The sequence below is a fragment of the Schistocerca piceifrons genome, chromosome 11 (genome assembly GCF_021461385.2).
Source record: "Schistocerca piceifrons isolate TAMUIC-IGC-003096 chromosome 11, iqSchPice1.1, whole genome shotgun sequence".
NCBI lineage: Eukaryota > Metazoa > Arthropoda > Insecta > Orthoptera > Acrididae > Schistocerca > Schistocerca piceifrons.
The window spans coordinates 158,269,378-159,422,810 of NC_060148.1; the positions used below are offsets into that span (position 1 = coordinate 158,269,378).

Sequence of the window (1,153,433 nt, forward strand, 5' to 3'; positions counted from 1 at the left end):
GGAGTGTGTAAATACCTCTGTCTATCTGGAACTGTATTATTTACTAATGGGTAACATATTCATAAATATACTTACATAATATGCTGCAAATTTCAGAGTAACTTCATATCCTGCAATATATAATAAGAGGGGTCGTTACTTACCTCAGCAACAAAATCTGGTAAAATTACCACGTTCTAAAAAGAAAATACATCAGCAGTAGCAGAGTTTCATATTCGAACGTGCAGCAATACAAATAGCTGAAATGATAACACCAAGTCCCAGTGTCCTATTTCGTGTACACCAAATTTTATAACAATGGGAAACAATGAATATAACTCCAATTAAGCTGACAATGCAAGTAGTTTAAAAGACACATTGTTGACTGTAAATAATCACAAAAAGATCTTTGCCACATATTTCAAATATTACTAAATTATCGATAAAGTAAATACCTGTAATAACGAAAAGTGTGCCTTAGTATTCAATAATCAATTAATGGTAGGAGTTATTGCTTTTAATTTCCTGTAATTACACATTTGTTATAAAAAGCATCAACAAATGATGTAGAACAGTAATAGTTGCAAATTAATAAATTTATTTATAAATAAATATGTGGTCTGTCCTCAAAATAGGACACTGGCACTTAATGGGTTATGTATGGCCATGGCTGGAGCTCCGCAGAGGGGACGCTTGCATCTCATTGGCAGCGGCGTAATTGTTCGTGGCAGGCAGCGCCGTCATGCCACGGTGACAGCTGCAGGAAACAGGGCGGCATAACGGACGGCGCGCGTATTTGAAAGTGCGGCTGATCGGATATCGGCTGAAACCGCACACCTCCCCGCCAAACTTGGAAGGTGTTGGAAGAGGCCTGTGCCGTGGTTAGTGATGAGGCTGGTTGCTTGACTGGGGGCAGAGCAGATCAACCAGCATCCTGCCGTTGTGTCTTGCGTGCGCCAGGGAAACTGCCCTGCGAAACAAGGTGCAAGGCACATCCGAGAGCAAAGGGTGCTGCAGACGGTGACGGCGTCGATGTCTACGGGAGAGGTGACCTCCAGCGTTGGCGGTAGCGGCGTGGCAGGTGGGTGGGCAGAGACTTCCATCGGTGAGACGACTGAGGGTGGAGTGGAGGCATCCGTTAAGGAGGCGGCGTAGGAGGCTGCTTCGCGGCGGCAGGCGTCGTGCAGTGAAGAAACCTGACACTGTCTGATCTACTGCAGGATTGCTGCATTCATGGAACCATAGCTGATTTTGGTGGCGCTGATGCGTGCCTGAACTGCTGCTAATAATACAGTGCACTCTGCCAGGTGATCTGAGAACAACGCCGAATTCCCATAAATGAGGTTTTTTGTACACTCGATGTTGAATTCTGACGTTTGGGTGAACCTTGCCAGTGAAGCCAGAAGCTGGAACAGAATGGGAAGGGGGAAACTAATGCTGCAAGATCCCCTGGCTTCCCCATGCAAAAGTTGCTAGTGATCACTGAAGTGAGAGGCATGGGCATTGTCCTCACATCAAACATGTCTGTTGCAGCTGTTGAAGACACCGCCATAGGTAAATGAGGTCTCATCTCTGAACAACACAAACAGTGTAAAATTTGGCTCTGCTGCACTACTGTGGATAATCCACTGACAGAACCGAAGGAAAGTTCAAAATATGTTGGTCCCAGTGCTTGTACACATTCCTCATGACGTAGGCGTAATACTTGTTCCGCCAGTGCCCTCCAAAGACAAGGTGACCAGTGCTTAATGAATGGTGGTCGGCCACTTGATCCAACACCATCTCCTCAACGTCTAATGTTCAGAAATATCTTTGGCAGGAACCTCGGCTGGCTCTCTGTGGTGTGAATGACACCATCTCTCTCGAGTTTTCACCCACAGTGGTGAACTTAATCCAATTAGGATGACTCCTGCCAATTCATGATGCAGCACAGGGGCTTCATCCTGCTGCACTATACATTAAATGCACGTGCCCAACAATCATGACAAGTAATGTTCCATCTTTGACTATGTATCATAGACAACACTAACACTCCTCAGCATGAATACATCACAGGCTGTAACTATGGATAGTGGTGTGTGTGCAGCACAATTAATGGGTATGTGTGATACATGTGGTTACCACGCGACGAATGTGCTATGAGCAAAGTTGTGAACAGTTTCTCTGTTTGGTGGTCAGTGGTGCACGCTGTTAATCTCCTGCTGGCTGTTCCACTGTACAACAGACACCAGGGATCTTTGCAAGAGTGCAGCACAACTGCATGCACCATTGCAATATATGCATTGAGACTGGAAGTCGTCGTCTTGAGCAGTTACTAAGAGCTACATTGTTGTTATGCAATATGTGCTGTATGTGTGCACTAAACAGTAAACATGCGTTTTCGACCACTGCTACCTCAATATAATCGGTTGCGGACCCACTATCGCCTGTTTCAATTTGACCTTCAAGGTTTCAAACACACTGCGTAAATCACAAGAGCATTCCTCTCTCTTGCCGTCCAGAACAATGCAATGGGTGCTCCCATTGTATATAAAAATCATTCCACAGCATTCTCTTCACAACCAATGGAGATATTTCGAGATACTTCACTGATCTCACGTATCTTTTAACATCAGCTAGAGCGACAGGGACAGTCATTTTTTTCTGGTATGGAACTAATAAGAGCAATGAACTGTGCTACATTAATTCAAACCTCCAAATATCGAGACATGTTCAGATGTAGACGACATCATGCCAAACGACGAGAATCTTTGGCGAAAGTGAGCAGTGAGACAACAGAAATCTGCTATCAAATTTTGAATCAAACTCACATTTCATATGTCTGCAAGTAATTCAGATAAGTTTTCTGATATGGAGCAGCTGTTACCCATTATTACGTTTTTAAATTGTCGCAACATGTATCCAACTGCCTCACAGCATGGGTAACGAGTGAGATTTCAGTGGAATAGACAATGATCTGTGGATGTTTTTTCCAAAATCACTAAAAAGTTTGAATAAAACTTCTCAGAGTCTCAACTCAGAAATTTGGAAATTTGTGGTAAGTTCCTATGGGACCAAATTGCTGAGGTCATCGGTCCCTAGACTTACACACTACTTAATCTAACTTAAACTAACTTATGCTATGGATATCACACACACTTTTGCTCGAGGGAGGACTCGAACCTCCAACGGGGGAAGCGGCGCGAACTGTGGCAAAGCACCTAGACCTGGCAGCTACCCCGCGCGGCTCTCAGCCAGAACACGTGGCTCTACCTGAGGGAGCTTGACGTTGGTGGTAGCCCGAGAACATTTCAGTCTGACATATTTCCCTGAGAGCATGCATTCATATATTGAAACGTTGTACTGTAACTACCGAGAAATATCTACAGTTCTCTTGTGGTATAATTAGAAAAGACATCGCTAGAGATTTTCTTTACATTAATGATGTTATGGAGTTCTTTGTGTCTGATGCGACGCACCACGAATTCCTCTCCTGTACCAACCTCTTCATCTCAGAGTAGCACTTACATTCTACACCCTCAATTATTTGTTTGGTATATTCCAATCACTATGTACCCATATAGTTTTTACTCAGTATAGCTCTCTCTAGTACCACGTAAGTTCTTTCCTGAAGTCTTAACTCATGTTCTATCATCCTGTTCGTTCTTCTTGTTAGTGCTTCTACATATTTCTTTGCGAAGTCCCCTCTTCGTGGGAAACATTTCCTCTTCCATAAATGTAGTTGTGGGGAGTCCACTCCTGTAAGACCTATCCTACGAATTTAAGGTGTACAATGTCTAATGGATAACGTGATCTTAGACCCTACATATAGATACTAAAGTGGAGGATTTACACAGCAACTTAATGTGACAGAAAGATGTCTGATAAAAAGAATGTATTATTTAAACACAAATTTATTCATTAAGACATACACCATCACAGCTCTTGAAAAAGAGGAAGTCAAGTAGTTGACAAATGGTATCTGAATGAAAATTGTAATTAGTGATTATAATGGATTGCAGGGTTACTCGACTGCCTGATATAATAGCTCCCTGCTAACTTCAAGTGATGGTCTGAAACTCTGTTTCAGAATTCGCAATTTTCTGATGGGAAATAGTGACTGAAATCTCGGAGACTGTTTGAATGGCTCACACATAGAACACATGAAAGTTCTACCTGAGGCAGGCTATCGTATAGCATTCTACGAGTGCGAAATGAGGATGACCTAACACGACAGTGTTGCTGATAACCCCTCACCGTATTTTCGATGGGCATGATGGACGCTGCGGCGGTGCAAATAGTTCTCAGGGGAAGGCAAGAGCACGCTGCTACGACTCTAATGCTGTGCTCGGCACCTCGTTTCAGCTGCGAGACAATGAACACTACTCCACCTCACAGCCCCACGTATGAATTATTTTGGCTCTCCCCTATGCTCTGCCATCTTTTCGCCCCAAACTGTGCAAATCGCAAACGGAGAATATACGAAAACACTGCAGCCCAATTGCGAGGTTTCTTCCAGCATACAGAATCCCACCAAAACGATGCATCGTGATCACTCACGAATCACACAGCCCATTACTTTTTGTGTAGACCGTGTTTTCTACAGTGGCTGACGGCTGTCTGCAGACACTGTCCACGGGATATGAGGCAGCAGGCGCCGCCTACAGCTCGTGGCGCGGCCGCTCTCCACCCCTAGGCTGCCACCACCCTGCGTGAGGCTGTAAAGCTGGACAATGGTTCGCAGCCCCTTCGGAAACCCTGGCAGCGCTTTTCCGCATAATCAGTACCCGCCCCTCTCGTCTCCATTCTCAACAGAGTCTCGTTTTCCGCGGCATTTTCTGTCCACCCTGTCTCAATTCCAACACACTGTCTCTTCCCACACACGCAGGAACCATTCAGAAACCAGTGAGTCCTTCGCCATGCTGAAGAAAGGAAATGAGGTTGCATAGGGTACCTTATTAACAGTCACAGTGATCCAAGATCTTCGATGAAACATTCTCAGTCCATTCACCGATCAGTATCATTACCTAAATTAGAAGACTAATCTCAAATTTTATAGAAAAATCAGCCACAGGCACCTGCAGCATTTCGTCTCTCCTTCTCTGAGTCTGTGGAGAACCTCTTCACTCCTGATTTTATCGATGCAACTAAATGTCAACATTCTTCTGTATCACATCACCTCGAATTCTCTTCTGTTCCATTTTTCCTACTGGTCACGATTCACGACCACAGAGTGCTATGCTCCAAATGCTCACTCTCAGAAATTTCTTCCTCAAATTAATGCCAATGTTTGATACTGGTACTATTGGCTAGGAATGCCTCCTTCGGGTCTGTGCTAGTCTCCTTTTTATGTTCCTTGCTTTGTCTATCATGTGTTATTTTGCTTCCCAGGTAGCAGAATTCCTTAACTTCGTCTGCCTTGTGATCTCCAAATCTGATCTTAATTTTCTCACTATTATCATTTCCGCTACTTCTCATTACTTTCGTCTTTTGTCGATTTTCTCTCAATCCATATTCTGTGCTAATTAGATTGTTCATTCCATTCAACAGATCTTGAAACTCTTCTTCTTCTTCTTCACCTTCACTAAGTATAAGAATATCGTTAGCGAATCGTAACAATGATATGCTTTCACCCTGACTTTTAATTCCACACTTGAATCTTTCTTTTAGTTTCGTTATTGCTTCTATGTGTAGATTGAACAGTACAAGAGAAAGACTCCACGCCTCTCTTACTCCCATTTACTTCGTTCTCCCTTCCAGTTCCTTGGTCTTATTGTTCCCTCTTGGTTCTTGTACGTATTATAGGAAGGGCTTATTTCAATAGTGGTACAAGTCCATTTTTGTTCATACTGCGATACAGTCCTAAAGTTAAATGAGCGATGAAAAATCTGCAGTTGAGATACCAGAAATATTCAAGCATATCGCTTCTTGATAGAGATGAACCTTTCTTTCTGTTTGTCAGAAACATTATAGGCAGAAAAGTGGAGGTGATGGACTTGTACCAATATTGAAATAAGCCCTTCATATGTTACCCATCTTTCCCTACTGCTTACTCGTAGTTTTGTTAGAATTTCGAACTTCTTGCATAATTTTAGACTGTCAAATGCTTTTTACAGGTGGCCAATCCTATGAACGCATCATTTTTTTTCAAGATTGCTTCTATTACCAAGCACACATTAGGAATGCTGCTCTGGTGTCTTTACCTTTCATCAAGCCAAACTGACCTTCATTAGTAGATCCTCATTTCTTTGCATTCTTCCATATACCATTCCTGTTAGCAACTTGTATGCATATGTCATTAAGCTGATATTTTAATGTTTCTTGCAGTTGTCTGCTCTTTCTATCTTCGGAATTGCATCATTGATATTTTACAGTCTGGTGGTTTGTCTCCACTTTCGTAGGTACTACACACCGCATTCGGGAGGACGACGGTTCAATCCCGCGTCCGGCCATCCTGATTTAGGTTTTCCGTGATTTCCCTAAATCGCTCCAGGCAAATGCCGGGATGGTTCCTTTGAAAGGGCGCGGCCGACTTCCTTCCCCGTCCTTCCCTAATCCGATGAGACCGACGACCTCGCTGTCTGGTCTCCTTCCCCAAACAACCCACCCCAACTACTACACACTAATTCTGATAGTTGTTTGGTTACCGCTTCCGTCAGTGATTTTAGATATTCCTATGGAACTCTATCTATTTATTTCACTTTATTTGATCTTAAGTTTCCCAAAACTCTTTTAAAGCGTGACTCTAATTTTAATTCTCCTGTTTCTTCGGTATTCAGTCCAGTGTATTCTTCTGTCACATCACCAGGCAATTCATCCCCCTCACAAGGGCCTTTAATGTACTCTTCCCACATATCCGCTCTCGCCTCTGCATTTAACTACGCTCCTACTGTAGATAAACCAACAATCCACTGCATGCTATTTATACAGAACGGATGTATTTCGAGATATCTTCTCCTATTTTCCTTTTCTGTTATCGTAAACGAGAATAAGTGCGACGGAGTAATTTTTCACTTTCTGAAGCTGATAGGATCCATAAACTTCAACATTCATTGCAGTCTGCAAGTTTTGTGACATGTTCAAAGATAGACGATCTCGTGCCAGATGACGAGCAACAAATGGAAATTTTCAGAAAAAGCGAACAGTGTGACAACAGAGAAATGCTGTAAATATTTGAGACAAACTGAAATTTCATGTATCCGCAACTAATTCGGATAATTTTTCTGATATGATTCGGTTGCTACCCATCGTTATGCATTTAAAAGGTCGCTAAATGTGTCCATGTTTCGCACCTCATTGCTAACGAGTAAGATTTTCACCCAACAGTCAACGATCTGACGATTCTCTTTTCGAAAAACCTTTCAAAAGTTTGAATAAAATCTCCTTGGACTGCCAGCGGTGTCACGTGGTTCTTCGTGTAGCAGGACTGGAATATTTCGGTCAGGCACACTGCCACGACAGCATGCATCCATACATTCAGACGTCTGTACTGTTAACTATGGTGAAATATTTGTACCTTCCTTACCTGATGTCATAGATTGAGACTTGTGTGTGTTTAATACATCGCTGGACACCTCCAACCAATTAATGTTTTAATGCGTTTACAAGAATGAATGTACAACACTGACGCGCCGGCAATAATTTGAATGTGATGTAGTAGTGGTAAATATAGGTGTAGATAATACTTTCTACTAATTTGAACTATTCTCTGTGTGTCTCAGGGTAACAACACGACTGACCAGCGACTCCATGGGTGGATTAAGGACATGGAACGTGTGCAAGACATGCTGCACACGAAATTAAGCAGCTGGCTAAACGACGTGCAATCCGTCAGAGACCAGATAGCGCACTACGAAGTAGAAGACGACAAGAACAGGACTGGGTATCTTATACTCAGGTATAAACCAGTGTACATTCAGACCTTTGTCGAACTCACTATGATTTGTTAAAGTTCACTAATCAGTCAGAACATCATGACCACTGCCAACCGCAAGGCTGAATGCGTTGCGGCGACTTAACGAAGTAAGAAAAGCATGTAATCCAAATAAAGATGGACGGGGGATTACCGCAGCGATAGATGCTATTAATGGGGAAATCCACTGAGATAAGCGACTTTGCTGAAAGGTATATTATTATTAAGCCTGTGAACGAGTGTCTCAAAAGCGGTGAGCTGGTCGAATTTTCACGTGTTACTGTTGTGAAAATCTACGGAAAGTGGTACAAGGACAGTGAAACTACCAGTAGGCGCTAAGTGGTTGGACGTCTACGACTCTTCACAGAACGTGGGGTCTGGAGGTTTGTCTGCTCTGTAAAGTAGGATGGATGGCGATCTGTGGCAACTCTGGCGGAAGGGCACAATGGCAGTGCTTCAGAGAACACCATTCAGCGCACATTACTGAACAAGGGGCTCTGCAGCAGACAACCCCTGCGTGTCCACATGTTGGCCCAACGACATCATCAATGACGATTGTAGTGGGCTTGGGAACATCGAGATTTGACTGTGTACCACTGGAAACGTGTCGGCTCGATGGATGAATCATGTCTTTGCCCCAGCAGGTCGATGGCCTTCTCCACAAATGCTGTCATCCAGGCGAGAGGCTACTCGAAGCATGCACCACGCCACGGAAGCAGTGGCCGCAGTATTATGCCACGGCAGACATTCTGCTGCATGAGACCTGTGGTAGTAATCGAAAGCACCATGTCAGTTGGAGACCACCTGCACCCCTTCATGCTTGTGGTCTTCCCTGATGACGATATCGTCTTCCAGTAGTACAACTGTCCGTGTCTTGAAGCCCAAATCGTGCTAATGTGGATCGAGGGACATCTAGCGAAATTACGTTAATGCCTTGGCCACCAAAGGCGCCTGATGTAAATCTAATAGTTCCCATCTGGTTCGCTATCACTGCGGACATAAGTCAGCAGTCCGTTATTTTAGCTCCACAAATCTACCAACGAATCGATGATACACAGAATCGGCGATGTATTGCATCACAAAGGTGGCCCAACAAGCAATTAAGCAGGTGGTCATAATGTAGTGGCTCATCGATATATACTACATTTTTTTCCCAACGACGTATTCCCTACTGTTGTAGAAACTACTGGGGTCATTTAGTTACGGATGAAGTAAAAAATGTGATTCCATTGGGCCTTCGTTTTCTTGGTTCGTGTTTTGTCTTCAAGTATGCCCCATATTACGCATCAGACGAATGAAGCAAACCAACACAACGAGTAGTGTTAGAGCTTTGATTAGAGAAAGTACCAATACTTGTACACACTTCCAAAATTTTCATAATTTCTGGGAACAATGATGGTTGGGAAACCTGTAGTACCTGACACGAAAATTGAGCATGTGCTCGCCACAGACGACTCAAACAGATAGTCACCTCCTGGAGAAATAACGCTAATACGGTGTAGCAGCATCTCTAGCCCAGAGACTGGCATGAATTCGGCGGGGAAAACAGGCAACAGGTCATGCTAATCTTAATATACAATAGGAAAGCGTTAGCTGCGATGATTATTAAACTAAAACGGGATGATGTTAGCAGAAGGAAGTGAGGGTATAGCCATAGTTTTTATATTTTTTGCTATGACTGATGTGTTTGAATCTGTTGATAACATAGAGCTTAAATATGAGAAGTAGCAAGCGAGAGGGCAATGGAATTCTCCCTCGAGCGGTGGATATATGGGTCCATGCAAGGCGTGTTGGAGATATGTTGGTAGTGTGCAGGATGAAAAAATCCCTTCCAATGTGGGTTTGAGTAGGCTCCCAGTCTGCATCCCAGATCATGCGGCGCTGTTAGGTGGCTATGTGGGATTCCTATGAAGGTGAAAAATTTGGATTAGGATGGACAGTTGGACTGAGTGATGATTGCTTCGAATTTGATGAAAGACCTGTGCAGTTATGCGTCTGAGAAGATTGGCAGAGGAGTCACTTTGGAGATGGGCATGTCGAGGAAGTGGACTAGGTCTTCTGAAAGGAGCATGATCAACTGATACCCACAAAGAAGGTCATCATGGAAATTGATGTGGAAACACAGGTCAGCTAAAATAGTGTAGATGGAGAAGGATTGGTCAGTGTGAGCAAACAAATTACATGGTATAGAAAGACTCAGTCAAATACACATAGTGGGACTGGTGACTGTTAGGGTTGTACCTACAAAAGTATAAGTGGAGAACGATTGGTCAGAGTGAACAAAGAAATTACATGGCATAGAACGACTCAGACAGATACATGCAGTAGGACCAGAGACTGTTAGGGTGGTAAAATACATGGTGAGGATAAAGTGTTCAGCAGAGTGATTGAACATGATTCGTAGCCAATTGGGGACGATTTTATGGAACCCTGTAGCTACTTCACAACAGGTTATTCTGTGGGGATTTTTGGTTCACTACTCCACACTGGTCATGGATACGATATTGAGTGTGGGTTATTGGTTTACTGCAGGTTATGTGGACATCCAGATAGTGTAGTGGGGTGAAAGCATGGAGATTCTGCTGGACAATGAGCATGAAGGTATGAATGTTTAGGAAGTTGAACTGAAAAGTGGAGATGTGTGTACTGGAAGAGGATAGTTGAGGGGAATTATTGTTTTCATGTCCATGAATTTAGTGAAGTCTTTTGTGATTTGGTTTTGTTTGGAACGGATGGTGAGGGCTCATCTGCTCTACTTTGTTGGTGTGGTCTTATGGGTGTATACAAGAGATCTGTGGGGTAATAGGTGGTGCTAGTTAGGTTTAGATAAGGACGTCAATTTTATGACGGTGGTAATGTCAGAACAGTGGTGGTGGTTAAGGTTCGAACTCCAGGCACTGGCAGTTTTGCTGGAGATTGGGCCTGTCACGGCTCTGGGACTGATGATGGTACTGGTGACGGAGCTAGCGACGTTGCTGGCTATTGAGTCGACGATTGTGTAGGTGGCAGTGAAAGCGCTGGAGTATTTGACGGTAGCAGCGGTAAAGAAACTGCAAAATGTAAGCTCGTGTGTTGTAAAACAATAGTGAAGATGACGAAGGGTGGCAGATTATTGGCGAAGAAACATTAGGAGAGTGCAGGTGCAAGAGCTGAGGAAGTCACATAAGTTAGTGTGTTTACTGTCGGTTAGATGTCAGTATAAAGTCGAAAATCGGAGATGACTCAAGAGGCACAGAGCTGCAATGGCAGTGGTGGAGCTTTTATAGTGTCCATCTTCTTCAACACAGACCATCATTTCGCGTATCTTCTGTAGTGCACGTTACAGTTGGTCACCTCTAAGTTCCACCAGTGCACTTAATTACTGCAGTTGCATGACCTCTGTAGCAATGTCTCCAGTGCTAGAAGCCAAAACTATGGACCACTCACAGACCCCTGGGGACAGCCTTTGTACACTCACTGACGACGATAGTCTTCCATGTAAATAGTGTGCTACGCATTCGTACACATCTTCTGGACACTGCAATTCCCTGAGGCGAGTCGTTATTGTATCCTCTGTTGGCTTACCACCTTGTGTGCCAGTACACATACATTGCAGTAGTGAATATTGTATCGTTACTGGTATGTAGTTGACTGGCGAACTGGCAAATTGTGAGTTTCGAGGGTTTTCCTTGCATTTTGTTTTAGTGCAAATTAATGCTCACCTCCATCCTATAGTTACATGCACTGTTTGGTTACTTTACGGAAAGAACCTATTACATTATGTTACAGGTATCTCCTTCCCGAAATTCACTCCCCCCCCCCCTCCAAACCTCCTTATAATGATTATTCAGATCATTGTCATTATTCACCTAGTTTCTCCATCTGTGGCGAGCGAAAGATGAATATCACCAAGGCATGGGTTATGAGTACCCAGCTTGTAAGTGAGTTGATGCTATCCCATATGTCCAAGCAGAACTGCAATACATTATATAGAAATGATTTGTGAGCCTTAGCCCGATGACATCACACGACTTGGAAAGGATTGCTTTCCGGTATAACTGGGGACACAGCAAGAGCGCCCAAGGGGTAGTTTGTCAGGTGGGGCGAACTGGGAGGGGGATGAAGTATTTTTAATACAGGTATTCTGAAAGACGAATGGCGACTTATAATTAGCCATAAAAGTTTTCTAGTTCCGACCCAGTTAAAAACCTACGCAATACTGGATAGTAAAATACATTTTCTTCAAAGAAACACACCTCACTACACAATACTTTTTCCTCTTCCTGAGAGCCTTCCGCTACCCGCCCTTTGCCCTCAATATGGGTGCCCTTGGGACCCAGAAGAAACGGAGTTTGCATCTTCATTCCTTAATTGAGAATGGTGGACTCAAGTAACAGTGATATCCAGAGACAACTCAACAAGGAGTGCGACATGTTCTGCATTTCATGTGGCAGTATGCAAAGTTTCCATCGTTGATACGCCTATGGGGAATGTAGTCGTAGATTCACTAGGAAAAAAATTTTCTATCATTGCAATTAAATGCTCTTTATTTTACTGCACCAAGATCGATTTTCAGCCTTCAATTCTCAGCATGTGATGTACCTGACACATATGCGTAGAATCGATTTACAGAACGACCACATCTTACGGCCAAAATTTGCCATATGATAACCTGCACTGTCAAACAAGAGGCGTTCCAGCGAATGGTTCAAAATCAGATAAAGAAACATTTGTGTGGAACAGTGGTGTGTTATTTCATTATATTTTATGTCAGTAAACGTGTATCCTTGCACGTCAAGGTGAAAATAGGCCAAAAATTCCAGTGTGAAATGCTGGAATACGTGACAAATGTGCTCGCAGTCCACACTTCCGGAAGTAAGCAGAAACCTTATGGAAATGCAACCAATTATAATGGTTTAAATGAGTGAAACGAAAGGCGTGCTGTGGAATAAACACGTATTTTTAGTAGTTGCTAAAACGGACTTGAAATACCTTAAGTCATCATAACATGCTGCCCCCAACCGCTGGATTAGCTGCAAGGGATTGAATAAGTTGAGCAGCTTGACGGTACATACATGCTTCTCGATAGACATCGTCTTTCTCTGAGAATTCTGCTTTCAGCTGCCCTACTAGTCTTGATAAGCAGAGCTATAGTAGCTATCACATGAGTTAATCCAGATACGGAACTGCCTGGCAGATTTTGAACAGTGTGCCTGATGGGGACTCGACCCCAGATATTAGAAATGGCTGCACACTCTGCTACAGAGAGAAAATTAATTCACAAAGCAGTTCTCCATGCCATTACTCTACAGTTCATGTAGGAGCGTTATTCCGACAAGGCATGCTGGAGAGCTTTTGTGATGGTTGGAAGGTAGGAGATGAGATACAGGCAGAGGTAAAGATGCAGTAGGGTGTCAGGGGAGGGGGAGGTCTTGATACGTGCATGGTTAACTCAATGTGTCTTGTATATCATACCTTAATGACATTGTGCATAAAGTGCAGTTAACACAAATCTCGACAAAGTTACCTTCATTTATAATAAATATGGACAAATCATTCCTATCATTCACATGAATACCACATGTTGAGTTTCTTGAAATGCATGTGAAATTCTAATTGAAAGATAAAATGTATTCTGGATCAATTGTTGCAGTTCTGCTGTTTAATGTCTCTAATTTACATCTGAAACCATTTCAATCGATATATCACCACTGAACAGAGTGAGTGTTCTGCAGGAAATAGTTAAAAATCAGTATCTCATTCAAATGCACTGGAAATGGCTATCTGTAGCTGAAACCTGGATGAGCAAGAATAGTGGAAACCCAATGGGGTTGTGACTGTTTGCTGTGTCCCTCTTCTTCCTTTAAAAAATGCAAAGGTTCCGGATCCGAGTCCCAGCCCGGCATACGCTTTTGATCTTCCAGGAAGTTTGTAATACATTGCTGAGAGGAAAACCATTTTAGTTACTTTTAAATTTCTCTCATACGCCATGCGTGGATGGTTTTTACTTTTAACTACAAAGCTTCTGTGTTACAGGCGGCCGCTGTGGAATGATAAACTGCTCGACTATCAGCCAAAGTTCATTTTTTTTCGAGAGGACTTCAGTGCTCCATGCGAGGAGCGGCAGCCAGAGGCGTCACAAATGTTCGGCCTCGCCGATGCACTGTATGCCTTCTATTATACCGAGTGGTTTAGAACAGGATGGAGCTTCAAGCAACGCTTCGCAGATGATCCCAAGACTGTGGGTAAGTTCAACACTGGGACTCATCCACTTCATAGTTAGGCACTGACAACTGACCACTGTGTCGGTTGGCAACACTGCATCTGCATCTGTTACAATCCAACTACTTGATTTCGATGTATTATTGCTTTCTTTATTATACAGGATGCAAAAAGACCTATTAATGCAACATTCAACATATTTTAGAGGAGAAAAAAAAGGAATATTTTTTATTTGATAGTGATGTCACAGGTGCACCGTTTCGCTTCTAGAGGTCAGCGAAGGTTTCGACGCTAGTCATGTTCAGAGATGACGTTGAAACTTCCACGTGATGAATGTTGTTTTAGAGATGTTGCTGAAAATGTCTTCGGCTTACATTAACGCTCAACCGGACGCTGGGTGCTAAAGATTGTCTAACACTCTCAAAACAAGAGGGTGTTTCAGGGATAACGGCTGCTGCCTCAGACTAACGGTGAACCATCTCACCTGGAGTGCCTGGCACTGTCGGTAGACCGAACACCTTGTCTCCCTCACAAGGAGGTCAGCGAAACCTGTAAGGCAGTATCCATCGGAGGGCAGTTTGAACAGCGTCTCGAAACATCACTAGCGTCAAAACCTTCATGGCCCGCTACGGGGGGAAACGGTACATCTGTGGTATTTGTGTCACATAAAAATAAGTTTTTTTATCTCCTCTAAACACTCAAAATTTTTGTACATGTAGCTTTTCACACGCTATATAGGGCTCATTTTAAAAACGACGATTGATTTCTGTAACATTAGAGCTGCAGCAGAAATAATTTTTTTGTTAACATGGTAATTAGTGTAGTGTCCTATACTTTTCATATAGAGTGAAGAACCAAAGAAACTGGTACACCTGCCTAATATCATGTATGGCCCCACGAGCAAACAGAAGTTTAGCAAGTTGATGTGGCATGGACTCAACTAGTGTCTCATGTAGTGCTGGAGGGAACTGACACCATGAATCCATAAATCCATGAGTACAAGCCTCTGGAGATCATTTCTGAATAGCATGTTGCAAGGCAGCCCGCGTATGATAAAAAATGTTCATATCTGGGGCGTTTGATGGCCAGCAGAGGTGTTTAAACTGAGAAGAGTGTTCCTGGAGCCACTCTGTAGCAATTCTGGACATGTGGGGCGTTGTATTGTCCTAGAATGGCCCAAGTCCGTCGAAATTCACAATGGACATGAATGGATGCAGGTGGAGAGACCGGGTGCTTACATACGAGTCACCTGTCAGTCGTATCTAGACATACCATGGGTCCCATATCATTCCAATTGCACACGCCCCACACCATTACAGAGCCCCTCTCCAGCTCGAAAGGTCCCCTCCTGACATGCAGTGTCCATGGATACATGATGTTGTGATGTCTGCACACCCGTACACGTCCATCCGGTCGATAAAATTTGAGACTAGAGTCGTCCGACAAGGCAAGATGTTCCCAGTCATCAACAGTCCAATGTCAGTGTTGACGTACACAGGTGAGGCATAAATCTTTGTGTCGTGCAGTCATCATGGGTACATGAATGGGCCTTCGGCTCCCAAAACCGATGTTGATGATGTTTCATTGAATGTTTCGCACGCTGACACTTGCAGATGGTCCAGCATTGAAATCCGTAGCAATTTCGGTTGCACTTCTGTCACGTCGAACGATTCTCTTCAGTCGTCAATGGTCCCGTTCTTGCAGGATTTTTTTCCGGCCGCAGCGATGTCGGAGATTTGATGTTTTGCCAGATTCCTGATATTCACAGTACACTCGTAAAATGGTCATGCGGGAAAATCCCCACTTCATCTCTATCTTGGAGATGCTGTGTCCTGTCGCTCATGCGCCGACTGTAACACCACGTTCGAACTCACTTATATGTTAATAACTGGCCATTGTAGTAACCAATCTAACAACTGGGCCAGACACTTGTTGTGTTATATAGGCGCTGCCCACCGCAGCACCGTTTTCTGCCTGTTTACATATCTCTGTATTAGAATACTCATGCCTACACCACTTTCTTCGGCTCTTCAGTGTATGATCTATGCGTGATATTCCTCACATTTATTAATTTCCTTTAATGAATAATATTTCTATTTGTAAGTGAATAGTTAACTGGACATAATAAACTGTTAGTATTATTGTCACAAGCGGTGATAGCCTGCACTGTAACGAGACTGAGAAAATTTAGTATGAACGTGTAATCGTGGCAGAGTCGTTAGAACAAGTCTCCGTTAGTGCGCTGCACGCAAGCGAGATGGTCGGGCGCGAGACGCCGGACTGTACGCTACGGTGGGCGCGCGCGAAGCTTGCCGTGACGGGCGCACAGTGGGTGTGGCTGACTGGTGGGGGGTGGGCCGCCCAGGCGGAGCCGGCAGTGGGGCTGGGGGGGGGGGGGGGGGGTGTTGGGCCACACTCTGCCACGCGTCTGACTGCGTGGACTTTGTCACTGCCACATTCCAGCAGTGTGCCGCCCTCGAACTGCTTCGATTATGGTGATCAGATCTGAACTGTAGAATGGGCCACTCATTTGGTCTGTGAAGACTAAACCCAATATATATTACACTCCTGGAAAATGAAAAACGAACACGATGAATTCATCGCCCCATCAGGGGCAAATCTTATTTTCACATTGTTGAGGACGAATACAACACACGGTCATTGAGACAGTGCTTGCACCGTGTATGTCCTCCTTTTTGCAGCAATAGCCACGCAGGGTAGCCACACGGTCTGAGGCGTCTTTCCACAGTATGCGTGGCTCTCCCCGTCGCGGGTTTGAGTCCTCCCTTGGGCATGGGTGTGTATGTTGTCCTTAGTGTAAGTTACTTTAAGTTCGATTAAGCAGTGTGTAAACATAGGGACTGATGACCTCAGCAGTGTGGTCCCTTAGGAACCACAAATTTCCCATTTTTGCAGAAATGCAGGCTGCAATTCCCCGACGGAGACGATCATAGAATCCCTGAATGTAGTGTTCCAGAATGGCCTGCCATGCAATTTCTGCCTGGTCCCTCAACTGAGCCAGAGTTCATGTCACTCATGCAGATCGTGTAAGACGACGTTTCATCCAGTCCCAAACATGCTCTGTGGGGGATAGATTCGGTGCCTTTTATTTCCAGGATAGTTGATGTACATCTTCAAGAACATATTGGGGGGCATAGGATACATTTGTATTTGCATTGTTCTGTTGGAAAAGGACATTACCTTGACGGTCTATGAACAGTAGTGTGATGGGTTGGATGATGGTTTGAATGTACCATGCAGTGTACAATGTTCTCTCGGTGATCACCAGAGGAGTATGGCCAGTGTAGGCTATTGCTCCCCACACCATGAAGCCAGGTGTAGGCCCTTTGTGCCTCTGTCGTACACACTCCTGATTTTGGTGCTCACCTGCACGACGCCACAAACGTGTACGGCCATCATTGGCTCCAAGGCAGAAGCTACTCTCATCACAGAAGACGACACGTTTCTATTCGTCCTTTCATAAACGCCTATCGCGTCACCAGTGGAGGCGGGGTGAACGATGTTGAGGTGCAAGCAGAAGATGCCCTAACAGTATACGGAACAGTAGCCCTGCTTCGTGGAGACGGTTGCGAATGGTTCTCACTGATACCCCTGGCCCAGCGGGGTCCCTAAGTTGTCATTAAGTGATGGTGTGGTCCAATAAGACACTTGGTAGGATGCGACGGCCTCGGTCTGCATCTGTGTGTCGCCACTGTCCAGACACAGGTCGATGGGCGCGTGCACTTTCTGCTGACCACTGAAGACAACACCGATACACTGTGGAGACCTGGCGCCCCCTGTGTTGCGCTGCTTTGCCGTACGTCCACCTGGCCTCCCACAGACCCACTACACGCTATGGCTCAGACTCCGTCAGTCGCACCAACGGTTCACGTACACGCTGTCGCGGCATGCTAACAACGTAGCAGCCACAGACGGAGCTCCATACGCCACGGCAAACTGACTGCCACTGGTTCTGGCGGTGACCAGCCGCTGCGCAGTAAGCAACATTCCACAGCCGGTCATGCAGTTCGTGGTGTTTAAAATGGTTCAAATGGCTCTGAGCACTATGGGACTTAACTTCTACGTTCATCAGTCCACTAAAACTTAGAACTACTTAAACCTAACTAACGTAAGGACATGACACACATCCATACCCGAAGCAGGATTCGAACCTGCGACCGTAGTGGTCGCGCGGTTCCAGAGTTCGTGGTGTGTCCGCAGCGCTGAGCGTTTGATCACTACATGCACTGGACTCTTATAGTGTCCGGTGCAAATTTAACGGGTCTGATTCACTTGCTTCAACGTGTTCGTTTTTACTTCTCTGGGACTACAGTGGCAAACCAATTACATCACACAATTACTCTTTTCTATCCTGGTCAATCAGTTAAACATTAAGTGCTGTTAGAAAAGCGGATCACATTCATAAGCGAAAGTTAAAAAAAAATTGCCAAACACACTTTCTCTACTTTTCACTGAGCAGGTAAAGTGGTTGATGTTATCTCTATTATCTATTCTAATCGCCGTTCCGTCCCAAATGCTCTTCTTCTTTCCTTCGTTCTACTGTTCCGTCTACTATTTCACAAGGAACAGGTTGCGGTGTGCTGTGTGACCTATCCACGCATTGCGTTTTGTATTGTTTTGCCTAAATCGATCATGTCAGCGAACAAGAAAATCTGCAACCCCTACGAAACTCACATACTGGAATTTACGTACGTCCTGCCGAGACAACGAAAGTAAACACTTGTTGGCAACTTTCAACTTAATACAGTCGAACAGTGACCATGAGAAGCCACATTCAATCAAAATACGCAGAAAATGTCTCGGAACAACGTTACAAATTTTGTCAAAGGATTTCAGAGACTTTCCCCTGCGATTTCTTTAGAACAGAATCCCAGGGCCGTCAGACGTTATTTACACTCCGAGTTAAGAAATTTGTAGTTCAGAGTACTATTTGTATGTATTCTGAAGGCATGATACAGTCGAATTAAATCAGGTCAAGCTCAGGGAATTAGATTAGGAAATGAGACACAAAGTAGTAGATCAGTTTTGCTATTTGGGCAGAAAAGTAACTGAGGATGGTCAACGTAGAGAGGATATAAAATGTAGACTGGCTATGGCAAGGAAAGCGTTTCGGAACAAGAGAAATTTGTTAACATCGAGTATAGATTTAAGTGTCAGAAAGTCTTTCCTGAAAGTTAGCCATGTATGGAATTGAAACATGGACGATAGATAGTTTAGACCAAAAGAGAATAGCTTTTGAAATGTGGTGCTACAGAAAAATGCTGAAGATTGAATGAGTACTAATGAGGAGGTACTGAATAGAATTGGGGAGAAGAGGAATTTGTGGCACAACTTGACTAGAAGAAGGGATCGGTTGGTAAGACACGTTCTGAGGCATCAAGAGGAAACCACGGAAGCTCGGGGAGGTAAAAATCGTAGGGGGAGACCAAGGGATGAATACAGTAAGCAGATTCAGAAGAATGTAGGTTGCGTTAGTTACCCGGAGATGAAGAAGCTTGCACAGGATAGAGTTGCATGGAGAGCTGCATCAAACCAGTCTGTGGACTGAAGACCACAACAACAACAATATACGTGCTACCTTGGGCAGTCGGTCTGTTTACAGGTACCAGGAACGAGAGGCACTTAAAAATATTGGGCTAAGTGCTGACTTTTATGAACATGCTACACAATACCATTAAAAGTAAATAATCAATACTGCCAGACAGTTGCAGTCGGCAGTAATTACCTCTAGGACGCTTTCAATTTCGCAAAAATATAACTTAAGTTAACTTGCAGTCTGAATGTTTATTTTTGTACATTATACTTAAGGAACTATTTCAGTACTACTTTTAAACATCCAGACAAATCGTAGAGGCCAAACGTCCCTCAGACACATTTATTTAAAATGTCGCCACGAGCTTCAGCGCGACATCATTATTCGCACGCTTAAGTATGAGCGAGGTATCGATGCGCGTCGATATCCCCCTCCTTCGGTCGGCTCCAGTGTGTGGTATTCAGTGGTACTGACTGGGTTCAGCGCAACTCTTATTATGGTTACAACGCGTGTGCGTGAAATACAAATATTTGCTGTGTTTTAAAAAAATATCGTGGCAGGGCTATTGAACTGTGTTTCCAGTATTGATTCTGAAGATGTGCACTTAATATTATTTACGGAAGAGACGTTGCAAAAGTGTCAAACAGTGTTAAAAAATGGGACCTAAAATTTAAGTATGTTGTTTTACCGGTTGATCTGTTCGAAATGGGGTGTCATAGATAGCGTTATAGGTCAGGAAGATTAATGAAAAAATCAGTTGCCAAAATCGCCAAATACAGAAAAGGCTTCTCCAAAGGACAAATCTCAAATAATACAGAGAATCCAACAGCAACTTGTTCATCAAGGACTGGGTTGGATATGCAGTGTACTGAAGCACAGTCATCTGTTTCACAGCTTCGAATTCCAGTAACTTCTCTTATCCCTCTTCAGTACAATAGCTGAGCAAACGAAAACGTCTGAGGTAGACAAACTAGTCTGAATAAATCTTTAAGACAATATTGCTTCCCAGTCTGACATTCATATCTCTGCTGAAGGCTCGGCTCTGAGCACTATGGGACTCAACTGCTGTGGTTATCAGTCCCCTAGAACTTAGAATTACTTAAACCTAACTAACCTAAGGACATCACACACATCCATGCCCGAGGCAGGATTCGAACCTGCGACCGTAGCAGTCGCACGGTTCCAGACTGCGCGCCTAGAACCGCAAGACCACCGCGGCCGGCCCTGCTGAAGGCTATGTAAATATTGCTGCAAACAATGCTTCTTGTATGTTTTGTGGACAATGTATTAAAACACATCGGTCAAAAGTCTACCGTTATTTTGATCCACCAAACAAGATTTTCCTTCTACAGTTGATCAAGAGAATGAAAACATTAGGGTGTTAATTAATAAAGTAACAAATTACCCAGATTTGAAAGTATACTATCATAATACCTATCAACTGAACTTTTCCTATAAAGCATCTTCAAGTAAAACAACAACTAAACATCGTTGCCATGATCTTCCTTAGCATGGTCAAATGGCTTTTGGAGAAATATATGCTTTTATTGAAGAAAAAGTAATAAAAAAAAGGTGGTCTTATTTTTACTTATCTCTACAGATATTACATATAGTTATTGGAGGAAAACGAAGAAAAAATTATGGGGAAATCAAGGGTAATTTCTCATGACACAAATTAGAACTTAATAAAATCATTTCATAAAGAGATTAAATTTTCTATCACATAAAAAAAATTATTTGCTCCAAAATTTTTGATAAGTATTGGTGAACAATCACATGAATCAGTAGAACGGAAAAACGGTCCAAGTTGCAAATTTTTACTTTTCATTCATTCGATGACTAATTTCAGGCCGAGACCCATTTCCAAACCGTTATAACATAGTCGAAAACTGCATTTCTGAAGAGGTCAAAAATGTGCTATGAACATTTACAGTGCATAAAGATAACTGTTATATGTATGCACTGTAAATGTTGATTGGACGTTTGTGACATCTTCGGAAATGTCAGGGATCCCTTGCCCAATCTTTCAATGTGTCTACTGTGCACCAGATCTAAAAGGAGTTCTAATCGTTCATTTCTCTCTTTGGAAGTGTTTGATAGCCTGTTGCATGGTAGAAAGAGGCTCCATTTAAATGAGAGGAGGGGAGGGCGTCCATGTTGTGATCTGTCTGCGACAAAATTAATTATGCCTCCCTGTCTCACTCTTGGCTGCTTCAGGCAGTCGAACTCGTTCTTACTTGCAAATTTTTAGTGGGTTTGTAAACTGGTTAATCAAGAAACCGAGGAGGTCGACAGGGGTTATGACAGAAAAAAGAAATAAGTTATCATTAGAACATGCGTGGATTAGAACCAGAAACTTTAACATTGACAAGAACATCCCTTACAAAAGGTAGGATGTCGCCAATAACTTTTTTGCACACAAGCTAAGCATGATACTGGCACATAGAGGGTAACACGCATTTTTAGCAACTTACTAGACAGATAAACGTGTTTGGGAATAAGAGACTATTACGCCGTCTGTTGCTAGTCTCTGCTGCTGTCTGCAGCCTGTGTTTGGAATTGTGACTGAAACAGCAATTGACGCTGTAGAAAAATATATGAGCTGAAGTAACTGTGTTGAACTGCTTAAAATACTAGTGAGTACAGGCAAGATTTTACAGACTTCTGGACAGCATGCAGTTTATCTAGAAGCTTATCTTAAGCTTTGCCCTAAATATATTGTTAGGGGAAAGCTATCGTGATAAACGAGAGAGATTTAAGAGATCATTGCATTCATGACAGTTCGGTATAGACAACAAACGGGGAGGGAAGGGGGAATGGCTGGGAATCTCTTCTTTACACGTGGTGATGCTGAAGGTGTCGTGCGGCACCCACCAGGTTGCTACAGCGCTCCTGTCCGAAACAAGTACCCTCACCATGGCGCTTCACTGAGTGCATCTTTCCGTATCACTGTTCAGCAAAACTGTAACGAGGCTGTAGGCGGCAAGTCCCTGAGCCAAACGCGGAAACTCTTCGACATGTCCGGGTGACCGGTCCGCAGTAATTAGGTCTCATTTCGACTGGTGATAATCGCAGCAGCAAAGCTCAGAAAGCTGATAATGCCTTCATTCCTCAGAGATTTTCCATCAAGCCTAAGCCGCAAGTACACTATGTGATAAAAAGTATCCGGACACCCCCTAAAACGTACCTTATCAGGTGCGTTGTGCTGCCACCTACTGCCAGGTACTCCATATCTGTTGCCGGCCACGGTGGCCGAGCGGTTCTAGGCTCTTCAGTCTGGAACCGCGCGATTGCTACGGTCACTGGTTCGAATCCTGCCTGGGGCATTGATGTGTGTGATGTCCTTAGGTTAGTTAGGTTCAAGTACTTCTAAGTCCTAGGGGACTGATGACCTCAGATATATAGTCCCACAATGATCAGAACCATTTGAACCATTTTGAACTCCGTATCTGCGACCTCAGTAGTCACTAGACATAGTGAGAGAGCAGAATAGGGCGCACTGCGAAACTCACGGACTTCGAACGTGGTCTAGTGATTGGGTGTCACTTGTGTCATACGTCTGTACGCGAGATTGCCACACTCCTAAATATCCCTAGGTCCACTGTTTCCGGTGTGATTGTCCTGTGGAAATGTCAAGGGAGACGTACAGCACAAAAGCGTACAGGCCGACCTCGTTTGTTTACTGGCGGAGACTGCCGAGGGTTGACGAGGGTCGTAATGTGCAACAGGCAGACATCTATCCAGACCATCACACAGGAATTCCAAACTGCATCAGGGTACACTGCAAGTGCTGTGGCACTTAGGTGGGAGGTCAGAAAACGTGGATATCATAGCCGAGCGACTATTCATAAGCCACACATCACACCGGTAAATGCCAAACGATGCCTCGGTTGGTGTAAGGAGCGTAAACACTGGCTGATTTGACAGTGGAACAAAGTTGTGTGGAATGACGAATCACGGTACTCCATGTGGCGATCCGATGGCAGGGTGCGGGTATGGCAAATACCCGGTGAACGTCATCTTCCAGCGTGTGTAGTGCCAACAGTAAAATTCGGAGGCGGTGGTATTATGGTGTGGCCGTGTTTTTCATGGAGGGAGGTTACACCCCTTGTTTTGCGTGGCACGATAACAGCACAGAGCTACATTGATGTTTTAAGCGCATTCTTGCTTCCCACTGTTCAAGATCAATTCAGGGATGGCGACTGCATATTTCTGCACGATCGAGCACCTGTTCATAATGCACAGCCTGTGGTTACACGACAATAACATCCCTGTAATCGACTGGCCTGCAGAGACTCCTGACCTAAATCCTATAGAATACCTTTGGGATGTTTGGGAACACCGACTTCGTGCCAGGTCTCACCAACTGACATCGATACCCTTCCTCAGTGCGGCACGCCGTTCCCCAAGAAACCTTCGAGGATCTGATTGAACATATGCCTGCGATAGTGGAAGCTGTCATGGGCCAACACCATATTGAATTCCAGCATTACCGATGGTGGGCGCCACGAACTTTTAAGTCATTTCTAAATCTACATCTACATTTATACTTCACAAACCACCCAACGGTGTGTGGCGGAGGGCACTTTACGTGCCACTGTCATTACCTCCCTTTCCTGTTCCAGTCGCGTATGGTGCGCGGGAAGAACGACTGCCGGAAAGCCTCCGTGCGCGCTCGAATCTCTCCTTGGGAGGTATAAGTAGGGGGAAGCAATATATTCGATACCCCATCCAGAAACGCACCCTCTCGAAACCTGGTCAGCGAGCTACACCGCGCCTCTCTAACAGAGTCTGCCACTTGAGTTTGCTAAACATCTCCGGAACGCTATCACGCTTGCCAAATAACCCTGTGACGAAACACGCCGCTCTACTTTGGATCTTCTCTATCTCCTCCGTCAACCCGATCTGGTACGGATCCCACACTGATGAGCAATACTCAAGTATAGGTCGAACGAGTGTTTTGTAAGCCACCTCCTTTGTTGATGGACGACATTTTCTAAGGACTCTCCCAATGAATCTCAACTTGGTACCCGCCTTACCAACAATTAATTTTATATGATCATTCCACTTCAAATCGTTCCGCACGCATACTCCCAGATATTTTACAGAAGTAACGGCTACCAGTGTAGCTACAATAAAGGATCCTTCTTCCTATGTACTCGCAATACATTACATTTGTCTATGTTAAAGGTCAGTTGCCACTCCCTGCACCAAGTGTCTATCCGCTGCAGATCTTCCTGCATTTCGCTACAATTTTCTAATGCTGCAACTTCTCTGTATACTACAGCATCATCCGCGAAAAGCCGCATGGAACTTCCGACACTATTTACTAGGTCATTTCCCGCCAGGTGTCCGTATACTTTTGATCTCATAGTGTATTGTAAGAAATGACATTTTCCGCATCAAGCTGCCTCTGTGAGAATTAGAGGCCGTTCATATTTTCATCGGATTCTAATAGCTCTCGCTATTTGGGAAAAATTACTATGTTCTCACGCGATCATCTTATCATAGATCAGATTCAGGAATACTGTCCTTCAGCATTTAAGGATTCTGGCTCCGATTGTCTATTTACTCTCTGATTTTTCTGTGATGGAGAATATAATGAAGCAATCCTCCACACGGCCAGACAGGATGGCTACAGACTAGCGATAACCTGGCAGCCGGTCATGACAGTATGACGAGCCGCCTTCGATCGCCGTCAGAAATCCCACGTGATCCGGTTTCAACAGCATAAACAAGCGACCGCAAGAACTGTCGTCCGGTTTCAACGCCCCGCTGCGGGAAAACACTACGCCTGGGTATATGCTGACAATTCGCCCTTGGTTGTCAGTCAGCTGCTAGAGCACAGCCTCCTCCCAACCTACACGTCAGGTTGTCTATTGATATCCCTGGTCTAGGGGTAGAGTCTTTCATTCATAATCAAAACGTCTTCGATCCCGGGTTCGAAACCCTCCGCTGATTAAACTTTGATTTGGCTGCCGAACACTTCCGGCATAAGAAGTCACCCTCATTCTGCCAACGGCCTTGTCAAAGACTGCGGAGGAGCGGACAGAGGTTCAGGGCACTCTGTTGTCCTTGGGGTGGGAAACTGGCCCTAAAGGTGGAAGAATCAGCAATGACGAACGGCATGAGTATGCAGAAGGCAGTATACACCAATAAGGTGTATCCACAGGACATGTGGCCTGTAATTGGAAAAGTGTCATGATGATCTCTCCATTGGCAAAAGATTCCGGAATGGTCCTCCATGCAGATCTCCGGAAGGGGACTGCCAAGGGGGAGGTTACCATAAGAAAAGGATTGAATAATCAACGAAAGGATAACGTTCTACGAGTCGGGGCGTGGAATGTCAGAAGCTTGAACGTGGTAGGGAAACTAGAAAATCTGAAAAGGGAAATGCAAAGGCTCAATCTAGATATAGTAAGGGTCACTGAAGTGAAGTGGAAGGAAGACAAGGATTTCTGGTCAGATGAGTATCGGGTAATATCAACAGCAGCAGATAATGGTATAACAGGTGTAGGATTCGTTATGAATAGGAAGGTAGGGCAGAGGGTGTGTTACTGTGAACAGTTCCGAGATAGGATTGTTCTTATCAGAATCGACAGCAGACCAACACCGACAACGATAGTTCAGGTATACATGCCGACGTCGTAAGCTGAAGATGAAGAGATAGAAAAAGTTTACGAGGATATTGAAAGGGTAATACAGTACGTAAAGGGGGATGAAAACCTAATAGTCATGGGGGACTGGAACGCAGTTATAGGGGAACGAGTAGAAGAAAAGGTTACAGAGGAATAAGGGCTTGGGACAAGGAATGAGAGAGGAGAGAGATTAATTGAGTTCTGTAACAAGTTTCAGCTAGTGATAGCGAATACTCTGTTCAAGAATCACAAGAGGAGGAGGTATATTTGGAAAAGGCAGGGTGACACGGGGAGATTTCAGTTAGATTACATCATGGTCAGACAGCGATTCCGCAAGCAGATACTGGATTGTAAGGTGTACCCAAGAGCAGATATAGACTCAGATCAAGATGAAGAGTAGGCTGCAGTTTAAGATATTAGTCAGGAAGAATCAATGTGGAAAGTGGGATACAGAAGTACTAAGGAATGACGAGATATGGTTGAAGATTCTAAGGCTATAGGTACAGCAATAAGGAATACCTCTGTCGGCAGTACAGTTGAAGGCGAATGGACATATCTAAAAAGGGCCATCACAGAAGTCGGGAAGGAAAACATCGGTACAAAGAAGGTAACTGCGAACAAAGCATGGGTAACAGAAGAAATACTTCAATTGATCGATGAAAGGAGGATGTGCAAAAATGTTACAGGAACCTCAGGAATACAGAAATAATAGTTGCTGAGGAATGAAATAAATAGGAAGTGTGCAGAAGCTAAGACGAAAAGGCTGCAGGGAAAATGTGAAGACATCGAAAAAGAAATGTTTGTCGGGAGAACAGACTCAGCTCACATGAAAGTCAAAACAACCTTCGGTGACATTAAAAGCGAGGATGATGACATTAAGAGACCAATGGGAATTCCACTATTAAATGAAGACAAGAGAGCTGATAGGGGGAAAGAATACACTGAAAGCGTCTATGAGGAGAAAGATTTGTCTGATGTGATAGAAGAAGAAACAGGAGTCGAATTAGAAGAGATGGGGGATCCAGTATTAGAATCAGAATTTAAAAGACCTTTAGAGGACTTAAGATCAAATAAAGCAGAAAGTACAAATATCATTCCATCAGAATTTCTAATAATCATTGGGTGAAGTGGCAACAAAACGACTACTCACGTTGGTGTGTAGGGTTATGAGTTTGGCGACATACCATCTGACTTTCGGAAGAGCATGAGCCACACATTTCCGAAGGCGGCAAGAGCGGACAAGTCCGAGAAGTATCGCACAATCAGCTTATCAGCTCATGCATCCAAGTTGCTTACAAGAATAATGTACAGAAGAATGGAAAAGAAAATTGAGGGTGCGCTAATTGACGATCAGTTTGGCGTTAGGAAAGGTAAAGGCACGAGAGAGACAATTCTGACGCGGTTAATAATGGAAGCAAGAGTAAAGAAATATCAAGACACGTTCATAGGATTTGCCGACCTGGAAAAAGCGTTCGACAATGCAAAATGGTGCAAGATGTTCGAAATTTTGAAAAAAGTAGGGGTAGGCTGTAGGGAGAAAAGGGTCATATACAATAAGTACAACAGCCAGGAGGGAACCATAATAGTGGACGACCCAGAACGAAATCCTCGTATTCTTCTTCTTCTTAAGTCGCCAATCCTAAGATCGATTTGCAGCAGCTCTCCATTCAGTGCGATTGTCGGCCAGCCTCTTCAATTCCGTGAAACTTCTGCATCCTAGGTCCTGCATTATCTGGCTTATATACTTTCTTCTAGGTCTGCCTCTTGCCCTTTTGCCCTCCATAAGGCTTTCCGTTACAGTGTGGAGAAGACTTTCATGTCTCAGAATGTGTCCCATTCATATATCTCTCCTCTTCTTGACCGTCTTCCAAAGAACTGGAACTTCCTCCGCTCTCTGCAGGACTTCTTCATTTGTCATCCTGGTCGTCCATGGAATTTTTAACATCCTTCGCAGACACCACATTTCGAATCCTTCAATCCTTCTTCTTTCGTCCTCTACAAGTGTCCAGGTTTCGCTTCCGTAGAGAAGCACACTCCCAACAAAGGTCTTTATTAACCGCTTCCTTAACGACAGACTTATCATGTTAGATGTGAGGAGTCCTTTCCTTTTATAGAATGCAATCTTTGCCTGATTTATTCTACTTATTACATCTTTCCTACTACGACCATCTGATGTTATTCTGCTTCCTAAGTAGACAAAGTCTTGTATTTGTTTCAGCTTCTCTCCATTCAGCCTTATATTCGTAATTGCTTGATTATTTTGTTTGCTTGCAACTAAGATTTTTGTTTTTGACTTATTAATTTTCATGTTGTACCGTGTAGTAAGAGTGTTTTCCATTTCCTCCAACACTACTTGTAATTCTTCCTCATTTTCCGCTAGGACAGCAATGTCATCCGCAAAACGCAGCATATCAACTATTTTTCCCTGGATCCTGATTCCATTAGCTTGTCCTAACTTTTCTCTGACCTCGTCTATTGCTTTCTGTATGTACATATTAAAGAGGACAGGGGAGAGTGCACATCCCTGTCTCACACCCTGTTTAATTTTTGCTTATTGTTGATGTTCCCCACATCTCACTATTGCCACCTCTTCTTTGTATATGTTCCATATCGCTCTCCTGTCCGTGTACTTAGCTCCAGTTTCCCTCAATATCTGGAATAGTTTTTTCCATGCTCGTATTAAAAGAGTGTAAGACAAGGATGTAGCCTCTCGCCCCTACTGTTCAATCTGTACATCAAGGAAGCAATGATGGAAATAAAAGAAAGTTTCAGGAGTGGAATTAAAATTCAAGGTGAAAGGATACCAATGATACGATTCGCTGAAGACACTGCTACCTTGAGTGAAAGTGAAGAAGAATTACATCACCTCCAGAACGGAATGAACAGTCTAATGAGTACAGAGTATTGATTGAGAGTAAATCGAAGAAAGACGAAGGTAATGGGAAGTAGTAGAAATGAGAATAGCAAGAAACTTACCATCAGGATTGATGGTAACCAAGTAGATGAAGTTAAGGAATTCTGCTATCTAGGCAGTAAAATAACCAAATACGGACAGAGCAAGGAGGACATGAAAAGCAGACTAGCAATGGCAAAAAGGACATTCCTGGATAAGAGAAGTCTACTAATATCAAATACCAACCTTAATTCGAGGAAGAAATTTCTGAGAATGTACGTCTGGAGTACAGCACTGTATGGTAGTGAAACATGGACTGTGAGAAAACTGGAAGAGAAGAGGATCGAAGCATTTGAGATGTGGTGCTACAGACTAATGTTGAAAATTAGGTGGACTGATAAGGTAAGGTATGAGGAGATTCTGCACAGAATCGGAGCGGAAAGGAACATCTGCAAAACGCTGATAAGGACTGATAAGGAGAAAGGGCAGTATGATAGGACATCTCTTAAGACATGACGGAATGACTTCCATGGTACTAGAGGTAGCAGTAGAGGGCAAAAACTGTAGAGGAAGACAGAGATTGGAATACATCCAGCAAGTAATTGTGGACGTGGGTTGCAAGTGCTACTCTGAGATAGGTTAGAACGGGAGAGGAATTCGAGGCGAGCCGCAACAAATCAGTCAGAAGACTGATAAAAAAGAAAAATACCTGAAAATGTGAAGTCAGTCACCTGACAACAGCCATTAGACACTGTACACGGAAGACCATCCACATAGTCTACAGCTTATCGCCCTGAAAAGGATAGCTGTAAAGACATCAGTAGTATACCTGGATCAGTGTTTTATAGTGACATGACCTAGCACCGTAAATCAAATTCTTCAAAGGCAGAAGATACGTTAGGCGACGACTGATCCATAGCCATCCAGTCTCGATTACCATAGTTGACTGGACCACTATTTGTGAAAGTATAATTATATTCAGTATCATCACATATCATTTTACTTTATTTATTGTTAGTTTTGTTTATACACAGAAAGAAAGATTTATATGGTTATTGTGTAATCATGAGAACAGTATACCTTTTGCATGTTGGTTACTGACAGAAATGCTCACTTCTGGCAACACATTTGGTCGTCGCTCTCTCCCTCCAGCTGTCCCACGAACTACCTCATAGTCCAGCCACAAAAGCTGAAACGGTGTATCAGTCTTGATAAACTTCGCAACCCACAGAAAAGGAAGATATATCTCATAATATCAAATACATATATTCCACTCCCATTTCTTCTCGAAATCTCTCTCCAATGACCTACTCTTTTGTCTAACACCAACCATCCAATAAATTACTTACATCTAAACCCTTACGGCCTAATCTAAAAATGCACTCAGCAAGTCTAAACATCTAACAGATAATTCTTAGGAATGCTTGTACCTTTATAATTTCACAGCCCAGTGAGTCACTTGGGAACCCATGCTTCCCTCAATTCCACTCAACTTCAATCTCCTTCACTCCACTTATTTTTCACCGCTGTAACTGACGTTGGTAAACATGAGACACAGTGGATGATGTCGAGCAGGATCGAAATTCCCATCCGAGCTTCCAAATTTTCGTATCGACAATGATTCCCATATTTTCTACCGAATCGTCGTCCATAAGAGACCATCACATCAATAACGGAGACTTGATGTGCTATCGCTGCCATTATGTAGAATCATTTAGATTGCAACCACAAGCCTACAGATTTTCGAAATTCTGAAAAAAAAAGGGCAAACTAAAGGGAAAGTACCAAGAGCGAACAATAATACTGGAACACTGGGGACGAAGTACTTGGATTAAAATGTGTATGCAAGGGATGTAGCCTTTTACCCCACTGTTCAATCTATACATCGCAGAATTAGTGACAGAAATGAAAGTAAGGCCCAGGAGTAGGATCAAAATACAAGGTGATAGGTTATCAATGGTAAGATTCGCTGATGACATTGTTATCCTAGGTGAAAGTGAAGAAGAGGTACGGGATCTGTTAAATGGAATGAACAGTCTAACGAGTACAGAATACTAATTGAGAGCAAATCGAATGAAGGTGAAAGTAATGAGAGGCTGAAGAGATGAGAACAGCGAGAAACTTAACATCAGAGTTGGGAAACCCGAAGTAGATGAAGCTAAAGAATGCAGCTACTCAGACAACAAGAAACCAATGATGGACGTAGTAAAGACATAAAAAGCAGAGTAACAAATGTGAAGAGTGCATTCACGGCCAAGAGAAGCCCGTTAGTATCAAATATAGGCCTCAATTCGAGGAAGCAATTTCTGAGAATGTACATTTGGAGCACAATAGTGAAACATGAACTGTGGGAAAACTGAAACAGAAGAGAATCGAAGCATTTGAGATGTGATGCTACAGAAGAATGTTGAAAATTAGGTGGACGTTCTCTGCAGTATCTACAGCTTCAGACTCTCAGCTTCAGGCTGTCATAGCTGTGGTTACACAGCTTGAGGCTGCAGTGGTTGGACACCACTGTTGTGGACCGTGGGGATCCAACGGACGTCCAGCACGACAGAGTCCTCTGATCGCTCCTCACCAGTGGCCAACCCAGTTGGTGCTTCAACCGAGGCTGACCCCTCACCTGTGGTCAGTAGGAGGTCACCCCGGGGTGAAGCAGGCGGCGTAAGACTTCCTAGGTGGCCACACGTAAAGCCTCCCCAGTTTGTCTGACAAACAGATTCCAGGTGCTGTCTGTGGCTGACACTATCGCCGAGCCAGATGCTGTCACCTGTCCTGTTTCAGAGGAAACCACTCAGCCTGCAAGTTCCGGTCAATTGCAGAGGGTGGGATTATTGGTAGTTGGGAGTTCGATGTTAGGCGGGTTGTGGGGCCCCTTAGGGACTTGGCTGACAAGAAGGGTAAGAAAACCCATGTGCACTCTGTGTGCATACCGGGTGGAGTCATTCCAGATCTTGAACGGGTTCTTCCAGATGCCATGAAGAGCACAGGGTGCAGACAACTGCAGGTGGTTGCTCACGTTGGTACCAATGATGTGTGTCACTTTGAATTAGAAGAGATTCTCTCCGGTTTCGAGTGGCTAACAGAAGTGGTAAAGGCTGCCAGTCTTGCTTGCAAGATGAAAGCAGAGCTGACCATTTGCAGCATAGTCGACAGGACCGATTGCGGACCTCTGGTACAGAGCCGAGTGGAGGGTCTGAATCAGAGCCTCAGGCTGCTCTGCGGCCGTGTAGGCTGCAGATTCCTCGACTTGCGCCAAAGGGTGGTTGGGTTTGGGTTCCGCTGAATAGGTCAGGTGGCGGCTACACGGTAGCACGGGCTGTGTGGCGTGGAGTGGGCGGTTTTTAGGTTAGAGGGTCTCGGGAAAACACAAGAAGGGCTGCAGTCACAAAGGGTGCAGGCTGAACACAGGAAGAATGTAGATACAGGAACCATTGGTATAACAGTTGTAAGCTGTCGTAGCTGTGTTGGGAAAGTACCAGAGCTCCAAGTACTAATAGAAAGCACTGATACTCAAATCGTTATAGGCACTGAAATCTAGCTAAAGCAGGATATAAGCTCAGCCGAAATTTTTGCGATGAACCTGTGTTCCGAAAGAATAGGCTAAACATGGTTGGCGGTGATGTGTTTGTTGCTGTCAGAAGTAGTTTAACTTGTCGCGAAATTGAAGTAGATACTTCCTGTGAGTTAGTATGGGCAGAGGTCATTGTTGGCAACCGGAATAAAATAGTAATTGGATCCTTTTACCGACCTCCCAATTCAGATGATAAAGTTGCTGAAAGGTTCAAGGAAAACTTAAGTTTGATTTCAAACTTGTACCCGACTCATACGATAATAGTAGGTGGTGACTTTAATTTACCCTCGATATGTTGGCGAAAATACATGTTTAATTCCGGAGGTTCGCATGAAACATCAACCGAAATTGTGCTAAACGCATTCTCTGAAAATTATTTCAAGCAATTAGTTCAATATCCCACCCGATTAGTAAACGGTTGTGTAAACACACCAGACCTCTTAGCAACAAATAATCCTGAGTTAATAACAAGTATCAAAACCGATTCAGGGATTACTGTACACAGGGTTGTCATAGAGGGATTGAATATTGTAATCCCCAAATCCTCGAAAAATAAGCGGAAAATATACCTATTCAAAAAAGCAGATAAAAATTCACTTGACACCTTACTGAGAGACAATCTCTACTCATTCCAAATTACTAATATAAGTGTAAACCAGATGTGGCTTAAATTCAAGGAAATAGTATCGGCAGCAATTGAGAGGTTTATACCAAATAAATTAACAAACGACGGAGCTGATCCTCTTTGGTACACAAAACGTGTTACAACACTGTAGCAGAAACGAACATGCCAAATTTAAACACACGCAAAATCCCCAAGATTGGCGATCTTTTATAGAAGCTCGAAATTTAGCGCGGACTTTAAAGCGAGATGCTTATAACAGTTTCCACAATGAAACTTTGTCTCGGAACCTGGCACAAAATCCAAAGAGCTTCTGCTCGTAAGTGAAGTATGTTAGCGGCAAGAAACAATCAATGCCTTCTCTGCGCGATAGAAATTGAGATACTATCGAAGACAGTGCTGCCAAAGCAGAGTTACTAAACACAGCCTACAGAAATGCCATCACAAAGGAAGACGAAGTAAATATTCCAGAATTCGAATCGAGAACCGCTGCCAACATGAGTAACGTAGAAGTAAACATCCTCGGAGTAGTGAAGCAACTTAAATCACTTAATAAAAGCAAGTCTTCTGGTCCAGACTGTATACTAATTAGGTTCCTTTCGGAGTATGCTGATGCATTAGCTCCATAGTTAACAATCATACACAACCGTTCGCTCGACGAAAGATCCGTACCAAGAGACTGGAAAGTTGCAAAGGTCACACCAATATTCAAGAAAAGGTAGCAGGAGTAATCCACTAAATTACAGGCCCACATCGTTAACGTCGATATGCAGCAGGACTTTAGAACCTATATTGTGTTCGAACAATATGAATTACCTCCAAGAAAACGGTCTATTGACACACAGTCAACATGGGTTTGAAAACATCGTTCCTGTGAAACACAACTAGCTCTTTATTCATATGAAGTGTTGAGTGCTATTGACAAGGGATTTCAGATCGATTCCGTATTTCTGGACTTCCGGAAGGCTTTTGACACTGCATCACACAAACGGCTCGTAGTGAAATTGCGTGCTTATGGAATATCGTCCCAGTTATGTTACTGGATTTGTGATTTCCTGTCAGAGAGGTCACTGTTCGTAGTAATTGACGGAAAGTCATCGAGTAAAACAGAAGTGATTTCTGGCGTTCCCCTAGGTAGTGTTACAGGCCCTTTGCTGTTCCTTATCTATATAAACGATTTGGGAGACAATCTGAGCAGCCGTCTTCGGTTGTTTGCAGATGACGCTGTCGTTTATCGACTAATAAAGTCATCAGAAGATCAAAAAAAAAAAAAAAATACAAAACGATTTAGAAAAAGTCTCTGAATGGTGTGAAAAGTGGCAGTTGACCCTAAATAACGAAAAGTGTGAGGTCATCCACATGAGTGCTGAAAGGAACTCGTTGAACTTCGGTTACAGGATAAATCAGTCAAATCTAAAAGCCGTAAATTCAACTAAATACCTAGGTATTACAATTACAAACAACTTGAACTGGAAGGCACACATAGAAAATGTTGTGGGGAAGACTAACCAAAGACTGCGTTTTATTGGCAGGACACTTAGAAAATGTAACAGACCTACTAAGTAGACTGCCTACACTACGCTTGTCCGTCCTCTTTTAGAACTGACTGAGCGGTGTGGGATCCTTACCAGATTGGACTGACAGAGTACATTGGAAAAGTTCAAAGAAAGGCAGCACGTTTTGTATTATCGCGAAATATGGGGGAGAGTGTCACAGAATGATACACGATTTGGGCTGGACATCATTAAAAGAAGGGAGTTTTTCGTTGCAACGGAATCTTCTCACGAAATTCCAAACACCCACTTTCTCCTCCGAATGCGAAAATATTTTGTTGACACCGACCTACGTAGGGAGGAACGATCACCGCGATAAAATAAGGGAAATCAGAGCTCGTACGGAAAGATATAGGTGTTCATTCTTATACTCGTAGGGGTCGAATAATAGAGAAAAAAAAACCTCTGTCAGGTACTTAAATGTGATTTGCAATCCATGTAGATTTAGATGTAGAATCGGCGAGGAAAGTTTTATACGGTAAATACTGACAAGAAGAAGGGACAGGATGATAGAACATCAGTTCATACGTCAGGGAATAACCTCTGCACTGTACTAGAGGGAACTGGAAACAGGAAAAAACTGTATACGAAGACAGACGTTGGAATACATCCAACAAATAATTGAAGATAGCGGCTACAATTGCTACTCTGAAACGATGAGGTTGGCACAAGAGAGAAAATCCTGGGTGTCGCTTCTAAACCAGTGAGAAGACCAATGACACCAAAAAGAAAAAAAACATTGTTGTAGGACTCCTTCAGAATATACTCTCACTCCGTAATCACAACGAAAATTGCTATGATTCCTGATCGAACAAACCTATTAGCCTGGCTTCTATCGTTAGTAAAACGCTTCAACCCATCCTAGTTCACAGTTTCGAGGAACACTTAGAACACCACCTGCGCCATCACTGCATCCCGCATGGCTACCACCACAAGTACCCCATAAGTTATCAGATTCTTAAACTTATCTACCTGTTTTTGCGCTAAGGAACAAAAGCTGTTCTGCTTGTTTGTCTTTCCCCAGAAAACGAAAATCTTTGATGAAATTCACTGAAGCGCCAAAGAAATTGGTATAGGCAAGCGTATTCAAATACAGGGATATGTAAACACGTAGAATATGGTGCTGCTGTCGGCAACGCCTATATAAGATAAGAAATGGCTGGTGCAGCTGGAACACCTGACACGTCTAGATACGACTCTGATAGATGACACTATGTAAGTATTCTGTCCACCTGCATCCATTCATGTCCATTGGGTCTTCCGACTGACTTGGGCAATTCCAGCAGGACAATGCAATGCGCCACACGTCCATAATTGCTACAGAGTGGCTCCAGGAACACGCTTCTGAGTTTAAGCGCTTCCGCTGACTAGCAGACATGAACATCACTGAGCACATTTGGGGCGTTTTGCAACGTGCTGTTCAGGAGAGATCTCCACCCCCTCATACTCTTACGGATTTATGGAGAGCCCTGCAGGATTCATGGTGTCATTTCCCTCCAGCACTACTGCGGACATTAGTCCAGTCCTTGCCACGTCGTGTGTGAGCTCGAGGGGGTCCTACACGATATTAGGCATGTGTACCAGTTTCTTTGGCTCTTGAGTGTGTAACATATGTTTATACTACAGATCTATGCTGTCCCAATCAGTTATTTTGGCCGTATAGCTCCTTGTCTGATACACCACACTTCTTTTGGCACTGTATATCTTACTCAACAGAATATCTTCATCAGTTTACAGTAATACGTCGAGAATCAGTTCTGTACCTTCTCCATCTCCTCTACAAACTTGAAATGCACCAGCCAGCTGATCCGTCTGCTCCATATTTGCCGACAACATTCCCTTTTACGCCCCCAACTCCAAGCTTCCTAACATTGCCTCCGGATCTACCTCAATAACTTATAAATGCTACCAATCGTTTCTCTCTTCCTCATATAAACGTGCCTGCGTGGTGGCAGTCGATTCAGAGGTAATCTGGTTCGAATCCAGGTAGGTGGAAGAAATTTCCACCCTACTATTTTCCCAGTAATGGTAGAGGGGTTCCAACATCAAGTTCCTCATCATTAGACCCTGCATCAGCGTCCTACATTAAATGAACTCTGTTCAGTGTCTCATGGCACCAGGTCCTGTGACACTGTTGAAGGTGACAAGTGCTGAGTCGTTGATAACCGCCTGGGGCAAATCGTCAGTCGGCCTCCCCAGAGATGCTGTGTGTCGAAGCAGCACCGCCAGGCGCCAGTGAAGAAGAAGCTGTAAGCCACACCTCCCATAGTTACGAGGCATCACACGGAACAAGTATTTCCAGTTCTGTCAGTATTTGCCAGCAGGTCTGTCGAAGTACAGCCTGAGTTCTGTTCTGTCTATGAGGCTATCAACAGTTCCATCACGAGTGCAGACAGGCGACGGAGTTCCACATGTGCCTTCAGAGGGCAGTGTCGGAATACCGTCGCTCGGTGAATCCTAGTTCGGGCTGACATGTACAGTTTCGAGTGCCTCCAGCGGACACATATTTGTCGTAGCTGCAGTAAGCGTTGGTGTTCGCTATCTGCAGACAAGTGCGCTTATGGAGCTCACTGTATTCAGCCGCTCTACCGTATCTGAACCTCAATTAACGTGACATGCACTCACATAGCTGCAGCAGCACAGAGCAAAAGATAAGTGTATTGCTTTTGAATCAGTAAGGCGTTCTGTTCGTTGACTGTTTCATTTACCTGCTTTTAAGTGTGTGCAAAGCAGGACACAACTTGTCTGTCAGATGTCTTCGTCCATCTATTATCGCTTGCAGTACAGTCACCTACACTCGAGAGGTGCATTCAAGTCGCAATGCTCTCACAATTCAAGCATAGTAGGCTCTGTACATGGAGGAAGATAAATATTTGCAGTCAGGTGGAGAACATCCCCCTCCAGTTCTCTCAGCTGACATGGACAGACGACTCTCACTTTCCTTCTCCAATCTTGGACTAACCATGCGCCCCCGCCCTACAACAGACTCAAATTAAGAAAACAGCAAACTGGTGATATGTGGTGGTTCCATCATTCACTCATCCTCTGTACTTGGAAAAACTCACCAAATGAGGCGATGCTGTTGTAAGACATGGTTGAAAACCTAATTTCTCTGTGATATACCTGAACAGCTTAAGGTGAATGATAGGATGATTCCTTTGGAGGAACGCAGCTGTCCCGCTTCCCCGTACATACCAGTTCTAGCTCACACTCTGTCTCTAATGGCTGCGCCATCAACAGGATGTTAAACCCTAGTCTTGTTCTCTCTTTTGTTTTTCCAAAACCCTTAACTTCCCCAGCCCGATTAGATTGATCTCTCTTCTGAAGCTCCTCCAAATATCTCGGCTTTTGCTATGCCTGTAGCGACATGTCAAACCACCTGACCCCCTTCCTATTCCAAGGAAACTTCAGATGGCTGATTCTTCCTATCCCAGAACAGTGCTGTCCACAGCTTGTGGTCTCGTAGTCGCGTTCTCACTTCCCGAGCACGGGGTCCCGGGTTCGATTCCCAGCGGCGACAGGGATTCTCACCTTTCTCGAGATCAGTGGATATTTGTGTTGTACTCATCATTTCATCATCAATCATGAAAGTGGTGAGATTAGACTGAGCAGTTGTTAGGGATTTGGACGGGTGCTGATAACCGTGCAGTTGAGTGCTCCACAAACCGAACATTATCATCACCATCACCAACACAACCTGACCAACCACTTGTTATCCTAGCGTGTATATCTCCTTCCTATGTCAAGGTTCCCACTTCCAGACTCCTGACCACTATAATCCGTCCCTCCACCTACCCCTTACTGCACCAACTCGTCAGTCACACATCTCAGCTCAATCCCACACCTTATAATACAAACATCCTTTTTGGTGCTCATGTCCATCATACTAGATTACCCTTATAGCAGTTATTGGGATCTGACCCCGAACCATGTGCCAGAAGTAGCAGCTTTATTTTCACCAAAGTCACATCATCAAATGGTTCAAATGGCTCTGAGAACTATAGGACTTAACTGCTGTGGTGATCAGTCCCCTAGAACTACTTCAACCTAACTAACGTAAGGACAGAACACACATCCATGCCCGAGGCAGGATTCGAACCTGCGACCGTAGGGGTCGCGCGGTTCCAGACTGTAGCGCCTAGAACCGCTAGGCCACTCTGGCCGGCTGGCATCATCAGCATCAAAGACGTGTTTTTTTACTTTATTTCAATTCTGTTATGTTATTCATTCTATATGTAAAAGCCAACAAGTATTTTTAACGTCAGTGCGATGAAGAGTATTAACACGTCTGCAGCTTGTCCACCACCACATCATGTGGTGAGAGTGGAAAAGAAGTCGTAATCCCCCCCTCCTTCCCAAATCCAGTTATTGTCCACCATAAGCAAAGTCTTTTACGAAAAATTTTAGAGGATCGAACATTACGGTAAACTTTATAGTTTACTTAGCTTTTGATGTACAGTTGGCTCCAGTTCTTCTTGTCTATGGGTCTTATTCTTGAAGTTGAAGATCTCACAATTTAGATCCTCATGGTGGAATTGACCTAAATAAATTTGAAGATTCTTGTTACAGAAGTTTTTGTTACTTTAATATGTTTTGTCACATTTTATATATCATACAGTCTTTTGAATTTTCACATTAACAGAGCCGAAATTACATTGTTCACCCAAAATACAAAAATACGTCGGATCACATCAGAGGCATGCTTACTACCACCTCACTCTGCGGTAATGACCATATTGCAAAGGGTTTACAATTTTTCTTGAAAAGCGAATTTCTATTAATTTAGATTATTATTTCATAAATGAATCCAGAAATAAACATAATAATCAGTAGTAGATTGCGTAATCAATACTAGAAATTTTAAGTGTGCCAAATAATTCGTAATTTCAAATGTTAATAGAAAAATTATTTTAACTGTACATTCGGAACTAGTATTTATCGATTATAACATCCAAAATAAAGTAATTCCTTTTTACAAATTTTAGCTTCTAATGTAACATACGGTATATAAAATTATATGAAAGTTTTCAGAAAAGCTGTTGAGATACGGTTGACCTGTCCAAAATTTTAAAAATGATACTGGTATCGACAACTACTGTTGAGGAAAAGTAATGCTAGAGGAGGGTGCCCCGTTATAAAGCGGCAACGTCAAAGTTCGGCCTTTCATAGAATCTGCCCATGTATAAGAATCTTTTGAAAGATATTCTTCCTGGGTGTACACTTGCGCTCAACAGACCAATGAACTATCTACGTTGATGTATAGCATATTTGTATAATTTTCCTTTGATTCGTATATAGAACGCGAATGATGTTTGAGGAAAACGCTGTCAGCACTTCTCAGTATATATGCTTTTACGGTTTGTGCATCCAAACCTTAGATGCATGATAGAAATATATTGAACCTTTTTTTAAAAAAAAAAAGCTATTAGTATGTGCTAAAAGAATTTTTGGTTGCCGCATTAGCTGTAAGTAGTTGCTTTATTACCAGTTCAAACACATCTGATTTCCCGATGATCCAACCGTATCCTCAGGTGTATACACCTATGAAAAAATATAATATAAATAACTATAATAATGTTCAATTGCGGCAGTTCAGAAGACACGGGAACAAATATTCATGTAGATAAATTGACGTTGATTCACTACAAGCACACGGTCTCCCAGCATTCGAAAGGTGTTGGTATAGCCAGAACTGTCTACGTTGGATGGTTACAAGACGAAATATCAAAAATTCCAGTGGGTAGGAGGCGCAGGCAGAGTACATGAGCGCTGCCTATTTTGATTGCCTATACCCAACCCTGTCACCAAGTTCTGCATCATAAGTTGTCCCACGAGGTACCGTTTCCCTTTCTCTTTGTGCATATTGGTTCTTGCAGTTTATGATCCCTTTGTCAGTCCATTTCTGTATATATAGCACTATGTACGTTTGGTATTAAGTTACTTGTCTACACTTAAATGTTCTCCTAAAGGAATTTGTTACAATTTTAAGCTTTTATACTGATCACTCTGTAACTCCACACTGTTCACGTTTTACTACAGTAAGTTTAAGTTCCATTTGACAGCCCACTTATCTATGTATTTGTACTACCTAGGCTTAGTATTAATTTATGACTATGGGACTATTACATGTTTCTATTTAACCATCTACCTAATGGGCTTTGTTACAGTTTTAAACATTTTAGATATCACTTACCAATGTCATGTTATAGTACAGGAACATTTTAGATATCACTTACCAATTTCATGTTATAATACAGGAAGTTTTAGTCCCCTTCCACAGCCTGCCCACATATGAATTTGCACCACATAGGTCTAGTATTATTTTATGACTATGGAAAGGATACTTGTCTTTATTTAATGTGTTCCAATCATTGATTTTTCTGCAATTTAAACCATTTTTATGGATCAATCTGTAATATTTATATTACTAACGTTTTATCACATGAAGTTCTTGTGTAGCACTTTTAGTTTTGATTTTATCTTAGCGGCTCTTACCGTGCGCCCTATAATTACTTTCTATGTGTTTGTTAAATTACTCACGGTATTTTTCCTCCTCAATTTATTTTGTAACAGTGCCCAGCCTTCGGCTGTTACGTAATCCTGGTTCTTCCATGTCCATCTTTGCACACTCTACTGGTGTATTCCCATATTTCTTGTTGGCTTCTTCTCTTGGGCGTAGTGTGTGCCAGTAGTTTTAATAGCATTACATCAACTGGGCTGTTAGTTGGGCTATCCTTTCGATTCCAGGTATTGTCACGGTCTCCACCATGTGGCTTCTCCAGGCATCTGTTAATTTTTCATCGCCAACGCCTCTGCCACAGTGGTAATACCTGTTCCCGTCAGATCGCCTAAGTTAAGCGCTGTTGGGCTGGGCTAGCACATGGATGGGTGACCATCCGATCTGTCGAGCGCTGCTGGCAAGCAGGGTGCACTCAGCCCTTGTGAGGCAAACTAAGGAGCTACTTGGCTGAGAAGTAGCGTCTCCGGTAACGAAAACTGACATACGGCCGGGAGAGCGGTGTGCTGACCACATATCCGCATCAAGTGACGCCTATGGGCTGAGGATGACAAGGCGGCCGGTCAGTACCTTGGGTCTTCTTGGCCTGTTCGCGAGGAGTTTTTTTAATCAGTTAATTTTTCATCACTATTGAGTCTTTATATTTTTCTACACAGAGACACGTAAATTTCGTGTAGTTATCCTGTGGGTTGTTGTTTCAACTCCTTTTTTAGCTCCAAACCGTGGCCACCAGCGCTCATGTACAATGTCTGCGGCTGCTACACATTGAAATTTTATTTTTTTTATCTTTTAACCATCAAATTTAGGAGATTCTGGTGTTTCGAACGCCTTCTGGGCGTTGGCAGACCGCGTGTTAAATTAGTTAAGCGAATATCTGTTCCCCTGCCTTCTGGTTAATTGCCTTATTTTTTTACCATGTTGTAGCTTCTAATTTATATACAGATGCATACACCAGAGGATGCGATTAAATCATCGGGGCGGCCGGGATGGCCGAGCGGTTCTAGGTGCTACAGTCTGGAACCGCGCGACCGCTACGGTCGCAGGATCGAATCCTGCCTCGGGCATGGACGTGTGTGATGTCCTTATGTTAGTTTCTTTTAAGTAGTCCTAAGTTCTAGGGGACTGATGACCTCCGCAGTTAAGTCCCATAGTGTTCAGAGCCATTCGAACCATTTTTTTTAAATCATCGGGAAACCGGCTGTGCTTGATCCTGTAATGAAGAAACCACTAACATCTAATGTGGCTACCTGAAAGATTTTTACAAGAATTTGAAGAGATTTTATTAAATTTAAATACAAGGTGTTTCAAGAAGAATATACGTACTACATAGCATTCTTTGGTCCAAACTATCGATCGCTCCACCTCGGCTTGGCTTTTGGAGAAACGAATACATAGTCTAGTTCACATAAATAGCCGCTAGATCTTAGTTGTCTCCTGTTTTGCTTGGTACTCGTCCTATGTTTAAAATGGTTACTCCGCAACAGAAATCATTTTGTGTTCTCGAGTTTGTGAAGTGCAATTCCGTGATTACATTGCAAAGACGTTTCAGACTGAGGTACCAAATTGATCCTCCCAATGGGTGAAACATTCGCTGATGGTATCGACAGTTTCTAGATACAGCATGTGTATGTAAAGGAAAGAGTCCTGGCCGCCTTCGAGTTCCTGAGGGAAATATTACACGAATTCAAACTGCTTTCCTAGTCCTTCAAAATCAACTCGTCGTGCCAGTCGGGAGTTGCAGCTGCCTACAACAACAATTTCCCGTCTTTTGAGACGTCGGTTGGTTACAAAGCCGTACATGTTACAGCTGTTACAAGCTCTGCGTCCTGATGACAAACGCAAGCGTGTGGCATTTTGTAACGAGTTTCTTGATGCTACTGACAGTGATAACACTTTCGCACAACGCATCGTGTTCACTGATGAAGCGACTTTCCATGTTAGTGGTCAGGTAAACAAACACAATGTTCGAATTTGCAGCCATTGAACATGTACGAGATTCGCCCAAAGTCACTGTGTTTTGTGCGATATCCCGATCATCTGTTTACGGCCCATTCTTCTTTCATGGAAACACAGTTAACGGTCAGCAGTATCTCCCTATGTTACAAAGCTGGTTGTTTCCGACGCTGCAGGAAGACCATTTTTCAACGATACGGGGCACCCCCTCACTGGAGTCTTCAAGTGCGTGAATATCTGAATGAAACTCTACCGAACCGTTGGACCGGTCCTCAAGCAGCTGGCAACTTGATATGTCTCAGCTGGGCTCCACGGTCACCGGATTTGAGGCCCTCTGACTTCTTCCTGTGGGGTTTCCTTAAAGACAACGTTTATGTGGAACCACTCCCACAGAACCTTGGAGAGTTGAAGAACCGGATCCGTACTGCCATAACATCAGTGACGAAGGACATGCTTGCCCGAGTATGTGAGGAATTTGAGTATCGATGTGATATTGTTCGAGTCGCTGATGGAGGACATACTGAACACCTGTAATCTGAACTTGAGAGGTTCGTAAACAAGTGCGTAAAGTTTCATATTCGTATGTCTTAAGGTTTAATAAATACATCCATTCGAAATACATATATTCTTTTTGAAACACCCTGTATTTCCCTCAGTTCTCAGAATGTGGTAGGTAAAGCTCTCCGCAAGCCGGTTTTAAGACTTGGAAGAAGAACGAAAAAACTTAAAATCTGCCGCATCGAATACAACTATTGAGGTTCTGGGGAAGAAAAGGAAATACAGGAAATGTAGAGGAGTAAGGATTTCGATGCCAGAGATGGAAAAAGCAATTACAGAAGAATGAGTAGCTTTCAAGACCAACATAAATAATCCTACTAATGAAAGTATAATGAATATAAAAAAGAGGAATAATGCGAAATTCATAGATCGGGAGATGCACGCAGTATCATAGGACCGCTTTATTACCAAAGTAGACAGACGGTCAATTGTAAAGTGATGAAATCAGTCAACAGAGAAGAAAATGGTCGTATGCGCGTTAATATTATAGGATAGAATGAATGGATAGCTCGTTATAGAAGATTTTGATACGATCATGCTTTAATTCAGACATTACCTGAACTGAATGACACAAAAAAGCCTGGACGAAAATTATACGAGAGAACTGACGGTAGCTATAAAAGCTAGGAAATATAGTAAAGCCACAGGAAATATAGGAAAGCCACTGGTTTAGATGGCGTTAATACGGAACTGCGGCAATGTGGAGGGCTAGTCCAACCTCTAAGACTTCAATGTTGGAGAAATATGAATACCCCAAAAGACTGACTGAGAGCCAAAGCAATATCTATCTTTTAATAAGGGCGATAAAAATAAATGTAGTAACTATCGAGGTAAAAGCTTCCTGGATTCACACTGTATATTATATGCTAAAATCCTGAATGCAAGACAAAAATATCGTGGAGAAGTTAACGTCTGAAGAACAATCACGTTTTAGAAAAGGACGATCAAGTATTGATAAAGGTTGTAGAAAAAGAGACGAGGGTTCAATACGGAAATTCATCTTGCTTTTGTTGAGTCTGTTAAAGGTTTCGATAATGTGAATACATAAATGCTATGTAATATCACGGCTGAACGAGGTTATCCATCACATATCATAAGTGCTGTGCTATTAAGAGTCTACACACAAACACCGAAATGTTACACTTATGGGAAATGTAACAACAAAACCAATTAACACAAACAAAGGAGTACAACAAGGTTACTGTATTTCTCCAACGTTCTCATCAGCAAATGGAAAATGTTGAATATAAATGGAGCTCTTTTAGATCGCGACACTAGACAAAATGTAATTCTACGTGCAGGTGACCTACCTCTGATTACAGAGAATGAAGATGACCTTCAAATGGGTGTCTGTAAGTTGCAACAGATGGCCTCAAATTACAGCCTAACATAGTCAGTACATAAAACGAAAGTGATGGCGTTTCGGGGCAGACAAGCAGCCATGTCTAAAATAGTCTTAGATAACAAAATCTTGGAACAAGTAAAATTTCTTAAATATCTAGGATGAGCCATCACGAATATAACCATGATGTGGACAAAAAATTAAATAAACCAGCTTCCATGTGTGGAACCATCGTAAAAAGTTTGCAGAATAAAGCAAGGAAAGAAACCCAGCTGAAATTTTATGGGACAATAGCAGTACCAATCCTTAGTTATGGAAGTGAAGCATGGAGAACAACAAGACATCAACAAAGTTGAATAGGGGCTCAAGGAATGAAATTTCTAAGAAAAAAAAAAAGGCTCAAATGGCTCCGAGCACTATGGGACTTGACATCTGCGGTCATCAGTCCCCTAGAACTACTTAAACCTAATTGTCCTAGGGACATGACAGACATCCACGCCCGAGGCAAGATTCGAACCAGCGACCGTAGCAGTCGCGCGGTTACCGACTGAAGCACCTAGAACCGCTCGGCCTCAACCTCCTGCCTGAAATTTCTAAGAAGAATGGAAGGATGTACGAGGGGAGATGTTAAAAAAATGAAGTTATAAGGAAACATTTAGGAATGTATAACCTAAACGAGAGAATAAAGGAAAATACAAGAAAGTGGAAGTAATGTGTAGACGAGATTGGTACAGAAAGGCTCCAAATTACAAACGTTGTGGAAAAGAAATGAGGGAAGTCCATGCAAGAGGTCTGTACCGTAACAGGCAATGTGCCTCATATGTGAAGTGAAGGAGAAGGGGAAGAAGACATAGTTCATTACTGGGTCTCTGAACCATGCTGAAGTCCCAGCGTTTTCGACTTCGACAAAATTATTGTCAGAGGTAAATGAAGAGATATGTGACAGAGGAAATTCCAGGAGTAATTCCTGGATCCCAGAGGTCTGGAGTTGTAATACCACATTCATCCACTCAGAAACCGACATTATATGTCCCAACTGCACTTGCTGTTGTATTATTCTCATGAGGTAGTATGATTTTTACATTTCTGTGTGTGTTTTCGAAGTTATGGTAACAGAATATTAAGAGTAAACCGTTCATTGTGGCCAATGATATTTCCTAAATTTTCAGCTCCTGGAGTTTGCTGTGATCTCCCTGGAATTCCTCCTGCTAATGAGACAGACTGGTGACAAATCTGCTCCATCACTTCTGTTAGCACTGCTTGATGAGGTCACTAGGTTGAGGGACAAAACTGTGGTATCAGAAAGACGAAAATTCAAATTGCATTCTCTTCCTTTGCACAGCACATCTGAAAGTTCCATTGCTCTTAGGTCGAAACATTATGTTCTATGTTGGGGGACCTATATACAAAAAAATACGTAACCAGAGAACAGTATACGGACGATCACGCCTTACACAGAGATCTATCTGTCTCCATATCCCCCTTTGCCGTCTTGCGACTCGTCCCAGTAATTATGCTTGGAAAGGCTATTTCAGATATTACGTTCAATTTTCCGTTATTCATGTGACGTTGAGTTACATGGGACTCAATTATACCTCATACTGAGTTGGTGGCGTGGTAAGATCGGGAAATTGTCGCGGCCATTTCCAAGGGCTGCAGGAATGGTGACGTTTGGAATTCGTGATGGCCACTTTTAGTGTGACTGGAGGCGTTGTAGTACCATACCCAATCCGTGCCAACATTGTTCATTCAGGAACTCACACACATGAATAGCAAAGAGTGCTCAAGCTCCGTCCTACTGTAACCACACTCGATCCATGACTGCCTCGTCAGCGAGCTGAGGTATTCAACACTTCTGTTGCATGGCCAAATGAAAGATTCTATTCATGTACGCTTCCAAAAATTGTGGTCCAAACAGGTATCGTGAGCACACGCTGGCCCATGTAACATGAGGTGGATTCTTTTCCACCGCTCGCAGATGATGGGAATTTTCCCTACACCATGAAACAACATTTCTACAATGTAAACTGCTATACACCGCACATTTGCTAGAAAACAACATTCTTAATCTAAGCATGGCAGAAATTGTGACAACAAAGTACGATTGGGTGCAAGTCGTCGTTCCATGTCATTCTCAGATAATTCAGTAGCAAACGTCAGCCTAAACCCTTTCGTTTTCTAATGTTTTTCAATGTGGTCGGGCATTCTTGACCGCGATGCTTGAAGTTCAATTTTTTTTTTTTTTTTTTTGGAAAATCTGAAAATGGATTTCATTGGCCACTGCTCAGTTGATTGAGGGATAGGGAAACACGTTTTATTGATTCCAATACGCGGCCTGGCTTTGAGACAGCCTGAGAGAACAGCAGTTTTCTCTCGATCTCGCATGGCTACTTCACGAGGTGGACCATGGCAAATGATCTCATCCGCTCTCTCATACTTTATCCTCGTGCACCCACACAGGCGCCATTAATAGTTCCTTTGAAGTGTAACTATCACAAGGAGTCCAACTCATAGACCACAGTAGTTGCATAGAAGAAATTTAATGTCTTTAACCGATTTCAAGCACTTAGTGCCCTTCCTTCAAAAGGCTGTACAAAAAAATACACCATAAACAAGTAGAACTTAGATAAATGTGTTAAAATTTGAGAATTTCAAAAAAATTAAACATAAAAATGGTGCTTATTTATAACTATCACATTATTTGGAAGTCTCAACAATAACATGCATTGCAGCGTATTGCTATGGTCCTAAAAATATACAAGAGCAATAATTAATACAATAATGAATCCTTTAATGCAAAAAGAGCTCGTAAAGGGTTACGTGTGGTTCGTAGCGCCTGTACAGAAATAGTATAAAGAAACCAAACACCAAGCGCAAACATAATGCTGGAAGTGGAGCTAACCAGCTAATGACATCCATATGTTGAGGTTGGTCTCGGGGTGGGGAGAGAAGTACGACGAAATAATAAAAGAAAACCTTACACAGCTACAGTTACCATAAGGCATAAGCGAAAAATATAATTACGCATAAGCAGAGTAATAAGTAATGTATAAAAAGCTAGTAATAAGTAAAATAAATTAATAACAATGACAATTATTGCTGTGGACGTGAAATTAGGGAACTAACCTCTTAACAGTTGTAGTGGGGTCAGTAGCATGCCAGCAGGGAACCTATCAGCAAAAAAAAAGAAGGGAAAGCGTATCGTGGGTTTGGAAACTATAATTACAGTAATTGGGTACACAATTCTCAATCATTGGCTAATATTAAGCGACTATAAGCGAAAATAAGCGTGGTCATAATTATAATATAGCTAAACAATTAGTACTGGAGTATATGCAGTTCAAAGCACGTTATGTAGAAGAATTGTATCTTGCGGCATTCATACCAATTGCATGGCAGTGCAAGTTTTAGAACACATACATGAACTAGTGTAGAGATTTCAGTAGCGTGATAGCATGAAATTTGGCCGCACAAACACGGCTGGAGATGCACCAAAGGGCGAGAAGCAATAGCTGGAGTAAATGGAGAAATAATTCATAGTTAGTAACTAAAATTAAGTGTTAAACATAACTACAGGAGAAAGCAAAGGGGAACATCGTTGTACGGTGGAATAAATAGTCGAGAAATTATAAAGTCCTAAAGACGCCTCATGAAGTAAATATAACCAGCCATATTGACATAAGTCGTAGAAAATACACTCCTGGAAATGGAAAAAAGAACACATTGACACCGGTGTGTCAGACCCACCATACTTGCTCCGGACACTGCGAGAGGGCTGTACAAGCAATGATCACACGCACGGCACAGCGGACACACCAGGAACCGCGGTGTTGGCCATCGAATGGCGGTAGCTGCGCAGCATTTGTGCACCGCCGCCGTCAGTGTCAGCCAGTTTGCCGTGGCATACGGAGCTCCATCGCAGTCTTTAACACTGGTAGCATGCCGTGACAGCGTGGACGTGAACCGTATGTGCAGTTGACGGACTTTGAGCGAGGGCGTATAGTGGGCATGCGGGATGCCGGGTGGACGTACCGCCGAATTGCTCAACACGTGGGGCGTGAGGTCTCCACAGTACATCGATGTTATCGCCAGTGGTCGGCGGAAGGTGCACGTGCCCGTCGACCTTGGACCGGACCGCAGCGACGCACGGATGCACGCCAAGACCGTAGGATCCTACGCAGTGCCGTAGGGGACCGCACCGCCACTTCCCAGCAAATTAGGGACACTGTTGCTCCTGGGGTATCGGCGAGGACCATTCGCAACCGTCTCCATGAAGCTGGGCTACGGTCCCGCACACCGTTAGGCCGTCTTCCGCTCACGCCCCAACATCGTGCAGCCCGCCTCCAGTGGTGTCGCGACAGGCGTGAATGGAGGGACGAATGGAGACGTGTCGTCTTCAGCGATGAGAGTCGCTTCTGCCTTGGTGCCAATGATGGTCGTATGCGTGTTTGACGCCGTGCAGGTGAGCGCCACAATCAGGACTGCATACGACCGAGCCACACAGGGCCAACACCCGGCATCATGGTGTGGGGAGCGATCTCCTACACTGGCCGTACACCACTGGTGATCGTCGAGGGGACACTGAATAGTGCACGGTACATCCAAACCGTCATCGAACCCATCGTTCTACCATTCATAGACCGGCAAGGGAACTCGCTGTTCCAACAGGACAATGCACGTCCGCATGTATCCCGTGCCACCCAACATGCTCTAGAAGGTGTAAGTCAACTACCCTGGCCAGCAAGATCTCCGGATCTGTCCCCCATTGAGCATGTTTGGGACTGGATGAAGCGTCGTCTCACGCGGTCTGCACGTCCAGCACGAACGCTGGTCCAACTGAGGCGCCAGGTGGAAATGGCATGGCAAGCCGTTCCACAGGACTACATCCAGCATCTCTACGATCGTCTCCATGGGAGAATAGCAGCCTGCATTGCTGCGAAAGGTGGATATAGACTGTACTAGTGCCGACATTGTGCATGCTCTGTTGCCTGTGTCTATGTGCCTGTGGTTCTGTCAGTGTGATCATGTGATGTATCTGACCCCAGGAATGTGTCAATAAAGTTTCCCCTTCCTGGGACAATGAATTCACGGTGTTCTTATTTCAATTTCCAGGAGTGTATGTACAACAGGTTTGACTTCCTGACTGTGAATGACTAAGGTGCTTATTAACCGTAAATACTTGTTGTACTATAAAGTGGAGCATCTTTAACTGGAAATAGAATGCCATTAGATCATAGTTCACATATAGCTGACCAAGAGTAGCAAAAGTAAATCACAACCTGTAGGTTGTACATGGTTTAGCATGTGCAATAATAAATGGTCAACTACCTTGCAATGTAAGTGGCTAAGCATTTAGAACTGAAAGCGCTTCCCTACTTAGAACTATAGATGACTAACAGCTTGTAATTATATATGACCAGCTTACTAAAATATGTGTGGTTAAAAAACTAACTACATGTAACAAATGCAGCCACAGTAAAAGGCTGATTAACTGTAGTTGTGCACTGTGTATAGGTAACTAACAATAACGAATGCAACAGAGTATGGGCAACATAGAGTGTAGAATAGTATCAAAGAATTACTGGTTATAAATAGGAAATTAGTGACCCTCTGAGCATAACCAATTACTACAAATTATTGAAACTAGCGTACTGGTTACAACCTGCTGACTGCAACTTACTGAATATAACTGCAAACAAGTAGTTTCAGTAACGAGTGTAACATATAAAATAGCAATATTCTGCCCACGAAAATTAACAGCTTCTTATAATTAACTATCTACATCTACAAAATCCAGTTACATACCAGAGGCTGGTTATACACCTCAGCAATGGTAATAGATCATCCCTAAGAGAAATGTCAGGGAGAGGGGTGTTGGGGCAATTGGGAGGATGCGTAGGTGCTGTTTTAAATACACAGGGTGGAGTAAGAAAGAGAGAAGTTAAACTATACACACAAAACTGTGTGTGAAAAACTTACTATGTGTGTGTGTGTGTGTGTGTGTGTGTGTGTGTGTGTGTGTTGTGTGCATGTGTGTGTGTTTGTGTGTAGGTGTGGTTGGGTGAGTGGCTGGATGCAGGCGGGTGTGTATGTGTGTGTGGGGGTGGGGGGTTGTGGTGGAGGATTGGGGAAGGGAGAGATGTGATAAGGTGGTGACCCAGGTGGGAAAGAATTGGTGGAATGGGATGATGGGTGTGGGAGGGACAGATAGGACAGATGTGATAAATAGGAACAAAACAGGCGTATAAGAGCAACATTCTTGCAACTGATAAGGTGAAGCAATTATGATAATTAGTTGCTATTTGATTATGCCAGCATTCTGCAATCTATTGAAAATAATAAACTAATTAAACCTTGTGGACTGTACTGATTATGACTGTAATGAAATGATTTTGGCACTAATTGGGATTTACTTAGTAATCACATTCTAGCTGTCAAGGCTGTCAAGCTCCTTTAACTAGTTATATGTAAGAGAGGAACTAATTTATATCAGGAACTGACAATAAAGCATTGATATTACAGTAGACTAATAATGAAAGAAAAATAATGGGAGAGAAAAATAGGGAGATAGGTGGGTGAGGATGTGGAAAAGTTTTAAAGAAACAGAAGGAAATGGACACAAAACTAATAAACTAATAAGTGAAACTGTGTAGGAAAAACATGGCACAGGGGGCGGTGTGGATTGACAGTGGGGGTTTGAGGGGAATGGAGGAGAGAAGACGAAGTGTGATGATGTGGTAAACTGAGTGGGGAAGGAGGAGAAATGTTTGGGATGGCTGGGGCAGAAGGAATAGAAGGGAGAGCAGTGATAGGAACAAGTGAAGAAAATTGATTTATAAGCAGCTTTATGACTGGTAAGGTGTAGCTATCGCAGTAATTAGTTGTACCTGATTATACCAACTTTCAGCCAACTATTGAAGCTAATACAGTAATTGCAAAATACTGAGTATGACCTTTTAATTATAACTGTAGTCGAATGGTTATAGTATTAATTGTGACCTACTGAATGACAATGTTCTACCCATGATAATTAATATATACTTATAAATAGTTATCTGTATCTTAGAAAAAAAGTCAGGTATACATCAGAGTCAGACTATGAAGCACTGTAATCATAGCAGGCCTACTGAGAGACATTGAAATGGGGGGGGGATGGGGGGAGGCTACGGTTGGGGCAGTTGGAAGGGGAAAAGTAGACAAATGTCTTAAACAAACACAAATGTTTGTAGGGGTAAGGGGAAGGAGAATGGTAAAGGCTCAACTACATGAGCAAACCTGCATAAGTAGACCACTCCACATCGTGGGGTGATGTGGAGAAGAAATAGGAGGCATTTCGGTGGGGTAGATGAAATTATGTAAATAACTAGGGGAAATACATCACCAGAAAAAAATTAGAACACCTGGAAAGATGACGTCGATTTTGATCCGAAGACAACATCATCCCCCAACAGATAGCGCAATGTCATGGCAGAAATTGTTACAACAAAGTACGACAGGGGGCAAGTCGTAGCTCCATGTCATTGGCAGATAACTCAGTAACAAACATCATCATCCTAAATCCTTTCCATACTCTTTGTATGTGGTCGCGTACTGTTGACTGTAGTGCTTGAAGTTGAACTGCTCTTTTGCAAATGGATTGCATTGGAGACTTCTCATTTGATTCAGGGACACGGGCACACGTTTCCTCTCAGGTTTTATTGCTTCCAATACGTGACCAATCTGTGACACACTCTGGGACAAAACAGCACATTTATGTAAATCAGGAAGGACTGTTTTACGAGGTGAACCATGGTAAATGATGTGATTCTCTCTCTCACAGTTTTTCCCATCTGTGGACGCTTGTGCACTCACACACGCGCCCATGATCGCTCCTGTAAAGTGTAAATTTTTCCCCTTGGAATCACAGCTCAAAGACTACAGTACCGAAACAAAACACTACAACACTGACCACAATGTTTTTGTCAGCTTCAGAGCTGAGATATCGGTAAAACCTATTTATTTTCTCAGTTGTTCTAAGTCAAGACGGATACAGGGATATACTGGACACTCTAAAGATGAAGTAGACTTGCACAGTACTCACTGAATGAAACTGTGATATCTGGCTTTCTGAATACTTTTCTTTGAGTTGACATTCCACCTTATCTCATTCTGGGTAATTACGACTGGGTATTTGTTGGTTGTGGGCAGTTCTAAAAACTGATCCTCTATGATTTATGTAAACAGCGTCAAATCTTACCATCCACAGGAGACTTGGTGTTCAACTAGCTGGAGTGTGTGAGCACCTCCTACTTACTGCCATTGTTTTCCAGATGAGGAGTGGCAGCTGGAGGACAGAAGCAACGCTACGCTTTCCATAGACACTGACTGCATACAGCTGTTGGTGAACGCCTTGGACCACCCCACGTGTCCGCTGGAAGAACTGCCACAGGAGACCACCGAGCAGCGAGAGCAGTGCCGTGTACAGCTGTGGGACGACCTGGTTCAGGGGTCGCCCCACATACCCGTCACCAGCTACCTGGCCTACACGCAGAGGGTGAACGTCAACCTCTGCCTCTTGGCCTGGATGACAGTCAACTCGCACAGCATTTGTCAGGACGTCCCCTTTAGTGTGATACAGTCTGTGCGTGATGCTGCCTGCTATTTCAGTAGACCTGATGACCAGTCATGTCTGGAACCGAACGCAACCCATGCCATCTGCTCTGTTTCCAGAGCTATTCTGTTGATGAAGTGTCGAGATTTTTCATCCCATAAGCCTCAGAAGATGTATAGCGTCACACTTTACCCAAATGGATCGTACTCAACAGTGTCGGAGGATATATTGCTAACAGGTTTCTACAGACAGTATGGAAAGGATTTACAAAGAGCACTGATCGACAAAGACAGTTTAAACAGTGCCACATTGAAATACAAAGATCTAAAAATCGACAGCTTAAAAGCTTTAGAAATTTCTTTTATAGCAGTAAATATTTTCTTCCGCTCTTTGACTGCAGCAGTATATATGTACCTTCCCCAGCTACGCAATTTGCCTGGCAAGATATTCTTGTCCTTTCAGATCACGGGTATAATCCAGATCCTGTGTTCTGAGGTCGTGTATCGTATGGCTGGTGTCCCCGTCCTGGCCAGTGCAGTGCTGATAGATAGCGCCCTCACACTCCTCTGCTGTATCTGGCTGAACTCCTTCTGCTACCAGATGTACGCCTGTGTCCGTCATCTCAGGCTTCCTAGCGACCTGCTACCTGCCGAAGCAAGAAAGCTGTTCCGTCGACAGGCGCTGTATGCTCTAATACCCTGGGGTATAGTATGTACAACAACTATTGCTTTGGAAAAGACTAGCAAATTTTATTTGTTCCACAGTCGGATAATATTCCTCATCGCGATTTTACTGTCAGTAACTTTCAATTGGGTATGTCTTGGATTGGTGGGCTACATGTTCCTGCTCACTAAGAAATCTATGACTCATCTCAGAATTTACAGCAAAGATACATTTGGATCAAAGAAAGAAATTCTTTTTTCGTCAGTTAAGACTGTCTTCTTAAGCGGGCTAGGTGTGATCATTAGAATTGGGTTTCACCAGGCACAAGGTGTGGCACAGTTTGTTTACTACTTACATATATCTACGATGATGCAGGGACCACTGTTGTTCGTTTTTTTCATTTGCAACGGAACAACGTTCCCTACACTCAAGAATAGGATACTAGCGTGTCTCAACCCAAACATAATCATTCCAGGGGAAGAGCTGTGTTCAGCAGCCGAGAGGAATCTAGCGAGGAGAAACAATGAACAACCCGCAGTAGCAGAATCCTCGTTGTAATCTCCGTGAGTTTTTTTTTTTCAAACGATCGTATCCACTGTGGACCATTCTAAAGCGTGTGCTCAGTTACAGAGTCCAGCAGATGAGACAAAATTAACTATGACCGATTTCACAAAACAATTGCATCAGTTTCATAATTTATTCCTTATTTGCTATCACATACTTATTTGTGTCTTGGTAGCATAAAAGAGTCTAGTAATTAATGATAGGTATGGAAAGTAATGTGAAGTGAACGAAAACATGTTAACGGACAGTATTACACTGGACTTGACTAACGTAATATTGTGAGCAGCAGTGTTGACTTGTTGAGCTAGAGATATGTGAAAGTACTATAGAGGACGTTAAAAAGTTATGTGCAGCCTGTGTGATAATCTTTAATAAGGATAATCATTATTTGAGAAGTGATTTATACAGACAGTATTGTGGTTCGAAAGACATGTGTCAGAAGATAAACTGAAAGGACACAGGTTTTTCCAAAAGTACAGCACCACAGTATTTACTGTTTAGTGTGACAGTTAGTTAGTTAGTTAGTTATGTCTTCCATAGATCAATCTCACGGTACCCGTTACGATGTGGGACATGTAAAGTGGATAAGAAATGCACACACGACTATATGTTTTTTTTTTTTTAAGCTTAAAGTTTTTATTACCTACCCCATTGCCTTAAATGGCACAAAATGCATATATTATACCTATAGATTTATTTATTCCTATTCAAGTATTCATCTATGGTATAGAAGGAGCTGTTTAGGAGATATGATTCCAGTTTATTTCTGAAACCGTTACTGCTGTTTGTGAGACATTTTATTTCATCTGGTAATTTACCGAAAAGTACTACAGCAGCATATATTACCCCTTTCCATGCCAAAGATAAATTAAGTGCAGTGTTAAGTCTTTCTTTCTTGTGTTATTACAATCAGGAACATCTCTATTGTTTCTAACTCTCCCATATTGTTGAGAACAAATTTCATTACTGAGTGAGTGTACTGTGAGGCTGTTGTAAGAATCCCTAACCTTTTAAACAGATGACCACAGGATGTGCGACTGTGGGCCCCACACATTATTCTAACCACATTCTTTTGAGCAGTGAATACTTTTTTCATAAGTGTGTGTTACCTTACTAACTTCCATATCCTGAAAAATTGGCAATTATTCTGATTGCAAAAGTTGTTGAATCTAGTCGCTTTAGAAGATACAAAATATGAATGTTTCATTTAAGATTCTCATATATATGTACACCGAAAAAATTAGTATGCTCTACTCTGGATACTGGATGCTGACTTCTGTTGATGTATTATATTTATTGAAGGAACTGTACTCATTGTATCATAAAAGTGGATGTACCGTGTTGTTTCAAAGTCCTGAGCAAGGCCATTCGCAGAAAATCTATTCGTTAATAACTTTTCCAAAAACATCATTTGTACCATTTTCTATTGGAGTTTCTTTTACTGGATTAATAATTATGCTTGTATCATCAGCAAACAGTGTCAGCTTAGCTTCTTGTTTGAGACAAGAAGGCAGGTTATTCACATGTATCAAGAACACAAGGGAGCCCATGATCGAACCCTGTGTAACACCTAATGTAATTCCCCACCAGTTAGATGAAGTGGCAAACTGCCTTAAATCACTTAAACTACACAAAGAAACTTTTTGATTTCTGTTCTGCAGATATGACTTAAACCACTGATATGCTGTTGTATTTATACCATAGATTTGTAATTTCTGTAACCAAATGTCATGGTTCACATAATCAAATCCTTGGATAAGTCACAGAAAATTCCTGTTGATGAGATTTAACTATATTAACTCTCTATTATGTGGGCAGTGAAATTGTATTTTGTTGTCTCAGTGGAACAGCGTTTATGAAATCTGAACTATGGTTTACTGGGTATCCCATTACTGTTGAGATGGCTAACTGCTCTTGAGTAAATTACATTCTTGACGATTTTTGAAAATGCTGTAAGCAAGGATACTGGCTGATAACTATTGACATCTTCAGTGTCCTCTTTTTTGTACAGTGGCTTGACAATGGCATATTTTAACCTGTCTGGGAAAATACCTTGAGTTAGTGATGCATTATATATGTGACTCACAGCATCAGCTATAATTGGTCCAAACTGTTGTAATATCTTGTTAAAGATGTCATGTACTGCAAGACAGCATTTATTTTTCACAGATATGATATCAATAAAAGTCTGGCCATTTGTTGAAATAAAAAGTAAGTGAATGACCAATGGAAATGAAACTGCTATCTGTGTGAATTTAATATGCAGCCCAACTGAACACCTTGCCATAAGCGATAAAATGATTTTTAGAATCTGTCAAGTTACAGCGATCACCACTCATTTTGCGATCGTTTGTAATCCTAACAGCGAATGTCGAGATGGAAGAGTTGGCAGATTGGATACAGCAGAACTGGAGATTGCAGCGTGACTCGCCATCTTGGTATGTTACGAGTTAGGTACCAAGTGCGGCTTCCACGGCCACACCTCAGTTGTCAGAGAGGCGCTGACACCAGGGGTGACCCGCACTGCCGAGGTGGCCACCCGCTCCCTTCTCCCCCCACCCTTCCATCCCCACCCCTTCCCCCACCGCCGTCCAGTCACGGGAGCACCCAGACTTCGCACCACTGGTGTGTGTGTGTGCGGCGCGCCAGACATGTTACGTGGCAACGTTTATTGACGGAACCGCATAATAATAATAATAATGTCGTGTAACTAGTGCCTCCCGTCGGATAGACGGTTCACCTGGTGCAAGTCTTTCGATTCTGACGCCACTTCGGCGACTTGCGCGTCGAAGGAACCGCATAAATTTCCTACACTGCTATGCATGTTAAATCAGTCTCACATAAGGATCGCCAACCCCGCTTTGACCTGTGGGACGGGGTTAAACTTCACCAATGGTAAGTAATACTCCTTTTTCTACATAGCTTCAGTCTGGTAAGAATCTGTGATTCTGCCTCAACTCAATAAATCATCTTCAGCTGACTGTACGCAAAACACAGTTGAAACTGAATAGAGAAACAGTCACTGACTAATCACCAGCCTCAAATTTCCACGATAAAACAGTTTAAGTTTATTGGTATAAAGTAAGCGTAGCCAAGTCAGTCATGTTTTACCTAACCACCATTTCCACGATACCTCTGAGCTCTCAATGTTTGTAAACCAATTCCATAAAATATTCACTGACTGGCTGCAACACTGCACATTCCTTCCCTCTTCCAGAGGAGTGTTGACCCACGTTATTTATGTAAGACCGTTATCCATTCCCTAAGAAAACTATTTGCCCTGGTGTGGGCCATAATGTTATGGGAGGGGGTCTGTTACAACATTTCATTTAGTCTAAGTGGGAGGGTACTTACAAGTAGTCAAGTTCATCTACTTTCACGAGGTAATATATAGAAAAGTATTAAACTCTCAAATTTGGTGCAAGGTTGTAATAATCATCGTAATCATTATACTCAAAATTATAAAAGAGTGATTATGTACAACAATGGAATGAATTTTGATAAACCGAAAAATTTCCTTTAACTGTTTACGGTTTGCAGTGCTAAACTCGGTGTAGTGAAGGAATAGATATTAACCGAACTTAATCGGCACTGATCTTTTAAAGGTTTACAGGCGCTCCTAGAAATGTGTAGATCCTTGCGTTGTCTGCCCTCAGTGCTACATACTGAACCAATACTGATATATAGAATGTATCATCAGCATGACAGAATACTTAGTTATCTAAAGTCAATGCCTTTAGGCGACAAACATAATAACCAAACCTACTCCAAAAGTTAACATGGGACTTGGATTAGAACTGGATTAGGCACATTTGCAAAGGAGAAATAACAAATGTAAAATCTTACTACATCCTCCGTATATTAGTTACTAGTAATAGTTGCACAAAGTTCGACAGGCAACAACATAAAAAGGCAGGTTCACTAAAATGTACAATTCAGTTGGTAAATGCAAGAGGTGGTGTACCATAAAACACTTTGAAACCTCATCTATGTTAACACATGTTAGAACCCAGCACTAAAAAATATTTTCTTGTGTCGACAAGGGAATAAAATCATGAGATAGCAAAGGCTATTCAACAAAACCCACGAATTTGCAATACTAAAATTCCAACGACTGACTTTAAGACACTAGTTTCTTCAGAGAGCAACAGTCCTTCAAAACGTGGCACACTGTGGCATACTTAGTACTCAGTAAGAAAGACACATTAAACATTACCTAGATCAAAATGTACCTCTAAATCTACATACACATCTACAAAACGTGGATACTCTGCAAATCGCACTGAAGTGCCTGGGAGAGGGTTCATCGAACCACCTTCACAATAATTCTCTTTCATTCCAATCTCGAACAGCTCGCCGAAAAAGCGAACACCTATATCTTTCAGTGCGACCTATGATTTCCCTTATTTTGTTATGATGATCGTTTATCCCTACGCAGGTCGCCGACAGCAAAATATTTTCGCCTTCGGAGGAGAAAGTTGGTGATTGAAATTTCGTGTGAAGATTCCGCCGCAACGAAAAACGCCTTTGTTTTAACGATATCCACCTCAAATCCTGTACCAATTTCATGACACACTCTCCCCTACTTCGCTATAATACAAAGTTTTTTGAACTTTCTCGATGTACTCAATTAATAAGGATTCCAGATCGCGCAGCAGTAGGCCAAAATATGACGGACAGGCGTGATGTAGCCAGTCTATTTAGTAGATTTGCTGCGTTTTCTGTGTGTTCTGCCAATAAAACACAGTCTTTGGTTTACCTTCCCCACAACATTTTCTCTGTGTTCTTTCCAATTTAAGTTGATTGTGATTGTAATTCCTAGGTATTTAGTTCAGATTACACTGATTTATTGTGTAACCGAAGCTTAACGGATTCCATTCAGTACTCATGTGGATGACCTCACACTTTTCATTATTTAGGGTCAATTGCCAATTTTCGCACCATTCAGATATCTTTTGTAAATCATTTTGCAATTTGTTTTCAGCTTCTGATGAGTTTACTTTATTAGTCGATAAGCGACAGCATCATCTGAAAACAACCTAAGACGGCTGCTCAGATTGTCTCCTATATCGTTTATATAAATAAGGAACATCAGAGGGCCTATAATACTACCTTGGGGAACACCAGAAACCCCTTATGATTTAGTAGGTGACTTTTAGTCAGTTACTACGAACTGTGACATCTCTGACAGGAAATCACGAATCAAGTCACATAACTGAGACGATATTCCATAACCACGCAATTTGACTAGAAGCCACTTGTGTGGTACAGTATGAAAAGCCTTTTGGAAATATAGAAATAAGGAATTAATCTGGAATCCCTTGCCTATAGCACTCAACAATACATGCATGTAAAGAGCTCGTTATGTTTCACAAGAGCGATGTTTTCTAAATCCGTGTTGACTCTGTGTCAATAAACCATACTCTTCGAGATAATTCATAATGTTCGAACACAATATATGTTCCGAAAGCCTGCTGAGTATCAACATTAATGATACGGGACTCTAATTTAGTGGATTACTCCTATTACCATTCTTGAATATCAGCGTGACATGTGCACCTTTCCGGTCTTTGGGTATGGATCTCTCGTCCAGCGAGCGGTTTTATGTGATTTTTAAGTTTCAACTGAAAAAATGGTAGCATAAACTAGCTAGAGCATGCGATAAACCCTCCTCGTCTATACTCGAGTACATAACTGGGGATGGGCAATACAGCCAAATAATAATGAAGATTTCAGAAAAGCAAAACAAAAGATGTAGCCATTCACTTAAAAACACCTTAAAGTACCTCATGTGGTAATAGTCATAATACAGATCACTTAAAAACGATACATTTAGTTTTGCATGTAGAGTAAATAGACATAACTGAAGCAAGTGAAAATTAACAAGGTTAAAATTGTGGTCAGAATGGTTACTGGTTTGCACAACAAGGAATACAGTTTTCACAAGTAGGTAACAAGTTACTGCTCAAGAATCAACATACCACAATTTTGTCCAACTGCAAAATGAGGACCGGGTATGGCCTTAAATATCTCTAGAGGGGATTCACATAGTGCAGGGACTTCCTAGACATTAGACAGTTTCAACTTAAACTCATTAAATTACTCATTAACTTTAAAAAACACGCAGTTCTCTGAATGCTTATCAAATTCCCAAAACTACAAAACAGAATCATTAACACGTATTACCTCATTACATCGGAGTTATAAAAGGAACGTAAGCCGAAAGTGTATTTGGGGAAACAGATCAGCGGTAAATCGTTACTGTTCATCACATCAAACACTGCTACTTTCATTCCACATCAACTACATTATGTAAGAACGCTGTTCGCCACATCATCATCAGTCATCACTATGGTAAACTACAATCCTCTGGTTCAGTAGGATTCTAAGTCACTTTGGCAGGAAAACACACGAAAAATTATTTATTCCCTTTAAACTGAAAACTTAAAATGTGAAAATACTAAAAGAAAGTACAAGATCTAGCGCTTAGTGTAAAAGGCAGACTTACTATTTTTCTCAATAGCGTCACTTAACGACATTTTTCTCGATAGCGTCACTTAACCACAATATTCTACAAACCTCTTACAAAAATTACTAAGAAACTGCTCACTGTAACTAAAATTATAACTAGAAAACCTGAAGGGCAAGATTAGAAACTGCGCTTGTTGGATTATCAATTGAGAATTAAGATCGGTTACTTCCTTGTTTTTTTGTTTTTTTTTTCTCTGTGACGAGGGGGTTCAAGAAAAGCATCCTCCTTGGCAGCTACTTCTAGAGTCTACAACTTTCAGAATACCAGTAGACCTTCATATGGCTTAAAACAGGCTGGTCACTGGAGACCTCAATTGGCACAGTACCTGTTACAGAACCAGTCCGAAACATCAGGAAAGTACAAAATTGCAAGTTATTGGCATGCAGAAACAAAACTCTAGAAAAGATAAATAGAAGGGTCCACAACTCGAAAACAACTGAATATACTCTCTATAAAAAGTCAAATCAAAACACCATCCAGCCTTATAAATTTCCAATTGTTTCTTTTATTTTAGCAGTCAGTTTCGGCGCTATACTACGCCATCTTCAGGACCCCTGGCGGACTTGCAGGAAGACTCGCATCTCTTGTCCAGTGCAAACAGGGGCCAGCATTCACTGAATGGTATTTGTAGAGTTTTGACACAGCGATCCCTTCGATCATCTCTTGCCGACTTGGCCCCTGATTTAACATTACCAGAGATGGGATTCTTCCTACATGTCAGCCAGGGGCCCTGAAGACGGCGTAGTATAGCGCAGAAACTGATTGTTCAAATAAAAAAGAAACTGGAAATTTAGATGGCAGGATCGTATTTTGATTCGAGTTTTTATACTGAACAGTCGAGGTCCCGCTGCCATGTGAGTAAAAGTGGACTTACAGAGGAAAATATTCTCGTCCTGTTCATACAGAATGGGAGAAGAATCAAGTGAGTTTATAACCAGTTAATTAAGTACAAAATGATTCACAGCTAGAGTATGGTTTGGCGCGTCGGAAGCGCACGTTTGTAAACAAACTCCCAAGTGACAGGAGAAGAGCACATGACTTGCATGGTGGAGAAGGAGAGATATGCATGTGTGACGTCGGCGAACTTTAATGGGGGCTCAGTGCATGAGGGGCAGGAGGGATAGCGCAAAGGGAGGAAAAGGCGGTAGCGCTCGGAAGAGGCGTGTAGGCGGTAAGAGGAGGAGGAACTGTGTGAAGAGAGACAGAGGACTGGTTAATACCGCACAGCCACGTGCTAAACATGTGCTTCAGCTGACCGAAACGGCCTCAGAGAAGATTTGTGTTTTAACGTGCAGCTGTCTGCTCGTACCGGCTTCGTGTCGTCAACATTGCTACCAGCAACATGTAAAACAGAGTATGGCTATGCTATCTGGCATGGAGTTAAATGTAGATAACAATTAATACAGAGCGGCATTAAAAACATGCTCCTATCAAGGTACATGGATTTAAGGCACCAAGTGCTTATCTAGGACTAATTACACATTCACCATACCTCACAGTAACCATACAACAATTTAAAACTTCAGATCGTACTTCTATGTAAAGGCGTCTCCTAGCGAAAGACAATAACTGCATTAGATGCAAAATTTAATTCTGTACATTGCACTTCCATGTAGTCTGTCACAAGATATGTTGTGACCTTCTACGAAAATACCGGTTGCTTGTAATTAAACTTCCCTGTTTAACGCGTTATAATGGGGAAACAAATTACTGTATCAGTACCAAACTTGGTAGAATTAATGTCAATGACATGGGCAAGAGAAATAATGAAGAATCAATTCAATCGAAACACTTTTAATGTGCTGCTACGGTACATCATACCATCACTTACCGGTACCATTACTGCTACAAAAGAGGCTCCATATGGCTCCCATCAGTGTCCACAAGAATCTGCATAGCAGAACGAACCATGTCCGTGGGTATGCTGGCTACCTCTCTTGATATGCTGCCCTTCAGATCAGCACATGTGTGAATATTCCCCTGGTAAACTCTGTCCTTCAGGTATCCCTACAACCAGAAATCACAGGGATTGAGATCAGGTGATCGTCCCAGCCAAGCATGTGAGAACGATCGGTTGATAACTCGATCGATGTACTCAATCCCCCCTGTCACATCTTGGGTGTAAAATCTAGACTTCAGCGTCGTAACTAAGTCGGCGATAGGTGCTTGCAGGGCAGTGCATTCCCCATACACTCATTTACCTGACAGGTGTGCTGTTTACAGAGTTAGTGAAGAAATGACTGCTAATTTTCAATGTCGGACGCTACTGCTATGCGTGTATCTATTTCCTTGTAAGAGGTATTCGCCATGCCTAACGATCATTTTATAGAGGTCTGATGCAGGCATAGTATAATTTCCGAACCGTGGTCGGATGTGAACAGTGGGCGCTATACATCTCCGGAAAGCTATATTGTACCCGTATCACACAGAGCCAATTTTTCAAGGAAGTAGTTTTTTGGTTTTATGATTCGATAACATAGTTTATCATAGAGAAATTGGGAAGAAGGATGTGTGTCCTGCACTTCAATATATTTCTTACATTGGAATATTAGCAGCGCTACATTCCATAAGACTGATAGGATAGAAACGCAGGCGGTCTAACATTATAGCCCGTTTTAAGTGCTGAACGATGTAGCCCTAGGAGTAGGTGTGTTTATGTTCTCTATTACCAGTACCTTCCGGGTACCAACCCTAGACTCTAGTACAATACTTTACAGTATGCTCTGTGACTCTCTTAGGAAGAGAGATAGATCATAAATTAAGCACTCTGGTCCAGGTGTTAGAAATATGTAGAGCGCTGTCTGGTATACTTTGATGATTTATGTGTTCGAGAATTAACACTGAATGGACGTACTGCGCAGTCATCTGTCTACATTCGAAATGATACTCACAAAGTAGAGAAGGGGCAGTCTAGCTATGATACTGAAATTGGGGGAAACATGCTGTCACATCATGGGCCGGCGTTGAAATTACTGTAAAATTGCTAAAATTGTTCTCGCTATCAACTCTGATGCTTATTATTACAGTATATCGGCGGAGTATTTTCCATCCTATCGATGCATTGGGATGCTGTTGGTTACCACATAATGATTGACTGACAGCGCTTGATTGAGTTGGGGGAATGAGTTGTGTGGTGGGTGACACCTTCCAGGGATTGCTAGCACCGAAACAGTGGTCAAATACATGAGTACAATATGAGGAAGCAGTTTTAAGAGAATGCAGAGCCATCATCTATTCCATCACTGTTGCAAATTAGTTTCAATGTAGAGGTCGTCAGTCACTTTCGGACATCATTTTGGAAACTCTACACAACACAGCCAAACTCTTCTAGTTTCCTTATGTTGTAACTATCTCTTATTTAAAATCTTCCACCGTGTGTGTCGCGTATTATGGTAGTTGCTGTAACAAAATTATTTACGCCATGCAATGTCTAGTTTTCAGCGAGAGGCCGTGGATTAGAGCGTCTTACTGTCTGTTTAGGACCCGACACAGACCTCGAAGTAGTGTCAGAAATATAAAATGTATGGCAGTGTACAAAGCGTGTTAGAAAACAATGTTTCAAACAACGACACAGGCTCACAAGGAGCGTCTCTTGCTCCTTAGTCTGTGAGATACGGTCACCATCCTACAGTACAGGTGATGTAACCCTAAACTGGTCTGTGCAGTTGATCAGTACCAGTATATTTAATAGGATTGTCACATGTGCTCGATGCCTGCACGCATGTGGTATTTGTTTTGGATATATGGAAGGAGAGATATACGTTAAAAATCTTATCTTGTTCTCTATCAGATGAAGTTAGTTAAGCTTTTATAGTTCATAATTTTTCTCTGGGTGATGGAATAGAATAACGAAGACAGGATGTTGGGGTGATAGACGTGAATGGGCCCTGAGGACATGGATCTGTAGATCGTGCTTGTAGTCTGGAGAAGCACGACAATGCAGCAGAAAAATCCACATCCTTCCCCGAGCTCCCGTATTGTCTTTTATGCTACCTCGTGTTGCAGGATCAGGCTTCGTTTCCGTCGAATGACCCAAACACAGTTCTGTCACAGTAACTCTGCTTCGCCAAAGGTGGTAGATGTAGCTTTCTCCGACTTCTATTCAGTTCCGACTTACATTGGAACAATCACATGCGCAAAGCTGTAAGGGTGGTAGCGCCGAGTCTGAAGGGTAGTTGCAAGATACATAGGGACTACCTGAAACCACGTTGGAATTTTACTGTAGCAGATAGGTGCGAGAAAGGTGGCTCGTTTTCGACATATGCGAATGCCAGAAGTATGATATGACATCGAGACAGAATGCGTTACAAATAATGGCGAAATATCTAGTGGTAGTGGGGTGAAAGGGTTGCACATATTTGTTTCATACTACGCTCCTTAGCCAAATCACTTTCAAAATTCAGCAATTTTATCACGAGGTTGATCGTGGGCTAAGTGCGCCGCTGGTGTGATAATATACTCTCCATCGATCAACGTCTCGGTATTTGTCAGGATAGAAAAACCACGTTATTTGTATCTAATGCCATATGTGGATTTATGAAGACGGTACACCTTTTAACATGGATACTTGTGTACATCTGTAGAACCAAGACCGCTTGTGACAGTAACATAAAGTAGTTGTTGTGATCGGTTCTTTAAATGTGTGAGGTGATTACAGCCTTCTTTCTAAGACACAGTAGTATCACTCACAGGAGAAGCTTATGAGATATGTCCACCCATCGCTGATTTTATCTCAGTATTATTCTGTATCGTAGGTAATCTGTTATTGACCAAGTATTACACTTAGTAGTAGGGGGTGCATGACAGGTTCGCCTTGAGCACCAGGCATATAAAGTATGTGTTTGTGTTGTGACTTATGGAATGGAAATGACTATGTCCATTCATAAGGAAGGTATGGATTTGACGTCTAGTAGTGTGATAGCAAGCAGGGTGTATTCCAATACTTCGCTCATTGTCGAATGTCGTTCAACTGAGATCGTTATCGTAACATTTAGTTGTAAGTACAGGGATAAAATATATGTGTGACCGATTTCTTGGGATTATTGGTTGTACCTGTGTGTGCTAAGTCTGCAGCGCCGGTGATCTGTGAGGGGGTGATTCACGTTTCCCTTTAATGGTAGGGGCTGTCAGAATAGAGAGGCCTATTGGAGTGTAGGAATGTAAATGAAATAACGTATTGTCTTCTAGACTATCAAATAGCGAACTAATACTTAGTATGTGTAGCTTTCGTAATCGCGTCTAAATTTGAGATTGAATATGAAGGTGCGTTTGCGCAGGACCGTTATTCCCTGCCATGTAAATTGTTCAGTTGACTGCTTTTGCACATTTCGCATCTTTATTTATCTGAGGGAAAGTCGATTGTCGTGTGTGCATCTAGCATGTGGAAGACGCGTTTACCCGATCTCTAGACATGAGAAACACCTTGGTTGACCAGTATTCGTGAGTGGAAATATCAGTTTTCTCTATTTTTCTCGAGTTTCCGCGTAAATGTCTTCACAGATGTGACAAGTTTCTAGTTAGTCAGTGGTTTACAGCACGCCCCAACGTAGCTAAAGTTTTGATTTTGGTAGAGAAATAATTTATAGTTTATATCTTCAGAATTATGTTGCATGAGCGATCGGTAGAATACTGCTGTGTGCTTGATATCGAGAAGTACCGCGAAAATAGTATAATATTAAGGCGAACCATGCGAAAATACGTGTGTTCTTGTAACCCACGAGTCTGTAAATGTTTGTAGAAAAGCGAACAAGCAAGCACGTCCACACCAGAAACAGTAAAGCGTTTGTGTCGAGGGGAAAGGAGTCCGAAGTTGTAGAACAGTTCGGAGAGTGACTTTTTTCGGATGAGGGCGCTCTGGTCACCCGTCCGTGGTAGATGACTGCCGACCTTGCATGGAAATGTCAGCGCTGCGAGGAGGATATATGGTGCTGTCTGTCTTTGTGGTATGTGTATGGATGATGTAAAAGGGATTGTTTTGTATGGCACCGGATAGGAAATGTATGTTTACTACATCGTCACGGTACATGGTGATATGTTGCTGGGTTGGAGATCAGTTTCACACTCTAATATTCAAACTCCTGTCTTCAGTGAGAGAGCAGTCTAATTGAGTAAGAGTGTTTGCATATTTTACGATATGTAGGGCACATTGAAGGGTTTAACTGTTGATGCAATATGGTGATCTGTACTAAATACAATCATAATGCTCTATTCATTCACAAGACATTGATTGTACTGGGATATAGGAGTGTCTACAAACTGATTCGAACAAGATGGAGACAAGGTAAGTACAGATAGTTTTGAGAAATCAAGTGTTCAAAGACAAGTTGAACCAGACTATTCATCTCTGGCGGGGATGCCGTCACTCTTCCGCCACTGTATCATTAGGACATCTCCAGACCTGAGCTGTAGGGTACCGAAAATTCCGGCCATTTTTTTCTCTTCTGTAAAACAGTGCTTCGAATTCTGTTGGCATAATTGTTCTGATTTCCCCCATCTGTGCTTAGAGACTGCTTTCTTTCGAAACAAAAAGGAATGCTTTTATTATTAGCGGTGTTTTCGCGAGCATGCACAGGCTTTTAGCTGTGAGAACATTCGCGTAGGTGGGAAGCAGGAAGCGTAACATGTGATGGACGGGCTGCCACGTTATTCTGCGCTATTTTCTTAAACAGGTTCTGTTAGGGAAAGAATTTCCGAGCATACAAGCCGATACATCATGAAAACTCCTACAAAAGTGCACGTTAAGTATTTCTGGGACACTATGCAACTTGCCAGATTTCGCTATAGATACTGAGATTCATTCTGGAACCACAGCCGTTAAGAGGAGACATTACCTGTACAACAATCGGTGTCAGACTGCAGCAGCAATCGCAATATTGAATTGTAGTTGCACTGGTAAGTATGTTACTGGCTTTCAATTTTATTGTGAGTCTTGTATGTATTTGATGATCTGAAGGCCACTTTTGCGGTGTTTAACTGTCAGTGCAATTTAGCAATCTGTGCAAAATGATTTTCCCTCTGAAAGCCGCATCTGCAGAAAACAATGGCGAAAGGACCACTAGGAACAATGTACCCTGTGCTAATCTAGGAAACATTGGATCATCTCTCTCGGTGCTGAACCACACCATAGCTATGCATCATCGTGTATGGGACCAGCGTGAGTGCGCCTTGGGGTTCTGAGACGTCAGTGTAACACCTGAATAATTATAACTGTATGCACGAAAAAAGGCACAACTTTCACCTGCAGTGGTGTGAGATCGATGGCTGATGCTGGCTTGCTCTGGCAGTCTCTCGGGAAGGCAGCTGTGGCGGGGGCGGCGTCGACGTCAGGCGTCAAGTGACGGTACGTGTTTTTTATTAGCAATATTTAGTTTAAACTATATTCCATCGATTTCACCAACCAATAGGATGCTGCGTATTAAGGAAAAATATCCCATAAATGTGAAAATACCGATTCAATTAATTCGCATATTTTTTTTATTTAGATGTCGTGTTAGTGGTACATTAGTTAATGGGAGTGAGTGCATGAGTGGGTGACATGGAGCAGCAGAGCAGATTATGTGCAACACATTAAGTTAATCTGCATAATTTTTACGTAAAATTCAGTACCGTAGTTTAAGGGGGTGATGACAAAGGAGAATGCGTCAGAAATGGCGATGAAAAGCATGTGAAATTCAAAGTATGTACCAGAAAAAGTGAGAAGACATAACTGATTACCTACTTTGGTGTCAAAGGCGGTACAATAGTTTAAGGAAATGGGGGTGACATGGAAAACCCTTAACTGAACAGTAGGTCATGTGTCGACAAGGGCCCAAACATTGGGTTAACATGCCCAGAGTATAGTTCCGAGCATTAGATTATGCAGCATGTTTACCCCATCTTATTTCTTCTTGCAAGACCTACATGTTTCCAAACAGCAGAGAATGGTGAGCAAGGAAATAGAGCCCCCCAAAAACTAAATTTTTTTATAAATAAACAATACACCCTTGAATTTCCTGTTATGAGATCTTTTCTCTCCACCAATTTCCATATATTGCAAACAATGTTTAAATAAACAATATACCACACAATATCTAAATAGTTTAAACATTATTCCATACACTACAATCGAATACCCTCCAAATGAACGATCAACTGAGTCTTTTTCCCGCCAGTTCCTAGGAAGAGGTGGTGGTCGGATGACTTTGGTTAGTGGAGGTGCCCTTTTTCCCGCCATTTTCTTAGGTTAGTAGAAGATGCATTATCCTGATGGAATTTGAACTTCCCTCAAGGTTGGCGTTGCAGGGGGCTGTGGCACTTCCCACCAGAGAGGTTAATTAATTGTACAATTTAATTAAGTAGTCAATGTGACCTATCCTCCCATCATTTTGTTAGGTTAGTAGAGATGTGATTGTCCTGATGGAATTTGAACTTCCTACCAGGGGTGTGTGGCAGGGGGATTCGGCACTTTCCCAACAGAGACAGTAATTGTTGATCAATTTGATTAAGTAGTCAATCAAATTGATAATAGTGAGAGGGGGGCATATTCCAATAACTAACACCAGAAAGTGTACCTGCAGCAGCGATGAGGGAGTGGGTTGGGGGAGGGGGGGTAACAATAGATTAAGTGCCTGTCAATCATAAGGAAATTGGGGTGACATGGAAAAGCACTTAACAGAACAATAGGATAAGTACCTGTCAATCAAAGGAGAACAATAGGTTTGCCCCTGAGTGCATACCTGCCCCTGTTGTTGGGTATCCACACTAACAAAATGCACCAGCACCTCATTCCTGAGGGGGGTCTCGAGTTGGAGGGAGTGTGGGGGGGGGGAGAACAATGGGTTATGTGTAGCGACATGGAGTACCACTTAACAAAACAATAGGCTAAGGACCTGTCAATCAAAGGAGAACAATAGGTTTGCCCCTGAGTGCATACCTGCCCCTGATGTAGGCAACCCGCACTAACAAAATACGCCAGAATGAACCTTGTCCCCCTATTTACCTGAACTCTGACAATAATCACAGATTGCATCCTTCAGTCTAGATATTTCAGCAGGATTGTGAAGGAGAACCATCACGTCATCCGCGTATACACAGTTATATTTTCGCCAGAAATCGTCCAATGAGTAGGCTGGGATGCAATCATCTGAAGTAGGGGCTCCAGAGACAACACAAACAAAGTTATCGACAGTGGGCTTTCTTGAGGCACAGCACAGTCAGTGATTTTCATACAGGACGCTACGTGGCGTTACCGACATAAAAACCTAAACAGCCTAGTTACACCAGGGACTTTTGAGAAGGCGATCCCGCAATAAGTTTGTAAAAGTCCTCAAGTTGAAAGGCAGCTAAGAGCAGTGCATTATGTTCAGGTGTAATTGTCGTGTCCAAGATGGTGACTAGTGGGTCGTAAAAGGCTTCACTGGACTCATCAATGTCGTAGATGTGTACATGGTACTTGTCTAAGATATGCACTATATCGGCTTGCGCCTTTACCATCATGAGAGAATGAGTACAAGAGCGTCGGCGACGGGTGTGATGCCGAAGCAAATGATATAAGGAAGTCAGTTCCTCCGTCACCAATGATCGCGTCTTCGATCGGATTTTCAAACCTTCCATTTGTATTCTCTTCAAGGTCAACAATTTTGCCATTAGTCGCCTAATATCCGCAATTCGCAGAGGTTCGTGATCCGAAGCAGCATAAAGCTCACACGGCATGGAATGGTAATATTCGTAAATTCTCCGAAAGTCTCGCGCTTTGGCAACACAGAAAAGTATCACAGTTTGCCTGAGTCTCGCTTTTGCCAGCTGTGTCCACCAGTCAACAGTGGAAGAGTACCACCCAGTGGACCGTAGAGAACGCTCCCACGCGGCTCACATCACGTCATCGAGAGAGCGGTCAGCTAGGCGACTGACGTTCAACATTCACGAAGGGCAAAACAATTTGACTGGTTGCCGTTCAAGACTGAGAGTCCTTGGCACAGCAGAGTGCACCGTAAAGGAAGATGGGACGGCTACAACATTAATATTACTATATCTCAGGCACTCCGATAAGTAAAATCTGTCTAAGCTGCTACTAGAGGTCGCAGTAAAGTGGATAAATTTAACTAACATCTAGTATTTACATATCCAGACTTCTTTCAGGTGCAAGGAGCGGACCAATTCATGTAATTCACAAGAGAAATTAAAATTTGAAGATTGATCGGTAGGGCGCAACACGCAGTTAAAATCACCACCCGACAGAATACCAGCACGACTCTTACGCAACAAATAAAGAATTGCCTCTTTGTAAAAACGCGGACGATCTACTATGCGACCAGTGCCAGAAGACGCATATAAAAGAACCAGGATAAGAGAACCTATGCCCCTGCCATACTCTATTTGCATTTCAGCAATAGAAATGCCTTCGCAAAAGAATAAGGCAGTCCAGGTAGAAAATTTGGGTGCTACATTTAAGATTACGCGATAACCGGGTAAGGAGAAACGTCTAAATAACACATCCGACTATGTCCGCACATGTATCATAAATGAACTGACGCAGCGATGCCAATCGCAGTTATGATTCCACACAATTAACATTTAAGGAAATTGAACGTGTAGGTTTGGGTTATTGATCACAGCTATACAGGGATATCGAGCAGAATTAGGCTGCGTGAGGGTCCATTGCGGAGTCTGTAGATGAATCGGACATCGCCGGGGACTAGAATCCCCGTCAATGCAAAATATTTTCTCTTTGATTTCTTACGTGCCACCGCGCGGTCTGGTTGTGTACGCTGTTTCTGTCAGCTACGTGGCATGGCGGCCTCTGCAGACGGAGGTGTGGGAGAGGTCATTGCCACAGCTTCCTGCCCTTCAGAAGAAGGGACATGTAATGCAGATCCTGTCACGAAAGCGCAAGCATTCTGTGGAACTGCCAATGTAACAGGTGGTACTTGGTCGCAAATTTTATTCTCCTCGGGAGTTGGTGTAGGCGGCAAATTCGGGAAACCGTCGGCGGCTGGAGACGAAGGACCAGGGGGACACTGCATCGTCTCAGACAGTAACGGAGGACACAAAGACAAAGGGGGGAGGGGGGGAGGGAGTGCGCTCTCTCTCTCAGCAACTCAGAAGGAGCCATTTCGCGAGTTGGAGGGAAGTTGGAGATACAGTCTGCCGGTAAACTGAAGAGCGAGCGAGCGAGTCCCCACTCTGCCTACCCAGGTACGTCACGAGGCGCTTCTACAGGCTGTTTGACAACGTGGTACCGGCCCTACCGCGGCGCGCGCTTCAAATCTGTGGCGACGCCCTGTACAGATACGTCCCAGCTGCGTTTATTTTTGGACAAACGCGTTAAGAGTATAAGGAAACCAAAAAGCCGATATCTTCTTCGAAACAAAACATTATAGAGTAAATAATATTAACATAATGATTCTACTACAAGCATAGAACCGAATGCCTATTCATGTGAATGTATGTTCCTCTATTCGTAAGACGAACCAGATATAGTGCAATCAACCTGTTGAATTTAACGCTTGTTCTTACTTTGTGTTTCTAATAAGAGGTAGAAGTTTTCTTTAAAGCGTTGCATTGAAACTTAACAATTCTTGCAACATGATGAATGTTTAAAAAGTAAGCAGAAATTTATAATTCCGTGTTTTGTATTAGTTCGATTCGCACTGATTTTTTTTGTCACTGTCTTCGTAAACAGGTCTGAAAAGTATCTGTGCAATGTTTTGCATATTGGGTATTTACCCTGTTGTCAGTTGTCAAAAAGGTTGTATGTGTTTTGGTAGCATCAGCTATTATTTGTTTTGTATAAAAATAGATTAGAGAATCTGTACTAAATTTTATTATAAGAATGGCATAAAGTGTATCAAATTTTTAGGAATGTTAAATATTGCTTTTGGTGACACTCTTATGAGTAAACTAAGATCATACAAGTGGTATAAACATTTCAAAGCAGGCCTTAAAGGACAGCAGTTTTACAAGAATGGATGAGATTAAAAATGCAGTCAAAAGGCGCATGAACTGTCCCGAGGAAACAATTCCTAAAGTGTTTTGGGAATTGGAAAAAGCACTGGCATAAGCGTATAGCATGTACTGGGGAATATTTTGAATAGGATAACATTGTTGTACATTAACAAGTAAAGTTCATACCAAAAAATAAAAATTAATATGTGAACGCACCTTGTATATCGGGCTTTTTACGTAGAAGTCCACAGTCGGTATACATGTTTCGAAAGAAATTTCAGCAGTGTTTAGAGTAGCTATTGCACACATGTTTTAAGCAATATTCCTTAGAATCATCTGAATATTGACCGATATAGAGTTTTATTGACAGAATACATTGAAATGCTTCTGTTCTCTAAGCATCAAATGTTTTACGTGATTGCCGGCCGCGGTGGTCTAGTGGTTCTAGGCGCGCAGTCCGGAACCGCGGGACTGCTACGGTCGCAGGTTCGAATCCTGCCTCGGGTATGGTTGTGTGTGATGTCCTTATGTTAGTTAGGTTTAAGTTGTTCTAAGTTCTAGGGGACTGATGACCACAGAAGTTAAGTCCCATATTGCTCAGAGCCATTTGAACCATTTTTTTACGTGATTGAATCATGTTCTACTAGCGAAAAGTTAATTGATTTTACTATGAAGTTCTCAAGTTATTCCTGGTTTTGTACAACAAGTGATAATGGTATTTATTGCTTTGGACCACATTTGACTGTATTTATCTTGGAAAATCTTTTACTACCATGTAGTACATTTCTACCAAAAGAAAATTCATAGTGTATGAGCAGAGTCAGGCTTGAAAGGACACACAACATATTTTTTAAAAGAATATTCATTGCCTGGTTACATACATCGTATTTTAGAGGTCATCATCAACATTGTCACTGTCATTTTCGTCATCGTCGTCGTCGTCGTCGTCGTCGTCGTCCTCGTCGTCATCACTTTCTAAATTAACAACTATAGCGTCTATTATGTCTTCCATAACCCCATCCTTAACCCAGTACTCTCTTTCAAGTTTCTCCACGTGGAGGCAGTATGCACTCCAGTCATCTTGAGTTATCATTTCAAAACCTGTAACAATTGGGACAAGTGTTTGTACACGCTCTCTTTCGGTTACGGCAAAATGCAGTTCGGAATAAAAAATGGAAGCTCAGAAAATGGCTACATACCTTCTTTCACCAACTGCAGCAACTTCGTCATGCAAATATCTCCAAGAATATTTCTCCCTCTGACGAAATTCTTGAGTTTTACCCACGCCATTTCAATTGGATTTAAGTCACAGTTGTGTGGTGGAAGTCGTAGCACAGTGTGTCCATGAGCTTCAAGTATTTTATTAATTTCAAATACCTTGTTTTCAGGCTTATGTTGTTTAATTAAATCAAATAATTTTGTTTTTCTCATTGTCAAATCAGCTTCCACCTTATTTTTTAATAACCATTCAATCATTTCGCTTTTATTCGAGGACCTAGTTGGAGCTTTGTTGTGCTCCTTTTTGTGATATGGAGCGTTGTCCATAACAATAACACAGTTCGGTGGCAGATTCAGAATTACTTTTGTCGATAACCAATCTGAAAAATTTTTGTCGTTCATTTGCCCATGGTAGTCTCCTGTTGCACATCCCGCTTTATAAAACAACTGTGCGTTTGGTAAGAACCCATCTTTTGGTCCAATACTGACCACTATAATCCTATTGCTTCCGCTAACATTGTCCATAATGCCATCACCGCCAGGGCCCTGCCAACATTTTCTGTAAGTAATGTTGTTGTCCACCCAAGTTTCACCAATATAAAAGAATTTTCTGCCTAGCTCCCTTAATTTCCTCACTTGGGTCAGGTACTTACATCGCCAGTCAATTATATCCGTTCTTTCTACGAGAATCTTTCGTTTACTTACAGATCTCTTGCAGGTAAATCCCATTTCACGCAATGTCTTGTGTAAAAAATCTTTCTGCCAAGGAAAATGTATTTTTTGTTTCACGACAGTCAGTAATTTCCGTAATGTCGGCACTATTTTCTGGTTTATGTAAAAGTCCTCCATCGTTTGTCGAATGACTGATTTTGTGAAACTGTCTATAACGATGGGTTTCCTCCCTAAATTATTCCTTTTCCTTTGCGGCGATTCCAATAAACCATGCGGCTTGTTTTCACGTTCGTTCCTTATGCGTCCTATTGTGGCGAGGCTGACATTTGCATATACTGCAGCCCTTTGATTGGGACTGCTAATATTAGCCAACAGTTCGTTTTGTGTCGCCTCCTTAACACACGCTGTAATAACGTTAGAGACGATCGAACGCTCGTTACTCCGCAAATACCTCCTCTCCTTCGTATTCTGCACATTTTCTTGCAATGCAGGGCGATTATCCATGACTTCGGGATACTGAAGTATAAAAGTGAGTACACAAAGTCAACTGACTGACACTGGCAACAAAGATCCCACGAACAGAAACGACATATATCAGTATATCACAGCACGCCGAACTACACCGCTAGACAGGTAACGGGGCCACTGATTTTGGGTGGCCCTGTAGGCCAGTGGCAGCGTTCTTCCGGGGAAGGTCACTTCACCCACCAAAGGCGCTGCTTGCTCTTCAGTTTACAGACAGACTATAACTTCTTCGCCACTCACCGTACCACGGGCGGGAGGTATCTTAATACCGAGAGAGCAGGGGAGATAATCGATGCGGAGGAGGTTGGGGCAGAAGAAGTCACAGCCAAATTCTCACCCTCACCATCTTGAATCTGACGTCTTGTTGCAACCTGCAGAAAATATTAAAACTTTGTGAAAGCATACATGTCCGATACTACTAGACTTTGTATTGAAACTTCCCAGCAGATAAAACTGTGTGCTGGACCGAGACTCGAACTGCGGACCTTTGCCTTTCGCGGGAAAATGCTCTACCATCTGAGCTTACCCACGAACTACTCAGCACCCGTCCACACAGCTTTACTTCCGTCAGTAGCTCATGTCCTAACTTCCAAACTTCACAGGAGCTCTCCCGCGAACCTTGCAAGACTACCGCTTCTGGAAGAAATAATATCGCGGAGACATGGCTTAGCCGCAGCCTGGAGAATGTTTCCAGAAAGAAATTTTCACTCTGCAGCGGAGTGTGCGCTGATACGAAACTTCCTGGCAGATGAAAACTGAGTGCCGAGCCGAAATTCTTCGAAGTACTTGGGTCGAATTAGTATATTGCTCCTCAAAGGCTGTTGGTAGAGATTTTACTGAAATTTAGTCACGAGCGTTCTCGAAACATGTCACAGGCAAAGTGGTGATTCGTACTCACTTCTCCGTCCTGTAACCACGTGCTCTACTTACAAACGGTCTGTTGTTCAGTACCCTATCTGGATGTCAGCCTGTTGCACTGCCCAATTTAAATGTGATGTGTTTTCTGTGCGATTATTGATAATTTCAGTGAATCTTATACATCATAGAAAACAGACAGGCATATGCAAAGCGTATTGTGTCTTCTCCGTCTGTTTTCTCGTGGAGTAGGATAACGATAGCGTTGTAGCGAATACTTCGCGACGGTTGAGAATCTGTTCCAGACCTCGGCGCGAACCCGCCTTTTGCATCCAGGCGCCTTAGTCGTTTATTCTCTTTACTCTTTTCTTGTTATCTTAAATTACAGAAGAGTTTATTGTATGTTACTGTCCCCCAACAGCTGCTTACAGGAAGACGGTCCCGCCTGGCACATCAAAGGAGCTGAAGACCGTGCGTGGTGGTTGAGAAGACTGACGTTGCAGGCAGAGAATAGCGCCGTGTCCTGCTGGAACATGGCGTATCGCCGATGATGTGGGACCGACGTAGGATACTCTTCATTTATACTTCACACTGCAATACTGCCGTAGAAAACACGAGAGGTTATTACAGTTTATCGTCCCTACAGCATAGCACTCAAATTTGGTCTTGTATATCACGCGAAAGATGCTTAGGATCCTACATGAAGGTTGAGAACAGTAACTTTGTAAGTAACCACTGGTGCATTGTGCAGCTTGAAAATCAAGGGCTTCTTGACGTTGCGGGAACTGAAGCAGTGTGGTCTTTGTGTGCTGAACAGTTGAATGTTCACCCCACAAAGTGGAAATGATATTTCAGTTTCCTGTCGCTCACAGTATATTATCACTTACTTATTTATAAGTATTTACTTATTTATATATAAGATTCTCTGTGACTATGTGAGCCAGAGATACATTTTCTTGGAATCAATCAGCCCATAGTTTACCGAATTCTGATTACATAGTATAAACAAAGAATTGAGCACCGGTAATCACAACAACATGAAAAAGAGCATAAATATAAAACGCATTAGAGAGAATAGTAATCACCCACTGCCAGGAAAATCTGCACAGAGTAGGTGAAGAGTGCCCCAAGGAAACCCTCCCAGTTGCGTTTGAATACCAGGGTTTTATCACTCATCTATCTCAGTTGTGCTGGAAGCCTGTAGAGTATAAAAAATGCTGAATATTGCATATCATCTGCACTTTCCTTAAGACCAGCATCACTGCATGCAAGCTACTACCTGTACAGTCAAAGTATCCCAACGACCTGAATTGCATTTCGCCTGATTTACGTGCAACCCGCATAACGCAGCTGTCTAGCAGGTCCTCTAATTGCTCCTCGGCACAATCGTTTGACTATTGAAAATGGTTCCAACAAGTCATCACTAGAAACCACTGCTCTGCATCGCAATATTTCAAGACGTAAAGTAATACCATGATACTACAAATATCAGGGAACACCTTATCACAGATAATACTGTCCTAAAAGCTTGTAAGCTCATATTTATTGCAATAAATAACGTACCTGAAATGTTAACACTCTCATTATTACGTCAGATAGGTAATGCACGTCGTAAGTTCGTTGTATTCATGATTTCCTCTTCAAAGTAACATACCGTACTTATTATTTAACACAAAAAGGCATTAAAAATGTAAGTTATTCACGAGCAGTTAGTTGAGAATATGAATGAACACCAAATGTCACCACGAACCGTCTCGTTCTGCATATGGATTCAAACCCAGCTCATGCAGACTAAGCAAAGATTTCGTGACTGACAGAAACTAGCCGTCATTCCTGACTAGGCATATAGAGAGTGATATACCTCGATTTTAGACAGTATCAGTCAGCAAATATCAACTTTAAATTACATAACGTAAACATTTTTAACGGACGCTAATTCCTTTCGAGAATCTATTGTCCATGTTAACGAATTACGAGAGATGTAACATATTGCTTCTTTGCACGTAACTTACGTGAAATGCCGTGAGGTAAGGATTTGTGTTGGGCAGGGATTCGAACCCAGAACCCAATAGGATTGGTATTGAAGCTTAATCAATTGCGACATATCGGATTTTCTCGGCAGTAGCTAGATGTTTTAACTGAAATGACGAGACGAAACATTAATTTTTTCCTACCCAGGTCTCCAACCCGGCACCTATCGATGTTATATTCTAGAGAAAACGAACGTTAAATATGGGTTTCTTACACCAGCAGCGACATGTGAGCATGTTTTAACTAGAAATTAAATGACGAAGAGTTCAGTGCTGACTGGGAGTCGAACCCCACACGTACCGTTGTTGACTGCACACAAAGAGACATCAGCTACCGAATTTTTCTCGACCAGCAGCTCGGAAAAACATCGTTCAACTTACAGTGATCTCGCAAATAGTTCTGTGCCTCACTGGGAGTCAAAAAGTCAGATATCATTAGTGTTGACAACGAATGAAAATACATCAAAAATCTAAATTATTATCCATCAGTAGATACGTGCTCTCATGCTGGAGATTCATAATATATAATGAAAACTTTAGTGTCGAGCCAGGATTCGAACCCATTCATGCACAATATGTGGAGATGTTGAGGAATCTGCAGTTTTGAACAAACAACAAATTGTAGTCGAGCTGCATTGGCACGAAGGGCTCAAATTCCGCGTTAAAGGCATTCTGAGTTGCATTCCCAGTCCGGAACCAATTTTATCGACATACGGAAGCTCAAATAAAAGATGGAATAAGTGTCTTGTGACCCTACATAGCGTTTGTTTCGTCACTAGAAATAAATAACTAGTATAAGAAAATTTACTGGCGACAGAGTTCCTACATGTCGCCACTGCTGACTTTATTGTGGTTCAACCTAACGTCTACTTGATAGAGAACGCCGGCCGAAGTAGCCGTGCGGTTAAAGGCGCTGCAGTCTGGAACCGCAAGACCGCTACGGTCGCAGGTTCGAATCCTGCCTCGGGCATGGATGTTTGTGATGTCCTTAGGTTAGTTAGGTTTAACTAGTTCTAAGTTCTAGGGGACTAATGACCTCAGCAGTTGAGTCCCATAGTGCTCAGAGCCATTTGAACCATTTGATAGAGAACGAATATCGTGTTTAATGTGAATTTCAGACCACAAAGGCATTATACCTTCTTCTGGCGTTGCCAGAAGAGAATAGATTCTGCTATCAAAAACCGTCAGCAGAAATTGGAATCAAACCCAGACTATAACTGTGTGAAACTATCATCAATCCAACATACCACCAAATCCTCTTCTCTGTGACTCATTTTTATATCGTAACGCCGTTGCGCCACACTGGATGAGAAATCTAACACACAGGCTTCCTGTAGTGGTTTGCAGCATCTTCAGTACATTCATTTACTCTATTGCGCTATCTGTTTGTTGAAAACGTCGTGCAGTGCAAAAGAAAAGCTGTAACTATCTGTCTCTCAGAGGTCTAAATCCGGCCGTATGCATTATCTCACAGCACTGTAGAATGCGGAAGTTCTGGAGGAATTGTTGTTGGCTTCTGGAGTTGGTGTAGGTACGTGTCAGCTAGTAGTGTAACGGTAAGCGTCGTGCTCTGTAGAGAAGAGGTCTCGAGTTCAAGTACGTTCACTGTCACATTTTTGTTAAACGCAATTCTGCTGTCTGCTGAAGTTATCAATCTAATGGAACTTTGAACATAATTCCCTTCACTTCTCAACCCATAAGAGTCGCATGTGGAAAAAAGGCTAACTTCTGGGATATTATGTTCTTTTCAGGTTTAATAGACGGCCAGTCAGCAGATGCATCTCGAAACTTTTGTATTGTGTATGGAGAGAGCGCATCTTGCCAAAATACGTCATAAAAGTATTTTCTGCATTAACTGTCGTGTGGTAGTGGCATTTTATTCTTCAAATCTTGTTTGACAGCTTTAACTCGGAACAAGTTTTCTACATGCATGTAATCAATAAACTACATGCAAATTGTCAGACTGCTAAAGATAACATCAGAGAATCGCATATACGGTTGATGATTAATTTCTCTCTCATGTTTACTATTGTTTTAACAACACTAAAAGAAACCTTACGAAAATTGTGCACTGTATTATAAGAAATGAAATAAAACTACCCACGATAACCTTACAACGAAAGTCTGCTTTAATAAAACTGAATCTGTTCACAAATGTGCCTCTGTTGGCACGTATTAGTAAAATACTACTCACTTAGACATTTAGATCTCGATTGGGTCTGTGTTTAATTGGTATGCTGCGTCATACTCGAGAGGTATGCAAATGTGGCAGTTCATAAATAAAGTTGTGTATTCCCAGAAACCCAAAATTTGCATGTCAGCAGCGGAAAGAGGCGTTACCTGCTGTGCAGCATTGTAAGTTTTTCATCATTGCACTATGAGCCGAAAGTATTTTCTTGCAATTTCCTTATCAAAGTTTGATCTGATTTCTTGTAGCTCTTTCACAGAGGGGATAAAAACGTTACAGTCATCGACACTGAATCCGCGAACCATAACAGACGCTTTTTACGGGTCAGCATGTTACCACAGAGTTAGCAAAGAGGAATGTGTCTTGCTTTCCTCTTAGGAGGACAATGGTGGCTAGAACTCGTAAACCGCTATTTAAAGGACGAGATTAGTAGCGATATCCACGTTCAACGACTTTCTTGGGCTGAAAACCGTAAATTTACAATCTTTTGTTACACCAGAAGCGACAATAACTCAGATTATTCAATGGAAATGACAGGAAAAATCAAGTGAAATTTGATGCTTGACTCCGTACATACCAGAAAGTTACTCGTGTGTCACAGAGTTCCCAAACATACCTTGCCTTGTTGCCAAATCTCAGTTACAGTACCAGCACGAAGAAGACGAACCGATATGATCCTACAGTGGGCTGGGAAAGGAACCATAGCTGGCGTCTCAAAGACGCGTCTGCTGTGGCCTGGAATACGTAATGCGTCTGATTCGCATTTCTGTAACTAGGTATAGGGACTGGAGAGCAGTTACTAGTAATCCTCAGAACTGACTGCAAACTAAGCATCACAAATCAGTAACCTCTTTCGTAACTGTACTCAAAACTAAGAAACTCATTCACGGACGTCTTCGTGCCTTGCCGATAGTCGAGCACACCAAACAAATAAAAATAAAAAAGGAATGTGTGTGTGTGTGAGAGACAGAGAGAGAGAGACAGAGAGAGAGAGAGAAATAAAAAGGAATGCGAGAGAAGGTAAAAAACTGTTGTAAAGAAATTGAATACTGGTGTCTAAAGAAGTCTTTCATTAAAATGACACGTTCCATATCATTGCCAAATGTCGTATTCATGATCTATGGAACAAGTATTGGCTAAATGGTTCAAATGGCTCTATGGGATTTAACTTCTTATGTCATCAGCCCCCTAGAACTTAGAACTACTTAAACCTAACTAACCTAAGGACGTCACACACATCCACGCCCGAGGCAGGATTTGAACCTGCGACCGTAGCAGTGGCGCGGTTCCGGATTGAAGCGCCTAGAACCGCACGGCCACCGCGGCCGGCGAACAAGTATTAATCTAATCTAATCATATCATATCATGACTAGCCGTGAAGAGTCATGAATTACCGAAAGTTTCGCGAGTATCAGTAACGAAATCTAAACTTGGAAATAAAAGAGGGCAGTTTTTGTAATAAACCGGGACTCCCTATCAAGACCCTATCATCCCTGATAAATAACCATAAGATGTCTTATATACCTCCATTCAGAAGTAACAAAGTGTGTATGCATTTAAAAATGAAGCGCATGATGTGAAGTTCTGTGACGGAGATACGAACCCAACAAGTAATCGGACTGTTAACTATTTAAAATCAAATGTTTACATATCGGTTTTTCTTACCAGCTAACCCAACACGTAATCGGACTGTTAACTATTTAAAATCAAATGTTTACATATCGGTTTTTCTTACCAGCTGCTAAGTGTTTGTATCTAAAATGAGGATACAAATTTTTATGCCTGGGCGACAATCGAACCACACTCCTATCGTTCTTTTTTATCGTCCACGAATATAGCTTAAGTATCAACTGCTTACTCACCAATAGTAAGATGTCTGCGTGTTTGACCAGAAATTGTTGGCAACACATGAACAGACATTAAAAATCCACGTCAATTTTCACTAGCAGGCCGGTGTGCACGTGATAGAGCTTGAAATGAAATTATGAATATTTTTGTACTGGATCAGGATTTGGACCCACATACTTACCTTTGGGAGAGACCTAGAGAAGATTGCAGTCTTGGGAAAAGGAACGAATGATTGAACTACTCTGTTCCGAGAGATTCATATCCACGAAAGAGAAGTTACGAATTCGAATCACAGTCCAGCACCAAATTTTTCAACGTCTCTAATTCAATCAAGTGCAAGGAAAATAAGAACCCTGTTCCCTTAAACGGCTATCGGTTCACCAAATAAAATAAAATTTCCTAGTGTAAGTAAGTTTACTGGCGACTGTATTTCTGTTTACCATGACTTCCGCTATGTCATTCCCCAACGTAAACCGGCTTTGCCCAGTTGGTAATGAAGGAACGTGATGTTTAATGCGGATTCTGTATTATAATGTCTTTCTCTTGAGGTTATCAGAGGTTAAGTAAATCTGTTTGTGCCTCTTAGAAGCAAATGCCTGAACCCACGCATTGAATCTGTGATAGTTCGTTCCACCAGACCATTGTGGCCACATTTCCCAGCCCAAGGAGTGTGCTGTAACGGATGATGTGCTTGGCTTACAAAATTAGTTACGGTAGAAAATATGCGAGTCTATTAAATATGTAAGTAGAAGTAAGCTTCTGACACGGAGATTATGCTATTCTCATGTCAGCAGGATGTAATGACTCTTCTAGGCCTCATAACCACGATAAGAAGTCATTTTGAAATTTTCACTAATTCAGCAAATTTCTTAGTTCGACAAAATCCACTGTGAAGTGTGAAGTTACCGGATAATTCGATTATTACCGTCATTATTACTATTATTTTCTTTATAACACCGATGGAACACATGTGCTTGAAGATCATTTAATACCTTTTGGTCATTATAGAAGTAGTTGCCCAAGAACAGGTTCGTTCCCTGTCTAAGGAATCCTTTTCATGTTATTATCAAACATCAGCAATTACTCGTAGATTACATTAAAACTAAACTAATTGTTGAAGACGTTATTTGTTAACAAAAACGCGCTGCCTTTCTTCATTTACTTGCACCTAGAAATGGCTGCCAAATACTGCCAAATCAAAAGCCAAGGGATCTTACTGCCTTCCGATATACGTCGCTCTCAGTTCCTCCATATGATTTGGTCGAGGTGACCTGTTTCAAGTTGTGTATGACAGAGAATGCTTTATAAAATCAATTGTTTTCCTTTGCAATGAACAGAAAGATTTTCATTCTAAGCTATCCAAGTTCCAAATTTTCGCAATATTAGTTGAAATTTAATATTCACTTCTATAATGTAGGCAAGCATTTCTCAGTTGCAAAACCTGCATCCGACTCATTGACCTTACACTTAGTCGCTGACCATAAATTCTAGCTCATAGTGACACCAGTTTAAGTAGGCTAATGTAGCGAAGACTGTTTGCCAGTGCTATTTCTCACCGAGAAATACGCAATTAACCCATTGGGTTCCATACGTACACTGTAACAGTAATTTCTATGTGTATGCAATGCATACGGATTGTAGAATATAGTGGTGCTGTCTCGCCCACGTATGTACGCAATATGCCTGACCTAAACGGGCGCCGGCCGGTTTGGTCGTGCGGTTCTCGGCGCTTCAGTCTGGAACCGTGTGACCGCTACGGTCTCAGGTTCGAATCCTGCCTCGGGCATGGATGTGTGTGATGTCCTTAGGTTAGTTTGGTTTAAGTAGTTCTAAGTTCTAGGGGACTGATGACCACAGATGTTAAGTCCCATAGTGCTTAGAGCCATTTGAACCATTTTGAACCTAACCGGGCCGTTTATCATTACAGGCCCTGGGTAGGGCAACATCATACTGACAACAGTAATGTGCTTATACTGACAACCTCACTGTTCGTTTTACATGATTTTGTAATCATTTAAATAAAACAACATGACATTCCAGTGGGAGACATTTTGTCCCCATTTTCCTTCTGTGAAATTTGGCAGTAAGCTTTTTGCCTTCCAACCAGCGAAATGCGGCAGAGTACGGCCGGTAAACGATTCACAAACCACGATTTAGTGCTGTTAAGACGATTTCTTTAAACATTGTCATAGCTGAAGAAATTTAGTTTTTTCTTAAAATCGTTTTATGCAGCAACGTTCAAAGATATATCAAATAGGAAAAGCTCTTTATTGAGGTACAAAGTTTGTAAAACAAACTTCCCACTGTTTTGTCAGGTTGATCTTTTCGTATGATAGCACTGCGTAAGTATTTTGTCTAAGAGGTATCACAAGTAGTGTTCCTGTAGCTGTGGGAATCATTGGTTGAAAACGAGTTTAACACCAATGGGTACAGTACTGCAAAATATTCAAAATGATTATCAACCTAAGTTTGAGTTCATTCACAAACTGAGGTGTACTTATAATAATGAAGCTAGACTGCGTATCCTTGTGTTCCTTGAGTGGGCATTGGAAGGCATTTACACACACGTATACAATACTATGAATACTTCAAACGCTATAGTTAACGTTGCTTTCAAAAACTAATTTTGTTTTTTTAATTCTTCTGGGTCTTCAGAGTTGAATATGTGTTGTATATACAGTCTTAGACAAAAACAATGGATCACCGAGTCGTTTACGTAAGGTGGACAATACAGTCGTGCTCCCCTCAGAATTCTATGTCCGGGAATATGCTCGATCTGGAAACATTGTAGACTGTGGCACTTCCTGGAGGAAGTCTTGACTGCAGTCTGAGTACATCATTCATGACTGTGACTTTAGTCTTGAGGTAAAATGCGAGATTAGCTAATACGACGTCCTGCAACCGAAAGCACTCATCGACAACATTTTTACCACCCCTTTTCCCTTGGTGCTGAAGCTATGAGTGTAATTCAAGCGAATCTACAATATATTTCGCTTTCTGTCACATTGGTAATAACAGTTTGGTTCAACAATATTTTAGCACGAGATTTCTTGGTCGACCATCTGCCTCTGAACAACGCATGCGTCTGAGTTCTCTGGGACCCGTTTGCTGCCTACAGGCGGGGGCTGAGGCACTGCGCTGCCTCGCCTTTTGCCCACAACGTCTGCTCCACTCCTCACTCTCGACGGTGTAAAACGCTTTAATGTTGGTGATTGGTGACCCATAAAATCTGTCTACGATTTGTGTTTCACACTCGATAGCAACTGAGGCACAAAACCATTTTTATTTGATGAGTATTTTATTACGCTAATATGAATACATCAATGTGGCACAGAATTAATTTAATTGTTTCTGATCCAGTTTGCTATAATTAAAGCATCACATCCTGTTCTTTCTCCTTTCACAGGAGATTCTTCAAATAATTTATTTTTGTCATGGATTCATATGTGTTAGTCAGGTCACAGAGAGTAAATGCAATGTAACGTGTTTGGTTTCTTTCTTTGATTTCCAGCCCGAAAACCTCTTTCTTTGATTCCCTATGGTAAATGGATGCGAAGCATTGTGTCAATAACTTTCAGAACCTGTTCTATAGCTACTCAGGCAAATCGCTTGTTTTGAGGTCCATACATTAATTAATGGAGAAGTGAATGCTGTTCAAAAGTGATATTTAAAACATTCGTTGGGATTTAAGGCGACAAAATCCCCCATATTTGAAGCTACCAAAAGGAAAAAGTAAGTTGCTAGAGCCGCTGTTAACAAATGTCTGCAGAGAGTTCCTAATTACTAATGTGGAAATGTAACATAGAGGCCCTATAGTAATCAAGAGGTTATTTACTTCATACTTATCACGAAATTTAACATAGAGGCCCTATAGTAATCAAAAGGTTTATTTACTTCGTATTTATCATCCTGGCATGTGAGTCTTAGGTGAAGAACAATATTGAAATTCGTATTATTGACGGTCGATTCGAATTTCTTCAGAGACGCTTGTATTGTGAAGCAGCTTGGCAGTCAAAAAGCCGAGATCTATGACCATTAACACAGCTTACTGAGTCGAGCTACCCAGAGGACTTGTGGTGTAAAGGTTTTCTTCCGATTTCGTTACATAATTTTTTCTGGAAATTCGCAGCTCTATAAAATAAATCAGAAAAAAAAGCTCACACACGGTGGCCCCTACCACGGTTAGAACTGACGACTCATTGAGAAGTTGCGACACGAGACACAGGCGGTACCATGGGTCTACGAACACACTGCTGCCGGAATGCCATTCTCATCATGGTATTGGGCGCTCAGCCTCATAACGCATCGTGAAAGATAATAAAAGTTGTCACTTATGTGAAGAATAGCATTTCTTTAGCCAAAAAATTGGATTTTCTGTCTCAGTGTCCTAATTTACGTGAGGATTACGTAGCACGAGTCATTCAAATGGAAAGGGAATATGAAGTGAATTTAGTGTGTCAATTCAGTACCATACAGTGAAGTGATTTCAGTGTCACAGTGTTGCCAAATGTTTCTGACGATGTTGCCAATTCTCAGCTGTGCTAGAAACAGCTCTGTAGCGGTAATCCTGTGCTCGTGTCATAGAAGGATACGGAGAGGAGGCACGGGTTTTGGTTAATATGCAGTGTTTTCTCCTACCAATTGTCTCAAACATTCAGGTGTATAATCTTCCATCACGATTACAGATTCCTAGAAAATACACTCCTGGAAATGGAAAAAAGAACACATTGACACCGGTGTGTCAGACCCACCATACTTGCTCCGGACACTGCGAGAGGGCTGTACAAGCAATGATCACACGCACGGCACAGCGGACACACCAGGAACCGCGGTGTTGGCCGTCGAATGGCGCTAGCTGCGCAGCATTTGTGCACCGCCGCCGTCAGTGTCAGCCAGTTTGCCGTGGCATACGGAGCTCCATCGCAGTCTTTAACACTGGTAGCATGCCGCGACAGCGTGGACGTGAACCGTATGTGCAGTTGACGGACTTTGAGCGAGGGCGTATAGTGGGCATGCGGGAGGCCAGGTGGACGTACCGCCGAATTGCTCAACACGTGGGGCGTGAGGTCTCCACAGTACATCGATGTTGTTGCCAGTGGTCGGCGGAAGGTGCACGTGCCCGTCGACCTGGGACCGGACCGCAGCGACGCACGGATGCACGCCAAGACCGTAGGATCCTACACTGTGCCGTAGGGGACCGCACCGCCACTTCCCAGCAAATTAGGGACACTGTTGCTCCTGGGGTATCGGCGAGGACCATTCGCAACCGTCTCCATGAAGCTGGGCTACGGTCCCGCACACCGTTAGGCCGTCTTCCGCTCACGCCCCAACATCGTGCAGCCCGCCTCCAGTGGTGTCGCGACAGGCGTGAATGGAGGGACGAATGGAGACGTGTCGTCTTCAGCGATGAGAGTCGCTTCTGCCTTGGTGCCAATGATGGTCGTATGCGTGTTTGGCGCCGTGCAGGTGAGTGCCACAATCAGGACTGCATACGACCGAGGCACACAGGGCCAACACCCGGCATCATGGTGTGGGGAGCGATCTCCTACACTGGCCGTACACCACTGGTGATCGTCGAGGGGACACTGAATAGTGCACGGTACATCCAAACCGTCATCGAACCCATCGTTCTACCATTCCTAGACCGGCAAGGGAACGTGCTGTTCCAACAGGACAATGCACGTCCGCATGTATCCCGTGCCACCCAACGTGCTCTAGAAGGTGTAAGTCAACTACCCTGGCCAGCAAGATCTCCGGATCTGTCCCCCATTGAGCATGTTTGGGACTGGATGAAGCGTCGTCTCACGCGGTCTGCACGTCCAGCACGAACGCTGGTCCAACTGAGGCGCCAGGTGGAAATGGCATGGCAAGCCGTTCCACAGGACTACATCCAGCATCTCTACGATCGTCTCCATGGGAGAATAGCAGCCTGCATTGCTGCGAAAGGTGGATATACACTACTAGTGCCGACATTGTGCTTGCTCTGTTGCCTGTGTCTATGTGCCTGCGGTTCTGTCAGTGTGATCATGTGATGTATCTGACCCCAGGAATGTGTCAATAAAGTTTCCCCTTCCTGGGACAATGAATTCACGGTGTTCTTATTTCAATTTCCAGGAGTGTATATACGAATAAAACACTTACCTTGTTACTTTGTGACAAAAGTTTATTTCAGTACAATAAAAAGTCATTGGGAATCAACTTTGCCCACCTGTCATGAAAAGTAAGATAACAAACACTTTGCACCTCGAAATCGATTGCATCTATGTGCAGTCTTGTGATCATACAAGTAGAATTTCATGAATTGCACTGGAATGTAGAAAGATGTTGGTGCAAATGGAAGCTATAAGAAACACAGTTAACTAATTATTCTGTGCCACGTAATAATCAATTCATTTGAAAATTCAGAAGAGAAGAAATTAAAAATTATGCCAATTAAGAGAGAAACTAAAGTGCAGATGAGAGCACTGTGCAGATCTGCGCTTTTTCATCTTCAGATCTATACAAATAATGTATACTAACCAGAGTACTCATTGCTTTCATAATATTTCCCTCTTGTTTAGTCTTCTAATGATGAACTGGATGCACACCCATGAGTCTGACTGTTTCTTTGTATCCTATCTTTGCGTGTTATTGCTCGGTGTTCAAAAAGCAAAATATTATGCCTCCTCTCACGAGGTATTAGAATGAGGTCGCAAGAACGCTAACGAATTATAATCTAAATACACCGAGACGCCAATTTGTCTGTTGTCATGGTGTTAAGTCGACATAAATAGTTGGGTATTATTGCCTGCATCACCGGCATCCCATTGTCGTCTTGCCGGCCAGAGTGGCCGTGGGGTTCTAGGCGCTACAGTCTCGAGCCGAGCGACCGCTACGGTCGCAGGTTCGAATCCTGCCTCGGGCATGGATGTGTGTGATGTCCTTAGGTTAGTTAGGTTTAATTAGTTCTAAGTTCTAGGCGACTGATGACTTCAGAAGTTAAGTCGCATAGTGCTCAGAACCATTTGAACCATTTTGAACCATTGTCGTCTTCTCTTACTAAGGTTTTCATATTACCCTGAAGACAAGATACCGAGATAAATGTGTATATTCTCCGTGACGAAACATCCCACATTCCATTCATCCTGATCCATTCGTTACGTGCATCGGCAGCAATGAGTGATTCGGAAGCTGTTGTGAGGTGACAAATAACAATAACAATGGTAGTAATAACAAATCAGTAATCGAAGATGTTTACTGCATTACAGACAATTGTTAACGATCAACAAAATAACCAAGAAAGGCTGAGTGTTTAATTGGCGCACTGCATAGGTGTACTTACCACTTTGTTACTGAATTCTGTTCTGGTTGTTTGCAGAGAGAAAAGAAAGAACCCTGTAGCCATACATATCGCTAGTGCTACGAGATAATGCCTATCAACTATCCTTGCTTTACATCACGAGACGAACATGGCGTCACCGAGCTGACATTTGAAATACATTTCTGTTTTCTCTGCGTCTCCCTCTCTCTTTTTACTTTTATTTTTATTTTTTGAGGAAAGCATCGAGAAGCGCGAGTAATAAGCAAGTAGGTATATAATCTATTTACAGTTATTTTCATTGGGATACATAATGCAAAAATACACCTTCTAATTGCATTATTGCGTAATTCCAATTATTGACAGTCTGTTCGTGAGCTTTTTCGCATTCAGTGGGGTGAAACCTATCACAGAACCAAGCAAAGCAAAAATTTTTATTGTACCATGTGCAACACACAAACGAAATCTCGCTGCACTGACATGTTGTCCGATATATTGCTCGGAAAACATATCTGATTCATGTTGCTAAAAGCAGCTCTATCAGATATCAATTTGGATGCGTGCCAAGTGTATAAAAGTACATCTTGAAATACACAAAAGGCACATACAGGTATTCGACTGAAACATAGCCAAGACTGTGAATGGGGTCGACAGCATCGTCGTCTACCACCTTGACAACTCGAACGGTGACAGTGCTCGGCCGGTTACTTACATTTACTGGAATCAAAGCTACATCATGAAAACATAAAAACGTTAATAACCTGAAGACCATTAACTTTGGAACCCATAGTAAAGTAAAGCCGTCATCAGTCGGAAGATTGGTTTGAACACCACAGTGCTTTAATAGGCTTGTTGGAGGTGGTATGCCGTTGCTTTCCTCCAACCATTGAGTTGACATACCTAGCAAGTTAATAGGGGAACCTACAGTGTAACGTGGCTGCAGCTACTTCGGTGCCTCCGACGCCGCCGCCTCTACCGACGGCGCCGCCATTTCGTGCCTTCAATCCTGACGTGGAACGCAGGCCAAAATTCATCGCCCAGATCGAGGCACACTTCGCAGCTTACAACATACCAGGTACAGAGCGGCTTGCCTTTTTCATTGCCGACACGGGTGTTGTGTTGTACCGTGTGCTCGTGAAATTGTTTCCCACCACTCGCCCAGAAACAAAAAGAGCGGGCCTGAATGTACAATGTAACCAAAGTGGGCTGCAGGCCCCATAGCTATACTAGTGCAACCCATTTTATTGGATCCCTATACAGCTGATAGGCCATTTTCGCTGTAAGGTTGTCAGCACAGAGAAGTGCTTCTAATGGTGGCAGATAAATCAGCAGTAGGCCAACATTCACTTTAAAACTCCATCTGCGATTAGCAACCTGTGTGTGGACATTAAATACGGTGCGAGGTGGGGTACACTTCCGCTTCAACGTGCTTTTATGGGGACTGGGTGTGTCAGCTTCCCAGCTAGACTCAATACTACTGCTGCGTTTCGTATGTACAGAGGTTCGCTGATGTCAGACGTAAAGTGTATCCTGCAATTTTATAGCGCTCTCCCTCTTAAAACAGTAAAGTAAAGTAGCCGTAATGCAGGGTTCAGTAGAAAGCATCCTCCGTCACACACCTCATTGTGACACGCAGTGCGCAGACGCAGACGGGACGCGCTCCGACGCCAGCGACGGGCCTGGAGTCTGTGAAGCGTCCAGCTCACCAGCTCTGGAGAGAACGCGCCGAGGCACATTGTTGAGGGGATGAGCCGTTACTACGGAAACGGCTGCGGGGAACGAAGCGTCCCAGTTCCGCCGACGTTCCGTACGAGGCGAGCTGTCTGGCGTGGTTTTCCGCGAATCGGTGAGTCAGTAAACTGTTTAATTAAACAGTAGGGGTCGACTGAAGAACGGGACACAACCCGTCGACTTCGACAACTGACATCATAGCTTGCTCATAGATATTAATGTCTTTACTGTCGAGCCACGGATAATAAATCGGTTGTCTACTGTGTACAAGCGCCATCATTGTAAACTGAAGTGAATCAATGTGTTTTTAAAAGACAGCGCTAAATATTGGGTAAGAGTTTTTTTCCTTTGCATTTGTTTAAATAATTGGTTCTTTCCTACTCTTTCGGTATTCAATTTCGTTCTTAGTAAGTTTGAGACAATTTGGAAGAATAGCTTTTCATTTAGAAGAAGTTTGATGAGGTGACCGATGCTTTGAGCTCCCACTTCCGTGACAGTGTCAATGAGGTGGCTGCACGCTACAAATTCTTTCGCCTCCGGCGTGGCCCTACTCAGTCGAATAAATCTTGATTGGCCGACCTTCAGGGACTAACTTCTGATTGCGACTTTAATTGCTCATGTGGACGCTCATATACGGATGTAATGATTAGAGACGCTATTGCCCAGAATGTGGCGGATCACCGCATCCGCGAACAAATCCTCAGATTTAACCCTCTAACGGTAAGGTTGGGGTTGGATCTGACCCTAGTGAGTCTGTTTTGTTTGTAACTCGCCACTCCCTTTTCTGAGAGCGCTGTGGTTCCAGCTACGCTACCAGCCAGTCGTCCCGAGAACGCCGAGGCGGCCACGTCAGTCTGGTGAGTGACGTGCAGCTACCCTCTCTGTCGGAAACCTACATTACCCGCGCTCGCGTTGGATCCGACCCCACCTTGCTGGTAACGTCACGAAACTTCACCTTACCGTTAGAGGGTTAAAAACCCGTCTTTGCAGGAAGTAGAGGACTTGCTAGACAGACAAGATACTTTAGACATGGCTACTTCCGTGTTCGACGTGACCCCGGGTCTGTGTACTGTTAGCGTGCCACAACACGGGCCCTCCAAGCCAGCCACGCCGCGTAGCTCGCGCGCTCGTAAACACATCTGAAACCAGGCACCCTCTAAGAAACTTAAATCATGTGCGAACTGCTTTCGTGCCCACCCACGGGACAATTGCCCATCCCGTCAAGCACAGTGTTATTTTTGTAGTAAGAAAGGACATGTGCAAGCTGTGTGTAGTAAGAGAAATTCTTAGCCACAACTTGTCTCGCGTTCGCGGAACTCGCGTGGGTGTCACCTCAACGGCAACCGCCGTGATCATGATTCACATCAGCCTATGGACGTCAATGCCATTTATTCAAAGCCTTCTCCTTCACGTGCTTCGAAAGTTCGTCGTGTGAATCAAGTTTTGCTAGACACTTCCTCTCGCATTCAGCGCGATGCGAGGAAACTTTTTGTGACTTTGAACATTTGTGGACGTTCTGTTCGCTTGTAGCTGGACACTGGTGCGTCAGTTTCCTTACTGAACAAATCTACGTATGACTTGCTTGGTTCGCCCCCGCTTCGTCGTTTGCATTCGACGCTGACTGCATTTACTGTACAGGAATTCTCAGAGCTCGGCGTGTGTAGTTTGCTAGCCACGTATGGTGCAACGACCCGTACAGTGTCTTTCCATGTGCTCCGCTCTAGTGATGCTAAGAACATTTTTGGCATGGAGGCGTTTGAACTTTTTGGTCTCGCAATTCAACACAATGTACTTTGCATCAACGCTAGACAGTGCAGACAGTGTTGCCGCACAGTGCGATGATTTTGCTGAACTCTTTTCTGATGGACTTGTTTGTGCCACAGACATTACAGCGCATGTTGCAGTTAAAGACAGTGCCACGCCTATTTTCCGGCGCGCACGCGCGGTACCGCACGCCCTGCGCGACGCCGTAGCTGCTAAACTTAACGCATTTGCAAGACAGCGGTGTCATTGAACCTGTCTCTGCTTCACCATGGGCTTCGCCTATAGTGTGTGTGAAGAAACGAAACGGTCGTCTCCGTATTTGTGCTGACTTTATGTCTACAGCAAATCCCCAGTCAGTGGTAGTAGCTACATTTCCCTTACCGCGTCCTGAAGACATTTTTGATGAGCTTGGTGCGGGAAAAATCTTTTCCACGATTGACTTGCGGGACGCATACTTTCAGATTCCGCTCGACGAACAGTCGCAGCGCTATTTTGTGATCAACATCCACCTTGGATTGTTCAAGTTTCGCCTCCTTCCGTTCGGTTGTGCTTCGGCTCCTGCTATTTTTCAGTCTTACTTGCTGCAGTTGTGTCCCACTGTCCCTCGTTGTTGCAATTATCTGGACGATGTAGTTGTACCAGGTCTCACCCCTGACGAACATTTGCAGAATTAGCGTGCCTTATTTACTGTACTTTTGCAGGCAGGACTAAAGTGTAACAGAGACAAATTCAAATTTTTTCAAACTGAGATTCTGTATTTAGGACACATATTAACGGACAGGGTATCAACCCCTCGCCGTCACATCTCAGTGACATTAGAAATTTTCCAGCACCCAGGAACTTCACAGAACTTCACAGAACTTCAATCTGTGTTGGGCAAAATTACAAATTATACCAAATGCAGCGCCTTTGCATCGCCTTCGGCGTAAGTACGTTCCTTTTGTTTGGTCTTCGGAATGTGACGCTGCTGTCGACAAGCTCAAATCTGCTTCGTTGAGTGATCGCTGTTTGATTCCTTTCGACCGCTCCAAACCAGTTGTTTTGGCTGTCGGTCCATCTTCTCACGGCATCGGCGCGGTTCTCTCACACCGAATTAATTCTGTCGATCGCCCGATTCCTTTTGCGTCTAAGTTGCTCAGTTCTGCCCAGCAAAACCATTCTCAAATCGAGAAAGAAGCTTTAGCTATTGTATATGGAGTGACAAAGTTTCATGATTTTTTGTACGGTCGCAAGTTCTATTTGGTCACCGACCATAAGCGTTCGACGTCGTTGTTTCAACTGTCAAAGCCAGTTCCGGCCCGTACTGCACAAAAGTTGCAGCGTTGGTCTTTGTTTTTGTCTAGCTACAATTACGAAATTTTGTTTCGGCCTATGGCCCAGCATGGTAATTCCGATGCTTTGTCTCGTCTACCTATCAGTCCTGACGACGAGTCTGATTCTTCCGAATTGTCATGCATGTTTAATGATTCGCAAGATAAGGTTAGCTGATGGTTTTCCGGTGGATTTTCGTCGCATTGCTTCCGCGACGGCCGCCGATTCTTCTTTGCAGACTGTTTTACGGTTCCTTCGTACTCAATGGCCTCCGTCTGCTATGCAGATTAGTGATCCCCTTGTTCGACGTTACTTTGTGCAACGGCACAACTTGTCTGCACACCACGGTGTTATTTTGTTACGAACTGACAATTATCAGTCTCGTGTGGTTGTACCTCGCTCTTTGCAGTCGGAAATCCTCTGCTTACTGCACGTTGGTCATTGGGGATATAGTGCGCACGGAGCAATTAGCGCGTCGTCACTGCACTTGGGTCGGTATCGATAAGCAAATTGAGAATTTGCTTGCTAATTGTTGCTCTTGCGCGGAACATCAATCTGCTCCCCGCCAGCGCTTCTTTGCGAGGCCGACTCCTACTGCGCCTTGACAGCGCGTTCATATTGATTTTGCGGGTCCTTTCTGGGACCCCCGCTGGTTGATAGTTATTGATGCGCACAGTAACTTTCATTTTGTTGTGTCTATGTCTTCCACTACATCTGCCAGAACTATTCTGTCTCTGACGTCTATATTTTGCATTGAGGGCCTTCCTGAAGTTATTCTCTCGAACAATGGCCCCGGTTTGTGTCCACCGAGTTTGAAGTGTACTCTGCTGCTAATGGCATTCGCCATCTGACTTCAGTCCCATTCCACTCTCAGTCGCACGGCGAGGATGAACGCTTTGTGCATACGTTTAAGTTGTGCGCCACGCACTCTCGCGAGCACACGCTATGGACTTCCCTTGCTTCCTACCGCTCCCAACCATGCGGCGCCCATTCCCCAGCGGAATTGCTACATGGCCGCGCCCAACTGTCGCTATTGCAGCTGTTGCACCCACCGCTGCTTGCTCCTGCTGCTTCGCCTCATTCTGGCTTGGCGCCGTATGCTTTGGTTTTCTATCGCGTTTTCTCTGGCAGGTGGCACTGGGAGCAGGGGCGCATTCTTTGCTGTCTTCACCGCGTCTTGTTTGTAATTCCTGGTCTGGCACTGTCCAGTGGCACCGGAACCAGATCCGTTTGTGTCGTCCTCGGTTTTCTGCTGCTGGTTCTTTTCGGGCAGAATTGGATGCTTAGCCGCTTCAGCCACCTCAGCCCACGACTCCACCGACGGTGCCTCTGCTGTTCCCGCCTACAGTGTGGGCTCCCTGGCCTGCACCTGTGGTCCGGTCTGCCATGCCAGATGGGCGCCTTTCGCCGCCGCCACGCCCCCACCTCCGGCCACCACTGTGTTCCTCCGTGGTGCTGGAGCCAATGGACGCTGCCGTCACGTCGTCGCCGACATCGCCCTTGGAGGTTGTTGCTCTGCCTCCTCATCCGAGCATACCCAGTGGCGGTGTGCGTCACGGGCAGGTTCTCAACGGGGCGTTTTCCTCGTCCCCTCGCGAGCAATTCGGGGACGCAGGCGGGCAACATGCCCTAGCAGTTTCCCTGTCCACCCCCTCAATTGCGCCGCCCCTGAGTCTCTCCGACCACCGTCGGAAGCCCTATTGCAACACGGTGTGCCGTTTCAGGGCGGAGGGGTGTGGTATCGATAGTTACAACGCCCCAGCGTAGGTGCACGCTCTTAGGTTGATAATACGACAGCGGTCGAACTACGCTGACCACAGCGCCCTATAGCTGACACTGTGGAGTTCTATGAGCGCCCCTCCATATTCAGCCCCAGCTGATCAAGAGCAGACGACCAAGCAACATAGCTTCTACATCGTAGGGGGCTCACCGTTACAGACTTTGCCTTTGTTACTTCGATGATAGTTTGTCCAACTACTACTAACTGTTAGCTTTGATACACTAACAGCTTCACACCTACGTGCTCATCAAGCCTAAGTTAAGTGTATGTCTTTGAGTAATATTCTCTATTAAATGTGCTTTTACTTTACTTGCAGTACCGACGTGCTTTACCTCAAAAATTGTTCAAATGGCTCCGAGCACTATGGGACTTAACATCTTAGGTCATCAGTCCCCTAGAACTTAGAACTACTTAAACCTAACTAACCTAAGGACATCACACACATCCATGCCCGAGGCAGGATTCGAACCTGCGACCATAGCAGTCCCGCGGTTCCGGACTGAAGCGCCTAGAACCGCACATGCCTTACCTCACCGGCCGCTACTCGCTTCTCTCATTGAGCCTATTTTGCAGATCACAGGAGCAGGCCCACAGACCGTCGTCCAGGCGTGATACAAAAATGTGTTTTAAGGGGCACTTGACCACATTTAAGTTTCATAATAGCAAGGAAATATGTCATAGGTGCCGACCCAAGCAAGTTAAGAGCTAGTTAGGGGTCAACCTGGGTACTGGGTCTTTCCGAAGACGGGAAAAATGTAGTGGTACCACCGTTTAGGACACGGAAAGTTAGTTCTGTGCAATATTCTGACCACAAGTTACAGCAAGGTACAGGCTGGATTGCAGTGAGTTACACAACCAACAGTTGCGAAGTAGAATGGAGGCCACAGGGTTGTCAAATTGCTGAAATAGTATATGTAACGATTTTGCATGTCACAAGTCACAGGCCGCGTGTTTTGAGTACGTAATGTGAGGCAGCACGTATGGCAAAACAGAGGTGCACAGTCATGTATAAATAGCTGTGGGTTCCTAACGAGATTCATTCAAGTGGGGCAGCTCTCCTGGACGGCGGGCGTGTCACACCAGCAACTACAGGCAGCCGCAGATGGGGCGCCAGCATTCCAGCCCACGGCAGATCGCTGGTTCGACCCTCTGTGGCAGATGCAGGGTCCATAGCCTGCCAGCAACTGGCCAGTCCACGGCTTGCTACCGCGGGCACTCGTCCTGGCTTCCAACACACTCCGGAGGCGTCCCGAGGAGGCCCGCAGATTGGGATGCCGGATCACAGGCGCATGTCGTCGCCGCGGCCTCAGCCAAGCCAGCGAGGAGCACGCAGCTGGTCCCCTGTGGCTCACACTGAGCGGCGCTGCCACCATCCTGACGTCGCAGCAACTCCGCCGCCGTACCAGGCCGATGCACAACAGTGCGTGCATGGGTCACTGAGGCAGCCATTCAGCACCAAGCCATTACGCAGACAGCGAAGTGGTGTCCTGAGCATTGTGGAACCCAGTGACCCAGAAGTAGGGAAACACGGCACTGTAGCTGGAAACAATAAATCACTCGGAAAGCTCGCATGAGTCTTATACGGTGCCTTCTACCTCTTCCTGCTACATTTGATCATCCTGATACATTTGGTGAGAGAAGTTACCGCTAAACAGTAAGCGGGTTGTGCTGTAGAGGAAACAAGCTAAGGAACTCCCAGGATGGAATTCATCTGGTGACTGTAGCCACGTTAGTCTCTCAGAGAGAGGTCATCATGGAGAAGTACAATTCAATCGCGACACAATTCCTCTGACGCATCATCAATCTGAGGTTGAGAGGGTTACAGTAAATGGGTTGTGGTGCATCAGAAACAAACTAAAGGAATCCCAGGAGAGGTTCCATTCCGTGACCGTAGCCATCATAGCCTCTTGGAGAGAAGACGGCATGGAGTGTGAAGTATTCAATCGTGATGCAATTTCTGTGTTGCATCGTCAATGTGAGGGTGCGAGAGTAACAGTAAACAGGATATTGTGCATCGAAAACATGCTACTGGAATCCCCGGAGAGGAATCATGTGGTGACTGTAGTCACTTATGTCTCTCGGGGAAAAGTAGTCATGGAGGCGGTAGTATTCAATCGCGACGTAATTTCTGTGTCGTGTCGTCAATATGACTGTCCGAAGGTTCAGAAAAAAGGTTATGGTCCATCAGAGACAAGCTAGTGGACTGCCAGGAGATATTCCATGCTGTGACTGTAGAAATGTTAGTCTCTCAGAGACAAAACAAGCATTGAACCTGTATTATTCAATCCCAACATTATTACTTGGTTGCATCATCAAGGTAAGGGTTAGAGGCTTACAGTAAAGGTGTTGTTGTGCATCGGAACAAGCTAATGGACTTCCAGAAGGCTTTCGATGTGGAGACCGTGCACATTTAGTCTGTTGGAAAGAATTCGGCATGGAGCCTGAAGTATTCAGGTGTCGGTCAATTTCTGTGTTGCATCGTCAATGTGAGGGTGCGAGAGTTACAGTAAAAGGCTTGTGGTACATCAGAAACAAGCTAATGGATTCCCAGGAGAGGAACCATGTGGTGACCGTAGACACATTAGTCTCTCGGAGAGAATTCGGCATGGAGCCTGTAGTATTCAATCCCAACGAAATTTATGTGTTGCATCATCAATGTGAAGATCCGAGAATAACAGTAAATGGGTTGTAGTGCATCGGAAACCAACTAATGGTCTCCCAGGAGACCTTCCATTTGGTAACTGTAGACATGTTAGCCTCTTGGAGAGAATTCGGCATGGAACCTGCAGTATTCAATCCCGATGTAATCTCTGTGTTGCATCGTCAATGTGAGGGTGCGAGGGTCACAGTATAAGGCTTGTGGTACATCGGAAACAACCTAATGGACTCCTAGGAGAGGTTCCAAGTGGTGACCATAGCCACGTTAGTCTCCCAGAGAGATGCCAGCATGTAGCCGCTAGTTTTGAATCGCAACTCAATTTCTGTGCTGTATCGCGAATGTGAGAGTGCGAGGGTTACAGTAAATGAATTGTAGTGCATCGGAAACAAGCTATTGGAATCGCATTAGAGGTTCCATGCAGTGACCGTAGCCACGTTAGTGCCTTGGAGAGAAGTCGGCATGGAGCCTGTAGTATTCAATCACTATGCATTTCCTGCGTTGCACCTTTAATCTGAGGTTGTGAGGGTTGCAGTAATTGAGATGAGTTGTATCGGAAACGTTCTAATGGACTCCCAGGAGATTGTCCATTCGATGACCATAGCCACGTTAGTCCCTCCGAGAGAAGCTGTCATGGAGCATGTAGTATCCAGTGGGAACGCAATTTAGGTGTTGCATCCTCAAAGTGAGGGTTACAGCAAACGGGTTGTGTTGCTTCAGAAACTAGCTAATGGACTCAAAGGAGAGGTCCATGCGGTAACCATATCGACTTCAGTCTCTTGGAGAGAAGAGAGGGTACATGTGGTGACTGTAGACACGTTAGTCTCTCGTAGCGAAGTCAGAATGGGGCCTGTAGTATTGAATCGTTACGCAATTTCTCTGTCGTATTCTCAATGTCAGTGTGTGAGGGTTACAGTAAACGAATATGGTGCATTGGAAACAATCTAATGGACTCCCAGGTGAGGTGTCATGTAGTGACTGCAGAATTGTTAGTCCCTCAGAGAGAAGTCAGCATGGAGCCAGTACTAACCTAATGCGTCGCAATTTCTGTGCTTCATCGTCAATGTGCGGGTGCGAGGGTCACAGTAAACGTGTTGTAGCGCATCAGAAACAAATCAATGGATTCCCAATAGCGGTTCCATTTGGTGACAGTAGCCATGTTAGTCTCTCTGAGAGAAGTCGGCATGAAGCCTGTAGTGTTCAAGACTCAATTTTTGTGTGGCATCGTCAATGAGAGGGTGCGAGCGTTACAGTACACAGGTGGTGATGAATCGGACACAAGCTAATGGACTCCCAGGAGAGGCTCCATGCGGTGAATGTAGACACACAAGTCTCTCGGAGGGAAGTCTGCATGCAACCAGTATTATTCAATTGCGACGCACCTTCTGCATTGCATCGCGAATGTGTGGGTGCGAAGGTTACAGTAAACGGTTTCTGGTGCGTTATAAACAAGCAAATGAACTCCAAGGAGATGTTTTATGTGGTGACTGTAGAAACGTTAGTCTCTCCGAGAATTGTCAGCACGGAGTCTGCAGTATTTAATCGCGATCCAATTTCTGTAACGCACCGTCAATGTGAGGATGCAAAGGTTACAGTAAATGGGGTGTACTGCATCAGAAACTAATTAATGGACTCCCAGGAGAGGTTCCATGCGGTGATCATAGACACATTAGTCTCTTGGAGAGAAATCAGCATGGAGACTGTAGCATTAAATCGTGATGCAATTTCTGTGTCACATCATTAATGTGAGTGTGCGAGGGTTGCCCTAAACAGGTTCTGGTGCATTGGAAATAAGATACTGGGCTCCCAGGACAGGTTCCTTGCAGTGACCATAGCCATGTCAGTATGTCTGAGAGAATTCGGCATGCAGCATGTAGTTTTCAATAACGACACAATTTCTCTGTCGCATTGTCAATGTGCGAGTGCGAGGGTTACAGTATATGGGTTGTGGTACATTAGAAACAAGCTAATGAACTCCCAGGATAGGTTCCATGCAGTGACCGTTGTCTGTAGTATTCAATCGCGACGTAATTTGGGTATTGCATCGACAATGTGAGGTGCTAAGGATTCAGTTAACGGGTTGTGGTGGATCGGAAACAAGCTACTCTTCTTCTAGGAGAGGTTCCATGCAGTGACCGTTGCCACGTCAGTCTCTCGCAGAGAAGTTAGCATGGAGCCAGTACTAGTCTAATGCGTGGCAATTTCGGTGCTTCATCGTCAATGTGCGAGGATCACAGTTAACGTGTTGTGGCGCATGAGAAACAAGGTAATGGACTCCCAGGACAGGTTACACGTGGTGACTGTTGACACGCTAGTCCCTTGGAGAGATGTCGGCATGGAGCGTGGAGTATTCATTCAAGACTCAATTTCTGTGTCGCATCATCAATGTGAGGGTGTGACGAGTATGGTAAATGGGTTGTGGTACATTAGAAACAAGCTAATGGACTCACAGGATAGGTTCCATGCAGTGATTGCAGACACGCTAGTCTCTCGGTGAGAAGTTGGCATGGAGCCTGTAGTATTCAATCGCGACGCAATTGCTATGTTGTGTCGTCAATATGTGAGTGCGAGGGTTACAGTAAACAGGTTGTGGTGCATAAGAAACAAACTACTGGACTCCCACGAGGTGTTCTGTGCAGAGACCATGCGGTGAGCGCAGCCACGTTAGCCTCTCGGAGAAAAGTCGGCATCGAACCTGTAGTATTCAATGGCGACGCAGTTTCTGTGTCACATCATCAATGTGAGGGTGTGAGGGCTCCAGTAAATATTTTTTGGTGCATCAGAGAGAGGATACTGGACTCACAGGACAAGTTCCATACGGTAACCGTTGCCACATTATTTTGTCTGAGAGAAGTCAGTGGTGCCGATAGAACACAGAAATTTCGTTGCCATTCAAAACTAAAGGGTACATGCCGACTTCTCTCTGAGAGACTAACGTGGATACGGTCACTGCATAGAACCTCCCATGGGAATCCATTAGCTTGTTGCGACTCACCACAACACGTTTACTCTAACCCTCCCACCCCCTTTTTGACAATGCTACACAGAAATTGCTTCTTGATTGATCCCAGCAGGCTCCATGCTGACGTCTCTCAGAGAGACTAACGTGGATATGGCCACTGCATGGGACCTCTGCTGGGAGTCCAGTAGCTTGTGTCCGCTGCAGCACAAACCTTCTAATGTAACTATGGTGTCACCACCAGACACCACACTTGACTATGCAACACAGAAATTGCGTCGCTACTGAATACTACGGGCTCCGTGCCGACTTCTGTCCGAGAGACTAACGTGGCTACGGTCACAGAATGGAACCTATCCTGGAAGTCCAACAGGTTGTTTCTGATACACCACAACCCATTTACTGTAACCCCGGCAAAATAACATTGACGATGCAACGAAGAATTTGCGTCGCAATCTTCAATGTGATGTTGCGAGGGTTACAGTAAATGAGCTGTGTTGCACCAGAAAAACGCTGCTTCCTCCCAGGGGCGGTTCCATGGTTTCAACCTACTCACATTAGTCTCTCGGACAGAAGTCGGCATGAAGCCTGTAGTATTTAATTGTGACGCAATTTCAGTGTTGCATCGTCAGTGAGAGGGTGCGGACGATAACCCTCTCGCGGGTGCAGGGGCCGAGCGGCCTGGCTGTGCGGCCGGATGACGGGAGGAAACGCAGTGCTGGCCTGGCCAGTGGGAGGCGGACTCAGCCCCGTGGTCGCTGTAGGCTGCGGCTGCGGCTGCGGCTGCTGCAGGCTTCCCGCACGTTTCTAGTCGCACACAACCACTGTTCAGTAATTTTTTTCCTAAAAACAGCATACCCTGTGTGGCCACAGTGGTTATAGTTTCTGATAACCACGAAAGAGACCTTCAAAATCAATCAACACTATCAGTTATATGTTTATTATGGGCTGGAAACATTTGGTTTAGAAAAATGATGGGAACTTGTTTAATAGTAATTACTGTAACCTGAGACTTACACCGTCGATGTATGTATCTACGACATATTAAAATTTCACTAACATGGGACGAATGTGTTTCAAGATATACAGTTTTAAAGTTAGTAGTCCGTAGCGAAAACCCCCTAATATATATATATATATATATATATATATATATATATATATATATATATATATATATATATATTTCCCTGGATATACTTATCTCTGAATTGTAATATCATTACTGTTACGTTTCTGTTTCTGTTTGAATCAATAGTGTGTCTGAGAGACACATGTACAATTTTGAAGTCAGTAGTTTCCTAAATTCATACTAGTTAATGACAGGCCAGTTATTATTGTGTGTTTAATGACCTGAAACGGATTCTATTGATGGTGGTAATAGAACTCCTTCAATGACAATAGGTCGATGCAGCAATTAATTTCATGTATTAATTTTATTGATGTGTAGTAATGAGTTATTGTGTTTCTAATTATTTGAGGCAGATGTCAATCTGTTGTAGATGCCAACTAGTTCAGGGATTAGCTCGTGCCCATTCGTGACTGTTGCTGCTCCTGTCTGGGGGGGTTCATGTCGAGCCCGTATTGGAAACAGCTGAACAGGCGAGTGTCCGTTTTCTGAGCATACTTGTTGAATCTCACGAGCTTGTTTGCTCACATGAAATTTTATATGTTATATGCTAAATTATGTGGCACCTGCCATTTATCCGATCTGTTGTGTGCCATGGTATCTGATTGTTGCCTGAACTCTGAATTAACAATCACTGTCACAATGAAAGAGTCTTTCTTTCTTTCTTTGTCTGGGCCTTGGCCCACAGTTACGCAGGGTTGGCCATGGTTAATCGGATGTGGCATGGCAAGTTTAAGTGGTGGCCGGATGCCGTTCCTGCCGCCACCCCGTACCCCCTGGGAAGGAATCAGTGTACCCCAGCTGTCTGTGTCTAATGTAAGCCATGGAATAATGTGAATGTGTTGCAAATGTCTGCGAGCAGTGTAACTGAGATGGAACGTGGCGACCAGCCCAGTATGCACCTACGGGGATGTGGAAAACCGCGTAAAAACCACATCCAGGCTGGCCGGCACACCGGCCCTTCGTAATTAATCCGCCGGGCGGATTCGAGCTGGGGCCGGCGCGCCTACCCGAGTCCAGGAAGCAGTGCGTTAGCGCTCTCAGCCACCCTGGCGGGTGTCATAATGAAAGAGTACATTAGTTAAATTTTAGTAAATTGTTCTTCAGCCTAACTATAATTTAGAGTATATAAAATTTAACTCATTTCAGTAAATGTGTAGTAGGACATTAGTGCCGCGTTTTTATGACTGTTAAAATTTAAGTAATTAATTTTCACCTGAATGGTAATTTTTAAAGATGTGTGGTAGTTTTAAACGTGTGATGGTTTTATTTGTCAAGTTCTCTTGTTTAAAGGTACCAAATGCAATTTTAGTTGCAAATGTCGATGGTGATTGCCTGATATGTTACTTTGGTCCAGCCCTACCACCCTACAGCCTAATGTGCTGAGTTCGTGTCGTTGCGAAAAAGGAGTGATTACAAGTTGTCTCGACATTTCATTGGTAGCAGAGCGTGGTTCTGTTTCTGGTTTCCTGTGTCAGGCATCACCATCCATTGTTGTATCTGGTGATAAATTAGGTTATTTATCTTAACTTGTAGTTTTCTTTGTGTGAGCAATCTCTGTTGGCTGTATTATGTTACAGGACGATGAAACCAGTCACCCTCAGTCCCGGGATGTCCAGGATTGAGGCATTTGAGGAGAGAGCAGCTAGTTTATGAGCTTACGATACGTGGGGCGGCGACTGATGGGACGGTGAGGGATCTGAGCACACGATTGCGGGGAGTTTTGAACCGTCCGGTATGCCTCACTGGGGAGGGCAATGGTGAGGTAGGTCCAGTGTTGTCCATGTGTGCTGCGTCTCTTTCCAGTGTTTGGTAGAATCTTGAGCTTATAAGGGATAGTAACCTTTCCCATATACAGATTAGCTGGGTTCAATCCCAGCTCATTCACTGGATTTTTAGATTGGGAGATTTAGAACAGTTGAAAGTTACACCTGGCAAAATGTCTCAGAGAGCTGTGGCACTGCAGTTTGATCTTAACGCAGTAGTGTTTCAGGGGGAAGAGAGCGTAGGAGGAGGTACATTGGTACAAGAACCAGTGAATGAAACGGAGCTGGAGGGAAATTAACGAAGGTTGGGCAGCCATTGTTTGAGCCATTTGCTAAGTTACCTGAGCAATGCTCACTCCGAACTATGGGATTCCTTGAGCTTGGCTGTTTATCTGTGTTTGGTTTCCCACCGTTGTTGCGGTTATGTGTATCGATATTTGCACGATCTACCATCTTTGGTCTTGTGCCTACAAACTTTTAAATTTACTGTTAGACATATTCGTGGTAGTGATAGCCTACAAACTGAGATCTTGGTACACTTTGAGTTTTCATGTACCAACTGGTGGCTAGCAAGTCATTTGTTCGGTCGGTCTGTGACTGTCTCTTGGATGGGTTACTGATGGCTAGTGGGAGTGTGGGCAGTCGGTCGGTTGGTGCGGACCAGGGAGGATATCTCCATGCGGTGCAGTCGGCTGGGTCCGCTGGTGGTCACTACAGTGTAGGCGCGTGGGTGTAGCTGTCCGATCGCTACGAGCTTCGTGGCTCGCCGACCCAGGACGTCAAAGTTGAGTGGTGTCTTAAGTACCCAAGCCACGCTCATGTTGTGTCGTTCGTTTCGGTGGTTCGCTGATGAGGGGCTTTTCCTGTGAGCAACACTCAGTGTTTGTAGTGGTTAAATCGACCCGCCATGTGGTGGAATTAACTACATTGGTTCACTACAATTCAAGTGCTTCAGCGGAATTTTCTGCCTTGTGCCCGTTAGTGCTCTGGTTACCTGCCCTGGCCACTGACGTAAATTCAGGCAGTGTTTTTTTGGTGGAGTTAACTATGTTATCTTATTTCAAATTCAAATACACTAACGGAATTTTCGGCCTTGTGGCCGTTAGTGTTCCAGTTACCTGCCATGGCCACTAACGTAATTTCAGCAGTGTCCTTTCCTCACCTGTTGTCGCTGTCCAACACGGTGTGTTGTTTTGACAGCTTAATACATATTTCATTGTGGATAATCACATCCGTAACAGTTCAGTCTTTGAGTTTTCATGTACCAACTGGACGCTAGCAAGTCATTTGTTCGGTCGGTCCGTGACTGTCTCTTGGTTGGGTTACTGATGGATGAAGTGTACTTGGGCCCACCTCCTTTCTCACCTAAGTGAACGTTAATGCTTCGAGGGCAGACCCAACCCCCCAACCCCCTGGAGGCGTCTGAGTGCCATTGTCTATACTGTCCCTTTTCATGAGTGTTTAATGGTCTGTTGGTAATCTATTTAGCCAATGCTTCAAACAAAAAAAATTCTTATTGTGTTTTATGTAAATCAAGGGCCGTCAGCCCATATAAGTAAGTTTGAATTGTGGTAAGAGGATATTTTACTGAAAGTTACTGTTGTTGTATTATATATCTTTCATGTAGCCTGCTGTCAGCCACTTAAAACTTGAAGGTTTAAGGTATTTTGAATTTTTGGAAAATCAATTTTGGGCCTTCAGCCTCTTAAGACCTTATTCTTAAGTTTGATTATCGTCATTGCGTTGCCTTTTCACTTAGTGTGCTCTCGGCCACTTAAAACTTAAGGTTTAAGCTATTTTGAATTTTTGGAAAATTAACTGTGGGCCTTCAGCTGTTTAAGGCCTTATTCTTAAAATTTCCCCTTAAGCGAAAACATTGCAGCCTTCTGCCTCAAGAGATTATGGTAGTATATTTTAAAATTTTGAAATTTAATGGTGGCCTTCAGCCATTGGTATTGCACCTTGTTTATGTTTGTTCTGTCCTCTTTTGCCTTGAGGTTTTCAGCCTAATTGTGATTATACATATACATTTTAATTATTTTATTTGCATTTGTAACTGCATGTCTTTAGTCACTTGAAATTTATCTTGTTGATTTTGAAAATTTCTTGTTTGGAGTCCTTCAGCCATGAAATAACTAGATTTTGAAAGCCGTAGTTGTAAAGGTTCAGCTATGTGCCGTTTTGGTATCTTGTGATAGTATCAAAGAAGAGTCGTACTAAATCCTTAGCCAACACAGTACAGTCGCCGCCAGGAGCCTCTGCTTGAGCAACAGAAGACTTTCGTCTTTAAAAGATAAGGCCTAACTACTTTACTCTTCCAATTCTGTTCCTTTAGCTGACTAAAGGTGTATTGGCATCCTGTTGCTCCCTTACATAATTGAATAATAGCAGACGCTCAGTCAAAATGGCACCCATAAGCTCTTCTGGCAGACGCTCTTCCTCCTCTGGGAAGGACTCTTACCATTCCTCAAAGGCCGGCTGGTGTGGCCGTGCGGTTAAAGGCGCTTCAGTCTGGAACCGCGTGACCGCTACGGTCGCAGGTTCGAATCCTGCCTCGGGCATGGATGTGTGTGATGTCCTTAGGTTAGTTAGGTTTAATTAGTTCTAAGTTCTAGGCGACTGATGACCTCAGAAGTTAAGTCGCATAGTGCTCAGAGCCATTTGAACCATTCCTCAAAGATTCTGCCACCTCCATCGGCCACAACGTTATCACTACCACGAATATGTCTAACAGTAAATTTAAAATTTGACAACCAAATACCCATCATGCTATATGGCCAGCGCACTGCGGCCCAGCCTGCACCCAAGTGTCTGGTTATGTCTCCAATTTAAACTGCTGATGCTCTAGATAATTTTTTTCTGTTGTAAATAATACAGCAAATGCCTTAACTTCATAGAAATAATATTTTGCTTAGAGAGGGATCAGCGCCCTCTAAGAATATGTGGCAGTGCAGCTGCCTCCCACCCTATCCAACCCCCGCCCCCCCCCACCCCTCCGCCCCCCCCCCCCATCCCATCGGTTCCTGTACCAGGATCACAGCCATTTCAGACATCGATGGATTAGTTTGCACTATGACACCTCAGTTAAAATCTGGTTCAGCGAATACCGATGCTCTCGTTAAGGCTGTTTAGCCTCCCAAAGACAAAGTATTGAGAGGCCCTTCCTGTCTCATATCATTAAGTGGATCTGCCAATTGCGCAAAATTCGTCTCAAATCAATGGAAAAAGTTCGTCATCCCGATAAAGTGAACCAGCTCCTTCACATTTGTTGGGTGAGAGGGGAGCGGCTGTCAAGAGCGAATGCCTTAAGTGTGTTGCTGGTCAGTTTTCACCACTATTCATAAAATAGGTACTCCCAGAAAGATATCTCCAGCTGAGCAAATCATACTCGCGATTGTTTGACTGTGAAGCCACTTTCCCTGAGCCGCTGAAGGACCTCTATAATATGCAGTAAGTAGTCGTCTAAGTAAGTATGACAATATGGTCAAGGTAAATACAGTGGCTCTTGAATTTGGAAAGCATCTACTCCAATATACTTTGGATTACAAAGTGGCTCCTGTGGACAATCCGGATGGAACCCAATTGTATTCACAACAGTTACAATCTGTAGTAAAAGTCGTTACTTGTTCCAAGGCCTTGGCCAAAAAAATTGCTAGGATGTGTGACTAGTGTCACCTTGTGAAAGCACCCAAAACATGAATGAAGATTGGACAATGGAATGGAGTGAACCACTGCCTTTGTGTTTAACTAACTCTAATCCACTACTGGATGCACTCTATCCTATCACTTTGATGCAACAAGAATGGGCACCAGATAGAGTGAATGCAGTTGCTGAGGATTCCCCAACTACACTCACGTCTTGCCACCTTCAAGCACTGGAAGTCTACAAATCCTATACCAAGCTAATCAGGTTACTTTAACTCTCCAAATCTAAAAGCGCATATACACACACTCCTTATTGAAACTTGCCCGTGTATACACGATACATTTGACCCTGGTGTGCACTATTCGCATAGAACATTCCCTTCCCATTGTGTCAGATGCCTCCCCTACTCCGAAGCTGAATGCAGTTCTTGGCTTCAATACCTTTACTTTGGCCCCAGTAACTTATAGCTACGGTCCAGCTGGGCTGTCCTCATAGCCTCCATAGCTCAGAAAACTCATGTCAAAAACTGAAAGTAGACAACACAGCAGGTACAACCTTTCTGCACAGTTAGCACCGAAGCAAAGAGGACGTCAACTTTAGTTAATGGTTCGCTGGAAGCTGTACAAGCGCAAGTGAATGCAATCTGAAAGCGATTGAATGCAGTTTGCCCACACACATCAGATCGACAATGGAGAGAATTTTCGTTCGCTGTTGCACATTTGCTTGTGTGCATGGCTGTATAAAGGAGGAGTTTTGTTAATGATGTGGATAGAACTGCAGCGGTATTTAAAGCTGGAGTAAACTGTAAAACATTCCTTGATTAAAATGCGGGAGAGACGTAATGGCGCAGCTCAAAGGTGCGTTCTTAATAAATATTATTGCGCTCCCTCGAATGGAAAGTAGAGTAAATGGGAACAGTTTCCTTATACAATACATAGTTAATTTGTGTGCTCATATTAAAGATGTGCTGGTTGTTTGAATTTCAGATTGCACCAGAAATCAAACTTTAATTTGACTAAGTAGTTAATAACTCTTCTTAATGGGTTGCACATGACCATTACACTTACACGTCCGTCAAGGCAGAAGTACATTGGATGCAATATATACATACACTGAGGAACCAAAACGTGACCACTGGCCACCACTAGAATGTATGCTATTTGGCTGTGTTGTGGGCACATGACACGATAGTGAAAGTGTATAAGCAGATCAGAGGCGAGTGAGTACTCATTTTAGTGGTAGTATGGGCCTCAAAAGGAGAGATCCAATATTCTGAATAACTTTGACAAATGGCAGATTGTTATAATCAGGCGCATGTGAATGGGAATTTCGGATATGTCTAAGCTCATCGACTGTTTGCTTGCTACTATCCTGGGCATCTATGGAAAGTATCTAAAGGATAGCGAAACTGTGAGTGAATTAAAAGGTGTTCAGTGCCTAGGTCTCATCACAGAATATGGAGGTTGGAGGCTTGTCCACTCAGTCAAGTATGATAATAGGTGTTAATCTATGGCAGAGCTGTTGACTAGAGTACAGTACTGGAGCAGGCACAAGAGTTTTGGAGCACACTGTTCAGTGCACGTTGTTGAACATGGAAGATGATGTCAACGTATTCACATGTTGACCAAATGAAATTGGGCACAGGTTCATAGAGACTGAACAATATGCCAGTGTAAATGTATCACATGGGCGAATGAATCACACTTCATGTTACCACTTCATTGATGGTCATGCCTGGATAAGCCGTGTCAGTGAGGCAGCTGCTGTAAACATGCTGTGTTTATGGACGTAGCCACCGGGGCAATATGCAATGGGAGACATTTCCTGACTTTCTACGGGACTTGTGGTGAACTCAGGTTGCTGTCTTGCCCACAACAACTGCCTGATCTGCACCCAATGGAACACATGTGAGGCACCAACTCCATGCCCATAAGCCACCAGCCTGTCACTGATGAAAGTTCTGTGACCCGTGAGTTGATATATACTTGACATATACCTCCAGAGCCCTACCAGAGATTTGTTGAATCCATGCCATGCTGAATCTTTGTTACGTTTTGTTCCAAAGATGAAACAACAAACTATTACACAAGTGGTCATAACGTTTTACCTAGTGTGTGTATATATATATATATATATATATATATATATATATATATATATATATATATATATATATATATATATACACACACAGTCTTTCCCACTGTCTTTATATATATGTGTGTGTGTGTGTGTGTGTGTGTGTGGGTGTGTGTGTGTGTGTGGGTGTGTGTGGGTGGGTGGGTGGGTGGGTGGGGGGGGGTGGATGTGTGGGTGTCAGAGAGAAAGTGGGAAAGACAGTGGGTGTGAGAGAATGAGAGAGTGTGTATGTATGAGAGTGTGTGCTTTTCGCCTACAAACTGAGGTCTTGGTACACATGATCCAGAAATGGCCAAGTACTTTCTCAGGTCCCTCTGTTCCACGAGCGATTTTTGAGACAAGCGTTTTCATAAATGCAGGTAACTTGTGACATAGCAAACGCATTTCCAAAATTGGATACGTTGGTGGGATAACTTATGCAAAATCCAAAATCAGATGGACATTAATGGAGTACGCAAATGAATATACAGCACGGCAAAAAAAAAAGGACAGAATATCATTTTGCGCGTCTCTGCAGCCAATATCAACAGAGACAGCACACAGTACGATTTTTTTAGCATTAACCTTACAAATGCCGTAATGATTTTAACAAGTGAGGCAAGTACGTTGAAGACCACACATTGTCTTTTTTCATTGACCAGGACAATAAAAGAGAAAACTAATCACCAATAGAACAGCTAACTGGCTGGGACGGAATATATCGCAGTGCCAGACATGGGAAGCAATTATACAACTAATTTTTACACATTTTACCACTAAATATGTGAATTCAAAGAACAGTAGCACTGCATGAGGCTTTTGTTACGGGAGAGTTACTGCAGAATGTAATGACAGCGTACTACTCCCTTTCACCAAACACAAAATCTGTAAGATGATCAAATCATCTTCAAAAATAAAGCATTAAGCGTTGATGGAATGCCTGTGAAATTTAATGGGCACTTATTGTTGATGACTGACTGACAGTTTCAGCTGAACCAATATTTCCTAGAGATTTTGTGGATGGGCCGTTGGTGTTAACATAACAGAACAAAGATTGTCACTGCAATATTGTAGACTAACATTAATCAGTGAGCATGTGTTATACATAGCGGACTAAAACCATTACTGAAAAAATCAAAATGTGTACCAATACAGTATATCAAAATTTATTACTGGAACGATCTATTGAAAAGAATATACAATTGTATTATGCATCTCACCGACAAACCAGACGTAGCCATAATGTTCGTGAACTTTGGCAACATGTAGGAGTGATTTAACTACCAGAAGGTTTATGCATGATGCACAACTTTATAATGGATGATACCTCCAGAGTAATGCTTAACAGGCAGCTTTTGACACCTTTGTCAACAATAAGCCAGATATGATAGGGATATACGTTACGAATAACTGGCATGGAAACCATCCCAAAACATTACAATAAATCTCTGTTTCCATCATGACAACAATATCTCACGAATATGCACATGAAACGAGTTTGCTCATCAGCAAGAAGCAAGATATATGGAAGAGCAAATAAATTTTAACACATGTCCAAGTGACATAACCAAAAATGAATTACAAAAAATCTCACCTGACGGTTTCAGGTGTTCCTTTTAATAGTCTCAAGATGTACCGCTTTAAGATGACAGAGATATGGTTTCCGTTAACTGGGATCGTAAACTTGAGGCAATGCTTGCAACGATGAACGACCATGATATAAGAATTTTTCATGAGACAAAAAAATTAATCGTCATCAATGCATATGCCATCAGTAAAACGAATTATTTTTACAGCAGTCCTTCCACGATCCATCTCATTTGCTAACAGAACATGGGCAATGGCATGTTGCTTAGTGTGGTGTGGCAAAATGTTTAACTCTGCCTTTGGTACTACAACACTACAGCGCCCAGAATTACTACTGGTACTTGAGGCAGGTACTGAAACTCAAGCAATGGCGCTGGACATCAAATAAGACAAGAAAACACTACACAAAACCACAATTCTATAGCCAAGTATCTCTTCATGGCGTTGTAGCCCCATAACACGACTTTCTTATCAACATAACATAATTAGTGATACGATCGCTGTCAGAGAGAAATTGTACTTCATTTTATCAAGTCTACATCTGCAGTACATGTAATGATGTTTAATAGACTAATTGCTTAACAAAGCTGCATTCGGGAAAAAATTGCTGTGATCAGCCGAGCAAGTGGCATGCATTCTGAATCGAGACGCAATCTTGAAACAAGTTGTAACTATCAATCTCACCATAAGTAACGAAAAGGAAAATAGAAGACACACATGCTTCAGGAATAAAGAACTCATTATTATCTGTTAAAGTGAAAGATTTAAAGAAATGGGTACTGCAAGTACTGGCACTAAATAGGAAATCAGGATTCCAGTGCTGGTCTGGCACGAATTTTCAGTTGTTTCCAAAGTTTCTTTACATTTCTGGTGCCCAGTTTGCAATGATATCGTTTCATTTCAGTGCATTTGATTCATTTCACTTACTTTTCCATTATGTGAGGTGCCTTTTCACATATTGAACACATGATAAATGGATGATATTTTGTCATAAGACTCTTGGTGCTGCCAGCTATCATCAAATGAAACTCTCTAATTTCTTACACAATATTTTCGAAGAACTATTCTTTTCAATGATGTTGATATGTGTGTAGTTTATGAGCAAAATAATGATGATGATAAGAGAAAGAAATTGAAACGTTTTGGAACATAGGAAATAAGAATGCCTCCTTATTCACACATGTGATTACTCAATGCCTTGTCCATGAGGGCTACATCATATCGACTGCTATCAGTGGTAGGAATTCCACTCACGAGACAGTGTGGTGTCATGTGGCAGCTCTTCAGAGAATCACATTTCACCTTTACAGTCACTTAGACGCACTGTAATACGTACACCAACATTCCAACATACAAAATGGCTCCCACTAACTCATCCTTCTAGAATGAGCTAAGCATGGGTCGTGGAGTTGAAAGCAATGATGAGGCAGTGAGCTGCTAATTTAAGTTCTAAGCAAAGAAAATTCACTGTAATAGTGAGAGAACACGGAGGACAAAGTATCTACAGACGTCACTGATCCCAACTACTTTTCAACTGATGACCATTAGAACAGCATTGATGGATGTGTAAATCACGTTTGTTGCTCCATATGAGTGTGTGTGATTTCACAATTGACAGCTTTACCCACATTTGTAGGATCATTAGACATGGCTTTCACATCTGTCACTACTTCGTGTGTTTTAAAATGAAATACTACCTCTGTTATCATTCCATGTCATATTTTGCCTCCATGTAAACTGGTGCACACTCCAGCGGCAGCCAAAATTGTATCACCTCCACCAAGGCAACACATAGGAGAGGACTGTGGGGGTTCAAAGTACCTCCAGGCATGACAACTGCACGGTCTTCCAAAATTCACAGTGACTATATCGCCACTTGATAGAAACTTCAACAAGCCTTTCACATAATTTTCAGAACTCTAAATTCATTTAGAATATGTGAACTGTGTGAGCTCATAATGAATTTGTTTGTACTAACTCATTTCCAGGTGAATTAGTGACATCAGCATCTGCATTTAGTAATGAAATTTACAGTAAAAGAACTGATTGTTTGGTTTGTAGTTGTTGGATTTATCAGCTGTAACATCCCTCCTGGCAGAATGAGCAAACGACTTTGTTCTTAACTGCCATTGATTTACATATACGTTGCTGCACTTCACTTGTCAGCACATGTAACAAACGATTCGTGATATTAGAATGTAGATAATGTCTGTTAGGCTCACTGCAGTTAGTTGTCACGTGGCTGTGATGAGTTGGTGGTTCGTGGTACCTACATCAATGCCTTGAGGTATACAATGATATCAGGATGATGAAATTGGTTTATGGAAATCCACCAAAATTTTGGTTTACTCTCAGAGTCCATATGTTTTACTGATGGGTTTATATAAATGGAAACCAGAAGAAACTATTTAAAATTTGTGTCTACGTGTGTGTGCGTGCATGTGTGTGTGTGTGTGTGTGTGTGTGTGTGTGTGTGAGAGAGAGAGAGAGAGAGAGAGAGAGAGAGAGAGAGAGAGAGAGAGAGGGGAGAGAGAGAGAGAGTGAGTGAGTGAGTGTGCGTGGTGAGAGAGGCACAATTGCACTTTCCTGTCTGTCCATATCTGGGTGAATTTGGCTGTATGATTGTCAAGATGTGCATGGACATTCTCCCAGTGGATGCTTTATGTGGTTGCAAATGTGATAATTTGCATGTAGCAGGGCATACGTAATATGTTTTAATGGATGGGAGGGAACGCTGATATACTGTCATTATTATATATTAAATATTTTGATTAAATGAAACTAATTTTCTCTAATTAGTGATGTATCGAAGAACTTACACATAACTGGACTGAAATTTTTGCTACACTGTATTGATATTATCTTCAAATACCTAGAGGCAAGACTAGTTTCACGTATTTCCTTTTTAAGTGGCAGAATGAATTATGGACCCATGCAGCTGGTGTCCGTTGTATTATGTGTACGTTTCAGCGAAGATAAGCTATTGCTTAACAATAAAATCCTGAACTCAAAGGAAATCACGATTTGGAACTAATTAATTGTGAGAAGGAATGTAGGAAGTTTTAATGGAAAGTGGATGAGGGCTACCTTATATGCTGATTTTTTTCAGCGCTCTATATTAACGAAGGAAAACCTGTAGTTTTAAAATTTGTCACTGGACGGATTCTGAATGTTACAGTTTCACATATCTGACAGTTTTCTTCAATTTTCTTGTGTGTGTGTGTGTGTGTGTTTGTGTGTGTGTGTGTGTGTGTGTGCGTATGTCTAATAGTAGAGTGTAATAATGTCTGTGACTCGTACAGGAGTCTTTCTCGTGACGAGAAAGGCAGGAGGCTTATCCAGGCAGCTCAGGGCGGTGAAACGGAAGAGCTGAGGGCTCTACTAGCAGCGGGGGCAGGCGTGGGGTCGATGGGCGGCGACAGGAGGACCGCTCTGCAATGGGCAGTGTGGGAGGGACACGAGGAAGCGGTGATGTATCTACTGGAGAGTGGAGCAGAGGTGAATGCCCGGAACATCAGGCACAACACGCCTCTGCACTCAGCTGTGGTAAGGCTGCTTATGAGGGCCTCTGCTGACGCCAACATCAGAAATCTATCGGGATATACGCCGCTGCACTGGGCGGCACAAGAAGGCCACTTACAAGGGGCGACTGTGCTGCTGGAGTTTGGAGCCAACATGGAGGCTAGGGACGATGAGGGGAATACACCCCGTCAGCTTGCCAGGAAGAGCAACCATCAGCAACTGGTACAGTTGCTAACATGAAGCTTCCAGTTCTATAGTTCTATAGATATGTAACAACGTAAACTCCAAATATTATTTTCCCTTTCTTTTAAAATAAAGAATATAAAAAATTAGTCCTAATTACATAGCAGGTAGAACTGATCTAGTAACACAAGAATGATAACAGAAGATAACCATACACTAATATAAGTAACCTTTCTGTATAGGAGACAGTACGAAAAATATTTATTGAGCTAAATTTATAGAAGTCAATAGCAAATGAAAAACATTCCCTTCGTTACCAAAAGACAGCAATACTGTCTGAAGCTCAAGTTTCTCCTGGTGCATACACTGTTGAAATAACTTATGCGAATGCTGTTATGTGATGTCTTCATCAGTCACTGATGCTTTGGCAGAAGACACAGTCATTTATTTTCCAGTGCACAGATGGTAACATGGTGGCTGTCAAACACGTCATCTGGCTCAAACCCTATACGTTGTTTGAACTAATGTTCCACAGTATTTAATTATTAATATGTCCTTGGTAGGACCATATATGATGATATCCCAAAGAGCACACACTGCAGAATATACAGATTGCTATCATTTAGGCTGAATGGTTAGGAAGAATCTTTGATCTCAGACAGAGTTTACTTCAGTGTAGATGATGGAATAGCTTTCCTATTTAATTACATTGAGACACTGTGACCAATGATCACATACGTATATTTGCAATTGTATTATCATTTTTTCTTTAATTACAGGGTCAAAGAACTAACTCAAACGAATCCTTTCCCACAAAGCTTTGATGCTTTTCTCTTCTGTCGGCCTCCCCTTTTCACCTAGACGTCATACCAGCAGAGCGGCAGCAGGGGTCCCACAGCAGCTCTGGCCGTATAGGTGTTGCTGCCGACTGTACCCTGACAATTCCAGCACGCAGTCTGCCAGTATCTCATAATGGGAGAATGTTACAAATTTATGCAAGCATATCACAGAACTAAATACATCGCATGAGAGATGAATGCTACTCGAGTCTAGAAGAATGAAACACATTGCCGTTTGTAGTGTTTATCGAAGTTACTACTACCATTTGCCATTGTGAGGAATATTACACTACATCATACACCTAACGTCAGCAATTGTACACTATGCGATCAAAAGTATCCGGACACCTGGCTGAGAATGACTTAGAAGTTAATGGCGCCCTCCATCGGTAATACTGGAATTCAATATGGTGTGGCCCCACCCTTAGACTTGATGACAGATTCCACTCTCGCAGCCATATGATCAGTGATGTGCTGAAAGGTTTCTTGAGAAACGGGAGCCCATTCTTCACAGAGTGCTGCACTGAGGAGAGGTATTGATGTCGGTCGATGAGGCCTGGCACGAAGTCGGCGTTCCGACACATTCGAAAGGGGTTCTATACGATTCAGGTCAGGACGTCGTGCAGGGCAGTCCATTACATGGATGTTAATGTCACTTAACCACTCTGCCACATGCTGTGCATTATGAACAACTGCTCGATCGCATTGAAAGATGCAATCGCCATCCCCGAATTGTTCTTCAACAATGGGAAGCAAGAAGGTGGATAAAAAATCAATGTAGTCCTGTGCTGTGATAGAACCACGCAAAACAACACGGGGTGCAAGCCCCCTCCATGAAAAACACGACCACTCCATAACATCAATACCCCCGAATTTAACTGTTGGCACTACACACACTGGCAGATGACGTTCAGCGGGCATTCGCCATACCTACACCCTGCCATCGGATGGCCACATTGTGTACCGTCATTCGTCACTCCACACAACGTCTTTCCACTGTTCAAACGTCCCATGTTTACCCCCCTTACACCAAAGCGAGGCGTCGTTGGCATTTACCGGTGCCATGTGCAGCTTATGAGCAGCCACTCGACCATTAAGTCAAAGTTTTATCAACCCCCCACCTAAATGTCATAGTACTTGCTGTGGATCGTGATGGAGTTTGGAACTGCTGTGTAATGTGCATGGGGGCTTAATTAAATAAAATGCAAATGATTTTAATTTTTTTGTCGATGTTTGTCCGATTACGAAGTCTCGTAACCGGTTGGCCCTGACTGGTATTAGTACGCAATCTGACTGCATAGAATAACAACAAAAAATGAAAGGAAATTTCCGTTAACACAATTAATTAATTAAGTTGCCAGCAACTATAAAAGCTACGAAACAAAAACTACGAAACAACAAAGCACAAGTGTAACTGTTCTGTGTGGGAGGAAGTGTGATTCAACGTACACATCTGGCACGGCTCTTCCTCAATAAGACAAGGTATTTTAAGCACCATTTACACTGAAATAATTAAAAAAAACAGAAATACTATAATTGCCCATAGAAACCAGAATTACACTGTAATACATGAACACAATCCAGATGCTTTGTTGACTGAACCTGTGACCAAGAGACATATGTTAGTTAGGAAATTTGAAATAAAAAATGTTTTTTTTTACCTTCATATATATTGACGAAAAATACACTCTTATCATTACAACATCCCCATTCGAACAGCATCGGCTGTCTAGCCCATCAGAACAACTGCACACGACATGCTCACAACTAGTACTGCTATCGACATCCTCTCAACAAGCACTGACTACGGCAACCTCAGAACTCCTACTGCCCACGGCAACTTCTGAACAAGCACTGCCAGTGGAGGCGGCTGAATAATACTCTTTGGCGCAATCTCTAGCGCTGTGACGCAGTGAAGCAACCTTTCATATGCCCCTCCTCCACAGGCTAGAATTTGATGGTATTTTTGCCAGCATTGGTGGTGAATATACCAACAAATTCGTCCAAAAAAAATGCAGACAAAAATAAAAGATAATATTAATAAGTAAATATCACATAACTAGATAAATTTTGGCTTTGCACTGACTCTTCAATAACCTAATATAAAATACGGTAGGGAATACAAATGCTTGCATACATGTGATTTACATAATAGTTTACACAGGTATCATTCAATCAATGGCACCAGCAATGACGAATAGGTGTAGGTAAGAGTCTCATAACATTTCATAAACAGTAAATGCACAAAAAATCAGTTTGTACAAATATTCACATAAAATCTTTTCAGTAGTTCAATAAACAGGTAGCACTTCTCAGAGTAGTTGATAGTTCCAACAGTAGCACCCAGCAATGGTCAACAGGTGCAAATAGCAGTCTCATAATATTTCAGCAGCGGTATTTAAACAGCTCCAACAGTGGCACCCAAAAATGGCGAGCATGCGCAGACACCAACAAATGACGTTATCTCAGTAGAAGCAGTTCCATTAGTGAGACCCAGTAATGTTGACAGGTGCAGACACCAACAAGAGAAATTATTTCAGAAGAAGCAGTTCCATCAGTGGCACCCAGTAATGTTGACAGGTGCAGACACCAACAAGTGACATTATTTCAGTAGAAGCAGTTCCATCAGTGGCACCCAGTAATGTTGACAGGTGCAGACACCAACAAGTGACATTATTTCAGTAGAAGCAGTTCCATCAGTGGCACCCAGCAATGTTGAACAGGTGCAGACACCAACAAGTGACATCATTTCAGTAGAAGCAGTTCCATCAGTGGCATCCAGCAATGTTGAACAGGTGCAGACACCAACAAGTGACATTATTTCAGTAGAAGCAGTTCCGTCAGTGGCATCCAGCAATGTTGACAGGTGCAGACACCAACAAGTGACATCATTTCAGTAGAAGCAGTTCCATCAGTGGCACCCAGCAATGTTGAACAGGTGCAGACACCAACAAGTGACATCATTTCAGTAGAAGCAGTTCCATCAGTGGCACCCAGCAATGTTGAACAGGTGCAGACACCAACAAGTGACATTATGTCAGTAGAAGCAGTTCCATCAGTGGCATCCAGCAATGTTGAACAAGTGGAGACACCAACAAGTGACACGTCAGTAGAAGCAGTTCCATCAGTGGCACCCAGCAATGAAGAACAGGTGCAGACACCAACAAGTGACATCATTACAGTAGAAGCAGTTCCATCAGTGGCACCCAGCAATGTTGAGCAGGTGCAGGTAACAGTCCATAAGATTCACTATCACTAATCAGACAGTTCATCAGAGTTCATTAGCAGAAATTAAACATTTCCAAGTGGCACCCATCATGTTTAACAAGTGCAGGTAACAGTCCATAATATTCACTATCACTAATCAGACAGTTAATCAGAGTTCATTAGCAGAGATTAAACATTTCCAAGTGGTACCCATCATGTTGAACAAGTGCATGTAACAGTCCATAATATTCACTATCACTAATTAGACAGTTCATCAGCAGTAATTAAACATTTCCAAGTGGCACCCGCCAATGTTAATACGTGTAAGCACGAACAACAGTTTGAACGCACACAAATTGCTTTTACAAAATTGTTATCAATGCTCTTACACTAAACATACAAATTATAACAAACACACAAATGATATCAGATAATTGTCATATTAAATATTACAAATACACAAATATCAGTAAACCTGTAATATTTATGGGTGTCAGTGCAAGCCACAACAAACAAGTAAAATAAATAATATTTAGGAGATAGGTCAATACCAATTATTTGGGATTAGGAAAGGAAAACACACAAAACACACTCACTCATCTTTCATCCGCATTAAGTGCTACTGTGTAATTGAATAGTGTTATACTGTGTAAATGCAATTATGTCAAAATTTGATGTTCAACATGTGTATCAAGTAGTAGTGGCAACAGTGTATAACAGTCAATAATAGTCAGTCAACGTAATAGTCATCATGTCAAGACCAATGTTTGCCAAGCCAAATCAAAATGTACGGTTGCTGAACAACTGTCAGTGTGCCAAGATATGCAAATGCTTTCTCTCTCCAAAAAAAGTATATACTGCTTAGTGATTTAACAAAGTGTGTGTGTAAACAATCTTCCTTCTACTTGAGTGTTCTAGTCTGCTATCTTCATCCTCCTTGTTCCATATAAACCAAAACAAAGAATATGCTCCTCACTTACTTTACCTCTTATCCACAAAAACTCCAATAATCATCAGCATCACATAATCTTAATACTTCAATAATACCTCTAATGTCGATACATATAAACCTTATCATCAATATCTTTTACCTTACCTCTTATCCACCAAAACACAATCTCAATACCTCAATACCTCAATAATACCTCTTCAATACGTCGACACATATAAACCGTATCGCCAATATCATTTCACTTCCATAACAACTCTTTCCTCTAATCAGTCTCCTCTAACAAGTACAGATAAAATCCTAGTGCAAACTTCAATTTATCATCCCATACAATCCGAAGACACAATGTCCACACACAACCTCTGTGTAATCCATCTGACCCAAATATTCTACTCATTATGAATCATAAAATACATTTTGGTTACCTTGTCCATCATTAAATAAAAGAAATGCATACATGACCTCTAACAGCCTTTAATTTGAATAACTTCCAGTAAGTAAGTACGAGTACGGAGTATGAATGATCATAATATTTACAGTGTGTACACCACTTCAAGAATCATAGCAAAACAGAAGCAAACATGTGGAGTATTTCTTGTGTCAAGTGTCACTTGCTATTTCAATTGCTCACGAAGAATGCAGTGTAATAACTGTCACTGGTCTAAACCTAGTGTTGGTATGTCATGGCGTTAGCTTCCTTCCTATTAGCATAAATTTATACAGCTTCCATAAAACCTCCAGCTAATGTGACTTCAATGAAGTTTCTTGTACTAATGTCGTTCGTAGAATTATAGCAGTTCATTGTCTTATCTTAACATATAAAGCACTGAGTGTAAGCAAAATATGCAATAGCGAGTAAATATACCAGTAGAGAACAGAATGTCAACAAGTGGATGCAATCCATACGCAAAGCAGCAAATATGTATCTGACATAATAAACAGGTCATTAGCATCATATCAGCATAAGCAAATAAATGTTCATATGTAATCTTAATAAGTAAACATAAAGGCGCAAGCAGATAAATGACAAAGTATAACTTACGTACATAACCATATCAGCACAACTAATCAGGTGACAATTATAATTTAAATAAATAAGCACAGCAGGCACATAATAAAAAAGTGACATCATTGAAAAAGCAGTGTAGCCAAGCGATGCATAATATACATAAGTAACAACCCTCTTCATTAATCAATCATTGTCAATATCAGTTAACACGAAGTATGAATAACGTAATTGCGAGCAGGAAATTACGTATAAAAGTACATACCTAAGTAAAAATATGTTACCTGAAAAATAAACTCAATCAATAGTTACCTTTTTAGTTTATTAGTTTCTTCTTCGAAATTACACTCTTCCTGAAAATTTCTCGATAGCAAGTCCTCTTAACGTCGGACACACACTGAATTTACCTGAAGTTTTTAAATATTTTATACAAGCGTATCCTGAAAAATACTGAACGTTAATAACATAATTTATCAAGTCACTATAGCTTTATACTGAATTTAATCAGAGAAATTAGACTGTGTAGTTGTTTACGGCTGTCAGTGCATTCGCACTGAGCGCTCAATCAGCTGTAGGTACGCGTGACGTAGGAAGTAATTGTTGGCGATCAACGACTGCCTTGTGCGGCGCGCAGACTTGACTGTTGCTTTGAGTATGTGCCGCCGCCAGAACACGGCGCGGTATCCTTGCATTCTCCGTGTGTTTACGTATAACTGTTAGTTTCTCAAAAGTATGTCATTTCACTAAAATTTTAACGTTCGATATATGATGTACTCCCTTAGAGCATCGAGATTTAAGAGTTTGTACACTCCTGGAAATGGAAAAAAGAACACATTGACACCGGTGTGTCAGACCCACCATACTTGCTCCGGACACTGCGAGAGGGCTGTACAAGCAATGATCACACGCACGGCACAGCGGACACACCAGGAACCGCGGTGTCGGCCGTCGAATGGCGCTAGCTGCGCAGCATTTGTGCACCGCTGCCGTCAGTGTCAGCCAGTTTGCCGTGGCATACGGAGCTCCATAGCAGTCTTTAACACTGGTAGCATGCCGCGACAGCGTGGACGTGAACCGTATGTTCAGTTGACGGACTTTGAGCGAGGGCGTATAGTGGGCATGCGGGAGGCCGGGTGGACGTACCACCGAATTGCTCAACACGTGGGGCGTGAGGTCTCCACAGTACATCGATGTTGTCGCCAGTGGTCGGCGGAAGGTGCACGTGCCCGTCGACCTGGGACCAGACCGCAGCGACGCACGGATGCACGCCAAGACCGTAGGATCCTACGCAGTGCCGTAGGGGACCGCACCGCCACTTCCCAGCAAATTAGGGACACTGTTGCTCCTGGGGTATCGGCGAGGACCATTCGCAACCGTCTCCATGTAGCTGGGCTACGGTCCCGCACACCATTAGGCCGTCTTCCGCTCACGCCCCAACATCGTGCAGCCCGCCTCCAGTGGTGTCGCGACAGGCGTGAATGGAGGGACGAATGGAGACGTGTCGTCTTCAGCGATGAGAGTCGCTTCTGCCTTGGTGCCAATGATGGTCGTATGCGTGTTTGGCGCCGTGCAGGTGGGTGCCACAATCAGGACTGCATACGACCGAGACACACAGAGCCAACACCCGGCATCATGGTGTGGGGAGCGATCTCCTACACTGGCCATACACCACTGGTGATCGTCGAGGGGACACTGAATAATGCACGGTACATCCAAACCGTCATCGAACCCATCGTTCTACCATTCCTAGACCGGCAAGGGAACTTGCTGTTCCAACAGGACAATGCACGTCCGCATGTATCCCATGCCACCCAACGTGCTCTAGAAGGTGTAAGTCAACTACGCTGGCCAGCAAGATCTCCAGATCTGTCCCCCATTGAGCATGTTTGGGACTGGATGAAGCGTCGTCTCACGCGGTCTGCACGTCCAGTACGAACGCTGGTCCAACTGAGGCGCCAGGTGGAAATGGCATGGCAAGCCGTTCCACAGGACTACATCCAGCATCTCTACGATCGTCTCCATGGGAGAATAGCAGCCTGCAATGCTGCGAAAGGTGGATATACACTGTACTAGTGCCGACATTGTGCATGCTCTGTTGCCTGTGTCTATGTGCCTGTGGTTCTGTCAGTGTGATCAAGTGATGTATCTGACCCCAGGAATGAGTCAATAAAGTTTCCCCTTCCTGGGACAATGAATTCACGGTGTTCTTATTTCAATTTCCAGGAGTGTACTTCGACAGTGTTATCATGAATAATTTTGCGAACTCTATACGGACTGTTATAAAGCAGAAAAAATTTGCGACACAACCCCTTTCCTTTGTGAGACAAACGATGAGACTTAATTAACACCTTTTGACCAACTGACAAGATTTTTAAACGACCGGAACGTTTAGCTGATTTCTTTCTTCTAGCATCCGCAGACGCAATATTTTGTAGAGCCAGGTTGACAACTTCAGAATGCCGCAGTTTCCGTGAAGGCGGAAAGGAACGATTTCAGAAATGCTATATGTCGGTGCTTTATTTTTTAATATGAATATAGGCGGTAAAGAAGTTGAATCGTTAGGGAGTTCATTCAGAATGTTTTGAAAAATATGAAGATACTGATCCCAAGTTCTGTGATTCTGATGACAATAAAGTCGACACAATTTATTGATTTCCTTCATCCATCTCACTGAAGCGTTAGATTGAGGGTGAAAAAGTGAAATGAAAATTGGTTTAATCTTACGACGCCGTAGAGTACGAAGCCAAATTTTAGAGCGAAACTGTGATCCATTATCTGATATAACCTTATCAACATGTCCCACTTCTTTAAGAAAATGTTTGATGAAAGCATTAGATACTGAACGAGCTGTTGCTTTGTGTAAAGGTGTAAAACGCACATATTTTGATGTCAATTCCACTGCTACCAAAATGTACACAAAACCATTAGTAGAATGAACCACTGGACCGAACAAATGGACTGCAGCCACCTCCTTTAATTTCGCTGGAATGATTGGAGACAACGGTGCTCTGTGAGAAATAGTTGGCGGCTTAGCCTTTTGACATAATTTGTATTTGGCAAGAACAGATCGAATACGTTTTTCCATATTATTGAAGTAGCAATTTTCTCGTAATTTATGAAAGCATTTTCTGGGACCAAAGTGTGCATAACTGAAATGTGTATACCAAATCAATTTATTTACCCACTCATCAGGAATGCTAACTAACCAAACAGAGTTGTCAACGGATTTTCGTTTAAAAAGAATATCATTACGAACTAAATAATACTGTCTAATCGCTTCGCTTTCCTTTCTCCTCCACTTCTCCTTAATGTCCTTCCAGATTGGATCCTTATTTTGCTCCTTAGCGATGTCCTGGACCGAAGAAGAAATAAAATTTTCAAACCCAACACCTTGAATTTACATCAAACAATAACTGTTTTCCTTGCTGTCCTCCTCAGCACTTTGTTTCAAACCCATAGGTGCATGTGATAAACATCAGCAATAATATTTGAAGAACCCTGTATGTAAACAATACTAAAGTCAAATTCCTGTAGATATAGCGCCCATCGTTACAATCTTCCATGTGTCAATTTTGTTGACATAAGAAATTCCAGAGCTCGATGATCGGTGTAAACCTTAGTATGTCTGCCATACAAAAATACGCGAAATTTTGTGAAAGCCCATACAACAGCCAAGGCTTCAAGTTCCGTAATCGAATAATTCTTTTCTGATTTAGAGAGAACACGACTTCCAAATGCAATAGTTTTCTGTACTACAACGCCGTTTTCTTCTATCTCTTGAAATAAATGTGTACCTAGGCCTTTGTATGATGAGTCCGTCGCCAAACAAAAATCTTTAGATAAATCCGGATATGAAAGAAGTGGAGCAGTAACTAAAGCATCACGAAGTTGTTCAAATTCTGATTGAGGTTTCTCATCCCAACACCAATTAGAATTCTTTCCAGATAGTTCACATAAACGAGGTGTGGCCAAATTGTCCAATCTAACAAAGCGTCTAAGAAAATTACAGACAGCAAGGAAACTATGAACATCACGTTTTGTAGTAGGAACAGCATAATTACGAATGGCACCTAGTTTCTCTGGATCAGGAAGAATACCTTCTGTAGAAATAGTATGACCACGAAATTTCACCTGAGAACGACCAAATTCAGATTTATCCAAGTTCACTGTAATGCCAAATCTTGCAAAAATACGTAATAATGAATCCAAAATTTTGTTATGCTCACTCCAAGAACGTTTAGCAATAAGAATGTCGTCAACATATGAAGTAATATTGTCACGAAGATAAACAGGTAAAATTTCGTTTAAACTACGAATGAATGCTGCAGAAGATATACTAAGTCCAAACAGTAATTTCCGAAATCACTTTTGTGTAAAATAGTCATATCTGGTTATTCTTTACCGACTGTCTAGATAGACTGATAGTTGAAGAGTTGTTTTGATAGATACAAAGAATAGTAAAAGAGTAGGCAGCAGTGCAGAAAACTAAAATGGAAATAGCACTACTACAGCTCGGGGCCCTGTGCACGCTACGGCACATATTCACTTAGTGTAGTGAATCCCCTGAGGACTTAAATAGCCACACATAAATTCCAGTTTGTGACTTAGTGGCAAATTTGGCGGAAGTGCGTACATAAATTGATCTAACCATGAACATGGATGTATGTCATTCTTAGAATTGCGGAAGATCTTAAATTTCCGAACAGTTAAAAAGTGTTTATAGTCAAAGTTTTCGCCTCGTGGCGACAAAGACCTACTGCGTCTGTCCGAGTCCGAATGTCAATTATTGTCGAGTTCGCGCGCCTGTCGCTCTCTTGTTGCATCTCGTAAATGAAACAAATTATTTTCTTCAAAACCCGCTGCTATCTGTGATTCTAAATTTCTTCTGCTGTCTTTTCCTACGATTTCGCTTTCAATTTGTTTGACTTGCTTTCGTAACGCCACAGATTCCCTTTTAACGCGTTCATTAAATTTTCCCTGGTTTTCAACATGTTTATTTATGTTCTGGTACTCTTCGGTTTCTGCAAATGGCAATGGAGCTGTATCATCTGAATCTCTGTCCCCATTTAAACTAAGACTTGTCAGTTTATCTGAAATCTCCTCAACTCTTTCCGATAAGTCACCTATTTGTTCTTTCTGTTTATTTACGTCTTCCGTAAGTGTCGTAACTCTGGTTTCAGTATTGACACATTTAGTAGTTAACTGTTCATACTGTTGTGTTAGGTTATTTATTCTGTCATTTGGTACGGATTCCTCGATTCTCTCTAATATTTCTTCCTTATCGTGTGCACGATGTAAATTTAACTGTGAAAATTTTTGTACTAGCACGCGATCTCTTTCTTCCTGTTCTCTATCATGTTCCTTTTGTCTAATTTCTATTGAAATTAATCTATTATTGTGAGCATTAAAAATCGGTTGTGCGTCTTCTCTAATTTCTTTCTTTAATTCATCTTTCATATTTTTAAAACATGTCCCTATTTGTGAGTCTAACCGTGTTTCCATCTCTGTTTTAATTGTTCCTATTTGTGAGTCTAACCGTGTTGCCACTATTTTTAATTCAGATCCTAACTGTGATCCCAGTGAGTCTAACCGTGTTTCCATTGTTCCCATATCAGTTCCTAAACGTGTTGCCAAAATTCCCATCTCTGTTTTAAATTGAGATCGTAACTGTGATCCCACTGTTTTTAATTCAGATCCCGAATTAAATATTGCACTCACCAACTGCTCCATATTAACTGTTTCGAAATTCTTTTCGCCCCTAACATTTCCCGCAAAACCAACTTCTTCCGTCAAAGCTGTAAAGCTACCTGTGTTTGATACTATTCCAGAATCTACTGTCGTTAATCTCGTATTCTGAAAATTCTTTAATTGTGAAAAGTTTTGAACTGGTTCCGGACTATTTTCCCTGCTTATTAAATTGTTTTCTACTTCATTATTCATCATACTGTTCTCCTGTGTTGGCGAGTTCGCCATGTTAACAATTTCGTCATTCTCACTATCCATCATTTTTGCCCTTTTCATAGATCGCGTAATCATTTACAAGACATACAAAACTCGTCACTATCCGAAAATTACACACAATGACACATTATCTCCAACAATACCATTCACACGAAATGCTTTCCGACAAACACGATTAACGAACAATTGAAATCTTCATAATTGCACAAAATTGTCAAACCCGTACACAAGACATCAAAAATTAAATTCTGCAAAAATACCATTAGGAGAATGACAAGACAACTACAAATGTTCATTACCAAACCTACACATGCAATATAGACTACAATTACTAAACTACAAATTGCTTCAACAATACTACTGTCTGCTATTTTTACTATCAAAAGAATTGCAAGGGACGATCCGAAGCAGCGGTCGCCACACGCATGGGGGCTTAATTAAATAAAATGCAAATAATTTTAATTTCTTTGTCGATGTTTGTCCGATTACGAAGTCTCGTAACCGGTTGGCCCTGACTAGTATTAGTATGCAATCTGACTGCATAGAATAACAAGAAAGAATGAAAGCAAATTTCCATTAACACAATTAATTAATTAAGTCCCAAGCAATTATAAAAGTTACGAAACAAAAACTACGAAACAACAAAGCACAAGTGTAACTGTTCTGTGTGTGGAAGTGTGATTAAACGTACACATCTGGCACGGCTCTTCCTCAATAAGACAAGGTATTTTAAGCACCATTTACACTGAAATAATTTAAAAAAAAACAGAAATACTATAATTGCCCATAGAAACCAGAATTACACTCTAATACACCAACACAAGCCAGATGCTTTGTTGACTGAACCTGTGACCAAGAGACATTGTTAGTTAGGAAATTTGAAATAAAAAATTGCTTTTTTACATGCATATATATTGACGAAAAATACACTCTGATCATTACAACATCCGCATTCGAACAGCGTCGGCTGTCTAGCCCATCAGAACAACTGCACATGACATGCTCACAACTAGTACTGCTATCGACATCCTCTCAACAAGCACTGACTACGGCAACCTCAGAACTCCTACTGCTATGCATATAGAAGGAATAGATAGTAAAACAGTGTCGTCATCAGTCTCAGTTGTCAAACGGGGTTGCTACTGACTGCCAAGTACTAACTACAACGTATGTTACAGTTGGTGATATAATGACAATTTGCCATAAACCTATATAAAACTCAAAATGTAGCTGCCAAAGATCCATTTTGTTTCTTGTTATACAGCTGAAGAAGTGACCAGAAGCAATAACATAATCGATTCATGTAATATTGTCGTGTGTCCTTTTTGTCAATAAAACACAACAGTACAAAGAATTTAAGTTGTAACTCAGACATGAGATAGTGTTCCACTGTAAACACAACTGAGAATAAATGTATGTCACAATCCTACATATGATATGTGACACATAGAATGGTACAGGTAACAGCAATGAAGATTACAAACATAAAAAAGTGAAATGTTCTGATTTGACCCACACATCAAGTAAATAATTTCAATTGACAATGCAAGCCTGACAAGTAAATCACTGTTAAATTATTTAATTGAAATATACAATTTTTGTCAATGTCAATCGTATATTTTCGTTGATTTTCATGGAATGTTAAAGGACGATATTTTTTCCTAAAATTTTTCAAATGTAAGCTATTTCATATCGATGCAAGCAACATCATCAGCACATAATTAGCCTTTTATATTTGCTGCAGTAACTACGCTGTGCAAATAATAAGACACCAGACCACCTCTTTTGAGAAGATTTCATTGGAAAGGTATTTCAAAGTTGTTTTGATGTAGATAACTCAGATTTTGTATCTACAATGTACAGCTGGTACTTCGCTAGGAGGGCAGTGGGGGCATATGACCTCAGCTACTCTACATTCTGAAGTCCCAACAGACAAAGTTGGATGGGAAATATAAATCTGACAACCTTTTGTACAATCATTAAATGAATAAGTCCCACTAAATGACCCCCGGATGTCATCAAGCACAGATTTTGAATATACCGACCAAACACAACTAGTGCTTTCCTCACATGCAATACTGGAAGCCTTTGAAAAAGGCAGTCATATGAGATATCAAATGGAAATTTGGAACTGACTAATTTTTTCTCAGTAGGGAGGAAGCAGCACTTTATCCTGGATGGGGAATCATTGGCAGGAGTAGAAATAATTTAAGGCAGGCATACTCCATGGAACTGTGCTGCCACACTTAATATTCCAATTGTATATAATGACCTCACAGGGAATATCAATAATGACGTGGAAAGAGTTATCTATATCTAAGTGCTATTGGTGCAAAGATTAGCGATAGCCTTAATTGTTTAGAAATATAGTATCTGCACAATTCACAAAATGTTAACATACATACTATACTATGAATACAATATCACTGACTCACAACTGGAGTCATGCACTTGCGCAAGTACCTGGGTGTAACACTTTGTGGGGATACAAAATAAAATCATCATTTAGAAAACACCTGTGTGTTTGGTTGGGGCGTGTGTGTGTTCACTCGAAAGATACTGAGAAATTACAAAGAGCTAATTTTGTGCTTTTTCTTATAGTACTCTAGTGTGTTACACCCATGGCAGATTTAACTAACAAAGAAAGAATGCCAGCAAGAATGATCATATGTTTGATGCATGAGAGAGATTCATGGAAATTATGGAAAACTCGAAGTTGCAGGTGCTTAAAAATAGGTGTCAACCATTCTGTGACAGCACACATAAAATCTTCAAAAACTAGTATTACTTGAAGAATATACAAATTATCACATCCATCTGCGTAAAGGACCAAGGCAACATAGGCTTTCCCGGTGTATCAGTACATCAAATTCTTGTTGGGTTTCGAGCCGGATCAAACTGAAATATGAACACAATATTTCAGTGGTCCACCTGGCCAGCATCATCAGGTAAGAAAAGCTATGCTCCTCTCGCCAATAACTAATTCTACTCGCAAATGACTGTACCTGTATATGCATTGGAAGTACAAGAGAGCATGTGCTAATTTTTACAAAAGTTAATTTCACAGAAGACTCTTCTTGAATGTGCTCTATTTATATAGAAAAAAATTTGTTAGATTTGTGAAAAAGTAAATTTTTATAATACTTTTTTAATTTTCATATTTTTTATAATTTTTTACGATTTAAATATATAATTAATCACTATTATAACCATATAATTCTGCTTCACTATAAACTGTTGCTTCATCTTGAGCATCAAACAAAGCATAAATATCAGTTATTTTAACTGTTTCTGGTTCTTTATTTTTAACAATAGTTCTATAAAATTGACAATCGTCTTTTTCTCTTAACCATTTGTAAATACAGTCCTTATGAAAGATATGCTTGCAGCTTGTTTTGACAAATTAATTATTATTTTCACTACTTAAACAAATAGGACAATCAATGTTTTCATCACCTTGCTCAATTAGTTCATAAGTATCTTTTGCTTTAGCTTGCACTTTGTTTAGGTTTTCAATTATAAGAAATAATTTTTATTAGAGTTATAAAAATATAAAGTAATTATTTTCTATGAATCATTTAGCTGTAAGTTAAAATTACAAGTTATTTTTATTTTTGTAAAACTAATAAAATATTTTTCTATATAAATGGAAACTACTTTAATCAAGAAGCTCAACAATGTAAGTGTCTCGAAAGAGATTAAATACATATGTGAGCTACAGGTAAATGTTTTATATGATACTACGAACTGTGAGTATTTAAATACTAGATATGGAGAACAACTTTGTCTAGGATTTAATAATGATTGTAAGATTACTTTACTATAGAGATTTTCTAAACAAACTGATGATTTAGATTTTGAAATAATTAAAAAAGGACAAATGAAATTAAAATATAAAGGAATGAAGAAACTTAAAAATAGAAATAATGAATTTCATAGTATTGAGTTCACAATGTAAAAAGTTTAATATAATTGATTTTTGTTAACTAATACATTTTCATTAATTTACTTACATTCACAATGTAATATTTTTTAAAATTTATTTTTCCCATTAATTTTGTTTTCTTTAAATGGACAACACTAAGCCTCAGTTAAGACAGTGTTGTCAATGTATGATTAAAAAATATTGAAGAATTTTATAAAGATAAATATCGAACAGATGGACATTATTATGAATCTAAAGAATGCTGCAGAAGACATCAGAAAATTAAAGTTACTTGTGAATGTGGTAGAACTATAAATAAGCGTTATCTCAAAAACATTTACAAATAACAGATCATAATAATCTTATGGCTGCTAAAGCAGAAAGTAAATAATTTTATATATTTAATTTATTATATCTAATTTATTGTGTTCACCTATGGGAAATGTTTGTAAAATAAGTGGTTTTTCTGGTATCTTATTAAAATTATTGTACTTAATAAAGCATTTATTAAAGGTTTTACTTAGCAAATAAAGTGGATAGTTTTTGTAGGTTCTGGGTAATTAGATCAGTTTTATGGAAAATAGAAAATTGTGAGTGTTAATGGGCAATTTTTTCATTTTTTATAAAACTGAGCTAGTGAGCCAGAACCTACAAAAACGATCTAGTTATTCACCACTGGAGACGCTGCAACTCTTTTTGTCCCACGGGGCAGCAGGAATGATTGAGGGCATGCGCACTGTATTTAGTGCTTGTGCTGTTGTACTTCTGATGCATATAAAGGTACAGTCATTTGCGAGTGGAATCAGTTATCGGCGAGGGCACTGTAGCTTTTCTCACCTGATGATAGAGGCTAGGTGGACTGCTGACGTATTGTGTTCAGATGAGAATTTGATCCGGCTGGAGACCTGACAAGAGTTTGAAAGGGACCAAGACAAGATTAGACTAATTACAGAAGCCATTATGTGACAATTCTTCGAAAGCAAATGGAAGTCCAAACGCTAATGAAATAGGAATAATGTTTACTATGCGGTTCCATGGAAAGCATCCTGTGCCATGCACTTCAGCGATTTACAGACCATGCATATTGATTCGGAAATGTTCAGAAACCTACCTGGGTAATGTACAGTAAATGGAAGAGTGTACTCTATATCGCTCCTGCACACCTGAGTCAGGGAACGATATTGTCTGTATTGCCTCCATATGTGGCATAATGTCACTCTTAGTGTTCTGGAAGACCCGTGCAGGTAAATGAAATAGCCAAAACAAATGTTACAATTTTTCCTTCAATACCTCTTTCCAATATTTAGCCAACGCAGTTTCGCAAAAAGCTTGCCTTTCTTCAAAATGGTCCCATTTACATGCCTTGATGATCCCAGTTACATCTTCCTCTACGGATTATTGACCAAGTACGATCGTTGAAGTGCGCCTTAAAATTCGTTTATTGTTTCGAATCACGCCTACGTAATAAGAATTGCAAACACGGGGGCAGTGCACTAAAATAGGTTGTAGTAGTACAATGTATGTGAATTACTAGCAGATGCACTACACGTTCAGAGAATCCTCCCGGCAAATGTAAGTGTGGCATGCGGTGAACATGCTGAAGAAGTAGGTAATAGATAGCCTGACGCTAACTTGTACGCCACAATATTGCCATAATGTTCACAATCATGGTAAAAATTTGAAAGGTAGAAACTGTTAATCCCTCCAGTCTTAAAGAAGCGAGTATAGAAAAGTTTAGTGGAAAGCATTGTGTCATATAGGGCATAAATGTCAACACTGACAATCAAAACTAGACAAATGCAATGGAAATTATGTACAGGACAAAGTGTTGCAAAACCGCAATAATTCTACAGGCTAGGATATGAAGACATCAAAGGAATGGTGGGAATACGCTCAACACTTGTATAGACGAGAGAAAGGATGGCTGACACGAAACATGTGTCTAGTTACCTCTGTGCTTTTGACAAATGAACTATCTGATCAAGCGCAATGAACACTGCAACTTAGTCAACAAAAGCTATCGTGAAAACTGACTGAAATATTCTTCTGCAGAAACTGTGTAACGTTGGTCGTCCGTATGCTGTAAATTCGTTCTTATCAGATCCAGATTCGACAGCAAACTGAAGGGACCACTTTGAAAAATAGGTCTGTGGTAATTTGCAGTAGTCATAAATACTAAAACCAGGTAGCTATTAAGGAATAAATGTACAATTCTCACAGTACTGTGTACGAGCAGTAACGTTTAATTCCCTCTAACTCTACACTTACTAGCTTCTACATCTATATGTAGACTCCACAAATCACATTTAAGTGCTTGGCAGAGGGCTCATCGAAAACACCTACACCTATTATGCCAATCTCGTACAGCGTGCAGAAAAAAAGAACACCTATATCTTCCAGCGCGACCTATGATTTCCCTTATTTTATTACGGTGATCGTTTCTCCATATTTAAGTCGGCGTCAACAAAATATTTTCACATTCAAAGTTGTTGATTGAAATTTCGTGCGAAGATTCCGCCGCAACGAAAAACGCATTTGTTTTAATGATGTCCACCCCAAATCCTGTATCATTTCAGTGGCACTCTCTCCTCTATTTCCCGATAATACAAAACGTGCTGCCGCTGTTTGAACTGTCTCGATGTACTCCGTCAGTTCTATGTGGTAAGGATCCCACACCACGAAGGTGTATTCTAAAAAGAGTGCCGACAAGCGTAGTGTAGGCAGTCTCCCTAGAAGATCTGTTACATTTCGTATGTGTCTTGCGAACAAAACGCAGTCTTTGGTTATCCTTCCCCGCAACTTTTTATGCGTGCTCGTTCCAATTTAAGTTGTTCGTAATTGTTATACCTAGGCATTTTGTTGAATTTAGGGCCTTTAGATTTGACTGATTTATCGTGTAACCGAAGCTCTTCTCTAAATCATTTAGCAATTTTTTTTATCTTCTGATGAGTTTACTACCTAAGATGGCTGCTGAGATTATCTCCTAAATCGTTTATACAGATAAGAAACAGTAGAGGGCCTATAACACTACCTTGGTGAACGCCATCACTTCTGTTTTATTCGATGACTTCGCGTAAATTACTACGAACTGTGACCTCTCTGAAAGGAAATCACGAATGCAGTCACATAGGGGAGCAATATTCCATAAGCACGCAATTTCACTAAAAGCCGCTTGTGTGGTACAGTGTCAAAAGCCTTCTGGAAATCTAAAAATACGGAATCAATCTGAAATCCCTTGTCAATAGCACACAACACTTCATGCGAATAAAGAGCTAGTTGTGTTTCACCAGAACGATGTTTTCTAAATCCATGTTGACTGTGCATCAATAGACAGTTTTCTTCGAGATAATTCGTAATTTTCGAGCACAATATATGACGGGCCTATTTCAATAGTGGTACAAGACCATTACCTCCACTTCTGTGCCTATAATGCTTCTGAAATTAATGATCCAAACTAACAGAAGGAAAGGTTCATCTCTAGCAGGAAGCCATATGCTTGAATATTTCTCATATCTCAACTGCAGATTTTTCAGCACTCATTTAACTTTAGGACTCTGTATCTCAAAATGAACAAAACTGGACTTGTGCCACTATTGAAATAAGCCTTTCATAGGTTCCAAATTCCTGCTGCATATCAACGTCAACGATGTGGGCCTGTAAGTTAGTGGATTACTCCTACTACGTCTCTTGAATATTGATGTGACCTGCGCAACATTCCAGTCTTTGGGTACGCATCTTTCGTCGAGCGAACGGTTGTATACTATTGTTAAGTATGGGGCTATTGTATCAGCATATTCTAAAAGGGACCGAACTGGGATACAGTCTGGACCGGAAGACTGGCTTTTCTTAAGTGATTCAAGTTGCTTCACTCCTCCGAGGATATCTATTTCTACGTTACTCATGTCGGCATCTGTTCTTCATTTGTATTCTGGAATGTCTAATTCGTCTTCTTTGGTGTACGAATTTCGGAAGGCTGCGTTTAGCAACTCTGCTTTGAGAGCACTGTCGTCGATAGTACTTCCATTTCTATCGCTCGGAAAAGGCACTGATTGCGTCTTGCCGCTTGCATACGTCACGTACAACAAGAATCTCTTTGGATTTTCATCCAGGTTTCGAGACAAAGTTTCCTTGTGGCAACTATTGTACGAATCCCGCATTGAAGTCAGCTCTAAATTTCGAGCTTTGTAAAAAACATCGCCAATCTTGGAAATTTTGCCTCCATGTGTCCATATCAAATCAATGATCTATTGGTTAGAAACAGCAACTACATTTAGTTTCTAAAATTGTTTTCGTAGTTCTCAGTGGTAAGATTTGCTTGCCATGATAGTTCACTGTTCCTTATCTCATAGTGAGCTACTATTTCCGAGCATGTACAGCAGTTCAACAAGAAAAGCTTTAAACAGCAATATTGTTCCATATGTGAAGAACAAAAGTGAAGACATTACTTTTATGGTATATCAGCTGTTTCATAAAACTTTTCAGTCAATGTATGTGGCTGACTACCTGATTACACAACATTGTGTACATGCCTATACATACTTGAATGCTTGCTATTTTTTGATTAATTCTTCACATGTACTCTTCAGTTACTGCATCACATATTCTGCCAGTCAATATATACTAGTAAGCAAAAACTACTTCAATAAATGTGCCAAATTGTTCACAATAACCTAACGTGTGCTTTAACTGTGGACTACTAGATTAAACAGAGTTTAGTTGGATCACTTTTATAGTAAGTATGTAGTAATATACTAGTGTACCAGGAAGCCAGTCTCTGCAGGAGAAAATGCAGCACTTTAAGTAAAATTGATGTCTCAGCAACCACTTAAGTCATCTAATTGAGAATTGAATGTGACCTCTATTGAATAAACTTGTCGCAGCTGGTATTCACAGTCATAAAGAATTTTTTGAACATCATCATCTTTCCGCCAATGCCTGTTATAAGTTTTTATTACACTATTGCAATTTCGGCCTTAGGCCATTGTCAATTGCTTTAAGCCACGTCAATGCAATGTAAGCTGACACATTTGTATGTCGTTGTCAATACTGTTAAATAGACTCGTGACGTTGTTAAACAGTGCGAGCTAACGTTTTCAAACATCGTAAAACAACATAATCTGTAAGTGCACGTGTTCGTTAAACCGTCACTAGTCACAAATGAATTAGACCACAGCTTGTTATTTGAAAGTGTTAGCTAAGGAATCATTACCACCGATTCACTGGAATGGCCAAAATTAGACGGCATGAAGCGTGATTTAGCGACCCAATACACGCCACCTGGCACCAGCATAGCATGGAACCTCTGCTTCTGTTAAAATTAGAGATATCAGTGGTGGTGAGCAAAGTTACTGGCCGGTACACAATGTGCCACGTGCTAAAGTGCTCAAGTGCGCATACCAGACCAAATTACTAACGGGCTGTTGTCACTCTCTGCGTCATAAATGTGGAGGCAGAGGTGGTGTTGCTGTGGCTGTAGGGGCGGCAATGAATACGGTGCCATAATGACAGAAGTAAGATGAGCTTTCAGTCACACATATGTTGCGAAGTAACAAATTATCTAAGTAAACGGAAAGATTGTACGGTGTAAGATATGAACAGAATTGAATTTCTGGTAGTACACTATACCACTAACATATACATGACAGTTGCATCTGAATAACCTCCACTATTGTCTGTGTGGCTACTAGTACGGCTGTCAGTATTTAATGAGATAGTAAATTGTTTGATGTTATTTAGCACTACACAGTCATTCTGCAATCCTTTCATTATTAACTCATTTGTGTGGCTTGCAACATTAGGCCAATCTAACAATGAAGTTTAGTTTACAGCATCCTTTGTCAGACTTTTTTCTTCTGACAGCATGCAATTCTGCATTTTTCTACGCCACAAAACCCTTAGCTCGAGCCCATATCAGTTGAATGACCTCTCACTGCCCTACATGTTTTGCTAAAAAATGATGAAAGCGTATCCTGAAGATGGTAGACAACGCTTGCCCAACTCACTTTAAAAATGCTTAAACTTAAATCACAAGTGTTCAGACTATTTGAAGAGAGTCACTCAAGTCATTAAGTGATTAGAAGGATATGATGAGTAAATGTGAACTATATTCCTAGTGATTTGTTCAGAACATCGCATAGACATATAATACCCCAAAATTTTGCTCCATTCCGATAGAGTTACATATGAGAATTAAGTTAGATTATATGTAAGCAGCATTCTAAATTCAGAAAAGTTCTCCAGTTTAAATACCATGGATCACGTTTCAACAGTAAAAATATCATAACAATGGATATAAATGAAAGAATAGCCTCAGGGTCAAGATGTCTGTACTCACTAAGCAACCCACTCAAAAGTAAAGCTTTGTCAATCACCACAAAGATGATAATATACAACACTATTATCTGCCCCATAGTACTATACAGTTCAGAAAGCTGGACGCTTACAAAGAATGAAAGAGAAAAACTGAAACGTAATGAGAAAAATCTGGGGACTTGTGTTGGAGAATGGCGCATGGAGAATTCGAAAGAACAATGAAATTTATCAGTTAATGGAGCAACCCACTATCATCTAGAAATTAAAGAGTAGGAGAATGCAATGGGCTGGACATGTGGCCAGAATGGAAAGCAACAGAATTACCAAGAAAGCATTTGAAGGAACTCTTCAGGCAACAAGGCCATTGGGCCGACCTCGTACTAGGTGGGAAGATGACATAGAGAAGGACACCGCAGCATTAGGAGTTTCCCCAGGGTGGAGAGAGGCTGCGAGAGATAGAAGGCGGTGCAAGCAGATCGTTGATGCAGCGCGTGGTCTACAGGGCCAGTGATCGCTGATAAGAGAAGAGAGAAGATAGATATGTAAACATATGTCTTCTGAGATGGTCATCTTTTGTGTGTGTGTATTAAAACTGGGACACTTGTGATATTGCCCCATATATGCAGTAACTTCTCCATATGCGCCATGTCATAGCGAAATGTGCCAAATTTCTTAGGTTATCGGGGAAAGTGGAAGTGCTCCATAAAGACAAGGTGACAGTAGTTGTTATAGGTGAAATAGATCTAAAATAACAGCTGGAAAGTGTGGTAATATTATTGGGCAAACACATTCTTGGGATTGTGGAGATTTTTTGTCCAACTTGGTATTACCTATTAGAAGTTACTTTAACTGTTGTTTGAAAGAGAAAGGAATTAATAATCCATTACTGTCTATAGTCAGTGTTGAAGTCAGATGACTGTAGGAACATTCTGACTAGAAAAGATGAAAACAATAGTGAATGAACAAATCGTTACTGAACTTGAAATTTAAGTACGTCTGTAGCATTTTGTTGTAACAGTGCATACCGAATTATTTCTTTGTAGGTCATCTGAGTGCAAACAACTTTACTCTGAGATTCACGCTCAGGCACAGTGTATACTACAAAACTGTTAAGGCTTTCGTGGCCACTTGTTGACAAACTGCCTATTGGCTTCTGTCTCGGGTTCTTCGGCCGACCTTCGCCTGATGATTTTTCTGACGTTTCGCCAGCACGAGTGGCTGGCATTGTCAACGCTTCACCCTCCATTGCTGGTGGTCACCTGGAGCCGAGCTCACTGCCGCGGACTATATGTACCTGGCGCGCCAACGCCCCAGGACTTCCCCGCTGTCATTTCCGGTGCGGTTCTCCTCTCGCTACATGCGACGATCGTTCGTTGCAGCACGGGAAGCCAGGATCCGTTTACCTTAAGGCTTTCTTCTTCCTTGTCGGAGGTATCCTCGCGTTTTTGTATTTCAATAGCTTCTCTGAAGAAGCATGTGTGATAGTTCTTCTCTGCAGTCAGAACTTCCTGGTCGGCGAATTTTACTACGTGCTCGGTCTCACATACTGCTTGCTCTAACACGGCCGATTTCTCCACCTGCCCCAACCTGCAACGTAGCTGTGATCCTGATGCTGATTGAAAGTCCAGTCATTCCGACATTAATTTTTACACATTTGCATGGTATGCGGTATATTCCCGACATTGCAAGTGGGTCTATTTTCTCCTCTTCCGGTCTAAGACACTCTACTTTATCTGCTGGAAAATCGTGTTTACGTCGTGTTTGACAATACACGGCCGATTCAGTCCGTCATTCTGGGAATGTATGGCAGAAAGGCATTTACCTTCCTGATTTGTCGCCTCGCCAAGTGTTTTGGTCTGTTACACTTCTAATATAACTTGTATCCATTGCTCTTCAGGTGTTGCATTTCGCGTCTGAGGTGCTGCGGCTTACATATTCGTCGTGCTTGCGTTACGAGCGTATTAATCATGCGCTACCACGGCGTAAAGGCGATTTTCAAAGAGGCAAAGGAGATCAAAGAGTGTCCTAGATCGGCAAAGAAGAAAAGGGACCCACTTGAAATATTTTGAGTATACCGCGTACAGTGCACATGCGGAAAAGTTTATGTCGGAATGACTGGACGTTAAATCAACACCAGGATCACCGAACATAAGCACCATTGCAGGTTGGGGCAGGTGGATCGTGGTGGTGGTTAGTGTTTAACGTCCCGTCGACAACGAGGTCATTAGAGACGGAGCGCAAGCTCGGGTTAGGGACGGATTGGGAACGAAATTGGTCGTGCCCTTTCAAAGGAACCATCCCGGCATTTGCCTGAAACGATTTAGGGAAATCACGGAAATCCTAAATCAGGATGGCCGGAGACGGGATTGAACCGTCGTCCTCCCGAATGCGAGTCCAGGGTGCTAACCACTGCGCCACCTCGCTCGGTGGGGCAGGTGGAGAAATCGGCAGTGGGAGAGGATCCAATACGTGAGACCGATCACGTAGTAAAATTCGCTGACACGGAAGTTCTGGCTGCAGAGAAGAACTATCACACCCGCTTGTTCAGAGAAGTTGTAGAAATACAAAAACACGAGGATACCTCCGACAAGAAAGAAGAAAGCCTTAAGGTAAACGGATCCTGGCTTTCCGTGCCGCAGCGAACGGCCGTTGCAGGTAGCAAGAGGAGAACCGCACCGGAAATGACCGCGGAGAAGCCCTCGAACGTTGGCGAGCCATGTACATATAGTCTGAGGCCGCGAGCTCGGCTCCAGTTGACCACCAACAATGGAGGGTGAAGCGTTGACAATGCCAGCCACTCGTGCTGGCGAAACGTCAGTAAGATCATCGGCAAAGGTCGGCCGAAGAACCCGAGACAGAAGCCAACAGGCTGTTTCTCACAGTATATACTCCTCTGGCTACATATTAATAGGTAGACTACAGGTGTTCGAGTACAGAGTACATTGCTGCCAGGTTTGCGACAAGACCAACTGCCCTACGTGTAAAATGGTGGGTAATTCAAAAATCGCAGCAAATTCAAAAATTTGTAGGGAATTCAAAAAACATCCCAACTGCGCTGCTAATGGGCTTTCGTGCCACTCTGACATTACTTTGGATGTAGGGGTGTTGCCCTAAGTGTAGAATTCAAGATGGCTGATGTGGAAGACTGGCCATGATGAATCACCTGAAATACTGGCACTAGCTCCATGTATTCCAGCTCCTGGAATACTGACACCAAGGTGTCAGATTACCACATAAGACAAAGACCATTTGTTTTTGCTACTGGTCGAGGCTTATGTCTCTGTACATCCGTTTATAATCTCTTGTAAATCATAGCTAGTGGCTGGCAGGCACACCGCTCTTCTCAACCTGACAGACAAAGCATGCCAGTCTGCTGACCTAGTTAACATGTTTTTCCAAGCTATTCTTTACTCAGCGACAGAGGGTTACTTACAGAGTTCCTGCATACTGCTTGACCTATGTCTAAGTTTGAATTTTTCCGCTTTACATCTGAAACCTTCCCGTCTCCTCTATATCTCTTTTGTTTCGCAACGTTCCCTTCTACAATATACTATGAAACCTTTCCTTAGGTTTTCTATCTCTTGCTTAATAATAACAAATGAAATCCTCCCTTTGAAATTTATTCTCTTTCTCAGTCTTAGCGTACAAATTTAATTCCTGCTTTTTAAAAGTGATTTTCGGATTATTTCGACGAAACATAGAATGTGTCGTCGTCGTGTGGCCCTCAGTCGTTACCTGCAATTACCCAAAACTGTTCCTTACCTTTCTTACTGTTACTGGATCGCCATCTCACTTCTACATCGAACTGCGACATGAATATACTTACTCTGTTTTACTCTATTAGCTGCTGGTGGCCTTTCATAATAAGTGGCTGTATTTATTACCAAAGCTGACGTTATTCTTTAATAGCAAAGCTGACGTTATTCTTTAATTAATTTGACTGAAGTTACGTAATTCATAGTTAAACTTTTTCTTGACAACAAAAATAATTTTGCAAAGTTTTACGTTGGTGGTTTTTGGGATGGATTATAATTAGAAATGCAATATTGCTGGCAAAAGTTAATTACATTCTGAAGGAAATGATTTTAGAAACGTTCAAATGGGACTTACTTTTTACAGTAATCTTACAACTGGCAATGCGCAAACATACCTTCAGCAGTCTCGAGTTTCTCAAAAAATTAATTCAATAATATTAGTTCCTCTTATTAGAATAGTTAGCTGATGTCTCTGTACATCCGTTTATAATCTCTTGTAAATCACAGCTAGTGGCTGGCAGGCACACCGCTCATCTCAACCCCTCGCTTCAGACCTGCTACTGACTCGCTTCACTTCTCGCTTACTACTGTCTTCCTACGAACGCTAAAGTGCGGTCTCTCCTGGCAACAATGCTTTCTGGTGCAGACAATCCCTGCTACCATTACAAAATGTATCAATGCGCGGTCTTTCCCGCTCTTTTCTTAAAATGTATCCATACGCGGTCTCTCCCGCCCTTTTTAAAATTATATCAATGTGCTGTCTCTCTTGCCAACAATAGCATGGTGCAGACATTCCCTGCTACCACAATTATTTCCAACATGACTAATATTAATTATTCCTACTTAATCCTATTAATAAAATATAAACATCTTTCATAAATTGTGGTTTGACAATAGACAATAGAAATATACACGTCTTACATATCTTTAACATAACAGCAGGAGGGTAATGTCCCTCCACCATCTGCAGTAACTGAGCAGTTGCCACAGTATCAACTGCTGCCTGCCATGGGCCAGGCAGCAGAGCGATGTGTGGCGCTGTCGGCTACTATAAGGCCAGGCAGCATCAGGTGACCAACTCACCTGTGACTTGCTTCACAGAGATAGTGCCATGTCTACTCCTCTATCTGTCTGGCACTCAGGTGCAGATGTTCATATTTCAACAGTTTCAACGAAGTGTAAATGTATCTCTCCTGATAGAAGGGACATGCATAATGCAGATGTAGATCCACATTGTAAACAACTTAGTATATGACAGGGCACAATGACCAGAGTTTACCAATTTTATTTATTTGTTCATCAAAATGAACTGGAGATAATGCTTTTTTCTTACAAAAATTGTAGCCCACATGTTGGACTAGCTCATAATAATTTGATCTAAACAGAAGAAAAAAGCCTCACATGTGTGACATTTAGATGATATATTTCTTTTCAGGTACAAAAACTGTTTGAAAAAATATTTACAAAAATTAAAGTTACAGTTTGCAGGATAATATATCCAAAGTATGCCTCACAGGTTATGTATTCATCTTCAGGTGATATGCCTTTCAACAGCATGGAATACTTGCAGCACAGTTTACAAGCAGTTGTTGCACTTTCACTCTTCCAGTAGCTTGGAATACTCATACCACAGTTGACAGATTTATACATTTTAACGACACTTGACACAAAATTTTTATTTATAACTCTCCCGTCCAGTAGCTTGGAATACCTGTAGCACAGTTGAATGAGTTATACTTTTTAACTGCACTTGACATGAAATACTCATTCATACCTTCCCTGTGAGGCATGACACCAAACTAATGATGTGGCTAGCAGCAGTGAAACTTGCCCCAATGTACAGTTAATACATTTAATACACACATGGCGTAAAAAAAAATTATTCATGCACATGGTGCGCAAGAAAGAAACTACACACACACACACACTTAGAGAGAGAGAGAGAGAGAGAGAGTTACATGGTCAACATTAATAAAACCAAAAAATTTCAGGGACAGATTCCTGACTGCAAATGGAGGGAAAAGATGTGGAGATGCATCGTTTCCATGATAGCTGGCGCTGATGAACGACTATTCCTCCTACCACTTGCCATATGTTCCTTATACATTGCAGACTGTGTAATTGATGCAACATACATCAAGCAGCATGGGCCTAGATGATGTTCCTCTACAGCCGATCAGCACAGATATGCTAAAGCAAGTACTATCACAAACCCCAACCACACCACATAACATTTCAACCCCTTTTTGGACGTTCGTGTGATTCATAGGTCCTTCCAAGTAGACATACGCGCACGGAGGTGAGACATCAGATTTGGAGCACTTTAGTACAAGCTGTAAGCAAGTGACTCGCCAACACAGTCGAAGCCAAAGTACTATTATGTGAACGACGACAGAATGGATCGCATATTCGACCCTGTGCTGCAGTGTTTACGTGTATTAGTCGCAACAAACAGTATTTACAATGTGTTCCACTTTAATCTGTTCCACTTGCTTCCATGTGGAGTCAGTTAATGGATAGCTTACAGAACAATTGTTGTGTTGTGTTCTGCAGTTTGTCGACTGGGGTAATAAGAATAACCGAAAATTGACAGGTGTACATGTAAATCTTCCAGATACTATGTTCTGTCTGCATACAGTTTCAACTATCTACCTAAAAACTATATGGAGTTTCTTAACTCTGGCTCCAGTAAAGACGATGTAACTACTATGCAGAAGTGTCATGGGGGATGGTCCAGGTCCCGGCAGTGAGACACTTTTGCACTGCTTCGAAGTGCATAATGCTTAGTGCTTCGAATTGTATATACCAGGTGTCGAAGTATGAAACTGGAATTTGGTTGCAATAATTAAACGTCTGTTTTTTGAAACTGATAAACAATATTTTATTAAAAATAATCTCCATTGCTATTTATACAATTCTCCTACCTGTCCGGCAGGCTATAAATGCCACGCCAAAGAAGTCCTTCTTTTGCAGCAAGGCAGTCAGTGAACCATTTTCGTACATTTTCATACCAACTGAAGCGTTGTACAGCGAGAGCGTTTCCCAGTGATGCAGATAGATGATAACTGGATGGAACCGGGTCTGGATAATAAGCTGCATGCCGTAGTACTTCCCAACTGAACGCCTCGATGGTTTTCTGGAGCTGTTTTGCTGTATGTGATGGGGCGTTATCATGAGCAATATGACTCAGTGTTGCATTTTTCTGTATTCCGGACTTTTTTCACTTAATGCCCGATTTAAATCGATCATTTGCTGTTGGTAGCGATCAGTGTTGACGGTTTCATCAGGTTTTAGCAGCTCACAATAGATGACCCCCTTCTGATCCCATCAAACACGGAGCATTATCTTCTTTCCAAGGCGATTTGGTGTTGCAGTGGATGTCGATGCTTTGTCGGGATTCAACCACGATTTACGATGCTTAGGATTCTCAAAATATATCCAGTTCTCGTCACGTGAATTCCCAAAAACAAGTGGGCTTAAACAGGGATGCGTTCTTGCACCTACATTATTTGCATTGTATCTGGCAGCTATGCTTTACGAGACATGCAGGAATAGAACTAAAGTACAGGTTCGATGGAGGATTATTCAACCAGTCCAGACTCCATTCAAAAAGGTTCACCAGTACCACTCGTGTAGCAGAGCTGCAGTATGCTGATGACAATGCTTCTCCAGCTCATTCGCCTGCAGAGTTGCAGCTGTCAGTTGATTCCTTCAGCGGGGCGTACGAACGATTTGGTCTCTCCATCAATATTCCAAAGACAAAGGCGATTGCGCAGCCAACTCCTGGCTCCTCCGTTGCTGATTTCAGCATATCCATTTATGATACACCCTTGGAACAAGTGGACCATTTCCTCTGCCTAGGAAGTATACTGTCATCTAACTGCTCATCTTGAAAAGATGTGGAGAATAGATTACGTGCTGCCCATATAGCATTTGGACGTCTTACAAAGTGTGTCTTCCTGAATTAAGACCTAACACCGTACGACAAACTGATGGTGTACAAAGCTGTAGTCATTTCCACCCTGCTATATGGTTGCGAAACCTGGACATTATATTGCTGTGATCTGAAGAAACTAGAACGCTTCAACCAACAGAAGCTAAGATATATCATGAACCTGAAATGGGATGACTTCATATCGAACACGGCTGTTCTTGAGAAAGCAAAAATATATAGCATGGAAGCTCTTATCATTGGGCATCAACTCAGATGGGTCAGACATGTCCAGCGGATGAAAAATGACAGAGTTCCACGCCAAATGCTGTACAGCGAAGTGAGCACAGGTAAAAGGCCACTATGTGCCTCTCTCAAACGTTATAAGGATCAGTACAAGAAAAATCTGAAAAACTTGAACATCAATCCGACCGAGTAACTGTTCCACTATAGCAGAAGACCGAAGTCGCTGGCACTCAGTTACCTCAAATGCTCTTCAAAACTTTGAGCTGGGACGTCGAAGAATGGAGAATGACAAACGCCGTAGACGTAAACTCCTCCAGGCTCAGCCATGCCCTCCACCTTCCATCAGCTGTAATGTCTGTGGCCGCCTGTTCCACGCTAGTATTGGATTACTAAGCCATCAACGACACTTCCACGCCTGAACCGTGACAAAGGAAATCTCAGGAGAGAAATGAAAACTCGGATACGAGTATCAGGCGACGACGACGACGACTATTCGATGAAGAAACGACTTTCTTTTGTACCTGGATAGTAGCATTTCACAATTGGTCTTTCGATTTGCTTTCTGTCTTTCATTCAGTTGATGTGGAACCCATTTCCCCACACACAGCTTTCGTATAGCATTCAAGAGAAGAGAAACGGTTTTCTGCGGCATATGCAATAGTTCGGCGAGTGTCTGTTGAGTTTGAGTATCATCTTCATCCAATAAAGCCTACAATTCGTTGTCTTGGAACTTTTTCGGTGGTTTCTCGCTCTCGTCGTTTCTCACGTCAAGATCACCACTTTTGAATTTTTTGAACCACTCGAAACACTGTTTTTTCCTAATAATATGTTCTCCGAAAGCTTTGATAGGCCTTCGATGCGATTCGCACTTCGTAGCCACTAAACTCGGCATGTGTACAGGTTTGAGACAGACACCGACGTATGGAACTTGGGTTACTGTGTGTTGACATTCCTCGTCAGCCGTTACAGGAAGCATGGCGCTGCAGACGCGGCCTCACGGGTCCTACACTGACGGCTAGCACCGTCTATGGGGAAATTCCGGTATCATACTTCTACACCTGGTATACTCTCTCACTTTGTAGCAGCAGGAGACGGACCCCCGGGGTGACTTCCAGAACGTGGTCAACAGCGCGTTTTGCTCTCGGTCCTGTCTTAAATTCAATATCTACGTCCCCATTGAATTCGTCTGTGGTGATGTGTCCACTAAGATTTATTTCGCAGAGCTCTTCGAGGAAGTCCGACTGAAGACTGGTAACATTTTCACGAGCCTTTTGGAGTACAAAACAATGAACGGAAGGGAAATTTGGCATGTCAAGCTTGTTCCACAGCAGGCCAATAAACCCTTTTACTTCACCATGCATTGCTGGCACCATGGTTACAAGAAACCGCTTTTGCCGACAGAGTCCTGTTTCTTCAGCTGCCATCTCGGCTGCTCCTAAAATATCCGCCCCTGCAACGGTGACACTCATCTAAACCACATCCAGGAACTATTCCGTTACATGTAGACTGTCGTCCACGCCACGCAGACAAATGGCTAACTGAGCCATGTCGCTATGGTTCAATTCTTTTATCTTGGCTGTTCGCGCATGCCCGCCCAGACGCGGGAGATTGCTGCGTTGCCAGTTGTTCGCGCCAAGAGAAGCAGAGCCATAGCATAGTTCGCAAGCTTACGTTTAGGGGGGAACGCGCAGTTTATGAAGTAAAGCCACCACGGCCGCATTAACCCTTTCGCTGCTGCAGAGGCGTGCTCCCTGCATTCTGCGCTGTGGCGATTTTGTCATCACTGCACTGCTCGCCTGTGCAGGCACATGGTGTTTCGACTTCTTTGACACACTTTATCATTCGATTTCACAAAAACTATTTGGCCCAATAAATTGATTTTTACACATCTTCTTGACTGATACCTCCCTCCCCCCCCTTCCCCATAAATGACTTAATTTTGTTTCAATGTTCAACGCAGTTATTGTGCAGCATTAGCTGTAGTAAACCATTGCACGAAATTTTGAAGAGTTTGCAGAGGTAAAAGTCCATAGCGTATACTTTCTGTGTCGTCGATTTTAGTTCCCACTAGAAATTTCAAAAAATTACATTCAAACGAATAAGATTTATGAAGTAAGACACTTCCATATTGTTTTGAAATAAAGAAAATGTTAAGCACCAAAAACGGTTTGAACTCAGAACCTTTCAATTAACAACCAAACAATTTAACCATTGTGCTAACGCAAACTGTCATTCAATCCATCTTCCAAAGAAATTTAAAGTACCACGCAAAATACAAACACTGTTGGTTGTTGTTGTTGTTGTGGTCTTCAGTCCTGAGACTGGTTTGATGCAGCTCTCCATGCTACTCTATCCTGTGCAAGCTTCTTCATCTCCCAGTACCTACTGCAACCTACATCCTTCTGAATCTGCTTAGTGTATTCATCTCTTGGTCTCCCTCTACGATTTTTACCCTCCACGCTGCCCTCCAATACTAAATTGGTGATCCCTTGATGCCTCAGAACATGTCCTACCAACCGATCCCTTCTTCTGGTCAAGCTGCGCCACAAACTTCTCTTCTCCCCAATCCTATTCAATACCTCCTCATTAGTTATGTGATCTACCCATTTAATCTTCAGCATTCTTCTGTAGCACCACATTTCGAAAGCTTCTATTCTCTTCTTGTCCAAACTATTTATCGTCCATGTTTCACTTCCATACATGGCTACACTCCATACAATTACTTTCAGAAATGACTTCCTGGCACTTAAATCAATATTGGATGTTAACAAATTTCTCTTCTTCAGAAACGCTTTCCTTGCCATTGCCAGCCTACATTTTATATCCTCTCTACTTCGACCATCATCAGTTATTTTGCTCCCCAAATAGCAAAACTCCTTTACTACTTTAAGTGCCTCATTTCCTAATCTAATTCCCTCAGCATCACCCGACTTAATTAGACCACATTCCATTATCCTTGTTTTGCTTTTGTTGATGTTCATCTTATATCCTCCTTTCAAGACACTGTCCATTCCATTCAACTGCTCTTCCAAGTCCTTTGCTGTCTCTGACAGAATTACGATGTCATCGGCGAACCTCAAAGTTTTTATTTCTGCTCCATGAATTTTAATACCTACTCCGAATTTTTCTTTTGTTTCCTTTACTGCTTGCTCAATATACAGATTGAACAACATCGGGGAGAGGCTACAACCCTGTCTTACTCCCTTCCCAATCACTGCTTCCCTTTCATGTCCCTCGACTCTTATAACTGCCATCTGGTTTCTGTACAAATTGTAAATAGCCTTTCGCTCCCTGTATTTTACCCTTGCCACCTTTAGAATTTGAAAGAGAGTATTCCAGTCAACATTGTCAAAAGCTTTCTCCAAGTCTACAAATGCTAGAAACGTAGGTTTGCCTTTCCTTAATCTTTCTTCTAAGATAAGTCGTAAGGTCAGTACTGCCTCACGTGTTCCAGTGTTTCTACGGAATCCAAACTGATCTTCCCCGAGGTTGGCTTCTACTAGTTTTTCCATTCGTCTGTAAAGAATTCGTGTTAGTATTTTGCAGCTGTGACTTATTAAGTTGATAGTTCGGTAATTTTCACATCTGTCAACACCTGCTTTCTTTGGGATTGGAATTATTATATTCTTCTTGAAGTCTGAGGGTATTTCGCCTGTCTCATACATCTTCCTCACCAGATGGTAGAGTTTTGTCAGGACTGGCTCTCCCACGGCCGTCAGTAGTTCCAATGGAATATTGTCTACTCCGGGGGCTTTGTTTCGACTCAGGTCTTTCAGTGCTCTGTCAAACTCTTCACACAGTATCATATCTCCCATTTCATCTTCATCTACATCCTCTTCCATTTCTATAATATTGTCCTCAAGTACATCGCCCTTGTATAGACCCTCTATATACTCCTTCCACCTTTCTGGTTTCCCTTCTTTGCTTAGAACTGGGTTTCCATCTGAGCTCTTGATATTCATACAAGTCGTTCTCTTATCTCCAAAGGTCTCTTTAATTTTCCTGTAGGCGGTATCTATCTTACCCCTAGTGAGATAGGCCTCTACATCCTTACATTTGTCCTCTAGCCATCCCTGCTTAGCCATTTTGCACTTCCTGTCGATCTCATTTTTGAGACGTTTGTATTCCTTTTTGCCTGTTTCACTTACTGCATTTTTATATTTTCTCCTTTCATCAATTAAATTCAATATTTCTTCTGTTACCCAAGGATTTCTACTAGCCCTCGTCTTTTTACCTACTTGATCCTCTGCTGCCTTCACTACTTCATCCCTCAAAGCTACCCATTCTTCTTCTACTGTATTTATTTTCCCCATTCCTGTCAATTGCTCCCTTATGCTCTCCCTGAATCTCTGTACAACCTCTGGTTCTTTTAGTTTATCCAGGTCCCATCTCCTTAAATTCCCACCTTTTTGCAGTTTCTTCAGTTTTAATCTACAGGTCATAACCAATAGATTGTGGTCAGAGTCCACATCTGCCCCTGGAAATGTCTTACAATTTAAAACCTGGTTCCTAAATCTCTGTCTTACCATTATATAATCTATCTGATACCTTTTAGTATCTCCAGGGTTCTTCCATGTATACAACCTTCTTTCATGATTCTTAAACCAAGTGTTAGTTATGATTATGTTGTGCTCTGTGCAAAATTCTACCAGGCGGCTTCCTCTTTCATTTCTGTCCCCCAATCCATATTCACCTACTATGTTTCCTTCTCTCCCTTTTCCTACACTCGAATTCCAGTCACCCATGACTATTAAATTTTCGTCTCCCTTCACAATCTGAATAATTTCTTTTATTTCATCATACATTTCTTCAATTTCTTCGTCATCTGCAGAGCTAGTTGGCATATAAACTTGTACTACTGTAGTAGGTGTGGGCTTCGTATCTATCTTGGCCACAATAATGCGTTCACTATGCTGTTTGTAGTAGCTTACCCGCATTCCTATTTTCCTATCCATTATTAAACCTACTCCTGCATTACCCCTATTTGATTTTGTGTTTATAACCCTGTAGTCACCTGACCAGAAGTCTTGTTCCCCCTGCCATCGAACTTCACTAATTCCCACTATATCTAACTTCAACCTATCCATTTCCCTTTTTAAATTTTCTAACCTACCTGCCCGATTAAGGGATCTGACATTCCACGCTCCGATCCGTAGAACGCCAGGTTTCTTTCTCCTGATAACGACATCCTCTTGAGTAGTCCCCGCCCGGAGATCCGAATGAGGGACTATTTTACATCCGGAATATTTTACCCAAGAGGACGCCATCATCATGTAATCATACAGTAAAGCTGCATGCCCTCGGGATAAATTACGGCTGTAGTTTCCCCTTGCTTTCAGCCGTTCGCAGTACCGGCACGGCAATGCCGTTTTGGTTATTGTTACAAGGCCAGCTCAGTCAATCATCCAGACTGTTGCCCCTGCAACTACTGAAAAGGCTGCTGCCCCTCTTCAGGAACCACACGTTTGTCTGGCCTCTCAACAGATACCCCTCCGTTGTGGTTGCACCTACGGTACGGCTATCTGTATCGCTGAGGCACGCGAGCCTCCCCACCAACGGCAAGGTCCATGGTTCATACACTGTTGGTATGACTATGAATTACTCACGTTTCGTCGAAGTACAATAGGAAAGAAACAATTACCGCTGGTCTTTATTGCGAAAAAGTGGTTAGTGAGAATGATACAAACACATTTCCTTGTTATCGCCTGAATTAGGAGGCTTATTGCTGGTTCAGTTTAATTAATTTATAGAATATGAAGCAATTGGTATAAAGAATGCTTTTTCCAAACTTTCTAAAAAACAAAGTCTGCTATCAAGACATTGCTTTTGTTCAATTACTTTATTTATGACTGAACGTTTCTAAAACTGAAGACACTCGTCTGTGTTCTGCACTGCAGTCGAGCTCTGGCAACGTCGTTCTCTGTTTATTGGCTCACTGTGTTTTGTGGCGTCAGATGCGCAAAACGAACCTAAACTCGGCCGCCGTCGTAAATGACACCCACTTAAGTATCTGTGGTCTCATCAAGTGCGATGGAGTATGGAGTACGCCAGGGGGTTTTCAATTTTGGCAGCCAACTGTTCATCCAAAATCTGGCAAGACTGCTGATTTGCCGAGAGACTGTCATACCTGAGAGTGGTGTTCTGCTGTATGCCGGAGCCAATGAGGCATTTATTGTCCCCACTAAAACTAAAATACTCCGCCTGGAAAGGCCTTGGAAGGCCCAGCAGTACCGACCGGCCGCCGTGTCATCCTTCGCTCACGGATGTCATTGGAAGCGGATATGGTCAGCACGACGCTCTCCCAGCTGTATGTCAGTTTACGAGACCAGAGCCGCTACTTCTCTATCAAGTAGCTCCTCAGTTTGCCTCACAAGGGCTGAGTGCATCCCACTTGCCAACAGCGTTTGGCAGACTGGGTGGTCAGCCATCCAAGTGCTGGCCCAGCCCGACAGCGCTTCACTTCGGTGATCTGACTGGAATCGGTGTTACCACTGCGGCAATGCCGTTGGTATTGTGCCTACTACATCCAACAAAATATTCTTAATCAGTGACCCTTCCATAATGGTCTTTCCAACTCTTATTACACTAGAGCAACTTCATAACTAGCTCTAAGGGTCCTTTCGCAACACCCTGCGATGGCAGCTAGTGGTTGCTAATGTGAGTAGTTCTGTTCCAAGCAGTATCCCATATGAGCAAACTCGTACTTTACGTATAGAGGCTACGCACGGCTATGTTTAAAAAGAATAGCTCGATGTAGTCAGAGGGCAAGCTGCAAACGTCTGCTTTCATGCCCCACAGCTAATTCGCTGTAAACCACAACCTATAACTGTCATCCTGCAGTCAAATAGTATATACACAGGCCAAAAATTCGAATTAATGAAATACACAGAAATATAAAATAAAAGGTAAATGAATAATTGTAAGAAAAAGGGTTCTGTTGCAATGCCTGTAGCTGAGGTAGACGTCAGAGAACTAGGCTGAATAATGTGTTATGAAGAAAGAACATTGTAGGGAAGCAGCCTACTCACGCCGTAATAAATTCTCATCAGTCTTTCCATTGTTTGCCAGCCTAGTCCGCTGTAACTAGCTCTGACGTCATAAATGTTGCGCAATACTTTAAAAATCAAATAATAACCTGAAACGGTTCTAGCATGTCAGGAGCAATACTAAATTAATATGTGTTGAATATCAGTTCAATAACTTTAACCATTTTCGAAATTCGGACGTTTTTCTGTAAAAATCATTGGCGCAACAGAAAAGAGCTGGAGACTTAAAAATTTATATTTATATTCTTTTTTCATAATAATTTAATAGAAACAGTCTTCTGGATCTCACAAATTAAGATTTTAGTTGAAATTCAATATTTTTGGGTTTTTTGTATTAAAAATTAAGGAAGCAAGATAGATTAAGTAGGCTAATAAATAAGGCTAGGATGTTTATATTTAAGTAGAATGGAGATCCGATATAATCATAAAGATCTGAAAAATTTCAGTTGAATAACTATAAAACTATAGCGATAGCGTATCTCCAAAGGGCAAGTTCAGAGCTCGTCTACTGCGTGTAGTGTAATTAAATTAATTCCCTCGCCCAAAATATTTTACTTAGCCACGTCAGACTTTAATTATGATTACTTACCTGTGTGCTGAATGCACATTTAAATTGAGAGCTTCATCGGCCATCAGCAAAGGAAGCGATGATTTATTCAATAACTTAAAGTGGTGCATTATTAGCCCAGCGGCTAGTCGGGAGAGCCGATTTGATCAGGTGTTCCCTTAGCCGTCCGCACCGCAGCTTTATATATAAGAACGCTGCGCGAGGAAAGAAGGCCCCAGTTCTCTCCAGACGCTGAATAGCACACCATCTGTGTCGGGAGTCGTGTCGCGTCAGTATCATTGCTATAAACAGCCTCGGATGCTGTATTAAGTTACTCGGGACACGCGTAACCATGAAATCATTTTCGAGTGAAGTGTTAATTCTGGGATGACTTTAATGATCGATCTCCAGTTTGTGTATGTCGTATTTCACGTGCCGCCGCGGGGCAGACATTCTACCATTATTTAGCGTGGCGTTTGATGAACATTATCATCAAATTATGGCGAGCATTCACTTAAACATTTAATTTGGACACTTATAGTTGCATCAGCGCATTAGACTCTGAACTGCTCTGTTAGTCAGATTGTGTGGGTTCTTCTTTTTTTTCATCTGTGACTCTCAGAATATGCTGAACTATTTTAATCAAAATAGTTTTTGATTATGAATCCCAGACAAACTCCTCATTTCTCAGAGCAATAAGCTGTAGCTATAAGTGTATTTCTCAGATGAAGTGGGCACTAGGAATTCTAATTACAGGCTTCAAGTTTTGCTAATCACTTTCTGGTTGCCAATATTGTAGTTAGAGAGCCAGCTTTGAGAATGGCAAAAGACAGCATAAATGCATCTTTTCTACATTCTAAATTTGTATAACAAATAATTAAATTTCAAAAAAATGGGCTCAAATGGCTCTGAGCACTATGGGACTTAACATCTATGGTCATCAGTCCCCTAGAACTTAGAACTACTTAAACCTAACTAACCTAAGGACAGCACACAACACCCAGCCATCACGAGGCAGAGAAAATCCCTGACCCCGCCGGGAATTGAACCCGGGAACCCGGGCGTGGGAAGCGAGAACGCTACCGCACGACCACGAGATGCGGGCAATTAAATTTCAACCAGCCGCCCCACAATTGGTGCATCGGCCGGGAAATGCATCTTTTCTGCATTACATTACAATTCTACATTTTAAACAACAGAATAAATTCCAACCAGTCGCCCCACAACATGTCAATTAAGTGGGAAGTGGTCCTGCGATATTCAGTTAAAATGCACACATAAAATACTCTTATCAAATGCAGTGAAGCTGAGAGTGTTAAGAGAACGTTACCAAATTCCTCAGACTAAACTTTCATCAAAGTTGCACGAAAACTGGGTTATTCTAAATGATGTACCCATTTTCAAGGCTTTGCACTTATTCATGTACAGATCCAAAATGAATAAGCTTTATACAAATGAAAAGTAGTTTCAAAGGTTTTTTTTATAATGTTTGACGTTAATTGAATAATTTGTAATTACGTCACAGTGCCAATGTGGCGGAGCTCCATCTTGTTGGAAAATGAAGTCCTGGGAATCTTCCATAAGTTGATGGAACAGCCATTTTTTCAACATGTCCAAGTACACGATTCCCATTACAGTTCTTTCCGCAAAGAAAAATGGTCCGTAAACCTTTGTTCGGGATATGGCACAGAACATGTTGATGTTCGGTGAGTCCCTTTAGTGTTGCAATAGTGAATGTGCATTTTGTAAACCCCATAAGCGAACATTGTGTCTGTTGACTTTCCCACTATGGTGGAACGTCGCTCATCGCTAAAAATTACTCGCTGTAGAAATGCATCATCCTCCATATTTACTAGCACATAACCACAAAATTCGAGACGCCTCTCTTGGTCATAAGGACTGAGAGCCTGCACAAGTTACAATCGGTAGGGCTTGTACAGCAAACGCCATCTCAGAACTTTCCATACGGTTGGTTGGGGTATTTCAAGTTCTCGACTGGCTCTATTGCTAGACTTACTGCGACTGCACATGAAGTTTTTTTGAATCAGTCGGACATCTTCCTCTGACACACGCGGTCGGAATGTGTTTTTTCCTTTGCACACACTCCCAGTCTGTTTAAATCGCTTAAACCAACGGCTAATGCTTTTGTGAGTTGGTGGTTGAATGCCGAATTTGGTACAAAATACCCGCTGCACTGCAATTTGCGACTCACTTTTCGCGAACACAAGAAAGCAGAAAACCTTGTGCTCCACGGTCGCCATCCCACTCACAACAGACAGTAGGGGTGAGCAAGAAATCGAGTATCTGTTATAAATCACAGTGATTGAGGAGCCACAGATATCACAATAACAACTTTATAGAATCTGGCTGCGATTTCAGCAACATTTCCTGTGGACCTTTTGTCTAGCTAAGATTTCAGTGAAAAGTCGCAAGTAGCAGCTAAAATGCGCAGTCAACATTCCACGCCGTCTGCCGTATGTTGGCCAAATTTCGTACTTCTTCCCGTCATCCTCTGGTCTAGCTGCGATTTCAGTGAAAAGTCGCAAGTAGCAACTAAAAAGCGCAGTTATCATTCAACGCCGTATGCCATCCGACGGCCTACTCTATCGAGTCGAACTGCTATTTCCGTGACAAGTCGCAGCTAGAAGTCGCGAGTAGCAACTAAAAAGCGCAGTTAACATAAGATGCCGCATGCCATCTGTTGTCCTTCATCCGTACTTCGTTCTAAGAACGTTATGGAAATATTAGACGCTTATAGTAGAAGAAATGAACCAACAAGGTAATTCGCTCTGAAAAAAATTTTGTACTCGGTTGAGAATTGGTGCATTCGAGATATCTGAAGACCGAATAATGGTTGTGCCAATAGGCAGACCCGAAGCGTAGCCTGGAATTTTCGTGACATATTTAAACACACTCTTCATCAGCTAAAAGTGGACGATAATTTCAAAAACAGATAATGGATAAGGCTCCTACGAGTATTTTGATGCGTATTACACATATATATAGTACATAAACTACTAAAAATGCAGTCTGCTATGTAACTTTTACCAACTATTTAACAGCTGTATTGACAAGACGGAAATTTTTTTCCGACAGTTAAACTTCTGTCGGCATTTTCAAATATTGCATTAGCACTATTCCCAATGTCAAATTGTAAGATCAGTTCTTTCCACTGTTTTCACTTTCAGATCATCAACCTTAAAATCGGAATCTTGCAACCTAACCTAGGTCTTGCGCTACGCTACAGGGCACTCTGTCATCACAACGAACATATAAGGAAGGAGAGATCGACGGATCATGATCACACTCTAGCAAGTCTTTATCACTAAGTACACAGCAGAAAATTTTGGAGATGTGACGAGAGATCAGAATGCAAGTTTCTTAATTCAATCACAGTGTAGTTCACATTAATTTATCATCCCTTTTCAAATCACATAATGACTTCTCAATGCTACACTGTACCAATACTCATTACTTACGTTATCAATTATGGCTCTTTCACGCTGCGAATTCTTCACGGGTCGTTTTGAATTTTCACGATTACTTCTAGACGTGGATGGATATATAAAGCAGTCAGTAATCGAAATGGGAACTGCATGTGGAAAATCACGAGGATTATTTAACTTTTATACTGGTACTAATATAATTCACATTATACATTTGCTAATACTTCTGGGGAGGATAGCAGTTGAGGGGGGAGAAGGGGGGGGGTTCACACTTTGCATAAACGATGTCCCAACGTTCATTCACAAACTCATGAACAAACCCTACTTCTGACAAAGACATTGTTGCAACTTTTCCAGTTCTTCTGTCACTGATATTTTGAATTATTGCTATATCGAGTGACTGACAATGTGGTTCAGTTACTTGTGGATGTAACAACGTGGTTAGAAAGCATATTTTCCACATGAACTTCTATGGTTCTGTGTGGTATTCATGTTATCCTCAGCATCACACTATGAATATTTTCACACTTGTTGCACGTAATGTTCCACAAGTATCCGAACCACATTCAAAATATCAGGGACAGCAGAACTGGAGAAGTTGCCACAATGTCTTTATCAGAAGTGGGGTTTGTTCCTGAGTTTGTGAATGAACGTTTATGCAAAGTGTGAAACCCCCCCCCCCCTTCTCCCCCCTCAACTGCCATCCTCTCCAGAAGTATTACCAAATGTATAATGCGAATTATATTAGTACCAGTATAGACGTTAAATAATCCTCGTGATTTTCCACACACAGTTCCCATTTCGATTACTGACTGCTTTATATACCCATCCACGTCCATTAATACAAAACTAAAGCCAAAGGAAGAACATACGTAAAACATACTTAATACTGACTGTTTTGTTAAGATGAAATTTTGTCTGTAGGCAACCGTTTCTTTCGTATACCATATGGAAATGGAAATGAGCGTTTGGCGTCATTGGCCGGGAGGCCCCTCGCGGGGCAGGTCCGGCCGCCATATCGCAGGTCTTATTACATTCGGCGCCACATTGGGCGACCTGCACGCCGGATGGGGAGGAAATGATGATGAACACAACACAACACCCAGTCCCTGAGCGGAGAAAATCTCCGACCCAGCCGGGAATCGAACCCGGGCCCAGAGGACGGCAATCCGTCACGCTGACCACTCAGCTACTGGGGCGGACGTATACCATATAACAACTGAGGAATAATCGTTAGAAATATTAATTTCAGGTAACTTTTTGCCAGTTGGGTTACTGAAACGTTACATTAGGCCCTCGTAAATAATCACTCATACAGGCAAGAACGTATTTCTAGGTTGCATTGACACAGTCCACTTGCTACTTGCGCCTAATGACAATGTAGGATTTACGGTGATAAATCGCAGACGCCATAGAAATCGCGTAAGTCGCAGAAATCTCATAAATCTCAGTACTATCAGAAGTCACAGAAATGGCGGAGGAATACAAGCTGTGAATTCGTCAACTGCGACTCTTAACCGCGACATATCGCAGTTAAAAATCGCAGTTACCGAAAAGTAGCATTTACAGAACTCACTGATATCGGAACATCACAGTTTAGTCCATCCCTAACAGAGTGAAGCGGAATGACGGCCCTATTGCCGCACGAACTCTACCGGCCGCTTCTGAAACCATCACAGCCCGCCCTCCACCGCCCGCAAACACTTTGAAACTTCCTCTTCTCATTTGCATAAAGCTTGTTCAGTTTGGATTTTTGAAAAAGGGTCCGGCACTTAGAATAAACCTGTATATTACATTAATGTGTAGATAAAGAACTATGACAAACATCTGGTTATGCTCAGATAATTCACAATACTTGTAAAGCTTTGTTCATTAATAAATATCCCAACATGCTTCCACAAGTGCGCCCACACCTACAAATCCTTAATCCATCCCATCCTCTGTTATGCCAGTCCCGCCTGTATATCCGCCCACCCAAAATTCTGTCAGTCCCACCAGATCCCTGAGCGCCATGCACTCCACCTCGCCTTCCGTATAAGCCTCCTGTCCCCCACGCAGATCCTCTACAACCTCATTCCTTTCCCCCATCTGCTCCTATTTCTTGAACATATCCACATACTCTACACCTCCCGCCGCCTTGATCCCTATCATCTCTTGGTTGCTCCTCCCCTCTCCAACCCCGCCCTCAGCCACGCCTTCACTGTTGTGTCCCCCTTACCCTCCATCTCTGCACCCTTCATCTGCTTTCCCAACGTGGATTCCATCAACTCTCCCTCCTGGATGATGCCCCCTCTCCCTCCATGTATCCCTCCTATCAACTCTGATCCTCACTCCCCCTCCTTTCCTCTGTCCTTTCGTCGGGCTCCCCCCCTTCCATCCTGTTTTCTCCCTGCCTAACCTCTCTCTGCCTCCCTTCTCCCCCAGTCCTTTTGTATACCCATCCTCTGACTTTCCCCACTCCCTGTCGTGTCTGCCCAGCCCCCCCCCCCCCCCTCTTATGGGTCCTCATCCTCCATTAGCTCCTTTCCCCCCTCCCTCCACTTCGTTTTTCCTCTCCTCCCCCCTTTTCTTTCCCATCATCTGTCCAGTTTCCCCCCACCTGCCCTCGGCTGTGGTATGTCATATTTGTGCCAAATTTTTCAGTGCAATGTTCAAGTGAATGTTCAGTGTTGTTCGTCTTTCCCAAGTGTTGCGAACAGAAATCTTCCTGTCGCTGGATGTTAATTTTATGTCTCTTGCGAACAGAAACCAGACTGTCGCCGAGTTTTTTAATTGTCTGTCTATTATTTTATCTGTCTGGTTCATGTGTATTTTATGAGCATCATCAACCCTTTGTTTTTTGTTTTAAGTTCCCCGATTTTCCGCCATTTCACGATTTAAGTCACCGATTTCATCGCATGCTTTTATTATTTATTACCTTCATCTTTTTAAAACAAGTTCTGTTGGCTGAAGAGCGGAGTACTAAGATGCTGCCAGCCTGCCCCCTTCGGGGGAAATTGAAACTCAATAAAGGAAAAAAAAAAGACCGGCGAGTGCGCTTCCGTTAAATGACAAGAGATTGCCGCTAAAAATTGCTGCCTTCTTGACAGAGGCGTCTTTTGGTTCTTTTCAATTGCGGTGTCCGCCAACACATGTAACTGAACACCTGTAATGAAGCAGAGTTTTTAATATCACTTGCAGTCAACATTTAAATAAAGTTAGTGGCAAAATAGTAAACTGCTTATTAAATAAAAACGTGAGAGGTACAGATGCTGTGTTCATTTGCTGTGTGAATGTGGAGAACAGGATGTTCCGTGAAACACTTGCGTAATGCAAAAGATATAAAAGGCGTCGTAAATCGATAAATAAAATAGATACAGATACGTCGCTTTCAGGGATGATAGCAATAGCATAGTTCTATCATCTTAGTCTGTTGAAGTTTCAAAGTTGTTGAAACTTCCTAGCAGATTAAAACTGTGTGCCGGATCGAGATTCAAACTCGGGACCTTTGCATTTCGCGAACAAATGCTCTGCCATCTGAGCTACCCAAGCACGACTCAATACCTGTCCTCACAGCTTCACTTCTACCAGTATCTCGTCTCCTACCTTCCAAACTTCACAGAAGCTCTTCTGCGAAAGGCAAAGGTCCCGAGTTCGAGTCTCGGTCCGGTACACAGGTTTCATCCGCTAGGAAGTTTCATACCAGCGCACACTCTGCTGCAGAGTGAAAATTTCATTCTTCAAAGTTCTTAATTGAAAGGATTGTATATGTATTTATTCACTGTGAAATATTAACTTGCGTGGTTTTAAGCAGATTGAAATGTTGTTGTTGTCACTGCATACGCCTCATTAATATTTCGTTGTAAATAGATATCGACTCTCAAAGGACTGTGAGAACCCATCATTCGGTTCGTCTCAAAGCAAGCCATTGCTGGGAGGATGGCGCTCAGCCGCACAACAAACTCGGCTTACCTGTACCGATACTGCGACGCCTAAATACGCGTAGCGTTACAGCCCTTCATCTTTTCCGTCCTAAATTGAAGTAAGAAGATTGCGTTAGGAATAATAAAAGCGGAAACGTAAACAAATTACTCATTTGAGAGGAATGAAAACGAACTTCAGAAGCCGGCCGCTGTGGCCGAGCGGTTCTAGGCGCTTCAGTCCGGAACCGCGCTGCTGCTACAGTTGCAGGTTCGAATCCTGCCTCGGGCATGGATGTGTATGATGTCCTTAGGGTAGTTAGATTTAAGTAGTTCTAAGTCTAGGGGACTGATGACCTCAGATGTTAAGTCCCATAGTGTTCAGAGCCATCTGAACCATCAACCTTCAGTAGTTTCTTTGAAACTACAGAAGTTAATGTTTCACATTCAATAAATATTTACACAATGAACGTCTGAATTAACAATTTTGAAACGCTTTGTGAGATTTCAACATACGATATCTCCAATGTTAGCACTGCGCTCTTGCTATCATCCCTGAAAGCTGCGTATCAGTATTTATTTTATTTACCGATTTACGACGTCTCTTGTATCTTTTACACTATGTAGGACTTTTAACCAACATGAACAAGCCAAAGTACTTGTCATTTGTGGATACAGAATCCTCTTCTGCAAGAGTGGGCCACTACGTTAATTCTTCCTCTCTGGCGTCACGTGTGTTTTCACCCTACTACTCTGAAACCAGTTTCCTGTAGTGTCTTTCAATAGACGACTTTCTTACACAGGTACCACACATTAGACCATTTCCCTTTATACTCACAACTAACAGAAAATAGTAGAAAGTTTCCACTTCGGTTTAAACAGACTTTCGGAAATGTCTGCTTTTTTCGGAGCATGTTATTCCCCTATTCTAGTAAGTGTCTGGTGCTTATCTGTTTTTCTGTTTCAGTCTTGAATAGGGTTGCGAGTAGAGTCGGATCGATGCACCGTGCAGACACACCCTGCACTTCGCTTTCTCCACGCGGGATGATGTACATTGTGAACAATAATGTGTACATTGTGTACAAAAACACGTCCTTGGCGTACTCCGGAAATCACCTGCACATCTGTCGAATTTGCTCTTTTAAGAGGGACGAGTTCAGTTCCATCTGCAAGCAAGTCTTGGATCCAGTCACAAATCTGGTGCAATGCTCGGTAAGCTCGTATTTTTCCTCCAAGCAGCCATGTGGAACGGTGTCAGATGCCTTCCTAAAGTCAAGGAACACAGCATCAACCAGAGCGCCGTTTTATACAGCACTGTGGATCTCGTAGAGGAACAAAACGAGCTGAATCTCACAAGATCTCTGCATGCGGAATTCCATCCGATTTTTACAGAGGAGATTTTTCGCTCTCCAAAAACGTCGTTATTCTTCAGCATAATACATGTTCCATAATTCTACAACTGACTGACCTCAGCGATATAGGTCTACAACTGTGTGCATCTGTTGTACGGCCGTTCTCGAAAATGGGAATGTTGCTAGCTACCATTCGACGCTCCAGAGATCTACGAGAAACTGCTGGTAGAAAAGGAGCGAGTTCTTCCCCATAATAATCTTTGTAGAATCTTACAGGTATCTCACTTGGTCTTCATGCCTTCCCACTACTAAGCTATTATAGTTGCTTTTCTATTCCGTGACTGGTTATCTCAGTATCTGCCATTTCGCCTCCATACGACAATTGAAAGGAGAGACTGTTTTACGATCTTCCGCGGTGAATCAAATTCAGAGCACTGAGTTCCATATTTCGGCCATCTCTTTGTTATCTTACGTTTCGGTGCCAGTATGATCTCTGCGTGAATCAACAGATATACTATGTGATCAAAAGTATCCGGACACTTGGCTGACAATGACTTACAATTTCGTGGCGCTCGCCATAGGTAATGCTGGAATTCAATATGGTATTGGCTCATCCGTAGCTTTGATGTCGCCTTCCACTCTCGCAGGCATACGTTCAGTCAGGTGCTGGAAGGTTTCTTGCGGAATGACAGCCCATTCATCACAGAGTGCTGCACAGCGGAGAGGCATCGATGTCGATCGGTGAGGCCTGGCACGAAGTCGGCGTTCCGAAACATCCCAGAGGTGTTCTGTGCGATTCAGGCCAGGACTCTGTGCAGGCCAGTCCATTACAGGGATTTTATTGTCTTGTAACCACTCCGCCACAGGCCGTGCATCATGAGCAGCTGCTCCATCGTGTTGAAAGATGCAATCGTCATCCCCGAATTGCTCTTCAACAGTGGGCAGGAAGAAGGTCCTTAAAATATCAATTTAGCCGTGTGCTGTGATAGTGCCACACAAAAGAACAAGGGGTGCAAAGCCCCCTCCATGAAATACACGACCACACCATTAACACCACTGCCTCCGAATCTTACTGTTGGCACTACACATGCTGGAACATGACGTTCACCGGGCATTCGCCATACCCTCACCCTGCCATCGGATAGCCACATCGTGTACCGTGATTCGCCACTCCACACAATGTTTTTCACTGTTCACTCGTCCAATGATTACGCTCCTTACACCAAGCAAGGCATCGTTTGGCATTTACCGGCGTGATGTGTGGCTTATGGGCAACCGCTCGAGCATGAAATCCAACTTTTCTCACCTCCCGCCTAACTGTCACAGTCTTTGCTGTGGCTCCAGATGCAGGTTAGAATTCTGTGTGATGGTCTGGATAGATCTCTGTCTATTACACGTTACAAACCTCTTCAACTGTCGGCGGTCTCTGTGAGTCAACAGATGAGGTCGACCTGTAGGTTTTTGAGCTGTACGTGTCAATTCACGTTTCCACTTCACTATCATATCGGAAACAGTGCACCTAGGGATCTTTAGAAGTATAGAAATCTCACGTACAGACGTATAACACAAGTGACACCCAATCACCTGAACACGTTCGAAGTCCGTGAGTTTCGCGGAGCGCCCCATTCAGCTCTCTCACGATGTCTGATGACTACTGAGGTCGCTGATATGGAGTACCTGGCAGTAGGTGGCAGCACAATGCACCTAATATGAAATATGTACGTGTTTGGGGGTGTCCGGATACTTTTGATCACATAGTGTAGTTTAGAACCGCTGATTTCACATAAGACCAAAACCTCTTAGGGTGTTTACTGAGATGGGTTAAGAAAATTTTACTTTCGGTGTCACCGAACGCTTTTCTCACTGATCTCCTTTCGGTCGTTTTTGCCTCGTTCAGCTTACGTTTATCAGCCGGGTTTTGACTTCCCTTGAATCCGAGGGCGGGCCGGGGTGGCCGAGGGGTTCTAGGCGCTACAGTCTGGAACCGCGCGACTACTACGGTCGCATGTTCGAATCCTGCCTCGGGCATGGATGTGTGTGATCTCCTTAGGTTAGTTGGGTTTAAGTAGTTCTAAGTTCTAGGAGACTGATGACCTCAGAAGTTAAGTTCCATAGTGCTCAGAGCCATTTGAACCATTTTGAATCCGAGATTAAGCTGTCTTCGGTACGGAGCAGTTTTCTAACACGCTATTAAGTCACTGTGGGCCTTTCCCATCCCTTAAGACGTTGCTCGGAACATACTTGCCCAAGGCAAGTTTTTTTAAATGTTTTGTCTAAGGCCTTTTTAACGATGCTTTTGAATGTTTCCAATTTTTGCTCCATGTCTTCGTTGTCATCATTGAATATTTTATGCTTGTAACGACACAAAGCGGCTTAACAGACGAGAAATGTCCTAATTTTGAGATCGACTGTGGATATAAAGTGTGTTGATTGCGTTTTACGGCGGAGACTGTACGCTACGCGCGCTTGACAAATAACGTAGCGAACAAAAGTGACTGCGAAAATAATCTCTGTCTAGGCGATGTCACTCTTCGCTGATATAGCATCCTTGACTCACGATTAATAATACTTTTTAATATGGTTTCAGATACTGGAATAGAAAGACGTGTTGTCGGAGAGGATCTAATTGTACTGTTGTACTGCAGCCATTACGGAATTTGTTGGAGAATAAAGTTTATTGAAACGCTGAACTGTAATATCTTGTGAACAGAAATACGAATATGGTTGTTTCGTTGAAGCGAACTACCTTATAAATAAATGTCTATTCAAAGGTGAGCAATTTCATCATTTTAAGAACTTTGGAAACTTGTGCTTGAAGTTTAACTACACGCAAGATTAAACACTCGTCTCTGCAGCACTGTTGGAAGAACCTTTTGGGAAATTTCTATTGTTCAAAACTTGTGCAGTGTGTAATCTCTGTTTTGTATAATTTTGTTTCGTCCTTGCTGCAGAGCTGGTGCACTCACGGTAGCCGAGCAGCCTCCTGCGTCACAAACGAACTTGTAGACCCAACAGTTACTAATACAGGCAAGATCAGCGTATTGTCTTTGATTACAGATTCCTGTACCTCTAACACACAAACTCTTTATCAAGAACACGTAATGTATTGTATGTATTTTCTAGTCGTTAGCGATTTGTAGATACATTATAGTGCTGTATGTTATATGTGTATTTTATTTGATTTTTGTGTACTATAAATTCAGTGTGAAGATAGGTCAGGTGCAATATTTGTTTATTGTTACTGGATGATGGTCAGGACTCGTGGCTGGTTTTAGAAAACTCACAGTGAACAGCATTCGGACTTTCATCCAGCTACTGAAGCTTTTGCAGATGAGCCAATGGTTACATCTAGGTCGAATATGGATCCTTTAATGGAAATACTGAACAGATGGTCTTTTGGCCACGGAGTAGATGAGATGACTACTGAGATAGAGAGAATAGATGACATCAGTACGAAGACAGACGAACTAGCTGCTAAAGTGTCTACTCTGACTGCTACAGTGAATGAAATAAGTACTAGTCTGGTTGACATAAGTACTAAGGTGGGCAATATGGTGACAAACAGGAGTTGGAAGAGATTACGTCGCGTGCGACAGAGATAGCTTCACAGCGGCACTCGAAATCACGGATTTGCGGGAATTTGAAGGTACAGTTGAGTCTACATTAGACCAACTGAATACACTGATTACGAAGGGTAAGTTGTACAGAGCAACGAAAACTTTTTTTCTAGGAAACTTGAAGGGTGAGTTAGAATTAAATAGAAGCAAGTTGAGACTTACGTGCAACAAACCGTACAAGCAACCGGAGATAATTTATCAGCAGACAATTTACCCTACAGAACCGAATGGAAAGCATTGTTGGAAGAAGTAAAGGAACAAAGAGGTCCTGAATTCGTCCAGCGGAGGGAGCAGGTCAACGAGTCGGTGAAGGAATTTTGTCGAGATGTAAAAGAAGTTCGAGGGGCGCTGCAAACAACAAAGGCAGAGGAAGGAGGTGCGGAAATGTCACAGGCCTCGAGCTTCGTACACGAAGTACAAATACGAGTAACAGGCGGGTGCGTCAAGCATTCATGAATTGCAATGCAAATGCTGCTGCAGGTGAACTGTCACCCACAAACCTATAGGCGACCAATGCTCATGGCAGGAAAAACACTCAAACAGGCAATTTCAACCATTCACTGACGAGAGAAAATATATGAAAGCGGTTGGTTTCATACGGGGATTTCGTAGAGTTTTGCCAAGAGCATGAAGTGAAACTCAGAAAATTAGTCAATTATTCAAAATGATAGTCACAACCGCATTATTTATTTTGCCGCCATCCGGTTTCAACCCGCGAGGGGGTTATCTTCAGGGCAATTTACACCATTTGGTCGCTCGCTGGAGTCGTCACCCAGCCTAGGTACGGTTGGTAACTATATAACTACCAACCGTACAGCCGGCCGGGGTGGCCGAGCGGCTCTAGGCGGTACAGTCTGGAACTGCGCGACCCCTATGGTCACAGGTTCGAATCCTGCCTCGGGCATGGATGTGTGTGGTGTCCTTAGGTTAGTTAGGTTTAAGTGGTTCTAGGTTCTAGGGGACTAATGACCTCAGAAGTTCAGCCCCATAGTGCTCAGAGCCATTTTTGAACCAACTGTACACAGGCAGGGTGACGACTCCAGCGAGCGACCAGATGGTGTAAATTGCCCTGAAGATGACCCCATCTCGGGTTGAAAGCGGTTGGCGGCAAAATAAATAATGCGGTTGTGACTGTCATTTTCAAAAACTGATTATAAGAAAATTAATCGCTGTTTATCTCCATAGAACTATGTTGTCTAAACATTCAGCAAATTTGCTGTGTGGCATAATGCTATTGCCGGGAAGACCCTATATTACGGGCTGTGGATGCGGTCAAACAGGTCAGTACTAACGGAGAGTCTGGAAGAGCTTTTCTAGCGAAGTACTGGCCACCAGATGTTTAACCTGGAAATATTTCTTACAAAACAGGAAATTTAAGATAATATTTTGAAAAGTGTATGAATATGGCGTGCTATTGGGACGAGCCGATTGCCATAAAGATTCGCTACGCGTAATAAAATAAAAATTGTCAGTTGAAATGAGGAACAACCTCATCCATGACAATGAGGACAGTCTCTGAGTTCTTGTCAGATTCAATAGACCTGATTGAAGACGACGTTAAAGCTAGAAAAGGACCAATGCGTAATAATAAGATGTTGGAATGTGTGGTGCGGTGGCGCGGTTCCCTTTCTCCTGCTCCTACCTGTGAACTCGTTGCAGCAGATCGCCGGTAGGAAAGCCGGGCAGAAACCTACCACACTGAATCTCACGCCAGGCTGCAGATAACGTAACTATTTCAAGAATCGGGAAAAGGTCTTAATTTTGAACGAAACGTGGAAATATTGGCAAAACTTCGGTATATCCCGAACTTAGATAATGTACACGTTCATTCCCAAGCCTGTACTAATCTTAACACAGTCATGCACAAACCCTGCCATTCACGTTACCAAGTTTACGGCAATGTATTTCCCGAAATCAGGTACTAAGCACAGATTGTTCTTAAATGAAAATGCTCGCCGCAATATTAAGTTTATCGGTGTCTAATGCACTCAACTTTGTAGCCACCGATTCTGATTAATATGCCACGCAGAATTACTGTCTTTTCTCCTACACAAAATTACTTGAAATATTCCGTACATTCTAAAACACACACCGGAATAAACATGCCTTCACTTCAAAACACTTTTCAAACATGTAGCATAACTAAAACCGGCAAATTATAACGTCCTTCGGAGCACATATTACACACGACCGTACCATTGAAAGGGTGGGCTCCGACTCCCTTACACTGCTGTAAGCATTCTCTGTCTCTAAGAGGAATGACACGCGAAGAATAGTCCGCTCTTTGATTGGTCAGTTTTCTTCAAGGCCAATAGAATAACATTATTCTCCGGCTTTAGTCCGCTCTTTTCACGACTAACCAATCCCACTAATAACACACTTTTGAACAGTACTTTTCCCGAAATAAATATTTAACATTCTGATAATTTGTTTATACTTTACATTATTAACTATTTTCATTTGCACTCGAATTAGCTTTGCGTTTATCATATACTTACTTAACTTATTACGATATAAAATTCCCTATCGTCTGCATTCACAACGTCTTAAAAATTTCTCACACTACAGCGTTCGTTAGTATAACAATGATTTACATATTTACTTTAGATCACATTCACGCATCATTCACACTGCTAAAAGCATATACAAAAGTTTACAAACACAAATAGACAAAAACGTCTCCAAGAAATAGAACAGTTCAAAAAAATGTTCTCTCAACCTGTTTCTTGAACGCCTCTGTGCACTACTGCCCTCAAGCCGATGAAAATTAGAACTACGTACTAGACAGAACCCGCTTCAGACCATCTGTCACTGTGCACACATGAGTCATTCTCGCGATACACAGGCTCTAAACGGGAGGGAAATGAGGCGCCACTCTTGAGTGTGAATTCCTAAGGGACCAAACTGCTGAGCTCATCGGCCCCTAGACTTACACACTACTTAAACTAACTTATGCTAAGAACAAGGCACACATCCAGGCCCGAGGGAGGACTCGAACCTCCGGCAGGAGGGGGGGGGGGGGCCGTGACATGGCGCATCTAACCGTGCGCCGACTCCGCGAGGCAGTTAGGCGTACTAATACTCCGTGTCCGAGCCAGCACAATGACTGGGCATATAATGATAACCACATGAGTGCTCAGATGGTATACAGTAGAAACAATAATCACCCACAAGATCAGAAGTGCAGAAATACTAATTACGACAATCACAAAGCGATTGGAACTGTTTTAGACCAAATAAGAATAGGCATAATTGGCGTGAGTGTACGTTCAACTCAATGTTGTGGGAAGAACAATAACACGAACCAAAACCACCAATGGAATGATCATGAGCCGTCCACACTGGCATCATGGCCAGAGTAGTGCCTCCTCTTTGCTTGTCGGTGGTCGTCCATTGGTTTAGTCTTCCGATCAGAGGCGCGGCTTTGAGGTTCCCTGACTGGAAGACTATGTAAGCGCGCGCGGAGTTATGGTTACTCTCAAGCGATCAAAAAAACGGTTCAAATGGCTCCGAGCACTATGGGACCTAAAATCGAAGGTCATCAGTCCCCTAGAACGTAGAACTACTGAAACGTAACCAAACTAAGGACATCACACACATCCATGCCCGAGGCAGGTTTCGAACCTGTGACTGTAGCGGTCGCGCAGTTCCAGACTGAAGCGCCTACAACCGCTCGGCCACACCGGCCGACCTCAGGCGATCATTGCAGGAAAAACCACCCCTTTCTTCCGTCTGCTCGATTTCTACCTCACTATCTACGGCCGTCCTATCAACCTCACCCCCACCCTCACGTACCTTGGCGTCACCCTTGATAGTCGCCTCTCCTGGACCCCCGATCCAACCCAAGGCACGCTCCCGACTCCGCCTCCTCAAACTCCTTTCTGGCCGCACTTGGGGTCTAGACCCCTCCACCGCCCTCCACACCTATAAATCCCAGATCCGCCCTATCCTCTGCTATGCCCATACCGCCTGGATCGCCGCCCCTACTACCTTCTACAAATCCCTTCAAATCCTGGAACGCCATGCACCCCACGTCGCCTATCGCATCCGCCTCCCCTCCCCCACGTGGATCCTGTACAATTCTCACACCTCCTCCTTTTCCTCGAACGGATAGGGATCCCTTACACCTCCGCAAACTTGATCCCCTTCACCCGATTGTCTCTCCCATTCTTTCCCATCCCCGACTGCTGCCACGCCTGTACTCCCATATCCCACTCACTTTTCATCTTTCCACACTCCATACCCTAGCCCAAGGTGGCTTCCGCCAACTCCTGCTCCTTGATTATGCCCTCCTCCCCTCCATCTGCCCCACCTACCAACTTTGATACACCCCTTCCTACCCCCATGTTTTTCCTCCAGGGCACCCTCTCCCTCCTCTCTTCCTCCCTCCCTCTCCTCCCCCCTGGGCTTCCACAACCACCCCCTACCCTCTCCCCTCCCCCTCCCTTCTCCTCTCCCACTGACATCACCACCACCATCCCTCTCCCTCGTACCCGCACCTCTTCCCTTTGGAAGGTCCCCAGCTTTGTGCGTGAACAGTGCATCTTCGTGCAGCCAGAGATTGTCGCCAGTGCTCGTGTGTGTCTTCGCGTCAGTGCTTCAGTGTTTCTCCGTTTGTGCTCCTCCATTCACGTGTGTAAACTCGTTCTTTCCCGTTGTGTTTAGTGATGAACGTTTTTTATTCAAAGAGTGCACCCGTGAACGGCTTCATTTGTTTTACTATGTGTGTCTCCCGTTTTTGTCCATCATGTTTGTTTGTTTTTCTGTCTTTCTGTTTCCTGTATGTGTTCGCTGTGGCCGAAGGGCGACTTACGGAGTGGCCGTGGGGTTCTAGGCGCTACAGTCTGGAACCGAGCGACCGCTACGGTCGCAGGTTCGAATCCTGCCTCGCGTATGGATGTGTGTGATGTCCTTAGGTTAGTTAGGTTTAATTAGTTCTAAGTTCTAGTCGACTGATGACCTCAGAAGTTAAGTCGCATAGTGCTCACAGCCATTGGAACCATTTTGAAGGGCGACTTACGTAGGCTGCTACCGGCCTATCTTTATTTTAAAGGTATTAAAATAATAAAGAAAAAAAAGTCGGTTCCTCTGTCTTCCACCTGAGACAGCGAGGCATGTGGAACATTGCTGCCGCATACGGTACGCTTATTGGATAGAAGAGACCTCTTGCAGAAGTTCCTGCGCTGCGTCCGCGGCGAAGAGCTGAAAGTTATCTAAATAAAATAAAAATAAGAATAAGTACTTTTCCTCATAGCAAGATCTCAGCTCAAATAATAAATGATCTGCAGTAATGTAACTAGTACTGTCGTAACGTAAAGGAAAGCTGTATTGTCATATTGATTAATTGTTGTAATGTAAAGGGAAGCATTTCATGCTAAAACTTAACAATCTGACTGCAAGAATTTTGTACGGTATAAACTGCTTGAATAATGAACTTTCACATAAAACCTACGATAGCTAGATTTTTCAAAACTGATAACACATACCAGAATTAAAGTGATACACAACACAGAAGATCTAACTGAATGACATAAGTTGGCCCTGACTGACAAAAAAATCAAAATATTTAGTCCTTGCCCCTATTCTCCACAGATCTGGATAACGCGTTGTAGCACTGCTCTGTCTTACGCGACGCTATGGTACAGCTACAAATTATTATATCTACACAGAGACACTCGAGAAGTGCAATGAGTACTCTGTCAGTACTTTCCGAGCACATTTGGATCCATGATCAATTGAAAACTGCAAGAGAAAGGTAGGTGAAAAATGAAATATGGCCATAAATGACAAGACTAAGTTTTTCTCTGCTCATGGCTGATTTTAAATTTAATGAACGCCTTAACATCCAGATGATACACTTTCCTATTCTTATCTAGCAACTCTCAGTACAATAACCTAGTTAGTCCAATGGCGCAGCAATAAAAAAAAAGTAATCTCAATATGATATTTACCTCTCACATTCCACTTCTGGTATACCCTTAGTTCCATTAAACTTCCTCGTTCACAAATCATTTCCGTTACAATCTTGATATAATCGTGTTCATTAAACACGGTGATAAACTGAAACTCCACATTTGAAGCACAACGTTATCTGCCCACTGCACCCTCGCGCACATCAAAGATAATAACCTGCGCTATATGATCAAAAGTATCCGAACACCCGACTGAAAATGTCTTATAAGTTCGTGGCGCCCAGAATCGGTAATGCTGGAATTCAATATGGTGTTAGCCCACCCTTAGCCTTGATGACAGCTTCCACTGTCGTAGGCATACTCTGTCAGGTGCTGGAAGGTTTCTTGGGGAATGGCAGCCGATTCGACACGGAGTGCTGCACTGAGGAGAGGTATCGATGTCGGTCGGCGAGGCCTGGCACGAAGTCGGCGATCCGAAACATCTGAAAGGTGTTCTATAGGATTCACAGTCCATTACACGAATGTTGTGCATAAGGTATTCTATAGAATTCACGTAATGACTATCTGCAGGCCAGTCCATTACATGGGTGTTATTGTCGTGTAACCACTCCGCCACAGGCAGTGCATTATGAACAGTTGCTCGATCGTGTTAAAAGGTACAGTCGCCATCGCCTAATTGCTCTTCGACAGTGGGAAGCAAGGAGGTGCTTAAAGCATCAACGTAGGCCTGTGCTGTGATAGTACCAAGCAAAGAAAAGCAAGGGGTGCAAGCACTCTCCATGAAAAACACGACCAAACCGTAACACCACCGCCTCCGAATTTTACTGTTAGCACTACACACGCTGGCAGATGACGTTCACCGGGCATTCGCCATACCCACACTCTGCCATCAGAGCGGCAGATTGTGTACCGTGATTCGTCACTCCACACAACGTTTTTCCACTGGTCAATCGTCCAATGTTTACGCTCCTTACACCGAGCGAGGCATCATTTGGCGTTTACTGGCGTGATGTGTGGCTTATGAGCAGCCGCTCTACCAGTTTTCTCACCTGCCAGCTAACTCTAATACTACTAGCAGTGGATCCTCTAGATCCTACGTGATGGTCTGGACAGATGTCTGCCTATTGCACTTTACGACCCTCTTCAACTGCCGGCGGGTGTGGCCGTGCGGTTCTAGGCGCTTCAGTTTGGAACCTCGTCAACGCTACTGTCGCCGGTTCGAATCCTACCTCGGCCATGGCTGTGTGTGATGTCCTTAGGTTAGTTAGGTTTAAGTAGTTCTAAGTTCTAGGGGACTGATGACCTCAGATGTTGGGTCCCATAGTGCTCAGAGCCCATTTTGAACCTCTTCAACTGTCGGTGGTCTTTGTCAGTCAACAGACGAAGTCGGCCTGTACGCTTTTGTGCTGTACGCGTCCCTTCACGTCTCCACTTCACTATCACATCGGATACAGTGGATCTACGGATGTGTAGGAGTGTGTAAATTTGGCGTATGACACAAGTCACACCCTTTCGCCTGACCACGTTCGAAGTTCGTGAGTTCCGTGGAGTGCGCGATTCTGCTCTCTCACGATGTCTAATGACTACTGAGGTTGCTGATATGGAGTACCGCGCAGTAGGTGGCATCACAATGCACCTAATATGAAAAACGTTCGTTTTGGGGGGTGTCTGGATATTTTTGATCACATACTGTAGCCTCTGCGATGCAGCTTTACAACATCGCTGCTCGCTCACAGTCGATTCAGATAATTATACATGATTCCAAAGAAAATTCAGCACTGGCTGTATCAATGATTTTTATTAAATCTGCGACTGGTTTCGCACCACTTATCGGTGCTTGCTCAGGCAATATACGCTATTTATAACAGGGTAACGTTACCATGTTATAAAGAGCGTATATTGCCTGAAGATGCAATGATAAGTGGTGCGAAACCGGTCGCAGATTTAATAAATTTTATATATATATATATATATATATATTCTTTATTTACGTGACCATTACGGCACTCCAACGCCAGTTCTCGATAGCAGTAACATCGTACTACTTTTCTGCGAAGTAACTGACATATTTTTGTGACAATATTGACATTTGGTTTTATTAATTTATAGATACTCCGGTGTATCGATATATTACAGTGATATGGTTCTTGTGTGTATTCATTTCTGTGAGACTGTCATAATCTTTGACCTACTTGTAACCGTTTTGGCGCGAATGCGCACAGAGCAGTGTTTGTTTCACTTTGCAGAAGTTAAGTTGTTATTTCGGTTTGTAAAAGAACAGTCAAATCTTGTGTTTGGTTAAAGTGGAAATTAAACATGTGAAGATTGATACAAAACTGTTTTCTTGATGATGTGACAATTAAGAAGAAGTATATGTGAATTTACACAAGAAGTTTAATAAAAATATGGATCGTGAACATCAAGTCGCCGGCGGGAGTGGCCGTGCAGTTCTAGGCGTTACAGTCTGGAGTCGAGCGACCGCTACGGTTGCAGGTTCGAATCCTGCCTCGGGCATGGATGTGTGTGATGATCTTAGGTTAGTTAGGTTTAATTAGTTCTAAGTCCTAGGCGACTGATGACCTCAGACGTTAAGTCGCATAGTGCTCAGAGCCATTTGAACCATTTTTGAACACCAAGTCAAAAATTATTTCTACCATACCATTGTTCTGATCTGGGATTGTTTGATCATTAAGAATTTACTGAAAAACGCATTTGTTAGGTCTTCAAATATTGCTAAAATACAGTCAAAGTGGGATCACCCTAGAATCAACAAGATGAGTCATAAGAACTTCGACGAAATCTACGTGGGAATCCATTCAAGTAAGTGCCAAAATTAATGACCTTTTTACAGCGACTTCCTTATTTCCATTCTGACGATACCATCCACAGTCAATAACTTTGTTGTTGCCCGATAAAGGGAACATATGCTGCGTGAGCCACATTATTAATCTGGTTTCTAACCTACTTTGCAAGTGCTGGTATTGTTAGAAGCCAGTGCGGAATTTTCTTTGGAAAAAATGGCCCTACAAGCAACAAATTATACATGACACCTATCGAACCAATCTGTCGGATGTTGCTGCAACAGCGAAATCAAATTGTCGTACTATCCACGACACAGCGTGGGGATGGAAACAGCGCAGAAGAAACCTCCCGCCAGGAAGGGGCAGTCAGTCGTGCAGTTCTGAGTCTGTCGCCCAGGCGAACAAGGTTCGAGGAGAGGAGTCGCAGCCTGCAGGGCGACTAGCCACCAGCACACCACCGTGGCAGAATAAAAAGGAGACAGCATTCATCGCCCAAGCGCGAGAGGGCGGCCTGCATCTCTCCAAGGAGTCACCAGCGCAGCTCGTCGGGCAAGCAGAACTGCTCGAGGATCAACTTCAGAAATCTGGAAATGTAAGCTCGTATGGGAGCAAACTGCCGAGGTTCAAAATGTTCAAATGTGTGTGAAAGCTTATGGGACTCAACTGCTAAGGTTATCAGTCCCTAACCTAAATTATCACCAAGCGAGGTGGCGCAGTGGTTAGCACACTGGACTCGCATTCGGGAGGACGACGGTTCAATCCCGTCTCCGGCCATCCTAATTTAGGTTTTCCGTGATTTCCCTAAATCGCTTCAGGCAAATGCCGGGATGGTTCCTTTGAAAGGGCACGGCCGATTTCCTTCCCCATCCTTCCCTCACCCGAGCTTGCGCTCCGTCTCTAATGACCTCGTTGTCGACGGGACGTTAAACACTAATCTCCTCCTCCTCCTCCTAAATTATCCTAAGGACAAACACACACACCCATGCCCGAGGGAGGACTCGAACCTCCACCGGGACCAGCCGCACAGTCCATGACTGCGGCGCCTAAGACCGCTCGGCTAATCCCGCGCGGCACTGTTGAGGCCATCGCACTGCTCAACTGCAGAAAAACTGCGCCTTGTAGTACACAGGAGACGCCACACGACAGCAAATTGCCGCCGTTCAACTTTATTCTGCGGGTTCGTCAAGTCACCAATCACAGTGGGCAGCAGAGGGCTCAAATTAGCGCTCTGCGCTGCCGCACCACACTCCTCTCACTACATCGACCTAGGGCTCTGACACGGAGATCGATGCACGACACCCGTTACTAACAATCGTACCCTTGCATCGTCTGTCACAGGCAGCAAGATACCTGCTACTGCTCTTACGACGGCTGTTCAATGAACAATGACCACAATTTTTACGGCTATAATTTCTCGTGCTACAATTTAATCCTATGATATTCTGTTAGCTTAGCGTGCAAGAAATACGCTGGCCGGGATGGCCGAGCGTTTCTAAGCGCTACAGTCTGGAACCACGTGACCGCTATAGTTGAAGGTTCGAATCATGCCACAGGCATGGATGTGTGTCCTTAGGTTGGTTAGGTTTAAGTAGTTCTAAGTTCTAGGGAACTGATGACCTCAGAAGTTAAGTCCCATAGTGCTCAGAGCCATTTGAACCATTTTTGCAAGAAATACGCCGTAGTAGTTTCACTGTTGGGACTCCTGGTTCCAGCCCGTAAGAGGTAGGCAAGGTTAGGCTTGTTCAGTATCGCCTACCGCTACAATGGAGGTAACACTCGAGGAACAACCTGCGGCTTTGAAATGCTCCATTCGTCTCAACAAATCTTCAGCTGAGGCCTATACAATGTTACAGAAGGCCTATGCAGAATCTGTTCTTCCCTACAGCACAGCTTGAAGGTGGTTTAAAATTTCAAAGGAAGGTCGACCCAGTACTCCAGTCACTGCTCTTACCGAAGAAAACATTAACACTGCTGCTGTCATTGTGAGAGAGGGTTGACGAATTTCCTTAAGATCAAATGGTTCAAATGACTCTAAGCACGATGGGACTTAACATCTGAGGTTATCAGTACCCTAGATTTGTTGTTGTTGTTGTGGTCTTCAGTCCTGAGACTGGTTTGATGCAGCTCTCCATGCTACTCTATCCTGTGCAAGCTTCTTCATCTCCCAGTACCTACTGCAGCTTACATCCTTCTGAATCTGCTTACTGTATTCATCTGTTGGTCTTCCTCTACGATTTTTACCCTCCACGCTGCCCTCCAGTACCAAACTGGTAATCCCTTGATGCCTCAGAACATGTCCTACCAACCGATCCCTTCTTCTAGTCAATGTTGTGCCACAAACTCATCTTCTCCCGATTTCTATTCAATACCTCCTCATTAGTTATGTGATCTACCCATCTAATCTTCAGCATTCTTCTGTAGCACCACATTTCGAAAGCTTCTATTCTCTTCTTGTCTAAGCTATTTATTGTCTATGTTTTACTTCCATACATGGCTACACTCCACACAAATACTTTCAGAAACTCGATGTTAATAAATTTCTCTTTTTCACAAACGCTTTCCTTGCCATTGCCAGTCTACATTTTATATCCTCTCTACTTGAACCATCATCACTTATTTTGCTCCCCAAATAGCAAAACTCCTTTACTACTTTAAGTGTCTCATTTCCTAATCTAATTCCCTCAGCATCACCTGATTTAATTCGACTACATTCCATAATCCTCGTTTTGCTTTTGTTGATGTTGATCTTATACCCTCCTTTCAAGACACTGTCCATTCCGTTCAACTGCTCTTCCAAGTCCTTTGCTGTGTCTGACAGAATTACAATGTCATCGGCGAACCTCAAAGTTTTTATTTCTTCTCCATGGATTTTAATACTTACTCCGAACTTTTCTTTTGTTTCCTTTACTGCTTGCCAAAAGTCTTGTTCCTCCTGCCACCGAACTTCACTAATTTCCACTATATCTAACTTTAACCTAGCCATTTCCCTTTTTAAATTTTCTAACCTACCTGCCTGACTAAGGGATTTGACATTCCATGCTCCAATCCGTAGAACACCAGTTTTCTTTCTCTTGATAACGACGTCCTCTTGAGTAGTCCCCTCCCAGAGATCCGAATGGGGGACTATTTTACCTCCAGAATATTTTACCCAAGAGGACGCCATCATCATTTTATCATACAGTAAAGCTGCATGCCCTCGGGAAAAATTACGACTGTAGTTTCCCCTTGCTTTCAGCCGTTCGCAGTACCACAACAGCAAGGCCATTTTGGTTAGTGTTACAGCCCCTAGACTTAGAACTACTTAAACCCAACTAACCAAAGGGCATCACACACATCCATGCCCGAGGCAGGATTCGAACCTGTGACAGTAGCGCGGTTCCGGAATGAAGCGCCTAGAACCACTCGGCCACAGCGTCCGGCACCTAAGATCACTTTCTGAAATATTGAACATTTCATTGTGTGCCACAGACACGTTGGTGACAGAAAAAATACACTTGCCACGTGTTTGTGCGCGACGTGTTCCAAGACTGTCGATGCCCCAACAAAAGGACATTCGCCTGCGAGTCTGCATGCAGATAAGATCAGGTGGAGTTTCTTTCCAATGTAATCACTGCTGATGAAACTTGGCTACATCATTTTGATCCTGAGAGCAAACAGCAAAGCTCAGTGCGAAAATCTATTTCATCACCAACCCCCAAAATAGCAAAAGTGGTTGCTTCTGCTGGGAAAGTTATGGTCATTTGTTTCATTGATATTCATGGACTGGTTTATCAGAATGTTGTCCTTGCACACACATCAGTAACGGGACAATACTCCAGGGATGTCCTGAAACAATTGCAGGTCCATATAAGGATCAAAAGACCACATCTCCGTGAAGCTGGCTGGATGCTGCACCACGATAAAGTGCAGCCGCATATTGCCAGTGTTGCTGCTGGATATCTTGCAAAAATCAAAGTGACGTTCATCCCTCATCCTCCCTATAGTCCAGATTTTACCCCATGTGATTTTTTTTCTATTCCCTAACATGAAGAAACGCCTTCGTGGGAGGCATTGTCAGTCATCAGAAGCTGTGGTGAAGGCTGCAGAGGCGATTTTGAAGGACCTCTCAAAAATGGTTTCCAGCATGCATTTGAAGATTGGCAGAAATGCTGGGACAAGCGCATCGCATTCATGGGAGGCTACATTGAGAAGTACCATCAAAATTATGAGGATGAGTGAAGGTATGTGGCGCCGATATGAAACTTCCTGGCAGATTAAAACTGTGTGCGGGACCGAGACTCGAACTCGGGACCTTTGCTTTTCGCTGGCAAGTGCTCTCCCATCTGAGCTAACCAAGCACGACTCACGCATCGTCCTCACACCTTTACTTCTGCCAGTACCTCGTCTCCTACCTTCCAAACTTTCCAGAAGCTCTCCAGCGAACTTTGCAGAACTAGGTCCCCCAGGCTGTGGCTAAGCCATGTCTCTGCAACATCCTTTCTTTCAGGAGCGCTAGTTCTGGAAGGTTCGCAGAAGAGCTTCTGTAAAGTTTGGAAGGTAGGAGACGAGGTACTGGCAGAAGTAAAGGTGTGAGGACTGGGCGTGAGTCGTGCTTGGGTAGCTCAGATGGTAGAGCACTTGCCCGCGAAAGTCAAAGGTCCCTAGTTCGAGTCTCGGTCCGGCACACAGATTTAATCAGTTATAATCATTCTTTATTAAACAGCCCTCGTACTACGCGACCCAACCATCGCAGAGGCTTCTTTTCCCTTGGCACTTTTTTTCCTCTGCCCTTCATAGCGCTACTCTTCGTTTAACCTTTGAACCAATCTACCTCCAGATGACCCCGTATTAATGGTTATCAGAACAAGGCATAGTGAACAATACGTGTCGTCTTTTACTACTGCAAGCTACTGGTAAGATCAGCTACGCAAAATATCTCTTTTCTGATTTCCTAAATCCCAAGAACGACTCTGCAAGTGGAGGATACTTTTGCTTGCCTGCAACAAGTACCAAACACAAAATTTCTGATTAGTCGGCCAAATTAATTTAAATACTAATTAATTAAGCTGATGAAAAAGGTCACCACCTCACAGATCATTTCATGTTTTAATAAAATACCAATCCACATATTGGATATACCACAACCAGGAAAATTTAAAAAAAATGGTTCAAATGGCTCTGAGCACTATGGGACTCAACTTCTGTGGTCATCAGTCCCCTAGAACTTAGAACTACTTAAACCTAGCCAACCTAAGGACATCACACACATCCATGCCCGAGGCAGGATTCGAACCTGCGACCGTAGCACTCCCGCGGTTCCGGACTGCGCGCCTAGAACCACTAGACCACCGCGGCCGGCAGGAAAAATTTAATTGAAACATTGCTGAGGGAGGTGAAAACTGACTGACTTTTAAGTATCCTGGCTAGGGAGACGAATGGCGCTGTGAGATGTAATAACAAAGAATTTAGCAATAATTGACATTTATATCCTCATTAACGGTAACACACAAGCACAGAAGTTTATAATACAGTTACTTGGGTGCTAGCGTGTGCATCGACGCATCGTACATTATACAGAGCAGCACCTGGACCGACACATGTGTAGCAAGACTGCAAAATTACTAGATACGATTCATCGAGGTCACACACGCCACGTTCAAATTGGTCATTCACACAATGAAAGATAGTATTTAGGAAAAAATACCTTCTCTATTCCACAAGTAAGCTCACTGGGTCATAGCACGACAGCCTTTAACGGTCGGTCTCAGAGAACAAAGTCCACTTCGAAAATTCCGTACAACTCAATAATTTCGTAAATAAGTTTACCAAACAAGAACACATCCACTCTGCCATGAAACTGAGACTTCAATTCGAACACGAGTGGTGTTTATCTCGAACTGGAGCCTCATGGTGTGCAAAGAAACACATGTGGTACATCAGTGTCTGGGGGAATGAAACACAAGCTGAACGGTAAATTAAATAAAATTTGGCACAAGCATTCCACAAACCACACAACACATTCACACACACATCAAAAAATGTTTTGTATCACCTCGGTTACTAGAGCTCCGGCACCTGTATAGAAAATTGGAATAGAGATCAACATAAACATCAATTCCGCCCTTTTTCTTGCTCGTGAAAATCACACATTGCATGTTGGACCACCATAGGCGAGATCTTCAGAGGTGGTGGTCCAGATTGCTGTACTCACCGGTACCTCTAAAATCCAGTAGCATGTACTCTTGCATTGATGCACGCCTGTATTCGTCGTGGCATACTATCCACATGTTCATCAAGGCACTGTTGGTCCAGATTGCCCCACTCCTGAACGACGATTCGTCGTAGATCCCTCATAGTGGTTGGTGGGTCACGTCGTCCATGAACAGCCCTTTTCAAAGTATCCCAGGCATGTTCGATAGGATTCATGTCTGCAGAACATCCTGGCCACTCTAATCGAGGGATCTCGTTATCCTGTAACAATTCATTCACAAGATGTGCACATTGGGGGCGCGAATTCTCGTCCACGAATGTCTCGCCAATATGCTGCCGATACAGTTGTACTATCGGTCGGAGGATGTCATTCACGTATCACACAGCCGTTACGACGCCTTCCATGACCACCAGCGGCGTACGTCAGCACCACATAATGCCACACCAAAACATCAGGGACCCTGCACCTTGCTGTACTTGCTGGACAGTGTGTCTAAGGCGTTCAGTCTGACTGGGTTGCCTTCAAACACGTCTCTGACGATTGTCTGGTTGAAGGAATACGCGAGACTCATCGGTGAAGAGAAAATGATGCCAATCCTGAGCAGTCCATTCGGCATGTTATTGGGCCCATCTGTACTGCGCTGCGCAGTGTCGTGGTTGCAAAGATGGACCTCGCCATAGCCGTGGGGAGTCAAGCCACGTATCATGCAGCCCATTGCGCATAGTTTGCGTCATAACACGACGTCCTGTGGCTGCACGAGAAGCATTATTCAACGTGGTGGGGTTGCTGTCAGGGTTCCTCTTAGCCATAATCCGTAGGTAGCGGTCATCCGCTGCAGTAGTAGTCCACGGGCGGCCTGAGCGAGGCATGTCATAGACAGTTCCTCTCTCTCTGTATCTCCTCCATGTCCGAACAACATCGCTTTGGTTCACTCCAAGACTCCTGGACACTTCCCTTGTTGAGAGCCCTTCCTAGCACAAAGAAACAATGCGGACGCGATCGAACCGCGGTACTGACCGTCTAGGCATGGTTAATCTCCAGACAACACGAGCCGTGTACCTACTTCCTGGTGGAATGATTGGAGCTGATCGGCTATCGGACCCCCTCCTTCTAATACGCGTTGCTCATGCATGGTTTTTTTTACGTCTTTGCGCCGGCTTAGTGGCATCTCTGAACAGTGAAATGGACTGTGTATGTGGTACAGTATCCACAGCCAACGTCTATCTTCAGGAGTCCCGGGAACTGGGGTGATGCAAACTTTTTTTGATGAATGTATTACGGATTTGTTAAAACATTAAACAAGTGCTTCATTTCTTGCATCTCTCTGGCTATACTCGTCGAACGATGTGATCCATAATATCTGCACACGTCTTATCTGTAGAATAGCGCTGAATCCTGCGCCAGTGACGAAAGAGGAAGCTCTGTGTGGCTGTTGGCACGACTGCGCTACACAGGGAACGATTTGTTGGGTGGAGTGGTCTAGGGCTCGGCCGTCGCGTCGTCCTACCCGCCCGACATCCGACAGGGGAAGTTCGTCAGTCGGTCGGTCGGTCGGTCGGTCGGTCAAACCGCGTACACTCATCCAATTTGTCGGTCGGCTGGTATATTGCCGCGCGTGTAGGGCTCTTTCGCAGAACAAATTAAATTTCATAAATAGCTCTTGCCTCGAAACCTTTTCACTGCGTCATTCGTTCTTTTGGAAATGCGAAGTCATCAGAGCAGTTGGCAGCACTGACTGCGTGGCACTGTTCTGCGATAGCCACTCTGCGTGCCATTCGATTTGACACAGCGGTAGTAAGCGGTGTGAGGTGATACACAGTGCTGCATGTAGATCGTTTGCCGCCTCAACCGAATTAATAAGGTAGGTAGTACCTTTTTTGTCCTTGCGCGTGCTTCAGAGTTACTTCACGTAGCGACGGTACTTTTCTGTTATTTATTTCACCGTCGATGCTACATGGGTCAATATTTTAAATAATTACTCGTGAATTTATCAAAATTGCTACGTATATTCCTAACTATAGCTGTAGTCTCGTAAATCCCGCTAGTTGACAGATTTCAGGTACGAAAACTGTAGCGTCAACTGGAATGGACGTGTTTTGTGCTCTCGCCATTTTGATGAGAACACTTGAAACGGAATGTAATGCTGTACTTCCACGAATCTGCTGAAAAATCCTTCTGAGTAAGGAATAACGGGGTGATATTTGCATCAGACGAATAAAAACGTGCTATTATGTATTACATATTTTCTGTATTTAGCCAGAACTTTCAATTTTTGTGACGGGAAGGTACGCTTTATATATCAAAGTACCTTTAAATGTAGCGCGAAAATCAGCCTTTCAACCCAACCTAGAGATAGAGCTATGTTACAGGTTGGTCTGTCACCACAACCACAATTTGGATTGGCTGTGGAATGGGGCAGGGGGAATGGGGGGGGAGGGATGTGTGTGGTGTGTCCTCAAATCGCACTAGCCAATACATGATGGAAGCCATATCTTTCGCAGGGGAACAAAACGTTTTCCTTCGAAGTGTACTGGATAACACAGCACTTCAATCAGTGCTTGGTGTAAGAACTTCGTATTACTTATTACTGTGGTCTACTGTTGCGGTCACCGGTTGAGATGGTACCACTGTGCGTTTTTGAGAGTTCCTGAACGCACAGTAACATCATAAACAGCACATTTTAGCAGCACAGCACACATTTCGGAAACCACTAGTAATAGCGCTTGGCTGCGTATACATTTAGTCAAATATGGCGTCCGCTCAGTTAGCTTCCAGTGATGTACTCAAATGCGTCGTGTTGCGGCTGGCCACATTACAATTTCTATTTTGTCTTCAGACTATTTTAGAATGAAGTTTGTGGTGTCAAACTGTTGCATAGTCACGTCAGATTAGGCTGTCCCGTTTCAACTTTATCTTAACTATGTAAGTAGGCTGTTTAGGTTTTTTTATTGGTAACGCCACCTCTGTATGAAAACCACTGGCTGTGCTGTGTGCAGTCTGTGGCTGCTTTGCATTGTTCTAATACTCGCCATTGTAGTGTTAAGCAGCTGGCTGTGAACAGCGCGTAGCGTTGCGCAGTTGGAGGTGAGCCGCCAGCAGTGGTGGATGTGGGGAGAGAGATGGCGGAGTTTTGTAATTTGTCATGAACTGATATATATATTATGACTATTAAGGTAAATACATTGTTTGTTCTCTATCAAAATCTTTCATTTGCTAACTATGCCTATCATAGTGCCTTCAGTAGTTTGAATCTTTTATTTAGCTGGCAGTAGTGGCGCTCGCTGTATTGCAGTAGTTCGAGTAACCAAGATTTTTGTGAGGTAAGCGATTTGTGAAATGCATAGGTTAATGTTAGTCAGGGCCATTCTTTTGTAGGGATTTCTGAAAGTCAGATTGCGTTGCGCTAAAAATATTGTGTGTCAGGTTAAGCACAGTCCTGTATAAATTGTTTAAAGGGGACGTTTCATATGTCGACCCTTAGCCGAGGATACCTCACTGGAATCTTCTGATTTTTTCCTTGTAGTTTGGGTAATTAGCGTAGATTTTGTTTATTTCTAGCGCGTAACTGTAGAGAGAATCTCCTTTGTAGTTGCAGTTTTTCATTGTTGTACAGTAAAACAGTTGTAGCATGCATGCAGTTTTACACCAAGTATTTCTCAGCAACGCGGGCAGTTAACTAGATATTTTTTCAGTGCTATGTTAATATGTTCTTATTTTTGCTCTTCAAATTGTGCTTTTCTGTGTTATCGTGTGAAATATTGTGACAATAATGGCGTGTGAAAAATGTAACACTAGGCTCCAAAGTAAACTGAGAAATGACAGCGAAGACGAAAGCAGTGTGTTAGCGCCACCGTGTAATGAATTAACTAATGTTTAAAGTAGTAATTTGGTAATTGTGCATAGGGAAATGAAGCGGGCGGCAAACAATGGCGTAGGCAGTGAAACAGTTAGTGAACAGGGAAGCATTATCGATCGATCCCTCGGCAACAGCTCGCCTCAGGAATCCGAAATGACAGGACACAATTTTGCAAATACCGTAGGTTCAGGTTTTGGGTCCTCACCGTTTTCGCAAATAAGTCAAGACACATTTTCTGCTTGTCAAAATGTAAATGCTGCCGGTGCAACTTCACTGCCGAAAAGCACTGTGCAACATGTTTCAGACACCAGTGCATTGTTATTACAGTTAATGCAACAAATGGGACAAAGGCTACAAAAGTTAGACACAACGCTTGAACAAAATCAGAAACAAATGGGGCAAAATCTTCAAAAGTTAGACACGATGGAACAAAATCAGAGACAAACACAGCAACAGCTTCAAAAGTTACTCATTGGAACAAACTCTTGAACAAACACGTGAAGATTTAACTACTGAGTTACATAACATTGAATCGAAATGTCAAAAAGTCTGTAATGACGTAAAAACTCAAATTTGTGAGCATTTTCAACCTATTTTTTCGCGGCATGAAAATGCATTACAGAATCACGAAGCAGCCATAAAAGAACTGCAAACTATTGTTCATGAAAATCATGAGACCTTGCAAGCTAAATTTGACTCAGTTGCATCTACCGATTCGGTTACGGAACTTGCAAAAACTCAGGAAAACTTAAAGGACACAGTAGATACTCTGAAACTGGTTCAGAAAAACACACTGAGGAAATAAGTACACTATCGGAGAAAGTAGCCGAACATTCGGATCAGTTCACTAATTTATCTACGAAGGTAGATGATAATCTGAATGACACAAAACCGGTAGTCTTTAATGACACAGAAGAGAGCGAACAAATTAGGAAACTGAAACAAAATCTGAATCAAATTAATACGCAACACCAAAGAGAAATTCGGGAAGTACAAGATCAGCTGACTCAGGTAATACAAGAATTACGTATTTCAGAGGACACTCGCGCTCCGACACGGGAAGAGGGACATAGAAATACGGAACAACCACAAAATAATAACACAAACACTTCGGAAATTATGAAAGAAATTGGCAAGGCGCATTAGATTTTGAGATGGAACCGCCGACACGACGTAACAATGACCGATATGCTACTCGCCGACACGATGATTTTGACTATAAGCTGTTCATTACTACAAGTAAATTCTAAACGTTTAAGAATTCTGCCAACGACATTCATCCACAAGCGTGGCTTCATCAATTCTCTCATTGTTTTCCTCCCAACTGGTCATTGGAGCACAGGTTAGAATTTATGTGTGGCTACTTGGAGAATGAACCAGCTGTAAGAATGTGATCGGTCATTCACGATTGTCACAATGAAGGAGATTTTTATCATGCCTTCCTCTCAGCATATTGGTCTCAAGCTACACAAGACCGAGTAAAACATAGCATCATAATGATGAAACATTTCGAACAATCTGAATTTTCCAGTCTTGTGAAATATTTTGAAGACATGTTGCACAAGAATCAGTACCTGCCAAACCCATACAGCCCCTCAGAACTCATCTGCATTTGCTTAATCAAATTGCCTGAACATTTACGACATATTATTTTGGCAGGACGTTGCAAAGACGACATTGAAGCTTTTCAGGGACTCTTACAAGAATTAGAAATTGACACACAGTCGCGGGATGCGAAAACAGGAAAACAATTACTACAGGTCACATCCGTCACAATTCCATGACGACAGAAACAATAACTGGACATGACAGGTCTATTCTTTCAACGTAGATCGTGACCAAAACAGACAGCACCCATATGACAAACGTTGGCAGAGTAGTAATAATTACAGGGAAAGATCACCTCTCCGCGGTAATGACTATCACAGAGACAATCAGAGAAACAGATAATTTGGGAACCAAAATAATTATTATCAAGGGGGACAGAATAACTTTAGACGCAACGGTCCAGCGCGCAGTTACGATTCGGGGAGAAATTCTCCACCACGTGACTGACAAGAAAGAAACTGTGACATCTACCGACATGACGACAGACGATATGATCGTAACGACAGACCTGAATTGCATCAGAACTGGCGGGATTCAAACAGAGCAGGGCCCTCTCGAGGAGGTGAATTTGTAGAAGTTAGGTCTCCAAACCCCAATAACGACGTGCGCCAACAAAGAGACAATAGGCAATGACTCATACCGCTGGCAGCCACAAAACGTACGTATGAAACTAAGATGCAGCTGCCGTAGCTAGTAATTACGTAAAAATGGAAGATATTAGGGACATCTTACTCCAGGAACACGACGTAAAACATAACAACATTGAATATCCTGTGATTCACATTACAGTAAATGACGTAAAATTTACGGCAGTACTTGACTCTGGCAGTCCCATTTCGGTAATTAGTGAAACAGCCTTTAGCAAATGTAACAAATCGAACGATTGCCCCACACTTCCGTTACGTAAGATTAAATTACAAGGTGCAATCTTTGGAAAAAGTGTAGATGTACGCCAACAAACCAACTTAGAATTCTTTTGTCAAAGCCACAGCTTCTCTATGAGCTTTCTTATTGTTCCATTATTGTCGACGGAAATTAGATTGGGAGTAGACTTTTTGAATGAATACAAAGCAATCTTAAACTTTCACGATGCTGAAATAAGTTTAGAGAAAGAAGGTAAGTCAATAGCTTTGAAATTTGAAGATTGGCTCTCAAACCATGATGAGGAAATTAATCGGCTTTACCTTCTGTTAGACAACAGTTCGGAGTTTTCTATGGAACTAGACACTAACAATCACTCTGCAAGTACTGACAGGGATGATATCGACGACATATTTGATACTAATGAGTTAATTCAAAATAAAATTCAAACAATTGAGAACTGTAATGACATTGATAGGCAGGACCTTTTTGAGATTTTACTAGCACATTCCACAGTTTTTACTCACAAAACAGGAACAATCAAGGGATTTCAATACCAATTTCGTGTTCGTGAGCATACTAAATTTTGTGTTAGACCATACGTAATTCCAGCACATTATAGGGACCGTGTTAGAATAGAAATACAATCTATGCTTAATGAGGGCATTATTGAGCCTGCAGTAAGCTCATACAACAATCCATTACATGTCGTCGAGAAGAAAAATGGATCGATCAGACTTGTCTTAGATTCGAGACAAATCAATACTATCATCATTCCTGAAACAGACAGGCCGCAAACGTTGGAAGAACTTCTTCAAAATTTTAATGGCGTAAAAGTGTTGTCTTCTATTGATCTCAGATCCAGCTTTTATCAGATCGAACTTCATCCAGAATGTAGAAAATACACAGCTTTCCTTTGTTTCGGCGTTTGTTATCAGTTTCGGAAACTTCCTTTTGGTTTGAACATTTCTTCAGCAGCATTCATTCGCGGGCTAAATTCCATATTACCTGAGTTCTTAAAACGTCACATCACCTTATATGTGGACGATATTCTAATAGCAGAAGCTTCATGGGAACAACATAATCGCATCCTCAACAGTTTGTTACGTATTTTTGCAGAATCTGGAATTACAGTTAACTTGGAAAAGTCTGAATTCGGTAGGTCAAAGGTGAGGTTTTTGGGACATATTATTTCTTCTGAAGGCATTCAGCCGGATCCTGAAAAGTTAGAAGCAATCACAGCCATTCCAGTTCCATCCACAAAAAAAACAAGTCCACCGTTTTCTAGGTCTCGTAAATTTTTACCGTCGTTTCCTGAATATGCAAATTCTTGTTGCACCAAAACTTTGTTCTCTCACTGGAAAAAATACTATTTGGAACTGGGACGAACAAGCACAGTTGGAATTCAATTCTTTGAAAGAATTGCTACTTAACACGCCAATACTAGCACATCCAGATCTGTCACAAGATTTCTGCCTTAGCACGGATTCTTCTAAAGTCTGTCTTGGTGCCCATTTATTTCAAGAAGCCACAGAAAATGACACTACTGTTCAGAAAACCATTGCTTTTGCTAGCCGAGTGCTAACAAAATCTGAAAAAATTATTCCGTTACTGAATTAGAAGCTTTAGCTATCGTTTGGGCATTTAACAAATTCCGTTTCTTTCTTTCTGGTAAGCACGTAAAAGTATACAGTGATCATCGTGCATTACAATTTCTTATGTCTTCAAAATTAAATCATGACAGGTTAAAACGTTGGGCTTTGTTTCTGCAAGAATTCAGCTTCACAATAGTCTACATTCCCGGCAAGGAGAACATTGTTGCGGACGCACTGTCGCGTGCGCCGGCTGGCTCAAAGAAAAATAACATAGACGCTAACCTTGAGAAAAATTCCAGTATTCTTTACCGACGTATACCACATAATTGCGTTGAAGTTGAAACTCTGCGTACTAGGAAGAGTAAAGGTTTACACCACATTTCACATGTAAAACCGTTTATTGAAAGACAATCTGCTTTTTAACTTTGTCTTTGCCATATAACTTTTCACTTTACGTTACTAGTATGCTTTGTCAGACTTAGAATCTGTTAATATGCAACAATGTTTGAAGTTAAATATCCAGTCAAGAACCAAGAGAACTTATTTAAACAGAAATTACGAATGCATTGTTATTGTGAACAGACGACACAGAGTTTTTGTGTGTGTACATTCTTGCTTGTTAGTTGCTTGATTACGTAACGACTATAAGGCTCACGTACTTAGAACATTTACCAGTACTGCTAATGAGATTTTAATGCAACATTTTGGTTTACTTGAAAATACATTCTGGATTTAAAGTACTTTCTGTGGAATTAATGATGACTTAGCATTTGGTTTCTTTGACAGATACACGATTATATCACGACGCTACTAATGAGTGACCATTTACAATGTTGCTTTTGCGGTGTTTCTGTTTTATATCTGCACAGTTTTTCTGAATTATTCTGGAAAGTAAAACATGTTTTAGTAATAACTTTTGTGGTATAGCTACAATGAGACAGCTTTTTCGTAGCACAACAATACGTTACAGCACAGTACTTTCTTCATCACGGCAATAAGCGTAATAACTAAGATATCTATACGCAAAGCATTTCACTTTTGTTCATCTTGAGGTAAGTACATTGGCTTCTACAGAACTTAGCTTTCGGAGGACAATAACTACGACATTTCCACAGAGATTATCTTACAACAAGACGCACATTTAGCGCTACAGTACACGTATTTGAGTGATTAATTTTGTACTTAAAACATTTATTTTTAAAAATATTTGAAGTACAATGCTACAAAGTTTTTCCGTGATACATTTCATTCCATTGCAATAATCTGTAACACCTGGGAGTATAATTACATTGATCCTCAGGGGGGTACACGCCTACTTTGTATACCATGTGTTTGGCAAGCACAAGGAGCCCTAGCTAATATGGTATTTGCTTATACAACTTTACACATCGGTACCATATTTCTCTAACACACAAATTACACAGCTAACTGATCATTTAACAGAGAGATAAACATTTTTTTTTACTACGTCAGTGACACATGTTTACGCAATTACACAGTTGTGTAACTTCACACTTATGAAATTGTATTTTGTCTGTACTTTGTGAACTGTTCATATTTTTTCGGAACCATTGTGATACTATGAGAGCTTTGAATGATGTATTCGGTAAGGGAGCATGATTTTAAAGTACGTTTGAGGTAGATGACACTATTGAAATGAGCAGAGAATTTTTTTTAGGTTTTGACATTATTGCAGAAAGCTACGACATTTTTGAGATTTGACTGAGGTGTTATGACGACGATGTGTATTATGCTGCTGAGGTATGTTTATGATCAATAAGATGATGCTACTGTATATGAGGAATTTGATTATGCTACGTATTTATTATAATGAAATATTGAGGAAGTGTCGACGAATAAGGTAAGGAATAATGAGTAGTGGTTAGGGACTCTGGTTTGTGAAAAAGGTCATTGGAAACCAAGAATCGTACTTTAAGAGTTATGAAATGTATGTAAATGCGTGAATGTATTACAATGCCGACGAAAATTTTTTGGACACTGTTATATCAATAAGATTTTGTTTCTACAGATTTGTAACGCAAATTTTTGACCTGTGAAATTTTTTATATGAGACTGCCACTGTAGCGGAAACTGGTGTCGTAAATATTTCGTTAAGAAAGGTAAGTTACCTTGACGTAATGCGTTTTTGGCTCCCAGCCGAGAGGTAGTCGTCTGACAAAAGAAAGCCATTAGGTGGAGAAAAAAAGAGGCCATTATCCTCGCCATTGACATTCCTTTAGAGAAAGCATCGCAAATACGACACGCTCATTACTTGGAAAGATACATCTGCACACCTGATTATGACAAGCGTCTTTCTACGAGAGTTGAGAGAATTTCTACTAACTTATGAAATGTCACATGACTATTGAATGATATTTTAATGCTTTGCTTTTCATAGTTGCTTATTTCATTTGATATCTAGTTTCCAGCTGTGTTGCAGCATTGCTTTTATAAAATAAAATGCATTTGCTAATGTGAACACTTTCTGTCAACAGATCTATTAAATAATAATTTTGTAATCCACATTCTTAAAAAAAAGAGCACTTGGAAAGGAAAGAACAATAAGAAGGGACTAATAACAGTAACTGCACACATAATTTTCTTTTCAAGTACATGGTAATATTTTTTTTTACAATAAGTTGTTGTGGTGCACCACTTTAATTACATAGACATTAAGATGTGAATAGACATTTCCCTTATCTGCATTGTTGTCTTTAGTGTAATATTTTTCTGCTTGATCTTTGCCATGCTTAGGTATTAGTTATAGCATTTGCTGCTGCTGTTTGCCAGGCATAGTGCTACTGAATTTTAATTTGTTACTCTTCTAAGCCAGTTTACTACTGATTTATTTTTCTTGTTTGCTGCACATTGCCTTATGTCAGTTGTAATATTGCAATTGCTTTGCTAATTTCTATAATGCTGCTTGCTTCGCAAATCTGCATTTTTCTTCATTGCTGTTTGCGTTAATTGTTTTGTGCTGCTGCATTGTCTCGTCCCTTAGTTTAGCATCTGAGCTCAGTAGATTTAAGTTAGCTTAAGAGGGGTAGACTATATAAGAAACTGACTATGGAGAATAGGGAAAGAATGCATTGAGAAGTTATATGAAAAAGATTTGGGCCAAAATGAGTATTGTACAATGAGAAATAATTATCTTGAAAGAAATATGAATAGAATACAGGAAGGAGGTATAGATAGGACTTTTTGGGAATAATGATGAATGAAGGGAGATCTCAAAGAAGTAAAGAAAGTTTTGTTTGCAAAATACTGCAGTAAAACAAACCCTGTCTTTTCCCCCTGTGTTATTCTGGTATATGTTTGTGTACTCTTGTATATTTGTGTTTTTCCTGTCTTTATGTGTTTAGCTGATGTTGTTCTGTTGTAGAATTTTTCTAATACTGTGTTATTTACTTTGTAAAGATGTTTAGACATTATTTATTCAGTTTTGTTGCTCATATGTGAAGTTGTTGTTTCCAAAGCTATTCTGATCTTTTATGTATTTACTTATGTCATAATTCGTATTTACTTATGTCATAATTCCTGTAATACTGATGTATCTGTTTATTTCTATTCTGTTGTAAAGCCTGTACTACAAATGTTATCTGTACTATTATGTTCTTTAATGATGTATTTTGTACCTTTGTAATTGTATCTTCATGTTGTACATTTATAATTGTAATTGACACCAGTTCATCAAATTAAGTAACTTGTAAGTTACATTTCACTGCACACGTTTCTGTTGGTCATAGTATATGGACAATATGTGAGAAGTAGGGACTGTTAGTGTTTGCACGTGTGTTAATAATTCAGCAAGGGACTGGATAACAGCATTGCTGGTTCTAAGGACATTTCAAACAAATTTTTTGTGAGTGCATGAGTGGTGGTTTATGGACTTGCTATACTGTCCGCAAGACTCTTCGATGGTGATTGTGTACCTGCACAGTCGCAACAGATGGTTGCTGGCCGTCTCTACAAGGACTACAGTGGGTCTGCACCTTTGATGACCCACCAGTACCATTATTTCTACAAGGACTACAGTGGGTCTGCACCTTTGCTGACTCACCAATACCGTAATCTCTACAAGGACTACAGTGGGTCTGCTCTGTGATGACCTAACTACCAATATTCTTCAAAATGTCGACTGACTCTGCTGTGGGTTTGCTCTGTTGTGGACCAATACCTGTCTGCATGTCAAGAGTCAGGACAACACTACTTCTTCAAGATTGCATGGAAATCCACTAATTCCGTGTGCAGTTTCTTTTACTGCTCAGACTTTGAGGAAAACACTGCAATGTTACTATGATGAATGATCAGGACTGTCTTTATGGACTGTGAGAAAATTTTAGCTTTTGACCAACAATGTATCAATAAGTGTGTGCATTTGATATCTTTGTTATTGTAATTATGAAAAATTTTATCAACTCATTATTGGTCACTGCCCAAAACAATTTGTAAAATTTTTTGTGGGGAGCATGGGGGCTATGTAAGTAGGCTGTTTAGGTCTTTTTTATTGGTAACGCCACCTCTGTATGAAAACCACTGGCTGTGCTGTGTGCAGTCTGTGGCTGCTTTGCATTGTTGTAATACTCGCCATTGCAGTGTTAGGCAGCTGGCTGTGAACAGCGCGTAGGGTTGCGCAGTTAGAGGTGAGCCGCCAGCAGTGGTGGATGTGGGGAGAGAGATGGCGGAGTTTTGTAATTTGTCATGAACTGATATATATATATTATGACTATTAAGGTAAATACATTGTTTGTTCTCTATCAAAATCTTTCATTTGCTAACTATGCCTATCATAGTGCCTTCAGTAGTTTGAATCTTTTATTTAGCTGGCAGTAGTGGCGCTCGCTGTATTGCAGTAGTTCGAGTAACCAAGATTTTTGTGAGGTAAGCGATTTGTGAAATGCATAGGTTAATGTTAGTCAGGGCCATTCTTTTGTAGGGATTTCTGAAAGTCAGATTGCGTTGCGCTAAAAATATTGTGTGTCAGGTTAAGCACAGTCCTGTATAAATTGTTTAAAGGGGACGTTTCAACTATTGCTGTTAGTGCAGGCTTAGATGAATTACCAGATGGGTGTAGAGTTTCTTAAGGTGCAAACTTTCACACCTTTTGTCGTACCTAGAATGCTGAATGTCAAGAGTTTCGTCTTCCGTTATTGTTAATAATCGCTTTTCGAAAAACTGACTGCGTCGTTAGCTTGATAACAAGCAATCCGAGGTAGAACTTGTCGACATCTGGCAGCTACCAAAGTACATGGACGTGTATTGTTTCTCCGATAGCGAAAGGTAGACAGGATGTATTTCTACTTCTACAAATCTTAAATTTGCTCTTCTTAGCGCTATGAGGCAACAAATGGTGTTTGCTTAATTTAGCGGGCGCAATGACGGACATTGGTTCGTTAAACATCGTAGTGAAAATAAACGACGCCATAACGAAATAAAAAAACGTGCGCGGTATGCACAGAACGAAGCGCAAACAAATTTTTCTCAGGTTTCTACGCATCCACCAACAGGGAACAGTTGCAGAATCCGGGAAAGACCATACTATAGGCGAATCGGTTTTCAACTAATGCGCTTGAGTAAGAGGGACAGTATTTCGCATTATGTGATTTCACACTTAACAATATAACCGATCCTACTCAGCATAAATTCTGACATCACGTATCATTCAGGGCACGCAACGATACCAATATTAGGCTACATGGTAGCTAAAGATGTATCGTAAGAGCTTTCGTTGAAGTGCGTGCAAGGATAAATACTAAGACTAAAAAAGCTTCATCCTAAACAAGACTAATAAACCAACTGAATATTATTATTCCTTAGACATTCAAAACAGCAGTGCTTCTCATACACAGCTGCAATTAAGTGTAATTTTTCCCGAAACCAACGAAAATACGATAAATAGCGCTATAAAGAAATTTAAATCAAAATATGCACAAAGACGTGACGTCACAGCTTCCTAAAGTACGAGTTGGCGCATCCGCCCTTTTCTTTCCCAGTTCTCTGAAGTGTAAACGTTCTGCGATGCTATAGCATTTGCGTCACGGCACTTTAGCGCTAAATTATGAATGGTTGTGCTGCCACAAACTGTTCTAACAATTCTAGAAGTGGATTTAGAATGATTAGTTTCCTAAAAGATTCGAAGAGAAGAAAACTCTCGTTGCGAAAACTGAGAACGTGAGCGGAGCGCACAGTTATGTACTGTAGGTAAATAATACTTATAATAACCTGAAGCAATATTTAATAGTAAAAATACTGATAGTCTTAAGAGATTCTGCCCGTAGGGAATTAGCAGTCCCAAAATATAACGCGGGAAGAGATTCCAAACATACAGTATTTACAATACAATGTGTGTCTTATACACTCCTGGAAATTGAAATAAGAACACCGTGAATTCATTGTCCCAGGAAGGGGAAACTTTATTGACACATTCCTGGGGTCAGATACATCACATGATCACACTGACAAAACCACAGGCACACAGACACAGGCAACAGAGCATGCACAATGTCGGCACTAGTACAGTGTATATCCACCTTTCGCAGCAATGCAGGCTGCTATTCTCCCATGGAGACGATCGTAGAGATGCTGGATGTAGTCCTGTGGAACGGCTTGCCATGCCATTTCCACCTGGCGCCTCAGTTGGAGCAGCGTTCGTGCTGGACGTGCAGACCGCGTGAGACGACGCTTCATCCAGTCCCAAACATGCTCAATGGGGGACAGATCCGGAGATCTTGCTGGCCAGGGTAGTTGACTTACACCTTGTAGAGCACGTTGGGTGGCACGGGATACATGCGGACGTGCATTGTCCTGTTGGAACAGCAAGTTCCCTTGCCGGTCTAGGAATGGTAGAACGATGGGTTCGATGACGGTTTAGATGTACCGTGCACTATTCAGTGTCCCCTCGACGATCACCAGTGGTGTACGGCCAGTGTAGGAGATCGCTCCCCACACCATGATGCCGGGTGTTGGCCCTGTGTGTCTCGGTCGTATGTAGTCCTGATTGTGGCGCTCACCTGCACGGCGCCAAACACGCATACGACCATCATTGGCACCAAGGCAGAAGCGGCTCTCATCGCTGAAGACGACACGTCTCCATTCGTCCCTCCATTCACGCCTGTCGCGACACCACTGGAGGCGGGCTGCACGATGTTGGAGCGTGAGCGGAAGACGGCCTAACGGTGTGCGGGACCGTAGCACAGCTTCATGGAAACGGTTGCGAATGGTCCTCGCCGATACCCCAGGAGCAACAGTGTCCCTAATTTGCTTGGAAGTGGCGGTGCGGTCCCCTACGGCACTGCGTAGGATCCTACGGTCTTGGCGTGCATCCATGCGTCGCTGCGGTCCGGTCCCAGGTCGACGGGCACGTGCACCTTCCGCCGACCACTGGCGACAACATCGATGTACTGTGGAGACCTCACGCCCCACGTGTTGAGCAATTCGGCGGTACGTCCACCCGGCCTCCCGCATGCCCACTATACACCCTCGCTCAAAGTCCGTCAACTGCACATACGGTTCACGTCCACGCTGTCGCGGCATGCTACCAGTGTTAAAGACTGCGATGGAGCTCCGTATGCCACGGCAAACTGGCTGACACTGACGGCGGCGGTGCACAAATGCTGCGCAGCTAGCGCCATTCGACGGCCAACACCGCGGTTCCTGGTGTGTCCGCTGTGCCGTGCGTGTGATCATTGCTTGTACAGCCCTCTCGCAGTGTCCGGAGCAAGTATGGTGGGTCTGACACACCGGTGTCAATGTGTTTTTTTTCCATTCCAGGAGTGTAGTATATTGAGTCATTAATCAAATACAAGCCACGATCGCTGAAAACTTTTATTTATTCGACCTTCTCCGGCCGAATTACGCCTAAACTGCCGTCATCGGATCTGTATCACAATAGTAATTATAACACTTAAGAGCTATCTGCTATTTTTAAGTTGAAAGCTCGCCATTCCCACTATTGGCATTTCGCAATAACAGCACGTAACTTAAAACATTAAGCCCTTGGGATGATAGGGTTTAGGTTACTTCAAGAGCTATACTGAGTCTAATTGTGCCGAAAACGATCTAAGTAAAATGTTACGCGATCTTGGCTTGTATTTCAACGATGTCACCGATATCAGATCGCCGCCCTGAAGTCACAATGACGAACGCTGATACTGACAGTGCCTATGCAGTAATGTTCCTTGCTGTCTATAGGATTAGTGGGCCTGACTATGTAGGACTGTATCTTGAAATGGGCATTTGGTATAAACAGATAGGTACCGCAGATCATTCAAGAAAGGCTAATGTACAAAAATATAACATTTTACCCTATGTCAACTTCAGCCATTTTTCGTATTTACACACAACTTGTGCTTCACGTTGGAGAAGGAATTGTGTAGTGTGTGTTAAATGCGTTCTTGTGTCCTGTAAATTTATCGAAGCAAGCCTTCATTCGAAGTGCGGTGTTTGGTGAGTTTCGTATTTACGCTTGGTTGTTGCCGAAATATGCACTTTAGATGCAGCCTCGCCAACTCGTACTTACAGGAGCTTAGTATATGATCTAATAAACGTCATTGTGGAATATTTAATTTGAATTCCGCGATTCTGTCACAGAAATATACATGCATCTTTATTCTTCATTCGGACAGCAAAGAAAAACAGAAATATGCCAATAAAACGCGATATTTTTGTCTAATCCACATATCGATGTAAACATGAGCGGAATGAAAGCTCAAAATAGCACTATCTAATGCTCTATGTAGGATCTCCGAAAATATTTCAGAAAACTTGACCAAAACACCACAGTTAGCATAAGTTATGTGTTGTTTAGCAATCGTTGGGAAACAAAATGGTGGATGCGCCAGCCTATGTTTTCAGGAGCTCTAGCATCCATTATTACGTAGCTAGCCAAAGCCGACCGCTACTAGCCTACTGCCGACTCCACATCATCGATAGTAAATCAATTAAAGTGCCTGGCAGAGGGTTCATCGAACCACCTTCACAATTCTCTATTACTCCAATCTCGTATAGCGCGCGGAAAGAATGAACACCTATATCTTTCCGTACGAGGTCCAATTTCCCTTATTTTATCGTGATCGTTTCTCCCCATGTAGGTCGGTGTCAACAAAATATTTTCGCATTCGCAGGAGAAAGTTGGTGATCGGAATTTTGTGAAGATTCTGTCGCAACGAAAAATGCCTCTTAATGATGCCCAGCCCATATCCTGTATTATTTCAGTGACACTCTTTCCATATTTTTCTACAATACAAAACGTGTTGCCCTTCTTTGAACTTTTTCGATGTACTGTCAGTCCTATCTGGTAAGGATCCCACACCGCGCAGCAGTAGTCTAAAAGACGGATAACCGTACTATAGGCAGTAAGTAGATATGTTACATTTGAAGTTCTTGCCAATAAAACGCAATCTTTAGCCTTCCCCACATTTTCTGTGTGTTCCTCCCAATTTAAGTTGTTCGTTATTGCAATTCGTAGGTCTTTAGATGAATTTACGGCCTTTATATTAGACGGACTTATTGTGTAACCGCCTAAGACAGCTGCTCAGATTATCTCCCAAATCGTGTATATAGATAAGGAGTAGCAAAGGGCCTATAACATTACCTTTGGGAATAGCAGAAGTCACTTCTGTTTTACTCGATGACTTTTTGTCAGATACCACAAACTGTGACCTCTGACAGGAAGTCACAAATCTATTCACATAACTGAGAAGATATTCCATAAGCACGCAGTTTCACTACAAGCCGCTTGTGTGGTACAGTGTCAAAAGCCTTCTGGAAAACCAAAAATACGGAATCGATCTGAAATCGCCTGTCAGTAGCACTCAGCACTTCATGCGAATAAAGAGCTAGTTTCACATGAACTTTGTTTTCTAAACCCATGTTGACTGTGTATCAACAGTTTTCTTAGAATTAATTGATAATAGTAGTTGAAAAATCTTGGTTGCCATTTTAGTTTTTTATTTATAAACTACGCGTTTCATCTTATTTACTCATCTTCAGGCTGATCTTAATTTGGTATTCCTTAGGACGATCCTTCAGTGTAGCTAAGGGACACCATCGAGTACATCAGACCATCATCGACTTCGTTAACCTTGGTAAATACTTTCTAGATGGACACGAGTAACTCAATGACCTGCATAACGCATTCAGCTCCTGTGAAGGCGATGATGGCCTGATGTACTCGACGATGCCTCTTAGCGACACTATCTAAAGGATCGTCCTAAGAAATACCAAATTAAGATCAGCATGAAGATGCCTAGATAAGGTGAAACGCGTAGTTGACAAAAGAACTAAAATTGCAACCAAGACTGTTTCCCACTAATACTACTAAACACAGAATTGCTGATTCATGCCACAGATGGATTGGAAGAATTTCTGAAATTCATAATGTTCGAACACAATGTGTGTTCCAGAATCCTGCTGCATATCGACGTTAATGATATGGGCCTGTAATTAAGTGGATTACTTCTACCACCTTTCTTGAATATTGGTGTGACCTGTGCAACTTTCCAGTCGTTGGGTACGGATCTTTCTTCGAGCGAACGGTTGTATATGATTAGCCTGCCTCTGTGGCCGAGCGGTTCTAGGCGCTTCGGTCCAGAACCACGCTGCTGCTACGGTCGCAGGTTCAAATCCTGCCTCGGCCATGGATGTGTGTGGTGTCCTTAGGTTAGTTAGGTTGAAGTAGTTCTAAGTCTAGGGGACTGATTACCTCAGATTTTAAGTCACATAGTGCTTAGAGCCATTTTTGTTGCATATGACTGTTGAGTATGGAGCTATTGCATCAGCACATTCTGAAAGGAACGTAATTGAAACAGTCTGGATCAGAAGGCTTGTTTTTATTAAGTGATTTAAGTTGCCACACAACTCCGATGATACTTACTTCTACGTTAAAGTTCCTGATTCGAATTCTGGAATATTTACTTCGTCTTTCGCGAAGGCATTTAGGAAGGCTGTGTTCGATAATCCTACTTGAGCAGGAGGCATTGATTGTTTCTTGCAGCTAACACTCCACATACGACCTGAATGTCTTTGGTTTTTCTGCTAGGTTTCGATACTGTTACAAGCATCTCGCATTGAAGTCAGCGCTAAATTTCGAGCTTCTGTGAAAGATCGCCAATCTTATGGATTTTGCCTCGTTTAAATTTGGCACGTTTTTCTTGTTACAACAACAGTGTTCTGACCCGTTTTGTGTACCAACGAGGATCAGCTCAGTCGTTTGTTAATTTATTTGGTATAAATCTCTAAATTTCTGTCGATTCTATTTTTCTGAACTCAATCCACATCTGGTCTACACTTACGTCATTAATTTGGAAGGAGTGGAGAATGCAGAGGCAGTCTCGTGTGTGCAACAATAATTCCTAACATGGAGAATAGTTGACGGGTACTGCATTTTGAATACGTCATGGGTCGAAGCTGTCGGGCACTATTAGTAGGTTCAAGATTTTCTAACTGTAAATAAAGTTGAGGTCGTGATTTTAGTTCGCGAGGGTTACGTAGTATAAATTGAATCAGCACTGAGTGAATGCATTTTCTATCTAGATCACGTTTTGCTACTCATACCGACTTCATCTGCTAAAGTGCGAATTACATACCTGGGAGTTCAGAGTTGACAGTCACAATGCAGTGATTACAGCAAATTTTGTGCTGTGCGCTTCCACAGCTGTAAAATTGATCCATTAGACCGCTTTAGCTGTACCATAGTGTTTTCTGACCCAACTAGTTTCGCTGCGTTAGTAAGTCTTCAGGGATACGGATATCGTAATTTACTCCAAACGATAATCTGTAGATGACACAACGTTGTATGTCCGATTGCGGTAAAACTGTTTAACCGTCAGAAGGTCGGTTCCTTGCATCCTGCTCATGTTAAATTAGACTACTGTCCTCTCTACGGCTCAACAGTTTTATTACGATTGGAGAAAAAATGTTGGGTCATCTACTGCTTATCGTTGGGAATAAATTATTTAAATCCGTATCATTGAAAATGTGGCTCTAAGGCCGCGAATCTAGTTGCAACAGAAAGATTTATAATACAGCTGAAGCGGTCATTAGTTTCGTTGTAAATATAGGGTTAATGACTGAATTGTAAAGTGTTACTTATCCAGACGGGAAGTTACTTTAACCTACATTAAGAGTAGACGGGTAAAAAAGATCGCGTTCATATACGTGTGACGAAAGTTTCCACGTGACATCGGCTTTCCTGTGCTGTGAATGGCTGAAACACTGCCCGTGTAGGTGACAGATAATATTCGTTCTATGCGAAACTTTGAGTTGTATTTGGTAGTTATCGTCCTTTAAATTGTGTACTGCGGAAGTGTGAAATACCTTAGCAGCCTTTAATGTACGGAAATACTGGGAAATGCGCTACCAGCAAATACGTGAGTTGCGCAGTGCCTTCTGCCACGTGCTCATAACATGCGAAATGCTTGTTGGGATTTGTCTATTGGTAGTCTGTATTTTCGCAATTTGTTTGTTCCTATACTTATAATGGAAAGTGCGTCATGTATGAAGCGAATATATACTTTCGGCTCAGTCTTTCACCTCAACCTTTACTGCATTCGTCGCCCATTCACTGGTTTGTCCAACTTGCGACCAAAACGCGACAGATAAATACGTCACGACCGAAACATGAGTGGTGGGGAGGGGGGGGGGGGGTGAGGTGAGGAGCGGGGACATTTGTCACACATCTAAGTGATGAATGTTCCCGTTCAAGATGTTTGGTATTACTCAGTAGGCATTACGGACGCTAAGTTACAATGCTGCCGATAAAATGACGGTACAACGACCAGGGACTTTACAGTGGGTACGCTGCTGTAACTTGAAGACTGGCTGACACGGGAGAGAACAGAAGTGCGTTAGTGTCGGCGGACGAGGAATATTTTGCGTCGAAAGCAGGCGAGCGCAAGGGAATAGCGTACGTTCGCGTTCGGTTCGCACTCGCTCGCGTTCTCTGGTTGCCTGCGCTTCAGCGAACCATCAGAGGAAGTTAGAGCGAAACCTTAGTCTGTTTACTTCTGTTGTCGACGTGAGTTGAGTGACGGAATGTGTCACACTGGAGCGCCAGAGAAACTGGTATAGAGATGCGTATTAGACTACAGATATATGTAAACAGGCAGAATACGGCGCTGCGATCGGCTACGCCTATATAAGACAAACTGTTTAGTGCTGTTAGATCGATTACTGCTGCTGCAATGGCAGGTTATCGAGATTTGTGCTTGAACGTGGCGTTATAGTTGGCGCGCGAGCCATGGGACACAGCATCTCAGAGATAGCGATGAAATAAGGATTTTCCTGTACGACCATTTCACGAGTGTACCGTGAATATGGGGAATCCGGTAAAACATCAAACCTCCGACATCGCTGCGGCCGGAAAAGGATCCTTCAACAACGGGACCAACGACGATAGAATCGTTCTGCGTGACAGAAGTGCAACCCTTCCGCAAACTGCTGCAGATTTCAATGCTGGACCGTCAACAAATGTCATGAAACGAAACATCAATTCGTTCTCTCAGAGCCATAGTCCCACTCGTGCAACCTTGATGACTGTACGACACAAAGCTTTACGCCTCACTTTGGCCCGTCAACACCGGCAGTGGACTGTTAATGAGTGGAAACATGTTGCCTGGTCTGACAAGTCGCGTTTCAAATTGTATCGAGCGAATGGACGTGTACGGATATGGAGACAACCCCACGAACCTTTCTTTTTGCAGGAGACTTTTCAAGCTGGTGGAGGCTCTGTAATCTTGCCTTCCTGTTCCACTCCCAAACAGAAGGAGTGAAAAATAACTGCCTATATGCCTCTGTAGGAGCCCTAATCTCTCTTATCTTATCTTTGTGGTCTTTCCGCGAAATATAAGTTGGCGGCAGTGAAATTGTACTGCAGTAAGCCTCAAATACCGGTTCTCTAAATTTCCTCAGTAGCGATTCACGAAAAGAACGCCTCCTTTCCTCCAGAGACTCCCACCCGAGTTCCTGAAGCATTTCGGTAACACTCGCGTGGTGGTCAAACCTACCAGTAACAAATCTAGCAGCCCGCCTCTGAATTGGTTCTATGTCCTCCCTCAATCCGACATGATAGGGATCCCAAACGCTCGAGCAGTACTCAAGAATAGGTCGTATTAGTGTTTTATAAGCTGTCTCCTTTACAGATGAACCATATCTTCCCAAAAGTCTACCAATGAACCGAAGACGACTATCCGCCTTCCCCAGAACTGCCATTACATGCTTGTCCCACTTCATATCGCTCTGCAATGTTACGGCCAAATATTTAATCGACGTGACTGTGTCAAGCGCTAAACTACTACTGGAGTATTCAAATATTATGGGATTCTTTTTCCTATTCTTCTGCATCAATTTACCTCTATCTATATGTAGTTAGCTGCCATTGTTTAAACCGATCACAAATCCTGTCAGTCATCTTGTATCCTACAGTCACTCAACGACACCTTCCCATACACCACAGTATCATCAGCAAACAACTGCACATTGCTATCCACACTATCCAAAATATCATTTATGTAGATACAAAACAGCGGATCTACCACACTTCCCTGGGGCACTCCAGATGATACCCTCACCTCCGATGAACTCACCATCGAGGACAACTTACTGGGTTCTATTACTTAAGAAGTCTTCGAGCCGCTCACATACTTGGGAACCAATCCCATATGCTCGTACCTTAAGTAGGAGTCTGCAGTGGGGCACAGAGTCAAACGCTTTTCAGAAGTCAACTTGCCTTGCAACGTACTGTTGAGATCCCCAGCGCCTCGTAATCTTACGGATTTATGACCAGCCCAACAGGATTCCTGGTATCAGCACTACTCCAGACATTTGTAGAGTCCACGCCACGTTGTGTGAGATCGCGGGGGCCCTGCACGATACTAGGCAAGTGTACCAGTTTTCTTTGGTTCTTCGCTGTAGATGCTTTAGGGTTCCCAGAGGTCCACAGGGCAAATGCCGATGCGAAGAAATATGATTCACGGAAGATTGTCAGAGTACTCAAAGGTCCAAGCGGGGATGTGAGAAAGACACTAAATTCATTCGAGGCTTGTATCAGCCAGGATCGGAGTGGATAAGCACGAGCTTAGACTTCACTGTTATTAAAACAGAATTTTCTGAAATAAAACGTACGTGTGTGTGTGTGTGTGTGTGTGTGTGTGTGTGTGTGTGTGTGTGTCGGCGATTAAAATGGAAAATGCTGCCCAAAGTTCTTGATAATTTGCGTTACTTAGATTCATGGTAGCGGCAGTTACATGGCTGGTGTACCGGTGCGATATTAGGTGCTTTTGGATGCCAGCATCACAGTATCTGCCGTCTAACAAACTACATAGCAGATATCGAGTAGTTTGTGTAGTCGGTAGTATTTATATTGTTAGTTTATTAACATTATATTCCTTGCATGTTGTTCAATAAAATCCTTCAGACGCTTAGCGTACGTCGCTGCAGACATCCGTAGCTGAGATCCATCAGCAATAGAAATGCGAAACAATAATTAACGTAAATGACTCCAGCTGCTAAATGACTTCAGCTGCTTATACCCAGAGTGTAAGTGCTCTCCTTTAGGTTATGTTCCTCCTCGGTAATTACTGTTGTGCTTTTAAATTTCGTCCTGTTACCGGAAGCCAGAGAAGGAAAGAGTCAACCGACAAAAGTTCTTGACTGGAAGTTCTGGAAGCTGTAGTTCGGTTTCACTGCCGCCTCCACACATCTCACTCTTAGGTAAAAATAGCCAACTAAATAGTTGTCTACTTATGCTATTTTTTTCTTTCATCAAAAATAGCGCGCTCGCCTTTCAAAATTATCCTCTCCCAATGCTTCCTATCGTGACTTTAACTGCAGTGTGGTATCGTGTGTCCAGATTACTAGCTGCAGAGAACAGTGGCGCAATGCTCAAGCTCTATGCTCGTTGCGTAGAGTTCGCTTGTGCCTCCCTCCTCTCCCCCCCCCCCCCCCTCCCCCGAATAATGTAACAGCTTGCTGAGGTGCAAGCTAAAGCTGGCGAACACTGACGAATCAATATGCGAATGCTTCCGGTTTGTGTTCGCTTCCATTCGATCCTGTGTAAACGGATAAAGGACTGAAACTTCCTGGCAGATTAAAACTGTGTGCCGGACCGAGACTCGAACTCGGGACCTTTGCCTTTCGCGGGCAATTGCTCTACCGACTGAGCTACCCAAGCAAGACTCACGCCCAGTCCTCACAGCTTTACTTCTGCCAGTACCTCGTCTCCTACCTTCCAACCTTTACAGAAGCTCTCCTCCACAGGCTGTGGCTAAGCCATGTCTCCGCAATATCCTTTCTTTCAGGAGTGCTAGTTCTGCAAGGTTCGCAGGAGAGCTTCTGTAAAGTTTGGAAGGTGGGAGACGAGGTATTGGCAGAAGTAAAGCTCTGAGGACGGGGCGTGAGTCGTGCTTGGGTAGCTCAGTCGATAGAGCACTTGCCCGCGAAAGGAAAGGGTCCCTAGTTCGAGTCTCGGTCCGGCACACACTTTTAATCTGCCAGGAAGTTTCATAATAGCGCACACTCCGCTGTAGAGTGAAAATTTCATTCTGGATAAAGGACTGTTAGGATTTAAACTGCCGTAGACATAGGGGTCACTAGACACAGCACACGCTCGGATTAACAAAGGACGAGGAAGGAAATCGGTGTTGCCCTTTCAGAGGAACAATTCTGGCAGTCGCCTGGATCGCTTCAGGGAAATCTAAATCAGGATGGCCGGACGCGAGTTTGAACCGCCGTCCTCCCGAATGCGAGTCCTGTGTGCCAACCACTGCGCCAGCTGACCCGGTCCGTCCACACACACGTTCCACGTGTGTGGAACCAGTTTCCCTGTTCTGTCATCACTACCCCTGAAGGCCATCAGCCACCAGCTGTTACACCAAAAGTCGAATTCAGCACATTACTGAACTTTTGAACGCAACTCATGTTAGACTTTTGAAGGAGACCGCACCCCGCTACAGATATTTTTCAGAAGCTTTCACCTGTTCAGTGCGGTGTTCAAATGGCTCTGAGCACTATGCGACTTAACATCTGAGGCCATCAGTCCCCTAGAACTTAGAACTACATAAACCTAACTAACCTAAGGACATCACACACATCCATGCCCGAGGCAGGATTCGAACCTGCGACCGTAGCAGTCGCGCGGTTCCGGACTGAAGCACCTAGAACCTCTCGCTGTGAGGTGTCAGAACAGTAAGCACCATGTAGACCGCTGCTGCAATTTTTCCAGTGAGCGAAGTTTACCTATTTTCTCCCTGTTCAGTTTTCAACAGCAGCACAAAATTTTTAAGGGTAAACAGGACGCACTCACTAAATAGTCAACTTTGCAACTAGACTATTTTGTAACAGGCTTCAGTTAAACTGTAGGGTGTGTTTTACACCTAGTGTTCTTGTTCAAAACCTTATAAACTGTTCTTAAGTATAGCCCCCTAAAGGTGGGCATAACGGTACAAAACTGTTCACCACACTAAAATAAAATGCCATTAAAAATTTGTGGATGGACACGGAATTCAGTAAGATACAGCATGGATAATGAAACATCGAAACTAAATCTCATTAAACATTTTTAAAATGACAAGATATTTGATTTTTATAGGTGTTTTGTTTTAAACCTCGAAAAGATTGACAGTAAAACAGACGTCTGCAATGGCTAAATGTGTTCTGTAAGTTTGTGCTGTGTGAGTAACTGAAACATAAGTATCTTCAGAAAAGTGAATACCTTGAAACTTGATTAGGCAAAATTAAACACAACGCTAAGGGTCATCTGTGTTGTTTTGCACTTTGTCGTCATCGTCGTCGTCGTCGTCGTCTGTGTTACCTGCTGCAGAATATTAAAACAGGATTCTGAATATAGCACGAAAGCAATTCGTTGAACTAATACCAATATGAAAGACTATATACTAGTTCACAAGTGTATTGGCTATAACCCATCAGCTCTTAGCTATGGAAGATTCACGCAATTCTGATGTACATCTCTTACGCTCAGTTCTCAATGTCTTTTGGTACCAGGAATTTGCCACGTCCTGGCCCAAGGATGTGCATCTACGCTTCAGGACTGAACTCAATTAGCAAGGCTTGATTTTTAATTTTCTAACTGCGTTCGCATTTCATGTAACTAGAGCGTAAGCCTCATCAGATTAGTGACTTATTTCTTGGATAAACTGCAGAAATGGACTTGATTGGACAAAATCCATACAACTGTTGTCTAGAAAATGGCAGTTCCTACAATATTCAAAGAGGCTGCATACTGATGAAATTTGAATGCACGTTTTGTCTTACATTGTGTTAGCGACAGGGTAGATAAAAACCAGGGTGTTTTATAAAAAACAGTTTTATTTTGAGTTTTTGCGATATTTTTTGCTTTGACAGAGTTCACTCTAAAATCATGCGCCTAATTGAATCTGAGCACTAACCCATTCTTACTACTACTCTATGTATAAATTGTAGCAGGGCACACTGGACAATTAAACCTCGGATAATTTTACAGTTTACGAAGATGCCACTAATCTTGACAGCTGTCAGAGGCCTATGCAGTCGAGGACTTTAAGTAGACAGCACATACATCGCACAAGCTTCGAAATATGGATCGATCTTTCAGAAAGCCCTGATATGGAACACTGTAACACAAGAAAAAAAAATAAAGAACTAGCAGTAGCGTCCTTTCACTATCTTGCTAATGCGTTAAATCCAATATTCAGAGACAGGAGATCAACTGCTGAACGAGAAGGAGAGAAAGCTCGCTCGTAGAAATTCATCCAGGGTGGATTGAAAGTGTCGGGTTATTTAAGGGTGCTGATTCTGCCGTTGTTTCCTGATGCAGTTGCAACACTGTTCCATCCAAACAGCAAAAACAGGAAGCTTCGCAACAGATTATATTACGTCCGTGGAAAGTTTCTTTTCCTGCCCTGCCAGCACTGCATACACAGAATCTTCTCAGCCCACAGGCTTGTTTGGTGAAGATTAAGAAATCATCTGCAAAAGAGCTGACAAATTATCAGTTACTGCGTGCTTCCAAAAATAACTAAACTGTAAGTTAGTCATTGATACTACATAAAGTTAGTTTCCTCAGTGGGTTAAATGTTACTTAACTGTTCCTTATATTGAAAAACAGTTGAAATATATTTTTAATCAAGTAGTTTTCTGACAGAAAAGTTGCCTTCAATGAACCTTACGGCTCTTTAATTTTTGTAACGCTAAATGTGTAATGTTTTATATGTTAAATTTTCGTAGTTATAGTGGGGTTTTATTGCTTTTTCAAATGTTTCTTTGAAAACTTCACTCTTTGGGTTGGAGTGCTAGTTATCAATCTCAAATTATATGAAAAGTTATAAATTCTTCTGCTAGTTGAATGGAAATACGTACTGCATATACAAAGCATATTATCACTTCAGAAGTAAATATCTGGCATTAAATTTCTGCTTGGAACACTTTTATTGCCTTCGTATTGCATGAGACGGCGACATAAATATCCACTCCCATATTATTATAAACTATTTTACATTCTGAGCAACTCCAACTCTCAGCGGCTTGTCATAACACGATCAGAAACGTGGTCTGTACCTCTCTAACCACATACGCGTGCTTTACTGCAGACTCACGCCGCCAGTGACAGAACGCACTGAGCGTCTCGTCAGGTATAAAAACTCAGACCACGTGAGCTTTCGCCAAAGTACTGGTGTGGATGTGGTGGCCGCTATGAAATACATATTTAATTACCAGGAAACTATTCAGAGAAAATGTTCACCTGCATCGTACAGCTTGAGACGTTCGCTCAATAAGGTATTGAATATCTTTGTTATAGTTATTAGGTGCATATCTTTCAAGTAAACCATTACAGAAAATTTTGAGTTTGCAGAGGTAACAACGCGTTGTGTAAACTCGTGTATAGTCCAGCTCATCCAGAGGATAGGCAATATGTGAGCTGTGGTAATAGTGAGATGGTTGGTTGACGGTCAAGAACGTAGGTAAGACGTGTGTGACGCTGGGCTGTGCGTGTTCGGTACGGACTAGTGCAGGTTGTTTTCGAGTAGGGCACACTTCATATTTACATTCAGAGGCAGAGCTCGACGTGCAATGAAAGACCCAACAGTTCCAAAGAGGGCAGACTGTGCGGCCTCGATTAGCTGGAGCAGCGGTAACAAAGACAGCCAACTTACTGAATGTTTTAAGAGCGAATGTTCCAACAATCATGACAGCCCACACAAAACATGGGAAGACATCATCGTGAAAACGTAGTAGTAGGCGCAAAGGAAAACTAAATTGCTGAGATCGTCGTATGGTAACACGAATTACGTCAAAACACAACACTAGGGTTTATCAAAACTAGACATGATTGTCTGAATGGGATTTCCGCGATCATTCATCAAATAAATATGGCTTGTCTTTGCTCGCTATTTGTCATAACAGCGAACTGATAGTTGTGTACTGAAAAGTTACTGCCATACATGATCTAAAGATGGGCAGCTAGCCTGAAACCGGACATTGAAAATAAAAAATAGCGATGAAAGACTGAAATGCCATATTTTACAAAACTAGGGTGGCTAAGGTGGCTTCGGAGCCCAATAGCCATCTGCGAGACCCTGAATCTATCGATACTGTCCGCCGATAACTCCACAAAGCGAATATTAATGGACGAGTTGCTATACCGAAAGCATTAGTGGCGACAACGAATGGTGCCAGGAGCATAAATCCTGGACGGTTGCTACAGTGGAAACATGCAATATGGTCTGACGAGTCAACGTCTTCATTATGTAAGTAGACTGTTTAGGTTTTCTTACTGGTAACGCCACGTAGCGCTCCGTATGAAAATCACTGGCTGTGCTGTGTGCAGGCTGTGGCTAGTTTGCATTGTTGTCTGCCATTGTAGTGTTCGGCAGCTGGATGTGAACAGCGCGTAGCGTTGCGCAGTTGGAAGTGAGTCGCCAGCAGTGGTGGATGTGGGGAGAGGAATGGCGGAATTTTGACATTTGTAAGAATGGATGTCATGAACTGCTATATATATGTTGACTTTTGAACACTAGTAAGGTAAATACATTGTTTGTTCTCTATCAAAATCTTTCATTTGCTAACTATGCCTATTAGTAGCTAGTGCTTCCCGTAGTTAGAATCTTTTATTTAGCTGGCAGTAGTGGCGCTCGCTGTATTGCAGTAGTTAGAGTAACGAAGATTTTTGTGAGGTAAGTGATTTGTGAAAGGTATAGGTTAATGGTAGTCAGGGCCATTCTTTTGTATGGATTTTTGAAAGTCAGATTGCGTTGCGCTAAAAATATGTGTCAGTTTAAAGTCATGTATAATTTTCCTAAGGGGACGTTTCACTTATTTCCAACATCGCGCCTGGTTTGTTTGGAGAACGCCAAAAGGAGCTTACAATCCTGACTGCTTGATTCCAACGGTTAAGCACGGACGGGGAAGTGTGATGGTGTCGCCTGCCATATCATGGCATTCCGCTCATCCCATCATTACTCTCAAAGGCCGTGTTACAGAGAAAGATTGTGACCATTTTAGGTGATCAGGTGCACCCCATATTTTAAATATTATTCCCCAACAATGATGCCATATTTCAGGACGATAATGCACCCATTCACACAGCCAGGACAGTACAGTCGTCGTATGAGGATGTAATGGTACTTGAATTACGTAACCATCACGACACCTCATCTGAACCTCTCGATACCAGTAATATTCTACTCTGTTTCTGCAAAGTAGACATATTTCGGAGACAACAGATTTGATTTCATTTGTGATACATCGATATGTTTATATTGCAATGATATTATTCTTATGTGTATTCTTTCTTTTGTCACTACGATCTTTGAAGTACTTGTAACTCTGATTTTGTGGCGCGTAAGCGATTATTAGTTAGGTGTTGAGTTGTTAGTGAGTCGAACCTTGAGAAGGTAAAGTGTTGGACGTAATGTTGGAAAGACTCATAACGTAGTCAGCTTATAAAATGTGAACTTTAACTGTGACTGTGAGGATGTTTTAAAGTATGTTTTGTATTGGGAAGTGATGTTTTGTGTGATACGTGATACTGCAATGAAAGCAGTTAAAAGGAAGTGTAACTTAAATTCTGAGTGCTGATTATTTTTTTATATCAACATTGTGCTAACTTTGAAAGGTTTAATCTCCAAGAATGGTTTGAGAAGCGCATCTACAAAACTTTCGAATATAGCAGAATAAAACCTAGGCCTCTTTGCATCCGAGCTTGGAATCATAACCACCTAGATTTTCAACGATTGAGCCATGATTTTACGACGAGACCAGCGTGGGAAACACAAAAAGATGGGTGCCTAGTTTTTCATTATTACATGAAATGACTATTAACTGTGCTCTAATGACACCTGCCACATAATGACTGTTGTTGCCCGAAAATGCAGTATTTAGCAGCGTGAGCAACTCCACAATCATTATTAAATGCTGACCATTGTTGTGGGAGGGTTGTTCGGAGCATGCAACTGAGCTGCAGCCTCGTCCCTGGCCAGCATAGTCCCCAGATTTGAAAATTATCCTACCCTCATGGGTGGTATTGGAGTGCACAGTCTAGAGTACATTTCTGCTTCCTTAGTCACTACAGTAGTTAGAAGTGGTTCTGATCGAAAAGTGGCATAACATTCCAATGGAGACTATCAAATTATTATATGCCAGAATAATCGCAGCTGTGTTACAGGCAAATGGGGCTCCAACCCCTTATTGATGAAAGATTCCCAAGGAAGGTATTTACATTATTTTGCCTGTCCCTGTAAATTATCGCATATAAAGTGTAGCCAAGATGTCGACATTGTATTTAACGTTGCGAGCAAAACCGTAGCTATCACTGTTTCCAAGACACTGAATCGTACGTCGGGGAACGGGCTGCTAGATCATCAGATGCAATGTGATCTGTTCCTTCCCGTTTGTCGGCAGTCATGTAGTCATCAACTCGTCAAACACCGTAAACTGTTAAAGATATCGAAACTTGGGTTTCTGGAAGTGGTATCTTGCTAAGATCTCACATTTTGTCACGTGATAAACGTTTAACCTTACTTTTTGAGATATGGAAGTACAGTTTTTACAATGGATCGATGTGGTTCTTAAACAGCATTTAACAGCACTGAAATGAGAAGCACAGACATTGAGAACTTTAGTATTCTACATACACCTATGAGCTTAAACCGAAACAGATTTGCTAGCATGACAAAAGATGTAACTGCCATGTACCTGAAGTATTGTTTCATTCTGCCTTAAGACATTGTTTGTTTGAGATGTTCAGAATATCTTATAACTATACGTAATAACGCCAGCGTGCAAATTCTTTCCAGCACCGCTAAAATAGTCTTCATAGATGGGGGAGCAGACTTGAACCAAGACTGTCCCTGATCGCAGCATTGTGAAACACTTTGGCACAAGTACCAAGTATAATATTATGTGCATAGTGTTCAATACTCAAAATTGCACGATGACAATACATAATGCTAGGTGTGCTGTTATGGTAGAATGATCGATTCGACATTTGTTGCCAAAATGCCGCACTTTTTGATTAAAGTGGCAAACACAAAAAATCGCGTTATTATTAGTTGAGTCGCCATAAGAAAATTGAATTACAGGTTGTAGCTTTCCCTAATATAAGGCTGTTTGCAGTGACTGATACATGTATACACAAATACATCAGAAGTTATATGCACTAGAGGCTATGTTAAATAAAAGTTCTAGCAATAAGTACACAACTGACCTATGTAATAAGATTTTGTTACTTTTGCTGGCCTACATTAACAGGAAATGCAATTTGTCTCGCAACTTGTAGTCTTCAGCCTGAAGATGGTGTGGACACAGTGCTCCACACTCGTCTATCCTGTGCAAGCATCTCCATCTCTGCACAGCTACTGCATCTTACGTCCATTCGAATCTGCTTACAGTTATTAAAACTTGGTCTCTCCCTCTGCAATTCTGCCTCAACAACTAAACATATGGTTGCATAATGCCTCAGTATGTCCTGTCTACCAATCGCTTGTTTGACATGTTGCACCGTAATTGCCTTGTTCTCCCCAATTGTGCTCAGCTCTTCCTTATTTTCATTATCTACATATCCACTCTTCAGCATTCTTCTTTAGCACCACATTTCGAAAGCATCCATTGTCTTCTTGACAAATGTTTATTGTCCACGTTTCACATACATACAAGGCTACACCCCACAGGAATACCGTCAAAAAATACTGCCAAACATTTAAATTTATATTCGGAGACAATTATTTCTTCCTCGGAAAACTTTTTTGTTGTCAGTCTGCATTTTATATCCTCACTTCTGCATTGTCATCTACTACTTCCCTTGCAAGTCCTTGAAGAATTGCAATTGCAGTCTGTTTTCTGTGCAAGTTGTAGATCCCTGATACCTCCAGAGCTTCAAAGAGTGTATTTCAGTAAAGTGTGTCAAAAAGTTTCTCTTAATGTACAAAGGCTACAAACACAGTACCTTGCGAGTTCAGCCATTTCACAGAAATATAACATTGTGCTCAAATTAGTTGGTACAGTGCCCACACCCTCCCCTTCTTACATATTCCTTCCACTTTCCAGCCATCTCTTCTTAATTTTCGCACATGTGCCATCTCTCTTTCAATATGGAAAATCGCAAAGGAAGAATTTTCTCCTGGCAGTTCTTTATTTGCGATTTTCTCCAGTTCTGAGTTAAATTCAATATATGGTGTTTTACCCAAGGATTTTTACTGTTGTATCTTTTGCTGCCTTCGCTACTTCTCTCAAAGGTACCCATTCGTCGTGTAGTGGATTCCTTCTTGTATTGCCTAATGATCCATTTGATTTCCCATAGACTGTGGGTCGTAACTTAGGTTTCATCTCTTTAATTTGCTACCTCGTCCTGCTTCTTTAGTTGTAATCTGCAGTTCATAACCAATAAATTGTCAGTCTGCATCTGGACATGTCTTAAAATTCAAAATCTGGTTTCGAAAATCCTATTCCACATGCATCTTTCTTCCGCGATTCTTAAGCAAAGTGTTAGCCATGTTTGTTATACATTGTGCAGAATTCTATTAGGTGGCTTCCCCTTTCATACCTTCCTCAGAGCCCATGTTATATTTTCTCTTCCTGTTCCTGCTGCTGAATTCGTCTCGCATTTTAAGTTTTTGGCTCCCTAAACTCTGTATAACTTGTTTTGTTTTATGAAATATTTTTCAGGGGGTTCACTGTGATGTTGGCAGGGATGTTGACTTGCAGCAATGTGGTTGGTGGAGATTGGCGTTCTGTCTATGCTGGGTATGAAAATGTTAATAGCAGTTTAGAGATAATGTTGAGTATTTTTATAGTACTTAACTGATAGTTTCAGTAACTGTGTGGTTAAAACATGTGATCAAAATAAAGAAAATTATAAGGATAAACTGTCAGATATTTCATTTATAAAAAGCAATGTCTGCCATACGAAAGATAACGTACCATCACTTTAATAAATCGCATTTAGGTACAGCAAATCAAAATACTAAAAGCTATTAGGGGTCACACAGTTTTTCTTATGGACCAACAAGTTCTCTAAATGTTGACTATATAATTACATAGGGAAAAATCGCGAATGGTAACTCGTCAAAGCAGAAATAACAAAACGTGAATAATGAAATGTGTGAAAGAGTATTTCACAAAGAAAGTAAAATTTTGGCACGTCTTCAGTTAACTTTGTCTTCCTTTCGTATAGACTCATGGTCCTGTGAGTCAAATGCACCGCTCAAATGAGTGGGTTCCCATCGATACCTGTCCGCAGCTCGTGGTCTCGCAGTCGCGTTCTTGCTTCCCGAGCACGGGGTCCTGGGTTCGATTCCAGGCGGGTCAGGGATTTTCACCTGCCTCGAGATGACTGGGTGTTTGTGTTGTCCTCATCATTTCATCATCATTCATGAAAGTGGCGAGACTGGGCTGATCAAAGGTTGGGAATTTGTATGGGCGCTGATAACCGCGCAGCGGAGCGCCCCACGAACCAAACATCACCACCATCCATACCTCAGAGATGGTCCATCATTGGTTACCGCTGGCGACTGTCGCTTCTGGGTGGGAACGGATATTCCGTGAACCGCCGCAGGAGGCGCTGGCTGCCGCCCTCTGGTCAGAACCGGCCTTCAGTTGCCGCAGGCCGCAGCGGCAAAGGGTCTGCAGTCGGCAATGCGAAACAACATTCATTCAATAAAAGTTCCATTAGTATAGAAATTAAGCGTATAAAGTCAACTTATTTTGTTATTGCTAAGCCTAGTTACCTTCTCCTGTAGTCGCTAAGGCGTTCAGAAAAGCGGCGTGACAGCTTTGATACTGCGTTATGTCAGTGACTCAGGAACTCACTAATACCGTTTGAAATAAAAACAAAGTATTTGTTAATCTTATTGTGGTTCGCTAGTACTGTGAATCCACGGCCATAGCTACGGAGTATGAAAAGTAATCGGTGGCAGCTGCTGTGCAAGAGCACGTGAACACCCTTTTGCCACCTTACGGGTTTATTGGTTAGTATTTCTTGAATGCTGTTAAACGTAATGTACATACGCTAATCTGAAACGCACGGCTCTAAATCTGCCGTGCTGGGCTACGTATTGCCCCCGCCAGACTCGGTGAAATTTGGCATCAATGTAAGGAGCACACCTTCACTTGTGCACATTTTAATGAACTTCTGCACTTGCGCAACTGCCATGATCTAATTGCCTTGTGGGCCAAATACGTACGTATTTGATAAGCAATGTACATTGTTCAGTGTGCACTTTACCACTCAACAAGTACAGGGTGTTTCAAAATGAACAACAGTTTTAAGGCGTTGTAGTATTTATTACGTTCACCTTACAGTTGTAATTAACACACCAAATTGAGCAACTCAGTTTTGTTTGTACACTTGTCCACAATGGGAAGAGTGTGAAACTACAATGCGACTCAAAAAAGTGTTGACAGAGTGCGAGTCATTCATGCTTAGCCCCAAGAAATATCTCCGTGGAAAGTTTATGGGCACTTCTTTTTCGGTGAATCAATTGTAACTGATATATCTTACCTTGATGTGCTACAGCTATGGCCCGTGCCTCAATTGGAAGAAGCTGAAAACCACATCCTTATTTGGGAGCAAGGTGGTGCACCACGCCACTGGCATAACTCAGTACGCGACTGGTCAAATGACGTTAGATCAGGTTAGATTAGTTTTTCGTTCCATAAATCCGTGCTGAGGAGATCCTCATGGATGTGGAACATGTCATTTTTTAAGCTGAAATAACAGTACTAATAGTATGAATATATACAGATCATTTGTTTCTATTAAAAAATTCGTCAGTGGAGTAGGAGGAGTTGGCGACTAGTAAGTCCTTCAGGCTCCTTTAAACTGATCTTTATTTGTGACTAAATTTTTTTATGTTAGCTGGCAAATTATTGAAGATGAGTGTTCCTGAGTAGTGGACCCCTTTTTGAACTAGTGCTTTTAAGTCCGTGTGCAGATCATTCTTGTTCCTGGTTTTGTATGTATGAACTGAACTGTTTGTTGGAAAAAGAGATACATTATTTAGGACAAATTTCATTAAGGAATAAATGTACCGAGAGGCAGTAGTTAGTATACCCAGTTCTTCGAAGAGGTTTCTACAGGACGTCCGTGAATTTACTGAACAACATATACGTATTACACGCTTTTGGACTCGGGAAACTTTTGACTTGAAGAGTTACCCAAAATATTATACCATATGACATTATGGAATGAAAGTAGGCAAAGTATGCAAGCTTTTTCATTTTTATGTCGCCTGTGTCTGCTAACACTCGAATTGCAAATACAGATTTGTTAAGGTGTTTCTGCAGTTCTGTAGTGTACTCCTCCCAACTGAATTTATCAAGTTGTAATCCCAGGAATTTAAGACTGTCAACCTCTTCTATCTGCTCTTCTTCATACTTTATGCATATGCTGGGTGGAAACCTCTTACAGGTTCTGAACTGCATATAGTGAGTCTTTTTGAAGTTTAATGTCAGTGAGTTGGCTTTAAACAATTTATTAATATCCATGAAAATATCATTAGCAGATGTTTCCAGAACTACACTCAACATACTATTTATTGCAATACTTGTCATCTGCAAACAAAACGAACTCTGCTTCTGGCAGTGTAACTGATGCGAGATCATTAATTTACACAAGAAAAAGCAAGGGTCCTAAGATGGATCCTTGTGGGACACCACATGTAATTTCTTCCCATTCTGATGATGACTGATGACTTAATTCACTAGTCCCTTGCACTGACATTTTGTTTCCTGTTAGAGAGGTATGACTTGAAGCATTTTGCAGCACTGCCTATGACACCATAGAATTCTAATTTATTTAAAAGGATGTTGTGGTTCACATAATCGAATGCCTTTGACAAATCACAGACAATACCTGCTGCTTCTAACTAGTTATTCAACGAATTAAGTAAATTTTCACTGTATGTGTAAATAGCGTTTTCGATATCAGAACCCTCCAGAAATCTAAACGGTGTTCTTGATAATGTTAGTTGTGGTCAGATGGTTGAGAAGCTGCCTGTACATTACTTTTTCCAAAATTTTTGAGAATGCTGGCAAAAGTGAAATCGGTGTGTAGTTGTATGGTATCTCTTTATCCCCTTTCTTGAATAGAGGCTTAACATCTGCATATTTTAGTCAGTCAGGAAATGTCCCAGTTATAATTGACTGGTTACACAAGTAACTTAGAATTTACTAAACTCGCAAGAAGATGCCTTAATTAACTTTGATATTTCATCGTAACCACCAGAATGCTTTATTTTTAAAGATTTTATTATGGAAGTTATTTCTATTTGTATCCGAGCAGTCAATTGGGCGGAAGGAGCCGATTGACCTGGCATTTCAAGCGTGACCACGTTCACACACGATCTGACGTGAACATGTGTATGTCCCTCCGATACCAGCTGATCTATCCGACTTTACAAACAGTGTTACTGCAACAGTTACTCCTGACACATCGATCAGGGTTTCGGAACAACTCGCCTATCGACTCAATGTGTGGTCGGTGTTCACACTGAATAATTGTAAGAAAAACTGTTCGTGTTTCTCTATCATTTGATGTATTATTTATAATCGTAAAGTGAATATAATATATGTAGTACAAAGTCTTAAAACCCTTGTATTCATTTTGAAACGCCCTGTATACGCCAGTGCCACGAGGCGCCAGTGCACTGCAGCATACCTTCATCTACATTCGCCATAAATCCCACAAGGTGATAGCGCGCTACACAGATATGCAAATTCACTCACTGTATAATAAAATCAGATCGGGATCAGTGAATGCTATAGTTATACTGATAAAAAAAGATATTTCATGAGATTTTGAAGTATACTACATAAAGTTCTGGATTTTATCATACAGGAATCCATTCGAGGCGCTTAGAGCCATAAAGCACATAATGGTCGATTGGGAGACTGTAGCATTTGTTGACGTTTCTGACGTCTGTCATGTTTATGTCGGTAGGCCCACATTCTATGTGTATCTGAACATTAACGAATAGTTGTCCCACTGTCTCACTGGTTTCTTTGAAATTCTCAAATATGGGAGTCGAAGACGGCGTGCTTTTGGCCCTTTTGGCCCTTGTGGCTCTGAGCGCCCCATTTGCATTAGTTGTGTGCCCTTGTTGGTTGACAGTACTATTTGAATTTAATCTTTTCCACAAACGGCAGTTAGTATTTGGAGTTGGTTGTCTACTGTGCAGGAATGGGCTTTTCTGTGGAGTGTCAACGTGAACTCTGTTGAACCTCTCTTAAGCACAGACAGAAAAGAAAATTACCAACAAAAAGTAGCCTGAAAGAAACTAGAGCATTTCAGACCCGATCTATTGTCTAAAACACTGACGAAATCAAATAACCCTGATTACAAGCGAATACTTAACAAAAAAAGTGTATAATAAGCACCCATTACGTGGCGGCAATGTAAGACTGCCTGGTTTTCAGCCCAGAAGTTACTCCATTAACTAATAAAAGAATTAGGGGTGTTGTACATTTGTCTGAGAAAATAAAAAGCACGAAAACTCCCACTCTCAGAAAAATGAGAAACGGGGAGTAGCGAGAAGAAACATCATCGGTAAATAGAACATTGGAGAAGTAGATCGGGTTAGCGAGGATTTGCTGCTGTGCCCACTGACAGAACTGTACACGATTCTGGAAATCATTCCCATGCAATTCTTGATATAGGTGTACATGGTAAGGATGGAACAGGTGACGTGTAAGAACACGATGTACACTGGTTTTAGGAATGCCAATCGCGTGTTCAGGCTGCTGTGTGCTCACATGTAGATTCATAGCAGCTGAAGCAGGAACAGTAACTCCGGCAGCTTCGTCTGTGCGAGTGCAATGACGATGGCGTTGTTGTGGGTTGAAACTTCCCGTTTCCTGAAGCATCTCGTGTCTCGTCTCGTGCGCGTCTCGTCTCGTGCGCGTCTCTCGCACTTTCTGCATGAGCAGAGCTTTAGCGAACGCTAACTTGTGCGTTTAGCCTCTTCCTAGAGCCAACTGACACTAACACACTCTAGGACGGGACGCGTCTCGCGCCGTCCCGTCCCGTCTTAGAGTGTGCTAGTGTCAGTTGGCTCTAGGAAGAGGCTAAACGCAGAAGTTAGCGTTCGCCAATGCTCTGCTCATGCAGAAAGCTGCCAGAACAAAAATGTTATCATATGAAATATTTGATATGTTTTTTTATACTAATAGCATCTTGCGGACCCCTCTGGCATAGCTCGTGGACCCCTGGGGGATCTGTGGACCACCTGTTGGGAACCACTGCTCTATAGAATTGCAGTCTCTTGCTTGTATGTATAACAATGTTCTTCTGAAATACTGCAGCCTAGAAATCAAATTTCAACGTTTCATTTCTCTTTCCTGTTTCCTTCGTTTCACTGGGTGCAGAATGGAAGCACTTTTTTAGAATTTTTGTCTAGCTGAAGAGTGAGACTTGATTCTTGTTTCCTGAATGAGAAACCACTCAAATCAATCAGTATACTTCCCTCGCCAGTGACAACAATCATGATTCACATCTGTCATAAGATATCTCTCCTATTTTGGAACACCATCTAACGTTTGGTGATGAATCAGATGAAGACCCACAAAAATGAGCAAATGTTAATTAGAAGCAGTTAAAGCTAACTGATGGTGACCAAGTTCAGAGCTATTGCAGACAGTCAATGAAGGTGACATTACCGATGTGCACCCCCTTTACAGAACAGAATTTAGACACAGAGGAGAAACACTTTGAAGGACAAGCAGTACCATAAAAATTATATAAAAATTGAGAAAACAGGGATATAAATGTTTTAAAAATCAGATACTGGTGCGAAGAATCCAACATTTCATCGAGAGGACTCCATGTTCCAGGAGCTTACATGAAAGATTCATGCAGAAGTAAATGTCATAAGAAGTTTGTCCATGCACAAAGGCTGAACATTTCTTAAAGATATTACAAATTAGAGATGTATGAGAGAAAAAGTGGCTTTATTTGCAGTAATTCCAGCAAGATCTTTAAAAGCTAGCACATGAGTGAACTCAAAACGGAACTTCACTGTTATGTTCTACTTGCTATGAGGAACAGAATGAATCCAAGTCTGTAAGACCATGTTCCTGAATAAACTTGGAATCTGTTAAGGTGTTGGGGTTATAGTGATGAAGAAAAGAGCTTTGGAAAACACAACTGAAGCAGGCAGAAGGACCATCATCTAAGGAAATTGAGTTCACCAGAAATCTGAGATGGTGTGAGGAATCAAGTTGTGAGTTTTTCAGTGGCTCAGTCATACTACGTTCACTCTGGAAAAAGAAAATAAAATTCCTAAGCTTGTCACTTATCATACTCATGAGATCCCTGTACAAATCTGTGCATACAGACCATATTTACAGGAAGAAAGTTTCAGAGGATTATAGTATCTGTATTCATCATCACAAAAAAAGATAAGTGGCGTCTATACATGCTCTAGAGTACCACTGGTGTCACTAAAGGAGCACCTACACCTAATTATAATGCTCATCTTTTAGAAACAGACAGGAGATGAAACAAGAGATGGAGTGAGCCCAAAACTTATATAGGACTTTTGTAAACTGCAACTTCTGTTTCCAGAAGGTTTTGTTGAGAACAACTGATCCCATCAACAGTGCTTTGTTTTATAAGCAGCGACTGATTTTTGTTTTTAATTTTACAGACAATAACAGTCAAAACAAAAAGACTGTTTCCTGTGCTCGGAAATACAAGAAAAGCGAGGAAGATGTGAGATAGCGAGATTTGTATGGATGTTGAAGGCTCTATCTGCAACGGGAAAGCTCATTTTAGTGATTGTTGTGCAGGACAGAATCTAAACAGATTTGTTGCAGCAATGTGCTCGTCTGCTCTTCAGGAAATATCTAACCTAGAATTAATAAGACACTGGAAAATCTAACCTATAATTCCTTGATTTGAAAATGATGTTTATTCATCACAGTGAAATGGAATGTACCTCATTGCATTTGGCAGTCACTACAGAATTTTAAAAAAGTTGGTAAAAGTGGACTGGCCTGCTGACTGGAATACTATTGATGAATATGCGAGAAGGGGGTGACAAACCTTATATTGTTCGTGAAATAACCCGTGAAAAGATTACCAATTGACAGTATCATATGATTCGCTATGTTGCCGTTTCGAAATATGTGAACAAGAAACTAGTCAGGTGGCTAAGACCGAGGGAGATGGTGCAGTGGTTAGCACACTGGACTCGCAATTGGGAGAACGATGGTGCAGTCCAGTATCTGAGAACAGAGATTAAGGTTTTCCGTGAGATCCCTAAATAGCTCCAAGCAAAAGCTGGGGTGTTCCATTTCAAACGGCACGGCCGATTTCCTTCCCCATCCTTAACACAGTCCGAGCTTGTGAACTGTCTCTAATGACCTTGATGTCGATGGGACGTTAAATCTAATCTTCCTTTCTTCTTCGCATGGGAATATCATAAAACAGCGTCCATTTGTTACGCTATTTAAAGAAACTTTGAAGAGTAGTTTAGAGCTCATAACTCTAACAAGAAAAATCAACAAGTTCTCACTGTCAAGCACTTTGTGCATGCCCGTCCTGCCTGTAACAAAGGAAAGTTATGACGATGTGATGTCCATGTTCAGAATAGTGCTTCCCATACAGTACAGTGAAGATTTAAAATTCCAAAAACTTTCAAACGCATTCCTTCAGTAACAACTATTTTACGTTATCTCGTTGTTGTACTAAAATAGCGATAAGGGTTTACCAAAGGGATAGAATATCCCATGGAATTTAATTTTCGCATTTTATCTTTCCCTTTCTACCTTACTGCTTGTCTCTCAGCCCACGGTATAGAGCTTCGTCTTGGTGGAAGTTCTTTGTTTTAGCCGGTGTCAGTGTGTAGTCAGCTGCAACCTCGTGACTTTGCGGACATTTGTGTGAGACATTCTCGTGGTAATTTATAAGCGTTTATAAACTGCAAACGACATTGAGTGAAAAAATTGTTCCGGGAGTAAATTAACACGGTATTTCATGTCTATTACAATAACAGCTGAGTTGATGACGGTGTGTGAATGTCGTAATTTTTCAGGTTATGTTCATAACAGCCAAATACCTGATTTATTAGTGGTTGCTATTTTTGGCCTGTCCGGTAAAGTCGCTACGTGTATCTTCATAAAAGAAACGGTTGAGATTATGATGTGTTGTCAGGAGCAGTTTGCCTATGCAATGATTTCCGTCATGTATTTCGTGACTGACGGGAAAAGGCGGACAGTGAAGTTCAAACATTCGCTATGTTAGTGCGGTTATGTTGACTTAGTGTCATAATGTTCGTGATGATAATTTGCTGTGATCTGATGTAGACATAGAGCGGCGCCAGATTGTAGTGCTAACGTAAGCATTTTTTTCAATTCATGGTTTGAGCAAGTTCACATGAAAGGAAATGCTGTAATTATGTTGAATTTTGTTAGTTTTCACTGTGCTTTGATTATTCGTGTCGTTATATTCGTGTAATCATGTGTAAATACCATTTTGTTGTAGTGTGTGGGTTTTAATGGACTACTGTGTAAGAATACTGTAATTTAGGAACTGGCGAAATACGAGGTACAAATTAACTGTAATTCGTCAAACATAAATCATTACATGTCATCAGAACTCAGATCACTCATCATAGTTACAGTTAGTAGGAAGTAGTTTCAGTAAATCAGTTTCGTAAGAAAAAACTCACCAGTGTTTAATCTTGATGGTAATTAAAAATGAGAGCTTTCGCATTGCAGTGTGCAATCTACGTTACATGTTTATGGTTTTCTTTAATAGCAGGTTAAGATTCCAAAATGATGCTTATGGTAAATTGTGTATACAACGGTGAATGAATACAGATGGAGATAGTTTCAGTAATACCTATGTTAAATATGCATAGTCATTGATAAACAATCTGTATGTCCAGATTTTCATCATGTCCCTATTGGACTGAAAATAACACAACGAACAAAGTGTACAATGAAATATTTGCTGTTATCCAGTAATTTCTCTTCGATCTATTGACTGTTTTGATTGTTTGTAATACTGAAGTTAGTGTATGCACAAGAAAATACACATCTTCCAAAACTGCCACATAGGACAGTATCTACAAGCCAGTGTTACAAAGAACCAGTAGCAACTGTAAATACTCCATTTCCAGTGCATGTTATTTTGATTGTTCTCACTCTTCATGACATGAAAAATGTAAATGAGCTTATATCACTGAACACACTTTTCCTCGGCCACTTTGAATCTGTTTCCTGTGTAATCGCTCATCTACTGCGTGCAGTAGATGAGTGAAAATACTGCCTTTGAGCGATACCTCATGGTAACAATGGAAACAGAGTGCACCTATTCTTATCTGATTGCTTTTCTTTTTCAGACTGTAGAACTGAAGCCATGGACCAGTACCCAACTATGTGGATAAAAAAAGAGGAAACAGATGAAGTAAAAATTGAGTTACACTCCATGGTGAGTAGCTTACTCATATTTCTTAACTGTGTTTCATTAATTTATGTGTATAGTGTGTGAACACACAAAATTCATGTCATACTGCTGGAAACGAGTAATTGTGTTTACTAAACTGATGAACATTGTCTTAAATATGACACGTTGCACAGTTTGAAATAAGCCTTGTATTAAACCTCACATAGAACTGAGCAAGAGTTTCAATTTAATGTTCAGTAAACATGGAAAACCTTAATGCACAATCCAGTTACACTGATAAGGTGGTTGCTATAAAGTGGGTATATTCTGCTCTGATATGTCTTTTAAATGACAACCTTAATGTGCAGCTTAAGAATAACTAACTATAGTGAATGTTAAGTGCCATTACATTTATAGATGGTATGGCTGCAGTTAATGCATTATTACAGTGTATTGTGGTGTGGAATGAGAATTGTCATTTATTTATTGATGATGTAAAATACGTTAATTGTAAATAACTTTAAAGTCACATTCGCATGGTCACCAACCTGAGATGTACATTTTGTAGGACTATTAACATTAGGTGTTGATTTTGAATATGTGAACAAAGTGTAAGTAGAACTGTCAGCACTAAAGTTAAATTTCAGACAAATATCACCTGGAAGCATAAATTGGTACACAGCTGGTAGGTGCAGAATCAATTTGTATGTCGGCAGCAGTTTTGATGAAGCAGTGGGGTTACATATTAAATATTGATAGGTTTATTCATAATCACTTTCTGCGTTTGCTGAACATTGTTACACACATTGTTTGTGAAACTGGCAGATTGTTAGTTAATGCTGTCAATAATCTTACATATACATGTCACTTAGAATCTGATGTAGTGCAACTGTTTGTAAGGTATTTGGCTATCAGCAGGCAAACAAATTCACTTGGTCCCATTAATATTTTTATTCTGCCAACCAGAACTGAGGGTCCTGAGACAATCACACAAACTACTTTTCAACTATCTGTGCTGAACAAGTCTGTTTAAACATCCATCTTGGGTGCAACTGCAGAAGTACTGTGATAGCATTAATGCATTTGCATTTGAATATATGTGAGTGTTTTATTATAGTTTGTACAAACTATGTGCGGCAATTCATTTGATGAGAAGTATCAGTACAGTAGACCTAAACCATCACCGTGAGGAAATGATAAGAAATTAAATATACTAAATTTTATTAAATACAGTAAAAGATTGGTTAGACCCAACATAGTTCAGGCTTTGGCTTTTACCCCTGGCATAATGATTGTTTGACATATAGAATGATATGTATGCACAACACACAGCATGTGAATGAAAAGCAATTTGAAGAATCATTCACCTTGGACCTGAACCACAGAACTATTCAAATGCTAGAAGGTTAAAATGGGGTGCTTAGCCCCCATTGAAATATTGGTTGTGGTGACTGACCCATAGTGCAGCTCAAGGCCTAGCCTAGGTTGAAAGGTGGCAATGTGGGTGTGAGCTGACAAAGCCTAGAAATGTGAAAGCCAAATAAAGGATGTAGCAAATTGACCAGTAGCACAGCCTGTCTACTAAAAAATCCAAATGGTGCCTAGATTGTAACTTTTACCCACAATAAGTCTTCTCTTACAATGTGTGCTGAGTTAGTTGATGCACTGAACTTCCTTATGACCTTAAGAGATGCATGTAGATGTTATATCAATTGAGACACCTTTGCCAAATTAATTAAAACTTAATTTTTGATTGGTGTATAGTTTGGGCATGACATGCTGGGAAGTAAAGGCTCAAAATTATTCGATAATTATTGAAGCATTTCAATTTAAACAAACTTTGACAACATTTTACACCTTTATTCTTAATGTTTATATATTTATTTCAAACAGTCACCCTGGCACTGAACACCTTTCTCCCAATGAGACACCAGGTTGTTGGTGTCATTACTGTAGAATGTTTGATTTTGTTGATAGCTCCACAGCCTCACCTCTGCTCACACCAATACATCACTATTATCCTGGAAGGTGTTCTTTAGGCTTTGGAAACAGTTGAAAATTCATTGAATCAAGCCAGGACACTATTGCGGAGGATCAATAATATTGAATCAAAGGTGTCAGACTGTTGCAGGTTGTGTATGGTCTGGCGTTGTCATGTTGAAGGAAAGGGTGCCCCGTGTGTGTGTGTGTGTGTGTGTGTGTGTGTGTGTGTGTGTGTGTGTGTGTGTGTGTGTGTGTGTGTGTGTGTGTGTGTGTGTGTGTGTGTGTGAACTATTTGAATTAGTGCTGTTTGAGGATTTTTTCACATGTCAACATGGTTAAATAACACACCCATCTTACACACTGTAATTCAAAGCTTTTCAGCTGGAGGGTTCTGCATATTTTCAGAAAAGTGGAAACATCAACAGAGTAATATGCGTGACAAGTAATACTTTAACTGATATAAAGAACAGAATAAAAAATTTGGAGGCATTATTTTCTGATAGACCCTTGTAATAAATTGATGCATTTGACAATTGCCTCGAATGTTGCAGAACGGTTCCATTGTTATTGCCTAGCCTCCATTTGGAAGTCATAATACTACATCCATATACACATCAGCCAAAACATTATGACTGTGGATTTGCTATCAATATAAACTCATCCAGGCAATAGCACCTAACCTTGTCTTCTAGTCACACGCATGGTGCATGGAGTATCAATGAGCATGCTGACCAGATGTAAAATAGGGACTGCACACAATCTATCTTAGTCTGACCGAGAGCAGATTTTGATGGCTGGAAGGCTTGGCAGGAGCATTTGGGAAGCTGAACAGCTTGTTGGGTGTTTGAGGAGTGTTGTGACAGTTGTCTTCAACACAGGGTGAAACAAAGGTTAAACCATGTCCAGGCATTAGGGGGTTGGGCAAGCACCTGTCAGGACAGATGGTAGACATCATAGGTTGGGCAGACTGTTAAAACAAGGCAGGCAGCAAACTATGGTGTAACTAACATCAGACTTTATTGCTGGGCAAAGTAAAAGTGTGTCTGAATGCACAATGCTCAAAACACAATGATGAGTCTGGTTAGCTGATGACCCACGAATGTGCCAGTGTTAATGCCATGACATCAACAACTTCAACTGAAATAGACATGTAAAGATTGGTGCTGGATTTGGCACAATGGCAGACCACTGCATGGTCCTGCCTTTGGGAGGGTACATTTCCATCACCCACAAAGGGAACAGTTCCTTTACTCCTGTACTGGCAGGACCTCCATTATACTCTGGGAAAAGACCATGTGGGCACCCATTGGTTCACTGGAGCTCGTGCAAGGCACTATGTTAGAAAAGGAGTATTGTAAACTGGTTGCAAACCACATCCACCTCTTACGTCATTGTTTTGATCTTCAGTCCTGAGACTGGTTTAAGGGGAGCCGGAGATGCCTATGCTGCCCATGTTAAAATCACTAAGTTTGGGGAACATTTATGAATAAACTACCAAATAGAAAAATTTGAATTTTTTTACATATAGAGTGGTTTAGTATTGCAGTTATGACAGAGGGAATTTGGAGTACATTTTCTGGTTTCCTTCCAATTATTTTTTTATTAATGATGCAAATTTTTTTACAAATAATTGCTTTATAATTAAACTGACATGAAACTACTAAACATATTGCCAAATGGCTGTGTTACAATGTTTGACCACTAGGAGTGCTGTATAAAAATTTAATCTCTCTAGCTTCAGTGGATTTTGAGAAAATGTTCCCTATATTCGAAAAATTATAATTTATAGGAAATGGCTATCAAAGTTTCTCAATACATTCCTGCACTATAGGATGGATTAACAGGGTCTTCTTCTTCATCCTCCAAAAGCTTCCTCTTCTGTCTTCTTTTCTGGCCTGTTGTTCCATCATACATCATATGCCTTTCTCTTCTTTCTGTTCCTCTTATCCTTTCTCTGTCAATATTTCTTGGTGCTCGTACAGTGTTCACCCCAGCTGTAAATACTAATGCCTTCAGAACTTCACACTTCACACTGTTCCCTTGGTTGTAGGTTGCTATTGCATCATAAATGCCAAAGTGCAGTGTTTTTATGCTTACAAAGACCCTTTTATGAATCACTTTCCAAATCAAATTGTTTACGCTCTCATTAGGATTCTGCTTCTTTCCGTGTAAACATTTGTGTAACAATTCTGGCAGTGCTAAGTCATGAAAAATTGGTTTTATTGCATTTATCACAGCTGCTGGCAAACCATGTTTGTAATCATAGTCCTTTTTTGCATTATATTTACACCAGGAATCTTTTGGGCACAGGCTGTGTTGAGGGTATTCATTGGAAGAGGCAGTATGAAGGAACAATGCCCACACTGCTTTTTGCATGTCACTAACATTACTAGCATTTTGCGTTGTAGCATACCCATAGTATCTCTGTAGACGTTCAATCACCTCATCAGTAAGCCTGCCTCTCCCTCCTATTGTCTTTCCAGCACTGAGCTTACTTGAACCCAAAGTTTGTTTGAGCCTTCAAAGCCGTGCACACATACGCTTTTGCACATGCCCAATGCATTCCAACTTTTCAACTACAAATTCATTTCCATATGGTTTCAGTTCCTCTATAGTCTTGAAACCTTTGGAGTCACCATCCCCAAGGTAGTATTTGTACCTAACGTTGTATCTGGGAACTGAACGTTCAAAAATTTGTTTCACTCCATCCACTTCCATTGCTAGACTTGATCCACTAAAATTTGCCTCACAGGTTCCACTGTGCTCTCCTTTGATTTTATTTTTGCACCTACAATGTTTTGATAATATTGCAACATCTATCACTTTGCACTATCACCACATATAGCAGTTACAACCCCATTCAGGGATTTATGACCCCTCTTTTGCCAGGAACCATCTAATGCCACTACCAAATCTGTAGAACCACTGTTAATTTCTACACATTTCTCCACTGCTTCCTTCATGGTTTTCAAAGCCACGTCTTCAACAGAGGATCCTACCAGTTCACAGTAGTATCCAAATTTGCTTGGAGGTGATGGCAAGTTCATAATACCAGAAAAGTTTACCAGCAGCAGCCGACCATTTTCCAATGGATCGAAGACCATACACAAGTCGAACATTCACATCAAACACTCTAGATGGTCCATTTTTACCAAAGAGACTGGCATGTGAATTGTAGAAAGTCACTTGATACTTGCAACATGCACAGATTATCTTCATCTCACAAGCTAAACCAAACTGCTTTGTTATCTCTAGTCCCACTCCCACACTTGAACACATTTTGCACAGAACACTTTCTTTCAGCACAGAAGATAATAATCCAATATTCAGTACTTCGTTAATATCATCACTGTCACTAACATATTCACGAAATCTGTCACTTCCACCAGTCAGCTTCTTGCTAGAAGATGTCACATGGCTATGGCCGGCCATGTGTTGCTTAGCAGAAGAACGCATGGTTTCAGCAATTGTAGTATCGCAACTTGGTATTAGTGTTAATTTTCTTTTCCCTACGTTCTTCCTCTTATATACACGGTTATTAAAACGTGGCATTGTAACCGGAACAATGCTTTACACAAGAAGTATAATACTACCAACAACAGGCGCAACACTGAACTAATTCGAAATGGTAAACAGCAAAGAGATGATGTTCCACGCTCTTAGTGCTTCACTTGTAACAAAACAATGTAGCCAACCCTTGCACACTCGCTGTATGCATAACATAAGGCGCTGTATGCGTAACAGGCCGAGAAAATCCCAAGCAGTTCGCCAGGAAGTCAAGAGAGGGTGTTAGATGCATTCAGCAGCCGCCAATTTCCTCTGCAGGCGTGGGGGAAAATGGTAATAACTCCACTTCTAGGGCGAGTAGAACAATAATTCAAAGTTTACGTTAAAGAGGAATGTTCCAATTAATTTTCGGTAGCAAAAAAAATCGTAATTTTTTTGGATTTGACCACCTCCGGCTCCCCTTAATGCAGCTCTCCATGCTACTCTATCATGTGCAAGCTTCTTCATCTCCGAGTAACTAATGCAACCCACATCCTCCTGAATCTGTTTAATGTATTGATGCCTTGGTCTCCCACTATGATTTTTACCCTCCGAACTTACCTTCAATTCTAAATTGGTGATCCCTTGACACTTCAGAACATTCCCTCGCAACTGATCCCTTCTTCTAGTCAAATTGTGCCACAAATTGCTCTCCTCCCCAATTCTATTCGGTACCTCCTCATTAATTACATGATCTACCCATCTGATCTTCAGCATTCTTCTATAGCACCATGTTTCGAAAACTTCTCGTCTAAACACTTTATTATCCATGTTTCAATTCCATACATGGATACACTCCATACAAATACTTTCGGAAAAGACTTCCTGACACATACATTTAAACTCGACGTTAATAAATATCTTTCAGACAGAAAGGCTTTACTTGGCATTGCTAATCTACATTTTATATCCTCTCTACTATGACCATCATCAGTTATTTTGCCCCCCAGATAGTAAAACTCCTTTACTACTTTAAGTGTCTCATTTCCTAATCTAATTCCGTAAGCATCATCTAATTTAATTAGACTACCTTCCATCATCCTCACTTTGCTTTAGTTGATGTTCATCTTATATCCTCCTTCCAAGACACTGTCCATTACGTTAAAGTGCTCTTGCAGGTCCTTTGCTGTCTCTGACAGAATTACGTCCTCTGCAAACCTCAGTTTTTATTTCTTCTCCTTGGATTGTTCCTACTCCAAATTTTTCTTTTGTTTCCTTTACTGCTTGCTCAATATACAGATTAAACATCATCAGGGTAGGCTACAACCTTGTCTGTCCTTTCCCAACCACTGCTACCCTTACATGCCCCTCGACTCTGCCATCTGGTTTCTGTACAAATTATAAATAGCCTTCCGCTCCCTGTATTTTACCCCTGCCACCTTTGGAATTTGGAAGACAGTATTCCATTCAATATTGTTAAAAGCATTTTTCTAAGTCTACAAATGCTAGAAATGTAGGTCAATATTGCCTCATGTTTTCCTAAATTTCTATGGAATCCAAACTTATCTTCCCCGAGGTCTGCATCTACTGGTTTTTTCATTTGTCTGCAAAGAATTTGTGTTAGTATTTTGCACCTGGGACTTATTAAACTGATAGTTCGGTAATTTTCGGACTTGTCAACACCTGTGTTTTTTGGGATTGGAATTATATTCTGCTTGAAGTCTGATAGTATTTTGCTTGTCTCATACATCTTGCTCACCAGATGGTAGAGTTTTGTCAAGGCTGGCTCTCCCTAGGCTGTCAGTAGTTCTAATGGATGCCGTCTACTCCCAGGGCCTTCTTTCAACTAAGGTTTTTGAGTGCTTTGTCAAACTCATCATGTAGTATCATATTTCCTATTTCATCCTCATCTGCGTCCTCTTCCATTTCCATAATATTGCCTGCAAGTACATTGCCCTTGTAGAGACCTTCTATATATTCCTTTCACCTTTTTGCCTTCCCTTCTTTGGTTGGAACTGGTTTTCCACCTGAGCTCTTGATACTCTTATGTGGTTCTCTTTTCTCCAAAGGTCTCTTCAATTTTCCTGTAGGCAGTATCTATTTTGCCCCTAGTCGTATATGCCTCTACATCCTTTAATTTGCTCTGTACCCATACCTGTTTTGCTATTTTGCATTTCCTGTCGATATCATTTTTGAGATGTTCGTATTCCTTTTTGGCTGCTTCATTTACTGCATTTTTATATTTTCTCCTTCCATCAATTAAATTCAATCTCTCTTCTGTTACCCAAGGATTTCTACTAGCCCTTGTCTTTTAACCTACTTGACCCTCTGCTGCCTTCACTATTCTCTCAAAGCTACCCTTTCTTCTTCTACTGTGTCTCTTTCCCATATTCTTGTCAGTGGTGTCCCAATGCTCTCTGAAACACTGCACAGCCTCTGATTCTTTTAGTTTATCCAGATCCCATCTCCTAAAATTCCTACCATTTTGCAGTTCCTTCAGTTTCAATACACAGTTCACAACCAATGAATTGCGGTCAGAGTCCACATCTGCCCCTGGAAATGTCTTACAGTTTAAAACCTGATTCCTAAATCTCTGTCTTACCATTGCATAATCTATCTAAAACCTTCCAGTGTCTCAAGACCTCTTCCATGTGTACAATCTTCTGCCATAATTCTTTAACGAAGTGTTAGCTACACTATGTGATCAAAAGTATCTGGACCCCAGGCTGAAAATGACTTTAAATTTCGTGGTGCCCTCCATCAGTAATGCTGGAATTCAATATGATGTTCGTCCACCCTTCGCGTTGATGACAGCTTCTACTTTTGTGGGCATACGTTCAATCAGGTGCTGGAATGTTACTTGGGTAACGGCAGCCCATTTTTCACAGAGTGCTGCACTGAGAAGAGGTATCAATGTCGGTCAGTGAGGCCTGGCATTCCAAAACTTTCCAAGGATGTTGTATAGGATTCAGGTCAGGACTCCATGAAGGCCACTTCATTACAGGAATGTTATTGTCATGTAACGACTCCACAACAGGCCATGCATCGTGAATAAGTGATCGATTGTGTTGAAAGGAGCAATTGCCGTCCCGAAATTGCTCTTCAACAGTGGGGAGCAAGAAGGTGCTTACAACATCAATGTAGGCCTGTGCTGTGATAGTGCCACACAAAACAATAAGCGGTGCAAGCCCCTCCATGAAAAACACGACACAAAGTTAGGCTAAGTTTCCTTTATGTCTATGGTCACAAACTTTTGACCATCAGATCTGCAGCAAAAAATGGGAAAAACATAAATACTCGCAGATTGTCTACAGCTTAAAAAAAAAAAAACAATAAAAAGACCATAATGAAAAGTACTACTGACATATTTCTGCACTTTAAATATGAAGAAGCATACCTGTTTCATAAAAACAAAGTCCTAATGTACTGCAGCCATAGTAGCATCGTTAAATGTTAAATCAGCACCAGCATCGTCAAATACATTATCAATATACCGTAACATATAAATTACATAACATGCATGAGTCATGTTGTCAGTAGTGCTACTGTTGAAAACAAGCTGCTGTACAGTAGCCACAAGATGTTTGTGTTGTAAGGTCACCAGATGTCGCTAATGTTGGCATACACTAGTTTTCAATAATTAATTGAAACAGCAGAAATAAACGGGATACAATAGTTGAAGTCTGTAATAAGCTTATAATTCATAAAAGGCATTACAGTAATAAAAAGCAGTAAAAAAAGACATAAGTAATATTGTTATAAAGAGCAAGAGTTAAGAAACAGTGGTTGACATGTGCTCAAGTGCCAATATTCTAGATAATGACGTTAATATTGAACACCAGTGACAGTGCACCTGGTAATATTAAACAACCATAAAACAAATTGCTAAAGGAGCCACAAATGAAAGAAAACATAGTGCTGCACATAATCAGTGCCCTCTGTTAGCACTAATGCCAGTATTCCACACAGGCGGGAAGTGGTTGGAGGAACGTGACCGGCAGAGGGCCCTTCGTACCATGCGGCACTCCATTGCAAGAAAATAATGATAAAATTCTGTAACAATGGGTGATCCACATTATCTGATAAATGCAGTCTATGAAATGAATAGGGAAGGAACAAGAAGATACTAGTCATGCGTAAAACATACGAAAACTAAGTAAATATGTGATGCACTCAGTACTAGGTGAACTTACCAACACACCATATATAACAGTGGCGTGCAGTGGTTAGAGTAAAACATTGTCAAATAAAGCAAAGTAGGCTTTGGGCACAGTCATTTTGCTAGTTAAGCAGTTTAGTTGGTTCTCTGATTTTTGCTTCATAAATTTCAAGCTCCTCTAAAAAATCGATTAGCTGCTCGACCATGAAATTAGTTTCCTCACCACTTGCCTAACTGTCATAGTACTTGCAGTTGATCCTGATGCAGTGTGCAATTCCTGTCTCTTGGTCTGGATAGATGTCTGCCTATTACACATTACGACCCTCTTTAAGTGTTGGCAGTATCTCAGTCGACAGACAAGATCGGTCTATCCGCTTTCGTGCTGTAAGTGTCCCTCCATGTTTCAGTGTCACTATCACATTGGAAACAGTGGACCAACGGATGTTTCGGAGTGTGGAAATCTCACACACAGATGTATTACACAAGTGACACCCTATCACATGACCACATTCGAAGTCCATGAGTTACGCAGAGCACCCGATTCTGCTCTTTCATGACTACATAGGTCCCTGATGTGGAGTACCTTGCAGTAGGTGGCAGCACAATGCATCTATATGAGAAACTAATGTTTTTGGGGTGTGTGGATACTTTTGAGCACAATGTATGATGAAGTTATGCTCTGTGCAAAATTCTATCAGATGGCTTCCTCTTTAATTCCTTACTCACATTCCATATTCACCTACTACGTTTCCTTCTCTTTTCCAACTATCGAATTCCATTCCCCCATGACTATTAAATTTTTGTCTCCCTTCACTGTCTAAATAATTTTATCTCATCATACATTCCTTCAATTGTTTAATTATCCATGGAGCTAGTTGGCATATAAATTTGTACTACTGTGGTAGGCATGGGCTTCATGTTCATCTTGACTATAATAATGCATTCACTATGCTGTTTGTAGTAACTTACCCACACTCCTTTTCTTTTATCCATTATTAAACCCACACCTCCATCACCCCTATTTCATTTTTATTTATAATTCTGTATTCATTTGACGAGAAGTCTTGTTCCTCATGCCATAGAACTTCACTAATTCCCACTATATCTAGCTTCAACCTATCCATTTCCCTTTTTAAATTTTCTAACCTACCTGCTGAATTAAGAGATCTGACATTCCATGCACCAATCTGTAGAACGCCAGTTTTCTTTCTCCTGATAACAACTTGGTCCCGAGTTATCACCACTTGGAGATTTGAATGGGGTGCTATTTTACCTTCGGAATATTTTACCCATGAGGATGCTTTCATCATTTAATCACAAAGTAAAGCTGCATCCCCTCTGGAAAATTTATAGCTGTAGTTTCCCCTTGCTTTCACCTGTTGGCACTATCAGCACTGCAACACCATTCTGGTTAATGTTAAAAGGCCAAATTAATCAGTCATCCTGAAAGTTGCCCCTGCAACTACTGTATAGGCTGCTGCCCCTCCTTCAGCAACCACATGTTTGTCTGGCCTCTCAGCAGATACCCCTCCATTGCAGTTTCACCTTTGGTATGGCTGTCTGCATTGCTGAGCCACACAAGCCTCCAAACCAGTGACAAGATCCATGGTTCATGTTAGGTCCACCCCTTCATGATGATCATATTTCGCAATGGCAGTGGCATTTTTCATCAAAACTATGCACCATTTCACAAGGCCATGAGTGGTGGAATGGTTTGAGGAATACAGTGGTGAGTTCCAATTGATATGATGGCCACCAAATATGCCAGCTCTGACCCTGATCGAACACATCTGGGATGTGATTTAACATAACATGTGCCAACTACCTCAAATGATCTATCAAGTCCTAGTTGCTTCCATGCCACAATGTCTCCCTGCTGTTATCTGTGCCAAAGGTGGACATACCAGCTTTTAGAGTGGTGATCATAACGTTGGGGCTGATCAGACTATGGCACTTACCACAATTGAAAGAAGATTGTTTTATTGTAGTGATGGTGATAATGATAGTGGCACAAAGTTGGGCCAAGCAGCACATGCTGCCCATGAGCCCTGCATGGATCGCCCTCCAGTCCAGCTTCAAGACACCGACTGCCTGTGAAATGCACTGCTTTTCCTCGCCACCCAGTGTGGCTCCACAACACCACTGGTTCCATGAGCTCCAAGCTGCGAGAAGTGACATCTGCCAGGCACATGAGGCTGGAATTAAGAGACGAACCCCACCATATCTTAACATCCCCCACCAAACCAAATTCCCCCTGCCTTGCCATTAAAGAGCCCTTCACATCTGACTCTCCTTCACCTGGGTAATAAGCACTTGTGAGTCTTTACTTGTGCAGAAATTCAGAACCAGGTGGTTTGCCAGGCTCACAACCCTGGCAATCTCATAGGGTACAGAGAACTGAAGAGCCAGCTTGCTAGCAAACCTTAACTCCCCTTTTTGAGCAATATTAGGATTTTGGACTAACACTGTCCCCAACCTTTGGACTGAACCACGTAGTCCATGATTGTTGCAGATGGCTAGCCTGTGATGTGAAATTTTGGTATTATGCCTAGCCTGGCTCCAGTTGTGCTGTGTTAATGCTAGGGTGACTTGTTCTGGAAGCAAATCATTGATTGACCACAGATTGACGAGAGGAGAATTGACTGGATGTGCTAGCATAAGGAATACTGGAGGAGCCTCCAGGGACTTGGGTTGTGCAGTGTTAGACAAAATTGACCCATGGTACTGACATGTCCCACTTCATCTGAGCCTTGTTGCGAAAGATAAGCACAGCCTTCAACTTTCAGTTCACCTGGTCAGCAAAGTGTGCAGGTAATAAGGATTTGTGATCACATCCTTAATTCCATTGACAAAGGAGAACCTCATGAATAGCTGGGAAGCAAAAGCAGCAGCATTATTGCTAACAAGCACCCTGGGTGGCCCATAAAGAGAAAAAATTCATAACAAATGCTGGATAATTACCAGAATAGTCACTCATTCTGCTTGGAATGAGAGAGAAAAAAGAGAAATTGTTCATAATAACTAATAGGTGCCGAACACCCACACATGTGGAAGAGGTCCTATATAATCAATAAAAAATTTATGCATCAGGTGTCTCTCTAAAATCCCCATGGTAGAATTCTGGTTGGGCTCAGCTCCCTTACAGCTCACACTCCCCCCAAGAAATTCTGGATGTCCTTATACAGGGAAAACCAGGTGACATGTTGAACGATCTTGACCCCCACCAACCTTCAGTCTTTGTTATACAGGGAGGACCAGGCGATGTATTGTCTGATCTTAACAGTTGTGTAAATTCCCAAATGACTGCCTAAGAGGGTGTTACAGAAGTAATGAGCTAAAACCTAACTAAGAAGCTGAGTGTCAGTCTCTAAACAAAAGTCTCGGTGTTCAAAATAAAATCTGAATTTGTCAAGGGAAAACAGAACTGCCAAGGCTTCCTATTCATACATAAAATATTTCATCTCCACAGGTGAAAGTTTTAAGGTGCATAGGCTATAGAGCATCAGCCTGCCACAGACCCATCTCATTCTGTTCCTGCAGGAGGCCAGCTGCCACTTTCTGCTCCAGAAGAATTACAGGTGTCCATCTGCAAGAACAGGAGCTCAAAATTGGGTATGGCTAATACTAGTGGGTTAGTAAGTGCCACCTTAATGCCTTCAAAAGATTCCTGATGACTTTCATCCCATTTGAAATTTCTTAAATAGTTAAGGCATTTGCCATGTCTATGAATGGTACCACACCTTTCTTATTTCTAGGAACTGGGAATTTTCACAAATCACCAGTATACTCCTGGTCAATTCTAATGCAATCAGTGGAACTAAGATGTCCCAAGAATGAAACCTATGTACCAGTGTGATTTAGATGGTTTCACATCAAGTCCCACCTCCCTCTGGTAAACCAGGTCTGCAAAATGTTGCAGGTGTCCAGACAGACTAGCACTAAAAATAACAATGCCATATAGGTAATTATACACACACTTGAAATCACCCAAAACACAATCTAGAAGGCAAGACAGAATGGCAGCTGCCACTGACAAACCAAAGGCCACCCTGTTAAATTCGTAGAGGTTCCAGTCTGTACAAAAGGCAGTAGTATGCTTGGAATCCTCTGTTAACATGATCTGATAATATGCCTGATTGAGATCCAGGACAGTAAAATACTGAGCCCCACTGAATGAAGAAAAACAAATTAGGTACATTTGGAAGTGACAGATTCCAAAACTACCTTCTCATTAACTGCTCGATAATCCACAACTGGATGAAACACGGCTCTGCTGCCCATAGATATTGAGAATATGGGAGAAACATAGGCTGAGGTTGAGGGCCCGATGACCCCATCGAACAACATATTATTAATCAAAGCACATATACATTTCATCTTTGATAGAGAAAGTTGTAAAGATCGTACCTCTCTGGAATGTCATTTGTAAGGCGAATCTTGTACTGGATTTTATTGGTGATGTCCAGTCTGTTTGTTAACATCTGCATTAAACAATCAAGAACTTCCAGTACCTCCTTCACCTCTACTAGACCAAGGTGACTGAGCCCAAATGGCGAACATTGCGGTAACACTATGAATTCCAGTGGCAACCTGACAGGAGCACAACATGAGTTTTTCAGCTGGGTTAAATTTCAAATAAACAACCCTGCCTTGACAATCTAATGCCAACCCACTACCACTTACAAAACACGCCCCAAAATTAAATTCACTGAAAGATTTTTAATTACTTTCCACTTCACAGGCCAACAATTTTCCAATACTCAGTTCTGACAACCAGAGGCAACATCTGCCCAATGAGAGCTCGACATTGGGAGGATGGATGCAAACAAGGTAATTCACAGGTATGGCAGAACTCCAAATACCACACATACTCTAGACGACAAACTGAACTACCATAGTTAAGGAGGGTGCACACTGGTTCCTAGTTAAGTTGTTCCCAAAGATAAGGCAGTGGTTTCCATACTTCGGACTTGACACAGACACAGCACTCCGGTAATAGAACACTACCATGCCTCTTCCATTCCTTGTGACATCAGTTGTTTGACTCTCCTTCCATGGAACTGGAAATTGCCATACAAGATGCCCCTCTTTGTTACACTGGAAACACATCCTATGCTTGTTCCTTCTGGGTGGTCCCCTTTTAAATTGCCTGGAATCTCAATCCCCATCTTGGTAATAATGCTGACACCCCCATCAGTACTCCCCCCAGGGGGTCCACAACTCTTTTGTGGATTCGTGCGTGGCAAGCACGGGGTCCCGAGCCATTGCAGCCTTCTCTCTCTCCCGGGCTGCATTTCCTTTCCCTTCCCCTCCTTTCCCCTCCATGCTCCTTTCCCCTCGCCCTCTCCTCTCCCTCTATTGGTGTCCTTGCTTATGTTGGCCCCCGCTATCCTCCTGGTTCTGTTGGTTTTACACTCCGGCTTTGTTGCGTAATCATCTCCTCCTTTTGGCATTCCTTGGTACCCCTCTGGGGTTTGACCTCCATTACAAAATTTCTCCTCCGTAGTGTGAGCCATTTGGGGAAGAGCACCTTATCTAGTGTCTCCGACGTGCACCCTCCTAGTACATTCCACCTTTTCTTTCACGTCGTTGTCTGATGCTAGGGTGCATAGCCAGCACGGTAGCCAGCCCATATGGTGGGGTCGCTATGTACCCTTTTGGTTGAGCCCCCTGAACACACAGGGATCACACTTCTAATACCTGAGCTGTGACCTCCTCATGCATGCCTTGGAGTGGTTGCGCGTCACCCTGGAGCATCGGAACTCCCGGCAACGGCCGCCGTGCCAGACGGCCCTTCCTGTGGGTGGGTGGCGCCCGTGAGGAGAGCCCCTGATCGGAGTGGGTGGTATCAGGGCGGACGCTATGCAGATGAAACACATACGGGTCCAAAACTCTGGCCATTCTTCTGCGGCTGTCTCTCTGTGTGTAACTGATTCCTCAAGTGCTGCTTCTCTTGCCCCTTCGCCCTTCCCTTCCATGGCTACCCCCTGGGAAGAGGGTCAGGCCCGTCGTCTAGGGGCAAAACCTTTCCCCCGTTATCTAGTTTGCACCAGGACTGATGGAGATACTTTCACCAGTGTCAAACCTTTATTCTTTGTGGAACACATTGAAGACAAGTTTGGCGAAGTGGACTCTCTGAGCAAGATGCGGTCGGGTTCATTGCTGATAAACACTGCTTCAGCTGCCCAATCTGCGGCCCTTCGTGCCTGTACCCATCTTAGCACAATTCCTGTGTCCATTACCCCCCACCGGTCTCTAAATATGGTACAAGGTGTGATTTTTCACAGGGACCTCATCCTTCAAACTGATGAGGAACTTCGGGACAATCTCGGACGGCGGGGTGTTCACTTTGTTCGGCGTGTTCAGAAGGGTCCTAAAGATAATCGTATTGATACTGGTGTCTTTATCCTGGCCTTTGAAGGGGATACCCTCCCTGAGAAAGTTAAGATTATGGTCTATCGCTGTGATGTGAAGCCGTACATCCCGCCTCCTATGAGGTGTTCTAAGTGCTTGCGATTTGGCCACGTCTTCTCGCTGTTCCCAGGCCCCTCTCTGTGGTGACTGTGGACGTCCACTCCATGAGGCGAGTCCCTGTGTTCCCCCTCCTGTATGTGTAAATTGTCATGGTAGTCATTCTCCACGTTCACCAGATTGCCCGGTATATAAGAAAGAAAAAAAGATACAGGAGTAAAAGTCCCTCGATCGTTTAACCTACACAGAGGCCCGTACGAAATATGCATGACTGCACCCTGTGGCCATGACATCTAGTTACGCCTTGGTTACATCTTCACCCCTTCCTCCCCCTTCCTTACCCCCATCCCGGACCCGTCTCCTCCCCCCTCCCCTGCAGCTCCCACACCTTCTCCTATGGGCGCTGCTCCCCTCCCCAGCCGGAGAAGTGTCCCACTCCTTCGGCGTCTGCCAGTCAAGGGCGCCTCTCCTGGGATGCCCCTTCCCGGCACCTTCCAGGTCAAAGGTCTGCTGCCGCGCAACGACCGCGAGAGCCGCGGTCTGTCGGCCCCCAGGTCGCCCCGTCTCTTTCTGTTCCTGATCTTGCTGCAGCTGGCTCCTTTATGCCACACAGCCCTCCTCGATCTCAACCTGAAAAGAAGAAGAAACATAAGTCCCGGGACAAAGAGCCTCTGGTGTCACCGGAGGTCCCTTCCCCGACTTCACAACCGGATTCTGACCTGTCGTTCATGGATGTCGCCCCTCCTTGTCGGTGACAGGTGGAGACCCGTCGGTATGACTGAAAATAGCGTGTTCAGCCCTCATTTAAACCATCGTTCTGTGGTTCTCCAATGGAATTGTAATGGATACTATCGTCACCTTCCGGAATTGAAATCCCTTCTTTCGTCCTACTCTGCAGCTTGTGTGGTTCTCCAGGAATCTCATTTTACTGATGCTCACTCACCGACCCTCCATGGATTCTGTATTTTCTGTCGAAATCGGGTTGGACCAATGCGGGCTTCTGGTGGCGTTTGTACGTTGGTCCGTGCAGACATTGCTAGCACGTGGATTCCTCTCCAACCTACATTGGAAGCGGTTGCTGTTAGGGTCCAGACACAGTTTGCAATCTTTATCTCCCTCCTGACAGGACTCTTACACCTGCTGCCTTAACCACCCTTCTTCAGCAACTTCCTCCTCCCTTCCTCCTCCTTGGGGATTTTAATGCTAATCATCCTTTGTGGGGCAGTGCCTTTCCATCTAGACGAGGTGGTCTTATAGACCAATTTATTGCAGACCATGACCTGTGCCTTCTTAATGATGGCTCCCCTACTCATGTCAGTGCCGGTCATAGTACCTTTTCTGCCATTGATCTTCGTCTTTCTTCTCCCTCTCTCCTCCCTTCATTACACTGGTCGCCACACGACGACCTTTGTGATAGTGACCATTTCCCGTTGATTATCACGCTCCCTTCCCGCTCCCCGATGGAAAGGTTACCTCGTTGGTCTTTCCGCCGCGCCGATTGGCCTCTATACACTGCACAGGTCGAGTTTTCTCCCTCTTTGTCGGGTTGTATTGATGACGTCCTACGTGACGTGTCTGACGCGATTGTTCGCACTGCTAGCCTTGCTGTCCTGCGCTCATCTGGACCATTTTGTCGCCGGCAAGTCCCGTGGTGGAGTACGGCCATTGCCATTGCCATCCGTGCTCGCCGTCGAGCTTTGCAACACTTGAAGAGGCACCCATCTGTAGCCAGCCTTACTACCTTTAAACGCCTCCGTGCTAAAGCCCGTTATTTAATCAAACAGGGTAAGCGGATATGTTGGGAACGATTCATTTCTTCCCTTGGTTCTACTGTCCCTCTGTCACAGGTATGGGCTACACTTCGTTCTCTCTAAGGTTGCCATTGGCAGTCCACCCTCCCAGGCCTTCACCTCCCAGATGGCATTTGTACGGACCCATTAGTTCTTGCAGAACATCTTGCGACCCATTTTGCAGTGGCGTCAGCGTCAGCGTCAGCCTCCTATCCAGCTGCTTTCCTTAATCAAAAACAGCAGGCTGAAGCTGTCACCTTATGTTTCACCACTTGTGAGTCAGAATCTTACAACGAACCTTTCACTGAATGGGAATTTCTTTCTGCTCTATCTTCTTCTCATGATACGGCCCCTGGCCCAGATTCCATTCATAACCAACTGCTTCAACATCTCAGTGCTCCACAACGGCAACATCATCTTCGGGTGTTTAACCGTATCTGGCTCCAGGGTGACTTCCCTTCTCAGTGGAGGGATAGCATTGTGGTTCCTGTCCTTAAGCCTGGTAAGAACCCCCTATCTGTTGACAGCTATCGGCCAATTAGTTTGACCAATGTTGTTTGTAAGTTACTTGAACGGATGGTAGTCCGTCGGCTCAATTGGGTCCTCGAATCTCGGGATCTATTGTCGCCTTACCAGTGTGGCTTTTGAGAGGGACGGTCTTCAATCGATCATTTACTTCGCTTGGAATCCGCAGTTCGGCAGGCTTTTCCCAGCGCCGCCATTTGGTTGCAGTGTTTTTTGACCTTCGCAAGGCCTATGACACAGCCTGGCGCCATCACATCTTACTTACCCTTCATCAGTGGGGTCTTCGGGGCCCACTCCCAATTTTTATCCGCCAGTTCCTGATCCATCGGTCATTCAGAGTTCGAGTTGGTACTGCTTTTAGTTCTCCACAGACCCAGGAGACGGGCATCCCACAGGGTTCTGTCTTGAATGTCCTTCTTTTCCTCATTGCTATCGATGGACTTGTAGCCTCTGTCGGTCCCTTGGTCGCCCCTGCCCTGTATGTGGATGATTTCTGCATTTGGGTTAGTTCCTCCTCTATGGCATCTGCAGAGCGGCAGCTCCAGGTAGCTATACGGCGTGCCTCTGCATGGACCCTCTCACACGGGTTTCAGTTCTCTCCTTTAAAATCGCGAGTGGTCCACTTCTGTCGCCGTACTACGATCCATCCTGATCCAGAGCTCTATCTTACTGCACAACGATTGCCTGTGGTCACACAGTTTCGTTTCCTGGGTCTTCTTTCCAACAACAAGCTCACTTGGCTGCCCCATATCAGACTCCTGAAGGTAGGATGTTTCCGTAAACTCAATGTCCTTCGCTTCCTTGCCCACTCCTCTTGGGGTGCGGACTGTTCCCTCCTCCTCCGTCTTTATCGTGCTCTAGTTCTGTCTCGCTTGGACTATGGTTGTCAAGTTTATGGTTCAGCTGCTCCTTCCACACTGCACGTGCTGGATCCAGTCCACCATCGTGGTATCCGTTTGGCCACCGGTGCCTTCCCTACTAGCCCTGTTGATAGTCTCCTGGTTGAAGCTGGAATCTCTCCCCCCCCCCCCCCCCCCCCCTTTCTGTTCGGCGGTCCCAGCTTCTGGTGTTACGCACTCACTATCCGTTCCTCTCCCACTCATCCTTCCTATTCTATCCTGTTCCCAGACCATGGACGTCGCCCACCCGATTCCCGCCCTCGGGGGCGGGTTTACCGGTTGGGCTGCGCCTTGCGTCTCTTAGCCGTGATTTTCAGCTTCCTTCTTTGTCCTGTCTTCCTCACTCCCTCCCCTCCACCCCTCCTTGGTTAGTTCCTCGGCCTCAACTTCGTACGGATCTCCGCCGCGGTCCGAAAGATTCCATCCCCCTGGTGGAGTTCCGTTCCTTTTTCTGCCAAATTTTAAGGGAGTTTTGGGATGCTGTTGTTTTTTACACTGATGGCTCTAAATCTGCTGATCATGTTGGGTATGCCTTCACGTCCTTTGTTGGAACGGAAAATCATCTACTGCCACCCTCATGTGGGGTGTTTACTGCGGAATTGATGGCAATTTCCCGGGCCCTTACCTTTATTAAACAATCCCAACACAACCGCGTTTTGTTATGTACGGACTCGTTGAGTGGCCTTCTTGCTATTGACCGGTGTTTTTCGCGCCATCCCTTGGTCTCTGCCATCCATGACCATCTCGCTGATCTTCACCGTGCTGCTTGTTCCATAGATTTCCTATGGGTCCCGGGCCATGTGGGTATCCCGGGTAATGAGCTCGTTGATCGTTTGGCTGGGGGAGCAGTTACTTACCCCCATTTTCTGTAGCCCCTCCTGCAGCGGATTTACGGCTTCACATCAAATCCCACTTCGCACAGTCATGGGCCAATTCTTGGGAGGTTACTCCCCTGTCTAATAAACTTCGTTCAATTAAGGTGACCCCAGGCCCGTGGCGTTCTTCCTTTCGCATCTCCTGAAAGGACTTGACCACACTGTGTCGTCTCCGCATTGGCCATACTCGGTTGACCCATGGTTTTCTTTTGCGTGATGAGCCACCCCCACTATGTGGTTGTGGAGCCTTCCAGTCTGTAGCCCACATTTTGGTTGAATGCCCCCTTCTTTTGGCTCTGCGTGCTAAGTACAGGCTCCCCCATGCTTTACCTTTGATGTTGGCTGACGATTCCCGGATGGTCTCTCTGGTTCTCGGTTTCCTCCGGGAAAGTGGTTTTTATTCTCAGTTTTAAGGTTTTTAATCTCTCTCTGGCGTTGGGGCAGGGCGGTGAGTGTTTGGGTGTCTCCCACTGTAAGCAGTGTTCAGAGATTCCTGATTCACCTCCCTGACCGAATTCCTCTTTTCTTCCCCTTTTACTCTGTTTTTACCCTTTTTTTAAGGCTTGGTTAGTCATTCTATTCCCATACGTACTTTCTACATTATAGCAGTTGTACCTTTCAATTCACAGGTGGTCTTGCCTATGCTGCTTCAGCATAGTGTTGGGTTCATTCTCTTGCCGACTTCCCTCATTTTGTTTTTACCAGTGACAACATGACTGCCTTTTTACGTTTTTTCCCTTTTTCCGTTTTATTGTTCTGACTTTACTGAGTTGTCCCATTAGCGGAATGGCGCATATTTGAAACAAGGGACTGATGACCTTGCTGTTTGGTCCCTTAAACCTCAACCAACCATGCAGACGACTATGCCATCTGGTCGCAGTGGTTATCACATATGCATGGACTACTCTAGCATGCTTCCTGTCAGACCCAAATTCTCAACTTATTCACACACTACTGATGCAATGCTCATGCTCATGATTCTCATTACACATGGTGTCTCACTGGTTCCTGTAAGAGTTAGAGCATGGTGTGCATCTGCACTGAAACAATCATTGTCTGACATCACCTTAATTATATATGTGGTGTCCTTTCTTTCGGACTTGTCTATGTATCACCACATCCTGTTCAAACAATCTGAACATGTTTTCCTTACTGCAATCCTTTGGCCAGTGTTGTGGACATGAATGTGTAATAATTGCACTCCATATTTATGATCATTTCTTGGTAAAAACATTTGTCACAATATGGTATAATTTTGCTTGCTGGGGAAACCCAAAATAATGGGGACAAACATTCGGTCAGTGCAATATTCCTACTCTCACTGTGCCATTACAGTCAGCACTCTCTCATTGTGCAGCTGCATCACTGCAGCTGAATGCAGCAACAACACATACTGGGAGCATTAAGTGTTTGACTACCAATACTTGGTATCTTCTACTGGTGTGAATGAAATTTTCGTATTTCAGTTGGTAATTGTGCATCCCTTACAGTGCCCTACTGGTGTTTCACATATTGCAGTTTGAACCTCTGAGACAAGGAGTTGCTGGCCATTCAAAACAAACAAAAGATGACTGTGCAGTAGACTGCATGAATTTACACAACAGTTTCGTAAACATGAGATTACATTTCCGAAACATACTCATCGCTACTACATAGGAACCCTACCATTTTCCACAGAATATGTAGTGGAGATCACAAAACTAATAGGTCTGATCTGAATCTGAAACTCTGCTCCAAATTAGTTGTTAGTAGTTCATCCACAGCTTGACTCTAGAAATTAAGATGCTCTTTTGTCTCATTAACAGATGTTCATTGCCACTTCAGCCAACAGCCAAAATGGAGCCTAGGATGCCCTCTGAGCCCAACTAACAGCTTTTGTTAATGCATATGAGCCACAGTACAGAGCTGGCCAATAGAACTTACACCAGATTTCATATGCGACAGAGGCAGGTATATGAAAACCTCAAGGATGGGGCACTAAAGATATCTTGAGGTACCTTTACTTTTACTGTAATAAAAAAGAATCAAGTCACATGGAAAGCTTAAGAAAGTTTTATTTAAACTGATTATACACATGTACAACACAGTACCATCTTACAATATAAAAAAGTTAAAATTGTGGTTCTGTTCCTTAAATGATGAATTCTATGCACCTATTCTTCCTGGAAAATTGCTTAATACATTGTCAATAGGACAATGAATGTCGGGGTGAGTGTCCAACAGAGCTAAGCCATTAAGTCAATCCTCCTTCATTGTCAACCTCGGCCATGTCTTTGTATGCCAGAATGTTGAAAAACTTTTCTACTATAGCAATAGATGTAGGTAGACAAGCGAAAATTTTTACAGCTTGTGCAAAGTAGGATAGTCAGATTTAGGACAGACAGACAGCACTTACATGACAGAATCACAATCATTAAGGGTGTTTATGCTCATTTGCTTGTATTGAAGAATCTGTCCCATTAGTCTGTTTTTAATCACAAGATGTGATTCTTCTTCAAATAACAGTAGTTCAATTTAGCACTAATTTGGATTGTGTGCCAGACCATTACCATCATGGTTCAGTAGTTGTGGGGGCAAAAGGATGTTGAATTTTAAATGATAATTATTTTCTTCAGAAAAATGTTCTCACACGTCAGTGTTGGAATAAAAACAGTTCTTTTCCAGTATGTCATAGCATCATAATTATGATCAGTTTTCCCTGTAAGTTTCCCTGTAAGATGAGGAACACTCATCTCCATGTCTGACTCTCCCATAACTGCCTTTGCCTCTTAAACAGTACAAGAAAAATGGCTATCTGCTTTAGCTCTCATGCTGTCATAGACCTTGTACGTTGAATCTAATTTTCTTTAGCTATTGTGACATCCAAGATAGGGACTTGTAAGATTTTGCTGACTGGATATGTTCTGCACATAATGCCACTAGTGTAAACAGTGATGATAAACTCGCAATTAGAGAGAGCTCGAAAGAAGATATTGGTTTTGGCAGCCGTTGTTCTATCCCTCCAACACTGTATTTCTTAAAGAACTTTGCAAACTGTTCAGAGATGAGCTGTGAATTGAATAGCAACATCATTCATTTGACAATGTGAGTGCAGTGAGTGTTGTAGGTGAATCCTCAAGGTTGCAAACTGCTTGCTAGACACTGTAATGAACAATACTACTACTTCATTAGTACCAAGTGAGTTTCTCACATTTGTAACTTTCAAACTGTGGGAGAGAGACCAAGGGTCAGCTGATGACTTTGACACCGTGCTGCTTGCATGTTTATAGCTTTGCTTTTTATTGTAGCCACGGCTCCTTTCAATTCTGGCATATTCGTATTAATTGAGCAACCATCACAGCCTATACCCGCACAGTTCTCCTGGGACAGAGAAAGGCTTTCCATTCTCCTAAGTATCGTAGTACCTAATAGTTCACAAGTAATGCTACACTCTTCATCTTAACTCTCTAGAGGTTCATTGTCAACGTTTCCACTATAATCGTTGTCTTTATTGATGTCAATGAAACCCAAAAATCTTTCCTGTAATTTGCTATCACGATCAACATACCTTGCAGCTAAACTCAGTTGGACAATGTGCACTGTGTCTGTAGTCTCATCGAAGATTATGCTGAAATAACAGGAATCTTTGGTTTCCTCCAGTAGTCTCGATAATTACTTTTCCACAGCATGAAATAAGTGTGTTTCCCATTGTTTTACGTAAGTGGGATTTGCTTTAGTGGTCTCAAGGTCATGTTTTAGTTGAGTCTCCATCGTCAATTCTAAATTTTAGAAGAGCTCTTAAGTTCCCAGTATTACTATATCTTCACAATCATTATCGTTTTGTGATAGACTCCCATCATCTCTATCCCCCGTAGGGGAGTACTTTGCTTTCCATGAAATATGATTGTTTTTACTATAGGTAAAAGATGGTATCTGTTTTCCATAATGATTTCCATTCTCTGTCTTGACAATTTATTTATGACATCAAGTTTGAATTCCTCATGTTGCCAAAAATAATTTTGCATCTGTTAACACTTCAACATTGTACTAGAGCTGAGAGTGAGTCTCGAGATTACTATCTATACCAGAAAGTTTGGCAAACTTTGTTAGTGGTTCAGTCACAAGTGTCTTGGTGAAAATCGATTTATTTCCTCTAACCATTTTATTATTCACAAAAATTGAACAGTTAATGCTAAGAAGTCCCTATTTAAGTTGTGAGAACACCAGCCGTGGATACTGTTCAAAATGATGATAGTGCTTTGTCTACGTTCCACCCACCCTCTACTGTTGTGCTCAGAAGTAGGAATGACATAACCTTTTCCATTTTTCCTTGGAGCTGTGAGGAGCTTGTGTTTTGTATCATCACTAATATTTCCTGATGCTAATACACTACTGGCCATTAAAATTGCTATACCAAGAAGAAATACAGATGATGATGAGGTATTCATTGGACAGATATATTATACTAGAACTGACATGTGATTACATTTACACGCAATTTGGGTTCATACATCCTGAGAAATCAGTACCCAAAACAACCACCTCTGGCCGTAATAATGGCCTTGATATGCCTGGGCATTGAGTCAAACAGAGCTTGGATGGCATGTTCAGGCACAGCTGCTCCTGCAGCTTCAACACGATACTGCAGTTCATCAAGAGTAGTGACTGGCGTATTGTGACGAGCCAGTTGCTCGCCCACCATTTACCAGACATTTTCAATTGGTGAGAGATCTGGAGAATGTGCTGGCCAGGGCAGTAGTTGAACATTTTCTGTATCCAGAGAGGCCCAAATGGGACCTGCAACATGCAGTCGTGCATTATCCTGCTGAAATGTAGAGTTTCGCAGGGATCGAATGAAGGGTACAGCCATGGGTCGTAACACATCTGAAATGTAACATCCCTGTTCAAAGTGCCGTCAATGCGAACAAGAGGTGACAGAAGTGTAACCAGTGGCACCCTATACCATCACACTAGGTGACACACTAGTATGCTGATGACGGATACATGCTTCCAATGTGCGTTCACTGCGATGTCGCCAAACACAGATGCGACCATCATGATGCTGTAAACAGAACGTGGATTTATCCGAAAAAAATTTAGTTTTGCCATTCATGCACCCAGGTTCGTCATTGATTACACCATCGCAGGTGCTCCTATTTGTGATGCAGCGTCAAGTGTAACTGCAGCCATGGTCTCAGAGCTGACAGTCCATGCTGCTGCAAACGTCATCAAACTGTTCGTGCAGATGGTTGTTGTCTTGCAAACATCCCGATCTGTTGACTCAGGGATCGAGACGTGGCTGCACGATCCGTTACAGCCATGCAGATAAGATGCCTGTTATCTTCACTGCTAGTGATACAGGGCCATTAGGATCCAGTACGGTATTCTGTATTACCCTCCTGAACCCACTCATTTCATATTCTGCTAAGTCATTGGATCTTGACCAACGCGAGCAGCAATGTCGCGATACGATAAACAGCAATCGTGATTGGCTACAATCCGACCTTTGTCAAAGTCAGAAACGTGATGGTACGAATTTCTCCTCTGTACACAACGCATCACAACAATGTTTCACCAGGTAACGCCAGTAAACACTGTTTGTGTATGAGAAATCGGTTGGAAACTTTCCTCATGTCAGCACATTGTAGGTGTCGCCACCGGCGCCAACCTTGTGTGAATGCTCTGAAAAACTAATCATTTGCATATGACAACATCTTCTTCCTGTCGGTTAAATTTCGCATCTGTAGCACATCATCTTCGTCGTGTAGCAATTTTAATGGCCAGTAGTGTATATCGAAATTGTTGCCAGTAATCTTGGGACCAAACGAATCTGTTGATGCACTTTATTGTGGAACTTTCGATGAAGTGCTGGGCTCTGCCTTTACATCTGGTGGCATTCTTGCAGCTGAATGGTGACCAGAATCATCAGATGTTTCTACTTTTTTCCTTATTACATAACTCTCCATTTTATTATAGTATTACGATGTAGGTAAATCAGATGCCAATTATTCTTGAATAAACACTTCATTCACACTGAAAAATACAACACTGGTACACTTAGCAGTAAAACACACTGAGCCATGCTCCCCATATTCCTAATATCACTAAGCACAGTACTGGCTAAAGTCTGTGGTAATATCTGATAATGCAGTTGTTAACTTTTTATCACTTCCAAGCTATCGCGGAGATTGTAGCTTTCAAACTGATTACCTGTCAGCGACTCTGCTTCCCTGATGTATGTGGCTCAGTTGTCAGAACATTCGCTCCAGAATATCAAATGCACTCTGCCATTTGTAAGTCACAGAGGTGATGTTTCCCCCCCGAGCCAGGTTTTAAACAGATGATGGCAGTGGCAGTTACAGCAGGGTTAAGATGAACGACAAAATTAGTAAATTGAGGGCAAGGCTCTCGCATTCCCACAAGAAAGCAAAAGCTAAATAGAGATGGAGAAAAGCTTACAATATTGGTTTCCACACAGAAAGACACAGTAAGAGAAAATTATTAACCCAAATATATTTATGCACCTGCTAATACTGCTACTTCAGAAGTTCTGTATTTGTTCCGCACACATTATACCACTCAATTAGCTTTTTATAGCAAATGCCACGAGAATCTTTGAGTTCAGTGGCCCAAAAAATAAATTTGTTAAGCCACTGCTTTTGTAGGGATAAACTTGATACTGGATATTGTGGATGCAGGTAGGAGGTTTCAGAAAAATCATGAAAGAACAAATGTGGATGTAAAAAGAGGGAAATGGCTGTAAAATTAACTTTGGTGGCGCGCATTGATGTTCAGTGTCAGCTGTAATTGTACCGAGAGTTTGACTGCATCATTACACCATTTGACTAGGAAAACTGGTGGAGAGTAAACCAGCTGTGAATTTGTAGTCTAGTGCACATAAACAAGTAGTCATAGCTTTTTACATAGTCATTCCTTATTCCTGTTCATTATAGTGAAAAATTTGCTTTTAGTTTTGGGTTACTAGGACAATGACCATGGGTGTCCGGATGCCATATACATGAGTAGTTTTTGTGACTTCTGAAGGATTGTTAGTGGTGCAAGCAAAACGATTATATTTATTTTTGTGTAGATGTAGGACAAATTCACAATTACATTCAAATGTAAAATAATTAAATTTGTAAGTTACATAGCATCCATAATTCATTACATAATGGCTGTGACAGTGACACTGGAGTGAAGCAGAAAGTCCTCATGATATCTTACATGTTTTATATTTTGTACAATAATGGTAGGGCATTGTTTTTCAGAATGAAGGAACTTTTATAATAAGGAAAACTAGTAGACCTCTTGGCTTCACCTGGGTATGCATTTACTCCAGTTCTGACCACCTTGACCTCCATTATATTTCACTCCATTCTCTGTACATGTCCTTCCCCTCTCCACAGGGGCCTTTTAGAGTGATTCATTAGCTGAGAAGGTCAATGTGATGGTATACTGATGCTGTGTGAAATTGTAGGTCACTCTGGTGCTTCAAGTGTCTGGAATTTGGGCATGTCTTTGCATTGCAGCACTAACCCCATCTCTAGAGATTGTGGATGAGTATCGTTTGCAAATGCTGTGTTTGCATCTCTCCCCTTCTTTGTCCACTGAGGAAAACACCACACTCCTTATCCACCAGATTACACTGTTTTCTAGAAAGTGAAGAAGATAAAAGACTCGGGACAAACCTACTGGCAAAGAGGCCAAACAGAACTGGAAGCCTTGTTCCTCCCTCATCATCACTACCCTGGATGTGTGCCCAGATCGGCTGACATCATTGCTGACTGTAGTGCTTTTGCCTTTCATGTCAGCCCTGACACCTCGCCACATGGAGACATCAACAAGGCAGTCCAGAATATAATTACAGCCATTCATTTGGCAGCTGATTTAGCAATCCTCTGTTTCTTGGACCTGTTCTGACAGAAGAGAGTACATTGGTGGTCATCAGAAATTGTAGAGGCCATTAGTGATAATAGGTGGGCTCTCCAGCACTATAAGTGGCACCAATCAATGGAGTATGTTATTTACTTCAAGTGGCTTCATTCCTGGGTCTGCCACCTGATGAAATGATGTAAACAAGAATGCTGGGAGCAGCCTGTTTCAACCATCAGACAATAAACCTCTCCTTCGCATGTTTGACCTAAGATATGTTTCTATATATACCAGACACTAGTAGGTGTATCTGCTATTGCCTTGAAATTCCACTGTCTTCACTGACCCAGACACCATTGCCAACATTTTTCTCTGCATATGCTAGAGTCTCAGCATCTGAGATTTATCAACATGTTTTTCATGTTCTTAAGCAAGGGGTGGAGTAAAAGAAATTATCTTTTACTACGTGCCACCTGGAGCTGTATAAAGCTCAATTAATTGAGTGGGAATTCATAAATGCCCTTGCCCTCTACCCTGGTACAGCCCCAGGGCCCGGTCACATCGACAACCAAATGATCAAGCACCTATCAGTGGATTGTCACCATTATACCCTCGCCATCTGTAACTGGATCTGGACCAAGAGCTAGTTCCAATCACAATAATTAGAAAGCATCATTATCACAGTGCTGAAACTGGGTAAGCACCTTTAGAGATAAGCAGTTATCGCCCATTAAGTTTCACCAATGTTCTCTGTATATTGCTTGAGTGCACAGTGAGCTGACAGCTGTGTGGCTCCTTCAGTCTTGTGGTCTTCTGGCTGCGTCACAGTGTGGTTTTTGGCAAAGCTGCTTCACTACTAATAATGTGGTTTGCCTGCAGTCTGCCAGCCGGTCTGCTTTTGCCCAGTGTCAATGCGTTGTAACAGTCTTCAACGACCTGCAAAAGCTCTGACACCAGCAGGTGACACCATATCCTTGATACCTCATTTGAATAGGGTCTCTGGGATCCACTCCAAGTTTTTATGTAGAATTTCGTGTCTGTGTATGTTCTGGGTTCTAGTTGGTGCTTCCACAACACTCCCCATATCCAAGAGATTGGAGACCTGCAGGGTTCTGTACTGCATGTCCTGGTGCTTCTACAAGCCATCAATAGCGACCTCCAGCTGTGAGGTCATCAGTATCACCCTCCCTGTATGCTGACTACTTCTGCCTCTTACTATTGCTCCTCTAGTGTGGGTGTCACTGACTGTAGACTACAAAAGAAATGAACATGGGCACTCATCCATGGCTTTCGGTTTTCAGCTGCCAAAACTCATGTCATGGTTTTTTGTCAACATCATATTGTTCATCTACAACCAGAACTTTATCTTGATTACAAACTACTCAGTGTGGCAGGAACTTACTGTTTTTAGGACTGGTCTCTGTTTCTTAGTTGACATGAATTCAGTCTTTTGCAGTGTAAGTGAAAGTGCTTGCTGCACCTCAGTACACTTGGTCGCCTGAGTGACACCAACAGAGGTGCAGAGTGCACTACCCTTCTGCAGCTTTACAAAGCCGTGATCAAACTGTGTCTTGGTTATGGGAGTCTGGCATATGGTTCGGCTTTGCCCTCAGCATTGTGGATACTGAATCAGATACACAACTGTGGGATTTGATTTGCAACAGGAGCCTTTTATTCTAGTCCTATGGACAGATTACTCATGGAGGCTTTGGTCCAATCATTGTGTACCAGGTGCCAACAACAGCTTCTCAGTTGTGCTACCTATGTTTGCAACTCTAAGCATCCAAACTATTGTCCCCTCTTTCCAAATGTGGAAACCTGTCTCCCACAATGGTGGCCCAGATCAGGGATTATGATTGCAGTCCACACCCTGTCCCTCCCCTCTGAATTCCAGTTATTTCTTCCTCCATCTCTCCTCTGAGCCCACTCATGTACACCTCTGTGGGGAACCCCTTGGTCACAGCTTTGTCTTGACTCATGAGGTCCGAAAGACATGGTCACTCCTGAGGCCCTCTGCCACCAATTTTTCTCCATTTATGGTACATCCCAGGCTTCAGCAGTAGTCTATACAGATTGCTTGATGGTTGCTGATCACATGGGCTTTGCTTACACTGTCACGGGTCATACTGAACTGCCTTCCTTGAGAGAAGCTTTAGTGTTGTTAGCCATCTCTCATGCTCTTGTTGAGCATATCCTTCCCTCCAGTAGTGGGTCCTTCATCTGCTGCAACCTCTTTGACCAGTTTAGAAGCTCTCACCCAGTATTACCCTCAGCATCCCATGGTTATTGCTAATCAGTATTCCCAGTATGCTCTTGAGGAAGGTGGATGCTCAATGACGATTGTTTGGTCTATGGGTCATGTTGGGGTCCCTGGGAATGAACATTGCTGGTAGCTAGGCCAATCTGGCTACCAGTAAACCAGCTCTGGTGATGAGTATTCTGGAAACAGACCTCTGATTGGTATTACACCATCAAGTTTTAGGAACCTGAAATATGGAAAGGAGCACTCTAACTTCAAACTACCAGTGATAAAGAAGACTACGAATCCTTGTAGGTCCTTCCATGCAGGCCTCTCAGAAGTATTCTACTGTCCTTTGCCAGCTCCACATCATCCGTACCTGACTGACTTGTGGTCATCTTTCCAATGGGAGGACACACCCCACTGTCGTCATTCCCATTCAACAGTAGTCCACGTTTTGCTGTACTCTCCATCGTTGCTGTTGAGGCCCATCGACGGGTTGGCAGAACACTCTATTGCCTCCTCTGCACAGACCAGGCTGTGGCTGTCTGGGATTGGTGGTCCAGCCCGGTTCTCACCCTACCCTACCTGCTCTTTTACACTTCTTCCCTCCTGTCACATAGTGTTAGACAAATTAATCTTTCGTCTCTGTACTTCTCTGGCCCTGTCTGTATTGCTAGTATTTTGTAGGCTGTTCATGAGTAGAGTACCTCTGGTAAGTGGCAGGCACTGGGGATGTATGTCCTCTCATTGCATTCTGCCCTCTGCTGCTTCTGGCTGCTCCCTAAATGAGGCACCTTGCCTTTCTCCCATCCTCTGTGTTCATTTTTTCCTTTTGTCCCTTATATCGGTTTCACTGACCTCTCATAGACATTGGGGTTTCCTTCCTCTGAATTGTGTGTGGTAGGGTCTCTCTTACCTACAGTTGTGTAGACCCGCCTGCCTGTTTGAGGAAGGACAGATGACCTAGTAGTTTGGTGCCTTTAATCATTCAATCAGCCAACCACCTCTGTCCATCTGCTACCCCTCTCTGTCCATCTGTTTCTGCCACCTCTCTCTCTGTCTGTTGTTCTTCCATTCCTCTCTCCACATCATCCTGCCCACCTCCATAGGAGGTTGCTGGTTCTTACCTTCTCAGTATTTTAGTCTAGATAGTAAGTAATACGTGTATCTGGCTTGGTTGTAGTCGAACCAGTGGTTTAGGAGGTGATGTAAAACGCATCCACTTCTGTAGTATGTATGGTTACTGTGTATGCTGGTAGCTGCTTGGTATGTAAGAAATCATTTTGATCAATATTTCGGAGTCAATCGCTTATTGTTGTGCCTGTCTTCAAGCATAAACAAAGCTTTGATTCCAAATATTTAAATTGTGGCACCACATTTTCTTGCTGCCTACTTATAATTGTTGAATATATGTGATTATTAGTGTTATGGGCATGACAGTTTCTACACAAGATCTGTTCGAATGTTTCTCTCTCTCTCTCTTTCTCTTTCTCTTTCTCTTTCTCTTTCTCTCTCTCTCTTTCTCACTCTTTCTCTCTCTCTTTCTCACTCTTTCTCTCTCTCTTTCTCACTCTTTCTCTCTCTCTTTCTCACTCTTTCTCTTTCTCTCTCTCTCTTTCTTTCTCTTTCTCTCTCTCTCTTTCTCTCTCTTTCTCTCTTCGTCTCCCTGCTCCCCTACTCGTCTCCCTGCTCCCCTACTCGTCTCCCTGCTCCCCTACTCGTCTCCCTGCTCCCCTACTCGTCTCCCTGCTCCCCTACTCGTCTCCCTGCTCCCCTACTCGTCTCCCTGCTCCCCTACTCGTCTCCCTGCTCCCCTACTCGTCTCCCTGCTCCCCTACTCGTCTCCCTGCTCCCCTGCCTCCTCCTCCTCCCCCCCTCCTCTTCCTCCTCCTCCCCCCCGAGAGAGCCATTTGGAACAAGACACAGAAGCCTTGATCACGTAACTTTTTTGCTTTTTCAGTTTCTTGAAGACCCATTAAAAACTGAAGGACCTAGTGTTTCAGTAAAGCAAGATCCTGGAGTGAAACAACATGCTGATGGATCAGAGCATAATGTAAGTTTTCACACAAGCACTTTATTGTGTAGGAAGTGTAGTAAGAATGCCATGACAGAAATATGGGCATTCAAGCTAAATTATTGATGGTGTGCAATTGTAACCTATGATACCAGCTATTTTCAAGAATTTTTGTTGTCTTCCAGTTGACTCTAGTTAGATGTTATTTCATGTTTATCACCAATAGTATTTTAACAGAACTTGTAACAAGCATATTTCTGTGAACCATTACCCTTGTATTAATTTTTTATTATGATGGTATGTAATGAATGCATTAAGTACATGTTTGGTATCAATGGAGCAAGAAAGTCTTCCTCTTGGAAGAAACTTAATCTCATATGTCTCTGTCACAGTGCTGTAACAGAAGATCTGGAACTATATGTGTTGGGGTATAGTTTAGAGTTCCCAGTCGCTATTTACTGTAATATTTACATTACTGAAATCCTGCAGTGGCTGTATGTAATTCCTTCTGATTTCCCTCCAGTACACATGACATAAATGTGAATGGTTTCCCAAAGAGCAGGCACTGAAAATATATGGTGAAGAGCAAGAAGCTGTGTCAATAGCATTAAATTTTGTTAATTTTGATGATGATGTAGAGAATGCAATAATCATTTGATTAAACACTGAAAAGCCCTCTTATTTATTGGTTTACAGCTGGAAGATTATTGGGGTTTCTCTATTATCAGAGTTTAATTTTGAAATGTTGCCACACACCCATATATCAAGTTTGCATATGGGAGTATGACCTCCTGATAGAGCAGGCCGTAGTGCCACTGAAATCAGAATGGATTATGTGATAGGAATAGAAAGTGAAAGTATGCCAAATAAATACTACACAATGGCTGATAGCAAAATCAGAGACATTAGAACTGATTTGGATGAATTGTGACACTCAATCTTCCCAGTTGATTAGAATCTCTGCAGAGTTGGATGATATTCATAAGAAAGGAATATTGAGAACTGTGTCAGAACTTAGCAACTAGTTATAATTCAGCATTTTTTCTTTTTTTTCATGCAGTCTGTTAAAGATCCATATGGAATAGCTTGGTCCACTGATTTTATCAAGGAGGATCCTGAATTGAATTTGGAAATTGTCCCTGAGGATATTGTAAGTATTCACATCTCTAATGTATTGCATGTAGTCAGGTAATGAGTCTTTTGCTAAGAGTAAAGGATGTATTACAGTGGAATTAGCACAGATTGTCAGTTTTCTGAAACTTTTTGCTGTTCGTAATTGTAGAGTATTCTTTTACTCCTGAACTTGACTTTCATATCATCTGTTATGTGCTGACTGTTGTAAACAGAAGTGGAAGGGGACTGGTTGCTGGTATAATCCTGTTTTCTGTAGCCCTTGTTGATATCAACTACATTGTATAATGGCTGTGTGTGATGGATACAGTAAATTCACATTTAGATGAAGTGTAAGTTCTAATAGTGTGGGTCATTTGAGAAATATTCCTCCTTTCAATAACCTCTGATAAATACAATTCAAAAGAACATTGGCTGTTCTTATCTTTTGTTGAATCATAGTTATTCGTGAGTTTGTCCTAAAATTTTTGGTTTTGAAAAAGAGAGAGAATTTGTGTGTTGCAGATCAGCCCTGATACTTTGGCCACAACCTGTACATATTGTGGCAGCTCCTGTGGTACTTGTTGTATTAGTTATAAATTTTTTAGTTATAGAAAACCTGTGTATGGCTTTTGGTTAATGATTGTACAGAGATGAAGCCATGTATGACCTCACAATTAGTCCTGGCAAATCTAAAGAGGAAAGATTATTTGCTTAGATATGCTTTATGACCTTGCTAAGGGAAAGATGCTCACATTGATAAACATGTCACAGAAATAAAATTAGAGAGAGACTATACAAGGTTACAGGTCAAGGAACCAAACTATCATGCTAGTGACAGCTCACAGTATGTAAAGGAGTGTAGCTGATTTGCAGCTACCAGACCAAGACTTAAGGTCACAGACTCATATTATGCCATTTTGAACAAATTAAAGGGATGCATTGGCATCAAAAGTAGACAGGACAGTAAGTGGAACACAAATAGTGTTGTTCCACAAGAAGGGTTTTACAGAAATAACACCACGCATAGTAGTCAGGGATGTGCAAATCAGAAGATTGGCCAAAACAATGAACTGTAGGTTGTCCTAAGGCATAGCTGTAGTTGTCAAAGTGGCTGGCTTGTAGTTGGTGACCAGTTACCATGAAAATAGAAAAGGCAGTACTGGCCTCCATATGCAACCCAAGAGATCATAGGTCGTACAGGATGCCTCCATAGCACCCGGGCAGAGGTGCAGAGATAATGCCCTCTGTATGGACTGCTGCTCTCAGTGCAAGTGTGGAGAACAGTGTGTTGCTGGTTGTGTGGCCTGGAAAACCAGGTCATGTGGTTGGCACTGAAACCACTGATGTGTACCCCACTTGTTACTTTGAAAATACGTATGAAATAGTGGTAGTCACCTGAGCAAATCTATGAATAGGACGTGTTACCATAACAGTGATCATGTGTAGCACATGCAGTTGTGCAGTGAACATCCTAGCTCTGTCATCTGGAGTGACATGCAGTCTAGGGCTTAATCATGATCCAGAAAAATAGGGCTGATCATTTTGATACTGGCACGTGGCCAGCAAGACAATGTATAAATTGCAGAATTGGGAATTTTATTAGGTAATTGCATGGGAAGCTAGATTAAGCTTTGTTACTGTACTCCTAAGTATATGATTTACAATGCACACTGTGAATCTTTTCTGAAAACCTGTATGTACTAGTTTCTACATCAGATATGTTTGTCAGGCTTAATTCTGATGTGCATACATTGCGTATTATCATTTCCCTGTGTTTAATGATTTTTGTGATTGTAATTGCTGTCATATGTGAAGATGCCATTAGCCTGAAAAATAATAGTAAGAGACACATCACCTAGTGAATGAAGTCATGAGATTAGATGTTGGGATCAAGAAGTTGCATTGATTTTTATCACTTGCTTGGTGTTGAATGGTAATTATCAGTTGTTTTTTAAATTTATATGAAGGTTTGGTGATCTTGCAGACCAATGTATGAGGTGCTACTAATTGAAAGCCCATATTCTGCATTAATGTTCCAACAGCTAAATGTCATGAGCTAATGTGGCAGTACTTAAAAAATTGAATGTGGAGGTTGTCTTGTAATGACACAGTTTTAGAAATTTAAGACATAGCCTCAGAACTATTGTATTTTTTGAAATGCTGGTTGTGTCTGTGCCATCCACTTGTTGCATGATACAGTTGAGGAACTAGACTGCTGATGGCTTATTTTTCTCATGTAGAATAATTTGTCCAGCTACAGTGAAGATGAAGAAAATAGAGATTCGGAGATGTGATTGAGATGGGGAGAATCATCTATTTCAACTGTCAAGTATTGTAAGGGAAAGTGGGTGGCCGAAATGTGGGTGGGAGCAAGTGTCCTGGGAAATAACCCAGAAGGACTATGCAGTGATCAGTTGGAGAACACATTGAGTATCAAATTGTTGTATGTTCAGATAACTAGGAGAATTAGCCAGTTCCATTACAACAAAGGTAATTTCTGAATAAGGTAGTATACAATGGAATGATATTGCAAAGAAATAGTGAGCTATGGAGTGAAATGAGAGCGCACACAATGTTCTGCAGAGTCATTTGTATGAGTGTATATGGAATGAATATGTAATGAAGCATATGTATATTTTTCATTATTTCATTCAGTGAGTTGGGTCGCTTAATATTCTGTGTGTAGATTATTAGGGTGTATTATTTTTTTTCTGTTTTCATTGGTTGTAGAGTGGATGAACAGGTATATTTAGTTTCTAGAAGATATTGTGTATCTAAAACAAAGTTCAGTACTATGTTATTAGCCACTCTTGTGCTCATCAGAATATTTTGACTCGGAGATGCAAGTTCCACTTAACTTTGGTCTTTGTGTTGAATGGGTTTAGACTTCGGCAATAGGTAGACAGCTGATAAAATTTCTGTGTAAAGGTGTATTAATTGTTTGTTCAAGAAGCAATCCAGAGACAAGCTGCTAGATTTGTTACTGGTAGATTCAAACAAAACACAAGTGTTGTGGAGATTTTTCAGGAACTCAAATTGGAATCCCTGGTGGGAAGGTGATGTTCTTTCAAGGAATGCTATTGAGAAAATTTAGAGAACTGTCATTTGAAGCTGACTGCCAAACTATTCTGTTGTTTCCAATATACATTGCACATAAGGACTATAGAGATAAAATTTGAGAAATCAGGGCTGATATGGAAGCACATATACAGTCTTTTTCCCTAGTTGTATTTGCGAGTGGAATGGGAAAGAAAATGACCAGCAGGGTTATGGGGTACTATTTGCCATGCACCATTAGGTGGATAGCAGAGTATTAATGTATGTGGAGATACTACATAAAATAAGTATCTGACTAAAGTAGTAGGAGGAACAGTGATATTTTTCATAGTAGTAAATGTGCATCTTCATACATACAAACTAATCTATTAGTAATTCCCATAACTAGCAGTGTTAGATTAGCATTAGTCACACTTCAGAGGTAAATTCCTGTGGGAGAAGGCTACATCGGATTTGGTGGGTAGCCACCTAGGTGTCAATGAGTCGGAGCATTGGCAAACACCCATTCTTATGCCAGTTCATAAGAACAGGATCAAACAAGATCAGATCAACGACATTGCAACTCATAATATTAATTCTCTACTTGAAATAGGAAAACTAAAGATTTGATGGATGACTTAGAGAAGCAGAAAATTTTAGAAACAGGGCTCCAGGAAATAAGAAATACTACAGAAGAACCATTCAAATCACAAGGCTACAGAATTTACAATGGTAAACCTGGAATGAGGGTTATGAAAGAATGTCCCCAATTAGGAACTGGGTTTATAGTCAATTGAAAACAATAGATTTGATTATTGATTTTCAAGCCACCTCCCCTAGAATTGCAACTTTGGGTTTAAAAATATATAACAAAATTTATATCATCATTAATGCCCATACCCCTACTAATGAAAATTTTCTAACAAAGACAAGGAACAAAGTGGAAAAGTTTTGGGATCTCCTTGACCAAGCAATAAACCATGTAAATATTAACATTGTTAAGATCCTGTTAGGGGACTTCAATGCTCAACTAAGAAGAGAAAAGAAATACTGGGATATTATGGGGAAATAGGCTCCACATAAATAAAAATGGTCAAAGACTTCCTGAAACCTGTAGGGAACACAAATTGATCTCAAAGTACACATACTTCAAAAGGAGGCCAAACAAATGTAAAACTTGGAAACATCCTGATTGGGGAAAAGGAGAATGGCAGCTGGATCATGTATTTATGGACAAATTCTTCCACGGAGATACCTATAATGTTAAAATTCTCAGGCAACAAGCAGAAAATTTAGCCCCATTGGACGCACCTAATAGACATGTCTGGTGGATCTCAGAATATGACAAAATTCATAATGGAAGACATTGTGCATGGTTAAAATTTCAAACACACAAAACAGAAGAAGATGCAACCAACTTCAAAAATATCAAGCAAAAGTTCACACAAATTATCAGGCAAACCAAGAGACAATCACAGAAAGATCTAATCAACTCAATAGACGAAATTACCATAAAACCAATTTCAGAGACTTTTACAAAATGTTTGGAAGAAAATTACGAAAATTTACCCCTGCCACATTAATGCTGAAAAGGGAAGATCGAAAAAAGCCACATAATGACAAGGTAAATGCTGAAATCATGGCAAAACATTTAGTAAATTTTTAAATTGTGAAAAACCCCAGGAACTTGTAGCAATTAATACACACACACACACACACACACACACACACACACACACACACACACACACACACACACACACACATCAAGACTCCACCTGATCTCATAAATCCTCCAACAATTCAAGAGGGGGAAACAGCACTCAGAGATGAAAAATTATAAGGTGTGCAGAGAAGCCCATGTTTTTGGTGGATATGTGGACATATGCCAGTGATATAATTCAAACATCCTTACACATAGCCCTAACAAAAATCTGGATAACAGAAAAGTTTCCCAAACATTGGACCACAGTCATAATCCACCCATTCCACAAAAAAAGGAGATAAAAGAAACCCAGGTAATTAGAGGTATCTCTCTTAGACTGCACATAGATTTTCTCCACAATCCTATACAAGAGGATCAAACAGCAAATAGAGGACGAATTAGGTGAATACCAAGGAGGCTTCAGACATTGTAGAAACTGTGCAGAACAGATCATCACTTTAAAATTAGCCATATCATATTACAAGAAACAAAATGAACCTCTTGTAATACCTCCGTGGACTTTAAAAAAAAGCGCATGACTGTATCCATAGACTTTCAATGTTAAAGATCTTAAGAAATTTTGGGCTCCATGCAAAATTAATCAAATTGATAGAACTCACCTTAACCAACACTGTTTCATATGTCAAGTTTAGGGAGGGACTCTGGGCCATTCGTCATAAAAGCAGGTTTAAGACAAGGAGATTGTTGGGCACTCTTGCTGTTGATCTGTGCTTTAGAATACATGATGATGAAATGGTACAAGATTAACCCAAAGAACATCCAAATTGGAAGATCCAAAAACAACACAACTTTAAATTGTCTAGGATTTGCTGGTGACCTTGCTTTCTTGTCCAACAGTATTCAGGAAACCAAACAAGTTATCTCACTACAGGAACTAGCGCAGAAAATTGGTCTTGAAACATCCTTTGAAAAACCAGTCATCATGTTAACTGACCCAACACTCATAAACAAAATTGGCATAGGAAACCAAGAAATCAAAATTGTAGATAAATTTGAATTACTGCGAGAAATCAGAACATATAAACTCTATGAAAAGCCAACATGGCATAACAGAATAAACAAATTGACTACAGCACAATATATCACCAAGAACACCTACAACAAAAAGATCCTGTCAATAGCAACAAAATTAAAACACTACAAAACAGTCACTCAACCAGAAAAAAACACACAAGTGAAACCATCTTCAAAACAACTAACACTGCAGAAATAGACAAAATACTCAAAATAGGGAGAAGAATCATCAGAACATGCATCAACTACTCATACCAGAAAGATACACTGGAGAGTAGCTACAAATGAGTCTTCAAGGAAATAGAACTGGTAATGAGTACAATTGGGAAGAAAAGATTTCATTTCTTGGACATGTAATCAGAACACCAGAAAACAGGATCATCAGCAGACTAACAGAAAAATTGTGGAATAGTAAGTGCAACATTAAGTGGATTATAGAAATAAAGGAAGATATGAATGAGCTACAGATTACATTTCGAGACCTAAGAAACAAAACTGACAAAATCAGGAAACTCACAAACAAACCAGACTGCAAATGAGAATCAACAGACAATAGGAATGGTGATTCCTGATGAAGACAGAAGAATGAGACCTGAGAGAATGAACAAGTACTGGGCTGGCAGGAAACTGAAAAATTCTTTGTAGAAAGTTTGCTGGAGTGGTCCAATGAAGGCCATAAAATGGAAATAATTTGTTATTTCTTTCCTTTCTCAGACGTTATGTCTGGTTAAAAATGGAAAGTGACACGAACCTTGATCAAGTGTGACTTCCTTTTAACTGTATGGTATATGTTACATTGCATTCAGGAACTTCCAGGTTATTATTATTATTATTATTATTATTATTATCTTTGCTTTCTCAGACCTTAGGTCTGGTTCGGAATGAAAGTGACGTGGACCTTGATCAAGCGTCACTTCCTTTTAACTGTACAGTATATTTTACATTGCGTTTAGGAACTTTCGGGTAATTGAACATGTATCAATAATTACGGATTTCTGAAGTTGTATATATAAGTTTGGGTGTAGCTGTATTGCATTGATGTACTGGTGGATATTGCGTGGTATGACTCCTGTAGTTGAAAGTATAATTGGTATAATGTCAACTTTATCCTGATGCCACATGTCCTTGACTTCCTCAGCCAGTTGGATGTATTTTTCAATTTTTTCTCCTGTTTTCTTCTGTATATTTGCTGTATTGGGTATGGATATTTCAATTAGTTGTGTTAATTTCTTCTTTTTATTGGTGAGTATGATGTCAGGTTTGTTATGTGGCGTTGTTTTATCTGTTATAATGGTTCTGTTCCAGTATAATTTGTATTCATCATTCTCCAGTACATTTTGTGGTGTATACTTGTATGTAGGAACGTGTTGTTTTAAAAGTTTATGTTGTAAGGCAAGCTGTTGATGTATTATTTTTGCGACGTTGTCATGTCTTCTGGGGCATTCTGTATTTGCTAGTATTGTACATCCGCTTGTGATGTGATCTACTGTTTCTATTTGTTGTTTGCAAAGTCTGCATTTATCTGTTGTGGTATTGGGATCTTTAATAATATGCTTGCTGTAATATCTGGTGTTTATTGTTTGATCCTGTATTGCAATCATGAATCCTTCTGTCTCACTGTATATATTGCCTCTTCTTAGCCATGTGTTGGATGCGTCTTGATCGATGTGTGGCTGTGTTAGATGATACGGGTGCTTGCCATGTAGTGTTTTCTTTTTCCAATTTACTTTCTTTGTATCTGTTGATGTTATGTGATCTAAAGGGTTGTAGAGGTGGTTATGAAATTGTAGTGGTGTAGCCGATGTATTTATGTGGGTGATTGCTTTGTGTATTTTGCTAGTTTCTGCTCGTTCTAGAAAGAATTTTCTTAAATTGTCTACCTGTCCATAATGTAGGTTTTTTATGTTGATAAATCCCCTTCCTCCTTCCTTTCTGCTTAATGTGAATCTTTCTGTTGCTGAATGTATGTGATGTACTCTATATTTGTGGCATTGTGATCGTGTAAGTGTATTCAGTGCTTCTAGGTCTGTGTTACTCCATTTCACTACTCCAAATGAGTAGGTCAATATTGGTATAGCATAGGTATTTATAGCTTTTGTCTTGTTTCTTGCTGTCAATTCTGTTTTCAGTATTTTTGTTAGTCTTTGTCTATATTTTTCTTTTAGCTCTTCCTTAATATTTCTATCATCTATTCCTATTTTTTTGTCTGTATCCTAGATATTTATAGGCATCTGTTTTTTCCATCGCTTCTATTGAGTCGCTGTGGTTATCCAATATGTAATCTTCTTGTTTAGTATGTTTTCCCTTGACTATGCTATTTTTCTTACATTTGTCTGTTCCAAAAGCCATATTTATATCATTGCTAAATACTTCTGTTATCTTTAGTAATTGGTTGAGTTGTTGATTTGTTATTATTATTATTATTATTATTATTATTGCAACTCAAGACAAATTAAGGTTATCATATCTTACTGAAAGAAATTCTACCTGAATAAGCAATTCCTCAGGGTGTTTGAAATCATCAGATTTCACAAGGCTATAACTTTGTCATAAAGATACAGAATTGGGGTCAGTTTTGTACTGCTATAGATACCTGAGAAGCCTTTATTTACAAAGAAATGAAGATTTTTCCCATTGTGAACAATTTGTGTGCACGTACAACATCAAGATGCTTTTCACAGCTGTCTTTAGGATCAGATTCGTCATTTATTGATCACAAATATCAAAACTCTTGACACATTTAAGCATCCATGCAATAGACTCCATCCATGCATTTGTAATCATGTCAGTTCAGGAAACTCACTGCTGTTGCCATGTAGCATCATAGTTCAAAGTTGTTGGAAGAGGATGCACTTAGGTGGAGCCTTTCACAAACTCCCACCAATAAAAAAGGTAGCATACTGAGAGACAAAGCAAATTTCAAGGTCAGATCTGCAGCCCCTTATAGTTAATCAATCCCTCTGGCACCTTCTTGTTAAGAAGTGCTCTTTCGTGCAGGTTTCAACGCAATGGTACACCACCCATATGAAAAATTATGTTTTTGATCATTTTTTCATCTCTTCTGTTTTTGGCCCTTTTGTGTGTTTCCTAATATTTTCCACTCCCGTCGGTTTGTTACAGAATTCCCTATTCTTCAGATTCAGTTTAGTGTTAATCCCACTAAACTGTTAATCACATTACATATGTCTAATAATGAATCATGATTATTTACATGTGTTTAATAATGAATCATGATTACTTACATATGTTTAATAATAAATCATGATTACTGCCAACGAACTTCCTGTCCTGTATTGCACAGCACATTACCCTTATTATTGTTACAGCTACCAGTTAGTCTTATCCCTCGAGGACTCATTTTATACGTTTTAAAGCAGTCTGAAATGACTTGCTGCTGGAAGAAGTAGACAGTTGGTCATACACTAAATGAAACACACTGCATAAAACTCCTTTGTGTCTGCTTGGATTTCAAATTGAAATGGGGTCAACAAATCAGTAAACTTTTCAAATAGTGTTCCATAGTGACATGTAGGTGCAAGGTTCCCTAGGTGAATGAAGAAGTTTGTGCAAGGTGTTCACATCACATTCCTACTACAAGGTTGTATAGGATAAATCCTAATGCCCTATAAGATTATCATATAGGATAGGACTGAGTGAAAGCATGCTAGAAAGCATTCCTGCAAGTTGACACTCAGGAGGAACACTTATAATTGCAAGGCAGAGAGATATGAGCTTTTTAGTTAACTTGTTCTCATGCTGGTGCCTCGCTAATTTATTATCAATCCAAATGCTTAAGAACTTCACTCATGGATTTGCATCCAGTGTCTCATTGATATGTCCTATCTATAAGTCATTTGGATTTGTTTGGAATTGCATGATGTTTGTTTTTGTAAGTATAAAGGTTGAATATTTGTTCTGTTGCCTGTAAACCAGCTGCAAGCATATTCTATTATTCTCCTGGCTGTTTCTACTGTGAATGTTTTGTTTTTTGTTGCTAAGCTAAAATTAGTTCTTCTAAGTGTAATTCTTTTAACCCTAGTTTCCTCTAGTAAAGGGAGATCAAGGTTGTAATGTGATGCCAGTAAGTTTTCTCCACTTCTACTGCATATTTCAGTCATGCTGTAAAGTCAGCACAATATTTTACTAATTACATGGTTATGACCTTTACAAAAAGAGTTCTTGCTTCTGTGATTGATTTGACCATTCATCTGATTAAATTGATGGCTGGTCAAGTATACACTTCCTGACTGAGTGCCATAGATCTAATTTCAATTGTCATTTTTTCTCCCCAATGTTTTCAACTACTGATAAGAAATTGTTTTCATGGCATGTTCACTGTTGGTCTTGGAGTTCATATATTGTCATTTGGAGATACTGAGTGGAACTATAGTCACTAGAAAGTGGAGTGCCAAGTTGAGAAATAGGAGCACTGTTGACATACTCATCTGCTTGGGTTCTATAGAGGGGTAACAGCGGTGGAGGCAGCCAGAAACATTTGTGCCCTGTTTGTGTTTAATGCCATTGGACAGAGCTTTGCAAGAAAATGGTTTTTTTATTCTAATGAGACTTGTTTTGCTATTAGTGACTTACATTTGGGATTTGATTAAGATTATTTAAATGCATTAATTCACAGTGATCCATGTCATTGTACTTGAGAACTGGCAAATTCGATGAACTTGGATCATTTCATGAACATCTGACATTTGCATGCAATGGGGAAGACTCAAAAATAGGGTGTATAGGTACCACATGCATTACACCAAAATAACAAAAATCGATGTCCATCTGTGCTTGATTGTCATCAGTTGGCTTGTGAACAACACTAACCTTTCCTGCCCTGTATCATTATGCTGATCAGAAATGGTGGCTTTGTGCTAAAATAAGGAAAAAAGAGAATGGTTGAGCCCAAAGAAAGCCGCAACAAAAAGAATCCATGAAAGATACTGTTGTTCATCCAGAGTGGTTTGCTGTGAATTGCTTCCTCAAGGTGTAACCACTGATTACTGCTGAAATTTGTCAACAACTGACGTGTTGCAGATGCAGTACATGAATGACTAGGAAGACACTACTCCAGGATAAAGCCCGCCCGAAATATGCTACACTGACAAAAACGGTACACATGAGTTGAATTTTAAAATCATTGCACCCCACCTTATTCACCTGATCTAGCATTCTCAGATTTTCTCCTTTTCTGCTCTCTATTGAACAACCTTCAAGAAACTTCCTTTCCAGATGAAAATGAGCACTGAACCTAGCTCAACAAGTTCTTTGCTTTAAAAACCATGTGACTTCTACAGTTACAGATACAAAAAGTCACCCCAGCATTGGGAGACTGCTGTAAATAGTGAAGGAGAACATTTCATTGATTATTAAGGTCTCTCTTATTTGTACCTGTAGTGTCTACTAACTATTAAACTTACTGTAAAACATTATGAACCATAAAACAGTCGAATACTTGCTGCAGGTGGATGCATATGCATAACTTTTTTTACTGGTCAACTGTTACCTTTCATCTGTGTCTAACCAGTATGTATAATGTTCAAAATAATACTTGGTCTGTTGAGCCCAGTGTCCGGGTACAGATACGGCAAACACATTCTTTCCGAATGCAGTTAACTCAGTGCATGTGTGCTAGGTGTTCGATGATGAATATTATTGTCTTGAGTTGTCAAGTTTATGAAGAATTTAATACTTTCTCAAAATAATTCTGATCCCCAAGTGAAGTTGTGGATGAGTAAATGTCAGAAAATTTTTAATTTCTTGTCATAAAATGATGTGGCACTGTTGAGAGATGACTGTAATCTGTGCACCATTGATTCTTAGAACATTTTTAGTAGTAGTTTGTGGGTCAGCTGTGTTGTGACAGTCATCCAGCATAAAAGCTTATTATTCTTGTTTTCATGTGTTGGTGTGGACAATTTTAATGAACAACACAGTGTGTACATTGATGTATTTTGTAGGTTATCAAATTATGAGCATGCTTCTAAAAGTAATTTTGTATGAAGAAAATATAATGAAGAATTGACAGAACCTGTAAAGTAGTTGATAAATTTGTTTACATCATTGTAAAAATGACTGAACTACTAACTATCCACCAATTGATGTTGGAAATAATTTGAATTTTTTGTATGATCAGTAGGCCTGGTAGTTGCAGCAGATAGAGATACAATTATTTCTTAATGCAAAACAACAGTATACTTACTTATTAAAGGTCAGTTAAATCAAAAGTACAATTCAGCTGAGGATAGAGTGATTAAAAGTTTCCTCTTGGGCAATCGCATATATGCGAAATGAGTTTCTAAATTGTTATACTAACATTTCCTTTTCTAAATGATTGACAATGTGTTCACACAATTGGCTGTGTGGAATTAAAGATAGCTCCTGAAAGAATTTTTTAGAATTATATTCAAATCAGAAATTGTTTGAATTGCACCCTTCGTTAAAAATACAAATACATAAGGAATGTGTTAAATTAGGCATGCAATTAGTGTACCTAAAACTTGAAATCTGAAAGATAAAAGTAAAACACTAACTGCATTTGGGACACAATAGATTCTGTACAGGACTCGTGCAAATAGCATCATTCTTAATGCAGTTTTTTATACTCTAAAAAACTAAAACTATACATAGATTGTACAATTTTAAAACATGAGTTTTTCAATCATCATCATTTAAGGCTGATTATGCCTTTCAGCGTTCAGTCTGGAGCGTAGCCCCCTTATAAAATTTCTCCATGATCCCCTATTCAGTGCTAACACTGGTGCCTCTTCTGATGTTAAACCTATTACTTCAAAATCATTCTTAACCGAATCCAGGCACCTTCTCTTTGGTCTGCCCCGACTCCTCCTACCCTCTACTGCTGAACCCATGAGTCTCTTGGGTAACCTTGCTTCTCCCATGTGTGTAACATAACCCCACCATCTAAGCCTGTTTTCAATTTTTCATTATATTTCATTATATTTCATTTTCTTATCAAATAGACTATTTATCATGCAACACATAGGTTCCAATTCCAAAGATGTAAGCAATATCTGTTGCTTTTTTGAATAATCATTGGTTAGTTTATTAATGTTCAAATTTGTTCAGTTCTAACAAAAAGTGCTGTCACTTTTGTACTTTGTGAATAAATTGTAGGCTTTGGAATGGGTTTGAAAATGATTACCAAAGCTTCTGCATTTTCAGAGATGTCATAGCAATTGTTTTATACCTTTCTCATTGAAAATTTCTACAGTGACAAACAATCCAGGATTTATCAGATTAACATGCACATCCTTGCCAGCTTCTGTTGCAATTGTCTTCAATTGCTGCATTTGATTCCTTGAAAGAATGATTTTACTCTTCTGAATACCCAGAACATCTTTGATAGGTTGCATCAACAATTATGAGAAGTTGTTTGATTTTTCAAACTTAAGGGTTGTTTTGACAAGAATATTATGATGCCTTAAGTTAGAAAATAATAATAGTTTTGAAAATGAGCAAAAGGTTTGACCTGAATGTAAGTAATGCTCACTCAGTTGTCCAGAAACCCTCTTTCAGTACCGTAAAACATGGTTTTTGCTTGAATCTGAGTTTGTGCACACTTATAAAAATCTGTAGCTCAGCCAGCATACCATTTTCTGTTTTTCATCTGGTCTCACACTCCTCTCCTCATTGCACCACCAATAGCATCCATCACAAGTTCACCATGACATGCAGCAAAGAATAACAGTCCATTTCCACTTTAAATACTTTTGAACACAAAGTGGATAAGGTGTACTTGTTCTCAAATAGGGAAGTATAGCCATCTCAACAGACAGTCAATTTTTTTGAAACATGAGATGGTCTTCTTTACATCAGCTCTGATTTGTATGAGCACACAGCAACATGTGTTAGATCTCATTAGTGATGACAGCATGATGAAATGTTTCCGCAGCATCCAGGCAAAACCTGTGAAGCCTGAACCTGTTCATGTGATGAATTAGCACTTTAACTGGTCTTCATTAATCAGAGAAACATTATCTACAAAACCTGTCTGTAGATCTCCAGATTTGAGAGATCCATTTTGCACATGTCCCCAATTCAGCAGATTGTGAATTTTTAATGACGGAGTGAAATATAACATTTGCTTATCAATTTCTGACACTGCATCACCAGTGGTACCATTACCCACTGTATATTTTTGTTGCCTGTCACCATCAGTCCATTTTTCATTTTATTTTTTGCCAGTCAACTTCATCATTTAATTTGGAGTGAAATTTAGTAGTTAGTTTTTATGGTTTATACATGAATTCATAGTACACATGAATTGACAGTAGTCTACATGTTCGAGTAACTCCTTACCTCATGAAAAAATACTCTTTTCTGTATCATTATTCAGTGCATTCACCAGATAATTAGAGTTGGCATGATACCTTCACACATACATTGAGGTGTATTTGAAACCAACAAAATGTGTAATGCATGAAAGTATTTTTTATTTGTACCATTTGAATGTCTGCCTAAAATTGTTTATAAGCCCCCTGAGCTGAAAATACTATTGAGTGTTATTGCAAAACTCTCTGCATCTTACTCTTGGGATCTTTAAATAATTTAGTATCCCATCTGTCAGGTGCTTGACCGATTGTCATCTCCGTTGTAAAAAAAATCAACAGTTTGCTTCTCTTCTTCTGAAACTGTGTTATTCAATTTGTGTTGTTAATGTTTGGTTACTAGTTATGGAAGTTACTGCACTGGAACAATTAATTTGTTTGTCACTGCATATTTCCATGTTGGCCTGTCTGGATGTAGCTATCTTTTCACTGATTTTACTAAAGTTTAAGGGGATTGGTATTAACCTAAACAGGGTTCTGATGATGACACTCCAGTGACATGAGTGGTTGTGCATTTACTTTCTTTGTACAAAACTCTTCACAACTCTCTCTTCCTCTTTTCCTTTATTTTAAATTGAAACATTTGCTAAGTTGCTGTCTTTCCTTTATTCTGAAGTCTTGTGATATTTTCTTGTCTTTTTCTCTGCATTGAACCAATTGTAATTGGTTTGCTTAGTTTTGGAAAATCTCTCTCTCTCTCTCTCTCTCTCTCTCTCTCTCTCTCTCTCTCTCCCAATTTACTATCCGTTATATTTAGCAGAAAGCTAGTATTAATAATGTGTAACAATGCACCGGCCTTCATATACAGATGTATTACTATGTAAAGTATTCAGCAAATGAAACTTTCATTGTTTCATCCACAAAATAATTCCTCCATAAAATCTTTGCTTTACTGCACCATTTAAAAAAAGTTGTTTAGGTTAAAGTTAACTAACAAAAAATGTAAACTTTGTTCCTGATCTACCTTCTGTGTAGTAAGAATACTTGATGTTAAATTCTTCTTTGGATTTCACAACTTAATCACCTTTTTTAGTTCCATATCTGGCATCAAACATGATGAATTTAAATTCCTTTAACACTGTAGCAAAACAAAATGTATTTTGTAACATAATCTATGTAGTTCAAGGCAGCACACAGGAAGTGTCATACTGATCAGTATGTTAGGTATGTATTTCCTATCATTGTAACTCTACTTCTAGCTTTCAAAAAATAGATGTGGGAAATTATTTGCCTTTTTCCTCCTCAGACAGGAAAATAGCTATCACAGATGAAGCCTGAGGCAAAAACAAAGATAAAGCTTAGAAAATTATATTTTACTCTCGAGCTTACATTCTGGAATGGCTCAAAACTACAAATTTGTCAGACAAAATGGCTGGCCTTCACTTAACTTCAAGAGTTAGTAATAGATACAGGAAGGTTAGGACAGAATGGTAGGTCACAGAGACCCAAAGGGTGTCACTCACAAGGAAACATCATCAGTTTGCTCCTATATTTTAGAGAGAACAAAAGCATACCATATTTTATGGAGCAAGACAATTTTTTTCTTCGAAAAATTGCCTAAAAATTTCTGGTGTATCTTATACTCAAAACTAATATAAAAATAGCCAATGAAATTTTAAAATTTAAATATGATATTGTAGGGCTACAGGAAATAAGATGGCAGGGGAATGGGCAGATAGATAAACCTAAGTACTCATTGGTATATAGTGGACTACAAGAAAGAACAGCCCAACTTGGTACAGGTTTTATAATAACTAGAGAAGTTAAGAAAAGCCTTCTAGAATTTGAACCCGTAAATGAAAGGATGTGCAGGCTCAGACTAAAAGGTAAATTTAGGAATATCTCAATAGTTAATTCACATGCACCAACAGAGGAAAAAGAGGATATAATGAAAGAACAGTTCTACAAAGACTTGGAAAGAATATGCTGTGCAGTACCTAAATATGACCTGATGCTAGTAATAGATTTTAATGCAAAAATAGGAAGGAATGAACATCCATATGGAGTTTCTGGAAAATATTCACTACATGAAGAAAACAATGATAACTGAGACTTACTATGCCAATTCGCAGCAAGGAATAATATGATTATTAAAAGTACCCACTTTCCACACAAAAGGATCCATCTGGGTACTTGGAAGTCTGCAGCCAATGGAGTAGTCAAGCACATTGACCATATTTTAGTGATTGCACTCCACGTTAGTTACGGATGTATGGAGCTGCAGAGGACCAAACTGTGACTCGGACCACTTTGTGATGAAATCAGTCTTGAGAGAGAAACTGTCACTAACAAATGGCAACAGAATGGGAAAGATGATGAAATGGAATACAAACTGAACATCCCTGATGAAGTACTAAGCAGAAAGTTGAGCAATGAAGAGACCACTGTAGGAGTAGATGAAAGGAGGAACAGGTTTGAGAAAGCCATTAAGGATGCTGCAGAGGAAATAATAGGCATAAGAAGGAACAGAAGAACCCAGGAATGGTTTGATGAAGATTGCAGGTCAGCAATAGAGGAAAAGAACAGGGCAAGAACAAAAGTGCTACAGACAGAAACCAGAAATAATGTGGAACAAAATAGAGAATTAAGGAGAAGAGCTAACACTGTGCAAGAGAAAGAAAAGAAAGTGGAACCAGAAGAAATTTCAAGAACTAGAACAGCTAAAGGAACAGAGTGAAATAAGAAAGTTCTTCCATGCCATAGGCAAAATGAAGAATAGATGCCAACCAAAAACAGTGGCCTGTCCAGTAAAGATGGGAAAATAAGGGAGGAAGAACAGATAGTGGGAAGACGGGCAGGTAATTTCAAAGATACACTAAGCACCAGCCTAGAAGATGAAGAGACAGCCACACAGGAGAGAAGAGTGGAGCTGGAAGTTGGCTTTCTTGCCTCACTGGTTTCATTGTCAACACTAAAAGATGTCTCCCAGGCTGTGCACAAGTCAAAAAGCAATAAAGCGCATGGGGAAGACAGCATAATTGCTGAATTAATAAACACTGGTTGTGAGGCTGTAATAAAGGAACTGCACACATCAATATCAGATATATGGGAAACAGAAACTATGCCAGATAATTGGAAAATTGGAGTAATAGTCCCCATTCATAAGAAAGGGGACAGAACAGCATGTGAAAACTAGAGGTGTAACACTCCTAAGTACGGGTTATAAGATCTTCACAAATGTATTAAACGAAAGGATACAGAAGTGTGCAGAAGGCATACTAGGGGAATATCAGTGTAGCTTTTGACCAGGCAGAGGAACAACTGATCAAATATTTGTGATAAGACAAATGATGGAAAAGTTCTATGAATATGATATAGATCTGCATTTCCTATTAGATTTCAAACAAGCCTTTGACAGCATAAATCGGCAAGAACTATACAGATTACTGAAAGAAGTTGGTATATGTGCTAAATTAATAAGACTAATCAGACTGACAATGACAGAAACAAGAGCAAAAGTAAAGGTTCTTAGCAGAAAGAGTGAAAGCTTTGACTTTAATAAAGGTGTGAAAGAAGGGGATAGTCTCTCCACTGTCGTATTAGATATAGCCCTGCATAGTGTAGTAAATAATATCAACAAAAGAGGCACCATATTTATGAAAACTAGCCAGATATGTGCATACACTGATGACATTACTATAGTAGGAAGAAATACCAATACACTCCTAGAAACATACTGGGCAATGGAAACAGAAGCCTTAAAAATTGGCCTCAGAGTAAATGAAAACAAAACAAAATATATGGTAATGTCACATTTTGAGGCCAGAAGAACCCCTAAAAACCTAAACATCAATGGGAAATGCTTCAATGGAGTGTCCTCTTTTAACTACTTGGGAGCCCTAATAACAAATAACAGTATTGGAAAGGCTGTAAGGGAAAGAATACAAGCAGGAAACAGAGCTTACTTTGCAAATATGCAGCTTTACAAAAATAGCCTTGTTACAAGAAAAACTAAAGTGCTATTATATAATTCCCTAGTCTGCCCAGTTATCACATGCAGCTCAGAGGTATGGACGTTGACAGAACACGATAAAAATGCACTAAGAAGCATTGAGCGGAAAATACTACGCAAAATCTATGGGCCAATAAGGGAGGAAGAAGGCTGGAGAATATGCTACAATGCTGAATTAATAGAGTTAATACAAGGCAGGGACATAGTAAAATTTGTGAAACCACAGCGAATACGATGGTAGGACACTTGGAGAGAATCGCAGAGGATAGAATTCTGAAGCAAATGATGAAAGGTATGATCCATTCAGTCAGGTGAAAAGGGAGACCTAGAAGAATATGGATCGATGAGGTAATAATGTATATCACCAAATGGGAGTCCAGGGGTGGAAAAGAGCAGCAAATAACCAAGAAGTGTGGAGGAAGATTGTTGAAGGAGCCAAGGCTCACCAAGGGCTGTAGTGCTACTACATAACAAGAATATAAAAATGTCCATTGTTTGATTTAAAATTCCAACAGGCTTAAAAAGGGCCATATATTCAATGCTGTGGGAAACCTCTATCTGGCAACACTGGATTCAACTGGCAGCAGCAGTGCACTGATGCGATGAACACGAGTTGTGGAACTTCACGAGCTTACTAACACTCTCCCCCTCCTGCCCTGCCATCACAGATCCAGAACACTGTCTACCTTATGATGTGTCACTGCAGTCTACAGTGCCAGTGAACTTGAACTGAAAGTGATTTGTTTTATTGGAAGCAGAAGAGTATGTTTTTAGTACATTCCTAGTGGAAAAAAATAGATGTTTCATATGATGTGGGCTATAAATTGAAGGTAATATCATAAGCAGAACAATATGGAAACAGAGCAGCTGAGTGGCATTTTGGTCCTCCTCCAACAGATAGCCATTCGTCATTGCCTTGATAGTAAGGAAGGGCTGAAAAAAAAGACTACATGTGCAAATTGAGGACGGAGTGCAAAATGTTCAAAACTCCACTGGGGTCGTAAATTAAAGCAACAAATCAAAACTTCCTTGTCCTGTGTTTAATTCACAATACAATCCTACAAATTGTCAACCCCCCCCCCCCCCAGGGGGTCCACAAATCTTTTGTGGATACATGTGTAGCGAGCACGGGACCCCGAGCTAATGTGGCCCTCCTACCTTTCCGGGCTGCGTACCTTCCTTTTCCGCATCCTTCCCTCTCCCCCCATCTTGGCCCCTCCTCCCCTCACCTCTGGCTCTTTCCTTCCCTTTCTCCCCCTTTGGGAGTATGGTTTGTGCCTACGTCCGGAGACAGACGCTCGTAAATGTACCGCATTCTTCGCCTTCTCTGCTTGTCTGGCTTCATCCTTCCTTTGTCCTTCTCTTTTCCTTACCTCTTCTCTTTACCCTTTTCTCTACTGCGGCGTTTGAGACCTCTAATCTTTCCTTTCCCTTTCTTTGTCTTTCCCTTTCCCTTTCTTCATCCCTGTGCGTGTCTGAAGGCCGACCCACGCATTTTTGTGCATAGCCGGTGACGGGGTAACGCGTAATTCTCGGCTCCGGGTAGACAGGTAGGACACGTACGTACCCCCTGCTAGCGGCCAGGCCCAGGGAGGGGTGATCACCCGAGCTGATACCTTCCGAAAGTGCCGATTGGTCCCTCCGTCAGTTTGTCGGGAGGTGTGACGTGAGGTGTGAACAATCACCTAAGGCGGGAGTGCCCTCAGAGAGGGCCACCACAAGGGAGGAGCGCGCCATTGGAGACGGCGGTAATCATGGGGGATTCTTCGGCAATGGTTTCCTCACCTTCCACTATGTCTGCTCACAAGCGTAAGTTCACTGAGTCTCAGCCACAGATAGTTCTTCCATCATTGCCACAGTTCCTTGTTGTTTCTCGGTCTGACGAAGGTCAAGACTTCTCCACGGTCAACCCTTTCATTATTCAGAAAGGTGTCGACGCAATTGCAGGTCCTGTAAAGTCTTGTTCCAGATTACGGAATGGCACCTTGTTGTTAGAAACAGTCAGTGCCCTCCAGGCACAAAAATTGCTGCGTACTTCACTCCTCCACACTTTCTCTGTCTGGGTTGAAGTGCACCGCACTTTAAATTCCTCGCGTGGAGTCGTTTATACACGCTCTCTCGATGGATTGTCTGACGGAGAAATTCAGCACTACCTGTATGACCAGGGCGTAAAGGCTGTTCATAGAGTTATGAAAAGGGTTGACATGAACATCATTCCAACCCGAACTGTCTTCTTGACATTTGACAAAGTTCAACTCCCATCGCAAATCAAAGCAGGCTATGAGATAATTTCCGTTCACCCTTACGTCCCAAACCCTACGCGTTGCTATCGGTGTCAGCGGTTCAATCACACCAGCCAGTCCTGTTCCAATCCGGCCAAATGTTTTATGTGTGGCAAGGATGCACATGAGGGTGCTTGTCCACCTCCATCCCCTCGCTGCATCAACTGTATGGGTGACCACGCTGCTTCCTCCAGAGATTGCCCCGTTTTTAAGGACGAAAAGCTCATCCAGGAAATCAGAGTGAAGGAAAAGGTGTCGACCTTTGCTGCTCGAAAATTATTCGCCAGTCGACAGCCCACTGTGTCTCAGACAGGAAAATACATCACTGTCCTTGCTTCTCCTCGGCCAACAAAGGAGGCGGCCATGCAGACTTGCAACCTCACCTTTAGTGCTACGGTCGTAAGGTTGGCCAGTGCAAAGATCGCCCATTCAACCTCACCACTTTCGCCTGCCCACTCTATGGCTTACCCTTCATCGGGTTCTGCTAAATCTCGAGCCCAAAAGTCAGACACCAAGACTTCGAAAAAACAGCATACTCATGAAGATTTTTTACGTACCCCAACTTCACAGCCATCGGTTCCTCCTTCATCTAAACATCATATTTCCAAGAAGGCTACAAAGAAACCCAGTTCGTCTCCTCCCCCGCCAAGGCGTGTCCCATCTACAGCACCACCTGGCGGAAATCGTCCTCGGCCGTCTTCTGTGTCGCCGAGGCGCACTGCTGGCGGCCGATCAACTGGCCGATCGCTGGTGGCAGGAGCTGCTCCTGAACAACCTATGGATCAGGATCTTCTGCCTTCGGCTGAATGCCATTCCATGCTATCAGTCGCAAGCTCTGAGCAGTCGTTGAGTTGACAGCAACCTTGGTCACATTCCTCCATTTTCTGTTCACCCTATGTCCATTATCCACTGGAATATCCGCGGCATTAGAGCCAATCGGGATGAGTTATCGATCCTCTTACGATCCTACTCGCCGGTCATCTTCTGTCTTCAGGAAACAAATTTGTGTCCCCATGACCACTTTGTTCTCCCTCATTTTCAGTCCGTTCGATATGATCTTCCCTCCGTTGAAGGCACTCCAGCCCATGGAGGACTCATGATTCTTCTACATGATACTCTCCATTATCACCCAATCCATTTAAACACTTCCTTCCAAGCTGTCGCCATCCGTCTTTCCCTTTCTGGACACATGTTCTGTCTTTGTACTGTATACATTCCATTGTCCACACCAATGGCACGAGCTGATCTCCTTCATCTTCTTGGTCAGCTTCCACCCCCCCTCCCCCCCCCCCTATTTGCTGGTTGGGGACTTCAATGGCCACCACCCGCTTTGGGGATCTCCACATCCTTGTCCACGTGGCTCACTATTGCTAGACGTCTTCCACGAAGCGGATCTAGTTTGCATCAACACTGAGGTCCCTACATTTTTGTCTGCCTCCACGACAAATTTATCTCATTTGGACCTTGCGGTCAGTACTGTTCCGCTAGCTCGGCGCTTCGAATGGTTCGCCCTTGATGATACACACTCGAGTGACCACTTTCCCTGTGTCCTTAGACTGCAGCCTCATCTGCCATATATGCGCCCGCGACGCTGGAAGCCGATTGGACACATTTTTCGTCTCTAGCGACTTTCGATGAGCGTCACTTTCCCAGCGTCGACGATGAGGTCACACATATTACCGACGTTACTCTTACAGCTGCGGAATGTTAAATACCACGCACCTCCGAATTGGTGGAACGAGGCATGCCGTGACGCAGTACGTGAGCGGCGACGTGCTCTTCGCGTTTTTCGCCTCCGTCGTACTTTGGCCAACTGTATCCGCTATAAGCAGTTCTGTGCGCGATGCCGTCGTGTCATCCGCGATAGCAAGAAGGCAAGCTGGAAATTCTTTATTGGCTCATTTAACACCTTCACTCCCTCCTTGGAAGTTCGGAGTCGGCTTCGACGGTTCTCAGGCGCGCCTAGTTTCTCACTGGTCTCACTGTCGCGCGTGATACATTAGTGGACCCCGTCGCAATTTCTAACTCATTGGGTCAGCACTTTGCTGAGATTTCGAGCTCTTCAAATTACCCGCCAGCGTTTCTCCAGAAGAAATGTGCAGCGGAAGTGCGACCTCTTGCTTTCTCCTCTCAAAATCGCGAAAGCTACAATACTGTTTTCTCCATGCGGGAACTCCAACATGCACTCTCTTCTTCTCGCTCCTCCGCCCCAGGACCAGATGGTATCCACGTCCAAATGTTGCATTTATCAACCCATAGTCTGCGTTACCTCCTTCGGCTTCATAATCGAATTTGGACCGACAGTACTTTTCCCAGACGATGGTGGGAAGCTATCGTCGTTCCTGTTCCAAAACCTGGAAAGGACAAACATCTCCCCTCTAGCTATCGCCCCATTTCTCTCACGAGTAGTGTCTGTGAGGTTTTGGAGCGTATGGTGACTTACCGTTTAGCATGGTGGCTGGAATCCCGCAGTCTTTTAACACCTGCCCAATGCGGATTCCGAAAGCATCGTTCTGCAGTTGACCATCTTGTTGCTCTCTCCACTTATATCATGAATAATTTTATCCGGAAACACCAAACAGTAGCAATATTTTTTGATCTGGAGAGAGCATACGATACCTGTTGGAGGACAGGCATCCTCCGCACACTGTCCTCTTGGGGCTTTCGAGGTCGGCTGCCCCTTTTTCTTCGCGAATTTATGGCAGAGCGCACATTTAGGGTGCGGGTGAACACTACTCTCTCCCGTACTTTCTTCCAAGAAAACGGGGTACCCCAGGGCTGCGTGCTGAGTGTTGTACTGTTTGCCATTGCCATAAATCCAGTTATGGATTGTCTCCTTCCTGATGTCTTGGGCTCCCTCTTTGTGGACGATTTTGCGATCTATTACAGCTCTCAACGGACCAGCCTTCTTGAACGACGTCTTCAAGGATGTCTCAATCGCCTCCACTCTCGGAGCATCGAAACCGGCTTCCATTTTTCTCCCAGTAAGACAGTTTGTGTTAATTTTTGGCGACGTAAGGAGTTTCTTCCACCCTCCTTACATCTAGGACTTGTCAACCTTACGTTTTCAGACGTCGCTAAATTCTTGGGTCTTATGTTTGACAGAAAACTGTGCTGGTCCTCCCACGTTTCCTATCTTTCGGCTCGCTGTCTGCGATCCCTCAACACCCTCCGTGTCCTGAATGGTAACTCGTGGGGAGCGGACCAAGAGGTCCTTCTCTGCCTCTATCGCACCTTAGTGCGCTCGAAATTGGACTATGGAAGCATAGTCTACTCCTCTGCTCGGCCGTCTATTCTTCAGCGTCTCGACTCTATCCACCACCGTGGATTACGTTTAGTGTCTGGAGCTTTTTACACCAGCCCTGTGGAAACCCTTTATGCTGAAACTGCTGAACCTCCGCTGTCCAATCGGCGAGCAGTCCTTCAGAGTCGTTATGCTAGCCATGTCTTCCATGCCTGCTAATCCAGCCCATGGCCTTTTTTTCAACGCCTCCTTTGATGTAGGATATGCAGGCCGCCCCTCCTCCCTACCACCACCGGGAGTCCGCTTCCGTCAACTGCTCCATTCTCTTTCCTTCCGCTTTCCTAATACCTTCTTGACAACTTGGGGTACAGCACCGCCTTGGCTCCGTCCCCGGATCTGCGTGCTCTGTGACCTTTGTCGATTTCCCAAGGATGGTACCCCTTCACTTGTTTATCGTTGGGCATTTGCTGCTCTATGTGCACAAATGACGGAAGCCACATTTATTTACACCGATGGCTCGAAAACATCGTTAGGTGTAGGGAGTGCCTATATTGTTGGCGACACCCCAAATCACTTTCGGCTTCCTGACCAGTGTTCGGTCTATACTGCAGAGCTTTACGCTGTTCTCCAGGCTGTCCACTACATCCGCCGCCACAGCAGATACAGTACATTATCTGCTCAGGTTCTCTCAGGTCTCTCCTCAGTCTCCAAGCTCTTTATCCTGTGCACCCTCTGGTCCACCGGATTCAGGACTGTCTGTGCTTGCTCAACTTGGGGGGCGTCTCGGTGGCGTTCCTCTGGCTCCCGGGCCACGTTGGTATCTGTGGAAATGAGGCAGCCAATATTACGGCCAAGGCTACAGTCTCTCTTCTCCGGCCAGCTATTCAATCGGTTCCCGTCGCCGATCTACAGAGCGTTTTATGTCGTCGTGTTCTTTTATGGCACGCACATTGGTCGACACTTCCTCATAATAAATTGCGGGACGTGAAAGCTCTTCCTTACGCTTGGACCTCTTCCTCCCGAATGCGTCGTCGGGAGGAGGTAATTTTAACTAGACGCTGGATAGGCCACTGTCTTTTTAGCCATCGACATCTTTTAAGCGGCGATCCTCCCCCACTCTGTCCCCACTGCTCTCAGCTGTGGACGGTAAGACACCTTTTAATTGAGTGCCCCTATTTTACTCCGTTACGCTCCCGTCTACAGCTGTCGCCTGATAGATTGTCAATTTTAGCAGATGACACACGCTCAGCCGATCGCGTTCTCGAGTTTATTAGTGCCAGTGAAATGACGTCAGTCATTTGAAGCTTTTTTTGGGACAACCAACCCCTTTCTGTAGTGGATTTTTAAGCCTTCCTTCTGCATTTAGCTTCTTCAATTTTATGACTTTCGTTCCCAATGCTGCTGGTTTCCATTTTCGGTTTTTTACTGTTTCCTAAGTCACGGACCGGGCGCTAATGACCATAGCAGTTTTGCGCCCTAAAAACCAAAACAAAAAAACAAAAAAAAAATAAAAATAATTGTCAACGAGATAACTGTACAGTCTCATTCTGCATGGAAGATGACATTCCTGCCAAATGACAACTATAGCAATGTTGCCAGGGCCCCTATGAAACGAGATAGTGTTTGTTTAGTAACCCCACATCCACAAATGCCATGTACACAGTCACATACAGTGCAGTATGACATGGAGAATATGTGTACCAGACTCAGAAATGGAGTGCCATAGAAAGAAAGGAAGCAGGACAGTCAAAAATTGATATGGCCTGATAGCTTAGTGTGAATCGTTCGGTTGTTTCTTGGATGTGGTGACAGTTCATAGCGACAGAAACTGTATCCCAAAGTCCAGGGCAGGGCGGATCATGTGTGACTTCAGATGAGCAGACTGTTATTTGGCTGTAAGCTCACAACAGACCGCCTTGTTACTGCACGACAAATGTCGTGTGAGGTCCTGCATCTGCTGGGTGTGTTGTATCAAGGCAAACTGTGTGCAGATGGCTTTGATAGTGACCTTTGTCAGAGACCTGCTGTATGTGTACCTTTGACACATCTTTACAGAAGGCAATGTGTAGAATGAGCAGGCACCTTGCTTGTCACTCAGGGCAGGCTGCCCTGTCTTGTGTTTGAATGTTGGACCTCGTGCTGCATTCTGCGATATCACTGGGTGTCGCAGGCATGTGGCATAGGCTGTGATAGTGGGACAAGAATCATGTAGTATACGAACCGCTGAGTATTTCTCCACTCCAGACTGTTTAAGGGTTTAAGGCATATATTATAAATACTTCTGTGGTGGGAAGTGGGGAAAAGCTTCCATCTAGCAAGTTGCAAGATTGGCTGTTGCTATACTATGCCCAGCTGGCTCTGCTTTGCAAAGCAAGTAGGCCATGTTTTGCTTTGTAATTCATAACACTCTCACCCATCTGCAGGTGGCTCTGTTTCAACTCACTTCTGCTCTGGCATATTTTTTGACCATTTATGGTCGATATGCTACATTGGCCTTCTTCTTATCAAGACTCTGTCCCTCGGGTTGACCAAACCATACTACCCATTACACCAGAGCTACTGGCGACCAGTATTTCCAGCCTTATTTTGCCTCTTAAATATCATTCTACAAATTAGTTACCTTAACTCTTTCACGGAATGTTATACATTTCCTTAGATCCCCTTGTCCTACACCTGAACTCAACCACCATGGAACTTACTTCATTACTATGCTTCTTGCACAGTTTTTTCTAACTCTATACTCCCTACTCAAAAGCAAAAATAAATCTATTATTCTTCATACTATATCACTGTGCATTCTGCTTCATTCTGCTTCTTTTATGCTTGTGTTATCCAACCCAGTGTAATCTGAACTATGGCTGGGTCCGAACTCAGTCGTGTTCTTTGTCTTTTATGTTCCAAAAGAACACCAGGCTCAGCAGAACAAGTGCCACTGCAGTAGTTGGTATGACAATAGTTGGTGTTGTCTCTTTCAGGTGCTGATTTTCACAATATGAATTTACATGCTACAATAAGGTTTCCAGGGAGACTGGTCCCTCCTGTTGGTTCTGCAGTGTGTTTGTAGATTACATTAATTCTGGACCTACAGTTTGATTCAAGCTGATTAGATTTGTGGTGGGTGGTATTTCCATGGGGTTCCTCTGCCCAGTACAAATGCAGCTGAGAAATACTCAAGGGAGTTATCTGTGAAATCATGGCAGACAGGCAGAATTAGGCCCCATTATGTTGCACGTTGTTCCACTTAATGAGAAAGCATGTACTTTCCATTCTAGTCTCTTTGCTGATGTACCCCTCTGCTTCTTGAAACAACTAGCTGTTACTACCATCTTGACAAAGCTAGAGTACAACCATTGTGCCTTGACCTGCTGAAAGTACAATTCTGGCTTGACCATTTCTTTATTGCATTCCTTTTCCTCATTTGTCCCATTAACAGATTCACTGTACAGTAATCCTGCTCCACTCATATTACCATACCCAGACAGACGGTGATTTTTTCCCAGTGGCATTTTTGTAATGTTGCTTCCTCCATTTCTACTTATCTTCCTTTGTCTTTTGCAGTTAATAACAGTTGCTGAGATTTTACTCTTACAAATTTCCCCACTACTTCCCTCTTAGAGTTACGTACAAATTATGTAGCACTCATGATGTGCTTGTTTCCCTGCTACTGTTACAGAAATGTAAATGTAAACTTTTCTTCCACCAGTTCTCTCACTGATGGTGTGTCTACTCCAAATTAATGGGCAAGTATTTGTGCTCAGGTTCCAAAACCAGCATCAACTTTGGTGTTAGTTTCTTCTATACTTTCCTTGGACCCTTATATACTGACCATCTTGTAACAAATTTACTCCTAGCTGAAACGCTGTCTTCTATGGACTGCAATCATTTTATCATTACTACTTTCCTGTCTAAGACTTCTACTTGGGTTTGTAGTTCCCTGATATTTTGAGTAATATGTAATACTGCTACTCTTCTGCTTCAGCTATCTGCATTGCCATGCTTTTACTCAGTTTCATGCATAAGTTCAAAGTCAAATTCGCTTAGTCTTGCTGCCCATCATGTCAACCATTTTAATGCCACATTATCTGTTATTACTCTAAATGATAAAATTTGAAATATTTGAATCTATAAATAAGGTTAACATCTCATTCTCCATTCTGGGATAATTTCATTCTGCAGAATTCAGCTGCCTTGAGCGTAAGCTACTGGATGTTCTACACATTCCACCTCTTCTGATAACACACAGCCTGGTGTGTGGTTTTATGCATCACATAATAAAACAAATTCTCTATTAAAATCTGGAAATGCCACAATTGGACTGTTTTAGTTAAGCACCAAAGTCATGAACCATGTGGGATGGATCTGGTGCAAGGTGAGGTTCAGCCAAAATAGTTTCCTGTCCAATTAAATTTGTGATGCTTGAAGGTGGTGTGGAATGCAAACTAGTTATATGGTCTGACCACCATGTTGGGCAGAACAATAACTGAAGAGTTTTAGCATTTCATTTCTGTCTGGTCAACTGAAAGTACTGTGGAGAACCACATAAAAAGTTTCTATGTTCGAGTCGTAGTTTCCTACCTTGTGACAGGAACTTTGCAATGATCGAGGAAATAAGTGTCAAAATTTTGGCTCCTTTAGAATGGAAGCATGTCAGTGCTTAGGCCTGTGTAGAACATTCAAAACTGACTTCAGGGGGTGACGGAAGACTTCAAGGGCATAGGATCCATTGAGCTGGTTCACAAAACGCCACTAGCTTTGAAAATTACTGGTGTGCTCTGGTTGAAGTTATGCAGTGACGATCATTGAGGCATAAGCATACTTCATCCATGTGAAAGACATTTTACTTTGAAACATGGTTGTGCACGTGAAGTAAAGAAATTCTGATGCCTTGCGGTTTTTGGTTGCTTTACAATGGGGTACTGAAACTTGTAAGGAGAAGAAAAGCGATCTATTGGATGTGACGAAATACATGGAATCAAAATACGGGCGTTTTATGAGAACATGCAGTGTGCCATCTGAGTGTAATGTGCCAGATATGGGTCTCAACTTGATAACAAACTCATGTTCTATAGCTTTTTAAGATCAAAGTAATCAGTTTACAATAAATATCAGTTTGTATCTTGTTATAAATTTCTTTTAAAACTTTCAGATTCTAGGCAACCTTATCATTACAGTAGAGAGAGTGATCTGCTGTAATGCTGTATATCAGTTGCTATACACTCTTTCCATTTTAATAGTTATTTATTTTCTAAAACCTATCCTGAGCGCAATTTTAAAAAGCACAACCAACTATTTTCAACAGTCTGCATCTGCAAACAGTACATATCTGCTATAATATTATTAATGGTTTTATTGATTTCCTAAAAACTCCAAAATGTGCCATACAGCATTATTCATGCACATGCTTCATTTTGCTATGATTATGTGCATCTATCAGGTGACATTGAGAATATGATTGATTGGTGACTTAGTTAATAGAAAACTTTTATGGCCTCTGAGACATTTGACAAGCTGCTGGTAGAGAAGGAACAAGTTCAGTGTAATATGAGCAGTATTGTACAGCCATCTCATATGATCCAGTTGCCCTTTATTTCTATTAAGTGGCTACACAGTAGAAAATCAACAGAAATTGATCATCTCAAAATCTGTCATTTTGATGTTGGTGCTGGTACTGAAAGGACAAACTCCATTACAAAATTCTATGATGAAATTGATTTGGAAGGACTAATTGAATATTTTGACCTTGTCTGTTATCTTCAGTTTGTGTGCCAATAGCATTACTGACTCTGTGAGCTGACCCCTTACTTGAGAAAATTCACTCAAGATGTATAATATTAATGTTCTGAAATTGGTCCTATGGTGTGTTTTCAGGCTGGTGAACAAAGCTGATGGTGGAATGTACCATGCATAGGTCAGGCCCATCCAGCACTGAGTATATACCCTGATAACACCACCAGCTGTCTGCTGTAGATTTTATCAGTCAAGCAACATCTAAAAGTATAAAGTTAGGCATATATTTCAATAGTTAATGCATAAATAAACAAGTTACTTAAACGGATGTTAAATGCAGTGGAAAGGAAATAATAAGGAAATGTAAACACAGTGGCAAAGTTAAGCTGAATGCTCTATGCTGTCAGTGTAAGACACTCCCCCTGCGGGTCCGGGGATTAGAATAGGTCCGAGGTATTCCTGCCTGTCGTAAGAGGTGACTAAAAGGAGTCCATCCCCCTCACGGGGGTAGTTAGCGCCTGCGTCCGGAGACGGACGGTTTCACGACCTATAATCGTGGTCTCTTTGGTTTTTCACTTCTCGTTTCTTCCTTCCTTTTGTTGGTTCCTTTCCTTGCTCTTCTCCACTTCACTGTCTTCCTTACTCTTTCCCTTGACTTCTCCTTGCCTTCTCATTGCCTTTTTCTCCTTGCCTTCTCATTGCTTTTTTCTCCTTGCCTTCTCATTGCCTTTTTCTCCTTGCCTTCTCATTGCCTTTTTCTCCTTGCCTTCTCATTGCCTTTTTCTCCTTGCCTTCTCATTGCCTTTTTCTCCTTTCCTTCTCATTGCCTTTTTCTCCTTTCCTTCTCATTGCCTTTTTCTCCTTTCCTTCTCATTGCCTTTTTCTCCTTTCCTTCTCATTGCCTTTTTCTCCTTTCCTTCTCATTGCCTTTTTCTCCTTTCCTTCTCATTGCCTTTTTCTCCTTTCCTTCTCATTGCCTTTTTCTCCTTTCCTTCTCATTGCCTTTTTCTCCTTTCCTTCTCATTGCCTTTTTCTCCTTTCCTTCTCATTGCCTTTTTCTCCTTTCCTTCTCATTGCCTTTTTCTCCTTTCCTTCTCATTGCCTTTTTCTCCTTTCCTTCTCATTGCCTTTTTCTCCTTTCCTTCTCATTGCCTTTTTCTCCTTTCCTTCTCATTGCCTTTTTCTCCTTTCCTTCTCATTGCCTTTTTCTCCTTTCCTTCTCATTGCCTTTTTCTCCTTTCCTTCTCATTGCCTTCTTCTCCTTGCCTTCTCATTGCCTTCTTCTCCTTGCCTTCTCTGGTCTCCGCCTCGGCGTTTGAGACAGTCTGTCCTCTTTCTCCCTCTCTCTCTTCTTTTTCCTCTTCTTCCTTCCTCCCTGTGCGTGTCTGAAGGCCGACCCACGCGTTCGCACGCGTAGCCGGTGACGGGGTAACGCGTAAGTCCCCGCCCTGGGTAGACATGTAAGGCACGCGCGTACCCCCTGGTAAAGGCCAGGCCCGGGGAGGGGTGATTGCCTGAGCTGATACCTTCTGACCATGCCGATTGGTCCCTCCGTCTGTTTCTCGGGAGGTGTGACCTGAGGTGTAAACATTCACCTAAGGCGGGAGTGCCCTCTGAGAGGGTCCCCACAAGGAAGGAGCGCGCCATCGGAGACGCTGGCAATCGTGGGGGATTCCTCCGCAATGGATTCTACTCCATCGCTTTCGACTTCGACCCAAAAACGGAAACGTGACCAGCCAACAGTGACAAAAGTACTACCGCCTGCCCCACAGTTCCTCGTAGTTTCTCGATCTGAGGACGGAAAGGATTTTTCCTCTGTCAACCCTTTCGTCATTCAGAAGGGCGTAGATGCCATAGCCGGATCTGTCAAATCTTGTACCAGGTTGCGTAACGGTACCTTATTACTAGAAACTGAGAGTGCCTTTCAGGCGCAAAAACTGCTTCGGGCCACACTCTTGTACACGTTCCCTGTCCGGGTGGAGGCCCACCGCACTTTGAATTCGTCTCGTGGTGTAGTCTATAGTAGCTCCCTCGACGGATTGACTGACGAGGAGCTTCAATCTTTCCTCGCTGAGCAGGGTGTGACGGCTGTCCATCAGGTCATAAAAAAGGTCAACAATGACCTTGTACCGACCCGGACACTTTTCTTGACCTTCGATAGTGTTAAGCTGCCATCGCGCATCAAGGCGGGCTACGAGGTTATTTCTGTTCACCCCTATGTCCCGACACCTACGCGCTGCTACCAGTGTCAGCGTTTCAATCACACTCGACAGTCTTGCTCCAATGCGGCTAAATGTGTCACTTGTGGCAGGGATGCCCATGAGGGTGACTGTCCACCTCCGTCTCCTCGTTGTGTGAACTGTCAGGGTGACCATGCCGCATCCTCCCGCGACTGTCCTGTCTATAAGGAAGAACGCTGTATCCAGGAAATTCGAGTCAAAGAGAAAGTGTCCACCTCGGCTGCTCGCAAGCTATTGGCTAGTAGGAAGCCCACGCTGCTCCCAGCGGGGAAATACAGCACTGTCCTCGCCTCTCCTCGGACTACCCGGGAGGTAGCAACCCAGACATGCGATCTGACCTTCAGCACCACGGTCGTCCGTTCGGCCAGTGCTAAGATCGCGCGGTCGACGTCTCCTCTTCCTCCCGTCACCCCACAGACACCAGCCACTTCCTCAGTTTCTGCTAAGTCGAAGACCCCGAAGTCAGATGCACGGGCCTTCAAGAAGGAACCATCCCGTGCAGACTTCCTCCGTCCCTCGACCTCCCAGCCTTCGACCGGTACTTCCACCAAACGTCCTTCTAAAAAGGCGCATAGGAAGCACAGTTCTCCTTCTCCGCTGCGGCGCCTTTCTTCTCCTGCGCCACCCAGCGGTTGCCGCCCTAGGCCGTCATCCGTTTCACCTGGCCGCACCGCTGGTAGCCGAACATCTGGCCGTTCACCGGCGGAGGAAGCTCCCCCTCCCGGCCATCCTCCCGAGATGGCCGATGACCCTATAGACCCAATGGACGATGACTGTCCGCCTCCTGATAGCAGCGGCAGTGCTCGCTTGAAGCCAGGCCCTAAGCGGCCTTCGAGGTGACCACTTCTATCATCTTCCTTTTCTTACGATGGCACTTATTCACTGGAATATTCGCAGCATTCGCTCCAACTGAGAGGACTTGAAGTTGCTGCTCCGCTTGCATCGTCCGCTCGTCGTAGCCCTCCAGGAAACGAAGCTACGCCCATGCGATCAAATTGCCTTGGCACACTACACCTCTGTGCGTTTTGACCTACCCCCTGTGGTAGGTATCCCAGCTCATGGAGGGGTTATGTTGCTGGTCCGGGATGATATTTACTACGATCCCATCACGTTGCACACCGGCCTGCAGGCAGTTGCCATCCGCATTACTCTCCCAACTTTTACATTTTCCTTTTGTACCGTTTACGCTCCATCGTCATCTGCCGTTACCAGGGCAGACATGACGCAACTTATTGCTCAGCTACCTGCACCATTTTTGTTAACTGGAGACTTCAATGCCCACCATCCCCTTTGGGGCTCTCCAGCATCCTGCCCGAGGGGCTCCTTGTTAGCAGACCTTTTCACCCAGCTCAATCTTGTCTGCCTCAATACTGGCGCCCCTACTTTTCTTTCGGACACATCTCACACCTATTCCCATTTAGACCTCTCTATATGTACTCCCCAACTTGCACGCCGGTTTGAGTGGTATGCACTTGCTGATACATATTCGAGCGACCACTTCCCGTGTGTTATCCATCTCCTGCAGCGTACTCCCTCTCCGTGCTCCTCTAGTTGGGCCATCTCCAAGGCAGACTGGGGGCTCTTCTCTTCCAGGGCGACCTTTCAGGATCAAACCTTCACAAGCTGCGATCGTCAGGTCGCACACCTCACGGAAGTCATTCTCGCTGCTGCTGAATATTCCATCCCTCACTCTACTTCTTCTCCACGTCGCGTACCGGTCCCCTGGTGGACCGCAGCATGTAGAGACGCTTTACGTGCTCGTCGACGTGCTTTACGCACCTTTAAACGCCACCCTACAGTGGCGAATTGTATTAATTATAAACGATTACGTGCTCAGTGTCGTCGTATTATTAAAGAAAGCAAGAAAGCCAGCTGGGCTGCTTTCACAAGCACCTTCAACAGTTTTACTCCTTCTGTTGTCTGGGGTAGCCTGCGCCGGCTATCTGGCACTAAGGTCCACTCCCCAGTTCCTGGCTTGAAGGTCGCGAATGAAGTCCTTGTGGCCCCTGAGGCTGTCTCCAATGCCTTCGGCCGCTTTTTCGCCGAGGTTTCGAGCTCCGCTCATTACCACCCTGCCTTCCTCCCCCGCAAACAGGCAGAGGAGGCTAGGCCACCTGACTTCCGCTCCTCGAATTGTGAAAGTTATAATGCCCCATTCACCATGCGGGAGCTCGAAACCGCACTTGGCCGATCACGGTCCTCCGCTCCAGGGCCTGATTCTATTCATATTCAGATGCTGAAGAACCTTTCTCCTGCGGGTAAAGGTTTTCTTCTTCGTACATACAATCGCATCTGGATTGAGGGACATGTTCCCGCATGCTGGCGCGAGTCTATCGTTGTCCCGATTCCTAAGCCGGGGAAGGACAAGCACTTGCCTTCCAGTTATCGACCTATCTCGCTTACCAGCTGTGTCTGTAAAGTGATGGAGCGAATGGTTAACTCTCGATTGGTTTGGCTGCTCGAGTCTCGACGCCTACTTACCAATGTACAATGTGGATTTCGTAGGCGCCGCTCTGCTGTTGACCATCTGGTTACCTTGTCGACCTTCATTATGAATAACTTCTTGCGGAAGCGCCCGACCGCGGCTGTGTTCTTTGATTTGGAGAAGGCTTATGACACCTGTTGGAGGGCGGGCATTCTCCGCACCATGCATACATGGGGCCTTCGCGGTCGCCTCCCTCTTTTTATTCGTTCCTTTTTACTGGATCGACAGTTTCGGGTACGTGTGGGATCTGTCCTGTCCGACACCTTTCGCCAGGAGAATGGGGTGCCACAGGGCTCAGTTTTGAGTGTCGCTCTCTTCGCCATCGCGATCAATCCAATAATGGATTGCCTCCCAGCTGATGTATCAGGCTCCCTTTTCGTGGACGATTTTACCATCTACTGCAGCGCGCAGTGTACACGTGTCCTGGAGCGCTGTCTTCAGCGTTCTCTTGACCGTCTTTACTCCTGGAGTGTCGCCAATGGCTTCCGTTTTTCTGCCGAGAAGACGGTCTGTATTAACTTCTGGCGCTACAAAGAGTTTCTCCCACCGTCCTTACGACTCGGTCCCGTTGCTCTCCCAGTCGTGGAGACAATCAAATTTTTAGGCCTTACCTTTGACAGGAAACTTAGCTGGTCTCCACATGTGTCATATTTGGCCGCCCGTTGTACCCGTTCTTTAAATGTCCTCCGTGGTATGTCGTGGGGAGCGGATCGAACCGTCCTACTTCGTCTATATCGGTCGATCGTCCGCTCCAAGCTGGATTATGGGAGCTTCGTATACTCCTCTGCACGGCCATCCATCTTACGCCGCCTCAACTCCATACAACATCGGGGTTTACGACTTGCGATCGGAGCATTTTATACCAGTCCCGTAGAGAGTCTTCATGCTGACGCTGGCGAATTGCCACTCACCTACCGGCGCGATATACTGCTTTGTCGGTATGCCTGTCGGCTACTGTCAATGCCCGACCATCCGTCTTATCGTTCCTTTTTTGACGACTCTCTTGACCTTCAATACGGGTTGTATGTCTCTGCCTTGCTACCCCCTGGAGTTCGCTTTCGTCGCCTCCTTCAACACCTTCATTTTTCACTCCCTGCAACCTTTCGAGTGGGCGAGAGCCACACGCCACCTTGGCTCCAGGCTCAGGTCCGCGTTCACCTCGACCTCAGCTCGCTCCCAAAAGAGGTCACCCCCGGTTCGGTCTACCACTCCCGTTTTTTGGAACTTCGTTCGAAGTTCATCGACATGACTTCAATTTATACAGATGGCTCTAAGACCAATGACGGGGTCGGGTATTCCTTTATTGTTGGGGCACAAAGTTTCCAATACCGGCTCCATGGCCATTGTTCGGTCTTCACAGCTGAGCTCTTTGCCCTCTACCAGGCTGTTCTTTACATCTGCCGCCACCGACATTCTGCTTATGTCATCTGCTCAGATTCCCTGAGCGCCATCCAGAGCCTCAGTGATCCGTACCCGGTTCACCCTTTCGTACACCGGATCCAACGCTCTCTTCAGCAGCTGGTGGACGTCGGTACGCCGGTTAGCTTTATGTGGGTTCCTGGCCATGTCGGTATCCCTGGGAACGAAGCTGCAGATGCCGCGGACAAGGCTGCGGTCCTCCAGCCTCGGACAGCTTCTTGTTGTGTCCATTCATCCGATTTTAGCAGGGTCATTTGTCGGCGCGTTGTGTCGCTGTGGCATGCCGATTGGGCTGCACTTACCGACAACAAGCTTCGGGCCTTAAAACCTCTTCCCGTGGCTTGGACGTCCTCCTCACGCCCTTCTCGGCGGGAGGAGGTCGTTTTAGGAAGGTTACGAATTGGACACTGCCGGTTCAGCCATCGCCATCTGCTGACAGCTGCGCCGGCGCCGTTCTGCCCATGTGGGCACTTGCTGACGGTTAGACACATTTTAATGTCCTGTCCAGATCTTAACACACTGCGCCTCGATCTTAACCTGCCTAATACTTTAGATGCCATTTTAGCGGATGACCCACGAGCAGCTGCTCGTGTTCTTTGTTTTATCAATTTGACAAACCTCGCTAAGGACATTTGATGATGTTTTTTAGTCCTATGCCTGTCAGTCTGTCTTTTATTGTGTTTTCCCTTTTAGTTGTTGTTGTCAACTTGTGCCTCGCGGTGCATTCTTAGAGTAGTCAGGGCGCTAATGACCACTGAAGTTGTGTGCCCGAAAACCACAAAAAAAAAAAAAAAGTGTAAGACACTAAAATGGAAATGGCCATACTTATAATCAATAACTTGAATTATATAGGTTTACATAGGAAGCTTAAATACTAAATGCAGTTAAATTGTGTGACTAAGAATACTTTGCAGATTCCTCAGCTGTATAAGCTACTGTGACATCAGAACTAAAATCTAAGTTTCAACTATGTGTTAATATAAATTGATTAGTGATGCTGTGTCACTGTCCATCAAAGTACAGAAAAAAAGAACTCAGTTGTGCAAAGTGAAAGTTCTTCAGTCTCAAAAACATAAATGAATTGAATGTAATGAGATAATGCCAAAATCCTGTCATCCATACAATTTTAGAGTGTTCAAATGGCACAACTGGTTGGCTGCCCAGAGACTTCAGTTCAACTACTGTCAAAACCTACCCAGACTTAGCAGTAACTGTTCATTAGCCCAGACTATGTGAGAAACAAACATATTACCAAAGACTATGAGGCACAGCAGCACGGCTTATTTATAACCTCAAGAAACCATACCATGCTAGTCATTTTCAAAACATCATGCAAAAGTAAATTAAAATAAGTGATTGAAAGTACATTGTTTTTATTGAAACTAAACAACTTGAAATACGTACCTTCCTATGCTGGTCACTTTGAAGCTTACCAATCATTCTTGGATAAATATTACATTTAATATCAGTGAAAACATGATAAACTGCCATCATCATGCAACTGTTAAAATAAGTAAATACAAAGAAATATTTCTATACAAACAAGTTTGTCATATCAGATGAGATAATAATTTTTTTCCTCATACATTTTGCTTGAGGTTACTATGTAGCACATACCAATTGAAGTGGACGTCTCTTGATCACACTGCATAATAGTTAATTTGTCAAAAAATGCCTAAACACAAATTAACTAAGGATTATTGATTTGATTTTGGCAGGGAAGCTAAAACAGCTGTGGTCTAACAGGCCACTGCTTGCACCGAAACAGTTTGTGCGGTATTGCTCCCTGTATATCTAGTAAAGGCGACCAGTGACCTTACATAGTGCAAGGAGTCCCTTTACCACATCTTTGTTAGACACAATGTGCTGAAAATTCTATCTCATTGTCTCCAATGCCATGCATTCGAAGATTAGGTGTGATGCGGTTTCTTCACTCTCATCACAGATGGTACATTTAGGGTCTTCTTCCATTGTACCCAATGTATGTAGGTGTTTTTTGAAATTCCTGTGGCTGGTCATCAGTCCAACCTTGAGTTTAATCTCATTCCTGTTTGAGCCCAGGATTAGAGTTTCTTTTAAAACACTGCTTTGGCATCATTATCTTCCCATGTTTTTGCTTATAGACCTTGCTCCAGTATTCTGTGTGCTGTCTTCTAAGCCAATTCTGTAGTTCTAGTTTGATCATAGTCTTGGTGATTGTCAGGACAGGATCCGGTCCAACAAATGGAGTCTTTGCCCCCCATCCTTTCCAATCTGTCAGCTTGTTCATTGCCACCGATTCCCAAGTGGCTAGGGACCCACATTAGGTTTACCCTACTGCTTCCCCGTAGCTCCACTAGAACGCTGACATTTTGCAACCACCTTAGATCTTGGTGGAGGAGCTGCCAATGATTTCATGGTTGCCTGGCTGTCTGAATAGATGTAGATACTACGGTCCTTGTAGCACCTACGTACATTCTCCTCCACACAGGCCATGATTGCATTAATTGCAGCTTGGAATATCGAGGCCAGTTTTCCTAGAGAGATGATGTCCTCCAGGTTTGGGTGAACCCTGTACACCCTGGCCCCATTGCCTTGGTCTGATTTCCACCCACCAGTGAACCAGACAGTGTCCCCTGTATGTTGTCAAAATGTTTTTTCCCACTGCTCCTTGCTTCCAATTATTATATTATAAGGCTTGTTGAAGGTGTTGTGAGTTATTATATAGTCTACTGGCATTTCCCCAGCCATTCCTATATTTGCCTCACTCACTGTTTTAGTGTGCGTGTGTGTGTGCGTGTGTGTGTGCGTGTGTGTGTGTGCGTGTGTGTGTGCGTGTGTGTGTGCGTGTGTGTGTGTGCTTCTGTGTGTGTGCTTCTGTGTGTGTGCTTCTGTGTGTGTGCTTCTGTGTGTGTGCTTCTGTGTGTGTGCTTCTGTGTGTGTGCTTCTGTGTGTGTGCTTCTGTGTGTGTGCTTCTGTGTGTGTGCTTCTGTGTGTGTGCTTCTGTGTGTGTGCTTCTGTGTGTGTGCTTCTGTGTGTGTGCTTCTGTGTGTGTGTGTGTGTGTGTGTGTGTGTGTGCTTCTGTGTGTGTGTGTGTGTGTGTGCTTCTGTGTGTGTGTGTGTGTGTGTGTGTGTGTGTGTGTGTGTGCTTGTGTGTGTGTGTGTGTGTGTGCTTGTGTGTGCGTGTGTGTGTGTGCTTGTGTGTGTGTGTGTGTGTGTGCTTGTGTGTGTGTGTGTGTGCGCTTGTGTGTGTGTGTGTGTGTGTGTGTGCGCGCTTGTGTGTGTGTGTGTGTGTGCGCTTGTGTGTGTGTGTGTGCGCTTGTGTGTGTGTGTGTGTGTGTGTGCGCTTGTGTGTGTGTGTGTGTGTGCGCTTGTGTGTGTGTGTGTGTGTGTGTGTGTGTGTGTGTGTGTGTGTGTGTGTGTGTGCGCTTGTGTGTGTGTGTGTGTGTGTGCGCTTGTGTGTGTGTGTGTGTGTGCGCTTGTGTGTGTGTGTGTGCGCTTGTGTGTGTGTGTGTGTGTGTGTGTGCGCTTGTGTGTTTCTGTGTGTGTGTGTGTGTGTGCATGTGTGTTTCTGTGTGTGTGTGTGTGTGTGTGTGTGTGTGTGCATGTGTGTGTGTGCATGTATGTGTGTGTGTGTGTGTGCATGTGTGTGTGTGCATGTATGTGTGTGTGTGTGCGTGCGTGTGGGTGTGCGTGTGTGCGTCTGTCTGGATATCCCAGTGAGATTCAGTTTTTACCAGTTTTGAGTCTGCTGCCTTCATATTAACCCAAATGTGTAGTGGAGGCATGTCCAGCATGGTTTCCATCCCAGTGGTTGGTGTGCAGCTAATTCTGCCAGGTATGGTTAAGCAGGCCAGTCTTTCCACCGTAGCAATCTCCTTAGCTGCAACCTGCTGTTCTACATTCTTCAAGCCCTGTAGGAGATCCTAACTCTAATCACCATGGTGTATAGCCAGTGCATACCCTCGGGGCTTAATCCCCAGTGTTTGCCACAAGCCCTTCTGGTACTCACTACAGAACCTTTCCCTTTGGAGCAGATGCTCCTAACGTGAGGGGTCCATGTTAGTTTCTCATCTAAGGTTATCCTAGGTATTTCACTATCCCCTTCACAGGTAGAGTTTGAATGGAAAGCTTTAGATTCCAACTTGAGTGTTGGATACACTTCTTCATGAATGCTACCACAACACTCTTCTTAGGATTAACCCTTAGATTCTGTTTAATGCACCAGTCTTCTACAATGTCAAGCACACCTTATGCCATATACCTAACTGTGTCAGTAAATTTACCAAGTATTACCCTGACCAGGTCATCTGTGTATCCTTGGCAAAGGCATTGTCTGGAATTTAGTTCCTCAATGATTTAATTCACCATTAGATTCCACAATAAGGGCTACAAAAATCCTCCTTGTGGACAAACTCTAGTGCTGTTAATTACCATCTTTTCATTCATTACAGTGGCCTCTACCCTCCTCCCACTAAGCATGGCACTAGTCGACCTACATGTAGTGGTCACTAGGTCATGCACTTCTGCTGCTCATATATGGAATCAAAGGTTATGTTACTAAAGGCCCCCGTGATGTTCAGGAAGATGCAGAGGGATGTTTTTTGAAAGCGAAGTGCTTTCTCCACCCTACCAGCAATTTGACAGCTGTCTCACACGATTTACCTGGTTCATATGTGTGTTTGTTTGAATGCAGAGGAGCCCTAGTTAGCCTCTTCTATCCAACATGTACATTAACCAGTTTTTCCAATGTTTTAAGAATGAAGGGCAGACTGATTTGTCTCATATCCTTGGCCTTATGATCAATTCTCCCTGGCTTTGGAATAAAGACAACCTTCACTGCCCTCCAGGCATTGGGAATGACTCCTGCTGCTAGGCTAACCCTGAATAACCTGCACAAGACTCTTACAAGATTCTCTCCTGCTTGTTTCAAAAGAGCTGGAAAGATTCCATCAGGGCCAGGTGACTTGAACAGTAAGAATGTTCCCATCGCCCATTGAATTTTCCTGAAATTGATGCACTCCTTGACCGATTCTCAGTCCTCTCTTCAAGTGCCTGAGAACTATTGTCTTTCAGGGGTCCTGTTCTGGTCTAAGTTATCAGCCAGAGCATACTGAGGAAAGTAAGTTTTGCGGAGCAGTTAGTGTCTCATGTTCTGTCTTTGTACATTCCCGACCCTCCTTCCTCAATGTACCTCCTGGATTAGTTGGTATTCTAGTGAGGATTCTGTGAAGCCTGGCTTGAGATAAGCTCCTCCCCATGGTGGTCACTTTAGAACCTTATGAAATAATCTAAGATAAATATTACATTAAATATCAGTGAAAACATGATAAACTACCATCATATGCAACTGTTATAATAAGTAAACACAAGGAAATATTTCTATACAAACAATTGTCATGTGAGGTGAGATCGTAATTTCATGCTCATTTACATGGTGCTTGAGGGTGCTATGTAGCAGATATGAAGTTCCAATTACAACAAATTGAACTAGACATATCTTGATCACACTGCATAATAGTTAATTTGTCCAAAAAGCATCTAACACACAGTCACTAAGGATAAAGGTAAGGGTGTAGTGTAAATTATGCTGTCTTTTGGTGTAGGGAATTGTGGAGTATATTTAGCTCTGGTCAAATTAACTGAGTAGTTTTAGTCAAATTTTAGATACCCTGGATCAAGTAGAGTTCCAGACAAACAATGCATTCACTGTACAGTTTGATTTGTTGTTTATGCTTGTGGCAGTTTTGGCTTACCAGTAGTACAATTTAGCATTATTGTAATTAGTGTTTATAAAAATCAATTAATGAAAAACTGCTAAAGTTGAGATGCACAGTTTGATATAGTACTGTTGAGTTCAATTTTAATGTTTCTCTGTGCCATATTTGTGAATAATATTTTATAGCTGGAAAGTGACAAATTAGCAGTTGGCTATGCATCTGATTTCTTGAGACATCAATCAGCAGAGTTAGAATATTTGATTTGTTGAATCTTTGTTTATTGCTGTCTCTCACTTATTTTGGCCGCATTCATCTTTTGTTTGTCAATGAGTTAATGATTATGTTTAAATGTGTGACAAAAATTCTACTTGCCATCATAGCAGTGACCTTGGAAAAGTCCTAAAATTCTTCAAAGATACTAGTGCAAAAGTTAGTTGTCGGCGTTTTCTCACAGGAAAGTATTCCCAATAGATAGCAGGTTATTGGCATTTCTCTTGGCTTGGGAGGAACATAGTTCACCAGAACAAATTTTTAAATGTATAGGTGTTCATGTTTCAATGTTAAGTCGAAAATGTTTGGTGTCAATCCTGTGCATTTGATGTTAGATTCACATTTCTATCTTACTTGTAGTATTTGAAAGTTTGAATGCATGACAAATTTTCAGTTACTTTTTGTTCAAATTAATTTCCAGCACTGCTTACAAAGACTTGATATCATATATTAGGGATTATAAAATTCATTTGAGTCAAAATTCGTGGTTGCCCAATAATGGCCATATATTCAATGCCGCAGGAAATCTATGTATGGTAGTGAAACATGGACAGTGGGAAAACCGGAACAGAAGAGAATCGAAGCATTTGAGATGTGGTGCTTATAGATGTATGTTGAAAATTAGGTTGGACTGATAAGGTAAGGAATGAAGAGGTTCTACGCAGAATCGGAGCGGAAAGGAATATGTGGAAAACACTGATAAGGAGAAGGGACAGGATGATAGGACATCTGCCAAGACGTGAGGGAATGACTTCCATGGTACTAGAGGGAGCTGTAGAGGGCAAAAACTGTAGAGGAAGACAGATTGGAATACGTCAAGCAAATAATTGAGGACGTAGGTTGCAAGTGCTACTCTGAGATGAAGAGGTTAGCACAGGAAAGGAATTCGTGGCAGGCCGCATCAACCAGCCAGTAGACTGATGACAAAAAAAGGAAATCTATTGGATTCAATTAGCAGCAGTGCACCGATGCAAGAAACTTGAGTTACAGGGATTTACAAACTTGCTGACAGTGTCTCCCTCCTGCCCTGCAATCACAAACCCAGAATGCTGTCTAGCCTGTGATGCATAATTGAAGTCTACAGTGCCAGTGAACTTGAACTGAAAGTGATTTGTGTTATTGGTAACAGAAGAATATTTTCTTTTGTAGCTAGTTCCACAATGGAAAAAATAATGTATTCATATGATATGGACTATAAATAGAAAGTATTAGCATATGCAGAAGAATGTGGAAACACAGCAGCTGAGGAGCATTTCATTCCTCCACCAAAAGAGAAAAAACAATTCGCTATTGGTGTGCTAGTAAAGAAGAACTGCAGAACACGAAGGCCAAATGTGAGAAAAGAGGACTGAATACAAAATCGTCAAAACTAGATGATAATATATTGAAATGGATTGAAGCACACCATCTAAATGGTACTGGATTTGCTACAAAAATGACTCAAATATATGCTTGTAAGCTAGTGCTACAGTGGAGCTTAACCAATATTAAGGGTGAAAATGTTTGGTGCTACAGGTTTATGAAGTATCATGGACTTTGCGTGCGAACCAAGACCAAAATGTCATATAAAATGCCATAAGAGTGTGAAGAGAGAGTATTATCAGTCCATCACGGGTTCGATTCCTGGCTGGGTCGGAAATTTTCTCTGCTCAGGGACTGGGTGTCGTGTTGTCCTAATCATCATTTCATCCTCATCAACACGCAAGTTGCCAAAGTGGTGTCAAATCGAAAGACTTGCACCAGACGAGCAGTCCACCCGACGGGAGTCCCTCGTCACACGACACTTCATTTTTTATCACACTATTATACAACATTGAAAGAAAATCATTGTGGAACTAAGCTAAATAGTGAATATGATGGACTTGATGTGCCAAGTAACAAAATTGTTGCCATGAAAGGTGCTAAAACAGTAACCATAAAAACAAGTGAACATTAGAAATGCAGTACACTATTGTTCTTTCATGTTGTGTTGAAGGTACTGAACTAAATCCAGTGATCATTTTCAAGTTTTATCCAATGTCAGAACCTTCTGAAATACTCCCAGGTGTTTACATACATGACAAGGGTTGGATGGATGAGGCTGGTACAAAATTATGGATTAACGGTGTGTTGGAGTGAAGGGAAGGCACTTCATTGAAGAAGAGTTCCCTTCTTGTGCTAGATCACTTGAGTAGTCATTTGTAAAATTCTGTGAAAGAGAAATTGAGACAGTTAAATACAAATCTTGCTGTTATTGCTGGAGGACTTACTTCACAATTGCAACTTCTTGATGTTGATACTACACTGAAGAGCCAAAGAAGCTAGTATACCTGTGTAATATCATGTAGGACCCCAGTAAGCATGCAGAAGTGCCACAACATGACATGCCATGGACTCAACTAATGTCTGAAGTAGTGCTGGAGGGGGAGGGAGGGAGGGGGAATTGACACCATGAATCTTGCAGGGCTGACCATAAATCCAAGAGTACAAGGGAGCGGAAATCTTTTCTGAACAGCACATTGCAAGGCACCCCAGATACGCTGAATAATGTTAATGTTGGGGGAATTAGGAGGCTAGCAGAAGTGATTCTCAGAAGTGTTCGTGGAGCCACTCTGTAGCAGTTGTGGATGTGTGGGTTGTCGCATTGTCCTGCTGGAATTGCCCAATTCTGTTGGAATGCACAATGGACATGAATGGATGCAGCTGATCACAGGACGCTTATGTACATATCACTTGTCAGTCATATCTAGATGTATCAGGGGTCCCATACAATTACGGCACACACCCCACACAACCACTACAGATTCAACACCAGGTTGAACAGTACCCTGCTGACAAGCAGGGTCCATGGATTCACGAAGCTGTCTCCATACCTATACACTTCCATCCACTAAATACAATTTGAAATTAGATTTGTCTGACCAGTCAACATGTTTCCAGTCATCAACAGTCCATTGTCGGTATTGACAGTTGCAGGTGAGGTGTAATACTTTGTGTTGTGCAGTCATCAAAGGTGCACAAGTGGACCTTTGGCTCCAAAAGCCCATATCAGTGATGTTTTGTTGAATGGTTTGCATGCTAATAGTTTTTGATGGCCCAGCATTGAAACCTACAGAAATTTGCAGGATTGCACTTCTGTGACATTGAATGATTCTCTTCAGTTGTTGTTGGCCCCATTCTTGCAGTATCTTTTTCCGACCACAGCGATGTAAGAAATTTTTTGTTTTACTGGATTACTGATATTCACTGTACACTTTTGAAATAGTCACATGAGAAGATCCCTACTTCATTGCTACCTCAGAAATTCTATGCCTCATCGCTCATGCTCTGGCTGTAACACATTCAGACTTAAATAAATCTTAATTACCTGCCGTTGTCGCAGCAGAAACAGGTGGTTGAGACCCTTGTCGTATATAGGTATTGCGGACTGCAGTGTCACATTCTCTTTGTTTACATGTCTCTGTCTTTGAATACGATGGCTTAGACCAGTTTCAGTGCCACTTCAGTGTATTTAAGGTGTATATGGAAGAGGATTGGAACAAATGGATGATGGATTAAGCTCAACATGAAATCATGACAAAGGGGGTCTTATAATGATCTACAAACAAATAAGTGTTTCAGTCAATAAAGCTCTTGTGATCTAGGGTGAGAGAAAATATCACAGTTAAATCTTTCATGAAGGATGGCATAAGTAATGCTCTCAGTAGTAGTGAAGACCATCTTACATATAAAGAGGACAATGATGTGGAGAAAAGAGGAAGTCCAGATATTGAATTTCAGTGATTTTAAAGGTCGTTTTGGTTTTATAAACTGAGAAATTTGTAGGCTGACTTTGCAATTTGTTGATAAGAGTGGTAAAAATGTACTTTTCTTAAAAATTGCTTGAAAATTAAAGTGCACTTTAGTCTGTAAAATATGGTAGTTATTTTATTTGAATGCATTTTGATTTGATCTGATGAGCTCACATAAAACAATGTACTCAAGGATTGTTGCTGCTGTCCAGAGAGTCATCAGATTGTGTATAGTGATCTGCAGAACAAAACTATTTGTACTCTGCCACTGTTGTTTACTATTTGCTCATTTCATCTCACCATGGGTCTAAATACAGTTCTACTACAGTAACACTTAATGTTTTATAGAAAGCATTAGTTTCACTTACATAAACATAAGTGTATAATAGAAAAAACTGCCATGAGTAATTGAAAAATATGAAATTGTAATCTATTAAGTACAAGTCTACATATTGTTTAAATAAGGTTACGTTACATCAAGAGAGATGTAATTCTTTTGACTGAAAAGTAATTTGTAGGTCTCACTGTATAAGAATAAAACTATTTTGGGATCTGAAGAACAAATAACTATTTGGTGCATACACATGGTCTTCGATCACAGCTGCACATCAATTTGGCATTGAATCCACAAGCTTTTGTAATTCGTCAATTGGGAGTTCTGACCATAGGTTCAATAAGATACCAGCAAACTGATTCTTGTTCTTCTATCATGAACACATCAATTCAGTGCATATCAGAGGCATTCAGCTGGATTTAGATCCAGGCTTTGGCTTATGCACCCAAAAAGTTTGTTTTTGGTCTGAAAAGAATTGTTTTGAAAATAGGCAGAGGTGTGTTTAGAATCATTGACCTACTGAAGTATCCAATTATTTGACATATTCTTTCTTCTACATGGAATCATACTATTTTCTAAAATGTGACTGTACTGGAAACATCCCCACCTTAGACCTGTCTTTGGCATTCTAAGTTCGAGTTTTCCCTCCAAACTCTATCCTGTCCCTAATTTTTGAATTTGAGTGGGTTTATGTCATTTATCAGGTAGATCACTTGTTATTATGTGACTTTTTACAGTAGACTTGTCAGCATAGTTCATGATGTTGCTTGAGATCATGCCTAATATGGTGCTGTTTCTTGTGATGCAGCAGCTGATTGCTTACAAATATTTCTGTCCTTCTTCCTCGCTCTTCTTCAAGCATGACCTGACCTTGGTTCATTGATTATTTCCTGTTCTTGCCATTGACTGTGCACACTTGTTAGTGGTTGTGGTATGCCATATTGTATAGCAGTACTAGACTGCTACCTCCCAGTCTTCAAGACAAGCAAAACAGCTTGTCTCAAATCAAGCAAGTGTTCTGTTTTGGTATGCTTCTAATTCTCTACAAGTAAACAATCACGTAGTGAATGTGTGAGAAATAGTAGTTAATGAATACCATACCATCAAGGCAAGTTATGTAATTTTCAGCTAAAGGAATATATACTTACATTGTTATTCTATCATCTTGTTCGTTCACTAGATACGAAACCACAGCAGGGTGAAGCTCTTTATGGAGTGACACTTCCATGTGTTTTTCTTTTGTGACTGCTTGCAAGCAGTACTGACAGCATAACAATGAAACTCAAAAATATTTATGAGCACTGCTGTAGCTTAACAAAATACTCCGCATACTGTTGTCAGCATATTTGCAGAGACTCTTTGACCTCCTTGCTATAATTTGTTTGCAATACATACACCATCACTATGCTTTCCTGGTAAGGTATTGCAAGAGTGGAACAAAAATAATATTTTTTTGTCCTGCTCCAATACAGGCCAGCTAAGGTTTTACATTTCTTTATGCTACTACTTCATCTGTACACTTCTTTCTTTCTTTCTTTCTTTCTTTTCTTTCTTTCCACACACCTGATGTCCAGTTACTATCTTGTCTTCTTGGAACTATTTTGCTACGGAGAATTTATCAACTCAATTCTGTTTCTGTATTTGGTTTGATTCAATTTCTTGCTTATTTATACAAGTTCCTTATAGTTCTTTGTGCACTTCTGTAAGCCAATGAGTTATTTTTTTATGTTTTTAGTACTGCTGCACAGTTTTTCTTTTCAGTATGCTAAGACCCATTAGCCTTCTTTGCCAAATTTTGTCTCCAGTTATTTTCCTACATATTTGTCTATACTTCTGTATTGCTTATGAATTTAAATGTTTTTGCTGGTGTTCTGTTTCCAAATATCTTTTCTTTTATGGTAATTTTCACTATCTTTTGTTGATTCTAAAATTAGTATTTGTGAAACAGATGTGTATTCTGGCCAAATGACTGCCTTGCAAGTCGGAGTTTTGGCTACATGACTTCTTCTAGATACTTAAATTTGTCTTCCCCTGTTACTCCCATACTTCGTATTTGATTGGGATGTTGCAGTCCTGTTAGCCATTACTGCTTCACCGCTTCTTATCAGAGGAGATGAGTAGTAATGATTTTCCTACTGTTTCTCTTCCTATCTGTTTTGTGCTTTCTCTACACTGTCAGTATTGCTAAGTTATCTACAAAATTTGAACAGACAATTTTGACATTATCCATTTTCTAAGTAGTATTCGACTTCTGGTATTAGATTCTGACAACTGCTTCATCTGTTCAGTGTTCACTCGTTAAAGTATGGTCTGAAAGAAGAATGGTGTTAGTCCATTGCCTTAGCTAAAGTCTGTTCATATCTCAAATGAGACTGAAGTTCTTTTAATAGGACTCGTGTTGTCCTCTGTATTTCAGATTCTTTAAGAATATTGAATAAAAGCAGTCCTGCTTTTAAAATTTTACAAATGTATTCCAATAGTATTCTGCTCCTTTAGTCTTATCATTTTGCCCTTCATAGGACCTTGCTGTCCTAAGCTATCTCTGATATATCTTGCATTTTAGAATTTCTGCTTTTGCTTCCTACTTGAATTTTCATGGAATTTCTTTGAATCTTCTGTGAACATAGTTATCAGTTATTCTAGGCCGGGAATCTTACTTTTATTATTCAGTGGTAATGGTCAATGTCAACAGGTCTGACTCTGAAATTAATCATATTTTTGGAATTGTGCTTTGCTATTGGCACATAAGCTATCTGATATTCCCAAATCATGTTATTGTTGACTTCATATCTTTTTGGTGGTGTATGTGGGGGTGGGGGGTGTTCGCTGCTAACAATTTTGCTAAATGTCATTTTTATCATTTTTCCTTTTTTATTACATCCACAGTGAGGCAGACGTTTATAAATGAAAAAATTTCTCCCTGGACTGTTACAGAATGTATTTATTCAAAATTGTTAATTTGGCAGTTGTACAATTCTCAAGTAATAGCTCAGTGTGACATAGGAATGCTTTGTAATTCAGTTTGAGAACACTTTCTTTGTGTCAACCATGTTTACAAATTCCATATTCATTATAAGACAAGTGTCTTTGTCATCTGTATTCCTATACAATAGTAGTACTTCATGTAATAATTTCCATCAAAGTCATGTCATACTGCACATCTTGATTTCCACTCCCCATGTGCCAGATGTTACATTTAATGGCTTTGACTTGGTTCATAGTAAGCTCTCACTTGAGAATGGCATAAGTCGTAATTCCAGTTGTGAATAAATACGTTTAATAGCAGTTTAGGCAGAAAATGTTCTCACCTCCATTCTGTACCAGTTTGAGGATAAATTTAATAAAATTGATGATTGTGTACCTCTCATTTACATATTAAATTATTGCAGAGAGAGTCTTTCTGGAGGTAATGGAAAAATTTGGTACCAATTGCAACATAGATTTGCCATTTATGAATACAGTCCTGGACTAGTTTCATGAATTTTTTCGCTGTGTTCTCTGCAAAGAATCTACAGTTCTCTGAACGTGGTATTTCTTCATCTGTGAATGTACTACTTTGTTGTGCCAACTTTAACTTGTCCATTTACAATGCCTGAAAGTATTTAGAGCTTGCCAATATTTATTAATGTTTCTATATTTAATCGTCAAAGCCTGTATGTAGTTTTGGATGTGAACTTAAGGTTGGGTTTAGAAGTCACTCCTCACCTCTAAAAGTTGGTCTGGGCTGCCCAGAGCACAAAGGATCAAATGTGTCACTTCTGATGATCGATTAAACTGTCAGTGAATGGCAGTTTTCGTAATACGAAAAAGTAAACGAAAATTTCACCCAAGGTGCAAGTGCATGGCAGATTAAAGATTTTTTGGTCACTTTTCTTTGTGAAGTGTTGGAGGAAGTATGATTACAACTCAATTACTGGCTTGTATTGTTATATACAGTACTGAAGACAAAGGGAGAAAATGAAGAGTGAATTCTTACTACCATTCTTTCAGTAACTGCAACACTTTATCATGCTCCTCTAATGATATTTTCAAGCCTCACTTACAGCATTTTGTGGACCAATCACATGTTGGTGGGTGTTAGTATAATGGTATTTATTTACTGTCTCATCATTTGTAAATCACTTTACATTTCTTGAAATGTTTCAGGTGGAAACCTCAACAAGATACACATATGATAGTGCAAGGTAAGTTTTCATAATTCATTGCAGAACTTTTTGAGTAATATAAATTTTTATTTATTTATTGTGATAGTACTTCAGATATAAAATGCACTACTGTAATTATTCAGTATTACTGATAAGCAACAACATTACAAGGCAGTATGGTCAGTAATGCTATTCTCTGCAACAACCATTATGTCACTGTTCCTAAATATGTAGAACGAATGTCTAATATCCATACAGGAAAACAAAAGTTCAGGTGGAATGTCAGCACCTGTATTGGGCTGAATGTGGAATGTTGCATGAAAATCACTGAAATTCAATAGATTCATCTTGATGAGCACAAGCTAATATACTGCAATCGAAAAGTAAGAAGGAAGGGTGAGTGGGTATATATCCAAAAATTGGAGCTGATTCCTGGCCTTCCCGATTAGTGAATATAGTGTTGAACAGCTCTTTCAATGCTGTGCCACACTGGTGCTCAGGAAGCACACAAGCTCATAGTGGTGACAGTGTACAGGCCACCATCAAGAAGAATCTTATGTATCTGGTGCCACTTTCAGTAAGGTTGTGAAGACTTAACTAGTGAATCCTCATTCTCTTTGTTTCTCCTTCATCCCGGTGTGTTCCTGAAGGCTGGCCCATTCATGACACACATTACAGGTGACAAGGTAATGCATAATTCCCAGCTCCTGGTCAACAGGTAGGGTTCGCACATACACTCTGAAACAGTCCATGCCTAGAGAGGGGTAACTGCCTAAGCTGTTACCTTCCCAAATCCCAGTTGGTCCCTCTCTCAGGAGTTTGGGAGGTGTGACCTGAGGTGTGAACAGTCATTTACGGTGGGTGAATCCCCCCTCTGAGTGTGCCCCCCAGTTGGAAGGAGCGTGCCATTGTAGATGTTGGCAATCATGGTGATATTTTCTTTTCTTTTTTTGCAGTGGCTCACCATCTTAGTGCGTGTCTACTAAACATAAACAGAATGATGCTAAAGATTTGAAGACCCTCCTAACCGCACCTCGGTTCCTCACGGTATCATGTACTGCAGGTCGTCCGTCCTTTGCTACAGTTAATGTGTGCATTATTGTGAAAGGTGGTGTTGCAGTTGTAGGCCCTGTGAAATCCTATTCTCATGTATGTAATGCAACTTTGCTTCTGTAGACGTATTGTGATTCTCAAGCTCAACTGCTTACAGCATCACATATCCAGAGCTATCCTGTTCGTGTGGAGAACCATCTTACACTGAACTCTTCACATGGTGTTCTTTACATTCTGATGCTTGATGGCCTCACCGAGGGAGAAGTCCACAGTCATATCTCTCATCATGGCATCACTGCAGCCCATTGAGTAATGAAAAAGATGGATGCAAACTTAATGCCCACATACATTCTTTTTCTACAGTTTGCTCGAGTATTGTTTGCCTCAAAGATTAAGGCAGGCTATGAAGTCATCACGGTCCAACCTTACATTCCAAACCAGACGAGTTCCTACAAGTGTCAACATTATAATAAAACACGTATCCTGTCGAAACATGGCCAAATGTGTTACTCTTGGCAAAGATGCTCACGAGGGTAGTAATTTCCTCCTCCTCTCTGCTGTATCAATTGTAATCCCATGAATTTCCCATGTGTCTTAACGAGTGAGCCATATAAGAGATCTGAGTGAATGAGATCAAACTCCACTTTGTCACTCACACTTGTTAGCTAGTCAAAATCTGTGAATTTTATGATTCTCATTTACAGTACCGTTTTTGCTATGCTATGCATAATGGAGGATTTGCCCACCCAGACTTGCGACCACAATTTCAGTATTGCAGTAGTGAAGTCACCCAGGTCACAGTAGCATCCCCATCTCCTCCCACAGCTGCGCAACAAGCCATCTGATCTTTGCCCTGGTGATAAAATAACCTGTTCCACAACTGTCAATCTGAAAGGACAAAAGCAATACTCCCACAAAGACTTTGTACAGCTAAAAAACATTTATCTGGCAACTAGAAAGTTCTAAGAAATCATACAAAAACATCCAGTCTTCACCTTCCTTGACTAAGAGATCCTCTTCAGTGGTGTTGGCACATATACCCTCACCTGCCTGACCTCCATTTTGCTGGTGCCCGCTGCCTACCAGTTTTCTGCCATGGAATTCACAGGACGGCTCAGGGAGAATGCCAGTATGTTTGTAGATCTCGTGGAACAGGATTCTCCAGCCTCTGCCCCTGTAGCAGTGAATTTTTGAAGATGGGCACTCAGCAGATACCAAGGTGACTAACCTTCATTTGTTCCCTCCTCCCCAATCCTCATTATGACTTCTCCAATGGAACATTTGTGGCATTAGATTGAGCCAAAAGGGATTGCAGCTGTTCTTGGAATTGCAGTGTCTGCTTTTTTCTGCTTCCAAGAATAAAAATTGTCCTCACAACCCCTTTGACCTGTCATGTTTCTTCTGGTCCACTTTCACCTTTCCCCCACAGACAGCATTCCACCTCATGGGAGAGCAATGTTGGTCATCGATCTCATCGAACACTTGACTGCTAGCTATGGCAGTCTGCACTTTTGTTCCCCATTCCCCCATTTCACCTTTTCTCTTTTGTAACATCTACACTCCTCCGTGATTTGGTGTTACCAAGTTGGACTTGGTCCAGCTCATTGGTCAGCTCCCTCACTCCTTTTTACTGCTTGGTTAGTTTAATGCCCACCATCTGCTTTGGGGCTCTAGGAGAACCTGTCAAAGAGGTTTCGTCTTAGCTGACGTCCTGAATCCTCTCTCATACCAGTGAAACAGCCATGTTCCTTTCAGATTCCATGCACATTTATTACCATTTAGACCTCTTGTTCTGCACTGTCCAGCTTGCCCGTCATCTCGAATGGCCCATTCCCTCTGACACATACTCAAATGATCACTTTGTGTGCTGTCTATTCAGACTCTCACCCCACCTGAGTGCAAAGCCAATTAGCAGCTTTCTAAGGCCAACTGGAGGCTTTACTCATCCCCCTTTACACAGCTGTGATGACCAGGTAAAGTATCTTCCAAAACTTATCCTTACTGCTGCAGAATGGTCCATGCCATGTACTTCAAGTTGACTTTAGCATGTCCTGGTCCCTGGTACACTGAGGCATGCAGCGACGTGTTTCACTGGAGCACGTCCTGTGATGGTGAGTTATATTCATTATGAAGAGAGGTGTGTGCAGTGTTGTCACATGTTTTGGGATACTAAAAAACCTACCTGGATGTTGTTTATTAGGTATTTTAAGTTTCGCTCCATCTTCTGTTGTGTGGAGAAACATTCATTGGCTCTCTGGGGCCAAACTTGATTCCCAAATTCCTGGTATGACCATGATGTCAACTCCCATGATATCTCCAACACCTCGGACAGCTATTTTAGAGAGATTTCAAGCCCCACCAACTATAACGGTGCCTTCCTCCCATGTGTAGAGGACAAGGGAGTTATTGTTAGGAAATACGGTGCGAAATTTTGATTTAGTGTGTTTCAGTGCGCGATGCACCAGCCTCACGGCAAACAATGGATGAAGGCTGGCCAATGCGTTATGCAGGTGACGCAGTTTTGAAATGAGTGTTGGTATGTGTGTACGTGTGCAGCAGCCATCAGAACGCAGTATTATCAGAATCTTGCAGGTGTGGGCTGCGTGTGGCACGGTTGCGTTAGCCAACTCATCGAGAACCTTCTAATAAACATGCCGCTGTGTAACTGGCGAATTCAGCAGCGGCCTGCACTATTTAAGGGCATCAGAGGTGGGCGCTGGCATTCGGTTCGACCGATTGGGCATTCGGTCGCTGTCGCTAGCCGCCGCGTCTGCAGTGGGGTGAGCTGGGTTGGGCCTCATGCCGCTGACCTCCTACCGCCTACACAGCTGCTGACAGTGTGGCATCGCGTTCCCCGGACTGCGTGCATCAGCATGTCTCTACCACGACACGAGTGGTGGAGCTGAGCTACCAGAAAATGTATTGCAAGAACCAACAATAAATAGGAAGATTGCTAAAAACAGCCACCTTCTTCTACCCAGCCATGCCCTACAACCCTGACCACATCACCCACTCCGATCGTCCTATTACAAGTGGTGTTAGTCGGGCAACCTGTGCATCACACACTCCTGTTAGAATTGGTGACACTAGTGGTCTTCTCCTTGGATTTTGAGGAAATTGTGGCTGGTAATCGACGAGGATATGTGGCACCTGAGAAGGGCAACAATGGATCAGCAACTCCTGCAACATGGTAAGTGCCAGTTTTTCGTTTGGTGGTTTGTCTGAACCTGTGGCATAGTCAGTATTCCCTTCCTGTTCTTCTTTCTGGGCTTACTGTAGTCTGCATTCGATAGCTGGTAGTGACGGAGCAGTCTGTCAGCCGAGATGGCTATTCAGCAGCTAATGGAGCGAATGCCGGAATTAGAGATAGAGCTTGTTCGGTCTAAAGAAGTGAGCAAAGAACGGTTTCCTGTTAATGCAATAATTCTTGACACTTACGCTGCGTCTTTGGTCACCCCTTTCTCGGGAAAAGCTGGGGAGAATGTTATGATTTTTTTTTTGAGAACCTCAGGACGGCTGCTAAATTGGGAAATTTTGGGGTGCAGAAACACTCATGCATGTGGCTAAGTTGAAAGTAACTGGGATGCCAGAGCATACGTTACATGCCATGAAGAATTAAGGGATTGAAGTATTCAAAAAAGGGTTGCTGGAAAGGTATCGGAGGAAAAATACGTCTAGATATTATCGGGAACAATTGTATCAAAGGAATGGGGAATCAATAGAAGCTTTTGTACATCGAATTCGAAAAATTAATGTTAAAACCTGTGAGCTAACGCATTCCGATAGGGTTAATGAAGCCATTCAGCAGGAAGCTGAGCAGAGGGCACTAGACGCATTTTTGTGGGGAATACAACCCGAAACCTCCCGCAAGATTAGGATGGAGCTCCCTAAGACTCTCAATGAGGCAGTCGGAATTGCTGTGGCTTTAGAGGAAGTTGAAGCAGTATCACACGCGAGCCAGGAAAGCAGTATTTAATGCAGAAATAAAATGTTTCAGATGTGGTTGGATGGGACACATTAGACACGATTGCAAGGAAGTGCAGTGCAGGAAATGCAGACGTTGGGGTCATCGGGAGCGTAATTGCAATGGGTCCTGGCAGAAACATGATAGGAAACCGCAAGGTGGGCCTCACCTCCCTCAGTTAAATGGGGTAGGGGGTGGTGTGTCCACTGTGCAACACCCCCGGTAGGGATTAATGCTAGTGCAGAATCAGTGGCAGATTCTTTTCTGACCGGCATGGTGAGGGGCAGACAGTGCAAGTTTTTATTGGATACCGGGTCTCAGGTATCTGTGGCGAGTAGAAGTGTACTCAGTAAAGTATAATTAAAACCACCATGCTGGGCGTTAAGTGGAGTGGGTGGGGGACAGGTGGAGTCACTCGGATCAGTGATGTTAAACTTCAGAGTGGAAATGAGGAACTTCCAGGTGAAGGTAAAAGTTCTTCCAGTTGTTGGCAGCAGCTATGATGTCATACTGGGATTGGATTTCCTGGTTGTGCATCATGCAAAAGTTAACCCACAGCGTACAGTAGAACTGGACAGAATACAATTTCACCTAGGTTCTGTGGCCGAAAAACCATTACTGTCGCCAGGAACTGCCCAGACATCGGGTGGGCCACCTAAACTGCGTACAAGGTCCCTTAGGGTTAACTCGTGCGATACTATACTGAAGGGTGCAGGGAAAATAATCTGGGCAGATGTTGGAGCTAGCGTGTCTGTTAATTCGTTGTGTGTCGTTGAACCCTTGTCTGAGAATGAGCTGTTGGATAAAATGAAGTGTTTTACGTGCTGTAGCATGTCCTACATGCGGGAGATAAAAGGAAAAAAGGTTGTGCCTGTCAGTATTAATAATTTTGGCCTTGATGAGGTGCAATTAGCACGGGGTACTGCAATAGCGAATCTGGAGATAATAGGGGAAGATGCCGGGAGAGTCTGTCAGCTGGCCCGCACTGAGGGGTAAAGTAGCACACTTAAAAGGTCAAGACAGAGAAGTCGTGGAAAACCTTTTGATGAAGCATAAACAGTTATTTAATTATAATGGTCCACTGCCCGCCACACCGTTAGTTCAGCATTACATCCCCACTGGGAATGAAGCACCGGTTCATAAACTTCCATATCGTGTTCCAAAAGCGTACAGCCTGTCATGGAAGAATTTATTAATACAGCTTAGGGATGGGATAATAGAAACCAGTAGTAGTCCCTGGTCCGCTCGTGTCATAAGAGTGGGTAAAAAATCCACCTGATGGGGGCAAGGCATATCGTTTTTGTTGTGATTATCGTTCCCTGAATCAAAAAACTATCGGATGCATACCCAATGCCTAATATCACTGACACTCCGGATAATTTGGGTCAATGTCGGTACTTCACGACCTTGGATCTTCGAAGCGCGTACCACCCCCCTGCGGGTCCGGGGTAAGAATAGGCCCGAGGTATTCCTGCCTGTCGTAAGAGGCGACTAAAAGGAGTTTCAACCGTTTCGGCCTTCCATGTTATGGTCCCCCTTGGGGTTTGACCTCCATTTTTCAAAATTCTACAGAAGTACGAGCCTTTTGGGGAAGGACACCTTACGTGGTGTACCACTGGTCCTAAGTGCACTAAGACCTTGGCACTCAGCATTGTACTGGCGTTGTAACCATACCCACTATTCCTCAAATTGGGCCTAAACGCCTGATGGGTTATCCAAGCTACGCCCATAGTGCGTCTCCATCTGCACCAGCGATCATGATGGACTTTCCATGGCACCAGAAATCCAGCACGGTAGCCAGCCCTTTGTGGTGGGGTCGTCATGTACCCTCTGGGTTGTAGCCCCCTGACAACACAGGGATCGTACTGCCGATACCTGAGCTGCACCCTCCCCACGTCGGCCAAGGAGTAGATGCCCGTCTCCTTTGGGCATCAGGACTCCCAGCAATGGTCATCCTGCCAGGCGGCCCTTGCTGCGGCTGGGTGGCGCCGATGGGGAGATCCCCTGGTCGGTTGGGTGGTATCAGGGCGGACGTTTCACAGATGAAACTTCAACACGTATCAGGTCGCTCTGCGGCCGAGTCTTTCAAAAGGAAAGGTACTGTTTCTAGTTCTGGTTCTCCTGCACTTTCCCCCTTGGCCGGTCCCTGGGAGGAGGGACAGGCCCGCCGGCTTGGGGCGAAGTACTTCCCCTGCTATTTGGTCTGTTCTCGAACCGATGGGGGGACGTTCGCCACCTCCAAGCCAATGTTCTTTGTTCAGCACATTGAGGACATCTTCGGGGAAATCGAGGCTCTCAGCAAGATGCGTTCAGGGTCCGTTCTTATCAAGATCACCTCCGCCACACAGTCAGCGGCGCTCCAGGCGTGCGACCGCCTAGGGGACATCCCAGTATCCATTGTCCCACATCTGGCACTAAATCGGACGCAGGGGGTTATTTTTCATCGTGACCTCCTGCTACAATCTGATGAGGAGCTCAGGGCCAACCTGGAGCGCCGAGGCGTGCATTTCGTCCGGCGAGTCCAGCGCGGCCCCAAAGACCGTCGCATCGACACCGGGGCCTTTATCCTCGCCTTCGAGGGGGATGTTCTCCCGAAGAAGGTAAAGGTGATACGCTACCGGTGCGACGTGCGACCTTACGTCTCGCCTCCTATGCGCTGTTTCCGGTGTTTGCCCTTTGGGCACATGTCGTCACGGTGTGAGGCTGAGCCACTTTGTGGCGATTGTGGACGTCCTCTTCGTGAGGAACATACATGCATCTCGGTGCATTACTTGTCCTGGCGTCCACTCGCGTAGATCCTCAGCCTGCCCCGCATATCAGAAGGAGAAGAAGATACAAGAAATCAAAACTTTGGATCGGCTCTCTTATTCTGAGGCCAGGAAGAAGTATGACCGCCTCCATCCCGTGCCATTGACCACTTCGTTTGCCTCAGTTGTGTCCACTCCTTCCGCGGTATCCTCACCCCTATCCTGTCCCCCTTCCGCCTCCTCCGCCCATCAGGGGGCTCTGCCTCCGCCTCCCGAATCCGTCCCTTCCAAATCCCTCCCTTCCAAATCCTCCTCCCCTGTGGCCCCTGCCTCCTCCTCCTCTCCCCCCACCACCTGAGAAGCAATCCTCTTCTCAGGCGTCCATCGGGGAAACGTTCTGGACCCCAGCTTCCGAGGTCCGGCGTTCCAAAACAAACCCCGCGCGTGAGGACCTTCATCGGGTCCAGCCCACCATCCCTGTGCCTCCTCAGCCTTCCAAGAAGGCCTCCAAGAAGAAGTCTCTATCCCCCTCTCCACCCCGGCGCGTTTCGTCTGACGCTCCATCCGTGAGTCGCTGCTCCCGGCCGTCCTCAGTTTCGCTGGGACGCTCTGCTGCCAGGCGCTCAGCTGCCCTCTCATCGGCAAATGATGCTGCCCCTCCTACACAACCAGGGACAGTGGCCGCAGCTGGCGACGACTCGATGGAACCGGATCTGCCTCCCGCCGGTTGTAGCGTTGTTCCCTTACAACCTGGCCCTCCGCGGCCGTCGAGGTGACCAGCGCTTCCCCAGTCTCGTTCCCCCAACTTTTTGACTAGCGATGGCCTTGTTACATTGGAACATAAGAGGTATTCGATCTAATCGGGAGGAATTACAACTGCTCCTCCGCCTGCACTGTCCGCTCGTCCTTGGTCTCCAGGAAACCAAGTTGCGCCCGACTGACCGTATTGCCTTTACCCACTATACCTCGGAGCGGTATGACCTCACCCCTGTGGAAGGTATCCCAGCTCATGGTGGGGTCATGTTGCTCGTTCGGGACGATGTCTGTTACCATCCCATCCCATTGACCACCCCACTCCAAGCAATAGCTGTCCATGTTACTCTTTCTGCTTTTACTTTTTCAGTTTGTACCATCTACACTCTGTCATCTGCTGTTAGTCGGGCTGACATGATGCACCTGATTGTTCAGCTTCCCCAGCCGTTTTTATTGTTTGGCGACTTCAATGCCCATCATCCCCTTTGGGGCTCTCCTGCATCCTGTCCAAGAGGCTCACTCTTGGCGGATATCTTCAACCATCTCAATCTTGTCTGCCTCAATACCGGCGCCCCGACTTTCCTCTTGGACTCTACTCATACCTACTCCCACTTGGACCTCTCGATGTGTTCTACCACTCTTGCCCGTCGGTTCGAGTGGTATGTCCTTTCTGACACCTATTCGAGCGACCACTTCCCCTGTGTCGTTCGTCTCCTGCACCACACCCCATCCCCACGTCCTGCTGGAACATACTGCAAGCTGACGGGGCACTTTACTCCTCCCTGGCGACCTTTCCGGACCACGATTTTCTCAGTTGTGACAGTCAGGTCGGATACCTCACGGCTGTTATCATCAATGCTGCTGAACGTTCCATTCCTCGTACTACCTCTTCTTCACGTCGCGTTTCCGTCCCCTGGTGGAACGAGGCTTGTAGGGATGCTATCCGTGCTCGACGACGTGCTTTGCGCATCTTTTGCCGCCATCCTACGTTGGCGAATTGTATTGAATACAAACGACTCCGAGCGCAATGCCGTAGAGTCATCAAAGACAGCAAAAAAGCTTGTTGGGCCTCTTTCACCAGCTCCTTTAACAGTTTTACTCCCTCTTCCGTCGTTTGGGGTAGCCTGCGCCGGCTGTCGGACATTAAGGCCCACTCCTCAGTACCTGGCCTGACGTCAGGTAATGAGGTCCTTCTTGATCCTGTGGCTGTCTCCAACGCCTTTGGCCGCTTTTGGCCGCTTTTTCGCGGAGGTTTCAAGCTCCGCCCATTACCACCCTGCCTTCCTTCCCAGGAAAGAGACAGAAGAGGCTCAGCGACCTTCCTTCCACTCGCTGCATCTGGAAACTTATAATGCCCCCTTTACTATGCGGGAACTCGAACGTGCGCTTGCACTGTCCCGACCCTCTGCTCCGGGGCCAGATGCCATTCACGTTCAGATGCTGGCACACCTTTCTCCGGCGGGCAAAAGCTTCCTTCTTCATACCTACAATCGCGTCTGGACCGAAGGTCAGGTCCCCATGCGTTGGCGTGACGCCGTCGTTGTTCCTATACCCAAACCCAGGAAGAATAGACACCTTCCTTCTAGTTACCGCCCCATTTCTCTTACAAGCTGTCTCTGTGAGGTGATGGAGCGCATGGTTAATGCTCAGTTAGTCTGGATTCTTGAATCTCGACGACTACTTACTAATGTCCAATGCGGCTTTCGTCGCCGCCGCTCCGCTGTTGACCACCTTGTGACCTTGTCGACATTCATCATGAACAACTTTTTGCGAAGGCGCCAAACGGTAGCCGTGTTCTTCGACTTGGAGAAGGCTTATGATACCTGTTGGAGAGGAGGTATCCTCCGCACTATGCACAGGTGGGGCCTACGCGGTCGCCTGCCCCTTTTTATTGATTCCTTTTTAACAGATCGAAAGTTTAGGTTACGTGTGGGTTCCGTATTGTCCGATGTCTTCCTCCAGGAGAACGGAGTGCCTGAGGGCTCCGTCTTGAGCGTAGCCCTTTTTGCCATCGCGATCAATCCAATTATGGATTGTATTCCACCTAATGTCTCAGGCTCTCTCTTTGTCGATGACTTCGCGATCTACTGTAGTGCCCAGAGAACATGCCTCCTGGAGCGCTGCCTTCAGTGTTGTCTAGACAGCCTCTACTCATGGAGCGTGGCAAATGGCTTCCGGTTCTCTGAAGAGAAGACGGTTTGTATCAACGTTTGGCGATATAAAGCGTTCCTTCCGCCATCCTTACATCTCGGTCCCGTTGTTCTCCCATTCGTGGAAACAACTAAGTTTCTAGGGCTCACGTTGGACAGGAAACTGTGCTGGTCTCCACGTGTCTCTTATTTGGCGGCCCATTGTACACGTTCCCTTAATGTCCTCAGAGTTCTTAGCGGTTCATCTTGGGGAGCGGATCGCACTGTCCTGCTTCGCTTGTATCGGTCCATAGTCCGATCGAAGCTGGATTATGGGAGCTTCGTCTACTTGTCCGCTCGGCCATCCCTCTTACACCGGCTCAACTCCATCCACCATCGGGGGATACGTCTTGCAACCGAAGCCTTCTACATTAGTCCTGTCGAGAGTCTTTATGCTGAAGCTGCCGAATTACCATTGACCTACCGGCGCGACGTACTGCTGTGTCGGTATGCCTGCCGGCTGTTGTCTATGCCCGACCACCCCTCTTACCAGTCCTTCTTCGCCGATTCTCTCGACCGTCAGTACGGGTTGTATGTGTCTGCCCTGCTGCCGCCCCAGAGTCCGCTTCCGTCGCCTGCTTCGACAATTGGATTTTGCCCTCCCTACCACCTTCAGAGAGGGTGAGAGCCCGACACCACCTTGGCTCCAGGCTCCGGTTCATATTTATCTCGACCTCAGCTCACTCCCGAAGGAGGGTACTCCGGCTGCAGTGTATTGCTCACGGTTTGTCGAACTTCGTGCTCGTCTTGCCGGTCACACCTTTATTTACACCGATGGCTCCAAAACTGACGATGGTGTCGGCTATGGCTTTGTCGTCGGGGCCGCCACCTTTAAATACCGACTCCTCGACCAATGTTCCAGCTTTACGGCCGAGCTTTTTGCTCTCCATCAGGCCGTTCAGTATGCCCGCCGCCACTGCCATTCATCGTATGTACTTTGCTCCGACTCACTCAGTGCTCTTCAGAGCCTTGGAGCTCCCTATCTGGTCCATCCCTTGATTCAACGGATACAGCAGTCCCTCCATTCTTTCGCTGATAATGGTGGTTCTGTCAGCTTTCTGTGGGTTCCCAGACATGTAGGAGTGCTTGGGAATGAGGCTGCGGATGCTGCAGCCAAGGCTGCAGTCCTCCTGCCTCGGCCAGCCTCCCATATTGTCCCGTCATCTGACGTTCGTGGGGATGTATGTAAGAGGCTTGTGTCGTTGTGGTGGGATGCTTGGTCATCCCTCCAAGGAAACAAGCTCCGGGCAGTAAAACCGCTCGCAACTGCTTGGACAACCTCCTCCCGACCATCTCGGCGAGAGGAGGTCCTTCTGACCAGGTTGCGGATTGGGCATTGCCGGTTTAGCCACCGCTACCTGCTCTCTGGTGACCCAGCCCCGCAGTGCCCTTGTGGTCAGGCATTAACAGTGCGCCATGTTTTATTGTCGTGTCCGCGTTTTAGTCAATTTCGTGTTGTGCTGTCCCTGCCATCTACTTTACCAGATGTTTGAGCTGATGACGCTCGAGCAGCTGCTCGTATTCTGCGTTTTATAACTTTAACTGGTTTGTCCAAAGACATCTAACCTTTTTACTTATTTTATCTGCATATTTGTCAGGTCCTTCTGGTGTCCCCGCCATCCCCTTGAGTCTTACTAGATTCCATGTGCTCTAACAGTGACTGGGCGCTAATGACCTCAGCAGTTGAGCGCCCTTAAACCCCAACAAAAAAAAAAGCGCGTACCACCAGTTGGAGGTCGCCCTGGAAGACTGACTGAAGACAGCTTTTTCAACACCTACAGGTCATTTTCAGTATCGGCGAATGCCTTTCGAACTCAAAAATGCTCCGGCAACCTTCCAACGGTTACTAGATAGCGTGTTACGAGGGCTGAAACCTAATCAGTGTATGGTATATTTGGACGACATAATTGTTTTCTCAAAGGACGTGCAAGAACATGTGCACCATTTGCGCGAAGTTTTCGAATGTCTGAAAGCAGCGCGGTTAACTCTTCAAATGGAAAAATGTCATTTTTTGTTGCAAGAAGCCAGTTATCTAGGTCATATTATAGGACAGGAGGCTGTCCACATGGATCCAAAACTTGTAGAGGCGGTAATGAATTTTCCGACACCTCCAAAAGTAAAGGAGTTGCAGTCTTATTTAGGTCTCGCCAATTTTTACAGGAGGTATATTGCAAAATTTGTGGAAATTGCAAGGCCCCTCACGCAGTTGTTGAAGGGAGCAAAATTTCGCTGGTCAGCAGAATGCGAAGATACTTTTCAAAAGTTAAAGATGTTAACATCTAGTCCGGTTTTGGGTTTTCCAGATTTTAGCAAACAGTTTATATTATCTTGTTACTCTAGCAATTTTGCTTTGGGTATTATCGCAGGAAATAGATGGGCAGGAACACCCGACAGCACATGCCTCCAGACGGCTAAAAAATGCAGAAAAAAATTACTCAACAACCAAGAACGAGTTATTGGCATTAATTTTCGGAATAACCGATTTCCGGTGTTTGTATGGAAGACGTTTCAGGGTTATTAATAACTATGCAGCACTTAAGTGGTTGTTAGGGCTTAAAGACCCAACAAATAGATTAACTAAGTGGGCTTTGCATCTTAGTGAGTATGATTTTGAAGTGATACATCGACCGGGTAAATCACATGGAAACGCTGATGGTCTGAGCCGTAAAGTATGCGCCATAGAATGCACAGGAATAAATGAGAACGAATGGACGGAGGCACAAACTGCTGAAACAGATTGTCAACGATTTACCTTGCAGCGACAGTTTGTCGTGGGTGACGGGATATTGTACCATAAAGCTAGGAACGGTCCACGCATAGTCGTACCAGAAAAATTGCGAAGCGAAATTTTAAGGCAAGCACATGATTCAATGTGTTCTGGTCATTCGGGTCGAAGAGCAACGGAAAGGAGGGTAGCACAGAGTTATCAACGCGTAGGCAAGGTGTCGATCAGTACGTAAAGAATTGCATTCCGTTTGCTCAACGGGCGGAATTGAGTCATCAGAAAATTGTGTTACAACGACTACCGGAAGTGGATAGACCTCTCAAAGTACTTGGCGTAGACGTCTTAGGACCGTTTGTGCAAACACCAGCGGGTAATCGCTATGTTTTAACAATAATATACCCTTTTTCGCGCCATGTGTCTGACAGCCATTCCAGACCAGGGAGCCGAAACCATGGCTTACGCCATGGTACATCAATGGATACTGAAATTCGGAACACCTGAAACTATAATTACAGATCAAGGGTCAAACTTTGATTTGATGAAACAGTTATGCAAGTTGTTTCATGCAAAGAAATTGAGAACGAGCATTTACACCCGCAGGCTAATGGTCGGACTGAGAAAGTTCATCGTAGAATAGCTAAAATGTTAAGTTATTATGTAAATTCGCAACACAACAATTCGGATACGTTATTGACGTTCGTAACTGCAGCGTATAACTCAAAAGTGCATGAAAGTACAGGATTGCCTCAATATGAAGTAATGTTCGGTCAGAAGATACCATCTCCTTTTGCATTGCTCAAGACCCCACCAGGAACCGATATTTCGGCGGTTAAGGATTTATCCACAAAGTTGAAAACAATCTGGTGGCAGGTGAAAAAAATGAACACTAAAGTGTTAGACAGGACAAAGTTCACAATGGAAAGGCGGCTTTACCCAATTATCATGTCTGGCAATGAGTGATGACTAATCCGTATGTGCCAAAAGGCAAAACGAAAACATTTGTATCCCATTATCAAGGTCCTTTCCAGGTGATCGAGATGACATCGCTGGTGAATGCCAAATTGCAGCTTCCAACTCTCCCTACTATTGTGCATGTGAGCTGAATTAGGCCTTTAAAGGGGATTTTTGAGGAACTGCCTTCATTGTCTGCAGTAACTTCTAGTGGAGAGAAAGGTGAATCTAAGAAAAAGAATAAGTAAGGAGTAGATAAACAAGAAAACAATGTTAATTGTTGAAGCGATCAGACATGCTGTTATGCTCTTAGGCCACGTGTAAAAAGGAAGAGCTAATGTGAGTTGTTTTTCTTTTGTTTCTCAGAAGGCGTGACGTTCTGGTAAGACCAGCAGTTCCAGCGTCATGGGTTGCGCTGAAGAGGGAAGAAGGAAGGTGTGCACTCTCTCTCAGCATAGTTATTCTGTTTTGCTGTTGCAATTTAGCTGAAGCTTTGAAGGTGCGTCGTATATCAAGTGGTGTTTTGTTCTCGCGACAAGGGGACGTAATTATGTCCGGACATCAATGGACCTTAAGGGTGGACTGTAATATTTGGGCGGTTGAAGACGAAATCTGTGAATTAGAGCATACAGTTAATGAACTTCATTCCATGGTGGCTAATCAGTCAAGGTTTAATGACACACAGGGGCAATATCAGCTACTACGAACAGCTTTTGCACTGTTACAAGCTCAGTTGCAGCAAACTGCAGGGTTAATCCCACACGTCCGTAGGGAAAGAGGATGGTTAGACAAGGGTGGCCGTATCCTAAAAACTGTTTTTGGGACCGCTGACGCAGTAGATATTTCAAGTTTTAATGAAACACTGCAGCAAATACAGGATAATGTGAATAGGACATTAGACCCAACTTTGCTCGCCTCTTTGGACCGGATGCGAGCAGCTCAGGATGGACGTATAACTATGGAACATCTTTTTCAACGAGTGCACAAGTACTGTAACGAGCATAAGCAACACTTACTAGTTATTGGATCATCAACCACCGCCACCTATATTTTTATCTTTGTCGTAGAATTAGTGTACTGTCGGCTCAAAAGGAAGGTGGCCCTTCCAACCTTTAACCTAAGGGTCCAGACAAAATCACTGAACAGTTGTGAGGCACTGCAGCAGAACACGGAGTAATGTTTATGGACAAAGATTAGACTGAGGATAAAAGTGAATGATTCCAGTGTAAATAGTGAATCAATCGTATTTTGTGGTGTTTGTGAAGTGGACTATAGTTAGTTTGACTTTTTGGTTGAAATCAGGCACAAATTCTTTCCATATGAGGGAGGAATTGTAGAGGACAAAGGGTTATTTTTAGGAAATACTATGCGAAATTGTGATTTAGTGTGTTTCAGTGTGTGATGCGCCAGCCTCACGGCAAACGGCGGATGAAGGCCAGTCAGCACATTATGCAGTTTTGCAATGAGCATCGGTATGTGTGTAAGTGCGCGGCAGCCATCAGAATGCAGCATTAGCAGAATTACGCAGATGCAGGCTGCGTGTGGTGTGGTTGCCTTAGCCAATTCATAGAGAACCTTCTAATAAACACGCTGCCGCGTAACCGGCGGATTCAGCAGCGGCCTGCACTATTTAAGGGCATCAGAGGTGGGTGTCGGCATTCGGTTCTACCGATTGGGTGTTCAGTCACTGTCACGTCGTCATCAGTGACGCTGTCCTTGAGGACTGGCTGGCGGAGGGTGTTGCCCGGTGCTGCACTGGCGACTCCCGGCATCGTCAAGAGCCGCCGCATCAGCAGGGGGGGCGAGCTGGGCTGGGCCTCATGCCGCTGACCACCTACCGCCTGCACAGCTGCTGACAGAGTGCGGCATTGTGTTCCCCGGACTGCGTGCATCAGTACGTCTTCACCACAACACGAGCGGTGAGGCTGAGCTACCAGAAAATGTATTGGAAGAACCAACAATAAGAAAAGGAAGATTGCTAAAAACAGCCACCTTCTTCTACCCAGCCATGCCCTACAACCCCAACCATGTCACCCGCTCCGATCATCCTGTTACGTAGGGAAACAAGTGGAGGCAGCTCAGCTGATACCTTCTCAGAATCATGAATGCTACAATGTTGCTATTACTATGAGGGATATAGACCATGCTCTCACTTCATCCAGATCATTTGCCCTAGAGCCAGACAGTGTTCACATTGAGATGTTGCAGCATTCTCTTGTAGGTCGGCACCTTCTCCTCTGTAGGTACAATTATATTTGGGCAGATGGCATGTTTCCTAGACGATGGTGTGAAGCCACTGTTATACCCAACCTAAGCCTTCCTTCTCTCACCAGCTGTGTTTCCAGGGTGATGGAAGATATGATTCATGGGCAGATGGTTTTGTGGCTTGAGTCTGCCCAACTGCTAAGCACTGCACAGTGTGGATTTCGAGCATGCTGTTCTGCGTTTGACCATGTTTTCACTTCGTCATCCGATATCATGAATGGTTTCCTGTGGAAATAAGACTATGGCCATATTATTTGATTCGGAAGAAGTCTGATACATCTGCTGGAGGACTGGTATCATCTGTAGTCTATACATGTGGGGCTTCAGAGGCCATCTGCCCCATTTACTAGAGGAAGTTTTGAAAGAGGTTTTCCCAAGGTTTATATTGTTTGGCCTTGTCCCGCACATTTATCCAGGAAAATGGGATGCCTGAATGCTCGTCCTGGGTATCATTGTCTTTGCTATCCCCTTTAACCATATTATGAGCTGCCTCCCACCAAGTATCTATTGCAGTTCTACATCAACATGTCTCCTGGAGCAGCGTCTTCAGCGTCATTCCTATCGTCTTTTCTCATGGAGCATGAGCAGTGGCTTTCACTTTTCCACTGCCACAACCTTTTGTATAAGTATTTGGCGGTGGAATGAGTTTCTTACACCATCTTTACATCTTGCGCCTTGTGCTCTTTCGTTCACTGAAACAGGAAATTCCTGGAGGTCATGTTTGATAGGAAACTTCCTTCATCCGCCCATGTATCGTACTTGGCTGTACATAGTACCCAATCCCTCAGTGTCCTACATCTCCCAAGTGGTATTTCCAGAGGAGCGGATCAGACAGCCCTCCTCCATTTCTTGTGATCCCTTGTCCATTCATAACTAGACTGTGGGTGTTTAGTTCATTCCTCTGCACTGCTGTTCATCATATGCTGTCTGAACACACTCCATGATGGAATACGTTTCTTCAGTGGCTGCTTTTTCACCAGTCCGGTTGAGAGTCTGCAGAAGACGCTGAACTGCTAGTCACACTGGTATGATGTCCTCCTCAGTGGATAGGCATGCCATTTCTCTTTCACACGTGGGGGCTCATCCTATTCCGTCTTATTTGATGACCCCTTTGCCTGCCAGTATGGGGATCGCCATTCTTCCCTGTTACCTCCTGGAGTTCGCTTTTGGCTTCAGATTACCTCCCATGTTCCTGATGCTTGTTAACCCTTCGCCATCTTGGCTTCATGTAGCTGCCCATGTTCATTGTGGACTTCATTTTCTTAACTTTTATAAGCAGGGAAAAAATGCATAAATGGTACGGACTAATCTATTGTCAGGGTACAAAATTCGTTGCAATATTACACTCTGCACAAATTGTACTGACTGGCAGTATGTCCACCAGTTGATAACTCAAACATTTTACCAATATTATGCATCATCACTTGTTTTTTCGAGAAACCTAGTGGCCATCCTGTTTAATATTTGTGACGAAAGTCTGTAATGTGTTTTGTTTTCATCTCTGATTTAAACATAACATTTGCATGTACCTCAAATCGTTTAAAAATATGTATCAAGTATACATTTGAATTGTCAATGTTGCAAGGGCCAGGAGGTATTGTCACAATTTCCCCATTCCCTAGATGCAATTTATTATTAATTCTGTGGTGATAGCTATGCTTTTGTGTGTTTGCAGTCCAGTCAATGCTGTACATCACTACCCCCTGCTCCTATATTGCAGGAAATTTGTTTTCAATTTAGACCAATTGTGATTAGAGTGAACGTCATTACATCATAGCTTCAAATTATGTGGAGACTTGCATACTGCTTGTTTTTATGCAATTTTGAGGAAAACTATCAGGCAGAAATATCCTCAGGTATGAACTGAAGTCATGGTAGTGTCGAACATTGTAAAACAACTGATTCCTATTGGTGAAGTGACAACACAATTCTTCAGGTGGCCTTAAATCACCAAGAGCTCCATACCCCCACCAACATCTAAATTGACAGTTCCATGTTTCTTGGATTTCCACACTGTCTCGAGCAATGTGTCCTACACTGATTTAAAATTTTCTGACGAGATTAGGCTGATCTAAGAGTGTTTGTAATCCTTCTCTCCAGTACCATTGCTGTGGGCCTTTTTAAAATATCCAATCCAAGCCATTTCCTGTATTTTAAATATAGGCCTTAACCGATAGTGATGGCCTCCATAGTCATTATGCTTTTTAGCTGTTTGTACTTGCTTTTCGCTTATTCGGGCGTTCTTTACTGCTTGGAATATGATAGCAGCTCTCCTAGCTTATGTAACCAGAGCTGACAGCCCAGCAAATTTAGGTATCAGGAACAATATTATTCCACCAGATGTCTTTGGTATTGGTAGGAATCTGGGCGTTTTAACACATCGTTTCCTTCCTCCTTTTTGCCGCTATCACCATTGATTTGATGCAATTTCTTAAACACCCCATAGGTTCTTCTTGTTTAGTGTGCAGTGAGCTGCATTCATTATTGCTTGAAGTTTAGTCCAGTACCCAATTTAAGTTCTAGAAAACATTGCCTTATCAACCACATATGCAGAAATAGGTTGTCCTAAATCAATATCCATCCCTTGAAATACCTGTGCAGCCTTATCAATGAATATTTAGTCTGCAATATAATTATATTCATTTGTAGTGCAGGCAATGTTGTGCTTTTTGCATACATTGTCCAGAACCTTAAAGCCCTTATCACCATAAGCCAGGCGCTATTTCAATTTTTTTCCAGCTCCACAGAAATTGTATCGAGAGATACAAAGTTCAAATGGCAGATACTCAAGAATACCACCTTCAACTCTGTTGATGTGTTTCCTAGCACTCATGTCACACTACTGCATGGTTTGAGGTTTGCTTTTCGTATTACATAGCAAATTTCGAGTGTTCACCCAGCTGTTGAGCTTTGATGAGAAACAAAGATATTTCATCAATGCCCTGTTCACTCGACATTTTATGACCTGCTCTATGAGGAACATATTGGGTTCAAAGATTTTCTGTAATTCGTTTCTGACACCAATAGGTTTGTTCTTAATAGAATGGTTAATAATGTGATTATACTTGCAATGATTTCTGGCTGTATGTTCAGCCATTTGCACTTATGTTGAAGATTAAATTGCTTCCACATTAGTTTTTTGATTGTCCAGTTCAACCATTTGGCAGTGCTAGTTTCCAAATGGGAGAATGTTGAATTGTGATTTATCCCACATCATTCCAATTCTGCTTTGAAATGCCTCTCGTAAAATTCACTTATGTGGTATGCCTCAAGGTTATTGGGCAGTCAATATACTCCTGTCTGCAACAATTGTTCAGAAACCTCTGAAACCACCTCCCCAGTCTTCACCTTCAAAGGTAAGCCCATGCGAAATTGGAATGTTTGTGACCATTAGAATGTACTTTAAACCATTATTGGTTTGTAAGTAGTCTTGCATATTTAAGAGGTCAGCCTGCCATACTTAATCCATTCCTCGTATTATCAGAAATATTCTGCATGCAGGTCTGTAAAGCTCATGAACAACTCTCTCCAGAATCACGCGACGATGCATATTTTTCGAAGCTCAGATAAGCTCGATTCTCTGCACAGGCTGGAACTGTAAGCAGTCGTAATTGATTTACGATTTCATTTGGTTATCATATTATATATTCTCTGGAGATAGATTGTTCAGTCTTCTATACTTAAATTCGACTATTTTACCCGCACTATGTGGAGCTGCTACAGCTGGTTTAGTTGGTTATGGTGGTAAATAGTTTATTTACATTGAAATGGAGGGGTTTTATAAACTTACTTATAGCTGGGTGTATAAACTAACTTGAATAAGATCATAATTCAGTGCTCACTTCTGTTAATGTTGAATCATACATTTCCACTTCCATCAATGCAGAGAATGCATCATGGAGTTGAGCTATGGTCGTTTCCAATGGGTGGAAAGTTTGGCAAACTGTCGACAGCAGATCACTGCACAGTGTGTCATAGAATTGGAGGCTATGTGATTGCCTTCTTTGCCAACACATTAGCTCATCCTGTACTGCATTTCATTAAAATGTTAAAAATCTGCTCCTTCGTAGCCATCTGCTCCTGCAGATCTGTGCTCTGTTGTTAAATATTTTAACTGTACCAACTGAATGCCCTACAGAAACAGTAACATTGGGGGGAACAAACTTTCCTGTGGAACAAGGTTGAACTCTGCTCTGACACATTGCATGGTCAATGTCATTCATCTAAGGAGAAGTATACTTTGTCATCACTAAATTTATAGTTTTAAAGTACTACCACCCTATTTGATATTATACTGACACTGGTTGCTTACACTCACTGATATTCAAACAGTTGGTTTGATTGAACAACATTATGTTGACACCAGACGTCTGCTGCTGTAACGACTTTGCCTTTCCTGAAGGAAAGCACATTGTGTTAGCTTATTTGCTCATTTTCTCTGTTCATCAGCATGAGCATTAATACTTGAACTGGCTCAGAACAGGGACTTTTGATGCATAACTTGACATCATTATCCTTTGATGTTTGTTACCAGTGAGCGATTTATTTATCAGTTGCTGTTAGTATATTTCCTCGTCATCTACTATTATTGTAGTTATAATTGTGGTGATGATCTTCAATTCCCGTATTTTGTGCACATTTATGTACTTATCAGGCACATTTATGCACTTTATTAATTGTGTAGTGCATAGAGCCACTGTCTGCATTGCATCACTCACTTGTTTTGTGTTACTTGCAGTACATAGATCGTAAAATCCAGTGATAGCTCTCATAGTAGTAGCAGTAGTAGCACATCAGAGTACTGTGAGCTGGTGCATGTTTTCGTTAGAAGCGAGTTACTTTAAATTTTGTCAGTGTTCCTTGCCTTCAACTTGTGTGTGTGTGTGTGTGTGTGTGTGTGTGTGTGTGTGTGTGTGTGTGTGTGTGTGTGTGTGTGTTTACCATGCCAACTCTGGTATGGGCAGATATAGTAATTGCTGTGAACCAAGTTCGTGATACTTAGCTCACAGCTCCAGGCAGTGTTTTCCACCGATTGGTCCATTGCTGCAGTCACCTTGGGTACTGCCCACACTGAGATTGACCTTTCACTTGTTTGTGAGTGGGAAGTCATTCCAGTGTGTGAGCGGCAGTGAAAGAATTTCCATGTTGCCAATCAGAGCCTGCTCAGTTCATCTGATGAAAAGATTTGGGTGCTGCCTATGGCTGATGAAATCTAAAAGCCAGATGAAATCACTTGGCATGTTCCAGAGGAAGCATCTCAGCATGCTAGACTGGGCATTTGCAGTAGTATTACTGTTAATTGGAAACTCTGATGTTAAGTGTGTAGTGGAGCCATTTAGAGATATGGCTGCATAGGACCGGAAGGAATCCATTGTGCTTTCTGTGTGCATAGTCAGAGGGGGGAGGAGTGGGTGCTTCCGGATGCCATGAGAAGTGTGGCATAGTCAGCTGTAGGTGGTGGCTCACGTTGGTGTTGACAATATGTACCACGTTGGATTGGAAGAGATTATATCTAGTTACAGGCGACTACCTGAAATAGTACTGCTCACAGTCTCGTTTACGAGATGATGGTGGAGCCCACCATTTGTAGCATCATGGGCACAACTGAAAGTGGTTCTTTGGTACAGTGCGGAGTGAAGGTCTGAATCAGAGTCCCAGACAGTTCTGCAACTGTGTAGGTTGCAGATTCCTCGACTAGCGCTAAAAGGTGGTAGTTCACGATTTCTGCTAAATTGGTCAGGAAAATCCATTACACAAAGGAAGCAGTTCCACACAAGTGTGGGGGATGTGTAGGGGAGACTGGGGGATGTGTAGGGGAGACGGGGCTTTTTTAGGTGTGATGGTCTCAGATGAGTGCAGAAAGGGCGTCAGTTTCAAATATTGCAAGTAGACAACCGGAAAAGGGTAGATAAAACCACAATAAGTACTGAAGTTGTAAATTCTCGTAGCTGCATTAGAAAAGAACCAGGGCTCAATGCTAAAAGAAAGCACTGAACCTCAAATCGTTATAGGTATGGAAACAAGTAAAGCTGAAAATGTTTCAAAAGACTTCACCATGTTCATAAAGGATCTGTGTTGTATTGGTCATGCTCTCTCCCTCCCCCTCCTGCTCTCTCCCTCCCCCTCCTGCTCTCTCCCTCCCCCCTCCTGCTCTCTCCCTCCCCCCTCCTGCTCTCTCCCTCCCCCTCCTGCTCTCTCCCTCCCCCTCCTGCTCTCTCTCCCTCCCCCTCCTGCTCTCTCCCTCCCCCTCCTGCTCTCTCCCTCCCCCTCCTGCTCTCTCCCTCCCCCTCCTGCTCTCTCCCTCCCCCTCCTGCTCTCTCCCTCCCCCTCCTGCTCTCTCCCTCCCCCTCCTGCTCTCTCCCTCCCCCTCCTGCTCTCTCCCTCCCCCTCCTGCTCTCTCCCTCCCCCTCCTGCTCTCTCCCTCCCCCTCCTGCTCTCTCCCTCCCCCTCCTGCTCTCTCCCTCCCCCTCCTGCTCTCTCCCTCCCCCTCCTGCTCTCTCCCTCCCCCTCCTGCTCTCTCCCTCCCCCTCCTGCTCTCTCCCTCCCCCTCCTGCTCTCTCCCTCCCCCTCCTGCTCTCTCCCTCCCCCTCCTGCTCTCTCCCTCCCCCTCCTGCTCTCTCCCTCCCCCTCCTGCTCTCTCCCTCCCCCTCCTGCTCTCTCCCCTCCCCCTCCTGCTCTCTCCCTCCCCCTCCTGCTCTCTCCCTCCCCCTCCTGCTCTCTCCCTCCCCCTCCTGCTCTCTCCCTCCCCCTCCTGCTCTCTCCCTCCCCCTCCTGCTCTCTCCCTCCCCCTCCTGCTCTCTCCCTCCCCCTCCTGCTCTCTCCCTCCCCCTCCTGCTCTCTCCCTCCCCCTCCTGCTCTCTCCCTCCCCCTCCTGCTCTCTCCCTCCCCCTCCTGCTCTCTCCCTCCCCCTCCTGCTCTCTCCCTCCCCCTCCTGCTCTCTCCCTCCCCCTCCTGCTCTCTCCCTCCCCCTCCTGCTCTCTCCCTCCCCCTCCTGCTCTCTCCCTCCCCCTCCTGCTCTCTCCCTCCCCCTCCCCCATCATCTCATTCTCGTTTCCGAGATTCTAAAGCTCTTCACAGATTATGAGATGAACTGTGTGATGAAGTTGGCTGCAACACGATGCATTCCATGATGCTGTGTCAGGATTTCATGAGATGATCCAACAGAAATGTTAGTCTTCTGCAGTCTCTCTGACAGTCCATCTTCTATTGGGATGCGCAATTTCTTTCACGCTCCTAACATCAGCATCACTGGTACATGTTGTGATGGGTATCCTGAATGAGGGTCATTTGTGAAATGTCTGGCCACATTTAAACTATGTTAACTATTCGTAAAACTGAGTATGGCTTAAGCACTGACCACCATAGGGTTCGTGCATCAGTTGTCTCTCTAAAGGTTTTCTTGATTTTCATGCAAAATTCAATGCATCTTTGATGATTTTCTGACTCTGCCATCTCGAAATTCGCAAACTGTGTTGACATAATCTACTCAATACAGCACTGAACAATAACACACACAAAACAATGAAAATTCTGGCACACCCACATTAAACACAAGCATGTGCAGGGATGCCAACTGCATTTCGCTCCAAGACGCCATTGGCGCGAAATTACGAATGTTCTGGAATTTTTTGAACAGCCCTTGTATATGGCAACTCCACCTCTTTCCATAATGTGTTTGCTAAGCAGAATATTCGAAATTTCTGGGTGAGTGCATTGATGAGAAATTAATTTGAAGGAGCACATCGATGAGCTGATGAAACATTTCAGTTCAGCAACTTAAGCTATTAGGGTTATTGCAAATTTTGGTGACAAACATATCAGTATACTGTATTTAATTTTAACGTATGGAGTCCCCTCTATGACCTCTACTTGCCCACTCCCCTCTACTCACGCAGTCCCTTCCCTCTTGCCTCTCCATTCCACTCCTTTTCTCCTCTGCTTTTCTTCCCCCTCCACTCCCCTTGCCGCTTCATTCACCCTCCCTTCTGCTCAATGATACCATGTCCACCTTTTCTGCACAAATAGGACAGTCTCACAATTGTGTATTCCATTTCTGTTGCCAAGCTGTGAAGTTCATATCGATTATAAAGATGGCAATGACACCTGACAACCTCCAGTATCTCCATCTTAGTATAGCAGCATTAAATTTACTTTTCTCTTCAAGGTCATGTGTAATTTCCTCATCCTTTGTTCTTTTACTAGGAAATTTCTCCTTTATTCTGGAATTGTAACTGGCATTGTCGATATGCCTATTTTCATTCACTGCTCTCATATAGCATCAAGTTTTGGGGAAACTCATCATTACGAGAAAAAGTACTCATTGCACAAAAGCAGATTAGTAGTTGGACAGCACCCAAGATAACCTTGTAGACACTTATTTAAGGAACTTGTGATATTTGCAGTACTTTCACAATATGTATGTTCACTTACTAAATTTGTTATTAATGACGAATCACAGTTCAAAGATAATAGCAAAGTGCAGTGGGCTAAATCTGACTTTGGCACAGGAAGAGGTGAATTATGCTGCCACAAAAATCTTTGATCATCTACCAGACAGCCAACCAGCATCTAAGAACAAATCAAAAGAATTTATGAATGATGACGTCTCCTCAATAGATGAGTCTTTATATATGAAATACTTATTGTAAAAAAAAGTTGCATTGTGTTAAGAAACCTAATGTTAAACTGACAAATTCCACATCACAAAATGTCATATTCATGATCTGTGGATCAGGTGTTAATGTAACGCAATGTAGTGTAATATCATGAAACTAGGCAAGGACTGTACATTACTCTATAGTTACTATAATTTGTATCTTACCAGCTGTAAGCAAAATCATGTTGAAAGGTGGGTTAGCATATGGTTTATTTTGGTGACGGAAGGCAAGAAACTAAGTGACTTCCTGCCTGGATTCAAAAGGTTTCGCCCTGCTCTGTACACTATGATCGTTGGAATACACTAACCACCTGTACGCCACTGCAACATTTGAGCAGTGCGTATTTTATTTTCTAGGTCATTGCCGCTCCCATCATTAAAAAAAAATTAAAAATATTTAGCTGGCCGCAGTGGCCGTGCGGTTCTGCCGCTGCAGTCCGGAACTGCGGAGCTGCTACGGTCGCAGGTTCGAATCCTGCCTTGGCCATGGGTGTGTGTGATGTCCTTAGGTTAGTTAGGTTTAAGTAGTTCTAAGTTCTAGGGGACTTATGACCTAAGATGTTGAGTCCCATAGTGCTCAGAGCCATTTTAAAAATATTTTCAAGTTTTAACTTCTGCTTTCACCAGATGACAGTATATTGGATGTGAGTGGTGGGCAGTGGCTACAGGGCAATGTTTAACATTACTATGTTATAAATAGTGTATGTGAGTACTTTGTTGTTTACTTAAAAAAACTGGCTATTTAAAAGTTTGACACATCAGAATTGGGGGATCAAATTGTTTATATGAGCTCATAATATATTATGTTTTGTACAGATTGCCTGAGGATGCACCGATAACTGAACAGCGAGAATATAAGCCGATGCAAAACCGCCGAAAAGTATATATAACTGTGGGTGAGAGAGCTTTAAAACTCCTGAATGACGACGAGAGTATTTTGGTTCTCCCAGCTGACAAATGAAGCGCAACAGTGGTTATGGATGTGGCCGACTATCAGAGAAAAATTACTGATTCACTGGATCCACAAGCATATAGGAAGCTGAATAAGGACCACACTAACAACGTTCTCAGTCTTGTGTCGCGGTTAATAAAAAAGTCCTCCATTGAAGAGAGTGTACAGAAAGGTCTCTGCAATTCGGTTGCGCTACCACCGAGGCTTTATGGATTGCCCAAAATTTATAAAGAAAATGTGCCGTTAAGACCGATAGTAAGTGCCATTGGTTCGCCCACCTACTCGTTACCCAAGTTCTTGACTACGCTGTTAAAACCACATGTGGGCCATTCGGACTCTTTTATATAAGAATTCGACACATTTCATCAGCAGATTGAATGGCATAGTGGTCCAGCCGGAGGACATATTGGTCAGCTTCGATGTGGTATCGCTGTTTACCATGGTTCCACTTAATGATGTATTGGAAAAGCTGGATCGAATTTTTCCTGCCGATATTTTAGAACTGTTTAAGTGTTGTTTGACGACCACATACTTCAAGTGGAATGAACAGTTTTATGAGCAAACGGATGGCGTGGCTATGGGAAGCCTCCTAAGTCCCGTAATTGCAAACTTCTTTATGGAGAAACTCGAAGAACAGGCCTTAGGTACTGCCAGCAAGAATCCAAATGTATGGTTCCGATACGTGGATGACACGTTTGTGCTGTGGAGACATGGTAGGGAGGAACTAAGCCGGTTCCACAAACATCAACAGTATAAACTCGAGAATTAAGTTCACAATGGAGGAGGAGGTAGACGGCAAATTACATTTCCTCGATGTGCTTGTTTTTAGAAACGAAAATGGTAGTTTGGGCCACTCAGTGTACCGCAAACCCCACGCACACGGACCATTATTTGCACCGGGATTCGAACCACCACCCCACAAACAGAAGCGGGGTGTTATCAAGACGTTAGCGGACAGAGCTAGAAATATTTGTGAACCTGAGTTGCTCGACGCTGAGATGGAACATCTCCACCTTGCACTGATGAAGAACGGATATTCGTCCGCCGAAATAAAACGTGCGTTGACGCAGACACGCAGAAATCATACTGACGTACAGGCTACTGCAAAATCTAAGGTTTTCCTGCCGTTTGTTAAAAATGTAACGGAAAGAAAAGGGAGGATCTTGACGAAGCGGAATATTACCGTAATTTACAAGCCCACCAGGAAGATACAGGAATACCTTAAGCCTGCCAAGGACGCTCGCAAACCATTGGAAAAAGCTGGAGTGTATAGGATCCCATGCAGCTGTGGTGATCTTTATGTGGGTACCACTAAAAGAACGGTTTCTAAACGTTTGGAAGAGCACAAGGGAAATTGTAGAAGAAGAGAAACGGAACGATCAGCTGTTGCGGAGCATGCTTTCCAGCCAGGGAGCCACAATATTCGTTTCGAGGAGACGCAAGTACTAGCGACCACGAGCGGATATAACGAAAGCCTCTACAGGAAGGCAATCGAAATCGCTAAACACCCAAATAATTTCAACCGAAAGGAGGAGGGGCGTGAAATTAAACGGTATATGGATGCCGGTGTTAAAGAAGACGTGAACCACCCGTCCACTACTGGGTGATGGCAACGGCGATCGACGGCGGCCAATTGCACTGATGTTTTCAAAACACGTGACGTCACGCCGCGGCGCGGGAGCCCGCGGACACTGAATTTAGCGGCAGGTAGTAGCGAGCCAGTGGGTGTGTTGGACCTTCCATCGCGCTACGGACCCCCTTGAAGATGTCTCCCGCAGTCGGAGACGAAACGTTGGGAATCACCACAGAATTCAGCAACCGACCACGGCATAACAGCCCGGTTAATTATAATGGACATGATATTTCCGGCCGTGAAAGTCTAAATTTTAGATTTTTACTAGGTTGAGATTCCTATACTGCCAGAAAGATCTATACAGGTTTATAAATCCATAACCATTCAAGGGATTCACAAGATTTACAGCTCCAAGGGGAATGATACCATCTTTCAACATGTAAAAATGTGCTTCCAACCAGTGAAAAGTTTTCACCTTAGAAAGGGCGTTTCTAACTGGGAAATAAGGGAAGTTTTTTTGTCTTGTCCAGGTTTACACCCTCGTTAAGGTTTCAGCTTTGCATATGAAATGAAGTGGCCATTGAGAAGAAACGCCATGCACTGGTGGTACAGTTGTTTTATCAGAACAGTAGCACTACATTGCAGGAATATCACTGAAAGAAATGGCTGTGAACTGGCTCTGTGTGAATAAATGAGTTGAATATTATCCAGAAATTTGAATAAATAGGTGAATTGAGTGGTGCAGCAGAATCCAATGTCAGTAGGTGAAGTGGCTTTTAGCTATAGCCGACTGTGCAGCAGATGCCTCTAGAGTTGTCAGAGGATATCCACCCCCCTCACACTCTCTCTCTCTCTCTCTCTCTCTCTCTCTCTCTCTCTCTCCCTCTCCACCTCCACTTCTGCCTCTAGCACCACCACCCCACCACCTGGTAAACAGTTCAAAAGTTTTTGTGGCACATTTTACACTACTATCTCCATGCGCTGCTAAAGAAGCCCCAAGATAGGCTTCAAGTGACTTTGACCTTCATTTTTGTCATGCGGGGAAATGAGTAACTTTTGGATGGACAAAGCATATTTTGCTTTGCATGGGGCTGTGAATGCACAGAACTGTCACATATGGGTTTGTCCTCCCAAATCTTGTGCCGGAATATCCACTGCACTCAGTGTATGTGAATGTGGTGTGGTTTCACAAGCCCCTTCATTCTCAGTCAGCGTTTCTTGGAGACACCGACACATCATGGACCGCTTAGGTGTACAGTGACATCTGAACTTGATAAGGACCTTGTTATCCAACGTGACTCCTGCATTTAAAGAACACAACGGTGTCTGCACCATTATTTTGATGTGAGATGGTGTGGCATGATATGTCAGTTGTCGAGTGAACAGTTGGTTTCATGAAACCTTCAGTATGACCTTCATTATATCTTGACAGTTTCAAGATATGTGGCCTTAGAGATCCCCCAACTTAAATTCATGTGACATGTGGATGTTGGGTTATCTGAAAGATTTATCAGGGATGTATCCAGAAACTCCTGATCAGAAGGCTATTATATGATGACAATCTGCTTACACTGGATATTCTATAGGCAACTGTTAACCATGTCATGGATACAGCATGTTGCAGAGTTGGTAGACCATTTTGAACACGTAACAGCTGATAATATCCTCATAAACGCACCAGAGCCACCATTATCATTGCTCTGGTCGTTTTTCCTATTTTCCTGCACTGATAACTCATTCTGGCTGCTTATAGCAACATATTTTCACCTGGTGGTAGAAAGTGAAAAATTACATTTGAGCATACTCCGTGAGGACACCAGTTAATGAACATGCTACAATGTTTTTGCATCCTGCAAAGTATAGAGCCCATATTGCAGCACCCTGAACACTGTCAGTTTAATTACAACCATTTATAATGCCTCGGAACAACTTCTGCTTACGAAGGCAGTGTGCTGTTAAGACAAATTTACCCTCAGTAAATTCATAATAAAGTTAGTATGACGTCTGGCAGAGATACCACACTCGTTCTATGATTGCTACTCAGCAGGGGTTTTTAATTAACAGCTTGTGTTTACTGTTGTTACAGTGTAATAACTATAGTGACTTCTGTCAGTGTCTTTCACATTACACAGTGTGTGCCACGTCTCCCTAACCATTCAAACCAGCCTAAATGGACGTACTATTCTCCATGCATTCTGTCTGCAGCTCGTGGTCTAGTAGCTAGTGTTACTCCCTCTGGATGATGGGATCTCGGGTTTGATTACTGACCGGGGTGCGGATTTTCTTTTCCCAGTGGCTGGATGTTTGTGTTCTAATCATTTCATCACCATCATTTCTGTCGGTGGCTACATTGGACTGTTTAAAAAATAACTGCATAAAAATTCGGACTTTGTACAGGTGCTGATGACTGTGCAGTTGAGTGCCCCACAAACAAAACATCATCCATTAGTTCTGAGAGTAAGTGAGCTATACTTCAATGTATATTTTGGTATGAAGTTTGGGATAACAGTGATACTCATTAAGATTACATAGTGATACATATTCAGTAGAGGGCCTGGTCGGTGGTGGTGATAACAGAGTAGATAGTCGTATCACCATGATTCCTGCTTTTATGGTAGGGGAAATTCTTTGAAATGGAGAAATACACAACCCAAGCGATGTTTGTACAAGACAACAGCACATTGCTTTGCAGATTCCTGCCCTGTGACTTAGTAGTTATGTGTTGGGTAGGAATCGAGAGACTGAAGAAATCAGGTGTGCTATTGCCCTCAAGGTATTTTAGATGAGGTTCAACGGTCACGAAACAAAATTTCGGTAGTATGAAACTATTCGAAAGAATAGTTATTGATATCCCTTTCATAAAAGCCTTTATAGGCCTGCTTGTATTCACAGCAGTCTCCAAACCTGGCATCAAATACATTGATAACCTTTCCTTAGTAGGTGGATCCAGATGCAATATTTTCATGGTACTGTAAGTAACGGTTTTTGTTAACAATGGCAGCTATCTGGTTTGAGAATTTAGAGAACAAAGGAAGGAATAAATTAGAGATAACAGCTGTAGTGCCAAAGTTTTTAACAGATGTGGTGTAAACCATAAGCAGTGTTACTCTCCAGGCTGTAGTGTGTGTGCTCATAAAATACATTTGCACTTCCATCATCACTGCATGAATAGTTCATGAATGTACCTGCCATGAAAAATGTTGTGCGATAAAGATTAAGGATATGACAAGTACCCAGGACCTATATAATGCTTACATGGTCTCTAAAACAATTGATAATTATCAAAATTTATATATTGTTGAAGGTTTCCACAAATTGTTTCTTATTCTCGTTTGTTTACAGTTGACTTGCATAGCATAAAATTTTAATTGTAAGTTTTATTTCTAGTACTTTGGCAAACAGGAATGTGCACATTTGATACCTTACTTACAAATGTTTTGGATTTATTTCTTCATTAATAATATTCAGTTACTTCATTCCCATATGTATGAAAGTCCATGTTGTAACTGAGTTAAAAAAAGTTACGACAACATTTATTGATTGAGTTGTTAACGTCTAGAATCTGACATACTCCATAATACCAGTTACGTTAAAGAACCATGTGATCCCAACCAAGGGTTTAAAAACTCTCAATTTGCAGATACCATGCCAAACAAAACTATATATGAATAGAAAGGAAAAGAGTCGAAAGTTAGTCAGAACAGATGAAAACACTGGGGCACGCATGCCTTCAGTAGTTCATAATCTTTCATATCCAACATGATGCACATACTGGGGACCTGAAAGGCATCACAATTCTGTCCGATGAGAAAGGGTTCAACTGCAGATGGAAAAATTGGACCCAGATACTACAGGGGTAGCCCATACATCAGCTGTCATCACTGCCACTCAATATGTCAGCCTGTGTCTAATGGATGATGATGTGGCAATTTACATGTGGGTCTTTCAGTCAATTGTGTTCTGCAATACCAGGTGACCAGATGTTGAGTAGATGTAAAAATTTTCAAAAAGGCTCACTACAAATGTATTGGAAAATTTACAACCACTTACATCTTTTCCCATAGTATTTCCTTTTTGTGCAAGGCTTCATATAAGTTTCAGTGCCAAAAACAGTCTTAGATTGAAACCATCTGCAAGTGTATCAGTCACATTCATTCATCAGTATGCAAATTCTTCCCTTGATTGATGTGATATTGATTCTTGTTCATGAACGGTCATTGTCCACCTGATCAACATCCATACTAGATATGCAATAAAAATATTGGAGCTCACGCTAGTTCTTGACTAACTGGGAATCAAACAAAAAAGAAATCTGTTTACTAGGTCAAATAAATTTATCATTACAAAGGCGAAAGTGTTGGCAAAACAAAGAAAAGGCACTTAAGTGCTAAGATGATGGAAGAGAAACATTTAAAAATTATTTCTCTTAATTAAATCTGAAATACGTTGAACTTAAGAATTTTGAATTAAAATTTTTGGATACATTAAATAAATTTAAAATATTTGGATACATTAAATAAATTGGTGTAGACTATTAACTTGTAGCACTGTATTGTATGAAGATTGTAACACATGAATGTGAATTATTTTATGCTCATCAAAAAATTCCAAGCCGGCCACTATGTTCGAGCACTTCTAGGTGCTTAAGTCCGAAAGCGTTTTGCTGCTGCTGCTGCTGCTGCTGCAGTCGCAGGTTCGAATCCTGCCTCAGGCATGGATGTGTGTGATGTCCTTAGGTTACTTGGGTTTAGGTAGTTCTAAGTCTAGGGTACTGATTACCTCAGATGTTAAGTCCCATAGTGCTTAGAGCCATTTGAACCATTTTAATAATTACACACACAATCTGCAGTGGCTCTTATTGATCATTATTGAATTTCGTCTGGTTATTTTCGTTTTAAACCACGTTTACATGATCATTTCTTTCCTTCTGGTGAATATTGTAATTTTAAATTACTCACAGTTACTGAATATGTAATTTCTTATACACTTTTATGAATTGCGGCCTATAGTACTTGATTTATGGACACTCAAATACTGTTTTTCTTGTTTGTATATCAGTATTTAACATTCTTCTCCTTACTCTTCAGATTGACTCGGAGTACTGGTGTGAGCTGTGGCATATTATGTGAGGAAACTTATTACCATGGGCTAGTCCAGGATAAGTTGGTGATAGACATGAAGACGTCAACACACGAGTTGAGTCCCAGTACAGATGATGTGATTATTGATAAGGAGTCCTCAGTTGCTACCCAATATGACTGTAGTACAAGAGAAAAGGAATTTCATGTATATAGCTGTAACTTCTGCCGACAAAGCTTTCCTTCCAAATACAAACTCATAATGCATGTGTTTGTGCACATTGATGGTACGCAACCACCTTTGTATGTTTGTAAGTGGTGTGGTGAGGTATTTCACAGTAATGTTAGTTTGAAAAAACATTTGAGAATGAGTGAGAATTCTGTCTTACCTGCTAGCAACCATGAAAAATATGGCAATAGTGATCATCATCAAAGCAGTATCTTCCTGGATAGTGAGCGAGAAGTTTCTGTTACAGAACACAATGAGCAGTCTTCGTGTAAGGAAACTTCGAAAGCTTCAAAGAAGTCCTATAATGACAGGCGTTACACACATATGAGAAATGATATGGAGAAATCAAATGATTATGGAGCTTCATCTACAGCTGTTAATGTCACTCCCCAGGCTGATCTACTTACTGCAAACAGAACCCACAAATGTGATATTTGTGGCAAATTGTTTGCTAGGTCATGTCATCTGAAGACTCACTTATTAATTCACACTGGAAAGAAACCTCACAAATGTGAAATGTGTGGGAAATCTTTTACTATGTTAAGTGATCTCAAGAAACACACATTAATTCACACTGGAAAGAAACCTCACAAATGCGAGATTTGTGGGAAATGTTTTACTATGTTAGGCTATCTTAAGAAACACACATTCTTCCATACTGGAAAGAAACCTCACAAATGCGAGGTTTGTGGGAAATCTTTTGCTATATCAGGTGATCTCAAGAACCACACATTAATTCACACTGGAAAGAAAGCACACAAATGTGACATCTGTGGGAAATCTTTTACTACGTCAAGCAGTCTCAGGGCACATGCTTTCATTCACACTGGACAGAAACCTAACAAATGTGTTATTTGTGGGAAATCTTTTGCTTTGTCAGGCAATCTCAAGAAACACACATTAATTCACACTGGAAAGAAACCTCACAAATGTGAGATTTGTGGGAAATCTTTTGGTATGTTGGGCACTCTCAATAGGCACGTATTAATTCACAGTGGAAGAAAGCCTCATAAATGTGTAATCTGTGACAGAAGTTTCACTCAATTGAGTACGCTCAAGACACATGCATTACTCCACTTGAGAAAGAAACAAGTAGGTGTTAGTTTAAGCAAATAGGTATCCCTGGTTGGTGCTCTCAAGGCCTGTAAAATAATGGATGTAGCAGGGAGACAATAAATGGTAATGGCTGTGAAATAACAGTATAATGTGGTAGAATTGTGAAAAAATGTGTAATTATGTGTACTTTAGGGCGGTAGCAGATAAAATGGCAATATAAAAATCCGTATCTGCAGTTTGAAATGTCAAGAAATTGTATTGCTAAATATGCCTCAAACGTGAATCAAATATGTTTGTCATTAACACTGCTATTTTTTCCTATTGATCTTGAGACAAGAGGATTCTGAATTGTGATAAATCCTTATCTTTGCCAGTAATTATAAGTAGCATGCAATATTCAGTATAAGGCCAAGGAAATGTCATGACTTTCTGATTATTATCCCTAACATAGTCATCATGTATTACTTGTAACTCTGCATTTTAGAAACAATGTTAGCAATTGGGTACCCATATATTATGGCAGTTCCTTCACTCAGGCTAGTAAACTCAACACTGGAGAAACTTGATTATGGCAATTATTTTACTCAGGTATGTTTTCTAAAGAGATTTGCTCTGTGTGTCATTGATAGTGTATACATTTGTTCTGTTAGTACTAATCCTGCATTAGTAAATGTAACAACAAATATAACAACCTGCTTAATAGCATGAATGTCCACGTTTGGAACACAATGCGTAGACAGTTCTACATGATAGGGACTTGACAAGTTGTTTACATGTTTCTGGAAGTATGTTGCACCAGATGTTTTATTAAATATTTCATGTACTTAATTGGTAGTGATTGTTAAATCCTACCTCATTGGTTTTGTCCTTATCTAAGTGGAAAGTAATGCTCTCCCATTTTGAAAAATAAGAAAAATGACAAAATTATACAATGTAAACAAACTAATACATATTAGCATCCAATCTCCTAATGCTCAGTCGTAAACGAGTTGTGACTGAATTGTGCCAGGATCCAAAATTCACTTAAGTATAAAATTACCCAACAGCTGCTGCTCATGCACCACTGGTTTTGGTGATCTCAATAATTCACAATATCCTTGATTACATATGATCATATAACCAATCTGAGGACAACTACAGTGACTGGGAGAGTGATGACACCAAGGCAACCACTCAATGTAGGTATTCCAGCTTACTCCACTCAGTGATGTGTGCAGTGTCATGGTCAATGGTAACTTGCAATTTTCCCAAGCTAGTATTCATCAATGGTTTGCAGAAGGCGAGTCTTTGATTTTTTTGGTAGTGTAGGCAGGCAGTCTGTCGGTTGGGTGCCAGCATAAAAGGTGTTTCAGGGAAATTAACAGAAAAAGTTCAAAGCTATTGTGTGTGTAAGTTAAATGAACAGATAACCTAATGGTGGGTGTGATACATTATAATAAGAAAGTTGAATAAAAGTCTGCTGTTAGAGAAACTCAATAAGTCTCAAGAGTAATAGTATGGCCAGAGCAGAGAACTGCTACAATAGTTGGCTGTACTACCAAATACTGTAATTTGTTTGCAGTGGGCATAAATAAAGGTTTGTGCCTTGCAACAACAGTGCAAGAGCAAGGGAATTCTTTGGTTTCCTCTAAAATTAATGCAATTTCGCAATTTGCGACAGTAGTGAGGGTAATAAAGTAGGATGCTTCTAATAATTAGTGTGAATGTACAGTTGAAATTCGAACTACATGACAGTCTGATGTACAACCCTTGTAAACAATCAGGATATCCATCGCCAAATATTACATTCATAAGCAGCTACACAGGCGACAGGGAAAGAAGGCGATAACACTCAGATTAGCAACTGGTGCAAATTATTGACAGGGATAGCTGCACAGTTAACACATCTATCGATCCTGACAGTTTTACAACAGCAGCAGTGCAATAATACAGCCAGGTTGATTCCTACATGGAGTTGGTCATTTGCTTGTGTACTGATCCATGAAATGAATTACTAGTTATGGTTTTCAGGAAGGTTTCCGCTGGCACTAAGTTAGGGCTGAGTCTCTGTTGCAGTTTTGGCTGAATGGTAGGAGCAAGGTGACAAGCAGTTCCTTCTGTTAAATGCTAATACTGAACAGGATATAAAATCTGTTAAATCTGAGCTCAAGAGGGTAATCAGTAAGCAAAAAATTGATTATTTTAGGACACTCCTCAGAGACATTCACTGGACTGATGTTCACAGTGCTCATGGCATGAATGAAAAATATAACATTTTTGCTAGTAAAGTGCTTACCTTATTCGAACACTGCTTTCCCCCAAAACTTACCAAGGTTATAGCATAGTCTACAAAGAAGCCATGGATTACTCGAGGAATAGTGGTATCTTGTAAAACAAAAAGAAAACTGTATCTGTCAATCCGAAACATTTCCAATGTTGATGCTATAGCACATTATAAGAAATACTGCAAAATATTAAAGACTGTAATACGGATGTCAAAGCAAATATGTTACAAGGAAAAGATAGTCATATCAGATAACAAAATAAAGACAATATGGGATATAGTGAAGGAGGAGACCGGTAGAACCGGACATGAAGAGGAACAAATAGCATTAAGAGTAGATGATACATTGGTGACATGTGTATAGTGTTGCAGAACTTTTTAACAAACATTTTATAACTGTTACTGAAAAGATGGGGTTGTCAGGTTCGGTAGATGCTGCTATGGATTACCTTAGACCAGACATTTCAACTAACTTCCATAATATGAATTTGACCCTCACTACCCCAACAGAAATAATGTCCATCATAAAATCTTTAAAATCAAAAACATCTAGTGGGTATGATGAAATATCAACAAAGTTAATTAAAGAATGTGATTCCAAGCTAAGTAACATATTAAGCTATCTGTGTAACCAGTCGTTTATCAGTGGAATATTTCCTGAGTGGCTGAAATATGCTGAAGTTAAGCCACTGTTTAAGAAGGGAGATAAAGAAATAGCATCAAATTTCCATCCAATTTCACTGTTGCCAGCATTCTCAAAAATTTTCGAAAAAGTAATGTACAGTCTTTATAACCATCTTACCTCAAATAACATACTGTCAAAGTCACAGTTTGGATTTCTAAAAGGTTCTGATATTGAGAAGGCTATCTACACTTACAGTGAAAATGTGCTTAATTCATTAGACAAAAAATTGCAGGCAACTGGTATATTTTGTGATCTGTCAAAGGCATTTGACTGTGTAAATCACAATATCCTTTTAAGTAAACTAGAATATTATAGTATAATAGCAAAATGCTTCAAAATGGTTCAAATCTTATATCTCTGGCAGGAAATAAAGGGTGTTACTAGGAAAGAGACATGTATCAAGCTATCAGGCATCATCCAAATGGGAACTGATTACATGTACGGTCCCACAAGGTTCCATTTTGGGCCCTTACTTTTTCTTGTGTATATCAATGACCTTTCATCAGTAACATTAGCAGATGCCAAGTTTGTTTTGTTTGCTGATGATACAAACATTGCAATAAATAGCAAATAAAGTGTAGTCTTAGAAAGATCAGCCAATAAAATATTTGTGGACATTAATCACTGGTTCCTAGCCAATTCTTTGTCACTAAACTTTGAAAAAACACACTACATGCAGTTCAGAACTTGTAAGGGGTGTCCCAAGAGTATGTGTCTAACATATGATCACAAGAAGATAGAAGAAGTGGACAGTGTTAAATTCTTGGGATTACAGCTTGATAATAAATTCAACTGGGAGGAGCACACCACAGAACTGCTCAAGCGTCTTCACAAATCTCTGTTTGCAATGCGAATTTTGTCAGACATAGGGGATATAAAAATGAAAAAAGTTGGCATACTATGCTTACTTTCATTCCATAATGTCATATGGGATTATTTTTTGGGGTAATTCATCAAGCCAAGCTGAAGTTTTCCGGGCACAAAAACGTGCAGTAAGTTATATGTGGTGTGAACTCAAGAACATCCTGCAGAAGCCTGTTTAGGGAACTAGGGATACTAACTACTGCTTCCCAATATATTTATTCCTGAATGAAATTTGTCATTAAAAATATCACTTTTTCAAACCAACAGCTCAATTCATGGAATCAATACTAGAAATAAGAATAATCTTCACAAGGATTTAAAGTCACTTAGTCTTGTGCAAAAAGGTGTGCATTATTCAGGAACACACATTTTCCATAACTTGCCAGCAGCCATAAAAAGCTTAACAACCAATGAAATTCAGTTTAAGAGAAGCCTAAAGGATTTATTGGTGGCCAACTCCTTCTACTCCATTGATGAATTTCTTAGTAAAACCAACTGATTTGTATATAAGTACAACATAACTTCTGCACAATTTCAGTGCAGTAATGTGTTCATTGAAAATAAGTATTACAGTAGTTGTATTACATGTTTATTACCTTATAAATAAATAAAAAACTTTTCTATTTTTAATTCAGTGCATTAGTATTTGTAAAATGACTCTCAGTGTTCATTAACAAAATGACGATCATTCCACTTGGGTCCTGTGAAATGGTACATTAGCTTACTTGTTCTGGTTGTAACTATTTGTCGTGTATTGTTGTTTTTCTGACATGTTCCACATCCTGGAGGACCTCCTCACTACGGATCAATTGGAATGAAAGTAAATCAAATCTAATCTAATCAAAACATGCAACTGTTGCATGGCTGCTGTACAAAAAAAATCTGTGAAGCTTTGGTTGCTTCCAAAGTAGCAGTCAGTTTGCACAGTTCCCTGTGTATAGTTATTAAGTCACGCTGGATCCCGTTTTTAAGTCCCTAATATTGCCATATTGGCACAGTGACTATATAATGGATTTGTCAGTTGGTAACCAAAAGGTTATCCTCAGTGTGAGTGAGCCGCACATGCTAGCATACTAAAATTTCGTGACACTGCGTAACAATGAATGAAGCTTGCTGGGGAGCTTTATCACAGCTATCAGTATGATCGGGGCTACCACATTTGTTTTCAGCACAGCTGCACTTCCATTAAACCAAAGTTGCATAGTATGGTGGAATGGTGCTGTGACTAGTTGTCCACAGGATGAACAGTGTCTGTAATGCAGTGAAGGAAAATTATATCTGTGAAAAGACAATGATGGTAGTACATATTGTCTGGTCGTTTCTGCTTGAATGCTGCAAAAGTTAGCACTCATGTGGAGGCAATTGCAACAGGGACCAAGGTTCGATGCTTCTGCAGTCAAGATGATTGATCAGCAGTATTTATAGCATGTTCACAGGTGCTAGTTGTCTTCAAACTTTGCACAAGTTTAAAAGTTTATTATTCTTTCTAAAAAATAGTGATAATTTATGTTGAGTAAGGCTGAACGTTGAGAGGACTGAATTCACAGCCAGTTGTGTTTGGGATGCTTTCAGGAAGAACAGAAGACGTCATGGCCTGACATATTGCAGAATAGGTCAACGGTTGGCTGATCTGTATGATTTACTGTAGTTGTACTAATTCTGTACTTTGTTGGTAAACCAAATGCGAGTTTCTATCCCCACTTTTCTGAAAATCTAATGAGAATGAAATCACATTTTGGAAGTGTCCATTATGTAAACTGGCATGAATATGGAGATGTTAGATTTAGGACAAGGTTGTCAAAATAGGAGACCTACCCAGTAGTGATGACTTCCTTTGTGAGCTATGGGAAAGAATAGAGGGCTTCGCTGTTAGGAAAATGGCCAAACCAGCTTCAATTGCCCATATCGAAATTAAAGTTGAGAGATTTGTTACATTTATATCATGCATTAAAATAAAATGGAAGGTGCAATAAGGATCGGAGGTAAACTACGAAAGGAATCTTGACCAACTGTCCAACTTCATGATGGCTCGAGCAAACTGGCGTGTTGTGCACCACACAGGGTACGCTATACAGGGTGTTACAAAAAGGTGCGGCCAAACTTTCAGGAAACATTCCTCACACACACAAAGAAACAAAATATGTTATGTGGACATGTGTCCGGAAACCCTTCCTTTCCATGTTAGAGCTCATTTTATTACTTCTCTTCAAATCACGTTAATCATGGGATGGAAACACACAGCAACAGAACGTACCAGCGTGACTTCAAACACTTTGTTACAGGAAATGTTCAAAATGTCCTCCCTTAGCGAGGATACATGCATCCACCCTCCGTCATATGGAATCCCTGATGCAGCCCTGGAGAATGGCGTATTGTATCACAGCCATCCACAATACGAGCACGAAGAGTCTCTACATTTGGTACCGGGGTTGCGTAGACGAGAGCTTTCAAATGCCCCCATAAATGAAAGTCAAGGTGGTTGAGGTCAGGAGAGCGTGGAGGCCATGGAATTGGTCCGCATCTACTAATCCATTGGTCACCGAATCTGTTGTTGAGAAGCGTACGAACACTTCGACTGAAATGTGCAGGAGCTCCATCGTGCATGAACCACATGTTGTCATACTTGTAAAGGCACATGTTCTAGCGGCACAGGTAGAGTATCCCGTATGAAATCGTGATAACGTGCTCCATTGAGCGTAGGTGGAAGAACATGGGGCCCAATCAAGACATCACCAACTATGCCTGCCCAAAAGTTCACAGAAAATCTGTGTTGATGACGTGATTGCACAATTGCGTGCGGATTCTCGTCAGCCCACACTTGTTGATTGTGAACATTTACAATTTGATCACGTTGGAATGAAGCCTCATCCGTAAAGAGGACATTTGCACTGAAATTAGGATTGACACATTGTTGGATGAACAGAAGTGTACCCGTGGAGGCCAATCAGCTGCTGATAGTGCCTGCACACACTGCACTGTACATATTACGGAAACAACTGGTTCTCTCATAGCACTCTCCATACAGTGACGTGGTCAACGTTACCTTGTACAGCAGCAACTTCTCTTACACTGACATTAGGGTTATCGTCAACTGCACGAAGAAGTGCCTCGTCCATTGCAGGTGTCCTCGTCGTTCTAGGTCTTCCCCAGTCGCGAGTCATAGGCTGGAACGTTCCGAGCTCCCTAAGACGCCGATGAATTGCTTCAAACGTCTTCCTGCTGGGACACCTTCGTTCTGGAAATCTGTCTCGATACAAACGTTCCGCGCCATGGCTATTGCCCCATGCTAATCCATACATCAAATGGGCATCTGCCAACTCCGCATTTGTAAACATTGCACTGACTGCAAAACCACGTTCGTGATGAACACTAACCTGAACACTAACCCGTTGATGCTACGTACCTATGTGCTTGATGCTAGTACTGTAGAGCAATGAGTCGCATGTCACCACAAGCACCGAAGTCAACATTACCTTCCTTCAATTGGACCAACTGGCGGTGAATCAAGGAAGTACAGTACATACTGACGAAACTAAAATGAACTATAACATGGAAATTTTGCGTTTCCGGACACATGTCCACATAACATCTTTTCTTTATTTGTGTGTGAGGAATGTTTCCTGAAAGTTTGACCATACCTTTTTGTAACACCCAATGAACTGAAAACAGGTGTTCACAATAGTAAATTTTGTAAAAGGATTATGGTCTTGTGACTGTTGAGGGACTTAACTGGTCCATGCCAGTCCTAATTAAATTAGATGATGAAAACAAATGGCAGAACATGACAGTATAAAGTGAAAAACAGAAATACATTAACAGGAAAAGAGGTGACATCATGCACCACAACTATGGAAACTTAGATTTAATCATAAAGGGATGCAAAAGGAAGGGCAGGAGCTTGTTGCTTGATGAATCAGACGTTTTTCGTCATCTCATCAGCCTATCAAGGTGTAATGAACTTACAAGTGGTAGGAATAGAAGTGAGTGTGCTGTTGCCATACAACATTTGTGTCACGAGGCCGTAGAATTTAATTCTGCTGCTATAAAAGTATGCCAAAGCAAAGGTGGTAAAGGAATATGAAATGAGCAGAAACGCCTATAGGTAAGTCAGGTAAGTTAATGAATTTAAAGAGGCAAAACATTTAAAGTTTTTCTCAGTGATGCAGTGCTGGCAAGTAGTACTTTAGCTTTGTGGGTGTGTAAGGTACTGGGGTGTGTCCAACTGTATAGCTATTTATAGTGTACATGTGAATGCATAACGTGGTATGTATTAGTGCAAATAAAAGGGTCACAAAAGTAGCCTGTATCAGTAATGTATGCCTATCCAGATACACGGCTCTTTTGGTTAGTGACAGATGGGGAAGCACAGAGCAGCTGAACAGATTGCATGAAGCATTCTAAATTGTTCCATAAACGGAATGGTCATCAGATGAGTTGGCATTCACATCATCAAAATCGCAGAGCCTAAGTGGCAGGTAAAACACATCACTGGAGGGAAAAATGCACAAAATTGTTGGTTAGTGAATGTTTAATTAGAGTATCAACGTAATTGATAACATTGGTGGTGGCCTTATTGGGAAAAAGACTTCATTATTCATAATTTTCTTCAAGGAGTGAACAGACCTGAAATTTGGTGTAGTGCCAGCTGCATCAGCCAGGAACTGCTTGGGAAATGTGGTTCTGTACTGCTGAATGTCTCATTTTATTCGATGGATGATGTAGATAATGTCTGAGATCCCCTCTTGCACAATGGCGACGAGTAATGTAGGACAAGGGTTCATAAAGATCAAATGGCGGCTCCAGTATTATTATAAAAATGTACTAAGCAGATATATCCCCAAGGGCAGATCAGTGTTCAGATTGGAAACAATGTGGAACATTATTACCTGTGTACGCATAGTACTCAAAGCAGTGTCAGTGGTAGATGAAACATTGAGGCAAAATAACATGATAGTGTAGGAATTATAGTTACCCACTCAGGGAACTCTCTTTAAATGTGTAAGCGGAAATGTTGTGTTTCATAGGTGTTTGTGTTGTGTGTGAGTGGAGCCACTACTGCCATAATTGAGGTGTTGTAGTTCTCATTGTGCAAGCGGGGCACGTATGTTTTTATTTGACAGCAAGATGACACATGGTAAAATGGACCGTAGTACAAAGATGAATCAGAAGTAAGTGCTATGACCAGACCAGTGTCTCTATGATAACTGATTGGACTGTGTTAGGATGATGCCTCTGGAGGAACCAGAAGGCCAAGCAACATCTTCCTGACTCATTTGCGTGGGATAGATTTTGAAAGACACTAACTGCCTATCTAGCGAGCCCCATTGGTTCCTTTCACTTGCAAATTGTTGAGCAGTTAATGACATGGATTAAACAGGAGCCTGTACATCGAACAAGGCATATCACATTTCTCGCAGTATATCATTGTTTAATGGTCTTACACCCTCATGTTAAATGGAAGTGGTTGGAAAAAAAGATGGTGTAAAGGATAGCAGTACTATTATCTTTCAGATTAGGATGCACACTGGAAGCAGTTTGAAACTTGCTGGAAACACCTTTGCAGGTGTTGCAATTGAAACATACCATATTAATATCTTAAAAGAATGATCAAAGTTTCAGATACTTTGCTTATGGAATGGTAAGTCCATAATTAACAGTGAAACGCATGAATGGAGTGGTGATATTCCAATTGCCAAGACATATGAGCCAAGATGATGTGAATAAGTCATAGGTAGGGTTAGTGGGGGGCCAAGATGAAGTGCTTAACGATATTCCTGTCATTGCTCAAACACTTACTCTTTGACAACTGATGTGCCAAATCATTGCAATAACATAATAGACCTTCTTGTGACAAACAGAGCCAAACTGTTTGAAACAGTTAACGCAGAACAGGGAATCGGAGATCATAAAGCAGTTACAGCATCAGTGCTTTCAGCCATAAATAGTAATACTAAAAATGGTAGGAAGATTTTTCTGTTTAACAAAAGTGACAAAAAGCAGATTTCAGAGTAGCTGACGGCTCAACACAAAAGTTTTATCTCATGTACAGATAGTGTTGAGGATCAGTGGTCAAAGTTCAAAACCATCGTAGAATATGCATTAGATGAGTATGTGCCAAGCTAGATCGTAAGAGATGGAAAAGAGCCACCGTGGTACAACAACCGAGTTAGAAAACTGCTACAAAAGCAAAGGGAACTTCACAGCAAACATAATCATAGACGAAGCCTTGCTGACAAACAAAGATTACATGAAGCGAATTGTAGTGTGAGGAGGGCCATGCGAGAGGCGTTCAACGAATTCGAAAGTAAAGTTCTATGTACTGACTTCGCAGAAAGTCCTAAGAAATTTTGGTCTTATGTCAAAGTGGTAGGTGGATCAAAACAAAATGTCCAAACACTCTGTGACCAAAATTGTACTGAAACAGGGGAGGACAGACTAAAGTCCTATATACTAAATGTATTTTTCCAAATCTATTTCACAGAGGAAGACTGCACTGTAGTTCCCTGTCTTGATTGTTGCACAGATGACAAAATGGTAGATATCGAAATAGACGACAGAGGGATAGAGAAACAATTAAAATAGCTCAAAAGAGGAAAGGCCGCTGGACCTGATGGGATACCAGTTCGATTTTACACAGAGTACGCGAGGGAACTTGCCCCCCTTATTGCAGCGGTGTCCCTTCTGTGATATTGCTGAAAGACTTGGCAGGGATTTTGCCACTATACATGATTGGTGATATCGGTGCTCATGGGAATGTATGGTCGTAAGTAGACTGGGCTCCAGATTGCCATGTGACACTAATGAGAGAAAAGACGATCATGTTTGGCGTATGGCTCTGGGCCATCATACTGCATCTGCAGTAGAAATACGGGCAGCATTTAGCACCACATTGACACAATGAACAGTTACAAATCGGCTACTTCAGTGACAGCTTCGAGCCAGCTGCACAGTAGCATGGATCTCACTGACCCCATACCACCACCAGTGGTGTCAGCGATAGCTCATTGGAGAGCGGGATGCAGGTCTCTTGCGTTTCCTGATGAGAGTTGGTTCTGTCTTGGTGCCAGTGATAGCTTTGTGTTAGTTAGAAGGTGGCCAGTTGAGGGCCTGCAACCAACATGTCTGCTTCTACATCTACATCTACATCTACATTAATACTCCGCAAGCCACCCAACGGTGTGTGGCGGAGGGCACTTTACGTGCCACTGTCATTACCTCCATTTCCCTTGTTAGACATACAGGACCTACAGCTGGAGTTATGGCCAAGGGTTTGTTTTCATATTACAGCGAGAGCCGTCTCATGGTTATCCCACGCAACCTGACTGCAAATTTGTATGTCAGTCTATTGATTCGATTTGTTGGGCTGCCATTCATGTATAGCGTTTCAAGGGGTGTTTTTCAACAGGATAACGCTTGCTCACATAGCGCTGTTGCAACCCAACGTGCTCTACAGTGTGTTGACATGTTGCTTTGGTTTGCACAATCACCAGGTCTGTCTCCAGCCGATCACATATGGGACATTATTGGACGTCAACCTCAGTGTCACACACAACAGCATTAACCAAACCGGTATTGACAAACCAAGTGCAACAGGCACCAAACTCCATCCCACAGATTGACATCCAACAACTGTACAATACAATGCATGCACGTTTGCTTGCTAGCATTCAACATTCTGGAGGTTACAGTGGTTATTAATGTACTAGCATTTCACATTTGCTACAGATTTTGTTGCACTTACATAACCTGTGATCCTGCAGTTTAATTACGTTCTACCTAGATAAATGTATTCCTGAAATTCAATAGCCTACATTAATTATTTTTAGGTGTTACAATTTTCTCCATCATCTGATGTTTGATCATCACATTTAGTAGTAACTTTTCAGGTGACTTAAAGATGGGTCTCTTGTCCTGGAACCCGATTGTGTGTTTCTCATATGGAAAGTAAATTTAATATAATTGCATTTGGATTTAATTAAACATGAATAATATTTACATTCTATTGTTTATGTTCTTCAAATGTAATACTGGCTGCTATCTCAAGAATTACAATAAGTTTTGGCTGTTTAAGTAATGTTGATCTACTTGCTATTTTTGGTGTCTTTCTTTGTTCACGCATGATAATAAATTTTGACAGTGACTGGGAGTTGAATTGCATAGATTTTAGTAATTTTTCTTAATGTAAGGTTGTTATATTATTGTGCACAGTTATTTATTCACACATTTTTGCTCGAATCCTTGTTAATACTTCACTGCCAGTGGGTAGTGTACTTCAGTAATAAGACAAATGTAATTTGTTTTCTCAGTAATATATATTGAAACAATAAATATATCCATAGTTTCTCAAATAAAAAAAAACCACAACCCCTAATTCACGCACTTCTCATGCCACATCTCACTATGAATGTAAAACTTTGCCTCATAACTCTCCAATTTTAACAATCTATAAACTGAAAATATCAGTTTGAAGTTTCTCAGCGTAAAATTAAATAAAGTAAGCCTCAATGGAGTACAAAAATAGATACTTAAAATGACAAAATAGATTGGAGCTGTTGACAGTATTAATTTTCATAGTAAAATTACCATTAATACTGTACATTTTAAAGTGGTATTTAGAGAATAAGACTAATACAAATCTCATTATGAGTAAATGTTGAGTAGTATCATCATCATCATGTGATGTTCTTGCCCTTTTTTGGATGCTTTCCTTTCGAAACATATATAGCAGGCGCCATAATTGGAGAAATATCGTTCATATTTTCAAAAATCCTTATCTTGCACTTCATGGCATAATCCATCTTTGGAATGTTAAATGAACCTTAAGAGTGTGGAGAGTGAAACGAGTCATCAGGATGGCAGTAGATTTGTTATAATATATACTTTATTCTGGCCCTGGGCAATAGTACATCAGGAAAAGCTTGGTGGAGGCGTCCAGTTGCTTCTATGCAAAAGAATTGACGCCTTCCTTCTTATGATAGCTGTGAACTTCCTCCAGTGACTCCGACAGGGCTGCCCTGTCTTGTGGTTGAACAGTGGAGTCCATACTGCACTCTGGGACGTCGCTCCGTGTGTCACAGGCTCATGGTTTAGGCTGTGACTCTACGACAAGAATCATTTACTACACGAATGGCTGGGTACTTATATGTTGTAGACCATGTTCATTAAAAACTTAAGGCATGTACTCTAAACATTTTCGTGGTGGCAAGTGAGGAAAGGCTTCCATCTTTCTGGTAGAGTACTGCAGTGTCGCATGTTACTATACTGTGGACAATGCCACTTGGCCGCGTTTTGCTTTGCAACGCCTCCCTGCGGGCTTCTCTGTTGCAAATCACTTCCGCTCCAGAGTACTTTGGCATCAAATACGGTCGATACGCTAGACTGCCGTCCTTTTTATCAAATCCCATCCCTCAGGTCAACAAACTAGATTATCCTTTACATAAGAGTTCCTGGCGACTTACTCTGTCAGCCCTGTTTCGTCTGTTAAGAATTTTTCTAACAATTGTTTCTTTTAACCCAATCACTTAATCTTACACATTGCCACAGAGCCCCTTGTCCTGCCCCTTAACTCAAAAACCTGGGAACTTGTTTCATTACAGGCTGCTGGTATTTTATTGAATGGACCTAAAACATCAATCCCTAGAAATCCGAATAGTGCTAATGCTTCAGGTAACACCTACAATGGTACTCTCAATGGACACAAATCCGCTCTCAGTGTGCACTGTATGCAATTCCGCGCAAACTGGTTTATGTCTGTTTGCCTGTTCCTCCATCAATAACTTTCCACTACTCTTATGTTGGTAGATCTGCAACCTCCATGATGCGCTAATATGTGATTGTGAGCTTCTTGTAGCACTCTATTCCTTAGCTTCTCTTGCGGCCCCAGCTTCGTAGCTTGGTTTCTCTGCATAGCAACCCATCTTCCGTACAAAACTATGACTACTTAAAATACTGCTTAATTCTTCATCCGCTTTCTGTGCAGCTTTCCATCCTTATGCTTACTGCCCCCAATATGTAATACAGGTATTTTTCTACTTAAGCTGCCCACATTTCTGTGGTGCTTCCCACATTTATGCATAACTTCAAAATCAAATTCACTTAGTCTTACTCCCCAATGTGACAACCTGCTGTAAGTATCCTTTAATCCCAACAAGCATTTTAATGCCACATAATCTGTTTCTACTCTAAACTTTTTACTGTACAGATAACATTTGAAATACACTCCTGGAAATGGAAAAAAGAACACATTGACACCGGTGTGTCAGACCCACCATACTTGCTCCGGACACTGCGAGAGGGCTGTACAAGCAATGATCACACGCACGGCACAGCGGACACACCAGGAACCGCGGTGTTGGCCGTCGAATGGCGCTAGCTGCGCAGCATTTGTGCACCGCCGCCGTCAGTGTCAGCCAGTTTGCCGTGGCATACGGAGCTCCATCGCAGTCTTTAACACTGGTAGCATGCCGCGACAGCGTGGACGTGAACCGTATGTGCAGTTGACGGACTTTGAGCGAGGGCGTATAGTGGGCATGCGGGAGGCCGGGTGGACGTACCACCGAATTGCTCAACACGTGGGGCGTGAGGTCTCCACAGTACATCGATGTTGTCGCCAGTGGTCGGCAGAAGGTGCACGTGCCCGTCGACCTGGGACCGGACCGCAGCGACGCACGGATGCACGCCAAGACCGTAGGATCCTACGCAGTGCCGTAGGGGACCGCACAGCCACTTCCCAGCAAATTAGGGACACTGTTGCTCCTGGGGTATCGGCGAGGACCATTCGCAACCGTCTCCATGAAGCTGGGCTACGGTCCCGCACACCGTTAGGCCGTCTTCCGCTCACGCCCCAACATCGTGCAGCCCGCCTCCAGTGGTGTCGCGACAGGCGTGAATGGAGGGACGAATGGAGACGTGTCGTCTTCAGCGATGAGAGTCGCTTCTGCCTTGGTGCCAATGATGGTCGTATGCGTGTTTGGCGCCGTGCAGGTGAGCGCCACAATCAGGACTGCATACGACCGCGGCACACAGGGCCAACACCCGGCATCATGGTGTGGGGAGCGATCTCCTACACTGGCCGTACACCACTGGTGATCGTCGAGGGGACACTGAATAGTGCACGGTACATCCAAACCGTCATCGAACCCATCGTTCTACCATTCCTAGACCGGGAAGGGAACTTGCTGTTCCAACAGGACAATGCACGTCCGCATGTATCCCGTGCCACCCAACGTGCTCTAGAAGGTGTAAGTCAACTACCCTGGCCAGCAAGATCTCCGGATCTGTCCCCCATTGAGCATGTTTGGGACTGGATGAAGCGTCGTCTCACGGGGTCTGCACGTCCAGCACGAACGCTGGTCCAACTGAGGCGCCAGGTGGGAATGGCATGGCAAGCCGTTGCACAGGACTACATCCAGCATCTCTATGATCGTCTCCATGGGAGAATAGCAGCCTGCATTGCTGCGAAAGGTGGATATACACTGTACTAGTGCCGACATTGTACATGCTCTGTTGCCTGTGTCTATGTGCCTGTGGTTCTGTCAGTGTGATCATGTGATGTATCTGAACCCAGGAATGTGTCAATAAAGTTTCCCCTTCCTGGGACAATGAATTCACGGTGTTCTTATTTCAATTTCCAGGAGTGTATGTTGTTCCTTAAATGAGATTTAACATCTCTTTCTACGTTGTGGAATAATTTCTTTCCACAGAATTTAGTTGTCTTGATGCATAGGTTAACAGATGCTCTACGCCTTCTACCTCTTATGACAACACACAGTCTAGTGCATGATTTCATGCATCACATGATATCGGACTCGATGTTAAAGCTTCTTTTAACTTGTACAAAGCACTCTTCTGACCACAAAAATTTAGTACCCGTTTTTAACAATTGAACTGTGTCAATGGCATGGTAGTATCCACAAATCCATTTGTGAACCACTGGTAATAGTTGGCTAGTCCCAAGAACGAATACGGCTCCTTTACAGATTCTAGTACAGGAAATTCACATACAGCTCTCATTAATGTTGGGTATGTCTTAAACTCATTTTTATTTATGATGTGACCTAAGTTCAATCACAAAATTTCACTTTGCTGTACTCAGTGTTAAGTACGCTGCATTTAACCTTAGGAAGACTTCCCTTAATTGCTGCATATGCTGTTCTGTACTACTTCCGTAGACGATTGTGTCATCGAGATACTCTAAGCACTGCCATGGTTTGGAACCTCTGACTACTCTGTCCAACAGTCTCTGAAAAGATGCACGTGCATTTTTTTAATCCGTATGGAATTGCCCCCAGGGGCTCAGCATTCATTTGCTGGGTACTGGCTTGGCGACCCCGGGGTTCCTGAGCTGGGGACTGGTAAGCGCCCCCAGTCTCCTGTCACCGTAACCTCTGAGCATACTTCAGCGACCACCGTGCGGCGCGGCGGTGGAACGTTGTGTGTCTCAGGGAATGGGGATCTTGGCTTGCCCGCCCGGATCGCGAGGATGGAATAAACCTCTATAAAAAAAACCTTAATCTCAAGGTGTGCTGCACGCAGATGAGATGCATGGCTGTTGAGGTGGAACAGTCGATAGCGGGCAACCTCTGGGGAACCTGCCGCACCTCAGTTGTATAAGGCTTACCTAGGCACACGGGGCTCTGTCTAGGTGGACTTGTAGTTCCCTAGCTACTCGTGGGACCGAGATGGATCCTTCGAAATCCTCTTTTCTTCCTCCCAGCGGAAAGGGTGGGCCGCTGGAAGGTTCTAACACCCAGTCTCTTAAGAGGGCCCGTGCAGTCAGTCCCCCTGACTCCGGCGCTTCTTTAAAAAGTCTAGTCTTAGGTAACAGAATGCATTCTGGTAATCCGAATGTGTTTCTCATTGTGAAACGGAAGGAGGGTAGTTTTGAGAAGGTTTCGCCCTTCTATATACAAAAGGGATTATAGGGAATCTGTGGCTCCTTAAAATCGGTGAAGTGCTTACGTAATGGGACCTTGCTAGTGGAAACTTCCACTTCCCAGCAAGCAACTAACCTCCAATCTGCTAAATGCCTTGGAGAGTATGCCATAGACACTGAACTGCACAGCACAGCACCTTGAAGTACAGCAAAGGTGTTGTGACATGCCGGGATCTAGTTGATATTCCCAAGGAAGAACTGCAATGTGAGTGGGCTCCAGAAGGTATCGTTGATGTCCAACACATCATGAAGAGGGTTGATGGCACTCTTGTCAAATCCGACTCCTTTATTCTGACCTTCAGTAGCACAAAACTTCCTGAACATGTTAAAGCTGGCTTCCTTCGCCTTAATGTGAGGCCTTATTTCCCGACCCCAATGCGCTGTTTTAAATGCCAGCGTTTTGGGCATACCACCTTAGGCTGTAAAGGCGAAGCGACTTGTGGAAACTGTGGTCAGGCTGCTCATGAAGGAGTTGGTTGCTCGTCTCTGGCTAAATGTATTAATTGCTCTGGGAAGCATCCTGTTTGGAGTAGGGACTGCCGCATATTTTTAGAGGAACGCAAGGTCCAGGAAATAAAAACAACCAAGCGTATCCCCTATGGTGAGGCCAAGAAGATTTATAGGTCGATGCAACCTCCCACATTTGCTACATCTTTTGCATCCCTGGTACAGAAGCCTACTCCAAAAGTCGATGCCTCAAGGCAAACTGAGGTGGTGAGTGTTGGCACTAACACCTGCAGCTGTGAGTGCTCTTGCAACACAGCCAGTGTTTCAGAGCCAGTAGCCCCTACTCGAACGGCAGACAAAGGTACAGTGGCGAACTTGGTCCAGCCCCTCGCGCTTCCAACAGCTGAGGTTGTTCCCAAGCCCATTGCGCCAATTACCACTCCCACATCTGCTCCCCCAAAGTCCACCAAACCACAAGAAGCTACTGTACAGCAGCAACAGCGGGTCAAATCCCGTGGTAAACAATCTGACCATGCAGATGTTGTTTTACGTGAGGCTTCATCTGACTCTTCCCCAGAGTTGATGGAGTACGATGTATGTGTGGGGCAATCATCTCGTCCCACACCAGCCCCTCCACCTGCTGCGGTCTCCCCGCCCCGTCGGAGAGACAGGATGAAGGTGCTACCCCCAACATAGATGGCTCCCATACTCCAGTGGAACTTGCAAGGGTTCAGGACGCATGTGGAGGAACTTCGTCTACTCTCTCAGGGTAGACCACTGTGTCTCTGTCTCCAGGAGACGTATTTCCATCCATCATACTCCCCTGAGATACGAGGCTATACACTCCACAAAAAGGACGACCTACGTGGAGAGAGAGCTAGAGGAGGCGTAGGTATTTTCGTCAGGACGGACTACCACTCCTCACCTCTCTCACTTACGACGACTTTACAGGCCGTCGCTGTGTCCATGCACGTGCGTCATCCATTGACTGTATGTTCACTTTACTTGCCCCCACATGATGCTCTTTATGAAGCGGCCCTCACCGACCTTCTTACACAGTTCCCCCAGCCATTCATTACTTGTGGTGATTTTAATGCCCACAATGTGCTTTGGGGCTCTGCAATTACCTGCCCCAGGGGTAGAGCGATTGAGAGGCTTCTCCTGTCATCCTGTGCCTACTTGCTCAATGGAGGACAGAGTACTCATTTCTGCACGGCGACTGGGTCGTTCTCTGCCATTGATCTCTCGCTTTGCTCTCCAGCTCTTGCCGCCAGTGCTCACAGGGAAGTCGTTGCTGACTTGCACGGCAGTGATCATTTCCCAATCTGGATTCACCTGCCAGATGGCGTGGGCCCCAAAAGGAGACCACCACGATGGGTGCTCAGTGGAGCTGACTGGACACTTTATAGCCAGTTGGCCCAATTCGAACACTGTGCGAATGTTGAGGTGTGGGTGGATCATATTACCAAAACGGTCCACCACGCCGCTGCAGCATCCACTCCACAGTCCACAGGCCACCGGAAGAGGCCACCTGTGCCTTGGTGGAGTGCCGAATGCCGCTCTGCAATCAGGACCAGGCGTGTGGCTCTGCATCGGTTCAAGTGTCGGCCGACTGCTGAGAATCTTGCAGCCTTTCGGGTGGCGAGGGCAAGATGTCGCCGCATTATTCGTGAGAGCAAGAAGAGGTCGTGGCAAACTTTCCTGAACACCATTAATCGTTCCACCAAAAGTTCCATTGTGTGGGAGACCATCAGGAGAATTTCTGGCAGAGGAGGGAAGTGCCCCACAGCTGCTGTAATGACTAACGGCACTCTCCACACGGATCCGCGAGACATTGCCTAGACTATGGCAGCGTATTTTGCCACAGTTACTGCAACAACCAGTCAGGATTCAGGTGTCCAGCACCATAGAGCGGTTGCTGAGAGATGTAGTTTGAACCTCCAGTTCACCTCTCATGAAGTTTACAACTGCCCATTTTCTATACGGGAGCTGGAGTCTGCATTGTCTGGAGCTTGTGACACATCCCTGGTCACGACAGGATCCATTACAGTATGCTATGGCACCTCACAATGCGCAACAGAGAACTCCTCCTCGCACTTTTTAATGACATTTGGGCGTCGGGTCGCTTTCCTGACGCGTGGCGTGAGGCAGTATTAATCCCTTTTATAAAACCTGGGAAAGACCGCACGAGCCCAAGTAGCTACCGTAGTATTGCCCTCACTAGCTGCGTAGGGAAGACCTTGGAGCGGATGGTCAACCGCCGCTTTGTCTGGATGTTAGAATTCCGGCAACTCCTTAGTCGCTTTCAGTGTGGGTTCAGGAGGTTTCGTTCCACCTTCGATAACCTTGCCTTCCTGTAGGCGGCTATACAACAAGCTTTCCTCCGCCGTCATCACCTTCTAGGTGTATTTTTCGACACCGAGAAGGCCTACGATACCACTTGGAGGCGTCTCATCCTGGAGCAGCTTCACGAATTGGGTTTTCGTGGTTGTCTTCCTCTTTTTATTCAGTCTTTCCTCTCGCCACGATATTTTAGATACCGAATTGGTGACGTCCTGTCTGATAGCTTTGAGAAGGAGAATGGTGTCCCTCAGGGTAGCGTTTTAAGTGTGACTCTCTTTGTCATCGCTATTAATAGCATTACGTCCATAGGGAAAAGTCATGTCCAGTGTTCTTTGTTTGTGGATGATTTCTCTTTGTTCTGCTCTTCTTCAAGCCTTGCAACGACAACTCGTCAGTTGCAACTTATGGTTAGGCGTTTGGATGACTGGGCACAGAAGTGTGGTTTTAAGTTTTCCACCGAGAAGTCTGTATGTGTTCTTTTTAACCGTTCTCGTTCGATTTTAACCTTTCCTGAGTTGCGGTTGAGGGACACTATTCTTACTTTTAAAGACACGGTGAGATTTCTGGGGCTCATTTTTGACTCGAGGCTCACGTGGTTACCTCATCTTAAAGACCTGAAACGGCGGTCGCTTCAGGCTTTAAGTATTTTAAAATGTCTTAGCCACAGTACATGGGGAGCTGACAGGACTTGTCTGCTCCAGTTTTACAGGGCGTTTGTGCGATCTCGGCTCGATTATGGGTGCACGGTGTATGGGTCTGTGAGGCCATCTTACTTAAAGATTTTGGACGTTGTCCACCATGAAGGGCTTCAGTTGGCCACTGGGGCATTCCGAACTAGCTCCATACCAAGCCTCTGTGCTGAGGCAGGTGAACTGCCACTTCATATGCGGCCACGGCTACTTACGGTACGCCAGGCGTATAAAACTTTGTCCACGCCATACACACCTGCGTACCATACAGTTGCTCAGCCTCCTCTGGCACGGTTATTTCATAACCGGCAACGTGCGACACAGCCCTATGGGATTCGCGCACAGGATTGCCTCGCTGCGATGTCTATGGCTGGTCTTCATGTTTTACGTCACGGTTGGAGCAGATCTCCACCTTGGCTCCTCCGGAGACCCAAACTTATTTTAGATTTGACTCGTTTTAAGAAGGATGGCACGCCAGATTTTACATTCCAGTCACTGCTTTTTAACATTTTAGATGTGCATCACGGTTTCACTGTCGTTTACACTGATGGCTCCAAACAGGAGAATTTCCTTGGCTGTTCTGTGGTGTTCCCTGATCATGTTACCCGGATTCGCCTCCCTGCTGAATATACCGTTTTCGCAGCGGAGCTCCACGCGATCCTGAAGGCACTGGAGCTCATGCATCGTGTTCGGGGCGATCGATTTCTTCTCTGCTCCGATTCTCTTAGTGTCTTATAATCACTGCAGAACGTATACCCGACTGAGGAGATGGTCCAACTGATATATGACCAACTGTACTTGCTCCAACGGCGGGGTAAAGAGGTATCCTTCTGCTGGGTGCCTGGTCCTGTCGGCATATGGGGCAATGAACAGGCCAATCGGGCTGCCAAGGAGGCCTGCAGAGAGCAGGATGTGGTCCAGTGTCCTATCCCCTTGCAGTCGGTCATTGCTGCACTCCACAGGAAGTGCATGGAGTTGTGGGAGGACGAATGGCTGGCGGTGACGGCCAATAAACTGCGGTTGGTAAAGTCAACCACTCGGCCGTGGCGCTCCTCCTGCCAGTTGCTCAGGCGGGAAGAGGTGGCCCTCACACGTCTTCGGATCGGGCACTGTCCTCTCACACATAGCTTTTTATTATGGCGGGAGGATCCTCCGTTTTGTGATGCTTGTGGTGTGCACATCTCTGTCTGGCACATTTTAAAAGACTGCATTTTATACCATGATGCACGGGCAGAAGCACAAGTTGATGGGGATCTGCCTTCTGTTTTAGCTAATGATGAGACGTGTGTGTCTAGGGTTTTTAAGTTTTGTGACGTGTGTGTCTAGGGTTTTTAAGTTTTGTGACGTGTCTGGACTCTGGCCTAAACTTTTAGGCTGGAGGTTTTAGTGTATTGCAGAGTGGCTGACTCCTCCCCTTTTTTCCTTGTGGTCAGCCAGCCACTTCCATCTGCTACATTGTTTTAGCTCCCTCTATCATTTTCTTCCTGTGTTGTCCATGTTTTACTGTTGACACCCTGCTTCATCCCACGCTTCGGTGTGGATGTGCACATATTTTTCAACGATTGTTATCCGTGTTTTATGTTCCGTTTTATATTCCTGTTCTGGGATTTTTCTTGACACCCGTCTCTCTATGTTACTGAACGGGCGCTGAAGACCTTGCTGTTGTGCGCCCACAAAACCCCTCTACTACTACTACCCCCCGTATGGAATTTTTCTGAATTGGTATTGTCCACACTACGCCAAATACGCTGATTCGTGTCGATCCTGGGGTGAAGTCTATACCTGGTGACAATGACTGTCCACATACATTGTTGAAAAAACTTGCATTATGCTAAATGATCCAAGACTTCTGTAATGTTTGTTAAAGGATAGACGTCAATTATGGTTTCTGAATTTAGGTGTCTGTAATCAAAGGAAAACCTGTACTTCTGTGACCCATTCAATGATTTTTTTGACATGACGACTGTTCCTGACCCCCATGGACTATTACTTTCTTCAATTATTCCTCCTTTCAACTGTTGATCGATAAATTCCTTCAAAATTGGCTGCAAGTACCTAAGTATTCTGAGTGATTTGCGCCAGAATGGTGATTTATTTCCTATTGGTATGCAGTGCTATGTAATATGCGTAAGTGCTAATGACTGTTTTGGAAAAAATAAATCCTTAAATTCCCAAAGAAAGTTTTCCATTCATTCTGCATTGCTGCTCTTTAGCTGCTTCACTTTTTTCTCCTAATGCAGTTTCAGTGGTGTATGGCGTGGAAGACACCCCTCGTGTCCCACTCTTCCTGCTCCAGGACATCCATATTAGCGATTACCAAACCCCTTTGTTAATCAAATGTCCTCTATCTACATAAACAGGTACTTCTCTTCACGCTTTATCTCTTGAATGCATACAATATCTCTTTTAACCAAGCAACACAGCTGACCTAATACTTCATTCTCTTCTAACGGTTCCACCACACACAAAAGTCCTACTGGCAAGATAGATTCAGTACTCACCCAAAGCAGTATCACAGTACCCTTAGGTAAACAATCGTCTGAATCAAGCTTCAGTGTGGTCTTTTGTGGTTTAGTCGGTTTGTCTTTCATGGCGGAATTCCGTCGCGACATCGCTACGCTGAGAATGGCTTCATGTAACTGAAAAATTTTTCTATCAAGTTCCACCCTATGTAGCTGGAGATCGATTATGGTGCAATACTGATATAAGAAATCCAATATCAGATACCTGTCGTAGCCCTAGCTCATGTGTGACAATCTCTACACATTGTTTAAACCATACCGTATCCAGGCGTCTGCTTAAAGTCCACTGATTCTAATAGTGTCACTTCTTTCCCCGCAATTCCACTCAGTCTATACTGTGGTGGGTCCCATTGCTTACATTTCACCAGAGCATTACTGGCGGCCAACACATGCGTGTCTGTGTCCAACAATATCCTGCGACCTGTCTTTCCTACTATTACCCCTCTGCATACGATTTCGTAGCATCCAATCTTACTGGGATGGATCGTAGGTAGGCCTGGGGCTATTCCTGCCTGGTCGTCTACTTCTGAAACTATTACTTTCTCTTACTTTATCCACATCATCTGGAGGCTGGCGACATTTACTCCTTACATACCCCATTTGTCCACACCTGAAACATTTTATATTAGCAGCAAACACTGTCAGTTTACCGAGCATTCCAATCAACAAATCGATCTCTTCACATTCTATAGCTAGCTGAACTGCTGTGTGCAAATCCGTCTGACCCCTGTCCACACATGTCTTGATATTTCTGCATGCAACTTTCTTAAAATTCCTCGAGCTCCCTCCGCTCAGTTTTTTGGAAAATAATTTCACTGAGTGCAGCATCCTGTCCCAATTAATAGGTACATCCCTAAAGTTTCCTTATCCCATTTGCAAATTGTTCCGCAATTTCCATATTCTTCTTAGTTGTCAGCCCTAATTGTTCTCTATAATGTTTGGCACTGTTTCTTTTCGTATATCTTTTAACTGAATTTTCTTTGAATAATTCGAATGTTGTGGGGTGCTTCTGTATAGCCTACATAAGTTTTTTCTTCCTCTGTCTCAGTTTTGCAACACTCAATAATTTCAGACTAGACCAAACTTCCATCTGAGCCAGATTTATAAAGTCTCCCACAAAGGACTGCACATCCTCGGTGTCTTATGGGAAAAAGCAGCAATTAAACTCTACTTGCAATACTATCTACTTCACAAAATGCATGACCATCAAACTGCTTCTCCATGACCAAAATAAAATAATTTTTTGAATCACTGTACCAAATGTTGCAGGTTCATACATTGCTCTCAGGAGGTGACATTCATGTTCTGACATCAGTCTTTAATGACCCTGTTGAGAGTGAAATGAGACATCAGTATGACAGTAGATTTGTTCAATTAATTTCTTTCTTATGGCCCTCGGCCGCAGTACATCAGGAACAGCTTGGTGGAGGCCTCCAGTTGCCTCTCATGTAAAAAAGTAGACGTCCATCATTGCTGAATGCGCAGGGAGTGCGGCCGAGCATGGCGTCACTCAAATGATGCTCTCAGTCACATATCTGGCAGCGACAGTGATGACAGTGTGACGGTGCAGCTGACGATGGCTGTGAACTTCCTCACCCTTGTGACTCATGGCAGTGTTCTCTGCCTCGTGGTCAGACAGCGCACCCCATACTGCACTCTGGGATGTCGCTCTGGGTGTCACAGGGTCGTGGTTTAGGCTGTGATACTGAGACGAGAGTCATTTAGTACGTGAATGGGAATAGCTGAGAACTTAAATGCTTAAGACAATTACTCTACACTCTTCCGTACTTGCAAGTGAGCAAAGGCTTCCATCCTCCACTAGCGTACTGCAAAGTCGACATCTACATCTACATGAATACTCTTCAAATCACATTTAAGTGCCTGGCAAGGGTTCATCGAACCACCTTCACAATTTTCTATTATTCCAGTCTCGTATAGCATGCATAAATAACGAACACCTATATCTTTCCGTACGAGCTCTGATTTTCCTTATTTTATCGTGGTGATCGTTTCTCCCTGTGTATGTCGGTGTCAACAAAGTATTTTCGCATTCGGACGAGGAAGTTGGTGATTAGAATTTCGTGAGAAGATTCCTTCGCTAAGAAAAACGCCTTTCTTTTAATGGTGTCCAGGCCAAATCCTGTATCATTTCAGTCACACTCTCTCCAATATTTCGCGATAATACAAAGTGTGTAGGCCTTCTTTAAAATTGTTCGATGTAATCGGTCAGTCCTACCTGGTAAGTATCCCACACCATGCAGCAATATTCTAAAAGAGGGCAGACAAGCGTAGGAAAGGCAGTCTACTCAGTAGATCTGTTACATTTTCTAGTGTGTTGCCAATAAAGTACAGTCTTTGTTTAGCCTTCCCCACAACGTTTTCTATGTGTTCCTTCCAATTTAAGTTGTTCATAATTTTAATTCCTAGGTATTTAGTTGCATTTACGGCCTTTAGATTTGACTGATTTATCGTGTAACCGAAGTTTAACGGAATCCTTTTAGCTCTCATGTGGACGACTTCACACTTTTCGTTATTTGGGGTCAACTGCCACTTTTCGCACCATTCAGATTCTAAATCGTTTTGCAATTTGTTTTGATCATCCGATGACTTTATTAGTCCATAAACGACAACGTCATCTGTAAACAACCTAAGACGGCTGCTCAGATTGTCTCCCAACTCGTTTATATAGATAAGGAACAGCTATGGGCCCATAACACTACCTTGGCGAACGCCAGGAATCACTTCTGTTTTACTCGATGACTTTGCGTCAACTACTAATTTCTTTCTGACAGGAAGTCACAAATCGAGTCACATAACTGAGACGATATTCCATAAGCACGCAATTTCACTACAATCCGCTTGTGTGGTACAGTGTCAAAAGCCTTCCGGTAATCCAGAAATACCGAATCGATCTGAAATCCCTTGTCAGTAGCACCCAAAACTTCATGCGAATAAAGAGCTAGTTGTGTCTCACAAGAACGATGTTTTCTAAACCAATGTTGATTGTGTGTCAATGGACCGTTTTCGTCGAGGTAATCCATAATGCTTGAACACAATATATGTTCCAGAATCCTACTGCATATCTATGTTAATGATATGGGCCTGTAATTAAGTGGGTTACTCTTACTACTTTTCTTGGATATTGGTGTGACCTGTGCAACTTTCCAGTCTTTGGGTACGGATCTTTCGTCGAGCGAATGGTTGTATATGATTGTTAAGTATGGAACTAATGCATCAGAATAATCTGAAAGGAACTTAATTGGTATACAGTCTGGACCGGAAGACTTGCTTTTATTAAGTGATTTAAGTTGCTTCACTACTCCGAGGATATTTACTTCTACATTACTCGTTTTGGCAGCTGTTCTTGATTCGAATTCGGGAATATTTACTTCGTCTTCTTTTGTGAAGGCATTTCGGAAGGCTGTGTTTAGTAATGCTGTTTTTGCAACACTGTTTTCGATAGTATCTCCATTGCTATAGTGCAGAGAAGGCATTTATTGTTTCTTGCCGCTACCATACTTCGCCTACGACCAGAATCTCTTTGGCTTTTCTGCCAGATTTCGAGACAAAGTTTCGTTGTGGAAACTGTTAAAAGCATCTCGCATTGAAGTCCGCGCAAAATTTCGAGCTTTTGTAAAAGAGCGCAAATCTTGTGGATTTAGCGTTCGTTTAAATATGCCACGTTTGTTTCGTTGTTTCTGCAACAGTGTTTTGACCCGTTTTGTGTACCAAGGAGGATCAGCTTCGTCGTTTGTTAATTTATTTGGTATAAATTTCTCAATTTGTGCCGATATTATTTCTTTGAATTCAAGTCACATCTGGTATACACTTATATTATTAATTTGGAAGGAGTGAATATTGTCTCTCAGGGAGGCATCAAGTGAAGTTTTATCAGCTTTTTTGAATAGGTATATTTTTCGTTTATTTTTGGAGGATTTGGGGTTCAACCTCGCTACGACAACCCTGTGTTCATTGATCGCTGTATCCGTTTTTATGCTCGTTATTAACTCAGGATTATTTGTTGTTAAGAGGTCAAGTGTATTTTCACAACCGAAGGTTGCTACTTCGCGCCCAGATGGCTCTGCTTCACAATGCCACTTGGCCGAGTTTTGCTTTGCAATGCATGACGCTCTCGCCCACATGCGGCTGTCTCTGTTGCAGCTCTGACGTATTTTTTACCGAATACAGTCGATACGCTACAGGAAGTACATAGTTTACTGTGTGGGAATTACACAGTAACTGAATGTCAAGCTATTAATTTAAAAAAAAACACTATTAATTTTATAATTGTTTATTTCATAAAAGCAACAGACACACACACACACCATTGTAGTAAAGCTAAAATTTCTGACATGTAACCAAACTACCAACCTATAAACATTAACAAAAATTTTCCAGCACACGATAATAGCTGACATATCTATTCCAGAAATGAGTTCAGAACGACTGGCAGATCCTGTTTGATTTTCAAGCATAAGTCAATACGTGGTTAGACCAACATCGTTTCTCACTGGGGTCCAGATTGAAACATAAATGACGAGGGTACAGTTTTATGAGGGTAAGTCAAAAATTATTCGGACTTTTGATGAGACACTCCATTTACTTGGGAAATACAGTTTGATTTACACATTATTTTTCAATATAGTATTATTTCTTTGAAATTCACTTGGTCCAGCCGTCCACAAGCTTGAGTATGTCTGCCCAAAAGGTTTACGGTGGTTGTGAAGTCATTGGTTTGCAATTGGTTGCCAATGATACACCACTTCTGGCTCCTCTGCGTCTCAGGAAAATCGATGACCTCGCAAAGCGCTTTTCAGCGATCCAAACGAATAAAAGTCTGATGGAGAATGATCTTGATTGTAAGGTGGATGTTCCATAATTTCTGGATTGTGCCATGTGAGAATGGGCGTTACTGTGTAACAGCAAAACTTACCGTGACAAAAGACCTCATCCATTGCTGGTTTAAGTTTGCTAGTCAACAACGCATAGTAATAAACTTTGTTGATGGTTTTCCCCTTCTCCATGTAATATTCCTTTTGCATCCCAAAACACAGTTTGCATAACCGTTCCTGCTGATGTTGCAGACTAGAATTTTTTCTTCACTGGTCATTCTGGGTGCTTCCACTCCATACTCTGGCATTTTGATTGTGTCTAATAATGATGAGCCCACGTTTCATCACGTGTCACTATTATTTCCAAAAATGGCTCGCCTTCTCTGTTATAATGGTCAAGTAAATATTGGTTGACCTCAAGACACCTAAGTTTGTGTTCTTCAGTGAGCTGTCATGGCGTCCATGACAAACGAACTATATCATAGGCCAAGTTCATCACGGATGATGGTATTGGCAGAACCACGACTGACGTTCAATGTAAACATTATGCCATCGATAGTAATCTGCCTATTCGTCAAAACCGTCAATTGAGCTTGCTCCATTTTGTCGGCCCTTGTGGATCTTGACAGGCGCCCTGCTTCCTGTTACTGAGTCGGTTTTTTGCAGCCACATTTGAATTATCGACCCACCTGAAAGAACTTCATCACAGCAATTTACTGTCGCTGTACTGTGCTAATAGTCTACCATGAATTTCAGGCCCTTTCACTCCTTATGACCAAATAACCGTATCACTGCTCCTTGTTGTTCGTTTGTGCATATTGCTAATGAAGGGGATATTTTTATGCTGCCACTGCCAGCTCACTTCTGTTGCCATAAAGATCAAGTGAGTTGCATGTTACCACAGTAGTACCAACTTTAAGTATGCTTTCAAGGAATGCATATGACTCCTGCAAAAGTTAATTTTTAGGAGGATTTGGATAATTTGACTTAAACTCGTACATTGTGTCCTTTGCATAACTGCAGTTCGCTTCGTTTGGAATTACTTGATTGAACTAAGAAACTTGATTGAACTAAGTATGCTGGAATATGATACAAGTGCCATTTAAATATAAAAAACAGCTCCTCGTTAAAATATAAAAGTGTAAAAATAATTTCTGATGCATGTTACTCATTTACGTTTTGTGTATAAATGTTGTTCCTGTTATTAAAATTCTCCTGTAATTGATGTTTATGAGTTAGTTGCCCATTTAACGAGGTTAAATTATTTATTTAATTAACTGATCGTGTTTCATGTGTAAGGGGTAAGATAATACTGTGCACAACATAGGCTACTTACATAGGTCACTCATTTATAATTCGTATAAATTTCTGCAAGTTATAGCAGTGAAATTGCACATCTATGTAGTTTTAAGACTTTGGCTACAGTTCATGGAATATGAGAGAGCTTTCGGATGTAGTCGTTTCATGTAAAAATATGTGATCAGGGTACATGAATATCCCACTGCAGCGATTCTTTAAGTTAAGCTTCTTTTTGTAGCGTCTGATCAACTGATATTCAACAGATATTGCTATAATTCAAATTGTTAAACACTCATTAGCTTTTTACATTTCTGCCAGTAACCGTTTTCGCTTCAGACACAATTGAAGCTCCATCTACAGTAATAACTTCTGGAGAACGAATAAGTATCAATTGTGGAAGAGGCACCACAGCAGGAGGCTTTCAGGAATGTGATACCAACAATGAAACATTATATCCTTAAGAAAAACTCATAAAACCTCAGCATAAAATACTGTCACCTGTGTTCGCGGGACTATACTAGTTTTTGCAATGTAAACCATGCCAAATGCCTTGAGGCTAGAATGGAACTAATGTTTGTGTCGAGGTCCACTGAGACATAATTACAGTCAAAGAGTTCTGTCTCATAGGCAGTTGAGAGTTATCACTAAAGTCTGGGATTATAGCCCTAATGTAGGTTACATTGGCACATTCCATAAGGTGGAGTTCCCCATCTCAAGAACATCAAGGTTGTGTTTTCTGCTCCGTAACAGAGACAAAACACGAAAGCGGCTGTTGGAGATGGCCTAAACCAGTAACGGACAAACTGCAGCTCGCGCAGTTGATATGATGGCGGCACACCACTCACTGTTCACAATAGTAAACTTTTTTACCTACCTTTCACTCTTGCCTGGAAAGGAATGTCTCTTCCCTTAAACAACTATTGAGTCACGCCACTCTAGATGGAACTGCGGCAGAGGGATCCATATTCGAAATAATAACTTATTTTACTGAAAATTATTTATGAAGTGGCACACTTCCACAGCAGAGCAGTTCCAGTAACAAGAGCTGCACGTGGGCCTGTGGGGAACAGCCTTGTTTAGTCGTCAATGGGTTGGGTATTTTACAGTACATGCTTTGCGTCAGTGAAATTCTTCACTTTAAGTCATTAGCCCACCAAACATGTTTTAAAATAAGAAGAGCATAAAACATAAATAAAATGAATCTTTGCAAAACAAATGACATCGAATTTTCTTCCATTGATGCGATGCTTACATAGTCACAGTGAGGAGTTTGTGGCCTGTGATACTAGCTAATCTGAAAACACCTGGCGTAAGACATCTTCCCTTTAGCTGAATCAAATTACAAAAGAAGAACTCACATGTATGTCCAGATAGGTATGGGAGCCGTTGTCCCTACCCATTCTGTGTAGTTATTGAATAAATACTGGCCCATGCTGTAACTTTGCAAGGTCTCAGTGCTGCCCTTGAGTTTTGATACACCAAAACAGCACTCATGTAGCGGCATACACCCCAATACAAAAACTAGGCACATAAGGTGAAACTTAATGAGAAATGAAAAGATAAAAATTATTAACTTAAAGGGACCACTGTTTCGAGTGACATCTAGAGTTGTTCATCATTCACAGTTTCGAAAAGACATAAGAGACATAGGTGAATGGATCCTTTAAATAAATTATATTTAAAGTGTAACTGAGTTTGGTCAGACTCAGTTCACTTCGCTTTGCAACAACAGAAATATAAAAACATATGTACATAACAAAATGCTTTGCTGGCCTTTACACTTTCTGGCTTAGGTGATATGATATTCTAAATTGATTTCCAAAATGAGCTGTACAATATCTCAAACACTCAGATGATCATAATCAGATTCGTAATAATAAGACAAATAAATCAATATGTCAATACCAATGAATAAGCGTGTTAAGCAATTTCTACTTTAAGAGTGGGAATTAACATTAATCAAAACTAACTAGGGACCCACACAACAGACATAAAACTGTCGGGGAAAATAGCGTGAAGAAAATACTTTACGCTGTCCAGAAGGTATAATAATTTAAAAAATTGATGGAATTTTAAGATTTTTTTTTTTTACCCGGTGTTTACTCCATGACACGTTAACATGAAAATAGAAATTCTCACAGAGTTCACAGAAAATGAGAAACAAGTATATACATGTATGTCCCGCCAAACTTCTTGACCTTAATAGCTGCAACTACATAACCATTATATAATTAGGTCCCAGGAAACAAAAAAAGAGAATTATTCTAGTCCAGTGGTTGTGGTGTCACCGTCAGACACCACACTTGCTAGGTGGTAGCCTTTAAATCGGCCGCGGTCCGTTAGTATACGTCGGACCCACGTGTCGCCACTATCAGTGATTGCAGACCGAGCGCCGCCACACGGCAGGTCTAGAGAGACTTCCTAGCACCCGCCCCAGTTGTACAGCCGACTTTGCTAGCGATGGTTCACTGACAAATTACGCTCTCATTTGCCGAGACGATAGTTAGCATAGCCTTCATCTACATCATTTGCTACGATCTAGCAAGGCGCCATTACCAGTTACTATTGAAGCTGTAAAACATGTACCGTCAAGAGCGATGTTCACCATTTACGGATTAAAGTTAAGTATTCCAACAGCTACGTCCTTATTTGCTAAAGTCTAACTTCCTTGTCCTGTTTCAGACCTCACGCCAGCCTGCGTGAGCTGAAACGCGTGCCTTTCGGCTTCCTCTCATAGTGGGTTGGCTCTCTTGTCAATCCACAACAGTGGTAACACAAAGAAAAGCTGAACCTGCTTGTGAACAGTTTATCAAACCCTCTTACCGCAAAACCTAATACTCAAATGAAACTATAGCAAGCACAACTTAACAAAGCATTTATGACAAAGACAATCTGATGATAAATGTAAACAAGTATGAAAAACCAGTAAACATCTTTGTCAAATATCGTGACCATCATATATCACATAGTCACATTTAGGTACATAACTAAAAAATAATGTAACCCAATAAAATATACAACAAATACTCAGTCTACAATTTGCATCTGCCGTTTTTTCTCGAAGTTCGAGACTTTATTGTGAAAAACTTACAAAAAATGTACTAGTCGAAGTATTGGCCATCGCTGGCCACTGCTTTCTCCCAGTTTTAGGGCAGCATACGAATCCCACAGTGGGCAAACTGGGGATTCTTTGAGGGGAGCGATGATTCGATCCAATTTTGCACATGTTCATATGACTGTAAGTGCTACTCAGCCAGGTCGTGTCTCATGGATCGAGAAAGTTGGCACTCGGAGGGAGGAATATCTGGAGAATACAGTGGGTGGGGTAGAACCTCCCATTTCAACGTTTCCAGGAATGTTTTGACGGGATTTTCGACATGGGGTCGCGCACTGTCATGCTGTAAACTCATTTTTTCATGCCTATCGCTGTAGTGTGGCCGTTTGTCTTTCAGTTCTCGGCTCAGACACATCTATTGCTTTCGATAACGATCTCCTGTGATTGTTCCCGTCGGTTGCAGTAGCATCGAAAGCCGTCTCTCTTTCACAACCAAGCCGGTCTTTGACGTCAAAATCACCAATCGTGAAGCATGGAAACCATTTTCTGTGAAGTTCTGCCACTAACAGGCGTCTCATCATGGGTCTTACCCAGCTTATTATGAGACTCAGCCGCAGATTTCTTCATATCGAAGGAGAAAATTAAAACCTCCCGCAGGTGTCGATTATTGGGCTCGTCAGCTGATACATTCAGTCGAGAGTAACTCTATGATGCAATCAGAAATCGACTAATATTTTGATGGCCTTCTGTACTCTAGTGCCCAAGCTTGCTGTATGACACTTAACGACGTACGACTTGCACCACTACTTTCCACTACTGCCGTCTATTGCAAAAGGGCGGAAGCAAAGTTGTAGAACTAATAGACGACTACAGTAGTAGTCATAGAATAAACCATTATCATTCGCTTGTCATATATTATAAAAAAGAAGAAAAGAAAACTAAATTGTTACGTTATTCTGTATCCATAACTGACCTTACAGAATTGCATAGGTGTTTCATGTTTTGTTTCATATTTACATACTTCTTGACATCGAAGGCCTACAGAATATTAATCCCGAAATTCTTTGAAATGAAAATGAACTTGAAATTCCAATAACTAAAACAGAAAAAATCAGGTTTCCTACAGCACAGAAATAAGTTACAGGAGTGCAAAATTCCAATTACATTAGAGATTTGTGCCAAACGATGATGCAGTGGAATGTGACGGAAACGAGGCACGTTCTGGCATAATTTCTGCGCGTAATCACAGTGAGCTGGAGATACAAGAAGGCGATGGCCACAAGCCTGCACTTTCTATTGTAGTTGTAAACGACACAGGCCGAAAGTGGGCAAGCCACTTTAAATTAAAAAAGTCTCTCCTGTACGGGAATATACAAAATGGATATACGAGTGCAGATTGTAGGCACATGGTTGACGACATACGGGAGTTTGGGTCTGACCATGACTCGTGCTTGCATAGCCTAATTGTCAGGTGACTGCTTGCGATAAGCAGGAAATCCTGGTTCGAGCTGTGGTCTGGTAAAAATCTTTCCTGTTGTCATTCGGGTATACAGCTGACGGTTTGTAACTGTGAATGGATTTCGTGTATTTCATAACGGCTTTACTCGCTTAAGTGCCTGTTCCTACGGACATGTCCAGAGAAACTTTATATCGTATTTCTGAACAACACAGGCATTATAACATCATATTTTCGATATTTGTTACATAAACTAAAACACAGTGGAGACACATCAGAAAGACAAATGTTGTGATGCAGTAAAGTGCTAAGAGGTGCTAGAGAAAAGATCAATTGGGTCGCCTGGTAAAATTGGGCCACTTACGCAAAGCCACCAGTGCAAGAGCCCACGTGATTTCGCTGAGCACGGGAACGGAGATGACACTGGCGTTTGAAATGGCTCTGAGCACTATGGGACTTAACATGTGAGGTCATCAGCCCCCTAGACTTAGAACTACTTAAAGCTAACTAACCAAAGGACAGCATACACAGCCATGCCGGAGGCAAGATTCGAACCTACGACCACATCAGTAGCGTGGTTCCGGACTGAAGCGCCTACAACCGCTCCGCCACAACGGCCGGCATGACACTGGCGTGAATGTTACAAAGAACCACTGGAGGTACCAGTAAATATTCGGGAGAATTTAAAAAAAATGAAGCTATGTGCTAGACGCTTAATAATAAGAACAGGAAGCAGATTGGATTTAACTTCAGAGCAATGCAGAATTGCGTTCACAGAGGGTTGCTTGTTTAAGTTTATCTTGAGGTACTGGTAGTCTACGTATTAATCAAATAAAATAACTGTTCGGAAATGTCAACTCCACCTCCGATACTTGGCAAAAATGTGAGACAACGAATGGAAAATGGGATGGTAGCCCTACAGATAAACGTCGAAATTCTTCTGACCGGCAAAATTATGAAAACTTATTCCCATCCCTCTAAAATTATCCCTCATAAATAGCAGACATCAAAAAGGAATAATTTGTAAGATGAACTTGATACATCTTACATCTTTTACACTCCCAAAGAATTTTTCGTACGTAAAGTATTACAAATTTGACAGTTTTTGTCATAACCAAAAGTCTAACAATACAGAGATCCAGAAAATAGTATACAAGAATTATAAAGAGAAGGATAGAAAGCAGAAAAAGAAGACTACCTCTGGTATGTGCCACCTTGCAATTTACACAGAGGTAAAATACTTACTAACAAACAGCCAAACCCAGCACAAGAGTTATATTCGATATGTGATGCGTTAGACAAATTCTGAAAATCTGAAAATCGGTTAACTTCTTAAAAAATCTTGAAACAGAATAAACTAATGGATTATTTTCCACGAGAAATGCAATATCAAGGCAACTAAATAAAGAAAGTAGTATTTGCGCTTTAAAGTTCAAAGGCTGCATGTGTAAAACACTTCTGCAAGAGTAACCTAAAAAAAATAATGATTTCTAAGTGCATGCACAAGTATTTCAGTTGTTACTTAAATAACCTGTAACTTTTATATGAAATAGAGAACGGGGAAAGAGAGGTAAGTGGTTGGTGGGAATTACTGACTTTCAGATGCACAGGGTATTGTGGTAATGCAATGGGAAATGTTGAAAATTTGTGCTGGACCGGGACTCGAACCCAGATTTACTCCTTTATATGAGTGGTGCCATCCGGACACAGTCGCTGACTGCCTCAGATTTATGACTTATCGCACGCTGCAACACAGTGTCACTCTTCCATTAACCATCTACTCATAAATTACTGATTTCCATAGGAATTCGGACGATATTACTGCATCTACACTGACACAAACATCAAGGAGCCGTTGTGCTTATACAGAAAAGTATACATCTGAGTGCTGTCTATCCTGCTGTCCGTGTCTGACAGAGCAGACACCACACAAACACCGGGTGATCAAAAAGTCAGTATAAATTTGAAAACTTAATAAACCACGGAATAATGTAGATAGAGAGGTAAAAATTTACGCACATGCTTGGGATGACATGGGGTTTTATTAGAAAAAAAATTCACAAAATGTTCGACAGATGACACTGGACAGCAAAACGTCAGTGACTGCGCATGACAATAGTGTATAAAAGGAGCTGTAATGAGAGAGAGAATCAGATGCGCCAGCAGTCACAGCATGTTGACGTTACCTGAAAAGGCGCTTTTAGTGAAGCTGTATTAGCACAATGGGGAATGTGCTAGTTCAGCGTTACGATCCTATCGCCATAGGAAGGGGATTCGAACGGGTAAAGGTCCGTTGACAAATGCAGCTGTGGCGAGAATGATTTCGAAGTTCGAAGCCACGGGTTGTTTAGGCGATAGACCCGTAGTGGCCGACCGAGCACAAGGCGTAATGCTGCTGAGACAGTTCAGGAAGAAATGGAGACTGTAGCGGGTTCTTCTATGCACGGGGAAGTCAGCGGTCGTGCAGTCGCACGTCGCACTGGCATTCCATACACTACTGTTTGGTTGGCACTTAGGCGTACCGTCCAATGTTATCCGTACAAAATCCATCGGCATCATGAACTGTTACCTGGTGATTTAGTGAAGCGCAGGGCATTTGCTGTGTGGGCGTTTCAAAAGATGGCGGAAGATGACGATTGGTTAAGTAACGTGTTGTGGACGGACGAAGCTCATTTCACCCTCCGAGGGTCTGTCAACTCCCACAACTGCAGAATTTGGGCTACGGAAAATCCTAGAACTGTCGTGGAAACTCCATTGCACGACGAGGAAGTCACGGTATGGGTTGGATTTACCACATTTACCGTTATCCGGTCTTTTTTCTACGAGGAAATGCGTGATTCTGGTTTTGTAACGGCTACTGTGACATGTGAGAGGTACGCCAATATGTTACAGAACGCATCATCCTCAGCCTGGCTGAGAAACACCTGCTGGAACGTACGATGTTTATGCAGGATGGTGCTCCACCCCATATCGCTAGAAGCGTGAAAGATCTCTTCCGCGCGTCGTTTGGTGATGATCGTGTGCTCAGCCGCCACTTCCGTCATGCTTGGCCTCCCAGGTCCCCAGACCTCAGTCCGTGCGATTATTTGCTTTGGGGTTACCTGAAGTCGCAAGTGTAACGTGATCGACCAACATGTCTAGGGATGCTGAAAGACAACATCCGACGCCAATGCCTCACCATAACTCTGAACATGCTTTACAGTGCTGTTCACAACATTATTCCTCGACTACAGCTATTGTTGAGGAATGATGGTGGACATATTAAGCATTTCCTGTAAAGAACATCCTCTTTGCTTTGTCTTACTTTGTTATGCTAATTATTGCTATTCTGATCAGATGAAGCACCATCTGTCGGACATTTTTTGAACTTTTCTAATAAAACCCCATGTCATTCCAAGCATGTGTGTCAATTTGTACCTCTCTATCTGCATTATTCCACGATTTATTCAGTTTTCAAATTTATACTGACTTTTGGATCACCCGGTAGATTTATAACTTGAAACTGTAGCATCTGGGCTGCATGACCGCCATGGTGGGTATATGGCTAGTCGTGACAGGTCACAATGTCTGCAATTCACTACCCTGGGCCTCGTTTCAGTGGGATGGTGGAGGTTGTCGTGATAGTCCGTCATGGAAACCGTACTGGATATATAGTCCCTATATTTCCTATGAAGCTACTGCAGTGGAGGTGGTGCAGGGGAGATGTCAACCATCCTTCGTGATGTATTCTTACTTCAGTCTGCAGAGGCCTTCTGGTGTCATCAGTGGCGCATAGAACAGACAGTGCATTGCATATTCCCTCGGGCAATGATGACATCAAATGGAATAGTGCGGTCAGCACAATAGCAGAAGTGCTAGCGCCAGCTGCTGTGCAGCAGCCAGTGGTGGACAGAAAATTCAGTCACAGCAGCTGGTCTGTTTCTGCTGCTCAGTTTGAAGCATACTGGGGCAGGTGGAGTCAAACCACAGCACCCAGCATGGTTGACAGCAGTGCTGTGTCTCTGCTCAGGATGATGAACAGTGGCATTGTCTTCCTGCTGAGGCTGTGACGACTGGACAGCTAGAAGGCCCAGTCTCAAACCCCCATGCCGCTAGGAAGACGAGTAACGTCTGTTGGCAAATACCAAGTGGGTGTCACACCAGTGGAGAAGTACCATGTGGACACCATCCAGACTTAGCAGGAGCAGACATGTGGCTATTGTAGATACAGTGATCGTCGCTTACTGATTCATCCCTATTTGAAGAGTGGTATGTACCTTCCCTCATAGCTAGCAGTTAGTGACGACCGCATAATGTCTGTTTGAGTTAAACTTGTATAATAGCAAGCCTGACCAAGTAGAGTTTTTGAAACCACAATGCTCCTGGTCACTACAATATAATAGGCTGGAGGTGCCAAGAAAATCTGATGGACAGACATGAGATCATTTGTCCCAGCTTTCCCATCATCTTCGCACCTACAGAAGCCCTGCTTGTGCCATAACATTTAGCGATTCCTTTTTTCAGAGGCTCTGCGAGGTGTCATCTACAGCGCCAGCTTACTGAATAATTATTATTGCCTCAGTATGCTTTGTGTTTGAGAGGTCCTGAGACACCCACCTATGACATCATTTGACTGCTTTGGTTGCAGGAGCTGTTTGCTATGAAAGATGGAACTATGGCGCAACAAAACACAGCATACTCATGTATACTCCATGACAGATGGAATAACAACATAAATAGATGAAGAAAATAATCTTTGTAATAACAAAGGCACAAGGTACACCCACAAAATACTTCTTTGAAGCAAAATGAAAAGTAAATTGCTTGTAACCAAGGGATAGAGTATAATAGTTTTTATTTACTGCTGTAGTACAGGAACTCGCTTTTTTTTAAAGAAATGAGGCTAATTCATTCAAATTTTCACTGTAATGTCCTGTTTAAGATTTGCTTTTACCTCAGGATCACAACAACTTCGCAATGTACTCATCTTAATATCATTACCATAACAATCTAGAAAACATTTTAAAAGCTTTCCTGAATATCGTTAGTATCATCATTTTATAAAACTCCTAAAACAACATAAATTTTCATAAAACCTTAAAAAATCGTGAACATAAGAGTCATCATAAAATTTTCAATGCTCATTCCACTCTTTCCAGCTCACAATACTCACATCAAGAATGATGGAACATGTCACATGAAATTTACGTTGTCATAATTTTCAAGACAATCAGCTGATAATCAAGGGGGGATTCTAAACACAAGAAATTAGATGTTTGTGGATTACAGCATTCTGAATGACAACATCAGATACCAGTGTAAACAGGCCATGTTAACAGGCATGGACTCCACTGTCCATTGCCAGGATCGAACATGGGTTCCCTGCTAGGCGTGAGGAAGAGGATGGTCAGGTGTCTTCATGGATGGCTCATGATGACAAAATAACAACATTTATTACTCATCTGCCATATATTGGTTGTAGGCCGTCTGGACGAGGTTTGCTTCCACTCACCTGGCTGCCCTATGCTGGGTCTGTAGCTGCGCTGGCATAACTCGGAACTGCTGCCTCGACAGTGGCGCTCCGGCCTAGCTGGATCATACTTGCGACAGCTAGAACCATGTACCACGGGCCTCCCTTTGATCATGGCTCTGGGGCTATCACAAGTGGCGGCTGTCTGGTGTCGGAAGACCAGGGTCCCTGTCTCAGGCAGAGGTCACAGCGTTTGTGGTGGCAGTGGCCCAGGACGATGGTGACACTGCGTTACGACAATGCACCCCAAGCGTTGACTGCCATGACAGGCTCCTGTCTGTTGATAGCGTCTGACGATAGTTATGGCGGCGGCGTCACTCTGGCGCCATCTAGGTGATGACCTGCACTACGATGATGACTATTACGATGATTGCGATGGCAGTGATCACTCCGAACTGGTGTCTGCAGTAAGTGACACACACTCCGCGTTCCAACACTTCACGATGGTCGATGTTGACCAGCTGACTACCGGTCCTTAAATATTGCGTTCAGCCACTGACGCCTGCAATTATGCTTCCCCAGTAGGTCGGTGGAATATTATGGTGTTGCTTGGCTGTCGTAACTGACTTGATTACTGCCCTCGATATTGACACCAAGGCGTGCAGCGAGCTGGATGGTTACACAGCATTCTCTTTTGTGTTGCTGAACTCGCCGCTCCTCCGACTCAATTACACATCGGTATCATACCATTGATCGGCGCAATAGAATGTGACACATATATGACTTCTGGTTCCCAGGATTTCTGCACATTGTAAATAACTTCATTACAGTAAAAGTCCTTCCTTTATCCATCTTAATCGCTTTAATCATTCGATCCTCTACACTCCCAACCTCTAAGGAAAGAATGTGTTTCTTCATTCTGCTTTTACATCTATTAACACAATGACTCCATTTACACAATTTTGAACCGTCTAACAACTGTATCATATTTACACAGTCTACTTCCTCTGAATCTATATAATGTGGCTTGTCACTACTAATTTCACTACAGTTCTCTCTCTTATAAACAATTGTTCCTTGTGGTCCTTGAGCACACTTAGTCTTTGGTTTCATGAATGTTCACTCATTACACTCCCGTGCTATTGTGATCGGTTTAAAACCGTATTCTGAAGCTTGGGAGGGTTGGAATTTGAGCAACTCTTCTCTTGAAAAAGAAACAAATAACTATGATAACCACAAGGAATACACAAGTGGCTGGTGTTAATGAAGCAATGACTACCAGTTGCTGCTGCTACTTATTTCTGTCCCAGATCCATGCTCGAGGTCCTAGCATATACTGATAATTCCCTATGTTATCCTGTTTCCTTCACTTTAATTTTTCCTTTTTCTTCTCCTCACCCACAGTTTCTCTCCCCCAGTCTATGGAATCTACGATCAGACTAGGCAAATTGCCCATATCCCCTTAAACAGCATAATTCGGCTTCTGTGACTATCGAAGGGCAGGTGGAGAGCTGCAATTTAACGTTAACCAGCAACATCATCTCTGTTGACTGGTGGGGGCTGTTATGCTGTGACACAAACTTCTTCGTTTTCCCCTTCGGCACATAAGGATTCGTTAACATGACCCAGTGTCTTGCATGGTACTTAGGTAACACTGATTTCACATCATGTGCTCTTTCCTGTTTCTTTAAAACCTTTGTATTCATTTTTTGCCTTTGTCTCCAGATAAGTTTCACTCTCTTAGCAAAATCCTTCACTGACAAGGTGTCTCCTTGTGGCAGAGCTATGCAAAACTCGAAGGGTTGGCATCTTGCGCCGAAAAATTACTTCTTATGGAGACAACGCTGTGCTCTGGTAAATCCAGGTAGACAAAGATGCAGCTGGACATCAACAGGTCTTTTAACTCCTGGAACGCCGCCTCACGCTTATCTGTCCAATGAAACTTCACTCCTTTCTGTAGCAGCTGCGTGAGAGGTCTTCCAATTTCTGGCCATTTCGCAACATACCCATGGTAAAAATTTGTGAGCTGCAGATAAAATTGCAACTCCCTAACCTTGGTGGGTGTTGGAAAATTTTAAACGACCTCAATTAGCTATGGTTCATTACATATTCTGTCTTGCCCTACAATATGACCCAAATACTGAACTTCTTGCAATACAAAATATTTCTCTAAACTGAACATTAACCATGCTGGACACAGACGATGAAACACTTCACGCTATCATTCCAAATGTTCATAAATACTCTTTGGATACACGATTATGTCATCTAGGTATACCATTCGCTGGGTACATTGGTTGCACTAGGGGATCAAATCCAACCCACCCAGACAAAGCTCCCTCGAATCCGTTATACTTTAGTTTAATATCACCATCTTCAAAACACTGAAAGTCCAATCCATTTATTATTTTATTAAACCTGTCTGGCGAAATAATTTTAAATTTAGTATCAAGCTACACATAATTTCTCATTTCAGATCTAGTATTTAAATAGTTAAATCCCATAATGTAATACAATTCATTTTTCGCTAGCTCACCGATCTTTATAAACCAATCAGAATTGCTAGAATTATTCATCCTCTTCAGTAGACATCCATTCATATAGATTTGAAAAAATATTCAAAATTTTCCCTCAAAATTCTAATCTGATCATCATATCTTAAATTTTTCTTAACATACATGAATATGTAGGAAATTGTATTTTTCGGAATTTTATCATTAAAAGTGGCAACTAATTTCATTGTAGTTTTCTGTGTGGGTAACAATTCATTCTCCTAGTCATATTCATAACAAAAAGTAGGATAATTTTCAATAAAACTGAACGGATTTACACTGACATTGTCTTTCAATTGAGTAACTCTCTTAAAATCGAGGAAAGCATCATATGCTTTCAGATAGTTATTTGGTGGGTCAAGATTCCGAAATTCTTGAGGAAAACTTTCATTTCTTCCGTTTTCCACATAGAAATTTTGTAATTTAACATGATTGATTAAAGAAGAATCAATTATTTGATTACTTTTTTCGATTAGTTTGGAAAACAACGAAAACAAAGGAAGGCATATCAAATTCTGAAGAATTATAATAATTAGTAATATCTAGTTCAAAATGTCTTTTTCCTTCTCATCTGGCTATTGCAACTATTTGTGATTCAAAGAAAGAAATTTTTTAAATTTTTTAGTCTTTCTTCTTTTAGTTCTAATGAATATTCTGGTTAATACTTTACAAGAAGAACACGAATTTCCATGGATTCTACTACAACTTTTCCTTTTTTTTGTAAGTATATCTTTTAATTCAATTCCAGCATCGTTTTTATCAGCTCATATGAGAATAGCATCTCAGCACTTGAACTCCAAGGAAAAATTACATCACTTCTTTATAATCTTTGAAAAATCAACCAAACAAATCCATTGGAAAAGTACTTCATTTTTCTCAGTTTTTATCTTACCATTGTTGAGGATATGACCTTCCACAGTTAACTCATCGCCTGTAGTCGAATCTTATATCATAAGGACAAATGAAGAAATGAATGGATGTTCCATTCCAGATATAATATTGTTTCCTTTCTATATAGTGATGACCTCAAACAACTCTCGCCACATAATAATTTTTTATTGGATTTTCCATCACATGATAGATAATCTGTAACATCAGCTACGATAATACTAAAACTTAAATATAGTTGTGTGTGGTATGGATGAACCGATCCACCTTCAATATTCACATTAATCTCTGTTTCTTAATGGAGACATTTAGATTATCTTTAGTCTTTTCATTGAGTAAGAATCAGTAAAACTGAAAACTCTCGATTTTGTTCATGATTTAATAAGAATAAAATTTATCAAGACATTTCTAAAATTATTGTTATATAAGCACCATTAAAGTTAATCAAATTCTCATTTTCATCAGTTGTAGTTATTTTTAAATTTCGAATTGAGTAAAAAAAAGTAATATTTAAGGGATAATGTGGTTCATGAATTATTAGTCTACCAAATTCTGCATTAGGCTTCAATGAGGTAATAATATCAGTTTCTTGATGAAAACGATCAGTATGCTTTACAAACATTCCGAAAACTGAATTAAAATTTGTATTTATTAATTCAAATGGAATAATTTTAGGATCATCATTAGCAAGTCTTTTCATTAGCCTCAACAATTTTTTTCATAAATCCCAGGACACTATTGATAATATCTTTTATATCCATATATAACTTAACATCAATCTCAAGGACAGTCTGTTTAAACTTTCATCAGCTTGAATGTGAATACTAGGCTTTTTGGAATGAATAAATTATTCTACGTTTTTCAAACTATACTGGCCAGTTGGAAGTTCTGTCGTTTCTCCATCACAATATAATTTATTATTTATCAACATAATATTTGGACTTACAAAAATTGAATAAAAGCGAACCAATGCAATATTACTAAAGCTGTTTTGTATAGGTACAGTTAATCTTTTTTCAGACAGATGAATTACCACTCAATTGAAATAATCTGCTCATTTAGTATTAACAATTTATTTAATTAATTGAATTGTGATTGGGAACCAGAAATAAGAATTCCAGAGAAGAAATCAATAAGTAAACATGGTAAACTTTTATCAAATTCTATTTGATGTGCAACCATAGGAGCAAGTGGTAATCCTAAAACAACATTAATGATCGATCATTATATTCTAGTACTGGGATGGTTGAACTGGAATAAAATTAATCATTTGTACATTTCCTCTAAAAGTTAGATCAACTGAAATATCGTGAATGTATTAAAAAGGTGTAAAAAAATGAAGATGAGTGTAACAAAAATATTACTAGTTTTATTGAAAATATTGGAAGAAATTATTCCATTAGATCAATGTCAAGAAAATTCAGTACTCGTATTTGAAGACTTCATTCTTGAAAATCAGAATATAATTAGGGAATATTTTACTAGAGGAAGACATAGAGGACTTGATTGCTTTTATTTGGTTCAAACTTACTCCAAAATAACGAAACCATTAGTCAGAGATAATCTTAATTCTTTAAATATCCTTAGACAAGATGACACAAATGTAAATCATATTTATCATGAGTTCGTTGCTGGTGATTTAAAGTTTGTTGAATTTATAGAATTGTGTAGTAAATGCTGGAATGATCAATTTGGATTTTATACGATAGACATGACTCAAAAAGCGAATGAAGTAAAGTTCAGAAATAAAATACAACATTTCATAACAACATAAACGTTAAACATAAACATAAATATTAAACATAGATGTTAAAAATGTTTAGTTAATATTTTTCCATCTGTATTAAACGTTTGCAATCTATGATGAAGAAGTAGTTAAAAAAGATAGTCGAAATAGAACAGTAGAAGAACAGTTAAGAGAAGAGCTTAAAAAATGGAAGAAACAACCAAGAACAGAGTATGAAAAATATAATAAAGAAGATCATCTGGTTATCGATGCAATTGAAAAAGTTAAACAAAGTATTGAAGGTTTAGGTGATAATGTTTTGAAAGCTGTTGAAGAAAATAGACAAGTTGAAAAGCAAATGGTTCCTAATTCTGATTATCAGTTAGAAGAATTTAATAATATACCGCCAATTAAAGAATATGGAAGTCCACACTGTGACTGTACATTAAGTGAATCAGAAATACAAGATTTATTAATGAAGAGACAGAAACAAAAAAGGATAAACATGTTAAACAAATAAGTGTAGGTGAAAGAATGATAGAATATATTAATCACAGTGAAGATAAGATTTTTGGATTAAGACTGGTTGCTTTATTTAAATTCGTTGATAAATTACCAGTAAAATTCGATGGAGCTAAATAAACCATTGGTGATAGGAGATATGAAGAAAAAGATGGATTAACAAATCCTTTAACTAAAAAGCAGGTAAGTATAGAAGAGATCAATACATTGTATAAAGGTTCTCATTTATCAAATTATGCAGATATATTATACTATTCAGGAGCACTAAATTCTGATAATAATCCAAATAAAATAAAATCGAATAGACGAAATAATTGCAAATATTTGATAAAGGAAATTTTTAATGAATTTTTTCCAGCACTGAGGCAAAAATTTAGATGAGTCATTGAAAAGTGAGGGAGTAAAAGTTGGTGAAGTCTTAGTAAAAAAATATTTCAAAAAACCAATCGAATATGTCTAAATGAATTATGTTCATAAATTAATTGACAGAAATAAAAATTATCACAATGAAAAGGTGGGAATAATGCTAATGTTGACAAATAAAGTTAGTGACGTAGGTTCCAAGTGCTACTCTGAGATGAAGAGGTTAGCACAGGAAAGGAATTCGTGGCGGGCCGCATCAAACCAGTCAGTAGACTGATGACCAAAGAAAAAAAAATGAAACACAGAAATGGCAACTGGTTTTAAAACAAAAGGCACAATGACGACTTCTGTCCTGGGGGAGTAACGCTTCAAACAGTCTGTGATTTAAACATTTCTTCTGACACAAGTACTACATTTTGATGCATCACAGAAGGAGTAATGTAACACTTCGACCTTTACATTCACGATGAAATACAGGAATTAAAACGGGGTTGAATACAAAAGGCACAATGCCAACTTCAGTATCGGAGGAGTAACGCTCCAAACAGTCTGTAACTGGAAATCTCCTGCGAGTCCAGTAGTAGATTCCGATGCAGCACATCAGGTTTACTGCAACCCTTGGACATTCACATAGACGATGAAACACCGGAAATGCATCAGGATTGAACACAAAAGGAACGATGCAGACTTCTGTCCAGGGGGAGTATCGCTTCAAACTTTCAGTGCTTGGAATCTTTCCTGTGAGTCCAGTATTAAATTCCGATGCACCACGGCAGGTTTAGTGTATCCCTTGGACTTTTACATTGACGATGAAACACAGAAATTGCATCGGGATTGAATACAAAACGCCCAATGCCCACTTCTTTCCAGCAGAGTAACGATTCAAACAGTCTGTGATTGGAAATTTTCTGGGAGTCCACCAGTAGATTCCGATGCACCACAGCAGCTTTACAGTAACCCTTGAACTTTACATTAACGATGAAACACAGAATTTTCATCGTGATTGAATACAGAACGCATAATGCCAACTTCTGTCTGGGGGAGGAACGCTTCAAACAGTCTGTGCTTGGAATTTTTCCTGGGAGTCCAGTATTAGATTCCGATGCACCACGGCAAGTTTACTGTAACGCTTGGACTTTTACATTGACGATGAAACACAGTAATTAAAATGGGGTTGAATACAAAATGCACAATGCCGACATCTGTCCAGGGAGAGTAACGCTTCAAACAGTCTGTGCTTTGAACCTTTCCATGGAGACCAGTATTAGTTTCCCATGTACCACTGGAGGTTTACTGAAGCTCTTCGACTTTCATGTTGACGAAGAAACAGAGAAATTGTATCGGGATTGAATACAAAGACACAATTCCGACTTCTGTCTAGAGGGAGTAACGCTTCCAACAGTCTCTGTTAGAAACATTCCTGGGAGACCAGTATTAGGATCCGATGCACCACTGCAGGTTTACTGTAACCTTCGACTTTCACAGTAACGACGAAACACAGATATTGGATCGGGATTGAATACAAAAGGCACAAATCCGACTTCTGTCCATAGGGGGAGACGATTCAGACACTTTGTGCTTTTAACCTTTCCTGGGAGACCAGTATTAGACTCCGATGATCCACTGCAGGTTTAAAGAAGTCCTTCGACTTTCATATTGACGATGAAACATTGAAATTGCTTCGGGATTGAGTAAAAAATGCACAATCCGCCTTCTGTCCAGGGAGAGTAACGCTTCAAACAGTCTGAGCTTTGACCTTTCCACAAAGACAGGTATTGGATTCTCATGAACCACTGCAGGTTTACTGAAGCCCTTCGTTTCTCTCACTGACAACGAAACACAGAAATTGGATATGGATTGAATACAAAAGGCACAATTCCGACTTATGTCCAGGGTGAGAAACGATTCAAACAGCTTGTAATTGTAACCTTTACTGGCAGTCAGGTAGCATATTCCGATGCACCACTGCAGGTTGACTGTCACCCTTTTACCTTCACATTGACGATGAAACATAGAAATTGCATCCTGATTGAATACAAAAGGCACAATGCCGACTTCAATCCAGGAGGAGTAACGCTTCAAACAGTGCTGCTTTTGAACCTTTCTTGGGGGACCGAAATTAGATCCCGTTGCAGTGCGGAAGGTTTAATGTAAGCTTTCAACCTTCACAAGCATGATGAAGCAAGTAAATTGCATCGGCACTGAATACAAAGGTCACAATGCCGATATTTGTCCACGGGAGTAACGCTTCTAACAGTCTACATCTCTACATCTACATCCATACTCCGCAAGCCACCTGACGGTACGTGTTGGAACCTTTCCAGGGAGACCGTTAATAGATTCCTATGCACCACGGCAGGTTTACTGAAACGCAGAAATTGCACTGGGATTGAATACAAAAGGCACAATGTCGAATTCTGACCAGGGGGAGTAACGCTTCAAACAGTCTGTGCTTTGAACCTTTCTTGGGGGACCAGTATCAGATTCCGTTGCATCACATCAGGTGTACTGTAGCCCTTGGACCTTCACCTTGACGATGAAATACAGCAACAGCATCGGGATTGAATACAAAAGGCACAACGCCGACATTTGTCCAGGGGACAGTCTGTGTTTGGAACCTTTTCTAGGAGTCCAGTAGTAGATTCCGATGCTTCACTGCAGATTTACTGTAACGCTTCTATTTTCACATTGACGATGAAAAACAGAAATTGCATCGGGATTGAATACAAAATGCACAATGGCGACATCTGACCAGGGGAAGTAACGCTTCATAGAGTATGTGGTTGGAACAGTTTATGAAAGTACAGAGGTAGATTCCGATGCACCACTGCAGTTTTGCTGTAACGCTGTTACCTTCACATTGACGATGAAACACAGAAATTGCATCGGGATTGACTACAAAGGGCAGAAATCGGTCATCTATCCAGAGGGAGTAAAGCATCAAACAGTCTGTGTTGGATACATTCCTAGGAGACCAGTATTAGATTCCGATGCAACACGGAAGGTTTACTGTAACCCTTGGACCTTCACATAGACGATGAGCACAAAACTTTCATTGGGATTGAATAGAAAAGGCACAATGTCGACTTCTGTCCATGGGGAGTAACGTTTCAGACAGTCTGTGCATTGAACCTTTCCTGCGATTCCAAGGAGTAGTGTCCGACAGACCACTGCAAGTTTACTGTAACCCTTTTTAGCTTCACATTCACGATGGGACACCGAAATTGTATAGGGATTGAACGAAAAGGCACAGTGCCGACTTCCGTCCAGGGGAAGAGACGAATCAAACAGTCTTCGTTTTTAAACTTCCCTGGGAGTCCAGTAGTGGTTTCCGATGCATCACTGCCGTTTTACTGTAACGGTTTCACCTGCACATAGACGATGAAACACAGAAATTTCATCGCGATTGAATATAAATGGCACAATACTGACTTCTGTCCATGGGGAGTAACGTTTCAAACAGTTTGCTCTTTGAACCTTACCTGGGAGTCCAGGAGTAGATTCCGATGCAGCACTGGAAGTTTACTGTGCCATTTTTTTTTTTTTTTGCTTCAAATTGACGATGGAACACCGAAATTCTACAGGGACAGAACGAAAAGGCACAATGTCGGCATCTGTCCAGAGGGAGTAACGCGTCAAACAGTCTGTACTTGGATCATTTCCAAGGACATCATTATTAAATTCCTATGCAACACGGCAGGTTTATTGTAACCCCCTGGACCTTCCCATTGACGTTGAAACACAGAATTGCATCGGGATTGAATACAAAAGGCTCAATGCCTACTTCTGACCAGGAAGGGTAACGCTTCAAACTGTCTGTGCTTTGAACCTTTCTTGGGGGACCAGTATTGGATTACGATGCACTACGGAAGGTTTAATGTAAGCCTTATACCTTCATATTGAAAAGTCTCCTTAGAAAAATTAATGAATTACTGTGCTGGTAAGCCTCTACGTTATTTGATTTTCAAACAGCTGAGTAGAACTGATCGTACTCAGACATTTCGCTCTTTACCTATTCCGATCAACACTAAACTGACACAAAATATTTTTAGCGCAATACAGTCTGACATTCAATAATCCCTACACAAGAATGGCCCTGACTAACATTAACCTATACCTTTCACAAATCACTTACCTCACAAAAATCTTCGTTACTCGAACTACTGCAATACAGCGAGCGCCACTACTGCCAGCTAAATAAAAGATTCTAACTACCGGAGGCACTAACTACTGATGGGCCTAGTTAGCAAATGAAAGATTTTGTTAGAGAACAAACAATGTATTTACCTTAATATTGTTCAAAAGTCATAATATATATATCTGTCCATGATATCCAATATTACAAATTTACTCTTTCTGGTGGACACACGTCCAGATCGTCCGCTCTCAAAATTCCGCCATCTCTCTCCCAACATCCACCACTGCTCGCAGCTCACCTCCAACTGCGAAACGCTACGGGCTGTTAACAGCCAACAGCCCAACACTACAATAGCGAATATTACGACAATGCCACCCAGCCACAGACTGCACACAGCACAGCCAGTGACTTTCATACAGAGCACCACGGGGCGTTACCAATATAAAAACCTAAACAGCCTACTTTACATAGTCCCCATGCTCCCCACAAAAAAATTTACAAATTGTTTTGGGCACTGGCCAATACATATTTGTTAAAATTTTTTCACAATTACAATAACAAAGATATCCAATGCACACACTTATTGATACAATGTTGGTCAAAAGCTAAAATTTTCTCACAGTCCATGAAGACAGTCCTTATCATTCATCACAGTAAAATTGCAGTGTTTTTTTTCTCAAAGTCTGAGCAGTAAAAGGAAATGCACACGGAAGTAGTGGATTTCCATGCAGTCTTGACTAAGTAGTGTTGTCCTTCCAACGGAAAGGCAGTGCTGACTCTTGACATGCAGACAGGTAATGGACCACAACAGAGCAAACCCACAGCAGAGTCAGTCGAAGTTTTGAAGAATATTGGTAGGTAGGTCATCACAGAGCAGAACACTGTAGTCCTGTTAGAGATTACAGTATTGGTGGGTCACCAGAGGTGCAGACCCACTGTATTCCTTGTAGAAATAGTGGTATTGGTGAGCTATCAAAGATGCAGACCCACTGTAGTCCTTGTAGAGGCGGCCAGCAGCCATCTGTTGCGACTGTGCAGGTGCATAATCACCATCAAAGAGTCTTACCAACAATATAGCAAGTCCATAAACCACCACTTGGGCACTCACAAAGTTTTTGGAACTGTCCTTAGAACCAGCAATGGTGTTAACCAGTCCCTTGCTGAATTATTAACACACGTGCAAACACTAACAGTCCTCTTTTTTTCACATATTGTGCATACACTATGACCAACAGAAATGTGTGCAGTGAAATGAATGCTTACAAGTTACTTAATTTGATAAACTGGTGTCAATTACAATTTTGTAACATGAGAATACAATAACAAAGGTACAAACTACATCATTAAATAACATAATAACACAGATAACATTTCTAGTAGTACAGGCTTTACAAAACAATAGAAATAACCATGTACATTAGTTTTATAGGATTTATGACATAAGTAAATAAATAAAATAATGAGAATGGTTTTTGAAACATTAATTTCACACATGAGAATTGAAACAGAACAGAATTAATAATGTTTAAACATCTTTACAAAGTAAATAACATATTATTAATGCAAGTTATATTTGAGGATAACAGTATTCCTCATCATAGTGAATGTAGTTTAGTACTAGAAAAATTCTACAACATATATCTTATTAGCTAAACACATAAAGACAGGAAAAACACAAATACACAAGAGTACACAAACACATAGCAGAATAACACAGGAGGGAAGCATAGGGTTTGTTTTCAGTGTAACATTTGGTACTGCAGTCCAACCCAAAACTTCATTCCATAGATCTTTCGTCTTGTTTCAACATTTGTTTCCACCAAAAAAATCCTATCCAAGCATGCTTTCTGTATTTATATGTTCACATATTTCTTACCTCATTATCTATTTTTCTTTACCTTACCTCATCATTTATTCCCAAGAAAATCTTACCTAAACCTGTTGTCCCTAAACCCTACTTTTTTGTTCATATCCTCTTTCAAAATACTTTTTTGCCCAAACCATTTTATTATGGCTTCTCAATGTATTTCTTCCAGTTCATCACAACTCGTTCTCTTATATAGCCTACCCCATCTTAAGCTTACTTAAATCTACTGAGCTCAGATGCTAAACTAAGGGACGAGGCAATGCAGCAGCACAAACAATTAACACAAACAGCAATGACAAAAAAAATGGAAATTGGCAAAGCAAGCAGCAGTATATCTAAATTAGCAAAGCAAATGCAACATTACAACTAATATAAGGCAATGTGCAGCAAATAAGAAAAATAAATCAGTAGTAAAACTGGCTTAACAGAGTAATAGAAAGTGAAATTCAGTAGCACTATGCTTGGCAAACAGCAGCAGCAAATGTAATAACTTATATCTAAACATGACGAACCTACAAGCAGAAAAAATAGTACAGTAAAGACAACAATGCAGATAAGGGAAATTTATATTCACATCTTAATGTCTATGTAATTAAAGTGGTGCACCACAAAAACTTATTCTACAAAAAATATTACCAACTACTTAAAAGAAAATTATGTATGCAGTTACTGTTATTAGTCCCTTCTTATTGTTCTTACCTTTCCAAGTGCTCCTTTTTCGAAGAATGTGAATCATAAAATTATTATTTAATAGATCTGTTGACAGAAAGTGTTCACATTACGAAATGCATTTAATTTTATTTTATAAAACCAATGCTGCAACACAGCTGGAAACCAGATATCAAATGAAATAAGCAACTATGTACAAAGTAAAACACAAAAATATCATTCAGTAGTCATGTGGCATTTCACAAGTTAGTAGAAATTCTCTCAACTCTCGTAGAAAGACGCTTGTCACAATCAGGTGTGCAGATGTAAGTATCTTTCCAAACAATGAGTGTGTCGTATTTGCAATGCTTTCTAGAAAGGAATGGCAATAGCGAGGTTAATGGCCTCTCCTTTATTTGTTGTGCCTCTGAAAGGCACGGCTTTTTTTCCAGGCAACTGTCGCATAGCATGGCGCCTACAGTGCAATACATCAAGGTCACTTAGCTTTCTCACCGAAATATTTACGACAGCAGTTTGCACTACAGTGACAGTCTCATGTAAAAAATTTCACAGGTCGAGAATTTGCCTTGCAAATGTGTAGAAACAAAATCCTATAAATATAACAGTGTCCATAAAGTTTTGGCAGCATTGTGATAACTAACATTCACATACGTACACACATTTCATAACTCTTAAAGTACGATTCATGGTTTCCAACATCCTTTTCACAAATCAGAGTCCCTAACCACTACTCCTTATTCCTTATCTTATTAAACATATACATATTCGTCAACACTTCTTCAATATTTCATCATAATAAATACATAGCATAATCGAATTCCTCATATAGCATCTGCTTATTGATCATAAACATACCTCAACAGCACAATACACATTGTCATCGTAATAATAACATCATAAAAACTCGGCGAAATCTCAAAAACGTCGTAGCTTTCCGCAATAATTTAAAAACCTAAAAAAATTCTCTGATCATTTCAATAGTGTCATCTACCTCAATCGTACTTTAAAAATCATGATCCCGTATCAAATATATCATTCAAAGCTCTCATAGTATCAAAATGGTTCCGAAAAAATATGAACAGTTCACAAAGTACAGGCAAATACAATTTCATAAGTGTGAAGTTATCCAACAGTGTAATTACATAACCATCTGTCACTGATGTAGTAAAGTAAATGTTTGTCTCTCTCAGTTAAATGATCAGATAGCTGTGTAATTTATGTGTCAGAGAAATATGGTACCGATGTGTGAAGTTGTATAAGCAAATACCATATTAGCTAGGTCTCCTTGGGCTTGCCAGACACATGGTACACAAAGTAGGCTTTTACCCCCCCCCCCCCCTGAGAAATAATGTAATTATACCCTCAGGTGTTACAGATTACAGCAATGGAATGAAATGTATCACAGAAAACTCTTTGTAATTCAAAAATATTTAAAAGTAAATGTTTTAAGTACAAAATTAATCACTCAAATGCGTGTCCAGCAGCGCTAAATGTGCGTCTTGCTGTAAGATAATTCTGTGGAAGTGTCGTAGTTATCGTCCTCTGTAAGCAAAGTTCTGCTGAAGTCAATGTACTCACCTCATCATAAACAAAAGTGAAATGCTTTGCGTATAAATATCGTAGTTATTATGCTTATTGCTGTGATGAAGAAACTACTGTACAGTAACGTATTGCTGTGATACGGAAAAGGCTGTCTCATTGTAGCTGAACCACAAAAGTTACTACTAAAACATGTTTTACTTTCCAGAAGAATTCAGAAAAACTGTGCAGATATAAAACAGATACACCGCAAAAGCAACAATGTAAATTTTGTCACACATTAGTAGCGTCGTGATATAGTCGTGTAGCTGTCAAATAAACTAACCACTGTGTCATCTGGTATCTCTCAGAAAGCACTTTAAATCCAGAATGTATTTTCAAGTAACTCAAAGTGTTACATTAAAATCTCATTAACAGTACCAGTATATGTTCTAAGTATGTAAGCCTTATAGTCGTAACGTAATCGTGCAACTAACAAGCAAGAATGTACACACACAATAACACTGTCGTCAGTTCACTATAACAACGCATTTGTAATACTTCTCTAAATAAGTTGCCCAGTTTCTTGACTGGATAGTTAACTTTAAATCATTGTTGCATGTTAACAGTTTCTATGTGTGGCAAAGCATACTAGTAACGTGAAGTGAAAAATTTTATAGCAAAGACTAAGTTAAAAAGCAGGTTATCTCTCAATATGCGGTTTTACATGTGAAATGTGGTGTAATCCTGTACCTTTCCTCAGTACGCAGCAGATCAACTTGAACACAATTATCATGCGGTATACGTCGGTAAAGAATAGTGGAATTTTTCTTAGGGTTAGCGTCTATGTTATTTTTCTCTTAACCAGCCGGTGCACCTGGCTGCCTGCGGTGCGAGTCATTGTCCATCTCTTTGTTGGCGCGCATCGTTAGGATTAGGAGACCTAACTTCTGCAAATTCACCTTGTCGAGAGGGCCCTGCCCTGTTTGAATCCCACCAGTTCTGATGCAATTCAGGTCTGTCGTTAAGATTATATCGTCTGTCGTCATGTCGGTAGATTCCATAGTTTCATAGTTTCTTTCCTGTTGGTCACATGGTGGGGAATTTCTCCCTGAATCGCAACTGCGCAGTGGACCGTTGCGTCTGAAGTTATTCTGTCTCCCTTGATAATAATTGTTTTGGTTCCCATATTGTCTGTTTCTATGGTTCTCTCTGTCATATTCATTACTACGGAAATGCGATCTTTCTCTGTAACTATTACTACCCTGCCAACAGTTGTTAAACGGGTGGTGTCTGTTTTGATCACGATTTACGTTGTAAGAATAGCCTTGTCGTGTCCATTTATTATTTCTGTCATCGCGGAATTGTGATGGATGTGACCTTTAATTGTTGTGTTCCTGTTTTCGTGTCCCACGATTGTCAGTGTCAATTTGCAATTCTTGTAAGAGTCCCTGAAAAGCTTCAATGTCGTCTTTGCAACGTCCTGCCAAAATAATGTGTCGTAAATGTTCAAGCAATCTGATTAAGCAAATGCGGATGAGTTCTAAGGGGCTGTATGGGTTTGAAAGATACTGACTCTTATGTAACATGTCTTCGAAAATTCCGATTGTTCGAAATGTTTCGTGAATGACCGATCGCATTCTTACAGCTGGTTCATTCTCTAATGTGCTCCAATGACCAGTTGGGAGGAAAACAATGAGAGAATTGATGAAGCCATGCTTGTGGATGAATGTCGTTGCCAGAATTCTTAAATGTTCTGAATTTACGTGTAGTAATGAACAACTTATAGTCAAAATCATCATGTCGGCGAGTCGCATATCGGTCATTGTTACTCCGTTTCGATGGTTCAATCTCAAAATTCAGTGCGCCTTGCCAACTTCTTTCATAATTTTCGAAATGCCCTGTGTTACTATTTTGCGACTTTTCCGTATTTCTAAGTCCCTCTTCCCATGGAGCGCGAGTCTCCTCTGAAATATGTGATTCTTGTATTAACTGTGTCAACTGATCTCGTACTTCTCGGATTTCTCTTTTGTACTGTGTATTGATTTGATTTTGATGTTGTTTGAATTTTCTGATTTGTTCATAATCGTCTGTGTCAGTGAAGGCTACAGATCTTGTATCATTCAGATCATCATCTACCTTTGTAGATAAGTTAGTGAGCAGATCCGAAAGTTCGGCTACTTTATCCAATAGTGAACTTATTTCCTGAGTGTGTTTTTCTGAACCAAGTTTCAGAGTGTCCATTTGTGTTGAAATCGTATCTACTCTGTCCTTTAAGTCTTCCTGAGTTTTTGCAAGTTGCATAACCGAATCGGTAGATGCAACTGAGTCAATCTTAGCTTGCAAGGTGTCGTGATTTTCATAAACAATAGTTTGCAGTTCTTTTATGGCTGCTTCGTGATTCTGTAATGCATTTTCATGACGCGAAAAAATAGGTTGGAAATGCTCAAAAATTTGTGTTTTTACCTCATTACAGATTTTTTGACATTTCGATTCGATGTTATGTAACCCAGCAGTTAAACCTTCATGTGTTTGTTCAAGCGTGGTGTCTAACTTTTGAAGCTGTTGCTGTGTTTGTCTCTGATTTTGTTTCATTTGTTGCATTAATTGCAATAATAATGTATTATTGTCTGGAATCTGTTCCTCTATGCTTTTCGGCAGTGCATTTGCACCAGCAACATTCACATTTTGACGAGCAGAAAATGCGTCTTGACTTATTTGAGAAAACGGTGAGGACGCAAAAACTGAATCTACAATATTTGCAAGATTGTGTCCTGTCATTTCGGATTCCTGAGGCGAACTGTTGCCGATCGACAGATCGATAATGCTTCCCTGTGCACTAATTGTTTCACTGTCAACACCATTATTTGCTGCCCGCTACATTTCCCTATGCACAATTACCAAATTACTACTTTGAAACCGAGCGAGGTGGCGCAGTGGTTAGACACTGGACTCGCGTTCGGGAGGACGACGGTTCAATCCCGCGTCCGGCCATCCGGATTTAGGTTTTCCGTGATTTCCCTAAATCAGTCCAGGCAAATGCCGGGATGGTTCCTCTGAAAGGGCACGGCCGACTTCCTTCCCCATCCTTCCCTAATCCGATGAGACCGATGACCTCGCAGTCTGGTCTCCTTCCCCAAACCAACCAACCAACCAACTACTTTGAACATTAGTTAATTCATTAATCGGTGGCGCTGACACACTGCTTTCGTCTTCACTGTCATTTCTCAGTTTACTTTGGAGCATAGTATTTCGTTTTTCACACGCCATAATTGTCACTATGTTTCACACGATAACACAGAAAAGCAGAATTGGAAGAGTAAAATAAGAAAACAAATTAACATAGCACTGAAAATAATATCTAGTTAATTGCAAGCGCAGCTGCAGAATACTTGGTGCAAATCTACATGCATGCCACAAGTGTTTTACCGTACAACAATGAAAAACTACAACTACAAAGAAGATTCTCTCTACAATTACTCGCTAGCAATAAACAATAGCTACACTAATTACTAAAACTACAAGAAAAAATCAGAAGATTCCAGTGAGTTATCCTCGGCTAAGGGTCGACATATGAAACTTCCCCTTAGAAAAATTAATGAATTACTGTGCTGGTAAGACCCTACGTTATTTGATTTTCAAACAGCTGAGCAGAACTGAACGTACTCAGACATTTCGCTCTTTACCTGTTCTGATCAACACTAAACTGACACAAAATATTTTTAGCGCAACGCAATCTGACTTCCAATAATCCCTACAAAAGAACCTTTCACAAATCACTTACCTTACAAAAATCTTCGTTACTCGAATTACTGCAATACAGCAAGCGCCACTACTGCCAGCTAAATGAAAGATTCTCACTACTGAAGGCACTAACTACTGATAGGCCTAGTTAGCAAATGAAAGATTTTGTTAGAGAACAAACAATGTATTTACCTTAATAGTGTTCAAAAGTCATAATATATATATCTGTCCATGATATCCAATATTACAAATTTACTCTTTCTGGTGGACACACGTCCAGATCGTCCGCTCTCAAAATTCCGCCATCTCTCTCCCAACATCCACCATTGGTGGCAGCTCACCTCAAACTGCGAAACGCTACGGGTTGTTAACAGCCAACAGCCCAACACTACAACAGCGAATATTACAACAATGCCACCCAGCAATAGACTGCACACAGCACAGCCAGTGATTGTCATACAGAGCGCTACGTGGCGTTACCAATATAAAAATCTAAACAGCCTACTTTACAACATTGACAATGAAAAACGGAAATGGCATCTGGATTAAATACAAAGGGCGCAATGCCAACTTCTGTCAAGAGGAGTAGCGCTTCAAACAGTCTGTGTCAGATACCTTCCTGTGAGACCAGTATTAGATTCCGATGCAACACGGAATGTTATGTAACTGTTGGACCTTCACACTGACGATGAAACACAGAAATTGCAACACGACTGAATACAAAAGGCACAATGAAGACATCTGTAGAGTCAGAGAAACTCCTCAAAGAGTCTGTGCTTCGAACCTTACCTGGGAGACAAGTATTAGATTCTGATGCATTACGACAAGTTTATTGTAACCCAAGGAATTTCACATTGACGATGAAACACAGAAACTGCATTGGGATTGAATACAAAAGGCACAATGGCGACATATTTCCAGAGGTAGTAACACTGCAATCAGTGTGTGGTCGGAACCGTACCAGGGAGTCCAGTAGTATATACCGATGCACCACTGTAGGTTTACTGTAACGTCTTTTACCTTCTTATTGACGATGAAACATATAAATTGCATCATGATTGAATACAAAACACCAATGCCGACATCTGTCCAGGGGGAGTAACGCTTCATACAGTGAGTGGTTGGAACCTTTTCTGGGAGTACAGTAGTATATTCCGATGAACCACTGCAGGTTTACCGAAATATTTGGACCTTCACATTGACGAAGAAACACAGAAATGGCATCGCGATAGAATACTAAAGGCACAATGCCGATTCTGTCCAGGGGGAGTAACGCTTGAAACAGTCTGTGTTGGATACTTTCCTGGGAGACCAGTATTAGATTCCGATGCAACACGGAAGGTTTAATGTAACCCTTGGACGTTTACATTGACGAAGAAACTCAGAAATTGCACCGCGATAGAATACTAAAGGCACGATGCCGATTCTGTCCAGAGGGAGTAACACGTCAAACACTGTGCTTCGAACATTTCCAGGGACATCATTATTAAATTCCTATGCAACACGGCATGTTTATTGTAACCCCAGGGCATTCCCATTGACGTTGAAACACAGAATTGAATCGGAATTGAATACGAAAAGCTGAATGCCTACTTCTGACCAGGAAGAGTAACGCTTCAAACTGTCTGTGCTTTCAATATTTCTTGGGAGCCCAGTATTAGATTACGATGCCCAATGGAATGTTTAATGTAAGCCTTCGACCTTCATATTAATGATGAGACATGATAATGCATATACAAAAGGCACAATGCCGACAGTTCTCCAGGGGGAGTAACTCTTCATACAGTGTATTGTTGGAACTTTTCTGGTAGTCCAGTAGCAGATTCCGATGCACCACTGCAGATTTACTGTAACTCTTGGACCTTCCCATTGACGATGAAACACAGAATTTTCATCGGGACTGAATATCAAAGATACAATGCCGACTTCTGTCCAGGGGGAGTAACGCTTTAAACAGTCTGTTCTTTGAACATTCCCTGGGAGAGCAGTATTAGATTCCGATGAACCACGGAAGGTTTACGGAAACTCTTCGACCTTCACATTGACGATAAAACACAGAAATTGCCTCGTTATTGAATACAAGAAGCACAATGCCAACTTCAGTGCAGGGGGAGAAACGCTTCAAACAGTCTGTGCATGGAACCTTTTCTGGGAGTCCAGTATTAGATTCCGATTCACCACTGCAGGTGTACTGTAACCCTTAAACCTTCACATTGACGATGAAACACAGAAATTGCATCGGGATTGAATGCAAAAGGCACAATTCCGATTCTGTCCAGGGGGAGTAACCCTTCAAACAGTCTGTGTTGGATACTTTCCTGGGAGATCAGTATTAGATTGCGATGCAACACGAAAGGTTTACTGTAACCCTTGGACCTTTACATTGACGATGAAACACAGAGATTGCATCGGGACTGAATACAAAAGCCACGATGAAGACATCTGTAGAATCAGAGTAACTCCTCAGAGAGTCTGTGCTTTGAACCTTTCCTGGGAGTCAAGTATCAGATTCCGATGCATTACGGCAAGTTTACTGTAACCCTAGGAGTTTCACAGTGACGATGAAACACAGAAATTGCATTGGGATTGATTACAAAAGGCACAATGCCGACTTCTGACCAGGGGGAGTCACGCTTCAAACTGTCTGTGCTTTGAACCTTTCTTGGGAATCCACTAGTAGATTCTGATGCACCACTGCAGGTTTACTGTAAACCTTGTATCTTCACATTATGGAAGAAACACAGAAATTTCATTGGGATAGAATACTAACGCACAATGCCGATTCTATCCAGGGGGAGTTGCGCTTCAAACAGTCCGTGTTGGATATTTTCCTGGGAGGCCCGTATTAGATTCCGATGCGACACGGAAGGTTTACTGTAACCCTTGAACGTTTACATTGACGTTGAAACACAGAAATTGCTTCGTGACTGAATACAAAAGGCACAATGAAGACATCTGTAGAGTCGGAGTAACTCCTCAAAGAGTCTGTGCTTTAAACCTTTCCTGGGAGACCATTATTAGATTCCTATGCAACAAGGCAGGTTTACTGCAACGCTTGGTCTTCACATTGCCGATGAAACACAGAAATTGCATCAGGATTAAATGCAAAAGGCACAATGTCGACCTATGATTAGGGAGAGTAACGCTTCAAACTGCCTGTGTTTTGAACCCTTCTTAGGAGTCCAGAATTAGATACCGATGCATTGTGGAAGGTTTAATGTAAGGCTTCGACCTTCACATTGACGACGAAACAAGGAAATTGAATCGCGATTGAATACAAAAGGCGCAACACCAACTTTAGTCTAGGGGAGTAACGCTTCAAACATTCTGTGTTGGAACTTTCCCAGGGAGACCGGTATTAGATTCCTATGCATCACAGCAGGGTACTGTAACCCTTGGACCTTCACATTTTCCATGAAACACAGGAATTCCATCGTGATTGAATACAAAAGGCAAAATGCCGACATTTGTCCAGGGGGAGTAACTCGTCTTACAGTGTGTTGCTGGAACCTTTTCTGGGAGTCCAGTAGCAGATTACGATGCACCACTGCAGTATTACTGTAACACTTGGACCTTCCCATTGACGATGAAGCACAGAAATTTCATCGGGTCTGATTATAAAAGACACAACGCCAAATTTTGTCCAGGGGGAGTACCGCTTTAAACAGTCTGTACATTGATCCTTCCCTGGGAGACCAGTATTAGATCTGGATGAATCACGTGAGGTTTACTGAAACTTCTCGATCTTCACGTTGACGATAAAACACAGATATTGCCTCGGGATCTAATAAAAAAAGTACAACGTTTTCTGGGTGTCCAGTAGTAGATTCCGATGTACCACTGTAGTTTTACTGTAACGCTTTTACCTTCACATTGAAGATGAAAAACAGAAATTAGATCATGTTTCAATACAAAAAGGCCAATGGCGACATCTATCCAGGAGGAGTCACGCTTAATATAGTGTGTGGTCTTAACCTTTTCTGGGAGTCTAGTAGTAGATTTCGATACACCACTGCAAGTTTACTGTATTCCTTTTTAGCTTCACATTGACGATGGAACACCGAAATTGTATGGGGATTGAACGAAAAGGCACAATGCCGACATATGTCCAGAGGGAGCAACGCCTCAAACAGTCTGTGATCGGAAACCTTCCTGTAAATTAATTAGTATATTCCGATGCACCACTGCAGGTTTACTGTAACTCTTGGACCTTCACTTTGACGATGATACACAGAAATTGCATCAGGATTGAATGCAAAAGGCACAATGTCGACTTCTGGCCAGGGGGAGTAACGCTTCAAATAGTCTGTGCTTTGAACCTCTCTTGGGAGACCAGAATTAGATACCGTTGCATTGCGGAAACTTTAATGTAACCCTTCGACCGTAACATTCACGATGAAGTACAGAAATTGCAATGGGACTGAATGCAAAGTCACTATGCCTAATTCTGTCCAGGGGAGTAACACTTCAAACACTCTGTCTTGGATACTTTCCTAGGAGACAAGTATTAGATTTCGATGCAACACGGATGGTTTACTGTAACTCTTGGACCTTCACATTGATGATGAAACACAGAAATTTCATCGAGATTGCATATAAAAGGCACAATGCCGAATTCTGTCCATGGGGAGTAACATTTTAGACAATGTAAGCTATGCTCCCTGCCGCCGTTGGATAAGCAGCTGCAGCAGCAAGTCATATACTCTCAGCTCACTTATTTGTTACGTAGTTTAATTCTTAATTTCTTTGCGTGTTTTTGGTATTTGCGTTGTTTAATTCATAAATTTCGGACGTATTGTAGTATTTGAGAGTTGTAGCATCATGTATTAGTACCTGAGTAGTGAAAAATCGCGTAGTCTCCTTCCGCCGCCGAGCAGTGTGTCAGCAGTGCGCAATTAGCAGCATTACTGCATTTACTAGGCAGTCTTGTATTTTAATAACCGTTTAAATTTTGTGTCGAATTGTTTGTGCTCTCTGTAGATTAATTCAGACGTTCTTTGCACAACAGTTTTTAGCATGGATAGGGACTGCAATTGCTGAGTTCGGATGCAGGCTGAGTTGGCATCCCTTCGCTCCCAGCTTCAGGCAGTGTTGGCTTCGGTCACACAGCTTGAGGCTGTTGCCAATGGGCATCACTGTGGGGGCCCGGATGGAGGTTTGTCGGGGATGGCCAGCTCATCCCACGCATCCCCCGATCAGACTACGACTGTGGCTGCCCAGGATACTGCCCACATTGAGGCTGACCCCTCACCTGTGGTAGAGTGGGAGGTCGTCTCGAGGTGTGGCAGGGGGCGAAAGACATTCCGGAGGGCTGAACGGAAGGCCTCTCCAGTTTGTCTGACAAACCTCTTTCAGGCTCTGTCTCAGGCTGATACTGATCTTCGGCCGGACATGGCTGCTTGTCCTGTTCCAGAGGTTTCCCCTCAGTCTGCAATATCCACGTGGTCACAAGGGGTGGACTTACTGGTAGTTGGGAGCTCCAACGTCAGGCGCATAATGGGGCCCCTTAGGGATATGGCAGCAAGAGAGGGGAAGAAAACCAATGTGCATTCCGTGTGCATACCGGGGGGAGTCATTCCAGATGTGGAAAGGGTCCTTCCGGATGCCATGAAGGGTACAGGGTGCACCCATCTGCAGGTGGTCGCTCATGTCGGCACCAATGATGTGTGTCGCTATGGATCGGAGGAAATCCTCTTTGGCTTCCGGCGGCTATCTGATTTGGTGAAGACTGCCAGTCTCGCTAGCAGGATAAAAGCAGAGCTCACCATCTGCAGCATCGGCGACAGGACTGACTGCGGACCTTTGGTACAAAGCCGAGTGGAGGGTCTGAATCAGAGGCTGACACAGTTCTGCGACCATGTGGGCTGCAGATTCCTCGACTTGCGCCATAGGGTGGTGGGGTTTCGGGTTCTGCTGGATAGGTCAGGAGTCCACTACATGCAGCAAACGGCTACACGGGTAGCAGGGGTTGTGTGGCATGGACTGGGCGATTTTTTAGGTTGGATGGCCTCGGGCAAGTACAGAAAGGGCAGCAGCCTTAAAGGGTGCGAGGCAAAGTCAGGACATGCGGGGGCCAAGCAGCAATCGGTATTGTAATTGTAAACTGTCGCCCAGCTGCATTGGTGAAGTACCGGAACTTCAAGCGGTGATAGAAAGCACCGAAGCTGAAATCGTTATCGGTACAGAAAGCTGGCTGAAACCAGAGATAAATTCTGCCGAAATTTTTACAAAGGCACAGATGGTGTTTAGAAAGGATAGATTGCATGTAACTGGTGGTGGCATGTTTGTCGCTGTTAGAAGTAGTTTATCGTGAAGTAGAAGTGGATAATTCCTGTCAATTATTATGGGTGGAGGTTACACTCAACTACCGAGCTAGGTTAATAATTGGCTCCTTTTACCGACCTCCTGACTCAGCAGCATTAGTGGCAGAACAACTGAGAGAAAATTTGGGATACATTTCACATAAATTTTCTCAGCATGTTATAGTCTTAGGTGAAGATTTCAATTTATCAAATATAGACTAGGACACTCAGATGTTTAGGACGGGTGGTAGGGACAGAGCATCGAGTGACATTATATTGAGTGCACTATCGGAAAATTACCTCGAGCAATTAAACAGAGAACCGACTCGTGGAGATAACATCTTGGACCTACTGATAACAAACAGACCAGAACTTCTCGACTCTGTAAGTGCAGAACAGGGAATCAGTGATCATAAGGCCGTTGCAGCATCCCTGGATATGGAAGTTAATAGGAATATAAAAAAAGGGAGGAAGGTTTATCTGTTTAGCAAGAGTAATAGAAGGCAGATTTCAGACTACCTAACAGATCAAAACGAAAACTTCTGTTCCGACACTGACTATGTTGAGTGTTTATGGAAAAAGTTCAAGGCAATCGTAAAATGCGTTTTAGACAGGTACGTGCCGAGTAAAACTGTGAGGGACGGGAAAAACCCACCGTGGTTCAACAACAAAGTTAGGAAACTACTGCGAAAGCAAAGAGAGCTTCACTCCAGGTGTAAACACAGCCAAAACCTCTCAGACAAACGGAAGCTAAACGATGTCAAAGTTAGCGTAAGGAGGGCTATGCGTGAAGCGTTCAGTGAATTCGAAAGTAAAATTCTATGTACCGACTTGACAGAAAATCCTAGGAAGTTCTGGTCTTACGTTAAATCAGTAAGTGGCTCGAAACATCATCTCCGGGATGATGATGGCATTGAAACAGAGGATGACATGCGTAAAGCTGAAATACTAAACACCTTTTTCCAAAGCTGTTTCACAGAGAATGACCGCACTGCAGTTCCTTCTCTAAATCCTCGCACAAACGAAAAAATGGCTGACTTCGAAATAAGTGTCCAAGGAATAGAAAAGCAACTGGAATCACTCAACAGAGGAAAGTCCACTGGACCTGACGGGATACCAATTCTATTCTACACAGAGTACGCGAAAGAACTTGCCCCCCTTCTAACAGCCGTGTACCGCAAGTCTCTAGAGGAACGGAAGGTTCCAAATGATTGGAAAAGAGCACAGGTAGTCCCAGTCTTCAAGAAGGGTCGCCGAGCAGATGCGCAAAACTATAGACCTATATCTCTGATGTCGATCTGTTGTAGAATTTTAGAACATGTTTTTTGCTCGCGTATATTTTCGTTTTTGGAAACCCAGAATCTACTCTGTAGGAATCAACATGGATTCCGGAAACAGCGATCGTGTGAGACCCAACTCGCTTTATTTGTTCATGCGTCCCAGAAAATATTAGATACAGGCTCCGAGGTAGATGCTATTTTCCTTGACTTCCGGAAGGCGTTCGATACAGTTCCGCACTGTCGCCTGATAAACAAAGTAAGAGCCTACGGAATATCAGACCAGCTGTGTGACTGGATTGAAGAGTTTTTAGCAAACAGAACACAGCATGTTGTTATCAATGGGGAGACGTCTACAGACGTTAAAGTAACCTCTGGCGTGCCACAGGGGAATGTTATGGGACCATTGCTTTTCACAATATATATAAATGACCTAGTAGATAGTGTCGGAAGTTCCATGCGGCTTTTCGCGGATGATGCTGTAGTATACAGAGAAGTTGCAGCATTAGAAAATTGTAGCGAAATGCAAGAAGATGTGCAGTGGATAGGCACTTGGTGCAGGGAGTGGCAACTGACCCTTAACATAGACAAATGTAATGTATTGCGAATACATAGAAAGAAGGATCCTTTATTGTATGATTATATGATAGCGGAACAAACACTGGTAGCAGTTACTTCTGTAAAATATCTGGGAGTATGCGTGCGGAACAATTTGAAGATGAATGATCATATAAATTTAATGGTTGGTAAGGCGGGTGCCAGGTTGAGATTCATTGGGAGAGTCCTTAGAAAATGTAGTCCATCAACAAAGGAGGTGGCTTACAAAACACTCGTTCGACCTATACTTGAGTATTGCTCATCAGTGTGGGATCCGTACCAGATCGGGTTGACGGAGGAGATAGAGAAGATCCAAAGAAGAGCAGCGCGTTTCGTCACAGGGTTATTTGGTAACCATGATAGCGTTACGGAGATGTTTAGCAAACTCAAGTGGCAGACTCTGCAAGAGAGGCGCTATGCATCGCGGTGTAGCTTGCTGTCCAGGTTTCGAGAGGGTGCGTTTCTGGATGAGGTATCGAATATATTGCTTCCCCTACTTATACCTCCGGAGGAGATCACGAATGTAAAATTAGAGAGATTCGAGCGCGTACGAAGGCTTTCAGACAGTCGTTCTTCCCGCGAACCATACGCGACTGCAACAGAAAAGGGAGGTAATGACGGTGGCACGTAAAGTGCCCTCCGCCACACACCGTTGGGTGGCTTGCGGAGTGTAAATGTAGATGTAGATGTAAATGAATCTTTCCAGGAAGTCAAGTAGTGGATTCTGATGCACCACTGCAGGTTTCTGTAACGCTTGTTAGCTTCTCATTGGCGATGAAAAACAGAAATTGTATCATAATTGAATGAAAAGGCGCAATGACGGGTTCTATCCAGTGGGAGAACGTTTCAACAGTCTGCGCTTGGAACCTATTCTGGGAGTCCAGTAGTAGATTCCGATGTACCACTGCAGTTATACTGTAACCCTTTTACCTTCACATTGACGATGAACAACAGATATTGCGTCGTGATTGAATCCAAATGGCACAATGCCGACATCTGCTTAGGGGGAGTATTGCTTCATACAGCGTGTGGTAGGAACCTTTTCTGGGAGTCCAGTAGTAGGTTACGATGCAACACTGCAGGTTTACTGAAAAACTTGGACCTTCAAACTGACGATGAAACACAGAAATTGCGTCCCGATTGAGTACAAAAGGCACAATGCCGATTCTGTCCAGGGGGAGCAACGCTTCAAACAGTCTGTATCGGCTACTTTCCTCGCAGACCAGTATTAGATTCCGATGGAACACGGAATGTTTACTGAAATCCTTGGACTTTCTCATTGACGATGAAACACAGAAATTTCATCGGGATTGAATTTAAAATTCACAATGCCGAATTCTGTCCATGGGGAGTAACTTTTCAAACAGTCTGTGCTTTGAACCTTTTCTGGGAGTCCAGTAGTAGATTCCGAACACGACTACAGGTTTACTGTAATCCTTTTTAGCTTCGCATTGACGATGAAACACAGAAATTGTATCAGGATTGAATGAAAAGGCACAATTCCAAACAGTCTGTGGTTGGAAACTTTATTGGGAGTCCAGTAGTATATTGTGATGCACCACTGCAGGTTTACTGTAACCCTTGGACCATCACATAGACGATGAAGCACAGAAATTGCATCGTGACTGAATACATAAGGCACAACGCCGACATCTGTCCAGAGGGAATTACGCTTATATCAGTGTGTGGTTGGAACCTTTTCTGGGAGTCCAGTAGTAGATTCCGATGCACCATTGCAGGTTTACTGTAACCCTTGGACTTTCCCATTGACGATGAAACACAGAAATTGCATCGGCATTTAATACGAAAGGCACAATGCCGATTCTGTCCAGGGGGAGTAACGCTTCAAACAGTCTGTGCTTTGAACATTTCCTGGTAGACCATTATGAGATTCCGATGCACCTCAGTTGGTTTGTTGTAACCCTATGACTTTCACATTGACGATGAAACACAGATATAACCTTGGGATTGAATACAAAAGGCACAATTCCGACTTCTGGCCAGGCGAGTAACGCTTTATACATTCTGTGTTGGAACTTTTCGTTGGAGACCTGTATTAGATTCCTATGCACCACCGCTGGTTTAATGTACCCTCCGACCTTCACATTGACCATGAAACACAGAAATTTAATCGGATTTCAATACAAAAGCCATAATACCGACATCTGTCCAGGGGGAGTATCGCTTCAAACAGTGTGTGCTTGGAACCTTTCCTTTGAGTCCGGTATTAGATTCCGATGCACAACGGCAGGTTTATTGTAACCCTAGGACTCTCACATTGATGATGAAACACAGACTTACTTTTAACTTTTTCGTGTCCTGAAACTACAATTGTTTGCCCAGTATTGGGCAATGTCCAATGCTTCTTCTTTTGCCAGCCATAGATCGTCGAGGGTGCATCTGTGGGGGCAGGCCAGGCAGATGTTCCATGTCCTGTCGAGTACCACAGTCACATTTGTCGTCATTTTCGTCCAACAAACCCCATTTGATCAGATTAGATTTCACAGGAGCCACCCCAGTTCTGATGCACTTAAGCATTCTCCAGGTTTTCCAATCACCAGAAACGCCGCTTGGTGGGTCCTCTGTTGGTGGATATTAGATGGGGGGCTCATCTAAGCGCAGCTTAGGAAACGGCGTCTGGATTTGAGTCTGCTGGGGCCACACTCTAGGCCAAAGAGTGAGTGACGGGCATCAAAGGTTTGTTTTAGCTTCTCGGTATGTTCATGGGCTTTCCTACATGAGTCAGGATTTGTGAAACCTGCGGCCCTGTGAAGATTTTCTATGGGGGTTCGTTTCATGCAGCCTGTCACTATCCTGCATGTTTCATTCTAGCCATTATCTCCCTTTTTTGCGTGGGCGGATCTGCACCATACCGGGCAGGTATATTCGGCATTTGAGAAGCACAAAGCTTGGGCTGAAGCTCTGACCACGGTATGTCTGGCACTCCATTTGCTGTTGGACAGCTTTCTTATTAGGGAATTTCGTGCTTCTACTTTTTTGCGTGTTTTTCCGCAATGATATTTGTATGTCAATGTTCTGTCCATCACGACACCAAGGTAGTTGGGAGTATCTGTGTGTTCTAGTAATGTCCCATCCCAGGTAACATAGAGCCTGTACTTTGCCTGCCTCGAGTTCAGATGGAATGCACTCACTTGAGTTTAGGAGGGATTGGGTTTTAGAGAATTCTTTCTGTAGTAGGTCGACATTGTAGCAAGGGGATTTCTAGTTTCTCCTCGATGGCTACAAACCTGTTGCCTTGAACTGCTATTGCCAGGTCGTCTGCATATACAAATGTTTTAGTTTTGTCTGGAGTTGGTTGGTCATTTGTATATATGTTGAATAGGATTGGCGCCAACACGATCCCTTGGGCGAGCCCATTTTTCTGATTCCGCCATCGACTCTTTTTCCCCTCAAGCATTACAAAGAACTGTTTGTTTTGGAGCAGGGATTCGATTATCTTGACTAGGCGGTAGTCTTTCAGGGTCTCGTAGGTTTTATGCAGTAGTGTCCGGTGATCTACTGTATCATAGGCGGAACTTAGGTCGACTAGTGCCAGCCCAGTGATTAGTTTATTCTCAAACCCATCCTCGATATGTTCCGTCAATGCCAGAATTTGACTGGTACAGGACTTTCCACGTCTAAAACCTGCTTGGTGTGGAATTAGCTACGAGTCAACGATCTTCTCTATCCTGTTGAGGATCAATCTTTCATAGAGCTTAAACAGGTGGCAGAGAAGGGTTATGGGTCGATAGCTCTTTGGAGACTCTGGGTTCTTCCCAGGTTAAAGGAGAGCCACCACTTTTGACCTCCTCCACAATTTCGGGATTTGAAAGGTTTCACGGCACACGTTAAAAAGTCCAAGTATCCAGTCCCTGGCGCCAAGGCCGAAGTTTTTAATCTGTTCCACGCAAATATCATCAAACCCAGCGGCTTTCCCATTTTTCATGGTATTTATGCCATTGTTCAACTCTCTCATGGTAAATGGTTTCTGGAAGTTGGTTTTTTCCGTTGGCAGTAGGCGTGTGATTTTAGTTTTCTGACGTTTGGAGTTGAACTTGCCGTTTAGGAGTTGGTTGGCCACCTGGTATGGAGTTACATTGGCCGGGGCCTAGCTTAGCCTTGGATCGCCATCCAGTTTCTTAATCAGTTTCCAGGCTATTTTGTTACCGTGGGACATATCCAATCTTTCTAGGGTTGCTATCCACTTCTTCCTGTGTGCCTCGCTGAGGGCTGACATTAAAGCTTTGCCGCAGGTGATGGTTTCGTCGCTGAATGGGTCTTCCGCGAACAATACTTGATACTTCTCCAGGATGTCCTTTGAGGCATTTGAGAGCCCTGGGATATAGTGTTGTCTGCAGCCCCTAAGAATATAATGTCTAGATACCTTTCGCAAAGACTCAACAAAGATAAGATAATTATTTGGTGTTACTGTCAGACTGGCTAATTCCTTATCCAGCACTTGGGAATATTCTGACCACCTAGCCTTTTTAATGTTGAATCTCCTATGGAAAGATATTTTGGTTGTTTTGATTGTTGAGTAGACATGGATTCCAATAGGTCGATGTTGTGTCTTTGGGATTGCATCATATACTCTTTTGCAGCAGGTGTCGCATGTGCTCCAGCTGACAAAGCAAATATCGAGATTGTAACCTCGCTTCCAAATTTTGCTGTTGAAGGCGCAGGGGACCTTGGGGTCGTGGAGAAGTGAGAGGTTATTTGCCTCAGCCCATAGTTCTAGCAGCTGACCATTGTCATCTGTCTCGTCATAGCCCCAGGTGGTGCTGTGGTTGTTAAAGTCGTCCTTTGGTAGTTGAAGCTTTCTGGCGTTGAAATGTATAAGTTCTGGCCAGGGGGTTTATATACGGAGCACATTGTAATTGATCCACTCTCTATGGCTAACACTTCAATTGGTGGTTGTCTTACTCGTGGAAGAGAGCAGCATCTCGGGTCTGGTAAATATTGCGCTCCCCTACATTCTGTGAGGTGCTTCTACTGCCAAGCGCATTCCTTTGATATTGGGTCTGTTTGCTGTTTCATCTCAATGCGTTTCCTGCAGGCACAGTATGTCCCACTTTCCTGATTGGCATAGTTGCGATATTACATCCTCTTTATTCTTGGTGATTCCCTCGACGTTCAGGCTGACGATCGTCAGCGTTGGCCCTGAAGAGGACCTGTTTTTGTTTTGAGCGAATTGGTTTCCAGTGGTGGAAGGTTTGGCCATTGTCCGATTGGGCAACGTTTCACACACAGATATTGCATCGGGATTGAATAGAAAAGGCACAATTCCGACTTTTGGCCAAAGGAGTAACGCTTCAAAAATTCTGTGTTGGAACCTTTGCTGGGTGACCAGTATCAGATTCCTATGCACCACCGCAGGTTTATTGTAACCGTTGGACCTTCGCATTGACCATGGAACAACAGAAATTGCATCGGGATTGAATAAAAAACGCACAATGCCGACTTCTGTCCATGGGGGGGGGGAGGGGGGGAACGAATGAAACAGTATATGTTGGATACTTTCCTGGGAGGCCTTTATTAGTTTCCGATGCACCACGGCAGGTTTACTGTACCATTCGACTTTCACATTGACGATGAAACACAGAAATTGCATCGGGATTGAATACAAAAGAAACAATGCCGACCTCTGTCCAGGGAGAGTAACGCTTCAAATTGTCTGTGCTTTGAACATTTCTTGGGAGTCCAGTAGTAGATTCCGATGCTCCACTGCAGGTTTACTGCAACCCTTGGATCGTCACATTGCCGATGATACACAGAAATTTCATCGGTATTGAATACAGAAGCACAATTCCTACGTCTGTCCATGGATCTAACGGTCCAAAAATTCTGTATTGGAACCTTTCCTGGTAGACCAGTATCAGATTCCTACGCACAACCGCAGGTTTACTGTAACCCTAGGACCTTCGCATTGACGATGAAACACAGAAATTGAATAGGGATTGAATACGAAAAGCACAATATCGACTTCTGTCATGGGGGAAAACGCTTCAACAGTCTGTGTTTTGAAACATTCCTGGGAGTCCTGTAGCATATTCCGATGCAGCACTCCACGTTTACGGGGAGAAACGCTTCAAAATGTCTGTGTTTTGATCATTTCCTGCAAGACCAGTAATAGATTCCGATGCTCCACTGCAGGTTTACTGCAACCCTTGGAACTTCAAATTGACGATGAAACACGAAAATTGCATCGGGATTAAATACAAAAGTCACAATTCCGAATTCTGTGCAGGGGAGTAACCCTTCAAACATGCTGTGTTGGAACATTTCCTGGGAGACCAGTATTAGATTCCTATGCACCATCGCTGGTTTAATGTACCCCTTCGACCTTCACATTGACGATGATACACAGAAATTGAATCAGGATTGAATACAAAGGCAGAATGCAGACAACTGCCCAGTGGAGTAACGCTGTAAACAGTATGTGGTTCAAATGGTTCAAATGGCTCTGTGCACTATGCGACTTAACTTCTGAGGTCATCAGTCGCCTAGAACTTAGAACTAATTAAACCTAACTAACCTAAGGACATCACACACGTCCATGCCCGAGACAGGATTCGAGCCTGCGACCGTAGCGGCCGCTCGGTTCCAGACCGTAGCGCCTAGAACCGCACGGCCACTCCGGCCGGCTAAACAGTCTGTGCATGGAACCTTTCCTGTTAGACCAGTATTAAATTCCGATGCACCACGGCAATTTTACTGTAACCCTACAACTTTCACATTGACGATGAAACACAGATATTGCATCGTGATTGAATACAAAAGGCACAATGCCGACTTATGTCCAGGGGAGCAACGCTTCAAACAGTCTATGCTTGGAACCTTTTCTGGGAGTCCAGTAGTAAATTCCACTGCACCACTGCAGGGTTACTGTAACAATTTAACCTTCAGATTGACAATGAAGCACAGAAATTGCATCCGGCTCGAATACAAAAGGCACAATGCCTACTTGTGTCCAGGGAGAATAACGCTTCAAATTGTCTGTTTTGAATATTTCCTGGGAGTCCAATAGTAGATTCCGATGCAACACGGAAGGTATACTGCAACCCTTCGATCTTGACATTGACGTTGGAACACAGAAATTGCATCGGGAACTGAATACAAAAGGCCCAATGCCGACTACTGTCCAGAGGGAGAACGCTTCAAAAAGTCTGTGCTTTGAACCTTTCGTGGGAGACCAGTAGTAGATTCCGATGCATCACTGCAGGTTTACTGTAACCCTTGGACCTTTGCATTGATGATGAGACACAGAAATAGCATCGGGATTGAATACAAAAGTCACAATGCCGACATCTGTCCAGTGGAGCAACGCTTCAAACAGTCTGTGTTTGGAACCTTTTCTGGGACTCCAGTAATAGATTACACTGCACCACTGCAGGTTCATTTTATTAATTTAACCTTCAAATTGTCGATGAAGCTCAGAAATTGCATCTGGATTAAATACAATAGGCACAATGCCTACTTCTGTCCAGTGGGAATAACACTTCAAACAGTCTGTGTTTTGAACCTTTCCTGGGAGACCATTATTAGATTCCTATGCACAACCGCCAGTTTACCGTATCCCTTGGACCTTTGCATTGACGATGAAACACAAAAATTGTGCCGGGATTGAATACTAAAGGCAGAATGTCGACTTCTGTCCAGGGGAGTAACGCTTCAAACAGTATGCGCTTGGAACCTTTCCTTGGAGTCCAGTTTCATCTTCCGATTCACCACTGCAGGTTTACTGTAACCTTTGGATCTTCGCATTGACGATGAAACAGAAAAATTTCATTGGGATTGAATACGAAAGGCACAATGCCGACTTCTGTGCAGGGGGAGAAACGCCTCAAACTGTCTGCGCTTGGAACCTTTCCTGGGTGTCCAGTTGTTTCATCCGATTCACCACTGCAGGTTTACTGTAACCTTTGGACCTTCACATTGACGACGATACAGAGAGATTTCATTGGGATTGAATACAAAAAGCTCAATGCCGACTTCTGTCCAGGGGGAGAAACGCCTCAAATAGTCTGTGCTTGGAACCTTTCCTGGGATTGCAGTAGGAGATTCCACTGCACCACTACAGGTTTACTGTAACAATTTTACCTTCAGATTAACGATGAAGCACAGAAATTGAATCCGGATTGATTACAAAAGGCACAATGCCGACTTCTGTCCGGGAAGAGTAACGCTTCAAATTGTCTGTTTTGAACATTAGCTGGGAGTCCAGTAGTAGATTGCGATGCTCCACTGCAGGTTTACAGCAAACCTTCGATCTTCACGTCGACGATGAAACACAGAAATTGCATCGGGAATTGCCGACTTCTGTCCAGGGGAGTTACGCTTCAATATATATTCCAATATATATTTCAATATATATTTCACAATATATATAAATGTGGCTGTAGAAATTTTCGGAAGTTCATGAGGGTTATAGTGAATGATGCCGTTGCATACAGAGTAGTCGAAACGGTAGGAAATTACAGCGATATGCAAGGTCTCCAGAAAACTGCAAGGACCAGCAATTGACCATCAACATAAACAAATGCTAACAGACAGACGGGAATACCCAGTATTGAATGATTACTGGACTGCCAGATAATCATTAGAAAGAGTTGCTTCCATAAAATATCTATGTGTATAGATATGGAGTGGTTTTACATTCAATGGCCACATAAAATTAATCGTAGGTAAGGTATTTTTCCAACTGAGATTCATTGGAAGAATCTTCAGGGAATGTAATCTATCAACAAAGAAAGTATCTTACCAAACACTCATTCGACCAGTGCTTGAATCTGCTCGTCGGTTTGGCATCTGTACCAAACAGGATTGACAGATGAAATACAGAAGATCCAAAGGAGATCAGCAGATTACGTTAAACGTTAATTTAATGAGTGATAATGTGCCACAGAGGTGCTCACTCAACTCCAGTTCTGTACCACACTGAGGTGTACTGCTGAATTACAGGAGTGTATGTCCCCAAAATCCTCATCCAATTTATTGTTTACTCCTATGTATGTCTCGCAAACAGATCATGAAGGTAAAATTTGAGACATTCGAGCCCACACGGAGGCTTGCCAGCAATCATTCTTCCCACAATCCACACATGACTGCAACCGGAAATGGAGGAACTGACAGTGGTGCACAAAGTAACCTCCGTCTCACACTGTAAGGTGGCTTGTGGATAATAGATGTAGATGTCAATATAATTTTGCACTTATCCTCTAACCATATAGCATGACTGACACATCGATCTCAAAAAGATCTACTCATGGCTGGGAATATTATTGATAAAATAAATTGCCCCTCTGTTCTTTAGTATTGTTGGTAGACTCGATATCTGAATTCGATAGCGAATATTTGTCACTGGCTTTTCAAGGCTACAGCAAAACTCACACTGTTCATATGAAAATACCTCTGTCCTGGAAACCTCTAAGGTCATCTCTTTCTGTGTTAAACCACTGAGCAAAAGTGAAACTGATTACTGGATCCTTATGCCCTAAAGGCTAACTACGCAGATCACATGCTACTGGCAGGCTCTACAACTTTATTCATAACAACTTACAGCCAGAATATTTTCCAATCCGTAGTACTTAATTCACAAGGTCTATTTCTGGTTGCACAACCACCTCATACCACATCAAGACTTTCATCTTTTTGCATACCCCACTACTGCAACCAGATAAGTTCTTTTGAACACCACAATGAACCTAATCCATAATCAGTTCCATTATTTTAGGATAAACACATCCAGTTACCCAAATGATGATGTAAACATGCCAAATTTTTATCTAAGGATAGACAATTGTTCTTCAACTTCCAGCACTCTACTATAGTTAAATGTTGGCATTTAGGAAACTCACCATCAAAATTTTCATCCTTCATTCTACTGCTGATCACTTTCTGTTTCTGCCAGTGGCCCCTCTTTGTATAACTACCTCACACCTATTAATTCTATCCCAGATTCTCTTTTATTCGATGAATTATTGCAAGATTCTTATCTTATGTTGTTTAACTAAAGTTCTATTAATGCCGTTTTGTGTTGATATCCATGGTTCTCCACTTTTTCCAATTAAGTTATTCCATCATCACATCTCTTTAACAACATGACGCCACTGGGACCAATGAGTGGATCATGCAAGATAATTCTAACTGTCCACACTTCCTACCTTACATCATGAATGCCCAATGTCTTTCATCTTCTATTTCGAACTTTTCCTTCCTCATCCTTTATCTTACACTTATTGTACACTTGCATATAGTGAATCTTAGTTGACACCTTAATTGCATATTTCTCTTGATTGTACTTTCTGCATTTTCCAAAAAGTCCTTACATTCTCCAATACTTTATTTCATTACCAATTTGTTTATCTCCCTTACTATTATATTCTTCAGCTCTTCATTAATATTTCCTTTACTCAAAATTGATCTTATAACCAATCTCATCCATTTGCAAAACCTTTCATCGCTATCACTACAAAAATGGAGAAAACGGCTTAGTTCACTCTTCATTCAATTTCTTATTTGGTCTAACCACTCGAAATTCTTCTCACAACTAGTAGTACTGCTTTCTGTAATTCTGTATGAATATTCTTATTATAAGTATTCGTACTACACATTCTGTTTCCACTACCTTCTGCTGAAGCCCCAAAGCATCTGCTACGTGGGGTGACCCAGCGGTTCTAGGCACTACAGTCTGGAACCGTGTGACCACTATGGTCGCAGGTTCGAATCCTGCCTCGGGCATGGATGTGTGTGATGTCGTTAGGTTAGTTAGGTTTAAGTAGTTCTAAGTTCTAGGGGACTGATGACCTCAGAAGTTACGTCCCATAGTGCTCAGAGCCATTTGAACCATTTTTGAACCAGAAAATATTAGATACAGGCTCCCAGGTAGATGCCATTTTCATTGACTTCCGGAAGGCTTTCGATACAGTTCCGCACTGTCGCCTGATAAAGTAAGAGCCTACGGAATATCAGACCAGCTGTGTGGCTGGATTGAAGAGTTTTTAGCAAACAGAACACGGCATCTTGTTCTCAATGGAGAGACGTCTACAAACGTTAAAGTAACCTCTGGCGTGCCACAGGGGAGTGTTATGGGACCATTGCTTCTCACAATATATATAAATGACCTAGTAGATAGTGTCGGAAGTTCCATGCGGCTTTTCGCGGATGATGCTGTGGAATACAGAGAAGTTGCAGCATTAGAAAATTGTAGCGATATGCAGGAAGATCTGCAGCGGATAGGCACTTGGTACAGGGAGTTGCAACTGACCCTTGACATAGACAAATGTAATATATTGCGAATACATAGAAAGAAGGATCCTTTATTGTATGATTATATGATGGCAGAAAAAACACTGGTAGCAGTTACTTCTGTAAAATATCTGGGAGTATGCGTGCGGAACGATTTGAATTGCAATGTTCATATAAAATTAATTGTTGATAAGGCAGGTGGCAGGTTGAGATTCATTGGGAGAGTCCTTAGAAAATGTAGTCCATCAACAAAGGAGGTGGCTTACAAAACACACGTTCGACCTATAATTGAGTATTGGTCATCAGAGTGGGATCCGTAGCAGGTCGGGTTCACACAGGAGATAGAGAAGATCCAAAAAAGAGCGGCGCGTTTCGTCACAGGGTTATTTGGTAAACGTGATAGCGTTACGGAGATGTTTAGCAAACTCAAGTGGCATACTCTGAAAGAGAGGCGCTCTCCCTCGCGGTGTAGCTTGCTGTCCAGGTTTAGAGAGGGTGCGTTTCTGGATGAGGTATAGAATATATTGATTCCCCTACTTATACCTCCCGAGGCGTCCACGAATGTAAAATCAGAGAGATTCGAGCGCGTACAGAGGCTTTCCGGCAGTCGTTCTTCCCGCGAACCATACGCGACTGGAACAGGAAAGGGAGGTAATGACAGTGGCACATAAAGTGCCCTCTGCCACTCACCGTTGGGTGGCTTGCGGAGTAAAAATGTAGATGTACATGTAGAAAATAGAGAGAAAAGCCTGTATACTATGCAATGGCCCAGAACATGAAACTATGGAAAACAAGATATACTGTGAAATGTACAACAGATACTGTTATAATGAAGAATACTTAAGCAATCACCACGAAGTTTGTAATACACTAATAAATGTGAAGGTTGCAAAAACATTTGTTTTAGATCTAAAGAACGCCAATGTGGCTTTGAAAGTTGCAGGAATTGTAAACAAGCAGTTAAAATTATAAAAGTTACATGGAATACAAATTGCGAAAAGAAGGTATCTGTGAAAGAGAATTTGCGGAGGATTTTATAATGCAAGGTTGCCCAAATTCTATTGAAGACGGTTGGTATGTTAATCGAGAATTCAAAGATTTTTTATGTGTACCAGTGCTTCGAATGCAATCAAATAGTTGCAGGTAAAGAGTTCAAGTGTTGTGAAAAAGGCTTCCCTAGGAGAGTGAATTGGACCTATACTGAGAGAAAGATGTGGTTTGACTATGAAGCAAATCAAGAAACTGGAACACATATTCCGAATCTCATAATTGTTCACAATTTTAATGGAGATACTGTTTACAAATTTAAGACAAATGATGAATTCTGTCGTTGGATGATCTCTGAAAAAAGAAATACAGTTATCACACATTCACAGCAAACTATGCAAAACGTTACGATTCCCAATTCATTCTGAAGTACTATGTTGAAAATACAATAAAGCCATATGTCATCTACACAGGAAATAAATTGATGTTATTGGAGATCCAACAGTTAGGCCAAAAAATTATAGATAGTAGTAACTTTGTCCAAGGGCCACTTAGTAGCTTTCCAAAAACGTTTGATTTGAAACAATTGAAGTCGGGATACTTCCCTCATTTGTTGTATACACAAGAAAATGAAAATTACAAAGGCCTATTCCAGACACTCAATATTATTGTGTTGACACTATGCAGCCAAAGTTTGAGAAGCATTTCTCAAATGGCATAGCTCCAGAGTTGAGGAAAGCTATGTGTTCAATATGAAGAAAGAAATTAACGAGTACTGTAATTCTGATGTAGATATTTTGAGAAGAGGGTGTCTGGAATTAAGGAAACAATTTCTAGAGATAGCTAATATTGATCCATTCTGTTATTTAAACATCGCTGGAGTTTGTGTGGCTATTACCAGAACTAAATATTTACCTGAAAATACAATTACTGTATTGGATAAAGAAGAGAAAGAGAATTATAGTAAGAAATCCATTGCTTGGTTAAACAGTTGAAACAATAACAAAATACTGCATGCTCTTAATGGTGGCAAAGTAAGAATAGCTGGTGGAAAAGTAGATGGTTTTGGTAAAGAAACTAATACTGTTTATCAATACCATGGCATTTTCTGGCATGGATATAAAAATGTTTTAAAATTGAGACAATTAACAATAAAAATAAAGAAACAATGGATGACCTTTATTAAAAGACCTCAACAAGAAGTGCAGAAATACGAAATGCTGGATACAATTTAGTAGAAATGTGATTGGCCTAAATCAGCAGAATTGAAACAGTTACCAGGCATTGTTGAGTCATTGTCCAAGAGATGCTTTTTATGATGGCTGAACAAATGCAACAAATTAAGAGTTAAAGCTAATGGTGTTAGCACAAAAATAAGACATGATGATGTATGCAGCCTTTATCCAAATGTGAAATATTATGATTATTATCCTGAGCGACACGAAAGAAAATTTTATAGGCCAACATATTATACTAAAAATGATATGGATTTATAAAATGCAAAGTATTGGCGGCTAGAGGAGTGTATCACCCTCTTTTGCCTACATGTATACAAATCGATAAAAATGAAAAACTGTTGTTTCCTTTGTGTCAAATGGGCAGAAGAACAAATAAGTAAATGGAATCACAGTGATGAAGAAAGTTTTATTGGAACTTGCGTAACAAATGAAGTAAAACTAGCTGTAGAAATGGGGTATAAGGTTTTAGATGTCTGTGAAATATAAGATTTTAGAGATAAAGGTAACAGGTTTTTAAAAAATTTTGTGAAAGATTTTCTGAAAATAAAACTCGAAACAAGTCTGCATAATTTTGAAAGGGATGAAGATTATATCAAAACAGTTAAAAAGAAATTGGATATTAATTTGGGTCAAGATAGAATAAAGGAAAATCCTGGAAAGCGAGCTGTACTTAAGATATGTCTTAATTCATTATGGGTAAAATTTGGGCGAAGACAAAACATAAGGAAAACTGAGTACGTCACAGATTTACAGCAAATTTATGAGATACTACTGGATGTTCAACTACATAATTTGGATATAAATTTTATAACTGAGCACATGGTACAAAGGAGATACAATTTCAATGATTATTATGTGGTAATAAATGCAGCTACAAACATCTTCATTGTTGCATTCACTACATCAAATGCAAAACTTAAATTGTATGATAGGTTAAATAAACTAGGATGAAAAGTTATATATTTTGACACTGATTCTGTAGTACACAGTTGATGATGGCACAGTCAACTTAGAGAAAGGCTGTATGTTGGGTGAATGGAAAGATGAGTCTGCAGATAGTAAAAAGATTACAAATTGAGCTTCAGATGGACCAAAGAGTTATTATTATGAGAAAAACGACGAAAGTTCTATTTTGAAAGTTAAATGATTCACATTAAATTACCAGAAAGTCATAAGTTGAATGGGGAATCTATGATAAGGCTAGAAGAGAGTGAAGTAAAAGAAAAGATACAGTAACAGTACAATCAGATAGCTAGAGATGAGTGGTTGTAGAAAATTTAATTACAGTGCCTTATGGACATTAAAAACTAAATAATGCAGCTATATCTTCTAATGTGAAGAAAAGATTTATACCACATTCCTGATACAGAGTAAATTAGTTAGTTGCCTTTTTTTGTATTCTCCGATGTCTAACTTTCTGGTTAGAGAGTGAAAAACTTTAAAAGAATGAGTATACATTAATATAATTTTGTATTTTTTTGTTAAATTATTTATAGGTAAATTACAATTTGTTATTACTTTTATAGTCATAAAAAAGATAGAATCTGAGTTTTCTGTTTCCTCAAATATTTCTATATCACTTATTTTTACATCATCATGGTCACACCATCTGAAATGGTCTATAGTTAAAGATTGTTTAAAATATTCGTTGCAAATAATAGATTCAATTTGTCTTCCTTGTAGTTTATTATGTGTATTGACAAAAATGTCATATTCAAATTCATCCCATACATTAGTCATATTTAAAAAAATAAAAATTTTAAAAGATTATTAAAATTTTATTCTATATAAATGGAGCTGATTCCATCGCCATCAAATACGTCTACTACTGTTGTCCATGCTTCAGAATCATCTATCACGAATATTTTTTAATTTATTAACCACAGTCAGCTAATTTGGACTCTTGGTTTAAAGATATTTGGGTTCAGGTATTTGAAGAAAAGAATGTATTGATTACAGATGATATTTTATGTTTTTTGTATCGAATTCCGAGGTCCAGATATTTGGAAGCTGTAACATTAAGAAGAAAGAAACGTCCTTATCTCGAATTTCTCAAAAAATATTATTCCATATACAGAGATAAAACAAAGTAACCAATTGCTTTATAGTACGAATATATTGGGAAAAAATGAATACGTTGAAACCGAATAATTTTGTTCAAAAGAAATGGATTTTACTAACATTTGAAAATTTGAAAGACTCTGTAATGAACTGTAGAAGAAATATTAGTTGACTATCTAAAATACACAGAATCTGTTAAAGAACAACAATAAAAGAGATAGATCTGGAAGAAAAAGAAAAATAATGCTTTCACTTAAAAGATGGAATATCTGATGTAGTAGAGATGAAGAAATTCCCGCGCCCGAGTTCCTGGGTCCGATTCCCAGCAGGGTCAGGGATTTTCTCTACCTCGTGATGACTGGGTGTTGTGTGCTGTCCTTAGGTTAGGTTCAAGTAGTTTAGGGGACTGATGACCATAGATGTTAAGTCCCACAGTGCTCAGAGCCAGATGAGGAAAGAGCGAATTATTTACACTGCCAGATCTAAGCAATCTGCCAAGAAAACTATTTAAAAGTTCACTCTGAAACGAAGTGTGCGCTGATATGAAACTTCCTGGCAGATTAAAACTGTATACTGAGTGGAGACTCGAACTCGAGACTTCTGCCTTATTTCAAAGTTGTTGGTGTGTTATCTGAAAATCATCTTTCAGGAAGATTATCCAGTTATAAAGTGGAGGACCTTGAAAGATTACCGCCAAACCTCCTTGCCTAGGGACGCCAGATGAAAGTCGATGTCGTCAAGCCCTGAATCAAAATTGCGCAACGAATAGATGGGGAGGGGAGCTTGAAAGCGCTACCTAGATAGCATGCCCTTTCTGTATGATACTAGCTAGGCAAGGGGCTGGGGGGCTCACACGCTGATGTGTGGGTCCCTGCTTTCGATGTATTTTATTTTAAATAAATTCCTTTAACTTGACTACTGTGTGATTTTTAAGGTATGTTAAAGATTGATGACAATTGGTTATCTATTTATTTTAAACATTATCACTCGACTTTACAGCGATACCAGCAACTGTTTCAGTTTACAGATATTACAATTTTACAACTTATAGCTCGGGTATATTATATACTAATCTGCATTCACATTTCTACAGGCAAGACGGAATTGCGTTGGCCAAATGTATACCACCAAAGTCTCCCAATATTTTTCATGGGACATCAGCTATGTGAGGAGGATAACGGTCACACAGGGGACCAGATACATTAGCACAGGGGGCAAATTTCCGAAATTAAACGAGAACATTCATTTCCTTACACAATCCGAGGCTGGAAATAAAAGAATTAGTACAAATATTCAAATACCTCTCTTCCATGTGTGAACATTGAGACAGACGCACTGAGGGAACGTCTGCTCACTTACCCGTCTTCTGTAACACTCCTAGAGTATGGCGGGCATCCGGAGGTCTTCCTGGGCCCCGGTGGAGGGAGTGGTCGAACCACTTGGCCCTGACCAACCTCTCCACCCCAAATCTTGTGACACTTTGACTTTTACCTGCCTGTGCTGTCTCTCTGATCCCCTACCCAGGAGTGAGGTTGGCACTACTATACTACAGAACTACTTCCCAAGTAAGATTTGGCCACGCTTTATGGAGAGGTGTGAGGAGGATGAGGAAAGTTCATGTGCAGATTCACATCCACATACAAGAAATGCCTAATACACATCACATATAAATACGTATTATGAAGCCTGACACATTTCGTTCCACCCGTTCACATGGGTTCTATTGCACCTGCGGCCGGCAGCGTCGTGCAATAAAATTGGCGGCAGAGTCCCCTCTGTTTGTATTTCTCGGTGCGAGCGAACAGCGAAACCTGCTGCTTATAGAGCGGAAACTACTGTATTGTTTCATCACCCCATGTGTGGATGGAAAGAAATGATCCGGAATGTTCTTCTCATGGGAGGACAATTCTGGTTAATTTCTTTTAGCAATGTTATATTCTATGCTTCCATAAAAAGAAAAATGGAAACAATTGCAAACAATAATTTGTGCTATAGAAAAGGATGAAAAAAATTTGCAACGTCCTGCTCTCTGGCATGAAGGAATATTCCCGCTACGAGCGGATCAAATATGCTGCCAGTTGGCATAAGGCGATGTCATTTAAACGACATAGCAAGTGAATAACATAGGATATGTCTAAATTAACATCCTAGGCAAACTATAATGACCATTCAAAATCATTCATATCGTGAAGAAAATTTAAAATGTACCACAGAAATGTCATTTGTAAAATCAGATGGTGCTGCCAAGCGCGTCTAAGAATCTATGTGGCAAGTGCAAGATCAACAAACAAATCCAATAATGCTAAAATAATTAATGAAAGAATTTATGTTAAGATGAACCAAAGAAATGTCATTTGCAAAACCAAATGCTGCTGGCATACACCTAATAATCAGAATGAAAAGTGCAAAATCAACAAATAAATTAGGCATAAAATTCAATGGGCGCCCGTTTTACACTAAGGGCAAAACAAAACAAAGTATTGTCATGGAACGACACAATACTATACCACATCAAGACGTCCGTGTCTTAGCAATCAATTATCAAAGGATTTCTGAAACACGCCTTAAAAACAACTAATTTTACTTATCTAGCAATGATGTAAGTGCAAAACTAAAAAATTCATGTGATATACCAAGTTACTCATGAAATTGTACTTCTGTAATGGAGACAAAAGTTTTTTTCTAGATAATGTCACAAACATCACCAAATAGAAGAACAACTTTCAATAAAGTTATGTTCATTAAATTATTACCAACATGGATTTGTGCAAACACACAGCAACAAATTACAATAGAACTATTCTAATTCACATAAAGAAACATCAAGAAACGATGACAATTATAAGAACACAAGTTATTTGTTACTTACATTAAATGTTACCTTATTACATAAACAAAGACAAAAGCTTCTAAACTATATGGGACAATGCCCACATTGTGCATGTCACAACTAAGTACATAACCTAGATACACAAAGAAAATAACACTAAAGTGATCTGCAATGGTAAAAACACTGTGCATAGTACAGAAAAAACAACAAAACACACATACTTCAGCTACATAATAAAATTAAAGAACCACTAACCTAACCTGGTGACAGATTCCAAATGAACATGATAAAAAACGCCAAAAAAATTTCAAGTGAACTATCATAAAGATAAATTATCCAAACACAGCACTGTGTCACATAGCACTAAAACAAACGTACAGAATAGTGGCAAACATTACAACAGAGAAAATTTGTTGCAAAAATGGATGGACCTGAAAATAAACAAACACAAAATGCACTTTGCATACTTTCATATTGTCACATGCCAATCGACAATGTACCACACCCTAGGGGCGATGGGGAGGGCATTCTTCCAAAGATACTAAGAGGACAACCTAACTTCACATCCAAGTGCCGGTGACTCCGTACGCCGTCTGTTTGTGTGTTCATGTACCTCGCGAAACACGACGTAACAGCATGGCACACCCCTCTTACATCTGTTCATTAGCTCCGCCACCTGTGCCTATCACCAACCAGATTATCTTTGAACAAAACTCCTCAGTTGACCTTTGTCACTAAACTTTCAATATTACTAAGACCTGAGTTATGAATCACCGATAAACTAAGCGAGTTCATCATGCTCTACTTTTTCACTTGGTCATCACAATCGTATTGCCTGAGAGTTCATTTCTTCCTTTGTCGAACCATTCATAATGGCGTCTGTCTCAGTACTTCTTTATACCTACTTAGCGATCCACAGAGTAAATAATTGTTCGTAGGTACCTTAGTATTGGCAGCAATCATATCTCGTAAACAGTTACTTTCTCTCCTTGTTCACGACAGAGCAGTTTGAAACACATCATCATTCATCATTACCATAATATCTCGACGACAGCTATAATAACGACAGACCAGGGTGACAGTCATCCGGTCGTCATTCCCCGCTGCATATAGGTGCTTCAGCGCCATAGTCCGCTGCTTCACCTCAGGGGTTACCCAACTTACGGTGAGCGGTATCCGCCGATGCTTGCGTAGGGGTGTGTCTGATGACACAGCTGTTGACTAGCGGGCTACGGAGGTGGCCAGCCCGCTCAGCTGGGGCGAGTGACGTCAGCAGCGGCTACCACTGTGATGTCTGCTGTGGGGCGTGTCTATTGACGCAGCTGTCGGCTAGTGCGACGTGGCCCCTGAGACTGGCCGTAGGCTCAGCTGGGGCGAGTGACGTCAGCAGAGGCTCCCCCCTGCAACTTTCCCTTTCGCGCGAGGAGGGCTCGTAGCTGCCCTCAGCTGATCGCTTCGCCGTCTCCATCCCGCCAGGTGGTGGGAGAGTGCGACAGAGACAGGGCCAGGAGGGAGCGAGACACGTGCCAGCTCCAGGTAGGTAGTCCCGTTATGTCTCTCCCTCTCCATGCAGCCCCAGCCACTCTCCATCCCTCTTGACAACTCGAAGCAACTTGCACACAGACAAACACATTTTTGTAAATAAGATTTTACATAGTACAACTTTCTCATTGTTCATCACAACTTATAAACAGGGTTTTATTTACAGTAAAATTAAAAGTATTACTATTACAAAAATTATATCGACCCTGATTTTATAGAATTGGAGGTGAAAAAAAACAATAATATCGAGATAAAAAAATCAAACTGTTACGAATTACAATTACAGTACTGTGGACCACCTGATAAGTTTACCATAAAATTGAGGTACCAGTTAGAGCCTAGACAGATATTAAATCTAAACCTATTTACAACAATTTACATACACTGATTTACCCCACAACTTTTGCAATTAAACTAAGGTGCCAGTTAGACTTAAGTTATCTAGGCCTATTTTCTGAACACATGTTCGCCTGATCGGGGTTGATGACTGAGTCATCAACCGATGAAGGTATTGAAGTTTCATAGGAATGGAATGGGATTGTGGTTGTCCCTCATCCTCCACCGCAACCGCAAATCACTACATTGATATCGTTTCCACATTTTGTTTACAATCATGAAAGAAATTAGGCTGCTTGGTTAAATTATTCCACTAACTACTTCCAGTCCTTACACCAAAATTTACAAGAAGAGTAACCCTCTACCAACGAAATCAAATTACAAAACATGAGAAATCTGTTCTAACCCCTCAGAACACAACACACCAAAATAGTACAACATTACATCAATTGCTACTGGCAACACAACTGTCAGTCATTAAATACTTCTCCTTTCCCCCATTTTTTTCGAACTGCGTCTAGATCATTCTTTCACTGCTTCTTGCCATTCGATCTGCAAACACGACTTCCTTCCACCTTACCAAACATTGCCTGTTTGTCACTCTTTAATCTCTCTTTACTTGTACTATATTGGTACCACCTACAAAATGACATGAGAACCTGCTAACAAAAGAAATTCACTTACATCAACATGTACACCACATGGTTTCAAATTTCAGGACACATCAAAGAATCTGTATTAATAAAACATTACAGGTAACATCATCTTAAATATTCCCTGTTCATCTTGGAATGACGTACAGATCTCTGCAGCCTCCTCACTGCTTTCCATCGACTGAGTCATGCATCCATTTGCATTCATGGCTTCTCCTAGTCCTTACGGGTACTACCTCTGATAATCACTCTCTCTCACTCTGGAAACTTCAAGAATTAAACCCCAGGCCCCTATGGCCCACAAATCAGCGCTCTTTCTGGCGCCACATCCTTATCTCCTGAAACAAATCAAATTATTAGACACAAATTACCAACAAATGCGCAATATTCGTGCTAACTCCTACACCAAACTTAACTTCATTCTTGTACATATTAACCAGAAACCTTTGAGTATGACCTTGTCTCGTCCCTGCACATCTAAAGGATCAATCCCTACCGCCAACAACTACATAAACAGTCTACATGAAAATTCTTAACATAAATATATTCAGTACGTCATCCATGAAAAACAAGGGGCTACTTCCACCAGGATAATTATCCATGGAAAAGTTTTAAATTAGATATATCGTGTAATCAGCGACTCTTCCTATATCTCAGAGTTTCTATCTCATACCTGTTCTCATGTACCTTCGTCTTAACGCGGTATGGTCCAACATAAACATTAAAGAATTTACTAGCTAGGAACTTGTGTTTCTTGGACAATCGATGTCCTCTTACAAGAACCTTGTCACCAGGTTTCAATGTCAGATGCCGTACATTCCCTTTCTGCCTCCTTTGGCAGCTCAGCACTTCCCTTTGAATCATTCTGAGCGCAGCATTGACAATCGCTCGATGCCTCTCCTTACCAGTGGGTGGAAAATTTACCAGCTCTCTTATTCTATCCGGAGGTGCTCTATTCTTCAAGACCAGCAGTGGACACATCCCTGTGTTCCCATGAGGAATCTCGTTGATAACGTCTTGGAAATCGCCCAGAAACATATCCCATGTCCTGTGCCGTCGGCTGCAGTAAATCCTACAAAGCTTGCCTAATTCTTTTATAATCCTCTCCCCAGGATTCGACGCCGGGTGGTACTTTGATATAAAGACGGTCTTAATCCTGTGTCACCAATTTTATGGTGGCAAATCCACGCTGCAGATCCAAGGTGGCTTGGTACCGGCCGAGAAAATCTTTCCCTAATATGGCCTCAACCGTCATTCCTTCTACAACCAAGAACACAACACTAATAGTTTTCCCTTTGTACACACACTCAACTTGACTTTGCTTTTTCCCTTCTATGCTTTCCCAGGCACAGCACCTCGCTCCTTTGTACACTGTAATGGCAACGTCGGCCACTTCACATCTCCTCCACAACAATTAAATACGTCTTCCCTTATAACAGACGCTAGACTCCCTGAGTCTAAGATACAAGGAATTATTACGTTATTTACATCCACGCTGACAATTGGTAATTTAAATCCCGAAAACTCCTCCGGTTCTCCCAAAAGAACTTCCCTCATCTCACCGTAATCGATGTACAAATCTAACTTATTATCCTCTTTATCATCAGACTCAGGAGCCGCGCTTGCCTGTCAAATTGTTTCGCTCGCCACTACTGCCGCATCGTTCTCACTAATACCCTGTCGTGGATCTGCTGGCCTTATTTCGACATCAGGAGAGTCCGAGTAGCCAGTACGGCTCGCTCCATTACCATAACAGTTCCGCCTCCGTTGATTTCGTCCCCGGTTATTTGAAGGGCCAAAACCTCTCCCACGTCCGTTACCATTTTGCGGATATGGCACATAATGTACGTTCCTGTACCTTTTCTGATAGCCGTTATGCTCATGGCGTTCATGCTCATTTCTCCGCACTTCTTGCGCATGGTTCAGCACACTTTCTTTCCTTAATTCTTGTAACAATTGCTGGAAGGCAGCTGCCTCATGGATGCTCCTTCCCACGGTTTTTATCTCCCTACGTAGTCTATATGGTAGTTTTGTCAGGCATATTCTGATCAACTCCGTGTCTCCATACGGCACATCCAGGTATTGGTTATCTTTGACCATTTCCTGGAAGCACCGTACAGGATTCTTCTCAGTATGGTTCTGGAAATTTTCTTTCATTAAAATGTTCAATTCTATCCTATCCTGTATGTTCTTCGACCAGAACTCATTCAGAAAAGCTTCACAAAAATCTTGATACGTCACACAGTCTCTTATCGCTAATTGGATCTTGGCACTTGCTTCGTCACGAAGGTGAGTGGATACAAAGCGTATTTTCATTTTATCACCCCACGAAGTCGGCATCGGCATTGCCCCAACCACACACGCGGGTGTTGTGGATTATTCGAGTCAGGATATACCGAATAATTTAGTACTGACACAAAGTGCCTGCAGCATTCCTCCTCATCTCGATCGACTTCTCGTGAACGGGCTTCCACGGTGGGGCCTGCTGCTAACTCTCTTATTTCGCAAAGACGCTCCTCCAATTCTTTTATCTCCTCCGATTCAGTACAGCGTCGCCTATGCGCGCCCATTCAATAATCGGCATTCATCGAATTTGCCTCTTCATTTTGCTGTGCTGTCCCATCTCTCTACAGTTTCGCTATCGTCTCCCTGTTCTGGCGATTGATATCTTCTTGTGCCTGACGGAAACTCATTAACGACTGCACTTCCTCACTATCTTTTACTACATTATGCGCCTGTAGCGCATCTAATCGCTTACCAAATTCGATAATTTTCTTTTCGACACTAGTCGTCGTTACAACGCCCTCTACAATCATGCCTTCTATGCATTTGTTCACTGCCTCGAATCTTTCGTCAACTGTCCTTTCATTCCCCTCGACCCTCTCTTGTAGTGAAACTATTATAATTTTTTGTTCCTGAAATTGCCTATTACGTTCTTCCCTCAAATCGTCAAACTGCTTGCCTATCTCTTCAAACCTCTGCCCTATTTCTTCAAATCTCTGGTCAAACCGCTTATCTATCTCTTCAAACCTCTGTCCTATTTCTTCAAACCTCTGGCTAGACTTGTTATCTATCTCTTCAAAGCTCTGTCCTATTCCTTTCAGAAGAACGCTCATCCAAGCTGGCACATCACTGATATGACCCTCACTTGGTACCTCATGGTTTGTTGCTTCTGAGCCTGGCGAGGCGCGTCCCCCTGCCTCGCTTTCTTCGGCAGCGGCTTCGCCTAACGGTAAACTCGACCGAACCCTCAGAGGCCATTGTCCACCCTCCCCAGCACAAACCAGATTGCTGCCAGCGTTTGGACAACTACCTGGGCTCAGGGAGGGAAAGTCACCACTGGCGGCCATTTCCTGTTCGCCTCCATCACGTAACTCGACTAAATTTTCTGCCTCCGCATTACTCTTTGCCCGTGACGTAGTTATTACGCTCATTACCTTATAGCAACCACAAAATTAGCAACCAAAACTTGCTCTACCTCTCCAGTATCTCCCCTACAACTTTCACAAAATCAGTGAGAAATAAAAATCAACAGTATTGAAAATCTCTACACACTCCTTTCGGACAACGCTGAGTGCGAGCAAAACAACGCTGATCAATCTTCAACAGAGCAACATAGAACAGTTTCTGAAAATAAAATGATTAATTATGCTAATTATGCTAATCTACACGAATTCCTGAAACAAGAAGGATAATTATTTTATCTGGCTGTTTTACAGAAGTGCCTAGGATTCGGCGATTAAATAATCTATCCTGGGAGGGTCGCCAGGTGAAAGTTTACCATCTTACTTCCTTGCCTAGGGATGCCAGATGAAAGTTGATGTCGTCAAGCCCTGAATCAAAATTTTGCAACGGATAACTGGGGAGAGGAGCTTGAGAGTGCTACCTAGAGAGCGTACGATACTAGGCAAGGGGTTGGAGGGCTCACATGCTGATGTGTGGGTCTCTGCGTTCTATAGCTTTTATTTTAAATAAATTCCTTTAACTTGACTTCTTTGTGATTTTTAAGGTATGTTAAAGACTGATGACAATTGGTTATCTATTTATTTTAAAAATTATCACTCGACTTTACAGCGATGCCAGCAACTGTTTCAGTTTACAGATATTACAATTTTACAACTTATAGCTTAGGTATATTATATACTAATCTGCACGCATATTTCTACAGGTAAGACGGAATTGCGTTGGCCAAATGTATACCACGAAAGTCTCCCAATATTTTACATAGGACATTCACTACGTGAGGAGGATAACGGGCAAACTGGGGACCAGATACATTAACACAGGGGGTCCAATTTCCGGAATTAAACGAGAACATTTATTACCTTACACAATCCGAAGCTGGAAATAAAAGAATTAGTACAAATATTCAAATACGTCTCTTTCATGCATGAACATTGAGACAGATGCACTGAGGGCACGTCTGCTCACTTACCCATCTTCTGTAACACTCCTAGAATATGGTGGGCACCCGGAGGTCTTCCTGGGCCCCGGTGGGGGGGTGGTGGAACCACTTGGCCGTGACCAACCTCTCCACCCCAAATCTTGTGACACTGGAAAGTCTTTGACTTTTACCTGCCTGTGCTGTCTCTCTGATACCCTACCCAGGAGTAAGGTTGGCACTACTATACTACAGAACTACTTCCCAGCAAAGATTTGACCACCCTTTACGGAAAGGTGTGAGGAGCATTAGGAAAGTTCATGTGCAGATTCACATCCACGTACAAGAAATGCATAATACACGACACATATAAATACGTATTATGAAGCCTGACACATTTCTTTCCACCCGTCCACATGGGTTCTGTTGCACCCGCGGCCGGCCGCGTCGTGTAATAAAATTGGCTGCGGAGCCGCCTCTCTTTGTATTTCCCGGTGCGAGCGAGCAGCGAAACCTGCTGCTTATAGAGCGGAAACTACTGTACCGTTTCAATGTCTTCTGTTAAATCGAACCGAACTTCCAGTAGTGGAAGGCAGTCTCACAATTGCTCCACTCATTTGCCGTCAAAACTGTACAGTAAACACACGAAAACGTCATTATTAAGGCGCTGCGTCATGAGAAACGTAGAGTACCACCAGCTGAATGTCTCCTTTTACAGTTTTGACTGCTTCTTGTTCAGCCAAACTTGGCAGTCTAGTAGTTTTGCAGTGGCTACCGCACAGCTTTTGAAAGACGCGACGATTTTGCGCCGTTTCTGTCACGAGGAGTTTACTGCTGCTCATTCAGGATGGCTGACACTACTAAATTAAGGGTGCGAGCAGTGCATCCCAAATGAACGACATTCATTTTCCTCGCTACATCATCCATAACGGTTGCGTTGTCACTTGCAAGAAAAAACACTTCGTTAGCTGTTCTCTATTCAGAAATAACTGCCCTAATCCTCTTGGTGATGTTTGCGTAAGTCTGTCGATCAGCGAGTGCACAGTGTCCAGAACAGCAGCTTGTACTGCTCAATGAAGTGCGCCGTCGCTGTCAAAAACCTCAGTGTACATACATGTCGGTCCACATATCCGCAGTCAAGGCCATATATTTGGTTGCACGAACTTACAGCCAATGTTGCAAATTTCACTCTTTTTATTCCTTAATGACCAGTTTCGAGCAGGGTGCCATGGTAACAAAGTCAAAAATGGTACTTCCGATAATGCAAAAACCATGCCAAAAATGTGCAAACGATCACTTACAGCGCATACAGATCTGTATGGTATTTTCGGAAATACTATTCTTGAATATGTTACTATGAAAATGGGTTCCATCTCGAAATTAGTCAACGAGCGAAGAAAAAAAGTGAAATTTGCAACTTGGGCGGTTTTTCGTTGTGCTGATATTTCATTTTGATCAATACATTGAAACACGTACTTTTGGTATGTGATTGAAATTACGTAACTGACAGTAGCCTACAACACATCTCTTGGAATGGGCATGGCATGCGAACGTGTATTTTATCTCGTCGCTCATGCGCTTTGCCCTGTACTGGATTTTTTTGACTGCTATTTTGTAAACTGTCAATAACTTCAAAACAAATCAAAACTGTATGAATTTACGCAATGTCAAAACTAAATCTGATGCAGCACTATTGATTTGAAATTGGCCTTCGTAATAAAACAAAACTTCATCAATTTGGAAAATAATGGTCCCTGTGCTTAATGAATATTAGCCCTGAAATAATAAAATTTCTTACCTTTATTTGCGCGATGGTCACGCTCTTCGCACTGCTCTCTGTTAGTACTTTAAATTGTGTAGTTAGCAAACAGCTATTGTGGAAGGCTGTTGCTTAGCATACATTTTAATTAAATCGAATATGACTGAGACAATAACTTCTTGAGCGAAATAGTTAATGAGAAACGACATGGATCTGGGAACTAGTATTGAGTTTGATAAGTAACAATTTAGCGCTTTGTTTAAAACTCTTATTTTGGCTCTTTGAAAATTAAGAATGCTCACAATTAACAGACAATAAACTGATAATACATTAACAATTAGCTTTACAAAATCACTGGATGTGAGACCTATACATTGTCTTAATCATCATTTATGAGTACAACGCATTGCATTGGTAACAAAACAACTTTCTTTACCTTAATTATTTCCAGTATGTTATCTGCCAAATAAAAATCGTTACTGCCCGTAGTGAGTAAGTATATAGCCAGAGAACATGAGATACAACACGTCTATCTAAAGTTACTATAATACATTACCCATAACACCTTGAACCACCGATCGCTGTTGAGCAGCGACGTTACTACACAATCGATACTACATTTGACGATCACTGATTCAATATAAAATCTTCTTACAAAATTTTACCCTCTGTGTATACCTTTCAATATTGCTAACCTCGTGACAACGATGATTTAACAGTTTATTTCTCAGAGTCTCCGTGGAAGGTAAAGAATAACGTGGTTCTAATGACTTAACTAGTTTCATAAATTTGGTATTAGCGACCGAGGAAAATGTAAGGTAACACTCAGCCACAATATCAGCGAGGAGGTGGTCAATCTCATCCATCAATTGTACTACTAGACAGATCTTTTCCTTCCCAGTAACAAAAGTCGTCGCCTGCCTTGGTATTTTTCTCGGCGCTTGTTAGACTACAGTACTTGCAAGATTATAGGATTCGTCTGTTGTTTCAGTGATAACAGTTATTGTGAAATCAGGCTGCATGATTGACATACCTGCTCAGTCTGTGAACGCAGCAGTGCCGACAGACGAAGAGGCGGCGCACGTCGTGGAGCGAGAGTCAGAGGCGCAGCCTGTGGGGCGAGTTGACCGCCTGCTGTATCTTCTGACGAATTGTCAAGACACCCAATGTTTAAGAACTGATGCTGCTTCCTTTTCAAATGGTCCATTAGATTACCGGATTAAACTCAACATCTCTGTCAGTTTTTGTGAACATTTCCAATGCAACTGCGCGTTTCGGCAGTTTGATCGAGGCGGCAAACACAAAGCTCACTCACTATAACGTGAACACATAACTAATAAACACAGACGAAAAACTGCGAACTAAAAATTACTGCAAGTATCGGAACGACGGTGCTACTGACGACAGGCGATAACAGAGTGCAGCACCAAAATGATCTGTTGTTTCCGCTAACAAGGGTCACCTCTGACCTCCAATGCCCGGAGCCGCACAAAACCATGCTTAGACCGACACTCGACCATAAAAACAACACTGGTCTGTCCACGCAGAACTCCGCACTTGTCTGCTAGCACACTCATACAGTGGCACTCTGTAGCCGCACTAAGAAGCTGAGTGAATGGCGTAATAGGAGTACGAATGTGTCTCCTGGAGTATTCACATCCTGGTTGCTGTGTAGACTGCGTACAGTGATATCACGAAGAGACTTAATCTTAAGAATGTGGCCCAAATATTAGGGGCAAAGTTGCGACGTGCTGAATATGGAGATGATATCAGAGTGAGGATAGAGAGTTCCGTGATACACAACGTAATAATTCAGAAATACAAGGGGATTAGACAGAAATACATGACATTCCGCTGTACAGATATACAGATTTAGAGTGACAGGCAGAACCTGAACCTGAAGCTCGCTGTTCAGGCAGTACGCGACGTTCATCTTGAGAGCAAGAGGAAGAGTGTGGTTCAGATGGGTACGATATCTCTAACATCGATCAGTTGTAGAATTTTTGTACACGTATTATGTTCGAGTATAATGACTTTTCTGGAGACTAGAAATCTACTCTGTAGGAATCAGCACAGGTTTCGAAAAAGACGATCGTGTGAAACCCAGCTCGCTCTATTCGTCCACGAGACTCAGAGGGCCATAGACTCGGGTTCCCAGGTAGATGGCGTGTTTCTTGACTTCCGCAAGGCGTTCGATACAGTTACCCACAGTCGTTTAATGAACAATGTAAGAGCATATGGAGTATCAGACCAATTGTGTGATTGGATTGAAGAGTTCCTAGATAACAGAACGCAGCATGTCATTCTCAATGGAGAGAAGTCTTCCGAAGTAACAGTGATTTTAGGTGTGCCGCAGGGGAGTGTCGTAGGACCGTTGCTATTCAAAATATACATAAATGACCTTGTGGATAACATTGGAAGTTCAATGAGGCTTTTTGCGGATGATGCTGTAGTATATCGAGAGGTTGTAGCAATGAAAAATTGTACTGAAATGCAGGAGGATCTGCAACGAATTGACACATGGTGCAGGGGATGGCAATTCAATCTCAATGTAGACATGTGTAAAGTGCTGCGAATACATAGAAAGAAAGACCCTTTATCATTTAGCTACAATATAGCAGGTCAGCAATTGGAAGCAGTTATTTCCATAAATTATCTGGGAGTAGTCATTAGGAGTAATTAAAAATGGAATGATCATATAAAGTTGATCGTCGGTAAAGCAGATGCCAGACTGAGATTCATTGGAAGAATCCTAAGGAAATGCAATCCATAAACAAAGGAAGTAGGTTACAGTACACTTCTTCGTCCACTGCTTTAATATTGCTAACCAGTGTGGGATCCCTACCAGGTGGGGTTGGTAGAGGAGATAGAAAAGATCTAACGGAGAGCAGCGCACTTCGTTACAGGATCATTTAGTAATCGCGAAAGCATTACGGAGATGACAGATAAACTCCAGTGGAAGACTCTGCAGGAGAGACGCTCAGTAGCTCGGTATGGGCTTTTGTTGAAGTTTCGAGAACATACCTTCACCGAGGAGTCAAGCAGTATATTGCTCCCTCCTATGTATATCTCGCGAAGAGACGATGAGGATGAAATCAGAGAGATTAGAGCCCAGTCAGAGTCATACCGACAATCTTTTTTTCCACGAACAATGCGAGACTGGAACAGAAGGGAGAACTGATAGAGGTACTCAAAGTATCCCCCCCTCCCCCGCCACACCCCGTCAGGTGGCTTGCGGAGTATGGATGTAGATGTAGATTACCTCCACCCAAACAGTCGAGACCCAGTGTATCAGAGGATACTGAAGACAGCATACTAGAGAACATTCATGGAGACTATGACAATCGTGGTTTGAATTCCTATAGCAAATTAATGAGGCGATAATTGTATTAAAGGTAAGTCAGACTGGAGATTAAGTCTAAATTTTGTGTCTAGCAAAAAGTGAACAGGAGTTCGTTTCAAAGGAAACAGACTGCCACAATTACAAACTGAAAAAGAGCATCTAATATTGCTATTTGATAGAGCAAGGTCGTATGGCTCTACAGTTCACATTGGCATCTGCAAATTTGGGCATTAACAGTGTCTAAAATATGTTGACTTGGACAGTTTCAAAGCTTCGATTTCTTTGACCAACGATCTTAAGTCTCAATATGGCGTTTCATGCAGGCATATTACATAGAATACGATAGTAGTATCCATCAGAAGGCACAAAAGTTTGTAGAGGAAGCGAACTCGTTTGTGACATAATAGGATATGTAAAAAGGAAATGGTATGTAAAAAGGAAATGTTTGAAACAGTGATCAGCGCCAATTCCAGAATGAAATGTCTGGATCATCAGCACTGTCTCACAGAGGAGAGAAAGCTACAGCTAATGTGTGGCGGTCTGTTCATATCTCTACCCACAGCTAAACAACTGACGTGTTTTTTTCAATGACAGGCAGACTAACAAACTACCTGTACATCTCCTTTCAAGAGGCACAAGGCCCTTCTGGCCCAAATATTTTAAGGGAACTTGAAACAATCTGTCCCAAAACATTCATGTGGAGGCAAGAAAAAGTGTATACGTGGCCAAATAACACATGAAAGTAACTTCAGTCATTGCCAAGCATGCAGCGAGTGTGAAGAGGTTACTGCTGTGTGATTCCTGGTCAGGACATAGAGATCATACCCTTGTTGATGCAAGTTTTCCAAACAAAGATGTTATGCTGAAGATGCTGCCACCAAAAACAACAAAATATTTTCAACCCCTTCATGTTTACTTCTTTCAGCAATATAAGCTCTATATAAGGATTGCTGATTTTTAAGATTAAAATGTGCCAAACGACAAGTGGCGGTACATGATCGTTATTTCATCATCAAACTTCAGTCTGTGGTTTACAATCAATTTTCTGCACCAAATTATACGCCTACGTGAAAGGCAGGTTATGACATTCACATACCCATATCATCATTTGAGAATGTAGTTAGTGTGGTTTTTGATTTATATACAGGGTGGTCCATTGATCGTGGCCGGGCCAAATATCTCACGAAATAAGTGTCAAACGAAAACACTACAAAGAACGAAACCAGATGGCGCGATGGTTGGCCCGCTAGATGGCGCTGTCATAGGTCAAACGGATATCAACTGCGTTTTTTTTTAAATAGGAACCCCCATTTTTTATTACATATTCGTGTAGTACGAAAATAAATATGAATGTTTTAGTTGGACCACTGTTTTCACTTTGTGATAGATGACGCTGTAATAGTGACAAACATATGGCTCACAATTTCAGACGAACATTTGGTAACAGGTAGGTTTTTTAAATTAAAATACAGGCCGTAGGTACGTTTGAACATTTTATTTCGGTTGTTCCAATGTGATATATGAACCTTTGTGAACTTATCATTTCTGAGAACGCATGCTGTTACAGCGTGAATACCTGTAAATACCACATTAATGCAATAAATGCTCAAAATGATGTCCATCAACCTCAATGCATTTGGCAATACGTGTAACGACATTCCTCTCAACAGCGAGTGGTTCGCCTTCCGTAATGTCCGCACATGCATTGATAATGCGCTGACGCATGTTGTCAGGCGTTGTCGGTGGATCATGATAGCAAATATCCTTCAACTATCCCCACAGAAAGAAATCCGGGGACGTCAGATCTGGTGAACGTGCACGCCATGGTATGGTGCTTCGATGACCAATCCACCTGTCATGAAATATGCTATTCAATACCGCTTCAACCGCACGCGAGCTATGTGCCGGACATCTATCATGTTGGAAGTACATCGCCATTTTGTCATGCAGTGAAACATCTTGTAGTAACATCGGTAGAACATTACGTAGGAAATCAACGAACATTGCACCATTTAGATTGCCATCGATAAAATGGGGGCCAATTATCCTTCCTCCCATAACACCGCACCATGCATTAACCCGCCAAGGTCGGTGATGTTCCACTTGTTCCATCGTGGATTTTCCGTTGCCCAATAGTGCATATTATGCCAGTTTCCGTTACGGCTGTTGGTGAATGACGCTTCGTCGCTAAACAGAACGCATGCAAAAAATCAGTCATCATCCCGTAATTTCCCTTGTGCCCAGTGGCAGAAGTGTACACGACGTTCAAAGTCGTCGCCATGCCATTCCTGGTGGACAGAAATATGATACGGGGGCAATCGATGTTGATGTAGCATTCTCAACACCGACGTTTTTGAGATTCCAGATTCTCGCACAATTTGTCTGCTACTGATGTGCGGATTAGCCGCGACAGCAGCTAAAACACCTACTTGGGCATCGTCATTTGTTGCAGGTCGTGGTTGACGTTTCACATGTGGCTGAACACTTTCTGTTTCCTTAAATAAAGTAACTATCTGGCGAACGGTCCGGACATTTGGATGATGTCGCCCAGGATAGCGAGCAGCATACATAGCACACGCCCGTTGTTCATTTTGATCACAATAGCCGTACATCAACACGATATCGACCTTTTACGCAATTGGTAAAGGGTCCATTTCAACACGGGTAATGTATGACGAAGCAAATACCGTCCGCACTGTCGGAATGTTACCTGATACCACGTACTTGTACGTTTGTGACTATTACAGTGCCATCTCTCACAAAGTGAAAAAAAGTGGTCCAACTAAAACATTCGTATTTCTTTACGTACTACACAAATGTGTAATAAAAAAATGGGTGTTCCTATTTTAAAAAAGCGCAGTTGATATCCGTATGACCTATGGCAGCGCCATCTAGCGCGCCAACCATAGCGGCATCTGGTTTCCCCCTTCAAGCTAGGCGAGTTTCGTTCTTTGTAGTTTTTTCGTTTGACGCTTATTTTGTGAGATATTTGGCCCAGCCACGATCAGTGGACCACCGTATATATATATATATATATATATATATATATATATATATATATATATATATATATATATATATATACACGATATGTAGTGCGGCACTTGCAGCCATTTGTTCACAGAAGAAGGCATGGATCAGTAAACTATACACTGAAGCGCCAAAGAAAATGGTATAGGCATGCGTATTCAAACACAAAGGTATGAAAACAGGCAGAAATCGGCGCTGGGGTCGGAAACACGTATATATGGCAACAAGTATGTAGAACAAGTATGTAGAAAGAAGAATCCTTTATTGTATGATTATATGATAGCGGAACAAACACTAATAGCAGTTACTTCTGTAAAACATGCGGGAGTATGCTTGCGGAACGATATGAAGTGGAATTATCATATAAAATTAATTGTTGGTAAGGCGGGTATCATGTGGAGATTCATTGGGAGAGTCCTTAGAAAATGTAGTCCATCAACAAAGGAGGTGGCTTGCAAAACATTCGTTCGACGTATACTTGAGTATTGCTCATCAGTGTGGGATCCATACCAATTCGGGTTGACGGAGGAGATAGAGAAGATCCAAAGAAGAGCGGCGTGTTTCGTCACAGGGTTATTTGGTAAACGTGATAGCGTTACGGAGGTGTTTAGCAAACTCAAGTGGCAGACTCTGCAAGAGAGGCGCTCTTCATCGCGGTTTAGCTTGCTGTCCAGGTTTCGAGAGGTTGCGCTTCTCGATGAGGTATCGAATATATTGCTTCCCCCGACTTATACCTCCCGAGGACATCACGAATGTAAAGTTAGAGAGATTCGACCGCGTACGGAGGCTTTCTGGCAGTCGTTCTTCCCGCGAACCAAACGCGACTGGAACAGGAAAGGGAGGTAATGACAGTGGCGCGTAAAGTGCCCTCCGCCACACACCGTTGGGTGGCTTGCGGAGTACAAATGTAGATGTGGATGTACAAGTGTCTGGCGCAGTCGTTAGATCGGTCGCTGCTGCTACAATGGCAGGCTATCAAGAACGTGGTGTTACAGTCGGCGCACGAGTGATGGGACACAGCAACTCCGATGTAGCGATGAGGTGGGGATTTTCCCGTACGATCATTTCACAAGTGTACTGTGAATATTAGGAGTCCTGTAAAATGTCAAATCTCCGACATCACCGCGGCCAGGAAAAGATCCTGTAACAATGGGACCAATGACGACTGAAGAGAATCGTTCAGCATGACAGAAGTGCAACCCTTTTGCAAATTGCTGTACATTTCAGTGCTCGATCATCAACAAGTGTCAAGGCGCTAACCATTCAACGAAACATCATCGATGTGGGCTTTAGGAGCCGAAGGTCCACTCGTGTACCCTTGATGACTGCACAACACAAAGCTTTACGCCTCAAATGGGCCTGTCAGCACCGACATTCGGCTGGTGATGACTGTAAACATGTTTCTTGGTCGGACGAATCTCGTTTCACATTGTTGGAGCGGCTTGACGTGTACAAGTATAGAGCCAACCTCAATCCCTGGACCACGCATATCAGCAGGGACTGTTCAAGAGGGTGGAGTCTCTGTAATGGTGTGGGGGCGTGTGCAGTTGGAGTGATATGGGAACCCTGATACGTCTACATACGACTCTGACAGGTGGCATGTACGTAAGCATCCTCTCTGATGCTGCATTTATCCATGTCCGTTGTTCATTCCGATGGACTTCGACCATTCTAGAAGGACAATGCCAAACCCACAAGTGCAGAATTGCTACCGTGTGGCTGCAGGAACACTCTTCAGAGTTTAAACATTGCCACTGGCCGACAAACTCCCCCGGCATGAACATTATTGAGCAAATCTGGGAGGGATGCCTTGCAACGTGCTGTTCAGAAGAGATCTCGTACTGTTACGAATTTATGGACAGTCCTGCTGGATTCATGGCGTCAGTTTCTTCCAGCACTATTTCAGACAGTAGTCAAGTCCATGCCACGTTGAGTTGCAGCACTTCTGCACGCTCACGATATTAGACAAGTGTACCAGCTTCTTTGGCTCTTTAGTGCACTACACAGTTTAATTTTGCATCTTATGCACTTATTGCCCGTTTTTTGGGGGTCTCTTCACCTAGGACGATTTCAACTTAAAATTTTTGTGAATCTACTTACTATGAGGTCCCTTGAATGTATAATTGCTCCTAGATAACCGCTTAATGTGTTCATTGGTTGGATGTTTAATGCCTGTGTAATTTAAAAACTCACTTCCATTGAAGCTGTGTACTGCAATGAATTTCTTATACTTGTTTTAAACTCTGATGTCCACAAAGTATGTCATACATGTTGTCATGAAAAGAAGGTATATTTTGACAGTTTTAATCTCCAGGGATCTGCAGCTCCCAAAATGTGTTTGGCAAGCACAGAGTCTCCCAGCCGTTCGCGGCATTTTCTTCCATTTCGTTTTCGTGTCATGATCAATTTTGGTTTTTAATACCCCCATCCATCACCCTACTAGAGAGAAGCGCCATTAAAGTTTGTCTATGTCACACACACTCCTTCCTCGCAGGACAAGCCACGTGCTCTTCTCCCATCAGTCGGGAGTCTGTGTACAAACAGTGCATGCTCTTCTGTCCTGCAGAACCACATTCTGGCTGTCAATCTTTTTGTATTTTATGAACTGATTACAAACTCACTGCATTATTTCCCTTCCTTTATATGAAGTTTTATGAACAGGGAGAGGATATAGTTAGCTGTTTTGTCACTGTGGACACACATTTTAACTATTTTTTCTAGAGTTTTGCCTTTTTTCTCCATGCCCGTAACCTTGTTTTACAAGCTTATGTTATGCCGGTGAAGGGCTCCTGATAATGTGGAAACTGTAAACTCTTTAACTTTGCCGTTTTCGAGGAAAAGATAAGGTTGTAACAATTCCTCATTTTCAATTGATAATCCATCAAGTGCTGTCTCTGGTCTTGTCCTTCTGAATTTTTAGTTGTAATTTGAGTTATAGAAGACAGTTTGTTTATAATTACTGTAACATGTTTGCATAACATAATGATTAAGTGACGCTATTTGTAAAAAGTGTGTGTGTTATCCTGTTCAGTCGGTCTTGTACGAATACACAGTGCACTGAGGTGAGAACTTAAAGTCTTGGCATATTTTCACATTATACTTCCTTAGATTAATGTGAATTTTTTTCTGATAAAGAGACTTAAGAGTGGTACCATGGTTTTGGTGAGTTAATGAGCAATATTCTTGAGTAAGATAATGGATATTAACGATTTCGCATAGACCTGTTCCCTCAAGTACTTTTGCTTCATGTTCCTTTTATAGCTGCGATGAAATAAGCATATGCAGGTAGATGATTTCATTTTGTGGATCTGGGAATTGGGTAAGCATTTAATGGAGTATGTGTTTTCTACAATTGATGAGTGTTAAGTCAAAACTTTATTATGACTGGGAACCCCTGCACTAGGTGCTTTCACCCCACAAATATTTGAGGTCATGCCAGATACTCATTTGGCAACTGGACGGTATTGTGTTGGATCTGTAGCACTAAATCACGAGAAATATCGATCATAGGTACTCAGTTCCGATTGAAGCTACTGAGTTATTTTGAACTAGGCGCAGTGCTAAACTTTCCTGGCAGATTAAAACTGTGTGCCAGACTGAGACTCGAACTCGGGACCTTTGCCTTTCGCGGGCAAGTGCTTGGATAGCTCAGCTGGTAGAGCAAAAAATGGCTCTGAGCACTATGGGACTCAACTGCTGCGGTCATAAGTCCCCTAGAACTTAGAACTACTTAAACCTAACTAACCTAAGGACATCACTCACATCCATGCCCGAGGCAGGATTCGAACCAGCGACCGTAGCGGTTGTGCGGTTCCAGACTGTAGCGCCTTTAACCGCTTTTTTTTTTTTTTTTTTTTTTTTTTTTTTTTTTTTTTTTTTTTTTTTTTTTTTTTACTAATGAACCGCTGCAGGAGCAGGACGACGGGTAGGGCAGGGGTCGACACCCGAAGCCTGGCCAACCCGCCGCCACGCCCAAGCAGCGTGTTCGAGTTCGAGGATCGAAGGATCAGGAAGAGGATGGAGTGGGTTTGTCGATGTTGTTCTTTTTATTTATTTATTTATTTAATTTTTATAACATTTTTTTTATTATAGATTTATTTTTGTTTCATTACAAAGAAAGATCCTACAACTGCCGTAGCCGAGCGTCCGAGTCGTCTTCTCGTCTGTTGGGAGGGGTTCCCCCCTATTCCGTCCGTAGAGGATCAATATGCTCCAGAATTCTTCATTTTCAGCGTCTCATACCTGGAACGCCCCAGTGAGCAGGAGGATCCGCAAATAATGAACCTAAATAATTAGCGAAACGAGTTCTGTACTTCGGGTGGCGGCTGAAAGCTGCATGTGTCGTCATCAATAGGGACCAAAAGTCGAGTGTGCCTTTGGGAGCATCGCAAAATATGTAGTAAACGGGCATGCCTTTTAGCCAGTTAACGGCATTCGTTCTGGTTGATGGAAAGTATACGACGTCGGGGCGCAATACGTCATCAGGGGAGAGAGACTCCGGCAATCGCCGCAAGAGTAATGCCAGCATGCGCTGCGTCAGTAGCCAGCACTCGCTGGTCGCGGCACACGTCAGACGGTGCGCATCCGAGTCAGCGACTGAGCATGTCGGACAGAAGGGGGGCGTCTGTCAGATGTATGGAATGTAGCCTCTGACGAGTAGCGAACTTCCCATTCACAACCACGTACCACAATGAACGCACCGTCGTAGGTAGAAAAGGCGTGTGTACCGCTCGCCACACCGTGTTCCAGGCAACTTCAGGATGTCTGTGGGTGACCGTATTTACAGGTTTCCGCTGCTGATAAAGGCGATAATAGTCTTTTGTGCTGGGCTTCCGTGTCGTCGGAAGTTCTGACCGTAAGTAGCTGAAGTCAATAAAGAGCTCTCTGATGTGGGTGAGTGCCGGTGAAATGCGTCCTACAGAGAGCGGGGGATGCAGAGAGTGTGGTGCCACTTCCGCTATCAGGGTGCCCGTCAGAGTGGCGTGGGCAGAGGTCCACGTGCGACGCATAGTGTTGAGATAAAGCGATCGCGCACGGTTCTATACGTGAATTAAACCGATACCGCCCGCCCGCTGCGGCAGTGTCAGGGTGGCGTATCGGACTTTAAAAACCAGACCGGTGCTTACGAAATGTCCATATGCTGCTTGAAATCTGTCGGCCATCGTAGCTGTCAAGGGAAGGATATGCGCAAAATAGTTCAGTTTTGAGACAAGATAGGTGTTGACATAACGTGTTCTGAGGAGCATATCCAAGCGACGCAGTTTGTTGTCCTGCAGCAGAGCACGTGTCTGGTGTAGGAGCCGGCGGTACGTAGCCGCCGCTGTGCGGCGGGCATTGCTATAGAATTGCACTCCTAAACACTTGAGTACGGGCACCTTGTCAAAGGGCACCGCCGTTGTGTGGGAAATCCCCCCCTCCGACATCCATGTATTTTGTCTTCTTCACGTTGATGACGCTCCCAGCGACCGCCCCGTACTGGCGTAGCCACTGTAGCGCCATATGCATTTCATCCTCTGATCTGGCCAGGAACACCACGTCATCGGCGAATGCACCACAACAAAAGGTCACGTCCCGCAAGGAGATACCAGTTAATCGCTGCCGTAGACCATGTAAAGCTGGTTCAAGCGCTGCAGCAAATAATATGCCCGACAGGGGGCACCCTTGTCGCACTGACCGTCCAACAACAATGTGACCAGACTGATAACCGTTGACCATCATGCGTGAGCGCGCTCCGTGGACCAGTCGAAGGACCACCTGTGCAGACTCCGGAGAGAGGCCCATGTGTTGCAAAACTGCGCGTAAGAAGCCGTGATCGACGCGGTCGAATGCGTGGTCAAAATCTACGGCGACAAGGGCGCCTCGTATTTTGCAGGCCGCCGTCAAAGCAATTACGTCGCGGTATGCTCCTAACGCTGTATGAATGTTGCTGACACCACCTAAACATGTCTGATCGGTGTGGATGGCTTTCCCGATCGCGGTGTGGAGACGCGCGCGGAGGATACGGGCGAAGATCTTGTAGTCGTTGTTGAGGAGTGTGAGTGGGCGAAAATCCTGCCACCTACAACCACCATTCGGTTTCGGAACTGGGATCAAGATGCCTTCTGTGAATTCTGTGGGGACAGTGAAATCAGGGCGGATCAGGTCTTGAAACATTTGGAGCCACTTGTCACCCATAAGGTGGTAAAAAGTGCGGTAGAATTCCAGGGGTAAACCGTCCGGTCCAGGCGACTTGTTCGGTGCTCCACGTGCCAAGGCCGATGTCAGCTCGTCGGGTGTAATGGGCAACAGCAGACTATCATCGGGTGCACCGTCCCGAGGGGCGGGAAAATCGTGCAACAGTTCGTCATAATCACGTACATTTCGCGGATCTTGCATGTACAAGGTCCCATAGTGTCTGGCGAACGTGTGCGCGATGTCCGTTTGTGTCACTGCGCGCCCGCCGTCCTCCGTGTTTACCGCCGTAATGAGCTGACGTTTGCGGTGGCGCCTCTCGCGCACAATGTGATACACTGACGCTGTTTCGTTGGGGATACAGTCTTGCACTCGCGCACGGATGCGGACACCGTCTAGCTGCTCTGTCCTGATGCGAAGTAGACGAGCTTTGATGCGTTGTACGGACATCTGACGTTCGGGAGACGGCGGTTGCGTCGCCAGCTCACGTAACGCTGTATAGTAAAATTCCGATGTTGCCCTTTGCCAGTTCGATCTGTCTCGCCCGTAGGCCATCAAGGTCTTTCGGAGGGCAGGTTTGACACATCCCAGCCACCATAGCAACGTGGAAGCATACACAGGCAGGCGCCTGATACATCGACGCCACGTGTCAGTGACTGCTCGCCGACACGCTTCCTCGCGAAGGAGGGAGACGTTCAGCGTCCACGGGCCCCTGCTGCGTCTTGTGAGTTGTCGGGGCAAGGTGACAGTGCAGATGTACGCGAGATGGTCCGTGAAGGCCGTCGGCCAGAGTTCTGCATCACGGGTTGCTGTGCGGAGGGCACGTGAGACGTATATCCGGTCCAGACGACTGGCAGAATGGCTGGTAAAGTGCGTATATCCACTCTGGGTCCCATGATGTAAGAGCCATGTGACGTGGAGCGCGAGGTCACGTATCAACGCTTGTAGAGCCGGGCATGGGACGTAATGCGGTATCTGGTCCTCGGGCCGCAGAACACTGTTAAAATCGCCGCCCACTATGTAATGGTCCATATTTCCTTGCAAAAGTGGGGCTACCTCCTCCGAATGGAAGACATGCCTGTCACCACGGTGCGAATTACCGGAGGGAGCGTACACGTTAATGAGGCGCACTGCGCCAAGTGTGAGTGCGATGCCTCGCCCGTTCGGCAAGTACGTCGCGTCCGTCGCGTCTATGCCATCTCGGAGAAGGATGGCCGTTCCTCCTGCGCCATCACCTACGGGCAGGCTGTACGTGGTGTAGCCATATAGGTCTAAACACAGCTCGGGACGGACCTCCTGGAGAAGGGCAATGTCCAAGTCTGCCGCTCTGATCATGTCGTGTAACATGCGGGTCTTGACAGTGGAGTGGACACCATTTACGTTGACTGTTCCCACACGGTATGACTGAGACATATCAAGAGGCGGAGGCAGTGTGCCGGTGCAATCCCACAGTTATCTCACACACCACACAGCCATCCATCTGCATGCTGTGCATTACTGTGCCGTAGGAGTCCCGGACTGGCAGAGCCCTCCGGGCTCAATGTCAGCCTTGGGCTCTGGTGGAGATATCGATGTTTGCTGTGCATCATCTGCCTCCATATCGTCTGCCCAATCACCAAGAGACGATTGTGATGTCATTGGGGGCTGGACGCTTTCACAGGAGCCCACATTTTGGGAGTCGACGCAGTGCGCCTCGTTTTCTGGGCCACCAGATTTAGGAGAGTGTTCATTGTCTTCAGGCACCTTCTGGTGAATGATGCCACTGGAGTCCGTTGCAATTGTGGGCAAGTCAACGAAGTCGATGTCTTCGGCTGGCATCATATTCCTGTCCTGTTCGTCAGCTGACAATCGCCTCTTCTTGTGTCGCTTGGGTGATTTTTGCTTTCGGGTCCGAGATTCGACATCCACTGGAGGGCGGGGTTCGACACAGTCTCGGTCGCTAGGAACCCCTGTGTCTGATCCCGACAGTGACGGTGGCTGGGCGCCCACGACGCTGCGGTGGGCGGAGGCTGTAGGAACCTCTGCACCGTTGGGCTGCGGCGTCGTCGACGGCGCTGACTCTCCAACGGAGCTGGCAGCGGCTTGAGGAGGTAGCAGGTTTTGATCATCCATCACATCACGTCGTGCCGCCTCCACATATGTTAGCGGGAGAGAGGTCATAGTGGATCGTTGGGGGAAGTTCATTGCGGGGCACCTGAACGAGGCGGCGCTGCAGACACTCAGTTCTAACATGGCCCTCCTGGCCGCAGGCCGAGCAGGTCCTCGGTTGTCCATCATGTATAACAATTGCGCGGCAGCCACCAACGAAAACATATGATGGAACGTGCTTCTCAAGTTCTATGCGCACCTGTCGTACCCCGTTAAGGACAGGGTACATTTCGAATGTGTTCCATTTCTCCTCTGTGTGGCTCAGAACTGTGCCGTATGGCCGCAGCGCATCAACGACTAGGTTGGCAGGAACTTCGAACGGTAGTTCAAAGATGCGCACGGTACGCACCCCCAGACCAGCATGGTCAACTCCTACTACGCTCACGTTACCGTCTGCGTGACAGAAGCGAAAGCCGTTTGCAGATCGTTGGAGTAATCTGTCGCAGGCCGCTTCGTCAATCAGTTTGAGGTACACTGTGCTGGTTACAATAGACAGATGAATTCCTATCAGTTCTTGTGGTTCGATGTGCATGATGTCTCGTATAAACCGTTCAATTTCATGGGCCTTCGGTCTCGTGTACGATGCGTTGAACGTTAGTTTGATTGTAGCTTTTCGATATGAGAACGCCATGTCGGGTCGGTAAAGGTACTATACGGCAAGACAACGACGCGACCGCGCGCTAGCGGGTAAACAACAACACCTGCGGAGCACTGCCCGGCGCGCCGAGCCCGTCCGCACGGTAACACGGCTGAAAGCCGACTGCGGCAAAAAATGGCTCTGAGCACTATGGGACTCAACTGCTGTAGTCATAAGTCCCCTAGAACTTAGAACTACTTAAACCTAACTAACCTAAGGACATCACTCACATCCATGCCCGAGGCAGGATTCGAACCTGCGACCGTAGCGGTTGTGCGGTTCCAGACTGTAGCGCCTTTAACCGCTCGGCCACTCCGGCCGGCTGCTGGTAGAGCACTTGCCCGTGAAAGGCAAAGGTCCCGAGTTCGAGTTTCGGGCTGGCACACAGTTTTAATCTGCCAGGAAAGTTTCATAACAGCGCACACTCCGCTGCAGAGTGGAAATCTCATTCTGGAAACATCCCCCAGACTATGGCTAAGCCATGTCTCTGCAATATCCTTTCTCCTACTAGGTTCGCAGAAGAGTTAGTGTGAAGTTAGGAAAGTAGGGGACGAGGTACTGGCGGAAGTAAAGCTCTGAGGACGGGGCGTGAGTCGTGGTTGGGTAGTTCAGCTGGTAGAACACTTGTCCGCGAAAGGCAAAGGTCCCGAGTTCGAGTCTCGGTCTGGTACACAGTTTTAATCTGCCAGGAAAGTTTCATAACAGCGCACACTCAGCTGCAGAGTGAAAATCTCATTCTACGTGTAATATTCCTCTCTCTCTCTCTTACTGTATGCTCTTAAGTGTGCCATAGTGCGCAATGTTTTGAAGGACTGTTTCTCTACAAGGCAATATATGGTATTTTAAATTGACTAGGTAGAAAGTTAATACTAGGAATTCAAGGGTTTTGATGTGTAGCCTTTGCTATCCCCTGATTTGATCCATAATTTCAGTATTTTATCGGCATAATAAAAGGTTTTGTACTTTTTATTTTAACATGACTTAATGTGGGTAAAAGTTTTCATGTGATTCATGGAATATCATCTCTTCAACTTGCTAACTGCATTCTACATTTTACTGAAATTGCCTTAACGTGTCGTAGCCTGTGGAACTTTATATAACCACTACCATAACTAATACTCAGCGGATGTACTGAGATTTTACATTTGTTATCACTCTTTTTAAATGTACTTAATCCAGTTCTTACCCAAGTAAGGGGTTAACGATTGCAACGAGTTGGTTTATTATGTTTTTTACCCAAATACTGTGATTATCACAAGATTAAGTAATCTGTCGAGCTGTTGATGCATTTTGTATTTTGGTATTTGTTCCACTATGCAGCAACAAGATTAATATTTGCCAGACAATACAAACAACGCCTGTAAACCATTAAAAGATCAGTGCTGATTCAGTTTGGCCACAATCTACTTTCTATGGCAACGAGTCCAGTACTCCAACAACAGATTAATAACAGATTTCTTCCCCTCAACCTAAGAGCAATCGTAATAGTTCATTCCTCTTTTGTGTTGCTTTCTAGCGCGATTTTAATTTTGTTTCGTTTGAGAACTGATTATCTGGACGTTGATTTCAGTTATTACAGGAGCTATTATATTTCTGCACAAAATCTGAACAGTTCATATTTTACTATTTTCTTAACTTGTGAAATCTGATAAACTTGATTATATGTAAGTTGCCTCCCATTTACAGTAAATGAAATATTGTAACAGATCCCTCCCACTGCATTAAGGCCCCTGCTAGGGCAAACCATCTTTCCGCGGAGTGCCTGACGCCCTTTTGTAAAAAATGTGTCACCACACCTTTGGAAAGGGAAGGAATGTACAGGGTGGCAGCTAGTCGAATAATTTAGGGGATACAGGTCATGGGATACAGGTCATGTGTGTGGATGCTGGAGTGTTCTGCAGTGCAAAACACAGTTGGTTCTCTCTCTTACTATCGAGACCTCCAGCAGAACACATGTCTTTCTTAGCAGGCAGTGCCTCTGGCTCTACATTCCTTGTCTGGACACCAACTGAATTTAACATGAACAACATCCCCATCCATTGCCCATTTATTTAGTTGTTCACCCTCTTAGACTGGCCTACACTTGGTAACTTCCAACCCTGGGCACGCCCTTTCTGTTCCCTATATTGAAATACATTCTCTTTATTTTACCTAATTACCTGTTCTATCATTTAACGGCAGTCGTGGATGCTCCCTCACAAGTCCTCACTGGTCGATTTTCTGTACATTGTCACCGCAAGCAGAATCCAATCACCTTCTTCCCTCCCTGCCCATGTGCAGCAGGAAAATGGTACCAAGCCTAAAATCTGCAGTGGTTTTGCCGACTGTTTCGTTTATCTGCACAGAGGCTTTAGAATAGTAAGAGGGACATTATGTCACATGTGCAGTCAATACAGACAATACTTTTCTCTGATGCAGTATGAAAGGAATGAATCAGTTCTGGTATAGAGAACGCTCTGCCATTTACTCTACATTACTCAGGTAGGTTTCTGAAGATTTCTGTGTCAACCCCCATACTCTGCAGGCCACTGAAGTGCATAGCAGAGGGTACTTTCCATGGAAATACACAGTAAGCTCTCTCCCCATTCCATTTACTTATGGAGTGAGGGAAAACTGACTGCATTGTTGGCTCTGTAAGTTCTGTAATTAGTCTGATATTGTTTTCGCTGTTACTTACATAGAGGGTTGTGGTATATTCCAGTATTCCTCAAGTAGTGCCAGTTTTCGAAGCTTTTAACAGTTATGTAAAGGGTGAGCCAGACTGTAGGGGATTTTACTTTATTATATGAGCTTTCAAACGGTAACTTCATTTTTCCATTACGGCCAAGCCACGGCCGGCAGTGGTAGCTGCCAGTAAATTCTTTCGTCCCTCGGTTTCGCAACAGGAAGTCAGCACCGAGGGACGGCACCTTGATCACACACCTCTCTCATGTGCTTATGAGGTAATGTAGCCCCAGGCGCCGCTTAGCAGGCAACGCTCTGGAAAGTTCCATGCCACCCTCACGTTTTGCTCGGTCCAGACCAATCAGGGAGGAGGAAGCCACGTGGTGCGTCGAATATACCCGGCCGCCCGTCACCGGGCCCGCTCTCTTGTATTCTTGCTCACCCGCGAGTCGGACGCGCGCCCTGTAGCATTGAACATCTCCCGCTTCTCCCGGTGTTGCGGCACTGTGGACTTAGTTTTGGCAGACAACAACTTTCGGTAGCTTCGCGAACTGCGTTTCGCCAAACTCTACGCTCTGGCTCACCCTCACCTGCCTAGGCCCATGTGACCCCTTTTTAACATGCTTTCGCCAATGAATGGCCTTTGTCTAAATTTTCTCCTATTCATTTCATAACGCCCACCTCCTGCCCGTATGCCCATCCTGTACAGTTATTTTGCAGGACTGTTGGCATTTGTCTTGAGACATCTGGCTCTTCAGGTTGTTCAGCAATTCTGTGAAGTTCTCTCGTGGATCAAACAAACCTGTGACCATTTGTGCTGTCCTTCTTACTATACATTTAATATTTCGTTTTAGTTTGTGTTTGGTATGTAACACACTGGAGAAATGTTGAAAAAATATACAAAATAGCTGTTATGTAAGTATTTACACGTCCAGTGAAGAGAAGTCTGCTACCTGCTTTAGCAACTACTGAGTCCATGTCATCAATTCTTTTCATATGAAACAAACTGTTACATCCAGCTACTTGTAAGCGTTGAGTAATTCCAGCTGTGACTTGCTGATATGGAATTCATATGATAGTATGTTTTAGCGTTTTGTGAAGCACGCTGTATTATATTTCAGAGAATTTAAAGCAGGCTGCCATCTTTCTCCCATTTTCAAACCTTATAAAGAGATGAGCAACACATTTACAAGCGCACATCTGAAGTTCCTCATGCATCTGTTAATGACTCTCCACCCCACATGAGGTGATGCTTTATCCTTGTGAAACAGGCTCGGTCCTGACACAATTCTGTTACCACATATGATCACACTTCCGTTAATAAACATTGCTGTGTGCTGTGGCAACGAGACAAGAAATACCACGTCCACTTGACTGCCTTCATGCACGGATTTCACGTCTCATGGATTTCACATGACCGGAGTTTTCAAAATTCGCACTGGTTGGCACGGAGGAGTTCATTCAGCTGGGGATCCTCATCCAATGGTTGCATTAAAGTATGTCAGATCTACTTCGCTATCCTGCTTTATTTCTTAATTTATTTGTAGGGCCTGTATGATGTAAAGCAACCAAGCCCATAAGTGCCCAATGCCATCCTAATGACATACGAGCTCCATATTGTAGATACGAAATCCGAGTTACCTGCTCCTGAAATAAACAAGAACCAACAGACACTACTAACTCCACACAAGCCACACAATGCTGAAAATATGTAACGAATAGGTAGTATCTGATGATGAATCACTATAGTCTGATTAAAATTACTTGATAGTTGACAATCTGTCACTTGACGCTACAGTTTTGCCACATTGGCTGCAAGCTGCCACTCAGCTGTAGCCTACATACTAACATCGAGTGTCACATCAGAAATGCTATTAATTTGTAACACACAGCAATGTTGGAAGTAGCCATCGCGAGATGTAACAGAAATGTGAGCTTCTCTTTCGACAGCTGATTTTAAATGACCAACGACTGAACTGCGGCATGTGATGGGTTTTGTAGGCCTGAATTTAAACTCTTGTCATAACCACAACCTCGTGATGCGCATTGTATCTGAGATAACGGCAATCGGAAATCTCTGGCAGATCTTCATAGCGATCACTTTGTTCGCGGCGTTTTAGGGCTAACCTGAGACAACTCAGAACAGAAAAGTTTTATAATGTGTTTGTCTGCATAGCCATTTTCCGCAGCAAAATTTCAGTTATAGCAGTAAAAGCAAACTGTAGTTTTTAGCTTCATTGGACGTCTCAAACCATCCTTACAGTGGCTACACAGGATGCCGTGTTACCCAACGAGAGTGGTCCTGGCTGGAACTTTGTTGTAGATTATACACAACACAAACAGATTCCAAATGAAAACAAATAATAGGTGGAAAAATAAGAGCAAATAAAACAGTCAATACGATAGTGAAAATGACATGGCAAAGTAATAGAAATAAAAAATTCCATTTAAACTAATTAAATGAATAAAAATAATGAAGTTTTTTGATTATATTTACAAAAGAAAAAAATTTGCTGCGTTTGACGTGACTCGAATCTTTGACCGTTTACGCGTCGGGATTATACATTAACCATTAGAATCTGCCAAAAGGAATTCGTATTTAGTCCATTGTGTCCCAGCCGCAATGCTTAATTAACAGCCCTAAAAAATTCGGCTTCACGCGATGTCGTGCGAAGCTTATCTAATATAAACCGTTCTCTATCATTATAATAGCTGCATAAAAGATGCCGAATCGTGTCTTGTGTTGAAGGATACAAAAGTCTTTGGTTAGTGCTGCGTGTGAAATGTGTGTATTTCGTTAGCATCATTGTTCCTGTATGTGTGATGAAATACGAAATAAAAGGGACAGACCTAGGATTTGGGATCCAAACACATCAAGATAGAAACAGAACAAGGAATTGGAAGGGAACTAACCAACTGTTTCGACAGTTTGGCAATGGCGAATGGTTCAGGTGTGACGTTGGACGCTTTGATTGGAGGAAAGCAGCTACAATGTGTGAAGCGTCCACTATCAACTAATTTTAATTGGACTATAGACAATTCGAAACTGGTAACGGAAAAAAATTAAATAATAAAACAAAAGGCGACTGGTGCAGTAATTAGTGGAAACCTCATTAAGGCTCGAAACAATCTGATGACATTACATGGAGGACGTTAATTTCCCAGCTTTATGAAGGTACTGAAGTATAAATGGGTTATTGTCTGCGCCTGTCAGAAACTGTATAATTTTTATCGATTAAGATAGCTTCGTTACAAGTAACTAACTTACCAGTAAGTGACTGATCCTACTTATTTTGTCATTTAGAATTATGTGCTGAAGTTATGTGTCAAGGTAGTGAATGTTGTTTCTTGTACTTTTGTGATTTTCATTACCACCACACATGTACAATTCTCCCTGATATATGTCACTGTTCATGTGAAGTGTTGTGAAAGTTGTGATCTCTTGTTAAGTTCACAGTTAAATATCTGTGCCCTGCTTCTAGTCTTCGGTCGATTGTAGTTTCATCATCAATACCATACATAATATCACAAGGATAGAAATTTCCTATTTTCGCATGTCCTACATTTCATTTCTGCTTCTGTTACTGATTCTTGTCACTTCAGCCGTTCACATATTCCACTGTAAACTGCTTGACTATCTCAGAATTTTGTGGCTAAATTTTCGAACTGTTTTATACGGTATTACCTAGTCATTATGATGATGATGGTGGTTTGTGGGACACTCAACATCGTGGCCATCAAGCTCTCATACAGGTTCCAAGTCTTTCCATTTCCAGTCTCGGCACTTCCTGAATGATAATGAGATGATAAGTACATCACATACACCCATTCCCCAGGTGGAGAAAATCCCCGACCCAGCTCGGAATTGAACCCAGGTCCCTGTAATCCAGAGACAGCAACCAGACCATGAGCTGCAGACACCTAGTCATACAGGATGTAGCTACTACCTGATAGTCTGTGGCAATAGTGTATTTGATCATTGTGACTGCTGACCATATTGTTAACTATTTTAACAAACTGCAGAATTCTTCTTATCACTGCAGTAACTGCTTAAGATGTGACAAGCATCATTGGTTTCTATTCCTTCAGATTGTAATATTGTATTCAGTTTTGTGGTCACGCTGCTTGTTGAAATTCCTAACATTGTCCCCTCAGTTCTGCATTTCGTTGGAGCCGTAGTTCTCTAGAATGCCGTCTGGGGCAATCATGGTGCTGTCAGCAGCGGCGCCAGTCCGGTCAGTGTTGCGTACCGGCTGCTGGAGGCGTTCTGCAGACGTGGCGCCAGGCAGAGGGAAATGCAATGAAGGTCATGGGAAGTGAGGAAAGCAGGAAAACTTACTGTAGCGTACTGTGATGTGAGAGTGAAGGTGGATATTCCCTGGGAGATGGTAGTATGTTTTGCAATAGCTGCGTGGCAAGTGTGTGGGAAAGGACTGATTTAAGATGATTCTTCAATTCCCTTTTATGAAAAGTAAAGTGATAGTATAACTGCAGATGGTACACCTATTATGTATTGTGAAAATTGATACCAATGACACATTGTAATTGAACACGAGGTACAAGGGGAGCGGGGGGGGGGGGGGGGGAGGGGCACGAAAACAACCAGAATCGTAATTCTGTGCCTTGTGTACATGTAGTACCATGTTTTCCTACAGTACAGACATGAGACGAGAAAATGGCTACTTCTTACAAATAATGTGCAGCGTAGAAATTTTGTTTTTTAATCGCCAAGAACGAGGCTGAAACTGTTGTGATGATGCAAACAGTTTACAGAGAACATACTCTTAGTAAAACTCACGTGTACAAATGGTTTCCTCGGTTTAAAAAGGGAGCAATGGTCATTCGACATCAGCCTGTTCCAGTCGGCTTTCAATAACATCGGAAAAATCCGTGACCAGATCAATGAAGCACAATCAACCAACTCGAGGACTCATTTGGGTTGTCCTGGAGCTTAATTCAGCACATTTTGATCGTTTATTTGAGGTTGTGGAGAGTGCAGCAAAGTTCGTGCAAAGATTTCTCACCAGAGATGAGAGAGATCATTACCTACAAACCTGAAATGAAATTAAGGACGCATTTGAAGATGATCCAATTTTTTTCAGCAAAATCATTACAGGCTACAAGCCATGGTGCTATGGATACTATCCAGAAAAAAATTGAGAGTAAACTCAATGGAAGTACACTGTCGCACCTCGTCCAAAAAATGCTCAGAAAGTGAAATGCAATGAACCGTACACACGGAATGTGTCCCTTGAATCCAGACAGTAAACTAACAATTCTATTTGTAGCTTATGAAAAGAATTCACAGAAGTTTGACGTGAAAATGTCTGGCGTTATGAAATTCTGGTGAGTGGTTCCAGCAATACGACAATGCTCCCACAAGAGACGGTCCTCAGTGTTCGACAGTTTTTCCCCTCAACGACGACCAATACCTTGATTCACGCACCATATTCCCCAGATTTAGCACCCTCTGACTTCTTTCTGTTCCCAAGGATGATTAGAGGCTTGAAAGAGAAGCGTTTTTTCCATGTAGAAGACGTAAAACACAGTGTCATGAAGGTGCTAGCAGGTATCAAAGAGGACAAATTTAGAGAATACTTCCAACATTGGAATTAACATTTGGACAAGTGTATTAATGTTAACGCAGAATACTTTGAAGCAGATTAAATCCATATTTGAAAAATAATAAAGCAAATGCTTTCTGCAAAGAAACTCCAATCATTTTTGGGATCCTCCACGTATTACACCATCTGTACTGCAAAGACAAAAGTAATTCAGCCTGGGATTAGAACTGAAGATTAATTATAATTATACCGTTTACACGGCATAATTTAGATATGGGTGTAGTTTACAGAACTTGAACATAGCATCATATTTGTTTGTACAAAGTACTTTAAAGTAACAAAATAACGTAGAGGTTTGACTAAAACAGTTTTCAAGAACCAAAGAGAAGTGTTGTCTTCGACAGCCACTGATATTTCTCTGTTTGTACCTTGAAAATGATAAGGAGTTCACCTGTTGAAGTATTTGTGGTTGTTGAAGATGCCACCCGGCTACATTCCCTTAAGTTATTCGAAAAATTTTTACACTGGGAAAATCTCACTTTCAGACAGAACTGTTGTGTAATGGCAACGAAGGAAGTATTTTTCATCTGTTGTTGATTTTTAACCCTCAAGCGGCTGCCTCGGTTTACCGAGTCAACCTGAATTTATTATTTTGCTGTGAATTCTAATTACTCCTTGCTGAACTGCTGGCGGCTCCACCTATCTTCGAGCTGGTTCTCATTTAGTCATCTGCATTGTTGCTGGAGTTGTAATTGCAGATTATTTTTGTCCACGCTGTGTTTGGTGTGCAGTGAACCACATAATGGGTAATGTAAGGAACAATTTTTATATTAATTATTTGTACCATCGCTTTTATAAGTTAAATCTTTCATTATCAAACAAGTTTCATTTTTGTTTGCATCTTTAGGGCTCGTTTCAAACACAGGTTGTCAGAAGAGGAATTTGAAAAGCTTTTAAATGACGACTCTGATGACAGCGACAATACTGTATTTCACTGGTATGATGGAGAGGAAGAACAAAATATAGTTAGCGATCACAACAGTGAATCAAAACTAGAAATGGCTCCATTAGAGAGAAATTAACCCATACATCCTGAAGAAGCGGAAATTCAGAGTCATGAAGAAGATATTGGTGATGACAATTTTGATTTTATTTGTGGGTCTTTTGTTGGTAAAGATGATAAAACCACGTGGTCTAAGCAAAGCTTTACAGCCAAAACAGCAAACACGCCCTCAAAAAACATAAAAAAATGTTTCCTGTTCCAGACAGGTCTGCTAAAGGTATTACAGATCACTGGATTACCGGTGAGGAAATGACTGATTCACTGGTGGAATACACCAGCTTAAATATTACAAACCCAATGTCACAAAACAACTATTCTAGAGTGAGAGTGTAAAGAAGACTTCAAGGTAAGAGTTCTGTGTTCTTACTGGAACACTTATTTTGATCAGCTTCAAGGGCAGAAATAAAAGTTGAACTTTCAAGTAATGATTGTACTGGATCACACACTGAAGCGCCAAAGGGAATTGTATGAGGGAGGGGCATATTCAAATAAAGATACATGTAAACAGACAGAATACACCACTGCAGTTGGCAACGCCTATATAAGTATACGGCGCAGTTGTGAGATCGGTTATTGCTGCTACAGTGGCAGGTTATCAAGATTTAAGTGAGTTTGAATTTGACGTTGTAAACAGCGCACGAGCGATGGGATGCAGTACCTCCGAGGCAGCAATGAAGTGGCGATTTTCTTGTAGGATCATTTCATGAGTGTACCTTGAGTGTCAGGAATATGATAAAACATCAAATATCCGACATTGCTTTGGCCGGAAAAATATGCTGCAAGAACAGAACAATAAACGACTGAAGAGAATCGTTGAACGTGGCAGAAGTGCAATCCTTCCGCAAATTGCTGCAGATTTCAGTGCTGGGGCATCAACAAGTGTCAGTGAGCGAAAAATTCAACGAAACATCATTGATATGGGTTTTCGGAATGAAAAGCCCACTCATGTGCCCTTGACAACTGCACTACGCAAAGCTTTACGCCTCACCAGGGCCTAATAACACCGACATTGGACTGTTTATGACTGGAAAGAAGTTGCCTGGTCAGACGAGTCTCGTTTCAAATTGTATCAAGTGGATGGATGTGTACAGGTATGGAAACAACCTCATGAATCCATGGACCCTGAATGTCAGCAGGGGACTGTTCAAGCTGGTGGAGGCCTGTAATGGTGTGGGGCATGTGCAGTTGGAGTGATATGGGTCCCTTGGTGCATCTACATACGACTCTGACAGATGATATGTACGTAAATATCCTGCCTGAACACTTGCATCCATACATGTCCTTTGCCCATTCCGACAGACTTGGGAAATTCGAGCAGGGCAATGCGACACCTCACACGTCCAGAATTGTTACACAGTCGCTCCAGGAACACTCTTCTGAGTTTAAATACTTCTGCTGGCCACCAAACTCCCCAGAGATGAACATTATTGAGCAAATCTGGGGGTCTGGGGGGTATGCCTTGCAACATGCTGTTCAGAAGAGATCTCCACCCCCCATAGTCTTACGGATTTATGGACAGCCCTGAAGGATTCTTGATGTCAGTTCCCTCCAGAACTACTTCAGACATTAGTCGAGTCCACGCGACGTCATGTTGCGGCACTTCTGTGTGCTTGCAGGGTCTCTGCACGATATTAGGCAGGTGTACGAGTTTCTTCGGTTCTTCAGTGTAGTTCTCAGAGCATGAAGATCATACAGATGGTTCTCATTTCTCCGCAGAAGAATGAGGTTTGATTATGAAGTGACAAGAACACAAAGGCATGAGAAAGATAAATTAGCAGTGATCAAGTCATATTAGGATAAATTTGTTACAAACTGTAAGGGAAGCAACAATTTTGGTGAGTTTGCAATCATTTACGAGAAGCTGACAGCTTTTAGTGAAAGATTACACAGGCCAATGATGGAAAAACATTTTTGCTGTAAATACATTATTCTTATGTCTTTTAGGGGGGAAATCCAAATATGATAATTAAAAATCTGTAACACCCACCATTTCTTCAAGTTTTACAGTTAAATTTATTAAATTAAGCTACTTCTTAAAGAATTTAACAGCTTTTATATAGGTCAAATTATTTTAAAAAGTGGGTGTAATGAATGTAGATGATGTTGGTAGCAGTGCTGAAAAACATTTGCTGGCAAGAAAAGGTCGTTTCTATTTTTGTGATAACAGATGGTGCTTTGTATACTGTCAACCTAACCTCACTTTCCCATTTCCTGTACATGTGCTCAGTACAATGTCTAATAGTGGTTGTAAAAACTCTGCTTACAGTTTTCGTTACATCTGTGGTGCATTGTGATTAAAAAACACCAAAGAAACATTACAGACTTTGTGAAAAAGGTTTATCTATCATACTTTGAATCTAAACTTGGTTATCAACATTAATTTTGGACGCTGCGTAAGGTATGTTATTTGAGTTAACGATCTGAGAAAATGGTCCTAATGAGATGGAGGGAGCCAAGAAATCATTCCGATGATTGCTGCTTTTGCAGTGTTGATATTACTGGTCATAATTAGAAAAACAAGAAGGTAATAAGCTACCCTAACCTTCTGTCCACCATCCGATCTGTAGGGCATGGTGTAGAACTGCTGGTTCCTGAACTACCAGATGATTTAAATTCTATCCAACAGAAATATTTTCTGATGTGCAATCTGATTTACATGAACCAAATATTGATAAATTCCATTGTAATACAGAAAGTCTAGAGCCCAAATTGTTTATACCGAACTTTACAAATTGTTTAGACCAAACTTAACAATTTGGTTATGGATCTGGGGTTAACGAAAGAAAAAGCTACATTGCTTGGTTCTAGATTAAAATAAAACTTATTAGCAGTTGGAACCAGCATATATATGTATAGAAAGAGAGAGGAGCAATTTTCCAAGCTTTTTCAACAAGGTGATTTAGTGTACTGCTCAGACATTCGCAATCTCGCAATCTTATGACTGAGTTTGGTATTGAATACAAAAAGGACGACTGGAGGCTGTTTATTGACTCATCCAAAACTAGTTTAAAGGCTGTTGTATTAGAAAATGGTAACATGTATGAATCTATACCTGTTGGACATTCTGTACAAATGAAAAATCTATGAAAACCTGGAAATAGTGTTAAATGAAATAGGCTATTCTGCTCATGGTTGGACGATACGTGGCGATCTAAAAGTAACATGCATGGTCCTTGGTCGGCAAGATGGCTTTACCAAATTTCCATGATTCTTATGTGAATGGGACAGGAGTGCTAGGGATCAACACTGGTGCAGAAAGACCTGCCCTGTGAGGAAGTCTTTAAAACCTGCTGAGAAGAACATTCTATGCAGAAGCCTTGTAGATCCAATTAAACGTACTCCTACCACCTCTACATATAAAGTTAGGCCTAATGAAACAGTTTGTAAAGACTTTGCCTAAACATGGACCATGTTTTAAGTATCTCTGCCATAAGTTTCCATACCTTTCAGAAGCTAAACTAAAAGAAAGCATCTTTGTCAGACGTGACATTAGAAAATTGATGTATGATATTAACTTTGAATCGACAATGACCTTAAATGAGAAATAATGATGGTTATCATTCAAGTAAGTCGTTACAAAGTTCTTAGGACATGAGAAAGACCCAGAATATGTTTCTATTAAAGCTACAATGTAAAAAAGAAGTTTAATACTTTAGGATGTTTAATGAGCCTGAAAGTTCACTTTTTGAACAATCGCCTTGATTACTTCCCTCACAATATGAGAGATGTTAGTGAGGAGCATGGAGAGCAATTACACCAGGACATTAATGTGATGGAAAAACGCTACCAAGGCTGCTGGAACACCAACATGATGGGGGACCACTGTTGGTCAATTTACCGAGAAGTTCAGCAAGAAACTCATCGTAGAAAAAGCTACTCAAGAAGCTTCAAGGAAAAAGAGAAAGAAAATACAAACCTATTGCACCTGACAAGTGAAAACTCTATTAACGCATATCATTGTTTTAAGTAAAAACAACTGTAAATACAAACCATGCTTATGTTGTAACAAAGCATTTCATTAATTTCCCCATTTACCATATAGCATAGGATTTTTATACTGTGTAATAAAAAGCATAATGCTCGAAATCCATGGACGATAGAAAAAAACTTGGGCTAGATTTGGATTCAGCTCATAAAAATCTATAAAGATCAGCTACCAAAGTAAAAAATGTTTTTTCAAAAAACATTTTTCGTTGGCCCGTGTTATTGTTCATTCAGTACATAACAAACAAACCAGCCAAGTATGGTTTGAAATTCTTTGCTATTTGCTAGGCCACATCATTCTCACATCATCAGTTGGTGGAACACAATCAGATGCCCTTACAAGGTGTCAAATAAAGTATATAACATTATGCTTTGACTGGTAGAAAATTTGGATGGATCCAAATGGAATATTACTTTTGGTAATTGGTGTACTAGTTTTCCAATAGGAGTTTCACTTTTGCAGAAACACATCACTTACACTGGCACTTTGAAAATAAAAATGCTCAAACATTGTTGCAGTCCAATGTAGGAAACCCAAGAAAACCAAGAAGGATATGTTTGAAACAGTCGTCTCAACAACTTACAGGAAGCTTAAGAGTTACAGCATTCCACATTTTTACCTTTGCAAACGATCCCAAAATGTTTTTGGCACCTTATAAATAGGAGTAAAATTGACAACTGGAAGAGCCTGCAAACACAAGGAAGAGTCGCTGCTTTATGTATGCAGGAAAAAGGAATGTTGTTACCAGATTTTGTTGTAGTCAGTCTAAGATGTTTATGTGCAAAAATCATTCTCCCATTGTCTGTGGAAACTGTACATGAGGCACTTTGAATGAAGTGGTGGAACAGGAAGAGTAAATTTTTGTGTATAAGTAACAACACGACTAATAAATAACCTGAGTATGATACAATTAGTGGTATAGAAGCAATATACACTGTAAAATACATGTCGACCAAATGTGATGTGAGATTATTGTGTGCGTTAGAAATTTATGGTTAAATAAAAGAGTGGTATACTTCTGAAAGAAGAAATAAAATTCAAACATTGAAATATATGTTTATTTATGTAAAAAGCAAAGTAAAGTTTTTTCTCAATACCAAACATATTGAGGCACTATTTTTCGTGCCTCGAAAGAACATGAAGGCTGGTTGGCGACTACAGATGTTACAAAACTGACATGACTGCTCGAGCGTTAAAATGGTTGCTCAACTAACGTTTTTCAGATCTTTTCCTAATGAGAAAGAATACTTACATTACTTACGTTACTATCCATGTTGTACCTATTGCTGAGTTGTTACTGGAGTAGAACATGCACTACACAGTGATGGGTGCAAACATTGGACGCAGGATCAATACTTTATTTAAAGATAATGTTAAGTCATGACGTGGTGCTTTGTTTGTTTTCCTCCTGATTTTTGTTGCCTTGTAAACTTCACGTTAGAATCCCTATGAGCTGCTGGTGATTGTTATTTCTAGCAAGGTCCAGTGGCGTGTTCCCCTTGTTATTTCTTGCTCCCCTGTCAGATCCCGCCTCCAGCAGCGCAGCTGCCACTTCTGTGTGACCATAGCACGCCGCAAAGTGCAGTGGCGTCCACCCACAGTCACCCCTGGTGTTGGGGTCCGCAGAACAAGCCACCAGCAGCCGCACCACAGCCGTGTGGCCTTTCCATGCAGCTAAGTGCAGAGGTGTGCTCTGCTTCCTGTTCCTGTCTTCCAGGCCTGCACCACACTCCACCAGATACTTCACTGCATCTACGTGTCCCTCCCTCGCTGCACAATGCAGGGCAGTCCCCATGTACTTGTCCCTCACTCCTAAGTCAGCACCTGCGGCGAGCAGAGTCCGTATCTCCTCCACTGACCCCTCCTCAGCTGCCTGGATCAGCCTCCTGCCTTTCTCCTCGACCGAAAGACTCCTGTACAGAACATTGAAGTTCTTACACTCTACTGTAAACACATAAATCAAATGAAGGTAATTGTCATAGCAATGAAACTGTATGAATACGCATCTGTCCAGTGAAAAATTAAAAAAGTAGCAGCATCCCATCTGCGATGTGGAATAGTCTGAAAGTCAATGTAAAAGATATGTATGTATATCAGTATGCTCTCATCAAAGTTTTCATTCACGTACCATTACCACAATTCAACTCATGAGTGAGTCATCGCATTTTGCAATAATTCATTCTAGACACAAAGTTCCTTTGAAATCAGGATGTTACTGTTAACCACTTGTTGACCTCTGTAGAAACATATACTTAATACAGCTAACACTGGATCTCTGAACAGCAGTATCTTCTGACACTTTAAAGGGAAAACACAAAACTAATCAAATCTACCGAGCGAGGTGGCGCAGTGGTTAGACACTGGACTCGCATTCGGAAGGACGGTGGTTCAATCCCACGTCTGGCCATCCTGATTTAGGTTTTCCGTGATTTCCCTAAATCACTCCAGGCAAATGCCGGGATGGTTCCTCTGAAAGGAAACGGCCGACTTCCTTCCCCATCCTTCCCTAATCCGATGAGACCGATGACCATGCTGTCTGGTCTCCTTCCCCAAACCAACCAACCAACCTAATCAAATCTCTAGGAACTTGATGGCAATGTCCTCAAATGGCAACATAAAATTTCAGTCCAGTTAGTAAAATTCTGGGCATGCCATCACCAATTAGAGAAAATTAGAGCTTTGCAGGAAACAGTTTGTTGACATATTACAGATATAACAATGATATTAAGTCCATTAGACACACACACGCACGCACGCACGCACGCACAAGCATTGCACATGCTCTAACACTATTTGAAATAGATTATTGTGGCGGCCATGTCTAAATATTACATCAGAAAGACCTATAGCCTCACAGTAAATTAACAATTCAAGCACTTGTGTACATATTATATGTATTCCTATAACCCAACCTTAGCTTCCTGAACACACTGTACAATACATGCAGCTCATGTAAGAACTAAGAAATAGCACCAAAGTGTAGCACACATTCTGAGACACCGACAAACAGAGAGGAGAAGGAAATGTGTGGCCCACACAAAGTTGCTGTGTTACTGTTGTGTGGGCCGGTCTGATGTCTTGTGGGTACACAAGGAATAAACTGCTACACCCTGCTGCCCCTGTGCTTGCAGCACCTTGTGTACTGGATGGCTTGCACACACAACCAGACTGAGAACCATACCATTTTCCTTAGTGCCTGATATATTTCATTTGATGTGCATTAAAAGTTATATTGCTGGCAGTCAATAGAATAATGTGTTACCAAGACCGTTGGCATATTGCGTACACGTACTAAGGAAGTGGAAGCGAATAATGCAACACACTGACCTGTGGTATTGTCCTCTACTGTGGCAGACACATGCCGTGGTAGTGTGAGAGGAGCACCAGTGTGAGAACTCCTCCATCATCACCATCAGGGAGGACTATGGTGGAGGATACAATTGAAAGTTTGAGTTTTATTCGAATCTGATGTGGCAACCGAGAGCTTTTCAGGCAAAGACTGTCATGAAAAACTTCATAGCCAACGCCAGCCGTTCATTACACTGACTGGTATGTAACACTATTAAGTAGGCCTTTTTTTTTATTAGGACATGCCGAGTTTTAATAGCCACCAATGCAATCACCACTTTTGTTGGCACTTTGTGGGATGTTTGTGAAAGCTGGAACTGCTAGACTGTAGAATGCTGAAGTGTGCAGATGTCCGCTTGTCAACTCTAAGGTGTCGTCTTCGTCGCTGAATGCATAGTGAGAGACGTTGATTTAGGAGTGAGGTAGCAGTGGTATACTTCCCTGCACCAAAAAGCTTCGACAGGTAAGCGCTTACAGCATGGTAACACGACAAATGCAAACTGTAAATATGTTGCTGCCCTCGTTGATTCAACATACTAACATGTTCTTGGTGCTGGTATGGATTGACATACTTACTTTTTATCTTCAACTTCTCTTTATTCAGCAGTATGCCATTTATAGCGATCTTATTGCCTCTAGCACCAGCAGCTACAGTGACACGAAACACCTGAAGTATTCTTACTGTAAAGAGGTTATGGTGACCTGTATGTCACGCAAAACAAATTCCAAACACGCTCCTGCCTAACTACAAACTACACACACAGTCATGTCTGTTACTGTAGTGAGCAGCACATCTTTGTGACCACAGCAAGAATGTCACCTGCTGGGTGCATTGTTAACATAATCTTTGTTTGGAAACCAGATGCCAACATCTAACAATGTGTTGTACATACACAATGTAACAAATTAATTACTGCAAACAAATGGAACATGTTGAAGACAAAAACAATTTTTGAAGCTATCAAGAATTTGGCTCATCCCTGATTTTTCGTAGCTAACTCATCTACTAATAAACACAGTTCCATCCAGAGATCCAGTGAACCAGTCATGAGAATACAATGAAAGCTTTGTGAGCTATCAGCCAGTGGCTTTTGTAGCTGTCAACAGATGTATTTCACAGTGTGGACACATGCAAGGAAATTCAATGGCAAACATTGTAAACTTGAAAACACACACACACACACAGAGAGAGAGAGAGAGAGAGAGAGAGAGAGAGAGAGAGAGAGAGAGAGAGAGCACTGGGCAACACAGATAAGCACATATTCTCATATTTACCTGATTTCTTCTGGTGGTTCAGCAAGCAGGCGACTTACTTCAATCAAATCTTCAGTGTGGCTACGCATCATGTCTGCCCAGCCCTGTGTAGCCATTACTCGGAAGTTGTGGTCTTTTATGAAGGCGACTGAAGCCGGAGTCAGGCTTGGGCAGCAGTGCTTCACTGCCAGGACAGCTGTGGCTGCCGCGTTCTCCACAGTCAGCTGCGTGGCCAGCTGCTGCTCACAAGCAGCCTTCAGGGCCGACAAGCCGTACTTATCAGCAACTGCCAGCATTTGTGGGGTCATGCTGGACAGCTGGGGGGCCTGGAGTGTGTACATGTATGACAGCAGCTGGCGCAAAACTGGGCCCTCCATATCCGTGATGCTGACTTCACCTGTGCTGGCCTCCAGTGTGTCGTGCTGGAACATGGCCGCGAATACGGGGCTCCTGGCGGCCAGGACTGCCCTGTGTGCCACCAGACGCGTCTGCCCTGCCACCAGAATCACTATGGCGCCCTCACTCTCATCGAGGAGAGCACCCAGATCCACAGCTGCGGTCTCCGGAACTTTCTTGGTGGCCAACATGGTGGTTGATTCTGAAACATGTCACCACTGAGCAGCTCTTTGTCCTTACAACAGCACCCTCAACATTTGTATATGGTACAGAGACCTGTGTCAAGAAACAGTTCGGAAAAAGCTACCCATAACAGATGAATTACAACACGAAGTTATCATTGGTATGTCAAACTATACAGGTGAACAGCTGGAAATCTTCGCCCCAATTTAGAAGATTTTCCACAATGTGTTCTCAGACAGACTGGAGATGTAGCTCCGTAAATTTGTAGCTACCGCACAGTCACCAAAATCGATGTCTAGCAAACTACTAAGAACGTCATAAATAGCTACAGTAAACGATGTATCTTACTAATCGCCCATCCTATTAAGGAATCTGTTTACACTGCTCTTAACAGCTATTTCTGAACGTTGTCTTGCATGACTTGGATCACACAGTCAGTTAACCAATCCGACTGTGACTCGTCAACACACTCGACACATTCCAAGAGGACGACACCCAACCACGAATAGGAAAAAATGTTGAGCCAGAAATATAGAACACATCAGCCGTCCAACTAACATATCTGTTATCGTTTTGGAATTGATCTCCCCTTATCACAGCACTGGAGATAATACTGATAAAAGGATAGTTTTCATTGAGATTACTCCTCCATTGTGTAATTATTTTGTTTCAAACATCCAAAGCCTTTCTCTGCTCATGCTCACGTTCAATGCAATTAGTGTCAGCATACACTTTGTGGTGAACTACCCAGTGACTGATATTCCAACATGTAACCTGTATGCCCCACTACTAATTGATCTGGACACTCACTGGCGATTGCTGATAATTGGTTCACGCTCCCCCACTCCGAACTAACGACCAAATACACGGAATTCTTAAACAAAAATTTGAAACCTACTTGAAGAGGAAGTATTTTTTTCATTACTTTAAAACTTTTACGGCGAAATAATTACTATGTATCAGAATCATGTAATAGAAAATGAATATAAAGCCAAGGATAACAAATCTAATATTCGGTTGCTACTCACAGCAGCTGTATATGAGAAATGCTAAACATAATATCATGATCTCTCTGAATTTTATCTCGAAACAAAAGTTTGGGAAGTGAGGATCTTCTTGGATTTGATTTCAGTTCTTACCTATGAGATGACAGAAGGCGTGTTTAATTGGGATCTGTGTACTATCTCACTTTCCGAATAATCATCACAACTTTCCTTGTAAACTTGTTTGCATTCATTATAGATCCTCTTAGTGAGAACGTATTGATTTCGTTATTTGAGTTTTGTCTTAAATACCACCCTTTTCTCACGAACATAGAGGTAATGAGAACACACACACGCAAGTGTAGAGTTATCCCCTTTCCTATATCTTGTCGTTACCCTAAAGACGCAGAACTCCTCTCTACGATATATTCCGATTACTCCCTTGGTACAAAGCATTCTCGCGCTCGCGCGTGTGTACTTGCGTGTGTGTGTGTGTGTGTGTGTGTGTGTGTGTGTGTGTGTGTGTGATACTCCTCCCATATAGAGGATGTCCGTAATTAAATCTCCACTTTCAAAACGCCACTGCTCAGAATGGCGTCAGATTTGAACATCATATTATTGACACAGGGAAACACATGATGGAACAAAAAAAAAACAAAAAAACCTAAACAACATTTTGCCAATAGATGATGCTGTAAAGCTCTTAAATTAAAATGGGGTCGGTTTCAAATCACAGGTCAGCTGCAATACGAAGTCTGCGGCTTAGGTAGCACATTACACCATCTGTACTGTTCAATGTGCGCAACTGCACAAGTCTGGCAGTCTTAACAGATGTGGCAGTGTTACTTAGGTAAGCCCATCCACCGCGCCGAGATCGTAGCACATCGGATGGGAAAAACCGGTTTTTAATTGTGCTGGGGCCGAAACCCGCATAAAACGCAACGTGACATCTGTTTCTAACTGCCGTGAGACAAGCGCGAGGCACGTACAGTAAGCTGTCCACCGCTTTGTGCCACAAGTCGAAACTGAGAAACAGTGTGTTCCACAACAAATGGAAGTGCCTCGGGGGTCACGCTGACAATACGTCGTGCATGTGTGCCTCCAATTCAGTAAGGTTTGTAACTGAAGCACTGAGCGTGTCATCTTTCAGATAACCTCACAGCCAGAAGTCACACGGATCAAGATCAGGTGAGCTGGACGGCCAGGCTGATAATTCAACCATTTCCGAAATGGCTTTGAGCAACTGCTTCACTCGCTGTGCAATGTGTGAAGGAATGCCATCTTGCACAAAAATGATCCTATCCACAGACACACGTGCTATTAAAGGGTTGGAATGACGTTGGTGCGCGAAAGACTCTCACATCATCAACCAGTGACGGTAAAGGTAACAGGACCCACAGGACTCATCCCCTCGGGGAAATACGGCCTTGTGATAAACGATGCCGTCCACTGATTCCTTTGCAGAATGAAGTGATACCGTTTGATGCCCGTCCAGATTTTCTGTTGCCCATATTCTGCTTATTCACATGTCGTTGGAACTGGGCTTCGTCTGTCCACAGAGTTCCATAGCACTCATTTTCCACTTCCATGAGAGCAAGAAATTCCAGATCGAAAATCGGTCTTGCTGGCAGGTCAGCAAGATGCAGCTCCTGAACATAGGTAATTTTGTACGGATAATAGTTCAGGATGTTCCGTAGGATTTTGAGCATTGCGTCGCAGGCGTGGCCAATGTTGGAGTAACTCCCCATGCACTGCATTTTTGTGCACCACTGCTCGACCGCTCCTGCAATGCTGAGTTCTCATCTGTCAGAGATCGAATGAACTGCATCAGATTGGATGCAGAATGTACATACGAGTTATGTCTGCACTAGTGACAAGAAATGTTTCCAGCCAGCGTTGGTCTGGGGGTGTTGGGAGTAAAAGCTGAGAGCGAGAAACCACGACGCACGAAAGTAGCAAAAGAGAGCTATGTATGTGTGTTTATAACGGGATTAAGTCAGTTCCTCAAACATTATTTCCATATGTTGCATACATACACCCATCTGGGATCTAAGTTCTGATAGCTGCAGTTGATCAGAATTTCGAAGACTATTTCCATCTTGTACCATTAGAGTCTATATCATAAATTCGGACAGCCTTAGTTGGATTATATTTGGAGTTATTAACTTACAAGAAAATATAAACAGATGTCATCGTTATGTGGTCATGGAGTAATATTTTGTAATAATCAGTGGACTGATAGCTGTACTTAAGATACGGCTAAACTCTGCACTCAAGTGCCGTTTGTAGATACTCTGGCTGGGTTTGGAAATCTGGGGAGGTAAGCAATAAGAACATACACTGATCAGCCAAGACATTATGACCATCGACCTACTATCTATATGAACCTGTCCAGGCTATACCAGCGTCACCTGATCGTCAGATACACACATGATGCATGTACGAGGGCAGTTCAATAAGTAATGCAACACATTTTTTTTTCTGAAACAGGGGTTGTTTTATTCAGCATTGAAATACATCAGGTTATTCCCCAATCTTTTAGCTACACAACACTATTTTTCAACGTAATCTCCACTCAATGCTACGGCCTTACGCCACCTTGAAATGAGGGCCTGTATGCCTGCACGGTACCATTCCACTGGTCGATGTCGGAGCCAACGTCGTACTGCATCAATAACTTCTTCATCATCCGCGTAGTGCCTCCCACGGATTGCGTCCTTCATTGGGCCAAACATATGGAAATCCGACGGTGCGAGATCGGGGCTGTAGGGTGCATGAGGAAGAACAGTCCACTGAAGTTTTGTGAGCTCCTCTCGGGTGCAAAGACTTGTGTGAGGTCTTGCGTTGTCATGAAGAAGGAGAAGTTCGTTCAGATTTTTGTGCCTACGAACACGCTGAAGTCGTTTCTTCAATTTCTGAAGAGTAGCACAATACACTTCAGAGTTGATCGTTTGACCATGGGGAAGGACATCGAACAGAATAACCCCTTCAGCATCCCAGAAGACTGTAACCATGACTTTACCGGCTGAGGGTATCGCTTTAAACTTTTTCTTGGTAGGGGAGTGGGTGTGGCGCCACTCCATTGATTGCCGTTTTGTTTCAGGTTCGAAGTGATGAACCCATGTTTCATCGCCTGTAACAATCTTTGACAAGAAATTGTCACCCTCAGCCACATGACAAGCAAGCAATTCGGCACAGATGGTTCTCCTTTGCTCTTTATGGTGTTCGGTTAGACAACGAGGGACCCAGCGGGAACAAACCTTTGAATATCCCAACTGGTGAACAATTGTGACAGCATTACCAACAGAAATGTCAAGTTGAGCACTGAGTTGTTTGACAGTGATCCGTTGATCATCTCGAACGAGTGTGTTCGCACGCTCCGCCATTGCAGGAGTCACAGCTGTGCACGGCCGGCCCGCACGCAGTCTTGCTTGACCTTGCGGCGATGATGACACACGCTTTGCCCAACGACTCACCATGCTTTTGTCCACTGCCAGATCACCGTAGACATTCTGCAAGCGCCTATGAATATCTGAGATGCCCTGGTTTTCCGCCAAAAGAAACTCGATCACTGCCCATTGTTTGCAACGCACATCCGTTACAGATGCCATTTTAACAGCTCCGTACAGCGCTCCCACCTGTCGGAAGTCAATGAAACTATACAAGAAGCGGGAATGTTTGAAAATATTCCACAAGAAATTTCCGGTTTTTTCAACCAAAATTGGCCGAGAAAAAAAATGTGTTGCATTACTTATTGAACTGCCCTCGTAGTATGAGTGAACATGCTGTCCATATATAGAATGAAGAAGGTGCACGATCTATCTGAGATTGACCAAGGGCTAATTGCGATGGCTTGGTGGCTCAACGTGAGTATTTCGGAAACTGCACGACTTGTATTCTACGAGTGCTGTGATGAGTGTCTTCAGCACATGGCTAAAACAAGGTGAAATCAAGTCCAGACGTCGTGGGTTGGTTGGCCATCCCTCATCCGACGTGTTGTACGTCGTAGGCTTTGCAGACTGGTAGAATAGATCAGTCAACGAACTGTGGCAGAACTAACATCAGACTTTACCCTAGGGCAGAGTACACAAGTGTGTTAGAAGACACAGTGCACTGAACACTCCTAACGATTGTCCTCTGCAGCCGATGAGCGATGCATGTGCCAATGTTAACACCAACAACATCGGCAGCTACAACTGAAATGGGCATGTAACCGCTGACACTGGACATGGCACAGTGGCAGAGCACAGCATAGTCTGACGAATTCCTACACCTTCTTCATCATGCTGACGGGAGGGCGCGAATCCATCATCTTCCAGGGGAACCACTCCTCGATACCTGTACTGCGGGACAGAGACAAGCTGGAGGCGGCTCCATTATGCTCTGCGGAAAATTCACATGGGCATCCATGGATCCAGTGGAGCTCGTGCAAGGCACCCTGACTGCCGAAGTGTATCGTATCGTACACTGGTTGCAGACCACATACACTCCATCACGACGATCATGTTTGCGTCGGCTGAGGCATTTTTCAACAAGATAATGTGACACATAACAAGGCCAAGAGTGCAATGGAGTGGTTCAAGGAACACAGTGGCGAGTGCTAATTGATGTGACAGCCCCTAGCTCGCCAGATTTGATGCTGATCGAACACATCTGGGATGTGGATCTACATAACGTCAGAGCGCTCCGCCCCGTCCCCGGAATTTACGGGAATTCGGTGACTTGTGTACAGATGTGGTGCCAACTTCCTCCAGCGACCTACCAAGAACTCATTACTTCCATGCCATGACACATCACAGCTGTTATCCGTGGTAATGTTGGACATACCAGCTGTTAGGTAGGTGGTCATAATGTTCTGGCTGATAAGTATATACATTTTTATACATTTCCATAGACTCTTGAAAAATACGTAAAAGACTAAAATTTTGGAAAATATAGAAAAATCCAGACCCTAAATGGTAATACAGGATATCTGTACTCATACAGAGGGAGTATTCGAAATTTGAGGCATAAGCACTAGATTATAACAACAGATGCATGACGTCACACATAAACTTAGAAAAAAAGACTGTGCATTCTAGAGAGATATTGTGTCAACCACCACATCCCACTAGTTCTGCGTCTGTGAGGACATTATAAGTGTAAAACAGAATGAGATGTTTAGGCAATACATAAATTGGACTAAGTATCACTTCAGATCCATGAACACAGAAATAAGAAAAGTTAATGGTTTAACTAATACACATACAGTACAACTACAAGACAAGCTATGCTTTCTCATATAACGTTGCTCTTTTTTAGCGTGTCTTGCCCTTTACGATGTATCAAACACAAATGTGCCAGCAAATGTTTAAATAATGGTATAAATGGCTGGTCTTTGGGACCTGTAATTTTTCGAAATGGCTGCTTCTCAAACCCTTAAGTTTTGAATGAGAATCAAACGCTTCGAAATTTTACGAATTCATCACGCGTTCTCACATGTAACATAATTCATCTTGCGTGAAAGGAAACATACTTTGAAAGTAACGCTTCTCAAACCACCATTCACAATATTTTCCCGCAATCTGTTACAAACGTGAAGAGTTGCGACGTCACGCTCGTCGAAGGCGAAAGCAGTTTGTTGTTACGAAATAATGCACAGTCTTTGCCCTAAATCTTCGACACATTTTGCTGTAGGCAGATGCTTGTCTATGTACTTTGTTTTGTTGTTGTAAACGGCGCATTTTGTTTGCAACTTGAGATTCATTTGGGTCTTCTTGTGTTGTTTATGGTTTATTGCTGCAGTATTATTCTGTGCTAGCGGTATAAAGCAAAATTACAAAAATTTAACTGAAATCTGCAAAAACTAAAATTATCAGAATTTTTAAAATTCCCGCCTTTCCCAGTTGCCCTGGATGTAATACTGTGCTCTCTACGCGTATTATTTACCATAGAAATGAGCGTACGGCAATGTGGGCCAGGAGTCCCCCATTCAGGGAAGTTCGGCCGCCGAGCGCAAGTACTTACTGCATCCGACGCCACATTGGGCGACTTGTGCGTCGGAGAGGGGGATGAAATGATGAGGAGGACAACACAAAACCCAGTCCGTGAGCGGAGAAAAATCTCCTGCCCCAGCCGGGAATCGAACCCGGCCCCATTGGTGGGGCATTCAGCCACCGCTGATCACTCAGCTAATGGGAGTGGATAGATATTTAGCATGCAAATCACTTACACAAAGTACCAAACAACGATACCGACTGTTGTATTCCAGACTGCATCTTGGTGAAATTCTATGTTGCTATGCTGGATGGCTGTCTAGCCTTCGTAAGAAAATTACATTTCAAATGCAGTACGGAATGCATCTGCTGTAGTTTCAATGGAACATTTGTTCGATAGTAGGACCGAATGGGTGAGTGGCTATTTGCTACACGGAAATCTATTCGTCAGCGAAGTTGCTTGGGTTTGACAATTGCTATGGAACGAATTTGATGATAATGATACTAGGGAATATGTTATTGTTTGAAGTTACGCACTCGCAAGTATGGCGGGCAAAAGCACCACCGTCCCATAGGGTTTTGCTCGTGTTAAGAACATGAAAAACTCGGTGAGACTCATTGTCTCAATGAGGCTAAATCTCAAAATGCAAAGAATATCTACACGTCTCTCCTAACCAGGGAGTTAGCTGACTGTCTTGCTGGCAAAAATGTAGATACCTAAAGTGTTGTGGACTGACAAGACAGCCAGTCCACAGCGACGGGTAACCGAAAGGCATGCGTTTAAACTCACGCAGGCTGGCGTGAGGTCTGACACAGGATACGTAATGAATGCTATAAAGAAAAGTACGTAGCTGCTGGAATACTTAACTTTAATCCACAATTAGTGACATTGGTCTTGTTACTGTACATGCTTCATTAGATACATAGCAAAGAATAAATGGCTCTTTGCTAGGTCGTAGCAATTGACTTAGCTGAAGGCTATGCTATCGTCTCGGCAAATGAGAGCGTAATTCTCAGTGAACCATGGCTAGCAACGTCGGCTGTACAACTGGGGCGAGTGCCAGTACGTCTCAATAGACCTGCCGTGTGGCGGCGCTCGGTCTGGATTCACTGATAGTGGCGACACGCGGGTCCGTCGATACTAGCGGACCGCGGCCGATTTAAAAGGCTACCACCTAGCAAGTGTGGTGTCCGGCGGTGACACCACATAAAGGATTCAATCTGTCAGTGAGACTTAAGCCATTACTTGTTAAATTATACACTGAAGCGCCAAAGTAACTGGTACAGGCATGTGTATTCAAATACAGAGATACGTAAACAGGCAGAATACGGCGCAGCAGTCGGCAACGCCTGTATAAGACAACCAGTGTCTGGCGTTTTTGTTCGATCGGCTACTGCTGCTACAACAGCAGGTTATCAAGATTTAAGCGAGTTTGAACATGGAGTTATAGTCGGCGCACGGGTGATCGGACATAGCGTCTCCGAGGTAGCGATGAAGTGGCGATTTTCCCGCACGACCATTTCACGAGCGTACCTTGAATAACAGGAATCCGGCAAAACATCAGGTCTCCAACATCGCTGCGGCCGGAAAAGGACCTGCAAGATCGGGACCAACGACGACTGAAGAGAATCGTCCAACGTGACGGAAATGCAACCGTGCCGCAGATTGCTGCAGATTTCAATGCTGGGCCATGAAAACGTGACGGAGTACGAACCATTCAGCGAAACATTATCGATACGGGCTTTCGCAATCGAGGGCCCACTACTGTACCCTTGATGACTGCACGACACAATGCTTTACGCCTCGCCTGGGCCCGTCGACACCGGCGCTGGACTGTTGATGGCTGGGAATGTGTTGTCTGGGCGGACGGGTCTCGTCTGAAATTGTATCGAGCGAATTGACGTGTGCGGGTGTGGAGATAATGTCATGATTCCATGGACCCTGCATGTCAGCAGGGGAGTGTTCAAGCTGGTGGAGGATGTTTAATGGTGTTTGGCGTGTGCAGTTGGAGTGATATGGGAACCCTGATACGTCTAGATACGACTCTGACAGGTGACATACGTAAGCATCCTGGCTGATCACCTGCATCCATTCAAGCACCTTGTGCATTCCGACGGACTTGGGCAATTCCAGCAGGACAATGCGACACCACCCACGCCCAGAATTGCTACGGAGTGGCTCCAGGAACACTCTTCTGAGGCTAAACACTTCCGCCGGCCATCAAACTCACCATAGCTGAACGCTACCGAACGTATCGGGCATGCTTTGGAACGTGCCCTTCAGAAGAGATCTTCAGCGCCTCGTACTCTTATGGATTTATGGAGAGCACTGCAGAATTCATTGTGTCAGTTCCCTCCAGCATTACTTCAGACATTAGTCGAGTCCATGCCACGTCGTGTCGCGGCACTTCTGCGTGCTCGCGGGGTCATTACACGATATTAGGCGGGTGTACCAGTTTCTTTGGCTCTTCAGTGTCAATATGCAGTTCTGCCAGTTGTCTACTGCGAAGAAATAAAACTCTAAGTTGATCACGTGATCATGAGTTCCAAAATTAGAATAAATGTTGGCACTACTGTGATTAGTCGGTACTTAATCTTCTCGATTTACAACATAAAACATTAGAAGTGGCCATGTGTTACAGTTTCACCACGACATCCTAATCTCAATATGCAGTCTTAAAATACCCACAACACACATCATGATGGGTCTAATCTGTAATTAATTATTATTTGCCTTACACATTTCTGGAAATGATTTCGATTTTTCGTGGTGTGTTACCTGAAAGAGACATCACGATATGAGAGTTGTTCATCAGCATGCGAAAATTATCAGTTTGTGTTAACAGATGTGAGGTATAACTTTTCGTGAGAAATTTCTTGTGACTATCACGGAAGTCTATTTTACTGCAGAGATGGGAAACCTGATCAGGGTTTACATATGCATGTGTGTGAAGAACAATCACACTGAATCAAGAAGCAGACAAATGTTCGCTAATTCTGCACACGTCTTCGTGTTCTTTTTAATGCTGGTCTGAGCCCTGGGTCGCTGTATCCTTACTGATCGTGATCATTACGACTCTTCTAACCTTTTAGAACACATCTACTCCAGAGGGCACTTTGTGCTGCATAGTAGATGGTACGTCATGACACTCAGAAATAGAGCATCCATGTTGTATGTCACTGTATGAGCCCTTGATTTTCTCTTGTCTTTATGGGACTTACACATAATTTACATCATCGACCCCTAAATTGTCTCGAATGAAACGTCACCTTCCCTCCAGGGATTCTAAGGCATCTTTATAATACTCGCAAGTTAATCTATTCTCCTGGTAAAAGATCTCTGATGCAGCGTTGTGCGGTTTCAAATCAAATGGTTGAAATGGCTCTGAGCACTATGGAACTTAACATCTGAGGTCATCAGTCCCCTAGAACTTAGAACTACGTAAAGCTAGCTAACCTAAGGACATCACACACATCCATGCACGAGGCAGGATTCGAACCTGCGACCGTAGCAGTCACGCGGTACCGGACTGAAGCGCCTAGAACCGCTCGGCCAGTTGTGTGGTTTCATCTAGAGTACACCGTCTATAAAGTTAGCCATTAGTGTGCATTTTCACATTTCTGCAAGCGACACAAGATTTACTCCTACCAAAATGCATGTTACAGAGGGATGTCAGGAAGCTTACGAATCACAAACAAATTAAGTGTAAAGGGAGCTGGTGTCATGAGCGCCCAGAAAATGGATTTTTTTATTTAATAAAATTATGCGATTCTTCCTTATTGTAAAATATTCATGCTTTGCGTGTATTACCTCACTACTGTGGTGTTTAAATGTCCTTCTAAAGCATAATATGTAGCTCTTGAATGCCTGTCACGCTACCATCAAACAAAATCTTGCCTGCAGTGTCTTGTTACTTCACTTTGGCGCCGCTATTTCCATAGTAAGTCATTTGTATAATATCCTTAAAGAAATTATGGACAGTATTATGATCAGGGATTTATTACAATCGATCTTTCTGTTAATACAATTAGATTACTTACGTTTTTCGTGAGTTCGTGTTGTAAAGTTGTTGTGACTGCGTATTTCAACGATTTGACATCATAAAGCACCAAAACCGAATAACTTTAATTACAGTCGTAAGTTTTACTGTAATCAGTACAAACATTTTGATGGACACTGTAAAAATGAAAAACCTGTTACGCTGCAGCAAAGTGGGTTTAGGCCTTAAAGTCCGGCAGGCTGTACTTCAAAAATAAGTTGAAACATCTTATAGAGAATTTATTAACAAAATGTTGGTGCTTTAAACAGTGAAAGCAACGGCTACATTTATTAGTAAGTGCATCCTTTCACAATTGCATTTGTCTGTTGCTAATGTAAATACTGTACTAGTGAAAAATATCTCACATTTAATGAAGACGTAAGTAAGAACGAATTCTATCCAGCAGACCTGTAGTGGGATGTCAAGTCTGTAAAGAAACGAAATGTACATGGTGATTACAATTAAAGTTAAACTTTCGAAACGCTGCAGAAATAGCACCACTGGTCACAATGACATCAAATTGCAACGGAATATTATCGGAGAAGGGGGAAAATACGTGGCAGAAGAAAAATAAATAGTTGCAAAACGTAGTAATAGACGGCGCTGTAAACATAATTTAATGGTGCTCGACTACAAATGACAAATGAGTCATACGACAATGCCTGAGGTGTACGTTTGACGTTAAATAAACTGTACTATTCGTTGTGCATGGGTGTACAGGTGTTATACTGTTTCTTAAGTAAGTCCATCCACAGCGGCAAGGTCATATCACATCGTATGGGAAAAATCAGTTTTTTATTGTCCTGAAGCCAACAACCGCATAAAAAGCATCACTCACATCGGTTTTCTACACTCCTGGAAATGGAAAAAAGAACACATTGACACCGGTGTGTCAGACCCACCATACTTGCTCCGGACACTGCGAGAGGGCTGTACAAGCAATGATCACACGCACGGCACAGCGGACACACCAGGAACCGCGGTGTTGGCCGTCGAATGGCGCTAGCTGCGCAGCATTTGTGCACCGCCGCCGTCAGTGTCAGCCAGTTTGCCGTGGCATACGGAGCTCTATCGCAGTCTTTAACACTGGTAGCATGCCGCGACAGCGTGGACGTGAACCGTATGTGCAGTTGACGGACTTTGAGCGAGGGCGTATAGTGGGCATGCGGGAGGCCGGGTGGACGTACCGCCGAATTGCTCAACACGTGGAGCGTGAGGTCTCCACAGTACATCGATGTTGTCGCCAGTGGTCGGCGGAAGGTGGACGTGCCCGTCGACCTCGGACTGGACCGCAGCGACGCACGGATGCACGCCAAGACCGTAGGATCCTACGCAGTGCCGTAGGGGACCGCACCGCCACTTCCCAGCAAATTAGGGACACTGTTTCTCCTGGGGTATCGGCGAGGACCATTCGCAACCGTCTCCATGAAGCTGGGCTACGGTCCCGCACACCGTTAGGCCGTCTTCCGCTCACGCCCCAACATCGTGCAGCCCGCCTCCAGTGGTGTCGCGACAGGTGTGAATGGAGGGACGAATGGAGACGTGTCGTCTTCAGCGATGAGAGTCGCTTCTGCCTTGGTGCCAATGATGGTCGTATGCGTGTTTGGCGCCGTGCAGGTGAGCGCCACAATCAGGACTCCATACGACCGAGGCACACAGGGCCAACACCCGGCATCATGGTGTGGGGAGCGATCTCCTACACTGGCCGTACACCACTGGTGATCGTCGAGGGGACACTGAATAGTGCACGGTACATCCAAACCGTCATCGAACCCATCGTTCTACCATTCCTAGAGCGGCAAGGGAACTTGCTGTTCCAACAGGACAATGCACGTCCGCATGTATCCCGTGCCACCCAACGTGCTCTAGAAGGTGTAAGTCAACTACCCTGGCCAGCAAGATCTCCGGATCTGTCCCCCATTGAGCATGTTTGGGACTGGATGAAGCGTCGTCTCACGCGGTCTGCACGTCCAGCACGAACGCTGGTCCAACTGAGGCGCCAGGTGGAAATGGCATGGCAAGCCGTTCCACAGGACTACATCCAGCATCTCTACGATCGTCTCCATGGGAGAATAGCAGCCTGCATTGCTGCGAAAGGTGGATATACACTGTACTAGTGCCGACATTGTGCATGCTCTGTTGCCTGTGTCTATGTGCCTGTGGTTCTGTCAGTGTGATCATGTGATGTATCAGACCCCAGGAATGTGTCAATAAAGTTTCCCCTTCCTGGGACAATGAATTCACGGTGTTCTTATTTCAATTTCCGGGAGTGTATTTTCCCGAGGCCAAAACCCGCATAAAAAGCATCAATCAAAATCAAATCGGATTATTAATTTCCGTCTGACTGGCGCCGAACATGTTCAATATGCTGTCCACCGTTTACGGCAAAAAGTTGAAATCGAGAAACAGCATGTTCCACAACTGATCGAAGTGTTTCCGGGGTCACTTTCAGAATGTGTTGCGCAATGCGTGCCTTCAGCGCAGCGAAGTTTGCAATCGGAACAGTGAACAGAACATCTTTCAGATAGCCCCACGGCCAGAAGTCTCACGGATTGAGATCAGGTGATCGGGACAGCCAGGATGTAGGCAAATGGCGGCTGATAATTCTAGCATTTCCGAAATGGCGCTTCAGCAGCTGCTTAACTGGATTTGTAATGCGCGGAGGAGCGCCATCTTGCATAAAAATGATCCCATCCACACATCCAGGCTGTTGGAGTGCTGGAATGACGTGGTTGCGCCAAAGACACACATAACGCTTACCAGGTACGGGCAACAGGACCGAAAGCACCTGTGTCTTCGAAAAAATTATGGCCCTATGATAAATGATGCCATAAACCTCCGCCACACAGTGACCTTTTCATGATGAATGGTACTGGTTAATTTGCGTGTGGAAACAACTAGTGTACATGGATAATTTTGAATGGCTAGTAAAGAAGGATGTTTCGTAGGATTTTACCCGCCGTGCTCATGGGTGTGTCCAGTGTTTGGGCAATTGTCCGTGCTCCACACGTTTGCCCACCACCACTCGTCTCCCCCTCCACTGCAGTGGTCACTGCTTCCACTGACGTCGAATCAACTCGTTTCCTCCCTCTACCGGGTTCAACGCCAAAATAACCCGACTTTTCGAAATTCAAAATCATTTCCTCCAGACCCACGGCAATCATCGCACCAACGCCTTTTTTCAAACCCTTAAGTGTCCGGAACTTCTGCAGAGCGACGCGTGCACAGTCATCATTCTTGTAATACAGCTTTACAAGCAGAGCGCGATCCTGCATTGAGGCAGTCACGGCGAACGTCGCAGACGCGAAAGGAGGAAAAGCCGTGTACCCGGCGTGTTTATACCAACTTCAGTGGGTCGTGCGCATAACAGGTGTTTTCATTTACGTATTCTGACACAGCGCCATCTATTTTTTTTTATTCTGCCGTACGTTTTCCCCTTCTCCGTTAATATTCCGTTGCAATTTGACTTCATGTTGACCAGTGGTGTTACTTGTACAGCGTTTTGAAAGTTTAACTTTATAATTAAAGTTTAACTTTAATTATAATCAACCTGTACAATGACATCTCCTATAACAAGCATAAAATGTAGGGAAGTAGATATTCGCTTTGCACGTGACATGAGGTGTATTCGGAAGGGAAGAAAGCAGCCCAGATATTGTGTGCTATGATGGATCTCCCACTGCCACCTGTCAGGTCCGAGAGGTATTACAAGTGTTTGTACAATGGCCTAACAACGTGAAGTTTCTATGTGAGGACAGCGAAATAAACTGCAGGTATTAGTCAGTATGCTGATACTGTTGCTGCACTGGACGGTTCCTGGCAGACGTGACGCCACACATTGCTGACTGAAGTTATCACAGCTACCTCTGTAGATATGAGCAACGTGCTGAACTACGAATGTCTGACAAAACATTGCCAAGATTAAGTCAGTAAGGCAGACTAACACAAATGTGACAAAAACTTTGAAGGTTTCAGTGATGGTATGAAATGTAGGGAGGTAGTCTCTATTTTTAGTAGGTCAGTTGTTAGATGCTGTGTGCAATACATTCACTACTGTGGAAACTGTGACTTTGTTGTGACTGCTAAGCCATATGCTGAAACTGAAATTTAAAAAATGGAATGTGTAGCGTATGAGCTAAAGAGAAGAACACGATAGAAAAAAACTTTTCTATTGGCATAGCTGTTGGTGGACAAGGCTGACAACAAATCGAAGATAGAAAACCTTACACAATATTATGGTCTGTTCATCAGGAGAAACAGTGATAATGTCAGTGAGATGAGAAAAACAAAAGAAAATGGACAAAAACAGGCACATGCACACCTCATGCCAGAAACTGTTACTGTGGAACTAATGCCAATATATAGAGATCTGTCAGATTCTAAACCCCTGGAAAAATATTTACATGGCAAAACACAAAAACAGAATGAAAGCTCCAATAGCTGCAATTTGGGAATGCTTGCCTAAAACTGTCTTTTTTTTCTTTTTTGTAGGTCACCCCTTCATGATGGTCTGATTGTCATAATATGTTTTAATAATGAAGTAACAAGCAGATTACATAGCATGAATGGACTAGGTGTCAAATAGTGAGTGGGCTCCATGAACGGACAGGCAATTTGTAGCTGAAGCTGAAAAAACTCCTGAAACAATAACGAAGAAGGCCAGAATAAAGAAGATGACTGCAGGACAAAAAGCTTTGCGACTCGCCTGGACTGTTGATGACTGGAAACATGTTGTTGCCTGCTTTTACGAGTCTCGTTTCAAATTGTATCGATCGGGTGGAGGTGTACAGGTATGCACACAATGTCATGAATCCATAGACCCTGCATGTCAGTGGGGGACTGTTAAAGCTGGTGGAGGCTCTGTGATGGTGTGAGGCATGTGGAGTTGGAGTGATATGGGACCCCTGATACGTCTATATACGACTGTGACATGTGTGCATAAGCATCATGTCGGATCAACTGCATCCATTTACGTCCATTGTGCATTCCGACGGACTTGGACTATTTCAGCACGACAATGCGACAAGCCACACGTCCAGAAATGCTACAAAGTGAATCCGGGAATACTCTTCTGAGTTTAAACACTTCCGCTGCCCACCAAATTCCCCAGACATGAACATTATTGAGCATATCTGGGATGTCTTGCAACGTGCTGTTCTCCACACCCTCATATTCTTACGGATTTATGGACAGCCCTGCAGGATTCATGGTGTCATTTGCCTCCACCACTACTTCAGACATTAGTCGAGTCCATGCCACGTAGTATTGCGGCACATTGCGTGCTCGTGGGGGCCCTACAGGATATTAGGCAGGTGTGCCAGTTTCTTCAGCTCTTCAATGTATATTCTTTTCGTCTGTGGCATATGAAAGAGTTCGTAGAGGTTTTCAATAACTTAACGGTATGCGGAACGTGATGGAAGAGTAACGATACAACATCGCAGCTGATGTTAACTGGAAGTTATGCTTTTTCTTTACTGTAGGGTATGTGAACTTGGAAGTTACTTCGTTCATGAATGTGTAAGATTATGCATCCACGTGAACTGGGCTGTGGGTAGGAGAGAGATTAAAGTGTTGTCAAGAATTAGCGTGGAACTTACTGAAAAACGTTGTACTATTTTCTCTATACGCCTTTGTCAAAAATTTGTACAAAATTTTGGACATGGCAGGACGCGAATCATTCCCACAGTTACCTGCTCTGTAACTCAACGCTTATAACCGCTACATCACAATGAACTACTGCAAGCGCAGCCTCCGTACCGTAACTTAAATGTAATGAAGGCTTTACCTGCCCACACGTCATTACATGTCGTTTATTTATAACAAATTGTACCAAAAATGACGTTTTTTTTTGCAAAGCTTCGATGTGCTGTTGCCTTGAAACGGCATACTTTCATAATACGCAGGCGAGACTAACTTCCCACCCCCATGTGTTGAGATTTCGCCCCTCCCCTTTCCCCCGCCGCCAACAGAGCTGACTGCCCATGACTTTTAATGGAAGTATACACGAACACGAATTCACAAAATTATCTAGTCAAACTATTCCAAAATATAAGCAACCGTTTGTCAAAGATGAGGAAAACATTATTCTACCTGACAATTTCATGTAGCGTACACAGTTACTACCTATGCCACAGTATTTTCCTACGAGGGACGGTCCGAAAAGTTTCTAGCCCGAGAAGGTTACCGTAATGTCTCGCACAAACAACGTCACCTACTTTTATGGTGGCCTTTTGTGGATGTGCAAGTCAAATTTCGCGGCTCCGGCTTCGTTAGTTTTGCCGCTAGGATACGTTGTATACCGTAGTGTAAGCTAAATCGCTACGGTCGCAGGTTCGAATCCTGCCCCGGGCATGGATGTTTGTGATGTCCTTAGGTTAGTTAGGTTTAACTAGTTCTAAGTTCTAGGGGACTAATGACCTCAGCAGTTGAGTCCCATAGTGCTCAGAGCCATTTGAACCATTTTTTTTTGTAAGCTAAATGGCAGATAACGAGACACTCAAGAAACGTGCTGTGTTTGAATATCTTCATTTGAAGTGAATGACGCCCAAGAAAATTGAGCAGGACATGCGGAATACACTTAAGAAGGAGAGTGCTCCGTCTTATGTGACAGCGAAAAACTGGGTGTCCGACTTCAGACGTGGATGAACGAGTGTGGGAGACGCTCCAAGGAGCGGAAGGCGTGTCAGCGTTGCCGCTGATGAAACAGTGGCTGCAGTTCACGATGCGATGTTGCAGGATCGCCGAGCACCATCGCAGCACACTGAAACCACATTTGGAACCTCCCACGGGCGTGCGCTTGACATTGTTGTGAATGTTTCGGGAATGCGGGAAGTTTCATCTCGGTGGGTCCCGAAAGACTTGAATGCAGATCAGAAACAGGAGCGTGTGCAGTGTTGTGAAGAAATCGTCTGCCAATCTGAAGCGGATGAAGAGAGGTTTCTTGCATGTATGTGACAATGGACGAAACGTGGGCACACCACTTTGATCCTGAGACAAAACAACACACTCACAACAATGGTAACATCCTTCGTCCCCTACCCTCAAAAAAATCTCTGGTGGAAATACCAGGCGCTAAGGTGGTGATATTGGTCTTCTGGGATGCAGAAGGGGTAATTATGGAGGATTGCTTGCAAAAGGGCGTTAACTATCAATGAATCATACTATCGCACCCTCCTGCGCCGTTTGAGAGAAGAGATAAAGATAAAAAAAAAGGCGGGGAAAATTGGCGAGCGGAGTGCTTTTGCATCAGGACAACGGACAAGCGCACAAAGCCCTCGCAACACTGGAAACTCTGTGTGACTGCCGGCCACCATATTCTCCGGATTTGGCTCCATGACAAGTTTTTCTTTTCCCAAACATAAAAAATGACCTCAAAGGACGGAAATTTCACAATAATGATGCAGTGATTGATATTATGAACGCTTGGTTAGACTAAATCGAAGACCTTTTATTTTAATGGTTTGCAGAAGTTATCTGAGCATGGCTTCTAAGTGTATTAGTGTACACGGGTATCATATTGAAAAATAAATTGGTATTATGAAATTTCTGCCATTGTTTATTTGTTAGAGTAAAAACTTTTCGACCCCCTAGTAATTATTCTGAAACATTATTTTCAAACAGTATGAGACATGAAATGCACTCTAATAAGCATATTTTTGTATTCCGATCCAAAAAATCGCAATTCAAATGAGTGAATCAAAGTCTTGCTGATCATGTATATTGTGTGAAAATGAAACCGAAAGATGTAGCACAAAATTATTGTTGACCAGGAGCATGTTGCAAAAATAAAAAATAAAATAAAAAAATAGAAACAGCTAATACCAACTACGCTACAGTGTGTGACGGAGAGTACTTGTGACATCAAGGCCATTGTTTTTCTCTGCCGTCGTGTCAGCCTCGCTGCTGCTATTTCCCACCCTTCTGCCCACAGTACTTTTCCGCCAGTGTGGCCGCACTGCGTCACCTGCTCGGGGAAGCCCCGGCCTCCAGCGACCCTGTGTTGCTCGCAACAGATGCAGTTACCTTCACTGCCTGCTGCCGATAAAGTGCTGTTTCGCAACGGCAACTTATTTCCTCACAGCTTCCAGAGCAAGTGCCTCCTATAGCGTCCACCACAGGAAATTTGGGGTTATCAGATGTCTGTGCCCTGAACGAGGCTTCAACGTTGACCCTCTACTTTCACCACCTGAGCTATTTGTGGAGAGCCTTATGACAGCCAGAAACACATATAGACGTCGAGTGTTCACGTATCGTATGCTTCAAAAATATAAAGTGTCTGGAAGATTTACAATTGCATAAACTACACTGCCAAGTTCAACATTCATCCTCATTACGGTGAAAAAGTATGGACTTATTTATAAGGAAGATACTCGAGCTTCACACCAAACATACCTATGTTAAAGTGAAAGAGTCACAATTTATGTTGAAATAACTTTTCCCACTAAAGAAACTGTTTGGTGCGCGACAAATTTTATAGACATCCCCACGATAAAAACGTAACATTCACACTGCAGGTTCATTGAAATCGGAAGCGGTTTTCTACACGGTGACTCGGGGGGGGGGGGGGGGGGTACGTGGTTCCAGGAGTGATAGTATTGCTTATGTTGAACAAGAAACTTCATATCGATGTACACCCTATTCTGAATGGTTTCCGAGATAGAAACGTTTAATGGTCATTGTTGGTTTTCTCGTGAATAATTCAGTATATTGCGATTGTTCTGAAAGCACCAAAATAGTACAGAGGAATTCGAGACGCACAGTTTCACATGGGGAATATCTGGTCTATTAAGTCGGGAAACTGTCGAAACTGGCCTATAAGAAATACCTAAACTACGCTGCATGTACGTCACGTGAGATCGTTATATTCTCTTGGTCTTATCAGGCCAACTATTAGATCAAGAGAAAACGAATAGGAACTTTCTTATAGCAAATTTAGTGTCGCTTTTAATTTTGTACTGTGACACGTTTTGGCTAAAGGCTATGGTTTTCGAGTTATTCAAGAAAACTGTACGAAACTAACATTTAATCTGTTCTATCTTGAAAACCATTGGGAATACTAACTAAACAACTTGCACCATAACACAAAATTTGCAGTACAGACAGAACAAAACGAATCATTAAACTTTTTAGACCTAAAATTGAGCAACAACAGCTACCACCAATTTCAAATATATAGAGGAGCTAACCTACTACGACTGACATCATAAACGAAAATTCCTGACACCCAAATTCGCGTAAATACCCAAATTTCAAAACAATGATTAAAATTCTGTTAAAGTTAGCTTTCGATGATAACGAGATACAAAAGAAAAAAAAGTCTGCAATACTTGAAACAATGAAATGACTTCAACCCCAAAATAGTTCTAAAGTTACATGAACAGCATGCAAAACCATAAAGCAGGTGGGAAAAGTAAGGAAATAACAATATAATGAGACGAAAGAAAATCACAAACTTATGCTACCTGTTACAACACCATATGTAGGCCAAATACCAGAAAAGGAAACAAAACAAAATCGGCATTTCTTACTAATAACTTCAAGGCTCAAATACGATAAGAAATAGTATCTCGATATTCTACTTGTATTTAAAAAGTCAAGATTATAAGCCAGAAAATATGTGTCCTTAAAATTCTACACAAAGTACCTTAATGACAACCTATGAACATTTTGGAGAAAATGGAAATTTACACTCATACAGAAAAATATCCAGAGTACATCTCCAACTGTCACAGAATTTTAATATGAAAAATATTTCTAAAATTTTATTCCTGCTGTAAAAGAAAAAGGGTGAATTATCGTGATAAACACAAAATATCAATACTTGTAGGCGCAAATACCTCAAAATACTGTCTCTGAAAAATTAAGTGTGATCACAGACTTCTGGAGAAATATAAATTCCTTTGCAAACATATAGTATAGCATCGCTGGAGGATGAAGCAAATGAAAAGCAAACATATAAATGATATGATCAGATCATGAAAAGGCAACCGACATTTACGCTGCAAGAAGCCGCAAGGGGCACGTGATACTAGCTAAAACCTCAGCATAAGGTGGCCTATTTAGGCGTGGTACAATGTTATACCTATTACACCATCTTCACAGGTAAAGTTCGTAATGGAAAGTCGCCGAAACGAGGTCCTCGTGCAAATTTATCATTGCGAGTAAATAAATAACTCGGCAGTAAAAATGTTGTACTTAAAATAAGTCATTCTATCATTTCCATTGCGTCTCTTCTCTTCTGAAAAAACTGGGTGACAAGAGCTAAGAAACTGCAATGATACATTCCTATGAAATCAGCCGAGTAATACTTTTGTTTCGGAGGAAGTTCCATTCTTGTTCGCCAAACGTTTGCGACACGAAAACATTACTATACTCGTATCGCTACCTGCCGTTTCCGCACACACTCTCGCCCGTCCTGCTGTAGGAAAAGAACTGAGCGTCGCTCGCTGCCACGCGTCGCCAGAGAGTGTTCCAGAACTGACGGGGCAGCTGGTCTGACGTCACGCTGACCCCCCCCCGCCCCCCTCCTCCCGACTCACGCCACACACACACACACGCACCGCGTAGAATGCTGCCGCAGAAGGTCGAAGGCACGAGGCGTGACCCTCGCTTAGGCTCGTACTACACTATCTTCGACAAAGAAATATCATCACATACTGATTCGTCAAATTGCTCTGACTCAGATCATTGACGTCGCGCTAAAAAGGGGTATTACGTTGTTGTCACATTTATCAGCAAATTTCAAGACAGCAGACAACAACAACTTGTTATTAGGCGCTGCAGTTGCTAGAATCGCAATTCCACTGTGTGCGTATTTGGAAGAAAAGCGGCGCAAAAAGGAAGGATACCTACTTGGATGAAGCCATAGGCATTACGTCGTGACAGTAAAAGCATTCAGCAAAATTTGTTACGAGGGCTGCTAGTGGAGGATGTCAACTCTGCTACTATATAAATTACTTACGAGTGGATGAGAGTGCATTTCAGTATTTTCTCAGCACAGTGACTTCTCATATTACCAAACAGAATACTCTCTTGAGAAAAGCTGTATGTGCAGAAGACAGGCAAACTGTGACACTGAAATTTCTCGATACAGGATAGAGGTACTATAGTTTACAACACAGGACTGGAATATCAAATTGCCATTAACGAAAATAGTTGCAGAAACGTGTGAAGCGATTTATAAAGCACTGGTGGGAGAATATTTAGAGGCAAATGTTTAATACACTATATGGGCAATAAGAGCTATTTTTATTTTTGAATAATTGAATTACTGGTATTAGTGTTCGAACAACTACAAAATCACGAGGGAAAAAAAATCAAGATTTTTCGATAACAGACCCGTGATCATATTGGTCTAGTACGGTTTTTGGTGAGTAACGTCTGGCCGCACTGCTAGTAAACACAGCGCACACGCAGGAGAGCCGATCTGCGATTTTCGGCAGAGGGCGTTGGAGTGTGGCACCATCTACCTGCAAAGCATTGCCCATGCGTGATTTCCGCGCCTGCGCATTCTTCGCGCGCGTGTTCTAGAAACGGGGCGTCGACGTGCGGATACCGTCCGTCGTACCAAGCCACCAGCAAGGTTGAACAGTTGCTTCGAGGAAATACTGTGGAATTTGCACATCGTTATCACGCGGCAAATCTGTGAAGACTATACGCTACATATCCATCGGGTAAGCTTAAAGAGTCACAACTACAAAATTAATAAAAAGTACTAAACAGATGAAGCGCTTTTTAACTTGTGGTATCCAGAGTTCGAAAACAGACAAAGTAGAACGCAAAACTAAGAAAGAATTCTTATTTTATTTTATAGTGTGAGCACATCCTCTACGCCGGCTTAATGAAAAGCTGCCTGGATGTTTCCAGATGTAGATGGCTGTAGCTGTGATTGTGGACATGGAGTCGCCTGCAGCATATTAGAAACTGCCCATGAACACACAATTAATAGCGTGCACTGTGCCCCTTGCTCAAACCCTCATCATAGTCGAAGCAAGTTTGTAATTAAGAGTCGAAGCAAAACGCTAACTGTGAAGCCATGTTTACAAACACATTGCAGAGACGTCAAATAGCTGTAGCGACGCCAGCGCTCCAGGCGGTTACATTTCACATTGCAGTCAACAGAAGGCAAATAACTTGTATGATCAAATCTACGGCGATACACTAGGTTTCATCATATTTATTTGATGGCAGGCGAGATTTGAGAGTATTTCCTAATCCACCATTAAATTTCTTTGACATAAGTATTTGACGTATCAACTTTTACAAAGAAATATGATAGTGCAATTCTGGCATCAGAGCACTTTCTTTTCCCCCAAGTCTGGACTCATCCTGCGACTGAATGCTGCACGTCGAGTGAATCATTGCGTCCTCCATTATCTTCGACGCCCCACAAAGTAATGACACGAGCCGTCTATCGCACCCGCAAACTTTTTGACGGCTGTCTCGCAGTTTAAGGTGAATGATGTCTCGTAAAATCGCCCTCCCGCTTTTATTATATACAGAATTTACCTATCCAACATCACACACAGAGAGGCAGAATGGCTGTGGCCCATCTTAGGTAATATCGCGGTTTTACAATGTGTCAAGGATTTCAGATTGAGTTCCTGCATTACAAGTACTTTTAAATCGAAGGGCTCACCCTCTTATATTTTTGCGGTGCTGTTTTGATTTAAAGCTTACAGAGAAACAGAGACGTTGCAAGTATGAGATGGGATTACACTGGCGTGACCAAGGTCACGGGACAGCGGTATGCGCGTGGTAGTAATGCTTATACAAGGTAAAAAAGACAGTGCATTCTCAGAGGTGTGACTTGTACTCAGGTAATTCGAGTGAAAAGCATCCCGAAGTGATTATGTCCGCACGAAGGGAATTGATAGTTTTGAACGTGGAATGGTAGTCGGAAGTACATGCGTGAGACATTCCGTTTCGGAAACCACTTGGGAATTCAACACTGCGAGATCCACAGTCTCAAGAGTGTGCGACAAGACCACGTTTCAGGCGTTACCTCCCACTGCGGAGACAACGCAGTGGCCGGCAGCCCTGACGTAATTACCGAGAGCAGCGGCGCTTACGTAGAGTTGTCAGGGGGTAGTGGTGCTTTATTTACGTGACCATCTCGGCACTCCAACCCCAGTTCTCGATACCAGTAATACCGTACTGCTTTTCCGCGAAGTAACAGACATTTTTGTTACAATATTCACATTTGGTTTTATTAATGTATAGGTACACCGATGTATCGATATATTACAGTGATATGGTTCTTGTGTGTAATCATTTCTGTGAGACTGTCATAATCTTTGACTTACTTGTAACCGTTTTGGCGCGAATGCGCACAGAGCGGTCTTTGTTTCACTTTGGCAGAAGTTAAGTTGTTATTTCGCTTTGTAAAAGAACAGTCAAGTCTTGTGTTTGGTTAAAGTGGAAATTAAATATATGAAGATTGATACAAAACTGTTTTCTTGATGATGTGACAATTAAGAAGAAGTATATGTGTATTTACAAGAAGTTTAACAAAAATGTGGATGGTGGACACCAATAAATAATTATTTCCACCATACCATTGTTCTGATCTGGGATTGTTTGATCATTAAGAATTTCCTGTAAAACGCATTTCTTAGGTCTTCATATATTGCTAAAATACAGATCTGGACCTTCTAGCAGTCAAAGTGGATTCACCCTATAATCAACAAGATGAGCCATAATAACTTCCATTCAAGATAAGTGTTAAAATTAATAACTTATTTTACAGTGACTTCATTATTTCCATTGTTGTTGCCCGATAAAGCGAACATATGCTGCGTGAGCAACATTATTAATCTGATTTCTAACCTACTTTGCAAGTAGTAGTATTGTTGGAAGGACTAACAGACGAACAGCATTGCCTGGAATAATTAACCGCAGATTTCAATGTGGCACGTACGAAGAACGTATCCCGTTAGAACAATGTGGCGCCAGTGGGCTACGGCAGCAGAGGACCGGCACGAGTGCCTTTGCTAACAGCAGGTAATCGCCTGCAGCGTCTCTACTGGGCTCTCGGCCTTACCTGCTGCAAAACCGTGGCCTGGTCAGGTGAGCCGGTAACAGCTGACAGCTGTGTTCCAGTGTGGTGCAGGCCCCACGAAGCAACGGACCAAACTTGGCAACAAGGCACCAAGCATGCTGGTGGCGGCTCCATACAGGTGTGGGCTGTGTTTACACGGAATGGAATCGGTCCTCTGGTGCCACAGAACCGATCATTGACTGGGAACGGTTATGTTCGGCTACTTGCAGACCATCTGCAGCCATTCATGGACTTCGTGTCCCCAAACAATGATGGAATTCCTGTGGGTGAAAATGTTACTGCGCCCCAAATGTTCGTGACTAGTTTGATGAACATTCTGGACAATTTGAACGAATGATTTGGCCACCCCGATCGCCTGATATGAGTCCCATTGAACATTTATGGAACATAATCGAGCAGTCAGTTCGTACACAGAATACTGCAAATATCTTAGTATGTTATTCTCCACGTAAAACCAAAGAAAAAAGTTCATATAAACATATGTCCGCAAATGTTTAGTTACGGAGTTACGGCTAATAAAAGATTTGGTCTGACATTTAGCAAATTCGCTGATACGAAGCCATCGCAAAACTGTACAAGGTTAAAGGAAAGCACGGTTTCCATTTACTTTGTTGTTATTGGTCTGGTGAATCTAATACAACTTGTCCCAGATGTGAATCTGCAGTAGTTTTCCAAAACATCCAGAGAAGCAAAGACTATTATACAAGTAAATTTTTTAGTTTCCGTTACGAATTTTGTAACGTTCATGTCGTTGTTGGCAACCGTGAGTGACTTGTTTCAGTCGTTTCCGAACCTTCAAACGAGTTAGTTTTCTGTGTTTTTCAGTGAAAGAACGTAATGTAAACAGTGTATTTAAGCGTTTTTTTCCGGTTTAACATGAATTCACGTGTGCTATGGTATTAATAAAAGCAGATTATCTCACACATTCATACAGTTTCGGTTAACGTTATTATCATCATTTTACGAAAATTAAATTCTCTGCTACTTCTGTTGAAAAGTATGTGCAATTGTCTGGAATTTAAAAAACAAATTGGGCCAAGCAGTTAAGAAATTAAAAATTATAATTCGATCGAGAAAAGCTATTGTTAAACACAGTAACAAAGTTTCGTAAGAAGTTATAAAAAGTGCACGATTCCGTTTCTTAAAGATCGTGTACTACATTTAACAGTGTGAGAACAAGTACTGGTAAACGCACTACATGTTTTCAAGGCCTCCAGAATTATCTCTGCAGATGCTGGATCGTCATTCGAGTCAGCTGACGTAAGATGTGGACTCTCCTCAGCAGTTACGTTTGGCGCCTTTTCAAAAAAAGTGCGTGGCGTGGCGTTTGGCAGAACATTGTCACAAGTAAAACAGCTTCTTGAATATCTTTTGGAGCACTGCCGACCCAATTTACTCCTCCGTCTGAAAGTTCAGCCTGGCTCACTTACTCAGCCTGTGACGTAGTGTGGCGATGTTAATACAGGGTGTCCCAGGAGGATGGCCAGTATTAAGGCAGATGACAGAAACACTGACTCATAGCAAAAAGAAAGTCGAGTAATCATGTGCTCTAAAATGCACACCACAAGAGCTCAGTGCACTGCTTCGTCTTCCATACTGCGAAACATCTCCTCTATTAGAGTAGTGTTCATACCTCTTGAGGCCAGTATTACACTATCAAATTACTTTGTCAAATATTAGATCAAAGATATGGTAAAATATTCGTCAAATTTATTTTACAAGGATTTTGAAGTGGCCCTAAAAAGGGGTAATTACACGGTCATCATAGTTTTCGTCAAAGTTGAAGATCGCTGACAACAACAACTTGTTATTAACCGCAGCAGTTGCATGTACCACAACTGCACAGTGTGCACATGTGGGAGAGAAGCGGGGGAAAAAAAGGAAACGTAGCTGGGTGAAGCCGTGGGTTTTACGACGAGACGATTAAAGCATTGAACAAAAAAAAATGGTTCAAGTAGCTCTGAGCACTATGGGACTTAACTTCTGAGGTCATCAGTCCCCTAGAACTTAGAACTACTTAAACCTAACTAACCCAAGGACATCACACACATCCATGCCCGAGGCAGGATTCGAACCTGCGCCCGTAGCGGTCGCGCGGTTCCAGACTGTAGTGCCGAGAACCGCTCGACCACCCCGGCCGGCGATTCAACAAAACTTCTTACGTGAGCTTGTAGTGGAGGGCGTCAAGCCGTACATAAATTACTTAAGAATGGATGAGCATACATTTCAGTATGTGCTCAGTGAAGTGTATCCTCATATCACAAAGCACAATTCGCACTTACAAACTGCTGTATCTGCAGAAGACAGGCTCACTGTTAACACTCCGATTCCTCGTTACTGGAGAGAGTTAATCCAGCTTACAGTACAGCACTCGAATACCACAGTGCACATTAATGAAAATAATACCAGAAACGTTTGCAGCAATTTATAAAGCACTAAAGGACCAATGTCAGAAGGTAAATAAATGTTCAATACACTTTACGTGCATTAAGAACTATTTTCTTTGTAAACAAATCAATTACATTTTGTGTCTGAAAACTACGAAATTAATAGAAATGTATGACGCTGATGAGGCGTTTTACAACGTAAGGCATCATGAGGCAATTTTACTTGTGTAAATAAAAAGAAATAAATACGCCGATATGTACTTTTGCTTTCTCGTGGGAGTAGCTTGTGTGGACGCCATGTATTTTGGACTTTTGCTTCGAATAATGTCTGCTGCCGTGCAACCAGCCCGTATCTCACGGCTAATGATCTCCGCAATATTATTATACCTCTACAATGTTCTTAATCTATTTTTGTATTCAGGGTGCCTCACGTTGTAAAGCGCCTCATCAGCTTCGTACATCTCTATTAATTTTGTAGTTGACGGTACACACCAATTGTATTTACCGGCGATGTTTATGAACTCACTGCAGCTATGCTAGCGCTCCCCGTGGTAACATGTCACATTGCAGTGAACAGAAGACAAGCGACTCTCATGTTCAAATCTACAGCGACGCCCTACATTTGATCAAATTTAGTAGACGACAGACGAGATTTGACAAAGTGCCCTATTACACCATCAGACTTCTTTGACATAAATATTTGACATATCAACTTTGACAAAGAAATTTGATAGTGTAATACCAGCCTTAGGTATGCATTTTAGAGCCCATGTATTTTGGACTTTTGCTTCGAATAACCATTCCTGTCATTTCCCTGAACACTAACTAGTCCTCCAGAGACATCCTGTACATGACTAGGGTAAACGAGGGATGCCTACAGCCGACAAATTCTTGTAACTGATAACACATCGGTGATACGAGAAAATTTGACGTCATTATCAGTTACATACAAATCTAGGTTTTGCAGGAAACTTGTTTCTGTGTTTCAAAAACCGACCATGGAAAAAATAATAAAATGACCTTTGAAAAGACACATTAAATTTGTTGCACCCCAGGGTGGGAGCCACTGCGGTACAGCACTTTAGAAAAAAACTATTAGAGCATCGCACGTAGGTTTCCTGACCAAACTAAGCTGCGGAGGGTTTCAGTGAGCCAGATACAGAATGGAGACTCATGCTGTTAAAGCTGTTGTCCGAGATAGGTATACGTATGAGATCTGAAAAGCCTTATTCGAAAAATATTCTGAGCAGATGGTCACAGTACCGACTTGTGAGCATCAGTGGTCATAAGGCCGTCATAGCCTCGCTTCCCGTAAATGTTGGTCCTAAAGTCGCGACAAAATCCACAGAAATCCAGTTATAAGATGACAGTGAGGAGAGATTTCAAACGCCAAGAAAAAGTAACGTACACTCTGAAATAAAACTCGACCGGCGGCCGGCCGCTTCAGAGGCTAAGTCCGCGCCGATCGCGACATGGGACAAAAAAATCTGGCCAACTCGCTAATTCTCTAAGTCCGGTTTCTGCACAATCTGGCAACACTGTAGACTGCGGCACTTCCTGGAGGAAAACTTGTCCCATGATAGAGAAACTCTAGGCTGATTACGCCTGTGGTCTAGCGGTAGCGTGCGTTGTTTCTGTTCATAATGTCAGCAGATCGAGAGCAGCTGGCATGAAATATTTTTATAGCCTCTGCTGTCTTTTTTTTTTGGTTGGGTTTAAGGGCGCTCAACTGCTGAGGTCATTAACGCCCAGTCACTGTTGTTAGAGCACATGGAATCCGGTAAAACTCAAGGGGATGGGGGGGACACCAGAAGGACCTGACAAAGACGCAGATAAAATAAGTAAAAAGGTTAAATGTCTTTGGACAAGCCAGTTAAAGTTATAAAACGCAGAATACGAGCAGCTGCTCGAGCGTCATCAGCTAAAACATCCGGTAAAGTAGATGGCAGGGACAGGACAACACGAAATTGACTAAAACGGGGACACGACAATAAAATATGGCGCACTGTTAATGCCTGACCACAAGGGCACTGCAGGGCTGGGTCACCGGAGAGCAGGTAGCGGTGGCTAAACCGGCAATGCCCAATCCGCAACCTGGTCAGGAGGACCTCCTCGCGCCGAGATGGTCGGGAGGATGTTGTCCAAGCAGTTGGGAGCGGTTTTACTGCCCGGAGCTTGTTTCCTTGGAGGGATGACCAAGCATCCCACCACAACGACACAAGTCTCTTACATACATCCCCACGAACGTCAGATGACGGGACACAATGGGAGGCTGGTCGAGGCAGGAGGACTGCAGCCTTGGCTGCAGCATCCGCAGCCTATTTCCCAGGCACTCCTACATGTCCGGGAACCCACAGAAAGCTGACAGAACCACCATTATCAGCGAAAGAATGGAGGGACTGCTGTATCCGTTGAATCAAGGGATGGACCGGATAGGGAGCTCCAAGGCTCTGAAGAGCACTGAGTGAGTCAGAGCAGAGTACATACGATGAATGGCGGTGTCGGCGGGCATACTGAACGGCCTGATGGAGAGCAAAAAGCTCGGCCGTAAAGCTGGAACACTGGTCGAGGAGCCGGTATTTAAAGGTGGCGGCCCTGACGACAAAGGCACAGCCGACAACATCGTCAGTTTTGGAGCCATCGGTGTAAATAAAGGTGTGACCGGCAAGTCGAGCACGAAGTTCGACAAACCGTGAGCAATACACTGCAGCCGGAGTACCCTCCTTCGGGAGTGAGCTGAGGTCGAGATAAATATGAACTGGAGCCTGGAGCCAAGGTGGTGTCGGGCTCTCACCCTCTCTGAAGGTAGTAGGGAGGTCAAAATCCAATTGTCGAAGCAGGCGACGGAAGCAGACTCCGGGGGGCAGCAGGGCAGACACATACAACCCGTGCTGACGGTCGAGAGAATCGGCGAAGAAGGACTTGTAAGAGGTGTGGTCGGGCATACACGACAGCCGGCAGGCATACCGACACAGCAGTACGTCGCGCCGGTAGGTCAATGGTAACTCGGCAGCTTCAGCATAAAGACTCTCGACAGGACTAGTGTAGAAGGCTCCGGTCACAAGACGTATCCCCCTATGGTGGATGGAGTTGAGCCGGCGTAAGAGGGATGGCCGAGTGGACGAGTAGACGAAGCTCCCATAATCCAGCTTCGATCGGACTATGGACCGATACAAGCGAAGCAGGACAGTGCAATCCGCTCCCCAAGATGAACCGTTAAGAACTCTGAGGACATTAAGGGAACGTGTACAACGGGCCGCCAAATAAGAGACATGTGGAGACCAACACAGTTTCCTGTCCAACGTGAGCCCTAGAAACTTAGTTGTGTCCACGAATGGGAGAACAATGGGACCGAGATGTAAGGATGGCGGAAGGAACGCTTTATATCGCCAAAAGTTGATACAAACCGTCTTCTCTTCAGAGAACCGGAAGCCATTTGTCACGCTCCATGAGTAGAGGCTGTTCAGACAACGCTGAAGGCAGCGCTCCAGGAGGCATGTTCTCTGGGCACTGCAGTAGATCGCGAAGTCATCGACAAAGAGAGAGCCGGAGACATGAGGTGGAATGCAATCCATAATTGGATTGATCGCGATGGCAAAAAGGGCTACGCTCAAGACGGAGCCCTGAGGCACTCCGTTCTCCTGGAGGAAGACATCTGACAATGCGGAACCCACACGTACCCTAAACTTTCGATCCGTTAAAAAGGAATCAATAAAAAGGCGCAGGCGACCGCGTAGGTCCCACCTGTGCATAGTGCGGAGGATACCTCCTCTCCAACAGGTAGCATAAGCCTTCTCCAAACCGAAGAACACGGCTACCGTTTGGCGCCTTCGCAAAAAGTTGTTCATGATGAATGTCGACAAGATCACAAGGTGGTCAACAGCGGAGCGGCGGCGACGGAAGCCGCATTGGACATTAGTAAGTAGCCGTCGAGATTCAAGAATCCAGACTAACCGAGCATTAACCATGCGCTCCATCACCTTACAGACACGGCTTGTAAGAGAAATGGGGCGGTAACTAGGAGGAAGGTGTCTATCCTTCCCAGGTTTGGGTATAGGAACAACAACGGCGTCACGCCAATGCATGGGGACTTGACCTTCGGTCCAGACGCGATTGTAGGTACGAAGAAGGAAGCTTTTGCCCGTTGGAGAAAGGTGTGCCAGCATCTGAACGTGAATGGCATCTGGCCCCGGAGCAGAGGACCGGGACAGTGCAAGCGCATGTACGAGTTCCCGCATAGTAAAGGGGGCATTATAAGTTTCCAGATTCAGCGAGTGGAAGGAAGGTCGCCGAGCCTCTTCTGCCTCTTTCCTGGGAAGGAAGGCAGGAGGGTAATGGGCGGAGCTTGAAACCTCCGCGAAAAAGCGGCCGAAGGCGTTGGAGACAGCCACAGGATCAACAAGGACCTCATTACCTGAGGTCAGGCCAGGTACTGAGGAGTGGGCCTTAATGCCAGACAGCCAGCACAGGCCACCCCAAACGACAGAAGACGGAGTAAAACTGTTAAAGGAGCTGGTGAAGGAGGCCCAACAAGCTTTTTTGCTGTCTTTGATGACTCTACGGCATTGCGCTAAGAGTCGTTTGTATTCAATACAATTCGCCAACGTAGGATGGCGGCGAAAGGTGCGTAAAGCACGTCGTCGAGCACGGATAGCGTCCCTACAAGCCTCGTTCCACCAGGGGACGGAAACGCGACGTGAAGAAGAAGTAGTACGGGGAATGGAACGTTCGGCAGCATTGATGATAACAGCTGTGAGGTATTCGACCTGACTGTCACAACTGGGAAAATCGTGGTCCGGAAAGGTCGCCAGGGAGGAGTAAAGTCCCCAGTCAGCTTTCAGTATGTTCCAGCTCGAAGGACGTGGGGATAGGGTGTGGTGCAGGAGACGAACGACACAGGGGAAGTGGTCGCTCGAATAGGTGTCAGAAACGACATACCACTCGAACCGACGGGCAAGAGTGGTAGAACAGATCGAGAGGTTCAAGTGGGAGTAGGTATGAGTAGAGTCCGAGAGGAAAGTCGGGGCGCCGGTATTGAGGCAGACAAGATTGAGATAGTTGAAGACATCCGCCAAGAGTGAGCCTCTTTGACAGGATGCAGGAGAGCCCCAAAGGGGATGATGGGCATTGAAGTCGCCAAACAATAAAAACGGCGGGGGAAGCTGAACGATCAGGTGCATCATGTCAGCCCGATTAACAGCAGATGACGATGGAGTGTAGATGGTACAAACTGAAAAAGTAAAAGCAGAAAGAGTAACACGGACAGCTATTGCTTGGAGTGGGGTGGTCAATGGGATGGGATGGTAACAGACATCGTCCCGAACGAGCAACATGACCCCACCATGAGCTGGGGTACCGTCCACAGGGGTGAGGTCATACTGCTCCGAGGTATAATGGGTAAAGACAATACGGTCAGTCGGGCACAACTTGGTTTCCTGGAGACCAAGGACGAGCGGACAGTGCAGGCAGAGGAGCAGTTGTAATTCCTCCCGATTAGGTCGAATACCTCTTATGTTCCAATGAAACAACGCCATCGCTAGTCAAAAAGTTGGTGGAACGAGACGGGGGAAGAGCTGGTCACCTCGACGGCCGCGGAGGGCCAGGTTGCAAGAGAACAACGCTACAACCGACGGGAGGCGGATCCGGTTCCATCGACTCGTCGCCAGCTGTGGCCGCTGTCCCTGGTTGTGTAGGAGGGGCAGCATCATTTGCCGACAAAAGGCCAGCTGAGCGCCTGGCAGCAGAGCGTCCCGGCGAAACTGAGGACGGCTGGGAGCAGCGACTCACGGATGGAGCGTCAGATGAAACGCGCCGGGGTGGAGAGGGGGATAGAGACTTCTTCTTGGAGGCCTTCTTGGAAGGCCGAGGAGGCACAGGGATGGTGGGCTGGACCCGAAGGAGGTCCTCACGTGTGGGGTCCGTTTTGGAACGCCGGACCTCGGAAGCTGGGGTCCGGAACGTTTCCCCGATGGACGCCTGAGAAGAGGATCGCTTCTCAGGTGGCGTGGGGGGAGGAGGAGGAGGAAGGGTGGCCCCTGGGGCAGAGGGGGTGGGGGCCACGGGGGAGGAGGATTTGGAAGGGAGGGATTTGGGAGGCGGAGGCAGAGCCCCCTGATGGGCGGAGGAGGCAGAGGGGGGACAGGATAGGGGTGAGGATACCGCGGAAGGAGTGGACACAACTGAGGCAAACGAAGTGGTCAATGGCATGGGATGGAGGTGGTCATACTTCTTCCTGGCCTCAGAATAAGAGAGCCGATCCAAAGTTTTGATTTCTTGTATCTTCTTCTCCTTCTGATATGCGGGGCAGTCTGAGGATCTAGGCGAGTGGACGCCAGGACAATTAATGCACCGAGGTGGTGGGGTGCATGTTTGTTCCTCACGAAGAGGACGTCCACAATCGCCACAAAGGGGCTCAGCCTCACACCGTGACGACATGTGCCCAAAGCGCAAATACCTAAAACAGCGCATAGGAGGCGGGACGTAAGGTCGCACGTCACACCGGTAGCACATCACCTTTACCTTCTCTGGGTGAACGTCCCCCTCGAAGGCGAGGATAAAGGCCCCGGTGTCGATGCGACGGTCTTTGGGGCCGCGCTGGACTCGCCGGACGAAATGCACGCCTCGGCGCTCCAGGTTGGCCCTGAGCTACTCATCAGATTGTAACAGGAGGTCACGATGAAAAATAACCCCCTGCGTCCTATTTAGTGCCAGATGTGGGACAATGGATACTGGGATGTCCCCTAGGCGGTCGCACGCCTGGAGCGCCGCCGACTGTGTGGCGGAGGTGGTCTTGATAAGAACGGACCCCGAACGCATCTTGCTGAGAGCCTCGAGTTCCCCGAAGATGTCCTCGATGGCCAAGGGGGAAAGGGCAGGAGAACCAGAACCAGAGACAGTACTTTTCTTTTTGAAAGACTCGGCCGCAGAGCGACCTGATACATGTTGACGTTTCATCTGCGCCGCCCCGATACCACCCACTCCGACCAGGGGCTCTCCCCACGGGCACCACCCAGCTTCAGCAAGGGCCACCTGGCAGGTTGACCGTTGCTGGGAGTCCTGATGCCCCAAGGAGACGGGCATCTACTCCTTGGCCGACGTGGGGAGGGTGCAGCTCAGGTATCGGCAGTACGATCCCTGTGTTGTCAAGGGGCTACAACCTAGAGGGTACATGACGACCCCACCACAATGGGCTGGCTACCGTGCTGGATTTCTGGTGCCATGGAAAGTCCATCATGATCGCTGGTGCAGATGGAGATGCACTATGGGCGTAACTTGGACAACCCATCAGGCATTTAGGCCCAATTTGAGGAATAGTGGGTATGGTTACAACGCCGGTGCAATGCTGAGTGCCAAGGTCTTAGTGCACTTAGGACCAGTGGTACACCACGTAAAGTGTCCTTCCCCAAAAGGTTCGTACTGCTGTAGAATTTTGAAAAATGGAGGTCAAACCCCAAGGGGGACCATAACATGGAAGGCCGAAACGGTTGAAACTCCTTTTAGTCGCCTCTTATGACAGGAAGGAATACCTTGGGCCTATTCTTACCCCGGACCCGCAGGGGGAACCTCTGCTGTCTGAATGCTGAAGACGTGAATGTAATGGTAGCGCAGATTCACTCTATTTCGCTTTCTGACACACCGATATCAACATTTGTTCCAGTAACGATTTTGCGGCAGATTTCCTGCAGACTGTCCTCCTCTGGACGCCGTATGCGGCAAAGCTCCGGGATCCATTTGCTGGCTACTGGCAGCGGCCGTGGCGACAGCAGCGGCGCTGCACTCCCCCGTTCTTTATCGACAGCGCCTGCTACCGCTCATCGCTTTTGATGATTTAAAACGCTTTATTATTAAATGTTGCTCCACTGAAAATTTTTACAATTTCCATTCACACTCAAAAGCAACGGAGACAGACGCCCTGATTAGTAGGCGGGTATTATATTACATTAATCGGCAAGAGCTGTGTATGGCCCGAAATTAATTTTATAGACTGGGACGAAATTAAACCACCTCACTACATTCGATGAATTTATAAATGCTCCATACCTCGTTTCTTTTCCTTTCAAACTCAATTATTTGTGCAACTTTTGGTAAATGTTTGGATGTTTTCGTCAAGCCAGAGTGAGCGTCTGTGGTGTAAAGTGTATTACATATGCGATAAACTGTGTGAATACCTTGCAATGCATGCTCTGTAGCAGTGCAGAACACCGCACATTTGGAGTTCCATGTATGGCTTCATGAAGTATTTAATGTTGATCGGAAGTGATAGTTAAGGTCATCAGATTTAAACCAGAAAAATTTGTCGTTTTGGAAGTTTCAGAGAATGGAAAGGAATTGCTAACGCCGGTGTTAGAAATCGCCTACAGTTAAATGCTATTGCAAAAATTTAGAGGAAGGGAACTATATTAATCAACATGTGCACTTCATAAACAACCTCCTGACATGTTAGATCTATATGACGAACAAAGCTCAAATTTATATCGTTGACAGTCGGTTTGAATCTTTTCAGGATCTATTTTACAGTGAAGCACTTTGGCATTTGCAAAGCAGACATCCATGATATTAACTTAATTTACTGTCGAAATCGGACGAAGATTGATGTTTAAAGGCATTCTTCAGATTTCGCATAAGGAATTTTTACTAGCAGTTAGCAACTCCATTAATTAAAATGGAAAATAAAAGGTTGTAGTCAGCGGCTTCCACCGAGATTGGAACTGCTATGTCATATAGTACGAGCACCGCAGCGCACAAGGGAACCTTTTTTTTTTCAATTTTGCTTTTTTTCTTTTACTTTTTTTGACGATTACCCCTTTTTTCTCTTATTTTAAAGCTCCTTAGGAAAATGGCACTAAAAATAGAAACTAAGTACCACCGCCACTTTTCATCCTATAACAAAAAAGAATCTGGTCCACTTCAGGCGTTGGCTCCTGACTAAACGTACCCCAGAGAGCTGCCTATATACCAGGGGAAATATGGGAATTCAAGGTTAGGGCTATCCTTACAAACAAAACAAAATCTTCCTTTTTCTGAATTTTATTTTTATTTTCATACTTTTTGTTTATTTTTGTTGTGTAATTGATCAGACGCCTTCTGCGCCCCGCAGGTAATATGTTGGGTCACGTCTTCTCGAAATTGATGTGTTCCGTTCAATAGTTCAGAAATGTTCATTGGTTCAAACAGGAAACCTTCTTCACTCTTGGCTTAACACATTCCAGCTGCGAGCCGGGTCGTGGAAAGCACTCCCAAGGAAGTTCGAGAAAAATTGTCTGTATTTTGGGTGACGGACAACGACATAATGACGGTCGTTGGGGTATGTCCAAAAATCGAGTACAGAGTCTACAGTTTGTCCAAATAGGTAGTGAATGGCACGTCCGCGAATCCAATTCACAGCATTGGTCTTTGTCCGAGGGAAATAGTCACGTCCCGGAACTGATAATGAAAGGGGAGTATTCCGATTCAGAATGTCCCGTGTTAGAAAAGTCACTATACGACGAATAACCTCTGAGCTAACGACACACTGGCAACAACAGACGGACTATAGTCACTGCGAATTTGCCTGAGCCTCAAAACGCAACCTTAATACACACAAACAGGTGTTACTTATGTGAAGAACGCCGTTCTTGGAGTCCAGAAATTAAATATACTTTCTAAGTGAATCATCTTACAGTGGATTATATCGTACAAGTCTTGGATGTGGGAAACGAATGTCAAGTGAATTTAGCGAGGTAATGCCGGCCTACACACGGAAGTAAATGCACTATCAGAGTGTTGACAAATACTTGCTACGACGCTGCTATTTCTCGGCTCTCTTACGAGGCAGCTCTTCAGCGAAATGCTTGCCGTGACATTCAATTATCATTAATCCAGAATGATACAAGTTTTAGCTTCCGGTGTGGAAGAAGGCTGATGACACCGATATTATATCATTTCAACGTAGGGAAAGCAAAACGGGTCATTCAATGTTTCTCATTCAACATAAAGCATGTGAGATAATTTTCCGTAAAGTTCATAATCATCTAAATATGCAAACGAAGTAAAAATACATCGGAAGCTTATTCGAATTGAATATAATGTAAGATACCAAACGCTTTGCACCTCGATGTCGAATTTGTCCACGTGCAATCTTTTGCAGCATACACATAGAATATCATGATTACCACGAGAATGAAGAAATATGTTAGTAAGGATGGAAGCAAGAAGAGACGCAGTCAACAAATATTCTATTCCTCATGGCATTCATTTCATTTGAGACGTAAGAAGAGGTAAAGCGGGATATTACTTTAGTTAACACGAAAGATATGCCGGACATATTGATAACGAGGAAGTCTGCGTGTTCATACGTCTCCTCCTTGAAATATGTATGCTCTATAATATACTAAGTAGCCTAATCAATGTTTCAAAAAAAAAAAAGTTCATATGTGTGTGAAATCTTATGGGACTTAACTGCTAAGGTCATCAGTCCCTAAGCTTACACACTACTTAACCTAAATTATCCTAAGGACAAACACACACACACCCATGTCCGAGGGAGAACTCTAACCTCCGCCGGGATCAGCCGCATACTCCATGACTGCAGCGCCTTAGACCGCTCGGCTAATCCTGCACGGCTGATCATTGTTGCAATGATGTTACCCTCTTGTTTGACCCCGTAACGATGAACAGATTCCAAATGCATGTCTCTGCATGAAAGTAGCTGTTTGAACCCTCCCTGGGTTGTTTTTTGTGTTTTATTGCTTGGAATTCCTGAAGCAGACCACTGTGCCTTACCACCTCGTGGATTAGGTCTCAAAACTAAAGCACTTTTTATCCAATGGCATATAATATCCAGACAGCAGCAGCACAAGACTATCAAACAAAGCCTTCCATTTACAGTTGCAACACTCTAACCAGCACTGACCGAAGTGTAATCCACGGTCATCGTCCGAAATTAGCAGCTGTCTGCTACTGTGGCAAAATCCGTACTACACTTTCGATTCCGCAGCACCATTTTATCTGGTAACATTGTGTAGTTGCAGAGTTGTGCCAGCATGTCTGTCCTCACACTGTCAACTTTATGTATCTCACTTCTCCTGTAGCGTTGATCACGAGGAGCCGAAGTAAATGAGTGTATTCTGCATGACATAACATTCAGTATTCCCTTCTTTCATAGCCACTCTTCATGTGTACCGATTCTAAATAGGGATGTGAAAACTCTTGAAAGTGAGAGAATGACAATAATAATCGTAACAAGAACAAGCAAATAATGAATGATGTTTATTCCAACGCAGAACGAGAATGGCTTTAAATATAAAAATCTATATCTATATCCATATCTATTGATCTTTGAGTTGGCACAAAGCAAATATATTCTTCGCATTTAGTTACTGAATTTTGTTCTGGATATTTGCAGAGAAAAGGAAAAGTCGGTACTCCTCGCTAGTGTAATATAATGTGAACCAGCAACTACTCTTTCCTTAGAACACGACTCAAGCAGGTCCCCAAGTAGGTACCAAAACACTGCTGCATTCTGTTCCCTGACATTCCTCTGATGACGGTTAATGCAGATACTTCCGATTATGAAATACAAAACGTATTGCAGGTTAGTTCCTAGGATAGTAACATTAAATTTGCGTTGTAGACGGCACATGAACGTGACGACTACCCGTATTACTCATCAATATAAAAAAATATTACGGGAATTTAGCAGGATTACTCAACATGAATTCTGAAATTGGGTGACTGACCGCACAGGTGCTAAACGTCGTCAAGAGTATACGATGTCCTAATCGCATTAGGAATATGAAGATCGTCTTCGACAGCTCGCAACTTTCACATTGCTATCTCCACCCTACTCCAGACAGCCCTCGGTGGAGTTGCACTACGTTGCCGATGTAATGGAAGGCCTTCAAACCGACAACAGACCACATATTGAAAAATACAAGCGAATTCTCTTGCAGCGTAAGCTTACTGTAACTAATCTAAAAATTATTGGAAAGGAACATTGTCCTATTAAAAAAAAGTAAAATGTTACACACTGGCCGGCCGCGGTGGCCATGCGGTTCTAGGCGCTGCAGTCCGGAACCGCGGGACTGGGACTTCTACGGTCGCAGGTTCGAATCCTGCCTCGGGCATAGATGTGTGTGACGTCCTTAGGTTAGTTAGGTTTAAGTAGTTCTAAGCTCTAGGGGACTGATGACCTAAAATGTTAAGTCCCATAGTGTTCTGAGCCATTTGAACCATTTTTGTTACACACTGTTGACGTCAAACGCACATTATCTATGTCCTGTCTTGTGTCCTACTCATCTATAATATCAAGTGTACTATCAAAATGATTACATATAATGGATGACAATGTAATGCATTGATACCAGATGGTGGGTTCACAACAGTATTGATGCGAAATTAGAACAGAAGTTCCCAAAAGTGCAGTCGTGCATTTTCGTACGTTTTCACATCGAGATGTAGTCTTACTCAAAAGTATCCGAACGACCTGAATTTCATTTCACGTGATTCGCATGCAAACGGCATAACGCAGCTGTCTAGCAGGTCCTCTAATCGCTCCTTGGCCGGCCCGAGTGGCCGTGCGGTTCTAGGCGCTACAGTCTGGAGCCGAGCGACCGCTACGGTCGCAGGTTCGAATCCTCTCTCGGGCATGGATGTGTGTGATGTCCTTAGGTTAATTAGGTTTAATTAGTTCTAAGTTCTAGGCGACTGATGACCTCACAAGTTAAGTCGCATAGTGCTCAGAGCCATTCTATTCCCTCCTTGGTACAGTCGTTTGACTATTGAAAATGGTTCCAACAAGTCACCACAAGAAAACACTGCTCTGTATCGCGATAACTCAAGATGTAAAGTAATACCACGATACTACAAATATATTAAGGAACACCTTATCACAGATAAGACTGTCCTTAAGGCTTGTAAGCTCATATTTATTACAATAAACGACATACCTGAAATGTTACCACTCTCATTATTGCGTCAGACTGGTAATGCACGTAGTAAGCTCGTCGTATTCGTGATTTCCTCTTCAAAGTAACATACCGTACTCATTATTTAACACAAAATGTGTAAGTAGGCTGTTTAGGTTTTTTTATTGGTAACGCCGCCTCTGTATGAAAATCACTGGCTGTGCTGTGTGCAATCTGTGTCTAGTTTGCATTGTTGTCTGCCATTGTAGTGTTGGGCAGCGGCAGCTGGCTGTTAACAGCGCGTAGCGTTGGGTAGTTGGAGGTGAGCCGCCAGCAGTGGTGGATGTGGGGAGAGAGATGGCGGAGATTTGTAATTTGTCATGAACTGCTATATTTATATATGATGATATCAAGGTAAATACATTGTTTGTTCTCTACTAATATCTTTCATTTGCTAACTATCCCTATCAGTAGTTAGTGCCTTCCATAGTTTGAATCTTTTATTTAGCTGGCAGTAGTGGCGCTCGCTGTATTGCAGTAGCTTGAGCAGCGAAGATTTTTGTGAGGTAAGTGATTTGTGAAAGTTATAGTTTAATGTTAGTCAGGGCCATTCTTTAGTAGGGAATTTTGAAAGTCAGATTGCGTTGCGCTAAAAGCATTGTGTGTCAGTATAAGCACAGTCATGTATAAATTGTTCAAAAGGGGACGTTTCATATGGCGACCCTGCCAGGATTCGAACCTGGAATCTTCTGATTTTTTCTTGTATTTTGTGTATTTAGTGTAGCTTTTGTTTATTGCTAGCGCGTAATTGTAGAGAGAATCTCCTTTGTAGTTGCAGTCTTTCATTGTTGTACAGTAAAACAGTTGTGGCATGCATATAGATTTGCACCAAGTATTTCACAGCTACGCTTGCAATTAACTAGATATTATTTTCAGTGCTATGTTAATGTGTTCTCCTATTTTTGCACTTCAAATTGTGCTTTTCTGTGTTATCGTGTGAAATATTGTGACAATTATGGCGTGTGAAAAACGTAACACTAGGCTCCAAAGTAAATTGAGAAATGATAGTGACGACGAGCGTAGCTTGCCAGCACCACTGGGTAATGAATTAACTAATGTTCAAAGTAGTAATTTGGTAATTGCGCATAGGGAAATGGAGCGGGCGGCAAACAATGGTGTAGACAGTGAAACAGGTAGTGAACAGGGAAGCGTTATCGATCGATTGGTCGGCAACAGCTCGCCTCAGGAATCGGGAATGACAGAACACAATATTACAAATACTGCAGACTCAGGTTTTGGGTTCTCACCGTTTTCTCAAATGAGTCAAGAGACATTTTCCGCTTGTCAAAATGTGAATGTTGCCGGTGCAAATTCACTGCCGAAAAGCACTGAGGAACATGTTTCAGACACCAGTGCATTGTTATTACAATTAATGCAACAAATGGGACAAAAGCTTGAAAAGTTAGACACAATGGAACAAAATCAGAGACAAACACAGCAAAAGTTAGACACAGTGGAACAAAATCTTCAAAAGTTGGACACAATGGAACAACACCAGAGACAAACACAGCAACAGTTAGACGCAATGGGACAAAATCTTCAAAAGTTAGACATCACACTTGAACAAACATGTGAAGATTTAACTAGTGAGTTACATAACATTGAATCGAAATGTCAAAAAGTCTGTAATGACATAAAAACACAAATTTGTGAGCATTTTCAACCCATTTTTTCGCGGCATGAAAATGTATTACAGAATCACGAAGCAGCCATAAAAGAACTGCAAACCACTGTTCATGAAAATCACAACACCTTGCAAGCTAAAATTGACTCAGTTGCATCTACCGATTCGGTTACGCAACTTGTAAAAACTCAAGAAAACTTAAAGGACACAGTAGATACGATTTCAACACAAATGGACACTCTGAAACTTGGTTCAGAAAAACACTCTGAGGAAATGTGTTCACTATCGGAGAAAGTAGCCGAACTTTCGGATAAGGTCACTAACTTATCTACAAAGGTAGATGATGATCTGAATGACACAAGACCTGTAGCCTTCACTGACACAGAAGAGTATGAACAAATTAGAAAATTCAAACAGAATCAAAATCAAATCAATACACAGTACAAAAGAGAAATCCGAGAAGTACAAGATCAGCTGACACAGGTAATACAAGAATTACGTATTTCAGAGGCCACTCGCGCTCCAATACGGGAAGAGGGACTTAGAAATACGGAACAACCACAAAATAATAACACAGGACACTTCGGAAGTTATGAAAGAAATTGGCAAGGTGCACCGAATTTTGAAATGGAACCGCCGAAACGACGTAACAATGACCGATATGCGACTCGCCGACATGATGACTTTGACTATAAGCTGTTCATTACTACACGTAAATTCAAAACATTTAAGAATTCTGGCAACGACATTCATCCACAAGCATGGCTCCATCAATTCTCTCATTGTTTTCCTCCCAACTGGTCATTAGAGCACAGATTAGAATTTATGTGTGGCTACTTGGAGAATGAACCAGCTGTAAGAATGCGATCGGTAATTCACGATTGCCACAGTGAAGGAGAGTTTTACCATGCCTTCCTCTCAGCATATTGGTCTCAGGCCACACAAGACCGAGTAAAACAAAGCATCATAATGATGAAACGTTTCGAACAATCTGAATTTTCCAGTCTTGTGAAATATTTTGAAGACATGTTGCACAAGAATCAGTACCTGTCAAACCCATACAGCCCCTCAGAACTTATCCGCATTTGCTTAATCAAATTGCCTGAACATTTACGACACATTATTTTGGCAGGACGTTGCAAAGACGACATTGAAGCTTTTCAGGGACTGTTACAAGAATTAGAAATTGACACAGACAGTCGCGGAATGCGGAAACAGGAACAACAATTACAGGTCACATCCGTTACAATTCCTCGATAATAAGTGGACACGACAAGGCTATTCTTACAACACAAATCGTGACCAAAACAGACACCACCCATATGACAACCACTCGCAGAGTAATAATAGTTACAGAGAAAGATCGCATTTCCGCAGTAATGACTGTCACAGAGACAATCAGAGAAACAGACAATATGGGAACCAAAACAATTATTATCAATGGAGGCAGAATAACTTCAGACGCAACAGTTTGGCGCACAGTTACGATTCAGGGAGAAATTCTCCACCATGTGACCGACAAGAAAGAAACTATGGAATCTACCGACATGACGACAGACGATATGATCGTAACGACAGACCTGAATTGCATCAGAACTGGCGGGATTCAAACAGAGCAGGGCCTTCTCGTCACGGTGAATTTGTAGAAGTTAGGTCTCGAAACCCCAATAACGACGCGCGCCAACAAAGGGACAGACAATGACTCACACCGCATGCAGCAGGCAGCCGCGTGCGCCCGCTAGCTCCGAGAAAAATAACATAAGACGTTAACCTTGAGAAAATTTTTAGCACTCCTCACCGACGTATACCACATGATAATTCCGTTGAAGTTGAAAGTCTGCGTACTAGGAAGAGTAAAGGATTGCACCACACTTCACATATAAAACCGCTTACTGAGAGATAATCTGCTTTTTAACTTTGTCTTTGCCTTAAAACTTTTCACTTTACATTACTAGTATGCTGTGTTAGACTTAAGAAACTGCTAACATACAACAATGTTTGAAGTTAAATATCCAGTCTAGAACCTAGGGAACATTTTTAAACAGAAGTTACGAATGCATTGTTATAGTGAACAGACGACACAGTGTTGTATTTGTACATTCTTGCTTGTTAGTTGCACGATTACGTAATGACTATCAGGCTTACATACTTAGAACATTTACCAGTACTGATAATGAGATTTTAATGCAACATTTTGGTTTACTTGAAAATACATTCTGGATTTAAAGTACTTTCTGTGAGATACCAGATGTCACAGTGGTTAGTTCATGTGACAGCTACACGATTTTATCACGACGCTACTAATGAGTGAAAATTTACAATGTTGCTTTTGCAGTGTTTCTGTTTTATATCTGCACAGTTTTCTGTTTTATTCTGGAAAGTAAAACAGGTTTTAGTAGTAACTTTTGTGGTATAGCTACAATGAGACTGCCTTTCCCGTAGCACAACAATACGTTACAGCAAAGTACTTTCCTCATCACGGCAATAAGCGTAATAACTAAGACATTTATACGCAAAGCATTTCACTTTTGTGTATTATGAGGTAAGTACATTGACTTCTGCAGAACTTAGCTTTCGGAGGACGATAACTACGACACTTCCACACAGATTATCTTACAGCAAGACGCACATTTAGCGCCACAGGACACGTATTTGAGTGATTAATTTCCCACTTAAAACATGCATTTTTTTAGATATTTGAAGTACAATGATACAAGGGTTTTCCGTGATATATTTCATTCCATTGCTGTAATCTGTAACACCTGAGGGTATAATTACATTAATCCTCAGGGGGGTACATGCTTACTTTGTGTACCAACCACAAGGAACCCTAGCTAATATGGTATTTGCTTATACAACTTTACACATCGGTACCATATTTCTCTAAAACATAAATTACACAGCGATCTGATCATTTAACTGAGAGATAAGTATGTTTTTTACTACGTCAGTGACACATGTTTACGTAATTACACCGTTGGGTAACTTCATACTTACGAAATTGTATTTTGTCTGTACTGTGTGAACTCTTCATAGTTTTTTGGAACCATTGTGATACTATGAGAGCTTTGAATGATGTATTTGGTATGGATTCATGATTTTTAAAGTACGTTTGAGGCAGATGACACTTTTGACATGAGCAGAGAATTTTTTTTAATTATTGGAGGAAGTTACGACGATTTTGAGATTTGACTGAGGTGTTATGATGTTATTTTTACGACGACGATGTGTATTATGCTGTTGAGGTATGTTTATGATCAATAAGCTGATGCTATATGAGGAATTTGGTTATGCTATGTATTTATTATGATGAAATATTGAAGTGCCGTCGCAAGATTGACGTGTCGACGAATATATATATGTGTAATAAGGTAAGGAGTAATGAATAGTGATTAGGGACTCTGACTTATGGAAAAAGACGTTGGAAACCAAGAATCATACTTTAGAATTATGAAATGTGTGTACATGTGTGAATCATGTGTGAATGTATCACAATGCCACTGAAAATTTTTTTGGACACTGTTATATTCATAGGATTTTGTTTCTACACATTTGCAAAGTAAATTCTCGACCTGTGGAATTTTGTATATATGACTGTCACTGTAGCGGAAACTGCTGTCGTAAATATTTCCGTACGAAAGTTAAGTGACCACCTGCACATAATGCGTCGTGGGCACCCAGGTGTGTCAGACGCCTGGAGAACAAGCCATTAGTGTGAGTGCCTCGTCAGAAGCACAGGTAGAAAAAAAAGAAAGGGAAGGCCATTGTCCGCGCTACTGACATCTCCTTGTTGAAAGCATACTGTGGAGCTCGTAATTTATGATATTTACTGAAATGCCTAATGAAACGATGAGAAACATTTCACAGCTATTGCCTTGCTAGTTAAGAACAATGCCATATGGCTTGCTTTATGTATTTATTTACACATTTTGTTTAATATCAAGTTTCTAGCTGCACTGCAGCATTGGTTAAAATAAAATTTAATATATGTACTAATATAAATATTTTATGCCTACAGATCCAGTAAATAATTTTATGATCTATCCAAAACAAATGAGGGAGCACAAAAAGACATTTCCCTTCACAGGAATTGCATAAATAATTTTTTTACGATTTGGTAACTTATCTACTAGCGTAAGTTTTTGTGATGCATCACTCTAATGTTAAGATGTGACATAGGTATTAGACATGGCCATTTTAGTGTAATATTTTTTCTGCTTGAGCTTTGTCATGTTTAGGTATAAGTTCTTTCATTTTCTGTTGTTGGTTGCCAGGCATAGTGCCAGTGAACTTTAATTTGTGTTACTCTGCTAAGCCAGATTTATTTTTTTGTGTGCTGCGCATTGCCTCATATTAGTTGTAATGTTGAATTGCTTGGTAATTTAGATTTACTGTAGCTTGCTTTGCGATTTTCCATTTTTTCATTGCTGTTTATATTAATTGTTTTATGTGCTGCTGCATTGCCTCGTCCCTTAGTTTAGCATCTGAGCTCAGTAGATTTAAGTTAGCTTAAGAGGGGGTAGACTATATAAGAAACTAACTATTTAAAATTTATAAGAAATAGGATACTGTACAGTGGAGAACAACTATTATTGACAGAGGATGTGAACAAAATACAGAAAGCAGGTATAGATAGGACTTTTTGGGAATAATGATGAACAAAGGGAGATCTCCATGCAAAATACTGCAGTAAAACAAACCCTGTCCTTTCCCTTTTGTGTTATCCTACTATATGTTTGTGTACCCTTGTGTATTTGTTTTCTTCTTGTCTCTGTGCAGTTTCATAGAATTTTTTCTTCTTTTAATATTAAGCTACATTCACTATGATGAGGAATACTGTTATCCTCGAATATAATTGGCATTAATAATATGTTATTTACTTTGTAAAGATGTTATACATTATTAATTCCGTTCTGTTTAATGCTCATGTGTGAAGTTGATGTTTCAAAAGTTATTCTGATCTTTATGTATGTACTTATGTCATTATTTTTGTAACACTGATGTATATGTTATTTCGATTCTTTTGTAAAGCCTGTACTACAAATGTTATCTGTATTGTTATGTTTTTAATGATGTATTTTGTACCTTTGTAATTATATTTTCGTGTTATAATATTGTAATTGACACCAGATAATCAAATTAAGTAACTTGTAAGTTCCATTTCACTGCACACGTTTCTGTTGGTCATAGTATATGGACAATATGTGAGAAGTAGAGACTGTTAGTGTTTCCATGTGTGTTGATAATTCAGCAAGGGACTGGATAACAGCATTGCTCGTTCTAAGGACAATTCCAAAAACTTCGTGAGTGCACAAGTGGTGGTTTATGGACTTGCTATATTCTCCACAAGACTCTTCGATGGTGAATGTGCACCTGCACAATCGCAACAGATGGCTGCTGGACATTTCTACTAGGACTACAGCGGGTCTACACCTTTGCTGACTCACCAGTACCATTATTTCTGCAAGGACTGCAGTGGGTCTGCGCCTCTGATGGCCCACTAATACTGTAATCTCTACCAGGACTGCAGTGGGTCTACTCTGTGATGACCTACTTACCAATGTTCTTCAAAACGTCGAATTACTCTGCTGTAGGTTTGCTATGTTGTGGCCCATTACCTGTCAGCATGTCAAGAGTCTGCACCGTCTTTTCGTTGGAAGGACAACACTACTTCTTCAAGACTGCATGAAAATCCACTACTTCCGTGTGCATTTTCTTTTACTGCTCAGACTTTGAAAAAAACATTGCAATTCAACGATCAGGACTATCTTTATGGACTGCAAGAAAATTTTTGCTTTTGACCAACATTGTAATTACGATTATGAAAAATTTTAACAAATATGTATTGGCCAGTGCCCAACACCATTCGTAAAAATTTTTTGTGGGGAGCATGGGAGCTATGTAAGTAGGCTGTTTAGGTTTTTTTATTGGTAACGCCGCCTCTGTATGAAAATCACTGGCTGTGCTGTGTGCAGTCTGTGTCTAGTTTGCATTGTTGTCTGCCATTGTAGTGTTGGGCAGCGGCAGCTGGCTGTTAACAGCGCGTAGCGTTGGGCAGTTGGAGGTGAGCCGCCAGCAGTGGTGGATGTGGGGAGAGAGATGGCGGAGATTTGTAATTTGTCATGAACTGCTATATTTATATATGATGATATCAAGGTAAATACATTGTTTGTTCTCTACTAATATCTTTCATTTGCTAACTATCCCTATCAGTAGTTAGTGCCTTCCATAGTTTGAATCTTTTATTTAGCTGGCAGTAGTGGCGCTCGCTGTATTGCAGTAGCTTGAGCAGCGAAGATTTTTGTGAGGTAAGTGATTTGTGAAAGTTATAGTTTAATGTTAGTCAGGGCCATTCTTTAGTAGGGAATTTTGAAAGTCAGATTGCGTTGCGCTAAAAGCATTGTGTGTCAGTATAAGCACAGTCATGTATAAATTGTTCAAAAGGGGACGTTTCAAATGACATTAAAAATTTATGTTATTCACGAGCAGCTAGTTGAGGATATATATGAACTTCAAATGACACGTCGAACCGTAGCAAAGATTTCGTGACTGACGGAAACTAACAGTCATTCCTGATTAGGCATACAGAGAGTGATATACCTCGATTTTAGACAGTATCAGTTAGCAAATATCAACTTCAAATTGCATAACGCAAACATTTTTAATAGACGCGAATTCCTAGCCAGCATCTATTGTCCCTGTTAACGAACTACGAGAGAGGTTAAATATTGCTTCTTCACAAGTAACTTACTTGAAATGCCGTGATTTAAAGCTTTGTGTTGGACACGGATTCGAACGCAGAACCTAATCGGATTGCTATCGAAGCACAGTCAAATGTGACATATCGGATTTTCGCGGCAGTAGCTAGATGTTTTAACTGAAATGACGAGACGAAACATTAATCTTTTCCTTCCTAGGCACCAACCCGGCACCTATCGCTGTTATATTCTAGGGAAAACGAACGTTAAATATGGGTTTTATGCACCAGCGGTGACATGTGAGCATGTTTGAACTAGAAATAATGTGACGAAGAGTTAGGCGCTCACTGGGAATAGAGCCCCACACATATCGTTGTTGACTACACACAGAGACGTCAGCTACTGAATTTTTCTCCACCAGCTGCTCAGAGTAACGTTTTGAACTTAGTCATCTCGCGAATAGTTCTGTGTCTCACTGGGAGTTAAAAACGTCAGATATCGTTAGTGTTGACAACGAATGAAAATACATTAAAAATCAAAATAATTATCCACCAGCAGATAGGTGTTCTCATGCTAGAGCTTGATAATACATAATTAAATCTTTAGTGCCGGGCCAGGATTCGATCCCATTGTGGAGATGTTGAGGAATCTGCAGTTTTGAACAAACAACAAATTGTAGCGGAGCTGTATTGTCACGAAGGGATCAAATTCCGCGTTAAGGGCGGTCTGAGTTGCATTCCCAGTTCAGAACCAATTTTATCGACATACAGAAGCTCGGATAAAAGATGGAATAAGTGTCCTGTGACCACACATAGCGTTTGTTTCGTCACTTGAAATAAATAACTAGTATAAGAAAGGTTACTGGTGATAGAGTTTCTACATGTCGCCACTCCAGACTTTATTGTGGTTCGACCTACCGTCTACTTGGTAGAGAAGGAATATCATCTTTAATGTGAATTTTCAGACCACACTGCCTTTATATCTTCTTCACTTGGTGTAGCCAGGACAGAATGGAATCTGTCTCTCCCTATCTAAAATCATTGACAGAAGTGGGAATCGAAACCAGACCATAGGTTTAACAACCTACCATCCGTCCAACAGACCACGAAATCCTCTTCTCTGCAAATCATTTTTCTATCGTAACGCCGTTGCGCCACACTGGATGAGAATTCTGACACAGGCTCCCTGTAGTAATTTGCAGCATGTTCAGTAAATTCATTTACTTGGTTGACCGAATCACCATGACCTAGCTGCCTCGGCTACCCAGTGCATACATTCGACTCTATTTTGTAATCACCGAAATAAAATCACGTAACTGCCACCTACACAGAACTGCCAACAGTGTAGGATGCAGAAGTTTAAATAGGAAGTGTTCCTTTCCACTTGAGCTATTCTATTGCACTACCTGTTTGTAGAAAACGTCGTTCAGTGCAAAAGAAAAGCTGTAACTGTTTGTCTCTCAGAAGTCAAGACCTGGCCATATGCATAATCTCACAGTGCTGTGGAATCCAAAAGTTTTGGAGGAATATTTGTCGAGCTCTGGAGCTGTTGTAGCTATGTGTCAGCTAGTAGCGTAGATAAGACGTCGCGAGTTCGAATACATTCAGTGCTACATTTTTTGAAACGCAATTCTGCTGTCTGCTGAAGTTATCAATCTAATGGAACTTTGAACATAATTCCCTTCACTTCTCAACCCAAAGTAGTCGCATGTGGAAAAAGGGCTAACTACTGTGACATTTTGTTCTATTCAGGTTTAATAGACACCAGGTAGTAGATGCATCTCGAAGATGTGTAGGGAGAGCGCATCGTGCCATAATATATTAGAAAAGTATTTTCTACATTAGCTGTCGTGTGGTAGTGAGATTTTATTCTTCTTCAAACTTTGTTTGGCAGCTTTAACTGTATTATAAGGAATGAAATAAAACTAACCACGATAACCTTACGACGAAAGTCTGTTTTAATAAAACCGAGTATCTGTACACAAGCGTGACTCTATCGACACGAATTAGTAAAATACTACTCACTTAGATTTTGATTGGGTCTGTGTTTAATTGGTATGCTGTGTCATACTCAAGAGGTATGCAAATGTGGCATTTCATAAATATAGTTACATATTCCTAGAAATCCAAAATTCGCTTGTCAGCGGCGGAAAGAGGCGTTACCTGTTGTGCAGCATTGTAAGTTTTTCAACATTGCACTATGAGCCGAAACTATTTTCTTGCGATTTCCTTATTGATGTTTGATCCGACTGCTTGTAGCTCTTTCACAGAAGGAATAAAAACGTTGCAGTCAGTGAGACGAACTGCGAACCATAATAGACGCTTTTTCAAAGGTCAGCACGTTACCACAGAGCTGGCGAAGAGGTATGTGTCTGAGCTTCCTCTTACGACGGTAATAGTGTCTAGAACTCGTAAACCGCTATTTAAAGGTCGAGATTAGTTGCGATTTCCACCTGCAACGACTTTCCTGGGCTAAAAACCGTAAATTTACAATCTTTTGTTACACTTCAAACGATAATAACTCAGATTATTCAATGGAAATGACAGGTAAAATCAAGTGAACTTTGAGGCTTAATTCCGAGCACACCAGCAAGTAACTCGTCGATCACAGAGTTGCCACATACACCTTGCCTTGTTGCCAAATCTCAGTTACAGTACCAGCAGGAAGAAGACGAACCGATGTGATCCTACAGCGGGCTGGGAAGTGACCATAGCTGGTGTCTCCAAGTCGCGGCAGCTACGGCCTGGAATACGTAATGCGTCTCATTCGCATTTCTGTAACTAGGTTTAGGGACTGGAGCGTAGTTGCTATAATACTCAGAACTGACTGCAAACTAAACATCATGAATCAGTGCTCTCATTGTTGTTTTTATATTCCTTTCGTAAGTGTACTCAAAACTAAGAAACTATTTCACAGTCGAGCACAACAAACATAAAAAAAGAATATGTGTGTGTGTGTGTGTGTGTGTGTGTGTGTGTGTGTGTGTGTGAGAGAGAGAGAGAGAGAGAGAGAGAGAGAGAGAGAGAGAGAGAAATAAAAAAGAATGAGAGAGAGTGTAATAAATTGTTGTAAAGAAATTGAATCATGGTATTTAAAGAAATAGTTCATTAAAATGACACATTCCACATCATTACGAAATGACGTATTCGTGATGTATGGAGCAAGAATTAATCATATCTAATCTAATCTAATCACATCATATTGATGACTAGCCATGAAGAGTCATGAATTACCGAAATTTTTGCCAATACCAGTAACTAAATCCAAACTTGAAAATAAAAAACGACAATTTTTGTGATTAACCGTGACTCCTATCAAGACCTTTTCGTCCCTGTTATCTAACCACGAAAGATGTTCGATATACCTCCATTCTGAAGTAACAAAGTGTGCATGCATTTAAAGATGAAGAGCATGACGTGAATTTCTGTGACGGAGATACGAACCCAACACGTTATCGGATTGTTAACTAAGAAAAATCAAATGTTACGTATCGGTTTTTCTTACGAGCCGCTAGGTGTCTGAATCTAAAATAAGGATACAAACTTTTGTGCCTAAGCGACAATCGAACTGCACACCTACCGTGCATCCACGAATATAGCTTACGTAACAGTTGCTTACCCACGAACAGTAAGATGTGTGCATGTTTGACCAGAAATAACGACACCTGTTGAGATTGTTGGCAACACATGAACAGACATTAAAAATGCGCGTTAATTTTCACTAGCAGGTGGGTGTGCACTTGATAGAGCTTGAAATGAAATTATGAATATTTTTGTACTGGATCAGGGTTCAGACCCACATACTTACCTTTGAAGGAGACCTAGAGAAGATTGCAGTCTTGGGAAAAGGAACGAAATGATTGAACTATACTGTTCCGAGAGATTCAGATCCTCGAAAGAGGAGATACGGATGCGAATCACAGTCCAGCACTAAATTTTTGAACGTCTCCAATCAAGCACAAGTAATATAAGAGCCCTGTCCCTTTAAATGGCTATCGGTTCATCAAACAAAATAAGATTTTCTAATGTAGGTAAGCTTCCTGGCGACTGTATTTCTGTTTACCATGACTTCTGCTATGCCATTTCCCAACGGAAACCGGCTCTGCCCAGTTGGTAATGAAGGAACGTGATGTTTAATGCGGATTCTGGATTATAACGTCTTTCTCTTGAGGTTACCAGAGGTAAAATAAATCTGTTTGTGCCTCTTAAAAGTAAATGCCTGAACCCACGCATTGCACCTGTGATAGTTCGTTCCACCAGACCATTGTGGCCACATTTCCCAACCCCTGGTGTGTGCTGTAATGGCTGATGTGCTTAGCTTACAAAATTAATCACGGTGGAAAAAATGCGGATCTATTAAATGGTTAAGTAGAAGCAAGCTTCTGATGCGGCGATTATGCTATTCTCATGTCAGCAGGATGTAAAGATTCTTCTAGGCGTCATTGCCTCGATTTGAAGCCATTATGAAATTTTCACTAATTCAGGAAGTTTCTTAGTTCCATAAAATCCACTGAAGTGTGAAGTTACCGGATAATTCGATTATCACCGTCATTATTACCATCATTTTCTTCATACCGCTGCTGGAACACATCTGCTTGAAGATCATTTGAGTCCTTTTGGTCATTATAGAAGTAGACGCCCAAGAACAGGTTCTTTCCCTGTCTACGGAATCCTGTTAATATCAAACATCAGTAATTACTCGTAGATTACATTAAAACTAAAGTAACAAAAACGCGCTGCCTTTCTTCATTCACTTGCGCCTAGAAATGGCTATCGAGTACTGCCAAAACAAAAGGCAAGAGATCTTACTGCCTTCCGATATACGTCACTGTCAGTTCTTCCATATGATTTTTCGACATGATCTGTTTCAAGTTGTGTATGACAGACAATGTTTTAGAAAATCAACTTTCAAAGATATTCATCTCTTGGTCTCCCTCTACGATTTTTACCCTCCACGCTGCCCTCCAGTACTAAATTGGTGGTCCCTCGATGCCTCAGAACGTGTCCTACCAACCGATCCCTTCTTCTAGTCAAGTTGTGCCACAAACTCCTCTTCTCCCCAGTCCTATTCAATACCTCCTCATTAGTTATGTGATCTACCCATCTAATCTTCAGCATTCTTCTGCAGCACCACATTTCGAAAGCTTCTATTCTCTTCTTGTCCAAACTAGTTATTGTCCATGTTTCACTTCCATACATGGCTACACTCCATACAAACACTTTCAGAAACGACTTCCTGACACTTAAATCTGTACTCGATGTTAACAAATTTCTCTTCTTCATAAACGCTTTCCTTGCCATTGCCAGTTTACATTTTATATCCTCTCTACTTTGACCATCATCAGTTATTTTGCTCCCCAAATAGCAAAACTCCTTTACTACTTTAAGAGTCTCATTTCCTAATCTAATACCCGCAGCATGACCCGACTTAATTCGACTACATTCCATTATCATCGTTTTCCTTTTGTTGATGTTCATCTTATATCCTTCCTTCAAAACACTGTCCATTCCGTTCAACTGCTCTTTCAAGTCCTTTGCTGTCTCTGACAGAATTACAATGTCATCGGCGAACCTTAAAGTTTTTATTTCTTCTGCATGGATTTTAATACCTACTCCGAATTTTTCTTTTGTTTCCTTTACTGCTTGCTCAATATACAGATTGAATAACATTCATTCTAAGTATCCAAATACAAAATTTTCGCAATATTAGTTCAAATTTAATATTCGCTTCTCTGATGTAGGAAAGTATTTCACAGTTGCAAAACTCGCATCCGACTCATTGACCTTACACTTAGTCGCTGACCATAAATTCTAGCTCAGAGTGACACCAGATTAAGTAACCTAATGTAGCGAATACTGTTTGCCAGTGCTCTTTCTCACCGGAAAATACGCAATTCACTCATTTGACTCCGTAAGTACACTGTAACAGTAATTTCTGTGTGAAATTTGTCAGTAAGCTTTTGCCTTCCAACCGGCGAAATACGGCAGAGTACGGCCGGTAAACAATTCAGAAACCACGATTTAGTGCCGATAAGACGATTTCTTTAAACATTGTCGAAGCTGAGGGAATTTAGTTTCTGCTTAAATCGTCTTAAGCAGCAACGTTCACAGATATCTCAAATAGGAAAAAGCTCATTATCCAGGTACGAAGGTTGTAAAACAAACTTCCCACAGTTTGTGTCAGGGTGATCTTTTCGTCTGATAACACTGCTTAAGTATTTTGTCTAAGAGGTATCACAAGTAGTGTTCCTGTAGCTGTGGGAATCATTGGTTGAAAACGAGTTTAACACCAATGGGTACAGTGCTGCTAAATATTCAAAATTATTATCAACCTAAGTCTGAGTTCATCCACAAACTGAGGCGTATTTATAATTTTGAGCTAGACTGTGCATCCTTGTCTTCCTTGAGTGGTCATTGGAAGGCGTTTACACACACGTATACAATACTATGAATACTTCGAACGCTATGGTTAACGTTGCTCTCATAAACTACTTTTGTTTTTTTAATTCTTCTGGGTCTTCAGCGTGCAATATGTGTTGTAGATACAGCCTTAGACCAAAATATTGACCGCCGAGTCGTTCACGTAAGGTGGACAATACACTCGTGCTCCTCTCAGACTTCTATGTCCGCCAATATGCTCGATCTGGCAACATTGTAGACTGCGGCACTTCCCAGAGGAGGTCTTGACTCCAGTCTTAGTACTTTATTCTTGACTACGACTGTAGTCTTGAGGTAAAACGCGAGACCAGCTAATATGATATTGTAGATTCGCTTGAATTACACTCATAGCTTCAGCACCGAGAGGAAAGGGGCGATAAAAATTTTGTCGATATGTGCTTTCAGTCGCCAGACGTCATATTAGCTGGTCTCGCGCTTTACCTCAAGACTACGGTCGCGTTCCATCAGCGGTATGAATAAAATGATAGTAATAATGACAGTAATAATCGAACTATCCGGCAACATCACACTTCACAGTGGATTTTATGGAACTAAGAAATTTCCTGAATTAGTGAAAATTTCAAAATGGCTTCAAATCGAGGCAATGACGCCTAGAAGAATCTTTACATCCTGTTGACATGAGAATAGCATAATCGCCGCATCAGAAGCTTGCTTCTACTTAACCATTTAATAGATCCGCATTTTTTCCACCGTGACTAATTTTGTAAGCTAAACACATCAGCCGTTACAGCACACTCCAGAGGCTGGGAAATGTGGCCACAATGGTCTAGTGGAACGAGCTATCACAGGTGCAATGCGTGGGTTCAGGCATTTACTTTCAAGAGGCACAAACAGATTTATTTTACCTCTGGTAACCTCAAGAGAAAGACGTTATAATCCAGAATCCGCATTAAACATCACGTTCCTTCATTACCAACTGGGCAGAGCCGGTTTACGTTGGGAAATGACATAGCGGAAGTCATGGTAAACAGAAATACAGTCGCCAGTAAGCTTACTTACATTAGAAAATTTTATTTTGTTTGATGAACCGATAGCCATTTAAAGGGACAGGGCTCTTATTTTACTTGCACTTGATTGAACTAGAGACGTTCAAAAATTTAGTGTTGGACTGTGATTCGAATCCGTATCTCCTCTTTCGAGGATCTGAATCTCTCGGAACAGTATAGTTCAATCATTTCGTTCCTTTTCCCAAGACTGCAATCTTCTCTAGGTCTCCTCCAAAGGTAAGTATGTGGGTCTGAACCCTGATCCAGTACAAAAATATTCATAATTTCATTTCAAGCTCTATCAAGTCCACACCCACCTGCTAGTGAAAATTAACGCGCATTTTTAATGTCTGTTCATGTGTTGCCAACAATCTCAACAGGTGTCGTTATTTCTGGTCAAACATGCACACATCTTACTGTTCGTGAGTAAGCAACTGTTACTTAAGCTATATTCGTGGATGCACGGTAGGTGTGCAGTTCGATTGTCGCTTAGGCACAAAAGTTTGTATCCTTATTTTAGATTCAGACACCTAGCAGCTCGTAAGAAAAACCGATACGTAACATTTGATTTTTCTTAGTTAACAATCCGATAACGTGTTGGGTTCGTATCTCCGTCACAGAAATTCACGTCATGCTCTTCATCTTTAAATGCATGCACACTTTGTTACTTCAGAATGGAGGTATATCGAACATCTTTCGTGGTTAGATAACAGGGACGAAAGGGTCTTGATAGGAGTCACGGTTTATTACAAAAATTGTCGTTTTTTATTTTCAAGTTTGGATTTGGTTACTGGTATTGGCAAAAATTTCGGTAATTCATGACTCTTCATGGCTAGTCATCAATATGATGGGATTAGATTAGATTAGATAAGATTAATTCTTGCTCCATACATCACGAATACGTCATTTCGTAATGATGTGGAATGTGTCATTTTAATGAACTATTTCTTTAAATACCATGATTCAATTTCTTTACAACAATTTTTACATTCTCTGCCGGCCGCGGTGGCCGTGCGGTTCTAGGCGCTCCAGTCCGGAGCCGCGCTGATGCTACGGTCGCAGGTTCGCATCCTGCCTCGGGCGTGGGTGTGTGTGATGTCCTTAAGTTAGTTAGGTTTAAGTAGTTCTAAGTTCTAGGGGACTGATGACCACAGCAGTGGAGTCCCATAGTTCTCAGAGTCACTTGAACCATTTTAGCCACTCTCTCTCATTCTTTTTTATTTCTCTCTCTCTCTCTCTCTCTCCCTCCCTCTCTCTCGCTCTCTGTCTCACACACACACACACACACACACACACACATTCTTTTTCTTTTTATTTGTTTGTTGTGCTCGCCTATCGGCGAGGCACGAAAACGCCTGTGAATGAGTTTCTTAGTTTTGAGTAAACTTACGAAAGGAATATAAAAACAACAATGAGAGTTACTGATTTATGATGTTTAGCTTGCAGTCAGTTCTGAGTATTATTAGCAACTACGCTCCAGTCCCTAAACCTAGTTACAGAAATGCGAATGAGACGCATTACGTATTCCAGGCCGTAGCTGCCGCGACTTGGAGACACCAGCTATGGTCACTTCCCAGCCCGCTGTAGGATAACATCGGTTCGTCTTCTTCCTGCTGGTACTGTAACTGAGATTTGGCAACAAGGCAAGGTGTATGTGGCAACTCTGTGATCGACGAGTTACTTGCTGGTGTGCTCGGAATTAAGCCTCAAAGTTCACTTGATTTTACCTGTCATTTCCATTGAATAATCTGAGTTATTATCGTTTGAAGTGTAACAAAAGATTGTAAATTTACGGTTTTTAGCCCAGGAAAGTCGTTGCAGGTGGAAATCGCAACTAATCTCGACCTTTAAATAGCGGTTTACGAGTTCTAGCCACTATTACCGTCGTAAGAGGAAGCTCAGACACATACCTCTTCGCCAGCTCTGTGGTAACGTGCTGACCTCTGAAAAAGCGTCTATTATGGTTCGCAGTTCCAGGCTCACTGACTGCAACGTTTTTATTCCTACTGTGAAAGAGCTACAAGCAGTCGGATCAAACATCAATAAGGAAATCGCAAGAAAATAGTTTCGGCTCATAGTGCAATGTTGAAAAACTTACAATGCTGCACAACAAGTAACGCCTCTTTCCGCCGCTGACAAGCGAATTTTGGATTTCTAGGAATATGTAACTATATTTATGAAATGCAACATTTGCATACCTCTTGAGTATGACACAGCATACCAATTAAACACAGACCCAATCAAAATCTAAGTGAGTAGTATTTTACTAATTCGTGTCGATAGAGTCACGCTTGTGTACAGATACTCGGTTTTATTAAAACAGACTTTCGTCGTAAGGTTATCGTGGTTAGTTTTATTTCATTTCTTATAATACAGTTAAAGCTGCCAAACAAAGTTTGAAGAAGAATAAAATCTCACTACCACACGACAGCTAATGTAGAAAATACTTTTCTAATATATTATGGCACGATGCGCTCTCCCTACACATCTTCGAGATGCATCTACTACCTGGTGTCTATTAAACCTGAATAGAACAAAATGTCACAGTAGTTAGCCCTTTTTCCACATGCGACTACTTTGGGTTGAGAAGTGAAGGGAATTATGTTCAAAGTTCCATTAGATTGATAACTTCAGCAGACAGCAGAATTGCGTTTCAAAAAATGTAGCACTGAATGTATTCGAACTCGCGACGTCTTATCTACGCTACTAGCTGACACATAGCTACAACAGCTCCAGAGCTCGACAAATATTCCTCCAAAACTTTTGGATTCCACAGCACTGTGAGATTATGCATATGGCCAGGTCTTGACTTCTGAGAGACAAACAGTTACAGCTTTTCTTTTGCACTGAACGACGTTTTCTACAAACAGGTAGTGCAATAGAATAGCTCAAGTGGAAAGGAACACTTCCTATTTAAACTTCTGCATCCTACACTGTTGGCAGTTCTGTGTAGGTGGCAGTTACGTGATTATATTTCGGTGATTACAAAATAGAGTCGAATGTATGCACTGGGTAGCCGAGGCAGCTAGGTCATGGTGATTCGGTCAACCAAGTAAATGAATTTACTGAACATGCTGCAAATTACTACAGGGAGCCTGTGTCAGAATTCTCATCCAGTGTGGCGCAACGGCGTTACGATAGAAAAATGATTTGCAGAGAAGAGAATTTCGTGGTCTGTTGGACGGATGGTAGGTTGTTAAACCTATGGTCTGGTTTCGATTCCCACTTCTGTCAATGATTTTAGATAGGGAGAGACAGATTCCATTCTGTCCTGGCTACACCAAGTGAAGAAGATATAAAGGCAGTGTGGTCTGAAAATTCACATTAAAGATGATATTCCTTCTCTACCAAGTAGACGGTAGGTCGAACCACAAAGTCTGGAGTGGCGACATGTAGAAACTCTATCACCAGTAACCTTTCTTATACTAGTTATTTATTTCAAGTGACGAAACAAACGCTATGTGTGGTCACAGGACACTTATTCCATCTTTTATCCGAGCTTCTGTATGTCGATAAAATTGGTTCTGAACTGGGAATGCAACTCAGACCGCCCTTAACGCGGAATTTGATCCCTTCGTGACAATACAGCTCCGCTACAATTTGTTGTTTGTTCAAAACTGCAGATTCCTCAACATCTCCACAATGGGATCGAATCCTGGCCCGGCACTAAAGATTTAATTATGTATTATCAAGCTCTAGCATGAGAACACCTATCTGCTGGTGGATAATTATTTTGATTTTTAATGTATTTTCATTCGTTGTCAACACTAACGATATCTGACGTTTTTAACTCCCAGTGAGACACAGAACTATTCGCGAGATGACTAAGTTCAAAACGTTACTCTGAGCAGCTGGTGGAGAAAAATTCAGTAGCTGACGTCTCTGTGTGTAGTCAACAACGATATGTGTGGGGCTCTATTCCCAGTGAGCGCCTAACTCTTCGTCATATTATTTCTAGTTCAAACATGCTCACATGTCACCGCTGGTGCAAAAAACCCATATTTAACGTTCGTTTTCCCTAGAATATAACAGCGATAGGTGCCGGGTTGGTGCCTAGGAAGGAAAAGATTAATGTTTCGTCTCGTCATTTCAGTTAAAACATCTAGCTACTGCCGCGAAAATCCGATATGTCACATTTGACTGTGCTTCGATAGCAATCCGATTAGGTTCTGGGTTCGAATCCGTGTCCAACACAAAGCTTTAAATCACGGCATTTCAAGTAAGTTACTTGTGAAGAAGCAATATTTAACATCTCTCGTAGTTAACAGGGACAATAGATGCTGGCTAGGAATTCGCGTCGGTGAAAAATGTTTGCGTTATGCAATTTAAAGATGATATTTTCTAACTGATACTGTCTAAAATCGAGGTATATCACTCCCTGTATGCCTAATCAGGAATGACAGTTTGCGTCAGTCACGAAATCTTTGCTTAGTCTGCATAAGCTGGGTTTGAATAAATATACGGGGCAAGACGGTTCGATGTGTCATTTGAAGTTCATACATATCCTCAACTAGCTGCTCGTGAAAAACTTAAATTTTTAATGTCATTTTGTGTTAAATAATAAGTACGGTACGTTACTTTGAAGAGGAAATCATGAATACGATGAACTTACTATGTGCATTACCAATCTGACGTAATAATGAGAGTGGTAACATTTCAGGTATGTCATTTATTGTAATAAATGTGAGCTTACAAGCCTTAAGGACAGTCTTATCTGTGATAAGGTGTTCCCTGGTATTTGTAGTATCGTGGTGTTACTTTACATCTTGAGTTATCGCGATACAGAGCAATGTTTTCTAGTGGTGACTTGTTGGAACCATTTTCAATAGTCAAACGACTGTACCAAGGAGCGATTAGAATGGCTCTGAGTACTATGCGACTTAACTTCTGAGGTCATCAGTCACCTAGAACTTAGAACTAATTAAACCTAATTAACCTAAGGACATCACACACATCCATGCCCGAGGCAGGATTCGAACCTGCGAATGTAGAAGTCCCAGTCCGGCGGTTCCTGACTGCAGCGCCTTGAACCGCATGGCCACCGCGGCCGGCCAGTGTGTAACATTTTACTTTTTTTTTAATAGGACAATGTTCCTCTCCAAGAATTTTTAGATTAGTTACAATAAGCTTACGCTGCAAGAGAATTCGCTTGTATTTTTCAATATGTGGTCTGTTGTCGGTTTGAAGGCCTTCCATTACATCGGCAACGTAGTGCAACTCCACCGAGGGCTGTCTGGAGTAGGGTGGAGATAGCAATGTGAAAGTTGCGTACTGTCGAAGACGATCTTCATATTCCTAATGCGATTAGGACATCGTATACTCTTGACGACGTTTAGCACCTGTGCGGTCAGTCACCCAATTTCAGAATTCATGTTGAGTAATCCTGCTAAATTCCCGTAATATTTTTTTATATTGATGAGTAATACGGGTAGTCGTCACGTTCATGTGCCGTCTACAACGCAAATTTAATATTACTATCCTAGGAACTAACCTGCAATACGTTTTGTATTTCATAATCGGAAGTATCTGCATTAACCGTCATCAGAGGAATGTCAGGGAACAGAATGCAGCAGTATTTTGGTACCTACTTGGGGACCTGCTTGAGTCGTGTTCTAACGAAAGAGTAGTTGCTGGTTCACATTATATTACACTAGCGAGGAGTACCGACTTTTCCTTTTCTCTGCAAATATCCAGAACAAAATTCAGTAACTAAATGCTAAGAATATATTTGCTTTGTGCCAACTCAAAGATCAATAGATATGGATATAGATATAGATTTTTATATTTAAAGCCATTCTCGTTCTGCGTTGGAATAAACATCATTCATTATTTGCTTGTTCTTGTTACGATTATTATTGTCATTCTCTCACTTTCAAGAGTTTTCACATCCCTATTTAGAATCGGTACACATGAAGAGTGGCTATGAAAGAAGGGAATACTGAATGTTACGTCATGCAGAATACACTCATTTACTTCGGCTCCTCGTGATCAACGCAACAGGAGAAGTGAGATACATAAAGTTGACAGTGTGAGGACAGACATGCTGGCACAACTCTGCAACTACACAGTGTTACCAGATAAAATGGTGCTGCGGAATCGAAAGTGTAGTACGGATTTTGCCACAGTAGCAGACAGCTGCTAATTTCGGACGATGACCGTGGATTACACTTCGGTCAGTGCTGGTTAGAGTGTTGCAACTGTAAATGGAAGGCTTTGTTTGATAGTCTTGTGCTGCTGCTGTCTGGATATTATATGCCATTGGATAAAAAGCGCTTTAGTTTTGAGACCTAACCCACGAGGTGGGAAGGCACAGTGGTCTGCTTCAGGAATTCCAAGCAATAAAACACAAAAAACAACCCAGGGAGGGTTCAAACAGCTACTTTCATGCAGAGACATGCATTTGGAATCTGTTCATCGTTACGGGGTCAAACAAGAGGGTAACATCATTGCAACAATGATCAGCCGTGCAGGATTAGCCGAGCGGTCTAAGGCGCTGCAGTCATGGAGTATGCGGCTGATCCCGGCGGAGGTTAGAGTTCTCCCTCGGACATGGGTGTGTGTGTGTTTGTCCTTAGGATAATTTAGGTTAAGTAGTGTGTAAGCTTAGGGACTGATGACCTTAGCAGTTAAGTCCCATAAGATTTCACACACATATGAACTTTTTTTTTTTTTGAAACATTGATCAGGCTACTTAGTATATTATAGAGCATACATATTTCAAGGAGGAGACGTATGAACACGCAGACTTCCTCGTTATCAATATGTCCGGCATATCTTTCGTGTTAACTAAAGTAATATCCCGCTTTACCTCTTCTTACGTCTCAAATGAAATGAATGCCATGAGGAATAGAATATTTGTTGACTGCGTCTCTTCTTGCTTCCATCCTTACCAACATATTTCTTCATTCTCGTGGTAATCATGATATTCTATGTGTATGCTGCAAAAGATTGCACGTGGACAAATTCGACATCGAGGTGCAAAGCGTTTGGTATCTTACATTATATTCAATTCGAATAAGCTTCCGATGTATTTTTACTTCGTTTGTATATTTAGATGATTATGAACTTTACGGAAAATTATCTCACATGCTTTATGTTGAATGAGAAACATTGAATGACCCGTTTTGCTTTCCCTACGTTGAAATGATATAATGTCGGTGTCATCAGCCTTCTTCCACACCGGAAGCTGAAACTTGTATCATTCTGGATTAATGATAATTGAATGTCTCAGATGTATACATAGCCCACAAGGCGACGTCAGAAACCATCAGCGGAGAACGCCGCATAAAAACCAAACGTGCGCGCGCGTCTCCACTCTGAAGAACCGTATCGGAGAATCACGGCAAGCATTTCGCTGAAGAGCTGCCTCGTAAGAGAGCCGAGAAATAGCAGCGTCGTAGCAAGTATTTGTCAACACTCTGATAGTGCATTTACTTCCGTGTGTAGGCCGGCATTACCTCGCTAAATTCACTTGACATTCGTTTCCCACATCCAAGACTTGTACGATATAATCCACTGTAAGATGATTCACTTAGAAAGTATATTTAATTTCTGGACTCCAAGAACGGCGTTCTTCACATAAGTAACACCTGTTTGTGTGTATTAAGGTTGCGTTTTGAGGCTCAGGCAAATTCGCAGTGACTATAGTCCGTCTGTTGTTGCCAGTGTGTCGTTAGCTCAGAGGTTATTCGTCGTATAGTGACTTTTCTAACACGGGACATTCTGAATCGGAATACTCCCCTTTCATTATCAGTTCCGGGACGTGACTATTTCCCTCGGACAAAGACCAATGCTGTGAATTGGATTCGCGGACGTGCCATTCACTACCTATTTGGACAAACTGTAGACTCTGTACTCGATTTTTGGACATACCCCAACGACCGTCATTATGTCGTTGTCCGTCACCCAAAATACAGACAATTTTTCTCGAACTTCCTTGGGAGTGCTTTCCACGACCCGCCTCGCAGCTGGAATGTGTTAAGCCAAGAGTGAAGAAGGTTTCCTGTTTGAACCAATGAACATTTCTGAACTATTGAACGGAACACATCAATTTCGAGAAGACGTGACCCAACATATTACCTGCGGGGCGCAGAAGGCGTCTGATCAATTACACAACAAAAATAAACAAAAAGTATGAAAATAAAAATAAAATTCAGAAAAAGGAAGATTTTGTTTTGTTTGTAAGGATAGCCCTAACCTTGAATTCCCATATTTCCCCTGGTATATAGGCAGCTCTCTGGGGTACGTTTAGTCAGGAGCCAACGCCTGAAGTGGACCAGATTCTTTTTTGTTATAGGATGAAAAGTGGCGGTGGTACTTAGTTTCTATTTTTAGTGCCATTTTCCTAAGGAGCTTTAAAATAAGAGAAAAAAGGGGTAATCGTCAAAAAAAGTAAAAGAAAAAAAGCAAAATTGAAAAAAAAACGTTCCCTTGTGCGCTGCGGTGCTCGTACTATATGACATAGCAGTTCCAATCTCGGTGGAAGCCGCTGACTACAACCTTTTATTTTCCATTTTAATTAATGGAGTTGCTAACTGCTAGTAAAAATTCCTTATGCGAAATCTGAAGAATGCCTTTAAACACCAATCTTCGTCCGATTTCGACAGTAAATTAAGTTAATATCATGGATGTCTGCTTTGCAAATGCCAAAGTGCTTCACTGTAAAATAGATCCTGAAAAGATTCAAACCGACTGTCAACGATATAAATTTGAGCTTTGTTCGTCATATAGATCTAACATGTCAGGAGGTTGTTTATGAAGTGCACATGTTGATTAATATAGTTCCCTTCTTCTAAATTTTTGCAATAGCATTTAACTGTAGGCGATTTCTAACACCGGCGTTAGCAATTCCTTTCCGTTCTCTGAAACCTCCAAAACGACAAATTTTTCTGGTTTAAATCTGATGACCTTAACTATCACTTCCGATCAACATTAAATACTTCATGAACCCATACATGGAACTCCAAATGTGCAGTGTTGCTGCACTGCTACAGAGCATGCATTGCAAGGTATTCACACAGTTTATCGCATAGACTTACCATAAGGAATGAAACAAGAACAGTAATACACTTTACACCACAGACGCTCACTCTGGCTTGACGAAAACATCCAAACATTGACCAAAAGTTGCACAAATAATTGAGTTTGAAAGGAAAAGAAACGAGGTGTGGAGCATTTATAAATTCATCGAATGTAGTGAGGTGGTTTAATTTCGTCCCAGTCTATAAAATTAATTTCGGGCCATGATCAGCCCTTGCCGATTAATGTAATATAATACCCGCCTGCTAATCAGGGCGTCTGTCTCCATTGCTTTTGAGCGTGAATGGAAATTGTAGAAATTTTCTGTGGAGCAACATTTAATAATAAAGCGTTTTAAATCATCAAAAGAGATGAGCGGTAGCAGGCGTTTTCGATAAAGAACGGGGGAGTGCAGCGCCGCTGCTGCCGCCAAGGCGGCTGCCGGTAGCCAGCCAGTGGATCCCGGAGCTTTGCCGCATACGGCGTCCAGTGGAGGACAGTCTGCAGGAAATCTGCCGCAAAATCGTTACTGGATAAAATGTTGATATCGGTGTGTCAGAAAGCGAAATAGATTGAATCTGCGCTACCATTACATTCACGTCTTCAGCATTCAGACAGCAGAGGCTATAAAAATATTTCATGCCAGCTGCTCTCGATCCACTGACATTATGAACAGAAACAACGCACGCTACTGCTAGACGACAGGCGTAATCAGCCTAGGGTTTCTCTATCATGAGACAAGTTTTCCTCCAGGAAGTGCCGCAGTCTACAGTGTTGCCAGATTGTGCAGATAACCGGACTTAGAGAATTAGCGAGTTGGCCAGTGTTTTGTCCCATGTCGCGATCGGCGCAGACTTAGCCTCTGAAGCGGCCGGCCGCCGGTCGAGTTTTATGTCAAAGAGTGTACGTGTCAACACTCGCTATGATACTTGTATGCATATATCTGATGCATATATTTGAAAAGAACAAAGTATAACATAAGTTACTTACGTACACAACTTTTACACGGGTTATTTTATGGACCACTCGTACTTCTCCGATATTCTGACAGCCTTTAGTTGTAACTACACTGCCAGGTGCTCTCAGTTGATACACCCAGACTATTCCGGTCCTCAGTCCATTGAGCTCCATTAATGAAAAATTTCTCTCAATGTTAGAAATATGTGCTAGAATTGAAAACATATACTGAAGAGACAAAGAAACTGGTACACCTGCCTAATATCGTGTAGGGCCCCCACGGGCATGCAGAAGTGCCGCAACAGCACGTGGCATGGACTGGAGTAATGACTGAAATATTTCTGGAGGGAATTGACACCATGGGTCCTGCGGGGCTGTCCATATGAGTACGAGGGGGGTGCAGATCTCCTCTGAACAGCACGTTGCAAGGCATCCCAGATATGCTCAATAATGTTCATGTCTGGGGAGTTTTGTGGCCAGCGGAAGTGTTTAAACTCAGAAGAGTGTTCCCGGATTCACTCTGTAGCAATTCTGGACGTGTGGGTTGTCGCATTGCCCTGCTGGAATTGCCCACGTCCGTCGGAATGCACAGTGGAGACGAATGGATGCAGGTGATCAGACAGGATGCTTACGTACGTGTCACCTGTCAGAGTCGTATCTAGACGTATCATGGGTCCCATATCACTCCAACTGCACACGTTCCACACCATTACAGAGCCTCCACCAGCTTGTACAGTCCTCTGCTGACACGCAGGGTCAATGGATTCATGAGGCTGTCACCATACCCGTACATGTCCATCCGCTTGATATAATTTGAAATGAGACTCTGAAACATCCCCTTTGAAAAATTATGAATGACGGTACTAGTAAACTACGTCATTTGATTTTCAAACAGCTGAGCAAACCTCAACGTACTCAAACAGTTTTCTCTTAACTTATTCTGATCATTACTAAACTGATACACAATATTTTTTGGCACAACGCAATCTGACTTTCAATAATCCCTACAAAAGAATGGCTCTGACTAAGAATAACCTATACCTTTCATGAATCACTTACCTCACAAAAATCTTCGTTACTCGAACCAGTACAATGTAGCGAGCGCCTATACTGCCAGCTAAATAAAAGATTTTTACTACTGAAGGCACTAACTACTGATAGGCATAGTTAGCAAATGAAAGATTTTGATAGAGAACAAACAATGTATTTACCTTAATAGTGTTCAAGTCGTCATATATATATATATATATATATATATATATATATATATATATATATATATATATATATATATATATATATATATATATACTGCGCAGAGAAATCATCAAGAAACAAACTGTACGCTTACCACGTTTTTTGGGCAACTTCATCTAACACGAAGTTGAGCCACGTTTCTCAAGAATGGTTTTTTGGTGAACTCGATGAGTCTTTCCCTTCTCTCACTCCTAGAAGCAAGGCCATATTGTCCTGTACCCCTTTTTACTACTCCTTTCCATACAACTGCATTCGAATCCCCCACGACTATTAGATGTTCATCTTCCTTTACGTACTGAATTCCTTGTTCAATATCCTCTGTCTCTTGGTCTTCAACTTGCGACATCGGCATGTATATCTGAACTATTGTTGTCGATTTCGTGTGCTGCAAATTCTGGCAAGAATCCTATCATGGAACTCTTCACATTACCTCACCATCTGCCCTACCTTCCTACTTATAACAAATCCTACTCCCATTATACCCTCCCCCCGTCGGAGGTTCGAATCATCCCTCGGGGGCACGGGTGTGTGTGTTGTCTATAGAGTAAGTTAAACTTAGTTTAAGTAGTGCGTAGGCTTAGGTACCGATGACCTCAGTAGTTTGGTCCCATAAAACCTTACCAAAAATTTCGAATTTTCCCATTATACCACTTTCTGCTGTTGATACTATCCTGTACTCATCTGACTAGAAATCCTTGTCCTCCTTTTATCCAGATTGAGTCTGTTAGTTCCCTTTTCATATGTTGTATTTCTCTGCCTGGTGATGACAGGGAGTTGTGTGATGTCCTTAGGTTAGTTAGATTTAAGTAGTTCTAAGTTCTAGGGGACCATAGATGTTAAGTCCCATAGTGCTCAGAGAAATTTAACATTTTAACATATTTTGTAGCTTCCGTGTCAGGTTCAAACTTCTGACATTCCACTTCCCGACACGTAGACTATTATGCTTTCGTTGGTTATTGAAGCTTTTTCTCACGTTACCTCGCCATTGGCAGCCACCTCCCAGGGATCCGAATGGTAACTAGTCCGGAATCTTTCGCCAATCCAGAGATCATCATGACACTTTTCCAGATATATGTAATACCAGATTAAACAAATAACAGAAGGTGTGATGTTCTGCCTTCTGCAGACACACAGGCCCTCTACCCCAGACGTCAGCCAAGGAGAGAACGGCCGACAGTCGGTCTCTCCGGCGTCTGGACAGCAGCTCCAGTCTCCACTTCCAGGAGGCCATTCCAGAACATGGTGAGCACGCTTAAGGAAGTCAGGTGTCGCACACCCCCTGCTGGAAGGGTGGGAACACGTTTTCCAGTCGGCCAGATCGGTGAACCCGTTTTATAACCAAGCCAGCAGATACGAAGGTCAGAAAAGGAGAACTAAGTATTCTAGTTACAAGGGGGAAATATGGTCGCGACAATTTATCTTCAAGTACGTTTCGAACAAAAGCAGTGAATCGAATTACGTAAAAGTTACAGGTTGTGCACAGTGTGAACAGTCCAACCATCATGCCAGGTTTTACAGATAGGCTATACCAGAAACATTCACTCAAATACAGCGATCCAAACGTGACCAAAATTTCTGAGGTGCCGCCGCTACTTTTTGTCACGCTTCATTTACTGGTCTCCCTGTGTGGGCTACAAATTAGTACATCTTGCTTTGATTGCTCAGAGAACCTGCCCAGAAAATTTGGACAAAATGTAGCATCACCGACTGACTGATTGCCACAGCAACGTCCAAAACGTCTCAAAAAATTTAAATGTGGCCTGCTCTGGTCTCCGAAGGCGATCATTGCGCTAGTTGTTAAAACTTTCGCCCGTCATCATATTGCTTACCATTGTGTTGATTACACTGGATGAACTGATGAAATATGCTGAAACGTCTCTGTGAAGTCGTTTCATAAGACGCTTGTCGAATTCGGTACAACTTATTCACTTTACTACACGATTTTAGCTCAGTTCATGAACTCTTCCAGAAAGACAGAGCACTCAAATAAGGCCTATTGAATATTGATACTATATGTGTGTTTCAATGTGGGGTTTCGGTTTTGTTTTGTGGGAAACGCTGAGTTTTTCATCGTCTGCTGGGAGCAGACGATGTTGCTTCCCGTTTGAAGGAGAGCACAGGATGACCAGCTTAGGTTTCCAATACCTGAACATAGGTTTACCCATCTTAGTCGAAGGCTGTGTCGAAGGTTATTTTTGCGTGTGAGGTTGGTGACAGAGGGCTACCCCTCTGGTAGCTTCCGCTGCACCGGGAGCTAGGCAATCTCAATGAGAAAGGGGCACTCTTCGGTGAACGCTTGGTGAGTACAGATCGTAGTTCTTAAGAGGGGTTTCAAGTGATAGGAATCAGGTTGAGTTACGACTTCCTTATGTTTAACTGGTGAAATACTTAAGAACTTTAGCTTATCTGAAGCGTGTGAAGCGAGTTATTTTTTTTAATGATTTTTAATCTTATATTCTGTGGAAATTGCTTTTGTCTTTGTGTGTCGATTTTGTGCCACGTGTTTCGTAATTAATGACGCTTCTGGTTCACCACGGCACCGCGATAGGCTTTATTTTAACAGATGGTTGTTTTGGGGAAGGAGACCAGACAGCGAGGTCATCGGTCTCATCGGATTAGGGAAGGACGGGGAAGGAAGTCGTCCGCGCCCTTTCAAAGGAACCATCCCGGCATTTGCCTGGAGCGATTTAGGGAAATCACGGAAAACCTAAATCAGGATGGCCGGACGCGGGATTGAACCGTCGTCCTCCCGAATGCGAGTCCAGTGTCTAACCACTGCGCCACCTCGCTCGGTTTATTTTAACAGTTTGCTTGTTTAATGAGCTACAATTTCTGCAAGGATATCTGTTCTTTCGTGCGCTTTCAACAAGGCAGCACAACAGTTTGTATGATAATACACCACGTGCTCTAGTTCGGCCGTTTGCAAGCAGCAGACGCAGTTAGTATGTTAAATAATTATCGCACAGCCTCGTGCATTGGTTAAACCTCTGTCCAGAATACAGCATGCGTAGAATCGTAATACGAATCTCACTGAGATATTTTAAGGTATTAATGCAAAAAGAGATAATAGTATAATTGTCTCCCACCCCCGTCTTCTGTGTTTCTTCTTGCTGTAGTTAAATTGTGCTCTGTTTCATTCTCATGTAATTCTTACTTAAATATTTTGAGTCAGGCACCAGTTATGTGTAGTTCGGATATGCAACCAAATATTTAGTTCCAAAAATAAATTACGTGAAAGATAAATTCTTTGGTGTCGATCTTACCCCCTTACTCTGATTTCCATTCCTGAATTAATCAAGTTGTTTCATGCACGACATGGAGTGCTATTTATCTGGCTGCTTAAAGAAATATGCATACTTGCAATTAAATTATTAAAGTAATTAAACTAATAATTTTCCAGCTCCTTTTTTTCTAAATGGTTAGGAACGGCTTGGGCTGGTGGCGACCCTGAATTCCTGAATTTTTATCATTATTTGTGTGAGAGAAGCAGCTAGAAATGCGAGATAACGTATATGGTCCGATGAGAAACGTCGTAAACGTAGTAATGTTACAATATGTTTAGGGAATGGGTTTGGAGTTCCCGTTCTGCTGTCCTTGTTGCTTCCGGTTGTTCTGGCCAGTTGTTTACAATTTACACACAGAAGAGCGAGCATCGAGCAGTTGCTGAAAATACAAACAACTCGACAGAACAACCGGGAGCACACCAGTGATCAGTCGCTCCGAGAAAAGCCGAGAGATCGTGTTAGAGAAGTATGTTATCAGGCAATTCATCCCAGTTTTTTTTAGTGTTTCTTGTGTAACCAACAAACCGCCGATTCTCTAAGGCATTGTTATTCAACCGGTGGGTTGCGACCCCCTGGGGTCGCAAAGCCTTCTTCCTCAGGGGGCTGCGGTCGCAGGAGAAAAGAAACTTGTCCATTTTGTGCCTGCTCAGAGCGAAGTGCGAAGACAGTAATCATGTCCGTACTTGCTGGCATACCCGGACAACTCATTCTAGTGACCGAAAACGCACGCGACTATGCCTTCTCACACCCACGCCTCTACCGGGAAAAGAATTTTATTATATCTCTGCAGGCAGAGATTTATCGATCAGTATAGCATCAACAGAAAGAAAACTGAATACGTTGCCTTTGAAATCGCTGACATACTTTTATTGTGGTTCTGGGGGTCGTCAGAATATTTTTACTTGGAAAGGTGTTGCGCATTTAAAACGGTTGAAAAACACTGTTTTAAGGAACGCAATTCCCATGTGCAAAACGGTTTCAAACTCCTGATTACAAGTGAATTAATACGTTAAATATTCTGCGTTAAGAATGTAAGTGACAAAATGTTTAGACAAGATACGAAATTATGCTCCCATGTGTACAACAGTTTCGAAGTCCTGATTACGTTACAAGTGAATTCATACGTTAAATATTCAGAGTTAAAGATGTAAGCAACAAAAAGTTTAGAAAAGATATGAAATTAAGCTCGAAGTTTGTCAGAGGTCATTGAGTTCTGTCATTATGAAACACTGGGTGATACATCCAAGGGAATTTGAGCTCCACTTTAAGGGCAAGCGGGTTTTTCACGCATGTCAATGTTTCTGACGTCGCATCTCCTCATCAACATGGGGTACAGTGATGTAATTTCGCAGCTACGTCCAGTAGTGTATCTGGATGCTGCCTGCAAACTGCGTTGCGAACAGCGTCAGCAGTAAACAAATAATAAATTAAGAATATAATGCCTTCGGCTGAACTTTTGCTGGTCGAACAGTAAAAAAGTTTTCTTCCTTCACAGGCTCTGTGTATGTGTGGGTGGGTAGATGGGGGGGGGGGGGGGGGGGGCAGCGAGAAAAAGTTTCGTGAAGGTCTGACGGAGGAACGTGTGTGTAAAGTTTACTGGGCGTTGCTGAGTGCCTTCAGTCGGACAGCGTAAATCCGGCAGAGGCGCCGCATGCGCTACGGACGGCGCACTCCTCGCAGTTTCGGCAAACACCGGCATTTCAGCTGCTCAGTGCAGCCCAGGCTATAACAGAAGTGTTTACGTTTCGACAGAGGTAGTTTTACACAAACTCTCTGGGGAATGGCTGAGGTAACTCTATAAATATTACTTCCAAACATTTTTCAGTGTCACGATTAGTTCTTGGTTACACAATATGGTCAAATATTTGCAAATGTTTCAGTAATTGTATAGCAGTACGTTCTATTAGACATGTTTTGATTCTAGTGTGGCCATCAAGGTCCTGAATTTGTACGGAATGGCGTCTCTACCCTATAGACAAGGATACATACTACAACAAAATCCGGTACACATGCTCCACTTTTTTTTTTTTTTGCTAGGGATACTTCCCACACAGTTAAAATAACAGTTTTTAATAACTGCAAACATTTCTGTTTTGTTTGTATTTTCGTTCAAATAGCTTACCATGCACAACATACCAGATCCCTACGACAGGGATGATGACAAAAAAATTAAGAAAAGTACTCCTATGTACGTGTAAGAAGTCTGGAGAATTATATCTGCAAAATAATTGGTTATGTTGCGCAAATTGTAACTTTTGATTATATGAAGATTACACAATTTTTTATTCTTTTGTGTCGACTGTGGACGAGAAAATGGAAAGAAATCAGATTAACTAAGTTTGTAAAACTTTTTTTCGTTTTTTATTTTATATTTCACCATGTGTTATAGAGTGTATTAACTAAAGTTAAATGTGTTATGTGTCTTAATTTTAATGTTTTCAACTATCAGCAAGTAGATTAGTTACGTACACTGGTAAACTATTCAGATACGTAAATGATGTATTAAAAAACTATTGTTAACACTTCATAGTTTTTCCTTCACCCCACAACACATTTATAGCCAAAAATGTGTTCATGAACGTGTATATACAGATTTTGACTTAAGAACAGCGTGGTTTGGCGGTTTTTAGCATCCAGCATATCACCCATGGAATAAGGGTAGACGCCATAGTGTAAAGATGTTTTCATGGCCAAATATGCGTAAAGGTTACGTAGAAGAAATAAAAAAATATCTAAAGAGAACTGGTGTGCTTATTTGTACAAAAAAGTTTTAGTAAAAGTAGTAATCGGGACAAACTTAACTACATTTCTCTAGTGATGCATAAATATACTAGTCACGTAGATACGTCATGAACTCACAGAGCAACAATGTGAGAGTTAACTTTTGCCTTCTATTAACCAGTCTTCACGGCCCATATAATGTCTTCTCCCACTGCCTTTTTTTTTAATTTTTGTCTTCACAGCAAGACAGCCGACCAAGCGTCCTGAATCGTCTTTCCAGCTCCAGGTACTGGAAACGTTTCCGACTGCTCGTACTGTGTGCCTGGACTGCATGGATACGAAGCTGTATCTACGTACAATAAAATTTACCACGAACTTAAAAGTTTCGTAGTGTGCAATTTAATAAACAATGACTCCAAAATGTGCCACTTTCGCGAAAACTGAGCCTCTGCTCCGAGTGTTGTTTTCAGCCAATCACAGCAGAAGGCAACTGTTGCCATGAGAAAAGTCACTGACGTCACGCCATTTGTTAATTATGGGAAAATTCTGAGTGCACTTTCGTGTGCATTATGTAGTTAAAATGAATTTCCCGCCCTGACAGCAAATTTGCTACTGTCTTCATTTTTATGTTTTCCGTCTTTTTTTAGTTGCCTTAAAATTCGGGGACGTATGTTCCGTCTATGCAACTAACTGAATGCAGTTTTGTGTATTACCATACGCGTTTCGCTTCTTTTATTTGTGAAGCATCTTCAGTGGCGATTTCCAGCGGTGTTTACTCATGTTCTGGAGATGTATTCGTTAATTTCTATGCTCCAGCTGGCCGATTTCCGGTGTTCTTTCACGCACATTTGATTCAACACATTGCATATATCACTTGCACTTTGTCTTCAATTGGTCGCATAGGTGGAACATATCTCCAAGAATTGTTACTGCCTGTTCATTTGCATACTGGTGACTGAAGGCTGTCATTTGAATTCTGGGCTCCAGACAACACTTGACAGATCTGCATCAGAAGATCATATGATCAGAAAGATCTGAGGAGTGTCCAGTAAAGATCTTGTTTCCCGACCGAGACGCAAAAGCACATATAGGCACACATGACGATTCTTGCTGTACCTATTTTGTGAATGAAAATATAAACCAGCGCTCTTCATGATGTCCCCACACTAGCAGTTCGAAAATGCGGCGCCTGTTGACACTACTACACATCTCCTTTGACCGCTGACGAAAATGCCGGATAAATCACTCATCAAAATGTAATATACGTAAAATACGTTTAGCAGTAAGAACTATTTAATTTATTCCCATTACAATATATTCGTACGCATCGCCAAATCACAAACTCACCTTTCAATCTAAGCTGCATAAAAGTATCACCACACTGTGCCGTCCAAGCAAACAATGTAGAAGGAAAATAAATGTCAGTGTTGTGTTCCGTCCATGCACTCAGGATGTCCCGTCAAATTACGACACAGGTGAAAGCCAATGTCTGGCATCGGGAAAACACTCGTGGGAGACTTGTTTTTTCGTACTTTTGAAGGTGTAATGTATATATACGCCAGAGTGCGTTAAACACAGTGAAAATGTGTACATCAGACTATGCCACATACGAATCCGCTGCCCCACGCTTCCTTTCACATTCACATTCATTGGCTTACCCATCTCACAACGATACCACCTTACTTCAACCTAACCTAGAACTCGTGCTCTGCTACAGATAAGTCTGTCTGCATAACCAGGATTTCAGGGAGGTGGGGAGGACGCTATCGTATCAACCCTTCTTCTGGAAAGTTCGTCTACAACCATTTGCATTCCTATTTTTTCGTTTACTTCAACAAAAAGCGCTGAATTTACTTTTTGCGTATTAATATCAAGAGATCCGCTTGCTGTGATATAAACTATGTACGCTTTTTCTGTATACAATAGCAACACGCTTTATGCTGTGGGAAATTACAGCTGTAAGAGTGCATTCTTGTTAACCAAACCACAGCAGTAGTTGATTAATCCTTTGTTTATCTTGATAAAGTGTTACTCAAAATCTTATGTGGTTTTGTTTAACAAAAATATGCACGTCAATCTTCAGTTTCTGCCAATGTATTTGTTGATCGAACAGCCCAAGTGTGGAATGCCGGTTCATAGTGGACTGTTCGATCAAGAACATGCGTAATAGTTGTGTTCTGCACTAAGATCTGTAATTGTCATTCGGTGTATTTTGATATCAGCCTGGGCATTGATGAAGACGTATAAGAAAATACACTGAGGTCGACTGGTTTTACTGTGAAGTGCTACAGTACTGGTCCATTATGTGCAGTACTGTTTCCCTCATTCATACACCCTTCTTATTAGAAAAAAACGAGTGCTTCTTGATCAGTGTAAGCCACAGTCACTGTCTGGATATATAGAGTTCGTATTAACAGAAGTGAACAAAGAAGAAACGTATAACGGCGAACTTTTTGACATCTGCAAAAGTACGCAGTAAAATTATCAGTTTTAGGTCAATGTAGCAGTTTATTAATGTCTGAATTTACAGAGGTAGAATAAAGACGAAATGCAGCACAACCTTATCTAAGTTAGTGCCTATCCAAGAGACTGGTCTGTCACCTCAAACTTTACTGTAGAAAAGATATACCGAAATTACATGGAAAAGCGTTCTGTACTACAACATGTTTGCGTGACGTCATGTGCCGTGGTCTGCTAATATAGTAGTGGGGGAAACAAGCTGAAGAAATTAGTTGGAATAAATCTTTGTGTAGCCGAAGTTTCGTACTCTGCAGTTTTCGTAGAGCTCAGAGATTCCGAAACGTGATTCAATGCTCCACTAACGAATTGCTAAAACTCGTCCCACTTGCTTTGACGTCGAGCGATAAATAACGGGAACAGACTGAGCAAGCTCTAAGCGATGTGCCAATGCAAACTTATTTCATTCCTCAGTAGTTTAATTTTTGTCTTAACATCTTGTCTCCTTAGAATGGAAGGAAAACGTTTTGTTCCAATGCAGCAGCTATTTTTCACCATTCCTCAGTAACAGTAGCTTAGTCCTTTTACAAATCAGATGTATACGAAACAACACTATAATTCCATAAAAAAAAACAAGATTCAAGCGTGAACAAGAGAAGAAACTCGTTCTGAGCGGCCCGAGCCCGTGAAATGCTTTGAACTCAGGTCTAAAATCCTTAGAAGAGCAGACTTAATGGGAATTTTGGTATGACTATAATATACCAAGATCTCAATAAGCAATTTGCGAGTGAAATAACCGATAAAAAATAAATGAGACCACAGAATTACTATCACTACGAAAAAAAACTCAACAAAGCAGGGAAAAATGAAAATGGTCATCCTTACCTTATTAACGATATCCGTGTCCCACAAGAATTTATCGGAGCGGGAGCTGCAGCATGAAATCCCGACGCAGACCCTCACACTGGAAACAGCTCACTGTAAATGCGATAGACAACTGAAGTCGCAGGACGTGGCCGCGGCGCCAGTGCTGCCAACGGCTGAGAAGGCGGCAGGTACCAACCGCAGTCCGCCTCGGCAGCCGCTACAGGGGCCTCACACAGGGGGCCGTGTGTGGCCTGCCGACTCAGTACTGGCGCTGGAACTTCTGTGAGCAGGCTTTCTTGCGAACACTCCTTTGTCTGTCTGCGCTGCACTTCTGTGTACACGTTCAATATCCCTTGTTAATCTGTTTGCAATGGGCCTCACCCAATCGAGCGATGTATGTGGATGGGTCACACGAGTGATTTGTAAACTGTCTCCCTTGTAGACCGACCGCATTGCTCCAATGTCTTGCCTGCGGACAAAAGTCTGCCTCTTACTTTACCTACAACTGAGTCTATGTGATATTTCCATTTCATATCCCCACATATTGCCACACCCAGATCTTTATCTGAGTTCCCTGTTTCCAAAAAGTGACTCACTAATACCATAACCCTAGAACATAACGTTTATACATCTTCTTAGGTGCACAGTTTTCTATGTAAATATTGTGCAAATAAGACTCAAGTGCGTGGCAGAGGGACACTCGTCACGGCGATGGAGAGATTCGCAGTTGTGGATGGACACTGGGTCGGGCGGCTGTCGCACGTCGGGTCCCGCGCGCCTCGTATGCTGAAAGGCGAATGTGTATATTTTCTTTGTGTGTGACTGTTGTCGGTAATAACTGCTTCTCTACATATGTTGTCATTCATTGAAATCCGAATGGATTCGAACCATTATACAGGGTGTTACAAAAAGATACGGCCAAACTTTCAGGAAACATTCCTCACACACAAATAAAGAAAAGATGTTATGTGGACATGTGACCAGAAACGGTTAATTTCTGTATTAGAGCTCATTTTAGTTTGTTCTTCCACCTACGCTCAATGGAGCACGTTATCATGATTTCATACGGGATACTCTACCTGTGCTGCTAGAACATGTGCCCTTACAAGTACGACACAACATATGGTTCATGCACCATGGAGCTCCTGCACATTTCAGTCGAGGTGTTCGTACGCTTCTCAACAACAGTTTCGGTGGCCGATGGATTGGTAGAGGCGGACCAATTCCGTGGCCTCCACGCTCTCCTGAAATCAACCCTCTTGACTTTCATTTATGGGGGCATTTGAAAGCTCCTCTCTACACAACCCCGGTACCAAATGCAGAGACTCTTCGTGCTCTATTGTGGACGGCTGTGATACAATACGCCATTCTCCAGGGCTGCATCAGCGCATCAGGGATTCCATGCGATGGAGGGTGGATGCATGTATCCTTGCTAACGGAGGACATTTTGAACATTTCCTGTAACAAAGTGTTGGAAGTCACGCTGGTACGTTCTGTTGCTGAGTGTTTCCATTCCATGATTAATGTGATTTGAAGAGAAGTAATAAAATGAGGTCGAACATGGAAAGTAAACGTTTCCACATGTCCACATAACATATTTTCTTTCTTTGTGTGTGAGGAATGTTTCCTGAAAGTTTGGCCGTACCTTTTTGTAACACCCTGTATAGTCAGTTAAATTCCTGGTCCTCTGGTAAAATAGACGATTTGTTTTAGAAATCTGCAGATTTAAAGCAATTTGTTAAACTCTGCTTTTATTTGAAATCGTATAAAAGTCTGAGTAAATATTTGTGCAGCTTCCTTGAAAATGGTTGAAATGGCTCTGAGCACTATGGGACTTAACATCTGAGGTCATCAGTCCCCTATAGAACTACGTAAACGCAGCTAACCTAAGGACACCACACACATCCATCCCCGAGGCAGGACTCGAACTTGCGACCGTAGCGCCCGCATCTCGTGGTCGTGCGGTAGCGTTCTCGCTTCCCACGCCCGGGTTCCCGGGTTCGATTCCCGGCGGGGTCAGGGATTTTCTCTGCCTCGTGATGGCTGGGTGTTGTGTGTGATGTCCTTAGGTTAGTTAGATTTAAGTAGTTCTAAGTTCTAGGGGACTGATGACCATAGATGTTAAGTCCCATAGTGCTCAGAGCCATTTGAACCATTTTGCGACCGTAGCAGCAGCGCGGCTCCGGAGTGAAGCGGCTAGAACAGCTCGGCCACAGTGGCCGGCACAGCTTCTTTCGGACAGTACTTAATTATAGGTAATGCTATCATCTCTACCAACTGTGACCTTGCTGTTAACATTGCTTCCAAAGCCACCAGCCAACGGCATGAACATCAGTCCATCCAACACGTATCCCTGAGGCGTGTCTGAAGCTACTTCGACATCTGTTGATAAGTCTCCCTCCAATAGATAGTAGAGGGAGACAGTGGGAGAAAGTGGGGGGGAGGGGAAAGCGGGGGAAAGAGGAAGACAGGGACAGAGAGAAGTACTTCATCCGCGTGTAGGGAACACCCCACGCATTTGTTCTGCTATGTCCCTCGTCATCGTGAATGTTCCCACAGTGTGAAACATATGCTCCCGACATTGCTTCTCATTTTTTATACACTCCTGACAGCAGCGCTCCAAACCGACAATAAGATATATTCTTCTGAATACGGTAAACAAGCAATGCTAGTAGCATGATTTATATTGATCTGTAACACAGTTTTTACTATAGGGAACGTCTGTAATGCCATAAAAATCTGCATTACCTAAAAGATTACATCTCATTTTGCTTATTTACTCAACAACTTTAAATTTTGCTAGCTACACTTCCAGCCAGATCAGTGAATGTGTAACTTGGAAAGCGTGTATGGAATGCAACATCTAGATTGTTTAAGGTACCAAATAAGCCATCACAACTGTAGATGAGGTGAAAACCATAAAAAATGGTGAGGTGAAAACCACAAAAAATGGTAATAAGACATCAAAAGCAATAACACTTTTTGTCAACACACGAGAATCCAGTGCGACAAACGGCAAGAATCTTCCAGCAGATTCGCCGTTGAAGCAAAATTGATTATATTTACAATAGTACTCGTTTATTAGAAAATTGAGTAAAGTGTAAAAACCTGGTAATCATTAGACTCATACAAAATTGTTGATTGTCAAAGAGTGTGTTTACCATAACAAGTACACACAGAAACAGACATAATTATGTGCTTCTCATGCTCGATACATGTGTTTATTACGTTCTCTTGCTTTCAGAGGAGTGACCTGCAGTTATAGACACACTGAGAAGTACTGCTCCGTGAATGAATTGTAGCTTACGTCACAGAATCAATGAGGTTCCACTGTGTTTACATTTATTACACTATCATTCATGTTCCTGGATAATGTACTAATGCTTCGGACGTAACAATATAGTAACTATTTCGTTAATTAAGTAGAAAATTAATGAGAAACAAACGTTAATCTTGCAGCTGGCTTTCTCGCCGCTAGAGGTGCTAGTCTAGTTCAGTTGTCAGGCGCTCAACAGCACTGACTGCCCCCAGAGAGAGAGAGAGAGAGAGAGAGAGAGAGAGAGAGAGTGTCACTTATTTTTAGCGGCCATTGCTATCAATCAGCCATCTCTGTTGGTGGAAAGCAGACTGTGTCTTCATCGTTCTGATGTGAGTGTGCCATGTAGGTGTTCATAATGTAAAATGGAGGAAAATGGTATAGTGGTAATTTCGAACTGGAACTCATACTCCCACAAAAAAAAAGGTCAATTTTACTACTTTTACTACAGTTGGGTCTGTGAATGCTTAATCTTAGACGTTCTGTAGGTGAGAGTGTTGTGCCCGTGCGATAGTGTACCCAGGAAGACACGATTTTTGGCCGCTACTTCAGTCTAGCGAGTGATTTTAGAATCGCACTAGCGAACAGTGGACCAGAGCCTCTGGCTATTCGTCTCCCGCGCCGTACTTCTGCTGTTATTTCCGTGCGGTGGCACCAGACAAGAGTAAGTCATTTCGGTTACAGGCATACTCGAATTCAGTGCCTGGTTAAGCAAGCGCGGAGCCTGTGGCAAATTCTGACAAGGGGCTCTTGGTTTGTTTAGGTCGTATCGTTTAGGATATCAAATAAAACAAGATTGTTACAAATAAACTTTTCTCGATTTAATTTCGGCAAATTTAGAAATAATACAAGTTAGATCAATGTATCTGTGCAAATCGTATTCAATTTTCATTATACTGAGGTCATTTAGACGTTCCTGTCCCATCGTATTTCTTAATTGATTTTTGATCCGCTAAAACGTTGAAAACGAACGTTCTTCACTGCAGTTGGTGATAATTAAAGATAAGTAAGTGCGTAAGTCTACTTGTACATACGGAAAACACGATCGTAACGAATTTTCCATTAAAAATTTGTAAATGTGTAGTTCCAAAGCTTCGTTCTTTTTTCTGTCAATGTCAGCAGCGATATGCGTTTTCTGCAGGTAAGCGAGCTGTACCAGTTCAATGAATGGAGAACATGGAACTAAAAGGTCTGCCGTTTCCGGAATGACGGTGAAACCAGGTGGAAGAAGATTGCCTACTGGTTTAGAGTTGTCACAAGTCTGGCTTTCTCCGGATTTGTTTTGGCACTGGTCGCATCCAGAGCTGTCCGTTGCGGGGAGGGATTGTCTGAGACACGCCCGGATTTGTTTCTGCTGTCGGAGAAATTAGAATGATTGAAAACAACACATTAATAAACACTATTTGCTAAATATTTACAAAATGGCGACATTTCTGTGCGTAGCTTCTTTCAACGGCCATTAAAAGAAGCCAGTGCCACGCACACTTACCGCTCTCTTGTACACGTATTTTTTTTCGCTACTTCCCGCGAAACATAGTTTCGAGACTGTTCACGTGCTTTATTAGTCTGTACCTGGTGCCAGAGACATATTTGCTTTGTGCATTTTTACACTGCGACCAGCTTTTATCCGCGACTTCGTCCGCGTATTGAAGACTCCTGCGCGGGCGGCGGCTTACAAAGCTTTGCCGTCCTGCCGGCACATTTCATTGTTTGCAGCAAGCGACAGTCTCCTGTGTTGTGTAACAGCGCTTACTTTTATGGCACAGCTGCGATAGCTTTGACTGGCGTGTCTAAATGAAATCTGTATCAAATTTTAAGTTAGACCTGCAAAAATACAGCTCAAAATCGCATCCAATTGCGGGCATCAGTTTTTGCGTGGTGCGCGTAGACATACACACAAAAATTCTAAAAATAATTTTTTTCGCTTCGATAGCTGTTATAAAAAAACACCCTCCTATTTAGTTTTCTTAAAAAGCTCCTACGTACAGATATCTTCAAGTTGATATTTTATTATATGTTGAAATTCACAATGCAGTGGAAACCACTGAGCGTATCATCAAAGAGTACCGACTTGTATGAAGCAAAGCTATGTCCAATATTGAATGATTTTCGCTGCCAACGTCCTGAGTACGTGGGCGGACGTCATTCCAGATCACCATCCTTTGAAAAATTGTTAAAAGTATCGTTAAGGGAACACTTCCTTTGAACTATAAAGCTGACAATATTAATGTGAGGTACAGATTCAAGAGCTACACCTCTCTTTAACGCCACGGATTTGTAAATTGAAAATTATTAACCTGTTATTAAAATAATCGTCTAACCAATTATCTGTGTTCGTGCTTCACTCTTTACCATTAATAGGAGACAGTGGGGTGAGGTACTGCAACGTGCTAATGTTTAAAATGTGCATCACAGATGGTCAAAGTTCCTCACTATCAAAATCATTGCTCAAATTTTGACGCAAAATCGATTGCAAGGTTGTTATTTCACCAGTGTTCTGTTTTCCTCTTTAAAATATGACTTCAGGTCAAAGACGTTCCATTGCGGTATTAAAAACTCTCAAGTGTATACCAGAACTAAGGGTGAACAAATTCTGAGCACTAAACAAATGTCTGCTGTATTGGAAATCATCCAGATGAGAACTTCAGTCTTTTATGATGCTATCAAACGCAAACAGCTGTTCTTACACAGTTACATACCGAGACACAACATACTTCTTTACTGTTTAAACATCGGGGTATATATATATGTATCACTATATAAAATCGGTGTCACCCACTGAAACAATCTTCTACTTTGTAAAAAAAGTTGACGATTGGCCTCCACGCAGCGATTGTTAGATGTCTGTGCCTCTCGGAACTTTTGTCAACTGCCTTTTTTTAAATCAGTGTTGCCAACGTCAACACTCCCCCTCTTTTACATTTATAACTGTTGCGCGGTGCGGCGTTGATTGCATGCAGTGGTTTGTTCCATGAACTAAACGTCACTAAGAAGCTACTGCTGGCCATCGAGGTTGGCTCTGACACATCTGTTACCGCCGGCCGAAGTGGCCGTGCGGTTAAAGGCGCTGCAGTCTGGAACAGCAAGACCGCTACGGTCGCAGGTTCGAATCCTGCCTCGGGCATGGATGTTTGTGCTGTCCTTAGGTTAGTTAGGTTTAACTAGTTCTAAGTTCTAGGGGACTAATGACCTCAGCAGTTGAGTCCCATAGTGCTCAGAGCCATTTGAACATCTGTTACCCTGTTCTTCCTTGTGACGCCAGAAACATTATCAATCAGTTGGCAGAATGTTGCGAACTTAACCAAATGGCGAGATAATTCACCTTTTTCAACAGATTGCTTGCAATAAATAAATGCTATACTGGACATGACTAGAAAAGACGCATACGCCCTGCACAGTGCGTGTTGCGAACTTAGAAGCAGGTAACCATAAACTGTACGCGTTCTAATGAAACATCTATTATACTACACACAGAAGGCGAATACCACTGAACGGTTCAAATGCCTCTATAATGAACTCTGTACGACGAAGTGTCGAATCTCCGCAGCTCACCTAGCACATAAAATGTTACCAACACTCTCCTGAGCTAGTGACAGTAGAGCATAATACAGGAAGGAGCGGAATATCTGGACGCAGTCACGACACACACAGCTTCCATGCGTCTGGCTTTTTCACGTTCCATTAAGTGCTGTAGTACGTTCCATAAGTGGCAGTCGTCACGATCCATTTTTTACTGCTACGAACGTTCGTCTCTACTTTACATATTTTACCTCAGACTCACACAATTATTGTCTCTTTGATGTGGACGTGACTCATTCTCTTGGCTATGGGGAACTTCTAATGGAATCATTCAGCCGTTGGGCTCATTTTCATGCGAAAATATTGTAACACTGGTGCATACAGAATTACAAATACGAGACGCTGTACAGGTTGGCCGTGTTGCGTACTGCCTGGTACGTCTCACTTTCGCTACACGTTACCGTTCTGTTGAACTGCAGCCTCTTAACCACTCTACCAGGTGCAGAAGCATGAAATCGGAGTTTCCGTGTAGAGTGTAGAGTGTAGACGGTGCTAGCCGTCAGTGTAGGGCCCGTGAGACCGCGTCTGCAGCGCTATGTGTTTCCTGACGAATGTCAACACACAGTAACCCAAGTCCCGTACATCGGTATCTGTTTCGAACCCGTAAACATGTCCAGTTTTGTGCCCTGCGGACTACGATTCGCGGACAGCACTGGTCTTCTGTTATCATTTAAAGAAAACCGCTGATTTCGACGAACATACTTGGTTTAAAAAATTCAAAGGTGGTGATTTTGACGTGAGAAACGACTAGCGTGGGAAACCACCGAAAAAGTTCGAAGAGAACGAATTGCATGAAGGTGATACTGAAATTCAACAGGAACTCGTGGAACAATTGAATGTGACGTAGAAAGCCGTTTCTCTTCGGTTGAAAACTGCGGGAAAGTTGTAGAAAGTGGGAAAATGGTTTCTGCATGAAATGAATGAAAGACAGCAAGCAAATCGAAAGACCACTTGTGAAATGCCAGCCAGATACAAAAGAAAGACGTTTCTCTATCGAATAGTGACAGGTGATAAAAAATGGATATATTTTGTGAATTCTAAGCGTCGTAAATAGGTGAATCGGGGAAAACCATCGACATACACTGCAAGACCAAATCGCTTTGGTAAGAAAGCAATGCTCTGTGTTTGGTAGGATCAGAAGGGTATCGTCTATTATGAGCTGCTAAAACCTGGAGAGATGTTAACACTAATCGTTAGCAACAGCAAATGAACGATTTCAATCGAGTATTACGTGAAAAACGATCGGAATTCGGAAAACGCCCCATCACACACAGCAAAACGGGTCAGAGAAACGATGGAGGCGTTCAGTTGGGAAATACTAGCACATGCGGTTTATATCCAGACCTGGCTCCGTCCGATTATCATCTATTTGCATCACTGGGACACGCTCTCGCTTAACAACGCTTCAACTCTTACGAAAATGTACGACAATGGCACGATAACTGGTTCGCTTCAAAAGAAGAATTCTTTTTGGCGAAGCATTCATAGTTTGTCGGAGAGGTGGGAGAAATGTCTAAATAGCAATGGAGATTATTCTGAATAAAATATTGTTTATCAGTTTCAAACAATAGACGTGTAATTATTGCAAACAAATTCCGGTTTCATACTTCTGCACCTGGTGTATACATAGTGTGAACGCTGACAATTCACAACGCACCAAAGTGGTGTAGGTGAAGTTACTATCCGATACTTGTTGTCTGTGAAGCCGGGAAACAGCCTCATTATGGCTTAAAAAGGCGACTGAGTTACTGTGCATGGCTGAAATAGTCCACGAATATTAGAAGCCCCTTGTTCTTGAACTTACAAAATGTGAAACTGAGTTTGGTGTAAATTTTACCTGGAAGAAGATCGTGAATTTTAACAGCGTACAATCAACAATAACATAGTTTTGTTTGTCTGGCCTTTTTAATACGAATCCTAGTTTGCTTGTTAAGCCTAGTTCGCACGACGACAATGGGTCGCGGCACGCGTTGTGTGAACCGAGCTGCACGCGAAAAGCTTTGTATGCGTCTGCACAGGAGGCGGCGTCTGTGTACACTCCAGCTCCGCCGTTTGTGAGTCCCGCGTAAAACGTGTAGAATGAAAATTCCAGCAAGTGTACAGGTTGTGGCGGAGTTAATGTTTCTTTGCGTGAAACCTCTGCGCAAAACAAAAGATAAAAAAGTTGAGAAACGTATATGGGTTCGTACCTGGCTCAAGAAAAGACGTCAGCTCAGTTGCTCATCGACGTAAAAGTTTTTTTTAATCATCTTAGAATGTCACCAGACCAGTTCACTTCCTTTTCAATGCAGCTGGCCAGAGGAGAAAAGACACTGTAATGCGTGAAGAGAATGTGGATAGTGGAGTGTATCAGCCAAGGACATGTAGAAGCATAAATCCTTGGTGTGGGAGGGGGGGGGGGGGAGGAGGCAAGCCGGCAGCAATAATTATTCGAAACGAGCCGCAACAAGATGAGAATGGTTTTTACAACTCCTTTCCTACGGATGGAACTGTACTTTGGCAAAATTTAAGAGTTTAAAAATACACTGGAGCCAGAGAAACTCGTACACCTGCGCAATGTCGTGTAGGGCCCCGGCGAGCACGCAGAAGTGCAGCAACACTATGTGGCGTGGACTCCATTAATGTCTGAAATAATGCTGGAGGGAACTGACACCGAGAGTCCTGCAGGGATGTCCATAAATCCATAAGAATACGAGGCCGTGGACATCTCTTTTGAACAGCATGTTGCAAGGTTCCCAGATATCCTCAGTAATGTTCATGTCTGGGGGGTTTGGTGGCCAGAGGAAGAGAGTTCTTCGAGCCACTGTGTAACAATTCTGGACGTGTGGGGTGTCGCATTGTCTTGCTAGAATTCCCCAAGTCCGTCAGAATGCACAATGAACTCATGAATGGCTGCAGGTGATCAGACAGGATGCTTACGTACGTGTCACCTGCCAGAGTCGTATCTAGATGTATCAGGGGTCCCGTATCACTCCAATAGCACACGCCCCACACCATTACAGAGCCTCCACCAGCTTGAACAGTTACCTGCTGACATGCAGGGTCCATCGATTCATGAGGATGTCTCCATAACCGATACAATTTGAAACGAGACTCGTCCGACCGGGCAAAGTCTTTCCAGTCATCAACAGTCCAGTATCGGTGTTGATGGGCGCAGGAGAGGCGTAAAGCTTCGTGCCGTGCAGTCATGAAGGGTACACGAGTGGGGATTCGGCTCCGAAGCCCACATTGATGATGTTGCGTTGAATGGGTCCCCAGCACTGATATCTGCAGCAATTTGCACTTCTATCACGTTGAACGATTCTCTTCAGTCGTCGTCTTGCAGGATCTCTTTCTGGCCGCAGTGATATAGGAGATTTGATGTTTCACCGGGTTCCTGATATTCACGGTACACCCGTGTTTTGTCGTACGGGAAAATCCCCACTTCATGGCTACCTCGTAGATGCTGTGTCCCATCGCTCGTTCGCCGTCTGTGACACAACGTTCAAACACTCTTCAGTCTTGATGACCTGCCATTGTAGCAGCAGTAAACGATATAACATCTGCGCCAGACATTTGTTATCTGATATGAGCCGTGTCGACCGCAGATCCGTATTCTCCCTGTTTACATATCTCTGTATTTGAATATGCATGCCTATACCAGTTTCTTTGGCGCTTGAATGTATGTACCAGTACCACAAATTGTGAATGTGAAGTACTTCAACAGATGAATGCTGAGTAAAGAATTGATCTTAGCAGATGTTTATGTCCTTTTATGCTGTACACAATTTCCTTCTAAAAACGAACCAGCCAACTCGTGCCACAGACGTCGGCTGTTCCGCCATCAGATGTTCCACTCCCCAGCATTCTTCTTAGTTTCGTTTGTGTAACGCTCGTCACCGAATGTGTTGTGTCCTGTAGCTCAGAGATCGACAGTCCTCCCAAGTTAAGATCGCGCAGGACAGCAATGCGTCGCGGCCTGTTTTTGTAGTCAGCGTCATAGAAATTTCCCAACACCTATGCTTAGCATAGTTGCATGCAACGTACTGTCGTCGTGTAAACTAGGCTTAAGGGTTGAGTTCAGATCCAATTGTAAACGTAATTAGTTCTTTCACACTGTTTGTAAAAGTTTGTTTCTGTTATTCCTCTCACGAGAAATTTTTACTTGATAATGTCAATGAAACAGCCGACTAAGCCAATGGCGCGAGACAGTGATTGGACACTGAAACTGGTGCACAGTGCGCATGCGCTGTGGCTCAGGCGGCCTCTAGGCAGCCTTCGTCTGCTGATGTGAGGCTGTCTTGTCTCCCGGCCTGGCAGACCGCAAGTGTCCTGTGTCGGACTGTCCGCCTCGACTTTCCCTGCACGACCGCGGTACGTTGTGATCAGTTATCCTGTGCTCCCTGTGCGCAAGTCGTGTTAGGCGAGAGACTGATAATAATAAAAAAAATGCAGTAGTGTACAGGGTGATTCAAGAAGGTATGGAAATACATAAATATGTTATTACACAAGTAAAACTGAGGGAAAAAATTCATATAAACACATATCCGCAAATGTTTAGTGACAGAGTTGCGCCTAATAAAAGATTTTGCCTGAATTTTAGGGACTTCGCTAATATGAAGCCAACGCAAAACTGAATGAGGTTAAAGCAAAGCAGGATTTCCATTTATTTTGTCGTTATTGATCTGGTGAATCTAATGAAACATGTCCCAGGCGTATATCTGCAGTAGTTTTCCAGAACATCCAGAGTAGCAAAGATTATTACAGAGGTAAATTTGTTTACTTGCACTGCTAAATGCCCTGAACTCGGTGGAGAGATTTTTGAACATTTATTGTTAATGTATTGCGGAATTGTAAGTACATTGCACAACTTCCTTGACACTGAGCTTTGTTTCTTCCGGTTTAACATGACTTCACGTGTGCTATGGCATTAATAAAAGCAGATTATGTGACACATTCATACAGTTTCAGTTAACGTTATTATCATCATTTTTCCAAAATTAAATTCTCCATAACTTCTGTTGAAAACTTTGCGCAAGTGTCTGAAATGTACCAGTTGTATGTAAAGAATCACTGAAATTTTATATCGGAATTAAAACACACGAAAATATTAAATAAAGTAGTGCCTTGGAGTCCGCAGCTCGTGGTCGTGCGGTAGCGTTCTCGCTTCCCAAGCCCGGGTTCCCGGGCTCGATTCCCGGCGGGGTGAGGGATTTTCTCTGCCTCGTGATGACTGGGTGTTGTGTGATGTGCTTAGGTTAGTTACGTTTAAGTAGTTATAAGTTCTAGGGGACTGATGACCACAGATGTTAAGTCCCATAGTGCTCAGAGCCATTTGAACCATTTTAAAACCGAAGTTCGCTTTGCAAATTGAATGGAACGGCCCACATGGACACGTTTCTCCCTCTCTGGATGATATCATTACTACCGTGTGTCGGTGGGCAACCCATTCTTCCCAAGTGTGCTGCCCCACAGTTATGGAGTGGTGGGCTTCCCTTGCCAACCTCGGCTTCGCAATGCACTCATATCTCTATGGCGCTGGTAAAGCGGCTGAAATGAGGACTCGCAAATTTTATTGTGCTGTCCTTCGTGATCTGTATGATAGTGCTCGAGGCGTCCTTTTAAGAGTTATGCAAGTTCACTGCGAAACTCCTTGAACTACACTATGTGATCAAAGGTATCCGGACGCCTGACTTAATATAACTTAAAAGTTCTTGGTGTCCTTCATCGGTAATGCTGGAACTCAATATGATGTTGGCCCACCCTTAGCCTTGATAACTGCTTCCACTGTCGCAGGCATACGTTCAATCAGGTGTTGGAAGGTTTCTTGAGGAATGGCAGACCATTCTTGACGGAGTGCTGCACTGAGTAGAGGTATCGATGTCGGTCGGTGAGGTGTGGCACTAAGTTGGCGTTCGTGAAAATCCCAAAGGTTTTCTATAGGATTCAGGTCAGGAGGCTGTGCAGGCCAGTCTATTACAGGGATGTTATTGTCGTGTAACCACTCCACCGCAGGCCGTGCATTATGAACTGGTGCACGATCGTATTGAAATACTAATCGCCATCCCCGAATTGCTCTTCAACAGTGGGAAACAAGAAGGTGCTTAAAACATCAATGTAGGCCTGTGCTGTGATAGTGCCACGTAAAACAACAAGGGGTGCAAGCCCCCTCCATGAAAAACACCACCACACCGTAATACCAACGCTTCCGAATTTTAGTGTTGGCACTTCACACGCTGGCACATGGCGTTAAAAGCGGTGGCTCGTTTTTCTTATTTTTACAGGTTGCTATTCCTTGCTGTAGGGGCTGTGATTTTTGATATTTTTTGTCTAAACCAGCAAGGCAAAACAGAGGCCACTACTTGCGTCACATCAAGTGGATTTAGTGCTCACGTACTCACAGCGAGCCGTGAACACTTCCCAGTTTATCAATGTGGGAATAATTGATTACCACTGTTATCGGTGCCATGCGTGCAGTGGTCGTGCCAGGCGCGCGATATGGAATCTTTATACTATTGTTAGTGGCGCGAGACTTGCATGACCTTATAGCAACTGTTGTACTAGTTCAGCATTATTCTGTTACACTAGGGATCAGTTCACGTAAGGAAAGAGAGAGAATGTAAGATTAAGGGACACATCTATTAAACAGTTGAGAATCGAACGATAATACAACCAAATGGGGGTGGGGGGAAGAAAGATTCGAGTTCAGCAGCCTGCCCTAACGTTCGTTCATAACACGCCATGATAGCAGGAGGAAAGGAATTTTAGTAACGATCGCCGTATTATCAAACAGAATGCCATTTAGTAAAGGAAGGGGTTGCAGGCGTGCAACGACCGCCACCAGGAATTGGCCAAGACTAAGAAGATGCTACTGTGCGTGAATCGCTCGGTAGCCTCCCGTATTAAAGCAATAAAACACGCAAGACGCGAAACTATTCACAATGACCTGTCAGGTCCCCTCTGGGCCGCAGGGCGCGAATCTAGAGTGCACGCCGGCGCTCGTGCTTACCGAACTTCATCTCCTGGAAGCGGCACCCCCGGTCTCCGGCACGGCCACACTAGAGCTGCCCCTACTGCCCCTTTGTCCACCATCCATCCGCGCAGGGCGGTTGGCGCCCGCCCGCGGAAAACGGGCGCGCACCTGAACTGGCCAATCTTAGGGCCGGAATTTCACAGGGAGGCGACTTCGCGACGTTAAAATTCAGAAGAAATATCAGTTACAAGGTTGGTAAGGCAGGTTGGGGAACTGAGAACAGGAGAAACTTTGGCCACTACAGAACTTTCAAATGCCACTACGTGCTACCCTGGCGATCGGAAAAAGGATAGGAAACGGGAAACCATCATGGGTGCTAGGAAGACTGCTGCCCTCGCCCATAAATAAAGAAAATTCCTGGCGCCAAGCTCCTCTCACAGATCAGTGTGAGACAAGCTGTAAAAATCGTCAGATAAATCAGGCAACCCATAGAAATTATTAATATTACCTGAATTATTATTTTACCGAATACCAGAATGCGTGGATTAGAAATATGAGATGCGAGCACTGAATGGTGAATGAAGTGCAAGTCTTTCAATATATATTAGGAAGTATATCGATATCTAGAGATTTATTTTCGTAGAGAAGAACAGGTAGCGGTCACATTATCCAGGTCTATCTGATTATTTGGAGAATAGCATTTTTAGTCACTGAAATTCAGAAATACTTACTTGGATTCCCAATAATTTGGGAAACTTATTCCCAAGCTAAGTCGCGCAAATTAACATCTCTGTATTCCAGCTTTGCGTAGTCGCAGAGCACTAGACACTTTCGATCTTGATCAGTTGATGCAGACACTTTGCACAGTGACGCACGCAGTACAGTAGCAGAGCTGTTGAAACACGGAGCACGCGGTTTGTGGGCTGCAGTGTAGTGCGCATGCGCGACCGACACACGCACCGACGCAGGCGTGGCTGGAGACTCGCGTGTCACGTGTCCTCACGGTCGGACGCGGCGCCAGTCTGCGGTGACCCGTCTGACTACACTGCGAGGTACGCCTGCGACGTCCTACGAAGACGTCGCTCGAGATACGCTACGCCGCTGTGGTGTGAGCTTTACGGTGCATGCACGACACGCGAAATTTTGGCTAAAATAATGCACGAAAATTAAAACCCCCTGGTTCATGCACTTACAAAATATAAAACTGACCTTGGTGAAATTCTTACCTGACAAGTATTTGTGAATTGTAACATCATAAATTAAGCAGTTACGTATCTTTGTTTGTCCGGCCTTTTTTTACTAAGAGACTACTGTCCTTGTAATGGTTAAGTCTGCATAGAGTTGTAAATGTAATTAGTTTTTGCATATTATTCACAAAAGTACTCTTTCATTTATATTCCTCTCACGGCAAAGATTAAACTGATCATGTTAACGAATCAGCCGACTACGCCGGTGGCGCAAGAGAGTGAGACGGCGCATGCGCTGTAGCTCAGGCGGCTCTTGTGTGCTAATCTGAGGCTGCCCGCCGGCTTCGTAGACCGCAAGTGCCCCGTATCAGGCTGTCCGGCCCGAATTTCCCTGAAACTCTGTGGTACGTTGCGAACGGCTGTCCTTCGCACCCTGTACATGTGTCATGTTAGGCGAGAGACTGGCTAATAAAGGAAAACATGCAATAGTCACTGAGCATATAAACATGCGACTCCAAACCAAGTAACTATTTACTACGACAATATTGTGCAACATAATGACGCTTGTAACTAGCAGACAAAAAGGAATACAGATGTCTCAAAAATGAGATCGACAGGAAATGCAAAATGGCTAAGCAGGGATGGCTACAGGACAAATGTAAGGATGTACATGCTTATCTCACTAGGGGTAGGATAGATACTGCCTACAGGAAAATTAAAGAGACCTTTGAAGAAAAGAGAACCACTTGCATGAATATCAAGAGCTCAGATGGAAACCCAGTTCTAAGCAAAGAAGGGAAAGCAGAAAGGTGGAAGGAGTATATAGAGGGTCTATACAGGGGCGATGTACTTGAGGACAATATTATGGAAATGGAAGAGGATGTATATGAAGATGAAATGGGAGATATGATACTGTGGGAAGAGTTTGACAGAGCGCTGAAAGACCTAAGTCGAAACAAGGCCCCGGGAGTAGACAACATTCCATTAGAACTACTGACGGCCTTGGGAGAGCCAGTCCTGACAAAACTCTACCATCTGGTGAGCAAGATGTATGAGACAGGCGAAATTCCCTCAGACTTCAAGAAGAAGATAATAATTCCAATCCCAAAGAAAGCAGGTGTTGACAGATGTGAAATTACCGAACTATCAGTTTAATAAGTCACAGCTGCAAAACACTAACGCGAATTCTTTACAGACGAATGGAAAAACTGGTGGAAGCCGAACTCGGGGAAGATCAGTTTGGATTCCGTAGAAATGTTGGAACACAGGAGGCAATACTGACCTTATGACTTATCTTAGAAGAAAGATTAAGGAAAGGCAAACCTACGTTTCTAGCATTTGTAGACTTAGAGAAAGCTTTTGACAATGTTGAATGGAATACTCTCTTTCAAATTCTAAAGGTGGCAGGGGTAAAATACAGGGAGCGAAAGGCTATTTACAATTTATACAGAAACCAGATGGCAGTTATAAGAGTCGAGGGCATGAAAGGGAGGCAGTGGTTGGGAAGGGAGTGAGACAGGGTTGTAGCCTCTCCCCGATGTTATTCAATCTGTATATTGAGCAAGCAGTAAAGGAAACAAAAGAAAAATTCGGAGTAGGTATTAAAATCCATGGAGAAGAAATAAAAACTTTTGTTCGCCGATGACATTGCAATTCTATCAGAGACAGCAAAAGACTTGGAAGAGCAGTTGAACGGAATGGACAGTGTCTTGAAAGGACGATATAAGATGAACATCAACAAAAGCAAAACGAGGATAATGGAGTGTGGTCGAATTAAGTCAGGTGATGCTGAACGAATTAGATTAGGAAATGAGACACTTAAAGTAGTAAAGCAGTTTTGCTATTTGGGGAGCAAAATAACTGACGATGGTGGAAGTAGAGAAGATATAAAATGTAGACTGGCAATGGCAAGGAAAGCGTTTCTGAAGAAGAGAAATTTGTTAACATTGAGTATAGATTTAAGTGTCAGGAAGTCGTTTCTGAAAGTATTTGTATGGAGTGTAGCCATGTATGGAAGTGAAACATGGACGATAAATAGTTTGGACAAGAAGAGAATAGAAGCTTTCGAAATGTGGTGCTACAGATGAATGCTGAAGATTAGATGGGTAGATCACATAACTAATGATGAAGTATTGAATTGATTTGGAGAGAAGAAGAGTATGTGGCACAGTTTGACAAAAAGAAGGGGCCGGTTAGTAGAACATGTTCTGAGGCATCAAGGAATCACAAATTTAGCATTGGAGGGCAGCGAGGAGGGTAAAAATCGTAGAGGGAGACCAAGAGATGAATACACTAAGCAGATTCAGAGTGATGTAGGTTGCAGTAAGTACTGGGAGATGAAGATGCTTGACAGGATAGAGTAGCATGGAGAGCTGCATCAAACCAGTCTCAGGACTGAAGACCACAACAACAACAACAACAACTTCATATATTCTGCTGTTACTGCTTGTGCACCTGAAGATGGGTACGTGGTCCGAAACCGCTTCTGTGCACCAGTCTGTAGATACGTCTGCCTGTGTTGAGTACCATCAGTGAAACACGTACCAGTGATGCAGTTTTTGTAGAGTCTGCACAGTGCGTTGACACTTGAAAGCGGTCGTCTACCGACTTTTGTTTCTGCGAGGATTTTCGTCTGACGAGTCGTGCATATTGCGAAGAGTGTTTACCCCACGGTTTGCAAACGATGTTTCTCCTTCAAACAAAATCCTGTGTAGAAACTTAGCACCGCTCCTATGCAGCATTCGAAGTGTAACCGATTCTGAAAGCTATTGCCATGAAGCCGTTGATGGAGCAAAGTTCGCTGGACAGTGGTGGTCGCACAACACTCCTTGAGCTGATGCCTGGCTCACGTTCAGCCAGCCTTTTAGGGAAGTGTGGGTTTGTGTGTTGCCACTACTAAACTGTCAGCTTAGTTTCTTTGTTAGCGTGTTTTATTCTACACACTTACTGGTTCTTGAATTTTATAACAATACCCAGTGTTGCCAGGATATGTATTTATTCCAGTCTTCTACTAGTCCACCTCCCCTCCGCCCTCTGACTGTGCGTTTTCTCCTGTCCTTTGCCTGTCCTCCTCCTCTCTGTCTTTGCCTATCTCTTGCTTCCCCCTCGCTCTCTGTCCATCTCCTGCTCCGCCCTCCTCTCTCCACGTTATCACGCTCACCCCAGTAAGAGGCTGTGGTTCTTAACCCCACACACATATTTCTTTCCGGATTGTAACTGTTTGTGCCAAATTTGGTTGAAATCGGCCAAGCGGTTTGGGGTCTACATCCATACTCCGCAAGCTACCTGACGGTGTGTGGCGGAGGGTACCTTGAGTATCGCTTCTCCCTTCTATTCCAGTCTCGTATTGTTCCTAGAAAGAAAGATTGTCGGTATGTCTCTGTGTGGGCTCTATTCTCTGATTTTATCCTCCATGATCGTCTTTTTCGAAACCCATGCTGATTCCTACAGAGTAGATTTCTAGTCTCCAGAAAGGTCATTATACTCGAACACAATACGTGTTCCAAAATTCTACAACTGAACAACGTTAGAGATATAGGTCTATAGTTCTCCACATCTATTCGACGTCCCTTCTTGAAAACGGGGATGACCTGCGTCCTTTTCCAATCTTCTGGAACGCTACGCTCTTCTAGAGACCTACGGTACACCGCTGAAAGAAGGGGGGCAAGTTCCTTCGCGTACTCTGTGTAAAATCGAACTGGTATCTCATCAGGTCCAGCGGCCTTTCCGCTTTTGAGCGATTTTAGTTGTTTTTCTATCCCTCTGTCGTCTATTTCGATATCTACCATTTTGTCGTCTGTGCGACAATCTAGAGAAGGAACTACAGTGAAGTCTTCCTCTGCAGCTTTGGAAAAAGACATTTAGTATTTCGGCCTTTAGTCTGTCATCCTCTGTTTCAGTACCATCTTGGTCATAGAGTGCCTGGACATGTTGCTTTGATCCACCTACCGCTTTGACATAAGACCAAAATTTCTTAGAATTTTCTGCCAAATCAGTACACAGAACTTTACTTTCGAATTCATTGAACGCCTCTCACATAGCCCTCCACACACTACATTTCTCTTCGTGTAATTTTTGTTTGTCTGTAAGGCTTTGGCTATGTTTATGTCTGCTGTGAAGTTCCCTTTATTTCCGTAGCAGTTTCCTAACTCGGTTGTCGTACCACGGTGGCTCTTTTCCATCTCTTACGATCCATCTTGGCACACACTCATCTAATGAATATTGTACGATGGTTTTGGACTTTGTCCACTGATCCTCAACACTACCTGTACTTGAGATAAAAGTTTTGTGTTGAGCTGTCAAGTACTCTGAAATCTGCTTTTTGTCACTTTTGCTAAACAGAAAAATCTTCCTACCTTTTTTTTAATATTTCTATTTACGGCTGAAATCATCGATGCAATAACCGCTTTATGAACTTTTTACCCGTGGCTTTGACCTGATATGCACATGTCGAATATATTTCACATATATATAACATATTTCTCTCGTATCTGCAGCGAATTTCGTCTTGCATTTTCATTTTCACAAAGCCCAATGTTTATGATGCATCCAGTCCCGGATCTACGATATTCCCGAACTGGGAAAAAAACTTGATAGTGGCACCACCACCGCCCCCCTTTCGATTGGTGTAGCTCACATCTTTCTGAAGAGTTTTTCATATATACAACATATACGTTGGAGGAAATGTAAGACATGTTATCTGGATTTAAGTGTGCCAAAGTGCAGTGCCACGCTTCTTCACACAGCATTCTTCTATCGCATGTCTCTCTATCTCGTTAGGTGGAATTCAGTCGCGTATATTTTGTAGTGGAAGCCATCCACTGTATATTCAGTGCAGTTGAAATCAAAATGTCCTGTGGTGCCTCAAATCACAATTAATACTGGCCGTGATTATTCGCGGCCAGCAGAATAACAACTCTTCAGAAAATCTGCACTCTTTATTGCCTATTAGTAATAACTTCCTGTTTTGTGTGACATAAAAGTAAATACAGGTAACATAAAAGCAGTAAAGACAAAAGACAAGCAAGACGGTACACGTATCTTCAGTCCCTAGGTTCCAGCATTTTTTCTCTCAAATCCTACTACAGGTTTACATGGCGTGCTTTCCTCTCTGTGAAAGAGTATTATCTCATGAATGTTCGTCTCATAGGCAATTTTATTTTCAGTGACTAGCATAGCCAAGCCAGATAGACGTTCCTGACTCATTGTTGAACGCTGATGGCTTTTAACTGTTTTCAGTTTGCTGATGTCGGTGATGTGCAGTACAGTACACCCTTACAGCTGCACTGATGTAAGGAAAAACTTCCTGCAAGTCATGCTTGCACAGATGTTGTAACAGGTCAAACGCACTTGATTATTCATTAATTTCGCTCTCTAACTTTTTGAATACGGCGAGTTCCAGGCAAAAATCAACTGCATTGAAGTCTTTCGAATATTTTCGTGCTAGATGGGTTTCATTTTTCTGCAGATCCTCAGTTATATTTAAAAATACGTAGTCATTGAGGAAGGCGAAATTTTCAAAAATGGTTCAAATGGCTCTGAGCACTATGGGACTTAACTGCTGAGGTCATCAGTCCCCTAAAACTTAGAACTACTTAAACCTAACTAACCTACGCACATCACACACATCCACGCCCGTGGCAGGATTCGAACCTGAGACCGTAGTGGTCACGCGGTTCCAGACTGTAGCGCCTAGAACCGATCGGTCACTACGGCCGGCCCGAAATTTTCATGTTGACTCTTTGCGCTCTCTGCCCTTGTTTCAGTTTACGTTAAAATTTTGTTAAATATTACTTTCATATCTTTGGGAAACAGGTTAGTGGGGTCTAGTGTCCGTGATTTGTCTTCTCAGATTTCGTCGTGTTTTCTCCTCTTTCTGGAAGCTCGTTTGCTTTCTACATCTACTTGGATACTCAGCAAATCAGATTTAAGTGCCTGACTGAGGGGTCATCGAACCACCTTCACAATAATTCTCTATTATTCCAATCTCGAAAAGCGCGCGGAGAAAAACGAACACCTATATCTTTCCGTGCGAGCTCAAATTTCCCTTCTCTCTCGAAGAATGCCAGTCCAAATTGTGAAGTTGTGGATAAGTTTAAAATCCATGCAGTAGGTGACCAGCTTCATGCCTACATTCTGCGGCAAGAGACTATTGTTCAGTTTCTCCAGAGCTCTGACAAGAGGGAAATTACTTAATAGAGCTGTAACAGATAGGCATCCGCCGACCATCCTGTTTGACTACTTCCTGTTGTTTTTTTTACACTTCTGCATTATTTTCCACTGCATGGCGGATCCCACAAAAAACCAATAAAGCTTCTGTACTTCCCCAAATAGGCCAACTACTTGTGGTCATGGTGGCGCAGAATTCACGCCCAGAAGATCTCAGGAGTGTGCTAGACGTGGGTGGTACAAACTCTGCTAGCTCGTTCCTTTCCACAATTCTGGATTGGACTCCTTTACATATGCCGGCCATATGAGAGGCGTTCAATGAATTCGAAAGTAAAGTTCTATGTACTGACTTGGCAGAAAATCCTAAGAAATTTTGGTCTTATGTCAAAGTGGTAGGTGGATCAAAACAAAATGTCCAGACACTCTGTGACCAAAATGGTACTGAAACAGAGGATGAAAGACTAAAGGCCGAAATACTAAATGTCTTTTTCCAAAGCTGTTTCACAGAGGAAGACTGCACTGTAGTTCCTTCTCTAGATTGTCGCACAGATGACAAAATGGTAGATATCGAAATAGACGACAGAGGGATAGAGAAACAATTAAAATCGCTCAAAAGAGGAAAGGCCGCTGGACCTGATGGGATACCAGTTCGATTTTACACAGAGTACGCGAAGGAACTTGCCCCCCTTCTTGCAGCGGTGTACCGTAGGTCTCTAGAAGAGCGTAGCGTTCCAAAGGATTGGAAAAGGGCACAGGTCATCCCCGTTTTTAAGAAGGGACGTCGAACAGATGTGCAAAACTATAGACCTATATCTCTAACGTCGATCAGTTGTAGAATTTTGGAACACGTATTATGTTCGAGTATAATGACTTTTCTGGAAACTAGAAATCTACTATGTAGGAATCAGCATGGGTTTCGAAAAAGACGGTCGTGTGAAACCCAGCTCGCGTTATTCGTCCACGAGACTCAGAGGGCCATAGACACAGGTTCACAGGTAGATGCCGTGTTTCTTGACTTCCGCAAGGCGTTCGATACAGTTCCCCACAGTCGTTTAATGAACAAAGTAAGAGCATATGGACTATCATACCAATTGTGTGATTGGATTGAGGAGTTCCTAGATAACAGAACGGAGCATGTCATTCTCAATGGAGAGAAGACTTCCGAAGTAAGAGTGATTTCAGGTGTGCCGCAGGGGAGTGTCATAGGGCCGTTACTATCCACAATATACATAAATGACCTTGTGGATGACATCGGAAGTTCACTGAGGCTTTTTGCAGATGATGCTGTGGTGTATCGAGAGGTTGTAACAATGGAAAATTGTACTGAAATGCAGGAGGATCTGCAACGAATTGACGCATGGTGCAGGGAATGGCAATTGAATCTCAATGTAGACAAGTGTAATGTGCTGCGAATACATAGAAAGATAGATCCCTTATTATTTAGCTACAAAATAGCAGGTCAGCAACTGGAAGCAGTTAATACCATAAATTGTCTGGGAGTACGCATTAGGAGTGATTTAAAATGGAATGATCATATAAAGTTAGGATGACACGGCGGTCGGATAGTCCCGATGGGCCACTTGTGGCCTCAAGATGGAGTGCTTTATATAAAGTTGATCGTTGGTAAAGCAGATGCCAGACTGAGATTCATTGGAAGAATCCTAAGGAAATGCAATCCGAAAACAAAGGAAGTAGGTTACAGTACGCTTGTTCGCCCACTGCCTGAGCACTGCTCAGCAGTGTGGGATCCGTACCAGATAGGGTTGATAGAAGAGACAGAGAAGATCCAACGGAGAGCAGCGCGCTTCTTTACAGGATCATTTAGTAACCGCAAAAGCGTTACGGAGATGACAGATAAACTCCAGTTGAAGACTCTGCAGGGGAGACGCTCAGTAGCTCGGTACGGGCTTTTGTTAAAGTTTCGAGAACATACCTTCACTGAAGAGTCAAGCAGTATATTGCTCGCTCCTACGTATATCTCGCGAAGAGACCATGAGGATAAAATCAGAGAGATTAGAGCCCACACAGATGCATACCGACAATCCTTCTTTCCATGAACAATACGAGACTGGAATAGAAGAGAGAACCGATAGAGGTACTCAAGGTACCCTCCGCCACACACCGTCAGGTGGCTTGCGGAGTATGGATGTAGATGTAGATCGTAAGACTGCTCACGACATTTTTACACATCCAAACGGTCGGCTTCTAGTGTTCTAGTATTCGCTGTCTGATATGTTATCCAGTCTCACCGTCAACTTCCTTTATTTCACACCCAGCTTCTGTGGTTTTTATATAACCAGTCACTTTACTCATTTGTTCTGCTTGAGATGTTTGCCATTATATGGATGATTTCATTTTGAATTGTCTTCGACAAATAGGATACTTGTCCTCTTTTAACGTGAATTAACTGGTAGTAGGATTGTATTTGGAGATCATAATTATCTAATTAAGACAAGTTCCTTGACCAGGTTGAGGAAAATTTTCAGCGAGATCACTCGGTGTTTCTTTAGAACCTCTAAAGCCAAGAGAGTTTGTAGCGAGATGCACGACAGCGTCCGTTGCTATGCCCAAAATATTTCTCCATTTTTCTTTCTCAGAGTGAATTAATCTCGCAATCTCGCGATCGGTGCCCTGACACGATTTCATTTACTGCAGACGGGGTTTCCATTTTATAAAATATTCTTTATTTGTTGTGTTGCTTCGTGCTCAGATAATCTTTCTGAAGATTTTTTTCCAATTAAGCAGACCCTCCCTGCACACGGCTGATGTAGAGGAGCTGTCGTATAGCTTGCGAGCAGCACACGTAAGCTGCATTTTTTGCTTTCGAACAAACAAACCAGGATATTTCGATATTTTCCTGATTACCCATTTTCAGAACCACGTGTGATATGTCAAATGCCTACGTTGCATTCAGTGGACCTAAACTTGGTTTTCTTGGTGTTTATCATTTAGTAATACAGCTCGTTTGCTGAAGAATGACCTCTGTTGATGTGCAATGTTTCCACAGTCCGGCCATGTGCCTGGGTCCCATAGATCTATAATGTTGTCTCTGCCACGCATCTGCAGTTAGTCAGGAGGTGCTAGCTCAGCGTCATGCTCCTGCTGAGATAATACCGACGATGAAGTCTGTTTACCGTCATCTGAGACCTGAACCTTCGACTGTTCAGTCGAATTATCTTCCTGTCCAAATTACAAGAATTGTTCGAAATACCAGAAGTCATAGTATCAGAAGTACCACTTCAGCTTAATGATACGCGTGCTTCGCGAAGCGATCTTCTCATCTTGGAAGCTGATTTATTTATTTCTTCAATTTTATCCTTATTTCTTTTTCTCTTATGAGCCCCAGAAAACTTGTTCCTTGGTGCACTCATCATTTGCTCTTTACTACCAAAAATATAAATTTATTTTGACACTGACACCTCGTTCTTACATACAAAATGATGATGACGTTTGTGAGTTGTTTTTACTTAAAACACCCTTTAGTAAGCCAACATCTATAAACACTCAACAGAAATCAAATACTGTGTGCCATTACACCTACACTCTGCCACTGATCTCCGGCCCCGTTGCCGAGCAACCGTCTCCAGCCTCTCGTACACCCGACCTCTACTCACGGACTCTTGACACTCCACGACCGCTCACCGAATCGCACACTGCTTTAGTTTATGGTCGCTGCACGGAGCGTATGACCGATACTGTGTAAGGGTACAGCTATGTAAGGCTACTGTACCCTTACAACGCGTTCGTAAGCAGCCTGTCTCATCACCTGCATCCACTCATGTCCATTGTGCGTTCCGACGGACTTGGGCAATTCCAGCAGGACGTCTATAATTGCTACAGAGCGGCTCCAGGAGCAGTCTTCTCAGTTTACATACTTCCGCTGGCCGCCAAACTCTCCAGACATGAAAAATTGTTAAGCATATCTGGGATGTCTTGCAACGCGCTGTTCCGGAGAGATCACCACCCCTTTGAACTGTTACGGGTTTACGGACAGCTCTGCAGGATTGTTGGTGTCAGTTCCCTCCAGCAGTACTTCAGACATAAGTCGAGTCCATGCCACGTCGTGTTGCGGCACTTCTGCGTGCTCGCGGGGGCCCTACACGATATTAGGCAGGTGTACCACTTTCTTCGGCTTCAGTGTATATTAGTATCAATTAAATTGACAGTCGGGGAGGAGTAAGTGGTTCTCGGTACCCGAAACTGTCGAAAGACAAGGCAATAAAGAAAGAGGAAAGTGTGCGAAACAGTGCAAAAATAGATGTGCTAAGCAATTTTGAGTTGCTAAATAATTTTTCTGGACGAAACAACACTGAATTATTGAAATGTGGTAGAAACGCATTGCAAAGCCGACTCGTTAGAATTCAGTGATGAGGCTATTCATTTTAAAGCGTACGTGAAGAGCAACGAAATTAAAACCTCCTCCCTAAGTCCTCTATACAGAGTGTTGCGTGAAGACCCAGAGCACTCTTTCTCACACCTCGAAAGACTCGAGAGTTACTTGCAGTCGTTCAGGTCGCAGGGTTGAGTCAACAGTGTTGCCATCCTCTCAATGAGCCCCGCCATAACACAGCAATCTCACTGTGTGAAGATGTGATAGACGAATTTGCTATGAAGAAGGGACTCCATAAACAACTTTGCCTGACTTGAATGTGAGTAGTTCAGGAAGTATGTATTTATAATTATTATTGATATTATTAATAGCAGCAGCAGCAGCAGTTGTAGTATTAAATTCAGCACCAACTAACATACATCTGAACGTAACTTCGAAATGAGGGGCGAAAATATTTTTCGCTGCTTTTTCCGACGCGATGCAGCGCAGTATTCATTTTTAGGTTTCATTATTTTGTACTCAAGGTACATGATCAGCGAGACTTCGATTCATGCAACAGAATTATGATTTTTCGGGTCATAATTTGAAAGTATACGCATTACAGTGGATTTCATATGTTTCGTATCGTTTGAGAATAATGTTTCACAATAATAAGAAAAATATTGACGCATAAATAACAAGGGTGTACGCTACCCAAACTCGTCAGATTGAGAATTTTTTTCTTTATCTTTGACAAATATTGGCTTACATTTTGGGATAGTTTGACATTACGAATTCTGTGAATTGTTGTTCGGGTACACTTTCATTAAAAGTAGTTCCTTGCCTGGTGAGGTGCGTTGCTTTCCTGTCCTGCGCCTCCTTACAGCCTCTCTCTCGCTCTGAAGATCGCGACACGTCCGCAAACGTCCCCCTGCTGTTTGGTCACCGCATGCACCTGTGCAGTCAGCACTGAGCGGGAGAGAATCTCAGCAGGTGGCGGTGCGCCGCTACGACAGGGCTAACTTACAGGTCACACGTCACTGTGCAAGCGTGACGTCGCTTTGACGTCACAGGGAACTAGAGAAGACAGCAGGAACTTCGACTTCTCAGCGACCGTACTATACTACGTATCCCAAATTGCGTATCATCAAAGTATGCCACTTCAGGGCAACGGCACATGGAAGATTTGTAAAAACACTTCATATTTGGTACGATTTGTTATACCTGAACGTTATATAAAGACGTATCGGCTTCGAAAGCGTCCATTAAATGAAAATTTCGCTACGAAGGCTGAACTTCCATCAGTTCATTGTCAGGTAACGGTTATAAGCGTTACTGAGGAGAGGCTAGCCAGGAAGGTGATTCGTATCCTACCATATCCAAAAATTTTTTTTGTCACCTTCAGGTTTGTGGGACTTCTTTATTAAGCCAGTAGAAGTATGTTTTGTAATATTTTATTTTGTGTACGTATAGTAGTTCTCTCTCTCTCTCTCTCTCTTTCTCTCTGTCTCTCTCTCTCTCAGGTATGAGTTGTTATTGTCAATAATTTACAAATTAAGCGTGAAACTTCCAAATACGAATACATATTCACACGTTGATCGTCCCGCAAAACAAATCACCATTCAAAATGAAAATCATAGAATTAGTTGGACAAAGCGGTTCCTACCCCACTCTCAGTTGTTGCCAGATGTATCCAAGATGGCGGTGATGACGTCATCTAAGATGGCGGGATGCAGACTTGAATTTTGGTGGGAAGATAGGTCCATTGGGCTACCTCCACTAACCTAAAGCCCCCCCCTCCCCCAAAAAAATGGCGGGAAGTTCAAATTCCATCAGGTTAATGCAACACACCACGGTTATCTCTGCTAACCTAAGAAACTGGCAGGAAAATAGTTCAATTGGTCTACCTTTACTAACCTAAGTCATCCGAACGCCACCTCATCCTAGGGATTGGCGGGAAGTTTTAATTTTGGAGGGAAGATAGATCAGTTGGGGTATCTCTACTAACCTAAGAAAATGGCGGGAAAATAGCTCAATTTGGCCACCTCCACTAACCTAACTTACATCCTCCTCCTAGGGATAGGCGGGAAGGGGACTCAGCCTGTGCTGCACCTGAGTCTTTATTTAGACAATTTTATGCAGTACAGCCATCCAGTTTGTTCACCACGAGGTCTGGACTCCTAGCGACCTAGTGCACATTAACACAAGCAGAGGGCACTGTCATCTAAGATGGCTGTGCTGATGTCAGCTGATCACACGAGTACGAAGATGGTGGCATACAGTGTGTTCACAACGTGGTCTGGAGTAGAACTGGTCTAGTACACACTACTGTCACCAGAAGGCGCTGTCATCCTAGATGGCGACCATGACGTCAGCTGACCACGCAAGTACCATTATCCAATATGGCGGCATACAGTGTGTTCACCACGTGGTCTGGAGTCCAACTGATCTAGTACACGGTACTGTCACCAGAGGCTGCTGTCCTCCATTCCGTGATGTATCCTAACATGGCTGTTTGGAGGAGAGAACGACTCAGCCTGCGCTGGGTTGCAGGAGAGAGTAAGGAAGGAGTGTACTTTGTTTATTCTGGAACAATTTATGTAGGGAGGGATTTTGAGAGGTACTATGTTTATCACACTGACACAAAACACACGCTCTGACATGCTGGCGGTCACGCCACACACCGACAGATCTGTAAACTACTCCTAAATAACGCACTACAGCAACTCCTAAACTACCGAAATAATTGCAGTACAGACATAGAAACTGCTAAATAATGCAGTACACTGATGCGCAGACTCGAAATGAACTCGTAAACTGTCTAAATAACGCATAGCACAGACTACAGACCTGCTAGCAAAATAATGCAAAACACACTCAAACAACGCGCGCCAGCACCGCCCACCGTCATGTCCACTGGACCGCACAGGAGGCCGCCTGCACCCCTGCCCCCTCGCGATGTGACGTGGCTGTCAGCTGCCAAGTCATGCACAGCTGCACTCAAGCATGAGGCAGCGACGTCCCGTTCATAATTGGTCCCTGAGAAATCCCTCCCAAAATACGTGTTTATCTGGACACCATTGTTGACGCGACTGGACGAGAGTGAAGGCCCACTTGTAGAGCGGGCTCGCACTGGCCCCATATGCGAGACGCCTCCGGACCACGCGCACGTGTGTTTAACGTTGCTGGCGCAATGGCGCATAGCTGCGGTAGGGGGCCAGTGGCCAGTGGGAGCACCGTCCGCCACTGCTTCACGCAGACGATACTTTCAGTGGTAAAACTATTTTGCACAGGTCGCTAAATTGCACTGACAGTTAAACCTGAAAAAGTTGTCTACAGGTCATTAAATACATACGAGACTCACAAGAACATTGGAAGCCAGGTATATATTTACAAGTGTAACTACATTTAACTATTATGAGATTGAGACTACAGTCTGACACCAGTCGATGTACAGGTAATGTCTCCTTTCAACGGTTGTGGTTAGGGAACGAATATCAGTATCTATAGTGCACATAATTTTCCATGTAAAAAGTCTCTCTCATACTCTCGCTGTTATCAATGTGCTGAATCTATACGTCACGCATGATAGGACACACACTCATCTTCTCTAGTCATGCCACAGCATAAGCCACAGTAACTTTACAATGCAACATATAAATATTATACACAGACAGTGCAGTTACCTTTTGTATCTGTGCAGCAGCCGAAAAATTATGGTATGCCTACACTCACCCCAGCTATATGTCTCAGTTCTCCTCAATCCCAGGAAATTCTCTGACAAAGTCTTACAATCAGCGCTTCTGGAAGATGCTACATCGTGCCAAGATTCTCTCTAACAAGTGTTATGAAGGACAGGCGTCAGGCACTATGTGTGGTAATGAATACCGCATCCGCCGACTCAGTGCTTGGAAAGACACCACCGACGTGGGTTGCTGTACTGTAATCATCATCACTATCGACAGAACAACAAGGAAAATGCAAATTCGTTCTTCCTCGAGGTTCGAACTTGGCAGTCAGTCCATCTTGCATTGCCCTTCTTGCTTTCAAGATATGCAAACGTCCTCGCAACCGTCTACTATATCCCAGCACAAAGCATGAATCGAGCATTATGATTGACTCTTATCATATTTTCCCTCTGAATTACTGAAGCAGCTGGTGTGGAAGCGCCGTCCACCATTTCTTTCTTTCTGCTGACGTGACTTTCAATGGCAAACAAATATTTTACACTGATCGCCATATTGCACCGACAACTAAACCTCGCAAAGTGCCATACGAAGGTAATTCCAAAAGTAAGGTCTCCTACTTTTTTATAAGTACAGAACTCTGTTTGTGTGGCAGTTGGTCACACTGTTAGGAAGAGTGCTTCACACGCTGTGTGTAATCAGGCGCACGCCACGCTGCGGCGCTCACTCTAGTCTTGGCAGCCGTTGAGAATGGAGCTCCCGTTGGATGTTGAAAGCAAAGAGCACTGTGCCGATAGAAATCCATCGCCAACTGACGGAAGTGTATGGTGAGTCGTGAGTGGATGTCAAAAACGTTCGTAAGTGGTGTAGAGAATTTGCAGGTGGTCGGACCGAAATTCACGACGAACAAAGGAGCGAGAGACCATCAATTTCTGAGGTGTGCGCAAGATGAGTGCCACACATGCTGACTGAGGACCACATGCAGCAACGTGTTGATGCTTTCCGCGTGTTTCTTCACCACCTTGCAGCCGAACAGGACAACATCCTCCAATCAATTCTCACGGGTGACGAAAGCTGGGCATACCACTTTACACCTGAGACTAAGCAACAATCGCGCCAGTTCATAATTTTCTTAACAGCATGGCAGGGAAGTGATATGACATGGGCATACAAAAACTGCCACAGCGTCCACAAAAATGCATCGACGAGAATGGTGATTATGTCGAAAAATAGCTGAATGTTCAATCTGTAAACTGATGTAAACCAATGTAGAAATAAACAGGTCTATGTACTTGTAAAAAAATAGGATACCTTACTTTTGGGATTACCCTCATACATATCGTCAAATACGGAAAGACTCTTATTCAATTGCACTGCTCTCCCACTGAAGATAGGAGCTCGAATATTGGAGCATGAAACCGACCTCCAACCCAGCAATATATCACCGTGTACCATGTCGATGTATTAAACATGGAATCTGTATCCTCTGGCATACAAAATCATCCCTTTTACATCAGAAAGCCCTCAGTGGACCTAAGTCACTCTCAGAACTGTTGTGCAAAGACTGACTTGTTCCCCCTCCCCCTCCCCCACCCCCCACAGTACAAATGCGTTACTGTTTCTGGCTTGGACCTGCCTGCTCGCTTGCGTTTCTACACCCATCTCCAGACTCTGGGATTACAAGAACACATGTATTTTCGCATAGTTTGCCGTAATATTACACAGCTTTCATTGTACTTCTCGATATCAAGCACATATCAGTGTAGCTTGCATAGCAGTATCGCTCGTGCAACATAATTCCGAAGATATACACTGGAAATTATTTCTCTACAAACCCAAAACTTTAGCACTGATTCCGCCTGCGAAGACCTTTATATGAGAACTCGAAACAAATAGACGAAAATGATATTTCCACTCACGAATACTGATGTCAGTGATGTGATTCGAAATCATCCCTATAATTTACGAAGTCAACTAAGGTGTTTCTCATGTCTAGAGAACCAGCAAACATGTCCTCCATCTGCTAGATGCACACATGACAATCAGTGTTCTCTCTCAACTAAATAAAGATGTGAGATGTGAAGAAGCAGTCAACCAGACAATTTACATGGGAGGGAATAACGGACCAGCGCAATTACACGTCCCTATTCAATCTCCTCCAATTTCCACACGATCACGAAAGATGCCCAACGCATACTAGTTCGCTATTCAACCGCCTAGAGAACGAGAAACTTAACTCAGCTACATTCCTGCATTCCAACAGGCCTTTGCATTCAGACAGCTCCTGTCGTTAACTGGAAATGTGAATCATTCCTGCACACGTCACTGGCATTGAAGGCCAAGCTCACATAGACAGAATCATACTACGAAATCGGCCTCATATATATTTGATCGCTATACTTACAACTAAATGTTATGACTGAGATCTCAGTTGAACGACATTCGACAATGAGCTATGTATCGGAAATACACTCTGCCGACAGGTGTTGTTCTGGAAATAGAAATATCACTACCATTCTTATAAGGTGACATACTCTTTCTTTGCTATCACAGCACTCCAAATCAAATCCATACTCTCCTATGACTGGAAATAATCATTTCCTTTCCACATGTCTGACCACAAGCACATACTTTATGAGCCTGATGCTCAATGTGTACCTATCATGCATCTTCTACTACTACTAAGTATAATACTTCACCAATAAATGATTGCCTACGATACGAAATAATACTGAGACAAATTTAACGATGGGTGGATACGTGTCATAAGATTTTCTTGTGAGTGATACCACTGTGTCCTAGAAAGATACTCGCAATCGTCTCATAAAATTAAAAAAAAAAAAGACAGATCGCTAAAACTACTCTACAGGTATGTTACTGTCACAAGCGGTCTTGGTTCTACAGGTGCACACAATTATCCATGTTAAAAGTTATATACTTGCTTTATAAATCGAGGTACAACATTACCTCTGAATCAGGTGGTTTTTTGTCCATACAAATACCGAGACGGCAATCGCTCGAATGTGTATTATCAGACCAGCAGTGCATTTAAACGTTGCCCACGATGCAACCTTGTAATAAATGGCTGAATTTTGAAAGTGATTCAGCTAAGGAATGTGGTGTGACGCAGGTATTTATGACTCCCTCACGCCACACCAGCTAGATATTTCTCGACCATGTGTAACGTATTCTATCTCGATACCATTTCAGATGTTCTACAATATATCCACTGAGTCATAGGCTGTGACTGATTGAGAAGTAATAGATGGTATGCAGATTGAGGTTGTAAGAAATGTATACTAGCTTTTCAGATATCTAACGCAACGATATGCGCTAGAGAGGATGTCTATGATTTGGAATCAAGTCCCTCCGTTCAATATCTGAGTTCGATCCTATTGATAAGCTGTTTAATGATTACAACCACTAGTCATTCACATTTCTCGCACTCTCATATCTCTGAACGAGTCACCTTTCTCGAACCTGTGTGCTACAGTAAAATTCGCACCTTTGTCTTAGTCCGTCCCTACACATCTTGCAACTGCTACAATTTCTTGCAAATTATTTCATGCGACTGACTGCCGTCTGGAATGACTGCAGTAATTCTTGTTGCGGCTTCCTCTAACTGGATAGGCTGGTCAGTCGACAATCTGTGCCACTCGCATACGTTATGAGACGCTTTTAATGCAGCAGAGGAACAAATGTGAATAGTAGAAAAAGACTTTTAGCTTTATTCTTAGTAATCTCGAATATATTTTTATAAATCAACGAAACCATTGATCCTCAGACAAGTGTTGCTGCACTGTGATTTTTCTTCAGTCTCACGAAATTGTGAACACCCATTCGTTTTTTTATCTTGTACCTAAAAATTGTTACTGATAGCTTCCACGGCATGTATACTAACTTGTATTGGCGTTTGAGACGCTTTACTAAATTTCGAAGGTGTGTTGTCAAAATGCCGTGGCTAGAATTCGTGCTTCGAAGTCCACATCCTTTTGGGCTAGTTACTTTGATAAACGTACGCCGTCCAGGAGAAATTAGTTATTGAAGCGCATCTCTGTATTTCACTGTCTACCAAAATTTTCGTTTCTTACCGCTTCCACAGTATTCACTGAGATGTGACGGGGCTTTCTTACGGGTTCCATTTGCTAACCTGCAGTGTATTACTTCCGGAACTGGCTCTTCTCGGTCTGCTTCGTAGTCGCACAACTTCTGGTTCCTCACACCCCAGTGTTGTTATTGATGAAACTATTGCTGCGTCCGGTACCAGTTCGTTACTCACCTTTCCTTGGACGGAATACACTTCAGCTCTGCCCGTCTTCTCTGCCGCAACTTCTCTTCTGCTAGGACAGCAAACTTATGGAACGTAAATGCGGGACAATCTTGTGGATGTCTTTGGAGATTGAGGATAAGCGATTGAAGGTGTCGGATCCCCTGAAAGTACGCAGGGAATGTACGTTCGAAGGTAGTAATTTGTTTTAAATACACATTTCCGACATGAGTGACATTTTATTAACTCTGGGTTTTGGTTTAGAGTTTCATTGCATTTCTCACAGCTCCCCACATTCTATTTTCCATTAGGCATTGCGTTTCGGCTTCAAGTTGCTCATTCACTAATCGACGGAAACACTCGCCACGAGTCGCGTCCGTCGCTGGCAGACAGGGAGGGCGCTGGACGTGTTGTCGGGCCGGCTGCCTCTCTGTCTCCGGTGCCTGCCGCGCGTCAAGTTTTCGGAACGCCTCTGACCACTGGTGCTCTGTGCTCGTCTACGTCTCGGCCTCCCTCTCCGGAACACCGTGGTCCACGTGATTTGTGACGTAACTTACGTCGTCGAATAAGTCGCGCTCTGTGAGGGAACTATGGCGGGTACGTCTTACGTCGATATATAGCAGCTGCGGTTGTTTGCGCAACTGATTCCGGATTCCAGGAATTTCATCACCCAACAAGACACCCGTCCCTTATGGGATCATCGATGTCTGTCGCTACCCAAATGACGAACTTTTGCATCGCTGGATTGGCTTTAGAGGTGGAAGATGGTGTCGCTCTGTTCCTTTGGACCTCCAGGTCGCCTTGTGACTTTTGTCCTTAGAGGGTTCATTAGTGGACCGTGTTAACGTGTCCCCACTGCCGAGAACACTGGAACAGCTCAGAGAACCCGTCAATGTTTCTGTGCTGACCACTGGGAGGATGTCGCTGCATCAGTTACGGAACGATCTTGACCAACGCTTGGGCGTGTTTCGTGTCACCAGAGGGGCACTCATAGAACGTCCGTAGAGTGAAAAATGCCATCTTGGTGAGTTCACCACTGTGTTCACGCATCGATCGTATTTGTACACGCGATACTTCGCAAAATGTGGTTATCTGAAAACAAATTAATATTTTACAGTATTTTCAGAAGTTATCTTACAGTGGAAGATCATAATAGGGCTCCTCGTTTCAGTCTTCGCACTAACGCCGAAATGACAGATGTAAAGTGGTTGCGGAATATAGGTTCATCTAAAAATCCACAACGGTTCGAAGGCGTCGGGACCGGATGATGTACCTGCAATGTTCTACAGGGATTGTCCCCAGTAGCATTTCACCGCAGGCCGCTGGAACAACGAGTGGTACCAAGCGACTGAAAAATTCTGATCACTGGCGTTTTCAAGAGAGGTCAACGGACAAATTAAAACGACAAGTCTGAGAGGAAGCGCCGCCGCCGCCGACGTGACATGACACGGCCCTCAGTGCTGAAGTCCAGACGAAATTCGACGTTCACTGGCGTCTGTCCGCAGCCGCTTTATGCCCTTTATCGGCGGTCCATGTCGACATTCTGAACACTACGTGACAGCCGAAGCGGCAAACACACGGGCCGCACCCGCGTCTCGTGGCTGCCGACACACAGAGTGCAGCAGGGCAGGCGTGTGTGGGTGTTGCTCTGCTGACTGAGGGAAAGAGGCCTGCGGAGCGGCTACCCTGTCACTGTTTGGTCGCCGTATGTCGTTAGTCCTCTGGAGGAAAGCTCTTTACAATGGTACAGGAAAGCTATGAAGTTCCAGTGAAAAGTTAGTCTGTGTCACACTTCGGCAGCTGTAACTATTAAATAAATTTCATCATGCAAGTAGATCGTATGACACATCGTCCACTGCGATTTAAAGAAAACCGCTGTTCGATTGTTTTTAGTCCTTGTGGACGTCTTTCTGGTGACGTTTCTGCCATGAACGAAACGTGTAGGAAATTTAAAGTGTAAGTTTATCGAGTAGTTCCAAAGACGATAAACATCAAAGGCACACCTATCATTTACATACGCTTCTCGTCTTTTGGCCATTCAGGGTGTAGTATCAAGGAAGGCACCTTGGATACCACAATATGCTGCGGCATAAATACGGGTATTTTGCACCAAAAACATTCATTTCATTGTGTAATATGCAGGTAAGTTTTTAGGTGAAAAGTTCATAAAATCTATACCACACAACAGTCAGGGAAGGAAATAGGAATAATGTGATGAATTACAGCTCCATATCACTGCAGTCTATTTGCGGTAGAATTTTGGAACATATACTCTATTCGACCGGAATGGCTGACTGAAATGACGAACCGCATTACTATCTCCAACTGCGAAATAATTTCGGAAGATGGAAGAAATTGCAGGGCTACTGTTAACAACTATTTCGTTTTCACAGACCCACGTTTTGCGAAGAATTCTGTGTACAAATTTGATCGATGCGTGAATAGAACTGTAAACTCACCTAGTTTACATTTTGCACTGCACAAATGTTTTATCAGTGTCTCTGGCGACGCGAAACACAGCCAAGCGGTAGTCAAGATCGTTTGGTATCTTATGTATCAATATCCCGTCAGTGGTCAGCACAGAGACATTGACGGGTTCTCTGAGGTGTTCCTGTGTTCTTGGCAGTGGGGACACGTGAACACGGCCTCTAATGACCCCCCTAAGGGGAAGGTCACAACGCGTTAGATCAGGAGACCTGGAGGTCCAAAGGAACAGAGCCACATTATCTTCCAGACCCATGGCAAATAAAGCGATGCGGAAGTTCGTCATTTAGGTTCAAATGCTTCAAATGGCTCTGAGCACTAGGGGACTTAACTCCTGAGGTCATCAGTCCACACCGGCCGGCCGTCATTTAGGTACCGACAGACATCGATGCTCCCAGAAGAGGAGAGGAGGGGGGGGGGGGGGGTGTCTTGTTGGAACATGAAATTCGGGGAATCGGGTATCAGTTGTGGAAAACAAGCACAACTGAAACACAGCGAGGTAAGAGGTACCCGCCATATTTCCTTCACAGAATAAAAACGGCCCATTCAGCTTCGTCTGTGACACTGCACAGAAAACATTAACCCTCCGCGGATGTCGTTCATGAGAGGCAATTTCATGAGGATTTTCAGTACACCACACTCACATTGGGGAGATAAACTTTTTCAGTTAAGTGTTAGCGGCTTCGTCGCTGCATATCAGCATGGAGGCGAAATGTTCGGCCTACACTGGTCCCTGAGTTGTGGCGTAAAGCGGAAGGCGCCGTCACTAACTTTCCCTTTTCATTGTTGTACGGCCCGCATACGGTGTGCTTTGAAGAGTGAATGCCCGCGCATGGTCTTCCACACACTTTGCTGCAGTGTTGACAGTTCGCAGCTTGTGCATGCTGTTGACTTTGTTGTACTGCGTACAAAAATTTCGCCCTCCCCCCTCCCCCGCCCACCACGGCTGAACTGCCACATTTGGTCAAATGTCTGGCATATTCCATCACCAAGATTCCTACTGCTCTTGCTTTGCTGGCATTTAGGTAACGAGTTCGAATTCGTAATGTGAGGTGGTTGGCACAGCTTAAACTCGCTGAGTTTGCGGTTATATTCATGTTCCTGTGATACTGTGCATGTGGTATTCAGGACAATTTATAATTCAGAAAGCGAGTGAATCATTTATGCTAGCCCTGTATTTCGCCTTCTGTTTGTCGTCTTCCGTTTCTGTGGCAATGTGGTCACTCAGCGACTCAACTTGTGATCCCGATCCGCTTGCGATTTTATATAATGCCAAAAATTCTTCAAATTCTTAGTAAGATCGATTTGCAATATTGTATTTACGAATTCTTTGAATAACGCACATAATATTTTCACTCGTAATCTTCCTCCAAGAATACCCCCTGACGCTGTTTGCCATCCAGGTACTTCTGCGCCCTTACAATTAACCACTGCAGCGCCTGATATTTAATTCACAGAATGTACTAGCTCTTTGCTACTTTCTGATCACACTGTGCTTACACTTAATGTACTGACTGTAATGTCAGTACATATAATGTGTACCTTACTGTTGGGAATCTTTCCGTAGGCAATCAACAAATACGTACGTACAGAGTGAGTATATGCTTGCATTTATAGGACCCATATTACTCCTTCGTGGTACACAATTTAATTATGTACGTACATGCAACCAACGCAATTTCGCGTGTGACTGATGTATACATTGACAATGACCCACGTAACGTTAACAGGTTGCGTGTAAGTGTTCGAATTCTAAAATTAGATCTCGAAGTACATTCTGTGCAGACTCAAGTACGAAAAACCACTGCACTAATGCTTCATTCTTCTTGCAAAATAATGCTAAGAAATTTATATATCAGTGTTCTGTAACACGTCAATACCTAGCGTATGGTGAGCTATCAGTGTTTTTATTAATTAACTTGTGATTCACGTCTAATCGACCCTTAGTCCACTTATAGCATCAATGAAGCGTGGTTCCTTTCCTTATGTAAAATTCTTATTACAACTTCGAAATGCCACAGCAAGCGATCTAATGTTCTTTAAAGCACAGTTGGCCCTCTACTTATCTCTGACTTGCACAGATAACATAATTAATTTTCGTTACCTCTCACGAATGAATCCGTCTCTCGTTTATTTTCGGTTAAAATGCTGAATACTTAGGCAAATCTAGTTACAGCAAGTACTGTTCTACTTACAGTTTATCAAAATATGCCCTCGACCTTCATGCCTTCTTTCTTTTGTCGTGTAAATTTTGCTAACTCCAGGCAAACAAGTAAACTGGCAAGTCAGAGACGTAATTTTAGTCTCCTTATTTATCAGTTTCTAATGGCAGTTTTTCTTTCTCTTTTCCTATTATGAAAATTAGTACTAAATATTTTTATACATATCGCCTGCGCAAATTAATTATTCCCTCTTTTTACTTTGTTACATCATTAAAATATGCAAATGATCATTACCAACTAGACAAACGTAAAACATGCCAACTGTATCCGTGGACGGTTACTCTCTAATGCGGCTAAAAGAGAATTAGTATCACCTTTGTAATCTCTATTTTCGTAGGTGTCTTTAAAAAAAATTTTAAATTTTTTTCTATTGGACTCGAGATTAATTATGAAAAGTTGGTTTACTTGAAATGAGAATAAGAGACGTGATTTTTAATTTTTTATTGATCAAATCTTCATTTGAGGTTTATTATCTTTATAGCAGTTTATCGTCGGCTGAGTACCAACAAAGCTAAATACTCAAACCAACAACGATAGTGAACAACAACGAAAAATGCAAAGAAATATCCTAGGCGCGTCCTGTTTGGCCACGGCCTAACAGATACCGCCACATCCTCACACACCGCGGCGAGGCCCGGATTTCTGAGTAGAAGAGGAACTGCTGGGAGAGAACCCAGGACCCCTTCCGTGGGTCCAGTAGTCAGGACTCAGCAGCCGACTCGTCGGCCAAACACTGCCCCAACATGTGCAGACACCGCCCAGGAGGTCTTGAAACAGGTGTGGCAGTGTCTGTTCTCACAGTACGAGATGCAATAGCCAGTCTTTAGATGACGAATGGCGCAGTTTTCAAGTTGATGCAAAACTTTATCAACAAAGTATTTCTCGAACGAAACTTTTCAGACAGGACTGAACAAAAGGATTCGACGTCAACAGTTTCGTGTGGTGATCAACAGCGTTAATCTTACTGTAGTTAGTTTGACGCGGCAGAAATTAAACTTGATTTTGAATTTATTGTTTTGGGGGAAAAGACCAAACAGCGAGGTCATCGGTCTCTTCGGATTAGGGAAGGAAGCCGGCCGTGCCCTTTCAAAGGAACCATTCCAGCATTTGCCTGGAGCGATTTAGGGAAATTACGGAAACCTAAATCAGGATGGCCAGACGCGGGATTGAACTTTCGTCCTCCCGAATGCGAGTCCAGTGCGCTAGCCACTGCACCACATCGCTCGTTAAACTTGATATTCGACCCTAAAGTAACTGCAGCTTGCACGGATGACGTTATGGTATACCGATATTGTTGCGTTGTAAGTAATCACGCAGGTAACTTGAGTGTTTGGTGGATTTTTTTCCTTGGACGTAAGTTTCAATACAAAGTCAGCAAATGTGGCACCAAAGCGCCGGTAATGTAAAACCGAATACGGCGACTGCTCAGTGTGTTCTGCCTCAGCCAAACACAGCACAGATAACGCCCTCTTATTACAAAGTTTTATAAGTAACCAGTGTCAAAATGACGCTTACTGCAAATAATGCAGCACAAGAAAGCAGACAGAAAAATTTAACCTCTACTAGTTAATTACTTTATGTACTTGTGACCTATCAGATTCTCTGTAAGACTGAAATCAGAACAAGTATGGAAAATAGAAGCGGGGACCATTTCGAGTTAAAAGGACTTGCAATGCTGGAAGTGCAGCTAAAGTGTTTAAGGATACGTTCTGAACCTATGATTCGTTGGAGGCTTACGATCGTATACGGTTTACACACATGGCTCTGTGTAGATAATTTCTGTATCGACCAAAAAGAGAGGTGGACTGTGCAAAGCATCGTTTGCGTTAAAGTACAAAGCAGGGCCTCAGGTGCTTACGATCCGTCGTGTTGTTACTGAAGAATGTTGAGCGGACGTAGAGGCAAGCGGAGGACTGAAATTATGTATTCGGATTGCAGCGGTCTGTCCCAGGAAGCGTTGCGTGTGTTTGCTTCTTGGAAAAAAATAAAAAACTACACGAAGCGAGAAGGTCAGGGCTTGCAGCGTTCGTTGCGTGCGGTTGGGGGGAGGGGAGTGGTCGCATGACGTCAGAGCCGGGGGGGGAGGGGAGGGATCACGTGATGTCAGAGCCGCTGCCCCACCACAGTGGCTGGCGAGGCGGCGCTCATTTACTTCCCCCGTAGCAGGGCACCGGCGCAGTTCTGAAGGAGCAGCCAGTCGGGTGACAGCGTGCGAAGCAGTCCCGCACCTCGGCGAGGATACCAGAGAGAGGTAAGGCGGGCAGCTGGCCTCTGCTGGATTACTTGTAAGCTGCGGATCCTGTTCTGTACGCTTTACTGTGGTCTGCCGCGTAACTCGCGACAGAGCAACCTCAACGAACTACTCTTGTCTAATACATTGTCTTACTTCAAAAAATTGGGATCAATACAATCAAAGGGATGGCGAATAGTGTGATAAATTAGCGTGTCGAGTTTTTAACAATTTATTATTCGTTATTTATCGCCTTGTTACAGTCGTTTAACCACTGATAACTTGAGCGAGATTAACGTGGAACGAACGGAAGATGGCGCCACGTCCAGTCGGGCAGTGTTTCGATGTACCAGTATCGATTCCAACAGGATTCTCGTAGCACAGTTGCTCAAAGCGAAAGCCACGCGTTTCTGATCACGTAACTGCAACGAAATAACCAATGTTCGTATCATGCAAGTATGTGAAAACCATCAGAGTCAGCACTTGGGACTGAGTGAGTTTTAGTGGGACGCGGCGTCTTCCGCCACTGATTCCAGCAGCCGTGGTTGTCTGTAATGCTGGACCGCCAGCCCGCAAGCCGAGGGCGATTGCAGTTTGCCCATCTAGCTGACAGAAATTTACTTTTCAATATTTCGCCTATTTTGGCCGACTTTAAACTTCTAAAATGCTGTCGTAATGTACTCATTCAGGGGTGTAATCTGACTTGAAGGGCTTCACACACTAAGAAAAGTATCACAGTTGGAAACTCGGCTTGTCGCGAGGTAACGTAACGCACGGCGCTGAAATACGCTGACATCATTCAGCCAGTATTCCAGAACAAGGGCAGTCAGCGGCTCGCAACAAACTTCAGACGACATTTCAAATACTTGAAAAAATTTTCGCTAATCTCCCCCCGCCACACACACACACACACGTGAACTAGCACATTTTCATGCAGTCAGCTTAGGCATCAGACATAACGTTATAATGTATTAATACAAACTGTATTCGCAACACAGTTTGCAGACGGTATCCTCACACCCCATAGAAAGTATTTGCAAAATTATATGATCGTACGACACACACGCGCCAGGAGATATTAAGTCTCAAACATTTAGCCGCGAGAAAAACTTACTTTTGTTTGAAAAGGAGGGCAAGCTAGTCAGACTATTGAAACCTGTGTTTCAGAATGAGAGCACTTGGCGACTTAGAACACACGTTAAGAATAATTCCAAGCTGTTCCTTAACTTCTCCCTTACATGCTCAACGTCGGATACTACACACGTTAACTCATCTGCGAAGTAACCAGTCGTCGGAAGCTGTTTTGTACGTGGGCGTTCCGAATCCAGTAGTCCACTCGCGAATCAGAACTCTGGCGCCATGCCGACATGCTTCTGGGGATGAAACGCAGCTCTCGCGTTCATTTCAGTATTTTACAATTTTATGGAATTACCATTGTGATGCACGGGCGCTTTCCCCAATATCCTGGTTAGACCGAGGCGAAGATTTGGTTAGTAGGTGGCGAATTCTTGAGAAGTTATCCTAATGATTGCCCTTCGTTAATAAAGCGAATACGAAAGGTTTTATTTCATGTTCTGTGACGTCACGTCCCGTCTTTTGAGATTTGCTGGTGAAAGGGAAGCGAGCACACACAACACTTTTTTTGCACTATACAACACTTCAGCGCTTTGTTTGGCTGTTCTCGTGTTAATATTCGTCTGATAAGAGAGTCTGGTGTGTGGACAAAGCAACGCATCAGAGATCTTTGAGACGCGTCGTGTTCTGTGCGGCTTGTTGTGCAGAAAAGTTGTCGGAATTGTGCTTGCGCGGTAGTCGTATCTTATGTGGCCAAAGAATGAATGCTAGTGTTTGACACGTCATTTACTAACTTCTTTATTTCACGTTCAAATGACACGATGAAAGTGCAGTGTAAATTTTTATGTGCAGCCTATGACGACGGCAGAATTTAGATTTAATTTGTGCCATTTCCAGTGCTATAATTGGGAGAATCGAGGTAGATATGTTATTAGTTTCCGAGAGAGGACTGAATAACGATAGAATTAGATTTGTGGAGGCATTTGCTAATTATATTTGAATGAAACCTGTAGTAAATACTTTGTTTAGCCACGTACTGTTACGGAAGCCTTACACGTAATTGATGGTAAGTCACTGACGTCACACTTAGACACTTTAGCATGACAAACTACTGAAAATGTGTTTCAGTTACACTGCACATCGTCATAAAACGCAAATTTGAGTTCAGAACTATAAAATTTCCAATTTCAACTTCGCAGATGGGTAGATCAACACAGCGACTGCCCAGTTCTCTCCCCTCATCCAGTCACAACACAGGACGCGTGACGTCACGGAAAACTGACTGTCTTCACACGAGAGGGACAGGATGATTTGATCAGTTGCACGAATTTTACCAATAATAAGTAACCAGAAATCGGAGCTCTAAATGTTTTTCACTTCTGTGACATTGAACTGTGTGCAGTGGTTGAAGTATTCATACTCGCCTATCGCGAAATATGCAACGCAATTGATGCTCCGAATTAAAGCCCTCTCCAAAAAGGTCTCGTGTGTAGCCTGATTAGTTGTGCAGAATTGTCGGGAAATGTGACGTTGACGCATGAACAGTAACTCCAGGCAAAAGTTTCATAAAAAAGTTTAACCGCGAATGTGTGGAATCCGCGGTTTGAGACACACATCGATTGCTCATAATAAGGGAGTAAGACCACTAGTGTGGCTTAGGAATGTGTACATTGTTTCTGGGTGCTTTTAATTCTTTCGGTGTTTTGTGCATCAGCAAAATATTTGATAGTGTGGTGTCTCACATGGTACTTGGGCTGGCAGTAAACTTGACTCACGTGGAGGCGGTGGCGGGGTACCGCCATGACAGGTGGCTGACAGCACCCTGCGTGGGAAGTAACGCTACTGTGCCACGGGGTGATCACAGTGTGAGGTTCAGATACTCGCAGAGGTCCAGTGTGGACTGCACCTTATGTATGGCAGCGAAACACGGTGTACTAGTGCGCCTATGCGGAACCGATTTACACTGGAAAGAAATTGTTTCCAGTGTTGCGACTAAGTAGTGCAATGGATGAAAGAAAGACGAACAGAAATTTTTCCATATGTAATGGACTGGGAACGGAACGTGGGCAGGAAGGGTCAAACAAGTGAGAAAGGCAGAATGTTGAGCTTGTTATTAACCGCCACTTGCTCAATTTGTTCAGTATGAGCACCAGAGACTTCGGCGAGATGTTGCACAGCGACAGATTCGCACCTGGTACCCAAAGTTGGAACTAATTTTTTTTCGGTGCGAACGGGTTTCGCATTAACGTATTAGCATATCTGCCAAGTTTCGTTGCCACGCGAAAACTACAGACCACACTGGACCTCGGTGTGTGGCCGCATTTTACTTACGGCCAACCAGTACTGCCATGTGTGCGTTGAAGAAAAAAGCGATTAGTGAAAATTTCACTGTCGCCTTTGTGGTCCATTTTGTCATAAACCATTTAGTAGTTAGTCGGTTACAAATCTGCAGTTGTCTCAGACTTCCGTCGTATGTTTCATTTTTCTTACAGTATCAACATTCGTTGGGTTCTGCAAATACCTGTATTTCCAGTACAGGCGTCTGTCAAAACTGGAGCAGGTTGAAGGTACCCATACCGGGCTTCGACGTTGCCCCGTGGCGTAATGATGTGCTGTGTGACGACATGTATGTGCACACGGATACAGGAGAAAACATAACTGCTACATTATTTTTTGTTACGTAGGTTGTAATGGAAAAGTGATCTGTTGCATATTCCGAGGTCTAGGCTAGGTTGACAGGTTACAGTATTGTTGTCAGTTAGCGGAGCCAAAGAAATGGAATGTTCTAGTGACAAGAAGTCTTGCTGTGGCACGTATTTTAAGCATGTTAGATTTCGAAGAGTGTTTCATGTCCGTTTTGATGTCATGGATTGAAATATAGTAGCAATCGGCATGTTCAGTATTGGGCACCGTTCGTCCCTAGTGCAGAGGTACGTTTACACCTGTGTAACTTCCCGCGTGCACGAGACGCACGCAGCCTTTGCACGGAGAGGCATCGGTGCAGCCAGCCTCGCACGCCTCTGACACGTGAGCACGGGTCACCGCGGGAGTCTCCACACGTACCAGACGGATACAGACCGGGCTGCTCCGTCCACGGTTGTGTTTCGTTTGCTGTTTTGCTGCGTCTTACTATTAAGTTCCCGTTTTTCGTGTGCTTTCATATTTTCGTTAACTCATTGACCGAGTGGCCTGAAAAGTAACAAATAGATCTGAAGAATACTGTCGTCCATACTTACGACGCTAGTAGCTATTGGTAACATCCAGTATGGCTTCTGAATATCATGAATAATCAAGTTCAACTTTTTACTGCTAATGTTACAACGAAACGTGTTTTTCAATGTAGTAACAACACACATCGATTACTAATGGCCATTTGAATAATATTGATGTAGATTCGACGCACACTATAGTGGAAATTATAGTGCACTGAAGCCCGCTATCTCTCGCTACAGTCTAGAAAACAAACATCATGAGAAACTAGGCTGTAGTAGAATTATAAACATTATAACTTAAGTACAGCAGTCATCCACGAGAATGATATGCACAGTTTATTTACACAAAACCATTGCCGGTTTCCGATTTTCAAAAATCCGTTGTCAGATGGCTTTCAAAAGCTCATCAGTACTTGCGTTAACCGCCATTTAAAAGAATATTCCTTTCTGTACAAAATATCAAATCTTCACGATGGGTTTTTCTCTGGAGATGTGAAATTATCTAGTAAATTTTCCCATGCCCATTGCTACATCGCAGCTTTGTGTTCGGAGACCACACTACTAAATGAAAGGCAACAGTGAACTCAACTAGAGATTCAGTAAGCCTTCAATCAAAAATAAATAAACGAGAAGCAGAATCATTCGTGAGCGGTAACGAAAATTATGTACATTACGAGTACAGAAGTCCTAGTACATTATGTGAATGAAATATTAAGCTCTCCAGTGATTAATTGGAGAAGCACAGGAGTACTTTGATTGTTACCATTGTCAGGAGTATCCTTGGAGGCAGGTTGTGTGTGCAGATATTATCTATGTTATTCGAAGAATTTGTAAATACAGTATCTTCAACCTGTCTGGCTAATAATTAAAAGAACTTTTGGCCTTACATAATATCAGCAAGCTGAATCCTTAGGCAAATCTAGTGATAGCAAATACTGCACAACTTACACTTTAATCAGAATACGCCCTCGACCTTCACGCCCTCGGCCGTTGTGGCCGAGCGGTTCTAGGCGCTTCAGTCGGGAACCACGCGGCTGCCTCGGGCAAGGACGTGTGTGATGTCCCTAGGTTAGTTAGATTTAGGTAGCTCTAAAGTCTAGGGGACTCATGGCCTCAGATGTTAAGCCCCATAGTGCTTAGAGCCATTTGAACCATTTTCTTTAGTCGAGTAAATTTTTCCAACTCCAAGCATTAAAGTTAACTACCAAGTCAGAGTTATACTTTTAGTCTCCTAATTTATCAGTTTCAAACAGCTATTTCTGTATCTTTTCCTAGTATGTAAATTAGTATTGAACATTTCTTTATACCTATCACCTGTACAAATTATTTCGTGTTTTTACTTGTTCACATAAAAAAATATGCAGATGATCATTAGCACGTAGATAGACGTAAAACATGCAAATTGTACCTGTGGTCGGCTACTCTTTAATGCTGCTGCAAGAGAATTACTTTCATCTTCGTAATCTCTTTCGTGTACGGATCTTTCGAAATATTTTTCTTTGAGACCCAAAATTAATTAGGAGAAATTCTTATTTGAAACGATAATGAGGGAGCCGATTTTCATATTTTTTTTGATGAGGTCTTTGTGTTTATTATCTTTTCAGCAGTTTATCGTCTGCTGTGAACGAGTGGCGGCAAAGCTAAAACAATGATAGTGAATAATAATTAAAAACGCGAAGAGAAATCCAGGCGCGTTCTGTGTGGCCGTGGCTGTGACAGATACATCTCCACATTCTCACACACCGCGGCGAGGCGCGGATTTCTGAACAGGAGAGGAACTGCTGGGAGAGAACCCACGACCCCTTACGTCGGTCCATTACAGTCAGGATAGAGGAGCCGACACGGCGGTCAAATACTGTCCCAACATGTGGAGACACCACCCAGGAGGTCTTGAAAAAAGTGTAATAACAGGTGTAGCAGTGTCCATTCTCACAGTACGAAATGTAATAGCCAGTCTTCACATGAGGAATGGCGCAGTTTTTATAACTTCATGCAAAATTTGATTAACGTGGCTTTTCTCGAACGAAATATTTTCGACAGGACTGAAGAAAACTACTAGGGCGTCAACTCCTGACAGTTTTGTGTGGTGATCCACAGTGCTGACCTTGCTGTAGTTAGTTTCTTACTGTAGTTAGTTTCTTACTGTAGTTAGTTTCTTACTGTAGTTAGTTTCTTACCGTAGTTAGTTTCTTACTGTAGTTAGTTTCTTACTGTAGTTAGTTTCTTACTGTAGTTAGTTTCTTACTGTAGTTAGTTTCTTACTGTAGTTAGTTTTTTACTGTAGTTCGATTGGCTTCTTACTGTAGTTCGATTGGCTTCTTACTGTAGTTCGGTTTGCTTCTTACTGTAGTTCGGTTGGCTTCTTATTGTAGTTCGGTTGGCTTCTTACTGTAGCTCAGTTGGCTTCTTACTGTAGTTGATTTGAAGCAGCAGAAATTAAACTAAGTATTTGACCTTAAAGTAAGTGCAGTTTGCGGGCATGGCGTTGTCATATAGCGATATTCTGCGCTGTTATATTGTAAGATTTCGTACCTATGACTAAGAGTTTTCGAGGGATTTTTTTCCCTTGCACTTATGTTCAGTACAAAGCCACTAAATGTGGCACCAGTGCTCTGGTAGTATAAAACTGAATACGGGACTGGTCAGCTTCTTCTGCGTCAACGGATCACAGCACAGATAACAGCCGCTTACTAGGAACTGTTAAAAATGACAGGCGCAGAAACGACGTTTACTGCAGATAACTGCTGCCACAAAATAACAATTCCGGCCGTTGTACTCGGCACAACACAAGGGAATAGACGGTAAAATGTAAGTTCCTGGATGGATACAATTCAGCCAACAGAAACTGAATCGGTAAAATATTCTGAATGGCCAGCTGATACGAATTAATTATGTTGTATACTTACAACCTATCAGCATCTCTGTAGTACTGAAATCAAAATAAAACTATGGAAACTTCAAGCGGCGACCATTTCGAGTTAAAGGTACTTGCAGTGCTCTAAGCGAAAATAGTCTTTAGGGATACGTTCTGAGCGTAAGATTTGCTTGAGACTAGGGTGACCATTTTTCTTCGGGCAACAGTGGGACTTTCATACATTTTCTTGGCCAAAAAGTGGGACAATTTTTATTTCTCGTTAAATATCACTTTTAATGCTACCATTTCTTCTTCCTCTGCAAATAGAGCCTTCACTGATATTTGTGTGTGTGTGTGTGTGTGTGTGTGTGTGTGTGTGTGTGTGTGTGTTTGTAGTTTTCAGAAATTTACTTACTAAGAAATGTAACATTTATAACACAGAGTGTAGAAAGACATACAGTAACAATCGCTACAAAAGGTTCTTAGTGAACACAAGGAATTTATGGTTTTGTGGATTCCACACTGCAATCATATTTCTTCGAAGATGAAATTTCATTCAGCAACTCAGGTTTGCCTAATAGGTATGAATAGAAGTCAGTGCAACTGTATTTACTGAAGTTTAAACAGGTCAGTAAAATACACTTAACGCTCCTCACCGTAAATCTATTCCTCCCATCTGTCCACTGTGATGCTAGTAAGCTGAAAACTCTTCCAACATTTGCATTGTGGGCAGGGAGTGAAAAGAAGTACTGCGCTATATTATGCGATTCTCTGAACTGTTCATTACACTGGCAAGATCTGAAAAACCTACACCATTTTTCATGTGCCATCAACTGATTCCATTGTTCACTGTCAGTTTCCAATTGTTGTTTTACAAATGACCGTATATGAACTATTCCATCAAATAAGAGGCTGTCATTTACTAGAATGCCCTTTTCGTTTAGCCACATTAAAGTATTTTCAACTACTGACCATTCTGGTGGTTCTGTGAGCATCATCCATGAGAATACTATTCCCTGTAACCACGAGGATAAATAGTCTGCTGAAGCATCATAAAACGTTGATACTGCTATGTCAAATTTCTTAACAGACTGGTCATCACAATCATTCAGCTGTTTTTTTACACTTAGTGGTACAAAATGTTCATGTTTCCTTGAATTTAGACTTGTCAAAGCTTTATTTAAGACTGCTAATACGTCGCATATGGAATTATTCTGTTTCTCAATGCTCAGAATGGATTGTTGGAAAACACTCATTTGTGAATGTACAAAAAGTAAATAATTCATTTATAGGATTTATAGGGTACTTTGAGTTAGACTGTGACAAAAAGTAAGATTTCAAAGGTTCATACATTTTCAAGATCCTTTCTATGGCTGGCAACAATGAAAGCCACCTTGTTTTGGAAAAGGAAAGTAAATTTTTGCAAGTGACACCAACAAACTCACAGAATTCAGTGAGTTCTGCAACATGAATAGAAAAAATATGAAAATAATTGTACAACGTCATGACAATGCAGTCAATGTCAACAGGTAAAACATCACAAGCACTTTGAAGTGTGTTATGAACAACATGTGCTGGACAACCTATGCCAACAATGTTAGTTTTTTAATTTTTCTTTGAGATGTGTGAAAACATTATTACCCACTTTCTTCATTAACCCCCCAAAATTACAGTTAGTATTGTCTGCACCAAATGCAAACACTTTGAGACGATACTGAATGACTGTATAACATGAGAAAGATAATTGGAAATTGTTTCGGACTTTTCGTTCTGCACTTCAAGGTCAAGCAATTTCGTCTGCAGTCCACCCTCACTTACAGAAAAATACTGAACTATCACAGGGAAAATTTTCTGGTGCCCATGGTTGCTAGCATCAGTAGATATTGAAAAGTATTTTGCACTGTTTACGGCAGTTTCTGGGAATGCGGAGCTATAACATTGTTGATAATTGCCTCACACTTTGTTCTTCCACACGAAACATTTTCTGCAATCTTAGAATCAGGAAAATTTTTCTTGTTTAGTTGAACACTGCAGTCATTAGAACGATAGCTTTGGCGGTGTTTAACAACATGGAATGACAGGGTTCCCTCTGCTGCAGCTACGTTTTTCTGTTCCTGTGTATTTTAAGTTACAAAATATCTCGTCATTTTTTGCGAGGAACCTGCCGATCGAAGATTCTTCAACAATGGCTCAAAGGGCTCTGAGCACTGTGGGACTTAACTTCTGAGGTCATCAGTTCCCTAGAACTTAGAACTACTTAAGCCTAACTAACCTAAGGACTTCACGCACATCCATGCCCGAGGCAGGATTCGAACCTGCGACCGCAGCGGTCGCGCGGTTCCAGACTGTAGCGCGTAGAACCGCTCGGCGACTCCGGCAGGCCGAAGATTCTTCCTGTCTTTCTCTGATTCCATATGATGCTTGAGATCTGCAGCACCACCATGAGACACGGATAACAGCACAGTTACATACGTTACATTTTGCTGAACAGTCATTGTCTGTAGCAATGAAGCAAGGAAATTTCCTCTGAAGCTCTTCCGAAAACTTTGATTTTCGCTTCTGCATCGCCACGATGTGCTAGCACTTCACGAAACTGATACTGAGTGCTGACAACAATGGCAAGTAAAAGCAAAGAAAACAAGGAGTACGGAACAAGTATAGTGCTTAAGCTGTACATTATCAGGGGGTACCAACGCACGGAATGTCAGTTTCAATTGATTGTTTATAAAATCGACATTCAGAAAATATTTTAATCACTTTGCAAATGTCTGCAAATAATCCTTGAAAATCGGGACAAATTGCTTGTTTGAAAAAAAAAGTCGGGACAAATTTTTGAGCCTCTAAAAACGGGACAATACTTGAGACTGGACGATCGTATCCGATTTGCACATACGGCATAGTGTAGGTAATTTCCGTATTCGTCAAAAGTGGAGGTCTGCTGTGCCAAGCATCGTTAGCGTTGCACTGCAAAGCAGGGATTCGTGTCAAAACGTTGGCCTAGGGTCTTCCCTGTCGCTGGTGAAAGAGACTGAGCGGACTTACTAGTTAGAGGCAAGTAGAGGGCGGAACGGCTTATTCGGGATGTCACAGGAGGCGTTGACTGTGCTATAGTCTGTCTGTAAACCGAACAGCGAGCAGCGCTTTTGGTGGGGGAAGTGGCCCTTCCCGGAAGAACGCTGTCACTGGCCTACAGGGGCACCCAAAATCAGTTACCCGTTACCTGTTCAGCGGTGTAGATCGGCGTGCAGTGATATATGTTGTTTCTGTTCGGGGATCGTAGTTTCCAGTGTCAGTCAGTTAACTCTGTATACTCATTGATATACTTAGGTGTCCGGAAGTGATGGATAATCGCCGTGCATTGCAAGAAAATGTGCAGAAAACGAAGAGGAGGTATCTGCGGAGTAACGAGCGTTCAGTCGTCTCTAACGCTATAACAGCGTGTGTGAGGAGGCGACACAAAAAGAACTGTTCGCTAATTTTACCAGTCCCAATCAAAGGGCTGCAATTTATGGAAACGTCAGCCTTGCCATAATAGGATACATAAGGAAGGAACGCGAAGAATTGGTAAGTTTCAACGCAGCCCTTCTATGGAAACTTCTAACTTTTAGTAGAAACACAAAGTAGGAACAAACCTTAAATTCTACAGATTGACTGCACTATATGGGATTCGTTATACGAATAGCATTAGAGGAACATACAATGACACATTCGGTTCTATGTTTGTGGTAGAATTCTGACTTACATTATGTTAATATTATTTACACTATAATGTTGCATTTCGGAAGAAGCTATCGTCTTTTGTATTCCTTATAGTCTTAACACATTTGTCTAAAAATGAACGTAGCCGGAACGTATCTGTACACGGCGTTGCCACAGATTTAAAGTGCGCGCCGCGGCAGGACCGGCACGACGTTGTGAAACAGCCTTGTGACGTAGCTGGATAGGCAGAGTGGCGGCTGACTCGCTCGCTCTTCAGTTTACCGCGTCTTCGAAGAGAGAGGGATTGTCCGGAATATGAAGGGGGTGAAACGGGGATGACGGATTCTTTAAGAAGTCACTATTAAGGCAGTTTTGAAGCTAGAACTGCGAAAACTGTAATTTGGCTTCTGTCAGACAATAAGAAAATACATGTTTAAGTGTTTCTGGAAATTCAGTCCCTAAAGGTGTCCATTACAGGATGAAAATGATTAAGAAAATATTTTGTTGCATTAAAGTTTTAAAGCAAAATTTAACACGGCTAATGCCGTGAGAGACGAAGTCGGCCAGAAAACCAGGAGAACACTTTGTACTGAACATATGGCATGTAAAAGCCGGCAGTTTGCAAAACAGTTCGCGCAATGATCAGCTTTGCGTTACTCACTGTAATAAGTGGTACCGACTTAAGAAATGCAAATGTTCAGAAATAATAGTTCTCTATTATAGTAAGTTATTCGTGGGACCGGCCGGGGTGGTCAAGCGGTTCTAGGCGCTACAGTCTGGAGCCGCGCGACCGCTACGGTCGCAGGTTCGAATCCTGCCTCGGGCATGGATGTGTTTGATGTCCTCAGGTTAGTTAGGTTTAAGTAGTTTGTAACCTCCCAACAGAAAATTTAATAAATAGTATGAATAATATTTTCATTTAACCTCCCCACAAAATTCTTTCTGATTTAATCTAAGCTCAAAATTCATTCACATGTAGCGTAACCTCAAAACAGAAAATATTAACATAAATATTATTCACGTTTAGTGTAAGCTGAAAACAGAAAAATTCCTAAACCTCTCAACAGTAAAAATTATTATGTCGTTCACATTCAGTGTAACGTCCCAAAAAAAAAAAAAAAAAAATTCAGTAACCTGGTAATAAAACAATGTAACTAACCTCTCAAGTAAATTGTCGCTCACTAAAGACTGTTCAATAATTCACTGTGAATTTAACATTGTAAATTTTGGACGACAGCAGTGCTGCGTCATGGCCCTGAAAGATCATTCTGAATAAAAAAGGAAAAATTCTTACCTCAATGAAGTCGCCGGATATATCTGCTCTTACAATAAATTTTTCCGGCACAGCTCTGTGCAATGCTGGCCGACCTACCTGTCATTTATGAAAGGAAGCAACTGATTTTTATATTGCAATAATCGGGATAATTATGGATCGGAGGAATTAGTAAATTCTTTAAATTGAAATGAATGGTTGTTAAAAGTTACTTTTTCTGAGGAAGATTATTATTACGAGAGTTTTAAAAACATTTACATGCGACTTGAGATAACATTACTACATATGGGCGAGGCTGCTTTTTACCTTACACAATAATACTCAGTCTGCGACATCGCTGCACCGCGACCAGGCCAGCCAACACGATACACCATACCAGATCAGAGCAGACTCCAGACTAGACTTGGCCACTGTTTCTATGTTTCGATACAGTGTATCGATACGTGGAACTGTTTCAGTGTTTCGGAACGGCTGTGGTTTACTGTTTCGAAACAGTGGTGTTTCATTCCGCCCCTGTCTCGGATATCCGCACCAGATTCGATCTCGAGCCAGACATAGAAACTGTATCGTTGTTTCAAAATAAGGCTGTTTCAGTCCACATGTGCTTGGAACGGACTGATTGTATCGAAACAGTGATGTTTCATTCAGCTCTGTGTCGGACGAGATTCGGGCTCGGCACAGGTACTGAAACACAACATATCACTTCGTGAAACACTTTCAAGAGTGTCGAAATCGTTTTGACAAGCAATAGCATGAAGCTTAAGACATCCGAAAATAAAGCTCCCTTTCTAGATGACAGTCCTATTCCGAAATGGTGTAACATTTGCTTTATAAACATTAACCAAACAATAAAACAACGCATACTATTCACATTCAAAATAATAAATATGTGAAAATCATTCAGTTAAATTACACTTTTTTTATAACATACGTTTCTCTGTTCAAGTACAGTAATCATGTTAAGAAACGCAAGTAAACCTGTACAGTAGACATTCAAGATGATAAAATGTCTAGGTTTATTAGATTACAAAACACAAACTGTTTCACTGTTTCGAAACAGCGTATCGAAACATGACATTGTACTGTTTCATTTGTTTCGAAACAGTTACGTGTTTCAGTTTGCCCATCTCTACTCCAGACTAGCAACAACTTACTGCTACAGCTAAACAGTTCCTACTGCAGTCAACACTGCTCTCTGGTCAGAGATTTTCTTAAACCTTGCATATCACATGCAGCGCATGAGTAATACACCTCCTACAAGTTCTAGGGGACTGATGACCTCAGAAGTTAAGTCCTATAGTGCTCAGAGCCATTTTTTTATTCGTGGGAAGCTCGTAATGTTTAATGCAGCGAAGAATCAGTAATTTTACCGGATCGGACTTCCTTCACTCTTGTGCAATAAGGTGTGCAGTATATGGTACGCCTGTTTTCAATAAGCTAGCACAAGAATTAAAAAATCTTAGCAGTAATGCATGCGCTTTTAAATCGAAATTGATGAGATTCCTCATGGCTCAGTCTTCCGGCTCTGTCGAGGAGTTCCTTGAAATATTAAACTGGTTCCTCTGTTGTGTTATTGACTGTGTTTACATAAATTTATGGCTTGTCTTTTTTGCGTTCATAAACATTTTATTTCACTCTTATTACTTCTGTGTTGTACTTTTATGTACAGACACCTTGCATGACGTTGGAGATTAGCTTCTCAGTTTGGTCCTGCAGAACTAGACGTGTAAACACTGTTGACGTAATTTGGAAATGTGAGTAGAGTTTGCACTGCACACAAAAACATATCATTGTGTGGTAATATTTTGTGAAGAGGCATTTAATTTATACTTTTAAACTTTGTCATTACTCTTTAACTAGTTGCTTTGAAAAGCAACAAAGTTCACTGCAGTTAAATGGCGGTTTTGAATAGCAGTCTGTTTTCTAAATTGCACGTGTTTATCTTGGTTACCGAAATTAAATAAGGAATCACTTTCAATATTTTAGTATAGTTTCACTGGTGTTGTTCTCGGGGTCAGTAATGGTGAATGGATAGGACTGTTAGGTAAATGATTGAGGTAAAGTTAATTAGTCTATAACAGTTGCTGCACTGAACCTTCTTCATTCAGTTAAGAAAAACTCCTATGCTGGCCACCCTCGTACAGCCTAAAGATGAAACTGGTCGGATCTTACTTCTGTGAGTTGCTGCTGGTGGGACGTAAAGCCGACGGGACACGGACCGTGCTGTCGAACGTGAAAGTTGATCGTGCCAAGTTCAACGTGCTGCTGAACGCTCAGGAAGGAAGCGACTTGTGCACACGGTACGTGGGCCCCAACGTGGTATACGCGATAGCAACGCACTCCAGCGGCAGTTTCAGGGATGTTTCTACTTCGTAAATCACACTGTTTACTCAACGGGCGCGCGTAAAATTCGCACGTTAGCTCTATTAAAACACACATTTCCTCCATCGTCCACGAAAAGGAAAGTACCATGTCCAACCAATAAGGACACAGGCTTATGAAAGTTTCATTACAAACAGTGCGGTACAAATTTGGAATACTTCTCCGCGTAAGATAAACATTATTTCATCATTCCCTCATTTTAGTAAAACCCCAAGGCCAGTCTTACTTGATCACTGTTCTTACCCAGTAGCAGGATCTTTGCAACATGTGAATTACGAAGCGTAAAAGAAAAAGGAGCAAAATATCTTCTTACAAGTAGCGCAAGCTGTCCTGTAATTAAGCCAATCGAACAAAGTTGCCCCTCAAAAAAAGGTGAACTTATATTTACCTAACATCAAATATTATAGCATATACTTATATTACACTAATAATAAAGTATCAGAACTAAATAAAAACGCGAATGTTAGGAAAAAATTTTTTTGGGAGTGTTATAGTCTGTCTGTAAACTGAAGAGCGAGCAGCGCCTTTGGTGGGGGAAGTGGCCTTTCCCGGAAGAACGCTGCCACTGGCCTACAGGGCCACCCAAAATCAGTTGCCCTGTTACCCGTCTAGCGGTGTAGTTCAGCGTGCAGTGATATACTGATATACGTCGTTTCTGTTTGTGGAATCTTTGTTGCCAGCGTCAGTCAGTTGACTTTGTGTACTCACTGATATACTTCAGTATCCCGAAGTGATGGATAATCGCCCTGCATTGCAAGAAAATGTGCGGAATACGAAGAAGAGGAGGTATTTGCGGAGTAACGAGCGTTCGATCGTCTCTAACGTTATTACAGCGTGTGTTAAGGAGGCAACACAAAAAGAACTGTTGGTTAACATTAACAGCCCCAATCAAAGGGCTGCAGTTTATGCAAACGTCAGCCTCGCCACTACAGGACGCATAAGGAAGGAACGTGAAAACAAGCCGCATGGTGTACTGGAATCGCCGCGAAGGAAAACTGATAATTTAGGGAGGAAACCCATCGTCATAGACAGTTTCACAAAATCAGTCATTCGACAAACGATGGAGGACTTTTACATAAACCAAAAAATAGTGCCGACATTACGGAAATTGCTTAATGCCGTGAAACAAAAAATACATTTTCCTTGGCAGAAAGATGTTTTACACAAGACATTGCGTGAAATGGGATTTACCTGGAAAAGATCTGTAAGTAAACGAAAGATTCTCGTAGAAAGAACGGATATAATTGACTGGCGATGTAAGTATCTGATCCAAGTGAGGAAATTAAGGGAGCTAGGCAGAAAATTCTTTTATATTGATGAAACTTGGGTGGACAATAACATTACTTACAGAAAATGTTGGCAGGGCCCTGGCGTTGAGGGCATTATGGACAATGTTAGCGGAAGCAATAGGATTATAGTGGTGAATATTGGATCAAAAGATGGGTTCTTACCCAACGCACAGTTGGTTTATAAAGCGGGTTGTGCAACAGGAGACTACCATGGGCAAATGAACTACGAAAATTTTTCTAATTGGATATCGAATAAAGTGATTCCGAATCTGCCACCGAACTGTGTTATTGTTATGGACAACGCTTCATATCACAACAAGGAACACAACAAAGCTCCAACTAGGTCCTCGAATAAAAGCGAAATGATTGAATGGTTATTAAAAAATAAGGTGGAAGCTGAGTTGACAATGAGAAAAACAAAATTATTTGATTTAATTAAACAACATAAGCCGGAAGACAAAGTATTTGAAATTAATAAAATACTTGAAGCCCATGGACACACTGTGCTGCGACTTCCACCATACAACTGTGACTTAAATCCAATTGAAATGGCGTGGGCAAAGCTCAAGAATTTCGTCAGAGGAAGAAATATTCTTGGAGATATTTGCATGACGAAGTTGCTGCAGTTGGTGAAAGAAGGTATGTAGACATTTTCTGAGCTTCCATGTTTTATTCCGAACTAAATTTTGCCGTAACCGAAAGAGAGCGTATACAAAAACTTGTCCCAATTGTTACAGGTTTTGAAACGATAAGTCAAGATGACTGGAGTGCATACTGCCTCCATGTGGAGAAACTTGAAAGAGAATATTGGGTTAAGGATGGGGTTATGGAAGACATAATAGACGCTATAGTTATTAATTTAGAAAGTGATGACGACGAGGACGACGACGACGACGACAGTAATGATAGTGACAATGTTGATGATGACCTCTAAAATACGATGTATGTAAACAGGCAATGAATATTTTTTTGAAAAATATGTTGTGTGTTCTTTCAAGCCTGACTCTGCTCATACACTATGAAATTTCTTTTGGTAGAAATGTAGTACATGGTAGTAAAAGATTTTCCAAGATAAATACAGTCAAATGTTGTCCAAAGCAATAAATACCATTATCACTTGTTGTACAAAACCAGGAATAACTTGAGAGGTTCATGGTAAAATCAATTAACGTTTCGCTAGCAGAACGTGATTCAATCACGTAATACATTTAATGCCTAGAGAACAGCAGCATTTGAATATACTCTGTCACTAAAACTCTATCTCGGTTACTATTCACATGATTCTAAGGAATATTGCTTAAAACATGTGTGCAATAGCTAATCTAAACACTACTGAAATTTCTTTCGAGACACGTATACCGATTCTGGACTTCTATGTAAAAAGCTTGACATACAAGGTGCGTTCACATATTAATTTTTATTTTTTGGTAAGAACTTTACTTGTTAATCTACAACAATGTTATCCTATTCAAAATATTCCCCAGTACATGCTATACACTTATGCCAGTGCTTTTTCCAATTCCCAAAACACTTTAGGAATTATTTCCTCGGGATAGTTCATAGGCCTTTTGACTGCATTTTTAATCTCACCCATTCTTGTAAAACTGCTGTCCTTTAAGGCCTGCTTTGAAATGTTTATACCACTTGTGTGTTCTGGGTTTACTCATAAAAGACTCACCAAAAGCAATATTTAACATTCCTAAAAATTTGATACACTTTATTCCATTCTTATAACAAAATTTAGTACAGATTCTCTAATCTATTTTTATACAAAACAAATAATAGTTGATGCTACCAAAACACATATAACTTTTTTGACAACTGAGAGCCGGCCGCGGTGGTCTAGCGGTTCTGGCGCTGCAGTTCGGAACCGCGGGACTGCTACGGTCGCAGGTTCGAATCCTGCCTCGGGCATGGGTGTGTGTGATGTCCTTAGGTTAGTTAGGTTTAAGTGATTCTAAGTTCTAGGGGACTTATGACCTAAGATGTTGAGTCCCATAGTGCTCAGAGCCATTTGAACCATTTGACAACTGAGAACTGGGTAAATACCCAATATGCAAAACATTGCACAGATACTTTTCAGACATGTTTACGAAGAGAGTGGCAAAAAAAGCAGTGCAAACCGAACTAATACAAAACACGGAATTATAAATTTCTGCTTACTTTTTAAACACTCTTCGTGTTGCAAGAATTGTTAAGTTCCAATGCAGACCCTTTAAAGAAAACTTCTACATTTTAGTAAGAACAAGCCTTAAATTCTACAGGTTGATTGCACTATATCTGGTTCGTCTTACGAATAGAGGAACATACATTCACATGAAGAGGCATTCGGTTCTATGTTTGTAGTAGAATACTGACTTCCGTTCTTATGTTAATATTATTTACTCTATAATGTTTTGTTTCGAAGAAGCTATCGTCTTTTGTTTTCCTTATACTCTTAATGCATTTGTCTAAAAATAAACACAGCCGGGACGTATCTGTACGCGGCGTCGCCACAGATATGAAGCGCGCACCGCCGCAGGGCCGGTACTACGTTGTGAAACAGCCTGTAGAAGCGCCCTGTGACGTAGCAGGGTAGGCAGAGTGGGGACTCGCTTGCTCGCTCTTCAGTTTACAGACAGACTTTTATAAGACGCGAACCATCGCCCCAAACAAAGCCTCATTACTGGACAGTGACGCTACTCATTACGCAGAACCAAAAACCGCTTCCTCTTCTTAAAAAATATTGTGTTACGCCTTGCTAAAAACGTTAATCGTATATAATTGTTATTAATTGAAATTTAATTATAACAAATTGTACAAAGAACAATGCGTTTTGGGTGGATCTTCAGTGTGTCGCTGCCTTCAAATAGCCTACTCTCATAAGACGCTCGTTACAATAATTCTGTTGCCATGAATACGATGTTTGTCATTATTTTATTGGAACGAATCACACAACTAACAGCGGGTTTTCCAGTGATTCTCAATTTGATGGTGCTCAGAAACCGCATTTATACATATAGGCTTGAAATGAATGCCAATATGGCGCCTCACATCTCTGTACTGAAGGGAGACGACGTGCGTGTGACGTAAGTGGCGTTGTGCCATCTCATTGGTCAACGCTCAGACGCACGCTCAGAATATCTGACGTGCCAGATATTGGTCTGCACGTTCGGAAAGACTCCCGAACGTGCTATTCCACGCTATGACGTCAGAAACTGGGTACGCTCAACGTTCCGATGCACGGTCCCTGTGCCGACGGCTTAAAGGCATTGCTCGTAGGCAGCCTGTGGCAGCTGGCTGTTCCTAAAGTCGCTCCACATAACAAGTTTGGGCCCACAGGACTGTCGTGGGATATCCGTATTCGCCAGACGTCAGCGCACTGTCGCCACTCACGACCACACAGTACTGCCCTGGCCGTGTTCCGCAGACCTCGCCGCGCACCGCGCCTTCCCCCCACCACCTGTCGGCCGCCGGCAGCTCTCCCCTCCCCTCCCCTCCCCCTACTTCTGCCCCCTCCTACGCGCCCACCGACAACACTTCTTACTAGTGGTGGGCCAAACGGTTATTCTGGAGTAACCGTTATCACGGTTCCAGTTATTCTTTGATAACCATTATTTTTAGCGGTTATCAATAACTGTCAAGTTATTTTTCACTACCAAATACTGCGACAGGGTTAAGTTAAATAACGACATGGTTGGAATCCATCATTTTAGTTATCACTATAACTGCTAGTAGTGCGAAATGGCAGCAATGTCGTATGAATCGTGTCATAACCTTAGCAAATGAACTCTGGGTAGATTTCAGTTGATTTTAGAAGGATTATTAGTGTTTCATATAATATGTGTGTAGCTTATCTGTCGCTATTGGAAATATTATCCTCGCAGCTGCAACAGAAAGTAGGCGGAACTTCGCCACAGCACTCTTTAAAAATGGTTCAAATGGCTCTGACCACTATGGGACTTAACATCTGAGGTCATCAGTCCCCTAGAACTTAGAAATACTTAGACATAACCAACCTAAGGACATCACACACATCTGCGCCGAGGCAGGATTCGAACCCGCGACCGTAGCGGGCGTGCGGTTCCAGACTGAAGAGCCTAGAACCGCTCGGCCACAACGGCCGGCCTGCACTGTTGAAGTAAAATGTTAACAACGTGCGTTTTTAAGTACGAAGTAACATGTAAACTGAATTCTGTAGGTTAAATTCGAAGCTTAAGTTCTTGTGCTGCTCACTTAATAGAATAAGTGTAAAGCCTTGTAATAGAACAAAAAACATATACGTAATGTGACAGATTCGTTTACTCCTGTCTTGTACAAGATAGGTGTATTGGGGAAAGTGTGAGTACGCTAATCCAAGGTTAATGTGAGATTTGGAAAACTGCTCGATTTCGATTAGGAAGGGCATACCACAGAATTGATGAAGCGCCCAAAGAAGTCGGTCTTTGCAGTGAGAATGATGTCGGATGTAGGAGACATTACCGAATTCATACTTAATGTCACTTTCAGGATCTACATTACCTCCACTAGTTACATTAACTGATATAGTTAAAGTAGATTCTACTCCACTGTCCGTAAATAACAAACATCATCAAAAACCTTCTCTTGTACTTTAGTTATCATTATAACTGCTAGTAGAGCGAAATGGCAGCAATGTCGTATGAATCGTGTCATAACCTTACCAAATTAACTCTGGGTAGATTTCAGTTGATTTTAGAAGGATTATTATTAGTGTTTCATATAACATGTGTGTAGCTTATCGGTCGCTATTGTCTGTTCAAGCTTGCTAGTCTGCGAAGCACTTACACTGAATGAAAGTCCTTCCTCTTTTTTCGTATTTACAAAACCTTTCACTTTCCATGTTATTCAGTCTCTCAATACGCGCGCGCGCGCACACACACACACACACACACACACACACACACACACACACACACAACAAATGTAACAAACTTACCTTACGTTGAATTCTGCAGCCTCGGCGTGCTAAAACTGAGAGTCCGACCTCCTCTGTCTGCCGCACCAGTTTCAGGGTCCCCGCTCGTCGTGTAAGTTGGCATCGCGGCCCTGCCGTACCGCTGGTCGTTGATACCGCTGTGACGCCGTCTGCTGCTTCGATGTGCCCTCGTTGTTATTGTGACTGTTCAACATCTCTCTTCTAAGTATGTCTGGCAACTTGAAACGGTTTCCATTCAAACTTCTGCATGTACCAATTTACTAAATTTTTCATTATCACTCACTATCAGGTCTCTCACAAAGTTTCTCTCAACCACGGGTTCAATGTACTACGGCTTTTTAACTGTTTTCCCGGCCTATGCACCATGTGGGGCAGCACGGTTCCTTCTGTCCTGCACCTGCCTGTGAACTCGTTGCAGCAGATCGCCGGTAGGAAAGCCGAGCAGAAACCTACCGTACTGCGACCCGCCCTAGGCTGCTGCACACAACGTAACTATTCTAAGAATTCGGAAAAGGTCTTAATTTTGAGTGAAAGGTAGAAGTACTCATAAAACTTCGGTATAATCTGAAGTTAGAATTACAAGTTCGCTGCGAAGCCCGTGCTAATCCTAACACAGCCATGCACTAACCCTTTCATTCACGTTAGCAAGTCTATGGCAACGTATGTCCCGAAATCTGAACAGCTATTAAGTAAGAATTGCTCTTATACGATAATGCTCGCCACACTATTAAGTTCATCGGTATCTAATACAATCAAGGTTTCGGTCACCGATCTGCTCAATATGCCAAGCGGAATTTGTCTTTTCTCATGCACAAAGTTACTTACAAAATCCGTACTTTCTAAAAAAAAAGAGAACAGAATAAATTTGCCATCACTGTAAAGCACTTTTGAGTCGTGTACCACAGCTAAAACTGGCAAATTATAACTTCCTTTGGAGCTCATACTACACACAACCGTACCATTGAAAGGCTGGACTCCGACTCCTCTAGACTGGCGTAAGCATTCTGTACCCAAGACAAAAGACGCACGAAGAATACTCCTTTCTGATTGATCAGTTTTCTTTAAGGCCAATAGAAATACATTATCCTCCCTCGTTAGCCCGGACTTTTCATGACTGACCAATCGCCAAATTACACACTTTCGAATTGTAGTTTTTTCGGAAATAAATATTTAACTTTATGATATTTCATTTATACTTTACGTGATTAACTGTTTTGATTTGCACTCGAATTAACTTCCCTTTTAGCATAAACTTACTTAACATTATTTGATACTGTAAGGTGGCATCGGTCCTGCACCTTACAGGAGTCCATTTAACGTGACTATAATCACTTTGCGAACACTTGACGTCAATAAAAACGACTGAGAGCGGCGCTGTCGCTTTGGAGATGAGTAGTTGGTAAATAATCTAAAATACGGTGTAGGAAATGTATGTGGAAACACATCGGCACGCAGGCTAAGTAATACAGTGAGAATTACGCGTTTTTCTAATCGTAAAACTTTGCAGAAATGCAGTATGCGAGACAGAGCTCGGCTACCTCCCCGCCTAGCCGCAGAAGGCCGCAGCCTGACGGCAGAAATGGTCAACTGGGGAAGTTCTGTAATCAGTTTAGAGAGGCCACAGCTGCCGCCAGCCTCTGAGGCTGCAGATGCTCAGGTGTTTACCAAAACAGAGCAGCGGGTAGCTGGACAGGCTTTCCTGCGCGTGCCCTCGCCTATGTCCCACTAATTTTACGCCTCCGAGTAACTCAAATGGTGCAGGCCAGGAGTTCCGAATAACAACTTTCAATACAGGAGTCTGCGTTCGGAACGACGGGGAATTTTGCCGGGAAAATCTCGAGTGGTCTCTTAGGAGAAAAATTCCAGTAAAACTATTCTTGCCTGCACGTGTGGCTCTAGCTTTGGAAAAAACTTTAGATTCCCAGGCCATACATTGGGCGGCACATGCAAAATGGGTATTTTGAGCCTGTCTCGCGGTGTGTTTGGCTCGGTAAAAGTTGAGGTGGGACAACAGAGGTGAAGAGCGATATTGCTCGACTCTCTGTCGAGGTCCTCCGTTCCGGGCTTTCGTACTGAGAGGACGTTAGCCAAGTCGTCTCCCGTCTTGGTCTCTCGTTCTGAGACGACGTTAGCCGCGCCAGCTCTTTGGTACGGGGAAGACTGTCGTAATTAGAGAAGTTTACGGACAGCGGTCTGTTGTCCGAGTATTGTAGGAGTGTACTTTCCGAGACGCCACACGCCGATCGGACGGCCGCGCCGTCGGCGTCGGAGACCGCCGCTGCAACAGGAATATTACGGTGAGATCGCTCCCGCTTCGGCCTGTGTTAGGAGTAACGTTAAATAGTTGGATCACGTGCAACTGCTGTTTCCACAGAGGCTTCACGGTACTTTGGGGTGTAGAGGTTCTTCGTATTTTGCGTTTTGTGTCGATGTCAGTCGGTGAGCCAAGTTATGAGAGATCGCATTTGGACCGATTAACACAGTTCACTGCCAATGCTAGTGAGGAGGGTAATTTGTAAATTGTTCTTTGTGTTTTATTCAGCATTGATCTGAAGGTTAGAATAAAATTATTGTGATTCAGTAGAGCCTTTACTTTCAGTAGTTGATCCTGAATTCACTCTTTCGCTTTATTTTATTTTTGTGTATGTGTCTGGTGTCATTGAACACCCTAAGTGTCTGTGATCATATTTGGAAGTAAAAATAGGTGTGATTTGTCGCCAATACTACCACCGCAGATTAATTAGGGGTGACAGGGCCACATTTCAATCTAGCTTTATCCATTTTTGCGTACAGTTCCACGCCCAATTTCTCTGTAAGTTGTTTGTCAGGGTCGAACACACATGCAAAATCCTGCCAGCAACGGGTGGGGTGTTACAATAGAAAATTTTCCGTCGTCTCCATTCACAGTGTCTTAAAAATTTGTCACGTTAGTTCGTATGGCGTTTGTCAGTATAACAGTGATCTATATGAGATCTCGTGGAAATCGGGTTTTCTGCCGGATATCAGCGTCTTGCAAACGCGATATTTCGACGTCATCACTTGACGTCTTCATCAGGTGTTCCCTGAGACTGGCTGCTTGCTGGACCGGGTCGCACATTTATGTCTGCCCGGTGCCTGGTGTTCTGTTTGCCGTTCCCTAGTCGGTCCGCGCCCGCGAGTCGCGCTATCCTGCCGCTCTAGGTGTTCCCTATTCCGTCCGCGCCCACTCCGGCCGCCTCCAACTGCGGTCGTGCCCTCCTGGTGTTGCCTTCTCGGTCCGCGCCCGTGAGTGGCGCTCCCCTGCCACTCTGGACGTTCCCTATTCCGTCCGCGCCCGCTCTGGCCGCCTCGAACTGCGGTGGTGACCTCCTGGTGTTCCCTTCTCGGTCCGCGCCCGCGAGTGGCGCTCCCCTGCCGCTTATGGAGCTTGTTCTCCTAATAAAATGAGCTGAAAAAAACTCTTGAAAACGGTATTATTAAAGAATTGCAGTTATTCACCAATGGCATCAGTATGACAGAAAGTGTCGCTGGAGACAGGTGTGTCTGTTTCCGGTAGAAGTATCGACAGTCACCTGTAAGCTGAAAGGACTGCTTGATGATGTCGTGTTTCAGAATCGTCAGCAATGGAAGCAGATAAGGACGTCACGGAGACGGTGGCCGTGGACCTGGGTGCCCTCCTAGACGCCGGGGACGACGCCATGGTGACGCTCGTGGCAGGCGAGACGCGGCTGGTGGCGCACAGGGCCGTCCTGGTGGACAGGAGCCCCGTGTTCGCCGCCATGTTCGCCCACGACACCCTCGAGGCGAGCACTGGCGTGGTGAGCATCGCCGACGTGGGGGGCCCCGTGCTGAGGCAGCTGGTCTCCTACCTGTACACCCTGCGGGCCCCCCAGCTGCCCGCGATGGCCGCCCAGCTGCTGGCCGCAGCGGACAGGTACGGCGTGTCGGGGCTGAAGGCGGAGTGTGAGCGGCAGGTGGCCGCTCAGCTGACCGTGGAGACCGCGGCGGCTGCAGCCGCCCTCGCAGTCCGCCACTCCTGCAGAGACCTCAGGCGGGCCGCCGTCGAATTTATGAAGACACGAACCCGTGAGGTGATGGCCACTCAGGGGTGGGCGGATGCCATGTGGAAGCAGCCGCAAGACTTGATCGAAGTGAGCCCGCTGCTGTACGATCCACCACCAAAAATCAGGTTAGTGTGAGACAGCCCACTCACTTGTGTCTCTCAGTTCTGGATGTGTGTGTGCGTATTTCCAACTCTATAATTTTTGCCACTGAGTTTCTTTAGATGTGTCTATGCCATAAAATACGCCATCGTAGACAGTCGTTTCATGATAGCTTACAAAAAGGGCTTGTTCAGGTTTTGGCATCAACTGCCAGTAGAAATGGTACACTCACTGTGCGAATAGAGCATGGCCCATTCTGCTGTGGGCACATAGCTGTATTGCCCAGCAAGGGCTCAGACACTGTGATGTGTGTAGTTTGCAGCCGGCAGCCTGTACAGGTTGCTGTAAGCCTGTTCACATAAAGTAGCGTTTAAACATCTTCAGTGCCTCTGTGGCAGATGACAATGAGACACATTTGAATAGTGCCACACTGCATAAAGATGAGACCGAGTAAGTCACTTACAACCAACACCTAGAGCAAGGTAGTGTACTGCAGAATGATTATAGAAAGGCGGCAACATATTTATAATTTTAGATTGCTGGTGTTGACCTGTGGAATTTTCTTCATGTAGTAAAGCAGACTATCAGAGTAATCACTATTCACACCTCAGTACTACAGCTTTGTCTGTTGCATAGTTGTCTGTCACTTTTTTCTATGTTCAAGCCATATATCAGTAACCAACCCAACATAATTCTTCGTTCTCTCCTAATCCAAACTCTGCATGGAAGATTCTAATTGATCTAAAGGCACGTTACATAAAAATAATAATGGTCTGCTGTCAGAGCTTGTATGGAAGATGTTCAGAAGACCAGGTGAAGTAAGCATCGGTGCTCCAGTGTATGGCTGCTCACACCTCTTGCAGCGTGAGGTCACCTCATGAGACTAAAGCCAATCCTCATGGCGGTTCTGGCTGGTCTCATAAAATTGAGTCTTCCCATCTCATTTTGTTCTCCTCTCTATTCAGTCCTTACATAAAGTTCACGTGGTACTAGGATACATTCCCTTCTGTGACACACAGAATACCATGTTTTACTGTGTCTTCCATGAACAAGTATCCCTCCCCTGTCTGCCTGTTGATTGCTCTATGGCTTTACTATAGCCACCCAGTGAACACTACAGACTTTCATTCTACTGTGACATTCACTATGACATTATATACATATATCCCATCTATTGTTGTTGCTTTCCACCTCTGATAGTTGGTGAGCATTAATGAGGCTCTGCAACCAGTTTCCTTTCTTTTTGCACTATCTTACAATAACATATGTCCATACAAGTCTAATAGCTATTAACACTGATAAATTATCATTTATTTTTCAGCTAGGTTTTAATACTTATGTAGTATTTTATGTGCAATTTGCGTATTGGAAATCTTGTGTTTGACATGACACTACGTGCATTCCGTGAACCAGTTTTAATGAACTTGTAGCCAGTATTGTAAATAATTCAGTGTGTTTCTTTTATTCAATAAAGACTAACATGAAAATTCATGTTTGAAATAATGAACATATTAGAATTGTTATTTATGTTCTTGAAAAAACTTAAAACATCACTCCAAACTCGTTCTGCACCCTGTGGGAAATGACACAGGCTCTTAAGTTTGAGAAAGTTTTTATAAACGGTAATATTTTTACTAACAGTAATTTTTATTTATTTATTTATTTATTTACATGTCAAGTTCCGTAGGACCAAATTGAGGAGCAAATCTCCAAGGTCATGGAACGTGTCAGTACATGAACATACAACATAAAAGTAATAATGGATAAAAATAAATGTTCATGAACCTGAAAGCAAATCAGTCCATAAGTTTAAGCAAACGCTATCAGCAATACAATGAGAATCATAATTTTTCAAGGAACTCCACGACAGAATAGGAGTGACCCATGAGGAAACTCTTCAGTTTATATTTGAAAGCGCGTGGATTACTGCTAAGATTTTTGAATTCGAGTGGCAGCTTATTGAAAATGGATGCAGCAGTATACTGTACACCTTTTTGCACAAGAGTTAAGGAAGTCCGATCCAAATGGAGGTTTGATTTCTGCCGAGTATCAACCGAGTGAAAGCTGCTTATTGTTGGAAATAAACTAATATTGGGTAACAAGACACGACAATAAGATATATACATATTGAGAGGCCAGTGTCAAAATACCCAGACTCGTGAACAGAGGTCGACAACAGGTTCGTGAAATCACACCACATATTGCCCGAACCGCCCGTTTCTGAGCCAAAAATATCCATCTAGAATGGGAAGAGTTACCCCAAAACATGATACCATACAACATAAGTGAATGAAAATAAGCAAAGTAGACTAATTTACGTGTCGAAGTATCACTCACTTTCGATACCGTTCGAATAGTGAAAATAGCAGTATTAAGTCTTTGAACGAGAACCTGAACGTGGGCTTTCCACGACAGCTTACTATCTATCTGAACACCTAGGAATTTGAACTGTTCAGTTTCACTAATCATATGCCCGTTCTGTGAGATTAAAACGTCAGATTTTGTTGAATTGTGTGTTAGAAACTGTAAAAACTGAGTCTTACTGTGATTCAACGTTAGTTTATTTTCTACGAGCCATGAACTGAGGTCATGTACTGCACTACTTGAAACTGAGTCAATGTTGCACACAACATCCTTTACTACCAAGCTAGTGTCATCAGCAAACAGAAATATTTTAGAGTTACCCATAATGGCAGAGGGCATATCATTTATATAAATAAGGAACAGGAGCGGCCCCAACACTGATCCCTGTGGCACCCCCCACTTGACAGTACCCCACTCAGATCCCACATCATGGCCATTATAAACATCGTGAGAAATGACCTTTTGCTGCCTGTTGCTAGAGTAAGAGGTGAACCAATTGTGAGCTACTCCCATTATTCCGTAATGGTCCAACTTCTGGAGCAATATTGTGAGATCAACGCAGTCAAATGCCTTTGTTAAATCAAAAAATACGCCAAGTGTTCGAAACTTTTTGTTCAGCCCATCCAGCACCCCACGGAGAAAAGAGAATATAGCATTTTCAGTTGTCAAACGACTTCTAAAGCCGAACTGTACATTTAATAGCAAATCGTGTGATATAAAATGACCAATTAACCTTACATACACAGCCTTTTCAATAACTTTTGCAAACACTGATGGCATAGAAATAGGTCTAAAATTATCTACATTATCCCTTTCTCCCATTTTATAAAGCGGCTTTCTTACTGAGTACTTTAATCACCCAGGAAACTAACCATTCCTAAAGGAAAACTTACAAATATGGCTAAATGCAGGGCTAACATGTGCAGCACAGTACTTTAATAGTCTGCTAGACACTCCATCATAACCATGAGAGTCCTTAGTCTTCAGTGATTTAATTATTGACTCAATCTGCCTCTTGTCTGTATCACAGAGGAGTATTTCAGACGTCAATCTCGGAAAGGCATTTGCTAAGGAATTTATATGATTTCCTGTACAAACTAAATTTTTACTTAATTCACCGCGAATGCTCCGAAAATGATTGTTAAATACTGTACATATATCTGATTTACCAGTAACAGAAATATTATTACTGCGAACTGACTTTATATCATCAACCTTGTGCTGCTGACCAGACACTTCCTTCACAACTGACCATATGGCTTTAATTTTATCCTGTGAATTAGATATTCTATTTGCATACCACATACTTTTTGCCTTGCTAATAACATTTTTAAGCACCTTACAATACTGTTTGAAGCGGGCTACTGTAGCTTGATTGTGACTACTTCTAACATTTTGATATAATTCCCGCTTTGTTCTACACGATATCCTTATCCCACTAGTCAGCCAACCGGACTGTCCATTACTGCTAGTACCCCATTTAGAATGTTGTAATGGAAAGCAACTCTCAAAGAGCATGAGAAATGTGTTATGGAAAGCATTCTATTTATCATCTATATTATCGGCACTATAAACATCTTACCACTCTTGTTCCTTGACAAGTTTTGCAAAACTCTCTACTGCTGTTGGATTAACTTTCCTACGTAGTTTGTAATTAAATACGACATTGGTTTGAGTACAAAAACCTTTTAGTGTTAAAATTTGTGCATTATGGTCTGTGTTTCGGTTGGCAGGAGAGCCAACACCGTGTTACTAGAAGGAGGCCGAAAGGCACGCGTTTTAGCTCACGCAGGCTGGCGTGAGGTCTGGAACAGGACAAGGAAATTACAATTTAGAAAAAAGGATGTAGCTGGTGGAATACTTAACTTTAATCCGTTAATGGTAAACGTCGGTCTTGACAGTACATGATTCAATATCAATAGTAACTGATAATGGCGCCTTGCTAGGTCGTAGCAAATGACGTAGCTGAAGGCTATGCTAAACTATCGCCTCGGCAAATGAGAGCGTATTTTGTCAGTGAACCATCGCTAGCAAAGTCGGTTGTACAACTGGGGCGAGTGCTAGGAAGTTTCTCTAGACCTGCCGTGTGGCGGCGCTCGTTCTGCAATCACTGACAGTGGCGACACGCGGGTCCGACGTATACTAACGGACCGCGGCCGATTTAAAGGCTACCACCTAGCAAGTGTGGTGTCTGGCGGTGACACCACAGTCTGAAAGGCCATTCACCCTTTTACTAAACGAATGCTCACCTAGTAATGAAGAATGCATAAAAATATTGTCTATGACTGTGCTACTGTTCCCCTGCACCCTAGTTGGAAAAAACACAGTCTGCATCAGATCATATGAATTTAGGAGATCTACCAACATCCTTTTTCTTGCACAATCATGTACAAAATTAATACTGAAGTCACCACATTTAACTACTTTCTGGTACTTCCGACAAAGTGAATCAAAAACCCTCTCTAGCTTAAGCAAAAATGCTTTGAAGTTGGAGTTAGGGGACCTATAAACAACAGCAATTAGAAGTTTAGTTTCACTAAATTCAACTAATGCTGCACAACTTTCAAATATCTGTTCAGTGCAGTCTCGTGATACGTCTATGGACTCAAATGAAATACTGTTTTTTACGTACAGAGCCACTCCTCCACCCCGCAAGGAACTCCTTGAGAAACAGCCAGCTAATCTGTAGCCTGGTAAAGGAAGCCTCTGAATTATCAAATTATTTAAGTGGTGCTCTGATATACCAATAATTACAGAGTTAACATCTATTAGCAGTTCACAAACTTTATCTCTAATACCTCTTATATTTTGATGAAATATGCTAATTCCTTCTCTACTTGGAAACATTACATCCTCTGGAGGTGAGCCCTTAGTTACAGGCACTTCCTTTAAGCAGGTATACCTATCAGCTGACTTCAGTCTAAAAAAGGTGCAGCTCTAACACCAACTACTACAGGAACTTTTCCATGAGTGATACCACAACCACCACCACCACCCACTACACTGTCACCTATAAGATTAGCCAGCCTCCCCTTCCCACACCTGTTGAGGTGCAGGCCATGCCTAGTGAAACCCCATCTACTGATAGACCCAACTGGCACCACTGAGATGTGATCCATGCCCTCCACCATCAGTGCCCTCCCCAGCCCCACATTAACGCACCTAACAGCTGCATTAAGGTGAGGCCGAGCATGACGCTGAAACAGTTGCACGAAATGCACATTAGTGCCACCAGATTGAGTAGCTGTCTTAACCAAGTCACCACTGACATCATATTCCCCGTCCCTATCGAGACTGTTCCCTGCTCCACCCACTATCACTACCTGATCCTCTTTCGTAAAATTCTTACATAACTCCCCTATGCTTTCAGTCACCTGAGCCAACCCTGCACTACTGCACTAGGCTTCACAATGCTGGTGACCTGGTACTCACTCCCCAACACTTCCTGCAACTGCTGGCCCACACCTTTACCGTGGGAACTACCTAGCAGCAGAACCTTCTTTCTGCTAGACTTTGCAACTAACCTAGGCCTCCTAATTGCTGAGGACTGCTACAAGTTACCTACATCTACGGCTACACGAGGCTCCTCTCCTCTCCACTCAACTCTGACAGTTGGTTGTATCTATTACATGTATGCAAAGTGAAACTGTCTGAATACCTCCTCTTCCTAGCTACCTTCTTGCCAACTGCCAGTTCCCATTCCCCACCACCCTTCACCCTCCTCAACCTATCTAGTTCCTCCTTTGCGCATTGTAACTGGACCTGAAGGGCACAGATCTTACGGTCCTGCTCCTCTATTAACTTGTTTCTACTACAGATTCTACATTCCCAGGAGAAAATCACGCTAAAATGACCACTGGCTTCCCCACTGCATTCCCCCCAATGAAAATACTTTGAACAAATCCCACACCGTAATCCACTACCCACAAACCTATGACAGACCTTTCACTCATGGTAAAATTTTACAGTTACTGAAAAAAACTATACATCTACATTACCAAAGTTCAGTTACACCAGTAGAACTATTTGTGCATATTTTACAAGTTCTCTTGTTGATGTGTATTAGATCCATGCTGTAATTAGTGATCTTAACCCAATCCACTGCCTCATAACTTCTCACACTAATGGGTGTCAGTTGCAGACACATATACAATGTTTGGTTCTGGAGCTGCCGCGGTCTTTCACTGATTTCACTCCCCCTCCCCCTCAAAAATTATACTTAGTTTCACACTAAAATTCTTAGAATTTTAATAATAATTAAAATAAGATGGATACAACGGCATGCAAGCAGAATTATTTTTTACTTCATACAGTGAAGTGATACAGTGCTTTCCTATTTTTCAGGGAGTATGTCTCATGATCCCATGTTCATCCTCCTCCCCTTGTATCCATGCCAGGCCTTCTAGACATCAGTTCTCATGGAATTTACCATTCACATCTACTGCATATGGAGGACAAACTTAATTTTATTTCAGTATCAAGTCCACAGCACAACTTAATACATCATCAGTCACAAACATTGCTCATAACCCCTCCCCTCTATACACACACACATCAGTACATCAGTGTTTGTTTTTCCGTGACTGGGCTATGACATAGCTTACTTTAACTGCCTCATGGTTTCATGTGTGCCTACAAAGGGAGGACCCTCGTTCGAAAAATACTTAAATTTCTGTCAACCATATTATTTAGATTTATGTTGTAATACTTTCATGACGAGTAACTGTTGCACTGCCACAGCCTCTTTCTGTTGTCAAGTCACTAGTTTCACCTTGCTGCACTGCCTGCTGTACTGAATTTCTCCTCCTTTGAAACACACTGTCAACCATTTCGTTATCTGTGCCTTTCAAAGGCCAGGTTTTAAAACACGCTGTGAATGCTGTCTGATGATCGAAGTATCACATTAATAACATTAAAATTTTTTTCACAACCAGATGAGTGTCGTGCCTGTACAATTTATATGCATGTGTTATCATGCTCAGAAGAAGCCAAATGACCTGAACTGTGTTCCACCTGGTTTCTATGCAGCCACATAACCTAACGGTCTTGCAGTTTGTCTGCTCTCTTTCTGATACAGTCGTTTCACTACACAATGTTATTACTACAACAGACCACTAGAGAAAACTGCCCTATACGGTTATAGTCCATATGAAAACCAATTCCACAATAACGTAAATATCAGAAAATCTGTTACCAGAGGTGACAGTCGTCAGTGCTTGTAAGCTCAAGTTCATTAAAATAAATGACATTTCCAAAGTCAAAATTCAACTTCAGACTACATGGTTTTGTATTGGACTGGGACCCAGGACTCCAATCCACTCACTACTGTCTCGGCTAACAAAGCACGAGAGATCTTAACTATCATTTTAACCACATGTAACAGCTTGAAAACTTGATATGATGGGGCATAAAGTTTTGTTTTGGGCAGAGATTGTGAATGAAGCAAAATAAAATTTGATGTATCGAAATTTTTCACCAGTAGAGGGATGATGAAACTTAAATGATTTTACAACAAAGTATTCACCTGCTGCGTTCCGAACTCAGCACATATCACGCTGTTTTCTAGCCACATATAGAAGCACAATGTCGGTTTATTTCACCACTAGCAAGATATGCTCGTATCTGAACTAGAAATTATGCGAGAAATAGTTAATCCTTCAAAGTGTTGCAAACTGCAATGCATACACCCACAACAACGTATAAAATGGTGGTCTGTGCTATTATGTGACTAAAAGCCAGACACTTAAATCATTCCCCAGTCGCCAGGAAACGTAATGTTACAACCAGGCTGGAACATAACAGGGCATGTACTGCTATTTTATAAGTGATCTAGGTTGGTATGATCACAAAACATACAAATATATGATTTAATTCCTACTTTCGAGAAGGTGAGATAGGCTCCCTCATGACTGTATTGCACTTGCTAGTTCCATCTTCTGTTGGAGACAGCAGATTCTCGAAACAGACCATGTCCATCCTCACAAGACTTCTATTGAACCACAGCTGTGCAGAGTCCCAAAAGGAAACTGCCGGGGCCCGAGGGCCTCCAGGCAGACTTATAGCAGGTTGTGGAAGCCAAAAACTGGTTGTAGGGTGTAATGAAATAATGAATTCTGACGGAAAAATTTCAAAGGAATTTTTTGAAGGAATCGTGGTGCTAGTTCCGAAACACCCACACAGTGCACAATAAAAAACGTAAGACCAGTTAGTCTCCTGAATAGTGATTACAAAATTGTGGTGCACGTTCTTGACTGCAGAGTAAAAATGTCAATGCATGAGGTAACTGGCCCGTATCAATCTAGTGCAGGTAGACACAGATCAGTCATTCAAACTGTCTGTGAATATAGACACGTTCTAGCTACGACACATGTTCCCAGGCATCAGTGCGCTGTATCCGGCCGGAGTGGCCGAGCTGTTCTAGGCGCTACACTCTGGAGGAACCGCGTGGCCGCTACGGTCGCAGGTTCGACCCTGCCTCGGACATGGATGTGTGTGATATCCTTAGGTTCGTTAGGTTTAAGTAGTTCTAAGTTCTAGGGCACTGATGATCTCAGAAGTTAAGTCCCATAGTGCTCAGAGCCATTTTTTCAGTGCGCTGTACATCGCTCGACTTTAAGAATGCTTTCGATAGGTGAGCCATCAGTGCCTTCTTGAAACAATGACCGTACTGGATTTTCCCAAGTGTTTTGCCGACATCGCTGGTAGAATTTTGAAGAACAGCACCTCGAAAAACAGCACCTCAAAAATCACGATTAATGGTCAGCTAACCAGACAACTTGGGTTCACAAGTTGGGTGCGACAAGGTTGTCCTATGTCGACGGCCTTGTTTGCCATTGCCACTGGACCCCTGCTAGCCACTCTGCAGAAACCGCGACGAGGGCTGCACATACACGGCCAGAGTATCGTTTGTGGGTCTCGTGATCACCGGCGAAAGTGACTGGGAGAAGGCATTGCAGGTAGTCAGCAAACACGAACTTGCATCAGTGCGAAGCTGAGCAACACTAAATCACTCGTGGAATATCTTTGCAAAACATGGGAGACCTCAGTGTGGTCATCCAAATGCAAATCTTGGGTATCGGCTACAGGTATAACATAAATCGTACTACATCTTCGAACTAGGAAAATCCTTGCCAGCGTGCCAGCTAGCGTCAGAGAACATAGCGCGAGAAGACTTGACGATATCCAAAAGGCCAGCTTTGCAAGTATGTATGTGGTTTCTAAAGTCAACTGCGTGGCATAGGTTGTACCCATTCCACGCGAAACAGCAGCAAGATTTCTCTCAGCTTCGAGTCATTTTGTAACTCGTGGTAACATTTTCAAGGTAAAGTTTGACACGTTAACTCCACAGCTGAAAATGTGGAGGGGGGGACTAAATCTCACATACGTATGGAGAAAGTCACAAACTCTCTTCATGCGTTCAACATATGAGCTATGGAAGAAGACACCCATGAACCTCACGTCCCACTTACCAGACGAAATTACTTCCACTGTCTTGCGCCCACCGATAGAAGTAGGACACGTCCCCAATCGTTTTTATAATTTTGAACAACTTTAATTCGAACTCAGTTATACCCAAACCAGAGTTCGCCCGTCAAATATGGTAAAAGTTAGGAACATATACGTGGAATTAACGGAAAACGAAAGCAGAAATGTGACTGCACAAAAAGTAGTCGCACTACAGCTGGGAGATCATTTGGAAAAACAGCAGCACTCCTCACCTACCAACAAATGTGAAAACTATTAGCTACGGGGCAGTAAACAGGAAAGTAGTAACCAAAGCGAAACTTCAGGCAATCCATCTGGGTGATTCGCCAACACGTGAGAATTGCGACCTGATAGACATCGAAGAACACAGGTTTGTGTGCACTCAGGTGAAGGATATCCAGTGAGTTATCAGACAAATGTTGGCCACGATAACACGAACACTACCCCCAATACCACGCCTGCCAATTTTTTGGATCATATAGACGTGCCATGTCCATCTACAATGAAGAAATGGTGTAAACTGGCCACAAGGACAAACAACGTGTTACCTGGTAACAGAGGGAAACAAATCGAGCAGACGTTGGGTGAGGCGCCGCACGCACGCCGGGCGCAAGCGGACGTGGCGCCGACCACGGGGTGGCGCCCCCCCCCCCCCCCCCCCCCCCGCGTGTGCTTCGCTGAGGCGAAAAACTACAAGAGAAACTTCGCAATTCTTTTTAGTTAATATAGTTACGTGAAACAGTCTGCAAAGTGAATAGGAAAAGACGTAAATACAAGAACAACATAACGAATCGTCCTAAAGCTCTTTTTTTCTTAAACGGTATTTTTTTTATTTATGTTTATGGAAACAGAAATCTACTCTAAAATACGTAGCTCAGGAGTACCTTATTTTATGTTGAAGGAATCTCATAGGACAATTTTGTCCTCAAGAGAGAAGATTTCGTACATTTTAATAAATGTTATTTACCTAATTCTGTACGCCAAAACTTGTTTTAACCAGAAGAAGGGACTGTCCTGATTTCTACTATTATGCATTACATTCAGAAATCGCAGCATGGAGCTTCCAGCGAGTGGAAGATAACAGAAGACCAACTTGGCAAACATACCTCAGGAAATGACGCACTGGGCGACTTACAAGATACTGCGAAATAAATCGAAAACAAACAACCGTGAACACGTAACTTCCAAGTCGTCGCTCACAGCTGAGATAGTTTCTTTGCAGACATGGTCTTCTGGATGAAGTATTAAAAATAAAAAAAAATAAAAAATCATCCACGAAAATATTGGATCGCCTCGGTGACAGGGACGGGGGATGCATCGTGGGCAGGCCTCGGAGTCCTCAACTGCTGGCCTCCTTGGCCCCGCCTGCCTGGTGCTGACCAGTGACTCTCGGAAAAAGAATGTCTGTACATCACAGAGAGAGCGGACAGCTGAGACAGGTATAAGGGCGGCACGGCAGACAAGTCTGTGGATTCTTGGCCCCTGCCCTCTTTGTCGCCACCTTCCTAGCACTGACACCCTAAAAAAATAAAAAAGTAAAGCTTTGTAATGGAAGATATCGTGTAGAGAACAGGATGCTGTAGTGGTTAAAAAATAAAATTGAAAAAAGTTGTTAAGGCGGCCAGTTTCTAGTATGCACGTAGTGGCTTTGATTCCCATCACTTCCATGAAGGTATCAGTCAAAGAAGCTGAAGTGATTCGAGCTACCTAGGCTCAACATCTGGGTTCGTTTCTGACACCAGGCAATCATTTTCAACAAGCAGAAGCAGCATCTCTCCCACCTCTGGTAACCTGGAGGAGAGTCAGTACAGAGGCGAAAGTTATGCCAGGTCGAAACTCTGTCACCAAGTGCATTTCTTAAACGATATTTTCTTTTCTTTAATCAATGAGCCAATCGACGTGCAATGTCACGGTACTTGACTCTTATTGCATTTGAGCTTGAGATGTGGAAAATATTGGTGCTGCACTCAAATCTCCCTTTTCGTCAGGTTTGATCCCTTTGAGATGATACATTTCCGCCCTTTCATTGTTTCTGCATGACTGCAAAGTCCTCAAGACCTTCACAAAAGACACGCGTCTGGGTTCGAGTCCTGGCCTGTCATTTCAAGTTCATACGCACACACAAAAGAACATGTGACAAATTACTATGGTTTTTAACAATTCTCCGGACTTTGTCAACAATAATTATGGGTACTGGTTTCGACTCGCAAGTCAAACATGGAACGTTTCGTCATATCATGTGTTTCAGGTAGGAGCTCCCGGTTAAAAGGAATTCGATAATCAACGTCTCTTTGTATGTAGCCAACAACGATGTGTGCAATGTTAGATTCATAGTCAGCACAGATAGTTTCGTCATATGCACATTTCGCTGCTGTGTAAGTAAACCGATATGTGACGTCTACACTTGACTAGAAGTGAACGTTGTGGGGTGCAGGGTTCGAACCCTAGTAAGGTAAAACATTTTCATCTCGTCATTTCAGTTTATCATCGCACTACTGGTTAAAAGTGACGATTTCTAATGTTTGATTGTGCTTACTTAAGTGTCAGATTAAGTCCGGGGTTGGAATTTCCGGTCAACAGAAAACTTTGTCATGTCATTTCAAGTTTACACATGGGCAGTCTTCCTCACTTGTGACTGAAACCATATTTATCATATTTCATGTTACTGTTAACAGGAGTAATAGCTGCTGGATTGTATTCAGAGAGTGTAATTCAGAAACAAAATTTTTGTTCTACAATTTTAAGGTGAAAGTTGCTTTTTGAAACGTTGGTTATGTAATGAATTCGCGTGTACAATCGTAATGGCTGTGTAATCTCTAATACCATGTTTTCTGATATTTGCATTATCGTAGTGCTAATTTGCATCTAAACTGGTAGTCACACAGAGCAGTTGTCTCTTGTGGTCCCTTGGAGTAACCATTTTGTATAGTGAAACGACTTTACTGAAAAGAGAGCAGAGGACGTGTATTATGTGGATTGCATACAAATCAGGTAAAACAAAATTCTGATGATTCAGGTGGTTTTGTGCATGATAGTACATGTTAAATACGTTTGCGTATGCTGTCAGGTGCACAAAATCTCTCTCTCTCTCTCTCTCACACAGACACAGACACACACACACACACACACACACACACACACACACACACACACACACACACACACATTTTTATGCGTGTAGAGTTGCCAGTTTGGTGCTATTTATATCTGAGATGTGTTAAACCATTCGGTGTGTCTGTGTGTCAGAAACTTTCAGTATCTCTGAGCCTGTGTCAAGAAATGGACCGATAATTGGATTGAATTTTTTTGGCTTTGTATGACGGAAGTGCCTCGTTGAAAATCTTGAGATGGAGTGTGATACGTGGTAGTTAAGCTGCAGACAGAGTAGTAGTATTATCTGTAACAAGCCTGTTTTGCAGTTGAGGTGAGTCACTCATTAGCTACAGCGTAGTGAGATCAAAGCAGTTGACTTCCAGGAATGAGTGAGACAAAACGTGACAACTTAATTCATTCATAGGTTGTATAATTCAACTTTTAATGGACAATGAATGAAAATTTTTTTTAAGGGGGATTGAGCAAATCTGCTGTAGCTTAATATATGCAGAGTTGAACACTGTTTTGTACTGTGGGAGGGGAAATCTGTAGGTTTGTTTCAGGACAGACTTGCATTCACAACAGTTATTTCCTCGTGTGGCGGTTTACCTCGCCGGCCGGTGTGGCCGTGCGGTTCTAGGCACTTCAGTCTGGAACTGCGTGACCGCTATGGTCGCAGGTTCGAATCCTGCCTCGGGCATGGATGTGTGTGATGTCGTTAGGTTAGTTAGGTTTAAGTAGTTCTAAGTTCTAGGGGACTGATGACCACAGATGTTAAGTCCCATAGTGCTCTGAGCCATTTGAACCATTTTGAACCTTTTTTTTTTGCAGTTTTCTTCATTGTGTGTGTGTGTGTGTGTGTGTGTGTGTGTGTGTGTTTGTAGCAAAGTGTGGCAGTTTCTGTGTTCTGTGCAGGAGGCTCTCTGCAAAGGAGAGATGCAGCAGGCTGATCCAGGTGGCCGAGCAGGGGGCAGTGGGGGAGCTGAGGGCGCTGCTCGCCGAGGGGGCCGACGTGGAGGCGAGGGGCGGTGTGTGGGGGTGGACTGCCCTGCACTGTGCAGCGCACAGGGGAGACGTCGAGGTGGCGTGGCTGCTGGTGGAGGCGGGGGCGGGGGTGGACGCCAGAGACAGCTGGTGGCAGAGGACGCCTCTGCACGTGGCTGCAATGTGGGGCGGCACTGCTGTGGCGAGGCTGCTTCTGAGGGCGACTGCCGATCCCAACGCCAGGGATGGCAGAGGGTGGACGCCGCTGCACTGGGCGGCAGCCAATGGCCACGCAGAAGTTGCGGCTGTGCTGGTCGAGGCGGGAGCTGACAAGGGGGCCACAGCTAGTGATGGTCGGACAGCACTGGACCTCGCCAGTGATGAAAACGAGAGGAGGCTGATGGAGTTGCTGTCATGAGGCAGCCACTCAAACGGACTCTCTGCAAAAAAGAACTGAAACAACTTCTCCAGTAATAATTAGCATTCTTCTTCAATAAAAAATTCAAAAATTCAATCCTACGGTCACTCACTAATTTTACTCCTCCTCGAGTAGCATACTGCAGACAAATAGTCTAAGCAACTCTGTGGAAAAACTGACACAGCACTAGGTAACAGTAAAGTAATTCAGGTAACAACAGACAACCTTTCTCTCAAGGAAAATTCCTCGAGTACAGTTCTACACTAAACTTTGGAAAAGTCAACAGTTCAATGTGAATAAACACTGTTACTCTATAATATCTGATCGCTGAATACTATTTCACAGCGGTCAGCAAGGTGCTATATCAGACTATTGCAATTTGCAACATATCGAAATCACTGCTATATGAGTTCTATCACCAGAATTTTCACTTCTGATATCACACTCAATTTACTTCTGCATATTCAACAAACATTGTAAAGTACTGTAATCCCCATGTCTAATTACAATGAGATATTAGTAGTGATATTCACACTATATTATGCTCCTATCATCTGGAACTATATGGTCAGTCCACATTTAACTAAACACGATCGGAGGACAACCTCCCACCTCACAGTTCCCACATAGCTGTTACGCTGCTCTTGCAAAACGCGCCACAACCTACGGACGACGTGCACCTTTATTCCCAAATTACAGGATAAAACAATAAACTTCCCCGCTCTCTTTCACATTCCCCTCCCATCAGTCTACACTACACCCTCAGCCAGACGCCGCTGCCGGCAGCTCCCCGTCTGCCCCCAGGTGGCGGTCTGCGGAATTACAGCTCTCACCAGCTCTGCAAATGGCACAGGAATGTCACACCTGTTCCACTACCAAAGCACCAAAACCAATGATGCTACTAATATTCTGTGAAACAACTATGCACACAGAGAGAACTTTGCAGTTTTCGAAAATAAATTAGAAAACAGTATCAGCAGTGCCAATAGTTAAACATTGAATTACAGCTCAGAACCAAACAGCACCTACATTGTACCTCACTCTCTCATATAGCGGCAATTAAATATAAACCTGCTATAAACTTAGGGAACTTAGCTGTAATATGTATGGATGGTTCATCGTAGACCACTTGGTTTATCAAGACACAAAATATCCGTTTTGATTCTAATGAAAAGCAGTCACCAGTCGCAGTAAAATAGTTGTAAAGTAACGATACCACATACAAAATGTAAAAGAAATCCTGTCCTTCTAGTATTGTTGTCTGTAATTGATGTAAAGGATTGCAACAACCAAAGTAATTATAGTTCTATTTGATACAGAACGCTGAGGCTCAAATTTCAGCACATGCAAGCAAAACAAATTTCACAATGATACACACGAATCTCGACACTCATCAGTCACAATGGCACAGCTGAGACGGTAACACAAGTCGTGGAACTACAGGTAATAAAATTATATTTACTTTGACTCATACATCACGTTTATAAGTGTAATGAATGTCAATTACTATTATGTTACTTAATTCCCTTATTTCTGATCGCACATTTTCTCTGGCTTTAAATAGAATTGAAGTCGGAGTAATTCATTTGTATTGTTATGAAAGAGCAGCTATTCCATATCGATACAGATATCAAGGCTGGTACTAGACTCTCCGGGCCCCCGCTAAATGTTTTTGGGCATCCTCCAAATTTTCCTATTTTAAACTATGTTAATTCGGATAACGCCAGATAACGATAATAACAATAATCAGTCAATGGCTTTTTTAAAGAAACTTTGATTCTCGCAGTTTGCCTAAATTCGGCACTTTACTAAACTGCAGTTTAGCTTTTTTTTTTTTTCCTTGGTAACTTGTCGTTGTGGTCTTCAGTCCTGAGACTGGTTTGATGCAGCTCTCCATGCTACTCTATCCTGTGCAAGCTTCTTCATCTCCCAGTGCATACTGCAGCCTACATCCTTCTGAATCTGTTTAGTGTATTCATCTCTTGGTCTCCCTCTACGATTTTTACCCTCCACCCTGCTCTCCAATACTGAATTGGTGATCCCTTGATGCCTCAGAACATGTCCTACAAACCGATCCCTTCTTCTAGTCAAGTTGTGCCACAAACTCCTCTTCTCCCCAATTCTATTCAATACCCCCTCATTAGTTATGTGATCTACCCAACTAATCTTCGGCATTCTCCTGTAGCACCACATATCGAAAGCTGCTATTCTCTTCTTGTCCGAACTATTTATCGCCCATGTTTCACTTCCATACATGGCTACACTCCATACAAATACTCTCAGAAACGACTTCCTGACACTTAAATCCATACTCGATGTTAACAAATTTCTCTTCTTCAGAAACGCTTTCCTTGCCTATGCCAGTCAATGTTTTATATCCTCTCTACTTCGACCGTCATCAGTTATTTTGCACCCCAAATAGCAAAACTCCGTTACTACTTTAAGTGTCTCATTCCCTAATCTAATTCCCTCAGCATCACCCGAGTTGACTACGTTCCATTATCCTCCCTTTGCTTTTGTTGATGTCATCTTATATCCTCCTTTCAAGACACTGTCCATTCCGTTCAACTGCTCTTCCAGGTCCTTTGTTGTCTCTGACAGAATTACAATGTCATTGGTGAACCTTGAAGTTTTTATTTCTTCTCCATGGATTTTAATACCTACTCCGAATTTTTCTTTTGTTTCCTTTATTGCTTGCTTAATATACAGATTGAATAGCATCGGGTAGAGGCTACAACCCTGTCTCACTGCCTTCCCAACCACTGCTTCCCTTTCATGCCCCTCGACTCTAATAACTGCCATATGGTTTCTGTACAAATTGTAAATGACCTTTCGCTCCCTGTGTTTTACCCCTACCACCTTCAGAATTTGAAAGAGAGTATTCCAGTTAACATTGTCAAAAGGTTTCTGTAAGTCTACAAATGCTAGAAACGTAGGATTGCCTTTTCTTAATCTAGCTTCTAAGATAAGTTGTAGGGCCAGTATTGCCTCACGTGTTTCAATATTTCTACGGAATCCAAACTGATCTTCTGCTTCTACCAGTTTTTCCACTTGTCTGTAAGGAATTCGCGTTAGTGTTTTGCAGCCGTGACTTATTAAACTGATAGTTCGGTAATTTTTACACCTGTCAACACCTGCTTTCTTTATGAATGGAATTATTATATTCTTCTTGAAGTCTGAGGGTATTTCGCCTGTCTCATACATCTTGCTCACCAGATGGTAGAGTTTTGTCAGGACTGGCTCTCCCAAGGCCATCAATAGTTCTAATGGAATGTTGTCTACTCCCGGGGCCTTGTTTCGACTCAGGTCTTTCAGTGCTCTGTCAAACTCTTCACGCAATATCATATACCCCATTTCATCTTCATCTACATCCTCTTCCATTTCCATAATATTGCCGTCAAGTACCTCGTCCTTGTTTAGACCCTCTATATACTCCTTCCACCTTTCTGCTTTCTCTTCTTTGTTTAGAACTGGGTTTCCATCTGAGCTCTTGATATTCATACAAGTGGTTCTCTAAGATAAGTTGTAGAGTCAGTACTTCCTCCCGTGTTCCAATATTTCTACAGAATCCAAACTGATCTTCTGCTTCTACCAGTTCCTGTAGACAGTATCTATCTTACCCCTAGTGAGATAATCCTCTACATCCTTACATTTGTCCTCTAGCCATCCCTGCTTAGCCATTTTGCACTTCCTGTCGATTTCATTTTTGAGACATTTGTATTCCTTTCTGCCTGCTTCATTTATTGCGTTTTTATGTTTTCTCCTTTCATCAATTAAATTCAAATTTTTCTCTGTCACCCAATGATTTCTACTAGCCCTCCAATTTTTACCTACTTAATCCTCTGCTGCCTTCACTATTTCATCCCTCAAAGCTGCCCATTCTTCTTCTACTGTATTTCTTTCCCCCATTCTTGTCAATTGTTCCCTTATACTCTCCCTGAAACTCTGTACAACCACTGGTTCTTTCAGTTTATCCAGGTCCCATCTCCTTAAATTCCCACCTTTTTGCAGTTTCTTCAGTTTTGATTTACAGTTCATAACCAATACATCGTGGTCAGAGTCCACATCTGCCCCTGGAAATGTCTTACAATTTAAAACCTGGTTCCTAAATCTTTGTCTTACCTTTATTTAATCTATCTGAAACCTGTCAGTATCTCCAGGCTTCTTCCATGTATACAGCCTTCTTTTATGATTCTTGAACCAGATGACACGGTTGTCTACAAGAAAGTAGCAACATCAGAAGACTCGTACGTACTCCAGGAGGACCTGCAGAGGATTAATGCACGGTGCGACAGCTGGCAGCTTTCCCTAAACGTAGATAAATGTAATATAATGCGCATACATAGGGGCAGAAATCCATTCCAGTACGATTATGCCATAGGTGGTAAATCATTGGAAGCGGTAACGACCGTAAAATACTTAGGAGTTACTATCCGGAGCGATCTGAAGTGGAATGATCACATAAAACAAATAGTGGGAAAAGCAGGCGCCAGGTTGAGATTCATATGAAGAATTCTAAGAAAATGTGACTCATCGACGAAAGAAGTAGCTTACAAAACGCTTGTTCGTCCGATTCTTGAGTATTGCTCATCAGTATGGGACCCTTACCAGGTTGGATTAATAGAAGAGATAGACATGATCCAGCGAAAAGCAGCGCGATTCGTCATGGGGACATTTAGTCAGCGCGAGAGCGTTACGGAGATGCTGAACAAGCTCCAGTGGCGGACACTTCAAGAAAGGCGTTACGCAATACGGAGAGGTTTATTATCGAAATTACGAGAGAACACATTCCGGGAAGAGATGGGCAACATATTACTACCGCCCACATATATCTCGCGTAATGATCACAACGAAAAGATCCGAGAAATTAGAGCAAATACGGAGACTTACAAGCAGTCGTTCTTCCCACGCACAATTCGTGAATGGAACAGGGAAGGGGGGGATCAGATAGTGGTACAATAAGTACCCTCCGCCACACACCGTAAGGTGACTCGCGGAGTATAGATGTAGATGTAGAAGTGTTATGTGCAAAATCCTACCAGGCGGCTTCCTCTTTCATTTCTTACCCCAATCCATATTCACCTACTACGTTTCCTTCTCTTTCTTTTCCTACTATCGAATTCCAGTCACCCATACTATTAATTTTTCGTCTCCCTTCACTATCTGAATAATTTCTTTTATCTCATCATACATTTCTTCAATTTCTTCGTCATCTGTAGAGCTAGTTGGCATTTCAACTTGTACTACTGTAGTAGGTGTGGGCTTCATGTCTATATTGGCCACAATAATGCATTCACTATGCTGTTTGTAGAAGCTTACCTGCACTTTTATTTTTTTTATTCATTATTAAACCTACACCTGCATTACCCATATTTGATTTTGTATTTATAACCCTGTAATCACCTGACCAAAAGTCTTGTTCCTCCTGCCAACGAACTTCGCTAATTTCCACTATATCTAACTTTAATCTATCCATTTCCCTTTTTAAATTTTCTAACCAACCTGGCTGATTAAGGGATCTGACATTCCACGCTCCGATCCGTAGAACGCCTCTTGAGTAGTCCCTGTCCAGAGATCTGAATGGGGGACTATTTTACCTCCAGAATATTTTACTCAAGAGGACGCCATCATCATTTAACCATACAGTAAAGCTGCATGCCCTCAGGAAAAATTATGGCTGTAGTTTCCTCTTGCATTCAGCCGTTCGCAGTACCATCACAACAAGACCGTTTTGGTTAGTGTTACAAGGCCAGGTCAGTGAATCATCCAGACTGTTGCCCCTGCAACTACTGAAAAGGCTACTGCCCCTCTCCAGGAACCACACGCTTGGAAGCTTAATCTTTTATTATCCCAATATAGTGTAACGACTGGATAAACAGTGACCCTGTTGCTATCGAAGCTGATCCAGCATGTCGCTCTTGCCCCATTGCTGTTCTGTAACAGTTCGTAACTCTTGCAAGAACACTCAGTGGCCATTCTGCTTGCGCGATGCTAACAGGCAAAGTAAAGTGCAGAACAATCAATGAGGCCATCATTGTATTCTGCAGTACCTCATTAAAATTGGACATATGAAGAGCTTTGAGAAGGCACAGAAGAAGTGGCTCAGACCCAAAATTGGCTTCATGGATCTTTTTAACAGCAAAATTTCTTCTCAGGCCCTGTTTATTATCGTCGACACTGCTGAAAGATTCGAAGTTTTCCGCATGCTCTGCTACTGGAGAATCTTATTCGCTTGTGCAGTTCCACAAGAAACGGAATGTGTCCGTGTTGTCTATGGCAGCACACTTTACACTTAAGTTTCCCACAGCTGTGTAATAACGTGGTAAACATTTAGTTAAAAACTGTCCTTCATGCTCTGTTGTAAATCGTCTTCTGATGCTTCACCAACAAAGCGTTTTCTTCTGTCTTTCTGTTTCTCTCTGTCATGAATCATTACATTCAGTTCAGGTGATATTCAAATATTTTCTGCTACTTCCCAACTTCCTGCGTAAATAGTATCCCAACATTTGTCAGTTGATTTAATTCTTTCTCGAGACTCTTAATAGTACTACTTAAAACATCTGTCATTGTTTCTGTGGTTGGAAGTATAACTTTACGTATGTTCATTGCAGGTAATAATTTGTGCAACATTCGTAAGACATACTGGAATAATTTCAAATACTTCTGAAAGCCCTTCAGTTCAGTGTGTGTCCCCGCAGTCCAAGTTATTTGCAAGTTCAGCCGCCCTTTGTAATCCTGGCAGATCCTCAGCAAATGGACGCATGTCACCTACCTGCACAGACCATCTCGCTGCCGACATTTTTTTTTAACTTTCCATTTGTATCACATTCATTTTAGATGAATTTTTTAAAAACAGCAGCTGTCCTGAAAACAGAGGAGAAACGTCATCAGGAAATATCGTAGTTAACACGAGTGCTTCTTTCTTCCAGATCTTCCCCAGAGGTGTCAGATATAAACTGAGGTTTCATTGCTCTGCGGTCATATGTAACTTCCATGTCACACACAATCTTACACACCTCTGATATTAAACACTCTTTGTGGAGCTAACACAGTGCAATGTTATGCCCCTCGCCGAAAATTCGGAATGTGCCATGCACCCTTCATCTGGTGTTGTCTGCTGTTACTGCACACTGGAGCGGTACAGCGCGCTTCAGTAGAGGGGAAACAGCCCAGAACTCCATCTCCTTTCCCCGTATCGTCAAACACGCCTGTGTTCACGGCTGATATCTGCTCAGTAAGGGAACGTCATATATCTGAAACGTGTTCCTGTTTATTTAAACTCGTGTTTGTAAATGTGTGGTTGGTATCTGAGAAACTGGTAAAATGTATTTTGGTACATAAATACATAAATCTCAGTGCAGGGCAGCAGTACTTGGTTCAAATTAAATTTTGAGCGGGAGTGTGTGCAGCAGACGCTACACGATGCTGAATCCAGGCTACCCATTAAATCAAATAATACGCCTGCGAGATAGCAGTCCTTTTTTTAAAAAATGCTATTTGACTGCAAAACAAATGACTTAGGTTGAAATGATTTCCCTGAATATTGTTAATCTTTATCTTTAGAGTTGCGAACAATCACAATATCAGAACTGTTACTCTAATTATAGAGAAAATGATCATAAAATTTTACACATTTGACCTTGTGCTACAAGTGCATGAAAATGCACAAGATAACATCTTTCTGAATTCATTTACCTATTTGAAACCTGTGAAATGATATGATATTTTTCGCAGATACATTCTAACAGTCACTGTACCTTACAGTGGACATGAACTTTGCTGGCAATAGCATTTGTTGGCCTACCTGTGCGAACGGAAGGCTCATCTGTTCTGCAACCTGTTACTATTAAGATAATGATGGAACTGTCAGAAACCAAATTTCATTTACCGTACTTGCGAGCGGTATGCAATGCAAGCGGTATCTTATCAGTTTCCATAAAAATGTTTCTGCAGTACGCAAATCGCGATGTGCAGTTCGAGTATGCAAACACATTCTTAAAGGTAAAGAATGAAAAATAAGGAAATAAAGTTAACGACTGATAAATGAGAACAAAGATTCCAAGTATAGCTGTCCTTCATTAATCCTTAAGAATAAAACACCCTTTCATGGAGTTCTCACAACTAGGCAGGTTGGCAAAGTGGTTCTTAATGAATTTCCTATGTACAATCACTTCCCTTAACACATGTTTTAGTTACAAGACCAAACCATTCAATGCAAAACCGCACTCAAGATCATTTTAGAAGCCGTTTGTGCGTACAGACGCGTGATAACACACACAGAGCAAAATCACATGTGCTGCCGGCAATTCTTTCGCCCGACTCCCACCTGTTTTTCGGTTGTCAGCCACAAATAGCTACGGTAACTCCTGCACAAACGGGGAATTGGTATTCGTTTTACAAACTTACGGCAAAATGTACTAAGCAATGCAAGTACTACAATATACATCAATGGTCGAGAAACAGGTGCCGTGACAATTTGTCGGTCTGTCAGGCAAGGCTGTCCGCTTTCAGTGCTTCTGTGTGTCTCAGGCTTGTGTCGTTTCCATTAGAGTGGTCCACAGATCAATAAATAGCAACAGTGAGCTTTAATATGTTACAGCTCAAAGTATCGGTTCACATTACGGCTAGGAGAAGTGCCGAGAGCGTCTTTTGAACACTGATTGCACTCTCCTTTTCCAAGGAGACTGTAGCGGACAAGATCCTTTAGCATACTGGACTTACTGCAACTGAGCCACCAATTAAGAACTGAGCTGAAATTTTGCCTTTAGTATTGACATACTTCCCAGATATCAATGATTTCGGAATGGAGGACTTTAGAAAATTTAGTAAGTAAAAGGCTTCACTGATGATGCGAGAAATATCTTTGGACTACTCGCCGATTAAGACCTCTGTTTGGTTTTCCATCCTTTGGCAACAGACTGACTTTGGGCAGCCATTGCTCCCAAAATCCGCGCAATTCGTGACGCGTTTATTACCACCGATCCAGCGCCTTCACACAGGCAGCACGCTGTAATCCAGAGAACTTGACCTTAAACTGTTCTCTCTAAGCCCACATGGCATTAGTTAACTGCATGAGCGTCTACGGAAAGGTCGCAGGCCTAATCTCGGTTATAAACAGTAACAATTGCCACATAGCACTAGGGACAGAAACCTGGGCGAAACCCGAAAACAGTGGCAATGAGATTCTAAATTCCGGTCAGAATGTATGTTATAAAGAGAGGTTGAACGCTGGTGTTTAAAGCAGTAAAAAATAAGATCACATTAGTGAGATTAGTACACATTCCAAACATCACCATAATGATGTTATCACCATAAAGAGAGGAAACAATATTTTGTCTGGAGTGGAATTTCCATGTATTTCTTCATCAGCTCTTATTCGATTGAATTCGACTCCAGCCAATGAGCTAACAGTGGGAGGACATATTCTTAATAATCCCCCCTGCGGGTCCGGGGATTAGAATAGGCCCAAGGTATTCCTGCCTGTCGTAAGAGGCGACTAAAAGGAGTCCCTCCCCCTCAAGGGAGTAGTTAGTGGCTGCGTCCGGAGACGGACGGTTCCACTACCTCTATTTGCGGTCATTTTGCTTTTTCACTTCTCGTTTCTTCCTTCCTTTGGTTGGTTCCTTTCTTTGCTCTTCTCCACCTCACTGTCTTCCTTACTCTTTTGTCTTCTTCTCCTTGCCTTCTCATTGCCTTCTTCTCCTTGCCTTCTCATTGCCATCTTCGCCTTGCCGTCTCTGGTCTCCGCCTCGGCGTTTGAGACAGTCTGTCCTCTCTCTCCCTCTCTCTCTTCTTTTTCCTCTTCTTCCTTCCTCCCTGTGCGCGCCTGAAGGCCGACCCACGCGTTCGCACGCGTAGCCGGTGATGGGGTAACGCGTAATTCCCCGCCCTGGGTAGACATGTAAGGCACGCACGTACCCCCTGGTAAAGGCCAGGCCCAGGGAGGGGTGATTGCCTGAGCTGATACCTTCTGACCATGCCGATTGGTCCCTCCGTCTTTCTCTGGAGGTGTGACCTGAGGTGTAAACATTCACCTAAGGTGGGAGTGCCCTCTGAGAGGGTCCCCACAAGGAAGGAGCGCGCCATCGGAGACGCTGGCAATCATGGGGAATTCCTCCGCAATGGATTTCACTCCATCTCTCTCGACTTCTGCCCAAAAACGGAAACATGACCAGCCACCAGTGACAAAAGTACTACCGCCTGCCCCACAGTTCCTCGTCGTTTCTCGATCTGAGGACGGAAAGGATTTTTCCTCTGTCAACCCTTTTGTTATCCAGAAGGGCGTAGATGCCATAGCCGGATCTGTCAAATCTTGTACCAGGTTGCGTAACGGTACCTTTTTACTAGAAACTGAGAGCGCCTTTCAGGCACAAAAACTGCTTCGGGCCACACTCCTGTACACGTTCCCTGTCCGGGTGGAGGCTCACCGAACTTTGAATTCGTCTCGTGGTGTGGTCTATACTAGATCCCTCGACGGATTGACTGACGAGGAGATTCAATCTTTCCTCGCTGAGCAGGGCATGACGGCTGTCCATAGGGTCATGAAAAAGGTCAACAATGACCTTGTACCGACCCGGACACTTTTCTTGACCTTTGATAGTGTTAAGCTGCCATTGCGCATCAAGGCGGGCTACGAGGTTATTTCTGTTCGCCCCTATGTCCCGACACCTACGCGCTGCTACCAGTGTCAGCGTTTCAATCACACTCGACAGTCTTGTTCCAATGCGGCTAAATGTGTCACTTGTGGCAGGGATGCCCATGAGAGTGACTGTCCACCTCCGTCTCCTCGTTGTGTGAACTGTCAGGGTGATCATGCCGCATCCTCCCACGACTGTCCTGTCTATAAGGAAGAACGCTGTATCCAAGAAATTCGGGTCAAAGAGAAAGTGTCCACCTCGGCTGCTCGCAAGCTATTGGCTAGTAGGAAGCCAACGCTGCTCCCAGCGGGGAAATACAGTACTGTCCTCGCCTCTCCTCGGACTACCAGGGAGGTGGCAACCCAGACATGCGATCTGACCTTCAGCACCACGGTCGTCCGTTCGGCCAGTGCTAAGATCACGCGGTCGACGTCTCCTCTTCCTCCCATCACCCCACAGACACCAGCCCCTTCATCAGCTTCTGCTAAGACGAAGACCCCGAAGTCAGATGCACGGGCCTTCAAGAAGGAACCGTCCCGTGCCGACTTCCTACGTACCTCGACCCCCCCAGCCTTCGACCGGTACTTCCACCAAACGACCTTCCAAGAAGGCTCATAGGAAGCACAGTTCTCCTTCTCCGCCACGGCGCATTTCTTCTCCTGCGCCACCCAGCGGTTGCCGCCCCAGGCCGTCATCTGTTTCGCCTGGCCGCACCGCTGGTAGCCGAAAGTCTGGCCGTTCACCGGCGGAGGAAGCTCCCCCTCCTGGCCATCTTCCCAAGATGGCCGATGAACCTATAGACCCAATGGACGATGACTGTCCACCTGCTGATAGCGGCGGCAGTGCTCACTCGAAGCCAGGCCCTCAGCGACCTTCGAGGTGACCCCTTCTTTCATCTCCCTTTTCTTCTTACGATGGCACTTATTCACTGGAATATTCGCAGCATTCACTCCAACCGAAAGGACTTGAAGTTGCTGCTCCGCTTGCACCGTCCGCTCGTCGTAGCCCTCCAGGAAACGAAGCTACGCCCATGCGATCAAATTGCCTTGGCACACTACACCTCTGTACGTTTTGACCTACCCCCTGTGGTAGGTATCCCAGCTCATGGAGGGGTTATGTTGCTGGTCCGAGATGATATTTACTACGATCCCATCACGTTGCACACCGGCCAGCAGGCAGTTGCCATCCGCATTACTCTCCCCACTTGTACATTTTCCATTTGTACTGTTTACACTCCATCGTCGCCTGCCGTTACCAGGGCAGACATGATGCAACTTATTGCTCAGCTACCTGCACCATTTTTGTTAACTGGAGACTTCAATGCCCATCATCCCCTTTGGGGCTCTCCAGCATCCTGCCCGAGGGGCTCCCTGTTAGCAGACCTTTTCAACCAGCTCAATCTTGTCTGCCTCAATACTGGCGCCCCTACTTTTCTTTCGGACACATCTCACACCTATTCCCATTTAGACCTCTCTATATGTACTCCTCAACTTGCACGCCGGTTTGAGTGGTATGCACTTTCTGATACATATTCGATCGACCACTTCCCGTGTGTTATCCATCTCCTGCAGCATACCCCCTCTCTTTGCTCATCTAGTTGGACCATCTCCAAAGCAGACTGGAGGCTCTTCTCTTCTAGGGCGACCTTTCAGGATCAAACCTTCACAAGCTGCGATCGTCAGGTCGCACACCTCACGGAAGTCATTCTCACTGCTGCTGAATATTCCATCCCTCACCCTACTTCTTCTCCACGTCGCGTACCGGTCCCCTGGTGGACCGCAGCATGTAGCGACGCTTTACGTGCTCGTCGACGTGCTTTACGCACCTTTAAACGCCACCCTACAGTGGCGAATTGTATCAATTATAAACGATTACGTGCACAGTGTCGTCGTATTATTAAAGAAAGCAAGAAAGCCAGCTGGGCTGCTTTCACAAGCACCTTCAACAGTTTTACTCCTTCTTCTGTTGTCTGGGGTAGCCTGCGCCGGCTATCTGGCACTAAGGTCCCCTCACCAGTTTCTGGCTTGACGGTCGCGAATGACGTCCTTAAGGCCCCTGAGGCTGTCTCCAATGCCTTCGGCCGCTTTTTTGCAGAGGTTTCGAGCTCCGCTCATTACCACCCTGCCTTCCTCCCCCGCAAACAGGCAGAGGAGGCTAGGCCACCTAACTTCCGCTCCTCGAATCGTGAAAGTTATAATGCCCCATTCACCATGCGGGAACTCGAAAACGCAGTTGGCCGATCACGGTCCTCCGCTCCAGGGCCTGATTCTATTCATACTGAGATGCTGAAGAACCTTTCTCCTGCGGGTAAAGGTTTTCTTCTTCGTACTTACAATCGCATCTGGATTGAGGGACATGTTCCCGCATGCTGGCGTGAGTCTATTGTTGTCCCAATTCCTAAGCCGGGGAAGGACAAGCACTTGCTGTCCAGTTATCGACCCATCTCGCTTACCAGCTGTGTCTGTAAAGTGATGGAGCGAATGGTTAACTCTCGTTTGGTTTGGCTGCTCGAGTCTCGACGCCTACTTACCAATGTACAATGTGGATTTCGTAGGCGCCGCTCTGCTGTTGACCATCTGGTTACCTTGTCGACCTTCATTATGAATAACTTCTTGCGGAAGCGTCCGACCGCGGCTGTGTTCTTTGATTTGGAGAAGGCTTACGACACCTGTTGGAGGGTGGGCATTCTCCGCACCATGCATACATGGGGCCTTCGCGGTCGCCTCCCTCTTTTTATTCGTTCCTTTTTAATGGATCGACAGTTCAGGGCATGTTTAGGTTCTGTCCTGTCAGACACCTTTCGCCAGGAGAATGGGGTGCCACAGGGCTCAGTTTTGATCGTCGCTCTCTTCGCCATAGCGATCAATCCAATAATGGATTGCCTCCCAGCTGATGTATCAGGCTCCCTTTTCGTGGACGATTTTACCATCTATTGCAGCGCGCAGCGTACATGTTTCCTGGAGCGCTGTCTTCAGCGTTCTCTTGACCGTCTTTACTCCTGGAGTGTCGCCAATGGCTTCCGTTTTTCTGCCGAGAAGACGGTCTGTATTAACTTCTGGCGCTACAAAGAGTTTCTCCCACCGTCATTACGACTCGGTCCCGTTGCTCTCCCATTCATGGAGACAAAAAAATTTTTAGATCTTACATTGGACAGGAAACTTAGTTGGTCTCCACATGTGTCATATTTGGCTGCCCGTTGTACCCGTTCTCTAAATGTCCTCCGTGTTCTCAGTGGTATGTCGTGGGGAGCGGATCGAACCGTCCTACTTCGCCTATATCGGTCGATCGTCCGCTCCAAGCTGGATTATGGGAGCTTCGTATACTCCTCTGCACGGCCATCCATCTTACGCCGCCTCAACTCCATACAACATTGGGGTTTACGACTTGCAATTGGAGCGTTTTATACTAGTCCCGTCGAGAGTCTTCATGCTGACGCTGGTGAGTTGCCACTCACCTACCGGCGCGATATACTGCTTTGTCGGTATGCCTGTCGGCTACTGGCAATCCCCGACCACCCGTCTTATCGTTCCTTTTTTGATGACTCTCTCGACCGTCAATACAGGTTGTATGTCTCTGCCCTGCTACCCCCTGGAGTTCGCTTTCGTCGCCTCCTTCAACACCTTAATTTTTCACTCCCTGCAACCTTTCGAGCGGGCGAGAGCCACACGCCACCTTGGCTCCAGGTTCAGGTTCACGTCCACCTTGACCTCTGCTCGCTCCCGAAGGAGGTTACCCCCGGTTCAGTCTATCACTCCCGTTTTGTCGAACTTCGTTCGAAGTTCATTAATATGACCTTCATTTATACAGATGGCTCTAAGACCAGTGACGGGGTTGGGTGTTCTTTTATTGTCGGGGCACAAAGATTCAAATACTGGCTCCATGGCCATTGTTTGGTCTTCACAGCTGAGCTCTATGCCCTCTACCAGGCTGTTCTTTACATCTGCCGCCACCGACATTCTGCATATGTCATCTGCTCCAATTCCCTGAGCGCTATCCAGAGCCTCAGTGATTCGTACCCGGTTCACCCTTTCGTGCACTGGATCCAACGCTCTCTTCAGCAGCTGGTGGACGTCGGTTCTCCGGTTAGCTTTATGTGGGTTCCTGGCCATGTTGGTATCCCTGGGAACGAAGCTGCAGATGCCGCAGCCAAGGCTGCGGTCCTCCAGCCTCGGACAGCTTCTTGTTGTGTCCCTTCGTCAGATTGTGGCAGGGTCATTTGTCGGCGCATTTTATCGCTGTGGCATGCCGATTGGGCTGCACTTACAGACAACAAGCTTCGGGCCTTGAAACCTCTTCCCGTGGCTTGGACGTCCTCCTCATGCCCTTCTCGGCGGGAGGAGGTAGTTTTGGCCCGGTTACGAATTGGACACTGCCGGTTCGGCCATCGCCATCTGCTGACGGCTGCGCCGGCGCTGTTCTGCCCATGTGGGCAATTGCTGACGGTCCGCCACATTTTAACGTCCTGTCCGGATTTTAACACACTGCGTCTTGATCTTGGCCTGCCATGTACTCTAGAAGCCATTTTACTGGATGACCCACGAGCAGCTGCTCGCGTTCTTCATTTTATCAATTTGACGACCCTCTCTAAGGACATTTGATTATGCTGTTTTTTTTTAATCCTATGCCTGTCAGCCTGTCTTTTATCGTGTTTTCCGTTTCGTTGCTGTTTTAAACTTGTGACTTGCGGTGCATTCCTAACGTAGTCTGGGCGCTAATGACCGTTGAAGTTGTGCGCCCTATAACCACAAAAAAAAAAAGAAATATTCTTAATAATGGAAAGGTAAAAAGTAAGAAAAATGAAGTGCTTTATCTGTTAGAATTATTTGGCAGATTTTTTAAAGATTAAAAAGAAACAGTGTGGGAAGGAGATTTAACAGTAATTTTTGCGTGGTCATGGAGTGCTGGAGGGTCCGTTCTCCGTTGGGCAGATCGTATCCAAGCAGAAGTTGAAGATGTGACAACACTTCCAAAAGAGGGTAAAATTGTCGTGGAATCGATGGAAATTCGTGTTCCTGTAGTTAAATGTGGATCAGAATATTCCCTTAGATTAGAGCAAAATAGGCCTAAAAAGCCTAAAATTTCCATATATTTCTTTGAACGACAAACTGTAGAGATTGCTCGATTTGATGGAAAGAGAAATTTTGAGTTAGATATTACAAATTTCTATAACTCCGCCGAATTTGATATGCTTTATTTCATCTTCGTTGTTTTCCAGACTAAAAAGAAAAAGAATCAGTTAGTTGACGCTTCCTTATTCGGTCATGTTAAATTACATTAAAAATGGAAGAAACGAAGTTTTTCTTCGAGAAATGTGGATCTAGATCCACCAAATAACTATCTAAAGACATATGACGCTTTCCTAGATTTTGAGAGAACTACACAATTGAATCTTGGTGTTAATATCGGTACATTCAACTTTATTGAAAATTATCCTACCTATGTCATAAATATGTCTAGGAGAACGAATGTGTTAACTACACTGAAAACTACAATGAAATTAGTTGACACTTTTAATGGCAAAATTCCGAAAGACACAACTGCATATTTAGTAATGTATGGTAAGAAAAATTTTACATAGAATTCACAACACAGAATTTTGATTGGAAATTTTTAATTTTTAATTTTTACTCCTTTGTAGAAAATGTTAGAGGCATTTAAACCAATCGTTGACTGTGTCATGTTAGCATTTTCAATTTTTAGAATGGGTTAATATTTGGCTGAGTTATTAGCAAAAAATCGAATTATCACGAAGTATCGTCCCCCGCTGGCAGCTGCATGCGCGAGACATTGCGTAACTCTTGCCCATATTAGATCGCTAACTCTAATGGCCTCTAGAACAAACAGCAGGCTTTTATAGAGCAGCTGACGTAGTCTTCAGATAACTAGCCACACCTCCTTATCTCTGTCTCTCTGTCTCTGTCGCCCCAGCTACACTGGTTGGAAACTCTCTGAGCCGTGTATCGGCTCGAGCTACACCTTGTGTTTAGATTCCATTGGTTTTCCTTTTCTTCCCCTGACATGTTTGTTTGATATGCTGTCTGTCATTAAGTGGCTGCTTGGTTGTCTTTTCCCTCTGAATTGCTATCGATATCTGCAGTTTTGCTTCCGGGAAACTGCTATGGAGGAAGTCAGATCTTTGACCGGTTGTAACCTGGTGTGGTGGCACGGAAGTAGGGGCGTTGCGTGGAGAGAGTGTGGTGGACACGGGGGGGGGGGGGGGGCAGTGTGGCTCTCCAGCGCGAAGCAGGCGTGGTCAGTTGTACCGAGTCGCCACGTGATGTACGAGGGTCAGTCAAAAAGTAATGCCTCCTATTTTTTTTCTACGTTTAATTGTCAGGAAATTTAAATGCAATTACATAGGTTGAAAACCACAACATTGAGGATCATTTTGTCATTTTTCAATGTAATCTCCGCCCATCTCTACAGTTTTGGTCCATCTTTGAACAAGGGCATGTATCCCAGCACGGTAAAAATCACAGCTCTGCTTCCTAAGCCATTGACGCACGGATGTTTTGACGGCCTCCTCATCTTCAAAATGAATCCCACGATGAGCTTCTTTTAGTGGCCCGAACAGATGGAAGTCTGATGGTGCCAGGTCAGGGCTGTATGGGGGATGAGGCAAAACTTCCCATCCAATTTTGACAATCTCGTCAGAGGTGTGACGACTGGTGTGTGGTCTTGCATTGTCATGCAAAAGAAGAACATCTGCCATTGATTTTGTTGGGCGAACTCGCTGAAGACGTGCTTTAAGTTTGTTGAGGGTTGTGACGTATTGAACAGAATTTATTGTGCATCCCTGCTCCAAAAAATCAACCAGAATCACACCCTCTGTATCCCAGAAAACTGTTGCCATAACTTTCCCTGCCGATCGCACAGTTTTGAATTTTTTCTTCCTCGGCGAGCTTGTGTGACGCCACTCCATTGACTGCCTCTTTGATTCGGGTTCAAAAAAATGCACCCATGTTTCGTCCCCGGTCACAATTTTTTTCAGAAACTCATCTCCCTCCAAACGGAAGCGCTGCAAGTGTTGGGAGGCTATTGTTTTCCTTGCCTCTTTATTCTGATCGGTTAACATTCTTGGAACCCACCGTGCACAAACTTTTGAGTACCCCAATTGTTTAATAATCGTGATCACACTGCCTTTACTAAGAGAAATAATGCGACACACTTCATCTGCAGTCACCCGACGGTCACCACGAATGATGTCATCAACTTGCTGAATGTTGTGTGGAGTCACTGCACTCACCGGCCTGCCGCTCCGCTTTTCGTCAGTCAACGGTGTTTGCCCTTCAGCTTCCTTACAACGACGAACCCATCGTCTAACAGTGCTGACATCCACTGTCACAACACCATACACCTTCTTCAGTCTTTCATGAATGCGTATGGGCGTTTCACCTTCTGCATTCAAGAATTCAATCACACAACGCTGTCTCAAACGAACATCGATGTCGGCCATCTTACAAACTTCTGCTGTGCTGCCACCTGTTGACACAGAAAGTTACTACTGCAGTGGATTGCAGAAGAAGGTTTGAGGAATGGCGCCAAATTCAAATTTTTCACTTAACTTAATATCTTTAAGTAGAAAAAAAATGGGAGGCATTACTTTTTGACCGACCCTCGTATGTCTGTTGTGTGTAACGAGCAGGTCGAGTTGACGGAAGAGCTCTCCGCGCGTTGGTTGTATACAAAATCGCCCCACGAGTAGTTGCTGTTCATTTCGCCTTGGTGGGCCGTTAACAAGCTTCTTTAAATCCTCCGTTTCAACACTGGAGTTTAAAAGGAGACACCTAACATGAAGGAGCGGTCACTACCCGTCAAAGTTGCAGAGCGTGTTGTCGCGTGACAACGGTGTGTTGGGTACGCTGGCGATGCGTGAGCGGTCGGATGTGTGGATCCTTGCCATCGGAGGTCGTGTACTGCCTGTTCGAGCATAATTGCAAGTTAAGTTCGTGCAAGGTAATAATTTTGTGTAACCAGCGTCTCTTCTGCCTTGTGGCCTCCGGCGACCGGATTTCCTGTCCCTAGCACCAGTGTAGTTGAAGACAGTGATCTTTCCTCCTCCTCTCGTAACTGCCCGATGGGAGGTGTAGCTTTGGCAGTTTAATTGTTTCGCTATTCTGTCGTGGGTTATGAGTAAATTCATGCTTCTTGTTGGTTGATCATGTGGTCGCTCATTCAGGACTGTGTGGTGTAATGTTTCCTTGCACGAGGTTAGCTCTAGTTCTGTCAGCCAGTTAAGCCATCTTTAACAAGTTTTCGCTGACTAAAACTCGGTGCAGTGACTAGCCTGAGAGTGGCAATTGTGTTTACGGGCGTATTTAAATTGGTCAGTATTCTGTCTAGCCTGAGTATCCCTGAGCGGGTGGTTTGTGGCCGCCTTACACGGGTCCGTCATATCTGTTATGTTCTAATGATTTTCCAGGACACTTTTGTTTAAATTTTTTTTAAATTCCTCCAAGTTTGTAAATTTCTTTTATTGCCATTAATCGTCTGTTTGCTGAGACCTGTTTAATTTTTTTGATGGCGGTGTTGGTAGCTTCAGTACCTCACCGTAGTTTATTAACAAAGTTCTGTATTTACTTTAGTAGCCTGTTTACTAATGTTCTTTAAATTTTTTAAAATTGTTGTATTGCTATAAATTACTTTGATTGGCGTTAGCGGCGTGTTTTAAAAGGTTGTTTATTGCCGTACTGCTAGCTTCTGTGTTTTTCTTTTAAAGAAATTTTTAAATTGTTGTTATGCTATAAATTACTTGATTGCCGTTAACGGCGTGTTTAAAAGGCTGATTATTGCCGTACTGCTAGTTTCTGTAAGATACGAATAAAACATTTGTGAAAATCTCAACTCGACAGTAAACTGATAGAAATTTGGCCCCGTTTCCCAACTTGTGGTGTGGCTTGTAGTAACTGTAACCACTGTGTGTGTCACTATCAATAGATGACTCTCACTGCAGACAATTAATATTACGATAACTTCCCTATTTCTGGCTCGATTTTGATGACTTAAACTTTTGATACGAAGCTAATTAAAGTTTCCTATAGTTTCCAAGTGATTAAAATCAATTTTGATGATCATTATATAGTTGGAGACTTTTTGCTGTCATACCAACTTTGTCACTCAAGTAACAACTACATATACAATCTTAATCGTGTACATAGACTAAAGGATTTAGGCCATTATCTCATGGAATCATGAAGCGTCAGTGGTGTGAGGGGAGCTAGCCATTTTATAGAACATTTTCTATCCTTGCTTCTGTGCAATTTATCGCAATTCCACAGGCGGGTTTAAGGCCTGTCATAAAGGGTGGATGGCGTGTTTCAGCCCAAAATAATGGAGCATTCTGGTAGCTCAGAGGTAGGTCTGTGATACGCTGATGTACAGAAGGCAGAGGGCTGAAGATCAATGCGAACTGAATGGGAATGTTTTGCACTTTTTTCTTACATTCACCTTTGTAATCAAAAGAACGAATTTCATGACCTAGAGTTCGTTGTATGATTTCCAAGCAGCCTTTTGACGGGCCTTTCAGGGCTCATCGAGAGTCTTTTTTGAATTTTCATTTTTTGGGTGCGTTAGGTTTGTCTAACGGAAGATTGTCTACGAGTGCATCCAACCTACCCATTGGAATATAAAATTCGTCAATGGCACATCACTAAATAAATCTACCAAAAGGGGATAGAAAATATCGAGGATATACGCAAAGTGGCGGCTCTTTTCAGCACGCAAAATGCGTCACTTAAGACCGGTTTTAATTGTGATTACGTGATCAACATCGATCAAACAGGATGCGAGTATCGGGTGAACATTCGACGCATGTTTCACATAAGGGAGAAAAACGAACCCTTGCAGTTGGCAGTAAAAAAAACTAACACATTCGTACACGGCGCAACATGTCATCACAGCCTCTGGAAAAGTGTTGCCAAAGATCTTCCTGTGCTTAGAAGAAATGAATGTTTCATTTGATCCTCTGGTTATAGAAGAGGTCAATCGCTCAACCGACTCGTTGTTCCAGATCTGGGAAATTGACAAATGTGATTTACAGAACATTTATTGAGTATGTTAAAATCATACGTTGGTGATAACAAGTTTTGTCTGATATTGAATTCCTGGGGTGGACAAACAAATACTCTGATGTATGTCACCATGTTTATAGATGACGAGGGTCAACCGACGTGCACGTTAAATGTATTACCGCCAAACTGCACACTTGTGTGCCAGCCATGTGATGTTTATTTCTGTTGCCAGATTAAAAATTTTATTTCGAGGCTTCAGAATTGCAGTTTGCTTCTGGAAACCCAGTGGAAATTGCACAACCGCATGGATGTAATAACTATTTTCAGCATAATTCACAACTAAGTTTCAGCAAACCCGAAGAGACTTTCAAGACTCGCCCAGTGTTTGCTCGTCCTCAGTTGGCCTGCCGGTTTCTGGTGGACGCTGAATGCGTTTACCGCCACAGAGCCGCCTGACGTTTCCTGAGTCACACCCGATTCTCCTCCACTTTCTTCTCCTGTTTCCGTATCTGTCAAACTCCCAGACCTCAGATACATACAAGAAACGTAACCCAAACCAAAGATAATGCACAGAACGAACTGACACAGTTGAAAGACGCTGATGGCAACGCTGTTATCATCGAAGAGAACAATGAAAACGTGGAAGGGAATATGCACAACAACAAACTACACGTTCCAAAACTACTTCACAGAATATCGGGGAGGCTGTGGGAACCGGAACTAAACACACGGATTACCGGTATGTCTACTTCATATTGAAGATTTGCAACACATTCAGTATACTATCTAGTGGTGGGCAAGAAATCGCGTATCTGTTAGAAATCACAGTGATTGAGAAGTCACAGATATCACAATAACAACTTTACAAAATCTAACTGCGATTTCAGTCACAGTTAGCAGTCGCAAGTAGCATTTCACATTCAACGCCGCGAGCCATCCGTTGGCCGAATTCCATACTCCTTTCTGCGATTTCAGTGACAAGTCGCGGCTAGAAGTCGCAAGTAGCAACTAAAAAGCGCAGTTAACAGTGTCATCTGTAGGCCAAAGTTCGTACTACATTCATCTCTGCGACACGCTATCGAGTGAAACTGCGATTTCCGTGACAAGTCGCAAATAAGAGTCGCAAGTAGCAACTAAAAAGGGCAGTTAGCACTGCCATCTGTTGAGCAAAGTTCATACTACGCTATTCGCTACCGAGTCAAACTGCGATTTCTGTGACAAATCGCAACTAAGAGTCGCAAGTAGCAAAATGGTTGAAATGGCTCTGAGCACTATGGGACTTAACATCTATGGTCATCAGTCCCCTAGAACTTAAAACTACTTAAACCTAAACCGGGCGCAAGAAGCAACTAAAAAGCGCAATTAACATATTTTCCTAGTGCCATCTGTTGACCGACGTACGTACTTCGTTATGAGAGCCTTGTGCCTCACGAGATAGGTGTGATGTGCTGTGTGTGCATATGAAGGGCTTATTTCAATAGTGGTACAAGTCCATTTTTGTTCATTTTGAGATACAGAGTCGTAAAGTTAAATGAGCGCTGAAAAATCTGCAGTTGAGATACCAGAAATATTGAAGCATATGGCTTCTTGCTAGAGATGAACTTTATTTATGTTTGTTTGGATCATTAATTTCAGAAGCATTATAGACAGAAAAGTGGAGGTAATGGACTTGTACCACTATTGAAATAAGCCCTTCATATTATATGACGACATGCACATTCAGCATCAGTTATGGTTAGTTAAATACTGCTGTGACTCTGAATGTATTATATTAATAAGAAGCAACATTGCCTTTTTCTCCTGAAAATATCAAGTAACGTAACAAATGTGTTTGATTCTGCTTCCAATATGACAGTTTTGGTTAATACTCCACATGCCTACAGGACTTTGCAATGTTAACACAGCAGGACTCAGACATCTGTATAAGTGTAGTGAAATGAAAACAGTATTATTGAGTCATATGAATGCCTCACTTTTGTTCCGACACAGTTCAAGACTCGGGAGAAAAGTTTTACATCTGGTGTTCTACATGGCAACTTCACACACAAGAACTTTTTGCCGACACTACTACCACCTACATAAGTAAGCTTTTCCTGTGTTACTTTTAAGTAATGCACTTAAAGGGAAGGGAGGGGGGGCACGTCGCTATCCAACAAGTGTTTACCAGTAAGTAAGTGGCGGAAAATTACGGGTATTGGACGGCTTAACATGTGGAAAATGAGATTTTTATTATTCACTCACTGTATTTAACATTTATTATTCGTTTAAAAGCGCACAACAACTTCAATAAAACACAGTTTAATCACTCACACACTTATTTCACTTTTAAACTTCAAATCCTCTAAGAGCTGTCTTGAATCTTCACGAGTCTCTCAACAGCCTTGATGTGGACAGATACGTACCAGCAACCAGTAATCAGAGTCAGAACTGCGTCTGCAAAAACACAAGGAGTATTAAACAATTTTTGCTGTCACTAATTACTAGCAATATAATTGACAGAGTGGATTGCTAATATTTGCTATAATGAATGTCTCATTTGCAAGAACGATCTCACTGAAGTAATTAAGTCAATCGAAACGCTTAGAAACTAACCTCTCGTCTGACGAAAACGGTCTAAAGACGCAGTGGCAATTTCTTCAGATCTGTTGACAACGATATTTTGAATTATGACTTTACTGAGTGACTGAAATGTAGTTCAGGTACCTGTGAACATAACAATATGTTAGAATTCATTTTCTAAACACGAACTATTACGATACTGTACGGCTACTTACATATTAATTACACTATTAATATTTTCACAGTTGTTTCTTAAATACAAAATTAAAGCCAACGGAATAAAAAAACGTAAAACGTACTTGCCAATGACAGGTTTGTTGAGATGCAATGTTCTGTGTTGACAGATGTAACTTTTTCATACGGTGGTAAGTCGCAGAAATCGCAGGAGTCACAGAAATCGCAGAAATCGCAGAAGTCGCAGAAGTAGCAGAAGTCGCGGAAGTAGCAAAAATCACAGTGGCGGAGGGATACACGACCTATGTTCCTTAACTGCGACAAATCACAGTTAAGAATAACAGATACTGAAAAGTAGCATTCACAGAAATCACTGATATCGGAAAATCGCAGTTTAGCCCATCACTAATACTATCTAAGCGCCTGATATCATAAACGAGAGGGTTAGTATATTCTAATAAAGAAATGAGAATTCTTCCTGGTTGCATCTGAAAGCTTACGAGGTTCTCACATGAGCGAAATCGTGAGACTGAAACCAAATCGAAACCCCACACTGGGCGCCAAAAGGGTAGTGAATTGAGAACTTTTGTGATATCACTTAGCTAACTAACGAGATCGCTCCACGTTGGGAGCCAACAACAATAATTAAAATTAAGTCAACCACAAAAGGTTATGAGATTACTTGATTGATAATCGAATGGAATAGACTGTTTAAATAAATCAAACACGAAATGACTACATTTACTTCAGTACATTTTACTCGCAAAAGTAAACAGAAAATTCACCAATCTCAGGGCGGCTTTGGCTGGGCGTGGGCACGACTCAGTTATCAAGGGGAATGAGGCAGGAGTGAATCGTCTCGCCATTACTCGCGGCAGCTCGCCGTGTGGCGCTGTCGGCGGCAGGCGCTGCGTCGGGGGGCAGACGTTAGCGGTGGGTGGGGGAGCCGCTGGGTCCCCTCGCCGCCGCGCCGTCCCACCCACTGCCTTCCTCACTCCTCGTCAACGGCTCCCCGAAATTTTCCTCCTCTAGACACTGTCACTGGCGGATTTAATTCGCAGTGCCGCCCAGTGACTGATCGCCGCTTCATGGCCGCGCTCCCCTGTGCAGCGTTGACATTTTTTATCTTGCGTTAGCTGGTGTGTGGCTCGGACATTGGCGTCTTTCTCAAGATTTCACAGCCAAGGCTGTCAGCACTGGTCACGGCATTCCTGAGGTGTTGTGAAAGCAGCCACACAACAGATCTGCGGCCTTGACATTCACTAGTATGTGCAAGACCATATCTGTGACGTTCGACACGTGTATACGTGGGAACGTGTTTGTCCCCACACAAAACGAAACCAAATTTTGATGTGTGACACACACATTGCCAATATGACGTAAGTAATTTAAGCAACAATTGTAATACGCAAGTGTAATGTTATCCACTGGTGTGTCTGTCCTATTTACTGTACTTTTAGGCTTCTGTACCTCAATCGGTAGAAACAGAACCCTTATGCAATCACTGTGTTGTTCGAATATCTGTCCAACTGTTAAAAATCATTTTTCTCAGAAAAAGGTAGTTGCAGCAAACCGAAAGTAATCTCACGTACTAAAGTCTTCACTGAGTAAAAACTTGAAGCTTCCAGGTCAATGCAATCAAAAGATACTGCCATTTATATCACCTAATTTCATACCTTGTACTCACACATCATAACGTTTATTGTACTTTCTATTCTCCTGGAATCATGAGATTCGGGAAGAAGCAAGGTTTCGCAGTAGAATTAAAGAAAAAATCTAAATTTCTCAGTTTGTAATTATATCACAATTCTTTTTATCACTTGTTATCCAATAGTCTGCTTATCTTTTAGTCTGTTAAGACTCCTTTTCCTCAGGACAGGATGGACGTGTCGATTTTGCATGGATCTCGAAGCCGCATGAATTTTGAAAAATCCTGAAGCTTATTATCGGTGAAAAAATCGGATATAAAAACTGAAGGTGAAGGTGCCAAAAGGGCGCAAAGATAAAGGACTGATGTGTTTGTAATCTCAGCCATAGATATTTGAAGTATGAAATACCAATAGACGTGACTAGGAGCAAAGCTTAGTGTTGTATTTAAAGAACTTACGAAAATTAAAGAATTTATTTATGCACAACATTTGATATTTTGGCCATAGCAGCCATTATAAACAAATTACCGGAGCTAGTGACACCCAATCCCGCTATGTAGAGTTGTCCATGTGAGAAACAATTCGTTCTGAGGTCGACGCCAGCACCTTGCTACTTCTTGATGGTCACGACGAAGCGTTTGCTCACGGGAAACTGCCCCTGTTCGAATTGGAAAGCGAAATTGTTGGGAATGAGGGGTGTGTCTGGTATGAAAACTATTTCTCCACCTCCAAAGCATGTGAGAATTTCAGCTTCCATAATATTATTACAGAGAGACGTCACTCTAAAGCGAGTTCCATTACACAGCTTCAGAGAGGTAAAGTATTGAAACAACATAACTTCAATACCCACATTCAGATCGACATTGAGCATGTGGAGCCCAGATGCAGAGAAGCAGATAATGAACTCTACCAGAAAATCGATAGCAGCAGTCCACTCTATTTATGGGATGATGTACCCCCTCGCCTCAAAAGTGAGATTGACGGGAAGTGAAAATGGCTAAGCAGGGATGGCTAGAGGACAAATGTAAGGATGTAGAGGCTTATCTCACTAGGGGTAAGATAGATACTGCCTACAGGAAAATTAAAGAGACCTTTGGAGAAAAGAGAACCACTTGTATGAATATCAAAAGCTCAGATGGAAACCCTGTTCTAAGCAAAGAAGGGAAAGCAGGAAGGTGGAAGGAGTATATAGAGGGTCTATACAAGTGCGATGTACTTGAGGACAATATTATGGAAATGGAAGAGGATGTAAATGAAGATGAAATGGGAGATATGATACTGTGTGAAGAGTTTGACAGAGCACTGAAAGATCTGAGTCGAAACAAGGAGTAGACGACATTCCATTAGAACTACTGACGGCCTTGGGAGAGCCAGTCCTGACGAAACTCTACCATCTGGTGATCAAGATGTATGAGACAGGCGAAATACCTTCAGACTTTAAGAAGAATATAATAATTCCCATCCCAAAGAAAGCAGGTGTTGACAGATGTGAAAATTACCGAACTATCAGTTTAATAAGCCACAGCTGCAAAATACTAACGCGAATTCATTACAGACGACTGGAAATACTAGTAGAAGCCGACCTCGGGGAAGATCAGTTTGGATTCCGTAGAAATATTGGAACACGTGAGGCAATACTGACCCTACGACTTATCTTAGAAGCTAGATTAAGGAAAGGCAAACCTACGTTTCTAGCATTTGTAGACTTAGAGAAAGCGTTTGACAATGTTGACTGGAATACTCTCTTTCAAATTCTGAAGGTGGCAGGGGTAAAATACAGGGAGCGAAAGGCTATTTACAATTTGTACAGAAACCAAATGGCAGTTATAAGAGTCGAGGGGCATGAAAGGGAAGCAGTGGTTGGGAAGGGAGTGAGACAGGGTTCCAATGTTATTTAATCTTTATATTGAGCAAGCAGTGAAGGAAACTAAAGAAAAATTCGGTGTAGGTATTAAACTTTGAGGTTTGCCGATGACATTGCAATTCTGTCAGAGAAAGCAAAGGACTTGGAAGAGCAGTTGAACGGAATGGATAGTGTCTTGAAAGGAGGATATAAGATGAACATCAACAGAAGCAAAACGAGAATAATGGAATGTAGTCGAATTAAGTCGGGCGATGCAGAGGGAATTAGATTAGGAAATGAGACACTTAAAGTAATAAAGGAGTTTTGCTATTTGGGGAGCAAAATAACTGACGATGGTCGAAGTAGAGAGGATATAAAATGTAGACTGGCAATGGCAAGAAAAGCGTTTCTGAAGAAGAGAAATTTGTTAACATCGAGTATAGATTTAAGTGTCAGGAAGTCATTTCTGAAAGTATTTGTATAGAGTGTAGCCATGTATGGAAGTGAAACATGGACGGTAAATAGTTTGGACAAGAAGAGAATAGAAGCTTTCGAAATGTGGTGCTGCAGAAGAATGCTGAAGATTAGATGGGTAGATCACATAACTAATGAGGAGGTATTGAATAGGATTGGGGAGAAGAGAAGTTTGTGGCACAACTTGACTAGAAGAAGGGATCGGTTGATAGGACATGTCCTGAGGCAACGGATCACGAAATTAGTATTGGAGGGCAGCGTGGCGGGTAAAAATCGTAGAGGGAAACCAAGAGATGAATACACTAAGCAGATTCAAAAGGATGTAGGTTGCAGTAGGTACTGGTAGATGAAGAAGCTTGCACAGGACAGAGTAGTATGGAGAGATGCATCAAACCAGTCTCAGGACTGATGACCACAACAACAACATACCCCCTCGTTCCCATCAATATTTCTAAAATGATCTTGTATGTAGCAAACCGCGTCATCATTTTCGAGCGTCACTATTGCTCTTTCACAATGACAAGAATTCTCCTAACAATGTTTTGGACACGTCTCAATAAAAGAAACGAGTAAGTTCCTCCACGACAGGAAAAACTAGAAAAAGGTTCCCTTCCAGAGTTGACCCATTCTGTTCGGCCAATAAATCCCCGCCGACTTTTAATAAAACGTCCGAGAATTCCTGCTTATGGGGATTGCCACACAGCCAAGCCCTGATGTTCCACATTACACTCACTTTCTGTACCCACGGCCAGAGCATGGATTGTTTGGGACATGTGCTCACGTCATCTGCTATAGTTTCTCGGAACGTGAACCAGTTGAGTCTGGAGGAAATCGCAAGAAATGAAACAGATACGCCTCCCATAATGCAATCGCTTTTCTGGATGTCTTTCAGTGTGCGATTGACTTCTTCCACGGCTTTTTTGTGTGCCATGATGCATTCGTCCCAAACGATTAGTCTCCATTCTGCAAAAATCTTCGCCTTGTCACTGTTTTGTGACACTGCACATACATGGGTTTCATTTATGTATAGGTCCAAAGATACCTGGACTGTAGTGTGCGCAATTTTCCCTCCAAGGAGTAAGGTAGCAGCTGTACCAGAAGACGGAACAGCTAATGCTGTCTTCCCTTGCCTTCTGACTTCTGCCAGTGATAACTGACTCAAAAAGGTTTCGCCTTTACCACCAGGGGCATCAGGGAAAAAGGATTCACCCTGCTGTTGATTAATGCCTCTTAATAATTTGTCATATGCTGACTTTTGATCATCGGGAAGGATCTCAATATTATTATTCATGATCTCAGCCGCATCATACCCCGAGTAACTTGTGTACTGTCAGCGGTTTCTTGCGGTTTTGGAAGACCATAGGACAGCTGTGGCGAAGATTGTTGCCCGAGTGCCAAGGCGCTGAGACTCGCTTCACATTTCCCCCACCACCACGTCACACTGTCTGAGCGCGAGGAGGGGGAAGAGGGGAAAACAGCGAAGAGCTGCATTTACATGCAAGTCCAGTCGCACTGCATGTGACTTGGTTTTATATGTCAAAAATTTCAACAACAGAAATCACAAATAAAACAAGTTTCCGGTATTAATTAATTATTTTTGCCACCATGAAGACATAACATAGTTTTTATCTGGTACAAAGTACTGGTGTGCGCACAGATGCAGACAGTTTCACAAAGTTTCCCATGTTAGCATGTAACTATGACTTATTTACTTTCATAATCGAAAAAGGTCCTTCACGCAAATATGTTGTACAGAACAATGAATCCCATCTGTCGATCGTTGTATATTTTTGCCCTCTCATTATCACCTAAATGTTTACATTCTCTTTGCGTGGTATTGTAATTGCATTTGATAGCAAATAAGGAATACCTGTCACTTATGCAAATTGAGAATTCCCGCCCCTCTCTTCTGACATTGTCATTTACTTTAAAGGATTGTGGCTATAGATCGCTAGACTGCCTCTTTTTGTGCAAACAGCCACTGGACCTGTGAACTTCCTTCATACCACGACCAAACATCGAAGGGTAAACAGCGCTCAAACTGCAATCCTGCCGGACTCAGAGAGCTGTGCCGAGCGAGAAATGGCGCACCGCAGTGCTGAGTGAAACGCCGCGCTGTTCCGGCTACTTGTGAGAAGGGCTGAGCAAAGCCGAGTGGCGGGCCGAGCCCCGGCGCACCCACGGCCCACACAGGCTGCACGCGTCAAGTCTGGCGCGCCGTGGTCGGTGGCCGGCCCTGCCGCAGTCACCCAGAGGACCGCTGCCAACGGAAAAACGATGTCTTGAAGCGAGTGAAGCAAACGACTGACAACACTCTCGACAGAATCTGCTGCGCGCCAAGCCGCAAAAAGAATATCATGAAACAGTTGTCACTGGTATTTCTTTCCCAACTGGACAGGATGGGAAGGTCCGCGGAACATCACCATAACTGCAAACAAATGGCGTAGTCGACTGTGACTTTCACCGATTACGTCATCTTCGACCGATTCATCGCGTTTTTGGTCGTAATTTAGCAGGCATATCGCACTGAAAGCTGCGTGAAACGATGTATGTTCAACGCCATTTGCAGTACTCAGAAATCGAAAGATGCGGCTCTGTGGACTGTCTGCAGTAAAAGGTGCGAGTAATGGCGTTTGCTGTTACCTGGATGGAGAGTGTATACTCTACCTAATGTGTGGTTCTAGTAAATGCACAGAAACCCTTACGCTGGTTGACAGCATTGGTGTCTATTAAAAACGCCTGTGTATGTCCAAAATCTAGTAACATGGCATACTGTCGTTCTGAAGATTTCGAACAAAGCTGTATTCCTGACAGAGATTGAAATAATCTAAGAGTGTGGTACAGCCATGGGCATACCCAGCGAAGGGCACGTCTTCGGCACGTTACTGTCGGCTAATCCTAGGAGATTATTACTGAATTAAAAAGTTGTATTTTTAAACAAGTGCATTCTTATATTTAAAATGTTTATTGAAAACAGTTTTTCACTACTTTACTGTTTTATTTAATAAGAAGTGCTGTATGTTGTCTCGAGTCCTTGTTTCCTGAGACTAGAATGACCTGCCCCCCCCCCCCCCTCCTAGTTCAGATCCTGGATACGCCCTTGGGTACAGCGAGGATTTTCTAAAGGCGCCTTCCCATTTCCAGGTTTTAAATAGACTCCCTCACAGTATTCAAAATGAACATGTAAGGACATAATGGTAGGATGCTCTTCACGAATAGTGAAACCCTTTATGTGCTACAGGTACTAACATAGCGACCTGACTGATGTTTGGTCACCTCATCATGATCAGCACTCCGAAAATCAAACGTCGCCTCGTTACTTCCTTATTCCTGTATCTGCAGATGTATTAGATCGACTCTACTCTAGCCCGGTATTCGACATTCAGGTGAGCTACAAATGCACGTGAGAGTACAGGGGAGTATGGTACTACCATCAATTGTCTACTGACTGCAACACACTCACCATGCATATTAACTTCAGCTGTGAAACCGCCAATTTTACGCGCCTGGCGGCGATAGATGGATACTAGTTTTCACCAGTAACATCTTCACCAGCATATTTCGTTAACGAAAATTTTCGGAAACCTCTTCATACAACGGCATTCTTTCACGCAAGATGAACTGGTAATTAATTAGCCACATTTTCCATGTATCACTTTGGTTCCCTATAGTTCTGGCTTGTTTAGATGATATTTAATCTGATAATGTAATAGATATACTATGTCTGTCTGAGCATCACATTGTGTCTCATATGGAAAAGGTAAATATCAGGGGTTATAAACCAGCTGCACATATGAATAGAGAGAATAAGGTGAGAGAAAGAGTTGCCATATATGTCAAAACTTGTCACTGTGTAAACAGCTTAGATACCAAAAAAGGTTTGTCTAGAGCAACATATAGAAGCAAGTGCCTTTCAACTTAAACTGAAGGAGGGCTCTTTTATAATTGTGACAGTATGTAGATCCCCTTCAGGAAACTTTCATTTCTTCCAGGAAAACTTGCATGCATGGTTGTGCTATCTGTCAGAAAGGGGAAAACAAATTATTATTTGTGCAGACTTCAATGTTGATTCACTGATAGAGTGTAATAGGAAGAATGACCGGGAAGTCTTGTTCGGTTCTTTCAGTTTGACATCTGTCATTGATTTTCCTACTGTGGTAGTAAAGGACAGCAGCATATTGACAGATAATTCTTTTATAGACCAAGATGTTTAAAAACATAAATTCTTGTCCTGTTGAGAATGGCCTTTCTGATCATGGTGCTCAGCTAGTTAAGGTATATGACATAGCTCCATTCAGTAATTCAAACTACCTTCCAAAATAGTGAGTTCGATTAATGACTCAACAATTAGAAATTTCTGGGAAAATATTCAGCGCCGCACAACTGCTACGGTCACAGGTTTGAATCCTGCCTTGGCCATGGATGTGTGTGATGTCCTTAGCTTAGTTAGGTTTAAGTAGTTCTAAGTTCTAGGGGACTGATGACCATAGATGTTAAGTCCCATAGTGCTCAGAGCCATTTGAACCATTTTTTTGAAAATATTCAGCAGCTAGACTGGCATGAGGTGTACAAGGAACCCAATGCTAATTTAAAATATAACTTATTTCATGAAACACTTGTAAGAGAATTTGAAAACTGTTTCCCCAAGGAAGTAGTTAAATCTATTTATAAGAAACCATGCAAAAAAAACCTTGGCTTACTAAAGGTTAAAAATATCTTGTAACCACAAAAGGGAACTGTACCTAAAAACAAGAAAGAGTAATGACCCAGAAACAGCCAAATATAATAGAAACTGCTGTGCTACATTAAGAAAGGTTATTAAAAAGTTCAGAAGCATGTGCATCATGTTTGAGGCTATTACCTTTGATAACAAAATCAAAACAATTTGTAATATTATTACAAGGGAGACAGGGCAACTAAGAGTACAGGATGATGGCATTACCATCAAAGCGAATGGAAACTTGACAAACAACAAGCTGGAACTCTAAAACATTTTGAATAACCATTCTTTTTAAATGTTGTAGAGAAAATAGGATCTAAATGTTCATTAGAAGAAGCAAGGCACTTAATGGAAGAGGCCTTACTCACAATTTGATACAACTGAAATTCCTCCCACATCTCCTTCTGAAATTAGGAAGATAATAAACTATCTCAAGAATAAAAGCTCACATGCAATTGATAGCATTTCCATCAGGATAATAAAAGCTTGTTCCCAAGAGATAAGAGGGTTTCTTAGCCACATATGTAATAGCTCTCTGAAGCAGGGTATTTTCCCAGAGAGACTGAAGTATGCCATTGTTAAACCACTGCATGAAAAAGGGTATACGTCTGATGTCAACAACTATCGCCCAGTCTCTCTTCTGACTTCCTTATCCAAAATTCTTGAAAAAGTAATGTATCGTTCAGTAGCTTCACGCCTTTGTAAAAATAAAGTTTTAATAATATGTCAGTTTGGTTTCCAGAAAGGTTTTTCAACGGAAAATGATATATATACTTTCACTAATGAAATATTAAATGCTCTGAGTAACTGTAAGTCACTTCTTGGGATTTTTTGTGATCTCTAAAATGCTTTTGACTGTGTAAATCATGGAATACTTATAGATAAGCTCAAGTACTGTGGTATGAATGGGACAGCGCTGAAATGGTTTAAATCATACCCAACTGGAAGAGTGCAGGAAGTTGAAACAAGCAGTTCGCATAATATGCAAAAAACTGGTAATTTCTCAAACTGGGGAATAATCGAGAATGGGATGCCGCAAGGTTCGGTCTTGAGTCCTCTGCTGTTCTCAATATATATTAATGACTTGCCATTCTATATTCACAAAGATGCAAAGCTCGTACTTTTGCCGATCATACAAGTATAGCTATCGCACCCAACAGACAAGAATTAACTGATGAAATTGTAAACTACGTTTTTCAGAAAATCATGAGGTGTTTCTCTGCAAATAGGCTCCCATTAAACTTTGACAAAACACAGTATATACAGTTCCACACAGTAAATGAAATGACACCATTAATAAATATAGATTTCGAACAGAAGTTGCTAGCTAAGGTAGAATATTCAAAATTTCTAGGTGTATGCGTTGATGAGGGGTTGAACTGGAAAAAAACACACTGAAGATCTACTGAACGTCTGAGTTCAGCTACTTATGCTATTAGGGTCATTGCAAATTTTGGCAATATGCATCTCAGTAAATTAGCTTACCACACCTATTTTCATTCTGGGGTAACTCATCATTGAGTAAAAGAGTGTTCATTGCACAAAAGCGTGTAATCAGAATAATTTCTGGAGCTCATCCAAGATCGTCCTGCAGACACTTATTTAAAGAGCTAGGGATTTTAATTGTAGTCTCACAGTGTATATATTCACTTATGAAATCTGAACGAATTCAAAAGTAATAGCAATGTACATGGCTACAACACTAGGAGAATGGATGATCTTCACTACTCAACGTTAAATCCAACTTTGGCTCAGAAGGGGGTAAATTATGCTGTCACAAAAGTGTTTGGTCACTTACCTAATAGCATCAAAAGTCTTACAGATAGCCATATAGCATTTGAAAGGAAATTAAAAGATTTTCTGAATGGCAACTTCTTCTACTAATTAGATGAATTTTTGGATACAGGAATTGGGTAATTTCCCCACCCCCACCCAAAAACATTAAGTGTCATTTCTTTTCTTCTTCTTTGCGGGTGGATTGCTTAGGACCACGCGTAATCAACATTTGTTGGCCTTTCTTTTCGCCCAGTATTCCTTCATAAACAACGAATGGGCTAGCTTTCGTTGCGTAGACCATCTATGTCGGTTAGTTTTTCTCTCTTCTTCCTCAAAACCCCGTGTGTTTGTGATTTTTCTGATTTCATTTCTATCATGTAGATTTGGAGACCCTAATTCTCTTAGGTCTTTTTCCGTCTGTTTGTACCAGTTCGGTCTTGTAGTTTTGTTCTTTAAAAATATATGGATTTTGTACGTTAACCTGTTTGAGTCCATTCTTTCTAAGTGCCCCATGAATTGGATTCTCCTCATGCGCATTGTGTCTGTTATTTCGAAGATATTTTTAAATATTTCTGCATTGGGTTTTGGATAATGTACCCCATCTTTAGTTCTTGGTCCTAGGATTTTCCTCATTATCTTACGTTCTTTCACTTCTAATTCCTCTTTTAGTGTTCTGTGTTGAAGGTTTAGTGTCTCAGATGCGTAGAGAGCTTCGGGTCTAATTACTGTTGTATAGTGTCATATATTGCAGTTCCACGAGAGACTCTTTTCGTTGTAAATGTTTTTTGTTAACTGAAACGCCATCTCCATTTTCTGGACTCTTGATCTGACAGATTTCTTTTCATTACAATTTTCTGCAATCCATTCACCTAAATATTTAAATTCTTGTACTCGTGAGATGTAGTTATTACCAATTTTGAGATCAGAAGGTGCATTTTGATGTCAGTCATAAATTTTGTTTTTTTTTTCAAATGGAATTTGTAATCCTATTTTAGCTGCCTCTTCTTGTAATAATTCTAGCTGTTTCTGTGCATCGGTAACGTCTTGTGCAATCAGTGCCATGTCATCAGCAAATGCTAAACAGTCTAATTCTATGCCCTTATGTCTTGGTCCCAGTCTGTGTGCTGGTGCACCTGCTTTTCTCCATTCTCTAACAACTTTCTCAAGAGCACAATTGAAGAGCACTGGGGACAGTACATCCCCTTGTCGTACTCCTGTGTCTATTTCAAATTCTGTGCTCAATTCTCCCATAAATTTTACTTTGGATTTGGTCTCCGTGAATGTTTCTTTTATGATGTTTGTTGTCTTTTGATCTAGTCCAAATTCTGCTAATACTTCAAAAAGGGATTCTCGGTCTATACTGTCATATGCTTTTTTAAAGTCGACAAACGTGATGACATAACTTTTGTTTGAAGTACTATGTAAATATTTCATTCAGTTTTTCAAGTTAAGGATTTGTTCTACGCATGATCGACCTTTTCTGAACCCACCTTGGTATTCGCCTAGTTTTGAATCCAGCTGAGGTTCTGCGCGGTTTAGTAGGGCTTTAGACAGAATTTTGTATGTTATTGACAATAAAGAGATTCCACGATAGTTGTTGGGGTCTGTTTTACTTCCTTTTTTGTACAGAGGATGTATGATTGCAGTCTTCCAATCTGTGGGGATTTTTTCAGTTTTCCAGATTTCATGTATAATTTCTTTGAGTTTTGCAATAAGATTTTCGCCTGCATTTTCCATAATTTTGCGATGATTTGGTCTTCTCCTGATGCTTTGTTATTTTTCAGTGACTGAATTATCTCCTTAATCTCTTGTAAACTTGGTGGCTTTGAGTCTGGGTTTCGTTGTGTACGATGGAACTCAAATTTTTCTGCAGGCTTTTCACAATTCAGTAATTTAGAAAAGTATTTAGCAAGAATTTCACAGTTTTCGGTGTTGGTATGAGCAATGTCCCCATGGTCATTTTTGAACTGGAGTGATGGAGGAGAGTACTTTGTTAATTTTTGTTTGAATACTCTGTCGGAATTTTGGGAATTGTTTTTCTTGAAATCATTCTCTATGTCTTGCAATTTTTTGTTTTCGTGTTGTTTACGGACTGTTCGTATTGCTTTTGTGACTGTTTTCCTAGTATCTTTGAGATCTTCCAGGGTCTTTTGATTTTTGTTGCACAACCAGTTTTGCCACGCCTGTTGTCTGAGATTTATCAGTTGGTCACACTAATCTGTCCACCATGGGTGTTTACGTGTTCTTGTTTGCGGTGCTACAGTCTCAGCTGTATTTAAAAGTCCTGCTTGCAGTTGTAGCCAATTTTGTGGTTTTAGATTTTGCGTTCCTTTTGTAAATTGTTGATTGCCATTTATCTTCTGTACATCATATTTACGGTGTGGAGATTTCTTAGTGAATTTTCTTTTTCCTGGAATGACATCTAGGGAGAATTTTGTTGGGTAATGGTCGGAATCTAGCTCTAGTCCATTAAGGACTTTAAGTTTCATGATTTCTACTGTATTTACGCGGGAGATCATTACATGATGCAACTGATATTCACCTAGTAATGGATTAGGTGAGATCCAAGTTTTCGTTTTCGAGGCTCTTTTCTTGAAAAATGTTGATTTAAAAAATAGGTCATGGTTTTTGCTGATTTCAATGAGTCGCATGCCATTCCGGTTGGTCTGTGTATGCCCTGACCATTTACCTACCCAATATCGATATTTCTTTTCTTTACCGATTTGTGCATTGAAATCGCCCATAAAGATTTTGACATGGTTATTTGGGATTTTTTGGAGAATATTATCTAATTGGTTCCAGAATTCTTCTACTTCTTCTATTTTGTTTTTGTTAGTGATGTTAGTTGGTGCATGTCCGTTGATTAGGGTGTATATCTAATTAGCTGATTTTATTCTCATCGTGGAGAGCCGACCCGAGTAAGATTTGAAAGTTGCGACTGAATCAAGTATTGATGTATCTACTATAAATCCAGTTCCAAATTGTGGACAATTTGCCATGGCTCGTTTTCCAGGTTTTCCTTTGTATATCCTGTATCCTTCCGAATCAAAAGGATTTTCACCTGTATATCGTGATTCCTGAAATGCAATAATTTTGATTTTACATTCTCTGGATTTGTCCAGGATGTTTTTTAGTTTTCCCATTTTTAAGAGAGAATTTACATTAAACGTCATTAGCCAAATTCTATATTTTGGTTTGATTTTGTTATTACGAGGTTTTGAGGTACTCCGATTTACCTCCATGCACACTTCTGTGGTCTCCCCAGAATCCGAATAGACCACTTGCAGTTTTTCAACCATGGGATTTGACCCACTGGGGTAATTTGTCTTTGAAGGTGCTGTATCCATGTTGATTTAATTGGACTGGGTTTGTGACTGAAATTGAGATTTCAGTCTGGTTAAGCTCAGAGTTCCACTTCTGAGTTTTATAGATCAGCCACCACTAACATGTGGAACAGACATGTCATTTAATATTTTGTCTAATGTAATATTTTGTATAGGCACCTTTTATTAACCTGACATGTTCCACATCATCATGAAGTGTGATATTCATGATCTACGGAACAAGTAAAAATCTAATCCAATCTAATGATTTTAGCACATCATTTGTATTAGTACAGATGTGTCTGCGTATGTACTGGGGGGGTAAAAGTTTTTCAGACACATCGAAGGGGACGTCAAAGCATGAGATAATTGAATTTGGCAGTCACATACTGTCAGAATCAGAGAGGAGCTATGGTGTGTTGAAAACCATTGCAGAGGAGTGGGGATTTCGAAAATTTGAAAACTACTTACTGGGATTATTCATGGGTCACATAGCAGTGAGCTTTCTCAGAACTTGAAGGTTGCAACTAAGTATGTATACTATATTGTCCTTGTACCTGCATGGAAATTCGGTATAAAAGAGGTGTTGAGAATATCCTGGTAGATGCTTTGTCTCTGATGCCAAGGGTTAATGGAGGTTCTCAAGAGGGAGTATCACGCAAGTTCGAGATAAAAATACTATACTTTGAAGAATCGAGAGCATGATTAGGAAGATGTGTGTGACTTTTAGGTATGAGGAATGTACAGATGACAACTTGAAGTTAGTCAAGTATTACTTCATCTCAGACAGTTATCCAGACCTCAAAGCCCACTACAAACTGCACAACGATGTCTTTTTTAAGAGGAAGGATGACTGGAGACTATATTTCCCAGACCAACATGTGGGGATATTTGTAGACTTTATATTTGAAACTTATATGCATTTAGGGTCATATTTAATGACTTATTGAAGGAAGGGGATTAGAGTTTAGCGTCCTGTCAACAACGAGGTCATTAGAGATGGAGAAAAAGCTCGGATTAGCGAAGGATGGAGAATTAAATCGGCCATGACCTTTCGAAGGAACCTTAAGTGATTAAGAGCAATCATGGAAGACCTAAATCAGGCTGACCTGTCATGGGTATGAACTGTTGTCATAATGATATGTGGAGGAGGGTAGGGAAGAGGTTAGGGGCATGTGATAAATGCCAGAAAGTGAAGGCAACATTCATTTTAATTCAAGGTTTTGGATTTATTGTACATATTTGACCTAAAGAACTAACAGCAGCTGACTTATTTGGCGCTATGCCAGTATTAAGAGGAGGCTGTACTTATATTTTTGTGATTTTAGACAGACATTTAAACTTGTTAGTCAATCTGATCTAGAGAGGAATCTTGTTGATAAATGAGAACAGGACTATGCAGAGAAAGTGGGTAAATAAGATGCTTAATTATCAAACAACATACCTCAATTTGTTTCTAAATATTCAAACAGTGCTTGGTGGGGAATAGGATAAGGTGCATTCGCTGATATTTTAATGTCTCACAGTTACAAGGGAACTGAACAGACTGTATAGGACCTACTGCCACAAAAGCATACTTCATGGGCCATCTATATACCCACATTTGAGACCATTATAAATAAATCATGCCGTGAGGCCACAGGGTTTGCTCTGTTTGAGCTCATGCAGGAAGAGAAACCCAGTAATTTGATAAAGGAAGAGACTGAGTTCATTGTTATTCAAGACCTAACTGCTGAAGACAAGGAGGAGAATGTGAAGGTCTGAATAAGGAAAAACAAAGAATGATCCAGCATGAAAATGGGCTGAAACCTACTGTGTTCGAGAAATAGGAGCCTAGTTTTGGCTAAGATCAAAAAAGAGTCAAAGAAAGTAGACCTCAAAACGAAGAACTTTTGGCATGTGTAGTGTCATGCCCACCATTATGACCTTTTAGACAGTAGTTGAGAAAGAGTTGAACAAATATTTTTATTATTTTTAATCACAGCGCACAACTATATCTGCTTTCCTGTAGATGCTATTAAAAACAAAATCAATAAGCCATTCGCTAAGGTAAGTAGTTCTTCAAACCAGAAGTTATTTGCTAACATTGGGCAGCTCAAAGGCACTGCTGGGAATAATGACTCTCAAGGCATAAATCTCTCACTATTGCTTTAGAGGAACTGACGTTTACAAGTAAACTTACATAAAGGATAAACTTCGATTCTGGTCAGATTTTAATATGTCGCACTATAGAGCAAACTCAAAGACACTTATTCCTTCATACATGTCCATATGGTCTTTAAGGGGTGAAACATCCCCTTAAAATTAAGTTTAAAATTAACGATAACAAATATAAAAGAAAACTTTAAATAAAATTTCAGTACTTTTTAATGTGCATTTTAATGGTGCACCCAGATTTGTCGAAAATGTCCTTTTTTCGATATCCCCTCGCCCAACTGTTTCGACGTTTGACTAATAGCAAAATGCGTAGCATTATCAATACCAAATTGACTCACATATGGTGAGGTTGTGTTCCAAAGATGTATTTGTTAGGAAATAATATAAGAGAAATATCTTTGTATTGCTGTAGGTACACCTGATATGTCTCCACTTGAATGCCAGCTGTAATGTTGCGCTATTTAATCTCAGAACGATCGGACGAAAAATAGTTTCAGGAATGCTCAGGTGGTTCTGTGCGATCCAGTAAATAAAATCACTTATAACAATGATAAACAGTATATTTATATCGAATGAGGAATTTTTATTTTGTTTAGGTAGTACTAAATGCTATAATGACGTGATTGTAATATTTTGACTTATGCAATAAATGCAAATAAAAACTGAAAATCATAATTCTTTGTAGTATCACATGTAAGTAAAATGGAAATACAAGTAAATTTACTTAAAAACGAATATAAATGAGAATAAGTTGTAGAATTAAAAAGCAAAAATGTTGACTTTTCATTATATAGACAGAAATTGTGAATATAGTGAATTGTTTGTGAGATATCTTCCTCCAAAATCATCATTTTTCCTGACAATCACCGCAAACCGTTTCAGCATGCGCCAAGCATAACCACACCTTGCAAAGTTTGCGAAAGTATTTAGTTTTGCTGCGCTTGCATTTGTAGCGTCTTCCATTTTCTCTGGTTGTGAATCGTCAAATATTCTTTTTCCTTGGGTGCCAGAGAGGTTACAGGCAAGCCTGTAGATTTCATGCGCGATCTTTGGCTAGGTTGCTGTCATTGTCAAATAGGGTGTCACGAGAAAGTTCCCTATAGTTCTGAGGTATTCTCTTCTAACTGAAATGTTTTGGTTTGCCTTGAATACAATGTAGCTATCATGATGCATTGACGAAATAAGCAGTACTAATCTGTTTCGTTTTGGTACATATGAAAGGAGTGTGACGTCTTCCTGAAATCCAAACATACTTGAGTACTCTTTTTAATATTTCTTGAATAAAAACTCTACTGGAATTTTAGACTTATCTTTTTTACGCACCAATAACAGTAATATTGTTTCTTGGCAGTGCTTTCTTGACGGATGTGCAAGAAGTAAACCAATTGTATATTGTCAAATTTTTTCCAGACAGTTTTACTATGTCTACAAGAGGCCAAACAACATCGTCTGCCTTATTATTGACTTTGTGCGGTCCTTTGTGCACCTTCATAGACTTCCAGATATTTTACACTGAAAATTTTAGAACAAACCAGGATGAAAACCTTGATCACATACTTGGCACGTTTTTTTTTTATATACATCGTGAACCTGTAACTCCCTCTTATAAAAGAGCATTTCGCCCTAAGTATCTTTTTCTGTTGGAGCAAAATACCCGTTGCAGTTGGAGACAAACATATGTAGACTGGATCTTATGTCTGCAAGATGATCGTGTTCTTTTCTCCCTCCCCTCATACGGATGTTGTTAAACCTGATACTATGAGTCAAAAATCTGAACCTTTTGAATGATATACTTGCTCGAAAGATTTCTGTTCAGGTCCCATCTGTATCGAAATAGTCTTCAATATTCATTTTACCTCACGTAATGTTCCAGCTAAGTAATGTAGGCCAAAACACGGCTTCAGTTCATCAACACTTGTAGGCCTAACTATATTTGGGTCACTTGGTTGGTTGGTTGGTTGGTTTGGGGAAGGAGACCAGACAGCATGGTCATCGGTCTCATCGGATTAGGGAAGGATGGGGAAGGAAGTCGGCCGTGCCCTTTCAGAGGAACCATCCCGGCATTTGCCTGGAGTGATTTAGGGAAATCACGGAAAACCCAAATCAGGATGGCCAGACGCGGGATTGAACCGTCGTCCTTCCGAATGCGAGTCCAGTGTCTAACCACTGCGCCACCTCGCTCGGTGGTCACTTGTATATTTGTTTCGAACTGAAACAACATAGATATTTGTAGTTTTAAGAAATAAATCAACCAATGTATTGCTAAAAAATAACTGCCATGATTCTAACAGTGACTGTGCATGCACTGCCGCTCGAATGCTTCAAGGCAAATGTGTGGTAACTATGTTGTTATGTCATGTTCACATGCTTTATAGCAAACAAGTCTTTCTCAATTTAATTGCTCCATACCTTCCTTTATAAAAGTGCATAGGTGACGGACCTGAGTCAGTGACAGGATCGCAGTTTATTTCAAAGTCTGAGTCTTCTGCAGAATCATGTGCTTCAATCTAAGAACCATATAAAATTCTGTAAATTTCATGGCATGAAAGATTTTCTTCAGCCATTTAATATTGTAAATTACTGACAGTGATAATTCTGTTTTACGACATCACAAATAGTTAGCGAAGTAACTCAGTCATAGGCCTACACTAAAATAAAAATGCGCAGGAATTAGTAACGTAGTTGGGCTTTTTGGAAGACTGCCAAACAACGACTAAGTAAATAAAAAAAACTTCATTCACGACGTGCAGGCTTTCTCTCGGATGTTTCAGGAAGCTAGCAGAGAGCTCGAGTCAAGTCAGCAACTACAAGAATCTGAAATCAATGATACAAAAACTAGTGGGTGTCACAGACCTAGCCCGACCGTTCTAGGGTTAGTAAGTCTTTCCCAAATAAATATATTCTAAACGTATATTCTACATATAGCGTTCTGTATATATTTATTCCTTTAATTGTACGGAATATAAAATATCTTGTGTTTTCTTATTACATGTGGAGTCCTTTTTTTGTTTTCAAGTTGAGTTCTTTTCTGATTTAATTATGTTACATTTGAAATAGTTTTTAAGTTATTGTTGTAACATTATTGTACACCTGTGCAACAACGAGGAAGTGCCTAATTGTTCATCGAATTTGACTTTGACTATGCCCCAAGCGCTTCGGACAACTGCAGTTTCATGACAGAAAATGACCAATTACAGGTGGAGCAAGGAAGACATTAAAAGCAGACTAGCACTGGCAAAAAGTGCATTCCAGGTCAAGAGAAGTCTACTAGTATCAAACATAGGCCTTCATCCGAGGAAGAAATTTCTGAGAATGTTGAAGCACAGCGGCATATGCTAGTGAAACATGGACTGTGTGAAAACCGTAACGGGGAGAATCTAAGGATTTGAGATACGATGCTTCAGATGAGTGTTGAATACTAGATGGAACTGATAAGGTAACAGATGAGGAGATTTTCTGCAGAATCGGAGTGGAAAGGAATATATGGAAAGTACTGACAAGAAGAAGGTACATGATGATAGAGCATCTGTTAAGATATCAGGGAATGACTTCCATGGAACGAGAGGGAGATATAGAGGATAAAACAGAGGAAGACAGAGACTGGAATGTATCCAGAAAATAATTGAGGAAGAAGGTTGCAAGTGCTACTGTGAGATGAAGAGGATTGTACAGGAGAGGAATTCATGGTGGATCCCATGAAATCAGTCAGAACACTGACGATTAAAAAAAAAAGAAAGATAGGAGAAAGAAGGAACAGACGATTACCCCTCTCTTTACCTCTGCTGACCAACTTTACATGAGCACACCGGCAACAGAGTGGGGACAAGTATTGCGAGGAAAACACTTGTGTGCCGGGATGTCACGACGCCTAGGTAGCGTCGCTGGTTGAGATGCCCAGATGCCGAGTGTTGGACACGCAGTCTCTGCTTGTCTCTGCTCGCATCTTCGAGAATCCGAATATTCTGTTGATCATACTCCTGTGTATACAATTTTGTATACAGGAAAAATGTCAATGAAAAAAGTAGTGTAGGTTTAATGTTTACAAAGTTTGATCAGTCACAAGATAATTTGGAAACTATTATGACAATTAAAGAAATTATTTTTGCATCACAGAAGATTTGATCAAAGATGTTATTGATAATGACATACTTATGGAAAATCAACCTATGTTAGTGTCTGTAGACTAAAGTGCCATTTCAGAACCCATTCTAATTGAAGAACACTGTAAGAAGACTATTTTGTGATGATGTTATTGCATGTGTTGATGTTTGTTGAATCATTGTGGTCAGAGAAACAGTTATTAGGCAACAGTATCTGTGTCTGCAACGTCACAGAATCATTGACAGTCAGTAGTGGATAGCTGTGGTATGTAGCAAGCGGATTCGTTCGTTGAGTGTACAGTCTAATTCATGAGCGCTCTCTTGGAACTATCTGAGTTGCAGATTTCTTACGAGGAGAAATGATGATGCAGAACAGTAGGTGGACAGCATACGGACATAAAAAAGGTTTTGAAATGAAAAACAAGGTGTTATTTGATGAGGTATAAAGTTTATATTCATTTTTGTAGACCTGTATTGTTGGTCCACTTCATCGTCAGTCAAGTTTTTCATAATTATTGTATTGACTGATCTTCTGAGTCAATTTACTGTACAGTGGAAGTTATCAGATTAAATGAATTTTCATATTAGAGCCTTTAATTATTTTCTTCGCAAATGAGATTTCAGAACTTAAAGGTTGAGTCATGTGTTTCATTGGCATTCTGTGTCATGATTATGAACCTAATTTCCCTGGACCAGCTGTAGCTAGTATTTTTAGCAGTATTTTTAGAGTTTTTTTCTGCCAGTCCTTCGTTTTGCAGGTGAGATTCAAACTACATTATTCTTTCGTTTCCTTTAGGCAATGTAGCTTCTGTCATTTTCTTTATTTTACCAGGGCTATATGTCGGTGCAGAAATTTTCGTGTGTTTCAGTTTACGTTCTTACACAGGTCGACATTACAGTTTCGTTTTTTCTTTTTTTTTCTTTTTTTTTTTTTTTTTAATACAAACATCGCACCGGTTCCCAGAACTCCAGAAGATAGACGTTGACTGTGGATATTGTATCCCAGACACATTTCCTTCGACTGTTCAGAGATGTCATAAAACCCGCCCAAAGAGGTAAACAACCGCACATGTGCAGCGCCTATTAGATGGAGGCGGTCCGACAGCCGATCAGTTCCAGTCATTCCACCAGGAAGGAGGTACAAGGCTCGTGTTGTCTGTAGTTCAACCATGCCTAGACGGTCAATGCCGCGGTTCAATTGCGTCCGCATTATTACTTTGTGCCAGGAAGGGCTCTCAACAAGGGAAGTGTCCAGGTGTCTCGGAGTGAAGCAAAGCGATGTTGTTCGGACATAGAAGAGATACAGAGAGATGGGAAATGTCAATGACATGCCTCACTCAGGTCGCCCAAGAGCTACTACTGCAATGGATGACCGCTACCTACAGAGTATGGCTCAGAGGAATCCTGACAGCAACGCGACCATGTTGAGTAAGGCTGTTCGTGCAGCCACAGGACGTCTTGTTACGACTCAAACTGTGCGCAATAGGCTGCATCATGCGCAACTTCACTACCGACATCAATGGCGAGGTCCACCTTTGCAACCACGACACCATGCTGCACGGTGCACATGGGCCCAACAACATGCCAATCGGACCGCTCAGGATTGGCGTCACGTTACCTTCACCAGTGAGTGCCACATATGCCTTCAACCAGACAATAGTGTTTGGAGGCAACCCGTACAGGCTGAACGCCTTAGACACACTGTCCAGCGAGTGCAGCAAGGTGGAGGTTCCCTGCTGTTTTGGGGTGGCATTATGTGGGGCCAACGTACGCCACTGGTGGTCATGGAAGGCGCCATAACGACTGTGCGAAATTGTGAATGTCATCCTCCGACCGACAGTGCAACCATATTGGCAGCATATTGGAGAGGCATTCGTCTTCATAGAAGACAATTCACGCCCCCATCGTGCACGTCTTGTGAATGACTTCCTTCAGGATAACGACATCGCTCGACTAGAGTGGCCAACATGTTCTCCAGACATGAACCCTATCGAACATGCCTTGGGTAGATTGAAAAGGGCTGTTTCTGAATGACGTGACCCATAAACCGCTCTGAGGAATCTACGGTGAATCGCCGATGAGGAGTTGGACAATCTGGATGAACTTGTTGATAGTATGCCATTACGAATACAGGCATGAATCAATGCAAGAGGACGTGCTACTGTGTATTAGAGGTACCGGTGTGTACAGCAATCTGGACAACCACCTCTGAAGGTCTCGCTGTATCTTGGTATAACATGCAATGTGTGGTTTTCATGAGGTGATGCAAAACATTTTTTGATGTGTGTATGTTAACATCTTGGATAAAACATGTACTTATCATGCATGCCATATCTTGTAAACCCCACACCCCTTAATGATTGGTGGCGAATAACACAACTGGCCACAAATACTTTTAAATAACCTTATTTCAGTGGCATAACCAGTTCTAGGCATTGATGTCCATCTTAAGATGGCTATCTCTTCCACTGATATCAATATTTCCATCAGCAGCACTTGTCAGCCCCATCGATATCTTGTAGTTGACGGCACTTTATCTTTTTGTGGAGCTATGCTTTACGTGGACACTGTGTGAGCCAGAGTGTGTGGCACGCTGAAAAACTTCAGGAAGATGACTTTGATAGGAAGGTGAAGATGGATAGAAGGCTTGAACCCATATCGTAAATCTGCAGTCAGATGGTTCGGACACAGATTCAGATAGCAGTGACGATGGTATTACTACGATGTAGACTCAGGAACAAAGTAAGGTAGTAATTGTTCTTGTTTTTAAAGACTCGTAATTTAAAAAAGTATTTTTGTGTTTCAGAATATCAGTTGCATTTATAGTACGCGAAAACGTCCTAGCCTTCATTGTGTCCTAAGAAGTATACAGACATTACCTTTTTATGAGTGACGTACCTATAATTTTCGATGTATTGCACAAGGAGAATTAGCTAGCTACTTTTTTAGTTGTGAACTTTAACCTTTTCCCAGCGTTTGCTATGCACTCATTAGAATGCAGCCGGATAAATTCGTCAAAAATTGCGATATTTTAACAGGCAACAGCTAACAACCTGTCATTTTCAAGGCACGAATTGGAAAATGTGTTAAAATAACAGGGAAGTGAACTTGTCGATATATCGGTCTTTTTCGACTTACTTATAGGGCAGCATTCCCTTGAGTTATTCGAAGATGATGTAAGTTGTTTGGTTGTTCCGTGGATAACAGGTGTGGTCTTTAACTCTACTGCGGAAAGTGCTGGTTTACGCTCACAATAACGTTTTTCAGCGAAAAATATGACCACTTACACTGTAGTACTTTGAATTAATCTTTGCTACCAATAATTCTTTTTTACACACAATGATTTAGACTTACCTATATTCAAATACGCCAACATAATCACATTATAAAATTTCACATTTTCAAAAAATTCTATAGAAGTGTTTTCAAGCAATTGTAATGATTTCACTTTATATTTGGAGTTACCCATTAGATTCTTCGCTTCAATGATCAAACTGTGGAAGATTTTTGTGAGAAAATACCTTACTCATTTCTGTGCCCAGTATTATGGATCATTAGTTAGTGTAAAGAATTTCTCCTCCTCTTATTGTAATGATGTTACTGTTGTTTTCGAACTTCAATTGATCGTTGGAAACAACTGTTTAATGAGCCGCTCTCAACAAGTTCTTTGGTGGACAATACGTATTGTTACAAGTTCCTGTGTGAAAACACTTTCTTCCTTTAGGAAAAGTTATCCAACGCTATTATGCCACAACAAATTAGTGAACGAAAGTTGAAAAATTCAGTGAGCTTTTGAAATTAGCAACTGCATCTCTGCTGTTACCCGAAAAAGGGATAAGTTGCAGAGCTTGGACGCTACAGCTTTGTAACCTATGAAATTCATTTTCGGTTTTTATCTACAGGCGACTGTGTATTACAGTTTTGCTTATAACCGAACCAAATTGACACATATTGTAAGCAATCTTGATAGCCTTGTCGCTGGATAATCGTCTTTTTGGGAAAAAGTGTACTTGACACTTCAGATGTTCTTACCTTCCGACATTACGCGGAGCAAAGCTGTTGAGCACCTGACACAATGCGTAAACGTTTGAATTAACATTTCTCTCATTCAGATGACTGATCGAATAAGTTATAAAATTTACTATGTTCCTCACAGATCTGAATGTGTAATGAGTCTGATTCTTCTCAGCACCAACACGGTTTGGCAACGCGGATTTGTTTGCCCATTTTTTGCCACCGCGCTTACGTAATCCTCCCCCCCCCCACACACACACATACACACTTCCTTACTGCCCCGCCTCTATGCACGGAAGTGCCGTCTTACGTGACGCGGCCTTTAGGGCATCTATTAGCACTGAGATGTGATTCGCGTTCACAAAAAAACTCTTTAGGTCAAGACGATATAATTCTTGAACGCTGCGATGTTGGACACTCTTCATGCTACAGTTTACTTTCTATTAAGCACCAGAATAGCGCTCGTTAGAATTGGGCAGAAACAGGTTAGATTGTTTACAGTGCGGCTACAAACTTACCAACGATAGTAATTACACCAACTAAACAATGAATTCAAGAATGAAAGATTTTAAACGAACGAGGACACTAACAGGAAATCACAATTATATCACTTCATTCATATTGATAAGACACTATGAAATCCTCTGAAGAAAATTACGAAAGTGATTTTTAGTGTCAACTCAACAAACTTATCAGTGATATTAATTACACCGACTCAATAATGTCTGTGGATAGCGGGATTTAATTGTTAACATTACTATCATGATTATAAAACATTATAGAATGCTGATTCTTAGCGATTCTATAATTTCTGTCCTGATTGATTTAATTTAGTGCTATAAAACTTGCTGTCCTGATTTTTTTCTTCCAGTTTAATGAAGTGATCCTTACGTGAAACTGAATTGACTGACATAAAATATTTTCTCAATTTTGCTCATTGTCATGGACATCTCATGTTTGACCAAAAATCTGATTATGGTAAAATAGTTTTCACAAAAAATCGCCTAAGAATTCCTAAAAAGGTTTTCTTGTATCTCCTATGGATTCCGATTTCCCTGCACTGAGCCAGTTAAAGAAAACACTCTTTATGTGTAAATAAATCGGCTTCTAAGCGGCATATCAAGATGAAACGTGTACCAGATTTTAGGTTTGTCCTCCAACAACACCACCGAGTAAACTTCATCCAATTTCGTGCAGTAGTTTTTGAGTGAGGCGCTTACAAACATATGGACGGACGGACAGAGAAACAGGCAGACAAGCACAAATCGTAAAAATTATTATTTTGGCTTCTATTACTGCTACAAAGATCTCTCATACTAAGTTTCCTTAAATGTGTCCTATTTACAGATGTCGGCTAGCTACAGTTCTATTATATGTATAGATATTTCCTGATATCTGCAGTGAGATATGCGAATCAGTTCAAGGACTGCATTAAACTTCTTGTAAGGAATATAAAGTCAGTGATGCATGATTAATGAAATATTACGACGAGGTACCACTGACTGCTCGGTAAAATCTGTTAGACACTTCTTATTTATCATCAGAAACTTTAACATGCCAGTGATACACAAGCCAGGTCATTACAGTTACCATGAACTTAGGGAATGCGAATCATCAGGTGTTTCATATATTTTTAATTTTAATCATAGTAACTTACAGACAGTCACTTTTTCTGTTTTCTAGAAATTTATTGTCCTTTCTCCATTCTGTAAAAATGGAACCCTTATATGATGGCTTTGTTGTCGGTCCGTGTCTGTCCGACTGTTAAAAAATCCCTTTCCCTCAGGAATAGGTAGGTGTATCAAATTCAAATTCATGTCACATTTAAGGTCAACGGTTCCTTTGCGATGTTAAACATTTAAGCTTCAAAGTCAGTTCAGTCGAAAACTCAGCAATTTACACCACATAGAAAGTCACAAAAACCACCCATCAAAACCTGTACGGTAATCCCTTTTGACCTGGAATCATGAAATTAGGTGAGAAGCTAGGTCACACATTACAGGTAAAGCAAAATGGTTCAAATGGCTCTGAGCACTATGGGACTTAACTTCTGAGATCATCAGTCGCCTAGAACTTAGAACTAATTAAACCTAACTAACCTAAGGACATCACACACATCGATGCCCGAGGCAGGATTCGAACCTGCGACCGTAGTGGTCGCTCGGCTCCAGACTGTAGCGCCTAGAACCACACGGCCACTCCAGCCGGCGGTAAAGCAAAAATTCGAAAACTATTTGTTTGTATTTATATAACATGAAAAATATTTTTTCGTTTTTATCACCTGTCCGTTTGTCCATATGTTAAGAAGCCTTTTTCTCATAAACGATTTGGCATATCTATGGTCCCTAAAACATTTAAGCCTCACAGTCAAATCAATCAACAGACACTGTCACATATTTCGATATTCACAAACTCACTTATCAGAACCAGCAGGGTACATTCCGTTGGTGTAGAACCACGGAATTTGGCAAGAAGCAAGATTTCAGAGTACTGGTGTAGTACGAAAAGTCTGAAAATTGTTAAATTATAATAACATCACATGAAAAGTATCTTTTTTGCCATTAGAACAAATATTGCATTCATCATCCGTCACAAGCATAGCAGATGTACATTACTTCACCTAGACATAAAATGGAAGTTTCACTAAGTTAATAAACTTTAATAAACATATATGAACTGAAATCCCCTGCTCACTTCTTTTTGTATGTCCATGCTAGTCAGATTTTGGTACAGTCTTTAAATTTCCATATCGAGGGGCAAGGGCGGTGCTCTTACTGCTGCAGTACTCGCCATTTTTCATGTCTTGCTGCCCCTGTTAATACATATCGATAAGGTGAATATCACTCTAAACTAATATGGATCCACTCTGTTGAATGACACGTAAAATTCCGCTATAAAAATAATTCTGTTTGTAACAATAAAAAGAGCGACGCTTTCCATCCACACTGCACATCGCACGAAAGACATGATTGTACAGGGTGTTACAAAAAGGTACGGCCAAACTTTCAGGAAACATTCCTCACACACAAAGAAAGAAAATATGTTATGTGGACATGTGTCCGGAAACGCTTACTTTCCATGTTAGAGCTCATTTCATTACTTCTCTTCAAATGACATTAATCATGGAATGGAAACACACAGCAACAGAACGTACCAGCGTGACTTCAAACACTTTGTTACAGGAAATGTTCAAAATGTCCTCCGTTAGCGAGGATACATGCATCCACCCTCCGTCGCATGAAATCCCTGATGCGCTGATGCAGCCCTGGAGAATGGCGTATCGTATCACAGCCGTCCACAATACGAGCACGAAGAGTCTCTACATTTGTTACCGGGGTTGCGTAAACAAGAGCTTTCAAATCCCCCATAAATGAAAGTCAAGAGGGTTGAGGTCAGGAGAGCGTGGAGGCCACGGAATTGGTCCGCCTCTACCAATCCATCGGTCACCGAATCTGTTGTTGAGAAGCGTACGAACAGTTCGACTGAAATGTGCAGGAGCTCCATCATCGTGAACCACATGGTGTGTCGTACTTGTAAAGGCACATGTTCTAGCAGCACAGGTAGAGTATCCCGTATGGAATCATGATAACGTGCTCCATTGAACGTAGGTGGACGAAACTAAAATGAGCTCTAACATGGAAATTAAGCGTTTCCGGACACATGTCCACATAACATATTTTCTTTATTTGTGTGTGAGGAGTGTTTCCTGAAAGTTTGGCCGTACCTTTTTGTAACACCCTGTATATTCGCACGGAGCCATCAGTGTATCATTCCTACTCGCTCTTTCCCAATTTTATTTAAAAGGAAATACAGAGCTCGTCAAACCCTGTTCCCAACAGATACAAGCATCTAATCATTTTAGCGTTCTTCTTATGTCCCCACTTTGACCCTTGAGCACGTTCCCTTCAGCATTAGTGCTGCTAATGTCTTGGATCCCAGAACCACTTATGATATTGGTGTAGTACATAACGCAAGCCAACAACAGAACTAGACATAAATGAAGGCTTACTATAATGCTGGGATGGAAGCACAGCGAACGCGAAATTTATTTCATGGTTCTCTCAAAGAAAGGTAACCAGTGGAACACCAGCGAATGTGAACTGAACGAAAATGAATTGTATTCGCCTGCTCTCGCCTGCTGTCTACACCAGAGGGAATTCTCTTTCACCCACACTTTTTCATTTTGGTTTGTTCCGTTGTCATGCAGGCTTTAAGTTACAACAATGTAGCTGGAGTAATTCCCTGTCTTGTTATTAGCAACTTTGACAATGACGTGGGTAAAGGCTACAAGGCAACACCGGTCATCCTAAATGGTAACTCTCATCGGTGTCACACGTGACACTGTCATCGTCATCAATCCTCCTCCCACACCTCGTCCTCGGTATCTTTTTTCTGCTTTTGTGTTGGAAAAGGACCAGCGAATCAAGGCGGACAGTGGCCAGCACGTGTCGCGAGGCTTGTGGTGGAGTAGCTCCCTCCCTCCCTCGGTGGAGAGAGGGTCTCGACTGTCGGCAGGTTGTGATTGTACATGGAGGAGAACGCACGTTCAACTGCCGCCTCCTCTGCAATCACTTAGAGCGACGATTTTACCACTACATGTGCTGCATTATGACCCGTTCAATATGAGTGCTGGATTTTTAACGACAATTTCGAAGTGTTATTAGAGTTGTGACGCATTTTTTCCATCAGCGGTGATACTGTGTCTTGGCTTCGATTACCTGGGCTGTAGGGTAATTTTTAGTAGGCGTCTGTCGTGAACTCTGACGTCAAACAGCGACAGATGCTATATGCTTGCAGGTAATATATTTTTTATGCTCCTCTTTGTCCAACAACAGCATCTAGTCAGTTCAACGTATTTTCCACCAAAAAGAAGAAAGATAGTACCTTACACCCCAGCCTCTTTCCCCCTAGCTTGTAGGGTAGAGTTTGAGTGTTTCTGTCGTTAGTTTCGCGTGATATTGAGAAATGTTTTCCCAGCAGCATAACACCAGTTCAATGATATCGTCAGTTTTTGCGCTATATTGCGATTTTACACTGTCCTTGTGTATGCATGCAGATGTGTAAATAGTCCCGATCATCGTGATTAATTACGTTATTAGGATCGATATTTGCATCAGTTTCGAGTGGTACTGCCAATTTTTTTCCCACCAGGATAGCACCAGTTGTATGGTATTGTAAGTTTCTTGCGCTATATTTCGATTTTATGCCGTCCTCGTGCAGCGCTATGCATCTAGTTGTGTACTTAAGACCGATCTTTGTGATTAATTACGTAATTAGGATCGATATTTGCGTCAGTTTTCCGACCAAAGTAACTGAAGTACATTAAGCTAAGCTTCATCTCCCGCATCTGGACAGTTTTGATGTGTTAGAGGCTGCACTTAGGCTTTCCATACAGTAGAATCAGGGTTCGAGTTGCTGATACGTTGCATTTTTTTATGTGCACTGAATGTTTGTGCACTGCGTTATTTTCGGGTGTTGAAGCGTTGTAAGCATCTTTGCACAGCGTTACACATGCATTATTTTGGAGAACTACGAGTAGTTTGCACGTCTGTATGCTGTGTACTGGATTATTTCTGAAATTTACGACATTTTTTCTTGTCTGCACATCAGTGTACTGCATTATTTACGAGTAGTTTCCACATCTATAAACTGTATATTGTGGCCCCACGTATGCCAGGGTGCTTTGTGTCAGTGTAAAAAATAAACTACGTGATATCCGTTCCTAAATAAATGTCCCAAAAATAAGTAAGACATACTCCTTCCTCTCTCCAACAGCACAGAACAGGCTGAGTTCTTTTCCTGCAATTTTTTCCCTACAGACCACTGGGGGAGGGGGGCGGGTGATCAAGAGGCTGGGACACATGTACATCTGAGAAAAAATGTGACGTCATTATGATGCTGTGCTCCTATTGACTGAAGTCCATGATCACGTGACCTATCATGGCACCCTATAGGGTGGAACTTGCGAACTACCTGAGTTATTTGGCCTCCTGAATTGGAGGAAGTTGTTTCATGTGTGGAGGGAACTTATACGTAGGTTTTAGAAATGACAGACAGTTCCAGCAGAGACAGATGTTTCCAGCATTGTGTAATGCATCTTTAATGCAAAGAATTTATTTTCAGGACCGTACTCTTCCTCCTCATACGTTCAAACATTAATGATCGCTTCCATTCTTCATGCAGTCACCTATGGATGCACTCCTCAGCTGAGTGAGTGCATGTAATACAGCGATTAAAACTCTCCCTGTTTGGCACCAACATCTTGCTAATTGAACACATGCTGCTTCCACGCAGACAGCTCAACAAGCACTGATATCTCAGCCTCTTGTAGTGGTAACACCACACTAAGCCGCTACAGCTGTAGGTAGATAATAAATTTAAACAAATTTCTACAAATTTAATCAAATTTATACAAATTTAAACAAATTTGTACAAATTTAAACAAATTATATTCGAATTGAATGACATCATGAGCAGTCTCTAGTGGGGGCAACACCATACTAACTTTCCTCAGCTGTAGGAGAAAGGAAAATTACCTCCAAAATTCGAAATTCCCATTTTCCAAGAGCATGATGCACAATCTTGCAAAAAAGTCGGAAAGGGGGGGGGGCAGGTGTTCTGTAGAAGCACATAATTCAGTTTCCCACCAAAATTCAAATTTCCTACCAGGGCGGCGTGGCAGGGGGTGTGGTACTTTCCCACCAAAAGCTACCCTCTCGGAAAATGGTACTTGCATCATCAGCTGACATCACAGCCGACATCTTAGATTTCGTCATGCAGTGTTGCCAAGTCTACAGGCCGCCATCTTACATGCATCTGCCAACAATGGGGAGTGGGGCCATGCTCTCTTTGTTCAGCCACTCTAATTTCTCTGCTTCTTCCTTTTCTGCTGGGAGTTGCTGGACCATTTCGGCTGCTGCTGTCATGTTGTTGCTCATCCACTGACTGTAGCTGGAACTGGTGATGTGTTGTGTCAGCGTAATACCTCTGGCGTTGTCAGACTGCATGGTGGGGGTTTCACACAGGTTCGCTCCAACACCATCTGTTTGGCTCCATGGAGAGTCATTATTAGTTCTCTTATTACTACTGTCGGCGTGATCAAACACACAGTAAAACACCCAAGAATGATATCATTTACCTGCTGGACTAGTAGAAATTCCCTCTTGTGTAGTGGAAGATATCGATTGTCAAGCCATTTCAAACAAAGTCAGCAGTTTGAGCACGAACAACCATTGTTGTCATTTGCGAAATGCATCTTCAAGCCATCCTGTTGAAGCACCATTATCTACTGAAAAGTATTCTTTTTACACTCATCTGTCATAATTTTTGTTCCACTTCTGATGCAGGAAGCTATGGACACAGACCTCAGTTGTGTGCTAGCAGGTAATACAGTTAGCAGAGTTCTCTCTGTCTGATACCAAAATCTCACCACTTGAACACACCAACACCTCAGCGCAGATTGGTCTTTTCTCACCAATTTCCAGGTGTAGGAGGGTAGGGAATCGTGATGAAGGAGGAATGGGGATGAGATGGTGATGGAGAAGGGTGTATGACAGGAAACAATAGAAACGCTTCTACAGAGTGGTGTTGTTTGTTGTTGTGTTGTTGTCGTGGTCTTCAGTCCTGAGACTGGTTTGATGCAGCTCTCCATGCTACTCTATCCTGTGCAAGCTTCTTCATCTCCCAGTACCTACTGCAACCTACATCGTTCTGAATCTGGTTAGTGTATTCATCTCTTGGTCTCCCTCTACGATTTTTACCCTCCACGTTGCCCTCCAATGCTAAATTTGTGATCCCTTGATGCCTCAAAACATGTCCTACCAACCGATCCCTTCTTCTAATCAAGTTGTGCCACAAACTTCTCTTCTCCCCAATCCTATTCAATACCTCCTACAGAGTGGTAACATGTGAAAATCCAAGTCTGCAAGTACAGACACATTTTCGGAAAGGGATGGTTTATAAGTTCAGCATTTTCACGTTTTGGTTTGCAAAATGCATTTCCCTTAGCATCCAGGAATGTCTTTGAAGCCATCGCTACAACCCAGAACGATTAACGGTTTGCAAATGTGTGTGAGACGTACTCGGCAGGAATTTTGCTTACAAAGGAAAATAGTTTTCAGGGGGGATGAACTGTTTGGTTTCGACAAGTTACCATGCGAGGTGGCGCAGTGGCACACTGGACTCGCATTCGGGAATACGACAGTTAAGACCCACATCCGGTCATCATGATTTAGGTTTTCGGTGATTTCCCTACATCAGACAAATTCCAGGATGGTTCCTTCGAAATGGCACACCCGACTTCCTTCCTCATCCTTCTCCAATCCTATCGGACTGATGACCTTGCTGTCTGGTCCCTCCCCCCAAGTCAACCAACCAGCCAACCTTCGACAAGTTGCGAGAGGTACTACCTATCTCTCTGTTGCAGATGCTGTTTGTGGGAGAGAAAGCTTTTAGCATTACCCACATATCTCAGAGCAACTCTATTAAGACTATCATTCTATGGGGGGAGTTGCTTAAAATGCATTGCTAGCTTGGAGTCTTAAAAAATCGTACAAAATTCTACAGCTGACTGACACTGTTCTCAGAAATGTTGGCTGCGACTTAGAATTAGATCTGATAAATTTAACCACACACTTGCGTTGGATCCTATGGGGATGTCTGACTAGTGTGTGATCCGGGGCGTGCCAGATGAGAGCCCTCGTATGCACAGAGTCATAATCACGAAACACATACTACTGTCGACAGTTCATCCGAAATCGCTAGATCTTGCGCAAGTGCGGCCGCGTGAGCACTCGGAAGATGCAGTAGTTCGCGCAGTTACCGCTACGTGCGGTGGTGCCCGTTCCGAGGAAACGCGTACAGTTTTTCGTTTAGAAATCCATATTTAGAGTTGCATACTGCCTACTAATCTAACAAAAAGTATCATACGATGAGCTTCCCATGTTCGTGTTGGCTCCAATGCGACTTGCGGCTCATATTTGTTTCCCCAAAGAAGTTGTAAATATCAGGTTTATACTTGTATCACTTTATAAATCCGGTATTGTAGCTAATTTAATTACGATGACCACCTCTCCCAGTGTAGGCGTATTATTGAAATTCAGTTAAAAGGCCCCTTTGCAACACAAAAATCCCCTCATTACATCTCCAACTCCCAAATGAGATCTGTGGTGCTCTCCCATCACTTTCACCAGCCTGGCAGCCGTCACTTATATGAAGTTGATGGACCAATTAATTGAAATGATAATGAAAGTGTCTTTGCATGGTGAGTAGTTTCTTTTCCTTGCAGTCAGACGACCGTTGCAGATGCTTCTGTGACTTCTCTGGAGGCTCCCCACAGACTAGGTAGTCGTTTCTACTGATACCAAAATGGGTGTTAACCACCGCAAAATAGCTGAAGACATCCAGCGCTAACGCTTTCTGACTCTCAATTGCCTTGTCACGCTTGTGGAAGTAAGTTACTTAGAATTCTGCTGTGAAACTTCCGAAATAATCCTGCTGAGACCTGGGGAGAGTAGGATGCTCCACCTCTGTGTCACCCCAACCGCCCCGCCCTGCCACTGGGTCGCATGTGAACAGCTGCCAATGCAACCATCAGGTCTCGAACCTCCGCCCTCGTCTCAGGGCTCTACCACCCCCATCCAACGACAACCACTTGCCATGCCAGGCAGCTGTCAATGATTCCCCCTCTCAAAAGTTGTCCTGTCTTTCTCAGAAGGAGTGGTCGCTTGAATGTCGCTGGGGTAAATATCAGGATGCTGAACGGTATGATCTGCTTCATCCCTTCTGCAAATCGAAACGTTCTGAGACTTGTTTTCTATATATTGCGGAAAGGCTGACCCAGTGAACAGTAGTAAAATACCTGTCTAGTGACCGCAACATCCCAAACGTGTACAAGTCTGTGAATCTAGGCTTCCCTCAGAATACAGTTCTATGTAAGTGTTCGTATTGGTTCCTGCCAAATTAGTGGGAAGATGCTTCAAGAACTCTAATGGGAATCCTTGGATGGAATATGATGTTCTTCTCAAGGAAACTATTGAGAATCAAAATTTCAAGCTGATTGCAGAAGGATTCGACTGCCACCAACATACATTTTGTGTACGGACTACAAAGAGAAGGTACGAGAAATTAGCGCTCAACAGAGGCATATACAAGGGTCACTCCAAAAGAAATGCACACTATTTTTGTAAAAATACAATTTTCATTCAGCATGTGTGAAAGTTTTACAGTGTATAGATACACCCTTCCCACTTGTTTTCAAACTAAATTCAGCCTGTTCCCGTGAGTGGCGCCGTCACAGCATGTCGTCAAGATGACAGATACACTTGACGCCCGTCAGAAGCAACGTGCTGTCATAGAATTCCTGTGCTGTGAAAACGAGACAGTGGAAAACATCCACAAGAGGTTGAAACAGGTGTATGGAGATATTGCTATCGATCGCAGTACAGTTAGTGGGTGATGCAAGCAGGTTACTTTATGAAAGCGGGCACGGCAGTATTGAGGATTGGCCTCGCAGAGGCAGACCTCGTACTGCACACACTCCAGACAATGTGCAGAGAGTTAACGATTTGTCACGCTACGTTGGGATGCGGGAAGGAAGTGTTTGCAGAATACTGAAAGTGCTGGCGTTAAAAAAGGCTTGTGCCAGATGGGTTCGAAGTATGTTGACAGTGGCTCACGAAGAAACAAGATAAACGGTATGCAGCAAACTTTTGGAACAGTACGAGAATGGTGGAGATGCATTTCTTGGATGAATTGTGACAGGTGATGAAACATGGCTCCATCATTTTTCACCAGAGATGAAGAGGCAATCAATGGGGTGGCATCATGCAAATTCACCCAAGAAAAAGAAATTCAAAACCACACCTTCTGCTGAAAAGTTATGGCTACGGTGTTTTTCGATTCCAAAGAATACTTGCTTGTGGACATCATGCTAAGTGTAACCACTATAAATTCTGATGCATATGTGACGACACTGAAGAAACCTCAAGCTCGACTGAGTCGTGTTCGACCACATCGGCAAAAGCAGAATGTTTTGCTGTTGCACGAAAATGCACGGCCACATGTCAGTCAAAAAACCATGGAAGCGATCACAAAACTTGGATGGACAACATTGAAACACCTGCCTTACAGTCCTGACCTGGCTCCATGTGACTATCATCTCTTTGGGAAACTGAAAGACTCTCATCATGGAACAAGATTTGAAGATGATGACTCCCGTGTGCAGTGGCTCCAACAGGCTGGTCCAGAATTTTGCCGTGCAGGTATACAGGCGCTGGTTCCAAGATGGCGTAAGGCAGTTGAGAGGGATAGAAATTATCTGGAGGAATGAAAGTATTGTTCCTACAGGATGTATTGACACACTGTAAAACTTTCAAACATGTAGAATAAAAGATGTATTTTAAAAAATTTGTGTGCATTTCTTTTTGGAGTGACCCTTGTAGATAGTTTTTTCTCACTCACTCTGTTTGCGAGTGGAATAGAAAAGGAACTGACTAGTAGTGGTAGAGGGTACCCATAGCCACTCACAGTGTCATGGCTTGTAGGGTATGCACAGAGATATAGATCTAAATTTAGTCTACCTATTAGTTCATGCATTTACAGACACACAAAACTCAAAGAAGAATCTTGCCTCTTAGTTAGAGAAAAAACAAAAGATGAAACTTCCGCTGCTTATTGACTCACATTCGTGTTAGCCCCTGATTTTCGCCCCTGATTTTCGCACTGAAACCACTTCACTAGATGTATGTGAGAGATCATAATATGTCTGGCAACAGTACTTAGAAGATAAGCTGTAGAGCTCACCATTCGACTCTCCTTCCATCACAATATCACTTACTCTACCATATTGTCAGGAATTCTCCAGTCATCTGAATCCATCTGATTTCGAGAGTAAGAGATTTCCCTCACCAAGTCACAGACCCCTAATAATTATCTCGAAATCTCAACAAGATCGAACGCCATTGTTCCATTAGTTAGAAGTCTGTCTAGTCATCCACCTGTTGCTGACTATGTAGAGAGCTATCACAATGAGAAAAATAGGATGAAATTCACAATCATGCAGAGTGTACATGGACTTATAAGGTCCCAAACTTTTACACAAAAGTTACTGAAGTAATGTAAATACGAATGACGCCTGTGGATAGTATATCGATAATCATACAAGGATCATAATGTGTAATTAGTGTAAGTAGTTGTCAAACAAGGGCACCACTCTATTCTCTTTTTTGCCGTGCTCTTTTGCTCTGTTCATTTTGCTACTGTGTTTGTCTCTCTTGATTAGCTTAATTTGCATTAAGCAATTAGTTCTGCAGTTTCGATGAATTGGTCGTAGCAGATCTTTCTTAGACTGTTACTTAATAACTTGCAACTGGAACTGTTATTAAAAATAATAATACCAAGTACGTGCGTTTAAATATCGCATGTTTCATATAGAGGATCTTTTGTTTTAAATGTTAGGCTGTGTCGAATAGTGAAAGTTGACTTTTATTTTCTTAAAATATATTGTTAAAGTTTAACCATATTTCATTTATAAACCTGTGCTTCCTTTAGACACTCATAATATTGTGTGTTTTCTTAAAAAACGGAAGCATTTATTTTTGTTATTAAAGTAAGCGTGCGACACTTCATGCGCCATAGTCTTTTGTTTGTGAAATACGATAGATCTGCAAATATTTTAATATTAAGAAGTCCGATAATCAGTTTAATACTAATTTACGCAAGGAAATATATTTCAGTTCACGGTCAGTAATAAATTTTACCATAATATTTGCTTTCCAAGATAAATCTGTGGGCCATTGCTACTTTCAAAAGACATTGCATTAACTTTTATAAAAGTTCTGGATTAAGTTAGTAATTTAATGAAAGAGGTCCCAGTTTCTTTTAACGTTGCTACCATTGCTTTTCATTTTAATATAAAAATTGTTCACAAACCGAAATTGTGTTTCATATTAACTGCAAGTAAAATAATTAAATCCCTATTAACCGACAGTGACGATGAATGACGACCTCCGATGAGGACTGCCAAGGAGTAAATAATGAATGAATGCTGTATATTTTCTTGATTCCGCGGGCAGCAAGATCTGCTAGCACGAATTTAGTAAATCTATCGAAGATAGATATAGCATACTATAAAATTTCTGTATTTGTTGTTCTAGGTTTTCTGGGCTTGTTTTGAAAGGTATTGTAATCTTATTGATCAATCGTGCATTCAGCACTAATCTTAAACTACCTTCTGGTTTTGCTACATGTAGTAGAGGCTTATCTTGCATGTGATGTACGTATACATTTGTTATAGCTTCTTTTTCTGCAAAGATCTATAGATATGTATACGAGAGATTGCATAGCTCATTTCTCTGTTGCTCACTTAAGTAATCTGATTCTAAAATCTTGCCTGGTAATATTGCCTTGAGATCTTTCTAGTTGTCATCAACATTAGCACACTTGGTTACATGAACTACAGCAGTTGAACCACCACCTGTCAGTGGAGGTCCAATACCTACAAACCTGATTTCATTCGCTGGCAGATTTTGCCATGGAGAGCTTTTATTTGAGCAAATCCAGAATTTTTTTCCCCATCAACTGAAATAAAGCATTTGCCTGCTGAGAAGTCGATTTTTGCGTCCTCCTCTTGCAGAAATCTTACCAGTTCACAATATTGTTATTGTTATTCTGATTACTTTGGTTTGGATAGTTATTCTGTATCGGATAACTTGCCCATTGTTTCATTGTGTAGTATTCATTTGCCTATTCGCTTGTTTGTTGTTTGGTCATATTGGTGGCGTAACATTGTTATCCTCATTATTTCTGTCATTGCCATTCCGCTAACCAGATTACACCAATTATCATACCTTCTTTTCTTTCTGTAGTACTACTGGTTGTTATCTTCCTGTGCATGATCACTTCCATAACCTTGCTGGTGTATATTGTGGTTGTTTCCTTTCCCGTTACCGAGACTGTTACTCTTTTGGTTCTGGTTCCAGTTCCCCTTTAGCACTATCATTGTGGTACGCACCGTCCTTACTATTAGACCGCCCATTGTCTGCATTGTGTCCTCATGTAACACGTCTATTGAGGCAACACGAGACATAAACTACTCAATGTCATTTTCAGGAGCATGCAATAGCTTTTCTCTTAAAATTAAAGGGAATTTTGCATTTAAAATTCGAATAATATCTTTTTCTGATGTAGGATAATCCCTGTATCTTGTCTTATCGATATGTATCTCTAAATACTTTCGTAGAGTACCCTGTTTACTGTTGTAAACCTCAGGTGAGTACACTTCTTTTCTTAATCTCTCTTAATGGCCTGGAGGCCAGTACTTTGATAGAAACGCTGTCTCGAATTGCTCATATGTTTAACATATCTGTATAATGCCCACAGTGCACCTTCACCTTGTACATGTTACCATCGAATTGTATTCTTTAGTTGCCTGTCCAGGATCTGGGGAGTATCCCTCTGAAACTCTTTATGAAAGCAATGGAGCGTTGACACCCTTTCTTTTCTAGGATGTAGATCTGATATTGACGATGCATGAGCAAACTCTCTGTCAACAAGATGTTTGTCAAAGCATTTGCCGTCCCTGCACTACACGATGATTATCTTCAATTCGTGTAAGTATTGTACGGTGTTTCTCTGTACGACATATACGACTGTGGAGACGGTAAATGCATATGCGGATTGTTTGTTGTCGCTGCTGCTGAGTTTCTACCTTAATTACTGGTCATGGCTGACAACTCATGGTGCAATTTGCCTATGTGTTCTTCCACGTCATGCTTCCACTTAGGAAGATTATGTTTTGGCATAGCTTCAGTTTGTTATAATTCTTTCTTTACACCAATATTCCCCTCGTTCTGCTAAGATAACACTTTAGCACTAGCATTTTGAGTTACAGTGTGTAATTTTGTCCTAAGGGCTTTGTTAACACGATAATCCTTTTGATGCTACCAGTTCACGAAGTAGCTATTAATTCTTTCACTTTGTGCTGTTAAGCACTCGGTAACCTGCTTGTCTTTGACATGCATCCAGGTAACAAACTCTTCATTCCGCTGGTCATTTTGCAGCGCAATCTGTTGTGTAGTACTTTGCGCTCGCTTCCGAGTTCATCTGCCTTACCGACTCGGATATACCTTTACGTACAATTTGTAATTCAGCAAAATTATTAGTAACAGTTTCTATCGTCGAGTTTATTTTTCTTATTTCAGCGGACCGCTCTTCTGCTAGCCGCCGAAAATCTGCACTTCACTTTACCTCTAAGGTTTCGAAATCAACATTCATCTGCTATTGAATTTCGCTGCTTATTTGTTGCTTCTGTTTATTTCAAAATTGCTTAAGATCTTCCTTCCTTTTGTCCTGAATAAGCGTACTACTTTGTACTGTCTGTTCTCGTGCAGTATGTATGAGATTTTCATTCATTTGCACGGTTTGTTTATTTGCAAGTTGTTCGAAATTTTGCTGTATAAGATCTGCTAGTCTCTTACACCATTCGGCAAAAGGACAAGATACAGGAGTTGGTAACTCAGTCTTAGCTCCCAAGTGTACCAGCATATCAGTTTTGCATATGGCAGAACTTGTAGCCTCTGGTTCAACTTCTGGAAGTTGCCAATGGTCGGTATTTCATTCTAATCGTGGTCGTTCACCACGTCCTCAACTGTCGGATCCTCTCCTACACCCTTGTCTGACGACTGTTCATACCACTTACGCGTTATGATGTTTGTATGATTATCGATGTATTATGTAGAGGTGCCTGGCATAGTTACATTACTTTGGGTATATTTCGTGTAAAAGTTGGGGACGTTGTAAAATGCTTCAAGAATATGACGTAGAGATTGTTGACATTAGCAGAAGCGAGGACTTGGTAGCTTGCCAACTGCCAACTGCTAGGATTGCATGAGTATTCATAACTTGTTGAACAGATTACTGAATTTAAAGTACTGTTGCTCAAAAAGCCTGCATATTGAGGTCATACATGAATATGTGTCGTAATGTGCAGGCCTTACAGAAGGGTGACACAGAGTGGAAGACAATTATTAAATCAACAGCTCAGGGACCAGTAAATCCACATTTTACTACACACAATGGCATTCTTTTCCAGTGTAGTGATACAGGAAAAGATGAATGGTGCGTATGTATTCCACTGGAATACCAAGAGCCTTATGTAAGGTATACATAATATTCCTGGATCTACTATGCCATAAAGAAATGTAATCAGAAACTGAAACGTTATTCTTATTTTCCCAATATGAAACGGTACGTTCACCAAATACTGAGAAAGTGTATAACATGTCAGAAAGCCAAACCCATTAATGTATGTTTTCATATACAATTACATGCAATATTGCCAACTAAACCACTCGAGACCTTAGACCTTAGGCATTGACGTCCCAGAACCACTACCAAGGTCACGTGGGGGCGTAAAGTATGTCGTAGCATCTATAGGCGTTGTCACAAAACATGTGAAATTGTATCCTACGAAAACCACTTCTTCTGCTCCTATAATCAAACACATTACTAATGATTACATCCCTAGGATACTTTCTGACAATGCCAGTAATTTCACCAGGCATACAAAGAAATCGTTTTTAAAATAACATTAAGCAAATTTTACTATCACACTGCCACCAAGAAGGGAATCCCACTGAAAAACTATTCAGCGAATTCCATAGATTTATCAGAAGTTGTAGACCTCATAGACAGACCAAGTGGGTATTATATATAGAACCCTTCAAGGAAATTAATGACAATTTGCCACACTCATCCACCACGTTTACACATGCAGCACTTATACAAAAGACACATGAAAATAATGAATGGATTAAATTCCTTCCACAAACGTCTTGAACAGAAATTGCATGGATGGAAACATTAAAACGTGCTGAAGGTTCGTTAGCTCACTATGCACGGCTTAGAAAAAATAAATATGATAAATCCTTGGGTAAGGTACAGAGGTACCGAATTGGGAACAGAAAGTTCCTAAAAGCAATTTTTAAACCCTCATGGTTGAGAAAGAAGAATAAGAAGTGGCAACTGAAGAAAACTGGTCCACACGAAATTGAGGACATTCCTCATGTAAGAAAATATTGACCAGCAAACTTCCTACCAAATAAAAATATCAACATAAACATCTCAAAAAATTTATTTCATCAATGTAACATTTGTATTGTGTATCTGTGTAAATATTTCATTTCTAGTTTATGCACATAGCAGAGTTATCTGCGAGAAGAATGTCTCAAAGCAGATATATGGATGTTGTAGGACGTCAAATGAACCAACTGGAGCAGGAGAGGCACCACAGGACATTTTATTTTCTACTGTCTATACTTTTACAAATAAATTCATAGAACTTTATCAGCATGACCAGGAGGGATTCAGGATTCACACTCATAGCAGTGGAAGTGCAAAAACATAGCAAAATAATTTTTTTTAGATATGAAATTTCATCATTTTTTCACTTACTGTTGGCTGCATTTGTTGCTATAGGTACATTTTTCTTCACAAGTATGCTGTGCAAAATTCATCGAACAGTCTCTCTTACTTATGAAGGAAAGTGTACCTATAGCAACAAATGCAGCCAATAGTAAGTGGAAAAAATGACGAAATTTCACATGTAAAAAAATTTATTTTGTTTTGTTTTTGAACTTCCGCTGCTATGAGTGTGAATCCTGAATCCTTCCTGGTCATGCTGACAAAGTTTTATAAATTTACTTGTAAAAGTATAGACAGTGGAAATTAAAATGTCCTCTGGTGCCTCTCCTGTTCCAAGTCAGCCCACTTGACTTCCTACCCCCCTTAATGTGTTTTCAAAATGACATGACAAAATGCCTATGAATTTCTGTAATATTTGTACTGTCTTGTAACGTGTAATATATCATTGTACTTTGCTATCCAAATTTCAAATGATTTTCAATTAAAAGATAGACTGAGGATCGTACGTCCATCCCTTGGTTTATTACAGTGTTTTCCTTGGGACCGCATCTGAGTAGGTGGACTAGTAATTACAGTTGGGTACAAGTTAGAGCACAGGCTTCCAGTCAAATAACAAGGGCAACAGTAAAGTGTAAATGTAAATGTACCAGATTATCGCCCTTTTTCTGAAATGAAAGAAGTGGTATCCATCTAACATGTAAAACTGCGAACTTATGCCCATGTGCTATGAAAAAGACAACGAACTGACATTAGTTAAATGTTGATCTCCAACAGTCAAACCAGTATCATTTCAATATTTACAGGGATTTTGTAAAGTCCCCAACTTTTACATGAAATTTATCCAAAGTAAAGTAACTATGCCAGACGCCTCTAGATAATACATAGATAATCATGCTATGACCATAACGTGCCAGTAGTATAAACAGTCGTCAAACAAGGGCGTCGTTCTCTTTCCATTTTTACTCTGCGCTTTTACCCTTTTCTTTTTGCCATTGTGTTTGTCTCTCACAATTAGCTTCATTCACATTATGCAGTTAATCCTGTGGATTCGAAGAACTGGTTGTAGGAGATCTTTCTTAGATTGTTGCCTAATTATTTTCAACTAAAATTAGAATTCAGAATAGCAAGTGTGTACATTTGAATACCTCTAATTTCATGTAAAGGTTCTTTTGTTTCCAATATTATGCTGTGTGAAATAGTGTAAACTGACTGTTATTTCCTTAAAATATACTGTTAAAGTTTAGTCGTATTCCATTTATATACCTGTCTTCCCTTTACAGATTCACAGTTTTGTGTGTTTTCTTAAATATGGAAGCTGTTTTTTGGTTAATACATTTCATGCACCACAGTCTTTTGTTTGTGAAACACGATAGAACCGGCAATCATTTTAATATTACAAAGTCTGGTAATCAGTTTAATACTAATTTCCACAAGGACACACATTTCAATTCACAGACAGTAACAAATTTTACCAACAGCTTTGCTTACCAAGCAAAAGCTATGCGCCCTTGCTACTTTCATAACACATAGCATTAACTTTTGTAAAAGTTCTGAATTAAGTTAGTCATTCAATGAAAGAGACCCCAGTTTCTTTTAACGTTGCCACCATTGCTTCTCATTTTAATACAAAACTAGCTCACAATGTGAAATTGTCTTTCATATTGTTTATATAATTGTTCCAATTTCATGTTTGTAGTTATACATATTTTCTATTGCATGTATGAAACACATAACTAATGTCTGCAATTGAGAAATATATCTAGAGTGAACCAAGAAAAGGAATAATTAAAACAAAAACACGATAAAAAGTCATGGAAAAACAGTGATTATCACGCTAGAAATGCGACAGTGTAATGTTGACAGCACAGTGTCTCCCACCACCTTTCTTTCTCTCTCTCTCTCTCTGTTTTTCCTCCTTATTTTTTCCTTATTTTTGTAATATCTAGCGGAGTAAGACTAATAACTATAGAAACTACACGAACGTAACCTGGTAGAGAACTCAGCTACATTTTACCGCATCTTATTCTCCCAATATATCGGAAACAAATAGCATCTGCATATTAACATCGACCATATGTGGTGATCTCATTAAATGTATATGTATTTGTGCACTGGAGCAGGCGTTCCAGTGATCTACGTCGCTCCTGTGGACCTGTGCACACTACTTATCTCCTTGTTGTAGCTCCCTGCAAGTTGCAGTGGGAATCAAGTCAGAATGCACAACTGTTTCCAGACTTCGGAGTCCCCGTCAATTGCAGCACTACACGAGTCTACTGACACATTCTATGATGTATCGGTGTCAGCCATTGAAATGTTTCCAGATTTCGAGTTTTCACTACATCCTTCGCATGCTGCATTCGTAGAGTCTCACATAGCTACAAATCGACTATTACTATACTTTCAGCTATGTAGTTCGATTACTTTCATGCTCATCCCATCGGAAAAGGATACATGTAGATCATTGGAAAGAGGATAATCCGTATGAATCTTTTTTAGTAGGTTGATGTATATTACATGTATAAAATCAAGTCACACCTGGTTGTGTTAGCAATATGAGAATATGGATATAGAGGAAATGTGGGGGAAATGACATAAAAACGGTAAAAAAGGTACGAAAATTGAGGGAATGGACACACAAACTCAGGGGAGATACCACAAAATGAGGGAAAATTGTAGGACAATGAGAGAATACTTACGTGTTTGTTTACTGCTGGCAAGTTTTTATACATGGGAAAGAGTGTGTGACAGCAAAAGAGATGCGAGAAAAAATCGAAATGGAAGCACTGAAACTCAGGGGAACAGTGACCATCGACTACAATAAGACAGCTCGAGCAGACTGTTTAGCATAGATGACATAGAAATGTAGAGTAAAAAATTTATATACATCAGATCACAAGCCCTGGTGTGGCCACAAAGATATCTGCAACCACCTCCAGATTTTTATAAAATGTCTAGACATGTGACTACAAAAATCTTTTACTTCCTCCTTAGGGATTGAGTATTGTACTACCAGGTCTGGGACTGCAATATGCAACTACTGAAAGGATTACATGTTTGATAATGCGCAATACTGCCTAAGTGTTTTAAACTCTAACTAGCAGTATTTACAATGTGCTGACCTGTGTTCTCTACCAATCATAACCATGTGATCCTAGTAACATTTACCAGTACCTTACAGAACACTTACTGCATGTTTTTTTTAACAACATTATGCACTATGTCAACTGAAGTGGTAGGAGCGCCTGCAAGTTGGCTCCCATCATGGACGATTTTCTAGACTGTTGTTAGGGTGTGAGTTAGAGTGCTACCTACAAACGTTAACAGCAAACCTCTCCATGCCACAGCCAACAGAGAACTTCCAATGCATGTGTGACGAATCATGTCCACCAAACAAAAATGGTTCAAATGGCTCTGAGCACTATGGGACTTAACTTCTGAGGTCATCAGTCTGTCAACCAAACAGATGAAAAACCTATTTCAGCATACTCTTTTAGATGAATGAAAATGCATGTGAAGTTCGCCATTTCCTGGTCAAATTTTGGACATGAATCAAGTCGCTGTTTCATTTTTACTTTGATTCTAAGTCACTGACAGGGCTTTTACGGTACTGCAGAGCCTGTCTATACATTTGCTCGATAGTTGTGTGTTTGTCTCTGTTTGTGTGTGTGTGTGTGTGTGTGTGTGTGTGTATCTTTTTCAGGAAGATAGAGAGTTCTGCACATGGGGTTAGTGCAGCATGTCCACCAAACAGATGGAAAACCTATTTTGGACCTCTCCTTCTGATGAATGAACATCCATACAAAGTACGTCATTTCCCAGTTACATTTTGGACATGAACCGTGAGCCGTGCTACGGCTCGCGTTGGTGCTGTTGTAGGTTTCTGCCCTGTGTTGGAGGCCACACGGTCGTTTAGTTGGCATGGTTACAGCTGTTTGTCTTCTTCCCTTGTTGACTGGCGCCACTCGATTTCGCGAGCAGCAATGTCGCGATATGATAAACCGCAATCACGATAGGCTACAATCCGACTTTTATCAAAGTCGGAAACGGGATGGTACGCATTTCTCCTCCTTACACGAGGCATCACAACAACGTTTCACCAGGCAACGCCGGTCAACTGCTGTTTCTGTATGAGAAATCGATTGGAAACTTTCCTCATGTTAGCACGTTGTAGATATCGCCACTGGTGCCAATCTTGTGTGAATGCTCTGAAAAGCTAATCATTTGCAGATCACAGCATCTTCTTCAAGTCGGTTAAATTTCGCGTCTGTAGCACGTCATCTTCGAGATGCAGCAATTTTAATGGCCAGTAGTGTAGATTGAGGCCTTCAGCCGCGAGTGTGGTTACTTGTCTTAAAATTCTTATATGGTAATTGTATTTTAACAGTAAGCTTTAAAATCTTATTTACTGGCATTCCTGGTGTCTGATGCCTTCTGCTGTGTTGTCTTTAATATTTATAAACCTGTAGTTTGTAAGTTGCAGAGAGTTCAAACAATTCCTAATTTATTGCCATTAATTTTATTTATTGTTGAGTCTGGAATTACTAGTGAAAATAAATTGCATATGATTGTAAAAGGCAACAAATAGTGACTGGTTACAGCCCCGTCCATAGTCGTATCCGAATCCTGCCTACCCTTGACTATCAGGTCTCAAATCGAGTCACCAGTTTTGTAACTATTTTCATTCTAAGTCACTGATATAGCTTTGAGAGATACTGCTAATTCTGTGCGTGCATTTGCATGACAGTTGTCCTGTTCACAGAGTTAATGCATCGTGGTGGATGATTTCACTTGTCAAATACCATTGCTATGCATTTGTCTATTTCCTCATAAGATGCATTTTCCATTGCTGGCGATCGTTTTATAGGACTGATGCGAGCATAGCATAATTTCTAAACTGTAATCGGTTGTGAACGATGGGCGCTTTACACTCTGGAAAGCTATACTTTGCATGTATCACAAAAAATCCATGTTTTTCTTTGTTTGGAAGGAAGGAGTTTTATCATCTTAAAGTCTGTCAACGTAGTAAGTGGGATAGAAAACTTTCAGGGTGGATGTACGTCTGATGATGAACATATATGTCACGCAGTAGAGCATTGAGAGCATTGCATGCTACACAACTAATATTTGAGAAACCATATGGCTTTAACATTGTAGTATCTTTAAGTGCAGAACTGTATAGCCTTAGGAATGCATGTGTTTATGTACTACAATCATTTTTCTCTTGCCAGTACCTTCTTTGTACTTACTCCAGACACTAGAACAATAGTCCAACATTAATATCACAGTTAACTGACGTAAAATATTTCAAACTCCATTAGTCTGTAGCTCCATCATTCATAAACCACACATTTAGTCTGAACCGTCTGTTACATCACCCTAGCACACCTATATCTATTATACACTGATAAGGGGTGCTCACCTCCTCGATATGCACACATATGGAGAGATCTTGGGCCCTTGGATGGTTGCTGAAAGTAAGACTGATCTGGAACATTCTTCGTTAATCAGCAGTTACATACTCAGCTCGAGCTCGCTCTGTCCCTTCATGAGATGTGGAATATAGCGGCTATAATACCCTCCTGCTTACGGTGAGTTGCAAACTAAATCGACGACTGTGTTGCCGAGTGGGATGGTCAAAGACAATGCAGCTAGCTCTTTCAGTCTCCGACTTTTATCCAACTAATGTGTAAATCCTTTGTGATTCCCATCGACATGGAGTAAGATGACAAATCGTAATTAAATCTTACCGAATTTATAAAGTGTTTCGCCTAAGCAACGTAGTTTTCGCACCTACTCTCCGCTAATGGCTATTTCCTACACTAAGAAACAATATTTGTGTCATGTGATGTAGGCAGTGTAACAGGGTTCATGATATATCCATATGTATATGGCCCTCGCAGAGTATTGGCAGGGGTGGTTTTGCAATGATACAGAAACTGAGAACCATGCTGCAATGTCACTGGATGACAACATCGCGACAGTGACGTGATGAGACATTTTGTTGACAACTCATGAGGGTGGTGGTTTGGGCCTTGAGTAACTGCATAAAATGTGTAGAAATTACAGGAAACGTGGTACACTTGTGAAATTGATGGAGAATAGGTAATCACTGTAGAAGACGAGATTAAATGTAGAGGTCGTCAGCTTTGGACAGACTTTTGGAAACATTGCACAATGTCACAAACTCTTCCAGTTTCCAGATGTCGTATTATCTTCCACACTTTGGCAGCAAGAAACACCATCTCTGCTTGTTATTCCAACCACCTCATGTATTGTGGTAGCAGCATTATTTGCATCATCCAATGTCTAGTTTTTTGTGAGAGAGCCAATGGATCAAAACTTGTTAGTGTTTGGTTCAAACCTGACATAGATCTCGAAGTTATGGTAGAAGAACAACATGTATGACTGTGTACATAGCTGTAGTCATACACTGCTTCAATGTTTTACAGCAAAAAGACAATGTATCAAATTACTTATGAAACAACAACACAAGAACCCTCTCCTTATGATTGATAGTCTGTGGGCTATGATCTTCTTCCAGTACAGGTGACAAAACTTTAGTCAGATCTGTGGAACCGACTTCAATCACTGGCCACCTGGTCCAGTGGACCAATACATGTATATTTAATGGGATTACATCTACATCTACATCTACATCTACATACATACTCCGCAATCCACCATACGGTGCGTGGCAGAGTGTACCTCGTACCACAACTAGCTTCTTCTCTCCCTGTTCCACTCCCAAACAGAACGAGGGAAAAATGACTGCCTATATGCCTCTGTACGAGCCCTAATCTCTCTTATCTTATCTTTGTGGTCTTTCCGCGAAATGTAAGTTGGCGGCAGTAAAATTGTACTGCAGTCAGCCTCAAATGCTGGTTCTCTAAATTTCCTCAGTAGCGATTCAAGAAAAGAACGCCTCCTTTCCCCTAGAGACTCCCACCCGAGTTCCCAAAGCATTTCTGTAACACTCGCTTGATGATCAAACCTACCAGTAACAAATCTAGCAGCCCGCCTCTGAATTGCTTCTATATCGTCCCTCAATCCGACCTGATAGGGATTCCAGACGCTCGAACAGTAATCAAGAATAGGTCGTATTAGTGTTTTATAAGCGGTCACCTCCGCTTTTTTCCAGTCGCTCGGGACTTTACGTTGGGCAAGAGATTCGCGATAAATACAAGCTAAGTGAGGAGCCAATGCAGTAGAGTACTCTCTGTAAAACCGAATTGGAATCCCATCAGGATCTGGTGATTTATTTATTTTCAACCCATTCAGCTGATTCATAACCCCAGGGATATCTATCACTATGTCCTCCATAGGGGAATCTGTACGATCCTCCTGCGTGAAAGATTTCTCAAACGCTAAATTTAAAATTTCACCTTTCGTTTTGCTGTCTTCCGTTGCCAGGCCAGACTGAACAGTGAGTGACTGGATGGATGCCTTCGATCCGTTTACCGATTTTACGTAAGACCCGAATTTCCTTGGGTTTTCGGCAAGATCTTTTGCTAAGGTATGGCGGTGGTAGTGGTTGAATGCTTCGCGCATCGCTTTTTTTGCAGCAGCACGAATCTCTACTAACTGTTGCCTGTCCTCATTCTCCCGATCTTCCTTGTACGGCGAGTGCAACTGTCTTTGCTTCCTTAGCATTCTCCGAATTGCGCTGTTAAACCACGGTGGGTCTTTTCCGTCCATAACCCACTTTTTCGGCACATACTTGTCCAGTGCGTGATTTACAATGTGTTTAAAATTTGACCATAATTCTTCCACGTCCATCGTACTGGAAGTAAATGAAGTCGATTCATTTACTAAGTGGGATGCTAACAACTGCTTATCTGCTCTTTCTACTAAGAATACTCTCCTAGCCTTCTTGACCGACTTATTAACTTTCGTAACCATAGTCGTAATGACAACATCATGATGACTAATCCCTGTCTCAACACTGACATCGTCGATGAGGTCTGGTCTGTTCGTGGATACCAGATCTAAAATATTTCCACTACACGTTGGCTGTCGATTTAGCTGCTCAAGACAGTTTTCGGATAATGTGTTCAAAAGTAATTCACACGACGGCTTGTCTGTACCACCTGTAATGAATCCATAGATATCCCAGTTTATACTAGGTAGGTTGAACTCGCCTCCGACTAATATGGCATTATCCGGGTACTTCTGCGATACAGAATGTGGACTCCCTTTGAATGATTCTAGAACTGTCACGGTGGAACCAGGTGGCCGGTAATAACACCCAATAATTAACTTTATTTCGCCTAGCCCTGTTAAACTTGTCCAGATAACTTCACAATCACACTCTACTTCGACCTCAGTAGACACAATATTTTTGTCAACTGCAATGAAGACACCACCTCCTATGGTGTCTAATCTGTCTTTCCGATACACGTTCCAACCCTCACTAAATATTTCAGAACTTCCTATCTCAGGGTTCAGCCAGGTCTCAGTGCCGAGAATAATTTGCGCGCCACACGCTTCCTGGAGGGCAGTAAATTCAGGAACTTTATTCTGAACACTCTGAAAATTTACTGCTAATATCTTGATAGCTGAAGTGTCTACACTGAGCGCGTCATGATTTCCCTGCCTGCACTTCGACTGGTGAGTGTTCATCAGGACACCTCGCACTACTGCCTAGCCTAAAAAAACCCCATGTGCACGCCACAAGTACTCTGCTACCCGAGTAGCCGCTTCCTTTGTGTAGTGCACCCCTGACCTATCTAGGGCCGTCCTGCAATTCCCCACCCAATAGCGCAAGTCTATAAATCTTCAGCCAAGACCGTCACAGAGCCGACGAAGTCTCTGGTTGAGACCCTCCAATAGGCTCCAAACCAAATGACCCCGATCCACTCTGGGAACGATTCTGCAAATAGAGAGCTCTGCCTGCACCCCGTGTGCGAGGCCAGCGGTCTTCACCAAATCCGCCAGCCGTCTGTACGAACTGAGGATCGCCTCAGAACCCAAGCAACAGGTATCATTGGTGCCGATGTGAGCAACTACTTGCAGACGACTGCACCCCTTACGCTCGATAGCTGCAGGCAAGGCCGCCTCCACATCTTGGATGAGGCCCCCCGGCAGACAAACCGAATGCACGTTGAAATTCTTTCCAGTCCTGTACGCTATTTCCCTAAGGGGCTCCATCACCCGCCTAACGCTGGAGCTCCCAATAACCAGCAAGCCTTTGCCCCCGTGTGCGTGCTCGGGCCCTGCTGAACGAGCAGCCACATGCCCACTGACAGGATGAATGGGCGAGGCCACACATATGGCCGATGTCAACAAGCATATGGTATTTGTTTCTGATATAAGAGCAGAGAGAGATGTGATAAAATGTTATTGAGTTCTCTACCAGATGACGTTCATGAAATTTTTATAGTTTGTAGGTTTCCTCCAGTGGATTTTACGAAAATAACGAGTATAGAAGGAGAGAGAGAGAGAGAGAGAGAGAGAAGGAGAGATACACTGTCCCATCAACAAAGATTCAGACACCGTTACACTGTCATATTTCTGATGTAATCATCAGAATACGATAAAGGGATTGGGACATGTACAGGGGGATATGTGTAGACTGCTGAATTTCTTTGTGCAGTCCATGCATACTCTGCTTGGTTTTGAATTTCTTACTGTACATTAGTGTGCAATTTTTCTCGTTGTGATAGCTCTCTGTCTAGTCAGTGATGGGTGTATGACTAGACAGCCTTCTAACTAATGGAATAGACCTCTTGGAATATGATGAAATTACGAGACAAACTGCAGGCGTCTGTAACTTGGCGAAACACTTTACAACATCTCACATACGTCTAGAGAAGTGACTACAGTGAGAAAATTAGCGGCTAATACGAACATTTTTGCAGAGAGACAATCAGCAGCAGAAGTTCTGTCTGTTTTCTCGATAAATCAGAGACGACGTTCTTCCTTAATTTTTTTGTGTGCGTGTACATGGATGAACTGACATATTAAATTTTCTTATACATCTATAGTCATACATCACCAGCCGTTGTATGGTGAGTGGCTAAGGATATCCTGTTCCACTACTGCTCATTTCTTTACCTATTCCACTCGCAAACAGAGCGTGGGAGAAAAACATGGTCTACATGCCTCTGTATGAGCGCTGATTTTTCTTATCTTATCTTTGTGGTCTATACGCAGAATGTATGTTGGCAGCAGTAAAATCCTTCTGCAGCCAACTTCAAATGAAGTTTCTCAATAGTTTTCCTTGAAAAGATCATTACATTCCCTCCATGGATTCCCATTTCGAAAACACATCTCAGAACGTTTTGGTTTGCAGAAGAGGTTAGGGAGAGCATATTTGCGACCATCATGGTACTTACTCCCACTCCTTGTGAGAAAGATAGGACAAGTTTTGCAGGTGTGAAATCAGGTGCCTGACACAGCATGTAGTGGATTGTTGGACAGGAGCAGTAGAGCCCTGATACAAGAGCAGGGGTTCATGTCCCTGAGGTGGGAATGATAGCGGTTCACATGAAACACAGTGGCAGGGTGGTGATTGGGGCTGAGGCGATGTGGGAGTGACGAGGGCAGTGAAACATTCTGCTTCACCCATACACCGACAGGTCTCAGCAGGAATGGTTTGAGAGTGGCAAACTAGAATTCTAAGTGGCTTACTTCCAGCAGCATGACAAGGCAACCGAGAGACAGACCATAGTTAGAGTTGGTCACCTTCAACAATTTCAAGACAATTACGTCCATCATAAAATCTTTAAAATGAAAAACATCTAGTGTATATGATGAATTATTAACAAAGTTAATTGAAGAATGTGATTATTAGTTAAGTAACATATTAAGCTATCTGTGTAACCAGTCATTTATCAGTGGAATATATCCTGAATGGTTCAAACATGCTGAAATTTAGCCACTGTTTAAGAAGGGAGATAAAGAAATAGCATCAAATTTCCGTCCAATTTCACGTTTGCCGGCATTCTCAAAAATATTACAAAAAGTAATGTACAATCGGCTTTATAACCACTTTAGCTCAAATAACATACTATCAATGTCGCAGTTAGGATTTCTAAAGGCTTCTGATATTGAGAAGGCTATCTACACTTACAGTGAAAATGTGCTTAACTGCATTAGAATATTATGATGTAACAGAAAATGCTGCAAAATGGTTCAAATCTTATATCTCTGGAAGGAAGCAAAGAGTGTTGTTGGGAAAGAGTCATGTATTAAGCTATCAGGTATTATCTGACGGGAAACTAATTACATGAGGGGGTCCCACAAGGTTTCATTTCAGCGCCCTTACTTTTTCTTGTGTATATCAATGACCTTTCATCAGTAACATCATCAGATGCCAAGTTCGTTTTGTTTGCCAATGATACAAACAGTGGAATAAACAGCAAATTAAGTGTAGTCTTAGAAAGATCGCCTAACAAAATATTTGTGGGCATTATTCACTGGTTCCTAGCCAATTCTTTGTCACTAAACTTTGAAAAAACACACTACATACAGTTCAGAACTTTTAACGGGTGTCCCACGAGTATATGCCTAACATAGGATGACAAGGAGATAGAAGAAGTGGACAGTGTTAAATTCTTGGGATTACAGCTTGATAATAAATTCAACTGGAAGGAGCACACCACAGAACTCCTGAAGCAACTTAACAAATCTCTATTTGCAATGCGAATTGTGTCAGACATAGGGCATATAAAAATGAAAAAACTGGCATACCATGCTTACTTACATTCTATAATGTCATTTGGGATTATTTTTTGGGGTAATTCATCAAGCCAAGCTAAAGTTTTCTGGGCACAAAAACGTGCAGTAAGAGTTATATGTGGTATGAACTCAAGAACACCCTGCAGAAACCTGTTTAGGGAACTAGGTATACTAACTACTGCTTCCCAATATATTTATTCCTCAATGAAATTTGTCATTAAAAATATAAAACTTTTCCCAACCAACAGCTCAGTTTATGGAATCAATACTAGAAATAATCTTCAAGAGGATTTAAAGTCACTTACTCTTGTTCAAAAAGGTGTGCACTATTTAGGAACACACATTTTCAGTAACTTGCCAGCAGCCATAAAAAGCTTAGCAACCAATGAAATTCAGTTTAAGAGAAGCCTAAAGGATTTACTGGTGGCAACTCCTTCTACTCCACTGATGAATTTCTCAGTAGAACCCACAGATATATATATATATATAAAAGTACAATATAACTTCAGCACCATTTCGGTGCAGTAGTGTGTTCACTATAAATAAGTAATGTAGTAGTTCTATTACATATTTATTACCTCATAAATAAAAAAGCCCTTTTTATTTTAAAATGCAGTGCTTTAGTGTTTCTAAAATGATTCTTACATATAGTGTTCATTAAAAAAATTATGATCATTCCACTTGAGACTTGTGAAAAGTACATTAGCTTTTTTGTTTTAGTTGTAAATATCTGTTATGTATGATTGTTTTCCTGACATGTTCCACATCCTGGAGAACCTCCACACTATGGATCAATTGGAATGAAAGTAAATCTAATGTAACCTAATCTAAGCACCCATTTTGGTATCAGAGGAAGTAACTACTTAGATTGTGGAGAGCCTCCAGAGACGCCACAGGAGCATCTGTAACAGTTACATAACGAGTGTAATCTGACTGCAGGAAAAAAATTACTCACTGTGCAAAGGGACTCTCATTAATTAATCAATCAATTTGATACCTATAACATGCTGCTGGAAGGGTGGAAGCCAGGGCGAAATTACCACAGATGTGATTCGATAGTTGAATTGCGGTGAAATTCTGTAACGGAATTTCTATCTCCCAACTACACAGGGAGAGATGATCATATTAAATGTAGCTACAGTACCGAATTTATAAAGTGATATGTAGTGATAACCTGATATTTACAACTACTCTGTGCTGCTACCTTGAGAGACTTTGTAGGTTATGTGGCACTTGGTTACTTTAAGAGAGTCCGAACATCAGGAAACATCCTGTGGCAGAGGTAGAGAATGCTTTCAGCACCCCATCATGAACCAAAAATGAGGTTAATATTCTAGACCTGTGAAGCAGGATGTGCCAGATATTAAGCTGATAATAACATATTTTTCTACCTGATAAGAGCATACTTCAGGGAAATATATTCTGTGCCACAGTGTTGTACAAGATTTTCATAACAAGTGGGGTGGTCGTGTTGGAAACCATACAACTTATCTAGTTTGTAGAATGAAGCTGACTTAAACTGTTGTCCGTGGTCCATTGTGATGTGTACCAGGCAGTCAAACCAAATGGGTCACGTAGAAAGAAAAGTCTTGGCTGGTTTTTCCACAGAAATGTACATAATTGGAATCATATCAGCCCAGCAGGTGTATCTCTCAGTTGCCTTGAGGACTTACCAGAACCCTTCTGCTGGAGGCAGTAGGCACATAGAGTCAATGCATACATAGGAAAGACACTGTGTGGAACCTGAAAAATGACCTATTGGCCAATGTACATAGTGGTAGTTTTTGCTGCGTGACGTGCAACACATGCTCTAGTGCATGATCAACAGCCTTTCCTAGTACTCATCCAAATGTATCCGTCCATGACAAATTTAATTGTGCTATTAGCCCAGAGTGAGTTTGTACACCTTGAAGAACACTTGCTTGCAAAAACAGCAGCAGGCATGATAAGGTGTGGGAGGTAGTTGAGAGGGTCTGCACCACAAAGAAGTTTTTGTCTCTCTTAAATATAGTTCTTTTGAGCTGAATTTCCATATCTCCACTAACATAAGCTCCTCTGTCTACATGTTGGCTGCTTATTCTGACACGAATTTGGTCGATCAGTTGTATAGAAAATTTCATTGACCAAGAAAGATAGTTGGCCACCATGTTTTCAGCCCCTTTAACATGTCTCACATCTGTGGCAAATTGATTAATAATTCTGACTGCCAAAACCACATCAGGGAAAGGTTTCCTTAGCCCTTGTAAAAGCAAAAGTAATGGGCTTGTTGTCTGTATAAACTGCAAATAGTATGCAATGATAACCCAAAAACAGTGTCACTCAGAAGGGTGAAACCATCTTACCTGTTACCCAGCGACCAGCTACCACCTTAGAACCAATCTCGTTCATCACAAAACGCGATGAGTAATTTCATTGAACCACAGACGACAGCAACCCCTACGCCACTATCCTCTACTGAGGACACCCTTTGGGCTACACATCCCCTGATTCCTGTTCACATAAGCATCGTTCATCAAGTTTACCACAAATTCCAACAACACATTTTGAATTAAGTTCTAGGACAGAAAGAGAGGTGGAGGGGGGGGGGGGGTTGGGGACATAGATTTGACTCGAGATTGACATACAGTATTTGTCAGACACATTGCATATCTGTGGTGCATTAAGCAAACTGTCAGCTCCCTTTGATACATGTATACAAACTGTCTCTCTCTTTTTGTATAAGTTAATGGTGGGTGCATATTTGCAGGCTGTGAATAAATTTTCGTTTTTGTTTAGCATTCTTAAATATGTAATGTTTGTTGCAAGTACAGCCAATGAAATGTGATAACATTGAGTAAATTACATCTAATAACAGTCTGAGGTGTTTAATAATATGTTACCATTACCTAAGATCACTTGATGTGTAACAGGTGATTAAGAATAACATTTCATTACGGAATATGACGAGAGTACACATACAGAGTGGTGGATATTGCATTGTGTGCTGTCTGAAATTCATTGATGCTGGTTATATGGAATTGGATGGCGGTATATGGAAGCCAATAAGAATTTCTTAACATAATTATTCCTTTCAGTAGGTGAAATGAATTGATTACATTATTTTTAATATGCACAGTGCCAAAATAACTTTTACATGTCTGGTTATTATGAATTTTAGGGTAGGTTACTGATTTTCGTAGTTGCTTGATGAATGGAAAAAACTAGATGTAATGACACAATGATCTGTAGTGAAGCCTGAGGCCTAGGTTAGGGCTAGAGTTTGACCACTTTACTGTGAGTTGGCAAAGCCAATGAATGTGAATGAGAGGAAATGTAGGTCTGCTGACAGGCTGATCTGCAGAGCACTAGTAGAGCAAGACCTTGAAATGTTGGAATGGAACAGTTCAGTTGTGAGAAACAAAGCCCAGTGGAGCTCAAAACAGAAGTATGACTGAAATAAAAAACTGATGTGTACTGTAACCTGAGATATATGTCGACATTGCAGTAATCAACTTGTGTGCCTTATGTCCAATTTTGCCAAAAACTGTGACTAAGTGATTCAATTGTAACCTAACAGAATAAAATACCATCTAACTTTATTTAGGCGCCATAGAAAATTCTGAATGAGCTTCCAGATTTGCAGTTGGCAGCTGGCTAGGTAAGTGTACCTTCATCCAGTGTTTTAATTAATATAATTTGCCTGTCTGTTGTCATGCAACAAAAGAAGACATATGACATCTAAACAGTAATTTTTACTTAATTGTGACTTGTATAAGCAGGTACGTTTTGTGACTAATTAGTAGACACTACAATCAACTTTGATTTGGTGAATAATTGGCACGTACATCTCTCAAAGAAATAAACTTCATTTTATTTGTAAACTATATTAGGCCTAGTATGAATAGCTTTGTGGCATGTATTTTTCACTGAGCTTGAACATGAGTACTTTTTTAAACACTGCAGAAGGAGGAAACCTATAGTCTTGCAAAGAAAAAGGAATTACATAAGTTAGTATAGATGTAGCTGATGCAACTTTCTATTATTGGGTTTTGATACTAATTATTTAATGAATTGACACTGTTCTAACATGTTCTCTGAGCTATCATTTTGCGAGTATGAAATGTAAATAAAATTTTTGTTAAGTGGCAAAATATACTTAAACTTTGTGAAACGAATCTGATTCTATATTTCAGCAATTACTTTCAATTGATGCTTGTTAGTAAGGTAATACAGCTCCATTTTCCTTACCAAAGAGTGACAATAGTTTTCGAGAACACTGAGTATAGTCATGTGGATATTTACAGAACTGCAAAACTATCAGTATTTTAAGATTTATTAATTAGAGTATAATAAATTCATTTTCGTTTCTTGGTCACAAATGTTACAATTAAATGGCAACAGAAAATTTATTAATGCTTTCAGATATTTAAAGCTAAATTTGAATTGGCATCAAATCCCATCAGAACGAAAAACTGTTCTTATTAGCACAAACGCCGATTTACCTCCAAATATCATACACATAGCACTTGCAATTTCCGAAAATTCATTTTGTTTCAAGTTGATATACATTTAACATCTGGGTGAAAGATTTTTTGAACGAGGATACCATTGCTGAAATGGTATCAATCTTGCTTTATTTGAATTTCTTTAAAATATGCTAGATGCTTCCAGATAAAATGTTAAGCTGGGATATCATACCTTAATACACATTAAACTATATGGAGGTTATGTCCTGTGTTTTGTTCGTAATATATTTTGTAACTTTATATTTTTTTGTAATATTTTTTCAATTGACATTTTCAAATATTGCTTGCTGCTTTGAATATGGTTATTTTTACTAGTGTGGTCATTGTGTCTTTACTTGCTGTTCAGTTATTCATAGTATTTCAACCAATCTTCACAACTGCTGAAAAATAGAGCCACATTAGTACAATAACTAGGTTACTCGATCTGTTGCACCTTTGAGTCGTCAATATTACTCTTCCCTCTGCTACAGCTAGGTAACTCTCAGGATTTACTGCTGGATCAAAATTTTTACTTCAACAAATATGCAAATATTATGTCAGTGAGTATTTATCTGCTACAAATAGCTACTTTGAATTGCACCGATGTTTCTTAATAAGAACTGCCAGTGATACAATAACTGTAGTGCTGGAGGCAGATATCGTGAACTACACAGCTGTAATACCTAAACTTCATACAAGGAAATATTTATGTTGCCTGTGTGTGACGGTAACACTGTTTATATTGGCAGCAATCTTTGGTGAGCGTTTTTTCCCCATTCTTTCTGGTTTTGTCCTGTTTATGACATAAAGAGTGAAAAAATCAGGGAAGTTTGCTTGATTTCAGAGCTCTCCTGTAGTATTAATTTGTTAGTTATGAGTTCCACAGGGAAAATACGATGCAATTAGCTCTATAGCAGGGGTTCCCAACAAAATTTTCCCGAGGACCCCCTCATCGAGCATGATTGGTACAATGTCATATCACAGTATCAAGTACCTAAAAAATCTTTTTATACTTTTCTATTTTTGGTACTTAGAAAAAACATTGACATATACATTATTAAAAAAGTATTGAGCTTAAAACTTTTTCGGTTTAGCCATCATTGTTATTGTTAAATTTTTGTTTATTACTCAAAATCTTTGTCTTCAAATCTGGGTGTTTAGCATAACAAACTCCTTAAAAAAATAAAAACTGAGTATTAACTGAAAACGACAGGAAATATTAAAACTAAGTGTATTGGTCTTTCAAGTGTACTACACTTGAGACGGCATTGAGCAGACATGTGTGAAAAATAAGAAAACGCTAATTCTGGTTTTGTGCTAGAGTGTGCTAGTGTCAGTTGGCTCTAGGAAGAGGCTAAACGCAGAAGTTAGCGTTCACTAAAGCTCTGCTCATGCAGAAAGCGGCCAAGACAAAAAAATCTGTTATCATATGAAATATATTTAATATGTTTTTTATTCTAATAGCATCTTGCGGACTCCTCTGGTATAGCTCGCAGACCCCTGCGGGTCCGCGGACCATCTGTTGGGAACCACTGCTCTACAGAATTGCAGTCTCTTGCTTGTATGTATAACAATGTTCTTCTGAAATACTGCAGCCTAGAAATCAAATTTCAACGTTTTATTTCTCTTTCCTGTTTCCTTCGTTTTAATGGGTGCAGAATGGAAACACTTTTTTAAAATTTTTGTCTAGCTGAAGAGTGGGGAAAGTTTGAAATATTGAATACACAATATACTAGGATATGTTTCTGTTCTTCTTTAAGCAGACTTGATTCTTCGTGTTTCCTGAATGAGAAACCATTCAAATCAGTCAGTATACTTTCCTCGCCAGTGACAACAATCACGATTCACATCTGTCATCGGATATCTCTCCTTCTATTTTGCAGTACCATCTAACATTTGGTGATGAATCAGATGAAGACCCACAAAAATGAGCAAATGTTAATTAGAAGCAGTTAAAGCTAACTGATGGTAACGAAGTTCAGAGCTATTGTAGACAGTCAATGAAGGTGACATTACTGATGTGCACCCCTTTACAGAACAGAATTTAGAGGCAGAGGAGAAACACTTTGAAGGACAACCAGTATCATAAAAAATACATAAAAATTGAGAAAACAGGGATATAAATGTTTTCAAAATCTGATACTGGTGCAAAGAATCACACATTTCATCCAGAGAACTCCATGTTCCAGGAGCTTACATGAAAGACCCATGTTGAGACAACTGCAGAAGTAAATGTCATAAGAAGTTTGTCCGTGCACAAAGGCTGAACATTTCTTAAAGATATTACAAATTAGAGATGTATGAAAGAAAAAGAGGCTTTATTTGCAGTAATTCTGGCAAGATCTTTAAAAAGCTAGCACATGAGTGAACTCAAAAAGTAACTCCACTGTTATGTTCTACTTGCTATGAGGAACAGAATGAATCCAAGTCTGTAAGACCATGTTTCTGAATAAACTTGGAATCTGTTAAGGTGTTGGAGTTATAGTGATGAAGAAAAGAGCTTTGGAAAACACAACTGAAGCAGGCAGAAGGACCATCATCTAAGGAAATTGAGTTCACCAGAAATCTGAAATGGTGTGAGGAATCAAGTTGTGAGTTTTTCAGTGGCTCAGTCTTACTACGTTCACTCTGGAAAAAGAAAATAAAATTCCTAAGATTGTCACTTAACATCACACTCACGTGCTCCCTTTACAAATGTGTGCATACAGACCATATTTACAGGAAGACAGTTCAGAGGATTATAGTCTCTGTTTTTATCATCACAAAAAAAGATAAGTGATGTCTATACATGCCTTAGAGTACCGCTGGAGTCAATAAAGGATCACCGACACCTAATTATAATGCTCATCTTTTAGAAACAGACAGGAGATGAAACAAGAGATGGAATGAGCCCAAAACTTATATAGGACTTTTGTAAACTGCAACTTCTGTTTCCAGCAGGTTCTGTTGAGAACAACTGATCCCATCAAAAGTGCTTTGTTTTATAAGCAGCGACTGATTTTTGTTTTTAATTTTACAGACAATAAGATAAAGACAAAACAAAAAGCCTGTTTCACATGCTCGGAAATACAAGGAAAACGTGGAAGATGTGAGATAGCGAGATTTGTATGAATGTTGAAGTCTCTATCTGCAACGGGAAAGCTCATTTTAGCGATTGTTGTGCAGGACAGAATCCAAACAAATTTGTTGCAGCAATGTGCTCGTCCGCTCTTCAGGAAATATCTAACCTAGAATTAATCAAACACTGGAAAATCTAATCTATAATTCCTTGATTTGAAAGTCATGTTTATTCATCACAGTGAAATGGAATGTACCTCATTGCATTTGGCAGTCACTACAGAATTTTAAAAAAGTTGGTAAAAAGTGGACTGGCCTGCTGACTGGAATACTATTGATGAATATGCGAGAAGAAGGGGGTGACAAACCTTATATTGTTCGTGAAACAACCCGTGAGAAGATTATCAATTGACAGTATCATATGATTCGCTATGTTGCTGTTGTGAAAGAAGATGTGAACAAGAAACCAGTCAGGTGGCTAAGACCGAGGGAGGTGGTGCAGTGGTTAGCACACTGGACTCGCAATTGGGAGAACGACGGTGCAGACCAGTATCTGAGAACAGAGATTAAGGTTTTCCGTGACTTCCCTAAATCGCTCCAAGCAAAAGCTGGGGTGTTCCATTTCAAACGGCACGGCCGATTTCCTTCCCCATCCTTAACACAGTCCGAGCTTGTGCACTGTCTCTAATGACCTTGATGTCGATGGGACGTTAAATCTAATCTTCCTTCCTTCTTCGGATGGGAATGTCGTAAATCAGCGTCCATTTGTTACGCGATTTAAAGAAAACTTTGAAGAAGAAAACAAGAAAAATCAACAAGTTCTCACTGTCAAGCACTTTGTGCATGCCCGTCCTGCCTGTAACAGAGGAAAGTTACGACGATGTGATGTCCCTGTTCAGAATAGTGCTTCCCATACAGTACAGTGAAGATTTAAAATTCCAAAAACTTTCAAACGCATTCCTTCAATAACAACTATTTTACGTTATCTCGTTGTTGTACTAAAATAGAGATAAGGGTTTACCAAAGGGATAGAATATCCTATGGAATTTAATTTTCGCATTTTATCTTTCCCTTTCTACCATACTGCTTGTCTCATAGCCCACGGCATAGAGCTTCGGCTTGGTGTAAGTTCTTTGGTTTAGCTGGTGTCAGTGTAGCAACCTTGTCAGTGTGTATCCAGCTGCAACCTCGTGATTTTGCGGAAATTTGTGTGTGACATTCTCGTGGTAATTTATAAGCGTTTGTAAATTGCAAACAAGAATAAGTGAAAAAATTGTTTCGGAAGTAAATTAACACGGTATTTCATTTATATTACAATAACAGCTGAGTTGTTGACGGCGTGTGAATGTTGTAATTTTTCAGGTTATGTTCATAACAGCCAAATACCTGATTTATTAGTGGTTGCTATTTTTGGCCTGTCCGGTAAAGTCGCTACGTGTATTTTCATAAAATAAACGGTTGAGATTATGACGTGTTGTCAGGAGCAGTTTGCCTATGCAGGGATTTCCGTCATGTATTTCGTGACTGACGGCAAAAGGCGGACAGTGAAGTTCAAACATTCGCTATGTTATTGCGGTTATTTTAAGTGTAATAATTTTCGTGATGATAATTTCTGTGATCTGATGTAGACATAGAGCGGCGCCAGATTGTAGTGCTAACGTAAGCATTTTTTTAATTCGTGGTTTGAGCAAGTTCGCATGAAAGGAAATGATGTAATTATGTTGAATTTTGTTAGTCTTCACTGTGCTTTGATTATTCGTGTCGTTATATTCGTCTAATCATGTGTAAATACCAGTTTGTTGGAATGTGTAGGTTTTAATGGACTTCTGTATAAGAATACTTTAATTTAGGAACTGGCGAAATAAGAGGTACAAATTAACTGTAATTCGTCAAACATAAAGCATTGCATGTCATCAGAACTCAATAGATCACTCATCATAGTTACAGTTAGTAGGAAGTAGTTTCAGTAAACCAGTTTCGTAAGAAAAAACAACTCACCAGTGTTTAATCTTGATGGTAATCAAGAATGAGAGCTTCCGCATTGCAGTGTGCAATCTACGTTACATTTTTATGGTTTTCCTTAAAAGCAGGTTAAGATTCCAAAATGATGATGCTTATGGTAAATTGATTATACAACGGTGAATGAATACAGATGGAGAAAGTTTCAGTAATACCTATGTTGAATATGCATATTCATTGATAAACAAACAATCTGTATGTCCAGATTTTCATCATGTCCCTATTGGACTGAAATTAACACAACAAACAAAGTGTAGAATGAAATATTTGGTGTTATCCAGTATTTTCTCTTCGATCTATTGACTGCTTGGATTGTTTGTAATGTGCATGCACAAGAAAATACACATCTTCCAAAATTGCCACATAGGACAGTATCTATAAGCCAGTGTTACAAAGAAGCAGTAGCAACTGTAAATACTCCATTTCCAGTGCATGTTATTTTATGATTGTTCTCACCCAGTAGATGAGTGAAAATACTGCCTTTGAGCAATACCTCATGGTAAAAATGGAAACAGAGTGCACCTATTCTTATCTGATTGCTTTTCTTTTTCAGACTGTAGAACTGAAGCCATGGACCAGGACCCAACTATGTGGATAAAAAAAGAGGAAACAGATGAAGTAAAAACTGAGTTACACTCCCTGGTGAGTAGCTTACTCGTATTTCTTAACTGTGTTTCATTAATTTGTGTGTATAGCGTGTGAATACATACAATTCATGTCATATTGCTGGAAACATGAGTAATTGTGTTTACTAAAAAACTGATGAACATTCAGTCTTAAATATGACATGTTGCACAGTTTGAAATCAGCCTTGTATTAAACCTCAGATAGAATTGAGCAAGAGTTTCAATTTAATGTTCAGTAAACATGGAAAACCTTAATGCACAATCCAGTTACGCTGATAAGGTGGTTGCCATAAAGTGTGTATATTCTGCTCTGATACACTTCGTTTAAATGACAACCTTAATGTGCAGCTTAAGAATAACTGACTATAGTGAATGTTAAGTGCCATTACATCTATAGATGGTATGGCTGCAGTTAATGCATTATTGCAGTGTATTGTGGTGTGGAGTGAGAATTGTCATTTATTTATTGATGACGTACAATAAGTTAGGCCTAATTGTAAATAACTTTAAAGTGACATTTGCATGGTCACCAACCTGAGAAGTATGTTTTGTAGTCTATTAACATTGAATATTACTATTAACTTTGAATATGTGAACAAAGTGTAAGTAGAACTGTCAACACTAAAGTTAAATTTCAGACAAATATCACCTGGAAGTGTAAATTGGTACACAGCCGGTAGGTGCAGAATGAATTTGTATGTTGGCAGCAGTTTTGATGAAGCCATGGGGTTACATATTAAATATTGATAGGTTTGTTCATAATGACTTTCTGCATTTGCTGTACATTGTTACACACATTGCTTGTGAAACTGGCAGAATGTTGCAGTTACTGCTGTCAATAATCTTACATATACATGTCACTTAAAATCTGATGTAGTGCAACTGTTCGTAGGGTATTTGGCTATCAGCAGGCAAACAAATTCACTTGGTTCCACTAATATTTTTATTCTGCCAACCAGAACTGAGGGTCCTGACACAATCACACAAACTACTTGTCAACTATCTGTGCTGAACAAGTCTGTTTCAACATCCATCTTGGGTGCAACTGCAGAAGTACTGTGATAGCATTAATGCAGCATTTGTATTTGAATATATGTGAGTGTTTTATTATAGTTCGTACAAACTATGTGAGGCAATTCATTTGATGAGAAGTATCAGTACAGTAGACCTAAACTATCACTGTGAGGAAATGATAAGAAAGTAAATTTACTAAATTTTATTAAATACAGTAAGAGTGGTTAGACCCAACATAGTTCAGGCTTTGGCTTTTACCCCCCGCATAATGAGTGTTCGACATATAGAATGATATGTATACACAACACACAGCATGTGAATGAAAAGCAATTTGAAGAATCATTCACCTTGGACCTGAACCACAGAACTATTCAAAGGCTACAAGGTTAAAATGGGGTTCTAGCCCCCCCTCGAAATATTGGTTGTGGTGACTGACCCATAGTGCAGCTCAAGGCCTAGCCTAGGTTGAAAGGTGGCAATGTGGGTGCGAGCTGACAAAGCCTAGAAATGTGAAAGTCAAATAAAGGATGTAGCAAATTGACCAGCAGCACAGCCTAATGTTTACTAAAAAATCCAAATGGTGCCTAGACTGTAACCTTTACCCACAATAAGTCTTCTCTTACAATGTGTGCTGAGTTAGTTGATGGACTGAACTTCCATATGATCTTAACAGATGCATGTAGACATTATCTCAATGGAAAGCCACCTTTGCCAAATTAATTAAAACTTAATTTTTGATTGTGTATAGTTTGGGCATGAGGACATGCTGGAAAGTATTGGCTCAAAATTTTTATTTGAAAATTATTGAAGCATTTTAATTAAAACAAACTTAACATTTAACATATTTATTCTTCGTGTTTGTATGTTTATATCAAACATAGTCGCCCTGGCACTGAACCCTTTCTCTCAATGAGACACCAGGTTGTTGGTGTCATTACTGTAGAATGTTTGATTTTCTTGGTAGCTCCACAGCCTCACCTCTGCTCACAGCAATTCATCACTATTATCCTTGAAGGTGTTCTTTAGGTTTTGGAAACAGTTGAAAATTCATTGAATCAAGCCAGGACACTATGGTGGATGATCAATAATAATGAATCAAGGGTGTCACTTGCAGGTTGTGTATGGTCCGGCGTTGTCATGCTGAAGGAAAGGGTGCCCCATGTGTGTGTGAACTATTTGAATCAATGCTCTGTTTTCTGAAGGTTTTCTCACATGTCGACATGGTTAAATAACACACCCATCTTACACACTGTAATTCAAAACTCTCCAGCGAGAGGGTCCTGCATATTCTCAGAAAAGTGGAAACATCAACAGAGTAATATGCGTGACAAGTAATACTTTAACTGATATAAAGAACAGAATAAAAACTTTGGAGGCATTATTTTCTGATAGGCCCTTGTAATAAGTTGATGCATTTCACAATTGCCTCGAATGTTGCAGAATGGTTCCCTTGGCATTGCCCAGCCTCCATTTGGAAGTCATAATACTAAATCCATATACACATCAGCCAAAACATTATGACCACCGATTTGCTATCAATATAAACTCATCCAGGCAATAGCACCTAACCTTGTCTTCTAGTCAGACACGCACGGTGCATGGATTATCAATGAGCATGCTGACCGGGTGTAAAATAGGGACTGCGCACAATCTATCTTAGTCTGACCGAGAGCAGATTTTGATGGCTGGAAGGCTTGGCAGGAGCATTTTGGAAGCTGCACAGCTTGTTGGCTGTTTGAGGAGTGTTGTCGCAGTTGTCTTCAACACAGGGTGAAATAAAGGTTAAACCATGCCCAGACATTATGGGGTTGGGCAAGCACCTGTCATGACAGATGGTAGACATCATAGGTTGGGCAGACTGTTAAAACAAGACAGGCAGCAAACTATGGTGTAACTAACATCAGACTTTAATGCTTGGCAGAGTACAAGTGTGTCTGAATGCACAATGCTCAAAACACTCATAATGATGAGTCTGTTTAGCTGATGACCCACGAATGTGCCAGTGTTAATGCCATGACATCAACAACTTCAACTGAAATAGACAGGTAACTATTGGTGCTGGATTTGGCACAATGGCAGACCACTGCATGGTCCTGCCTTTGTGAGGGTACGGTTCCTTTACTCCTGTACTGGCAGGACCTCCATTATACTCCAGGAAAAGACCATGTGGGCACCCATGGGTTCACTGGAGCTCGTACAAGGCACTATGTTAGAAAAGGAGTATTGTGAACTGGTTGCAAACCACATCCACCTCTTACGTTGTCATTGCGATCTTCAGTCCCGAGACTGGTTTAATGCAGCTCTCCATGCTACTCTATCCTGTGCAAGCTTCTTCATCTCTGAGTAACTGCTGCAACCCACATCCTCCTGAATCTGTTTAGTGTATTCATGCCTTGGTCTCCCACTATGATTTTTACCCTCCGAACTTACCTTCAATACTAAATTGGTGATCCTTTGCAACCTCATTACATGTCCTCGCAACTGATCCCTTCTTCTAGTAAAGTTGTGCCACAAATTGCTCTCCTCCCCAATTCTATTCGGTACCTCCTCATTAATTACATGATCTACCCATCTGATCTTCAGCGTTCTTCTGTAGCACCATGTTTCGGAAGCTTCTCTTCTTGTCTAAACACTTTATTATCCATGTTTCAATTCCATACATGGATACACTCCATACAAATACTTTCTGAAAAGACTTCCTGACCCATACGTTTATACTCCATGTTAATAGATATCTCTTGGAGAGAAAGGCTTCTCTTGGCATTGCCAATCTACATTTTATATCCTCTCTGCTACGACCATCATCAGTTATTTTGCCCCCCAGACAGTGAAACTCATCCACTACTTTTAAGTGTCTCGTTTCCTAATCTAATTCCGTAAGCATCATCTGATTTAATTTGACTACGTTCCATCATCCTCACTTTGCTTTAGTTGATGTTCATCTTATATCCTCCTTCCAAGACACCGTCCATTATGTTCAAGTGCTCTTGCAGGTCCTTTGCTGACTGACAGAATTACGTCCTCCGCAAACCTCGAAGTTTTTATTTCTTCCCCTTGGATTTTAATTCCTACTTCAAATTTTTCTTTTGTTTCCTTTACTGCTTGCTCAAGATACAGATTAAACAACATCAGGGATAGGCTACAACCCTGTCTCACTCCCTTCCCAACCACTGCTACCCTTACATGCCCCTCGACTCTGCCATACAAATTATAAATAGCCTTCTGCTCCCTGCATTCGATGAGTGCCACCTTTGGAATTTGGAAGACAGTATTCCATTCAATATTGTCAAAAGCTTTTTCTAAGTCTACAAATGCTGAAAATGTAAGTAAATATTGCCTCAAGTTTTCCGAAATTTCTATGAAATTCAAACTTATCTTCCCCGAGGTCTGCATCTACTGGTTTTTTCATTTGTCTGCAAAGAATTCGTGTTAGTGTTTTGCACCTGTGACTTATTAAACTGATAGTTTGGTAATTTTCGGACCTGTCAGCACCTGTGCCCTTTGGGATTGGAATTATTATATTCTTCTTGAAGTCTGATGGTATTTCGCTTGTCTCCTACATCTTGCTCACCAGATGGTAGAGTTTTGTCAAGGCTGGCTCTCCCAAGGCTATCAGTAGTTCTAATGGATGCTGTCTACTCCCAGGGCCTTGTTTCAATTTAGGTCTTTTAGTGCTCTGTCAAACTCATCACGCAGGATCATATTTCCCATTTCATCCTCATCTACGTCCTCTTCCATTTCCATAATATTGCCTATAAGTACATTGTCCTTGTAGAGACCTTCTATATACTCCTTTCAGCTTTTTGCCTTCCCTTCTTTGCTTGGAACTGGTTTTCCACCTGAGCTCTTGATACTCTTACGTGGTTCTCTTTTCTCCAAAGGTCTCTTCAATTTTCCTGTAGGCAGTATCTATTTTGCCCCTAGTCATATGGACTCCACATCCTTAAATTTGCTCTGTACCCATCCCTGTTTTGCCATTTTGCATTTCCTGTCGATATCATTTTTTAGATGTTCATATTCCTTTCTGGCTGCTTCATTTACTGCATTTTTATATTTGCCCCTTTCATCAATTAAATTCCATCTCTCTTCTGTTACCCAAGGATTTCTACTAGCCCTCGTCTTTTACCTACTTGATCGTCTGCTGCCTTCACTATTTCATCTCTCAAAGCTACCCTTTCCTCTTCTACTGTATCTCTTTCCCATATTCCTGTCAATGGTGTCCTAATGCCCTCTGAAACTCTGCACAGCCTCTGATTCTTTTAGTTTATCCAGATCCCATCTCCTAAAATTCCTACCATTTTGCAGTTCCTTCAGTTTCAATATACAGTTCACAACCAATGAATTGCGGTCAGAGTCCACATCTGCCCCTGGAAATGTCTTACAGTTTAAAACCTGATTCCTAAATCTCTGTCTTACCAATGCATAATCTATCTAAAACCTTCCAGTGTCTCAAGACCTCTTCCATGTGTTCAGCCTTCTGTCATGATTCTTTAACGAAGTGTTAGCTACACTATGTGATCAAAAGTATCTGGACCCCAGGCTGAAAATGACTTAAAATTTCGTGGTGCCCTCCATCGGTAATGCTGGAATTCAATATGATGTTCGTCCACCCTTTGCATTGATGACAGTGTCTACGTTTGTGGGCATATGTTCAGTCAGGTGCTGGAATGTTACTTGGGTAACGGCCGCCCATTTTTCACAGAGTGCTGCACTGAGAAGAGCTATCAATGTCGGTCAGTGAGGCCTGGCACAAAGTCGGCACTCCAAAACTTTCCAAGGATGTTGTATAGGATTCAGGTCAGGACTGCATGAAGGCCACTTCATTACAGGAATGTTATTGTCATGTAACGACTCCACCACAGGCCGTGCATCGTGAATAAGTGATAGTGTTGAAATGTGCAATTGCCGTCCCGAAATTGCTCTTCAACAGTGGGGAGCAAGACGGTGCTTACAACATCAATGTAGGCCTGTGCTGTGATAGTGCCGCACAAAACAATAAGTGGTGCAAGCCCCTCCATGAAAAACAAGACACCAATTTAGGCTAAGTTTCCTTTAATTTATGTCTATGGTCACAAACTTTTGACCATCAGATCTGCAACAAAAAATGGGAAAAACATAAATACTCGCAGATTGTCTACAGCTTAAAAAAAAACAATAAAAAGACCATAATGAAAAGTACTACTGACATATTTCTGCACTTTAAATATGAAGAGGCATACCTGTTTCATAAAAACAAAGTCCTAATGTACTGCAGCATAGTAGCATCGTTAAATGTTAAATCAGCACCAGCATCGTCAAATACATTATCAATATACCGCAACATATAAATTACATCACATGCACGAGTCATGTTGTCAGTAGTGCTACTGTTGACAACAAGCTGCTGTACAGTAGCCACAAGATGTTTGTGTTGTAAGGTCACCAGATGTCGCTAATGTTGGCAAACACTAGTTTTCAATAATTAATTGAAACAGCAGAAATAAAGGGGGATACAATAGTTGAAGTCTGTAATAAGCTTATAATTTATAAAAGGCATTACAGTAATAAAAAGCAGTAAAAAGACATAAGTAATATTGTTATAAAGAGGGAGAGTTAAGAAACAGTGGTTGACATGTGCTCAAGTGCCAATATTCTAGATAATGACGTTAATATTGAACACCAGTGAGAGTGCACCTGGTAATATTAAACAACCATAAAACAAATTGCTAAAGGAGCCACAAATGAAAGTAAACATAGTGCTGCACATAATTAGTGCCCTCTGTTAGCGCTAACGCCAGTATTCCGCACAGGTGGGAACTGGTTGGAGGAACATGATCGGCAGAGGGCCCTTCGTACCCTATGGCACTCCGTTGCAAGAAAATAATGATAAAATTCTGTAACAGTGGATGATCCACACTATCTGATTAATGCAGGCTATGAAATGAATAGGGAAGGAACAAGAAGATACTAGAGTCATGCGTAAAACATATGAAAACTAAGTAAATATGTGATGCACTCAATACTAGGTGAACTTATCAACACACCATATGTAACAGAGGCGTGCAGTGGTTAGAGTAAAACATTGTCAAGTAAAGCAAAGTAGGCACTGGGCACAATCATTTTGCCAGTTAAGCAGTTTAGTTGGTTCTCTGTTTTTTGCTTCATAAATTTCAAGCTCCTCTAACAAATTGAGTAGCTGCTCGACCATGAAATCCAAGTTTTCTCACCACTTGCCTGTCATAGTACTTGCAGTTGATCCTGATGCAGTGTGCAATGCCTGTCCATTGGTCTGGATAGATGTCTGCCTATTACACATTACAACCCTCTTTAAGTGTCGGCAGTACCGGTCAGTCGACAGACGAGATCGCCCTATTTGCTTTTGTGCTGTACATGTCCCTCCATGTTTCAACATCACTATCACATTGGAAACAGTGGACCAAGGGATGTTTAGGAGTGTGTAAATCTCACATACAGATGTATTACACAAGTGACACCCTATCACATGACCACATTCGAAGTCCATGAGTTACGCGGAGTACCCCATTCTGCTCTTTCATGACTACATAGGTCGCTGATGTGGAGTACCTTGCAGTAGGTGGCAGCACAATGCATCTATATGAGAAACTAATGTTTTTTGGGGTGTGTGGATACTTTCGAGCACAGTGTATGATGAAGTTATGTTCTGTGCAAAATTCTATCAGACGGCTTCCTCTTTCATTCCTTACCCACATTCCATATTCACCTACTACTTTTCCTTCTATTTTCCAACTTTTGAATTCCACTCCCCCATGACTATTAAATTTTTGTCTCCCTTCACTATCTAAATAATTTTGTTTATCTCATCATACATTCCTTCTATTGTTTCATTATCCATGGAACTAGTTGGCATATAAATTGTACTACTGTGGTAGACATGGGCTTCATGTTCATCTTGACTACAATAATGCATTCGCTATGCTGTTTGTAGTAGCTTACCCACACTCCTTTTCTTTTATCCATTATTAAACCTACACCTCCATCACCCCTATTTCATTTTTATTTATAATTCTGTATTTATTTGACGAGAAGTCTTGTTCCTCATGCCGTTGAACTTCACTAATTCCCACTATATCTAGCTTTAACCTATCCATTTCCCTTTTTAAATTTTCTAACCTACCTGCCGAATTAAGAGATCTGACATTCCATGCACCAATCTGTAGAATGCCAGTTTTCTTTCTCCTGATAACAACTTGGTCCCGAGTTATCACCACCTGGAGATTTGAATGGGGGACTATTTTACCTCCAGAATATTTTACCCAAGAGGACGCCTTCACCATTTAATCACAAAGCTGTAGTTTCCCCTTGCTTTCACCTGCTTGCACTATCAGCACTGCAACACCATTCTGGTTAATGTTACAAGGCCAAATTAATCATTCATCCTGAAAGTTGCCCCTGCAACTACTGAAAAGGCTGCTGCCCATCCTTCAGCAACCACATGTTTGTCTGGCCTCCCAGCAGATACTCGTCCGTTGCAGTTTCACCTTTGTTACAGCTGTCTGTGTTGCTGAGCCACACAAGCCTCCCAACCAGTGACAAGATCCATGGTTCATGTTAGGTCCACCTCTTCATGATGATCATATTTTGCAATGGCAGTGGCATTTTTCATCAAAATTATGCACCATTTCACAAGGCCATGAGTGTGGTGGAATGGTTTGAGGAACACAGTGGTGAGTTCCAATTGATACAATGGTCACCCAATTTGCCAGCTCTGAACCTGATCGAACACATCTGGGATGTGATTTAACATAACGTGTGCCAACTACCTCAAATGATCTACCAAGGCCTAATTGCTTCCATGCCACAATGTCTTCCTGCTGTTATCTGTGCCAAAGGTGGACATACCAGCTTTTAGAGTGGTGATCATAACGTTGGGGCGGATCAGACTATGGCACTTACCATAATTGAAAGAAGATTGTTTTAGTGTAGTGATGGTGATAATGATAGTGGCACATAAAATTCGGCCAAACAGCACATGCCGCCCATGAGCCCTGCATGGCTCACCCTCCAGTCCAGCTTCAAGACACCGACTGCCTGTGAAATGCACTGCTTTTCATTGCCACCCAGTGTGGCTCCACAACACCACTGGTGCCATGAGCTCCGAGCTGTGAGATGTGACATCTGGCTGGCACATGGGGCTGGAATTCAGAGACGGACCCCCACCATATCTTAACATCCCCCGCCAAACCAAATTCCCCCTGCCCCGCCATTAAAAAGCCCTTTACATGTGACTCTCCTTCACCTGCGTAATAAGCACACGTGAGTCTTTACTTGTGCAGAAATTCAGAACCAGCTGGTTTGCCTGGCTCACCACCCTGGCAATCTCATAGGGTACAGAGAATTGAGGAGCCAGCTTGCTAGCGAACCTTAACTCCGCTTTTTGAGCAATATTAGGATTTTGGACTAACACTGTCCCCAACTTTTGCACTGAACTATTTAGTCCATGATTGTTGCATGGATAATTACCAGAATAGTCACCCTTCTGCTTGGAATGAGAAAAAAAAGAGAAGTTGTTCATAACAACTAATAGGTGCCTAACACCCACACATGTGGAAGTGGTCCTATATAATCAATAAAAAATTTATGCATCAGGTGTTTCTCATGTGTAGACTCCAAATGCCCCATGGGAGAATTCGGGTTGGGCTCAGCTCCCTTACAGCTCACACTCCCCCCACCAAATTCTGGATGTCCTTATACAGGGAAAACCAGGTGACATGTTGAACGATCTTCACCCCCACCAACCTCCAGTCTTTGTTATACAGGGAGGACCAGGCGATGTGTTGTCTGATCTTAACAGTTGTATAAATGCCCAAATGACTGCCTAAGAGGGTGTTATGGAAGTAATGAGCCAAAACCTAACTAAGAGGCTGAGTGTCAGTCTCTAAACAAAAGTCTCGGTGTTCAAAATAAAATCTGAATTTGTCAAGGGAAAACAGAACTGCCAAGGCTTCCTATTCAAACATAAAATATTTCATCTCCACAGGTGAAAGTTTTAAGGTGTGTAGGCTATAGAGCATCAGCCTGCCACAGACCCATCTCATTCTGTTCCTGCAGGAGGCCAGCTGCCACTTTCTGTTCCAGAAGAATTACAGGCGTCCATCTGCAAGAACAAGAGGAGCTCAAAGTTGGGTATGGCTAATATTAGTTGGTTAGTAAGCGCCACCTTAATGCCTTCAAAAGATTCCTGATGACTTTCATCTCATTTGAAATTTCTTGAATCGTTAAGGCATTTGCCGTGTCTATGAACAGTGCCACACCTTTCTTATTTCTAGGAACTGTAAATTTTCACAAATCACCAGTATACTCCTGGTCAATTCTAATGCAATCAGTGGAACTAAGATGTCCCGAGAATGAAACCTATGTACCAGTGTGATTTTCGATGGTTTCACATCAAGTCCCACCTCCCTCTGGTAAACCAGGTCTGCAAAAAGTTGCAGCTGTCCAGACAGACTAGCACTACAAATAACAATGCCATATAGGTAATTATAGACACACTTGAAATCACCCAAAACACAATCTAGAAGGCAAGACAGAATGGCAGCTGCCACTGACAAACCAAAGGCCACCCTGTTAAAATCGTAGAGGTTCCAGTCTGTACAGAAGGCAGTACTATGCTTGGAATCCTCTGTTAGCATGATCTGATAATATGCCTGATTGAGATCCAGGACAGTAAAATACTGAGCCTCACTCAATGAAGAAAAAAAATTAGGTAGATTTGGAAGTGACAGATTCCAAAACTACCTTCTCATTAACTGCACGATAATCCACAACTGGATGAAACACTGCTCTGCTGCCCATAGGTATTGAGAATATGGGAGAAGCATAGGCTGAGGTTGAGGGCTCGATGACCCCATCGAACAATGTATTATTAATCAAAGCACATATACATTTCATCTTTGATAGAGAAAGTTGTAAAGATTGTACCTCTCTGGAATGTCATTTGTAAGGCGAATCTTGTACTGGATTTTATTGGTGATGTCCAGTCTGTTAGTTAACATCTGCACTAAACAATCAAGAACTTCCAGTACCTGCTTCACCTCTACTAGACCAAGGTGACTGAGCCCAAATGGCGAACGTTGCGGTAGCGCTATGAATTCCAGTGGCAACCCGACAGGAGCACAACATGAGTTTTTCAGCTGGGTTAAATTTCAAATAAACAACCCTGCCTTGACAATCTAATGCCAACCCATTGCCACTTACAAAAACACACCCCAAAATTAAATTCACTGAAAGATTTTTAATTACTTCCTACTTCACAGGCCAACAAAATTTTCCAATACTCAGTTTTGACAACCAGAGGCAACATCTGCCCAGTGAAAGCTTGACATTTGGAGGATGGATGCAAACAAGGTAATTCACAGGTATGGCAGAACTCCAAATACCACAGATAATCTAGACGACAAACTGAACTACCATAGTTGAGGAGGGTGCACACTGGTTCCTAGTTAAGTTGTTCCCAAAGGTAAGGCAGTGGTTTCCATACCTCAGACTTGACACAGACACAGCACTCCGGTAGTAGAACACTACCATACCTCTTCTATTCCTTGTGACACCAGCTGTTTGACTCTCCTTCCATGGAACTGGAAATTGCCATACAAGATGCCCCTCTTTGTTACACTGGAAACACATCCTATGCTTGTTCCTTCTGGGTGGTCCCCTTTTAAATTGCCTGGAATCTCGATCCCCATCTTGATAATGATGCTGAAACCCCCATCACTACTGGTGCACGAAACTCTGGCATCTGTAGCGGACACCAAAGCCTCTAATCCAGTAAAAGATGTGCATTTATGATCAAACGTAAGCCATGTGGCTGCATTTTCTCTAATATATTATTGAGTATTTGTATCTCTGTGACTTGCCATTCCAAGGCTGGAATGGCCATACATATTCACCTATGTACATAGGAAAAGGTTCATTAGAAAACTGCACTTACCAAATGTTTATGCTTGAGCAGCCTCTTAATATGAGATAATTTCAACCCAATAATTGATTTCCAGGATTCCTCGATCCTGTACTTCTGTGTAAAATTCGACTGAAAACACAGCTTAACACACGGGGTACAACGAATGAACAACATTATTGGAGATAGCAAAAGCATCAGCATGAAACATAAATTAGACCATGATCCACAGAATGGATTTCACCTGTCTTAAATTCTAATTTTAAAGTTCTATTATAGTTTGAAGCAGTAACATTATTTGGTAAGGTAATTTTCCAAATGAATTCCCCTCTGGTCCTTGAAGGTGTTTGTAGTATTGCTACTGCTTCCAGCAGTTATCTGTTGGTGGGAGAATCTTGCTCACTACCTATTGCACCTAATTTCTCTAAATCAAGGTGGCTGACACCACTTTGCAAGTCATCACCTGCCCCTGTAATTGCAGAGCTAATCTAACCTGCTCAGAATAGACTACGTCGTGAAATACCCCACAAGTGATTAGCCCAATGAATCAATTCTGTCTGAATTGCGCGTATTTGCTTATGGTTGCGCTGACTACTTTCTAAACACTCTACCTCCTGACACAAGGTTGTCATGGCCAGAGCTCAGTCAGGGTGTGCAACACCTACCGCCCTGATGCAGTTCGTACTAATCACCAAGGGGTAGTCCACACTGGCATGCAGATGAGCCACAAGTTAGGCAACACTGCCCTTACATGGCAGCTGACACACTTTTAATTCGTAGATCAACTGTTGCTTCTTCAATAAGGACAAATTGGGACAGTCATTGGACCCCATGTTTAGCAGTGGATACCTACACACACACACACCTCATTGTGAATGACAGTATGAGGATATGAAACTTCCTGGCAGATTGAAACTGTGTGCCCGACTGAGACTCGAACTCGGGACCTTTGCCTTTTGCGGGCAAGTGCTCTACCATCTGAGCTACCGAAGCACGACTCACGTCCGGTCTCACAGCTTTACTTCTGCCAGTATCTCATCTCCTACCTTCCAAACTTTACAGAAGCTCTCCTGCGAACCTTGCAGAACTAGCACTCCTGAAAGAAAAGATATTGCGGAGATATGGCTTAGCCACAGCCTGGGGGATGTTTCCAGACTGAGATTTTCACTCTGCAGTGGAGTGTGCGCTGATATGAAACTCCCGGCAGATTAAAACTGTGTGCCCGACCGAGACTCGAACTCAGGACCTTTGCCTTTCGCGGGCAAGTGCTCTACCATCTGAGCTACCGAAGCACGACTCATACCCGGTCTCACAGCTTTACTTCTGCCAGTATCTCGTCTCCACAATATCCTTTCTTTCAGGAGTGCTAGTTCTGCAAGGTTTGCAGGAGAGCTTCTGTAAAGTTTGGAAGGTAGGAGACGAGATACTGGCAGAAGTAAAGCTGTGAGACCAGGTGTGTGTCATGCTTCGGTAGCTCAGATGGTAGAGCACTTGCCCGCGAAAGGCAAAGGTCCCGAGTTCGAGTCTCGGTCGGGCACACAGTTTTAATCTGCCAGGAAGTTTCATATCAGCGCACACTCCGCTGCAGAGTGATAATCTCATTCTGGAGTGTGAGAATACCTTGCCTCCTCCCCCCTTTCCTTCCAGGAAAATAACCATCCTCTGTTACCAACCAAACATCCAGCAGGAAAAGGGAAATTAAGTGGGAGGAGGACTGGAGAGACTGGGGTTCACATGAGTCACCATTGTTCATTGAAACATATTTATTTAAGAAAAATAACTAAAATCAGATGCATTAGCAGGGTTACAAACAACACTCTGAACTTTTCGAGTTTAAGACATTACGCACCTTAGTTAAGTGACAGTGAAAGACAAAAGCTGTGGCTGGCTTCAGTTCTTAGATTTTAGATTCAAAATTTCCACCTTCACAAACTGCAACTGAGAAAATGCTTCAACAAATGAGCAAATAACTATTTGGAAACAGATGGCTCTTTAAGACAACAGAGAAGCCTAATTCATCTCAGAGGTAAAAACTGAATAGCTATACAGGAAGACATAGCAGTTTATAGCTGCCTCAGGACCACTAGAAAAAGGAAATTCTTAAAATACCTAGATAATTTGAAAAAGTAAACAAGTGCACTGATTTCTGGAGCTGCCTTCAGGCTGACAGAACAATTGTCCTTAAATCTTACCCCAATGAGCAGGTAAGTAATTAATAATAGAATGAGTTCACAGATTGATATAAATGGCTTCAGGCACAGTGAAAATTCTATTAAGGTATACCACAGAAAATGTGTAAGTGACATAGTAAGTGAATGTGCATGCATAGCAGTTCAGAACACCATTTAAAAAGGAGAACCGGTAATTAGTACCCTGAACCAACTTGTAGAAATAAGTAAGTAAAAGGTGGGGAAAGGTCACCCCATGACAACTTTAAAATATCAAACAGTTGAACAATTAAATCTAGTAAGCAGTAACTAGCCGTGAGGCAGAATAAATTTCTTTCACTCTCCATCTCACAAATGGCTAGTGAACGAACACAAAAAATCCTTCAGAGCTCAGCAACACTTGATAGTTTTACGCAGTTTTGCTTTTTCCAGCCCGTGAACCTCAACCTTTCACAAGGCTGGACATCTGAATATGACATGTGATTGACATAGAGCCAATCAGCATGTGGCCATCCTAATAGGGCTCGACACAGTGTACAAGAAGAGCACTCGACCCAACAAACCCCCAAACACCAAAATTTACAAAATGCTAATACAAATTTCAAACAATAATTTACATAACTTCAGTGAAAGCGGTCCAAGGGTAGCTGGCAGTGGTGCATTCCATGAAGCTGATGTACTGAGTCAATTTAAACACCCACAATATGATGAGCACACACTGAGTGAAAGTCCAAGACAAAGTGTACCAAACTGTACAAAATTGGACCATACTAAGTGAGCACCTAAATTCCACTGTCATTCACACTTAATACAGCCACATGACCACAGTAGTTGTGTAGATCAGTGGACTCTTCAAAAACTTGGTCTAAGGCTAAGCATGGTCACACTTAAAATAGTGTTCAGGATTACCAAATCATCGAATCCACTGCTGAACGAGGGGAATTGAACAACACCCCTTGTGGGTCTGGGGCTTAGAATAGGCCTGAGGTATTACTGCCTATTGTAAGAGGCAACTAAAAGGAGCCTCACACATTTTTGCATTTATGCAATCATCCCCTGTAAGGTTTGCCCACTATTTTTAAAAATTTTTTTGAAGAGTGAGCCAATTGGGGAAGGGCGTCTTACATGATGCATCATGTGCTGAGACCTATCGCATCCTTCGTCGACATGGATCTGCTCTTCTGCTCATTCTCCAACTGTTGAGCGATGTCACCCTCCTGGGTGCATATTTTTTTAATCAAATGTGCAGAATCGTTCTCTACACTGACGATGATAATGGACTTGTTTGCACGTGATACCCAGCACGGTAGCCAGTCCGTTGTGGTGGGGCCACCATGTACCTTGTTGGTTGTAGTCCCCTGACCACACAGGGATTGCTCTGCTGATGCCTGCGTTGCTAACTCCCTATGTATGCCGAGGAGTAGATGCCCATCACCCTGGGGCATTGGGACTCCTGGCAATGGCCATCCAGCCAGGTGGCCTTTGCTGCGGCTGGGTGGCACCTGTGGGGAGGGCCCCTGGTAGGAGTGGGTGGCATCAGGGCAGATGACACGCAATGAAGTGTAGTACATCATCTCTTGTTGGTGGTCAAACACCAGAACTCTAACCGTTTATGGGCTCAATTCATCACAACCCCAAATCATTCCCCTCCATGGCCACATCATGGGAGGAACATCAGGCTAAGGATGGCAGTGGCTCTTATTCACCCTGGTACCTTGTGTGCTCAAGAGCTGATGGGGAATCTTACATAATGACAAAGCCTCAGTTTCTTGTTGAGCATTTAGAGGACAAGTTTGGGGAGGTGGGAGGCTTGTCCAAAATGAGATCTGGGTCAGTCTTGATCAAAACAGCATTGTCTGCCTAGTCACGGGCGTTTCTGGTTTATGACAAGCTGGGGATGTTTCTGTAACCATCACGCCCCATAAGACCTTAAATATTGTCCAGGGTATCATATTTCAGAGACCTTCTTTTTCAGTCTGACAATGAGCTTCGTGCCAATTTAGTGGCGAGGTGTACATTTCATTCAACGTGTCCACCGGGTTTCGAGGGATAATCAGGTGCCCATTGGTGCCTTAATCTTAGCCTTTGTGGGTGATACATTACCCAAGAAGGTAAAAGTGATGGTATATTGCTGTGATATAAAGCCCTATATCCACCCCCCAATGCAGTGCTTTAAATGCTGGAAGTTTGGCTTCCTGCTGTACTTCCAGCCTCACATGTTGGGATTGCAGACGCCCGTCACACCCCAATACTCCATGTGCCCCGCCTCCCATCTGTGTCAACTGCGGAGAGCACCATTCACCTTGTTCACCTGACTGCAGGATTCTCCTGACTTATACCGAGGCCAAGAGGAAATTTGAATGCCTACATCCTGTACAGACGACATCGTCTTACGTCGCCGCTACAACCATTCTAGCCTCATCAGCTCTGCCAACTCTAGTCGCTTGTCAGTCGGAAGGCTACACCTGCCCCCCTTGATGGTGGGGTGCACTACCCTCCCTGTTGCTTCTTCACCACCTACTTCAGGAGAAATACCCCCCCAATTGTCAGGGTATCAATCCCCACTTCTGCACTGGGGAAGCGTAAGTCTTCTTTGGCTCCTCTTGCCAGGAAGGGGTCCCTTGGCTCACTCCCTTCTCAGGTTTCTGCTAGTGGGAACGATGACACCCGCCAGTGGCTGAAGAGACGAAAAGCAGCTGGTCATAGGTCTTCACGCTCATCCTCAGTCTTGGAGACTGAATCAGCGAAGTCCTCCCAGCCAGGGAAACACAGAGCAGTGAGAGGAATCCGAAAAGAAGTTTCCAAGACCAAGGGAATTGTGGTGGCACCCTTTCCACCACTATGTACAATCTCTGCATCTGCGGATTAGGTGGGGATTGTGGCGTCTGCTGAGCACCCAGATCTCTCCAGACCTTCAGACACAATGGACATAGATTGCTTAGGCAATGAGTCGGTGGCAGCAGGTGATCCTGAGGTGTAAACTGCCTCATTGAATGTTCCATACCTCCTCAGCCTCACTATGTCATCCTCCAGTGGAATTGCGGCAGTTTCTTCCACCGCCTGGCGCAGCTACACTCTGTTAAGCTTAACACCTGGTTTCTGCATTGTCCTCCAGAAAACCTGGTTCCCGGCAATGTGGATCCCTGTCCTCCGCGGCTGTAAGGGATATTACAGGAACCGTATTGACTATAATCGAGTGTCAGGTGGAGTTTGCATTTATGTCCTTAACTCAGTCTGTAGTGAACATGTGCCCCTTCAAACCCCTCTAGAAGCTGTGGCTGTCAGAATAAGGGCGCTGCAGGAAATAACTGTCTGCAATGTATATCTTCCTCCAGACTGTGCAGTACCCCTGAATGTATTAGCCGCACTGATTGATCAACTTCCTAAACCTTCTGTACGACTGGGAGATTTTAATGCCCATAACCCCTTATGGGGTGGTACCATGCTTACTGGCTGAGGCATAGATGTCGAAACTTTACTGTCGCAATTCGACCTCTGCCTCTTAAATACTGGGGCCACCACACATATCAGTGTGCCTCATGGTACTTACTCGGCCATTGATTTATCATTTTGCAGCCCAGGACTTCTCCCATCTATCCACTGGAGAGCACATGATGAACTGTGTGGTAGTGACCAATTGCCCATCTTCCTGTCACTGCCCCAGTGTCAGGCTCTGGTGTGATAGTGTCTTTCAATCACAATAGCAGGAGAGCACCATCATTCCGGTCCTCAAAACCAGTAAAAACCCGCTTGATGTGGATAGCTATCGGCCCATCAGCCTCACCAACATTCTTCATAAGCTGCTGGTACGTATGGTATGTCGAAGGGTGGCTTGGGTCGGGTCCTGGAGTCAAGTGGCTTGTTGGTTCCATGTCAGGACAGCTTCCGCCAGGGTCGCTCTACCACCGATAATCTTGTGTCTGCCATCCGAACAGCCTTTTCCAGATGGCAACACTTGATTGCTCTCTTTTTTGACAACACTTGATTGCTATCTTTTTTGACTTACGTAAAGCATATGACACGACTTGGCGACATCATATCCTTGCCACATTGTATGAGTGGGGTTTCCCGACACCACTCCTGATTTCTATCCAAAACTTCCTGTCGTTCCGTATGTTCCGTGTCCAAGTTAGTGACTCCCATAGTTCCATCCATATCCAGGAGAAGGGAGTCCCGCAGGGCTTTTTATTGAGTGTATCTCTATTTTTAGTGGCCGTTAAGTCTACCCGTGGTCTAGGGGTAGCGTCTTTGATTCATAATCAAAAACGTCTTCGGTCCCAGATTCGATCCCCACCACTGCCTAAATTTTGATAAATAATCAGCATTGGCGGCTGAAGACTTCCGGCATAAGAAGTCAGCCTCATTCTGCCAACAGCCTTGTCAAAGCGAGCGGAGGAGCGGATAGCCTAAAGGTAGAAGAATCAGCAATGATCAACGACATGAGGATGCAGAAGGCAATGGAAACCACTGCATTAAAGACACGTAACGTGTATCCACAGGACATGTGGCCTGTAATTGAAGTGTCATGATGATCTCTCCATTGTCAAAAGATTCCGGAATAGTCCCCCATTCGGATCTCTGGGAGGGAACTGCCATGGGGGAGGTTACGAAAGGATAACGTTCTACGAGTCAGGGCGTGGAATGTCAGAAGCTTGAATGTGGTAGGGAAACTAGAAAATCTGAAAAGGGAAATGCAAAGGCTCATTCTAGATAAAGTAGGGGTCAGTGAAGTGGAAGGAAGACAAGGATTTCTGGTCAGATGAGTATCGGGTAATATCAACAGCAGCAGAAAATGGTGTAACAGGTTTAGGATTCGTTATGAATAGGAAGGTAGGGCAGAGGGTGTGTTACTGTGAACAGTTCAGTGACCGGGTTGTTCTAATCAGAATCGACAGCAGACCAACACCGACAACGATAGTTCAGGTGTACATGCCAACGTCGCAAACTGAAGATGAACAGATAGAGAAAGTGTAAGAGGATATTGAAAGGGTAATGCAGTATGTAAAGGGGGACGAAAATCTAATAGTCATGGGCGACTGGAATGCAGTTGTAGGGGAAGGAGTAGAAGAAAAGGTTACAGGAGAATATGGGCTTGGGACGAGGAATGAAAGAGGAGAAAGACCAATTGAGTTCTGTAACAAGTTTCAGCTAGTAATAGCGAATACCCTGTTCAAGAATCACAAGAGGAGGAGGTATACTTGGAAAAGGCCGGGAGATACGGGAAGATTTCAATTAGATTACATCATGGTCAGACAGAGATTCCGAAATCAGATACTGGATTTTAAGGCGTACCCAGGAGCAGATATAGACTCAGATCACAATATAGTAGTGATGAAGAGTAGGTTGAAGTTCAAGACATTAGTCAGGAAGAATCAATGCGCAAAGAAGTGGGATACGGAAGTACTAAGGAATGACGAGATACGTTTGAAGTTCTCTAACGCTATAGATACAGCAATAAGTAATAGCGCAGTAGGCAGTACAGTTGAAGAGGAATGGACATCTCTAAAAAGGGCCATCACAGAAGTTGGGAAGGAAAACATAGGTACAAAGAAGGTAGCTGTGAAGAAACCATGGGTAACAGAAGAAATACTTCAGTTGATTGATGAAAGGAGGAAGTACAAACATGTTCTGGGAAAATCAGGAATACAAAAATGCAAGTCGCTGAGGAATGAAATAAATAGGAAGTGCAGGGAAGCTAAGACGAAATGGCTGCAGGAAAAATGTGAAGACATCGAAAAAGATATGATTGTCGCAAGGACAGACTCAGCATACAGGAAAGTCAAAACAACCTTTGGTGACATTAAAAGCAACGGTGGTAACATTAAGAGTGCAACGGGAATTCCACTGTTAAATGCAGAGGAGAGAGCAGATAGGTGGAAAGAATACATTGAAAGCCTCTATGAGGGTGAAGACTTGTCTGATGTGATAGAAGAAGAAACAGGAGTCGATTTAGAAGAGATAGGGGATCCAGTATTAGAATCGGAATTTAAAAGAGCTTTGGAGGACTTACGGTCAAATAAGGCAGAAGGGACAGATAACATTCCATCAGAATTTCTAAAATCATTGGGGAAGTGGCAACAAAACGACTATTCACGTTGGTGTGTAGAATATATGAGTCTTGCGATATACCATCTGACTCTCGAAAAAGCATCATCCACACAATTCCGAAGACGGCAAGAGCTGACAAGTGTGAGAATTATCGCACAATCAGCTTAACAGCTCATGCATCGAAGCTGCTTACAAGAATAATATACAGAAGAATGGAAAAGAAAATTGAGAATGCGCTAGGTGACGATCAGTTTGGCTTTAGGAAAAGTAAAGGGACGAGAGAGGCAATTCTGACGTTATGGCTAATAATGGAAGCAAGGCTAAAGAAAAATCAAGACACTTTCATAGAATTTGTCGACCTGGAAAGAGCGTTCGACAATATAAAATGGTGCAAGCTGTTCGAGATTCTGAAAAAAAGTAGGGGTAAGCTATAGGGAGAGACGGGTCATATACAATATGTACAACAACCAAGAGGGAATAATAAGAGTGGACGATCAAGAACGAAGTGCTCATATTAAGAAGGGTGTAAGACAAGGCTGTAGCCTTTCACCCCTACTCCTCAATCTGTCCATCGAGGAAGCAATGATGGAAATAAAAGAAAGGTTCAGGAGCGGAATTAAAATACAAGGTGAAAGGATATCAATGATATGATTCGCTGATGACATAGCTATCCTGAGTGAAAGTGAAGAAGAATTAAATGATCTGCTGAACGGAATGAACAGTCTAATGAGTACACAGTATGGTTTGAGAGTAAATCGGAGAAAGACGAAGGTAATGAGAAGTAGTAGAAATGAGAACAACGAGAAACTTAACATCAGGATTGATGGTCACGAAGTCAATGAAGTTAAGGAATTCTGCTACCTAGGCAGTAAAATAACCAATGACGGACGGAGCAAGGAGGACATCAAAAGCAGCCTCGCTATGGCAAAAAAGGCATTTCTGGCCAAGAGAAGTCTACTAATATCAAATACCGGCCTTAATTTGAGGAAGAAATTTCTGAGGATGTACGTCTGGAGTACAGCATTGTATGGTAGTGAAACATGGACTGTGGGAAAACCGGAACAGAAGAGAATAGAAGCATTTGAGATGTGGTGCTGTAGACGAATGTTGAAAATTAGGTGGACTGATAAGGTAAGGAATGAGGAGGTTCTACGCAGAATTGGAGAGGAAAAGAATGTGGAAAACACTGATAAGGAAAAGGGACAGGATGATAGGACATCTGCTAAGACATGAGGGAATGACTTCCATGGTACTATAGGGAGCTGTAGAGGGCAAAAACTGTAGAGGAAGACAGAGATTGGAATATGCCAAGCAAATAATTGAGGACGTAGGTTGCAAGTGCTACTCTGAGACGAAGAGGTTAGCACAGGAAAGGAATTTGTGATGGGCCGCATCAAACCAGTCAGTAGACTGATGACAAAAAAAAATAAAAAGTCTAGCAGCAGTTGTTGGGCCCTCGGTCTCACCTTCTCTGTATGCAAACGAATTCTGCATTTTGCACTGCTGCTCCAGTAGTGTTGTTGCTGAGTGGCGCCTCCAGGGAGCCATCAACGAGGTGCAGTCATGGGCTCTAGCCCACGACTTCCAATTTTCGGCCTCAAAGTCATGTGTTAAGCACTTCTGTCAGCGTCATACCATTCATCCAGAACCCACACTTTACCTTAATGATGATCCACTCACTGTAGTGGAATCATATCAATTCCTAGGACTGGTTTTCGATGCTCGATTGACTTGGCTCCTTCATCTTCCTCAGCTTAAGCAGAAGTGCTGGCAGCACCTCAATGCCCTCCATTACCTGAGCAACACCAATTGGGGTGCAGATCGCTGTACGCTGCTGCAGCTCTACAGAGCCCTTGTCCAATCCTGAATTGACTATGGGAGTGTGGGTTATGGTTTGGCAGGGCCTTCAGCATTGCATTTACTTGACCCTGTGCACCACTGTGGGGTTCGAATAGCAACAGGAGCTTCTAGGGCGAGTCCGGTGACCAGCATACTGGCAGAAACTGGTGTCCCTCCACTGCAGATCAGACATGCGCAACTGCTCGCCAGTTATGCAGCGCACATTCATAGTTCCCTGAGCATCCGAATTACCGTCTCCTTTCCCTGTCCCCGGCGTCTATCTACCGCATCAACAGCCCAGATCGGGGCTAACAATTGCGGTTCATGTGCGGTCCCTTCTCTCCGAACTGAAGTCCTTCCCTTTACCACCTCTACTTGTGGTCCTTTCACGTACGCCTCAATAGTGTACGTCTCGGTCGCAGCTTCGTCTGGACCTTTTGCATTTCCCTAAGGACTGTGTTAACCCCTCCACTCTCTGCTGTCACTTACTCTCGATTCTGAAGTGGTTTTCACTGATGGCTCAATGGCTGATGGTCATGTAGGCTTTGCATATGTTCATGGAGGACATATTGAGCAGCACTCCTTGCCACTTGGTTGCAGGGTCTTCACTGCAGAGCTAGTGGCCATATCTCATGCTCTTGAGTGCATCCGCTCATGCCTTGGTGAGTCCTGTGTGCTGACTCATTGAGCAGCCTACAAGCTATCGGCCAGTGCTACCCTCGCTACCCTCTGGGAGCGTCCATTCAGGAGTCCATCTATGCCCTGAAACAGTCTCGCTGTTCCGTGTTGTTTTTGTGGATCCCAGGTCACGTCAGAATACCTGGAAACTAACTTGTGAACAGGCTGTCCAAACAGGCGACACGGAAACCGTTCCTGGAGATAGGCATATGCGAAGCTGACTTGTGTTCTGTTTTACACCGCAGGGTTTTCCGATTTTGGGACATAGAATGGCATAACAGCATGCACAACAAACTGTGTGTGGTTACGGAGACTATGAATGTGCAGGCCTCTCGCAGGGAATCAGTTTTCCTCTGCCGGCTCTGCATTGGCCATGCATTGGCCATATGTGGCTAATGTAAGGTTACCTACTCCGTCGCAAGGATCGACCTGTGTCGCTGTGGCTCCCAAATGACAGTCGTCCACCTCTTACTGGGCTGCCCACTTTCAGCCGCTCTGTGGCAGACTTTTAACTTTCCCAGCACCCTGCCTTCAGTGTTGGGTGACAATGCCTCCACAACAGCTTTAGTCTTACGTTTTATCCGTAAGAGTGGGTTTCATACTTCTATGTAGGTTTTAGCACATGTCCTTTGTCCCTCTTTGTCCTCCACCCTAGTGCTTTTGGGACGAATGTTTTAATGTGTTGCAGAGTGGCTGGCTTTCTCTTTTTATTCTTGTGGTTGGCCAGCCACTGTAATCTACTTTCATGCTTTACTCTCTTCTGTTTTCTTGTCTTTTGTTCATTTTAGTGTTCGTTGCCTTCCTTTTGTTCTTCTGGATTTTCTTTTCTTTCTGTTTTGTGTTACATGTTTCGTCCATTTTATTCTCACACTTCTGGCATTGTTTTATTAGGAACAAGGGACTGATGACCTCATAGTTTGGTCCCTTTCGCCCTCTTTTAAACAAACAAACCAACCAACCAACCAACCAACCAACCAACCATTTATCAATTTGCAGCCCAGGGCTTCTTCCACCTATCCACTGGAGAGCACATGACGAACTGTGTGTTAGGCCCACGGACTCCTGCCCAGATGGGCTTTAAACAAGGCAGCCTGGGAAACTTTCACCTCTGCTGTCACTGTTGAATCTCCCCCACAAGGAAACACTGATGTGATGGTTGAGCATGTGACTACAACAATCCTTTCTGTGGCAGGAAACACGATCCCCCTCTCTTCAGGGTGCCCCCAGTGAAAGGCAGTCCCTTGGTGGTCGCCAGAAGTCACTGAAGCAATTAAGGAGCATTGGCGAGATCTACAGCAGCATAAGCAGCACCCTTCCCTGGAGCACCTCGTATCCTTTAAATGGCTCCGTGGCCACATTCACCAACCTATCAAATGACGGAAGCAGGAGTGTTGGGAGAGATATGTCTTGACCATTGGGTGCCACACGCCACCTTCCCAAGTCTGGGCAAGGATCAAACGAGTTTTCAGGTACCAGAACCCAACAGGTGTTCCCAGTGTTAATTTCAATGGCTATCTACCAACACAGTCGTGATTGCCGAGCACTTTGCTGAGGACCATGCTCAAGCCCCTGTGTCCGAGAAGTACCTCCCAGCCCTTCGCACTCTCAAATGGCGGCTGAAAGGGAAAATCGTCTTGTTCACTACATGCTACAGTGAATCCTATAATGCCCCATTTACAGAGTGGGAACTCCTCAGTGCCCTTGCACATTGCCCCGACACTGCTCCTGGGCCAGATCGGATCCACAGTCAGATGATTAAACATTCCTCATCTGACTAAAAATGACGTCTCCTCATCAACTTCAACCAGATCTGGTGCGATGGCATCTTTCCATCGCGATGGCAGGACAGCACCATCATTCTGGTGCTCAAACCCAGTAAAATCCCATGTTGATAGCTATCGGCCCATCAGCCACATCAACTTCCTTTGTAAGCTGCTGGAACATTTTGTGAGTCGGCAGTTGGGTCCTGGAGTCAAGCAGCCTACTGGCTCCATGTCAGGGGGTGGCTTCTGCCAGGGGTGCTCTAGCACTGATAATCTTGTGTCCCTTGAGCGGATGGCTTGATGGCTGGTGGTCATGTTGATTTCGCATATGTCCATGGAGGACATACTGAACAGCATTTTGTGCTTGATGGCAGCAGTGTTTTCACTGCCAAGCTGGTGGCTATATCTCGTGCTCTCGAGCACATCCGTTCTTGCCCTGGGGAGTCGTTTCTTCTGTGTCCTGACCCTTTCAGCAGCCTACAAGCTATCGAGCAGTGTTATCCTTGTCATCCTTTGCTAGCAACCATCCTGGAGGCCATCTATGCCCTGAAACGGTCCAGTCGTTAAGTGGTATTTGTCTGGACCCCAGGTCATGTCAGAATCCCAGGCAACAAACTTGTTGACAGGCTGGCCAAACAGGTTACTTAGAAACCACTTATGGAGATCCGCTTTTCTGCAACTGACCTGCATTCAGTACTATGTCGCAAGGTTTAGCGGGTTTGGGAGACGTAGTGGCATGACCTAAGTATGCACAACAAACTGCGTGCCATTAAGGAGATGACGAATGTGTGGAAGACCTCCACGCGGGCTTCTCACAGGGACTCTGTGGTTCTGTCGTCTCCGCATTGGCCACACTTGAGTGGTACATGGCTACCTCCTGTGCTGTGATGACCCACCTCAGTGTCGGTGTGGCACTCGGCTGACAGGGGCCCACATCTTGGTCAGCTGTCCTCCTTTGGCTGCCCTGCGACAGGCTCTTCAGTTACCGGACTCTTTGCCAATAATTTTAGCTGACAAATCCTCGTTAGCTAATTTATTTTTACATTTTATATATGACTATGGGTTTTATCATTCTATGTAAGTTTTTGCGCAAGTCCTTTGTCGCTTTTTGTTGTCCACTGTAATACTTTTAGGCTGGACGCTTTAATGTGTATACTCAAATTGGCCAGCCACAGTCATTTGCTCTCTTGTTTTTATCCCTTCTACCTTTTTCTTGGCCCGCATCTCGTGGTTGTGCGGTAGCGTTCTCGCTTCCCACGCCCGGGTTCGATTCCCGGCGGGGTCAGGGATTTTCTCTGCCTCGTGATGGCTGGGTGTTGTGTGCTGTCCTTAGGTTAGTTAGGTTTAAGTAGTTCTAAGTTCTAGGGGACTGATGACCATAGATGTTAAGTCCCATAGTGCTCAGAGCCATTTGCACCTGTTTCTTGATTCTTTCTCTGGTTTTATCTTCCCGTTTTGTCCGTAGTACTCTTGGCTGTCCTGTCGTTCTTCTGGTTCTTCCATTCACCTGTTATTGTGCAGTACGTCTCCTTCCTTTTCTTCTTTCCCTTGTGTAATTATTTTACCGGGAACAAGGGACTGATGACTTCGCAGTTTGGTCCCTTTCCCCCTCCTTTAAACCAACCAACCAACAAGCTTCGCTGGTTGCTAGACATTACTCTAACCCCTTCCAAGGCAACACCACAAGCTATTAAGTTGTGCAGCACAACCCAAATCAGTCAGTTTTTCAGCTGAGAAATCTCCTTGTGTAATGTGGCTTCCACTGAGAACAAGAAGCAGCAAATGGAGATAGCAAAGACCACACCAATGTTCCATCTTTTGTTAACACCTGTGCTTGCAATTATTAACTTTACAGAACTTTTAAATGGCTACGAGTCACTCCATTGTGTCAATTTGGCTGAATGGCAAATACTGTCTACGTACCCTGCGTGGCTCTGCCATGCTCCATGGCACCACAAGCTCCAAGCAAAAGAAGTGACATACACCAAGTATGGGTCAGGAATTCAAAGAGGGAGCCTGCCATGGCTCAGATAGTAATAATAATAAAATCATTGTTATCATTATTGGTACTAGTATATTAGTGTTGTTGTAGGCAGTTAATTAATACAAAGATCAGTTAACAACATGATGTTGCTGTGTTTTTACTATCTGCTGCCAGCATCTCTCAAAGGCATCCTCTTTGCATACACCATTTTGTGTCATTATTTTGCCGATATGCTCCTTCTGAAAGTTAAGTGGTCTATTTTGTTTCTATCAATAAGGTGATTTCTAACCAAAAACTGTTCTTTGGCTACTAATTATCGAACATTCTCAACAGGTGTCCATATCAGGTTAATGATTTTCTTTCTATGCTATCACTGTTTTATTTGTTCTCGTTCCAGCACTTCAGCATTACGGGTTTTTCAGTCTTAATATGCTGGTGCTGCTCCATAAATAATGTTTCCAGAACTTTGTCTCCTTTTGGGATCAGCAAGTAAAACCCATAGTTCAGATCCATAGAATAAGACCGGTTTAGCCTGTAGCTTTCGCTCTTTTTTTTCTGTTAGAAATGTGCTTGACCAACCAAAAGGAATTCATGAAGTTAGAACAGTAATAAGTAGTGTGCTGAGGTAGGGTGTGTGTGTTTTTTAATAATTATATTGTAAATAAGCATTCAGTGAAAGAAAAGGTTTTGATGTAACTGTTTTAGACATTTTATGATTCTGATTGTAAACGTAGTATGAGTGATGTCGCTTCTGACAGTCCACTTTCTGCTCCTCCACACAATTGGTGTAAACAGTATTGTCATTCGATATGAACAGTATTGATTTTGTGAATAACATTTTCATTGTTTCAGGTAGTAGATGTGTTATTTTATTTGATTACACTACCATTATATGCATATGAAGATAACGATCCTAGAAAATGTGATTGAAAATAATAGCATAGGGAGAAGGCTGAGTTTTAAGATCATAATGAATTTTCAAAGGCTTTGTCAGTAATCAGTGTTACAATTTTTTGCTGCCTCCCGTTGAAATATACCATAGTGAACTCATCACCCAGAATTTCGAACTCAAAAGAGAACACTTAACACAGAACTACTATCTAATTATTAAGAAGTATTATGGTTGGGCTTTATGTATGTGATGCATTTTATACAATATAGGAGGACTGTGACTGCTTAAATGCACTTGTTACAGTTTATTTTTACCACAGGCTCAGGTTTACCGATCCAGCATGAGGAGGGTGTGAATAAAGAGGTAATATTAGAATTTATATGACTGCATGGAATTAATCATAGCTGAGTTGTGGTGAAAATAATGTGATGGTTGGCAATTGTGTGTGTGTGTTCACTTCAGCAGTCCTGTTTCATCTTTATGGTAAAGATGACAAGACTTACAGTGTTACAGTATTCCCCAGGTTGGAAATGAGGAAGCAGGTAAAATACAATATTTTGTTACACTTTACCCATATGGATTTAAACATTATCTTTGAGCAGGTGAAGTAGTTTAGTTTGTGAGTTTGTAGAATTGCTCCTTTACTTAATAAGCACAAATAAGAATTGCATGAGATTGCATTGATGAAGTTATATGAAAATTGGTATTAAGTCCCAAGGCTCAAACCATTATTTCCTGTTTAATGAGTAGTTCCCTTAATGGTTCCATGGCTGTGGAGTAAGATGACTGTGCATACATTGCGGGTGGTATGTACAGGCAGTATTGTGAAGTACTTTTGAAGAGTTTTCTGAAAGCTGTAGTAAGCTGCTAGTTTAACAGCCTACACAAAATTGTAATACTTTATACCCAGTAACTATGAACAGGTGTGTCCTTCTAGATGGTATTAGTGCAGAGAGGGGTTAGTGAACATGCCATCACAGCAACAATGGCAAATGAATTTAATGAATCCTTCAAGAAGGCTAGGAGAATAGATTTGCTAGAAAGAGAAGATAAGTACTTGTTAGCATCCCATTTAAACAATGAGTGAATGTCATTTATTTCCAATATGGTGCACTTAGATGAGTATGGGCAAATGTTAAATGGACTGTAAATCACACACTGAATAAGTAGGTGGTGAGTAACTGGATTACAGGCAGAAAAGACCCACTGTGGTTTAATAACAAAATTTGAAAATGCTGAAGAAGCAGACTGTTATACACTCAGTTCAAAAAAGTGTGCACAGTGGCAACAGGCAATAGTTTTTGGAAGTTCATGTGTATGTAGAAAGATAGATGCATGAAGCAAACAACTACCACCATCATACTGGAGGAACATATTTTACTGAGAAAATTACATTTCTGATTCTACATAAAATCACAGAGTCAAAGACTTCTATCCAGGCAGTCACTGACCAGTCTGGTGTGGCTTTGGAGGAAAGCAGATGATGATCACTAACCCCTCTCTGTATTGAGTTTTCAAGTTTGTGCTAGAGGATCATACAGACTTACTGTTGTTTCACTGTCACACAGACTCTTGTATTGGGGACATAGCAATAGACTCCCTGGAGTAGAGTAGCAACTGGAAGAGTTGAAAACAAAATAGTTGCCATGTCCAAATGGAATCACAAATCATTTGTCCAGAGAGTACTCTACAGCATTGGCCTCTTACTTATCTTGCATTTATTGCAGATCTCTTGCCTAGTGCAAAGACCCAGGCAGCTGGCCAAAAGTTCACCTGACTTCTGTATATAAGAATGGTAAAAGAACATACCTGCAAAATTGTAGACCAATATCATATAATTATTTGCTCCAGAATTCCCGAATATATCCCCAGTTCAAATATAATTAATTTCATTGAGACATAAGTTTCTGTCCACGAATCAGCATGGATCTTCTGCAATACTCACCTTATTCTTTTGTGACATTACGTACTGCGAACCATGGATGAGGCTAGATTCCACATTCGTACATTTCTGGAAAGCATTTGACACAATGCCCCACTGTGTACTTTAATGGAGGAATGAGCATGCAGAATAGGTTTCCTGATATGTGAATGTCACAAAGACCTCTGAAGTAAGAGAGACCAGTACTTTGACCTCAAGAGAGACTTTTTCTCGGCGGCTGTTTCTCGGCGGCTGTTTCTCGGCGGCTGTTTCTCGGCGGCTGTTTCTCGGCGGCTGTTTCTCGGCGGCTGTTTCTCGGCGGCTGTTTCTCGGCGGCTGTTTCTCGGCGGCTGTTTCTCGGCGGCTGTTTCTCGGCGGCTGTTTCTCGGCGGCTGTTTCTCGGCGGCTGTTTCTCGGCGGCTGTTTCTCGGCGGCTGTTTCTCGGCGGCTGTTTCTCGGCGGCTGTTTCTCGGCGGCTGTTTCGAGTATAATCAAAAGTGCCACAGAGATGTTTTGTAAGACTGTTCTTATTGTCTATATGTGAAATGATCTGATGGGCAGCAGTCTGTGTCTCTTTGCTGATGGCCTTGTGTGTGGGAAAGGGTCATCACTGAGTGACTACAAGGATACAAGATGACTTGGACAAACTTTTTATTTGGTGTGATGAATGGCAGGTGTAGAAATATTCAAGTGAATCCCGATGAGTAGTAAAAACAGTCCCATAATGTTAGAATACAACGTTGGTACTGTACAGATTAAAACAGTCTGGTCAATAAAATGTCTAGGCATAACAGTGGAAACTGATATGAAATGGAACAAGCACATAAGGATGGTGGTAGGATGGAGAATGATAAACTTTTTTTGTACTTGGAAACCTGTGGTTCATCTTTAATGGACATTACATATACAACACTTTAGAAACATGTAGTAGTAGTAGTAGTAGTAGTAGTAGTAGTAGTGGTGGTGGTGGTGGTGGTGGTGGTGGTGGTAGCAGCTAATCAAGTTGCAGATTTCATGAGGAATGCATTCTTGTGCTGTTTAAGTTTGAAAAGACCCTTTGTAAGACTAATAAGTTGTTAACTGGAGTATGTGACAGAGCCAAGGATCAGTCATCTCTTTTTGTCATGAGAAGAATACATGACAGAAAAGTAAACATAAAATTAAACAGCTGTCATCAGTCTGGATGTTTTTAACACTGCAGTTCTCTACTACACACAGTCCTACTGACTACCATATGCTGTTGCCCTCTTTCCACCTCTGAACTGTCTGGAGAGAAACGTTCCTGTCTGGAGAGAAACGTTCCTGTCTGGAGAGAAACGTTCCTGTCTGGAGAGAAACGTTCCTGTCTGGAGGGAAACGTTCCTGTCTGGAGGGAAACGTTCCTGTCTGGAGGGAAACGTTCCTGTCTGGAGGGAAACGTTCCTGTCTGGAGGGAAACGTTCCTGTCTGGAGGGAAACGTTCCTGTCTGGAGGGAAACGTTCCTGTCTGGAGGGAAACGTTCCTGTCTGGAGGGAAACGTTCCTGTCTGGAGGGAAACGTTCCTGTCTGGAGAGAAACGTTCCTGTCTGGAGAGAAACGTTCCTGTCTGGAGAGAAACGTTCCTGTCTGGAGAGAAACGTTCCTGTCTGGAGAGAAACGTTCCTGTCTGGAGAGAAACGTTCCTGTCTGGAGAGAAACGTTCCTGTCTGGAGAGAAACGTTCCTGTCTGGAGAGAAACGTTCCTGTCTGGAGAGAAACGTTCCTGTCTGGAGAGAAACGTTCCTGTCTGGAGAGAAACGTTCCTGTCTGGAGAGAAACGTTCCTGTCTGGAGAGAAACGTTCCTGTCTGGAGAGAAACGTTCCTGTCTGGAGAGAAACGTTCCTGTCTGGAGAGAAACGTTCCTGTCTGGAGAGAAACGTTCCTGTCTGGAGAGAAACGTTCCTGTCTGGAGAGAAACGTTCCTGTCTGGAGAGAAACGTTCCTGTCTGGAGAGAAACGTTCCTGTCTGGAGAGAAACGTTCCTGTCTGGAGAGAAACGTTCCTGTCTGGAGAGAAACGTTCCTGTCTGGAGAGAAACGTTCCTGTCTGGAGAGAAACGTTCCTGTCTGGAGAGAAACGTTCCTGTCTGGAGAGAAACGTTCCTGTCTGGAGAGAAACGTTCCTGTCTGGAGAGAAACGTTCCTGTCTGGAGAGAAACGTTCCTGTCTGGAGAGAAACGTTCCTGTCTGGAGAGAAACGTTCCTGTCTGGAGAGAAACGTTCCTGTCTGGAGAGAAACGTTCCAGTGGCTGCAGTGAAACGTTCCAGTGGCTGCAGTAAGGTCCTGAGCAAGGCTACCTGCAGTAGTTTGTGGCCATCTGTGGGCACTGATGGTAAGATATCGGTCTTCTTGTGTTGAACACTGTGGACGTCCTGTACTGTAGCACCTGGACACGTATCCTGTCTGCTGGATTCGTTGCCATAATCTTGAGATAACACTTTGTGGCGCACAGAGGGCTTGTGCTACGGCCTATGTTTGACCAGCCTCCAGTCGCCCTAGTATTCTACCCCTCATAACGTTATCAACATGTGTTATTTGAGCCATTTTCAACACACAGTCACCATTAGCACGTCTGAAAACATCTGCACACTTACTTGCTGCACCGTACTCTGACATGCACCAACAAACCTCTGCATATGTGGACTGCTGCCAGCACCACCGTGCAACGACTGCAGGTAAAAAGCACTGCATGGTCATATCCCGAGGTGATTTAAACCAGCAAACCACCCACCAGTGTGTTGACACCATGTAGCAGCATTATCCTTAATTTATGAGCATGAGTGTAGTTACAAAGTACCTGCAGCTCAATGATCGAGGACCTTTAAATCTGTAGTGTCACAATTACCCATTGAGCCACCTAATACTAGAAAAGGGCAGAAGCATTTAGCAATTAAGCCCAGAGTTATTATCGTTAGGTAATAATAGCATTAGGGACATAATACGAAAAAAGAAACAAGAATAAATAGCTACATAATCTTAGATTCCATGTGGAATGCAAACCAAAAGATGATACTGAACTATGGGGAGGCCACACTACCATAAAGTGTAGTTACCAAATTGTTACACAAAAAATGGTGCTGAACTGACCCCTGTCTGCCATCAGAATTGTTAATTTATGGAACAGTGGTTTGTCACATTTATAGAAAAAGGCAAAGGCTATTCCAATTTCTAAGAAAATTCACAGGAAATATGTGCCAAACTACAGACATATCTAGATGGTGTAAAAATCTTGTTAATTGATCTTGTAATTCTGTATGATGGCTCTTGAAAAAAATCAATTCATCTGCAAGAACGGAAATGGATCCCATAATTACTGGTCATGTGAAACTGTTTAGTTTGCTTATTCACAGTGTGGCCACAATGTAGTCAGCATGTAAAATGAGGCCATAGTTCTGAAGTAGTATTTGTGGGAAAGGTAGCTAAGTTGATGTGCCTTTCAATGGCTCAGCACTTCTGCTATATAGTTAGTCGTCATCTTATGTCTTAAATTACATGCAAGCACTAAGATACATTGGAAGTGAATGGTACAAATGCACAGGTGCGAAGTACTTGCCATTACCACATGTAAACTATACAAATAACTTCTCTTGTGATGAAGTGTCCAACAGTCGTAGCTAATACACAAAACATATGGCATGAAAATGAATGTTTCCACAACTGCCTAGTTATTTGTGGCAAAAAGTATTGTAAGTATAGTTGTATGTTGGCATTATAAAAATTTGATTGAGTCTGAGAATCCTACTTTCACTAGCATTTGAGGGGTTACCACCAATAGCATATGCTTTCATTTATTACACAAATTTTACACATATTCATTCTCTTCCTTCCTCTCCCCTCTACTCTTCTGACACTCCCATCCCACTGGTGTGTCATCTGTCTCTTCAGTGTACATTCCATATCTTGCTAAATAGTTTGAGGGTTTCTACTTCAGGTTTCAGCCAGTTTTCGGTTCCAAGAGTATTTTGAACATGACAACTTTCCTGGAGGGCATTAAATTCAGGAACTACAGATATGTCAAGAATTTACTGTTAAAATTTTGATGGTAGTATGGTCTCTACTTTGTATGTGGTCCGATTTCTGTATATCTGCACTGACTAGTGTGCAATTATCAAAGGACCTCAAACTACTGCCTAGCCTGAAAAAGTTTGCTTTGTGTAGTGCACCCCTGACCCATCAAGTATTCCTAAAATTCTCCACCTCATAACACATTTCCATTAGTCTATAGTTGGGACAGTCAAAGAATCTATGAAGCCTTTTGTTGAGACCCTCCACTCACTCCAAACCAAAGGACTTGAATCAGTTCTGGGAATGCTGATACAAACTGTGTGTGCTGCATGCACTCCATGTGTGGGTCAAGGGCTCTTCGCCATTTGTGCTATCTGTCCATATAAACTGAGGATGGCCTCAGAACCCAAACAATGTGCATCATTGGTGCCAACATCAGCCAAAACTTGCAGACTGCTGCACCGTGCATGTTTGATAGCCACAGGCAGGACATTTTCCATATCTCGGATGAGGATCCCCGGCAGACATTCAGTACAAATTGGATTCATTTCCAGTCCTGGATACCATTTCCCTAAGGAGCTCCATAATGCATTTAACATTGGAGCTCCTGATTAACTATCAAACCACTCTCCATTTGCGGCTGTTTCGACCCTAATGAATGAACACCTGTCACTCAACTCACTGGGTCAATGGGTGAGACCAGCCTCCGTATTCACTCTCTGCTTGAAACAGCGCTAACAGTTACCACTAATTCCTCACTATTTGGTGAGGACAGCCCAGCCACATTGGGTACACAACAATGTGTTTTGACAGCAGAGCCAATGGGCAAAACAGATGGCACCTTAGGCATCCCCATGTGACGAGCCAGGTTCTCTGCCACCGCTACAACAATTGGCAGCTGCGTGGACATTGCTGAACATGGCAAACAGCATCTTCAGCTGTTTGTGAACTGAGTCCAGCTCCTCCATCTGCACACAGTGTGCACACATTATATCCGAGTACTACTATTCAAGATTTAACTAGAAAACACTTGCTATTGTTCCGATGTTTCACCAGTGGAGGCTAATGCGTTACTGCACTGTGTAGCTGTTCATTCAAAAGAATTGAGATCTGTGCAACAGACCATGAATACACTTTAAAGTTACTAAAATATGGGAGTGTACCTCTTGTCTACAAAAACATGGGAGGAATGTAATCATAAAGAGGGGGGGGGGGGGGAGAGAGAGAGAGAGAGAGAGAGAGAGAGAGAGAGAGAGAGAGAGAGAGAGAGAGAGAATGGCGCCGGCTTAATCTTTGTTTTAAATAATTGTATCCTAATTCATACATGTTACTCGGTTTTGACCGCTATGGGTGTTGTTTCAGCCAGAATTTGCCTGCTTGATAATGCTACAGTGAAGGAGTAGAGATTTTTGATTAAATAACGTCATGAAAGTTAGTCCAAAGTAAAGTTACAAATTTTTGCTGAACATAAATGGAAGGCATCAATATCACTGCAAAATAAATTTTAATCTATATTTAATCTTGCCACAGATCAAATATGTTTGTGTTGTCTATTGTTTTGGACATGTTGAAGGGCACAGACAGTATTTTGATCCTGCAGCCACAATGACTAAGGGCACAAAGGAAGTAGAGACATTAGTTGCCTATGGGCATTAATTTACATCAATGGGGAGGGTTGAAAATTTGTGCTGGACCAGGATTTGAATCAGAGTTCCATGCAGATGACTATGCCATCTGGCCGCAGTGGTCATCACATATGCATGGACTACTCTAGCATGCTTCCTGTCAGACCCAAATTCTCAACTTATTCACACACTATTGATGCAGTGCTCATGCTCATGATCCTCATTACACATGGTGTCTCACTGGTTCCTGTAAGAGTTCGAGCATGGTGTGCATCTACACTGAAACGATCATTGTCTGACATCACCTTAATTATATATGTGGTGTCCTTTCTTTCGGACTTGTCTATGTATCATCACATCCTGTTCCAACAATCTGAACATGTTTTCCTTACTGCAATCCTTTGGCCAGTGTTGTGGACATGAATGTGTAATAATGGCATTCCATATTTATGATCATTTCTTGGTAAAAACATTTGTCACAATATGGTATAATTTTGCTTGCTGGTGAAACCCACAATAATGGGGACAAACATTCGGTCAGTGCAATATTCCCACTATCACTGTGCCATTACAGTCAGCACTCGCTCATTGTGCAACTGCATCACTGCAGCTGAACGCAGCTTCAACACATACTGGGAGCATTAAGTGATTGACTACCAATACTTTGTATCTTCTACTGGTGTGAATAAAATTTTCTTATTTCAGTAGGTAATTGTGCATCCCTTACAGTGCCCTGCTGGTGTTTCACATACTGCTGTTTGAACCTCTGAGACAAGATGTTGCTGTCCATTCAAAACAAACAAAAGATGACTGTGCAGTAGACTGCACGAATCTACACATAAGTTTTGTAAACATGAGATTACATTTCTGAAACATACTCATCGCCACTACATAGGAACCCTACCATTTTCCACAGAATATGTAGTGGAGATCACAAAACTAATAAAGGTCTGATCTGAATCTTAAACTCTGCTCCAAATTAGGTGTTAGTAGTCCATCCACAGCTTGACTCAAGAAATTAAAAGATGTTCTTTTGTCTCATTAACAGATGTTCATTAACACTTTGGCCAACAGCCAAAATTGAGCCTAGGATGCCCTCTGAGCCCAACTAACAACTTTTGTCAATGCATACAAGCCACAGTACGGAGCTGGCCAATAGAACTTACACCAGATTTCATATGCGACGGAGGCAGATACACGAAAACCTAATAGTTCACAAGTAATGCTACGCTCTTCATCTTAACTCTCTAGAGGTTCATTGTCAATGTTTCCACTATAATCATTGTCTTTATTGATGTCAATGAAACCCAAAAATCTTTCCTGTAATTTGCTATCACGATCAACATACTTTGCAGCTAAACTCAGGTGGAGAATGTGCACTGTGTCTGTAGTCTCATCGAAGATTATGTTGAAATAACAAGAATCTTTGGTTTCCTCCAGTAGTCTCGATAATATCACTTTTTCACAGCATGAAATAAGTGTGTTTCCCATTGTTTTACATATTTAAGTGGCATTCGCTTTAGTGGTCTCAAGGTCATGTTTTAGTTGCAAGTCTCCATCCTCAATTCTAAATCTTAGAAGAGCTCTTAAGTTTCCCGTGTTACTCACTATACTTTCACAATCATTATCGTTATCTGATAGACTCCCATAATCTCTATCCCCCACAGGGGAGTACATGTCTTTCCATGAAATGTGATTGTTTTTGTTATTGGTACAAGATGGTCTCTGTTTTCCATAATGCTTTCCATTCTCTGTCTTGACAATTTATTTATGACATCAAGTTTGCATTCCTCATGTTGCCAAAAATAATTTTGCATCTGTTGACGCTTCAACATGGTACTAGAGCAGAGAGTGAGTCTCAAGATTACTGTCTGTACCAGTAAGATTGGCAAACTTTGTTAGTGGTTCAGTCACAAGTGTCTTGGCGATAATCGATTTCTTTCCTCCAACCATTTTATTATTCACAAAAATTGAACAGTTAATGCAAAGAAGTCCTATTTAACTTGTGAGAACACCAGCTGTGGATACTGTTCAAAATGATGATAGTGCTTTGTCTATGTTCCACCCACCCTCTATTGTTGTGCTCAGAAGTAGGAACGACATAACCTTTTCCATTTTTCCTTGGAGCTGTGAGAAGCTTGTGTTTTATATCATCACTAATATTTCCTGATGCTAATACACTACTGGTCATTAAAATTGCTACACCAAGAAGAAATACAAATGATAAACAGGTATTCATTGGACAAATATATTATACTAGAACTGACATGTGGTTACATTTTCACGCAGTTTGGGTGCATAGATCCTGAGAAATCAGTACCCAAAACAACCACCTCTGGCCGTAATAACCTCCTTGATATGCCTAGGCATTGAGTCAAACTGACATTGGGTGGCATGTTCAGGCACAGCTGTCCCTGCAGCTTCCAACACGATACCGCAGTTCATCAAGAGTAGTGACTGGCGTATTGTGACGAGCCAGTTGCTCGGCCACTATTGACCAGACATTTTCAATTGGTGAGAGATCTGGAGAATGTGCTGGTCAGGGCAGCAGTCGAACATTTTCTGTATCCAGAAAGGCCCAAACAGGACCTGCAACATGCGGCGGTCATGCATTATCCTGCCAAAATGTAGGGTTTCGCATGGATCGAATGAAGGGTAGAGCCATGGGTCGTAACACATCTGAAATGCAACATCCCTGTTCAAAGAGCCGTCAATGCGAACAAGAGGTGACAGAGACGTGTAACCAGTGACACCCCATACCATCAGACCAGGTGATACACCAGTATGGTGATGACGGATACATGCTTCCAATGTGCGTTCACTGTGGTGTCGCCAAACACAGATGTGACCATCATGATGCTGTAAACAGAACGTGGGTTCATCCGAAAAAAATTGTTTTGCCATTCGTGCACCCAGGTTCGTCGTTGAGTACACCGTCGCTGGCACTCCTGTTTGTGATGCAGCGTCAAGGGTAACTGCAGCCATGGTATCAGAGCTGATAGTCCATGCTGCTGCAAACATCGTCGAACTGTTTGTGGAGATGGTTGTCGTCTTGCAAACGTCCCGATCTGTTGACTCAGGGATCGAGACGTGGCTGCACGATCTGTTACAGCCATGCAGATAAGATGCCTGTTATCTCGACTGCTAGTGATACAAGGTCATTAGGATCTAGCACGGTATTCCGTATTGCCCTCCTGAACCCACTGATTCCATATTCTGCTAAGTCATTGGATCTTGACCAACTCGAGCAGCAATGTCGCGATACGATAAACTGCAATCACGATAGGCTACAATCCGACCTGTGTCAAAGTCAGAAACATGATGGTACGCATTTCTCCTCTGTAAACGAGGCATCACAACGACGTTTCACCAGGTAACACTGGTCAACTGCTGTTTGTGTATGAGAATTCGGTTGGAAACTTTCCTCATGTCAGCACATTGTAGGTGTTGCCACTGGCACCAACCTTGTGTGAATGCTGTGATAAACTAATCATTTGCATATGACAGCATCTTTTTCCTGTCGGTGTAGCAATTTTAATGGCCAGTAGTGTATATCCAAATAATTGCCAATATCCTTGGGATTAAACGAATCTGTCAATGAACTTTGTTGTGGAAGTTTCGACGAAGTGTTGGGCTCTGCCTTTACATCTGGTGGCATTCTTGCAGCTGAATGGTGACCGGAGTCGTCAGATGTTTCTACTTTTTTCCTTATTACATAATGCTCCACTTTATTATATTGTTACGATGTAGGTAAATCAGATGCCAATTATTCTTGAATAAATACTTTATTCACACTGAAAAATACAACACTGGTACACTTAGCAGTAAAACACACTGAGCCATCCTCCCAATATTTCTAATATCACTAAGCACAATACTGACTACAGTCTGTGGTAATATCCGATAATGCAGTTGTTCACTTATTATCACTTCCAAGTTATCGCGGAGATTGTAGCATTCGAACTGCTTACCTGTCAGCGACTCTGCTTCCCTTATGTTTGTGGCTCAGTTGTCATCAGAACATTCGCTCCAGAATATCAAATGCACTCTGCCATTTGTAAGTCACACAGGTGATGTTTCCCCTCGAGGTAGGTTTTCAACAGATGATAGCAGTGGCAGCTACAGCAGGGTTAAGATGAACGACAAAATTAGTAAAATGAGGGCAAGGGCTCTCGCACTCCCACAAAAAAGCAAAAGCTAAATAGAGATGGAGAAAAGCTTACAATATTGGTTTGCACACAGAAAGATACAGTAAAAGAAAATTATTAACCCAAATATATTTATGCACCTGCTAATACTGCTACTGCAGAAGTGCTGTATTTGTTTCGCACACATTGTACCACTCAATTAGCTTTTTACAGCAAATGCCATGAGAATCTTTGAGTTCAGTGGCCCAAAAAATAAATTTGTTATGCCACTGCTTTTGTAGGGATAAACCTGTGGTACTGGATGTGGTGAATGCAGGTAGGAGATTTCAGAAAAATCATGAAAGAACAAATGTGGATGTAACAAGAGGGAAATGGCTGTAAAATTAACTTTGGTAGCGTGTATAGATGTTCAGTGACAACTGTAATTGTACCAAGAGTTTGACTGCATCATTACACCATTTGACTAGGGAAAGTGGTGGAGAGTAAACGAGCTGTGAATTTGTAGTCCAGTGCAGATAAACAAGTAGTCATAGCTTTTTACATCAAAAGTTATTCCTTATTCCTGTTCATTATAGTGAAAAATTTGTTTTTAGTTTTGTGTTACTAGGACAACAACCATGGGTGTCCAGATGGCATATACGTGAGTTGTTTTTTGTGACTTCTGAAGGATTGCTAAGGATGCAAGCAAAACAATTATATTTATTTTTATTTGTGTATATGTAGGACAAATTCACAATTACATTCAAATGTAAAATAATTAAATTTGTAAGTTACATGGCATCCATAATTCATTACATAATGACTGTGACAGTGACACTGGAGAGAAGCAGAAAGTCCTCATGATATCTACATGTTTTATATTTTGTACAATAATGATAGGGCATTGTTTTTCAGAATGAAGGAACTTTTATTGAAGGAAAACAAGTGGACTTCTTGGCTTCACCTGGGTATGCATTTACTCCAGTTCTGACCACCTCGACCTCCATTATATTTCACTCCATTCTCTGTACATGTCCCTCCCCTTTCCCCAGGGGCCTTTTAGAGTGACTCATTAGCTGAGAAGGTCAATGTGATGGTATACTGATGCCATGTGAAATTGTAGGTCCCCCTGGTGCTTCAAGTGTCTGGAATTTGGGCATGTCTTTGCATTGCAGCACTAACCCCATCTCTAGAGATTGTGGATGAGTATCGCTTGCAAATGCTGTGTTTGCATCTCTCCCCTTCTTTGTCCACTGAGGAAAACACCACACTCCTTACCCAACAGATTACACTGTTTTCTAGATAGTGAAGAAGATACAAGAATACAGGACTCAGGACAAACCTACTGGCAAAGAGGCCAAACAGAACTGCAAGCCCTGTTCATCCCTCATCATCACTACCCTGGATGTGTGCCCAGATCGGCTGACATCATTGCTGACTGTAGTGCTTTTGCCTTTCATGTCGGCCCTGACTCCCTGCCACATGGAGGCATCAACAAGGCAGTCCAGAATATAATTACAGCCATTCATTTGGCAGCTGATTTAGCAATCCTCTGTTTCTTGGACCTGCTCTGACAGAAGAGAATACATTGGTGGTCATCAGAAATTGTAGAGGCCATTAGTGATAATAGGTGGGCTCTCCAGCACTATAAGTGGCACCAATCAATGGAGTATGTTATTTACTTCAAGTGTCTTCATGCCTGGGTCTGCCACCTGATGAAATGATGTAAACAAGAATGCTGCGAGCAGCCTGTTTCAACCATCAGACCATAAACCTCTCCTTCGCATGTTTGACCTAAGATGAGACATTTCTATATATACCAGACACTAGTAGGTGTATCTGCTATTGCCTTGAAATTCCACTGTCTTCACTGACCCAGGCACCATTGCCAACATTTTTCTCTACATATGCTAGAGTCTCAGCATCTGAGATTTATCAACATGTTTTTCATGTTCTTAAGCAATGGGTGGAGTAAAAGGAATTACCTTTTACTGTGTGCCACCTGGAGCTGTATAAAGCTCAATTCACGGAGTGGGAATTCATCAGTGTCCTTGCCCTCTACCCTGGTACAGCCCCAGGGCCCGGTCACATTGACAACCAAATGATCAAGCACCTATCAGTGGATTGTCAGCATCATACCCTTGCCATCTGTAACTGCATCTGGACCAAGGGCTAGTTCCAATCACAACAATTAGAAAGCATCATTGTCACAGTGCGGAAACTGGGTAAGCACCTTTAGAGATGAGCAGTTATCGCCCATTAAGTTCCACCAATGTTCTCTGTATATTGCTTGAATGCACAGTGAGCTGACAGCTGTGTGGCTCCTTCAGTCTCGTGGTCTTCTGGCTGCATCACAGTGTGGTTTTTGGCAAAGCTGTTTCCCTACTAATAATGTGGTTTGCCTACAGTCTGCCAGCCAGTCAGCTTTTGCCCAGTGTCAATGCATTGTAGCAGTCTTCAACGACCTGCAAAAGCTGTATGACACCAGCAGGTGACACAATATCCTTGATACCTCACGCGAATAGGGTCTCTGGGATCCACTCCCAGTTTTTATATAGAATTTCGTGTCACAGTGTATATTCTAGGTTCTAGTTGGTGCTTCCACAACACTCCCCATATCCAAGAGAATGGAGTCCTGCAGGATTCTGTACTGCATATCCTTGTGCTTCTACAAGCCATCAATAGCCACCTCTAGCTGTGAGGTCATCAGTATCACCCTCCCTGTATGCTGACTACTTCTGCCTCTTACTATTGCTCCTCTAGTGTGGGTGTCACTGACTGTAGACTAGAAGGCACCATTCAAAAGAAACGATCATGGTCACTCATCCATGGCTTTTGGTTTTCAGCTGCCAAGACTCATGTCATGGTTTTCTGTCAACATCGTATGGTTCATCTACAACCAGAACTTTATCTTGATTACAAACTACTCAGTGTGGCAGGAACTTACTGTTTTAGGACTAGTCTTTGGTTCTCAGTTGACATGAATTTGCAGTCTTTTGCAGTGTAAGTGAAAGTGCTTGCTGCACCTCAGTACACTTGGTCGCCTGAGTAACACCAACAGGGGTGCACAGTGCACTACCCTTCTGCAGCTTTACAAAGCCATGATCAAACTGTGTCTTGGTTATGGGAGTCTGGCATATGGTTCGGCATCGCCCTCAGCATAGCGGATACTGGATCAGATACACCACTCTGGGGTTTGATTTGCAACAGGAGCCTTTTGAGCTAGTCCTATGGACAGATTACTCATGGAGGCTGGGGTCAAATCATTGTGTACCAGGTGCAAACAACAGCTTCTCAGTTGAACTACCTATGTTTGCAACTCTCCTAAGCATCCAAACTATTGTCCCCTCTTTCCAAACATGGAAGCCTATTTCCCACAATGGTGGCCCAGATCAGGGATTATGATTGCAGTCCACACCCTGTCCCTCCCCACTGAATTCCAGTTATTTCTTCCTCCATCTCTCCTCTGGGCCCACTCATGTACACCTCTGTGAGGAACCCCCTTGGTCACAGCTTTGTCTTGACTCATCATGAGGTCCGAAAGACATGGTCCCTCCTGAGGCCCTCTGCCACTAATTTTTCTCCATTTATGGTACATACCGGGCTTCAGCAGTAGTCTAAACAGATTGCTTGATGGTTGCTGATCACATGGGCTTTGCTTACACTGTCATGGGTCATACTGAACTGCCTTCCTTGCCAGAAGCTGTAGTGTTGTTAGCCATCTCTCATGCTCTTAAGCATATCCTTCCCTCCAGTGGTGGGTCCTTCATCTGCTGCAACCTCTGGACCAGTTTAGAAGCTCTCACCCAGTATTACCCTCAGCATCCCATGGTTATTGCTAATCAGTATTTCCAGTATGCTCTTAAGGAAGGTGGATGCTCAGTGACGATTGTTGGAATCCCTGGGAATGAACATTGCTGGTAGCTAGGCCAAACTGGCTACCAGTAAACCAGCTCTGGTGATGAGTATTCTGGAAACAGACCTCTGATTGGTATTACACCATCAAGTTTTAGGAACCTGAAATATGGAATGGATCACTCTAACTTCAAACTACCATTGATAAGGAAGACTACGAATCCTTGTAGGTCCTTTCATGCAGGCCTCTCAGAAGTATTCTACTGTCCTTTGCCAGCTCCACATCAACCATACCTGACTGACTTGTGGTCATCTCTTCCAGTGGGAGGACACACCCCACTGTCGTCATTCCCATTCAACAGTAGTCTACATTTTGCTGTATTCTCCATCCTTGCTATTGAGACCCATCGACAAGTTGGGAGAACACTGTTGACTCCTCTGCACAGACCAGGCTGTGGCTGTCTGGGCTTGGTGGTCCAGCCCAGTTCTCACCCTAGCTGCTCTTTTACACTTATTCCCTCCTGTCACATAGTGTTAGACAAATTAATCTTTCGTCTCTGTACTTCTCTTGCCCTGTCTGTATTGCTAGTCTTTCGTAGGCAGTTCATGAGTAAAGTACCTCTGGTAAGTGGCAGGGACTGGGGGATGTATGTCCTCTCATTGCGTTCTGCTGCTTCTGGCTGCTCCCTAAATGGGGCACCTTGTCTGTCTTCCATCCTCTGTGTTCATTTTTTCCTTTTGTCCCTTATATCGGTTTCACTGACCTCTCATAGACATTGGGGTTTTCTTCCCCTGAATTGTGTGTGGTAGGGTCTCTCTTACCTATAGTTGTGTAGATCCACCTGCCTGTTTGAGGAAGGACAGTTGACCTAGTAGTTTGGTGCCTTTAATCATTCAATCAGCCAACCACCTCTGTCCATCTGCTACCCCTCTCTGTGTCCATCTGTTTCTGCCACCTCTCTCTCTCTCTCTCTCTCTCTCTCTCTCTCTCTCTCTCTCTCTCTCTCTCTCTCTCTGTCTGTTGTTCTTCCGTTCCTCTCTCCACATCATCCTGCCCACTTCCATGGGAGGTTGCTGGTTCTTACCTTCTCAGTATTTTAGTCTAGATAGTAAGTAATACATGTATCTGGCTTGGTTGTAGTCGAACCAGTGGTTTAGGAGGTGATGTAAAACACATCCACTTTTGTACTATGTATGGTTGCTGTGTATGCTGGTAGCTGCTTGGTATGTAAGAAATAATTTTGATCAATATTTCGGGGTCAATCGCTTACTGTTGTGCCTGTCTTCAAGAATAAACAAAGATTCGGTTCCAAATATTTGAAATGTGTCACCACATTTTCTTACTGCCTATTTCAAATTGTTGAATATATGTGATTATTAGTGTTACGGCCATGACAGTTTCTACACAAGATCTGTTTGAATGTTTCTCTCTCTCTCTCTCTCTCCTGTTTTCCTGCTCCTCTAAGAGAGAGCCATTTGGAAGAAGACACAGAAGCCTTGATCACTTAACTTTTTTGCTTTTTTTCAGTTTCTTGAAGACCCATTAAAGACTGAAGGACCTAGTGTTTCGCTAAAGCAAGATCCCGAACTGAAACAACATGCTGATGGATCAGAGCATAATGTAAGTTTTCACACAAGCACTTTATTGTGTAGGAAGTGTAGTAAGAATGTCGTGACACAAATATGGGGCATTCAAGCTAAATTATCATGGATGGTGTGCAATTGTAACCTATGATACCAGCTATTTTCAAGAATTTTTGTGGTCTTCCAGTTGACTCTAGTTAGATGTGTTATTTCATGTTTATCACCAATAGTATTTTAACAGAACTTGTAACAAGCATATTTTTACAAACTATTACCATTTTATTAATTTTTTATTATGAATGTATGCAATGAATGCATTAAGTGCATGTTGGGTATCAACAGAGCAAGGAAGACTTCCTCTTGGAAGAAACTTAATCTCGTTATGTCTCTGTGTCACAGTGCTGTAACAGAAGATCTGGAACTATATGTGTTGGGGTATAGTTTAGAGTTCCCAGTCACTATTTACTGTAATATTTACATTATTACTGAAATCCTGCAGTGGCTGTGTGTAATTCCTTCTGATTTCCCTCCAGTACACGACATAAATGTGCATGGTTTCCCAAAGAGTAGGCTCTGAAAATATTTGTTGAAGAGCAAGAAGCTGTGTAAATAGCATTAAATTTTGTTAATTTTGATGATGATGTAGAGTATGCCATAATCATTTGATTAAACACTGAAAAGCCCTCTTATTTATTGGTTTACAGCTGGAAGATTATTGAGGTTTCTCTATTATCTGAGTTTAATTTTGAAATGTTGCCACACACCCATATATCAAGTTTGCTTATGGGAGTATGACCATCCGATAGAGCAGGCCATAGTGCCACTGAAATCAGAATGGATTATGTGATAGGAATAGAAAGTGAAAGTATGCCAAATAAATACTACACAATGGCTGATAGCAAAATCAGAGACATTAGAACTGATTTGGATGAATTGTGACACTCACTCTTCCCAGTTGATTAGAATCTGTGCAGAGTTGGATGATATTCATAAGAAAGGAATATTGAGAACTGTGTCAGAAGTTAGCGAGCAGTTATATTTCAGCATTTTTTTTTTTTTTTTTTTTTTCATGCAGTCTGTCAAAGATCCATTTGGAATATCTTGGTCCACTGATTTTATCAAGGAGGATCCTGAATTGAATTTGGAAATTGTCACTGAGGATATTGTAAGTATTCACATCTCTAATGTATTGCATGTAGTCAACTAATGAGCCTTTTGTTAATTGTGTAGAGTAAAGGATGTATTACAGTGGAATTAGCAGATTGTCAGTTTTCTGGAACTTTTTGCTGTTCGTAATTGTAGAGTATTTTTTTACTCCTGAACTTGACTATCATATCATCTGTTATGTGCGGACTGTTGTAAACAGAAGTGGAAGGGGACTGGTTGCTGGTATAATCATGTTTTCTGTAGCCCTTGTTGATATCAACTATATTGTATAATGGCTGTGTGTGATGGATAAACCTAATTCACATTTATATTAAGTGTAAGTTCTAATAGTGTAGGTCATTTTTCTGTTCTTATCTTCTGTGTGAATAATAGTTATTCTTGATTTTGTCATAAATTTTTTTTGGGTTTTGAAAAAGAGAGATAAAATTTGTATGTTGTAGATCAGCCCTGATACTTAGGCCACAACCTGTACATATTGTGGCAGCTTCGGTTGTGCCTGTTGTATTAGTTACAAATTTTTCAGTTATAGAAAAACCCTGTGTATGGCTTTTGGTGAATGATCGTTCACAGGTGAAGCCAACCTCAACATTTGAGTCCTGGCAGATCTAAAGAAGAAAGATTATTTGTTTAAATATGCTTTATGACCTTGCTAAGGGAAAGAGATGCTCACATTGTTAAACATGTCACAGAAATAAAATTAGATAAAGACTATACAAGCTTACAGGTCAAGGAACCAAACTATCATGCTAGTGACAGCTGACAATATCCCCCCCAGGGGATCCACAACTCTTTTGTGGATACGTGCGTAGTGAGCACGGGACCCCGAGCTAATGTGGCCTTCCTTTCCGGGCTGCATACCTTCCATTTCCGCATCCTTCCCCCCCCCCCCCCCCCCCCCCCTTATCTTCGCCCCCCCTCACCTCTGGCTCTTTCCTTCCCTTTCTCCCCCTCTGGGAGTATGGTTTGTGCCTACGTCCGGAGACGGACGCTTGTAAATGTACCGCATTCTTCGCCTTCCTTGCTTGTATGTCTTCATCCTTCCTTTGTCCTTCCTTTTTCCTTACCTCTTCTCTTTGCCCTTTTCTCCGCTGCGGCATTTGAGACCTCTCTTCTTTCCTTTCCCTTTCTTCCTCCCTGTGCGTGTCTGAAGGCCGACCCACGCACTTCCATGCGTAGCCGGTGACGGGGTAACGCATAATTCCCCACCCCGGGTAGACAGGTAGGACACGTACGTACGCCCTGGTAACGGCCAGGCCCACGGAGGGGTGATTACCTGAGCTGATACCTTCCGAAAGTGCCGATTGGTCCCTCCGTCCGTTTGTCGGGAGGTGTGACCTGAGGTGTGAACAATTACCTAAGGCGGGAGTGCCCTCAGAGAGGGCCCCCACAATGGAGGAGCGTGTCATCGGAGACGCCGGTAATCATGGGGTATTCTTTCGCAATGGTTTCCTCACCTTCCACTATGTCTGCTCACAAACATAAGTTCACTGAGTCCCAGCCACAGTCAGTTCTTCCATCGTTGCCACAGTTCCTTGTTGTTTCTCAGTCTGACGAAGGTCACGACTTCTCCACGGTCAACCCTTTCATTATTCAGAAAGGTGTCGACGCAATTGTAGGTCCTGTAAAGTCTTGTTCCAGATTACGGAATGGCACCCTGTTGTTAGAAACAGTCAGTGCCCTCCAGGCACAAAAATTGCTGCGTACCTCACTACTACACACCTTCCCTGTCCGGGTGGAACCGCACTGTACTTTAAATTCCTCGCATGGAGTCGTTTATACATGCTCCCTCGCTGGACTGTCTGACGAAGAAATTCAGCACTACCTGTCTGACCAGGGCGTAACGGCTGCTCATAGGGTTATGAAAAGGGTTGACACGAACATCATTCCAACCCGCACTGTCTTCTTGACATTTGACAAAGTTCAACTCCCATCGAAAATCAAAGCAGGCTATGAGATAATTTCCGTTCGCCCCTACGTCCCAAACCCCACGCGTTGCTATCGGTGTCAGCAGTTCAATCACACCAGCCAGTCCTGTTCCAATCTGGCCAAATGTGTTACGTGTGGCAAGGATGCCCATGAGGGTGCTTGTCCACCTCCATCCCCTCGCTGCATCAACTGTATGGGTGACCACACTGCTTCCTATCGAGATTGTCCTGTTTTTAAAGACGAAAAGCTCATCCAGGAAATAAGAGTGAAGGAAAAGGTGTCGACCTTTGCTGCTAGAAAATTATTCGCCAGTCGACAGCCCACCGTGCCTCAAAAAGGAAAATACAGCACTGTCCATGCTTCTCCTCGGCCAACAAAGGAGGCGGCCACGCAGACTTGCAACCTCACCTTTAGTGCCACGGTCGTCAGATCGGCCAGTGCAAAGATCGCCCGTTCAACCTCACCACTTTCGTCTGCCCACTCTCTGGCTCACCCTTCGTCGAGTTCTGCTAAATCTCGAGCCCAAAAGTCAGACACCAAGACTTCGAAAAAAGAGTATACTCGTGAAGAGTTTTTACGTACGGCTACTTCCCAACCATCGGTTCCTCCTTCCTCTAAACATCATACTTCCAAGAAGGCTACAAAGAAACCCAGTTCCTCTCCTTCTCTGCCAAGGCGTGTCCCATCTGCAGCACCACCTGGCGGAAATCGCACTCAGCCGTCTTCTGTGTCGCCGAGGCGCACTGCTGGCGGCCGGTCAACCGGCTGATCGCTGGTGGCAGGAGCTGCTCCTGACCAACCTATGGATCAGGATCTTCTGCCTTCCGCTGAATGCCATTCCATGCTGTCGGTCGCAAGCTCTGAGCAGTCGTTGAGTTGACAGCGACCTTGGTCACATTCCTCCATTTTCTGTTCACCCTATGTCCATTATCCACTGGAATATCCGCGGTATTCGAGCCAATTGGGATGAATTGGCGATCCTCTTACGATCCTACTCGCCGGTCATCTTCTGTCCTCAGGAAACAAAGCTGCATCCCCATGACCGTTTTGTTCTCCCTCATTTTCAGTCCGTCCGATATGATCTCCCCTCTGTTGAAGGCACTCCAGCACATGGAGGACTCATGATTCTTCTCCATGAAACTCTCCATTATATCCCAATCCATTTAAACACTTCCTTCCAAGCTGTCGCCGTCCGTCTTTCCCTTTCCGGATACACGTTCTCTCTTTGTACGGTATACATTCCATCGTCCACACAAATGGCACGAGCTGATCTCCTTCATCTTCTTGGTCAGCTTCCACCCCCATATTTGCTGGTTGGGGACTTAAATGCCCACCACCCGCTTTGGGGATCTCCACATCCTTGTCCGCGTGGCTCACTATTGCTAGACGTCTTCCACCAAGCAGATCTAGTTTGCCTCAACACTGGGGTCCACACATTTTTGTCTGCCTCCTCGACAAATGTATCTCATTTGGACCTTGCGGTCGGTACTGTTCCGCTAGCTCGGCGCTTCGAATGGTTCGCCCTTGATGATACACACTCGAGTGACCACTTTCCATGTGTCCTTAGACTGCAGCCTCAACTGCCCTACATGCGCCCACGACGCTGGAAGTCTGCCCAAGCTGATTGGACACTTTTTTCGTCTCTAGCGACGTTCGATGACCGTCACTATCCCAGCGCCGACGATGAGGTCACACATATTACCGACGTTATTCTTACAGCTGCGGAACATTCAATACCATGCACCTCCGAATTGCCCCGGCGCCCCCCAGTTCCTTGGTGGAACGAGGCATGCCGTGATGCAATACGTGAGCGGCAGCGTGCTCTCCGCGTTTTCCGCCACCATCCTACTTTGGCCAACTGTATCCGCTATAAGCACTTGCGAGCGCGATGCCGTCGCGTCATCCGCGATAGCAAGAAGGCAAGCTGGAAATTCTTTGTTAGCTCATTTAACACCTCCACTTCCTCCTCGGAAGTTTGGAGTCGGCTTCGACGGTTCTCAGGCGCACCTAGTTTCTCCCCGGTCTCTGGGCTCACTGTCGCGCATGACACATTAGTGGACCCTGTCGCAATTTCTGACTCGTTGGGTCAGCACTTTGCTGATATTTTGAGCTCTTCAAATTACCTGCCAGCGTTTCTCCCGAAGAAACGTGCAGCGGAAGTGCGACATCTTGCTTTCTCCTCTCAAAATCGCGAAAGCTACAATACTGTTTTCTCCTTGCGGGAACTCCAACATGCACTCTTCTTCTCGCTCCTCCGCCCCAGGACCAGATGGTATCCACGTCCAAGTGTTGCTGCATTTATCAACCCATAGTCTGCGTTACCTCCTTTGCCTTTAAAATCGAATTTGGACCGACAGTACTTTTCCCAGACGATGGCGGGAAGCTATCGTCGTTCCTGTTCCGAAACCTGGAAAGGACAAACATCTCCCCTCTAGCTATCGCCCCATTTCTCTCACAAGTAGTGTCTGTAAGGTTTTGGAGCGTATGGTGACTTACCATTTAGCGTGGTGGCTGGAATCCCGCAGTCTTTTAACACATGCCCAATGCGGATTCCGAAAGCATCGTTCTGCAGTTGACCATCTTGTTGCTCTCTCCACTTATGTCATGAACGATTTTCTCCGGAAACGCCAAACGGTAGCAATATTTTTTGATCTGGAGAGAGCATACGATACCTGTTGGAGGACAGGCATCCTCCGCACACTGTTCTCTTGGGGCTTTTGAGGTCAGCTGCCCCCTTTTCTTCGCGAATTTATGGCAGAGCGCACATTTAGGGTGCGGGTGAACACTATTCTCTCCCGTACTTTCTCCCAAGAAAATGGGGTACCCCGGGGCTCCGTGCTGAGTGTTGTGCTGTTTGCCATTGCCATCAATCCAATTATGGATTGTCTCCTTCCTGATGTCTCGGGCTCCCTCTTTGTGGACGATTTTGCGATCTACTACAGCTCTCAACGGACCAGTCTTCTTGAACGACGTCTTCAAGTATGTCTCGATCGCCTCCACTTGTGGAGCATCAAAACCGGCTTCCGTTTCTCACCCAGTAAGACCGTTTGTGTTAATTTTTGGCGACGTAAGGAGTTTCTTCCGCCCTCCTTACATCTAGGTCCTGTCAACCTTCCGTTTTCAGACGTCGCTAAATTCTTGGGTCTTATGTTTGACAGAAAACTGTGCTGGTCCTCCTACGTTTCCTATCTTTCGGCTCGCTGTCTGCGATCCCTCAACACCCTCCGTGTCCTGAATGGTACCTCCTGGGGAGTGGACTGAGTGGTCCTTCTCCGCCTCTATCGCGCCTTAGTGCGCTCGAAATTGGACTATGGAAGCATAGGCTACTCCTCTGCTCGGCCGTCTATTCTTCGGCGTCTCGACTCTATCCACCACCGTGGATTACGTTTAATGTCTGGAGCTTTTTACACCAGCCCTGTGGAAAGCCTTTATGCTGAGACTGCTGAACCTCCGCTGTCCAATCGGCGAGCAGTCCTTCTGAGTCCGTTATGCTAGCCATCTGTCTTCCATGCCTGCTAATCCAGCCCATGACATTTTTTTCGACGCCTCCTTTGACGTAGGGTATGCAGGCCGCCCCTCCTCCCTACTACCATCGGGAGTCCGCTTCCGTCAACTGCTCCAGTCTCTTTCCTTCCGCTTTCCTAAAACCTTCTTGACAACTTGGGGTACAGCACCACCTTGGCTCCGTCCCCGGATCTGCCTGGTCCGTGACCTTTGTCGATTTCCCAAGGATGGTACCGCTTCACTTGTTTTTCGTCGGGCATTTGCTGCTCTATGTGCACAAATGACGGACGCCACATTTATTTGCACCGACGGCTCGAAAACATCGTTAGGTGTAGGGAGTTCCTATATTGTTGGCGACACCCCAAATCACTTTCGGCTTCCCGACCAGTGTTTGGTTTATACTGCGGAGCTTTACGCTGTTCTCTAGGCTGTCCACTACATCCGCCGCCATCAGCGGATACAATACGTTGTCTGCTCAGATTCTCACAGCTCTCTCCTCAGTCTCCAAGCTCTTTATCCTGTGCACTCTCTGGTCCACCGGATTCAGGACTGTCTGTGCTTGCTCCACCTGGGGGGCATCTCGGTGGTGTTCCTCTGGCTCCCGGGACACGTTGGAATCTGTGGAAATGAGGCGGCCGATATTGCAGCCAAGGCTGCAGTCTCTCTTCCTCGGCCAGCTATTCAATCGATTCCCTTCGCCGATCTACGGAGCGTTCTATGTCGACGTGTTGTTCATTCATGGCACATGCATTGGTCAACACTTACCCATAATAAATTGCGGGAAGTGAAAGCCCTTCCTTGCGCTTGGACCTCTTCCTCCCGAACGCGTCGTCGGGAGGAGGTAATTTTAGCTAGACTCCGGATAGGGCACTGTCTTTTTAGCCATCGACATCTTTTAAGCGGCGATCCTCCCCCACTCTGTCCCCACTGCTCTCAGCTGAGGACGGTAAGACACCTTTTAATTGAGTGCCCCTATTTTAATCCGTTACGCTCCCGTCTACAGCTATCGCCTGATATATCGTCAAATTTTGCAGATGACACGCGCTCAGCCGACCGCGTTCTCAAGTTTATTAGTGCCAGTGAAATGACGTCAGTCATTTGAAGTTTGTTTGGGGACAACCAACCCCTTTCTGTCGCGGATTTTTAAGCCTTCCTTATGCTTTTAGTTTCTCCAATTTTTGACTTTCGTTCCCATTGCTGCTGGTTTTCAATTTCGGTTTTTTATTGTTTCCTAAGTCACGGACCAGGTGCTAATGACCATAGACATTTTGCGCTCTAAAACAAAAAAAAAAAAAGCTCACGGTATGTAAAGGAGTGGAGCTGATTCACAGCTAACAGACCAAGACTTCAGGTCACAGAGACTCCTATTATGCCATTTTGAACAAATTAAAGGGATGCATTAGCATCAAAAGTAGACAGGACAGTATGTGGAACACCAGTAGTGTTGTTCCACAAGAAGGGTTTTACAGAAATAACACCATGCATAGTAGTCAGGGATGTGCAAATCAGAAGATTGGCCAAAACAATGAACTGTAGGCATAGCTGTAGTTGTCAAAGTGGCTGGCTTGTAGTTGGTGATTAGTTACCATGAAAATGCAAAAGGCAGTACTGGCCTTCATATGCAACCCAAGAGATCCCAGGTCGTACAGGATGCTTCCATAGCACCTGGGCAGAGATATTGCCCACTGCATGGAGTGCTGCTGTCAGTGCAAGTGTGGAGAATAGTGTGTTGCTGGTTGTGTGGCCTGGAAAACCATGTCATGTGGTTGGCACTGAAATCACTGATGTGTACCCCACTTGTTAGTTTGAAATTACGTATGAAATAGTGGTAGTCACCTGAGCGAATCGTACAAACAAACTAATCTATTAGTAATTCCCTTAATTAGCAGTGTTAGATTAGCATTAGTTACACTTCAGAGGTAAATTCCTGTGGGAGAAGGCTACATCAGATTCGGTGGGTAGCCACTTAGGTGTCAATGGGTTGGAGCATTGGCAATCACCCATTCTTATGCCAGTTCATAAGAACAGGATCAAAGATCAGATCAGCGACATTGCAACTCATAATATTAATTCTCTACTTAAAATAGGAAAATAAAGATTTGATAGATGACTTAGAGAAGCAGAAAATTTTAGAAACAGGACTCCAGGAAATAAGAAATACTACAGAAGAACCATTCAAATCACAAGGCTACTGAATTTACAATGGTAAACCTGGAATAAGGGTTATGAAAGAATGTCCCCAATTTGGAACTGGGTTTATAGTCAATGTGAAAATAATACATTTGATTTTTGATTTCCAAGCCACCTCCCCTAGAATTGCAACTTTGAGTTTAAAAATATGTAACAAAATTTATATCATCGTTAATGCCCATACCCCTACTAATGAAACGAATTTTCTAACAAAGACCAGGAACGAAGTGGAAAAGTTTTGGGATCTCCTTGACCAAGCAATAAACCATGTAAATATTAACATTGTTAAGATCCTATTAGGGAACTTCAATACTCAACTCAGAAGAGAAAAGAAATACTGGGATATTATTGGGAAATAGGCTCCACATAAACAAGTTAGAATGGTCAAAGACTTCCTGAAATCTGTAGGGAACACAAACTGATCTCAAAGTACACATACTTCAAAAGGAGGCCAAACAAATGTAAAACTTGGAAACATCCTGATTGGAGAAAAGGAGAATGGCAGCTGGATCATGTATTTATGGACAAATTCTTCCACAGAAAAATCTACTATGTTAAAATGCTCAGGCAACAAGCAGAAAATTTAGCCCCATTGAACCGACCTAATAGACATGTCTGGTGGAACTCAGAATACGACAAAATTCATAGTGGAAGACATTGTGCATGGTTAAAATATCAAACACACAAAACAGAAGAAGACACAACCAACCTCAAAAATATCAAGCAAAAGTTCACACAAATTATCAGGCAAACCAAGAGACAATCACAGAAAGATCTAACCGACTCAATAGAAAAAATTACCATAAAACCAATTTCAGAGACTTCTACAAAATGTTTGGAAGACAATTACGAAAATTTGCCCCTGCCACATTAATGCTGGAAAGGGAAGATGGAAGAAAGCCACATAATGACGAGGTAAATGCTGAAATCATGGCAAAAGCATTTAGTAAATTTTTAAATTGTGAAGAACCCCAGGAACTTGTAGCAATTACTACACACACACCCATCAAGACTCCACCTGATCTCATGAATCCTCCAACAATTCAAGAGGTGGAAACAGCACTCAGAGATGAAAACTTATAAGGCGTGCGGAGAAGACCATGTTTTTTGCAGATATGTGGACATATGCCAGTGATATAATTCAAACATCCTTACACATAGCCCTAACAAAAATCTGGATAACAGAAAAGTTTCCCAAACATTGGACCACAGTCATAATCCAACCATTCCACAAAAAAGGAGATAAAAGCAACCCAGGTAATTACAGAGGTATCACTCTTAGACTGCACATAGATTTTCTCCACAGTCCTATACAAGAGGATCAAACAGCAAATAGAGGAAGAATTAGGTGAATACGAAGGAGGCTTCAGACATTGGAGAAGCTGTGCAGAACAGATCATCAATTTAAAATTAGCCATATAATATTACAAGAAACAAAATGAACCTCTTGTAATAAACTCCATGGACTTTAAAAAAGCACATGACTGTATCCATAGATCTTCAATGTTAAAAATCTTAAGAAGTTTTGGGCTCCATACAAAATTAATCAAATTGATAGAACTCACCTTAACCAACACTGTTTGATATGTCAAGTTCAGGGAGGAACTCTGAGCCATTCATCATAAAAGCAGGTTTAAGACAAGGAGATTGTTTGACACTCTTGCTGTTTGAACTGTACTTTAGAATACATGATGATGAAATGGTACAACATTAACCCAAAGAACATCCAAATTGGAAGATCCAAACACAACATAACTATAAATTGTCTAGGATTTGCTGATGACCTAACTCTCTTGTCCAACAGTATTCAGGAAACCAAACAAGAAATTCTCACTACAGGAAATAGCACAAAAAATTGGTCTTGAAATATCCTTTGAAAATCCAGTCATCATGTTAACTGACCCTACACTCATAAACAAAATTGGTGTAGGAAACCAAGAAATCAAAATTGTAGATAAATTTGAATTACTGGGAGAAATCAAAACACATGAACTCCATGAAAAGCCAACATGGCATAACAGAATAAACAAATTGACTACAACACAATATATCACCAAGAACACCTACAACAAAAAGATCCTGTCAATAGCAACAAAATTAAAGCACTACAAAGCAGTCACTCAGCCCGAAATAACATACACAAGTGAAACCATCTTCAAAACAACTAACACGCAGAAATAGAGAAAATACTCAAAATAGGGAGAAGAATCATCAGAATGTGTATCAACAACTCATACCAGAAAGATAGACACTGGAGAGTAGCTACAAATGAAACAGTCTACAAGGAAATAGAACTGGTAATGAGTACAATCAGGAAGAAAGAATTTCATTTTTTGGACATGTAATAAGAACACCAGAGAACAGGATCATCAGTAGGCCAATAGAAAAATTGTGGAATAGTAAGTGCAACATTAAGTGGATTACAGAAATCAAGGAAGATATGGATGAGCTACAGATTACATTTCAAGACCTAAGAAACAAAACTGACAATCAGGAAACTCACAGACAAAAAAACCAGACTGCAAATGAGAATCAACAGACAGACAATAGGAAGGGTGATTCCTGATGAAGACAGAAGAATGAGACCTGAGAGAATGAACAAATACTGGGCTGACAGGAAACTGAAAAATTCTTTGTAGAGAGTGGGCGAGAGTGGTCCAATGAAGGCCATAAAATGGAAATAATAATTTATTATTATTTCTTTCCTTTCTCAGACGTTATGTCTGGTTAAAAATGGAAAGTGACGCGGACCTTGATCAAGCGTGACTTCCTTTTAACTGTATGGTATATATTACATTGCATTTAGGAACTTTTGGGTTATTACTATTATTATTATTATTATTATTATTATTATTATTATTATTGAAACTCTTCAAGACAAATTAAGGTTATCATAACTTACTGAAAGAAATTCTACCTGTATAAGCAATTCCTCAGGGTGTTTAAAATCATCAGATTTCACAAGGCTATAACTTTGTCATAAATAAAGGTACAGAATTGGGGTCAGTTTTGTACTTCTATAGATACCTGAGAAGCCTTTATTTACAAAGAAACGAAGATTTTCCCATTGTGAACAATTTATATGAGTGCACATACAACATCAAGGTGCTTTTCACAGCAGTCTTTAGGATCATATTCATCATTTATTGATCACAAATATCGAAACTCTTTTGAACACATTTAAGCATCCAGGCGATAGACTTCATCCGTGCATTTGTAATCATGTCAGTTTAGGAAACTCACTGCTGTTGCCATGTAGCATCATAGTTCAGAGTTGTTGGAAGAGGATGCATATAGGTGGAGCCTTTCACAAACACCCACCAATAAAAAAGGTACCATACTGAGAGACGAAGCAAATTTCAAGGTCAGATCTGCAGCCCCTTATAGTTGATCAATCCCTCGGGCACCTTCTTGTTAAGAAGTGCTTCTTCGTGAAGGTATGCAATGGTACACCACCCATATGAAAAATTATGTTTTTGATCATTTTTTCATCTCTTCTGTTTTTGGCCCTTTTGTGTGTTCCCTAATATTTTCCACTCCCATCGGTTTGTTACAGAATTCCCTAATCTTCAGATTCCGTTCAGTGTTAATCTCACTAAACTGTTAATTACGTTACATATGTTTAATAATTAATCATGATTACTACCAACAAACTTCCTGCACTGTATTGCACAGCACATTACCCTTATTATTGTTACAGCTACCAGTTAGTCTTATCCCTCAAGGATTCATTTTGTACATTTTAAAGCAATCAGAAATGACTTGCTGCTGGAAGAAGTAGACAGTTCGTCATACACTAAATGAAACACACTGCATAAAATTCCTTGGTGTCTGCTTGGATTTAAAATTGAAACGGGGTAAAAAAATCAGTAAACTTGTCAAATAGTGTTCCGTAGTGACAGGTAGGTGCAAGATTCCCTAGGTCAATGAAGAGGTTTGGGCAAGGTGTTCACATCACATTCCTACTACAAGGTTGTATAGGATAAATCCTAGTGCCCTATAAGAGTATCCTATAGGATAGGACTGAGTGAAAGCATGCTAGAAAGCATTCCTGCAAGTTGACACTCAGGAGGAACACTTAGAATTGCAAGGCAGAGAGATATGAGCTTTTTGGTTAACTTGTTCTAATGCTGGTGCCTCCTTAATTATTATCAATCCGAATGCTTAAGAACTTCACTCATGGATTTTCATCCAGTGTGTCATTGATATGTCCTTCTATCTATAAGTCATTTGGATTTGTTTGGAATTGCATGATGTTTGTTTTTGTAAGTATAAAGATTGAATATTTGTTCTGTTGCCTGTAAACCAGCCACAAACATGTTCTATTAATGTCCTGGCTGTTTCTACTATGAATGTTTTGTTTTTTGTTGCTAAGCTAAGATTTAGTTCTTGTAAGTGTAATTCTTTTAACCCTAGTTTCCTCGAGTAAAGGGAGATCAAGGTTGTAATGTGATGCCAGTCCGCTTCTACTGCATATTTCAGTCATGCTGTAAAGTCAGCACAATATTTTACTAATTACATGGTTATGACCTTTACAAGAAGAGTTCTTGCTTCTGTGATTGATTTGAACATTCATCTGATAAAATTGATGGCTGGTCAAGTATACACTTCCTGACTGAGTGCCGTGGATCTAATTTCAATGGTCACTTTTTCTCCCCAATGTTTTCAGCTGCTGTAAGAAATTGTCTTCATGGCATGTTCACTGTTGGTCTTGGAGCTTATATATTGTCATTTGGAGATACCGAATGGAACTATAGTCACTAGAAAGTGGAGTGCCAAGTTGAGAAATAGGAGCACTGTTGACATACTCATCTGCTTTGGTTCTGTAGAGGGGTAACAGCAGTGGAGGCAGCCAGAAACATTTGTGCCCTGTTTGTGTTTAATGCCATTGGACAGAGCTTTGCAAGAAAATGGTTTTTTTTTATTCTAATGAGACTTCTTTTGCTATTAGTGACCTACATTTGGGATTTGATTAAGATCATTTAAATGCATTAATTCACAGTGATCCATGTCATTGTACTTGAGAACTGGCAAATTCGATGAACTTTGATCATTTCATGAACTTCTGACATTTGCGTGCAATGGGGAAGACTCAAAAATAGGGTGTATAGGTACCACATGCATTACACCAAAATCACAAAAATCTATGTCCATCTGTGCTTGATTGTCATCAGTTGGCTTGTGAACAACACTAACCATTCCTGCCCTGTATCATTATGCTGATCAGAAATGGTGGCTTTGTGCTAAAATAACGAAAAAAAGAGAATGGTTGAGCCCAAACAAAGCAGCAGCAAAAAGCATCCATGAAAGATAATGTTGTTCATCCAGAGTGATTTACTGTGAAGTGCTTCCTCAAGGTGTAACCACTGATTACTGGTGAAATTTGTCAACAACTGAGATGTGTTGCAGATGCAGTACATGAATGATGACTAGGAAGACACTACTCCAGGATAAAGCCTGCCCGCAATATGCTACTCTGACAAAAAACAGTACACATGAGTTGGATTTTAAAATCATTTCACACCACCTTATTCACCTGATCTAGCATTCGCAGATTTTCTCCTTTTCTGCTCTCTATTGAACAACCTTCAAGAAACTTCCTTTCCAGATGAAAATGCACACTGAACCTAGCTCAACGAGTTCTTTGCTTTAAAAACCATGTGACTTCTACAGTTACAGATACAAAAAGTCGCCCCAGCATTGGGATACTGCTGTAAATAGTGAAGGAGAACATTTCATTGATTATTAAGGTCTCTCTTATTTGTATCTGTAGTGTCTATTAACTATTAAACTTCCTGAAAAATATTATGAACCATACAACAATCAAATACTTGCTCCAAATGGATGCATATGCATAACTTTTTTTTTTTCATTCTACTGGTAAACTGTTACCTTTCATCTGTGTCTAACCAGTACGTATAATGTTCAAAATAATACTTGGTCTGTTGAGCCCAGTGTCTGGGTACAGATATTGCAAACACAGTTAGGTATTGTACATATCTTTCCGAATGCAGTTAACTCAGTGCATGTGTGCTAAGTGTTCGATGATGAATATTATTGTCTTGAGTTGTCAAGTTTATAAAGGATTTAATACTTTCTCAAAATAATTCTGATCCCCAAGTGAGGTTGTGGCTGAGTAAATATCAGAAAATTGTTAATTTCTTGTCATAAAAGGATGTGGCTCTGTTGAGAGATGACTGTAATCTGTGCACCATTGATTCTTAGAACATTTTGAGTAGTAGTATGTGGGTGAGCTCTGTTGTGACAGTCATCCAACATGAAAGCTAATTATTCTTGTTTTGACATATTGGTAAGGACAATTTTAATGAACAACACAGATAGTACATTGATGTATTTTGTAGGTTATCAAAATATGAGCATGCTTCTAAAAGTAATTTTGTATGAAGAAAATACAATGAAGAATTGACAGAACCTGTAAAGTAGTTGATAAATTTTACATCATTGTAAAAATGACTGAACTACTAAAATCCACCAATTGATGTTGGAAATAATTTGAATTTTTTGTATGATCAGTAGGCCTGTTAGTTGCAGCGGATAGAGATACAATTATTTCTTAATGGAAAACAACAGTATAATTACTCATTAAAGGTCAGTTGAATCAAAAGTACAATTCAGCTGAGGATAGAGTGATTCCAAGTTTCCTCTTGGGCAGTCACGCATATGCAAAGTGAGTTTCATAAATTGTTATACTAACGTTTCCTTTTCTAAATGATTGACAATGCGTTCACACAGTTGGCTGTGTGGAATTAAAGATAGCTCCTGAAAGAATTTTTTAGAAGTATATTCAAATCAGAAATTGTTTGAATTGCACCCTTCGTTAAAAATACAAATACATATGGAATGGGTTAAATTAGGCATGCAATAAGTGTACATAAAACTTGAAATCTGAAAGATAAAAGTAAAAAACTAATTGCATTTCGGATGCAATAGATTCTGTACATGACTCATGCAAATAGCATCATTTCTTAATGCAGTTTTTTATACTCTAAAAAACTAAAACTATAGATAAATTGTACAATTTTAAAACATGAGTTTTTCAATTTTTCATTATACTTCATTTTCTTAATGTTCAAATTTGTTCAGTTCTAACAAAAAGTGCTGTCACTTTGTACTTTGTGAATAAATTGTAGGCTTTGGAATGGGTTTGAAAAACATTACCATAGCTTCTGCATTTTCAGAGATGCCATAGAAATTGTTTTATACCTTTATCATTTAAAATTTCTACAGTGACAAACAATCCAGGATTTATCAGATTAACATGCACATCCTTGCCAGCATCTGTTGCAATTGTGTCTTCAATTGCTGCATTTGATTCCCTGAAAGAATGATTTTATTCTTCTGAATACCCAGAACATCTTTGATAGGTTGCATCCACAATTATGAGAAGTTGTTTGATTTTTTTCAAACTTAAAGCTTGTTTCGACAAGAATATTATGATACCTTAAGTTAGAAAATAATAATAGTTTTGAAAATGAGCAAAAGGTTTGACCTGAATGTAAGTTATGCTCACTCAGTTGTCCAGAAACCATCTTTCAGTACCATAAAACATGGTTTTTGCTTGAATCTGAGTTTGTGCACATTTATAAAAATCTGTAGCTCAGTCAGCATACCATTTTCTGTGTTTCATCTGGTTTCACACTCCTCTCCTCATTGCACCACCAATAGCATCCATCACAAGTTCACCACGACATGCAGCAAAGAATAAGTCCATTTCCGCTTTAAATACTTCCGAACACAAAGTGGATAATGTGTACTTGTTTTCCAATAGGGAAGTACAGCCATCTCAACAGATAGTAAACTTTTTTGAGACATGAGATAGTTTTCCTTACATCAGCTCTGATTTGTATGAGCACACAGCAACATGTGTTAGATCTCATTAGTGATGATGGCATGATGAAATGTTTCCGCAGCATCCAGGTAAAACCTGTGAAGCCTGAACCTGTTCATATGATGAATGAGCAGCTTAACTTGTCTTCATTAATCAGAGAAACATTATCTACAAAGCCTGTCTGTAGATCTCCAGATTTGAGAGATCCATTTTGCACATGTCCCCAGTTCAGCAGATTGTGAATTTTTAATGAAGGAGTGAAATATAACATTTGCTTATCAATTTCTGACACTGCCTCACCAGTGGTACCATTACCTTCTGTATATTTTTGTTGCCTGTCAACATCAGTACATTTTTTCCATTTCATTTTTTTGTCAGTCAACGTCATTATTTAATTTGGAGTGAAATTTAGTAGTTAAAGTTTTTATGCTTTATACATGAATTCACAGTACCCATGAATTGACAGTAGTCTACATGTTCCAGTAACTCCTTACCTTATGATAAAATGCTCTTTTCTGTGTCATTTTTCAGTGCATTCACCAGATAATCAGAGTTGGCATGATACCTTCACACATACATTGAGGTGTATTCAAAACCAACAAAATGTGTAATGCATGAAAGTATTTTTTATTTGTACCATTTGAATGCCTGCCTAAAATTGTTTATAAGCTCCCTGAGCTGAAAATACTATTTAGTGTTTTTGGAAAACTCTCTGCATCTTACTCTCAGGATCTTTAAATAATTTAGTATCCCATCTGTCAGGTGCTTGACCGATTGTCATCTCTGCCGTTAAAATAAAAAAAAATCAACTGTTTGCTTCTCTTCTTCTGAAACCGTGTTATTCAATTTGTGTTGTTAATGTTTGGTTACTAGTTATGGAAGTTATCGCACTGGAACAATTAATTTGTTTGTTACTGCATATTTCCATGTTGGGCTGTCTGGATGTAGCTATCTTTTCCTGCTTTTCTTAAAGTTTTAGGGGGATCAGTATTAACCTAAACAGGGTTCTGATGATGACACTCCAGTGACATGAGTCCTTTTGCATTTACTTTCTTTGTACAAACTCTTCACAACTCTTTCTTCCTCTTCCTTTATTTTGAGACATTTGCTAAGTTGCTGTCTTTCCTTTCTTCTGAAATCTTGTGATATTTTCTTGTCTTTTTCTCTACATTGAACCAATTGTAATTGATTTGCTTACAGTTTTGGAATAATATATATATCTCCAATTTACTATCCATTATATTTAGCAGAAAGCTACTATTAATAATGTGTAACAATGCACCAGCCTTCATATACAGATGTATTACTATGTAAGGTATTCAGCAAATGAAACTTTCATTGTTTCATCCACAAAATAATTCCCCCATAAAATCTTTGCTTTACAGCACCATATTTTTTTAAAAAAAATTGTTTAGGTTAAAGTTAACTAACAAAAAATGTAAACTTTGTTCCTGACCTACCTTCTGTGTAGTAAGAATACTTGATGTTAAATTCTTCTTTGGATTACACAACTTAATCAGCTTTTCTAGTTCCATATCTGGCATCAAACATGATGAATTTAAATTACTTTAACACTGTAACAAAACAAAATGTATTTTGTAACATAATCTATGTGGTTCAAGTCAGTACACAGGAAGTGTCGTACTGATCAGTACATTAGGCATGTATTTCGTATCATTGTAACTCTACTTCTAGCTTTCAAAAAATAGATGTGGGAAATTATTTGCCATTTTCCTCCTCAGACAGGAAAATAGCTATCACAGATGAAACCTGAGGCAAAAGCAAAGATAAAGCTTAGAAAATTATATTTTACTCTCGAGCTTACATTCTGGAATGGCTCAAAACTACAAATTTGTCAGACAACATGGCTGACCTTCACTTAACTTCAAGAGTTAGTAATAGATACAGGAAGGTTAGGAAAGAAGGGCAGGTCACAGAGACCTAAAGAGTGTCACTCACAAGGAAACATCATCAGTTTGCTCTTATATTTTAGAGAGAACAAAAGCATACCATATTTTATGAGTAAGACATTTTTTTATTTGAAAAATTACCTAAAAATTTCTGGTGTATCTTATACTAAAAACTAATATAAAAATAGCCAATGAAATTTTAAAATTTAAATATGATATTGTAGGGCTACAGGAAATAATATGGCAGGGGAATGGGCAGATAGATAAACCTGAGTACTCATTGGTATATAGTGGACCAGAAGAAAGAACAGGCCAACTTGGTACAATGTTTATAATAACTAGAGAAGTTAGGAAAAGCCTTCTAGAATTTCAACCCATTAATGAAAGGATGTGCAGACTGAGACTAAAACGTAAATTTAGGAATATCTCAATAGTTAATGCACATGCACCAACAGAGGGAAAAGAGGATATAATTAAAGAACAGTTCTACGAAGACTTGGAAAAAGTATGCTGTGCAGTACCTAAATATGACCTGATGCTAGTAATAGAAGATTTTAATGCAAAAATAGGGAGGGATGAACATCCATATGGAGTTTCTGGAAAATATTCACTACATGAAGAAAACAATGAGAATGGAGACTAACTATGCCAATTCGCAGCAAGGAATAATATGATTATTAAAAGTACCACCTTTCCACACAAAAGGATCCATGTGGGTACTTGGAAGTCTGCAGCCAATGGAGAAGTCAATCAGATTGACCATATTTTAGTGATTGCACGCCACTCCACGTCAGTTACGGATGTATGGAGCTGCAGAGGACCAAACTGTCATTCAGACCACTTTGTGATAAAATCAGTCTTGAGACTGCCACTAACAAATGGCAAAAGAATGGGAAAGATGATGAAATGGAATACAAACTGAACATCCCTGATGAAGTACTAAGCAGAAAGTTGAGCAATGAAGAGACCACAGTAGGAGTAGATGAAAGGTGGAACAGGTTTGAAAAGCCATTAAGGATGCTGCAGAGGAAATAATAGGCATAAGAAGGAACAGAAGAAACCAGGAATGGTTTGATGAAGATTGCAGGTCAGCAATAGAGGAAAAGAACAGGGCAAGAACAAAAGTGCTACAGAGGGAAACCAGAAATAATGTGGAACAATATAGAGAATTAAGGAGAAGAGCTAACAGACTGTGCAAGAGAAAGAAGAGAGTGGAATAAGAAGAAATTCAAGAACTAGAAGAACTAAAGGAACAGAGTGAAATAAGAAAGTTCTTTCATGCCATAGGCAAAATGAAGAATAGATTCCAACCAAAAACAGTGACCTGTTCCAGTAAAGATGGGAAAATAAGGGAGGAAGAACAGATAGTGGGAAGATGGGCAGGTTATTTCAAAGATACACTAAGCACCAGCCTAGAAGATGAAGAGACAGCCACACAGGAGGGAAGAGTGGAGCTGGAAGTAGACAATGAAACCAATGAGGCAAGAAAGCCAACACAAGAGGTCTCCCAGGCTGTGCACAAGTCAACAAACAATCGAACCCATGGGGAAGACAGCATAATTGCTGAATTAATAAAAACTGGTTGTGAGGCTGTAATAAAGGAACTGCACACATTAATATCAGATATATGGGAAACAGAAACTGCCAGATAATTGGAAAATTGGAGTAATAGTCCCCATTCATAAGAAAGGGGACAGAACAGCATGTGAAAACTATAGAGGTGTAACACTCCTAAGTACAGCTTATAAGATCTTTGCAAGTATATTAAACGAAAGGATATAGAAGTGTGCAGAAGGCATACTAGGGGAATATCAGTGTAGCTTTCGACCAGGCAGAGGAACAACTGATCAAATATTTGTGATAAGACAAATGATGAAAAAGTTCTATGAATATGATATAGATCTGCATTTCCTATTCATCGATTTCAAACAAGTCTTTGACAGCATAAATTGGCAAGAAGTATAGAGTGTACTGAAAGAAGTTGGTGTATGTGCTAAATTAATAAGACTAATCAGACTGACAATGACAGAAACAAGAGCAAAAGTAAAGGTTCTTAGCAGAACGAGTGAAAGCTTTGACTTTAATAAAGGTGTGAAAGAAGGGGATAGTCTCTCCACTGTTCTATTCAATATAGCCCTGCTTAGTGTAGTAAATAAAATCAACAAAAGAGGCACCATATTTATGAAAACTAGCCAGATATGTGCATATGCTGATGACATTACTATAGTAGGCAGAAATACCAATACACTCCTAGTAACATACCGGGCAATGGAAACAGAAGCCTTAAAAATTGGCCTCATAGTAAATGAAAACAAAACAAAATACATGGTAATGTCACAATCTGAGGCCAGAAGAACCCCTAAAAACCTAAACATCAATGGGATATGCTTCAATGGAGTGTCCTCTTTTAACTACTTGGGAGTCCTAATAACAAATGGCAACAGTATTGGAAAGGCTATAAGGGAAAGAATACAAGCAGGAAACATAGCTTACTTTGCAAATATGCAGCTTTACAAAAATAGCCTTGTTACAAGAAAAACTAAACTGCTAATATATAATTCCCTAGTCTGCCCAGTTATCACATACAGCTCAGAGGAATGGACATTGACAGAACACGATAAAAATGCACTAAGAGGCATTGAGCGGAATATACTACGCAAAATCTATGGGCCAATAAGGGAGGAAGAAGGCCGGAGAATATGCTACAATCCCGAATTACAAGAGTTAATACAAGCCAGAGACATAATAAAATTTGTGAAATCACAGTGAATACGATGGCTAGGACACTTGGAGATAATGGCAGAGGATAGGATTCCGAAGAAAATGATGAAAGGTATGATCCATTCAGTCAGACAAAAAGGGAGACCTAGAAGAAGATGGATCTACAAAGTAATAATGGATATCACCAAATGGGAGTCTGGTGGTGGAAAAGAGCAGCAAATAACCAAGAAGTGTGGAGGAAGATTGTTGAAGGAGCCAAGGCTCACAAAGGGCTGTAACGCTACTACAGAAGAAAAATATAAAAATGTCCAGTGTTTGATTTAAAATTCCTGACAGGCTTAAAAGGGATTTAACATTCTTGACAGGCTTAAAAGGGGCCATATATTCAATGCTGTGGGAAACCTCTCTCTTATCTGGCAACACTGGATTCAACTGGCAGCAGTAGTGCACTTATGCGATGAACACGAGTTGTGGGGCTTCACGAGCTTACTAACTCGCTCCCCCTCCTGCCCTGCCATCACAGATCCAGAACACTGTCTAGCTTATGATGTGTCACTGCAGTTTACAGTGCCAGTGAACTTGAACTAGTGATTTGTGTTATCGGAAGCAGAAGAGTATTTTTTAGTACTTTCCTAGTGGAAAAAAATGAGGTTTCATATGATGTGGGCTATAAATTGAAGGTAATATCATAAGCAGAACAATATGGAAACAGAGCAGCTGAGTGGCATTTTGGTCCTCCTCCACCAGATAGAGCCATTCGTCATTGGCTTGCTAGTAAAGCAGGACTGAAAAAAAGAAGACTACATGTGCAAATTGAGCACTGAATGCAAATGCTCAAAACTACACTGGGGTCAAAAGTTAAAGCAGCAAATCACAACTTCCTTGTCCTGTGTTTAATTCACAATACAATCCTACAAATTGTCAACCAGATGACCGTACAGTCACATTCTGCATGGAAGATGGCATTCCTGCCATATGACAACTATACCAATGTTGTCGGGGCCCCTATGAAACGAGATAGTGTTAGTTGAGTAGCCCCACACCCACAAATGCCATGTACACAGCCACATACAGTGCAGTATGACACGGAGAATATGCCTACCAGACTCAGCAGTGGAGGGCCATAGAAAGAAAGGAAGCAGTACAGTCAAAAATGGATATGGCCTGATAGCTTAGTGTGAACCATTTGGTTGTTTCTTGGATGTGGCGACAATTCATAGAGACAGAAGCTGTATCCCAAAGTCCAGGGCAGGGCTGACCATGTGTCACTTCAGATGAGAGGACTGTTATTTGGCTGTAAGCTCACAACAGACCGCCTTATTACTGCACAGCAAATGGCATGTGAGCTGCTGCATCTGCTGGGTGTGTTGTATCAAGGCAAACTGTGTGCAAATGGCTTTGACAGAGTAACCTTTGTCAGAGACCAGCTGTATGTGTACCTTTGACACATCTTTACAGAAGGCAATGTCTAGAATGAGCAGGCACCTTGCTTGTCACTCAGGACAGGCTGTCCTGTCTTGTGTTTGAATGGTGGACCCCGTGCTGCATTCTGCAATGTCACTGTGGGTGTCACAGGCATGTGGCATAGGCTGTGTTAGTGGTACAAGAATCATGTAGTATACAAACCGCTGAGTACTTCTACGCTCCAGACTGTTTGTTAAGGGTTTAAGGCATGCGTTATAAATACTTCTGTGATGGCAACTGGGGAAAAGCTTCCATCTAGCAAGTTGCAGGATTGGCTGTTGCTATACTATGCCCAGCTGGCTCTGCTTTGCAAAGCAAGTAGGCCATGATTTGCTTTGTAATTCATAACACTCTTCTGCAGATGGCTCTGTTTCAACTCACTTCTGCTCTGGCATATTTTTTGACCATTTATGGTCAATATGCTACATTGGCCTCCTTCTTATCAAGACTCTGTCGCTCGGGTTGACCAAACCATACTACCCATTACACCAGAGCTACTGGCGACCAGTATTTCCAGCCTTATTTTGCCTCTTAAATGTCATTCTACAAATTAGTTACTGTAACTCTTTCGCGGAATGTTATACATTTCCTTAGGTCCCCTTGTCCTACACCTGAACTCAACCACCATGGAACTTACTTCATTACTATGCTTCTTGCACAGTTTTTTCCAACTCTGTACTCCGCACTTAAAAGCAAAAATAAATCGATTATTCTTCATACTATATCACTGTGCATTCTGCTTCATTCTGCTGCTTTTATGCTTGGGTTATCCAACCCAGTGTAATCTGAACTATGGCTGGGTCCGAACTCAGTCGTGTTCTTTGTTTTTTATGTTCCAAAAGAACACCAGGCTCAGCAGAACAAGTGCCACTGCAGTAGTTGGTATGACAATAGACGGTGTTGTCTCATTCTGATGCTGATTTTCACAATATGAATTTACATGCTGCAATAAGGTTTCCAGGGAGACTGGTCCCTCCTGCTGGTTCTGCAGTGAGTTTATAGATTACATTAATTCTGGACCTACAGTTTGATTCAAGCGGATTAGATTTGTGGTAGGTGGTATTTCCATGGGCTCCAAATGCAGCTGGGAAATACTCAAGTGAGTTATCCGTGAAATCATGGCAGACAGGCAGAACTAGGCCCCATTATGTTGCATGCTGTTCCATTTAATAAGAAAGCATTCACCTTCCATTCTAGTCTCTTTGCTGATGTACCCATCTGCTTCTTGAAACAATTAGCTGGTACAACCATCTTGACAAAGCTAGAGTACAACCATTGTGCCTTGACCTGCTGAAAGTACAGTTCTGGCTTGACCATTTCTTTATTGCATTCCTTTTCCTCTAACAGTTTCACTGTACAGGAATCCTGCCCCACTCATATTACCATACCCAGACAGATGGTGATTTTTTCTCAGTGCCATTTTTGTCATGTTGCTGCCTCCATTTCTACTTGTCTTCCTTTGTCTTTTGCAGTTAATAACAGTTGCTGAGATTTTACTCTTACAAATTTCCCCACTACTTCCCTCTTGAAGAGTTACGTACAGATTATGTAGCACTCATGATGTGCTTGTTTCCCTGCTACTGTTACAGAAATGTAAATGTAAACTTTTCTTCCACCAGTTCTCTCACTGATGGTGTGTCTACTCCAAATTAATGGGCAAGTCTTTGTGGTCAGGTTCCAAAACCAGCATCAACTTTGGTGTTAGTTTCTTCTATACTTTCCTTGGACCCTTATATACTGACCTTCTTGTAACAAATTTACTCCTAGCTGAAATGCTGCCTTCTACAGACTGCAATCATTTTATCATTACTACTTTCTTATCTAAGACTTCTACTTGGGTTTTAGTTCCCTGATATTTTGAGTAATATGTAATACTGCTACTCTTCTGCTTCAGCTATCTGCATTGCCATGCTTTTACTCAGTTTCATGCATAAGTTCAAAGTCAAATTCGCTTAGTCTTGCTGCCCATCATGTCAACCATTTTAATGCCACATTATCTGTTATTACTATAAATGATAAAATTTGAAATATTTGAGTCTATAAATAAGGTTAACATCTCATTCTCCATTCTGGGATAATTTCATTCTGCAGAATTCCGCTGCCTTGAGCGTAAGCTACTGGATGTTCTACACATTCCACCTCTTCTGATAACACACAGCCTGGTGTATTGTTTTATGCATCACATAATAAAACAAATTCTCTATTAAAATCTGGAAATGCCACAATTGGACTGTTTTAGTTAAGTACCAAAGTCATGAACCATGTAGGATGGATCTGGCGCAAGGTGTGGTTCAGCCAAAATAGTTTCCTGTCCAATTAAATTTGTGATGCTTGAAGAAGGTTTGGAATGCAAACTAATTATATGGTCTGACCACCATGTTGGGCAGAACAATAACTGAAGAGTTTTAGCATTTCATTTCTGTCTGGTCAACTGAAAGTACTGTGGAGAACCACATAAAAAGTTTCTATGTTCGAGTCGTAGTTTCCTACCTTGTGACAGGAACTTTGCAATGATCGAGGAAAAAGTGTCAAAATTTATGGCTCCTTTAGAATGGAAGCATGTCAGTGCTTAGGCCTGTGTAGAACATTCAAAACTGACTTCAGGAGGTGATGGAAGACTTAAAGGGCATAGGATCCATTGAGCTGGTTCACAAAACGCCACCAGCTTTGAAAATTACTGGTGTGCTCTGGTTGAAGTTATGCAGTGACGATCCTTGAGGCATAAGCATACTTCATCCATGTGAAAGACATTTTACTTTGAAACATGGTGGTGAACGTGAAGTAAAGAAATTCTGATGCCTTGCGGTTTTTGGTTGCTCCACAATGGGGTACTGAAACTTGTAAGGAGAAGAAAAGCGATCTATTGGACGTGACGAAATACATGGAATCAAAATACAGGCATTTTATGAAAACATGCAGTGTGCCAACTGAGTGTAATGTATCAGATTTGGGTCTCAACTTGATAACAAGCTCATGTTCTATAACTTTTTAAGACCAAAGTAATCAGTTTACAATAAATACTAGTTTGTATCTTGTTATAAATTTCTTATTTAAAACTTTCAGATTCTAGGCAACCTTATCATTACAGTAGAGAAAGTGTGATCTGCTGTAATGCTGTATATGAGTTGCTATACATGGTCTTTCCATTTTAATAGTTATTTATTTTCTAAAACCTATCCTGAGCGCAATTTTAAAAAGCACAACCAACTATTTTCAACAGTCTGCATCTGCAAACAATACATATCTGCTATAATATTATTAATGGTTTTTGTCGATTTCCTAAAAACTCCAAAATGTGCTATACAGCATTATTCATGCACATGCTTCATTTTGCTATGATTATGTGCATCTATCACGGCTAATTGAATATTTTGGCCTTGTGTTTGTTATCTTCAGTTTGTGTGCCAGTAGCATTACTGACTCTGTGAGCTGACTCCTTACTTGAGAAAATTCAGTCAAGATGTATAATATTAATGTTCTAGAATTGGTCCTATGATGTGTTTTCAGGCTGGTGAACAAAGCTGATGGTGGAATGTACCTCTACAGTCCCATCCATAGGTCAGGCCCATTCAGCACTGAGTATATACCCTGATAACACCACCAGCTGTCTACTGTAGATTTTGTCAGTCAACAACATCTACCCCCCAGGGGGTCCACAACTCCTTTGTGGACACGTGCGTAGCGAGCACGGGACCCCGAGCTAATGTGGCCCTCCTTCCTTTCCGGGCTGCATACCTTCCCTTCCCTTTCCGCATCCTTCCCCGTCCCCCATCTTCGTCGCCCCCCCCCCCCCCCCCCCGCTCACCTCCGGCTCTTTCCTTCCCTTTCTCCCCCTCTGGGAGTATGGTTTGTGCCTACATCCGGAGACGGACGCTAGAAACTGTTCCAAATTCCTTGCTTTCTACACTTGCAAGTCCTCGTCCCTCCTCTGTCCTTCTCTTTTCCTTCCCTCTTCTCTTTGCCCTTTTCTCTGCTGCGGCGTTTCCTTTCCCTTTCTCTTTTTTCCTCCCTGTGCGAGTCTGAAGGCCGACCCACGCACTTCCATGCATAGCCGGTGACGGGGTAACGCGTAATTCCCCGCCCCGGGTAGACAGGTAGGACACGTACGTACCCCCTGGTAACGGCCAGGCCCAGGGAGGGGTGATTACTCGAGCTGATACCTTCCGAAAGTGCCGATTGGTCCCTCCGTCCATTTGTCGGGAGGTGTGACCTGAGGTGTGAACAATCACCTAAGGCGGGTGTGCCCTCAGTGAGGACCCCCACAAGGGAGGAGCACGCCATCGGAGACACCGGTAATCATGGGGGATTCTTCCACAATGGTTTCCTCACCTTCCACTATGTCTGCTCATAAACGTAAGTTCACTGAGTCTCAGCCACAGACGGTTCTTCCATCGTTGCCACAGTTCCTTGTTGTTTCTCGGTCTGATGAAGGTCACGACTTCTCCACGGTCAATTCTTTCATTATTCAGAAAGGTGTCGACGCAATTCCTCGCGTGGAGTCGTTTATACACACTCCCTCGCTGGATTGTCTGACGAAGAAATTCAGCACTACCTGTCTGACCAGGGCGTAACGGCTGTTCATAGGGTTCTGAAACGGGTTGACACGAACATCATTCCAACCCGCACTGTCTTCTTGACATTTGACAAAGTTCAACTCCCATCGAAAATCAAAGCAGGCTATGAGATAATTTCCGTTCGCCCCTACGTCCCAAACCCTACGCGTTGCTATCGATGTCAGCGGTTCAATCACACCAGCCAGTCCTGTTCCAATCCGGCCAAATGTGTTACGTGTGGCAAGGATGCCCATGAGGGTGCTTGTCCACCTCCATCCCCTCGCTGCATCAACTGTATGGGTGACCACGGTGCTTCCTCTCGAGATTGCCCCGTTTTTAAGGACGAAAAGCTCATCCAGGAAATAAGAGTGAAGGAAAAGGTGTCGACCTTGGCTGCTCGAAAATTATTCGCCAGTCGACAGCCCACCGTGCCTCAGACAGGAAAATACAGCACTGTCCTTGCTTCTCCTCGGCCAACAAAGGAGGTGGCCACGCAGACTTGCGACCTCACCTTTAGTACCACAGTCGTCAGATCGGCCAGCGCAAAGATCGCCTGTTCAACCTCACCACTTTCGCCTGCTCACTCTATGGCTCACCCTTCGTCTGGTTCTGCTAATTCTCGAGCCCAAAAGTCAGACGCCAAGTCTTCGAAAAAAGAGTATACTCGTGAAGAGTTTTTACGTACCGCAACTTCACAACCATCGGTTCCTCCTTCATCTAAACACCATACTTCCAAGAAGGCTACAAAGAAACACAGTTCCTCTCCTTCTCCGCCAAGGCGTGCCCCATCTACAGCACCACCTGGCGGAAATCGCCCTCGGCCGTCTTCTGTGTCGCCGAGGCACACTGCTGGTGGCCGGTCAACCGGCTGATCGCTGGTGGCAGGAGCTGCTCCTGACCAACCTATGGATCAGGATCTTCTGCCTTCGACTGAATGCCATTCCATGCTGTCAGTCGCAAGCTCTGAGCAGTCATTGAGTTGACAGCACCCTTGGTCACATTCCTCCATTTTCTGTTCACCCTATGTCCATTATCCACTGGAATATCCACGGCATTCGAGCCAATCTGGATGAATTGTCGATCCTCTTACGATCCTACTCGCCAGTCATCTTCTGTCTTCAGGAAACAAAGCTGTGTCCCCAAGACCGCTTTGTTCTCCCTCATTTTCAGTCCATCTGATATGACCTCCCCTCTGTTGAAGGCACTCCACCCCATGGAGGACTCATGATTCTTCTCCATGATACTCTCCATTATCACCCAATCCCCTTAAACAGTTCCTTCCAAGCTGTCGCCGTCCGTCTTTCCCTTTCCGGATACACGTTCTCTCTTTGTACGGTATACACTCCATCGTCCACACCAATGGCACGAGCTGATATCCTTCATCTTCTTGGTCAGCTTCCACCCCCCTATTTGCTGGTTGGGGACTTAAATGCCCACCACCCGCTTTGGGGATCTCCACATCCTTGTCCACGTGGCTCACTATTGCTAGAAGTCTTCCACCAAGCGGATCTAGTTTGCCTCAACACTGGGGTCCCCACATTTTTGTCTGCCTCCACAACAAATTTATCTCATTTGGACCTTGCGGTCGGTACTGTTCCGCTAGCTCGGCGCTTCGAATGGTTCGCCCTTGATGATACACACTCGAGTGACCACTTTCCATGTGTTCTTAGACTGCAGCCTCAACTGCCATATATGCGCTCGTGACGCTGGAAGTTTGCCCAAGCCGATTGGACACTTTTTTCGTCTCTAGCGACGTTCAATGACCGTCGCCTTCCCAGCGTCGACGATGAGGTCACACATATTACCGACGTTATTCTTACAGCTGCGAAACGTTCGATACCACGCACCTCCGAATTGCCCCGGCGCCCCCCAGTTCCTTGATGGAACGAGGCACGCCGTGACGCAATACGTGAGCGGCGACGTGCTCTTCGCATTTTTCGTCACCATCCAACTTTGGCCAACTGTATCCGATATAAGCAGCTCCGTGCGCGATGCCGTCGCGTCATCCACGATAGCAAGAAGGCAAGCTGGAAATTCTTTATTAGCTCATTTAACACCTTCACTCCCTCCTCGGAAGTTTTGAGTCGGCTTCGACGGTTCTCAGGCGTGCCTAGTTTCTCCCCGGTCTCTGGGCTCACTGTCGCGCATGATACCTTAGTGGACCCCGTCGCAATTTCTAACTCATTGGGTCAGCACTTTGCTGAGATTTCGAGCTCTTCAAATTACCCTCCAACGTTTCTTCCGAAGAAACGTGCAGCGGAAGTGCGACATCTTGCTTTCTCCTCTCAAAATCACGAAAGATACAATACTGTTTTCTCCATGCGGGAAATCCAACATGCACTCTCTTCTTCTCGCTCCTCCGCCCCAGGACCGGATGGTATCCATGTCCAAATGTTGCTGCATTTATCAACCCATAGTCTGCGTTACCTCCTTCGCCTTTATAATCGAATTTGGACCGACAGTACCTTTCCCAGACGATGGCGGGAAGCTATTGTCGTTCCCGTTCCGAAACCTGGAAAGGACAAACATCTCCCCTCTAGCTATCGCCCCATTTCTCTCACAAGTAGTGTCTGTAAGGTTTTGGAGCGTATGGTGACTTACCGTTTAGCGTGGTGGCTGGAATCCCGCAGTCTTTTAACACATGCCCAATGCGGATTCCGAAAGCATCTTGTTGCTCTCTCCACGTATATCATGAACAATTTTCTCCGGAAACGCCAAATGGTAGCAATATTTTTTGATCGGGAGAGAGCATACGATACCTGTTGGAGGACAGGCATCCTCCGCACACTGTCCTCTTGGGGCTTTCGAGGCCGGCTGCCCCTTTTTCTTCGCGAATTTATGGCAGAGCGCACATTTAGGGTGCTGGTGAACACTACTCTCTCCCGTACTTTCTCCCAAGAAAACGGGGTACCCCAGGGCTCCGTGCTGAGTGTTGTACTGTTTGCCATCGCCATAAATCCAATTATGGATTGTCTCCTTCCTGATGTCTCGGGCTCCCTCTTTGTGGACGATTTTGCGATCTACTACAGCTCTCAACGGACCAGCCTTCTTGAAGGACGTCTTCAAGGATGTCTCGATCGCCTCCACTCGTGGAGCATCGAAACCGGCTTCCGTTTCTCACCCAGTAAGACCGTTTGTGTTAATTTTTGGCGACGTAAGGAGTTTCTTCCGCCCTCCTTACATCTAGGACCTGTCAACCTTCCGTTTTCAGACGTCGCTAAATTCTTGGGTCTTATGTTTGACAGAAAACTGTGCTGGTCCTCCCACATTTCCTATCTTTCGGCTCGCTCTCTGCGTTCCCTTAACACCCTCCTTGTCCTGAAGGGTACCTCCTGGGGAGCAGACCGAGTGGTCCTTCTCCGCCTCTCTCGCGCCTTAGTGCGCTCGAAATTGGATTATGGAAGCATAGTCTACTCCTCTGCTCGGCCGTCTATTCTTCGGCGTCTCGACTCTATCCACCACCGTGGATTACGTTTAGTGTCTGCAGCTTTTCACACCAGCCCTGTGGAAAGCCTTTATGCTGAGACTGCTGAACCTCCGCTGTCCAATCGGCGAGCAGTCCTTCTGAGTCCGTTATGCTAGCCATCTGTCTTCCATGCCTGCTAATCCAGCCCATGACATTTTTTTCGACGCCTCCTTTGATGTAGGGTATGCAGGCTGCTCCTCCTCCCTACTACCCCCGGGAGTCCGCTTCCGTCAACTGCTCCATTCTCTTTCCTTCCGCTTTCCTAAAACCTTCTTGACAACTTGGGGTACAGCACCGCCTTGGCTCCGACCCCGGATCTACTTGCTCCGTGACCTTTGTCAATTTCCCAAGGATGGTACCCCTACACTTGTTTATCGTCGGGCATTTGCTGCTCTATGTGCACAAATGACGGACGCCACATTTATTTACACCGACGGCTCGAAAACATCGTTAGGTGTAGGGAGTGCCTATATTGTTGGCGACACCCCAAATCACTTTCGGCTTCCCGACCAGTGTTCGGTTTATACTGCGGAGCTTTACACTGTTCTCCAGGCTGTCCACTACATCCGCTGCCATCAGCGGATACAGTACGTAATCTGCTCAGATTCTCTCAGCTCTCCCCTCAGTCTCCAAGTTCTTTACCCTGTGCACCCTCTGGTCCACCGGATTCAGGACTGTCTGCGCTTGCTCCACCTGGGGGGCGTCTCGGTGGCGTCCTCTGGCTCCCAGGACACGCTGGTATCTGTGGGAATGAGGCGGCCGATATAGCAGCCAAGGCTGCAGTCTCTCTTCTTCGGCCAACTATTCAGTCGCTTCCCTTCACCGATCTACGGAGCGGTTTATGTCGCCAAGTTGCTCAATTATGGCATGCGCATTGGTCAACACTTACCCATAATAAATTGCGGGAAGTGAAAGCCCTTCCTTGCGCTTGGACCTCTTTCTCCCGAACGCGTCGTCGGGAGGAGGTAATTTTAGCTAGACTCCGGATAGGGCACTGTCTTTTTAGCCATCGACATCTTTTAAGCGGCGATCCTCCCCCACTCTGTCCCCACTGCACTCAGCTGTGGACGGTAAGACACCTTTTAATTGAATGCCCCTATTTTAATCCGTTACGCTCCCGTCTACAGCTATCGCCTGATCTATCGTCGATTTTAGCAGATGACACGCGCTCAACCGACCGCGTACTCCAGTTTATTAGTGCCAGTGAAATGACGTCAGTCATATGAAGCTTTTTTTGGGACAACCAACCCCTTTCTGTAGTGGATTTTTAAGCATTCCTTCTGCTTTTAGTTTCTCCAATTTTATGACTTTGTTCCCATTGCTGCTGGTTTTAAATTTCGGTTTTTTACTGTTTCCTAAGTCACGGGCTGGGCGCTAATGACCATAGAAGTTTTGCGCCCTAAAACCAAAAACGAAAAAAAAAGCAACATCTAAAAGTATAAAGTTATTCATATATTTCAATTGTTAATGCATAATTAAACAAGTTACTGAAACAGATGTTAAATGCAGTGGAAAGGAAATAATGAGATGTAAACACAGTGGCAAAGTTAAGCTGAATCCTGTGTGCTGTCAGTCTAAGAGACTAAAATAGAAATGGCCATACTTATAATCAATAACTTGAATTATATAGGTTTACATAAGAAGCTTAAATACTAAATGCAGTGAAATTGTGTGACTAAGAATACTCGGCAGATTCCCCAGTTACATAAGCTACTGTGACATCAGAACTAAAATCTAAGTTTCAACTATGTGTTAATATAAATTGATTAGTGATGCTGTGTGACTGTCCATCAAAGTACAGAAAAAAAGAACTGTCAGTTGTGCAAAGTGAAAGTTCTTCAGTCTCAAAAACATAAATGAATTGAATGTAATGAGATAATGCCAAAATCCTGTCATCCATACAATTTTAGAGTGTTCAAATGGCACAACTGGTTGGCTGCCCAGAGACTTCAGTTCAACTACTGTCAAAACCTATCCAGACTTAGCAGTAACTGTTCATTAGCCCAGACTATGTGAGAAACAAACATATTACCAAAGACTATGAGGCACAGCAGCACGGCTTATTTATAACCTCAAGAAACCGTACCATGCTAGTCATTTTCAAAACATCATGCAAAAGTAAATTAGAATAACAGTGATTGAAAGTACATTGTTTTTATTGAAACTAAACAACTTGAAATAAGCACCTTCCTATGATGGTCACTTTGAAGCTTACCAAACATTCTTGGATAAATATTACATTAAATATCAGTGAAAACATCATAAACTGCCATCATATGCAGCTGTTAAAATAAGTAAATACAATGAAATATTTCGATACAAACAAGTTTGTCAAATCAGGTGAGATCATAATTTCTTGTTCATATACATTTTGCTTGAGGTTACTATGTAGCACATACCAATTGAAGTGGACCTCTCTTGATCACACTGCATAATACAAGGGCTATCCACAAAGTACATTAAGTTTTGGAATTAAAAATAAATAAAGTATTGGAAATTTTTTTTATTATATACAGATGAAAGCCACACTTAAATACTACTTTTCTACATAGTTGCCATTTAAATTAAGGCACTTATCGTAGCGATGGACGAGCTTGGAAATTCCTTTGTCATAAAATTCTTAGTCACACAATTTCATTGCATTTAATATCTAAGCTTCTTATGTAAACCTGTATAATTCAAGTTATTGATTATAAGTATGGCCATTTCTATTTTAGTGTCTTACACTGACAGCACACAGCATTCAGCTTAACTTTTCCACTGTGTTCCAATAGATGATTCTATATTGAAACGGATTCAAGGACACCATCTAAATGTTACTAGATTTGCTACAAAAATGACTCAAATGACTCAAATATATGCTTGTAAGCTAGTGCTACAGCATCATAGACTTTGCATGTGAACCAAGACCAAAACGTCATATAAAATGCCATAAGAGTGCGAAGAGAGAGTGTTATCATTCCATCACACTATTATACAACATTGAAAGAAAATCATTGTGGAACTAAGCTAAATAGTGAATATGATGGACTTGTGCCAAGTAACAAAATTGTTGCCATGAAAGGTGCTAAAACAGTAACCATAAAAACAAGTGAACATGAAAAATGCACTACACTATTGTTCTTTCATGTTGTGTTGGAGGTACTGAACTAAATCCAGTGATCATTTTCAAGTTTTAAACAATGTCAGAACCTTCTGAAATACTCCCAGGTGTTGTTCACATACATGACAAGGGTTGGATGGTTGAGGCCGGTACAAAATTATGAATTGTGTTGGAGCGAAGGAAAGGCAGTTCATTGAAGAAGAGGTCTCTTCTTGTGCTCGATCACTTGAGTAGTCGTTTGTAAAATTCTGTGAAAGAGAAATTGAGACAGTTAAATACAGAGCTTGCTGTTATTGCTGGAGGACTTACTTCACAATTGCAACTTCTTGATGTCGACACTACACTGAAGAGCCAAACAAGCTGGTACACCTGTGTAATATCATGTAGGACCTCAGTGAGCATGCAGAAGTGTCACGACATGACATGGCATGGATTCAACTAATGTCTGAAGTAGTGCTGGAGGGGGAATTGACGCCATGAATCTTGCAGGGCTGACCATAAATCCAAGAGAGTACAAGGGAGCGGAGATCTTTTCTGAACAGCACATTGCAAGGCATCCCAGATACGCTTAATAATGTTAATGTTGGGGGAATTGGGATGCTAGCGGAAGTGTTTCTCAGTAGTGTTCGTGGAACCACTCTGTAGCAGTTGTGGATGTGTGGGTTGTTGCATTGTCCTGCTGGAATTGCCCAAGTCTGTTGGAATGCATAATGGACATGAATGGATGCAGCTGATCAGACAGGATGCTTATGTACATGTCACCTGCCAGTCATATCTAGATGTATCAGGGGTCCCATACAACTACAGCACACATCCCACAACACCATTACGGAACCAACACGAGCTTGAACAGTCCCCTGCTGACAAGCAGGGTCCATGGATTCATGAAGCTGTCTCCATACCTATACACTTCCATCCACTCAATACAGTTTGAAATTAGATTTGTCTGACCAGTCAACATGTTTCCAGTCATCAACAGTCCAATGACGGTATTGACAGTTGCAGGTGAGGTGTAATTCTTTGTGTTGTGCAGTCATCAAAGATGCACAAGTGGACCTCTGGCTCCAAAAGCCCATATCAGTGATGTTTTGTTGAATGGTTTGCATGTTAATACTTTTTGATGGCCCAGCATTGAAACCTACAGCAATTTGCAGGATTGCACGTATGTGACATTGTATGATTCTCTTCGGTTGTTGTTGGCGCCATTCTTGCAGTATCTTTTTCTGGCCACAGTGATGTAATAAATTTTTTGTTTTACTGGATTACTGATATTCACTGTACACTTTTGAAATGGTCACATGAGAAGATCCCCACTTCATTGCTACCTCAGAAATGCTATGCCCCATTGCTCATGTTCTGGCTGTAACAACACGTTCAGACTTAATTAAATCTTAATTACCTGCTGTTGTCACAGCAGAAACAGCTCGTTCAGCACTTGTCGTATATAGGTATTGTGGACTGCAGTGTCATATTATCTTTGTTTACATGTCTCTGTCTTTGAATACGATTGCTTAGACCAGTTTCAGTGCCACTTCAGTGTATTTACGGTGTATATGGAAGAGGATTGGAACAAATGGATGATGGATTAAGCCCAACATGAAATCATGACAAAGGGTGTCTTAAAATGATCTACAAACAAATAAGTGTGTTGGTCAATAAAGCTGTTGTGATCTAGGGTGAAAGAAAATATCACAGTTAAATCTTTCACGAAGGATGGCATAAGTAACGCTCTCAGTAGTAGTGAAGACCATCTTACATATAAAGAGGACAATGATGTGGAGGAAAGAGGGAAGTTCAGATATTGAATTTCAGTGATTTTTAAAGGTCGTTTTGGTTTTATAAACTGAGAAATTTTTAGGCTGACTTTGCAATTTATTGATGAAAATGGTAAAAATGTACTTTTCTTAAATATTGCTTGAAAATTAAGGTGCACTTTACAGTCTGTAAAATATGGTAGTTATTTTATTTGAATTCATTTTGATTTGATCTGATGAGCTCACGTAAAACAATGTACTTAAGGATTGTTGCTGCTGTCTAGAGGGTCATCAGGTTGCGTATAGTGATCTGCAGAACAAAACAGTATTTGTACTCTGCCACTGTTTACTATTTGCTCATTTAATCTCACCATGGTTCTAAATACAGTTCTACTACAGTAACACTCAAAAATGTTTGCTAGAATGCATTAGTTTCACTTACATAAACATAAGTGTATAATAGAAAAATCTGCCATGGGTAATTGAAAAATATGAAATTGTAATCTACACTCCTGGAAATTGAAATAAGAACACCGTGAATTCATTGTCCCAGGAAGGGGAAACTTTATTGACACATTCCTGGGGTCAGATACATTACATGATCACACTGACAGAACCACAGGCACATAGACACAGGCAACAGAGCATGCACAATGTCGGAACTAGTACAGTGTATATCCACCTGTCGCAGCAATGCAGGCTGCTATTCTCTCATGGAGATGATCGTAGAGATGCTGGATGCAGTCCTGTGGAACGGCTTGCCATGCCATTTCCACCTGGCGCCTCAGTTGGACCAGCGTTCGTACTGGACGTGCAGACCGCGTGAGACGACGCTTCATCCAGTCCCAAACATGCTCAATGGGGGACAGATCCGGAGATCTTGCTGGCCAGGGTAGTTGACTTACACCTTCTAGAGCACGTTGGGTGGCACGGGATACATGCGGACGTGCATTGTCCTGTTGGAACAGCAAGTTCACTTGCCGGTCTAGGAATGGTAGAACGATGGTTTCGATGACAGTTTTGATGTACCATGCACTATTCAGTGTCCCCTCGACGATCACCAGTGGTGTACGGCCAGTGTAGGAGATCGCTCCCCACACCATGATGCCGGGTGTTGGCCCTGTGTGCCTCGGTCGTATGCAGTCCTGATTGTGGCGCTCACCTGCACGGCGCCAAACACGCATACGACCATCATTGGCACCAAGGCAGAAGCGACTCTCATCGCTGAAGACGACACGTCTCCATTCGTCCCTCCATTCACGCCTGTCGCGACACCACTGGAGGCGGGCTGCACGATGTTGGGGCGTGAGCGGAAGACGGCCTAACGGTGTGTGGGACTGTAGCCCAGCTTCATGGAGACGGTTGCGAATGGTCCTCGCCGATACCCCAGGAGCAACAGTGTCCCTAATTTGCTGGGAAGTGGCGGTGCGGTCCCCTACGGCACTGCGTAGGATCCTACGGTCTTGGCGTGCATTCGTGCGTCGCTGCGGTCCAGTCCCAGGTCGACGGGCACGTGCACCTTCCGCCGACCACTGGCGACAACATCGATGTACTGTGGAGACCTCACGCCCCACGTGTTGAGCAATTCGGCGGTACGTCCACCCGGCCTCCCGCATGCCCACTATACGCCCTCGCTCAAAGTCCGTCAAATGCACATACGGTTCACGTCCACGCTGTCGCGGCATGCTACCAGTGTTAAAGACTGCGATGGAGCTCCGTATGCCACGGCAAAGTGGCTGACACTGACGGCGGCGGTGCACAAATGCTGCGCAGCTAGCGCCATTCGACGGCCAACACCGCGATTCCTGGTGTGTCCGCTGTGCCGTGCGTGTGATCATTGCTTGTACAGCCCTCTCGCAGTGTCCGGAGCAAGTATGGTGGATCTGACACACCGGTGTCAATGTGTTCTTTTTTCCATTTCCAGGAGTGTATTTAGTACAAGTCTACATATAGTTTAAATAAGGTTATGTTACAGCAAGAGAGAAGTAATTCTTTCGACTGAAAAGTAATTTGTAGGTCTCACTTTTTAAGAATAAAACTATTTTGGGATCTGAAGAACAAATCACTATTTGGTGCATACCCAGGGTCTTTGATCACAGCTGCACATCAATTTGGCATTGAATCCACAAGCTTTTGTAATTCGTCAATTGGGAGTTCTGACCATAGGTCCAATAAGATACCAGCAAATTGATTCTTGTTCTTCTATCACGAACGCATTAATTCAGTGCATATCAGAGGCATTCAGCTGGATTTAGATCCATGCTTTGGCTTATGCACCCAAAAAGTTTGTTTTCGGTCAGAAAAGAATTGTTTTGAAAATAGACAGAGGTGTGTTTAGAATCATTGACATACTGAAATATCCAATTATTTGACATATTCTTTCTTCTACATGGAATCATATTAGGTTCTAAAATGTGACTGTACTGGAAACATCCCCACCTTAGACCTGTCTTTGGCATTCTAAGTTCGAGTTTTCCTTCCAAACTCTATCCTGTCCCTAATTTTTGAATTTATGAGTGGGTTTATGTCATTTACCATGTAGATCACTTGTTACTACATGACTTTTTACAGTAGACTTGTCAGCATAGTCTATGATGTTGGTTGAGATCATCCCTAATATGGTAAGATGTTTCTCGTGGAGCAGCAGCTGATTGCTTACAAATCTTTCTGTCCTTCTTCCTCACTCTTCTTCAAGCATGACCTGACCTTGGTTTAATGGTTACTGTTATTTCATGTACTGACTGTGTACACTTGTTAGTGGTTGTGATATGCCATATTGTATAGCAGTACTAGACTGCTACCTCCCAATCTTGAAGACATGCAAAACAGTTTGTCTCACATCAAGCAAGTGTTCTGTTTTGGTATGCTTCTAGTTCTCTACAAGTAAACAATCACTTAGTGAATGTGTGAGAAATAGTAGTTAATGAATACCATACCATCATGGCAAGTTATGTAATTTTCAGCTAAAGGAATATATACTTACATTGTTGCTGTACCATCTTGTTCGTTCACCAGATACAAAACCACAGCAGCATGAAGCTCTTTATGGAGTGACACTTCCATGTGTTTTTCTTTTGTGACTGCATGCAAGCAGTACTGACAGGATAACAATGTAACTGCAAAATATTTATGAGCACTGCTGTAGCTTAACAAAATACTCTGAATACTGTTGCCAGCATATTTGCAGAGACTCTTTGACCTCCTTGCTGTAATTTGTTTGCAGTACATACACCATCACTATGCTTTCCTGATAAGGTATTGCAAATGTGGAACAAAAAAAAAATTTTTGTCCTGCTCCAATACAGGCCAGCTAAGGTTTTACATTTCTTTATGCTACTACTTCATATGCACACTTCTTTCTTTCTTTCTTTCTTTCTTCTCTCCTGATGTCCAGTTACTATCTTGTCTTCTTGGAACTATTTTGTTACGGAGAATTTATCAACTCAATTCTGTTTCTGTATTTGGTTTGATTCAATTTCTGGGTTATTTATACAAGTTTCTTATAGGTCTATGTGCACTTCTGTAAGCCAATGAGTTAATTTTTTAAGTTTTTAGTACTGCTGCACAGTTTTTCTTTTTAGTATGCTAAGACTCATTAGCCTTCTTTGCCAAATTTTGTCTCCAGTTATTTTCCTACATATTTATCTATACTTCTGTATTGCTTCTGAATTTAAATGTTTTTGCTGGTTTTCTGTTTCCTGATATCTTTTCTTTTATGGCAATTTTCCCTATCTTTTGTTGATTCTAAAATTAGTATTTGTGAAACAGATGTGTATTCTGGCCAAATGACTGCCTTGCAAGTTGGAGTTTTGGCTACATGACTTCTCCTAGATACATAAATTTGTCTTCCCCTGTTACTCCCATACTTCGTATTTGATTGGGATGTTGCAGTCCTGTTGTTAGTCATTACTGCTTCACTGCTTCTTATCAGAGGAGATTAGTAGTAATGCTTTTCCTACTGTTTCTCTTCCTATCTGTTTTGTGCTTTCTCTACACTGTCAGTATTGCTGGGTTATCTACAAAATTTGAACAGACAATTTTGACATTATCCATTTTCTAAGTAGCATTCAACTTCTGGTATTAGATTCTGACAACTGCTCCATCTGTTCAGTGTTCACTTGTTCAAGTATGGTCTGAAAGAAGAATGGAGTTAGTCCATTGCCTTGGGTAATGTCTGTTCATACCTCAACTGAGACTGAAGTTCTTTTGATAGGACTCGTGTTGTCTTCCGTATTTCGGATTCTTTAAGAATATTGAATAAAAGCAGTCTTGCTTTATAGTCATAAGGCTTCTAAAATTTTACAAATGTATTCCAATAGTATTTTGCTCCTTTAGTCTTTTGTCACTTTGCCCTTCATAGGACCTTGCTGTCCTAAGCTATCTCTGATATATCTTGCATTTTAGAATTTCTGCTTTTGTTTTCTCCTTGAACTTTTCATGGAATTTCCTTGAATCTTCTGTGAACATAGTTATCAGTTATTCTAGGCCAGGAATCTTCCTTTTATTATTCAGTGGTAATGGTCAATTTCAACAGGTATCTATGTCTAACTCTGAAATTAATCATCTTTTTGGAATTGTGCTTTGCTATTGGCACATAAGCCATCTGATATTCCCAAATCATATTATTGTTGACCTCATATCTTTTTGGTGGCGTATGTGGGGGTAGGGGGATGTTTGCTGCCAACAATTTTGCTAAATGTCTTTTTTTTACCATCTTTCCTTTTTTTACATCCACAGTCGGGCAGACGTTTATAAATGAAAAAATTTTCTCCCTGGACTGTTACAGAATGTATTTATTCAAAATTGTTAATTTAGCAGTTGCATGATTCTAAAGTAATAGCTCAGTGTGATATATGAATGCTTTGTAATTCCGTTTGAGACAACATTTTCTTTGTGTTAACCATGTTTACAAATTCCATATTCATTATAAGACAAGTGTCCTTGTCATCTGTATGCCTATACAATAGTAGTACTTCATGTAATAATTTCCATCAAAGTCATGTCATACTGCACATCTTAATTTCCACTCCCCATGCACCAGATGTTACATTTAATGGCTTTGACTTAGTTCATAGTAAGCTCTCACTTGAGAATGGCATAAGTCAAAATTCCAGTTGTGAATAAATACGTTTAATAACAGTTTAGGCAGAAAATGTTCTCACCTCCATTCTGTACCAGTTTGAGGATAAAAAATTTAATAAAATTGATGATTGTGTACCTCTCATTTACATATTGAATTATTGCAGAGAGAGTCTTTCTGGAGGTAATGAAAAATTTGGTACCAATTGCAACATAGATTTGCCATTTATGAGTACCAAGCCTAGTCCTGGAGTAGTTTCATGAATTTCTTCCCTGTGTTCTCTGCGAAGAATCTACAGTTCTCCGAACGTAGTATTTCTTCATCTGTGAATGTACTACTTTGTAGTGCCAACTTTAACTTGTCCATTTACAATGCCTGAAAGTATTTAGTTTGCCAATATTTGTTAATGTTTCCATATTTAATGGTCAAAGCCTGTATGTAGTTTTGGATGTGAACTTAAGGTTGGGTTTAGAAGTCACTCCTCACCTCTGCAAGTTGCTCTGGGCTGCCCAGAGCACAAAGGACCAAATGTGTCACTTCCGATGATCGATTCCACTGTCAGAATTCATAATAAGAAAAAGTAAACGTAAATTTCACCCAAGGTGTAAGTGCATGGCAGATTAAAGACGTTTTTGGTCACTTTTCTTTGTGAAGTGTTGGAGGAAGTATGATTACAACTCAATTACTGGCTTGTATTGTTATTTACAGTACTGAAGACAAAGGGAGAAAATGAAGAGAGAATATTACTACCATTCTGTTTCAGTAACTGCAACAGTTTGTGTCCTCTTTAATGATATTTTCAAGCCTCACTTACAGCATTTTGTGGACCAATCACATGTTGGTGGGTGTTAGTATAATGGTATTTATTTACTGTCTCATCATTTGTAAATCACTTTACATTTCTTGAAATGTTTCAGGTGGAAACCTCAACAAGATACACATATGATAGTGCAAGGTAAGTTTTCATAATTCACTGCAGAACTTTTTTGAGAAATATAAATTTTTATTTATTAATTGTGTGAGTACTTCAGATATAAAATGCACTACTGTAATTATTCAGTATTAGTGATAAGCAGCAGCATTACAAGGCAGTATGGTCAGTAATGCTATTTTCTGCAACAATCATTATGTCACTGTTCCTAAATATGTAGAGCGAATGTCTAATATCCATACAGGAAAACCAAAGTTCAGGTGGAATGTCAGCACCTGTATTGGGCTGAATGCGGAATGTCACATGAAAATCACTGAAATTCAACAGATTCATCTTGATGAGCACAAGCTAATATCATACTGCAATAGAAAAGTAAGAAGGAAGGGTGAGTGGCTATATATTCAAAAATTGGAGCTGATTCCTGGCCTTCCAGATTAATGAATATAGTGTTGAACAGCTCTTTCAACGCTGTGCCACATTGGTGCTCAGGAAGCACACAAGCTTGTTGTGGTGACAGTGTACAGGCCACCATCAAGAAGAATCTTAAGTATCTGCTGCCACTTTCAGTAGGCTGTGGAGACTTAACTGGTGAATCCTCATTCTCTTTGTTTCTCCTTCGTCCCGGTGTGTTCCTGAAGGCTGGCCCATTCATGAGACACATTACAGGTGACAAGGTAATGCATAATTCCCAGCTCCGGATCAACAGGTAGGGTTTGCACATACACTGATACAGTCCAGGCCCAAAGAGGGGTAACTGCCTAAGCTGTTACCTTCCCAAATCCCAATTGGTCCCTCTGTCAGGAGTTTGGGAGGTGTGACCTGAGGTGTGAACAGTCATTTATGGTGGGTGAATCCCACCTCTGAGGGTGCCCCCAGTTGGAAGGAGCATGCCATTGTAGATGTTGGCAATCATGGGGATTTGTTTTTTTTACAGTGGCTCACCATCTTAGTGCGTGTCTGCTAAACGTAAACAGAATGAGGCTAAAGATTTGAAGACCCTCCCAACTGCACCTTGGTTCCTCATGGTATCATGTACTGGAGGTGGTCCATCCTTTGCTACAGTTAATGTGTGCATTATTCTGAAAGGTGGTGTTGCAGTTGCAGGCCCTGTGAAATGCAACTTTGCTTCTGAAGACGTATTGTGATTCTCAAGCTCAACTGCTTACAGCATCACATATCCAGAGCTATCCTGTTCGTGTGGAGAACCATCTTAAACTGAACTCATCACATGGTGTTCTTTACGTTCTGATGCTTGATGGCCTCACGGAGGGAGAAGTCCACAGTAATCTCTCTCATCATGGCATCACTGTGGCCCATTGAGTAATGAAAAGGATGGATGCAAACTTAATGCCCACATGCATTCTTTTTCTACCGTTTGCTTGAGTAATGTTTGCCTCAAAGATTAAGGCAGGCTATAAAGTCATCATGGTCGAACCTTACATTCCAAACCAGATGAGTTCCTACAAGTGTCAACATTATAATAAAACACATATCCTGTCAAAACATGGCCAAATGTGTTACTCTTGGCAGAGATGCTCACGAGGGCAGCAGTTTCCTCCTCCTCTCTGCTGTCTCAATTGTAATCCCATGAGTTTCCCATGTGTCTTAATGAGCGAACCATACAGGAGATCTGAGTGAAGGACATCAAACTCCACTTTGTCACTCACAGTTGTTAGCTAGTCAAAATCTGTGAATTTTATGATTGGCATTTACAGTACCGTATTTGCTATGCTATGCATAATGGAGGATATGCCCACCCAGACTTGCGACCACAAGTTCAGTATTGCAGTAGTGGAGTTACCCAGGTCACAGTAGCATCCCCATCTCCTCCTACAGATGCGTAACAAGCCATGTGATCTTTGTCCCTTGTGGCGAAATAAATTGTAACACAACTGTCAATCTGAAAGGACAAAAGCAATACTCACGCAAAGACTTTCTACAGCTAAAAAACATGATATTTATCTGGCAACTAGAAAGTTCTAAGAAATCGTACAAAAACAAACGGTCTTCACCTTCCTTGACTAGGAGATCCTCTTCAGTGGTGTTGGCACATATACCCTCACCTGGCTGACCTCCATTTTGCTGGTGCTCGCTGCCTACCAATTTTCTGCCATGGAATTCACAGGATGGCCCAGAGGGAATGCCAATATGTTAGTAGATCTCATGGAACAGGATTTTCCAGCCTCTGCCCCTGTAGCAGTGAATTTTTGAAGGTGGGCACTCAGCAGCTACCAAGGTGACTAACCTTCATTTGTTCCCTCCTCCCCAATCCCCATTATGACTTCTCCAATGGAACGTTTGTGGCATTAGATCGAGCCAACAGGAATTACAGCTGTTCTTGGAATTGCAGTGTCTGCTTTTTTCTGCTTCCAAGAATAAAAATTGTCCTCACAACCCCTTTGACCTCTCATGTTTCTTCTGGTCCACTTTCACCTTTCGCCCACAGACAGCATTCCACCTCATGGGGGAGCCATGTTGGTCATCGGTCTCATTGAACACTCGACTGCTAGCTATGGCAGTCTGCACTTTTCTTCCTCATTTCACCTTTTTTATTTTGTAACATCTACTCTCCTCCGTGATTTGCTGTTACCAAGTTGGACTTGCTCCAGCTCATTGGTCAGCTCCCTCACTCCTTTTCGCTGCTTGGTTAGTTTAATGCCCGCCATCTGCTTTCGGGCTCTAGGAGAACCTGTCCAAGAGGTTTTGTCTTAGCTGACATTCTGAATCCTCTCTCATATCAGTGAAACACCCATGTCCCTTTCAGATTCCATGCACATTTATTACCATCTAGACCTCTTGTTCTGCACTGTTCAGCTTGCCCGTCATCTCAAATGGCCCGTTCCCTCTGACACATACTCAAATGATCACTTTCTGTGTGCTGTCTATTCGCAGACTCTTACCCCACCTTAGTGCAAACCCAATTTGCAGCTTTCTATGGCCGACTGGAGGCTTTACTCGTCCCTCGCGACGTTTACACAGCTGTGATGACCAGGTAAAGTATCTTCCAAAACTTATCCTTACTGCTGCAGAATGTTCCATGCCGTGTACTTAAAGTTGACTGTAGCATGTCCTGGTCCCTGGTAGACTGAGGCATGCAGCAATGTGTTTCACTGGTGGAGATGTGCTCTTCACCCTATGATGGTGAGTTATATTCATTATGAAGAGAGGTGTGTGCAGTGTTGTCACATTTTTCGGGATACTAAAAAACCTACCTGGATGTCGTTTATTAGGTATTTTAAGTTTCACTCCCTCTTCTGTTGCGTGGAGCAACATTCATCGGCTCTCTGGGACCAAACTCGATTCCCCAATTCCTGGTATGACCATGTCAACTCCCATGCTATCTCCAACACCTCGGACAGCTATTTTACAGAGATTTCAAGCCCCACCCACTATAACGGTGCCTTCCATGTGTAGAGGACAAGGGAGTTATTTTTAAGAAATACGGTGCGAAATTTTGATTTAGTGTGTTTCAGTGCGTGATGTGCCAGCCTCACGGCAAACGATGGACGAAGGCCGGCCAGTGCGTTATGCAGGTGACACAGTTTTGCAATAATCGTCGGTATGTGTGTATGTGCGCGACAGCCATCAGAATGCAGCATTAGCAGAACTAAGCAGGCGCGGGCTGCATGTGGCACGGTTGCGTTAGTCAACTCCTCTATAACCTTCTAATAAACACGCAGCTGTGTAACTGGCGGATTCAGCAGCGGCCTGCACTATTTAAGTGCATCAGAGGTGGGCGTTGGCATTTGGTTCGACCGATTGGGCATTCGGTCACTGTCACGTCGTCGTCATCAGTGACGCTGTCCCTGAGGACTGGCTGGCGGAGGGCGTTGCCCGCTGCTGCACCAGCGACTCCCGGCGTCGTCACGAGCCGCTGCATCTGCAGGGGGCGAGCTGGGCCGGGCCTCATGCTGCTGACCTACCGCCTGCACAGCTGCTGACTGAGTGCAGCATCGCGTTCCCCGGACTGCGTGCATCAGCACGTCTCCACCATGACATGAGTGGTGAGGCTGAGCTACCAGAGAATTTATTGGAAGAACCAACAATAAAAAATAGGAAGATTGCTAAAAACAGCCACCTTCTTCTACCCAGCCATGCCCTACAACCCCAACCATGTCACCCGCTCCGGTCGTCCTGTTATGTAGGGAAACAAGTGGAGGCAGCTCAGCTCGTATCCTCTCAGAAACATGAATGCTACAATGTTGCTATTACTATGAGGGATGTAGACCATGCTCTCACTTCATCCAGATCATTTGCCCTAGAGCTAGACAGTGTTCAAATTGAGATGTTGCAGCATTCTCTTGTAGGTCAGCACCTTCTCCTTTGTAGGTACAATTATATTTGGGCAGATTGCATGTTTCCTAGATGCTGGTGTGAAGCCACTGTTATACCCAACCTAAGCCTTCCTTCTTTCACCAGCTGTGTTTCCAGGGTGATAGATATGATTCATGGGCAGATGGTTTTGTGGCTTCGAGCATGCTGTTCTGTGTTTGACCGTGTTTTCACTTCGTCATCCGATATCTTGAATGGTTCCCTGTGGAAATAAGGCTATGGCCATATTATTTGATTCGGAAGAAGTCTGATACATCTGCTGGAGGACTGGTATCATCTGTAGTCTATACATGTGGGGCTTCAGAGGCCATCTGCCCCATTTACTAGAGGAAGTTTTGAAAGATGTTTTCCAAAAGTTTATATTGTTTGGCCTTGTCACACACATTTATCCAGGAAAATGGGATGCCTGAATACTCGTCCTGGGTATCATTGTCTTTGCTATCCCCTTTAACCATATTATGGGCTCTCTCCCACGAAGTATCTGTTGCAGTCCTACGTCAACATGTCTCCTTGAGCAGCGTCTTCAGCGTCATTCCTATCATCTTTTCTCATGGAACATGGGCAGTGGCTTTCACTTTTCCACTGTCATAACCTTTTGTATAAGTATTTGGCGGTGGAATGAGTTTCTTACACCATCTTTACATCTTGCGCCTTGTGCTCTTTCATTCTCTGAAACAGGAAATTCCTGGAGGAGCTCATGTTTGATATGAAACTTCCTTCGTCCTCCCATGTATCGTACTTGGCTGTACATAGTACCCAATCCCTCAGTTTCCTACATCTCCTAATTGGTATTTCCAGAGAAGCGGATCAGACAGCCCTCCTCCATTTCTTGTGATCCCTTGTCCATTCATAACTAGACTGTGGGTGTTTAGTTCATTCCTCTGCACCTCTGTTCATCATATGCTGTCTGAACACACTCCATTATGGAATACGTTTCTCCAGTGGCTGCTTTTTCTCCAGCCCGGTTGAGTGTCTGCAGAAGACGCTGGACTGCTAGTCATACTGGTATGTCGTCCTCCTCAGTGGATAGGCATTCCATTTCTCTTTCACACCTGGGGACTCATCCTATTATATCTTATTTGATGACTCCTTTGCCTGCCAGTACGGGGATCGCCATTCTTCCCTGTTACCTCCTGGAGTTCGCTTTTGGCTTCAGGTTACTCCCCACATTCCTGATGGTTGTTAACCCTTCGCCATCTTGGCTTCATGTAGCTGCCCATGTTCATCGTGGACTTCATTTTCTTCACTTTTATAAGCAGGACCCACCGTAGGAAAAAAATGCATAAATAGTATGGACTAATCTGTTGTCAGGGTACAAAATTCGTTGCAATATTGCACTCTACACGAATTGTACTGACTGGCAGTATGCCCACCAGTTGATAACTCAAACATTTTACCAATATTATGCATCATCACTTGTTTTTTCGAGAAACCTAGTGGCGATCCTGTTGAATATTTGTGACGAAAGTCTGTAATGTGTTTTGTTTTCATCTCTGATTTAAACATAACATTTGCATGTACTTCAAATCGTTTAGAAATATGTATCCAGTATACATATGAATTGTCGATGTTGCAAGGTCCAGGAGGTATTATCACAATTTCCCCATTCCCTAGATGCAATTTATTATTAATTCTGTGGTGATAGCTATGCTTTTGTGTGTTTGCAGCCCACTCAATGCTGTACATCACTACCCCCTGCTCATCTATTGCAGGAAATTAATTTGCTTTTAATTTAGACCAATTATTATTAGAGTGAACGTCATTACATCGTAGCTTCAAATGATGTGGAGACTTGCATACTGCTTGTTTTTATACAATTTTGAGGAACAATATCAGGCAGAAATATCCTCAGGTATGAACTGAAGTCATGGTAGTGTCGAACATTGTACAACAGCTGATTCCTATTGGTGAAGTGACAACAGAATTCTTCAGGTGGCCTTAAATTACCAAGAGCTCCATACCCCCAGCAACATCTAAATTGACAGTTCCACTTTTCTTGGATTTCCACACTGTCTCAAGCAATGTATCCTACATAAAGACTCTGTAAAATTTCGTGATTTTAAATTTTCTGACGAGATTAAGGCGATCTCAGAGTATGTTCGTAATCCTTCTCTCCATTACCATTGCTGTGGGCCTTTTTAAAATATCCAACCCAAGCCATTTCCTGTATTTTAAATATAGGCCTTAACCGATAGTGATGGCCTCCATAATCATTATGCTTTTTAGCTGTTTGTATTTGCTTTTCGCTTTTTCGGGCGTTCTCTACTGCTTGGAATATGATAGCAGCTCTCCTAGCTTATGTAACCAGAGCTGACAGCACAGCAAATGGAGGTATTAGGAACTAAATTATTCCACCAGATGTCTTTGGTATTGGTAGGAATCTGGGCGTTTTAACACATAGTTTCCTTCCTTCTTTCTGCCCCAAGGCACTTTTTGCCACTATCACCACTGATTTGATGCAATTTTTTAAACACCCCATTGGTTCTTCTTCTTTAGTGTGCAGTGAAGTGCATTCATTATTGCTTGAAGTTTAGTCCAGTACCCAATTTAAGTTCGAGAAAACATTGCCTTATCAACCCCATATGCAGAAATAGGTTGTCCTACATCAACATCCATCCCTTGACATACCTGTGCAGCCTTATCAATGAGTATTTAGTCTGCAATTTGATTATATTTATTTGTAGTGCAGGCAATGTTGTGCTTTTTGCATACATTGTCCAGAACCTTACAGCCCCTATCACCATAAGCCAGGCGCTATTTCAATTTTTTTCCAGCTCCACAGAAATTCTATTGAGAGATACAAAGTTCAAATGGCAGATACTCGAGAATACCACCTTCAACTCTGTTGATGTGTTTCCTAGCACTCATGTCACACTACTGCATGGTTTGAGGTTTGCTTTTCATATTACATAGCAAATTGCGAGTGTTCACCCAGCTGTTGAGCTTCGATGAGAAACTAAGCAATTTCATCAATGCCCTGTTCACTCTACATTTTATGACCTGCTCTATGAGGAACATATTGGGTTCAAAGATTTTCTGTAATTCGTTTCTGACATCAATAGGTTTGTTCTTAATTGTCTGTTTAATAATGCGATTGTACTTGCAATGATTTCTGGCTGTATGTTCAGCCATTTTCACATATGTTGAAGATTAAATTCCTTCCACAGTAGTTTTTTGATTGTCCAGTTAAACTATTTGGCAGTACTAGTTTCCAAATGGGAGAATGTTGAATTGTGATTTATCCCACATCATTCCAATTCTGCTTTGAAATGCCTCTCGTAAAATTCACTTCCGTGGTATGCGTCAAGGTTATTGGGCAGTCCTGTCTGCAACAATTGTTCAGAAACCTCTGAAACCACCTTCCCAGTTTTTACCTTCAAAGGTAAGCTCCAAGCGAAATTGGAATGTGTGTGTGTGACCATTAGAGTGTACATGAAACCATTATTGGTTTGTAAGTATTCTTGCGTATCTAAGAGGTCCGTCTGCCATACATAATCCATTTCTCGTATTATCAGAAATATTGTGCAGGCAGGTCTGTAAAGCTCATGAACAACTCTCTCCACATTTACTCGATGATGCATATTTTTCGAAGCTCAGATAAGCTCGATTCTCTGCACTGGCTGAAACTGTAAGCAATCGTACTTGATTTATGATTTCATTTAATTATCATAATATATATTCTCTGGAGGTAGATTGTTCAGTCTTCTATACTGAACTTAGACTATTTTACCTGCACAATGTGGAGCTGCTACAGATGGTTTAGTTAAAATCCTGTATTTGTCGCTCTATGATACTTCCATTCATCTTTTCATTGTTTTACATGCATTGGTAATGTGTAATATTGGACTACATGTTTTTATAGTTTCAGGGTATATTTTTAACATTTGACATTTTCAGAGTTATTAACTGTAGCTGCGTAGGAAATCTTTCAAATTCCTTGTTCCCAATTCTTATTGCCTTCTTGGTTAAACATATTGAGTGCTTAGATAACAAATATGGTTTTGTCCTGATGACTCCATATGTTCTGTCTTAACTCAGCATTACTCCTGTTCCTGCTTTTATCCATAGTCCACGACAGCTGCTCCAGCCTGTCACTTAGTGGTTTAAATGTTACTGAGAGATACTGGTCTCATTGCAGTTGACCTAACTTTCACAAAAGTAATTTCTGTCAAATTGCCTTCTGCACCACAGTTTTTAACATTACGCTTTTTCGACAACATGCTGCTGTATACTAAGCCATTTTTGAGACAGTTTAATCTTACATGTGCGTTCAGACTGAGTGGTGATGGGCATGAAGTGCCTTAGCTATCACATTGACATTCCACACATATCTTAGTTTTACATTAACTCCTTCAATTTTCTTGTCGACACACAGTTCATATTGCTGTATTCGAGCATTCAACACCTCAACATTCATAGCACCTGCTCACTTCCATTAATTTAGTGCTGGCTGCTTCCATTTTTTTTGTCAAATGCACATGCTTTGTGTCCTCTGAATGAAAGTGCAAGTTTGTACATAATGTAAAAATACTGACACAGGTGCGTTTTGGTGCATTGCCCTTTTTGAATAAATTTGTTGAAGTTTTGTTTCTATTGACCCTCATTCAGTTTACTAGTTTCATCTATAACCAGCAAATTATACTGAGAGTTACTGCAGCAATCCTCACATACAACGAATTCATTGAGTGACATGTGAGTTCCTACACCTGCTTGGAAAATATGCTTTGAATTCAGATTGTCCTGTTCGAAAGTTACAAGGTTGGTGTATCCCAGACTAACAGCTTTGGTTTGCTTAAGTATGTCTCACTGAAATAAAATGTATTGACTTACATGTGGCGAGCAAAGCAGAGATATCTGCAGATATCCTGATTTTCCACTGAGTTGTTGCCAAATATGAATATGCAGTTTGGTTTTACATTTCCAGGTGGTGGAATATCACTGCTTTTGCTGGCTGTCTAGTGTGTTACTCCCTTAACTCCATGCGAAATTTCCTGCAGAAGCTGATATTTTGACTGAAACAATTTTTGAAAAATATATACATGCTCTAAGTGGACTCCCACAGAATGTCAGCAGTGTAAAAAGTAGATTATTTTCTGCTGCATCCCTGAAAACCAAAACACTTCTAATAGTAGGAAGTAATGATCCATTCATCCCGTTGTTCTGGTTTCTACCTTCTTCATTGCAGGACCAGTCATTTAAAGACCTGTGTGGTGACACTGTTTCATCCACTTGGCTATGGTGGTAACTAGTTTATTTACATTGAAATGGAGGGGTTTTATAAACTTACTTATAGCTGGCTATATAAACCAACTTAAATAAGATCATAATTCAGTGCTCACATCTGTTAATGTTGAATCATACATTTCCACTTCCATCAATGCAGAGAATGCATCATGGAGTTGAGCTATGGTAGTTTCCAATGGGTGGAGAGTTTGGCAAACTGTCCACAGCAGATCACTGCCCAGTGTGTCATAGAACTGGAGGCTATGTGATTGCCTTCTTTGCCAACACATTAGCTCATCCTGTACTGCATTTCATTAAAATGTTAAAAATCTGCTCCTGTAGATCTGTGCTCCCTCTGTTATTAAATATTTTAACTGTACCAACTTAATCCCCTACAGAAATAGTAACATCAGGGGGAACAAATTTTTCTGTGGAACAAGGTTGAACTCTGCTCTGACACATTGCATGGTCAATGTCATTCATTTAAGGAGAAGTATACTTTGTCATCACTAAATTGATAGTTTTCAAGTACTACCACCCTATTTGATATTACACTGACACTGGCGTGCTTCCACTCACTGGTATTCAAACAGTTGGTTTGATTGAACAGCATTATGTTGACACCATATGTCTGCTGCTGCAACGACTTCACCTTTCCTGCAAGGAAAACACATAGTGTTAGTTAGAAGCTTATTTGCTCATTTTCTCTGTTCATCAGCATCAGCATTAATACTTGAACTGGCTCAGATCAGGGACTTTTGATGCATAACTTGACATCATTATCCTTTGATGTTTGTTACAAATGAGCGATTTATTTATCAATTGCTGTTAGTATATTTTCGCGTCATCTACTATTATTATAGTTATAATTGTGATGATGATGATGATGATGATGATGATGATGATGATGATGATGTTGATGTTGATGTTCTTCAAATCCCGTATTTTGTGCACATTCGTGTACTTCTCAGGCACATTTATGCACTTTATTAACTGTGTAGTGCATAGAGCCACTTTCTGCATTGCATCACTCACTTGTTTTGTGTTACTTGCTGCACTTAGATCGCACAATCCAGTGATAGCTCTCATAGTAGCAGCAGTAGCATGTCAGAGTACTGTGAGCTGGTCCACATTTTCGTAAGAAGCGTGTTACTTTAAATTTTGTCAGTGTTCCTTACATTCAACTCCTATATTTCATGTGTGTGTGTGTGTGTGTGTGTGTGTGTGTGTGTGTGTGTGTGTGTGTGTGTGTGTGTGTGTGTGTGTGTGTGTGTGTATTTACCATGCCAACTCTGTTATGGGCAGATATAGTAATTGCTGTGAACCAAATTGGTGATACTTCGCTCACAGCTCCAGGCAGTGTTTTCCACCGACTGGTTCACTGCTGCGGTCACCTTGGGTACTGCCCACACTGAGATCTACCTCTCACTTGTTTGTGAGTGGGAAGTCATTCTAGTGTGTGGGTGGCAGTGGAAGAATTTCCATGTTGCCAATCAGAGAGCCTGCTCAGTTCATCTGATGAAAAGATTTGGGTGCTGTCTATGGCTGATGAATTCCACTTACCATGTTCCAGATGAAGCCTCTCAGCATGCTAGACTGGGCATTTGCAGTTGGTAGTATTACTGTTAGTTGGAAGCTCTGATGATAGGTGTGTAGTGGAGCCATTTAGAGATATGGCTGCATAGGACTGGAAGGAATCCATTGTGCTTTCTGTGTGCATACTGAGAGGGGGGAGGAATGGGTGCTTCCGGATGCCATGAAAAGTGTGGCATAGTCAGCTGTTGGTGTTGGCTCATGTTGGTGCTGACAATATGTACCACGTTGGATTGGAAGAGATTCTATCTAGTTTCAGGCGACTACCTGTAGTAGTACTACTCACAGTCTCGTTTGTGAGATGAAGGCGGAGCCCACCATTTTTAGCATCATGGGCACAACTGAAAGTGGTTCTTTGGTACGGAGCGGAATGAAGGTCGGAATCAGATTCCGAGACAGTTCTGCAACTATGTAGGTTGCAGATTCCTCGACTAGCGCTAAAAGGTGGTAGTTCACGATTGCTGCTAAATTGGTCAGGAATCCATTACACAAAGGAAGCAGTTCCACACGAGTGTGGGGGATGTGTAGAGGAGACGGTGCTTTTTTTAGGTGAGATGGTCTCGGATGAGAGCGGAAAGAGCTTCAGCTTCAAAGATTGCTAGTAGACAACCAAAAAAGGGTAGATACAACCACAATAAGTACAGTAGTTGTAAATTGTCGTAGCTGCATTAGAAAAGAACCAGGGCTCAGTGCTAACAGAAAGCACTGAACCTCAAATCGTTATAGGTATGGAAACAAGCTGAAATTTTTTCAAAAGACTTAACCATGTTCATAAAGGATTCATGTTGTACTGTTCATTGCTGTTAGAAGTAGTTTACCTTGCAGTGAAATTTCAGTAAATAGTTCCTGTGAGGTACTATGGGTAGTGATCAGTTAAAAGTTCCAGGCTGAGAGACTGTGGTCGATCTGTAAAACTGCTTCTTCCTGACGTTTCATTGCCAACTGTGGGCAACATCTTCGGAGGTGAGTCAACAATGGCTGCCAGGCCAGAGAGATCGTGTTTAGAGTGCATCACCATACTTCACTTCCACTGACTGTAAGTCTATCTGTGAGTAACATCATTATTCTCAATTGAATGTAATCGATCGTCACACCGTTGGTGCAAAGTCGACCACCATATCCTGTGTAACTTTAAGCCTTCCTGTTTTCTGCTGAAATTATTGTGGTGTTCCTTCCCTATACATACACATGCATAATAATGCGATGTACTGCGTAGCACACTTGTCTCACGAAAGTTTATTTTATGAGCACCATCCTTGAAAACATGTTCCGCTACAGTTGATTTGCAGGTACATCCCAGTCGACAGTTCCTTTTATGTTCAGTTAAGTGGGTATTGACACTTCTTTTCGTTGTTCCAATATAAACCTTCCAACAGCTACATGCAATTTTATACATCTCAGGAGTTGCTAAGCGGTGTCATGCATCTTCTGCCGACCTTAAATACTCACTAATCTTCTTTGTGGGTCTAAGTATTGTTTCAATTTGAAATTTGGCCAGAACTTTCCTAATATGGCCCTTAATATTGCGAATAAATGGAAGAAAAACCTCTCCAGCTGACAGTGGTTGTTGCTGAATGTTGTCACTTTTCTTCTGGGATGAAGTGCTTGATCTATCTCGTTGTCAGCGTATTCATTTTTATTAACAGCCATTCACAAATGATTTTGTTCATTGTGTAAATAAGCTGGCTCACAGATCTTCGTAGCTCTGTCTACAAATGTTTTAATGACACTGCTCTTCTGCCTGAGATGAAGGTTCGAATTCTTATGGAGGTAATGGTCGGTGTGTGTATCTTTTCTACACACTTCATGCCCTAGACTCCCATCTGCCCATTTGATTACTGATAAATCCAAAAAAATTTAGTTGTCCATTTCTCTTATTCTCCATAGTAAATTGTATCTTTGGATTAATACTATTCAGATACACCAATAACCCATACAGTTCCTCTTCACCGTGATTCCATACCACAAAAATCTCATCCACATACCGATACGTCATACACATCCCGATAACACTTCAAAGCGCTTTTAGTGGCAGACTGCAGCGCCTACTGTTCAAAAAATTCCATGAAAAGATTAGCAACAGCAGGACTCGGAGGGCTGTTCATAAAACTCATCATCATACTGGAAATAAGTTATGGATGGGCAATGTCGGGATCTCCACGCCCTGGCAGCCAGTCGTTGAGTTACCTCAGAAGATGTTGTCGGTTACGGTTAGTGCGGGTGGTTATACCAGCCAACTGGAATAAATTAATAAGTTCCTTTTATCAATGCTCTGACTCAGATGAAACAATTGCTGGACAGTTCAAAGAAAACTTGAGTGTCATTTCAAATAGATATGCCACTTGAACCGTTATAGTTGGTTGGGACTTCAGTCTACCCTCAATATATTGGCGAAAATAAATGTTTATTGTCAGTGTTAGGCATAAAACGTCGTCTGAAACCGTGCTGAATGGCGTTTCTGAAAACTACTTCGAACAATGAGTTCAGAAGTGCGCCGAAAGTGTAAATGGGTGCGAAAACAACCTTGACATCTTAATAACCATGGCCAAACAGGGAGCATAACAGGTTCAGGGATTAGTGACCACAATGTTGTTGAACCATGAAGAGTTCATAAGAGTGAATACTGTAATATCTAAACTAACCAAAAATAAACACAAAATATCTGCCCTTGAAAAAGCAGATAAAAGTTCACTTGACACATTCCGAAGAGACAGTCTCCACTCCTTCAGATAAGTTTTTGTAAACATAGTCCAGATGTGGTTTAAAGTCAAATAAGGAATAACTGAGAGATATGTGTCAAAAAAATTAAGAGGTGGCACTGACACAAAACAGTTCATACCACTGGTGCAGGAGCAATGAAATACACATGCTAAATTTAAAAGAACGCAAAATCCACATGATTGGTAAAGTCTTGCAGAGCCCAAAATTTAGCACAAATTTCCGTGAGAGAGACTTTTAATAGTTTTCAGAACGACACTGTCTCGAAATCTAGTAGAAAACCCAAAGAAATTCTGGTTGTGTGTGAAGTGTACCATTGACAGGGTGCATTAATATGTTCATTGCGCGAGAGCAATGGTAATGTTATTGATGGCAGTGCCTCTAAAGTAGAGTTACTGATACTGGTTTTTCTAAATTCCTGCACAAGAATAGTAAAGCGAGTATTCCCGAATTCTAATCAAGAATAACTTCCTGCATGAGTAACGTAAGAGTGGATATCCTAAATGTAGCGGAGCAGCTTAAAACACTTGAAAAAAGCAATGCCTCTGGTCCACATTGTACACCATTCAGTTTCCTTTCAGATTATGCTGATACAATAGCTACATACTTAGCAGTCGTATACAGCTCTTCAACAGCAGAAAGATCGGTACCCAAAGACAGGAAAGTTGCACAAATCACACCCAAGAAAGGAAACGGGAGTAATCCGATGAAAAGCAGACCCATTCCACTAATGTCGCTTTGCATTAGGATTTTGGAAAATATAATCTGTTTGAACATTATGAATTACCTTGAAGACATCATTTTTGACAAATAGCCAACACGTATTCGGAAAATGTAATTCATGTGAAACACAGCAAGCTCTTTATTCTCGCAAAGTAATGACTGATATGGACATATGACATTACAGTGATTCCATATTTTTTGATTTTCAGAAGGCTTTTGACTCAGTTCCTCACAAAAGACTTCCAATTAAATTGCAAGCCCATGGAGTATCATCCTAGTTGTGTGTACTGATCCGTGATTTTGTACCAGAAAGGTCACAGTTCGTAATAACTGACAGAAAGTCATCGAAGTAGTATCTGTGGTTTCCCAAGGAAGTGTTATAGGCCCTCTCTTGTTCCTAATCTACATACACGACTTTGGAGACAGTCTGAGCAGCTCTCTTAGATGGTTTGCAGAGGATACTGTCATTTACCTTATTGTAAAGTCATCAGATAATCAAAAAGAATTGTGAAGTGATAGACAAGATATCTGTATAGTGTGAGAAATGCCAACTAACGGTAAATAATGAAAAGTATGAAGTCAACCACATCAGTACTAAAAGGAATGTGCTAAATTGCGTTTGCACGATAAATCATACAAACCTAAAAGCTGTGAACTCAACTACATACATAGGGATTACAATTATGAATAAATTAAATCATTACATTCATATAGACAATGCTCTGGAGAAAGGAAACCAAACACTGATTCCTTGACAGACCACTTAGAAAACGTAACAGTTCTACTAAAGAAAAGGCATACACTATGCTTGTCTGTCCTCTTGTGGAGTATTGCAGACTGGTGTGGGACATCAAAGAAATTCAAAGAAGGGCAGATCGTTATGTATTCTCATGAAATAAGGGAGAGGGTGCTATGAATACATGAACTGGGGTGGTGATAATTAAAACAAAGGCGTTTTTCGCTATGGTAAGACTTTTTCATAAAATTTCAATCACGAATTCTGTCATCAGAGTATGATAGTTTTTTGGTGCCCATCTATGTAGGGAGAAATTACCATCATTGTAAAGTACGAGAAATCAGAGCGCATATGGAAAGATGTGTGGAATTGTAGAGAAGTAGATTAAATATGATGGTTTGATGACCCGCTGCCAGGACCTTAATTGTGAATTACACAGTAATCATGTAGAGCATCATCATCTTCTTCTTCTTCCATATGTCTGTGTTTGTTGCCTTAAGACAGTTAGGTAGTGTGGCTGAAAATGGTCTCAGAGCCAGAGGTGGCATGCCAGTTGCTCTTCACATATTTGCCAGCAGTATTCTAAATACCTTTTCTGGAATACTACAGCAACAGCAGCAAGTTGATTCAGTATCTTCATCATCAGCACTCCCATTACACTGTGCCATGGACAAAAAGTAAATTAATTGAATATAGAAAATCGAATGCTTAGCAGTGATATTTCTTTTTTATTTCAAATACTTACAGTCGATGTCTTCATCAGTCAGTGCCATGATGCAAATGCCGTAAAAGTGCCGTGCATAGATATTTTAAAAAGAAGTACGACCTGCTGCTGATATAATATTAACAAAACATAATGAGAATTACAGGTAGATCAGTTCGTAAACGTTTCTTGTATGGACAGGCATTTTAAACAATTCCAACATATGCAAAACTGTATACATGTTAGTTGTAGTAATGTGATATCACATGGGATCAGAGATGTGAGGTGCATCGGGAAAAGAGAGTGCTTCATGAAAGTTGCTGGAGCACTGGCCATCGGAGTGGAGGTACTCGTGGTTGGATGTTTATGCTCATGTCAGTGAAATATGACCTGCATCTGACCTGCATTGGAATCTTTGTCCTGTGAAATCCGAGCAGAGGGGGACTTGACATGGGAGGTGATACAAAAACAATTAGCAGAAGCACAGGGAGGAGGCAGGAGGGTGTACTCTTACATTTCCTTCTCGCCTCCCCTCCCAGATCCACTTTGACTCTATGCTCTTCAGGTTCTATCCCATTTCCTCTCCTCCCTCCCTCTCCTTCCTACTCCCTCCCTCTCCTTCCTACTCCCTCCCTCTCCTTCCTACTCCCTCCCTCTCCTTCCTACTCCCTCCCTCTCCTTCCTACTCCCTCCCTCTCCTTCCTACTCCCTCCATCTCCTTCCTACTCTCTCCCTCTCCCGCCTACTCTCTCCCTCCTACTCTCTCCCTCTCCCTCCTACTCTCTCCCTCTCCCTCCTACTCTCTCCCTCTCCCTCCTACTCTCTCCCTCTCCCTCCTACTCTCTCCCTCTCCCTCCTACTCTCTCCCTCTCCCTCCTACTCTCTCCCTCTCCCTCTCCCTCCTACTCTCTCCCTCTCCCTCCTACTCTCTCCCCCTCCCTGCTACTCTCTCCCACTCTCCCTGCTACTCTCTCCCACTCTCCCTGCTACTCTCTCCCCCTCTCCCTGCTACTCTCTCCCCCTCTCCCTGCTACTCTCTCCCCCTCTCCCTGCTACTCTCTCCCCCTCTCCCTGCTACTCTCTCCCCCTCTCCCTGCTACTCTCTCCCCCTCTCCCTGCTACTCTCTCCCCCTCTCCCTGCTACTCTCTCCCCCTCTCCCTGCTACTCTCTCCCCCTCTCCCTGCTACTCTCTCCCCCTCTCCCTGCTACTCTCTCCCCCTCTCCCTGCTACTCTCTCCCCCTCTCCCTGCTACTCTCTCCCCCTCTCCCTGCTACTCTCTCCCCCTCTCCCTGCTACTCTCTCCCCCTCTCCCTGCTACTCTCTCCCCCTCTCCCTGCTACTCTCTCCCCCTCTCCCTGCTACTCTCTCCCCCTCTCCCTGCTACTCTCTCCCCCTCTCCCTGCTACTCTCTCCCCCTCTCCCTGCTACTCTCTCCCCCTCTCCCTGCTACTCTCTCCCCCTCTCCCTGCTACTCTCTCCCCCTCTCCCTGCTACTCTCTCCCCCTCTCCCTGCTACTCTCTCCCCCTCTCCCTGCTACTCTCTCCCCCTCTCCCTGCTACTCTCTCCCCCTCTCCCTGCTACTCTCTCCCCCTCTCCCTGCTACTCTCTCCCCCTCTCCCTGCTACTCTCTCCCCCTCTCCCTGCTACTCTCTCCCCCTCTCCCTGCTACTCTCTCCCCCTCTCCCTGCTACTCTCTCCCCCTCTCCCTGCTACTCTCTCCCCCTCTCCCTGCTACTCTCTCCCCCTCTCCCTGCTACTCTCTCCCCCTCTCCCTGCTACTCTCTCCCCCTCTCCCTGCTACTCTCTCCCCCTCTCCCTGCTACTCTCTCCCCCTCTCCCTGCTACTCTCTCCCCCTCTCCCTGCTACTCTCTCCCCCTCTCCCTGCTACTCTCTCCCCCTCTCCCTGCTACTCTCTCCCCCTCTCCCTGCTACTCTCTCCCCCTCTCCCTGCTACTCTCTCCCCCTCTCCCTGCTACTCTCTCCCCCTCTCCCTGCTACTCTCTCCCCCTCTCCCTGCTACTCTCTCCCCCTCTCCCTGCTACTCTCTCCCCCTCTCCCTGCTACTCTCTCCCCCTCTCCCTGCTACTCTCTCCCCCTCTCCCTGCTACTCTCTCCCCCTCTCCCTGCTACTCTCTCCCCCTCTCCCTGCTACTCTCTCCCCCTCTCCCTGCTACTCTCTCCCCCTCTCCCTGCTACTCTCTCCCCCTCTCCCTGCTACTCTCTCCCCCTCTCCCTGCTACTCTCTCCCCCTCTCCCTCCTACTCTCTCCCCCTCTCCCTCCTACTCTCTCCCCCTCTCCCTCCTACTCTCTCCCCCTCTCCCTCCTACTCTCTCCCCCCTCTCCCTCCTACTCTCTCCCCCTCTCCCTCCTACTCTCTCCCCCTCTCCCTCCTACTCTCTCCCCCTCTCCCTCCTACTCTCTCCCCCTCTCCCTGCTACTCTCTCCCCCTCTCCCTGCTACTCTCTCCCCCTCTCCCTGCTACTCTCTCCCCCTCTCCCTGCTACTCTCTCCCCCTCTCCCTGCTACTCTCTCCCCCTCTCCCTGCTACTCTCTCCCCCTCTCCCTGCTACTCTCTCCCCCTCTCCCTGCTACTCTCTCCCCCCTCTCCCTGCTACTCTCTCCCCCTCTCCCTGCTACTCTCTCCCCCTCTCCCTCCTACTCTCTCCCCCCTCTCCCTCCTACTCTCTCCCCCTCTCCCTCCTACTCTCTCCCCCTCTCCCTCCTACTCTCTCCCCCTCTCCCTCCTACTCTCTCCCCCTCTCCCTCCTACTCTCTCCCCCTCTCCCTCCTACTCTCTCCCCCTCTCCCTCCTACTCTCTCCCCCTCTCCCTCCTACTCTCTCCCCCTCTCCCTCCTACTCTCTCCCCCTCTCCCTCCTACTCTCTCCCCCTCTCCCTCCTACTCTCTCCCTCCTACTCTCTCCCTCTCCCCCTCTCCCTCCTACTCTCTCCCTCTCCCCCTCTCCCTCCTACTCTCTCCCTCTCCCCCTCTCCCTCCTACTCTCTCCCCTCTCCCCCTCTCCCCTCCTACTCTCTCCCTCTCCCCCTCTCCCTCCTACTCTCTCCCTCTCCCCCTCTCCCGACCACTCTCTCCCTCTCCCCCTCTCCCTACCACTCTCTCCCTCTCCCCCTCTCCCGACCACTCTCTCCGTCAACCTCCCCCCCCTACTCTCTCCGTCAACCTCCCCCCCCTACTCTCTCCGTCAACCTCCCCCCCCTACTCTCTCCGTCAACCTCCCCCCCCTACTCTCTCCGTCAACCTCCCCCCCCTACTCTCTCCGTCAACCTCCCCCCCCTACTCTCTCCGTCAACCTCCCCCCCCTACTCTCTCCGTCGACCTCCCCCCCCTACTCTCTCCGTCAACCTCCCCCCCTACTCTCTCCGTCTCCCCCCCCCCCCTACTCTCTCCGTCTCCCCCCTACCCTCTCCCTCCCCAATGCCGTCTCTCTCCCTCCATTTCTTGCACAGTATTCTCACACCAATAGGGATGAGTGTGTGGATGTGTGATAGTGATTGAAGAGCCATGCCTTACTTCATCTCATTTCAGGCCATTTCTTTCTAACATTTTCTTGCAAGTGTTGTTGACATGTGTCGATAGCACAATCAAGTTTGTCTCCATGGCACAGATTCATGTTGAACTAATCACCTGAAGTGAACGAAAACTGTAAACCTGTCCTTCACATTTCACCTAACCTGACAAACTATTTTTGGTATTCGAGAATTGTTCCTGGATTGAACCTTGGTTTCAACATCACAATGAGAGACCTACACCTCATCACCATTTATGATCGTCTTAAACGTCATGTCATTCTCGTTTGCGAGATTCAAAAGCGCTTCACAGATTATGAGGTTAACGTCTTCCTCGAACTGTGGGATGAAGTTGGCAGCAACATGATGCATTCCAAGATGCTGTGCTAGGGTTTCATGAAATGATCCAACAGAAATGTTAGTCTGACAGTCATTCTTCGATTAGGATGCGCAATTTCGTTCAGGCTCCTGACATCAGCATCACTGGTACATGTTGTGAAGGGTATCCTGAATGAGGGTCCTTTGTAAAATGAGTCCGGCCACATTTAAACTATGTTAACTATTCGTAAAACTGAATATAGCTTAAGCACTGACCACCATCTGGTTCGTGCATCAGTTGTGTCTCTGTAAAGGTTTTCTTGATTTTCATTCAAAATTTAATGCAGGATCATAGATTTTCTGACTCTGCCATCTTGAAATTCGCAAACTGTGCGACATATTCTATTCAATACAGCACTGAACAATAACAGACATAAAACAATGAAAATTCTGGCACACCCACATTAAACACAAGCATGTGCAGGGATGCCAACTGCATTTCGCTCCAAGACGCCATTGGCGCGAAATTACGAATGTTATGGAATTTTTTGAACAGACCTTGTATATGACAGCTCCACCTCTTTCCATAATGTGTCTATTTACATATGCTGAAACCTTACACCCACCTACATTTATCTTCTCCACATCTTTGGTGATATCGTGTTTGCACAGCCATAATACATCTATTCCACTCTGTTTCTAAATCTTCTAAACGAAAAAGCTCATCTGATTCAATGTTTTAATCCCGACATTCTGATGCGATGGTCTAACATTATTTTTCACTGTACTTTCATGAGAATGTGTAGTGCCCACCTGTCTGACATTCTCATTAAGCTTAATTTCATTCAGTGTCGAATCATTGGACACTGATCTTAGCCTAAAAAAAGAGGTACTTCCCTGAGTTTCAGTACTCCGCTTAAAAATTTTGCTATCATCACTACCAATTTACCCTTTTCTTTCCTACTGAGATGCAGGCCACACCTTGTGAAGTCCCATCTGCTAATAGTATCAATACGAACTAAAGGCATACCTGACAAAGTAGCTGCCCAAAGTAGCTGATCTAACTCCATATTGACCTTCGTGACAAAACTGTTCAGTTGGGGCAAACCTAACCCCATGAAAGCAGGAACCAAGCCCACGTTTGTAAGATTGGGTGCAGATGATATTTTTAGCAGGTTGTACTCAATATTGTAGACCTGACCCATGTCAATACTGGTTCCAGTTCCACCCATTATCACATCGTCTTGCTTTGTGAAACCCTTGCACAATGATCCTACATTCTCAGTCACTAGGCTAAGACATGCACTGGGCTAGCAGAAACTTGTCGCCTGTAACTTCTGAAAGAAAACAAGATTGCTTCCTTGCATAAAGTTCGTGCTTCTCTACATCAGGGAGCAACAATTGTGGTTCAGAGGGTTATGCCAGTTTTCAAAGCCTTCATCTTCCCTCCAGTTTTTGAATGTCAACAAGCACCCTTTGGCCTATTTTTTGGCTTGGTCCATGTCTCTAAGCTCATACTTTTGCCACAGTGTCATTTCCACCATAGGTGCCTTCGGAATAGCATAATAAGCAATGGGTACTGGACAGACAAGGTCATATGGTAAAGCTCACTATCCAACATTCACTTGTGCACCCTGAAAGAAGCATATGTCTGCTAAGAGAGCAGTGATTTTCATTGATTAGTATGGCAATTTTTATTTCTGAGTTAAGATGACTTCGTTCCAAAACACACATAGCCAGCACATAGTGTTATACTAGGTAAACTGATTTCTTTATGACCTTAAAGACTAAGCGACAAGAGAGGAAATCTTATAGCTCTGCAGACTTCAGCATAGGTATCTGGTGTTTGACCACTGAACTTTACTGAGAATATTTGCAGAAGTGCAGTCGATGGAAACCTGTGTCGAGGAAAAGAATTTCGAAGATGTGTAGAAAGATGTTCGTCGTCGTCGTTGTTGTTGTTGTGGTCTTCAGTCCTGAGACTGGTTTGATGCAGCTCTCCATGCTAATCTATGCTATGCAAGCTTCTTCATCCCCCAGTACGTACTGCAGCCCACATCCTTCTGAATCTGCGTAGTGTATTCATCTCTTGGTCTCCCTCTATGATTTTTACCCTCCACTCTGCCCTCCAATACTAAATTGGTGATGTGCCACAAACTCCTCTTCTCCCCAATTCTATTCAGTACCTCCTCATTAGTTATGTGATCTACCCATCTAATCTTCAACATTCTTCTGTAGCACCACATTTCGAAATCTTCTATTCTCTTCTTGTCCAAACTATTTATCGTCCATGTTTCACTTCCATACATGGCTACACTCCATACAAATACTTTCAGAAACGACTTCCTGACACTTAAATCAGTATTCGGTCTTAACAAATTTCTCTACTTCGAGGATCATCAGTTAGTTTGCTCCCCAAATAGCAAAACTCCTTTATTACTTTAAGTGTCTAATTTCCTAATCTAATTCCCTCAGCATCACCCAACTTAATTCGACTACATTCCATTACCCTCGTTTTGCTTTTGTTGATGTTAATCTTATATCCTCCTTTAAAAGACACTGCCCATTCCGTTCAACTGCTCTTCCATGTCCTTTGCTCTCTGTGACAGAATTACAATGTCATTGGCGAGCCTTAAAGTTTTTATTTCTTCGCCATGGATTTTAATACCTACTCCGAATTTTTCTTTTGTTGGTTTTACTGCTTACTCAATAAACAGATTGAACATCATCAGGGAGAGGCTACAACCCTGTCTCACTCCCTTCCCAACCACTGCTTCCTTTTCATGTCCCTCGACTCTTATAACTGCCATCTGGTTTCTGTACAAATTGTAAATAGCGTTTCGCTCCCTGTATTTTACCCCTGCCACCTTTAGAAATTGAAAGAGAGTATTCCAGTCAACATTGTCAAAAGCTTTCTCTAAGTCTACAAATGCTAGAAACGTAGGTTTGCCTTTTCTTAATCTAGTTTCTAAACTACGTCATAGGGTCAGTATTGCCTCACGTGTTCCCATATTTCTACAGAATCCAAACTGATCTTCCCAGACGTCGGCTTCTATCAGTTTTTCCAATTATCTGTAAAGAATTCGCGTTAGTATTTTGCAGCTGTGACTTATTAGACTGATAGTTTGGTAATTTTCACATCTGTCAACGCCTGCTTTCTTTGGGATTGGAATTATTATATTCTTCTTGCAGTCTGAGGGTATTTCGCCAGTCTCATACATTTTGCTCACCAGATGGTAGAGTTTTGTCAGGACTGGCTCTCCCAAGGCCATCAGTAGTTCTAATGGAATGTGTACTCCCGGGGCCTTGTTTCGACTCAGGTCTTTCAGTGCTCTGTCAAACTCTTCATGCAGTATCGTTTCTCCCATTTCATCTTCATCTACATCCTCTTCCATTTCTATAACACTGCCCTCAAGTACATCGCCGTTGTATAGACCTTCTATATACTCCTTCCACCTTTCTGCTTTCCCTTCTTTGCTTAGAACTGGATTTTCATCTGAGCTCTTGATATTCATACAAGTGGTTCTCTTTTCTCCAAAGGTATCTTTAATTTTCCTGTAGGCACCATCTATCTTACCGCTTGTGAGATAAGCCTCTACATCCTTACATTTGTCCTCTATTCATGCCTGCTTAGCCATTTTGCACTTCCTGTCGATCTCATTTTTGAGACGTTTGTATTCCTTTTTGCCTGCTTCATTTACTGCATTTTTGTATTTCCTCCTTTCGTCAATTAAATTCAGTATTTCTTCTGTCACCCAAGGATTTCTACTAGCCCTCATCTTTTTACCTACTTGATCGTCTGCTGCCTTCACTACTTCATCTCTCAAAGCTACCCATTCTTCTACTGTATTTCTTTCCCCCATTCTTTTCAATTGTTCCCTTATGCTCTCCCTGAAACTCTATACAACCTCTGGTTTAGTCAGTTTATCCAGGTCCCATCTCCTTGGATTCCCACCTTTTGGCAGTTTCTTCAGTTTTAATCTGCAGTTCATAACCAATAGATTGTGGTCAGAGTCCACATCTGCCCCTGGAAATGTCTTACAATTTAAAACCTGGTTCCTAAATCTGTCTTGCCATTATGTAATCTATCTGATACCTTCTCGTATCTCCATGATTCTTCCATATATACAACCTTCTTTTATGGTTCTTGAACCAATTGTTAGCTATGATTAAGTTGTGCTCTGTGCAAAATTCCACCAGGCGGCTTCCTCTTTCATTTCTTAGCCCCAATCCATATTCGCCTACTACGTTTCCTTCTCTTCCTTTTCCTACTATCGAATTCCAATCACCCATGACTATTAAATTTTCGTCTCCCTTCACTATCTGAATAATTTCTTTTATTTCATCATACATTTCTTCAATTTCTTCTTCATCTGCAGAGCTAGTAGGCATATAGACTTGTACTACTGTCGTAGGTGTGGGCTTCGTGCCTATTGTGGCCACAACAATGCGTTTGCTGTGCTGTTTGTACTATATGGAAATTTCTTGACCATGGCGACTATCCTACAAGGAAAAATGTAGATGATGTAGTAAATTGTAAGATAGCTTTCACATGGTGTCACCAATCAAGAGGAAGAATCCTGAAACCTTTGGGATACACATACAACAAATGGAATGACGAAAGATGCACCCCAATAGAGGATCTGATAGTGTAGTAAATATTACTTCTCTGAGATAAATTCACAGCCTCAGGAAAGGAAATAATCGTTTCTGTATTATTTATTTTGGTCAGATGTGGCTCAATCAAAATAATGCACTAAACATATGACAGAGTTCAAAAAGCAATAACAGAATGAAAGTACTGTATGGCAAAGGAAACATGCTTACTGCCATGCAGGATGATCTAAATATGGCTTTATCAAAAGCTATGATTTACATGTCCCAAACCAATGATTATTATGAAGAACTTAGCAGTGGCGTATTTCAACCCTTGTGTTTACCTTTATTGAGTCTATTCAATGAGGACTGTCTGATTTTCATCGACAATGCCAGTTACAGTTCCACAATAAAGGAGAAATTTCCTAGTTAAAGAACAGAGAAGGAGGAAATTCCACATGAGCTTGAAGAGAAAAGTAAATTTAATGCTGCTATACTAAGGTGGAGTTTGTCAGGTGTCATTGCCATCTTTATAATCGATATGAACTTCACAGCTTAGCAACAGAAATGGAACACACGATTGTGAGACTGCCCTATTAGTGCAGAAAAGGTGGACAGGGTATCATTGAAGGGAAGGGGAATGAAGAGGCAAGGGGAGTGGAGGGGGAAGAAAAGCAGAGGAGAAAGGGAGTGGAATGGAGGGGCAAGAGGGAGGGGACTGTGTGAGTAGAGGGGAGGGGGCAAGTAGAGGTCATAGAGGGGACTCCATACGTTAAAATTAAAGACAGTATGAATAATTTAGAAACAAAAAAAATTGTGTAGAGCGACATATAGAAACAAGTGCCTGTGAGCTTAAATTAAATGATTGTAGCTGTGTATAGGTCCCCATTGGGAAATTTCCAGCGATTTCTGAAGTACTTGGATTCTTTATTATGCCATCTGGCAGTCAGAGAGAATCACATTATTGTTTGTGGGGTTTTCAATGTAGATATTCTGAAATAATCTGACAGAAAGAAAGACTTTGAAGTATGACTTCTTTCAATGTGACATTGGTTATTGATTTTGCTGCATAGGTAGTACAGGAAAGCAGAACTCAGAGAAATTCATATTTAAGTGGAAGAATGCAGAAGGTTGAAATTAACAGTAGAGATAGTGTGCAACTGTAACTGGGGAAGTATCAAGAATGGTGTTCCATGGTGTTCAGTTTTGTTCCCCATTTTTTCTTAATATGTATTAACGACTTCACACTCTATATTCATGAAGATGCAAAGCTAGTTATTTTTCTGATTATACTGTAATCACACCCAAGAAACAAGAATTAGCTGAGGAAATTGTGAATCGTTTTTCAGGAAATTATGAAGTTGTCTGCAGATGGTCTCACAATAAATTTTGAGAAAACACAATAAATACTGTTCTGTGCATTAAATAGCATAATACCATATCTTAAATACAGATTTTGATCACAAATCTGTTGCTAAGCAGAATATTCGAAATTTCTGGGTGTGTACATTGATGAGAAATAAATTTGAAGGAGCAGATCGATGAGCTGATGAAACATTTCAGTTCAGCAACTTAAGCTATTAGGGTTATTGCAAATTTTGGTGACAAACATATCAATAAATTAACCTACAACGCCTATTTTCATTCACTGCTCTCATATAGCATCAAGTTTTGGGGAAACTCATCATTAAGAGAAAAAGTACTCATTGCACAAAAGCAGATTAGTAGTAGGAGAGCACCCAAGATAACCTTATAGACACTTATTTAAGAAACTTGGGATATTCGCAGTACTTTCACAATACGTACGTTCACTTACTAAATTTGTTATTAATGACGAATCACAGTTCAAAGATAATAGCAAAGTGCACTGGGCTAAATCTGACTTGGGCACAGGAAGAGATGAATTATGCTGCCACAAAAATCTTTGATTGTCTACCAGATAACCAACCAGCATCTAAGAACAAATCAAAATAATTTATGAATGATGATGTTGTCTCCTCAGAAGATGAGTCTTTAAATATGAAATACTTATTGTAAAAAAATTGCATTGTGTTAAGAAACCTAATGTTAAACTGACAAATTCCACATTACAAAATGTCATATTCATGATCTGTGGATGAGGTGTTAATGTAACGCAATGTAGTGTAATATCATGAAACCAGGCAATGACTGTACATTACTCTATAGTTACTATAATTTGTATCTTACCAGCTGTAAGCAGAATCATGTTGAAAGGTGGATCAGCATATGGTTTATCTGGGTGACAGACTGCAAGAAACCGAGTGACTTCCTATGATCGCTGGAATGCACTAACCACTTGTACGCCACTGCAACATTTGGGCAGTGCGCATTTTATTTTCTAGGTCATTGCCGCTCCCATCATTAAAAAAATTTTTAAAAAGATTTTCAAGTTTTAACTACTGTTTTCACCAGATGGCAGTATATTGGATGTGAGTGGTAGGCAGTGGCTACAGGGCAATGTTCAGCATTACCATGTTATAAATGGCGTATGTGAGTACTTTCTTGTTTCACTCAAAAAACTGGCTATTTAAAAGTTTAATTGACACCTCAGAATTGGGGATCAAATAGTTTATATGAGCTCATAATACATTATTTTTTGTACAGATTGCCTGAGGATGCACCAATAACTGGTGCAAAACCAGTCACAGATTTAATAAAAATCATTCATACAGTCAGGGCGGAATTTTCTTTGAAAAATTGTCGAAGTTTGGCTGTGGTTGCCCACTTTACAAACCAGTCTGATAAATTAAGTCTGGAATGGTCTTATTGGTTGCGTTTAGAGGACTCTAAAGTTGATAGTCAGCACTTACCATCTGTAGATCGTGAAAGCTTCAGTCTTCTGAGTAATATCTAAAAGGGTTCACTAGACCTCTGTGCTGTGTAACTTGCCTTATCTGACAGCAGGTGTATAAGAAATGTACCTACATGGGTACCAGACATGCAAATATTTTTTGAAGACTTAGTTCAGAAATCAGTGGGATAGAGTATTATGCATTAACCTGCCAACTTGGAAATTTGGATGTAAGACCATTTCATTGTTTCCTTTTTAACCCTTTGAACGGAACATCGGTCTGAGATACCGCCATAGTTGACATTAACAATGCTAACGGCGCTGCATTGTTCGTGAGGGTGGGGAGAAGCCCAGTAATCTTCAGTCGGGTCCCGAACCGCAGCTGGCCAACAACGTATTGTCGGCGCATGCATTGTTTTCAAGTAAGTAGAATTTTTGTTACGTATTGTCGGTCTGTGAGACCGTGTTCCGAAAAAATGCATTCCCCTCCCGGTCTGACAGACCGGGTGTTCCTAAAAGTGTCAAATTTTTGCCGGTCTCCCAGACCGGTGTTCCTAAAAGTATCACGCATTTGTCGGTCTGTATGACCGATGTTCCACTCTTTGAACTCTTCTGTTTTCTGTGTAGCAACATTTCATCTATTTGATTGAAATTTTTGCCACCACACGATGCTTAATACTTTTGTGTTCATAGAAGAACGAGAAAAAAGTGTAACAACTCGTATTTAACGTTTTAATTTTTCCTCTTTCCGTTTTTCACACACATTCTCCAATTTACCGCGCAAACTTATTACAGCGATAGAATTATCCCCATTAAATTTCGTTAAAACTCATTTTTCCCTTTTTCCTTGCAGGTTTACAATGGAAGGTCCGAAATATGTTTCAAATCGGTCGAAAAGAATTGTAGCCCTTGCACGCTCTCAAAATTACCTTGAAGAATCAGACTCGGAAGTGGATTCAGATGAATCATGCATTCCAGATGAGGACCTTACTATCCAAGATCCTCGCAATGAAACAGATAATGACGATGACTCTCCCAATGATGATGATCGCGATGATGAAACTATTCGAGAAATATTTGAAGTCGAAAATACCGCAGTTCGCGAAGAAACTGGAGAGCAACCACAGTCTGACATAACTTCTGGTGGAAGCAGACTAATCACTCCACAGAAGCCTGCTGATGTTGCTAGCTCATCTACGCGTTCTGATGACACTCTAGATGAGAGTCGTCTTCCAGTTTCTTACTACGGAAGAAACAAGTGTTTCACATGGTCATCAACTCCTGTTCGCTCTAAGACGCGAACAGCAGCATCCAGTATAATAAAGGTACGGCTATCAAAGATACAAGGGCCTGCTCTTACCGTGGGGAAAAACCCACTCCCAGGTGAAGTGTGGCGCCTTTTGTTTACTGACGACATGATTGAGACGATTGTAAAGCATACTAATGAAAAGTTGGCCAAAATTCGTTCTGTTATTGAACTAAAAGAAAGTGTAGCTTACAGAGACACTACTGTGCAGGAAGTGAACGCTGTGATTGGAGTCACAGTTCTTTGCAGCATATTCAAATCTGCGAGGGAGCCTATGACCTCGCTGTTTTCCACTTCGGTCTTGGGGAGGCCAATTTTTCGATCAATAATAACAGAAAAGCGATTAGGAATATTGCTTAGGGCATTTAGATTCGATGACTCGAGCACGAGGGAACAGAGGGAAAAATATGACCCAGCTGCTGCCATTACAGACATATTTAATAAGTTTATTTGGAACTGCCAACAAATTTATAGCCCTGGAGCGCATTTGACAGTTGATGAAACTTTGGTGCCTTTCAGAGGGAGGGTTAAATTTCGTATATATATGCCGAATAAACCGGCTAAATATGGCATTAAGGTCATGGGTCTGGCAGATGCACACAATGCATATATTTACAATGCCTACATCTACTCCGGCAAAGGCTGTGATGGAGCCACACTTTCTACAGCAGAAAAGAAAAAGAGCATTCCCACGCAGTCTGTAATCCGCCTATCTAAAGGGCTGTATGGCACAAACAGAAATATTAGTTGCGACAATTGGTTTTGTTCTGTGGAACTTGCCCAGGAGCTACTAGCTCACAATTTGACATTAGTTGGGACACTAAAAAGAAACAGACCCCAGATACCAGCAGAATTTCAAGCAAGAAGCGATCGTGAAATTGGGTCCAGCCTTTATGGCTTTACGAAAGAAATGACTCTGCTTTCTTATGTCCCAAAAAGGAATAAGGCAGTCCTACTTCTTTCGTCAATGCATCATTCCAATTACACTGACGTTTCAAATGATAAACCTGAAATCATATCTTTTTATAACGCCACAAAAAGTGGAATAGACACGCTAGATATGAAGTGCAGTGTTTATTCTACTAATCGCAAAACAAGAAGGTGGCCGTTGGCTATTTTTTACCACATGGTGGCCATGGCTGGATCAAACGCAAGTATACTTTATGGACTTTTTGGAGAGAAGAAAACCGTATCACGTTTTGATTTCCTGAAAAGAGTTTCTCTATATTTGGTCTACGATTTCGTAAAATCCCGACTGGCAATCTCCAATCTGCCTCAAGAGCTACAAAGTATTATTTCATCTTTAGAAGAAGAGGCAGCAAAAGAAAAGCAAATCGTTAGCCAACGGAATAAATTTGTTGTTCGAGTTGATGAGTGTCCGACGGACACACTTGGTAAAAGAAAAACCTGTCGATTTTGTCCATATCAAAAAAAGAGGAAAACTGCCTACAAGTGTATTTCTTGCGAAGAACCAACGTGCTTGGAGTGTTCACGAAAAGTGTGCAAGACTTGTGCAATTAAAAATAAAAGTTAAATTTTTTCTTTGCATTACATTTTAGTATTCATTTTCTTTGTGTTGTAACTATAATAATGTAAAAAAAAAGTATTTCTAAAGGAGTAATGTGTAAACAACAAAACACTGCAAATTAAAGTTTTTCCTAGTAATAAACTTGAATTTACTGGTATTTTAACAAATATTATGGTTCAAAAACCTATTATTATGTTTAATTACACCTTAAAGAGAGAGAGAAGCAACGTAGAAGTGCGGAAAAGTCATAAAAATAGAGAAAAATACACTTTAAATGTCCTAGCGGTCTAGCAGACCGATGTTCCATCTTACCGCCGAGTAAAAGATGTTCCGGTTAGAGGGTTAAACTACAATTTGCAATTCATCATTGACACAATGTGTAACACCATAAGCAGTTAATACTAGTAACCAATAAAGTGAGTACCCGCAAACATTTTGATCAATCGCAAAGTAAATATATTTGATTAGACATTCAGACTAAATGATTCTAAAGTCTATGTACATTAATGATGTATACTGTCCAGTAAACAAAGATCAGGAAAAGGTGAAAGCTTCAATTGGTGGTCCCTTAAATTTTCTCTTGACCACAAATTGTTTCCATAAAAGAATGAGAGAGTCAAGGAGGGAGTGATACTGTGGGGAAGGATGTTGAACATTAACAGTGATTTCACCTTCCTATGCATTATAACAAAAGCAATAATCTCACTTTCAACTTGGGCAGAAAGCCACACCAACATCTGTAATTGAATTACTCCGTCAAAATACAGGTAACAGTGAGGGACATGCAGCCCATAGCCCAGTGCCCAGTCTGTAACTTAGCAAACATACAAGGTGACAGTTATTGAACTATATGAAAAATATCATAAATTAGTTGCAAACTACAGCGTTCACACACTTTATTCAAAATGTAAACTTCTCTACAGATATTCGGATTTAGGTTATGACATGTTCGATATGGCTGCCATCATTGGTGATGAAGTGGCACAGCCAAATAGCAAGATTCTGCAAGACCCACTGAAGTATGGGAACATCAGTATCGTCGATGACCACCTGAATATATGTTTTCAGCTCAGAAATGGTTTTGGGGTTACTGCTGTACACCTTCTGTTTAATATATCCATGCAAAAAGGACTCAAGTCTGTTCAGTTTCAGACGAGGGATTTTTCAGATTTCCAGCAATTTTTATTTTATTTTTCAGTAAAATTTTTGTAATTTTGATTCCTAAGAACTTGATATACTAATTAAAAATTGTACTGTAGCCCGCCACTGCAGAATAATACTGCAGCAATAAAACAGACGGGGGAATATCACCAAAATAATTCTCTTGTTACAAGGAAAATAGGCCATTCACCACAACAACAACAACAACCCGTGCCACACAAGCACCTGCTGACAACAGTGTTAAAGATTCTGCAATACTTTGTAACAACAAACTGCTTTCAGTAAGTCTCATTCCTGGGCTCATTTTAATGAGTGACGTCGTAATTGCTTACATTTACAACTGTGTGAGGAAATATTGCGAATGTTTGTTTCAGAAGCGTTAATTTCAAAGTAAATTTCATTTTATGCAAGATGTTATGTTTGAGAACGTGTGATGAATTTACTAAATCATTAGATTCCCATTCAAAACTTAGCGCTCCTGTCCAGCCATATAGATAAATTATGGTCCCAGAAGACCGTGACATAAATCTAAATTTTGACTGCACATTTGCATTTCCACATATCTTGAAAAGGTAATACACAAAATATAACAAAGTTTCGAGTTTAGTCTTTCATATTTATTTTAGTTCTTTCACTGATTACAGGTTACGCAATAATGTGACACAAAGTATAGTTGCCTTTCAAAAACAAGTGTGAAGTAAGTTCTTGAGAGATCTATGTAAAAAATCAGTGCTCTACAGAACACGTAAGGAATGAAGTGTCCGTGCTCGTCAGAAATATTAAGCTGCTGCAATTGACGCTGGTGCTCTTGTAACCATACCCTCGGAAAAACAGCAAAAATTTTTCGAAAGTCAATATTATATATGAAAACTTTGCTTTTATTGTGGGTGTACTGATGTATGTTAGTTTAAACCATTAACCTTTCCTATTTGTGCGTTTGCACAGCCTAACATTCATGTTGTTACTGGCTGACATCACGTTTCCTACGCTCTGAATATCTGCTGCCATTGGTTGGCGAGATCATGTGACACGAGCTAGGCTTGGTCGACAAAACCACGTCACAATCTTTGTTTCAGTGCTTTGGATTCTACCATGATGTAATTGGTGGAATTCGTGTTCATACTTTTGTGATACGAAATTATCTAGTGCATATGTTTCCACACATCAAAGAATTTTCAAAAATTCTTCGATTTTTGCTAGGTTGAGATTCCTACACTGCCAGGAAGATCTATACAGGTTTATAAATCCATAACCATTCAAGGGATTCATAAGATTTACAGCTCCTAGGGAAATGATACCATCTTTTAACATGGAAAAATGTGCTTCCAACCAGAAAAAAGTTTTCACCCTAGAAAGGGCGTTTCTAATTGCGAAATAGGGGAATATTTTTGTCTTGTCCAGGTATACACCGTCGTTATGGTTTCAGCCTTCCATATGAAATGAAGTGGCTATTGAGAAGAAACGCCATGCACTGGTGGTACAGTTGTTTTATCAGAACAGTAGCACTACGTTGCAGGAATATCATTGAAAGAAATGGCTGTGAACTGTGTGAATAAATGTGTTGAAGAATATGATCAAGAAATTTGAAGAAATACGTGAATTGAGTGCTGCAGCAGATTCCAATATCAGTTGGTGAAGTTGCTTTTAGCTACAGCCGACCATGCAGCAGATGCCTCTAGAGTTGTCACAGGATATCCCCCCCCCCTCTCTCTCTCTCTCTCTCTCTCTCTCTCTCTCTCTCTCTCTCTCTCTCTCTCTCTCTCTCTCCCCCCTCTCTCTCTCTCTCTCTCTCTCTCTCTCTCTCTCCCCCCTCTCTCTCCCCCTCTCTCCCCACTTCTGCTTCTGCCTCTGACTGTCTACCACTGCCCCACCACCTGGTCAACAGTTCAAAAGATTTTGTGGCACATTTTACACTAGTATCTCACTGTGCTGCTAAAGAAGCCCCAATATAGGCTTCAAGTGACTTTGACCATCATTTTTGGCATGCGGGGAAATGAGTAACTTTTGGATGGACAAAGCATATTTTGCTTTGCATGGGGCTGTGAATGCACAGAACTGTCACATATGGGTTTGTCCTCCCAAATATTGTGCCAGAACATCCACTGCACTCAGCTTATGTGAATGTGGTGTGGTTTCACAAGCCCCTACATTCTGTCAGCGTTTCTTGGAGACAATGACACATAATGGACCCCTTCGGTGTACAGTGACATCTGAACTTGATAAGGACCTTGTTATGCAATGTGATTCCTGCATTTCAGTGTCTTCACCATTATTTTGATGTGAGATACACTAGATATGCTGTAGGCAACTGTTAACCATGTCATGTCATGGATACATCATTTTGCAGAGTCGGTAGACCATTTTGAACACGTAACACCTGATAATATCCTCATAAACGCACCAGAACCACCATTATCATTGCTCTGGTCGTTTTTCCTATATTCCTGCACTGGTAACTCATTCTGGATGCTTATAGCAACATATTTTCACCTGGTAGTAGAAAGTGAAAAATTACTTTTCAGCATACTCCGTGAGGACACCAGTTAATGAACTTGCTACAATGTTTTTGCATCCTGCAAAGTATAGAGCCCATATTGCAGCACCCCGAACACTGTCAGTTTAATTACAACCACTTAGAATGCCTCGGATCAACTTCTTCTTATGAAGGCAGTGTGGTTGTGTGTGATGTCCTTAGGTTACTTGGATTTAAGTAGTTCTAAGTCCAGGGGACTGATTACCTCAGATGTTAAGTCCCATAGTGCTTAGAGCCATTTGAACCATTTTAATAATTACACATAAGATCTGCAGTGGCTCAAATTGATCATTATTGAGTTTCGTCTGGTTATTTTCGTTTTAAACCACGTTTACTTCATCATTTCTTTCCTTCTGGTGAATATTGTAATTTTAAATTAGTTACTGAATATGTAATTTCTTATACACTTTTATGACTCGTGGCCTATAGTACTTGATTTATGGACACTCAAATATTGTTTCTTTGTTGTTTGTATATCATTATTTAACATTCTTGTCCTTACTCTTCAGATTGACTCGGAGTACTGGTGGGAGCTGTGGCATATTATGTGAGGAAACTTATCACCATGGGCTAGTCCAGGATAAGTTGAAGATGTCAACACACGAGTTGGGTCCCAATACAGAAGATGTGATTATCGATAAGGAGTGGTCAGTTGCTACCCAATATGACTGTAGTACAAGGGAAAAGGAATTTCATGTATATAGCTGTAATTTCTGCCGACAAAGCTTTCCTTCCAAATACAGACTCATAATGCATGTGTTTGTGCACATTGATGGTATGCAACCACCTTTGTATGTTTGTAAGTGGTGTGGTGAGGTATTTCACAGTAATGTTCGTTTGAAAAACCATTTGAGAATGAGTGAGAATTCTGTCTTACCTGCTGGCAACCATGAAAAATATGGCTCTAGTGATCATCATCAAAGCAGTATCTTCTTGGATAGTGAGCCAGAAGTTTCTGTTACAGAACACAATGAGCAGTCTTCATGTAAGGAAACTTCGAAAGCTTCAAAGAAGTCCTCTAATGACAGGCGATACACACATATGAGAAATGAGATGGAGAAATCAAATGATTATGGAGCTGCTTCTACAGCTGTTAATGTCACTGCCCAGGCTGATCTACTTACTGCAAACAGAACCCACAAATGTGATATTTGTCGCAAATTGTTTGCTAGGTCAAGTGATCTCAAGAGGCATGCACTGATACACACCGGGAAAAGACCTCACAAATGTGATATTTGTGGCAAATCGTTTGCCCAGTCATGTCATCTTAAGACTCACATATTGATTCACACTGGAGAGAAACCTCACAAATGTGAAATCTGTGGGAAATCTTTTACTATGTTAGGTGATCTCAAGAAACACACATTAATTCACACTGGGAAGAAACCTCACAAATGCCAGATTTGTGGGAAATGTTTTACTATGTTAGGCGATCTAAAGAAACACACATTCTTCCACACTGGAGAGAAACCTCACAAATGTGAGGTTTGTGGGAAATCTTTTGCTATGTCAGGTGATCTCAAGAAACACACATTAATTCACACTGGAAAGAAAGCGCACAAATGTGACATCTGTGGGAAATCTTTTGCTATGTCGGGCAGTCTCAAGGCACACAGTTTCATTCACACTGGACAGAAACCTAACAAATGTGTTATTTGTGGGAAATCTTTTGCTATGTCAGGCACTCTCAATAGGCATGTATTAATTCACACTGGAAGAAACCCTCATAAATGTGTAATCTGTGACAGAAGCTTCACTCAGTTGAGTACTCTCAAGACACATGCATTACTCCACTTCAGAAAGAAACTACAAGTAGGTGTTAGTTTAAGCAAATAGGTATCCCTGGTTGGTGCTCTCAAGGCCTGTAAAATAATAGATGTAGCAGGGAGACAATAAGTTGTAATGGCTGTGAAATAACAGTAGAATGGGGTAGAATTGTGAAAAAATGTGTAATTATGTATACTTTAGAGTGGTAGCAGATAAAATGACAATATAAAAATCCATATCTGCAGCTTGAAATCTCAAGAAATAGTATTGCTAAATGTGCCTCAAACGTGAATCAAATATGTTTCTGTTATTAACACTATTTTTTCCTACCGATCTTGAGACAAGAGGGTTCTGAATTGTGATAAATCCTTACTTTTGTCAGTAATCATAAGTAGCATGCAATATTTAGTATAAGGCCAAGGAAATGTCATGACTTTCTGATTATTACCCCTAACATAGTCATCATGTATTACTTGTAACTCTGCATTTTAGGAACAATGTCAGCAATTGGGTACCCATATATTCATGGCAGTTCCTTCACTCAGGCTAATAAACTCAACACTGGAGAAACATGATTATGGCAATTATTTTACTCAGGTATGTTTTCTCAAGAGATTTGCCCTGTGTGTCATTAAGTGTGTACATTTGTTTTGTTAGTACTAATCCTGCATTAGTAAATGTAACAACAAATATAACAACCTGCTCAATAGCATGATTGTCCATGTTTGGAACACAATGCGTAGACAGTTCTACATGATAGGGACTTGACAAGTTGTTTACATGTTTCTGGAAGTATGTTGCACCAGATGTTTTATTAAATATTGTTTCATGTACTTAATTGGTACTGATTGTTAAATCCTACCTCATTGGTTTGGTCCTTAACTAAGTGGAACGTAATGCTCTCCCATTTTGCAAACTAAGAAAAATGACAAAATTCAATGTAAACAAACTAATACATATTAGCATCCAATCTCCTAATGCTTAGTCATAAATGAGAGTCGTGACTGAATTGTGCCAGTGTCCAAAATCTACTTAAGTATAAAATTACACAACAGCTGCTGCTCATGCACCACTGGTTTCGGTGATCTCAATAATTCACAATATCCTTGATTACATATGAGAGAAATTTGTTAACATCGAGTATAGATTTAAGTGTCAGGAAGTCATTTGTGAAAGTATTTTTATGGAGTGTAGCCATGCATGGGAGTGAAACATGGACGATAAATAGATTGGACAAGAAGAGAATAGAAGCTTTCAAAATGTGGTGCTACAGAAGAATGCTGAAGATTAGATGGGCAGCTCACATAACTAATGAGGAGGTATTGAATAGGATTGGGGAGAAGAGAAGTTAGTGGCACAACTTGACTAGAAGAAGGGATTGGTTGGTAGAATATGTTCTGAGGCATCAAGGGATCACCAATGTAGTATTGGAGGGCAGTGTGGAGGGTAAGAATCTTAGAGGGAGACCAAGAGATGAATACACTAAGCAGATTCGATTCAAAAGGATGTAGGTTGCAGTAGGTACTGGGAGATGATGCTTGCACAGGATAGAGTAGCATGGAGAGCTGCATCAAACCAGTCTCAGGACGGAAGACAACAACAACATAACCAATCTGAGGACAACTACAGTGACTGGGAGATGATGACACCAAGGCAACCACTCAATGTAGGTAATCCAGCTTACTCCACTCAGTGATGTGTGCAGTGTCGTGGTCAATGGTAACTTGCAATTTTCCGAAGCTAGTATTCATCAATGGTTTGCTGAAGGCGAGTCTTTGATTTTTTTGGTAGTGTAAGCAGTCTTTCAGTTGGGTGCCAGCACAAAAGGTGTTTCAGGGAAATTAACAGAAAAATTCAAAGCTGTTGTGTGTGTAAGTTAAATGAACAGATAACCTAATGGTGGGTGTGATACATTATAATAAGAAAGTTGAATAAAAGCTACTGTTAGAGAAACTAAAAAGTCTGAAGTGTAATTGTATGGCCAGAGCAGAGAACTGCTACTATAGTTGGCTGTGCTACCAAATACGGTAATTTGTTCACAGTGGCCAAAATAAAGGTTTGTGCATTGCAACAACAGTGCAAGAGCAAGGGAATTCTTTGGTTTCCTCTAAAATTAATGCAATTTCACAATTTGTGACAGTAGTGAGGGTAATAAAGTAGGATGCTTGTAATAATTAGTGTGAATGCACAGTTGAAATTCGAACTACATGACAGTCTGATGTACAACCCTAGCAAACAATCAGGATATCCGTTGCCAAACATTGCATTCATAAGAAGCTACACAGGTGACAGGGAAAGAGAAGGCGATAACACTCAGATTTGCAAATGGTGCAGATTATTGACAGAGATAGCTGCACAGTTAACACATCTATCGATCTTGACAGTTTTACAATACCACCAGTGCAATAATACAGCAAGGTTGATTCCTACATGGAGTTGGTCTTTTGCTTGTGTACTGATGCATGAAATGAATTACTAGTTATGGTTTGCTGGAAGGTTTCAGCTGGCACTAAGTTAGGGCTGAGTCTCTGTTGCAGTTTTGGCTGAATGGTAGGACCAAGGTGTTAACATGCAACTGTTGCGTGGCTGCTGTACAACAAAATCTGTGAAGCTTTGGTTACTTCCAAAGTAGCAGTCAGTTTGCACAGTTCCCTGTGTATAGTTATTAAGTCACGCTGGATCGCGTTTTTAAGTCCCGAATATTTCCGTATTGGCACAGTGACTATATTAAGGATTTGTCAGTTGGTAGCCAATAGGTTATCCTCAGTGTGAGTGAGCTGCACATACTAGGATTTCATTATACTGTGTAACAGTGAATGAAGCTTGCTGGGGAGCTTTATCACAGCTATCAGCATCAGTATGATCAGGGGTACAAAGTTTTTCAGCACAGCTGCACTTCCATTAAACCAAAGTTGCTGCCTAACATGGTGGAGAACTGTGACTAGTTGTCCACTGGATGAACAATGTCTGTAATGCAGTGAAGGAAAATGAAATCAGTGTGAAAAGGCAAAGATGGTAGTTCATATTGTCTGGTCATTTCTGCTTGAATGCAGGTAAGTAAATGAATTTAGAGGCAAAACATTTAAAGTATTTCTCAGTGATGCAGTACTGGCAAGTAGTACATCAGCTTTGTGGGTGTGTAAAGCACAGGGTTGTGTCCAACTGTATAGCTATTTATAGTGTACCACATGTGAATGCATAACGTGGTATGTATTAGTGCAAATGAAAGGGTCACAAAAGTAACCTGTATCAATAATGTATGCCTATCCAGATACATGGCTCTTTTGGTTAGTGACAGATTGGGAAGCACAGAGCAGCTGAACAGATTGCATGAAGCATTCTAAATCGTTCCACAAACGGAATGGAGGTCATCAGATGAGTTGGCATTCACGTCATCAAAATAGCAGAGCCTAAGTGGCAGGTAAAACACATCACTGGAGGGACAAATGCACAAAATTGTTGGTTAGTGAGTGTTTAATTAGAGTATGAATGTAACTGATAACATTGGTGGTGGCCTTATTGGGAAAAAGACTTCATTATTCATATTTATCTTGAAGGAGTGAACAGGCCTGAAATTTGGTGTGGTGCCAGGTGCATCAGCCAGGAACTGCTTGATAAATGTGATTCAGTACTACTGAATGCCACATTTTATTCAATGGAGGATGTAGATAACGTCTGATGTCCCCTTTTGCACAATGGCGACGAGTAATGTAGGACAATTGTTCATAAGCATCAAATGGAAGCTCCAGTATTATTATAAAAAGGTACTAAACGGATAGATACCCAAGAGCAGATCAGTGTTCAAACTGGAAACAATATGGAACATTACTGTACACATAGTATTCAAAGCCGTGTCAGTGGTAGGTGAAACATTGAGTCAAAATAACATGGTAGTGTAGGAATTAGAGATAGTTACCCACTCTCTTTAAGTGTCTAAGAGGGAATGTTGTGTTTCATAGGTGTTTGTGTTGTGTGTGAGTGGAGCCACTACTACCGTAATTGAGGTGTTGTAGTTCTCAGTGTGCAAGTGGGGCACGTATGTTTTTATTTGACAGCAAGATGACAGATGGTAAAATGGACCATAGTACAAAGAAGAATCAGAAGTAAGTGCTATGACCAGAACAGGGTCTCTATGATCACTAATCGCACCGTGTTAGGATGACGCCTCTGGAGGAACCAGAAGGCCAAGCAACATCTTCCTGCCTCATTTGCGTGGGATAGATTTTGAAAGACACTAATTGCCTATCTAGCGAGTCCCATTGGTTCCTTTCACGAGCAAATTGTTGAGCACTTAATGATGTGGAATAAACAGGAGCCTGTACATCGAAAAGGCATATCACATTTCTCACAGTATATCATTGTTTAATGGTCTTACACCCTCATGTTAAAAGGAAGTGGTTGGAAAAAAAAACATGGTGTAAAGGATAGCAGTACTATTATCTTTCAGATTAGGATGCACGCTGGAAGCAGTTTGCAACTTGCTGGAATCACCTTTGTAGGTGTTGCAGTTGAAACAACCATATTAATATCTTAAAAGAATGATCAAAATTTCAGATAGTTTGCTTATGCAATGGTAAGTCCAAAATTAACAGTGAAATGCATGAATGGAGTGGTGATATGCCCATTGCAAAGACATATGAGCCAAGATGATGTGAATAAATCATAGGTAGGGTTAGTGGGGGCCAAGATGAAGTGCTTAACGATATTATTGTCATTGCTCAAACACTTACTCTTTGACAACTGATGTGCCAAATCATTGGAATAACATTAGTCCTTCTGGTGACAAACAGACCCGAACTATTTGAAACAGTTAACGCAGAACAGGGAACCAGTGATCATAAAGCGGTTACGGCATCGATGATTTCAGCCGTAAATAGAAATATTAAAAAAGGTAGGACGATTTCTGTGTTTAGCAAAAGTACAAAAAGCAGATTACAGATTACCTGACGGCTCAACACAAAAGTTTTGTCCCAAGTACAGATAATCTTGAGGATCAGTGGACAAAGTTCAAAACCATCGTAGAATATGCATTAGATGAGTATGTGCCAAGCAAGATCGTAAGAGATGGAAAAGAGCCACCGTAGTACAACAACCAAGTTAGAAAACTGCTACGGAAGCAAAGGGAACTTCACAGCAAACATAAACACAGCCAAAGCCTTGCAGACAAACAAAACTTACACAAAGCGAAATGTAGTGTGAGGAGGGCGATGCGAGAGGCGTTCAATGAATTCGAAAGTGAAGTTCTATGTACTAACTTGGCAGAAAATCCTAAGAAATTTTGGTCTTACGTCAAAGCGGTAGGTGGAACAAAACAAAATGTCCAGACACTCTGTGACCAAAATGGTACTGAAACAGAGGAAGACAGACTAAAGGCCGATATACTAATGTCTTTTTCCAAAGCTGTTTCACAGAGGAAGACCAGTACCCTCTCTTGATTGTCGCACAGATGACAAAATGGTAGATATCGAAATAGACGACAGAGGGACAGAGAAGCAATTAAAATCGCCCAAAAGAGGAAAGGCCGCTGGACCTGATGGGATACCAGTTCGATTTTATACAGAGTACATAAAGGAACTTGCCCCCTTCTTGCAGCGGTGTACCGTAGGTCTCTAGAAAAGCGTAGCGTTCCAAAGGATTGGAAAAGGGCACAGGTCATCCCCATTTTCAAGAAGGGACGTCGAACAGATGTGCAGAACTATAGACATATATCTCTAACGTCGATCAGTTGTAGAATTTTGGAACACGTATTATGTTCGAGTATAATGACTTTCCTGGAGACTAAAAATCTACTCTGTAGGAATCGCCATGGGTTTCGAAAAAGGCGATCGTGTGAAACGCAGCTCGCGCTATTCGTCCACGAGACACAGAGGGCGATAGACACGGGCTCACAGGTAGATGCAGTGATTCATGACTTCCGCAAGGCGTTTGATACAGTTCCCCACAGTCGTTTAATTAACAAAGTAAGAGCATATGGACTATCAGATCAGTTGTGTGATTGGATTGAAGAGTTCCTAGATAACAGAACGCAGTATGTCGTTCTCAATGGAGAGAAGTCTTCCAAAGAAAGAGTGATTTCAGATGTGCCACAGGGGAATGTTGTAGGACCGTTGCTATTCACAATATATATCAATGACCTTGTCGATAACATCAGAAGTTCACTGAGGCGTTTTGTGGATGATGCTGTAGAATATCTATAGGTTGTAACAATGGAAAATTGTACTGAAATGCAGGAGGATCTGCAACAAATTGACGCATGGTGCAGGGATTGGCAATTGAATCTCAATGTAGAAAAGTGTAATGTGCTGCAAATACATAGAAAGAAAGATCCTTTATCATTTAGCTGCATTATAGCAGGTCAGCAACTGGAAGCAGTTAATTCCATAAATTGTCTGGGAGTAGGCATTAAGAGTGGTTTACAATGGGATGACCATCTAAAATTAATTGCCGGTAAAGTAGATGCCAGACTGAGATTCATTGGAAGAATCCTAAGAAAATTCAGTCCCAAACAAAGGAAGTGGGTTACTGTAAACTTGTTCGCCCCTACTTGAATACTGCTCACCGGTATGGGATCTCTACCAGATAGGGTTGATGGAAGAGACAGAGAAGATTGAGTGGAGAGCAGTACAATTTGTTACCGGATCATTTAGTAATCGCAAAAGCGTTACAGAGATGATAGATAAACTCCAGTGGAAGACTCTGCAAGAGAGACGCTCAGTAGCTCGGTAAGGGCTTTTGTTGAAGTTTCAAGAACATACCTTCACCAAGGAGTCAGGGAGTATATTGCTCCCTCCTACGTATATCTCGTGAAGAGACCATGAGGATAAAAGCAGAGAGATTAGAGCCCACACAGAAGCATACAGGCAATCTTTCTTTCCACAAACATTGCGAGACTGGAATAGAAGGGAGAACTGGTAGAGTTACTCAAGGTACCCTCCTCCACACACTGTCAGGTGGTTTGCGGAGTATGGATGTAGATGTAGAGTGACATGGCCCAGATGAGCTCAGACTAGTCCCTTCTTAACAGAAGAACAGAACAGATTGAGGAACATGGTAGTAGGGACAGGAATAACATGGAAGGGTTAAGAAACTAACTTCAATGATATGTGACTACAGAATTTCTCCAGCAGTACAGAATGACTGTTCGTTGTGCCTTAGCAGTAGTTAAGAAAACATGTCATTGAGAAGTTGTCCCTATTCCTCCTCGTTTATTGAGGATGCGAACCAATGTCTCTACATACATTTTTTTAGCAGATAGCCAGATTAAAAGAGGATAGCATAATGTACAGTATCACGTGCCAGCACCATAGGATTGTCTAACAGCAAAATGGTACAACCATGGATCCATGCACACATTTATTCATATCTGTGGGGTTCTATCAAAATTATGTCCACATGGTCATTAACCATTTGTAATACAGGTAAATACCACAAGGTCTTGTGGGAACAACTCGTTTTAATTATGGCTACACATCTGAATAGTGAGAGATGCAGTAGAAGTGCATCTATTACATTACTTGGTCAGAGAACACGCAGTGTAGTTCATGATTCCAAAAGTAGATGAAGAGAGAAAATGTGTCACTGTAGTGCACATAGTAAGCAGGTTTTCCCAGGAGGATATTAAATCACAATCACTGGGTTACCCATAAACGAAAGAAATAAAATCACTGGCCGATCAGAGTATTTCAAATGAAATACTATGTTGAAGCTAAAAGGAAGGTAATCTACCACATACTAGTACAACAAACTAGTTCACTGGTTTTGGCTAGTGTCAGGGGAGAGTGACTCTCATGACATCATTTCTATCACATATGAAATACAATAAACAAAATACAGAAAAAGTAACACAAAGCATAAAAAGAGGTACTCACAGAAATATTTAAAGTAAAATACTTTCAGAGTAACTGTAGCAGTGATAAGAGCTGTTAGCCCATCACTGTGTAATTACAACAATCAATGCATCTACCCTTCTTTGCAGAGCTATAAGTAAGTCTTATTCACCCATATGACAGTGAAGGTGCTGCTGTTGTTTAAAAATTTTTTGTCTCTGAACTTCATATACAACTGGGCATAATAAAACATTACCTTTCACAAACCATTGCTGGGAAACTACATTTGACACCTTCTATATCTTTAGTGGCTTTCCAGTATCATTGTTTGGTAATGAAGTTAAGTCATTCGTGATACAGAAGTAGTATATAATTTAACTTATCTATGCTCTCTTTCTCCTGACCTACCATTGATACCCTATATTTTTGTCATGCTGAATCTGTGGTCTTGACATGTAGCAGTGTCTTCTGACAGTGGACTTATCTGTGATGTTCAGGATTTAGGTGGAGAATCTAGAAAAGTGTAGTTGTTAAAGGCATAATAAATTTCCTAGACTAGCATATGGCAAAATTCGTAACCATAACTAGCTTGTTTCACCAGACCAATCCACATAAGTTACGATTCATTCCACCACAAATTACAAAGACCAGGACTTACTTTTGGTGTGTTATCCTGTACATACAAAGAATATAGATAATTTGACGTGCAACGGTGCTGACAAACAGTAAAGTATACTACACTGTATGCATGCGTTGGCCTGACTACTAGTGAAATGTTGCAGTGAGAGTTATTCTTTGTTTACAAAAGGCTAACACAACCCCCAGATAATATTGTTTTATACATTATAACTTCCCACTTGTGTGTACTACTAGAGATTTGGATAATTTCAAGTAGCTGTGGTTTGCATATATTAGGTGAGTATAGCAAGTACATGATCTCTATAGGTTATTCATGGGAGGAGGTAGCCTTTAGTGTTAACTCCAAACACTTGATATAGAGGTCATCTGGTTGTTGCAAATTTGGTTCTTAACTATTATATAAATGAATGCACTTACCTCTTGTCTCTTCATGTATTTAATTAAGTAGTTTACTTGCATATTGTGGACAAGAGAACTATGAATTCTAAAGTATAAATGGCTCTGAGCACTATGGGACTTAACAGCTGAGGTCATCAGTCCCCTAGAACTTAGGACTACTCAAACGTAACTAAGGAGGAGGTTAGTGTTTAACATCCCATCGACAATGAGGGCATTAGAGACAGAGCGCAAGCTCAGGTTAGGGAAAGATGGGGAAGGAAATCGGCTGTGCCCTTTCAAAGGAAACATCCTGGCATTTGCCTGAAACGATTTAGGGAAATCACGGAAAACCTACATCAGGATGGCTGGAGACGGGATTGAACCGTCGTCCTCCCGAATGCGAGTCCAGTGCGCTAACCTAAGGACATCACATACATCCATGCCCGAGGCAGGATTCGAACATGCGACCGTAGCGGTCGCGCAGTTCCAGACTGAAGCGCCCAGAACCGCTCGGCCACTCTGGCCGGCTTCTAAAGTATATTTTCAAAGTAAAGTGGAAATAGCATGACATCTGATAATAAGTGAAAATATAAGTATTTGGTTTGTGTGTTTTTCGTAATAAACTCGGCGAAAGCAAAATATTTATTGCTGTAAAGAAACCATTCGATTAACAGCAGCTACTGGAAAGATACTTTGTTACTTAACGTCTCCAGTTATCTATTTCACTTCAACACTGCTCATGATATGGTTAATCAAAACATTCTTCTACCTCAAAACTGTAATTCTCATCTCATAACAATGTAATACTGATTAAACCTCGTTTGCAATAGTGTAAATGCGTTCGTAAAAAGTCTGTTTTACATTATGTAAAGCCTTTAGTGCACATAACGCAAAACTAACAGTTATTTCATGTATCACCACAGTGCGTTTATCACTTGAAGGAATGTCTAAAGCTTTACTGAGCAACATTGTAACCTCCTGATGATGTTGAATAGTAGCCCCTCATATTCTCTTTTACTGGCACATCATTATTATAAAACACCTGATCTCTCTAAACTCTTGTCCACTGTATAAGAAATTAGTTCTGGTCACACTTTAATCATTTACATTATCACTGCTCTCGTTACTTTGCTGTTGATATATAGTAAGTTATAATACAGCATGGCACACTTCTGTTTTAGAAAGCAGTTCTTGCAGCTTCTTGCATTAAAAAAAAAACTGCAAAAGGACAATGGAGACTGGTTCTACAGTATAGCACAATTCGTTTGCACTAGTCAGTCAAAATGACTGGCTGAACAACAGAATTATTATTCACAACCGCAGCAATAAAAAACATTCCTCCCCCCCCCCCAATAGCGAAACCACTCCATGACAGAATAAAATATCACATGGAATTCGTTCAAACAATCAATACCTTAATACCATAATCTCAAGTATAAAGGTGCTTATTTCCCAAGGCACCAAGGCACACTGAGGATAATGTGACAGCAACTTGTCCTTTTTTTCCCGATTTTCTGCCTGATAGTACATGCCCCTTGTCATAAATTATTTTGAGCTGGACTAAGTGACACTGCTGAGGGTGGCAGAGCTTGACCATGGTACAGCTGTAAACAGTCAGAATGTACTGCCACTGTATGGTCAGCCAATGAATATCTGCATTAATAGAAGTCACTTGTATGATGGAATAAAGGGTTTCATATCAAGGCATGAATTTCGTAGTCTTCCCTTTCCTAGTTGTGGGGTTACGAATCAAACGTAGTTCCGTAGGTTCGTACTGAGAAACCACAGCTCCTTTGTTACTTTGTTCATCTTGTTTCTGGGTAGCTTTACATTTATTTTACTTTATCTGCTTCCAGATGGGCTTTATGTGACAAATTCTGCCAGATCAAGGAGAGATGGGAGTTTATTATGTTCAAATGAAGAGTTATATGCCGTCCATATACGTCCTCATAGGATGTATAGCTAGTTGATTAATGTACATGACTATTTTACGCAGCATTTACATAGGCAACCTACCTGTCCCAGTCATTGAGTGGTTTATGTAGTAAGACAACAGCCACACTGATGTGTGATGAATGCATTAGAGGTGGGTATTAGCTTTTGGATGAAAATAATTGTTTCTCTATTTTTTGGTTCATAGTAAATTGTACTCTTGTAAAATCAGGGTGTACATGAAATTAGTCCTCTGATCAGTGAAACTGTCATCAGGACTTCCAAATGATAAAACTTAACTATTGACAAAGACACTTGTTACTGTTCCTGTAGTCATATCTGCAACTTGTACTAGAATTAGATATCTAGAAAAAAATCAGTGATATATAAGGTATATTTATTGTTTTGTGTACTCTGTGGGAAACGTCTGACAGTGTCTAAGGCAACATCCTGAAATGGGTTTGTAGTGTGTGTAAGTGTCTGCAAGGCAATTGAAGTTCATGGTGGGACAGACCACTAACCACAAGGCAAATAGTTTTGTATATACTTCTGTGCACCAGTCTAACTTCCCATAAATACCGTGTGTCTATTTTGGCATTCATGGCTTTTTGTCCATTATGACCTGCCTGCAGACTGTCATGATACTGACCTATTATACACGCTTGCAACTTATTCTGCAATTACGACTCTAAAACTTTCATCTATTCTGGATTTGGAACACTGCGACTGTCTTGTTAAAGGTTTATGGAATGACTGCAACCAATCGCCATTTATTTCTTAAATTTTTATTTATCATGACCGGTTCAGAATCGCCTGGCGATGATTCATCATCAAATGATACAATTTAGTTTGGAGTATTACAGGGGTCATGCATCTGTGTCAAATACAGAGACGAAAAAGTGAGCACTGTGGGTGGGAAGAATATTAAGATTCTAAGATTAATTTGATGGTATTACTCACTGTCATTGTGGCATGCACTGCTGTGGAAAACATAATGTATGCTTTCCAGTATCGTTAAATATCAAGAGAAACAGGCACTTCCCCACTGTTGGCGACTCCCACATACCTTACAAAGTATAAACAAACCAAAGAGTCTGCCCGTTGTTGTCTCCAAAGAGGTTTAGGGAAGCAGAGATTTTCTTTGCTCAGTTTTCGTTTTGTGTGCCATTCGTAATAAAATACAACAATATTGGTTAAAAACAGTCTTGGTTGCAATTTTAGTTTTTTATTTTTCAACAACACATTTCGCCTTATTTAAGCATCTTCAGGTTATCTTTTCTAGATGGACACGAGAGACACCAAGATCTGCACAACGCATTCGCATTCACAGGAGCGAGTAACAGATAACCTGAAGATGCCTAAATAAGGCAAAACGCATCACTGCAAAATAAAAAACTAAAATTGCAACCAAGACTGTTTTTAACCAATACTATTTATTTATTACATTACTTTCTAGATAAAAATTAGTATTATGTTTTTACATTACAAAATTTTCTTATGCTATCTACAAAATCTATAACAAAGTGTCTAGGACAACATTTCTGGTAGTAAAGTTATGTTTGGCATGTTTCTCATTGCTCAATAAACAGGATAGTATACATATGGGGAGGGGAGTGGGGGGAGGAGGGAGGGAGGGAGGGAGGGAGGGAGGGAGGGAGGGAGGGAGGGAGGGGAGATTGTGTGTATGTGTGTAAAAAGAGAGGTAGAGAGGATGTTGTTTAGGTGTGGTATGAGCAAGGTGGGGAATGGGTATGGAATTTTGGAAGAATGGGTTATTTACTAAATCAATTTGTTCATTTAAGATGGTGCGGGGTGTTCTGTTGTTATTCATGAAAATTTCTAATTGTTCCAAGAGGTCCATTTTCATTCCTTTGTATACAGTGTGTAGAATGTGGAGGTTGGTTTTTATATCTGTGATTGAAAGACTGTTTTGGGCTAGATGGGCTGAAAGAGTGGATTTATTTAAATTTTTGAAACTGTGTGTGCCAGTATGCTCTTTGTATAAAATTTAAAAATTTCTTCCTGTCTGTCCTATGTAGTAGCAAGAACCGCTATCATAAGTTAATTTGTATATACCAGATTTGTGATATAGTGAGCTGGTTGTGTTAAAGTTGTGAATTACTTTGTTTTGTATTTTGTTGTTTGTGTGGTAACTGATTTTGACTTTGTGTGGTTTAAATAGCTTTGCAAGTTGATACGATACATTACCAAGGAAAGGCATACACACATATTTAGTTTCTTTTGGTGCTGAAGAAAGGTCTGTTGATGATTTTTGCTTAGTTTTCATTTTTGCATCTAGTTTGTCAACTATGGTTGGGTCATAAGCATTGTTGTGGGCTACTGTTTTCAAAATGTCTAGTTCCTTGGTTTTTACAGGAGGTTCACCATGAATTTTGTTTACATGGTTGAGTGCTGATCCGAAAAATGCTAGTTTATACTGATTTGGGTGGCTTGATGAATTATTTATAAGAACATCTGTTGTGGTGGGTTTCCTGTAAATTTTGAATTTCTGTTTGGTGTTGTGACATGTTTCACTTCAGTCATGAAATTAATTCCCTGTTGTGTTTGGTGTTTAACTGCAAACTGTATTTATGGAGGTATACCATTTTTTGATGCAATAAGTTGTCTTTGATGATTTGGAGTGTTTCTGTTATAGGAATGTTGGTGTTTACTATGTAGAGGGATGTAAATTTTGCTATCGTGAGAACAGCGATGTCTTTTATGCTGTGAATTAGTTGATAGCTGTTCTTTATGGAGTAGTTGTTTGTAGATGTGCTGATGATGAATCACCAGGAGATTCGAAACTGCTCGTGAATAAATAAAAATTGAGAGAAGGAACGGCAACTGGTTGCAGTAATTCCTGAAACCTTTAACAAGACAGTCGCAGTGTTTCAAATCCAGAATGGATAAAAGTTTTATTTCGCTACACAGGAACAATGAATTCATACAGAAGTGTTAACTTAAGTTAATGAAAAATGTTCTTGCTATTAAATTCAGCAAACAGTGCATATTAGAAAACGTTGCTCCTAATTATGTCAAAGTTGTAATCAATGACCAAAGTAAATCAGCTCAGGCAGCCAAAAGCAAATGTAAAGTCACACTGATCAAAAACGAAATTAGGTCTCATTATAAATAAAAAGCCTTACTCAACAAAGACATCTACAGGCTGCACTTAGTGTTAAGCAGTCACCTTATGCTGTTCCAAATGGTAACATTCATTGAGTTGTCTCAACAATCTGTGGATAAAGAAATGTTGAAAAGTTCATTTAACCAAAAGAAAAAGCTCTCAAACCTCACTGCCAAAAAATCAAACAACTCCTACTCCCACTTACCTGATGGAAAACATAATTCTTCTGAGAGGGTGGTAAACACAACAAACATTAATTTCAACAACACAGATCTAAATTTGCTAAGTAAAGGGCTTAAACACAATATTTCCACCAAAATTGATGAAAACACTGTCAAAGACCCAATAACTAATACTAAAGTAGCCTGCCTATCAGTATAACTAAATCAAAATGACCAAAATGCTCTAGCACTTGAATCCAATACAATAATAAAGAAAAACGGGAAAACTCCACAATATTATTCATAATGAGGCTACAACATTAAAAAAAATTAATAAAAATCTAGTTGATAATAATACTCTTGTTGCTATGCCTGACAAAAGCAATATAGCTGTAATAATGTATGGTTCAGAGTACATTAACAAAATATATGAATTTTAAAAATAACAATATAAAAGAACTAGATCTGATCCTACCCCAAAATACCAAAACAAATAAGAAATCTGCTAAATAACTGCAACTTCCCCCTAACAACTGAAGCCAAACACTGCATAACAATGAACCCCACAGCCCCAAAGCGCATATCACAAACCAAGGTTTATAAACAAGACCACTCACTACACCCAATAGTCAACTTAATAAACAGTCCTGGATACAAAATATCGACAAAGCTTCATGAAATTCTCAGTAAATCCTACACATTTACAAACAAGTACTCCATAAAGAATAGCTATGAATTAATTGACAGCATAAAAGGAATCACTATTCCTACAACAGCAAAATTTACATCCATCGACATAGTAAACCTGTACACCAACATACCTATAACAGAAACACTCCAAATAATCAAAGACAACTTATTGCATCATAAAAAGCTAAGTAACATAGAAATATATGAACTGATGGATTTGCTTGCGTTAGTGTTGTCTCAGAATTACTTTTCTTTTAATAAGAAAATCTATACTCAGAAGGACAGTTTAGCAATGGACAGTAGTTCAGCTGGCCTACTAGCTGAGATCTATATTAATGATCTGGAAAACAAATTCTTTAAAGATAAGCCAATAGAAAAAGACAAAGTCATTTATTAGAAACACCATGTTGGTGACCCATTGATACTATACAGTGGAACAACAACTGGAATAGGAAACTTAACCACTAAACTAAATAATATACATCCCAAAATAGGTTTACAGTTGAACACCAAACATAACGGGGAATTAATTTCTTCACTTAAATAAAACATGTCAGAACAGCAGACACAAATTCAAAATTTACAGGTAACACACCACAACAGATGTTCTTATAAATAATACATCATGCCACCCAAAACAGTATAAACTAGCATTTTTCAGATCAGCACCCACCTGTGTAAACAAAATTCATGGTGAACGTGCTGTAATAACCAAGGAACTAAACATTTTAAAAACAATAGCCCACAACAATGCTTATGACCCAACCATAGTTGACAAACTAGATGCAAAAATGAAAACTAAGCAAAAACCATCAACAAACCTTTCCTCAGCACCAGAAGAAACTAAATATGTGTGTATACCTTTCCTTGGTAATGTATCGTATCAACTTGCAAAACTATTTAAGCCACACAAAGTCAAAATCAGTTTCCACACAAACAACAAAATACAAAACAAAGTAATTCACAATATTAAAACAACCAGCCCACTACATCACAAATCTGGTATATACATATTATCTTCTGACACCTGTTCTTGCTACTACATAGGACAGACGGGAAGAAATTTTGAAATCTTATACAAAGAGCACACTGACGCCCTCCATTTAAAAAATTTAAATAAATCCATTTTGCAGCCTATTTAGCTCGAAACAGTCATTCAATCACAGATATGAAAACCAACCTCCACATACTACATACTGTAGACAAAGGAATGAAAATGAACTTCTTGGAACAATTAGAAATTTTCATGCATAACATGCAGACAAACAAAAACTACGCGAAACGAAATGTAGTGTGAGGAGGGCTATGTGAGAGGTGTTCAATGAATTCGAAAGTGAAGTTCTATGTACTGACTTGGCAGAAAATCCTAAGAAATTTTGGTCTTATGTCAAAGCGGTAGGTGGATCAAAACAAAATGTCCAGACACTCTGTGACCAAAATGGTACTGAAACAGAGGATGACAGACTAAAGGCTGAAATACTAAATGTCTTTTTCCAAAGCTGTTTCACAGAGGAAGACTGCACTGTAGTTCCTTCTCTAGATTGTCGTACAGATGACAAAATAGTAGATATCGAAATAGACGACAGAGGGATAGAGGTACAATTAAAATCACTCAAAAGAGGAAAGGCCGGTGGATCTCATGGGATACCAGTTTGATTTTACACAGAGTACGCGAAGTAACTTGCCCCCTTCCTGCAGCGGTGTACCGTAGGTCTCTAGAAGAGCGTAGCGTTCCGAAAGATTGGAAAAGGGCACAGGTCATCCCCGTTTTCAAGAAGGGACGTCGAACAAATGTGCAGAACTATAGACCTATATCTCTAACGTCAATCAGTTGTAGAATTTTGGAACACGTGTTATGTTCGAATATAATGACTTTTCTGGAGACTATAAATCTACTCTGTGGGAATCAGCATGGGTTTCGAAAAAGACGGTCGTGTGAAATCTAGCTCGCGCTATTCGTCCACGAGACTCAGAGGGCGATAGACACGGGTTCACGGGTGGATGCCGTGTTTCTTGACTTCCGCAAGGCGTTCGATACAGTTCGTCACAGTCATTTAATGACCAAAGTAAGAGCATATGGACTATCAGACCAATTGTGTGATTGGATTGAAGAGTTCCTAGATAACAGAACGCAGCATGTCATTCTCAATGGAGAGAAGTCATCCGAAGTAAGAGTGATTTCAGGTGTGCCGCAGGGGAGTGTCATAGGACCGTTGCTATTCACAATATACATAAATGACCTTGTGGATGACATCGGAAGTTCACTGAGGCTTTTTGCAGATGATGCTGTGGTGTATCGAGAGGTTGTAACAATGGAAAATTGTACTGAAATGCTGGAGGATCTGCAGCGAATTGACGCATGGTGCAGGGATTGGCAATTCAATCTCAATGTAGGCAAGTGTAATGTGCTGCGAATACATAGAAAGATAGATCCCTTATCATTTAGCTACAAAATAGCAGGTCGGCAACTGGAAGCAGTTAATTTCATAAATTATCTGGGAGTATGCATTAGGAGTGATTTAAAATGGAATGATCATATAAAGTTGATCGTCGGTAAAGCAGATGGCAGACTGAGATTCATTGGAAGAATCCTAACGAAATGCAATCCGAAAACAAAGGAAGTAGGTTACAGTACGCTTGTTCGCCCTCTGCTTGAATACTGCTCAGCAGTGTGGGATCCATACTAGGTAGGGTTGATAGAAGAGATAGAGAAGATGCAATGGAGCGCAGCGCGCTTCATTACAGGATCATTTAGCAATCGCGAAAGCGTTACGGAGATGATAGATACTCTGCAGTGGAAGACTCTGCAGGAGAGACGCTCAGTAGCTCGGTACGGGCTTTTGTTAAAGTTTCGAGAACATACCTTCACCGAAGAGTCAAGCAATATATTGCTCCCTCCTACGTATATCTCGCGAAGAGACCATGAGAAATGCTGTACTTATCCACTCCCATACCCATTCCCCACATTGCTCATACCACACCTAAGCACTATCCTCTCTACCTCTCTTTTTACACACATACACACAATCTCTCTCTCTCTCTCTCTCCCTCCCTCCCTCCCTCCCTCCCTCCCTCCCTCCCTCCCTCCCTCCCTCCCTCCCTCCCTCCCTCCCTCCCTCCCTCTCCCCCTCCCTCCCCCCTCCAATGCCTCTCTCCCTCCTCCTCCCCCCCCCCACTCCCCTCCCCATATGTATACTATCCTGTTTATTGAGCAATAAGAAACATGCCAAACATAACTTCACTACCAGAAATGTTGTCCTAGACACTTTGTTATAAATTTTTTCGATAGCATAAGAAAATTTTGTAAGGTAAAAACATAATACTAATTTTTATAAATAAAGTTATGTAATAAATATATATTTTATTACAAATGGCACACAAAACGAAAAATTAGCAAAGAAAATCTCTGCCTCCACAAATCTCTTTGGAGACAATGGCCACTCTCTTTGGTATGTTTATATTTTTTGAAGAATGTGGGAGTCGCCATTTGTGGAGAAGTGCCTGTTTCGCTTGATATTTAACGATACTGGAAAGGAAACATAATGTTTTCCAGAGCAGTGTCTGCCACAAAAACAGTGAATAATACCATCAAATTAATCTTACAATCTTAATATTCTTCCCACATACAGTACTCACATTTTCGTCTGTATTTGCCACAGATGCACGACCCTCACAATAGTCCAAACTAAATTGTGTCATATGATGATGAATCGCCAGGCGATTCGGAACCAGTCATGAATAAACAAAATTTGAAGAAAAAAACGGCGTAGCAGTAATTCCTGAAACCTTTCCTTATGACTCTTTTGCTCAGGGGGATTTATGTAGCATAGAATACAATCAACTGTCACAAAATGTGAAAGAGAATTGCATCAGTGACATTATACATCTCTCAGTTCTTCTATTAAAGCATTGTCCGTCTGGATTATTTTGAGCCTATGGCTCAGTTCATCAGCATTCAGGTGTGAACAGCTTGGTTTGTGGCATACGTCATAACCCTATTTTGGAAGTCTTAATGCCCAACGAGATGAATGACTACTGGGGTCCTTTAAACTGAGCCTCTACAAAAGAACAGTATAATCAGGGACTACAGTGAATTTTCTTCTGTGCAAATAACATCTGAAATAGTTGACCCCGAATATAATTGCTACCAATTCTTTCTCACTGGTATTTTAATTAGCCCTGCTTGGTTCTTCTGTGTAGAAACACAACCTGTGAGGCATCCCTCAACATTATATTTCTGACAAAGAACAGCACTGATAGCGTATTCGAGGTGTCTGTTCAAAGGATAAAAGGCTTTTCAGAATCAGTATATAAATAATGTGAACCTCTCAAATCATATTTATGTTTCCTCATGGCCAATTCCAATCTTTCTTTCCGCTCAAACATCGCACCTTTCTTTGACAACTTGGTTAATCGTTTGGTTGTCATAGCATAATCATTTACCAAAGACGATAATAATTAGTGAGGCCAAGAAAAGTTGCATCTCCTTAATGTTAGTGAGCCTGGAAGAGTCTCACCTGGTTTGGTAAACTGTGGATCTGTCTTAATCTCATCTGAACTGATAATATATCCCATGTACTTAGCCTGTGACTGTGCAGAGAAACACTAAGTTCAAATGTATAAGTACATGATAAAAGGCTCCCACGATTTTTTAGGATAAAGTAATGTGAATAGACATGAGTGATTCTTTTGATTTGTACACGTAGGCATAAAAATTAACAGCAATGAGTAGTGACACATCACTTCATGCCAAGCATAAGTATAAACAAAATGCTTATGGCTCAGCTGTCACGCACTCAACAGGATGCCGTAAAATTAAGATTTAGTAAGCAGGGGATTGACAGAGACGTTAATTATGAATATGCGGTAAGGTGCAGACAAACGAAAACATTTTCTCATTCATTTTGTTGTACAGTTTTTTTGTTTGTTTTTGTTTTAGACAGACGCAGACAGAGTGTTTCGTATGCATAAAGACGATGAGGTGTGCGATTTTAGAGATGAATTATTGAGATCTCGATGTGTTCTATGTGTGGGTGAACAATATAATGTTACAGAACCGTATCAAGTATTTTATTTATTGAAGTAAGTCAGGAGAAAAATTACAGGAAGAGGATTTTTGTGATTACGACAAGCGCCAGTGTCCTTGGAATCCTCCGCTCCCTGCAGCTTCAACAAAAATGTGAGGAAGTCCGATGCCCAAAAGTACCAACAAGCACAGAACATTTTAACAACCATATTCATTATTATATATTGTTTTGTAAAAAAAAATATATATAGAAATATTACACGTACCTCATTCTCACCAAATGTTCCGCAGTGATCCTTAAAACTGTGGTACCATCCAAATACACTAAAGACTTTGTAGGCTTCGATCATCTTAGTAACAAGTTAGTGAATCTCTGGAAAGTGACAGGCGCATTTCTAAGGCTGAAAGGCATGTGTGAAAACTCACACAAACCTCATGGAACCACAAATGTTGTTTTTTAGGTATTCTGGTGCAATCGGAATTTGGTGGTAATCTGTCCAGTGTTACGTCGATGTGGGGTACAGGGTAAATATCAGTGGTAGTCACCTTGTTTATTGCTTGTACGTTAATGCATAGGCGATAGGCTTTCTCTCTACTGATTGTCTTTTTGTGTACAACAACGATAGGGGGCCGGCCGCGGTGGCCGTGCGGTTCTAGGCGCTTCAGTCCAGAACCGCGTGACTGCTACGGTCGCAGGTTCGAATCCCGCCTCGGGCATGGACGTATGTGATGTCCTTAGGTTAGCTAGGTTTAAGTAGTTCTAAGTTCTAGGGGACTGATGATCTCAGATGTTGAGCCCCATAGTGCTCAGAGCCATTATTGAACAACGATAGGGACCAAGCAGGGGTTCGCAGAGGATTGATCTATCCTTACAGCCAGCTTTTGTTGTGTAACATCCTGAACAACAGATTGTAGATAAAATAGAGATCTGTCCAGTTTCGAGCCTGTCCAGTTTCTAAGCAATTGGCCTAATGTCTTAATTTGGAGTTTCGTGTTGTACAGCGTCAGTGACTGACATACGAGGGCTATCCACAAAGTATATTACGTTTTCGTTTGTGTCCGTTAGGGGCGGGGCTAGCGCGGCCATCTAAGTGTCATGGCATTCCGCCGCTCAGCCGGCATCCTGCCGTGCTAGTGAGAGGTTCGTGCTGTACTCCGTTGAGTTACTGTGACTGTTTGAAATGTCAGCGTTAATTGAAAATGCCGCGAAGTGTGAAGTGCATGCTGTAATAAGGTTTCTGACTGCAAAAAACTATACACCGATAGAAATTTATCCGCAGCTTTATGAACTGTATGGGGACAACATAAGCACTGAAGGTGGAGTGCGTCGATGGGTCATAAAATTTAAAAATGGCCGAACTAACGTTCACGATGAAGAGCGAAGTGGAAGACCCAGCATAGTGACTGCCGAACTTGTCGAAAAAGTCGATGCCGCGGTCCGTGAAAACCGTAATTTCACAATAACGAAACTCTCTATGAGTTTTCCACAAATTTCACCAAGTTTGTTGCACGAAATCATTGCCGAAAAGCTTGGTTACCACAAGTTTCGTGCAAGATGTATACCAAAAATCTTGACAGAGATTCATAAAAATCAGCGAATGGCTGCAGCGTTAACGATTTTGGACGCTTACGAGAAAGATGGTGACTCATTACTCGATCGTATCGTTACTGGTGACGAAATATGGGTTAAGCATGTGAACTGAGAGACGAAATTGCAGTCAATGCAGTAGGGGCACACAAATTTCCCCCAAAAACCCAAGAAATGCATGCAGACAATGTCGGCAAGGAAGGTGATGGCGACTGTCTTTTGGGACAGAAAGGTGTGATTTTTGTGGATTTCCTGGAAAGAGGTACTACAATAAACTCTCAAAGGTATTGCCAAACTCTGCACAACCTCAGAAGAGCAATACAAAACAAGCGCAGGGGAAAGTTGGGCTCAAAGATCTTGCTGATTCACGACAACGCCCGGGCCCACACGACAAATGTCACTCGTGAAGTTCTCGAATCTTTTAAGTGGGAGTTGTTTCCTCATCCGCCGTACAGTCCCGACCTGGCACCGAGCGACTTCCACTTATTCCCAGCGTTTTGATGACGACCCACAGCTTCAAGAAGAGGTAACCACGTGGTTGAGGCGCAGGCGGCCGAATTTTACGACGAAGGAATTTCCAAGCTCGTCCATCGCTACAATAAGTGCCTTAATTTAAATGGTAACTATGTAGAAAAGTAGTATTGAAGTGTCTTTCATCTGTATATAATAAAAAAATTTGCAATACTTTATTTATTTTTAATTCCAAAACGTAATGTACTTAGTGGATAGCCCTCGTATACTGCTGTTCATCGAACAAGCAAGCATATTCCTTTAATACCGAGTACAAAAGATTTCACAGACACTGGGACGTGTGCTAACTTCTCATAGGCCTGATTTTTAAGTAAGGTCGCGACTGTGCAAATTTTCCTTCTCTCAGCTGCCTCTTGCTCTTACACTTTAACTTATTTTCACCCTGAAATTCTTCCTGACCACTAGCAAGTATTGTTTACTTGTAATCTCTATATCTCCTTACCGAAAATCATCAATAAATAATGGAGCACAAAACTTCTTTCCCAGTGCCTCTATTTAATTTTCACTTCTTCTCACATGAATCAACGACCTGTCGAGAATGTTGTTTAGGCCGAGTGTATCAAGCAGAATGTCAAATGTACTCAGCATTTGGATTGTGAAATCTTTCCTGTGGCACCGCGGTTATTACCAGTTGTGTAAGTTTCAAATGCCCATGTGTGTGGTTCCGTTTGAGGTTCTGGAGGAGACCTCATTCCACAAATTCCTAGTGACTGAGGGGCGCGAGTTCCACCGAAATAGTTAGTTACCTCACTGAATCGAACAATATGCGTCCGATAATACCCCACCACCCAGTACCAGTCAAGGATATCCTTCTCTAGAATGACACTGAAATCCCTTCTGTGTCTTCTCCCAACTTACCTATCAAAACCATAATTCTTACCATCCATCTACCGATTTACAAACCATATTCCTGCGGGCAGTATTACTTCTCCTCCTAATCCACTAATGTTACAGCGCAACGATTAAGTGCACTCTTATCGCTAAGAGAAACAAATAATGGACTAATTTGAGCCCCTGTAACTGCTGATACTTTGGCAGCTCTTCCTCTGATATTGGCTTATAAAATTATATTAACCACCTCATTTACCCTTCTATCTTGGGCTTGATACATTACCCATGTTACGTGGAGGATGGGTGGTGGGGCCTGATCCGAGACAGTATCCCCACCGTGTACTCACACTTTATCTATTACCACGTGGTGAATTCCGTTATTGAAGAGTCTGTCTCTGATCTTTTGGGCAGGCAGTACTTGCATATCAGCGTTTGGAATTTGTGTTATTTACAGAAACGTGGCGCAGCTTATTGCTTTGCGACAGAGTAGAGACGAACCTTGCAGCCTCATTCCAAAAACGTGTCTTTCTTACTGCCTAATGTAGTGAAGTAGGTGAGGCTACTTTTACTTCAGTACATATTTGCAGATTTATTCCACGTATGAAGATGTCAATTGTTCTGGCTCCAGCTGCCTCAATTAACACGTCATTACGTGTGGCATCCCAAACGTGTGCCACCTGACACAGCTCGTATTTGACCAGCAAAATCTTCATTCAGCTTGTGCCTTAAAGTGGATAAATGGTCTCTGTAGTAGCTGACTTCTCATTTGTCAGAATAGTGCTCTGCAAAACCGTATGCCAGGGCTTTAGAGAAAGATATTTGAAAAGGTTACCAATGGCTGCCCACAAGGTTCTGTAACTGATCCACTGGTTCGGGATATTAGTATTGAACTCTGTTACATCAGGGGCAGATGCTATTGCAGGTGTTGTAGCATACGCAGGTGACATCCCAGAAGGTGTGTCTGCAGACTCCAGGGCGAGAGTTAAGGCAAAGGCGAGTGACTTGCTTGCTCAGATACAGTGTCGGTCCAAGAGCAACAAATTGACTACAGCTGTTCATAAAGCCTTATACATACTTCTGAAGGGAAGGCTTTCTCTTAGTAGGAATCCTTCCCTGAGGCTTGATGGAATACCTACAAAATGCAGCACTGCTAGTAGATATTTAGGCTTTCTTCTAGTCGAGAAGAGATACTATCTAAAAAACTAAAAATCTGTTACTCTGAAAGCGGCCAAAATTATGCATAATATTGCCTGTGCTGGGACTGATGACTATAAATTACCATTTCATGTGGTGTGGTCATATCACGAAGCTAACTCCGACACCATTATGGACTTTACTGCCAGCGTCTTGACACATCATCTTAGACTAACGAGCAACAAAACAATACTGCCACGAATTTAGTGGAGCATACTTCTGTAGCTCACTGTGCCTTTCGCACTACATCTGTAGAAGGTTTATTGGTGACAGTTGGGATATGTCTGATGGGTATCGTGGTTTGTTACAGTGCAGTGCTGTTTTGGTTAAGGTGTGAGCAATATGGTCATGTGTATGAGATCACAGGGATGGATATTACTGATAAAAGACATTTATGAGCCTGGAAGTTAGATGAATAGCACTCTGACTGGGATGCTAGGAGCACTACAATGAGTGTTTAACGCATATTGCCAAGTGTGACAAGGTATGGTGCACGAGGTCGAGGTCGAGGTCGAGGTCGAGGGCACAGTCCTTATCCCATCTGCACCATGTGGGATGTGGTAACACATGAATCTGTGAATGTGGAGAGGAAGATTATGGTGATCATGTCGGTCTCAGATGTCTCCTTTTTCAGGTAGAGAGAGATTGCAGATAAATAGACTGCAATCTGCAAACAATTGCAAGTGACCAAAATTTTAAGTCTAAAGTCAGTATGATAGCACATCATATATCCAAAAGGCAACTGCTTACCTTTCAGTCTACAGACCTTGTAGACTCTGTGAGTATCAAAATAATGTCAACAGTTCACAAAAAGTATTTTCTCAGTTATAGATAATAATAGCTTCATACACATGTAATGCATTGGCTTGAGGATTGTCGAAGCATGCACACACCAATGTGGGTGATGTAGAATAGGGTATCAACAAAAGGTTTAGCAGTAGGAGTAGCTGTAATTAGTTGGCAAACCTGAGGTTCTTGAGATTTTGAGTTATTCCTCTTATTTTAACTTTTTTTAAATTAATCCTTATTTTTAAAATTTTCTGCTTCAATTCTACGTTAATATTGCCAGTGGTTGATGTTAACTTGATTTACTACTACATATATAATATGAAACATTCTATGTAACTATTATTAACGAATATGTACGACCTGTTTAGAGTTCCTAGAAAATTGATCTAAAATTCGTAGTAGTAAACTGAACTGAATTGCTTCAGATTTTATTGCATCTTTCTTCACTCTATTCCTGTAACACTAACTTCTGACAGGTAAGTGTATTAATTTGTTAAGCTGACGTATCGAAAGGGTCCGTGTTGGCACTCCAAGCAGCGGCTACTTCCGTCTCTGTTTCACTCGAATCCCTCCATAATGAGTATAATGCATAATTATAAAACACGGGAAAAACAGTTACTTGAAAACCACTTAACTTTGTCCAGAAGTGTTCCACAATATTCGAATGGAAATTAGGTCCTAACTACAACGATTTACGACGACGGTAACTCGCAGAGAAGCGGCGACAGCGTGCAATTGAACATGGATAACGGGACTTACTTTAATTTCTGGGCAGGGAAAGGTGCGCCAACGCGACGGCATCGGCGTCAATAACGGCACGTCGACGGCAGGGACGACGACTGCGACCCTCGAAAATGTGGCACCGACTCACGGTGGTCACTGGAACTCTCGCTGAATGAAGGCATAGCGACGGAGGCGGTGGCTCGGGCGGCGCTGCCACCCACAACGATGTGGTGGCAGTGTGGCGTATAGGATATGCCACTGTGCCACTGTGGCCGGAACGTTAGGGAGTAGCGCCCAACGCGAGTTTTCACGCAGCGCGGCATATGTGGACGCATCTGAACGACAAGAAAATTTGGGAAAACGATTTACAGCGTAGTCTGGCCGAGCTCATCACGTGCATAGGACAGTATAGTGTTACTATGCGTTAACGACCTGCAGCAAGCTGTCTAACAGAGATGTGGCATTCATCTGCAAAACAAAATATTCGTATGTCGAAATGGACAGTGTATTCGAATCCTGCAGATGACATCTGCGTACAGGAATTGGTGAGGGCAAGGCAATTTTAGGATGTGGGCGTCTGGGAGTGCATGAAAATCGAGGGAAATTTTCAAAAATGACAAGTGGATTGTGGTTCAAAACAACTGCCTGAGTTTGATTTCTAAAATCAACAAGTGGCGCTTGGGCGGCTTCTAACAGACTGAAGGGGGCATATTGCTCAAGACAGGGATGGATGATCCAGTCGAAGGCTAGCTGCTAAGAGCGAGTCAGGTCAGACCCCATATTACCATATGCAGCTCTCTGATTGGTTGCTGGCTGGTTTTCTACAAGAGTCCCCTTATCAGCAACGCTTCATCTAAGCATCGTCTTGTCAGCATTCTCGCTGTCAGAATGATATGAATGTGGCCAAAGTGTGGGCTGGTGACCATATCCAGTGGTAACTGGTACCAAACCAGCAATCCCTGCCCAAGCATGGCTCTGCAGCGAAACGCAGTTTGGCTGTATAAAGAAGGATACTTTTGAATAATTAAAATATCACCACACCCCATTATGGAAGAGAGAACTAGTGTGAACTCCAAGGAAATGATAGATGGCAGAAGCAAGAGTAAGAATACGGCAATATTAGTCTAATATAGAATACTGACACCGCTTATTATTTATAGAAAGCATGGGTTTCTCTATTAGAAAGCAATACTCTGAAAACAATGTATACAGTTATTAAACAGGCTATAACGCTTTAATTTAGATTGTTCCTTACGGGCACTCTTTGCATAGATAGTTTTGCACTTTATGGTTTCAATTTCTTTCAAGAACTGAAGCATCAGGCGTCTAGGTTGTATATGTAAGTTTTCTTCCCTAACGTCATGTAAGCTATGGTTGTTAAATCATAGGTACAGAGAAAGGGCTGACGGGATTATTCACTACAGTGTGCTGTTTATATTGGTATGGAACCTTTTTCCCATTTGTCTACATATTTGCAATCACACTGTAGTCACTTAATCTGATAAACACGTATGTTACCATAGGTTGAACCGTTCAGTCTTCATGTATAAACTGTTGTACATATTTCTTGGGGATAAAATATGCAGGTATGACGTTTAAGGCACTCATTCGCCTATCTGCCTTACCAAAGATTGATCTACAATACGTTAGACTACAATATCTTTCCTTATCATCAAACTAACGATAACCAACAGCTTGTTAAAATTATAAAGAAGAAGTTAGGTGAGAACGTGGCCCTCTGTATTCGGTCAGATAGCGGTATAACCACTGTTGTACTGTCTCAAGTTGAGTAAAAACAGAAAGCAGAGACGTTTATTGTGGGTAACGATGTATAACTGGTTAAATGGGGTCTTATTGGCAAATACATGGATCAAATCACAAAAGAGTGTAAATGTATCAAACTGGTGTTCAATCAGTGCCACCACATTAACGGGTATATTCAAGAGACATAACCCCTTCAAGACCTATTATTAACACCACTGATAGTCTGGGATGTCAATTGGCTAGGTACCTCAATGATATCCTTAAACGAGGATTATTTTTCATTTTTGGAATCTATGTACTTGAAAAGCAGAAGGAAGTTATTGAGCATCTGCAGGAGCTGAACATACCTAAACGAGCGATACTAGTGCACTTTGATACAGAAAGTATGTATTGCAACATCTGAACTTATGAAGTTCTTGAGATCGTAGCCAATAATCTGCAATAATCTCCAGGATTAGAGTAATTTCGTGTATCACTAAAAGGGTGTGCTGAAGAATATTGTCTCAGAATTATTTATGTGAAAACTCTTAAAGCTTTTTAAATAAAACATACTTTGTTAATATTATGCATCTTTATCCTTCATGTTTCTCAACATAGTCACCCTGGTGAGAAACACATTTATCCCACAAGAGACAATTTTGTTGATGGTATCACAATAGAATGTTATACTTTGTTGACAGAGCCTCAAACCCACTTCTGCTTGAACCAATTCATCATTAACAAATTGGTGCCTCCGAAGGTGTGTTTTTATTTTTGGAAACAGATGAAAATCAGATGGGGCCAAGTCAGGACTGTGTGGAGGATGACTGATGATAGTGATCCCAAGGCGTCGGATTATTCCAGATGCCACAGCCCTCGTGTGTGGTCTGGCAGTGTCATGCTGAAGGTCATGCTCCATGTCAGGACGCTCCATCTGTGGGCAAACTCTTAGAATTCGTGCTTCCTGCTTTTTTGGGATTTTCACACATTGACATAGTTGTGTTACATGCTGTCATGATACACGCTACAATTAGGAATCCTCTAGTAGCAGAGGTTGCAGCTTGTGTCAGAAAAGCGGGAAGGTTGACTGAGTACTATGAATAACATGTAAAATCTCCACCGACATTGAGAACAGAATAAAAAATTTGGAGACACTACTTTTCAAGACGTCTGCGAACTATACTGATCTTATGAAACTATAATTGGTAGCTCTATTTCTAATTAGAGGAACAAGCTTATGAATGAAATATGGGGTTGGACAAGGGCTCCCCCACAGCCAGTGCCTCACACGGCACATTTTGACCAAAGATTCTCTAATGCACAGCCACAGTTTAACGACAAGACAATGGACTATAATGGGTATACTAACGATATAACTGCGATTTTTACAGTAATAAGGATCAGTTAGATGAAATGTGTAAGGCTTAATATATAACATTCTTATATTAAATTTACTGTCGAATTATCACAGGAAGATAAGATACCCTATTTGAATTTAATCATCTCTTTGAATGAAAGAAAAATAATATTCAGTATTTATCATATGACCACCACAACACATAATTTGACACAAAGTTTTTCTGCACATCCTACGTCACTTAAACATGGTGCATTTAGAGAAATCCTCTATAGAGTGCAGGAAATGCCCTTAAGCAGTAGAGAGATAAAGATATGTGGCCCAGGTGAAAGATTACCCTTTGGAGATGGTTAACAAATAGAATAGAATATTGACACAGGGAGTACGAAAAAGGGATCAGAGGGTAGTATCCTCCTTAGGTAGGATGTAGACGACAAGAAGAAGGGATATTGCAGAGTATCTTGACGTCGACCAGTCTCAGATAAGGTGGGTCGGTGGCTGAGAGCCTTAAATGTCATAGCTACATATTTAATACCCAAGAAAAATGGTCATTTGTTTTTACACAATGAAGAACGACAGGTTCACCTTATGGCAATACAGGTGTTCATGAGATTAAGAGACCTCAGTGTGACCGCACATTCGCAGGCCAATTGAGTGAAGCTTCCATATCAGATATAAGGGGCATGATGCAGTGAATAATCCTGCCAGCCGTTTCCTTCCCCCTAGCGCTCAATAACCAAAACTCACAGGATGTTAGCGAAGATTCAGATATCTGGCACAAGTGGCCTAAAAGCCGAACACTGACATCTTGGAAGAAATTGAAATCATGAAGTTAAGGCTTTATGGAATGCTTCGTATCTGCATATAATATTTCTGAGGTAGTGTATCCCAGTAGACTAACCCTATTTTCTGTAAAAGGTAAAGAATCTCAGTGTTTTGCGTTTAGATTTATATTATCATATACGTTTCATTTACTTTCGCCAAGAATTTTTTCTCTGGAGCTTGCGCTAAAGCACTCATGTATGTTGATGTGTAATTATGTGAACAAGAGAAAGCCACTGGGTTTTTAAACTGTGTAAATGGTGTATAGTTCAAGTGCTTTCCCCTGCGTGAATTAAACAAGTGTAGTAGGTATTCAGGAGGTTTTGGACTTGTTCACCTCAGCACAGTTGATTAGTTCTTGTATTATGCATTTATTGCTTACAGGCTTCCTTGCTGAAGGTTCTCCTTTCTTAATATGTTCTTCTTCATACATTTATTCCTAATATGTGGTTGTTAACTGAATTTTTATTCATGTTGCCATGGTAGCAGTGATCTTTATGTTGGTGGTTTTAAAAAATTCATTTAAAGTTTGGGTCCAAGAGGTATTATCTTTCTGGAAGCTCAGACTGGGTACAACTCAGTGACAATCTTTTGTCTGTGTTGATACATTGTGGTATCTGAGCTTATTAGTGGTGTTATGTGGTGGTATCTGCCCTTACTACTGGTGTTACGTGGTAGTATACTACTACTGGCATTGTAGGGGATATGTCCACTTACTTACTTTTTATCACATCTGTTAGTGGTGTGACTGGTTTACTGCAGGTGTTGCTGTATATAATAACAGTGCATCTCTTCTTCATGGGCGGTTTTAGTGATAATGCTTTTCCATGACGTTTGAGATATGACGATAGCAGGGATATTAGTTTACAGCTTTCCCATGAGATGCCAGTCATTGTGCACTTGGCCTAGTACATTGACCATCATATGACACTTTAATTTTGGTGTTCGGCTGGTATGGTGTTCTGTATGTGCATGAATGCAGTATTGGTAAGTCAGAATCTTTACTTAAAGGGGAGATAGCATGTATGAACTGACATCTACATGTGCAGGCACTTTGTACTACCTCTTTTTATAATGTTAGTGTGTGGAACTCTGGTTAGCTCACTGTATGAGAATACATATTACTGACAAGCCTAGCCCATGAGTGTGTAAGTTTGTATTGGTTTTATGGGTTGTTTGGCTGTGATCAATTTATGTTATGATATCAGTGGGCGTGATTACAATCTTTTATTTATGGGTCTGTGTTATGTATTGTATAGACCTAGTTCTCTGAACGGTTTTCTGTACATCCACGAAATATATGTGATGTATTTTCTGCTTACATGGCGTGTACAAGAGAATCACTATATTTCCCCCTTTTGATCACTTCTGTGTATATTCAGTATGTATTGAGGTATCCTTTTAAATATATTACTACAATTTTTTTTGTTTTTCTTCAGAGTTTCATAGTACACTGACTTAAAAATAATTGCAACACCAAGAAGGAGTTGTACACCATAAACGAATATTGGTAGCCGTGTTTCTATGTCTGAAAGATGGTGCCTATTCACCTTTTGCGCCAATCACGTAAGAGTGGAGTTAGTAGCGCCACTACAAGAATCCAAATCATATTTGTTTTTGATACACGCTGTAATGGTCTTGAGTATTACTTACTTTTGAAGCTGGATGTGGTGAGCCAATGTTAGTCAAGAATGCTTTTAAGGCGACAAACACACCATTACCAAGATCTCACTGAGTTTAAGCAAGGTCATGTGACAGGGATATGAGAAGCTGGATGTTCCTTCTGTGATATTGCTGAAAGACTTGGCAGGGATTTAGCCACTGTACATGAGTGGTGATATTGGTGGTTATGGGAATGTATGGTCGTAAGTAGACTGGGCTCCAGATTTTCATGTGGCACTAATGACAGAAGAGACGATCATGTTTGGTGTATGGCTCTGGGCCATTGTACTGCATCTGCAGTAGAAATACCATCACCATTTAGCACCACATTCACACAATGAACAGTTATAAATCGGTTACTTCATTGACAACTTCGAGCCAGATGTCCTGTAGCATGCATTTCACTGACCCCAGACCACCGCCATTGGCGACTTCAGTGGTGACAGTGGTAGCTCATCGGAGAGCAGGGTGCCGGTCTCTTGTGTTTCCTGATGAGAGCTGGTTCTGTCTTGGAACCAGTGATAGCTTTGTGTTGGTTAGTAGGTGGCCAGTTGAGTGCCTGGAACCAACCAGTCTGCTTGTTACACACACTGGACCTACAGCTGGAGTTATGGCCAAGGGTTTGTTTTTGTATGACAGCAAGAGCCGTCTCATGGTTATCCCACACAACCTGACTGCAAATCTGTACGTCAGTCTGTTGATTCGATTTGTTGTGCTGCCATTCATCTATAGCGTTTCAAGGGTTGTCTTTCAACAGGATAACACTTGCTCACATACAGCGCTGTTGCAACCCAATGTGCCCTACTGTGTGTTGACATGTTGCCTTGGTCTGCACAATCACCAGATCTATCCCACAGTCGATCACATATGGGACATTATTGGACGATAATTCCAGTGTCACACACAACAGCATTAACCAACTCTATATTGATCGACCACGTGCAACAGGCACCGAACTCCATCCCACAGACTGACATGCGATACCTGTACAACGCAATGCACACACATTTGCTTGCTTGCATTCAACATTCTGGCGGTTACAGCGGTTTTTAATGTACTAGCATTTCACATTTGCGATGGATTTTGTTGCACTTACTTACCTGTGAGCTACTTACCTAAATGTATTCCTGAAATTTCAATAGCCTACATTAATTATTTTTAGGTGTTTTATTTTCTTCCATCAGCTTATGTTTGATCATCACATTTATTAGTAATTTTTATTTAATTAAACATGAATAATATTTATATTTTGTTGTTTTTGTTCTTGCAATTTAATACTGGCTGCTATCTCAAGTATTATAATTTTTATTTAATTAAACATGAATAATATTTATATTTTATTGTTTTTGTTCTTGCAATTTAATACTGGCTGCTATCTCAAGTATTACAGTAAGTTTTCGCTATTAAAATAATGTTGATCCGCTTGCTATTATTGTTGTCTTTCTCCGTTCACACATGATAATAAATTTTGGCAGTGACTGGGAGTTGAACTGCATAAATTTTTCTAATTTTCCTTACTGTAATGTTGTTACGTTATTGTGCACAGTTATTTATTCACACATTTTTTCTTGAGTCCTTCTTAATACAACACTACTAATGGGTAGTGTACTTCAGTAATAAGACAAATATAAGTTGTTTTCTCAGTAATGTCATGTTGAAACAGTAAATATAACCATAATTTCTCAATTTTAAAAAATGCACAATCCCTAATTCACACACTTGTAATGCAACATCTCACTATGAATTTTAAATTTTGCCCCATAACTCTTCAATTTTAACAATATCTACACTGAAAATATTAGTATGAAGTTTCTCAGTGGAAATGAAATAAAGTAACCATCAATGCAGTTTTAAAATAGATACTTAAAATGACAAAATGGATTGGAGCTGTTAACAGTATTAATTTTCATAGTAAAATTACCACTAAGAATGTACATTTTAAAGTGGTATTTAGAGAATAATGCTATTACAAATCTCATTATGAGTAACTGTATGAGGCAAAGGCCTGGCAAGCTCTTATACGTAGGAAGAGTATCCAGTAGTCTGTGTGCGGCGATATGACACTGTCTGGATAGATTAAAATGGTGTAATTGATCAGTCATTGGGACATGATACTGAAACGTATCTTACGACTGGCAGCATACACGTAATTGTACTGTGGGTCGAGTTTCGGACATTAGTCCGCTGCCTTGAATAGGGAGAGACTCCAATGTTTCTCTTAATCAGATAAACGGATTTACGTCTGTTTTTCTCGTGGAAGATCGCATTTTGCATATAAATTATAAAGATATGTTGTGCACCTAATACTACTGAAGATGTACCCGGTAAAAGCGGCCCAAGTTTGAAAGGTACACGAAATTTTCTTGCGCTTACTGATTGTACAATCAGGGAAGGCGGCAACTAACGAATAAGTACCCGACCAAAATTGAATGTAAACTTGTTAATAATCATGCCGCTCGTAAAGAAGTATTTTACATAGCGTTTAAATTGATTATATTGATACCGGGAAAGTATACTGGTGTTCAAAGGTGAGAAAATATTGAAATGTTCGATAAAGAGTAATAAATGATTATATAGAGCGAAACACATCGCGCGTGGTCTACGGAGACAGGGGTGCCATGTGACGTCACACGTCAGTGTGGGCTGCTGCTAACTCTGTAAACGAGCCGCAGCCGCTGTGGTCACCACTCAGGTTTCAGGAGCGACTTAGATGTCACTACAGCTCTATGACGGCAGACACCTGTAGCTAAGTCTGGTATTTTGTGATTGTTCATCCTTGTTGCTGTCAAAATTGCAGCATTAATTCACACTATGCAGTACGTAATTCGGTTCCCCTGTTTACTAAATTTCAGTTTATAAAGTTAAATATGAATTACGTGTAGAGGTAATTGTAAAATCATCCTTGTGTCGCAACAGGAAATGCTTTGGCCGGAGGATTTGTTTCCTGGATGATTGCATGATAGACACAAGATTGCTATACCGTGTCAGCATTTTGTTCATTCTTTACCAAAGAAAAATACGAGACTAGTAATATTAATAGTCAACTTCGTCATGAATTACAGGCTCAGTTATGTGTAGTTCATAAAAAATAGTCCTATTCAGTTGTGTGCAAAATGAAACGTGGCAAGGACGATAACTTTGGTGAGTTTGTCTGTGGATGGCGCAACTTAACACCTGGGTTTGTGCAATTGCTGTCAACTCAACTGCAGCACAAAAGTTATCGTTCAAAATTGTCACCTCATTAAACTACCAGATACGCACTGCTTGATTCCTGTTTGCCCCGTTCGTTACTGCTTTCTGTTTTCATTCCTCTAATAGAATCCCGATTACTTCGGAGAAAGTCTGAATCTAACTGCTTTCATTGCGTGGCGCCAACAGCAAGAATCGACCGCTGGCGCAGCGACAGAGCTCTGTGGTCTGCAGGAGATGGAGAATTAACGGAAAGATACTTAGCTTCCACATTACTACGATCTACATTTGCGATTAATGTCTGAATGTACTTACAATCAGAACAGTGTCACTATGCGAATCTGGTGCTGGTTTCGTGATTTAGTGGATCGCGTGCTGGCTTTCCAATGACGTGGCGAAATGTAGCAGGACAACCTGACTGGCTGTCATTGAATGAGATATGTGTAACGAATGTAAAATGTGAGTAATTTAAACAGTGCTGTTTGAGTGGGGTTTGGCATCCAGCGCCGTTTCACAGGGCGTGGAAAAACAAGTTGACCAAAAATGCAAAGTGGAAGGACAGCTTGAAACATGGGAATTTGTCTAAGGCGACTAAGGGTCATAAATGCATATTTTCAGCGCTACTGGAACGTACTTGAAATCTGACATACGGAGGTTCTTATCCAAAATGACAGGTAATTTACAGAAAATCTATACGTAAACAACATTTTTGGACTAACGAATCCTCACGATGAGCGCAAGATAAATTCAAATCATCACTAACACGTGTATCGTATTTAGCTAACGAACCAGATAGTACTTCTTCAGAAATGAAGATAATCACATTTCCATATTTCCTCTTTGGATGCATCTTCATAAGGTCTAAATGAGTGAAAAATAGTCACCACTTAATTAAAAGGAGTATGTATAGAAAATATTGAAACTGACCACCGTTTTCATGCTGGCATAGCACCTAAAATATTCAACCCGACCTCTAGTTTCTACATTCAGACTCCTTCATTTGATACTGTCTTTCTTCCCTCCACTTTTGGTCAAATTGTTTTTCCGTACCATGTAGATGCCAGACGATGCATTACAGAATGTTGTTCGAATTCTCATGAGTCCAGTACACTAAATCTTCGGTAGAAAATGCTAACAACGACAAAATGGCGGAATGCGTTGGTAGTGATTTGTAACTGTAAAATTCAGTAGACAATAACTACGTAAACGAAATGTATAACGAAGCACTACGGAATTAGATGTGAAATACGTTTCTTAGTTACAAAAAGTCTTCCAGTAGAGTGGTAAACTCATAAATGTCGTGACAAGAGTGTCTGTCACGCTATTATGGGGAAACATATGAGACCCCACAGAACCGGTATTAGTGAAAGCGTGCACCATTGGTCAGTTGCCAAAGCGTTTAAAATTAAACAAAACATTTAACTGGGTCGATCACGTTGCATCTATCATCGTGCACGAAGACAAAATACATCTATAGCGTCTGTGATGTGAAAGTAATGATTCAGGGACTGGTGAAAACTGTGAAATTAATTCCTCTTTGTTAGTTCGATATACACATACGACACAAGGACGATACTCTATACAACCAAGTAGCCCTTATTTCTTCTCCTGAGCAGAGGCGAACACTATTGTACTTATTAACTGTTTTGCCTGTACTGAAATGTGGTGAATTTTGCTTCTCGCCCTCCATCAAGGTGGGCCATCAGAACCTGATACATGTTGCGAGTTTCCATGTTTGTACTGAGCAGTCAAGACAAACGGTGCGAAAGAGACGGCGACTACGCAGGACACGACATTAAGATGACCAAAATTTCGGAAACCAATTTTCTGCAGTCATGTTTACATGTTAACCCTTAATCGATTCTACTAGCCGAAACGAAAGTCTGCGGTATGTTCCAAGTTTCATACGTTTTACACTCATGGTCTCTGCAGAAAAACTGTCCACGACGAAGCGAACTTGGCGGTGTTTTCGTATTGTGAAAGGGAGACATCAACAGATAATGCAGAGCACGAATTCGTTACGGACGTCAGTGAAAATATGAGGTGGAGGAGTGGGATGAGGAGATCGCACGTAAAGGGGTGTCCAAAAGTGTTATCCAGGCCCATTATAGCGTCCGCGGCTGCTCTATTAACCGACCAGGATTACGCTCATTGTGGAAAGAAGTGCGAGGTGGACACTGGTGGGAGCGTATTGCACCTGAAAAGATTAGGCGTTTAGGAACAGCCAGAAAACTTCTGATCGAGTAAAGACACATTCATACTCCTGTTCACGAGGTTTGTCACCAGCCACTGTTGTGTGTGGGAGCCATTGCGAATAAGCGAGAGGTTGGCTGTGGTTGTAAGCACTTTTCCAGGATCGATATCACAGTGTTTACGTGATAAAACAGAACTCCTATTGGCAGATCGATTTGCAAAGACGGCCCTATGTGGAATGTATTAACAGTACTACTATTTTACTGTCAGAGAAGCGATTTGAAGACCGCACACACCTAAGTATGTATATTACCGACAAATCAGATTCGAATGCTACATAATAGTTTTATCATAACAAATTTCCCGTAGATGTGTTTGTCCCATACTGGGCAATGATTTAGAAAGAGTGCGTAGATACGCAAATCTCACTCACTTGTGTGACAACTTTGCGATGACGACTATTGAAACACGACAGATAGCACATTTAATAACAGGAAATCAAAATGATAACTTTTGTTTTACGTTATAATCAAAAAAATTGTCAGATTCTTTTAATGTATGGCAGGAATATGACGGACACCACGGCAGAATTTCGAGATTGGCCGAAGGTACAGCACGTGATGTGTGTCCAAAGTTTTACACAGGTCGACGAGAAGCATATAATGCATTCAGGCAACGTAAATTAAAGCTTTGGTGGCATTCCTTGTCGCGACCGGTGCTGCCCAGCAACAGAACAAAAGAACATGGCTGACACAAGTTCTTTGTTTTAAATTTCTACCGCCTTATCAGTGTTGCTCTTTTTGACTTGAACGAGCTCTTTGTGCTCACAAGAGCAGTGTGTGAAGGTCCTGAGTAGATCTTTTTTTATCTGAAACCAGTTACGAATTGAACCTGTCGAAACAGGGAAGCAACTGCTGGAGACATTGCCCCATGAAAGGAAACAGGTTCTCACACTGCGTTTAAATTCCGCGTCGGCACAAAACAGATGATGTTGTGGACTGCTTTTGTTACATCTTCACAATCGATGCCTGCTGACAAAATATATGCTGATAATGCGCATATGATTACGCGCCAGCGACTGCGAGAATGATCATGGCGTGTGGGAATGGACACGCATGCCGCAAATGGCGGACGACGTGACTGTCTGGTGTGGGCAGATTTTAAAAAATTATCCCGCTTTCAGTTCCGTCAGGAAACCGCCATTACTCGCGCGGGAGTTGAACTGCCGACCTTTCGGAGCGTCAGCAGCCAACAGTCAGTCGCTGAGGCAGTGGCAAAGCTCTGTCGGTCGCAGGAGGCGGAGAACCGACGGACAAATAATTTCGGCTTACCTATGTATAACATTTCGCTCTTGTGTTTTAGAAAAACATTTACAGTACTGTTATCAACGTAAAACCGAGGGATACGGATTTTTTTTTATATCATAAGAAAGCTTTACGTATTCTGTCATCAGAGAGGCCGCAAAGATCAGATTTCGCAACTGTAATTTCAACCTGGACGGCCGCTGTTGTCCAGAGAAATTCGTCGAATCATTTGCGTCCCTACGTGGGGAAACAGCGTCGCAGACATCGACATGTTCCCTGACAGCACGTCGACAGTGATACGGTCCCGAAAAACAGGGCGATCGTCCTTTTCAAAATAATCCCGAACTACTACTAAAGAACCTAACCTAACCTTACCTTACCTTAACCTCACCTAATTAACTCGGCAACAACACGGACAGCGTCTGACGCAAGAATGTCGTCGCGAGCAACTCCGTTGCCAGTTGTAACGGAATTTTCGACCCACAGGAGGTTTCGCGGAAATTTAAAAGACTGCGTCATTTTAATTGTTCGTTTATCTCATACTGACGAATCACAGAGGTGTGACGCGGAGAGAAATGCGATTACGATGATGAGCTGTAGGATTTTCTCAGCTGGAGCTTAATCGGAAGAGCGTAACATTTGTTATCGTGTTTTCCGTGGGTTAAGGCAGACAACACTACGCTCTTCCAGCCTATTCCCCTAAGCAATGGAATTAAAAACCAGAAGATATACCCAGAGTTGGTCAAATTGTTTCATCGCTTCGCTAGTAAGGGCGACCTCACTTCATGGCGTCTCTGGTTTGGAAACAAGAGTTTCAACTGTGGGCAAAAGTTTGCAACCTTTACTAACTAGAGACGCGTCCTTACTTCACAAATGAAGCATTGCATACAGCGAGAGGTGAATACCATCCACAGAAATCAATGAATGACAAGAACTTATAAGTAATGATTTCATAGTTTTTTTTCTTTTCTGGTCTCAATATATACTTGCGGCACAAGACTAGCATGAGGTGTGTGACGTTGTGATCCACGTGGAGGAACGGTTAAGCGTAATCTGCCGGAACAAAGAGGTGCTGTTAGTTTCTCAAGGCCAGAAGGCAACGCAGCTTCATTTGTTACCCATTTGCCGTTTGTGGATAAACTCGAAAACAGTAACTGCAAGCTTTCATATTTACTTCGAGGCATCGGTCTAAACCAGATAAAAGTTTGCTCTGACTGAACCCCTTGTTTACTTTCAATGTTAATGGAACTTTAAAAAGTGTTTACTCCAATTTTAAATCGCGACTAATAACACAGAAATCATAATAAAATTAAAAAAAAATAGTATCGTCACAAAGTTGAGGGAGCAAAAACGCAAAGTTTTCAACAGTTTTTCACGGATCACATATTCATTCTTCGCGGGACACCAGTGTTCCACGGAATACAGTTTGGGAAACCCTGATCTAAGAAAATGTCCTGTGTTTAGTGCGGAGTGGAAGACCGCCGGTTGGTTTGAGAAAGAGTGCAAAGCTGGTTGTCACCCTCAGGCAACTAACAAAACACGGCTGCACAGATGTGTCTAATTTTTACACACTGTAAACGATGCACCGTTCAGAATGCAGGGTGAAACTTCATTAACTGGATAAAATTGGAGTAGCATTTCTGTAAATACGGAGGACTAGTATCATCAACGTAGTTGTTATAAAATCGACAGTTGACTTTGGTTTTTATTTAGATTGACAATAAACATTTAATGACGTTCGCTACGCGGCAGCACTGTAACAAATACTGTACGGAAAGGCCACGTGGATAATCGTGGCTTTTTTTTGGGGGGGGGGGGTGTTGTGGGAGTCATGGTGTTTGGTTCCCATCTCATCTAGCAACAAAGAGTTAAATGCTTTTGGTTTAGTTCGAACCGGTCACCGTTTGTGTAGCCATTCAATGCGTGTCTTAATGCAGCTATGTTAGAGTATACTGGATTAAGCAAGGTTAGAACGACGAACCCGAGATGGCACCCAGACAAAATGAGCGATTCGATTAATTCGTTTTGCAGAAGATTTGAATTGGGTTGAACTTAATGCTCGTACAATGACACCACTTGCACGTGCACCGTTAGGGTTTTGCTTTTTTTGAAGTTTTTAAAGCGTGCAGCTTCTGTACTTAAACTTGTAAAAATCAGTTCAAATTTTTGCACAAAGGCAGATAAACGGATAACGTTAAAACGAAATTTTTTGATCCAATAATATTTATCCGTTGTAGACATATGGATTTAAAGTCGAGCTAAATGTAGCTCGTGAAAGTCGTTCTAACGTGAACTGAATGTGCACAAAAGATTTAAAGTGAACCAAATTTTAAAAAAATGCATTCGTAGGATAAAATTGAAAACTCGCTTCGTCGTTCTAACGTGAACTGAATGTGCACAAAAGATTTAAAGTGAACCAAATTTTAAAAAAATGCATTCGTAGGATAAAATTGAAAACTCGCTTCCTAACCTCTAACTTTATTCGGATTATATATGCAAAATACAAGATTTTAGTTAATTTTCTGTGCATGCCAATTGTATGTTTCAGACTTGTGCGAATCAGTTGTAGTTTTGTACGAAGGAAGACAAATACATGTAACTAAAGGTGCTATGATCGTACTGTTGTTTTGTGAACGCTCTATGCGTTGTCACGATACGAGCAGCACGGTTCGACAGATAATAAAAAAAGTCCTGTACAGATCAGTCGTCAGCCGAGTCAACAGAAACCCACATCGGCAGTCTAATGTCAAAATTATGGCGGACTTGCAAGCGGAGTGGGAAGTGCTCCTGTCGTAGCACAGAAGGAAAAGGTGATTAAGTCCTGAGCAGAGTAGGGACGTAAAATAAGGGAACTAGTTTTTCGACTTATCTGGCAGCTTCGAAGACATTTAAATCAAAACATGTTGACACATTCAAATTTCCTTACCAGTTAATCCAACTTACCCAGTGCAAAGAGGTCTGTTAGGTGCAAGGTATTGGCACAACCACATCTTGCAGTTTATAGGCTGAAGTCCTTGAACCTGTGCCCAAAATCTGGAAGATTCGCCAGCCGTAGTAACTGTGACATGATGGCGAGTGTCGTCTTGTAACACGACATCATCTACTTGTATCACGTTACTTTACTTGACGTGCTGCATTATACTGCATGACGTGGGTACCGACACTAAAGCCTAGTTTACACGACGACACTAGGTTACAGGCAACCGCGCTACCGACCACTGCGCATGCGCGGCACGCGCTTGCGCAACTCGTCGGTGAAACTAAACACTTTCGTAACACTAGTTGCATGAATTTTGAGGTTATGTGTGTTCGTAGAGTGTAGACAAACTGAAATACGAAGTGGGGGACGGAAAATAATGTTCACTTTTTGGATAGCTATGCTTTTCGTAGATGTTTGTGGGATGTCAGTGACGCCAATTACAAAAATAAGGAAAATATTGCTGCTCCTGAGACCTTCACGTGCGATCAGAACATAGGAAGATTGAAAATATCTGAGCTGTAGGGCGAAATTTATTGAATTAGGAGCACATATACAACTGAATTAAGAAAAATACAAGCAAATGTAATTCTAGCTGTGGAAATGCTCTCATCTACAAGAGTAAAATCCCATCGTTACAGTTGGCCGACTCTTGTTTTTTTAAGGATTATTGTTGACAGGAGGGAAGGCTACACAAATCAAGAAGCTGCAATCTTTATTCAATATTTATCTATTTAAAACGACGCGAAAGTGCTCCCCTTTCACATAAGTTTGAATTTTGGCTGGCTCTGAGCACTATGGGACTCAACATCTTAGGTCATAAGTCCCTTGAATTTTGAAATATTGCCACTACACAGATATATCTTCAAGAGAGTAGTTTGCAAACCATTCTCTTCTTAATGCGGCCTGCTTCGAATAATTACTGCTGTTAATGTTAATAATCATTACTCATAATGTTAATAATTATTGGTGTTAATGAAAAAGCGCCATGACCAACTAAAACCGCATCTTATAGCATGCCAAGTGTTCTCGATTGTGATGCACGAAATGTGATTTGTAATTTCAGTTTTGGCGACAGTGCTTCATGCATTACAATATTTTTATTCCGTATCGCATAATTAACTCTATTTAGAACAAATGTGAACAGTTCAGGTGACATTCTAAGACAATTAAAAGAACTTATTGGGTCTTTCATTTTAAATTATTACACCAAGGATGCTAAGAAGCCGAGCTTACATCTTTCCTTCATCCAGTCACGAATCGAAACACGTTCCTTATTTTTTTCTTATGCAGCGATTCCGCTCAACAAACTTTAACTTCATCGCAACTAGCGAGACGTGCAGCTGCTAAAACTTTCATTTCACACACGGCTCAGGAACCCACAAAATGACGAAACTGAAGTATATACTGGTTTCACCGTGTCTACAATCAAATATGAAGTCATTTGCGTGCAACTCATTCCACGCAACGAGTGGCGCAATCCAATGTCGTCGTGTAAACTGGGCTTAACAAGTGAGAAAACGCGAATATGTCAAGATATTTTGATTAAAATTGTAAGGTGGCAGAATAAATGAAGGTCAGAAATTTAGAAAAGTTGTGTTACTATATGTTTGTGATTGTGTAAAAGTAGCTTGTGCATGACCTTGCTAACGCGCGCGACGTTCTTCTTGGCGTTGTTGGGTTGAAATTCTACAAACAGTGAACTGTGTGGCTAATGATGTGTACACAGACTAAGAAACTTTCTATGATATTTTGGAGACGTGTAAAATCTGATAACTTGATGTTGACGAGAACACAAGCTCGCGCAGTAGGAGAAAGACAGAGGTTAGGCAGACGATCAGAGTTGGCGGAAGAATGGAGAGTATCGCAGATAGGTCAAACTGAAGATCTTGACAATATAGAGATTGATGTACAACAAAAGGTATTGAGTGCGAGTAATGGAACGGAACGTAGTGATAGTGCAGAGGGAATGGAAGCAGTTTCACGATTAGTATCTCAGTCTGAGAATGCACAACAACGAACAAATGACGGATCTAGTGGGTCAGAAATAGAATCACAGGGCGAGGAACCTTGGTATGTTGAACCGAATATAGTAATTTTTAACCGAACAGGACAGTTTCCAACAGAAAGAAATCGGTGAGATGCCGCGTGGAAGACGCGAACGGCAAAATTTTCATCAAATGGGGACAGGTGACGATGGCGAAGAGTCAGATTGTGTGTTCACATTATTGAAGCAACGCACTATGGTCGTAAAGCAAACGAGTGAAACAACAAATGCAAGGTTAGCAGACTTGAAACTTGAAACAAATTCAGGGTTAGCAGACTTAAGATTTAAAACAAATGCATGGTTAGCAGAATTAATAGAAACAGCGAATATAAAGATAGCAACAGATGCGGTATTAGCAGACTTAAGAACTGAAACAAATGCAAGGATAACGAATTTAAAAACAGAAACAAATGAAAAGGTTAGAAGACTTAAAAACCGAAATGGCGAATTTAAAAGCAGAGACAAATACTACCTTGAATAGTCTCTAATTTGAAACCTATCCTGGATTCGAAAAAGTCAGCGAAGATCAGCAAAAACTACGAACGGAAGTTAATGAACAGTTTACTGAAATCCAGAGACTCACGTGAGCTTATACAGTCGTTAATCGCTGACCATAGAAAGATGCGTTCTGACGTTGACCAGGTGTAGGATGCAGTGTCTAATGTTAATCAAAGAGTGGATAAGTTAGCACGTAAGACGTTTGGTAAAGCGCAACAAATCGTGGAAGAGCTCAATGTCAAATACGTGTCACGCGAGCCGCATTAAAACGATTCGACGCACGCAATGAAATCATAGTCTCGAAAAACCAAAAACAGTATGAACACCTTCTTACAGAATTGAAACGGTGTATCGAGAACCGTACAGAAATCAATAGCGGAATCAGTGATATCATCCGACATAGTGATGGACAGAAATCGAAAATCAAGGAAGTCAGTTGTGGAATCTTCCGTAGCAGTTCGGTAGCGGAAACACCAAAACCTCATGAAATTCCAGTCGTATATCCACAAGAGGTTGCGTCAATAATTACCGAAACGAAACAAGAGCAAATACGAAAAGAACAGTTAATACAGGTGAGCGAAGCAGGTAATGTGCGGTCACCGCAGACTATGGAGCGAGAAATGGTAAATGCGTGGATTCCAACGTACGCGAGTGACGCAAGAACAGGGCAAGTTACGGTGACACATGTACCATTTCCCCTATTTCCAAGTTACAGTACAACAGGTAATAGACTGCAAGTGAATATGAATCAAATAGGGAGGCAAAACACTGAACCAGTAACGGGAAAAGTAAACGAATCTTTCAGTCCGATACACGAGGAACGGTGCGGTGTAGATACCTGCGCGCCACTGCGTAGATACGATGCTAGATGGGACGTAAATATGTCATCTCAACACCCGAAAGTGGTAGAACCAATACAAGAAAATATCACGCAGTTGAAGGGAACGGGTAACCTTGTGAAAACACAAACGCCGTATGATGGAAGAGAAAAATTTGACAATAATCATTTTTTGACAGTCAGAAAATTTCAACATTACAAAGAAAGCGGGAACGGCTTACAACCACGCACGTTTATAAATCAGTTTCAGATCGTTTTACCAGAGCATTGGCCTCTTAGCCATAAACTGGACTTAATTTGTGGGCATTTGGAGGGAGAAATAGCATAAAACATGCAAAGAGTAGCTATAAACTGTCAGTCGTATGAGCAATTTAAATCCGCATTCTTGGAGCGATACTGGTCCACAGAAACACAAAATATAATGAAGTATGGGTTTTTACAGAAAGAGTTGTTCGAGAATTCAGGAGAAAAGAAACCTGTTAGATTTTTCGAAGAAAAGGCAAAGAAAAATCAGTGTTTAGATAATCCTTACAGTGATGGGAAACTGATACGTATGTGCACAATGAAGTTACCGTTACGTTATCAGCAGTCATTGGTTGGTGGGACACGAGATAATATACAAGCATTTAAAGGAGTGGTAAGAGAAATGGAATTAATTTTCAGTGAAGGTGACGCGAAGAAACTACTCACTGTCAGACAAACAATAGCAGGGGGAATAACAGCAACCGTTTAGGCTTTATTAATAATAATTACAATGGTAATACTAAGGTAGGAAAAGGTAATCATTTCCATGGGATAACAATAATAGCTATGAAACATCCTGGCAGTTTAAAACTATGTGTCGGACCGAGACTCGAAGGCAGGAGACGAGGTACTGGCAGAATTGAAGCTGTGGGGACGGGTCGTGAGTCGTGCTTGGGTAGCTCAGTTGGTAGAGCACTTGCCCGCGAAAGGCAATGGTCCCGAGTTCGAGTCTCGGTCTGACATACAGTTTCAATCTGCCAGGAAGTTTCATATCAGCGCACACTCCGCTGCAGAATGAAAATCTCTTTCTGGAATAATAGCTATGGTTTTGGAAACGCACAGATGGCAAAAAATTATTATATTTTTGGTTGACCGCGGAATTGCAATAGTGGATTTGGTCCTAGAAACTACGGTGGTAACTATGATCCGAGATTTAAAACCCATGAAAACGAAGCTGGAAGGTTTAAAGGTTTCCAGCAGAAAAATCCAGGTTATTAAGGTGGAAATGGCTGGCCAGAACGCAGAAAGGTTGCGAAAATCAGGCTTCAGCGGACCAAAACACGTGAAATGAACCGGTACAGGAAGTCGAGTTGAGATCACCAAACCCAGGTAAAGACAGAATTGACGAGATGAACGGTACGAAGACCAGTCACAATTGATTAAATCGAATAATGAAGTAAATATAATTAAACATGTAAATAGACTTAGTTTTGAGCAGCAAGATTCTGAAGTAGGTTTAGGGGGTTATCAGATAGAAATACCAGTATACTGGGATTCAATTGACTGGGAATCGACCGACGATGAGGAACAGGAGTTATTAACGGTGAATATAGACAGTAGTATAAAAACTGAGGATGTGGATCAAATTGTAAACGAAACAGAGAGAGAAAATAGTATGCCAAGAGGATAAAGCAACACCGATAACACCAATAGTGATACCCAAGTTAGAAGTGAAGCCCCACCAGTACCCAAAGAAAAACATCGACATCAAGTAAATTTAGCACCAAGCAACAGGAAGGCTACGGCGTTGAAACTAAATTCTTTTCTACATACAAAGGCCCCATGGAAGTGAGTAGAATAGTCCATGACAATGCAGTCGATTTCTTTAATAGAAAAACGACAAAATCATTGGGTTTGCACTATGTGAGTCATTTAAAATATATAAAGCGTAGACAAAAGAAAAAAGAGTAACTCCGCAAGAGAATTTAGTTCTATTAAATGTTCAGAAATCAATGAGTATGAAAGATAACAAAATGCACACAGATAAAATTTTTAATGAGTACTTATCTCAGTTAAATAAATAAAATAAATTTCATAAGAAGATAAAAAAGAATGTTATGAAGAAAAGACAGGAAAGTAAGAACTAAAGTTACCCTTCTGCAAACAAAATGTGAATTGGGGAAAGAGTTAAAACGAGGAGGAAAATAGAGATCAGCATGTGGATAGTTTGACTAAATAATAGTAGATTCTCTCTTAAAGATGTAGTGTGAAGGAGGAGGAAGTTGATTTTTTTAGAAGGAAGGAAGTAAAGAAGTAGGAAGGAAATAGATAATTAGGTAGGAAAGCGACAGGCATTTCTAATTTGTTCCGTGGAGGATGGTGAACAAATAACTGACGAGATATTTTTGGGGAATCAGTGAAGCATATCATATATGGTTTATGAAAGGTACCTCAAACTGATGCTGAAAGAGAGATATGATGGAAATAAATATAAGAAGTCGTTAGGAGATAAAAATTAGGAAAGAGAATTGAATTATTAAGCTAAGCAATATATGTGATATTTCGTGGAAGGAGGTAACAGTGGGAAGTAAGATTAACCCAGAAAAAATTCCAATAAGGAAGAGTATGATGAGGGAAGAAAGGAATACAAAAGTTTGCTATCGAGAAAAATAAGAAAGGGATAAGTACAACTGAGAAAAAAAATTTTAAGCTTTAAAAAGAACTCAATTGTACAACAGAGAAAATTTTTAGAAGGGAAAATAACAACTGAAGAGATAAAGTATATTTTGAAGTTCTGTTACAGCTAATGCAAAAAAGAAGAGATTGCAGAGGAAAAGACGCTGGAGTCGGAGTCAAGATGCAAAGTTTTCAAAATAACATAATATACTTGTAGTTAGAAAACTAAAAATAAAGGATATTGGGAAAAATTCATTAACTTACTAACTGACATCACCATCAATCTCACTCTTACTATCCATCGTGATGAAGATGAGGAAACCATGACCTTTACCTTAAGGAAGAATTAAAGAAAATGAGGAAAAGGTAAATAATTAAAAGTAGTGATAAGAAAAACATTTTTATAGAATTAATTATGCTTTTTGTAAAGTTATAAAAAAATTAACGTTTGTAAAATTTGTAGCGTAGTTTAAAGCAGTAAGGGTTTTAAAACTAGGTAAGGATGTAAGGAAAGTAAGATTATCATTTCAAAGAACAAACGTTATATTAGATATTAAGTCAGCAGACAAGGTGCAGCATCAATGCAGCCAGATCGACGACAAGACTGAGGAGACAGGTTAGGCGTGAGAGGAAGGAATACTGAGTGTGGGTGCCTGGTACGTCAGCTTACGAGATAACAAAAGAAGAGGCCTTGGTGGAAGGAACGTTCCTAGAGTATAACTCCTCTGTGGAAAAGTCTGGAGAGCTACAACGTATCCTGGACACAACAACATGTACCATGACGTGAGCTTTATTCATACAAAAGCCACACAAAAGCGTGATAACAATGGTTTTGCGAAAGTTTCAGATACTTGGCACTTCTATCGCGAACTGTTTAAAGCGTCACATCGAGAGACTAAGGATGTCCACCGAACCGGAACAGGGGCGGACATATTACGGCGGGGATGATTAGATTCACCACAGGAAGAAGAAGAAGTACATTTCTGTAACTTAATATACAGAATAGCGAAAATTGTTATCAGACCATACGAAATCCAACAATCCCTGAACACTCATGGGACGGAGCAAGAAAACGATGGAAGGCTGTCCAACCCATCTAGATGAACAACTGAGTACAATAAGGACTACACAACAATTTCAAAGAAGACGCCTTAAGAACGGATTAACGATAACGAGGTTAAACAGGTCTCCAATCCCAATACCTGGTCCAGAGAAGAACGAAGACACAAGTGAGAAGACAGCTAGATGTACCAAGAACAGAAGATGCAACACAGAAGATTTGGAAGAAAGAAGAACCAGGACCAGAAGAGATAAAGAAACCTTTTCAAATCCCTTCCCATACAAGAACGGTATAGCATTTAACTACCAACAAGAATCCAATTTAACTGTTGTAGCAGTTGTTGTTATTGTGGTCTTCAGTCCTGAGACTGGTTTGATGCAGCTCTCCATGCTACTCTATCCTGTGCAAGCTTCTTCATCTCCCAGTATGTACTGCAATCTACATCCTTCTGAATATGCTTAGTGTATTCATCCCTTGGTCTCCCTCTACGATTATTACCCTCCACTCTGCTCTCCAAAACTAAATTGGTGATCCCTTGATGCCTCAGAACATGTCCTACCAACCGATCCCTTCTTCTAGTCCAGTTGTGCCACAAACTCCCCTTCTCCCCAATCCTATTCAGTACCTCCTCATTAGTTATGTGATCTACCCATCTAATCTTCAGAATTCTTCTGTAGCACCACATTTCCAAAGCTTCTATTCTCTTCTTGTCCAAACAATTTATCGTCCATGTTTCACTTCCATACATGGCTACACTCCATACAAACACTTTCAGGGAGGACTTCCGGACACTTAAATCTATACTTGATGTTAACAAATTTCACTTCTTCAGAAACGCTTTCCTTGCCATTGCCAGTCTACATTTTATATCCTCTCTACTTCGACCATCATCAGTTATTTTGCTCCCCAAATAGCAAAACTCCTTTACTACTTTAAGTGTCTCACTTCCCAATCTAATTCCCACAGTATCACCCGACTTAGGTCGACTACATTCCATTATCCTCGCTTTGCTTTTGTTGATGTTCATCTTATATCCTCCTTTCAAGACACTGGCCATTCCGTTCAACTGCTCTTCCAATTTCTTTGCTGTCTCTGGATGCGTATGCCAATGGTGACGTTGCATTGGAGATACATTTTTTTTTTTTTTTTTGGCAGCATAAAACTTTTCGTCATCATTCGTCGACTCTTTATGCTGGTTCATCGTTAGTCAATTCGTCTTTAGGTTTCCATACGAGTAGCCATCTCCCATTTCTCGGTATGACGTCTGAATATGTTGCAATTTGCCATAAGGACTTTTGAATATTTATACCACACATTCACGACACGCTCAAACCTTCAGCAACGTTCCTCGCTGCCGACCGTCATTCCATGCTCAGCAGACACACGGCGAGGCGCGTACCGACCGTCATTCCATGCTCAACGGAAACGCAGCGAGGCGCAGGCCAACTCTCATTCCATGCTCAGCGGAAATGCGGCGAGGCACATACGAGGCGTCATTCCAGGCTCAACAGAAACACAGCAACGCACACAGATGACTGTCATTCCATGTTCGATGGAGACTCATCGAAACACATTAAGGAAAAAGTGACAATTTTAATGAATCATGTTAAAGATGTAGAAGAAAGAACTGTCTCCGACAGACTACTAACCATACAAACTAAAAAAAAAAAATTAAAATTTTTGATTGTGTTTAATAATATCTGAAACTGAAAACTTTTATGTGTTAGCAATAGATCTTTATTAACTATGTTCTTTGTTTATCTTCACATATCAATAACATTTCCCTGCATTCCATATTTTTAAACATGCTTAAGTTAAGAAAAACTAATATTAACATTTTGAGAAGTTAAGATTCTAGTATAATGTGTTCGTTAAAAATATAGGATAGCTAAATATGGACGTCTTTAGCTATTCCAAGATGTCAATGTAAATTTTATTAAGTAATTAGTAGGCTTAGAAATTTAATATGTTTGTAAAAGTCAAATTTGAAAATTTTTCTAAAGTTATAATCCATAGAGTTAAGATTTTTGGGGAATATAACCATGATTATATATAGGATTATGCCTTTAAAGTCATGGGAGTAGCTCTGAAAGCTTTATTGTGAGAGATTAAACTGTCATAATAATAACTGAAATGAAAGTTAGAGAAAAGCAAAATTTGTTATAAGAGGTGAGGATAATGTTAAATGAAAGTTTCCTCAACTTTAATACATATCCATCATCATTTAACATAAATTAGGTAAGCAAACAACTGATCAGTCCGAAAAAGAAATGTGTTAGAGATGCCAAAAAATTACATATATATACTCAAATTGCTTGAATTTAAATTTAAATTAAAAATGTACCTTACATTAATTAAATAGAATTATATAAAAATCAGAAAATTAGAGTCAATGTTAAATTTTAAAAGAAAAAAGAAAATCACTTATGAGGTCTAATCCGTAATCATGAAATCGAGTACAATGTAAAATAAAAATGGTAAAGAGACTGATTTGAACCACTATTTAAGTTATGCAAAACATTAAAATAGAAAATTGGTCAGTAAATATGTCAGTTGCTACAGTCAGCAGTTGCAAACAATTTTGCACTGACTTCAATCAATTTCTCAATCATTGATCGACCCAGCACAAAATTGAACGTGGAAGGAGGAGTATATGTAAGGTGGCAGAATAAATAAAGGTCAGTTTCGCATCTTACATAAGAGCACTGGAAGGTGAATATGACACCTACCTTACTTTGGCAGTAATGACCAAATTTGCCCATAAATATGTAATGCAAAAGGGATGATACTCAACCGACGATAATTAACCCACCGATCCTATATAATGCATGTCTATGAGCAGAAGGTGAAACAAGCATGGAGAAGAAACATTTTGGTTTGGAATTTCAGAGGACAAGAGCAGAGGCAAGGCCGCGCCATGGGAGGTACAACCGAAATCACTTAGGACGCGTCCCTAGGTGAGTCAATGACCGTCTAACCAGGTGACTCTGACGGGAGTGCAGATAATGGTCCACCTGAGAGAGGACAGGAAAAAAAGCTTTAGAAAACTGCGTTTCGGAATTCCAAATGGAAATGAACGAAACCGTTGACTCATTTTGATCACGTCCCCAGTGAGTGGTACACACGTGAGAGACAATGTACGCATTTAGGCATCTGGAGAGGGCACAAAACGTCCAACTGGGGGAAACGCATTAGGAAGGAGTAAAGAGCCAAAGTTTCGACACAGTTTAATGGCAGGACGCTTGCAATTGGTAGAGACAGTTTCCATAAAATAAGAGGAACGGTCCTATTGGTCGAAAAAAGCCGTGACGTGGAGACCAAAAGAACCCAGGTGGGGAGACAGCTTGGCCTGAAAAACACAAGACGAAAATTTTCGAGGGCTCTATTTCGAACTGGCATCTAGTACAGAACGGGGCGCATAATGCTCTGTGCGATGCAGAGGAGAAATTTGTGTGAACACTGCGTTGGCAGTGACTGACATCCAGCTAGAAATTAGCTGTAGCGTCATTGAGCTCTAACTGTAGAGTAACGAACCAGCAAGTTAGTTAATTGTTCTTGCGAGAACTGAGAGGGCATTATAATATGTACACGGACGGCTCCAGCCATGTGCGTGCATATCGCCACATTCCAAGACTAGGGATGAGTACATGTTTTCTCATAAACGAGAAACATAGGGAGAGTTTCTGCTGGAAAAATCAGCAAAGGTTTTAATTAGTTTAATAGGAAGTCCAGAGGACGAGAGCAGCCATGCAGACGACGGCTCGTCGTAGCTGAGGTAAATACCGCATGCAGAGGTGTAACTTGTTCGTTCACCAGCTTGTGTCCACTGTAAACTCGAGCGACCTTGGGTAATCTTTTGCTCAACTTGTCACGAAACTAACCATCCTATGTAGACTTGATTGTCATCCTAAATAGCACCAAACTTTTAACCAGAATCGGATGATTTATCATAGTACTGGCCAACATCATAACGTAATTCTAAGAATAATTGTTGTAAAGACACTTCTAGTTAATTTTTAATATTGTTGTGTTTAGGATTATTTAACATTATTGTGTTTAAGATTAGTTCACTTTCAGATGTTGACGAGATGCGTTATTCTGACAACCGTCTTAACGTTGTCACATTGTAAACTGTGTAAAAGCGTGTGTTTCTGTGCAAATATTGAGACATTGAACATGTCAATACAGTTTACACACTTGTGTCCTCAGTCGTAGAATCTAAAGCAACCTGTTTCACATTACAAAGTGTATTTGACAGTGCCAGGGAGTCGAAAAGGTAGTTTCCTTTTCTAGTACCCTAACTTCGGCTGGGACATATTCGCCTATTTATGTTCTGTGACAGCAGCATTTATCATTCTGGTTACTATCTGAGTGTTTACTTTCGACACAGTAACTCGACATTCTCACCAACATAAACTGCCCTGAGCGGGAAAAAGCGAGCCATAAGGTAAATAGTTGTTTTTAATATTTCTACTCAATTAACGGAATAGTTACTATGTATTTGCGTTACAATCAGTGGCATATTATGAAGAGACATGAAGGATCGTGAAGTAAATGTAAAAACAGACGAATCTCACTGATTCAGTAACGTATCGTACAACTGATTCTGTTACTTGCCTATTAGCATAGACATTCGCATAGACAACTCTACGCAAACGCCCTTGCTATCGGTCGTTAAGTGAGCGCCGTCGGCCACTTTGTCCTCCATGGTGAGAGGTAATGCCTGAAATGTTGCATCCTCGGCACACTCTTAACACTGTGGATCTGGGCATATTGGATTCCCGAACGGTTTCCAAAATGGAATGTCCCATATGTCGAGCTCCAACTACCATTCCGCGTTGAAAGTCTGTTAACCCCGCCGTGTCGACATAATCACGTCGGAAACCTTTCCACATGATTCATCTGAGTATGAACGACAGCTCCGACAACGCAGTGCCCTTTTGTACCATCTGTACACCACACTGCCGCCTTCTGTATAAGTTCACGTCGCTATCGCATGAATTTTATCACCTCAGTGTAACTGCAGCTTCCTCTGCTGAAAACAACAGCACACATTTCTGCTGCTGTTTGTTCTGATTATGGTAGCAATTATTCTTGACGTGTATTCTAACAATTTGGTCTGGTGCCTAAGGATTACACCCCGACAAGTCTGTTAATAAGCGAATGTTACCCGAATGGAATTACTTTTTCTCCAGAAGGTGACTGTGTTGAACAGTCTTGCTATCCGTGGCTCAGAGGAGGCAACAACTGCAGCTTTGGTTTCTTCCTTGACGAAAAACTGTTTTGTTCTTTAGAGGTTTTTTTTGTCGTGTCTGTGTGGTTTTCTCTTCAGCCAGAGTTGTGGTGGCTTATTTAGTACGTTAAATAAAGTACATAATTCACACATGTTTCCCATGTTCCACATTCACTGGATTGTCTGGAAGTTGAGACGTAGCGCTTCACATCTCACCTGTGTTAACTAAGAGACGGTAGCGAACAGACAGCTTCACACAGCAAGTTGTGGTCCACTGACTGCTTGCAGGTAGTTACAGCTGCGATCGAAAGGTGTCAGCTTCTTATGGACTACGAAATTATCAAGAGGTTAAAACATATTTACGAAAAAAACTGAAGTTATTATGATTATTATGACTGTCATTAATTATTGGCTCTTAGCACTATGGGACTTAACATCTATGGTCATCAGTCCATTAATTATTACTGGATTATTTGTTAATATGAATGATCGAGTTAATGGAAAACGAGATAGTAAATGACTACTGTTATATCCATTAACTGAGTTAGCGTGAGAGCTGTGACTGCACAGAAAAAGTGGATTATACTCTCAGGAGAATGTTGTAATGTCGGAGTAGTCAGTTTATGGGACCGGTGAAACTATACACATTTTATGATAATTCTGTTGTTTAAAGCGGGAGTTATCTTGACAATTGTGCAGTTCCTAAATTTATTCATTTAGTAAACTGTTCACAAAAGCTATTAAGTTGTGATTGGTCAAATGTGAAAACGCTTACGCAGTTTAATACTAATTTCGGATGGACTGTGATGCGTATCAGGCAATCAGAGGACAGTACGTTCGTGCCTATTTTGTTGGCTAAAGAATCGCCCTGTGATGTCTAAAGAGTTCAGTTGGGAGCTCAGCCATCATCTTGTTCGGATGCGGATTTAAGGAGCTATGAATAGGTGTGATAATGTTGCAGAATAATGATTGAAAGTTGACCGTGCAGTGCCGCAAAGTGCACGCGAACATCTGAGAAAAACGAAAATGTGAAATTTCGATTTTCATATAGAAAGAGTAACTTTTGTATAACCAAGATGCGCCGGCCTCTGTGACCGAGCGGTTCTAGGCGCTTCAGTCCGGAACCGCGCGACAGCTACGGTCGCATGTTCGGATCCTGCATTGGGCATGGATGTGTGTGGTGTCCTTAGATTAGTTAGGTTTAAGTAGTTCTAAGTTCTAGGGAACTAATGACCTCAGATGTTCAGTGCCATAGTAGTCCGCCCCTGGTAGCTGAGTGGTCAGCGCGACGGAATGTCATACCTAACGGCCCGGGTTCGATTCCCTGCTGGGTCGGAGATTTTCTCCGCTCAGGGACTGGGTGTTGTGTTGTCCTTATCACCATCATTTCATCCCCATCGACCCGCAAGTCGCCGAAGTGGCGTCAACTCGAAAGACTTGCACCAGCCGAACGGTCTACCCGACGGGAGGCCCTAGCCACACGACATTTATTTAGTGCATAGTGCTCAGAGCAATTTGAACCATTTAACCAAGATGCGCCTGGCATGTTACACAAGCAGTGACCGCAAACTGAACAATTCGTAGTGGCCAAATTGTGCGGTGTTTGAGCGAGCGTTCTGTCACAGATAATCCGTTTGGTAATCCTGTTAGTAACGGTTTCGGTTAGCTACCATTAGCCAGCTATTACGAGTGAGTGCGATTTCGTGCGAGAGTTGAAGCAAGAACTTAAGATTAGCACGGGACAGGCAGTGTGTTTGTATCGGACATGTGCCAGTATATCGACGTTTTCGCTCACAAACTAAGTTTCAATCAGTCACTCAGTTAACCTGAAACTGAAACACATTTGTTGCGGCCGTTGGATTCGTTTGACGCTACTCGTTGTCCTGCGGCTTCTCCAGCAGAAGAACACCCTTCGATTCTGACAGAGAAAGGGTGTTTAGCTGACCGCAGAGGAAGAAATCATCGAGAGGTGTGTGAACATTATTTCTGTAGAACGACCACACAGTAACCGCGATCTTGCAAGTGTAGAGAACAGGACCTCACGTCGTTGGATACTTATAAGAGGTCGTTCTGTAAAAGGCCAAGTCTTGTGCTGATTACTAGCCAGTTTTTGTTTCTAAACGAAAACGACAGTCATCGGTAAATATATCTAATATACAACACAATGAAATGTGCGTGTAGCGTTAATGGCCGGCGGATCTCTTCCGGGACGCTCGACCGCCTCATGGAAGTCTTTTCAGCTGACGCGTCGCTGATGCACACCACCTGTACCGGGAGGTGAAACTTGGCCACACGGACGGGAATCGAACCCGGAGCCCCGTGACCGAGAGTCAGTAACGCCGCTATAAGATCACGAGCTGGTGACTGGACGTCGCGAGGGAGTCGTAAGCAAACTGTCCCATAAAGCGGCGTTTTCTCGGGCATGTTTACGTGCGCCTGTGACCTCGCACGCGAGTGTGAGAATTTTGAGTCCAAGCAAGTACAGCTTAGGTTTTCAACATGGCGCCAACTGAATTAATAAGAGTGAAGTTATAGACCGCTCGTACAGGGAAAGAGAAGATGCAGATGATGGGTCCGAAAGTGGATTGCGAGGAGAAATGAGTTGGGAGTGTCTAGAAGCTAAAAGTAAGATGGAAAACTGAGGACGAAGCTTCCTTCGGAAACCATTGTCGAATGAAAAGATGTAGTTTTCATCTTTTATGGAGACTCTCAGGAACTACTATTCAGAGAAAAGATTCTCTAATGTGGGGCACAATTCCTGCTTGTCTAAAGTTGAATGCTGTCCTGACGTACCTTGCTTCAGGAGATTCATTTACCTCATTCCATTATACTTGCAATATAAACTGTATGACGAGAGAGAAGTGCAGCTCCATGCATAGAAAGGTCAAGTCACTGTGTTTTAAGTATCTTGTTTAAAGCGAGGAATATAAATTTGCAACAAACTGCGTCATATGGTATTGCATTATGCAATTAAAATTTGGAAGGACTGCTCCAGTACATTAAAATGCTTTTTCGGTGTACCATATCTGTTAAAGCACATTGTGGGTGTCTGTTGTAACATGCAGCACTTAAATTTGCATAAATAGTATGTAACTGCATTATTGTTTTAACAAAGAAGAGGCCACATGCCTAGTAAATATTACCGTTTAATATATGTTGCTTTCACATACCGAAATTATCAAAGAAAATGGTTGAATGATATTTATGTAATGTTTGAAGAAGTAACCCACGGTACACAAACAAACACCGTTCGTTGAAATGGTTCAAATGGCTCTGAGCACTATGGGACTTAACATCTTAGGTCATCGGTCCCCTAGAACCTAGAACTACTTAAACCTAACTAACCTAAGTACATCACATACATCCATGCCCGAGGCAGGATTCGAACCTGCGACTGTAGCAGCCCCGCAGTTCTGGACTGCAGCGCCTAGAACCGCTCGGCCACCGCGGCCGGCAACACCGTTCGAACAGGATTTGAAGGCACAATGGTACCGACCAGCCGCCGTGTCATTCTCAACCCTTAGGCGTCACCGGATGCGACTACGGAGGGGCATGTGGTCAGCACACCACTCTCCCGGCTATTTTCAGTTTTCGTGACTGGAGCCACTACTTCTCAATCACATAGCTCCTCAACTGGCCTCACAAGGGCAGAGCGCACCCCGCTTGCCAACAGCAGCCGGCGGGCCTGGACGGTCACCAATCCCAGTGCTAGCCTAGCCCGACACCGCTTAATTTTGGTGATCTGACAGGAACCGGTGTTACTACTGCGGCGAGGCCGTTGGCATGGTACACCGTACTATACAGTTTCATCAGTGTGTGAGGCATTTTCCCTCATTCCGTTTACAGTGTCAGTTACTGCTTCTTCCTTCATGTTTCTGTCTTTATAAGTACCAAGATTAATGTTCCACAAACGCGGATGTTCCCCATAGAGTCCCAGAAATCGCACAACATATTGTAACGGCCACGTCTCTGTCACAGTCGTTGCATATCAGACCTCGGAAACGAAATTTGCACGATGTCAACCCTCGAAAGGTCGAAAACAGCCTGTGTGCAATACAGCAATAAGCTCCATCACGTGAAGACGACGGGTTGGGGAGAGGGGAGAGAGGAGGGGGGAGGGAAGAACGAGCCAATGTGCGCAAGTAGGTACACCTGGTTTCAACTTTTATTTCTACGTGCACCACTTGCGACGACGTGCTGTTTTGGGCGTTCACACGCACATCTTTACGTGTGTAAGTCAACTCGCGCAACCGATATGTGCCATTGTAAACCCCGCTTAATGTACCTCTCCAAACCTTCTAGGATCATTAGCAAACTAAAGAGAGACAAATACGGCGCAATTTATTTTGTTAATGTTCATTTTTACTGCACTAAATACGCTCGCTCTTGTGAAGACTATATTGTCAGACAACATACACGATACTACCCGCACACATCCCTTGTGGTATTCAGAAGTGCAGCTTCTGTTCGCTTAGAACCCTGCCGTCGCCGTGCATTAGAAAAACGGACAACAGTGTGTTGAGAGTTCCTGTTGGCCTAGACTGTGGTTAGACTGCACAGCGTCTCTCAGCCGCTGCGACGTGATGTACACAAATACACCTCAGCTGTGTCGTAAGATTTTTAATGCCTTCTGATCTCCCGGCAAACGGCTTTGCCGCAGTGGTATCACCTGTTCCCATCAGATCACCTAAGTTAAGCGCTGTCGGGTTTGGCTAGCACTTGGATTGCTGACCGCCCAGGTCTGCCGAGTTCTGTTGGTCAGTGGGATGTACTCAGCTCTTGTGAGGTCAATTGAGGAGCTACTTGAGTGAGAAGTAGCTACTCCGGTCACCAAAACTGACAACAGCTCGGAGAGTGGTGTGCTGACCACATGCTCATTGTATCTACATCCAGTAATACCTGTGAGCTCAGGATGACACTGTGGCCGGTCGGAAGCATTGAGCCTTCAGGGTGTGTTCGGACAGAGTTTGTTTTGTTCCCATCTTCAGCAGATATCACATCTAAACCATACAAAACTTATCGCCAAATCTTTTCTTGGAATCGCCCAATTCGTAAGAAATCACCCATCGTTATACATTACTATACGCATTGTAATTAAAAAACGTATTTTATCAACATAATGTGTTCGCTTTTCTACGTCTGGGAAAAAAGGTCATATGCAATGGTGTCATGAAAGTTTGAAACGTAAGTTGGTGTGCTCCAGAGTCGAAAAGTTCGAGAAACGCGGCTCTAACACATAGCAAATCTGCTTTTCGTCACTTGCCATGGTTGTTCTGTTATCGACACCTGCAGAAAAAGAGAATTCGAAGTTACCAGTTTTCGTTTAAACACATCGGTAACACGAGATTTGAATTTCACGTCTCAGTGTGGACAATGAAGTCTTCTCGGCGCAAAGGTAAGAATAATCCACCAGTCAGTAAGAGAGCGTAGATAGTTGTGATGCTGACCAGTCGCCGTTGTGAATTTTTGCGGTGTGAGTTACTTGCCCCCAGATCAGTTGGGAAATGTGCTGAAATGCTCGTACATAGTTAGTGACATTTGTGTTATGCCAGTGAACATGTATAATTGATATATGTTCTCGAAACGCAGATAGCTTTCAGCGTTCTGTCTGTCTCTCTCTCTCTCTCTCTCTTTTTCTCCTTCTCCACAAGAGTTTTTATCGATTACAGTTACTCATAGGCAGAACCCATACTATAACCACTGATTGTGTTTCGCAACAAGTAGAAAAGTTGGATGTGTTGTCGTCAATTCCAAACAGCATGTCTTTCTAGTCATTTCGAATATCTTTTGTGGCTTGGGTTTCTCCGATATGTGAATCAGAAAATTTGGTACAAATTTGATGGCACCTACTTTGACACTGACGATAGTTTTATCTTCATCATATGCTGTGAGACACACGAATGACCTTGTTTCGAAAACGCTATACTGAACGAAACGATAGCTGTGATGCTGTGGTGTCGTGTTGGTGACAACCAGTTTGTGCAACAGTACCGCGAACTGCGAAATGTGACGCACGGAAATGCACATGGTGTCTCAGGAGGAATGTTCGGTAGTCAGGGATATTCCGACAAAGATTATTGAAAGCAAAAAAAGGCTTAGCAAACATGTACTCTAAAACGCATACCTTAAGAGTTGTGACCGCTTCTTCATCTTTGATACTGTGAACCAAATCGCTTTTACTACCAGCTCTTTGCTTTCCATATTTTCGAGGAGGTGTAAATGTTGTTGTTGTGGTCTTCAGTCCTCAGACTGGTTTGATACAGCTCTCCATGCTACTCTATCCTGTGGAAGCTTCTTCATCTCCCAGTACTTACTCTCTCTCTCTCTCTTTTTCTCCTTCTCCACAAGAGTTTTTATCGATTACAGTTACTCATAGGCAGAACCCATACCATAACCACTGATTGTGTTTCGCAACAAGTAGAAAAGTTGGATGTGTTGTCGTCAATTCCCAACAGCCTTCTCGAAACATCCTTCTGAATCTGCTTAGTGTATTCATCCCTTGGTCTCCATCTACGATTTTTACCCTGCACGCTGCCCTCCAATGCTAATTTTGTGATCCCTTGATGCCTCAGAACATGTCCTACCAACCGGTCCCTTCTTCTCTTCAAGTTGTGCCACAAACTCCTCTACTCCCCAGTTCTATTCAATACCTCCTCATTAGTTATGTGATCTACCCACCTAATCTTCAACATTCTTCTGTAGCACCACATTTAGAAAGATTCTATTCTCTTCTTGTCCGAACTATGTATCGTCCATGTTTCACTTCCATACATGGCTACAATCCATACAAATACTTTCAGAAACGACGTCCTGACACTTAAATCTATACTCGATCTTAACAAATTTCTCTTCTTCAAAAACGCTTTCCTTGCCATTGCCAGTCTACATTTTATATCCTCTCTACTTCGACCATCATCAGTTATTTTGCTCCCCAAATAGCAAAACTCCTTTACTACTTTAACTGTTTCATTTCCTAATCTAAGTTTCTCAGCATCGCCCGACTTAGTACGACTACATTCCATTATCCTCGTTTTGCTTTTGTTGATGTTCATCTTATATCCTCCTTTCAAGACACTGTCCATTCTGTTTAACTGCTCTTCCAAGTCCTTTGCTGTCTCTGAAAGAATTACAATGTCATCGGCCAACCTCAAAGTTTTTATTTCTTTTCCATGGATTTTAATACCTACTCCGAACTTTTCTTTTGTTTCTTTCACTGCTCGCTCAATATCGAAATTGAATAAGATCGGGGAGAGGCTACAACCCTGTCTCACTCCCTTCCCAATCACTGCTTCCCTTTCATGTCCCTCGACTCTTATAACTGCCATCTGGTTCCTGTACAAATTGTAAATAGCCTTTCGCTCCCTGTATTTTACCCCTGCCACCTTCAGAATTTGAAAGAGAGTATTCCAATCAACATTGTCATAAGCTTTCTCTAAGTCTACAAATGCTAGAAACGTAGGTTTGCCTCTCCTTAATCTTTCTTCTAAGATAACTCGAAGGGTCAGTATTGTCTCATGTGTTCCAACATTTCTACGGAATCCAAACTGATCTTCCCTGAGGTCGGCTTCTACCAGTTTTTCCATTCGTCTGTAAAGAATTCGCGTTAGTATTTTGCAGCTGTGACTTATTAAACTGATAGTTCGGTAATTTTCACATCCGTCAACACCTACTTTCTTTGGGATTGGAATGATTATTTTCTTCTTGAAGTCTGAGGGTATTTCGCCTGTCTCGTACTTCTTGCTCACCAGATGGTAGAGTTTTGTCAGGACTGGCTCTCCCAAGGCCGTCAGTAGTTCTAAAGGAATGTTGTCTACTTTCGGGGCCTTGTTTCGACTCAGGTCTTTCAGTGCTCTGTCAGACTCTTCACGCAGTATCATATCTCCCATTTCATCTTCATCTACATCCTCTTCAATTTCCATAACATTGTCCTCAAGTACATCGCCCTTGTATAGACCCTCTATATACCCCTTCCACCTTTCTGATTTCCCTTCTTTGCTTAGAACTGGGTTTCCATCTGAGCTCTTGATATTCATACAAGTGGTTCTCTTTTCTCCAAATGTCTCTTTAATTTTCCTGTAGGCAGTATCTATCTTACCCCCAGTGAGATAAGCCTCTACATCCTTACATTTGTCCTCTAGCCATCCCTGCTTAGCCATTTTGCACTTCATGTCGATCTCATTTCTGAGACGTTTGTATTCCTTTTTGCCTGCTTCATTTACCGCATTTTTATACTTTCTCCTCTGATCAATTAAGTTCAATATTTCTTCTGTTACCCAAGGATTTCTACTAGCCCTCGTCATTTTACCTACTTTATCCTCTGCTGCCTTCACTTCATCCCTCAGAGCTACCAATTCTTCTTCTACTGTATTTCTTTCCCCCATTCCTCTCAATTGTTCCCTTATGCGCTCCCTGAAACTCTGTACAACCTCTGGTTTAGTCATTTCATCCAGGTCCCATCTCCTTAAATTCCCTCCTTTTTGCAGTTTCTTCAGTTTTAATCTACAGTTCATAACCAATAGATTGTGGTCAGAGTCCACATCTGCCCCTGGAAATGTCTTACAATTTAAAACCTGGTTCCTAAATCTCTGTCTTACCATTATATAACCTATCTGATACCTTCTCGTATCTCCAGGATTCTTCCATATATACAACCTTCTTTTATGATTCTTGAACCAAGTGTTAGCTATGATTAAGTTATGTTCTGTGCAAAATTCTACCAGACGGCTTCCTCTTTCATTTATTACCCCCAATCCATATTCACCTACTATGTTTCCTTCTCTCCCTTTTCCTACTGTCGAATTCCAGTCACCCATGACTATTAAATTTTTGTCTCCCTTTACTACCTGAATAATTTCTTTTATCTCAACATACATTTCATCAATTTTATCATCTGCAGAGCTAGTTGCCATATAAGCTTGTACTACTGTGGTAGCCATGGGCTTCGTGTCTATCTTGGCCACAATAATGTGTTCACTATGCTGTTTATAGTAGTTTACCCGCACTCCAATTTTTTATTCATTATTAATCCTACTCCTGCATTACCCCTATTTGACTTTGTATTTATAACCCTGTATTCACATGACCAAAAGTCTTGTTCCTCCTGCCACCGAACTTCACTAATTCCCACTATATCTAACTTCAACCTATCCATGTCCCTTTTTAAATTTTCTAACCTACGTTCCCCCGGTTAAGGGATCTGACATTCCACACTCCAATCCGTAGAATGCCAGTTTTCTTTCTCCTGATAACGACGTCCTCTTGAGTAGTGCCCCCTCCCCCCCCCCCCACAGAGATCCGAATGGGGGAGTATTTTACCTCCGGAATTTTTTACGGAAGAGGACGCCATCATCATTTAACCATACAGTAAAGCAGTATGCCCTCGGGAAAAATTATGGCTGTAGTTTTCCCTTGCTTTAAGCTGTTCGCAGTACCAGCACAGCAAGGCCATTTTGGTTAATGTTATAAGGCCAGATCCGTCAGTCATCCAGACTGTTGCCCCTGCGACTACTGAAAAGGATGCTGCCCCTCTTCAGGAACCACACGTTTGTCTGGCCTCTCAACAGATACCCCTCCATTGTGGTTGCACCTACATTACAGCCATCTGGATCGCTGAGGCATGCAGACCTCCCCACCAATGGCGAGGTCCATGGTTCATGAGGGAAACGAGGTGTAAATAGCGATCAAAAAGTTTCAGTATAAGGGTGTTGCTGCAGCGTATTTGCAACCCAGTGTGACTCCGATGCTTGTATATAATCACGTGTATGCAAGGATGTAGTGTGTTAATACAAAGCTGCAGTAGCCGACTGAGACAGACGCAGCAACAGGGAAGTAAACAGCTTTTGTTACTTACGACTTCCTAATCATAAACGAATTTTATTATATCATCTGTGTTGTAATAGTTCTGTTTTTTGTGTTTCTGCGTGTAAATTTAATATCTAATAGAAACAGTTGTCGCGTTTTTGTTTGGGTCGGAAATTAAACCGATTTTGTTGCATATTAAAAGTTCCTAATTGGGGGCAAATTATTTAGTTTCACTTGAGTGCTTCGGTAGATAGGTTTTTGAATATCTGCATATTACTAGATACAGTTCGTGCGTTTTCGTCGGGGTCTACAGTATAGTTGCACAGCACGTGCTGACAGTCCGTTTATCTGCATAGTTTAGTTTTCCATGGCCTTTAGTATGGACAGGGACTGCGATTGTTGTGTGCGGATGTGAGCTGAGTTGGTGACACTTCGCTCTCAGCTTCAGGCTGTGATGGCTTCAGTTACACAGCTTGAGGCTGCAGTGGATGGACACCACTGTTGTGGGCCGCCTGTGGGGATCCAACGGACGTCCAGTACGTCAGAGACCTCCGATCGGTCCTCACTGGTGGCCAACCCAGTTACTGCTCGAGCTGAGGCTGACTCCTCACCTGTAGTCGAGTGGGAGGTCGCCCTGGGGCTGTCGCAGAAACAACGAAACAAACATGTCAAATTTAAACAGACGCAAAATCCCCAAGGTTGGCGATCCTTTACAGAAGCTCGAAATTTAGTGCGGACTTCAATGCAAGATGCCTACAACAGCATCCACAACGAAACTTTATCGCTAAACCTGGCAGAAAATCCAAAGAGACTCTGGTCGTATGTGAAGTATGTTAGTGGCAAGAAACAATTAGTGCCTTCTCCGCACGATAGCAATGGAGATACTATCGAAGACATTGCTGCCAAAGTAGAGTTACTAAACACAGCCTTCTGGAATGCCTTCACAAAAGAAGACGAAGTAAATATTCCAGAATTCGAATCGAGAACAGCTGCCAACATGAGTAATGTAGAAGTAAATATCCTTGGAGTAGTGAAGCAACTTAAATCACTTAACAAAAGCAAGTCTTCTTGTCCAGATTGTATACCAATTAGGTTCCTTTCGGAGTATGCTGATGCATTAGTTCCATACTTAACAAACATACACAACCGTTCGCTCGACGAAAGATCCGTACCCAAAGACTGGAAAATTGCGCAAGTCACACCAATATTCAAGAAAGGTAGTAGGAGTAATCCACTAAATTACAGGCCCATATCGTTATCGTCGATATGCAGGAGGATTTTAGAACATATATTCTGTTCGAACATTATGAATTACCTCGAAGAAAACGGTCTATTGACAAACAGTCAACATGGGTTTAGAAAACATCGTTCTGGTGAAACACAACTATCTCTTTATTCACATGAAGTGTTGAGTGCTATTGACAAGGGATTTCAGATCGATTCCGTATTTCTGGATTTCCGAAAAGCTTTTGACACTGTACCACACAAGCGGCTCGTAGTGAAATTGCGTGCTTATGGAATATCGTCCCAGTTATGTGACTGGATTTGTGATTTCCTGTCAGTGAGGTCACAGTTCGTAGTAATTGACGGGAAGTCATAGAGTAAAACAGAAGTGATTTATGGCGTTTCCAAAGGTAGTGTTATAGGCCCTTCGCTGTTCCTTATCTATTTTAACGATTTTGGAGACAATCTGAGCAGCCGTCTTCAGTTGTTTGCAGATGACGCTGTCGTTTATCGACTAATAAAGTCATCAGAAAACCAAAAGAAACTGAAAAACGATATAGAAAAGATATCTGAATGGAGCCAAAAGTGGCAGTTGACCCTAATTAACAAAAAGTGTGAGGTCATCCACATGAGTGCTAAAAGGAACTCGTTAAACTTCGCTTACACGATAAATCAGTGTAACCTAAAAGCCATAAATTCAACTTAGTACCTAGGTATTACAATTACGAACAACTTAAATTGGAAGGAACACACAGAAGATGTTGTGGGGAAGGCTAACCAACGACTGCGTTTTATTGGCAGGACACTTAGAAAATGTAACAGACCTACTAAGGAGACGCTTGTCCGTCCTCTTTTAGAATACTGCTGCTCGGTGTGGGGCCCTTACCAGATAGGACTGAAGGAGTACACCGAAAAAGTTCAAAGAAAGGCAGCACGTTTTGTATTATCGCTAAATATGGGAGAGACTGACACAGAAATGATACAGGATTTGCGCTTGACATCATTAAAAGAAAGGCGTTCTTTGTTGCGACGGAAACTTCTCACGCAATTCCAATCACCAACTTTCTCCTCCGAATGCGAAAATATTTTGTTGACACCGACCTACATAGGGAGGAACGATCACCAAGATAAAATAAGGGAAATCAAAGCTCGTACGGAAAGATATAGGTGTTCATTCTTACCGCGCGCTATGCGAAATTGGAATAATAGACAATTGTGAAGGTGGTTCGATGAACCCTCTACCAGGCACTTAAATGTGATTTGCTGAGTATCCATGTAGATGTAGAAATGTAGTTAACTGATTAAGTTGATATTTCCTTGTGGCTCCTTTCGAGTCGTTATCTAATAGCTGGACTGCGTCACGCCGAATTCAATTCGTGAAGCAGGACTGAGTAAGTTAAACATCTGAATTCTTAACGTACGTTTCCGGACGTGGGTTCCTATTCAAAATATTAGGTACTCACCCCATTCTACAAGTCTACGGGAATTTCCGTACATCATGTAGCCCAGTGCAATTAATAAACTGCGATCGCAATTATTTCGGTAATTTCAGTTTTTTAGTATGTTATATGAACTTCCCCCCAGTTGTAAAATCTAAGGTCTTATCATTGGAGCGCACGTGTGCATATGGCCACATTCGAAAAACCAAACGAAATAACGACAAAAATCGTTTACCCCAGCTGTCTACTTTCCAGTGGAAATTTCGGTTAAACAAATTTTGAAGAGCATAAAATTTTCTACAAACTTATATCTATAATTTTGTTCTCTCATTATGGGTTCCTAGATATTATGCCTTAAAAGTGCGTGTCAGTTAGCAAAAACACACATTTTTCACGAATAGGTTTCTCATGAGTAGTTCTTTCCCAGGACAATTTAGAGGAAAATGAACTGGCAACAATGTTATACAGCATAAAATATACTATAAGACATATAAGTTGCAGTGGCGTAATACTGAGCCCTTGCTAGAAATGCCGAAACTGAACACCATTTTAGTTGATATGTTACAGTTTCCAGTCAGAAACGTACTAATACAACTTTAATACATTTCATCTCTGTTTTACTACGAGTTTTAATCGACATACAGAGTTATGCTAATCACTGCAGATAATTATCGACAGATGTTCCAGACCTACTGCAGTACAAATTACCAATTAAAATTGCTATATAAATCGCTGATGTGTTTTGTGACCAATTGCAAGCAATAATTGCTCGCGTCATTGCCAGCGATATACGATTCGTGTGTGGGCTGCTAGATGAACTCGTCGTCGATGAACCTATCAGATCATGGGATAAACAACTGCGTAAGAGGTCACGTGTAACTGATCCTCACTGCTATAAGTTACGTATCACCAAAATGGAACCCAGCATTAAGCTATGACAAGCATAGCTTTTGAGTAATATTAACATAGAATAAGGAAGTTTGTACAGTCAGAAGGCGGAAACCTCCTGATTTTGGCCTTAAGTCATTATCAAGTTCAACAATGTTGGGTATAATTAGAGATTTGTAAGTGAAGTCATCGTCAAGTTCTATTGATATGGATGTCCCAGCGCGCAGGCAAGTACAAAATTGTCTCAACCTATGACAGACAGGTAGCAGATATGTTTTCCAGTCATTAAACAATCGAACCATAGAATGAACGTCAGTGCAGTACTTAGATGTATAGTGAATTTGGTCTGAAAATAGATTATGGAAGATACTGGTTGACTGATGGCCAAAGATGAATAGCGTAGGTTGTTAGTCCACGTTCGATAATCCATGTTCACAGGAAGGTCATAGGTACATAAAACCATACATCTTTGGAAGAACTGTGTTATCTGTGAATACATTTATAAATATATCTTTGGAAGAACATTGTTATTTGTGATCACAAGGTGTAAATAGTATGTTCTTAGTAGAAAAATATGACATTATGCCGAAAGGAATACCCACATCGCATGCAAGTTTAAATGACAAACATGTCCATTACTCATACATACAATGGTACAGAAAATTGCGAAAGTTTGCCATTAAAATATTTTACATTGTAACCAACATGTTGCAGACCACTATAGTGTCACGACTATGACCTGAATGCCAAAGCTGACAGCGAAATGAATCAACATATCAGCAGCTCAAATTCGCGCAGTTTCTACCAATTCAGCCGTAGGAAGATGAGATGCCAAGATAATGCGGCAGTACTGCCCTGATGTTAAGGATGCGAATTACATTGTCACAAGGACGATAAAGACGCCTTATTTAATGACAAACAGAAAAAAACAGCGAATAAATTCTAGTGTCCAATTTCATCCTCGGCTTAGACCACACAGCGAGCATTCAGATACACAGAACTGATCCTCTGTTGTCGACACACACTACCACTGTGGTCATGTGATATTGGAGTGCCACACGTTTGTCTGTAAAACGTCCTGTATATTGTGAATGCCGCCATGTCGTTAGTTCAGATAGATGCCCTCCGTATGTGCTATGTATTTGGGACAGGCGTTTTGTAGACACCGTAACAGTTTCTATTTGATACCTGGAATAAATTGTTCTCTTAGCTGTGATGAGCAAAATTTGCGGGCATCACGTCACGGCACCGTCACGTCAGCGTGTATTCACACTGCCCGTCATGTCATGTCATGTCATGTCAGTTCGCTTAGTCCGTGTCAGAGAGTATTTCAAAATGGTTCAAATGGCTCTGAGCACTATGGGACTTAACTTCTGAGGTCATCAGTCCCCTAGAACTTAGAACTACCTAACTAACCTAAGGACATCACAAACATACGTTCCAGAGGCAGGACTCGAACCTGCGACTGTAGCAGTTGTGTGGTTCCAGACTGAATTGCCTAGAACAGCTCGGTCACAGCGGCTGGCAGAACAGAGTATAGTATTGCAATTGAGGAACTAAGGTTATTTATGGCCAAAGAAAAACTAATAACGCATTTTCTCGATCATTTTTGTTTGATGAAGTGCTGAGACGTGAAACAACATCTCAAAACATCGACATTTCTTGGTATGGGAAAGTGGGTGTCTGTCTGTTCTGTTGTTCTCAAACCTAAGTAATTTTCCGCTTTCTGATATCTCACATTGCTTGTGTAACAAAATCCAATGGAAAAACATCCAAGTTGGCATGCAACATTTACAATTTGCCACAAAAAGAAAGCACAATAATTAAATAAAGATTAAGAAGGTACAAAAGCACAATATCCAGTACTATAACACGAGCGAGTACGGCAAAATAGGTTAACTTGCAATGTTAGCAGAAGATGATACTATCGACACTTCCTTCCCAGGAAAACCTGACCTGCCGTGACGTGATGTCATGGTATGCGGACGACTTGTCTGAATGCTGCCATTTCAAATACACTGTGGATTGTTTTGACGTGACATGACGGGTCTTGACGGTGTAATGGATCTGGGAGATGTTATTTTTTTACCGTATTTGTCGATACTGAATTGAAAATGTTTTCTTATAATTTTGTCAGAATTTATTATAATTTGTCTTATTATATGTTAATTTACTTATGTTTTTGAGAGTAAAAGCATATTGATTACTATTAGAAAATGTATCGAAGAATAGCAAAGAAACTGATTGTGTAAAATATCTTTGACATTGGAGTAGTCTTTGACTATAGTCAGTCCGAGTCGGAAGCTAACTCTTGGTGTGTGTTGACGGAAGAACAATGTGAAGGTCGCAATCATAAATAATTTTGAATTATGTTAACTATTATTTTTGTATTATCTGAAAAGAAGAAACTACATTGGAAGAAACTGTATTTGAAACACCAAAATGAGAGAAACACGCTGAACCACGTCATTTTCTGCAGCCGAAAACAATGCATTGTGGAATCATACTTAGACAACTGAAGCCAAGACTTATATTTGCTTGCAAACGTCTAATGGAAAAGGTACTGTCACGAAATATGGCAAATTTAAGTTTATAAAAAAATAGTGACCATATTTTCAACTTGTGTAATAGCCGGGAAACCATATTTCAACTGGGGACTGAAGCCGGGATATTGTGTTCACGAGATCTTCAACAGTGCTACGAGAAAGAAAATTTTTGTGTGTTAATATCAGTTTCTTCAGAATGTGTGTTACAGTGTTTGTGTTCATCGGGAAGTAAAAGTTTTGGAGAAGAAATGTTTCGGCAAAAAATATAATTTTCGACAGAAGAAAATACTTCAAGAATTTTGGTCAACCATCACATGGATGGAAAACGTGTGTTTGCAACAGTAGAAGAGTGTTCCAGATAAGTCACGAAACCCTCGTATTTTGTTAAAACAATATTTTTATCTTGTTTTGTACTGTTGTGTATAAATTTTTGTTCTTCACAATGACTTATGAGATTTTCGAGAGTATTGTGCCTAAAGTAGAAAGTAGTAATTCAATAGACTTCGAACATCAGGACAGGTCAAATGAAAGAGAAAGAACCGATCAATTTGATTTAAAAAGTTTTCTTGTAAATTTCACGAAAGAAATTAAACAATCAGTTGACGACAATAAGACATACTGGGATGAAAAAATTGATAACATTTTGTTGCAAGTCCAAGCAGTCAACACCCAAGTGGGTGAGCTTTCGAACAGAGTTGGCAGTGTTGAGGAAAAAATTGAATCTGTGGAAGCAAAAGTAAATGAAATTGATGTTAAATTGAGCGGTGAAATTAATACTGTAAAAAATGAGTTACTAGTAGATAGGGAAATAAATTTAATTGATTTTAATGAGATAAAAGGGGAAATTAAAAATTTGGATGAGAATACAAAAGTTTTAGTTAAAAATGTACAACAAGAAACTGACAATCGTTTGGTTACTCTAGAAGAAAAAGTAGAATGCAATGATTTGGAAAACAAAAAATCTGTCAAAGAACTTAGCGAAAAAATTGAAAGTTTTGATATTGAATGTCAAAGCAAAAATTACAATGTCAACACGTGTAATCTTATATCTAATATTCCAGTGAAGCACTTTTCGGTAGATGGACCCTTACATCCCGTTGATTTTATGCAGTATTGTAAGGATTGTTTTTTACCTCACTCACCAGATGAAATAAAAACTAAATTTGTGAAACAATTCTTGGAAGGGGAAGCTTTGACTTGGGCAAACCAGATTGTAGCTTTGGGGATGACCTTTTCAGAATTTGAATCAAAATTTCTGGAAAAATTTTGGGATGATCTTAAACAAACTAGAATCAAAAGTGAATTTTTGAATGGGCAAAACTATAGAGAATCAGATGGGAACATGAAACAATTTTGCAAAAGTGAACTTCAAAAACTTATTCATTTAACAACACCTTTGGATGACTTGATCAAAATTGATACCTTAAAGAGAAGATTGCCATCAGCAATGCAGTTGAGTTTAGTTCATTGTCCTGATAGTAATGTAGAGCAGTTTCTCAATTATATTGAAAAGTTGGATAGGGTAACAACAAGAACACACAGTGGGTTTACTCAGAAAGGTAATGGTCAAAATTGGGGAAATGACATCTTTCAAAAAAGGGAACAAAACAATTATCATTGTATCAGTCAAAATTCAGGGGGATATAACAATTTTGAAAAGAAGGACCATAATTTTTATCCAGAACAAGAACAACATTTTCGCGTTAATAATCAACAAAATAGAGAACACTTTAGGGATCAAAATCACAGAAATTTTGATAGAGGTCAGTACAATAGAAACAATCAGGTAATGTTTGGCATAGGAATGGGATCAGAAATGTTGATCAGAGACATTGGCAGAACCATAATCAGCAGTTCAAACAGTAACTGGAAATAAAAAACGAGTAGACTCCTCCTTGAAGGTCCGCAAGGTTGAGGCAGAAGGTGAGCATGATGAAAGGACCAATGGATGTGACTATCATAAACCCAAACAGGACAGTTCCAAACCTAAGCTCTCACATGATGTCATTAGTTGTTACTTATTGAAAAAATTTCAAGAGGAAAATAATATTGATAAAGATAAAATTTTCAGTACACAAGAACATACAGTAGATAAAAGTAATTGTGATTCATTTAATTTAACAGAGTTTTACACTTGGGCAGAAAAGAACAACACTTTGTCAGATGATGTAATTTGTAGTAGTTCAGAGATGTGTGTGAATGAAAGAGAGAATGCATGCTGTGAGAATGAAAATGTTGGTGAAAGGGATCTGGTAACTTTAGAAAGGGGAAATAATATTTTGGGGGATAATTTGAATGTGTATGACTTGAATATGTGTAATGATAATGATGTTGTTGATAAAGTTGATAATGATTGTAATGGTATTGATGATGATGTTGAGGAAAGGTATTTCATTAGTTTAAATAGGTAGTTGGGTATACACATGGTTGAAAATGGATTAAATAGTGAGAATATTATAGAAATCCCCAGGGATGTTACCAGGATGAATAATACTCGCAATCTGGGTGTATGTAAAAGTGCGAATTTAGATGTTGCTGGTAAAGAATCTGACTACACAAATAACGATGACACATGTATAACTTCTTACCTAAGTGAAACTTTTATAGATACTAATGATACACACACATTTCTTATGAATATATGGCTGAACAGTGAAACTATTTCTTTTTACAAAAACTTTAGAAAGATGCTTATTAATGTATGTGAAACTGTATGTCCTGAGTGGTGGAAAAAGATGAGATATTTTATTTTTGAAAAGCTGAAGGATAAGTACTTCAATAGTATACAATGTGATTTGGATGAAAATTCTTGGCTATTTGAGATAATAGAGAGTACTAATGACAATTTTGTATCTTGTGCAAATTTTATAACTGTGACAAATAATACATATAATGGTATACCATATGATTCTGATAAGTATAGGTTTGGGGAAACTGAAAGTGATTTATTACATGAGGATACAGGTTCTGAGAAAAGTGATCAATTTTGCAGCCCTTATATAAAAGTTCAAATTGGGTCATGGATTAGTAAATGTTTAATTGATACAGGAAGTGAGATCTCGGGAATACCTGAAAGGTTAAGCAAGAAATTGAAAGTGGGGAAAGATTATGTTGAACTGCCAGTTGTTGGGGTAAAGATAAAAGGTGCTACTGGGAAGAGCAGTAAATTGGTAAAAAGCCAGGCTTTAGTGACATTTTTAATTGAAGGCAAGTTGTTCACACATGGATGTTTTGTAATTCAGGAATTTAATGAGGATTTTCTTTTGGGAATGAATTGGATAGTAAAAGTAAATACAGCATTTGATTGGGTTGGAAGAAAACTTTTGATAGAAACTAGTGAAAGGGAATACATTCAGACAAATTTTGTGAACACACTTGGTGATCAGAGTAATGGAAATTTTGACAGTATCAATTTACTAAAAGAAAATAGATTGGAGAATATTGAAATTCATAGATTTGATACTGATGAAGTTGAATTTGGGAATTTAGTAAATTTGAAAATTTCAGAAACACAAAATTTATCTGGGGAGCAAAAACAACAGTTAGAAAATCTGCTGTGGGAATACAGTGATGTTTTTAGTGACATACCTGGTAGGGTAAAGGGTTACCAGTGTGAGCTTCAGGTAAAACCTCATGAACCATTTTTCATAAAACCATACACTATTGCAATATCAAAAAGACCTGCAGTTGAGAAAGAGCTGAAAAAGATGGAAGGATATCATATAATAGAAAGGAGTATCAGTGCATATAATAATCCTCTAGTAGTAGTTTCGAAAAAAGATGGTGGAGTAAGATTGGTTTTGGACTCTAGACACTTAAACAAAATTTTGTTCAGACAAACAGACCATCCTGAAAATATTGATGAGTTACTCTATAAATTTACAGATATAAAATATATGTCAAGTTTGGATCTAACTTCGGGTTTTCATCAAGTACCACTTTCGGTTAATTCTAGAAAATATACTGCTTTCTTGTACAATGGTAAGAGTTACCAATATTGTGTTGTGCCATTTGGGTTAAATTCTTCTGTTTCCGAATTTATAAGAGCTTTGGATCATGTACTGGGGCAAGAACTTGCGTCTAAACTGATAATCTATGTAGATGACATTTTGGTTACAGGGAAAAATTGGGAAGAACATTTTTTGATTTTGAAGTCAGTTTGTGAAAAACTTAGAAAAGGGGGGATGACATTGAAATTAGAGAAATGTAAATTTGCAGTTTCTGAATTAAAATTTTTGGGTCATGTTGTCACAGACAAGGGAATTTTGGCAGATCCAGAAAAATTAAAGCAATTTCAGAAATTCCTATTCCTAAGACTAAAAAACATTTAAAGTCGTTCTTTGGGTTATGCAGTTATTACCGAAAACATATAAGTGATCAGAGTCTGAATGCACCATGTTTAAGTCAATTACTTAAGAAAAACACTGTTTGGGTTTGGGATAAAAGTTGTCAGGAAGAGTTTGATAAAGTTAAGCAAGAGTTGAGGAAGCAACACTTATTACACAGACCTGATTTTAATTTACCATTTTGTTTGAACACTGATAGCAGTAATTATGGGCTGGGAGCAGAGTTATTTCAAGAAAGAGTAGAGAATGGAGTTAAGATACATTGTACCATAGCATTTGCAAGCAGAATGTTGCTCAAGCATGAGAAAAATTATACAGTCACAGAGAAGGAACTTTTGGCAATTCATTGGGCTTTTACAAAATTTAGAATTTACATAAAACCATAGTATTTTCGGATCACAAAGCTTTGAGTTACTTACAAGAGTGCAAATTATACCACAGTAGATTGACCAGATGGGCAATTTTTCTGCAACAGTTTGACTTTGAAATCAAACACATAAAAGGTTCTGAGAATGTAGTAGCTGATTCACTTTCAAGGTTACCAATTGGGGGAGAAAAGGAGATTTTTGAACAAGAGGAGGAAAAGCAATTTAAAATTAGATACTTGAAAGGGGTGGAAAATGAAAAAACAATTAGAGCTATATGTAACAAAATTAGAAAAAATCAAAATTTAGATCAGAGTTGGAAATTAATCAAAGAATGTTTAGGCAAGAAGGGGTATGAGAAACCTGATAAATTTTACAAATTGCATAAGGGGACTTTATTTCGGAGAACAGATGTAGATTCTGATAATTGGAAACTGTGTTGGCCAGAGGCAGATGCTGAAAAGCTGATCATTTACATACATGAAAGCTTTGGTCATTGTGGGATACAGAAGTGCATTCAAAAGATACAAGAAAATGTTTATTTTTACAATATTGGAAAGAAGGTAAGAAAAGAATTGGTAACCTGTGACAAATGTCAGAGAGTTAAAGTGAGCAATCAAAGATGTGGTGGAGAGATGCAAAACATTATTCCGGAAAAACCTTTAGATCTTATCACAGTGGACTTATATGGAATGTTACCAAAGAGTAAAGGTGGTCACTGTTACATATTTGTTATGGTAGATGTATTTTCAAAATTAATTAAACTATATCCAGTGAAAAAAGCTACTAGCCATGAAATTATAATAAAAATTGAAAGAGATTATTTCTCACAGGTGGGTAAACCAAAAGCTATATTATCAGATAATGGTTCACAGTTCACCTCAAAAATTTGGAAAAAGTTTATTGAAAGATCAAAATTGAAGCATATACTTATATCTGTTTATTCTCCGTCGACCAATCCTGCAGAAAGATATATGAGGGAAATTGGGAGACTTTGTAGAACCTATTGTAGCCATAAACATTCAACTTGGTTTGAGCACATTCGAAATTTTGAAGATATTATGAATAGCCTACAACATAGTTCCACAGGATTTTCACCATATGAGATTATGTTTAATATTAGACCTCCAAATCTTATATCAGAACTTATTGAATTTCCTAAATGTACACCTTTAACTATGCAAGAGAGAGAAGATATTGTCAGGGAAGCTATGAGGAAACAAGGGGAAAAGAGGAATAAAAGACATAACAATAGGGTAAGATTAACCACTTTTAAAATTGGGGATCTTGTTCTGGTCAAATCTCATGAAAAATCAAAAATGTTAACTTCAGAAATTAAAAAATTCTTTGATATCTATATTGGGCCTTTTGAAGTCATAGAAAATCCACACCCTAATGCTTATCGTTTGGTATATCCTAAGTCAAAGAAATTATTTGGTCTCAGGAATGTTGTCTCTTTAAAACTGTAGAAACAGAAATCATAATTTCAAAAATTTAAATAATCTATTATCATCTAAAACAAAAGTCCTCCACTGGAATATGCTTGTTAGAACAAAACTACCTGTACAACCAAGTATGTATATTTGCATGTATAAATTAATAATTTGAAGTCACATGTTAATTGAAACTGATGAAAAAAAACACTGATGTAACAAAGAATGAGAGAAAGATTTATTTTTACTTTTTTACAAAAAAAGTCTCCCTAGTGAGCATTTCTGAATTTTTCTAATTTTGGAAGCTAAGTCTTCCCTGTGGGTGAAGGCATGCATGTGAGGACATGCATGCAAAGGTATAAGTTTCAAAACCAATTTTAGATAAAGCCTCGTGATATATGAGCAGTTTATTGCTGTTTATACTGATGTTGTGGGGAGCAAAAGTACTCTTCACAAGAATGTGACTTGTAGTAATATTGTAGTAGAGAGGAAAGTGTACATAAATAATTGCAAAAAATTTAGATAATACTGATGTATCTTTAGGTGTACTAAAAGAAGAAAATCATAAAAAAGAAAAAAAAACATGAGTAAAAAAAAATTTTAAAAAGAAAATCATAAGCAAAAAAAATACAAAAAACGAAAAAAACATGACTAATAAAAAAATATAAAAATTTAAAAAAATCAGAAGTTAAATATATATATATATATATATAAGGCAAATATAGAGAAAAACACATTACACTATATATGTCCAGTATCATTTTTACTGTTACAATATGTAAGCATAATGAAATTAACATTAATATTTAATAAAAAAATTAAATCTTATTCTAGGAAATGAGTTTTTACCTTTCTATTATTTTCAATCTGTATGCTGTATGTTAGAATATTTCTCATGTATGTTTTATACCATGTATATTTGTCATGTTAAATAATTTCTTTACTTGAAATTTTTGTGTATGAGATTGATGGGGAAGTATCATTGCAACAACAGCCAGTAACAAGTCCACAGATTCAAAGAGTCCAAATTTGGAAGAGGTTATCAGACTGCATCATTAATGTACTAATTGTGTAATACAGATCCATCACTGAGTGTTGTCGGGATTTTGTTGTATATGTCCATAACAACAAAAGCCCTGGGGAGCAGTTGTAATGGATCTGGGAGATGCTATTTTTTTACTGTATTTGTCGATACTGAATTGAAAATGTTTTCTTATAATTTTGTCAGAATTTATTATAATTTGTCTTATTATATGTTAATTTACTTATGTTTTTGAGAGTAAAAGCATATTGATTACTATTAGAAAATGTATCGAAGAATAGCAAAGAAACTGATTGTGTAAAATATCTTTGACGTTGGAGTAGTCTTTGACTATAGTCAGTCCGAGTCGGAAGCTAACTCTTGGTGTGTGTTGAGGGAAGAACAATGTGAAGGTCGCAATCATAAATAATTTTGAATTATGTTAACTATTATTTTTGTATTATCTGAAAAGAAGAAACTACATTGGAAGAAACTGTATTTGAAACACCGAAATGAGTGAAACACGCTGAACCACGTCATTTTCTGCAGCCGACAACGATGCATTGTGGAATCATACTTAGACAACTGAAGCCAAGACTTATATTTGCTTGCAAACGTCTAATGGAAAAGGTACTGTCACGAAATATGGCAAATTTAAGTTTATAAAAAAATAGTGACCATATTTTCAACTTGTGTAATAGCCGGGAAACCATATTTCAACGGCCAAGGTGAACTGGTCTTAAAAAGAGTCATCCCGAGATCACGAAAAAATTTCAGCTTACTGTTGACAACATATGCAGCACACAGTGCTCATTCTAGAGATGTTTCTACTCTATGGCTTTGACCGACGTCATATGTGAGTCACAGAAGCTACTTAGAGGCAACATCTGAAGAGAATGAGGTTTATTCCTAAACCAAAGAATGTATCAGAGAACAGAAAGATTCTACACATACATACGAGGGTGAGTCAAATGAAAACCTTAAATATTTTTTTAAAATATTACTTATTCTGCAGAAGTGGTACAAAGCTGTACCACATTTCAACATAATCTTGTCCAATGCAAGTCCTCCTGCGATTACAAAAGGCATAAATTCCTTTAGAAAAAAATTCTTTTGGTAGTCTGCGTAACCACTTACGCACCGCATGGCGTACCTCTTCATCAGAACGGAACTTCTTTGGTCCCATTGCGTCTCTGAGTGGTCCAAACATATGAAAATCACTTGGGGCAAGGCCTGGTGAGTATGGTGGTTGAGGAAGATACCCAAAATGCAGGTCTCTGATTGTTGCAACTGTTGTATGGGCAGTGTGGGGCTTACATTGTCATGTTGCAAAAGGACACCTGCTGACAGCAATCCACGTTGCTTTGATTTGATTGCAGGCAGCAGATGATTTTTTAGGAGATCTGTGTATGATGCACTGGTGACAGTGGTCCCTCTAGGCATGTAATGCTCCAAAATGACGCCTTTTTCGTCCCAAAAGACAGTCAGCATAACCTTAGCTACTGATGGTCCTGTTCGAAACTTCTTTGGTTTTGGTGATGAGGAATGGCACCATTCCTTGCTCGCTCTCTTCGTTTTCGGTTGCTAGAAGTGAATCCAGGTTTCGTCCCCAGTAACGATTCTTGCAAGGAAGCGATCACCTTCTCGTTCAAAGCGCCGAAGAAGTTCTTCACAAGCATCAACACATCGTTCTCTCATTTCGGGAGTCAGTTGCCGTGGCACCCATCTTGCAGACACTTTGACAAACTGGGGCACATCATGCACAATGTGGTGTGCTGACCCATGACTAATCTGTAAACATGTTGCAATGTTATTCAGTGTCACTCGGCGGTTTTCCTTCACTATGGCTTCAACTGTTACAATGTTCTGTGGAGTCACAACTCGTTGTGCCTGACCTGGACGAGGAGCATCTTCCACTGAAGTCACACCATTTGCGAACTTCCTACTGCATTCGTAGACTTGCTGCTGTGACAAACATGCATCAGCGTACTGAACCTTCATTAGTCGATGAATTTCAATAGGTTTCACACCTTCACTACGCAAAAAGCGACTAACACAACGCTGTTCTTCCCTGGTGCAAGTCTCAAGTGGGGTGGCCATCTTTATACTGATGCTGCGACTGTGTGTGTGCATCTGCACTATGCTGCCACCTACAGGCCATTCTGCACGTTGTTTGTAGCACGCTTTCCGACTTACAGTATAACAAATTTCGATTTGTTATTACAAATTTAAGGTTTTCAGTTGACTCGCCCTCGTACAATAAAATTCCATTGCAGCTCACGCGCTGTTAATTACATAGCCACAAGTTATATCCCAAAGAAATTGAAGTAACAGAAAAGAAAATAACAACATACATGCATCAAATAAATTATTATCACAGTTTACGCAAGCAAGTGAAAGAGTCATAGACGGCCTTTAAAGCCCACTATAATATCACCCCTAGTAAACTCGTACTCTGCATGTACGTCCACATGGATACTTTGCAAATCTCACTTACGTGCTTGGCAAACGTTTCATCAAACCGCCTTGACAATAATCCTCTATTATTCCAGTCTCAAATACCTATATCTTTCCGAGCGAGCCCTGATTTCCTTATTTTATGATGATGATCGTTTCTCCCTGTGGATCGGCGTCAACAAAATATTTCCGCATTCGAAGCAGAATGTTTCCGTTGCAACGAAAAACGCCTTTGTGTCACTGATGCCCACCCCAAATCCTGTAACACGTGACACTCTTTCCCCTATTTCTCGACAATACAAAACGTGCTTCTCTTCTTTGAACATTCTCCATGTACTCCGTTAATTATAACTTGTAGGGATCCCACATTACGCAGAAATGCTCCAACGGAGGACAGGCAAGCGTAGTAGGCTGTATCTTTAGTAGATCTGTTACATTTTATAAGTGTTCAGCCAACTCAGTCTTTGATTCGCCTTCCCCAAAGCATTTCCTAAGTGTTCTCTCTAATTTATGTTGTTCAGAATAGTGATTATTAGGTATTTAGTTCAATTTACGGCCCTTAGATTTGACTGATTTATCGTTTAGCCTAAGTTTAACCGACTCCTTATAGAACTCATATGGATGAACTCAAACTTTTTATTATTTAGGATCAACTGCCAACTTTCGCACCATTCATATATCTTTTCTAAATCGTTTCGCAATTTGTTTTCATCTTCTGATGACTTTACTGAACGGTAATTGACAGCATCATCTGCAAACAACCTAAGACGGCTGCTGAGATTGTCTCGGAAATCGTATACATACATAAGGAACAGCATTACCTTGGGAAACGTTGGACATCACTTCCGTTTCACTCTATGAGTTTCCGCCAATTACTACGAATTGTTAACTCTGTGACAGGGAATCACGAATCCAGTCACAGTTCAGCCTGTGACGACATTCCATAAGCACGCAATTTGACTACAAGCCACTTGTGAGGTACAGTGTCAAATGCCTTCTGGAAATCTAGAGAGACGAAATCAATTGGAAATCCCTTGTCAATAGCACTCAATGCTTCGTGTGAATAAAGAGCTAGTTGTGTTTCACAAGAACAATGTTTTCTAAATCCGTGTTGAATGTGTGTCAATAGACCCTTCTCTTCGAGATAATTCATAATTGCCCCAAAACCTGCTGCAAATCAGCGTTAGTAGCGTGACCATTTAATTTCATTGATTACTCCTACTGCATTTCTTGAGTATTGGTGTGACCTGTGCAAGTTTCTAGTCTTTGGGTTACGGATCAATCCTGTGTTCACTAATCTCAGTATACGTTTTGGTGCTCGTTATTAGCTCAGGATTATTTGTTGCTAAGAGATCAAGTGTGTTTCCACAACCATTTACTTTTCGAGTGGGCTCATGAACTTACTGCTCTAAATAATTTTGAGAGAATGTGTTCAGCGCAATTTATTTCGGATGATAAGTTCCACATATACCTCTGGATTTAAACATGGATTTTCGCCAATATATCGAGGGTAAACTGAAGTCGCAACCAACTATGATTATGTGAGTCAGGTACGTGTTTGAAATTAGACACAAATTTTCTTTGAACGTTTCAGCAATTGTATCATCAGGGTTGGGAAGTCTATAAAAGGATCCAATTATTATTTTATTCCAGCTGCCAAGAATGACCTCTACCCATACTACCTCACGGGAACTATATATTTCAATTTTACTAAAAGATAAACTATCGGTACAGCAACAAACACGCCACCGCCAAATGTATTTATCCTATCCTCTCTGAACACCATTAGATCCTTTGCAAAAATTTCGGCTGGCCTTAGCCCCAGCTTTAGCCAGCTTTCAGTGCCAAAAACAAGCAATTTACAACTGTTGTACCGATGGTTCCTGGGTCTACGTTCTTCCTGCGGTCGACCCGCACCCTTTGAGACGGAAGCCCTTTCTGTATTTCTCTGAAATCCTCTAACCTAAATAACTGACCAGTCCACGCCACACAGCCCCTGCTACCCGTGTAGCCGGGGTCCTGCGTGTAGTGGCTCCTCACCTATTTAGCGGAATTTTATGGAACACCGGCAGTATGTAATAATAGTAACTATCGAATCTAAGGTGATATCGCGGGAAAGTGGAGGTTTTGGAAGGGGACAAACTAATTCTGACAACAACGGCGAAATGACATACGAGGGCTACTCAGAAAGTAGGGAACGTTTTGGCATTAAAAAAAACTAAGTATAAGAAATATATTTTTTTATCTACATCTGAAAGAGCGACTGACATACTGCTTTTCCACATAGTCAACAAACACATTGAGGCACTTATCACAGCGGTGGACAAGCTCTGAAAGACCTGTGTCATAAATTTTGCCGCCTGAGACTTCAGCTAGTGAGTGTTGCCTAATTGGAATTCCGTGTCATCATCAAAGCATTGCGTTGCAAGCCAATTATTCATCTTGGGAAACAAGTGGAAGTAGCTTGGTGCAAGATCGGGGCTCCAGAGCTGATGAGTGATTTTTCCCATTTGAATGAACTACGGTGTTCTTTAGTGCGGTTTGCCGTGTGAGGTCGGGCATTGTCGTGCAAAAACACGACTTCAGCTTTCTTCGGCATTTATTTGACCTGCTCTTCTAAGGCTGTGGAAAAGCTTGACAGTACTGGGCAGAATTTATGGTTTTTCCACGTTCGAGAAAACCATTAAGAAGCAAACTTTGGCTATCTCAAAATACTGTCGCCATCAACTTCCTTGCTGACAAGATTTGTAAACATTGTCTGGGTTTTTGGGAGGACCTTGTGTGCCTACACTCCATGGACTGTAATTTTGTGTTTCACTGTAGTCTTGTCACTGGTTACGATTCGATCAAGTAATGAATCACCATGTTTGTGGTAGGCCTCCAGAAATGTCAACGTTGCCCCTATTCACTGTTCTTTGTGGTGCTCTGTAAGCATTTTGGGCACCCATCGTGCACAAAATTTGTGGTAGCCTAGCTTTTGAGTGACAATTTCAAGCAATAAAGTCCGTGAAACTTGTGGAAAAGAAAGGAAAGCTACGTTATTGTGAAGCGACGGTTTTCACGAATCGTTTCATCAATTTTAGCGACCAGATCGCCAGTCACAGTGCTCGGGCTTCCACTCTTCTTTTCATCATGAGCGTTGATTCGGCCATTTTTAAACAGAATGCACCATTTCCAGACGGGACATTCACTCATTACGATGTTCCCGTACACTTTGCACAGTCCATGATTAATTTCTGTACGTTTTAGGTTTTTTGCCAACAAAAACCATATCACAGACCACACCTCACAACTGGCGGGATTTTCGATTGCAGCGCACATTTCAAATTCGAATATCGAAAGAAACCAGACACGCAGAGACGTGCCCGCTGTCACGCATGGATGCCGACTGAGGTGCCGAGCAAGCACATACCAAAATACACGCGATCGGCGCGAACCTAGCGGCGTCAGACGGAAACGTTCCCTACTTTGTGAATAGCCCTTGTAAATAGTAACATATGGGAATTGTATAGATACAGATTCCATACAGGAAAACGCAAGGGAATTCTGAAAAGTTTTCAAAGAGGTAATAAAAGGCTACGAACAAGTAGACCTTCACTACAAAGATACAACAGGCAAACTGATCACCAACAACAAACACGACTCTGTATTACAAGCAAAATGCTTCAAAAATCTTCTAAATTGCTGAGGAACCTACCAAACGACTAATTTTTAGACAGCCTAAAAAAAGAAACCCATGTTCATGGCCATTGTACCGCATTAGACTGAACAACACACTGGCCAGCCGAGAAAGAACAGAGCGCTAGAAGAGGACGGTATATTGGCTGAGATGTGAAAAGTAGGAGGCAGCTGAAACCGTTTACAAGGTTATGAAACATTGCTGGGAGGAAGGAGGAATATCGGACGACTGGAAGCAAGCCGTAATCCATCCGCCGTAGAAGAAGAGAGACAGGACAGACACCGACATTTATCCAACTCCGTACTAGGACTTCTGCTGGCGAATGCCAAGTGGGGTTGAGGAAAAATAGTTTTTGCCCAGAGCAACTTGAAAACAATCCTCAGGACCAGAACAGTGCAGAACTTCAACACAGTAGTTGCATTCACTGATTTCCAAAAAAGGCTACGATTCTGTAGACGTACAGACAGTATCCTTAACACTGGGAGAAGCAGCTGCTGACAAAATCAGCAGACAGACAGTTACAGACACAACTTAAAAAGTTAAATTATTAGGAGAAGTTTTTGAAGCCTTCACAATTAACACAGGAGTCTGGCAGGGCGATGGACTCTCGCCGGTTGTCTTCTGTGTGATCTCAGATAAGAGCATGAGAGAGAGGGATAAAGAGCTACAAGAGAAAAACATTGAAGGGATCCATCTAGAAAAAGGAAGAGGAAGACCTGAGATCAAATATTTTGTTTTTGCTGACGACATTGCTATGATTTGTATGGACGAAACAGGTGCAAAGATAATGATAGAAACACAGTACAAAATTGCAGCTACAACCTGAGTACAAATGTCGAAAGCGAAAACGGAATACACTGAACATAAACACAATAGAGATGATGGCTCTAAGCACTATGGGACTTAACATCTGAGGTCATCAGTCCCCTAGAACTTAGAACTACTTAAACCTACCTCACCCAAGGACATCACACACACCCATGACCGAAGCAGGATTCGAACCTGCGACCGTAGCGGCCGCGTGGTTCCAGACTGAAGAGCCTATAACCGCTCGGCCAGACCGGCCGGCCAGAATAGAGAAAAATAGATACAAACACAAGACGGAGAAGTTGAAAGAGTTGATAAGTTTAAGTATCTAGGAGAGTGGATACAATCAAATGGGTTAGATAATGCCACAAGTAAAGAAAGATCGAAGGAAATGAAATTAGAAAACAAACTGACCCAAAACCGATATAATAAAAAATCAGCATCATCCCAGACAAAAATTGAACACTACGCTACAGTAATTAAACCGGATGCACTATGCAGATCTGAAAGCCTAAAACCTATTACAAGAGGTGAACAAGAAGAACTGGAAAAGCAGAAAACCTTCAGGGACACAATAAAACAAAGCTAATAGCTTGATGAAGAGAAGAAATGGGACCAATCGCTGACACAACAAGAAAGAGGAGATGAAAGTTTTACGGTCATATTTACAGAATGAATAACAACAGCTAAAGAAGAAAACTTTTAATTTCATTTCCAAATTAAGAAACACCACGAGATGGCTGGAAGACACAAGAAAGGATATGAGAAAACTTAACGTCACAGAAGACACCAGACGGGACAGGGAAAATTTTAGGCTACTGATCAATACTGAAATATTTGTTACCTGGGAACAAAACTCACGATCTAGGAGGGTGATGTCAAATGAACAAAGGCAGACCGTCAGCCAATGCATAAAGAGATTCTGGAAAGAAAGAAATAACGTACCATTGTCTTAGTTTCTAAGCTATCTATAGTTGATCAAATTCTGTAATAAAAAAATAGGAAACTTAAGCAGGACGTAAGCAGGAAATAAGGGGAAATCAACACAGAATTTCTAAAAGAAGAACTACAGAGGTAAGGAAAATTCATGTAAAAGTGACATATGTTGAAACCGGTCACTAGAATTGAACTATATATTTCAGTTCTAGATATCGAGTCCAAGTTTCATATCTTCAGTGTTTCTGTAGCAGGTGAATGCAGTTCTTTGTTACAAGATTTCTGTTGTTGGCGTTGCATTCTGTACTACTGCGACAAATAATAAATTCTTGAATCGACAACTACGGTTGATCTAGATAACTCAAGTACAGAGACAAGAATCAAAGAATCCTAAAAAATAATAGCAATACACACTTAATGAAATGTCAGGAAAAATAACGAACAATGGAAAGGAGAAGTTCTAATATATTTACCTATATGGGCCTAGCTGTCCACTTAGGTTCCTGCCTGACCTCACCCTCATAAATCGTGCCGTTTGTGGTAAAATACAGACAAATATTCGTGAGAATCAAGGTTATAAATACGACTGCTAATCATTCTATTCACAGCAATTTAAGCTGTTTTCTTAGCTTCCTTCCCGACCCCACCTTCGGAGATCATGTCTTTTTGGAAAAGAAGTGGCCAAATATTTTACGAAAGCCAAGATTACAAATACGATTGCTGCTTGATTCATCAGCAGCAGTTTAAGCTGTGCGCCTAGGTTGCTGGCTAAACATGCTCTCGGAAATGGCGACATACTTACAATAAATTGCACAGTTTACGTCAAGCATTAAGACAACAGTAGATAACATGTAATAACAGGACACTTTCATCTTGCGCATCGTAGACCGATGATGTCACGACGTCGCCGGTCAAAGCTGATGGGTGGAATAGGACACTAAAATCGAACCAAAGTAGTACTTAATGCCTGAAATTCATCTGTAGGTCGGCGGAAAATCTTGTAAAACTAAATTATGTCTTACGATAGGGTCATGGAGGAGGTGTGTTTCAACAAACCTCAACCTTGTACTAACCTTGTCGAGCATTATCCAAACGATCGTATGAAGAAAGCACGTGACATGGCAGCTTTGTAGGAGCATTTGTAATTTGCAGACGCCACATCTTCCTGTAATTAAAAGATACGTAAAATTAATGTTTCTCCTACACAGATTGCCTTAGACAGTTTCGTATGAATAATCCGCTCGACTGGTTTGCAAAAATAAATTACTCTCAATATAAATGCTGTGACGAAGAACTCCATATTTATTAAACATACACGAACCGAGAATTAATGTCATACATCAGCAAAAGGTGCAATCGATTTGATGCCCGTGCTTTGGCAGAAACTGGACGCTGGTTGATGACTTACCAGATGCCTTACTGCAGTCGCTGCTCCGTGCTGTGGCCGCATTTCTGTTTTTTAAGGCTTTGCTGGGAATGGGGACAGGAACAGTCGTCTTGCTCGCCTTTCGACTCAAACCGTTGCTAAGCTACGGCGTGGGCCGTTGAGGAGAGGCGTGTATTGTTGACAAGAGCGTCACGTCACCACGATTTGTCGTCTTGTTTACTCTTAGAGGGTACAGTTTATTGATACAGTCATTTTCGAAAGGGCCTTACTCCAAATTTTGACAAAATGAAGTACGAAAGGTAACAGATCCTATACACATAGATACAAATTTTTTCATGAAAAGGTCCTTATTCAAGATATTGTAAATGAGTTTTGGCGACTGATTTACAGCGACGTCATTTATGAAAGGGCTTTACTCCTGGAATAGCGCCCTTTCATTGGTGATCATATTCGCATGCCATCTATCGAATACTTAATGCACTATATCTTACATTTCGCTTTTCATAGTTCAATTGTTATTTCTGAACACGTGTTGTGAAATGTAAAATGACTTCTGGTACTTGGTTGTAACGTAGTGAAAGTACCAAGAAAGAAACACGTAATGTTGGAAATTATGGGTTGTTTGGGGGAAGAGACCAAACAGCCAGGTCATCAGTCTCATCGTATTAGGGAAGGACGCGGAAGGAAGTCGGCCGTGCCCTTTCGAAGAAACCATCCCGGCATTTGCCTGGAGCGATTTAGGGAAATCACGGAAAACCTAAATCAGGATGGCCGGACACTGGATTGAACCGTCGTCCTCCCGAATGCGAGTCCAGTGTGCTAACCACTGCGCCACCTCGCTCGGTTGGATATTATGAACAGAATGTTATAGAAACAGTAATGGTGAACTGTCATGAATGTACTACCCATAAAAACAATAAATAGGTCAGTCAAGGCGAGTCTTTCATTAGGTTAAAGTGATGGAAGTCATGTATCTATTTTTGTTTTGTTGCACACGTCTAGGTTGATGAGCAAGTCTCTACGGTGATGGAACGAATCGGTACATCAAACCAACGTCTGAGACCTTAATAACAGATAAAATTTACACCTTTAGTACCCAGATATCAAGCCTCTAAGTAATACTTAGTGTAACAAACAATAGAGCTCATGACTTTGCTTAGTTATTATCCAAGGCTTCACGTCAGTGCAGAAGGAAAATCTTCAGATCAGGCTTGAAAGTGCGTGGATTCTTGTTAAAATTTTTTAATTATTGTGATAATTTATTGAAATTGAAGAATACTGTACGTCCAAGTTATGAGATGCGGTCGAAATGCAGGGTCTGATAAAAAGTCTGTTTTAGTTCAGTTGTTCGCCAGAAACTGTAAAAACTGAGTAGCATCGAATTATTTTCTTGAATCCATGAACTTACGCCCTGAATTGCCCCATTTGATACAGTGCTTATGCTGCACTCAGTATCCTTCTCTACCAAAAAATCAGTCAGAAAACAGATATATCTTAGAATTTGCTGTAATATCCACATCTACAGTAATACTCAACAAGCCACCAGATGGTGTGTGGCAGAGGGTACTTCTGGATCCACTCGCGAATGGCGCGTGTGAAGAGTGGCTGTCGGTAAGCCTCTGTGTTGACTCTAATTTCTAGAATTTTCTCGTCGTGCTCGTTTCTCGAGATGTATGTGGAAAGAAGAAATATCTTATCCGACGCTTTCTGAAAAGTGCTGTCCCAAAATAAACGATCCCGTGACGAAACGCGCCGTTCTTCGATGGATCTTCTGTATCTCTTCTGTCAGTCCTATCTGGTGAGGACCCCAGATGAAAGAATCGGTGGAACAAGCGTGGGTTCTTGTATCTGCGTCCACACTTCGCCGCTTCTCTGTATGAACAAAGCGTCCCGTGATCAGCTAATGTGGTTCCTCGCGACAGATAAAGCTTAGAAGGTTACTCCCCCACTATTTTAACTGCGAGAGATAATTGTTTCACTTACCGTTTAATTATTCCCTATTGACTTATGTGCCTTATGAACCCTCCAATTTCAACCAATTCCGATATGAAGAAAGTTACGTGTGCAAAAAGATAAACTGCATTATCCGTGTAAGAATCGCTCACGGACCAGGTGTCTTGGCCACTCGCCTAGCGCCGCTTTCGCTGGAGCATGTTTACCTCCATGCGTGTCAAAGCGGCAGTCGTAAAGGTTTCTTTTCTTGATTTCTCGAAAATAGACGTTTTCGGACAACATATACGATGATGAAAAATGCTCAATTTACAATTATCTCTCGACCCAGTTAATTTTCAGTAGATTTAGTGTTATGAAGTTTTCTCAACTTCTGGAAGGTAATGAGCCAATATGTCTTATACTCTTTATTTTCCGCTCATACTCAATACCTACCATTTCGATGTTCAGACAATGACTGTAAGCTGGGATCGTATTCCGACCATCCACAGTGAAACAATTTGGGAAGAACGAATTCAGTATTTCGGCATTCTCTCTGTTTTGTTCCGTTTCGATGCCAGTTTGGTCTCTGAGTGACTGAATAGATGATTTAGAACTGCTTACTGATTGTACGTAAGACCAAAATTTGTAAGGGCTTTTAGTCGAATCGGTTGCCAAAATTTTACTGTCAAAGTCATTGAACACCTGTCCAATTTTCCTGTTTTTGCTCACTTTCGCTTCGTCCGGCTTTTGTTTGTCAGCTAGATTTTCACTTCTGTTAAATCTGTGACGAAGGTCTCTTTGCTTACACAGCAGTTGTCTAATACGGCTTCAGACCTCTGGCAGGATACTCGTACAGTGGAGCCAGTCTAAAAACGGTACTGGTTACGAAACACATGTGGGTCCCATCATAGAATGATACTCCAGTGTGTGGGACCCGTACCAGGTGGCACCGACAGGGGCTACTGAACGTATACAGAGAACAGCAGCACGAATCGTCACAGGTTTCTCTGACCCACGGGAGAGTGCCACGGAAGTGTTGAAAAAACTCAGTCGGCAGACGCCTGAAGAAAGACGCAAGCTATCCCACGAAACGCGGCTCACGAAATTCAGCAGACGACCGCTGAGCGAGGAGTCCAGATTCGCTCTCCAGCCACCACGCGTCGCCGCCGTGAGGAGCCTGGAGGCAGAGCCAGGCCGGCCACAGCGCGGGCCCGCCTCAGCACTCGCCCTTGCCGCGCACTCCGTCCGCCACGGGAACTGAAACAAGTTTCGAGACTTGTTACCGTGCAAAGTGCCCTCTGCAATGCACTACACTGTGCTTTGCAGCCGACGTAAGGGGCGTAGCTGCAGACGTGAGGGTGAATTTCCACTCCTTGTAAATAAGTCGTGTGAGTGGACGATTTGACGTCACAATCGTGCACAATCGCGTGAGACATGCAGCCATCAGTGGAAATACGTGGCAGTTTTCTGAAGCACGCTTTTTACGTCTCCGTATGCGTTTTAGAGGCTGGTACGAGTTCTCGGCACCGCATGTGACATAACTGCTTGCCAAATCACAGAGACAAATGTGAAAACACTGATCAGTACTAAGAAACTGAACATATGTAACACAAATCAAGCGAAAGGAATAGGTAACTCTGGGAAGAGAGACGAATTTCTAACATTTCGCGTCGTTCGCAAAACCGAGCAATATAGCTATTCGGTTAACTAACAAAACGGTTTTTCATTTCAGAGATCAGATCGCCCAGCCATAACTTCAACACGGACGGCCGCTGTTTATCTTAGTGTTGAGAGACTACAGAGGAATTCCGCCACTTATTTACGCACCAGCTTCGCAGACATCGACACCTTATCTGCCAACACAAGGGCGCTGAGATCGTCCCGAAAAAAAGGCGACGGAGATTTTCGTCCTTATCTCGATTTGCTGTTCGAATCTAGCGCGGCGAGAATACAGAGAGCGTCTGTCACAAGAATGGCGTCGCGACAGACTCCGTAGCCGGCTGCAACGGAATTTTCGGCACAGAGTTGTTTAGCTAAGCTTTGCAAATTGCTCGTCAGTTAAAGTGTTTGTTTTCTCTGTGGCTGACGACATGAAAACTACTAAACTGAGCAGAAATGTGATGATGATGATTTGGCTTTCCAAACACACCTGTTATCGGAAAAATTGCTACCGACGTGTTTGCTTGCATTTTACGTGTAGTACACGAACTGGAAACGCGATCTGTGCTAACCAAATAAGTGTTCCGATTACGGCCGATGCTGAAATGCAATCGACTCCCTTTTTGCGATGACGGTACTTCATTCTGTTATCAGACAAAGGGGAGGCGGCGGAAAAGAATCCCAACAAAGAAAAGCAGAATTCCGGAAACAGTTTTTATCATGTAAAACCTGAATCGCTTTCGCTAACAAAATGACGTATCTATTTTGTGGAGGTGTAGTTACTTTACGCTAATGCTGTCTGTGGAACAGCTGACCTATTTCGCTTGTGCGATGAGGGAAGTTTAGCAGCACTTCGGTAATAATTTAAATAAAGGGAGAGAAAAGTTTCTTTATGTATGTCAGTCGCGTCGTGATGAGGAGAACGAAGAGAATATTTGTTCGGAATCGATGTGTAAAAATCTCTTCTTTTCCTGTTAATTCTTCTAGGCGCGCAGTCCGGAACCGTGCGACTGCTACGGCCAAAGGTTCGAATCCTGCCTCGGGCATGGATGTGTGTGATGTCCTTAGGTTAGTTGGGTTTAACTAGTTCTACGTTCTAGGGGACTAATGACCTCAGCAGTTGAGTCCCATAGTGCTCAGAGCCATTTGAACCATTTGAACCTGTTAATTCGTTCGAAGCATTTTCATCCTCCGAACTCAGTTACGCACTTCGTACAAACAGTGGGAAGCAGTCGCTGGTGGAAGATTTTCTGTGGACGTCGGAACTGCTCTGTATGGATGGACTCCACTGTGATGATGAGATCCTCCCGTCGTTAGATTTTTCAGGAATTAGTTCGTTGCGGTGTAGTGGTTAATAAAAACAGAAAAATAAGAAGAGAAGAAAAGGTTGAAAATGTGGAAGAAATCGTGAATATAAATGGTTTTTTCAAAATCGTTAATGACCGTAAAAAAAGGGAAAGAAAGAAAGAAATGCAGATCGGACTTCGTTATGCGGAAAAGCTATTGTTGGGGTGGTCCTTGTGGCGTTTTTGAGCAAAAGTTAAACCAATTTCCACGACAAAAATTACTGAAAAGAAACAGAGAATAACAGAATGTAACTGACAGGGGGAAGTGGCGTAGATGAGAGATCATCCTTTACCAGGTTAACTTATCTTCTTTCGGGTGGCGTCCAGGTCTTCAAAAATCTCCTTCATTTCTGCGTGAAAAATCTGCTCCGAAATCTTGCAATAGTCCAGGAATCACTAATTTATACCAATTAAAATCATCTTGATACTTTATGCAGTTTAATTCACTTTGCTACTTCCATCCTCCGAATTTCTTAACAACTTGCACAATGTCTACACATTACAATCAGATCAAGATTAGCCATTAAGTTTTTTACGTCAGCATCAGATCACGTCTGCCTAAAACTTCGGCTAACAAGAGACAATTGAAACGGAATAAAAAACAAAAAAGTTACCATTTTAGTATTTTCTCTGCCGTCGAGCGCTCATACCGCTGCGACGGGATATTTATTATCTGAGGGAACGAGTGTAGCGCGGCGAAATTCAAAGTCCCACTACAGCGTCAAGCAGGGACTCTCTCTCACTTGCATCATTAACGTTTGCATGTAAATGTATGAAGTGTGTATAAACTGATATCACTACAGATGTTCTGCGTGGTAAATGCGAGCTACATTTCAGAGATGCTGGTACGTCGCTTCTCACATCTTTTGGTGAAGCGAAATGACTCTGCACGTGGAGATAGCTAATCTGGAAATAAAACACTACGGCTGGCCCTCTCAGTCTCAACATTTAAGCGAGTTGGTCAGACTGCTGCCTCGCCTCGTTAGTGATGACGGACTCATGTAACAGCGTTTCTGGTTGGCGAGTGGTGCTCCGACCGTTATTAAAGCTTTGCTACGTCACTGACTGGAGATGAGGTCTTGGTTCAAGAATAAACCAGAGCTGAGTATCATTCAAAAATATGAATTAGGCGTCATTAAATACATGGATGTAAAGCAATTTTTCTTTACGGTTTCAGTATATACTTACGTCACAATTTAACGTTATGTGTGTGACGCAGTGCTGATCATAATCTGTCGCAAATAACGGGTGCCATCAATTTATTCTCACTAGAACCAAACGTAGTTTCATGTGTTACCAATATTGCCTCAGCGTAAAGCCGTTAAATATTGCCTCCAGAACCGTACAAGGATAAGCTCTAAAACTTTAAACTTGGCTACAAGTTTCGATGTTCACGTCAAAACACCGGTGTGAGCAAAACGAAAGAGTCGTACCTTAGTGTGCGTCATTCATAGAAATACTCGGAGTAACAGATGAGATTCCTTATAAAAATTTAGTGTATTTATTAGAAAGCGCACAGTACTTCTGCCGTAGCAGATGTGTTTGCGCTAGGTGGGACATAGTTTTGTGAGATTAAATACATTTACGATTCGGGCCAATTACTAACACAGTCTGGGACACCCTGCACACCACGTTACTAAAGTGCTGTAACACGACCTGCAGTTAACTTAGAGAGAAAAACTGAAGTTTGTCTGACGAACCTATTGTTTCGTTGTTAAAATTTGTTTCTTACGGACTCGTCAGTGTAAGAGACATTTAAGTGAGGAACGGGTGCTGTAGCGTGTGGAAATGTTTCTGCTTCACAGAGGGACAGCGTGTCACAGGAACAGAGGCCAGGGGCTGACGTGGGGAGGTGACGTCAGGCTGCAGTCTCGTAATGTACCGTCAGCTTCTTAGGCGGTACTGATATTGCGTAAGGTGACTCAAGTAAAGTTCAAATTTTGTTTATTTATGGAACTGAAAATATGTGCGTTTATAAGTGCTTTTGAGGAGAGCAATTATTGTATAACAGAACCCTACAGGGATCCGATATAGCATACTATTCGGAAAGATGTTGATCACATTTACCTGCAAGATTTTGCATAAACCGACAGCTCTCGGAACAGGTGGGCAGAGCGACAAGAGTCCTACGTTACGCCCACTTCCTTCTGAAGTTTTTTATCAACGATCAATCGCAGTTTGGAAACGAGAGAAGATTTCTGACTGGCGACCTAGGATAGAAAGAATACTAACTGCCGAGATGGCGTCATTTTCCACGACAGTTACTAATGAGAATTGCACACCGCACTGGGTTAAAAAAAACTGTGTCATTTTCACTTAATTTTATTTCGGTTTGTTAAAGAAAATTACGAACTACTGACAACAAGTGAGGAGAGGTGTTCTGTGAGGAAACCCACAGGTCTGCGGCTCTACGTCTGCGTCTACAGTACGTTCCGCAAGCCACTTAACGGTATATGGCAGAGGGTAGTTCGTGAACAGGTGTCACTCCCCCCTTTCCTGTTCCAGTCGCATATCGTTCGAGGGAGGAACGATTGCTGGTAAGCCTCTACAATTTTATCCTCGTGGCCTCTTCGGGAGATATAGTCTAGGAAGAGGTAATGTCGTGGTCGACTCTTATAGCGATGTACGCTCTTCGAACTTTAACAGTAGACCATAACGTGATGCAGAACGCTTCTCTTGCAGCGTCTGCCATGGGAGTTGCTGAGCATCTCCGAGACGCTTTGGCGCTTTCTAGACGAACCTGTGACGAAACGCGCTGCTCTTCTCTGGATTTTCTCTGTCTCCTCTATCAGTCCTGTCTGATGAACAGTATTCAAGGGTAGTTCGAACGAGTGTTTTGTGAGCTGCTGCCTTTGTTGATGGACTACATTCTTCTAATGTATCTCAGTCTGGCATCTGCCTTGCCCCCTTTCTTCCAGCAGGTGGAGCGGGGGGTATATAGCGACTGGAGAAAAGTGCCACTCATTCCCGTTTGCAAGAAGGGTCGTGCGATAGATGCACACAATTATTTACTTATAGCCGGCCGGTGTGGCCGAGCGGTTCTAGGCGCTACAGTCTGGGACCGCGCTGCTGCTATGGTCGCAGGTTCGAATCCTGCCTCGGGCATGGATGTGTGTGATGTCCTTAGCTTGGTTAGGTTTAAGTAGTTTTAAGTTCTAGGCGACTGATGACGCCCCATAGTGCTCAGAGCCATTTTTTTTTATTTACTCATATTGTTGATGTCAATCTGTTGCATAATTTGGGGACGTGTCTTGTGCTGAGGTATTATGAAATTCTTGGATAGTGAAAATCTTCACTATAAAAGTGAAAGTGGATTCCGCAAACAGGGACCTTGCGAAACTCAGCCCGCTATGTTCCTCCATGAGACACCGGCTCTCAGCTTCAGTGGCAACTGCAGGAAGGCGTTTGGCAGCGTCCCGCTGTGCCGTTCAGTGAAAAGATCCGAGCTTGGGCGAGTATCGCACTAGATCTGCCACAGGGTAAGAGACTTCCTTGAAGACGGAACTCAACGCGTCGCATTTAACCGAATAAAATCGACAGGTGTAACGGTAATTGCCGGAGTACCGCCGGTAAGTGTCATAGGCTGTTTCTATTTACAAAGTATGTAAGTGATGTAGCAGAAAGCTTCGCCTGGGGTACATGTCACATCGCTGCCGACGTGTACGTATTACATTTTATTGCCGTGTTTTAATCCACAGAATAGGAAGTTTTTACTACGGCAGCCTGGCGAGTAGGTGGGGTGACAAGGCAGTCTCGTCGGTGGACGCGCCAGATGGTCGCACAGCCTGAGAACGGCCGGGCCAGCGAGAGCCGTGTCGTGCTGCAGCAGTGCGGACTCACCCACCGCGCTTTCATCATTTGCATTCACTGTTTAAGTACCAACATACAGCTCCAACTGTGCGTTACCTGCACTGAGAACTTGTTAATAATAATTTCAGTATCAATCAATTCTTTAGGACATGCTAATTCCAAATTTTAGTTACTGTCAGAGCATATTGATGTAAAGGATGGACCAAAAGGTAGGCGCCAAACTGTTCATATACCTCGCGAGTAGACTACGATCGGTTTTCGAAGTGGTAACAGGCGAACCATTGTGTGAGCTACAGCTGCGCATAAAGATAAAGTTAATTGTTACAGTTACCTCGGAAAATGTATTACCTCAGGTTGATTGTAAGAGCGTGTGAAGAATTTTTGTGACTTTCTCGTTGCTCGGGAACTACTGATTGATGACCGGGTATCTTCTTATAAATATTAACGATAGACTGACTCTAGGAATAGTCTTATTAACTTTGCGATTGATGAAATAAAACAAAATTAGTTGGCACCCTTCCACGACTCTTATTATGTTTAGTATTTAAGGCTACGCACTTGTCACGTTATTATGCACTGTTTGTGGCCCAAGCGTCAGAGCTCCCGACCGACGGAGGAGAAACCTTTTCGGGCAACTTCTATGAGACGCGAGGTAAGAAGCTTGGTTACCAACCAGTTGCGAGAAATGTGCGGTGGACACACTGGCCTTTCACGCGTAAATCACTCTTAGCATCACAGTGCGTGCCCGTGTACGTATTGAGGCAGACTAAATTGCGGAACATTCACTCCCCTGTCTGCTGTGATAGAGTTACTCTTGACATCCCTGTGCGTGGATGTGTGTCTAAAGCGGCGGACTACGTTTTGAACAAGTGCTTCTGTAGGCTTCATGTTATAGTGTTATAGGTAGAAGTTCTTTAAAACTGTTCGCTGACGATAAAGGTTGTATATAAGGAAATATCGACGGCAGAAAAATGGTTCAAATGACTCTGAGCACTATGGGACTTAACATCTGAGGTCATCAGTCCCCTACAACTTAGAACTACGTAAACCTAACCAACCTAAGGACATCACACACACATCCATGCCCAAGGCAGGATTCGAACCTGCGACCGTAGCATTCGGGAGGTTCCGGACAGAAGCGCCTAGAACCGCTCGGTCACCGCGGCCGGCTACGACAGCAGAAGACAGTATCGATTTTCGATGTGCTCAATCACCTGGAGAGGGTTGATGAATGGTGCAGTCTACATCTACATCTACATGGTTACTCTGCAATTCACTCTTAAGTGCCTGGCAGAGGGTTCATCGAATCATTTTCATACTACTTCTGTACCCTTCCACTCTCGAATGGCGCGTGGGAAAAAGGAACACCTAAATTTCTCTGTTCGAGCTCCGATTTCTCTTATTTTATTATGATGATCATTTCTCCCTACGTAAGTGGGTGTCAACAAAATATTTTCGAGCCGGCCGAAGTGGCCGCGCGGTTCTGGCGCTGCAGTCTGGAACCGCGAGACCGCTACGGTCGCAGGTTCGAATCCTGCCTCGGGCATGGATGTGTGTGATGTCCTTAGGTTAGTTAGGTTTAACTAGTTCTAAGTTCTAGGGGACTAATGACCTCAGCAGTTGAGTCCCATAGTGCTCAGAGCCATTTTTTTAAAATATTTTCGCATTCGGAAGAGAAATTTGGTGACTGAAAATTCGTAAATAGATCTCACGGCAAAGAAAACCGCCTTTGTTTTAGTGACTGCCACCCCAACTCGCGTATCATATCAGTGACACTCTCACCCCTATTGCGCGATAGCACGAAACGAGCTGCCCTTCTTTGCACTTTTTCGATGTCCTCCGTCAATCCTACCTGGTAAGGATTCCATACCGCGCAGCAATATTCCAGGACGGACAAGTGTAAAGTAGGCTGTCTCTTTAGTGGGTTTGTCGCATTTTCTAAGTCTTCTGCCAACAAAGCGCAGTCTTTGTTTCGCCTTCCCCGCAATATTATCTATGCGGTCATTCCAATTTAAGTTCCTCGTAATTGTAATTCCTAGGTATTTAGTGGAACTGACAGCTCTTAGATTTGTGCAATTTATCGTATACCCTAAATTTATCAGATTTCTATAGTACGCACGCGGATGACCTGACTTTAGTGCCAATTGCCACTTTTCGCACCATACAGAAATTCTCTCTAGATCATTTTGTAATTGGAATTGATAGTCTCATGATTTTACTAGACGGTAAATTACAGCGTTAGCTGCGAACAGTCTAAGGGGGCTGCTCAGATTGTCACCCAGATTATTTATGTAAATCAGGAACAGCAGAGGGCCTATGACACTACGTTGCCGAATGCCGGCTATCACTTCTGTTCTACTCAATGATTTACCGTCTGTCACTACAAACTGTGACCTCTCTGAGAGGAAATCACGAATCCAGTCACACAACTGAGACGATACTCCATATGCACGCAATTTGATTAATAGTCGCTTGTGAGGAACGGTATCAAAAGCCTTCTGGAAATCTAGGAATATGGAATCGATCTGAGATCCTTTGTCGACAGCGCTCATTACTTCATGGGTATAAAGTTGTGTTGCACAAGAACGATATTTTCTGAATCCGTTTTGGTTCTGTATCAATAAGTCATTTGCTTCAAGGTGATTCAAAATATTCGAGTACAGTATGTGCCCCAAAATCCTACTGCAAATTGATGTCAGTGATATGGGTCTGTAATTCAATTGGTAGCTCCTAATTCCTTTCTTGAATATTGGCGTGACCTGTGCTACTTTCCAGTCTTTAGGAACAGACCTTCCGTCAAGTGAGCAGTTGCATATGATTGCTAAGAAAGGCGCTATTGTGTCTGCATACTCTGAAAGGAACCTAATTGGTATACCATCTGGACCGCAGGACTTGCCTTTCTTAAGCGATTAGAGTTATTTCGCAACACCTAAGATATCTACTTTTAGGTCACTCATGTTAATAGATGTTCTGGTTTCGAATTCTGGAACATTTACTTCGTCTTCTTACCTGAAGGAATTACGGAAAACTGCATTTAGTAACTCCGCTTTAATGGCACCATCATCGGTAACACTTCCATCGCTATCGAGCAGTGACGGTATTAACTGTTTTTTGCCACTGGTGTACTTTACATACGACCAGAATCTCTTTGGGTTCTCTACCATATTTTGAGACAATGTTTCATTGTGGAAACTATTAAAAGTATCTCGCATTGACGTCCACACTAAATTTCGAGCTTCCGTGAAATGTAGCCAGTTTTGGGGATTTTGCTCTGTCAATTGACCTTGAACGTAAATAAATGTAACATACTGCGCATACATAGGAAAAGAAATCGACTACTGTAGAACTGCAGTACTGATGACAAATTAATGGCTCTGAGCACTATGGGACTCAACTTCTGAGGTCATCAGTCCCCTAGAACTTAGAACTACTTAAACCTAACTAACCTAAGGACATCACACACATCCATGCCCGAGGCAGGATTCGAACCTGCGACCGTAGCGGTCTCGCGGTTGCAGACTGTAGCGCCTAGAACCGCACGGCCACTCCGGCCGGTGATGACAAATTAATGGAAACAGTGTCTGCCGTAAAATATCTAGGAGAAACAATCCAGGGCGACCCTGTGTAGAATGATCAAATAAAGCAGTTAGTAGGAAAAGCGAATGCCAGAGAGATTCATAGGGAGAATCTTAAGGAAATGTATCCCAACCACGAAACATGTTGCTTACAAAGAGCTTGTGCGTTCGGCTCTTCAACATTGTTCACCAATCTGGTACGCTTACCAAATAAAACGGACGGAGAAGATCCAACGGAGAGAGGCGCTTTGGGTCACGGAATCGCCTGGCCGACGCGAGAGCGTCGCAGAGATGGTCAACAAACCCGAGCGGCAGGCGCTGTGGAACACGGAGAGGTTTCCTATTGAAATTCCGAGAGAGCACTTTCCGGAATAATCGGGCGACATGTTACTTCCTCCCCCATACGTCTGGCGAAATGACCACGGCGAGAAAATTCGGAAAGTTAGAGCTGATACTGCCGACAATCATTTTTCTGAAGCGCCGTTCGCGACAGGAAAGGGGGAGATTGTTGTCAGTCAGCGGTACCGGAGGTAGGCTCCTCTTGAGGAGTGTGACGTAGACGCAGGTTAATTTCATGTGGTCGTTCCACATCAACTCGCTTTATACGCCTACTCCAAGATATTTTAGGTGAGTAACTGTTTGCAGTGACTGTTCTGTAATTTAGTAATCACACACTAAAGGGTCTCCCAGGGTACATACTGGCAGTACGTTGCGTTTGTTCGTGTTGAGGGTCCGTCGCGACTCCCTGCACAAAGCGTCGGTCCTCCGCACGCCTTCCTGCGCTTCGCTGCAGTTTTCTACAGTCGTGACTCGTTTGCATACAACACCACCGACCGCGGAGTGCCTCCTTCAACTTCCGACGTCGTATGTTAGGTTCTTGATATCTACTGTGGAAAAATAACGGTCCTATAACGCTGCACTGGGGCACTCCCGAAGTTACTTGTACGTCTGAAGACTGCTCTCCCTGCAGAATAACACGTTCTGTTCAGTTTGCTAGACACTCTTCAGTCCAGTCAGACAGCTGATCTGATATTCCGCACGCTCCTATGTTGTTGATAAGGCGGGCGTACGAAACTGTACCGAAAACCTTTCGCAAGACAAGGAAGAATTTAGAATGAAAACCAGGTGCCTTTGTCCCATAGTGGTCAACGGTTTTGAAAGAAGAAGTAGACATACCAATCGCGCCGATATGTGAAACAATTTTGTGATGTCCACTATTTAAGGACGACGGATGGCACAATTTATGTGAGTAGAATTCGTTACACAAAACTGCGTAACTGTTTTAATGTACGTTCGGAATATGGAGCAGACTTGAGCAGATTTTCAAGATGGAAGATGCTACAGCAATGGTGACATGTAGCCAGCGCAGGTCACGTGGTCAGATTGTCGAAACAAGAATAAAGCAGTAAAAAGGTATACGTTCGGCGCTTTTAACCCGGTGCGTAAGAAACGGTCGGACAGATTTCCATCGTTTGTTTTCAATGTGTAGCAGAACTATATTATAACAGAACGTAGACACATTCAAGTCGAAAGACAACTTGGTTTCGTCATGAAATTAGTAATCTTTCAGAGTGCTAACTGTGTTACCTTGGTGAGAGGAATAGAAAGCCAAGCTCACTACAGTATACGTCACACTGCAGAATTGCTCGTGGTAAATACTTCGTGGTAGTCCATATTATGACGTCATCGTAGGTCTATCACAGAGACAGGACTTTCGCGATCAGTAGCTACTGATATACTGTCGCAAAACAAAGCTCCAGAAATACTCAATAAGGTCGTGAAAAGATTACGAAGCGGTACAAAGATTGTCACTTCACTTACAATGTACAGGAATGTGAAACTGCACACTTAGCGAGCATCGTATGAATGCCAGATCTATGATCAACAGTTGGAATGGGCCAACTCGCGCAAATATCCGGGAGCAGCTGTTTGTAGGTACGTGGAATGTGACGACCACAGAGGCCCAGTGGCAGGCGAGACACGAGCCAGACTTGGGATCGTAGGCAGGACACTGTGGGGGAGGTGGGGGGGGGGGGCGCGGTCAGCCCATGGAGAGCGACCGTTCTCAAGTCGCTCGCGCGTCTCGTCTTGGAATGAGGTCCAGGCGTGTGGGAGCCGCACCAAAGAGGACAAGCAAGGGGCTCTGGAAGGCCGCAAGGACCGTTTCTGTCACTCGTGGGAGATCGCGTCAGAAACATCGAGAAACCCGAACTTGCAGACTCTTGAAGACATACGCAAACTGTCCCACGAGAGCCCGCTTACAACGTTTCACAGACGACCGTCAAGTGATGATTACAGACACGTTATTCGTCTGTGACGTGTCGCTTCCTACATCCGTCATATGCGACTGGAACGGGAAAAAATTCTAACAGGTGTCATGGTGCCTTGAACCCCCTGCCATGCATTTCGCAATGGTTTGCAGGGTTCCATCGTCGATATGGTGAATACTCTGTTTCTACATACGACCGGAATGTGCAAAAGACCACAGCACCATTTTGGCAAAGATGTCCCAGAAGTGTAAATATGTCGTCTACGTGATGCTTTTGCTGAGTCGCAACGTAAAATGATTAATGATTATGTAGTTGGCAGCTGTATCCAGCTGAGTTAAAACCGATCGGAAAGCTGTCCACCGTTTGCATTTTCAATGTGTATTAGGCGTATACTAGAGCAAAAATGAGGCGCTTTGAAATGGAAAATAATTGTTTATTCAGAAAAATCTTTTAAAGTGCTCAATGCATTACTTTAGTAAGAAGAATGTCATGCCAAACACATTCGATTGCTGGGGCAGCATAGGCGGCAGTGCAGGACCGTTCGTAATGAATGAGTCGCGCCAGTGTCGATGTTATGACGTCACCACAGTGTATCAGCAACAAACGCCTCCCGAGACCTGAGTACATGTAACGCAACTGAAGCGAAGGGAACAGTTAATTCTGGTAAGGATGCCATATTTCTAACATTCTTCGTCATTTTCTACTTGACTTAACTAATTACAACAGTACACACCACTGTTTCAGACAGAATCACCTACAGTACTGTTATCAACGCAATATCGAGGGATGCAGATATTGTTTTACGTAATAAAAGGACTTTACATTTTTTGTCATCAAAGAGGCATCAGAGAATAGATTTAGCAACTGTAGTTCCAACCTGGACAGCGCCTATTGTCTTAGCGTCAGAGCAACTGGCCGAATTTACTGTCTCATTGTGGGGAAACAGCGTCGCAGACATCGACACCTTCTCTAGCAGCACGGCGGCAGTGATACGGTCCCGAAAAGAAAAGACGACGGACGTTTTCAAAGAAATCTAGAATTGTTATTCACGTTTAACTCGCCAAGAATACGGACGGCGTCTGACGCAAGTATGCCGTCGCGAGCAGCTCCGTTCCCAGCTGTTCGCTCGGAAACTGATAAACGTCGCATCATTTTAATTGTTCGTTTATCTCATACTCACGAATTACAGAGCTGTGATGCGGAGAGAAATGTGATTACGACGATGAGAGATGAAGGATTCTAGTTAGCTGTAGATTATTCACAAGCACGTAACATTTCTTATTGTGTTTTCTGTCAGTTAAGGGAGACAACTCTATGTACTTTCAGTTGATTCCTCCAACCAATGGAAGTAAAAAGTAGAACATCTAAACGAGTTTGTCAAATTACATCTTCGCCTCATTATATAGGGGGACCCGATTTGATAGCGTGTCTGGTTTGCAAACGGAGATTCAGCCGTGGGCAAAAGTTTGCTACCGTTACTAACTAGAGACGCGTCCTTACTTCCCAAATAACGCAGTGCACACAGCGAGAGCTGAACAACATGCACGAAAATAAATAAGACGAAGTTACAATATCGATTTCGTCGGTTTTTTTCTGGTTTCAATATATGTCAGTGGCACAAGACTAACACAGCGTGTGTGACGTTATGGTGTACGCTGAGGAACGGTTAAGCATAATATGTCAGAACAAATGAGTGCTGTCAGTTCCTTACGACCTGACAACGACGTAGCTTCATTTGTTACCAATACTGACTAAGCTGAAAGCTGCTAAATATTCAATCCAGAACCGTAAGTGGATAATCTCCGAAACAGCAGCTGCATGGAAGCATCGAAGCATCGAAACAAAAGTAGTATGCGGCATTCACAGAAATGTTCTGTGTACGAGAGAAAATTTACTACGTAAAGCTAGTGTATTAAAGAGAAATTAAAGACGCCAATAGTACACAGTAGTTTAAGCTTAGCAACTCTGCCATAATTGGGATGTGGTTTCAAAGATCAGGTACACGTGACAGCAAAAAAAGTGGATCACTGCTGAATACAACCAACATAACGTAGCTGTGTTGCAGGTCCTCTAAACACCAAAACCCCATGGGGTACAGTAGTTTGACTACACACAATGGGTACCGCAAGAGACTACTAGAGTCCAAAGGTCTTTATGGCAGTCAGTCTAAGCGTCAACTAATATCGTCATACAAAACATATTAGAAAACATGTTCTTAGCGATGAGACACCTCATAACACTCATAAACTAACCTTAATTACAACAAGTGACATTCCAAAAGTTCTGAGAAAACGGATTATTTTACATATATCGTACAGTAATCCTTAGTCAAAATTAAATACTTGAGACAATATATGGAGTTACAAAGCTGTACAGCAATTGGAAAAAAGTTTTTCGCTCTCCAAAAGGTTTTCCATTCATGTGCCGAACGTCGCTCAACGGCGAGTTGCTCTGGAAACTGGGTATTGGACGAACCAGTAAAAAAATGCGATTAACGGCAACTAGCACCCTACGGAAATCTCAACATTAACAGCGAATCACCAGTAATATCATTGTTCTCGTAACACTCCAACAGCTACGTGAACACATATTTGAACTTTAAATGACATGACCAACGTCGTAGTTCTGGACCTGGATTCAAACCCAGCACCTATAGCCATTGCTAACTAAGCTAACCTTTGTTTTTGCGTTATTGAGACCCGATTACTAGGCATACAGAGACGTGAAGTATAGACGTTTGCACCAGTATCAGTTATCAAATCAGATCCTGAAAATAAATGACGAAAATTTTTGTACTGAACTGCGAATCCTGTCATAACAGTTACCTTCATGGGAACTACCCCCGACGACGATTAATATGGTGTCATTCACAAGGAACAAGGTATGCTCATGTTTAAAATTGAAATGCCATAACGTAAAGCTTGTGACATGGATGTGAGCCCAGCACCTAATCGGTTTGTTAACGAAGTATGTAAAATCAGAAGTTAAATATCAAATGTTTTCACTAACACCGAGATGCTGGAACCTTAAATGACGATATAATTGTTTTTGCCTGACTGGGATTCGAACCCAGCATCTAGGGCCGCCTTTTTCTAGCCAGGAACAGACGATAAATAGCTATTGTTGGTTCACCAGTAGCGAGATGTGCGCCTGTTTAAGCTAGACATCAGGCGACGAAAACTTCTGTGCTGAATGGAATTCAAACCCCGCATACGTGGTCATGAAGGCACTTTAACTATCAAATTCTTTTCGAATAATAGCTAAGAGTGGCATGTTCGTACTTTCAATGATGTGATGGAAAATACTCTGCTGGCTAGAAGTTGAATCAACAACATATCGCCGGCCAGGGTGGCTGAGCGCTTCTGGGCGCTACAGTCTGGAACTGCGCGACCGCTACGGTCGTATGTTCGAATCCTGCCTCGGGCATGGATGCTTGTGATGTCCTTAGGTTGGTTAGGTTTAAGTAGTTCTAAGTTCTAGGGTACTGATGAGCCCAGAAGTTAAGTCCTATAGTGCTCAGAGTCAGCCACAACATATCGTCGTTGGTGATCACAACGAACACAACGTCAAACCCAAATCCGTTTTCGCCAGTAGTATGGAGAGGGATGTTTGAACTTGAAAAGATGTAAGGAACCGTTTGATCTTGTGATGATGTGATAAAAAGCTCATCATGAGGCTGTGAGTTGAAACGAACACGCTACAGCTGACAACGCACGAAGAGGCGTTGAAAATGCTACTATTTTTCACTAGTAGTTCGGAGTGCACATGCCAGGACTTGAAATGAAATAATGAATATTTTGTGCTGATTAGGATTCGAAACCAGATAGGTGACTTTCGAGGAGGCCTAGAAGAGTTTGCAATCTTGGGGAACACAGTGAAATCGAATTCGAATCCCAGTCCAGCACCACAATTTTCAACGTCTCAGTTTCAAATAAAGTAAGAGCCTTGTGAACTTGCATGACCATTGGTTCATTAAATGAAATACGTTTTCTAGTTTACGACGGCTTGCTGGTGACAGAGTCTCTGCCTTCCGGGGTTTCTCCATCTGTCACAGCTCAAACGAATGCGGCTCTGCCCTAGTCGGCAGCGAAGGGATGTTACCTTTACTGCGGATATTGAACTACGGAGCTTACTGGCGTTCTGCACTTGGCGTTACTAGGGGTGAAGGAGAGTTACTTGTGTGTGTTAAAAATCTACGCCTGACGTGAGATGTGAACCTACACGTTTTACACATCAATAGAAGATTAATCCAACAGGCCACAGAACCCCCTGCCAAGCACATAATTATGAATTGCACAGTATTCATTTAGATGTAGATGCAGATATCAAGTGACGGGTAACAGGAAGGAGAGCGGGATCTGGGAATGGATAGAAGTGCAGAAGTGCAAAATATAAGCTTTCAGAGTATTGCTCACTTAGATGTGCGCCACAGTTCGTTTTATCTCAGGGCCGAGAGATAAGGAGGGACTGTTTTCAGAACGAAGAATGAGTTATAGGGAAGGAGAGATCAAAGAATACGGTTTCATAGGTGTTGAGAGGAATGATGGAGAGTAAAGACAGCAGCAATTAAAAGAGAAAATGTAGAGTCAATGGAAACCGCTAGATTTGTTTATAAAGTTATGGGGGAAAGAAATAAAAGGGCACTTGCGGCGGTAGTGTCAGAGAGAGAGAGAGAGAGAGAGAGAGAGAGAGAAGAGAGAGAGAGAGAGAGAGAGTGTGAGAGAGAGAGAGAGAGAGAATAGAGGAGATATTAACAAAGAGTAAACATAATATTAAATCGTTTGCGTATTGTGTGGAGGATGGAGGGTGTATTCATGGATGGAAGGGAAGAGAGAGATGCATTTGAAATAATAAAAACTACTTTGACAGTGTCCATCTACGCTGATTAGTTTGTAAGTATCTAGACAGGGTGTAAATGAAATTAAAAATAGAATATTTAACAAACTGTATATTCAAAGAAACCCACTTGAATTAAAAAGGCAGTTCAAAGGAAAACTAACCCATATTGTATCTTTTCTGTTGCCACGCGATCTTCCACTAGCTCCCAATGAGGAAAAATGACGAAAAAGAAGACATAACAAAACATTTTAGGGACTCTAATATTTTATCCAGAATCCTTCATTATTTTGTACTTCTATCATGCGTCTTGGCATAGAATGTATAAGGCGTCGGATGTAACATCCTGAAGAAGCAACTTTCTCCCAGGCTTCCAGGACGCAGTCTCAAAGAGTATCCGCAGTAGTTGGTTGGTTTCGTGGCCAGTTCTCTGTTAATGTTCTGGCGGCCTCAGCCCACATGTTTTCCGTGGGGTTCATATCAGCCGACCGTGGCGGCCAGTCCATGACGTTGACGCCAATCCTGGAGAGCCGCTGCTGAACAAATGCAGACTTGTGAATGGGACAATGGTCCTCTTGCAATGTGACGTCCCCTTCTGCGTACAGCATTCGCACTGACGGAATCATCACATTTTCCAATATGTGGACATACTGCACGCTGTCCAGAGTTCCTTCTGTCGTGTGAAGAATTCCCGCTCCTCTCGCAGAAATCCAACCCCAGCAGGTAACAGATAGCCGGCCACGTCTTCTCGTCGTGGTTACATATTCGCGTCGATGGCGAGTCCCTTGCGGCCTGTAAACGATTCGTGGACCGTCGTTACTGGTGGAAAACACCTTCTCATCAGTGAAAATGACGTTGTGCCACGATGCCCTCATATGGAGCTCCGCCAATGCTAGCCAGTATAAAACTTTGTCTTCACTGATCTCTTGTTTCACGGCAGATCGTCGTGCATGCAGTCCAGCGTCTCTCAGCCTTCGGTGAATCGTCTCACTGGAGCCGGGGAAGTTGGTCTCCCGCCGCAACAGCTTCGCGTTCAGGAAGGGATTTTCTCTGCTCCTAGACACTAGGTCCCTGTCTTCCTGCTGTGAGTTCACTCTCTTCCTGCCTGAGCCAGGAGCCCTGTTGGTGGTGCCTCTTCCACCATCTCGTTGCAGTGGTATGTGGTACGCCATACCATCTGCCAGCTTCTCTGATGGAACATCCTCCTTCTTCAGTGAGATCGACGACTCTATCTCGAATAGACCTCTCCCAGTGAGCCATTACGGCAGACAGCCTGATGTGTATTTCTGCTTGCCGCTCTTATACTGATTCCAGGAGAGGAGGTAAACATATTTACGTCAAACGGAGCGGCAGAGGCAGAGGCATGCGGCGCAGCCGTGCTGGCTCGTTCCGGGCTGTTGGCCCACCAACGCCACCGCCAGCACGCTCACTTCCGTCTCGCCTCGGCCAGCCTGGCTGGCCCGTAGCTCGCGAGCCGCGGCTAGTACAGACATTTATTTTAAACATAGCTACCACAAAATATTTCACCAAGCTAGCAGTAGAATGACGCGGGAAAGTATTCTTTCTTGTAAGCGCTCTGCGTTAGATGTAGCCTTAAGAAAACGTGTATTCAACCACGACAACTAAGCGGAATGTAAAAGTAACAGGTTTGGCGGCAGCTTCTCCAAATGATAGTATATACGTAGTATGTAATACACGTTTTGTGCACTTGTAACATGTACTCAGTTTCTCTGAAACAATACGTGCTTAGGTTAGTTAGGTTTAAGTAGTTCTAAGTTCTAGGGGACTGATGACCTCCGAAGTTAAGTCCCATAGTCCTTAGAGCCATTTGCACCATTTTCTTTTTTTTTGTTTTGAGAAAGGCCTTAAGGTTTGCAACTAAACATGCTACTCCTAGCTACTACTGAATACGAATTTGATTATTAACGTGTCTTCATAACCATGTGTGCGGCGTTCGACTCTCAGTCAGCATGGACGTTTTCGTCGCTTTACTTCTAGTTAAACGTGCGCACATCTCGCTGATGGTGGACCAACAGTGGACATTTCTCTTCTGTTCCTGGTTAGACAACGGCGGCGGTAGGCGCTGGGTTCGAATCCCGGTCAGGTAATACAAGTTCAGTCGTCATATAAGGTTCCAACCTCACTACTGGTGACAAACTGTGATATCAACATTCTGATTTTACGTACTTATTCAGCAATCCGATTAGGTGCTGGGTTCGTATTCTTGTCACCAGCATTACATGATGTCGTTTCAATTTTAAACATGTGCATCCTTTGTTCCTGGACTATGCAACACTGTACAACGTGGTTAATTTACCAAGAAGGTAATTGTCATGTTAGGGGTCCTGGTTTCGTACAAACATTATCCTCATTGACGTTCAAGTTGAGAATTGATAACTGATACTGGTGCAAACGTCAATATTTGACGTCTCTTTCTGCCTAATGCTCGAGTCTCGATCAGGCACAAAGCTTTGCTTGGTTAACATTGGCTTTATGTTCTGGGTTTGCATTCCGGATCCAGAACGAAGACGTTGGTCATATCATTCAAGGTACAACTTTGTGTACAAATAACTGTTGACGAGTAATGTGAACAATGATATTACTTGTGCTTCGCTGTTAATGCTTGGATTTCCGTAGAGTGCTTGCCGCCGTTAATCACGTTTTCTTTTAACTGCTTAGTATTACATAAAGTTGATGCGAAACAACTCCCCATTAAACGTTGAACGACGTTCAGCATGTGTTGGGTAAACCTTTTGGACAGCAAAGAATTTGTTTCCAATTGCCACACAACTTTATAAATCCATATACTGTCTCAAATATTTAATTGTGCCTAAGGATTACTGAACGATTTATGTGACAAAATTAGTTGTCCCATAACGTTTGAAATGTCACTTATTGTAATTAAGTTTAATTTACAAACGTTAAGGACTGTCTGCTCTCTTCTGTACTATCATGGTGTTGCTTTACATCTGGACGGGCTGTCATAAAGACCGGTGTTCTCTTGTAGTCTCTAGCGGTATCCATTGTGTATCTTACAATGACTGTACTGTGTAGGGTTGCGACGATGTGCAACACAGATATGCTATGTTGGTTGCATACAGTCAGGTGCAACCTACACGTTGGAATTCAGGGGAGACCCACTTTTTCTGCTGTCTAGTGTACATGTACTCTCAGATGCAGTGATAAGAGTATAGTGATTCGACTTATGAGGACCAAAGTTAAGTTGTCCAGCCAATAACATAAAGTAAAGCTCCGGAAGCTCACGTCTCGACAACAGTATTTCAATTATTTAGACGAGTCAGGAGATGCGGATGAAGACTTTGACTTATTACCAACACATGAAGAATTACTGACGAAGGCTAATGAATCTGATGGATTAGGTGACCGACAAAGAAAGGAACTATACGACCTGTTGACACAGTTTATCAATGTCTTTTCTAAGAAACCGGGAATCATAGCCAACTATGTATTCGACATGAAAGTTTAGCCCCACAGCACCTCCTGTAAAACCACCTATGCAGTTCCGCAATCCAGCAAGGAAGCAGTACGACAGGAAAGCCCCAAAATGTTAAACTGGATAATAGTTGAGCCGTCTGACTCTCTATATTCGAGCCCATTATTGTCTATATTTAAACAGGACGGAAGTGTTAGGCTTGTTCTAGACGCTAGGAACATCATCAAAATTATTGTTACTGTGTGTACCCGACCGGAAGCATTGGAGGAGCAACTAAAAAGGTTTTATAGTATCAAATTTCTAACCTCCATCGACCTTCGAAGTAGCTATTGGTAGGTGAAGTTATCGCCATCTTCAAGGAAGTACACAGCCTTTATCTTTGCGGGTCAGTCATATCAATTTTGTGTTGTGCCCTTTGGCTTGAATATTAGTTCAGCTGTCATTATTTCCGGATTTGGCCATGTCTTAGGTCATGATTTACTGGAAAAATAACTGTCCATGTCGATAATCTCTTCGTACCCTCGACTTCATGGGAGGAACATCTTGACTTGATTTGAAAAATCTTCGTGATGTTTGCTAACTTTGGCGTTACTGCCAATTTACAGAAATCAAAGTTTGTAAAAAAAGAAGTAAAATTCCATGGTCATATCAACACTTCTGAGGGAATTTCTCCCAATCCTAACAAACTATTTGCTATAAGGAACTTCCCTGTGCCCTCTACCAAAAGACAATTAAAAGGTTTTCTAGGGTTAACGTCTTTCTTTCGTCGCTTTATACCAAATAAATCCATGAACCATCCAGCGTTGCACAATCTACTAAAGACAAACGTTCATTGGTTATGGACCTCTGAATGTCAACAAGCCTTTGAAAAACTCAAACAAGCTCTTCTGAATAGCAATATCCTCACTCATCCAGATACGAACTCAGAATTCTGACGCCTCATTTCAAGGCTTGGGCGCTTGTTTGTTCCAGCTAAAGAAAACTGGCGATAAAGAAGAGATTAGGACAGATAGTTTCGCCAGTCGTGTGCTGACGGAGAGCGAGAGATCTTACTCTGTTACGGAGTTAGAAGGATTGGCAGTTGTATGGGCGTTACGCTGTTTCAATTATTACATTTATGGTCATCCGATCAAAGCATATTACTACCATCAAGCTCTTAGTTTTCTCCTCTCGTGTGAGCTCTATCATCCGAGACTTACACGCTGGTGCCTATTTCTGCAAGGCTACAATTTCGAAATTGTTTACGTGAAAGCAAAAACAACATCGTTTCAGATGCATTGTCACGCATGCCGGAAGGTATGCCGGAGCCTACAGAACTTGTAGAACAGGTTTCCAATCACAAGATACTCCTTGATCCCTTGAATCGTAGTTATTTTCTATGTCTTTGCCAGCAGATGGGTACTCTGCAAGAAAGCGACCGAAAATGGAAGAGAGTCAAACAGCTTCTACAAGACAACCCTAACAATCGTTTGTCGAAATTTTATAAATCACACAATGGTGTTTTATTTCATCGCACATCTATGTTGACGGAGCAATGGTGTGTTTGTATTCCTGAGGAGTGCGTTGAATATCTCATATGGTACACACACCTATCCTGGGGACATTATGGCCCTGAGAAGTGTAAAAGAAAGATTTCTGCCTGTTGCTACGTTCCCAATCTGCAAAAGCGAATTCATGAACTGCTAAGCACTTGTTTAACCTGTCAGAAGGCAAAGTTCTTCAATCTTTCGAATGCCATACCTTTGAATCCTATCTACACCGAGCGTCCTAACCTAATAGTCAGTCTCGACTATGCAGGTCCTCTTCCGAGAGGAAGAGGAGGTGCTAAGTACCTTGTTGTTTTGCTAGACTTCTTCACTAAGCGCGTGCGTTTATACGTGATGAAGTCTTCCAGTGCAAAATCTTTAATAAGACGAATGGAAAAGGATTATTTTCCTCCTTTTGGTAAGCCGGAAACCATGTTGTCTGATAATGCCTCAAACTTCGTTGGAAAAAAGTGGAGGCTGTTTCTTGCCAGTGATGGTATTTCAGTTTCAAGATTTAGATCCCAAAGTAACCTGACAGAACGAATCTTCAAAGAATATAATCGATTTATTCGCACCTATAGACCGAATCAGCAAACACGGTGGGTCGATTTCGTTACTCCATTTGAAGAGAGTGTAAATAACCTTCCACACACTTCGACCGTTTTGACACCTTCAGAACTAATCTCCAGGCAAAAGGAAAGCAATGAATGGACTGATCCTATCCACAAGATACAAGGTCCAGAAGTAAATCTAGATAATAAGTTAAGACAAGCCCTGATCTCTATCACAACTCATGCTAATTTAAGAAAAAAGGCATTTGACAAGCATGTCAAAAAAGTTCTGTCGTATCGCTTGAACGAGCGTGTTCTTCTGAAGCACACTTCAAACCATCTCTCAACTTACGTAAAAATCGTAATTGGCAACACCTATACGAAGGACCGTTTATTATAGTCAGGCAGCCACATATTGGTTGTTATGTGTTGGCGGATCCACTTAGTGGACGAGTAAAAGGACTTTACCACCATGTAGACCTAAAGAATTACCATGAAAATCATTTAAAAAAATCATTTGTTATGTTAAGCAGCAACTTGAAGCAAGAGTGTGATCTGCTTAGAAAGTATGTGAGTCAACAGCATGCACATGTATTCTGCAGGTGACGTAATCATTTGAGTGAGGTGGACGCAAAGTAATGATGGAGCTTGAAGTATATGAAGTGATTGAACAAGGTACTGTACGTACTTGGAAAACAAGATTTCCCTTAATACTTTCTTAAGCCATAGATGGTAGCAGTCTTTGAACTGAGTAAGGGATGTGCCGAAGTACCACCTCCTGCTTTAGTTTTAATGTGCATTTATGATGATAATTAGGTCCTGTATTGGAGAAACTTAGAGAGACTATTCCTATGCCACGAGTATCATATAGAAACCTTCGATACTAAGATACCTAGTTGAGGGCCGAGATAATCTGCTAATATTCTACTGCTATGTCAGCATGGCGTGATTTTGAGATACATTTGAGGATGCTTTGGAAGTGGATTTGTGCGACATTTTAATACTGGAGTCAAGATATGCGGCGTGGATGACATTAAAAGCGGCGTAGCCAAAGAATGAATTTGCTGAACCTATTATGTATCTTCGTATCTTTTATTTCTTTGCATTATCATATTGTAGTTTTCTTCTTTAGCATGCTTACCTTTCTACCTTACCTGGTAGGGGAAGAAATTTGGAAATTGGTTCAAAACACTTGACGTGTGTATATTGTGTGTACTGACGATCGTGGTTCATTGGTTAATGCGTATCTGCAGTTAATTATCGAAATATGATGTAAATCTGATTTTCTGTGAGCAAAAGCAGCCTAGGAAATATGAATAATTTTCCCGATTTCTATTAGATGAAGTTTTGAACGTGAACTGTTCGGCACACAAAAGAGGGTATATTTTACTGATTATTGATGTAACGGACTAAATTAACAAAGAAACTAAAAAAAAGGCTGATAGAGAACAATAAGAAGAAAAGAATCAGACTTAAAATACATATAAAATCTAAAGTGCTTCAGAAGCACCATTCATAATAGCAAACACGACTTTCGTTAGGTCTTGGGCAGTAGTTATAAAAGCTATGTATATTTTGTAAATGATCCTTTTATGATAAGTAATTTTAACATTATCTGTGCTACTCTGTGGTATAAAGACACCTATATGGATACGTATGGACTGCTGCGTATGACTCACTTAATGACAAAATGATGGACACATATATAAATATGTGCGTGTAAAATCGTAATCTGACACATGTATGGACACGAAAAACTACGAGGGCAGTTCAATAAGTAATGCAACACTTTTTTTTTCTCGGCCAATTTTGGTTGAAAAAACCGGAAATTTCTTGTGGAATATTTTCAAACATTCCCGCTTCGTCTCGTATAGTTTCATTGACTTCCGACAAGTGGCAGCGCTGTACGGAGCTGTTAAAATGGCGTCTGTAACGGATGTGCGTTGCAAACAACGGGCAGTGATCGAGTTTCTTTTGGCGGAAAACCAGGGCATCTCAGATATTCATAGGCGCTTGCAGAATGTCTACGGTGATCTGGAAGTGGACAAAAGCACGGTGAGTCGTTGGGAAAAGCGTGTGTCATCATCGCCGCAAGGTCAAGCAAGACTGTCTGATCTCCCGCGTGCGGGCCGGCCGTGCGCAGCTGTGACTCCTGCAATGGCGGAGCGTGCGAACACACTCGTTCGAGATGATCGACGGATCGCCATCAAACAACTCAGTGCTCAACTTGACATCTCTGTTGGTAGTGCTGTCACAATTGTTCAACAGTTGGGATAGTCAAAGGTTTGTTCCCACTGGGTCCCTCGTTGTCTAACCGAACACCATAAAGAGCAAAGGAGAAACATCTGTGTGGAATTGCTTGCTCGTCATGTGGCTGAGGGTGACAATTTCTTATCAAAGATTGTTACAGGCGATGAAATATGGGTTCATCACTTCGAACCTGAAACAAAACGGCAATCAATGGAGTGACGCCACACCCACTCCCCTACCAAGAAAAAGTTTAAAGCCATACCCTCAGCCGGTAAAGTCATGGTTACAGTCTTCTGGGACGCTGAAGGGGTTATTCTGTTCGATGTCCTTCCCCATGGTCAAACGATCAACTCTGAAGTGTATTGTGCTACTCTTCAGAAATTGAAGAAACGACTTCAGCCTGTTCGAGGCACAAAAATCTGAACGAACTTCTCCTTCTTCATTACAACGCAAGATCTCACACAAGTCTTCGCACCCGAGAGGAGCTCACAAAACTTCAGTGGACTCTTCTTCCTCATGCACCCTACAGCCCCGATCTCGCACCGTCGGATTTCCATATGTTTGGCCCAATGAAGGACGCAATTCGTGGGAGGCACTACGCGGATGATGAAGAAGTTATTGATGCAGTACGACGTTGGCTCCGACATCGACCAGTGGAATGGTACCGTGCAGGCATACAGGCCCTCATTTCAAGGTGGCGTAAGGCCGTAGCATTGAATGGAGATTAAGTTGAAAAATAGTGTTGTGCAGCTAAAAGATTGGGGAATAACCTGGTGTATTTCAATGCTGAATAAAACAACCCCTGTTTCAGAAAAAAAATGTGTTGCATTACTTATTGAACTGCCCTCGTAGTTATCTCTTGTATGAATCAAAATTGAGATGAACTTATGGACACGTCGGATATTCCGCGGGTGAAGTAGCATTATAAGTATTCTCACGTTTGCAACGACGATACAGTGGTTATCAGACAAAGGATAGACAAGCTATTGTACTTGCTGCAATGGGTAAACGTAGTCATTTTCTTCGACGACGGTTCTTCGTCGCTGGTGCAGTCAATTTACCGTCCAGGTTGACCATGTTGCCTTGATGAGCTGCTCCAGTACTCATGATTCAACAAAGTGCACAAGTTATAAAACGATTGGTAGCCACTGAACTATCTGCCTCGTCCAGGACGCGGACTGCCAACGCTGTTAAACCGCGTGACTGTGAAGCACTGTGGCAACATTCAGTGACTGCTCGCCGGCCCGCGATCAACAATAAGCATTCCTCTCCATAACGGGCGCGAGCGTGCTCCAGATTTGAGATGAAAATGGAAATAAAAATAATAAAACGGTTAATAAACTATGCACGAGTTTACTATATTTACATAAAAAGGAAATTGATACGGCAATATTGCTAAATACGTTGCTTAAGAAAGACCTGTACACGACGGGATGTGTTTTACTCAGGCTTGCTAATGAAAGAATGTGAAACCTAGATATAAACCATGAATAATATATAATATATATGTGCATAGTCTGTATAGTAATTTTTATTGTCTCAAATTCTTACTCCATACTCCCTTAGATTAGGATACTAGTTAATGAGCAATACCTAATACAGATTTTTTTCTCTGTATTTTCATGTGCAGAAACATGGATTGGAATGAGATTAAGACAGCCAACAAACTGACACATTCGTCATTAAACCAGTCATCAACTTTCCTGACTCCCGACACGACCCAATGGATCGTCGAGTCAAGAAAAGGTGATCCCCAATTATAGTGCAGTGAAAATAAAAGGTGATGAAAGAACTCCCCTGTGAAAATCACCCGAGTTCATAAGAAATACTCCCAACAACCGAGTGAAGAGTGACATCGCTATGAGAAAGACTGATAAAAGTTTCATTTTCTGTTCAAAATTTTCCTCTTGGTTAAGATTAGTGTACTGGATCTTTTCAGAGAGAAAGATTTTGGGTAGCCTGCGATTCATTTAAAACTTGTTGCTTTTTAAATATTATTTTGCGAAAGTTTTATTTATTTCTTTTATCTGTAGTATTTTGTCTAGCTATTGCTAAAATCTTCTTCAATTAAGTCAGAGTCAAAGGTCAGATTTTTATCTGATTTAATTCCCATTCTAGCATCGCTACTTGTATTTCAAATTATGTTACACAAAAAGGTTCACCGTCTTTTCCCAAGAAGGTTTTGTTTAAAGAGTTCCTTTATTTTAGAGTGTAAAAGGTTTTAATTGCTCATTCTATTTTAAGGCATGTTTTATTATACTTGCTTTTCTGTGTGTTTTAGATCGCTGAAGAGTGTGATCCCCTCTGTTTAATAATTGATATCTGTTTGAGAAGGGAACATGTTTGGAACGCCAGACTCAGCAGTTCCTGTGTAAAAACTGCTGAAAAATGTGGTAACAACAGAGGAATTCTTACCTAATTTAATGTTTAAACTTTACAGGTTTTAGAGAAACATGATTGCACATTTCTCGTGACTTTTATTGTTGTTAGTCAAATTTCTAAAATGACCATCTTTCTATGATTTACTTGGTATTATGAAAATATGAACAGGTGTTGTAATATTATTGGGCTTCCCGTTGTATGAAAGCTGTGAGTACCCTTGGAAAGGCATTCACCTAGCTGTGTATTAAATGATCAACTTATGAGGTGAGATCTATGCTTTGAAAGACATTTGTTTTAAATAATTTACGTATCTGTAAAGATGCGCATCTAGCGCGAACGCTAATACATCGATTGCGCAGTCAAAGAAACATTTTAACAGAAGCTGAACTGAGCGTTCCGCTTCGATCTAAATAAATAAAAAAAGCTTTGTAGATCATAAGATTTTATCGTGCTTCTGCTTGCAATGTAAAAGCGTAAAGAAGGTCGTCTTTAAGCCATACAAGTGAGCGGTCTTACCAGCGTGCAGACAATAGTTATTAATTAATAAAATTCAAGTAATTTACGTTCGACACTATAAATCGGCAAGTTATTGCAAGTTATTGTTATGAAGGTGTTGACCGGTGCAAGAATTGTCCCGAAGGAAGGAAAAAAGTAATTACTGTAATTTGTGACAAAAACGTGAACCAAGAAGGAACAGGACAGGCTGAAATCTGACCGCACTATACAGTCAGAAAATTACTTATATAAGTTATATTGTTTATAAATAAGCCCTAATTGCTTGTGAGAATTATTTGAATATATTTAGTTTACCAAACTTCTTATTCTATTCTTTTCCTTTATATTTTTTTCACCCCCATGTCATAGTATTTTTATAAATGTCGAACAGCCTTCACTACACCAGAGAATACTGCGGCATCCTGGTCGTAGACAGAAGGCCGCTCCTTGTCGTCTATACAACTCATAGCTGCCCCATTTATTAATGATTTCATTTGCAAATGCAATTTTTTTTGTTCATTGTTAAAGGTCCCTTAGGTAATTATAAAATTCATACTGATTACGTAAAGGAATCCTGGTTGTTCTTTTCCAAGTAATTGAAGCCTTTGTGTAATCGAAACCTAACCTCCTTCTGACAACGATCAGGAGCCGACCAGAAGGTGGACGTCTTCGGCCTCTTCCGTGTTTCCTGTGGCAAAGCTGTGCCAATCTGGGAACACAGCAATCTAGTATGAAACACAATATATGTGTATATATAACTATCAGATTAAAAATGATAAAATTGAAATACCTGTAATATTTTTTTTTCTTTTATCATACTAGATGTGGCGCCCGAACAGGGACCTAATAAAAAAATTTAATGTGTTCTGTTATTGTTTCATGACATCATCCGGTGGAGATCAGGAAGCCGTAAAGGAAGTACTGAACAAAACCGTGAAAGTATTAAACAATTTAGAAAAATAACAGCAGTGCGCAAAATGACGGATGTAAGTACGGATTACATTACGCATAGAATTTTGCGTCTTCTATCAAAAAAATTGATTCTGGGAATTTATTTCCTTACTGCTTCATTTTATCCTATTGCTATTAATTTCCTTGAAGAATTGCTTATCTACGTAGTTAGAATTCATTTCTGATCATCTCTTCATGCAAAGTTTATTTGTTAGCATTATTAGCATCTTCATTGTTGCTACGGTTAAGAGCACAAGATTGATGTCATAATAGTAGGAATCAGTGTCTAGTAGGTGACTGTCACTTATTTTCAAAGCTAGGTGCCATCTTGTCTTCTACCCGGTATAGCTCTGCAATTGTGAGCTACCGTGGTGTGACGTTTGACTATCAGGCAGCATCGCAGTGTGTGCATCTCAGAGTTGACGACCGGCGTGCCGCGAAAGATTTCTTTGAGCAGTTACGTCACAAACTTGAAAATAAACATGGCAGATGACAGAGGCAAGCCGGCAAACAGTGTGGATGACGGTGATGACACAGTTGTCAAGTCATACCCACTGCGTTCGTGAACGGGAACAGGTAGATCCGATTCACGAATGGAGAGAACTGCAGACGATGATAGTGTGCGTGACATATCGTCACAGCAGTCATCGTCACAGCAAGCGGGAGAATTTCCTATGGTTGAAATGATGAGAATTTTTTTTCAAGGAAGAGAACAGGAGAAACTGGAAAGGGAAGCTTATAAATTACGAAAACAACGTGATAGACAAGAAAGGGAACAAAAAGAAAGGGAAAAGGAACGGGACACAGAGCGAAAATGCTTTGACCTAAATACCACCATTGGTAATATGACCTCTGTTACTGGTACAATGAAAACTCGGTTAGATAATGCTGATGCCAACTTAGAGGCAAGAATAAGGACAGTCACGGTGGAATGTTTCACCAACTGCGACATGGCCGCGTATACAAACAGTGATCCTATACTCTCAAATGTTATATATTTCAGTCTTTGATCACAATATGAATTCATTTTTATTTCAAAGAATTTCGTGATTAATATCCCGTAGGCCTTCGATCTCGAGAAATAAGTAAATATGAAAGAAAACATGAAACGCCTATGCAATTCTGTAAGAGCAGCTTTGGATACAGAATAAGGTATTACTTTAGTTTTTTTCTTTTTCTTTGTAATACAAGAAAAACGAATGATAATGGTTTATTCTGTGACTACTACTTTAGTCATGTATTTTTTGTATGCTTTACTGGGTTACATTATTGGTTACTTATGTACCTAAATGTGACTATGTGATATATGATGGTTACGATGTTTGATAAAGATGTTTACTGGTTTTTCATACTTCTTTACATTTATAACGACGTTTGTCTTTTACTTAAATGCTCTGTTAAATTGTGCTTGGTCTACTTTCATTTAAGTATTAGGTTTTACTGTAACAGGGTTTGATAAACAGTTCACAATGATGTTCGGCTTTTCTTTGTGCTACCACTGGACTAGAATAATTCTCTTTTTTCATTTCCCGAGATCTAATTATAAAATTGTTATGTAGTGGCAACTATTAAGGTCAAGAAGGTTGGTGAGACATGCTGGTATATACTTGTTTCTCAGTTTCTGTGGACGCCCAGTGAAATTTTCTACCTTCATGTTAACGTGCCATGGACTAAACATTGCATTTAAAAAATCTCAAAATTCCACCAATTTTTAAAAGTGTTATACCTTCTGTACAGTGTAAAGTATTCTGAGCGTTATACGTCTGTTGTGTGGGTCCCTGATTAGTTTTGATTAATGTTAACTCCCACTCTCAAAATAGAAATTGCTTACCATTCTTATTCAGTGGTATTGACATAGTGCATTTATTTGTCTTACGATTACGAATCTCATTATGACAATCGAAGTGTTCGAGATATTGTACTTTTTCAGCAGCTCACTGTACCGTGGCGACGGTATTCCCGATCGATGTTCGATCGTTGGGCCTCTGAGTGGTGTTTCTTTCTCCATTGCGGGGGGCCTCCTGGCAGTGGTTGGCGCTGTCTCTGCCCAGCGACATGTGTGCTGGCAGTCAAGTTTGGGCGCGTGCGGCGCGAGCATTGCCTTTGGCGTTGCACGGTGACTTGCCGTTGGGGACACCACGGCTCGAAACGAGACCAACCAACAGAATTTCAAGGTAGCTAGAGCCAATAGGATTGCTTCGCTGTGGATGAACCTGGCGTGGACAATTTTATCTTTGGTGTTTACACGTCAACTTCAATAACATGGCATGCATACGGGCCAATCTGTTCAGATAGTTATTGTTTCTCTCATTTATAACTGAAATTAGGCATTAATTTTAACAATAAATAGTCTTGTCATGTTGCCTTTTCACATGTAGATATACAGTTAACGTAGTTACTGCGAAATTCCGGGTCGACAGAAGCGTCCGATCCCACGCGTCGGCTTTGACCCGTGACGTAAGGGTGTTGTCGTGTGTGACGTAATGACGGCGCGGAGTTTGGTTTGAGTGTGGCTGTCTCCAGTTCTGTTTTATCTTATTTTATTTACTTTTCTGATCTGTTCGTTCAATCTCGTGAGATTTTTTTTAAAATTTAAAAACACTTATTACTTATTTTAATTACCCGTTTCCTCCAATTTCTGTTTTAGTTTATTATATTTATGTTTCTGATCTGTTCGTTCTATCCCGTGAGATTTTTTTTTAAAAAAGACAAAAACCACTAATCAGCTACTGAAGCATCTTTATCTTCTATGGGTTGCAAGGGTTACGACCCCTGGGAGGTGGGTGGGTATTCATGCATGGCTGTCTTCACTTACACGTTGTAGCTACGCAAGGTGTCTAAATTTGTTTATATTTAGTTTGCCCCCCACCCAAAACACCCCATTTCCATCGCTTGTCCCGTTAGTGTCATTAGGATTCTTGTGGAAAGTGTGTGTGTTTGTTTTTGTTTCCGCCATATTTGTGACGTCATGAGTCAAAGCAGACGGGCGGGATCGGACGCTTCTGTATTTCCGAAATTCCTTATGTTAGTACGATAGTTACCGTTTTTACATGCGGCCAGGTGAAACGTGTTGACAACTCATTTTACGAGCAACAAAATTACGCATCATCAGTAAATACCTGTTTTCCTTGCACCGACAGTCTTTTAGTGGTACGATTACTAAGGAGAGAAAGACAAAATACCTGTTTGGCAACAGCTTTTTGACGATATCTCAACTATACTAGTGAAATGTTTCGTTACGTTTTTATAAGAAGTGCAATGGTGTATTTTGTCACTGCTGTTATTTTTGTGAAAAAAGGGAGGTAAACATAACGTGGTCCATATTTTCAATACGCGTGTGCTTATCATGCTGGAACATTCACGTATTGTTTAGATCCACTGATATTTTTGTAATTTGTAGCACTTAGTTTAATGAATATATGTCTTGACGAACTTTTTTGCTTGCTACAATTATTTGTTTATTTTGTCGTTAAATGATCATTTATCTTATAACAAAAAAAATGGCAGTGTATATGCCGCGAAAAAATCACGTAAATCCGGTAGAAAAATAATTTGTAACAGAGCAATGTAACATTCCTTTGAGAGTTTCAGTTTAGTTTCTTGTGGATATATTCAAAGCCATCCACTTCTGCAGCTTTTTCGATAGCCCTCCAGATTAGTAATAAAGAGTTATTCCTGTGACAAACTTAAATCATTATGTTGTATGCAGTGTCAGTACGTATCACAAGAAACAATTTTGTACACAACAGAGAATGGACTTTGAGATTAAGGTGTTCGACTCTGGTTTGTTCCGTAATTTTCGCACTTTAGACATGTTTTAATTCTCGTTATATTTGGGCCTAGTGAAAGTGGTTAAGATTTTACACATAAAGGGTGTAAAGCAAAGTTGTCCCATTCCCTAACTGTAGCTTCACACACACGTACTGCATGTAATATTTAGTGGCTTTTGTTCTGAAAGTGTTACAGTTAGTGCAGCAAACTGACTGGGATATGACATGTTCCATGGTAGCTTAACATAAGTAGGGTCGAGGCACCACTGACGGCCCCATTAAGGACAATTCAAGGCAGTTTATACGATTGCTATACAAAATTAGTTTACAGATTATTTCAGTAATTCTATTGTTTCAAATTCTGTGGGGAGCAAGTGTTCTAAATTATATAACAAAAGCAAACGAAAATATTGAACATGAAATTGCACATTTCCCCAATTTTTGCCACGTTAAACCTCACTGTGGCCAGACATTTACTTGCTTTTGGCTGATACCTATTGTAATGCAACTGAGGCTTTACATAATTTCAGAATCTATTAGCAGAAAAGCAATTTATTCTTTGTACTAACATCATGGTGGCCACCAAATTTGAATTTTCAAATTCAATGTTGTCATGTATTATATTTACTGTATTGGGTTAGGCATACATACTACACTAGAAAGAACAAATTGCTTGTTTTAAAAATTTATGATGTCCGATATGAACCATGTCAAGTTGTACACCACATACAGCATGACTGACCAAGTGGAGTGATCATCTGAAGGATAGTGCACATAAAAATGTAACATGGTTGCATTTATGCAACACTAGCTGTTTGTTTAAGCCAGACATATTAGGGTCAACTGAAGGGTTAAACGGCCAGTACATGAAGAAAGTGACACAGAACAGACAGATTAAAATCCACAGTCACATCTCATGGATTAATGATGGTAGAATGTTAGTTAATCTTGAAAGAAAACTTGAAGTTTCTCGTTGAATTTTGTTAAGGTATTCATAATCTTACATTGATTTGTTTACAAAAAAATTCCTTTTGCGACAAATTATCATTACGCTTACACTATGCAAAATGAAGTTACAGAACTGTGTATTAGCTATATTTGAATAAACTGTGACGACTCATCAATGATTACTCGGTGATGTGACAGTTTGAATGTTTGTCAAGAATGCTTATTTTTCATCCCATCAAGTCTGTCAAGACAAGTGATCAAGTGTGCATAAAAGGTACACCATACACCCTGCATATCCCTGCCCATCTGCATTAGCTACCCTGCATGTTTGACATTGACCGGCCATTCTGTAGCACACTTACCAATGTATACTTTCTCAAACATCAGTGTCTGACATAATTTTAGGTGCTTCAGCTGACTCTTTTGTTTTCAGGGACTGTAACACATTAATTTCAGATTTCATTCCTTTTCTGGATAATTTTTGTTCTTGTTTTTTTTCAGTTTCACGTAGTTGCTTCTTTTGTCATCTACATACAAGCAACTTGCATTACACATAGACAGAATTAAACTTCTGTTGATTTTAAAATTGTCAACACTGTGCAAGCATTATGAGCAAGCATGCTTTTCACTCTAACTCTCAACAATACACTCAAAAACTTCCTGACAGATTAAAACTGTGTGCCAGACCAAGACTCGAACTCGGGCAAGTGCTCTTATCTGAACTACCCGTGTACAACTCAAACCCCAGCCTCATTTCTGCCAGTACGTCACCGCCTACTCAAGTTTGAGTTTAGCTCCGGCACACATTCTCAATCTGACGGGAAGTTTCATATCAGCGTACATGCTGCTACAGAGTGAGCATCAATTCTGGAAATACATTCAGAGTATATTGAAAAACCTCTTTCCACAACAGCATTTCCTGGCGAAAGTACTGACATTATTTTTAGAAAATTTACAATATTACAACGTTATTTTGTGACAATGTAATGAGGTTCATCCAAACAACTTTCACTTATTTCGAAAAATGCCAATTTTTTCTTTTTGAATATGAGCATCGTTACAAATATTGACAAATTGTTGTTTGACACAAACACAAATTTTCACCAGAAAGAGAATTTAAAGTCACAATGTCAATCTTTATGCATCTGTTTCTTGATTTAAATCTGCTGATGGGTCCAAATATGAAATGGCATGTGTAGGTTTATATTTCAGTGGTTCGCCTTCAAGTAGCTTTTGTATTATACCAATAATACAAGAATGGATTTCTTCTTTTAGCCTCAAGATGTCAGCCGGTCAAGTCCTTAACTTTCTTTTGGTACCTTTGCAGTAAAATCCAAAATACACGAAGCATTGTGCAGTGATCAGATTCTTAATATTCTTCATGTGAGCCTACATGAGGGATTTTCCGATTATGCAAAATGTCTGAACTGACAACTTGCTGCATTAATGAGGTGGTAAAAGCGAACAACTCATTACACAAAAAATAAGCCATAGGTAAATCAGTAAAAAAACACATAAATATTTTTGAAAGGATGTGGTGTCACAGTGAAAAAAAGCCAATTTTTTACCTAAGAATTTGTCTCCAACTGTTAAGATAAAGTTTTCAAGCCAATTGAGAAATATAAGTTCTTAGATGTGGGAGAATTTTGAAGCTAGTTTGGCCACATTTTCTATACATTTTATGCCACAGAATTGCAAAGGAAAACCTGAAGACACTATATTTCTGTATATTGACATCTTTGTGTAGGCAAATCGTCAAACACACAATACAAGGCTCTGAAAATGGTGGTCTTTCCCAATTTGTTTGTGACACTCCAGTTTTAAAAGTGCATTGAACTATATACGGGTTACAACCACCTAACTGCAAGAGTTTCATGTTACCAGAAATTTATTTTACTTCATTATTCAAAAACGTTCAAGCTGCTAAATTTTAGGAGAATTCTGCAAATTAAAATATCCTTTCAAAGCATAGACTCTCTGGCATTGAATAAAGGCAGAATCAAAGTATCAGGTCGAGATCTGTGACTTGTTTCAAATCCCAAAAACTAACATGGATGTCCATTCGTTCATTGTTTTCTTTTTTCTTTTATTTTTGTATGACGGTCAGTGCTGTATACAGTCTGACATAAGTAATGTGTGGCCGTTGGCCACATAATTTTCTGAAGCTGCTCACATTTGTTGAGTGAAACTACTCAAAATAAAGAAAAATTACATGTGACTTGTGGCTGGTCTACAGTTCCAATATCCAAAAGTCGCTGGTTCCCTGCAGATGATGCTTGCTTTTGCTAACATGAAATTGCGTTTACAGCTTACACTGCCAATGTAGAATCACTCATACGAATTGTCTCTCATTATTACCTTTTACTTGGCACACTTAAACATTGCAACACGTAAGATACACCTGGGTCATCAGGACACATTTACATTTTGAGTATGTTATGGGAAAAAATTAAACAATTGACTGGAATTTAAATATTAAATTTTTAATTAGGATATATTAGCACAATTTTAAGACTATATTCATAATTTGTCATCATATCTTATAGACTTTATGAAGTAATACAGTGATGTACAAAAGACACAGAATGTGAAAAAACAGTTTCAAAAATTCTACACATTAGCTACAAATATTAAGATACACAGTTGAAACTTCATATTTAAACAGAAAATAGATTTTACATCAAAATTATAAACCAAAAGAAAAGATTAAATTCAGTATAAAAGTTTCTGCAGGCATAACTTACAAGAAAATTTTACTGTAACTTTTAGCTGAATGTACTGCAATTATAAAAATATTTCACAGTATCATGAACTGCAATAAAATCTTAGTTTTTGATAATTAAGTTTCTTTCCAGTCATTTTCAGAAACTTGATTCATCCAAACTTCCAAAACCGTTTGCACACAGAACAATGGAACTTTTAAACACAATGGTGCTTGACATCTGGCACATGACACAGTTTATCTGTGGTTTTCCTGGCATCACAGGTTGCTGAAACATCAAATCGAAGGCAAAATAATAGACATTTCAAGGGTATAGTTGCTCCAAAATTCAGTCTACCAGTGCCGTTTATAGCATATAATCAATCCATTTTTTCACACTCTTATCTGAAAGCCCCCCAAAAATAACAAAAACCAACAATTATCTTGATTTACGAATTTGTCATTAACTTTTGAGACAGAATTTTGATTTACTTATCTGGCAATGATGTAGTCTTTTCCAATGTTTCTGAGTACAATCTCTGAAATAATTTCATTGTTGAAAAGCAGTTCCCAAAACGAAATCGTCCTTTTGTTTAGCTGTATGCAATGTCAAAAGTCTACACAGTAGGCAACATAGTGTTAAGTACTTGAACAAGGTGAAACAGATCAATATAGAGAATCTGCCCTCTTAGCATATTGTACACTCCTGGAAATTGAAATAAGAACACCGTGAATTCATTGTCCCAGGAAGGGGAAACTTTATTGACACATTCCTGGGGTCAGATACATCACATGATCACACTGACAGAAGCACAGGCACATAGACACAGGCAACAGAGCACGCACAATGTCGGCACTAGTACAGTGTATATCCACCTTTCGCAGCAATGCAGGCTGCTATTCTCCCATGGAGACGATCGTAGAGATGCTGGATGTAGTCCTGTGGAACGGCTTGCCATGCCATTTCCACCTGGCGCCTCAGTTGGACCAGCGTTCGTGCTGGACGTGCAGACCGCGTGAGACGACGCTTCATCCAGTCCCAAACATGCTCAATGGGGGACAGATCCGGAGATCTTGCTGGCCAGGGTAGTTGACTTACACCTTCTAGAGCACGTTGGGTGGCATGGGATACATGCGGACGTGCATTGTCCTGTTGGAACAGCAAGTTCCCTTGCCGGTCTAGGAATGGTAGAACGATGGGTTCGATGACGGTTTGGGTGTACCGTGCACTATTCAGTGTCCCCTCGACGATCACCAGTGGTGTACGGCCAGTGTAGGAGATCGCTCCCCACACCATGATGCCGGGTGTTGGCCTTGTGTGCCTCGGTCGTATGCAGTCCTGATTGTGGCGCTCACCTGCACAGCGCCAAACATGCATACGGCCATCATTGGCACCAAGGCAGAAGCGACTCTCATCGCTGAAGACGACACGTCTCCATTCGTCCCTCCATTCACGCCTGTCGCGACACCACTGGAGGTGGGCTGCACGATGTTGGGGCGTGAGCGGAAGACGGCCTAACGGTGTGCGGGACCGTAGCCCAGCTTCATGGAGACGGTTGCGAATGGTCCTCGCCGATACCCCAGAAGCAACAGTGTCCCTAATTTGCTGGGAAGTGGCGGTGCGGTCCCCTACGGCACTGCGTAGGATCCTACGGTCTTGGCGTGCATCCGTGCATCGCTGCGGTCCGGTCCCAGGTCGACGGGCACGTGCACCTTCCGCCGACCACTGGCGACAACATCGATGTACTGTGGAGACCTCACGCCCCACGTGTTGAGCAATTCGGCGGTACGTCCACCCGGCCTCCCACATGCCCACTATACGCCCTCGCTCAAAGTCCGTCAACTGCACATACGGTTCACGTCCACGCTGTCGCGGCATGCTACCAGTGTTAAAGACTGTGATGGAGCTCCGTATGCCACGGCAAACTGGCTGACACTGACGGCGGCAGTGCACAAATGCTGCGCAGCTAGCGCCATTCGACGGCCAACACCGCGGTTCCTGGTGTGTCCGCTGTGCCGTGCGTGTGATCATTGCTTGTACAGCCCTCTCGCAGTGTCTGGAGCAAGTATGGTGGGTCTGACACACCGGTGTCAATGTGTTCTTTTTTCCATTTCCAGGAGTGTAGTACAAAAATAGTATCTAGAAATAACAGTGCATATATATTTTATCTGTTGCTAATTTGACATTTCCTGACCTCTTCTATAAAGCTTTTAAGTATATCAACATTTCCATTCAGACAATGGATCCAAATCACACCATATCTCTGCTGCCAGGTATTATTTCCAATCCACAGCAGCACAAAGAGGTAAAATAAAGATTGGCATAGTGTAGAATACATTGAGTAGTTCTATTTCTCTCTCAGTGAAAACAAGCAAATTGTGCTTTATTTTGAATGATACATCCTTAAATAATATGCTTGAACATGTTGCTGAATATAATTGATTTATTTAGTATATGCTTAAACATTACTACTATTAACTATTGTACTTCTATGGGACACAGCAGGTGACAATTTTTGTAAAGTCATACAATGTAGACTTTCATGACCAGCATTTTGTTGAGTCAAAATTTCCAGGTTAAAAGCCCATGGTCGATGTATAAAATTACTTCTTCCTGACGTTTCATCTCTAACTGCGGGAGACATCTTCCGAGGTAGAATGGAAGTTACCATTGTACCTCTGAAGATGTCTCCCGCACTTGGAGTAGTAGTTTTATACACTGACCACAGCCTTTCAACCCATAAATTATAGCTCAAGAATTCTTGTAAGGTTAGTATTATCTGATGGAAACTATAAATAAGTGATGTTACCACGAACAGTGCAGTGAGCTTATTCAGTTTCAATAAGTTACCTGTCTAAGAGAAAGCAGCATAAGATATCAACAAGGCATGGCAAATGATACTCATTGCACCTCAAATCTACAGAAAACCAGAATTCAAATACCGATCATCCTGATCTGGAAATGTAATACTGTCAAGTATAACCTTTGGATGTTTGTTAACTTTGCCGGTGAGACTAACACAGGGGATAGGATGATGTTTTACACTATATGTTGTGGAGGAAAAAGACACCATATTATCCAACTGTCAACATCCAACAGCAATCAGTCGAGCAATGGCAGTTTGTCAGTTCCAGATGGGTTAATCTCAGATTTTACTTTGGTAATTTATTTGTTTTTAAAGAACACATTTATTGACATATTTTTGGCAGTAAATAAAATACTTAAGAGTCACTGCCCAGTTTGGTGCTCTCCTGACATGCACTGAGCACAGACACACAATTGTAGCACTAGTACATTATGTGTATCGAAAGTGTAATCAAGTATATTTCACAAGCCATTGGTGAAAACTGCAAACAGTTTGGAAGTAGTAAGGAATGTTGGCCTAAGACTTTAGTAATTTTAGACACAATTAACGATTAGTAAAGATTATTGTGGCACAATGTGTAACATCACATGACATTTACAAGCCAAATGTAATTAATCCTATTACAAAACGGTAGTTATGCTTCAATATGGAACAGTAAGTGGACAGTGGATAATGTGTGTTCAAAACAATGAAAAATTTGTGAGTTCCTTCTCAAGCACTGTAAATACTAGAAGAAATTGTGTGAAACGATAATCCTAGACGACAGAATTCAAGAACAACCACATTAATGGAACTTTGGATTAGAAATTTAGGTAATACAGTTGCTCTGAAAATCACAGTATAGAAGAGATGCACAGCAGCCTCAACGTAACCAATGCTAAGAACAAAAAGTTGGACCCAAATAGAATCAAGTGTGCACACTATCAAATAATTATTTGTAGGACATACTGAGAATCTATCAACTTGACACATTCATCCTCACGAATACTACAGTGTCTATTGGTGGCCACTGTCGTACCAGGAAGCTTGGTGCAATCTTATGGCACTTTAATTCTCCGACTCGTCACAGGACACGTAACTTATTAACTTATTGCTGCGCATTAGCTGGTGCACTCATGCTCCTTGTGGCATGACAATGAGGAAATAAGAGGATATCACATTTATATGGGTTAAACTTTACTTACGGCTTAGGCAGGGCTCGTGCAGTGACCATGCAATGCTGGAAATTATTCTCTAATATTTCATTTCTTGGAAGCATTTTTTCTAAATGTTTGCTTTACTAGGATAATTAATTTACTGAGCAGATGTGGGTACATGCAAGAATATGTCAACCATAGAGTAGGAACAGGATTAATTACTTATTTCATGGTTGGTCGCTGTTGACATCAGCACAAACACGCCACCTGAACTGCAAGTAAAATTTTAGCATTGTGTGTAACTGACAGGGTGAAATGGCTAACAACGAAACAGGCATCCAAAGTTAGGATGAAAAATCCCTGAATTCTCAAAAGAAGCATTCTGGCTATTAGTCTGGAGGGAGTTTCAAAAATAGTGAAAAAACCAACCTGTGTTGTTAGATTAGGAATTGACTGTCACACCAACAAATGGAAATCTAGTATGTTAAGAACTGCACATCCACACTCTCATTGGAAAACTTTTAGTCTCATCACATACAGTATGAGCCTCTTACACTCCTGAACACAGAACAAAGTGATAATCAAGGCATAAAGTAACTACCATATTATCTGTTGTGAACTTTCATGTGAAGATTATCTATATATATATCCTGAACACAGAACAAAGAGATAATCAATGCATAAAGTAACTACCATATCCCCCAACAATCAATCCTCATGAAAGGTCTACTAATAGCATTTAAAAAGTTCACTGCATACCTTGGCAGCTAGCAGAATTAAACTTTGATTATTTTGGCTAATAGTATCTTGGCTAATTGTGTTGAAATAATTTTGTTAAAAACCTTACCAAACAGCAAAAATGTTGCATGCACATATCAGGTGTTGAAAAGTGGTGTGAAGGGGGAAAAATGTCAAAAACTAATGTTTATAATTTGTGGGGACAGTAGGAAGCCATTAAACTAGCATTATGTCATTTAGCTACTCAAAGGTTTCAAATATTAGCAATTAACACATTCGCTCTTGGCTTATGAATGTGCTATTAACTTGTAATAAGTGTCAATTGCAGAATATGTTAAGCATTGAATCAAGAGTAAACAAAATATTGTGTTACTGGTCATTGCTTCGACTTACAGAGACAGTCTTCACAAAGAACTCATTTTTAGACATCTGAGCGGCATGGGAGAGAATTATGGAGAAAAACGCTCATACAAAGTGAGTTCACAATCTTGCCTACATACCGTACGGCACATTCTGAGAAAATAATCAAATAAAATGAACAATGTTGCTCTAAGTTGAAAATAATTCGAAGATCCTAGCACACATCCTAACTACAGTTTCTTATGGATAGGGTGAAAGAGTTTTTGTACTATCTGCAGTGATTCAAAAGTTACAACATTTTTTAATTTCCCTAGTGAAGTGTACTTAATGTGCGAGATGTACTGGGACACGTGAACAAATCGCCAGTGCAGACAACATGATTCACAACAAGGATGTATGTGTTCCTGATACAGTTTAATTTGTGACCAAGACAATTGTCTATGCCTGTAATGTGAAATATTGGCCATAATATCATCAATACAGAAAGAATGCATCACACTATTATGTAGCCATATTTGTACTAATTTATTTTGTGAAGGAAAACCAGTCTGACAAGTGGTAAAAAAATTTCAATTAAATAAAAGGACACTCGTCTTTGGTATAAATGAGAAATGAAATTTCATAAGGAAGGTTGTAGTTGGCAAGCAAAATTTCAGATCAGAAAGGATCCACAAATACTGCCTGAATACCTTTCCATAGCCGTCTTGTAGCACATGTGCTGTAGCAAGGGAAGGCACTGATACCATCTTATCCTGCCCTGTCACTGGTTTAAATGTGGGAGAACAGCACCTGCAATCAGCATTTAAAACCAGATTGCTATAAATAACTTACAAGGGACTATGGCATAAAGCTGGAATAACATTTTATAATAAAGAGATGCACTAATGCCTGAATTCATAGAAAATCACCATTTCTTGAGCTGTGTAGCAACACACGCACTGTAAAGATGGATGGATGTGGTACCACCACAGCCTGTTTTGGTATTGGTTGAATTGTGGAAGTTGAGCCTGCAAGCAGAAATGCAAACTAAGTTACAGTAAGTAATTTATAAGGCGCTGTGACAAAAATAAACAATGGCATAACGCAGAGGTGCACCAATATCTTGATTCATAGTACTCACTATTCCTCGGGCTGCGTTTCAGAACATACGATGTAGCGAGAGATGGACCAGATACCACCTCAGCCCGTTTTGCTATTGGTTGAATCATGGGAGTTGAGCCTGCAAGCAGAATTGCAAACCAGATTGCTGTAACTTACGAGGTACTATGGCATAAAACTAGAGTGATATTTTACAACAAAAAGGTACATTAACGCCTGGATTTATAATACTCACGATTCATCGGGCTCTGCTGTAGGGATCATGCTGTAATGGGGGATGAACCTGCTACAGCCTCTGTATTTGTTATTGCTGGTGGCTTTTGAACAGTTGAACCTGCAAACAGAATATTATATTAGACTGCTGACATTAACAGATAATAGAGTACTGGTTAAATTTTACTTATAGCTCAGGCAGCGTGGTGCTGTGATGCTGGCAATGACCCTTTATTTATTCTGTACATTTTGTTTCTTGTAATTACTTGTTCTAAATGTTCGCTTTACAAGGATAAGTAAATTACTGGGCAAACAAAGGTGCATACGAGAACCTGACAACTAGATAACAGGAACAGCATTAATTATTTACTTCATGGTTGATCATTGCCAACATCAGCACAATATGCCACTTGAGTCATACGTAGACTTTTAGCAGACTGCTTAATTACAAGCATTTTTTGTTACTGGGATGTATGTTGTTGGGTGGGGAGGGGAGGTGGGGCACTAGTAACATACCTTTTTCCACAAGTGCATCTTCTTTGTCTGCCAGTAGAGATAATTTGATTAAACTGGATTCTTCTGAATTTGGTAGCACCAGGGATGCATTATTACTCCTTTTGTTTTTCTTTGTAGAGTACAGTCTACATTGAGGTAAACTCCTTTGTGCTTGTTTCCCTTCTATTTGCATCGGTGCCTATTTTTGCTGCAACATTCCGACAGCTACAGTTGCCTTAAGTGATGATAACATTTTTTTTAGCAGTTTCCAAGTCATTTGAGGTCAGTTCAGATACAATACCAGAAAACTCTGCGATAAGTTCCTTTCTTTGGACTGACAAAGGTACAGAATCATTACCACTTTTTTTCGTTACCCCCACAAGTATTTCTGTTTTCTCATCTGCAACAGATATATCTTCACTCTCAATAAGTGTAACTTCACTATTTCCTGGGTGTTCAGAAGGTTGCTGCTTTAACTGAGTCTGGCAAACACTATGTATGTGCTTCCACATATTCCATTTGATGGTATAATCGATATATGAACAAGAATACCTATGAATGCAAGCCCTACATTTAATGCACATCAATCTGCAGTTGCACTGAAAGTGATTATCATTTACAAAATAATCTGTTAACCTTCTTGAAGAAGAACGCACTTTCCAACCAGAAAACTCCATAGTAATGAAGTCCTCCTTAATATTAATCCCTGATTTATGCCAAAGGCGAATGTCCTTAAGTTTACTCGTCAGTTTACCTTTATTTAGCACAATAAGCCTGTGAAACAGCTTGTGCTTCACAAATGACATCAATGCAAAAATAGCTTTGTCTAAACGTTTGACACATTTACTACCTAGATATATATATATTTAATAGTGCGATGCATTCTTTCTATATGCATGTTGGTATTGATTCCAGCATTCAATCTATGGCAATATGCCCAACAATTTGCATTCCCAACATAGTTGTCTCGGAAGTATGTGGCAAATTGAACTGTATCAGGATCATATTCCAATCTCTCTAGCACAATATTTAACATCTCATCAAATGAATCTACATCCTGCTCATGCATCAAAGTTCTGATTAGCTTGTATACTTCACCTTGTTTTTCTACACCTTGAATATTACATTTGATATTCTTCCTCCAACATCTATCAACATGCCATGTACAATAAAGTCGCGTAGATGGAGCTTCCATGACATCATTCCACGCAATAAAAAAAGACTCGGCCAAATCCGACATAAAAACATTTGGCGAAATTGATCCAACCTGCCTCTTTATATGCTGGAAAAATATGGATAGCATCTGGGAGTCATTCCTGTTACATATTAGAAACGTGCATAGAAACCCTTGTCTCAGATCGTCTAGCACTAGTAGAGTTATAAGTTCAAAATTATATCCATTAAGACCATGTGTCCCATCAATGCAAACGCAGTCGTTCCCATATTTCTTTAATATCTCGCCTTGAGCATTGTTCATAATTATCAATGCAAAATCAGAGCGCTTTAATTGTGGGTACGAATCAAGGACTACATCCTGTGGTTTATAAAAAGCACACAAGGACTGTCTCCACCATTTACTTCATTTACCCATGCTTCTACAGTTATTGCATCATTATGGTGTCTTATTGAAGGACAAATTATAAGATTGACCTATATTATGTAGATGCTATCTCGTAATCAAATGTATCCTTTCCAAGTTCGATTCTACAACTGTATCTCGAATTTTGTCTAATATGACAGAGAGTGGTATGCCACTTGCTATATCTGCAGCAATACTTTCCCTTTCTCTTTTTGTTAGTTGCAGATGACATAACTCGGATTTGTGGCCAACATGGGCTGAAACATATTTCACACAGCAGGTTCCATTCTTTTTTATATCTACTCTCATCTTAGCAGGGCACAGTGCATCAATCCTACTACTACCTTGTAATTTAAGACATCGCACGTTTTTTCCTCTAGACACAAACTTACCAGACCGGTGACAAATATAAGAAACAACTTCTGAATCAACCTTAGCATTGGAACCACAACGTTTCACGAACTTTGAGAGCGCTGTCTGCTCAGTTTCCTCCTTCCACTTCTGAAATTCATCAACAGTGCTAAAATGTAATATTTCAGATTTCACATCTACTTCATGTGCCGACTGCAAATGTTCAAACAGGCACTTTTCAGCAGTACTTCTTTCATTACACAGGGCACACACAAACAATTTTTTCTGCTCTATTTGCAGTCCATGAACCTCTAACAGGTGTCTATTCAAATTTCCTTTTTTAGGATAGACTTTAACGCACACATGACACTGAAAAATCATGTTGGACACAACAAAACTTTCACTGCTTACACAGATAACTCCACGGCACAAAGTAACAGTAAGGGCGAAATACACTTATTCCATACGTATTTTCTGACAAAGCCGCACGTGTGTGTTCCTTTTGAAAGATAAGAATGTCTACGCCATGGCTCCTTCGAAATAAAGCAATCCTATTGGATATCGCTACCCTGAAATGCTATTGGTTATTTTCGTTTCGAGCCGAGCTCTCCCTAAAGGTTTCTTGCAAGGTGGGTCCCTCAGCGCTGTCGCTGGACGGGGCTGGTGTTACTCGCTGCTCCCCGGGTCGGTGGTTGGAGTCGTCGCCCGATTACCAGCTTTCCTGCCCTGTCTGACTGCGCCTTGCTGAGGTACGGGTGACGATACTCATGCTGGATCATCTTTCTTGTGGCGATTTCCCTGGACAGCGCCTTGGCAAGAGCTTGTGGCTGTGCTGCTCCCGTATATAGTTTACAGGGGAGTATTTTGCTGTCCTCGGAAGTTTGGTGCTGTTTGTGTGTTTCAGCGTGCTATGGCTAAGAAGATTATCTTCGTTGTTATGATTGAGTCGGAATCGTGGGCAAACCCCAGTGTTCGTGTTTCTCGGCATTCTGTGGGTTGATGTACCTTAATTAGTGTGTTTTTCTTGGCGTGTTATCGTGCAGTTGCAGAACTTCGTTTAACCTTTTCCCTCCATACTCTTCTGCAGAGTGCCTTTGGATCCTGTGGCCTGTAATTTTGATTATGCCAAGTTCCAGGGTTTTGGGGGATAATTGATTAAATTGTGTTTTGGAATTTATGGGATTCTGTGTGTTTGTCTGGGGTTTTCGCTGGACTGTGCCCGTACGATTTCCCGTTTCCTCGCCTGGGCGTCGTACATAAAGTTTAAGGTAAGTGAATTTTGGTAGTTCCTGTCCAGTGGTTCGGTGGGCCCCGTGACGATTTTTTTTTTTTTTTTTTTTTTTTTTGCACCCTGCCTGTCCTATCTCCCTGGCTTAAGGTTGGCTCCTCTGTGCCCATGCCCGAGTGTGTATGTGGGCGACGGTTATCGTTTCCTGACTTGTTTACTGTTCTTGCTAACTTCTCTGCATAGACTGCTGAATGTGTAATTTGGTCTATGCCATGTTATAGTTGCTTCAAGTTGGTTCGCACACTCCCCTTGGTAATGACATCTGCGCACCTATGAGATTGAATAATGTTTTGAACTATTGTAAGGTGGCAGTTGTCGCCGTGTGTGTTAAATTTTAACTTGAATTTGGGTTTTGGTGTAATTGTAGTTTGTTAACTGAGTTACTTTTATCTTGCCTACTGCTGCGATGTCGGAAATGTTAAAATCTAGCCTTGGGCTCCTCGTGAATTTTATGTTGATAACTGATGCAGCATTTTAGTGTAATGATTTATCTTTTATGTTTTGGGGAAATTTTATCTTGGAAAATGCTTGGGGTTAAATTGTCCAACTTGCGTCTATGGTCTATGGAAATGTTGGGGTGGATTGCACTTTCTCGTTAGGCCTATCACTTATTGTTTTACTAAAGGCATTATGGGATATTTGTTGAAAGTTTTTCTTAAAAAAATTTAACTCTCATAAATTTAATCTTACCTGTGAAGCCATATTTGTGGAGAGTTGTTATTTAAATTTCATTGTCTACTGTTCAGTCCAATAAGGCCACCCTGTTAGAGAAAAAATTTTGGTGCTACCATTTGTTTCCCCCTTGTTTCTGTACCACGGTTCACTGGTAGCAGAGCCAACTCCTCCTTTGGGTTAGCCTTTGCCTTTTATATATTTACCATTATTTTAGTGTTAATTTGTTTTGTGTATAGTTTTGTTATTAATTGGTTCTGTGTTTTTTTGTTTAGCTGCCATGATGTCCGCTAGGGAGTGTGTGGGCGTACAGTATTTGAAGAAGGAGCAGCTCGTTCACGAATTACAACTGTGTGAGCACCCAGTCGATGGAACGGTGCCCAAGTTAGCATCGCGGTTGCGCGCGAGTATTGACGCTCCTGTACGCGTCCGCCCTGTGGTTTTTCCGCCAGTCGGTGAGTCGCATGCATATATATCTCGTAGCTTGTGCACTTTGGAGCCAACCGTAACCCTATTTGAGTCAGAGTTACCTACGTGTCGCCAAGTGGCACGTTTGCAAGCCCACCTGTCCCATTATGCCCGTTATTTATCTGATTTGCAGTCGTTGTCTTTGATTAAAGATGTTACTCAGTTTAATGAACTTTCGGTGTTGGTGCAATCGCTGCAAACGCGTTTGTTGAAGTTGGGTCAGGAGCGTGGTATCGGCGATAGGTTGCACACTGTCACTGACAGTCAGACATCTGCAGTTTCTGAGAGTTTTTCCCGTTTACCACATCCTTTGATTGCCTTACCGCACAAGGTCCACGTTTTAGTGGTGGATTCCTTGCAAGAGATAAAGGCGTTTCTGTGGCTTTTGGTTCAGCTGTCAGTTCATGCTGATGCATTACGTATTGATCATTTCATTATTTTGTCTGTGTTGTACCCCCTGGCTAGGGGTCGTTTAGCTGCTGTCAGAAGTGCTGTGGGGTGGGGGTCCTTGTTTACCGTGCGTGAGCGCGTTCTAAAGGACTTGTTGTCTGCGGGTATGTGCGATCAATTGCTCCATGAATATTTTTGGAAGGTGCAGGGGCAATATGAAACATTAGCCCAGTAGTTTGAGCGTGTCCATACTGCCGTCTCTGCTCTCGATGTTGCCATGACTGAGGAAGAAGTGCTGACCATGCTTCTTGATGGGATGCGACCTCAGGACCGAACTGCTTTGGTTCTACTGCTGCGTCCCACTACTTACCAACAGTTTTTTTGAGCTTATTTCGCGTGCTGATTTCCTTGCTTTCAGCGACGCGCAACGTCAGTTGGAGGGTTTGTTGACGCGACCGTCTGGTATCAGACCAAAACCCCAACCTTGGACCTTGGAGGGTATTAAGCGCCGCTGTTTCCGTTGTGCTTCTGACGGACATTTGGTTAGTAATTGTCCTCTGCAGCCCGAGGGCCCGGACCCCCCGCAAGATGCCTTGGTCAACAGGAGGCAGCGTTGTTTTTGTTGAGGTTCGATCCAGCATTTGGTCGCAGACTGTTCCTTGCAGCTCCATCCTCGTGCTCCTATATAACGCCAGGACTGGTGGGGGAGGGCTCACAAGCATAAGCGTAAATGGAGTTGGCTCCTTAATGGTAACTCTGTGTTTGCTCCTAAAGTCCCTCCCCTTCCATACGTGTGTGCTAGGATTGGTCAGGAGCGCGTTTGCGCTTTGTTGGATTCTGGGTGCTCAGATCCATTATTGACAGTCAATGGTACAACGAGTTTAAGCATTTGCGCAGGTTTTCTCTTCCCTGCCCGTGCGAGGGTAGATGTCATATAGCTGATGGTTGTGTCTCGCCTATTTTCGGTGTGGTGTCTGGGAGCATTTAGATTAATGGTTTCTCATGGCCCTTCTCGTTTATTGTGGCTGATAAGCTTAGCACACCTTTAATATTGCGTTGTGATTTTATTCAGCATACCAGGCTGATTACTCGGGGGGCAAGATTTTTTTGAAGTTTCGCCCCGAGATTTGTATTGGGTTTTGTTCTTGTAATCGGCAGTATGGTTTGCATAGTTTCGTTAGTGAGGAAGGTGGCGTGGATCCGGCCCATGTGACTGCCGAAGAAGCTCTCCAGGTTGGGCGCCTAGTTGGCAAGTTTCCCGACGTTCTTACTGATCAGCTTGGTGCCACGCATCTCATTCAGTATGAAATTCAGCTAACTGATGACATGCCCGTTCGGCGTGCGCCGTATCGCCTGTCGCCTCCTATGATGCGTGCCCTTAGGGATAAAATCCAGCAGATGCTGCAGGAGGGTGTTATTCGACCATCTACTTCCCCTTATGCCTCATACATGTTTCTGGTCCCAAAAGCGAACGGCACTGATTTCAGGCCTGTAGTGGATTATCGTGAACTCAATAAGAAGGTCATTCTTGAGTCAGTGCCGTTGCCTGACTTGCATAACTGTTTTTTTTTTTTTTGCTTCCAAGGCGCTACCATATTTTCGGTCCTAGATTTGAATCAGGTGTATTATCAAATCCCTCTTGCTGAGTCGTCTAAGCGTGTTAGGCCTTTTGTATGGACTAGAACCTTTTTGAGTTCAATCGTGCCTCCTTTGGTTTAGCTACTGGCGTTGCCATGTTGTCCCGATTGCTAGATAATGTTCTTCACGACCTCAAGTTTAAATGTGTTTACAACTATTTGGATGATCTTGTGGTTTTAAGTCAGACATTTTCTCAACATCTTCAGCATCTACAGGAAGTATTTTGCAGATTAAGGTCTGCAGGTCTCACAGTTAGACCATCAAAAGTCACCTTATGTCGCCCTAGTATTTCTTTTCTGGGGCTTGTTGTCTCGGTTCATGGGGTTGGTATTGATAATGAAAGAACCAAAGCTGTTAGGGCCTTCCCCCCCCGCCATCATCGTCGTGGTGTGGCCAGATTTATTGGCATGGTCAATTTTTTTCGTAAGCACATTCCTAACTTTGCTCAACTCGCCGCCCTCCTTAACTGTCTTCGAAAAAAAAACTCAGTCTTTGTTGTGTGGGGAGAGCAACAGCAGCAGCCCTTTCAGGCTCTAAAGTCCGCCTTGGCTAATCCTCCTGTTCTGGCTATTCCTGATTTTAACCACACCTTTATCGTGTAGATGGATGCCTCCCATGCTGGGTTGGCTGCCATACTATTGCAGGAACAGGAGGGGGAAAGACGCCCTATCGCTTATGCCACTTGGCGCCTAACTGAAGTGGAAAGTAATTATACCGTCTACAAGTGTGAAGCCTTGGCTGTGTTGTTTGCGGTGGAGAAATATGTTTTCTTTTTGGAGCACCGTGAGTTTATGTTAGAAACCGACAATCAGGCTCTTGTTGGGTGTTGGCCTGCCCATAAGAATGGTCGTATTGCCATGTGGGCAGTGCGACTGTTGGCTTTCTGCTTCCATGTCCGACATATTAAGGGTGCTGATAATGAGATTGCTGATGCCTTGAGTCGCATGTTTACTGAGCAAGAGTCTGGTCTGTGTCAACCTAGCTACGGGGTTTGTGCTGTCCTTACTGAAATACCCGGTCTGTTTGGTGATTAGGACGGTGAACAGAGGAGACATCTGTTCCTGGTTTTACTCTGTGTGACCACATGCTTTGTAAGCAGGACCGTGATGGTCGCAATTTAAAGATCTGTCTTCCTGGAGCCTTGGTTCCCATGGTGGTTAAATATTTTCACGATTCTGTGTTGGGAGGGCATCTGGGTATATACAAAACTCTGGCCAAGGTACGCGAGAAGTTTTATTGGCCTCACTTGTATCGTGATGCGTGAACAATTGTTATGAGTGTAAGAGGGCTAAACGTGATCCAGGTCTGCATCTTGTGCATGAAGCATATCGCCTGGATAGAGTCTTTGTGGATTATATCAGCTCCCTGCCACGCACCAGGAGGGGTAATAAGTATGTATTTGTTGCAGCTGATGCCTTTTCCCACTTTTTGTGGTTGTTGCCCACTCGAGGAGTTACAGCTTAATCAGGTCATGTCGTGGTTTGATCCGCCCAAGAGTTTAGTCACGGATAATGCTCGTTCGTATCCAGTAATTTTAAGGCATTTTGCTTTAATCAGGGGATCAGATATATTACTACCACCCCTTATCACCCGTGGCCTTCCTCAGCCAAAAGAGAGAATCGTAATCTCAAGTCTCCTTTGTGTATTTACCATGCCCGTGCCCCCTCCAAGTGGGACGAGACCTTGCGGTGGATTAATCAGGCTTTTAATTCAGTGAACCATGAATCTACTGGCACCACACCTAATAGCTTGATGTTTGCTTATCAGGTGAATTCCCCATTGTCCAACTTGTGGAGAATAAATGATTTATTGCCTGACCAGGTAACTCCGGCCATTCTCCGGGAGAATTGGCAGAGGGCCAAGAATAATGTTCTCGCTGCTCATCAGAGGGAGGCCTCTAAATATAATCGAGGCAGGCGCCCCTACCACACTAAGATAGGTGACCTGGTTTTTGTCCGCACCCAGCCCCAATCCGGGTCGTCGCAAGGAAAGCGGAAGTTACACCCCCGTTTTAGTGGGCACTGTCGTATCATTAAGATACTAGGTCCAGTAACCTTTCAGGTTCAGGACGTGTCATCTGGGAGATTCTCTGTGTTCACCTTTCCCAGCTCAAATGTGTTTCTGATACGAGGAAGCCCCCCTTCTCCACCTCCCCCCCCCCCCCCCCCCGGTGTTTAACTTGTGAGAGGGGTGATTGTGCCATGGCGACGGTATTCCCGATCGATTCTCGATCGTTGGGCCTCTGAGTGGTGTTTCTTTCTCTATTGCAGGGCACCTCCAGGCAGTGGGTGGCGCCGTCTCTGCCCAGTGGCGTGTGTGCTGTCAGTGAAGTTTGGGCGCGTGCGGTGCGAGCATTGCCTTTTGCGTTTGACGGTGGGTCCCTCCGCGCTGTCACTAGCCGGGGCTGGTGTTACTTGCTGCTCCCCAGGTCGATGGTTGGAGTCGTCGCCTGATTACCAGCTTTCTTGCCCTGTCTGACTGTGCCTTGCTAAGGTCTGGGTGACAATACTCATGCTGGATCACCTTTCTCGTGGCGATTTCCCTGGACCGCGCCTTGGCCGGAGCGTGTGACTATGCTACTCCCAGATATAGTTTACAGGGGAGTACTTTTCCGTCGATGGAAGTTTGGTGCTGTTTGTGTGTTTCAGCGTGCTATGGCTAAGAAGATTATCTTCGTTGTTATGATTGTGACGGAATCGTGGGCAAACCCCAGTGTTCGTGAGGTACATATGCCGCTACATGAGTGCTGTTTTGGTGTATCAAAGCCCAAGGGCAGCAGTGAGACCTTGCGAAGTTACAGCAGAGGCCAGTATTTATTCCATAAGTAAACAGAATGGGTAGGGAGAGCGCCTCCCATACCTACCTGCACATACTTGTGAGTTCTTCTTTTGTAATTTGATTCTGCTAAAGTGAAGATGTCCTACACCAAGGGTTTTCAGATTAGCTAGTACCACAGGCCACAAATTCCTCACTATCACTATGTAAGGATCGCAGCAAGGGAAGAAAATTCGATGTCATTTATTTTACAAAGATTCCTTTTATTAATTTTTTATGCTCTTCTTATTTTAAAACATGTGACTAAGATGAAGAAGCTCACTGATGCAAGGCATGTCCTCTATAATACCCAACCCACTGACGACTAAAAATGCTGTTTCCCACAGGCCCACGTGCAGCTCATCTACTGGAACTTCTCTGTTGTGGAAGTGTGCCACTTTAGAAATAATGCCCAGTAAAATAAGTTATTATTTCGGATATGGATTCCTCTGCCACTGTTCCATCTAGAGTGGCGTGACTTAAAAGTTGTTTAAGGGCAGAGCCACTCCTTTCCAGGCAAGAGTGAAAGGTAGGTAAAAAAGTTTACTAGAATGAACAATGAGCGGTATGCCGCCACCATATCATCTGCGCGAGCTGCGATGTGTCCATCCCTTGTTTAGGCCATCTGCAACAGCCGCTTTCGTGTTCTATCTCTGTTATGGAGCAGAAGACATAACACTGATATTCTTGAGATGGGGAACTCCACCTTATGGAGTGTATCAATGCAACCTTTATTAGTGCTATAATCACAGACTGTAGTGATAACTCTCAACTGCCTGTTACACATAATTCTTTGACTTTACTTAGGTCTCAGTGAACTTTGTCACAAACATCAGTTCTCTTCTACCCTCAAGCCACTTGGCATGCTTTACGTTGTGGAAACTCGTATAGTCCCACGAACACAGGTGACAAGATTTGATGCTGAGGTTTGATGAGTTTTTCCTAAGGGTATAATGTTTCATTGTTGGTATCACAATGCTGAAAGCCTTCTACTGTGGTGCCTCTTCCACAAATGATACATATTTGTTCTCCAGAAATTATTATTTTAGACGAAGCTTTACTTCTGTCTGAAGAGAAAACGGTTACTGGTAGCAAAGTAAAAAGGTAATGGATGTTTAACAATTGGAATTATAACAATATCTGCTGAAAATCAATTGATAAAACGCTATAAAAAGAAGCTAAACTTAAAGAACCGCTGCAGTGGAATACTCAAGTACACAGAGCAAATATTTTTACATGAAACACAATTAATTATTTAATTAATTAAACCTTTTTAAATTGGCAACTACCTCATAAACATTAATAACAGGAGAATTTTATTAACGGGAACAACATTTATACACAAACTTAAATGAGTAACATGCATCAGGAATTGTTTTTCCACTTTTATATTTTAATGAGGAGCCACTGTTTTATCTTTAAATGGCACTTGTATCATCTTCCAGCAAACTTTGTTCAATAAAGTAATTCCAAATCAAGCGAACTGCAGTTCTGCGAAGTACACAATGTATAAGGGTAAGTCAAAAGTATCCAGATCTCTCTAAAAAGAAAAAAAAAACACTTTTGCAGTAGTCATATGCATTCTGTGAAAGCATACTTACAGTTGGTACTACTGTGGTGACATGCAAATCACTTGATCTTTATGGCAACAGAAGTGAGCTGGCAGTGCCAGCATAAAAATATCCACTCCGTTAGCAATATGCACAAACGAAGAACAAGGAGTAGTCATAAGATTATTTGGTCATAAGGAGTGAAAGGGGCTGAAATTCATGGTAGACTGTTAACACAGTACAGGGATAGTACATTGCCGTGGTCAAGTTCTTTCAAGTGGGTCGAGAAGTTCGAATGTAGCTGAAAAAAAATGACTCACAAACAGGAAAAAGGGCGCTTGTCAAGATCCACAAGGGCCGACAAAATGGAGCAAGCTCAATTGATAGTTTTGACGAACAGGCGTATTACTATCGATGGCATAGCGTCTACACTGAATATCAGTCATTGTTCTATCTGAGCCGTAGTCAAAATTGCTGTTTTGAAGAGCGCGCCGCAGCGCGTAGTGTGAAGCAATCGCCGCCGGCCGAAGTGGCCGAGCGGTTCTAGGCGCTTCAGTCTGGAACCGCGGAACCGTTACGGTCGCAGGTTCGAATCCTGCCTCGGGCATTGATGTGTGTGATATCCTTAGGTTAGTTAGGTTTAAGTAGTTCTAAGTTCTAAGGGACTGAAGACCTCAGCAATTAAGTCCCATAGTGCTCTGAGCCATTTGAACCATTTTGAATCAGTCACTCTCCGTTTCTAGCGGTGGCGCCGCTGTGGCAATCACAGCATTGGCGCCTCCCTCTGGTGGGAAAGGGGAAAGGTTGCCTGTTCACGCGCATTTAAGGGGCGCTATGAGCTCGCCAGTCGGTCTGGGTCATTCTCTCGTCCCCAGCTTGCTAGTCTGTCTCTCGTCCGCATTTGTTAGGCAGTTAGTGTCTGTCTTTCGTTCGGAGTGCTAGTATGTCTGTCGTTTGGATCAAAATGATCCGGCAAAATGAGTCTTTCCACTCCACAAGTAAGAGAACTCAGCGAGTGGTCGCCCGGTCGGGACTTAGTTCCTGCATCTGAGTCTGCATGTTAGGCCGCCAATGTGCTCGAGTTTGCTCAGGCAATGGTCACTGACGGTTGGATCGATCGGTTGGTCAGTCGCGCACTGAGACACAAGATGACTGGTCCGTCTTGAGCGTCGGCGCAAATCAGGTCGCCACGTGAGTCCAGTGGGCCACGGCGTATAGCGAGGGGTAGTGACTTAGTAGTCGACACGAGAGCAACAGGAGTCAACCCACGACATCAGTCTGGCCGGTGCGAGCTGCGTCGCCGTGAGACGGGAGATCAGCGCGCCTTCCTGCGTCCGTTGAAGCAGCTGGCAGCGGACGGTTCGGGAGAGCGATTTGGGGATGCTGCGCCAGGTCTTCTCGAGAAATCGCAGTTTATTAGAAGTTAAGTGATTGGTGATATGTTGTTTGATTTACTATTGTTAAATTATACTTGTTTTCTTGGTGAGGTCACCAGCCGTTTTGCTTTGGGGTCGTCCCACCATTCTTCTCGTTTGCCCACCCGCGGGAAAGTGGTTATTTATGAACAGGGTGGTCCGGTTTTCCCTTGTGGGGTAGGGGCAGTTAGAGCAACCTGCGGTTCGGGTTGTTCGGTTATCTCCCTATCAATCTACTGTACGTTAGTAGTTGCCTCTGTCCTGTTTGTCGGATCTGGTGTGTTAACGAATTTATTGCTTGGAGTGTAACGGCATAATACCTGAAATATGTTGTGATCTTTTATTGCCTATCATCTTGAGAAGCGGTATCTGTGTACTGTAGAGCATCTTGGCAAACCTTATAGAATTTTATATAAAATTGCATTTCATGGGATTTTATTTAAATGATCATTTTAGTATATAAAGTTGCCACCCTTTCACCGTAAGACTTTTCTTAGAAGTTAAAATAAAGTTGCACCTTTGGTGGCAAGGTTAATATTTTAATTGTTAGCGTTTTGTACCATTTCCATCACTCCTGGGGGGGGGGGGGGGTGCATAGTTTGTGTGCTTGTGTAAATTGTTAAAACTCTTAGTTTAAAGTTATCTGGTGTGTTGCAGATTTGCACCAGTGTAGTCTTTCAGAGACTGTTGTGAGCGGTCGTAACTACTGCCATGTCAAAAGGGAGCGGCAGAGTTTTCTGCCTGAAAGCTCTTACAGTCAAAACTTGTTTTTTTTTAGCCTCTGAATAAATTGTAACTTTGATATTTAGAGGGTGCTTTCTGATTATAATTTTAAACGTTTCTTTTAAAAAATGCTTTTAGGCACTATTAAAGTGAATAAAATTCCCATTTGTTAAAAGGAATTTGGTTATGATTTGATCAGTTGAAAATAAATCACGGTTCACTGCCAATACCATCATCCGTGATGGACTTGGCTTCCATAAAGTTTGTTTGTCATGAACGCCATGACAACTCACTGAAGAACACAAACTTAGGCGTCTTGAGGTCAGCCAATACTTACTCGACCTTTATGGCAGGGGGTCGAGCCATTTTTGGAAATAACAGCGATGTGTGATGAAACTTGTGCTCATCACTATGAGCCAGAATCAAAATGCTGGTGTATGGAGTGGAAGAATCCAGAATCACCAGTGGAGAAAATATTCTAGTCTGCAACTTCAGCAGCAGAGGTTATGCAAAACGTGTTTTGGGATGCAAAAGGAATATTACATGGGGAAGGGGAAAACCATCAACGAAGTCTATTACTGTGTGTTGTTGACCAACAAACTTAACCTTACACTACATGAATTTTTATTTTAGCGCAAAAATATATATATGGGAGAAAATATTCACCAACGAATCGGAAAAATGTGGAAAAAATTATATAACTCATTTAACAATGTGAAAGTCATTATTTATTACTTGTTGCCATTTGGCAACATCATTTGTTTAGACATAATGCACTCCCCAGTTACCAAAACTTTTACAGCAGCAAATCAAACAGGAAAATTAAGTAACAAATACAGTTTATGGAACAAAGATTTTATAAGATATTTGGTTTTGAATTTGAATTTCATATTATTGATCTCAATGGCATATAAAGCAGGATAGTTCTGTGAAGTAAATCTGAAAACATTAAAATCTCAGTAGATGATATTTAGTGAAACAGTTACCTTTCTTGTTAGGACACAGCTCCACGTTACATTTTTCGAATTTAATAACCTTGGAAATTTTCCTTTTTTGCACATCTGTTTTTTATCTAAATAAACAGGCCAGCGTCCAACCTTATCGAATCTGATATTTTTAGATGGATGGCGTGAAGCTGTCTTCTGCTTTGCTGGTGGTCTCTATAAAAGTTGGCCTTCCTCTCTTTGGTGTAGAACTGAAACAATTTTGAGCGAAGTTTCAGCCAGTTCAATCCTAAAATTCGCTAATTGGAGCTCTTTAGCTTGAGACACTGGGTTGCACATGGGATGCTGTTAACTCTGCTGTACAAAATCCAGCTGTTGATTGTGGCTACATCAACAAGATGGTAAAGTATTCGAAAGTACCACTTCTTACTATGCATTATGATTCTGTATCTCCCAATGAGGCTGTCTAGAAGATCCATTCCCCCCATATGCTTGTTATAAATTTGCACAATTTTTGGACAAATACAAAAATGTTCCTTCCTACTTCTATCATATGTCTTTACATTGCTTATAGGGTCACTTCCTACAAACGTGGATAACAACATGACTGTCTTGTTGTCCTTCCCGAGTACATTTGAGATCTCTGTTCCTTCATAATTTCGAATAAACTCAAGTATTTTACCCCTTTCCTCTTTACTCAGGGACATTTCGTCTGGGAGTTTCTTATTGTGAACTCTATTTTTGCTAACAGTTCCTAGAAATAAAATGCATTAGCGGTATTGATGTGTAATAATTATCAAAGTAAATTTTGTCATTTTGATTCTCTGGTACATTCTGGCATAATCTAACAACCACATTGCTGTTGCACATACAATACTGCATCATTCTTGTCCCATTCATGTTCACGTCCTGTATACATCTCTACTTTGTAAGCATACCCAGATACACCACAAAGTAAAAACAGTTTATAGCCACATTTATGGTGTTTATCTGGCATGTACATTTTGAGATGGTGCCTGGCTTTGGTAGCACACATCTGTTCATCTACAGTTAATGACTTCTCCATTGGAACTGAACCAAATTTTTCATTCAGGTGAGTAAAAATAAGTCTTATCTTTCTGAGCTTGTCTTCTCCATTAGTATTTCCTAAATTGTCTTGAAAGTGTAAGGAGCGCCTCAGTTGCTCAAATTTATTGACAGTAATATTGTCCTGTACAACTGATGGGCCCACTATGTTATTGCAAGACATCCTCACATTTTTCAGTGTTACAACAGAAGAGAGGATACAAACACCTAAAAACTTTTGAAAATATATGCTACAGTAACATTGCTGGACTTAGAGAATTTCATCTGGGTACTATAAAGCATAGATCCACGTGAAATCAACTCTAAAATGTTTTCATTGAAAAAATACGCAAAGAAATCACATGGAGCTCCCTTTGATAATAGCTCATCTGGTAAAGCTTCTTTTCCAAGAAAAGGTTGCACTACATACTTCGTCTCTCCTTTCTTCCACAACACATCTCGTGTTTTCTTTATCTGTGATGTACTGTTCTTACATTGTGCAGATATTGCAGCAGAACCGCATCTCGTGCTTGCAGTTGTATTTCGTGCTGCAACTACCGAGGTGTCTGCATAGATTGACTGCCCAGCACAATCAGAATCATTTAAGTCACACTGGATTCAATAAGATTAACAGTTTCACTGTATGATTTCAAGAATTTATTGTTGGTGTCACATATTTCATCTTTATTACCACTGCCATCTTCACTTTTACTCGGAACTGGTATTAAAAACCAAATTTCTTCTGTCAACTCCTTTAATCGTCCATTGTCATCCATAAAATAAAATCTTTCAGGATTCATGATACTTTTATAAAAGAAAGAGCATCAATTCACTGAAATTGCAGCGTCAGTGCTGCGTGCAAGCTTTCTAAGTAAGTACGCATCAATGCTATGACTAAATACATAGTGTTGCCAAACGGCAACATGTAATTTTCTGTACACAGAAACTTACTTTTAAGGAAAAAAGTGTTTAACATGTTTTCTACTCTTATTAAATCTCTGTAACACGATAATTTTATTTAGTTGACAGAAGTTGTGTCAGTTTATAATTAATTTACGTAATTTAATGCTCAACAATGAGTTAAATTCACTGGAGCGCTCTTTGTTGCATTTCACCTCAATTCAAGACTGTGCTGCCATCTGTGGAGCAAACGATAAACTAAATTCTTAGAATAGACTCCAATGTATACAATATGCAAGACCACCTACAATACATCAGACCACAACACAGAAACCAAGATGGTGGCCGTCTTAGGCCAAGTATGTCAGCGCTACCCTAATACGAATAAGTTACAAACTTCATAAATGGAAAGTAGATTCTAAATTGCGTGAGAAATGCATTGTTATGTATTTTTCTATCTTCAAACTTAAATAAAAAGTTGTCACTAAAGCCACAAATTACGTAATAAGAACTATGACGAAGTAAAATTATGAGATGCAACTCAAAATCAAATCCAAAAAACTACTACAAAACACATGTAAATGGCATATTTGGACACTAATAATAATTTGCACAATAGAAGCTACATAGCAATAATAAATGAAGCGTGTAACTAAAGCTCAAAATTGTATTAAACGATATGCAGTTAATTCTAGTCACTGTCATTACGTAATATGTTAGAAGTGTTTGATTTTGAGTACCTGTTGCATTTATTTGCTGCTCAGTTTGGCCACTTTGCGTTTTGTTATTTTTGCTGCAGTGTCTTCATGAGTTCCTCTTTTTTGTTTGACTAGTGTTCAAGCAATTTCCCTTGAAACACACTTTTCATTCAACAGTTTTGTGTAATTATTAATAAAAATATTTGAAATCACTTTAATCCTTTTCTTGATTATTGTCTTTAAAGGAATGCCACATTTGCACACATCACTGAGGTTACTAACGGCATTTTCACACAATTCAGTTCCTAAGGCAAGTACTGCATCTCTCTGATTTTTCAAGTTTTAGGAATTCTGGTTCATATGTGCTGCTAATCAGAACTTGAAAAAGTTTATATACACTGCTGGCCACCGTAAATGTAACACCAAGAAAGACAAGAGGTAGCACAACAAAATTTATGTTGTAGATAACATGTTGACCAAGTATCAAATGATTACGTTTACATACGTCTGTGACATGTGGTTCCTGCCAGAATCAGTAGCCAGAGTAGCCGCCATTGTTGGTGATCACCGCTGCCACACGTCTCGGCATTGAGTCAAAGAGACGTTGGATGTGTTCCTGGGGTACAGCAGCCCAAGCAGCTTCCACACGTTGCCAAAGATCATCTGGTGTGGCAGCTGGGGATGTAATTTGGGTCACTCGTTGAGGAACCATGGACCACATGTTTTCTATCGGCGAAAGATCCGGAGAGCGAGCCGGCCAGGGAAGCAATTCAATCTGGTTATTGACGAAGAACCTTTGGACAATGCGTGCCACGTGTGGTCGCGCATTATCCTGTTGAAATATGGCTGTGGCCGAGCCCTGAAAGTAAGGAAGGACAACTGGCTCCAGCACCTCGGATATGTAGCGCCGGCTATTTGAAGTACCGGCAATGCGTACTAGAGGCGTGCGAGAGTAATATCCAATACCGCCCCATACCATAATACCCGGTGCAAGACCAGTGTGGCGGTGCATAATGCAGCTGTCCAGCATCCTCTCTCCACGGTGTCTCCACACTCGAATCCGACCATCGTGGTGCTGCAGACAGAAGCGTGCCTCGTCAGTAAAGACAACGTCATTCCATTCTGCCGTCCACATCCGTCTGTCATCACACCATTGGCGACGGAGACGTCTGTGGTTCTGCGTCAATGGTAGACGAAGCAATGGACGTCTTGCGGACAGACCACTCTGCTGTAAACGGCGTCGAATGGTACGCGCAGACACTGGATGATGCGTTACAGACGCAATGTGCTGTGCTATGGTTCGGGATGTCACTGAGCGATCCGTCACTGCCATGCACACAATTTGCCTATCAGCACGTGCAGCGGTGCACCGAGGTGAATGCGGTCGACCACGTCGGTCCGTCGTACCCTCCTGCATCCAACGGTCACATATCCGCATTACAGTTGTTTGGTTTCGTCCTACACGACTAGCGATTTCTCTGTATGATAATCCACAATGTCGGTAAGCCACTATCCTTCCTCTGTCGAACTCGGATAATTGATCAAAAGATGTTCGCTGTTGTCTACGAGGCATAACTGATCGTCTTGTGAAACAACCACAAGGTAAACACACGTGCCGAACGTACACTCGTCGAAATCGCCAAGCCTTAAATGGCGCTATGAGGTGGCGCCACAGGCGCGCGTGATGTGCGTCTGCGCTGAAATTCTAATCAGTTGCATATCTCATCGCTGCAAACTCATGGTGTAAATTTCACTTGTTTCGGATGTTTCCTTCAGGGTGTTGCATTTACGGTGGCCAGCAGTGTATATTACAAGACAAGGAAATCATTATAGAAGAAGGACACTTCAATCCCCCACGATTCAGTTGGTTGAAATAGGAAAGGAGTTCTTTGGTTTCACACTGCAACAAAATTTCATCCTGTGTCTGCAACATTTCTTCACAGCCTGAACATTTTCCACCTTTTTGCAGCTTCTCAAGCACTGTTTTGCTGGTGTAGCTACCAATACAAACCAAGACTTTCAAGTCTTCATCCATCATGGGAATGTTTGCTAGTTCCTCTAGAGCAGGTTCTAATTCATCTAAATTTTCATACATTTGGTGTTTTATGCTGTAAATTACTTTTGCTGCAAAATCATTTAATGTAAATTCACCATGTTTAGTAGATCTGAGCTTTAGTAGGCTTATTACTTTCAGTTTCCTCTCAGATTCCAAGATTTGCTCAACTGAAACATTACATGTGCAGCCACTTAGCTTTCTTTAAGCTCCAAATCTTGCTGCCAAAGCATTAGTTTGTAATTTTGCTGTAAGAATATAGGACCAGTTGTAAGTGTTAAAAATGTATCTGCATAACTGAACTGTCGTTGCAAGTGTGTGAGAGAAAGCAGTACATGTTTCATTGGTTAATTTTCCATCAGTAGGCAATGCATGCCAGATATCAAGAAATGTTTTCAAATTTTCAAGAAACACACGTTTGGAGTCAGTAGGTCCAGCGATTGGGCTAGAATTATCATCTGATGTGTATTTGCCTTTCATGGGATGCTGTACATTAGAAACTGTCCACCATTTAATGATTAATTTCAAAAACTGAATAGTGCCATCAGAAATCTTAATCCCCTGACTTTTCAAAATTTCTAGTGCTGCCACATTTTTAGAATCAAAAACACTGAGAGCAAGGGTAACATTCTGTCTCCCAATAGAAGTTGGATATACTGCCTTTCTCACTAGCTTTGGGGCAAGTTTCAACAGTTTATTTTTCTCAGAATGAAACAGGTTCCTCAAATCTGAAAACTTTGCTTCACTGACAGTATATTCACATGCAGCATTCCCTTCATCACTGTGTAGAAAGGTATTGATGAAAGCAAATGTATCCTCAATATTTGGTATTATGAAGGATTCATTTTTTCCATTCAACCAGTTATTTCTGATACGCTTAAGCAACTGCACATTGTCAAACAGAAGAAAGAGAAATTTGGATGGAGCGACTGGATTTGTAATACACGGCTGTAAAGTGCCACCACACATAAGCTGATACATTTTCCTAATAGTGCTATGGTTATCTGTTACCAGGCATATAACATCATACTTAAGCTCATGCATTAACTTTAATACATCAATTGTCATTTTCAGTAGAGTATCAGGATTAACATTTTTTACAGGAAAGAGAGCTATCACTTCTTTATAATCATAATGTAAAGATGATGCCATCAAAACCTGCATTGTACCTGCTGTTGTAGTATCTGAAGTATTCTCAGCAACACCTAGTATCTTTCCTGCCTTATAAGAGAATTTTGAATTAACATAAACTTCATCTAGCATCACTGAAATTACCTTGTCACTTCCCTGAAGAAATTTATTTTTTTCCCTCAAAAAAGCTACCTGTGATGGACCAATACAAGGTTTATTTGGACCCATTTTGCATAGAAACTGCCTTAAATAGACAGGATGAGGTAATGTTAACACATTTGTTTTTCTCAAGTGATAGTAGGCATCAGGAAATGAAAAGCAAATGGTTGCTGCCCATATCAAAAGTTCAGGAGAATATCTACATTGCTTTGTTATTGCGAGTTGTTATTGCTGCAAAACAAGTTCTATTTTAGGTGCTATTTCAGCGTCAAAATCACTACCAGCTTTTAGTGCTTGTTTGAGAACATTGACTAAAATCATAATCTTGTCAATGGTGCCAGTGGAGTTATCTGTGAAAACATTTAGGTGACTCACCAGATTATCAAATTTCGTCCACTTGTCACATTTCAAGTTCTCTTCCTCCCCAGACTGTAGTACCCATTTCAAGATTTCGGTAGGCAAACACACATTTTTGTGAAACACTTTTACTTCCAAGGAACTTGATATCTTGAAGCACACTGAAACTAATGGCACATCACTGACTGAATCATCCTTTAATTTAATGAAAGATACGTAGTCATCCTTTACTAAAATTGTAAATGGAAAAACATTCATTTTCTGCACTTCGCTTTTAAAATGCTGAAAGTCAGGTATATTGCCATTTTCGCACCACTTACTGAAACTACATTCATCACGTTCCAGTAGCTGTTGAACACGATCTTCAGGATTCTTCCTTTGCTTAGGAACTGGTACTGTGTGATAAGAAGGTTGATTAGGAAAGATGGTTGGAAATGCATCATCTGTTAGTTTTGGTGTTTTTCGTGGCACACGTATTGGTTCACTATTTTCCACAGGAAAAATGTCTTCCGTAACCACAAACTTAGGTTCAAAATGCTTAATGCATACCACAGCTTTATCGTTCACTTCAAAATTATCCCTATGAATTAGTTTAATCCATTTGTCCCTCAATGCTGTTTCCTTGGGAAACTTAAATGTTGAGGTATCGTATGTTTTGCCGTAATTGGATTTACATCCTGGTACACAACAGCTACGACCCATCGCAAGAACAGTTTACACTTTAAATTATGCCGAACTTACTACAGAATCTAGAAAATAAATACTAGAGTAGCACTTTTGACGACATTCACAGCATATAGCATAAATAACAGCTAGTAATAAGTGCTTTCGCTCCTCTTGAACGTCACATATACAATGTTACACACACGCATTATGGAAACACAAGCACGCTGGTTTGTTTCCCCCACGATTGCCACCATATTGTCATCTATCGATATCTGCCTTAAGGTCTGATTTATTGTAGGTGGTCTTGCAATATGCATGGTGTTGCCATCTGGCAACAAGAAGTACGCTCGAAAAACGTAACGAATATTAGCGTTGACAAACGGCAACAACATGCAGTGTAGGGTTAAACCAGCAATTCGCAATAAAGGATGAGGTATTTTGTGATGGTAAGTTTTACTGTTACACAGTAACGCTCATCCTCACATGGCTCGCCTCGCCCTTGACACAATCCAGAAATTGTGTTTAGAGCCACTGGAACATACACTGTAGCCGAGATCATTCTCCATCAGACTTCTATTAATTTGGGCCGCTGAAAGAATCTTTGCGAGGTCACCGATTTTCCTCAGACACACGTGCTAGTCTCGGTCGGGCACACAGTTTTAATCTGCCAGGAAGTTTCACACGTGCTAGAAGTGGTGCATCACTGGCTTCACAGCCAACTGCAAACCAGTGGCTTCACAACCACAGCAAACCAGTTTGGCAGACATACACAAGCTTATGGATGGTTGGACCAAATGCATTTCAAAGAAAGAAGACTATACGTACTGAAAAGTAACGTGTAAATCAAATTGTATTTTTGAAGTAAATGGAGTGTCTCATCAAAAGTCCGAATAATTTTTGACTTACCCTTATAGAACTGTACCCTCGTCATTTATGTTTCAATCTGGACTCCAGTGAGCAACGATGTTGGTCAACCATGTATTGACTCCTGCTTGAAAGTTAAACAGGACAACTCAGACAGAACTGACAGTTGTGGTGAACTCATTTATGGAACAGATATGCCAGCTACTATCGTCTGTCGGAAAATTTTTGATAATACCTCTAGGTTGGTTACATGACAGAAATGTTAGCTTTGCTACAACGGTATGTAATTTTTTTTTAAATTAATAGCTTGACCTTCAGTTACTGTGTAATTCCCACACAGTGAACTATGTACTTCCTGTAGCGTATCGACTGTATTCGGTAAAAAATACGTCAGAGCTGCAACAGAGACAGCTGCAGATGGGAGCGTAATGCATTGTAAAGCAAAACTCGGCCAAGTGGCGTTGTGAAGCAGAGCCATCTGGGCGCGGTATTGCAACCGTCGGTTGTGAAAACACACTTGACCTCTTAACAACAAATAATACTGAGTTAACAATGAGCATCAAACGGATATAGGAATCGGTGAAAACAGGGCTGTTGTAGTGAGACTGGAAATTGCAACCCCGAATTCTTCCAAAAATAAACGAAAAATATACCTATTCAAAAAAGCAGATAAAAGTTCACTTGACGCCTTCCTGAGAGACAATCTCCACTCCTTTCAAATTAATAATATAAGTGTAGACCAGATGTAGCTTCAATTGAAAAAAATAAGAAATAGCATCGGCAGCAATTGAGAGATTTATACCACATAAATTAACAAACGACGGAGCTGATCCTCCTTGGTAGACAAAATGGGTCAAAACATTGTTTCAGAAACAACAAAACAAACATTCCAAATTTAAACAGACGCAAAATCCCCAAGATTGGCGATCTTTACCAGAAGCTCGAAATTTAGTGCGGACTTCAATGCGAGATACCTCTAACAGTTTCCACAACGAAACTTTGTCTCGAAACCTGGCAGAAAATCCAAAGAGATTCTGGTCGTATGTGAAGTATTTTAGCGGCAAGACACAATCAATACCTTCTCTGCACGATAGCAATGGAGTTACTATCGAAGACAGTGCTGCAAAAAGACAGTTACTAAACACAGCCTTCCGAAATGCCTTCACAAAAGAAGACGAAGTAAAAATTCCAGAATTCGAAACAAGAATAGCTGCCAAAATGAGTAATGTAGAAGTAAATATCCTCGGAGTAGTGAAGCAACTTAAATCACTTAATAAAGTCAAGTCTTCTGGTCCAGACTGTACACCAATTGGCTTTCATTCCGAATGTTCTTATACATTGTCTCCATAGTTAATAATCATATACAAACATTCACTCGACGAAAGATCCGTACCCAAAGACTGGAAAGTTGCACAGGCCACACCAATATTCAAGAAAGGTAATAGGAGAAATCCATTTAATTACAGGCCCATATCATTAACATCGATATTCAGCAGGATTCTGGAACATATGTTGTGTTTGAACATTATGAATTACTTCGAAGGAAACGGTCTATTGACACACAGTCAACATGGGTTTGGAAAACATCGTTCTTGTGAAACACAACTAGCTCTTTATTCGCATGAAGTGTTGAGTGCTATTGACAAGGGATTTCAAATTGATTCCGTATTTCTGGATTTCCGGAAGGGCTTTGACACTGTACCACACAAGCGGCTCGTAGTGAAATTGCATGCTTATGGACTATCGTCTCCGTTGTGTGACTGGATTTGCGATTTCCTGTCAGTGAGGTCACACTTCGTAGTAATTGATGGAAAGTCATCAAATAAAACAGAAGTGATTTCAGGTATTCCCCAAGGTAGTGTTATAGGCCCTTTTCTGTTCCTTATCTATATAAAGGATTTGGGAGACAATCTGAGCAGGCGTCTTCGGCTGTTTGCAGATGACACTGTCGTTTATCGACTAATAAAGTCATCAGAAGATCAAAACAAACTGCAAAACGATTTAGAAAAAAGTGTCTGAATGGTGCAAAAAGTGGCAGTTGACCCTAAATAACGAAAAGTGTGAAGTCATCCACATGAGTGCTAAAAGTAACTCGTTACGCTTCGGTTACACGATAAATCAGTCTAATATAAAAGCCGTAAATTAAACTAAATACCTAAGTATTACAATTACGAACAACGTAAATTGGAAAGAACACATAGAAAATGTTGTGGGGAAGGCTAACCAAAGGCTGCGTTTTATTGGCAGGACACTTAGAAAATGTAACAGACCTACTAAGGAGACTGCCTACACTACGCTTGTCCGTCCTCTTTTAGAATACTGCTGCGCAGTGTGGGATCCTTAACAGATAGGACTGACGGAGTACATCGAAAAAGTTCAACGAAAGGCAGCACGTTTTGTATGGGAGAGACTGACACAGAAATGATACGGGATTTGGGCTGGAAATCATTAAAGAAAAGGCGTTTTTCGTTGCGACGGCATCTTCTCACGAAATTCCAATCACCAACTTCCTCCTCTGAATGCGAAAATATTTTGTTGACGCCAACCTACATAGAGCGGAACGATCACCACGATAAACTAAGGGAAATCAGAGCTCGTACGGAAAGATATAGGTGTTCATTCTTTCCGCGCGCTATACGAGATTGGAATAATAGAGAATTGTGAAGGTGGTTTGATGAACTCTCTGCCAGGCTTTTAAATGTGATTTGCAGAGTATCCATGCAGATGTAGATGGAATGATACAGGATTTGGCTTGGACACCATTAAAAGAAAGGCGTATTTCGTTGTGACAGAATCTTCTCACAAAATGCCAGTCACCAGCTTCCTTCTCTGAATGTGAAAATATTTATTTTGACACCAACCTAAGTAGGCAGAAACGATCACAACGATAAAATAAGGGAAATCAGAGCTCGCACGGAAAGCTATAGGTGTTCATTCTTTCCGCGCCAGTACGAGGTTGGAATAACAGAGAATTGTGAAGGTGATTCGAAGAACCCTCTGCCAGGCACTTAAATATGATTTTCAGATCATCCATTTAGATGTAGATGTATATAGCGACTTTGCAGTACGCTAGAGGAGGATGGAAGCCTTTACTCACTTGCAACTATGGGAGAGTCTAGAGTACGTGCATTAAGCGTTTAAGTTCTCAGCCATTCCCATTCACATACTAAGTGACTCTCGTCTCAGTATCACAACCTAAACCATGAGCCTGTGACACCCAGAGCGACATCCCAGAGTGCAGTATGGGGTCCGCTGTTCGACCACGAGACAGGGCAGCCTGCCATGAGTCACAAGGGAGCCGCTCGCTCGGTGAGTAATAGTTTTAGAAGTAGAGGATGAGGCAGGAATAGCCCCAGGCCCACCTACAGTCCGTCCCAGTATGACTAGATGCTACGAAATAATAGATAATGGTTGGAAAAACAGGTCGCTGGATATTTTTCACGATACTTAGAAACGGTCGCAGTGTCAAAATAGCAGGCAGAAACAGTGGCACAGTCTTTTGAATAACAGGATACTGAATTTTGTATTGCGGGAAACAATGACAACAAACCAGGCAACGAACTCCATGACAGATCTATTCAGGGACCTGTGTAAGTTACTGAATGTGAAGAAGTTAAGAACGAGCTCTCTCCATCGACAAGCCAATGGAAAAAGTGAAAGAGTGCACAGGACGATCAGGAAGATGCTTAGATACTACAGTGACCCACATCAAACCAACCAGGATGTCTATTTGAAGTACATTGTCTCTGACTTAAAGCAGCATGCAAAACCAGGATTATGGCTATATGAAATAGCATATGGTCGTAAAATGACATCACCATTTGACATATTGAAAGCAGAGAAAGGGAAGCCTAGAGAGTATGTTAAGCAATTTGCCAGAGCGATAAGGAAAATTTGGAATACAGTAGAGAGGGCAAATACACGAACTCTAGAGAAAAAGGAAGAAGCAGTGGGCCGTACAGCAAGAATGCCACAGTATAAGGTTGGTCAGCAGGTGATGCTGTCAACTTCATATACACCTAAGGAAAAGATGAAGAAGCTTTTTGCAAAGTATCAGGGGCCATACCAAGTGGTAGACACTACGTCACCAATAAATGTCAAGATTCAGTTGTCGAGGAGGCCGATAATTGTGCGTGTAGGGCGGCTGAAAGCTTTTCGAGGGAGTACAGAAGTTATTCCAGGGATAGGAATGTGAACCACAAGGGGAAAGTGAGGCGAAAGCTATCAGAAGAGGAAAAAAGGAGCTGTGGAATAAACAGTGATGAAGAACCAGTATGGATTAAGGCCTAGGAAAAAGAAATTGATATTTTTGTAGGTTATGTATACCTTTAGTGCAATTAGTATAAGCAGCTTTGGAGCAGCAAAGAATTAAAGGGGGAGAGTAGTAATAGGTACTCGTGCTCATAGGTGAGGTTTGGAGAAGGACGTATTGAATAACACAAGACTACTGCAACTCACCTGAGGAGTAAAGCGGTATACCTGAGCTGTAGAAGAGGCACTTAATCAGAATACCAGGGAACTACAAACTGAAATGGAAGCCTTAGAAAGGGACAAAGTAGAAGTTAGTGTTTGGCAAGCACAAAGGAAAGTGAGAAAACTATAGGAGGCTATGTAGTAGGCTGTAAGGGGTCGGTCAGAGGTAAATTTGTTGTTCCCAGAGCAGTATTTAAAGGGTTTAACTAAAGCACAAAAGGAACTACCACCGGAGTTGACGTACGTTTTAGATTCCAAGCGCTGAAACTCAGCTTTTTATTTCAAGATGGCCAGAGTATCAGCGAGAACTGATGAAGCGAAAGTTTATATTTCCGTTTCTATACCAGTAACAGGGAAACAAGCACATCATAACTACTATAGTTCATGCAAATCCTGTAATTTGGGGATTTTGAAGAAATTTGTAAGAGTAAAAATGCAGCACCTGCAGTTAATTGCAAAAGACAAGGGAAAATATGTACAAATGGAGGAAGGAAAATTACAAAACTGCCACTGAGGGAAAATCACAGTCTGTCCAAATATGATAATAAGAGAGGGGCAGGATTCCTGCACAGTGAAATTGCTAATGGGACAAAGGGAACTAAGAGAATGCAATAAAGAAGTACTCGAGCCAGAATTGCACTTTCAGTGGCTCTAGGCGCATTGGTTGTACTCTACCTTTAACACGATGGTAGTAACGGCTAGTTGTTTCGATCAGGGGAAGCATACACCAGCGAAGAAGCTAGAACTAAACGGAAGGGATTTGTTACTAACTGGAACAGCGAGCGAGATAATGGGGCCTACTCTCTGTTTGCCTGACACGATTTAAGGGATAAAAGCTGAATATTTCGGAGCCTCACATATATTGGCCAGAGGAGCTCACGGAATTGCTACCTGCCGGAAATCTTAGCAGTTCAAATCAAACTCTAGGGTCTGAATTAACGCAGTCTATAAACACATTTCTGAACCAGCAGGAGGGAAGAGACTCCATGGAAACCTTATTGCAGCATTTAATTCATATCGGGAAAATCAGTACAGGAAAAAGACAATATTGACTATTGTCCTATCAACCACTACAGCAGCATTTGTTTTGCTCAGTGTAGTCCTTGTTGTGGTACACAGAAGACGAAGCACAAGACTGAGCTTGGACCCAGCCATTGTTCACATCCAAGTGGATTAGATACCCAGAGCATAAGAGAAACAGAATATAGCTGAACGCACAGGAGGATAGTGTTAAGAATAATTGGTTCATTTTAGCTTTTAAGTTGAGCATAGAGCATTAGAGGTAATTGTGCGAAAAACCTATAATGAAACAAGCTCCAAGGTGTTTGAGTTCAGGCGGAGGACAAGGGGCGTTGTAGCAATGTGTAAGATTAAGTGATCGGGTTAAAAGAAACAATTGTTAGAATAATTCTTAAGAAACGAAACAGGGCTGACAGAGCAAGTTGCCAGGAACTGTTGTGTGAAGGATAATCTAGTTTGGTTGACCTGAGAGACGGAATTTGATAAAAAGGAGGGCAGTCTAGCGTAATAGAAGGGCAGTCTAGCGTATCGACTGTACTTGTTCATAAAATACTCTGGAGCGGAAGTCATTAGCAACAGAGACAGCCGCAGGGAGGTGAGAGTGTTACGTGTTGCAAAGCAAAACACGGCCAAGTGGCATTATGCACAGTATAGAAACATGACACTGCAGTACACTAGCGGAAGGATGGAAGGCTCTCCTCGCTTGCCACCACGAAAATGTTTAGAGTACATGCCTTAAGTTGTAAACGAACATAGTCTACAGCATGTAAGTGCCCAGCCATTCGTGTAGTAAATGATTCTTGTCTTAGAATCACAGCCTAAACTATGATCCTGTGACACACAGAGGGACATCACAGAGTGCAGTAAGGACTCCACTGTCCTACCACAAGACAGTGCAGCCCAGTCTGAGTCACGAGGAAGCCGCCCACTCACTGGAGGAAGTTCACCGCCGTCATCAGCTGCGCCGTCACGCTGTCTTCTTGATCAGAGCCAGAGATGTCGCTGACAGTGACTTTCGAGTGACACCACGCTCGGCCCCGCTCTTCATGATCTCAAAGATGACAGATGTCAACTCTCTTGCATATGAGCAACTGGACGCCTCCACCAAGCTTTTCCTGATGTACTATGGCCCAGGGCCAGAATAAAGAATAACAAATCTACTGTCATCCTGATGTCTCATTTTACTCTCAACACTCTTAAGGAACATTTAACATTCCAACGATGCATTATCTCATTAAGTGCAAGATAAGAATTTTTGAAAATATGAACGATATTCCTCCACTTATGGTGCCTGCTATATATATTTCGAAACAAAAGCATCAAAAAAACTGCAAGAACACCACATAATGGTGATGCCAGTAATGAACTGTTACTCATAATGAGATTTGTATTAATCTTATTCTCTAAATACCGCTTTAAAATGTACAGTATTTACGGCAATTTTACTACGAAAATTAATACTGACAACAACTCCAATCTAATTTGTCGTTTTAAGTATCTATTTTAATACTGCATTTTATTTAATTTTCACTGAGTAACTTCATACTGATAACTTCAGTGTAGAGATGGTTAAAACTGAAGAGTTATGAGGCAAAATTTAACATTCATAGTGAGCTGTTACATTAGAAGTGTGTGAATTAGGGGTCGTGTTTTTTGTACTTGAGAAATTATAGTTGTATTTATTGTTTCAACACGACATTACTGAGAAAACAACTCCATTTGTCTTTTTACTTAAGTACACTACCCACTAGTAGTGTTGTATTAACAAGGACTGAAGCAAAAATGTGGGTACAGATAACTGTGCACAATAATGTAACATTACATTAAGAAAAATTACAAAAATCTATGCAGTTCAACTCCCAATCACAGTCAAAATTTATTATCACGTGAACAAAGAAATACACCAAAAATAGCGAGCAGATCAACATGATTTAAATAGCTAAAACTTACTGTAATACTTGAGACAGCAGCCGGTATTACATTGCAAGAGCAAAAACAATAAAATATAAATGTTAATCATGTTTAATTAAATCCAAATGCACTTGTATTAAATTTATTTTCCAAAAAGAAATGCACAATCAGGTTCCAAGATAACAGTCACATCTTTAAGTCACCTGAAAAATTACTACTAAATGTGATGATCAAACATATGCTGATGGAAAAAATTGTAACACCTAAAATAAATAATGTAGGCTATTGAATTTCTGGAATACATTGATCTAGGTAGCTTATTTATTAATACTGCAAGATCACAGGTTAACGTAACTGCATCAAAATCCATTGCAAATGTGAAATGCTAGAACACTAATAACCACTGTAACCGTCAGAATGTTGAATGCAAGCAAGCAAGCGACAGGTGTCAGATGTCAGTCTGTGGGATGGAGTTCAGTGCCTGTTGCTCTTGGTCGGTCAATACCCGGTTGGTAAACGCTTTTGTGGGTGACATTGGGGTTGTCATCCAATAATGTCCCATATGTGATCGACTGGAGACAGATCTGGTGATTATGCAGGCCAAGGCAACATGTCAACACACTGTAGAGCACTTTGGGTTGCAACAGTGCTATGAGAGCAAGCGTTATCCTGTTTGAAAGACACCTCTTGAAGTGCTATACATGAATGGCAGCACACTAAATCGAATCAACAGACTGACATACAGATTTGCAGTCAGGTTGCATGGGATAACCATGAGAGTGTTCTTGTTGTCATACGAAAACAAACCCTTGCCGATAACTCCAGCTGTAGGTCCTGTATGTCTAACAAGCAGACTGGTTGGTTGCAGGCCCTCAACTGGCCACCTTCTAACCAACACAAAGCTATCACTGGCACCAAGGCAGAACCAGATCTCATCACAAAACACAAGAGATCTGCACCCTGCACTCTGATGAGCTACTGCTGACACTACTGAAGTCGCTAATGGCGGTGGTCTGAGGTCAGTGAAATGCATGCTACAGGGCAGATGGTTCAAAGCTGTCAATGAAGTCAGTGTGGTGGTAAATGGTGCTTGTATTTCTACTGCAGATATAGTAGATGGCCCAGAACCATACGCCAAACATGATCATCTTTTCTCTCATTAGTGCCGCATGGCAATCTGGAGCCTGGTCTACTTAGGACCATACATTCCCATGACCACCGATATCAGCAAACATGTCAAGTGGCAGCATTCTTGTTAAGTATTTCAGCAATATCACAGAAGGAACATCCAGCTTCTCATAGCCCTGTCACATGACCTTGTTCAAACTCCGTGAGGTGTTGGTAATGCTGTCCTTGTTGCCTTAAAAGCATTCTTGGCTAACATCAACTCAAGACATCCAGCCTCAAAGCTAAGGAACAATCAAGACAGTTACACTGTGTATTTCAAACAAATCTGATTTTGAATTTCGTAGTGGTGCTACTAACGCCACTCTTATGTGACTGGCGCGAAAGGTGAACAGACATCATATTTTAGATGTGGAAACACACCTACCAACTTTTGTTAATGTTGTACAACTCTTTCTTGGTGTTGCGATCTTTTTTCAATCAGTTTACTATGAAACGCTAAGAAAAACCAAAAAATTGTAGTAACATATTGAGAAGAATACCTGAAACACACAGAGAATATACACAGAAGTCATCCAAAATGGGAAATATAGTGATTCTTTTCTACACGCCATGTAAGCATAAAATACATCTAATATATTTAGTAGTTGCACAGAAAACTGTTCAGAGAACTAGGTCTATATAATATATAAGTTAGCCCCATAAATAAAACATTGTAATCACGCCTATTGAGATCATAACATAAACTAATCAAGGCCTAACAACCCATAAAACCAATACAAACTTACATGCTCATGGGTTAGGCTGTTCAGTAATATGTGCTCTCACACAGCGAGCTAACCAGACTTCCACACACTAACATTAAAAAACAGACAGTAAAAAGTGCCTGCACATGGAGATGTCAGTTCATACATAATACACCCCCTTTATGTAAAGATTCTGAATTACCAATACTGCATTCATGGACATACAGAACACCATAACAGCTGAACACCAAAATTAAAATGCCACGTGATGGTCAACGTACTGGGTCAAGTGCACAATGCAGCATCTAAAGGAAAAACTATAACCTAGTATCCTTGCCGTCATCACATCTAAAAGTCGTGATAAAGCACCATCACACACACACTGAAACCGCCCATTAACAACAGATGCACTATTGTTATATACAGCAACATCTGCAGTGAACCAATTGCACCAGTAACAGATGTGATAAAAAGTAAGTGGACATATGTCCTACAGTGCCAATAACAGGAGCTGATACCACCACACAACACCACTGGTAACGGCAGATACCACCATGTAACAGCACTAATAATGTCAGATACCACACTGTATCAACACAAACAAAAGACTGTCACTGAGTTGTACCCAGTCTGAACTTTCAGAAAACTAATACCTCTTGGACCCAAACCTTAAATGAAGTTTTTCAAACCACCAACCTATAAAGATCACTGCTACAACGGCAATATCAATAAAATGCAGTTAACAACTACATATTAGGAATCAATGTGTGAATAAGAACATACAAAGAAAGCAGAACCTTCAGCGAAGAAGCCTCTAAGCAACAAATGCATAATATAAGAACCAATCAATTGTGCTGATGTGAATAAGTCCACTAACCCCTGTAATACCTACTACACTTGTTTAATTCATGCCGAGGAAAGCGCTTGTACTACATATCATTTACACAGTAAAAAAAGCCAGTGGCTTTCTCTTGTCCATATAATTACACATCAACATACATGAGTGCCTTAGCGCGAGCTCCAGAGAAAAAAGTCATGGCGGAAGTAAATGAAAAATATATGGTAATATAAATCTAAACGCAAAACACTGAGATTCTCTACCTTTTACAGAAAACAGGGTTTGTCTATTGGGATACACTACTTTAAAAGTATTATTCTAGATACGAAGCATTCCGTAAAGCCTTAATGCAGTTTGTTACCATCAATTTCTGGACAGTAGATTTTACATTTCATGATTCCAATTGATCCAAGATGTCAGTGTTTGGCCTATAGGCCACTTGTGCTAGATATCTAAATCTTCGCTAACATCCTCTAAGTTTTGGTTATTGAGTGCTAGGTGGAAGGAAACGACTGACAGGATTATACACTGCACCATGCTCCTCATATCTGATATGGAAGCTTCACTTATTTGGCCTCCGAAACTACAGTCACACTGAGCTCTCTTAATCTCATAAACACCTGTATTGCGATAAGGCCAACCTATCGTTCTTCATGATGTATAAACCGTTGACCATTTTTCTTGGGCATTTAAGGCTCCCAGCCACCGACCAATCATATCTGAGACTGGTCGACGTCAAGATACTCTGCAATATCTCTTCTTCTTATCGTTCACATCCTGCTCAAGCAGGCTACTACCCTCTGATCCCTTTTTCGTAACCCCTGTGTCAATATCCTGTTCTATTTGTTAACCATCTCCCAATGACAATCTCACCTGGGCCACATGTCTAAAGGTATCTAGTTCTCTCTTTATCTCTCTATTGCTCAACGGAATTTCCTGCACTCTATGCTCTAAAGGCAACATGTTTAAGGAACGTGGGATGTCCAGAAGAACTTTGTGTCAAATTATCTGTTGTGGTGGTCATATGATAAACACGGATAATAATTTTTCTTTCATTCAGAGAGATGTTTAAATCCAAATAGGGTGGCTTATCTTCCAGTGTTAATTTGACAGTAAATTTATTATAATGATTTTGGCTATTAAACACCTTAAATACTTCATCTACCTGATCCTTATTACCATAGAAATCGCAATTATATCGTTAGTATACCCACTGTCTTGTCCTCAAACATCTTTGTTCAAAATGGGCCACGTGAGGCAGTGGCTGTGGGAGAGCCCTCGGCTAACCCCATATTTCATTTGTAAGCTTGTTCCCCTAATTAGAAATAGGACTACCAATTATAGTTTGCTAAGAGCAGTAATGTTTGCCGACGTCTTGAAAAGTAGTGCCTCCAAATTTTTTATTCTGTTCTCAATATCGGTCGAGATTTTATATGTAATGCATAGTACTCGGTCAACCTTCCCGCTCTTCTGACACAAGCTGCAACCCTCTGGTACTACAGGGTTCCTAATTGTAGCGTGTAGCATGACAGCGTGTAACACAACTATGTCAATGCGGGAAAATCCCTAAAAAACAGGACGCACGAATTCCAAGAGTTTGCCCACACATGGAGCATCCTCACATGGAGCATTTTCTCTTTCAGCATTACACAGCCAGACCACACACGAGGGTTGTGGCATCAGGAATAATCCGGCGCCTTGGGATCACTATCATCAGTCATCCTCCACACAGTCCCGTCTTGGCCCCATCTGATTTTCATCTGTTTCCAAAATAAAACACGCCTTCGAGGGCACCAATTTGTTAGTGATGAATTGTTTCAAGGAGAAGTGGGTTTGGGGTCATGTCAACAAAGTATAAAATTTTATAGTGATACTATCAACAAAATGGTCTCTTGTGGGAGAAATGTGTTCATCGCCAGGCCGACAATGTTGAGAAACATGAAGGACAAATACGCATAATGCTAACAAAGTATGTTTCATTTAAAAAGCTTTAATAGTTTTCACATAAATAAATTCTGAGACAATATTCTTCAGCACATCCTTTCAGTGATACACGAGATTACTCTAAGACCAAAGATTATTGCAGATTGTTGCCCATGAGTTCAGATGTTGCAATACAAACTTTTTGTAGCAAAGGACGCTAGTACAGCTCCTTTAGGTATGTTCATTGCCTGCAGATGCTAAATAACTTCCTTCTCATTTTTAATTATATTCGATTCAAAACATAAATAAATAAATAAATAAATCCTTGTTTAGGGATATCATTGAGGTACCTAGCCAGCTGACATCCCAGACTATCAGTGCTGTTAATAATAGGTCTTGAAGGTGATATGACTCTTGATTATACCCGCTAATGTGGTGGCACTAATTCCACACCAATCTGATACATTTACATGCTTTTCTGATCTGTTCCATGTATTAGCGAATAAGACCACATGTAACCAGTTATACATCATTACCCACAATAAACGCCTCTGCTTTCTGTTTACACTCAACCTGAGACAGTACAACAGTGGTTATACCCCTATCTGACCGAATACAGAGGGTCACCTTCTCACCTAACTTCTGGCTTATAACTTTAACACGCTGTTGGTTATCGTTAGTATGATAATAATAAAATATATTGTAGACCAACGTATTGTAGACAAATCCTGGGTAAGGCAGACACGTGAATGAGTGCCTTAAACGTATATGGTCACCAGCCCACACTTTGGTCACATTCATATCATTCTGACAGCGAGAATGCTGACAGGATGATGCTTAGGTGAAGCGTTGCTGACAAGGGAACTCTTTTAGAAAACCCTCCAGCAACCAATCAGAGAGCTGCAAATGGTAATGTGCGGTCTGACCTGACTCGCTCTTGGCAGCTAGCCCTCGACTGGATCATCTGTCCCTCTCTTGAGCAATATGCCCCCCAGTCTGTTAGTCACCTCCCAAGCGCCACTTGTATCCGTTAGACGTTGATTTCAGAAATAAAAATCAAACAGTTGTTTTGAACCACAATCCACATGTCATTTTTGAAAAATTCCCTCGAATTTCATGCATTCCCAGACGCCCACATCCTAAAATTGCCCTGCCCTCACTAATTCCTGTACGCAGATGTCATCTGCAGGATTCGAATACACTGTCCATTTCAACATACGAATATTTTGTTTTGCCGATGGATGCCACGTCTCTGTTATCGAGCTTGCTGCAGGTCGTCAGCGCATAGTAACACTACACCGTCCTATACACGAGATGAGCTCGGCCAGACTACGCTGTGAATACTTTTCCCAACTTTTCTTGTCATTCAGATGCGTCCACATACACCGCGCTGCGTGAAAACTCCTGTGGACCGCTACTCCCCAACGTTCCGGCCACAGCGGCACATCCTCTACGCTGCACTGCCACCATATCGTTCTGGGTGGCAGTCCCGCCCGAGTCACCGCCTCCGTCGCCATGCCTTCATTCAGCGAGAGTTCCAGTGACCACCGTGGGTCGGTGCCACATTTTAGGGGGTCCTGGTCGTCGTCCCTGCTGTCGACTTGCAGTTACTGACGTCGATACAGGAATAATGTGAAGAACTGGCACGAAGGGATGAAACTGAGCACAGAGCCTGTCGGACAGCTGCAAGTTTTTGAGGAACCCCTACAGCATCTGTAGCAACCATTGCAAGCAGCTCCCCTGCAGTCTCTTTTACGCTTACATTTCCGGGAAAGCAGAATGGAAGTGTTAAAGTGTTACTACTTTCTTATAGAATATTCACGATCTGTGGCATTTTTGGACTTGGCCGAATGGAGTTTTGCTAAACATACTGAGCTTAAAGTTGTCAGATGACAGACGTAAGTACGTCGAATATGTTTTTGCATTATAAGATGCAATAAAATTTGAAGCAATTCAGTTCAATTCAATTTAGTTCATTCCTACGAATTTTAGATCTGTTTTCTGGAAACTCTAAACAGGTCGTACATATTCGTTAATAATGGTGACAAACAATGTTTCATATTATATGTTGTTGTTGTGGTCCTCAGTACTGAGACTGGTTTGATGCAGATCTCCATGCTACTCTATCCTGTGCAAGCATCTTCATCTCCCAGTACCTACTGCAACCTACATCCTTCGCAATCTGCTTAGTGTATTCCTCTCTTGGTCTCCCTCTACGATTTTTACCTTCCACGCTGCCATCCAATACGAAATTGGTGATCCCTTGATGCCTCAGAACATGTCCTACCAACCGATCCCTTCTTCTGGTCAAGTTGTGCCACAAACTCGTCCCGAATCTTATTCAATACATCCTCATTAGTTATATGATCTACCCATCTAATCTTCAGCATTCTTCTGTAGCACCACATTTCGAAAGCTTCTATTCTCTTCTTGTCCAAACTATTTATCGTCCATGTTTCTCTTCCATACATGGCTACACTCCATAAAAATACTTTCAGAAATGACTTCCTGACACTTAAATCTATGCTCGATATTAAAAAATTTCTCTTTTTCAGAAACGCTTTCCTTGCCATTGCCAGTCTACATTTTATATCCTCTCTACTTCGACCATCATCAGTTATTTTGCTCCCCAAATAGCAAAACTCCTTTACTACTTTAAGTGCCTCATTTCCTAATCTAATTCCCTCAGCATCACTCGACTTAATTCGACTACATTCCATTATCCTCGTTTTGCTTTTGTTGATGTTCATCTTATATCCTCCTTTCAAGACACTGTCCATTCCGTTCAACTGCTCTTCCAAGCCCTCTGCTGCCTCTGACAGAGTTACAATGCCATCGGCGAACCTCAAAGTTTTTATTTCTTCTCCATAGATTTTAATACCTATTCCGAATTTTTCTTTTGTTTCCTGCACTGCTTGCTCAATAAACAGATTGAATAACCTCGGGGAGAGACTACAACCCTGTCTCACTCCCTTCCCAACCACTGCTTCCCTTTCATGTCCCTCGACTCTTATAACTACCATCTGGTTTCTGGACAAATTGTAAATAACCTTTCGCTCCCTGTAATTTACCCCTGCCAACTTCAGAATTTGAAAGAGAGTATTCCAGTCAACATTGTCAAAAGCTTTCTCTAAGTCTACAAATGCTAGAAACGTAGGTTTGCCTTTCCTTAATCTAGCTTCTAAAATAAGTCTTAGGGTCAGTATTGCCTTACGTGTTCCAACATTTCTACAGAATCCAAACTGATCTTCCCAGAGGTCGGCTTGTACTAGTTTTTCCATTTGTCTGTAAATAATTCGCGTTAGTATTTTGCAGCTGTGACTTATTAAACTGATAGTTCGGTAATTTTCACATCTGTCAACGCCTGCTTTCTTTGGAATTGGAATTGTTATATTCTTCTTGAAGTCTGAGGGTATTTCGCCTGTTTCATACATCTTGCTCACCAGATGGTAGAGTTTTGTCAGGACTGGCCCTCCCAAGGCCGTCAATAGTTCCAATGGAATGTTGTCTACTCCAAGGGCCTTGTTTCGACTCAGGTCTTTCAGTGCTCTGTCAAACTCTTCACGCAGTATCGTATCTCCCATTTCATCTTCATCTACATCCTCTTCCATTTCCATAATATTGTCTTCAAGTACATCGCCCTTGTATAGACCCTCTATATACTCCTTCCACCTCTCTGCTTTCCCCTTTTTGCTTAGAACTGGGTTTCCATCTGACCTCACGATGTTCATACAAGTGGTTCTCTTATCTCCAAAGGTCTCTTTAATTTTCCTGTAGGCAGTATCTACCTCACCCCTAGCGAGATAAGCCTCTACATCCTTACTTTTGTTCTCTAGCATCCCTGCTTAGCCATTTTGCACTTCCTGTCGATCTCATTTTTGAGACGTTTGTATTCCTTTTTGCCTGTTTCATTTACTGCATTTTTATATTTTCTCCTTTCATCAATTAAATTCAATATTTCTTCTGTTACCTAAGGATTTCTACTATCCCTCGTCTTTTTACCTACTTGATCCTCTGCTGCCTTCACTACTTCATCCCTCAAAGCTACCCATTCTTCTTCTATTGTATTTCTTTCCCCCATTCCTGTCAATTGTTCCCTTGTGATCTCCCTGAAACTGTGTACAACCTTTGGTTCTTTCAGTTTATCCAGGTCCCATCTCCTTAAATTCCCACCTTTTTGCAGTTTCTTCAGTTTTAATCTACAGGTCATAACCAATAGATTGTGGTCAGAGTCCACATCTGCCTCTGGAAATGTCTTACAATTTAAAACCTTGTTCCTAAATCTCTGTCTTACCATTATATAATCTATATGAAACCTGTCAGTATCTCCAGGCTTCTTCCATGTATACTGCCTTCTTTTATGATTAAGTCGTGCTCTGTGCAAAATTCTACCAGGCGGCTTGCTCTTTCATTTCTTAGCCCCAATCCATATTCACCTACCACGTTTCCTTCTCTCCGTTTTCCTACTACCAAATTCCAGTCACCCATGACTATTAAATATTCGTCACCCTTCGCTATCTGAATAATTTCTTTTATTTCGTCATACATTTCTTCAATTTCTTCATCATCGGCAGAGCTAGTTGAAATATAAACTTGTACTACTGTAGTAGGTGTGGGCTTCGTATCTATCTTGGCCACAATTATGCGTTCACTGTGCTGTTTGTAGTAGCTTACCCGAATTCCTATTTTACTATTCATTATTAAATCTACTCCTGCATTACCGCTTTTTGATTTTGTGTTTAGAACCCTGTAGTCACCAGACCAAAAGTCTTGTTCCTCCTGCCACCGAACTTCACTAATTCCCACTATATCTAACTTTAACCTATCCATTTCCCTTTTTAAATTTTCTAACCTACCTGCCCGCTTAAGGGATCTGACATTCCACGCTCTGATCCGTAGAACGCCAGTTTCATATTATATATGTAGTAGTAAATATTGTTAACAGCAACCATTGGTAATATTAACGTAGAATTGAAACACAACATTTGAAAAATAAGAATTCATTTAAAAAAAATGAAAATAATGGGAATTAACTCAAGATCCAAGTCAATGACTTCTGTCTTAAGAACCTCAGGTTTGCCAACTAACTACAGCTACACCTACTTCTGAATCTATCGTTGCTACACTATTCTACATGACCCACATTGGTATGTGTATTACTCAACAATCCGCATATCAATGCATACACGCGTGGATGATCCCTTAATTACATGTGTATGTGCCTGTTATTATCTATAACTGATAAAATGCTTTTTGTGAACTGTTGACATTATTTTGATACAATGTCCACTTGATCTTGTAGACTGAAAGTTAAGCAGTTGGCTTTTCTATATCTGAAGCGCTATCATACTGACTTCAGACCTAAAAATTTTGGTCACTTGCAGTTCTTTGCAGATTGCAGTCTAATTATCCGCAATCTCTCTTTACCTGAAAAGGGGGACATCTGAGAACGACATGATCACCATAATCTTCCTCTCTACATTTACAGATTCTTGTGTTACTACATATCACATGGTTCAGACGTTTGGGATATGGACCATACTCTCGTCCTCGTGCCCCATACCTCCTCGTGCAATTTGAATCTGTTCATGATGCTTGAAAATATGCGTTAAACACTCCTTGCAGTGCTCCTAGTGTCCCAATCACACTGCTATTCATCTAACTTACAGGCTCATAAATTTCTTATCCGTAATATGCAGTCCTGTGATCTCCATACACATGATCATATTCCTCACACCCTAACCAAAACAGTGTTGCCCTGTAACATATCACGATACCCATCAGACATATCCGATTATCACCAATGAACCCTCTACAGGTGTAGTGCAAGAAGCACATTGAGCTGCAGAAGTATGCTGCACTGAATTCGTCGCACTATTGTTTTGTTGCTCCCTAGTCTACGATGATGTGTCAAGATGCTGACAGTGAAGTCCATAGTAGTGCCGAAGTTAGCTTCGTGATATGACTACACCACATGACATGATAATTTATAGTCAGCAGTCCAAGCATAGGCAATAATATGCATAATTTTGGCCGCTTTCTGAGTAACAGATTTTTAGTGATCTAGACAGTTTCTTTCCTCGACAAGACGAAAGCCCAAATACCTACTAGCAGTGATGCATTTTGCAGGTATTCCGTCAAGCCTCAGGGAAGGATTCCTACTAGGAGAAAGCCTTCGCTTCAGAAGTATGTATGTGGTCTCATTAACAGCTATAGTCAGTTGTTGCTCTTGCACTGACGTTGCATCTGAGCAAGCATATCGCTCACCTTTAGGCAGTCTTGCCCTGGAGTCTGCAGACACACCTACTAGGATGTCACCTGCGTATGCGAACAACACCTTCAATAGCGTCTGACCCAGATGTAACGGAGTTCAATACTAAGATCCCAAACCAGTAGACTACTTACGGGACTTTCAGGACAGCCCTTGGTAATCTTTTTAATTACCTTTCTGTGAAGCCCAGGCCTACAACCTGGCAGAGCACTATTCTGACAAATGAGAAGTCAGCTACTACAGAGACCATTTATCCACTTAAAGGCACAAGCTAAATGAAGATTTTGCTGATCAAATACGAGCTGTGTTGGGTGGCACATATGTGTTACGGTGGGATGCCACATGTAATGACATGTTAATTGAGGTAGCTAGAGCAAGAACAATTGGTGTTTTCATATGTGGAATAAATCTGCAGATATGTAGTGAAGTGAAGGTGGCCTCGCCTACTTCACTACATGAAGCAGTAAGATTGACTCTTTTTTGCAAGGTGGCTGCGAAGTTCGTCTCTTCTCTGTCACAAAGCAATAAGCTGCGCCACATTTTTGTAAATGACACGAATTCCAACCACTGATATACAAGTACTGCCTGCCAAAAAGATCAGAGACAGAATCTTCAATAGCGGAATTCTCCACGTGATAATTAACAAAATGTGAGTACACGCAGGGGAAATGATCAGGAATCAGGCCCCACCACCCATCGTCCACGTAACGTGGGTAATGTATCCAGCCCAAGACAAAAGTGTAAATGATGTGGGTAACATAATTTTAGAGGCCACTATCAGAGGAAGAGCTGACAAAGTGTCAGTAGATACAGGGGCTCAAATTAGAGCATTATTTGTTTCTCTTCATGATAAGAGTGCACTTAAATCGTTGCGCTGTTACATTAGTGGATTAAGAGAAGAAGTAACACTGCCACAGGAATATGTTTTGTAAACCTACAGATGCATGGTAAGAACTATGATTTTGTTAGGAAAGTTCGGAGAAGACGCAGAAGGGATTTCAGTGTCATTCTAGAGAAGGATTTCCTACACCGGTACTGGATGGTGGTAGGTTATGGGACGCATATTGTTCGAATCAGTGAGGCAACTATTTCGGTGGAACTCGCGACCCTCAATCGCTAGGAATTTATGGAATGAGGCCTCTTCCACAACCTCCAACAGAACCACATATATGGGCATATGAAATTTATACAACTGGTAACAGTCAGCAGTGGCACAGGACAGACTTCACAATCCAAATGCTGCCTAGATTGGACTTTCTCGTTGATACACTCTGTCTAAACGATGTTCTCTACAGGTCATTGATTCTTGTGAGAAGAAGTGTAAATAAAATAAGAGACACTGGTAAAAAGTTTTGTGCTCCATTACTTATTGACGACTTTCGGTAAGTAGATACAGAGAATACACGCGAAACAATACTTGCTTGTGCTCAGGAAGTTGTAGAGGAAGAATTTCAGTGTGAAAATAAGTTAAAGTGTAAGAGCAAGAAGCAACTGACAGAAGAAGAATTTGCACAGTAACGTCCTTACTTAAAAATCAGGCCTATGAGAAGTTAGCACATTTGCCAGTGTCAGTCAAATCTTTTGTACTTGGTATTAAAGGAATATGCTTGGTTGTTCGAGAAACCGCAGTATGTCAGTCACTAACGTTGTGCAACACGAAATTCAAACTTAAGACATTAGGCCAATTGCTTAGAAACTGGACAGGCTCGGAACTGGACTGATTCCCATTTTATCTACAACCCGTTGCTCAGGATATTATACAAGATCAGCTGGTTGCAGGTATAGATCAATCCTCTGCGAACCCCTGCTTGGTCCCTAGCGCTGTGGTACCCTAAAACCCTATCGCCTATGCATTAACGTACAAGCAGAAAACAAGGTAACTACCATTGATACCTACCCTCTACCCCACATCGAAGAAACATTGGACATACTGGGAAACTGTAGGTATTTTACTACCTTTTTCATGTATTCTAATTACCACCAAATTCCGATTGCACCAGAATACCAATAAAACCGCATTTTTGGTTCCATGAGGGTTGTATGAGTTTTTACACATGCCTTTCAGCCTTAGAAATGCGCCTGTCACTTTCCAAAGATTCGCTGACTTGTTACTAAGATGATTGAACCCTACAGCGCCTTTAGTGTATTTGGCTGATATATTTTCAAGGAGTACTGAGGAACGTTTGGTGAGATTAAGGTACCTTTTATCAAGGTTACAGCTCACACATTTGAACTTAAAGCTTTTGTTCTGCACAGTCAAAGGTTAAGGACCTGAGACATACTATCAGTTCAGATGAGATTAAGACAGATCCACTGCTAACCAAATCAGTTGAGACTCTTCCAGGCACACTAACATTAAGGAGATGCAACTTTTCTTGGCCACCCTAGTTGTTACCGTCTTTGGTAAAGAATTATGCTATGACAGCCAAACGATTAACGAAGTTGTTAAAGTATGGTGCAGTGCTTGAGCGGACAGAGGGATTTGAATTGGCTATGAGGAAACTTAAATATTATTTGACAGGTTCACATTATTAATATACTGATCCTGAAAAGGTTTTATCCTTCGAACAGACAACTCAAATATGCTATCAGTGCTGTTCTTTGTCAAGAATAATTGCTAGCACTTAAATTCGGAGTCAACTATTTCAGATGTTATTTCCACAGAAGAAAATTCTTTGTGGTCTCTGATTATACTGCTCTTTTTTAGAGGCTCAGTTTAAAGGATCCCAGCAGTCATTTGACTAGTTGGGCATTAAAAGTATCGAAACAAGATTATGACGTATGCCACAAACCAGGCTGTTCACACCTAAATGCTGATGCACTGAGCCATAAGGTCAAAATGATTCAGACTGACAATGTTTTAAGAGAAGAATTGAGAGATGTACAATGTCTGGTACAATTCTATTCCACATTTTGTCACAGTTCATTATATTCTATGCCACATAAATCCCCCTGAGCAACAGAGTCATAACTGCAGAAAGAATTGCAAGCATGTATAAGAGCTCAGTATCATGACAGTTTGCAGGTGTGTCATAATGGACAAAAAGCCATGAGTGCCAGAATATACACACGGCATTGATGGGAAGATAGACAGACTGATGTTCAGAAGTACATACAAAACTACTTTGCCTTGTGGTCAGAGGTCAGTCCCACCATAAACTTAAATTGCCTTGCTAACACTTCTAGGGGCTACAGACGTTACAAACCCGATTCAGAATGTTGTATTAGGCATTGTCAGACCGTTCCCACAGACCTCACAAAATAATAAATACATCCTATCTATCACTGATCTTTTCCTAGATATGTAATTCTAGTACAAGTTGCAGATATGACTACAGGAACAGTAACCAGTGCCTTCGTCAATAGCCAAGTTTTATCATTCTGAAGTCCTGATCAAATTTTGACTGAACAGAGGATTAATTTTATGTACATCCTGTTTTTACAAGTGTACAAATGACTATGAATCAAACAACTGAGAAACACTTCTTTCCATCCAAAAGCTAATAGTAACCTCCAATGTGTACATCAAACAACAGTTCGGATTTTGTCTTACTACATAAACCACTCAGTGGCTGGGACAGGTAGGTCGCCTATGTAGCTTCTGCATAAAATAGTCATATACATGAATCAGCTAGGTATAGATCGTACGAGGAAGTATATGGGCAGCCTATGAGCTCCCAATTTCAACATGATAAACTCCAATCTGTCGGAGATCTGGCAGAAGTTATCACCTCAAGGCTACCTGGAAGCAGATAAAACAAAATAAATACAAGCTACCCAGAAACAAGATGAACCCTCGTAACAAAGGGGCTGTGCTTTCTCAGTATAAACCTGGGAACCTATTTTTGATTCGTAACCCCATGATTAAGAAAGGAAAGACTAAGAAATTCATGCTTCAATACGAAACCCCTTATTCCATCATACGAGTGACTTCTGTCAATGCAGATATTCATTGTCTGACCACACAGTGATAGTACATTCTGACTGGTTACAGCTGTACCATGGTCAAGCTCTGCCACCCTCTGCAGTGTCACTTAGTCCAAATCAAAATAATTTATGAGAAGGCACATGTACTATCATGCAGAAATGCAGGAAAAAAGGACAAGTTGCTATCAGCATATCCTAAGTATGCCTTGAGAAATAAACACCCTTATGCCTTGAGGTCATGGGAGTGAGGTACTGTTTGTTTGAACGAGTTTCATGTGGTATTTTATTCTGTGTAGGAGTGATTTCAATATGGGAAGAAATGTATTTTATTGATGTGATTCTGAGTAATAATTCTGTCGTTCAGTGTAAACGAATTGCGCTATACTGTAGAACCAGTATCCAGTTGAGGCTAATTTTGCCATCTTTCTTTTGCAGTTTTTTTATGCAAGAAGCTGCAAGAATTGCTTTCTAAAATAGGAGTACGTCTTGATGTAATACAAAATGCTGTATATTAACAGCAAAGTAATGAGAGCAGTGATAGTGTAAATGATTAAAGTGTGACCAGAAGTAATTGCTTATTCAGTGGACATGAGTTTAGAGAGATCAGTTGTTTTGTAATAATAATGTCCCAGTAAGAGAACGTGAGGGGCTACTATTCAACATCATCAGGAGGTTACTATGTTACTAAGTAAAGCTTTAGACGTTCCTTTAAGTGAGAAACACACTGTGGTGATACATGAAATAACTGAGTTTTGCGTTATGTACACTAAAGATTTCACATAATGTGAAATGGACTTTTTACGAACGCATTTACACTATTGCAAATGAGGTTTAATCAGTACTACATTGTTACAAGAGGAGAATCACAGTTCTGAGGTAGAAGAATGTTTTACTTAACCAGCTCAGAAGCAGCGTTGAAGTGAAGTAGATAATTGGAGACATCAAATAATAAAGTGTTTTTCCAGTAGTTGCTATTAATCGAATGTTTTCCTTACAGCAATAAATATTTTTCTTTTGCCGAGTTTTGTACGAAAAAATACATACACCAAATTTTCACATATTATCATATTTCCACTTTACTATCAAAATTTACTTTAGAATTCATAGATCTCTTGTCCACAACAGGCAAGTAAACTTCTTAATTAAATACATGAAGAGACAAAAGATAAGTGCATTCATTTATATAACAATTAGGAACTAAATTTGCAACAACCAGAGGACCTCTATATCTAGTGTTTGGAGTTAACACTAAAGACTAATTCATGCAATGAGTTACCTACTGTGATCATGTACTTGACAAACTCGCCTAAAATATGCAAACAACAGCTATTTGAAATTACCCAAGACTCTCACAGTATACACTAGTGGGAAGTTATGTTGTATAAATCATTATTATCTGGAAGTTGAGTTAGCCTTTTGTAGACAAAGAATAACTCTTACTGCAACATTTTACTAGTAGTCAGGCCAATGCATGCATACGTTACTGTTTGGCAGCATCTTTGCACATCAGATGATCTATATTCTTTGTATGTAATGGATAACACAACAAAAATAAGTCCTCGTCTTCGTAATAAGTGGTGGAATGTATCATATCTCACGTGGATTGATCTTGTGAAACAAGTGATTTATGGTTACGAGTTTTGCCATATGCCATTATAGGAAATGTATTACTCCTTTAAAAACTACACTTTCCTCGATTTTCTACCTAAGCCACTGCTACATGTCGAGACCCTAAATCCAGCATGTTAAAAATATATGGTATCAATGGCAGGTCAGGAGAAAGAAAGCATAGATAAATTTAATTATATACTACTTGTGTGTCACAAATGACTTAACCTCATCACCTAACAATGATACTGGAAAGGCACTAAAGAGACAGGTGTTGAACGAAGTCTCCCAGCAGTGGTTTGTGAGAGGTAATGTTTAATTGTGCAGAGTTTTATATGAAGTTAAGGGACAAACAATTTTGAAACAACAGTAGCACCTTCACTGTCATATGGGTGAATAAGACTTACTTATGGTTCTGCAAAGAAGGGTAGATGCATTGATTGTTGTAATTACATAGTGATGGGCTAACTGCTCTTGTCACTGTGACAGTTACTCTGACAGCATGCCATTCATAAACGTTCATTTGCGTTTCACTTAAAATATTTCTATGAGTACCTCTTTTTATGTTTTGTGTCATTTTTTCTGTATTTTGTTTACTGTATTTAATGTATGATAGAAATGATGTCATGGTAGTCACTCTCACCTGACACTAGCCAAAACCAGTAAGCTAGTTTGTTGTACTAGTATGTGGTGGATTACCTTCCTTTAAGCTTCAACACAGTATTTTATCTGAAATACTCTTGATCAGTCAATGTGCGTCATTCATATGCAATAATGATTTTCTTTCTTTTATGGGAACCCCAGTGATTGTGATTTAATATCCTCCTGGGAAAACTTACTTATTACGTGAACTACAGTGACGCATGTTATCTCTCCATCCACTTTTGGTTTCGTGAATTACACTGCGTGTACTCTGGCCAAGTAATATAGTAGTATTTCTTAACTGTAGTTGCGCATCTACCACTATTCAGATGTTTAGTCATAATTAAAACAAGTTGTTTCCACAAGACCTGGTGGTAGTTGCCTGTATTACAAATGGTTAATGTCCAAGTGGACATAATTTTGATACAACCCTACAGATATGAACAAACATATGCATAGATCCATGCTTGTACCATTTCGCTGTTAGACAATCCAATAGTGCTGGCACGTTATAATGAAGATTATGCCAGCCTCTTTTAACCTGGCTATCTGCTAATAAATCCATGTGGAGTCATTGGTTCTCATTCTCAGTAAACAAGGAGGAATAGGGACAACTTCTCAATGGCATGGTTTCTTACACTACCGCTAATGCGTGACGAACAGTCATCCTCTACTTCTGGAAAAATTCTGTAGTCACATATCATTGCAGTTAGCTTCTTAACCTTCCCTATTATTCCTGTCCCTACTACCATGTCCCTGAATCAGTTCTGTTCTCCTTCTTTCGTAAAGAAGGCGAAGTCTGAGCTCATCTTGACTATGTCACTCTCTTAGTACCATAGTATTCATAGTTCTGTTTCACTATTCCAGCCAATACTACAGAGTTATCACTGCTGCCTTGCTGCAGTGTCCGCTTTAGCTATTCCCCAGAGACTTACTAGATGATATGTGCCGTCTCTCAATTGGTTAGTTAAGCAAGGAACCAGTGTTATTTTCTAGAGGAATGATTTGGCACATCAGTTGTCAAAGTGTAAGTGTTTCAGCAGTGACAGGAATATCGCTAAGCACTTCGTCTTGGTCCTCACTAATTCTACTTACGATTTATTCACATCATCTTGGCTCATATCTTGGCAATGGGAATATAGTCACTCCATTCATGTGGTTCACAAATTAGATGTATGCCCTGTTAATTATGGACTTACCACTCCATAAGAGAACTATCTGAAACCTTGATCATTCTTTTAAGATATTCATATAGTATGTTTCAATTGCAACGCCCAAAAAGATGATTCCACCTAGTTTAGAACTGCTTCCTGTGTACATCGTAATCTGAAAGATAATAGCACTGCTATCTCTTACAACCACTTACATTTAACGCAAGGATGTAAGACCATTGAACAACGATATAGTGTGAGAAATGTGACATGCCTTGTTCGATGTACAGCCCTCCTGTTTATTCCATATCATTAACTGCTCAACAATTTGTGTGTGGGAAGAACCAATGGGACTCGCGAGATAGGCAGTTAGTGTCTTTCAACATCTACCCCACGCAAATGAGACAGGAGGATGTTGCTTGGACTTCCGGTTCCTCCAGGGGCCTCCTCCTAACATGATGCGATCGAAGAGACACTTGTCTGGTCATTGCACTTCTGATTTGTCTTCATACTATGGTCCGTTCTACCATCTATCATCTTGCTGTCACACAAAAACATGCGTGACCCACTTGCACACTGAGAACTACAGTACCTCAATTAGGGTTGTAGTGGCCTTAATCACTCACACCCAACACAAACACCTATGAAACACACTTACAGAGTGTTCCCTGAGTGCGTAACTATCCCTAATTCCTACACTACTGTGTTATTTTGACTCAATGTTTCACCTACCATTGACACTGCTTTGAATACTATGTGTACACAGGGAATAATGTTCCACATTGTTTCCAGTTTGAACATTGATCTTCCCTTGGGTATCTATCTGTTTAGTACATTTTTATAATACCGGAACTTCCATTTGGTGCTTATGAACACTTGTCCTACATTAATCGACGTCATTGTGCAAGAGGGGGACCTCAGACATTATCTACATCCTCCATCGAATAAAATGAGGCATTCAGCAGTACAGAACCATATTTCCCAAGCAGTTCCTGGCTGATGCACCTAGCACTACACCAATTTCAGCCTTGCTCACTCCTTCAAGAAGAAATATGAATAATGAAGTCTTTTTCCCAATGTGATCACCACCAATGTTATCAATTATGCTCATACTCTAATTGAATACTCACTAACCTACAATTTTGTTCATTTGTCACTCTAGTGATGTGTTTTACCTGCCAGTTAGGCTCTGCTGTTCTGATTAGATGAATGCAAACTCATCTGATGACCGCAATTCCGTTTATGGAAAGATTTAGAATGCTTCATGCAAACTGTTCAACTATTCTGTGCTTCCCCACCTGGCACTAACCAAAAGAGCTGTGTATCTGGATACATTACTGATACAGGTTAATTTTGTGATCCTTTAATTTCCACTGATACATACCACATTTTGCATTCACATGTAGTACACTCTAAATAGCTACACAGTTGGACACACCCCAGTGCCTTACACACCTATAAAGTTAATGTACCACTTTCCAGCACTGCATCACTGAGAAAAACTTTAAATGCTCTGCCTCTTAACTCATTTACTTACCCCATGTATCTATAGGCGTTTCCGCTCATTTCACCTTCCCTTACCACCTTTAGCTTTGACATACTTTTACAGCAGCAGAATAAAATTCTATGGCCTCATGACAAATCTTGTATGCCACTTTGATTCCTACCACTCGTAGGTTCATTACACCTTGATAGGCTGATGAGATGACGAAAAACGTCTGATTCATCTAGCAACAACCTCCTGCCCTTCCTTTTGCTTGATTTTATGATTAAATGTAGGTTTCAGTAATTGTAGTGCATGATGTCACCTCTTTTCTTGTTAATGTATTTCTTTTTCCATTTCATATTGTCATGTTCTGCAATCTGTATTTTTCACCTAATTTAATTAGGACTGACATGAACCAGTTAGGCCCCTCAAAAGTCACAAGATTACAAGCCTTTTCAAAAATTGACTATTGTGAACACCTGTTTTCAGTTCATTACATAGGCTAACCTGTGTGGTGCACAACATGCCAGTTTGCTTGAGCCATCATGAGGCTAGACAGTTGATCATGATTTCCTTCCTAGTTCACCTCCCATCCTTATTGAACCATCTGTTATATTTTAATACATTATAATTATAGATGTAACGAATACTCTCAACTTTAATATCGTTACAGACAACTGAAGCTGGTTTGCCCATTTTCCTAACAGCTAAGCCCTCTATTCCTTCCCATAGCTCACCAAGGAAGTTATCACTACTGGGTAGGTCTACTGGCTACTATTTTGATTTCCTTGTCCTAAATCTAACATCTCCATATTCACGCCAGTTTACATAATGGACCATTCCAAAATATGGTTTCATTCTCATTAGATTTTCAGAAAAGTGGGAATAGAAACTCACTTTTGGTTTCCTAACGAAGTATAGAATTAGCACAACTACAGTAAATCATACACATTGGCCAAATGTTGACCTAATTTTGCAATATACCAGTCTATAACGTCTTCTGTTCTTTCTAAACGCCTGCCAAAAACAACTGGCTGTGTATTCAGTCCTCTCAACATTCAGCCCTACTTAACATAAACCATCACAATTTTTTTGAAAGAATAATAAACGCCAAACTTGTGCAAAGTTTCAAGACAACTAGCACCTGTGACAGGATATAAATACTGCTGATCAGTCATCTTGATTGCAAAGCCATCGAACCTTGGTACCCTGTTGCAATTGCCTCTACATGAGTGCTAACTCTTCCAGCATGCAAGCAGAAACGACCAATGTGCACTAATCATCCCTGTCTTTTCACTCTGATTTAATTCTCCTTCACTGAATTATAGACACTGTTCATCCTGTGAACAACCAATCACAGAACCACTCCACCACGCTATGCGAGCTTGGTTTAATGGAAGTGCAGCTGTGCTGAAAACAAATTTGGTATCCCTGCTCAGACTAATGCTGATTGCTGTGATAAAGTTCCTATGAGCTTCATTCTTTGTTATGCAGTATCACGAAATCCTAGTAAGCTGACATGTGCTGCTCAATCACACTGAAGACTATCTTTTGGCTACCACCTGACAAATTCATAATATAGCTACTGTGCTAATACTGCAACATTAGGAACTTAAAAACGCGATCCAGTGTGATTAAATACACAGAGAACTGTGCAAACTGACTGCTACTTTGGAAGTAACCAAAGCCTTACAGATCTTGTTGTATAACACCCACACAACAGTTACATGTTAACACCCCAAAAGAGCAACAGAGACTCATTCCTAACTTAGTGCCCTCTGAAACCTTCTATCAAACCATAACTAATACTTCATTTCATGCATCAGTACACATGCAAATGATCTACGCCATGTAGGTATCAACCTTGCCGTATTATTGCACTGCTGCTATTGTACAACTGCCATCATCTATAGATGTGTTAAATATACAGATATCCCAGACCGTAACTTGCACCAGTCGCAAATTTGAGTGTTATCACATTCTCTTTCCCTGTCACCTATGTACCTAATTATGAACGCGATGTTCGGCAAACGGACATCCTGTCTGTTTGCAAGGGGTATCCATCAGACTGTCACGTAGTTCAAGATTCATCTGTGATTTAACACTAATTATTACAAGCATCCTACCCTATTACTCTGCACTTGTGTCAAATGTGAAACTGCATTGCTTTTAGAGGAAACTAAAGTATTCCCTTCCTCTCACACTGTTGAGGCAATGAACAAATTTTTATTTAGGCCCACTGGGAACAGGTTACCATATTTGGTAGCGCAGTCAACTATAGTAGCAGGTCTCTGCTGTGACCATGCATTTACACTTCAGACTTATCGAGTTTTTCTAATGGTATACGTTTTTTCAACTTTCTTATTGCATATGTAGCACACCCACCATTAGGTTATCTGCTCATATAACTTACACTACAGCTTTCAACTTTTCTGCTAATTTGCCTAAAACACCTTTTGTGCTGGCACCCAACCAACAGCCTGACTACACAACCAAAAACAATCAAAGTTACCATTGACCATGGCACTGCACACATCACTGAGAGCAGTACGCTGGAATACCTATAAAGAGTGGTTGACCCAGTGTCATCTCTCTTCCAGTCACTGTAGTTGTCCTCACAATGGTTATATGGATCATATGTAATCAAAGATATTGTGAACCATTCAGATCACGTGCCGCACGAGCAGCTGCTGTTGGGTAATTTTATACTCAAGTGGATTTTGCATCCTGGCACAATTCAGTCATGACTTGTTTACAACTAAGCATTAGGAGATGGGATGCTGGTATGTATTAGTCTGTTTCTATTGTATAATTTATTCATTTTGCAACATGTGAGAGCATTACATTCCACTTAGCTAAGGATGAAACCAATGACATATTACTTAAGAATCAATATCAGTTAATTACATGAAATAAGAATTAATAGAACAACGCTAGTGTCACAGTTGTGTTAATAAGATTAGTTTATTATGACTATATTATCTGCTTGTAATGTATCCTTCAATAACTTTGCAATTTAAACTTTTATACTACAAGCTGCAAAGATTATAGGAAAAATATTGAATCTTATCAATATGATTGAGCTAAACCTCCTTTTGTATTGAATCCATATCCTAAAATTTACTTGTCCTTGACCATTCTTGTAGAATAGTTTATTCTGTCGTGATTAGCTTCTGTTATGATTTTATTAGGTGCCGTTACACTCTTTAATTTATGGGCATGTACTGTTCTTGTAGACTCAGTTATTTAGGTAGTTTTCCACACAACCATTGAATATGTTCATTTTCTGCCTACATCTTGTGTACCAGAGAAATGCTATATGACCCATCTTTAGCTCACACAGTTATTCAGTCCATACTGTGACCTTTTTTTAACATGTTACTACTAATTTTACTGTTTTTCTTAGAGATTCATAATATGTATATTCGCCACACATAGTAGTGTATTTTCAAACTCATTGGAATATAAGGCTATTGTCCAGAAACCCGGCTTTTCCTTCCTTTTATTGGAACATAATATTTATTACAAATGTATGTGGATGTTGCCTGTTATGAATACTCTATACAGCAGTTATGGATGTCCTATCATGAGAAAGATGGAATAAAATGTAATCACATCACTACAAAGTGTCATAGCTTAAGTGTAGCGAAACAGAACAGTGGCAATCAATTATAACTATCTCCAGTTGTTACACATGCACTTTCACCAATAAGAAATAGGTAGGAAATCAAAAATAAAAACAATCGTTCTGAAAATAAAAATGAAGCATGAATACAGATTTCCAAAAAGTCATGTTTATTTACACACATTAAGGAAACTAACCACAATGGAAACATCTTTGAATAAAATGCAGGAAATATTTAGTACTCATGTTCCGAGCTATCCCAAGTGTTGTTCTTGTGTATACGAATAACTGGAATCAAATCGTAAGACCTAATGTTTGTATACCTACTTCATTTTGTGTAGAACTTACATGGTATTAAATAATGAAAAAATAATTAAGAGCTTTAGTGCATAACACGTACCTACATCATCTCTCAATCATGTACAGAGCTTTGTGAAACAAAATTTGCAAAAAATATAGCTATTGTGCACTGGTGTAAATGGCAGCCAAGAACAATGAATTTATTAGATTACACATTTTAGCATCTGACCCATTTATGTGAAGATGCACTGATGAGCAAAAATGTCATGAATACTTCCCGTGAGGAGAATGAATGCCATATGTTGTACATACATGATGCAATAAGCAGATTATAAGTATATAAGCAGACCAGAAATTAACAAGGAATTGTTCTACCAATTACATGTGTCACGAACATGTAAACCCTATGACATAAGTGACTTTAGCAAAGGGCAGGTTACAGTGGCATTGCAGTTGGGAACTAGAACCTAAAAAGTGGTGAAGCTGGTAGGCTGGATCTATGCTACTGTTGTGAACGTCTGTGGAAAGTGGCTGAAAGGTGATAAATCGATAACCTTACGAAAACATGTAATACACCTACCCCATCACAAATCATGGAGGTCAGAGGCTTGCCTGCTCTGTGAAGCTGGACATGTGGCAATATGTGGCATATCTAATTATAGAAAACAATACTTGAGCAACCATGCACGGTTTTGAACCCACAATTCAATGTACATCGTTGAACATAGGGCTCCACAACATATGGTAACTGTGTGTTTCCATACCAATCCACCAAAATGTTCAATTGCAACTGCAGGGATCATTGAGGCTACAATGAAGGTCAATGCAAATGTCAACTGTCAGGATGGATGACATTTCCTGTTACACCAGGTCAGTTGCCACATCCAGATATGCTATATCTAGGTGAATGGCACCAGGTGGAGAGCCCATTATGCCATGGGGACAGTCACTTGGGCTCGTTTGGGAGATCTGGTAGTAATTGAAGGGATCATGATAGTTGCTGACTATGTGACCTTTGTAGCCACTGCATAGATTGCTTCATGCCTGGGTGTGCTCTCCCATGGTGAAGGCATCTTCCAGGAGGAGAACTGTCCATGTCACATGTGCAGAATGACTCTACAGTGGTCTGAGTAGCATGGTACCTAACACATCTTGACCACATCATGTAGCTGATCTGAACATGTGGAATGCAAATGGTATAACATACATCCCGAAACACATAAATGACATGTTAAGTCTACATCATGTAGAACTGTCGAAGTATTGTGTTCCAAAGGTGGTCAAACATGCTATTAAGCATGTTGCTACATTTGTTGTTACGTTTACTGCTAGAGGATTAGTACTAACCAAACATAAATGTTCATCTTATTAATGACATCCCTTGAGAAAACATATCTGAGTGAAATAATTCTTATAACCATGTTTCTCCAGTGTTGAGTGTACTAGCGTGAATGAAGGAAGTGCCATTAATATATTTTTACTGTCACTGTTTCTAAAATACAGAGTTACAAGTAATACATGATGACTATGCAAGTCATCACACATCCTTGGCCTGTCTATTGCATGGTACCTATGATTACTGACACACATACGGTTTTATCACAATATACAATCTTCCTGTCTCGAGACTGATAGGAAAAGAACAGCAGTGTTGATGACAAATATACATTTGAGTCCTGTTTCTGGAGTATTAAGTAATACAATTTATTGATATCCCAAGCTGCAGATATTGATTTTTATATTATCACATTATCTGTTACCAATCTATAGTACACATTGTTTCACAATTATAGATTTCTATGTTATTTCGCAGGCATTATAATTTATTGACCCCTTGCTTCATCCATTATTTTACAGGCCTTGAGGGCACCAACAAGGAAAACCTATTTACATAAACTACCACTTGCTTGTAGTTTCTTTCTGATGTGAAGTAATGCATATCTCTTGAGAGTGCCCAACTGAGTGAAACTTTTGTCACAGATATCACATTTGTGAGGTCCCCTTCCAATGTATTCTAATGCATCTGTCTTGAGATCAGCTGATCTAAGAATGATCACTTCATCACTTTTGTGAGGTCTTTTCCCAGTGTGTATGAATGATGTGTCTTGTGATTAGAGATGGGTCGAACTTGTTGATTCCCGTGAACTACTTCATTCATTTCACTCTTTGGCGTGAAGCATTCAAATGAAGTAGTTCATTCGTGAAGTACGGAAGCCTGGCGAAGTTGCCCAGTTCGCCGCTCAGCCGAGGCTACGCTCGCTTCGCCTCGCTCGTACAATAAAGGTTCGTAATACTTCATAATTTTACCAACAGATGGCCAACTATGCAGTAACGTGCACGCAACGTTTTACGCTCTTACAGCGTCTGAGCTAACTTAAATAGAGCGTGGTCGAAGGGGACAAAGGAAAGATAAACAGAGAAGCCTGTCACATATAAAGAAGGTATTACATTTAATCTTGCTCGACATTTTCTCATGGAACGCCCAAAAAAGTCTTTATCAGCTAAGTGAAACATTATTTGTTGTATTCATGGACTGAAAAACTAGGGCTACCAACAAAATGCAGTCTAATTTCATGTTCCTTTTAAAATTTAATCCAAAATAGAGTATGTTTACCACTGTCACGAAGTCTATATCTATGTTAAGCAATTATTCAGAAGTTTTCCTGTAGATTTTATTTTGTTGAGAATAATATAACCCCCCAAATTCAAAACGTAAACTGTCACCTGTAGTAATTGGTATGATTTGAGGTAAAATCCGTCTTTCAGTGTTATTAACACAACTTTTATTTTCATGTTGGCTGTGCGTGCTCACATAGCTGACGCTGCCTTTTCCCCGCCCCTCACCTCCACAATCCCAAAACCTATCGTTTCCCACAAACGCCGCGCGATTCGTCGACAGGCAGTAGAGGGGGGACTGAAGTGAAGGGAGAATGAATGACGTAACGCCGATGTAATGGGAAGAGGGAGAGAGGAAGAGAGTGAGTGAACTTGAAGAAAGTGTGGAGTGTGTTATCTGTGAGGAGTTTGAAGTACCAGTTCATTGAAATTGAGTGGTTAGTTCACACTTCACTGGAGTGAAGCGTTCATTTGAACGACTCATTCACGAGCTCCCCATCACTACTTGTGATAGCCTGCCCTAACAAAAGATTTCCCACAAATATCAAATTTGTGATGTTTTTTTTCCACTGTGAATTAATGTATGTTTCTTGAGATAACCTGACTGGGCAAACGATTTGTCAAAAATTTCACATTTGTGAGGTGTCTTTACATGTGAATTAATGTGCGTGTCTTGAGATTTCCCACAAATCTCACATATACGAGGTTTCCCTCCAGTGTGAAGTTTCTTGAGAACGCTTGAGAAAGCCAAAGATTACCCATAAATGTCACATTTGTTAAGTTTCTTTCCAGTGTGAATTAATAAATGTCTCTTGAGGTCCCTTGAGAAAGCAAAAGATTTCCCACAAATCTCACATTTGTGAGGTTTCTTTCCAGTGTGAATAAATACATGTTTCTTGAGATAAGTTGACAGCGCAAAAAATTTCCCACAAATATCGCATTTGTGGGGTTTCTTTCCACTGTGAATTAATGTGTGTGTCTTGAGATTAGCTCACTGGGTAAATGATTTGTCACAAATCTCACATTTGTGAGGTTTTTCTCCAGTGTGAATTAAACTATGTTTCTTGAGATTTCCTGCACCAGCAAAAGATTGTCCACAAATCCCACATTTATGAGGATTCTTTTCAGTGTGAAGTAATACATGTGTTTTGAGTCCGCTTGACAAAACAAAACATTTCCCACAAATCTCACATTTATGAGGTTTTTTTCCATTGTGAGTTAATAAGTGTTTCTTGAGGTCCCATAAGACAAAAAAAGATTTTCCACAAATATGACATTTGTTAAGTTTCTTTCCAGTGTGAAATAATGCTTGTCGCTTGACATTGCTTGGGAAAGCAAAAGATTTCCCACAACTCTCACATTTGTGAGGTTTCTTTCCAGTGTGAATTACTCCATGTTTCTTGAGATTGCCTGCACGAGCAAAAGATTTGCCACAACTGTCACATTTGTGGGTTCTGTTTGCAGTAAGTAGATTACCCTGGAAACTGACATTAACAGTTGTAGATAAAGTTCCATAATGATTTGTTTCCTCTGTATCATTTGTCATAATTGTGTTACCTTTGTCATTAGCAGACTTGTTTGCAGCTTTCCACGTTTCCTTGTATGAATTCAGCTTGTTGAGTTCTGTGACACAAACGTCTGGCTCACTATCCGAGAAGTTAGCGCTTTGATGCTCATCACTATAGCCATATTTTTCATGGTTGCCTGCAGTTGAGAAATGGTAGTTCTCACTCATTCTCAAATGTTTTTTCAAACTAACATTACTGTGAAATACTTCACCACACCACTTACAAACATACGAAGGTGGTTCCATACCATCAATGTGCATAAACACATGCTTTATGAATCTGTATTTTGAAGGAAAGCTCTGTTGGCAGAAATTACAGCTATATACATGTAATTCCTTTTCCCACATACTACAGTTATATCGCGTGGCAACTGAGCAGTTCTTATCAACAGCCATATCTTCTGTATTGGTACCAAACTGTTGTGATGACTTCTCCATGTCTATCATCAACTCATCCTGGACCAGTCTATGGTGACAAGTTTCTTCACATGATATGCCACTGCTCCCACCAGTACACTGAGTCAATCTGAAGAGTAAGGAGGCGGATGTTAAATACTGATATACATACAACAAAGAAATAATATTTAGGCGTCTGTAAATCCAGTACTATAAGAGAGAATTCATAAAAGTGCAGAAGAAATTACATATATAGTAACTGTTAGAGATTTAAAATTATAATATTCCACCAGAAGGAAGGAACTGATGAGGAAAAAATAATGATTAATCTGAGTCACTGCCAATTTGCTTTGAAATTTTTAGATGAAAATTAAAATAATTCACTTTCAAGTGTTACAGTCTTTTTAAAATACAGTGCTACAAAGTAACAGTTACACCCATTTATTAATTGTATAAAAAATTTCAGTTATATGTTTTAACTGAATAAGATTTAATTAACAGAAATAATTTTTAAATGTTCCTCTTCTATTATCTTAGCTCTGTAAATGGCTTTCCTTTGTCTGGAAAACACTTTCACCTTTGGAAATTTATTTCACCTAGCAAACAGTTTTTTTTGTTTGATTCCCAATGAGTCAAGAACCAGTGCAAGCATTATTATTTTGATTAGGTATCTTGTATGGATGTTAATCAGCTGGATAATGACTGTTCATGAACAATAATTGATGTCACATCAATCTATGGAAAAATGCGTACTGATGAATGAATGTGAATGACACACTTGCAGATGGTTTTAATCTAAGACTACGTTTTTGGCACTGCAACTTATATGAAGCCTTGTACAAATGGAAATGCTGACTAAAAAGATTGAAATGGGTGTAAATTTTCCAGTATATTTGCAGTGAGCCTTTTTGAAAATTTTTACATTTGGTCACCTGACACTACAGAACACAAATGACTTAATAGACACACACATAAATACCACATCATCACCCATTAAACACTGCAGGTTGACACTACATATCGAGTGGCAGTGACAATAGCTAATGCATGAGCTACCCCTGTAGTATCTGGGTCCCATAATTCCACCTGCAGTTAAACCCTTTCCCACAGAACAGAAGTATGATGCCTTTCAGGTCTCCATGTGCATCATGTTGCACATGAAAGATCACAAACTACTGAAGGCATGCATGCTCCAGTGTTTACTTTTCCTCTGACTGTAACTTCTAACTTTTTTGCATTGTGTTTGGTATATAGTTCTGTTTGGCATGGTATCTGGTGAATTTCGAATGTTTTTAAACTCTTAATTGAGATCATACGGGTTTTTTAACGTAACCAGTATCGTTGTGTGTCAGATTCTAGAAGTTCACAACTGAATCACTAAACATTGTAGCTTTTTTAAAACTCAGTTACATGTACTTTCATACATATGGAAGTGAAGTAACAGAATATAAATAATGAAGAAAGAAATCAAAAATTATGCAAGTGAGGTTTCAAACAAATACCTTTCTATTTTTTAAAGTAGTAGAAATAAAACTTACAATTAAAATTTTATACTATGCCAGTCAACCATAAAACAAACCAGAATAAGAACCTGAATTTCTGGAAAACTTCAACAATACATAAATTTTGATGGTAATTGTTTTTCAATTGTTTTAGAGACCTCCACGTAAGCATTGTGTAGGTACTGGGTACTTTACTTGTGTCATATCCTTAATCTTTACTGCCCAACATTTTTTGTGGCAGGTACATTCATAGACTACTGATGCAGTCATGATGGAAGCGCACATGTATTTTAACAACACACATACTACAGCCTGAAACAGCAACACTGCACATCTGCATGGATGTGTTGACTTAGCTGCTGCAGCTACATACAGCGCCAGTGGCCACGTAGTTTGCCTGGCTGCCGCTAGAGCTCGGAGGATCGCGCTATAGTTTTAACTAAGCGCGATCCGCTGGAAAAATGCAGGATGTGGGCCCCATGTTGGATTATCAGCACACTACTTCCTGCCGCGCCCAGTTATGAGCTAATTATTTCCAGGAAGTGTGACGTATGGCGCTCCTCTTATCAGTACTTGCAGCCAGCTGAGCTGTGTTCTGACTACTTGTACTGGCTTTATATAACGAGGCAGCTGCATTTAATTTAAGTCGAGGCACCTGCATGTTTTACACATCCATGCATTATTATTATTGTTTATTCATCTTATCAATCATTATCTCTGCAGGAGTTCCGATTCCAGGGAAGGTGGCTGGGTTGTTTTGAATATTTATTTATTAATTTTATATTCACTTCTACACATTGATCTTGCCAAAAGCCGAGAAGTGATTCTTCTTAGTGTTTTAGCTCTCTGGGTTACTCTGGGATGCTCTCTGGGAGAGTTTTGTATTTATTTTCTTGACTATATCTTTATTTATCTCTTACCTTTCATTTTTAATATTTTATTTTCTTTTATATTATAAAGTTGCTAAGCATCCTTATCTATCTCGTGGGGATTTTTTTTTAAATTTTACTTCAACTTTCACTTAAAATTCTTATCTTTTAGATTAATTATTTATTAATTGCAAGTGGGGGGAGAAAGAGTGGGGAGAGGGAGAGAGAGTGGGGAGAGGGAGAGAGGTTGGGGAGAGAGAGAGAGAGTGGGGAGAGGGAGAGAGAGTGGGGAGAGGGAGAGAGAGAGGGGGGGGGGAGAGAGAGAGAGAGAGAGAGAGAGAGAGAGAAAGAGAGAGAGGGGGGGGGGGGGGAGGATAGGTCTGAGATGACAGGAAAGCAGCTACAGCTTGAGGTCCACTGGACAAACGGGATATGGGAGGGGTGGGGGGCGAAGGAGGGAATGAGGACTCCTCCCTGTGCTTTGGCTAATTGTATGTGTAGGGGCCCCTATTCCAAGTGCAGTTCGGATTCATGTCATATTTCACTGATATGAGCCTCTGCTACCTCCACTCTCATGGCCAGTGCTCCATCAACTTTCATGAAGTTGACACTGCCCCATGCATCTCACGTCTCTGAGCCCATTACGTCATATCATGATACTACAACTAACATGTATGAAGTGCTGCATAGTTAAATTGTTTAAAATGCCTGTCCATCCAGGAACTATGATAATTTCTCCACACTCTCCCTTATTTTGCGAGGGTATACAACGAGCTGCACTTCTTTCAATTTCTTTCATGTCCCACACCACACTGCAATAGTCCAGAAGATAATAGATAAGCATAATGTAAGCCGGTTCTTTTGTAGACCTGTTACGTTTTCCAAGTGGTCTGCCAAGGAATCAGTCTTTGGTTTGCTTTCTCCAGAGCATTATCTATAAGGATGTTATGATTTAATTTATCCATAAGTGTATTTCCTATGCATTCAGTTGAGTTCACAACTTTTAGGTTTGTATGATTTATCGTGTGAATGAAATTTAGCACATTCCTTTCCATACTCACATGGTTGACTTCATACTCTTCATTATTTACAGTCAATTGCTATTTTCCACATCATACACATATCTTATCTATCACTCGACAATTCGTTTTGATCATCTGATAACTTTACAATAAGGTAAATGACAACATAATCTGCAAACAATCTAAGAGAGCTGCTCAGATTGTCTCCTAAATCGTGTATGTAGGTCAGGGACAACAAAGGACCTATAACACTTACTTGGGAAACGTCAGATATTAATTCGATGACTTTCTGTCAGTTATTACGAACTGTGACCTTTCTGGTACAAAATCATGAATCAGTGCACACAACTACGATGATACTCCAGGGGCACACAATGTAATCGGGAGTCACTTGTGAGGAATTGAGTCAAAACCCTTCTGAAAACCATAAATATGGAATCAATGTAATGTCATCTGTCCTAATCAGTCATTACTTTGCGAGAATAAAGAGCTTGTTGTGTTTCACAAGAATTATGTTTCCCGAATAAGTGTTGGCTATCTGTGAAAAGTGTCGTCTTCAAGGTAATTCATAATGTTCAAACAGACTATATTTTCCGAAATCCTACTGCAAACGACGTTAGTTGTATGGGCGTGCATTTCATCGGATTACTCACATTCCCTTTCTTGGTTTCTGGTGTAATTTGTGCAACTTTCCTGTCTTCGAGTACCAATCTTTCTGCCATTGAAGAGTTGTATATGACTGCTAAGTATGGAGCTACTGTATCAGCATATTCTGAAAGGAACCTGGAGGCATTGCCTCTCTGAAGTGTTAAGCTGCTCCACTATATTTATCCTGAGACGGAATTTAGGAAATCCGTCTTCAGTGACTCGCTTTAGTAGCACTGTCGTCAATAACTTTACCATTGTTATCACGCAGTGAAGGTATTAATGCACCTTTACAATTGTGTACTTTACATACAACCAGAATTTCTTTGGGTTTACGATCAGATTTCGAGACAATGTCGTTCTGGAAACTATTAAAAGTCTCTCTAATTGATATTGCGCTAAATTTCGAGCTTCTGTAAAACTTCGCCAATCTTGTGGATTTTGCGTTCTTTTAAATTTGGCATGTGTAATTCATTGCTTCTGCACCAGTGGTCTGACCTGTTTTTTGTCAGTACCACATTTTATTAATTTGACGCGTATCTCTCAGTTATTACTCATTTGACTTTAAACCGCATCTGGACTAAGTTTAGAAAGACTTATCAGACGGAGTCGAAACTGTCTCTTCGGAATGTGTCAAGCGAAATTTTACCTGCTATAAGGGTGAATTTTGCGTTTATTTTGGTGAGTCTCGATGTTACAGTATTCACTCTTGTGAACTCTTCATGGCTCAACAACATTGTGGTCACTAATCCCTGTTTGATCAGGGCTATTAAGATGTCAAGGATGTTTTCGCAAGTATTTACACTTTGAGTGCGCTTCTGTACCCATTGTTCAAAATAAATTTCAGAGACACCATTCAGTACGGTTTCGGACGACGTTTTATGCCTACCACTGACATTAAACATTTGCTTTCGCCAATATATCGAGGGTAGTTTTTCTTCCAATTATTCGCAATATTACGGACTGTAATGGTAAAGTTCTGGCCAAGTTTCAAGTTTTAACAATCTTTAGACATACAAAGGAGATTAGTGAGTGTAAACGTAAGCTTCCGCGTCCGTTGTTACAGTCAATAAAATTCTTCTGGGTTTGAAGCCGCATTGCCAACTATAAAATTTCGACATTTCGGCGACTGTTGCAAGACGTCTTCTTCAAACCCAGAAGATTTTTACTGACCAAGATTAGTGAGTGTATAAGATTGGCGAATATAAAATTGCATGTGGCTGTGGGAAGGTTTATATTGGAACAACGATAAGAAATGTCAATACCCGCTAAACGGAACACAAAAGAAACTGTCGACTGGGATATACTGACAAATCAGCTGTAGCGGAACAAGTTTTTAAAGACGGTGATCATGAAATAAAATTTAGTGAGACAAGCGTGTCAGCCAGGACATCTATTATTATGCATGTATGTATAGGAAAGCTAGAGAGATTCAGGAACACCACAATAATTTCAACAGAAAAGAGGAAGGCTTACAGTTACACAGGATACGGTGGTCGCCTTTCCACCAACCATTTGACGATCGATTACATTCGATGGAGAATAATGACGCTAGTCAGAGAGACTTATAGTCGGTCCCAATTGAACGTATGTTGGTGCCCTCTATATGAACGGGAATTCCACTGTCTGGCAGCCATCATTGACTCACCTCCAAAGATATTCCCGCAGTTGGCAACGAAACGCCAGGAAGTAGTAGTTTTACAGATCGAAAACGGCCCAGAGCTTTTAACTCGTCACTACCCATAATACCTCAAAGGAACTATCTACTTCAATTTCACTACAAGGTAAACTACTTCCACCAGCGATGAACACTACACCAACTGTATCTCATCTGTTCTTTGTGAACATAGTTAGGTCTCTTGAAAAATTTCAGCGGAACTTATTTCCATACCTTTATTGTGGTTGTATCTACCCTCTTTCGGTGTTCTACTTGCAGCCTTTGAAACTGAAGCCCTTTCTGCATTTACCTGAGACCCGCTAACCTAAAAAAAAGCCCCGTCTCCTCTACACATCCCCATACTTATGGAACTGCTTCCTTTGTGTAGTTGACTCCTGACCCACTTAGCAAAAAATGCATGGAAGGTTCATAGAGTGACAAATACAGGATTGTAACTGTACCAGCAGTAGCAGTTCCACATAGTGCAGGTAAAATAACCGAAGTTCAGTCTTAAAGACTAAACAACCTACTTCTAGAGTATACAAATTGTGGTAACTAAATGAAATCATAGCTCAATTACGACTGTTTACAGCTTCAGCTGGTGAAGAGAATGCTGATCACATAAACAAAATATTATCGATCTTACTTGAGCTTTGAAAAATATGCATCGTCGAGTAATTGTGGAGAGAGTTGTCCACGAGCTTTACAGATCTGCATGCAGAATACTTCTGATAATACAAGAAATGGATTATGCATGGCAGGCTGATCTCAGATACGCAAGACTACTTAAAATCAAATAATGGTTTCAAGTACATTCTCACGGTCACAGACACACATTCCAAATTTGCTTGGGCCTTACCTTTGAAAGTAAAGACAGAGAAGGAGGTTTGAGAGGTTTCTAAACAATTGTTGCAGACAGGACTAACTCGACTCCACAATAACCTGGCGGAATATGTTGGAAGTGAATCTTACGACAGGCATTTCAAAGCAGAATTGGAATGTTGGTTAAATCACTATTCAACATTCTCCCATTTGGAAACTAGTATTGCCAAATGGTTGAACTGGACCATCAAAAACCGGATGTGGAAGCAATTTAATCTTCAACGTATGTGCAAATGGCTGAACATACAGCCACAGATATTTGACAAATATAATCGCATTATTCACCACAGAATTAATAACAAACCTATTCATGTCACAAACGAACTACGGGATAGCTTTAAACCCATTATGTTCCTCATAGAGCAGATCGTAAGATGTTGAGGGAACAGGGTTTTGATGAAATGGTTTAGTTTCTCATCGAAGCTCAACAGTTGGGTAACACTCGCAAACTGCTATGTAATACGAAAAGCAAAGCTCAAACCATGCAGTAATGTGACGAGTGCTAGGAAATGTATCAACAAAGTTGGAGGTGATATTCTCGAGAAACTGCCATCAGAAGTTTGTATCTCTGGATATAATTTCTGTGGAGCTGGAACAAAATTGAAATAGCACCAAGATTATGGTGATAAGGGCTTCAACGCATTGGAAAATGTGTGCAAAGAGCACATCATCGCCTACACTACAAATAAAGATCACCATATTGCACACCAAATATTCACTGATAAGTCTGCACAGGTACGTCAAGGGACGGATATTCATGGAGGACAACCAATTTCTGCATATGCTGTTGATAAGGCAATGTTTGCTCGAATTTAAATTGGGTACTGGACTAACCTTCAAGCAATACTGAATGCATCTCACTGCATACTAAAGAAGAAGAACTATGGGATGTTTAAAAATTTGGTGACAGCTCCAAAAGGTTCCTTGAGGCAGAAAGGAAGGAAGGAAATGAGGTGTTAAAACGCCCAGGTTCCTACCTATACCAAAGACATCTGGTGGAATAATTCTGGCTTTGATACCTACATTTGCTGGGCTGTCAGCCACTGGTTTCATTAGCTAGGAGAGCTGATATATTTCAAGCACTAGAGAATGCCTGAAAAAGTGAAAAGTAATTACAATCAACTAAAAGGCATAATATGACCATGGAGTCCATCGCTATAGGTAAAGGCCTCTATTTACAATACAGAAGATGGCTTGGGTTGTACATTAAAAAACGCCCACAGCAATGGTTCTGGAAAGAAGGATTAAAAGCATAGATCTGCTTAGTCTCGTCAGAAAATTTAAAATCATGAGATTTTACAGCGCATTTATGTAGGATACACTGCCTGAGACAATGTGCAAAACCACAAAACGTGGAACAGGAAATTTAGATGTTATTCGAGGTATGGAGCTCTTGGTGATTTTAGGCCACCTGAAGAATTGTGTTGTCACTTCACCAATAGGAACCAGCTGTTGTACAATGTTCGACGCTACCATGACTTCAGTTCATACCTCTGAGGATATTTCTGACTGATATTTTTCATGAAAATTGCATAAAAACAAGCAGTATGCAAGTCTCTGCATCATTTGAAGCTTTGATGTACTGACGTTCACTCTAATCCTAATTGGGCTAAATTGAACGCAAACTACTTTCCTCCAATATATGAGCAGGGGGTAGTTACGTACAGCATTGACTGGCTGGAAACACACGAAACCATAGCTAACGTCACTGACTTAAGGAGACAAGTCGATGTAGAACTGAAACCAATTGTAAAACCCTTGACGAAAAGGGAGCTGAGATGCCTGGAGCGAGAGTCCATATGGTTAATGGGGATAAAAAAGGCAATGATACAACGAGCATTCAGGCATCCCGTTTTGCTGGATAAATGTGTGTGACAAATCTGAATCATATAAACCTAGAGACAACTTTGTCTTTGAACACTTCCTCTAGCAAATGTGGCAGATGGCCTCTGAAGTCCCAGATGTATGGACTACAGGATACCAGAACTCCAGCAGATGTATCATCATGATTGTTCAAAATGTGGAGAGCACAGCTCCACAAGCGAAACACATTGCTGCATGCCTCAGTCCACCAGGGAACAGAACATGCTACAGTAAACTTTAAGTGCATGGTACGGAACATATTTCGGCGGTAAGGATAACGTTTGGAAGATACTTTACGTGGTCATCACAGCTGTGTAAATGTCGTGAGAGGGGGGTAAAGCCACCAGTTGGCCTTGGAAAGCTGCCAATTGGATCTGCACTCAGGTGGGATAGGAGTTGGCAAATGGATAGCACACAGAAATTGATCACTTGAGTATGTGTCAGAGGGAATGGGCCATTCAAGATGATGAGCGAGCTGGACAGTGCAGAACGAGAGGTTCAAATGGTAATAAATGTGGTTGGAATCTGAAAGGAACGTGAGTGCTCTAGTGCTAAGATATGATTCAGGAAGTCAGCTAAGAGGGAACCTCTTGGACAGGTTCTCCCAGAGCACCAAAGCAGATGGTGGGCATTGAAGTCGCCAAGCAGCAAAAAGGCGTGAGGGAGCTGACCAATGAGCTGGAGTAAGTCCGACTTAGTAACAGCAAATGACGGAGAGGTGTAGAAGTTATGTAGAGAAAAGGTGAAATGAAGAAGGAAAATGTAGACTGCAACAGCTAGCAGTCGAGTGTTCAATGAGTTGGATGACCAGCATGGCTCCCTGGGGGAACATCACAAAGGACAAGAAGGAAACATGAGCGATCAAAGGGGTTGTGAGGACAATTTTCTTCTTGGAAGCAGAAAACAAGCGGACACTGCAATTCCAAGAGCAGCTGTAACTCCCTCCTTGTTGGATATAATGCCACGAATGTTCCATTGGAGAAGAGTGATAATGGGGAACGATAATTGGGGAGGAGGGAACAAATGAAGGTTAGTCACCTTGGTAGCTGCTGAGTGCCAGCCTACAAAAATCCACTGCTACAGGAGGCAGAGGCTGGAGAATCCTGTTCCATGAGCTCTGCAAACATATTGGCATTCTCCCTTTGTCAGCCTGTGAATTCTATGGCAGAAAACCAGTAGGCAGTGGGCACCAGCAAAATGGAGGTCAGCCATGTGAGAGTATATGTTGCAACACCACTGAAGACAATCTCTAAATCAGGTAAGGAGAAAACAGTTTGTTTTTGTTTGAGCTCTTAGAACTTTCTAGTTGGCAGATGAAGACTGTTTTTAACTGTAGAAAGTCTTTTGCAGGAGTACTGCTTTTGTCCTTTCAGCCTGGCAGTTGTGTAACAGGTTGTTTCACCACCAGGGGCAAAGATCTGATGGCTTGTTGCGCAGCTGTAGGAGCAGATGGGGATGCTACTGTGACCTGGGTGACTTCACTACTGCAATACTGAACTTGGGGTCGCAAGTCTGTGTGGGCATATCCACCATTATGCATAGCATAGCAAAAACAGTACTGTAAATGCCAATCGTAAAATTCACAGATTCTGACTAGCTAAAAACCGTGAGTGACAAAGTGGAGTTTGATGTCTACCACTCAAATCTCCTATACAGCTTGCTTGTTAAGACACATGGGAAATTCAAGGTATTACAATTGATACAGCAGAGAGGAGGCGGCAAACTGCTGCCCTCATAAGCATCTCTGCCAAGAGTAACACATTTGGCCATGTTTTGACAAGATACGTGTTTTATTATAATGTTGACACTTGTAGGAACTCATCTGGTTTGTAATGTACGGTTGGACCGTGACGACTACATAGCCTGCCTTAATCTTTGAGGTAAAAATTACTCAGTAAGGCCATCAATCATCAGAATGTAAATAATAAAAAATACCTTGTGAAGAGTTCAGTGTAAGAGGGTTCTCCACACGAACAGGATAGTTCTGTATACAGGGTGTTACAAAAAGGTGCGACCAAACTTTCAGGAAACATTCCTCACACACAAAGAAAGAAAATATATTATGTGGACATGTGACCGGAAACGCTTACTTTCCATGTTAGAACTCATTTTATTACTTCTCTTCAAATCACATTAATCATGGAATGGAAACACACAGCAACAGAACGTACCAGCGTCACTTCAAACACTTTGTTACAGGAAATGTTCAAAATGTCCTCCGTTAGCGAGGATACATGCATCCACCCTCCGTCGCATGGAATCCCTGATGCGCTGATGCAGCCCTGGAGAATGGCGTATTGTATCACAGCCGTCCACAATACAAGCACGAAGAGTCTCTACATTTGGTACCGGGGTTGCGTAGACAAGAGCTTTCAAATGCCCCCATAAATGAAAGTCGAGAGGGTTGAGGTCAGGAGAGCGTGGAGGCCGTGGAATTGGTCCGCCTCTACCAATCCATCGGTCACCGAATCTGTTGTTGATAAGCGTACAAACACTTCGACTGAAATGTGCAGGAGCTCCATTGTGCATGAACCACATGTTGTGTCGTACTTGTAAAGCCACATGTTCTAGCAACACAGATGGAGTATCCCGTATGAACTCATCATAACGTGCTCCACTGAGCGTAGGTGGAAGAACATGTGGCCCAATCAAGACATCACCAACAATGGCTGCCCAAACGTTCACAGAAAATCTGTGTTGATGACGTGATTGCACAATTGCGTGCGGGTTCTCGGCAGCCCACACATGTTGATTGTGAAAATTTACAATTTGATCATCAGAATCGAGGAAGTACAGTACATACTGACGAAACTAAAATGAGCTCTAACATGGAAATTAGGCGTTTCCGGACACATGTCCACGTAACATCTTTTCCTTATTTGTGTGTGAGGAATGTTTCCAGAAAGTTTGGCCATACCTTTTTGTAACACCCTGTATGTGATGCTATAAGCAGTTGAGCTTGAGAATCACAATACATCTTCAGAAGCAAAGTTGTATTACATAAATGGGAATAGGATTTCACAGGGCTTGCAACTGCAACACCACCTTTCAGAATAATGCACACATTAACTGTAGCAAAGGACGGAGCACCTCCAGTACATGATACCATGAGGAACCGAGGAGCAGTTGGGAGGGTCTTCAAATCTTTAGCCTCATTCTGTTTATGTTTAGTAGACACGCACTAAGATGGTGAGTCATTGCAAAATAAATAAATAAATAAATCCCCATGATTGCCAACATCTATAATGGCATGCTCCTTCCAACTGGGGGCACCCTCAGAGGGGGGGATTCACCCCACCATAAATGACTGTTCACACCTCAGGTCACACCTCCCGATCTCCTGACAGAGGGACCAACTGGGATTTGGGAAGGTAACAGCTTAGACTGTTACCCATTCCTCGGCCTGGACTGTATCAGAGTGTATGTGCGAACCCTACCTGTTGACCTGGAGCTTGGAATTATGCATTACCTTGTCACCTGTAATGCGTCTAATGAATGGGCCAGCCTTCAGGAACACACCGGGACGAAGGAGAAACCAAGAGATTGAGGATTCACCAGCTACTTAAGATTCTTCTTGATGGTGGCCAATACACTGTCACCACTACAAGCTTGTGTGCTTCCTGAGCACCACTGTGGCACAGCATTGAAAGAGCTGTTCAACACTATATTCATTAATCTGGAAGGCCAGGAATCAGCTCCAATTTTTGGATATATAGCCACTCACCCTTCATTCTTACTTTTCTATTGCAGTGTATTAGCTTGGACTCATCAAGATGAATCTGTTGAACTTCAGTGATTTTCATGTGACATTCTGAATTCAGCGCAATACAGCTGCTGACATTCCACCTGAACTTTTATTTACCTGTACAGATATTAGATGTTTGCTCTATTTACCTAGGAACAGTCACATAATGGTTGTTGCAAAGAATAGCATTACTGACCATACTGCCTTGTAATGTTGTTGCTTATCAGTAATACTGAGTAATTACAGTAGGGCATTTTATATCTGAGGTACTTTCACAAGTAATAAAAATTTATATTTCTCAAAAAGTTCTGCAGTGAATTATGAAAACTTACCTTGCACTATCAGATGTGTATCTTGTTGAGGTTTCCACCTGAAATATATGAAGAAATTGCCTGTGACTTACAACTGATGAGACAGTAAATAAATGTAATTCAATTAATGCCCACCAACATGAGAGTGGTCCACAAAATGCTGTAAGTGAGGCTTGAAAATGATATTAAAGAGGATATGATAAACTGTTTCAGTTAATGAAACAGAATGTTAGTAGGAATTCACTCTCCATTTCCTCACTTTGTCTTCAGTACTGTAAATATCTACACAAGCCAGTAATTTGGTTGTAGCCATACTTCCTACTAGACACTTCACAAAGAAAAGTGACCAAAACATCTTTCATCTGTCATGTACTTATGTCTTATGTAAGATTTTCATTAATTTTTTTTTTAATTATGAAAAGTGACCGATGAATCGATCATCGTGACACATTTGGGCCTTTGTGCTCTGGGCAGCCCAGACCAACTTGCAGAGGTGAGGAGTGACTTCTAACCCCAACCGTAAGTTCACACTCAGAACTACATACACACTTGGACCATTAAATATACAAACATTAATAAATATTGGCAGACTCAAAATACTTTCAAACATTGTAAATGGACAACAAGTTAAAATTGGCATAACAAAAAAGCACATTCACAGATGAAGAAATACCACATTCAGAGAACTATAGATTTTTCACAGAGAACACAGGGAATAAATTCGTGAAACTGCTCCAGCTCTGCATTCATAAATGGCAAGTCTATTTTGCAATCAGTACCAAATTTTTTATTACCTCCAGAAAGACTCTCTCCCTGCAATAATTCAATATTTAGATGAGAGGTACACAATAATTAATGCACATGCAATAATAAATCAGGGTAACAAGGACAATGCAGAAAGTAAAACAGTCCTGAGAACAAAATTGGGAAGCATCTGATGAAGTGCTAGAGGAAAATACACAAATTTTATTAAATTTTTATCCTAAGACTGGCACAGGATGGAGATGAGAACATTTTCTGCCTAAACTGCTGTTAAATGTATTTATTCACAACTGGAATTTTGACTTATGCCATTCTCCAGTGACATTTTACTATGAACTACATCAAATTTATTAAATGTCATACCTAGTGCTTAGGGAGTGGATATTAAGATGTGCAGTATGATATGACTGACAGAAATTAGTACATGAAGTACTACCATTGTCTGGACATACAGATACGATGACTCCTGTCTTGTAATGAATATGCAATTTGTGAACATGGCTAATACAAGAAAAGTATTACCTCAAAAAGAATTATAAAGGACTCAGATGTCACACTGGGCTACCACTTGAGAATTGTACAGCTGCCAAATTTATTTTGAATAAATACATTCCATAACAGTCCAGGGAGAAAATGTTTATGTCTGCCTGACTGTGGATGTAAGAAAAAAGGAAAAGTGGTAAGAAAAAGACATTTAGCTACACTGCTGGCAGATAACCCCCCACCCACATACACCACTAAAAAGATATGAGGTCAACAATAATATGATTTGAGAATATCAGATAGCTTATGTGCCAATAACGAAGTAAAATTCCAAGAAGGTGATTTCCAGAGTCGGACATAGATACATGTTGAAATTGACTATTATCACCGAATCATGAAAGTAATATTCCTGGCCTGTAATAACAGATAGCCATGTTCACAGAAGATTAAAAAAAATTCCACGAAAAGTTCAAGGAGAAAACAACACTAACAATTCCAAAATAGGAGATATATCAGAGATAGCTTACGACAGGATGGTCCTCTGAAGGGCAAATTCTTAAGGACTAAAGGAGCAAAATACTATTGGAATACATCTGCAAAATTTTAGAAGGCTTATGACTATAAAGCAAGACTGCTTTTATTCAAACTTCTTAAAGAATCTGAAATACAGAAGACAACACGGGTCCTCTTAAAAGAACTACAGTCTCATTTGAGATACCAACAGACTTTAGCCAAGGCAAAGGACTAACTCCATTCTTCTTTCAGACCATACTAGAAAAGTGAAGATTGAACAGATGGAGCAGTTGTCAGAATCCAATACCAGAAGTTGAATACTACTTGGTTAGAAAATGGATGTCAAAATTGTCTGTTCAACTATTGTAGATAATTTAGCAATACTCGCTATGTAGAGAAAGCACAAAACAGAGAGAAAGAAAAATGGTAGGAGAAGCATGACTACTCGTCTCCTCTGGTAAGAAGCAGTAGTGGGTAACAACAGGACTGCAATATCCAAATCAAATACGAAGTATCAGTGGAAGAAAAATTTTAGGATCTATGAGAAGTCATGTAGCCAAATGGTGGGGAAAATGGAGCCACAAAAGGTAGACTATGAAAGATGGTCTTTGTATTTCTGTTAACAGAAGATGTTTACAGTAAAAATTCTTCCTCCAAAATTGCAGAACCTCCAACTTGCAAGACAGTCATTTGGCCAGAATACAGATCTGCATCACAAACACTAATTTTAGAATCAACAAATAATAGTGAAAATTATGAAAAAAAAGATATTAGGAAACAGATCACCAGGACAAACATTTAAACTCAGAAACAATACAGAAGTATTGATAAATATGTAGGAAAATAACTGGAGACAAAATTTGGCGAAGATGGCTAATGAATCTTATCATACGAAAAAGAAAAACTGTGCAGCAGTACTAAAAGCTTCAGAAAAGAACTCATTGGCTTACAGAACTGCACCAAGACCTACAAGAAACTTGTATAAAGAAGCAAGAAATTTAAAACCAAATACAGAAACAGAATTGAGTTGATAAATATCCCACAGCAAAATAATTCCAAAAAGAGAAGATAGAAACTGGATGTCAAGTGAGTGGAAACAAGAAAGTGTATAGATGAAGGAGTAGTATAAAGAAATGTAAAGCCTTAGCTGGCCTGTAATTGAGAAGGGTAATAATATATAATATTGTTCCACATTTCTAGTACCATCTTAGTAAAGCACAGCAATTGTATTTGCACTGCAAACATATCACAGCAAGTAGGTCAAAGTGTCTCTGTAAATATGCAAGGAACAGTATTTCGAGTGTTTTGTTAGGTTACAGCAGTGCTCAGAAATACTTTGCAGTTGTGTTATGCTGTCAGTACTGATTGCATGCAGTCAAAAAGAGCAACACATGTATGTGCCACTCCAGCAACAGCTTCATGCTGCTGTGGTTACATATCTAGTGAACGAGCAAGATCATACAACAATTTAAGTATATATATATATATATATATATATATATATATATATCTGTGTGTGTGTGTGTGTGTGTGCACGTGTGCGAGTGTATACCTGTCCTTTTTTCCCCCTACGGTAAGTCTTTCCGCTCCCGGAATTGGAATGACTCTTTACCCTCTCCCTTAAAACCCACATCCTTTCGTCTTTCCTTCTCCTTCTCTCTTTCCTGATGAAGCAACCGTCTGTTGCGAAAGCTTGAATTTTGTGTGTATGTTTGTGTTTGTTTGTGTGTCTATCGACCTGCCAGCGCTTTTGTTTGGTAAGTCTCATCATCTTTGTTTTTAGATATATTTTTTCCCACGTGGAATGTTTCCATGATCCAAAATTCACCTCTTTTTTCTAAAAAATTCTTTTCAGACCAAACCGAACTTTTTGAGTGCCTAAGCCAGAGCCTGGATCTAAATTCAAATGTTTGACACTGAACATTTCTCATTTAACATTGAAACACGAACAAATATATACTTAATATTTTGCTCTGGTGAACTATATTCCTCGCACACCAAGAGAAATGCCAATAATCTGCTATCCATTGGTACTACCTTCCTGTGAGAGTAAGCTAACGACTGTAAGGCAGTATTTAAATTCACATTGATACAACTTTTGCACTAGTACCTTTGAGGAATTGTAGGACTTTTCCAAGGTCAATGCCATGATAGCAAGTAGAATTTTTGTCACACATTTAAACATACTCATAAACTCATTGATGAACAAAAGATGAATAGGGCCAAAATAAGTGAGGAACAGAAATAAACAAAGGATTCAACAAATGAAATATTCTAACTCTGCTGACCATTCTCTCAAAAAACCAGATTCATAGCTAACTGCTAATTTGTCACTTTCCAGCTATAAAATATTATTCACAAATATTACATAGAAAACCACTAAAATTGAATTCAACACTAATATATCAATTTTTATAAACACTGATTACAATAACACTAAATTGTACTACTGGTAAGCCAAAACTGCCACAAGCATAACAGTACATCAAACTGTACTGTGAATACCTAATTTGTCTGGAACTCAACTGGATCCAGAGTATCTAAAATTTGACAAACTACTCAATTTGACCACAGCTAAATATACTCCACACTTCCATCACAAAAATACAGCATATTTTACACTAAACCCTTACCTTTATACTTAGTGAATATGTCTTAAGTAGTTTCTTTGACAAATTAACTATTATGCAGTATGAGATCAAGATACGTCCACTTCAACTGGTTGTAATTCATACTTGGTATGTGCTACATAGTAACCAAAAACACCATGTAAATGAGCAGGAAATTATTATCTCACCTGGTATGATACACTTGTTCGTATAAATATTTTCTTGTATTTACTTATTTTGACAGTTGCATATGATGGCAGTTCATGTTTTCACTGATATTTAATGTAATATTTATCTCAGAATATTTCATAAGGTTCTAAAGTGATCAGCATGTGGAGGTGCTTATCTCAAGCCAGGCTTCACAAAATCCTCACTAGAGTACCAACTAATCCAGAAGGTACATTGAGGAAGGAGGAGGGGAATATACAAAGACAGCACATGAGACACTGGAACTGCTCCGCAAAACTTACTTTCCTCAATATGCTCTGGCTGATAACGTAGACCAGAACGTGACCCCTGAAAGACAATGGTTCTCAGGCACTCGAAGAGAGGACTGGGAATTGGCTAAGGAGTGTGTCAATTTCAGTAAAATCCAGTGGGCAGTGGGAACATTCTAACTGGTCAAGCAACCTGGCCCACACGGCATCTTTCCAGCTCTCTTGAAAAAAGTAGGAGAGAATCTTGAAAGAGTCCTGTGCAGGTGATTCAGGGTTAGCCTAGCAGCAGGAGCCATTCCCAATGCCTGAAGGGCAGTGAAGGTTGTCTTTATTCCAAAGTCAGGGAGAATTGATCATAACAAGGCAAAAGGATATGAGACCAATCAGTCTGGCTAATGTACACGTTGGGGAGAGGAGGTTAACTAGGGCTCCTCTGCATTCAAACCCCAACACATAACCAGGTATATCAAGTGAGACAGCTCTCCATCTATTTGTTGGGAGGGTGGAGAAAGGACTTTGCTTTCAAGAAATAGCTCTCTGCATCTTCCTGGACATCAATGGGGCTTTTAGTAATTCAACCTTCCATTCCATGGTTAGGGCAGTGAAGGTGCATGATCTACTGACCCCTATATGTGGGTGAACTAGGGCCACACTTAGTGGAAGAAGGGTAGTGGCCTGAATAATGAATGAAATGGTAATTAACGCTACTAGAGGTTGTCCACCAGGAGAAGTTTTGTCCACTTTGTGGAATCTAGTGGTGAATGAACTCATTTAGGAACTAAATTCCAGTCAATGTTTTTGCCAAGGATAAGCAGATGACCTTGTCATAGTAATACTTGCCACAAGGTGCACTTGACATTGTGGAAGACTGGTGCATTAAACAGGACCTACAGGTTAATCCTAAGAAGACTGTTGTACCAATCACAAAGAAGCATATCCAACACTCAAGTTGGAATGTAAAGCTTTTCAATGAAACCCTACCTGTGAAGGGGATGGTGAAATATCTAGGGGTAATCTTAGATGAGAAACTAACATGAATTCCTCAAATTAAGATTATCTGCTCGAAGGCGAATTGTACTCTAGTGAGTACCCGAATGGCTTGTGGCAAAAACTGGGGCCTAAGACCCTGAAGTATGCACTGGATGTACACCACAGCAGTTACACTTAGGATCTCCTATGGGGCCTTAGTGTTATGGAAGAAAGTAGAAAATCAGGTTGCAGCTAAGGAGTTTGCTAAGGTGCAGAGACTGGCCTGGTTAGCCATAACAGGGAGAATTAGTAGTACACCAACTGCTGAGATGGAAGCCATGCTGGACATGCCTCCACTACACCTTTAGGTTTAGATGAAGGCAGCAGATGGTGCATACAGACTCAAAACTGGTAAAAACTGGATCTCAATGGGATATCCAGACACACACACACTAAAACAGTGAGTGGGGCAAATATAGGAATGGCTGGGGAAATGCAGGCCGACTATATAACTCCAACTGCTTCACCAAGCCTTACAATATAATAATTGGAAGCAGGGAGCAGTGAGAAAAAACAGTTCAACACCATATGGGTAGAAATCAAACCAAGGTGCTGGGGTCAAGGTGTCTCGGATTCAGCGAAGACTGGAAGGCATCATCACTCTAGGAAAACTGGCCTTGGTATTCCAAACTGAAATTACTGAAATCAGGGCGTGTGTGAAGGAGAATATACATAGGTGCTACAAGGACCGTAGCATCTATATCTATTCAGCCAGGCAGCCTTGAAATCATTGGTAGCTCCTGCAACTAGATCTAAGATTATTGTAGTATGTCGCAGTGCTCTGGTGGAGGTAGGGGAAGCAATAGGTTAAACCTAATGTGGGTCCCTGGCCACTCAGGGATCGGTGGCAGTGAACAAGCCCAAAGACTGGCCAGGATGGGGGCAAAGACTCCATTCATTGGATCCAAACCTGTCCTTACAATCACCATGACTATGATCAAACTAGGACTACAGAACTGACTTAGAATACTGGAGCAAGGTCTATAAGCAAAAACATGGTAAGATAATGATACCAAAGCCTTGTTTTAAAAGAAGCTCTATAATCCTAGGCTTGAACAGGAAAAAGATTAAACTTATGGTTGGGATGATGACCAGCCATGAGAATTTCAAAAAACACCTACATACCACAGCAAGAGGGGCAGAAATGTTGGGGGCAACTAGAAGGGGAGAAATTGTGTCTAACGAAGAACTGGTAAAGGGACTCCTTGCACTACCTAAGGGCACTGGTTGGCTTTACTAGATACACAGGGAGCAATACCACACTAACTGTTTCAGTGCGGGCAGTGCCATGATAGATCAAAGCTGTTTTAGCTTCCCTGTCAAAATCAAACCAAATCAATCATCCTTAGTGAATTTGTGTTTAGGTATTTTTTTGACAAATTGACTATTATGCAGTGAGATCAAGATGGGTCCAGTTCAATTGGTTGTAATTCAAACTTGGTATGTGCTACATAGTAACCTAAAGCACCATGTACACGAGCATAAAATTATGATCTCATCTGATATGACAAACTTGTTTGTACAGAAATATTTCCTTAGATTTGCTTATTTTAACAGTTGCATATGATGGCAGTGTAACATTTCTTCACTGATATTTAATGTAAAATTAATCTTAGAATGTTTGATAAGCCTCAAAGTGAACATCATGGGAAGGTGTTTATTTCAAGTTGTTTAGTTTCAACAAGAACAATGTACTTTCGATCACTGTTATTTCCATTTACTTTTGTAAGATGCTTTGGAGGTTTTAAATAAGCAGTGCTGCTGTGCCTCATGCTCTTTGGTAATATATTTGTGTTTCTCACACAGTCTGGGCTGGTGAACAGTTTCTGTTAAGCCTGCGTAGGTTTTGACAGTAGTTGAACTGAAGTCTCTGGGCAGCCAACCAGTTGTGCGATTTAAGTTCTCTAAAATTGTATGGACGATATGATTTTGAGCAAAACTTGAGGATTTTCACATTTTCTCATTGTTGTATGTTTTTGTGACTGAAGAACTTTCACTTTGTGCAACTGATAGTTCTGTTTTGTGTTGAATTTTGATCAGACAGTGACACAGCATGAAATGGCTCTGAGCAATATGGGACTTAACATCAATGGTCATCAGTCCCCTAGAACTTAGAACTACTTAAACCTAACTAACCTAAGGACAGCACACAACACCCAGCCATCACGAGGCAGAGAAAATCCCTGACCCCGCCGGGAATCGAACCCGGGAACCCGGGCGTGGGAAGCGAGAACGCTACCACACAACCACGAGATGCGGGCCACAGCATGAAAGATAAACTTATATTGACCCAAAGTTGGAACTTAGATTTTAGTTCTGATTTCAAAGTAGCTCATGTAACTGGGGAATCTGTCAAATATTCTTAATTATTCACATAATTGAACTGCATTATCTTCAGTCTGAAGTGTTCAACCTTGCTATGTGAACCTATATAATTCAATTTAATGATTTTAAGTATGGCTATTTCTACTTTTGTGTCTTACATTGACAGTATACACCATTCAATTTAACTTTGCCACTGTGTTTATATTTCCTTATTATTTAGTTTTCACTGCATTTAAATTCCATTTAAACTACTTGTTTAAGTATACATTAACTATTGCAATATATACCTAACTTCATACTTTTAGATGTTGCTTGACTGACAAAATATAGTGTAGACAGCTGGTGGTTTTAACAGGGTAGATACTCAGTGGTGGATGGCTGTGACCCATGCATGGGACTGTAGAGGTACATTCCAACATCAGATTTGGTCACTAGCCTGAAACTTAGTACATCACAGGACCAATTTCAAAACATTAACATTACACATCTTAAATGAAATTTCTCTGTAAGGAGTAAGCTCACAGTGTCAGTAGCTGGACTTATATCTTCATCAGTGACTCTACTGGCACACAAATTGAAGGTAACAGATACAAGGCCAAAAATTCAATTTGCTCTTCCAAAGTTATATTATCATGGAATATTGTAATGCAGTTCCTCCTTTCAGTACTGGCATAAACGTCAAAATGACAGATTTTGAGATGATCAATAACTGTTGATTTTATACTGTGTAACCACTTAATAGAAAAAAGGCACCTGGACCATATGAGATGGCTGTATAATACTGCTCATATTACAATGAACTTCTTCCTTCTCTAACAGCAGCATATCATATGTCTCTGAGCCCATAAAACTTTCCTAGTGATTGGAAGGAGGCACCAGTCAATCACATTCTCTATCTGTGTCACCTGATAGATGCACATAATCATAGCAAAATGAAGCATGTGCATGAATAACGCTGTAGGCCACATTTTGGAGTTTTTAGGAAATCAACAAAAACCATTAATAGTAATGTAATAGCAGATATGTGTTGTTTGAAGATGCAGACTGTTGAAAATACTTGCTTTTGCTTTTTAAAATTGCACTAAGGGTAGGTTTTAGAAAATAGATAACTATTGTAACAGAAAAACAGTGTATAGCAACTGATATACAGCATTACTGCAGATCACTCTGTATTCTACTGTAATGATCAGGTTGCCTAGAATCTGAAAGTTTTAAATAGGTAAATTATAACAAGACACAAACGGATTTTTATTGTACACTTATTACTTTGGTCTTAAAATAATAGAACATGAGTTTGTTATCAAGTTGAGACCCAAAGCTGGCACATTACACTCATATTGTACACAATGTTTTTTATAAAATGCCTGTATTTTGATTCCATGTATTTCGTCACATCCAATAGATCACTTTTATTCTCCTTACAAGTTTCAGTACCCCATTGTAGAGCAACAAAAAGCAAAACGCAACAGAATTTCTTTTACTTCATGTTCACACCCACGTTTCAAAATGAAATGGCTTCCACATGGATGAAGCATCCTTATGCCTCAAGGATCGTCACTGCATAACTTCAACCGGAGCACACCAGTAATTTTCAAAGCATGTGGTGTTTTGATAACCAGCTCAACAGATCCTGTGCCCTTGAAGTCTCCATCGTCTCCTGAATGGTCAGTTTTGAAAGTTCAACAGAGGTCTAAGCTGTGACATGCTTCCATTCTAAAGGAGCCCTAACTTTTGACCCTTTATTTTCTCAATCATAGCGAAGTTCCTGTCACAATGTAGGAAACTGTGACTCGAACATAATAACTTTTTATGTTTTTCTACGCAGTACTTGCAGTTGACCAGACCGAAATAAAGTGCTAAAATTCTCCAGTTAATCTTCTGCCCAACATGGTGGTCATACCATATAATTAGTTTGTGTTCCACACCTTCTTCAAGCATAACAAATTTAATCAAACCAGAAACTATTTTGGCTGAACCAAATCTTGCATCAGACCCATCCCCTAAATTTACTGTGTTAGTTAAGTACCGAAGTCACGAACCATGAAATTATACCATGGCAGCTGTCTCTGGCAGAATACCACGGAATGTGACAATGTATGACAAAGTAGAACCTGTTGTACGTCAACACATGTAACATTTATATTGTTGTTCTTTTGTAGCCATTTCTGTGTTGTCTTTTAGCAGTCTGTATGCTCGGTCTGCTTTTGCATGGCAACTGACCTAGGTTCCATGTTGTGCATTTGTATCTCACCTGAAGCTGTGAGCATAAACGAGCGAAAAATTCTGAACAGATTGAGATTGTGGTACAGAAATTCTTTCGGAGATTTATTCCTACTTTGAGAAACTGAAACAGAGTTCCCGAATCAGAGACTTGTCATCATTTGATATGGCTGTGACCTACACAAATATTTTCCTCAAGCATCGTCAGGAGTTGCCACTCCACTTTCGAGTTTATGTTGAAGAGAGAGTTTTCATTGCTGGGTGAGTCAGAATGCGTAAAGCAATGTTTTTTGACACACTTCTTTTGACTGGACTTCATATTTCAAAGTAGCTTGTTTCAATGATGTACCGTCTGTCTTACCTTCCTTTCGTCTGCCTGGCACACCTATGTATGCGGAGTTTATCAGGTTAATTGACTTTTCATTGTGCAACAAGGCATGGTATTCTTTGTACAGCTTTAACTTAATTTACATACTTGAATGTCCTAGAATCCTTCTTTTGAACACACTTCAGTATTGCATACATACCCCACATTGTCTTTTAATAATATAGCAGTGTGTATTCTACTATTTCATCAATGATAAAGACAGAACTGTAGTTAGTTTTATCCATGTTACTTATTTTTACTATAATATTGTCAGAAGATGCAGATCAGGTATGTTGTTAGAGCCATGTACTCTACAGGCCACATATGATGTCATTCAGGACACACGTTATTCTATTAACATATGTCCTTTTACAAAACCGAAGAAACCAATCCAGCATTATTCCACTCACTTGTGTTGGTGGCTGTTTCGCAGGAATTACCTTACCTTTTGTGATTTCTGTTCCAATCCACCATCATGAAGTCTTTTTCTCTTAATATGCTGCCAATTACCCCAAGTTAATTTTCCTTTCCTGTGCATTATTTGCACTTTTTCGACCACTTACTGTTAGTGTTACTTTGCTAAACTATGCAATTCCTGTAACACCTTGCAAGCAGACAAGATTGTGGTCATCTCTCACTGTGATAACATTGTGTCCTCCAGTACCTGGTCTCCACTGATTCCACATCTGCCTCACTGTTGATGCAGCTTGCCTCGTGTGAGCCACAACATGACAAAAAAAAAAAAACAGAGTGAGACCTACACTACTACTATAAAATGACCTTCACTCATTTACGCTGCATTTGTGCATTGCAACATACAGGTTAGAAACCACACACTTACAAAATGAACGAAACATAAAAGCAACACCAAAACAGTATTTCACGAACACTTTACCTACTCAACAGTGTAGTACTTGTTACTCAGGCATTATGTGGCTCCAGTGGAGTGGAGTAACAGACAACTTGAGAATGTCTATCCTTAAAAGCTGTCCTTTCAGTTGGTCATAACTGCAAAGTATTAGAATTATGGCCCAAATTTCAATGTCTCATCAACTACAGCACTGATGTCCTCCAAGTATAGACTCAAGTAATGGAAAACCATTGATGGAATGTAACAATATTATGAAGAACAGAGTTAGTTGGTTGGTTGGTTTTAGGTATAAAGGGACCATACTGCAGAGTCATCAGTCCCATTCTCTTGACAAGCAAGGCTCAAAGTACAAAAAACACCCAACACCACACCTAAAAATAAAACAAATGGAACGAAAAAATGGGAAAAACATACACCACAAGGAGAAGCAGAAGTTATTAAAACCATAGAGCATATGGTCTAGGCTGGCTGATCACAGTAATAAAAGAGGATGAGCCAGCCACTCTGCAACACATTAAAATTTCCACCCCAAAAAGGCAAGGCGAGATGAATACATGTAGGGAAAACACGACCACAAAGACAAATAAATGCAAAGAAAGTGCGACAGAGTTAAAATGGAGGGAAGGTGGCGACCTCAGAGAGAAGGCTAGACACCCACACTATATGGTATGATAAAACAACCTCTCAGGAACAAAATATAACACTAAATCTGCTGTTGAAGCACTGTTGTCCAATACTGAAGGTAAGGTGCTGGGAACGTTAAAAGTCCACCACAGAGCGACTAGATGTGGGCAGCCCAGCAAGATGTGCATGACAAGTCATATGTGAGCCACAGTGACACCGAGGTGGGTCCTCGCGACAGAGGAGGCAGCGATGTGTTAGCCGCACGCAGTTTATTGTGCGTACTGAGATTATGCCATTCCATCTCCCAAACCTGAAAAACCTTGTGGCGTAATAATGATTGCAGGTCACTTACAGGGATGCCAATCTCCAGAAGTGTTTTCCATGAAGCCTGTTTGGCTAGCCTGTTGGAAAGTTCATTACCTGGGATTCCAACGTGGCATGGGGTCCACACAAACAACAGGGATCAACTGGATCGTTCCAGGGCACAGATGGACTCCTGGATGGTCGCTACCGAAGGATGGTGAAGGTAACACTGGTCGATAGCTTGTAGGCTGCTCAAGAGAAGAAACGACTCGCCAGGGCATGATCGGATGTGCTCAAAAGCACAAGAAATGGCCGCCAGCTCTGCAGTCCAAACACTGCAGCTTTCGAGCAAGGAGTGCTGTTCAATATGACCTCCACGAACAAATGCGAAGGCAAATTGACCATCACCCATTGAGCTGTCAGTGGCAACCACTTCACGGTTCCGGTACAAGTCAAGAACCGAGAGGAAATGACAGCACAGAGCAGAAAGGTTAACTGAGTCCTTAGGGCCCTGTGAAAGGACCAGGCAAAGTTTTGGCCTCAGTGTACACCATGGAGGTGTACGTGAATGGACCTACAGCATACGTGGTAAAAGCAAGGACTCCAGACAGAAGAGATCGGATGCGAACCGCAATCTTAAGCCCTGACCTGGTCCCCCGATGTTGGAGATGAAACGCCGTGGATGGGAAAAGGAGATGGTAGTTTGGATGCTCAGGAGAACTACGAATGTGTGTAACATAACTGGCAAGCAGTTGTGCACGCCTAACCTTCAATGGAGGAACTCTGGCCTGGTCACTGGACTCGTCCTGAAACCTCCTGCTGCCAGTCGAACATCAAAGTAGCACACTGGGTCGAGTAAATGTAATGTTCAGGGTGCCACCAAACAATAAACCAGACTCCCATAGTCAGGACAGGATTGAACAAGGGTTATGTAGAGCTGCAGCACTGTAGAGTGATCTGCACCCCAGTTGGTGGTGTTCAGGCAGCAGAGGGCGTTGAGGTCCTGCCAGCTCTTCTGCTTCAGCTGATGGAGATGAGGAAGCCACATCAATCGGGCATCGAAATCCAGTCGTAAGAATAGATATGTCTCCATTACAGTGAGTGGACCATCGTTAAGGTGAAGTTCTGGTTCCGGATGAACAGTATGATGCAGACAAAAGTGTGTGACACATAACTTTGCAGCTGAAAACTGGATCTGGGGGCTCAGGCCATGACTATGCGTCATGAATGGTTCCCTGAAGGTGCTGCTAAGCAACACCAGTATTGGAGGAGCAGTACAAAATGCAGAAGTCTTCTGCATACAGAGAAGCTGAGACCAATCGCCTGACAGCTTCTGCAAGACCGCTAATGGCCACTAAAAATACAGATACACTCAATACAGAGCTCTACAGGATTCCATTCTCCTGGACATGCTGGAAACTGTGGGGAGGCACCAAATTGGACACGGAAAGTATGGAGCGATAGGAAATTTTGGATAAAAATTGGGAGCGGGGCCTGGAGACCCCACTCATATAATGTGGCAAGGTTATGATGTCGCCAGGTCGTGTCTTAAGCTATTCGTAAATCAAAAAAGATGGCAACCAAGTGTTGGCATCTGGGAAAGGCTGTTTGGGTGGCTGGTTGGTTTGTGGGATTAAAGGGACCAGACTGCTACGGTCATCGGTCCCTTTTTCCAAATCCTAAAAACACCCACAGAGAATAAAACCGATTAACAGAATAGAACACAGACGACACAGAACAAGAGAAACGGAGATAAAGACCAGGCAAAACGAATGAAATCACACAGTGTGACGGTGGTTGGCCGACCATAGGAACAAAAAAAGGAAAAGCCAACCACCGAGAACACATTAAAAACCGAGTTTAAAACCGTAGGTCAAAAGCCAGAATCAATACAAAACAATAAAATAAAACACAAACACTCATATTAAATGATAAAAACCCCCTGCCCGAATAAAACGTAAAACTAAGCCAGCCATAGCAGGGTCATCAGATAAAAGGGCAGGGAGCGTGTCAGGCAGTGCGAACGTCTGCCTGAGCACAGCTAAAAGCGGACACTCCAATAAAATGTGCACCACAGAGAAAACGGAGCCGCAGCGACACAGAGGTGGTCCTCACGGCGCAATAAGTGGTCGTGTGTCAGCCGAGTGTGCCCAATGCGCAGCCGGCAGAGGACAACAGACTCCTGGTGGGAGACCCGAATGGACGACCGCCACACAGTCGTCGACGCCTTGAAACGACGGAGTTTATTTGGTACGGGCAGGTTGCGACATTCAGCGTCCCATAAATCGAAAATTTTGCGGCGTAATAGGGCCCGCAAATCAGTCGCCGGGAGGCCAATCTCCAGAGGTGGTTGACTGGTGGCCTCTTTCGCCAGGCGGTCAACATTCTCATTCCCGGGGATCCCAACATGGCCTGGGGTCCAAACAAAGACCACAGAGCGGCCGCAACGGTCAAGAGTATACAGGGACTCCTGGATAGCCATCACCAGACGAGAACGAGGGAAACACTGGTCGAGAGCTCGTAAACTGCTCAGGGAATCGCTACAGATAACGAAGGACTCACCTGAGCAAGAGCAGATATACGCTAGGGCTCGAAAGATGGCGACCAGCTCAGCAGTGTAAATGCTGCAGCCAGCCGCCAAGGAACGTTGTTCGGAATGGTCCCCTAGAGTGAGCGCATAACCGACTCGACCAGCAACCATCGAGCCGTCAGTGTAAACAATGCCAGAGCCCTGATACGTGGCCAGGATGGAATAAAAGCGGCGGCGGAAGGTCTCTGGAGGGACTGAGTCCTTCGGGCCCTGTGCCAAGTCGAGCCGAAGGCAAGGGCGTGGCACACACCATGGGGGCGTGCGCAGAGGTGCCCAAAAAGGAGGTGGAACAGGGAAAAACCCAAGCCCAGAGAGGAGCTCTTTGACGCGTAAGGCGATCGGAGAATCCGACCAGGGCCGACGTTCTGGCAGATGGACGATTGACTGCGGGAACAGGACACGGTAATTTGGATGCCCGGGCAAGCTAAAAACATGGGCAGCATAGGGAGCCAGTAATTGTTGGCGTCGTAACCGCAGTGGAGGGACATCTGCCTCCACTAGTATGCTGTCCACAGGGCTGGTGCGGAAAGTACCAGTGGCAAGGCGTATCCCGCTGTGGAGAACTGGGTCCAGCACCCGCAACGCAGATGGGGATGCTGAGCCATAAGCCAGGCTCCCATAATCCAGACGGGACTGGATTAACGCCTGGTAGAGCCGCAACAGGGTAGATCGGTCGGCACCCCAGCGGGTGTGGCTCAAGCATCTCAGAGCGTTTAGATGCCGCCAACACGCCTGTTTAAGCCGTCGGATATGAGGCAGCCAAGTCAACCGGGCATCGAAAACCACCCCCAAAAACCTGTGTAATTCCACCACTGAAAGAAGTTCGCCGGCAAGATAAAGCCGCGGCTCTGGGTGGACAGTACGTAGCCGGCAGAAATGCATAACGCAGGTCTTGGCTGCCGAAAACTGGAACCCATGAGCTACAGCCCAAGACTGCACCTTGCGGATTGCGTCCTGTAACTGACGCTCAACAGCTGCAATGCCAGTAGAGCTGTAGTAAAGGCAGAAGTCGTCAGCATACAGGGAAGCGGAGACAGAATTTCCCACGGCCGCAGCGAGCCCGTTAATGGCTATTAGAAACAGGCAGACACTTAAAACAGAACCCTGTGGCACACCGGTCTCCTGGACGTGGGAGGAACTGTATGAGGCTGTAACTTGCACGCGGAAGGTACGATACGACAGAAAATTTCTGATAAAGATCGGCAGAGGGCCCTGAAGACCCCATCCATGAAGCATAGAAAGGATGTGATGACGCCATGTCGTATCGTACGCCTTCCCCATGTCGAAAAAGACAGCGACCAGGTGCTGACGGCGGGCAAAGGCAGTACGGATGGCCGACTCCAAGCTCACCAGATTGTCGGCGGCGGAGCGGCCTTTACGGAACCCACCCTGAGATGGAGCCAGAAGGCCACGAGACTCCAGTACCCAATTCAAGCGTCGGCTCACCATCCGTTCGAGAAGCTTGCAAAGAACGTTGATGACGCAAATGGGGCAGTAGCTGTCCACCTCCAAATGGCTCTTGCCCGGTTTCAAAACGGGGATGACAATGCTTTCTCGCCATTGCGATGGAAACTCACCCTCGACCCAGAGACGGTTGTAAAGGTCGAGGAGGCGTTGCTTGCAGTCCACTGTAAGGTGTTTCAGCATCTGACAGTGGAGGCGATCTGGCCCGGGAGTGGTATCAGGGCAAGCAGCTAGGACACTGCGAAATTCCCACTCACTGAATGGAGCATTGTAAGATTCTCGGTGGTGGGTGCCAAACGAAAGGCTCCGACGTTCCATCCACTCTTTAATGGAGCAGAAGGCTAGTGAGTAAGTGGAAGAAGCGGAACTAAGAGCAAAATGCTCTGCCAAGCTGTTGGCAATTTCGTCGGAGTCTGTACAAACTGCTCCATTCAGTGGGAGCGCAGGGACGCTGACAGGGGTCCGATAACCGTAGAAGCGTCGGATCTTAGCCCAGACCTGCGATGGAGAGACATGGAGGCCAATGGTGGACACATACCGCTCCCAGCACTCCTGCTTGCTTTGGCGGATAAGGAGGCGGGCTCGTGCACGCAGCCGTTTGAAGGCGATAAGGTGGTCTATGGATGGATGTCACTTGTGACGCTGTAGCGCCTGCCAGCGATCTTTAATCGCTTCAGCGATCTCAGGCGACCACCAAGGCACAGTCCGCCACAGAGGGGACCCAGAGGAACGCGGAATGGCAGATTCGGCGGCAGTAACGATGCCGGTGGTGACCGATTGAACCACCGCATCAATGTCATCATTAGAGAGAGGCTCAACAGCGGCAGTGGAGGAGAACAAGTCCCAGTCAGTCTTATTCATAGCCCATCTGCTAGGGCGCCCAGAAGAGTGACGCTGTGGTAGTGACAGAAAGATCGGAAAGTGGTCACTACCATACAGGTCGTCATGCACTCGCCATTGGACAGACGGTAAGAGGCTAGTGCTGCAGATGGAAAGGTCAATGGTGGAGTACGTGCCATGCACCACGCTAAAGTGGGTGGAGGAACCATCATTTAAAAGCGAAAGATCGAGCTGTGCTAATAAATGCTCAATGGTGGCACCTCGACCTGTCGCCACTGAACCACCCCACAGAGGGTTGTGGGCGTTGAAGTCGCCCAGTAGCAAGAAAGGTGGCGGCAATTGGGCTATCAGAGCAGCCAGGACATGCTGCACGACAGCACCATCCGGTGGAAGGTAAAGACTGCAGACGGTAACAGCCTGTGGCGTCCACACCCGAACAGCGACAGCCTCTAAAGCTGTTTGTAGAGGTACAAACTCGCTGTGAAGAGAGTTAAGGACATATATGCAGACGCCACCAGACACCCTTTCATAAGCTGCCCGGTTCTTATAATAACCCTGATAGCCACGGAGGGCGGGGGTTCACTTTGCTGGAAACCAAGTTTCCTGAAGTGCAATGCAGAAGAAAGGGTGAAGGCTGATAAGTTGGCGGAGCTCAGCTAGATGGTGGAAGAAACCGCTGCAGTTCCACTGGAGGATGGTATTGTCCATGGATAGAAAAGGCGTGAAGGGACTGGGGAGGCAGATTACGCCTCCTGAGCCCCTGCTGCTACTGAGTCACCACCTGTACAACAGCCATCCACTGCGTCCGAGGGACTGGCGAGATCCAGGTCCTCAGCAGACGGCAGAATCTCCACCTCGTCCTCAGACGCAGAGCTTGTAGGAAGCGGCGGGACGGGTGCCACTGCAATGTCGGTATTCTTGGGGACGTTCTTCTGTGTCTGTTTCTGTTTCCCTCGTTGTGCCTTCGGTGGTTCAGGCTTGGAGGGCTTCACAGGGTCAGCCTAAGGGACGGACGACGACCGTGAGGCCCTACGACCAGGGACTGGTGGTTGGTTGAGCCACTTGCGGGTGTCTGCTGTGCCGCTGGTCGGAACTTGCGAAGGGAGGTCCCCAAGGGACCCCTTCCTTGCGAGAGGAGCCGAAGAAGTCTTACGCTTCTCCGGCTGGGAAGGGGGAACTAATGTCCCCGATTGTTGTGGGGGTGTTGCTCCTGAAGTAGATGGAACAGGAGCAACAGGTTGTTAAGTGCCCCCCACAAGCAAGGGGGCTGGTGGATGCTGACCGATCTTAGAGCCGATTCGTGACGATGCGAGAACCGTCGTTGCAGCAGCAGCGTAGGTTGACGTCATTGCCACAGGATGGAGCGGCTCGTATTTCCGTCTAGCCTCGGGGTAGGTCAGGCGGTCCAGGGTCTTATATTCCATTATCTTCCTTTCTTTCTGGAATATCCTACAGTCCAGCAAGCAGTGGGAATGGTGTTCTCCGCAGTTAACACAGATAGGAGGCGGGGCGCATGGAGTATCAGGATGCGAAGGATGTCCACAATCCCGACACGTGATGCTGGAAGTACAGCGAGATGACATGTGCCCGAACTTCCAGCATTTAAAACACCGCATTGGAGGGGGGATATATGGCTTCACATCACAACGGTAAACCATAACCTTAACCTTTTTGGGTAAGACATCACCCTCAAAGGCCAAGATGAAGGCACCGGTGGCTACCTGATTATCCCTCGGACCCCGATGGACGCACCGGACGAAGTGAACACCTCGTCGTCCTAGGTTGGCGCATAGTTCATCGTCAGACTGCAGAAGAAGATCCCTGTGGAATATAATACCCTGGACCATGTTTAAACTTATATGGGGAGTGATGGTGACGGAAACATCCCCCAACTTGTCACAAGTGAGCAACCTCTGTGACTGGGCAGAGAATGCTGTTTTGATGAGAACCGACCCAGAGCGCATTTTTGACAAGCCCTCCACCTCCCCGAACTTGTCCTCTAAATGCTCCACAAAAAACTGAGGCTTAGTTTGCATAAAAGATTCACCATCGACCCGCGTACAGACAAGGTACCGGGGTGAATAATCTCCACTGCTGTCTTTAGCCATGCGTTCCTCCCATGGAGTGGCCAGGGAGGGAAATGATCGTGGATTGAATTGCTTGCCGTTGAGGTTAGACCTCGATCACCTAGAGACTGCTGGTGGAGGCCCACCAGCGAGAGATGATGTACCACTCTTCATTGCGGGTCATCCAGCCTGATGCCACCCACTCCGACCAGGGGCTCTCCCCACGGGCGCCACCCAGCCGCAGCAAAGACCACCTGGCAGGATGGCCTTTGCCGGGAGTCCCGATGCCTCAGAGGGATAGGCATCGACTCCTCGGCATACGTGGGGAGGTAGCAGCTCAGGCATCAGCAGTGCGATCCCTGTGTAATCAGGGGGCTACCACCAAGAGGGTACATGACAACCCCACCACAACGGACTGGCTACCATGCTGGATGTCGGGTGTCAAAATATCCATGTACATCACGAGGGCAAAGATGGAAGTGCACAATGGAGGGAATGTATGCTACCCAGAACACACTGCAGCCAATGTGGCTGGACGCTCGATGGAAGTCCAACTCCATGACAATATCGGGTGTGCCAGATCTTAGGGCAAGATGGATATATAATACACCACGTAAGGCGTCCTTCCCCAAATGGTACGCACTAACAGAAAATTTTGAAAGAGAGTGGTCAAACCCATTAGGGTACCAACACATTACGGCCGAAACGTTTGAGACTTCTTTTAGTTGCCTCTTACGACAGGCAGGAATACCGCGGGCCTATTCTTACCCCCGAACCCACAGGGGGGTGTTTGGATGGCAGACGAGGGAAACTAGATAATCAATCGTACAGTGACCCTGACGAAAAGCACCCTGGCATGGAGCCAGTAGGCCATGTGACTCCAGGACCCAACACAACCGCTGACTTACCATACATTCTAACAGCTTACAAATAATGTTGGTGGGGCTGATGGGCCGATAGCTATCCACATCAAGTGGGATTTTGCCGGGTATGAGTACTGGAATGCCATTGCACCAGATCCGGTTGAAGATGAAGAGGAGATATTACTTGTAGTTGAACAAAGATGTCTGATCATCTGACTGTGGATCTTATCTGACCCAGGAGATGTGTCAGGGCAATGTGCAAAGATGCTGAGGAACTCCCACTCTGTAAACGGAGTATTATAGGTTCAATGTGACATTCATTGAACTAAAGAGCTTTCCTTTCCATTTACCTTTTGAGGGTGCAAAATGATGGGGGATAATTCTCTGAAGCATAGGCTCAACCACAATGCTCAGCAAAGTCTTCAGCAATTGCGTTTGGATTGGTAGATAACACGCCATTGATGTTAATGCCAGTCTGATCTTTGTCCAAACTTGGGAAAGTGACTTATGGCACCCAATGGTCGAGACGTACCTGTCCCAACACGCCTGTTTCCGTCTTTTTATAAGATGGTCAACGTGGGCAGCAGCCCTTCAAAAGCTATTAGCTGCTCTAGGGAAGGGTGCTGCTTATGTCACTGTAGAGCTCGCCAACGCTCTTTAATGGCCTCAGCGATTTCCAGCGACCACCAAGGTACTGACTTTCATTGCGGGCACCCTAAAGAACAAGGGTTCGTGTTTTCTGCCACAGAAACGATCGTTCTAGTGACCTGCTCAACTACCACATCGATGGTACCATGTGGGGGAGTTTCAATGGTGACAGCAGAGGTGAAAGCTTCCCAGTCTACCTTGTTTAAAGACCATCTTGGTAGACGTCTGGGGGAATGGCGCTGGGGGAGTGACAGGAAAATGGGAAAGTGGTCACTACCATACAAGTCATCGTGGGCTCTACAGTTGACAGATGGGATAAGTCCTGGGATGCAGAGTGATAAATCAGTGGCCGAGTAAGTGCCATGAGCCACACTGAAATGTGTGGTGGGCCCTTGTATTTAAGCGGCAGAGGTCGAGGTGAGACACAAAAGTTTCGACATCTCTACCTGTGCCATTAAGCACAGTGCCACCCCACAAGTGGGTTATGGATGTTAAAATCTCTGAAGTAGGAAACGTTTAGGGAGTTGATGAATCAGTGCAGCCAATGTGTTCAGGGGTACTGCACCATCTGGAGGAAGATGTACGTTGCTGACAGTTATTTCCTGTGTCATCCTTATCCTGACAGCCACAGCTTTAAGAGAGGTTTGAAGGGGCACAGGTTCACTGCATACTGAGTGCGGTACAGACACGAACTCCACCTGACACTATTTTATTCACTACGGTTCTTGTAATATCTCCTATAGCCACAAAGCGCAGGGGTTCGCATTACCAGGAACCAGGTTTCCTGGAGGGCAATGCAGAAAGCAGGTGTAAAGCCAAACAGCTGCTGTAGCTCAGGCAGGTGGTGGAAAAAGCCGCAACTGTTCCACTGGAGGACGACGTTACTGTAAGGCTGGGAAGGTATGAAGCATGCTTGAAGGCGGGTTAAGCCTCAGGGTCACCTGCTGCCAATGACTGAGCATTTGTATCCATTCCTATTGTGGATGAGGCATCAGTGGCATCCAGGTCCTCAGGAGATGCTGAGATCTCCACCTCATCCTCAGGTGCAGAATTGGTAGGTGGTGGTGGTGGTGCCACTGGAGGGTTCTTTTTCTTAGCAGACTTTTTTGTTTGTTTGCCCTCTCACTTCTCTTTAGGGGCTTGCTGGGAGGACTTCTCTGAAGTAGCTTCAGGCACAGAGGAAGAATGTGAAGCTCCTCATTTAGCAGCTTTTGGCTCCTTTAGCCACTGGCGAGTGTCTGCTGCGGCATTAGTGGAGACCTTGGGAGAGATGGTCCCAAGGGATCTCTTCTGCACGAGATGAGCCAGAGGATGATGTTGCTTCTCCAGCTTGGGGCAGGGGACCGATGTCCCCTGCGTTTGTGTGGTCCTTGCTCCTGAAGTAGGTACTTATGATGGCGATGGTAATGTAGCTGCAGCATATGTGGACATCAACTGAGTGGGATGCAATCATTCAAATTTACGTTTAGCCTCTTGATAAGTCAAATGGTCCAGGGTCTTGTACTCCCATGACTTTCCACTCCTTTTGGAGTACTGTGCAGTCTGGTGAGCTGCGGAAGTGCTGCTCACCGCAGTTGATACAAGTGAGAGGAGGTGCAGAGAAAGTATCTGGATGCAGTGGACATACGCAGTCTCGACATGTGACGTTGGAAGTTCAACAGGAAGACATATGCCCAAATTTCCAGCACTTAGAGCACCACATAGGTGGAGGGATGTATGGTTTAATATCACAGCAGTAAACCATCACCTTGACCTTCTAAGGCAATGAATCACCCTCCAAGGCCAAGATGAAGACACCAGTAGCGACCCTTTTGTCTTTGGGTCCCCTGTAAACCTGCCAGATAAAATGAACCACCATTCTAGAGTGGCGTGGAGCTTGTCGGACTGCAAAGAGGAGGTCGTGGTGGAAAATAATCCCCTGGATCATTTTGAGGCTTTTATGGGGAGTAATGGAAACAGGAATATCACCCAGCTGGTCACAAGCAACTGATGTCTGGGATTGGGCTGAGGATGCTGTCTGAATCGAGACTGCACCACTTCTCATCTTTGTCAGTGCTGTCACTTCCTCAAACTTATCCTCAAGATGTTCAACAAAAAATTGAAGCTTCATAGGTAGAAAGGAGTCCCTGACCATTCTGCTACAGACTAAATACTGAGGTGAATATGGCTCTCTTCTTTCTGTTGCACTACATTCCTCCCATTGTGTAGCAAGGGAGGGAAATGATTTACGATCATATCTGTCAGCATTGTACTGGATCTTGCCCTTCTTAGAGACTGCAGGTGCTGTACAGTCACCAGCAAGAGATGACTTAGTACACTTCATTGTGTGTCAGCCACCCTAATGTCACCGACTCCGATCAGGGGCTCTCCCCATGGGCGCCACCCAGCCACAGCAAAAGCCACCTGGCATGATGACCATTGCTGGGAGTCCTGATGCCCCAGGAAGACAGGTATCTACTCTTTGGCATACGTGGGCAGTTTACAGCCCAAGCATCAGCAGTGCTATCCCTGTGTTGTCAGGGGACTACCACTAAACGGGTACATGATGGCCCCACCCCCAACGAACTGGCTACCATGCTGGATATTGGGCTCAGAGAAATCTAATACTGTCATGGAGGCAAAAGAGTTCAGGAGACAACGTAAGAAGATGACATACCCCGGAAAGTGTCCTCATCCAAATAGTTGAATTGCAGGTGGAGATGCAAAGCCATCACAAGAGGCTCAGGAGATCAAATCTAAGGGCACTACGGATAACTCATGCACCACATAAGGCATCCTCCCCATATGGCCTGTGCTTCTGTAGAATTTGGAAAGGCAGGTCAAACCATAAAATGGTAACTGAACTAATAGGGCCAAAAAGTGAGAGACTCCTGTTAGTCACCTCTTACAACAGGCAGGGATACCTCAAGCCTATTCTAATCCAGACCAGCAGGGGGAAGCAAAGTTGACACTCGTCATATTGCAGAGATGCTAAGTCACTGATAGGCACAACAAAAAAACTTCTGGCCCATAAGTCTTTCGTCCAAAAACACACACACACACACACACACACACACACACACACACACAAAAGACTGCAACCACACTGTGAGCAGCAGCAGCACTACTGCATGATGGGGGTGGTGACTGGGCAGCGGTAATGAGGAGGCTGGAGTGGGGAGGGATAGTAGGGTAGTGGTGATGTACAGCACAGTGCTGCTGGGATGAGTACAAGGATGAGGTGCAAAGAGGGTAGGGCAGCTATGTGCTAACAGGGGGTTACATGGTGGGCAGGGGAGAGGTGGGGAAGAGGCTACCAGAAAAGAAGACAAGTAAGAAGACTGGGTGTGATGGTGGAACGAGGGCTGTATGGTCCTGCAATGGAACTGGAGGGTGAATAGGTGTGGACAATGGCTAATGAAGGATGAGGCCAGGAGGGTTATGTGAATGTAGGGAGAGTTCCCACCCTCACAATTCAGAAAAGCTAGTGTTCGTGGGAAGGATCCATATGGCACAGACTGAACGAGTCATTGAAATGAAGGGTCATGTTTGGCAGCATTCTCAGCAACCACGTGGTCCACTTTTTTTGTGGCCATTCATGCAGACAGATGTATTGTCGGTTGTCATACCCACATAGAATGCAGCACAATGGCTGCAGCTTAGCTTGTAGATCACATGACTGGTTTCACAGGTAGCCTTGTCTTTGATGGGATAGGTGATGCTTGTGATGGTGGTGGGAGAATGTATGGGACAGGTATTGCATCTATGTCTATTACAGGGGTATGAGCCATGAAGTAATGGGTTTGGAGCAGGGGTTGTGTAGGGATGGACGAGTAGATTGTGTAAGGTTGGTGGACAGTGGAATACCACTGTGGGAGGTGTGGGAAGGATAGTGGGCAGGACATTTCTCACTTCAGGGCATGGCGAGAGGTAGTCAGAACAATGGTGGAGAATGTAACTCAGTTGCTCCAGTCCTGAGTGTTACTGAGTTACACGGGGAATGCTCCTCTGTGGCCAGATAATGGGAGACTGCAAAGATAAGGCATGAGAGATTTGTTTTTGTACAAGAATGGGAGGATTATTACGATTGGTGAAGGCTTCAGTGAGACCCTCAGTATATTTTAGACTAAGAGGCTGTGGGCTATAAAGTACACTTTCAATTTTAACCACTTTTTAAAAGTAGCATTGTTACAAATATTAATATTAGATTGCAAAGCCAAGCTAAAAAAATTTCTTAGTGTATAAAACCGAACAGATGTAAAGGCCCCTGAATATCAAAATTTAGCTTCTCCTTCATGACCACTGTCTTCTTCATACAAGAGATGGTCTTCACTGCCCATCAGAGCATTACTTGTGCTGTACTTCTCGAAATATTTGACCATAATGTCTTCTCTTACTCTACACCATGTCTGTCTTTTCCATTGATACACTTGATTGATTGTAGGCCTTTTCAATGCTCTCTCTGGTGATAGTCCTTGTTGGGTTTTGTCTGTAGCATGTCAACTGAATTTGGTCAGAAAAAACGTGACAGCAGAACTGAGCCGCAACAGAGCCAGCCGCAGGTGGTTGGGAGTATCACATGCTGCACACCAAAACATGACCGACTGGTGTTAGGCATCATATAGCAACAGCCAACACTGCAGTACATTAGTGGAAGTTCAGGAGCCTTTCCTCACCTGCCAACAGTCGTGTTAAAATATTTGCCTGAAGCTCTCAACGAATACAGTCTGGAATGTATAAACATTCAGCCATTCGTGTACTAAATGATTCTTCTCTCAATATCAGAGCAAACAACACCCACAAGCCTGTGACACCCAGAGTGACATTCCTAGAATGCAGTATGGGGTCAGCCGTTTGAACACTACACAGGGTAGCCTGCTATGAGGCATGAGGGAGCAGGCTGCTCACTGGAGGAAGTTCACAGCCATCATCAGTTGCACCACTGTGGTGTCATCACTGTCGCAGCCAGAGACTGCTGACAGCGGCATTGAGTGACCCCATATTCAGCCTTGCTCCTTGCACTCTCAGCAATGCCAGATGTCTATTATTTCACATGAGAGGCAATTGGAAGCCTCTACCAAGCTGTTCCTGATGCACTATGGTTGAGGGCTGGAAAAACAAAAGCAATTAAACGTATCTACAGTCGCCCTGACGTCTCATTTCACTCTCCACATGTGACAATCCAAGAGTCATGCAGCACTGATGTCAGAACTTTGTCATCTCTTTGTAGACCTATGTTAGAACCTACACCTTATGTTACAGTGAATCAAAAACAAACAAAAAAGAAAGTTCTTATATTTTGGTCATGGAAAAGACATCTGACAGTCGTGAATATTATGAAGTAGACTGTATAGCAAATAGAGAACACATGGATATTTCTATGCTTAGAGGTAATGGAAGATATGATTAGTTTGTGATTGTTAGATGTGCACAGTGTAACCTCAAGGGTCACTAAGTGCAATGTATGAAATCACTTCTAGGAAAAGGTTACACATGTAATCTCTTGGGCCATACGACTAGACAGTGCTGGGAGTCAATACGGCTCATAATTACACATAAGAATAAAATTAATGTATTTTGTCTTCTTGTCTTGTGAACGTTAGTTCTCAATGTGAGTATTGTCAAGGACAAAGCTTCAATAAAACCAGACACATCAGGTGTGTCATAACCAGAAACAGTATGCATATTATTAGAAAATGTAGCACAATTACCAGCAGAAAATAACAAACTTTGTGGGTTGACAAGATCACTATCGTTCAACAGAGTGTAAATTTGTCAGACAAAAGTTTAATTGCTACTTGTCCTGGTAAAGCAACCGACAATGAGCAGCTCTTCACCTTCAGTACCTTGCTCAGATGCAAGGTTGGTCTAATGAAGTATTATTGACTGTTCCAAAGAGACTAACAGGGGAAGTATAAACATATTTAGGGTATACAGGAGCTCTGAAGGGAGCCACAACATTCCAAGAATTTAAAGAAGGGTTAATTCAAAGATATATGGAGCAAAATATTGCAGACGCTATAGGGAACAACTAGCAGCAATAACTAAAAAAACAAAAAACTGTGGAACAATTTGCAGATAGGATGACGAAAATTAATGCATTAGGGTAGGAAGCTGAGGTCACTGACAGTTTGCAAGAAGCAGAGCAGACGGTCTTCAATTCTTTTTTAAGTGGACTGACTGCATGCAGAAATGACAAAGTGTGTGTGTGTGTACAGGATGTCCCACAGATTTGCGCACAGCAGTGTGGTTAACTACAGAGTGTGAAGAGATCAATTTGTTGACTGGAATGTAGGGCAAATGGACAGTGTTTGCAACTAATATAAAACATTTCAAGTTTGGACAAACAGGCCATGTAAGGACAAAGTGTCACCAGCGTCATGGTGATGTGAATAAGTAACAGTTTTAAAAGTAGGGACAAGTAAGGTATTAAACACTAGCTGGGACCCCTGGTCCACCTATGGTCTTCCTAGTAAGGCTAGATGCTACAAAACTGTATGCAGAAGTGGATGTGATAAGAAGAATAGTAGGGAAAAAGGATTCCATGATATTATGGGACACACAAGAACATGTTTCAGACACCAGTAGCGATCTGGTGGAATTGAAGCAATTGGACCTACCACAGCACAGACTGCAAGGAGTGGGAATAAAGACATCACACCATTAGGACAGTGGACTTAGGCATCCACCTGGATACAGCTTAATTGAAACAATAATTAGAGATTGTGGCACACTAAATTGAGACCTATGACATGATTCTGGGATTAGATTTCTTTTATCAGCATTGTGCCATAATCAACTCCCAGCTACACAGGGTGGAACGTGGTAGAAAAATGGTTCAGTTAGGTTAAGTCAATGTAGAGAGGCGGCAAGGAGCGTGTTGCGAAAGGTGAATCAATTAAACCATGAACACCCATAGAAAGACTTGATACGCATGATTATGTATCTAAGGGTACAGGGAAATTACTTTGGGTCACTGTTGAGTCTAGCTTGCTGGTAGGAATTTTGTGTGTGATGGAACCATTAGAAGAGAATGAAGTATTAGATCAAGTGGGTTGCTTATTTAACAGACATATCATGTACATGCCTGTTTCTATGTACCATTTAAGCACATAGGGCATATGATTAACAAATCATTTGTTAATTGCTAATATGAATATCTTGGAGGAAGAAGAAGAATGGGACATGTGGGGAGTCAGCCATGGAGAATTGCCAGCAAAAAAGAAGCCTCTAGAGGGAAGCAATAGGAAACAGGTAACAAAACTACTTTTGGAATTCAATGATTTATTTTTTCCAAATGAACCAGTATCAAGTACACATATTACACAACACTACATACCAATAGGAAATAAATCCTCAGTCTACCACAAACCATACAGAATAGCTAGGAACTTTCAACCAATCTTGGAGCTATTAGAGATCAACAGTTGAAAGATGGACTGTAACGTCAGCGGTGGGTAGGAATAGTTGTGCAAAAAATATAGGTTTTGGTTTGATTACAGACACATAAATGCGAAAACCATAACAGATGCCTACTCTTTCCCAAACATCACAGAAACTGGATAATTTAGAGCTATGCTAATGTTTTTCAACAATGGCTTTGAAGAGTAATTATTACCAGCTAGAGCCTGCACCACAGGACTGACACAAAACAGAATTTCTGGAACCCTGGGGCCACTACTAAATCAGACGGATGCCATCCTCATTAAAAATGCACCTGTAACAGTTGAGAGATTGTTGGACGCAATACCCAGAAGTCTGAAACCATGGCAATGCTCTGTATATCTTGGTGACGTAATTGTCTATGGAAGTGATATCAAACAGCATATGCAGCGATTAAGGGAAGTGTTCTTAAGGTTAAAAGCACTGAAGTTAACAATGAGTACAGAAAGGACATACCACAAGATGGAGTTAAGACAGACCCAAGATTAATTAGCGCTGTATGGGAATTTCCTGTACCTTAATCTGTAAAAGAGTTGCAATCATTCTGGACTTGTGAACTATTACCAGTGGTTGACAAAAGGATATGCCAATATTGCCAGAAGGTTACTCAATTGTTAAAAGAAGGGTACCAAGTTTGTGTGGTCAGAACAGTGCCAGCATGCTTTTGAGGAGTTAAAAGCAGCTTTAACATTGAGTCCAATTGTGGCGTTTTCTGATTTTAATAGCGAATTTGTTTTATTATGTGATGCATGAAACCATGCACCAGGCTGTATCTCATCAGAAGAGGTGGAACGTGCAGAACATTCAGTAGCTTACGCTCAAGGCAACTGAATTCTGAAGAATGAAATTATTCCACAATGGAGAATGGACTCGCATATTTCAAATTTTATCTGTACAGTAAGCATTTAGAGTAATAACAGATCATGTGGCATTAAAATGGATGTTAGGGTTAAAGAATCCTTCCCGAAAGGTTGATACGACGAACAGCAAGACTAAGATTTTGAACTTGTGCATCAAACTGAGAAGAAGCATGGAAATGCAGATAGCTGAAGTAGAAAAGCAGCAGTGTTACATATTACTCAGAATATCAGGGAACTACAAACCCAAGTAGAGGTCTTGAATACAGAAGTAGTTATTACAATGGTTGCAGTCCATAGAATATAGTGTTTCAGCTAGGGGTAAATTTGTTGCAAGAAGAGCAGTATTTAAAGCGTCTAAGGAAAGTACAGAAGGAACTGTCACCGAAGATGAGGTTCGTTTCAGAATCTGAGTGCAAAGACTTGTCCTTTAATTTGGAGTAGCCACAGCAACAGTGAAAACTGATGGAAGAAAAGTTTCCATTTCCATTTCTGTAACAATAGCAGGGAAACAAGCACATCATGAGTGCTACATAATTCATGCATAACTCGTCACAAGGGGAACACTGAACAAATTTGTAAGAGTAAAAACTCAGCGACTGTCATTAACTGCAAAAGATGAAGGAAGATATGTAGAAATGGAGGAAGCAAAGTTACAAAAATGCCACCGAGAGAAAATCATAGTCTGTCCGAGTATGGTAATAAGAGTGGGGCTGGATTCCTGTGCAGTGAAATTGCTAATGGGACAAAGTAGGAAAGAGAATGCAAATAAAAAGTGGTCCAGCCACAATCGTACTTTCAGCAGGTCAAGGCACATGGATTGTACCCTAGCTTTGAGAAGATGGTAGTAGCAGCCACTTGTTTCAAGAAATGGAGGGGCACATTAACGAGGGTAGAATGAAAAGTGAATGCCTTCGTATTAAATAGAACAGCATTCTACATAATGCGGCCTACTTTCTGCCTGTCCACCACGGCTGCAGGGATAACTGGGAGAGGTACATTAACGAGGGTAGAATGAAAGGTGAATGCCTTCGTATTAAATAGAACAGCATTCTACATAATGCGGCCTACTTTCTGCCTGTCCACCACGGCTGCAGGGATAACTCACTTGAGTATTTCCCAGTCACATTTCTACTGGCCAGAGAAGCCCATGGAAGTGCCACCTGCCACAAATCTGACCAGCTTAAATAAAACTCTAGGGCCAGAACTAAAGTAATCTATAAACACAGTTCTGAACCAGCAGGAGGGACCAATCTCCATGGAAACCTTAATGCAGCATATAAATTCATACTGTGAAAATCAGCACCGGAAAAAGACAACACTGACTATTGTCACTAGTTCTGATGAGCCTGGTGGTGTTCTGGTACATAGAAGATAAAGAACACCGCCATGTTCAGACCCAGCCATAGTTCAGATTCCACTGCGTTGGATAACCAAAACATAAAAGCAGCAGAATGAAGCAAGATGCACAGTGATATAATATGAACAATAATTTATTTATTTTCGCTTTTAAGTGGGGAGTAGAGAGTTGGAAATGACTGTGCAAGGAGCATATTAATGAAATTAGTACCATGGTGTTCCAGTGAAGGTGTAGGGCAAGCGGCCCTATGGAAATGTGTAAGATTCACTGAAAGGGTTAAGGTAACTAATTGTTAGAATGATACTTAAGAGGCAAAATAAGGCTGGAAATAACTGTCGCCAGTAACTCTGATGTAATAGGTAGTATAGTTTGGTCAACCCGAGGGACAGAGTCTTGTTAAAAAGGTCAATGTAGTGTATCAACCATCAATGGCAGAAAAATATGACAGAGCAGAAGTGAGTTGAAACAGAGCCAGCTGCAGACAGGTGAGAGTGGTATGCATTGCAAAGCAAAACATGGGCAACTTTCTTTGCAAAGCAGAGCCAGCAGGGCATAGTATAGCAACAGCCAATGCTGCAACATGCTAGTGGAAAGACGTATGTTTTTCATCACTTGTCACCAGAGTACTATTTATAACACATGCCTTAAACCCTAAACAATCCGGAATGTCGAAGTACTCAGCAGTTTGTATACTACATGATTATTGTCCCACTATCACAGGCTACGCCACATGCCTGTGACACACAAGAGTGACATCCTGGAATGCAGTGTGGGGTCCACCAGGGCAGCCTGCCCTGAGTCACAAGCAAGCTGCCTGCTCACTCTAGATGCTAACTTCTGTGAAAATGTGTCAGAGCTAGACATACAGCAGGTCTCCAACAATAAAGGCCACTCGGCCAAAGCCATATGCACACAGTTTACTTTGATACAACACGTCCAGTGGATGCTTCAAGCTCATATGCCAGTTGCCGTGCAGTACTAAGGCAGTCTGTTGTGACCTTACAGCCAAATAACAGTCGTCTCTACTGAAGTCACACATGGTCGACCCTACCCTGGGCTTTGCGATACAGTTTCCGTTTCTATGAGCTGTCGCCCCACCCAAGAAACAGCAGAACCATTCACACTAAGCCACCAGGACACATCAAGTTTGGACTGTCCTGCTTCCTTTCTTTCTATGGCACTCCACTGCTGAGTCTAGTATGCATTTTCTCTGTGTCAAACTGCACTGTCTGCAGTTGTGTACATGGTGATTGTGGATGTAGGGTCACCCAACAAACACTACCTGATTTCATACATGCCCTGACATCATTGGCATAGTTGTCAGTTGACCGGAATGCCATCTTCCGTGCAGAACATGATCATATGGATGTCTGGTTGACAGTTTGTAGGACTGTATCATGAATTGAACGCAGGACAGGGGTGTTGTGGTTTGTTGCTTTAATTTTGGATAACAGTGTAGTTTTGGCCATTTTGCATTCAGTCCTCAATTTGCACATGTAGTATTCATTGTTTCACTTCTTCCATACTAGCATGCCAATCACAAATGGCTCTTTCTGTTGGAGGAGGACCAAAATGCCACTCAGCTACTCTGTTTCCATATTGTTCTGCATATGCTATTACCTTCAATTTATAGTCTACATCTTATGAAACCCTTATTTTTTCCATTAGGAAACTCCTAAAGAAAATACTCTTCTGTTACCAATAATACAAATGACTTTCAGTTCAAGTTCACTGGCACTGTAGACTGCAGTGACACATTATAGGCTAGACAGTTTTCTGGGTTTGTGATGGTACGGCAGGAGGGGGACAGTGTTAGCAAGCTTGTGAAGATCCAAAACTCATGTTCGTCGCATCAGTGCACTGCTGCTGGCAGTTGAATCCACTGTTGCCAGATAGAGATAGGTTCCCACAGCATTGAATATATGGCCTGTTTTAAGCCTGCAGAAATTTTACATCGTACGAATTTTTTTGAAGATAAAAGTGTGTCGTACTCCATAAAATATGGTATGCTTTTGTTCTCTCTAAAATATAAGGTCAAACTGATGAAGTTTCCTTGTGAGTGACACATTCTGGGTTTCAGTGGCCTGCCCTTCTTTCCTAACCTTCCTGTATCTGTTACTAACTCTTTCCAGATGAAGGAACTAATAATTCCAAAAGCTAGGGAAGTTCCTTGTACTTTTGTGTGCATGTATTGTCAGTACTAACTATTTCACCTCCGGATGTTAAGTGGAGGCCAGCCATTTTGTCTGACCAATTTGTAGTTTTGAGCCATTCCAAAATGTAAGCACACAATTAAAATATAATTTTCTGAACCTTATCTTTGTTTTTGCATCGTGGTTTATCTGTAGTATCTATTTTCCTGTCTGAGGAGGAAAAAATGTAAATAATTTCCCTCATCTACTTTTTGAAAGTTACAAGTAGAGGTTACAATGATATGAAGACTCTTTGTCGTAACATTATATACCTAACTTACTCATCAGTATGACACTTCCTGTGTGATAATTTCAACTGCATAGACCATGTTACAGAATACATTGTGTTTGGCTACAGTGTTAGAGGCATTTTAAGTTTATATTTAGAATGTTTGCTGCCAGATATGGAAGTAAAAATACTGATTAAGTTGTGATATCCAAAGAAGAATATAACATCAAGGATTCTTACTACACAGAAGGTAGGTCAGGAAGAATGTTTAAATTTTTTGTTAGTTAACTTCAATCTAAACAATTTTTTTAAGAAAATGTACAATAAAGCAAAGAATTTATGGGGGAAATATTTTGTGTATGAAACAATAAAAGTTTCATTTGCTAAACAGGTTACAGAGTAATACATCTGTATATGAAGGCTGGTGCATTGTTACACATTACTAATGTTACCTTTCTGTTGAAGGTAATGGATAGAAAGTTTAAGAGACTGAGATAAATTTTGCAAAACTATATTCAAATCAATTACAACTGGTTCAATGCAGAGAAAAAGATAATAAAATATTGCAAGACTTCAGAAGAAAGGAAAGAGAGCAATTTAGCAAATGTCTAAATTTAAAGTAAAGGAAAAGAGGAAGAAAGAGTTGGGAAGAGTGTATAAAAAAGAAGTAAATGTGCAACGACACATGTCACTGGAGTGTAATCATCAGAACTCTATTTAGGTTCATACTAATCCCCATAAACTTTAGGAAAGGCAGTGAAAAGATCAGAATAGCTACATCCAGACAGCCCAACTAGGAAATATGTAGTAACAAACATTGTAATTGTTCCAGTGCAACAAATTCCATAATGTTGAAGCAAACATTAACACAAACTGAATAACAAGGTTTCAGAAAAAGAGAAGCAAACAGTTGAATTTTTTTGCAACAGAGATGACAAGCTGTCAAGCACCTGACAGATGGTGTACTAAATTATTTAAAGATCCGAAGACTAAGATGCGCAGAGTGCTGCAAAAACACTACATAGTATTTTCAGCTCAAGGAGCCTATAAGCAATTTTATGCAGATACAGAAATAGGGCAAATAAAACATTCTTTTATTCATTACACATTTTTTTGGTTTTGAATACACCTCAATGTATGCATGTAGGTATCATGCCAACTCTGTTTATCTGGTGAATGCACTAAAAACAGCATTTTTTCTTCAGGTAATGAGTTACTGGAACATGTGGTCTACTGTTAATTCATGTATACTATGAACTCATGAAAGAAGTGTAAAAGCTATAACTCCTAAACTTCACTTCACATTAAATAATGAAGTTCACTGACAAAGAAGTAAAATGGAAAAAATGGATTGATGTTGACAGGCAACAAAAACGTAAAGTAGTTAATGGTACCATCATCACTGATGTAGTGTCTGAAATTGATAAACAAATTTTATATTTAATATTTCACTGCTTCATTAAAAACTCACAATCTGGATGCTGCGGAAACATTTCATCATGCCATCATGCCATCATCACTAATGAGATCTAACACATTGAAGTTTCTATTGCTATGTTCATATATAGATTACAGCTGATTTAAAGAAGATCTCATGTGTCAAAAAAGTTGACAATTTGTTGAGATGGCTGTACTCCCCTATTTGAAAACAAGTACATGTTATCCAGTTTGCGTTCGAAAGTATTTAAAGTGGAAATGGACTGCTATTCTTTGCTGCATGTCATGGCAAAGTTGGTAGTACAATGAGGAGAGGATTGTGGAACCAGACGAAAAAAAGAAAATGGCATTCTGGCTGATTTTTATGAATGCGCACAAACTCAAATTCAAGGAAAAACCACGTTTGCTGGACAACTAAGTGAGCATAAATTAAATTCAGGTCAAACGTTTTGCTCATATTGAAAACTATTATTATTTCTTACCTTAAGCTATCATAATACTGTTGACCCAACCAACCTGACGCTTGAAAAAAACCAAACATCTTCTCATACCTAAGGATGCAACCCTTTAAAGATGTGCTGGGTATTCTGGTGTAAAATTATTCTTGCGGGCACCAAATGCTGCAGATGAAGACAATTGCAACAGATGCTGGCAAAGGCGTGGATGTTGATCTGATAAATCCTGGATTGTATGTCACGGCAGAAATTTTAAATGAGAGAGGTATAAAACAATTTCTATGGAATCTCTGAAAATGCAGAAGCTATGGTAATGTTTTTGAAACCCATTCCAAAGGCTACAATTTTTTCACACAATACAAAAGTGACAGCACTTTTTGTTAGAATAGAACAAATCTGAACATTAATAGATCAACTAATGATTATTGAAAAAGCAACAGGTATTACTTATGTGTTTAGAATTGGAACAAACGACTGTGTTGCTTCATTATTTTTTTTTAAGACGAAAATGTAATATAATGAAAAACTGAAAGACTTGTGTGTTTAAATCACATGATTTATTTATAGTTTTAGTTTTTTAGATTATCAAAAGTTGCACTATGAATGACACTATTTGTGCGAGCCATGTATAGAATCTATGGAGCCCAAATGCAATTAGTTTTTGACTTTTATCTTCTAGATTACAAGTTTTAGAAACAATTACTGCATGCCTAATTTAACACATTCCTTATGTATTTGTAATTTAAAGCAAGGGTGCAATTCAAACAATTTCTGATTTAAATATAATTTTAAAAAATTCTTTCAGGAGCTATTTTTAATTCCACACAGCTAACTGTATGAACACATCATTCATTTAGAAAAGAAAATGTTACTATAACAATTAATGAAACTCACTTTTCATAGGTGTGATGCCCAAGAGGAAACTTATCACACTTTCCTCAGCTGAATTCTACTTTTGATTCAATTGACCTTTAATGAGTAAGTATACTGTTGTATTCCATAAAGAAATAATTGCATCTCTATCCACTGCGACTACCAGGAATACTGATTATACAACAAATTCAAATTATTTCCAACATCAATTGGTGGATATTTAGTGCTTCAGTCATTTCTACACTGAAGTAAACAAATTTATTAACTAATTTACAGATTCTGTCAATTCTTCATTGCGTTTTCTTCATACAAAATTAGTTCTAGAAGCTATGCCCATTTTTTGATAATATTTCAATGCACCCTTTGGGTCGATCAATTAAAATTATTTAAACCAATACCTTAGAACAAGAGTAATTAGCTTTTATGTAGGATAACTGTCACAACACAGCTGACCCTGACACTACTACTAAAATTTTCTGAGAAATAACCGTGCACAGGTTACATTAACCTCTCAACAGAGCCACATCATTTTGTGACAAGAAATTAAAAATCTTCTGTCATTTACTTAGCCATAACCTTACTGGGGGGATCAGAATTTTTTTGAGAAAATATTAAATTCTTTATAAGCTCAACAACTAAAGACAATATGATTCATCACTGAAGACTTAGCACACATTCACAGAGTTAACTGCATTGTGAAAAATGTGTACAATACCAATATGTGTCAGCAACATCTGTGCACAGACACTGCGCTTAACAGACCAAGTATTATTTTGAACATTATACATACTGTTTCATTATACATACTGGTTAGACAGAGATGAAAGGAAACACAATTTACCAGTAAAATGAAAAAAGATAATGCATATGTACCCTTTTGCAGCTATCACTTAGTTGGTATATGGTTCATGGCATATTACCTAATTTAAATACATAACAGATACAAATAAGAGAAACTTAAATAATCAATGAAATATTATCCTTCACTATTTACAGCAGTCTCCCAATGCTGGGATGACTTTTTCATTCTGTAACTGTAGAAGTCACCTGGTTTTAAGGCAAAGAACTCATTAAGCAAGGCTATGAGCGCATTTTCATCTGGATAGGAAGTTCCTTGCAGTTTGTTCAATTGAGAGCAGGAAAGGAGAAAATCTGAGGGTGGAAGATCAGTTGAATAAGGTAGGTGTGCAATGACTTCAAAACCCAACTCCTGTGTACTGTTTTTTTATCAGTCTAGCAGATTGTGGGCAGGCATTATCCTGGAGTAGTGTCTTCCTGGTCATTGTTCATGTACAGCATCTGCAACCAATCTCAGTTGTTGACACCAAATGTCAGCAGTAATCAGTGGTTACAGCTCAAGGATGCAATTCATAGTAAACTACACAGGATGTACATTATCTTTTGTAGGTTGGTTGGTTGGTTTTGGGGTTTGATGGGGGCTGAACATTGAGGTCAGCAATCCTCAGTTAAAAAGTGACATACTTGTAAAAGGCCCATACAGGAAAAGTGTAACCTCTGCAACCAGAGGGAGGGAACACCAAGGGGTACAGAGCTAAAATGAACACCACAATAACACAAAATAGAGGACACTTAAAAGGAGCAGAGCAAATAGCTGACTAGAGTAAAACAGACTACAGTGGTTGATGGATCACGTTAAAGGTCAACCACTCAACTACAAACGAGGAACCTCCAGTTGGAAAGTGTTGATAGAGGTACCAACACAACTTGTTACCATAAGAGACACTATTTTGGTATCCATGTCACATTTAAAAGTTGCTGGAGTGGGTCTAGCCTGAGAAATCATGTGATAATGCCCATACTAGGGTGAGTGATAAACCCAGCTGCATGGATAAAACATAAAACTGAGTCAGCTATAGAGGCATCATCACCGAGAATTAAAGGAAGTGCAGCTGGTAAATTAAAGGACTGCCGCAAGGGGCCTAAAAGGGGGCAGTGCATCAGAAGATGGACCACTGTCAGCCCTGGATCACAGCGATACTTGGACGGGTTCTCATGACAAAGAAGATAGCTGTGGGTCAACCGCATATGTCCAATTCGCAGACGGCAGAGAACAACTGAGTCCCTACGGGTGCTCCTCAAGGATGAGTTCCATATGACCGTGGATGACTTTACCATGCGGAGCTTGTTTGGCGTGTTCAAGACAGACCATTCAGAGCTCTAGACATCATGCACCTTGCGATGTAGGGCTGACTGGAGGTCTCTTTCCACGAGACCAAGCTCCAGGGGTGGTGAAGTGGTGGCCTGCTTGGCCAATCGACACGTTTGTTTCCTAGAATGCCGATGTGGCCGACACAAATGTCGCTGAACAACCACATTCGGCGAGAGCAGGAACAGCATCTTGAATACCGTGCACCAAAGAGTCCCAAGAGAAACACTGGTCGAGTGCTTGAAATCCACTCAGGGAGTCACTGCATATGACAAATGACTCCCCAGGGCAGGAGGAAAGGTGATCGAGTGCACGATAAAGAGCAACCAGCTCTGCAGTGAAAACACTGCTCCCGCAAGGCAGGGAATGCTGCTCAACGTAGTCGCTGTGGATGAAAGCAAACCCACTGCATCTATCGACCACAGAACCATCGATGTAGACTACATCTGCATCGCAAAACGAGGCAAGAAGAGCCAGGAATTGTTGACAAAGACTGGCAGGTGGAACGGAGGACTTGGAGTCACAGGACAAATCCATGCAAACACGCAAGTGAGGAAGGGACCAAGGAAGGGTAGACGAAGAGGGCTGGAAGGATGGAGGAAGGGGAAAGGACTCTAGAGACGAGAGAAGGGAATGAACGCAGACTGCGATCGGGAGACCTGACCCAGGCTGCCGTCATGGGGAGGGGAGTGCAGAAGATGGAAAAAGGAGCCTGCGGTTTGGGTGGTCGGGCGAGGCATGAATGGGGGCAATGTACGACGCAAGCAACTGTTGTTGGCGGAATCGCAGGGGAGGGATTCCAGCTTCTACAAGAAGGCTAGTCACCGGACTAGTGTGGAAGGCACCTGTCGCCAGGCTGACACCACAATGGAGAATCAGGTCAAGGATCTGCAACATTGAACGTGCTGCTGAGTCATACACCACACTCCCATAGTCAAGACGGGACTGGACTAAGGCCTTATAGAACTGTAGGAGGGTTGTTTGCGCAGCCCCCAAATGGTGTGGCTGAGGCAGCGAAGGATGTTGAAGTGCCGGCAGCACCATTGTTTAAGCTCGCGAAGATGAGGTGTCCAATTGAGCTGAGCATCAAACAGTATGCCAAGGAAGCGATGTGTCTCCTCAATACGAAGGAGTTCATTGGCTCTGGATGGAGGTGGACCATTCGATGATGACAGAAATGTATCACTCGGGTCTTGGAGGCTGAGAACTGAAAACCATGGTTGGACGCCCAAAAATGTGCCTTACAGATAGCACCCTGCAGCTGCCGTTTAGCAACCCTGACGCTTGGGGAACTGTAACAAAGACAAAAGTCATCGGCATATAGAGAGGAACAGACCAATGAGCCCATCGCAGCCGCAAGACCATTAATCACCACCATAAAGAGGGGAACACTAAGAACCGAGCCCTGTGGCACACCGTTCTCCTGAATATGAGCAGAGCTAAAATAAGTGCCAACTCTGACCCGAAAGGAGCGATTGGAGAGAAAACTCCGTAGAAACATCAGAAGTGGACCCTGTAAGCCCATTCGTGCAGCGCAACAAGGGTATGATGGTGCCAGGTGGTATTGTATGCCTTCCGAAGATCAAAGAAAACAGCAACTAGATGTTCTCGCCGAGTAAAAGCTGTACAAATAGCCAACTCTAGCGAGATTAAATTGTCGATCGCTGAGCGGCCCTGATGGAAGGCCCCCTGTTGCTGGGCTAGGAGGGCCCGAGCTTCAAGGATCCACATGAGCCGCCGACTCACCATCCGTTCCAAGAGTTTGCACATAACGTTGGTAAGGCTGATAGGGCGATAGCTATCAACCACCAGCGGACCTGCACCATGTTTCAGCACCAGGATGGTAATGCTATCCTGCCAACGAGTTGGGAAAACGCCCTCCGTCCAGATGCGGTTAAACAGGGCGAGTAATTCACACTGACAGTGCACCGAGAGATGGCGAAGAAACTGGTTGTGAATTTGTGGAGAGATATCGGGGCAAGCTGTAAGGGCACTTTGGAACTCCCATTCACTAAATGGGGCGTTGTATCGTTCCCAATGGTGCATACGAAACGACAACTGCGTACGCTCAGCCTGCTCTTTAATGGTGCAGAATTCTGCACTCTAGCCTGCTGTCGTGGAAATATGAGCGAAGTAATCTGCCAGATGTTCGGCGATGGCGATTGGGTCAGTACAAAGTGTACCCCGAAGAGAAAGGCAAGGGACAGACACATGAGGGCGAAAGCCAAAAATGCGTCGAACCTGCGACCACACCTGAGATGGGGAGGTGTGAGAACCTATGGTGGCAACATTCATTCCCAGCAGTCCTGTTTGCTCCGCCGGATTAACCGCCGTGCCCAGGCCCGGAGCCATTAAAAGGCAACCAAATTCTCTAGGGGAGGATGACGCTGGTGTCGTTGCAGGGCTCGCCGGCGGTCCCGGATAGCTTCTGCAATCTCTGGTGTCCACCAAGGGACTGACTTACGCCTTAGGGTACTTGAAGAGCAGGGGACAGTTGCCTCAGCAGCAGAAACAATGGTCATAGTGACCTCGTCCACTGCCAAATCAATATCACCAGGAAGCAGAACAATGGCCATAGTAGCTAAGGTGTAGGCTGCCCAATCAGCTCCACGAAGAGACCATCGTGACAGCTGGTCAGGGGGTTGAGATTGAAGAAGAGAAACCAGGATAGGAAAGTGGTCGCTACCACAGAGGTCGTTGTGAACCCTCTAACTGAGGTATGGAAGAAGACCATGGCTACTAAGAGAGTGGGCAATGGCCGAGTATGTGCCATGAGTCAAGCTAAAATATGTGGGAGCACCAGTGTCAAGGAGGCAAATGTCCTGCTGTGCCAAGAGAGCCTCAACATAGCTACCCTGGCCCGAGATCTGGGCCCCACCCCATAAAGGGTGGTGGGCATTACAGTGCCCCAAAAGGAGGAATGGCGGGGGGAGCTGCGCGAACAAGGCAGCTAGGTCGGCAAGAGGGACCACCTCTACCTCGAGGGAACAGATGGTAAGCTCCATTCCTGCCCGGATTCGAACAGCCACAGCCTCGAGAGCCGTGTGAAGTGGCACTGGGGCACTAGGAACAGTGGCAAGAACAAACACAGACACCAGACATCCAGTCGCATTCTACGCGGTTCTTATAGTAACCCTGGTAGCCACGGAGGGAGGGGGTCTGCCAAACAGGAAACCAGGTTTCCTGTAGAGCCAGACAAGTGGCAGGGAAGCAGCACAAAAGCTCTTTCAACTCAGCAAAGTGGTGGAAAAAACCACGGCAATTCCATTGAAGGATAATGGTATCCAACTGTGAAGACATGAGAGAACATATGGGGGGGGGGGGGGGGGGAAGCTTGCTGCCACCAATTGCGAAGTAGCCTGATCAACTTCCATAGGAGCTGTGGGTCGAGCAACATTTAGCTTCTGAGTGGATGCTAGATTCTCCACATCATCTTCAGGTGTTGTGGTGAACTACATTTCTGTCTCTATCTCGTCGTCCTTTTGCTTTTTCTTCTTTTTGGTAGGGTCCCATTTGTCGTTCAGTTTATCAGGCTGGGTGGGCTTTTCAGACACAGTCTCATGGACCGACGAAGACCTGGAAGCCCTACGGCCCTCAGGTGGTGGCTTTTTCAGCCACTGGCTGACATCTGGAGGGGGCAGTAACCGTGGAAGGGAGGGCACTAAGCGATTCCTTCCTCGCGAGGGGAGCCGGAGGAGGCGGGCACTTCTCCGGCTCAGAGTTGGGGACTGAAGTCCCCAAAGAAGGAGGGGTTGTTACTCCCGATGTTGATAACAGGGGAGCAACAGAAGAGGGTGTTCCCCAACTACCTGGGGGGCAGGAATATACGGCCGGGCTGGAGGGCCCACAAAAAGTGGCTGAGCTTGTGACCTCATCGCCAGGGATGGTCACATCGAAGCTGCTGCAGCAAATGTCAATGAAATGCGAAGGTGAAGTTGGTGGTACTTGCGTTTGGCCTCTGTGTAAGTGAGCCTGTCTAAGGTCTTATACTCCATAATCTTCCATCCGTTTTGATAAAACCGCGCAGTCTGACGAGCAAGGTGAATGTTTCTGGCCGCAGTTGACACAAGCAGGGGGCGGCGAACATGGGACGTTGGGGTGGGAGGCACGTCCACAATCCCGACAGGTAGAGTTGGCATCACATCTCGATGACATATGCCCAAACCTCCAGCACTTAGGGGGGATGTAAGGCTTAACATCACATCGATATATCATCACTTCGACCTTCTCAGGCAGGGTGTCACCCTCGCAAGCCAAGATGAAGGCGCTGGTGGCGAACCTACTATCTTTAGGTCCCCTGAAGACACGTCGTACAAAAAGGACACCGCAGCATTCCAGATTTGTACAGAGCTCGTCATCAGACTGCAAAAACAGATCACGATGAAAAATAAGTCCCTGAACCATATTGAGGCACTTATGAGGCGTAATGGAGACTGTAACATCACCGAGATTGTCACAAGGAAGCAATGACCGTGACTGTGCTGGGGATGCTGTCTGTATGAGGACTGCTCCAGACCTAATTTTAGACATGCCCTCAACTTCTCCAAACTTCTCCTCTAAATTTTCCACAAAAACTGAGGCTTTGTGGTCAGATATGTGTCCCCATCTGTTCGGCTACAAACCAGAAATCGAGGAGAATACGTCGCACCAGGTAATTTAGACTGCCGTTCCTCCCCTGGTGTGGACAGGGAAGGGAACAATTGAGGGTCATACTGTAAAGCATTGAACTTTCCTTTCTTAGAAACTCGTGCTTGCACACTATTCGTATTTCATTTCATGGTGGTCCCACAAGCAGCTAGGGGAAGGAATGTCCACCCAGACAGAGCCCCGCTTGCCTGGGTAAGCCTAATACAACCAGGGGGCGGCAGGTTCCCCAGAGGTCACCCCCTAGCAACTGTTCTACCTCAACAGCCATACATCTCCTAGGCATGCAGCACACCTTGAGATTGAGGTTTTTTTTTAATAGAGGTTTATACCATCCTCGCGACCCAGGCAGTTAAGCCAAGATCCCCGGGCTCTGTACCATACAACGTTCCACCGTCACGCCTTACAGTGGTCTTTGAAGCATGCTCAGAGCTTACGGTATTGAGTTCCCCAGCTCAGGGACCCCTGGGCTGCCAAGCCCGTACCCAACTAAATGCTGAGCCCCCAGAGGGGCATTATCTTTTGTGGATGCTTTTTGCTGCTGCTTTGTTTGGGCTCAATCATTCCTTTCTTTTCCTTATTTTAGCACAAAGTCACCATTTCTGATCAGCATAACGATAGAGGGCAGGAATGATTAGTGTTGTTCACAAATAACTGATTACAGGCACGCAAGAATGCGAATATGGCCATCCATTTTTGTGATTTTGGTTTAGTGCATGTGGTATCCATACACCTTATTTTTGAGCCTTACCCATTGCATGCAAATATTGGAAGGTCATGAAGAGATCACAGTTCATCGAATTTGCCAGTTCTCAAGTACAGTGACATGGATCATTGTGAATTAATGCATTTAAATGATCTCCATCAAGCCCTGAAGGTAAGTCACTAATGGAAAAACAATTCTCCTTAGAATGAAAAAACAATTTTCTTGCCAAGCTCTGTCCAAAAGTATTAAACACAAACAGGATGCAAATGTGTCTGGCTGCCTCCATTGCTTTTACACCTATATAGAACCCAACAGTGCTCCTATTTCTCAACTGGGCACTCCAGTATCTAGTGGCCACAGTTCCACTCAGTATCTTCAAATGACAAAATGACAATATGTAATTAAGAGCAACAGTCAATTACAAATAAAAAATGACAATTGATAAATAAACCCTCAGCAACAGGAATACCAACATGCAACACTAAAGTCTATCAACTTATGCACCAGCCTAATATTTAGGAAAAACTGAGATAATATTAGGCCATGAAAACAATAATTTCTTAAGAGTAGCTGAAAAAAACTGGGGGGGAGGGGGCAAGTGACCATTGAAATTAGATTCATCAGACTCAGTCAGGAAGTGTATACTTGACCAGACATCAGATGAATGGTCAAATCAGTCACAAGAATCATCTGCTGACAGAAGCAGGAACTCTTGTTGTTATGATTGTAACAATCAAATAACTAAAATATTGTGCTGACTTTACAGCATGACTGAAATATGCAGTATAAGTGTAGAAACCTTATTGGCATCACATTACAACCTTCATCTCTCTTTACTCGGGAAACTACGGTGTTATGGTGTTAAATGAATTACACTTACAAGAACTGAATCTTACCTTAGCAACAAAAAATGGGTCATAGTAATAAATGATACCTTTGGAGGAAAACTGAATACAGAATGGAGAAACAATCATATCATGTCCCAGAGGGTTCAGCATTTGACTTATCCTGACCTACATAAATGTTGAGCTAAAACCATTGCAGGTGCATTCAAAACCTGCAATACTTGCTGATGACACCAAGTACACTGATAACTGGCAAACACATTCATAGTAGAAACAGCCAGGAAAATAAAGGAACATGCTTTCAACTAGTTTACAGGCAACATAACAAAAATTCAACCTTTATACTTACATAAGCACACTTGATGCAATTCCAAACAAATCCAAATGACTTACAGATACAAGGAGATATCAATGACAGGCAATGAATGAGGATACATGAGATAAGTTCATGGGCATTTGGATGGGTATTAAATTAAGGAAGCACCAGCATGAGAATGAGTTAACCAAAAAGCTCGTATCTCTCTGCCTTGCAATTAATTAATTCTCTTCCAGAGTGTCAGCTTGCAGAAATGCTTCCTAGCATGCTTTCACTCAGTACTATCCTAGAGGATAATCTTATAGGACATGGCAGCTATGAACAAATTAGTATTTATCCTATACAAGCTTGCAGTACCAATGATTTGATGATGACAACTGAACACCTTGCATAAACCTCTTCATTGACCTAGGGAATCTTGCACCCACATCTCACTATGGAACCCCCTATTGGCTTTTACATTAAGTAACAAAAATTTTATTTATTTGCAGTTGGCTGTCCCAGAAGATATTTCCAAAAACAAGCCAAAACTCCAAACGACGCTATCATAATTGCCTCCAGGTGAGTAATGTTGAGGGGATCAACTTGAGAAGTTTACCATTTTGTTGATCCCATTTCAACTGAAACCCAAGTAGACACCAAGGAATTGTATGCAGTATGTATCATTTAGTCTGTGACCAGTAATGTCTACATCTTCCAGTAGCAGGTCATTTCTAATTAAATTGCATGTTATAAAATGAGTCGTCAAGGGATGACTTGAACTGGTAGCTGCAACATTAATTAGGGTAATGTGCTGTGCAATATGGGACACGAAGTTTGTTGGTAGTGATCATGATTTATTATTAAACTCAAGGGATGTGATAAACCCTTTAGTGAGATTGGCACTGAACTGAATCTGAAGAGAAGGGAATTCTGTAACAAACTGAAGAAAGTTGACAATATTAGAAAACACATAGATCAACCAAAAACAGAAGAGATGGAAAATTATCAGAAATATCATTGTTCATATGGATTGTGTACCACTGCATTGGAACCTGCTCAAAAGAACATTTCTGAACAGTTAGCTGCCTCAGGGATTGATCAGCTATAATGGGCTGCAGACCTAACCTGGAAATTTACTTCATCTCACAGTATGCTATCTCTTATTGGCAGGAGTTTGTGAAAGGCTCCACCTATGTGCCTCCTCTTCCAACAACATTGGGTGAACTATGATACTACATACAAACAGCAGTGAGTTTCCTAAACTGACGTGCTTGGAAATGCATGGATCAATTCTATCGCACGGCTGCTTAAATGTGTTGAAAAGAATTTTGATATTTGTGATCAGTAAATGATGAATCTGATCCTAAACACAGCTGTTAAAAGCACCTTAATATCATATGTGCGCACACACAAATTGTAATCAATGGGAAGATCATATGGTTCCTTTGTAAATAAAGGCTTTGCAGGCATGTATAGAAGTAAAAATTGGACCCCAATTCTGTACCTATATTTAATACAAAGTTATAGCTTTGTGAAATCTGATGATTTTAGACATCCTGAAGAATTGCTTATACAGGTATAACTTCTTTCAGTAAAATGTGGTAATTTGTCTTGATGGGTTGCATCTGTTACTGAACATTTCAGAAATTTTTTCATAAAATTAAATTTGCTTTCAACACTGTAACCTCTGCTCTGGCTAGAGATGGGGTGTGAATGTTATTCATATGTTCATTCCTTGATTTACACATTGCATTCCATAAACGAAGATGTGGATGTAAGTGGGTGAGCCAGGCTGCAAATCTTAAGGCAGAAGCTCCCACAGGAATTTACCTCTGAAGTATACTGACAACCAGCTGTTTGTGAGTAGTGTTAATCTACTCACACTGCTAATTATGGGAACTGCTAATGGATTATTTTGTATGTATGTGAATGTACATTTACTACTATAAAAAATATCACTGTTGCTCCTACTACATTAGTCAGCTACTTATTTTACCAAGTATCTCCACATACATCGATACTCCGCTGTCCAACTAGTGGCGCATTGGGAAGGGTACCCCATAACCCTGATGGTCATTTTCGTTCCCATTCCACTCGCAAATACGAGGGAAAAAGACTGTCTATGCACCTCCATATCAGCCCCGATTTCTCAAATTTTATCTTCATAGTCCTTATGTGTAATGTATGTTGGAAACAACAAAATTGTTTGGCAATCAGGTTCAAATGGCATTTCTCTAAAATTTCTCAAATAGTGTTCCTCAAAAGAACATCACCTTCCTTCTGGAAGTTCTTATTTGAGTTCCTGAAGCATCTATGTAACACTTGTGTACTGTTTGAACCAACCAGTAACAGATGTGGCAGCCTACCACTTAATTGCTTATCCAGCAAAGTATTATTTTGCAATCTTGCTCTAGTTTCTCATACAATTACTTAAAAAAATTCCCCCAATTCCACAATTTATACAGAATATTGCTGGCCATGTGCCAGTATCAAGATGGTTAGCCCAATTTTTCTGCGTCTTTAAGCCCTAGCATTTTATGCTCCTGAGACCACAAAGACTGTGTGTCACTCTGGCTGACAGAGCTAAGATGTTTACTGCACAAATGCATGTGCCACTCAAGATCACTCTTATGGTCACACATCCTATTCGTAGATTTGCTAAGGTGTCTACCACTACTTCATTAAAGTTACATATTTTCAAAGTAGCAAGTGGGGGGGATACACATCAGTGATTTCAGTGCCAACCACATGACATGGTTTTCCAGACCACACTACTAGAAACACACTGTTCTGCACACTTGCTACGGGAGCAGCACTCCATGCACTGGACACTATCCCGGAACCTCTGGCCCTGGCACATTTTTGTTTGACCTGTGATCTCTTGGGCTGGATACGAAGGTCAGTATGGCCTTTTGTATTTTCGTGGTAAGTGGTCACCAACTACAATCCCGCCACTTTGACAACTACAGCTATGCCCTAAGACACTGTACAGTTTGTTGTTTTGGCCTAGCTTCCCATTTGCATATGCCTGACTTCTCATTTCTGTAAAACCCTTCTTGTGGAACAACACTACTACTGTTTGACTTACTGTCCTGCCTACTTGTGAGGCCAATGCATCCCTTTAATTTGTTTAAAATGGCATAACGTGAGTCTCTGTGACACTCCTTTACATAATGTGAGGTGTTTCTAGCATGATTGATTGGTTTGTTGACCTGTATGCTTGTATAATCACCGCACATTTCTTTGTTGAAGAAGCCAACATTTTGTGCCTGAAGAATGCTTTGTAACTGCAACAAGTTTGTTTATGAACAATGAGATCAAGAATGAGCCAGTGCCTAACCTTCTGCTATTGTATGTTAAATGTTCCCAATCTTTGTCTAATTTCATTCCTGTGACATATTGATCAATGTGAGCATCTCTTTCTCTTACCAAGGTCGTAAAGCACATGTAAAAAATTAATCTTTCTTCTTTAGATCTGCCAGGACTCTAATAGTGAGGTCATACTCATTCACCAAAAGCCATATACAGAGTTATTCTATTACTGAAAATTTTATAACCAATACAACAGGCACCACAGAAGCTGCCACAATATGACCAGGTTTTGGCCAAAGTATCAGGGCTGATTTACAACACAAATTTTTTCTCTTTTTCATAACCCAAAAATTTTTTAGGACAAATGTAAGAATAACTATGTTTCACACAAAAGATAAGAACATCCAATGATCTTTTGAACTGCATTGATCAGAAGTTATTGAAAGTAGGAATATTTCTCAAATGACCTACACTATTAGAACTTACACTTCATCTAAATGTGAATTTTGTGACCATCGCACACAGTCATTATACAATACACTTGATATCAACAAGGGCTACAAAAAACATGATTATACCAGCCACCAATCCCATTCCATTTCTATTTAAAACAGTCAGCACGTAACAGGTGAAATGAAAGTCAAGTGCAGGTATACAAGAATACTCTACAATTATCATCAGCAACAAGTTCCAGAAAACTGACAATCTGTGACAATTTCACTGCAATGTATCTTTTACTCTACACAAACACTTATTACTTGACAGGCAATACATCATCAAACATGTAAATACTTACAATATTCTCAGTTACACTCAGTTCCAAATTTAATTCAGGGTCCTCCTTGATAAAATCAGTGGACCATGATATTCACAGTGGATCTTCAATGGACTGAAAGAAGGAAACAATCTGAATTATAGCTGCTTGGTAACTTCTGTGTGTATATGACAGCTCTCCCTATTCCTCTATCATGAGTATCATCCAACTTCAGAGATTCTTATCGACAGGGAAGGGTGAGTGTCAGAATGCAACCAAATCAGTTCTCTGATTTTGCTATCAGCCATTATGTAGTATTTATTTGGCAGACTTTCTATTTCTTTTCCCGTCACATAATCCACTCTGATTTCAAAGGCACTATGGCCTGCTCTATCAGATGGTCATACTCCCATATACAAACTTGATATATGAGTGTGGCAACATTTATAAATTAAACTCAGATAATAAATAGATGCAAATAATCTTCCAGCTGTAAACCCATAAACAAGAGGACTTTTTGGTCATTAATCAAATGACTATGGGATTCCACACATTATCAGCAAAATTAACCAAATTTAATGCTATTTACACAGATTCTTGCTCTGTCACCATGTATTTCCATTGCCTGTTCTTTAGGAAACAATTGAAATTTATGACGTGTACTGGATGAAAATCTTACAGAATTACATACAGCGAAAGCAGGATTTCAGTAATGATGTAAATAATACAGTGAATAATAACTGGGAACTCTACAAAATACCCATCACATATAGTTCCACATCATCTGTTATAGCACTGTGACACAGAGACGTGTAACAAGATTAACAATTACTTACAAAAGGAAGTCTTCCTTGCTCTGTTGACACCAAACATGTACTTAAGGCATTCACTACATAGAATCATAATAAAAAATTAATGCAAGGGTAATGGTTTGTAAAGATATCCTTGTTACAAGTGTTGTTAAAATACTATTGGTAATAACCTACAATTAACACAGCTAACTAGAGTCAACTGGAAGACAACAAACATTCTTGAAAATAGCTGGTATCATAGTTTACAACTGTTCACCATCTACGAAAATTTACCTTTAATACCCCATATCTGTGTCATGACATTCTTATTTCACTTACTGCACAATACAGTGCATGTGTGAAAACTTACATTATGCTCAGATCAATCAGCATGTTGTTTCAGTTCAGGATCTTGCTTTACCCAAACATTAGGGCTGTCAGCCTTAAATGGGTCTGCAAGAAACTGAAATAGCAAAACATTGAATCATCTAGGCTTCTGTGTCTTGTTCCTGCATGACTGTCTCAGTGAGGAGCTGGGGAACAGGAATACAGAAAGGGGCAGGGGGGTGAGAGAGAGAGAGAGAGAGAGAGGGATGTGAGGGGGGGGAGAGAGAGAGGAATGCAGGGGGAGAGGAGAGGGATGTGGGGGAGGGAGAGCAGAGGGAGGCAGGGGGAGAGGACAGGGAGGCGGGAGGGAGATGAGAGAGAGGCGGGGGGAGATGAGAGAGAGGCGGGGGGGAGATGAGAGAGAGGCGGGGGGAAGATGAGAGAGAGGCGGGGGGGAGATGAGAGAGAGGCGGGGGGGAGAGGAGAGAGAGGCGGGGGGGAGAGGAGAGAGAGGCGGGGGGGAGAGGAGAGAGAGGCGGGGGGGAGAGGAGAGAGAGGCGGGGGGGAGAGGAGAGAGAGGCGGGGGGGAGAGGAGAGAGAGGCGAGGGGGGAGAGGAGAGAGAGGCGGGGGGAGAGGAGAGAGAGGCGGGGGGAGAGGAGAGAGAGGCGGGGGGGAGAGGAGAGAGAGGCGGGGGGAGAGGAGAGAGAGGCGGGGGGGAGAGGAGAGAGAGGCGGGGGGGAGAGGAGAGTGAGGTGGGGGGAGAGGAGAGAGAGGCGGGGGGAGAGGAGAGAGAGGCGGGGGGGAGAGGAGAGAGAGGCGGGGGGGAGAGGAGAGAGAGGCGGGGGGGAGAGGAGAGAGAGGTGGGGGGGGAGAGGAGAGACAGGCGGGGGGGAGAGGAGAGAGAGGCGGGCTGAGAGGAGAGAGAGGCGGGGGGAGAGGAGAGAGAGGCGGGGGGAGAGGAAAGAGAGGCGGGGGGAGAGGAGAGAGAGGCGGGGGGGAGAGGAGAGAGAGGCGGGGGGGAGAGGAGAGAGAGGCGGGGGGGAGAGGAGAGAGAGGCGGGGGGAGAGGAGAGAGAGGCGGGGGGGAGAGGAGAGAGAGGCGGGGGGGAGAGGAGAGAGAGGCGGGGGGAGAGGAGAGAGAGGCGGGGGGGAGAGGAGAGAGAGGCGGGGGGGAGAGGAGAGAGAGGCGGGGGGAGAGGAGAGAGAGGCGGGGGGGAGAGGAGAGAGAGGCGGGGGGGAGAGGGGAGAGAGAGGCGGGGGGAGAGGGGAGAGAGAGGCGGGGGGAGAGGAGAGAGAGAGGCGGGGGGGAGAGGAGAGAGAGAGGCGGGGGGGAGAGGAGAGAGAGAGGCGGGGGGGAGAGGAGAGAGAGAGGCGGAGGGGTGAGGAGAGGGAGAGGCGGGGGGGAGAGGAGGGAGAGAGGCGGGGGGGAGAGGAGAGAGAGAGGCGAGGGGAGAGGAGAGAGAGGCGGGGGGAGAGGAGAGAGAGGCGGGGGGGAGAGGAGAGAGAGGCGGGGGGGAGAGGAGAGAGAGGCGGGGGGGAGAGGAGAGAGAGGCGGGGGGGAGAGGAGAGTGAGGCGGGGGGAGAGGAGAGAGAGGCGGGGGGGAGAGGAGAGAGAGGCGGGGGGGAGAGGAGAGAGAGGCGGGGGGGGAGAGGAGAGAGAGGCGGGGGGGAGAGGAGAGAGAGGCGGGGGGGGAGAGGAGAGAGAGGCGGGGGGGAGAGGAGAGAGAGGCGGGGGGGAGAGGAGAGAGAGGCGGGGGGGAGAGGAGAGAGAGGCGGGGGGGGAGAGGAGAGACAGGCGGGGGGGAGAGGAGAGACAGGCGGGGGGGAGAGGAGAGACAGGCGGGGGGAGAGGAGAGACAGGCAGGGGGGAGAGGAGAGACAGGCGGGGGGGAGAGGAGAGAGAGGCGGGGGGGAGAGGAGAGAGAGGCGGGGGGGAGAGGAGAGAGAGGCGGGGGGGAGAGGAGAGCGAGGCGGGGGGGAGAGGAGAGAGAGGCGGGGGGAGAGGAGAGAGAGGCGGGGGGGGAGAGGAGAGAGAGGCGGGGGGAGATGAGAGAGAGGCGGGGGGAGAGGAGAGAGAGGCGGGGGGAGAGGAGAGAGGCGGGGGGAGAGGAGAGAGAGGCGGGGGGGAGAGGAGAGAGAGGCGGAGGGAGAGGAGAGAGAGGCGGGGGGAGAGGAGAGAGAGGCGGGGGGGAGAGGAGAGAGAGGCGGGAGGGGGGGAGAGAGAGAGAGAGAGAGAGAGAGAGAGAGAGAGAGAGAGAGAGGAGGGAGGGGGGAGGGAGAGAGAGAGAGAGAGAGAGAGAGAGAGAGAGAGAGAGAGAGAGAGAGAGAGAGAGAGAGAGAGAGAGGCGGGAGGGGGAGAGAGAGAGAGAGAGGCGGGAGGGGGAGGGAGAGAGAGAGAGAGAGAGAGAGAGAGAGAGAGAGAGAGAGAGAGAGAGAGAGAGAGGCGGGAGGGGGAGAGAGAGAGAGAGGCGGAAGGGGGAGAGAGAGAGAGGCGGGAGGGGGAGAGAGAGAGAGGCGGGAGGGGCAGAGAGAGAGAGGCGGTAGGGGCAGAGAGAGAGAGGCGGGAGGGGGAGAGAGAGAGAGGCGGGAGGGGGAGAGAGAGAGAGGTGGGAGGGGGAGAGAGAGAGGTGGGAGGGGGAGAGAGAGAGAGGTGGGAGGGGGAGAGAGAGAGAGGTGGGAGGGGGGGAGAGGGGGAGAGAGAGAGAGAGAGAGAGAGAGAGAGAGAGAGAGAGAGAGAGAGAGAGAGAAAGAGAGCTAATAAACACATATATTCTTCAATTAGAAACAGGCAGCAAGAAAATATGATGCACAAGTCTGATATTTGAAACCGAAGCTAAGTTTATTCTTGAATGCAGGTACAACAATAAGCAATTTACCCCAAAATATCAATCAAAATTATTTCGTACATATCAAGCAGCAACCAGCATAGACAGTAACCATACAACTATGGAAGTGGATGTATTTTACATCAATGGGCTGAAAAGGTTAAGTTGCCCTCCCTTGAAGAGAGCGATAAAAGCCCTCCTCGTGAATTAGATATAAAACTAAGCCAGCCACTGAGGCATCTGGGGTAGCAAGTCAGGGAGATTAAAATTCTACCACAGGGTGGCTAGGTTGGACAGTACGGCAAAATGTAGACCACTGTTGAATGGGAATGACAACAGTGGGGTGGCACTGGAGGAGATGACCATGAGGCCATCAGATACAGCTGATGTGGAGCTGGCAGAGGACGGTAGAATGCTAGTGAGAGGCCTGCATGGAGGACCTCGATGGATTCATAGTCTCCTTATCATTGGTTGTTTTAAGTCACAGTGATTCATTCTGTATTTCAGGTTCCTAGAATACTGATTACAAGAGCCAGTTTACTGGTAGCCCATTTGGGCAAGCTATCAGTAAGTTTGTTCCCAGGGATCCCAAAATGACCCAGACTCCAAATAATCATCACTGAGCATCCACATTGCTCAAGGGCATACTGGGAATACTGGTTAGCAATGACCAAGGTATGCTGAGGGTAATACTGGTTGAAAGCTTTCAAACAGGTCAAGAGGTTGCTGAAGATGAAGGATCCACCAGTGGAGGAAAGGGTATGCTTAAGAGCATGAGAGATGGCTACCAACTCTACAGCTTCTGGCAAGGAAAATTGGTGGTAGAGGGCCTCAGGAGGGAACGTGTCTTTCGGACCTCATGATGGGTCAAGAAAAAACTCTGACCAATGGATTCCCCACAGAGGTGTACGTGACTGGGCCCAGAGGAGAGGTGGAGGAAGAAATAACTGGAGTTCAGAGGGGAGGGACAGGGTGTGGACTGCGATCAAAATCCCTGAACCGGGCCGCCATTATGGAAGATGGGTTTGGAAAGAGGGGATGATATTTTGGATGCTTAAGAGTTGCAAACATAGGTAGCATAACTGAGAAGCTGTTGTTGGCTCTTCATACACAATGAATGGACCCCAGCCTCCACACATAATCAGTCCGCAGGACTAGTTCAAAAGGCTCCTGTAGCAAATCAAACACCACAGTGGTGCATCAGATCCTGTATACACAATGCTGAGGATGATTCCGAACCATATACCAGACTCCCATACCCAAGACAGGGTTGTTTTATGGCTTTGTAAAGCTGCAGAAGGGTAGTGCACTCTGCACTTCCGCTGGTGTTACTCAGGTGATGGAGTGTACTGAGGGGTAGCAAGCACTTTTACTTACACTGCAAAATACTGGGAATTCATGTCAACTAAGAAATAAAGACCAGTCCTAAAAAACAATAAGTTCCTGCCACATTGAGTAGTTTGTCAGGAAGATATAGTTCTGGCTGTGGATAAACCGTACGATGTTGACAGAAGACCATGACATGGGTCTTGGCAGCTGAAAACCAAATCCATGGGTGAGTGCCCATGACAGCGTCTTTCGTATGGTGCCTTGCAGTCTACATTCAGTGGCACCCACACTAGAGGAGCAATACTAAGAGGCCCAAATAGTCAGCATTAAGGCTGGCGATACTGATGATCTCACAGCTAGAGGTGACCATTGATGGCTTGCAGAAAGACAAGGACACACTGTACAGAGCCCTGCAGGAGTCCATTCTCTTGGGTATTAGGAGTGTTGTGGGAAGCATGGACTAGAACCCAGAACATACACTGTGACAGGACATTATAGATAAAAATTGGGAGTGGCTCCCACATAACCCACTCATGTAGGGCAGCAAGGATATGGCCTCACCTAGTGTCATACAGCTTTTGCAGGTCAAAGAAGATGTCAATAATGCATTGCCATTGGGCAAAAGCTGATTGGCTGGCAGACTGCAGGCAAACCAGATCATTAGTAGTGGAACAGTCTTGGCGAAAGCCACACTGGGATGCAGCCAGAAGACCCCGAGACTCAAGGAGCCACACACCTGCCAGCTCACTGCACATTCAAGCAATTTATGGAGAACATTGGTGACACTTGCTGGGTGATAACTGCTCATCTCTAAAGGTGCTTACCCTGTTTCAACACTGTGACACAATGATGCTTTCTAATTGTTGCAATGGGAACTGGCCCTCACTCCAGATCCAGTTACAGATGGCAAGGATATGATGCTGACAATCCACTGATAGGTGCCTCATCATTTGGTTGTGGATATGACCTGGCCCTGGTGCTGTATCAGGACAGATGACTAGGACACTGATGAATTCCCACTCAATGAATGGAGCTTTATACAGCTCCAGGTGGCATGTAGTAAAAGATAATTTCTTTTGCTCTACTCATTGCTTGCTAACATGAAAGACAGGTTGATAATCTCATTTTAGGTCAAACCTGCAGAGGAGAGGTGGTCCGATGGTTGAAACATGCTGCTCCCAGCATTCTTGTTGGTAACATTTCATCAGATGGCATAACTGGGGATGAAGCCACTTAAAGTAAATAAGATGCTCCATCGATTGGTGTCACTTATGGTGCTGGAGAGCCTGCCTACTATTGCTAATGGCCTCTGCAATCTCTGATGATTGCCAAGGTTCTCCTTTTTATGTTTAGGGCACTCAACTACGAGGGTCATCAGCGCCCAGTTACAAACGCTAGTGCACTAATAGTATAGAAAAACGCAAGAGGGCGACACCAGAATGTACTTGGAAAGCTGCAGATAAACAAAGTAAAAGAGTTAGATCTCTTTGGACAAGTCCGTCAATGTAATAAAACTAAGGACACGAGCAGCTCCTCGAGAGTCATCGGCTGAAGGTCCCTGTAAGATAGACAGCAGACACAGGACAACACAAGAGTGAATAAAACGGGGACAGGACAATAAAATATGGCGCACCATCAATGGATGACCACAGGGGCACTGCGGGGCGGGGTCACCAGACAACAGGTAGCGGTGGCTAAAGCGGCAATGCCCTATCAGCAACTTGGCCAAAATGACCTCCTCTTGCCAGGAAGCGCATGACGAGGTCGTCCAAGCAGTTGGGATTGATTTGATGCCCCGAAGCTTATTTTTATGGAGAGAGGACCAAGCCTCATGCCACAATGATGAAACGAGCCGACAAAGAACCCCACTAACATCAGTTGATGGGACACAAAAGGAAGCTGTCCGAGGCAGGAGGACAGCAGCCTTGGCCGCAGCATCTGCAGCTTCGTTCCCAGGCACACCAACATGGCTAGGAATCCACAAAAAAGGGACAAGTGCCAGTATCAGCAAGGGACTGAAGGGACCATTGAATTCGTTGCATGGGAGGGTGTTCCGAATATGGGTCACAGAGACTCTGAATGGCGCTCAAAGAATCAGAGCAAATGGCATAGGGAGGAAGACAATCACGGCAAATATACTGAACAGCCTGATAGACAGCAAAACGCTCAGCTGTAAAGCTTGAACACTGGTCAAGGAGCCGGTATTGAAAGGCATGAGCCCCAACGACAAAGGCACATCTGACGCCAGCAGTAGTCTTGGAGCCATCTTTGTACATAAAGACGTTATTAGTGAGCCTCGAACGAAGTTCGACAAACCTCGAGCCGTATACCGAATTTGTGGTCCTCTCCTTAGGGAGCGAGCTGAGTTCAAGGTGAATGCGAACCTGAGCCTGGAGCCGAGGTGGCGTCGGGCTCTCAGCCACTCGAAAAGTCGTAGGGAGGGTAAAATCAAGTTGCTGAAGCAGGCAACGAAAGTGAACTCCAGGAGGTAACAGGGCAGAGACATACAGCCCGTATTGGCAATCGAGAGAGTCGTCAAAAAAGGAGAAATGTGATGGGTGGTAGGGCATTGACATCAGTCGGCAGGCGTACTGACAAAGCAACATATCGTACCGGTAGTTTAGTGGTAATTCGGCAGCTTCGGCACACGGACTCTCAACAGGGCTGGTGTTGAATGCTCCAGTTGCCAGACGTAACCCTCGATGGTGGATAGAGTTTAGATGGCGTCAGATGGACGGCCAGGCAGGAGAGTACACAAAGCTCCCATAATCCAGGTTTGATCAGACAATGGACCGATATAAGGGAAGCAGGACCATTCGATCTGCTTCCCATGACATACTGCCGAAAACACTGAGGACATTTAGGGAATGGGTACAATGAGCAGCCAAGTAAGACATCTGGAGACCAGCAAAGTTCCTGTCAAATGTAAGACCTAAAAACTTTGTTGTCTCCATAAATGGGAGAGCAATGAGACCGAGATGTAAGGATGGTGGAAGGAACTGTTTGTAACACCAGAAGTTCATACAGACCGTTTTCCCACCAGAAAAACGGAAACCGTTAGCGACACTCCAGGAATAAAGACGGTCTAGACAACGCTGAAGACAGTGCTCCAGGAGACATGTTCTCTGAGCGCTGCAGTAGATCGTAAAGTCGTCCACGAAAAGGGAGCCTGAAATGTCGGCTGGAAGGCAATCCATTATTTGATTGATAGCTATGGCAAAAAGGCCCACACTCAAAATGGAGCCCTGGGGCACCCCATTCTCCTGGCGAAAGGCATTTGACAAAACAGAACCCACATATACTCTGAACATTCAATCCATTAAAAATACATTAATAAAAAGACGGAGGCAACCATGAAGTCCCCAAGTGTGCATGGCGCGGAGAATGCCTGCCCTCCAACAGGTGTCGTAAACCTTCTCCAAACCGAAGAACACAGCAACCGTCTGGCACTTACGCAAAAAGTTGTTCATAATTAAGGTCGACAAGGTAACTAGCTGGTCAACAGCAGAGCGGTGCCTACAAAAGCCACATTGGACATTGGTATGGATGTGTTGAGATTCAAGGAGCCAAACCAATCGAGAATTTACCATGCACTCCAATACCTTGCAGACGCAGCTGGTAAGGGAGATGGGAACAACAATTGCTTCACATCAGCGTGTGCAAACATGACCTTTAGTCCAGATGCGATTATACGCGCGAAGAAGAAAGCCTTTACCTGCAGGAGAAAGGTTCTTCAGCATCTGAATATGGATGCCATCGGGCCCCGGAGCACAGGGTTGGCACCAGGTGACTGCACTTTCGAGTTCCTGCAAGGTGAAGGTGGCATTGTAACTTTCACGATTCAAAGACTTGAAAGAAGGTGGCCGTGCCTCCTCTGCTTGCTTTCGGGGGAGGAAGGCACGGTGGTAATGGCAGAGCTTGAAACCTCCGTGAAAAAGCGGCCGCAGGCATTTGAGACATTCTCAGGATCCACAAGGACTTCATTCGCTACAGTCAGGCCAGAAATCAGGGAGTGGACCTTGGTGCCAGATAGCCAGCGCAGACCATCCCAGACAACTGGAGGAGGAGTAAAACTGTTGAATGAGCTGGTGAAAGCCACCCAGCAAGCCTTTTTGCTTTCTTTGAGAACACGAAGACATTGTGCACGGAGTCGTTTGTAACTGATACAGTCGCCACTCGTAGGGTGGCGTTGGAAGGTGCGTAAAGCATGTCACCAAGCACAAATAGCGTCGCTGCATGCTGTAGTCCACCAGGGAACTGGGACTCGATGTGGAGAAGAGGAAGTACAAGGGATGGAATATTTAGCAGCAGTGAGAATAACATCTGTGAGGTATGCGACCTGACTATCGCAGCTGGAGAAGTTTTGATCATGGAAGGTCGCCAGGGAGGTGAAAAGCCCCACAGTCGGCTTTGGAGATGTTCCAGCTAGTGGAACGTGTGATGCAGGAGATGGATTATGCAGAGGAAATGGTCGCTTGAGTATATGTCAGACATAGCATACCACTCAAACCAATGTGCAAGTTGGGTAGTGGATATTGAGAGGTCCAAGTGGGAATAGGTATGCATTGCGTCCAAAAGGAAGGTAGGTGCACCAGTATTTAAGTAGACTAGATTGAGGTGGTTGAAAAGGTCTGCCAAGAGGGAGCCACTGGGGCAGGATGCTGGAGAGCCCCAAAGGAGATAGTGGGCATTAAAGTCTCCAACCAACAAAAATGGTGTAGTAAGCTGAGCAATCAGTTGTATCATGTCTGCCTTAGTAAAGGCAGACGATGATGGAGTGTAAACAGTACAAATGGGAAATGTGAAAGTTGGGAGAGTAATTAGGACTGCAACTGCCTGCAGATCTGTGTGCAATGTGATTGCATCGTAGTAGACATCATCCCAAACCAGCAACATGACCCCTCCATCAGCAGGAATACCTGCCACAGGGGGTAGGTCAAAAGACACAGAGGTATAGTGTGCCAGGTCAATACAATCGCATGGGCATAACTTCGTTTCTTGGAGACCTACGACAAGCAGGCAGTGCATTCGAAGGAGCAATTTTAGTTCATCTCGGTTGGACCGAATACCGCGAATGTTCCATTGAAGAAGTGCCATTATGAAAACAAAAAGAAAAAGAAGAAACAAGAAAGGGTCACCTCGATGGCCACTGAGGGCCTGGCTTCAAGGGAGCACTGCTGCTGCAATCGATAGGTGGTGAGTCATGGTCCATCAACTAAACAGTTGCGTCTGCCACCTTCCTGAGCTGGTCAGGAGGGGCAGCTTCCTACGCCGGTAAAAGGCCAGATGATCGGCTACCAGCGGTGCGGCCTGGCGAAGATGGCGAACTCTTTTCTATGAGCCTTCTTTGAAGAATTATGTTTTGTCGAAAGAACAGTTGATGGCTGTGAAGTTTGTGTACGCAAGAAAAATTCGCGTGTCGGTTCTTTCTTGAAGGTTCAAGCATCTAATTTAGAGGTCCTCGTCTTAGCAGTAGCAGATGTTTGAGCCTTAGGGTTGGTGGGAGGAAGAGGAGACGTTGATCGAGCGATCTTAGCACTGGCCGACCTGACGACCGAATCGTTAAATGTTAGATCGCATGTCTGTGTAGCTACCTCCATGGTAGGCCTAGGAGAGGTGAGAATGGGAAGCACAGTGGGCTTTCTGCTATTGAACAACTTGCGAGAAGCTGAGGTTGACACCTTCTCTTTTACTCGAATTTCCTTTACACTTTTCTCATCTTTGTAGACAGGGCAGTCACGAGAGGAGGCAGCGTGGTCGCCCATACAATTGGTACAACGAGGGGATGGAGGTGGACAGTCACCCTCATGGGAGTCCCTGCTACAGGTAACGCATTTAGCTGGATTTGAACAAGACTGCAATGTATGGTTAAACTGCTGACATTGGTAACACCTTGTAGGGATGGGTACATACGGCTGAACAGAAACAATCTCATAACCCACTTTAATTCCTTAAGGTAATTGCACATTGTCAAATGTCAGAAATATGGTTTGGGTCGGTATGAGGTCCTTGTCGCCCCCTTCCATGACCTGATGGATGACCGTCACTCCCTGATCAGAGAGGAAAGACAGGATCTCCTCATCAGTTAGTTCATCGATTGACCTGGTATACACCACGCCACGCGACGTGACGAATTCAAGGTGCGGTGGGCCTCCACCCGTACAGGAAATGTGTGTAAGAGAGTGGCTCAAAGTAATTTTTGGGCCTGGAAGGCTCTCTCTGGCATCAACAGCAAGGTACCATTGCACAACCGAGTACAAGATTTCACTGGTCCTGCAATTGCATCTACACCCTTCTGAAGGACGAAAGGGTTGACTGTTGAGAGATCGTGACTGCCAGATCTGGTGACAACAAGAAACTTTGGTGCTGGTGGTAGAATTTTTGGAACAGGAGTCACATCTAGCTTTCTTTTTTGGGCAGAAGACAGGGAAGAAGAAGAAGAAGAAGAAGAAGAAGACGAAAAATCTATTGCAGATGAATACCCCATGATTGCCAGTGTCTCCGATGGTGGACTCCTTCCTTGTGGACCCCTCTCATAGGGCACTTCTGCCTTAGGTGATTGTTCACACCTCAGGTCACACCTCCTGAGAAATGGACAGAAGGACCAATTGGCATGTTCGGAAGGTAACAGCTCAGACAATCACCCCTCCCTAGGCCTGTCCTTTACCAGGGGGTACGTGCGTGCCTTCCATGTTTACCCAGGGCAGGGAATTACGCGTTACCCTGTCACCAGCCATGCGTGAAACGCGTGGGTCGGCCTTCAGACACGCACAGCGAGGAAAGAAGAGAGAGAGAGAGAGAGAGAGAGAGAGAGAGAGAGAGAGAGAGAGAGAATCTCAAACGCCGAAGCGGAGAATAAGATTCGGAGAAGAGGACAAGGAGAATAGGGCAAGGAGAATGAGGCAGAGATAGAAGTGCATGAAAGCAAAGAGAAGAGTGAACGTAGGGAAAGACCAATACAGGAAAAAAGTGTGATGATAGAGAAAAACAAAGGAAACAGGATCCCGGAGTTTTCAAATGTCCATCTCCGGACGAAAGCTCGATACATTACTCCCAAGAAGAGGGAGTGTGAAGGGGAGGTAAAGGGGGGGGGAGAAGGATCGGGGATGGGGAAGGGGGTAGTGCAGCGCGGAAAGGAAGGAGAACTGATTCTAGCTCGGGGCCCCGTGCTCGCCACGCACGTATCCACGAAAGAGTTCTAGACGCCCTGGGGTAAGGTACTCTGTTGTCAGAGCTGGCCCGAGGAACAGAGGATTGCTAAATCAGCTGGCAAATGAAAGGCTGTAATCATATTCTGGGCTTCCTTGTTGATGCCTCCATGCGGCGGGGAGAGCAGGCCGACAGCAAAGGCAAAAGCACTCCAGTCACCCATGTTGAGAGCCCATCTGGGCATGCATCCAGGGCAATGATGCTGGGGGAGGGACAGGAAATTGTGGATTGGTCAATACCACACAGGTTGTCATGAACTCCCCAGTGGATGGATGGGAGAAACCAAGGGCTGCAAATAAAAAGGTTAATGACCAAGAAACTTCGTGTGCCATGTCAAAATGTGAGGGGGGTATCAGTATTTAAGAGGCAAAGAAAGTTGTGCCAGTCAGCCTCTAAGGTCCTTATGATGGCCAGTGATCATGGTTAAACCTCACAAAGGGTTATATGTATTGAAATTGCCCAAGATTAGGAAAGATGGGGGAGCTGAGAAACCAATGCAAACAATATCTCATGAGATGCTTTATCATCAGGAGGGAGGTACACACTGCAGATACTACTATGCCGAAATGCACTTACATGAACAGCCACAGCCTTCAAAGCTGTAACAAGAGGCAAAAGTTTGGTATACAGTGTATCCAAAACATATATGCGAACTCCTTTCTGAGTACCATTGTGTGGTTCAAACTAGGGTCTCAGGGGTTGCTGGAATCTCTGCCTTGGCCACAGGAGTTGAACAGGTCAGATCTGCTAGTATGGGGGGCCCACTGGAAGGTCCTCCTCCTCTAAACACTTTTCTTGTCTTTTCTCTCCTTACAGAATTTCGATGATACCAAGGGCTTCTCTGAACCAGTTTCAGGCAAAGATGATCATGAAGCAGTGCAACCAACAGTTTGTGGTTCTTTCAGCCACTTGCTGGTGTCCAGTTGATAAGTACAACCCAGGGAAGGAAGTGTCCCCAAGGACACCTTCCTGGCAAGAGAAGCCAGAAGAAGCTTATTCATCTCAGGCTGGGAGGTGGGGACAAATGCCCCAGGTGGATGGAAAGCTATCACTCCCAAAGCAGGTGTGGAAAAAGCAGCAAAAGGGGATCCCCCAAATGATCAGGGGGGCAGGGATGGTTCAGTGGCCCTGAAGGCCCACTACAGAAAGAGTAACAGGCAAGAGTACCACCAGCAAAGTGGAAATGTCTTTGTAGCTGTAGCATATGACATTGTGTACATGCTGGGGGCAAATGCTTGCACGTCCTTTTGGCCTCTTTGTCAGTTGGTTCGTCCCGAGTCTTGTATTCTTGTTCCTTCTTCCCTCTCTAGAAAACAGTGTAATCTGGTGAGCACAAAGTATGGTGCTTTCCACAGTCGACACAGATGGGGGGAGAGGCACACGGGGCATTTGCAGGCGATACTCATCCACAGTCTCTACAGATGAGGTTAGTGATGCAATGCAAAGATGTGCCCAAATTCCAGCACTTTAAGCACCACAGGGAGGGGAGGGAAGAGATCTACGATTTCACATCACATCAGTATACCAACACCTTGACCTTTTCAGCCTAAAAGGCCCTGGCGGGGAGGGGGGGGGAGGGGGGGACATGGAGTGAAAGGTAATGGCGGTCGAGGAGGTTAGAATTGGAGTACATGCATACCCAGGTGAAGCCAAGAAGTCCACTAGTTTTCCTTAAATAAGACCTCCTTCATTCTGAAAAACAATGCCATATCATTATTGTACAAAACGTAAGACATGTAAGATATCATGACAAGTTTCTGCTTCTTTCCAGTGTCACAGTCACGGTAGTGATGTGGTGAATTATGGATGCTATGTAAGTTACAAATTTAATTCTCTTACAATTGAATGTAATTGTGAATTTGTCCTAAATCTTTACAAATAAATATAATCATTTTGCTTGCACCACTAGCAAATCTTCAGAAGTCACAGAAAACAACTCACATATTCCATCTGGACACCCACTGTCATTGTCCTAGGAACCCAAAACTAAAGACAAATTTTCCATGATAATGAACAGGTACAAGGAATGGCCTTTGATGTAAAAAGCAGTGACCACTTGTTTTATGTGCAGTAGAGTACAAATTCACAGCTGGTTTACTCTCCACTTTGACTAGTCAAATGGTGGAATGATGCAGTCACACTCTTAGTACACTTATAGCTGTCAGTGAATATCTATGCAAGCCATCAAAGTTAAGATTACAGCAATTTTCCTCTTGTTACATCCCTATTTGTTCTTCCATGATTTTTCTGAAATCTCCTACCTGTTAGAAGAACTTTCCCTGCATCCACCATATCCAGTATCTCAAATGTGTCCCTATAAAAGCAGTGGCATAACAAATTCTGTTTTTGGACCACTCAACTGAAAGATTTTCATGGCATTTGCTGAAAAAGAAAACTAATTGAGTGGTACAATGTAAGCAGAAAAAATACAGCACTTCTGCAGTTGCAGTGTTAGCAGGTGCATAAATATATTTGTGTTAATTTCCTTTTACTGTATCTTTCTGTGTGGAAACCAATATTGTAAGCTTTTCTCTATCTGTATCTGTATTTAGCCTTTCCTTGTTTGTGGGAATGTGAAAGCCTTGCACTCATTTACTAATTTCGTAGTTCATCTTAACCCTGCTGTAGCTGCCACTGCAATGTGACAGACAAGCACCTGTTGAAAACTTAGCTCAGAGGGACAGCAGGGGGGGGGGGGGGACATCACCAGTGTGACTTACAAGTGGACAAAAGTACATTTGACATTCTGGCAGTGAATGTTCTCAAAACAACCGAGCCACATATGAGAAGCAGAGTTACTGCCAGGTAGTCAGTTTGAAAGCTACAATCTTCGCGATAACATGGAAGTGATAAAAAGTGACCAACTGCATTATTGGTTATTACCGCAGACTTCAGTCAGCATTGTGCTTAGTGATATTAGAAATATGGGGAACATGGAGGAGAGTGTTTTAGTGCTAAGTGTACCTGTGTTGCATTTTTCATTGCGAATAAAGCGTTTATTCGAGAATAATTTGCATCTAATTTACCTACATCATAACAATATAATAAAATGGATTGCTATGTAATAAAGAAAAAAAAGTAGAAACATCTGATGATTCTAGTCACCATTCAGCCGCAAAAACCCCATCAGATGTAAAAGCGGAGCCCAGCATTTCGTCGAAAGTGCCTCAACGAAGTTCATCGACCAATTCCTTTAATCACACAGATATTGGCAATTAATAGGATGTATCACCATCAGGATATTACTGATGATATAAAACACAAGCTTCTCACAGCTCCAAGGAAACCTGCAAACGGTTGTCTTTCCTAGGTCTAAGCACAACAAGGAAGGGCGGATTGAATCTAGACAAGTGCATGATAATCATTTTAAACAGTACCATGGCTGGTGTTCTCCCAAGTTAAAAAGGGACATCGTTGCATTAACTGTTCACTTTTTGTGAATAATAAAATGGCTGGAGGAAAGAAATCCATTATCGCCAAAAAACTTGTGACTGAACCACTAACAAAGTTTGCCAAACTTACTGCTAAAGATGGTGACCTTGAGACTCACTCTCAACTAAAGTACCATGTTGGAGCATCAACAGATGCAAAATTAAATTGCTACACTAGGAACGCAAACTTCATGCCATAAATCCATTAGAGAAAACAGAGATCATCTTGTACCTATAATAAAAACAAACATATTTCATGGAAAGCAAAATACTCCCCTGCGTGGTCATACAGATGATGGGAGTCTATTAGAAAACGATAATGATCGTGAAAGTATAGCGAGTAACACGGGAAACTTTAGAGCTCTTGTAAGATTTAGAACTGACGTTGGAGAGTTGCAACTAAACCATCACTTTGAGACCAATAAAGCAAATGCCACTTACATACGTAAAACATCGTGTACGGAACTTAATTCATGCTGTGAAACAGTGATGTTATCGAGATTACTGGAGGAAATCGAAGATTGTCATTATTACAGCATAATCTTCGATGACGCTACGGACATAGAACACACTCCCCAACTGAGTTTAGCTGCAAGATATGTTGATGGTGATGGCAAATCGCACAAAAGATTTTTGAGTTTCATTGACATCATTAAAGACAAGGATTGTAGTGGAAGACGATGAACCTCAAGTGTGTCAAGATGAAGAGCGTAGCGTTACTGGTGAAGTATAGGTACTACAATTCTAAGGAGAATGGGAAGCTTTTCTCTGTCCCTGCGGAACTGTGTGGGTATAGGCTGTGACGGTTGTTCAGTTAATATGTCAGAATCAAAAGGAGCTGTGGCTACAATAAAAAAGAAAGCTATCAACGTGGAAGTAGCACCATATCGAAGTCATCAGATCAGTTCAACCTCACTGCCTCTTGCAGCTGCGAAGTTACAAGTGTGAGAAACTCACCTGGTACTATTGAAGTAGTAGTATCGTTCTTTACAGTGTCTAGCAACCCTCCCCATTTATGTAAATTAATGCCCACAGACAACCCAAGTCTCTACTTCCTTTGTCCCCTCAGTCATTGTGGCTGCAGGATCAAAATACTGTCTGTCCCCTTGAACATGTTCAAAAGAATAGACAACACATGCATATTTGATGTGTGAAGATTGGATATGAATAAAACTTTATTTTGCAGTGATAGTGACTCCTTCCATTTATGTTTAACCAAAAATATGTAACTTTACTTATGGCTAACCTTTCATGACCTCGTTTAGTCAAAAATCTCTGCTCCTTGAATGTAGCATTATTGAGCACCCAAATTCTGGCTGAAACTACACCCATAGCAATCAAAACCAATTAGCATGTATGCCTTACGTTACCGTTACTTAAAACAAAGATTAAGCGAGCACTTTATTCGACTGCTAACAACACCGTAATTTAATTGCTGTTGTTTCAGAATCAAGATACATATATAGCGCTTCCCTCCCCCTCCTCCTCCCCCTCTCTTTTTTGATTACATTCCTTCCATGTCTTTGTAGTCAAAAGGTGCAATCCCATATTTTAGTAACTTTAAAGTGTATACGCGGTCTGTTACATAGCTTAATTCTTTTGAATGAACAAATACACAGTGCAGTAATGCATTAGCCTCCACTGGTGAAACGTCAGAACAATAGCAAGTTAGCAATATTGCTTTCTCTGTGTGTTTTATAGTTAAGTCTTGAATAGTAGTGCTGGAATGGAAATAACGTGTGCACGCTGTGTGCAGATGGAGGAGCTGACCTCAGCTAAAGAGCAGCTGAAGATGCTTTTTGCCATGTTCAGCAGCATTCAGGCTGCTGCCTACTGTAGTAGCAGTGGCCAAGAATCTGACAAGTCAGATGGGATGCCTAAGGTGCCACCTTTTTGCCCAATGGCTCTGCTGTCAAGACACCTTGTGGTGTACCTAATGTGGCCGAGTTATCCTCATCAAACGGTGAGGGATGGGTGGTAACTGTTAGCACTGAAGCAGAGAGTGAATATGAAGGCTGGCCTCACCCACTGATCCTGTGAGTGGACTGGCAGGTGTTCATTCACCAGGGTCCAAACAGCAACAAGTGGGGAGGGAATTGCTTGTTAATCAGGAGCTCCAACATTAAATTCATTATGGAACTCCTTAGGGAAATGGTGTCCAGGACTGGAAATGAATCCTACTTGTACTGAATATGTCTGCCAGGGAGCCTCATCCGAGATGTGGAGAATGTCCTGCCTGTGGCTATCAAACATGCAGGGTGCGGCTGTCTCCAAGTTGTGGCTCATGTTGGCACCAATAATGCCTGTCATCTGGGTTCTGATGTGATCTTCAGTTTATATGGACAAGTAGCACAAATGGCGAACAGCCCCTGAGCCACACATGGAGTGCTTGCAGTACACAGTTTGTATCAGCATTTCCAGAATTGGTTCAAGTCCTTTGGTTTGAAGTGAGCGGAGGGTCTAAACCAAAGGCTTCATCGATTCTTTGACTGTCCCGACTGCAGACTGCTAGACATGTGTGGAGAATTGGAGGAATACTTGATGGGTCTGGGATGCACTACACAAAGCAAGCTCTTTTAGGCTAGGCAATAGTTTGAGGTCCTCTGATGAATGCACACTAGACAGTGCGGAGATACAGAAAACAGACTGAATAAAAAGTAAAGACCATACTACCATCAAAATATTGAACAGTAAATTCTTGATGTATTTGTAGTTCCTGAATGTAATGCCCTCCAAGAAAATTGTCATCTTCAAAATACTCTTGGAACAAAGCTGGCTGAAACCTTGAGCAGAAACCCTTGAAATATTTAGCAAGCCATGGAATGTACACTGAAAAAACAATTACACACCTCTGGTATGGTAGCATCAGAAGAGTGGAGAGGAGACAAAGGGCAAGAATGAATATGGATGAAATTTGTGCAATAAATGAAAGCCTATGCTATTGGTGGTAAAGCCCAAACAGTAGTGAAAGTACGATTCTCAGACTATCATATTTTTATATTGCCAACATATAACTATAGTTAAAATACTTTTTGCCACAAATAAGTAGGCTGTTATGCAAACATTCATTTTCATTCCATATGTTTTGTGTGTTAGCTATGACTGTTGGACACCAGCACAAGAGAAGGTACCGGGCAATGGCAGGTACTTCACACCTATCAATTTGTACCATTCAGTTCTAATGTATCTTACTGTTTTCGTGTAATTTAAGGCATAAAGAAATGACTAACTGCATAGCAGAAGGGCTGTGTCATTGAAAGGCACATCAACTTTGCTAGCTTTCCCGCAGATACTGCTTCAGAACTATGGTATCATTTTACAGGCTGACTACATTGTGGCAGCACTGTGAATAAGCAGACTCAATAGTTTCACATGACCAGTAGTTATGGGATCCATTTTCATTCTTGCAGATGAATTTTTTTTTTCAAGAACCATCATACAGAATCACAAAATCATTCAAGAAGATTTTTACACCAACTAGGTATGTCTGTAGTTTTGCACATATTTAATGTGACTTTTCTAACAAACTGGACTGACCTCTGTCTTTTTCTATACATGCGACAAACCACTGTTCCATAAATGAACAATTCGGATGGCAGAGAGGGGCCAGTTCAGCAACATTTTTTGTGTAACTGAATTTGCTAACTACACTTTGTCATGTGGGTCTTTTCTGTCTGTAATTCAATTACTTACCATACACTTTTTCAGTGTGTGATTTACAGACCATTTAACATTTGCAAATATTTCTCTATGTAAATTATACTGGAAGTAAATGATATTCACTCATTGCCTACATGGGATGCTAACAACTACTAGCCCTGCTCTTTCTAGCAAATCTATTCAACTAGCCTCCTTGAAAGATTCAGTAATTTCATTTACTATTGTTGCACTGGCATCATGATCACTAACCCCTCTGTGCACTAATACCGTCTGTAAGGACATGCCTGTTCATAGTTACAAGGTCTAAAGTATCGTAATTTTGTGTCGGCTACTATACTAGCAGCTTATCACAGCTTTCAGAAAACTACTCAAAAGTACTTCACAAGACTGCCTGGCCGCAACACCTGCAGTGTATGCACAGACGTCTTAGTCTCTACTCAGTAGGTTATGATCACCTACCTTTTCTGCACTACTTTGTGTAGGTTTTCCTAGAATAATTCTGTAACTGTCACAGCAGTATCGCATGGCAAATAAAAACATACAATGCTGGAGTTCAAATACATGGAACCATGAAGAGAACTACTCATTAAAACAGGAAACCATAGCTTGAAACTTGGGACTTGGTACCAATTTTCATATAACTTCATCAATGCAATCTCACGTAATTCTTATTTGTGCTTATAATGTAAAGAAGCAATTCTACGAACTCACAAGCTAAACTACTTCACCTGCTCAAAGGCAATGTTTAAATCCATATGGGTATACTGTAACAAAATGTTCTACTTCACCTGTTTCCTCATTTCCAACCTGTGGCATACTATAATACCTTAAGTCTTGTCATCTTTACCTTAAAGTAAACACAGGACTGCTAAAGTGAATACACACACAATTGACAACCATCTCATTATTTTCACCACAACTCAGCAATGATTAATTCCATGTGGTCATATAAATTCTATAATTACCTCTTTATTTGCACCCTCCTCCAACTCTTCTTTTACATTCATGCTGAATGAGTAAACTTGGGCCTGTGGTAAAAATAACAAGCTGTAATTAATACATTTAAGCAGTCACAGTCCTCCCATATTATATAAAATGTATAACATATACATATACTTGCTAACAACTAAATAGTAGTTCTGGTTAATTGTTATCTTCTGAGTTCGAAATTCTTGGTGACGAGTTCACTATGGTGTATTTCAATGGGAGGCAGCAAAAAATTTTAAGACTGATTAATGACAACACCTTTGATAATTCATTACGATCTTCAACTTCAGCCTTCTTCCTATGCCATTGTTTTCAATCATATTATCTAGCTTCATTATCTTCATATGCATATAATGGTAGTGTAATCAAATAAAATAACACAGCTACTACCTCAAACAATGAAATCAATGTTGTTCATATCAAACGACAAAATACAGTGTACATCAACTGTGTGGGGAAGCAGGAGCTGGACTGTGAAGTGCCACATCACTCCTACTACTATTACGATCAGAATCATAAAATGTCTGGAACAGTTACATCAAAACTGTTTGTTTCACAGAATGCTTATTTATGATAAAATTATTAAAAAACACACACACCCTACCTTGGCACACTACTTACTACTTTTCTAACTTCATTAATTCCTTTTGGTGGGACAAGTACATTTCTAACAGTAAAAAAAAAAAGAGCGTAGGCTACAGACAGGCTGAACCAGCCCTATTCTATGGATCGGAACTATGGGTTTTACTTGCTGATCTCAAAAGAAGACAAAGTTCTAGAAAGATTACTTATGGAGCAGCACCAGCATATCAAGACGGAAAAACCTGCAATGTTGAAGTAAGTGCTGGAATGAGAACAAATGAAACAGTGATAGCATAAGAAGAAAATCATTAAACTGATAACATCTGTTGAGGATGTTAGATAATTAGCAGCCAAAGAATAATTTTTGATTGGAAGTCACCTTACTGATAGAAATAAAGTGGACCACTTAACTTTCAGAAAGAGCATATCAACAAAATAATAATGAAGCAACATGGTGTATGCGAAGAGGATGCCTTGAAGAGAGATCCTGGGCAGGAGATAGAATACAGCAACATCATGTTATTAATTGATCTTTCTATTAATTAACTGCCTACAATAATACTAACATACTAGTACAAATAACGATAATATGATTTTATTATTATTACTATCTGAGCCATGACAGGCTCCCTCTGACTTCCTGTCCCGCACCTGGTGTATGTCATTTCTTTTCCTTGGAGCTTGTGGTGCCATGGGGTATGGTGCAGCCGCTCAGGGTACATCGACAGTATCTGGCATTCATCTGAAATTGATAGACTGGAGTGACTGGTAGTTAATAGTTGCAGGCTCAAGCGTTAACAAAAGATGGAACATTGGTGTGGTCTTGGCTATCTGTATTTGCTGTTGGTTGTTCTCTGTGGAAGTCACATTATGCAAGGACCTTTCTCATCCACAAAACTGCTTGATTTAGATTGTGTTGCACGACTTAATACTTTGTGGCATTGCCTTGGAAGGGGTTAGGGTAATGCCCCACAACCAGACAAGTTTCTTATTGCTATTCAATTCCTCATGTTCAGCAGTGGATTCTATGATTTGGTAATCCTGAACACCATTTTAAGTGTGACCATGTTTAGCCTTAGACTAAGTTTTTGATGAGAATCATATGACAAGTCCATTGATCTGTGCAACTACTGTGGTCATGTGGTTGTATTAAGTGAGAATGACAGTGGAATTTAGATGCTCCCTTAGTCTGCTCCAGTTTTCTACTGTTGTGACACACTGACTGTTTAGGACCTGGACTCTTAGGGCCTGCTCATCATACTGTGGCTGTTAACACTGCCTTTGTACATCAGCCTCATGGAATGCACCACTGCCAGCTACCGATGGACTGCTTTCACTCAAGCTATGTAAATGTGTACTAAAATTTTGTACATTTTCATGTTTGGGGGTTTGATGGGATGAGTGCTCTTCTTGTACATACTGCTGAGCACTGTTAGAATGGCCACATGCTGATCAGCTCTATGGGAATCGTCATATTTGGATGTCATCCAGACTTGTGAAAATATAGCCTGTTGGCACATTTGAGGCTCACAGGCTGGAACAAGAAAAAGTGTGTAAAACTAAGTCTTACTGACCTCGGAACACTTTTTGTGTGTTTGTTCACTGGCCATTTGTGAGCAGGAGAGTGAAAGAAATTTATTCCATCTCAGGGCTAGTTACTGCTTTATAGATTTAATTGTCCAACTGTTTGTTATTTTAAAGTTGTCATGGGGGTGACCTTTCCTCACCTTTTTATTTATTTACTGCTAAAAGTTGGTTCTGCGTACTAATTACTGGTTTTCCTTTTTAAAGGGCATTCTTGAGCTCCTATTCATGCACATACACTTACTGAATCACTTACGCATCTTCTACGGTACACCTTAATAGAATTTTCACTGTGTCTGAAGCCAGTTATATCAATCTGTGCACACTAATTTCAGTTAATGAGTTAACTGCTCATTTGGGGGCAAGATTTAAAGCAACTTGTCCTGTCTGCTGAAGGCAGCTCCAGAAATCAGTGCACCTGTTTACTTTATTAAATTATCTAGATGCACTTTGAGGTGTATTTTAAGAATTTCCTTTTTCCAGTGGTCCCGAGGTAGCTATAAATTGCTCTGTCTTCCAGTATAGCTATTCAGTTTTAACCTTTGAGATGAGTTATGCTCCTGTGTTGTCTTAAAGAGCCATCTGTTTCCAAATACTTATCTGTCCATTTGTTGAAGCATTTTCTGAGTTGCGGTTTGTGAAGATGGAAATTTTGAATCTCAAATCTAAGAACTGGTGTCAGACACAGCTTTTGTCTTTAACTATTGCCTTATTTAAATTGTCACTAAACTAAGGTGTGTAATGTCTTAAATTTGAAACTTCAGAGTGTTGTTTGTAATCCTGCTAATGTATCTGATTTTAGTTATTTTTCTTAAATAAAAACATTTTAATAAACAATGGAGATGCATGTGAACTCCAATCCATCCAGTCGTTCCACTTAATTTCCCTTTTTCCTGCTGGATGTTTGGTTGGTAATGGAGGATGGTTATTTTCCTGGAACTAAAGGGGGAGGTTATCCTCATACTGTCTTTCACCATGAGGTGTGCGTTTGTAGGTATCCACTGCTGAACACGGGACCCCATGACTGTCTCAATTTGTCGTTATTGAAGAAGCAACAGTTTATCTATGAATTAAAAGTATGTCAGCTTCCATGTAGTAAGGGCAGTGTGGCAGAACTTGTGGCTCGTCTGCATGCCGGTGTGGACAACCCCTTGGTGATTAGTACCAACTGCACCGGAGAGATATATGTTGCACTAGCTGACTGAGCTCCGACCATGACAACCTTGTGTCAGAATGTAGAGTGTTTAGAAAGTAGTCAGCCCCACCATAAGCAAATACATACAATCCAGACACAATAGAGCCAATGGGACAATCACTTGTGTGGTATTCCACTATGTAATCTCTATCCTGAGCAAGTTACATTAGATCTGGAGTTAAAGGGGCAGGTGCACGATTTGCTAAGTGGGGTCAGCCACCTTGATTTAGACAAATTACGAGCAATAGGTGGAGAACAAGATTCTCCCACCAACAGATAACTGCTGTAAGTAGTAGTAATGCTACAGACACCTTTAAGGAAGAGAAGTGAATTCATTTGGGAAATTACCTTACCAAATATGTTACTGCATCTAGCTATAATGGAACTTTCAATTTAGAATTTAAAGACAGGTGAAGTCCATCCAGTGGATCGCCAAATTTATGTTTGATGCTGACACTTTGGCCATCTCCAATAATGTTGTTCATCAGGCATTGTACCCCCTGTGTTAAGTCATGTTTTCAGTTCAATTTTACATGGAAGTGCAACATTGAGGGAGTTGTGGGAATCAATTACTGGGCTGACATTTCACCTCATATTTAGAGGCTGCTCAAGCATGAACATTTTGGCTAGTGCAGTTTCCTCATGAACCTTTCAATAGGTACACAGATGAATGCATATGGTCATTTCATTCTTGGAATTGCAAGTCACAGAGATACAAATACTCAATATTATATTAGAAAAAATGCAGCCACAGGACCGTTCATGGATTACCTTCACTAATAAATGCACATCTTTTACTGACTTACAGGATTTGGTGTCTGCTATGAAGCTTGAATTTTGCAGACCAGCAGTGATGGGGTTTAAGTGTCATTATCAGGATGGGAATCAAGATTCTGGGCAATTTAAAAGGGGACCACCCATATGGAACAAGCGTAGGATTTGTTTCCAGTGTAACAAAGAGGGGCATTTTGTATAGCAATGTCTGGTTCCATGGAAGGAGAGTCAAACAGCTGGCATCACAAGGAATGGAAGAGGCATGGTAGTGTTCTACTGCCAAAGTGCTGTCTCTGTGCCAAGTCCAAGGTAGGGGAATGCCTGCCTTACCTTTGGGTATAACTTATCCAGGAACCAGTGTACACACTCCTCAGCTCTGGTAGTTCAGTTTCTCATTTAGATAATCTGTGGTATTTGGAGTTCCACAATACCTGTGAACTGCCTCATTTGCATCCATCCTCCCAATGTCAAGCTCTCACTGGGCAGATGTTGCCTCTGATTGGCAAAACTGAGTACTGGAAAATTTTCTTGGCCTATGAAGTGGATAGTAATGAAAAATTTTTCAGTAAACTTAATTTTGGGGTGTGTTTTGTAAGTGGTAGTGGGTTTGTGTTAGTTTGTCAACGCAGGTTTGTTTATTTTAAATTTAACCCAGCTGAAAAATTCCAGTTGTGCTCCTGTCAGGTTGCCACAAGAGTTCATAGTGTGTTACCACAATATTCGCCATTTCAGCTCAGTCACCTTGGTCCAGTAGAGGTTAAGTTGGTACTGGAAGTTCTTGATTGTTTACCGCAGGTAGTTAACTAACAGATTTGACGTCACCAATAATTTCCTGTGCACAATTCGCCTTACAAATGACATTCCAGAGAGGCAGGATCTTTAGAGGCTTTCTCCATCAAAGACAAAATTTATATGTGCTTTGATTAATAATACGTTGTTCGATGGGGTCATCAGGCCCTCAATCTCAGCCTATGCTTCTCCCATATTTTCAGTATCTATGAGCAGCAGTGGGGTGTTTCATCCAGTTGTGGGTTATCATATGGTTAATGAGAAGGGAGTTTTGGAATCTGTGCCACTTCCCAATCTGCATATTTCTTTTACTTGGTTCAGTCGGGATCAGTATTTTACTGTCCTGGATCTCAACCTCTCATATTATTAGATCATGTTAACAGAGGATTCCAAGCATATTACTGCCTTCGGTACAGGCTGAACCCTCTACGATTTTAACAGGGTGCCCTTTGGTATGTCAATAGGAGTTGCCATTATGTCTTGCCTTCTAGGTTATGCTATCGGTGATTTCCCATTCAAGTGTGTCTATAAACACCTAGACGGCATGGTTATTTACTGTTCTGTCTGAACACCTGCAACATCTTGAGGCAGTCCTGGTTTACCAGAGGGAGGTGGGACTTACTGTGAAACCATCTAAAATGACAATGGCACATAGGTTTCATTCTTGGGACATCTTAGTTCCACCGATTGCATTAGAATTGTCCAGGAGCATACTGGTGATTTGCGAAAATTTCCAGCTCCTAGAAATAATAACAGTGTGGCACAGTTGATAGGCACGACAAATTTTTTTCGAAAGTTTGTGCCCAATTTTACTAAATTACTGTGATGCCTTAATGATTTAAGAAATTTGAAATGGGATGAAAGTCATCCAGAATCTTCTGAAACCATTAAAGTGGCGCTTTGTAGCCCACTAGTATTAGGCATACCCAATTTTGAGCTCCTGTTCTTGCAAATGGGCACCTACTTCTTCTAGGGTAGAAAGTGGAAGCTGCCCCCCTGCAGGAACAGAATGGGAGGGGAGGTGGTGTGGGTTGATGACCTGTAGCCTATGGACCTTGGAAACTTTCACCCGAGGAGATGAAATATTGTATGTATGAATGGGAAGCCTTGGTTCTGTTTGTCCTTGAGAAATTCAGATTTTATTTTAAATACCAAGATTTTTGTTTAGAGACTGACAACCTCTTAAGTAGGTTTTGGCTCATTATTTCCTTAACACCTTCTTAGGCAGTCATCTGGGCATTTATAATACTGTTGTCAAGATAAGACAACACAACACCTGGTCCTCCTTGTATAATGATGTTCAGACGTTGGTGGGGGAATGTGAGAGCTGTAAGTGAGGTGATCCCAACCCGAACTATGTGAAGGGCTTTTGGAGTCTACCCATCAGAAATGTCTGATGCATAAATTTTTTATTGATTATACAGGTCTGTTTTCTCGTATTTGTGGGTATTAGGCACCTATTAGTTATCATGGATGACTTTTCTCGCTTTTTGACTGGTTCCAAGCAGAGGACTGACCATCCTGGTAGCTATCCAGCATTTGTAATGAATTCTTTCTGTATACAGGCCACCCAGAATGCTTATTAGCTTTTGTTTCCCAGCTATTCGTGTGGTTCTGCTTTGACAATGGAATTAAGGATGTGACCACAAATCCTTATTACCATCATACTTTGCTGACCAGGTGAACTGCAAGTTGAAGGCTGTGCTTATCTTTCACAACAAGGCTCAGACGAAGTGGGACATGTCAGTACCATGGCTCAATTTTGTCTTTAAAACTCTGGATGCTGCTCCAGTATCCCTTATGCTAGCTCATCCAGTCAATTCTCCTCTTGTCAACCAGATCTCAATCAATGGTTTGCTTCCAGAACAAGTCACCCTAGCAGTAACACAGCACAACTAGAGCCAGGCTAGGCATAATACCAAAATTGCCCATCACAGGCTAGCTATCTGCTGCAATCAGGGGCTAAATAGTTCATTGCAAAGGCTGGGGACAGATTGTTAGCCCAAAACCCCCATTGTTCAAAAAGGGGAGTTAGAGTTCGCTAGCAAACTAGCTCCTCAGTTCTTGGGACCCTGTGAGACTGTCAGGGTGGTGAGCCTGACAAACCTCCTGCTTCTGAATTTATGCACGCATAAAGCCTCATGCATGCACATTACCCATGTCAAGGAGAGTCATATGTAGAGGGCTCCTCAATGGTGGGGAAGGGGGATTTTGATTTTGTGGGATCCCTCTTTGAATTCCAGCCCCATGTGCCTGGCAAATGTCACATGCCACAGCTCAGAGTTCCTGGCACCAGTGGATGTTGTGGAGCCAAAATGGATGTAGAGCAACAGCAGTGCATCTCAAGGGCAGTCGGTGTCTTGAAGCTGGACTAGAGGGTGAGCCATGCAGCGCTTGTGGGCAGCATGTGCTGTTTGGCCAAACTTAATGTGCCACTATCATTATCACCATCACCACAATAAAACAATCTTCTTTCAATAATGTTAACTGCCATAGTCTGATCAGCCCCAAAATTATCATCACTCATCTAAAGTCTGGTATGGCCACCTCTGGCACAGATAACAGCAGGGAGACATTGTGGCATGGAAGCAATGAGCCCTTGGTAGATCACTGCACACTCAAGTCATCTCACTCCCATAAATTCTAAAAGGGGGGATGATTTCTGACATTTTAAATTACATCCCAGATGTGTTTGACCAGGTTCGCCATCACATCAATTGGAACTCACCACTATGTTCCTCAAACCATTCTATCACACTCATGGCCTTGTGAAATGGTGCATTATTTTGATGAAAAATGCCACTGCCAGTGGGAAATATGATAGTCATGAAGGGTGGACCTTGCCACTGGTAGCGAGGCTTGCATGCCTCAGTGATATAGATAGCTGTTCTGTAGGTGCAGCCCCAGCGTAGGGTATCTGTTGAGGGGCCAGACAAATGTGTGGTCCCTGAAGAGGGGCAGCAGTCATTTCAATAGTTCAATAGTTGCAGGGGCAACAGTTGGGATGAACGACTGATCTGGTCTTGTAACATTAACCAAAACAGTCTTCCTGTGCTGTTAGCAATGAGAAACTATAGCCATAATATTTCCCGAGGGGATACAACTTTACTGCACGGATTAAATATTCAGGAATTAAAATAGGCCGCCATTCAGATCTCCGGGCAGGAGTAACTCAGAGCATCGTTATCTGGAGGAAGAAAACTGGCGTTCTACAGAGGGGAACATGGAATGGCAGATCGCTTAATGGGGCAGGTATGTTTGAAAATTTATAAACGGAAATGGATAGGTTAAAACTAGATATATTGGGAATTAGAGAAGTTTGATGGTATGAGGACCAAGACATCTGGTCCGATGAACATAGAAATATAAAAACAAAATAAAAAAATGGTTCAAATGGCTCTGAGCACTATGGGACTTAACATCTTTGGTCATCAGTCCCCTAGAAATCAGTCCCCTAGAACTCAGAACTACTTAAACCTAACTAACCTACCGACATCACACACATCCATGCCCAAGGCAGGATTAGAACCTGCGACCAAAGTGGTCACGCGGTTCCAGACTGAAGTACCTAGAACTGCACGGCGACACCGGGTGGCCAATACAATATCAAAAAGGGGGAAATGCATGAGTAGGTTTAAGAATGAATAAAATATATGAGCGCAGATAAGCTACTATGAACAGCTTACTGAACACACTGTTGTAGCTGAGAGAAACACGAAGCCCTTGCCTACCACAGTAGTACAAGTTTATATGCCAACTAGCTCCCGAGACGAAGAGATTGAAAAAATGTATGATGAGATACAAGAAATTATTCAGATAGTGAAGGAAGACGAAAAATTAATAGTCATGGAGGAGTGGAATTCGATAGTAGGAGAACAAAGAGGATGGGGGCAGGGGAGGAGGATGAAGGCCAAGGCCAAGAGGGGGGCGAGACAGAGGGGGGGTGAAGGCCGAGGCAGAAGCCGTGGCAGACGGGGGGGGGAGGCGGGGGAAAGGCGACGGCAGACGGGGGACAGGCAACGGCAGACGGGGGACAGGCAACGGCAGACGGGGGACAGGCAAAGGCAGACGGGGGACAGGCAAAGGCAGACGGGGGACAGGCAAAGGCAGACGGGGGACAGGCAAAGGCAGACGGGGGACAGGCAAAGGCAGACGGGGGACAGGCAAAGGCAGACGGGGGACAGGCAAAGGCAGACGGGGGACAGGCAAAGGCAGACGGGGGACAGGCAAAGGCAGACGGGGGACAGGCAAAGGCAGACGGGGGACAGGCAAAGGCAGACAGGGGAATGGCGTCACCCTCCGTTTCTGGCGGTGGCGCAACTGTGGCAGTCGCAGCTTTGGTGTCTCCCTCTGGTGGGAAAGGGGAAAGGTTGCCTGTTCGTGTGCATGTAAGGGGCGCTATGAGCTCACCAGTTGGCCAGTTGGGGTCAGTCTGGGTGTGTCTGGAGTCAGCCTGGGGTTAGTCTCTCGTCCCCAGCCTGCTAGTCTGTCTCTCATCCGAATTTGTGGTGCAATGAGAGAACTCAATGAGTGGTCGCCCCATCGCGGGCTTAGTTCCTGCATCTGAGGCTGCACTTTAGACCATCAGTCTGCTCGAGTTGCTTAGGCAATGGTCATTGGTGGATGGATCAATTGTTGGTCGGTCGCGCACTGAGACACAAGATGGCTTGTCCGCCTTGAGTGTCAGCACGAGGTCGTCACCTGAGTCCAGTGGGCCACACTGTATAGCGAGGGCTAATGGCATTGCGGCCGACACGAGAGCAACAGGAGTCAACCTACGACACCGGTCTCGGCAGTGCAAGCTGCGACGCCGTGAGACGGGAGATTGTCGCACCTTCCTGCGTCTGTTGAAGTGGCTGGCAGCAGACGGTTCGGGAGAGTGTTTTGGAGGTGCTGCGCCAGGTCTTAGCTAGAAATCGCAGTTTATTAGAAGTTAAGTGATTCATGATATATTGTTTTATTTACTTGTTAAATTCTACTTGTTTTCTTGGCGAGGTCACGAGGCGCTTTGTTTTGGGGTCGTCCCACTATTCTTCTCTGTTTGCCCACCCGTGGGAAGGTGGTTATTTATGAATTGGGTGGTCCGTTTTTCCCTCGTGGATTAGGGGTGAGTTAGAGCAACCTGCAGTTCAGGTTGTTTGGTAATCACCTAATCAGTCTGCCGTACATTAATAGCTGCCTCTGTCATGTTTGTCGGATTCGGTGTGTTAACGAATTTATTGCTTGAAGTGTAATGGTCTAATTACAGAAATATGTTTTTATCTTGCCTATCATCTTCAGAGGTTGTATATGTGGACTGTAGAATGTGTTTGGAAAACCTTGTATAATTTTATGAAAGATTGCATTTCATGGGCTTTTATCTAAGTGGTCATTTTTGTATATAAAGTTGCCACCCTTCCACCATAAGACTTTTCTTGGAAATTAAAATCAAGTTGCACCTTCGGTGGCAAGTTAATCTTTTAATTTACATCTATCTATGGGGTGCATACTTTGTGTGCTTGTGTGAATTGTTAAAACTTTTACTTTAAAGTAATCTGGTGTGTTGCAGATTTGCACCTGTGTAGTCTTTCAGAGGTGGTTGTTAGCGGCCATGACTATGGCCATGTCAAAAGGGGGCGGCAAGGCTCTCAGCCCGAAAGATCATACACTCAAAAATTTGTTTCTTTCTGCCTCTGAATAAATTTTAACTTGATATTTAGAGGGTGCTTTCTGCTTATAATTTTAAATCCGTTTCTTAAAACAAAGGCTTTTAGGAATAAAATTCTCATTTGTTAAAAGCAATTTCATTTTGATTTCATCAGTTACTCCCTGGCAACTAGTTCCACGCTCACATAGTGTGATCAAATGTGTTAATGTTCTTGATGAATCGCTAGTAAATAAAGTAAATTTTTAAGAAAAAGTTCTGAAAGTAAATTCACGGTTCACAGAGAAGGAAAATTAGTGGGTGAATACGGAATCGATATGAAATGAAAGAGGAAGCCATCTGGTAGAATTTTGGACAGGGCATAACTTCATCATACAGTATGTGCTCAAAAGTATCCGGACACTGCCAGAAACATACTTTTTCATACTAGGTGCATTGTGCTGCCACATACTGCCAGGCACTCCATATCAGCGATCTCAGTAGCCATTAGACAACATGAGAGAGCACAATTGGGTGCTCTGCAGAACTCATTGACTTCGAAAATGGTCAGTGATTGGGTGTCACACCTGTGGCACAGCTGCAAAATACTAACATGAATTATTTACAGACGAATGGAAAAGCTGGTAGATGCCAACATCAGGGAAGATTAGTTTGGATTCCATAGAAATGTTGCAACACATGAGGCAATACTGACCCTACGACTTATCTCAGAAGACAGATTAAGGAAAGGCAAACCTACATTTCCAGCATTTCTAGACTTAGAGAAAGCTTTCGACAATGTTGACTGGAACACTTTCAAATTCTTAAGGTGGCAGGGGTAAAATACAGTGAGCGAAAGGCTATTTACAATTTGTACAGAAACCAGATGGCAGTTATGAAAGTCAAGGAGCATGAAAGGGAAGCAGTGGTTGGGAACGGAGTGAGACAGGGTTTTAACCCATCCCCAGTGTTTTTCACTCTGTATGTTGAGCAAGCAATAAATGAAACAAAAGAAGAATTTTCAGTATGCATCAAAATCCAGGGAGAAGAAATAAAAACTCCGAGGTTTGCTGACAACATTGTAATTCTGTCAGAGACAGCAGAGGACCTGGAAGTGCAGTTGAACAGAATGGACAGTGCCTTCAAAGGGGGATATAAAATGAGCATCAACAAAAGCAAAACAAGGGTAATGAAATGTAGTCTACTTAAATCAGGATATGATGATGGAATTAGGAAATAAGACACTTAAGGTAGTAGATGAGTTTTGCTATATGGGTAGCAAAATAGCTGATGGTTGAAGTAGAGAGGAAATAAATGTAGACTGGCAATGGCAAGGAAAGCATTTCTGAATAAGAGAAATTTGTTAAAGTATACATTTAAGTGTCAGGAAGTCTTTTCTGAATGTACTGGTATGAACTGTATCCATCTATGGAAGTGAAACGTGGGTGATAAGTAGACAAGAAGAGAACAGAAGCTTTTGAAACATGTTGCTATAAAAGAATGCTGAAGATTAGATGAGTGTATCACGTAACTAATGAGGCGATATTGAATAGAATTGGGGAGAAGAGGTATTTCTACATCTGCACTCCGCAAGCCACCCAATGGTGTGTGGCGGAGGGCACTTTACGTGTCACTGACATTACCTCCCTTTTCTGTTCCAGTCGCGTATGGTTCGCGGAAAGAACGACTGACTGAAAGCCTCCGTGCGCGTTCGAATCTCTCTAATTTTACATTTGTGATCTCCTCGGGAGGTATAAGTAGGGGGAAGCAATAAATTCGATACCTCATCCAGAAACTCACCCTCTCGAAACCTGGCAAGCAAGCTACACCGCGATGCAGAGCGCCTCTCTTGCAGTCTGCCACTTGAGTTTGCTAAGCATCTCCCTAATGCTATCACAGTTATCAAGTAACCCTGTGACGAAACGCGCCGCTCTTCTTTGGATCTTCTCTATCTCCTCCGTCAACCCGATCTGGTGCGGATCCCACACTGATGAGCAATACTCAATTATAGGTCGAACGAGTGTTTTGTAAGCCACCTTCTTTGTTGATGGACTACATTTTCTAAGGACTCTCCCAATGAATCTCAACCTGGTACCCGCCTTACCAACAATTAATTTTATATGATCATTCCACTTCAAATCGTTCCGCACCCATACTCCCAGATATTTTACAGAAGTAACTGCTACCAGTGTTTGTTCCGCTATCATATAATCATACAATAAAGGAACCTTCTTTCTATGTATTCGCAATACATTACATTTGTCAATGTTAAGGGTCAGTTGCCACTCCCTGCACCAAGTGTGTATCCGCTGCAGATCTTCCTGCATTTCGCTACAATTTTCTAATGCTGCAACTTCTCTGTATACTACAGCATCATCCGCGAAAAGCCGCATGGAACTTCCGACACTATCTACTACGTCATTTAATTATATTGTGAATAGCAATGGTCCCATAACACTCCCCTGTGGCACACCAGAGGTTACTTTAACGTCTGTAGACGTCTCTCCATTGATAACAACATGCTGTGTTCTGTTTGCTAAAATCTCTTCAATCCAGTCACACAGCTGGTCTGATATTTCGTAGGCTCTTACTTTGTTTAACAGGCGACAGTGCGGACTGTATCGAACGCCTTCCGGAAGTCAAGGAAAATAGCATCGACCTGGGAGCCTGTATCTAATATTTTCTGGGTCTCAGGAACACATAAAGCGAGTTGGGTCTCACACGTTCGCTATTTCTGGAATCCATGTTGATTCCTACAAAGTAGATTCTGGGTTTCAAAAACGACACGATACTCGAGCAACTTGACTAGAAGAAGGGATCGGTTGGTAGGACACATTCTGAGTCACAAGGGATCATCGATTTAGTACTGGAGGGAAGGGCTGAGGGTAAAAGTTATAGAGGGAGACCAAGGCATGATTACAGTAAACAGATTCAGGAGGATGTGGGTTGCAGTAGTTATTCAGAGATGGAGCAGCTTGAACAGGATAGAGCAGCATGGAGAGCTGCATCAATTCAGTCTCAGGACTGAAGATCACAACAAGAAATGCATCCTCCCAAAGGCATGATGAATGTATTAGGATTCATCATCAGACTATGCAGTGCTCGCCCAATGTGCCAACAACCAACACCAACAGTTACATGCCTATTTCAGTTGTAGTTGTCGATGTCATGACATTAACACTGGCACATTCATGGGTCATCAGCTGCACAGACTCGTCATTAGGAGTGTTTGGAGCATTGTGCATGCAGACACACTTGTACTCTGCCTAGCATTAATGCCTGATGTTAGTTATGCCACAGTTTACTGCCTGTCTTGTTTTACCAGTCTGCCTAGCCTATGATGTGTACCACCTGTCATGAGCAGTACTTGCCCAACCCCCATAATGTCTGGACATCATTTCACCTGTGTTTTGTCATGTGTTGAAGACAACTGCCACAGCACTCCTCAAACACCCAACAAGCTGTGCAGCTTCCAAAATGCTCATCCCAAGCCTTCAGGCCATCGAAATCTGCTCTCAGTCAAACTCAGATAGATTGTGTGCATTCCCTATTTTACACCCAGACAGCATGCTCACTCATACTCCATGCACCGTGTGTGTGTGAGACTAGAAGACAATGTGAGGTGCTATTGCCTGGTTAAGTTTATATTGATAGCAGATCAGTGGTCATAATGTTTTGGCTGATGTTATGGATATAGTATTATGACTTCCAAATGGATGCTACGCCATGCCAAGGGAACCATTCAGCAACATTCAAGGCAATTTTCAAATGCATCAAATTACTACAAGAGTGTACCAGAAAATAATGCCTCCTAAACTTTGATTCTGTTCTTCATATCAGTTGTCATGCACATTACTCTGTTGATGTTACGACTTTGCTGACACAATATGCAGCACCCTCCTGCTGAAGAGTTCTGAACTGCAGTGTGTAATGTGTGTGTGTTAGTTAACCGTGTCAGCATGTCAGAAAACACTCAGAAAACAGAACACAAATTCAAATAGTTCATCCACATGTGGAGTACCCTCTCCTTCAGCATGACAATGATAGACCATACACAACTTTGTTTTGCACCTGCAACAGTCTGACACCTTTGATTCGTTGTTATTGTTTATACTTCGTAGTGTTCCAGTTTGATCAAGTTAATTTTCAACTATTTGCAAAACCTAAAGAACACCTTCAAGAACTTCACTTTGCCGGCCAGTGTGGCCAAGCGGTTCTAGGCACTTCAGTCTGGAACTGTGCAGCCGCTATGGTCCCAGGTTCGAATCCTGCCTCGGGCATGGATGTGTGTGATGTCCTTAGGTTAGTTAGGTTTAAGTAGCTCTAAGTTCTAGGGCACTGATGACCTCAGATGTTAAGTCACATAGTGCTCAGAGCCATTTTTTTGAACTTCACTTTGATAGTGGTGAATTGATGTGAGCAGAGATGAGGCTGTGGGTCTGCCAACAAAGTCAAACATTCTACAGTGATGACACCAACAACCTGGTGTCTCATTGGGAGGAAGGTGTTCAGTGACATGGTGACTATGTTTGAAATAAATATTTAAACACTATGAATAAAGATGTAAAATGTTAATAAAGTTTGTATTAATTAAAATGCTTCAATAATTTTCAAATAAAAATTGTGTACCATTACTTTCCAGCATGTGCTCATGCCCAAAATATACAGCATTTAAAAACTAAGCTTTATTAATTTGACCAAGAAGGTGGCTTTCAACTAACAATGTCTACATGCATCTGTTAAGGTCATAGGGAAGTTCAGTCCCACTAACACACCACACAACATAAAAGAAGACTTCTCGTAGTTAAAAGTTACATTCTGGGCACAATTTGGATTTTTTGGTAGACATTAGGCTGTGCTACTGGTCAATTTGTTACCACATCCTTTACTTGGCTTTCACATAGCAAGGTTTTGTCAGCTCACAGCCACACTGCCACCTTTCAACCTAGACTAGGCCTTGAGCTCCACTATGTATCAGTCTCGCGTTCAGGTCCAAGGTCAATGACACTTCAAATTGCTTTTCATTTACATGATGTGTGTTGTGCATACATATCAGTCTGTATGCCAAACCATCATTGTGTCAGGGATGAAAGCCAAGGCTTTAACTATGTAGGGTCTAACCACTCTTTTACTGTATTTAATAAAATTTAGTATATTTACTTTCCTATCGTTTCCTCACAGTGATGGTTTAGGATTACTGTTGTGATACTCCTTGACAAATGAATTGCAAGTTGATCACATAGTTCCTAAGAACTATAATGAAGCACTCACATATATTCAAATGCAAATGCTGCATTAATGCTATCACAGTACTTCTGCAGTTACACCCAAGATGGGTGTTGAAGCAGACTTGTTCAGCACAGACAGTACACAAGTAGTTTGCGCGATTGTGTCAGGACCCTCAATTCTGGTAGGCAGAATAAAATTACTAGTGGCACCAAGTGAATTTGTTTTCCTGCTGATAGCTGAATACCCTACAAATAGCTGCACTGCATCAGATTTCAAGTGACGTGTGTATGTAAGATTATTTACATCAGTAACTGTAACATTCTGGCAGTTTCACAAAAAATGTGTGACAATGTGCAGCAAACACAGAAAGGGGTTATGAACAAACCTGTCAATATTTCATGTGTAATACCATTGCTTCCTGAAAACTTCACTGCCAACATATAAATTCATTCTGCAGATACGGGCTGTATAACAATTTCTGTTTTCATGTGGTATTTGTCTGAAATTTAAATTTATTATTGGGTCATTTCATGTCAAGTGACCTAAATTTAGGCAAGTTCCCCACTTGGCCATCTCCAATTTTATGAAATTTTTACAGGATGTACATACAGACCTTACATGAAGCACTGCCAAATTACAGCTTCATAAACAGTATGGTGGGGCTACCAGCCACCTTTTCGTAAAGGCTCGTTTTTCTCATTGCGGCTGAAATGAATCAATGATCAACTTTGTTTTACCACTGTTCAGGATCCAAGAGACCTGTTGTGCTTAAACTTCGTGATCCTGTTCAACTTTTTGGGTACAATAGCTTCATTTTAGTACAAAAGGTCGAACTATGGTAAATTCATCATAGTGTGCTATCAAAGTGTTCCATAAATCATGTTGTATCAAATAAACTCACATTTATATTACATTAAAAAATACATGTACCAGTCGTACTCTTTATGGTTCTGAAGCCAAATATTTCAGTTCTTATTAATTCATTTGCTGAAATTTGTTACTAATAGAAATTACTGTTGATTCTAACAAGCTATAATGTCAGCCCATTCTTGTTGCTGATGGAGCTGGAATGATAGAAATAATGTGTTGCTTTGGAATCCAGCAAGCATCCTGCCTAGCTGGCCAATAGAATGAATGTGCAGGTCCATTGGGGTGCATGAAAATGACAAACATTTTCCTTCTTCTGAAACTTTGGACACATTACCAATCCACCATTTTCCATCATATATACAGGCAATGTATTGGTCCAGTTGTAAGGCTTTAGTATTTCTGAATGAAACACTTTGGTCAACATTTGCCACAAAAAAGTTTGTATCATTGAATACTCTTCTAATACAAACTTGCTTTTCATTTAATGGCACAAAATGGCGATTGTCTCTTGTTCCTGATACTGTGCAGCCATTTTTTAACGTTGCTTCCTGCTCAGTTTTTAATGTTTCAATTTGTTCTTTGAAACAAAAATGAATTGGATTCCTCTGATATTCTTTGTACAGTATTTAAACAAGTCAGTTGGTGTCAAAATCTGGTCCTCAGTTGGTCTCTGAAGGCTTGCTCTTGCTGCCACGCACTTTACAGTTCCTCCATTCTATCACATGGAGATTTTCCGTGGCTTGTAGCAGGAATGTTCCATTCAGCTGAGATTCCAAAGTCATTCTGATGGCGGCAGAGATTCAGAAAATTTTAGAAGTTTTTGTGCTGCACTGCTGATCCATCACTGAAGTAGTAAATGCGTGTCATTTTTCCAAGGAGACACTTTAGATCTTCTATTAATTTCACTATACAAGCATTTACAGCAATTGCATTATGTTTCAGGCTGTCGCTTATTATACAGTAGCTGATGCTGCCGATGTCCAAGTTATTTCTGAAGTACACAACAAATGGGTGTAAAGTTGCTTGGCTGTTATTCCAGTGAAAACCTTGAACTGCATCCTGGACAATGAAGAAATAATTTTCAGCAAAGTCCATTAATGTGATCATTTCAGTTGGCTCACAGTTTTCTTTTATGCATTTTAGGTGCTTGCTCTGGTGCTTTGCAACATGTTAGTGGAAAGTTTGTCAACTTTTTGAAATCAGATCTTCAATAAAATCCTTAGTGGTCATCTGCTTTGTTTCTAATGTATCTATCAGTGTGCACCCACTGTTTGAACTCAATGGTATCATCTGGATCACTGTCTTCAAAGCTACTTTCTAGAAACTGTTCAAGTAGTTCTTCTCCCGGACAGATTTCACGGGGAAGAAGCATGCAGTCTGGATTACAAATCACACACTGTTTTAGCAGTCAGAATCTTATAATCTTATTTAATTAGAGTGCTTGCAAGCATCAGTTTCACAGTTTGGTGTAAAGTGCAACCAGAAACTGAGTGGGTTCCTGCAGCACCCACAGCGATGCACGATTTTAGCCTCAATTCACAGAATTTGCCAAATCCAATTTCAGGCCTATGCTGAAGTTGATATGCAACAAATATTTCTTACAAATTATTCAGAAGAAGGTATTTTTGCATCAAAACTATCTTTCCTTCTATTCTAATTGATACGTAGTCTTTTTACCTGGAAAAATTCGACTAAATTCTTCATTCTGAAAAAATGTTACCACTCTCTCTTTTATGGCATCTGAAATCATCTTGCCACACTTGTTCTTTGGCAGAGGTAGTACACTATTTTCTGCCTGTAACTTCCTAGCTGCTTTTACCATCCTCTCTGAAACACTGAATTCTTGCATTGTCTCTTTCATAGTCCAGCTTTGTGGTACTAGTGTCAGTATCTGCAATTTTTCAGGCTGCCTTGACAATTGCAACTTCTCTTTCAATTCCGTAATCAGCTGCTTATAATCTTCACAATCAGGACATGTCTTGCTTGTACTATGTGTTTGAAGATCTTTTGGGGCTAATCCTCCAGCAGCAGCAATGTTATTCGCAATTGCCTGTTGAGCTTCGCTTATTTTTCGTTTTGCGTAACCTTTCACATCCCTTTTGGATATTCTCCGATATTTTAGAGGGGAGACCCAAAAAGCAGTTAGAATTGAATTGACTGATACTTCTGGACATGCTCCATCTTCTGACTGGTTTGAAGTTCACTGTGATTTCTCTGCTTTCTTTGCTAAAAATTGTTTCTGCAAGTTGGACAGATCTTCCGACCAGGTTTGACATTACTCTTACAGCTTGCAATTGTTTTGCCATTCCCACATTGACAATCCGTAAACCCTTTTTAACAGAATGGTTCTTTGCACCAAAACGATTACAACAATATCTCTATAGGAAGTCATGAATTCCTATTACTCTACTGAAAATTCTTTGATTGGAATGAAGCCTCGATGTGTGTATGTTTTCAGCTGACCTGCAGAATTATATGTAGGACCAATTACACACAGTACTGAAACCTCATTGGTATCCATTACACTACAATTAAATTTATGCTTCCAATTGCCGTTTGTTTCAATATTAGATAAAGTAGAATTGGTGTATATTTCCAACTGAAAAATATTAAACAATCATAGCAGGGTGTATATGCAGACATGAAAAAAAAATTCCTGGATTTCCCGGTTAAAAATACACTTCCTCCCAGGAGTGCGAATATACTTTTTCCCTATTAACTGACAATGTATTTTCTCTCAGAACTGTATATCATCAGTCTTTTGAATGGTTACATACGGTCGTAGAATTTCCTGGCGCTTTAGAAAATGAAACACAGGGAAAACAACACGTTTAGGAAAGATCTTTGATGACCAGCAACATGTACACTGCATATTTTCATATTACGAAAGTCTAAATTCGAATTCCACCAAACACCGCATGTTACTTTCCAAAGCATGGAAATCAAGATTGTAATGCGCTTTTGTAAGCCAGTCATAGCTCATGTCACCTGATCTCGCCAGCCGATGACAGCGGGTATTCAGAACTGAGGATACGTGATGTAGTCAGCCAATAGTGACATCACTGTTAAGAAGCGCGAACGCACAAATTATAATGTAATATATATTACACAAATGTGCCAGCAAAATTTTTAATAACGACGTAAATGTCTTGTCTTCTGGGCTCGAAATTCATCTAAATAGCTCATCATCAAAGAGTTGATTTTCAAATGAGACTCAAATGCTCTGTGATTTAAGAAATTCAACTTACGTAGAAGGATATTTACCTTGAAAGTAACACTTTTCAAACCACCATTCAGAATATTTTCACGTGAGCTATTAGAAATAGGCTCATTTGTGCAGTTGCCAGAGAGCGCCAGATGACAGGTGCCACCGGCCTTGCACAGCTATGATGTCATAGGGATCCCGTATGTTCGAAAGTGTAATACATTGAAACATCTTACAGTATCTCGTAAAACAAACAAGACATCAGAGGATGTTCTAAGAGCATCGGAATTTCGTGACCCATACTAAAATGTGCACATTTAAAGTGCACATTCGGATGTCCAGATTCCCAGTGAAGTGGGCCATGACCTGATATTAAGCTTTTCAATGTAGTTTTTGGAACGTAAATTTTCTTATAATACCATTACTATGTTATCTCATGTTTGGTTCTTTATTATGGCATAATGCCATACGTGTTACAAGTTGAAAACGTGCACTTGAAATGATGTAGCAAACAATGTGCGGAATTAAACACTTCATTTCAAATATATTGTCTGCCTCAGCAGAAAAGATTAATAAAAGAAAATTTCTTTAGCAAATCTACAAAAATTGCTTCATTGTTCAGCAAGGCAATAAATGCTTTACTGTCAGAAAGGTGGAAATAAAATAAGATCTGCAACTAACAACACATTTTAGCCTTCCGTAATTATGTGTATGTATTTTAATTCACTTGATGGCCTCCCACCACAGCAATCTGTTTTGTTTTCATTTGATGTAAGAGCAGTAAACGAAGAGGAAACAGCAAAATCATTAAATGTATACACGGATCACATGGAGACTACACACATGCCCACTATAACTCAGACTGCTCTGTGCATCAGCCCCGAATTTACGATATTTCCGAACTAGGCCAATACCCCGCCATTCCCTCAAGCGTTTGAGATAGGATGTCAAAAACTAGAAAAAAAACGAATTTTCAAAAATATATTTGTTTTGTAGCATGCATCTTTCTGAAGAGTCTAATGCATAAAACATATGTGTTCGAGGAAATGTAAGGCATGTTATTTGGTCGTAGGTGTGCCAAAGTGCAGTGCCACACTTCTTCACACAGCATTCTCCTATCGCACTACACTGTATTTCGCTCTGTGGAATTGAAACGTGTATATTTAGCAATGGATGCCATAAAACCATATTCAGGACAGTGGAAATTAAAATGTCCTGTGGTGTCTCTCATTCTTACAGTCGGTCAATTTGACATCCTGTCCCTCTTTTTTTCTTTTCCTTTTTTTTTTAAAAAAAATGAACATCAGAAAAGTTGCACTCTTTATTCCCTAGCAGCTAACAACTTGCTGCTTTGTGTGACATAAAATTAAATGTAGGATACATAAAACTAGTAAAGACATGAGACAAGCACGACAATTCACATATCTTCAATCCTTAGCTCCTAGAATTTTTTTCTCTCTAATCTTGCTACAGCTTTACATGGCATGCTTTCCTTTCTGCGAAAGAATCTGTTACCTCATCAAAGTTCGTCAAATGTTTTGCTACATGAAAAATCGAAATGTCGTTGTCTACTACTGAAAAAGCTGTTAATACAAATAGGACCCAAGACTGGTGTGGTTTCTCGATCTGATTATGTCTATTTTGTCACACTCTGCTAAATAAAAAAAATAGGACTTTCTAATACTGCAACAATTGTAACACACACCAAATAAACGAGACTGTTTTGGCACAAACGGTAATTTTTTAATGACAGAATACAACTCACTAGCGATCTGGCCAAAAACTTTGTTAAAATTTCATTTTATTGGATACACCAAGAAGGTAATATGTAATCGTCGTCTGCAGTGGATGAGCAGTTCTAGGCACTTTAGTCTGAAACCCCGTTACCAGGTTCGAATCCTGCCTCGGGCATGGACGTGTGTGATGTTCTTAGGTTAGTTAGGTTTAAGTAGTTATAAGTTCTAGGGGACTGATGACCTCAGATTAAGTCCCATTGTGCTCAGAGTCATTTTTATATGTAATATTTTTACCTGTTATTTGTTTATTTCCACTCCGGTAGTTTGAATCTATAGATTTTACTAGTAATTATAACAAAGCTCATCATTTGCAAACCCAATCAACCACACAATCAGACAATGGTTGGCATTCATTCTTTCAGCCTTACTCCGCTCAGCTCGTATAGCCCCTTTTGTCTGTAGGAAAGTTTGTTTCTACATGCGACAAGGATTCCCCTGACAATCATATACACTATGCATGCATTCACAGATCAACTTACGATTCATTCAGAAATCAACTTAGTCTGTGTTCAAAAATGTTCAAAAACCGACAGGGATGCATTTCAAAGTCATATGAATAATCGATAGACTAATGTGCCCTGGATGCTAGGTGCTTTGTGAAACAAGGATTTCTCCCTGAAGAATATGAATTTGCCGCCCCCCACCCCCAGATCTGGGCCTGCTGTGCACGCATGAATCGGGAGATGCTACTACTCAACTGGGCATACGCATGATCCCGCTCATAACTGCTAAAATGAATCTAATGTAAACAGTTGTGATGTCATGCTCATCGGAGGCAATTTGTTGTTACGAAGCCTTGCATAGTCTTCCTCAAGCCTTTGACACATTTTGCTGTTGGCAGACACTTGTATGAGCACTGCGTTTTGTTGTTGTATAGAGCGCATTTCCTTTGCAGTTTAAGTTTTATTTTCGTTTTTTCTCTCCTTCATGATTATTGCTGCATTATTACTCTGCAGTAGTGGGATACAGTAATATCCTTTGTTAGAGTATCGATTCTTACCAGTCAAAATTACAAAAATGTAACTGAAAACAAAAACAATGACAAATTCCCGGAATTCTAAAAAATTCCTGAGTTTTTCCCGGATCTCCCGGGTCGTATACACCCTGCATAGGTAATGGAAACTTCCTTGAGAATATGTCAGAAAAAATTAACCTAGTAAACCCACTACCTTGAAATAATTTTAACTAACCCAGAAACAATGTTTATCCAGTAATGACAACACACTTTACATAATTTAAAAAGGCACACAACTTCTGAACACTTTTCACTACACAACAATGTCGTTCAGACTGATTGTTGAAGCATGTTAAACTGGTCTGTCTCTAAAATAAAAACTCTTTCTGATCAGACAAAGTGAGCTCAGATAACTCAGTTATTGTTTGAGCAATTTGGATGCCACTTGCAGAGCATTATGACATGCTGACATGCTGCAGATAACTAAAGTACCAGCTTCAGTAAGTTAATCCTTTCAGTAGATACAAGGCAATGAAGTACAGTCAAAATTTTATACAACAATATTTATGAGCCACTTTGACAGCACACTATGATAAATTTACTATAGTCACAATGTCAAAAATTGAGCCTTTACGAAAAGGTAGCTAGTGGCCCCACCATACTATTTATGAAGCTGTAATTTGGCAGTGCTTCATGTAAGGTCTATACGTACAACCTGTAAAAATTTAATGGAAACTGGAGATGGTCTAGTGGGGACTCTTAGGCCACTTGACATGGAATGACCCTGCTGACCGTTATCCTTACACTTTGTTCACATATTCAAGGTCAACACCTAATGTTAATATTACTATAAAATTTACGTCTCAGATTAGTGACATGCAAATGTCACTTCAACATCAATAAATTACATTTCTTATTCCATACTACAATATGCAATAACTGCAGCCATACCATTTATAAATTTAATGGCACTGCTAAGATTCACTATGGTCATAGTTATTCTTAAGTTGCACATTAAGGCTGTCATTTAAAAGAAGCATATCAGGGCAGAATATACCCACTTTATGGCAACCACGTTATCAGTATAACTGAATTGTGCATTAAAAAAGTTTTCCATGTTTACTTAACATTAAATTGAAACTCTTGCTGAATTCTACGTGAGGTTTAATAACAGGCTTAGTTCAATGCACTGTGCAAAATGTCATATTTAAGAGTGAAAGTTCATCAGTTGTTTAGTAAACAGAATTACTCGTGTTTCCAGCAGCATGACATCAATTTTATGTACTCACGCACCATACTGGACACAGAAATTAACGAAACACTGTTACGAAATACAAGTAAGCCACTTACCATGAAGCGTAACTCTGTTTTTACTTCGTCCGTTTCCTCTTTTTTTATCCACGTAGATGGCTCCTGGTCCATTGCTTTAGTTCTGCAATCTGAAAAAAAAAGCAATCATATAAGAACAGTGGTACTCAGTTTCTGTTGTTACCATGAAGTACAGCTCAAAGGCAGTATTTTCACTCGTCTAATGGGTGCAGTAAATGGGTGATTACACAGGAAACAGATTCAGAAAGGATGAGGAAAAGTAGGTTCAGTGATATAAACTCATTTACATTTCTCAGGTCATGGAGAGTGAGAACACAAAGTAACATGCACTGGAAACCGAGTATTTATAGTTGGTACTGCTCTTTTTCTAACACTGGCTCATGGATACTTTTCTATTGAAACAATTATGGAAGATGTGTATTTTTTGTGCATGCACGAACTTCAGCATTACAAACAATCAGAGCGGTCAAGACATTGCAGCAAAATTACTGATAATCCATTCTACACTTTGTTCGTTGTGTTAATTTCAGTCTGATAAGGACATCATGAGACTCTGTACGTACGGATTGTTTGTTTATCAGTGAATATGCATTTTCAACATAGGTATTACCTTGAAACTTCTTTCACCTGTATTGCTCATGGATGTATACACAGTTTATAGAAAGCATCATCAGTTTGGAATCTTGGGTCGACAGAAGCGTCCGATCCCTCGCGTCGGCTTTGACCCGTGACGTCATGACGGTGCGGAGTTTGGTTTGTGAGTGTGGCGTGTTTGTAGATGATGTCGTGTTATGGTTTTTTGTGGTTTCTGGTGGTATGTTCAGGATTTTCGTTTGTGTGGTGTAATGGGCTCAGTTTGCTTTTGCTAAGTATCCAGAATTGTTCGAGTGTCGGCCGTGTTTGTAATGGAATTCGTTTCAGTGAGTTAATGATTTTGTGTGAAGGTTAATTTAATGTTGTTCGCTGTACATCGTGTGGTAATTTTAGTAAAATTAATCGACTGTTGTTTTTGTTCAGGAATGGGTATGATGGATAAAATTAACCGTGCGCAGGTCAAGGGAAGTGTTCGATCCCAGTGTGTGGCTATGTATGTTGGTATTGGTATCAGGAGATGTTTTTGAGCTATATAGACCAAGGGAAGTGTTGGATCCTAATTTATGGGATCGGGAGCTGCTCTTGAGCTATATACGTCAAGGGAAGTGTCCGATTCCAGATGATATGGTGTTTAGTGGTATTTGGGGAGTTTTGTGAAGTCGGTTTTTTCGTCATTTTGTGTGGTGGTGGGTGTCTAAATTTGTTTATATTTAGTTTGCCCCCACCCAAAGTCACCCCATTTTCCGCCCTTGTCCCGTTAGTGTCATTAGGCTTTTTGTGGAAAGTGTGTGTGTGTGTGTTTTTCGACGTATTTTCGTCCTTATAACGTGTACGTACCGATTTTATGTGCGCCATATTGGAATCGTGGTTTATGGTCGTTTCTGCCATATTTGTGACGTCATGGGTCAAAGCAGACGGGTGGGATCAGACGCTTCCATATTTCCGGAATCTTTACCTGCTATTAAAGAAAATCACATACATGTACCATAGATTGCTCACTGCAGTGCGAAAGTTGTCATTCTTGATTAACATTAAGTTTAAACAGTGGTTCGTTTTTTTCTCACAAAACTGATTTACTAAAACGACTTCCTACTAACTGTAACTATGATGAAAGATCTATTACGTTCTGATGACATGTAACGCTTTATGTTAGACAAATTACAGTTAATTTGTACCTCGTATTTCGCCAGTTCTTAAATTACAGTATTCTTATACAGAACTCCATCAAAACCCACATGCCACAACAAACTGGTATTTACACATGATTAGATGAATACTAACAACACGAGTAACCAAAGCACAGGGAAAACTAGCAAAATGCAACAGAATTACAGCATTTCCTTTCATGCGAACATACTCAAAGCATGAAATTATGTAACTGTGGGCACTTGAAAACAAGCTTACGTTAGCTCTAAAATCTGAAGCCGCTATATGTCTACATCACAGCAAATTATCTTCACAATTATTATAGCTAAGTAAGTCAACATAACCATACTAACATAGCGAATAGAGGTGGGCCAAACAGTTATTCTGGAGTAACCATTATCACAGTTCCAGTTATTCTTTGATAACCGTTATTTTTAACTGTTATTAATAACTGTCAAGTTATTTTTCGCTAGCGAATACCGAATACTCCGAGGGGCTACAGTTAAATAATGACATAGTTGGAATCCTTCAGTTTAGTTATCAGTATAACTGCGAGTAGTGTGAAATGGCAGGAATGTCTTATGAAACGTGTCATAACCTTAGCTTATTAACTCCGAGTACATTTTAGTTGATGTTAGAACGATTATTAGTGTTTCATATTATGTGTTTGTAGGTTATCGGTCGTTATTAGAAATATTATCTTCGCGCAGCTGCAACAGAAAGTACACGGAACTTTGCCACAGCACTGTTTAAGTAAAATGTTAACAATGTGTGTTTTTAAGTATGAAGTAATATGTAAACTGAATACTGTAGGTTAAATTCGAAGCTTAATTTCTTGTGCTGCTCACTCAATAGAATAAGTGTACAGCCTTGTAATACAACAAAAAATATATGTAATGTGACAGATTCGTTTACTCCTGTCATGTAAAAGACAGCCCTTTGGGGAATGTGAGAGTACGCTAACCCAAGTTTTATGTGAGATTAGCAAACTGCTCGATTTCTCCAGCTACAACAGGTTTATAACATATGAAGGCATGCAGATCGAAAAGGTTGACAGTGTTACATTTGTGGGAGTACAGCTCGATAATAAATTCAGTTGCGAAGGGCATACCACATTTTTTCACTATTATTTCGTAGGGGAGCATATTCTGTGGTAACTCATCAAACGTAGCAAAAGTTTTTCGCATCTAAAAGTGTCTAATAAAAATCATTTGTGGTATAAATTCAAGACCATCATGTAGGAACCTGTTCAAGGAACTTTGTGTTCTAACCACTGCTTCCTAGTATAATTATTCCTTAATGAAATTCGTTACAAGTATTTCCAACCAATAGCTCAATACATAATCAGTACTAGAAATAGGAACAGCAATCAACATAAAGCATTAAAATCACTCACCTTGGTCCAAAAGTGGCCCAATATTCAGGAACATGCATTTTCAATAAACTGTCAGCAACCATTAAAAACTCGGGTTCAGATAAAGCACGGTTTACAGTGTGTTTGAAAGACTTTTTGATACAGAAGTGTCTGATTCCACCCGTCTGCTTTGACCTGGGACGTCATCAATATGCCGGAAATGGCTATTTTAAGTGTGTCTATGACATCACTACATACACATGGCAACAAACATGAAGATCCATACAAATAATTCAGTAACATCTCCCACCAAAAATACAACCAAACCAACAGGACAACTGTGGGAAGTTGGGGTTTTTTGGGTGAGGACAAGCTAGAACAAAAACACCATGATCCCAAAACACAAAATGAAGAACAAAAAGAAAAAAAATACAGCATTCTGGTACATCAACAAAAATCTGCAGGAATTGGACACTTCCCTTGAACAATACAGGTCAAACATAGGTTAGAACACCAATACCCACAACTAAAAGTACGAAAATTGGAATCAGACATTTCCCTTGACCTACATAGGTCAACCTCAGATGACGATACCAAAACATCAACACCTACAACTATGAAAATGGGATTCGGTCATTTCTGGTTACCTATATAGGTCCACCACAACTACTGACACCAAAAAACCAACAAAATAAAACCACAATCCCAAAAATCCACAAATCAAACATCCCTACATAAATTAAATCACATTCCATACTCCATAAATACACAAAACATCACAACTAGAAAAAAAAAATAATTACCACCAGCAAATTCCGGCACTGCACACTAAATCGGCTAGCCCCCCCCCCCCCTTAAAAAAAAACCAACTCAAACACCGTGCCGTAATGACATTCACACACCACAACACCTTTACGTCGAAGCAGATGGGTGGAATCAAACGCTTCCGTTGACCCCTCCTTCTACTCTGTAGATGAATATCGTAATAGAGACGGTTAGACCAGTTTACGTAAAAATTCTGCTATATTTCAGATTTGACAACAGTTGGTAGCAACAGTCAAGATGGGGGAATCTGTGATGATAAATTTATTAAAAGTACGTAATTGTGTTTTATTCTGACAGTGTATCAATTCTGTAAATATTAGCAGTTACTGTAATATATTCACATATTTTGACAATTTCCCGTCAAATGTTAAGGTTAATAATTATTATATTCAACTGTATTATGTTATACTTTCTGACATATTTGTCATTCGCGATGGCCAGCGGCATTTCCAAAGAAGTACGTAAATATTTGTTCGCTCCGGTAACTATCGTCTCTGAAATATCACCGAGGGCTTCGACTGGAGTCACTGTGTCAGGAGCACAGAGACACAGTTATTCCGTTACCAACTTCCAGGTTACCTGTAATGATAGCCTGATAACTGCCAAAAACAACAAGCTCTAATAACTCTGGTATTTAGTTATGAACATAACCTGAAAATTTATAACACTCGTACACCTTCACCAAGCACACTATAGGTAATGTGATCACAAATACACAATAAAATCTCGTCCTTATGTACCCATTAAAAAACAGAAACCTCAAACATAGCTTCCACAACGTCATCACAAGATATTCGCGAACTATTACATTCGTCAAACTCAACTGTTATTGTGTTAGAAATGAAGTAACGCGCTAATTTACTTGCGAAACAATTTTCTTCATTTACTCTAGCTTGCAGTTTATAAACGCTTAAAAATTACCTGGAGAATATCATACAAATTTCCGCTAAACCACGAGCTTGCAGCTGACTACACAGTACAGTACACTGAAAGAATCCAGCTAAACCAAAGATATTGCAGCAAGACAAAGCACTCTGCCGTAGAAGCGTCTCGCGGGCCCCGAGGAATCATGACGTCATATCATGGCATGACGTCTCTCATGCAAGCCAATATCGCTGGTAGTTTTCGAAACGCGGATATTCTTTGAACATGGCATGCTGATGCCTTGTGGATTTGTGTATGATGGCGGGATTTGTGTGCGTTAAAGCTTTTCAATCACGGAAAAAAATTGATAATACTTGCTGCAAAAGCACGTGTTTGCAGACGAGAAAGGATAGTTTATATTCCAGACAATGGATGGTAAGTAACTTCCGTTAGTAATCTTATCATGCGCAAGAAAGGTAAAATGTATGGTAAATCTACAGAAATTTCATTTTTTGTGCCTATAGTATTCTGATGCATTATGTTACTCAGTAAAGTTTCTTTCAATGCATCTATGTGGATTATTTGTGGTAACGGCGTATTCTCATAACAAATGGCTTCGGTATTTAAGGGGCAATCATCTTAACTTTTTCCTGATCAAAAATTGTGTAGTAACTGTATTCTAACTGTAACCTGCACATTTGAAAACTTTTGAATGTTCACAATTAATCATTGTTCGTAGTCAGTATTTTTGACAGTAAAATAGATATGAATTGCAGTGACTGAATCCAGGTTTGTGCGTGGTGTAATGTGTTTTTGTAATGGATGTTTCAGAGTTTCTGAAGTGAAAGTCCAAGGAAGAGAAGACAACGAGAAGTAGCTTTTTTGTCTGTTTCATGGTTTATAGGCCTACTGGGGAAACTCGCCATGTAAAAAAACGAGTAACGCATCCAGCTTGGTACCTCCATGGTGATGTGAAAATCCGAGCATTGTTAATAAAGAAATTAAATCTGTGTGTGTCTTTCTTTTGATTCCTTTATCATGTTGCTTATAGTAGACCAAATTTAATTAAAATACCCAGGTGATAATTTCAACATAAATTGGACTATGTGCATAGCTGCTTCTCACAGGCAAAGTATAAATATTCACCATCCTATGGCATGCGTGTTCACTAGTCAGTTATGGCAAAAGAAATCACTGACTCTAAGCATAATTTGCTTGGTAGACATAATTGGAAATGGTCTTTTTAGTTATAAGTTTACATTATTAGATTTTAGTACTCCCTGAGAGATTATCTTCTGCATTTCTTGGCCCTGACATGATTGGGTCTGGAATACAGCATTAAGTGTGCTGCTCTGCTGTCAGCAGCATGGTAGTCAATGTGTTAAGCAGTCGTTTAGGAACTAGTGTGAAGTATATGCATCTGTACATCCTTGGCTAAAAAGATACAGCTAGAATGCTAATTACTGTTTCAGGAATTATCCTTTACACAGTTAAATATATTATGTTAAATACGTATCTAAAACTGAATTCATGAATAACTTTGTAGTCATTTAAATAAAAATACCGCAAACCAAAAAATTGTCTTGAAATGGTAAGGGATATCAAATATAAGTAAATATTTTTCCTCGGTAAGATTAAAGTGTAAAATTGCTGATACCTGGTTGTTACCATGAGATCAGTGCTGGCCCCAGCAGAGCAATCTGCTGTGACCACCGGCACCTTCATGCCAGCCAACGGGTTAATACACAAAACAGGGCAGTGCAAGACTTGGTCCGTAATTGTCATTGGTTGAAGCAACTAAAATTAAATTTCTGAGGTATGCTGCAACTGTGTTATTGGTATATTCCCCAGCATGATTTAAAATCTTTGCATTGAAATGGCACTGACAGTGTGTAATATATTTTGCAACCGAGAATAGATAAAAATTTATATGGGAGTATATTTCAAGAACCCCTTTCAAACCAAACCTGACAATTATATTGACACACCAGTAAACCCACCTGAATCGCACATTGTGTTACACAAGCATTAGCTGTAGAATAGATAATTTACACAGAAAACTTTTCATACAAATTTTATTGTAAAGCACACTGAAGTTAAGGGGAAAGATGCAATGCCTAGATGAGATAAATATGGACACACAATAACTCGTTTTGCTCAGATATATGGAAAATTAACTGTAGTATTATATGATGTATAACATATATATGACATATAACACATCTGAGGTGCAAATTTGTGGAGAGGAGAGATTGCATTGAACCTGTTGTGTATGGTGCATATTTTGTTGCAGTGCTGGGATGATGTCATCCAGATTTCAAAATTAGGGGTCTTGTAATGAAACTCTCATCAGTTTTAATATTTAAAAATAAACACGCCTGAAAAAGGAAGCTGAATAGGACTTTAAATTAAATAGCAAAAACTTTCTTGTTTTGCACATTCACTGCAGCTGACACTTAAAAGCTCTTATTGACCTTTGTGTCAGCCACAGTGAACATGTTGAAGATTTTAAAGTAACAAAGTAGTTGTTGACATTCTGGTATTAATGGATGGCAGCAGGAAACACAGCAATGAAATAATGTGAATGACTTAAACCAGGGATTAAACAAGTCTACATAGCTTTGAACACAGTCATTTCACACTTCTTAGTCACTGCATATTTGTGTGCTATAACTAATACAGCAACCTTTCATTTTCTCAACTTTGATCTGGGACACATGTCACATCTTACTTATTTTCCTAGAGCAACTCTAGGTTTACTAGATCCACATTTCAGAATTCTGGTAATTGTAGTCCTACTTCATGCTGAAAGTGTGGGTTGATAGCTGTCTCTTCAGATATGATCTCATCAACTGCAATGTCAGAAACTTGAAGGTAAATTGTGATTATTAAATTTTCTGTCAGTGATGAATATATCACTAATGTATATACCACACAAATATTCATGATGCTATAGAATAGTGCAGGGCCATCTTCTGGAACACCTGCTGGGTAACCTAAACAGTGCACTTCGCATCCAGTGCATCAATTTCTTCATAGGTAGTATCATAGTACACTACTATCTCAGGCTTGATTGTTGCGATGCTCAGTGAAACAGCATTATGCCTTGAAGGCACTAAACTAACACCCTTCTTAAGTTTTTGAATGAAGGATATAAGTAAGTAATATATCCAAAAACAATTAAGTTTTACATTTTGCTGTAAGAAACTCATTTTGAATCTTTCCTTTTATTATTATTTTGTACATGTGTGACCTTTTTGTGTCCTCTTCCCAGTTTGACAAGTACATCTGATTTACTTAATGAGGATATTTATGGTTACAAACAAAAAAAAGAAAAAAGAAAAAACATGTGGTGACAATCCAACCTGCGACCAAAGATCATCTTCCAAAACTTTACGAGCCTCCTGCGAACAAAGATCTTCCAAAACTTTACGAGCCTAGGAAGTAAGCACAATGATTTGGACATAATAGCATGTTTTAATAAACCAGATGTTTCAGTTATTACTGAGCACTGGTATACCAAAAAAGAACCTTATTATGCACCAATTAACAAAAAATTTCTGCTCGTCTTTCAGTAGGGTTATCAAACCTTATGGTGATGTTGCAAAAGTGCCAATAGTTGGTGCTCAATTCCTTACATGTTGAAGGTGTTACTGAACTTTCTGCGATAAGCTATAGATGGGAAAGCTAATCTCTATCAATTGCTTGTAGAGAGAGATAGTAAATACTCTGGGAAAACGGCTGGGTAATAATGCTGATAATTGTTCACAGTTTAATAAAACCTTATCTAACACAAATCAGTTTTCACTCTTAAGAATGGCGAGTGGCATACACTGATCTAAAATTACTGACATGTAATACAGGGTACCCAGGACTTTGTACTGGGATACTTTCTTTTGTCGATTTATGTAAATGACAAAATACTGCTCCCCAAATTCAAGGATAGTTCTGTATGCTAATGCTACATCTATTGCATGCAAGTGTAAAGGTCATGAGCAACTACAAAAACTATGAAACTGTATTACAAATGAAATAATTCAGTATTTCTATGAAAGTAATCTCATTGTCAGCACAAGATAGCAGCAGTAATGGATTTTCACCCCACAAGACAGATTTTGAAATTCAGTTGTGCACTGGAACTGATATTGTCATCAAAGAAAACTACTGCTTGGTTACAGTTAAACTTTCTATATTTAACATGTTATTACATGGAAACTAATTACTGTACAAGAACACAACTGGGTAGCATTAATGTCAAGGACATGAGCAAGAGAAATAATGCAGCATCAATTCAACTGAAACACATTTAATGTTTCCAGAATGAGAAACATCCCCCAGGCTATGGCTAAGCCATGTCTCCGCTATATCCTTTCTTTCAGGAGTGCTGGTTCTGCAAGGTTAGCAGGAGAGCTTCTGTAAAGTTTGGAAGGTAGGAGACGAGATACTGGCAGAAGTAAAGCTGTGAGTACCGAGCACGAGTCGTTCTTCGGTAGCTCAGATGGTAGAGCACTTGCCCGCGAAAGGCAAAGGTCCCGAGTTCGAGTCTCGGTCGGGCACACAGTTTTAATTTGCCAGGAAGTTTCACTTTTAATGTGCTGCTACAGTACACCACACCAGTACCATTACTGGTGACGGTGATGGAGGCTGCTATGAAAAGCTTGCGATTTTATTCAAATATGATGTGGCAAGTTAACAAAACTGTTTATCCATGTGAGTAAAATTATTGTGTAAAATTGATAGCGCAGTGAGTCTTCTCAGGGCCCTTCGGAGTCTTTCACTTACATGTCAACATATTTACTCCCTAATAGTATTTGTTGTTCATAATAGGGGTAATTTTACTCTGTTCAGTGAAATGAACTTGCAAAATACTGGAAGTAAAAACAATATCCATGTAGACTATACATCCCTGCCTACGATTCAGAATGGAATATCACATTCTGATCGAAAGTCTTTAACAGGTTGCTGCTAGACATCAGGCAGAAAACTGAAAATCCTAAGGTAATAAAAAAATACAAAGTAAAAAAAATATTTTATTAGCTTCTCCTTCCATAATTATAATTAAACATAATGTTTCGACTCACGAATGCAATTGCTAGTTAATGTTAACACTAAGGTTCAAATTAACAGGATTTTAATGTAACCATTATATGTACAGCTGACAGTACTCATTGTAAAATTATGAAATGACTTATACAAAGTATGAGAGAAAAACAGCACTTGAATTAAAAAAAAAAACACAACCTTTCTAGCTTTCAGGATTGTTACTTCCTTCCTCTGGGAAGATGAATATAGTTTGTGACTGGAAATGAGGGGAAGATCACTTACACCATCCGTATAGAACAATTATGTGACACACAAATTATGTGAGACATAAATAAATAAATAAATAAACATCCATGAGTACTGCTCCAATGTTTGAGATCCAGGTCAGATTTAAGCAACACAATGAAGCAACTCAGAGTCTGGATGCTATATAGGTTACCAGTAGTTTCAAAATATGTGCGAGTATAATGAAGATGCTTGGCAAACACATGTGAGGATCCCTGGACGGAAAATAATGTTCTTTTTGTACAACACTATTGAGAAAATTTAGAAGGCATGAGAAATCTAGGCTCGGATGGTAGATAGCCTTTCTTCCCTCTCTCTGTTTGCGAGTGGAACACGAAAGAAAATGATTTGTAGTGGTACAAGGTACCCTCCACGAGGTACCATTTGGTTGCTTGTGTAGTATGTATGTACATCAAAATACGGAAGAAAATTGTGACTGCCTACTACATTAAGAAGTAATAGTTGAACTAACCTAAGATTTGTGATTTACTTCAAATGTTTTGTCCCACTGATACACTCTGACAATCAGTGACTTGCATCTATAGCAGTATTACAATTTGGAGATGTCAGTAGGCTTACTGCTTAGATCTATTAATATTACCTCATTGAGCTCTTTTTATCTTAAGATCACATAAACTGGATTTTTGAGAAACTACATACAGGGAGATGTGATTGGCATATAGCTGTTTGTTTACAGAAAAACAGCGATCAGAATTTAAGCATATCGGTGACACACACTGGGCAAGAGCACATATCTGGGCTAGAGCACTATACTGGATTTCGCCCCCTTCCCCCCCTTTCCCTAGAAACCTTGGCTGGAGTAATAACTATTTGTAGCATAGTCTGAGGTCTACATTAGGTTGGAAAGCGATAATTTCGTCGACAGTTGTGGAACACAGCGAATGAGAAATAACGGTTGTGATAACAGACAGACGTGTGGCTTTGCCTAATATTTGTTTGCGGCGTATTTAAATGCACTTTCCCACATCTAATGCATTTCTCATAATAAAAAAATAAAACTCCTGGGTCATCCCCAAAAAACATATAATAGAAAATGAACAATCATCCGACGTGCTTTGATGCATATTACGTACAGATATTGTACACAAACTGGAAAAAATGCAATGGGCGTTCCACTGCGTATCCTTTACCATATTTGATTCGTTTTTCCGCATTTTCCACTGCTGGTATGGGTTCAAAGACAAATTCGTGCTGCAAACGTCTCAGTGGTAGTTAGCCTACATTGGTAAGCTCAAAACTGCACTTAATGCGTTAAAAACATTTATACACATTGTCCTCAATGCGTAATATGTGTTATGCTATAAAACACTCTGCCATTCGACCAATAATTTGTTATCAGTTGGCTTCAATCAATCACGTAAGACTCTAATGTGTAACTTTGACTACGCTGCGGATTATTATGTCACCATAATCCAGATTATTCGAATTCAAACCTTCTGTCTACATTTAAGTCTGTTAATGGAAGCTTCATTCAAACAATCTGGATTGATATGACGGTCCAAAACAATAGCTGATGGCAAGTCTGTATAAACGCTGCGGCCAACGTGTGACGTCACTTACGTCAACAGAGTTGTTTACAGGTCTAGTCACCAGGCAGTGCTGTCACGCTTTCAGCCTTACTGATGACGTCATGAAGCGATTCCTCGGGGCCCGCGAGACGCACGTCTCTGCCGTGGGCTGTGAGATAAGCAGTTTGGAAAAACCGGAAAGATAAAATGCGAAAATTAAATTAAGGTAGAATACCTACTCTATCCCTTTGGTAAATCCTTATCGTTATTTTAACTTAAAATATCTGTCATTTCTCGGAATTTTAAATCTTAACTGTATCGTGTGGGAAGCATTGATCTCGACGTAATTTTCCTTTGTTACAGGCAGGACGAGCATGTACAAACCGTTTGACAGTGAGATCTTGTTAATTTTCCTTGTTTTCTTGTTAGAGTTATGAGTCTATACTCTTCGTCAAAGTTTTCTTTAAATCGCTTAACAAATGGACGCTGTTTTATGACATTCCCATCCGAAGAGGGAAGGAAGATTAGATTTAACGTGCCATCGACACCAAGGTCATTAGAGACAGTGCAAAGCTCGGACTGTGTTAAGGATGGGGAAGGAAATCGGCCGTGCCGTTTCAAATGAAACATCCCAACTTTTGCTTGGAGCGACTTATACAAGTCACGGAAAACCTAAAACTCTATGGTCAGATACTGGTTTACAACATAGTTCTCCCAATTGCGAGTCCACTGCACCGCCTCATTCGGTATTACCCATCTAACTGGTTTCCTGATCACATCTCCTTTCGTTGTTGTTGTTGTAATCTTCAGTCCTGAGACTGGTTTGATGCAGCTCTCCATGCTACTCTATCCTGTACAAGCTTCTTCATCTCCCAGTACCTACTGCAACCTACATCCTTCTGATTCTGCTTAGTGTATTCAACTCTTGGTCTCCCTCTACGATTTTTTACCCTCCACGCTGCCCTCCAGTACTAAATTGGCGATCCCCCGATGCCTCAGAACATGTCCTACCAACCGATCCCTTCTTCTGGTCAAGTTGTGCAACAAGCTCCTCTTCTCCCCAATTCTATTCAATACCTCCTCTTTAGTTATGTGATCTACCCATCTAATCTTCAGCATTCTTCTGTAGCACCACATTTTGAAAGCTTCTATTCTCTTCTTGTCTAAACTATTTATCGTCCATGTTTCACTTCCATACATGGCTACACTCCATACAAATACTTTCAGAAACGACTTCCTGACACTTAAATCTATACTCGATGTTAACAAATTTATCTTCTCCAGAAACGCTTTCCTTGCCATTGTCAGTCTACATTTTATATCCTCTCTGCTTCGACCATCATCAGTTATTTTGCTCCCCAAATAGCAAAACTCCTTTACTACTTTAAGTGTCTCATTTCCTAATCTAATTCCCTCAGCATCACCCGACTTAATTCGACTACATTCCATTATCCTCGTTTTGCTTTTGTTAATGTTCGTCTTATACCCTCCTTTCATGACACTGTCCATTCCGTTCAACTGCTCTTCCATGTCCTTTGCTGTCTCTGACAGAATGACAATGTCATCGGTGAACCTCAAAGTTTTTATTTCTTCTACATGGATTTTAATTCCTACTCCAAACTTCTCTTTTCTTCCATTTACTGCTTGATCAATATACAGATTGAATAGCATCATAACAAATCACATGATACTGTCAACTGACAACCTTCTCATGGGTTGTTCCATGAACAATATAAGGTTTGTCACCCCCTTCTTCTCGCGTATTCAGCAATAGCATTGCAGTCAGCAGCCAAGTCCACTTTTACCAACTTTTTTAAAATTCTGTAGTGACTGCAAAATGCAATGAGATACATTCCATTTCAATGTGATGAATAAACATGAATTTTAAATCGATGAATTCTAGGTTAGATTTTCCAGTGTTTGATTAATTCTAGGTTATATCTTCCAGTGTTTGATTAATTATAGGATAGATATTTCCTGAATAGCGGACGAGCACATCAACAAATTTGTTGGGTTTCTGTCTTCCACAACAATCACTAAAATGAGCATTACCATTGCAGGTAGAGACTTCAACATCCATACACATAGCTTGCTATCTCATATCTTCCTCGTTTTCCCTGTATTTCAGAACACATGAAACACTCTTCTTGTTTTGACTTTATGTCATTGTCTGAAAAATTAAAAAAAAATTCAGTCGCTGCTTATAAAACAAACCATTGTTAATGGGATCAGTTGCTGTCAACAAAACTTGCTGGAAACAGAAGTTTCAGCTTACAGATGTCCTATATAAGGTTTGGTCTGACTCCATCTCCTGTTTCTTCTCCTCTGCGAGCACTGTCTGTTTCTAAAAGATGAGCATTATAATTAGGTGTCAGTGCTCCTTTAATGACCCCAGTGGTACTCTAGGCAATGTAGAGACATCACTGATCTTTTTTTGGGATGATGAAAACAGAGACTATAATCCTCTGAAACTGTCTTTCTGTAAATATGGTCTGTATGCACAGATTTGTACAAGTGTAATGTTTTAGTGACAATCTGAGGTATTTTATTATTTTTCCAGTGTGAAAGTAGTAAGACTGAGCCACTGAAAAACTTTCAGCTTGATTCCTCACTCCATTCCAAATCTCTGGTCAATTAACATTCCTTAGATGATGGTTCTTCTGCCTTCTTCACTTGTGTTTTCGACTGCTCTTTTCTTCATCGCTGTTACCACAACACCTTAACAGATTCCAAGTTTATTCAGAAACATGGCCTTGCAGTCTTGAATTCATTCTGTTCTTCATAGGAAGTAGAAAATAATAGTAAAGTTTCTTTTGGAGTTCACTCATGTGCTAGCTTTTTTTAAAGATCTTACTTGAATTACTGCAAATAAAGTCTCTTTTTTATACATCTCTAATCTGTAATATCTTTAAAATTGCTCAGCCTTTCTGCATGGACATTCTTGTTATGACATTTACTTCTGTAGTTGTCTCAACATGGATCTTTCATGTAAGCTCCTGGAACATGGAGTTCCCTGAATGAAATGTAGGATTCTTTGCACTGGTATCTGATTTTGAAAACATTTATATCCCTGAGTTATCAATGTTTTTATATTTTTTATGGCATTGCTTGTCCTCTAAAGTGTTTCTCCTATGTCTCTAAATTCTGTTCTTTAAAGGGGTGCACATCAGTAATGTCACCTTCATTGGCTGTCTACAATAGCTCTGAACTTTGTTACCATCAGTTGGTTTTCATTGCTTCAAATTAACATTTGCTCATTTTTGTGGCTCTTCATCTGATTCATGACCAGATGTTATTTGATATTCCAAAATAGAAGGAAATTATAGGGAAAATGACTGATATGAGTGGTTTCTCACACAGGAAACATGAAGAATCAAGAGTACTTACAGAAGAACAGAAACATATTCTAGTGTATTGTGCATTCTATATTTCAAACTTTCCTTACTCTTCAGCTTGACAAAATTAAAAAAAAAATGTTTCCACTCTGCATCCATAGAAAATGAAGGAAACAGAACAGAGGAATAAAGTGTTGAAATTTGATTTCAAAGCTACAGTATTTCAGAAGAATATTGTTATACATACAAGCAAGAAAATGCAAATTCTATAGAACAAATTCCATCATATTTTCTCTCTGGAACTCATAACTAACAAATTATTACTACAAGAGAGCTCTGAAACCAAACACCCGCGATTTTTTCACTCTTTATGACATGTTGTTGTTGTGGTCTTCAGTCCTGAGACTGGTTTGATGCAGCTCTCCATGCTACTCTATCCTGTGCAAGCTTTTTCATCTCCCAGTACCTACTGCAACCTACATCCTTCTGAATCTGCTTAGTGTATTCATCTCTTGGTCTCTCTCTACGATTTTTACCCTCCACGCTTCCCTCCAATACTAAATTGGTGATCCCTTGATGCCTCAGAACATGTCCTACCAACCGATCCCTTCTTCTGGTCAAGTTGCGCCTCAAACTTCTCTTCTCCCCAATCCTATTCAATACTTCCTCATTAGTTATGTGATCTACCCATCTAATCTTCAGCATTCTTCTGTAGCACCACATTTCGAAAGCTTCTATTCACTTCTTGTCCAAACTATTTATCGTCCATGTTTCACTTCCATACATGGCTACACTCCATACAAATACTTTGAGAAAAGACTTCCTGACACTTAAATCAATACTGGATGTTAACAAATTTCTCTTCTTCAGAAACGCTTTCCTTGCCATTGCCAGCCTACATTTTATATCCTCTCTACTTCGACCATCATCAGTTATTTTGCTCCCCAAATAGCAAAACTCCTTTACTACTTTAAGTGTCTCATTTCCTAATCTAATTCCCTCAGCATCACCCGACTTAATTAGACTACATTCCATTATCCTTGTTTTGCTTTTGTTGATGTTCATCTTATATCCTCCTTTCAAGACACTGTCCATTCCATTCAACTGCTCTTCCAAGTCCTTTGCTGTCTCTGACAGAATTACAATGTCATCGGCGAACCTCAAAGTTTTTATTTCTTCTCCATGAATTTTAATACCTACTCCGAATTTTTCTTTTGTTTCCTTTACTGCTTGCTCAATATACAGGTTGAACAACATCGGGGAGAGGCTACAACCCTGTCTCACTCCTTTCCCAACCACTGCTTCCCTTTCATGTCCCTCGACTCTTATAACTGCCATCTGGTTTCTGTACAAATTGTAAATAGCCTTTCGCTCCCTGTCTTTTACCCCTGCCACCTTCAGAATTTGAAAGAGAGTATTCCAGTCAACATTGTCAAAAGCTTTCTCTAAGTCTACAAATGCTAGAAACGTAGGTTTGCCTTTCCTTAGTCTTTCTTCTAAGATAAGTCGTAAGGTCAGTATTGCCTCACGTGTTCCAGTGTTTCTACGGAATCCAAACTGATCTTCCCCGAGGTTGGCTTCTACTAGTTTTTCCATTCGTCTGTAAAGAATTCGTGTTAGTATTTTGCAGCTGTGACTTATTAAGCTGATAGTTCGGTAATTTTCACATCTGTCAACACCTGCTTTCTTTGAGATTGGAATTATTATATTCTTCTTGAAGTCTGAGGGTATTTCGCCTGTCTCATACATCTTCCTCACCAGATGGTAGAGTTTTGTCAGGACTGGCTCTCCCACGGCCGTCAGTAGTTCCAATGGAATATTGTCTACTCCTGGGGCTTTGTTTCGACTCAGGTCTTTCAGTGCTCTGTCAAACTCTTCACGCAGTATCATATCTCCCATTTCATCTTCATCTACATCCTCTACCATTTCCATAATATTGTCCTCAAGTACATCGCCCTTGTATAGACCCTCTATATACTCCTTCCACCTTTCTGCTTTCCCTTCTTTGCTTAGAACTGGGTTTCCATCTGAGCTCTTGATATTTATGACATAAACAGGACAAAACCATAAAGAATGGGGAAAAATACTCACCAAACTTTTGTTGCCAATATAAACAGAAAACAAATATTTCCCTGTATGAAGTTCAGGCATTACAGTTGTGTAGTTCAAGATATCTGCCTCCGGCATTACAGTTATCATATCATTCACAGTTCTTGTTAAGGAACACCTGGGCAATTCAAGATAGTTATTTGTAGCAGAGAAATGCTCACTGATATAATATTTGCATATTTGTTGAAGTGAATATTGTGATCTAACAGTAAGTCCTGAAAGATACCTAGTTATAGCAGAGGGAAGAGTAATAATGATGACTCAAACGTGAAAAAGATCGAGCAACCTAGGTATTGTACTAATGTGACGATATTTTTTAGCAGTTGTAGAGATAGGTTGAAATACTATGAATAACTGTAAAGCAGCTAAAGACATAATGTCCACAATAGAAAAAATAACTTTATTCAAAGCAGCCGTCAATATTTGAAAATGTCAATAGAAAAAATACTAAGTTACAAAATATATTATGAGGAAAATAGAGGCCATAGCCTTGGAATAGTTTAATCTGTATTAAGGTATGATATCTCAGCTTAACATTTTATCTGGAAGCATCTATCAGAATTTAAAGAAATTCAAGTAAAGCAAGCTTGATCCCATTTTAGCAATGTTATCCTCATTCAAAAAATCTTTCACCCAGAATTTAAATGTATATCAACTTGAAACAAAATGCAGTTTCGAGAATTTTCGGAAGTTGCAAATGCTATGCTTAGGATATTTCGTAGTAAATCGTCGTTTGTGTTTATAAGAACAGTTTTTCGTTCTGATGGGATCTGATGTCAGTTCAAATTAAGCTTTAAGCATCTGAAAGCACTAATAAATTTTATGTTGCCACTTCATTCTAACATTTGTGACCGAAAAACGAAAATGAATTTATTATGCTGGAGTTAAGAAATCTTAAAATACTAATAGTTGTGCAGTAATGTAAATATCTATGTTCCTATACTGAGTGTTTTCTAAAACTATTGGCAGTCCTTGATAAGGAAAGTAATTGCTAAGTATAGAATCAGATTCCTTTCACAAAGTTAAAGTATATTTTGCCACTTAACAAAAATTTTGTTTACATTTCATACTTGCAAAATGATTGCTCAGAGAACATGTTAAAAGAATGTCTATTAATTAACTAATTAGTATCAAAACCCAATAATAGGAAGTTGCAACATCAGCTACATTTATACCGATTTACCTAATTTCCTTTTCTTGTCAAGGCTATAGGTTTCCTTCTTCTGTAGTGTTTTACTCGTGTTCAAGTGCAGTGCAAAAATACATACCACTCGTACTACGCTCAGTATAGTTTGCATATAAAGTGAAGTTTCATTTTTTGAGAGATGTATGTGCCAATTATGGACCAAATTGAAGTTGACTGTAGTCTCTACTAAATTAGTGGCAAAAGTTACCTGCTGATACTAGACACAATAAAACAAAAATCATTGTTTAGATGGCATGTGTCTTTTTTTTGAATGACAGCAGACAGGCAAATACATATTAATTAAAACATTGGATGAAAGTGCACTTACAAAGCCAGCTGTCAACTGTAAATCTAGAAGCTCATTCTGAATTTTCTATGGCCCCTAAAGAAAGTTAGCTGGTATTTTATTCTCTTAGGTTACAATTTAATCACTTAGTCACAGTTTTTGGCCAAATCGGAAATAAGACACGCAGGTAGATTACTGCAATGTGAAACATATATCTCAGGCTACAGCACACATCAGTTTTTTATTTCAGTTGTACTTCTGTCTTGAGCGTCATTGGCTTTGTAGCTCACAACTGAAATGTCATATTCCAATGTTTCAAGGTCTTGCACTACTAGTACTCTGCAGATTAGTCTGTCAGCACACCTACATTTTCTTCCATTCACATTTGTTGGCTTCGCCAACTCATGGTAAAGTGATCAAACTCCAGCCCTAACCTAAGCCTCAGGCTTCATTACGGGTCATTGTGGCGCTACATCTAGTTTTTTCCATTCATCAAACAACTAAGAAAATCAGTAACCCACCCTAAAATTCATAATAACCAGAAACGTATAAGTTATTTTCGCACTCTGCATATTAAAACTAAAACAATCAATTCATTTCACCTACTGAAAGGAATAATTATGTTAAGCAATTCTTATTGGCTTCCATATACTGCTATCCAATTGCCTGTGACCAGTATCAATACATTTCCATCAGCACACAATCAAGAGCCACCAACCCCGTATGTGTACTCCAGCCAAATTCTGTAATGAAATATTAATTAGCTGTTACACATCAGGTGCATCTTAGGTAATAGTAACAAATAATTAAGCCGGCCGTGGTGGTCTAGCGGTTCTAGGCGCTCAGTCCGGAGCCACGCGACTGCTACGGTCGCAGGTTCGAATCCTGCCTCGGGCATGGATGTGTGTGATGTCCTTAGGTTAGTTAGGTTTAAGTAGTTCTAAGTTCTAGGGGACTGATGACCATAGATGTTAAGTCCCATAGTGCTCAGAGCCATTTGAACCATTTTGAACAAATGATTTAACTCACCAGACTGTTATGACATGTAATTTACTTACTGTTACCACGTATCATTATTCATACTTGTAGATATTTTAACCATAATGAACATCAAACACACAAAAATGCTAAACAAAAACTAAAATTTGTTCACATCCTGCAGACATGCATCCATCATTAACATGTACCAACGAAAGCTGATAGTTTGCTACACACACAACAGAGATGCAACGTGCCCAACAAATACTGGATGTCAACCTCGCGACACATCTAGTATCACAAGTCGCCCCCACCCTCTTCTGTAGCATGTCAAATCTTCAAAAAGTATGCTTTTGCAAACAGTTGTCAGGGACTGTGTAGCATGAAGGTGTCATCAGTAGAGTATGTTGGTGTAAGTGTTGCTGCCATCTGTAGTTCGATGAAATTGCTCATCCCTTTTTGTAACGAACGAGATTGGTGATAAATTGGTAATTGGTCACTGTGTAACAGGTAAGTTGTTTTTACCCTTTCAAGTGACGCTGTTTTTGGGTTATCATTGTATACTGCATACAGTTAATGCAGACAACAAGCCCACTAATTTTGATTTTACATAGCCTAAGGAAACCTTTCCCCGACGAGGTTTTGGCAGTTAGAATTATTAGTCGATTTTCCACAGATGTGAGACATGTTAAAGGGACTGAAAAGATGGTGGCCAACTATTTTTCGAAGTCAATGAAATTTGTTATTCCATTGATTGGCCAAATACGTGTCAGAATAAGCAGCCAACATGCAGACAGATGAGCTCATGTGAGTGGAGACATGTCAAGTTCAGCTCAGAAGAGCTGTATTTTAAGGGAGTAAAAAACTTCATTGTGGTGTAGTACATCTCAACTACCTCCCACACCTTATCATGTCTGCTGCTGTTTTTCGCATGCAAGTGTTTATCATGGTGTACAAGAACAGTCACTCTGGAGCTAATACCACAATTAAACTTGTCAAGGACAGCTACATTTGGCCAAGTACTAGGAAAGGCTGTTGATCATGCACTAGATCATGTGTTTCACTTCAGACAGCAAAAGCTACCACTATGTACATTGGCCAATAGGTCGTTTTTCTGATTCCACACTGCCTTTTTTCTATGTACACATTGAATTTATGTGACTACTGCCTCCAGCAGAAGGGCTCTGGTAAGTTCTCAAGGCAACTGAGAGATAAACCTGTTGGGCTGATATGACTCCAATTATGTACTTTTCTGTAGAAAAACCAGCCAAGACTTTTCTTTCTACATGTCCCACTTGGTTTGACTGCCTGGTACTCATTACAATGGGCCACAGACATCAGTTCATGTCACCATCATTCCACAAAATGGATAAGTTGTGAGGTTTCCAACAACATATCCCAACTTGTTATGAAAATCTTGTACAACACTGTACCACAGAATATATTTCTCCTAAGTATGCTCTCATCAGGAAGAAAAATATGTTATTATAAGATTAATATCTGCCACATCCTGATTCACAGGACTAGCATATTAAGCTCATTTTTGGTTCATGATCCACTAACCTAACCCCCCCTCCCCCAGAAAAAATGGCGGGTAGTTCAAACTCCAATTGGATAATGTACCACACCACGTTTATCTCTACTAAGCAAAGAAAATCGTGGGAAGATAGCTCACTTGGGCTGCCTCCACTAACCTAAGTCACCCGACCGCCACTTCCTCCTATGAACTGGCGCCAAGTTTGAATTTTTGAGGTAAACAAAGGTCACTTGGGGTTTCTCTACTAAGCTAAGAAAATGGCACGGAAAAAAGGTCACTTGTACTAATCTCAGTCACCCGACCGCCACCTCCTCCTGAGGATTCGTGGGAAAAGGACTTGGACATAAGCCCTTACGTAAACAATTTCATGCAGGTGTGTTCGCCGCTTAGTACACAGCGCCACCACCAGAGGGCTCTCTCAGCCGTTACATAATCCAAGATGGCGGTGGCAAACACTGTGTTAACCACGAGGTCCAGAGCCCAACTGACTTAGTACACAGCACCACTGCCAGAGGGTGCTACCGTGACATCAGTTGATGAAACAAGTATCGTTATCCAAGATGCTGCAAACAGTGTTTCACCATGAGGCCTAGTACATATTGGCACCACCAGAGGGCTCTGTCATCCAAGATTGTTACTGTGACATCAGGTGATGATACAAGTACCATTATCCATGATGCTGGCAAAAAGTGTGTTCACCACAAGGTCTAGTACATATTATGACCGCCAGAGAGCGCTACTGTGACATCAGCTGATGATGCGAGTGCCACGACCACCTGGACTAGGAATGAAATAGTTAAAGCCTCCACCATAATATTCAACTGACCTCCACATCTCCCTAGCAATCCATGTAGGTGGGCTGATGTGTACTAACGTGAACTAAAGTGTGCTAACATGCACTAATGTGCACAGCGTATGACCTCACCCAAGATGCCCCAGGGCCCCCCCTCCCCCCCCCCCCCCAGGGCTTGAAATTTGAATTTTGGATGGAAGATAGGTTAACTGGGCTATCTCCAATAACCTAACTCACCTCCCCTCCCCCAGAAAATGGCAGGAAGTTCAAATTCCAACAGGATAATGTTACCTCTACTATCCTAAGAAAATCGCAGAAAGATAGGTCACTTGGACTACCTCTTCCTAGGGATTGGTGAGAAAAGGACTGAGCCGGCAATGGGCTGGTGGAGAGAGGGAGGACTACAGACTACAGAAATCATACACCAGTCTTTATTTAAACAATTTCATCCACTACATCCACCACAAGATCTAGACTCCAACTGACCTAGTACGCAATACTGCCACCAGAGGGTGATGTCATCCCTCCTGTGACATAATCCAAGATGATTGGGGATAATGGAGGAAAAATGACTTTGGACACAAGTCTTTATTTTGCAGGCAGTCTCACCACCACGAGATCTAGAGTCCAACAGACCTAGTACAAAGTACTGCCACCAGATGGTGTTGTCCTCCCTCCAGTGATGAACTCCAAGATGATGGTCTGTAGGGGAAAATGGCGCGGAAATGACTCAGCCTGCACTGGGCTGCAGGAGAGAGTAAGGAAGGAGTACACTCTATTTATTTTGGAACATTTTATTTAGGGATAAAGTATATATATCACACTGACACAAAACACTAGCCTTGATGTGCTTGGGATCACAATACACAGTCTGCAGACGCGCAAACAACTCCTAATTTTCCTAACAATTTCAGTACAGACATGCAAACTGCTCCTAAATAATGCAGTACACAGATGCATAGACACATACACCAAAATGTCCAAATAACTCATAGCACAGCCGACAGGAACGCTGGCAAAATAATGCAACAGACACGCAAGCACCCACCGCCACGCCACATCCCGTGGAGCACACAGGATGTTAGAGGTAACCACCACGAAGTGACGCGGCTGTCAGCTGTCAAACCACGTACAGATGCCCTCAAGCGTGAGACGGTGACATCCCATTCACATTTTGTACCTGAGAAATTCCTATCTAAATACGTGTTCACCTAGACGCTACTGATGACGCGACCGGCCGTGTAAGCCGTCACAAATGCGAGCCGCCACCGGATGCAGGTGAAAGTTGCCTCTATTTCTGAGTATAGAGTCTCGGTTATACCGATGTCGCAGAACTCCAAGGCGCAGCCCCCATATGCGAGATACCTCAGGGCAGCACTTGTCTTTACCACTGATAGCAGAATAGCACAGACTGCTTTCTCCCTAACCGAACGTATGAGCTGCGTACCCACCCCAGTTTCACTGACACCTCACTGAGAAACGTCCACGTGGCGACTCGCCATCTAAGAGGTTCTCAATGTTATTCTTAAGTCACATGGCTTTGTAAATAATAACAGACAAGTCGACCTCTCGGGAATTGTATAGTGTCCCAGAAATAGTTAACGCTCGCTTTCTTGATGTTTCAGCTTGTATGCACGAAAATTATTGCCCTAACAGAACCTGTTTACGAAAATAGCGCAGAATAACATCGAATGCACTCTTCCCAGCGCTCCTAACGTGATAGTCTTCCTGCTCCCAACATATGCAAATGTTCTCACCACTTTGTAGAGGCTCCTATATCCCAGACAAAGGATGTGAATGAATCGAGCATTATGATTGGCTCTTATCGAATTTACCCACCGAATTACTGATGCTGCCGGTATCGAAGCACCATCAGCCTTTTTTTCCTTCTGCAGACGAGACTTTCAGCAGTTATTTTACACTGACCACCATATTGCACCCACAACTAAAACTCGCAAAGTGCCACACATATCGTCAAGTACGGAAAGACTCTTACTCAATTACACTGCTCCTCCACCGATGACAGTAGCTCGAACATTGAGCTACAACGACTACATGATAGGATGAACTCCAAGTGATGTATTTCAGGGGAAGAGTGTCACGTACATTAACGTACATAAACGTGTAATAACGTGTACTAACGTTCCTTAACGTGTACTAAATTGCACTCGTTTTCCCTCAGCACAAACGCGTTACTGTTTGTGCTTCCTTGCTTGTACGCTTTTCTACGCACGTCTCCAGACTCGGTGATTACAAGAACACACGTATTTCCGCATGGTTTGCCATAATATTATACCATTTTCGCGGTACCTCTCGATATCAAGCACTAGTCACCATCCTACCGATCGATAACGCTACATAATTCCCAAGACAGAGACTGGAAATTATTTCTCTACAAACTCCAAACTTTAGCGAGGTCCAGCGTGCTGTAAACCACTGAGTAACTAGAAACAAATAGAGGAAACTGATATTTCCACTCTCGAATACCGATGTCGGTGATGTAACATTCGAAATCATTCCTATAATTTATAGGTCAACTCAAGTCTATCCGATGCCTTGAGAACCGGCAAACGTGTCTTCCACACACCACAGTCGATCTTCTCTCAGCCAAATAAAGGCACGAAATGTGCAGAAGCAGTCAACCGAACAATTTACATGGGAGGGAATAACAGTCCAGCCCAAACGCAGCTCCACACGCAATCTTCTCAAATTTCCACTTGATCACAAAAGCCGGCCAACACATACTAAGTATTAGTTCACTATTCTGTCGTCTAGAGGACGGCGAAGTTAACTCGATACATTCTTACACTCCAAAAGGCCTCTGCTTTCGGACGCCTGCTGCCGTTAACGGGAAACATGAATCATTCCCGCACAGGTCACTGGCGCTGCAGGTCGAGCATGCACAGGTACAATCAATCATCCTAAGAAATCGGTAACATATATATTTTATCCCTGTACTTATAACCAAATGTTACGATCGTGGTCTCAATTGAATCGCATTCGACAATGAGCGGAGTATCGAAAATACACCCTGCTGAAGGCTGTGGCTCTGCAAATGTAAATATCTGTACCTTCCTTACTACTGGACATAGTCATTTCCTTTCCACGTACACATACTTTATAAGCCTCATGCTCAAATGCGAACATATCATGCACCCCCCCCCCCCCAATACCACTAAGTATAATACTTCGTCAATAACTGATTGCCTATGATACGAAATAATACTGAGATAAAATTAGCGATGGGTGGACATGTCTCATAAGTTTTTTCTTGCGAGTCCTACCACTGTGTCTTAGAAAGAGAGACGTAATCGGCCAGATCGCAACAACTACTGTATGTTATTGTCACAAGTGGTCTTGGCTCTACAGGTGCACACAAGTATCCATGTTAAAAGCTATACCTGCTTTCCAAATCTAGGTACGACATTACTTCTGAATGAGGTGGTTTTTCTCCAGACAAATACCGTGACGGTAACAGTAAGAATGCGTATTATTAGCCCATGATGCAACCTCGTGATAAAATCATTGAACTTTGAAAGTGATTCGGCTAAGGAACGTGGTATGTAAGCGGTATTTGCGACTCCCCCACTCCGCCCCAGCTAGATAATTCTATAGTATTTGTAGTGCATTCTTTCTTGAGACAGTATCAGAGGTTCTGCGACACATCCACTGGGTTATAGGCGATGACTGATTGAGAAGGAACACAAACAGTAGTAGTAGATGACGTGCTGCTTGAGGTCGTAAGAAAATGTACACTAGCTTTCTAGATCTCTAGTGTAACGCTATCTGCTAGAAATAATATCCATGATTTGGAATTGAGTCTTTCCATTCAAGCACATACCTGCGTTGGATTCTATTGACAATTCCTTTAATGATTACAACCACTACTCAATCATATTTCTGACACTTCCATATCTCGAAACGAGTCACCTGTCCCTGAGCCTAGCTGCTACAGTAAAATTCCAACATGGTTTTAGTCACCCCCTACGCATCTTGCAACTGCTCCCATTTCTACAGCTTCCTGTATGTGACCGTTCCAATTTAAGTTGGAACTGAGTAGAAGTCGGAGATAGACATATCCACCATCTTCTGCAACCCATGTAGAAACAGAACGACCTGAGTTACTGCAACAGGACCTTGTTTTGACCATTCGGTGGAAATGCACGCAATATGGTACGTCCCCAAACTAGATGCAAGTACTAGAGATCCAAGTCCATTCAAATCAATCAGCCCAACAGATAAAAATTACGAACTATACGATTTAGAAGTCATCAAAGCACCGATGCTGGCGCAGTGATGCGTAGCTGCAGTGTGGTCCAGTGCTGAGAAAGAGACTTCGCAATACTCCGTAAAATAGCGCAGTATGCAACCATCCAAGCATTCCTAACGGTATACCCGGTCCCTCACCGAATTTACATCTCAAACGGCTGCTGCAACTGCCGCCTATTAAATATATAGGCACCGTAGAGGCCACTTTAAAGTTTGCTCACCTATGCTCTAGGTGAACGATCATATCCCACAGATTATACTAAATCGCATGAGACGCTCCCTCTGGTGCTGTTTAGTTGTTTCAAACACTGTTTTCTAACGCGCTTTTGTACAATGCCAAACATCTCGTTTTTTCTGTCACGATTTAGAGGTCTGTGCCACATTCTAAACTAACATTAAGATGTTCTGATCCATGGCCTTTCACAGGAAACTAGACATTGCATGGTGTAAATCATATTCTTATGGTGGATAGCATAACATGCCACACATCAGCTGATTTTAAATGAAAGACAGTTATAACATAAGGAAACTGGAAGAGTTTTATGGTTTTGGCATAGGTTTCCAAACTACAGTCCAAAGGTGATTCACGAGCTCCACATTTAGACTCGTCTCTCACTCTGGCAGAATAGATGATGTCTCTGCATTTCCTTCCACTATTTCCTCATATTGCACTCATGTACGCGATCAGCATTTCGGTGCTATCCACCCCAGAAGATGCTATCCATCCACCAAAACTTTTTCCCCAACTCAAACAAGAGGTATCAGTTAATCATAATGTGGTAACCAACAGTATGCCAATGCACGGACGGGATGGAAAAGACACCATCGAGGTACTCTAATAATGAGCATCGCAGTTGATAGTGCAAACAAGTTAAGCAATTTTACAGTAACTCCAACACCAGCCAATGATGTGACAGCATGTCTCCCCGAGTTTCAGTATCATAACTAAACCACCCCTTCTCTACTTTGCGAGTATCATTGCAAATGTATATAGATGACTACTCAGTACATCCTTTCAGTGTTAATTCTCGAACACATAAATTGTCAAAGTATACCAGACGGCGCTCTACATATTTCTAACACCTCGAGCATAGTGCTTAATTTACGATCTACCTCTCTTCGTATGAGGGTCACAGAGCATTATCACTGTCTTAGGGTAAAATTAGAGAATCAAAGACCTTCCTCACACTGTCATTGACCAACCTCTCCTGCAGCACCATTACCGAATTAATCTGCAACCAATCAGAAGAAGACCGCTAGACTCCACGTCTCATGACTGAGTGGAGCTTTCCGAGTCCTAACCCCTCCAAGTGCACGAGATTTCTCGAGATGCGACCATGTCGAGGAGCTTAGCACTCCTTGTCGATGTATAGTAAGTGAAAGTGCCATGGTGTAATAGCAGACAGTTAAGAAGAGCAAGAAACGATTATCCACTCTATTGTAATAGAGTCTAGGATCGGTACCTGGAAGGTATTGGTAAGAGAGAGAACATAAACACATGCGCTCTGCACTTAAAATGGGCCATTATTAAGTGAGATGTTATGGCTTTAAGCCATGTCAACCTAAAATGAGCTGACACATTTATATGCCGTTGACATTACAATTAAATACATTTTTTGATGCTGTTACATAATGTGAGCACACATTCCCATATGCCATGAAACAACATAGTCTGTAGATACACATGTTCATTAGCCCATCAGGCTACCAGTAGCCTGTAAACAGTAATCTGCCGCTGCAGTTCGGTGCATAAGTGACTAGTGATGGGCTAATGAACATGTGTATCTACAGACTACGTTGTTTGATGGCATATGGGAATGTGTGCTTACACTATGTAACAAAGTCACCAGTGTA

General features: G+C 41.9%; 4 protein-coding genes across 8 annotated transcripts; 3 read left to right on the top strand and 1 right to left on the bottom strand.

Annotated features, from left to right (window-relative positions):
* The first annotated feature begins 222,517 nt into the window (after positions 1 to 222,517).
* On the top strand, positions 222,518 to 342,178 carry LOC124719888 (zinc finger protein 708-like). Its single transcript, XM_047245067.1, has 6 exons — positions 222,518 to 222,574; positions 224,022 to 224,110; positions 256,307 to 256,399; positions 257,421 to 257,510; positions 307,166 to 307,203; positions 340,080 to 342,178. The coding sequence occupies exons 2-6, from the start codon at positions 224,039 to 224,041 to the stop codon at positions 341,413 to 341,415; spliced, it is 1,629 nt and encodes a 542-aa protein (XP_047101023.1). The 5' UTR covers positions 222,518 to 222,574; positions 224,022 to 224,038; the 3' UTR covers positions 341,416 to 342,178.
* LOC124719889 (zinc finger protein 726-like) lies at positions 222,745 to 832,688 on the top strand. 5 transcript variants are annotated; one of them, XM_047245071.1, is made up of 5 exons: positions 222,745 to 223,012; positions 710,146 to 710,234; positions 754,601 to 754,693; positions 796,261 to 796,298; positions 830,598 to 832,688. In XM_047245071.1, exons 2-5 carry the CDS (start codon positions 710,163 to 710,165, stop codon positions 831,922 to 831,924), a joined length of 1,530 nt encoding a protein of 509 aa, XP_047101027.1. In that variant the 5' UTR covers positions 222,745 to 223,012; positions 710,146 to 710,162; the 3' UTR covers positions 831,925 to 832,688. The 5 variants fall into 5 exon arrangements, with proteins under 5 accessions (XP_047101027.1, XP_047101024.1, XP_047101025.1 ...); XM_047245068.1 differs by lacking the exon at positions 222,745 to 223,012 and adding an exon at positions 708,716 to 708,799; XM_047245069.1 differs by lacking the exon at positions 222,745 to 223,012 and adding an exon at positions 708,745 to 708,870.
* On the bottom strand, positions 463,032 to 544,014 carry LOC124719891 (speckle-type POZ protein-like). Its single transcript, XM_047245073.1, has 3 exons — positions 543,910 to 544,014; positions 466,619 to 467,195; positions 463,032 to 463,908 (listed from the first exon to the last, which is right to left on the bottom strand). Exons 2-3 carry the CDS (start codon positions 467,182 to 467,184, stop codon positions 463,428 to 463,430), a joined length of 1,047 nt encoding a protein of 348 aa, XP_047101029.1. The 5' UTR covers positions 467,185 to 467,195; positions 543,910 to 544,014; the 3' UTR covers positions 463,032 to 463,427.
* LOC124719851 (ankyrin repeat domain-containing protein 65-like) lies at positions 584,226 to 623,496 on the top strand. The gene is made up of 3 exons (XM_047245036.1): positions 584,226 to 584,312; positions 608,602 to 609,178; positions 623,010 to 623,496. The coding sequence occupies exons 2-3, from the start codon at positions 608,613 to 608,615 to the stop codon at positions 623,494 to 623,496; spliced, it is 1,053 nt and encodes a 350-aa protein (XP_047100992.1). The 5' UTR covers positions 584,226 to 584,312; positions 608,602 to 608,612.
* Positions 832,689 to 1,153,433: the final 320,745 nt, after the last annotated feature.

Bases quoted from the DNA above. Each gene is read 5' to 3' on its own strand.
- LOC124719888 (XM_047245067.1), top strand. From the start codon at position 224,039: ATGGACCAGTACCCAACTATGTGGATAAAAAAAGAGGAAACAGATGAA. The intron at 256,400-257,420 runs GTAAGTTTTCAC...TTTTTCATGCAG, and splicing joins CTGATGGATCAGAGCATAAT to TCTGTTAAAGATCCATATGG. The intron at 307,204-340,079 runs GTAAGTTTTCAT...CTTACTCTTCAG, and splicing joins TACACATATGATAGTGCAAG to ATTGACTCGGAGTACTGGTG.
- LOC124719891 (XM_047245073.1), bottom strand. From the start codon at position 467,184: ATGTTGGCCACCAAGAAAGTTCCGGAGACCGCAGCTGTGGATCTGGGT. The intron at 463,909-466,618 runs GTAAATATGAGA...TGTTCTGTACAG, and splicing joins GAACCACCAGAAGAAATCAG to GAGTCTTTCGGTCGAGGAGA.
- LOC124719851 (XM_047245036.1), top strand. From the start codon at position 608,613: ATGGAAGCAGATAAGGACGTCACGGAGACGGTGGCCGTGGACCTGGGT. The intron at 609,179-623,009 runs GTTAGTGTGAGA...TGTTCTGTGCAG, and splicing joins GATCCACCACCAAAAATCAG to GAGGCTCTCTGCAAAGGAGA.
- LOC124719889 (XM_047245071.1), top strand. From the start codon at position 710,163: ATGGACCAGGACCCAACTATGTGGATAAAAAAAGAGGAAACAGATGAA. The intron at 710,235-754,600 runs GTGAGTAGCTTA...GCTTTTTTTCAG, and splicing joins AAACTGAGTTACACTCCCTG to TTTCTTGAAGACCCATTAAA. The intron at 754,694-796,260 runs GTAAGTTTTCAC...GAAATGTTTCAG, and splicing joins CTGATGGATCAGAGCATAAT to GTGGAAACCTCAACAAGATA.